This window comes from Daphnia pulex, chromosome 7, assembly GCF_021134715.1.
Source record: "Daphnia pulex isolate KAP4 chromosome 7, ASM2113471v1".
NCBI classification, from domain to species: domain Eukaryota; kingdom Metazoa; phylum Arthropoda; class Branchiopoda; order Diplostraca; family Daphniidae; genus Daphnia; species Daphnia pulex.
This window is the reverse complement of record NC_060023.1, coordinates 401,408-1,295,304: the sequence shown is the minus strand read 5'-3', so window position 1 is coordinate 1,295,304 and position 893,897 is coordinate 401,408. Positions and strand designations below refer to the sequence as shown.

General features: G+C 39.8%; 179 protein-coding genes, 77 long non-coding RNA genes, 20 other non-coding genes and 1 pseudogene across 453 annotated transcripts; 142 read left to right on the top strand and 135 right to left on the bottom strand.

Annotated features, from left to right (window-relative positions):
* The first annotated feature begins 993 nt into the window (after positions 1-993).
* Positions 994-10,992, top strand: LOC124197108 (protein unc-13 homolog 4B-like). Of its 6 annotated transcripts, XM_046592396.1 has the most exons (17): positions 994-1,588; positions 1,698-1,820; positions 1,920-2,163; positions 6,032-6,362; positions 6,896-7,060; positions 7,131-7,197; positions 7,278-7,389; positions 7,461-7,505; positions 7,616-8,317; positions 8,378-8,896; positions 8,960-9,176; positions 9,238-9,312; positions 9,374-9,685; positions 9,751-9,957; positions 10,026-10,465; positions 10,528-10,724; positions 10,794-10,992. In XM_046592396.1, exons 3-17 carry the CDS (start codon positions 1,964-1,966, stop codon positions 10,886-10,888), a joined length of 3,684 nt encoding a protein of 1,227 aa, XP_046448352.1. In that variant the 5' UTR covers positions 994-1,588; positions 1,698-1,820; positions 1,920-1,963; the 3' UTR covers positions 10,889-10,992. The 6 variants fall into 6 exon arrangements, with proteins under 6 accessions (XP_046448352.1, XP_046448351.1, XP_046448354.1 ...); XM_046592395.1 differs by lacking the exon at positions 1,698-1,820; XM_046592398.1 differs by lacking the exons at positions 994-1,588; positions 1,698-1,820; positions 1,920-2,163 and adding an exon at positions 3,640-3,721.
* On the bottom strand, positions 10,875-12,508 carry LOC124197110. Its single transcript, XM_046592401.1, has 4 exons — positions 12,379-12,508; positions 12,052-12,307; positions 11,836-11,989; positions 10,875-11,765 (listed from the first exon to the last, which is right to left on the bottom strand). Exons 1-4 carry the CDS (start codon positions 12,393-12,395, stop codon positions 11,053-11,055), a joined length of 1,140 nt encoding a protein of 379 aa, XP_046448357.1. The 5' UTR covers positions 12,396-12,508; the 3' UTR covers positions 10,875-11,052.
* Positions 12,509-12,745: 237 nt separating this feature from the next.
* Positions 12,746-14,313, bottom strand: LOC124197109. The gene is made up of 4 exons (XM_046592400.1): positions 13,383-14,313; positions 13,228-13,303; positions 13,065-13,170; positions 12,746-12,999 (listed from the first exon to the last, which is right to left on the bottom strand). Exons 1-4 carry the CDS (start codon positions 14,134-14,136, stop codon positions 12,793-12,795), a joined length of 1,143 nt encoding a protein of 380 aa, XP_046448356.1. The 5' UTR covers positions 14,137-14,313; the 3' UTR covers positions 12,746-12,792.
* Positions 14,314-14,467: 154 nt separating this feature from the next.
* Positions 14,468-20,162, bottom strand: LOC124197106 (transcription factor Ken-like). Of its 3 annotated transcripts, none has more exons than XM_046592391.1 (5): positions 19,819-20,162; positions 17,034-17,207; positions 16,496-16,967; positions 15,969-16,434; positions 14,468-15,793 (listed from the first exon to the last, which is right to left on the bottom strand). In XM_046592391.1, the coding sequence occupies exons 2-5, from the start codon at positions 17,192-17,194 to the stop codon at positions 15,057-15,059; spliced, it is 1,836 nt and encodes a 611-aa protein (XP_046448347.1). In that variant the 5' UTR covers positions 17,195-17,207; positions 19,819-20,162; the 3' UTR covers positions 14,468-15,056. The 3 variants fall into 3 exon arrangements, with proteins under 3 accessions (XP_046448347.1, XP_046448346.1, XP_046448348.1); XM_046592390.1 differs by having other exon boundaries at positions 17,034-17,209; positions 19,822-20,092; XM_046592392.1 differs by lacking the exon at positions 19,819-20,162 and adding an exon at positions 17,534-17,673.
* Positions 18,074-20,010, top strand: LOC124197107. Its single transcript, XR_006875975.1, has 2 exons — positions 18,074-18,164; positions 18,539-20,010. It is a non-coding gene; the product is annotated as an uncharacterized LOC124197107 (long non-coding RNA).
* A 922-nt stretch (positions 20,163-21,084) lies between the features above and the next one.
* Positions 21,085-23,941, bottom strand: LOC124197102 (serine/threonine-protein kinase ULK3-like). The gene is made up of 10 exons (XM_046592385.1): positions 23,631-23,941; positions 23,391-23,542; positions 22,715-22,929; positions 22,420-22,646; positions 22,076-22,355; positions 21,878-22,018; positions 21,711-21,811; positions 21,568-21,651; positions 21,412-21,505; positions 21,085-21,354 (listed from the first exon to the last, which is right to left on the bottom strand). The coding sequence occupies exons 1-10, from the start codon at positions 23,715-23,717 to the stop codon at positions 21,332-21,334; spliced, it is 1,404 nt and encodes a 467-aa protein (XP_046448341.1). The 5' UTR covers positions 23,718-23,941; the 3' UTR covers positions 21,085-21,331.
* Positions 23,942-24,504: 563 nt separating this feature from the next.
* Positions 24,505-27,600, top strand: LOC124197103 (ionotropic receptor 93a-like). Of its 2 annotated transcripts, none has more exons than XM_046592387.1 (9): positions 24,505-25,616; positions 25,708-25,796; positions 25,861-25,942; positions 26,051-26,206; positions 26,286-26,490; positions 26,567-26,784; positions 26,859-26,987; positions 27,049-27,197; positions 27,287-27,431. In XM_046592387.1, exons 1-9 carry the CDS (start codon positions 25,515-25,517, stop codon positions 27,297-27,299), a joined length of 1,143 nt encoding a protein of 380 aa, XP_046448343.1. In that variant the 5' UTR covers positions 24,505-25,514; the 3' UTR covers positions 27,300-27,431. The 2 variants fall into 2 exon arrangements, with proteins under 2 accessions (XP_046448343.1, XP_046448342.1); XM_046592386.1 differs by having other exon boundaries at positions 24,506-25,616; positions 27,271-27,600.
* A 3,651-nt stretch (positions 27,601-31,251) lies between these two features.
* Positions 31,252-35,798, top strand: LOC124197101 (cryptochrome-1-like). Of its 10 annotated transcripts, none has more exons than XM_046592383.1 (14): positions 31,256-31,538; positions 31,599-31,647; positions 32,433-32,501; positions 32,589-32,782; positions 32,858-32,966; positions 33,434-33,576; positions 33,659-33,704; positions 33,773-33,911; positions 33,975-34,204; positions 34,277-34,444; positions 34,516-34,656; positions 34,719-34,870; positions 34,945-35,147; positions 35,219-35,798. In XM_046592383.1, the coding sequence occupies exons 4-14, from the start codon at positions 32,601-32,603 to the stop codon at positions 35,365-35,367; spliced, it is 1,662 nt and encodes a 553-aa protein (XP_046448339.1). In that variant the 5' UTR covers positions 31,256-31,538; positions 31,599-31,647; positions 32,433-32,501; positions 32,589-32,600; the 3' UTR covers positions 35,368-35,798. The 10 variants fall into 10 exon arrangements, with proteins under 10 accessions (XP_046448332.1, XP_046448330.1, XP_046448333.1 ...); XM_046592378.1 differs by having other exon boundaries at positions 32,433-32,508; XM_046592376.1 differs by lacking the exon at positions 31,599-31,647 and having other exon boundaries at positions 31,252-31,538; positions 32,433-32,508.
* A 35-nt stretch (positions 35,799-35,833) lies between these two features.
* On the bottom strand, positions 35,834-38,673 carry LOC124197104 (ras-related protein Rab6). 2 transcript variants are annotated; one of them, XM_046592388.1, is made up of 7 exons: positions 38,390-38,659; positions 38,185-38,297; positions 38,013-38,118; positions 37,830-37,945; positions 37,671-37,760; positions 37,522-37,585; positions 35,834-36,391 (listed from the first exon to the last, which is right to left on the bottom strand). In XM_046592388.1, exons 1-7 carry the CDS (start codon positions 38,457-38,459, stop codon positions 36,321-36,323), a joined length of 630 nt encoding a protein of 209 aa, XP_046448344.1. In that variant the 5' UTR covers positions 38,460-38,659; the 3' UTR covers positions 35,834-36,320. The 2 variants fall into 2 exon arrangements, with proteins under 2 accessions (XP_046448344.1, XP_046448345.1); XM_046592389.1 differs by lacking the exon at positions 35,834-36,391 and adding an exon at positions 36,534-37,292 and having other exon boundaries at positions 38,390-38,673.
* Positions 38,674-38,873: 200 nt separating this feature from the next.
* LOC124197098 (cullin-4A-like) lies at positions 38,874-43,042 on the top strand. The gene is made up of 11 exons (XM_046592370.1): positions 38,874-39,594; positions 39,657-39,810; positions 39,882-40,251; positions 40,321-40,467; positions 40,528-40,907; positions 40,974-41,110; positions 41,173-41,337; positions 41,399-41,734; positions 41,799-41,969; positions 42,040-42,192; positions 42,256-43,042. Exons 1-11 carry the CDS (start codon positions 39,358-39,360, stop codon positions 42,349-42,351), a joined length of 2,346 nt encoding a protein of 781 aa, XP_046448326.1. The 5' UTR covers positions 38,874-39,357; the 3' UTR covers positions 42,352-43,042.
* A 760-nt stretch (positions 43,043-43,802) lies between these two features.
* On the top strand, positions 43,803-46,912 carry LOC124197099 (major facilitator superfamily domain-containing protein 6-like). Its single transcript, XM_046592372.1, has 6 exons — positions 43,803-44,099; positions 44,234-44,388; positions 44,610-45,634; positions 45,689-46,056; positions 46,136-46,303; positions 46,381-46,912. The coding sequence occupies exons 1-6, from the start codon at positions 43,964-43,966 to the stop codon at positions 46,680-46,682; spliced, it is 2,154 nt and encodes a 717-aa protein (XP_046448328.1). The 5' UTR covers positions 43,803-43,963; the 3' UTR covers positions 46,683-46,912.
* A 144-nt stretch (positions 46,913-47,056) lies between these two features.
* On the top strand, positions 47,057-49,230 carry LOC124197100. Its single transcript, XM_046592373.1, has 2 exons — positions 47,057-48,272; positions 48,332-49,230. The coding sequence occupies exons 1-2, from the start codon at positions 47,422-47,424 to the stop codon at positions 49,185-49,187; spliced, it is 1,707 nt and encodes a 568-aa protein (XP_046448329.1). The 5' UTR covers positions 47,057-47,421; the 3' UTR covers positions 49,188-49,230.
* Positions 49,231-49,581: 351 nt separating this feature from the next.
* On the top strand, positions 49,582-51,435 carry LOC124197097. Its single transcript, XM_046592369.1, has 2 exons — positions 49,582-50,489; positions 50,550-51,435. Exons 1-2 carry the CDS (start codon positions 49,654-49,656, stop codon positions 51,328-51,330), a joined length of 1,617 nt encoding a protein of 538 aa, XP_046448325.1. The 5' UTR covers positions 49,582-49,653; the 3' UTR covers positions 51,331-51,435.
* A 2,807-nt stretch (positions 51,436-54,242) lies between these two features.
* On the top strand, positions 54,243-58,502 carry LOC124197095. 2 transcript variants are annotated; one of them, XM_046592368.1, is made up of 5 exons: positions 54,243-55,075; positions 55,153-55,248; positions 55,557-55,644; positions 56,168-56,676; positions 56,757-58,502. In XM_046592368.1, exons 3-5 carry the CDS (start codon positions 55,614-55,616, stop codon positions 58,011-58,013), a joined length of 1,797 nt encoding a protein of 598 aa, XP_046448324.1. In that variant the 5' UTR covers positions 54,243-55,075; positions 55,153-55,248; positions 55,557-55,613; the 3' UTR covers positions 58,014-58,502. The 2 variants fall into 2 exon arrangements, with proteins under 2 accessions (XP_046448324.1, XP_046448323.1); XM_046592367.1 differs by lacking the exons at positions 54,243-55,075; positions 55,153-55,248 and having other exon boundaries at positions 55,452-55,644.
* Positions 58,503-59,127: 625 nt separating this feature from the next.
* On the top strand, positions 59,128-61,374 carry LOC124197094. Its single transcript, XM_046592366.1, has 4 exons — positions 59,128-59,495; positions 59,581-59,756; positions 59,831-59,988; positions 60,063-61,374. The coding sequence occupies exons 1-4, from the start codon at positions 59,351-59,353 to the stop codon at positions 61,165-61,167; spliced, it is 1,584 nt and encodes a 527-aa protein (XP_046448322.1). The 5' UTR covers positions 59,128-59,350; the 3' UTR covers positions 61,168-61,374.
* Positions 61,375-62,318: 944 nt separating this feature from the next.
* LOC124197093 (RING finger protein nhl-1-like) lies at positions 62,319-64,242 on the top strand. Of its 2 annotated transcripts, none has more exons than XM_046592364.1 (7): positions 62,319-62,465; positions 62,534-62,644; positions 62,708-62,739; positions 62,804-62,976; positions 63,045-63,410; positions 63,477-63,751; positions 63,819-64,242. In XM_046592364.1, the coding sequence occupies exons 2-7, from the start codon at positions 62,536-62,538 to the stop codon at positions 64,106-64,108; spliced, it is 1,245 nt and encodes a 414-aa protein (XP_046448320.1). In that variant the 5' UTR covers positions 62,319-62,465; positions 62,534-62,535; the 3' UTR covers positions 64,109-64,242. The 2 variants fall into 2 exon arrangements, with proteins under 2 accessions (XP_046448320.1, XP_046448321.1); XM_046592365.1 differs by having other exon boundaries at positions 62,340-62,465; positions 63,815-63,856.
* Positions 64,243-64,718: 476 nt separating this feature from the next.
* Positions 64,719-66,189, top strand: LOC124197080 (general transcription factor IIE subunit 2-like). The gene is made up of 6 exons (XM_046592353.1): positions 64,719-64,875; positions 64,936-65,012; positions 65,074-65,178; positions 65,234-65,396; positions 65,463-65,663; positions 65,736-66,189. The coding sequence occupies exons 2-6, from the start codon at positions 64,951-64,953 to the stop codon at positions 66,045-66,047; spliced, it is 843 nt and encodes a 280-aa protein (XP_046448309.1). The 5' UTR covers positions 64,719-64,875; positions 64,936-64,950; the 3' UTR covers positions 66,048-66,189.
* Positions 66,190-68,910: 2,721 nt separating this feature from the next.
* Positions 68,911-131,545, top strand: LOC124197078 (cuticle protein 21-like). 15 transcript variants are annotated; one of them, XM_046592338.1, is made up of 11 exons: positions 119,826-119,981; positions 120,058-120,211; positions 120,520-120,819; positions 121,495-121,601; positions 126,237-126,320; positions 127,529-127,618; positions 128,704-129,824; positions 129,888-130,051; positions 130,125-130,441; positions 130,603-131,025; positions 131,119-131,545. In XM_046592338.1, exons 9-11 carry the CDS (start codon positions 130,436-130,438, stop codon positions 131,482-131,484), a joined length of 795 nt encoding a protein of 264 aa, XP_046448294.1. In that variant the 5' UTR covers positions 119,826-119,981; positions 120,058-120,211; positions 120,520-120,819; positions 121,495-121,601; positions 126,237-126,320; positions 127,529-127,618; positions 128,704-129,824; positions 129,888-130,051; positions 130,125-130,435; the 3' UTR covers positions 131,485-131,545. The 15 variants fall into 15 exon arrangements, with proteins under 15 accessions (XP_046448306.1, XP_046448304.1, XP_046448303.1 ...); XM_046592337.1 differs by lacking the exons at positions 119,826-119,981; positions 120,058-120,211; positions 120,520-120,819 and having other exon boundaries at positions 121,494-121,601; positions 128,704-130,441; XM_046592350.1 differs by lacking the exons at positions 119,826-119,981; positions 120,058-120,211; positions 120,520-120,819; ... (6 more) ...; positions 130,603-131,025; positions 131,119-131,545 and adding exons at positions 68,911-69,026; positions 69,210-69,275; positions 69,351-69,410; positions 69,486-69,707; positions 69,801-70,226.
* On the bottom strand, positions 73,553-74,732 carry LOC124197087. 4 transcript variants are annotated; one of them, XR_006875968.1, is made up of 5 exons: positions 74,611-74,732; positions 74,349-74,552; positions 74,188-74,278; positions 74,022-74,124; positions 73,553-73,693 (listed from the first exon to the last, which is right to left on the bottom strand). It is a non-coding gene; the product is annotated as an uncharacterized LOC124197087 (long non-coding RNA). The 4 variants fall into 4 exon arrangements; XR_006875966.1 differs by having other exon boundaries at positions 74,349-74,549; XR_006875969.1 differs by having other exon boundaries at positions 74,615-74,732.
* Positions 75,746-77,128, bottom strand: LOC124197090. Its single transcript, XR_006875972.1, has 3 exons — positions 76,652-77,128; positions 76,491-76,591; positions 75,746-75,855 (listed from the first exon to the last, which is right to left on the bottom strand). It is a non-coding gene; the product is annotated as an uncharacterized LOC124197090 (long non-coding RNA).
* Trnal-uaa lies at positions 77,252-77,334 on the bottom strand. Its single transcript has one exon. It is a non-coding gene; the product is annotated as a tRNA-Leu (tRNA).
* LOC124197073 (ionotropic receptor 93a-like) lies at positions 77,387-80,476 on the bottom strand. 2 transcript variants are annotated; one of them, XM_046592329.1, is made up of 10 exons: positions 80,373-80,476; positions 79,447-79,512; positions 79,303-79,391; positions 79,159-79,240; positions 78,940-79,098; positions 78,678-78,861; positions 78,399-78,616; positions 78,202-78,330; positions 77,986-78,134; positions 77,387-77,915 (listed from the first exon to the last, which is right to left on the bottom strand). In XM_046592329.1, the coding sequence occupies exons 3-10, from the start codon at positions 79,347-79,349 to the stop codon at positions 77,639-77,641; spliced, it is 1,245 nt and encodes a 414-aa protein (XP_046448285.1). In that variant the 5' UTR covers positions 79,350-79,391; positions 79,447-79,512; positions 80,373-80,476; the 3' UTR covers positions 77,387-77,638. The 2 variants fall into 2 exon arrangements, with proteins under 2 accessions (XP_046448285.1, XP_046448284.1); XM_046592328.1 differs by lacking the exon at positions 80,373-80,476 and having other exon boundaries at positions 79,447-80,283.
* LOC124197082 (duodenase-1-like) lies at positions 81,246-82,674 on the bottom strand. The gene is made up of 7 exons (XM_046592360.1): positions 82,552-82,674; positions 82,376-82,480; positions 82,217-82,311; positions 82,032-82,155; positions 81,836-81,959; positions 81,620-81,762; positions 81,246-81,543 (listed from the first exon to the last, which is right to left on the bottom strand). Exons 1-7 carry the CDS (start codon positions 82,573-82,575, stop codon positions 81,409-81,411), a joined length of 750 nt encoding a protein of 249 aa, XP_046448316.1. The 5' UTR covers positions 82,576-82,674; the 3' UTR covers positions 81,246-81,408.
* On the bottom strand, positions 82,912-86,076 carry LOC124197081 (serine protease SP24D-like). 5 transcript variants are annotated; one of them, XM_046592358.1, is made up of 12 exons: positions 85,762-86,076; positions 85,597-85,680; positions 85,421-85,516; positions 84,880-84,946; positions 84,613-84,751; positions 84,421-84,543; positions 84,215-84,321; positions 83,971-84,115; positions 83,735-83,873; positions 83,524-83,657; positions 83,261-83,456; positions 82,912-82,992 (listed from the first exon to the last, which is right to left on the bottom strand). In XM_046592358.1, the coding sequence occupies exons 5-11, from the start codon at positions 84,634-84,636 to the stop codon at positions 83,310-83,312; spliced, it is 819 nt and encodes a 272-aa protein (XP_046448314.1). In that variant the 5' UTR covers positions 84,637-84,751; positions 84,880-84,946; positions 85,421-85,516; positions 85,597-85,680; positions 85,762-86,076; the 3' UTR covers positions 82,912-82,992; positions 83,261-83,309. The 5 variants fall into 5 exon arrangements, with proteins under 5 accessions (XP_046448314.1, XP_046448312.1, XP_046448311.1 ...); XM_046592356.1 differs by lacking the exon at positions 82,912-82,992 and having other exon boundaries at positions 83,143-83,456; positions 84,613-84,705; positions 84,816-84,946; XM_046592355.1 differs by lacking the exon at positions 82,912-82,992 and having other exon boundaries at positions 83,143-83,456; positions 84,816-84,946; positions 85,762-86,075.
* Positions 86,152-86,235, bottom strand: Trnal-uaa. The gene has a single exon. It is a non-coding gene; the product is annotated as a tRNA-Leu (tRNA).
* Positions 86,262-87,196, bottom strand: LOC124197083. Its single transcript, XM_046592361.1, has 4 exons — positions 86,983-87,196; positions 86,712-86,920; positions 86,510-86,639; positions 86,262-86,447 (listed from the first exon to the last, which is right to left on the bottom strand). Exons 1-4 carry the CDS (start codon positions 87,006-87,008, stop codon positions 86,351-86,353), a joined length of 462 nt encoding a protein of 153 aa, XP_046448317.1. The 5' UTR covers positions 87,009-87,196; the 3' UTR covers positions 86,262-86,350.
* Trnal-uaa lies at positions 87,732-87,814 on the bottom strand. Its single transcript has one exon. It is a non-coding gene; the product is annotated as a tRNA-Leu (tRNA).
* On the top strand, positions 89,081-101,259 carry LOC124197072 (calphotin-like). 2 transcript variants are annotated; one of them, XM_046592326.1, is made up of 3 exons: positions 89,081-89,230; positions 89,301-90,271; positions 100,709-101,259. In XM_046592326.1, exons 1-3 carry the CDS (start codon positions 89,154-89,156, stop codon positions 101,107-101,109), a joined length of 1,449 nt encoding a protein of 482 aa, XP_046448282.1. In that variant the 5' UTR covers positions 89,081-89,153; the 3' UTR covers positions 101,110-101,259. The 2 variants fall into 2 exon arrangements, with proteins under 2 accessions (XP_046448282.1, XP_046448283.1); XM_046592327.1 differs by lacking the exons at positions 89,081-89,230; positions 89,301-90,271 and adding an exon at positions 99,953-100,124 and having other exon boundaries at positions 100,197-101,259.
* LOC124197074 (calphotin-like) lies at positions 91,971-93,471 on the top strand. Its single transcript, XM_046592330.1, has 2 exons — positions 91,971-92,109; positions 92,200-93,471. Exons 1-2 carry the CDS (start codon positions 92,033-92,035, stop codon positions 93,458-93,460), a joined length of 1,338 nt encoding a protein of 445 aa, XP_046448286.1. The 5' UTR covers positions 91,971-92,032; the 3' UTR covers positions 93,461-93,471.
* Positions 93,539-94,673, bottom strand: LOC124197091. Its single transcript, XR_006875973.1, has 2 exons — positions 94,403-94,673; positions 93,539-94,013 (listed from the first exon to the last, which is right to left on the bottom strand). It is a non-coding gene; the product is annotated as an uncharacterized LOC124197091 (long non-coding RNA).
* Trnal-uaa lies at positions 96,274-96,356 on the bottom strand. Its single transcript has one exon. It is a non-coding gene; the product is annotated as a tRNA-Leu (tRNA).
* Positions 102,152-103,428, bottom strand: LOC124197089. Its single transcript, XR_006875971.1, has 2 exons — positions 103,306-103,428; positions 102,152-103,224 (listed from the first exon to the last, which is right to left on the bottom strand). It is a non-coding gene; the product is annotated as an uncharacterized LOC124197089 (long non-coding RNA).
* On the top strand, positions 102,510-104,285 carry LOC124197077. The gene is made up of 4 exons (XM_046592335.1): positions 102,510-102,619; positions 102,675-102,938; positions 103,006-103,234; positions 103,327-104,285. The coding sequence occupies exons 1-4, from the start codon at positions 102,525-102,527 to the stop codon at positions 103,732-103,734; spliced, it is 996 nt and encodes a 331-aa protein (XP_046448291.1). The 5' UTR covers positions 102,510-102,524; the 3' UTR covers positions 103,735-104,285.
* Positions 105,239-107,975, top strand: LOC124197071 (calphotin-like). 2 transcript variants are annotated; one of them, XM_046592325.1, is made up of 4 exons: positions 105,311-105,495; positions 105,651-105,899; positions 105,975-106,837; positions 106,871-107,975. In XM_046592325.1, exons 1-4 carry the CDS (start codon positions 105,422-105,424, stop codon positions 107,623-107,625), a joined length of 1,941 nt encoding a protein of 646 aa, XP_046448281.1. In that variant the 5' UTR covers positions 105,311-105,421; the 3' UTR covers positions 107,626-107,975. The 2 variants fall into 2 exon arrangements, with proteins under 2 accessions (XP_046448279.1, XP_046448281.1); XM_046592323.1 differs by having other exon boundaries at positions 105,239-105,495; positions 105,975-107,975.
* Positions 108,503-109,165, top strand: LOC124197084 (myristoylated alanine-rich C-kinase substrate-like). The gene is made up of 2 exons (XM_046592362.1): positions 108,503-108,758; positions 108,825-109,165. The coding sequence occupies exons 1-2, from the start codon at positions 108,676-108,678 to the stop codon at positions 109,132-109,134; spliced, it is 393 nt and encodes a 130-aa protein (XP_046448318.1). The 5' UTR covers positions 108,503-108,675; the 3' UTR covers positions 109,135-109,165.
* On the top strand, positions 110,818-112,283 carry LOC124197076. The gene is made up of 3 exons (XM_046592334.1): positions 110,818-111,021; positions 111,092-111,499; positions 111,564-112,283. The coding sequence occupies exons 1-3, from the start codon at positions 110,951-110,953 to the stop codon at positions 112,087-112,089; spliced, it is 1,005 nt and encodes a 334-aa protein (XP_046448290.1). The 5' UTR covers positions 110,818-110,950; the 3' UTR covers positions 112,090-112,283.
* Positions 112,506-119,401, top strand: LOC124197075 (ice-structuring glycoprotein-like). 2 transcript variants are annotated; one of them, XM_046592331.1, is made up of 3 exons: positions 112,506-112,661; positions 117,569-117,907; positions 117,982-119,401. In XM_046592331.1, the coding sequence occupies exons 2-3, from the start codon at positions 117,837-117,839 to the stop codon at positions 119,126-119,128; spliced, it is 1,218 nt and encodes a 405-aa protein (XP_046448287.1). In that variant the 5' UTR covers positions 112,506-112,661; positions 117,569-117,836; the 3' UTR covers positions 119,129-119,401. The 2 variants fall into 2 exon arrangements, with proteins under 2 accessions (XP_046448287.1, XP_046448288.1); XM_046592332.1 differs by having other exon boundaries at positions 112,580-112,661; positions 117,784-117,907.
* LOC124197088 lies at positions 112,934-115,968 on the bottom strand. The gene is made up of 5 exons (XR_006875970.1): positions 115,875-115,968; positions 114,076-114,175; positions 113,744-114,009; positions 113,302-113,620; positions 112,934-113,240 (listed from the first exon to the last, which is right to left on the bottom strand). It is a non-coding gene; the product is annotated as an uncharacterized LOC124197088 (long non-coding RNA).
* Positions 124,086-126,026, bottom strand: LOC124197092. The gene is made up of 3 exons (XR_006875974.1): positions 124,565-126,026; positions 124,422-124,497; positions 124,086-124,238 (listed from the first exon to the last, which is right to left on the bottom strand). It is a non-coding gene; the product is annotated as an uncharacterized LOC124197092 (long non-coding RNA).
* Positions 131,546-134,585: 3,040 nt separating the features above from the next.
* On the bottom strand, positions 134,586-138,354 carry LOC124197085. Of its 15 annotated transcripts, XR_006875956.1 has the most exons (11): positions 138,279-138,354; positions 138,122-138,207; positions 137,977-138,059; positions 137,821-137,913; positions 137,587-137,753; positions 137,378-137,516; positions 136,853-137,020; positions 136,501-136,703; positions 135,559-135,649; positions 135,394-135,496; positions 134,586-135,060 (listed from the first exon to the last, which is right to left on the bottom strand). It is a non-coding gene; the product is annotated as an uncharacterized LOC124197085 (long non-coding RNA). The 15 variants fall into 15 exon arrangements; XR_006875951.1 differs by lacking the exon at positions 136,501-136,703 and having other exon boundaries at positions 138,279-138,346; XR_006875958.1 differs by lacking the exon at positions 136,501-136,703 and having other exon boundaries at positions 138,131-138,207; positions 138,279-138,346.
* Positions 138,355-139,030: 676 nt separating this feature from the next.
* LOC124197070 (cuticle protein 18.7-like) lies at positions 139,031-140,189 on the top strand. Its single transcript, XM_046592322.1, has 2 exons — positions 139,031-139,115; positions 139,193-140,189. Exons 1-2 carry the CDS (start codon positions 139,104-139,106, stop codon positions 140,069-140,071), a joined length of 891 nt encoding a protein of 296 aa, XP_046448278.1. The 5' UTR covers positions 139,031-139,103; the 3' UTR covers positions 140,072-140,189.
* A 1,723-nt stretch (positions 140,190-141,912) lies between these two features.
* On the top strand, positions 141,913-143,266 carry LOC124197069 (pupal cuticle protein-like). The gene is made up of 2 exons (XM_046592321.1): positions 141,913-142,007; positions 142,098-143,266. Exons 1-2 carry the CDS (start codon positions 141,996-141,998, stop codon positions 143,100-143,102), a joined length of 1,017 nt encoding a protein of 338 aa, XP_046448277.1. The 5' UTR covers positions 141,913-141,995; the 3' UTR covers positions 143,103-143,266.
* A 136-nt stretch (positions 143,267-143,402) lies between these two features.
* Trnar-ucu lies at positions 143,403-143,486 on the bottom strand. The gene is given in 2 exon segments: positions 143,403-143,438; positions 143,450-143,486. It is a non-coding gene; the product is annotated as a tRNA-Arg (tRNA).
* An 829-nt stretch (positions 143,487-144,315) lies between these two features.
* LOC124197067 (cuticle protein 18.7-like) lies at positions 144,316-145,468 on the top strand. The gene is made up of 2 exons (XM_046592320.1): positions 144,316-144,461; positions 144,529-145,468. Exons 1-2 carry the CDS (start codon positions 144,450-144,452, stop codon positions 145,327-145,329), a joined length of 813 nt encoding a protein of 270 aa, XP_046448276.1. The 5' UTR covers positions 144,316-144,449; the 3' UTR covers positions 145,330-145,468.
* Positions 145,469-147,450: 1,982 nt separating this feature from the next.
* LOC124197066 lies at positions 147,451-148,955 on the bottom strand. Its single transcript, XM_046592319.1, has 3 exons — positions 148,811-148,955; positions 148,550-148,734; positions 147,451-148,470 (listed from the first exon to the last, which is right to left on the bottom strand). Exons 1-3 carry the CDS (start codon positions 148,886-148,888, stop codon positions 148,134-148,136), a joined length of 600 nt encoding a protein of 199 aa, XP_046448275.1. The 5' UTR covers positions 148,889-148,955; the 3' UTR covers positions 147,451-148,133.
* Positions 148,956-149,447: 492 nt separating this feature from the next.
* Positions 149,448-150,487, bottom strand: LOC124197065. The gene is made up of 3 exons (XM_046592318.1): positions 150,362-150,487; positions 150,060-150,247; positions 149,448-149,980 (listed from the first exon to the last, which is right to left on the bottom strand). The coding sequence occupies exons 1-3, from the start codon at positions 150,428-150,430 to the stop codon at positions 149,641-149,643; spliced, it is 597 nt and encodes a 198-aa protein (XP_046448274.1). The 5' UTR covers positions 150,431-150,487; the 3' UTR covers positions 149,448-149,640.
* Positions 150,488-154,601: 4,114 nt separating this feature from the next.
* Positions 154,602-155,568, bottom strand: LOC124197064. Its single transcript, XM_046592317.1, has 3 exons — positions 155,356-155,568; positions 155,062-155,282; positions 154,602-154,992 (listed from the first exon to the last, which is right to left on the bottom strand). Exons 1-3 carry the CDS (start codon positions 155,446-155,448, stop codon positions 154,671-154,673), a joined length of 636 nt encoding a protein of 211 aa, XP_046448273.1. The 5' UTR covers positions 155,449-155,568; the 3' UTR covers positions 154,602-154,670.
* Positions 155,569-156,242: 674 nt separating this feature from the next.
* On the bottom strand, positions 156,243-157,251 carry LOC124197063. Its single transcript, XM_046592316.1, has 3 exons — positions 157,090-157,251; positions 156,834-157,015; positions 156,243-156,765 (listed from the first exon to the last, which is right to left on the bottom strand). The coding sequence occupies exons 1-3, from the start codon at positions 157,159-157,161 to the stop codon at positions 156,462-156,464; spliced, it is 558 nt and encodes a 185-aa protein (XP_046448272.1). The 5' UTR covers positions 157,162-157,251; the 3' UTR covers positions 156,243-156,461.
* A 1,961-nt stretch (positions 157,252-159,212) lies between these two features.
* Positions 159,213-160,279, bottom strand: LOC124197061. Its single transcript, XM_046592315.1, has 3 exons — positions 160,112-160,279; positions 159,833-160,044; positions 159,213-159,751 (listed from the first exon to the last, which is right to left on the bottom strand). Exons 1-3 carry the CDS (start codon positions 160,274-160,276, stop codon positions 159,358-159,360), a joined length of 771 nt encoding a protein of 256 aa, XP_046448271.1. The 5' UTR covers positions 160,277-160,279; the 3' UTR covers positions 159,213-159,357.
* A 568-nt stretch (positions 160,280-160,847) lies between these two features.
* On the bottom strand, positions 160,848-161,526 carry LOC124197062. The gene is made up of 2 exons (XR_006875950.1): positions 161,341-161,526; positions 160,848-161,245 (listed from the first exon to the last, which is right to left on the bottom strand). It is a non-coding gene; the product is annotated as an uncharacterized LOC124197062 (long non-coding RNA).
* Positions 161,527-161,913: 387 nt separating this feature from the next.
* Positions 161,914-163,690, top strand: LOC124197057 (phosphatidylinositol glycan anchor biosynthesis class U protein-like). Its single transcript, XM_046592311.1, has 6 exons — positions 161,914-162,139; positions 162,213-162,412; positions 162,474-162,904; positions 162,977-163,245; positions 163,311-163,453; positions 163,523-163,690. The coding sequence occupies exons 1-6, from the start codon at positions 162,013-162,015 to the stop codon at positions 163,631-163,633; spliced, it is 1,281 nt and encodes a 426-aa protein (XP_046448267.1). The 5' UTR covers positions 161,914-162,012; the 3' UTR covers positions 163,634-163,690.
* On the bottom strand, positions 163,631-165,683 carry LOC124197055. Its single transcript, XM_046592310.1, has 4 exons — positions 165,404-165,683; positions 165,216-165,343; positions 164,336-165,158; positions 163,631-164,269 (listed from the first exon to the last, which is right to left on the bottom strand). Exons 1-4 carry the CDS (start codon positions 165,539-165,541, stop codon positions 163,901-163,903), a joined length of 1,458 nt encoding a protein of 485 aa, XP_046448266.1. The 5' UTR covers positions 165,542-165,683; the 3' UTR covers positions 163,631-163,900.
* A 94-nt stretch (positions 165,684-165,777) lies between these two features.
* LOC124197060 lies at positions 165,778-166,410 on the bottom strand. Its single transcript, XR_006875949.1, has 2 exons — positions 166,080-166,410; positions 165,778-166,004 (listed from the first exon to the last, which is right to left on the bottom strand). It is a non-coding gene; the product is annotated as an uncharacterized LOC124197060 (long non-coding RNA).
* Positions 166,411-167,316: 906 nt separating this feature from the next.
* On the top strand, positions 167,317-170,973 carry LOC124197054. The gene is made up of 9 exons (XM_046592309.1): positions 167,317-167,488; positions 168,037-168,131; positions 168,190-168,305; positions 168,365-168,534; positions 168,598-168,794; positions 168,852-168,994; positions 169,920-170,513; positions 170,576-170,757; positions 170,817-170,973. The coding sequence occupies exons 1-9, from the start codon at positions 167,452-167,454 to the stop codon at positions 170,939-170,941; spliced, it is 1,659 nt and encodes a 552-aa protein (XP_046448265.1). The 5' UTR covers positions 167,317-167,451; the 3' UTR covers positions 170,942-170,973.
* Positions 170,974-171,111: 138 nt separating this feature from the next.
* On the top strand, positions 171,112-172,962 carry LOC124197058. The gene is made up of 3 exons (XM_046592312.1): positions 171,112-172,548; positions 172,605-172,721; positions 172,811-172,962. Exons 1-3 carry the CDS (start codon positions 171,660-171,662, stop codon positions 172,852-172,854), a joined length of 1,050 nt encoding a protein of 349 aa, XP_046448268.1. The 5' UTR covers positions 171,112-171,659; the 3' UTR covers positions 172,855-172,962.
* Positions 172,963-173,121: 159 nt separating this feature from the next.
* On the bottom strand, positions 173,122-175,389 carry LOC124197059. The gene is made up of 2 exons (XM_046592313.1): positions 173,555-175,389; positions 173,122-173,483 (listed from the first exon to the last, which is right to left on the bottom strand). The coding sequence occupies exons 1-2, from the start codon at positions 173,706-173,708 to the stop codon at positions 173,251-173,253; spliced, it is 387 nt and encodes a 128-aa protein (XP_046448269.1). The 5' UTR covers positions 173,709-175,389; the 3' UTR covers positions 173,122-173,250.
* A 1,338-nt stretch (positions 175,390-176,727) lies between these two features.
* On the bottom strand, positions 176,728-178,408 carry LOC124197051 (alpha-(1,3)-fucosyltransferase C-like). Its single transcript, XM_046592306.1, has 2 exons — positions 178,324-178,408; positions 176,728-178,212 (listed from the first exon to the last, which is right to left on the bottom strand). The coding sequence occupies exon 2, from the start codon at positions 178,016-178,018 to the stop codon at positions 177,068-177,070; it is 951 nt and encodes a 316-aa protein (XP_046448262.1). The 5' UTR covers positions 178,019-178,212; positions 178,324-178,408; the 3' UTR covers positions 176,728-177,067.
* Positions 178,409-179,254: 846 nt separating this feature from the next.
* Positions 179,255-180,875, bottom strand: LOC124197050 (tetraspanin-2A-like). The gene is made up of 5 exons (XM_046592305.1): positions 180,735-180,875; positions 180,451-180,651; positions 179,757-179,936; positions 179,496-179,681; positions 179,255-179,411 (listed from the first exon to the last, which is right to left on the bottom strand). Exons 1-5 carry the CDS (start codon positions 180,789-180,791, stop codon positions 179,319-179,321), a joined length of 717 nt encoding a protein of 238 aa, XP_046448261.1. The 5' UTR covers positions 180,792-180,875; the 3' UTR covers positions 179,255-179,318.
* A 202-nt stretch (positions 180,876-181,077) lies between these two features.
* Positions 181,078-183,603, top strand: LOC124197048 (2-oxoglutarate-dependent dioxygenase htyE-like). The gene is made up of 7 exons (XM_046592301.1): positions 181,078-181,816; positions 181,907-182,016; positions 182,097-182,215; positions 182,270-182,442; positions 182,500-182,696; positions 182,761-182,868; positions 182,931-183,603. The coding sequence occupies exons 1-7, from the start codon at positions 181,780-181,782 to the stop codon at positions 183,111-183,113; spliced, it is 927 nt and encodes a 308-aa protein (XP_046448257.1). The 5' UTR covers positions 181,078-181,779; the 3' UTR covers positions 183,114-183,603.
* Positions 183,604-183,737: 134 nt separating this feature from the next.
* LOC124197042 lies at positions 183,738-185,970 on the top strand. Its single transcript, XM_046592290.1, has 3 exons — positions 183,738-184,271; positions 185,110-185,629; positions 185,695-185,970. Exons 1-3 carry the CDS (start codon positions 183,943-183,945, stop codon positions 185,968-185,970), a joined length of 1,125 nt encoding a protein of 374 aa, XP_046448246.1. The 5' UTR covers positions 183,738-183,942.
* Positions 185,971-186,585: 615 nt separating this feature from the next.
* Positions 186,586-190,146, top strand: LOC124197045 (UPF0676 protein C1494.01-like). 4 transcript variants are annotated; one of them, XM_046592293.1, is made up of 12 exons: positions 186,592-186,666; positions 187,014-187,132; positions 187,202-187,416; positions 187,499-187,700; positions 187,773-187,871; positions 187,940-188,727; positions 188,795-188,922; positions 188,991-189,106; positions 189,170-189,339; positions 189,406-189,602; positions 189,669-189,776; positions 189,843-190,146. In XM_046592293.1, exons 6-12 carry the CDS (start codon positions 188,676-188,678, stop codon positions 190,023-190,025), a joined length of 954 nt encoding a protein of 317 aa, XP_046448249.1. In that variant the 5' UTR covers positions 186,592-186,666; positions 187,014-187,132; positions 187,202-187,416; positions 187,499-187,700; positions 187,773-187,871; positions 187,940-188,675; the 3' UTR covers positions 190,026-190,146. The 4 variants fall into 4 exon arrangements, with proteins under 4 accessions (XP_046448253.1, XP_046448249.1, XP_046448250.1 ...); XM_046592294.1 differs by having other exon boundaries at positions 186,599-186,666; positions 187,773-187,877; XM_046592297.1 differs by lacking the exon at positions 187,773-187,871 and having other exon boundaries at positions 186,586-186,666; positions 188,531-188,727.
* A 149-nt stretch (positions 190,147-190,295) lies between these two features.
* Positions 190,296-192,066, top strand: LOC124197047 (UPF0676 protein C1494.01-like). The gene is made up of 7 exons (XM_046592300.1): positions 190,296-190,540; positions 190,603-190,724; positions 190,788-190,909; positions 190,976-191,145; positions 191,209-191,405; positions 191,467-191,574; positions 191,642-192,066. The coding sequence occupies exons 1-7, from the start codon at positions 190,501-190,503 to the stop codon at positions 191,819-191,821; spliced, it is 939 nt and encodes a 312-aa protein (XP_046448256.1). The 5' UTR covers positions 190,296-190,500; the 3' UTR covers positions 191,822-192,066.
* Positions 192,067-192,332: 266 nt separating this feature from the next.
* On the top strand, positions 192,333-193,143 carry LOC124197053 (cytochrome c oxidase subunit 6A1, mitochondrial-like). The gene is made up of 3 exons (XM_046592308.1): positions 192,333-192,494; positions 192,760-192,911; positions 192,972-193,143. The coding sequence occupies exons 1-3, from the start codon at positions 192,407-192,409 to the stop codon at positions 193,065-193,067; spliced, it is 336 nt and encodes a 111-aa protein (XP_046448264.1). The 5' UTR covers positions 192,333-192,406; the 3' UTR covers positions 193,068-193,143.
* A 394-nt stretch (positions 193,144-193,537) lies between these two features.
* Positions 193,538-196,018, top strand: LOC124197046 (UPF0676 protein C1494.01-like). 2 transcript variants are annotated; one of them, XM_046592299.1, is made up of 7 exons: positions 193,538-194,012; positions 194,088-194,209; positions 194,401-194,516; positions 194,988-195,157; positions 195,221-195,417; positions 195,474-195,581; positions 195,637-196,018. In XM_046592299.1, the coding sequence occupies exons 1-7, from the start codon at positions 193,973-193,975 to the stop codon at positions 195,817-195,819; spliced, it is 936 nt and encodes a 311-aa protein (XP_046448255.1). In that variant the 5' UTR covers positions 193,538-193,972; the 3' UTR covers positions 195,820-196,018. The 2 variants fall into 2 exon arrangements, with proteins under 2 accessions (XP_046448255.1, XP_046448254.1); XM_046592298.1 differs by lacking the exon at positions 194,401-194,516 and adding an exon at positions 194,689-194,822 and having other exon boundaries at positions 193,640-194,012.
* LOC124197044 lies at positions 195,851-197,562 on the bottom strand. Of its 2 annotated transcripts, XM_046592292.1 has the most exons (6): positions 197,345-197,562; positions 197,237-197,274; positions 196,829-197,174; positions 196,323-196,760; positions 196,143-196,261; positions 195,851-196,057 (listed from the first exon to the last, which is right to left on the bottom strand). In XM_046592292.1, the coding sequence occupies exons 1-5, from the start codon at positions 197,385-197,387 to the stop codon at positions 196,146-196,148; spliced, it is 981 nt and encodes a 326-aa protein (XP_046448248.1). In that variant the 5' UTR covers positions 197,388-197,562; the 3' UTR covers positions 195,851-196,057; positions 196,143-196,145. The 2 variants fall into 2 exon arrangements, with proteins under 2 accessions (XP_046448248.1, XP_046448247.1); XM_046592291.1 differs by having other exon boundaries at positions 195,851-196,261.
* Positions 197,563-197,751: 189 nt separating this feature from the next.
* On the top strand, positions 197,752-198,462 carry LOC124197052 (ER membrane protein complex subunit 5-like). Its single transcript, XM_046592307.1, has 4 exons — positions 197,752-197,912; positions 197,975-198,027; positions 198,091-198,194; positions 198,254-198,462. Exons 1-4 carry the CDS (start codon positions 197,834-197,836, stop codon positions 198,372-198,374), a joined length of 357 nt encoding a protein of 118 aa, XP_046448263.1. The 5' UTR covers positions 197,752-197,833; the 3' UTR covers positions 198,375-198,462.
* Positions 198,463-198,695: 233 nt separating this feature from the next.
* On the top strand, positions 198,696-205,139 carry LOC124197049 (mitochondrial uncoupling protein Bmcp-like). Of its 4 annotated transcripts, XR_006875947.1 has the most exons (13): positions 198,715-199,110; positions 199,211-199,361; positions 199,425-199,572; positions 199,642-199,918; positions 199,992-200,116; positions 200,191-200,251; positions 200,315-200,434; positions 200,500-200,708; positions 200,810-202,291; positions 202,570-203,145; positions 203,300-203,772; positions 203,890-204,061; positions 204,178-205,139. XR_006875947.1 is itself a non-coding variant. In XM_046592303.1 (8 exons), exons 2-8 carry the CDS (start codon positions 199,295-199,297, stop codon positions 200,617-200,619), a joined length of 918 nt encoding a protein of 305 aa, XP_046448259.1. In that variant the 5' UTR covers positions 198,711-199,110; positions 199,211-199,294; the 3' UTR covers positions 200,620-200,776. The 4 variants fall into 4 exon arrangements, 2 of the variants coding, with proteins under 2 accessions (XP_046448259.1, XP_046448258.1); XR_006875948.1 differs by having other exon boundaries at positions 198,696-199,361; XM_046592303.1 differs by lacking the exons at positions 200,810-202,291; positions 202,570-203,145; positions 203,300-203,772; positions 203,890-204,061; positions 204,178-205,139 and having other exon boundaries at positions 198,711-199,110; positions 200,500-200,776.
* Positions 205,140-206,818: 1,679 nt separating this feature from the next.
* On the bottom strand, positions 206,819-207,306 carry LOC124197041. Its single transcript, XR_006875946.1, has 3 exons — positions 207,258-207,306; positions 207,092-207,189; positions 206,819-207,026 (listed from the first exon to the last, which is right to left on the bottom strand). It is a non-coding gene; the product is annotated as an uncharacterized LOC124197041 (long non-coding RNA).
* An 802-nt stretch (positions 207,307-208,108) lies between these two features.
* LOC124197040 lies at positions 208,109-208,599 on the top strand. Its single transcript, XR_006875945.1, has 3 exons — positions 208,109-208,157; positions 208,226-208,323; positions 208,389-208,599. It is a non-coding gene; the product is annotated as an uncharacterized LOC124197040 (long non-coding RNA).
* Positions 208,600-213,872: 5,273 nt separating this feature from the next.
* On the bottom strand, positions 213,873-216,517 carry LOC124197038 (pollen-specific leucine-rich repeat extensin-like protein 1). 4 transcript variants are annotated; one of them, XM_046592286.1, is made up of 4 exons: positions 215,723-216,517; positions 215,097-215,659; positions 214,423-214,935; positions 213,873-214,329 (listed from the first exon to the last, which is right to left on the bottom strand). In XM_046592286.1, exons 2-4 carry the CDS (start codon positions 215,100-215,102, stop codon positions 213,934-213,936), a joined length of 915 nt encoding a protein of 304 aa, XP_046448242.1. In that variant the 5' UTR covers positions 215,103-215,659; positions 215,723-216,517; the 3' UTR covers positions 213,873-213,933. The 4 variants fall into 4 exon arrangements, with proteins under 4 accessions (XP_046448242.1, XP_046448243.1, XP_046448244.1 ...); XM_046592287.1 differs by lacking the exon at positions 215,723-216,517 and having other exon boundaries at positions 214,423-214,575; positions 214,606-214,935; positions 215,097-215,230; XM_046592288.1 differs by lacking the exon at positions 215,723-216,517 and having other exon boundaries at positions 214,423-214,576; positions 214,697-214,935; positions 215,097-215,230.
* A 1,875-nt stretch (positions 216,518-218,392) lies between these two features.
* On the bottom strand, positions 218,393-218,849 carry LOC124197039. The gene is made up of 3 exons (XR_006875944.1): positions 218,816-218,849; positions 218,612-218,749; positions 218,393-218,536 (listed from the first exon to the last, which is right to left on the bottom strand). It is a non-coding gene; the product is annotated as an uncharacterized LOC124197039 (long non-coding RNA).
* Positions 218,850-219,218: 369 nt separating this feature from the next.
* Positions 219,219-221,361, bottom strand: LOC124197718 (ionotropic receptor 93a-like). Its single transcript, XM_046593252.1, has 9 exons — positions 221,245-221,361; positions 221,091-221,179; positions 220,952-221,033; positions 220,729-220,887; positions 220,463-220,643; positions 220,177-220,394; positions 219,981-220,109; positions 219,757-219,905; positions 219,219-219,667 (listed from the first exon to the last, which is right to left on the bottom strand). Exons 1-9 carry the CDS (start codon positions 221,359-221,361, stop codon positions 219,433-219,435), a joined length of 1,359 nt encoding a protein of 452 aa, XP_046449208.1. The 3' UTR covers positions 219,219-219,432.
* Positions 221,362-221,946: 585 nt separating this feature from the next.
* Positions 221,947-222,029, bottom strand: Trnal-uaa. The gene has a single exon. It is a non-coding gene; the product is annotated as a tRNA-Leu (tRNA).
* Positions 222,030-222,137: 108 nt separating this feature from the next.
* LOC124197037 lies at positions 222,138-222,734 on the bottom strand. Its single transcript, XR_006875942.1, has 3 exons — positions 222,480-222,734; positions 222,280-222,324; positions 222,138-222,218 (listed from the first exon to the last, which is right to left on the bottom strand). It is a non-coding gene; the product is annotated as an uncharacterized LOC124197037 (long non-coding RNA).
* A 4-nt stretch (positions 222,735-222,738) lies between these two features.
* Positions 222,739-223,681, bottom strand: LOC124197036. Of its 2 annotated transcripts, none has more exons than XR_006875939.1 (3): positions 223,160-223,681; positions 222,978-223,051; positions 222,739-222,779 (listed from the first exon to the last, which is right to left on the bottom strand). It is a non-coding gene; the product is annotated as an uncharacterized LOC124197036 (long non-coding RNA). The 2 variants fall into 2 exon arrangements; XR_006875940.1 differs by having other exon boundaries at positions 222,750-222,779; positions 222,983-223,051.
* Positions 223,682-230,397: 6,716 nt separating this feature from the next.
* Trnal-uaa lies at positions 230,398-230,480 on the top strand. Its single transcript has one exon. It is a non-coding gene; the product is annotated as a tRNA-Leu (tRNA).
* Positions 230,481-232,200: 1,720 nt separating this feature from the next.
* Positions 232,201-233,850, top strand: LOC124197717 (ionotropic receptor 93a-like). The gene is made up of 7 exons (XM_046593251.1): positions 232,201-232,218; positions 232,271-232,429; positions 232,494-232,701; positions 232,767-232,984; positions 233,062-233,190; positions 233,308-233,456; positions 233,529-233,850. The coding sequence occupies exons 1-7, from the start codon at positions 232,201-232,203 to the stop codon at positions 233,848-233,850; spliced, it is 1,203 nt and encodes a 400-aa protein (XP_046449207.1).
* A 112-nt stretch (positions 233,851-233,962) lies between these two features.
* On the top strand, positions 233,963-235,044 carry LOC124197035. Its single transcript, XR_006875938.1, has 3 exons — positions 233,963-234,238; positions 234,298-234,698; positions 234,754-235,044. It is a non-coding gene; the product is annotated as an uncharacterized LOC124197035 (long non-coding RNA).
* A 1,252-nt stretch (positions 235,045-236,296) lies between these two features.
* Positions 236,297-237,378, bottom strand: LOC124197034. The gene is made up of 3 exons (XR_006875937.1): positions 237,103-237,378; positions 236,643-237,043; positions 236,297-236,587 (listed from the first exon to the last, which is right to left on the bottom strand). It is a non-coding gene; the product is annotated as an uncharacterized LOC124197034 (long non-coding RNA).
* Positions 237,379-239,767: 2,389 nt separating this feature from the next.
* Positions 239,768-241,423, top strand: LOC124197032. 2 transcript variants are annotated; one of them, XR_006875936.1, is made up of 4 exons: positions 239,768-239,990; positions 240,050-240,497; positions 240,570-240,717; positions 240,800-241,423. XR_006875936.1 is itself a non-coding variant. In XM_046592285.1 (4 exons), exons 1-4 carry the CDS (start codon positions 240,430-240,432, stop codon positions 241,208-241,210), a joined length of 351 nt encoding a protein of 116 aa, XP_046448241.1. In that variant the 5' UTR covers positions 240,301-240,429; the 3' UTR covers positions 241,211-241,423. The 2 variants fall into 2 exon arrangements, 1 of the variants encoding a protein (XP_046448241.1); XM_046592285.1 differs by lacking the exon at positions 239,768-239,990 and having other exon boundaries at positions 240,301-240,497; positions 240,570-240,642; positions 240,800-241,001; positions 241,203-241,423.
* A 545-nt stretch (positions 241,424-241,968) lies between these two features.
* Positions 241,969-243,943, top strand: LOC124197716 (ionotropic receptor 93a-like). The gene is made up of 10 exons (XM_046593250.1): positions 241,969-242,040; positions 242,115-242,203; positions 242,277-242,358; positions 242,423-242,581; positions 242,637-242,698; positions 242,807-242,856; positions 242,931-243,148; positions 243,235-243,351; positions 243,429-243,577; positions 243,652-243,943. The coding sequence occupies exons 1-10, from the start codon at positions 241,969-241,971 to the stop codon at positions 243,941-243,943; spliced, it is 1,290 nt and encodes a 429-aa protein (XP_046449206.1).
* LOC124197031 (ionotropic receptor 93a-like) lies at positions 243,230-247,478 on the top strand. The gene is made up of 12 exons (XM_046592284.1): positions 243,230-243,363; positions 243,429-243,577; positions 243,652-245,062; positions 245,145-245,312; positions 245,387-245,475; positions 245,534-245,615; positions 245,692-245,850; positions 245,908-246,118; positions 246,174-246,391; positions 246,481-246,609; positions 246,685-246,833; positions 246,907-247,478. The coding sequence occupies exons 4-12, from the start codon at positions 245,268-245,270 to the stop codon at positions 247,157-247,159; spliced, it is 1,335 nt and encodes a 444-aa protein (XP_046448240.1). The 5' UTR covers positions 243,230-243,363; positions 243,429-243,577; positions 243,652-245,062; positions 245,145-245,267; the 3' UTR covers positions 247,160-247,478.
* A 1,966-nt stretch (positions 247,479-249,444) lies between these two features.
* On the bottom strand, positions 249,445-250,633 carry LOC124197029 (cuticle protein 18.7-like). Its single transcript, XM_046592282.1, has 2 exons — positions 250,516-250,633; positions 249,445-250,448 (listed from the first exon to the last, which is right to left on the bottom strand). Exons 1-2 carry the CDS (start codon positions 250,525-250,527, stop codon positions 249,648-249,650), a joined length of 813 nt encoding a protein of 270 aa, XP_046448238.1. The 5' UTR covers positions 250,528-250,633; the 3' UTR covers positions 249,445-249,647.
* Positions 250,634-251,310: 677 nt separating this feature from the next.
* Trnal-uaa lies at positions 251,311-251,393 on the bottom strand. Its single transcript has one exon. It is a non-coding gene; the product is annotated as a tRNA-Leu (tRNA).
* LOC124197028 (ionotropic receptor 93a-like) lies at positions 251,312-255,615 on the top strand. 2 transcript variants are annotated; one of them, XM_046592280.1, is made up of 10 exons: positions 251,313-252,778; positions 252,874-253,516; positions 253,593-253,681; positions 253,761-253,842; positions 253,912-254,070; positions 254,124-254,403; positions 254,469-254,686; positions 254,748-254,876; positions 254,934-255,082; positions 255,138-255,615. In XM_046592280.1, exons 2-10 carry the CDS (start codon positions 253,382-253,384, stop codon positions 255,382-255,384), a joined length of 1,488 nt encoding a protein of 495 aa, XP_046448236.1. In that variant the 5' UTR covers positions 251,313-252,778; positions 252,874-253,381; the 3' UTR covers positions 255,385-255,615. The 2 variants fall into 2 exon arrangements, with proteins under 2 accessions (XP_046448237.1, XP_046448236.1); XM_046592281.1 differs by lacking the exon at positions 254,748-254,876 and having other exon boundaries at positions 251,312-252,778.
* A 743-nt stretch (positions 255,616-256,358) lies between these two features.
* LOC124197027 (probable G-protein coupled receptor Mth-like 1) lies at positions 256,359-259,368 on the top strand. Of its 2 annotated transcripts, XM_046592279.1 has the most exons (8): positions 256,359-256,415; positions 256,511-256,658; positions 256,722-257,618; positions 257,686-257,950; positions 258,013-258,091; positions 258,158-258,360; positions 258,465-258,579; positions 258,647-259,368. In XM_046592279.1, the coding sequence occupies exons 3-8, from the start codon at positions 256,800-256,802 to the stop codon at positions 259,200-259,202; spliced, it is 2,037 nt and encodes a 678-aa protein (XP_046448235.1). In that variant the 5' UTR covers positions 256,359-256,415; positions 256,511-256,658; positions 256,722-256,799; the 3' UTR covers positions 259,203-259,368. The 2 variants fall into 2 exon arrangements, with proteins under 2 accessions (XP_046448235.1, XP_046448234.1); XM_046592278.1 differs by lacking the exon at positions 256,359-256,415 and having other exon boundaries at positions 256,504-256,658; positions 258,423-258,579.
* Positions 259,264-260,121, bottom strand: LOC124197030. The gene is made up of 2 exons (XM_046592283.1): positions 259,935-260,121; positions 259,264-259,865 (listed from the first exon to the last, which is right to left on the bottom strand). The coding sequence occupies exons 1-2, from the start codon at positions 260,015-260,017 to the stop codon at positions 259,373-259,375; spliced, it is 576 nt and encodes a 191-aa protein (XP_046448239.1). The 5' UTR covers positions 260,018-260,121; the 3' UTR covers positions 259,264-259,372.
* A 485-nt stretch (positions 260,122-260,606) lies between these two features.
* Positions 260,607-265,396, top strand: LOC124197025 (DNA-directed RNA polymerase III subunit RPC2-like). The gene is made up of 19 exons (XM_046592277.1): positions 260,607-260,869; positions 260,927-261,133; positions 261,198-261,446; positions 261,508-261,675; positions 261,742-261,899; positions 261,968-262,076; positions 262,140-262,439; positions 262,504-262,669; positions 262,738-262,772; positions 262,836-262,998; positions 263,054-263,207; positions 263,269-263,780; positions 263,842-264,023; positions 264,085-264,188; positions 264,248-264,399; positions 264,460-264,641; positions 264,705-264,818; positions 264,888-265,051; positions 265,121-265,396. Exons 1-19 carry the CDS (start codon positions 260,801-260,803, stop codon positions 265,338-265,340), a joined length of 3,408 nt encoding a protein of 1,135 aa, XP_046448233.1. The 5' UTR covers positions 260,607-260,800; the 3' UTR covers positions 265,341-265,396.
* Positions 265,397-270,216: 4,820 nt separating this feature from the next.
* Positions 270,217-271,009, bottom strand: LOC124197022. 2 transcript variants are annotated; one of them, XR_006875932.1, is made up of 4 exons: positions 270,881-271,009; positions 270,674-270,812; positions 270,444-270,606; positions 270,217-270,381 (listed from the first exon to the last, which is right to left on the bottom strand). It is a non-coding gene; the product is annotated as an uncharacterized LOC124197022 (long non-coding RNA). The 2 variants fall into 2 exon arrangements; XR_006875931.1 differs by having other exon boundaries at positions 270,674-270,802; positions 270,881-270,993.
* On the top strand, positions 270,974-271,427 carry LOC124197024. The gene is made up of 2 exons (XR_006875934.1): positions 270,974-271,159; positions 271,225-271,427. It is a non-coding gene; the product is annotated as an uncharacterized LOC124197024 (long non-coding RNA).
* A 30-nt stretch (positions 271,428-271,457) lies between these two features.
* On the top strand, positions 271,458-273,130 carry LOC124197023. Its single transcript, XR_006875933.1, has 4 exons — positions 271,458-271,498; positions 271,565-271,654; positions 271,719-271,946; positions 272,762-273,130. It is a non-coding gene; the product is annotated as an uncharacterized LOC124197023 (long non-coding RNA).
* Positions 273,131-273,168: 38 nt separating this feature from the next.
* LOC124197021 lies at positions 273,169-280,912 on the bottom strand. Of its 3 annotated transcripts, XR_006875929.1 has the most exons (7): positions 280,613-280,912; positions 280,315-280,550; positions 278,997-279,364; positions 278,826-278,878; positions 273,913-277,603; positions 273,597-273,834; positions 273,169-273,524 (listed from the first exon to the last, which is right to left on the bottom strand). It is a non-coding gene; the product is annotated as an uncharacterized LOC124197021 (long non-coding RNA). The 3 variants fall into 3 exon arrangements; XR_006875928.1 differs by lacking the exons at positions 280,315-280,550; positions 280,613-280,912 and having other exon boundaries at positions 278,997-279,805; XR_006875930.1 differs by lacking the exons at positions 278,826-278,878; positions 278,997-279,364; positions 280,315-280,550; positions 280,613-280,912 and having other exon boundaries at positions 273,597-273,850; positions 273,913-276,260.
* LOC124197020 lies at positions 277,034-278,636 on the top strand. Its single transcript, XM_046592276.1, has 3 exons — positions 277,034-277,171; positions 277,246-277,575; positions 277,643-278,636. The coding sequence occupies exons 1-3, from the start codon at positions 277,095-277,097 to the stop codon at positions 278,259-278,261; spliced, it is 1,026 nt and encodes a 341-aa protein (XP_046448232.1). The 5' UTR covers positions 277,034-277,094; the 3' UTR covers positions 278,262-278,636.
* Positions 280,913-281,013: 101 nt separating the features above from the next.
* On the top strand, positions 281,014-282,481 carry LOC124197019. Its single transcript, XM_046592275.1, has 3 exons — positions 281,014-281,504; positions 281,572-281,782; positions 281,848-282,481. Exons 1-3 carry the CDS (start codon positions 281,062-281,064, stop codon positions 282,325-282,327), a joined length of 1,134 nt encoding a protein of 377 aa, XP_046448231.1. The 5' UTR covers positions 281,014-281,061; the 3' UTR covers positions 282,328-282,481.
* Positions 282,482-283,400: 919 nt separating this feature from the next.
* LOC124197018 lies at positions 283,401-283,996 on the bottom strand. The gene is made up of 3 exons (XR_006875927.1): positions 283,730-283,996; positions 283,581-283,657; positions 283,401-283,504 (listed from the first exon to the last, which is right to left on the bottom strand). It is a non-coding gene; the product is annotated as an uncharacterized LOC124197018 (long non-coding RNA).
* Positions 283,997-284,608: 612 nt separating this feature from the next.
* LOC124197016 lies at positions 284,609-286,761 on the bottom strand. Of its 4 annotated transcripts, none has more exons than XM_046592270.1 (5): positions 286,661-286,761; positions 286,344-286,401; positions 286,151-286,275; positions 285,846-286,035; positions 284,609-285,781 (listed from the first exon to the last, which is right to left on the bottom strand). In XM_046592270.1, the coding sequence occupies exons 4-5, from the start codon at positions 285,917-285,919 to the stop codon at positions 284,713-284,715; spliced, it is 1,143 nt and encodes a 380-aa protein (XP_046448226.1). In that variant the 5' UTR covers positions 285,920-286,035; positions 286,151-286,275; positions 286,344-286,401; positions 286,661-286,761; the 3' UTR covers positions 284,609-284,712. The 4 variants fall into 4 exon arrangements, with proteins under 4 accessions (XP_046448226.1, XP_046448228.1, XP_046448227.1 ...); XM_046592272.1 differs by having other exon boundaries at positions 284,609-285,497; positions 285,651-285,781; positions 286,344-286,756; XM_046592271.1 differs by having other exon boundaries at positions 284,609-285,516; positions 285,670-285,781; positions 286,344-286,756.
* Positions 286,762-289,355: 2,594 nt separating this feature from the next.
* LOC124197013 (carbohydrate sulfotransferase 11-like) lies at positions 289,356-290,778 on the bottom strand. Its single transcript, XM_046592266.1, has 2 exons — positions 290,224-290,778; positions 289,356-290,164 (listed from the first exon to the last, which is right to left on the bottom strand). Exons 1-2 carry the CDS (start codon positions 290,593-290,595, stop codon positions 289,475-289,477), a joined length of 1,062 nt encoding a protein of 353 aa, XP_046448222.1. The 5' UTR covers positions 290,596-290,778; the 3' UTR covers positions 289,356-289,474.
* A 15,379-nt stretch (positions 290,779-306,157) lies between these two features.
* On the top strand, positions 306,158-307,637 carry LOC124197015. 3 transcript variants are annotated; one of them, XM_046592268.1, is made up of 3 exons: positions 306,158-306,273; positions 307,164-307,184; positions 307,258-307,637. In XM_046592268.1, exons 1-3 carry the CDS (start codon positions 306,187-306,189, stop codon positions 307,534-307,536), a joined length of 387 nt encoding a protein of 128 aa, XP_046448224.1. In that variant the 5' UTR covers positions 306,158-306,186; the 3' UTR covers positions 307,537-307,637. The 3 variants fall into 3 exon arrangements, 1 of the variants encoding a protein (XP_046448224.1); XR_006875926.1 differs by lacking the exon at positions 306,158-306,273 and adding an exon at positions 306,283-307,055; XR_006875925.1 differs by lacking the exon at positions 306,158-306,273 and adding an exon at positions 306,283-307,059.
* A 214-nt stretch (positions 307,638-307,851) lies between these two features.
* Positions 307,852-309,463, bottom strand: LOC124197014. Its single transcript, XM_046592267.1, has 4 exons — positions 309,251-309,463; positions 309,110-309,151; positions 308,764-309,037; positions 307,852-308,674 (listed from the first exon to the last, which is right to left on the bottom strand). Exons 1-4 carry the CDS (start codon positions 309,347-309,349, stop codon positions 308,196-308,198), a joined length of 894 nt encoding a protein of 297 aa, XP_046448223.1. The 5' UTR covers positions 309,350-309,463; the 3' UTR covers positions 307,852-308,195.
* A 1,255-nt stretch (positions 309,464-310,718) lies between these two features.
* Positions 310,719-311,427, top strand: LOC124197012. The gene is made up of 3 exons (XR_006875924.1): positions 310,719-310,872; positions 310,970-310,997; positions 311,075-311,427. It is a non-coding gene; the product is annotated as an uncharacterized LOC124197012 (long non-coding RNA).
* Positions 311,428-311,581: 154 nt separating this feature from the next.
* LOC124197011 lies at positions 311,582-312,643 on the bottom strand. The gene is made up of 4 exons (XM_046592265.1): positions 312,469-312,643; positions 312,185-312,393; positions 312,008-312,125; positions 311,582-311,930 (listed from the first exon to the last, which is right to left on the bottom strand). The coding sequence occupies exons 1-4, from the start codon at positions 312,492-312,494 to the stop codon at positions 311,834-311,836; spliced, it is 450 nt and encodes a 149-aa protein (XP_046448221.1). The 5' UTR covers positions 312,495-312,643; the 3' UTR covers positions 311,582-311,833.
* A 1,545-nt stretch (positions 312,644-314,188) lies between these two features.
* LOC124197010 lies at positions 314,189-319,278 on the bottom strand. The gene is made up of 19 exons (XM_046592264.1): positions 318,952-319,278; positions 318,418-318,891; positions 318,204-318,360; positions 317,991-318,148; positions 317,722-317,926; positions 317,491-317,657; positions 317,237-317,408; positions 316,996-317,171; positions 316,761-316,926; positions 316,521-316,687; positions 316,288-316,456; positions 316,062-316,231; positions 315,838-315,991; positions 315,607-315,773; positions 315,379-315,538; positions 315,130-315,296; positions 314,885-315,053; positions 314,668-314,823; positions 314,189-314,596 (listed from the first exon to the last, which is right to left on the bottom strand). The coding sequence occupies exons 1-19, from the start codon at positions 319,003-319,005 to the stop codon at positions 314,532-314,534; spliced, it is 3,273 nt and encodes a 1,090-aa protein (XP_046448220.1). The 5' UTR covers positions 319,006-319,278; the 3' UTR covers positions 314,189-314,531.
* A 174-nt stretch (positions 319,279-319,452) lies between these two features.
* Positions 319,453-322,677, top strand: LOC124197009. Its single transcript, XM_046592262.1, has 5 exons — positions 319,453-319,713; positions 320,036-320,141; positions 320,270-320,440; positions 320,545-320,829; positions 320,902-322,677. Exon 5 carries the CDS (start codon positions 320,902-320,904, stop codon positions 322,057-322,059), a length of 1,158 nt encoding a protein of 385 aa, XP_046448218.1. The 5' UTR covers positions 319,453-319,713; positions 320,036-320,141; positions 320,270-320,440; positions 320,545-320,829; the 3' UTR covers positions 322,060-322,677.
* A 277-nt stretch (positions 322,678-322,954) lies between these two features.
* Positions 322,955-325,877, top strand: LOC124197008. 2 transcript variants are annotated; one of them, XR_006875922.1, is made up of 4 exons: positions 322,955-323,180; positions 323,913-324,130; positions 324,231-324,831; positions 324,944-325,877. It is a non-coding gene; the product is annotated as an uncharacterized LOC124197008 (long non-coding RNA). The 2 variants fall into 2 exon arrangements; XR_006875923.1 differs by having other exon boundaries at positions 322,956-323,180; positions 323,952-324,130.
* Positions 325,878-328,309: 2,432 nt separating this feature from the next.
* On the top strand, positions 328,310-329,110 carry LOC124197007. Of its 3 annotated transcripts, XR_006875919.1 has the most exons (4): positions 328,310-328,520; positions 328,592-328,717; positions 328,784-328,946; positions 329,009-329,110. It is a non-coding gene; the product is annotated as an uncharacterized LOC124197007 (long non-coding RNA). The 3 variants fall into 3 exon arrangements; XR_006875921.1 differs by having other exon boundaries at positions 328,310-328,717; XR_006875920.1 differs by lacking the exon at positions 329,009-329,110 and having other exon boundaries at positions 328,582-328,717.
* Positions 329,111-329,816: 706 nt separating this feature from the next.
* Positions 329,817-330,740, bottom strand: LOC124197005. Its single transcript, XR_006875918.1, has 3 exons — positions 330,727-330,740; positions 330,352-330,463; positions 329,817-329,945 (listed from the first exon to the last, which is right to left on the bottom strand). It is a non-coding gene; the product is annotated as an uncharacterized LOC124197005 (long non-coding RNA).
* A 1,633-nt stretch (positions 330,741-332,373) lies between these two features.
* LOC124197002 (sulfotransferase 1E1-like) lies at positions 332,374-334,507 on the bottom strand. Its single transcript, XM_046592260.1, has 8 exons — positions 334,401-334,507; positions 333,689-334,311; positions 333,487-333,586; positions 333,276-333,426; positions 333,088-333,214; positions 332,929-333,023; positions 332,674-332,857; positions 332,374-332,591 (listed from the first exon to the last, which is right to left on the bottom strand). The coding sequence occupies exons 2-8, from the start codon at positions 334,032-334,034 to the stop codon at positions 332,467-332,469; spliced, it is 1,128 nt and encodes a 375-aa protein (XP_046448216.1). The 5' UTR covers positions 334,035-334,311; positions 334,401-334,507; the 3' UTR covers positions 332,374-332,466.
* A 1,082-nt stretch (positions 334,508-335,589) lies between these two features.
* Positions 335,590-336,156, bottom strand: LOC124197004. Its single transcript, XR_006875917.1, has 2 exons — positions 335,914-336,156; positions 335,590-335,841 (listed from the first exon to the last, which is right to left on the bottom strand). It is a non-coding gene; the product is annotated as an uncharacterized LOC124197004 (long non-coding RNA).
* Positions 336,157-336,367: 211 nt separating this feature from the next.
* Positions 336,368-343,256, bottom strand: LOC124197001. Of its 2 annotated transcripts, XM_046592258.1 has the most exons (7): positions 341,876-341,971; positions 341,093-341,209; positions 338,499-338,588; positions 337,576-337,745; positions 337,291-337,503; positions 337,032-337,224; positions 336,368-336,967 (listed from the first exon to the last, which is right to left on the bottom strand). In XM_046592258.1, the coding sequence occupies exons 3-7, from the start codon at positions 338,529-338,531 to the stop codon at positions 336,494-336,496; spliced, it is 1,083 nt and encodes a 360-aa protein (XP_046448214.1). In that variant the 5' UTR covers positions 338,532-338,588; positions 341,093-341,209; positions 341,876-341,971; the 3' UTR covers positions 336,368-336,493. The 2 variants fall into 2 exon arrangements, with proteins under 2 accessions (XP_046448214.1, XP_046448215.1); XM_046592259.1 differs by lacking the exons at positions 337,576-337,745; positions 341,876-341,971 and adding an exon at positions 343,042-343,256.
* On the top strand, positions 337,744-340,238 carry LOC124197003. The gene is made up of 3 exons (XM_046592261.1): positions 337,744-339,191; positions 339,262-339,565; positions 339,639-340,238. Exons 1-3 carry the CDS (start codon positions 339,075-339,077, stop codon positions 340,130-340,132), a joined length of 915 nt encoding a protein of 304 aa, XP_046448217.1. The 5' UTR covers positions 337,744-339,074; the 3' UTR covers positions 340,133-340,238.
* Positions 343,257-344,494: 1,238 nt separating the features above from the next.
* On the bottom strand, positions 344,495-351,550 carry LOC124196999 (peroxidase-like). Of its 2 annotated transcripts, none has more exons than XM_046592255.1 (18): positions 351,187-351,550; positions 349,161-349,301; positions 348,963-349,054; positions 348,697-348,891; positions 348,275-348,587; positions 347,779-348,201; positions 347,437-347,719; positions 347,165-347,358; positions 347,053-347,098; positions 346,856-346,983; positions 346,595-346,788; positions 345,933-346,522; positions 345,681-345,837; positions 345,522-345,606; positions 345,374-345,462; positions 345,103-345,301; positions 344,943-345,045; positions 344,495-344,874 (listed from the first exon to the last, which is right to left on the bottom strand). In XM_046592255.1, the coding sequence occupies exons 4-18, from the start codon at positions 348,745-348,747 to the stop codon at positions 344,559-344,561; spliced, it is 3,171 nt and encodes a 1,056-aa protein (XP_046448211.1). In that variant the 5' UTR covers positions 348,748-348,891; positions 348,963-349,054; positions 349,161-349,301; positions 351,187-351,550; the 3' UTR covers positions 344,495-344,558. The 2 variants fall into 2 exon arrangements, with proteins under 2 accessions (XP_046448211.1, XP_046448210.1); XM_046592254.1 differs by having other exon boundaries at positions 349,165-349,301.
* On the top strand, positions 349,581-350,700 carry LOC124197000 (pupal cuticle protein-like). The gene is made up of 2 exons (XM_046592257.1): positions 349,581-349,692; positions 349,760-350,700. The coding sequence occupies exons 1-2, from the start codon at positions 349,681-349,683 to the stop codon at positions 350,558-350,560; spliced, it is 813 nt and encodes a 270-aa protein (XP_046448213.1). The 5' UTR covers positions 349,581-349,680; the 3' UTR covers positions 350,561-350,700.
* Positions 351,551-352,594: 1,044 nt separating the features above from the next.
* On the top strand, positions 352,595-354,426 carry LOC124196994. The gene is made up of 4 exons (XM_046592250.1): positions 352,595-352,965; positions 353,029-353,194; positions 353,268-353,479; positions 353,549-354,426. The coding sequence occupies exon 4, from the start codon at positions 353,630-353,632 to the stop codon at positions 354,380-354,382; it is 753 nt and encodes a 250-aa protein (XP_046448206.1). The 5' UTR covers positions 352,595-352,965; positions 353,029-353,194; positions 353,268-353,479; positions 353,549-353,629; the 3' UTR covers positions 354,383-354,426.
* LOC124197712 lies at positions 354,399-355,606 on the bottom strand (annotated as a pseudogene).
* A 114-nt stretch (positions 355,607-355,720) lies between these two features.
* LOC124196996 lies at positions 355,721-356,650 on the bottom strand. Its single transcript, XM_046592253.1, has 3 exons — positions 356,585-356,650; positions 356,201-356,507; positions 355,721-356,127 (listed from the first exon to the last, which is right to left on the bottom strand). Exons 1-3 carry the CDS (start codon positions 356,594-356,596, stop codon positions 355,772-355,774), a joined length of 675 nt encoding a protein of 224 aa, XP_046448209.1. The 5' UTR covers positions 356,597-356,650; the 3' UTR covers positions 355,721-355,771.
* A 348-nt stretch (positions 356,651-356,998) lies between these two features.
* Positions 356,999-357,081, bottom strand: Trnal-uaa. The gene has a single exon. It is a non-coding gene; the product is annotated as a tRNA-Leu (tRNA).
* Positions 357,082-357,360: 279 nt separating this feature from the next.
* Positions 357,361-357,443, top strand: Trnal-uaa. The gene has a single exon. It is a non-coding gene; the product is annotated as a tRNA-Leu (tRNA).
* Positions 357,444-357,609: 166 nt separating this feature from the next.
* Positions 357,610-359,564, bottom strand: LOC124196995. 2 transcript variants are annotated; one of them, XM_046592251.1, is made up of 4 exons: positions 359,430-359,564; positions 358,500-358,745; positions 358,196-358,428; positions 357,610-358,133 (listed from the first exon to the last, which is right to left on the bottom strand). In XM_046592251.1, the coding sequence occupies exons 2-4, from the start codon at positions 358,659-358,661 to the stop codon at positions 357,806-357,808; spliced, it is 723 nt and encodes a 240-aa protein (XP_046448207.1). In that variant the 5' UTR covers positions 358,662-358,745; positions 359,430-359,564; the 3' UTR covers positions 357,610-357,805. The 2 variants fall into 2 exon arrangements, with proteins under 2 accessions (XP_046448207.1, XP_046448208.1); XM_046592252.1 differs by having other exon boundaries at positions 358,500-358,671; positions 359,430-359,562.
* LOC124196991 lies at positions 359,179-361,082 on the top strand. 2 transcript variants are annotated; one of them, XM_046592246.1, is made up of 9 exons: positions 359,179-359,927; positions 359,998-360,039; positions 360,107-360,157; positions 360,218-360,304; positions 360,365-360,418; positions 360,483-360,524; positions 360,587-360,670; positions 360,739-360,869; positions 360,931-361,082. In XM_046592246.1, exons 1-9 carry the CDS (start codon positions 359,234-359,236, stop codon positions 361,012-361,014), a joined length of 1,269 nt encoding a protein of 422 aa, XP_046448202.1. In that variant the 5' UTR covers positions 359,179-359,233; the 3' UTR covers positions 361,015-361,082. The 2 variants fall into 2 exon arrangements, with proteins under 2 accessions (XP_046448202.1, XP_046448203.1); XM_046592247.1 differs by having other exon boundaries at positions 359,192-359,927; positions 360,757-360,869.
* A 327-nt stretch (positions 361,083-361,409) lies between these two features.
* LOC124196992 lies at positions 361,410-362,641 on the top strand. The gene is made up of 4 exons (XM_046592248.1): positions 361,410-361,580; positions 361,651-361,784; positions 361,844-362,069; positions 362,126-362,641. Exons 1-4 carry the CDS (start codon positions 361,410-361,412, stop codon positions 362,516-362,518), a joined length of 924 nt encoding a protein of 307 aa, XP_046448204.1. The 3' UTR covers positions 362,519-362,641.
* Positions 361,436-363,751, bottom strand: LOC124196998. Its single transcript, XR_006875916.1, has 6 exons — positions 363,612-363,751; positions 363,386-363,543; positions 363,113-363,312; positions 361,908-362,514; positions 361,646-361,780; positions 361,436-361,574 (listed from the first exon to the last, which is right to left on the bottom strand). It is a non-coding gene; the product is annotated as an uncharacterized LOC124196998 (long non-coding RNA).
* On the top strand, positions 362,740-363,871 carry LOC124196993 (CUB domain-containing protein 2-like). Its single transcript, XM_046592249.1, has 5 exons — positions 362,740-362,828; positions 362,892-363,070; positions 363,139-363,297; positions 363,354-363,545; positions 363,618-363,871. Exons 1-5 carry the CDS (start codon positions 362,771-362,773, stop codon positions 363,783-363,785), a joined length of 756 nt encoding a protein of 251 aa, XP_046448205.1. The 5' UTR covers positions 362,740-362,770; the 3' UTR covers positions 363,786-363,871.
* Positions 363,872-364,306: 435 nt separating this feature from the next.
* Positions 364,307-367,975, top strand: LOC124196988 (ribonucleoside-diphosphate reductase large subunit-like). The gene is made up of 14 exons (XM_046592242.1): positions 364,307-364,579; positions 364,671-364,759; positions 364,822-364,999; positions 365,066-365,226; positions 365,289-365,491; positions 365,562-365,787; positions 365,863-366,104; positions 366,197-366,398; positions 366,466-366,615; positions 366,679-366,900; positions 366,972-367,184; positions 367,267-367,362; positions 367,440-367,628; positions 367,691-367,975. Exons 1-14 carry the CDS (start codon positions 364,537-364,539, stop codon positions 367,895-367,897), a joined length of 2,421 nt encoding a protein of 806 aa, XP_046448198.1. The 5' UTR covers positions 364,307-364,536; the 3' UTR covers positions 367,898-367,975.
* A 332-nt stretch (positions 367,976-368,307) lies between these two features.
* On the bottom strand, positions 368,308-370,906 carry LOC124196990 (F-box/WD repeat-containing protein 11-like). The gene is made up of 9 exons (XM_046592244.1): positions 370,532-370,906; positions 370,315-370,457; positions 370,018-370,185; positions 369,778-369,954; positions 369,571-369,711; positions 369,387-369,509; positions 369,008-369,318; positions 368,874-368,945; positions 368,308-368,808 (listed from the first exon to the last, which is right to left on the bottom strand). The coding sequence occupies exons 1-9, from the start codon at positions 370,554-370,556 to the stop codon at positions 368,505-368,507; spliced, it is 1,464 nt and encodes a 487-aa protein (XP_046448200.1). The 5' UTR covers positions 370,557-370,906; the 3' UTR covers positions 368,308-368,504.
* A 513-nt stretch (positions 370,907-371,419) lies between these two features.
* On the bottom strand, positions 371,420-374,663 carry LOC124196989 (nuclear valosin-containing protein-like). Its single transcript, XM_046592243.1, has 11 exons — positions 374,280-374,663; positions 373,977-374,212; positions 373,775-373,912; positions 373,576-373,710; positions 373,295-373,514; positions 372,950-373,232; positions 372,613-372,895; positions 372,374-372,541; positions 371,977-372,306; positions 371,659-371,904; positions 371,420-371,599 (listed from the first exon to the last, which is right to left on the bottom strand). Exons 1-11 carry the CDS (start codon positions 374,479-374,481, stop codon positions 371,561-371,563), a joined length of 2,280 nt encoding a protein of 759 aa, XP_046448199.1. The 5' UTR covers positions 374,482-374,663; the 3' UTR covers positions 371,420-371,560.
* Positions 374,664-375,212: 549 nt separating this feature from the next.
* Positions 375,213-377,122, top strand: LOC124196987. Its single transcript, XR_006875915.1, has 7 exons — positions 375,213-375,491; positions 375,580-375,641; positions 375,820-375,904; positions 375,983-376,202; positions 376,273-376,554; positions 376,626-376,717; positions 376,782-377,122. It is a non-coding gene; the product is annotated as an uncharacterized LOC124196987 (long non-coding RNA).
* Positions 377,123-377,299: 177 nt separating this feature from the next.
* Positions 377,300-378,451, bottom strand: LOC124196986 (pupal cuticle protein-like). Its single transcript, XM_046592241.1, has 2 exons — positions 378,310-378,451; positions 377,300-378,242 (listed from the first exon to the last, which is right to left on the bottom strand). The coding sequence occupies exons 1-2, from the start codon at positions 378,319-378,321 to the stop codon at positions 377,442-377,444; spliced, it is 813 nt and encodes a 270-aa protein (XP_046448197.1). The 5' UTR covers positions 378,322-378,451; the 3' UTR covers positions 377,300-377,441.
* Positions 378,452-378,568: 117 nt separating this feature from the next.
* On the top strand, positions 378,569-380,055 carry LOC124196985. The gene is made up of 3 exons (XR_006875914.1): positions 378,569-379,241; positions 379,317-379,395; positions 379,461-380,055. It is a non-coding gene; the product is annotated as an uncharacterized LOC124196985 (long non-coding RNA).
* Positions 380,056-382,279: 2,224 nt separating this feature from the next.
* Positions 382,280-383,378, top strand: LOC124196984 (repetitive proline-rich cell wall protein 1-like). Its single transcript, XM_046592240.1, has 3 exons — positions 382,280-382,463; positions 382,619-382,741; positions 382,815-383,378. Exons 1-3 carry the CDS (start codon positions 382,458-382,460, stop codon positions 383,313-383,315), a joined length of 630 nt encoding a protein of 209 aa, XP_046448196.1. The 5' UTR covers positions 382,280-382,457; the 3' UTR covers positions 383,316-383,378.
* A 749-nt stretch (positions 383,379-384,127) lies between these two features.
* LOC124196983 lies at positions 384,128-386,830 on the top strand. The gene is made up of 7 exons (XR_006875913.1): positions 384,128-384,252; positions 384,317-384,428; positions 384,485-384,620; positions 385,148-385,246; positions 385,364-385,506; positions 385,571-385,851; positions 386,638-386,830. It is a non-coding gene; the product is annotated as an uncharacterized LOC124196983 (long non-coding RNA).
* Positions 386,831-387,060: 230 nt separating this feature from the next.
* On the bottom strand, positions 387,061-387,752 carry LOC124196981. The gene is made up of 2 exons (XR_006875911.1): positions 387,480-387,752; positions 387,061-387,389 (listed from the first exon to the last, which is right to left on the bottom strand). It is a non-coding gene; the product is annotated as an uncharacterized LOC124196981 (long non-coding RNA).
* A 978-nt stretch (positions 387,753-388,730) lies between these two features.
* On the bottom strand, positions 388,731-389,611 carry LOC124196982. The gene is made up of 3 exons (XR_006875912.1): positions 389,242-389,611; positions 388,961-389,172; positions 388,731-388,864 (listed from the first exon to the last, which is right to left on the bottom strand). It is a non-coding gene; the product is annotated as an uncharacterized LOC124196982 (long non-coding RNA).
* Positions 389,612-391,037: 1,426 nt separating this feature from the next.
* LOC124196979 lies at positions 391,038-396,022 on the bottom strand. Of its 4 annotated transcripts, XR_006875909.1 has the most exons (8): positions 395,924-396,022; positions 394,435-394,594; positions 394,271-394,355; positions 392,600-392,691; positions 392,005-392,108; positions 391,771-391,934; positions 391,419-391,699; positions 391,038-391,337 (listed from the first exon to the last, which is right to left on the bottom strand). XR_006875909.1 is itself a non-coding variant. In XM_046592238.1 (4 exons), the coding sequence occupies exons 1-4, from the start codon at positions 392,155-392,157 to the stop codon at positions 391,240-391,242; spliced, it is 696 nt and encodes a 231-aa protein (XP_046448194.1). In that variant the 5' UTR covers positions 392,158-392,343; the 3' UTR covers positions 391,038-391,239. The 4 variants fall into 4 exon arrangements, 1 of the variants encoding a protein (XP_046448194.1); XR_006875908.1 differs by lacking the exon at positions 395,924-396,022 and having other exon boundaries at positions 392,536-392,691; positions 394,435-394,653; XR_006875907.1 differs by lacking the exon at positions 395,924-396,022 and having other exon boundaries at positions 394,435-394,652.
* Positions 396,023-396,091: 69 nt separating this feature from the next.
* Positions 396,092-397,032, bottom strand: LOC124196980. Its single transcript, XR_006875910.1, has 4 exons — positions 396,876-397,032; positions 396,658-396,822; positions 396,277-396,597; positions 396,092-396,215 (listed from the first exon to the last, which is right to left on the bottom strand). It is a non-coding gene; the product is annotated as an uncharacterized LOC124196980 (long non-coding RNA).
* Positions 397,033-398,070: 1,038 nt separating this feature from the next.
* LOC124196978 (chondroitin proteoglycan 1-like) lies at positions 398,071-398,774 on the top strand. The gene is made up of 3 exons (XM_046592237.1): positions 398,071-398,201; positions 398,273-398,599; positions 398,696-398,774. Exons 1-3 carry the CDS (start codon positions 398,136-398,138, stop codon positions 398,771-398,773), a joined length of 471 nt encoding a protein of 156 aa, XP_046448193.1. The 5' UTR covers positions 398,071-398,135; the 3' UTR covers position 398,774.
* Positions 398,775-399,629: 855 nt separating this feature from the next.
* On the bottom strand, positions 399,630-406,460 carry LOC124196976 (gastric triacylglycerol lipase-like). Of its 4 annotated transcripts, XR_006875906.1 has the most exons (14): positions 405,578-406,460; positions 405,444-405,505; positions 405,244-405,371; positions 405,052-405,166; positions 404,821-404,983; positions 404,673-404,756; positions 404,428-404,589; positions 404,264-404,348; positions 404,091-404,191; positions 403,986-404,030; positions 403,825-403,908; positions 403,628-403,748; positions 402,458-402,576; positions 402,121-402,342 (listed from the first exon to the last, which is right to left on the bottom strand). XR_006875906.1 is itself a non-coding variant. In XM_046592229.1 (12 exons), exons 1-12 carry the CDS (start codon positions 405,791-405,793, stop codon positions 399,744-399,746), a joined length of 1,305 nt encoding a protein of 434 aa, XP_046448185.1. In that variant the 5' UTR covers positions 405,794-406,451; the 3' UTR covers positions 399,630-399,743. The 4 variants fall into 4 exon arrangements, 3 of the variants coding, with proteins under 3 accessions (XP_046448185.1, XP_046448184.1, XP_046448186.1); XM_046592229.1 differs by lacking the exons at positions 402,121-402,342; positions 402,458-402,576; positions 403,628-403,748; ... (8 more) ...; positions 405,244-405,371; positions 405,444-405,505 and adding exons at positions 399,630-399,803; positions 399,911-399,994; positions 400,063-400,107; ... (6 more) ...; positions 401,328-401,455; positions 401,528-401,589 and having other exon boundaries at positions 405,578-406,451; XM_046592228.1 differs by lacking the exons at positions 402,121-402,342; positions 402,458-402,576; positions 403,628-403,748; ... (9 more) ...; positions 405,444-405,505; positions 405,578-406,460 and adding exons at positions 399,630-399,803; positions 399,911-399,994; positions 400,063-400,107; ... (7 more) ...; positions 401,528-401,589; positions 401,661-402,072.
* A 770-nt stretch (positions 406,461-407,230) lies between these two features.
* LOC124196977 (gastric triacylglycerol lipase-like) lies at positions 407,231-416,030 on the bottom strand. Of its 5 annotated transcripts, XM_046592233.1 has the most exons (22): positions 415,837-416,030; positions 415,298-415,441; positions 413,781-413,925; positions 413,290-413,421; positions 413,123-413,191; positions 411,755-412,006; positions 411,605-411,695; positions 410,428-410,606; positions 410,169-410,359; positions 409,984-410,084; positions 409,225-409,921; positions 409,085-409,146; positions 408,893-409,020; positions 408,700-408,814; positions 408,471-408,633; positions 408,321-408,404; positions 408,095-408,253; positions 407,922-408,006; positions 407,761-407,861; positions 407,648-407,692; positions 407,501-407,584; positions 407,231-407,432 (listed from the first exon to the last, which is right to left on the bottom strand). In XM_046592233.1, exons 11-22 carry the CDS (start codon positions 409,429-409,431, stop codon positions 407,373-407,375), a joined length of 1,293 nt encoding a protein of 430 aa, XP_046448189.1. In that variant the 5' UTR covers positions 409,432-409,921; positions 409,984-410,084; positions 410,169-410,359; positions 410,428-410,606; positions 411,605-411,695; positions 411,755-412,006; positions 413,123-413,191; positions 413,290-413,421; positions 413,781-413,925; positions 415,298-415,441; positions 415,837-416,030; the 3' UTR covers positions 407,231-407,372. The 5 variants fall into 5 exon arrangements, with proteins under 5 accessions (XP_046448189.1, XP_046448187.1, XP_046448188.1 ...); XM_046592231.1 differs by lacking the exon at positions 413,290-413,421 and having other exon boundaries at positions 411,755-412,084; XM_046592232.1 differs by lacking the exon at positions 413,290-413,421.
* LOC124197710 (glutamate receptor ionotropic, delta-1-like) lies at positions 411,954-413,857 on the top strand. Its single transcript, XM_046593241.1, has 7 exons — positions 411,954-412,040; positions 412,258-412,416; positions 412,485-412,668; positions 412,750-412,964; positions 413,069-413,197; positions 413,278-413,426; positions 413,494-413,857. The coding sequence occupies exons 1-7, from the start codon at positions 411,954-411,956 to the stop codon at positions 413,855-413,857; spliced, it is 1,287 nt and encodes a 428-aa protein (XP_046449197.1).
* Trnac-gca lies at positions 414,615-414,686 on the bottom strand. Its single transcript has one exon. It is a non-coding gene; the product is annotated as a tRNA-Cys (tRNA).
* Positions 416,031-423,967: 7,937 nt separating the features above from the next.
* Positions 423,968-428,291, top strand: LOC124196973 (sulfotransferase 1B1-like). 3 transcript variants are annotated; one of them, XM_046592223.1, is made up of 10 exons: positions 423,968-424,513; positions 424,577-424,636; positions 424,753-424,849; positions 424,914-425,170; positions 427,006-427,105; positions 427,178-427,322; positions 427,394-427,520; positions 427,592-427,686; positions 427,758-427,938; positions 428,008-428,291. In XM_046592223.1, exons 2-10 carry the CDS (start codon positions 424,603-424,605, stop codon positions 428,130-428,132), a joined length of 1,161 nt encoding a protein of 386 aa, XP_046448179.1. In that variant the 5' UTR covers positions 423,968-424,513; positions 424,577-424,602; the 3' UTR covers positions 428,133-428,291. The 3 variants fall into 3 exon arrangements, with proteins under 3 accessions (XP_046448179.1, XP_046448178.1, XP_046448180.1); XM_046592222.1 differs by lacking the exons at positions 427,006-427,105; positions 427,178-427,322; positions 427,394-427,520; ... (1 more) ...; positions 427,758-427,938; positions 428,008-428,291 and adding exons at positions 425,234-425,333; positions 425,395-425,539; positions 425,604-425,730; ... (1 more) ...; positions 425,965-426,145; positions 426,212-426,667 and having other exon boundaries at positions 424,101-424,513; XM_046592224.1 differs by lacking the exons at positions 423,968-424,513; positions 424,577-424,636; positions 424,753-424,849; positions 424,914-425,170 and adding an exon at positions 426,368-426,936.
* Positions 428,292-428,380: 89 nt separating this feature from the next.
* LOC124196975 (sulfotransferase 1E1-like) lies at positions 428,381-430,154 on the top strand. Its single transcript, XM_046592227.1, has 7 exons — positions 428,381-428,762; positions 428,853-428,952; positions 429,030-429,174; positions 429,252-429,378; positions 429,450-429,544; positions 429,617-429,797; positions 429,866-430,154. The coding sequence occupies exons 1-7, from the start codon at positions 428,525-428,527 to the stop codon at positions 429,988-429,990; spliced, it is 1,011 nt and encodes a 336-aa protein (XP_046448183.1). The 5' UTR covers positions 428,381-428,524; the 3' UTR covers positions 429,991-430,154.
* Positions 430,155-430,269: 115 nt separating this feature from the next.
* On the top strand, positions 430,270-431,967 carry LOC124196974 (sulfotransferase 1E1-like). Its single transcript, XM_046592226.1, has 7 exons — positions 430,270-430,643; positions 430,721-430,820; positions 430,872-431,016; positions 431,073-431,199; positions 431,277-431,371; positions 431,442-431,622; positions 431,701-431,967. Exons 1-7 carry the CDS (start codon positions 430,406-430,408, stop codon positions 431,823-431,825), a joined length of 1,011 nt encoding a protein of 336 aa, XP_046448182.1. The 5' UTR covers positions 430,270-430,405; the 3' UTR covers positions 431,826-431,967.
* A 358-nt stretch (positions 431,968-432,325) lies between these two features.
* Positions 432,326-440,983, top strand: LOC124196971. Of its 2 annotated transcripts, XR_006875904.1 has the most exons (12): positions 432,326-432,764; positions 432,828-432,966; positions 433,077-433,327; positions 433,396-433,588; positions 433,693-433,802; positions 433,873-434,018; positions 436,890-436,977; positions 437,294-437,456; positions 437,875-437,990; positions 438,465-438,631; positions 440,528-440,647; positions 440,806-440,983. It is a non-coding gene; the product is annotated as an uncharacterized LOC124196971 (long non-coding RNA). The 2 variants fall into 2 exon arrangements; XR_006875905.1 differs by lacking the exons at positions 432,326-432,764; positions 432,828-432,966; positions 433,077-433,327; ... (1 more) ...; positions 433,693-433,802; positions 433,873-434,018 and adding an exon at positions 436,474-436,614 and having other exon boundaries at positions 437,294-437,443.
* Positions 440,984-441,456: 473 nt separating this feature from the next.
* Positions 441,457-442,471, top strand: LOC124196970 (repetitive proline-rich cell wall protein 1-like; the record flags this gene model as incomplete). Its single annotated transcript, XM_046592221.1, has 2 exons — positions 441,457-441,918; positions 441,986-442,471. Coding segments are annotated over 2 exons (888 nt in total), but the record flags the coding sequence as incomplete, so codon positions are not given.
* A 420-nt stretch (positions 442,472-442,891) lies between these two features.
* LOC124196969 lies at positions 442,892-445,025 on the top strand. Its single transcript, XR_006875903.1, has 5 exons — positions 442,892-442,999; positions 443,076-443,229; positions 443,342-443,439; positions 443,497-443,650; positions 444,464-445,025. It is a non-coding gene; the product is annotated as an uncharacterized LOC124196969 (long non-coding RNA).
* Positions 445,026-445,556: 531 nt separating this feature from the next.
* LOC124196968 lies at positions 445,557-448,779 on the top strand. The gene is made up of 8 exons (XR_006875902.1): positions 445,557-445,652; positions 445,772-446,165; positions 446,230-446,362; positions 446,447-446,753; positions 446,831-446,984; positions 447,038-447,303; positions 447,372-447,898; positions 447,972-448,779. It is a non-coding gene; the product is annotated as an uncharacterized LOC124196968 (long non-coding RNA).
* Positions 448,780-451,143: 2,364 nt separating this feature from the next.
* On the top strand, positions 451,144-452,189 carry LOC124196966. Of its 3 annotated transcripts, XR_006875897.1 has the most exons (5): positions 451,144-451,296; positions 451,356-451,461; positions 451,539-451,686; positions 451,777-451,997; positions 452,064-452,189. It is a non-coding gene; the product is annotated as an uncharacterized LOC124196966 (long non-coding RNA). The 3 variants fall into 3 exon arrangements; XR_006875895.1 differs by lacking the exon at positions 452,064-452,189 and having other exon boundaries at positions 451,539-451,678; positions 451,777-452,045; XR_006875896.1 differs by lacking the exon at positions 452,064-452,189 and having other exon boundaries at positions 451,777-452,045.
* LOC124196967 lies at positions 452,180-459,887 on the bottom strand. 4 transcript variants are annotated; one of them, XR_006875900.1, is made up of 8 exons: positions 458,846-459,116; positions 458,732-458,770; positions 458,086-458,663; positions 457,532-457,622; positions 454,943-457,001; positions 453,249-453,333; positions 453,089-453,179; positions 452,187-452,851 (listed from the first exon to the last, which is right to left on the bottom strand). It is a non-coding gene; the product is annotated as an uncharacterized LOC124196967 (long non-coding RNA). The 4 variants fall into 4 exon arrangements; XR_006875898.1 differs by lacking the exons at positions 458,086-458,663; positions 458,732-458,770; positions 458,846-459,116 and adding an exon at positions 459,804-459,885 and having other exon boundaries at positions 452,201-452,851; XR_006875901.1 differs by lacking the exons at positions 458,086-458,663; positions 458,732-458,770; positions 458,846-459,116 and adding an exon at positions 459,804-459,887 and having other exon boundaries at positions 452,246-452,851; positions 454,943-455,052.
* On the top strand, positions 457,243-459,678 carry LOC124196965 (glutamate receptor 2.8-like). Its single transcript, XM_046592220.1, has 9 exons — positions 457,243-457,626; positions 457,708-457,796; positions 457,869-457,950; positions 458,016-458,174; positions 458,241-458,448; positions 458,519-458,736; positions 458,812-458,940; positions 459,005-459,153; positions 459,228-459,678. The coding sequence occupies exons 1-9, from the start codon at positions 457,513-457,515 to the stop codon at positions 459,445-459,447; spliced, it is 1,368 nt and encodes a 455-aa protein (XP_046448176.1). The 5' UTR covers positions 457,243-457,512; the 3' UTR covers positions 459,448-459,678.
* A 691-nt stretch (positions 459,888-460,578) lies between the features above and the next one.
* LOC124196964 lies at positions 460,579-466,680 on the bottom strand. Its single transcript, XR_006875894.1, has 8 exons — positions 466,410-466,680; positions 465,864-465,998; positions 464,245-464,354; positions 464,060-464,171; positions 463,612-463,782; positions 461,527-461,690; positions 461,212-461,453; positions 460,579-460,816 (listed from the first exon to the last, which is right to left on the bottom strand). It is a non-coding gene; the product is annotated as an uncharacterized LOC124196964 (long non-coding RNA).
* Positions 465,176-465,247, bottom strand: Trnac-gca. Its single transcript has one exon. It is a non-coding gene; the product is annotated as a tRNA-Cys (tRNA).
* Positions 466,681-467,198: 518 nt separating the features above from the next.
* On the bottom strand, positions 467,199-470,608 carry LOC124196963 (cell wall protein DAN4-like). Its single transcript, XM_046592218.1, has 9 exons — positions 469,926-470,608; positions 469,306-469,809; positions 469,076-469,238; positions 468,818-469,002; positions 468,560-468,728; positions 468,325-468,491; positions 468,110-468,266; positions 467,865-468,025; positions 467,199-467,776 (listed from the first exon to the last, which is right to left on the bottom strand). The coding sequence occupies exons 1-9, from the start codon at positions 469,977-469,979 to the stop codon at positions 467,621-467,623; spliced, it is 1,716 nt and encodes a 571-aa protein (XP_046448174.1). The 5' UTR covers positions 469,980-470,608; the 3' UTR covers positions 467,199-467,620.
* A 718-nt stretch (positions 470,609-471,326) lies between these two features.
* Trnaf-gaa lies at positions 471,327-471,399 on the top strand. Its single transcript has one exon. It is a non-coding gene; the product is annotated as a tRNA-Phe (tRNA).
* An 8-nt stretch (positions 471,400-471,407) lies between these two features.
* On the top strand, positions 471,408-471,479 carry Trnae-uuc. Its single transcript has one exon. It is a non-coding gene; the product is annotated as a tRNA-Glu (tRNA).
* Positions 471,480-471,837: 358 nt separating this feature from the next.
* Positions 471,838-471,909, bottom strand: Trnac-gca. Its single transcript has one exon. It is a non-coding gene; the product is annotated as a tRNA-Cys (tRNA).
* Positions 471,910-472,147: 238 nt separating this feature from the next.
* On the bottom strand, positions 472,148-472,219 carry Trnac-gca. The gene has a single exon. It is a non-coding gene; the product is annotated as a tRNA-Cys (tRNA).
* A 72-nt stretch (positions 472,220-472,291) lies between these two features.
* Positions 472,292-472,915, bottom strand: LOC124196962 (transcription factor MafB-like). Its single transcript, XM_046592217.1, has 3 exons — positions 472,859-472,915; positions 472,678-472,786; positions 472,292-472,606 (listed from the first exon to the last, which is right to left on the bottom strand). Exons 1-3 carry the CDS (start codon positions 472,877-472,879, stop codon positions 472,464-472,466), a joined length of 273 nt encoding a protein of 90 aa, XP_046448173.1. The 5' UTR covers positions 472,880-472,915; the 3' UTR covers positions 472,292-472,463.
* Positions 472,916-473,515: 600 nt separating this feature from the next.
* On the bottom strand, positions 473,516-473,587 carry Trnac-gca. Its single transcript has one exon. It is a non-coding gene; the product is annotated as a tRNA-Cys (tRNA).
* Positions 473,588-474,365: 778 nt separating this feature from the next.
* On the top strand, positions 474,366-475,656 carry LOC124196960. 2 transcript variants are annotated; one of them, XM_046592215.1, is made up of 3 exons: positions 474,366-474,450; positions 474,525-474,644; positions 474,748-475,656. In XM_046592215.1, the coding sequence occupies exons 1-3, from the start codon at positions 474,442-474,444 to the stop codon at positions 475,468-475,470; spliced, it is 852 nt and encodes a 283-aa protein (XP_046448171.1). In that variant the 5' UTR covers positions 474,366-474,441; the 3' UTR covers positions 475,471-475,656. The 2 variants fall into 2 exon arrangements, with proteins under 2 accessions (XP_046448171.1, XP_046448172.1); XM_046592216.1 differs by having other exon boundaries at positions 474,387-474,450; positions 474,528-474,644; positions 474,748-475,488.
* A 3,018-nt stretch (positions 475,657-478,674) lies between these two features.
* LOC124196958 lies at positions 478,675-479,921 on the top strand. Its single transcript, XM_046592213.1, has 2 exons — positions 478,675-479,121; positions 479,309-479,921. The coding sequence occupies exons 1-2, from the start codon at positions 478,712-478,714 to the stop codon at positions 479,784-479,786; spliced, it is 888 nt and encodes a 295-aa protein (XP_046448169.1). The 5' UTR covers positions 478,675-478,711; the 3' UTR covers positions 479,787-479,921.
* A 55-nt stretch (positions 479,922-479,976) lies between these two features.
* Positions 479,977-480,817, bottom strand: LOC124196959 (endochitinase-like). Its single transcript, XM_046592214.1, has 3 exons — positions 480,672-480,817; positions 480,277-480,603; positions 479,977-480,189 (listed from the first exon to the last, which is right to left on the bottom strand). The coding sequence occupies exons 1-3, from the start codon at positions 480,735-480,737 to the stop codon at positions 480,112-480,114; spliced, it is 471 nt and encodes a 156-aa protein (XP_046448170.1). The 5' UTR covers positions 480,738-480,817; the 3' UTR covers positions 479,977-480,111.
* Positions 480,818-481,501: 684 nt separating this feature from the next.
* Positions 481,502-492,645, top strand: LOC124196956. Its single transcript, XR_006875891.1, has 14 exons — positions 481,502-481,777; positions 481,836-481,904; positions 481,967-482,090; positions 482,155-482,580; positions 482,644-484,604; positions 485,292-485,420; positions 485,498-485,621; positions 485,686-485,850; positions 486,446-486,659; positions 487,758-487,917; positions 487,978-488,160; positions 491,301-491,414; positions 491,686-491,804; positions 492,453-492,645. It is a non-coding gene; the product is annotated as an uncharacterized LOC124196956 (long non-coding RNA).
* A 2-nt stretch (positions 492,646-492,647) lies between these two features.
* On the bottom strand, positions 492,648-494,444 carry LOC124196955 (lactosylceramide 1,3-N-acetyl-beta-D-glucosaminyltransferase A-like). Of its 2 annotated transcripts, XM_046592210.1 has the most exons (4): positions 494,359-494,444; positions 493,499-494,297; positions 493,193-493,406; positions 492,648-493,097 (listed from the first exon to the last, which is right to left on the bottom strand). In XM_046592210.1, the coding sequence occupies exons 2-4, from the start codon at positions 494,271-494,273 to the stop codon at positions 492,923-492,925; spliced, it is 1,164 nt and encodes a 387-aa protein (XP_046448166.1). In that variant the 5' UTR covers positions 494,274-494,297; positions 494,359-494,444; the 3' UTR covers positions 492,648-492,922. The 2 variants fall into 2 exon arrangements, with proteins under 2 accessions (XP_046448166.1, XP_046448167.1); XM_046592211.1 differs by having other exon boundaries at positions 493,499-494,433.
* Positions 494,445-495,052: 608 nt separating this feature from the next.
* On the bottom strand, positions 495,053-496,784 carry LOC124196954 (beta-1,3-galactosyltransferase 5-like). The gene is made up of 4 exons (XM_046592208.1): positions 496,721-496,784; positions 495,807-496,661; positions 495,529-495,745; positions 495,053-495,458 (listed from the first exon to the last, which is right to left on the bottom strand). Exons 2-4 carry the CDS (start codon positions 496,633-496,635, stop codon positions 495,254-495,256), a joined length of 1,251 nt encoding a protein of 416 aa, XP_046448164.1. The 5' UTR covers positions 496,636-496,661; positions 496,721-496,784; the 3' UTR covers positions 495,053-495,253.
* On the top strand, positions 496,655-501,194 carry LOC124196957. Of its 2 annotated transcripts, XR_006875892.1 has the most exons (9): positions 496,655-497,927; positions 497,990-498,247; positions 498,310-498,527; positions 498,620-498,771; positions 498,833-499,102; positions 499,547-499,645; positions 499,763-499,905; positions 499,968-500,245; positions 501,055-501,194. It is a non-coding gene; the product is annotated as an uncharacterized LOC124196957 (long non-coding RNA). The 2 variants fall into 2 exon arrangements; XR_006875893.1 differs by lacking the exons at positions 496,655-497,927; positions 497,990-498,247; positions 498,310-498,527; positions 498,620-498,771; positions 498,833-499,102 and adding an exon at positions 499,254-499,338.
* Positions 501,195-501,476: 282 nt separating this feature from the next.
* On the bottom strand, positions 501,477-509,810 carry LOC124196953. Of its 2 annotated transcripts, XR_006875889.1 has the most exons (10): positions 509,625-509,803; positions 509,427-509,548; positions 509,269-509,358; positions 509,117-509,207; positions 508,465-508,588; positions 507,172-507,348; positions 506,770-507,116; positions 506,461-506,577; positions 506,231-506,389; positions 501,477-501,783 (listed from the first exon to the last, which is right to left on the bottom strand). It is a non-coding gene; the product is annotated as an uncharacterized LOC124196953 (long non-coding RNA). The 2 variants fall into 2 exon arrangements; XR_006875890.1 differs by having other exon boundaries at positions 506,461-507,116; positions 509,625-509,810.
* A 496-nt stretch (positions 509,811-510,306) lies between these two features.
* On the top strand, positions 510,307-514,278 carry LOC124197709 (glutamate [NMDA] receptor subunit 1-like). Its single transcript, XM_046593240.1, has 10 exons — positions 510,307-510,324; positions 510,391-510,519; positions 510,602-510,750; positions 512,516-512,597; positions 512,714-512,872; positions 512,919-513,135; positions 513,228-513,445; positions 513,509-513,637; positions 513,729-513,877; positions 513,960-514,278. The coding sequence occupies exons 1-10, from the start codon at positions 510,307-510,309 to the stop codon at positions 514,276-514,278; spliced, it is 1,569 nt and encodes a 522-aa protein (XP_046449196.1).
* An 810-nt stretch (positions 514,279-515,088) lies between these two features.
* LOC124196952 lies at positions 515,089-517,360 on the bottom strand. The gene is made up of 2 exons (XR_006875888.1): positions 517,223-517,360; positions 515,089-515,358 (listed from the first exon to the last, which is right to left on the bottom strand). It is a non-coding gene; the product is annotated as an uncharacterized LOC124196952 (long non-coding RNA).
* On the top strand, positions 516,294-517,598 carry LOC124196951. The gene is made up of 4 exons (XM_046592207.1): positions 516,294-516,450; positions 516,524-516,595; positions 516,658-516,942; positions 517,005-517,598. The coding sequence occupies exons 3-4, from the start codon at positions 516,849-516,851 to the stop codon at positions 517,445-517,447; spliced, it is 537 nt and encodes a 178-aa protein (XP_046448163.1). The 5' UTR covers positions 516,294-516,450; positions 516,524-516,595; positions 516,658-516,848; the 3' UTR covers positions 517,448-517,598.
* A 4,294-nt stretch (positions 517,599-521,892) lies between these two features.
* Positions 521,893-524,323, top strand: LOC124197708. Its single transcript, XM_046593238.1, has 8 exons — positions 521,893-522,000; positions 522,075-522,163; positions 522,247-522,328; positions 522,388-522,546; positions 522,619-522,811; positions 522,907-523,106; positions 523,187-523,338; positions 524,089-524,323. Exons 1-8 carry the CDS (start codon positions 521,893-521,895, stop codon positions 524,321-524,323), a joined length of 1,218 nt encoding a protein of 405 aa, XP_046449194.1.
* A 5,738-nt stretch (positions 524,324-530,061) lies between these two features.
* On the top strand, positions 530,062-531,019 carry LOC124196950 (complement C1q-like protein 3). The gene is made up of 3 exons (XM_046592206.1): positions 530,062-530,156; positions 530,251-530,400; positions 530,522-531,019. Exons 2-3 carry the CDS (start codon positions 530,343-530,345, stop codon positions 530,971-530,973), a joined length of 510 nt encoding a protein of 169 aa, XP_046448162.1. The 5' UTR covers positions 530,062-530,156; positions 530,251-530,342; the 3' UTR covers positions 530,974-531,019.
* Positions 531,020-532,113: 1,094 nt separating this feature from the next.
* LOC124197706 (protein Hook homolog 1-like) lies at positions 532,114-533,385 on the top strand. The gene has a single exon (XM_046593236.1). It carries the CDS (start codon positions 532,114-532,116, stop codon positions 533,383-533,385), a length of 1,272 nt encoding a protein of 423 aa, XP_046449192.1.
* A 1,147-nt stretch (positions 533,386-534,532) lies between these two features.
* Positions 534,533-537,333, top strand: LOC124196941 (glutamate receptor ionotropic, delta-1-like). Of its 2 annotated transcripts, XM_046592190.1 has the most exons (10): positions 534,533-534,779; positions 535,199-535,265; positions 535,324-535,412; positions 535,479-535,554; positions 535,618-535,776; positions 535,838-535,997; positions 536,061-536,275; positions 536,330-536,458; positions 536,531-536,679; positions 536,748-537,333. In XM_046592190.1, exons 1-10 carry the CDS (start codon positions 534,775-534,777, stop codon positions 537,199-537,201), a joined length of 1,503 nt encoding a protein of 500 aa, XP_046448146.1. In that variant the 5' UTR covers positions 534,533-534,774; the 3' UTR covers positions 537,202-537,333. The 2 variants fall into 2 exon arrangements, with proteins under 2 accessions (XP_046448146.1, XP_046448145.1); XM_046592189.1 differs by lacking the exon at positions 534,533-534,779 and having other exon boundaries at positions 534,796-535,265.
* A 226-nt stretch (positions 537,334-537,559) lies between these two features.
* Positions 537,560-540,425, bottom strand: LOC124196944 (fatty acid hydroxylase domain-containing protein 2-like). 2 transcript variants are annotated; one of them, XM_046592201.1, is made up of 7 exons: positions 540,261-540,425; positions 538,879-539,080; positions 538,707-538,810; positions 538,492-538,637; positions 538,245-538,429; positions 538,046-538,175; positions 537,560-537,963 (listed from the first exon to the last, which is right to left on the bottom strand). In XM_046592201.1, exons 2-7 carry the CDS (start codon positions 538,980-538,982, stop codon positions 537,709-537,711), a joined length of 924 nt encoding a protein of 307 aa, XP_046448157.1. In that variant the 5' UTR covers positions 538,983-539,080; positions 540,261-540,425; the 3' UTR covers positions 537,560-537,708. The 2 variants fall into 2 exon arrangements, with proteins under 2 accessions (XP_046448157.1, XP_046448155.1); XM_046592199.1 differs by having other exon boundaries at positions 538,879-540,425.
* Positions 540,426-540,629: 204 nt separating this feature from the next.
* LOC124196942 (sulfotransferase 1E1-like) lies at positions 540,630-553,782 on the bottom strand. 8 transcript variants are annotated; one of them, XM_046592195.1, is made up of 10 exons: positions 553,670-553,782; positions 552,686-552,833; positions 552,557-552,625; positions 551,055-551,609; positions 550,890-550,989; positions 550,668-550,824; positions 550,469-550,595; positions 550,315-550,409; positions 550,080-550,260; positions 549,620-549,999 (listed from the first exon to the last, which is right to left on the bottom strand). In XM_046592195.1, exons 4-10 carry the CDS (start codon positions 551,290-551,292, stop codon positions 549,884-549,886), a joined length of 1,014 nt encoding a protein of 337 aa, XP_046448151.1. In that variant the 5' UTR covers positions 551,293-551,609; positions 552,557-552,625; positions 552,686-552,833; positions 553,670-553,782; the 3' UTR covers positions 549,620-549,883. The 8 variants fall into 8 exon arrangements, with proteins under 8 accessions (XP_046448149.1, XP_046448147.1, XP_046448148.1 ...); XM_046592194.1 differs by having other exon boundaries at positions 552,709-552,833; XM_046592197.1 differs by lacking the exons at positions 549,620-549,999; positions 550,080-550,260; positions 550,315-550,409; positions 550,469-550,595; positions 550,668-550,824 and adding exons at positions 547,526-547,938; positions 548,001-548,095; positions 548,197-548,323; positions 548,428-548,590 and having other exon boundaries at positions 552,709-552,833.
* Positions 543,072-545,525, bottom strand: LOC124196945 (fatty acid hydroxylase domain-containing protein 2-like). Its single transcript, XM_046592202.1, has 8 exons — positions 544,968-545,525; positions 544,812-544,900; positions 544,517-544,726; positions 544,352-544,455; positions 544,142-544,287; positions 543,892-544,076; positions 543,700-543,829; positions 543,072-543,634 (listed from the first exon to the last, which is right to left on the bottom strand). The coding sequence occupies exons 3-8, from the start codon at positions 544,600-544,602 to the stop codon at positions 543,365-543,367; spliced, it is 921 nt and encodes a 306-aa protein (XP_046448158.1). The 5' UTR covers positions 544,603-544,726; positions 544,812-544,900; positions 544,968-545,525; the 3' UTR covers positions 543,072-543,364.
* LOC124196946 (fatty acid hydroxylase domain-containing protein 2-like) lies at positions 545,571-547,388 on the bottom strand. The gene is made up of 6 exons (XM_046592203.1): positions 546,906-547,388; positions 546,729-546,823; positions 546,510-546,655; positions 546,256-546,440; positions 546,057-546,186; positions 545,571-545,995 (listed from the first exon to the last, which is right to left on the bottom strand). Exons 1-6 carry the CDS (start codon positions 546,989-546,991, stop codon positions 545,729-545,731), a joined length of 909 nt encoding a protein of 302 aa, XP_046448159.1. The 5' UTR covers positions 546,992-547,388; the 3' UTR covers positions 545,571-545,728.
* A 69-nt stretch (positions 553,783-553,851) lies between the features above and the next one.
* LOC124196948 (larval cuticle protein 65Ag1-like) lies at positions 553,852-554,640 on the top strand. The gene is made up of 3 exons (XM_046592205.1): positions 553,852-553,967; positions 554,047-554,177; positions 554,258-554,640. The coding sequence occupies exons 1-3, from the start codon at positions 553,956-553,958 to the stop codon at positions 554,550-554,552; spliced, it is 438 nt and encodes a 145-aa protein (XP_046448161.1). The 5' UTR covers positions 553,852-553,955; the 3' UTR covers positions 554,553-554,640.
* A 348-nt stretch (positions 554,641-554,988) lies between these two features.
* LOC124196947 lies at positions 554,989-556,077 on the top strand. The gene is made up of 3 exons (XM_046592204.1): positions 554,989-555,125; positions 555,218-555,300; positions 555,374-556,077. Exons 1-3 carry the CDS (start codon positions 555,000-555,002, stop codon positions 555,759-555,761), a joined length of 597 nt encoding a protein of 198 aa, XP_046448160.1. The 5' UTR covers positions 554,989-554,999; the 3' UTR covers positions 555,762-556,077.
* Positions 554,995-556,565, bottom strand: LOC124196949. 2 transcript variants are annotated; one of them, XR_006875885.1, is made up of 4 exons: positions 556,424-556,565; positions 556,255-556,350; positions 555,202-555,803; positions 554,995-555,134 (listed from the first exon to the last, which is right to left on the bottom strand). It is a non-coding gene; the product is annotated as an uncharacterized LOC124196949 (long non-coding RNA). The 2 variants fall into 2 exon arrangements; XR_006875886.1 differs by lacking the exon at positions 556,255-556,350 and having other exon boundaries at positions 556,424-556,529.
* Positions 556,558-559,862, top strand: LOC124196940 (probable ubiquitin carboxyl-terminal hydrolase FAF-Y). The gene is made up of 7 exons (XM_046592188.1): positions 556,558-557,026; positions 557,087-557,244; positions 557,317-557,566; positions 557,640-557,738; positions 557,797-558,611; positions 558,674-559,130; positions 559,197-559,862. Exons 1-7 carry the CDS (start codon positions 556,904-556,906, stop codon positions 559,551-559,553), a joined length of 2,259 nt encoding a protein of 752 aa, XP_046448144.1. The 5' UTR covers positions 556,558-556,903; the 3' UTR covers positions 559,554-559,862.
* Positions 559,863-561,035: 1,173 nt separating this feature from the next.
* On the bottom strand, positions 561,036-579,596 carry LOC124196939. 3 transcript variants are annotated; one of them, XM_046592185.1, is made up of 7 exons: positions 579,559-579,596; positions 579,137-579,410; positions 578,959-578,975; positions 578,448-578,499; positions 577,071-577,097; positions 561,667-561,816; positions 561,036-561,573 (listed from the first exon to the last, which is right to left on the bottom strand). In XM_046592185.1, exons 1-7 carry the CDS (start codon positions 579,571-579,573, stop codon positions 561,122-561,124), a joined length of 987 nt encoding a protein of 328 aa, XP_046448141.1. In that variant the 5' UTR covers positions 579,574-579,596; the 3' UTR covers positions 561,036-561,121. The 3 variants fall into 3 exon arrangements, with proteins under 3 accessions (XP_046448141.1, XP_046448140.1, XP_046448143.1); XM_046592184.1 differs by lacking the exons at positions 561,036-561,573; positions 561,667-561,816 and adding exons at positions 576,157-576,703; positions 576,825-576,974; XM_046592187.1 differs by lacking the exons at positions 561,036-561,573; positions 561,667-561,816; positions 577,071-577,097; positions 578,448-578,499; positions 578,959-578,975 and adding exons at positions 576,157-576,703; positions 576,825-576,974.
* On the top strand, positions 568,072-569,585 carry LOC124196938 (1,4-beta-D-glucan cellobiohydrolase B-like). The gene is made up of 4 exons (XM_046592183.1): positions 568,072-568,423; positions 568,486-568,619; positions 568,685-569,162; positions 569,223-569,585. The coding sequence occupies exons 1-4, from the start codon at positions 568,169-568,171 to the stop codon at positions 569,484-569,486; spliced, it is 1,131 nt and encodes a 376-aa protein (XP_046448139.1). The 5' UTR covers positions 568,072-568,168; the 3' UTR covers positions 569,487-569,585.
* A 2,225-nt stretch (positions 579,597-581,821) lies between the features above and the next one.
* Positions 581,822-583,774, bottom strand: LOC124197704 (ionotropic receptor 93a-like). Its single transcript, XM_046593235.1, has 9 exons — positions 583,664-583,774; positions 583,497-583,585; positions 583,331-583,412; positions 583,114-583,272; positions 582,859-583,051; positions 582,567-582,766; positions 582,362-582,487; positions 582,139-582,287; positions 581,822-582,056 (listed from the first exon to the last, which is right to left on the bottom strand). Exons 1-9 carry the CDS (start codon positions 583,772-583,774, stop codon positions 581,822-581,824), a joined length of 1,344 nt encoding a protein of 447 aa, XP_046449191.1.
* Positions 583,775-584,351: 577 nt separating this feature from the next.
* On the top strand, positions 584,352-590,340 carry LOC124196935. The gene is made up of 5 exons (XR_006875882.1): positions 584,352-584,541; positions 588,136-588,278; positions 589,304-589,398; positions 589,472-589,579; positions 590,139-590,340. It is a non-coding gene; the product is annotated as an uncharacterized LOC124196935 (long non-coding RNA).
* A 7-nt stretch (positions 590,341-590,347) lies between these two features.
* On the top strand, positions 590,348-592,761 carry LOC124196936. Of its 2 annotated transcripts, XR_006875884.1 has the most exons (5): positions 590,350-591,301; positions 591,366-591,544; positions 591,598-591,777; positions 591,850-592,291; positions 592,367-592,761. It is a non-coding gene; the product is annotated as an uncharacterized LOC124196936 (long non-coding RNA). The 2 variants fall into 2 exon arrangements; XR_006875883.1 differs by having other exon boundaries at positions 590,348-591,301; positions 591,598-592,291.
* A 469-nt stretch (positions 592,762-593,230) lies between these two features.
* Positions 593,231-597,158, top strand: LOC124196933. Its single transcript, XR_006875880.1, has 3 exons — positions 593,231-593,472; positions 594,012-594,165; positions 596,148-597,158. It is a non-coding gene; the product is annotated as an uncharacterized LOC124196933 (long non-coding RNA).
* Positions 594,570-595,669, bottom strand: LOC124196926. The gene is made up of 3 exons (XM_046592181.1): positions 595,518-595,669; positions 595,144-595,456; positions 594,570-595,068 (listed from the first exon to the last, which is right to left on the bottom strand). Exons 1-3 carry the CDS (start codon positions 595,632-595,634, stop codon positions 594,587-594,589), a joined length of 912 nt encoding a protein of 303 aa, XP_046448137.1. The 5' UTR covers positions 595,635-595,669; the 3' UTR covers positions 594,570-594,586.
* Positions 597,159-597,175: 17 nt separating the features above from the next.
* Positions 597,176-601,879, top strand: LOC124196931. Its single transcript, XR_006875878.1, has 5 exons — positions 597,176-598,925; positions 598,994-599,125; positions 599,200-599,291; positions 599,355-601,055; positions 601,123-601,879. It is a non-coding gene; the product is annotated as an uncharacterized LOC124196931 (long non-coding RNA).
* A 3,392-nt stretch (positions 601,880-605,271) lies between these two features.
* LOC124196934 lies at positions 605,272-606,127 on the bottom strand. Its single transcript, XR_006875881.1, has 3 exons — positions 605,889-606,127; positions 605,655-605,803; positions 605,272-605,568 (listed from the first exon to the last, which is right to left on the bottom strand). It is a non-coding gene; the product is annotated as an uncharacterized LOC124196934 (long non-coding RNA).
* An 835-nt stretch (positions 606,128-606,962) lies between these two features.
* LOC124196928 lies at positions 606,963-607,540 on the bottom strand. The gene is made up of 3 exons (XM_046592182.1): positions 607,370-607,540; positions 607,212-607,300; positions 606,963-607,134 (listed from the first exon to the last, which is right to left on the bottom strand). Exons 1-3 carry the CDS (start codon positions 607,478-607,480, stop codon positions 606,969-606,971), a joined length of 366 nt encoding a protein of 121 aa, XP_046448138.1. The 5' UTR covers positions 607,481-607,540; the 3' UTR covers positions 606,963-606,968.
* Positions 607,541-608,478: 938 nt separating this feature from the next.
* On the top strand, positions 608,479-610,442 carry LOC124196930. Its single transcript, XR_006875877.1, has 2 exons — positions 608,479-609,767; positions 609,840-610,442. It is a non-coding gene; the product is annotated as an uncharacterized LOC124196930 (long non-coding RNA).
* Positions 610,443-611,556: 1,114 nt separating this feature from the next.
* On the bottom strand, positions 611,557-611,892 carry LOC124196932. The gene is made up of 2 exons (XR_006875879.1): positions 611,754-611,892; positions 611,557-611,655 (listed from the first exon to the last, which is right to left on the bottom strand). It is a non-coding gene; the product is annotated as an uncharacterized LOC124196932 (long non-coding RNA).
* Positions 611,893-611,916: 24 nt separating this feature from the next.
* On the top strand, positions 611,917-613,947 carry LOC124196929. The gene is made up of 8 exons (XR_006875876.1): positions 611,917-612,142; positions 612,228-612,460; positions 612,516-612,656; positions 612,727-612,829; positions 612,943-613,109; positions 613,192-613,453; positions 613,519-613,570; positions 613,660-613,947. It is a non-coding gene; the product is annotated as an uncharacterized LOC124196929 (long non-coding RNA).
* Positions 613,948-614,680: 733 nt separating this feature from the next.
* On the bottom strand, positions 614,681-617,486 carry LOC124196925. Its single transcript, XR_006875875.1, has 8 exons — positions 617,378-617,486; positions 617,180-617,293; positions 617,026-617,113; positions 616,835-616,969; positions 616,207-616,305; positions 615,946-616,089; positions 615,605-615,882; positions 614,681-614,795 (listed from the first exon to the last, which is right to left on the bottom strand). It is a non-coding gene; the product is annotated as an uncharacterized LOC124196925 (long non-coding RNA).
* Positions 617,487-618,014: 528 nt separating this feature from the next.
* LOC124196921 (repetitive proline-rich cell wall protein 1-like) lies at positions 618,015-626,370 on the bottom strand. Of its 3 annotated transcripts, none has more exons than XR_006875870.1 (12): positions 626,109-626,370; positions 625,807-625,914; positions 625,371-625,532; positions 625,093-625,186; positions 624,033-624,181; positions 622,558-622,670; positions 622,081-622,197; positions 621,824-621,983; positions 621,681-621,759; positions 621,011-621,613; positions 620,823-620,910; positions 618,820-618,940 (listed from the first exon to the last, which is right to left on the bottom strand). XR_006875870.1 is itself a non-coding variant. In XM_046592179.1 (6 exons), exons 4-6 carry the CDS (start codon positions 618,820-618,822, stop codon positions 618,084-618,086), a joined length of 579 nt encoding a protein of 192 aa, XP_046448135.1. In that variant the 5' UTR covers positions 618,823-618,940; positions 620,823-620,910; positions 621,011-621,613; positions 621,681-621,811; the 3' UTR covers positions 618,015-618,083. The 3 variants fall into 3 exon arrangements, 1 of the variants encoding a protein (XP_046448135.1); XR_006875871.1 differs by having other exon boundaries at positions 626,139-626,370; XM_046592179.1 differs by lacking the exons at positions 621,824-621,983; positions 622,081-622,197; positions 622,558-622,670; ... (3 more) ...; positions 625,807-625,914; positions 626,109-626,370 and adding exons at positions 618,015-618,548; positions 618,619-618,726 and having other exon boundaries at positions 618,817-618,940; positions 621,681-621,811.
* A 4,574-nt stretch (positions 626,371-630,944) lies between these two features.
* LOC124196917 (sulfotransferase 1C3-like) lies at positions 630,945-633,377 on the top strand. The gene is made up of 7 exons (XM_046592169.1): positions 630,945-631,233; positions 631,343-631,442; positions 631,507-631,663; positions 631,726-631,852; positions 631,921-632,015; positions 632,081-632,133; positions 633,015-633,377. The coding sequence occupies exons 1-7, from the start codon at positions 630,999-631,001 to the stop codon at positions 633,265-633,267; spliced, it is 1,020 nt and encodes a 339-aa protein (XP_046448125.1). The 5' UTR covers positions 630,945-630,998; the 3' UTR covers positions 633,268-633,377.
* Positions 633,378-633,469: 92 nt separating this feature from the next.
* LOC124196918 (sulfotransferase 1C4-like) lies at positions 633,470-635,204 on the top strand. The gene is made up of 7 exons (XM_046592170.1): positions 633,470-633,852; positions 633,914-634,013; positions 634,075-634,231; positions 634,284-634,410; positions 634,479-634,573; positions 634,646-634,826; positions 634,912-635,204. The coding sequence occupies exons 1-7, from the start codon at positions 633,618-633,620 to the stop codon at positions 635,034-635,036; spliced, it is 1,020 nt and encodes a 339-aa protein (XP_046448126.1). The 5' UTR covers positions 633,470-633,617; the 3' UTR covers positions 635,037-635,204.
* An 868-nt stretch (positions 635,205-636,072) lies between these two features.
* On the top strand, positions 636,073-637,667 carry LOC124196919 (sulfotransferase 1C4-like). The gene is made up of 7 exons (XM_046592172.1): positions 636,073-636,387; positions 636,454-636,553; positions 636,625-636,781; positions 636,851-636,977; positions 637,044-637,138; positions 637,204-637,384; positions 637,440-637,667. The coding sequence occupies exons 1-7, from the start codon at positions 636,174-636,176 to the stop codon at positions 637,562-637,564; spliced, it is 999 nt and encodes a 332-aa protein (XP_046448128.1). The 5' UTR covers positions 636,073-636,173; the 3' UTR covers positions 637,565-637,667.
* Positions 637,668-638,432: 765 nt separating this feature from the next.
* Positions 638,433-645,755, bottom strand: LOC124196920 (dehydrogenase/reductase SDR family member 4-like). Of its 6 annotated transcripts, none has more exons than XM_046592175.1 (6): positions 645,350-645,546; positions 645,024-645,282; positions 644,801-644,950; positions 644,596-644,736; positions 644,480-644,535; positions 638,433-638,657 (listed from the first exon to the last, which is right to left on the bottom strand). In XM_046592175.1, the coding sequence occupies exons 1-6, from the start codon at positions 645,493-645,495 to the stop codon at positions 638,543-638,545; spliced, it is 867 nt and encodes a 288-aa protein (XP_046448131.1). In that variant the 5' UTR covers positions 645,496-645,546; the 3' UTR covers positions 638,433-638,542. The 6 variants fall into 6 exon arrangements, with proteins under 6 accessions (XP_046448131.1, XP_046448133.1, XP_046448129.1 ...); XM_046592177.1 differs by lacking the exons at positions 644,480-644,535; positions 644,596-644,736; positions 644,801-644,950; positions 645,024-645,282; positions 645,350-645,546 and adding exons at positions 638,732-638,787; positions 638,870-639,010; positions 639,079-639,228; positions 639,290-639,545; positions 642,849-643,088; XM_046592173.1 differs by lacking the exons at positions 644,480-644,535; positions 644,596-644,736; positions 644,801-644,950; positions 645,024-645,282; positions 645,350-645,546 and adding exons at positions 638,732-638,787; positions 638,870-639,010; positions 639,079-639,228; positions 639,290-639,545; positions 639,617-639,870.
* Positions 645,756-646,564: 809 nt separating this feature from the next.
* On the top strand, positions 646,565-648,923 carry LOC124196914 (putative inorganic phosphate cotransporter). Its single transcript, XM_046592167.1, has 8 exons — positions 646,565-646,896; positions 646,960-647,162; positions 647,224-647,457; positions 647,522-647,827; positions 647,886-648,035; positions 648,098-648,230; positions 648,400-648,641; positions 648,726-648,923. The coding sequence occupies exons 1-8, from the start codon at positions 646,869-646,871 to the stop codon at positions 648,921-648,923; spliced, it is 1,494 nt and encodes a 497-aa protein (XP_046448123.1). The 5' UTR covers positions 646,565-646,868.
* Positions 648,924-649,174: 251 nt separating this feature from the next.
* LOC124196916 (putative inorganic phosphate cotransporter) lies at positions 649,175-651,389 on the top strand. 2 transcript variants are annotated; one of them, XR_006875869.1, is made up of 7 exons: positions 649,175-649,647; positions 649,738-650,040; positions 650,130-650,279; positions 650,351-650,483; positions 650,641-650,752; positions 650,875-650,960; positions 651,045-651,183. XR_006875869.1 is itself a non-coding variant. In XM_046592168.1 (7 exons), exons 1-7 carry the CDS (start codon positions 649,204-649,206, stop codon positions 651,192-651,194), a joined length of 1,422 nt encoding a protein of 473 aa, XP_046448124.1. In that variant the 5' UTR covers positions 649,175-649,203; the 3' UTR covers positions 651,195-651,389. The 2 variants fall into 2 exon arrangements, 1 of the variants encoding a protein (XP_046448124.1); XM_046592168.1 differs by having other exon boundaries at positions 650,831-650,960; positions 651,045-651,389.
* LOC124196924 lies at positions 650,803-651,626 on the bottom strand. The gene is made up of 2 exons (XR_006875874.1): positions 651,539-651,626; positions 650,803-651,145 (listed from the first exon to the last, which is right to left on the bottom strand). It is a non-coding gene; the product is annotated as an uncharacterized LOC124196924 (long non-coding RNA).
* LOC124196913 lies at positions 651,564-661,971 on the top strand. The gene is made up of 9 exons (XM_046592166.1): positions 651,564-652,008; positions 654,486-654,598; positions 655,039-655,439; positions 655,534-655,854; positions 655,921-656,279; positions 656,339-656,514; positions 657,047-657,454; positions 657,533-659,663; positions 660,588-661,971. The coding sequence occupies exons 1-9, from the start codon at positions 651,714-651,716 to the stop codon at positions 661,697-661,699; spliced, it is 5,316 nt and encodes a 1,771-aa protein (XP_046448122.1). The 5' UTR covers positions 651,564-651,713; the 3' UTR covers positions 661,700-661,971.
* On the bottom strand, positions 659,936-662,399 carry LOC124196923. Of its 2 annotated transcripts, none has more exons than XR_006875872.1 (4): positions 662,083-662,399; positions 661,810-661,913; positions 660,582-661,703; positions 659,936-660,220 (listed from the first exon to the last, which is right to left on the bottom strand). It is a non-coding gene; the product is annotated as an uncharacterized LOC124196923 (long non-coding RNA). The 2 variants fall into 2 exon arrangements; XR_006875873.1 differs by having other exon boundaries at positions 662,091-662,399.
* Positions 662,400-666,693: 4,294 nt separating this feature from the next.
* Positions 666,694-671,688, top strand: LOC124196912. 3 transcript variants are annotated; one of them, XM_046592163.1, is made up of 9 exons: positions 666,694-666,734; positions 666,813-666,901; positions 667,071-667,218; positions 667,483-667,638; positions 667,698-667,797; positions 667,862-668,109; positions 670,269-670,429; positions 670,518-670,958; positions 671,036-671,688. In XM_046592163.1, exons 6-9 carry the CDS (start codon positions 668,010-668,012, stop codon positions 671,429-671,431), a joined length of 1,098 nt encoding a protein of 365 aa, XP_046448119.1. In that variant the 5' UTR covers positions 666,694-666,734; positions 666,813-666,901; positions 667,071-667,218; positions 667,483-667,638; positions 667,698-667,797; positions 667,862-668,009; the 3' UTR covers positions 671,432-671,688. The 3 variants fall into 3 exon arrangements, with proteins under 3 accessions (XP_046448119.1, XP_046448120.1, XP_046448121.1); XM_046592164.1 differs by lacking the exon at positions 666,694-666,734 and having other exon boundaries at positions 666,774-666,932; positions 671,036-671,681; XM_046592165.1 differs by lacking the exons at positions 666,694-666,734; positions 666,813-666,901; positions 667,071-667,218; ... (1 more) ...; positions 667,698-667,797; positions 667,862-668,109 and adding an exon at positions 669,702-669,787 and having other exon boundaries at positions 671,036-671,681.
* A 419-nt stretch (positions 671,689-672,107) lies between these two features.
* On the top strand, positions 672,108-673,193 carry LOC124196911. The gene is made up of 5 exons (XR_006875868.1): positions 672,108-672,358; positions 672,444-672,544; positions 672,617-672,747; positions 672,808-672,918; positions 673,025-673,193. It is a non-coding gene; the product is annotated as an uncharacterized LOC124196911 (long non-coding RNA).
* Positions 673,194-674,800: 1,607 nt separating this feature from the next.
* On the bottom strand, positions 674,801-675,590 carry LOC124196909. Its single transcript, XR_006875865.1, has 3 exons — positions 675,421-675,590; positions 675,218-675,321; positions 674,801-675,120 (listed from the first exon to the last, which is right to left on the bottom strand). It is a non-coding gene; the product is annotated as an uncharacterized LOC124196909 (long non-coding RNA).
* A 12-nt stretch (positions 675,591-675,602) lies between these two features.
* LOC124196910 lies at positions 675,603-677,522 on the bottom strand. 2 transcript variants are annotated; one of them, XR_006875867.1, is made up of 7 exons: positions 677,383-677,522; positions 676,975-677,088; positions 676,785-676,913; positions 676,523-676,710; positions 676,329-676,460; positions 676,089-676,257; positions 675,603-676,014 (listed from the first exon to the last, which is right to left on the bottom strand). It is a non-coding gene; the product is annotated as an uncharacterized LOC124196910 (long non-coding RNA). The 2 variants fall into 2 exon arrangements; XR_006875866.1 differs by lacking the exon at positions 677,383-677,522 and having other exon boundaries at positions 675,604-676,014; positions 676,975-677,162.
* Positions 677,523-678,113: 591 nt separating this feature from the next.
* Positions 678,114-679,216, top strand: LOC124196906. The gene is made up of 3 exons (XM_046592161.1): positions 678,114-678,269; positions 678,329-678,874; positions 678,950-679,216. The coding sequence occupies exons 1-3, from the start codon at positions 678,204-678,206 to the stop codon at positions 679,034-679,036; spliced, it is 699 nt and encodes a 232-aa protein (XP_046448117.1). The 5' UTR covers positions 678,114-678,203; the 3' UTR covers positions 679,037-679,216.
* On the bottom strand, positions 678,302-682,527 carry LOC124196907. The gene is made up of 7 exons (XR_006875863.1): positions 682,351-682,527; positions 681,800-682,008; positions 680,848-680,944; positions 679,477-679,679; positions 679,324-679,389; positions 678,942-679,043; positions 678,302-678,786 (listed from the first exon to the last, which is right to left on the bottom strand). It is a non-coding gene; the product is annotated as an uncharacterized LOC124196907 (long non-coding RNA).
* Positions 682,528-682,599: 72 nt separating this feature from the next.
* Positions 682,600-683,304, bottom strand: LOC124196908. Its single transcript, XR_006875864.1, has 3 exons — positions 682,954-683,304; positions 682,752-682,891; positions 682,600-682,691 (listed from the first exon to the last, which is right to left on the bottom strand). It is a non-coding gene; the product is annotated as an uncharacterized LOC124196908 (long non-coding RNA).
* A 277-nt stretch (positions 683,305-683,581) lies between these two features.
* Positions 683,582-685,710, bottom strand: LOC124196897. Its single transcript, XM_046592153.1, has 4 exons — positions 685,363-685,710; positions 685,126-685,298; positions 684,113-685,061; positions 683,582-684,038 (listed from the first exon to the last, which is right to left on the bottom strand). The coding sequence occupies exons 1-4, from the start codon at positions 685,492-685,494 to the stop codon at positions 683,700-683,702; spliced, it is 1,593 nt and encodes a 530-aa protein (XP_046448109.1). The 5' UTR covers positions 685,495-685,710; the 3' UTR covers positions 683,582-683,699.
* A 70-nt stretch (positions 685,711-685,780) lies between these two features.
* On the bottom strand, positions 685,781-686,665 carry LOC124196902 (E3 ubiquitin-protein ligase RNF168-like). The gene is made up of 2 exons (XM_046592159.1): positions 686,510-686,665; positions 685,781-686,449 (listed from the first exon to the last, which is right to left on the bottom strand). The coding sequence occupies exons 1-2, from the start codon at positions 686,639-686,641 to the stop codon at positions 685,913-685,915; spliced, it is 669 nt and encodes a 222-aa protein (XP_046448115.1). The 5' UTR covers positions 686,642-686,665; the 3' UTR covers positions 685,781-685,912.
* Positions 686,666-686,795: 130 nt separating this feature from the next.
* On the bottom strand, positions 686,796-688,768 carry LOC124196898. The gene is made up of 4 exons (XM_046592154.1): positions 688,503-688,768; positions 688,273-688,442; positions 687,328-688,213; positions 686,796-687,269 (listed from the first exon to the last, which is right to left on the bottom strand). Exons 1-4 carry the CDS (start codon positions 688,626-688,628, stop codon positions 686,892-686,894), a joined length of 1,560 nt encoding a protein of 519 aa, XP_046448110.1. The 5' UTR covers positions 688,629-688,768; the 3' UTR covers positions 686,796-686,891.
* On the bottom strand, positions 688,742-695,254 carry LOC124196896. Of its 3 annotated transcripts, none has more exons than XM_046592150.1 (6): positions 694,981-695,254; positions 694,549-694,656; positions 690,485-690,680; positions 690,255-690,412; positions 689,291-690,188; positions 688,742-689,219 (listed from the first exon to the last, which is right to left on the bottom strand). In XM_046592150.1, exons 2-6 carry the CDS (start codon positions 694,569-694,571, stop codon positions 688,845-688,847), a joined length of 1,650 nt encoding a protein of 549 aa, XP_046448106.1. In that variant the 5' UTR covers positions 694,572-694,656; positions 694,981-695,254; the 3' UTR covers positions 688,742-688,844. The 3 variants fall into 3 exon arrangements, with proteins under 3 accessions (XP_046448106.1, XP_046448105.1, XP_046448107.1); XM_046592149.1 differs by lacking the exon at positions 694,981-695,254 and adding an exon at positions 694,755-694,907; XM_046592151.1 differs by lacking the exons at positions 694,549-694,656; positions 694,981-695,254 and adding an exon at positions 692,061-692,618 and having other exon boundaries at positions 690,485-692,002.
* A 6,814-nt stretch (positions 695,255-702,068) lies between these two features.
* Positions 702,069-703,951, top strand: LOC124196899 (lactosylceramide 1,3-N-acetyl-beta-D-glucosaminyltransferase-like). Its single transcript, XM_046592155.1, has 4 exons — positions 702,069-702,276; positions 702,381-703,275; positions 703,362-703,575; positions 703,663-703,951. The coding sequence occupies exons 1-4, from the start codon at positions 702,133-702,135 to the stop codon at positions 703,898-703,900; spliced, it is 1,491 nt and encodes a 496-aa protein (XP_046448111.1). The 5' UTR covers positions 702,069-702,132; the 3' UTR covers positions 703,901-703,951.
* A 100-nt stretch (positions 703,952-704,051) lies between these two features.
* Positions 704,052-709,779, bottom strand: LOC124196894. 2 transcript variants are annotated; one of them, XM_046592148.1, is made up of 8 exons: positions 707,258-707,693; positions 706,929-707,195; positions 706,076-706,867; positions 705,857-706,003; positions 705,496-705,795; positions 705,286-705,420; positions 704,880-705,218; positions 704,052-704,144 (listed from the first exon to the last, which is right to left on the bottom strand). In XM_046592148.1, the coding sequence occupies exons 3-7, from the start codon at positions 706,193-706,195 to the stop codon at positions 704,991-704,993; spliced, it is 930 nt and encodes a 309-aa protein (XP_046448104.1). In that variant the 5' UTR covers positions 706,196-706,867; positions 706,929-707,195; positions 707,258-707,693; the 3' UTR covers positions 704,052-704,144; positions 704,880-704,990. The 2 variants fall into 2 exon arrangements, with proteins under 2 accessions (XP_046448104.1, XP_046448103.1); XM_046592147.1 differs by lacking the exons at positions 704,052-704,144; positions 704,880-705,218; positions 705,286-705,420; positions 705,496-705,795; positions 705,857-706,003 and adding exons at positions 708,183-709,260; positions 709,318-709,472; positions 709,534-709,779 and having other exon boundaries at positions 706,448-706,867; positions 707,258-708,104.
* A 134-nt stretch (positions 709,780-709,913) lies between these two features.
* LOC124196903 (neural Wiskott-Aldrich syndrome protein-like) lies at positions 709,914-712,857 on the bottom strand. The gene is made up of 5 exons (XM_046592160.1): positions 712,722-712,857; positions 711,821-712,095; positions 710,550-711,740; positions 710,346-710,480; positions 709,914-710,277 (listed from the first exon to the last, which is right to left on the bottom strand). Exons 3-5 carry the CDS (start codon positions 710,781-710,783, stop codon positions 710,005-710,007), a joined length of 642 nt encoding a protein of 213 aa, XP_046448116.1. The 5' UTR covers positions 710,784-711,740; positions 711,821-712,095; positions 712,722-712,857; the 3' UTR covers positions 709,914-710,004.
* Positions 712,431-714,306, top strand: LOC124196900 (annexin B9-like). Its single transcript, XM_046592156.1, has 9 exons — positions 712,431-712,695; positions 712,757-712,933; positions 713,002-713,206; positions 713,281-713,360; positions 713,414-713,489; positions 713,560-713,733; positions 713,799-713,874; positions 713,949-714,054; positions 714,146-714,306. Exons 1-9 carry the CDS (start codon positions 712,594-712,596, stop codon positions 714,203-714,205), a joined length of 1,056 nt encoding a protein of 351 aa, XP_046448112.1. The 5' UTR covers positions 712,431-712,593; the 3' UTR covers positions 714,206-714,306.
* Positions 714,307-715,594: 1,288 nt separating this feature from the next.
* LOC124196905 lies at positions 715,595-716,066 on the bottom strand. The gene is made up of 2 exons (XR_006875862.1): positions 715,821-716,066; positions 715,595-715,759 (listed from the first exon to the last, which is right to left on the bottom strand). It is a non-coding gene; the product is annotated as an uncharacterized LOC124196905 (long non-coding RNA).
* A 187-nt stretch (positions 716,067-716,253) lies between these two features.
* Positions 716,254-717,984, bottom strand: LOC124196901 (E3 ubiquitin-protein ligase RNF152-like). Of its 2 annotated transcripts, none has more exons than XM_046592157.1 (4): positions 717,733-717,984; positions 717,508-717,674; positions 717,333-717,446; positions 716,254-717,267 (listed from the first exon to the last, which is right to left on the bottom strand). In XM_046592157.1, exons 1-4 carry the CDS (start codon positions 717,865-717,867, stop codon positions 716,664-716,666), a joined length of 1,020 nt encoding a protein of 339 aa, XP_046448113.1. In that variant the 5' UTR covers positions 717,868-717,984; the 3' UTR covers positions 716,254-716,663. The 2 variants fall into 2 exon arrangements, with proteins under 2 accessions (XP_046448113.1, XP_046448114.1); XM_046592158.1 differs by having other exon boundaries at positions 716,254-717,263; positions 717,733-717,981.
* A 397-nt stretch (positions 717,985-718,381) lies between these two features.
* Positions 718,382-718,487, bottom strand: LOC124198889. Its single transcript, XR_006876751.1, has one exon. It is a non-coding gene; the product is annotated as a U6 spliceosomal RNA (small nuclear RNA).
* A 1,597-nt stretch (positions 718,488-720,084) lies between these two features.
* On the top strand, positions 720,085-720,669 carry LOC124197700 (endochitinase-like). Its single transcript, XM_046593230.1, has 3 exons — positions 720,085-720,180; positions 720,241-720,486; positions 720,564-720,669. Exons 1-3 carry the CDS (start codon positions 720,085-720,087, stop codon positions 720,645-720,647), a joined length of 426 nt encoding a protein of 141 aa, XP_046449186.1. The 3' UTR covers positions 720,648-720,669.
* Positions 720,670-721,039: 370 nt separating this feature from the next.
* On the top strand, positions 721,040-721,990 carry LOC124196893. The gene is made up of 3 exons (XM_046592146.1): positions 721,040-721,132; positions 721,201-721,419; positions 721,476-721,990. Exons 1-3 carry the CDS (start codon positions 721,127-721,129, stop codon positions 721,866-721,868), a joined length of 618 nt encoding a protein of 205 aa, XP_046448102.1. The 5' UTR covers positions 721,040-721,126; the 3' UTR covers positions 721,869-721,990.
* On the bottom strand, positions 721,904-725,025 carry LOC124196892. Its single transcript, XM_046592145.1, has 5 exons — positions 724,293-725,025; positions 724,056-724,237; positions 722,715-723,971; positions 722,460-722,647; positions 721,904-722,384 (listed from the first exon to the last, which is right to left on the bottom strand). The coding sequence occupies exons 1-3, from the start codon at positions 724,943-724,945 to the stop codon at positions 723,847-723,849; spliced, it is 960 nt and encodes a 319-aa protein (XP_046448101.1). The 5' UTR covers positions 724,946-725,025; the 3' UTR covers positions 721,904-722,384; positions 722,460-722,647; positions 722,715-723,846.
* Positions 725,026-725,220: 195 nt separating this feature from the next.
* Positions 725,221-727,750, bottom strand: LOC124196889 (lactosylceramide 4-alpha-galactosyltransferase-like). 2 transcript variants are annotated; one of them, XM_046592141.1, is made up of 5 exons: positions 727,597-727,750; positions 727,409-727,529; positions 726,653-726,866; positions 725,732-726,584; positions 725,221-725,653 (listed from the first exon to the last, which is right to left on the bottom strand). In XM_046592141.1, exons 4-5 carry the CDS (start codon positions 726,565-726,567, stop codon positions 725,302-725,304), a joined length of 1,188 nt encoding a protein of 395 aa, XP_046448097.1. In that variant the 5' UTR covers positions 726,568-726,584; positions 726,653-726,866; positions 727,409-727,529; positions 727,597-727,750; the 3' UTR covers positions 725,221-725,301. The 2 variants fall into 2 exon arrangements, with proteins under 2 accessions (XP_046448097.1, XP_046448096.1); XM_046592140.1 differs by having other exon boundaries at positions 726,665-726,866.
* Positions 727,471-728,247, top strand: LOC124196891 (extensin-like). The gene is made up of 3 exons (XM_046592144.1): positions 727,471-727,545; positions 727,613-727,681; positions 727,750-728,247. The coding sequence occupies exons 1-3, from the start codon at positions 727,540-727,542 to the stop codon at positions 728,239-728,241; spliced, it is 567 nt and encodes a 188-aa protein (XP_046448100.1). The 5' UTR covers positions 727,471-727,539; the 3' UTR covers positions 728,242-728,247.
* A 939-nt stretch (positions 728,248-729,186) lies between these two features.
* On the top strand, positions 729,187-730,206 carry LOC124196890. The gene is made up of 3 exons (XM_046592142.1): positions 729,187-729,290; positions 729,345-729,572; positions 729,637-730,206. The coding sequence occupies exons 1-3, from the start codon at positions 729,228-729,230 to the stop codon at positions 730,066-730,068; spliced, it is 723 nt and encodes a 240-aa protein (XP_046448098.1). The 5' UTR covers positions 729,187-729,227; the 3' UTR covers positions 730,069-730,206.
* Positions 730,207-730,777: 571 nt separating this feature from the next.
* LOC124196886 lies at positions 730,778-731,657 on the top strand. The gene is made up of 2 exons (XM_046592137.1): positions 730,778-730,888; positions 730,960-731,657. The coding sequence occupies exons 1-2, from the start codon at positions 730,883-730,885 to the stop codon at positions 731,524-731,526; spliced, it is 573 nt and encodes a 190-aa protein (XP_046448093.1). The 5' UTR covers positions 730,778-730,882; the 3' UTR covers positions 731,527-731,657.
* A 646-nt stretch (positions 731,658-732,303) lies between these two features.
* On the top strand, positions 732,304-733,313 carry LOC124196887 (salivary glue protein Sgs-3-like). 2 transcript variants are annotated; one of them, XM_046592139.1, is made up of 4 exons: positions 732,306-732,391; positions 732,453-732,560; positions 732,641-732,824; positions 732,903-733,313. In XM_046592139.1, exons 1-4 carry the CDS (start codon positions 732,383-732,385, stop codon positions 733,085-733,087), a joined length of 486 nt encoding a protein of 161 aa, XP_046448095.1. In that variant the 5' UTR covers positions 732,306-732,382; the 3' UTR covers positions 733,088-733,313. The 2 variants fall into 2 exon arrangements, with proteins under 2 accessions (XP_046448094.1, XP_046448095.1); XM_046592138.1 differs by having other exon boundaries at positions 732,304-732,391; positions 732,641-733,313.
* LOC124196888 lies at positions 733,307-734,128 on the bottom strand. The gene is made up of 3 exons (XR_006875861.1): positions 734,032-734,128; positions 733,795-733,881; positions 733,307-733,681 (listed from the first exon to the last, which is right to left on the bottom strand). It is a non-coding gene; the product is annotated as an uncharacterized LOC124196888 (long non-coding RNA).
* A 734-nt stretch (positions 734,129-734,862) lies between these two features.
* On the top strand, positions 734,863-737,695 carry LOC124196885 (brachyurin-like). Of its 3 annotated transcripts, none has more exons than XM_046592134.1 (7): positions 734,863-734,973; positions 735,042-736,365; positions 736,516-736,717; positions 736,784-736,953; positions 737,010-737,108; positions 737,172-737,311; positions 737,378-737,695. In XM_046592134.1, exons 2-7 carry the CDS (start codon positions 736,134-736,136, stop codon positions 737,636-737,638), a joined length of 1,104 nt encoding a protein of 367 aa, XP_046448090.1. In that variant the 5' UTR covers positions 734,863-734,973; positions 735,042-736,133; the 3' UTR covers positions 737,639-737,695. The 3 variants fall into 3 exon arrangements, with proteins under 3 accessions (XP_046448090.1, XP_046448089.1, XP_046448092.1); XM_046592133.1 differs by having other exon boundaries at positions 734,868-734,978; XM_046592136.1 differs by lacking the exon at positions 734,863-734,973 and having other exon boundaries at positions 735,946-736,365; positions 737,175-737,311.
* A 326-nt stretch (positions 737,696-738,021) lies between these two features.
* LOC124196884 lies at positions 738,022-739,062 on the top strand. Of its 2 annotated transcripts, none has more exons than XM_046592132.1 (3): positions 738,022-738,148; positions 738,219-738,302; positions 738,373-739,062. In XM_046592132.1, the coding sequence occupies exons 1-3, from the start codon at positions 738,137-738,139 to the stop codon at positions 738,898-738,900; spliced, it is 624 nt and encodes a 207-aa protein (XP_046448088.1). In that variant the 5' UTR covers positions 738,022-738,136; the 3' UTR covers positions 738,901-739,062. The 2 variants fall into 2 exon arrangements, with proteins under 2 accessions (XP_046448088.1, XP_046448087.1); XM_046592131.1 differs by having other exon boundaries at positions 738,050-738,151.
* A 4,600-nt stretch (positions 739,063-743,662) lies between these two features.
* On the top strand, positions 743,663-745,444 carry LOC124196877 (elastase-1-like). Its single transcript, XM_046592120.1, has 5 exons — positions 743,663-744,096; positions 744,175-744,353; positions 744,453-744,545; positions 744,633-744,769; positions 744,832-745,444. The coding sequence occupies exons 1-5, from the start codon at positions 743,672-743,674 to the stop codon at positions 745,315-745,317; spliced, it is 1,320 nt and encodes a 439-aa protein (XP_046448076.1). The 5' UTR covers positions 743,663-743,671; the 3' UTR covers positions 745,318-745,444.
* A 130-nt stretch (positions 745,445-745,574) lies between these two features.
* LOC124196875 (mucin-2-like) lies at positions 745,575-750,725 on the top strand. 8 transcript variants are annotated; one of them, XM_046592118.1, is made up of 6 exons: positions 745,829-746,289; positions 746,982-747,089; positions 747,179-747,233; positions 747,308-747,471; positions 747,703-748,226; positions 748,292-750,725. In XM_046592118.1, the coding sequence occupies exon 6, from the start codon at positions 748,813-748,815 to the stop codon at positions 750,553-750,555; it is 1,743 nt and encodes a 580-aa protein (XP_046448074.1). In that variant the 5' UTR covers positions 745,829-746,289; positions 746,982-747,089; positions 747,179-747,233; positions 747,308-747,471; positions 747,703-748,226; positions 748,292-748,812; the 3' UTR covers positions 750,556-750,725. The 8 variants fall into 8 exon arrangements, with proteins under 8 accessions (XP_046448073.1, XP_046448074.1, XP_046448070.1 ...); XM_046592114.1 differs by having other exon boundaries at positions 747,172-747,221; positions 747,274-747,471; XM_046592112.1 differs by having other exon boundaries at positions 747,172-747,233.
* Positions 750,726-750,963: 238 nt separating this feature from the next.
* On the top strand, positions 750,964-753,061 carry LOC124196882. Its single transcript, XR_006875860.1, has 5 exons — positions 750,964-751,367; positions 751,447-751,728; positions 751,793-751,862; positions 751,938-752,316; positions 752,373-753,061. It is a non-coding gene; the product is annotated as an uncharacterized LOC124196882 (long non-coding RNA).
* An 11,607-nt stretch (positions 753,062-764,668) lies between these two features.
* On the top strand, positions 764,669-764,961 carry LOC124196881. The gene is made up of 2 exons (XR_006875859.1): positions 764,669-764,803; positions 764,873-764,961. It is a non-coding gene; the product is annotated as an uncharacterized LOC124196881 (long non-coding RNA).
* Positions 764,962-766,844: 1,883 nt separating this feature from the next.
* Positions 766,845-777,702, bottom strand: LOC124196879 (extensin-2-like). Of its 7 annotated transcripts, XM_046592128.1 has the most exons (19): positions 777,592-777,696; positions 777,383-777,499; positions 776,765-777,325; positions 776,571-776,694; positions 774,245-774,341; positions 774,046-774,166; positions 773,890-773,977; positions 773,145-773,222; positions 772,855-772,987; positions 772,465-772,612; positions 772,109-772,207; positions 771,358-772,035; positions 771,074-771,251; positions 769,784-769,862; positions 769,393-769,488; positions 768,792-769,028; positions 768,591-768,727; positions 768,236-768,415; positions 766,845-768,138 (listed from the first exon to the last, which is right to left on the bottom strand). In XM_046592128.1, exons 18-19 carry the CDS (start codon positions 768,300-768,302, stop codon positions 767,303-767,305), a joined length of 903 nt encoding a protein of 300 aa, XP_046448084.1. In that variant the 5' UTR covers positions 768,303-768,415; positions 768,591-768,727; positions 768,792-769,028; positions 769,393-769,488; positions 769,784-769,862; positions 771,074-771,251; positions 771,358-772,035; positions 772,109-772,207; positions 772,465-772,612; positions 772,855-772,987; positions 773,145-773,222; positions 773,890-773,977; positions 774,046-774,166; positions 774,245-774,341; positions 776,571-776,694; positions 776,765-777,325; positions 777,383-777,499; positions 777,592-777,696; the 3' UTR covers positions 766,845-767,302. The 7 variants fall into 7 exon arrangements, with proteins under 7 accessions (XP_046448084.1, XP_046448081.1, XP_046448079.1 ...); XM_046592125.1 differs by having other exon boundaries at positions 773,089-773,222; positions 776,765-777,499; XM_046592123.1 differs by having other exon boundaries at positions 776,765-777,499.
* LOC124197695 (ionotropic receptor 93a-like) lies at positions 769,468-776,554 on the top strand. The gene is made up of 12 exons (XM_046593226.1): positions 769,468-769,505; positions 773,171-773,236; positions 773,760-773,846; positions 773,918-773,981; positions 774,074-774,162; positions 774,272-774,353; positions 774,550-774,708; positions 774,777-774,987; positions 775,059-775,276; positions 775,347-775,475; positions 775,560-775,708; positions 775,800-776,554. The coding sequence occupies exons 1-12, from the start codon at positions 769,468-769,470 to the stop codon at positions 776,113-776,115; spliced, it is 1,608 nt and encodes a 535-aa protein (XP_046449182.1). The 3' UTR covers positions 776,116-776,554.
* Positions 777,703-778,173: 471 nt separating the features above from the next.
* LOC124196878 (chymotrypsin-like elastase family member 2A) lies at positions 778,174-779,795 on the top strand. The gene is made up of 5 exons (XM_046592121.1): positions 778,174-778,314; positions 778,390-778,755; positions 778,818-779,056; positions 779,117-779,530; positions 779,610-779,795. Exons 1-5 carry the CDS (start codon positions 778,224-778,226, stop codon positions 779,691-779,693), a joined length of 1,194 nt encoding a protein of 397 aa, XP_046448077.1. The 5' UTR covers positions 778,174-778,223; the 3' UTR covers positions 779,694-779,795.
* Positions 779,796-782,564: 2,769 nt separating this feature from the next.
* LOC124196880 (hepatitis A virus cellular receptor 1-like) lies at positions 782,565-783,302 on the top strand (the record flags this gene model as incomplete). Its single annotated transcript, XM_046592130.1, has 1 exon — positions 782,565-783,302. A coding segment is annotated over one exon (588 nt), but the record flags the coding sequence as incomplete, so codon positions are not given.
* Positions 783,303-784,723: 1,421 nt separating this feature from the next.
* LOC124196873 (serine-aspartate repeat-containing protein I-like) lies at positions 784,724-785,930 on the top strand. The gene is made up of 2 exons (XM_046592111.1): positions 784,724-784,885; positions 785,002-785,930. The coding sequence occupies exons 1-2, from the start codon at positions 784,724-784,726 to the stop codon at positions 785,911-785,913; spliced, it is 1,074 nt and encodes a 357-aa protein (XP_046448067.1). The 3' UTR covers positions 785,914-785,930.
* Positions 785,931-786,722: 792 nt separating this feature from the next.
* LOC124196871 (chymotrypsin-like elastase family member 2A) lies at positions 786,723-788,484 on the top strand. The gene is made up of 5 exons (XM_046592109.1): positions 786,723-786,860; positions 786,935-787,297; positions 787,378-787,625; positions 787,695-788,114; positions 788,174-788,484. Exons 1-5 carry the CDS (start codon positions 786,785-786,787, stop codon positions 788,249-788,251), a joined length of 1,185 nt encoding a protein of 394 aa, XP_046448065.1. The 5' UTR covers positions 786,723-786,784; the 3' UTR covers positions 788,252-788,484.
* An 80-nt stretch (positions 788,485-788,564) lies between these two features.
* LOC124196874 lies at positions 788,565-789,338 on the bottom strand. The gene is made up of 3 exons (XR_006875857.1): positions 789,133-789,338; positions 788,869-788,987; positions 788,565-788,804 (listed from the first exon to the last, which is right to left on the bottom strand). It is a non-coding gene; the product is annotated as an uncharacterized LOC124196874 (long non-coding RNA).
* Positions 789,339-790,161: 823 nt separating this feature from the next.
* On the top strand, positions 790,162-792,455 carry LOC124196869 (chymotrypsin-like elastase family member 2A). The gene is made up of 7 exons (XM_046592107.1): positions 790,162-790,382; positions 790,450-790,666; positions 790,772-790,950; positions 791,041-791,133; positions 791,216-791,349; positions 791,434-792,009; positions 792,069-792,455. The coding sequence occupies exons 1-7, from the start codon at positions 790,199-790,201 to the stop codon at positions 792,144-792,146; spliced, it is 1,461 nt and encodes a 486-aa protein (XP_046448063.1). The 5' UTR covers positions 790,162-790,198; the 3' UTR covers positions 792,147-792,455.
* Positions 792,456-794,209: 1,754 nt separating this feature from the next.
* Positions 794,210-796,315, top strand: LOC124196870 (chymotrypsin-like elastase family member 2A). Its single transcript, XM_046592108.1, has 7 exons — positions 794,210-794,435; positions 794,500-794,716; positions 794,815-795,017; positions 795,147-795,239; positions 795,321-795,472; positions 795,557-796,063; positions 796,127-796,315. Exons 1-7 carry the CDS (start codon positions 794,252-794,254, stop codon positions 796,202-796,204), a joined length of 1,434 nt encoding a protein of 477 aa, XP_046448064.1. The 5' UTR covers positions 794,210-794,251; the 3' UTR covers positions 796,205-796,315.
* Positions 796,316-796,577: 262 nt separating this feature from the next.
* On the top strand, positions 796,578-798,515 carry LOC124196868 (chymotrypsin-like elastase family member 1). Its single transcript, XM_046592106.1, has 6 exons — positions 796,578-796,784; positions 796,945-797,289; positions 797,352-797,444; positions 797,503-797,672; positions 797,744-798,214; positions 798,337-798,515. Exons 1-6 carry the CDS (start codon positions 796,679-796,681, stop codon positions 798,418-798,420), a joined length of 1,269 nt encoding a protein of 422 aa, XP_046448062.1. The 5' UTR covers positions 796,578-796,678; the 3' UTR covers positions 798,421-798,515.
* Positions 798,516-798,939: 424 nt separating this feature from the next.
* Positions 798,940-803,563, top strand: LOC124196867 (chymotrypsin BI-like). The gene is made up of 7 exons (XM_046592105.1): positions 798,940-799,051; positions 799,133-799,982; positions 800,071-800,427; positions 800,497-800,592; positions 802,759-802,916; positions 802,988-803,347; positions 803,418-803,563. Exons 2-7 carry the CDS (start codon positions 799,898-799,900, stop codon positions 803,496-803,498), a joined length of 1,137 nt encoding a protein of 378 aa, XP_046448061.1. The 5' UTR covers positions 798,940-799,051; positions 799,133-799,897; the 3' UTR covers positions 803,499-803,563.
* Positions 803,564-803,897: 334 nt separating this feature from the next.
* Positions 803,898-805,221, bottom strand: LOC124196865. The gene is made up of 4 exons (XM_046592103.1): positions 805,009-805,221; positions 804,816-804,919; positions 804,556-804,725; positions 803,898-804,477 (listed from the first exon to the last, which is right to left on the bottom strand). The coding sequence occupies exons 1-4, from the start codon at positions 805,096-805,098 to the stop codon at positions 804,101-804,103; spliced, it is 741 nt and encodes a 246-aa protein (XP_046448059.1). The 5' UTR covers positions 805,099-805,221; the 3' UTR covers positions 803,898-804,100.
* Positions 805,222-805,498: 277 nt separating this feature from the next.
* On the bottom strand, positions 805,499-807,321 carry LOC124196866. Its single transcript, XM_046592104.1, has 4 exons — positions 807,099-807,321; positions 806,374-806,480; positions 806,148-806,299; positions 805,499-806,051 (listed from the first exon to the last, which is right to left on the bottom strand). The coding sequence occupies exons 1-4, from the start codon at positions 807,186-807,188 to the stop codon at positions 805,678-805,680; spliced, it is 723 nt and encodes a 240-aa protein (XP_046448060.1). The 5' UTR covers positions 807,189-807,321; the 3' UTR covers positions 805,499-805,677.
* Positions 807,322-807,616: 295 nt separating this feature from the next.
* LOC124196864 lies at positions 807,617-808,773 on the bottom strand. Its single transcript, XM_046592101.1, has 4 exons — positions 808,594-808,773; positions 808,424-808,527; positions 808,196-808,356; positions 807,617-808,126 (listed from the first exon to the last, which is right to left on the bottom strand). The coding sequence occupies exons 1-4, from the start codon at positions 808,666-808,668 to the stop codon at positions 807,723-807,725; spliced, it is 744 nt and encodes a 247-aa protein (XP_046448057.1). The 5' UTR covers positions 808,669-808,773; the 3' UTR covers positions 807,617-807,722.
* Positions 808,774-809,049: 276 nt separating this feature from the next.
* LOC124196863 lies at positions 809,050-809,852 on the bottom strand. The gene is made up of 3 exons (XM_046592100.1): positions 809,721-809,852; positions 809,384-809,654; positions 809,050-809,313 (listed from the first exon to the last, which is right to left on the bottom strand). The coding sequence occupies exons 1-3, from the start codon at positions 809,790-809,792 to the stop codon at positions 809,192-809,194; spliced, it is 465 nt and encodes a 154-aa protein (XP_046448056.1). The 5' UTR covers positions 809,793-809,852; the 3' UTR covers positions 809,050-809,191.
* Positions 809,853-811,067: 1,215 nt separating this feature from the next.
* LOC124196862 lies at positions 811,068-814,421 on the top strand. 2 transcript variants are annotated; one of them, XR_006875856.1, is made up of 5 exons: positions 811,068-811,119; positions 813,077-813,258; positions 813,332-813,414; positions 813,485-813,572; positions 814,247-814,421. It is a non-coding gene; the product is annotated as an uncharacterized LOC124196862 (long non-coding RNA). The 2 variants fall into 2 exon arrangements; XR_006875855.1 differs by lacking the exon at positions 811,068-811,119 and adding an exon at positions 812,250-812,493.
* A 125-nt stretch (positions 814,422-814,546) lies between these two features.
* Positions 814,547-818,338, top strand: LOC124196860. Of its 2 annotated transcripts, XR_006875854.1 has the most exons (7): positions 814,547-814,594; positions 814,665-814,772; positions 814,842-814,926; positions 815,686-815,761; positions 817,894-817,983; positions 818,164-818,232; positions 818,301-818,338. It is a non-coding gene; the product is annotated as an uncharacterized LOC124196860 (long non-coding RNA). The 2 variants fall into 2 exon arrangements; XR_006875853.1 differs by lacking the exon at positions 817,894-817,983.
* Positions 818,339-818,446: 108 nt separating this feature from the next.
* LOC124196859 lies at positions 818,447-820,861 on the top strand. The gene is made up of 4 exons (XR_006875852.1): positions 818,447-818,593; positions 820,335-820,517; positions 820,594-820,690; positions 820,772-820,861. It is a non-coding gene; the product is annotated as an uncharacterized LOC124196859 (long non-coding RNA).
* Positions 820,862-821,750: 889 nt separating this feature from the next.
* Positions 821,751-822,418, bottom strand: LOC124196858. The gene is made up of 3 exons (XR_006875851.1): positions 822,307-822,418; positions 822,089-822,237; positions 821,751-822,005 (listed from the first exon to the last, which is right to left on the bottom strand). It is a non-coding gene; the product is annotated as an uncharacterized LOC124196858 (long non-coding RNA).
* Positions 822,419-823,492: 1,074 nt separating this feature from the next.
* LOC124196857 lies at positions 823,493-824,959 on the top strand. Its single transcript, XR_006875850.1, has 4 exons — positions 823,493-823,603; positions 823,671-823,761; positions 824,768-824,851; positions 824,921-824,959. It is a non-coding gene; the product is annotated as an uncharacterized LOC124196857 (long non-coding RNA).
* Positions 824,960-825,927: 968 nt separating this feature from the next.
* On the top strand, positions 825,928-826,009 carry Trnal-aag. Its single transcript has one exon. It is a non-coding gene; the product is annotated as a tRNA-Leu (tRNA).
* Positions 826,010-827,433: 1,424 nt separating this feature from the next.
* LOC124196856 (repetitive proline-rich cell wall protein 1-like) lies at positions 827,434-828,330 on the top strand. Its single transcript, XM_046592099.1, has 3 exons — positions 827,434-827,549; positions 827,637-827,759; positions 827,827-828,330. The coding sequence occupies exons 1-3, from the start codon at positions 827,544-827,546 to the stop codon at positions 828,265-828,267; spliced, it is 570 nt and encodes a 189-aa protein (XP_046448055.1). The 5' UTR covers positions 827,434-827,543; the 3' UTR covers positions 828,268-828,330.
* Positions 828,331-828,840: 510 nt separating this feature from the next.
* LOC124196855 lies at positions 828,841-831,713 on the top strand. Its single transcript, XR_006875849.1, has 8 exons — positions 828,841-828,946; positions 829,024-829,140; positions 829,205-829,292; positions 829,349-829,483; positions 830,012-830,110; positions 830,199-830,339; positions 830,400-830,677; positions 831,483-831,713. It is a non-coding gene; the product is annotated as an uncharacterized LOC124196855 (long non-coding RNA).
* A 188-nt stretch (positions 831,714-831,901) lies between these two features.
* On the bottom strand, positions 831,902-837,368 carry LOC124196854. Its single transcript, XR_006875848.1, has 4 exons — positions 837,190-837,368; positions 836,360-836,532; positions 832,316-832,620; positions 831,902-832,223 (listed from the first exon to the last, which is right to left on the bottom strand). It is a non-coding gene; the product is annotated as an uncharacterized LOC124196854 (long non-coding RNA).
* On the top strand, positions 833,129-835,211 carry LOC124196850. Its single transcript, XM_046592088.1, has 7 exons — positions 833,129-833,322; positions 833,391-833,468; positions 833,535-833,811; positions 833,878-834,032; positions 834,100-834,301; positions 834,367-834,618; positions 834,686-835,211. The coding sequence occupies exons 1-7, from the start codon at positions 833,197-833,199 to the stop codon at positions 835,159-835,161; spliced, it is 1,566 nt and encodes a 521-aa protein (XP_046448044.1). The 5' UTR covers positions 833,129-833,196; the 3' UTR covers positions 835,162-835,211.
* Positions 837,369-838,374: 1,006 nt separating the features above from the next.
* Positions 838,375-843,057, bottom strand: LOC124196853. 3 transcript variants are annotated; one of them, XM_046592098.1, is made up of 13 exons: positions 842,917-843,057; positions 842,091-842,258; positions 841,920-841,991; positions 840,711-840,787; positions 840,553-840,641; positions 840,390-840,471; positions 840,173-840,331; positions 839,889-840,102; positions 839,594-839,811; positions 839,391-839,522; positions 839,161-839,309; positions 838,861-839,093; positions 838,375-838,800 (listed from the first exon to the last, which is right to left on the bottom strand). In XM_046592098.1, exons 5-13 carry the CDS (start codon positions 840,585-840,587, stop codon positions 838,766-838,768), a joined length of 1,257 nt encoding a protein of 418 aa, XP_046448054.1. In that variant the 5' UTR covers positions 840,588-840,641; positions 840,711-840,787; positions 841,920-841,991; positions 842,091-842,258; positions 842,917-843,057; the 3' UTR covers positions 838,375-838,765. The 3 variants fall into 3 exon arrangements, with proteins under 3 accessions (XP_046448054.1, XP_046448053.1, XP_046448051.1); XM_046592097.1 differs by lacking the exon at positions 841,920-841,991 and having other exon boundaries at positions 838,375-839,093; positions 842,076-842,258; XM_046592095.1 differs by lacking the exon at positions 841,920-841,991 and having other exon boundaries at positions 838,375-839,093.
* Positions 843,058-843,315: 258 nt separating this feature from the next.
* LOC124196851 (ionotropic receptor 93a-like) lies at positions 843,316-852,259 on the bottom strand. 6 transcript variants are annotated; one of them, XM_046592092.1, is made up of 13 exons: positions 848,042-848,133; positions 847,730-847,798; positions 847,040-847,245; positions 846,415-846,528; positions 845,501-845,552; positions 845,340-845,428; positions 845,194-845,275; positions 844,977-845,135; positions 844,673-844,913; positions 844,394-844,611; positions 844,173-844,301; positions 843,955-844,103; positions 843,316-843,870 (listed from the first exon to the last, which is right to left on the bottom strand). In XM_046592092.1, the coding sequence occupies exons 7-13, from the start codon at positions 845,266-845,268 to the stop codon at positions 843,645-843,647; spliced, it is 1,197 nt and encodes a 398-aa protein (XP_046448048.1). In that variant the 5' UTR covers positions 845,269-845,275; positions 845,340-845,428; positions 845,501-845,552; positions 846,415-846,528; positions 847,040-847,245; positions 847,730-847,798; positions 848,042-848,133; the 3' UTR covers positions 843,316-843,644. The 6 variants fall into 6 exon arrangements, with proteins under 6 accessions (XP_046448048.1, XP_046448047.1, XP_046448046.1 ...); XM_046592091.1 differs by lacking the exons at positions 847,040-847,245; positions 847,730-847,798; positions 848,042-848,133 and adding exons at positions 851,859-851,920; positions 852,236-852,259; XM_046592090.1 differs by lacking the exons at positions 847,040-847,245; positions 847,730-847,798; positions 848,042-848,133 and adding exons at positions 851,859-851,920; positions 851,991-852,144.
* LOC124197692 (ionotropic receptor 93a-like) lies at positions 848,735-850,373 on the bottom strand. Its single transcript, XM_046593225.1, has 7 exons — positions 850,320-850,373; positions 850,032-850,190; positions 849,779-849,959; positions 849,487-849,704; positions 849,287-849,415; positions 849,066-849,214; positions 848,735-848,996 (listed from the first exon to the last, which is right to left on the bottom strand). The coding sequence occupies exons 1-7, from the start codon at positions 850,371-850,373 to the stop codon at positions 848,735-848,737; spliced, it is 1,152 nt and encodes a 383-aa protein (XP_046449181.1).
* Positions 852,260-852,426: 167 nt separating the features above from the next.
* On the bottom strand, positions 852,427-871,493 carry LOC124196845 (glutamate receptor ionotropic, delta-2-like). 2 transcript variants are annotated; one of them, XM_046592083.1, is made up of 9 exons: positions 871,386-871,493; positions 854,327-854,415; positions 854,170-854,254; positions 853,948-854,106; positions 853,668-853,881; positions 853,387-853,604; positions 853,184-853,312; positions 852,956-853,104; positions 852,427-852,884 (listed from the first exon to the last, which is right to left on the bottom strand). In XM_046592083.1, exons 1-9 carry the CDS (start codon positions 871,491-871,493, stop codon positions 852,635-852,637), a joined length of 1,401 nt encoding a protein of 466 aa, XP_046448039.1. In that variant the 3' UTR covers positions 852,427-852,634. The 2 variants fall into 2 exon arrangements, with proteins under 2 accessions (XP_046448039.1, XP_046448038.1); XM_046592082.1 differs by lacking the exon at positions 871,386-871,493 and adding an exon at positions 854,483-857,195.
* On the bottom strand, positions 857,705-858,454 carry LOC124196848. The gene is made up of 4 exons (XR_006875846.1): positions 858,261-858,454; positions 858,037-858,153; positions 857,808-857,909; positions 857,705-857,730 (listed from the first exon to the last, which is right to left on the bottom strand). It is a non-coding gene; the product is annotated as an uncharacterized LOC124196848 (long non-coding RNA).
* LOC124196842 lies at positions 858,955-867,078 on the bottom strand. Of its 8 annotated transcripts, none has more exons than XM_046592074.1 (14): positions 866,781-867,069; positions 866,447-866,693; positions 866,295-866,378; positions 866,140-866,223; positions 866,013-866,072; positions 865,896-865,955; positions 865,770-865,829; positions 865,651-865,710; positions 865,527-865,586; positions 865,397-865,456; positions 865,255-865,326; positions 865,135-865,191; positions 859,600-859,749; positions 859,042-859,515 (listed from the first exon to the last, which is right to left on the bottom strand). In XM_046592074.1, the coding sequence occupies exons 1-14, from the start codon at positions 866,793-866,795 to the stop codon at positions 859,067-859,069; spliced, it is 1,518 nt and encodes a 505-aa protein (XP_046448030.1). In that variant the 5' UTR covers positions 866,796-867,069; the 3' UTR covers positions 859,042-859,066. The 8 variants fall into 8 exon arrangements, with proteins under 8 accessions (XP_046448036.1, XP_046448035.1, XP_046448034.1 ...); XM_046592075.1 differs by lacking the exons at positions 859,042-859,515; positions 859,600-859,749 and adding exons at positions 864,157-864,757; positions 864,847-864,996 and having other exon boundaries at positions 866,781-867,050; XM_046592079.1 differs by lacking the exon at positions 865,770-865,829 and having other exon boundaries at positions 859,029-859,515; positions 865,651-865,680; positions 865,926-865,955; positions 866,781-867,076.
* Positions 863,354-872,177, top strand: LOC124196849. The gene is made up of 4 exons (XR_006875847.1): positions 863,354-863,460; positions 863,661-863,845; positions 871,390-872,018; positions 872,088-872,177. It is a non-coding gene; the product is annotated as an uncharacterized LOC124196849 (long non-coding RNA).
* Positions 867,238-868,691, top strand: LOC124196846 (alpha-(1,3)-fucosyltransferase C-like). 2 transcript variants are annotated; one of them, XM_046592085.1, is made up of 3 exons: positions 867,238-867,337; positions 867,403-867,532; positions 867,603-868,691. In XM_046592085.1, coding segments are annotated over exons 1-3 (1,215 nt in total). In that variant the 5' UTR covers positions 867,238-867,335; the 3' UTR covers positions 868,686-868,691. The 2 variants fall into 2 exon arrangements, with proteins under 2 accessions (XP_046448041.1, XP_046448042.1); XM_046592086.1 differs by having other exon boundaries at positions 867,242-867,345.
* LOC124196847 (ionotropic receptor 93a-like) lies at positions 869,175-869,992 on the bottom strand. Its single transcript, XM_046592087.1, has 2 exons — positions 869,850-869,992; positions 869,175-869,780 (listed from the first exon to the last, which is right to left on the bottom strand). Exons 1-2 carry the CDS (start codon positions 869,957-869,959, stop codon positions 869,537-869,539), a joined length of 354 nt encoding a protein of 117 aa, XP_046448043.1. The 5' UTR covers positions 869,960-869,992; the 3' UTR covers positions 869,175-869,536.
* A 1,010-nt stretch (positions 872,178-873,187) lies between the features above and the next one.
* On the bottom strand, positions 873,188-875,089 carry LOC124197689 (glutamate receptor ionotropic, kainate 2-like). The gene is made up of 9 exons (XM_046593221.1): positions 874,976-875,089; positions 874,810-874,898; positions 874,657-874,738; positions 874,436-874,594; positions 874,171-874,372; positions 873,894-874,111; positions 873,695-873,823; positions 873,485-873,633; positions 873,188-873,419 (listed from the first exon to the last, which is right to left on the bottom strand). The coding sequence occupies exons 1-9, from the start codon at positions 875,087-875,089 to the stop codon at positions 873,188-873,190; spliced, it is 1,374 nt and encodes a 457-aa protein (XP_046449177.1).
* A 4,758-nt stretch (positions 875,090-879,847) lies between these two features.
* Trnal-aag lies at positions 879,848-879,929 on the top strand. The gene has a single exon. It is a non-coding gene; the product is annotated as a tRNA-Leu (tRNA).
* A 579-nt stretch (positions 879,930-880,508) lies between these two features.
* Positions 880,509-881,756, top strand: LOC124196841. The gene is made up of 3 exons (XR_006875845.1): positions 880,509-880,653; positions 881,099-881,300; positions 881,373-881,756. It is a non-coding gene; the product is annotated as an uncharacterized LOC124196841 (long non-coding RNA).
* A 1,612-nt stretch (positions 881,757-883,368) lies between these two features.
* Positions 883,369-884,632, bottom strand: LOC124196840. Of its 2 annotated transcripts, none has more exons than XR_006875843.1 (6): positions 884,546-884,632; positions 884,203-884,469; positions 884,017-884,117; positions 883,814-883,944; positions 883,643-883,753; positions 883,369-883,536 (listed from the first exon to the last, which is right to left on the bottom strand). It is a non-coding gene; the product is annotated as an uncharacterized LOC124196840 (long non-coding RNA). The 2 variants fall into 2 exon arrangements; XR_006875844.1 differs by having other exon boundaries at positions 883,717-883,753.
* Positions 884,633-884,860: 228 nt separating this feature from the next.
* LOC124196839 (cuticle protein 21-like) lies at positions 884,861-887,764 on the bottom strand. Its single transcript, XM_046592073.1, has 8 exons — positions 887,701-887,764; positions 887,466-887,590; positions 887,157-887,356; positions 887,017-887,085; positions 886,758-886,908; positions 885,811-885,908; positions 885,580-885,720; positions 884,861-885,502 (listed from the first exon to the last, which is right to left on the bottom strand). Exons 6-8 carry the CDS (start codon positions 885,814-885,816, stop codon positions 885,107-885,109), a joined length of 543 nt encoding a protein of 180 aa, XP_046448029.1. The 5' UTR covers positions 885,817-885,908; positions 886,758-886,908; positions 887,017-887,085; positions 887,157-887,356; positions 887,466-887,590; positions 887,701-887,764; the 3' UTR covers positions 884,861-885,106.
* Between the last annotated feature and the right edge of the window lie 6,133 nt (positions 887,765-893,897).

Sequence of the window (893,897 nt, the reverse complement as noted above, 5' to 3'; positions counted from 1 at the left end):
TAAATTGATTTGCAGAACAAAAGGTATTAACTGACGAGGGTAGCTCAAGGCGCTCAAGGTAATTCATAAACGTAGTAAACACCTTCGATTACCGCACTACTTTATTCCATATGAAATTATGAACTCATACACAGTAACACGCTCTCCCTCTCCCTCCCCTGTCCCTCCCTTCCTCGATGTTATTCAAAGATAAATATTTAAAAATCCATTCACTATTTTTTTTAACTTTTTTATTTCTAAATGTCAATTTTGAGGTTTGGCAACCATGTTAAGTGAAAAGATAACATTTTGTTTTTGGCGCTCAAATCTCGAACATCGTGTAAAAATTAAAATGAAGCGATTATGTTTTATAAAAATTCGAAGAAACGAAGAATCCTGGATGAAGAAAACACTTAACGTGAGTGATAGAGTATAATTTGTGTTTTAATCAATTGCAATAAAACCAGAAAATCGATAAAATCACGTGGTCTTGTTTGTGGCTCGTGATGGCTGGACTGCCTGACTCCTACACTGAGTACACACCCAAGATTACTCAAATATATTCTCGTAAAATCTAGTGAATTAAATGGAAATACTCAGTACCTAACAGGTACTAACATATTTCAAAGTGTCAGAATGTGTTTCTATGTTTAACTTCTCACAAGTTTTTAGATATGAAACGGTCAGCTTACCTACCTAACTCATATGCTGTGCTCTTGATATCTCAAACACCTTATGACCTTAATCACAAAACTAATTGTTTATTTTTTGTCTTTGTTGGTGTGATTTCCTTGAAGTTCATTAGCAACAAAATTTCATGACATGTAGACATTGTGATTCTACCAAACTAAACGTCAGATGTTTATAGGCCTACATAAAACCTGCAAACCAATGTTTTTACATTAGTGGTTACATTATGCTAAATTGCATACCATATTCAAATATTCTTATCTGTGTGGCTAAATTTGAACGGGACCATTAAAACTAATTTATACTCTTTTTCTTATCTAAGGTTTCTGAATGGAGGTCCATTGAACAAAATGACTGGAATGCATGACTTTTTATGGACGACGTCAAACGTCATCTCTACCTCCTTTTAGGCATGACATCATTTTCCAAAGGAACGCAGTGACTATGATGCTGCAATCCTCAGTCTGGGGGGGAAAAGTATGAATGTCAAGAGCAAAAGTCTACGAGGAAAAACGTGCAGCATCACTGACGTCACATGGTCTTTTTTTGTATGCCCTCCACGTCTTTTGTGGGTTTTATCCTTTTCGTGAGTGAGTCGGGAGAAAATTTCGCCTGCGGCTGAAATTTTGGCGTTGAGGGGGCCGGGACTGATCCGCATAGACGCCTCGACTTTCCCGTTTCCGATGTGGCATTTGAACACACTGAAGGGCATACCAACATCCTGTGGTAGGCTGTATAGAAGGAGGGGATGTCCCAAATCACCTTCATCCTTGCTGCTATAGGCAAGTTTTCATATACCTGCAACAGCTGATGGCCTGCAGTTTTCACTCGTGAGCCTCACGAACGGACGTTCTGAACGAACACTCTCTCCCCCCCTCAGAAAAGATAACAACAACAATTTGATTCCAATTACCAACAGGTATGTTATATTTCGTAATAATCAGCTGTTTATCCATTTATCTAGAATAGATATCCTATCAAATGTATTCCGTCACATTCAAATTACATGTTCGCCTTTATTTTATCAGTTTTAGCAGGGGATTAAGACGCCAGTGGAATGTGTTTTAAAGATTAGTTTTTTGGGTTGATTTTTCCAACAGTCGTGAAAGAGATCATACGTGTTGTCGGGCTGTGCGAGAGGCGTATTCAAGGTTAAAGTTTTCCGCAGCGTCGCGACGCCTTTTCCTCTAGGCTATAACATTTTTTTGTTTTCTTTCCATCGAATTAAATTTTACGATTTTGCCCTGCAGGTTTTTATTTTCGTCCTAGACTAGTCTAACCCAATCCATTTGCAATGGCGTCCAACTACAATGAAGAGGATGAAGAAGGACAAGAAATTATTCCGGATAATTCGGCTTATAACCAGTTGTGGCAAGAGGCGCTGGATGTTGATGAGGAAGTCCAGCGAATTCTCCAAGAATACGCCTTGCCAATAAACGATGACGAGCTGGAACATGCGGAAGAAGCCCTAGAAGAAGAAGAAGGCGGAATGAAGTGAGTCATTTTCTTTTCTTTTAAAACTTTGATGCGCGTTTCAATCGTTCATCCGCGGAAAGGAATTTTTGTTTTGCTTGACTTCCCAGTCGAGTGTGTTATTCCACCGCTAGATGGCCAAGTGTCTTTACTTGGGCGGGTGATTTAGATTGCGCTATCCAATCATTTCCATTTCACATTAATCACACTTGGGTGGCATATTCAATAAGTTGATTTATCAAACACATCGAGGTCACCCAAACAGATATCATGTCGTATGTGGGAAATTGAAATTAGATCGGTCTTGGGATCGGTCTCGTCGTCTGTGACGTGAAACGAAAAGCAGACATCCAACATTTATCTGGAGGAATTTATTATTTATTTTCATTTTTCGACATATTCCCATTGAAGAAGAAAAAAAATGATTTAGTTGAACTGCGTAACGGATTTTCTAGAAAGTTCGTGACTTGTCATTCACGAAAGGAAGAAATCGGCATCCGGTGTCGACTGATTTCTTTTTCTTTTTGGGGTGGCGATCCGGTTGAGTGGATTGAGCATCTCCGGAATTCTTGGAATCGACAAGAATTCGATCAGCATCGAAACTGAGATGCCCCCAATAAAAATGTGAATAGCGATGGCCCGATGGGAGTGGCGCTTAGTCTCGAACATGTTAATGACACGCGCCAGATGCGTGCGGTTGTATTTGCTTTGATTGAACACGCACACACATTTCGTTGATGGGCCGGCAGATGAGTCATATCGCACGAAATTGATTTGAACGATTCAAGAGTTTGTTTCGACCTTCAGAATTTTCTTTCGGGCCGTTGCCAAGGTTACACACGGCAGTGTGCTGCGGTCACGGTAGTCATTACACCAATCAAATCACCGCAAATATAAAATCGCAGCGGATTGTTTGCTCCAGGGCACGCCTACCACCTGCCCATTTTTCTAAGAAAAGGAGCTCCTTCCGGCGGGCTTGATTTCCTGTAGTTCAATCGACCATTTTTCCTGTTTTACACATCAGAAATAATTTAGTCAAATGAATTCAGTTCGATGACAAAGTCCAGACACATTAGAGCGGGGGTTTCAAATTTTATTTTATTACGACGATGGTGAGACTTTTGTGCGGAGCGTCGAATGACTGGCGTCGATCACGATGGGAAAAAAAAGGTTTTAAATTGGAACTCCGGCCGGATGATGGATCTCGAGTTTGAGAGGGGTGGGGGGGGATCATGCGTCTTAATCAGGTTCAATTCCAAACCGGCAGCGGAAACATCTGGAAGACATTTTGACCCCCATCCCGTAACCTTTTCTCTTTTTTTCTCAACTAAATAAAATTAGGAGAAGATTTTTTTGTTTACTCAGCCCACCCTTCGGTTTGAAGATATTTTTAGGGAATGGAACGAATTTTTGTGGGGTGTTTCCCCGGTATATACTGGAAGGGGGGGGAGAGAAATACGTTAACAATTATTCCGGAGGTGTTGACAGTTTTGCATTTCTAGTTGTTCGTCCGTCAAGTGAAGATGACGCAATCGCCACAGCATTACCACGGAATTAAACACCTCTTTCACGAATTGAGGTATTATAGAAAACCAAAAAATCGAATTTTTTCCAGGAAACAGTTAAAAGAAAAGACCATTTTTAAAATTCCAGTGAACTGTTAGTTTTCTCTGTGCTGTCATCCCCCCCCCCCACCTTTTTGTTTCTATTCTCCCACCCTACCAGTTGTAAAACCCGCACGCAGACGGCTGTTCCAAAGCGCATAGAGTTGTATCACGTGGGCGTGATTACTGTCTGCATGAGTCACGCTGTTTGTAGTAGCTTCCGGCTAGTTTACCTTGGAGGCATAGCGAAAAACAAAAAACAAAAAAATGATCCATTTCATCCACAGTTCCGGGTCGCTGGTCTTTTGTACTCAAATTGGGCAATTTTATTATTTCGAAGAAAAAGAAAATTCAAATTGATGACTTTGATAAAATCCACTTGATCACAGCAGACGACTGTTTACTCCCATCTGCCAGAAAAGAAACTTTAAACTTTTGATTTCCTTTTTAAAAAAGAAATAAGAAACTCTCGTTAAACAGTTTGTTGCATTTTAAAAATAACTTTGTAGTTATTTCAAACCGTTTCAAATCATTCTCTCCCCCTCCCTCCACCCCCTAACGAATGTTTATGCACACACAGTCACGTGTTTCTAGACGTAAAAAGGGGGGAGAGAGAAGAGTATAGCCTTGTACTTCCGGTCTGTGCCGCAATGACGTCGTTACTTTCCAACTAAACAAAAGATACAGGGGGGAAACCGGGAAACGTGTTGCTTGTCTTTCTTTCAAAAGCCCCGGTAGTTTTTCGCTTACATCAATTATAATTATTCCTCACGAACGTTTTATTAGCAAAAAAAAAAATTTCCCGAAGCATCTAGGATACGTGTGACGTCTGACATGACCCTACAGGAACCTGTTTTTGAATACAGGGGAAAATACCGCGGGCTTTTTGAGAAAACCAAGGGGAAAACTATTCTCATTTGCATATGCAAACCGGTTTTTCTGGTCTCCGTAGAAACGTCATTACTTTATTTCACGCAGCCTCCGGGAATTTGTATAAAGACAACATAGTATCCCCTACGTGTCCGGTTTACACAACAGTCTTCGACCTGATTTCAACCAGACTAGTTTCTTTTTTTCTCTTTGTGATCTCAGCTCGAGTTAATTTTGTTTTAAAATAATTTAAAAAACCTCAACATAATGAAGTTTCCCAACACCCATTGGTTGTCGCATTCGCTTCAAGATGTCAGTTTGCCCGAGATTTTCAGTTTCCTATTGCCCCCGCGACAAGAATCGTAAGTACACTAGTCACTAAAAATAAACTCGAAAAAGAATAAAATGTTGTTGGTTACTATGGCGACGTGACGTCGCGACGCCATGGGAATGGAACGGGGGGGGGGGAGTAGCATGTGTATTGGTTGTTTCTTGTGGTTCATCATCATGGGGGAGGGACAGCAAATAGACCGAGGGGGGAACTACCACCACCAGTCGACTGGATTACCTGAACCGGAGCGGTCATGTTTTTCGGGACTAGTAGTAGTGAACTTTGCGGTCCACTACCCGTTCAAACTATTTGATATAACTTTCTTTAATTTTTTGATTGCCAAATAAGTTTTTGGTTGGTTTGTTTTGTTTTTTGTTGCCCAGTTTAAACTTCCTGTGTTGTCCATTTCATAGCTGGAATCTTTTGTGTGTGTAAATCATTTGATTGTCATGAAATTCGAGACATGACGATCATCATCATCCGGCCAGGAAGCCGGTGCCATTAGAGTCCATAATCTTGTGCTGGTGGCGTGCGTGCGCCAAAGTCTTCCAGTTCCAGTTGCTACGAGAAAAACGGATTGATTGCTTGAGGAAGTATCAATTAAACAGACTAAAAGTCTGGTGCTGGTGGTGGTGGTGGGAGGGGAGAGAGGCAATTGAATCCGTAGTGCTCGAGTGAGGATCGACCCGAGATGAGCTGTTCTAGTCGAGTGAAAAAGTCGGGCGGTCGGCGACTGGACAACAACAGCAGCAACAGTTCCAACAATCGTCGGTCGTTGCTGTTTCTACTGGGCAGCAATAGCACCAGCGATGGAATTGGCAATAATCCGGCTTCCGCTTGGTTCCACAATTCACTCCAGCACTTGAGCCACAGTTGGCATCGATTCAACAAATTCGGCATCAGTCGCGATAAGAAAGCCGATCGCTGTTCCACTTGGTTTGTCGACCAAGCCGATAACAATAACAAACCGCTTCCTTTCTTTTCATTCGCTAGGTTTGTCTGTTTGACCAGCGTCTTTCCGTGTTTAGATTTTATCCATCCATCCATCCGCACATTTGTAAATCTCATTTGTTTATTTTTACAGGAGGACCATCAGCGAAGAATCGATCGACTTTTTCGATCGATTCTCCAAGATCAGCGAACGTGCCAATACTCAAAGGATTCCGGCCGGAAGACGTGGTCAGCAGCCGAATGACAACGTTGTAGAAGAAGCCTTCGCTCGAGCCGACCGGATCAACCAGTTGGACCGCCAACGGACCACCTCCAGTCCTCAATTGAGCGATGGATCGGACGAAGGCGTCCAGGAATCGGCACCGCAACCGGCGCCCAGATCTCGACCCAAGTCCCGCGTCTCAACTCCCGTCGGCGGCCAAACTGGATGGATCTGGGGACCCGAACTTATCGCCGGTCCCGAGGTATGACATCACCAAAAATTTCCAACTTCACACAAGTCCCGTGATGGATGGAATCAAAAATGAGAATGGAATCTGCACGTTCCTGATCATTCCGAATGTCTCCCCAGACTGGAACGCTTTGGTCCACAAGATAAGGAAGTTGTTTTGGGAACTTTTTTTTTTGAAAGAGATAATCTAAACATTACCCAAGGACTATACTAAACAACATATTGGCACAGGCCACTCACGGACTTGTTGTGCGCAGACACGGACGGGAAAAAAGTTTGTATATATACAGCTCTATTTCGGGCGCTTAGCTGTACGAGGGCCAGACTCTAAACCGATAGATTCGTGTCAGCCCTATTGCACACTGCACTCTGTTTCGTTCAGTCTGATTCGTGCGAAAGACTAGAATAGGTTAAGTTGGTGAAATTGCAGCAGATTTTTGAGAGATGACGGATGATACGCTGCAAGTCAGCGCCTGTTTTATTTCAATCCTTGTTTGATTTTTGATCTTTTATTTAAGTACTTTTTTTTTTTTTTATTATTATTAGGCGGAGAAAGTTTACTGTGAAGTGCTCTACAGTCTTTTGCACGCCATCAGCCGCACTGGCTGTGATAACAGCAGCATCGATCAAGTCTTTGACTATTTAAAAAGATCCTTCCAGTTTACCGACGCCAAACACGATGAATTGTTGTCAACTGTTCGTCAAAGAACGGTAAGTAATTATTTTACTTTGATTAGTTGTAACCATTATTATTTGAATTGAGGATGATTTATTTTTATAGCCACCAGATGTCTCGCTGCAGTTGGGCGTCCTCCAAGCGCGCAATCTAAAGGGCAAGGACGTCAACGGTACAGATTTAATTTGTTATTTTTTCAAATTGATTTATTCCTGGTTTGGATTTATAATCAAGCGGAATGAAATATCGTAGGCATGAGCGATCCTTACTGTTCCATATGGATTTCGAGCAACCGGCAGAAATTTCAGGATACGTCCATGAAACCAAGGACTTTGGATCCCGTCTGGAACGAGACGTTGAATTTGTGAGTCTTCATTTGTCCGTGTCCTATTATTTCGAAACATTTCATGAATTATTTTATTTTTGATAAATTAGTGCGGTAAAGGACGTAAATGAAGATATTTTGCAACTTGAAATCTGGTAAGTTTTATTTTTAAATTCCGGAATCCGGAAGAAAATTTCCGGAATTCCGGAGTATGACATTTTCATCCATCAAACCGAATTCTAATGACATTTTTTTTGTTAAACAGGGATTATGATCCGGATGAGACAGTCAAGGAAAAAATGTCGCGTATTAGTGAAGTCAAAGATTTTCGCGGAATGGGCATCCTACTCAAACAAATTGCAGTGGCGTCGAAAGCGCCCGGAAAACCGGCCCATAAATTCCTTGGATTGTTAAACGTTGGACTGAAATCGATTCCCATCTCTGGACTGGAACGTTGGTATCAGCTGGAAGGGCGTGACAAGACCAAAATTAAGGAACGCGGAGAAATCCGTATCAATTTGACCCTCTCAGCCACCCGGTCCGATACGTCGGAGCATTTCACATTGCACGAAAGTTTCGTCCAGTACGAGCGATTGTTGAGGATCATCGTGGAACACGAGCTCCGTGCGGATGTTGAATGGCGTGGTGTCTTGCCGGACTGCGCGGCTGTTATGCTCCGCCAATTCGCCGCTCATCGAGGACTCCGATCCTGCGTGACGGATGCGTGTTCCTGGTCCGTTTACGCCACCGTTTTGCACAAAAGGACCCTGGACCTTGGAATGATGCTGAACTTGGTCCAGCGACTCCGCAAGGCCATCAACGATGGTAAACTTCCCGAAGAGGAATTAGTCAACGTCTTCTGGACGGCCGCCGACTCTTTTGTCGTCGCTGCCTTATCGGCTGTCCGCTATTTGCGCAATAATTCGGAATTGAGTACCAAACCGGAACAACTTTCATTTCTACTCGAGTAAGTGAATAGTTGTCTTCTGAATGATTTGAACAAAATATTAATTTGAATTTCTGGCAGGTGCCTTAAGGAACTGAACAATTTGGGGTCTAACCGGCCAGGATTCTCTGAACTGCAAGTGCGGATCGGCGAGGCTGTGACGATGGGAGCGGCCGATTGTTTCAGCCGGATTATCGGAGGAAGAAGACAAGGCGGTCCAATCTGTGACGACGACCGTTTAGAAAATGCCATCCGCATTTGCCAGTCACTTATGACCGACTTGAAGAAGGTCCTGACTGTCTACCACCAAATCTTTGAACGGATTTGGCAAATTCCAGCCTTCAACATCGTCTACTCGTATTACGACGGCCAGTTGGCCGACACTTCCAAGCCTATGGTGATCAACGTCACCAAGTCACTCAAGTCCATTAATACTTCCAACAATCAGATCGTCTCTCTAGCGCTGGAAGCTTCCGGTGAGGTTCCTCAGACTCTTCAAAACGGCCATGCTAAACAAAACGAAGTTGATAATATCGCGCCAAGATTATCGATGGGCACGGCTCTCTTTGAACTTTACCTGTGCCTTCAACAGTTTAACAAGTGAGTCTACCTGTCAAATAATTTCCAAGTTTATTCTAATGTAATTCCTATTGTTTTCTTTAGATTATCAGTTTCGTTGCCCATGTTGGATAGGGAAACCGTCAAATTAGCTCCGTTTTACACTTGGTTCGAAACGGCGGTCGATCGCTGGCTGGATATCGCCCTGTATAAAGCCATGATCCGCATTGGAAAAGCTGTTCATTTAGATAATCTGCAAACTGTCGATAGTATGGTGAAGTATTCCTCGTCAGCTGTTGATGCTGTCAGCGTCTTTTATTCGGTAAGTCAACATTTTTAACATTTGTTTTTAAAGATTTGAATTTAATGAAATTCATTTTTAGATCAAAATGTTTTGGGAACAACTGGCCTGGCCGGATGAGAAAGGAGCCTTGTCGTTTGTGATCAAGATCATGGATGTAAGTAGCAATTAATGAAATAATTTCAACGATTTTGAAGTTAATTTTCAAAAATAAACAGGAGGTGAAACAATCGGCCACAATTTACGCCGAGGCCATTCGACTTAAATTGGAGAGACTTCATTCCGGTTCACCGACAACTGGTACTGCCCAGCCGTTCTTCATCTCCCTCAAGATATGTTCCGCCATCAACAGTATCTTACACGTCCAGCAATCGATCCAGCCCTTGGCGGAAGAAATTGGATTGTACAGGCTGAGCGACGCTGTCCAACGTAGCGATAACAACGGTCCAACTCAAGAGACACTGACGGAAAATGCCATCAAAGACGTCAACGAAAAGTTGGACGAGATCTTTTACGCCATTGCTCGCAGGGTATGAATTGAAACCTTTATTAATATTTGCAATTCAAAAAACTAAATTGTGTTTTGACTGGACAGTTTGAAGTTGAAGTGGCCAGGCTGATCAATACTGTGATGGAATCGGATTTCGGTATGCGTCAAACTGACGATCTCAACAGTTACATTTGCGATCAACTCTTAGCGCTGGATACCCACCTGGAAAAAGATGTTTTCGTCCGTGTTTTGAACATCATCTACCACCACATTCTGCAAAGCTTCCTCAACGTTGTCGAGGGAGAAGTTCAAGTAAACTATTCAGACTAAAATCTTCTGTCATTTCCTGTTAATTGTAACAACTTAACTTTTAATAACAGAAAAAGCGTCAACCTGCCTGCTTCCGCCAGTGGAAAGAACTGCTGGATATCATAGAAAACTGCTTCCATAACCCTGACGCTGACGCGGAAGAAGAAGAGGATGAAACTCTGACCAAAATCCGCTGGTTACTCAAACTGCACGGGATGGATACTGGCGATTTGATCCATCAGTACCGTCTCGATCGACTCAAACAGACGACTGAATCCGGCCAGGATGTCGGACTTGGTTCGCTGTCTGTCCGGGTCATCTTTATCGACGATGCGCTTAATATCGATATACTTAATGCCCGTAATTTGAAACCGATGGATGTTAACGGCTCGGCTGATCCCTACGTCAAAGTCCAGCTCTTGCCAATTCAACAATTTCCCGATGCTGCTATACTAAAGAGTAAAGTGCACAAACGTACTCTGTTCCCGCTATTTGAAGAGAGCTTTACCTAGTAAGTTTCTATATAATTATGAAATTGAATTGAATATACCTAAACGGCTTTTATTTCTGTAGTCCTGTACCAAAGTCGCTGCAGACCAACCCGGAATGCTGCATCCTATTTACTATCAAGGATAAGGATCTGATTGGTGCCAACGAGATGATGGGCGAACACTTCCTAGGTTTCCAGCAAATCACTCGTGGCGACTCCTCAGTCAACATGAACGATCTGGAGCAAGTGATTTTGCCACTTACTAAACCGCTAGAGAAAGGTAATGCAAATGAATTGTAATAATCACTTATTAAACACAAACTATAATCGGATTTTTTGCATTCTATAGAATCTGAATTTCTAAACGCACTGGAGGGCCGTACATGGGATAAGGCGGCCAAAGATTTCGCCAAAAAGGAGAAGAAGCGAATGAGCGGAAAGTGATTATTAATAAAACTGTTTACCAACGATTTACATATTTATACATATACTCAATGGCGCTCCGCTGAAATGAATTTTTCTGTAAATATACATACAATTCGAGTCAGCTTCCGGCGCTTTGTTACCATAAAAACAATATAAGAAAAGACAAATGCTTAAGATACAATCTAATGGATATTAGTTCTAATCTTAGCTTGTGCAAGGATCGACGCCAATTTGTCAACTTGATTGACTCCTTTACGGAAACTGAAGATTGGACTTCGGAGAAGGTAGTGGGTTCGTCTGACGAGTAGATTCGATTCCAATGGACGGACACGGTAGTTTAAGCAATGGTTTCGCTGGTATTCTTCCAACATCATGACGTAAATCAGACGAGCGTATCGAGCATCTAGGCAGGTGGGCTCAGATTGGCCAGCAACGTCTTGTGTATCGGCACTTCCTGGAGAGATTTGCCACAGGTATTCTTCTGTGATGATGGGAATGATGTAGTCGACTTCTTGGTACCAGCGGTAGATACTTTCGCCACAGAATTCCAGCTCGTCTCTGTTTTCTTCTAGAATCAAAACGCCAATTCCCAGGTTTGAGGATCGGATTTGACGAGCAACTTGATTGGCTATTTCGTAGCCGTCTTGGGTAAACGTCAAAAGCACCGTTTTCTTATACTTCTTCTTGTCAGAGCCTTTCGAGTCATTCTGAAGCTTGTTTTCGATCGGCGGTGATAAGCTTGAACCTAGTGGAACAGATTTCAAGTTTTCTGGGTCACCTTCTCCCGTAATACTAAATTCCATGCCAGAATCCATTTCACTATCTGTCTCGCTGACTAGTTGACTAGGAGTTGAATCTTCCACTTGATTGGATGTTGAAGTGGGGTTGAACAAAGCTGTAAATAAAGAAGGACTGTATGACATGAAATCATTTATCAAATATTAAATGTAATGTTTAGAACAAACCTTTTAATTTTTCTGAAATGGCATAAAGAACATCATGGCGTTCCATGATGTTGAGAGCTTCCAGCAAATTTGAAAGACTGGCATGATTTTTAAGTGCAAATTGGCTCAGAATTTCTAAAGTAGCTCCCTTGATGGTAGAAAAGTTTTCAATCCTCTGAACATAAGAAGTAGCGATTAGATTATGTGAAAAAGAAGTACACATTATTGATTTATTACAATAATGTCGTGAATGTGGAGGCCAAGAAGACCAGCAAGATGTTTCCAATCTCCATGGGATCCCACAGGTGTCCCATCGACAAACCTTGCAATTATATGCAAAATGTCCCAACCAATTTGGTTGTCACTTGTCAACTTTTTAATAGAGTAATTTGCACCTTTGGTCAACCAATCTTCTAGACATTTTGTAACGTCTGGAGGACCAGGAACATCCCTTGTGCGAATATCTTCTAGTTCTTGATCTAGAGCTGGATTTCTGTTAGACGCGAGAAAAAAATTGCATGATGAAATCTATTCATAAAGTGAGGAATTTACTTCTTTACTTACATAGAAAAATCAGCCATTGGATGTCCAAAAGAGAAATCAAAACTGAACTCTAAGGAAAATTGTATTTTTGACTATTTATTGTTCTATGTTGTTCTATGAGTTGTCACTTGTCAGTTGTCAGGTATCTATTGTGAAATAGTAATAAGCTGGCATGCCCTCTATTGGTAGAAATTGTAACCAGTCGATTAAGGAAACAATAAAATGTTTAAACCGTGTTGAATCTTGAATCATCTTGCGTTAATGGGAATAAAGATGGAATTCAGGAACAAAAAGGCTCAACGTGAACTTCCTATGTGCATTTAAAAATGGGGAATCAATCATTTCCGACAAGGCGAATAGTTTCGGCGCCGGGGATTAAGACAAGCTGTTGGATAAAATATTGTATTTATAAAGACAACATTAAACATTAAAACATTAAATGATTTTGCGCAAGGGAAAGTTCGTCCAAATTTCGTTTTGGTTGCATTCATCGGTCAATAAAACTTCAATCATTTGAGACGAATAGTACCCTATCATTACATCGTGATTCTCGCCAGCAGTGGGAACGGTTAAAAACAGTTTTATTAGAAAGAAGATAGCATGTCTGTTGTTGGAATTTGCAGGTAGTATTTCTACAATTATCTGCAGGATAAACAAGTTATAATGTAATCATTTAAATTTAGGAAAAGTATAACAATTTGACTCACTTGTTTTTCGACTTCGTTGACTTTGAAATCAATCACTTGGTTTATAGCTACGAAATCTCTTCCTCGAACTGCACCATTGACTCCGCGTCCATCAGCTGATTCAATTCTGTCCCAAATTGGAATTAATTAAATTGAAAATTCTCTGATTCGCTTAAGTTCTCACCTCACAGATACGCAGTTATCTCTTCTTCTATGACGCACGAGCGTTATAGGAATAAATCGACGACGAAGAAGTTTTGCTGTAATGAAACATAAATGAAATCTCCTATGCGAATACATTTGAATGTGGTTCTTGATTTATTGAGGTGATTTACGTACCTATCCAGCGATCTCGATGAAATTCAACAATTGCTTTGTTATCAATATAGAAACCGAAAAATGCGTCGGTGAATATTGAGGGATATTTTTTCTTTCGAGTGAGTGTCTTCATTAAGGCGCCGTCAACCGTCGCATTCCATTTTTTCTTCTTTCCGCTGATGGTGTTGAATACAAACGATGCAAACTCTTGGCAGTTGCTGGCAAAGAAATGATATCTTTCATTCAAATCGTGTCTATCGACGAGAGCCCTTAAGAAATCGAAAAGAGTTCCACGTCCTGGAGATTCGGACAACATTTTCACGGGAGTATTGCGTGTTGTCATAGACTCTTGAAATTCGACCTCAGTATACAAATAATCTCGAACAAAACTTTGGTCTTGGTTTACAGTCCTCTGCAAAACAATGTGTTCTCCATTCTTTTCTACGGACCACCATGCTGTCTGTCCACTTACAACATTTACAGTTTTGAAAACAGCAAATGCGTGATACAAGAGGTTTTCATTTCTGTTGAGTTTAGTCAAGGGACTGGAATAAACCACAATTTCCGAGATATCATCTTTGAAGCATGTTTCGCACAATTGCCCTAAGGTTTTCCAATCTTTGCGCCATTTGTTTTTATTGAACTGAGAAACAGAAAGTTCTGTATAGAAATCAAAAAGATTTATTGCAAACCCTTTCACTGTTTCACTATCAGCTTCATCAATGAACAAAAGTTTTTGGGTGAAGCATTTCCCTTTAATACGTCCTAGTGACATGATGGAAATTTCCTGCACTGACTAAAGTCACAATTTCTTAATGGTCGACGAGCACTTCCCTATACTTAAGAAATAACACTGATGTTTTTTAAGGGAATTTCCCTGACGTAATGTACAGTTCCTACATCCTTTGATCTTGAATAGCAGACACTTGCGAAACTGTCAAAAACAAATAAATAACATGGGAACTGCAACGTTGCCAGATTGTAGCTTTACCCAAATTTGAAACTTTTCTTGCTTTTTCAAATTTGTTTGTTTCGTCAGGTCTCGTGCGGGATGCGAGCAAAGAATTTTAAAATAAATAAAATAAAATTTCGAGCAACTCACAAAATTACAAAATACTTTTGTATTATTTTCAGTTTTTCACACGTTAACACACAAGAGTGCAAGTTTCGAGGAACATAATGAAATGTTAAAGAGGAAAAATGTATCAACTTTTTTGGGAAACAATTGACCTACCTAGCATCACTTTCATAGATACCTTTAGAGGACGGCAAAGATCAAAACCGAGTAAAACTAAGTAAGATTTAAAAAAACACACTGGAGGAAATCAGCCAACCCTGAATAACACAGGGTTATTACATCCAAGAATTGATTTCTAATATATCCTTATATCTCCCGAAACCAAAAAAGGACACGCGCCATATTAGGGAACACATATTTGTTTGTGTGTGTGGGGGGACCGCCGTAAGCTAATTTCAACGAAAGCCAACGAAAGCAATTAAAGAATAGCCAATATACAATTTACGTCAATCCAGTATATGTACAGCAGATTTTTCTTTTCAAGTACGATAGTAAAAGAGCATATGCCAAATGCTTAGTGCTGTCACATTCTGAGAGTGATGAGACCAACAGCCAAATTAGCACACTGCGCAGTGTCGAACGATGTTTTTTCGTCAGTTTTATAAAACAACTGACAATCACTTGGCGACTATGATCTTGTGAATGTGACGCATGTGTTTCTGCAAATGAGCTTTCTGGCGAAACGACCAGGAGCAGAGGTCGCATTTGAAAGGTTTCGTGCCCGAATGGATCATTGAATGGACAGCCAAATTGCTGGACGACGTGAACATTTTACGACACACTTGGCAACTGTAACCTTCTTTGCCATTGCGCTTAGAATTCATGCTGTTTGGACTGCCGTAGTTACCGTTTTTACTCGTGCTCAAATTGGTCGGCATCATATCTTCGTCCTCATCTTCGTCATCTTCGTCGTCTTCATCGCAACGAAGGCCGGCCGAATTCCGGCTGAAATTCGGCTCGTTGTTGCTGCTGATGCTCAGTCCGCCATGCGAATTAAAGAAACCTTGAAGGCATTGAAGTTCAGCCACAGCCGCAGCTGCTGCGCTGTGCTTCCCACTTAAATTCCACGTTTTGTTCTCCAGACTTGAATTGCTGTGAACCGTTGGAGCTCCTGCCCGTTCGGACGACGCCAAGGCGTTCGTCACGCCCAAATGAGAGGGTAAAACGATGGTGTAACTTTGCTGAACGAGACTCTCTTGTAGAACGGCCTCCAGATACGTGCGCCTCGGATCCGCACTCATTCCCGTTCCCGATCCGATGGCCGGTAGTAGAAGCATTTTATCCGCCAGATTCATCCGCATATCCGTCACTCCCGACGATCCGCCGTTGGCTTGGTGTGAGTACTCGTCTCTACCTACAATTTAAAAGAAATTGAAAACATCAATTAAATGAGAAATCGATTGATAGATGGCGCTGAAATGTCAATTGAGAAAACGGCCGATAGGTGGCGCTGGAGTCACAATCATTTGAAAAATTCATCTTACGACGTTTTCTTAGGTAATAATAAAAGAAAATACATGTGATTATACCTGGGTGTGGTTCGACTGATTCGCTACTTTCAAAACTGTTGTCGTGCTCTGGCGAAGGTGAGATCTTGTCTTCGTCCAGATTACTGGATGATCGGGTGTGGTTGGAATCGGGTTTGAGACTCAAATCGATTTCTCGATCACGGTCGTCGGCCGTCGATGTCATTTCCACATCCGAGTTGGTTTCCGACGGCGACTTGCGCGAATGATTCGGCCGCGTGTAGGGACTGGCATCGGCCGTGCGGCACCTGCTGAGATTGCGGTTGTGACTGATGGCCAGTTCCAGTGAGAACGGATGGCAACCGCGCAGGGCCGGGTGCTGGTAATAACTCGCCGTCGAGGTGCGCGGTTCAGACAGTCGCGTAACAAGTGGAGTGCTGATTGAGTGATTGGAAAAGGCGTTGAAATCAGGTGGGCTGGAATTGCAAGGCTTCGGTCGGGAACAGTTGACGTTTTCATTGGCTTTGGCCTATTGAAAAATCAGTTGTAATTCATTGTGTAAATCAAATTGATTAGATCATTAATATTACCTCTGGTTTAGCAGCAAGGTTCATTGGCCTGTCGTTGGATTCATCGGTGGAATCATCTTTACTATTTTCCGTTTGCGAAATGTTGTCGTTGGCAGGAGCTGGGCAAATGTTGGTCACTTCAACTCGATCGGAAATTTGATTGGACTTTTGGCGAGATTCGTCGGGATGTTGTTCGTCTTCGGACACTTGATCCGATTCATTCCGGTCGCTGGAATCGAGTTCCGGCGAGTCGGATCGAGGCGGCGACGGAGGCGTCGCACCACCGCGTACTCCGGCCACGCAAAGCTGGGCGGCCAAGTCCAGCAGAGCTGCGGTCCGTCTAGGCGGTAGGACAACTTCACCTTGGTAGATAAATTGCAGCAACAGTCGCATATCTTCGGCTTTCACCTCCGGTAGGAGCAAGGCAGTGTCAGGGCCTTCGGCTTCGGCCAGCAAGTTGGCCAGCAGAGGACTCATACTGGCCAAGACCAGTCTAAAAAAAAGACGGACAATGATCAATAGACGCTGCATTCGTAAATGAACTGATAAATGAATGTACCGATGAGCGTGCAAAACCCGATCCTCGCAAAAGATGACGACATCGGTGAAACGGTCGCGAGCCCAGCAAGCGGCCGCCATTTTTGTTAAGGCCTCATCGTGACGGACCCATCCGAGAGACACGTGATGGCGGTTGGTTCCACAGATCGTAGCTGGCCCCATGATGTGTCAAACGCTGGGAATTAAATTAGCCAAGATTTTACAATTAAATTGTTAATCATCGAAATTGTAAAATACAAAAGAAAAGACTTAAAAAGAAAGTATTAAAAAAGATAGCGACACTTTCTATCGAGTGTGATGGCGGGTGAAAGTGGTTTTCAAGGATATGTACATTGCCGAATGGCATTAATCCCAACGTATAGAATTATTACGAAAAGTTAACACTACTTAAAACTAAATTAAATCTACAGTTAAATTAAATTCTAGGGTTTAAACAGTTACAATGTGTGTCTAAATTTCGTCTGCTTTAACAAATGCTAATTACAAATAATATTAGATAACCTGTTGTAACTGGAGAAACGTGATGCGGAGTAGTAATGAATATCCAATGTTTAACAAAATGTTTTAATCCACAAATTCTTGAGTTAACTGGCTAGCGCACACGCAGAGAATTGAATAGTTGGGGTCCGACAACCAAAAGCTTGCCTCTCGTCCACGCCAGCGTTCACAAGTAAAAAGTAAAAAAAAAAACCTTAGAAAGTGAAAGTCGGTCGAGGAGGTCGTGTGAGGGAGGGACGGTTCTCTTTTCCCTTTCTTTTATTTCTTGACTGGGAAAAAAGAAGGGACAGAGAAAAGGCTGAAGACGCGGCGAAAGTGACTTGAACGTCATTTTCACGATGATCGGATCAAAAATCTCGTCAAACGACAAATGAACGTTATCAATCAAGTAATTGTGCGACTTTTAAATGTATCCAAGTGATTCCCTCGGTGGCGATTGATTGTGCTCCAGGCTGAAAAGCTCAAAGGAAAGCGCCAGAAAGAAACGTGGGGAAAGATGGCGTATTATAGTTCGCTTGAGCGCCGCCATTCGATAGGGAAAAAGGAAAAGTGAAAGTAACAGACGGCACGCCTGACCTTCCAACGAAAAAATTCTAGTAGCTTAAAGAAACTCCTTTTTATTTTCAAACAGATGGTAACTTTATTTTTAGATGTATTCCAATACTTGGTTTAGTTAAAATTGATTTCCGCAACACGGCATTTTCGGCAAAGTGTTTTTTAAAAATGTTGGGTGTAAGTGTCATAAATCTAAACTGGAACAAGCTACATTATTGTCGAGTAGAAGAGAAAGCGGATCGGGCGTTTGAATTTTTAATTGGGTCGAGGTTCGTTCGTTTGTTCACGTCGCTTTCACTGGCTTGTCTAACTGCTGTTTTACTAATTTCATAGTGAAAGTAGAGCCGAAAGTGAAAAGATTCAGACTTGTATCAAAAAAGGGAGAAGGGATAAAAAAACTTGGGGAAAATGGAAGAAAAAAAGTTAATTCTTTTTTTATTTTCTGTTGGTAAGCGATGCAAATCAAACAGCGTTCGTGATGTGGCTGGCCTTGAACACTACCTGCAACAACGTGACAATGGCAGGAGCCCAACCCAGTCAAGAAGAAACGAGTTGCTTTTTTTTGTGTGTTAAAACTTGCAAGCGAAAGTCATTTCCTCACGTTCCCACCGTCGATGCTCAACACAACCACCAACCTCGCTCCAAGAAAAACATCATCTGACGACGGCGAGGTCAAAGTAAAATGGAGAAAAGTAAAAAAAGAAAAAGACACAATCTAAATACAAAAGTAAAAAGCGAAAGGCTTGGCTCTCGGCTGACCTTGAATCGCCTGAAAAAATTCTGTTCGCCTTTCTCTTCCATCTTGAAAGTGCCGCAGGGACATAAGCCAAGAGAATTTTTCGCTCTTCATCAAATCTTATATATATTTCGTAGAAGAAAATGATGGAATCAACTGTTACTTTGGTTACTTTCTAACGTCAGTCTCTACAATCTTTTTTCGAAAGTTGTTACCTCTCTGACAAGAGGCCGAGAGAATGAAAGAAAGTTTGGACCACTTTCTCCCGCCATTCAGCAGAGCTTTTCAATGATTGCACATCTTTTTTTTATATTGTTTAAAATTAAATCTAATCAAATATGGACGTGAAATTTTATTTGACTTGGGTAGGTACCAGTGGTGGTTCTTCAATAACTGGCGTCAAGGACATTTGAAAGGGTCTTTTTTGTCCCTATTCAAGGCCACGCGAAAATGTTGGGAGATGTAAATGGCCCTGGACTGTCTCCCCCCCCCCCTTCTCTTTCCCCCCCCCCTCTCCCTTTCTCTTGTGTTTCTCTCAACATTTACATATTTTTCCTTTCACACAGATTTTTATTCTTTTTTAAACATTTGCAAGAACATCTTTGACGACCTTGATTTTGATTGAAATAAGAATTAAATTAAATCAATTCCGTAAAAGGGGTTTGTTGGAAAGAGAAAGCTTTTGAAAATGTAGAGAGAAAGGGAATTATAAATTTCTATGGTGGCGTATGCCAAAGAGTTTTGGGGGGGAAAGGATGACGACAAAAATCGGGTCAAATTCGTGCAGCGTAACGATTTCGCTTACGAGAGAAAACATCAACGTCGCGCCACTTTCACTTTGTCTTGATCATTGAGAGCACACTGTCCCTCAACACCAGTGAAAGCTTTTCATATTCACCTTTAAATTTCAATTCAATAATCTCTTTTCAAAAAGAACTTTCACTATGGTAGATTTTAATCCGAATAATTAGGGATTAAATACTTGATTAAATCTTACCTTTTTTTAAAATTGTTAATCAAATTGTAATCGATGGCAATGACGGAATCCGAATGGTTATCCTCGTGCAATCAATGCAGCACATGTAGATGACACACAGCTCTAATAACACTGCGCAACCGGAGCAGCACACATTCAGGTGAAAAAACAAACGCCACCGAGTGAGATAAAAAAACAGCCGCTATATTTAAATATTCTATTCACGAAATGTTTCGGGCAGGGTGAAAATAGATAGAAAAAGAAGCGAATAATTCTCCGCGTCTTGCCTTGGACGAGACTTGAAGACTACTCACTCTCTTCTTGTTCTCCTTTTTCCACCTTCACGCCATCACTCCTCCTACCTCCTCCTCCTGCCTTGTCGCAATTTGAGAAAGCCACAAAGAACTAGTGAAAAGGTGCTGCCTGCCCGCACGCCGGGCGGAGCTTAAGACAACCCAATCAAGATCAACAGGAAACTCCTCTTCTCTGTCTAGTGATGAATTCGTTTAGAATAATCATTAATTTATAAATAATCATCTGATTATTTTATTTCTATTCTAGGCATTTGTATTCCTTTTCGGTACTACTTGTCGATTAATTTCAAATTAATTGTTTTAATTTAATTAAATTATAGGAGATTTAATCGAAATTTTATTTTATTTGTGTTTTTGGCTTTTGCAAGTGAGGCCTAATTATTGAAAAATGTTTTTGACACTTGTCAACAGGTTAATTGTTTTAAATTGGGCGAAATTGTGAGTAATAATACCAAACTAAGAGTGAAATTGTAGAGAAAAGAGAAACGACCAACATAATTTTGAAAGAAAGGCAGCCCTTGATTTCCTAGCAAAACTTTCCCTTTTTTCCCAGCAGTTGTCCCTTTCTATTGGTACAGAGCCATCGAAATGTAGTTGCTCGTGAAATCTCGCCAACCACACGGAATTGATATACGGTGAAACGCTTCACACCAACATGGACAAGAAAATGAAAGAGAGAACGGAATTACAAAATCAATTAGAACAGGGACATGAAGGGGAATTATTTCAAGTTTAGGGGAAAAAGAATTAGAAGGCCGAATGGTTTAAATGCATTTTTTTTTTAAATATTAACGTGAAAATAATTTTGGTACTTTCTAGTCCAACACCTGACCGTGGCCCGAATGTCAGACACTCGTTTTATCGAAAATTACTATCAATCTTATCTGATCCATCGCATATGTAATAGATATGCCACGACACCATTACAAAAATGTTAACTTAAATTAAGGATTCACATAGAGAGGATTTTAGAAGTCAGTCTAGTTCTTCACATTATATTTTTTTCGATCAGGATAACAAAAGAAGAAAGGAAAAGTGAAAGCCAGCAAGCATACAAAAGGTATACGCTTCGTGTATAGAAGGGGAAACGAGTCATAAATTGGGGCTACTTTCTATTTTCGTGTATTTCGAATGGCAGAGAAACTGTTTTATTTTTGCAACCATAGCTTCTTTTTTTTTGTGTATCACCATTCACCGGTTGATTGGTCGCCGAAGACTTGTTACTGAATACAGCAATATTGCCCTTCAAATAAGATTTAATGTTAATTATTTTATCAAGCCTAAACTAAATTTGATTTACCGCTAGCATCTTCAGCCTGTAGTTCTTCCAGCTGTGACTGTTGGAGATTGTGGAATTCTTGCAACTGTTCAGCTCTTTCCATCCATAATGTGACCTAATACAATTTTACGTCAAAATTTAGCAAGTTAATTGAACATTTTATTCGGAAAATTGAACCTGTTGATGAAGCAAATCTCTCCTGCGTCCCTTGGATTCATGGCGAAGCATTGGTATCATTACATCCAGTGCTGCTTTGTAACGCTGATTGATATAATTTAATTTTATCGGTTGATTTGAATGAAAATTAATCAACATGTAACCTCTAATGCAAAAACATGCTGTCCCTCTGAATCGTATTGCACTCCTTCTTTGCCTATTTCCAGCGCCGAGGCTAAATTCGGTGTAGCGGACGCCAGGGAACCTACCAGCCAATTATAATACGTTAACAGAAAATTGAAGATAATTTATGTTTACGGAATTATCTTACGGAGTTCTTGAAACGTCGTTGAAACGTTGGACTTGGTTAATTGAGTAGAAGGTACTTCAGGGACAATCGACATTTCTTTGATTCGGCAGGAACATGTATGAAGTTGTCCACTCAATTTAGATTTCGTGACCGCATCAGCACCTGGGATTACAAAGTATTTTATTGGTTAAATCAGAAATATTAGCCGGAAAATGATACCTGATATTAACGGCTTTAGAAGAGCATGGGCTTGACGGTAGAGAATAAGAGTTTCATTTCCTCGATTTGACTTATACGAATTTTCAGCACGCTCAAAAACTGAATTAGCCTCTAACAGACCACTGTTGGAGGACAGGAGACGTTGGAGGACACAAGCAGGCAAATTGACAAAAGGATGATTGAAGAATTGTTCAAATGTCAACCGCTTATTGGGGTCCTTTTGCAATAATCGAATTAAAAGGTCTCTACAATTGGATGATAGCTCTATAGTGGTTGGAATCTACAGGTATTTTAAAAGGAAATATTATCATGAGCGAGAATTAAACTATTTATCCAACACTTACTGTTATAGGAGCATCACTTTGAATTTTTTCCACCAATTCTTTCAAGCTTTTAGACGAGCATGGAGGTCTACCAAATAAACATTCGTATAAAATCACACCAGTTGACCACAGATCGACAGAGGCGTCATAACTTTGTCGCCGGAGAATCTCTGGAGCCATGTATAATGGGGATCCTCTGTAAGAAGTTTCTTTTTCCCGGTTTTTAAGAGATTGAGCCAAACCAAAATCTGCATTCAAAAAATAATAAATAAAGATTTCTTTAATATGTGAGTGGGGAGAAGTTGGTTCGCATTACCTGCTAGCTTCAAAACTGGATGTTTTCGGGATGTTAACAACAAGTTACTTGGTTTAAGATCCATGTGAACAATATTATGTTGCCGCAGGTATTGCAAGGCAAACGCTAGTTGACTTAAAAATGATCGGCAAATGTCTTCTTTTAGTTGTTTGTAGTTTCTAATAAAGATGGATAGGTCTCCACCTTCGCAATATTCCATTATTATATAGATAAAACTGCGAAAAAAGAGACAAAAAAATAAGCGGTTAAAAATTTTTAACTAGGGAAGATTTTTAAAATTGTTAAAAAAAAGCATGGTTATTTAAATACAGTGCACTATTTGATAAAACCTAATTCACAACTTGTAATCAAACAGAATTTCTTATCTGCTCAATAAACGTCCTACAAAGTATCTTCCAATGTGTAGGAATTGATAGCTGTTGGGGGTATATAAGCCGTCACTGATAACTTTAGGACAAAATACACTTTGATCTCGTGATATGATTGAACTTTGCTAAATATCACAGTCACCACAATATTTTATGCAGTTAAAATCTTAAACATTTTTTCACTAGGCTGATGCAGTTCTGAATTAAGATTTTGGTTAATAATAATAAAGAAACACAAGGCCAATGGACCATGCAATAAGTTAAATTGTAACACAAGTAGCTTTCCATGTGTTCAATCAGATACTCACTTTTCATCCCATTGAAAATCTAGCATTTGAATGATGTGTGGATGTCTGAGACGTTTCAAGGCCTCGATTTCATGTACTATACTGTTTACCGTGTTTGCAGATAATTCATTCTTTAATATACATTTAACAGCAACAATTTGTTTAGGGCTACTCTGAATGAATGAAAGAAACATCATTAAAACAAAGAATAAAAAATAATAATATAATTTAAAAATGACTAATTGGATAAGCAATATTTACAATCTGATATGCTTTGTAGACATCAGAAAAGGTTCCGCTTCCAATTTTCGATTGAAGAACGAATCCTGGTAGTCGAGGCAAGGGCATTTTAAAGTTTACTGGAATGGTATTTTGGCTCTATGATGATAAACTTTTTCGAAAAATAAAAGTTGTTTAATCTAAGCAAAATCAATAATTGATTTTGTGAGAAATGATTTCACAAATACAACAAATTCTAATGGCGCCTATCTCAAAGAACCTCTGATCATAACAAATAAAAAATAAGAAATAACAACTTGAAATTTCGTCTGTTCCTTTAAAGATCGATACATTGAAATACTATATCGATATAAGCTATCACGATCGATATCTAGAACCCGTTCAAATACGGTGGCGCTGCTTTCACAAAACAAAACATCTAAAAGCAGAAATAAAATAACTTAAAATTTTAAGTGAATAGGGAAAGAATAGAATTATAAATTATCCTTAAAAGTTATAAAGAAGAGTCAGAGTTGTTGCTGCATGTTTTTTTTTCTGTGATTGGACATCACATGATCACAGAAATATACTGTTGAAATATACCATTGACCTGTCATCAGCAAAAATCTTCAAATTTCTTCAGGTATCATACCATGGTATCGTCGCGTGGGTAATAATTTTCGATACTCTTTTTCATGTGACTTGCCCAATTGCTTGTTAACTTTTAATTCTCCTGTTTATTAAAAATTGGGTCTACCCACATTTTCAACTTTTCCTTACTGCTTACTTGTTGTTTCTGCAAACATTTGTCGTGACTTCTTTTTATTTGTATTTAGATAAACAGCATCCCGTTTTATTGGAGAAACCATCGATGTCGGTCGGGTTACGTAACTCTTCTTCCCCTTTCTTGAAATGTCCTCATGTACATGTGTCTGTGGGGATATTCACGAGGACCCCCTTTTTCCTGTCAGCTGTAATTCAACTCTTCAACTGATGGAGCACTTTTGGATGCCTGGCCGTATTTCCCAGGCTTAAAGGTAGAACAAATATTATCTAACTATTCTTCCTGTTGACTATTTGGTGGCTTATTGGATGATTTCAAATCGTTACATAGTACAGAGTAGGCCTACTATCATTCCTGAGTTAGGCCGTTGACTGTAACTGTTTTCTCTTGCCGTGTTTGTTTACTCAGTTTTGGGTTAAGTAACGCATTTGTAGAACGACTGCAGATCAGGCTTGTTTTTGTTTTGTACCTCACAACTTTTGCCTTTGGGTAAACAATCAAATTCGAAAAATATTTGAACTTTAAACACTTCAAGCAAAGTGCAACTAGAACATTTTTTTAACAAAGAGAAACCTGTTGTGTACCATCACACCTCCTCGTTGCAAGCACGCATAAGCATAGTCCATTTCGAAAAATAAATTGTTAGAGTAACTCAGAGTCAAATAAGGAAACGAATCCCAAGTATTCGAATGAGCGCTTATTAGTGCAATACAGTATAGACGCACATTAGATATGAGTAGACAAACCGAGTCCAGTCTGAGCACCTGACGTTATTCAAAGTAGTTGAATATAGATGAGACAGAGAATTGACAGCTGACGTGGATCACAAACGTGAATAGAACAGTAGGCTTATGTATGGTTGTTGCAGTTTGGATAATATTGGATAATATCGGAAATAAAAGATGAGACATCAATGTCAGATACACACACAGACATATCATCTTCTATCGAGAAATTGCCGACTATCAAAAGTCATTTATTTGCATATGATGTGCGTGTCGCTATGGAAACGGAAAATTACCTGAAACTTCTCCGGTGTTACATGAGCTTAACTTTATTACAATGAACAGAAAGATGTCCAGTCGTTCTCAAGACTCCAACCCAATTTGTTCTGTCCTAGAGATCTATTCTAATATCTTGCGATGTATTCTTTACTTTTAATTCTATGGCTCACCATTTCCAACTGCGGATTCTCGTCAACGGAGTTCAATTCCCTCAATGGTCGGCACTTACATGTCATCTGGGTAAAACAATGTTAAATTTCATTCATCTGATTTTCGGTTTCTTATCAGTAATAATTACCCTGATTATAATTTAAATCTTTTGACACGCCAGACAAAATGGAGTGGCAACCCTAAAGGACTGTGGGGGCCACTCAAGGGTGGTGTCGCCCTCGATTTCCTATCTGCTCGCTTAAATTTCACGTGACCAAAACCCCGAAATTATTTTTAAATTATTGTTCTAAATGTAATTGTTCAATTTTCACAGGTATGAGATGATTCAAGTGACGGAAAACAATTTCGTGCCGCAGGGAAATGAGAAAGGACTTTTCAGATATTTGTGGGATCAGGTTGAGTCATAAATTGTGCAGAAAAAGTTCACATTAATTCATTCATTATTCGATTTGGTTCGGCAAATTAAATCGACAATTTTTCTATTTCGCTTTAAAAAAATTTAGGAATGTGATTTGCTTGTTCATGATGTGCCGTCGCTATTTTACCGCAGTCGAATTGACATGACCATTCCCTGGATTTTCACGAATTACGCTTTGCTTATTCCCGTGGCTGGCGATACGGCGAATATAAACGCCGCCATCAAACCTTTCCAATGGCCGGTATGCGCTATATAATAGATTTTAAATTCTTTTGTCTAATATTTCAAAAATAACAATTTTGGAACAATATTATTCAAAGGTTTGGTGGGGACTTGGAATATCCATTGTTTGCGTGATGGCTGTTTTAACTTCATTGCTGCTCTTCTTTCCCCATCATCTACCTGCATCGTTGGACTCTAACAGACAAGTGGAAACAACTCGTAACAATTTGGGAAGCCTTCCCGTCATTAAAGAATTATTGGGAAAGCAATATCTTTACGTCATTGGCGTAATACTATCACAAGGTCTTATAACTTTAAAATATTAATAGGCCACAGCTATTTTGCCAAATTATAACATGCGTCATTATAACTCTTTTAGGTGGACTTTGTATGTCAAAACGTTTATCAATTCGTTTGGTCGCTGGTGTTTGGTGCCTGGCCGCTTTTATCTTCGTCCAGGCATATTCCTCGATCTTATTCACGTACGTAGTGACGCCAGTTAATCTGCCGCTCGTCAATTCCGTCCACGACATTGTTGAACGAAACGATATTCGGTTGTTTCTGAACAAAGGAATGGCCTTAGATGTTTTTACTTCGGTAACTTTACTACGATTCGTTTGACATGAATAAGGATTACAGTTTTTAGGCCTACTATTGCGTGGCTATTAAAGGAACCAAACGGGACTGGAATTTTTTTCAAATTGGGCAACAAATTGAAATCCTTCCCCAATTCCGGGAGATGCGTTTTGTCCGAGTGCGCCAGCCAAATTACACCCGGATCAAGAAATGTTTTCGCTCATGTAAAACCATTTTTCAATTACGAAGTTATTGATGTTAAACTGATTTTTTTACAATTGTTAGGCAGTAAATTATCTCAAGGACGTCATCAAGGAAGATTTTGAAAAGAGCGGGAAATGCAATTTGCAAATAGCAAAAGAAGGTTTCATGCCTATACGTGTCTCATTCGCCCTCCAACACAATAGTCCTTACACCAAAAGTATTAACAAAGGGTATTAAAAGACAAATTTAAAAGTTTAAATTATATTCTCATACGGACCTTTTCATTTTGTTGCGTTTAAAAAGATTATTGGAATTACAGGAAACTGGGTTAATCGACTTTTGGGATTCGTGGTTCCGTCCTATGCCTCCCCAGTGTAACGGACGCGCCCCATCCAAACCACCGAGAAACCAATTGTCGTCTCTGTCATTGAAAAATTTAACTGGCGCATTTTTGCTTCTCATATTTGGCCTGAGTCTTTCTCTTTTGGCTTTTCTGGTTGAGAACATTTATTTTAGGTTATCGGCGTGCCGGCTGTAATAATTATTTTAACCTCCTCTTTTATCTGTAGTTTAGATGATTTAAAGTTAGCACATATGTCAATATTGTTGAAGTATAAGACCAATGAGTTTTAATTCTTTGAGTAGTAACCAAAGTGGCTAAACCGTGCTGGTGGTTGATTGCAATAAGTCCTGTGCAAGGACTCCCTTTCAATTCAATATGCTAGCCTATATATCCACACGGGTGTGTTTTAAGATGCTAAGAGAAATAAAGCAGTTCGTTCAGCATGTCGTGCAACGTGACGAAAACCGGTCCTACATAGCGTAGTGCCTCTTGTTTTTCAGCATTTCTATACCAAAATGTTTTGGGTGAAGCATTTTCCTTCTACGTCCTAGTGACATGATGGAAATTCCCTGCACTGATTCAAGTCACAATTTCTTAATGTTCATCTAGCACTTCACTATACTGAAGAAATAACATAGATATTTTTAAGGGAATAATTTCCCTGGTGTAATGTTTAGTTAGTTAACGTCCTTGGATCTAGGCACTTGCAAAATCTCTAATCTTCTCACGATTTCTAGCAATTTTTGTAAGTTATTATAAAATAATATTAAAAATCGGACTGTGTAATGTTACTTTTCAATCAAACATATTTAACATTCAAATGTAAATATTTTATTGTGATTTCAGTCTAGACACAATGATTGATTCGCATTTCGAAAAGGAGACTGCCGAAGACGTAAAAGATGTGTATCAAATGCTAACCAAATGCTGTGACGATTTCAATCATGTATCGATCATATGGAAACCGCAACAAAACTGAATCAAATATTAAATGGTTGCAGTCCGTCAATCACAGATTCACAGTGCCCGGAAATATTACAAGAGATGAGACATCAATGTCAGATAGACTACACTCAGATATATCGATTTCTATATTCGTTATTATAGACTAATTAATATCGTCTACTGTGTAATGTTATACTTGGTCGTCATACACATTTGACAATCAAATGCAAATTTCTTATTGTGATTTCAGTCTAGAGTCTCTAGACGCAATAATTGATTCGCATTTCGAAAAGTGGAGACTGGAGACGTAAAAAATGTGGAATAGTAGTATCAAATGCGAACCAAATGCTGTATGACGATAATTTCAAGCAAATGTCCAGAATCGCAGCAGGCAACGAATGCGCCAGTAAAACTGATTCAATTATAAATTTATGCAATTTAAAAGTCCGAGTACGTCAAATTACATATGTGGATCAATAAATGTTTCTGCGGATGTAAATCATTAGCGTTTGACTAAACAGTTTTTCAAAGCCTGGACGACTTTAATTATCTTAAAGGTTAAACTGATTTCCCCATTGATGACAGGCGGTATATTTTCTGAAAGACGTCATCAAGGAAATTTTTTTAAAATACCGGGAAATTCAATTTGCCAATAGCAAAAGAAGTTTTCCTGCCTGCGCGTGCATCATTATCGCCCTGCAACAAAATTTTTAACGAAGAGTAAAAGTCAAATTAAAAACTAATAAAATAAAATTTGGGAAAACTTCTTTTCCCATTCTCCTCGGTTTAAAACAGATTATTGGAACTGCAGCATATACTCTGGGTACTAAATATGGTTCCGCGTTCTATGCCACCCCAGGGTAACAGACACGCCCCAGCATCCAAACCACCGTGAATCAAAAACTCTCCGTGAAAAATTTAACTGCTTCTAGTCTTAACTCTTTCTCTGTTAACTTTTCTTGTTGAGAAAATTTATTTTAGGTTATCGACATTTCGGTCGTAATAATTAATTAACTACACCTGTAGCTAATAACTTTAAACATCTGTGCCATATAATGAAATCATCTTATGTAATAGAGTGAAAATAGCCTTGGAATAGCAGCTTATACGATAGTTGCTTGATTGCAATCCAAGTCCTGTGAGTTCCTATCAATAAAAAGCAGCTTAGGTTATATCCACAGGGGTATTGTTATATGTTGAAATAAGTAAGACAGTTGGTCCAGCATGTCGTGCAACGTGACCGAAACCGGTCCCATATAGAGTGTCGCTTGTTTTTCACGGTTTTCCAGCATGTTCTATAACCAAAATGTCTAAGAACTTGTTGCTTTTATGATTGCAATACGAATAAACAGTAGAAATAACTGAAACGCAAATAAGTCTTAATACCAATAACGAAGAAATAATTATGTAATGCAGTTTAAACGAACGTGACTTTTAGCGGGTTGTTGTTCGACAAATAATTTATAGAAATAGGATGGAATCTCATAGACGTAATTTAAAAAACAAAACAATTGCCAACGTTTTATTCATGTTGAAAACAACACAGGCTACGTGCAGCCAATCACGCTTTCCCCCTCGAGGGTCCGGTGGGTCCGGCATTTGACGCAACGTGACTAAACATTCAACCGAGTTGGCATCAACAACAACATTTCATCCCTTGCGTAAGATTTGAGACATCTACAAATAATTATTGGCATGATGACGCTATAATATATCAGACGTACTATCTATTCCAAGTATTTGTTTACAACCTACGTGTTGCTTTGACTTCATCTGTTTGCGCGGTCGATTTAAGTTGAATAGTTAACAATCGTGAGATTTTTAAATATCTGTTGGTTCTTTGAAAACATTCTGCATACATCTATTCTCAAGAAAACGATTGAATGAATTCTTTCTTTATCGATAAACCCAGATAAAAGATGATAGCATCAAAGTGTATGTATCTAGCAAAGATTTACACAACGTAATCTATTAACGAATTACAGTTATTCAATCCCCCAAATAATATGTTTGTGCTAGACCCAAATATTTAGACATGTCACTCAAATTATTATGAAAAAGTGACACAGGTAACCGTGGTACTGGTAGTACATATTTTTAGCTCTTTCTTCCCAAGTTTAGACGACGTCATCATCTCCATGTGAGCGTGGGTTGACAGCGTGAAAGATTTATGCCTATGAATTTTTCAACTCACGCTCTGCTGTGCCTGCGTCATCAATCAACGTAGTAGCCTACAGTATACCGTAGTTTACTTTGATTAAATCGATTCCAGTGGAGGAAATAATTTATGTTACATGATCAAAAAGGTGTTGCCAATTATAGCGAAACTCTGACGCACGTAAACTTTTAAATTTGGAAGATTGTGCAAAACATGTAGTGCAACATATCTAGTCAAACTTGTGGTCCATGTGGATGGCCTCGTGAAAGCGAGTGGCTACTGCTGCTGTAGAAATATTATAATCAAGTCCGCAAGTTTTTCCTATAAGGATTTTGTGGTCACGTTGCTTCAAGCAAGGCGAACGCTGGCGGTTGTAACGTCACATCAGCATGTCTTGCAACGTGACCGAACCCAACTCTGATGAAGCTCTCGGCTTCCTTTTGGCCCCGTGGCTGCTGCGTGTTATCATCGATCGGTGAAAAACAACAGAAAAATAATACAAAATAAAAGAACCCGACTGATAAATACCAACTAGGGGGCGGGACTCGGTTGGCATTCATTTAAGTAGACAACCATTTTTTGAAAAGACTGGCATGGTTTCCACCTATATTTTGAATTTCATTTTCATTTTATATAGGTTACACGTTGATATTTAACTGTAATTAATTTGATTCAAGCATTTATTCACGCAAATACAGCTCAATTGTTGTTTGATTTCGTTTAACATTCCAAAACTAGAGTCTAGAACGTGGTTCTAAATTCATCCGCAGTGGCGCTAGTTACCATTTATTGAATTGGTGCCGAGTCGGCCGTCGTCGGCTAGAGGCGGGGACAGTCAATGGCCTGCGTGTGTGCACGTGCAGTAGAGAAGGCAGCGTGACTAGCTACGTGTTAGCAAAAATACCCCCTTCTCTCTGTGTCTGCGCAGAGTCTCCCCTCCATATCATCAGATAGAATAGACATTCTACACCCACTAACTCACCAGACTCAGACATACTCGGCCACAACAGATCGTTCATTCAAAAAACAGTTTCGTTCAAAAAGTTCCAACTGAACCGAGTGGATCATTCTCGAATAAAAAGTGTGCCAAGTGCAAATGCTGAGCAGCTAATTCACAAACAAAAAGTAAGGGCATTCAACTATTGACTAATAAGAGGCTGACTATATTAGATCAATGAATTCTAGACTTTTAAGGTATTTTATTGGAAAGGTCACCTGTCCAGCTCGTTTCAAGGTTAGCTTTAATTTTTATTACACGGTTTTTGATTAGGATATATAACGGTAGAGAAAAACTTGTTCTTACCAGGTGGGCAAATTCAGTAATAGATGGAATGAGTGTGGGTGAAATTTTATTTCAGTAAATCAGTTTACGAGAGCTGATTATATTTCATTCGTCACCCAATTTCGGCTAATATCCGGTCAAATCAAGTCGCTATTAATTTTCGGCTGCCCCCGCGTACCGAGTCGGCGTGGTGAATCCATTCAAATGTAACGACCAGTTGTTCACACATGCATTGTGCACAGTAATAAATTCAGGGTATTAGAAAGGTAAAAAAAATATATCGATCGATTGGCAACACAAAGCACCGGGCAAAGAGTTTGATCAGGTTTATGTTGCCTCTAGCCATAAACGTCAAACGAAAAAAGAACACGTCAGTTGGTTTTTGTTTAGATGTCCAAGTGACCATGAAATTTGAATTTCATCACATATCTTTGGTTCCAATTTTAGCATTGAATAGATTTATGTTATCTTAAAATTGAATGTTTGTAATTAAGCTGAATTTAAAAATTTTAGACCTGGGTTTTGACGTGAGTCGTTGTTTTGTTGCCAACTGCAACTCATTGTTGTTGTCCTTGATGGTTTGTTGTGAAAGGTTTAGTGTAAATATGTAGTGAAAGATTGAGTGTAAATATAGATTTCCAGCTGCAAGAAATATATTTAGGCCTACCAGCTTATCTTTCTTGGATTAACTGGATCGATTTCTAGAAAGTTGCTAATCAAGTTTATTTTTCTAACAGAGTTCCAGGAAAATGAGCTAAGGTGGATGCCAGGATCAAGCCATATTTTTTCATAACAGCAGCCAAATCGTGAGAGGTTTTTAGAGAAAAGAATCAATTTTCAATCACTATCCCCCACTCTACTCATCAAACCAACTTTATGCTATGTATCGACAGCAAAAAAACATAATGAGTGGCTATGACTCTGAGCCCAGAGAAAAACAAGTTGTCCACTGGTTCAGGAAAGGACTTCGCTTACATGACAACCCCAGCCTGAAGGATGGCTTGAAAGGCTGCTCTACTTATCGTTGCATCTTCATCTTGGATCCCTGGTTTGCTGGCTCATCCAATGTCGACATCAATAAATGGAGGTAACAAAAATAGTGCTACAAAGTAAATTAAAATCTTGTATTATTAAAAAGCTAATTATCTTTGTTTTATGTTAGGTTTCTCTTGGAATCATTAGAAGACTTGGATCAGAACCTAAGAAAGCTGAACTCTCGTCTCTTTGTTATCCGAGGACAACCTGCAGGCGTCCTCCCAAAGCTTTTTAAGGTTTGCAACTTAATTTATTTTTTATTTAATTATATTTTTTTCCTCCTTCCGGAGATAAAATTCCATTTCAAAACATCAACGCCTTTTTTTTAAGCGGATAGACACTAATTCGCACCATCCGCATCAAGCTCGGTGTCTTGTATTTTCTTTATCAATCAATAACTCTGTCCGGAGGCACTGGGCTTCTGCGTGTCGGGCCACGTGAGGTTTACTACATTACATCCATACAGCTCCCGGCTCCCCCATGCAGTATAGTTTGTGTGGGCGTGGTTATTTTTTGCGCTTCTCCCGCCGCTGGCGTAACGGAAAAACTCTCCAGAACAATCTCGCGTGATGTGTTAGATAACACTTTCTATTTCAGTCTGGCACAAATAGTATTTACAATAATCTTATTTTCTCAATATAACGGATCCGAATGTATCAGTTCGATGATTAAATGAATAACGGTGTAAATGGCTTTATTCTAGGAATGGGAAACGACATGCCTGACATTCGAAGAAGATCCCGAGCCCTTTGGTCGTGTCCGTGATCAAAATATCATCACCATGTGTAAAGATTTCAATATCGAAGTCATTACGAGAGCGTCCCACACGTTGTATCATCCACAAAAGTATGTAGGAGTACAAAAGGTTAAACATGTTTGATCTTTGTATCTCTTATCTAATGACATTTTGTTTACTTATTCGTAATAGAATCATCGAGAAGAATGGCGGGAAAGCTCCCTTGACTTATCGCCAGGTATTTTGGACCTTATTTTATTGTAAATTGTAATTTGAGGTTTAATTTTCTGTTTGTGTAACTGACAGTTTCAAAACATTATTGCCTCGGTGGATGCACCGCCGCCGCCCGAGTCGGACATAACTTTCGAATCGATTGGACGTGGTTACACACCCATGGATGAATCCATGGACGACCGTTTCAGCGTGCCCACATTGGAAGAATTAGGTATACTAACGATCGATATTTTCTTTCTGGCCATTCGATTTACGTTTGACCGCTCTTTCGCAGGCTTTGATACGGATGGTTTGATGCCGGCCGTTTGGCATGGCGGCGAGACGGAAGCACTGACTCGTTTAGAAAGACATTTGGAACGTAAAGCGTGGGTAGCTTCATTTGGCCGGCCCAAAATGACGCCACAGTCCCTTCTCGCCAGCCAGACTGGACTTTCTCCTTATCTCCGTTTTGGTTGCCTATCTGTCCGTCTTTTTCACCAACAGCTCACCAATTTGTACAAAAAAGTGAGCAAGATATTATCCATTTTTTAAACTTTGAACCACATTTTTAATCTTTTCGTTTTATTGCTTCCCCAGATTAAAAAGGCACAACCACCCTTGTCATTACACGGTCAAGTGCTTTGGCGCGAATTCTTTTACTGTGCAGCTACAAATAACCCCAATTTTGATAAAATGATTGGCAACCCCATTTGTGTCCAAATTCCCTGGGACTCTAACGCAGAAGCCTTGGCTAAATGGGCCAATGTAAGTTTTTTGTTATTCCACATCTTTAAACTACTTTTTTAAATTTCATTTCAAATGTTTTATTAATAAAGGGCCAAACTGGATTCCCATGGATTGATGCCATCATGACTCAACTAAGGGAAGAAGGCTGGATTCATCACCTTGCCCGTCACGCCGTGGCTTGTTTCTTAACTCGAGGTGATTTGTGGATCTCTTGGGAAGAAGGCATGAAGGTATTTGTGTTGCAGTCAATTGGTTTCTATTCGGTATTTTCTGACGTCATCGATATTTGTAGGTATTTGAAGAGTTGCTGCTGGATGCAGATTGGTCTGTCAATGCGGGCACCTGGATGTGGCTGTCATGTTCGTCTTTCTTTCACCAATTCTTTCACTGCTATTGCCCTGTCAGATTTGGCAGGAAAGTGGATCCCAACGGGGATTTCATCAAGTAACCACAGAGATTATTTTCACTTCTATTTTGAGAAATGGTTTGACTGATTTGGTCTCATCTTTCAATTTTAGAAAATATCAACCGGTTCTAAAAAATTTCCCTCTGCAATACATTCACGAGCCCTGGAATGCTCCCGAGTCGGTGCAACGAGCTGCAAAATGTGTCATCGGCAAGGATTACCCGTTGCCCATGGTGAATCACTTAGAAGTGTCGCAGTTAAATATCGAGCGCATGAAGCAAGTCTACCAGCGACTAACTCAGTACAGAGGAACTGGTGAGTCATTGGGATCGATAACTCTCCTTTTTCTATTTCTGATGACTAATGTTGCATTCCATCTCCAATAGGCTTAATGTCACATTCGCCCCAAAGTGATAACGGAATCATCATCAATGTCGGAAACAAGAACAAAAATGAAAACAGCCATGCAAAGCAATTCAGGACTGACGAGCTTCGACAAAACGCTGTTCAGAGAAACCAGTCCAACTTGAACTAATCAATGTTGAATCACTAACGGTAACTAACGTAAATTTTGCCTGGGATCTCTTCATCTCTCTCTCTTTCTCTCTTCTCTTAAATGGTTTCGCGCCATTTAAAGGAAATCACAATGTACATAATTCTAATTAATATTTCTAAAGATTTTTCCCCCTTTTGTGATTCCATAACTTTTCTCCTCCTTTAACCGGTCCCTCTTTTATACGGGATGATTTTACTGTTGACAATGGACGAATCCATTAATATTTCTATAAGGAAAAAAGAAAAAGCCAAACTTGGTACACATTCTTATGTGCTAATTGATTGTACAAAAAAAAAAGATTCCCTCGTTGTTCGTTGTCCATAATTATATACCCAAATTGATATTCAAAACAGATTTTTATACGGAAATCCTGCGTATTAAACAATACATTTGTAAAATTGTTTTTTTTTTTAGAAATTATCCGGGTAATTTTTGTTTTTTGAAATACTGGACAGTCTTGTGTATTTTATCGCGCAATTGGCTGGAAGGGGGGGGAGGACGTCATGAACTTAGAGAAAATGTGACAAAACGTGAATTTTTTTTCTTTTACTTAATGATTACGAACTAGAAAGTAACAAATTGTAAAATGATAGCGTTTTCTAATTTGTGTTGAAAATAATATTGGACGATAATACGTGCAGTTTTTGCATAACCGTCGAGTCTGAACGGTACACCGGAAACCTTAATAGGTAAAGCTAATTTAAAAATTAAAAAAAAAAATCCCAAGTCACGACATTCCATTAGGAGAAGGAACATGGAAAAAGTTAAACTGCGAGCCAATCATTTGTGTGAAGAAAAAAGTTAAAAACTGATGACATTTTCGAGAGATTTTGGACTGTACAATGACGGTCGATTGAGCCCTTTCTTGGATGGTATTCATTTGTTTTCCTTTTAAGTTTGGTTGCTCTTTTTCTTTCCTTTGATTTTAATCATTAGCAGGAACATCCACCTTCTTGGTCTGTAGCCAGGTGATTCGCGTTGGTTGATGGGCGGAGGTCGACAGCTAATTGGAGGGGGTAATTGAATGATTTTGTAAGTTTGATTTCATTGGACCACAGAACAATTAAAGATATAAATTAAAGAACGCACACCACAAAAGATACCACTAAACGAAAAATACTGAGAAAAGCAAAATTGTTGTCTAATTGGGAGGAAAGAAAAGCAAGCGGTGTATTAAGATGATTTGATGATCCACACACAACATTATCAGGACAAAAGTTCAGGTGAGTGCCACGTTGAAACGTGACGTAAACAGAATCAAACATGCCATTCATTTGTTTGAAAGAAAGAAATATAAGTATAGAGGGTGTAAGAGAAAAAACGCATTCCAGCGGGTTTGGAAAAACAAAGAATCTCTTTTTAATTAGCATTATTTGATATTAATGAATTAAATAACTTGAAAAACATTTCGGAAGACCCAATTATTGGATAAAAACTAGTGAAGACCAAAGTAATGAAATAAACGAAGGATTCAAAATTTAAGAGTGCTTCTGATGATGATAGGGGCTGTATAACGATATAAGCACTCGAGATGTAAAGCTACCATTTGTTTTACTTTTCTTTTGTTTTTCGTTCGTTACCAACCAGAAAAATTATTCTGAAATTTCATTCCGCCAATTTAATGTTCTCAAACCGTCCCTTATATTTTTAGCAAAAACACTAAACGGTATGGATGAAAATTGACGATAAATATGTTTTGTTGTATCGCTATCTCTTGCTCATATAAGACGAGAAAGCAGGCAAAACTATTGCTCTTAATGTTTGAATAAAGTCGTGTAACGACGAAGAAAAGTAATGATTTTAGGAGGGAGGAAAGGAGGATTTCTTATTGTTTGTTTAACATGCACAGCCGCCCTCTGCAGGTTTCAGCTCCACCGGTGCGTTATTCAAATCGATCTCCGTGACTAAGAGGACACAAAAAACGAATTAAGGAAAACAACAACAAAAAAAAACATATTCAACTTAAAAAAAGTCGTAGAAAGAAAAAGCATCCTGAAACACCAAATGAATCAAAGCGACATGCAAAACAAGTTTAGGAGATAAAATAAACAGGAACTATGGACACCGAAAGGAGAGGGGTCTTATAGAAGAGAAATACTAGTAATGCTCGGCTATAGAAAAAAAAGTTCTTACTGTCTTCTGGAGGTTTCTTATCAGCTTCCATACCGGGAAGTGCGGCGGCTACGCGTCGGAAAAGCTGCGGGAAGAAGGAAGAATGAAACAAAATTGTGCGAAACAAGTTTCGTGGATCGTGACAAAAAAATGGAATTTGTCCTACAAACCTGTTTAACGTTGTAGCCAGCTTTAGCGCTTGTTTCAATAAACATAACGTTAAGCTCCCTCGCCTTTCGTTCTCCTTCCTCGGTAGAAACCTGGAAAAGTAATCATTTCCACTATGACGTAGGAAGTTTAAAATGCTACTTGCACTAGTGATGACTGACCTGCCGCTTGTCTGAGAGATCTGTTTTGTTTCCAACCAACATAATTATCACATCACTCCCTCTTTCTGTTCTCACATCATCAATCCACTTGGATGTCTGATGGAAGGAATTTGCATCTAAACAGGATAACAAAAAATTATTGTAATTTGATGGTAATTCAAAAACTGTGGTTTGATTTCTTACTTGTTATGTCGTAAACCACCACAGCTACTGTAGAGTCACGGATGTATGAAGGTATAAGGCTGCGAAATCTCTCCTGTCCTGCGGTATCCCACAGCTGCAACCTAACCTGAATTTGGACAGCATTAGTCATTGGGATTGCAAAATAGTTATGCATGATGAAATTTTTACTTACAGTTCTGTCTTCTAAGTACATTGTTTTAGACAAGAAATCTATTCCAATAGTGGCTTGATAAGTATTGTCAAAACTGTCGTACATGAACCTCGTAATCAGTGATGTCTTTCCAACTGTAAAAATAAAATAAAATTTAACAGAAGATTCTAAATAACAGAAATCCGGCATTAAGAATATTCTATAAAAGCAGTAAAAGGTTAATGACCAGACTGTTCGCCGAGAAACACCAGCTTGAATTTCCGAAGCGGATTGGAGAACTCATTGGAAGTCGTCATCTTGAAAAGATAAACGCAAATTTCCCTTATTTAGATGGCCAACCAATTCGGCCTCTAATTTCAGAGATCGAGTAAACAAATAAATTCTTGAGATGGCCAAATATTATTTGCCGAATCAGTAATAAGCCAACACACCCCAATATGACAGTTCGCTCACTGTCCACGTATCAATTGGTCTCTTTAGTTTGCCGTGCTACTGCTCTGCAGGGACCAAAACGTGCGTTGCCATTCTGTAATTCACAACTTTTTACACCTTTGTTTGCTCATTGTGAATATATTTTACGGCGTAAAATTTAAACATAATAGCTAGTAAATTAAGTAATTTATTTTTTGAAAATTATTCATTTAATTCAATAAGAAATGAATGCAAATGCTGAAATCGATTAAATTCGAAAAACAACCCCAAAACGGTTTTGTGACGTAAAATTTCATGGCCACGAAAATTACATAAACTTGATTAATATGAAAATTAAACGTTACATGGGTTAGTGTTGTATGCACCGTATGCAAAAATAATTATTAAACTTCTTTTTTTGTCGAACTCGAAGAGGGCGCTGTAAAGCATTGAGTGCCGTGCTAAAAACTGTTTTCCGTTCAGTCGTTCCTTCTGCTCATCTGCTGCTATTGCAGTAAGGATTCTTTCACTAACAGAATTTCCTGAAAGTACTGACTAAATTAACATCAATAGTTTAATTGTGTCATTTCTCAACTTTTTGACGTGGAGTTAACCTTGTGAGAATAAAGCTGTTGTTGCACGTAACGGTCACTTTGTATAAGTAACAAAAACGTGTCGGTTTCGTTGTGTCGGATGATGTCGAGCATGTGATTTTTCTCGTAACATTCAAGACTTCTAGATTTTGGCTTACAGCTCGAGAGAGTTGCCGGAAATCGGTTCTATATGAGTCAGCCGACCGGGAAATTGATTGGAGTCAAGCGAAAGCATAGTGACGAAAATCAGGTGGAGGCAAAAAAGCCTACCATGGAGGAGGCAAAGAGGGCCAACTTCTCTGCCTTGGTCAGCACGAATGGGTTGACGAAATCATCTCCAACAGTAGTCAAACCAGCTGCTGGAAATGTCAAGAAAATTGTCATCAAGTCTATGAAAGAACTCCCCAAATTGCCTGAGAATTACCAGGTTATTTATTCAATTTGAAATTAAATTCTCGATACATCTGACTGTTGAACTTTTTTTTGCAGGATGTTGCTTGGCAGAAGCTGGAAGAAGCTGTTGTTGCTATACAGAATTCAACCTCAATTAAATCAGCCCTAGAGGACTTGTATCAGGCTGTGCAAAACCTTTGCAGCCATAGTTTTGCCCCCCTTGTGTACAGCAAGTTAAAAAACTTGACAGGTTTGTTGCGAAATGGCATTTTCGAAAGTAATAGTATCTTAATAATTTGTTTTTTCTAAAATCTATTACAGAATCGCACGTTCAATCAAACCTAGCACAGTTTTTGGCTGAATCCATCGATCCTTGTGTATTTCTTAAAATGATGAACGATTGTTGGCAATCTCATTGTCAACAAATGATTCTTATTCGTGGCATATTTCTCTACCTGGATCGCAAATACGTACTTCAAAATCCGGGCATTATGTCTCTTTGGGACATGGGATTGGACACTTTCAAGGTCCACATCATCAGCGATTCACTAGTCCAAACCAGAACGGTCGACGGCCTCCTATTGCTCATTGATAAAGAGCGCCAGGGTGACACAGTGGAGCGTTCGCTTTTGAAATCGCTTTTACGCATGCTCTCCGACCTTGGTATCTACCACGAAGCCTTTGAGACCAAGTAATCTACACTCTGCATAAACATCGACCTCAGGGCAACAGTTTGATTAATCATTTTTGTTGTTGTCAGGTTTCTGTCATCTACAGAACGAGTCTACAGCACCGAGGGCCAGCGCCTGATGCAGGAACGTGAAGTGCCTGAATATTTAGCCCATGTTGATAAACGATTACACGAAGAGAATGAGAGGCTACTACACTATCTAGATCACTCGACCAAGTATGCATATCTAATTCAAATAATTCAGAGAGAGAGAATAATATTTCTTGGCATTGACAGACGGGCGTTGATATCTACGGTGGAGAAACAGCTGATTGGTGAGCACTTGGTGCAGATTTTGCAGAAGGGACTGGACGCCTTGGTTGAAGAAAACCGCATTTCTGATCTGAAACTCATGTTCAGTTTGCTGTCGAGAGTTAAAAATGGGCCGCAAGAGCTCAACACGAATTTCTGTACCTATGTGAAGAAGCGCGGAAGGACCATCGTCATCGATCCCGAGAAGGACAAAACGATGGTTCAGGAGCTGCTCGATTTCAAAGAGAAATTAGACAATATTGTAGTGACGTGTTTCGGTCGTAACGAAAAGTTTGTCAATAGCCTCAAGGAATCCTTTGAGAACTTTGTCAATCAAAGGCTGAACAAACCAGCCGAGCTCATCGGTAAGAATTCAATACTCTTACATATCTTTTGACCTCTTCAGTAACCTCTTTTTCAATTATTTCTAGCCAAATTCGTCGATTCAAAACTACGTGCTGGCAATAAAGAGTCGACCGAAGAAGAGATGGAGCGGTTACTCGATAAAATAATGGTTTTATTTCGATTTATTCACGGCAAAGATGTATTCGAAGCATTCTACAAGAAGGTAAAAATCTTTGGATATCAAGTTCATTTGTTCATTATATTGAAATTCCATTTGTGCAATAGGATCTGGCCAAACGACTTTTGGTAGGCAAGTCAGCAAGCGTTGATGCCGAGAAGAGTATGTTGTCGAAATTGAAACAGGAATGCGGCGGTGGATTCACTTCCAAGCTAGAGGGCATGTTTAAAGACATGGAACTCTCTAAGGACATCAACGTCGCGTTTAAACAGGTACAATAATATTGTTCAAGTCGCCTTGGTAGATTTCTTCAACATTCAAATTTTATTTTAGTATATCGCTCATCTGAATCAACCTGATTTGACTAATATGGATCTGACGGTGAACATCTTGACGATGGGCTACTGGCCGACCTATGTGCCCAACGAAGTGACACTACCACCCGAAATGGTCAATTTTCAAGAGACGTTCAAAAAGTTTTATTTGGGCAAACATTCTGGCCGCAAATTACAGTGGCAACCCTCGCTCGGATTGTGTGTTGTGAAAGCTCACTTCCCTCAGGCGTCTAAAGAGCTTCAAGTCTCCTTGTTCCAGACCCTGGTGCTCTTGCTGTTCAACAATGCTGATGAATTGCCTTTCGAGGAAATCAAAGCCGCCACCAACATCGAGGTAAACTTTTTCGTCCATTTTTAATGTAAACTGGATTTCTCAATGATTTTTTATTAATTAACAGGACGCTGAATTACGGCGAACTTTGCAATCGTTGGCCTGTGGTAAGGCTCGTGTTCTTCGGAAATTGCCAGCCGGCAAAGACGTTTTGGATGGAGACAAATTTACCTATTGCAAGGACTTTACCAACAAATTATACCGCATCAGGATCAACCAGATCCAACTGAAAGAAACGGTAGCAACTTGAATACAGCATTTGCCATTTTTGAAAATTTACTAATGATTTTTGTGTGTGTCAAAATTAGACGGAAGAGCAACAAGCGACAGAAGAGCGAGTGTTCCAGGATCGACAGTACCAGATCGACGCAGCTATCGTCCGTATCATGAAAATGCGCAAGACGCTAACCCACAATTTACTCATTACTGAACTGTACAATCAGCTCAACTTCCCGGTCAAGGTATTTAAATGAGTTTTAGAACTTAACGATAGATCTTTGTCAAACGATGTAATTACTATCTAGCCCGCCGATTTGAAGAAACGAATCGAGTCGCTGATCGATCGAGACTACATGGAACGCGACAAAGATAACCCCAACCAGTACAACTACGTGGCGTGATCCCTCCCAACAATACCACCAACTTTTCCAAGCCTATTTAAAAGATAACCAGGTGTGCTGGGGAGGTTGAAGCAAATAGGGAAAATGGAGGTCGGAAGGAAAAAAAAAGAAAAAAGTTGAAGGATAAAAATGATGCAACAATATTTAGCGCGTGTATTCATCAGCAGGAAGCGGAAGACAGATCGAGTCATGATTAGTTGATGGCGCAAATTTGGGGTTGTATGTTTTTTTTTTATTATTATTAATTTTTTTTTTTGGTAATAGTGTTACAATAAAAAATGGAGAAAAAAAAGATTAAACAAAGAGTTGTCTGTCTTCCGCTAACTGTCGATGGCTGTTTTCCTTACCCCTCTATTTTAGTGGCCGTCGCGGAGGGAAGAAGGTGATCAACAGATTGAAATGTATTGATTCGTTCCTTCCGCGGTAACCATTGCAAAATGTTTATCTCCTCCTCTCCTGATTTTCTCTTCAATAATCGCCTCTTCTCATTTTTCATTTGAAACATTGATTTATTTCCCCCTTTTTTTTCCAACAAGTACCCATCCACACTCACACACTCCATCTTATGTCAAAACTCCCGCCCTTTTAAAGAGAAGAAGAAGAAAACAAAAAATTGATAAAAAGGAGGAAGAAGAAAAAAATACTTTAGATAGCGAATACATTGAAAATGGTGTTTCATTGTTTACCCGCATTCTTTGTTAATTTGCATTGACTTTACAGCGTCGCCGGAAGAAGCGCAATGGTAAGAATTTTTATTTTCTGTTCTTTTTTTTCCCCCTAATTTTTTAGTGTAACGAACAGTTGTTTTAGGCAATTGTTTCTTTGGAAACCTTCACGGTAGGATGAGGGCGACCAGGATATTAATACCTTGTCTCAAATGGCAAATGAATAATAAGGCAGACAGGTGTTCTTGTTACAGCCTCGTTAAAAGACGTGCCATTTCACCGATAATACGAAGATCTTTTCTTCAAGTTACATTCCCAATATTTGCTGGAAATTGAGAACCAGTTATTTTTTTTTTCATAATCATTTATAGCCTCAAGTAACCCTTCTCTTCCATCTTGTTTTTAAGCTTTTGCCAGGTACGTCTACAAGGTTGAGTATACTAGCATTTCCATGAAGGTAAAATGACTATATTTTTTGGCTAGCATTTGCTATGTACTAATCAGCTGCCTTTTTTAGATTTGGTGGTAGTACCCGGTCCCCTCTGCTTTTCTTTCTCTTTTTAGCTTTATTGTTATATGATGATGTCCTCACTTCACCTTGGAGAAAACCAAGAGGGATTCCCCTTTTCCCTCGTTAGTTGTGTACAACTTTTTTTTTACTTCGTCATTCATGGCAAATTTCCAGTATTTATCTTTATTTTTCTGCACCACTCTTATGTCGGACGTGCCCCGAAGCGTTGTATTCTTTTTTCTTTTCAACAGGGACCCTACGTGCGTGCTTATACCCACCACATGCAGGTGAGTGTAAGGATGCGGCTCTAAGCTCGGTTGAACCTCAGTCGTACGTTGGTGTCGCTGCCAGACAGGTTGTTTGTAGTGCACCTTCCCACTCTTGTTTACAATGATTTTTTAAATCTTCTTGTTGGAAGTGAAATCAGGCAATCAACATGGAAGGGAATTGTGAAAAATCGGTTAACAATGACGGACCTGAAGTCAAGTTGAAGGGGAGGGCTTTGCTGATTTACGATTTGAAACAACGTCGATTGATTCCGACTAAAATCCTCTTCTTCGTCGTCCTATCCAGTAAGTCTCTGACTATTTGTTTTAATCGTTTTCGTGTTATTTCATCGTGACTTGGCGATGTATGAAATTGGGGTCAACAGCGAGTTGAAAGCGCAGAAAAATAGGTTAACTTACCATTTCTTTTTTCCCGAAAGGTATTGGAGTTTTGTTGCCGTACATGACCATCCACATGAAATCTCTTGGCATCAGCGTCGAAGAAACGGCCATCATTTACGGAGTGTTTCCCCTGTTTTCCATTCTCGCCCCCTACACGATGGGCATCATAGCCGATAAGTTGGGAAACTTTAAGGTATCTAAACAAATCCTAAGAATCCTTAAAAGTTATATAACCGTCAGGATCACCACCTTTCGATTTACCTTCAATTCCTTAAAAGGCGTTCACCAAACTTTCTAATTCATGTTTTATTACTTTCAAGTTATTTACGAGCGTTGGCTTCCTCTTCCATGTTACCGACAACGCCCCAAAGTTATTATGTAACTTATATTTATTTTCTCTCCTTTACCCGACAGGTGTTACTTTGCGTCACCATGTTGATGGCCATGGCCAACGCACTCTTGTTCCTTGTCATTCCAACTGGCAGGTTCATTGAAAAATACCCGGCCAATTTGTCGTTGGCCGTTGGATGCGGTGGTGAAGGTGGACGATTGATGCTGACAGATCTCGACTCGAAAACGTGCGGATTCCGGAATTCCGTAGAGGGGAATCTTTCCTTGACGGTAACGGAATGCGGTTACGTTTGCTACGATGATATTCATCAAAAGAGTCAATTGAAACAAGATGAAGATCAGTCCTCTTCGCTTCCGGCTGATTGGCCGTCGCCTGATCAACCCCACAAGAAATTCCGGCACGGAATATTTTTCCGGGATAACTGGGGACTTGAAATCACCTGTTCTCCAGGGCCCTCACCCTTGACTCCGACCAACTGCAGTCTCAACCGGAACGAATCTCCAGCTCGGATTAACTCTACAACCAAATTCCATCACGTAACAATCCGGTTAAATAAAGACACGGCAGATAGCGGCCAATTTCCCATAGAGCGGACGCTTTTCAACGGAGCTTTCCCGTTAAGCGATGGACTCCAGTGCAGCAACAGTTACGATCAACCAATCAAATTAATCCAACCGCTGGTGTTCACCTTGAACGGGACACTGAAATTAGGTGATGATGGAACGCTATCCGCTTGGACATCGCCGGAAGGAAGTTCTAATTCGGATCGGGTCGTTTATCGGACCTGCCGTTCCCAGTGCCTCGTGCAAACCAAGCGAAAGAATCTTTGTGGTGACGACGCCAATGTCATCGTCTACGATCCGCAATTGACCTTTTGGCTTTACTTGTTGCTCCGTCTATTTTTCGCCATCCTGTTGGGCGGGTCCATGGTCCTTTTTGAAGGGGCGTGTTTGGCTGTTGTCATCCAGTACAAAGGAGATTTAGGACTCCAGCGGATGTTTGGCATTTTAGGTACGATGATCTTTTGTCCAGTCTCAGGAGCTTTGATTGATTATTACAGTATCAATCAGGATATACCCGATTACAGGTAGTAAGAACTAAATTAGTACTGGATTAAATTAATATTCAAATTGTTATTTAGACCTGCCTTTTACCTGTACGCCGTGTTGGTCGGATCGGCCGCTTTCGGGGTGTTAACGGTCGATTTGGATTTCCGACCTCCGGCCAAAGAATTATTAAAAGATATCAAATCGATTTTAGCCAATGTTGAACTTTTGGTTTTCTTCGTCGTCATTTTCACTTCTGGTCTATTTTGGGGCTACATTGAGAGTTACCTGTTTTGGTTCCTAGAAGAAATGGGCGGCACAAAGTCCTTGATGGGATTAACGGTCACCGTTTCTTCCTTATTCGGTATTCCGGCTCTCATCTTATCGGACGTCATCTTTCGCCGGATCGGCCATCCCAACGTCCAAATAATCGGATTCGCCTTCTACGTCATCCGGTTAATAGGTAATGAAACAATAAGGAAACTCTAATTAACTAAACCGATCATCATTAACCAATTTTTAAAATTTCCGAAACTATGAAGGTTATTCGTACATTTACAATCCTTACATGTGCCTCATTTACGAGGCCCTGGAGGCCATTACGACGTCGCTGATGATGACGTCAGCCGTGGCCTATTCCGCCCAACTGAGCACTCCGTCCACCCTGGCAACTATTCAGGGAATGGTGGGAGGAACTTACTACGGAATCGGTTTGACTTTTTTAATGGATTTGTATTCTCATCAACCAAAAAATTTGAAACATTTTTATTTTATTTTGTCATAAAAGGTCGAGGACTTGGCAGTTTTGTGGGCGGATTTCTAATGAAATTCTACGGGACCCGATCAACATTTCGAATCCTGGGCGCGGCCGCTTTCTTTGTTGGCTTGAATTATTTTTTCTTCAACTTATTCTACATTCGTCGTAAACGTCTGAATAAGGAGAAGGTGGACAAGAAGACGCCGGACGAGCTGAAGCCCGACATCATTGGTAAACCAGACGCTGATTCTTCCCAGGGACTGAACAATCCAGTTTTCGTACCGGATGATGATGACGTGACAAAAGCTGCGAATAAAAAGGGCAAGTTCTAACAACTAAAAACTGACATTGTAACGTGCGCAAAAACTCTCCTTTATGTTTATTATCCTTTTTTAAAAAGAAATACTGTTCCGGCCAAATGACATATCCGCTATTCGTTATATTATGCAACCAAATTTGTTTTTTTTTGCCATTCAGTAAATTCAACAGAATTCATTTCCCCTTTTGAAAATTGTACAATGTACATTAAACGACAATATTTTTGGTTTTTGATTGAGAAAAATGTTTGACAAAATTTTTTAGTTTAGAATTCAGTTTTCAAATCTGGACGACGTTCGTGATAAAAGATCTTTTCAGACGTTCAGAAAATCGCTGATGACGTAAGTGGTCGTTTTTCAAATGAGGTACCCTGGCATGAATCCTTTATGATGACAACATTCTCGTCACGATTTACTGTCATTCTGCTCATCATCTTTTATTATTGCGTGACGATCGCAGCTTAGCAACATTTGGAAAGCCGCGAATGTGTGACAGCAAATAATTCATACGAAACATTTCCACCGGATGTAACAAATATCCGCAACTATTATTACTAATATCAAGGACATTTCCCAATTTCTCTTTTTCCCCGTAGGAATAATTCATTTGGGTATTTCCTTAAAAAATAGATTTTTATCAAGAAACGTTGGATCCATCAAAAAAGTTCATCGTCCCAACGTTGACGTCTATTTCTAACCTATTTATTATTTTTAGCACATCGACTGCAGTCGTACTCGCGTTAACAAGCCGATCATGTTGCTAAAGGAAAACGAATTAGTATTCCGGGATTACGAGTGGACCAGCTGCACGAACGGCGACAGCACCAAGGTCTTGCCCAACAGTAACGTCCAAGTAGTTTCGCCATTTTTCAGTTTGGACAACTCGGCAGCAGAGAATCGTGACGACTACAACAGCTTCCGGTTCGGCATTCGACTATTAGGTAACAGCATCATCTTTGATAAATTCCAAACGGTCGTCTATTTCTACGCCCACAAACTGGAGAACGTCGACATAAGAGCTGTCGAGTGTCTTGTGGCCAATGGAAGTAAAACGGAGCAGACGATCCGCTTGCAAACCAAATTCCCGAACACAAAAGTCATCCGAGTGTTTAGGAGCGAAGAATTTCAAACGTACGACCACCTTTCCGACAAGGGAATTTCCCTCAAATTCCGCGTTTACATGGCCAACAACAACAACAACATCCGGACGCATTTGCGGTTCGAGTTGAGGGACGCCCATTTCGGTCAAGAAATGTGGACAGCTGCTCAAAAAGGACAAATGACGGACTGCGAGTTTGTTGTCAGGAGCCAAATTTTCTTGGCCCATCGGGCGATTGTAGCGGCCCGTTGTCCCGTTTTGGCCAATTCACAGCGGGTCGACGATTGCAATCCGGAATCGTTCAAAGCTCTGCTTTATTTCATCTACACCGGCTGTTTATTACCCGGAATGACGACCGTCGATCGACGACAGTTTGACGATCTTGCCAATCATTTTCAATTGGCCATCCGATCAACGATTGCCGATCAAACGGATGGAATGACTCGACTATTTATGGCCATTCAACCGAAATTAAAGTCACGTGATCAATTAGCCGTGGAAATCAGGTAAAACTTTCATTCACCCAAAGTGAGAAAAAGTTGTAACGTTTTTCATTGTAACACAGGGAAGATCACGGAAGAGTTTCTCAGGCCGGAAGAGGTCTCTGCCTCCGATTTGATTACGTCAGGACATTCCGATCGGGCGAATCTGTGACGCCGGAAGTGTTCCGGTTCGATCGCAAAGGTTTTTTCGGCGTGACACTGACTGAGAATCCGCACAAAAACGGACACAATTACCAACTGACTTTTTCCAGTTACCACCTGGTCAGTGGCTTCAAATTAGTCAGCGTCACTTACGACATCAAAGATGGCCGCTCTTCTTCTTCGACACCTTGCAACATGACGAAAATGTTTGAGGTGGGCGGAGGAGATGACGAGACGTTGAAGGTTTTCCGCGAAGGAATTTCGTTGCCCAAACATTCCGACTCTAATCATTGCCCCGCCAACGTTCACGTGAATTTCACAGTTCACCTGGCGGAAGTGGACGATGGCTGGGGCTACCGTCTACACGATCCCCGTCTGCCGGCTCAATTCTGGTCATCTGCTAAACGAGAAATTTCAACTGATGTTCAATTACGTGTGGGCCGTCGCTCATTTGCAGCTCATCGGGCGATCCTATCGGCCAGGAGTTCGGTTTTCGCCGCCATCTTGAAACGCGATGAATGTAACGACAGCTGGAATAATGATATTGATGATGGACGGTTATCAATCATCGACATTGGTGAAGATCTGGACCCGGATGTCTTCCAAGACTTTCTCGTCTTCGTCTATACGGGCAGGTTGAGGACGACGGAAAACATGGCCGAGCTGTGGGCCGCCGCCAACAAGTATGACGTCAAGACACTGGAACGAATCGGCGAATCGGCCAAAGGCAGGACGGCGATGGAGGAATTGTGCGTCACGTTAATGTCAAGTCTGTGATATTTATTCGTGTTGTATGAAAATATAATTAAATTTGATTTAATCTCAAGTTCCGTCTGGTGTTAAAACCTTTTTTAGCGTGAAGAATAATAAAAACGGTAATTAGTTATCCTGTGACGTATTGTGTGTAAACATTTTCAAAATTCCCGGGCGGAGGAGGATCACGTGATGCCCAAAAAGAATTTCCGACATTCCGAGTCAAATGAAACTTTTTTTCTTATTTTTATTTTAACGAAAATGATTTAAAAAAAATACCAGGATCTAGAAACAAATTTTAAAAAACTCTTTTAAACATTAAAAAAGAAATAACAATTAAATTGCGAGAAATAAAATATAATGGCAACCACGCTTCACGTGTGTCGAGTTCAGAGGAAGGGGTTGAAAAATTTATCCTGAAACAAAACACTGTCGTCGATGAATCAGTTGTTGTGTGTTACTTGTGTTTGACTTTGATTAAATATAAACGATGCGTTTAGAAGATGACGAACTCGTGTTTTACGACTACCAGTGGGTCGTGAAAAACAACGTGATTTCAGAAGATAAGCAATACGTTTCGCCATTTTTCGGCCTAGACATTTCACCCCACGTGAACGAAGCTGCTTCGTTTCGATTCGGTCTGCGTTTGAGAACGAGTGTCGAGTCACGTGTCGTCAAAGTTGTCGTTTTATTATACGTCCATTATCTAGATACTTTGGGCATCGGTGTGACCGATGTCGAGTGTTTCATCAACGATAATGACTCGTTGAAATTGAGCCAATCATTTCGAGATGCCAAAACTTTGATTTTCGAAAGTAAAGAACTATTTCTGGCCACAGATAATGGCGTCCTGGTTCAAGAGTCGTTCATCATGGTGTACCGAATATACCCGAGCAATTCCATGTACGGCTACACGATGGATGGCCAGCCAATTTTAGATTACGGATTCGAGCAGTGTGATACCAATTTCGGCGAAGAAATGTGGTCAGCAGCTCAGAAACGAGAGTTGACGGATTGTGAATTTGTCGTCAATCAAACGGTTTTCCCTTTCCATCGTGCCGTTTTGGCAGCCCGATGCCCAGCTTTGGCAGATTGGCGTCATCTCCATCATCCCAGCATTCCGGTCGTTGACGCTCACGAGGCCGTTTTCGAAGCTTTCCTCTATTTCCTATACACTGGCCAGATCTCGTTGCCGGTGGACACGGATATGTACCGGGAATTTGTTGACCTTTTCATCAAATACGTCAGGAGAATTCCAGATGAGATTGGCAATGCCATTCCTTGGCTAAACGAGTCGTCATCCGACGTATCTACAGTCAACATCAGGTATTTTTGATCCAAGAATTTCACGATCGAATGGCTCATTTGAATGTTATTTTTCCACAGTCAAAACCAGGGGACGGTGTCGTTCATCCGCCGTGGCATCAGCTTAGAGTACAGCTACGAATGCAAGTTCAAATTGTTTGAGAAACCTGCCATCCAGATGGCCCGTTTCAACGGCAAAGGCAATTTCAACGTGGACTTGAAGAAACTGAAAGCCAACAGCGATGACGCCCAGTGTGAAATTTCCATCTGCAACACGAGTCCAGTCAACGGACTCAATCTGATTGACGTGTCCTACTATCGACAGGGAGTCAAGTGTCACCTGTCTGAATTCAAAGAGGAAAGATTCCGTGGCGTCGTGAGCGTTCCCAAGGTTCCCAGGGACGTCAAGAACGTCCTGGACTCTTCGGCCGGTGACGGCAACTTCCTCAAGATCTCCAACAGCGACCAGTACTCGCTGCTGACGGAATTGGAAATTTGCCTGGCCGAGGAGGAAGGCGAGTGTTGGGGCTACCGTTTGCGGGATCACCTGCTCACTGCCCACCTGTGGTCGGCTTACACGACCCAAGAATGGACCGACGTCCATCTCTGCATGTCCAGGAACGTTTTTCTGGCTCACCGGGCCGTCCTGTGCGCCCGCAGTCCCGTTTTTGCCTCCATCATCAAGGCCAGCAGCGAGAATAAGAAGGTCGACGTTGAAGATGTGGAGCCCGTCCTGTTTGAAGACTTTCTCTTCTTCCTCTACACGGGCAGCGTGCGGAATTCGGAGAATCTGGCCGATCTCTGGCCGCTGGCTAGCAAGTACAACGTCAAAACGCTGGAAAAGATTTCACAGTTTGCTTAATTCTAAACTCTCCTTTGGCCTCAAATCATTACCAGCAGAAAATGTGTACACATGTAATCTCTCAATTTCATATGCAACACGACTATAAAAATGGCCGGAAATTAACATAAGTTTATTTTTTGTCGTTCGGGAATGTCCTGGTGTATTATTCAAACGGAATGAAATCGATTGGATGACAAAACTTGTCGCCATCTTATTTTGGTAGAGAAACTTGAAACGATGACGTCATTTCGAGTCGATCAATCACGGCGATCGTGCGACGAGTATATCCTGGTTCTGAACATCTTTTTGACGCGACACATTCTCTTCTTTTACACGTGAAGGAAAAAAAAAATCTCCAAAATGTTGTTGTGGTTTCGTTGTACATTCGAGGTGTAATTTAACAAAACTATTTCTATTTTTTTTGCTGTAGGTTAAAATGGGCGCCGACGATCCGGCGGGGGACATCGATTATCTCCGTGTGTCCTCAAAGTGACAGTTGAACAACATGACAGTCGGAGGGTCAAGGAAACGGATGTTCAACACCGGCAGCAGCAGCCAGCCCCCCCTGATTTGTGTCTTTTTTAGAAAAAAAATACCCGAGTCAAGTACTTTTTGGTGGAAAAATAAAGAGAGAGGTGCTACAAGTTTGATGGCTGATGGATTGCGGTGAGGTGCGTATAAATTTGAATATTTTTAAATAAATTAATGAAACATTTTGGGCGACTCTTTAACAGCCCAACAACAAGTTAAACGTCGTCTTAAAAATGTTTGTGTCTGTATTTCTTGTAGACACCCGGATCGAAGAAGAAAAAAACATCCGGAATTCCAGTTGGAAGAAGAAAAAATAATAATAATCGTGACTCGGGGGAAAAACACATGAGAAGTGGCTACTGTACATGAGGGCCTGGGTCTTGCCTTGGGTTCAGCCAATGATTTATAACGCCGCGGCGGATGAGGGTATACGAGTGAAAACATTCATCACTTTGATGGACAACGTAGGGCCACCACTCGAGTTTTCCATCAGCCCATCGACCGATCTAGTCCATCCGCGTTTAAATTGATTGAATTAATTTCCAGAGAGAAATGCGATCGGATCGAGCAATTTGATCTTTCCAGCAGCTTATTCTTTCCGCCGAAATAACAGCAGGCCGTTACACCCGGATCTTGTTTTCTTTTCATCATCCGCTTCGTGTCGAGAGTAGAGAGATGAAGAAAAGAAGAATCAGAGAGAGAGAGAAAGAAAGAAACATTTTCTTCTGTGCTGCTGCTGTTCAGCCTAAGGAAATGTATGCGCATCCCAATTTTCATCTTTTTTTTTCATTTGAGCCGGATGCGTCCATCTTCTTTCTCCTGTACAAATTTTGTGTGTTCCATTTATTTTATTATTTCGTTCGGGATTTTCTATTTAGATTTATTGTTTTATTTTTTTTTCATTCGGTTTCGACAGGTTGGATAGAAATCGGGACCCGGAGAGACACACAGCTGATAGTTTGGTCAGAAGGACGTGATATCCCTCTCACCGCCGCCAAAGCCGTCGATTATTTATGCATCACGAATGAGACAAGTCACGTCGTTCGTCAGGACTCGGGAGAAATCTGCCATCCTCGAAAATGGCAAGCGAAAATTCATTTGAATCAATTTCTCATTTCAAATCTTTTTTGGAGGGAAATTCAAAAATAGAAGAAAACCAGTTTTTCTCTCATTTCGAATCGGAATGAGTTTTCAAACAAGTTGACTGACAGCTGTGTATACGGCTCGTCTAGACATTGTTGGCTTGATGGACAATGCGGGAAACAGTAATGATTCAATTAACCGAATGATTAATCAGAAAAATGGAGGGGGAATAACTTTTTTTCCTTTTTGGCAAAATGGCAGACAAAAGTAGCTAGGGGCTTTGCACACAACTATTTTCTTCTATTCTTTCTAGAATTGAAGAAAGGCTAATTTGCATTTACTTATAATAATCAGAGCTGTGTGCGTGTAAGCCCACCAACCGAGTTCAGCGTGTCGGGAAGAAAATCGTGCGCGACCTTGCGGGATTTTTCGGGAAAAAATTGTGTTGAAGCTATTTGATAATCGAGAGGTTCAAAAAAATCACCCACAGAGTTTTGTATGTGTACCCGCAGACCTTGTACCAGATTAGAAAAAAAAAAAAAAATTTTTCCACACGAAAAACAAACAAAACGAAAAAAAAAAAAGTTCTGTCATGCTCGTCCCGCTTTTTTTTTCCCGCTTTCCTCCGTGTCGTTTATAAACCCGGATGCGCGACAATCTCCCACAAAAGAAGAAGAAGAAGACACCTGATGTCCCTTTTTTATTTATTTTTGTGTGTTACACAGCGAAAAAAGAAGAAGGAAAAGAAAAAATAGAATTTGACCATTTGGCACATTAATAATTGGTTGCCATTTATCTTATCTCTTTTTCTTCACCTCATTTTTGTGTTGTTTTCTTTCTCTTTGGCCAAAGTGTTGCGGCGCGCGCGCATCCGGTTGGCTTATTTTCTCGGAGATCCTTTATTTTTTGTTGTTGTTAAATTTTTATTTAAACGTGTCCATGATTTATTGTCCGAGAGCAATCAACAAAGAAAAAAAGCCGCCGCCGCCGCCGTCGTCATTTGAATAAATAATTTTAGATCGAAACAAACGGTCATCCGATCGATGTTTTATTATGGTTCGATACATCTTCGATTGGTGATTTCCTTTTTGATATTTTTCCCGAGTCGTCCCCGATTCTTTTATTTATGGCGACGTGAAATAATTTGCCGTCACCGTTTTTAGGTTTTCCCCGGAAATTTCAAATTTCCCTCCAAATTTTTTTTTGTCAATTTTTGAATGACGTGACGAAAAAAAAAAATTCAAAACAAAAAACTTGATTGAAATATTTTTTTTTTCTTCTTCACGCTTCGTAAATTAACAAACAAAAAGCAAAAAAACATACCGTGAAAAAAAAATGTTTTTGTTTCTGTCTGGGGGTTTGCCCCAACCTACAATTAGGAGCGGAAAGATTATTGACCATTTTATGTTGTACATTTCTCGAAACTGTACACACACAGTAAGTAACGAACAAAACGTCTTTTTTTTTTTTTAAAACAAAAAAAAAACCAAGTCCGGAAATTTTGTTCTACCCGGATCTCGTTTGTTTAACTATTTTTTAACTACTGGTTTACATAATTGTTTAGAAGAAAAAAAAATATTCACGCACCACCCCATCTCCCTTGGTGAGTGTATAGTTGCATGAGAAAAACCCTCAGAAAACAAACGAGATAGAGAATTGACGATGCACTGGCCAAAGTGTAGTAGTAGTACAGCACAAACCCAAACAACACGTAACCCTCCTCCACCAAACTTGATATTATGTGGCCGAAATAACGATAATAATATCCGGGTCTGCTTTTTTTCTTCTACACGGTAACAGATTATTATTATAATTATTCGACTCCTATATCTATCCGTACACACAATTTTTTATTTTATAGGATCCACAACGTATAGGCTAACCGGCAAATAGTAATGCCGACCATTTTTTTTTCTTTTTGTTTCTTATTTATTTTATTTTGTTTAAGGACTCTGCTGGATATGAAAAGATGGATCGTAAGACCGCCGGGTTATTACACACAAATCACGCGTGTGCCGTTGTGTGAATGTGATGACGCACGCGAGGGGGGGAGGCTATATACTGTACGCTAGCCGCTTTTTTCTAGTCTTGATTGGAGAAACATCCGTCATCGGAGCACGGCACCACAGCTGGGGCCCTAGCTCCAAAGGTAATATCGACAGTTATTAAAAAAAAACTAATTAGTTTATTTTATCTTTTTTTTTGTTTTTTTTTCTACAACCGCAGACGATGCAATTATTTTGATTAGAACAAAACCCGGATCAGCAGTTAACCCAAACTAAAAAGTTATTTTCAAATTTCCCGCGCGTGAATTCCGGCTCAGTAAGTTCCTGTCATATCAGCAGACTATTAAGTTTTATAAACACCTTGACACGACCGGCATCAAACACACACACAACTTTCTTGTCTGCCCGTTTCTCTCTCTCTGTGTGTGGGTTAATGTAGAGAGAGAGACCGCAAGCCGGGCCGGGGTTCTAGTCCGTACATATAAAAGCGGGACGCCAGTGGCCACTAGACTTCAGTAGTGTCTTATATCTCTCTCACTCCGCACTCTCTCTCTCTCTGACTTTCATTCTCTCCGTTTATTTAAACCCCACATTCAAAGTTTGGTTTGTTTATTTCTAAAAAAGTGTGACCAGTGATTTTGTCCCGCTCCTTCCAGCAACTTTGGATTACATCTCGAAAAAATGAATCGTCTGCTGATTGCCTTAATTAATGGTAAGCCGATTTTAATTTATGTTCAAAAAATGATTTCATTTGTTTCGATACAGTCCAAGGCTGACAGACGGCCGAGATTTTTGAATTTCCAAAGCCCCGCCAGGTGTTGGCTGATACACATTGATCCTTTTTGCCCTTCCTCCCAATGGTATAAACTTATAACGAAAGAAGAAGAAGAAGCGGGTCAGTGTGCCACTGAATGAACAATCGGCCGCCAACTAATTCCGTAGACTATAGGCGATAATAATATAATATTATCCCGAGGTATTTTATTTTTTTACCTTCAACCGGATCCTAGGACACCCAAAAGCAGAAATATGTAGATTAGTTTAAGCGCCTACCAACAATCAGATCCGGTAGTTTTCTTTTGTTGTGATGATGGGCAGAAAGGGAGTTTCCCTCGGCGTGACTGTCAATCAAAAATGTCCGACACTTTTTCCTTTTTTTTTCCCTTGGCGCAAATTGGTTGTTGTTGTTGTTGTTGTTGTATTGACGTCATTTTCTTTTGGTTTCTCGTGTGTAGTTTTCTTGACGTCGTCCTTGCTGAGGGTCTCGTGCACCTTGGCACCGTTCCATCGACATGCCAGCGTCCACCATCCGGGTTTAGACGGCACCAATAACCCCACGACGACGACGGAGACGAGCAGTTCGGCTGCTACTGTCACATCCGCCCATCGGGTCGGCGGCCCATCCATCACGACGACCGCAGCGACAGCGACAACAACGCGAGATGCTGTCGCACGATTCACGACGGTCAGCCCGCCAGATTACTGCCGGGGACAGAGCGACAATTACGCGGCCGTCGAGCCGGGCTCCAAGTGCCGCCGTTACTTTCGATGCGGACCCAATGGCGGAAAGTCCATTTACCTGTGTCCGGGTAAACTGGTTTTCAATGGCCAGCGGTGCGTCCATCCCGGCGAGTATCAGTGTCATCCCAACAACAACAACTCGACAACCATCATTGAATCGGCTGTGCCATCTTCTTTGCCCGCACCGTCACCACTGGCCAGTCCAGTCGAAACTAAAAATGAGGTATAAAATTTCAAATTTTTGAAATTGTTTGAGCGCCAAAATTTAAAAATTTGAATTTTCGCGCCATTGATTTTCGATAGGCGGCGAATAATGGACCGAAAAATTGCGATGGAAGGGCGGACGGTTATTATCAGGATGGTGAATCCGGATGCCGGAGTTACTTTTACTGCGCCGGCGGAATGAAGGCCGTTTACGTCTGCCCAGGCAAGTCGCTGTTTGACGGGCAGCGATGCGTCGAACCGGACGTCTACACTTGCCCGTACAGTTCTCCCGACTGCCAACTGGGAGGAGGAGCTACCGTCAGCAATGGCTACCAGGCCGACTTGAATTCCGGCTGCCGGAATTATTACTTTTGCAGCGGGGACGGCCACAAACTCATCACGTTGACTTGCTCAGACGGACGGTTGTTTGACGGCAAGAAATGCGTCGATCCGGATCAGTACCGATGCCCATCGTCCGACTTGATGACGACGACCGAACGGCCCAAAGTCACCGCTGGATCCGTCTATTTGGATTCGTATTACTCTTACCCTTCAGCTGGATCCGCCCGGAAGCCTTCCGGCTCAGCTTCCCATCCGCAAACTTATTTCGTCAGCAGCCGGAACAGCGTAACAACAACAACAACCGGCCGTCCGGCGAATTCTTCCGCCAAAGATTACTGCGAAAAGAATTACGGATTCTTCGTTGTCCAGGGAACCGGATGCCGGAATTATTACATCTGCATAGGCGGATCGAGGTCTGATCTTCAGTGTTCGGGCGACACGGTATTCAACGGCCAGGTCTGCGTCGATCCAGCCCAGTACACTTGTCCGGAATCCAGCCACAAATCGGATTGCCAAGGCAAATCGGACGGAGTCTACCCGGATAGGCAATCGGGATGCCGGAATTACTACCTCTGTTTGGGCCAAGTCCAAACCGATTTGAGTTGCCCGGCTGGCCAGCTGTTTGACGGTCGCAGATGCGCCGATAGCCGCCGAGTGACTTGCAGCGATCCGGTTGCAACCGAAGGTCGAACCCATTCGGTCCAGAGTCCATGCGCTGGAAGAACAAACGGCCTGTACCTCGACCACAATTACCCTGGATGCCGGGGCTATCTTTACTGCCGATCGGGCCGTCCCTACGGTCCAGCTGGACGCTGCACACGCAGCGAACGATTCAGCGGCCAGCACAGCCGCTGTCTGCCCAAACACGAAGTCGAGTGCCGATTACCAACGGACGACAACGAAGATGACGAGGAGGACTACATGATGGCGGAAGCATCCGCAATGTTGGTCACGGTCATAGCTGACGATTTCGTCACGACCACCACCACCACAGCAGCACCGACCAGCAACTAAAGAAAAATCTAATTTTTGACATATTATACTATACATACATGTACACATCAAAGAATTGTTTTTGTTTTGCTTCCTGTTGTTTTGTTTTTCATCCGCTTTATTTATTCACTCCGTTGACAGCTCGCCAAACGACCACATTTCCCTCATGTAGAATCATCCGCGTGATTATTCGCCCAGATATTTAACGTGTCCGTTCACGTGGATCATCCATTCAAGATTAAGGATTATTCTTTATTTGATTGTACCTTTGATTGCTGTGTTTGTCAAATTGTGCTGATTGTTTTGAACCAGTTTTGTCGTGACACATTTTCCTCGTCAAGAGGGAGGAGCCATTCATAACGTGCCAGATGAGAACCTTTTTTAACGTTTGTTTTTGCATTTATTTGACGTCATTGCAATTTTAAAAATGTTGTTGTTTTATTTTGGTTTTCATCATATTCCTCCTGGCCCTGAAGTTTGTATGAGAATATATTTACTGTGTAGACGTTATTAGAAATGTTTTGAAATTTTTTTTGTAAAATTTAGTTCCGGTTTAATCCCGGTAGCATTGACTGAAAGACACTGTGTAAGTGTTAAACTGCAGAGTTACGTGTCGTTAAATGTCAGTTTTATAGTTTCGCGGGGAACAAAGTTTTATAATATTTGCTAATGAATAAAAGTGTTGGAACGTGGTCCTAGCAGCAGGTGTCCAGTCTGTTGGGTGTCGTTTAAACGACCGTTAAAATGGCGGTAAACATCGTGACGTCATCTTTCTTTGTGTGTGTAAAGCCAGTTCTTCAATGGATAGAAATTGGCTACAAAACCAGGTTGGAGGCTACTACACATATTCTTTATGCGTATAATTTAATGAGTATAACATTTTCCGATTATATAAGAATTTCATGAAAAATAAAATAGTTCCGGTCACACTCTGTCCTGCTGTTCCTACATTGAATTTTGATACATCGGAATTGTGAAAATTTTTTTTTTACAATTTGTTGCAAATATCTAATAAGAAATAAAATGCAAAGAACATTTCTTAATTCAATTTCATCAGTTTTATCGATTTGAATTTCTTTTTCCAGTATTTTGGTTACTGTTTATCACAACCTTCAATTTTCTCCTCCTCCGGCTACCGGCCTCCCTCTCCCTGGCTCAGTCGAGGTCGAGGATAGGATAGGGTAGTAGCAGCAGGTGTAGTCTAGTCACTCAGACTAATTTTGAATTCTTCCTGCTGTAGTCAGCTCAAACTGCTTGCACTTAGTGGAAAACAACTCAGATTATTATTATTGCTCTGTTGTTGATGAGAAATCACATTTTTGATATAAATTTGTATAAATTCAATCTAAAACTGAAGAATGCCTCAAGGAAAGAGGGTAGCTTCTCTGTTCCACTTGTGCATCAACTATATCTCTGTTAACATGGATAAATGGAGCCTGGTCAACACTCCTAATGATACAAACATCAATTCTGATCTGTCTGGTGGGCTCTTCAATCAACTGTGTAAGCAAAGAATCGATGAAATTATACTAAATGTGTCTGTGCTATATGGAAATTAACTACATCTTTTCTTTTGGCTGGTGTATAGCTGCGGGGATTTTGCATGCACTCATGTGTACTGTAATCAACAGAAAGGAAAGGAGTGTGCATCATCATTTTGAAATGTTAGTAACTCAACAATTAAAAGAGTTGCATCCTAGTTGTTGGGGCTTGAACAAAACTGAAATGGCTCATCTTATACATCTTGCTTCGATCAGATGCTCTGTATGAAATATTTAATTTTGTTTTCTCAAATTAAAATTGAGATGTTCTTAATTTTGTGTTTTACCATTATTTAGGAACTACAATGCATTTGCTTTCATTCAAATTCTGACAACTTTGAAGACTATCTTCATTTACTTCCCAAATTTGAGAAACTAACTACTTTGAACTTTTGCCAATCTCAAGTTGGAGACCCATTCTTAAAAGCTGTAGGAACTTGCTGTCCCAATTTGAGGTAAATTAATTGTTTTACTTGTTCGATAAACTTAGAAGGTTCATCATTAAAATGTATCTGAAAATGATCTTTAGGGCATTGGATGTTTCGGGGTGCATTTCAGTAACCGATGTCGGAATTGAAAGCTTGTGTGTCAGCTATGACGACGAGGGAAGAGAAAGAGCTCGCCCACCTTGTGAGTTCCTTCAAAAATTATTCTTTCACAAAAGCGGTGTTACCAAGCAAGGAATTCAAATGGCTCTGAAGAAGTTACCGGCTCTCAAGATTTGCAGTGGCGCCACAGCCCAACTTATATCTGAAATTCGTCAAACGGATGCGCCGGACAAAACGTACGCCCTGATCGCATTATCTGTCACCCCCGACTCTACGCTCTACAAAAGTGGAAACCTCGCAGAAGCCTTGTCCATCTGTCCATTCATTACCAAGGTGGAAATCTTCGTGAAGGTGGCAATTGATCCAAACTTGCGACAACTGTACGATTCAACTGCTGGATTTACTGACGTGGAATTGCTGAGCTTAACCGCTCTCAAAAATCTGTCCATCCTCATCATCGCCGCTCAAACCCACCGTCTCGGAACGGCACCAATCTCATTTGGCGGTGGCGTGGAACCCGTTCTGAAAGTAATTGGCAAGTCGATCCACACTCTCGTTCTTTGTGGAATCAGTGGCGTAAATGTTGAACTCATTGCCAAGCACTGCGACAGTTTACGCTCCTTGAACCTTCGATGGGAGCGCAAACGAAGGGCCCATTCCAACGCGCCAGAAGAAACACACGGAGCACGCAAACGACTGCAAATGCAAAATCGAATCATATTTCGGGAATTGGAAAAATTGCATTTGTCAGGACCCGTTCCTTCTGAATATCTGCGTTTTCTACTGTCTTCACCTTCACTCGAGGTTGTTCACATTTCTGATTGTTCCACGGTTACAGATGATCTCCTGGAAAACGTTACCGAATGTCATGATTTTGTGCATTTAAAGTATTTGGTACTAACGAAGTGCATTAAGGTGTCTGGACTTGGAGTTGAATATTTTATGCAAGACAGCAATCCCATTCTTCACCTGAACTTGAAGGGTTGCTCAGTGTCTTCGAATGATATCGATATTTTGAAACAGAAAGCCATTGATAAAAATTGGCAGCTCAGAGTCGTTTCTGATTCTGACGTAATTCACGAGTGATTTGTTGATGTAATTTCTCAGTTACATCTTACTCCCTGTTATTTGATTTCCATATGTTCTCTATGCTCGTTGTTTCCCCTCGAAATTTAAAAAGAAAAGGAGTACTTCACTCTTAACCCTTTATTTCTAATTACAGAAAACGAATTTTTAAATTGTTGTATGTAATTAATTTTTTCGACTTGCAATATATTGGAACGGCGTGTATTATTCTACGTTTTGATTGCTTTTAAAACAGTAGGTGATATCTTAATGTTTAGATCGGGGGGTTTTGGTGGCCTTGGCATTATTTTGGCGGCCGATTGTTGCTTTGCGCGAAGTTGCTGTCGTCCCAAGAGCGAGGGTCATTCTTAATCTCTTCTGGAATATCGGAAGATGAGCAAAAGGGGAGTGTGACCCGCACCATGCTTTGATTGGCCATCATCCGGAAAGGATTGTACTTTCCGGCAATAGGGAGCTCATTTTCAGGATCCGGGGTGGATGGATTATTTGCTGATGGAATACTGCGAATCGGTTGGCTCTGACGATAATTTGACGGCACGAGTTGAATCGGTTCAGTTTGGTTGTGTTCGTAATGCTGCTGATGTACCTCATTGATCCACCAAATGTGATCCTTGGAAGAGTTCTGACGTGCTGGCGTATCGGTACGACGTCGATTGGTGCGGTTCTGCTTTTGCAATGGTGGCTGGCCTGGCTGCATTCCCATCTCTTCGTCAATTATTGTGGGAATTGTTTTGGATGACAAGTACGAAATAACTGATTTTAAAATAAAAGCCATTTTTCAGATTTATTTGTAAGGTTTCTTTGAATAGGGACACTCAGAGGAAAAACTGTTACATATGCAACTATTGGTAAGTACTCTTTATGTAGACTAGGCTTCGGACTGGGCAGTTGGCAACGGCCGTTTTGGGAATTATTTTTAATTTTATTTCATTCAAATTATCGTATCATGATTTAATTCTATTTAATCGTAAGCTAAAATTTAGGTCGAATATTGTTCAACTGTTTTCATCCAAATATTCGTTATAAATATCGGGATTATTCATAATATTATCGTAAGAGATCGAGCGTTGTGCCACGACAGAAAGATAGGCCACACTTTTTTTGAAATCGGTAAATTTTATTAAATCGATTAAATTGATTTTAAAAACTCCGATTTTGGCAATGTCTTTGATTTGTATCGTCTGCTTGTTGTTGCCTTGGGTAGAAAATTGTAGTTCGTTGGTTGATTAATTTCGACATCGCCTTTCGCTTCGTCAACACGATTTATCTATCAAAAGATAGTAACAACTGGGATTGGGGTACAATTTGCATCAATATTTTAAATAATTGTTGTGTTTTTAATGGTGTCTGTACTTCTAAATTTCAGTCATGGCGTCAAGTGATGAAAACGTGTCGGATTCAGATGAAGACATGATCTCGTGTCACATTTGTTTGCTGAGATTCAATACAGAGAATAGGAAGCCAAAATTTCTTGACTGTAGGTGTCTGGTTGGAAAAATTTTCTCGTTTTACATGCTGATTTATGAATTTTAATTTACAGGTCATCATTACTTCTGTCTCAGTTGCATCAAGGTACAATGACTTCATTTTGAAAATGTAATTTTACAATGATGATAATGTTTCTTTTAATGTAAAGAGCTTCTCAAAACCAAAATGTGCAACTTGCCCTACTTGCCGAACATCTACAGACTTGACAGCACGCAAGATTGAACGATTAACTACGAATAACATCGCATTACGTTTAGTCGCGATATCAGAAGATCGAGCCCGTGAACGCCAAGAACATGAAACGGTCGAAAAAGAAATAATGTAAAACTTTATTTGTGTTTGTATGAATAGTTAAACAAAGTTAAATGCAATTTCTCTTTCATTTTTAGGGATCAGCAACTGTGGTGCTCTGAATGCAACATGTCTGCAACCAACGAATGCCACAAAAAGGAACATGCAATTCTGAGTTACTTTGATATCTACAATTCCCATTCTTCGCTTCTGAAATCTGTCATCAGTGAAACAAATGCAGTCTGTGATCGAGCCCTTGAGCATCACCAGAAGATCTATTCCACTCACCTAGAGATGTTTGCTAAAGTCAGATGGCTTGAATCTCAAATTATTGTGAGGGTTGAATCTAGCAAAGCTTCAATTTCTCATTTGGAATCTCTTAAAGCAAAAGATAATTTTAAGGAAGTCCCTGAAGAAGAAGACATGGTCAACACTGTTAATCAAATGAATCAGCTTATAGTTCAGTGAGTATCTGCCTGTAATCTAGATATTCAATCATATTGCTAATTAAGTTATTTTTGCTATTGCAGAATCACTGAAAGATCTGATTTGGCCAAAGCCGCTGAATTAGAAGCATGTGAACTTCTCAAAACGTACGGCTCTAACAGCTCCACTTTCCTTATTTCATTGCTGGAAACTGAACAATGTCTCCCCGAAGGATTGGGTTTGGGATCAAATACCAACAACAATGGTGTGGACAAATGTGAGGAGTTGGACTATCCCAAGACGAAATTCGGCCTGAGCAAGGATGAGAATAATATGGTAGAGGATGAAGTTGTGAAATCACAAGACTACATAAAACAAGGTACATGTATTTAATTTTACAGTGACGTGTTCTTTAAATTAAATATTCAATTGCTTCGTCGAGGTAGCATCTTGTTCGAGAATGGAGCCCGGACCTAACATTGAACTTCCGTCTAAAAACCATGTTGGAATGACATCCTTGAATCCGACAACCATGATGCCGCCTTATCTGATGCCACCTCCGCACATGTTGCCACCGCCAACAATAATGCGTCCTCTATGCACGATCCCTCCTCCGCATATGATGAAACATCCACCCCCACTATATGTTGGCCGCTATGGACTACCCCCTACGTTCCAAGGTAACGGATTTGTTGGTATGCCCATGTTGCATTCCAGGAATAATTACCATCAATAAAAGATCTGTCTGCTAACTCTGTCAAAACTAAACAAGTTGGTTTGTTGTAAGAAGTCTTTGATGTTAAGAATTAAAATTTTCGTGTAGTGGCAGTTTTTCGAAAATACATGTATTAGTTGTCTTTTCTCCTTTAAGCGCCTTTAAATTGAAAGTTGAATTTGCCTTAAATTAGATTGCAAAGTATGGATGTAGTACTTATCGTTAATCAAATAGCCCCTCCGGCCTCTCTCCCTATAGATTTTTTATTTTACCCTTAATCCCTTACTAAGGATTACTCTATAAAGATTTTAGCCAACTGTCCTCGTTTAGTCGTTTTCCTTTAAGCTACCTATGCATTCGGTCAAACACCAGGGCTGTGCAAGCTGCGTGCAAGTGTGCAACAAGAAGAGATAATCCGATTTCTGTAACACCGATTTCAGAGACTGTCCTTGCAACGTTTTGCCTTATTTTAATTTCTCGGTTGTTCGTAATTATTCACTTATTTTACTTAACAAAAAACAACGCATAGTAAAAAGAATTATGACCATTTGAAAAGTATTTCAGAGTATTTGTATAATTGGATTAATTTGGCAACGCCCGTAATTACAAGTTAGCAAGTAGCAACGTTCCTTTAAACGCCATATTTGATTGTCTTTGTCTTGTGTTCAGTCGATTACCAACTGAGTTCGTACTGATTTCACGTTTTATTTATTCTCTAAAACGATTACAAACATTTGTACCAGTGATTTTTTTTGTCGATTTGAGTCATCTTTTGTATCGGTGACTCGGTGAGTTATTATCTCAGTGATACGAATTTTTTCCCAGTACTTATTTGATATGTTCATTAGCACCACACGTCGAAAATGGATCCCGCATTGCTGCGTGAACGCGAGGCGTTCAAGAAGAGAGCTATTGCCACGCCGGTGTAGGTTTATTAATATCTAATAAATCAAATACCGTATTTGTAACTATCTATTGGTTTTTAGAGTTGAGAATAGGAAAAAGAAAGAAGTTGTTGTGGATGAAGTCAAGAAGAAACCGAGACCACCTCCAAAAGCATCTGCTGCCACCTCTAAAATCGATGCTTCAAAGTATGAAATGTCTTGTCATGTCAAAGTATTATTGATGCTTACTTTGTTAAATTAGCTATAAACACATGACAGGAAGCTCACAGTATAAGTTTAGTGTTTTGGCCAAAATCGTCAAACATTTGAAGACTTTGCATCAAGATGGGGCTGATTATTCCTTATCTTTAGAAGACATTCTTGATCAAACAAACCAGCTAGATATGGGGATGAAAATACGACATGTATTTCAAATTATTCGTGATAGAAAAGTTTTCATATTTCTTCATCATAATTTTTTATTACAACAGTGGCTTAAGACTGAAGCTTTGGGAAGCAATCCCAAAATAGAAACAACCCAGGATGGAAGGTATCAGTTTAAACCTCCTTACAAAGTGAGGGATCGCAAAGGTCTTCTGAAGTTGCTGAGGCAAACTGATCTGAAAGGCTATGGTGGTATTTTGCTAGAGGACATTCAGGAATCGCTGCCTAACCACGAAAAGGTTTTGAAAGTAAATTACATTTGAATATTAAAATTTTGTTTTATATTGATAGCTTATTTTTATTGTACCTCTCGTACACAGTTACTGGATAAAGAAATCGTTTACATCACCCGCCCCGTGGATAAGAAGAAAATTTTGTTCTATAACGACAAAACTGCATTGATGCCCATCGACGATGAATTTCAAAAACTTTGGCGTTCAGTCCCAGTGGACGGAATAGACGACATCAAAATTGAGGAGTATTTGACGCATCAAGGAATTCGTTCGATGCAGGACACTAGCCAGAAAGTTCTCCCGTCCAAACTGAAACGGAAGGCAGCTCCCAAGAAACGGACTTTCAAGAAACCCAGGGATAACGAGCATCTCAAAGAAATTTTGGAAGAATATGAGTGAAGTGTTGAGTTTCTAATGTAAACCTCCGTGTTCTGTAAGTTGACTAACTCTTTCTATTTCATATTTAAACAAGCAATCCCTGAACGGAAATTTGTGTGTTGGTGTGGCTTTTGTGAAATTAAAATCGTCTTGTGCAAGGAAAGTTCTTTAACTATTTAATCCTCTAATAGGGCCGGCGATTTTAAATCAACAAACAACTTTGCTTGAAGTACTTGATTCTCATCGTTAAAACGAACACATATTCTGTATGCAGGTTTCCTTGTTCAAGCAGGTACCTATCGATACCCAAGTATCTAGACGACTCCCTTTCACCCGAACCGATCGTGTGCCTTCAAAAAGTGACAATAATGTTGTTGTCTTGAAAATGAGTATTTTAACCATAGTAACAATTTAGTAGATTATTTCTTTACAAACTTGTTTACATCAGATCTTTTTTCAAGAATGTGTGCTACATCCACGCTACACAAATCAACATTTTAAAATGATTTTGGCGTTTGGGTAAACCCATGGGTTTCCAGACCCAGTTTCTAAGGTAAATAACAACAAGGGAGTTTGTAAATATTGTACGAATTACAAGTAGGTATCTCAGCTCACTTTTTTCTGTGGCCCTTTTTCCTCTTGACTTTCAGTAATTCTGTGGTCGGTCATTCCACCACTCCGATAGCTAGAGATTTAAAAATGAAATTGAGTAAAGAACTTTCTTAAACTTACATTGAACCTTAACTTATTGTATAGCATATTGACCCCTTTTCCTCTTCATAGGGCTTAAGATTTTTTTTTTTTTTTTCAAGTTGAATTATTCCCCTTTAATATTGTCCCCTGTTCTGTTTAAAAACCAACATTGAATGAAGCAATGTCATTATTCAATCCCAACCAAACCAACAATGAATGAAGCAATGTCATTATTCAATCCCAACCCAGTTCAAATGTTTCAAACTGTTATCCATTTTGAAACTTGCATCTCATGGATGCCTTGACACTTTAGGCAAGGTGGTTTGCCCTCTTAAACTATATTTTATTAATTTATTCAAATTCTTTTGAATGGCTTACTTTATCAAATAATGCCCAAAAAAGGTGACAAAAAACATCCATTGAAATATGTATTCTGAGAAATTTGTATTACCCAACTTATGATCAACGTATATAAAATAATATCTTCTCTCTTGAAGGAGCCGAAATTTGTATTCAGGTTTCTTAGCACGAGAATGCTTTGTTAAAATGCTATTCGTTGCTGTCCGGATATGTGAAACTTCGCCTGCAACAAACGTTCGCCCTGGACCACACCCTACTTGCAATGGTAACGATGTCGTTTATTCTTAAGTAATCAGATAAATAAGAAAGGTGGTTGGGAAAATTCTTCAACATTTTTTTTTAAGGATTCGTATTAGTTTCTTTCGTTAGCATTTTTTCGTAAAAAGGGAATAATTTGAATTGACGTTATGAACTGGATGAAGGGTAGCCGATTAGCAAGAAGCTTTTTAAGGAAGTAGTGAAAGATGAAGAGAGTCGGAATGTTGGCAAGAAAATTGAGACGTTCAGATACTAATGGGCTGTCACTTTCTATTCTTAAAAATAGCGATAGCCATCAGAGTTCCTTTTTCGAGAAATTATCGGAAACAGAAAAAGAGAAACAAATGAGAGAGAAAGTTTTTCTCTTTATTCCAAGAATATTTTTACACGTATACGTACGTATTTACTCTTAAATTGATTTTTTCTAACATTCTCAGTTGTGATTACACTCTTGGAAACAGAATCACAAACCCGGCTGTATAATAATGCACATTCATTCCAAAGTCATTCGTATAGATTCTACCTACGACCCATGGCCGGGAGTTATGACACTGTTTCAGACACGCACGCTATTGCATAGATAGGTAATTTAATTTATTAAATAAGCTGACATTTGAATTGGTCAAAATAACATAATAAGATTTTATTTTGAAATTTACCATAGTGGTTAAAAATCTTTTGAAAAATTATACGATTTGTAAGTTGACCTACTTGATACACTTTCTAGTAAAAGTGAAGTAGCAAGGTGATCCAATAAAAGTTGCTGGATTGGTGCTGATTCATTCAAATAGATGGGATAGTACTGCTTTAGGCGTCGTTTCAACAGGTTTGATGAGAAAGAATTGGACGATTTGCGACACTGACCGGGATTTGAATATCATGGCGAGCTATGGGCTTTTGCTGTTAGCAACATAATGAAGCTAGTACAAGGATGTATGTCATTTGCACATGCACCTTGAATCTTGGGTGTGCCAAAATAACAATAGCACTCGAAAACGAGTATTACTGTTACGGGGGATAAAGGAGTTGAATTAAAACCATTTTCATAATAATTTTTTTACCATTTTCTTAGGATTAAATTTTGTGGCATTCTTACTGGCCGGACTATTCAGTACTCCCTACAGAATTCACAGCCGATTACAAAAAAGGTATGCGGGTAGCCGGATACACCTCAACTATTTACATTTATTTCATTTTTATTTTATCATAGAGATCCTTGAGATCATTTAGAAGACAAACAACGCGAGAATAAATAAAGAGAAGGATATCACGAAATAAGACAATACGACCGCCTTTTTTAAATTAAATAAGGTAAGAAATCGTTCTATGCCTTGATGAATGCCCCTATGAATTATAATATTTCTAAAGAATTTTGGTCAATTCCACGGAAACAGATAATCAAATTAGAATCAAATCATAATATCAAAATAGATAGGCGAGTTCTCTATCCATTGATTTATTTTTCTATTTCATCTAATATTAACCGGTGTTTTAGATTACGGTTTTCTTTTGGCGATATCCATCCGTTACACAATTACTTTCGCTCGATACCGATTTAGCCCCAAAACGTCCCCTCCCTTATTGCCATAAGCTATCACTCTTGTTTCCTATAAAATCACGGAGCGATCAGTTTGAAAGTATCAGTTATCTAGCTGTTTCAAGCAAGTCAACTACTGCTCCAACATGAAGGTAACCACAACTGTAGAATTTTCGAGTTGAACGATTAGGAGAAAGTGCCTGTAAAGACAACCAAATTTGAGAAAACCACACTGTTTTTTTTTTCTATTCGCTTGTTTCGAGATTCAAAACATTTCTATGATATCAATAATATTTTATAACTTGGGTAATTATAAATTTTGTATTAAATTACAGTTCTTCATACTCGTTGCTCTTTTCGCCGTCGCTGCTGCGAATTCCTACGAGGCCCCAAAGTACGAGGCACCAAAGTACGAGGCTCCTAAATATGAAGCACCAAAGTACGAGGCTCCTAAATATGAAGCACCAAAGTACGAGACCCCGAAGTACGAGGCTCCTAAATATGAAGCACCAAAGTACGAGACCCCCAAGTACGAGGCTCCTAAATATGAAGCACCAAAGTACGTAGCTCCTAAGTACGAGGCACCAAAGTACGAAGCTCCTAAATACGAGACTCCCAAGTACGAGGCTCCTAAATACGTAGCCCCTAAGTACGAGACCCCTAAGTACGAGGCTCCTAAATACGAGGCTCCTAAATACGAGACCCCCAAGTACGAGACCCCCAAGTACGAGACCCCTAAGTACGAAGCCCCTAAGTACGAGTCTCCTAAATACGTAGCCCCTAAGTACGAGACCCCCAAGTACGAGGCTCCTAAATACGAAGAAGTCACATACGTAAGTTTAAGTTCAATTAAACAACTTCCATGATTAAAATTACGTAAGTAATGAAAATAATTCATCTTCGTCGTTGAATTGCCACTTTTTTAGGCCGCTCAACCCTACAGCTTCGGATACGATGTCCAGGATAAAGAATCTTACACTGACTTCGAGCACAACGAAAAATCTGACTACAATGTTGTCACCGGATCTTACCGTGTGGTTCTCCCCGACAGCCGCGTCCAGATCGTCACCTACAAGGCTGACGCCAACGGATACACCGCTGACGTGAAATACGAAGGCGAAGCCAAGTACCCCGAGTACGTTGAGTCCCAATACAAAGCTGCTGCTTCCTACGCTGCCCCTGCCTACAAGGCTCCTGAATACAAAAAACCGGCCTACACTGCTCCAGCCTACACTGCTCCAGCCTACCAAGCTCCAGCCTACCAAGCTCCTGCTGCCTACCCTAAATATTAATTCCCATAAATCGCAATCTTCATTGTGAGATTATTATTTAATAAATCAAATCTTCTAACGGTTTTATAGCATTCAAATGTCTTCGTGTAATCTTCATCGAAAAACCGTGAACCAGACTTTCACTGATAACTAGTTAACAAATATGATTAAGCTTGACAACATTCCCCATTTTTTGTAAAAATGATGTGATCTTAGAGATCTACAATTTAGAAACAAGTGGCTAGCTAGCGACGTACTGCCATCTGGCCCTTAAACGGGCAATTTTTGCCCGTTGGACGTCGTTCTACCACTAGGAGGCCAATAGATTTCAGCCAAAATTGATACGTCATTTGTTCACGGATTACCGATGTAGTGAGTCTTCAGAAATTGACCATTGAATGGACTTTATTTAACACGAAGCTACTACGAGAAAGAAGCATTACCTTGGGGATTTCGTCTGTTGTGATGTGTGATGCTGCGGTGGTGGCTTTTTGATGAAAAAAAAAGATATACATCTGAAGACTGAAGGGGGAAAATTTCACGTGAGTAAAGTTATTTGCCTTTATTTTGCTAGTTCTTTCAATGAGTGTCAAATGTCAACGAGCTAGAGAGGACATTGTTTTCATGTTAGTGATTAACGTTTCTTTTTTCGGACGCTAGACGGTCCCATAGCCTTTGATCATTTTCCACTCAGTTAATTACGTTTACTTTGCACATCTCTGAAGGACTTTCTCGCTGCTTCTACAAGAAAATTTTTGGTGTTTGCTGTCAGTTTCTGTTTCAGCAACAAAGCTCACTTGTTAGATTTTTAAATAATGAGTTTTTTTTCTACTTCCGGTTTTCACATTTCAGTCAGTAGTTCAGTTAATATTCATTCGAGGAACAAAAGAACAACATATTCGTGATCCTCGTCAAATTTGTGGTAAAGTTCATGTTTTGTTTTTGACGTACGCGTACTTCCGGTTTCAAGAATTTTCCTGAACTATAGTTCAGGAAAATTTTCGATTTTGGCCAAATTTTGGATTTCGTTTAAATCACACCTAATCGACCCCAAATTTGATGGAGATCACGAATATTTGGTTTATTTTGTCGGCAGCTCAATGGTTAAGGCTCTATCGCTTACTTCCGGTATACTTCCGGAAAATTTGCATAAGACTAACAAGTGAGCTTTGTTCTCTGCACAGTTCTCATGATTAATTACTAGGTTTTAGTTAACAAAAATGCGCTTTTCAAGTTTTGTGAGCATCTTAAGACCAGTCCTTAAAATAATGAGTTTTGAGATGTGTCTAATAGATGGCGTGTTTATGGTGTCAGTTATAGGCTTATGCGGTTTACTGTCAAAAGTTAAGCTATCTTTTCTTAAAAAATCACCAATTATTCAATGAATTCATAGGTAAATTCGAGTGATATTTCGTCTGTAACGTGTCGATGATGTGTTCTATTCCGTGTATATGTTGGATAACCTAAATCTAAATGTTTCTCATCAACTTACAGGATGAAACAAAAAGGGTCTTTTGCAGCCTAAACCAGCAACTATTTTGTTCAAAATCATTGTGTTCTACTGAATGTGCCATCGAAATGATATAAGTAACAACCAACAATAGCTTTATTACAGTATTGCTGAAAACTATATTCTTCTCGTCTTTTATTAGATTCGTCATAATTATCTGCTGTTTGTATTGGACTTGCTAGATCACCAACCCCAGCATGGACCAATCTCTCATTCCATCTTCTAGAGAACCTTGGATAACTGATTGGTGGTTTCATGTGTAAGTTCACTTGTCATGTCACTGAACTTTCTTTGTTGCAGTCTCATATGTATTTAAAGTACTGATCTGCACTTACATCTATCTAATGATTAAGAGACAATTTTGAGTGTATATACTGATAACTGTTAAATTATTCTTTTAGATAATATATGTCAAGCACATTGATAACACGAACAACAACCGAAACATCTTTTCAAGAAAAAGAAAAGGACTATACAGTCGACAAGATTCCTTGTTTCTTGTTTGCTAACCCGTTGGCTGCTACCCTTGAATCTCCCCTTTTACTTCCTTAAACGGGCTCTCTTCATTTGAGGTATTGTTTACTGTAGCTACAATCTTATTGAAAATTATTATCATCCAAAATAAATGTTCGTTCTGCTTATAGGGTAATCCTTCGCTACTTATCGTGGACTTCATCCATTGCTGAAAACCGACGAGAGCATGCTGTCATTCAAGACTGATAAATTTATATTTTGTAGTTAGCTAAATGACAAGTGAATAATCTGGGCTCCCTTCTTTTCTGTGGCCCCGTTTCCCTAACTAACCACTAACCAACGCCCGCCGGTGGTCACTCACCCGCTGTGAAACCAGGAGGAGGGGAGGGCTCTGGTCGAACGGGGACTTGCAAGGCGCATGATCTGATGAAAACTTTTGGAGGGTCATGAGTCTAAGCCGGAAGCCTACTATGACTATATCTCCCCGGAAAGCTTGACCTCGTACTTCTCTCTTCTTCCTTGTCCAGGTAATCTCCCTGGACACAGTCAATCAAGGCGGAGTCTCCCCCTGTCTTGATTGACTGCATGTGCGAGTTATAACAAACAGTCCGCCAGCCAATGAGACAAAAAAAGTGACGGTTTATTTTCAAGCAAAATCTGCATAAGGCAGTTAAAAATTTAACCAACTTAACAATCTCGTGTAGAGTTTTGCAACTTGTATACAGGTGCTAATCGCGTCTATATATGTTTGGTTTTCGATGCTTTGCTTGGCCGACTCACCATTGCTTTTATTTCAACAACCATCTTTCTCCACTACCAAACATGTATAATCGCGATTTGCACCAGTAGACAAGGTCCAAAACTCTACACAAGATTGTTAAATTGTTTAAATGTTTAACTGCCTTATGCAGATTTTCCTTGAAAATAAACCGTCGCTTTTTTTGTCTCATTGGCTGGCGGACTGTTTGTTATAAGATCGCACAAAATAAAAATCATTTTGAACCGGACGCTCTGTTTATTGATTTATTTATTTTATTTATGTTCGCCACTGATTAGAAAGTGTACATGGTTAGTATAATATGTTAGTTTAATACAATGTTATAATACATACTAGGTATAATTAGAGATATATTTTAGAGGTATGGGTATTAGGGGTGTGAGAATTATAGGGGTGGAATGGATATAAGTGTGGGTATTAGAGATGTGGGTATTAGGATATAATGTTAATATGTTGGGTTATACGTTAATAAAGGTTTCATCATTAATTTTCACGTCACTATTCATTAACATTACTTTAAATCTCCCCACCCCCCGTCATCTTCTTCCTCGTTGCTTTCCCAATATTTATTTTTTAACGTTAAAACTCCCCATATTTCTGTTTTTCTTCCTTCTCAACAAATAAAAGATATAGACACACATAAAATTGAACAAAATGCAGGATGCAAATTCCGTAACACGACGCCAGCACCAAAGAACAGCCAAAGTTTAACTTGAAGAAAAATATCTTTCACCGGCATAGGCTGGGACAACACGCATCATTGGCAGCAACAATGGAAACATGAACCTACAACACAAACGAAATAAAATTAATTTTAGCATCAATGAAAATACTGCATGAAAACAATGCTATGCAGTTTCACATGGTTAACCCAAATTTTCTATTGCAACATTATTTATCTTTTGTTTAATCAAAAATTTACATGTTCTCATTAAAGATTTAAATACAATTTCACAATTGAACTTTGTTCAAGGTTAATGACTCAACAAAATTCAAAAATGTTAAAACCAATCAATGGAAGCCAAGATTTTTTCCTAAAAACTCCTTTAGTTTTACTACCAACTCAACACATTTCATTTTTGATTAAACTAAATTAGAAAGTCACTTTACTAACCTTCAATTAGTGAATGTTATTGATGTTCACAGCAAAGGCCTGCAAAATTGGACGTAAGTGCTAGACTGATGGCTGAAGGGAAGTTCCATATTTTGAAAAGTGTCTGCAATAAAACATCACAAATGTCATGTTCAAAATCTTAAATCAGTTTAAACAAGGATTTTACCATTTAGAACATTTTACATGTGAACTGTTTCTCAGCTTGTGGACATGGTGGACAGTATGGTTTCCAAATCTTTGAAGCTTTCAAGTTTCTTCTACAAATAAAAAAATGGCATTGAACACCTTCATGGTTACTAGACGTGCAAACAAATTAATTGCACTCACCATCGCCAACCCATCACTATTAATAGAAATACATCCCCAAAGCAATCAAGCAAACATAAAAAACACAACAAGGGAAAATGGCTTCTCTCTTTCCCAAAACCCACGCTTCAACTAACATTGAAAATAGAACCAAGAAGAAAGTAGGGGCTGAAGGACTAGCTTACACCCAACAACTGAATGCAAATCAGGCAAGCCAGATGTCTTCTTCCCCCAGCGGCCCAGCCATAATCATAAAAATGAAATTTTTACTCCTGATGTTTACCCACAAAAATCTCTAGTGTGCCCACCCTGGAGCCGAGAAAGATGAGGTGGCCAAACTAGCAGCAGTTTTTTTCTTTCTTCTCTTGTGGTTTAAAGGGTTTAAACTAACTAACAAAAACACAAGATCACCTGATCCAGACACCAATAAGTTATATAAGTATAAAGTTATATAAGTATAAATATAAGTTAAGTCTGAAACCGAATTAATCCAAGCACTCAATCAGTAAACTCAATCAGTAAACGGCCCCAAATCACTGACGCCATTGAACACGCGACTGAATCACAGGCAGATAATGAGAAAATATGCAAATACCGAATCCCAAAGGAGTGTAGCTAAACAGCGCCCCCGAAACGCGACAGTGTAACTATCCAAGAACCCAACAGAGGGCCAAGAAAGGGTGGGGAAATCTGTAATTTAATCTGTTTAAGCCCGGTCCCTTCAACTAATGAATCTCTTCAAAATAATTTAACCAACTCGTTGTAGACCACATTCAATTAAATAAACTCACAGCAATCGAGTAAAAAACAAAGATACCGGCAAATAGGTGTGGTTCGTGTTTTCAATTATCATTGCCTTTGCGGGTCTTCTTTTGCAGCATTAGCAGCTTAAGAAATCCTCGTACTATCCTACCACTTCCAAGACTTCTTGCATCCACAAAGGGTTTTGGGTGACGTCATCTTGACACTTAAAACCATTTTACCCTTTTTTGCTTGCTATAATTTTGCTCAATTCCCTCCCTGAATGTTAACAAAAACAAGATAAGAACACTATGTTAGTAACCTATCCCGGCGATTGTTTATCGAAATTTGGAGTCGACTAAGCTCCACCTAACCGCTGCCTTACGAACAAATGTGACAGTTTAGGGGATTGTTGTGTTGGGATTCGTGCAAACGCTTGGGGTACGGGGTACTCTTAGGTACGGTACACGGATCCGGCGCTTAATACCTTTCCTAGCTACTTGCTGATTCGTACAACGGCTGTTCGCTTCCGCTTTTCAGTGACAGTTCAGTCGGACAAGTTCACACTACAGATGAAGCCAAAAAATAAACGGTCCCCAGGTTTCCATCAAAGAGAATTCTACTTCTACTTGCAAAGGACGTAGGAGAAACTAAAATGGAGGTTGCCTTACCTTTGGTCTTTGGATGAGGCTCTCACCGTCCATCCAAGTTCAATAGCGGTGGTGGTTTAGCGGTTGACCCTCGTAGCTGCTTCGATCTCACGAGAAAGAAAGAAGAGCGGTAAAATCTATTAGAAAAATAAATAAATAAATTCAGCACTCAATTCAATAAAACATTACAATTTGATTTGACGTGCATCAGTGAAAATTATAGCCGAAATTTATTTTAGGCGTTAAACTTCAGATATTCGTGTGGTTTTCTGGCTGAACAATTTTTTTGTCTCAGAACAACAATCTGAACATGATGTGCATTGTTATGAACTAAAAGATTAGACATAAATCTCGGAAAGGGGTTTGACGTGAAGAGAACTCAGTATTAACAAGTGCGGAGTCGGTGAAAGTTTGGAATAGAAAAGCTATTACTTCGTTAACCTCAATAAACAGAAATTGATTTTGATAAAATCCAATCTACCTGATGCCCAATGTCTTATTATTATCCAAGGGTTTGCTATGATTGCCCATTAGCAAGGTTAAGGTACATGAAAGTTACTTGGAATGTCGATTTTTAAACAACTTTTAGATCCCACTTAATAAATCTGAAACGAGAAAATCACTGTTACTCTCAACCAATCTGTTAGCAGGATTAGTTAAGTTTCTTGACTATTTTGAGCACAATAAGTACTTTTCACAGAATTCAAGGAGCACTTTATCATTTGTGACAAAAATCGCTTTTCATGGGCCATAAAGAATTGGCTGTCCTTACCAAATTTTAATGGTGGATCCATTATTTTGAGGAGGCAGGTAACGATGGGGATGTGACAGTGTGACACAGAACAAGGGGATTAGAAATTGCTCCTTTGCAACCTAAAATTCAATAAATTAAACTTCTGAACATCATTTGAAAACTAAAAGAAATGAACATACCATCAAATCACAAAATGTTGCCTGTTTAGTACATTATCATCCAATGACACACACCAAAATGCCATTTACTTAGAGAGAGACGGCAAGACATGGGATGAGAATATGAGGATCCAGAATATGAGACGTCAAGAGGACTTATAAAATGATTAACAAACAAATTCACATCACCTTATTTTCTTAATTACAAAAGTTCTTAGAGGCTTGATTTCTCGTTATTATCTAGAGGATTAAGTTTCTTTTTCTACTTCCTTTCATGATGATCGAATGCCACGTCTTGCAGAACAATCCGCAGTTACATAAATCTGTTACATCCCATTTGAGAAAAACCTGCTCGTGATAAAATCCATTGCTGCACTGGAAGCTCCGCAATTACACTGCTCCGAAATGGGAAATCAATAACAAATAAACAAGATCGAATGATAAATCTTTGAACATGATTTAGACTTCTTGTTTGCCAAGCAAGACATGTGTCTGACAGACGAAAGACGAACCTTCATAGAGAAGACTGGCGGCTCCGGCTAGCAGACCGAGCGTCATGCCATTTAGTCGTATCGGAGGGAAAACGTACCATTTAAAGAAAACGAATTTAAATTAAGCCATTACCAGGTGTGGGGTTCGAACCCACGTCTCTATACAGAGACCAGATCTTAAGTCTGGCGCCTTAACCACTCGGCCAACCTGGTTATATTTCATCAATAAGGTTCATTGAAATAATCGTGCGGATTTCAAGAGAAGAAAAAAAATCTGTTTATTACATATATGAATGAAGCGTGAAGTTGTTTGCTCTCGCTGAAAATTCTACCAAAACTCATTGATATGAGAAATGATAGTGATGAACCAACACAGAAACAAAATTTAAAAAAAACTCAGCGATGGCCAAAACATTCCCGCTAAAAAATAAAACGTGTTAATTTATACTGTTAGAGCTCTGAGCGGTCGACTACTTGTCAAAATGTAACATTCAATGTATGAAGTCTTCTGGGTAATTTATGTTCCGTGTTTCTTGTTAGATGCCATATCGGATTGTTTTGACGTTGAGGTATGGAGATTATTATTAAGTTCAATAAGAAAAATTAAGAAGGAGGCGCTGAATCCAATCAAAAGGACGACGAAAGCACCTGTCAAATTGCTCAGTTTAATAACCGAAGGTTTGGTTTCTTGCTTCTGGTTTCCGCTTTTTGTGTTGGCCAAACACTGTGGTGGCATCGGGTTGAACCCCGATTCCCAATGGTCGATTAGTCCACCTTGTTGGAACTCCATCACCCTTGGCGTTAAATAAATAACAGAAAAATGTCAGAAGGGTGTGACGGTGCAAAAGAGATGAATAGTTTTACCCTCTATTGATGGTGTCAGTGTAGCGACTGTGTTTCTGTAGAGCAAGTGACGCAAAGACGGTCAAGAAGGATTCCTTTGCCAACTGAATGTCGCATTTTTTAGTTTGATCAAAGTGCCCTTTGATGGCTTCCAGCTGTGCAGAAATCACCTATTTGTTGATACAGTAACGCAAAGTTAACGCGACAACGGTATTTTTCTAACGTTTTTATAATTACATCTGCAAAAGTTTTTCTTGAGCCGGGCTTAATCATATTAATGCACTCTGATATCATATGGCATTCGGAATTGGGGAAGGAATCCAGTTTCTTCCTCAATTTCGGAAGTATTCCAGTCGCGTTAGGATCCTTATTTGTCACCAAACGAGTTTAATGAATGTCACAAATTTAAGAAAGAAAAATCTTGTGTAACTTACCGAAATGTAGCGATTCAAAGTCGATGCTTTTCGAACAAGCAACTGAATATCGCTATGTTCAACAATATCGTAGACGGAATTGATTAGCGGATGATTAACTGGGGTCACGATGTAAGTGAATAATATCGACGTGTAGGCCTGGACGAAGATGAAAGCGGCCAGACACCAAACGCCAGCGACCAGCCGAAATGATAAACGTTTTGATGGGCAAGGTCCGCCTATTTATTATGGATAATTATGAAAATTTCATAAGAAAACTTTAAATTTTACAAGATTAACCTTGTGACAATAAATTGCCAAAAACGTAGACGTAATGTTTTCCAATTTGTCTCACACAATAAAGCCAATTCCATTGATTTGTTGTGTTGCCATGGTTGGGTACGTTGGAAGGTCCAAACGCATTTTCAAATAATTGCAAAACAATAATGACGAAGACGATCGAAATGACAAGTCCCAGCCAAACCTGAACGTCCGTATAAAACATTATAATTGCGATAGATTAAATAGTGGCTAAGATGACGTAATAATCAATTCTATTTACCGGCCATTGGAATGGTTTGATGACGGCGTTGATATTGGCCGTGTCACCTTGGACAGGTATGAGGAACCGATAGGGTTCAAAAACCAAAGGAATCGTCACGTCCACAACTAAAAAACGTCCGTACGTCAGTCCCACGCCTATGATTAGCAAGTCACATTTCTGCGAAAAACATATCAATCAATTTTCAATTTAATCACATGAACATTGACTAGACTCAACTTTTTCCCACATATAGTTGAAAAGTCCGCGTTCCTTTCCTTGTGGCTCCAATCTGTTCTCTGTGACTCGGACCATCTCGTACCTAATAGAAAATTGATTGGGAAAATTACAACACAACAAATCGATGACGTGCTTATCGCTTACGTGAAATTGAAACGTTCTGCCAAGGTATCGACGATGGTGCCACCCATGAGCGGACCCGTCAGTCCTGGGGGATTTCCCTTCCAGCGAGGCTAAAAAGTCAATAAATAAATTTTGATTGCGTTGAACTTTTAAACATATAATTACCCAAATAACTTTGAGGTGTTGGCCATTAAGTGTGTTTGAACTCGACGACGACACCAGCGGAAGGTTCTGAATTTGGTAGCAAATTATCAATATGAAGAGCGTGAAAAGACGTGACATTCTGCTAAACGGCGAAGTCTCTCGAGTGAATTGCTTTCTCCGCAAAGGTTCCTTTATTTATACTGACGTTGCAATCATATTACTCGTCTCATATTGTCTCGATACCAATCGAAGAGTGCGTTTGTATTGATTATGTATCGGTGCTGTCCAGTGTCCAATCAAAACTGTTTGTTACTGACGACTCCGGACTCGGTATTTTCCGTTTCAACATCAACAAACTAAAATTTTCATAGTTTTCCCGCTTGGAAAACAAAGTCTATATCCACATACTACGATATCACTAAATGTTTTCCAAAAATGCTTACTTCCACCGAAGAGCATGTTTTTGTTATTTAGGTAGGTCAAAGTTAAACTAATGCCAAGTTCGTTCTGTACAAGACCGCATAAACCTCAACAACGTGGCACTCTTTGAACTTGAAACCAAGCAACAATATGGATTGGATTGCTTGAAAATCCTGCCGACTCACCAATCATAATTGAACAATTAAATTAATAATTTCTTGGTTGAGGGAATTTCATCATTTTCTGCGGACAACTAGCCTGTGTAGTGTGTAACCCCAGTTGGTCCAATATTTGCTAAAATATCATTGGTGCTATCGGTAGCAAATATACTAACTATCCTGCACACGTTTCATAAAAGTTTAACTATGTTTGCACTTATGGATTTTGGTGAGCTATGGGAAACGATTCCAACATTCGGAAACGTGTTCCATCATTCGGATTCGCTATAAAACCGATGACCATAGTAACAAACTACATATTCAAATATTCATGGATTCAAAATCTCATATAGTAATTAAATGAGTTACCTTTCAGTCGAATTCAGCATGTTTGTTAAGGATAACACCATTCCCTTTCCAGTCCTTGTGACATTCCGGCCGAGACGCCAATTTGCCTGTTGATAGCCCAAAGCTATTGCAATAGTCCGAAATAGAATTGTAACCGCTGAATTATGCCCATAAAGTTATATAGATGATGAAATAATTAGTAAATTGAAAAATGTCTAAATAAATGACAGGTGACAAACCGACGGCTGCTGGATCGTAAGGACATAAAAGCGCTGGATCTCCTTGATGTCTCCCACATCCGTCCTGTCGGGGTGACGACCGTCATCTTCTGCGTGGTGTCCAGCTGATAATTGTCACCACGATCGTAAAAGGTCTTGTCTCCTCGTTTGTAGGTGTTGAATCTGCATCCGTGCGGATCGCACTGCCCGTTCTGACACGGCTGAGTTGCGTATACAGTGGCCAGGCTGTTGGCTTCGCATGTGTCTCTTCGCAAGAAGGGCGATCCTGCTTTGTTGGCTGTATATCCCAATATCCAGTCCCGTTAGTGGCTCCAATGATTAAAAATTAATTAGTTTTCATTTTCTAAATTTTCTGTACGCTACTATTACATAACACAGTTTTTTGCTTATATAATAGTTTAAGGGTGATTCACTTGCCTACGACATGTCGATTTAATATGTTCTCCTGGCAGACAAATTTGGTGCGGATCTTTCACTTGTTAATTTTAAATGGGCACATCACGTGACCGTAATCTATTTGTTTGTCCAGAAGAATGTGAGTAAAAAATCGTTAAGGTTTAAATCAATGTTTGTTTCATTCTTCCACGATAGTTTGACGTGTACACTGTACACGAAGTACCAAAAACAAGACTTAGTTCAAATGTCAGCATTCAGATGGCTGTCACGAATAATGTATTCCACCGTGGGATAATAATAATAATAAGTATAGGAAGAACCATATATAATAGTATAGGACTCGAGCAGAATCAACTGAAAATGAACTCATTCTGTCCCTCAATCGAGCTTATAATATAGATAATCAAGATTTTTCAAATAGATTATAGGTTGCTTTTGATCCAAGCTTCATAGGATCGGACATCGACACCCACTACAGGCTCTCCTCCGCCGCAACGGGCTTGGCTGCTGATACCAATTTGATATCCGTTCAGCAGGATCGGACTGCCAGCATCAAGCTGTGATAATTTTACAACATACATAGTCTGGTAAACACAGCTCGCATAAAACATTAATAGAATACTTTTAACCTACCGAACAACTACCAACACCAGGAGATGCGGCGCAGATGAAAAATTGGCTTCCGAAATTAGTGTTGCCAAAGGCCGCCATGCAGAGTGATTTGGGCTGAATAGTGATGTAACTGCTGCGCAGGTATGTAGTGAGTTGAGTCGCACCTGTGAACAGAAAACAACATATGAAAGCTATACAAAAGAGTCGTTTAGGTTTGTATGGCTTAATGGAACAGACCCGAGTATCCCCAACCGACGACACCAGCTGAGAGTCCGCTATTGACGTATAACCCGAAACCGAGCCGCACTGGTGGCACAAAAGTGACAGGTGCGTCCAACGTAACGACGGCAATGTCGTGCATCTGAATGTTAAGTATAGATATTTAGCTGGTGACAAACAATCGAAGAAAATTTTTGTTGCTGTCTGTGCTTACGCCAGTTGCTGGGTTGTAATCTGGAGCTCGGACGACTCTGACGACAGCTCGCACCACTCTGTCAACATCCGGAATCAGTGACACTGTGTTCATCCATGCTGTTATCGGTACACTTGGTAGGAAACTAATTAAGAGCAAAAAAATGCTTAAGATTCTATTACAAAATCGAATTGAAGTTTGAATACCTTGGGAAACACCAAGCGGTCGTTAGGACTTTGTAGGGCGTGATTAGAGTTCCGGAGCAAAACAGTTTTCCTGTTACCTGGTTTCTAAAGTAGACCTAAATGTGACAGTTTCGTTAACATCCTTGCAAAGACAAAAATTTATTAGTTCTTAATTCTTACCATGTAAGGAAATTGGCCCTTGGCGGCAACTGCTCCGCCGATAATGGAGTCGACCTCACCGGAATCTTCGCACAATCCATCAGCAAACAGGCCACAAAGAACCAACTGGAATTTACAAATTTCGACAAGAAATGTTATCAACTAAATATAATCATAAATGAACTTTTACACTTTACCGAAAGGAGAAGGATGTACCGCATGTTGAGAATAGTTGAGCTCGTCCGCGCTGATTGTTTCCTGTATCCAGACTCGGACTCGTTAATATACACTCAAAAGCTGGACGATGTGTCACGCAGGTGGTCGGCATGTTAATATTGATTCAGTTGACTGCTGGGACGTAGATCGTGTTTCAGTACGCAAGTTGCCCGCAACAACCCAAATAGAGGGACATGGCTGGGCAAAATAATAATTGAATTCAGGTTCCAGCTGCAATGTCTGGTTGTAATTGGACTAATCGATTTCTGGGGTAAGTCAATACACACTTTTGGCACACCTGAATCAGCACATTTTTCAAATATTAGTTAATGTCGGTCTATTTCAATGTATGTTCGGATTTCCATATATAGCGCCATCTCCCCGAAGCAGAAACAACTCTTTACAGTTATGAATCACCTGGACTGATAAGTTAATGAATTAATTCGAATTAATTAATCGTGTGTTTTAGCATGTTACAACATTGTCAAAGTGACAATGTAAAATTTAGCACCGAAACGCTGGAAACTTAACGCTCACAAGCTCCCGTAATACGTCATTGCGAACCATATTGGTGTTTTGATTAGGTTGCTGTATTTTATCTATTGAAAGGTCTACTTCATGCATAGAATAATTGAAATTAACGTCGGACGAATTCAATCAGCATGCATGGAATGAAAACAAGTCTTTTACTTTTTCGATTATACGCACCGCATCGGTTAGTAAGTAAAGACATTTCATTCTACTGATAAGGCATCGGGGACCAATTACGGTAGCGACGGATGTCAACGGCGACAATCGGTTCACCTCCCCCGCAGCGCATGTTTTTGCCGATGACACCAATTACTTGCTTTTGGTCATTAGATAGGATCGGACTCCCCAAGTCATACTGAATGGTCAAGCACAAAAGATTCCCAATGAGTAGATGAAAATGATCAGACAATAGTAGATCTTACGGTACAGGCACCAGCGTCTGGGTACGCTAGACAGATAGTATTGATATTGTCGACGGTACCGAAAACCTTTTGGCAATCATAATCTGGAATCAAGTTCATGTAACTATGAAGAAGTTTTGTCGAAACCATTCCTCCTAAAGTATTCGAAAAAAAAAAATGTTTGACTATTATATTACAACACGACAAGGCATAATTTCAGTTGATTAATTACCTGCATAACCCCAGCCGACTGCTAGTAGTTGGTTGGGCACACCCACCTTCGGTTGCAAAGTGTATCCCAACTTAGCCGGTGTGGCAGATGTGGGGAGGACTTCCGTTTGCAGTAAAACTACGGCAATATTGTCGTGATTCTGTTGAAAAGAAAACGCCAAACTTGGAAAAATTAACTAATGCAAAAATGATACGACAAACCATAATAATAATTTTTTTAATGATAGAAATTCGTACACCGTTGGATGCTGGATCGTATTGGGGGTGTTTGTAGACAGTGATGACAGAGCGAGAAATTGCAGAGGGCCCTCCCACCTCTGCCGAGGCAAGCCATGCAATTGGTGTATACTGTGTCGGTGCAAATCCAACACCAGATTGAATCCTGTATAGGGAAATTAGAGAAATACCATGAGATGTGGCATTTAAATCATTAATAAGTGGCTTGGTGACATAAAGGAGTTAAAAGAGAGAAAATTGATACCCTTCAAAGCAAGAAGCTGATGTCAAGACTTTTTGCGACGTTATCAAAGTTCCAGCGCAGGAGAACACGTGTTTGCGAAGCATGCGATTGAACTTTGTAAAATATACCTGTAACGAGATTTGCATGGATCAATTAGGATGTGTTCAAAACATTACTTCAGTTTCAGATGAAAATAGTGAACTTGTCTTATTGAAGAATAATATTACCATGAACGGGTAAACGCGATTGTTGGGGACGACCCATTGGCTGACAATTTGGTCGACTTGTTCATCGCCAGCTTCCTCGTCTTTGCCACATATTCCACCCAGGAACAGACCACACAAAACCAACTAGGAAATTTTGCAAACACAAGAATACAACAACAACAAAATAAACTTGAAATGAGAAATTTCATTTACCGTGAGGAGAAGAATTTGGCGCATGATGATATGGAGGTCTCGTCGATAATTCAGGTAACATTAGACAACGCTATTTATACCCATTTCAATCATCTGCAATGACGTAGTGTGTGGGCGAACATGTATAGATCGATAGAATCTGTTCAATCGTACTTGTTAAAAAAATTTCACAGCTATCTAAACAACAATGAGCGCTATTTCACCTGTTGGGTGGTTGGGATGCGACATTTTTCACAGCTGTCTAAACAACAATGAGCGCTATTTCACCTGTTGGATGGTTGGGATGCGACATCCTAAAAAGGCATCGAATACGTCTCCGCCCACACAGCTATCACTGAAAAGGTTAGGATTTTAAATTTATAAGCATTACTCATTATAGATGATGGGGCAATTCTGACGAGAGTAAAGATAAAATTTTCCTCCCTAAAAGTTTGTACATTCGTGGTTGATGTCAGTGGCAAGAATAATCCAAGATTGAAAATCTACACCAGGGATTACTTAGAATTATTAATGCCCTCTCTCAGTACATTTTGTGATAAAATTGTCGGGAAACTGAACTTTTGCCGACAGCATGTTTCGATTTGGGTCATTTTCCTAGAATGTGACAGCGGCCATAGGTTAACTTTTCACCCTTAACGAAAAATGTTGCAAATGCCACGAATTTCGGCAAACTAAGCATCAACAGGATTAATTAAGCTGTCTTCTAATTACTTTTGACAGGATTCAAGGAACACTTTATCATCTAGACTGGAAGGTTGCCAAACAAAATTACTTTCCTTAAAGACCTTAAAGACTGGGTTTTTCTTACCAGATTTCAACAGTGAATCCTTTGTTTTGAGGAGGCTGGTAACGATTGATGTGTGAGATGTACTGCAAGTGTGATTAGGTATTGCTCCTATGCAGGCTGTGATTCAGAAATCAAAATGGTGTACATAATATGAAATCTAGAAGAAACGAGTATAATATTCAAAATTAGTTCATTACCTTCCAATGCAACCACCAGTGTGCCACACACTTCAGAGAACGAGAAGCTTGAGATGTGTTACATGCAGGTTACATGCAGGACCCCTGGACCCCACCATCACACAATTTGACCTTATTTTATCTTCTTCATTTAATTAGGGCTTAAAGGCATGATTTGGTTATTACCTCAGAGATCAATTTTTCCCCTTTACCGATGTTTAAACGCCACGTGTTATTACACACCAATCCACAGTTCCATTTCCATAAATCTGCTACATCCCCATTTGAGAGAAAACTTGCTCTACAATAAAATCCATTGCTGCACAAGAAACTCTGCAATAACTACTTCACAGTTGAGAATAACTAAACAATATATTTCATATTTATCTATTTTTTGTCAAACGAGGGCAAGTAAAACCTATCGACCATCCTCTTGGCGCCCTTCCAAGTTCCAATGTCTAGCACTCTAGCAGACGATATTGTTCGGCGATGTAACAGAGTGGAGTCTGGCGGGAGATTCGTTCAGTAAATCAAAAATTGAATTCATTTTGCTTGGAATTAATATTTTTCACTTCATACCATGTGTGGGGTTCGAACCCACGCCTCCATTCGGAGACCAGATCTTAAGTCTGGCGCCTTAAACCACTCGGCCAACCTGGTTGAATAAATTAAAATAATCACTAAAAAAACTTAGACATCGATTTTTATTACAAGAAGTACGTCTACAATTATCATAGAGGCGAAATATTTAACGAAATAATATGGGGGAAAAAAATTAGGCGTTAGTCGGAACGTCTCCATGTCGCGGTAGAAATTCGTAGAGCCAATCCATATCCCATTCTTGACTCCTCAGATGCATCGCCGCTCCCATTCTATCAAGTAAATTCATTGTAAACTATTTGCAACAGTTACTTTTATCCCAAAAAACACTTACATTTGATTCCTGTCGATCTGGCAGAAAGTAGTCAAGTCGTTGTCCGTGCAGCCAATCACGCAACACTGACGCAGAAGCGAATCGCTTTTCTCGTCTTCCAATTCCGTCCACTTTCTCAACCGAGTGTCGGCTGTAAACAAAAATTAAAAGTTATCAATAGTATTTGAATGCCGCTTTTCGCTTCAGGAGAAAATCAACAAACCTGATTCAGAGTCAGCCAAGGACGACGACTGATTGAGGGCCACCGGATCGATAAAAGCTGCTGGGCTTTTGATTGCGACGCAGACCTCGTCTATGGCTCTGATCAAATCACGTCCGCAGAAGCGGATTGTCATTGGCTGATTTTCCTGAGGTGGACGGGCAAGCGTGAAAGTGGCCAATGCCAGTAAAATAATACAAGCCATCCAACATCTGAAAATCGTAGTTGTGATTAAAATCGGATAAATTAAAAATTGAGTTAAACAATGAATTACCTTCTAACTGTCAAATGCGCCATCATTTCCGATGTTTTCCTTAAAGTTGAGACTCAAAAAATGTCCAAGATGATTCGATGAGAGATGCCAGTCGACTATGCAAATGAAGCTGGAGAGCGGGAGTGCCTAGCTTCTTTAATATCGATTACTATCGCGGTTTGCAGCAGCGGGCGGGATGTGCTGTTGACTTATGGATAATTTGAAATAGAGGAGCTTTTGATTTCCTTTCGTGCCGGATTGGGCAATATCCATGACAGTGTGTGTCGTGTGTGACACTGCGATTACGTTACTCGGAATAGATAAGCCCCCAAAACGCCACGGGTCGGGTACTAATTTTATGCATCTGTCGGTCAGTCGGTGGATGATGAATGCCGCGCCTTTGAAACTAAACTCGACATTTTTAATGTTCCTGTTATTTTCGATGCTTTTAAATTAAATGAGATAGATTTCCAGAATTATTTGGTCATCTCTGGAAATTTTTAATGACGCATTTCCCATCTACGATTCCAGGAATGAATGAAACCGGGTCGAATGATTAAGGCTCATCGTATTTCATCTCTTGGAATTCTACTTTAATCAAATATTCAAATTACGCCTTGCGATTCCCCGAAGTCGGCAGTACCATACATTACGCAAGTCCGATGAACGGAAGTTTACTTCTCTTCAAATCAAATAAACAACTGTACATATTTTGCTTCCAAAGCAAGACATGTTACCTAAAGATATAACTTTAGCTTTAATGCTTAAAATACCAGGTGTGGGGTTCGAACCCACGTCTCTATACAGAGACCAGATCTTAAGTCTGGCGCCTTAACCACTCGGCCAACCTGGTTTTACCACACCAATTTTTAATAATTAAACAGATAACAAACTGACAGTTGTTAATTTGCGCAACTTGAGCGTATTCGTAATGTCACAATTCCAATCCGCCTAAAAGATGAACCTTGAACAGAGTTAACTAAACAACTCCAGTGTATAGACGTAGCGTCGAATATAGCAATTATCAGGATTATCTTAGTGACGAATGCGACAGTAGTAAGTTGAAAATAAATTGATTAACAAAATAAACACATAAATGTGGATGGATAAAACGAAAAGTGCGCACATACAGTCCACAGCCTAATCAACTGCGTCGTAGCCTTCGATTGCCAGATACCAAGGTTTAATGGCGCGTGTTAAAACTAAATTAAAATGTCTAAACAAATGTGCCGAATGAGCTTTGCTTTATTACGGTGACTTGCTTCTTTTTACGGAGAATTGGGTATATAGACTACAATAAATTCAAGAAAATGTTCCTGTTACGGTGAAACCGGGACAACTTTCCATTCTATAGATTTTTGTTGAACGCGGTCCAGAAAACCCGTCTGTTGGATTGCTAAAAACGTCGATTGCATTTTTCCCCGTTGCGATTCAACATTGCCGATATTTCGGGAAAGAATAATTTACTCTAGAATTAAATTTGCTAATTAAAAACCCTCGGTCGAACGTGAAATACTCGGGCCATATCGTGAAAGTATGGCCCTGATAATATTTCCCTTTCAAATTATAAAAGCCTTGGAATCAAAAGAGTTATTTGATATTTGGAAGAATGAGTTCAACTCAACATGAGATTTATGTCCACCTGCAAACGCGGAAATTACCTGAAGAAAAAAAAAATAATGAGATGATGACGTAGGAGAAACACAAAAGGGAAACACCAAGGTTAGTTTAGACTTGTCCAGGTCAACCATCAGTTTTCCACGATAAAGAAAATTCTGTACGAACGAAACTTTTGGACACTTATCACCTTTCTATAACGGAAAAAAACCCAAAGTCCATTCAAGGACCACCTGTACATAATTTAAGGGAAAAGGCGATGCACAGTCTGAGCTTGTTGGAACGCCTTTCTACGAATCTACGTCAATTTGACTGGAAATAGAGAAGCGGATGGCCTTAACCAACTCCAGTTTGGATTTCCGGTTTCATACTTAACCCAGCACCAAGTTTTAGACCTTTAGGGCCTCTTAATCATTCCAGGAGTTTCATCATTCATGTTCGACGCTGGACTGGCAAGGTCGGCCGATGGCGAGACACTGGACGCCTAGTCATCCAGCGCAGTCGGAGTTTTACCTTTAAAAAGGCGGTGGATTGGGTTTGAACGGCATCAGTTCCATTTCCAACCAACTCCTGACATGAAGTCTAATCTTTCTCTGCTCCTAGCTGCCTTGGTTTGCTTCACGGCAATCCAGGCGGCGCCTCATTCTCTAAGGTAAATTTCATTCAAAACATTAAAAGAAGTAAATTAAGAATTTAATTAATGCCAATTGATTTCTGAATAGAATTCTGAATAAGCGTCAAGCAACGACTCCTGTAAAATCTGAACCAACTGCACCTGCCAAAGTCGAAGTCCCCGCTCCGAAAACTGCGGAAAAGGCCGTTGTTCCCGCTGTTGTTCTTCCTGCCGTCATCCAGGTGAATCCCGTTCCAGCAGCCCCAGTTGTTGCTCCCGCCGCTGTCGTTCCAGTGGCAGCCCCAGCCGTCGCAGTTGTGACTCCTGCTGTTGCTGCCCCGGTTGTTGCTCCAGCAGCGACTCCAGTCGCTGTTGTTGCTGCAGCTGCCCCATCCGCTGCTCCTGCCGTAGTCTCTACTCCCGTTGATCCTGAGGCCGAACCAGTGGAAGTAGCTGAAGTCGAACCAGTTGAAGAAGCCGAGCCGGTAGAAGCCGAGCCGGTAGAAGCCGAGCCGGTTGAGGCTGAACCAGTGGAAGCAGAGCCGGTTGAAGCGGAAGCAGCTGAAGCCGAACCCGCAGGAGAAGCTGAAGCCAAGGCAAATGCCGCAAGGAGAAAGCGTCAAGCCGCCACCCCTGCCGTCGCTGCTACCCCAGCTGCCGCTACTCCAGTTGCTGCTGCCGCTCCGGTTGTTGCCGCTGTGAATCCATTCGAGTCACCCAAGGACACCCTGGAAGTGACTCAGGCTAAAGCCGCTCATTTTGCCGCTCACGCTCAAGCCAAAGCCGCTCAATTGGCCGCAGTTGCACCAGCCGCTGCTCCAGTTGCCGCTCCTGTCGCCGTTCCAGCCGTTGTGGCCGGGGAGGAAGTCGAGCCCGTAGAACAGGAACCCATTGAAGAAGTCGAACCAGTCGAGGCAGCAGAACAGGCCGAAGCCGCTGAACTGGCTGAAGCCGCTGAAGCCGAACCCGCAGCAGAAGCTGAAGCTAAGACACAAGCTGCAAGGAGAAAGCGTCAAGCCACCACCACCGCTGCTGTCGCCACCCCTGCCGTCGCTGCTACCCCAGTAGTTGCTGATGCCCCAGCAGTTGCTGCTACTCCAGTTGCTGCTGTCGCTCCGCTTGTAGCCGCTGTGAATCCATTCGAGCCACCCAAGGACACCCTGGAAGTGACTCAGGCTAAAGCCGCTCATTTCGCCGCTCACGCTCAAGCCAAAGCCGCTCAATTGGCCGCAGTTTTACCGGCCGTCACTCCCGTTGCCGCACCTGTCGCACCTGCGGCTGCTCCAGCCGTTGTGGCCGGGGAGGAAGTCGAACCCGTGGAACAGGAACCTATTGAAGAAGTCGAACCAGCAGAGGCAGCGGAGGCAGCCGAAGTGGAAGCCGCCGAACCGGCAGAGGCAGCAGAGGCAGCTGAAGCTGAAGCCGCAGGTGCTGCAAGAAGAAGACGCGGGGCTTAATTCCTTTGAGATAAAAAAAAAAAAAAGAATTATTTCTTCAGGCTATGGCATGCAGTTAGTCGTCCAGCAATATTATAGCCACTTTCAGATGTAAAAAAGTCATTGACGCATATTTCAGTTTTCTTCATGCAGAATTTCTAATTCTTTTTTAATTGTACATTTAGTTTTGACACTATTCAAACCCAGTTTAGCGTTGCGAAATACAACATTCAAAAACTTATTCGTTTGTACCCTTGTTTTCAATTTTGGTGTTTCCTAAATTGTCTGTCAAATTGATTCTCGGTTACAACTTATTTAGTCCATTTATACTTTTCTAGTCCGGTAAAACTAACTTTCTATTCAATATCAAAAGTTGGACTATTATGAGGGTCTTCATTAGATCATTAATAATTATTACCAATATCCAATTACATAACAAGATACTAAATGTTCGTCTAATATTACTGGTATTCGTCGACATCTGAATCGTTTGCCACTCGATTCCATTCCCATCCGCAAATCGATCGAAATTAGACAGAACAATTCATGATATACATCTGCGCTTATTTTTTTAAACAAGTTGGAATGAAGGGAATAAATTCGACAGAACTTATTGGCACTTAAACCCAAAACTTTTATTTCTACAATAATACTTTCCCATTCGGCTAACGTAACTTCATGGCCAAATGTACAAGCATCAACGCAGTTATTAATTTTATTAGGGCAAAAATGTATGGTCGGGTATTTTGATTGCGCTAAACAAAAAAATTCAACCCTGATAAAATGTCCCCCAAAATAATAAAGAAAGTTCTCAAAAGCCTTGGCATGAGTCTTGAAAATACAATTTTAAAAAAGCCATTCTATCATTTCTATCAATATTATCCTGTACGCGGAAACCATTACACGCAATCTAATGATGTAGAAGAAAAAGTAAAGGGGGAAAAACCCATTAAGGTTAGCGAGAAAAATTATTGATCAGGTCATGATCATCGACTCGAAACGCAAGCGAAAAGTTTATTAGCATTAATGTTCGGGTAGTCTGTCATAACGTTTAATCTCCCAATTAACTTAACCCTAACTACCAGCAAATATTTATTTTTGTTGAGATTGCGTCAGACTAAATATTGAGCCTGATGCCCTTAACCGTCTACTGGATTTCCTGGTCGAGTTTTGTGCATTCATTGTTGGACAAAAATAATAGACCTTTAGGGGCTTACAAACTACATTCATATTATTGCACCAGCCATGTTCATGGTTACCTTGTCGGTAGAAAATTATACCAAGGTTGAAGGCGAGACGGTGGCAAAGGGAATGTCATAGTCATCCAGCAGTCGTAAGTTTACCTTTAAAAAGGCGGTGATTTGAGTTTGAACGGCATCAGTTCCATTTCCAACCAACTCCAGACATGAAGTCTAATCTTTCTCTGCTCATTGCTGCCTTGGTTTGCTTCACAGCAATCCAGGCGGCGCCACACTCCATCAGGTGAGTTAGTTTGATTGAATAATCACTGCTGAAACATAAGACAAATTGTTTGAACTGGAATTAATTTGAATTAAATGTTTTGATTGATAGAAACCTGAATAAGCGTCAGACAACAACTCCTGTCAAATCTGAAGTGATTGTTGCTTCTGCGCCGGCCAAAATTGCAACTCCGGCTGTGGTGGCTCCTTCTACGAAAATTGAAGACAAGGCTGTTGTCGCTACACCTTCGCTAGCCATCACCGCTGCGCCAACCGTTGTTCCCGCTGTTGTCCTTCCTGCCGTCATCCAGGTGACTCCCGTTCCAGCTGTCCCAGTTGTTGCTCCAGCAGCGACTCCAGTCGCTGTCGTCGCTGCAGCTGTCCCATCCGCTGCTCCTGCCGTAGTCTCTACTCCCGTTGATCCTGAGGCTGAACCAGTGGAGGTGGCTGAAGTCGAACCAGTTGAAGAAGCCGAGCCAGTGGAAGCCGAGCCAGTCGAAGCTGAACCAGTCGAAGCCGAGCCAGTCGAAGCTGAGCCAGTTGAAGCCGAGCCAGTGGAGGTTGCTGAAAACGAAGTCGCCGAGGTGGAACCTGCAACAGGAGCCGCAAGGAGAAAGCGTCAAGCCGCTGCCCCCGCCGTTACTGCCCCAGTTGCTGCTGCCCCAGTTGCTGCTACCCCAGTTGCTGCTGCTGTTGCTCCCGCTGCTGCAGTTCCTGTTGCAGTCCCAGCCGCTGTCTCTACTCCCGTTGATCCTGAGGCCGAACCAGTGGAAGTAACTGAAGTCGAACCAGTTGAAGAAGTCGAGCCGGTCGAGGCCGAGCCAGTGGAAGCTGAGCCAGTGGAAGCTGAACCAGTGGAAGCTGAGCCAGTGGAAGCAGAGCCGGTGGAAGCGGAAGCAGCTGAAGCCGAACCCGCAGGAGAAGCTGAAGCCAAGGCAAAGGCCGCAAGGAGAAAGCGTCAAGCCGCCACCGCAGCTGTCGCCGCTCCCGTCGTTGCTACCCCAGCAGTTGCTGCTACTCCAGTTGCTGCTGTCGCTCCGGTTGTAGCCGCTGTGAATCCATTTGAGCCACCCAAGGACACCTTGGAAGTGACTCAGGCTAAAGCCGCTCATTTCGCCGCTCACGCTCAAGCCAAAGCCGCTCAATTGGCCGCAGTTGCTCCGGCTGCTGCTCCAGTTGCCGCTCCTGCCGCCGTTCCAGCCGTTGTGGCCGGGGAGGAAGTCGAACCCGTAGAACAGGAACCCATCGAAGAAGTCGAACCAGCGGAGGCAGCGGAACAGGCCGAAGTGGAAGCCGCCGAACCAGCAGAGGCAGCAGAGGCAGCCGAAGCTGCTGAAGCTGGAGGTGCTGCAAGAAGAAGACGCGGGGCTTAATTCTTTTGAGATCCAAAACGACTCCTATCTGGCTAAAGCAAGAAGTTGCAGCCACATTCAGATGCAAACAAAAAGTCATTGATGCACCTTTCAGTTTTCACGGTGCTGAAACGTGTAAATTTTTATTGTACATTTAGTCTCTTTTCTTAGTTGTAAATTGTAATAGAACAAAAAAAGCAAGAGTGCAAAATACAATTTTTGAAATCTAAAAAATTATCACTAGTTCCTTTATCTTATCACTATACACTTAATTTGCATTCAAATAATTATTACGAGTAGATGCCTTGCACTTTGCCTGAAGTGTTTAATGAAGTTAAAATGTTTCCAAATTTGATTGTTTACCCACAGACAAAGTTGTGAGGTAAAAAAGAAGATATCGAAGTTGAGGTTAACGAATAGTTGAATTATACCAGGTAGGATAGGAAAAAGGGCGTCGTGAATACACCCATCACACACACATGGGTGTACACGAGGACAGGAGGGGATTTAAGGAAAGAGATCCGTCCCACTCGAGTGACATCGGTGACATAGGCGAAAACGGGATGTTGGTTATCTAGATAAAAAATAAAAATGGGTTATGAAAAATATTTGCAGAAACAACAAGTATAAGGAAAAGTTGAAAACGAAACAGTGGGTTAAACCCCAATTTTTAAATAAACAGGGGAATTTTTTGCGTAATACACTGCATTTGTGCAAGTCATGCATCATTAACATTTCTAGCAGGTTGCAGGAATAAAAGTAACACAAATCACTAGCGATAATGCTGAGATATGTTAACGACAGTTTAATACCAGCAGTCCAGCAAGTGCCAACAAACTACCATGCATTAACAGGTGGCTAACACAATAAATGCTAGTCAGAAACTAACATTTCACAAGTTTGGAACAGGTTTATCTCTTCTATTTAATAAGCTTTCATAATCATTCCATTTGTATTCTTTACCTTCACCTGCCAAACAGCATGAAGTGGAAAGCATGGAGAGCCGCGACACCAGAGTTAACACGACGATCACATTTTTCTAGTTTGATTTGTTGTGCAATTTTTCGTGCAGCCACGTTCGATCGTTCCGTTTTCTTTGTAAATTTCGTAATTTGTTTTCAATTTTTTCGTCTCTTTTTCGAAAGTTGAAAACAAAAAGAAAGCAGACGACACTAATATTCAAATTAGCCAATCTTAAATATCGATAGAAATTAAATCGACCTCCCGCGTTCGACATCAGCTGAACGGATCGGGATTTATTTCATCTTCATGAAGTTACACTCAGTCCCCTACCACAGAGGCACAGACCAAAGAAAAGTAACAATTTGCCAGACTCTCTAGGAAGGAAACAAGCATCTTATCTCTGACGCCTTATTAAATCCTTTAAAAATTGTAATAACTAAATCTGACATTAGGCAACAACGACTGAATTTTGCTTCATAATTTTTAAAACCATGACTGGGCTAATGGCATCAAATGTCAAAAATTAATCTAAACAATTTAAGGTTTCAAATTACGTGCTGTCGGAATGCTTGACGTCATCATGATGTTTATCGCCAGATGGCGAACAATAAAAATTCCAAATATCCAATTTCAGATGCCCAGATGCCGGTAAAAAAATAGAACGTCGGACTTATTTGGCATTGATTTGATTGTAAAAAATAAATTTAATAGACTGGAAATCAATTTAAATGCTTTGAAAGTCGGAAAAATCCGGAAAAGACAAATCGTGTTACATAGCTATCGCAATAACAATAACAAGTCTGCTTAATTATGTATGGATTGCGTAATATCACGCAATGTGAACCCGGATGAAATTAGACTCCGAGGAAATGATTACGATAATCAGGCTCATGCAGTCGATAACAACGACTGCGGACGTTACATCCCGCGATCTGTACAGCAGCAAGTCAAGTCAAGGTGAGGGACAAGTGGTATTGATGACGTCATCACTAACCTACGACAGTTGCCGCCAGCGCTAAATTCACGCACATACCAAAATCCAGCTTATTGAATATATTCAGTTGTTATCGGAAATGTTCTGCCATGCAAAAAACTATGGGAGATTGTTGTTTGACATTGACTATGATCATATGTCGTCACGGAGGACAATGCGGCCAATCGGCCATCCATAAATCGATATGACTAGACACGGTCGGTGAAGGTTGAGGACATATTGGACGTGAACGAAAGCTTCATTTGCATCTTGTCAGTTAACGTGACATAACAGTCAAAGGGACCGCTCAAATATGAAATATGTTGTGATTGCGGGAAAAGGGTTTGTCAGTTTTCTAAACGTCCGCAAAATAAAACCACAAAGACGTCTAACAACATTTTCTTGTATTTAATGGAGGAAATTCAATTAAGGAAATAACATATTTACTACTACCGGTATTATTGATTGATCGCACAGATTTGAAAGTTTAAATCACCATGTGCGGATTTACGTTATGGTAATGCTGGTTGCTGCCTTGCTGCTGGACTTGTTAGAGAGCGACGTGACGACTAATAAGGTTTATTGCGATTAAAACAATTAATCGTTGATAAATCAACTCATTTCTTTAATTAAAACTTTCACGGTTATGCAAGTGGCCAATTGAAATTAATAAAAATAAACAGAAAAAGTTTCTAGAATATGTAGAATATTTCATACTTACGAGAATATTTATAGCAAATAATCAAATACCCTTGAATTTCTCCATTTTAATACCCCAAAATTCAAATACGGACGAATTTAAGTCGCAGAACTATAGGAAAGTAACTATTTCTTAACACTTTCTCTTAAAGAATCACAAAAACGTCGAAATAAAACAAAATCTTGAAAAAAGAAGTTCTACCAGGTGTGGGGTTCGAACCCACGTCTCTATACAGAGACCAGATCTTAAGTCTGGCGCCTTAACCACTCGGCCAACCTGGTGTAGCATTCAGTGGCGGTCTACAAAAGTACTTGAATATTTGCCTAGTTACGTAATACTAGATTGTGAGTAACGTCATTATTTTTAAAAATTACTGAATTCTTTCGCAAACTAGAAATCACGAAGATTGACGAGAACTGGGGCTAGACTAGTACGCATAATTACTCATACGCAACCAAAGCCCAACCCTATGCCGAATAGCCTTGAGTTGGACGACGGAAAAAAAAAACTGCACTGGCGATAAAAACCTATCGAGAGAAAAAAAAAAAAAAGTACATAAAAGCAAATGTAAAAGATAAGAAAAATAAAAACCTGTGCAGCTCGTGTGCTCCATGCTGTCAGTCACGTAAAAACAAGTTGGAGGTCCAGTCCGTGAAATGAAAGGTGAACAATCAAAACGTGTGTGTGTGACTCGGAGCTTTTCGGAGCTTTAGAAAATGACAAATTATTCAGCATTTTATCACTTCAATATTTAACTGGGTGAGGCAAGCTAGCTCGATCAATAATCCACTACTCATGACGAAAAAATCGATGGCCGAAAATAGAGGAGAGTGAGCAAATACAAAATGAAACAGCAGAATAAACTCGGCACGTTTGCAGACGCAGAAAGAAAGTTACGAGTCTAGTCGTGATCAATATTTTCGGATTTCGAATTATTACAAAAGAAAAGTAACTGTAAAATAACTCGATTTGCATGCGCAAAAATGTGGGCTAATGCAATCGTATTCATGTGAGATTATTTCAAAATTATTCATGCATAAATAAGTATACAGTGAATCTTTAACAAATAAGACAAATCCCCACCCATTTTGAAAACATAAATAACTCACATGTTTTACCGTATTACACTAGTTATGCAAATGAGCCAATTAAGTTAAAGGAATCTCAACCAAAAAATGGCTGATGTTCGCTTTCACATATCACATAAACTGACGTGGGTAAAACCAAAGAGAACGCCCAGCAGCGGAGAATTTTTTTTTCCAAACAACAACAACTAACAAACAAAACACGAATTAAAAACAACAACAAAAAATAGAGATACCATTTCCTGAAGTGAGCTGTTTTTTGAAAGTTTATGTATTGTCTATAATCGTGAACGACGAAAGTGAAACTACGGCACAATCGCATATAAACTGCGATGCAAACTTTTTAAAACACACACGACGATTGAAAAACCTGAAATTTCAGTTTGCCGACCTTGCCGCCGCCGTGATTGGCCAGCCTTTTTTTTAATGCTAGTCATTGTTACTTCATTTAACTTTAATTGTAATTCAACACTACCTTTCTTACGTAATATTTATCATTAAAAGTTATTTAATTTCATGTAAATTTAGCAATTGAAAATCGTAATTATTTCCTAGGAAGAGAAAAGGATATTTGAACCCTACCTCTCCCACCTTTTTTCGTGATGGCCGTCACGAAAGGTATCCCCCCCCCCTATTTTTCAAACCCTTCCCTCTACAAATTTAAATTTTTTTCTAAAGGTAAGGAAGTTTACCCCACCTCTTTCGTGACGGCCATCATGAAAAATATCCTCACCCCTCCTTAAAACCATACCATTATTCAGACCCCTCCTCTTTTAGGTTAAAATTTAAAAGTTTTGTTTTTTTATTTTCTAACCCCCCTCTCCGTCCGCTAAACGTGTCACGGCGATTATGGACAGCCCCCCAAAACGGCAGAAATATCACGACACGTAAAAATGTGACGTCAATTTCCTGGAAGGGAATGCAACCTTGCAAGTGTCCATTTTTATACGCGGCTGTACAACAATTAAACCGGTCGAGTTCAAGTAAAATGTGAAACAATTGTTTTCATAGAAATCACGAAAGCTCTGCAACATTTTTGTGATGGCCTTGTTTGATTTTTCATTTCCAGCATCTCCAGCACATGCGACGGTTTATAATCTCACGGCCGGAACTCGAGCAGAAACAAAAGAATGGACGATAACAAAAAACAAGTAGAACTTAATAAATAGAAACTGAGCAAAAAGACCTTGATATTTTTCGTCCATTGTTATGACAGGCTCTTTAGTTTATTTATAGATCGGCGTTCTAATCCGACCGCACCATTTGCGTTCTGATTTAGACCGCGGACGCACTTGCTGCTCTAATATTAACTTAACTAAAACATTTCAATTGATTTCACGGAATCGGGACGTGAGTTGTAATCGACCGGACCCACTTTCGTGATTGTGACATTAGCTATTTTGGCTTTATTATAACACATTTATTTTTGATTCGGGAATTTTTAGCGGGCTATATTACTAAACATGGACATTAATCACTAAACTGTTCACTGAATGAAAACAAAACAAAAAATGAAATGGAAACCTTGGAAATTAGAAAAACATTTCTGTATTTGGTATATATACTTGCTGGAAAATGAGTAACGATATTAATAAAAACTGGTTTATTCTCTGACTTTCCACAATAAGACAAACCTGTTTGGGCGGTTCACGACAGACTTATTTGCTACGTCTAATAATTTGGTTTGAGCTCCTTTTTTTTTTTTATTATAATCTCAATCGATTTTTTAAAAACGTATAGAGAATTTGGTCGAAATTTCCCGGAATCAAATGAAATTGAAACATTGGAAAAAATATGGTGTTGTTGTATTCTGTTTATTAGTCGACGTGTTGTTGGCGTGTGCTGTGCGACTGAAATGCAAATTTCATGGCCGATACCGGTTCGCCTCGTTTGCTCTTGGTTTGGTCAGCGAGATATAATAGAAAACAATCTCAAATCAATATACGATATATAATCCTGGTGGTGGCCTATCGTGCTCTTTCCCGATTGGGAGGTGTGTTAATTTATTATTATTAAAAGCGGACACATATATAACAGTTATTGGATACCTTTTTTAAAATTTCCTAATTGGGTAAATGGGTTATACTTCGATCCTTAATTTCGGAGCATTATGTGGAAATGAAAGTATATGTTGGCCGGTCGCTACCTTCGCAGTATTGCACACGTGTTGCCCTACAACTTCCGTTTTCACTGATTTCAAAATAAACTTGAATCCTATATAACGTCGTCACATCGAAGGGCAAAATAAAATGAAATCAGTTCAGCCTTGGCAGCAGAAGTGAAACTAAAAATTATATTGCGTCGTTGTATAGGCTTATATCCTAATTATGATTATATTGCTCAATACTTTAGTCAAGATGAGGAAATGATCCACACCATCAAGGTCGAATTGATTTTGTTATTGTTCAACAGGTCATCTCTGGAGAACAACAAAACTTTTCTCAGACTGTGGGAAAATCCAAAGGCCATTATTATGATTTCAAAGGGATTATTCAGCGTGAAATCAAAGCTGTTTGGATTGTATTACACACGCGGGAACGCCTAGTTTTACAACACCGTAGTTGTTTGTTTTATCGTGATGAATTTGTACCAGCAAAAAATAATAAAATTGACTGGCCTTTAAGAGCTACTGCTCCATTTCCTGATTCTTTTTTTCGGTGTCTGCATTCTTCGACATAGAGTCGAGTCCTTTAGGGGCTTTATATATTCAGATTTTGAATAAGGAGTTTCATCATCACGTTTTCAAGGGTGGCTGGTTCGGCATTTACCAAGGTTAAATTGGCGACTATGGCCATAATGTGAACCCAGCGCAGTCGTAGGTTTACCTTTAAAAAGGCGGTGGATTGAGTTTGAACGGCATCAGTTCCATTTCCAACCAACTCCTGACATGAAGTCTAATCTTTCTCTGCTCATTGCTGCCTTGGTTTGCTTCACAGCAATCCAGGCGGCGCCTCATTCTCTCAGGTAAATTTCATTCCAGAAATCAAGATGAAATGAATTTAAGAATTTAATTTAATACCAATTGATTTTTAATAGTAAGCGACAGGCTGTCGCTGCTGCCGCTCCTGCCGCCGCTCCTGCCGCCGCCGCTCCTGCCGCCGCCGCTCCTGCCGCCGCCGCTCCTGCCAAAGTTGTTGGTGAAGCCGAACCGGTTGAAGAAGCCGAGCCCGTTGAGGTCGAAGAAGTTGAACCGGTGGAAGGTGCGCCAGCTGCCGCTGCTCCTGCTCCAGTGAAAGCCGCTCCTGCTGTTGCTCCTGCCAAAACCGAGGCCAAACCAGTGGTGGAAGAGGAGCCCGTCGAGGCCGAGCCAGTTGAAGCCGAACCAGTTGAAGCCGAACCAGCTGAAGCCGAGCCAGCAGCTGAGGCTGAGGCTGAACCCGCAGCTGAAGCTGAAGCGGCTGAGGCTGAAGCGGCTGAGCCTGCTGAAGCAGAGGCCGGAGCTGCAAGGAGAAAGCGTCAAACCGTCACCGCTGAAGCATCCGCCGGAACATCCGCCACCGCAGGAACCAGTGCCGCTGCTGATGCCACCGCTGCTGTCGCCACCCCTGCCGTCGCTGCTACCCCAGTTGCTGCTACTCCAGTTGCCGCAGTGAATACCTTTGAGCCACCCAAGGACACCCTGGAAGTGACTCAGGCTAAAGCCGCTCATTTCGCCGCTCACGCTCAAGCCAAAGCAGCTCAATTGGCCGCAGTTGCTCCGGCCGCTGCTCCAGTTGCCGCTCCTGCCGCTGCTCCAGCCGTTGTGGCCGGGGAGGAAGTCGAACCCGTGGAACAGGAACCCATTGAAGAAGTCGAACCAGCCGAGGCAGCAGAACAGGCCGAAGTGGAAGCCGCCGAACCGGCAGAGGCAGCCGAAGCTGCTGAAGCTGAAGCCGCTGAAGCCGCCGAAGTTGAGGCCGCAGAAGCCGGTGGTGCCGCTAGACGGAAGCGTAGCCCCATGATGTTCTAATAAGTGTTGACCCGAGTTTGATATTTCCCCAATCTGTTTAGACTTATGGCACATAATTAGTCGCCAGGCAAAATGTTAATTGAAGGAACTTTTATTTTTCAATTTTTTTGTTTTTCGAACGAAGGTGAATCAGTTTCCACTGGGGAATGTGCACATTTTGATTGTATATTTTAGTTTCTCTTTCTCATCTGTTATTGCCCATTTTCTTCAATCACGAAAAAACAGAACAAAAAAATACAGTTTTGTTTAATCACAAAATTCGCTAATAACAATCGATATCAATTCAATCAATCATTATTTTTTATAAGAAAATCGCCAAATCATAATAACATAACATTGGTTATTTCGCCTGTAACAGTCGACTAGACTTTATATATTATTTGTGGAAGGATAGTGAAAGTGACACAAACAGCTCTAATGTATAGAAGCCGTCCAGCACAACAGGTCTATCGTATATATTCCTGATTTTCAATTGGAAAACTCGCGATGACTTTTGGGTTATTGAGCTCGAAAGAAAAGTTGTTTATGTCACTCTACGCAGCATGGTTATATACCCAAACCCAACACAATTTTATTTAGGTCACCAAAATCTACCCTGCTGACCGTCACCTATCGTCTGGAAACGCCAAATCACTCGGCCATTTCGACACAGCACCATTGTCACGATGGTATCATTATCTATTTATTTCTACGTCGATCTTAACCTAGTTAACTCACCAAATTTCCCAATGTATCTATATGGGCACAGCTGTGTGAGAGGGTATTAGCTAATATCCAAAAAATATTTCACCATCATCAACGAATCGTGATTTTGAACGGCCATTTTGAAAGCTTATTATCCCGAAGGAGGTGAAAGGGGAAAATGTCGTTCAGATTAATCTTGTATGTAGGGGAATACAATATTATCCTTTCACCCCGGCTTTTGACATTAAAAATTTTGGTTATTTCCGGATGAGATTGTATGTCCATTTTGGGTACATTTTTGGACGCCATCCAACGTGAGTGTTTGACCGACTAACAGATCTATAAATAAATGTAACACTTAAAATAACCCACTGGCTATTTCGGGTGATTGCCATTTTGGCGGTTCCACGCCTATTGCCCAGCAGTGTGTAACGTTTGGTTGGTTGTCGTCATTAGGAGCGTCGCAGCAGACGACAGGACCCCGAATTTGCATATACGCAGTTTGGTGAGGTGTTGGCTAATATAATCAAATTCGAATCGATATTTCGAAAGTGTTTTTTCCAATTATTTCCGAAAGACTTTCGAGTTCAGTTGGCTGGATATAGTGAGTATCGAGTCATCCATCGATTTTGGAGAGTTTTGTTGTCTTGAACCGGAAAGTTTTCTCTGCGCTGAACTCTTGTCGAAACCAGAACTGCTGTGTTGGGTGTGGCCTAGCAGCAGCAGCAATTATGAAGTTGACATTGGTTACCTACTTTGTTGGGGCTCTGCTGGCCATCGTCCTGAGTTGGGCTGGCCATTGCTCGGCAGCCTCGTCAATGGGCAGGTTAATAAGGAATTAAAAAATTATCAAGAAATTGAATTATTTCATGTTTCAACAGTTTGCAGAAAATGGTGGCCCAGCGGGGACGTTTGGTGAGTGACATGAACTTCATCAGCGACGGGCTGGAACGTTCGCGACTGGCCAAAAATCAAAGAGAAACTGAACTCTTTCTCGACCAGCTCGACAGGGTCGTCTGGCCAAAAATAATTCATTTAAGTTCGACCATTTACGACAATCTCATCGGCGACGATGAGCTCGATAAGGAATTCAAATACCAGGAGGAATTGCGCAAAGATGTGGCCGCCATTCGCTTCCGAGCCAAGCAAGTTGTCACTTGATTGAATTTTCTAATTTGATTTAATTCAAATCAAAATAATATCGCACAGCAGAGCTAGACGTTGTAAAGCACCCGACGATACGTTCTATCCACCCTGGAAACGTTGCGTCACTTATCAAGGACGTCATCGGTCAAGCGCCAGCAATCCCTGTCCGATCCATCAGCAACTGTACGACGGGCCGGACAATCTCGGAATTTGCGATTGCCAAATGAATAATAACAACGGCAGCGCATTTCTCTATTCGGACAGGACCAAACAATGCCACCAACTCTACACGCAGGTTTGTTTTTTTTTCAAAAATTCAGTTATTCCCGCCTTTTCTAATATTCAAATTTTTCGGATGAAAATTACCTGCTGCGCTTGACTATATAGGGTCCGTGCAAAATAGGTCACTGGTGGATCGTCAACGACCGCATTCCGGCGTGTCAAATCGTGCCGAAAGGTTGCCCGGCAGACGGCCGGCACGTCTACGGGAGTGCGAACAACAAGAGAGAAGCTGCTGCTCGCAAACGATTATTCAAATCAGCCGCCACTAATTCCAGCAACAAATGTTGGAGATTGAAGAGTCGAGGGCCGTGCCGGGACGGCCAACTTTTGGAACTGGACAGCTCCGACAATTCCATCCACTGCCGATCGTCGGCTGTTGCTCCTTCGACTTTGGCCAGCGTCGCTGTGGCGCCTAGGCGTGTCCGCCCAGCTCCTCCACTGAGCCGGCCCATGACCTGGTGTCCACTGGGCAGCTACCGAGATCGCCGTTCCAAATGCGCTGGATACTTTTAAAAGAATGATTTCAATTTTCCCGCGTGTCCTTGACGGTCTGTTGAACATACCTCCCCCAACTAAAAAAATATTCAAATTGGGAGCGATTTCATGCAATGATAATAATATAATTACTTCACCTATCAAACAATGGCAACAACAACAAAAAAACAAATAGACATTCGACCGTTTCTATAGTATAACCCAAATTTTGCTGAATGATTAACGACTTAAAACAACCACAAAAAAATTGCCTTTTAAAAATTGGAACTTGTGCTGGCGTGATGACTGTGTGAAGTATACAGATAGGAGCAGAGTGTTGCGTAAGTAGTATAATACCGTACCAGCAGCAGCACCTTTTATTATTTGAACGCGGATTAAGGAGAAAACGGGAGCCGCTGGTGGTGGCCATTTCTGCAACACAAGTCTGGTCGGGCGAGGTCGGTCGCAACTTGATTTCACTCCGTGCCAGCATGCACCCGCTGCCGTCTACCTATATATATAATGTGTCGTGTCCGTTTTCACTTTATTATAAGATGTTGGGGAATAAAACAAAAAAATACCCTGGATTATATATTATCTTATCACGCCATCAGTAAAAAAAAAAAAACTTTTGGGGGAAAAGAAAAGAAAAAAAAAGTCCCAGATTTCCAGCTCGGAATTTGATTGAAGCTGAGATTGAGAAAGTAACACATGCAGCAGCAGCAGCAGCTTTATAAAAATCTTTTCAAAAATAAAAACGAGTTAACACGCGAGAGGGGGGTTCCGAATTGACATCAATGTTATAACCCATAATACATAAACTGGACATTCAAGTTGAATTTCGCGGGTTTCAAATAGATTGGAATAACTTAAAAATCGTGTCAAAAAATAAGATGAAATTGGCGATAAATATTGGCGAGGCTCTGCTACAATTAATTGCAATTAAATTTAACTTGATATAATTCCCAAATATTAATCAATCTGAAACCGGTTTTTAAGATAAATCTCGACCGAAAAAAAATGTACCGTGCAATTCTAGTTAGTCAATCAATTCATTGAAAGTGCTTTCTAACTTGACCAAGACGTCCAGTTCAACCGTCTTTTAGTTATAACACAGCGACGACATTCCCATTCAAGGTTATAATATACCAGCAACAGGCAGTTAACAGGTTATTACTGAAATTCCCAATTGATTATTCTGGGTATAGACATAGGTCGACATTATACATAGCCCAACTCGTTTTTTTAGACTTGTTGTCGTCGACTTTGGCTTGACAAGTTGCGCAACCCACACACCTGTGAAACACGCAATAGAATATACAGAACCGATTACTATAGGTTGAGGCAAATTTTGATCTACGAAAATAAAACAAAACAAAAACTCGACGTCTAGAAACTTTCTGACGCCCCACAGCAGCTCAATTCTCTCTATGCTGCCAACTCTCGGGAGTAACACAAAAAAGAGGGGGGGCCGGAATGCGTGCACACACGGGGCGTTGGCCCGGCAGCAGCAGGAAAAACTGCTGCGGAACTCGTTGACAGCATGTACTACTATACCAGCACATAGTAATACCGGTGTAACTTTTACCCCCTTTAAAAAGGGCGGCGTGTTGGGTCGAGAGTCACATTCAGTCGGCCAACTCAGAGCAAGACAGACGTACATCAACTACAACAACAAGAACAACAATATTATTTAAAATACAGTTTTAATTTATTCAATCGCAAGATGAAATTCTCTTTGCTCGCATTGTTCCTCATCGTCGCCGTCGTCTGCGTCCACTCGGCGCCAACGTTCCCCAGGTTTGAACCTCATTTTTCCCATTCATTTAATTGGATTATACATTTGGTCAAAGTTAATTCAATTAAAACATTTTCCCCGATTCATTTCAATTTAATTGGATTAAAAATTTGGTCAAAGTTAATTCAATTAATAATTAAAACCATTCAAACTAAAGGAGGAACCGCGGTGGTAGGGCTCAGGTGGCTGAAGCCGCTCCCAAGACGGAAGAAGTCAAGAAGGAGGAGCCCAAAAAGGAGGCCGAAGCGGCCCCCAAGAAGGAGGAGAAGAAGGCCGAGGGTGGGGGTGGCAAAAAGGCCGAAGAGGGTGGCAAGGGTAAGGGTAAACAAGAAGAAGCCGAAGCCGAAGAAGCCGAAGCTGAAGAAGGTGAAGGTGCCGAGCGCAGAAAGCGCAACGATTTCCCCAAGTATTTAAAAATTTCAAATCAATCAATTCATTCATTTTAAATTTTTAAATAATTAATTAATTAATGAATTCCCAGGCACCAATCATGGAAGTCTTTGACCTTCTTCAAGCAACAGGCCGTCAGCATCGACGGTGTCCACCCTGTGGCCACGGCTGAAGCTCACGCCGACATCAGCGACGCCCGAAAACGTTCGCCGACCCTGACGTCGTCTGCTGCCACTCCGGCCGTAGTCGCTCCGGTTGTCGGTCAAGTCTTTGAGGTTCACGATTTGACCGGAGTGGCTCACGACAGCGTCCCCCAGGACATTGTTCCCTTCGAGGTGGTCGACATTTCCGGACACACTCACGAGACCCTTCCGGCTGACGTTATTCCGGTGGAAATCACTCCGGCCGTAGTCAGTCAGGTCTTCGAGGTTCACGACTTGACCGGAGTGGCTCACGACAGCGTCCCCAAGGACGTTGCTCCCTTCGAGGTGGTCGACATCTCCGGACACACCCACGAAACCCTTCCGGCTGACGTCATTCCGGTGGAAATTACTCCGATCGTCGGAGCTACTGCTTCCGTCGCCAGCGGCACCGGAGCTCCCGTTTCCGCCTCGGCTGGAGTAGCCACCACCAGCAATTCCGGTCACCAAGACGACCATCACGGAGTCGAAGTCTTTGAAGTTCACGACTTGGACGGAGTTTCCCCTGATGATATTCCGGAAGATTTGGCCGTTTTCGAGGTGGTCGACATCTCCGGACACACCCACGAGACCCTGCCCAAGGATGTCATTCCGGTGGAAATTTTCCCCATCGCTGGCGGAGCTGCTGCCGGCGCTAGCGCTTCCAGCACCGATGGATCTGGCGTTTCCGCATCCGCCGGAGCTTCTTCCGCCTCAACCAGTCCGGCTGTGATTGCCCCCGTCTTTCCAACTGCCATCGTTCCATTCGTCCCAGTTGACCCAATCGTTCCAGTTCCAGTCGTCCCAGTGGCTCCAGTTGCTCCTACCATTTTCTACCCGACCACTGAGGCTCCTTACGTCGCTCCAGTTCTTCTGGAAGTCATCATCCCCATCCCCAGACCCACTGGCGCCCCAGTATTGCCCCAACCCGAAATCCAGCCGCTCCCCGTCACTTACGCTCCTGAAATTATCCCCATCGCCAAACCAACCGGGGCTCCTGTCGTCGTCATCGAATCCTCAACTTCCGCTTACGTCGTAGCTCCTGAACCCACCACATCCGCCTACGCGGAAGTCTCAGAGTCTTACGGAGCATCCGAATCGGAAGCCGAGGCTTACGCCACCGAGTCCTACGGCACCGAAACGGAAGTGGAAGCCGAAGAAACCGGAACTGAAGGATACGAAGCCGAAGAAGCCGAACTTGAAGGGCAGGAAGTCGAAGCCGAGGGCGGATACGAAGCGGAAGAGAACGAAGGAGGCAATGCTGGAGGAGTCAGCGCCGAAGGAGCCGGCAAAGGAGCCAAAGGAGACAAAGGATACGGCAAAGGAGCCGGTAAAGGAGACAAAGAAGAAAAAGGCGCCAAAGGCAAATACGGAAAAGGCAAAGGAGAAAAGGAAGGAAAAGGTGAAAAAGAAGGAAAAGGAGCTAAAGGAGAGAAAGAAGGAAAAGGAGGCAAAGGAGAAAAGGAAGGTAAAGAAGGTAAAGGTGAAAAGGAAGGTAAAGAAGGCGGCAAGAGCGGAGGAGGAGACGGTGCTGGATCCGGAAGCGCCGAAGAAGAAGAGTAAAACAACGGCTGTCAATCTCAACATCCGCTTTTGATATCCATTCTTTCTAATTCCTCTTTTATATAGCTCAAACTATATGACATAACAATAGCGTTTAAATACGAAATCTCTATCAAGAAATTGTAGCATCCGGAACGGACCCCCCCCCCCCCCCAATCATCTTCATCCGCTTTTTCCTCTCCCTTTCCGGATGCTAATATATAGACATATTATATCAATCACGCAACAAATCTTCTATATCAAATTAGACAATTACATGAATGTGTCGACCTGCTCAAGTCCTACATGCACTTTGTTGATTGTCTCTCAAAAATCCAAGTGTCAAATACACGGCAGCGTCTGCATCTAAACTTTGACTCTTTTTCATTTCGTCAGATTATTGACCACGCCTATTTAGTTGGATTGCACAAGAGAAATCGTGGAATCAAAATGACAAGCGACGGATAGGCACGTCAAACATTTCCGAGATTTTTCACTTTCACCAATTCCAATCGAAAATTTCCAAAAGTAAAATAACCCGTTCCAACAACAGCAGCAGCTAAACGTGAAAGCAACTATCTCAAATACCCTTTCTAAATAGAATACAGCATAACCTTTATATAATGTACTTTTGGAAATGATTTAGACTCTCCCCTTGCGTCATGGTATTGCACTATCACTGACGTTGAAAGTTTGAATTCCATCACGAACGAATCCGGTAAATAAGCAATTCTTTTTTTTTAAGTTTAAATATAATTTCCCTAATTTGCCCAAATGGTTCGAAATGGAAACTCGGCTAACGAAAGCTGCTCCGAGGACCGGAATGGCTTCAACATTTTCTAAAGTGCAACAAGAATATAAGGTTTGCTGCTGGTTGTATTCCGTTGGCGGATAATGATTGTCCAACTTGTTGACAGGAGCTGAAATAATCGACGTCACGTACTAGTAGTACCTGTCGATTCCCAAAAGAAACTTTGGCATCATTGGCATTATATAAAAAGGCCGTCATCTTTGTGTCGATCGTCACATTCAAGTCCAACCGATTGCGGACAGCAGACAGCACACAGCAAGATGAAATTGTCGCTCCTGACTTTGCTCCTGGTGGCTGCCGTCGTCTGCATTTCGGTCACCGATTCCGCACCCAGTTGGCCCAGGTTTTTCTATCATCTATCATTTTAAAAATTTTTATAATTGTATATTATAATTGTATTTAAAATTAGGTTTAGAGCTCGTCGATTACGCAATCGAACGGAAGCACCGGCGGAAGAAATAGTTGAAGCCGCTCCTGAGGGCAAAAAGGAAGAAAAAGCGGAAGCGGCTCCGGAAGAGGCCAAGAAAGAGGAGAAAACCGAAGCGGCTATCGATTTTGGAACGCTTCCGGTTGAAACGGCTGCAGAAGAAGCTCCCAAAGAGAAGAAAGTCGAAGAAGCAGCTCCCGTGAAACAGGAGGAAGCCAAGCCAAAAAAAGCGGCTAAAGTGGAGGAAGCGGAGGAAGCGGAAGAGGCGGAAGGACTTTCAGCCGAAGTCTGAAAAACAATTCCAATTCAAAATGAGAAAAAGGCTAAACAGTATGTGACACAATTATTCAAATTGATTTTGGTACACCTAATCATAATATACGTATTAATCTCAGTGGTTATATTAGGAACTGAAATGATTCTATCGCAAAAATTATTGTTACAATTTTAAAATTTCAGTTGGACTTGATGTCAATAAAAATTAATTTCCAGTGTAACACGGACGATTTCAATTTCCTAATTAAGCTGAACTGCATCCCGCGGTAATCATTTGAAAATCTAAATTTAACTCACCCAATGATGAAAACAAATGGGGTGCTAAGATAATATGCAAATTACGATAACACGAATAATATAAGAGAAAGCACCTGGCTGAGAGGTTTCAACTTTTACCCAAAACTTTTACTCGTCCAACTCTCTTATAAACTAGTATTGGTGGTAAAAGCGCAGCACATTTAATTTAATTCCTTTTAGAGTTCATATAATAATTTCATCAACTGTGGAGAAATCGAATTTCCCTATTGCACCGATGAATAACGTGATGGCGGACAATCAAACGGGAAACATGGTTCGTCGTTCGCCATCAAGTCATCAACACGCCTTTATTGTTCTGTTATTCGCCAGTTGGTTTCCGTTTTTATTTTTCCTTTTCAAGTTCGTTCGTCATCCCTGAATGGAAATGACGCAAAAAAACAATTTCAACACGGGCATACAGAATTGTATTGGAATTGGACGCGGATGTATCGGTATGGCATTGCTGCGGTCATTTGCAGACTCACCGCAAAACAGCTGATGCGAAAAGTTCGAAAAACTACCTTTTGTTTTTTGGCGGGTATATTTTCAATTGATTCATTTTTTTTTTACAACATTTATAAGCCAGACGAGGCCATTTCCACGATTTCGATTGTATTTATCGACATTGTTCTAAATTTCTTGTAATATTTAGTCGCGTCAAATTTAGCGGGGGAACTATTATGGAGACCGCAAAATTGCCCGGAAGCTATCTTAGCGTTGATTCCTATATGGATATATGGGCCACATCCTTGATCGCATTTTATATCATAGCCCGGAATGAATTTTAATTGCTTAACTCTGCTGCTGTGTATACTTATACAACCGCCAAACTTTTCTTTTCGTTACGTCTTTTGATTTTTTTAATAGATTTGCGGTCGAGAAACAATTAAGAGCGATTCAATTAGACACAATCGTTCCGGAGTCCGTAGCTATACGCGCGGTAAATGCGTTTTGTCTGAAGGTCCTACAAAGCAATTTTTAAAAACAAATTTTATTTAAATCAAAGTTGCTTAAAATAACAAAATGGCGATGAGTCAGTTGTGTACAATTGGGGTCCGTCCGTGTGTGTCACTTGATTGAATATACGCAGAAAAAGAGAATAAGATGAACCGGTTGGAACAGAACTGGATCGGCGTGCAACAACCTGCAGTAACCCGGATGAATGACCAATTGTTATTCATTCCAGCCCAATAACATCACGATGATAGTATAGATGGATATAGTATAGTATTATTTAGATATATACATAGTCATCGACTCCTTCCAGCCAAATGCCCATATATACTCATCAAACAGCTGGAGGCTTTGGGATTTTCCTTCATCCGTGTCAACTCTTCTCTGTTCAAGCTTTTATCAGCTGTTTTTGTATTGTTTTTCCCGATGAATTGCGCAAGTTCATTGCACCGCTCGGCGCCCAGCGCACTTCCTGTATATTCTACGCGCTCCGCATTTGCGGTCGCCTTAGCTGGAGCTTTAAAAGACCCGCGCAAAGTCCAAACTCAACTCAAACTGCAATCGACAGTCTCCAAGTCAAGATGACATTCTTTCTACTCTTGTCGGCCATCGCCATTTCATTTTCGCTCTGCTCCGGAGCACCTCAATTACCGTAAGAATATTGACATAACATTTAATTTTAATTGTCATTGAGTTATTTAATTAATGATTTAAATATACAGGTTCCAGCCTCAGGCACCGGTCGACGGCCCAGTGTTGATTAACAGACCGTTGATGGCCGATCTTTTTTCGGTCGAAGATTTCGATCCGATTAGCCTCGAAGTTTTTGACGTCGATTCGTCCGAAGAGGTCCAGGTGCCGCTGACCCTGGAGCAGATTCGAACCAAATTGATGAGAGACCTGGGCGAGCTGGAGCGTGACATTGAAGAGGATATTTTCGAAAACGATTTCCTCGACGTCCAGTCGTCCCTTTTCAAGTTGAACAACAAAGTCTGGCCGAAATTGGTGGCCGTCAGCGATAAAATCTATTACCAAATTCTCCTGGCCAACGACACGGAAGCCCTGGAACGAGAGCACTGGATCCGCACTGGACTTAAACGCGACGTCTCCCGGATGCGATTCAAGACCGGGTAATTATTTCATCAATTTTAATTCATTCAAGTCGTTCCCAAATGAAAATTCAATTTGATTCAGAACTCGCAAATGTCCATCATCGGATGAATCGTATTTCGCGCCAACCAAACGTTGCGTCATCGTCGAATCGACCGAGGTTGAACTCAATCCCTGCGCCTCCAAGAAAGACATGCTCCTCTACGACGGGATGGACAACCGGGCCGTCTGCGACTGCATGGACGACGAACGCCAGTTGGTCTTCACCGAAGTGGACGGCCTGTGCCACCCGCTGAACCAGCAGGGACCCTGCCAAAACGGCTCCTGGTTGTTCATGTCCGCCGAAGGCAAAATCGTTTGCGAGCAGGTGCCCGTCGACTGCCCGGCCGACGGCCAGCACGTCTACTGGAGTCAAGATCCTCTGGTTGCCAAACCCCAGTGCTTCCAACTGGGAGTCCGAGGACCCTGCGCCGAAGGGCAAGTGTTGGGACGCAACTTTCCGGGAGCCCTGGACTGCGTCCTCCCGCCCAGACCGAAACCGCTAGTCCAGCTGCGCACCAAGTGTCCACTGGGAAGCTTCCGAGGACAAAATCAACAATGTCCCGTTTAAAAAATCATCAATTTCTGTGTTTTCGTCCCGTTTGAATTCATTAATTATTAAGCCCATGATTAACTTGTTTTCTTGTTCTTTTTGATGTTTGGTTGGTTTGTTCATTTTTATCCGCCAGCACTTTATGTAGGTGTAATTTGTATAATTGGCTATATCTCATTAATAAGGTTTAAATACAAAAACAGGCCAGGCAATCAATTTGAATAAATGAATCGGTTAATCGGGTGCCATCTAGCGGAAGAATGACCAACTATCAGCAGCAGTCGCTAAAGGTGTGTTCGTAAAATTTCCCAAGGCGACAACGTGGTTTGCCAAACAAGTTTTACGATTTTATTATCCCGAATGATCTTGAGTTGTTTTGTTTGTTTGTTTTATTATAGACTTTCGGCCTTGATCGGCATTGGCACTTTCATCTACGGAACAGGCTCTGCTGTTTTTTGTCCCTGATTCGGTGCAGTGACGTCAAACAATCAAAATGTCGGCCGACTATCAAATGTTCGGTTGGCCCGACTAGCCCAATCGTGTGTGGAACAATCCAGAAACGGAATTTGACGTAAAGAGAGAGCTGTTTTGTAAGTTCAAATCTATTCGCTACCTACTAACTCCTGATAAGTTTATACATGTCCACGCCAATCAACTATATACGATGAAAAACGTGTCGTCACATTATTAGATCCAATGCCACACCCCACCCATAGCGCCCGAGTCACTTTCTCTCTCTTGTAGAAAGTGGAAACGATTTGTTTAGACTTGTAAACTTTGGATGATGGACATTGTTTAATTGATTTTGACTGTCGAAACAATTTTTGTGATTGAAAAGAACTTGTTGGGGTGGGGGGAATATGTTTGGTCTGTCACACTCAGAGGAGAAAGTGTGGGGGGTTAACGATAACCATTTTTATTTCATTCCCATTTTATTTCACTTCTTCTCTTCTCAATTTTTACTAAATTACCTATTAGTGATTTGTCCACGGGATTTTTAATTATTTGTCATTCAAGTTCCAAAATGGGAGAGTATTTTTAAACAATTCAACGACTGAGTTCAGGTACACGAAACTGAATTGAATTGACCATGTTAATTCATTTTGTGGTGGTGAATGAGCTTTACTTGACAAGGTAATTTGACTGCGTAATCAAAGGAATTTTATGACCTGGAAATTAAAATTTCAATGTCAAAGATTCATTCTTTCTTTTAAACTTGAAGATTTTTACCTGCCAGTCTTGTACACTTCTTAGGTAACATGTTGAGGGAATGACATTGTCTTTATCAGGGTCGTAAACTTGTAATTTTGGTTTTAGTAATAAAACACTTCAGTAAATTATAAAATCAGTCGACCAAAAGACCAACAATAGTTTCACATCACAATTGAAGAACTGAATTACTTTTTTATTGGGGTGTTATGTTATTACTTCCGTGAAAGTTAACGTGAATGGGACAGATTAGAAGCGATTATCCATCACTTGCGAGAATTGCAGGAAGGAAATTCTGTCGACTCCGCTGGATACCTCCGCACTAAATCATTTCCAGCATCTGAATTTTTAAAAATTTAATTACAGTCGATTTAACTTTTGAACTTAAATATTAATTTTTCTTTTAAATCAATGAATTGACGATTTGAATTTAAATCTTTATTCTCAATGCTAACAAATTTACCCAATGAGACGTACTGTTGGCACAATCTACTCGAACGATCCTGTTGTGGGGTTAATCCGGAAGCTCTGGTATATCGCCTCCACTCCTTGTCAAAGGAAAGTAAGTGGAGCAATATCACGACAGTTATGTCAATGACATCGTGACGTTTCAACGATCGGAAATGCCCAATTGGGAAATCCTATTATCTCATAACTATTACGTGTACACGTTTGGCAGTTGATCACGAACGCTTTCCTCCCTTATGCGCTGTTGGCATTCAAATGGCGCTGTCGGAAAAGAAATAACTGTTTAGCATACTTTATGACAAGAATGGACTGTCGTACTTTACTTACTCTCATCCATTACTTTTATCCTGAACACATTTTATTTTTGTTCAAAATTCCATCCGTGAAAAGCTTTGCTCATTTTTCCACTTTTCGTACTTGAACATTTCTAAAACAGTAGAACAGTTAGAATTTAGTCAGAGAAAACTGTATGGTGCACAAGCCTTTTTATCACTAACTCAAACACAGCCCGCAAAAGTTGGCAGTTACCAATAGCCACCGAAAGAATTTTTCAACAAAATTTTTTTCTGAAAGGTAAAAAAAAAAAACTGCTGTAATAGTTTTATTTTTTTATTTTATTAAAAAAAAGAAAGAAAATTAAAGGGGGGATACGACAACTTGTCGCCGCAACTTGAGTCGACTGCCACTTTCTTTCTTTATGGAAAGTAGACATTCTATTTGCTTGTCTCTCTCTCTTTGATCCCGTCAATCCCGTTGTTCGTGAGTAGGCAATTTAAAAGACACACATATCCGTAGAGTTTCGCCCCAGTTTAATTTGGTTTTGACTAGTTAACTTTTGACTTTTTTTCCAATTCTGTTTTGTTGTGTGTCTCAGACTGGTACGGTAATCTGCCCAAAAAGATACATAAACCCAGTTTCCTGTGTATATGTCGGTCTGGTTTACCCCCGTCATTTTGGGATTGGAAATACCCACCGTCAACACCCATAAATCCCGTGTCAGGCCACGACTGTGTACCGGTTGAGAAATCGCCGACTTGGGAAATTGTGAGCGGCCGAGATTCTACGGACGGAGACGATTGCCTTGAAAAACAACTTGGTCGAATTCAGAAATTCTCATTCAAGTCTCATTCAAGTCCGAGGGATTGCTGAACCCGTTTTCAGTGTCTTGCCTTAGCAACACACACACACGAGATTACATATGCCAGTCTCGAATTGTGTACGTTTGAAATAACCTTGACTGGCGCGCTAACAAGAAAGAGCGGGCTTTTCAAAATCGCAGTTGACCTGCGATTGATTTAGACGTGTTAGGGAAAACCCAATTGGCTGGCAATCGGATCGACGTCAAAAACAAGCTTTCCCATTCACAGAGAACGCACATTTGGTCACTGCAACGCTGATTGAATCAAATTACGAGAATAAAAAGATAACCAGGCATAGTCATTCTGCGTCTTGTGTCACTGACACGGTTCTTATTAGCTTTCTCCAAAAAATACCGTCCAATTCTTTTACTAATTTCACTCTGACCAAATCTCATTTCGACCGCCCTAATAGTTATGTAATTTTCTATTAAAGGTTTTCCCCCGAAGTCACTCAAGGACGGTAATGTCGATGAACTTGTCCCACGATTTTTTAAAATTTCAACTTAACGGAATTGAGGCTAATTTTGGGGGAATTGGAAGACGGAGAAAAAGGACTTGAGGGTTGATTCCCGAAACTGGAACTTTTGGTGACATGTTTTGAATAGACGATTTAACATATATACGCGCTTGTAAAGAAACAAAACCGAAAATAACCCGTCTAAAAAGTCTAAACGAAAGCGGCATTTTTTTTCGGCGTGATAAATAGACTCGTGTCAAACAAGTCGACTCTTGCCAGTGCGCTGGAGCTTGCTCAAGTGTCAGGTGACTTACAAAAAGAGAAAACTCGTTTTGAGACTTTTTTTTTAGAGAGAGGGAGCAATGGCCCCCCTCCGCCAAATTGTTTTGAGACACCAAATCAAGTGAACTTATTTGCAAACTGCTTTGGCTGCAGGTATGCGGATATACAGCGGACAATTGGGGGTACGATGTCAACTGGATCCGTTTCCGTGTCATTAAATTGTCAAAAAGTTGTCAATTATTTCTTACTTGATTTGAAATTTCACGAAGCGGAGTTGGTTGGCTCCGAACTCGTTCAAAGTTGCCGACTGAAAGAAAGTCACAATCAAAGAGTCGTAGCATGTTAGAACGATCTAGCAGCTAGATATGATTATTTGATTTAGGCTGTTGCCAAAATCAAATGTTTTTAATAGTCTACACGAAATAAACAAATGACTCCCGGGCGGGCGGGAGATTGAAAACGAGAGAATAGCGCTGCTGAATATCACCTTGGCCCGGATAAAAGAAAATCACATTATTATCAGCACAGCCTTTTTTTTTTCTGCAATCTCACCTGGGTCAGGACACCGCCACCACCTACCTGGCCGTGCGTTCATCCAACCGAAAATCAACCATTCCAAATTATGAAAGCAGCATAATACAAGACGTATTGCAAAGAAAATCACGGGACCTTGACGGGGACTGGTGTTGGGGGATAGCAAAAAAAAAACTGCGTAGATCTAAGATTAGATTTGATCTCTTATCACAGGTTCACACACGAGAAAAGAATCGGTGTGTAATTTATTCACCAGCCCCAGCAGACTCTTGCGTTCAAATGGCAAGAGGGGGGGTTTTAGAAAGTATGTTATAATATAGTAACCCTCCTCCTCCTCCTTTTAATCAAATTTTTCCAACCCCGAAATTAAGACAAAGCGTCGTGTTCTTTGAAATGAACACGGTTTTTTGTTGTTGTTGTAATTATTAACGTGGGTCCTTAAAAGGTCGAGAATATAAGGCTAAGCCATTAATTCGCATACTGTGAATTATATTCAAAACTGGGAACTTGAATGAATGAAACAACAAAAAACAAATGTACAATAATGCCAGCAGTATGACTGCTCTCTCCCTCTCTCTCTCTCCCCACATCCCACATAATACCTTGTAAAGTCATCTATCACTCGTCGGGAAAAACTATGGGCAAGTCGGCAAAATTCACTGGAACTGGAATCGGACTCGAATTCTGCTAAATGACGCTTTCTTTTCTTTGAGATTTCAACTCGCTTTTTCATATCGCCATCAAAGTTGATGTGATTATCTTGAGTATTTGGCCAGTTGTAATGGTCAGACGGAAACTTTGGATTCCCTCATTTTGGCAAAATTTCAACTCGGTAGAAATGATGGGCAAAATCGTGATGACGTTATTATCAATGCAATTACGAAACGATCGGAACTGTCAAATTATTTAGTTGACACAGGGAAACCAAGTTGAGACGAGTGCCGAGAGATATTATTGAACTGGACGTGAATGCTCGACTCCGAAAGAGAATGAACGACTGCTGTATATTTCAAGTTCTATGTCAATTAAACCAGATATCGACGAAATAATACGAAGAAGATTCATTTCTTTTTGTTTTGTTTTGTTTATTTTTTAAATTCGCTTTGGGTTTTTCCCAAATAAAAACCCTCTCACCTTTTTGGAGGCCATGTGTCACAAACATTATCGATCGATTTAATTTTCCCAAAAGCGTAATACTCCTACTGAGATAACCTTTTGAATACAATCACCCGTGCGCCAATTTCAAGCCTGTATTTTTTCGTTGTTGTTTGTTCGACTGTCTGTTTCGCCCAAGGGGACGATAGACTTTCTTTTCACGTTGGTTTGCTACTACTAGGGCTTACAGTGTATACGTCTTGTGTGTGTGCGTCCAACTTTTCCCTCTTTGAGATTCTGGTTTTGAGGACAGAGATACCCAATCGCCATTTTGGCCAACGGAAAAAAAAACAAACTAATTCAGACGGAGGGAGGAATCTAATCAGCCTGGCTCAGCTTTTGTGACGTGTTGGTCGACTCCCTCTACTGTGTATACGTTTTTGACGGGGGATTGCGCAACGCCGTGCAGCGGACCAAATCTCACTAGCCCCCTCCCTCCTAACGTCTCTCCTGTCCACCTTTAAAAAGGCCGGCTGCTCGTCGACAAACATCACATTCAATCTTGCATTCAATCTGAGAAAATGAAGTTCACTTTGGTCCTCCTCATCGTCGCCAGTGTTTTGGTCTCGCAGATCGCCAGCGCTCCTTACGGGTCAGTTTCTAATTTTGCATTTCAGCTCAGCTCTAACCGTTTAATTCAATTCCATTTGTTATTTTGAACAACAGCAAAAAAGCCACGGCTGCCGAGAGCAACGAGAATGAAGAAGCCGCATCGGCCGAGGTAGCCAAGGAGGAGAAAGGAGGTGAGAAATACGACAAATCGGACAAGAAGACGGACAAAACCGAATCCACTTACACCGACGCTAAAAGCGAGCCCGTCGCCGAGCCAGCTGCCGAACCCGCTTACGCCGACAAGGCCGTCGAAGCCGCCGCTCCCGCCGTTGAAGCCGCCGCTGCCGTCGAAGTAGCCGCACCGGCCGCTGTTGAGGCCGTCGCCGTCGTCGAAACTGTCGCCGTTCCGGCCGTCGAAGCTGCCCCGGCTGTTGCTGCTGTTGCCGAAGTTGTTGCGCCAGTCGCCGAAGCCGCCACCACCTACACCGCCACTGTTTACAGAGTGGCCCGTTCGCCCACCGTCGGTGCCGTGGTCGCCGCAGCTCCCGCCGTCGTTGATGTCGCCGCTGTCGCCGCCGCTACCGGTTACACCGGCCGTGCCACTTGCGTTTTGAATGTCTGCATCCCTGAACCCATTTCGGCCGAAGTGGTTTCCGCCGAAGTCGGTGTCGCCGGAGCTTCCGCTTCTGCTTCCGCCGTCTCCACTGCTCCCGTCACCGCTTCCGCTGGTGCCGCTACCGTCGCTAAACGATCGCCCACCGTTGGCGCTGTTGCCGCCGCCCCAGCTGCTGCCGCCGCTCCGGCCTTGTCCCTGAACACTGCTGCCGCCACTGGTTACAGCGGTGGTGCCACTTGCGTCAACAATGTCTGCGTCCCTGAGCCCATCTCCGCTGAAGTCCTGTCCGCCGAAGTCACCGGAGCTGTTACCGCCACTGCTGCCGCTTCTTCCGTCTCTTCTCCGGCCGTGAAACGATCCCCCACCGTTGGTGCCGCTGCTGCCGGTGCATCCTCCGTCGTTGCCGCCGCCCCCGCTTTGGAACTTAGCGCTGCCACCGCGACTGGATACAGCGGTGGCGCTACTTGCGTCAACAACGTCTGCATTCCGGAGCCCATCTCCGTCGAAGTCTTGTCAGCGGAAGTTGGCGTCGGCGCATCCGCCACCGCCGCTGCCGCCGCACCCGCTGCCGCCGCCGCTGCCCCCGCTGCGGCCGTCAAGCGATCTGACAATCCCCTGTCAGTCTCTGCTGCTCTTTATTATTAGAACAGTTTAAGGTGACATTTTTGTTTTTTTTTTTAAATTCTCTTGCAATAATTCAAAAGTATTAGGCTTCCAATAGCATGTTTGGTGTACGCGAGCGCACGAGCAATTTTATTATAATTCCTTCCCCCATGCACAATGTCCCCCCCGCGCATGGGAAAAATTCATAGCCCACTTTTATGGAGATCAAATATTATTAATATAAATAATAATCAAATATGACTGTATTGTCGAAAATTTTGCTGGGATTGAAATCAATAAACGATTTTTCAGCGCCATTGAAATTGAAATTGGAATTGGACGCCAGTGATATTAATCGTGAACCGACGAAAGTTCACGTCAAAAACAACTTTCTTTTCTACATTTTGAACCAGAATATGGAAATGGTGGAAAACGTGTCGCAGAGTGAAATCGTCAAAATACTTTCCCCCCCTTTCTTTTGAAATGTGAGTGCGTCATTCCTGTTACTTTTTCCATTTATTTTTAAATGTCACATCGGGGTCATTTTCTCTACTAGAATGGCGTTGGTTTTCAGCTCGTTGGGTAAATGGCTGCAAATTAGACCTGATCCAGTGAATCGTCGTTTATTAATTAGTCTGAATTAGTGATCGAGATATTTTAAAATGTCCTTCTAATTTCTACCGCTAGATGACTCTTCCACTATTGAGGTGCCAATAAATTCGTCTGCTTGAATCAGATCAGAATCAGATCTTAGAAATTAGCATATGGTAATTGGCTTGCTAAAGTAGTTTTGACTGAGTGTCCCGTTTTAGAAGCTCCATGTCAAGTGCTGAAGAGAAATTTGAGTTGCCCACATGGCGTAGCTTCTGTGGTTATAGTAGGATTGTTCCCGATGGTAATTTTGATTGCAACAATATGGTGCACCAATATCGAATATAACATTTCTTTGTTCAATCAATTGTGGGTTACAGTTCCTCCATGCACGTGGTTGGCGCCGAGCTTGGTGCCGAGTCACTGATCCATGCTCATGAGCATCATGCATCATTAGCAGCATGCTGCAGCATCAGTGCACCACTGCATCTGAATGATCTGATCACAATATTTAGTTCTTATGAAATCAAAATGGTAATTATTCATGTTTCCTTAGAGAAATGTAAAGAACATTTGTTTTATTACTGGTTATACATGTTGATTATTAAAATGAGGTTGAAGCAACCCTTGAATGGTGTGCTCAATATTAGCATTCCTCCTTCGTGTGATTAGTTCGTTACATTCAATATGGGATCTTATTTAACTGCCCTTATCATACAAGTTAAGGATAGAGTTTTTGGTTATTTTACACCATTGAATCAGAGTTGCTGTTCTGTTTAGTCTGTGTTTTGTTTTATGCAAACTCCTACTTATAACTATCACATCGTCTTTTGTTTTCACAGGTCCCCCTTCCTATAAGAGCTGGTAGCCGATGTCATTTTCTCAATCCCATTTCCTTGAGTCCTTGTGTACATTCATGTGAGGGTGAATGTATTCACGAAGACATCCTTTCCTTTCTCTCCCACCTAGAGTTGGCTTCATCTTTACACCTGCTTGATCTAGTGCTCACTGCTCAGTCATCAGTCTATTTCGTGGCTTCATGCATTTGCTGGACGTATCCGCCAGAGCAACTCGGGCGACCATTTTAAAGAATTGATCTTCGTTTTGGCATATGGCTTATGGCATCTTCGGTGATAGACATGGTAGGCAAAATCTCAGCTTTTGGTAGCAGCAGTGGCTCTAATAAGACAAAGTTTTCAGTTCAACTTAATGTTTGTAATTTTATGAAACTGTAGAATCTCTCGTGATTCTATTCACGAATTCCCTTTTGAGTCTGAAGCTTTTCAAAATGACTTAACAAACATTAAAGACCCTAAAGTGAATGGTTGGTGGATTAGAAACTTTGGCTTTCGGCTTATTTTTGGCTCCACTTATGTAGCGTTAACTTCGACTCAACTGTCACTGAAAAGCGTACGCGAATAACAGCCGTTTCGTGTCATCACGAATTAGCAAGTGGCTAGGAAAGGCATTGAGCACCGGGATCGTGTACCTAAGAGTCCCCACAACCATTTGCACGAATTGGACGACACGGGAAACATTCCCAACACAACAATCTCATTCGCCTACATTTACTAAGGTTCTTGGTTTGGAACAGAAGCAACCAACGCGATGCAGTCTCGAGAACAGAGCACCGAAACCTTATTCACTAAACCAACTACAGCAGGCTTCCCAAATAGGCTACTAGGGTCCAGGGTGTCGGGGCTTATTCGAAGGTTGAAATGTTGTTGTTCGCGTAGTGGAGCTTTAACCTAAACTTACATGTTTGTCTTGTGTTCTTTCTTTCTGTTCTTTGTTGTAATTTTTATTACTTATCTTAGATACTGGGCATTGGTATCACCATCAAGATCACCATCAACTTTTGGACCATTGGTGTGGACGGGTCATCTTTATTTGCAGCTGAAGGACTGCGATGGCGAATGCAAAGGTAGGAAGACTATTTCTAACTGTTCTAAGGTGTTTTAAGTCCAGTAAAGCTTAAACAAGTGGCAAGATAACAATCGAAACGTTTATAAACGAAAGTAGTGGCACAGTTGTTGATATCTCGTCTTGACTTACGCTACTCTTTGTCTCACTTCTTTGTTCGTTCTGTAAATTGACAGAAGACTTGTCACTGCGTACAGTATTTGTGAAGTTAGGACGCTTAAAGACTTAAGCTTCAATTTGATTTTAAATTGTCGAACAGATTGGTTTTGTCTTTGAAGCGGCAGACTAGATTCTTTTGAAAAGCTAGGTTTATTTCTTGTGTAGATTTAGGTTTGAATTCAATGACTCTCCCGGGACTAAACCGTTTCCAATGCAGTATGCCATCTATGAGCTTGTTCTTTCAACACATACTTTGTGTGTCTCAAGCTGAAGAAAGAATGGCATTTTAACAAACATCGTTATTTTGTTAGTGGAGATGTAATCAACATTTCGTCGTTGGTTATGTCATCCAGGCACTAGAAGAATAGCTTTCTGATGCTAGAATTTTTAAAACGAGTACGAAAGGTTTTACCAACTGTATTGCGAAAACAGTGCGCTATCCTATCGATCCAGTGAAGTGGGAAACTACAGAAAGCTAGCCGTCTCTTGTTGAGTAACAACGTTTAGTCCTTATTCAGTTTCTATTTTTTTGCAACAGATTTTGACTGCAATGTTTTGTTGAAATTTAGATTTTATTTTGAAGTAGAAACTAGCTATTCGTGGCTATTCCTAATTAAACTGAACGTGTACAAGCAACAGAATTGTAGTCATTCTTGACAGTCATAATTTACGTTTTAGTTGACTTGACGTTGACGTGTGAATCCGCCCAGTGGATGTTAATTTCATTTATTCACGAAAATTTTTGGTTTTGCAGTCATTTAAAGTAAAAAAAAAAAAAACTTTGAATGAATTGACGACATTTAATGGGGAATAGTTTCCAAGATCTCGTGTTTTTCGTGCAAAAGTGAAGTGAAATCTTGTCATCTCGACTGTACCGGTAACACTTTCCGCACAATAAAAACTGAGCATAACCATCGAACTCTATTGACTTTTTTTACTGTTTTAAGACTGTTAATTTCACATAAATTTAGGGCCCCAATCGTCATTTGGTGCCAGCAATTCTGACTTTGTTGCGTGAACGTCCAAGACGACCCTCCCGTATGGAAATTATTTTTTCACAGAGCAATGCCAAAGAAGAAAGGCTCAGTCCAACCAATAAAACTATAAATGCACCGGTTAAATTTTTGAAAGAAAGTGCGGATTTTTTTTTCGGCGCCGTGTTTCCATTTGGGGGTTTCCCGTTACATTGAGGAGGCATTGGGCGGAACCATAATTCCCAGTAGTCGATTATTCCGGATTGTTGCAGCTCCAGCAAACTAATTTGAATTTAGTTTTCACGTTTAGTGACAAAGAAATACAATTTCTATCAATGATCAACATCATAATCATCAATAGCTTTACCCTTGATTGATAGTTTTAGTGTAGGGACTTTGTTTCGGTAGGGCAAACGTTGAAACGATGGTGGCGAATCCTTCTGTTGCGAACTGCAAGTTGCATTTCCCAGTCCTGTTGAACTCTACCTTGATTGCGTCCTTTGCAAACGAACTTGCCTAGTTTAATTATCAAATTAGTAAAAAATAATCAATTTATGACATTCATTGCATTTTACTTCCATGAAAATGTTTCTTGATCCTGGCGTGACCTGTTGAATGCACTCGGAAATGTACGCGCACCGAGAATTCGATTTTGAGTCGAGTCTTTTTGCTATTTCTCTATAGAGAGCCGTAGTGTCATTTTTCTGTCCATGTTGAGAATGAACAAAAGTTTTTGTTACAATTTTGTTGAATTTCGAAATAGTTATTTTGTTGTGCCACCGTGCTTCGAACTTGCCTGAATTAAGAGATCGATAGTTCGTACTCTAACGAATAAATTGATATCGCTATCGTCAAAGATGTCGTAGATGGAGTTGATTAGCGGACGATTGACTGGAGCCACTACGTAAGTGAAGAGAATCGAGGAGTAGGCCTGGACGAAGATGAAAGTTGCCAGGGTCCAAACGCCGGCGACCAAACGAATTGACAACCGTTTCGATTCGCATGGTCCCCCTTCAAACGAAATCAATTTTTGAATTCTCTGATCCTTAAATATGTAAGCTTACATTTTCTATATATCAAATCAAACCTTGAGACAGCAACAATCCGTAAACGTAGATGTAATAGTTTGTGGTCTTTGCTTGCACCATTTTGTCATCTCCGAGTTCTATTGCGTTCGTCTCCTTTTTGGAATGTTGATCGAGAAATTGTTGAATCATATTCAAAGCGATAATGACACATACAATCGACACGCCAAGTCCGAACCAAATCTGTTTGTAGTACAACAAGTGTTTCGATTTCACCATCAAGATACCAAGACGTCAATCGTTAATGTGTTCATATTATACCGGCCATTGGAAAGGTTTGATGACGGCGTTGATGTTGGCCGTTTCATCGGGAACGGGAATCAGGATAGCGAAATTGTCATAAGTCCAAGGAATTGTCAAATCAACGTTTTTATTTCGCGAAACTGTCGGAATAATATTGTTGATCAGCAGGTCGCATTGCTGTGAGATTAAAGGATCAGGATCAATGTTTGAATATCTACTATCTTATTGTCATAGGTTGTATCCTATTGAATTAGTGATTAACGCTATCGATAATTGTAACGTTCTAGATATTTGTATTTGATTGTATTTTTATGTTAAGGTTAAATCTGACGTTCAATAGAAATCGTAGAAGGACTTTACGTTATCGATCAAGTAGTTCAACTGCCCTCGTCCTACGGTGGGTTCGAGTCCGCCTTCCACTGGAACCATCTGGTGCCTAAAGGATAAAAAATATGAGTCACACACATTGAAGTCTCGATGTATAGAAAACAGGTGTTGGTTACGTGAAATTGAAACGAGCCGATAGGTAATCAAGGAGGACACCGCCTTTAAGTGGTCCCAGCAATACTTTGGGATTACCACTCCAACTTGGCTGGAAAAAAGAACAGTACGTGCCTGGTAATTGAATTGTCTAGCCGACCATTCATGAAAGCAATAGATGAAAAAAAAAATGTAATTGAACCCAGATGACGCGAAGGTGTTTGCCGTTGAGCGGATTCGACACAGACGAGGAGCAGGAGAAAATGCTGAACCAAACAAAGAAAATGAGATAGGGTAATGTTAGACGCATTGCGAATTAGACGTGAAAGCAGAAAGCTAACTTCTCTATATCTGCAAGAGTTAACTAAGGTCGCAGATGCTTTTATAAAGGGTATTTAGAGACGTAAAATCTTCACTAGTTGCGCATCGTGTGATACAGCGCATCATTTTCAGTTTGTTGCTGTGGAAACCACGATTTGTTCAACCAGACAATAACACAAATATTCAATTATCCGAATTTTTAACCTAAAATCAATTTCAGCTATGGCGCTCTTTATCACTTATAGATGCATGTCAAACCGGATTGTTATTTTTTATTCTTATGGACAATTTATGTCGACTGGCTTCCAACCATCCGGAACGTTCGTTATCGCGTGACCGAGAGGGTAACAATTGTACAATTTCGGGATCAATATGATTGCAATTGAAACAAGCAATGCAACTGTGGTGCGCTGTGCTTTGGAGATGGACTCAGATGGTTCATGGGATTCCCAAAAAAAAAATTTTATCGCGTTTTCAATCTCGTTCAAACTTGTATGCGTTTTCCGTAGCTTTGCTAGCTTGAAACTCTTTCCATTCGTGTCATTTCGTCGGTAGATGCAGCCAAAAATGCTACATAATGTAAAATCCCTGTAAAATAGTTGTCCGATGTTTCGCGGTCCAAGTACATTAGAGATTAGACGTCGATCAATGTGATGGTAATCATTTCTTTATTGTGTCCAGCGAAATGAACCGAGGCGGCCGTTATTGAATCAGACTGATAACTTATGTAGGTGTTTATTTTTGGCTTATGTTAGTTGTTGAGAAATCTGTCAGGTAAAAGTAGACAATTTTCGACTTTTATCTCGACATTTTTGTCATGCAACTCCGCGACATTTTGTCAAGAAAAAAATCGACAAAATGTCTAGTTATTACAACGCAGACCATGTTCCCTGTGCATTCTAGCAATTAATACCCTTTCAACTTATACTATACCGGTACCATTGTTATTCAACTTATACTTTAAAGAGAATGTTGTAACAAAATGTGGTCAAAGTGTCTCCCTTTTTCATAGACAAAGTATCAAACAAACGCACGCGACAATTTTTGTAAACCTTTTTTTTGTCGACCTTTCTTACCTATCGATTATTTCGAAAGGAATAACTTGAACATTGCCGAATAGAAACTTGTGCTGACAGTGTGGATTTTTCCAGACGACACATATGAATGCTCTTGATTTTCCATTTTTTTTAATGCTTTCAGATTAATCAGTTTACCAACTTTTTAAACTGTTTGACCCGGTTTGAATCAATTTGTGGTGTGCGATTTTTAAAACGGATGTTCGACTGCTGCTAATGTTCTTTATTTCTGTAATTTGTTACCTTATTCATAGTCACGGCATTTAACTAATAAATATTTTTTCTCTGCTTCTTCCAGATTTCGGTATCATCAGCTTTTGGATCTTTGGTGTGAACGGCCCATCCTTATTACCACACGAAGGACTCTAGTGGCAAACGCAAGGTAGGAAAACGTTTTCTAACTCTTTGAAGGTATTTGCCCAGTAAGCTCAATAAGTGACGAGACAATGACACGTATTAAACTATTAAACTGTTAACGTTATTATTATCTCTTTAACGTTTCCCTGCAAATTGTCGTTGCGGCTCTTCGAGAGCTTTTATTTCTGCCATCTCTTCTAAGTTCTTTCTTTCTCTTTTAAGAAAATCTTTCTTCTATTCATCTCTAAATCTCCCGCAAAGAAAACACCGAACTATCTGCGGCAGTATACATTGTTTTGAAGGAATTGAATTTGAGCATAGATTTTGTATTTTATAGACTGTTGTTGGTCGTGGGTTTCTTTTTAAAATTTTGTAACGCAAAATTGTCGCCACGTTTACATCTTGCGCGCGCTACTGTGTTACTCTGAATGGCATTCGTATTCAATTTGATTTTCCCGCGTGATCAAAGACGTCGTTTTATCATGCCATCTTGTGGCCAGTTCACTCACTTCGTCACTTAAACCTGTTTTCATTTTTTATTGGGCGGGCATATTTGAATGGCTATGGCAACTTAATCACAAAATTGATTAAGATAGTACGTTCGTAGTTAACGCCCGTTAAAGAGATACAATGGAAGTCGTAAGATTGAAAATTAGCCGAACGAGGATTTTCAAGTTGATGGTTTTGCCTAAGACCCAAAACGAACAATGATAATGAAACAAGAACTAGACCTATTTATCGGTATCCTTTTTCCGTTTTTCGTGTTATTCGATTGCTCTGATTGTAATTGAATATGGTATGCAAAGAGTTGGTTAGATTATCTTGAAGAAATCCATCTACACGAAGGGATATGAACCTCGGTAATATTTGAAAAAAAAAATGTGTTGAATAACTTTTTGCCCAGACCAATAGGTAAAGTAGCATCAATTCATGCGTAATAAAAAATAAAATTGGATCGAATTTTGACTAGTTTGGGGGAGAAGGGACCGAAGATGATCATTCGCTATCACAATTCCTTTTCTAAATATTGCCAGGCGAAAATCGACATATCCTTCTTCTTTCTTTCTGTTGGTGGTGTCAACATAAATGTTGTAGCGCCCTGATGTCGACGTTGTACAGTTTCTGATTTTCTGCAACACGGAAATTCTTTTCTTATGTTCTTTACTTTTGTTATTTGTTTCTTTATTCAATCGTGGCAGTATGTTATTGATATTTTTGTATCACTTTCCGTAGATGCTGTGCATTGGTGTCACTATCAACTTTTGGACCATTGGTGTGGACGGGTCAGCTTAGCATCTGGAGGACTGCAGTGGCCAACGCAAGGTAGGAAGACTATTTCTAAGTATTCGAAGGTGATTGGCCAGTAAGCTTAACAAGTGGCAACATAACAATCGAAGTGTACGAGAAACAAAAAGACTAACAGTTAACGGCAAGACTTGAGGGTTAAAGCTAAGTTTTTCGTGTTACTAAAGCTGTTATGTCCGTCGGGCTTTAGCCAAAGTCGTTAGACTGTTTTCTCGCTGAACGTTTTCGTTGACAGGTTCATAGTAGTTTCTTTCTAGATGGAAAATTCAGGATAACCTGGAAAAGATTTTCACCTGGAAGGAGATTGCTCTTATCGTCGATTTTTTTTAAAATTCTTATCGTGCATTTAGTTTCACGCTTATAGTTGTAATACGATCTCACTTATTTTAGGGTCAACCTAGTCTGCGATCAAATAGAAAACTTAGAAGGACACGCCCCAGCAATACTTTGCGGTTACCACTTCAACTTAGCTGGGGGGGGGGGGGACCGAACAAAATTAAGTTAACATTGAAGTAATCGCAAATCTCTTGAAGTAAACCCTAATGACGCGAAGGTGTTGGCCATTGAGTGGATTCAGCGGAACGAGGAGCAGTGAAAAATGTTGAACCAAACAAAGAAAATTAGATGGGGTAATGTTAGATGCATTGTGAATCAGACGTGAGAGTAGAAAGCTAACTTCTCTATAACTGCACGACAAAAATTTTGTATTGGTCAAGTCTGTACACATCCTTTTTCAACTCCTACATCCGATTATTGGCGACTGAACTGCAGTTTCAAGTTCACTTTGATTTTGTACCCCGTCAACCCTCAGCTTGAAAAATGATTGAGTTCAAGCACATGGGATGGGCTATTGTCGGCCGAATGCAGTCGAATTGAATGCCTTTCTCTTTTGGGATGTACTACAAAAGTAAACTAATAGAATTTTCAATTTAATATGGAACAAATCCATTTCCTACTCAGCAGACCTGCGCCTCAAAATTACTTTGTAATTAACGGTGCCACTGCAGATAGGTCGACTTCCATAATGAAAACAGTGAAGCACTAATTTTAGATTTCCCCCGAAAGTTGATCATTCTTAACAAAAAATATGCACTATTATTTAGGTTGGCAGCCGGGATGTTCTAAGGCCTTTTTACGAAGCGGGAAAAATGAGACAGGCATAAAAAATGAGATGACCCTGACTGCACCGATGTCCACGAGAGAGGGAACTCGGTAAGTTATTTGGTTGGTCATTAACTCATTGCCGTTTAGAAATATTTTTTGCATTATTTCTATAAGAAAAATAATTAAGAAAATATCCAGTGCCTACGTTTGTGCGATGTAATAGGTTGAAGACGGTTGAAGAAGGTGAAACGGGGGCTTTTTGCGGGAGGGGAGTGGCGGATTAGCTATTGTTAGCAGCGTTCGGTAATGAGCGCCTGAGAGTTGATAGAGAATTGAGTCGTTGAATTTGCTTTGTGGGTTTCCTTTTTATTTAAAAACATGTTAGCAATAGTGAAATTACGCAAAATTGAAGTGAGCGAGGGAAAGTGTTTTCTATATTCAATGAAAGTTCTTAAATGTGCGGTACATTCAATCCGTGCAACTTTTTTGGCAATATTCCCAGTCGTGGTATCGTTAAGGAAACTCGATTAGAATTTCAATTTAATCCATATTCAATCGAAATTTATGTTCCATCTCCACATAGGCCTTCAAATACTTCTCATTCAGTAAAAACAGTGAAGAAAGAAATCCAATTTCAACAAAATAGTCTATATTGTACTGAAGGCGCATTAAACTGAAATAAGGCAAGTAAGTAAAAATGTTTATTCGTGAAAATAGTGCGCTATTCAATACTGATACTTGAATTAACAAGATTTTACACTTAAACGAAAGTAACCACTAACGATGAAAATCAATTGAAAAGCTATTCTCAAGTAAGATGACCTACTTGATATACTTTCTAATAAAAGTGAAGTTGCTGGAGTGGTTTCGATTTATTCGAATGGGTGGGATAGTATGGCTTCGGGCATCATTTCAACAGGTTGATGAGATATGGAGTTGAACGACTTGCGACACTGACCGGGATTTGAAGAACAAGCCGAGCTATTGGCTTATGCAGTTGGCAACAAGCTGAAAATTTTTGCAAGGAAATATTCCCCTTGCACATGCACCTTGAATCTTGGACGCGCCAAATTTGTAACTTTTATGCTGCTTGTTTGAATAATGAGACTACTCGGTTAAGGTCAGATGTAATCAAATTGTTGCATCGCTAAAAAGATTAATTTGTAATGTTATTTCATTGCAGATCCATCATCTAGCATTTCGCAAAAACGTGTACGCATGTGCACCAATCGTGCAATTTAAAAATTTAGTCGATACTAATCTTTGCGAAAGACTAGAATTTAAGAATGAAAGAGAAGGTTTTGAAGAAATAAGAGAGCATGACCGCTTTATTTTTTAAAATGAAAAGTTAAGTAACTTTCCATGTAATTGTACAACATACACTGTCTATTCCTTATTCAGATACTTACACAATTTATAGGGAATGCAAATCAATCTAAGGCCAACGCAATCAAATCAGATATTGATGGCCAATATTGGCAAGCGATTAATTGGGAACCAATGCATACATTTTTTGTTTTTCATACAATCTAATATTACAATTTTAGTCAGTGTATACACATCTGGTTTAGTGGTTTTACCTTCACCTTCTTTTTATTTATAGCCGGCAAACGTCCACACCCACAAATTCCATTAGGCATCACTCTCTTGTGATCGTATAAAATCGCGGACGAATCGAATTGAAAGTATCAGTTATCTAGCTGTTTCAAGCAAGTCAACTACTGCTCCAACATGAAGGTAAAATTCGTAAACGCAAGTGTAAATCCCCTAGAAGAACAACTAGAAGAAATTGTCTTTCTATACAACGAAGCATTTCGGTTCGCTTGTGGAGACTTAAAACATGAATACGGTATTCCATTTCTGTTACTTAAAATAATTTCTTTATTTTTAAATTGCAGTACCTCGTCCTCGTTGCCCTTTTCGCCTTTGCTGCTGCCGATTCTTACAAGGCTGCTGAATACCAAGCCCCCAAGTACGAGACTCCCAAATATGAAGCACCAAAGTACGAGACTCCCAAGTACGAGACTCCCAAGTACGAGACTCCCAAGTACGAGACTCCCAAGTACGAGGCTCCTAAATACGTAGCCCCTAAGTACGAAGCCCCTAAGTACGAGACTCCCAAGTACGAGGCTCCCAAGTACGAGGCTCCTAAATACGTAGCCCCTAAGTACGAAGCCCCTAAGTACGAGACTCCCAAGTACGAGACTCCCAAGTACGAGGCTCCCAAGTACGAGGCACCTAAATACGTAGCCCCAAAGTACGAAGCTCCTAAATACGAGACCCCCAAGTACGAGGCTCCTAAATACGAAGAAGTCACATACGTAAGTTGAAGTTCAATTAATTAACTAAACATAATTAAAATTATGTAAGTAATGAAAATAATTCACTTTGTCGTTGAATTGCTACATTTTTAGGCCGCTCAACCCTACAGCTTCGGATACGATGTCCAGGATAAAGAATCTTACACTGAATTCGAGCACAACGAAAAATCTGACTACAACGTTGTCACCGGATCTTACCGCGTTGTTCTCCCCGACAGCCGCGTCCAGATCGTCACCTACAAGGCTGACGCCAACGGATACACCGCTGACGTGAAATACGAAGGCGAAGCCAAGTACCCCGAGTACGTCGAGTCCCAATACAAAGCTGCTGCTTCCTACGCTGCCCCTGGCTACAAGGCTCCTGAATACAAAAAACCGTCCTACACTGCTCCAACCTACGCTGCTCCAGCCTACACTGCTCCAGCCTACCAAGCTCCTGCTGCCTACCCTAAATATTAATTCCCATAAATTGCAATCTTCATTGTGAGATTATTATTTAATAAATCAAATCTTCTAACGATTTTATAGCATATGTCTTCGTGTAATCTTCATAGAAAAACCCTGAACCAGACTTTCACTGATAACTAGTTAACAAATATGATTAAGCTTGACGACAACATTCCCCATCCCCATTTTTTGTAAAAATGATGTGATCTTAGAGATCTACAATTTAGAAACAAGTGGCTAGCTAGCGACGTACTGCCATCTGGCCCTTAGAGCTTAGACTGAACGTTTACTGTGGCAATTTTTGCCCGTTTGACGTCGTTCTACCACTAGGAGGCCAATAGATTTCAGCCAAAATTGATACGTCATTTGTTCACGGATTACCGATGTAGTGAGTCTTCAGAAATTGACCATGGACTTTATTTAACACGAAGCTACTACGAGAAAGAAGCATTACCTTGGGGATTTCGTCTGTTGTGATGTGTGATGCTGCGGTGGTGGCTTTTTGGTGAAAAAAAGATATACATCTGAAGACTGAAGGGGGAAAATTTCACGTGAGTAAAGTTATTTGCCTTTATTTTGCTAGTTCTTTCAATTGAGTGTCAAGTGTCAACGAGCTAGAGAGGACATTGTTTTCATGTTAGTGATAAACGTTTCTTTTTTCGGACGCTAGACGGTCCCATAGCCTTTGATCATTTTCCACTCAGTTAATTACGTTTACTTTGCACATCTCTGAAGAACTTTCTCGCTGCTTCTACAAGAAAATTTTGGGTGATTGCTGTCAGTTTCTGTTTCAGCAACAAAGCTCACTTGTTAGATTTTTAAATAATGAGTTTTTTTGTCTACTTCCGGTTTTCACATTTCAGTCAGTAGTTCAGTAAATATTCATTCGAGGCACAAAAGAACAACATATTCGTGATCCTCGTCAAATTTGTGGTAAAGTTCATGTTTTGTTTTTTACGTATTCGTACTTCCGGTTTCGAAAATTTTCCTGAACTATAGTTCAGGAAAATTCTCGATTTTGGCCAAATTTTGGATTTCGTTTAAATCACACCTAATCGACCCCAAATTTGATGGAGATCACGAATATTTGGTTTATTTTGTCGGTAGCTCAATGGTTAAGGCGCTAATGCTTACTTCCGGTATACTTCCGGAAAATTTGCATAAGACTAACAAGTGAGCTTTGTTCTCTGCACAGTTCCCAAGATTAATTACTAGGTTTTAGTTAACAAAAATGCGCTTTTCAAGTTTTGTGAGCATCTTAAAACCAGTCCTTAAAATAATGAGTTGAGATGTGTCTAATAGATGGCGTGTTGATGGTGTCAGTTATAGGCTTATGCGGTTTACTGTCAAAAGTTAAGCTATCTTTTCTTCAAAAATCACCAATTATTCAATGAATTCCTAGGTAAATTCGAGTGATATTTCGTCTGTAACGTGTCGATGATGTGTTCTATTCCGTGTATATGTTGGATAACCTAAATCTAAATGTTTCTCATCAACTTACAGGATGAAACAAAAAAGGGTCTTTTGCAGCCTAAACCAGCAACTATTTTGTTCAAAATCATTGTGTTCTACTGAATGTGCCATCGAAATGATACAAGTAACAACCAACAATAGCTTTATTACAGTATTGCTGAAGACTATATTCTCCTCGTCTTTTATTAGATTCGTCATAATTATCTGCTGTTTGTATTGGACTTGCTAGATCACCAACCCCAGCATGGACCAATCTCTCATTCCATCTTCTAGAGAACCTTGGATAACTGATCGGTGGTTTCATGTGTAAGTTCACTTGTCATGTCACTGAACTTTCTTGGTTGCAGTCTCATATGTATTTAAAGTACTGATCTGCACTTACATCTATCTAATGATTAAGAGACAATTTTGAGTGTGTATACTGATAACTGTTAAATTATTCTTTTAGATCATATATGTCAAGCACATTGATAACACAAACAACAACCGAAACATCTTTTCAAGAAAAAGACAAGGACTATACAGTCAACAAGATTCCTTGTTTCTTGTTTGCTAACCGGTTGGCTGCTACCCTTGAATCTCCCTTTTTACTTCCTTAAACGGGCCCTCTTCATTTGAGGTATTGTTTACTGTAGCTACAATCTTATTGAAAATTATTATCATCCAAAATAAATGTTCGTTCTGCTTATAGGGTAATCCTTCGCTACTTATCGTGGACTTTATCCATTGCTGAAAACCGACGAGAGCATGCTGTCATTCAAGACTGATAAATTTATATTTTGTAGTTAGCTAAATGACAAGTGAATAATCTGGGCTCCCTTCTTTTCTGTGGCCCCGTTTCCCTAACTAACCACTAACCAACGCCCGCCGGTGGTCACTCACCCGCTGTGAAACCAGGAGGAGGGGAGGGCTCTGGTCGAACGGGGACTTGCAAGGCGCATGATCTGATGAAAACTTTTGGAGGGTCATGAGTCTAAGCCGGAAGCCTACTATGACTAAATCTCCCCGGAAAGCTTGACCTCGTACTTCTCTCTTCTTCCTTGTCCAGGTAATCTCCCTGGACACAGTCAATCAAGGCGGAGTCTCCCCCTGTCTTGATTGACTGCATGTGCGAGTTATAACAAACAGTCCGCCAGCCAATGAGACAAAAAAAGCGAGGGTTTATTTACAAGGAAATCTGCATAAGGCAGTTAAACATCTAACCAATTTAAGAATCTCGTGTAGAGTTTTGCAACTTGTATACAGGTGCAAATCGCGTCTATATATGTTTGGTTTTCGATGCTTTGCTTGGCCGACTCACCATTGCTTTTATTTCAACAACCATCTTTCTCCACTACCAAACATGTATAATCGCGATTTGCACCAGTAGAAAAGGTCCAAAACTCTACACAAGATTGTTAAATTGTTTAAATGTTTAACTGCCTTATGCAGATTTTCCTTGAAAATAAACCGTCGCTTTTTTTGTCTCATTGGCTGGCGGACTGTTTGTTATAAGTTCGCACAAAATAAAAATCATTTTGAACCGGACGCTCTGTTTATTGAATTATTTATTTTATTTATGTTCCCCATTGATTAGAAAGTGTACATGGTTAGTATAATATGTTAGTTTATTACAATTTTATAATACATATTAGGTATAATTAGATATATATATTAGTGGTATGGGTATTGGGGGTGTGAGTAATACAGGATTGGGTATTTGGAATGTGAGAATTATAGGGGTGGAATGGATATAAGTGTGAGTATTAGAGGTGTGGGTATTAGGATATTATGTTAATATGTTGGGTTATAGGTTAATAAAGGTTTCATCATTAATTTTCACGTCACTATTCATTAACATTACTTTAAATCTCCCCACCCCCCGCCATCTTCTTCCTCGTTGCTTTCCCAATATTTATTGTTTAACGTTAAAACTCCCCATATTTCTGTTTTTCTTCCTTCTCAACAAATAAAAGATATAGACACAAATAAAATTGAACAAAATACAGGATGCAAATTCCGTAACACGACGCCAGCACCAAAGAACAGCCAAAGTTTAACTTGAAGAAAAATAACTTTCACCGGCATAGGCTGGGACAACACGCATCATTGGGCAGCAACAATGGAAACATGAACCTACAACACAAACGAAATAAAATTAATTTTAGCATCAATGAAAATACTGCATGAAAAAAATGCTATGCTGTTTCAATCACATGGTTCAACCCAAATTTTCTATTGCAACATTATTTATCTTTAGTTTAATCAAAAATTTACATGTTCTCATTAAAGATTTAAATACAATTTCACAATTGAACTTTGTTCAAGGTTAATGACTCAACAAAATTCAAAAATGTTAAAACCAATCAATGGAAGCCAAGATTTTTTCCTAAAAACTCCTTTAGTTTTACTACCAACTCAACACATTTCATTTTGGATTAAACTAAATTAGAAAGTCACTTTACTAACCTTCAATTAGTGAATGTTATTGATGTTCACAGCAAAGGCCTGCAAAATTGGACGTAAGTGCTAGACTGATGGCTGAAGGGAAGTTCCATATTTTGAAAAGTGTCTGCAATAAAACATCACAAATGTCATGATCAAAATCTTAATCAGTTTAAACAAGGATTTTACCATTAAGAACATATTACTTGTGAAATGTTTCTCAGCTTGTGGACGTGGTGGACAGTATGGTTTCCAAATCTTTGAAGCTTTCAAGTTTCTTCTAAAAATAAAAAAATGGCATTGAACACCTTCATGGTTACTAGACGTGCAAACAAATTAATTGCACTCACCACGCCAACCCATCACTATTAATAGAAATACATCCCCAAAGCAATCAAGCAAACATAAAAAAACGCAACAAGGGATAATGGCTTCTTTCTCTCTCAAAACCCATGCTTCAACTAACATTGAAAATAGAACCAAGAAGAAAGTAGGGGCTGAAGGACTAGCTTACACCCAACAACTGAATGCAAATCAGGCAAGCCAGATGTCTTCTTCCCCCAGCGGCCCAGCCATAACATAAAAAAAAAATGAAATTAACTTCTATTATTTAATTTTTACTCCTGATGTTTACCCACAAAAATCTCTAGTGTGCCCACACTGGAGCCGAGGAAGATGACGTGGCCAAACTAGCAGCAGCTTTTTTCTTTCTTCTCTTGTGGTTTAAAGGGTTTAAACTAACTAACAAAAACACAAGATCACCTGATCTAGACACCAATGCGTTAAGTCTGAAACGTCAGAAAGCACTCAATCAGTAAACTCAATCAGTAAACGGCCCCAAATCACTGACGCCATTGAACACGCGACTGAATCACAGGCAGATAATGAGAAAATATGGAGATATGCAAATACCGAATCCCAAAGGAGTGTAGCTAAACAGCGCCCCCGAAACGCGACAGTGTAACTATCCAAGAACCCAACAGAGGGCCAAGAAAGGGTGGGGAAATCTGTAATTTTAATCTGTTTAAGCCCGGTCCCTTCAACTGATGAATCTCTTCAAAATAATTTAACCAACTCGTTGTAGACCACATTCAATTAAACTCACAGCAATCGAGTAAAAAACAAAGATACCGGCAAATAGGTGTGGTTCGTGTTTTCAATTATCATTGCCTTTGCGGGTCTTCTTTTGCAGCATTAGCAGCTTAAGAAATCCTCGTACTATCCTACCACTTCCAAGACTTCTTGCATCCACAAAGGGTTTTGGGTGACGTCATCTTGACACTTAAAACCATTTTACCCTTTTTTGCTTGCTATAATTTTGCTCAATTCCCTCCCTGAATGTTAACAAAAACAAGATAAGAACACTATGTTAGTAACCTATCCCGGCGATTGTTTGTCGGAGTCGACTAAGCTCCGTCTAACCTAATGTGACAGTTTAGGGTGAAAACACGGAACGATAAACTAAGAATGGAAGTGGTCGTACCTTTTAATGAATCTCTCATCGTCCTTTCAAGTTCAATGGTGGTGGTTTAGTCGCTTGTGCTCGTAGCTGTAACAATCTTACGAGAAAGAAGACTGGGGTACGATTATGCCTTCCGAACATTATTCAAACCGGATGTGCGACCCAACCATGGTATAATGGTTATGGCATCTAGTGTAGATACAAAAAAAAAAGGTTTAATTTCTACTCCCTTCATCAAATCCCTCCTCTATTTACCGTAACCCACTGTTTTCCATGTCTGTCCGTAAAAAACCCTGCATGGTCCAACTTAAGACAACTAACGACCAATAACGCACTCTAAGTCACACAACTACTAACTTAGTTGCGCTGATGCTACGTTACTTGAAAAGGGGATTTTTGAAATTGGGACATCGTCGAGCAGAAATTTTAAGCTACTAGACTTAATTCCTGTCCAATCAAAGTGCTTAACAAATTAACTTAAATCGAGATCTTGACCCAGGAAAAAAGAATATGGCAGGTGATAAAAGAATTCATTACTAGACTCACCTGGTTAAAATTCCAAGTTCCTTAAACCACGAGAACACAAAGTTTTAAGGAGCACACAGTGAGGGTTGACACTGAGACATCCACATGACCCCAAGCTGCAATCAATCTGCATGGACAACTGCATAACAAGGCCCAATTCCTAGGAATTGAACAAAATTGTAGGGTTTTGGCCTTTTGGGTTGGGAAAAAGATTAGGATTCAGTTTTTACACTTTCCTGTGTCAGTCAACAGATACTTGTAGCTGACGGGTTTAAATAAATGTGCTACTCATAGTCCATGAGTCAATTCACCCCACGAGCTGCACTTGAAGCTTGACAGAATTGATTTGACTTTCAATAGAGATGACTTACTCAAAAGCTGTCAAGTTGAAATTTCACTGCAAATAGAAACATTTCATGAAATCAGAAAAAAAAAAAACATTTAACTTTTGATATTTTTGTTACTGGGTTTGGATGATGTTTCTACTTTGAGATCAATCAGTGTAAGGGAATCAGCTAGAGGGAAGTATCCACAGCAACCAAATAATTTCTGTAGCGCTAATAGAAAATTAAACAGTATTTTCAGTAAGATCTAGAAACTTTGGCAAGGTGAAATGTTACCTGTTTCTTTCATTGCATTTTTACAACTGAAATCCCAATGTGGGACCTTCAGCTTCTTAGTTTACTCCACAAATGTAAATAACCTGAAATAGTTGAAGCAGGTGGTCAAAGCTTGGTTAACCAAAAATGTTTTTCAAGCACTAACGTCTCGTACAATGCAGCACCAGTGGTCAGTGGATGGCCAACGGGTAATAACCATTTACCACATGCAATATTCTTAGCTGTAGCTGGCTAAAGTTAAAAGAACATTAAACCTTGGTTAAACCATGTTGTCGGAATATAATAATTCGTAAAGAAAGCACCTCAATCTCAGTTAACATCTCAAAATTCTCATTGTCTCAACACGTTGCACGACAAATGTGCAGCGACTGCAGCTATGTTGGGATCAGCTGTTTGGACTAGGTAGTGTCCATTTCGTACACGAGGTGGCGCGCACATACTGCTGGTAAACAAAAAAGGGCGGGACCATATATGAATATCGTTTTCACGTTTCAATAAATCCCTTTTTAAAATCTTTTAAAACTCCGTCTACTCTATAAAATTCGCAACATTCAAATATTAGTTTCATTAAGTACGTTAAAGGCCAGTCACAAAACTTAAAAAAAAAAAAAAAAAAAAAAAAAACATACAAAAAATGTTTTAATGAGATTGTGAATTAATTGTGTTTATTAAATTGACTTCCTAAATTGAGACATGTTCAACATCGTGACCAATCGCCCATATCATTAGCTTTACTTACAGGAAGTAAAGGTCTGTAGGACTATATAGTAAACTAGGCTTGTTTCAAAATTCGTTTACGGTACTTTCACGCACATGCGCACGATTTGTAGTCACAGAGGAAGAGATATCAAAGCTAACCCCTATTCAGGCAATTGCGTGCATGAGAAAGTAAAAGTGAAGGAAACTGGGACATATCTCAATCATCTAATCTCCTCTGGTTTTTTTCTGCTGCTAAGGCGGAAGATTTTGGCGATTTTTGTGGAATACACGACGTTTCCTCAAGGACTAGACGTCAATTCACAAGGATGCGTGTGCAGTGGATTTGTATAAAAGCTCTGGTAAAGTGGAGGAAAATACAATTCACTCTCCTCTATTGCCTTGTCACAACATTCACTCGGCGAATCGACATGAAGACCTCAGTAAGTGAATTTACTTTAATTTAAAAATGAATTCTTTTAAAATTAACTGTGACGTCACCACTATTTTATATTCACAGGTGGCTGTCGTTGTCGTTTTGATGGCATGCGCCGTCTCTGCCCAGTTCCCGGCTGGTTTCAATTACAATCCCTTCCTCTACTACCCCTACACCGCCCAACCGGCACCCGTACAGGAAACGGCCGAAGTCGTCGCCGCCCGCGCCACTCACGCTGCTGCTCACGCTTCCGCCAGAGGATCACGAGTCATCGCCGCTCAGCCCGTTCCTGTTTGGGGACAACCTGGTGCCGTTTTGGACACTCCCGAAGTTTGGGCCGCTAAAGTCGAACATTACCGCGCCCATTCGGCCGCTGCTGCCGCCAACGGAGTCGTTTCGACCCTTCCACCTCTGCAAGTCGTCGGCTGGGGAGTCCCGCAACCCGTTCAAGACACACCGGAAGTAGCTGCAGCTCGTGCCGCTCATTTGGCCATCCATGCTGCTGCCCGCGGTAAAAGATCCATCCAAGATACTCCGGCAGTAAGAGCCGCCACCATCGAACATTACCGCGCCTACAATGCCGCAGCCGCCTCTAATGGAATCCCGATGGCCTATCTGCCCGCCCGGTATGGCGCTATGCCTTGGGCTATGCCTCAGCCCGTCCAAGAGACTCCCGAAGTAGCCGCAGCCCGTCGTGCTCACATGGCCGCTCACGCTGTTGCCGCCGCCCGAGTTCCGAATGTAATCGCCGTCCAACCGCTTCCTGCTGCGACTCTAGCCAGCAGCCTCCAGCTGGGCAACTCGGTGGCTTCCATCACGAACGGATTCGTTTCCACCTTGCCTTCTCGCCTTCCGGCAGTCAGCTGGGCTTTACCTCAACCTGTCCAAGACACTCCCGAAGTTCAAGCGGCCAAATGGGCCTTCTTCCGCAGTTTCAACGAGGCCTTATCCCGCTCCGGTTGAATCATTCAAATTCTAAAATCAACTGACTAACTGACTAACAAATTTTAATCAATTCCTATTCGCAAAACTAACCCAATGTTTAATATGTCAACTTACGTAATAGAATAATCATTTCGAATATTGAGGCCTCTCGTGAAAAATAAACCGGTGAACTTTTCTACGAACAAACTTTCGTCTCTCTGCTTTACTTAAACATAACCTTGTTCACTTGGTCAAGGAATAATAAGTGAAACAGGAAATTTTCTTTAAATTCTAATTAAAAATTAAATTCACATACCCGTTTTGATGGTTGCAAGTATTTTTATTTTAAATTTCATGATCGTATAGGGTCTGATTGGATTGTTGATTGCTACACGACCTTGCCTCCAGTGCGATTCCAGCAATTCCACGCGCGCATTCACTTTTGAAATGACGTCATATAATCATGACAATTCAAAGGCATTCGGGCAAATGAATGCAAGGTCGTTCTTTTTGTTCTTGCATAATATAGAGCCGATTGTATGTGGACTATCCTAGAGAAAAAAAAAACCAATTTGATGCTGAACAACTTTTGCATATTATTATATACCCACCTACTTTCGCCAACTTATATATGGTGAGGCACATCCTTTTCCGTCTGGTCACTGCTGCTGGGATTTCTGAGAAAAACTATAGCGATAAAATAGATGGTCCCACTTAATCGACTGGAAACAAAAGGTTCCGCCCGATTAATTGATTATACTGTCAATCTCAAATAAGTTATAGCCGATTGGACAACAAGATTTTATCGAATTTCTGTGTCAAACAATTTACGGAAATACGATGGGGATCTGTTATCTAATTCACTGGAAATCATTGAATCAAATGTGTCTCCTTGTGTACCTTGATCAACATTTCATTCAAGATTAATTGTCTTTAGTCTTCGCTGAAAATCTAGTCGTGATTTGTATTAATCAGAGTCTGATCGCTAAGGCAAACGATCTGATTTAGTCAAATTTCCAGTGATTTCAAAAATAAAACGACGACCTTGAGATTGCATCAATCTGGGCGTGGTTGGACGATGACAATTATTATTTTCCTTCAATCATCGACGAACTCTGTGATTAACAAAACAATAGAAAAATCCTGAATTGCGTTTAATGATATAGGAGATTGTACTATAGACTGAGCGCGTGTTATAGCCGAAAATAATAGACCAAAAAATGGCCTTATATTCTTTGCCGGCAGCACAAGTCAAATGCGACCTTGCACATCATAAAAGTCATCTGGGCGGTTGGCTTTTTGGGCTGGCCATCAACATGCGCCATCGTCTAGCCTATCCCATCAATTATTTAGAGTCCTTGAAGAAGAATAAAATTCATTTTGATTAATTCGGAGTGATCTCAAAACACTGGGCAGTGATACATTTGAATTTGCAATTCAAATACGTAATAACGTATAGATTCAAACAGTTTAAAAAACTAAAAACAATCAAATAATAGTTGAGATTTTTCTGGCGACACATTCAATCCCTACATGATGCGAGGCCAGATTTGAATAAGTGAAAGGTCGCCATCAGTGTCTCTCGTCCTAGTCAAGGCGGTCCGTCAACTTTTTCACGGACATCCCATCACTAGGAGAGAGAGTTCAGCCTCGAGATCCTGTGTGTCCAGCAACACAGGAAGAAGTCTAGAAAATCAAAAAATGGATCAAGTCTAATCATCGTGCTAGTGGCAATAGAAGGTGTGGCCGTCAAACTTTTCTAACCTAACACAATCGAGAAATTCGGATGTTTGCCCTAAAAAAATCGTGTCCTTGGATGATTGCACTAGTTGCTTCCTACTGGGAAGGCTAAAGAGATTCCCAGTCATGGAGGCAACGACGTATAAAAGGACGGACTATTTGCTCCAGTCTTCAATCCACTCTCGTCTCCTTCTGCGCTTCTACAACTAATAAGCGAGTCGACATGAAAACCTCAGTAAGTGAAATCGAATTCTATTTTATCAAATGATGTAACGATTTGGAAGAAATTAATTCCATTTTGAACTGCTCAATTCTATAATCATAGGTGGCTGTCGTTGTCGTTTTGATGGCATGTGCCGTCTCTGCCCAGTTCCCGGCTGGTTTCAATTACAATCCCTTCCTTTACTACCCTTACACCGCCCAACCGGCGCCCGTACAGGAAACGGCCGAAGTCGTCGCCGCCCGTGCCACTCACGCTGCTGCTCACGCTTCCGCCAGAGGATCACGAGTCATCGCCGCTCAGTCCGTTCCTGTTTGGGGACAACCCGGTGCTGTTTTGGACACTCCCGAAGTTTGGGCCGCTAAAGTCGAACATTACCGCGCCCATTCGGCCGCTGCTGCCGCCAATGGAGTCGTTTCGACCCTTCCACCTCTGCAAGTCGTCGGATGGGGAGTCCCGCAACCCGTTCAAGATACACCGGAAGTAGCTGCAGCTCGTGCCGCTCATTTGGCCATCCATGCTGCCGCCCGCGGTAAAAGATCCATCCAAGATGCCCCCGATGTGGCCGCTGCCAAACTCGAACATGTCCGCGCTCACGCCGTCGCTGCCGCCGCTAATGGAGTCGTTTCCAGCCTTCGCCATTTGGAACCCGTTGCCGTTTGGGGACCACCACAGCCCGTCCAGGACACTCCCGAAGTCGCCGCTGCTCGTGCTGCCCACATGGCCGCTTTGGCTGCCGCTCGCGGTAAACGCTCCATCGCTGACACTCCCGAAGTGATGGCGGCCACCATCGAGCATTACCGCGCCTACAACGCCGCAGCCGCCGCTAACGGAATCATGGCTTACCTGCCGGCCCGTTATGCCAACATGCCGTTCGGTATGCCCCAACAGGTTCAAGAGACTCCCGAAGTTGCCGCTGCCCGTCGTGCTCACCTTGCCGCCCACGCTGTTGCCGCCGCCCGAGTTGCCAAAGTTGTCGCCGTTCAGCCGCTCCCAACTCCCGTCCCCGTGTGGAGCCAACCGGCCGTCATCCAGGACACACCCGAAGTTTACGCAGCCAAATTGGCCTTCTTCCGCGCATTCAACGAAGCCGCCGTCCGCTCCGGTTGAATCTTGTTGCCAAACAGCTCCACACAGTCATCTTCCAATCCTCCCTCATTGTTTTCTGTTTTCTAAAAACATTAAAAGAAATTGCTGTAAATTGAACATTGTAAACCTTTTGCATAATAGTGAAACTTTCACTCAAACCAGCCGTCTAATAAAATGCATTATGAGTATTTGCTAATTACTAGTACACCGTCTATTACCTAATTATTTTTATGCAAAGGAATTCTTCCCAATGAAACTTGTGTCATAAAGACTAAAGAATTGATGGCAGCAAATTTTAAGAGACTAGATTAAAATTCAAGTTAATCGTGGCGGGATTCGAACCCGCAATTTTCGGATTGCTGACAAGTTAGAAGTCCGACGCCTTATCCGTTAGGCCACACGACCATATTTTCTAGACAACAAATAAGGTTGTAAAATTTTGAATTTAATTAATAACAGTTCAAATATGGATTCATGACAATAAAATTTCAAATTTTGAATTCATTAAGAATTGTTCAAATATGGGTTGATGATTTTCCAAGGCTTGATTCGCTGCGACATTCAATCATTCTTTGTCAAAATAAAGAGATTCAATCATTTTCTTTTATGGCTCTACAATTTTATGGTCATGATGAATAGACTCTGGTTCAATACTAACCATAAAAAGAGTAAAGCAATTTTCAAATGGGTGAATGGCAAGGCTACCATTCGTGATTGATGCTACTACTAATGTACGATTCGGAGAAATATTTGAATTGTGCCAAGTTCAACTGTTACCCGGTGCGATTCAAGGAACAATTTTTCAAACGGTTGTCAAGTGCCAAATTCAGCATACCAAAGAGCGCTAAATCTATATCACGCATACTGCCAATAAAACATTGATGCAGTTCTAAATAAGACAACTGGAGTTGGGATGGTATACTTTTACTTTCACGTTTTTATTGTTAACTCTACTTTTGGGGTTGACGAGGCCACCGGGGCTGCGTGGACGATTGCTTACGTTTGGTTTTACATTTTGACGACTCGAGTTGTTTCTAGAAGTGTCAATTCAAGTTCATGATATACGAGATGGATTTTTGAATAACCACACCCCAACACATAAGCGGTAGCAGCCGGATTGGATCGATGTAATAGATTGGTAAAATGGGAAATAAAGAAACAGGTTTCGAGCTGTTCAAATTGATAATCACATGGTTGAGATGCGGAAGAAGTCAATCTTTTTTTTTTTTCAACAGTAAAGACCTTGCTGGCGGCGCAACCATCAGCAATTCAAAATCAGCTGTGGTATATAAAGGCCCTGGTATCTCTTAGATTTTCGTTAATTCCACTCCGAATTCCACCAGCTCACAATCTCTTAAGCGAAACGACATGAAGATCTACGTAAGTTTTCAACCTCTTCTCTTAAAGATAATTTCAATCGACTCACCATTTGAATTTTTCGAATCAGATTCTCGCAGTGCTTTTGGGTGTGGTTTGCTTTGCATCCGCTCAGCAGAACCCAAGTGGATGGAACTACAATCCTTACCTCTACTTCCCTTATTCCGCTCTCCAGCCACCAGCACAGGAGACGGCGGAAGTAGCCGCCGCAAGGGCTTCTCACATGGCCGCTCACGCTGCTGCTGCTCGTGGACGACGATCGATTCCCGACAGTCCCGAAGTCTGGGCCGCTAAAGTTGAGCACTACCGCGCTTACGCCGCCGCTGCCGCTGCCAACGGAGTTGTTACTTCTCTTCCAACTCTTTACACCAACGAAGTTGCTGCTGCTCGTGCCGCTCATTTTGCCGCTCACGCCGCTGCCGCCGCTCGCGGCAAACGATCCATCGCAGATGCCCCCGATGTGGCCGCTGCCAAACTCGAACATGTCCGCGCTCACGCCGCCGCTGCCGCCGCTAATGGAGTCGTTTCCAGCCTTCGCCATTTGGAACCCGTTGCCGTTTGGGGTCCCCCACAGCCCGTCCAGGACACTCCCGAAGTCGCTGCTGCCCGTGCTGCCCATATGGCCGCTCTAGCTGCCGCTCGTGGTAAACGATCCGTTCAAGACACTCCCGAAGTAATGGCCGCCACCATCGAGCATTACCGCGCCTACAACGCCGCCGCAACCGCCAACGGATTTCCCATGACTTTACTCCCGGCCCGTTATGCCAACATGCCGTTCGGTATGCCCCAACCCGTTCAGGAAACGGCCGAGGTCGCCGCTGCCCGTGCTGCTCACATGGCCGCTCTCGCTCACGCCACTGCCCGAGGTTAAATCAACATCACAGATCTGAAACATGTCTATAGAGATGGCTATGTCAGCTATTAGTCGCAATGTACACACCTGAATTATCTTTCCAATACCGATTCATTTCGAAATTGAACAAAAATAAACCGAACGCTTCTTTTCATAATATGGACGTTAATGTTTTCAATGGGAAATTGGGAAAACTAAGTGCAACTTTGAAATAAAACTCATAAAGGGAATTTAGTTTAGCAGAACCTCAAAAAGGAGAAAATAAGCACAGTACTGCCATCTACCATCAACACTTTTCCATATCTCTGTACTGCAGCAACCTGAATCGGCACGAACTCGTGAGCATTTCGTTCGTCATACCACACGCTTGTGAAAAAACAAAAACAATGGAAATAAAAAAGGTATGCTTATAAACTTTAAAATTATCATACCCAATCATCATTCAAAATTGCCCCAAAGACAGTTAACGATTGCAGACCAACAGTTATGAAAATACTGCTTAATGAACTTAACCTAAACATATCTAATTAAACATAATATGTTGTGTGGCCATGAATCACTTAGAATGTTTTACTTACGAATCGAATTGAATTCAACATCACTTGCCATTTTTGGTGCTCTGGAATGGCTCTGCTCTGGGTCTCATTCCGGTTGACTTTCTGCTCCACAACGAATTTGGTGAAATTAAAGTTGAGTCGCCGAATCCAAAAACTTGCATCAAAGCAAAAGTATACAAACACAGCAGTAAATTTCACGTCACGTGGGTTTTAAATTATAAACACGACGAGAGAACATAAACATTTCACCAATGCGTCCGATTCACACCAAACGTCGACAAAGACTAAACTGTTGTCTTCTTTTCTTTGAAAAGATTTGGCGCCTATTGGCGGCCATCATGGATCGTTTTCGCACCCTTCCTCCTGTCGTCTTGGCGGCCATCATGGAATCTTTTCTTACCCTTCCCTCCATAACTTTGGCGGCCATCATGGATCGTTTCTCGCACCCTCACCCCTACTTTTGAGTTTGTGAGTTAACAGAAAATGGCCGACCGATATTGTTAAAATAAATTAAAATAATATAATCAAAATAAAATAATTAAAATAATTAATTAAATTAATTAAATTAAAAATAATTCTAATCAATAATTTAAAAAAATAGGAAATCCGAAATCGAAGTAATAGTTGATTGTCAGTCGGCGTTGTGACTACAAGTCAAATCGGATCACTTCTCTTTCTTTTAAAAATGTTTTTGAGATTTTTTCCAAGTGTCGAAATTCTGAAAAGTAACTGTCAACGCTCTACAAGGTGGCCTATTCAACATCAATAATAATAATCAGTTCCATTAATTACATTTTAGACTTTTAGAGTCTCCTGGCCTATCCAGGTGAGCAATCAGAGACCCCCCGGAGAAAAATAGAAACCACCGATAGCCCCAGACTCCCAGACTTGTTTTCTATTTCATTCAGTTTTCTATTCGTTTGGTGCTGCCCTGGTGCTGCCCCTCATTTTCATGCCGACCGTTCAGAACAAGTTTAAGTCAACATTTCTGTTCTCATTCGGGTCACGATTCTTTTTTTCTCTGAGTCACTCCTTTGTGTGCAGTGCGGTGCAGTGCCATCCGATGGAATGAATTGATATAAGTTTTTACGTTTTTACTGGCAACCTGCGTGAACAAGGAGAATTCTTGACACGAATGTGTCGTCAGTTACTTTTCCAAACAAGCAGAGGTGAACGATCTGTTTGAATCACGTTCACAAGTTCACAACAAATTAGAATTTCTGTGTATTTGTCCATCAGAATAGTTTGATTCCATTCCACTGATTTCGAATAAATGCTAGCGGTTCCGACGGTAAAATATACGACGAATAACAATCGAATTGAAATGAAAGAAATGTCGCTGCTCATCAGCCTGGGTATGATTGCAACACATCCATAATAAGGAGTATACCAAGTGGCTGTACACGAATTCATATGAGCTGGACTGGTTATATTATATCTTTGAAACCATCGCCTTTCATGTCTTTCTTTGTAAGGTTATAGAAATACTGTAATGCAATATAGTAAAACAGTTATACAGTCACCATTTAAATGGATCGGCCCATCTGCTCTTAAAAACTAAACTTGTTACGTGCAAAGGTAGTCGCCTGTTAAATATTTACAATGGCTATAGAGGAAACATCAACTGAATCAAATAAAAAATGAACTTGTTGGACGAGTGCTGCTCTAACCAATAGCACAGGGAAGACAGCAATTCTGACTGTGATGGTCGAATAAAATTTGTGTTTGTGTCTCGGGAGTTTTTTGACCGGTTTTATTACTTACGTGACCATTTTTTTAATGCATTCGCTTTGTATAATTTTTTTTTACTGGTATAGTTGTTCCTAATTTTCAATTTGGACATCCAAACTGGTTCTCAGTGAAATTAAAAAAAGCAGCTGCCATTGCTCGGGTCATCTCGACGTGGCACATCTTTTAAATTTTATATACTGATCAAATGAATTGATAACACACATGGAATACAGAGGTGAACGATCTAATAAAAACGCCAAGAGGACAGTATAGCCAAATCAGTACAGAGAAAACGTTCTGGTTTGATTATTCCTCTAAATTATTCATATAGAGTCCAATCCAATTTTTATAGAATTTGATCCAACTCTAATTAAATATTATGTAACGAAATGAACGTTAAGCACTTTACACTATTTTGAAAATTCAACAATATGAATTGTTTAACTTGTCGAGATATTACATCAATTAGAATTTGTTATAGCAAGTTAATAAAAAGGAAATTATAGCCGGACCAGATTTCATTTTCTATTATAATTAGGGGAGGCAGACATCATAAGGAAACGGAACTGGCGTGCAGCCGGATATTTTAATCGTTTGCGTTTTAGTGGTTGTCTCCAGCTCCGTAGTCGGTTTTGTGTAAGTTAAAACAATTGTAGTTTTCATTTGTCGGTTTTGCGCTAAATTTTCCTCGGCTCCGTTGGCCATCAGCACCGATTCAAATGGAATTTGCCTATACAAATCGCTTACAGGCATCAGCAACGAAGGTTGAACGGCGTTGGCTAAATTCCAGTAGTACAAATAATTCTCATCAGCAAATCCGGAATTTTGGGCGTCCCTGAACCATGGAACAGCAGCAGCAGTCGGCTCCACCCTACATAAACAATAAATTAACGGTAGAAAAATGAAGAAATGAATTCCAAATTTAACGGTAAGAAATATAATAGCTTTACTGGAAAACGTTGGTTGGTTGGATGAATTGTTGTCCATCCGGCGACCAACGCATTATTGGCTCTTCGATCCATGCATGCATACGCCTACGACAGACGGGCATGGGATTAACTTCTAAACTGGCACAAACCGTGCTCGTCAGTATTGTCTTTGTAAAAGTTGACATTTCGGTTTTCACGCTGTACTTCTGCAATTTTACCAAATGAACAGCAATTATAAAATAGCAAAACGGTCAACCGGAAACAGATTTGCACAAATTTTACCGTGTAAAGTTGTCCGTTTGTACAGAGCGCCAAAGCCAGCAAAATGAAGGCCAGCATCGTGATATTGTAATCCAGCATTTGTGAATAAAAGCTCAACTTGCAATCTTCCAACCACAAAGGTTCTAGTCGATCTGCCAAAATTCTGCTCTTCCCGATCGAGTTTTATAACATCTCACGGTGCTTATATATGTACTACTTCATGTATCAAAGCTCCTTCTGGCTATATATCGCAGTTGCAACAACTTGCAAGTCTTTTTTGGGAGGTAGCCTACTAGAAGTGAGTTCGCAAGCAGGTTATAATAATGGGACCGGTATTTAGCATATAAGCGCGAGTATATATGTGTCATAGAATATGGATATATAGGCAGCCTGATCAAGTATTCACATTGCGCATCTATACTTGCTGGGCGATACAATCACGCAAAGTCGCGCATCCATCACTCCCCGCTGGACATGAAAACCAGAGCAATTGCCATGTCTGGTCTGGTGAATGTGTTCTGGTTCTGCTCCAAACTTTTTGATTATAGAAATTTCATTTGACTTTTTATTTTGTTATTTTGCGTTATTTGGTCAGCAGTGTTGCCATGCACGATTTTCGGGAGTGAATAAGATCAAATTTTATTCCTCATTTAAAAAAAAATATATTATTATTCCGAATAACAGAAATTACATAACGATAATAATAAATTTAGGACAAATAATAAAAACTTTAACGGTGAAATTTGCAAAATAAATGTAGTTAGGCCTACTAGTTATCTATGGAAGAATTCTGGACATCCAATTAACAGGACTTGCTGGCCAATTAAAGAGAGAGATAAAATCGCATTTGCTCAGACACAAACGTCGTAAGGAAACGGTGATATCGTGCAACCGGAAACGCCTAGGCTGTGGGTTTTGGTCGTCATTTCAATCTCGGTCGTCGGTTTGGTAAAGGTGACTGTAACTCTACTTTTCTTGTATCCGTGTTTGCCGTTTGGGTTGAAAGGATTTTTGATTCGGTTGTTGGACGATTTGAACGGAATTTTCCTTTGGTGTTCGCTCATAGAAGTCAGCAGCGAAGGCTGAATGTCGTGATGAGCCATATTGAAGCGGACATTGGCATCAAACGGGAAATGTTGCTGATCGTCGTCGTCTCTGAACCATGGCGACGGAAGTTCCGTCGGCTCCACCCTTAAAACATGAACGGTGTTAAAAAATGATACGGAAACGAATTTCTACACAATTCAGCAGGAATGATTAGATCTTATACTGGAAAATATGGGTTGGCTGGATGAAGAATTGCTCTTCCGGTATCCAAAAAAATTCAGGCTCTTGTTCCATCCATAACTGGCGACGCCTACGACAGACGGACATGGGATCTTCGGCCAAAATAACGCACACCGTGGTCGTCAGCACCGTCCTGGTGATCGTCGTCATTTCGGTCCGAATACTAAATTTCTATAATTCCACCAACAAGACAACATCACAAAAATAATTAGACTTAATCACGAAATGCAATATTAAATCGACATAGAGCACTGGCAAAATAGAAACACAGGATTTCCATCATACCGTATGTCTGTGTCCATTTGCGGACATGGCCATCAAGAGACAACAAACAATGGTAATTCCGTATTTCATTTTTCTATAACGTTTGTCACAAGTTATTCTTTACGTCGCAAAGGCTGGAAACAATCTGGTAAGGGGTAATGTTTCACCTAGGTTTTATAGGTGTTATGCATGCGTACATATCGCGCAATGAATCTATAATAACCTAGAAAACCTGCTTTTCTTTCAATCATATTTCGCAAGCAGATACTGGTTATAAATATTTAATGATGTTCTTCTTCCATTGGTCTACCGTCTATACAATGATATTATTATTCATTTTTTTCGTGTCGCATTGTGCGCTTCGGAGAGCTTTAATCGCCCTACATTTTTGGATGCCACGTACCCCACGCCCGCCACACAGAAGTCATCAGAAGCTCTCCTGTTATACATTATAATTAACCTGGCTAACAAAAACAGTGGTGTGCGACACTTATCGGCGGGGGAAAGCAACAAGAAAGCGTGGTCTAAATAACACCAAATCTGTTCACTCCTTTCAAGTTTACATCATCGTGTGTTGTTGTACGCAGTTTTTAATTTGGCATACACCCCATTAGCTATTCAGTATAATGAAGACCGGTTAGAGTCTTTTTCAAATTATTGGAGCACACCTGTGTATTATCCGAGGGTGGAATCAAGTATAGTATGAATATCCTTGTATACGTGTTGACCGTCACGTATAGCCCATCACCGGTGGTTGTTATTCAAGGTTCTGAATTTCGAAGAGAATGTAAATATAAGATTCATTTTGAAATGAGTTTGACTATATAACAGTGAATATATTAGCACCATAGCTGGTCGTTTCTTGGCAAAAGAGCTTGTGTCCCTACTCCGGGGTAAATTGCCTTTTTCGCCATTCGTATATTTGCTCGACTATCGCGATGAGATTCTTAATTGTGAAATAGCTCGTTTGTTTCATATAAGAACACAACCGGTTTCGGTTCGCTATTTCATTTCAGGTTAATGGTTTTTTGTTTGAATCAAATATTGGTGTTTTCTTATATCTCAATAAAAATGATATTGGATCGAAGATATTATGTATTTGGTCGTCACAGTTAACGAGACTAAATGTTCAAGCCACTTATTCAACGGATCAATTACGTTTAATAAATTATTTGGTAAAACAAAATATCTACACATTTTATTTCAAGATAATTTTAAAAATTTCTGTCAATATTTAGTATTAAAAAAGAACTATATAAATAGAGTTGCATTAGAATTTTTCACTGACTGGCCAACTGGGAATTTCACTTGCAAATAAGAAAAGGAAAAGGACTCGGAGTGCAACCGGACAGGAAAAACGAATTGGTGGTCGTTTCGGTCGACGTTCTAGTCACCGTTCTCGTCTTAATTGTTCTGGTGACAAATTCAATCAAAGTAGTTCGGAACAAATTGGCAAAGAAGTTGGCCAGCTCGGCGAAATAAATTCGCGGTTGGAAATAATAATCGCCCGTCGTTTTGAACGCGGACGGCTCATCATTCACGTACTGAGACGAAACAACATCGAATGGCGACGAATAATCTTCATCGTCCTTGAACGCTGGACCAGGGACTACCGTCGGTTCGACCCTATACCGAAGGGAAAGATTAAATAATAGTCAATTGGATTAAACGGAAAGTAATAGTCAAATTAGCGCGTCTTACGGTAAAATGCTGTGGGTCGGTCGTATAAAGAACTGGGAGATGTACTGGTCGTCGTTGATCTGTTCGGTGTGCTGGACTCTCCCGGTCTTTTATAGCTTCCATCGGGAACCGAACCCTATAGGCTACAACATATAGGTTCGATTTGAATCTTTAAACCAGCTTTTCTGGCAGCATTTTCTATAAAGTTATCGGTAGGAAATTCTTGTTGGCCCGCACAGTTAAACGAGTTTATTGCCCCTGTCCATCTCGATGCTGAACCGTCACTTCGTAAAGATGATTCGATAATAAAATAGTTAAATTATATGCAGATCGACAGTATAATAACAACAGCCGTCCATCGGAGATGAGCTGGTTAAACGCCATGTCAAAAATCAAGAGCTGCGAGATCGCCTTTCTCGAGATGTGTTGAGGTCGAGAAATTGACAAAATGATATTCGTCATTCCAGTTTCCAGTTTATTTGCCGAGTTTTAAAAATCTTTGACAGACATCGCTGGTTAGTTTAGCTAGTGATATAACTTGTAAAATAGACAAATTAGCTTTCGTTTGTGTCGTCTTTTCTTCGCTTTTCTTCCAGTTCTGTAGAGTCCAACCGCAATACATTTGTGTGAGGAAACCTGTTCATTAGCTCAGCTTCTCAACGTGTTTTTACACCAGTAGCCACACGTAACACGAATCTGGAAAATGAAACAAATTTATTCATTTTGTAATATTCGCACAATTCTTGTCTCCCAACACTTCATTCACAGGTCGATTTTTAATCATTTCTATCGATATTTTTTAAAAGAAGAAGCTAATTAGAATATTAGTGTCGTCTGCTTGCACAACAATCACAAAATTTGTGTCGTCGTGTAACTCGTGTTCGCATGGTATTTGTATGCTGTTTTGTAGGTAAATAAAACTAAGATTATCAAGAGAATGATTATGGGAGTTTAAGTAGAAGAAGAAACCTGTTAAAAATTTGTGAAATGTATTGTTCCTGACTAGCATTTATAATGTTACATGCTTCCTGTTGATGCATGGCAGTTTGTTTGCACTATGTACTAACCTTGTTTTTCTTTGTGCAGATTTGAAGACTGAGCCAGCCATCATGTGCCGGTATGACATCAGTCTGTCTGTCTCACGAGTCACCAGCAATAATCTCAGTGTCAACGTCTGGGTAAGAATTTTCGTTACTTTTATTCCTGTGAACTGCTAGACATTTTAAAGATGCATGACTTGTACACGTGAAGTCATTACGTGAAAACCTTAAATATCTGTTTTTTAAAAGTTAGGGTTTACCCACCGTCTCATATTCAATCTTTCCTTCCTTGTTGTTTCTGCGAAAGTTTTGTAATAACCATTTTTAACTTTGATTTAGATAAACAGCATCCCGTTTGGATTGGAGAAACTACCGATGCCGGTCGTCGAGTTACGAGCTCTTCTTTCCCTTTCTGTAAATGTCCTCGTGTACACCCATGTGAGTGTGGGTGTATTCACGAGGACACCCTTTTTACCCTATCCTGTCTGCTGTAATTCAACTCCTTCAGCGGATGGAGCAACTGTGGATGCCTGGCTGCATTTCCCAGGCTTAAAGGTAGGAAAAATGTTTTTCTTTTCTTCTCTTTTTGGCTGTTTGGTGATGGCTTTGGTTTTAAATCGTTACAGATAGTAAGGAATACGATTATTCCTGAGCTATTCCATTGACTGGAACTGTTTTCTCTTGCCGTTTTTGTTTGTCTCAGTAAGGGCTCATTAAATATAACTCGTTTGTAGAACGACTTCAGATCACAGGTCCGGGATTGTATCTCACAACTTTGTCTGTGGGTGTAAATAATCCAATTCCAAAATATTTGAACTTTAAGTGCAACTCTCTAAATTTTTTCGACCAAGAGGGACACACACCGTCACCAACACCGGAAACTACGTTAACTGTATAATCGTGAAAGTTATCATTACCGTCAATCGTTGGCCATTGGTGGTGGTGATGGAGAGCGCTGTTAGTTTTAAATAGAAACGCAACAAATTGTGTGTCGACCTGATCGCTTGCACCTTGTGAATCAATTTGTCTCGTTTGTGGTCCTCTCCTTTGAGTTTATATAGCTGCCATAGAATAACTGAGATTTGTTCGCTTGAAACCTGATTCGTCGTCGACAATTGATGCGAACAAATTTGCATCAATGAGCTCCAGTCATTATAATTCAAATAGGGTTTTTCCATCCTAGAAACTGGTTTCCTTTTTTGGTTTTGGCTTTTCTTTTCGCCGCTTTGACTTGCGATGCAAAGTTATTTAATGATTTCTAAAAGCTACTGTGACAGTCAACCTGCAAGACTAAACATAACGTTACAGTATATACGGATATGTCAGTGTCAAAGTACACAAACAAATACATATCAAACTGGCGGCAACAAAAGATGTGTACCGTATTAGATTAGAGCCGATTCAGTTCAAGTTATTTCCTTCTGTCGCTTATTCAAATTGTCTTATCTTATAATCGTCAACGGGAAACATTTAGATAACACTAGGAAAGAAACACGCCTGCAATTGAATAGTATCATCTCCGATTACAGTATAGATAGGCCTTTTTTCCTCTTTGGTTATTCAATTTATTAAGACGAATAATAAATATTTCAAAGTTGATTTTGAACTTTTCACGAGCAGTAGTTGTAGGGTAATGAACTGGGCGTGCAACCCGAGATGGCGAACGTTTTGGTGGACGTGTAAGTCGTCTCCGTCTTGGTGGATGTCGTCATTTTGGTCGAGGTGACGATGACGGTCTTCCGGCGCCGTCTCCGGTACCCCAAACGGCCGGCCAATCTTCCGATAATCTGCGGCTCGAATTCGTCCTCATCCGAATAGAACCAAGAAGGCTCGATGGAATGGGAAGGATTAACTGGCGGATTATCAATTTGGATGGAATCTAATTCGTCATCGGTCTTGAACCACCCCCACGGCTCTGCGGTGGGTTCCACCCTGTCGATTAAATTAATTCAAATTCAAAGTAATGCGGAAGGAAAATGTAAAATTGTGATGCAAATTTACTGTAAAGGGGCGGTCGGATGGATGAAAAATTGAGACAGTTGGTCGTCGACATCCTCATCCAGCGCTATGTAAAGCGGAATGTCGATCCAGTGCTGCCGACGCCGGCGACAGGCCGTCACCGGCACGGACGAATCGGTGCTGGACACGGAGGCGCAGACGGAGTTGGTCGCTTTGGTCGTAGTCGTCGTCAATGTGGACACTAAAGTCATTGTAATGGTCGTCTGTATTATAAGCCAAACGTTTTAATTTCAAGTTTAGGGGGTTTCGTTCAAATGCAATTGGAGAGAGACTTACGTATTTGCGGCGGTGGCCATGGCTGACGGTTGAAATGGCCAGCCACAACAGCAGAGTTGAAACCAAGCGGACCATCTTCTCCGCCGTTCTCATGATGTCGTTTCCGGTGTGGAATTATTCTGGGGGAGATGCGGAGCGTGAAAGAGCCGCACGAAATGTGTCAGCCGAGTTGATTGTTTGCCGTGCTTTATATCAGTTTTCATTAACACTCGTTTCAAGATGTCGCAACAGTTGAAGTAGATAACAAATAAGTAGCTTTTTTTGATTGTCAATTGTTCAGTTCCAGTTCCACCTCCGCCTGTGTCCTATTCTGGTCGCTTGACATTATTTTTAATTAATAAGTTAGCGCATCAATCAAATACCTGGCGTGAAAATTTTAATTCAATTTTTAATTGGCGCAGAAGCCAAAAATCAAACTTAATAAATCTAGCTAGGCTGTAGTTCGCTAGAGAGCTATTAGGAAAAGTGGAATGGATTTTTATCATGTAGGTGAAGGGCGTTCGGCTGGTGATTTTCAGCTTTTTCATTCACGCAAACTGCACGACCGAAAATAATACACGAGTGTCTAGAAATACAGATGGCAGATGACCGGAAAAAAAACCTGTCCTTTATCTATCGGAGCTTTCAATACATTTGGATGTATTGGAATAATTCTAAAGGTATGCGCATTTGACTGCTGTCCCTATAAGGTCGTCCGAAGATTGTTGAACTCGGGCTGAATTAAAAAACAAAAATAAAATAAGTGACTGTAATTCGATGGGAAGGCTGTCGACAGTTGACCAACCAGAAAGACCAGTAGTATCAAATTTAACATGATTTTTGTTTGTTAAAAGAATCAACACCGATTCATCAAGAGCCCAAAAAAGATTGTGTAGAATGCGCATGTCTTTTGTTGAATATTTTTTTATTATCGCACTGCGAAAGCTAGGAGAAAGAGAAGTCAAATTCGATGTAATAATAATTTTTTTTTTCCGTCGTAAAATAATTCTTTAATAGCTCAAAAAATAATAATAATTTTTTAGGATAAAAAAATGAAATTTTGTAAAACTTTGGTGATATCATTCCAATTGGCTGCGAAAATAATAATAATTAAAACATCAAACAATTTAGACACAGACATCGAAGGGCAGCGGACTGGGAGTGCAGCCGGAAATGGCGATCGTGTTGGTCTTGGTGGTCGTTTCGTTTTCCGTGACGGTTCTCGTCCTCGTGTACATGATGGTTCGTTTAGTCGTCCTTGTGCTCTGCCTTTGAATGAGATCGTTCCGGTACATATTGTCCAAATTGAGAAAGTTGATGTAATTATTCGCAGGTGTCAGGATGGATGGGTGGAGGTAAACGTCTCTACTCAATCCGGAATGGAACTGATCATTTTCCAGGAAATCCATCGTCACCGCAGTCGGCTCCACCCTGTTGGAAAATTCGAAAATTTGAAATAAAAAAGCGGGAAAATATTTCGATTTGAAAATTTCGTTTACCGGAAAGGGTTGGTGGGTTGGATGAATAAGGGCTCAGGTGGTGCCATCAAGATGATTGGTTCCTCCACCCAGAACTGTCGACGTTTCCGGCATGGCGTGAGTACGCCATTCAGCTTAAGGCAGTTGGTCTTTGCCGTTGTCGTAACTGTTAATGTGGTCGTCGTAGTTGTCGGCCGCATAATCTAAATGTATTAAATATTCGCATCATTCACAAAAAGTTGCGCAACATTTCAGGTGAATAAGTCGAAGAATCTACCGTTATCCGTTGCCCGTTCAAAGTAACACAAATCGCCAGCAACACCAAAGATTTCAAGATGATGGCAGTCATTTTGTAGTTAAATAAAAATATCCGTGCACACAATGTTTGTAATTGGGTCCCTCTTCACTCGACGTTAGCCAACAGTCTGATGGGGCCTGTTTTTATACCTGTCCACTTTGTATGACTGGGTACCGAAGTCTATACGTGAGCAAGTCGTGTATTTCATATTCAAATTGCGATGCGCACTGTAAAAACTTGTTTTCTATTCAAATTGATTGAATGGCGTGTGGACGAGTTTTTTGTCTGATGATATTAGTTTTCAATTTGAATAGTAATATATAACTAAGGGACAGGTTTTGAATTTTGTTTGTTTTTGGTTTACTCCCATCTCTCATTATCCCTTGAAGAAAATTCATTGTTGCACCAGCAGCAGGTAGAGATTTAAACATTTCGAAATTGGATATAGATTCCATCGGTTTCTTGTTATTTACGTATGCACATGTATGGCCTGGGTCAACTGGAATATTATATTCGGTCTGGATGAGTTGACTCCCACTAAGCATGTTTGGATTCCAATGTTCACATTAGGAAATGCCGCTATATCAACTTAATATAACTGTAAAATTCTAAAAAGCAAGTGGACTGGGCATTCATCCATCCAGCCTTATATATTTAACTAGAAAGGATATCAAGGTGGTCACTTAATTGAAGTCTCTATAATGGAAACGGAACTTTATTCAAGTTTGGCATCAAAATCTGTTTTCCGTATTCCCATCACGAGCTGTCGCTTCGTTCTAATTAGAGTAGAATTATTCAATTATTTGTTTTTTTTTTGCACCTGGTTGATGCTAGTTTGATTACAGGATCTGCCAGTGTTGTGTGTATTTAACTTTACGAGATCTACTGTCGCAGAAAATAGCTTCGCTAAACAGTTGCCAATAGGCAGAATAAGTGAAGATGGTTGTACGCACCATCGCAGGTGAATGTTTAAAAAGAAAGAAATGTTAGTTGGGAATGTCGACTGATTAGACTAAAGTGGACGAGTTTTTTTTTATTGATTCCAAACCAGTTTATTCTGAGGCCTTTTTTAAATCGAGTTGTTTTATTGTCGCTAGATTTTATGACGTTGTCTAGGGTTTAATTTAAACATATATAAAAGTAGGAAGAAATAGTTACAGTTAACTGATTTGTCTTACCAATATTTAAGTGAAACATCTTTTTGCATTTCAATTATAAAGTCCGCCCTGCAAAGAAATGAATCACGAATTGGCATTCCGTTAAACTCATCATCCAGTTGGAAATTTTTGAAAAAGGGAGGGGAAAATCCCGGAGTGTCCCGGAGTCAAAGTTACCGGTGAATCAATCTCGTCGTTGGCTAGAGGTTTATTCAGATTTGTGCCAATACTGTTAACTCGTTAGACAAAACAAATGAGATTGGAAATTAAACTAACCCAAGTCATCGGCAGCAGTCTAAATCTAGAAGACAATGAATAATGTTGTTGGTTTACTTCGGCTTTAGGAATATTTAATGTCAACCTTTTCAAAAAAAAAACAAAACAAACAACAAACCTGTTTCTCTCGGCATGATGACTTTGCATTCTATAAGAGCTGGCTAACTGGTTTCCAACCAAATGTCGGTTGCTTTTCTTTCGGTTTACCATACTCAGTTACGCAGCACTCGGTGAACTGACTTACGCAATTCGTTTTGAAGATGAAAATTCTGGGCCAGTATCCGACCCGAACTCTTTTAAGTGTGTCGGTAAAGTTTCCAAACATTTTTCATTCCCGTCGATATAGCCCCCGGCTTGCCCACCTCAACGTTTCAAACGGGTATACGACACATATGGGATTGGAGTCGTGTTATAAGGAGGGCGGACCCGGATGTTGTTGGGCGGTAACAGACACAGCAAATTGAGATTTGAATATTTAAAAAAACAAAAAGGACTGGAAAACTTATTCTCCCTGAATTGTCCAATGTAGAGCAAGAACTACTTTTCACTTGTCATCTCATAATAATAATAACGCTAAAGTCAAGTTTGGAAGAAGATCTGGTTTGCCAGATAACTGGTTCAAATAGAAATCAAATGAATTGCGCATGGATTGTTTGTTATCTCCTTCCGTTGCAAATAATGTTCGTATAGCAATAGCTGTATTATTTGACAGGAAACAATTTGATAGTGAATATATTATTTTAGTTTAATTTAATTCAGGCCAATTAATTTATAGATCGTTAATAATGAGGTGACTGTTAAAGAGAAATTCAATTTAGACACAGACATCGAAGGGCAGCGGACTGGGAGTGCATCCGGAAATGGCGATCGTGTTGGTCTTGGTGGTCACCTCGTTTTCCGTCAGCGTCTTGGTCCTGGTGAAGGTGACGGTGCTCCTGGTCCTTCTCGTAGTGCTGCTGGTGCCGAGATTGCCAAACCATCGGTACATGTCGTCAGAGACATAGTTCCAAACTCGGCGGAGAAATAGCGGCGGTGGAGGATAGTAGACCCTGATGTGGTCGTAATCCAAATCACTTTCTGGTAGGTAAAAGGAAGACTCTAGGGATTGGGACGGTGCCAAATTGGTTAGTGATCCGGAATCGTAATTATCGTCCAATTCCGGATGTTGGAAGCTGCTCTTGAAACGTGGCACCGCAGTCGGTTTAACCCTGTCAATTAAAAGTGATGCAACTTAGGTACAAGTGAATCAAATTCAGAATTGAGATGATAAGAGTTGGAACTATTATTACTGGAGAATTTTGGTCGGCTGGATGTGAAACTGAGCCAGCAGTTGCTGCTCTTCCGGCGCTGAGAAGAAAATCGGATCTTCGATCCAGAACTGTCGACGTTTGCGGCACTGCGTGACTGGAGGGTCACCTGGTTTGGAGGTAATCTTAAAGCAGACGGTACCTGCCGTCGTCGTACTCGTGTACACCGACGTAGTGGTCACCATCCTGATTATCTGTCCAACTCAAATGACATTACAAAATGGTAGATAAATATTTAACCATTCAATGGTGAACTTATACTGTGACTCGATTGTTGCGTCCATTTGTGGTACCAGAGAATGTCATCAGCAGGAAACAAATGAAAGAAATATTAATTTCCCAGTTCATTTTTTCCTGGACACTGCACTTCACTGTATTTAGACTGGGTCCGGATGGCACAAAATTCACTGTCAATCTGATTGCCATCGAGTCTTGTCCTCCCAGTTTTTATAAATGACATCCTCCTTGATGTACAGTGTAGGCTTCGTATTATTCTACATGAAATACTCAACCAACTATTTCCCGTCTATAAACCTGATTTTCGCTATTGTATGTCGGATACATTTTTTGTTCTCTCGGAAAGTTCAACGACTCATTCCACAATCGAAAGAAATCATTCAAGATGTGTCCCAGTTACTCATCGCATTATACATTATGTATGTATCCACATTCTTGTTCTTGTCGCAACGTCTGGCTTTCTAGTCGTTACTATTATACACGATGACAGCCAACTGATGTTGTACTTCTGGTATTTGCCGGCCGACAGCGATCTGAACTAGGCCAAATGTTGTTTTGTTTCAAGTAATATGTACATACATAAGAACGCGAGCTGGCCTTGTGAAAACGGGATGCCAAGTCTTGTGTTTACTCTGGGAAGCTGAACTGGTATTTAATGGCTTATTTGATCAGTTGAATTAAAACCAAGTGACATTTCAGACTATACAATTTCTGTTATTATGTCCATACAGTTATTTTTATACTAAATAAAGAATCAAAGTTGATTTTAAAGCGTGTGTATTTTTCCCATAACATAAAATTGATTGGAAACTATTGCAATGCGTTCCAAATTGGCATTTCTCATAAATAATTGGCACACAAAATGACAATTGACTCGGTTGATGAGAGCGCCAATTATTAGTAACCGCCGCAATCGCCGCCACCCAGGAAACAGGATTGAATAGAGGTATCGGGATTTTTGCAGTAAGGCGATGTGGGATCCCGGCAACCTGTTTGGCTTCCACTGCAAGTGTAAAATCCTTTGTAGGAGCATTTGCAGGCATTTCCCGAAGAAGCAGGCTTGCTAATCGAGCAACCGCCGCTGTGATAATTGCAATCACACGCCATCGCCGAGTAAGAGGATAGGACGCACAATAAGACCAACACAAAGGCGAATCGCTGGGATAACAAAATTCAAACATTAAAAAAATGTTATAAAACAAAATACAAAAATTCAATTTGAATTCTTAAGGGTCATTGTGTTAAGTACTTACAAGCATGGAGTTTTGCAACATTTTCCTTGTTTTTTTAACACTTTGGCTAGTTGACTGAAGAGGAAGAATGTAGTTGGATGAATGTTGAAATGTGAACAAGTGTTTCGCGTTTTATACCATGGCCTCTGTGTGTTGTAAAAACGCCTATTTACTTTACCTGTTTGAGTGGTGGACCTTTCAACTTTTCATCCTTTGTGCAAGTTCACTTTTGAAAGTTAAAGGATCAACGACACGAGCTGAGATAAATTTTAAACCATCCCTGCAATAGGCATGATAGTAATTTTAGCTCGAGCAAGTTCAAGGGCATTGAGTCCATTGACCGATCAGATTTATTAATGTTTATCTGGAACTTTGATTTCGGATAGCGCTGAATGTGAATGACCTAAAATAAAAATGTTAAAAAATCTTTCGAGAATTGTTTATTATATTACTATTAGGTATTAACAATTTAGATAATAAGATCACTCATTGCACATTGGCATAAAGAAAGATATATAATCAGATTCACGTTCAAATTCAATGAAACACTAAAATCGACCAAATACCGCATAGAGCAACTGCAAATCAATTGGCATAACACAAATTTTCAAGATGTAACGTCGTCTGCTTGTGATTCTGTCAACATCCAGCAACACCAGCGTTCTAAAGTGACGCACCCGGCGGTCTTTGGAAATGCCCAGTTCATGGAAAAGTAATGCTTTAGGTGTAATAATACGTGCATGGTTGTTCAATTCGGGATTTCACGACTCGCTGTCGGATAGAGTGGAAATTTCGACTCCACTGAATTCGTGGAAGCGAGGTAAGAAGAAAAGCTACAGAAACGTCGATTGCACCTCTCCTTTTCCTTTCAACTCATTTTGTTTATTTTCTAGTGATTGAAGGTGCTTATCTCCATCAGAGGGCTCAATCTCCTTACGAAGGAGATGTGTTCCATGAAACTCCAACGGGGCTCGTTTTCTATACTTATTTATTGAAACTGAATTTCAATGTCCTGCAAGCAGTATTCATTTTGTGTGATGTCCTTACTGCATTTGTGTTGACTGAAGCAACCAGGATATTTTTCCAAGATATTGTAAGTACCGATTTGTTTTCCTTTCTACTCATATGATTAATTAATTCATAATTCAATTCAGGTTAAAGATCAGCAGAACAAAAAGAAAACTTACCATAAAGATGCCAAAAAGATTACGCTGAAGAAAGAAGAAGTTGCTAAAGTTCCCCAGTATGTCACAGCTGCTTACCTGTTGAACCCGTACATAGTGTGTAGCTGTGTAGCGATGACCACCACAGTCTTTGCAAATTTGATCCTATCCTTGACACTACTGGCAATGGCCAAGAAGTCCAGATTGCTCTCAACTTGCTGTCTTGCCTTTGCCTCCCACCAGAGTTTTTATCCAGTTATGCTCGTGGTACCCATTGCCATCGCAACAGCCAAGGAGAAGCAATTGTTCAAGTCAGTCTTTCTGACCATCTTCAGCTTTGCATTCTTTACAGCATTATTGCTGTGGTTCTCTTACCATTCAACGGGAAGCTGGCGGTTCATCGAATCTACTTATGGTTGCATGTAAGTTGTTTTATATTTTATGTTATTTAAGATTTTATAAATATTCTCTTGTCATTCTTTTCTTTTTTACAGCTTGAAGGTGCCTGATTTGACACCCAATATCGGTCTCTTCTGGTACTTTTTCACCGAGATGTTTGACCATTTTTATCTATTCTTTACTTACGTATTCCAACTCAACCCTTTCATCTACGTCATTCCACTTGCTATACGATTCGATGATAACGTTCCTTTGCTGAGTTTCACTCTGTGCGCCATCATGGCCATTTTCAAATCCTACCCTTCGATAGGTGACGTCGGATTCTACTTAGCCCTCTTACCCCTTTGGAATCACCTAGTCCCTTGTAAGTTAATACCGCTTTACCATTACTAATTGAAATCCTGTTTTAACAGCAAAACATTCCTGCAGATTTTAGGCACTCTTTCATCGTTGGCTGCATTTTCTTGGTGACTTCGGTCCTAAGTCCCATCCTTTGGTACCTGTGGATCTACACTGGTTCTGCAAATGCGAATTTCTTCTTTGCCACTACGCTGGCATTTGCTACAGCTCAGGTATAAATTTAAAGTAAAACTTGTCACGCCATTCGAATTCATTCATTTTACATTCAACTGTTATTGCAGATTTTTCTTCTGACGGATGTACTGTTCGCCCAAGCAAAATATGACTACCATCTCAAACACGGTATCGACTTAAAAATCAACGGTAAAGAAGGAATGCTAGTCTTGGAATGATGGCCATGATTGTGTATTATTATTGTCATCATATACAGCCACTTTTCTCTATGCTAATTTAACTAATGTAATTCTACTACCGAAGTAATTATTTCTCACTCCTCTCCATCGACGACACATCCACCGAATCATAATTGTCCTCTCCGTATTTATTATGGAGAGTATTTCCAAAACATCATCGGTGTATGTTTTCGTCGTCTAGTAGTAAAAAAATTGGAATTTAAGAAGTTGAGAATTTGTCGGTAGGACTACGATTTTATGTCTGGTCTACGGAAACCATTCTCCGCACGCGTGTATGGTGACGGGGTTTTCTTCGAGGTTCAGCCGACTGATTTGCTGACATATTTCAATGCCGCTATGCACGTAACCGAAGACGGTGGTCATCTGGCTGTTGTTGGGATGATCACGGCATATGACGGAGAACTCTGAGCAAACGTAGACGCCTCCAATCGTCCTTCCGCGATGACGCATACGTAGGGCACCTACAGACTCGTCCAGAGTTGATTGGTCGGCAATGAAACGCTGTGTTCTTCCATCCTGCCACCCCATAGGCAATAAACCAGCAAATCCGTCCTGATCTTGTAGCGTTTCCAAGTCTTCATATTTTCCAGCAGTAAAGGATTCTCCACTTTTATTCTAAAGGGAAAAGTAAATAAATAATGACAGAAACAAAAGCAGCTTATTTAAATTTAATCAATTTACCATAAATATGGAGCATTCCTTGTAAGATAGACCACCGGAACCGGTACAGTAATTCATGAAACGCCTGCTCATCATGGGGGCCTCGTCGAAATTGAGGCGAAAGACGACTTTCGGCTGGATAGTGTTATTGATTCTAAATTGCATGTAGCACATTTGATGTCCATCTCCCGAAGAGTTTTCTGACCCGGAAATTTCTTCAGATGACGTATCATTGTCGTAGTAATTAATAAATGCGGGAAGTAACTTTTCCTGATTAGAAATACTGTTTCCGTTCATTAGATTCGTTGCACAAGCTTGTGCTTGGTCAGTTCCATCTTGGGTGCCATCTTCTTTCCAGAGGTTTTCTTCTCTCAACTGAACCAACAGGAAGCTCAGAATTGATTGGAACAAACCCATAACAGGCCCTTGAAGAGATTTGTTACTGAAAGATAGTGTCTTGTTCTCCAAAGCTTTAATGCTGAACTTGGTTCCATTAGTGTTATTTTTCAATGATAAGCAGCAAACAAAATCCTCTATTTCCAGTAAAGGGTTCAAAGTTAAGTTGGCTGATGAAAGTTCTTGTTTGGAAAGCATGTGATCAGATTCACACTTTGCTTGTGAAGCCAAGAGTTCTTCTATGTCTTGCTTACAAAATGGGTCTTCCAAAAGTGATTGCAGTATAACAATCTTTTCATTGTTGTCTTCTGACTTCTGGATAATCATGTTTTCAATCATTTTCAAAGAATCCTGGACCATTTTCAGTTTTGATTGGGCATCACGCCGTGTAGCAATCGCTTCAGCCCAGTTGTCCTTCGTCTTTGCTATCATTTGTTCAATGCTCTTCCTGAACATGAAAATAATTACAGTTTCACATAAATTATAAAGGGATACAATAAAATACCTCTTGATCATGAGTTTTTGGACACTTGGCATGATGTAAAAGTTGGTTACCATGTTTTCCACTCTATTTTTAATTTTAGTCTCTTGACGACAGTATGGACATGTTATGATTGATGTTACCGCTTGCAACTAATGACATTTAGAAATTAAATACAGCAGAATTTTCACATTTTTGGCTTGAAAGATTACCTTTAAACATGTTATGCAGCAGGAATGAAAGCATTCTAGTATCTTCGGTGTACGAACGCCGTCATCATAATAATCCATGCAGATTCCACATACTAAAAAATCTTTTTCGTCCTCGTCGTTACCAGACTTGGACGCCATCACCTGATAAAATCTGATTCCACAGCTGGATAGCTCGTTAGTTCAGTTCAGATTACAAAACTGACGAGCATTTGTGCGCCTCGCTTCGGTTATCTAGATTTCAATTCTTTTTGCACAACTTGTTGACTCATATTCTGCTAGAGCCCTAAGGCGACATTTAAAAAAGTGTAAAATCTGAACGATAGATGGCTCAACACACATCAAAACAAACAAAATAAAAACCAAGGCAGCGCCCATTTAGAAAAAGCCTTGAGCTAGGCCAAACGCGAAATGTATTCCTGAAAAAAAATCCCCGAATTACGGGACACAGATTCATAGACAATAAAATTCCGAAGGTTACAAAATGAGTCAGCAACTATTTGAAAAAGTTCAGCAGTGTTAGGAGGTGAGGGCTGATGATTTTGTTCACAGACCGTGAGATTGTAGTAAGAAATTATGATACCTTGACTTCAAAAACTCCAATCTATTACAAATGAAATGGATAAAATTTTTAAAAAAGGGTAAGCAACAAAATTATCAATTTTCTTTGGAATGTTACCTTAATTAAAACAGTCAATCTTTTCGTTTTTCCCATAGGTGATGAATTTCCGCTGGACCGTCATCGAATAGATTGACGAGTTTTTCCGTCTTCAATCGGCCTTCGAACAATGTAAACGAACGACCAACCATCCTCGTCATTGACATCCATCTCGAACCGCTGAATCAATATCGCTGACCAAATTCGCTACCTGGCAGTCGCCTTTTATACGCAAGATGGAGGAGGGAGGCCTGATGTTGAATCACTTTGGGGTAAACCCGCCTAACTAAAAAGTCCAAAAGGGACTTCCCGGGATCAGGTAGAAAAATCTTTCCTCACAAATTGTGTCTTATTTATTATTATCTAATGAATGCATGACGATTTGTTGTCCCGCTTTTATGAGCACGCTGAAGCATTTCCGGAACTAAACAATGAAACAGCGCCATGCCTTTTCCACAAATTTCTATCTTTAGCCTTTCAAAGACAATCGGTTAACTGAGACGTGTATAAATTTAGACGTCACGACGACGCAAGAGTCCATTGTTGGGCTACTTCCTGTTAGTGAAAGGTAATTACAGCGTAACCGACCCTACGCTAATGTATATTTGACGATTGTATGTAATTTGGTCACGTTTTTTTACGATGTGCAATTTTTCTTTTGCTTTTTTTCAAAAATTCAAATTTTGGAGAAATAGTTGACTAGTCCTTTGGTAGATGGCGAAATCGCTTGTTGACTTAAGGGCTTAAAGGGCCTATGGCATTTTAAATCTTATCCTCTCATCAGTGATCGATGGACTATGTGTCTGAGTGCATCCATAGCCTACTTTATTATAGGAAGCCCAACGGTTTGGGCTTTTTTTGGAAGCCAATTTGGGTTCCCTTCCTCCAATGTTACCCAGCCTTCAAGTGGACCCACGGGAGCCGTTGTATCGCCTAGTGGCGATACATGAAAACTTTTTGTCTATCGATATGATTACGTTCACTTGGTGGCCTTTGTTTTTTTGTGAGTTATGTTGTTTGTGTGTTGTGTTTGTTTGTTTCTGGATAAATTTCACTTACTGCAATTAGTGCTATTGGTAAGGGGTAGCCGTCCCGTGTGCCTTCGTCATTAAAAACCCTTACGGCAATATATTAATGGGGCGTTCATAAATTACCGCTCATAAGCACGGGTGATTCCTCCCCCCTCCCCTTCATAATTTCGACCACCAGATGGCCCCCCTGGGTCCACTTGGCGGATGGGAAATCGGAGGAAAGGTGAGCAAAGTAGGCTTCACTTTTCCAACACGCGAGAGATATCCTTCCTTTGGGCTTCCTATAATAAAGTAGGCTATGGTGCATCTCATTAAATTGTTTGTAGCCAAGGAATAGATTATATTCATTTATTCAATTCGTCATGCCAGAGATTCCTGTCGTCGACCTGTCCAATATGGGTAAGAACTTACTATTTTCCGGTTCGTAATAAAGTCTGCATTAGTTAAGTCTAACTCGAATGTTAGATTAATATGCTGTTGCATAACTAATTATACACTCAACTAAGATTTCAAGCCATATGGCTGCCCATAAACGAAGTTAAAGTTCGGTTTTTGATTATGTTTTGGTTTTGGAAAAATGGCACCCATTTTGGGTCGAAGAGGGAAGGGGTCTACATCTCAAAATGAAAAACAAAATTATTTAAATTTCCGAAGAGAATTTTCAAAAAAGAACTTTGTTTTAATTTATTTAAATATGTGTAGTGGGTGGGGTCTGAAAAATGACGTAGTTTAAGGATAATACTTTTCGTCACGGCCTGTACAAATACGGATGACATCACAAAACGTGTCGTTCATTTTGATGATGCCTAATAAAAATAATGATGTTACGCCACGTGGGGCTTTCCTATTTCTGGTTTAATATTTTGTAAGTAGTCATAATTGGTTTCACCACAAATTGCTGCCTAGTTAGTCGGGAAATGCTGAAATATTGAATATTTTATGGACAGATTTAAATAAAGACCGTATCACGAACGAACTAGACAAAGCTTTTTCGACTGTCGGTTTCGTCTATTTGAAAAATCACGGGATAGACCAAGAAAAGGTATATTCATTTTAATGTTACTACCCTTCAAAAATGTGCAATTTTGATTCAATTAAAGGTGGACAACCTGTTCAAAGCTTCCAGAAATTTCTTTCAACTACCAGAGAACGTGAAAAAAGGTTACCCACGCGATAGAGAAAATTTTGATGGATACACTGGAAGAGACCAAGAAATGTAATTCACATAAAATGAATATACAATAACAATTAATGTTAATTACAATTAAATTTCAGATTAGAAGACAGCAGCTTGCACGAAGTTCGTGAAGCTTATGATGTCACCTCTCCAACCAGTCGATATCCGGATGATAACACCCCGGAATTCCGTCTGGCTACCTGCGAATTGGCCAAATCATTACGTCAACTGACTACCAACCTGTTGAAATTCATGGCTGTCGGCTTAGGCAAGACTTAGTTTACTCAACATAGTTACTATTACCGATTAATAAGAAAAATTGAATTTCCAGGTTTAGACGAAGATTACCTGAACAGCCGGCACCGATACGTTTTCGATGGCGTGGATAAGAACGGGACCATGTTACGTTCTCTTTATTATCCTTCGCTAACTGGTGATGATATACAGCCGGGGGTAGTCAGATGTGGAGAGCACTCTGATTACGGTACCATCACTTTACTACTCCAAGATGATATGGGGGGATTAGAGGTACCATATACCCTTTGAGCATTCATTTACCTTTCTTTGATTTTTATGATTTCACAGGTGTTATCTGGTAAGGAATGGGTAGCAGCCGTTCCCATTGCCGAAACTGTCCTCGTCAATCTGGGTGACTTGATGCAATTTTGGACTTCGGATCGTTACGTTGCCACTGTAAAAAAACAATTAGATACGAGTTTATTATTGAGGTAACAAGGGCAGCCTAGTTTCAACCTTTTTAAAACAAAAATTTTCCAGGTTCATCGAGTACGGGTTCCCGAATTAGAAATTCAACGACGTTCAGCACGTCAGTCGATTGCCTTTTTCGTTCAACCGGATAACGGCGTTGTGATCTCATCGCTAGACGGCTCGGGAAAACATCAACCAGTTGAATCGCTTTACTATTTGAAACTCCGCTTATCAGAGGCCTACAAATATTGAAGACAAAGAGAGAGATAAATAATTTGAATATTCCGGTTATAGAAATATTTTTAGATTTTCCTACTCGTTTTAACCTGTTTAGTAGTCGAATAAAATTCAACTCGAACGTTGAATAAAAGTAAAAAACTTGCCACAGATGTGTAAATATAGCTTGGACAATTTTGGGTATGTGCGTGTCAGCTTACATGGGGGACTGTCTATTATCGGGATAGACCATTTTCTCTTTAGAAATGCGTGTGGCTTATTTTTCCGTCTGGTTTGCACGTCTGTTTCTCCCCAACCCATACGTACCGACTGATCGTTTTTAAAAGAGCGTTAAAGAATGAATCATTTGAATCGTCCCATTCAAGGCGGAGTCAATTAGGAATCCGACCCTTTTATGTGCCGTATGGGTCTCGTTTCGGTACTAAAATCCATCGGTACTAAAATGCGGGAATGTTTACTTTTGAATGCCACGTATGTAGTCGTCGCTACTAGTTCTGTATATAGAAGCGCAGTGCATTGCAGTATAACGCCATGTTTAAATCCATTTTTCGCGTGATTCCCGTTCGCCGATATTCTAATTCCTCGTTTATAGCCGGCGTGATATTTGGCTGCTGTTTAATCTCGTTCGTGAATCACGAATTCCACAGACCGTAAATTCAATTTCTTAATCGAATTTCTTCAAGCCAACATTAACCATTATTTGAATAGATTATTTCTTTCCCTGTTGATTGGTAACGATGGAAACCCCAACGGCCACTACGAAACGTTTTTCAAGAATTTCGATAACGAGACGGGCGCCGATCGTTTCATCGTCCCCAACATCATCCACTTTATCCGCTTCGACAATTTCCCGCTGGGCTTCGTCGATTACGTCGTGTTGAAAGCGGCGATGCGCAACCACAAACCTGACAAGTTCTTCTTCCACACCGACGTCAAGAACGCCACATGCGATGGAAAGTACTGGGACCTGGTGAAGAAAGACCGGAACTTGTGGTCCCGCATTGAAGTCAAGTACCTGGAAGCTCCAACGGAAATTTTCGGTCAACAACTCAGCGAAGATTTTCGTTTGTATCACGGCAGCGACATCGCACGCATCCGCGTTTTGATGCAGTACGGAGGCATCTACCTGGACAACGATTGCTTCGTCATCCATTCACTGGACAAGTATCGCAAATTTGAATGCGTCGTCAACTGGGATGAGGATCAATTCCTGGGCAATCAGGTCTTCATCGCCCACAAGAATTCACGCTTCCTGGCACTCTACCTGGAATCTTACAAGGACAATTACTATCCGGATAGATGGTCTATTCATTTTTATTGAATCTTTTTTATTCTTTTAATCAAATTTGGTTATGCTATCGCAGGTACTACAATGGCGGAGAACGGCCGACGACAGAAATCCTTTTTCACCATCCGCATTTGATCCATCGAGTGAAAGGCAATTTTGGAGCCGACACGGGAGTTGGATCCAATCTCTTCACGGATCCCAATTACGATTGGCGTCGTTTTGACATCATTCACATGCTGATGGGCCATCGTTACTACTGTAATTGTTTCTTTTAATTATAAATATTCATTTGGAATTTGATTGAAATTTTTTAAAAGTGGATCCCCATTTCAACGAGACGGAGGAATTTGACGAGGACAACATTCGAACCTACAGGTACACATTTGGCACCATGGCCCGTGAAGTCCTAGATTTAGAACCGGATTTTTCCCTTAGTCCATAAGTTACCAAACGGACTTGACCTAATTGCCAATTTTTAAAAACAAAAACAAAAACAGTAAATAGCTTAAGACTGAAATGGTGCTGGACATGAATGGGCGCACAAACTGATTAAGTTATATAACACAATCACGTCGTCAATTACAATAGGGTATTGGTGTTAAAATTTGCATTTCCTCTGATTTCATACAGCCAATCATTTCAAGCATAACAAGTTTTTTGAGATGGCCAAGTATGGCAGCGTGAGCTACTAAGGAGTGAAACAAAACCCTCCATTTGTCCTTTTGTTCTTGTTGCGATAAATGTTAACCGATGACTGGGTTGATTACAAGTTTGGCCAGCTTGAACTGAATATCGGTGTATAATTACTATTCCGTAATGTATAAAATTTCACTCTGGGTGTGTTACCATGGAACTTATTCACTTTACCCAACTTCTGTTTTCACACGTGTCCTATTTATTTTCCAACAACAGACGCGCTCCTATTTCCATCTCACAACTGTCGCAATGAATTCGTGCGTGAATTTATTCCTGTTAAATTGATGACGTCTGGGTAACGCATCTGCATAGGAATAAAATAACAAAAACAACTTATGGCCGTTTTTATTACGTGCAACATCTTTTTGTTAGTAATCCTGTTCCCATTTCTAGAATAGTCTTTCTAGTGCATCGGACCCTATAGCATTCAATTAAATCGTAGTTAATCCACCCACTAGGTGTAAATGTACAAGTTAGTCACTTACAAAATTTTCGTCAAAAAGTTGGCCGTTGAATCGAACATGCCTCGCCGTCGGTTGTCGTTTTCCTACCTGCAATTGACCATTTTATCCGGTTGTTTTCTCATTTTCACATCTTTCCAGTTGTACACCAAGTCCATCATCTTTGCCGATCGACCTCCTTTCGCAGAATTCAACAACGAGACGGGCGCCGATGACTTGATCGTCCCCAACATCATCCATTTCATCCACTACAACAAATCGGAGCTCAACTTTGTCGATTACGTCGTTCTGAAGGCCGCCATGCGCAACCACAAACCGGACATGTTCTACTACCACACGGACATTGTCAACTTTCAATTCGAAGGCAAATACTGGGACTGGGTCAAGAAGGAAGAACAACTCTGGTCCAGGATCGAAGTCAAGTACCTGGAAGCTCCGACGGACATTTTCGGTCAGAAACTGAGCGAAGGTTGGCGATTTTATCACGGCGGGGATATCGGACGCATCCGCGTTTTGATGCAATACGGAGGCATCTACCTGGACAACGACGCTTTTGTTATCAATTCACTGGACAAGTATCGCAAATTCGAATGCGTCCTCAACTGGGATGACAATCAATTCATGGGCACCCAAATTATTATCGCTCACAAGGACGCCCGTTTCCTGCCACTTTGGCTGGATTCTTACAGGGACTACCGGCCGGATTTGTGGTACTACAACGCCGGAGAGCGGCCAACTGTTGAAATCCTGCACAAAAATCCGGAATTGATCCACCGAGTGAAGGGCGATTTCGGAGCTGACACGAGTATTTCTATGAATCTTTACGATAATCCAGCGTTCAACTGGCGACATTTGGATGCCATTCACTTGCTAGTGAACCACCGCTATTACAGTAAGTCGAGTTAAATGAATAATCTAAATGTTTATTAACCGGAATTTTTAATACAGTGGATGACAATTACAACAAGACGCCCGTTTTTGACGAGAATACAATCCGCACTTACAAGTATTCATTCGGAGAAATGGTTCGCCAACTACTCGATATCCGTCCGGCTATTTCTCACAGTCCGTGACCAAATGTTGACGCTATTTTTTTATAGAGAATAAAAAATAAATAAAATTCCAGAAATGCTAATTGATTATCCCTTAAACAGTTGAAACGGACACAAACAATTCCCGAAAGTCAGTTGCTATTTAGTATTCTCCGTTTCACTCTCAAGTCAGCTGCGAAATGGAAATTGACTCGAGGTCGTTCACTATATTTTCAGTCAGGTGAGCTCAGGTAATAATAATAATCCTTGTGCTGGGATTCGACATAATTCGACAGGTGAATTTCCGGCGAAGGTATGCAGAGAATTCTGTTTGTTGTTTTTGACCAAAGCTTCCCGTGAAATAGCCTTCGTTTAAATATGCTCAAAAGGAATATTTCGCAATCGAATGATTTGCACACAACAAAGGACGGCAGCGCGATCGAAAATAGGTATATTTAAACTAGCACTAATTGAGTATCAACGATTATAAAAATGAGCTATTTTGTTTTTTAAAAAAAAGAATCAAAGGTAATACGGTCGACAACAGAATGCTCACGGGGCCTTTAATGGCTGCCGATGCTTTGACAGACGCAGCGTGAATGATTCGTCAATTCAACTTCCTTTTTCATCTTAGTGCCGTGCAGGATTTCTTGGAAGGCGAAGGTCATCTTTTCCTCCTTGGTCGCCACGTAGAGATAACCTTTCCGGCAACAGCCGAGCGAATTGTCGCAATACTGAACGACGGCCGCGTGAGGCAGGTAAACGGCCTCCGTATTGTAGTCGGGATATTCATCCTCTGTTTTTAAATTCAATCAGAATGATGAAATTAAAAGCAGAAAGGGAAAAAAAAAGGTTTAGGCAACTTACCAAGGTAGGCGAGTCGTGATTGAGGTTTGTTGCAATTCAGCTCATTCCACACCTCCTTTTTCAACGGCTGAACGGATTTGCATGTCACGCTGGTGGTCCAGCTGGTGATGGCAACCAACAAGACGGCCAGGATCAATTGCTGGGCAGACGACATTGCGGAATAATGGGGATTTCGTGATATCCTTTCGGTGAGATTGCCGGCGAGGGACTGAGCCGAGTTGGAGCTGAACGCCAGGAGTGGTAGTATAGAAAGAACGAAAGAAATCACGCCGCACCTTGAATCCACCACCAGCAGCAGCTAGCTATAGTGTGCTGGTAAGCGCAGGTAAAACTTGTAGAGACCTAAATAGAAAACACTCTTCCTTGCGTACAAAGCAGTTGGGCTTTTGCCCCAATCACACGGAATTGGGAGTCACGAAACTTGTTTCGGGAGTATATAGACGTAAGAGGTTTGACAACTCTCAAACTCTGTTCGTTCAGATTCCCAAATTTTGCCCAGGGGTGAGAACTTGGCTATTGATCCAATGATGTTTTTTACCACTTGGAGTATCAAATTAAATTTTGTTGGCACTGCTTTGATTATTCAATTCCCAGAAAGGTTATTTTGGGTTGCGCTAAATCATTATATTTCCAGACCTTGGCAAACTAATTTTTGTTGAGCAATTTAATTGTATAGAGATCTGTAATTTTGATGAAACCGGATTGCAACAAGTTTTTGATGATTACGTATACATTTCTCGAGGCCTAATTGAGTTCCAGGATTATTCTTATTTGGAGGTTATTGTCAATTGCTGTTACATGACTTTGAGTAGAGCTGCTGGACACATTTCTAATCTGCCTTTGGCCATTTGAATATTCTCCGATCGAGTTATATGACGCGCTCTCTCCGATGATCCTCGAGCTATGAAACTGGAATCAAAACATCATTTTTTGGCGATATGGACGTTGCAAGATGGCCAGGATTTTCTCTTCCAAAGCGAATAGGACGACGCATAATTCGATTGGGGGGGCCCACCCATCGACACACAACTTTCCAGTTTTGGCAGCAAATCCGATAACGCTGTTATACTACAGCTTGTATACTAACTTACATCTGCGCTTTCCATATTCATATATTCCAGATTGCCAACTGGATAACTTGTTTAGTTTCACTGCGCGGCTGAATTCTTTTTGGTTTTTTCGCATCGACATTAAGTGTGTCGTCTTATTACATAAATGCAACACAAACAAAAAAACAATACATTTGCAATCAGGTTTCACGACCTTATATGGGGCGAATCACTGCCTACGTGATGTAAAAGAGAACACTGAAATTCCCCTATAAGAATACGAAATGTTTGACAGGCTGGAAACGAATTTGGTTTATTTTTCTTCTTTCAGATGGCCAAGAGAAAATTTGATAGTCTCAGCAGTATATACGTTGTTTTTGTGATTGTATTCTAAACAGGGAGCGTAGGGTATACGTGATGTGCTCCTAATAAGGGCTTGGTGAGTCGAGAGAGGTTTGACAACTTCATTTCCCTTGCTACCTGATGATGCCCTCGAATGGCAGCAGCAGTTAACTTTTAAAAAACCGAATTAAAATCCAGCACGCTATTCAATTGGTTTTTAATACTTATGTACGGTCACTTCAACATATTTTCGACAGCCAAAAATGAAACAATAAGTTTTGCGGATATGTTTTCATCCGGAATAATTGGCGCAATTTTACGGTTGCATGAATTCCTTTTTGGCGTGGATTATGACCGTGACATATTTGTAATATCCAAATTCATTTGATGAGATGAACGCAGGTATCAAAATACATTTTCAGCTGCTATGGTCTAAAATTAAAAAAAAAACTGATCAACCTTCTTAATTTCGTGGAATCGCGACGCTAAAGTTATAATTCAGAAAGGGAAAGTGCTGAATTGTGTACTTGAAATGGTCGAGGGCCTGCTGCCGGCCATCGGACAAAGAATAAGTGGAGAGGCGCTGAGTTCGGTTTCTCTCCTGTCCACAAATAAGAAAATGCGTTCAAGGTTTTCACGTTCATTTAATGGAGAGTTTCCGGTTTCGCCGTCCGTATAATTGTTTTTTTAAATCTCGATATGTCGTTAACACATGACAGTCCTTTTAGGCAAACTCTCATTTCACTTTCCAATTTTTCGTAACGATACAAAAGTTTTTATTGATTCAGTAAAACTATTCTATTGAATTATAATACTATTAGGGGTGGGGCTAGTTGACGTTTTTTTCTAGTTAGGAATATAATAAACAACTCGATAGTCTTTTTGATACCAAATTTGAAAGTCAACTCCCAGATGGCTCACCAAAACTTTGAAAATGATACGGCGCACCAAACAAAAGTTGCAGCATAAAACCCCGCTGAAGGGATAGGCAAACACCCGCAAGACTTTTTGGATAAAGGATAGTATACTGGCGTTTTCACGTGTCTTTTGAAGAAAAAGAAAATTTTGAACAAAAGATTAGGCTAGTTCACATGTCATTAATTGTAAAAGTTATTAATTCGTGTTAGAAAATGGGCTAAATGAGATGTTTGAAGTAAGTTGGCTTGAAGACAAGTTGTCTGACAAAGGTGTAGGCTATAATTATGTTCTTTCGGGTTGGAATTTAAACTACGAACAATATCACGCCATGATTTATCTGAAAATCATTGCGACAGGTGTCTAATTAGTGATAGAATTTAGGTTTGGGATAGATTAAGTAGTTCAAATGGCCTACATCAGTGAAAGGAGTCTGTGCCACATGTTGCAGTCATGTCAGCGGGGCTGAAATCTTTGATTCAACCTGTTTTTTTCTGACTAAAGCATTAAAATAATATTACCCTCATGCAATTCATTGCTTTTCCATATGAATATTTAATGTGAAATTTTGTTTTACCAGAGTCCATGTCAATCAAACGATTTCAGCCAATGCATTGACGTTTCAGCCATCATCTTCAATTGCCAGTCTACCCCCCACAAAAACTACCTAAGCTGAAATCATCATTCTGTAAGTCTGAAATTTTTATGCTATTTTTACTAATATAGGGTAAGAATAGAATATAGTTCAAGCTCGAAAACCAAAACCTGACGACAGGTTGTTCATTTAGTTTCATTGAGTTCTTTTTTAACATGTCCTTTATTGAACCCTTTTTTCTTCTATTTGAAAATTTCTCCTGATCAAGTCACCTTGAGATGTAATCAAAATTAAAAACATAAAATCACAACAAATCAAAACCCAGGTTACACCAACACGTTCGGCAACTTTCTCCGTAGATATGGGGCAAGATAGCTGAGATTTTGGTTTGTTTATTTCCGTTATTTGTAAAAAAAAAAAATATTTAAACGGGAAAACATTGCAATCGTTATCGTTTAATTATAAGCGATGACTCCAAAGTGTACTTTTTAAATTTCCCCCAAAATTCCAATGAATCGAGTGAGTGAGTGACAAGAGAGAGTGGACAAAGTATCAAAAGCTACACACATCAGGCGAAACAGTTTTGTGCAAATGTATTGATTCAATTTAATATTATGATATCCAACTAGGATCAAAGGGTTGACACTTGTTGCCATCGCCCCATTCCGACTCCAGTCCCTTATAAGTCCGAAAATCGCCATCTTGTTGCTCGTGCAGTTTTTGACACAAGTCACAAAAGCCGTGACGAGTCATGTCTTCTACGCTGTATTCCACGCTATAATAATCCTTCCACCAGAAATACTCGTTGTAGAGAGTTTCGTTTGCATCGAGTAATTTGAGATAAGCGGCCAATTCTTTGGGTTTGAACTTGCGGGCGTCGATGTACGAATGGGGCGGTGCGTGTTGGGTGTAGTCAGCTCCTCCATAGACAACCGGAACGATGTGGTGGCCCATAATTTTGAAAAACTTTTCAGTGACGTAGTCTGTACAAATGGCATTTTCGAATGAGATGTAGAATTTGTAGGTTGACTCGAGCATGTCGTAACACTGAGGGTCCGAGTGATGCAATACGTCAAGCGCACACGACAGATTACCACATCCGCCGTAAATATCGACGTCGATGTATTTGCTCAGCTCTTTAACGTACGTTTCTCTTTGGCCGTGGGTATTGCAATGGGAAACCATCCAGGCAACTGATTTGGTCTTGTTACGTTTTGAATCTGGCGGCAGACTAACACGAGCTTTTTTTCTTAAATCATTTATTTCTTCCGGTGTGCGAGGAGCGTGTTCTTTCGGGATAATCCGACCGTAGAGTAATCGGATATCAGAGTCCATTCTGTAAGTCATACTCCAATTGAAAAAATGAGCTAATCGAGTCATGTTGTAATATGATTTCAGCGCTGGGGGAGACTCTTGAGTGAACATGACGAGGTGCTGACTCGCGTTGCGTTTGTTTTGAAAATCCGGCATCATCAGTTGATCCGGTGAAGTGAATTCGTCATTAAGTACAAAGACAATGGCGTCAAACTGCTCGAGAGGCCGTTCCGACCGATTATCGGTCATTTCGCATCGAGTGTAAGTGCAATTCTTATTGATAAAGGCGTCCTTACCCCAGCCGAAATTCCGCACTTCCTTTCGGCTAGATCCATTCCACACTAAAATTGTTATCGTTTCATTTCGGATAACTTTGACAGCTTTTTGAGCCGACTTTATCAATAATGAAACATTGTACTCGGTATGAATGAACACCAGGGAACCTACAACCAGAAAGACAGCCAGAACTCTAACTTTAGTGATTTTGTTAGGGAAGAGTGAAAACATGGTTGACTGAAAAAGAATGCATACAGTGTACACTGCTCAAACTCTACCTTCATACTGGTGACATCGTAGACAATAACTGATCGACTGCGAAAAGTGACGTGAACAGGGTGCGTTTGCCAATGGACCATCTGCTTATTTTACGTACCGTTAAGCCTCGGGTTTCCTGGTACTGGGAAATAAAACAAGTCCCGTTTCTCCCCAAAGTGCGTTCAATAATATATATTAACGCGAAAGGCTTCAGTTGAATCTGCTCGTCCGTCTGTTTAGCACCTGCTGCTGTTCAATTACATTTTTTTTATAGCCTATCGCTTTGTTTGAATTGTTACTCAAGTGTGACAAACTCAAGCGTAGAAACAGATGTTGTCCCGTAGGGATATTTCTCTCTAGTAAAGAATGTAAGAGATTCGCTTAGATTCACTTTTCCTTTCAATTTAATTATTGTGTTGGTATCGATGGACAATTTTCAGCCGAATAGAAATTAAAATTACGAAACAAATCAAATTGATTGTAGTTGTAAGTTAGATGATGGTGAAAATTGGGTCTTTGGTCAGTTATTTCGTGAGTCATCGGGCAATCATTCACTACGCAAGCACGCGTGACTAGGATCCAGTGCGTCAGATAAGATTGCGCATTATTAAAAATGTGTGAGGCGCTTACTGGATATTCTTGTATGAAAGATTTATTTAGGCAGCTTGATCCGTCTAAGAATTAGTTTTCCTTTTGTCGCTGTGGTTAATCGTTGATCAACGACCGTTATTCATATGCAGAATGGAAAGGTTATTCGTTATTAGTACGGATTATTTTCGTGAGTATAAAATATAAACCCAGCAATCTGTATGAAAGGTCGCAGTAATAAATTGGGTAACTACAAGTGTCTGCGATGTATTAGGAAATATCGCAAGTCACTTAATACGACCATGGATTTTGAAAAAAAAGTTAAAGACTTTAATACTATAACCGGCTTTATCTGGGTTTCTGTACTTTTGATTACGTGTATTAGAAATGTCAGAAATTTAAACTGGAAAATTTTAAAAGCTTCTCTTTATGTCCGGACTGGACGATACGGTTTATTGTCCTTGAATTTCTCTCGCAAAATTACTTTCCTTAGCCACAAGCTGGTCGATATGCCTCCTAGCTATTAATTCAGAGTTATTAACACGATTATTTACATTAATTCGTGGTAAATAGAGACAAAAATAAAGTTGAAGTAGATACAAACCTGGATGACGACAAGCAGCAATGCGATGCCAGATAGCCAACCAGTTTTGGGTTCCATCCAGCGAGCGAATTCTTCCGAGCAGCCGCCGCCCGCAATATTTCCAGTCGAAGGATTGCGGCATTCGTCTGGCAAGACTTTGTTAAACGCCGCATAGTCTTTCCAGTCGGAAGGACCGCAACATTCAATCTGTCACCATTTTGCATTTTCATAACGTAAATTTCAAGTCTTTCATCGAATTTTTAGGCAAATTAGCTGATTTACATCTTCTTGAATGATTCGCAGGATGCGTGCCGATTTTTCGTTGTGATCCATCTCATGAAAGAGGACAAAGAAGCGTTCTTCCAACCACGGAGTCAAGTCAGACTTGTAGATTCCATGATCGAGAGTGTAGGCAAGTCCGGCTATTCCCAGAATGACCGACAAAACGCTGCCCATCACGAACTGTTGCGAAAGAAAAAAACAACGCGGTGAAGAACGTCATCAGCATTTTTCTATCTGCTCCGGATGTTTTGTAATTTATAGCGGGTTGAGCCGGTGTTATTTGCGGTCTTTATTTGTTAATTTGAGTGTTATCGAGTGTCTCTCATTCTCAAACTATTGTGCTTACCTAACTATTGCTTTTGGCAGCTTAATTCATCTGTATTAGACGTTGGGGCATTGGGTCCCCTGGTGACAGCGTTAAACTATTTTATCTTCTCCGATAAACCAATGACAGACTTGGGAGATAAAGTATTCTTTTTACCGCGTTTCAACTTTTTTTTTTTTTTCCGGCGGATTAACTCACACATACCGCAGCAATTACAAAACATATCCGTATACAAAGTAGTACTATTTACTTGATTTAATTATGGTTAAATTTAAATCTTTTAACATAGTATAGAACATCCCAGAAATAGGAAATTGACTTCCATTTTTATCTAGACGTGTAGTGTACTAGTGTTTGATATAAACTTACCAGTAAAAAGAGTTGGCAGTCCTCGACGACAGTTGCCCAGATGCCGATGACGAGCGTTGCCATTGCCAAAGTAGACGAAGCAATAAGAATGTATGGGCCGGTCCACAAAACCTTTTGGGCTTCCAGTTCGTACACGTAGTGCTTGAAGTCCCATTCATAGCGGAGCCACAAGCATAGGCCCATGACGACTACGGATAAAATCTAAATGAATATCAATTTTTTTCAAGTGAAATGTTAATTCAAAACACTGTAGATCTATTGAGATGAGCGTGATTTTGACTTACCATCGAGATACCGTTGAAGGTATGCAAAGTGTTTGCCAGGTAACTTCTTTTGACCATTTTCCTGTCAACTTATTTCGTCGATGATTGGATATGGAAAATTTGAATGAAACTCTAGCGACGTTTCTGAATCAATTTTCGAAATTTGTTCCCGTTGGGTACACTGCAGATCACTGGATCTAGTTGGCTCGTACCGAACATTTTTGAAGAAAGATCTGAAACTGATACACTAATTGTAATCACGCGCTTTGGAAAAGTAGGTGGAGTTACGAATCACTGATCAGTCAGATCAACTATTTACCTAGTTTTCAAAGTAGTACTCGTACTTCTATTGCGAGTTGAGATACGTCACACCAGTTATCTATCAATCTATGAGAGTATGACTATGTCCATATTATAGATCTTCATTATTTTTCTTTGTGAGAATCGCCCAATACCTACTTCCTGTTTTTCAGATAACGAGAGAACAATTTGTAAGTCCTGGGTAGTGAAATTGTTACTTGAATGTCAGACAGTGTAATCTCTGCCCCCTCGCAACAATCGACATAGTAATAAAACGAACAAAGTTCAATCATTTTCTCCTTCCGAATGCTTAGGATTTTTTGTTAAAAGAACGTAATAGTTATCCTGGAAAATAGGATTACTGATTCCTGAATTTTGAGTGACAAGTGAAAAGCTGGGCGCTGAATTTAATGTTTGATATTTAAAAAAAAAAAAAAAAAACCTGTTATGAAACGTATTTTTACAGTCTCCGTCCTTACTTACTCACACTAAACTCATCCGTCCTTGCCATCCAAAAAGCAAACTGCTAAACAAACATGTCCTATGTTGAAAAACTAGAAGTGCCATCCTTTACTATTGTCTTACTTTATACTTTTTTTTACTTTGTTTTACTTTTTTTGATATTTTTGAAAATTTGTTTAAAAAATGGTCAGTAGATGGCGTGTAGTTGTCAAAAACACAAACTCGTGTTTACCATTCGATGTCTGTTCCTCCCACAAAATGTTCAAGATGCTATCAGATTGTGGAACACCACTGAATAATCGAGATGGCAAGCATTCCGATCGTAGATTTAACTGCATTAGGTATAGTGTGTAATTAAAGTGTTTGTGCAAAATGTTAAAACTATTTTGAGACTAATGATTGAGTTTCTGTTGCCGGGCTTTTATTTCTAGTGCGAGAAAACGACATCAGCAACGCCCACCTGATCGTGAAACAACTGGATGAAGCCTTTTCCACTGTCGGTTTCGTTTATTTAACAAATCATGGAATCGACCAAACTATAGTAAACATAGTTCTTTAAACTCGTTACTGTACAAATTTGACATTAAGTTCTTTTTTCCTGCAATGCTGATTTATTTTTAGATTGACAAAGTTTTGAAAGCCTCCAAACACTTTTTCCTACTACCAGACGACATCAAGAAGCAAACATGTCGGGATTATTCGAAAAACAATGACGGTTACGTCGGAATTAATCAAGAAATGTAAAAACGTTATAACCTCGTTTTTGCAAGAGTTTAATTATAATGTTTTGATAGATTGGGGACTGATATTCATCATGAAATCAAAGAGGCTTACAACCTTACCAGTTCGAAGAGTGTGTTTCCATCAGAAGACACAAATCCTGAATTCCGGTCATCCGTCACTGATCTCGCCTTGAAACTGAGTGAACTAACCAGACGTTTACTTGCATGTATGGCTCTGGCACTAGGTAAAATATTTGGTCAAAACAATTGATGCAGTTAATAATTGATTTCTGGTTAATAAGGATTGACAGAGAATTATTTCGTCGATCGCCATCGCTTCATGTTTCAAGATCAAGATAAGAATGCCACAACTTTTCGGACTTTGTATTATCCATCGCTTTCCGAATCGGATATCCAGCCAGGCATTGTAAGATGCGGAGCTCATTCTGATTACGGGACCATCACACTCCTCCTACAAGACAGTGTTGGCGGATTAGAGGTTATTTCGGCACATCTGTATTCGTTATTTAACGTATTCATTATTTGGCGTTTATCAATTAAAGGTACTTTCCGGAAGCAAATGGATACCTGCTACTCCGATCCCGGGGTCAATCCTTGTAAATCTTGGAGATCTGATGCAATTCTGGACATCGGATCGTTACACTGCAACGGTGATTAAACATAATTTTGGAAAATTGATAAAAATAATAAATAGGTATTGTTTTTACAAAAGGTTCACCGAGTGTTAGTGCCAGAAGAAGAATTACGCCGAAAATCGACTCGCCAATCGATCGCCTTCTTTGTTCATCCGGATAATGACGTCATGGTTTCTCAATTAAATGGTTCCAGCGACCAACCTGCAATTGGAGCCCTGGATTATCTCAAGTCACGTCTCTCCGCCACCTACAAATATTAACAGATTTTTACTTTATCTTTCTCTTAAAATTTTAGTTTTCTACAGCAAAAAAAAAAAAAAAATCATTTCTAACAAGATTTATGGACGTCTGGGTATATCTTTTTACCGAGGATGGTGAGAACTCTTTTCCGCTTTTCCCACTGTAGGATCAGATTTTGTTACTCTAAAAATCACAGGGATGTTCAGTGATTAGTATGCGCTCATTTTTATGAAACTTTATTTAGAATTTGATGTTTGTTATTTAAAGATTGGTCGAGATTGGTAGATGGTTCCTTTCAGCTTTCTAAATCGTTTTCTATCTACCGGAGATTCGATTCTCCACTCGCACCTGTAGACATCGTTATGTCTACAATGCTATTCACGTAAATTTTTCTTGATTTGCCCGGAAAACTTCTTGAAATAGATGTGGAAAGCTCCTCTGTACGAATCAATGGGTGAAAGTGTGTCAAAACCCATAATTTGACAAGCGCCAAAAAATATTGACTCCAGACTAATTTGTTTGAGAAAAAGAGGGAGAATTATTTAAAGTAAGTTTTAGTATTTTACCAATAATATTAAACCAAAATTTTGCACTGTCGTGAAATGTTGCTTAAATGGAAATTGGCTTGCTTACTTTGATTAAAAAGATTTAAAACAAGTTCGTAAATTATGTAAGAGAAAGTGCTACGTCTCAAAATGATATAGCATAATTGTTGTTCGCCTGGGGTCTAAGTTCGTCAACGTTTACGGACGTTTTCTTTTGCTATATTCCAAAATACGTATTCGTTGGAACTTGGAGTGAAAAAGGTTAGTTTCGCTTGATATTTCATTAGTAATACTCAGCTCGGTCATGAATCAAGTCATGAAAGAAGAGAAGGGGTCAGTGGTAGTAGCAGCAGGCCAGTCAAATAATAAATTCACAACAGCGTCTTTTTCGCATAAATTTACCAATCTTAACTTGCAAATGCCTTTTCTGAAGCCCGAATTATCTCTCAGTTCACCCGATTTCTATTTAGACGGGATATTCTGGTCTTTTAGATTGTATTTGAAAGATGATCCAAAGAGCGACGTCGGTTTGCTCCTGCAGTCGTATTGTGATTATTCCAGAACTTTTCAGAAAAGAAATCTGAAAATAGCTGTCAACTTTACAATGTACGTAGTGACGACAGCTACCGACAAGTAAGTTGGTGATCTTGTAACTTGTTTTTCGTGAATTGTGTTTAGGCTACGAATTTTTCTGCTTTTTGCGTGTTTGGTTTGGAAGTTTCTGTGCCTATTGCTAAGAAAATTTAAAAAGTTGTCGTCCACGTCCACCAACATTAAAATAGTTGGGAGAAAATAATTTTCTTCTTAATCATTTATATAATGCTGTTTGCGAAAATTTTTTTGATAAAAGCCAGTAAAATCTAAGGTGTGAGTATTTTCGAGGTTTTCTTCTGATATAGATGTTATTCTAACCAAAAAGTAATAGACATGCTAGTCTCGCGTAATATCTCATAGCTAGACGGCCGCATCATTATCAGTTAGCCATGAGCTAAATGGCGGAAAGTGCAGTAGCGGAATTAGCATCAGGAGCGGCAGTAGTTTCAGGAAATGGATTCATGTCGCCATTTTCCCACAGATTTCCTGTCCACGTGAGAATAATCGTTTCTCCCCAAGGCCAGTTTGTTTAGTGGGTTTTTCTGAGCAATAAAATTGCGTATAAAAGAAGATCCAAATAGCAACATTGAAGTGTTTCTGTTGTCGTATATTGGCCGTGACCCCGTAACTTTAGAAGAGAAAAACATCAAAACAACTGCAAGGTTTTTCCTTTACGTTTCCGACGACAAGTAAGTTGGTGGTTCAGTATCAGTCGAAATTTTTAGACAACGTACGATTCTCTTTTATTAATATTCGGTAAAAAAGAGTGTATATGCTTCTACAGCCAATTGTAGTGATAATATTTAATGGATGTATTCGGTATGTTGTCTCGTGGTCAGCCAGATTAACGGTTATGTTTTTTCTTTACTACATGCAGTATCTCGTACAGTTCCGGACCGGAGCTAAAGACTCTTGATTCAACATCGAAACACGGAAATGGGATGGGCGTTCTTTTCATTATGAAGGAAAAACTTTTGAGCCATCCATTTTTATACATCCCGGATAATGTTTTAACTATTGGATGTGAGCTGAATTGGGCTTACCATTTTCAGAATATGGAAACTCTACCTTCTCCAAAAAACCCCTTCCCTTTGAAACCGAACTCTTTTGAAAAGTTATTTAATAATCCTAAATTCAACGATTTAAAAATCTCAACTGGTGGCCAAATTTTCAATGCAAGCAAGTTGATACTTTGCGAAGCAAGCGATGTCTTCGAACAATTGATTTTTTCGGAGTCACCTGGAACGAATACCATCCACATAGAGGATATCAATGCAGATGCATTTGCAGGTGTACTGCGCTACATCTCATGTAAAGTCCTTCCCGATCTGCAGTTAGACAAGCATGCAGAAGATTGGCTTAAAATAACTCACAAATTTAAACTTCACGCGTTACAGGTAGGCATGAGATATAACACGATTTTAAAAGTTTTCAATTTTACTCAATTTTATTAATTTTTTAGAACGTACTCCAAAAAGGATTTCTTCTGCAGCTGAAGCCTACCAATGCATTTATGTGCCTGAAAACTGCAGACAAATACTCGGTTGCAGATCTGAGAAAGAAATGTATACAATACATCCAAGAAAACTGGAACGAAGTGGTGGCGAATCACGGATTAGCAAAATTTACTAGCTGCCCTGATAATACTCATAATATTGAAGAGTTGCAGAAATCCGTGGAGCTGCTAGCCGAAGTAACGGAAAATCTTCCATTATGTAAAAGGCCGCGATTGAATTAATTGTAGTTTTTGATTATCTAAAACCTGATAGTAGACAGGCCATAAAGATAAAGCTCAAAAATAATGAAAATGAGTGAAAGAAATACAAGATGTATAATCACAGAAGTTTCAATCATTGTCGGTAGAGGGCTAGAGGCTACTTTCGTCGGCTGAGCTTTTTGTTTGTTTACGTTTTTGGTGTTTTTTTCACGTGTCTGGTGTGACTGACTGTCTGTGCCTCTGTGGTGAATAATAGTCGAACAATGATGTCTTCCACAACCTACTCGGCTTTAACTCATCCCTGAGCAAACACACACAGATGGAAATAAGAAACATGCTGGTCCATTTCATCTTCTCAACAAAAATCCATCACATTACATGATCTTCACCTGTAAACAATCGCAAATCAATCCCACTGCCCGAATCTCAGTCAATCATACTTAATCTCATCTTACCTCACGAAAACAGTCCAAAAATCACAATCAGCTCGCCAAAATCGTTACACTCATCAAAAGCCAAACACAACAAAAGCCCTGTATCAACCCTGGTGGTGATAATGGACGCCAGTCCAATGCTAGCGACCCCCGCGCCACCGCGCGGCTGCGTCCATAGCAACACCTACTATTAAAAAAAAAAAAAAAAATGATGTCTTCCAGAAAGTGAATAAGTTTCACTTCACTTAAGCTCAAAGTTAAGTTTTTTTAATTGTCTTAAAAGGTAAGTTTCTCTTGAATAGACGGTATAATTGATGTTTTAATTTTGAGTTAAACAATGCTGAAAACCATATCTTGAGGCTGAGAAGATGTTTCAGTCAGACATATCCTAATGTGTTTACTATCCATTGTCTGTTTGCCACAAAATATGTGCTTGCATGTGTTGAAATACGTTATTTTAAACTTTTTGTTAAGTTATTATTACATTGAGAAATATGGTAGTTATATTAGTTATCACCAATTTTTCAGTTACAATTTCAACTTCAGGTTCAATTAGTTACAGTGCAATCATTGTATATTTTTTAATAAAATCTTACAGTTTTGAGGTTAATAAGTGAGTTTCTATTGCAGGACATGTATTTCTATGAGAAAACATTATTATAGTGTTGTCTCCCATGTGATTGTTAAAAAGGACCGTTCAACTATCAATCACCATCTCGTTAATCAAATAATGAGAAAACCAAACTAAAGTAAAAAAAAAGATATATTTAAACCTATCACTAATTCAATTTGATAATAACTTTATTCTTCTCTGAAAGGTTTATTAGGATAGATTACTGGTAATGTTTGGAAAGCATCCCAACACATATTTTCCTACCACCAAACGAATCAGGAATAAACCACAACAAGACTTGTGGTTACGTCTGGATAATTACGACTTCTCGAAATCAATCTACGTTAAGACTGGAATCATTCAAAAGGAATTTAAAACCGGTTAAAACGTTATTACCATACTTCGAATTTGTGAGTCCAGGTATAGTGTAATATCTAATATGTTACATATATGGTATATGAGGCGTCAGAGTCTAATGATTAATTGCTGATTATTTATGCAGTAAGGTTTGAAAAAGAATAATTTCTCCAATCGTCATTTTATGGTCACTGCCTCATCGTGTTTCACGTTAAACTAACTCGGATCTAAATCTATTCCAACCCGGATATCCAGCCAGGCTTTGCAAGATGCTCATCATTCGCATTAATACGGGACAAAAGCACTCAGCTCCCTGCATATTGACAAGACATTGTTGGCAGATTAAAGTAAGTAGAAGTATTTTGGGGGATCAGTTATTCTTTAAGATTATCACAATCATTTAGTGTTTTCAATGTTAGATGCTTTCGTAAAGCAAATAGATACAGATTCCGACGATCAGTTAGGCAATCCAAGTACATCTTTGTATCTGATGCTATTATGGACCGGATCGTTAAAGTGTAACAGTAATTAAATATCCAAACTTTTGAGAGAAATATTTAAAATTTAAAAAGGGTCGTGTTTTTAGAAGAGACACATCAAAAACCAACTCGCCAATCAATCGCCTTCTAGGTTTGTCCGGATAACTAGGTTTGGTTTTCTATTCTAGCTGGGCTAACATACTAAAACAATATATCTTATTTTCACTTCTTATAAAACTTTATTTTTCTAGAGCCAAAAAGTCTTAAACATATTTTTTTTTTAAAGAATGTCCGAGTGTCTTATTTTAAGAAACTAAACAAATTTTGTCATGTAAAATGTACTTAATGAGATCGTTCAACTTAAAATAGCCTTTTTCTTTTGGTGACGAAATGGTCTACGTGATATATGTTTCTCAGGGGTCTTGCCGAGGAGGTATAGTGTTTTAGTTACACGTTCCAAAGTAACTTGTGATGTCACTTAGAGAAATCGTATTCAGTAAATGGTTTTATCTCCTTGTTTTTCCTGAAAAAAGAACATGGCTTGAAAATTATTATTCTGGGTGTGCGCTATCTGTATATCTACTACCCCACCACTAAGGGGTTTTGAAGAAAACGTCCTTGTGACACACCATCCATCTCACTGTAAGGTCAACTGTGCTAAAAGAGCAAAAAGGAAATTATTTATCCTTGGGCAACAGATGAAACTCGTTGATAAGAGAGTCACGTGACTGGACTGACCATCAGCTGTGCGCAAGATTCCACAGGCTTGGGAGGAGAGTCTGGCTGATTTAACTTTATAGCTAGAAAAGACGAACAAGAAAACCGCAGTTGATTTTCAGCACCATGGAGCAAAACACGGACGTCGTGATTCCTATCATCGATTTGGATAAGTTGGGTGTGTAACTGTTTGACTGAACGACACTTATTTTTACTTGAAGCTGATTGTTTTTTTCACTCCACAGGATTACAAACTGCCGATGTCGAGGATGTAGATCAAATCACAATGGATCGTGTTTCCAGGGAACTCGACTCCGCTTTCTCTACTGTTGGATTTGTTTACCTGAAAAATCACGGCGTCAATCAGCAATTGGTAGGCTCACAATTATTGATTAACCCTCTTTTTAAAAATGTGATAACTGTTTGTTTCTTTATTTACAGGTAGATAACTTATTCGAACGTTCTAAATCGTTCTTCCACCTGCCGGAATCCATTAAAGAAAATTATCGATGTGGCGTTGAGAACTGTGACGGTTACACCGGAAAGGATGGAGAAATGTCGGTTATTCATTGAATTTTCAAGTCAGTAATAGTATATCGTATCATTTACATTTTAAATAGTTTGGATACGAGTGCTCGACATGAAATTCGAGAATCGTACGATGTTGCCTCACCCGACGGACTCTATCCCGACGAACACGCACCGGAATTCCGGCAGGCAATTAACGATTTAGCCCCTTCTATGTGCGAACTAACATTCCGCTTGCTTAAATGCATGGCGCTGGCACTAGGTAAGTGCATAATTCAAACAATATTTAATCTGATTATGTTATCATTTTCATCATTGGTGTTAACAGGACTCGATAAGGAATTTTTTGGGGAACGACACAACTTCATGTTTAAAGCCGCCGAGAAAAACCGAACCATCTTCCGTACTCTTTTTTATCCATCATTGGCCGACACCGAAACCCTGGCCGGAGTAGTCAGATGTGGTTTACATTCTGATTATGGAACGATTACTCTACTTCTACAAGATGACATGGGTGGATTGGAAGTAACACATTTTTAAACTTCTTTTAATTGCTGAATTGAATAATTTTTTTAAATTTCAACTTGGCAGATTCTTTCCCAGGGGAAATGGTTCCCTGCTAAACCTATTCCAGGGACGATCATGATCAACTTGGGGGATATGATGCAATTTTGGACATCTGATCGTTACGTTGCTACGGTAAATATCGGTTATGCCATATAATTATGACGTCATCATTCACGTTCATTTTCAAATGTTAACAAGGTTCATCGAGTGGTTGTTCCAGAGGAAGAGATCCGTCGTCGAACTCCCCGTCAATCCATTGCTTTCTTTGTCCATCCGGATAACGATGTGATGATTGCTCCGCTGGATGGATCCGGTAAGCATGAACCAGTGGATGCCCTCACGTATGTCAAGTCCCGACTCATTGCCTCCAGTTATAAATGATACCTGCAATCAAATTCAAATGGCATTTCTACCGCCTTTTAATATTTCTTTTCTAACGCATTTGATGAATAAAATTTGATCGATTCTCGGGGATCGAAATAAAATTTGAATTTGAATGAAACATTTAAGCGTTTAACTTGATATGGCCATTATTCTGTCAACTTCTTAAAACGAACATGGAAAGCTCCTCTATACGACTGAATGGGGGAGAGGGTCAAACCCATAAGGACTGATGACTTGATAAGCCCAGAAGAACATTGCTCTAGGCTAATATTTGAGAAGAAAAAGGCGATACTGATCATATCTTAGAGAAGAACGCTGTCCCAAACATTTTCAAGTTCAAATGGGACTTAAGTATGCGAAGGACGATCGCAGAAGTTGTCTGACAACGTTCAACCAAATAAGTGCGCAGTTTGTCTCTTCGAAAGATTTGATATAGTGTAAACTGTGACATATTTCAACGTACACAATCAGAATGTTTAACGAAATACCCATCGTTGATCTGGATGAATTAGGTATTCAATGGTAAATAAAGTTAATGTTTGGAAATTTAACTTTAACTAGTGGACTGACGTAGGGCTCCATTATTTGGGAAAACCGTGGGAAAGCACAGTCGACCGTGTAGCCAAAGAACTCCACTCAGCTTTCTCTACAGTTGGGTTTGTTTACTTGAAGAATCACGGCATCGAACAGCAAAAGGTAAAACATTTCACTGCGAACTTTACACCAATTGAATTGAAGTCTAAAAATTTGGAAAAATAGGTTGACAATGTATTTCGTGCATCCCGATCGTTTTTCCAACTACCGGATGCTATTAAAGATGGATATAGATGCGGACAACCCGATAACGAATCGGACGGATATACGGGCAAAGATCAAGAAATGTAAATCAAGTTGATTTTTGTTTTTAACTTAACTATTTCATTTAGATTTATCGCGTTTGTTTTTAGTTTGGATGTCAGCAGCCTTCATGAAATACGAGAAGCGTACGATATCGCTTCGCCTGATGGAGTTTATCCGGATGAACACGCCCCTGAATTCCGCAAAACTATCAAAGAATTGGCTCCAGAGTTAAGAGAATTGACCATACGATTGTTGAAATGCATGGCTCTTGCCCTGGGTAAAACGAACAATTCAAATTTTCCCATTTAAAACTAAAAAAAAGAATAAGAACTGAATTTAGGATTAGAAGAAGATTTCTTTAGTAGTCGCCATCAGTACATGTTTCACGGAGCAGACAAGAATAGGACGATTTTCCGCTCACTTTATTATCCGATATTGGCAGACACAGACATTCAACCAGGTGTTGTGAGATGCGGAGCGCATTCTGATTATGGGTCCATCACTCTTCTTCTCCAGGATGATATGGGCGGATTAGAAGTATTGAATAATTTGTCCATTCTGAAAATGCGAGTTTTACTAATCAATATTTGTTGAAAAGGTTCTTTCCAGAGGTGAATGGATACCTGCCACCCCTATTCGAGGAACAATTCTGATTAATTTGGGAGATCTCATGCAGTTCTGGACGTCTGATCGTTACGTCGCTACTGTACAACCTTTAAATAGTTTCAAGAACATGTGTAGTTGAAGAATACATCGATTGTTATTTTTCATAGGTTCACCGTGTTCTAGTTCCGGAAGAAGAGATTCGCCGTCGTTCTCCTCGTCAATCGATCGCATTTTTCGTGCACGCTGACAACGGCGTGATGATATCTCCTCTTGATGGATCGAACAAACATCACCCTGTCGAAGCATTAGCCTACTTGAAATCTCGTATTTCGGCAACTTACAAATAATTTGAAATTTTGAACTGTTCCCCAGAGGTGCAGCTTCCAGCATCATAAACATTTAATTCGAGAACCCCTCAAGTATTCATCTCAGTTTGAAAAGTTTATTGGTAGACATTTCGGTTTGGTAAATCAGCGGCTCAATTGAATTAGCATGCCATTTTCGTTGTCGAAATGTTATGCAAGGTCAGCAAGGAATTGATGATCCCAAAAATGTTCTCTTTTTAGGTTAACAATACACATTATTACACATATTGCGCAGCCTTTTGGCAATAAATGGTATCATTTGACGTTAATATGTAGAGATCACATTTTTCATATTGTTTAAAAAAACCGCGCCACTGTGTATGTACCACACAGATCAGAAAAATAGAAAACTAAATTTTAATATTTGGATTGCAGTCATGTATGAATAAATATTCGTGAATTTATACCTAATTTTGGATTATAAAAGTAACATTTAAAAAACCATTAACAAATTGCGCAAATAGTTTTCATGAGATTGTGAATTGACTTGCATTGTTTAGAAGCCACTATTGAGGGTAGGGAATAGGGTTTCATTCTGTAACAGACGTACTGAATTCACAGAGCAAAATGGCTACCGTTTTGGGAAAAGTTATTTCTCGTGGAATTGCTACTACCCGAGTAGCTAATGGCCAAGCTGCTGTTTCTGGACATCATGGTAAATTAGTTCAGATGATAATTTTATATCCAAACACACCAAGTTAAACATCAGAAATTTGTTTCGTGTTGTGGTCACGTACACCAGTTTTCTGTGGTTAAAATGGTTTTGCTATCGCAAATACTTTCGTTCTAAGCGTTAAAGATAAACTGTGTTTTTGTTTTGATTAAAGTAAAAATGTGGATTTTGTTGGTTATAATTTTCCGTTACACTGTTAGGAAACTAAGATTTTGTGGAAAACTAATTTGTTTTTTTCATGTATTAGATGGCTGGAAGATGTGGAGAAACCTCACTTTCTTGGTAGCTCTCCCCGGTGTTGCTCTGTGCATGTTGAATGTGTACTTGGGTTTGGACGATGTTGAAGCCCATAGTGCTCCTCCTTTTGTTGCCTATGAGTACATGAGGATCCGCAACAAGGCAAGTTTAGCTTAACTTTGTTTGTTATTACTTTTCTAATTGAGTTATATTTCTTTACAGAGATTTCCCTGGGGAGAAGGACAGAAATCGTTGTTCCACAACCCCCATGTCAATGCTCTACCAGGCGGTTATGAACACACTGATGACCACCACTAATCAGGTGATTTTAGCTTGAAAATCACCAAGGTGTTAGTTTATTGTAAAAATTGTCTTAATACACCAGAAAACAAGATCATGTCATTGTAATTAATGTAGCAAATTAGCTTTTAAGGAAATCATTTAAAGCTAATGATTGGTTAATGCTTAATGAACAGTGTTGAGGTAGATTTGAGGTTTTGCAGAGTACTACCATTATTCTCTTTGAATCCTCCAGGAAACCCATCTCACACTTTCATCGACATGTTATCTGTTTGTTTCCATTGATGAATCAGCTAATATGTAAAAGTGTTTTGTTATTCAGCAATGATTTTATCCCTTTTCTGTAATTTAATACGTTTAATTTCCCACCTTCCAGATGGCGTCATCCGGAAAATTTTGGGGCGGAAATTTCTATCGCTTGGTCGCATCTCTTGGGATTGCCTTTTCCCACTCTTATTTACGAGAAGAACGCCCATTTTCTCAATGCAGTCCATTGCAAGATAGCATAAAAAGAGGATATCGTATCAGTCCAACGTTTTTTTTAAACTAAGATAAAGTGATAGGAGAGAAAGGGCGACGTGACCAGCATTAACCAATGGTTTTTTACTCTGTTGCTTACCTGTGGTTCACCTGGGTTAAGTATCTAAACAGTGATAGAAGAGCTAGCCAAACAGCCTTGAGCTTTTCACCCTCTTGTGACCATTTTTGTACGAGATTTTAATCTAACGAAAAAGGGAAAACTTTTTGGGAAAGATCGCCCTAGGCCGACGATTTCTTGGTTTTTTCTGTCCTTTAAGTTTGTAGTTATTTTCAGAGGAATATAATCTTCCAGACGCCAGTAGTTTCCTGCCTTGAAAGAGAGCTGGGTTTTAAAATAGTTCAGAAGACTTCGACGACGAGTGATTGCTACACTGCTGTACAGAATGAAGCGAAGTATTCCAATAATCGACTTGGCCGACATAGGTAATGCTTGTGTTTCGCAATTTAACTAATTCTGTTGTGTAAAATGTAATTTTAACTTCTTGTTGCATGTATCAGGACTTGGTAATACCGAGGAACCTAAGCAATCAACGATTGATCGTGTATCGAAAGAGCTGGATGAAGCATTTGTTAATATTGGATTTGTTTACTTGAAAAATCACGGAATCGACAATCCCACTGTAAGTTTAGATGTTTTATTCCCATCACTAACTGGAATTACCACCAACTAATAACATTCAATAAAAAAGCTAACCCAAACTGAGCCGGTAGACGTAGTCGCAGATGTAGTGATGTAAAGATTAATATCTGTGCCAAAAGGGATTTTGATTATGTCCTAGGTGTGGAACTGTTATTCCTTAATCTTCTTTAGGTAGATGCTGTATTGAGAGCATCGCAAACATTTTTCGAACTGCCGGATAGCTGCAAGGACATTTACCGTCGTAATTCAACGCAATATGATGGTTACTCTGGAGTTGACCAGGAAATGTAAACATTTCAAAATTAATATTCTCCTTTTACTTTTTACAATTAGTTTGATTGTTTTTCAATTATATGGCCGGCTCCGTTTGGGTGGAGTACTTTTCTAAAATTAAAAGAAATGTTAGATTACTGATAAGACAATTGAGCAATTATGGTACTCTATTTCATGCATGATTAGATAGAACAATATTTTCAAGTTGCGGGCCGTTTTTTCCAAGCACCAAAGTCCGTAAAATGTGAACACATGCTCTGCAATAAATACTTGGATATGAATCAGAGAGCCAACGGTTACCTTGGGTCCGGCCCTGAGATGTGAGACAAGTGAAACAATTTGTTTTCATCGCTGATGTTTTGTTTGTCGCGCAAACGCAATTGGTGGTCCGTAGAGCTTTTTTGTGTGGGTGTTCCATCTTTAAATGTTGCTTTCGTTCGTTTATATCTAGACTGAAACTAATAATCTCATTTCAAAATTTGCAGATTAGAAAGCAAAAACTTGCATGAAGTCCGGGAAGCCTACGATATCACTTCACTCGACAGTTTCTTTCCGGACAAACATCAACCGGAATTCCGAAAGACTGTCAGTGAACTGGTGCCGAAATTGTGCAAATTATCTCATCGCTTGCTCCGATGCCTCGCTGAAGCTTTAGGTATCTCCACAAATGTTGTTATAATTTGGAGTGATAATAACTTGTTTTAATCGAATGTTTAAGGTTTGGACGAAGAATATTTTACTCGATGTCATACTATGATGTGTCAAGGTAGTGACAAGAATGCCACCACATTCCGCACACTTTTCTATCCATCCCTAGCTGACGGTGCAATAAAAGCTGGTGTGGAAAGGTGCGGCCAACACTCAGATTATGGGACCTTTACTTTACTCTTTCAAGACGATATTGGTGGATTGGAAGTAATTCGATCTCCTCAAATTCCCTTCTAAATGCAAAATCTAATTTTCTATCTCAGGTATTGTCTGGAGGTGAATGGATAGCCGCTACGCCAATCCCCGGGACCGTTTTGGTAAACGTAGGAGACCTGATGCAATTTTGGACGGCTAATCGTTATCCTGCAACGGTAATTAAACTAATACAACTTTAGTCAAAAAATAATTTAATTAAATCATTCTTAGATCCATCGCGTACGAGTTCCCGAAGAAGAGATTCGTCGTCGACAACCGCGACAGTCGTTAGCCTTTTTCGTACATCCGGATAATGATGTAATGGTCTCTCCTTTAAATGGATCCAAAAATCATTCTCCAATTTCAGCTTTGGCCCATTTAAATCTTCGATACTCCCAGACGTATAAATACTAGAATCGTAATTCTTAAATATATAGAAATTACATTTAAAAAACAATCCAGTTTATTCGTGATACAAGGTAATTTCTTACATTTCAACAGCCCCAACATATAAGTTTTCTTGATTCAATTCTTTCACATAGTGGGGGGCAATATTGCAAGGAAAAGTAAGAAATGTGATAATGGTCCAACAAAAATGTCTACGCAAATCGAATACTTGAGGAAAAAAACGTAGAAATGAATGCGAGAAATTCTGGGTAGTATTCAATATGAAACGAAATAGGACACCCTCGTCAAAGATTGAAATGAGAAAATTTAGCAAATCATCACTCGTATACCTTTCACTGCGTGAAACGTTCGTTGAGAGTTTTCTTCGTGCGTGGAATGTCTTCACCACTGTCTACCACACTGATTTGGATATCCTCTTCTTCCGATTGCGGAGTAGCTTTGATTACGCCTGCAATCACGCACAATTTATAATTATTACAAATTCTAATAATCATACTAAATAGTATTACCAAGGCGAGCAACCATTCCTGGAGCGGGTAATCTGGTCCTTGGTGAGGGCTCGTAAGCCAGCGGAGGCATTCCGTTAGCAGGGGGAGGAATCTCGCAGGCAAGCGGGGGCATTCCGCGTGGAATATCACATTGATAGTGATTTGGCACATTGTGTGATGCTTGACAGCATGAAGGCGCGTGAGGAGCTGCAAAACAGTTTGGTTGCATAGATAGTTCATGGCTAAACTTTGGTGGAGAGAAAACCCTGGGAACTGGGGACATTGGGAAAACACCAGATGGTGAAGCTTTATGGTAGCTGTGAGGTAATGTAGGTCCTCTTTGAATCACTGCAGCAGTATTAGGCTTCATCCAAGAGGGAAGTTTGCCAACAAGCTTTTCAATTTGAGACAGTGTAGATCTGCTCACTTTAGGTTGAGAAACCATCCCATTACACTGTCCTGAAATAAGAAGCAATGTCATTAGAAAAGTAAACAACTGAAGAATTGCAAATTTGTTATTCATTTACCAAATGGACTAGCTCTGGGGCCACATGAGTTTTCCAATTGAGGAAATTGATGAAATCTTGGCCCAGACTGAGATAACTTAGCTTGCTGTCTTAATTTGAAAATCATGTTTGCAACAATTTTCCATCTTAAATCCAGCCCTGCTTTATTGGCTCTGATAGTAATGAGTCTTTGTCTGAGATCCAGAGTTTTGCGTGCCTGAACAAGCCGCTTTTTGGCCATATGATTTAAATAATTACTCCTGTTGTAATTCTTTGGTTGGATTGCTGTTCTTAATGGTCTTCTGTTAAATTGAAAATTGGTCTGCCGTCTCAGGAAGGGTGAGTTATCTTCAACATGTCCTTCTTCCTAGAATGGTCATTGAAAGTTAACACTCCACTGCTTCAATGGTTTCATGAATTTATGCTTACCAGGGTTTTCTTAGCTCTCATATCCCTGATGACATCATCTATAAGAAATGGATACCCAAGGTTAGTAACAAAAACAAGTACACGTGGATTAAACGATGGACATTTTACCAAGAGACATCGACTCGTAATTTGCGTCTTGTAGCACCTCCATTTCTAAAAGATGAAGAAAAGACTACTTATAAAAAATGTGCTTGCTTTGGAGACACTTGTGTGGCAACGATTTGTCGACCCTATAACGTGTGTATCGCTCACAAAGTCATCTTCATAACTCGTTTTTTCTTTTTTAGTTTGCTCCTGAAACGGTATTAGCCTGTAGGCTATTTTTTGCAACAGAGTTGTAGGTATCACTTATTTACATATTTTTAATAAAATGTTTGAAAATATTTTTAAATGTGAAATTATATTTAATTGAAATAAAAAACTGTTACTTTAATCTATTTTACTTTGCAAATTTGTTATTTTCAAATTTTCGAAGTTCTCTAGAGCTGCAAGAGAGTCGTGCAGCTCTGCGCTGTTCAAGGGTTTGAGAGTGTAGCAGACGATTCGTATAATGGTGATAATTGGTAATTTGATTGAATCCCCTAAATCGACCGAGAAATGTCAAGCTCAATGAATAAATATATCTTTATTTTGGGAATGGTATTGCTTTTTCACGCTGCTTATTCGGCAGCTCAACGTAAGTTTGTATATAGATAACATTGGAGGGAACCGCAGAAAAATATATTATTCCTTTGACAGATCGATCATACCTCCGGCTAACTGAGCAAGAGTTTACGTCGCTCCCCGCAGATGTGAGTTACATATAAAAGCTTGCATTGCTGAAGATTTTTACAGTTAATTGTATTGTTTCACAGATTGTTCTTCAAACAATATTTAGCTTATTACTCACTGTTTTTGGAGTAACTACGATAGCTGGTGAATTTAAGGAGATCCGATCCAATATAGACCTACAGAAAAAGTATGCCAATTATAGCCAATCTTTGAAAATTGTTATGATTATATGTTTTTCTATTACAGGACTTGGAAAAATCTGAATAATCGGCCATCCTTCTACACTTTTAATCACAGGGGACATATTTTCAATCCTATTGTGCTTTCACGTTCTAGCACTGGAAAAGGGGCATTAGAAGCCAATTAAACTATTCAATCAACTCATTTAGTCTTGTGTGTGTGTGTGTGTGTGTTAATAAATTTTAACATTCCTTCTGAAATGTTTTGACATCTAATATTTAAGATTTTATTTTATTTCATTTTTATTTATTTATCTTTAGCACAGTTGTTTGAAAATTGATATGATGCCAAACGGAACCGGTCGTTTCATGTTTATAAATATGCAAGAAAAAAAACCAAGAAAGAAACGGGAAACGGTAAGAAAAATCAAAAAGGTAAAAGAAAAAGAGGAAAAGCGACCATTTGGAATTTAGCCAAAATATGACAGCGTTGGCATTTTGATTCAGACGACATGATTTGATCACGTGATCCAATGTCATGACCGAGTCCGAAAGGGCAGTTTCAGAATTGTCGGTACTCGGTACTATAAATGAAATTACAAGAGGCCCTTGTCTTTCAGCCTGTGTTTAAACGATAGGGATGCCGTCGAATCACTGAACCTATTTATAAATTCCCTAGGCATTGGCTCTCTCAAGAGTAATTGGATTCACACGCGCATGTAGTGTGAAGTAGATTTCCTCGTGCAGTAGATACAAAATAGCAGAATTGTTGCAGTGTTCCGATCCCCATTCGAACCACAACACGTTAGTTTGAATACATCATAGTATTTCATTTGCCAGTCATTAAAAGTATACGTTTTTTATGAGCGAATGTGTGTTTTCTTTCTTTCCACAAAGTTCTTTCTTTGTTCCCCTGGCTAAAGTGTAAGTGGGTTGTTTCCAGTTTTCAATCACATGTGAACAAAAATATGCATGGATAAATTATGAAACCAGTCAAGTCTTGATTAGTGTTTATGATATTCAGCTCAACCGTTTTCCTGTATCACAAGTTTTGAATTGCACCAGTGTTCGTATAGTTTGTTGTAGCTACAGCCTTAAAAAAATTCACATGGGTGATAGTCATGACTGGAGACCATTTATCTATGGAGGTTTCTCATCTTGTACAGCTGAATTTGGTATAATTGATTCATATTTTTTCTTGTGTTTACATAAATATAATTGTATTCTACTGTTTTCAGGTACATTCCCAATTGATACTACCAAAACAAGGCTTCAGATTCAAGGCCAGAAGTTGGATGGAAGATTTACAGTTGTTCGCTACAATGGCATGTTTCACGCATTGTCAAGAATCACCAGGGAAGAAGGTGTCAGGGCTTTGTATTCAGGGTATGTCACAAATTCATTTGTTCTGTTTCATTTCAGCTGTATTTATAATTTTTACTTTTTCTTTTTCAGCATTTGGCCAGCACTTTTAAGACAATCCACATATGGAACTATCAAGTTTGGGATTTACTATACCCTCAAAAAGTGGATTGATCATCCTGAAGTTGAAGACATGATGACAAACATATTTTGTGGTGTTATTGCTGGTGTGGTTTCAAGTGCCATAGCCAATCCAACGGATGTATTGAAAGTAAGGATGCAAGCATGCTCAACCTCCCTGCAGCAAAAGTCAATGTTTGAGTGCTTTGGAGATGTATACAGACAAGAAGGAATATCTGGTTTGTGGCGGGTATGCAATACGTCATTTTGTAATTATTTGTTCTGAAATTCACGATTCCTAAAATATTTTAATTTATTTAAAGGGAGTTGGTCCAACCGCACAGAGAGCAGCCGTGATAACGGCTGTGGAATTGCCCATTTACGATATCTGTAAGCATCGGTTAATACAGGGTAATGTAATGGGCGATACAGTCTCAAATCACTTTGTGTAAGTTTCTGCAAATTTGCGCGTCAAAATACTTTGTAGTTATCTCATATTCTTATAACATCTGAATTTATTAGGTCAAGCTTTATATCAAGTTTGGGTGGTGCAGTCGCCTCAACTCCAATTGACGTCGTTCGTGTAAGCATACTGACAACTGATGAGACGATTTTTTAATTAAAATACACATCTTTTGATAAACAGGTTCGGCTGATGAATCAACGACGCCTTAAATCTGGAGTACGATTCGGGTTCGGCATGAGCAGTGATTTTTCTCTTCACAAATCTCGACTCTATCGTGGAACTTTAGATTGTTTTGTACAGGTAACCTGAGTGACTTGTTTTTTTAAATGACGGTATATGAAATCGTTTGTTATTGTTATATTTAGACCGTCCGACACGAAGGTATCATGGCTCTCTATCGTGGTTTTATTCCAACTTGGTTGCGTATGGGCCCGTGGAACGTGATTTTCTTTATTACGTACGAACAGCTGAAAAAGTTGTACTAATCGAAAGCTGATCTGGTCGTCGAGTCAACAAGAACAATTCTAAATTGTTTCCCGAATTTCCCTTCTGACTGACGCATCCGTATCAATCAGTACGTTTCTTTTTAGTTAGACCAATAAAATTTAATATAACTTAAAATACAATTATTTCGCGAATGAATGCGGAATTAATGATTTTTGAAAATTGCAACAGAATGGCGAGTATTAAGTCGACCTAGTGTCGCCTCAACGAGCTCATAGATCGTCGTCTGTCAGTATCCGGGCACCGGGCTTTGGCAGAACTTTACTTGTAGTCTACTTCAGTTAATATCGAGAGGGATTTCCACTTTAGTTTAAAATATTTTTGACAGTCAATTAAAGTAGGCTACATTTTTTTAATGAGCGAATGTGTCCTTTCTTTCTTCTTACCAAGTCCCTCTTTGTTCTCCGTGCTAAAAGCTTGAGTGGGTTGTTTTCTTTTAAATTATATGAACAAAAATATGTACAGATAAATTAAGGAAGTGCTCATTAGATGTATTTATTAGATAGTCAGCTCAACTGATTTTCTGCCCCATCTCTTTAGATTTGTAAATATAAGACTCCTTTGTAATAGTTAAATGTAGTCACAGTCATGGTGGAAAAGTTGTATGTTTACACCTGGATCGCTTCAGTGTTTCCATAAAAAAGTGAATATAGTACAAACAAGCAGACGAAAAAACTCCGTTTACATCAATTTGTTTGGTATTTTGCCAAAGAATCGACTGCTTCCAGCGTCCGCATTAGTGCCCAAAGCAACTTCAAACTATGGATTTTAATAAGGTAGTTTGATGCTATAGTTAAAGCCTATTAGCCTATTGTTAATAAAGTTAAATGAGTGTTAACTACATACACATGGTATTAACCACTAAATTACTTGGCTTGACTTAAACCATACCTGTTGTGGTTTGTGGTCTCCTGAAATGATAAATTGTTGATGTTCTTTTTTACATTGTTTTCTGGATTTTTGTCAGGATTAGCAGCCATTGCAGGTGAACTAAGTGGATCACTGGAATTTAAGATAATCATAAAGTGTGTTGAAGTATCATTTTGCAGCTTCTTGTCAAAAAATTATTCATAAACTATTTCGACCTTCAATACAAATCTTGCTTAACTGAAAGAACCCCAAAAAATATTGTCAACGAAACGAATAGAAAGCATATTGTCTTTCGATGACGATTGGGTTAAATTTACTGAAATTGGTTGAAGACTTGGATGTTCTTTAATTGTTAATGGACAATCCTACTCATTTTTTTCTAAACTCTAAACTGTCACTGTCAGAGTGTCAGGTAACATTACGAATAATCAGTTAACCGAAAGAAGGTCTCAAATCTGCTACCAGGTGCCTCTGAGCCATGATAAATTGATAACAATAATGGCTGCCGTTGTCAATGATTGGCTGATTGCTGATTCGCTGATTGTGATCTAACATTAAAGACTTTTTTGTTAGACATTTTCTGGAATTTGTGAAATTAAGAAAGTGTGACTGATCCTGAAAACATGTTTTTCTGTCACATAATTACTGTGTTTGATTTTCTTTGTTTCCTTTCAAGAAGCAGCTGATTACCAGTGAGACATGTCTCAACTTGGCTTGGACGTCTACTTCCTCAAGAGATTACTATTGGCTTGGTGGTGATGACCATACACAGAGAAGAACTTTGTGAGTATTTAAATTTTTCAGTTCTCTGTTCATTCAATATTGTTTGTTATTTCACTTGAGTGTCGATCAAGCTATATAGATGAGCTCCACCTAGAGTGGAGTTTTGTTTGCAACTTAGTTGTAAACATTTCTTTTTTCTTACAGTAAATGGCTTACAATAGGCTCAGGTAAATTTATCAGCTGCCAGAAACATCAATTTCTGGTCCTTTGCTCATCTTTGAACAAATCTATTAAGTCGTTCAGTTACTGATTTATTTTTTTTTTGTATTATCTGACAGAAACTGTTCCAGCGATAAAGCTTACTTGTTAGATTTTTCTCTACTTCTTATTTCTAAATTTGCTAATAGTTCTGTAAATATTCATTGGACGTTAAAAAGAACCACACAATCGGGATCCTCGTGAAATTTGGGGTCGATTTCGTGCCTCTCAGTAAGTCGGTAGAAAATATCGAAAAATTTTGGTTTTCGTTTAAAACACATGAAATCGACCCAAAATTTCATAGAAATTTGGTTCTTTCGAATTCGAATATTTCGTGTAGAGGTTGGGTTAGAACCGTGCATTGGTATAGAGGTTGGGTGAGAAGTGAGAACTAAACTGTGAAGGGGTGTAGAGGTTGGGTGAGAACCGTGCAATGTAGTGTAGAGGATGGGTGAGAACGACACGTGTCGAATCATTATCAAGCAGGTAGAATAGCCACAAGGCTTAAGAGGTGAGGGTGAGAAAAAAATCGTATAAAAAGAGAGAGAAAATTCTATCGAGATCAGTCGAGTGAGCATCTCCGACACGGCAACAACTGCAGCGCATTATTGGTCCCCAACTGCTTTCTTCATGGTATTACCAGTTCGCAATCATGGGTAAATATACTTTTTTTTTCATGGAGTTTGGTGTGAATGCCATCTTTCGTGTTAATGTTAACATGCTAGTTATTACTGAATTTTAATGTTTCAATTTATTTACTGTCTTGTTATCTTTGGCGTCGTGCTGTTGTTGGGTTTTGTACGGTTGAAGGCTGGGTCGACTGCTGTTGTACTGATGTCTCCTGGGTATGGTGGATACCAAACCGCATCGCTGCCTCTTTACTACGCAACAACCGGTTACTTCACAACCAAGGCTCCAGGATTTCACGCCGCAGCTTATGATGCTTACGAGCTACATCACCAAAAAGAGCCTGCCGACTACACCGAAGTTTCCAAGTACTACACCACCAAGTCACCGGAGTGCTACACGGCTGCGTATGCTGCCCTTGCCTACTGCACCGAGGTTCCAATTTATTACAACAACGAAGCGCGCAGGTTCTACACTGCAACATACGCTGCCCCGAACCACTACACCGACGCCAAGAAGTATTACTCTGCGTAAAAGGAGTCGTCTAGAAACATGAAGTCGTATGAAACGAGTGAGGATCTTCGACACGGCATCAACTGCAGTGCACATCTGTCACCAAATGCATTCCTCATCGTAAAACCAATTCGAAATTATCGGTAAATATTGTGTTTTTACATTTGGGCATTGAATCGATTCCACTTTTTTTTTAATTTGTTAATTTAGTCATAATTGAAAAGTACACCAATGACACGTGTTGCATTTTTACCAAGCAGGTACAATTGCCGCAAGGCTTAAGCTGAAAGGTGGAATAGAAGTCCAACGAAAAATTGTATAAACCGAGGAAAGGCGATAGGAGTCAGTCGAGTGAACATCTCCAACACGGTAACAACTGCATCGTACTATTTGTCGCTAGCTGCCTTGTTCATCTCATCGTATAACCAGCTCGTAATCCTGATAAATATTCTGTTTTTTTACACGAGTTTTGTATAAATCCTTTTTTTTTCTAATTGTATGCCATTTCTTATTTATTGTATTAATGTTTACATTCATTGATTGTCTAGTTAATTATGGCGTGCTGCTGTTGGGTGTTGTATCGTTGATGGCTGTGTCGACGACTCGTGTACCGATGTCTCCTTAGTATGGCGGGTGCCAAACCGCAACGCCGCCGTCTTACTACACAACATACGCCACGACCAGTTACTTCACCACCAAGGCACCAGAATATTACACCACAACTTATGATGCCCCGATCTGCACCACCAAAGTACCAGAGTACTACACTACTTCGTTAGCTGTCCCGTCCTACTACACCGAGCTTCCCAAGTACTACTCTGTTCCCAGTTACTACACCGAGGCTCCAGCCTATTACTCCACTAAAGCTGGCGAATACTACACCGAAGTATCCAAGTTCTACTCTGCCCCGAGCTCCACCATCACATCTTAGGAGACAAAGTGTTACTACCCAGCGGCTGCTCCTTCGTACCACATTGACCTGAAAGACTAAACTGATGCGATAGCTAACTACACCAAAACCTACGCTACACCTAGATACTGCACCACAGAAGTCGAATATTACACAACAACCAATGCTGCCCCAGTCTACTACACCGACGAACTTCAGTATTACTCTTCTCTAAGCTACTACCGAACAGAAACTTCCGCTTACTACACCACCTAGGTCCCGGAGTTTTACACTTCAGCTTACGCATCTCCCAGTTACTATGCCGAGGCTCCCAAGTACGTATCCAAGGCACCCGAGTATTACCACTGCTAACGCTGTTCCGACCTACTACACCGAAGTTCTGAAGTTTTACTCTACCCTGAGTTATTACACCACTGAGGCACCTGAATCTGAACACCACAACCTACGTTCCTCCAACTCACTACAGGGACGCTCCTAAAAACTAGAGTCGAATTTTCAATTGTAATAATTATGTTCAGATTTGTCGGTTACATCTTAAAAGTATTAGTCACTGGGAATTGTTGATCTTTAATGAGAAAATAAATTTTTAATTCTGGGTAATCATTTAGTACGACATCTCTTGCCACCTGACAGCCTTTGACATTGCGACGTTTTCTGAATTTTGTTGGATCTTTACTATTTCGCATGTTGGAGTGGAGAAGACTATTGCCCTAGTCAATCTGCCTTCGGACGTATTCTGGTGTTGGAACGAACTTTATTTACAGGGCAAATTACGAAAGAGACGTGCTGTGGTGTTTACTAAAATTGTTTGATGTAACAGCTCTATTTTTAACTTAAGTTGGCGTAACAGAAGGGTTGCAAATTTGGTTTCTCAGAAGTTTATTGAAAATCTGGGGATGATCAGTTACCACTTGCCTATATCTTATGTAAAACTTCAAAGTTGTAAAAAATATACAAGTCAAATGCTAAACATTATTTTATTATAAATGATCTCACAGCAAAAAGATCTTTCAAAGGAATTGCTTTTTTGTCCCACCTCCACCCACAATTCCACCACATTTTACAATCACATACATAAATACATACACTTAAGTTAACCCGTTGGCTGCCACGCCATACAACCCGTAGGTTGATCTCTACTACTCTACGCGCCACGTCTGAAGGATCCGTGACCAAAGTGGGACTTGCCATTGCTGACAAGTCCGGGCTGACACGGTGACAGGAGAATCCATCACCGCATCGACAAGGGGGAACTTGGTGCATTGCCAAACAGGCGCCTTTCGGCGCGGCCCATGCTAAGGAGCGGGGAGAACAAAGGCGTGGCAGACAACGGGTTAACTAACACAAACACAAACATATTACCAACAACAAATGATGATCCGCGCTGACACTTTGGAGATACCGGCGACGATATGGTGTCCATCTTCTCGAAATTTCCTCTGCATTACCTTAATAAAGAGACAACAGTTCTTATTTACTGACATGCCAATGAAAGTTACATAATACAGACAGAAACAATAATCAGGTTTTTTAGCTCAAAGATTTTAAATATGCAATTTTTTAAAGTTTAAATCAAGCTTGCAATGTTGAGAACTGTTAACAGAACAAAGCTCACTTGCTAGTCTTTTTTAAAAAATTCCGGAAGTATACCGGAAGTAACCTAAGCGCCTCAACCATTGAGCTGTCGTCAAAATAAACCACATATTCGTGATCCCCATGAAATTTGGGGTCGATTAGGTGGGATTTAAACGAAATCCAAAATTTGGCCAAAATCGAGAATTTTCCTGAACTATACTTCAGGAAAATTTTCGAAACCGGAAGTACGAATACGTAAAAAACAAAACATGAACTTTACTACAAATTTTACGAGGATCACGAATATGTGGTTCTTTCGTACGTCAGATCAATATTTACTAAACTACAGACAGAAATGAGTAAACCGGAAGTAGAAAAAAAAAAAAAAATATCGAAAACCTAACAAGTGAGCTTTGTTGGGGGAATAGTTATCGTTAGTTATCACTAAATACTTCAACAAAATAACTGCCAATAAATGTTTAAAAAGATGTGCAAAGTAATGAAACTGACTGTTTTGACAGCTGCACATTTTCAAAAAGCCATCTAGCGTTAGAAATAACAAACGTCCAAGTAAAACTTTGTTTGCGCGCAAAAAGGGCCTGATTTGGGAATTATTACACAGACACAGAGTTTAACGCAACTAGACTATTGGTAGATAACCTAAGAAAATAAGTCAATTGTCCGGTACCTGGCCATAATCCCGAGGTAAGTAACTGCAGGTGTGTAACAGCAAAGGGTAGCGACCACGGAAGTGTTCCAACTCGTCGGTGAAGTAAGACAAGTTGTAGCAGCAAAAGCAGTGAAGCTAGATGAGTGTACGTCGGGAAGATGAGGATGGAGAAGATTGTTGTTGGAAGTCTCTCTTCCGTCATGGACAAAGGTCAGCATTGGCTTAAGGATCTATTACGTGCTCTGTAAAAAAAAAATGTATTGCATTAATGAAAATATAACAGTTAATAAAGCATTTCAATCTTTACCTTAAGTAACAAGCTCACTGAAAGTTTCATGATAAAAAACCGTAAAAATGGAAATCACAGCAACCAACAGCCTTACTCCTGAGGTTTAGGTAACTTTCCTGATGTTAAAGAAAGTGTAATTATGAAGTATTGCAGTAGCGTGGTGATAGGTTATATTGATGCTTACCTTTATCATATGGGTGAATGGTGATGAATTTAGTAAGGCATTTGACGTGGTGTGGTTGGTAGCAGTAATGGGGAAATACCTCGTCTCCGCACATTTGTATTCCACGATATTTGAGCTTCACATATGAGTTTTAGGCTTTTGACAACATGATGGGTCTATTGGATGGAAAGTGACTGAGCGCTAAGTCAACTTTTGGGAATGACTGACAGTGACAGTATGCATCTAAATTTGAAGAAATAAGTTGGTACAGTATAAAAATAAGGAAATCAGGTCAAGATAAACCTACACAAGTTACGAAGTTCAATTTGATATAAGAAATCACAGGAATATAATCACAGGAAGTATTAATCAGCTACAATTTGTTTCACACTTTTCGCCTCGTTTTACGTTGTAAAAACAACAAGGGCAACACTAGCGACATCTGGTAATATCTGATAATTTGAGCTGCGACTGTGCAACCAACTTAGGATTCAAAACTCATTACCAGATGTCGCTAGTTGTTGTTTTTACAATGTTAAATGAGGCGAAAAGGGCGAAACAAATTGTAGCTGATTAATACTTCCTGTGATTATATTCCTGTGATTTCTTATATCAAATTGAACTTCGTAACTTGTGTAGGTTTATCTTGACCTGATTTCCTTATTTTTATACTGTACCAACTTATTTCTTCAAATTTAGATGCATACTGTCACTGTCAGTCATTCCCAAAAGTTGACTTAGCGCTCAGTCACTTTCCATCCAATAGACCCATCATGTTGTCAAAAGCCTAAAACTCATATGTGAAGCTCAAATATCGTGGAATACAAATGTGCGGAGACGAGGTATTTCCCCATTACTGCTACCAACCACACCACGTCAAATGCCTTACTAAATTCATCACCATTCACCCATATGATAAAGGTAAGCATCAATATAACCTATCACCACGCTACTGCAATACTTCATAATTACACTTTCTTTAACATCAGGAAAGTTACCTAAACCTCAGGAGTAAGGCTGTTGGTTGCTGTGATTTCCATTTTTACGGTTTTTTATCATGAAACTTTCAGTGAGCTTGTTACTTAAGGTAAAGATTGAAATGCTTTATTAACTGTTATATTTTCATTAATGCAATACATTTTTTTTTTACAGAGCACGTAATAGATCCTTAAGCCAATGCTGACCTTTGTCCATGACGGAAGAGAGACTTCCAACAACAATCTTCTCCATCCTCATCTTCCCGACGTACACTCATCTAGCTTCACTGCTTTTGCTGCTACAACTTGTCTTACTTCACCGACGAGTTGGAACACTTCCGTGGTCGCTACCCTTTGCTGTTACACACCTGCAGTTACTTACCTCGGGATTATGGCCAGGTACCGGACAATTGACTTATTTTCTTAGGTTATCTACCAATAGTCTAGTTGCGTTAAACTCTGTGTCTGTGTAATAATTCCCAAATCAGGCCCTTTTTGCGCGCAAACAAAGTTTTACTTGGACGTTTGTTATTTCTAACGCTAGATGGCTTTTTGAAAATGTGCAGCTGTCAAAACAGTCAGTTTCATTACTTTGCACATCTTTTTAAACATTTATTGGCAGTTATTTTGTTGAAGTATTTAGTGATAACTAACGATAACTATTCCCCCAACAAAGCTCACTTGTTAGGTTTTCGATATTTTTTTTTTTTTTCTACTTCCGGTTTACTCATTTCTGTCTGTAGTTTAGTAAATATTGATCTGACGTACGAAAGAACCACATATTCGTGATCCTCGTAAAATTTGTAGTAAAGTTCATGTTTTGTTTTTTACGTATTCGTACTTCCGGTTTCGAAAATTTTCCTGAACTATAGTTCAGGAAAATTCTCGATTTTGGCCAAATTTTGGATTTCGTTTAAATCCCACCTAATCGACCCCAAATTTCATGGGGATCACGAATATGTGGTTTATTTTGACGACAGCTCAATGGTTGAGGCGCTGTGGTTACTTCCGGTATACTTCCGGAATTTTTTAAAAAAGACTAGCAAGTGAGCTTTGTTCTGTTAACAGTTCTCAACATTGCAAGCTTGATTTAAACTTTAAAAAATTGCATATTTAAAATCTTTGAGCTAAAAAACCTGATTATTGTTTCTGTCTGTATTATGTAACTTTCATTGGCATGTCAGTAAATAAGAACTGTTGTCTCTTTATTAAGGTAATGCAGAGGAAATTTCGAGAAGATGGACACCATATCGTCGCCGGTATCTCCAAAGTGTCAGCGCGGATCATCATTTGTTGTTGGTAATATGTTTGTGTTTGTGTTAGTTAACCCGTTGTCTGCCACGCCTTTGTTCTCCCCGCTCCTTAGCATGGGCCGCGCCGAAAGGCGCCTGTTTGGCAATGCACCAAGTTCCCCCTTGTCGATGCGGTGATGGATTCTCCTGTCACCGTGTCAGCCCGGACTTGTCAGCAATGGCAAGTCCCACTTTGGTCACGGATCCTTCAGACGTGGCGCGTAGAGTAGTAGAGATCAACCTACGGGTTGTATGGCGTGGCAGCCAACGGGTTAACTTAAGTGTATGTATTTATGTATGTGATTGTAAAATGTGGTGGAATTGTGGGTGGAGGTGGGACAAAAAAGCAATTCCTTTGAAAGATCTTTTTGCTGTGAGATCATTTATAATAAAATAATGTTTAGCATTTGACTTGTATATTTTTTACAACTTTGAAGTTTTACATAAGATATAGGCAAGTGGTAACTGATCATCCCCAGATTTTCAATAAACTTCTGAGAAACCAAATTTGCAACCCTTCTGTTACGCCAACTTAAGTTAAAAATAGAGCTGTTACATCAAACAATTTTAGTAAACACCACAGCACGTCTCTTTCGTAATTTGCCCTGTAAATAAAGTTCGTTCCAACACCAGAATACGTCCGAAGGCAGATTGACTAGGGCAATAGTCTTCTCCACTCCAACATGCGAAATAGTAAAGATCCAACAAAATTCAGAAAACGTCGCAATGTCAAAGGCTGTCAGGTGGCAAGAGATGTCGTACTAAATGATTACCCAGAATTAAAAATTTATTTTCTCATTAAAGATCAACAATTCCCAGTGACTAATACTTTTAAGATGTAACCGACAAATCTGAACATAATTATTACAATTGAAAATTCGACTCTAGTTTTTAGGAGCGTCCCTGTAGTGAGTTGGAGGAACGTAGGTTGTGGTGTTCAGATTCAGGTGCCTCAGTGGTGTAATAACTCAGGGTAGAGTAAAACTTCAGAACTTCGGTGTAGTAGGTCGGAACAGCGTTAGCAGTGGTAATACTCGGGTGCCTTGGATACGTACTTGGGAGCCTCGGCATAGTAACTGGGAGATGCGTAAGCTGAAGTGTAAAACTCCGGGACCTAGGTGGTGTAGTAAGCGGAAGTTTCTGTTCGGTAGTAGCTTAGAGAAGAGTAATACTGAAGTTCGTCGGTGTAGTAGACTGGGGCAGCATTGGTTGTTGTGTAATATTCGACTTCTGTGGTGCAGTATCTAGGTGTAGCGTAGGTTTTGGTGTAGTTAGCTATCGCATCAGTTTAGTCTTTCAGGTCAATGTGGTACGAAGGAGCAGCCGCTGGGTAGTAACACTTTGTCTCCTAAGATGTGATGGTGGAGCTCGGGGCAGAGTAGAACTTGGATACTTCGGTGTAGTATTCGCCAGCTTTAGTGGAGTAATAGGCTGGAGCCTCGGTGTAGTAACTGGGAACAGAGTAGTACTTGGGAAGCTCGGTGTAGTAGGACGGGACAGCTAACGAAGTAGTGTAGTACTCTGGTACTTTGGTGGTGCAGATCGGGGCATCATAAGTTGTGGTGTAATATTCTGGTGCCTTGGTGGTGAAGTAACTGGTCGTGGCGTATGTTGTGTAGTAAGACGGCGGCGTTGCGGTTTGGCACCCGCCATACTAAGGAGACATCGGTACACGAGTCGTCGACACAGCCATCAACGATACAACACCCAACAGCAGCACGCCATAATTAACTAGACAATCAATGAATGTAAACATTAATACAATAAATAAGAAATGGCATACAATTAGAAAAAAAAAGGATTTATACAAAACTCGTGTAAAAAAACAGAATATTTATCAGGATTACGAGCTGGTTATACGATGAGATGAACAAGGCAGCTAGCGACAAATAGTACGATGCAGTTGTTACCGTGTTGGAGATGTTCACTCGACTGACTCCTATCGCCTTTCCTCGGTTTATACAATTTTTCGTTGGACTTCTATTCCACCTTTCAGCTTAAGCCTTGCGGCAATTGTACCTGCTTGGTAAAAATGCAACACGTGTCATTGGTGTACTTTTCAATTATGACTAAATTAACAAATTAAAAAAAAAGTGGAATCGATTCAATGCCCAAATGTAAAAACACAATATTTACCGATAATTTCGAATTGGTTTTACGATGAGGAATGCATTTGGTGACAGATGTGCACTGCAGTTGATGCCGTGTCGAAGATCCTCACTCGTTTCATACGACTTCATGTTTCTAGACGACTCCTTTTACGCAGAGTAATACTTCTTGGCGTCGGTGTAGTGGTTCGGGGCAGCGTATGTTGCAGTGTAGAACCTGCGCGCTTCGTTGTTGTAATAAATTGGAACCTCGGTGCAGTAGGCAAGGGCAGCATACGCAGCCGTGTAGCACTCCGGTGACTTGGTGGTGTAGTACTTGGAAACTTCGGTGTAGTCGGCAGGCTCTTTTTGGTGATGTAGCTCGTAAGCATCATAAGCTGCGGCGTGAAATCCTGGAGCCTTGGTTGTGAAGTAACCGGTTGTTGCGTAGTAAAGAGGCAGCGATGCGGTTTGGTATCCACCATACCCAGGAGACATCAGTACAACAGCAGTCGACCCAGCCTTCAACCGTACAAAACCCAACAACAGCACGACGCCAAAGATAACAAGACAGTAAATAAATTGAAACATTAAAATTCAGTAATAACTAGCATGTTAACATTAACACGAAAGATGGCATTCACACCAAACTCCATGAAAAAAAAAGTATATTTACCCATGATTGCGAACTGGTAATACCATGAAGAAAGCAGTTGGGGACCAATAATGCGCTGCAGTTGTTGCCGTGTCGGAGATGCTCACTCGACTGATCTCGATAGAATTTTCTCTCTCTTTTTATACGATTTTTTTCTCACCCTCACCTCTTAAGCCTTGTGGCTATTCTACCTGCTTGATAATGATTCGACACGTGTCGTTCTCACCCATCCTCTACACTACATTGCACGGTTCTCACCCAACCTCTACACCCCTTCACAGTTTAGTTCTCACTTCTCACCCAACCTCTATACCAATGCACGGTTCTAACCCAACCTCTACACGAAATATTCGAATTCGAAAGAACCAAATTTCTATGAAATTTTGGGTCGATTTCATGTGTTTTAAACGAAAACCAAAATTTTTCGATATTTTCTACTGACTTACTGAGAGGCACGAAATCGACCCCAAATTTCACGAGGATCCCGATTGTGTGGTTCTTTTTAACGTCCAATGAATATTTACAGAACTATTAGCAAATTTAGAAATAAGAAGTAGAGAAAAATCTAACAAGTAAGCTTTATCGCTGGAACAGTTTCTGTCAGATAATACAAAAAAAAAATAAATCAGTAACTGAACGACTTAATAGATTTGTTCAAAGATGAGCAAAGGACCAGAAATTGATGTTTCTGGCAGCTGATAAATTTACCTGAGCCTATTGTAAGCCATTTACTGTAAGAAAAAAGAAATGTTTACAACTAAGTTGCAAACAAAACTCCACTCTAGGTGGAGCTCATCTATATAGCTTGATCGACACTCAAGTGAAATAACAAACAATATTGAATGAACAGAGAACTGAAAAATTTAAATACTCACAAAGTTCTTCTCTGTGTATGGTCATCACCACCAAGCCAATAGTAATCTCTTGAGGAAGTAGACGTCCAAGCCAAGTTGAGACATGTCTCACTGGTAATCAGCTGCTTCTTGAAAGGAAACAAAGAAAATCAAACACTGTAATTATGTGACAGAAAAACATGTTTTCAGGATCAGTCACACTTTCTTAATTTCACAAATTCCAGAAAATGTCTAACAAAAAAGTCTTTAATGTTAGATCACAATCAGCGAATCAGCAATCAGCCAATCATTGACAACGGCAGCCATTATTGTTATCAATTTATCATGGCTCAGAGGCACCTGGTAGCAGATTTGAGACCTTCTTTCGGTTAACTGATTATTCGTAATGTTACCTGACACTCTGACAGTGACAGTTTAGAGTTTAGAAAAAAATGAGTAGGATCGTCCATTAACAATTAAAGAACATCCAAGTCTTCAACCAATTTCAGTAAATTTAACCCAATCGTCATCGAAAGACAATATGCTTTCTATTCGTTTCGTTGACAATATTTTTTGGGGTTCTTTCAGTTAAGCAAGATTTGTATTGAAGGTCGGAACGGTTCGGTCAAAAAACGGAGAATGTTGTCAGAAGAGATGACCCAATTTAAACAGTGGAACAGTTAACTTAGTTAACTATATAACATAACTGAGAAACTTCAATCATGTTTGTTAACTGGTCTGGTTCAGGGTTTTTCTATGAAGATTACACGAAGACATTTGAATGCTATAAAATCGTTAGAAGATTTGATTTATTAAATAATAATCTCACAATGAAGATTGCAATTTATGGGAATTAATATTTAGGGTAGGCAGCAGGAGCTTGGTAGGCTGGAGCAGTGTAGGCTGGAGCAGCGTAGGTTGGAGCAGTGTAGGCTGGAGCTTGGTAGGCTGGAGCAGTGTAGGCCGGTTTTTTGTATTCAGGAGCCTTGTAGCCAGGGGCAGCGTAGGAAGCAGCAGCTTTGTATTGCGACTCGACGTACTCGGGATATTTGGCTTCGCCTTCGTATTTCACGTCAGCGGTGTATCCGTTGGCGTCAGCCTTGTAGGTGACGATCTGGACGCGGCTGTCGGGGAGAACCACACGGTAAGATCCGGTGACAACGTTGTAGTCAGATTTTTCGTTGTGCTCGAATTCAGTGTAAGATTCTTTATCCTGGACCTCGTATCCGAAGCTGTAGGGTTGAGCGGCCTAAAAATGTAGCAATTCAACGACAAAGTGAATTATTTTCATTACTTACATAATTTTAATTATGTTTAGTTAATTAATTGAACTTCAACTTACGTATGTGACTTCTTCGTATTTAGGAGCCTCGTACTTGGGGGTCTCGTATTTAGGAGCTTCGTACTTTGGGGCTACGTATTTAGGTGCCTCGTACTTGGGAGCCTCGTATTTGGGAGTCTCGTACTTGGGAGTCTCGTACTTAGGGGCTTCGTACTTAGGGGCTTCGTACTTAGGGGCTACGTATTTAGGAGTCTCGTACTTGGGAGTCTCGTATTTAGGAGCCTCGTACTTGGGAGCCTCGTACTTGGGAGTCTCGTACTTAGGGGCTTCGTACTTAGGGGCTACGTATTTAGGAGCCTCGTACTTGGGAGCCTCGTACTTGGGAGTCTCGTACTTAGGGGCTTCGTATTTAGGAGCTTCATATTTAGGAGTCTCGTACTTGGGAGTCTCGTATTTAGGAGATTCGTACTTAGGTGCCTCGTACTTGGGAGTCTCATACATTGGGGCTTTGTATTCAGCAGCCTTGTAAGAATCGGCAGCAGCAAAGGCGAAAAGGGCAACGAGGACGAGGAACTGCAATTTAAAAATAAAGAAATTATTTTAAGTAACAGAAATGGAATACCGTATTCATGTTTTAAGTCTCCACAAGCGAACCGAAATGCTTCGTTGTATAGAAAGACAATTTCTTCAAGTTGTTATTCGTGAGGATTTACACTTGCGTTTTCGAATTTTACCTTCATGTTGGAGCAGTAGTTGACTTGCTTGAAACAGCTAGATAACTGATACTTTCAATTCGATTCGTCCGCGATTTTATACGATCACAAGAGAGTGATGCCTAATGGAATTTGTGGGTGTGGACGTTTGCCGGCTATAAATAAAAAGAAGGTGAAGGTAAAATCACTAAACCAGATGTGTATACACTGACTAAAATTGTAATATTAGATTGTATGAAAAACAAAAAATGTATGCATTATTGCATTGGTTCCCAATCAATCGCTTGCCAATATTGGCCATCAATATCTGATTTGATTGCGTTGGCCTTAGATTGATTTGCATTCCCTATAAATTGTGTAAATATCTGAATAAGGAATAGACAGTGTATGTTGTACAATTACATGGAAAGTTACTTAACTTTTCATTTGAAAAAATAAAGCGGTCATGCTCTCTTATTTCTTCAAAACCTTCTCTTTCATTCTTAAATTCTAGTCTTTCGCAAAGATTAGTCTCGACTAAATTTTTTAAATTGCACGATTGGTGCACATGTGTACACGTTTTTGCGAAATGCTAGATGATGGATCTGCAATGAAATAACATTACAAATTAATCTTTTTAGCGATGCAACAATTTGATTACATCTGACCTTAACCGAGTAGTCTCATTATTCGAACAAGCAGCATAAAAGTTACAAATTTGGCGCGTCCAAGATTCAAGGTGCATATGCAAAGGGAATATTTCCTTGCATAAATTTTCAGCTTGTTGCCAACAGCAGAAGCCAATAGCTCGACTTGTTCTTCAAATCCCGGTCAGTGTCGCAAGTCGTTCAACTCCATATCTCATCAACCTGTTGAAACGATGCCCGAAGCGATACTATCCCTCCCATTCGAATAAATCGAAACCACTCCAGCAACTTCACTTTTATTAGAAAGTATATGACCAAGTAGGTCATCTTACTTGAGAATAGCTTTTCAATTGATTTTCATCGCTAGTGGTTACTATCGTTTAAAAGTTAAATCTTAATTCAAGCATCAGTATTGAATAGCGTACTATTTTCACGAATAAATATGTTCACTTTATTGCCATATTTCAGTTTAATGCACCTTCAGTTCAATATAGACTAATTTGTTGGGATTTGATTTCGTTCTACACTGTTTACTGCATGATAAATTATGTAACGTTTAATTTAAAAATTTTAAGGATTATGATATAGATTTCGATTGAATATGGATTAAATTTAAATTCTAATCGAGTTTGTATAAGTTTCCTCATTGATATCTCGACTGCGTATATTGCCGAAAAGCTACCTGGAATGAATGCATCGCACACTTAAGAAATTTCATTGAATAACGAAAACACTTTCCCTCGCTCACTTCACTTTTGCGTAATTTCACTATTGCCAACATGTTTTTAAAATAAAAAGGGAACCTACAAAGCAAATTCAACGACTCAATTCTCTATCAACTCTCAGGCGCTCTTTACCGAAAGCTACTCTTGCTAACAATAGCTAATCCGCCACTCCCCTCCCGCAAAAAGACCCCGTTTCACCATACTCTGCCCTCGCCTAACCCACCACCCAATCATGCAAATTCTACTCTCCCCTATGGCTAACGCCGTTCTCTGCTCCCGACTAAAGAACGACCCTATCGTACGTAAGTCTTCTACCTAGTACATCGCACCAACGTAGGCACTAGATTTTTTTCTTTATTAATTTTCTAAGACAAAGTTAAAAATAATGCAACAAAAAAATTTCTAAACGGTAATGACCAACTAAACAACTTACGATTTCTGCCTCTCGTGGAAATCTCGGTTCAGTGATGGTTCGCTTGTCTCATTTTTCCGCTTCGTCATAAGGCAAGACCATCCGGGCAGCCGACCTTGTCCGTAAAACCTAAATAATGTAAAATATTTAATGTTAGGACTCCAAAGTTTCAACATATTCAAGTGACGAGGAAAACACATGCGCGTAAATTTGATGCCGTTTAAATCATAAGCGAAAGAGCCTCATCAATCAATTATCGGAAACCTCCATTTAGAAAAAATCTAATTACAGATGATGTAGTATTAATTAACGGAAAAGAAACTTCGAGTATTAGTGGAATGGTTGACTAGGACTATGTCTATCTATGCCGCCCTATGGCCCCTAGGCCCTCAACAGCCACGCAAGTTCACGCTACATGAAGGTAGAGCCAAAAATAAGTCAAAGACCATTTTGCCCATTTACTCAATTTCTTCCTCCATAAATGACACAATTAGGATAAGGCACACTAAGTTAGCGACCTATCCCGACGATTGTTTGTGTCAAAATATCGAATCGACTAAGTTTCGCAGTATGTTTTTGTGTAGTGTAAGTGCCTATGTTTTACGAACAAATGGGACTTTCCATCAAAGAGTATTCTACTTCTACTTGCAAGTTGCAACGGACGCAGGTGAGGAGAAACCTTGGGAGAAACTAAAAATAGAATTTGCCTTACCTTTGAAAGAAGCTCTCACCGTCCATCCCAGTTCAATGGCGGTGTGGTTTAGCGGCTGACCCTCGTAGCTGCTTCAATCTTACGAGAAAGAAAGAATAAGAGTGGTAAAATCTATTTTAAATTAGTGTGACGTGCATGTATGGTTTAAGCGTTAAATTTCAGATAACTACATATTGATGTTGTTGTTTGGCTGAAAATTTTTTTCGTTCCCAATCTGAATATGATGCGCATTGTTATGTACTGAAACTTAAACTTAAACAAAAACCTCGAAAAGGGGTTTGACGTGAAGAGTACTCAGTAGTTAACAAGTTTGGGCAGGTTTGGGATAGAAAAGCTATTCTTACGTTAACCTCGATAACCAAAAATTTATATTGATAACATTTGTTCTACTTTATCCTCAATGTTTTATTATTATCCAGGAGTTTCTATATTTATGATTTAGCAGTTCCAGGGGATATGCACACTGCACAGTTACTTGGAGTATCGATTTTTGAAACAAGTTGTAGGTCCTGCTTAGATAAACCAGAAACTGGAATAGCCACTGACTACTCTAAACCCTTCTGTTAGCATGATTAGTTAAGCTTCCTGACTATTCCGTGCACAACAAATAGTTTTCAAGAAGTACTTTATCATCTAGGATATTGATACTTAAAGTCACCTTTCATGAGCCATAAATAATTGGTTATTCTTACCAGATTTTAATGGTAAATCCTTTATTTGGAGGAGGCTGGTAACCTGGTATAACTCTGCGGTATAATGGGATGTGTGACACAGAGCAAGTGTGCTCCTCTGCAGGCTAAGATTCAAGAAATTAAAACTGCTGAACATCATGTTAAAATGAAAAGAAACAAGTATACAAAAATCAGAAACATGTTGCTTCTTTAGTTTACTACCACAATGCAACCACCAAAATGCCAATTATTTTGGAGTTCTAGTGAGAAGAGTAGATGTGGGATGAGACGATGAGAGGTGAGACCTATTGGGGACTTATAAGACCTCAAATTAATCTCCCTTGATTTTCTTCATTTTTAGTGCTTAATGACTTAATTTCTCATAATTACCTAGGGGAAAAGTTTCTTTCTCTATTTCTTCCTTTCCTGATGACAGAATGCCACGTCTTAGGTACACACCAATCCGCAGTTCCATAAAACTGCTTCACTTGGCGTGATAGAAGCTCCACAGACTACGAAGTGACAACACTGCTCCAAAATTGAAAATAAACAATGAATATTTTATAATATTATCTCTTGGACATTTGATTCAACATCAACTGAAATCTTTGAACATGCTTTTGCATTTTGCATTTCATGTCCTGCAGACGAACTGACAAACATTGACATTTGACATTCCGATAAAAACCTCTTCTTGCTAGGCAATGGAATCAGCAATTCAGCATGGAATCAGTTCGGACATGGGCATGGACGGTATCCCGTCGTTTCGGACCCTACCCTACCATTTCGGCCGGTTATGGTTCGGAGTCGGTTCCATTGACGATTGATTCCATTCCAACATCCATGTCTTCGTCTTCCATCTCTGAGTTGAACGATGCAGTCAACCTATGAACAGTTTAGTAACTCTGCTGCAGATTATTAAATTTTGTAGACGACAAAATTTTTTTTATTTTTAATTTAACAATAAAACATTAGAATTGAGTAGACTGGCATTTTTTATTTGCGCAAATACTCAACAGCCAATAGCTATACTAAAAACTAAACCATGTAGCAAACTAGTTTAATATTTATAGTCTATAAATGCGCATCAATCAGTCAATCAATAAGAAATAAGTTAATTATCGCTGACAGAGAGGTCGACTTCATCGACAGGCTCAATCGATAATACCATGAGATCGTGTAAGGTTCTTTAGCTGTTATTGCTAAAACTTTTAGCGTTGAGCTGTAGAAATGATAAGCTCAAAAAGAAAAGTGAGACAAGATAAACTAAATCCTACAAAATAAACGACAAAGGCTCCAGTCAAATTTTTTAGTGAAATGGACAAATTTTTGGTTTCTTGTCTCTTTTTTCCGCTGTTGATGCCGTTGGCCATACATTGACGAGGCATTGGGTGGAATGACCTGTCCCATTTATCGATTATTCCCGTTTGTAGAAGCTCCAACACTCTTGCACATGACAAAACGATTGAGAAACAATTTAGCATTATTAGTCCGCAGTCAGTAGTAGTCAGTAGTGATTGAAAGCTTAAAGTTACCCCTTGTTAATAGTGTCGGTGTAGCGGCTGTTTTTCTGCAGTGCAAATGACGCATATCCACCCAAGAAAGGTTCCTTTGCCAATTGGAGGTCGCATCTTTTGGTTTCTTCAAATTTTTTTTTAATAGTTTCCAGATGTGCAGATCTCCCCTAGATATTTTGTATTGCATGATAGAATATATTTGTGTTTTTAAAAATGTATCATAACTATACAAGTATACATACATCGACAAAGGTGTTTCTTGATCCGGGTGTGATCAAATTGATGCACTCTGATACCAAATTGCATCTGGAATTGGGGAATGTGTCCAGTTTTTTCTTCAGTTTAATATAGATTGGCGTCGCGTTAGGATTCTATTGCCACAATGAGGACTTTTACGCCGACGCAAACGTTGTTCACTAAAATTGTTCATAAACTTACCGAAACAAGAATATTCATAGAGGAGCCTTTTCGAGTAAGCAGCTGGACATCGTTACGCTCAATAATGTCATAGACCGAATTGATCAGGGGCTGATTAACTGGTGACACTACGTAGGTGAATAATATCGAATTGTATGCCTGGACGAAAATGAAAGCGGCCAGGGTCCAAACGCCAGCGACCAGTCGAAATGACAGACGTTTCGACGTACAGGGACCACCTATTGCAAAGTCAATGTCAATTTATCTCTCTTAAATTCATTTAAAAAAAAAAGTTAATCTGTCTAACTTTGTGACATCAAATTTCCAAATACATAAAGATATTGTTTTCCAGCTCGACCGCTTTTCCTCTTAGCAGTGTGTTCACGGTCCCTGATCAAGTTTGCGCTCCTGGTTTTTTTAAAAGGTCTATCCACTAAAATCAAAGCGGCAGTGACGCAAACAACCGAAACGATTAAGCCCAACCAAACCTATTCAACAATCATTATTATTACTAGTGCAGTCGTCCACTACCACACTAAGTAAATATTTAAATAACACTGAATAAAATAATACCGGCCATTGAAATGGTTTGACGACTCCGTTGATGTTTGCCGTGTCATCTTGAACTGGGATGAGAAAAGCATAAGTTTCGAAAATCCAAGGCACCGACAAATCTACAACTTCAGAACGCGCAAGTGACAGAGTCACTCCTACGACTAGCAAGTCACTTTGCTACAAAAAACAGAGAATTAATTCAGCAACATTAACATATAGTGAAATGAAGATCACACTCAACTTGATTCCACAAATAGTTAAAAAGTCCTCGTTCTTTTCCCTGTGGTTCTAACCTGTTCTCTGTGACTCTCACCATCTCGTACCTACAAGAAAATTTAAATGGAAATCATTTTGGGACAACAAAGCTGTCAAACATTTACGTGAAATTCAAACGATCTGCCAAGGTATCGAGAAATATGCCACCGGTGATCGGACCCGTAAGTCCTTTGGGGTTTCCCTTCCAGCGAGGCTAAATTGTGTAAAGTAAATTTTGATTACAATAGTGAATGTGTAAAACTATCAACCATAGCCTACCCAAATGACCTGGAGATGTTGGCCATTGAGTGTATTCAAATGCGACGACGACACCAGCGGATCATTCTGAATTTGGAAGCAAATAATAAAAATGAGGAGCGTGAAAAAGAAAGACATTCTGAGACTGGACGGTGGTCATTAGCTGCCTAAAACGAAGTGATGCAGTTTCTTTCTATTTTCACAGCAATTATATCCCTGGCTACCAATCGCGAGTGTATTTTGAAACAATTCAAAATCTCTGCAAACGTCGCGCAGAATCTATTCCCTGTATCCCAATTCAAATACCCAGCAGAACCTATCGGTTAATTGGCTCCACATTGACAAAGTTCACATAGAACTAGTGTGCTCTAAACTTGCGAATTGATTATGTATAAGGAAGGTCCTGCTCAATCAAAGTCCGCAGTCGTTGATTTCCCGGTAAAAGTCTCGTAGGGACCGAGGCAACATCAACAAACTTATATTATCAGAGCTCTGCCAATATACTATGCTGTTTTCTCAGACATGAAGACTTCGTAATGGTGGGCATTGCCAAGTTCAGACTTCAAAACAGTTAATGAAGTATTTCGGGCATAACAACAATTGGGATTCTATTGTTGCTAAGAAGAAATCATGGCCGCTATCTAGGGGGATCGATAGAGAAAAGCTTGTACGACTGGCGGGACGTATAGACGTGATCTCAGCAAACAAATAACCTATCACCAATACCAGGTGTGGGGTTCGAACCCACGTCTCTATACAGAGACCAGATCTTAAGTCTGGCGCCTTAACCACTCGGCCAACCTGGTGTTAATGTAGCGCTGATTTGATTGTTTACGTCCATTCATTTGCGTAAAATAAAAAAAAATAAAATTATGCTTTCTATCGCTAACCAAATCCGATAGAAGTTAACCTTATCGATAAGTTGTGGTAACGAACCAACGCAACTGCGAAACAGGCACAAAGGTAACAATCCCTGTGATGTCTGAAAATCCCGACTTAAAAAAAAAGGAATATAGCATATTAGCAATAAATGTTGTTAGCTAAAAGAGCAATTACCCGATGTGAAGAAGCGAAAGGAGATGTTTTTAAATATAGTAGTATCTGGTGAAGCGACAAAAAAAGAAAATGGTTCCAACGTCTACCATTTGGAGGCAGTGACTTGGCATTGGCTTCCATTAACATTTCAAAGATGAACGCCTCCGATTCCCTTCTGGGAGGGATAATGAGCCCCCATCAAAAAATAAATATGAATTTACCAGTTGAGGTTGGCGCGAAATTGTTTCGGTATAAAGAGATACTGGGCTCCGGGTGTTGGCTGCGATTAAACAAACAGTAAATGTAACCCAGTAGAGATTACCGTTCCTAATCAAGGTGCTAAGGTAGGTAGATAAGTAATAGTGGCTTTAACTTGGACTTCTCAAGTGGAATGAACCATTTTCTTGAATCAATGCATGCACTATAAACGAGAGAATTCTTAAGTTCTATCAGAAATAAATGTGAATTTGCATACCTTAAAATATTTCCTCAAAGTAAAGTCAAAGATCTGCATTTCCATCCTGCAAACAACAAGTTGATAAGTTTATTTTCTTTGAGGTAGAATAATTTTGCCAACAAGAAATGTAGAAAAACAAGCAGCGGAAGAAGCAGATTTCCCGAAAATCCATAACATTGCGCTGCTATTTACAACACTACTGGATAAAATTACTTGACAATTATAATTCTAATATGTTCAATGCTACATCGTAATACTTCACCTTACTAGAATAGTGTAAGAACAGTATTAGATTATGATGGCGGAGGAACCCATGAGAATTGACGGCGATTGAGGCTGGGAACAAACGAGTTCAGTGGCGTGATTCAAATTTTGTTTTTAGGAAATGACAACAGCATTACAATACAATAGGATAACTTCATCAAAATCTAAATTATATATCACCTTTAAATTGGACAGCCAGAGAAGAACTTGACACGTAACTGACCAAAAATGATGTTCGGATGGCCATCATTATCAGCATTGTATTTTGTGCAACTGTATAAAAGTGTGATTTATTAAAATCCCAGGCAACATTGACCTGTAATTTGTTTCAGATGAGACGAGACCCCATGAGAACTTATAAGACTACACCATCAACATTGCTTTCCTTTGTTTAAATGGTGCAATAGATTTTGAAGCCGAGATTATCAACTAGGAGCTTAAGATTTGTCCCCATAATCTTCTGTTCCTGATGCCCACGTCTTATTAGTTATTATACACTCATTCGCAATCTGCTTCCTTCCCACATCACTCGCTCACTGCTCAGTGATAAAAACAATTACTAGAAACTCCACAACAAAACTGCTTCAATTTAGAGAATAAACAATAAATATTTTAAGTTATCTGCTTGACAAACAAGATCAAATGGAAAAATTGACACGAAGTCACGAACTTTTGGTTTTGCAGCATGTTTTGAAGACAAACATCCGGTCAACCGCTAAATCTGTAACGAAGCATCTTCTTGCTCGGCAGCGGAATCTGGAGTTCGACATCTAGTGGCAGAAATATGAATCGTGGATCCAACTCTGCCGGAGTGCTGTTGTTGCCAAGCGGATCTGCGGATGCAATCGATCGTGTTATACACGAATAGCAATTGTAATTCGAAATGATAAAATGAATCACCATCATACCAGATGTGGGGTTCGAACCCACAAACAAACTAAAACTACAGCGACTACTAAAATACTAATCTACTTAACCTACGAGGGTTTATGGAACTATCGGTACCTTCGTTCTTTGATGAGCAGTACAGACTCCAATACATAATAAATTCCAAAGTTTAGAACCCATTTAATATTCAAGATGTGATTGGGGGGCCCGTTGACGAGATGAACTAGCTTTTTGTTTAGAGATAGATTCTGCGCGACGGTTTCAGAGATTTCCCATGGTTTCAACATATGCACTCTCAACTGCTCAACTACATGAGACTACCTGCAGTATACACAAAACAATTAGTTTGAAAGTCATCGTCTTGCATAACCACCGTTCAGCAGAATGTTCCGTCTTTTCACGCTCTTCATTTTGATATTTTGCTACCAAATTCAGAATCTCCCGCTGGTGTCGTCATGGCATTCCAACACACTTGATGGCCAACATCTCCGGGTCATTTGGGTATTTAAAAATTATTTATCACCGCAAAATAATTGTTTGAATTCGAATTTCTATCAAATAATATTTTTCTTTATTTTAGCCTCGCTGGAAGGGGAATCCTCCGGGACTTACAGGCCCAGTCAAAGGTGGCGTTATCATCGAGACCTTTGCAGAACGATTTAATTTCACGTAAGTGATAAACACACCTAATTTGTGGTCCCAAAGTATTTCTAAATGAATTTTCTACTAGGTACGAAATGGTGAGAGTCACAGAGAACAGACTGGAGCCACAGGGAAAGGAACGAGGACTTTTCAACTATTTGTGGGATAATGTTGGGATTAGTAATAATGTTTGTGATTAAACTGGAAATTAATTAATTATTATGTTTTCGCAGCAATGTGACTTGTTGGTTATCGGCGTGGGGCTGACACACGGACGTTTTAAAGTTGTAGATGTGACGACACCAATGGCTTTTGAACCTTATCGGTTCCTCATACCTGTCCAAGGTGACACGGCCAATATCAACGCCGTCATCAAACCATTCCAATGGCCGGTAAATAGAATTGATTATTACGTCATCTTAGCTCCCATTTGATCTTTCGCAATTTGCGGATGTACAGGTTTGGTTGGGACTTGCCATTTCGATTATCTTCGTCATAATTATTTTACAATTATTGGAATTTTATCTGGATTATCGTTCCCTATGTGAGATTAGCCCTTCTAAAGTACCCAACAATGGGAAAATAACTCAAAGGGGTTGGCTTTATTACGTAAGACGAGCTGGAAAACATTACATCTACGTTTTCGGCAATTTGATGTCACAAGGTTTGGTCACAATTTTTATTCCGTTAACTGTAAGAAGAGAAATACGTTGAAAGTATTTCATTGCAGGTGGGCACTGCAGATCGAATCGTTTATCTTATCGTTTTGTGGCTGGCGTTTGGTGTTTGGCCGCTTTTATCTTTGTCCAGGCGTACACGTCGATATTATTCACTTACATCGTGACCCCGATCAATCAGCCGCTGATCAAATCCGTTTACGACATTGTTGAACACAACGATATTCAGTTCTTTGTAAGAAAAGGATCGACTTTGAATCAGTTTATATCGGTAAGTTCCCTATATGATTATTTCTTAACATTAATTCCATTAATTTAAAAAATTGTCTGGTGGCAATAGGATCCCAACGCGACTGGAATCTTATTGAAATTGAGGAAAAAACTGAACTCGTTCCCAAATTCCCAGTGCAATTTCATATCAGAGTGCATCAATATGATCAAGCCCGGATCGAAAAACACCTTTGCCGATGTAATTATGAAATCACGACGATTTATTCGCTAGGTTAACAAACATTAAAAAATAATGCGTTTAATTAATCAAAGATTGTTATGAATTCAAAAGGCGCATAGTCCCCAGCTGGAAGTCATCAAAAGGCACTTTGATCAAACTAAAAAATGCGATATGCAATTAGCCAGCGAATCCTTTCTGACTGTCTTTGTGTCGATAGCCCTACAGAAAAACAGTCGCTACACTGACATCATCAACAGAGGGTATATTCACTATATCCGTCAAATTCTTCCATCGAACATCTTTCTGAAAAATATTATGCGGTTATTTCGTTACAGGATAATGGAGCTACAACAAAGTGGATTGATGGACTACTGGGACTTGAAATTCCATCCATCCAGCCCATGTACCCCGTACGCGACAGATAGCTTAAAAGTGCTTTTTTATTTTTTTCCCCGATTCCCAAGCTTACGTTAGCTTACATTAGCTTATATTTCATATAGTAGCCCAAGAGTTAGGTTTGTTTTGCTCAACGTAGCTAGATTTTTTTTATTCCGTCGATGATGTTTGTTTTCAAGCTTTATTAAGCTGAAAATTACTTATATTTTACCAAGCAGACTTAAACTCAGGTCATACTTTTTTTTAGTAAGCTTGAACTTACTTTTACTTTTTCTTCCTTGGTTTTGATTCACCCGGATTCACCTTAAAGTTACTTAAAATAATAAAAGTAATGAAAATAAAAGCTTGGACAAGCTTTCGTTTTATCATCTAGGGAAAAATTCAGCTGAAAACAGCTAAGATTTTCTTTTTGATTTTATGCTATATAATTCTTAAGTTAATGTAAGCTTATTCTATGCTATGATTAGAAAAGTAACGATTATATAACCTGAAAACAGCCGAAAACAGCTAACTTTTCTCCTAATTAATAATCAGCATATGCTGCAATCAATATGTACATCATATGCACTCTTAATCTAGATTCTACAATGTAAATTATTATTTTTACCGATAAATTGACTATTTGATAGTCTTATTTCTTACGGATATACCCTGCGCTTTTCAACTACCTGCGCCATATCAACTAAAGGCTAAATTTACATCGAGATATATATTCAATAAGAACAATGTTAAAAGTAATAAGTGATAACGATGCATTAAAAGGATTAAGGGAAAGAGAAAAAGAAGAGAAGAGAAAAATATATCTGGTGTAATTTTGGCAGTATTCATTATTGAGAATTTTAACATATCAAATAATGCCACATCAGGACCAACGGTGACCGTCAACAAAGAACGCAGCAACCCCTCATCACATCAGCAATTGGATAGGTGACCCAGAATTTACGAAAAAGCTTAGCAATATAAAAGTTAGCTTAGTTAAGCTTAGAGAAAGGTGCGCGCGCGCCATTTCTTTATTTCCCCTTTTTTTCTAGGATAGATGAGAGTAAGCTGAATCAAGCTTCAGAAAAAACAGCAATTCTTAGCTCACCACGGGAACAGCTATGTTTAGCTTATATATTTCATGGTTCTGTGTGTTGCAAAGTTAAGCTTACTAAATCTTTAGTACAAAACGAAATTTTTGCGTTTTTTCTAAGCTTAAAAAAGTACTTTTAAGCTATCTGTCGCGTACGGGACGGCCAACACAAAGAGCGGATACAAGAAAGCGCAAACATCTATTTCATTTAAAAATTTGACTGGTGCTTTTGTCGTTCTATTGATTGGATTTAGTCTTTCGTTTTTGGCCTTTCTTTGCGAACTCATCTTCTCCGTACCACAACGTCAAATGTTTAAAACGAAAAAGGTCGTCAATCTCGTCATGGAATCCCCCACAAATGCGGAAGAACCCACTATCAATTAAGTGTGATCGACTTCCCAACTATGCAGCAATCTTAGTAATTATAATACAAGTTCCAGTATAATCCAGCGGACTATACGATTCTGGAAGATGTCACTACATTTATCTTCTTTAATCAGTTAGTCGGATTTTTATACGGTTGATTTTAGAATCGGTTTAGTATTAATCACTGACCTAAAACGAAATTCTGTTGAACGTAATACATACGATATAGTCCTAATATGCGCGATGATGAATCGTTTCTGATCGGATAATATGCGCATTGATCGGTAATTCACTTGAATCGTGCCGTTGCGTGGACGCAAAAGTTATTTTTCAAATGAATAACATCAGAATCTAATTTCTTGTTTGACGTTGGACGGTCGAAAGTCTGTTCGTCTTAAATATTCCGTTGTTTGTATTTGACAGTCTACCGGTTGCTATGCTGGAAGTTGAACAACTTGGAGTCTAGCCGAAAATAATTCTCGATCCTGATGGGATCAAGCTGCCGATGGACGTGCAGGATGTCGCCATGACTAGACTCTTCTAACATTGATTGACGGCTATTTTAATATTGAACGGATGATTTCCCATCGACTGTTGGTTTTATATCTCTATTAATATTACTGTTCTTCCCGAAATGAGGAATAGCCTAATTTAGTTGACAATCAAAGTCAACTGGTAATCTGTTACGGCGATTCTGCGCGACTGTAAACTTTCGACGATCGAAACCACTTAGACACATACATAGAAATGATTTGCCAGGTAACAGCTCACTCGAAACTCTCGTCTTAGTTGAGTTTGAGTGCCAGCGCGTTTCGAAAATGCCAATTCCTTTCAGAGTTTTCATTCTAGTGTTAATTCTAATTGTGTCGTCCTCAAAGTGCAATACGCTCAATGGCCAACACCTCCGCGTTGTTTGGGTAAAAACAAAATGATTAACTTTCTGATAATTTTGCTTAATTTTTCTAATGAGAATATGTGAAGCCTCGATGGGAAGGAAATCCAAAAGGACTGTCAGGTCCGTTGAAAGGAGGCGTCATCATCGATTATTTGGCAGCCCGCTTCAATTTCACGTGATGACAGTTAATGAATCAAATTATAAAAAGATGACGTTTATCTTTTTCTTTCTTTTAGATACGAGATGGTCAGAGTCACCGAAAATCGAATGGAGCCACTAAAGAAGGAACGAGGACTTTTCAGCTATTTGTTCGAAAACGTTAAGTTGATCTGATTTGGAATTTGACCTTTGATTTGAGGAAAATGACCAATTACTAACGTAATTTTTTTTTCTCAGCAATCTGATTTGCTGGTCGTAGGCGTACCGCCAACGCACGAACGAATCAAAGTCGTCGATTTGGTGCCATGGGCTTACGAATGCTACAATTTCCTCGTTGCCGTTCACGACGATTCCGCTAATTTCAAAGCCGTCATCAAACCTTACCAATGGCCGGTATACATGGAGATTGCATTAATATTCCTTTAATTTTAAAAGCTAGATTGCAATCGAAATGGAAATGATTATTATATTCTAGGTTTGGTTGGGCATTGCCATTTCTATGATTTGCGTCATCGCCGTCTTGAATTCAATCCAGTGGTACCTGGACCGCCACTCACATCAATCTCTTACGTCACAGCAAATGAGCCATCGTCGCACATTAGTTGGAAAACATTACCTTTACGTTTTCGGCAACTTGCTTACGCAAGGTTCAGTTTTCACCTTAATACAAATTTAAATTCAGTTGAGAAATGTAATTTCCAATAATTATAGGCGGTCCTTGCACGTCAAAACGTCTACCATTTCGACTGGTGGCTGGCGTTTGGACCCTGGCCGCTTTCATCTTCGTCCAGGCTTACACGTCGATATTGTTCACCTACGTCGTGGCGCCGGTCAATCGCCCGCTTATCAATTCCATCAACGACATATTGGATAGTAATGATATCCAGTTGCTCGTTAGAAAAGGATCGACAATGAATATTCTAGTTTCGGTATATAGTCAATTCATGAATTTCTAAAACATCATGAATGGCATATTACATCAAGTGAAATTATATTTGGCCCAATAAAGGATCCCAATGCGACGGGAGTGTTTTTAAAAATCAAGAAAAACCTGAACTCGAATCCCAATTCCCGTTGCAATTTGGTGTCCGAGTGCATCAGTTTGGTGACCCCGGGATCGAGAAAAGTCTTTACGGATGTATATAATTTTCCCAATTAGAATTTCAACCATTAAAAACTTGCTAATTGATTTGAGATGCAGGCGAGAAGTGGGCAATTGGATGCCATCAAAGATAATTACGAAAAAACCGGGAAATGTGGTCTACAATTGGCCAAGGAATGTTTCATGAGTACGACTGTTGGCATGGCCCTACAAAAACACAGTCGCTACACCGACACCATTAATATGGGGTGAAATGAATAATTGCAGTTACTTTTGAATTTTGCATTTTTCTTTAAATTTCTGTCTGAAAGGATGTTGCAACTGCAACAAACTGGAATAATTGATCACTGGGAATTGTGGTTCCGCAAAATGCCACTCCAGTGCAGTGCCAACATCAATAGCGGGTACAGTAAGAAACCAGCCACAGTTCACTCATCTCTGTCCCTCAAGAACTTGACTGGCGCCTTTGTGGTCCTTCTGATTGGATTCAGCTGTTCCTTTTTCGTTTTCCTGTGCGAGCAAATCACAAAGTTTGCCCGCCGTCACTGCCGAGTGTCGACGCATCAATTGTAATACAACATCGACAATTCCTAATGCGCACATCATGTCCAAAATTAAATTAATCAACAGTTTAGTTTCAACCCTGCTGTGTCCAACGTGTTTATGTTTTCTACCTTTGTACCGCTTTGTACCCCCTATTCTTTTGAATAAAGAAGCGCAAACGAATTCGATCTAACGATTGTCAAGTGCAACTTAATTCGGATAGCACCACCAGGTTGGCCGAGTGGTTAAGGCGCCAGACTTAAGATCTGGTCTCTGTATAGAGACGTGGGTTCGAACCCCACACCTGGTATCAAGTAATCTCACCTTCAGTTCAAACAAGAATAATAACATTTGTTGACTTGTAACACATCCACATCGAAATGCCAGTTGATGCGTTAGAATGACTTGGATGTAGGAAATCTGCATGTACATCACCACCAGCCCATCGACCGAAACAAAAAGCGACACACGATCTAGACAATTTAGACATTCATGATGAGAACTAGAGCAGCTGATGAGTTGCATTACATAACCCGAGAAACGTACACATATGCTAACGTAGACAAGTCAATGAGAAGAGTAGACTGAGCGTTTTACCCCATCGGAAATGACTGACGAATCTCCCCGGACATGTTATAGAACAGCATGAGTGGATCGAGAGCGTGAAGAATCGAACCAGAAGTTAACACGATGATCACATTTTGCTTTAATTTGATTTGTTCTGATAATTTTTGTGCAGCCACGTACGTTTCCAAATTAAAATTATCGTTCGTTTTCTTGGTAATCTTAAACTTTGTCTCTTTATCAAAACTTGTAAACAAAATTGGCTAAAAGCAGACGACACTAAAATAGATCCCCCCCCCCTAAATCCAAACCGCCCAAAAACGAATAAAAGTGGTTTTCTCATCACCCGCGCTCGACATCAGCTGATACTCATTAAGTTACACCATAAACAAGATAAAAATAAAAATTTGTAGCACCAAACCCGTAGATAATTACTTCTAGACCAGAACTGCCACAATCATTTCAATTTTGATTTCAATGAAAGCAATACACAGCAGTCCAATCTATTGTTCCTTTTGTGACGCAAAATTTGGAAACACTCAAATGCGGATGATGCTTTTTTGCCGATAACGTGGCAGTTGACGCAGCTATCCATGTAATTCCTATACATCTAATCTGTACCACAAGGATCAACACAAAGGAATGAAAGCAATTTCAGTTTGTGACGTTATACAAGTCGCAGATACATGCTATCGAAATGTGAATTCATCTCTAACAAAACGGCTAGTCTGACCAGATATAGCTCAAAGAAAATTAAGACCTGGGACACGCGGAGACACATTGATGCGCATCAACTTGATTGGAAATTCAATTGTCACTCGTGTTCGTGAATTGCACTCATTGTGCTCATGTCGTGAAAGCACGAAATTTGATTTCTTTGGTTGTCATGGAGCTATGTTCTCTTACCACTACGTACACGTATACAACACGTCTATTAAGAGCTAGCATTTAAATAGTTCCCCTGCCAACTAGCAACTAATCAGTTGGAAGTCTAGACGAACACCAATAATAGTCTAAAAATGTACTTGTCAAATCATTTCTCGCCCATCATTTTTATTGTTTGCTGTTTCTATTCGCTTTGGGGCCGTTTTTTCGTGATGTCTTCGAAGAATAATCCGCTAAATGGCCAACACCTTCGTGTTATCTGGGTAATAAGACGGTATTTTTAAAAAACTTAACTCTGATTGTTGATTTATTATTTCTCTATTTCTTATGATGAAGCCTCGCTGGGAGGGAAACCCCAAAGGATTGTCGGGGCCAGTCAAGAGTGGCGTCATCATCGATTATTTGAAAGATCGATTGAATTTCACGTAACTGAATTAATTGATTAATTCGGTAATGTTTCGACATTTGTAAAAAAAGAAAATTGTTCATCTGCAATTTCAGTTACGAGTTTGTCAGAGTCACCGAGAACATATTAGAGCCGCAGGGAAAGCAACGGGGACTTATCAGTTATTTGCTGGAAGATGTTGAGTGCTGAAGTCGTTGGAATTTAAATTGTGCACATTACTAAACTAATCAATTCTACGCTTGCAGAAATGCGACTTTTTAACGGCAGCTGTGACGCCGACATTCGGGCGTATGAAACTTGTAGATTTGACTGTACCTTGGGTGTACGACTGCTACGACCTTCTATTTGCCGTCCAGGACGACACGGTTAACATCGACGCCGTCGTCAAACCATTCCAATGGCCGGTAGGCGAACCAAATCTATTCCATTCTCACCTTACTATAATTAATTTAGAAATTATTCGTCTAGGTCTGGTTGGGAATGTTGATTTCCATGATGGGCGTCATCACCATCTTGAATATGTTGCAATATCGATTGCTGCCTAAAATCGATTCTGCTCAAAAATCCGATCGTAATAGCATCAAGAAAAAACCAAAAAGTCATCCATCTAGTGTAAAGAAAAAGAAGGGAGATGGAAAACAGTTCCTCTACGTCTTTGGCATGTTACTCTCACAAGGTTTGATTTGTGATGCAAGAAGTTATCAAAGTATATGATGCCATCACTTGTCTAATCAAATTCAGGGGGTTCCTGCACGTCGAAACGTTTGCCGTTTCGACTGGTGGCTGGCGTTTGGACCCTGGCCGCTTTCATCTTCGTCCAGGCTTACACTTCTACCCTGTTCACCTATGTCGTGGCACCAGTCAATTATCCTCTAGTCGATTCTATGTACGGCGTCGCTGAAAGTACCGATGTCAATCTACTATTTCGGTACGGTGCGACGCTAAATATTTTTGTTATGGTAAGTTGCTGGAGAATTTGCGATTAAGTTAATGTAACTGATTTCAATGTTTTTTTTTACTGATTCTACTAAAAAAGGATCCCAATGCGACGGGCGTGTTTTTGAAATTACGAAACAACATCGACTCGTTTCCCAATTCCCGATGTAATTTGATATCGCAGTGCCTCAGTCTAATAACGCCGGGATCGAGAAACACCTTTGCCGATGTAAGTTAAAAGACAAATATTTAAACTTTAAAGCTATTTTGAAAAATGTAATAGTTGCTCAACTGTTTTATTTATTTATAATTATTATTATTATTTTTTTGTGGGCAAAAACTATAGTCGAGAAACTTCCAAATGGATGCCATTAAGAGAAATTTTGAAAAGACGGGCAAGTGTGGATTACAGATGGCAGGTGACTGTTTCCTGAGTTTACCCGTTAATTTTGCGCTTCAGAAACACAGCCCCTACACCGAAACGATTAATAAAGGGTATACAATTAAAGTAGTTATTCATTTGGCTAATTATGTGCTACCATTTAATTGTTAACGTAAAAAAAAAAGGCTTTTGGACCTGCTTCAAACTGGAATGATCGACCATTGGGACTCTTGGTTCCGCCCAATGCCACGCCAGTGTAAGGCCAACGTGAAAAAAGGAGACAAGAAACGGGAAACGAAACACATGCCTATTTCGCTGAAAAATTTGACGGGTGCTTTTCTCGTTCTTTCGGTCGGATTAAGCATCTCTTTCTTGGCCTTCCTCGTCGAGCAGATCATTTCGATGATAGTTAAACGAAACGTCGGCAACGTCGCCGAGCTCGCCGAGATATCCCAACTTGATCTCGGTCGTCGGGGCGAACCCTACCGGCTTCTCGGGGGACAATAGAAAGTGGTAGGGTTCGCCCCGACGACCGTAGGCACGGTAGCGCTCGTGGTGGCGAAGGGCTACAACACACTGTCCTACAACATACTGTCAATATAAACAAGGTAAACAGAGCAGTTCAGTGTCAATTCAGGTTTTATTGCAGGTTTAGTGCCGTTTCTCACAGTGTGTCAGGTAGAGATTTGATGAAAGATTCTCTGACCAGGCATCGAGCCAGAACCAAAGCCGATAAAAGAAAAAATGATGCTTTACAACAGGAACCTAAACATTCATGGAACTTCTTGGCAGTAATTTTGGCAGTAATTTTGGCAGAGGCAGAGTTACCCACTCTGATGAAGTTGTAGCAGTTTCTAATCAAGAAACTGCTAGTGAAATAACTCCCAGTCTAATGGTAAGTTTATCAATATTTGTGTTCAAGTTTACGATTAAAAAATGTTCCATTGTTTACAGAAAGAAGTGGTGTAGGACAGGATATCATTCATTCAGTCGCACTGGAAAAGACATCATTGAAGCAAGCATTTCACAAGAAGAAAAAGGAACTAATCAAGAAAGCGAGTGGAAAACTTGCATGAAAGACAAGGAAGATGCTTGGGATTCCAAGAGAGATGCTGTCTTTCAAAACTACATTAGCTCCCGTTCCCACAGTGCAAGTAAATGTGGTGTATGTGAAAAAGTCACTAATCCTGTTTGTTGCTTTACTTGCAAGCAAGATTTCTGCAGCAAATGTGATATGATCACTCACCGCAAACTGTTGGTACTACACAATAGGGAGGTGTGTGAGAATGGCGAAAATTTAAAAATCTTGCGCCAAAACGAGTTCATATCTGAAGATGGGTACATCACTGTTGAAGGTAATAGCGGTTTCTTGAATTATATATGTAGATTAATAATTATCTTGTATTATAGTGTCCCTTCCTGAATGCAAAAGCCCTCATTCGTGTACTGCGAAACCTGGTTCAAGAGACGTAACCGTAGTTACAGCCAATGGTAAATGAGGGCAACTTCACGGAGGACAACCGATTACCAGGATTACATCGACGAAGACACAAACAATTATCAAGACTAGACGCTGATGAAGAAAATGATGACATCAATTAATATCCATAGTTTAAAACGCGCACAGATATTGTTATGCAAATCTTGGTATCACATTTGAAATACAGCTATTGTTTGAAGGGAATAAAATTATTATTACGAGCTTTTTTATTTGTTTCATCAACATTATTCGTCATCCTTATAGGCCTTTCCGAGTCTGCGTGAAAATAAAATTCTTTCGCAGTTAATTATACATTCGCGTGTTGATGTTATACTTAGTCTGACTTCATATTTCGATTCTGCGTAAAAATTTGAATTAGAGTTGTAATTTTCATTCATTTTAGTGGGCAGCCGCATAGTTGCGTGCGTGAAAGAAAAAATTCGTTCGCAGTTAATTACCGAGTTGATTACACCTGCGTGTGTTTATTTTAGGCTTCTTTTCACCTGATATTCCGATTCGGCATAAAAAGTTGAGTTAGAGTTGTAATTTTCATTAATTTTCGTGGTTAAGCCTCCTAGCGAGTAGCGTGAAAGTAAAAATTCGTTCGCAGTTAAATACACATTCGTGTGTTTATTTAAGGCTTATTCTGACCTGATATTCCGATTCAGCGTCAAAAGTTGAGTAAGAGATGTTAATTTCATTCATTTTGGTAGTAGACTGAGGGATTTAGTTTTTTGCGATCTAATTTTTTTCTGAAAAAAGTCCGCCCTGTTACAGTAAGCGACTTACTGCGCCTTTTTCCTTAAAAAAAAAGTGTCGTAAACCAATAACTCCCGCAGGCTACCACCAATATAAATGAAAATTACAACTCACAATCAACTTTTTACGCTGAATCGGAATATCAGGTCAGAATAAGCCTAAAATAAACACACGCATGTGTAATTAACTGTGAACGATTTTTTTAGTTTCACGCACGCTACTATGCGGCTGACCACCAATATGAATGAAAATTACACCTCCGACTCAACTTTTTACGCTGAATCAGAATATCAGGTCAAAATAAGCCTAAAATAAACACACGCATGGGTAATTAACTGCGAACGACTTTTTTTAGTTTCACGCACGCTACTATGCGGCTGACCACCAATATGAATGAAAATTACACCTCTGACTCAACTTTTTACGCTGAGTCAGAATATCAGGTCAAAATAAGCCTAAAATAAACACACGCATGGGTAATTAACTGCGAACGATTTTTTTTAGTTTCACGCACGCTACTATGCGGCTGACCACCAATATAAATGAAAATTACACCTCTGACTCAACTTTTTACGCTGAATAAAAATTTAAAGTCAGATTAAGTCTATTATGAACATACGCATGGATAACTAACTGCAAACAATTTTATTTTCACGCAGACTCGGAAAGGCCTATAAGGATGACGAATAATGTTGATGAAACAAATAAAAAAGCTCGTAATAATAATTTTATTCCCTTCAAACAATAGCTGTATTTCAAATGTGATACCAAGATTTGCATAACAATATCTGTGCGCGTTTTAAACTATGGATATTAATTGATGTCATCATTTTCTTCATCAGCGTCTAGTCTTGATAATTGTTTGTGTCTTCGTCGATGTAATCCTGGTAATCGGTTGTCCTCCGTGAAGTTGCCCTCATTTACCATTGGCTGTAACTACGGTTACGTCTCTTGAACCAGGTTTCGCAGTACACGAATGAGGGCTTTTGCATTCAGGAAGGGACACTATAATACAAGATAATTATTAATCTACATATATAATTCAAGAAACCGCTATTACCTTCAACAGTGATGTACCCATCTTCAGATATGAACTCGTTTTGGCGCAAGATTTTTAAATTTTCGCCATTCTCACACACCTCCCTATTGTGTAGTACCAACAGTTTGCGGTGAGTGATCATATCACATTTGCTGCAGAAATCTTGCTTGCAAGTAAAGCAACAAACAGGATTAGTGACTTTTTCACATACACCACATTTACTTGCACTGTGGGAACGGGAGCTAATGTAGTTTTGAAAGACAGCATCTCTCTTGGAATCCCAAGCATCTTCCTTGTCTTTCATGCAAGTTTTCCACTCGCTTTCTTGATTAGTTCCTTTTTCTTCTTGTGAAATGCTTGCTTCAATGATGTCTTTTCCAGTGCGACTGAATGAATGATATCCTGTCCTACACCACTTCTTTCTGTAAACAATGGAACATTTTTTAATCGTAAACTTGAACACAAATATTGATAAACTTACCATTAGACTGGGAGTTATTTCACTAGCAGTTTCTTGATTAGAAACTGCTACAACTTCATCAGAGTGGGTAACTCTGCCTCTGCCAAAATTACTGCCAAAATTACTGCCAAGAAGTTCCATGAATGTTTAGGTTCCTGTTGTAAAGCATCATTTTTTCTTTTATCGGCTTTGGTTCTGGCTCGATGCCTGGTCAGAGAATCTTTCATCAAATCTCTACCTGACACACTGTGAGAAACGGCACTAAACCTGCAATAAAACCTGAATTGACACTGAACTGCTCTGTTTACCTTGTTTATATTGACAGTATGTTGTAGGACAGTGTGTTGTAGCCCTTCGCCACCACGAGCGCTACCGTGCCTACGGTCGTCGGGGCGAACCCTACCACTTTCTATTGTCCCCCGAGAAGCCGGTAGGGTTCGCCCCGACGACCGAGATCAAGTTGAGATATCCCTTGACAGCAATTCAAATTCACAAGATCTCAACATCATCGACTTGGCGACTGAAATTTGTTTGAGTAGTAATCCAATAAACCCCGAATAAACCATTGGCTAGTGTTAGCTTAACATCATATTGTTTGGATAGAAGTAATGCAGCCCCATATACTCGTCTTTTTCTAGCGCCCATTTAGAAAGGAGTGTTTTGAATTCAAATGTCAAGGTTGGTCGAGTATGGTAAAGGCGCCAGACTCGTCGAGCAAATCACTTCGATAGTTAAACACAACGTCACCTGCTAGATATTCCCTGACATTTTAAATGAACTAGCTTTCTCAGCATCACCGATATAATGTTTGTGATTAAATTCAATCATATTAACTTAGCAGGACTTTTGGTTTGTAACAAAATTTGTTTCAGTGGTTTGAGTAGTAATGTAATAAACGATTCGCTATAGTGCTAGTTGCTCTATTGTTTCATTCAAAGAAGTTCAGTTTCTTACCATTTCTTACTCGTACTCGTTTACTTGAATAGCTGTTTAAAGTTCAAATAATTTGGAATTGAATTGTTTATAACCCCAGACAAATTTGTGAGATTCAAAAACAGGCCTGATCTGCAATCGTTCTACAAATGAGTTTTTCAATAATGAACCCTTACTGAGAAACAAAAACAGCAAGAGAAAACATTTCCAGTCAACAAGCCTAGCTCAGGAATAATCGTATTCCGTAGTACGTCACGAAATCACGCCACCAAATAGTCAAAAAGGAAGAAGAGAGATCAATTGTGTCCTACCTTATAAACCTGGGAAATACGGCCAGGCATTCACAGTTGCTCCACCCATCAGCAGGGAAGTTGAATCCACTAGGAAGGATAGGCAAAAGGGGGTCCTCGTGAATACACCCACACTCACATGGGTGTACACGAAGACATTTACAGAAAGGGGAAGAAGAGATCCGTAACACGGCTGGCATGGTAGTTTCTCCAATTGAACGGAATGATGTTTAGGCCTATCTAAATCAAAATTTTAAAATGGTTATTACAAAAATTTCGCAGAAACAACAAGGAAGGAAACTTTGAAAACCCTAACTTTAAATGAACAAGAGAATTTAAGGTTTTCACGTAATGACTTCATGTGTGCAAGTCATGCATCATTCAAATCTCTAGCCGGTTGCAGGAATACAAGAAAATACTGAGATTGTTGCTGATGCAACAGACATGCAAAAGCAAATCTTCTTACGATGGCTGACTGAGGCCTCAAATCTGCACAAAAGGAGAAGGTGCAAACAAACTGCCATGCATCGACAAAAAAGGGGTAACATGATAAATGCTGTAGCCAGAAACTAAAATTTTACAAATTTGGAAGAGGTTTTACTCTTCTATTTGAGCTCATCTCATAATCATTCCATTTGAATTCTTAGTTTGATCGTTTGAGATATACCTGCCAAACAGCATGGAGTGGATCGATAGCTCGTGGAAAGCCTCGACACCAGATAGTCTATACAAGACGATCACATTTTGCTAAAATTTTCTATGTTCTGCTTGTTTTTCGTTCAGCCACGTACGTTTTCGAAAAAAAGCTATCATTCGTTTTCTCCGTAATCTTTAAAAAACTTGGTCTGTTTTAGGCCCTATCTAAACTTGTTAACAAAAATAACCAAATAAAAGCAGACGACACTGAAATCGACCTCCCCTCCCCCCTAAATAAAAGGCCCCGTCCCACAGACAAGATAAAAGTAAAAATTGCATCTGTTCACGTTACTTCATGCAGGGACCTGCATGTCAATCATTCACTAATCGATTCCATGCATATCGTGTCTGAATGTGCCGAGCTCGAATAAATCCTAGTGATTCTATCGAAAATTCGTCGCTGAAATTTATGCAGATGACATTGAGCTAAACCTAATACAAAATTCATTCGTATTTCTTTTTCATATCGTGGAACTGAATACTGATATTGAGCCTAAAAACATGACTAAGTAATGCTAATGCAGGAAAACTGGAAAAGTTCCACTGCAAAAGTTCCGCTCCGAGTCCGAAACTCCGAGTGAAACTGGCTTATTTGGCTGTGCCTTGGATGTACGACTGCAACGACCTTCTTTTTGCCGTTCACGATGACACGGCCAACATAAACGCCATCGTCAAACCTTTCCAATGGCCAGTGGGTAATAAAAAAGTTATACGACTCACAGCTCATTGTGTAATTAATTAAAAAAATATCCTGTTGTCTAGGTCTGGTTGGGAATGTTGATTTCCATGAATGTCGTAATCACCATCTTGAATGTATTCAAAGACAAAGATCGTCTGCTACCTAAAGAAGATTCTGCTAGTGAATGCGACCGTAAAAAGTAAAAACCACACTATTGACACGAACAAACCAAAAAGTCATCCATGCAACATGCATCTAGAGTAAAGAAGCGAGATGGAAAGCAGTACGTCTTTGGCATGTACTCTCACAAGGTTTGATTTAAATAAGTTATCGGGGACGTTGATGCCATCAATTTCCTACTCAAATTCAGGTGGTTACTGTACGTCGAAACATTTACCCTTTCGACTGGTGGCTGGCGTTTGGACCCTGGCCGCTTTCATTTTCGTCCAGGCTTACACTTCTACCCTATTCACCTACGTCGTGGCACCTGTCAATCCCCTGTTTATTAATTCCATGCACGGCGTCGCTGAAAGTACCAATGTCCACCTACTTATTCGATTTCGTTCAACTATGGATGTTATTGTTATGGAAAGTTGATGGTGATTCAAATTAATGAATTTCCAATTTGTCGTATAGATTGATGCACATTATTCTATTTTATATGGATAGCTGTACCCAAAAGCATTCCAACATGACGTCAGGGGTGTTTGTGAAACTGCAAAACAAAATTCTCTCTTCACCTCATCCCCGATGCAACTTGATATCACAGGGACTCAGTTTAATTACGCCAGGTTCCAGAAACGCTTTTGCCAGCCAGTGTAGGAAAATGAAAAATGAACTAAATTTTTTTTTTTTCAACAATAACCCCCATTATTTTTGTAAAATTACAGGGGATATCCTACCATTTGGAGGCCATCAAGAATAATTTCAAAAAAACGAGAAAATGTGGTTTGCAATTGGCAGGTGATTGTTTCCTGAGTTCCTCCGTTAATTTTTCACTTAAAAAACACAGCCCCTACGCCAAACGATGAACAAAGGGTAAAACTGTAGAATAAAAATTATTCGGCTATAGTTACTTGTGCTACTTTGAACTATTATATTGTTGATTTGTTGTGCCAAGGCTTTTGGACCTGCTTCAAACTGGATTGATGACCACCGGAAATCTTGGGTCCGCCCAATGCCACGTCAGTGTATGGCCAACGTGAAAACAGGATACAAGAAACCGGAAACTAAGCAAACGCCTATTTCCCTGAAAAATTTGAAGGTGCTTATCTCCTTCTTGGCCTTCCTCGTCGAGCAAATCATTTCGATCATGAATGATGGTAACTTATTATTTACGATCGCAACGTCATCTCCTGAAATTTAAAATCAACCAACTGGCAGCATCTATGTCGATGGCGTCTTGTGACTGAAACTGAGCGGAACTTGATAACGAAATGTACTAATCTATTAGACATTTAGATAACTATCAAACTAGTTTGGCCAAATAGTTAAGGAGCCAAACTTGCCTTTTTTCTTTGTAGAGTCGTAGGTTCAGACCCCAGCAGACGTGGTTTACTTGGCAAGGAACATTAAAAGGTTATGAGTATATGCAATTCCGTTATTACAGTTTTTGAAAATGTTTCTTACATCATGAATTCGCTGCTGTAAACTGAGAAGGCATAAAAACACAGCTGAATGATGGAAACCAAACTCACATCTGTAATATTTAAATCGGCTGCGAAATTAAATTTGTATAACCGCATCGTGTGTGTTGAATCGTAGACGATACAGCGGTTAATACTTGATAGTCGATGCTGCGCATACATTTGAAGTCGTCGGTTTTGTCTGAAATGTGTGCATCTGCTGAATAAATTACCTTCTAAATGGCACGCGATGTGCACAGATAAATGGTATACATCAGTTATAATCGATTCGGCGTTTGTTTAGATTTTGCATAAATGTCATCACTTGTCGACTACTGCGTGAGACGAGCAAGCGTCGAGTTTTGTTTTGTCAAACTTTGATCTTAGTCTGCGTTCACGGAGGTGACAAGTTACCGCAAGTTACACGTCAACAAATTTCAACCAACAGAAACGGTGTCGCATTGTTTCTTGAAAACAACCGTTTGTTGACGTTGCCATGGCTCTTGTGTAATACTAGAAACACTTATTATATAAAAAGAGGTATTTAATCACCTCAACTACTTGCCAAACGTGATACTCTGACATTGCGATTTGTACAACAACGTCTAGTTTTTCCTGTTGTTGGTGGTTTCGAACTTTAGATTTGATTGCATCACTGGCCAATATGTCACTAAATGCGCTCAATGGCCAACACCTCCGCATTATCTGGGTACAGTATGCTAGTAGTACATTATGTGTAATTTTAAGAAGAATTAATTGTTAATTGCTAAAAATTCTGTCGTTAATATTTATTTACTTTATGCAATTTAGCCTCGCTGGGAGGGCAACCCAAAAGGACTTTCTGGCCCACTCAAAGGAGGCGTCATCATTGATTACTTGGCAGCCCGTTTAAATTTCACGTAAATATTTCCTGTGTTATTTTGTGACTGATTACGTAAATGATTGGTATAACTTTTCTGGTATTAATTTCAGTTACGAGATGGTCAGAGTCACGGAGAATAGGCTAGAGCCAGAGGGAAAAGAACGGGGACTTTTCAACTACTTGTTCGACACAGTTGAGTTCAATTTAATGGAAATCATTTTGATTCAATTAACTCAATTTCCAACGTTCTTTGCAGCAAAGTGATTTGATAGTTTCAGCTATTCGTTCGACAGTTCAGCGCAATAAGATTGTTGATCAGACAACACCCTGGGAATTTCCTAAACTCGGTCTACTTATTCCCATCCAAGACGAAACGGCTAACATCAACGCAGTCGTCAAACCTTTTCAGTGGCCGGTTATTAGACACAAATTAATTATTGCCGATGTCATTCTAACACACTTATCTACAGGTTTGGATAGGACTGATCACTTCGATCCTGTGCGTTATCGTCGTTTTAAATTTAATGCAATGGTACCTTGAATATCGTTCACAATTTGAAACAAACAATCCCGAAGAAGTGGAAGAACAACTTAAGAATGAAAATAAAACAAACCGAAACAATCGTATGATTCTGAATAGTCGAGCCGGGAAAGAATACCTTTACGTGTTTGGCCTTTTGTTGTCGCAAGGTAAATTTAAAAATTTAGACGATTCAGTTAAAGCATATTAAATAAGCAATTAATTTGTGGCGCTTTGTACGCAGGTGGCCGTTGCTCATCGAAACGGCTACCATTTCGTCTTGTCGCTGGCGTTTGGACTCTGGCCGCTTTCATTTTCGTCCAGGCTTACACTTCGTTATTATTCACCTACGTCGTGGCTCCCGTCAATCAGCCGCTCATTAATTCCATCTACGATATCGCCGATAGTAGCGACATCAATTTACTGGTCAAAATAGCGGGGACTCCGGATACCCTGTTCATGGCAAGTCGTGGAGAAATTATCCTTAAATCATGACGTTAGCTATAAACCCGTAATTTAATACGTCTTTCTTTATTTGACGGACGCAGTACAACAATTGGACGGGATTTTACGAGAAAATTCGTGACAGGATCAAATCGTTTCCCCAATCCCGCTGTACCCTAGTGTCCGATTGCATCGATTTAGTCAAACCAGGATCGAGAAATGTATTCATCGATGTATACACCAGATGCTCCTATTATCCTCTTTACATAACAACTAATAAATGATTGGTTTTATCTAGGCGGAGGCGTATCAAATGGACGCCACAAGAGAAAATTTTGAAAAGACCGGTAAATGCAGTCTGCAGATTGCCAGGGATAGCTATCTCACTATTTTTGCAGTAATGGCTCTAAAGAAAAACAGTCCCTACACCAATGCTATTAACTTGGGGTGAGTCACTCATAATGGAATAGAATTATTATTATTATTCTTTTATCACACATATTGTAACAAATAATACTTAGGCTGATGGAACTACTGCAAAGTGGACTGATTGACTACTGGGAATTACGGTTCCGCCCGATGCCCCGTCAGTGTAAAGGCAAAATCAAAAATGGATACACTCCACCGAACAACAATAAGCATCCACCACTTTCCCTGAAGAATTTGACTGCCGCTTTTATTGTCCTTTCGGTTGGATTAAGTCTTTCCGTTTTGGCCTTCCTCTGCGAGAAAATCCTTTTCGTGACACACAGTCACAGTCATCAAACATCCAAGAAAAAATTGTCCCACAAAATCGTTGGGGAAAAGGCTTAAATAATCGAACAAACATTTAACATTAGTTAGTGCATGCCCGATCACACCTTTATCACAATTTAGCATTTAAGCTAGTAATACTTGTCTAACGTGTGTCGTATATTATTCGTATTTTTCATTAGAATTTCACACACATGCAAGTCCCTTTTACCAGTTCCACCGATGTAACCATAACAAATATTCACTGCACAACAATTAGTTAATCAATTTAGGCAATGTTTTAATGTTCAAAATTTCTTTGCGAAGCAAATCAGTCGGCCATTTTCTGTTTAAAGGAGGAGTGAGGGTGAGAAAACAAACGAGAAACGATCCAAGATGGCCGCCAACCCTTTTCGCAAATCAAAACAAGAGAGTTAGAGACAATTCAGTTTAGTCTTTGTTGACACTTGTTGGAAATCGGTCGCACGTTTGTGTCACTCGGCTTTATAATTCAAGAACCTCGTGACGTAAAATGTATTGACCATCATTGCTGTGATTTCCTACCTTTGCTTGATGTAGTTTTTGGATAGGCGATATGAAAGTAATTTCATAATAAAGTTCAACGGAATGAGCCAGCACCCACCCCCAGAAACCAAATGGCAAGTGATGCACTGATGCTAAATTCAGTTCGATCCATATAATTAAAATTCTCGCATTACATAATGTTTAATTTTATATACGTGTATTAGTGCAATCAGCTTGTAATTTATAACTGTAGTTCTACAGTCTACCCATTATTAACTGTTTGGTTTCGGTAATGTTGAATGACTATTCAGGACCTCTGATCATGTTCACTATTTAATAACCTACTTTTTCAAAATTTCAATTTGTTTATTGAGAGCATGACGGTCCATGGTTTCTATTGATGGCATAGTTCTGCTCATATTTGTGAATCTGAATAAATTCGAATAAAATCAATGTCTAAAGGACATGCAATATGCACAGATAAATGTTATACAGTTACAATCCATTCTACAGCTGGTGATTGTTTAGACAATCTAAGTTTAGACCTACTGACTGGTGCATGAGTCGAGAAAACGACGAGCTCATTCTGAATTCACAGAGGTGACATGGTGTCAACTTCAACGTAAAAGCGAAAATGTTTGGTGAATATTCAGCAAATTTCAAACAACAGAAACGGTGTGTCGCATTAATTCTTGAAAACAACCGTTTGTTGACGTTGCCATGACTCTTTTGTGATACTTGAACGCACTTCTTAAAGGTATTTAAATCACCTGGACTACCTCAAAACCTCAAGAAGATATCCTGAGACTTGTTCTGTTGGTCTTTAGCTGGTATATAGCGATCTTATTTTTGTCGTTTTAGACAGCAGTATCTGGCTAATATGTCACTGAATGCGCTCAATGGCCAACACCTCCGCATTATCTGGGTACGTTATGCTAGTATGTGTCATTTTAAGAACAATTGGTTGTTAATTTTCTTCAAATTTGTCGGTCAAATCAGCCTCGTTGGGAAGGAAACCCAAAAGGACTTTCGGGCGCGCTTAAAGGTGGTGTCATCATTGATTGCTTGGCAGCCCGCTTCAAATTCAGGTAAATATTTCCTGCTGTTTTCAGGACGCAAAAAACTCATACATTTTCTCATTTTCAGTTACGAAATGGTCAGAGTCACTGAGAATAGATTAGAGCCGCAAGGAAAGGAACGAGGACTATTCAGCTATCTGTTCGATAAAGTTGAGTTCAATTTCGTGAAAATATTTTATGTTTGCTGAAAACACTTTCATCTAATTCGATTAATGTTATCCACAGCAAAGCGACTGGATAGTTTCTGGTGTTCATTCGACATTTCAGCGCAATGAAATTGTTGATCAGACAACACCCTGGGATTTTGCTAAACTCGGACTACTTATTCCTGTCCAAGACGAAACGGCCAACATCAACGCAGTCGTCAAACCTTTTCAATGGCCGGTTAGACACAAATTTAAGTTATTATAAGGAATTATTGCCTTCTTACATACTTTTCAGGTTTGGATAGGACTAATCATTTCAATCCTGTGTGTTATCGTCGTTTTAAATCTAATGCATCGGTATCTTGAATATCGCTCTCAATTTGAAACAAGCGATCACGAAGAACGACTAAAGAATGGCAATCAAACAAACCGAGAAAATCGTATGGTTCTGAAAAGTCAAGCCGGGAAAGAATACCTTTACGTTTTTGGCAATTTATTGTCACAAGGTAATTAGAGACTAAATTAAAGAATTAATCATTTAATTTGGCACTTTGTACTCAGGTGGCCCTTACTCATCAAAACGTTTACCATTTCGTCTTGTCGCTGGCGTTTGGGTTCTGGCCGCTTTCATCTTTGTCCAGGCTTACACTTCGTTATTATTCACCTACGTCGTGGCCCCAGTTAATCAGCCGCTCATTAATTCCATCTACGATATCGCCGATAGTAGTGACATCAATGTACTTGTCAAAATAGCAGGAACTCCGGAGACCCTTTTCATGGCAAGTCGTGGAGAAATTATCCTTACATCATGACGTTAGCTATAAACCCGTAATTTTAATACGTTTTGTGTTTTAAATATCTGACACAGAACAACAACTGGACGGGATTTTACGAGAAAATTCGCGACAGGATCAAATCATTTCCTCAGTCCAGGTGCACCCTGGTGTCCGATTGCATCAATTTAGTCAAACCAGGATCGAGAAATGTCTTCATCGATGTAACAAACCAGACATTCATTACTCCTATTATTCTCTTTACACAACGACTAATAAATGATTGTTTGTATATCTAGGCGGAGCCGTACCAATTGGATGCCATAAGAGAAAATTTTGAAAAAACTGGTAAATGCAGCTTGCAGATTGCCAGGGATCGCTACCTCACTCTTTTTGTTGTTATGGCCCTGCAGAAAAAGAGTCCCTACACCAATACTATTAACATAGGGTGAGTCACTAATGATGGAATAGAATTTTAGTTTTATTCTTTTATCACACATATTGTAACAAATAATTCTTAGGCTGATGGAACTACTGCAAAGTGGACTGATCGACTACTGGGACACCTGGTTCCGCCCTATGCCCCTTCAATGTAAAGGCAAAATCCAGTACGGATACACTCCACCGAATAACAATGAACATCCACCGCTTTCCCTGAAGAATTTGACCGGCGCTTTTATTATCCTTTCAGTTGGCTTAAGTCTTTCTCTTTTGGCCTTCCTCTGCGAGAAAATCCTTTTCCTGTTTAAACGTAACTGCCATCAGCTGCATTAAAATCTGCCGGAGAAGAGACTGATTAATTGAGTCCCACAATCCCCACTTAAAGTCAATTCGTCACCATATCGTCACTGAAGCAAACTAATATTTGTTATTGCATACCCAATCAGATCTTACACTACAATGTATCTTAGAAATTAGAATGCTATTTACTTCTCTTTTAGTTCCTTACTTAATCGTATGCTGCTGCTGCTGTTGAAATAATTGTTAAAACTATCCACATAATTGTGCTAGTTTGTGCACTTGTCAAAATTGTACTCCATGTTGTAGGAATTTTGTCAGTATATATTTATTACATGGCCATTTATTTACTGGATGAATGTATTTAGTAATTAATTCTAACCAGCAGTTATGACATTTGTGTGGCATTAAAGGCGCCAAATGTTAGCATTTTGCTTTTTTTAAGTCAACCTCAGCAACGCTTATTCTTTCTGATTATGTAAACCTACCTATTAATTATTAAACACCAGGTTGGCCCAGTCTGTTATTCTTTTAATGTTCTAAAAAAAAATAATAATAATAATATTTATTGTCATCGATTTCCTACTCCCAAAATTTTAAATTTCATTACGAAGAAAATTGGTCGGCCATTTTCTTTTCAAATGATGCAAGGGTAAGGGTAAGAAAACGAACCAAGATGGCCGCCAAAAAGGCGCCAACAAAGAAACGAAATTAGTGTTGCCAACTAGCCGGGATTTATCCCGGTTTCCGGGTTTTTTGAGTGGCACCCGGAGAAATGCCGGGATTCGACCAAAACCGGGTTTTCTCCGGGAATTTTGCCGAATAAAATTTTTTTGTAAATTACACAATAAATTCTGGGATAAATCGTAAAATCGATATGTTTTTACACTTCAAATCCTTTTTTCCTATAGTTTTATGAAGACCTTATCAATACCCGATAGGTGTCGTTGCATACCTTTGTTATTAACGTGCCTAATAACTGACTATCAGAATCAGATTCAATAGTCGACAGACGATCATAGTCACCAGAATTAATTGGACTGGGCCTGCAATCTTCAAGGTATGATAGATGATAGTGATCCCCTTCAATTCCTAGATGAGGAAATGTCGAAATGAACAGTCTATTTAAAGTAATGATAGTTTTTAAATTGTGCAGCAAGAACTTTTGGAATTTTTTTTTCGACCATTATGCATCATTTTCTTTCTAATGATTCTTTTATTTCTAAATTAGACTTGCTGACTGAAGAACTGAATTTTCATTTTGTTAAGTTGTGCGGACGTTTAAAAACAAAACAAGCAAGTGTTAAAATCGTTCAAAAAAACAGCAAAAACAGCATTTATATTGATTTAAACAAAAAAGCGGGATTTTTCTCAACAATTTCCGGGATTTTTGAGAAAAATCTGAAACCGGGATGGTTCCGGGATTTTTTTTAAGACTAAACCGGGAAAACGCCAAAAAGTAGTTGGCAACACTGATTAGTTTAGTCGTTGTTGACGTTCAATGTGAATCGGTCGCGTTGTTCAAATGGTCGTTTCTCTCGTTTTCATAATTCTAATAAGCCCTCGTGGGGTGAACTTTATTGATCAACACTGCTGTGATTCTTACTTTTGCAAGATGTGAGTGTCTGGAACTGGTTATGCAAAAAGTGCAAAAATAAGTTGATCGAATTTGTTGTGGCTCCAGCAGAATGTCTACCAAAATGAGTCCCACATCACCAGAATGGCAAGTGATTCAAAATTCAATTCAATGTAACAATAAAAGTATTGTGATTAAGGCCCTACATCATAGGTTTAATTTTTTCAAGATGTGTAGTGCAATCATCGTGTAGCCTATTAATAACTGTCAACAGTTCTCTGAACGATAATTCTTGATGGTAATTTTTATTAACCTTTTTTTTAATTCAACTTATTTTTCAAGGGTATGTGGTTATTGCAAACGAAACGCTCACAAGTTAACGCGTTCGTCAGGTCGCTGCTGTAAGGAGGCATCATGGAGAAATGTAAGTAATAAACACCTTGTGTATGAGTTACCTCAGAGTTGTGGTTAATTGTCAGAATTTCCCATTTAAAACATCAACGTCCATTTTATGGATTACAGTTATTTATGTGTTACATACAACTGTTTTTTGGGGGTAATTTTGAATAACTTTGAACCTTTGTGATCATTTAAATTTTGTAAGCGAGCATTTTAATTTAAATCTGTTTATGGGAAGCATGTCAGATTGCTGCAGTAAAGAGTCATGTATAGAATTGATAGAAAGTGTTGTTTGATGGCAATGCTCTGGTCATATTCTCCTTTAAATGAAATTCTACTTCACTTAACAGTTAACACTCTGTGTATGAGTTTTAATACCTCAAAATTGTGGGTTAGTTGTCAGAATTTCCCATTGAAAACATCAACGTCCATTTCATAAAAAAACGTTCGGTTTATTTTTGTTGACATTCGAAATTCAGGTGTGTACATTGCGACTAATAGCTGACACACAGCCATATCTATTGACATGTTTCAGATCTGTGATGTTGATTAACCTCGGGCAGTGGCGTGAGCAAGAGCAGCCATGTGAGCAGCACGGGCAGCGGCGACCTCGGCCGTTTCCTGAATGGGTTGGGGCATACCGAACGGCATGTTGGCATAACGGGCCGGGAGTAAAGTCATGGGAAATCCGTTGGCGGTTGCGGCGGCGTTGTAGGCGCGGTAATGCTCGATGGTGGCGGCCATCACTTCGGGAGTATCTTGAACGGATCGTTTACCGCGAGCAGCAGCAAGAGCGGCCATGTGAGCAGCACGAGCAGCAGCGACTTCGGGAGTGTCCTGGACGGGCTGTGGGGGACCCCAAACGGCAACGGGTTCCAAATGGCGAAGGCTGGAAACGACTCCATTAGCGGCGGCAGCGACGGCGTGAGCGCGGATGTGTTCGAGTTTGGCAGCGGCCACATCGGGGGCATCTGCGATGGATCGTTTACCGCGAGCGGCAGCTGCGGCGTGAGCGGCAAAGTGAGCGGCACGAGCAGCGGCGACCTCGTTGGTGTAAAGAGTTGGGAGAGAAGAAACGACTCCGTTGGCAGCAGCAGCGGCGGCGTAGGCGCGGTAATGTTCGACTTTAGCGGCCCAGACTTCGGGACTGTCGGGAATCGATCGTCGTCCACGAGCAGCAGCAGCGTGAGCGGCCAAGTGAGAAGCCCTTGCGGCGGCTACTTCCGCCGTCTCCTGTGCTGGTGGCTGGAGAGCGGAATAAGGGAAGTAGAGGTAAGGATTGTAGTTCCATCCAGTTGGGTTCTGCTGAGCGGATGCAAAGCAAACCACACCCAAAAGCACTGCGAGAATCTGATACGGAAAATTCAAATGGTGAGTTGATTGAAATTATCTTAAAGAGAAGAGGTTGAAAACTTACGTAGATCTTCATGTCGATTCGCTTAAGAGATTGGGAGCTGGTGGAATTCGAAGTGGAATTAACGAAAATCTCAGAGATACCAGGGCCTTTATATACCACAGCTGATTTTCAGTTGCTGACGATTGCGCCGCTAGCAAGGTCTTTACTGTTGAAAAAAAAATGAAAGAAAACATTGTTTGCTTCTTCCGCATCTACTAGATATTTGATTATCTTTTTGGGCTATGAAACCTGTTTTTCCTTCTATCCCTCTCTCCATGGCTGTCTGTTGGCTCTATCCATTTCCGGCTGATACTGCTTTTGTGTCAGGGTGTGGTTTTATTCTATGCGAACTTGAATTGTCATTGCCAAAAGTATGGCTAGAATTCAGACGATCCAAACCCATAACTGTCCACGCGCTCTGTGAGTGATGGCCTCGAACATCCAAACTTAGAAATGACCAAATTTCCTTTCAATCAATTATCCATTTAAAGTGAAAGTAAAAAAATAGGACGACGTTTTCTTGAGAATCAAAGCATTTACTAATCAATTATTCTGCCTTTTAGTAAAGATAGACAGAGACGTCAAACTTCATTTGATTTATTCTCAAATTTATTGTACTTTGAATGTCGTATCGTACGGCCATACACCAATGTGCAGTAATCGGGCCGATTCGAGCAATATGATTTTAGAGTCTGCTCGACTTGTTGAGATACTATAATGGATTGTTAAACCTTTAACGCTCATGGGGGGATAAAAGGTTCATTTTTGACACTGTTGTTTTACATCCATGTTGTTATTTTTATTCGTCTGACGTGTTACCAGGTGTGGGGTTTGAACCCACGTCTCTATTCAGAGACCAGATCTTAAGTCTGGCGCCTTAACCACTCGGCCAACCTGGTGGTAAGTAAATTTGATTAAGTTTCTAAAATCTCTAATTATTTCGATTCATTTGGAAATAACTTCAAATCTTTAGTGATGGCCTGATGGGACGACACGATTCAATTTACATTTGTGAAAGTAAACGCAGTGTTTTAGGGCATATGTACTGGCCCTCAACTCGTTTATTTGACCGAGTAACGAATCATTTCCTTTGTTTGGTGAAGATGATTTAGTTACCAAATTTGGGCAAGCCAAGGGTTTGTCACTTTTATATCCCGTTGATGCCCTCAATAGGATAGTCTTCCAGAGTCTGCAGTAAATTCAAACGGAAAAACTTACCTTTCTGCTATCCTACCGTGTCTCCAAGTCAGCCGCATTTCTCATTAAGATAATGACGACGATTTTAGATACTGTCCAGTCACGAAATATTCCGACATCTCCTTGTCAACCCATGCCACCGCTGTCTGTCTCGTTTTATCTCAAACTAATGTTGAAGAAGCGTTTAATTTTTAAAAGTGTTTTCCAAACAGGCGAAACTCAGGCATCGATTCGGATCGAAAACAATTCGTGTCGAACAGAAAAGTGATTAATGTTTTACAGAGTTGAACGATAGGCGACGGGGAATCGTGTCAATTATTCATTGTGCTACAACAAGTGATGGACAGCTGGACGTTTAAACCTTCACCCAATGAATAATTGCTATAAAGTCAACCTCCCTTAAAGTAGCCTATGGGGTGTTATCGTGACGTTAAACTATTTCTGTGTTGCTAACAACAAACTAAAGTTGTAACTGCACGTGGCGTTATCGACTTCATGTTGCTCGTGTATTGTCTTTGATGCAGTGATAGTTCTACTTGTTTCTTTGTCATTCTTTTATTTTTTAAATAGATGAAACACCTTCCGTGGTTCTCAACGTGAAAATTCGCAGAACAGAAATTCTTTCATCTCATCCTGATTCGCTTTCTTGGATCTATTTTGGCAACAAGAACTAACGAGATCAGCCAAAACCGTTGTCCATAAACGTGGTTGTTCCAGCAGTTGTAAATGGCCATCACAAAATAAAAATAAAAACCTGAGCACATCTGCTGCTTGACAAGCAACGTATAATCAATCAGGATGGGAGCCTAATGTCTTGTGTTATGTCCTGCCAGTTTATTAACTCGAATGTTAACTAATTAATTTTTAACCAGTTTTATTTTCCCTTGTTAGGATTTATTTTTCTACTGGCAAAATGCCCATTATCTTTACGATTGTTAGTTAATTCACATTGTGTCGTTTGTTTTGTTTTTTTGTTTTAGGTTTTAACAACCGAATTATAACGGAAAATTCCGGGCATCCGCGCACAACAACTTTATCATTTTCTGGCGATTCCATCTTCCGGATAGCAGTGGAACTGTTCCGCTAGGTTCTTCCATCGTTCTCTTCTCATAATTTCTCATCACTGCCATTTGGTAATCAATTAATGAACTGATTTAACAGTTTACCATGTTTTTATTTCAGGTACGGTCAACAGGTTGACACAAATGAGCATGAAGCAGCTAAATAATCGTCGTGAATCACTTTTTTTTAAAAAGCCATTTAAGACCAAAACAAGTGTCGCCCTACTTTTCAGTTGGAGAATTCTCTTCCTCGTTTTACCGTTCCCCATAAAATGCCCTCTGGCTCAGAGTGACTAGCCGTGATACTTAAAAAAATGATTAACCGAACTTATTCGGTTGAGTGATTTTGATGGACATGATTCCTTCCGTCACATTTGTCTTTAAATATTAATATTCATAATTTAGTAGATACTCTACGTGTCAGAGGGAAATGTGTGGACTGTTGTCATTCAGTTGGGCATCTGGGACAGCCTCCAATTTAATTTTAAATCTCAAAACTATCAACAACGAACATTCAAAGTTGATAGCAATGCATTATTCAATTGTTCTTAATTCCATATAAGAAATGTCCGTTGTCCACCCGAGCTCAGTTGGCTATTACCGTGGTAATCGACTAAAAGCAGTCCGAAATGTTTGTAACTTTCAATTTTTGGATTATGATTGTCTGCTGGTCTCATCTATTGAGCAATGGGTTTTCCTTGTCTCCTTCCACGGCTTACCAGTCTCCTAATTTGCTTAAAGGACAACATCTCCGCATCATCTGGGTAATACTTATTATACAATTTAAATCAAAACTAATCTTGACCGTATCTTAATTCTGATCCATGTTAATGACATCAGCCTCGCTGGGAGGGTAACCCCAAAGGACTATCAGGGCCGGTCAAAGGCGGTGTTCTTATCGATTATTTGGCAGCCCGGTTCAATTTCACGTAATTATCAAATAAGTTCTAATTGGGATAAAGTAAAATTTGTAATTTGTAATTCTGTATGACTGTTTGGAATTACCAGGTACGAACATGTTAGAGTGACTGAAAACCGGCTGGAACCCACCCAAAATGGAAGAGGACTTTTTAGCTACCTTTTTGATAATGTGAGTAATAATTACGGTGTTACTTTTTTCTCCCTACTTAAATAGTAATGAAATGTTATTTTCTTGCAGCAAAGTGACTTGATAGTTTCTGCCATCGTGCCGACATCTTCTCGCTTGAAAATTGTTGATATTACTCTGCCGTGGAGTTATGGCTCTTACGTTTTCCTCCTTCCGATTCCCGACGAGTCGGCCAACATTTACGCTGTCGCCAAACCCTTTCAATGGCCGGTAAATTCGTATTGATAACATTTGATCCTAATTGACATATGATTTTACTACAGGTGTGGTTGGGACTGATCATAGCAATTATTTGCGTCATAACCATTTTGAATTTACTCCAACGATATCTGGAATATCGTTCTCAATTCGAAACTGGACCAAATCCTAAGAACCTCAGAAAATTGCCAATCGTCGGTGACATCCGCCGACCTCTTAATCGTCGCCGTCGAATTGTTGCGATGGTCGGTTCCCTTTTCGTCCCTTCTGGCATTAGCCTCCGAGAAACGAGAGGACAAACAGGAAATCAATACCTCTACGTCTTTGGGAATTTACTGTCACAAGGTTCGACTTTTAATGGTGCCAGAAGTTATCAAGGGCGTTGGTGCCATCCCTTCCATAATCAATAGGTGGTCCGTGCACGTCGAATCGTTTGCCGTTTCGACTGGTCGCTGGCGTTTGGACCCTGGCCGCTTTCATCTTCGTCCAGGCTTACACTTCGACATTATTCACCTACGTCGTGGCACCTGTCAATCATCCGCTAATCGATTCCCTGTATGACATTGCCGACAACCCTGAAATTCATTTGCTGGTCAAAAACGAGGGGACTCCGGATCGATACTTTACGGTAAGGTTGGAATAATATTTCTCTCTTATTATTGAAAAAGCCGTCTTTTTATTACAAACAGAGCAATAATTGGACTGGATTTTATGAGAAACTGCGAGACAGGATCAACAACTTTCCCCAATCCCGCTGCACCTTGGTGTCCGAGTGTATCGATTTAGTCAAACCGGGATCGAAAAATGTTTTCGCTGATGTATTAAATCTAAATTAATTCCGACAAATTTACTAACGTGCCATTATATTCATGTAGGCGGGGGTTTACCAAATGGACGCCATCAAAGAAGATTACGAAAAGACTGGCCAGTGCAACTTCCAGTTGGCCAAAGAGGATTTCAACCACTTTTTCGCTTCAATGTCTCTGCCGAAAAACAGCCGTTACACCGACACCATTAACAAAGGGTTATAATATTCCTGACCAATTGCCATCACAGATAAAAATTCGTTTTCGCAATAGGCTGCTGGATCTCCAGCAAACGGGAATAATCGACCACTGGGATTCCTGGTTTCGCACGATGCCCCGCAAATGTATGGCCAACATCAAATACGGATACAACACGGAAACCAAACCGTCGCCTCTGACACTCAAGAATTTGACAGGCGCCTTTATCGTCCTCTTGATCGGTTCCAGCCTCTCCTTTCTCGCTTTCCTGTGCGAAAAAATCCTTTCGATGCCCAAACGCCGTCGAATCAACAAACTCTAAAACGGTCAGGTAATCCACCCCGTAATGGTCGTCTTGTTTTCACTAGGAATTTAATTATAAACGTTAGTTAAAATCGTACACATTAGAAATGAATGTGAAATGAATCTAAAGGGCAAAATTCAGCTCTCATTGTTTCCAAAACGTGTGAATGAGGTCAGTGATTTCCCTCGACTTCTATGTACTTGTGTGTGTAGAGCCCATAATGGAATAAAACAAAAATTTAGATGCAACTATGAGCGTGTCAGCATGCTGCTGTTTCGTGACTGTAATAATAGCACGTCTCGTACTCTGGCATGTTTTACCAAAAACAAGTTACTGTGAACCGGAATGTGGTCTCGTATTGTTGTAACAAGTGGAACGCGCGTGATGCATCTTTTACACGGAGATATATAGATTAGAAGCAAACCAAAATGAAAACCAGTTACAAATTATTCATCGTTGACGCGTTTCTGTATTTTTGGAAAAAGAATTTTTGGGGGACGTTTTAATTTTCGGATGATACGAAGATATCAGTGTTGGTAGTAATCAAGAATCTGCTAAAAATTGTTAATGTTTTATTACCCACCCGCTAAAATATGGGAAAGTATAAAATGGTTATCACTTTAAATTAAATGAGTAATTGAACTTTCTAAATCCTCTGCGAGAATTGGACTCGTGATTCAATGGATATGCCGTGTCGACGAACAAAAAAAAAATAATCAAAAGTCATGCAATTATTATTCTAATGATGGAAACAAAGGTGCCCCAGTTTTCTAGCCGAATCACGAAAGCGAATGCATTTCTGTCGAACGAAAATAACTTTTTTGTTGCAATGATGGCAATAGATGAGAAATTAAAACCCCATCAATTCAATATCCCAGCGCAATAATGGTAACGCAATCAAAAAATGTTTAGATTTATTTTTAACGTAACCCGTTTTTGTTTAATTTTCTTCTTTCAAAACTAGAAATACATTCGCCCCTTTGAGGAGACGATTGTGATAATTCCAGGTGTGGGTGAGAGGCGGAGTGGGAGAGACAGGTATAATGGAGGTAACTGGTTTGTGTTTGAGGTTTGACATAGTTGCTAACCCCATTGTGTAGGTAGGAACATAAGTTATATGCATTTTCTTACTTTGAAAAAACAGCTTCTAACCTACTAGAGTGCCAGTCGACACCAGAACGTCAGCCAACTTCCATCTCCCAATTGTTGTGAATCTGTGCTACAATTAATTTGAATATTTGCGCATTGGAAAATATCGCCACCGATTGAATTTATGAAGCCAACAACAGCAGGTAAATAAAAAACTCGACCAACTCATTTGACTTGATGATATTTTGATTGATGATTAATTACAGGCCAGCCGTTATTGACTTGAGGCGTCCGTGTCTAGACCGTATGAAAGTGCAGTCATCACATTTTGCCAACGGCCCAAGATGAGTGAAAGGATGGCGAGCCACTTGATGGTTTTATTCGTGTGTTTATTCTGCTCCTGGATTAATATCAACGCAGTAGCCGGACACAATGAAAGCGACGCCTTTCAAGTGTACCAGAAAACTCCGCTGACCAAATGCTGCAGAGATGGCGAGTTCTACAGACCGGGACTGGATAGGTGCTTGTATCGAACTCACGATCCCGATGACGTCGTGTCCGGCATCCCTGTGCTCTACGCCGTCGAAGAGGAGGAAACGTTCCTGGTGGGTGTGGAGGAATTCCATTTGAGCCACAAATTGGCCGCCTGCCGTATAGGCAAAATGGCCACCAGCACCATGGAATTCCAAGTGTTTGTCGATGGCTCGTTGAAAGTGCGAGACGCTCTCGTTCTGACTCCCGGTCAATTTTGTGTCAACGAAATCCCGTCGACGGATCCCAACAATCCGGAATTTGTCGCCCGTTATTGCGTCGCCGATCCTTGTATGGAGAACAAGACCAAATGCCTGCGCAAGTGTTGCCCGCAGGGCTTGGCCGTCGACAGTGCGACCCACTCTTGCCGGGCTCATCAGACCCCGTTCAACGTGTCCCAACTGACCAGGAAACACGGAGGACCCGTCAGCGACGACGGCAAGGATTCGCTGACGGTTCACGCCGGATTCGGATTCAAATGCCACAACGAAGATATTGTCCTCGTCGATAATTTTCTCATCAACTCGGATGGATTGATGCAACCCAATCGCCATTTTTACCATTTCGATCAGTCCACCGATCGCCCAACTGACAAATACTGCATCGATAATTTTGTCGAAGGAAATGACACTGTAAGTTTGACATTTTTAAAAATTCCCGCCGTTTTTTTTAAATTAACATTTATTTTGGTTCCTCAAGAAAATTTTGGGATTAAGGTGTTTCTCAGCCATGACAGAGATTCCGGAGAGTCTCATGAAGGCGGCCACTGTTTATCCTTACTTGTTGTTCTTGTCTGTGTTATTCCTTTCGGCCACCGTGATGGTTTACGTGCTGCTCCCGCCATTGCGCGATGCCAACGGGATCATGATCATGTCTTACGTCAGTTCAATGGCCATCTACTACACTGGACTGGGAATTATTCAGATTGTGCCGGATATGCCGAAAACTGTTTGCGCTTCGTTACGTAAGAGAAATTATTTAATTTGCATATTTAAAGGGCGTGCATGAATGTCTGTTACCTTGTAGCCGTGCTGGTCCATTTCGCTTGTCTGGCCACTTTCGCCTGGCTCAACGTTTTATGTTTTGATCTTTGGTGGGATATCAGGTAATAATTTAAATTCAAATTAGTTTTCCAGTACGTCAAATTTTAACCTATTAATTTTAAATTCAGAACTTCAATGAACGCAGACGAAGATCAGAGCCAGCGGAGTGAATCGAGTCGTTCCAAAAGTCGCCGTCTAGTGTTTTACTCCATTTATGGCTGGGGTGTGCCGTTCACCATCAACATTGTCGGTCAAGTGCTGGAGACGATCCAAGTTTTACCGGAAAACATCGTCACCCCCAATTTCGAGCAGTCGCAATGCTGGTTTCTAAGTATAACTATCTTTCATTTGGTTGTATGTTTGTTCAAGTTGATTCTCTGCATGATTCACTAGTTGAAAACCGTCCGCCCCTCTTCGCCTACCTTTACGGACCAGTAACCATAATGCTGTTGGGTAACGCCATCATCGTCATCATGATTGTCTTCGCCCTGTGCAAAATCAGCAGATACAGCGAGGAACCCACCAACACCATCCTCCCAAATCTAACGGGGTATTTGATAGCAATCGAAATAATCAAACAGAAATTTAGAAAATGAATTGACTTTATTTAAATGCAGAGTTCGAGTTTCCATGGGCTTGTTCTTGCTGATGGTCGCCCTGTGGATGACAGACTCGATTTCTCTGCTGACCGAGCAATCTTTAATGACTTGGGTGATTGCCGACGTCGTCAACCTGGTAACGGGACTCACCATCTTCGTCATCTTCGCCTGCAGGAAACGAGTCTGGTATTTGCTGAGGAAAAAGTGGCCCACTTGCTGTTTTCTGGGTCGACGTAGACGCGCTAGTCGGCGTCCAATGTTTCCTAATAAATCTCACACGCCCGAACTGCCTTCGATGCCTTCCTTGTGCGACAACAACGGATCGCGTTTCATCATCTACAATTCGAAAATCTTCCGCCAATCCGAGCTGGCTGGCGAGTTCTCGTCCAATTCGCAGGGCGATCTGCCGTCCGGTTACCATTCCAACTCGGATAACAATCAGGACCTGGAGGAGGATATTGAAATCGATGTCGACTTGTGGAATGTCGACCTCGACGCTATTCAGGTGGATAGGACGGCGACGACGACAGCTGGAAATCGACCGGTGGACGAGCGAGAACACGTCATCGTATAAACTTTTACTAATTCTAAACTAATTTATCAGAAAATAATTTGCTAACAAAATAATAATTGAATCGTTTAACAAAGTGATTTTATTCACATTTTCAGTGTAATGCAACATATTATTTGCTGAGATTTATTTTGTTCCAAGCAAATATAAATTCGATGGACCTTGTAAATAACTTAATTGTAGATTGCAAACATTCGGCTAAGGTCTGAGCGGACAACTTTCAGTAGAAATTGGGTGGCCATTTCACGTTGTCGATCGACGGTGTCGCGGTTGTCTTCGAATAATTTCGACTCTTCCACCAACATGTCGAGGTCGTCATCCGGAATCAGTTGCATGATGGTCTTCTGGAGGCTCTCTATCCTGTTCCACTTGTCGCCCATCTTTCTCAGATAGTATTCCGCTTCCTTGACGTCGTTTTTCTTGATGGATTCCGTCAGGTCCCGAATGCTCTCGTTCAAGTTCAACAACAGACCGGCTCGGATGGCTTTGAAACGCTTGACGTTGGCGTTGGTCGAGAGCCCGGTCGCCCAGTATTCTTCCGCAACATAAGAGTCGACTGATGAACTTCGAGTGACATTCACTGGATTCATCGAATTTGACCGACTTTCTACAACGGCGACGGCCTCAGAGTCGTTGACAACATCGTCCGAATGGTCTGTTACATCTCTTTTTAAAATAGAAATCACATTACAAAATAGGATAAGAACTAAAAATGTTATCGTATACAAGACTTACAGCGTTTGCGGTAGGCCGTTGATTGGAGAAAGGAGGAAGGAAGCGATGACCAACAAGTGAAACGAGAAAATGGACAACTTCATATTTACTAACCGGCGTCTGTCAACTAGTCTTGGATACTGTAAAGGGCAAGAGACTCGGATTTTCTAATGCGTGTGTACAGCTATACGCATCCTGTAATATGTAAATAACACACACACGATACCGTCGGGTCGGATTCTCCCGGCAAAGTAGGTGAGTCAAACCAGTTTTTGACTCGCACAGTGTGTCGACCTGGTGCCCCATATTTTAACATTCAAAGACCTCGAAATGGAACGCGGATGGGAGTTGACAGTTGGGCGACAGCCGGCAAGTGTTTTCCTTGAAATCTGCTAATAATTTTAATCTCTTGATATACATCTAGTTAAAGCGAGAGAGTTGCTCAACATCCGAGTCAAATGGCTCAGTTATATCGCAAACGCTTTTGCAGATAAAAAAGTTGTTTGTTTGGAGAATTATTGTTTAAAAAAAGTAGGATTTGGCTAAGACATACTAAGCTATAATTTTTGAAAGAAAAACTATGCAACTGTTTCCAAGATTAAATATGTCAATGGGTATATTTTCATTAAATTCTATTCTAGTTAGAGGCGTTAGAGGTTGTAAAATTTTCTTTTCAAAAATTCAAATTGTTGCTCACTCCTAGATGGCAGAGCGCGAGGCAAGGGCGTTAACCATCGTTACTCATGGTTAACGTAACGCCCACTAGGATCGATACTTTGTTTCACCACGTGTTTATTAAACGAGTAGACGTTTTCACGTTTGTGTTTGGATAAAGCACACAGCGAGATACAGTAAATTTGTTGAATAGTAATTGGAAATATTAAGAAATGGGTGAATCTAAAAAAGATATTTATAATGACTTGGAAAAATTATTGGAGCCGATCAAGGCTGTCGAGGTAGGTGGTCTGAGTGAGAAAAAAAGGGAACAAAAGAATAATTTGTTTTCTTTGTAGGAGAAATGGAAGTTGGTGCCAGCATTTCTGAAGACGAAAGGATTAGTAAAACAGCACATTGATTCCTATAATTACTTTATCAATGTTGAAATCAAGAAAATAGTAAAAGCCAATGAAAAAGTTTTAAGCTTTGCTGACCCTACTTTCTACCTCAAATATTTGGATATCCATGTGGGGAAACCAGACTCGATTGAAGACATGCACCATGTATGTAGTCTTACCATCATTAAGTGTGAAACGATTCTGTTATAATTTGAGTTTCCCTTTGCAGTCTCGTCTGACCACACCACATGAGTGTAGACTGCGAGACATGACCTATTCTGCACCAGTTACTGTGGATATTGAGTACACCAGAGGGCAACAAAGGGTTGTGCGTAATGGAATTGCAATTGGCAGGATGCCAATCATGCTTAGAAGTTCAAACTGCACACTAGCAGGTATTTTACCTGCAGAGATGGCCAAGAAAAATGAATGTCCGTACGACTGTGGTGGATATTTCATCGTCCGCGGGAACGAAAAAGTATTTCAAAACATTTTCGAGATAGATTGTTTGGTTTCTCTAAATTTTTTGAATCTTTTAGGTGATTTTGATTCAAGAGCAAATGTCCAAGAATCGTATGATTGTCGAGCAGGATAGGAAAGGAAACATGTCCTGCCAAGTCACCAGCAGTACCCATGGAACGAAGACGCGTACCAACGTAATTATGAACAAAGGAAAATACTATTTAAAGCAAAATAGTTTTCAAGATGTAAGTTGACGTAGAAGAAACTCTTATTGGTAACCAAGACTTTCATACAGACTATTTATTTTCAAGGATATTCCTGTAGTCATTGCGTTCAAAGCAATGGGTATTGTGTCAGATCAAGAAATAGTCCAAATGATCGGTACAGATGACCATGTGATGACTTCGTTTGCACCTTCGTTAGAAGAGTGCGTTCGAGCGTCTATATTTACGCAACAGCAAGCATTAAAGTACTCAATGTTGTACTAATTTTAACTTGTATAAACATTTGTTAATCTTTGTATTAATTTTTAAACAGTCATTTGGCAAAGAAATTGCGTCAAAAACGATTTTTTGGGGGTCCGAAGAAATCGCCCTTGGATGAGGCGAGAGAAGCCCTTGCCGATACAGTTTTAGCTCATGTTCCCGTAAGAGCCTTTCCTTATAACCCTTTCTGTAATCTCCTTTTAATACCTTGTTCTTTCAAACAGGTCGTTAATTTCAACTTTAAAGCTAAAGCTATGTATTTAGCCCTGATGATTCGTCGAGTGATCCAAGCAGAAAGAGACCCAACATCGGTCGACGATCGCGATTATTATGGAAATAAGCGTTGCGAGCTGGCAGGATCGCTCATTTCTCTTTTGTTCGAAGATTTGTTCAAACGCATGAACTTTGAGCTGAAGTCAATCGCCGATAAGAATATTCCAAAAGTTAAAGCAGCTCAGTTTGACGTGATTAAACATATACGAACAGATACCTTAACTCTAGGACTGGAAAACGCCATTGCTACGGTAATACTATCACAATTATTTGTATTTATCTTCCCTAATTCACTGGATTCTATTTTTCTTTTAGGGAAATTGGACCATCAAACGTTTTCGGATGGAAAGACAAGGTGTCACTCAAATGCTTTGTCGCCTATCGTACATTTCTGGCCTTGGAATGATGACTCGAGTCAATTCACAGTTTGAAAAAACACGTAAAGTGTCCGGACCGCGTTCTCTTCAACCATCACAGTGGGGTAAAATCTTTATTGATACTTGTATTAAATTTAGTCATTTATTTTTATTCAAAATATTTGTTGTTTAGGGATGCTGTGTCCTTCCGACACCCCTGAAGGAGAGGTAACAACATCATTAAATTTTTTGAATGCCCTAAATGTCGTTTTAACGTCTGGCGTATTGTAGGGTTGCGGATTGGTAAAAAATTTGGCTCTGATGACTCACATAACAACTGAAGCCGAAGAAGAACCAATCATCAAAATTGCGCAGAATATGGGCGTCGAAGATATTAACCTTTTCAGTGGCGAGGAAATCAGTGATCCAAGCATCTACACAGTTTTCCTTAATGGTATGCAATCACATCCTTTTTAAAAGAATTATTTGTTACATTTCTGTCATTTTAGGTAATATTCTCGGCTTGGTCAAGGACTACCTGCGGTTAATCCGTTACTTTAAACTGGCTCGTCGCCACGGCTTCGTTAATGCGTTTGTGTCCATCTACCCGCACTTCCTTACTCGATCGGTTTACATCAGTTGTGATGGTGGTCGTTTGTGTCGGTAAGATTGCCAACATGTTAAGTTTCTCAACAGCTTATTCTAATGTTAATCTTTTTTTTAGTCCTTACATCATCGTCAGACAAGGAAGACCAGCCGTAACGGAACATCATATGCAAGAACTTGCCGATAGCTTTCGGACGTTTGAGGATTTCATTCACGACGGATTAGTAGAATATTTGGATGTAAATGAAGAAAACGACAGCAACATTGCTGTTTACGAATCAGATATCATCGAAGAAACGACCCATCTTGAAATAGAGCCGTTTACCTTGCTAGGCGTCTGTGCTGGCCTGATTCCGTATCCTCATCACAATCAAAGTCCCCGTAACACTTACCAGTGCGCCATGGGAAAACAAGCGATGGGAACTATCGCTTGCAATCAACGAAATCGAATCGATGGGCTTCTCTACAATTTGGTTTACCCGCACAAGCCGATGGTCAAAACCCGTACGATTGAAATGGTCAATTTCGAGAATATTCCTGCTGGGCAAAACGCCATGGTCGCTGTTATGAGCTATTCTGGTTTCGATATTGAAGATGCTACTGTTTTGAACAAAGCCTCTTTGGATCGAGGTAATTCTATGCCAAGTTGTTTGCCCTCCATTTGCTAATGTCTATATTTGTTCGAGTTCAGGTTACGGTCGCTGTATCGTTTACAAAAATGCAAAATGTGTTTTGAAACGATACAATAATGGAACCTCGGATCGTGTCAACGGTCCTATGATTGATCCAGTAACCAAGAAACCTGCCTGGAAACATGAAATCATTGACATCGATGGTTTCGCTTGCGTTGGTCAACCTGTTCAACCTAAGCAGGTATTTCTTTACGCCCTTTATAGTAAACTGTGTATATTATTGAATACATTTTATACGGCAGGTTTTGATTAACAAAATTATGCCGACTGTTTCTGCGGTTGCCGTTACTCCTGGAGTGCCAGCAGCAGCTGCTCCATTGCCGGAGTATCGAGATGTGCCAATTACGTAGGGTTCTACTTTGAACTTGGTTCTTTTCTTCTTTAGTTAAATATTTTAAAATTTAGTTATAAAGGTCCGATTCCGTCATACGTTGAGAAAGTTATGTTCTCGTCCAATGCCGAAGAGGCGAACATTATAAAAATTCAGTTGAGACAAACTCGTCGACCTGAAATCGGCGACAAGTTTAGTAGTCGGCACGGCCAAAAAGGAGTTACTGGTAATTATCTTGTAAGGATTTGAAGAAGCTGTATTTAAAACCCTTGTTTTTTTTTTCTAGCACTTGTTGCGGAGCAAGAAGACTTGCCATTCACTGAGCTTGGAATTTGCCCGGATGTTATCATGAACCCTCACGGTTTTCCTTCTCGAATGACAGTGGGTAAGCTAATTGAACTTTTAGCTGGTAAAGCAGGTCTTATGGAAGGCAAGTTTCACTACGGCACAGCGTTTGGTGGATCCAAGGTACAACCACGTTAATTATTTATCGGAATTTGTTCTTTTCATGTCACGTCTTTAACTTTTCAGGTCCAAGATGTGAGTGAAGAATTGATGAAGCACGGATTCAATTACCAAGGGAAAGAGTGTATGACGTCTGGTACCACAGGGGAGCAATTAACGGCCTATATCTATTTCGGACCGGTAATCTTCAGCAAATGATTTTATCTCCATTTATTTTATCAACTGTTTTGCCTCTTTTTCTTTGTCAAGGTCTACTATCAAAAGTTGAAGCACATGGTGATGGACAAGATGCACGCACGTTCTGAGGGACCCAGAGCCATTCTTACTCGGCAGCCGACAGAGGGTCGAGCCCGTGACGGTGGACTTCGTCTTGGTGAGATGGAACGCGATTGCCTGATCGCATACGGCTCAAGGTTTGACATTCCTCTCATTCATCAAGTTGTGTGAACTTCAAGTAAGATTTTTTTTTATTTTATTTGTAGCATGCTGATTTTGGAGCGTTTGATGATTTCGAGTGATGCTTTTAATGTCGATGTCTGCAATAAGTGCGGACTGATGGGTTATTTCGGATGGTGCCATTTTTGCCGGTCAAGCGCTTCTGTCTCCTCGCTCCGCATTCCTTACGCCTGCAAACTTCTCTTTCAGGAGCTTCAATCCATGAACATAGCCCCCCGTCTTAAACTAGACAAGTACTTTGACTGAACCTGGGTTTATGTTGCTTTGGAATTTTCATGAAAATTACAACAGTTAAATCTAAATTTTTTTCACGGGGATTAATGAAGCCTAGCCGAACTAATGTAACATAGAAGAAAAGCAGGGCCATACGTCGTTGCAACAAGATCTGGTTTCTTTTTTTGTCGCAACTTACCGTCAGCTTGCTTCCACTGTGATAACAAATGTAAATTCTAAAGGGGACTCGGGTCCCCAAAGTTTTAAAATAAGTCATGAGAACGGAACGGTGTGTTGATTCCCTTAATGGTTTGATCCTTAAATTTTTTTTTTTTTTTTTTTTTTTTTGTTAAGACTTATGAAGTAAAGAAAGTTCGTAATTTAAAACATTTAAGAACAGAAACTGGTTGCGTTTAGCGGGTGAGAACCCTTGTATTAAGAAACATGACATGACGATGTATTTTAATGAGATTTCTGACCGGCCTCTCCTCTTGCCCTCCCCGCCGGCCCGGAGCCGCATGTTTTGGTGCGACCGTCCGGAGCGGTGGAAAAAGACCTTTCAAAACATACCACCGTTTATAGGCGCAGAATCGAAAGTAGAAAACAAGCGGGAAATAATAACAGAACACACACCTCCCCTCTTGCCGTCCCTGCCAGCCCAGAGCCGCATATTTTGGTGCGGCCGCCCGGAGCGGCGGAAAACGACCCCTCAAGACATACCACCGTTTATGGGTGCAGAATCGAGGGTAGAGAAGAGGCATGAATGATAAAAAAAGAAGTTGGCAATGAAGACATAAGAAAAGAAAATAATTCTATTGAAGTTCCAGGGTACCTCGAGCTCTCTGACACCTACAGCATGTAATAACTCGTGTTGAAACCTGAGGCTAGGTCGCTAGGTAAAATAAAATCACCCGGATGCAGCTCCAATCCATCACCAAAGAGTTTCATTCGTATCCTACGTCCCTGTATTTTTAAGCCAAGGCGACAGAGGGACATCGCTTTGAAAGCATCGCCAGAATTGGAGAAAATTAATGATGCCTTGCCCGTGTACATACCGTTTTCATCCAGAAACATGCTGAAGTACCGCACAGGCCCAACTAGATTTTCAAAGAAGGCTACGATTTTCTCGCCTGGTGCTGTATAAGGCAAGTTTGATATTCGAATGTATTCCACGTAGTGCTCGTTCATTTGCTGGGAGTATAACGAACTTTCTTTCTCAATTTCAGAAGGTGAGGTGTGGCTTTGGGGATGAACCTCTGTCGATTCGGGTGTTGCATTAGTCGAGTTCACTTGCCCACCAGAGACGTCCAAATCAGCAGGCTCGATGCAAGTGTCCGGAAATGTCGTTCCATTATAATCAGGTATATTATTAACCGTGTCCAAGTCCGCTACAATCTCTGGCAATGCGGGAAGAGAAGTCGGAACGGATGGAACGAAATCCTCGATCGTCGAAATGACGTCGATCTCGCCCGGGTTGCCGGTTGGCTGGTCAGAAAGTAAAGACTTTTGTAATTTCTCTACTCGCCTCTTTTCCCGTCTCCTGGCAGCCAAATCAAAGTTCTTCTTCGCCTTTTTGGCTTTCTTCCTTGCAGCCCTCATTTCATCTTCTGTTGGCAATATTACAGTAGTTTCGATACTTACTGCTTTCTCCGACGATCCAGTTTTGTCCCTATCATCCGTCGATGAAACAAGAGGATCATCCAACAATCCAGTTTTGTCCCTATCATCCGTCGATGAAACAAGGGGATCATCCAACAATCCAGTTTTGTCCCTATCATCCGTCGATGAAACCAGAGACTCATCCAACAATCCAGTTTTGTCCCTATCATCCGTCGATGAAACCAGAGACTCATCCAACAATCCAGTTTTGTCCCTATCATCCGTCGATGAAACCAGAGACTCATCCAACAATCCAGTTTTGTCCCTATCATCCGTCGATGAAACCAGAGACTCATCCAACATTCCAGTTTTGTCCCTATCATCCGTCGATGAAACAAGGGGATCATCCAACATTCCAGTTTTCTCCCTATCATTCGTCGATGAAACAAGGGGATCATCCAACATTCCAGTTTTCTCCCTATCATCCGTCGATGAAACAAGAGGATCATCCAACAATCCAGTTTTGTCCCTATCATCCGTCGATGAAACAAGGGGATCATCCAACATTCCAGTTTTCTCCCAATCATCCGTCGATGAAACAAGAGGATCATCCAACAATCCAGTTTTGTCCCTATCATCCGTCGATGAAACCAGAGACTCATCCAACAATCCAGTTTTGTCCCTATCATCCGTCGATGAAACCAGAGACTCATCCAACAATCCAGTTTTGTCCCTATCATCCGTCGATGAAACCAGAGACTCATCCAACAATCCAGTTTTGTCCCTATCATCCGTCGATGAAACCAGAGACTCATCCAACAATCCAGTTTTGTCCCTATCATCCGTCGATGAAACCAGAGACTCATCCAACAATCCAGTTTTGTCCCTATCATCCGTCGATGAAACAAGGGGATCATCCAACAATCCAGTTTTGTCCCTATCATCCGTCGATGAAACAAGGGGATCATCCAACAATCCAGTTTTCTCCCTATCATCCGTCGATGAAACAAGGGGATCATCCAACAATCCAGTTTTGTCCCTATCATCCGTCGATGAAACCAGAGACTCATCCAACAATCCAGTTTTGTCCCTATCATCCTTCGATGAAACAAGGGGATCATCCAACAATCCAGTTTTCTTCCTATCATCCGTCGATGAAACAAGGGGATCATCCAACAATCCAGTTTTGTCCCTATCATCCGTCGATGAAACCAGAGACTCATCCAACAATCCAGTTTTGTCCCTATCATCCGTCGATGAAACCAGAGACTCATCCAACAATCCAGTTTTGTCCCTATCATCCGTCGATGAAACCAGAGACTCATCCAACAATCCAGTTTTGTCCCTATCATCCGTCGATGAAACAAGGGGATCATCCAACAATCCAGTTTTGTCCCTATCATCCGTCGATGAAACAAGGGGATCATCCAACAATCCAGTTTTCTCCCTATCATCCGTCGATGAAACAAGGGGATCATCCAACAATCCAGTTTTGTCCCTATCATCCGTCGATGAAACCAGAGACTCATCCAACAATCCAGTTTTGTCCCTATCATCCGTCGATGAAACAAGGGGATCATCCAACAATCCAGTTTTCTTCCTATCATCCGTCGATGAAACAAGGGGATCATCCAACAATCCAGTTTTGTCCCTATCATCCGTCGATGAAACCAGAGACTCATCCAACAATCCAGTTTTGTCCCTATCATCCGTCGATGAAACAAGGGGATCATCCAACAATCCAGTTTTGTCCCTATCATCCGTCGATGAAACAAGGGGATCATCCAACAATCCAGTTTTGTCCCTATCATCCGTCGATGAAACAAGGGGATCATCCAACAATCCAGTTTTGTCCCTATCATCCGTCGATGAAACAAGGGGATCATCCAACAATCCAGTTTTCTCCCTATCATCCGTCGATGAAACAAGAGGAATTGCAACAACGGGCTTAGTCTCACGATTGATAGGTATACCCGCCGGTAGAATTACGCAGTTGCATTTCATACCACAAGACAGTCCATCAGACTTTTTCAGATGATGATTTTCAGTCGATTTTCCTCCTGCTGGTGAATTCTGCATCAACCGTACTGGGATATTAGATTTCCGATTGACCAGGACGCGCTTCTGGAATGTACTGGCCATAGCATCGCCGGAACTGATTGGTTTATTCCGTGGGACACTACGCACAGGAAATTTGGGACCCAGCACACCCTTTGCCGACGAAACAAATGTCTGGGCTGGAAGATTACCAGAAGGCGTCACCTCTTTGATGGTATTTCGAGGACGCGAATCAGTACGATTCAACGATTTAACCCGAACAGGGATTTTTGAGGAAGTTTCACACCAGTGAAAAAAGATGACGTTATCGTCGGTATTGGCCTGTTCTTTCGGCGCTGGTTTGACTTTGGCGGGAAAAGTGCCCTCCTGTTTCCTTACGGGTATCTTCGATGGTAATGGGCATCTCGGTGTTAACAATGTCGAGAATCGTGAGACGGACAGACTTTGGTCATTGTCACGAGGCTCAACTTTAGACAACCTTTGGACAGCAATAGGCACTACACGACTCTCGATGTTGGGGTACGCCTTTTTCCTACCAGGTAAAGGCTTCGGTGTTGAGGGAAAAGAACTTTTGAAAAACATTCTCTACTTTGATTGCGATAGCATAAGCTCGATAAAATACTTGTTTGCTCACTTTCTTGGAACTGCTAAGATTCAAGGAAAAGGTTCTGCTCCACTGAATAGCTGAATGATTTTGGATTTTGATCGAGGTCTTATATCTATTGCCCAACCTGGATATCCATTTGCAGTGGTAACTTTTCGCTCTCTTTCGAACTTTTTATAAATGATTTCAATCAGCAGCATTTTTATTTGTCGATAAACGTATTCAAAATAATATTTCAAACATAATTCCATATTCAAAAATTATATCAAGTTATTTTGAAATTACAATTTTTGAATTATTAAGAGAGAATCGCAAAGAGTTGGCTCTAGATTTCTCTTTGCCGGGCTTTTTTGGTTCGTACGCAATATGTCCAGTGTTGCTGTGCTTAATTTTTTCTTGCATTATGCTTAATTTTTTCTTGCATTATGAAATAAACAAATTAAAATTTATACATCTAGTTCATTTTAATTACGCAAAAAGAATAAAATAAATAACGTAAAAATAGAAATGAGTCATAGAGTCAATTACACATTACAGAAATAAGTTAAATGTTGTAGCGTTGTAGAATATTTGTCGTCTGCTGATGTATGTAAATGCAAAGCAATGGGAAGCTGAAAAATCAACTATGTTTTGAAATAGAGATTCGAGTGAGTTTTACTTTTTCTTTATAAAATTAGTTTGGGAAACGGGGCCACAGAAAAGAAGGGAGCCCAGATTATGCAATTGTAATTTATCTACTGTCTACACAAATTATCAGTCTTCAAATCCAGCAATCTCTCTTCCAAACAACCATAACAGAGGAGAGGGATTATCCTGAAAGGAGAGTATGTTTAGATAAAGTTTTAAAACCATATTTTTGTGGTAGAACGCAATACCTAAAATCTATCATTCTTATACATGTCCTAAATTAGAACTAATGGTGAGATCACTCAAGATCACCACAAAATCTTGAGTAGCTTATTACTGTTGTCTGCAAAATAGATAGCAGCAAAGAGTTGGATCTGGCAAAGGCATCAATATCTTGAAGATTTACAAAAACTCGAAAGGGAAAAGTTAATGGGAACATTAGAAACCTTATTAAAATAATTTTTTGTAAAATAACTACCTTGCAGCAGAGATCATTGAGCTTCAGAAGACACAGCTTTCAAACTTGCATTACTGGATTAGCCATTTTATTTCAATTTATTACACGAGCAGTCGAACACCTAGTTGGCCAGGCACACGAAAACGTCAGCTGAAATTATCTGAAAACATTTAGTCAAGAATACAGTACGAATCAATAATCATTTGCTAAAGATTGTGTTATCGTTACTTAAAAACAGTTAACTCATTATCCGATCTCCGTTGTTTAACAGTTTCAATTTGTTTTGAAATTTGAAGTAACTTATGAAAGTAACGAACGACTGTCATGTTTGCGACCAGCTGTGACAGTGCAACTAACTTAAGACTCAAAACTCATTACTAGATGTCGCCAGTGTCGCTATTGTTGTTTCTACGTCGTGAAAAGAGGCGAAATGGGCGAAACTAATTGTTGCTAATTTATGCTTATATTCCTGTGATTTCATATACCAAATTGAGCTTTGTATATTATGTAAGTTTATCTTGACCTAGTTTACTTATTTTGATATTATACCAACTTATTTCTTCAAATTCTAGATGCATACTGTCAGTCCATGAGCATGAGCACTGTCAGTCATTCCAACAAGTTTACTTAGCGCTCAGTCACTTTCCCTTCATTACATCCTCATGCTGTCTAAAGCTTAAAACTCATGTGTGAAGCCCATATATCGTGGAATACAAATGTGTGGAGACAAGGTATTTCCCCATTACTGCTACCACACCAACCACACCACGTCATGAACTTTTCAACTTTTTTGAAGAAAAGGTCTATGCCTTACTAAATTCATCACCATTCATCCTTACGATAAAGGTAAGCATCAATATCACCTATCACCACGCTACTGAAATACTTCATGACACTTTCTTTAACATTCAGGAAATTTACCTCAACCTGAGGAGTAATAATGCTGAGAATACCATTTTTCCAGTTTTGATCATTAACATTTCAGTGTGCTTCTTAGAAAAGGTAAAGATTGATATGCTTTATTCATTTTTATATTTTCATTAATGTAAAACTTTTTTTTTCACAGAGTACGCAGTTTCTTTATGGAATCGTGTGGTCCTGGCACGGAGATTATTGAGCCAACGCTGGCTTTTTTCCATGACCAACGTTCTGCTCCATCCTTATCTTCCCGACGTACGCTCATCCAGCTTCTTACATAAAAAAAACAACTTCACTGACGAGTTGGAACACTTCAGTGGTCGCTTCCGTGCCGCTGTTGCACACCTGCAGTCATTCACCACGGGATTATGCCCAGGTATCCAACAATTGACTTATTTTCGTAGGTTATCTACTAATAGTCTAGTTGCGTTAAACTCTTGTGTGTGTAAAAGTTTCCAAAATCAGGCCCTTCTTACGCACAAACAAAGTTTTACTTTGACGTTTCTTTTTTCTAACGCTAGATGGCTTTTTTAAAATTTGCATTTGTCAAAACAGTCAGTTTCAGTTACTTTGCACATCTCTTTAAACATTTATTGGCAGTTATTTTGTTGAAATATTTAGTGATAACTAACCGTAACTATTCCCCCAACAAAGCTCACTTGTTAGATTTTCGATATTTGATTTTTTATTTCTACTTCCGGTTTACTCATTTCAGTCTGTAGTTTAGTAAATATTCATCTGACGTACGAAAGAACCACATATTCGTGATCCTCGTCAAATTTGTGGTATAGTTCATGTTTTGTTTTTTACGTATTCGTACTTCCGGTTTCGAAAATTTTCCTGAACTATAGTTCAGGAAAATTCTCGATTTTGGCCAAATTTTGGATTTCGTTTAAATTACACCTAATCGACCCCAAATTTCATGGGGATCACGAATATGTGGTTGAATTTGACGACAGCTCAATGGTTGAGGCGCTGTGGTTACTTCCGGTATACTTCCGGAATTTTTTTTTAAAGACTAGCAAGTGAACTTTGTTCTGTTTACAGTTTTCAATATTGCAAGCTCGATTTTAAGTTAAAAAAATTGCATCTTTAAATCTTTGAGCTGAAAAACTTGATTATTGTTTCTATCTGTATTATGTAACTTTTATTGGCATGTCACTATATAAGAATTGTTTTCTCTTTATTCAGGTAATGCACGTCGAGAAGATGGACACCAAAACGTCGACGGTATCTCCAAAATGTCAGCGCGGATCATCATTTGTTGTTGGTAATATTTGTGTTTGTGTTAGTTAACCCGTTGTCTGCCACGCCTTTGTTCTCCCCTAGCTCCTTAAGCATTGGCCGCGCCGAAAGGCCCTGTTAGGCAATGCACCATAGGGACTTCCCCCTTGTCAGCCCGGACTTGTCAGCAATGGCAAGTCCCACCTTGGCCATGGATCCTTCAGACGTGGCGCGTAGAATAGTAGATAGTACAACCTACTGGTTGTATGGCGTGGCAGCCAACGGGTTAACTTAAGTGTATGTGTGTATGTATATGTGTATGTCATTGTAAAATGTGGTGGAATTGTGGGTGGAGGTGGGCAAATATAACACAATTTTACATCATTTCTTTTTTATTTGATATTCCGCATATGAGTTGAGAGATATGAGTTTGAAAGTATATGATACAAACACCTTTGACTATCCCAAAATATTCCAACTCTACTTTTACCAAATGTATTATTATGTAGAGCTGCAGTTCTTTCAACATAACGTCAGCTCACTTTTCCCTTTATCTGAGGAAATTTTTCCTTTCTCCTCTCAACTGCACACACTTATACAGATGTTAAAAATATTTCACAACATAAGTTTATGGAGAGAATAGAAAATCAAAGCAAACTATGTTTCCATCCTGGCTTGATGGCTTCACAACTGTCAGTAACCGTCAAAGAATAAGTCCTTCAGCAACCTTCTGTGAATAAAAGATACAATTATCTACGACACTGAAGGAGATGATCACTACAAATGGGAATTTTAAAAATACCTAATGAACACTGCACCAGTTGGAACATGTTGAAGCTTCAATTGTCGTAAGAAATTGAGCTCAAATTGAAGCCATTGTGAGATACAAGAGAGGAAAGCGTTAAAGCGTTCGTCCACCACTAAAGAACAGCAGACGACGGAAAACAGTCGTTACCCCATGAAGCTGTACAAAATTCATCTACTAGGTGTCACTGATCAGCACGGCAATTGGTGTCGACAATCGTTCGTAGCTTGCGTGTCTATTACAAATAAAGACTGTATAATAATTTTTATAAATTACAGTTACAATACTACATTTACAATAATTTTCCACTTACCAACTACTATTAAGTGGAACGTGGAATCTAAGTGATGTCGCCAATAAACTCCACAAGTCGTTGACAGCGTCTCTGTAATATTAACTATTTTTAAGTCACGGACAGGAGCTCTTGTGGGTCAGTAATCGTCGTGCAAGCTTGCGTAGTTCCTCGTGTTGGCGTAGTTGAGCTGCAGCTGACTGATATCTGCGTACTGGACTTGAAATTTCCTTTCTGGTCTATATTCCGAATTGCATAAAGGGAGTTAATATTTTTCCAATAACGTAGAATTCAAAGTAGTAGTAAAGACAAAAAAATATACCAAACAGACGACTAAGAAGGAAGGAGGGAATGCAAGTTGCTCTGATTTGAAACGGTGAATACAAAACTAAATTTCGCCAAATGATGCAATTGAAGAGAAGGTAATAAAGAGAAGAAAACTAAAAAAAACGATTGAGATTGTTTTTTCCATCCATAAAATAAACCGTTCTCAAGTTCCGAAGGGCAAATAGAGTTCCGTCATATTCCCCCCCAAAAGAAACAATCCATATTCATTTGTGGCTAGTTCGTCGTAAACGACAAATTAATTGAATTGACATCCATTATTAAACAGAGGAGAGAGGGACCGTGTTGTAATGACGCTCGGCACGGGTCGAAGGTTTAAATGGCGCATAAATTAAGAAGAAAGAATAGAAACAACAAAAAATAGAGTAATCTTGGAAATGAGAACAGTAGCAAAAACGAAACAACAAAGCACCTTTTTTTCTCGTCAAGTCAATCACGAAAAAGAAAGCGATCTCCAGTCAAGACTCTTTTTTTTTTCAACGTCATTTGCATATAAATCCAATCGAAAACGCAGTACGCAATGCTCAGCAGGAAACCTCTCCCAACAGACGACGACGATATGTTTACGCAATGAGTCGCTCCAGAGATTACGATACGATTAACTTAGCTCTCGAATGAGGTGGAAAAAGGTAAAAGTAGTTCCCCTACTAGGGTTTAATTTCAAAGAACCCAAACCAGAACCAAAAATAAAAAGTAAAAGAAACACCTCCAAAACTTAGTTTGGGCACAGATTTCCAATTTGAGTTCGCTGGCTGCCAAAATAAATTTTTATCGTACGGTTACAGGGTACGCATACGCACGCAACATTAGCGTCAATAATTTTCGGAATAAATCAAATCTATTTTCACTCGACATTTCTAATTCGGCGATAACCAAATTTCTCAAATCAATCAATCAAAATGTTCGAAATTCTTGTTACGACGACTAGGATATCCGGAGTCGATACAAATAATTTCTGAGAAATAAAATAGCAAACTCGTTTGAATTTGTTTTCTAGAAATACGTGTCCGCTACACAACCGCTAAATTCGATGGCAAAGATTAAATTTCTCGACCCGAAACTATGCATAGGTAACTAATTAACACCTACCAAAAAAGGGGGGCCCAATTCATAATGTCGTGGCCAACTGGCGGTGCAATTCGTATACGTGAGCCAGCAGGCGCATATCAAAGTGCATTCACGCTACTGGCGATGCCCGCCCAGCCTCGAGGCCCACGCGCTTACACAACCTACCGAATCAGTATTATTAGGACAGTTACGCCTTTTTTGGGATTCGCACCTGATTGTGTAAAACGATCACTTGCGTTTGTGTTATGCCCCGATCTTTGGACGGAGATCAACTTGGAAAGAAACAACAAAAAAAAAACCTGACGTCAAGGATTGAAAACTTTCCCAAATCCCCGCCCTTCTCGAATTTCAATTGCCACCTCATGCAAATTAAACCTGAGACGAAAACTGGACTAAATAAAAAGCCAGTAATGTAGATTCCAGTTTTCTAAACTGCGAATCTAATGATGATGGGACATAGACGCCAAGAAATAATGGCGACCATCTACCAAGAATTGTCTAAATCGGATGAAAAATGTCGAATTCAATCGGAGAAAATTTGACGGTATGCCAACGATTTATGTAAAATACCTGCATGTGTATGTGTGTGTATAGAGTACACATGACCAAAAAGCGTTGAACGAGGAAGAAGTAGGGGATTAAAAAAAATGACACAGTCGACTGGTTTTGGACAAACTTTCCCAAAAACGACACAAACTTGCAATGATCCGGTGGACACGGCGTGTAGTGCAGTCAGGAAACTCTTTTCTCGGTCGCCCAAATGCGTTTAATTGTTACACGCAGATGAAACCAAACAGGTACAAATTAATTCCGGGTTTAGCGCGCAACGACAATAATTGTCAAGTGCACCAACAACTTTTTCCTGCGACAATTAAAAGCGAAATCAAACGTTGCTAATTAAACGGAGTCACGAACTAGCCTCTCTGTAATTACGGAGAAAAGAAATATCTAGTTTTAAAATAAAAATTCAATTTCGCCATTTCATCGTTCACACCCACTCACGGATAAAACTGTCGACAAATTAAATCAATCGGCATGGAAAACCGAAACAAAAGATTGAGCTAGTCATTATCAGAGCCTCGTAATCATTTTCACAAGTTCACGAAATTTCTTTCCCAAGTTCAAGAATGATATTAAAGCCTACCCCACTTTCACTTTAGCATTGAAATTTATTTTTGAAAAATTCCAGACGCCGTTAACATTCACACTCCATACAGTCGGGAGTCGAAATGTTTTTTTGTGGCTCAAACGAATCACGTCGACAAAAAAAACTGGGAGAAAAAAACAAAAGACACCTCCTTAGATTATAGCCTACATCCAACTTTCACTGGTATCTACTTTCAGTTTCTTCCGATGAGTTATAGGCTAAAAAGTGGCAAATGACTGACAGAAAAACCGGTTGCTCTTGTCTGTACGACGCTAACGGGGCTACAAATAATTAGAAAGGGCGGGCGACGACATCCACCAACAATTCTCTCTCTCTCTCGTCCTTTCTTTCTTTTTTTTCTTACACGACACAAATTTCTCTAACGTGTGTGTGTGTGCACGCTAGCAGCCGGAATTCCTTCTTTTTCTCGGGCCACTTGCTATCGGGTATGAACGCACGGATAGATTTTTTTCGACTGCAAGTGGGTGGCTAGCTTTGATCGGTCGAGGGGGGGGGGCAGGATCGCCAGGTTAGAAAAGTATAAAAGATTCGGACTGTAACACCGTTGGCTGTCATTAATCGTCCATCCAGCAAAGAGAATAGAGTTCGAGACAAGACAATCATCACACACTCATCTGAAATCATGAGATCGTTCCAGCAATTCACGCTCTGCGCCATCGTTTTCACTTTCCTCTTCACTTTCGTGACATCCAGACCAGAGTCAGTGCCAATTCGAAAATTATTTCTTATAGCTTTTAAATTAATTGGAATTGAAATTTTCAAAACATTTGCAGACCTTATGGAGGAAGTTCGCCATTATTCGGTGGATTCGCAGCTGATTCGTCCGAGGAGGAAGCGGGATCGGGCAATCCCGAACAGGATCGCAAAATGTTGACTGGAGAACTCATCCGGATGGAGAGGCAACTGGATCAGGATATCGAGAAAAACGATCATTACGAGATCAGGTACGCCTTGCTCAACCTGGAAATGAGACTCATGCCCAGGATGGCCAGGCTCTCCAGGGAGATTGACGCCTCTCTACTCAACGCCGACCAACGCGCCGGTGAGCGCAAATTCCAGAAGACACTCCAGGAAGACATCGCCCGGATGATGTACAAGGCTGGGTATAAAAAATCCTTCCTCAATTCGATCCTAAAATGGATTAAATAATTGAAAATTATTCATTTGCAGAGCTCGAGCTTGTTTGAATCCCGATGAGACTTTCTACGCCCCCCAAAACAAATGCATGCCATTCGGACCCAAAGCCGCAGTCAATCCCTGCAAGAAGAAGGATCAGATCCTCTACGACGGCAAGAACAACGAAGGCGCTTGCGATTGCATCGAAGATGACAGGCAACTCGTTTACTACAACGGCGAATGCCACAGCCAAAACGTCCGCGGTCCCTGCACGCCCGGCAACTGGCTGGTCATGACCAATTCCACGCCCACCTGCGAAGTCACTCCGGCCAACTGCACCGCCGACGGCAAGCACATCCACTGGAGCCCCGATTCTGTCAAAGTCCCCGCAGATTGTCACGTCCTTGGCCAGCGCGGCCCTTGCAGTCTAGGTCAGATCGTCACCAGAGAAAACGGTGGAACCATCAAATGCAGTTTCCCTCCAGAGCCGACAACTACAGTTACAACAACCCCAGCTCCGGCTACTGCGGCAGCCGCTGCTGCTGTCAAAACGAGTGCAACCGGTCCGACGACACCTGCACCAACAACCGAGGCGCCGATTTCTTCAGTCTGGGATCGACCCAGTTGCTCGCAGGGCAGTTATCGAAGCCAAAATAAAAGGTGTGCAATTTAGAGAGAAAGACCCCAAAAAAGAACCTAGAAAAGATTTGCACATTTGAAAAGGAATTTTGTGCTTTACACAATCAATACTGTCTCACTATTTAGGGGCTTGGTTCCCTTAAATAATGTGCCTTCCTGTCCACTATTCTTCCAAAAAAAAAACGCTAAATGGAAATGTATCTTTTCCATTTTTGGCTTGAAAGTTTTTCATTGAGTGTTGCAATTCGAATTTTGTTGCTTTTTTAGATACCAAGAAAGAAAGAAAGAAAGATTTTATTTTACTACTATCTGTTACATGCTCCCCAATCCTCTTTTATGATTAGCAATAAGCTCAATCAAATGTTATATGCAAATATTGTGCGAGAAATACATTACAAACTAACCCGAAGATAAGTCCTTCAACTTTCTATTCAATCTGTTCGAGAGACTAGGAAGAAATTAAATAAAAAATAGAATAATTAAAAACGACTCGACTCGCAAACAATTTCACGAATGATCAAACCAGTTGACTTTTGTTGTCACTGATCCAATAATAATTAAAAAGAAAAAAAAAGAAAAGAAAATTGAAATTGCTTACCCCATTAAAAAGTGATGCGAACGATGAAAGTGAAATAACCAGTGTTTCATTTCCTGGAGAAAGACAGAAAGTAAAAATCACGACAACGTCGAAAGTAAATTAACAAAACAAAAAAACCAGACCGGAATCCAGTTTTAGTGTTTAGAAATGTCAACTTCCTCTTTCTCTTACCGACGAGTTAATGCAGTTCAGGACACGGTGAAATGGAAATCCAAACTTGAAATCCAAACTTGAAATCCAATTGGAACATTTTCAGTCTGGAGTGTCGTCGAATGATATAATCCAATGGGGGACAACTCGGTAAGGGCAAACCAAAAAATCCAATGAGGAAGGAGGAACTGTTTCAAACGCAACGGCATCCGCTGCTCATCTGAAGTGGATTCGTTCTACGGTGATTGTTGATAAAGGCAACATGCTCTCAGCATCCACAGGCAGCCTCTCATCTCTCTCCAAGATGGTAATTTTGCCAATGGGGTTCGTCTTCCAGGATATGCATGTACAAGTAGAAAGTTACGTCTCCTCCTCTCCCGTCATCACGCCTGGCGTAAAAATGAACAATGAGCAGCGTGAGGCTGGAATTCATGGATAAGGAAGAGAATTAATTGAAAAAAGTGAAAATCTGGCCAACAGGAAAATAACCTCATCATCGCAGAAAGGGTAAAATCTATGGACTGTCTAAACCACGAGAAAACTTTCTCCTATTAATTTCTATTAAAGTTGAAACTGTCGAGTAAAATTGTCACACTACAATATCCGCATTTCAGATTTTAAAATGTCCCGAGAGCTATAATGGCGAAAAAAAAAATGAAAGGACAAGGTAATCCACAAAGAAAACGGCTTTTTAACACGCTCGATTCAATCCAGGGAAGAGGAAACGTTAACGTAGTTTAACCAGTTTCTAGAGTTTGTTGACTGACCAAGTTTGAAAAAAATCAGGAAAAAAATGAAAGAACTGACATTTTCTGAATTTAGACATTTGAATCTGATAAAAAAAGAAAGGGAAATTTATCAAAAATAACCGAGGGACTAAAAATAGTCAAGAAAAGCACTCGACTAAAAAAACAAATTCGAATCCTGGATTGTATAGCATTAACTGCTTAAATCCAGAAGAGAAATTCTTGTAGCTACAAAATTCAATCAACCCACTACACCTAACATTTTTCAAGTCTCTTTTTTAGGTACTTTTAATCAAATTGATCGATGACGATCAACTTTCAACTCTACAAAAATTAGGCCCACCCCACCCTTCCTCGGAGGTTACTCACGAATTGCGAATGCCTTATTTCTTAAAAATAGGCCAGTCACACTTGCAATTTTTGGTTGTAAGTGAAAAGTGATTGAACTCAATTAATCACAAAAAAAAAAAAATCTGGGTTTGGTCGGCCAATCCCACAAGTATCCGTGACTTGCACCTACTGAACACGCAAAATTTAGGAAAAGATGGAAAAAAACCCTCACATAAATCTTGATGAAAAGTTTCTCTTCTTACCATCTCGAAAACGACAGAATGAATGACGTCAACACGTTATACCGCAATATGATTACACAGTTCGTGCATGATACGACAGATATGAATCGAGATCCTATTTTGATACCCTGCACTTCATACCAAAAACACAACGGGGAATTGTTATTATGATTATGATTCATATCACCTTAGTTTCACCCAGACAGGAGGTTTTGTTTTGATCTGATATTAATTCCAGTTTTTTTTTCTGCTAAAACCTAAAAGAAAAAAAAAAAAAAGAGTGATCAGAGGAAATTGGAATGCAAATAAAATTGCGTACCAACTTTCAGCGTGAATAAGCAGCAGCCGAGAGATTGATTCATTCGTCTAGAAGAGATATTAAAAAAATTGAAGGAAAACTTTCACTGCTTTCGATTTCTTTGAAGAGTTCACCTGCACGCAAACGCTTGTCCCGTCTGGACTAGCCCAATAAACCGGTTCAGTTACTTTTTGATTATTAGAAAGGATGGAAGGAATGAAACAAACATGAACAGAACCACACACACAAAAAACAACAAATTTCTCTACCATCACAATAAGGAAATTCCCACCTCCCTCCATTTCTCTCTGGTACAGAAACGCAAGAGACAGGCGGCGAATGGATGCAGTTTGCGCTAGTTCAAAGTTGCTCGGTAGAGCGTGTAGGCTTCTAGATCCTTATATAAAGACTTGTTGACGTTCTTCTCGTCATTATTGCAAATACCATCGGAATAAGCGAAACGAAACAAAATGCGGTTGGCTCAATATCTGGCGCTCCTCTTTGTCCTGTCGTTGGCTGTTGACCAAGTTTACTGCGCTCCTGGTAAGAAAGCAGGATCGGAGGAAGAAGAAGGTGGCGAAGGAGGTGAAGGCGGCGAAGGAGGTGAAGGTGGCGAGGAAGGAGAAGGAGGTGAAGAAGGTGAGGGCGGAGAAGGCGATCCTGAACACGAAAGGAAACAAATAGCCGGCGAACTCATCCGCATCGAAAGGAAAATGGACACGGACATTGAGAACAACGACCACTACGACATCAGGTACGCTTTGGTGGATCTGGAAACCAGGATCAGACCAAGAGTGGCCAGATTGTCAAAGGACATTGATGCCACTCTGATCAACCCAGACCAGAAGGCTGGCGAGCACAAATTCCAAAAGGGACTCCTGGAAGACATCACCCGCATCCTCTACAAAGCTGGGTAAATTTAAAAAAATAAATTCATTCTCTGAAATTATAAATTGTAATGCAATTAAACTGTTTAACAGCGCCCGAGCTTGTCTATCTCCTCACGAAACTTTCCATCTTCCTTCCAAAAAATGCCTGAAATTCGGAGCCAACGCAAAGGTCAACCCCTGCGCCGACAAGAAGGATCAGGTTCTCTACGACGGCAAAAACAACGAAGGAACTTGTGACTGTGTCGAAGATGAGAGGCACCTCGTTTACTACGACGGCGAGTGCTACCAACAGAATTTCCAGGTACAATAGGCACTCCCTTCAAAGTAAATATAGATTTTCTAATTAAAATTATTCTTACCACAAAGGGTCCCTGTTCGCCGAATTTCTGGCTGGTCATGATCAACGGAACCATTTCCTGCGAGGCCATTCCGGCCAATTGCGTTGCCGATGGTCAGCACATCTACTGGAGCCCGAATCCCGAGACGGTGCCAGCTGAATGCCACCACATAGGCAAACGAGGGCCGTGCAGCATCGATCAGGTTGTATCGCGCGATGCGACCGGTGCCGTCAGCTGCGTTGTTTCAAAGGAACCCGTCAAGGCGGTCGCCGCTAAGATCGCCAAGACGGCCGCACGTAATAACACGGCCACCCGGAACGCCAGACTCAATGCCGGTGCTACCACCACCATTGCACCTGAGCCGGAAGCTGAAGCGGCACCACAGAAGAAAAAGGACACCAAGAAACCGGTGACTCCTGTCGAGCTTAATCCTTCGTCCATGTGGGATCAGCAAAGTTGTTCTCTGGGAAGTTACAGGAAGCAGACTGGAAAGTGCCCACCGTACTGAATCCATTCCTGAGTGGCTAAAGTAAGAGAGAGAGAGAAAGAAAAACATGTATTATTAATCAACTGCTATTCAAGTTTTAAATGCTTTAAATTGTATATCGATATGTGCTCATCTTGGACTGAAATACATCTAGATGAATGTGTTTTAAAATGAACTGATTCTTATCTTCTATTAATTTGGGAAAGTATTGAAAGTAACAATTTGAAGGAAGAAAAAAGACATTCGTTTAAGGAAATGAAATTATAGTTGGGGCGTGTACAGACGAACGACCGTGAACTCTGTGGAGAACACCTTAATCGTTAACTCTGCTCTACAGTGAAAGTAAACTGCTTCACGGCCCACCCGTTCGTTTGTTTTCTAAGGAGCTGTGATACAGAAAGTGAAATCGAATAGACACTTGACGGGTTTCACCTGTTTTCACCGTTCCATCTGGACTGACAGAGAGTTCACGCCACTCTTGGAAAGGAAAGAAATGTTTAAAACAAGCAAAAAATACACATTGTTTTTGGTGGTACGACCAATTACTTATGCAAATGGCCTCTGGTTTGCAAGAAAAACGATGATGATTGAGTACTACGACTCAGTCACGAGTTGTATCCTGTTAACTTTCTCCTTTTGTCGGTTCGTAGAGTAAAAAACCGATCTGCTCTAAAAGACTTGTTTACATGGCACTTTCGTCAGAACTGCACAATCATGATATCGAAGAGAGAGAAACCCAGCCCGAGAGGTCAATATATCAAAGTTCAATTTCTCATTGAAAGGACTTTCATGTCAGAATCAGTAAATTTATAGCGAGATTAAAGGAAATAAAAGCAAATGTTACTAAATATTTAATGCTGGTTGACAAGAAAAAAACTAATATGATAACAGAAAAGGAGTATTTTTGAAGACTTTATCGCTGGAATTTACTTTAGTTTGAAATAACAAATAAGAAAAAAAGCTGAATATGAGATTATAATAGGACCACTTTTTAGTCAAAGCTTTGTTTCGAAAAGGAAGCAAACATTAATGTGTGCACTCCTTAAGTGAAACCTTTGAAACACATTGCAAAAACTGAACAAAGGAAGCAACAAATGGCATTGAGCCCATACCTCATAAAGTCATACATCATTTTCGGCTTTAGAACTTATGGCAGCCTCACGTCAATATTTTGAGGGGAAGGGCAGGAAAAGTCTACCTATAAAATTAATAAATGGTTTTAGTTTGAGAAGCCAACACACACATTATAAGGTGTGATTTTTCGTTTAATTTACTGGAAAAATGCAGCAGCAGACACAAAAGCGTTCAATTCAGTTTGGTAGCACAGTTTGAAAAGAAATTGACTTCATTCCTAAGTCCATAGGTAACAACGAAAAGACGATGATGATCAAGATTAAAAACACCATCTTCTAGAATATTATACTTGTTGCATGAGGAATTCCATGTGCTTCCCAAATCCCAATCCAGAACTTGTGTCCTTGTGTGTCTAGGCAAAGTCTAGGTTTTTAGGATATTCGTTTTTCAGGTCGTTGTTGTATTACAGATTACACAAGTTGAGATATAAATCACTTTTAATAGTTTACACTCATAGATTTTTTATATTTTATAGCCACAAAACTAAAGCGTGGCGTGTCACGTTTTAGCGGTTTTTTAGGTAACAAAAATTTGCAGAGAGCAGACGACATTCTGATTGTCAGGGTGATGAGGGGACCAATCGTCGCAATGCAGCGGCCATGATGGATTAACCTTGACCAATCAACAGTCCACAGCTAAGACGGGTAGTGGATATGGTGGATATGTAATGCAAAAATACCTTCAAGTGTTTTACAAACTTTGCAAAATTGTTTGAAATTGAACAGGAACGCCAACATAAATAATAGAAGTAATAAGCAATGATATAACCACGTCGACCACAAAAATGATTTGGAAATTGTGTAATATACTAATATTCTCACTTTTTTTAGCACTGAGGGCTATGGCTTCAAAACTGGAATTCACCTTTCTAAATTCCTTGTACCACATATTGATCACTTGTGTTAACACTACTCTTAAAAGCCTCCAAGCATAAAGGCTCTGTTATATTCAGTGGTTAAATATAAACAATGGCTATTTAAGTATTTATCTCTTTGAGAGAAAACCTTCTTAAACGTTTTATTATGATTTTATGAGAATGAATCGTGGGCATTTCGTTCCTGGAAAATTTGGGCTCAACTTCATTGGGTGTGGGCATTAAAATTTAAATAACCACCGCAATAATACCATACCATGGGACACCAGTAAAAAAAATTCCAAGCCAAAGTGATTGATTGTGACAAATTTACTGGCTTATTTCATTTAAATAAATAGTATTGCGTACAGCAGCAAGTAGTGGTTTTCTATTAAATAAATAATTGGCAATATCTTTTTTTAATGCATTTGTCCTCCAGCGGTGCAATCGGACAGTTCCTCTCGTACGATATCCGAGAAGAATTTGAACATGCCTGTGGCAGGTCCTCTGAACGGGAAAAGATCCGGTTGGCGACATTTCACTTTAGTAGCAGCATAAGGCCTGGCACTGGCAACTGCAGGAGCGACATGAGGTACAGCAGACTTGGTAGGGAACTTCATCCGGTTGACGTAAGATGGAACAACTTTAATGCGGGACATGCCAGATGAGGTGCGAGTCACTCCGGCCGGCCGGCCGGCCGGAATTCCAGACGATGAAGCGGAGGCGGAAGCAAAAACGGCAGATCCGTCTGTGCTGACAGCACTGGCTCCAGCAGAAACTGGGCCAATGGGAGTGATGTGGACAGGGAAGACATCCTTAGGCAGGGTCTCATGGGTGTGTCCGGAGATATCGACAACCTCAAACACGGAGAGATCATCGGGGATATCGTCATGGTCAACTCCGTCCAAGTTGTGAACTTCGAAGACTTCGGCCGAATTCGGTTGAATAACTTCAACAGGGATGATGTCAGCCGGAAGAGTTTCATGGGTGTGGCCGTCGATGTTAACGACTTCGAAAGGGACGACGTCATCAGGGATGTCATCGTGCTCAACTCCGGTCAGATCGTGAACTTCAAAGACTTCGGGTGAATTTTGCTGAATAATTTCAACGGGGATGATACCAGCCGGAAGAGTGTTGTGGGTGTGACCGTCGATGTTAACGACTTCAAACGGCATGACATCATGAGGGATGTGTTCGTGTTTAACTCCGGTCAGATCGTGGACTTCAAAGACTTCGGGTGAATTTTGCTGAATAATTTCAACGGGGATGATACCAGCCGGAAGAGTGTTGTGGGTGTGACCGTCGATGTTAACGACTTCAAACGGCATGACATCATGAGGGATGTGTTCGTGTTTAACTCCGGTCAGATCATGGACTTCGAAGAAAGGAACACCAGTCATTGATCTGCGGTTATTGGCAGCACGTTTCACGGACTCGCCATTTTTAATTCCATCAGCTCCTTGTTGTTTCAAGAGACTGGAGTCTTCCCTGTGCACAAACAGAGTCTTAATTAATAGGAATTTCTAAAGTTATTCGAATAAATATTTAAAACCTGGGCCACGGTGCAGAATGGGTGACTGAGATGCACAAAATGGCAACTACCAAAGGCAAGCAATGGAACTTCATCTTACTTTTCGATTAAAACTTCGGTTTGACTGTGAATGTCCATTTGGAAAAAGCCAGCCTTTATAAAGGATTTGTTGATTCACCTTGTTCTAGTTTCTGATGGATGTTTTTAGATACTGGATGATAATTAGAGACTGTTAATCGCTGTAAGAGAACGGCTATAACTGGATGGATTGAAGTTCCACGATCACGCTAGTGATAGAAAAAAAAATCAGATTAAATAGTTCACACCTTGCGGGCGTCCGAAAGTTCCCAGTGAACGTCGAGTTGAATGTCTGGTTTGTGTTTTTCATCTGTTGGATTTTCCGTTTTCGTGGCCTGCAATCAGCAAATTGTCATTCTGTTGCGCAATTGTCCTAATTGTAGATACAAAAAACGGCAGTTTATAGTTTTGAGTTGATAATTTTCCAGGACATAACCATACCTTTCGATTCTAGTCAATTATAACGTGAAGTTGCTTGACTCCTGTTACATTTCATAACCTTGAAATTGTTAGAAAGCATTGCTTTTAATTTTATGACTGCGAGCGTCAGTGGTAGCTATTTAATTCTGAAACAAATTGCCTCAACACATAATCTTAAACTTGATTCACGATACGTTTGACAAAAATGGATGGATGACGAAAGTTAATCTCATCTCAAGCAGATGATGTGACGATTAGAAAAATCAAAACCCAAATGTAGTCTGCTGGTGGAACTTTTTTCTCAAGGTCATTGATAGGAATTAATTACGATAAATTACTTTTGCTTCAAACGTGCTCATGATAATAATAGTTAATAGGCTGAACGATTCGGACTAAATGAAAACCCGTCAGCTCAGTCAGAGCTACAGTGCCCAACTGCGACGTGTAGCAAAGAAATTCAATGTTTATGGCAACCTTGGCCGAATATTTTGATTATACTAATTTGGGTCAATACGAAAAAAACTATTCATAAAACTAAACTTGTTTTTGTTTTCTTTTTTTTTAAATAATTACTTGCTTGATTGGTACTGAAATGTTAGAGTTGGTTCATCATCTGGCAGACTTGGCATCATTCAGCCATGTGGTGAAATGGGGGTGGGAGTGGGAGGGACTGAGGGAGGGAGGCATTTGCATTTCCAGTTTTTGAGAGGGGGATGAGTGATGAATAGCCTTGAAGTTAATGAGTGTGAATTGGCAGCATTGCTAAATGCAGTTCAGTGTTCAGTTGTTTCTCAGCGTCGTCACAGTGCACATGTGTCCCATAATCCTGGTGAGTCACAAGTTTTATCATAATTTACGTTAAAGTTTATCTGAATGTTATGTAAACTTGAATCAGTTAAACTTCAAATGAGCTAAAATTTTTATTGTTATCGTCTAGATAGTTCAACCTTGATGGATGACGAAAATTTCATCAGCAGAATCATCACGACCGTCCACTCAACAACCGTCGATGATGTCGTCGACATTTCTAGAACATCATAGATCATCCCAATCAACGCAACACCTGGTTTAACTTCAATTCTAAAAGATTCTAAAAGGTACAATTTTTGATCGTTACATGCCCGATGCAATTTTTGACCGTTACACCCGTTGTTCCCGATCTGTCTTACGTACCTAGGCTCTTTGAGTGTCCATTTGATTTGCCATCTGTTACTTATTGGCAGACACCCAGTTATAATTGATCCAATTCTAATACTGCGAGCTAGGGAATTTTATTCAATCCGCCATTAATGCACGTCACCCACGTTTTTCTGTTGCTGTGTTGTTTTCGCGCATTTTTTGGACCGCAAACAAACTTATTTTTTAATTATCCGTAGCTTATCGTCCTTTGCCAAAATGCCCTCGTACTTTTTCCTGTTACTACGTTCTTTTGTTAAAATCCCCCCAAAAGTGTTTAACTTTCGTTTCAGTGAGGGGGCTATTCACCTTCGAATAATTTAGTTGAATAGAATCAAGTCCATTGTCCCGGCGAGTCGCAAAAATGAGAACGACCATAGTATTTTTACAAAGACTAAGTAATACTCGCACGTTTTAGAGGTATTAACTTGTCAAGTGAAAGAAGGAAAACAAAATTTAAAAGCGAAACATGTGAATGACAATGAATGTTAAGATGTCGTACGTTTTATTGCTGTTCTTTGTTCTGCACATTAGACGAACAGAGAAATTGTTCTTTATTGCGTTTCTTTTCCAGCAGCATGAAGACGTCCAATAGCTGAACATTTTAGCAAGCTTTTAGAATCGGTGTGTAGCTAATAAAGTCACAACAACAAAAGTACAAAACTATTAGTGGATAATGCATTGTGGTTGTTTTTGGTTGAAAATTCGCACCAGTAGTTTAGCTGTCAGATCTCTTTCAGCTGGCTGATGCTATCAATGTCGCTCTGCTGTCCGATGTTTTCATGGGGATAGTGTCCGTATAGCTAGTGGGTGAACGAACCCAGCGTTATTCGCTGGCCAAGAGTGAGTCGAGTGTGATGGGGCGGCGGATGGCCAACGCCTGAGAACACAGCTGTGGAGGAATTACAGAAATAAAAAAAGATTAGGCAATAATCTATAGCTAGAAATTATGTATTGTTAGCGGGAAATTTGCTTTATTAATCTCTGCTCTAGCGAATCAAACCTGTTGTTGCCAGTGTTCTGTAGCGTTTGTTTTCAAGGTAGAAGCAATTCCTAGAAAAGAACCCCAATTGTTTAAACTAAAACTTGGAAATGTGGTTGTTGTGCAGCCGAAGATTTTATTTGTTATGAATCGCCATATCTCATTTGTTCCTCCCACAACACGTTTCAACTTTTCTTACAAGACGTTTCGACTAGTTTGCCTTCTGCTTCCTTTTTCCACTCATATAGTTCTATCCCTTTTGTTGTAGAGGCTTTCACAATGTACTGTTGTATATGGCTCGTTCTCGACACGATTGACCATTACTATAGCCGATTTACTATTACCATATGCCACAAATGCCTCCGTTCCATAAGCAATAGCGACAGAGCGTGGGATTTATTCTCACCGTATGTAGGCGACTGGCGGACATCTGGTTCGTCAACCATCAAACGTAGTTTATGTTTACAGACTAATTAAAATCATCCAGACAGGTTTTAATAAGGCTCTATTTTGGTCGTTTTATTTTTAAAATTCGTAAAATGCCACCAATAGAAATTTTTTAAACTTTAGTTGTGCATTGTGGTTAATCAATTCGGAATGCAACCGACGGTGAAAATTCGGTTTAATTCCAGGTTGATTGAGTAGAAAACAGGTACAGCTGTCAGTAACAGTCAGGCTTGTCGAGACTTGCGTTATGTCTAATTTCAGCTGTCATTTCTGTTAATGTCCTTACAATTTAAAATTCATATGATTGTGTGTCGTATAGTTAGGCGTAAAAGTTTTTCTGTTATGGGGACGAAAGGTAATTAACATTAATGGCGTGAGATTTCGACAGCCAACGACATTTTTTAATCTCTAAAAAATAAAAGACTAAAGTGTGTGAGTCATAGGATGAATATTATTTCAAAATGTATTTTAATTCAGGATATGATTTTTATTAGTATCGTAGCAAGAACATTAGCACGTATAATAAATTAATAATAAAAGGGTTGGTTTATTGTTCTGTGGTTTCTTGCGGGTATCCAAACAGGCGAAAATCTTCCGTAAAAATGTTGTCGAGTTCATTCAACTGCTTCCGGCTGAGCGTTTTCATGGATTGGCTCCACAAAGTCGCAGTCGTTTTCGGTTTCGTGTTACCTGGCGATTTAAGTAATTGACTCGTCAGGCCACTTTCGTTCAATGTCTGCAGCAAATGATCGACGTCTTGGTCGAGCGTTTCGAATTTTCCGATGAAATCGTATCCCATGGAACACGGATGGCATAGGTCGACGACCGGTCGCCAGTGGACGTCCAGCGGTACCCGCCCGTCGTTCCACTCGTCGACGATGAAATCGACAAACTCTGGAAAAGTGACGTCGTGACCCTTTTGCAAAGATAGCGCACTGGGTTCTTTACGATATTTTCTGATGATGGCTATTCCAACCGCCTTTTGGTAAAACACATTATCACCGGCGAGTTTGTCTTGGTAGGCAGAGACGAGCCTCTCGAACGGATGGCGAACGAAAATGAATTTGGTGAAATTGCCCACTCCATTTTGGATAGTATCCGCCAAATTGTTGGCGTCAAACATTCGCAGTGGATTTTTTTCGTGGATAGTCGATTTCGGAAAAAGAGATTCCAGGTTGTTGAACTCGACTACGCCTGAAAGTACCAACATGAGTCCTTTCAAGTACGTACTGGCCACCTAGAGAACACTAAAATTTAATTGCTATCAAATTGATGATTAATGGTTCAAACTGATACTTTGGGAACGTCGCAGTACATGACTCGATGTCGATCTTCAATTTTGAACCTCACCGGGGTGACCTTTGTGCGTCTTGGTTGTTTCTCTTTTGTTGTTTCTCCGCATCGCTCTTGGATTAAATTCTTCCTCTCCAGTTGCGTGATTTCCTCGGCCGTGAAATCTGTTTCAGGGGACAAAGCGATGTCATTTGAGCACAGCTGATTGAGAAATAATATTAGCGACAAAGAGCACACGAAAAAACAGATGACGATTTGGTGTAGTCCACATCTCGGTATTGCTCTCATCGTATTCAAATTTTGATTGAAATTTTTGTAAACCCCGCCAATTTGACTAAACTTTAGCCATCCGTTTTGATATTTTTGTCGTGTCATTCCATGCTCAGCAGTTAAAGAAAAGGAAATTCCGTTTGTCTTTTCCTCTTGATCGATGAACTCGTTGCTCTGCTGGTTTTGGACTTTTGGCGAAACTCGGAATTTTGAATTTGAATTTTTCAAACTTTGAAGCCCAGACGTCTGCACTGTCTGACCGGTGGTGCCTTAGAGAATAACTAGGTTGATTCCGTCTGAGCTGGCCATTTATATACTGTGCACAAACAGCAGGTGGTAAACACATTGGGCGAGGACTCGGGAAATAAGGCGGGAAATTCAAACGGGGACATTTCATTTCCTTCGTTCCATCGCTTTGCGCAGCTGCTGACGTAACATCAAGGGTTCTGTTACCTTCTTTAGCTATAGACAAGATTTTTTAAAATTTTATGTTAAGGCGCTATTTTATGCTGTGTCCGCTTTGATTGCAACATTTGACTATTTCGAACCGCGCATAATCAGAAGAGATAAACTGTAGTGCGTATTAAACGCAAAATTCCCGCGTTACATGTCAAACCTTCTGAAATGTAATTACCTAAATCCCACTAGTTATTTTGTTAATGACTACAATAGTCTTATAGAAGTCACCAAAGTTGTAAAAATGAATTTCATGTTTGAGATGTCATTGGTTTGACATTAAACGAAATGTGGACAAGCATGTGGAATCCTTTCGGGACTGAAAATCTGGGCCAACGATATTCCCGATTACATTTTGGTTTTTCTCAAGTTATTGCCAAATCGGGAACATTTATCGCCAAAAGACAAAAAGCGAAACATCTGGGTGACGTTGAAATCTATTTCGCTCCTGACGTATTTTTGTTTTAAAAGAAATTGTTTATTTTTATTGTTGATGCGCACTAATAGCATGAAGTTACAGACTTCATGCTAATAGAGTAACAATTTCCTTTGCAAGGCCATCTGCTGCATAACGTTGCACACATTTTTCAAGTGTGAACGTCTCAATCTATTGGATACGCACTATATGAGTCGTTATTCCTAGTTTCTATGAAGATTAGAATATTTTGGTGCTTAACTCAGTCTAGTTTTCTCATGAATTTCTTTTAATTAACTTTTTTAATCTCCAAATTATTTAGGAAATTTGGTGAATGTCGAAAGTTAAACTGAATGAAATACAGTAGGGGCAGACTCAGCTCAGTCAACAAAACCAAACGCCTAGTTTAGCTCTAGTAACGAAAAAGGTAAATTTCAAATAATTACTTCCGGTATATTCCTGTGGTCTGATTACAGTACTAGTATTGGGTACAACTTTTTTTAACCGTTACATCCGTTGTGCTAGTAGCATTGCCATTACCCCACTATAGTTCTTAACCATGCCAGAACACGTGAAAAGTTTTAGAAAGTCTTTTTCGACATCTGTTACCTTTTTTAAAAAATAGAAAATTGAAAACACATGTCCAGAAACTAGTATTCTCAGAACTGCAAATAACTGTAGCCCTCTCTTGGACAGTCTTTTTCCAACATAGTTGCTGAATTTTGTCTATTGTTCAATTTTGATTTTGAAATACTATATAAGCAGCTGAAAGGAAGGAATTACCTACTTTCATAAATTTCTTTCAGTTTTTGTGATTGTTCTTTTAGATATGTAGTTTTTAATCGTGTGCAATAACGTCTGCCGTGCTCAGTCATGGATGAATGTGGGTTTCTCTTTCTCGGTTATTTAGGGTGAATCCTCGACGACGACAGTTGGTTATTCCAGTTGTAACTTATTACGTCGACGAAGCTTGCGTTCAGGAATCGATAGAGTTTGTTCTAAAATAAAAGCTACAAAGGACAGGCTCAAGCCAACTGCAAAGACTAAAAATGGGCCGGTCCAATTCTTGAGGGATAGCGACGAATTTCTGTTTTTCGATTTCCTGTTTCCACTTTTGATGTCCCGTACATTGCGGAAGCATTGGGCGGAACCATGTGTCCCAAAAGTCAATGCTCGTATAGAACAACGAAATCAAATATTTATTAGATCACTTAAACATTCATTGCGCTAGAGAATTGGTTTAGAATTACTTCTCGGACGGTTTATAATTAAGGCATTCCCATTTCTTGACTTTAGGCTGTGAAAAATTGTGACCTTACCTGTTCTTCTTTGTTATTCCTATTATAATGTCTAAATTCGTTATTAGAACACTGAAACGTTCATTGCGCCGGAGGATTGGTTTAAATGATTTCCCGCTCGATCAATAATTTTGGCATTTAATTTTTCGATTTTAGGCTGTGGAATTTCTCAAGTTGTTGTCTTGACTTGACCTTTTATCGCCAAATAATATTCGGTACGAATAACCTTCCCTTTGCCAGCAGTTGCTGGACCGGTAGTATATATTTGAGCAACGCAGCAACACACGGACAAAGTAAGTTCCAACTTTACTTGATTAGTCTGTTTTGGGAGAACGCTTTCCTTAATTAAACTACAAGTTGTTGGACCTTAAAAATTTGTTGAAAGCGGTGAGTTTTATGATCAAAATGCCAAACTTTATTTAGTCTTCACAGTGCATCATTTATAGTTTCATTTTTGGGAACAATAGTGTTTTTACGTACGTAGACGTGGGGATTTTATTCGTTAAGGAACTTGCTAGTTCTAAGCTGCTATTTTTGCGCCATTTTTCTATTAGTCGTTTGGCCCGCAGGTATCTTATATAACTGTTCGGTTCAACGGGTGAATATGACACTTCAAATATGGGATGTTTGGTTCGGAATTGGGCTGTAACTTGCTACGTGGGGCTTTGATTTCGCTCTTGCGCACAAAGAATGTGCTCCAAAAGAAAAGCCAACAACGAAAAACTCAGTCCAACTGCAATGACGATAAATGGCCCAGTCAAATTCTTGAGGGAAAGTGATGAGGTTTTGTTTCTTGCTTTCCTGTGTCCACTTTGGATGTCGCCCGTACATTGCGGAGGCATTGGGCGAAACCACGTATCCCAGAAGTCGATCAGTCCAGTTTTATGCAGATCCAACAGTCTTATTTTGTTTTGTACAAAAACAATTGATTAAGGGATAAATCATTTTGGTTAATCCTACCGAATTGCAGTCAAGTTCTCTTACCCTTGGCTGATACTTTTAGTATAGGGACTGTTTTTCTGTAGGGCCAAGGTGGCAAACGATGTCATAAATCCTTCTTTTGCCATCTGCAAATTACATTTCCCAGTTTTTTCGAAATCTGATTTGATTGCGTCCTTGACGTAATTTTTTATCTGTGGGACATTGCGATACAATAAGGATTTTTCAAGTTAAATTTGGTCTTAAATTTTTCAAATGTTTTTAATGGAACATACGTCGAGAAAAACGTTTCTTGATCCGGGTGTAATTAAACTAATGCACTCTGACGCAAAATTACATCTAGACTTGGATGACGAGTCGATTCTTTTTCGGAGTTTCGAGTACAAGTCCGGATTATTAATGGACTGCAAATGAATTGAAATCGATTTTAAATCATTAAATAATTAGTAAACCTCTATCGGGCGAAATCTTTTCACTATTGTATTGAATGAGCCATGAAACTTACTGTAAGTAAAGTATCCACAATCCCTGCCATTTTAGTGTATACATTAATATCAGATTTATCCGAAATGTCGTAGACTGAGTTAATCAACGGATGATTGACTGGCGTTACTATGTAGGTGAAAAGAGTCGAGGTGTAGGTCTGAACAAAGATGAAAGCGGCCAAAGTCCAACCGCAAGCGACTAAACGAAAAGCTAACCGTTTCGATTTGAAAGGGATTCCTAGTGTTAAAGATATCAAGACTTGATTGCTTCATTTACCTACAAAATTAAGTGCCTCATTTTAAAAATAAAACTGAAAGTCTAAATTAGACCTTGTGACAGTAGATTGCCAAATACGTAAAGGTACTCGTTAATTCTGTGTTCCTTGATGGACATCAGATAATTGTTTCCGGATTGTTCGCTTTTCTTCTCCGATTGGATCCGATTGTGCCAATTTGCTGGATGATGTAATTTGTAGCTTTGCATCAAATTTAAAAATACCGTTACACATGCCATCGATACACAAAGTCCCAACCAAACCTTTTTGAATAGGATTTTTGAAAGTGAATTAAAAGCCCCGCTTATTATTTAGAGTAATTCTACACATGTATACCGGCCATTGGAATGGCTTGATAACGGCGTTAATATTAGCCGTTTCATCAGAGACGGGAATAAGAAAAGCTGAATCGCCGTAAATCCAGTACGTTGTCAGGTCAACAATCTGATTGCGCTGAACCGTCGGAATCACATCTTGAACGATCAAATCGCATTGCTGTGATAATGCATTCGTTAAAAATGTAGTTACTGTTTATGTATGTTGACCTTATATCGTTATAAACGTAGACTAAATAGTTTCCTCAGTGCTGAACAGTAGAAATATTTAATAAAATTTTAAATTGATATGTATCAGGTATTTTTAACAATTAATTTTATTATTTTTTAAATAAAAAAACAGGAACTCAACGTTATCGAACAAGTAGCTGAAGAATCCTCGTCCATTCGCTGTTGGCTCCAACCTGTTCTCCGTGACTCGCACCATTTCATATCTGTGGAGGGAGCAAGGATGACGAGGTAAATATTTTAAACGAAACTTCAATTAGACAGAATTATTCATTTTTCGTTTTTTTTTGTTACGTGAAATTTAATCGTGTCGATAGATAATCGAGGATGACACCTCCCTTGAGTGGTCCTGACAATCCTTTGGGATTCCCACTCCAAAGTGTCTGGAATGAATAGCCATAGGTAACGTAGTTTTTTTATTGAAAATCTTTAGTACTAAAAAGAGTGAAGCATAACTTTTTATTACCCAGATGACACGAAGGTGACGACCACTGAGCGAATCTGGCATTGACGTCGACGAGAAATTGTAGGTTGAAATTATGACCAACCAAACAAGAAAATGTAAAGAAATCATTTCAAATTCTAAAATTCCTTGACAGGATTTCAGCAGGGATATCAGTTGGATGCGCTACCCTTAAGACTGTCCAGCAGTACGTATACATTTTCATTTATATAGACCTAGTAGCAGTAGGTAACGGTAGCGGAATAAGCGAAATCTGACAGCAGATTGATCTACTAGTATATGTTATTCATGGTCTTCGCAATGTCACGCCTGCCCTGTTCTCTCTTGACCTTTAACGATCAGCGAGTCTAGTATATAAATCAATTTCAAATAGAAATAAAGCGCGTTCTGTTGAAGGCCTCAATGAAATAGCTTTACCATTGTTTGGCTGGCATTCAACATTTATAAGTGCACCCTAACATTAATAGCGTAAGAGGATGTTTCCCCGGCGTTCAAAATAATTGAATCATACTTTTCTAACTGTGGGTTATGATCTTGATGGAATAACCTAGGCTGAGAGCTGTCTCGCATTGGTGCGAGACATTTATATAGTAACCGTCTCTGGCAGTAACTATAGCGAAGTAAACAAAATCATTGACAGGATATTTGTTGGCTGTTACGCTATTCATGGCTTTTCAAAATGTCACTCCTGTCCTTTACGACATGCGATCAATGAACCTTGTTCAAATTATTTGCTATGGAACTAAAGCGTGCTGTTGTAGACCTAGTAAATGGAATAGCAAAATCTTTGTTGGCATTGAATATTCATAAGAACGCTTTAAAATTTATAGCGCCAGAGAATATTTCCTCGATCATCAATAATTTAATTGTATTTCTCATTTCTCTGATTTTTAGGTTGTGAAATTGCATCTGGTGATGTGATAAACTGGGCTCATCCCACTTCCGTGTATTTTTTCCGGTGCCAGTTGCTGTCACTTGCCAAATCGATGATCAACACAGCAACGCAGACAAGGTAGGCGCAAATTTACTTATTTCAGAGTGAATTTCACAAAATCATTGGGTGCGTAGAGACGCCGTAGTTTTCTGCTAATAAACCCGCTCTATTAAGGTCCGTATGCATATTGTTCAGGGTCGCATAGAACTCCAAATAATTGTAGCCCTCATTTGAACGGTCTCTTTCCAACAAAGTTGCTGAAATTTGTCTATTTTTATCGTGATTTATTTCCAATGGGAGATATTGAATTTCGTCGCCTTCCTATTGATAGCAGTTGCGAGAATTTAACCATAAAACTTCAATTTCGACGAATTTTGATTTTGAAATACTACCAGCAGCAGAACGAAGACATGACGTTACATAATTTTCTTTCGGCTTTTGCAATTGTTCTCCCAACTTAAGTACCATACGCCCATGTCAGTTTTGTTGTGACGACCCGCGGTAGATCATTAGAACCCCAGCGATACATGGGAATATCTTCTTATTACTTTTAAATACCACACAGTACCGTAACTAGGCTAATATTAGCTATGCAACCTCGTGACTCGTGTAGAGCGATTGTCAGGTTTATGGATGATAGACGTCAAATGTTTTATTCACTGGTGCAAATGGGACTCTAATATGGCTTCTTTGTATTGATTGGCCAGTGGTCATTGAAAAAGACCCTTTCCCTATTTGATATGATTTCTACGTTGCGTCATGCTGTTCAACTCGAATGAGATTTGAAAAATATTTCGATAGTGATAGAAGTTTAGTTTTTTATTAAAATTTAGTTGCAAAGCTTTTGTATTTCAATAAGCCTATACTATACTTACTAAACAAAATGCTATTTCGTGTTAATTGTATATTGATCAGAGTTAAATGTCTTGAGTGCTTATAGAAGTATTAATTGTAGTCGTGCGCAATATTGTCTGCCACGCTCAGTCAAGGATGAATGGGGGTGTTTCTTCTTGGGCAATGTAGGGTGAAACCTCGATGGCGTTATTAGTTGGTGGTTCTTGCTGCAACTTTCTACGTCGTCGACGATGGCGTTCAGGAATCGAAAAGATGTTTTCGAAAATAAAAGCCACAAGAGACAGGCTCACTCCAACTGCCAACACCAAAAATGGTCCCGTCAAATTCTTGAGGGATAGCGACGAATTTTGATTTTTCGATTTCCTGTTTCCACTTTTGATGTCGCCCGTACATTGCGGGGGCATTGGGCGGAACCATGTGTCCCAAAAGTCGATCAGCCCAGTTTGATGCAGATCCATTAGTCTTTTTTAAATTTGAAAACGTGCAACATCAACATTTAGAATTTCAACATGTTTGCGTACAAGAGCAATTTAGGATAAATTTAGTCTTTACCCGATGCTAATGCTTTTAGTGTAGGGACTGTTATTCGGTAGCGCAAATGTTACAAATAATGGAATGAATCTTTCTTTTGCCATCTGCAAGTTGCATTTCCCAGTCGTGTGAAAATCAGATTTGATAACGTCCTTGAGGTAATTTCTCCCCTATTAATAAGTTGGGGTTCATGCTCTTTTCTATTACAGTCATCTGAAATAATATTGTGTTACGACTTTCGCAATATCTTACGTCGATGTAAACATTTTTTGATCCGGGTGTGATTAGACGGATGCACTCTGACGTCAAATTGCACCGGGCATTTGGAGAAGAGTCCAGTCTTTTTCGTAGTTTTGTGTACATGCCCGAATCGTTTAACGTCTGTGAATTAAAATGGAAATTTTATATGTGCGACAGTTAGTTTGAATTCGAATTTAATTTTACCGAAAGCAAAGTGTCACTAACTCCCGCCTTTTTAATAAACACATAAATATTGGGATTTTCAACGATGTCTTGGACTGTGCTCATAATAGGAACGTTAACTGGCGTAATTATGTACGTTATGAGAGTCGAGTTGTAGGTCTGGACGAAGAAGAAAGCGGCCAGCGTCCAAACACCGGCCACCATTCGGAAAGATAAACGTTTCGATTTGAAGGGGATCCCTATAAGATTGTATTACTTCTTTAGGATTTATCTGCTAACATCATTTGTTTTAAGTTCAACCTTGCGACAGTAAATTTCCCAAGACGTAAAGGTACTCGTTTTCCATCTGTTCTGTGGCGAATTTCGGATTGCCTCCGCTGCGGGTCGTCAAGTTGTCATTAATTGCGAGGAGATGTTTTACTGTTATGCAGTGTTGCATTAAATACAACACCAACATAACGAAAGCAACAGATACGCATATTCCCAGCCAAACCTTTGGATGTATTTTTTTTTATAAGAGTTTAAATCTTAGTTTAAGAATAATGGTATGGTCCTAATAATGATATCCAACACAATTTTTCATTCGTTTTACCGGCCATTGAAACGGTTTGATGACGCCGTTGAGGTTGGCCGTTTCTCCCGACACTGGAATCAGGAAACCGTTGTCTCCGTAAATCCAATACGTTGTCAAATCAACAATCTGATTGCGCTGAACTGTCGGCAGCACGTCGTAGATAATTAAATCGCATTGCTTTGATAAAAAGTGTACAAATTAATTGAATAGTATTTTGTGTGAAGTCTATACTAGACGTAAGCTCAGCTCACTGTTTAAAAATTATTAGTTTAATTTCATCACTTGTGTTTCAGTAAGTTTACGTGTTTCCTTCTCTCAATTATTCAGGAAATTTGAGCCAGTCAAACGGAGAATCAAAAGGCATACTCAACTTTATCAAACAAGTAACTGAAGAGTCCTCGTCCATTGGCTGGTGGCTCCAACCTGTTCTCCGTAACTCGGACCATTTCGTACCTGTGTAAGGATGATGAGGTAAGAGGGCAGGCAGTTGGCTTGAAAAGTATTGACAACTCATTTTCTCTCTTTGTTTTACGTGAAATTTAATCGATTCGACAGATAATCGAGGACGACACCTCCCTTGAGTGGCCCAGACAATCCTCTGGGGTTGCCACTCCAAAGCGGCTGAAATAGATCGCAAGGTGACGTAATTTTTCTATTAAATGTTAATTCCAAAAAGTTAATCATGTCGGTTTATTACCCAGATGACACGAAGGTGGTGACCACTGATAGAATTCAGCGAGGATGACGACGAGAAACTACAGGGCGAAATGGTGACAAACGACAGAAAGTAATAAGGTAAAGAAAACATTTTAGATGACTATCAGATTTCTTTTTTGTGTTGTCAGCGAAGCACAGATGTAATGGGCGCGGTTCTCTAGTTAATTCCAATTATTACTGCCCTATTATCACGCGATGTAAATGACTTTGTTACGCGGGATTTTTTCCCGATTCACTAATATGTCTGTTTGTGCGTTGAAACGTTCGAAGACTATCCTGCAGTATATGAAGAGCTTCTTCGTTTATAGTGACGGTCGACAGCGGTATTAGAGTACACCAAATGATTGGCGGAAGATTGACACTTACGCTGTTGTGTTATTCATTTCCACAAAATGCACGTCTGTGCTTCTCGACATTGGACGAACACATTTAATTCAACGCCAGTCCATTGATTTTGATCTATTTCAGTTTCAGAACGACATGAACCAATGCTCTCGTTGGACTGCGGAATTAGATATTTAGTAGAACACTGGAACATTCGTTGTGTGGGAGGATTGGTTTAGATTATATCCTGTGCTCGATCAATTCGATAATTAGTTTTAGGCTGTGGAACCACGCAAGTTGTTGTGTTGACCTCGGTGCGCGAGATAATATTCGGTCCGAAAAGGTAGTTTTCTAGAAAATTTTTAGTTCAACAGAGTGAATCATTTTGCATTCCTTTTTGTGCTGGTAGAAGAATTTAGAAGAACCGATTTTCCTTTTTTCTTTGAATAAACTCAGCTTGATATTCCTTGACGGAATTTCAGCGGGGATATCAGTTGAATGCGCTACCTTAAAGACTGCCCATTAGAACGTATATGGGAGGACATCTTCATTTATATAGTAACAGTGGTTACAGCAGTAGCGACGGTAGCAGTAGCGGAATAAGCGATTTCTGACAGCGGATTTATTCACTAATATGTTATTCATTGTCTTAGCAATGTCACGCCTGCCCTGTTCTCTCTTGACCATTTGCGATCAGTGAGTCTAGTATAATACGAATCAATTTCGAATAGAAATAAAGCGTTCTGTTGTAGGTCTAAAATGGAATATCCGTATTATTGTTTTGCTGCCGTTCAACATTATTTATAAGTGCACTTTAACATTGATAGTCTAAGAGGATGTTTCCCCGGCTGACCTGGCTGCCTTGTGAAAAATAATGTTCGTCTTTTCTGGTGTCAGTTGCTGTCATTGGCCGAATCGATGATCACCATAGCACCGCAGACAAAGGTAGGCACACCTTTTCACTTGTATCTTGGATTGGATATCACAAAATCAATTGTATCGTCCAGAGAATCTGTAGTTTTCTGTCATCAAATCAGTTCGTCTCAAGTCCATATGCAGACTGTTCAGGATCGCGTACAACTTTGTAATTCTCGGTGATTCTGTGTCTGTATATTGTATCCGCCGCAACCCGGATGTCGTTACCCAGCGGACATTGGATAGTTACAAAATTATGTGAAAGTTAATCGAATAAAAAATATCAACAAATGCTCTGGTTAGCCCCGAATGAGTGTGCTGGACGTTTCTTTCTGTTCAGTAGAATTTTCTCGCACAGGATTGCCAAAAAGGGGAAAGAGCCAACCCCATTGATATAGGATTATAAATGCTCCGTGCAAATGTTTCGATTTGCAAGTGCCACCTATCTCGGTTTAGTCTTTTCAGGTTAAGGCCTCAAGAAAAAGAATGTTACGTCGAATCGTTCCCTCTACGTTGTGCGATCGATAAAACTAGGCAATACATTAATAAATTTATTTCAATCGCAGATAGAAAAATGGCGGTGCTGTTATTGGACAGCGGCACAACTCGGTACACCTGTTCTTCGAGCACTACGCTACGTTCGCTCCGGAAAACTTTGCCGATGCCAGCAGTCGCCAAACTGGTGATTTAATGTAGCAACATCGAGATCAATGCAACAAAGGTAAGGTCAAACTTAACTATTATGTTCCGAATGGATCGATATAAAATGTTTACATTTTAAGTCGCATTAGTTTTTATTACAGATTAGCTGTCAAGTTTTGAAGTTAATAACCGAGCAAAAGTAACAACAAATTATTTGAACTTTTATTGAATGTCCATAGCGCGACATTTTCAGCTCAAATTTTTGAAAAACTGGTAAATTAAATGGGCACTACTTAAAGCCAGTGACGCCTAGCTTGATTGCTACAACAGGTTTAGTAATAGTAAAACATTTGCTCGAAAAGAAAAACCAAAAATGCAAGACTCAATCCAACTGCGAAGACTATAAATGGCCCAGTCAAATTTTTGAGGGAAAGTGCTGAGGTTTGGTTTCCCGACTTCCTGGATCCACTTTTAATGTCCCCCGTGCATTGCGGAGACGTTGGGCGGAACCATGTGTCCCAGAAGTCGATCAACCCAGTTTGATGCAGATCCAACAGTCTTTTTTTTTACGCGCATAAAATATTACAATTCAAAAGAAAATAGATTCAAAGAAGATTAAGGCAATAACCGTATGGATTTGTGAATTTGTATCTTACCCTTTGCTAATACTTTTCGTGTAGGGACTATTTTTCGGGAGCGCAAAGGTGACAAACGATGGGAATAAGCCGTCTTTCGTCATCTGCAAATTGCATTTTCCAGTTCTTTTGAAATCTGCGTTGATTGCGTCTTTGAGATAATTTTTCACCTATCAAATTATTACGTTTTAATTTGTTGTTGAATTTGGGTTTTTGCATGATTATTTTCTAATTTAGCTTAATTCCAAACACTAGTTGTTAATCCAATCGAGTAAAAATAGTTGAAACATTTTACAGCGAAAAAGACGTTTTTCGTTCCGGGTCTTATTGAACTGATGCAATGCGATGCTAAATTGCATCGTGAATTAGGGAAAGAATCGATCCTTTTTCGCAGCGTCCTGAACAGGACCGTATCGTTAACCAACTGTCAAATCAATTTCAAATAAAAATTCAACAAGTTAAAGCTGTTTGATCTAAAAAAAAAATAACATTGTATTTGAATTAACTTGCCGAAAGCAAAATATCGGGAATTCCCGCCATCTCGATGAAGACGTTAATGTCAGGATTGTCCGGAATGTCGTAAACTGAAGTTATTAACGGGCGATTAACCGGCATAACGATGTAGGTGAAGAGAGTCGAGGTGTATGCCTGGACGAAAAAGAAAGCTACCACTGTCCAAACCCCGGCTACCAAACGAAATGGCAGCCGACTTGATTGACAAGGGATACCTAATTCATTTTTATTTAAAGTTAATTTTCTCCTCAATCCTTGCTATCATAACAAATAGCTTCAATTGAACCTTGTGACAGCAGATTTCCAAATACGTAGAGGTACTCGTTTTCGCTCTTTTTCTTGGCTACAAGCAAAATGTTTCTGTTTCTTAATTGCCTTGATCCTTTTTTCGATCGGGATTTATATTCCCAGTTTGCGGGAAGATAGTTTAAGGCGTGTTGCGTCAACTTTAAAATTGAGATAACAAACAGAATTGAAAGGCCAAGTCCCAACCAAACCTTTAATAGAATAGAATTTTTTGATTATGACTTTCAAATTTATAACGACATTGGGTAGAATTTGCATACCGGCCACTGAAATGGTTTTGCGACGCCGTTGATGTTTACCGTTTCGTGAGAGACGGGGAAAAGAAAAGTTAAAATCCCGTAAATCCAATAGGTTGTCAAGTCAACCATCTTATTGCGTTGAATTGTCGGCACCACATCTTGGATGATAAAATCACATTGCTACGATGGAGAAATTTCTAAAATTACGATTAATTTCAACAGGTGAATATGGTGGTGTACTCAACTTGATCCCACAAGTAGCTGAAGAGGCCTCGTCCATTCGCCGGCGGCTCCAATCTGTTCTCCGTGACTCTTACCATTTCGTACCTGTGGAAGATGCAAGGATAATACGGTGAGAAAAAGAAATTAAGTGATTTGCAAAGTATTGAAAACTCAATTTTGATTACGTGAAATTTAAACGAGCCGATAGGAAATCGAGGACGACACTTCCCTTGAGTGGCCCCGACAATCCTTTGGGGTTGCCACTCCAAAGCGGCTGATTAAAGGTAACGTAATTTTACGAAAAATCATTTTTACAATTAATGTGAATCATTATTTTGTATTACCCAGATGACACGAAGGTGGCGACCACTGAGAGAATTCAGCGAGGATGTCGACGTAAACCCACAAGTCAAAATAACGGCCACCAGGAAGAAAGGTAACGAAAACATTCCTGATATTTAATTAGTAGATCCCTTTTGTGCTATCAGAAAAGCGAAAATGATGTTGCGATTTGTTATGTTAAGCTCCTTTTGATGCAAATTCCCTCGTTGGAATTTAGCGACAATTTTCCCGCGTCACCAACAAGCTAGTCGATGAGCTGTGGGGACCGAATAAGACTCCAGCCGGACGTATGAGAACGTCGTCGTTTATAGTAACGGCAGGTAGCGTTGTGAGTATGCCAAATGATTGGAATCGGATTCATATTGACGCTGTTGTGTTATTCATGGTTTCAAAATTGGGATCGGGCGATCAGCTGACCATAGTTTGACATGAATATATTTATATGATGCTCTATTTGAATTTCAGATGGAAATAAATGGTCCAAACGGAATTGCCGAGTCATAGTTTGGCAATATCAATTTATAAGAAAACCTTCTTATCGACGCGGGAGAATTATTCTTGACCATCAGTTATTCGACTTTCTATATTCTAACTATGGGTTGACTCGACCCGCCAGCGGTTGTGGAAAAACGGGCAGACGAGGTGAGTTCAAATAGTTCATACGCCGTCTAAAATGTAGAGATGCCTTAGTTTCCAGAGCAATCCGCTGAACAGTATTGATTTTCAAGATCAAATTTAATATTGCACAAGATCTTAAATGAATGAATATTCAATGATTAAATATTGCCGATACCGGAACAGTATGGTATGTGGTCAGAAAGCATCATAGACTTTTCGTTCTCATCCTCATCGGGCGTTGCTTAAATTTTGGGATATGGACTTTCACAGAGTTTGACCTAGATCAGTTAATCGATCGACAAAGAAATGATATAATTATCGATTTCCTGTTCCTGAAAGAAATTAAATTCTTGAAATTCAAAAGTTTATTTATTGTTCGTAGTGCAACATTTACAATAATTTGCTTTTTCTTACTTAAACATAAAATTTAAAAATAATCAAAACTTAATGCTTTATCCAGATGCTACGATGTGGCGATAACGGATTTGGCAACAACGGCGGTGAGAAACCACTTCGTCCGCTTGTCATAATAATAATGGGCGTCATAATATCAACGGAAAAACACAAAAAGGTAAGAAAAACGAGAAAATTATTTTTGTTAGTTTCCCGTATGTGATAATGTTTTTAAATGTTCGGATGTCTTCAGTATCAGTTCCCAAAGATTTCTTTTGGCTATCGCGATTCGTCTACTCTTTGGGGTCCATTACAAGTTCAGCAATAGATGAGAGTAGCTAGGCTATTTCTAAGTACGATAACTTCTTTTTGATTTAGTAGAGTGATCGACAGGTTAATGTTACGACTGTGATGGTTACTGTTTAATTCACTGGTGCAAATGGTACGAAAAATTGCTTCGCCAGTCTACTACGATACTGGGCTGTCAATCATTTGAAGTTCACATTGTTGATTTATTAAGATTTGCGATCAGCTTAATCTTTGATTAAGCCAAGATTAATGTAGACTGCTTGCTTCACAATGGGTAACATCTCCAAAGTTAATATTTGATTATGGGTGTGGCTGTAATTGAATACGTCGCATCTGATTTCGATTTTTGATAGAAATAATTTGCTCCCGTCCCGTTCCATTCGCCGGTGGCTCCAGTCTGTTCTCCGTGTCTCGGACCATTTCCATTTCGTACCTGTGGAGGAGAAGAATGATAAGGTAACAAGAAGTAAATTAAATAAAGAAGTAGATTAAATTGCAAATTGTTGATAATTAATTTTCTGTCTTTGTTTTACGTGAAATTTAGTCGATTCGACAGGTAATCGAGGACGACGCCCCCGACAATCCTTTGGGGTTGCCACTCCAAAGCGGCTGGAGGGGATCGCAAGGTGACGTCATTTATCTGCGAAATCGTTGATACCCAAAAAGTAAATTTTAATGTTATATTACCCAGATGACTCGAAGGTGGTTACCACTGCGAGAATCCAGCGTTGATGTCGACGAGAAACCACAGGAAACAAGGTGAGGAAAACAATAGAGTAAATTAGCGACCGAGTTTTTTTCTGCTGGCGGTGTGTCGATGTTGCTAGTTCAGACGACTGTGTCCTTCCAGTAAAACCTGCTTCGTATAATTATCAATGAGGATGTCTATTTCTTGGCGGAAAAAAGAAGTTTCAGTGGAAATGGGAGTCGGTCGGATGCGCAGTTTAGCGTAGCGATAGAACTCGATAGCATTTGAAATGAGTACTTCTCCATTTGTAGTAACAGTCGGTAACAGGCGATATCTTAGCACACTAAATTACTGGCAGCAAACTGACGGTCTTGTTCTATTCCGTTCACAAACTGTCATGTCTGTGCTTCTGAATATTACGTTAGTCATCAGTGAGTCGAGTTCGACGCGAATCAATTTAGTTCAATTGAATCAGTCTGCCATTAGACACGCCTTACAAAACGTCGACATTATTCATAGCGCCAGAGAATATTTCCCCGGCGGTCGATAATTTAGTCTGTTTCTGATTGCAGGTTGTGACATTGCATCTCTTGATGTGATGTAACTGTGCAGTGTTTTCCTGATGCCAATCATGTTCAAATCGAGAGCTTTTCCGGTGCCAGTCGCTGCCATTTACTGGATCGATGATCAACGTAGCAACGCAGATAAGGTAGGAACAAATTTTGCTTGTTTCTCGGAGTGGATTTTGCCAGCTGTTTATGCACGTAGGCGCGTTTTAAAATTTGATTATCCGTTTGGTGGATAAAATATCACTTGTGATGTGGTCCGATCGGGATTTTATTTTGGGCGTTACATGACGCACAAAATTTCCTATTTTATCCTGACATTTTCTTTTTCTTTTAACAAATCGCCAATTTCTTTCCTCACAAAAGAAATTCTTATTGATCGTCAATTTCATTCGCGATATTTTCTTGATATCATTTGAATAATACTGTCGTCACTCCCGATTTTAAAAAAGGCTATTAGCGATTTCTTCCTGTGGAGATGTGTGATGAGCGGAGTCACCATGGTGGAGTGGATAGGCTTTTCAGCCTATTTCAAATCGTTTGTCTACAAGTTTTATTTTTTTTTTACCATTTTGAATCAAATTAACGCGCTCGAGTCAGTTATAGCATCTTTTCTTTCCACATATCTAACGTATTTCGGTTCACCTGCGTTTGGTAAAATTGTAAAACGTGAAAATATTTGGTTCTTTTTTTTTACCGCGGTTAAAGTTAATTCATTAATCAGCGGTTTAAAATTTGTCTGCTACTGATTTGAATTACCGCGTTTCCTATAACAACGGAAACGTTTCACCAGAAAGTACTCCACATCCTTTGATGGATAATTTGGAAATCAATTCGAGGGGTGTACACGTATAAAAGAATCAAGTTGGCGTTACAGTTAGACGATGGAAACTACCATGACGCCTTTCTATAATATTTGAGAGCTGTAGGTGAACATTTCTTTTCGTAATTAAATTTCTAAAAATATTTTACCAGTTAATTTGATTCTGAATTCTTATTTTGCCGTTTTGAAATTTCTTTACGACGTACGTAGTTGACAAAAATGGAGAAAATGGTATGTCAATCTTTGAAAAAAATTTTCCAGCTACAATTTTTGTAAAATGGAATATTTGATTGATCTGATGCAGATGAAAGTATTGCTTTTGGTAGTCGTCGTGGCTGTCGTACTCGAAACAGCATCGACCTGCGACTGCGATTACAGAAAGGGTGGCTGCCATATGGTGAGTCCAGCCAGTACAGGCATGGCTTGCAAATGCGTTTACAGAGGCGCATGGATATGCCGAGGTCGTCAAGTGAGTTGCAGAGACCACAACCACCTTCTGTGCCAAAACCCCGACAATTCAAAAGAGGCGTGCGAATTTGCCAATGGAGACTGCGGTGGTTATAGTCCTCACATATCCGACTAATTATGGAACATTCCGACAAAACTAAATTCTTCATCACAACACACAATCTGCTTGTCACATCACACATATTATTCCAGAAAATAAAATGTTATCAGCAGTCACATTAGTCGTTTATTGATGAATTTTATCCCGCCCCGTTACAAGAAAGTATCACTGGTCGTTAGTCATTTTCTCGTAGTTGCTCATTGCCGTCAATCTCGTGTTCCGTGACAAAATCTGGACGAAATTCTCTTTCGTTCGTGCGTTTCGAATTTCAAACGAGTCAGCACTTGTTGTGTATTAACGGGATAAGAGACTTGACACCAAACACAGGGCCGGGTTGAAAAATTTGAATACGGCGTTGCGGCTTATTTATTGATAATGATCGCCCAAAGGTTAATTATTTATAGCATACTGCGGATTTTACCAGCTGTATGCACGTAGGCGCGTTTTAAAATTTAATTATGTGTTTGGGGATAAAATATCTCGTATGATATGGTCCGATCGGGATTTTATTTTGGAGTGTTACATGACGCACAAAATTTGGTTTTTATCTGACATTTTTTTCTTTTAACAAATCGCCAATTTCTTTCCTCACAAAAGACATTCTTATTGGTTGTAAAATTCATTCTCGATATTTTCGTGATTTCATTTGAATAATTCTGTCGTCACTCCCGATTTTACAAAAGGCTATTAGCGATTTCCTCCTGTAGAATCCATCCGGTAAAGTGAGTGTGGTTATATCGAGAATCCCACAGTGAAACTTCTGCTGCGATAGCCCAGATCTGCAACCAAACTTGAACTCCCTTTTGCAAATTCAGCGTCAATTGAAGTGTCAACGTACTCGAGTGGCCAGCGGTGTTGGTCTCTGCGCACTCGCTCGTCCCGACATAAGCCCCATTAGAGTAAAGAGCTATTTTCAAGTAAACTTTACTCGTTGAATTTTGAAATAGAGCAAGGCCGGCAAAGGAAAAGAAGTAGGTTCCGTCTCGAGGCGCCGTGAATTTCCCCGATGGCAAATCCATGGCGCCCCCAATGTTAACGCGCTCAATTTGAAACGGGATCGGAATGTTGGCGGCGGTGAAGGGGGTGTTCCTTTGAACGTAGAAGTAGATGGGGGCTGATTTGATATCGGCATATCCGATCCATCGCTGGGAGCCTATAAGTGATTCAATTAATCATTAAATTTAATTAAATTTGATTTGAGTTTTATTGCGCATAGTATTTTTCAGAAGACATTCAACTCACTGGGATCGGTGGTCAATTTAGTAAAGTCGCAGAAAACGGTTTCGACGAATTTGGGACCCATAATCAAATAGATTCCGCTTAAAGGTGTGGCCATGTTGGTCGTCTGTCCGTTGATGTAGACATCCAGGCATGAAGTTGGCACCTTTACAGTCGCCTGGCGAAGGACTTTGGTTGAGTTATGGCCGGCACTCGGTTCGCTTTGCGAGGCCATTGTTAACGATTCTTGCTGTTGTAATTTGGTTTCCAGTTGATTGACTTTGGCCGTTAATGCTTTCTTGATTTCGTAAAATTAAAAGAAATGCATTACTGGTAATACGGTAAAGCAATGGAAAGGGAATTGACTTACATATTGTTGATCCTTTTCCTTCAATTCAGCTAGAACTTTATCCTTGAATTGTATTTTTTGAAAAACATTTGAAAGAAAATTAACATTTCAAACGACAAAATGAAAAGAAAATATTAGAAAGGTCGAGCTGGGATTTCTTACATAATTTTCATTGAGTTGATGGAATTTTTCTTCCAAGTCAAGACTGACAGCTGCGTGAGCAAAAGTCCAAAGTAACACGAAAAAGACTCCGTAAATCATTTTGAATAAGAGAGTCGTGCTCTTCTCCCTTTTTTGAGTTGATGTTTTTCGTGATGCGCTTAATTTGTTTCTGGGTTTTTTTATTGGAAATTCACCTCCATTTATGTGCGGGACAAGTTGGTTATGGATGACACATTCAGTCAAAAAAGCTACTTGCTGTATTGGCGCAGATGTTGCGGTGTATTGCACACTTGAGTGGGCAAGCAATGCAAACACTTTTTTGGGAAACCCTGTTTGTTTGTCTCAATTCTTTTAGAGTTTCTTCTGACCATATTTTCCTGTTCAAACCGTATGCAGTGCAGTTTCCCAGCCCAAGGTTTCACAGTTTTCAAAAGACTTGTTTTCGTTTTCGGTTTCTTTTGAATAATCGAAATACCTACAAACCAACACTCTGTGGGGGAAATTAATGTAAACTGAAAACACTTGGGCAGAAATGGATCGTGTACACTGCGGTTGTGGCTTTTCTTTTATATGCTGGACATTTTAATGTTCGTCTTATTCTTTTGAAATTCTCTCATCGCTAACTTGGTACAGTGTTATACAGAGAATTCGATGCCTTATTTAAAATTCGATCTGTCGGTGTTTTATTGTTTGTCCAAACGTTAGCGAACTTTTCCATTCAGTTTATTTCTCGTCGGTATATTGGAGTTTCCATCCGCCGATTATTTCCAGCAGTTCGCCTCTTTGTCGCTAGGAATTGAAATGAAAAAATTTGAATCGTTCTAGTTGCGGTGGGACCCGCCACGAGATTTATAGCTACAGGTTCTTTTAGCTATCAGATGCTATCAAAAACTACTGTGGGCTAACCGCCTGGGCAAACCGACACAGTAGCGCAGATTAAATCGATCTAGATTTAATCATCGTCTCTTAAGAATTTTGTAGGTGCAGAGTTCAACTCGGTTGGTTACAGGAGCTCAGCAGGTTTCCAGGCTCAAGCGAACTAAAACTTGATATCTATAAAATGAATATCTAGACTTCCATCACGATGTGAAACTCTCACCAAGCGACGCCGTAGTTCTGTCACGTGCGGGGTATTCGCCGGCTGCATGTTCATAATTTTTAACCGCAAACGACCGGTAAAAAAAAATTGCTTGATTGTATCAGCGCAAATCACTTGAAAATGCGTCTCAGACGAAATCATTTTTCTGTGGTATCCTTCATAATAAAAAATGTGGATGTGGTTACGTGAAATGTAAATATTCATCGTATCCTACTATTTATTTGGTTCTTTGTTTTTTCTATTAAAACCTCGATTGAAATTGATTAATTATTCAGCGGTTGAATATTGCTTGTAACTGATTTGAAGTCAACCTCACGTGTGGTCGACGTGTTATTCTTACCGCGATTTTCTTATCAAAACGGAAACGTTTTGCCATAAAGTATTCCACATCCTTTGATGGATAGTTTGATTATCGATTGGCAGTGGGTTCTTCCAGGGGGTATACACGTATAAAAGAATCAAGTTGGCGTTACAGTTAGACGATAGAAATCACCAGGACACCTTCCTATAATATTTGAGAGCCGTAAGTGAAACTTCTCTTGGTAATTCAATTTTTCAAGACGAATGAATTTAATTCTAAATTCTAATTTTGCCATTATTTTATCTCTTTTTCGGCGTAGTTAAAAAGACAAAAAAATGGAGAAAATGGTATGTCAATTTTTGAAATTTGTTTTTTCCAACTACAATTTTTGTAAAATGGAATGTATTTGATTGCTCTGATGCAGATGAAAGTATTGCTATTGGTAGTCGTCGTGGCTGTCGTACTCGAAACAACGTCGGCCTGCGGCTGCAATTACCACAATGGTGGCTGCAATTTGGATAGACCAGCCGAACGAGGATTTGCTTGCAAATGCTTTTACAGAGTAGGCTTTTGGACGTGCGTGGGTCGTCAAGTGGCTTGCAGTGACCCCAATCACGAACTGTGCAATTTCCCAACCCTGTCTAGAGAGGCGTGCGAATTTGGCGGTGGAAACTGCAAAGGTTATTAATCCGCCTAATTTTCGACCGTTCCGACCCGTCAAGTATCTTTATCACATCACACATATTATTTCAGAAAATAAAATGTTATCAGCAGTCACATTAGTCGTTTATTTATGAATTTTATCCCGCCCCGTTACAAGAAAGTATCACTGGACGTTAGTCATTTTCAGCTGTTGCTCATTGACGTCAATCTCGTGTTTCGTGACAAAATCTGGACGAAATTCTCTTTCGTTGGAGCGTTTCGAATTTCAAACGAGTCAGCACTTGTTGTGTATTAACGTGATAAGAGACTTGACACCAAACACAGGGCCCGGTTGAAAAATTGGAATACGGCGTTGCGGCTTTATTTATTGATAATGATCGCCCAAAAGGTTAATTATTTATAGATATATATATATACTGCATAATAATTAAAAGTTATTAAAGCTTATGAACCCGGTAGCAAAATACATCAACATTTAAATGTCATCATTAAAAACTACACATAGTATTTTTTTTTAAATCTATTCTGGCGCGTGAATGGCTCCGTACCGCGGTAGAAATTCGTACAGCCAATCGGCGTCTACATCTTCGCTCCTCAGTCGAATCGCCACTTCCCTTCTGTATTTAAAAATAATTAAAATCAACAAATTTTAGTCGATAGGAATGACCAGGAAAAAAAAAGGAAAAATGTTTACATTTGATTTCTGTCGATGCGGCAGAAAGTAGCAAAATCGTCCTCCGTGCAGCCGATCACGCAACATTGTCGCAACAGCGAATCGCTCTTCTTGTCGTCCAATTCCGTCCGCCCGTTACCTGCCGAATGATCAACTAATTATCAAATTGGCTTATAATATAATCTGTTTGATATTTACCTGTTGATTCGTTATTCGATGATGGCCGATTGAGAATTAAATGATCGATAAAGTCCGGGCTTTTGTGAGCGGTGCATACCTCGTCTATGACCAGCGTCAACTCGATCCCGCAGAACCTCATCATCATGGGCTGATTTTGTTGGCGAGGGGGCCGGCCCTGAGTCAAACCGAGTCCGGCCAGCACCAGCAAAATGACAGGTGTCCTCAATCTGTTTGAAATCATTTTCTCATTTGAAAATTTCAGCCGATAACAAATTATAAAATTAATTAGTTTAACGTCATACCTTTTTCCAACTATTGAAGTTCTCATTTTGTTATGTAAGTTGGACGAGCTCTCGATGTATCGACGTATTTAACTGCAACTGCTGGACAAATTGAGGTTGGATTGCCGGTTGGCCCCTTTTTATGATGTCACGTAGCTACACTGCGTGCGCGTGTATCTCTTTTAACTGCTGGCCCAAACCGAGTGCATATGGCACTCGGATTTCATCTACGTTGATGGGCGGAGTTGAGTGGCTGGTGACCCCTCCGATGGCGCTTTATCGTTTTTATTTTGATTATTTATCGCCCGTGTTGAAGGTTCAAACATTCGGAGTTCGTCAAGTTCAAGCACGGAAAAGTTTGTTCTTGTTTGTTTGTTTTCGCGTTCGAATTTTGTTGCTGGAAAACGAACGCGCCATCATGTTCTTGTTCACATTAATCTTTGACACGTTTTATAAGATTTTCTTGTATGACGAAACCGGATGGGACGCACACAGTTTTGGGATGACGCACTTTGAATTCATTAAACGGACTCAAGGTCGCGGCAAATGTTGCACCAATTTGTCAACGTTTTCAGGATGTTGATCGTTCCAACTGATCCAATTGCTTGTACCAGCTATATACACCCCGTTGGCGATATAGCTCGTTATGAACTGATTAGCGTTCATCAAATGTACACGTTCCCACACGCAATCTATCAGGAGGGGATGGTGTGTAACGCGATCGCAAATGGAGTAGAGCTAGGAGATAAATAAGAACTTAATGGGCTATCGCCTTTCACGGACAAGAGAGAGAGAGAGTTCCCTACACATCACGAAAATCGATTCGTCAGTCAGGAACATTTTCCTCTTTGCAGTTAAAAAAAAATAAAGTCGATCAGTTGAAAGGGCAGCCGTTCTAACGTTCTGTGTTTACTAGGCGTCGAGTTTTCTGGGTATTTGATGCGCGTTTGTAAAAATCTAACCGCTTCGATTCCTGTGAAGAAAAAGAAGACTGCGTGAACCTGAATTATAACCCTCACATATCTAGAACAGCAGAGTTTGGAGTATCACGACCTTAGTAACCTGTAACAAATCATTCTAGGAATGTCGATTCGATTTGTTTAAATTGTCATGGGGAGATAAGTAACCAAAAAAACGAATTGGCAGTTGGTAAATTATGTCTTCCTCGACCAGCTGTCCAGCCCGAAACGTTTTTCCCGGCCACCGACGTGTGATTACTATACGATCTGCAAAGCCAGACAAAGTCCCCTTTATTATTCAAATAGATCCGTCTATCCGGCTATATTTCACCTTCCATTTCGGCTATTACGCCCTCAAGATGATTGATTTTATCTTGGATAACTTTTGGGATTTTCGACCTTGAAATTTGTGGGTAACGATCAGAGTAGAAAAATAATAATTCTGGGCTGGCTTTTGGGGCGGTTAATGATAGACTGTTTGCTTACATAATTGTTGCTTTTAGCTGTTCCAGTTGCTCATGTAGGGCGAGACTGGTGATGTAGCAAGTCGATAACGTCAAAATCTGCAGGGCTGAAAGGATGGAGGAGTGAGCTGTTTTTATTGGGTCCCATGTCATTGGGTTTTCTGCCTTACCAATGCAGCAACAGAGTATGTCGCACGTTGTTTTGAACAACAAATTTGTTTATGTTTTTTGGAACGGCTGCGGCGTCGAAAGGAAATTTGCATAGCAACTTGCTTTATTAATGATCTCTACGGGGTTTTAATGATTACAGCACGAAGAGACGACCCATGTTCTTTTATTGATTAAAATTTAAAGTAATAACATATGTAGATTATAAGCCAAACCCAAATTGAAAGTTAAAAAGTTGCAAGTGCTAAATAGGAAATGTTGACATCATTAATATTCACGTGCAATGAAGCCATTCGAAATTAATTAAAGACTGAAAGTCAAACCAAATTGAAATTGAAGAAAGGCCTCAATTTCAAGTGCTAAATAGGAAATAATTAAATCAAAAATATGATTATGCAATGAAAATATCCTAGTCTAATATCTGGGTGTAATCGTCCAGCTGCAATTGAACGTGTCTGATTTGCCGAATGAAGATGACAAGGTTATGTCATTACTAATAGTTGAAGTGTAAACTTGGTTTAAGATGGGCGGATTTGCACCTTTGACTAGTCCTTTGATCTGAGTAATGAATTAGAAGTTTGAATTTCGACTTAGTTTGTCAATGACAAGGAAATTTTCAATCAACTTACACTCAAATAACTTCCAGTACTGGTCAATTTGAGGACAGAGCAAGATATCTGAATCTTTTGATTTGGATGCTTTGATAAGGAAGAAGCAACTTCTCTTGTCTCCTGTTATGGGGGTGATAGTTCCGTTGGCCGCTGTTGCCTCTGCGTGACGACAAACTGTAACCAAAAAATTAATTAATTTTGAATTCGTAAATGCACACAACAATGAACCCAATACGTTTGAATTGAGATGTTATCTCCAAGGGTATCGTCTTCCATGTGCAGTTGAACGTGTCTGAGCTGCCGATTTTAGAACTCAGACGCAAATCGTTGCTGCGTGTTGAATAGTAGACCCGATTTAATATAACTGCAGAATCAGTTTCTGATTGTCCAATCACTCCGTCTAACTGGTATATAGCCCAGCGGTTATTGCAAAAGGTTATCAAGAAAATGATTTGCATATAATTAATAAGATTTGCTCACATTCAAATAACTTCCGGAACTGAGGCGGACGGCAGAGCAATAAAACTGGATTTGTTGATTGAAATTTGCTTTGATGTTGAAGTCACATTCTCTTTTTGGCTCTCCCAATGTCATCCCTAATGGTGTAATAGTCCCGTTGGGCGTTGTTGCCCGTTGGTGGCGACAAACTGCGGAAGAAAGCATTCATATACGCGATCATTTAAAAATCAAATTATATCCTAATAACTATTTTAAACGATCCCTCATCACGTTTTGAATTTGGCGTTATCTCCACAGGTGTTGTCGTCCACTTGCAGTCAATCCAATTTCCTTTATTAATTCCAGATTGAAGTTCAATTTGGTTTAAATATGAGGAATAATAAACTCTGTTCAGTAGAAGTGGGTTCGCAGTTCCGATTATTCCGGAGATCTGTAATCAATTGATATGGCATTGAATTGGGATGTATTCTTGTCGACAGTAACACAAAGATTCTCAACCGTAAAATAACTCCCAGGGCTAGTAAGATTGAGAGTAGAGCATGAAATCTGAATTTGCTGATTAGGAGGTGCGTAGATCGAGAAATAACATTCTCTTAATGGCCCTGGATCACCAGTTAGGGGTTGAATGGTTCCATTGGCCGTTCTAGCCGCACTGTCGCGGCAAACTGGCAAATTTTAAAAATGTTACGTAAATACTTTTACCATTTTTTGCTTGCACTATAATGTCACATTTATAATCCGTTGTGTTCTTCACGGTCGTTATGTTCCACTTGCAATCAATCCAGTCTCCTCTGGCCATTCCAGAATCAAATGAAATTTCATAGGATGAACTATAAATTCTGTTCAGTACAAGTTTCAAAGGGTAGTCGACAGCTCCGTCGATCTGTCGTTAAAATCCACTTGTCTTTGATACGAGAGCTTGATTTTTTTAAATGTTTATAAATAAGATTTACGTATAGATAACTGTTGCTGCTATTTAATTTGATGGCTGAGCAAGACATTTGAATCTGTTGGTCAGAAGAAGTCGTTTGGATGGAGAAGTAGCAATCCCTTTTCGGTCCTGTATCCCCCACTAAGGGCTGAATGGTCCCACTAGATGATGTGGCCACTTCATCACGACAAACTGGAGAAAAGAAAGTTGTTAAAGTTTATGGGTTTTCTTGAACGAAGGGAACTCACGTTTGAAATCTGTCGTATTCTTCATTGGTGTAGTTGTCCACTTGCACTCAATCCAATCTTCGTTCCCCACTATGCTATAGATATTTATTTCGTTATTTGTTATTGCGGTGTACATCCGGTTTTCAATCGCGTAATCTTCGGAAAATGGGTAGTCGATTATTCCCGAGATCTAGAGCATCAGAAATATTTCGTCGATGTTTTATTTTATGTAATAATTATCTTAATGGACTCACTTTCAAGTATCCATCAGGCGTGGAGAAATTGAGAGTAGAGCAAGATATTTGCAGCATCTGGTCGGGGAGACCTTTGATAACGAACGGACATTCTCTCATCAGTCCCGTATTTCCTTCTAGGGGGGTAATGGTCCCGTTGGCCACTGTCGATTCCGCGTGAAGACAGACTGCCGATTGAAACGCAAATCAATAATTTCTTAGCCGAAAAATGAATTTTTAAAATCCAAATAGTATAGTTACGTTTAGAGTTCTGTGTAATCTCTCTAGGGACGATATTCCACTTGCAATAGAACCAATCTGATTGGCTGAATACAGAGTAGATCATTATTTTATTGCTTAAACTTGAGGTGTACACTCTGTTCAGTTCCTGTGATGGGTGTGTTTCTTCGTCTATCGTTCCTAGAATCTGAATTTAGACCAATTTGGAAAGTTTTACATGTTGAAAGGAGGATAATTGAATCTCAAATCCACTCACTCTGAAATAACTGTCGGATGACACGTTGACGGCCGAACAAGACAACTGGATTTGGTAACCATCAGGTGCGCTTATAGTGGCGAGACAACTTCTTTGTTCTCCCTTATTCATTTTGGCCAAGGGCTCGATGGATCCATTGGTCATTCCGGGGCTTCCGATTAAACTGTCACGGCAAACTGGTAACGAGGAAATAAAACGTCGAATAATTTCGTATTATTGAAAATCTTGGGTCACATTTTACTTTGTAAACTCGTCGTATTCTCCCTGGTTGTGGTCGTCCACTGGCAACTAATCCAGTCGTTTTTCCCGAAATAAGACTTTAAGGTTACGTCATTGTAAGGAGTTGAATAATACGTTCGATTTACAACGGGCAAACGTCCGTTGCCTACAGTGTCTTCGTTTATCCCATAAATCTAATCAATTACGCGGCTCATTTAGTTCTTACATCACACTGTGTCAATTGGATAATTAATTATCGTGTAACAATGGACTCACGCTCAGATAACTGTCAGAGACAGTGAGGAGGATGGCAGAGCAAATGATTCGAATCTGTTGATAAGGAGCAGCTTTGATGTGGAAGGCACAATTTCTAACATATCTCGTATCTCCCGCTATGGGTGAAATGGTCCCATTAGCTGCTGTAGCCTCTGCGTGACGACAAACTGTGAAAAATTTAAACACGAAATCAGCATTTACGTTAACGTATCAGTCTGAATTATAAATCACATTTAGATTCAGTTGTTATCTCCTTGGGTATTGCCCTGTAGGAGCAATTAAACCTGGCTTGGTATCCGAACGAAGATTTCACGGTCATCCTGTTGTTGATTGAATAATATTTCCTGCCTAATACTTCTACGTAGGTGCTTCTGCTATTGTATTTTTGATTTCCTTCCTTGACAGAATTAGCTGAACCGTCGAGGACATTCTCAATCTATGAAATTAATTATTGTAAAAGTGCGATCTCATGATATTGTCGGTGTTTGTGTGAAGTTTACCAATAAATAGCCAGAAAAGTTGAGAGAAGAGCATGAGAATTCAATCTGATAATCAGAAGGAGCGACGATGGTGATGGAACAAATTCTATCCGGCGTCGTATCTCCTCCCAAAGGCTGGATTGTCCCGTTCGTCGTTTTTGCCTCGGCATGACGGCAAACTAAAGATTCAATAGAATAAATTTGTGTGAACAAAATTGAAAATAGAATAATTACGTTCAAAGTTGGTCGTATTATCCTGGGGTAGTGTGGTCCACTTGCATTCAAACCAGTCCGAGTAGTCAAATGATGTTGTCACAGACAAACTGTTGTTGATTGAATAATAATCGCGGTTCACTATAACTTCGGACCCGTAATCGGCGTACTCAGCGATCTACGTTGTAAACAAATAGCCAATTTTAATCACACAAATTTAATTAACACTACTCACGCGGAAATAACTGCTATAGTCTATGATGTTTATAGTCGAGCAAGTAATTTGAATCTGTTGGTCAGGTGGTGCGACGATGAAGAATGCACAATCGATCGCTTCATCACTGGTTATGTTCTGATACGGCAGGAGGATCCCTGTAGCTGCGGAAGAGTTCGTGTCACGACACACGAAAAATTTCGGAATGTTCGCCGGGCTAGGGGTGGTTGTCGTAACATGTCTCTTGACGGTCGTTGTAACACTTGGTTTAAGAGTTGTAGTAGCAGAAGTCTTCTTAGTCGTGGTTGTCTTCTTCGACGTCGTCGTAACATTCATCTTTGGCGTGATCTTTGACGTTGTGGTGGCATTTGTTTTGGGCGTGGATGGTATTATTTTCTTTGTCGTCTGCACCTTCGACGATGTCGTTTTCGGTTTTATAGTCGATGTAGCATTTGTCTTTGACGTTGTTATCTTGGACGTTGACTGCTGAGCTTTCTGTGAGAAAATGAAACCATTAACGAAATAATTCTGATGAGCTCAGATTCAGCTTGTTACCACAGTGAAGGTCAAGTAGACGATTAGGAAAGCAAGGATTCCCAGCAATTTCATTTTTCTGTAGTTAATCGTGTAGATTTGGTGGAGCTAAAAACTGAACTGAACGTGAAACGTTGGCAGAAACGTCGTCATTCGTTCAAGTCACACTGTATATTAACATTTTTGAGCGAGTAAAACCAATTCAGACCGTTCTGTTGCATTGAAGTCCAGCTGGACAGGTGGTCCTTATCGGGTAAACTCGGCAAACTGAGAAGGTCTGTCAAAGAATCGGAGCGTTAATAATGACATTTCCGTTCCGTTTTCCTATTTTTGCTTCACGTGTGCATGTATTCCAAGTAAACTTTAGACTGCTTTAGATGATTACGTGAATGCTGATAGGTGGTAAACAATTTTTTAACGTTGTTGACATGTTGTTGCTGCAAATATGCAATGCTTACAGTGCGCGCTCCCTCTCGTGTAAGAATTTTACACTAGTTACTAGTAGCAACTCAAGCCCTAGCCAGCAGACAGACGTTTGGATTTGACATTTCACTTTTTCTCAAAAATCGTCCAAAGGTCACTGTTATTTCCTGTTCGTTCATAATTTTATTAGTCAGATGCAATTCAAATGTTTCGTCGTGTTTAATGAATTTTCTGTGACCATGCTTTGATTAATGATTATTTCAAATTGTTTCATAAAAGTAAATGAACAAGTTGCAAGGTCAACCCTGGTCAACCGTTGGGATTTTTGCTGCTGTCACAAAATACTTCTATAAGAAAAGGGTAATATTTTGTATCTGACCAATGTCCAACCAATATCTTATAAAGATATTATCAATTTCTTGCAGTCTGCTATTGCTCCTTTTTGCCTAATGGATGTTTGTTTTTTCTGCCAAATTTTAGATGTTTGCCAGTTTTGAAAAGTTTTAACACTCAATCAATTATTTGTATTATAATCTTAGTCACATGTGTTGTGTTTAGATAACAACAACGAGACTGAGAAATGCAAAATTTTATTGAAACTTTACCTTTATTTATTTTAAAGATTTATTGAAAATCAAGATTGCTTTGGTAAATTCAAATCAAATAATTATTTTATATACAGGAGAACATACTCAAGCCATTTGTCATCGAGTCTCCAATAGTCTAACACAGGACCTACCACTTACACCACAGGAATAACTAATAGAACAGCAACTGTCTAAATCAAGGTGATCCAACAGAAACTTTCATTCTTCTTCCCACAAGTGCGAACAACCTGAGGTCCAATTTTCCCTCAATAACAAATTTCTGAATATTTCTTTTTATGTTTTTATTTATATACCTTTTTATACAATAGTGTACTCTTCCTTGACAAATGTTTTCAACCACATGACGAATTTCCAGAAGGGGAAACCGTGTCAAGTAGCTCAGTGCTAGCCTTCGTGTCAGAAAATTTCTGTTTGGGAAGACTGTAGCAGTTTTGGCGGCTTGTTCTGCACTGATCTTGAAAATCAACATTTTAATGAAGGTAACTGTCGTGTTGGCCTTCAGTATATTACGGTAGTTGATTTTGTAGGTCACCCAATTTATTTTCGATTTATTATTTTTCGATTGTCATGCAAATCAATTAAGGCAATTCATCAATATTGAACCAATGTGGTGCTGTGCGGGGTGGCTTGCTAATGCCTTTATTACCTCAGCAGCAAAGGTCGATGATTTTTTTGAAAAACGCTTTGATAGCTGGAATCAATCTTTCATCAAAATTTAATGCACCTGGGCAACCTTCAGGAATAGAAGTTGGGCAACTATTTTTGATTCCAGTGTCACTAATCGTGGTCCCCCCGGAAACAAGACATTCAGTTGGCCCCGGCTTGCAGCTTGTTCGTACTCGAACTGCACCTCCGTTAATGAGCCAATGTATGTTTTCTAGTCAGCGTTTTCAACCATTGGATTATTGTGTAACCAAAACTCGTTTTTTTACTCATGTAGATGGATACGGTTGGTTCAACAACTGCCTTGCCTCCTCAACCAATTCAGATCACAGCCGACAGCTCTGTTCAACCGTCCAAAGAGTGGCAACAATCGCTGGACACTGAACTGCGTTCCCATACAAGGCATAAAATCGCTCTGGCAATCGCACCTACTCCAGATGTCTACGCCAAATTGTTGGAGCATCACGATATAGTGGGTTTTGTTGTGAAACTGGAGAGTGACATGTACGACATTTCCGATTCGCTCTCCGAATACTGTAAACTCGCAGATACTATCATGTTTTACTTTAAAGAAATCCCGTATGAAACATATTTACAACACAAACAGGCAAAGGTAACACTAAGTCATGCTCTGACAATGCCATTGCAACAATTTACTTCCACGCCTTTGAGTCATGATCCGATGTCTGGTGATCCGATTCCACTTCAACAACAGCAGATGATTCTTTTGAGCAAGGTGATGGAACAATTGGATGAAAACAACCCTTCTTATGCCTGTCAGTGTGTTCCTCTTAGTTCCACAAATCACGTTCCTGCTCAAAACGCGACACTACAGTCTCAGGAGAAAGGAATCGATTCGACCACGGCTTGCCCATGGAGTCCCCAGAACATGTGCCAGTGTTGGCTCCAGCGACAGCAATTCACATCAGTGCCTGCTATCGGCACTCAGTTGTCTGCTCGGACTCCATATTGCGATTTCACCACGGATCCCTTCTGTAAAAATCTACTGCCATGTCATGACATAGACGATCCTATTCAACCGCATTTCGCGCAAACAAATTTTCAATCCTTCCAGGAACAACAATCAGAACCTCCAAGCAACAAACCAGTTTTGAAGTCTAATGTGCCATGGATTGAAGAATCTGAACAGGAACAGTTCGGAACCGTGCCAAGAAGCGGAATGAAGATGCTCCCTTCGATTTTGTGCAGTTCCGAGACAACAGAGGGAATTAACCGAATCCAAATGCCCAACGAACTCATGCAACAACTGCAACAAATAACTGACATGGTGCCATTAAGTCTGGATCGTTGCATTGAACTACTATATCAAAGTCTTCCTGGGTGGTCTCAAATCAATGTTATGAACAATCCCGTCAACAGTCGTTTGCCTTTTTCCCGTGCCAATATCAATCTAAACGTGTCTCAGCAACAGTAGCAGCAACTTACTAGAAGATACAAGTCAGCTTTATAAAGTGCAGATAGAAGTTACGAAAAAACAGATATGTTAGTGGTATTGTATACCAGTTTAACCATTCCATTTTAGCGGTGCGGGATGAATATCGTTACCGATTGTGTCCTAAGAACGGAATCAACAAATTGGTCAGCAACAACTACGATTTGGCGTTGTCCAGGTCTCCATTAAAATAAATGTTCTTCTGGTTGATCCATTCTAGAGTGTTTGAATCCAGCAGAAACTGCTCGTTTGCAACGTTATCCACAAAAACGGGTAGGGTAAATTTAGCGTCTTCTTTACTGCATTTTTTGTTTATTGATTAATCCGTAACACAGAGAAGTTTTAAACATTGTCATTTTCGTGTGTTTCATTTGGATTTGAGTTAAATAAGGGATCGTTTTTTAAATATCTAGACTGTTGTGTAAAATCCCTATCATATTTCATCTGTCCTCATCATTCCGTTAAATTTTGTTTGCGTTTCTTTGTTTATGTGTTAAGTCAGATTCATAACCTGACTGACTGTTAGAGTTAGAAACAAATGAATTAAAAAACGTTGTATGGCACGGAATTAAATAATAGCAACCGAATTCTTTGATTTAATTACATTTAATTCATTTTTGTTGCGTGCATAGCAATAACTTATCAGGGAAACACGCCCTTTATTGAAACTGGTAGCTGAATTAGAAAAACAAAAAATAAAGACCAGCCAAATTTGCAATAGATGTGGAAAATAAATTTTAGTTGACAAATGGACAATCCTACTCATTTTTTCTAAACTGTCAGGTAACATTATTACGAATAATCAGTTAACCGAAAGAAGGTCTCAAATCTGCCACCAGGTGCCTCTGAGACATGATAACAGTAATGGCTGCCGCCTACCGTTGCTATGATCTTACATTAAAGACTTTTTTGATAGACATTTTCTGGAATTTGTGAAATAAGGAAAGTGTGACTTAATTACAGTGTTTGATTTGTTTTGTTCCCTTTCAAGAAGCAGCTGATTACCAGTAACTCAGTGAGACATGTCTCAACTTGGCTTGGACGTCTACTTCCTCAAAAGATTACTATTGATGGTGATGACCATACACTGAGAAAAATTGTGTGTGAGTATCTCAATTTTTCAGTTCTCTGTTTAATATTGTTTGTTATTTTATTTCAATTGAGTGTCAATCGAGGTTTGTTTGCAACATAGTAGTAAACATTTCTTTCTTCTAACAGTAAATGGGTTACAATAGCCTCGGGTAAATTTATCAGCTGCCAGAAACATCAATTTCTGGTCCTTTGCTTATCTTAAAAAAAAAATCTATTGTCAGTTACTGATTTTTTTTTTTTTTTGTATTATCTGACAGAAACTGTTCCACCAACAAAGGCACAAAGCTCACTTGTTAGATTTTTATAGTGTGCTTTTTTTTACTTCTGGTTTCTAAATTAGCTAATAGTTCTATAAATATTCATTTGGCGTTAAAAAGAACCTCATAACCGGAATCCTCGTGAAATTTGGAGTCGATTTCCTGCCTAGTAGAAAATATCGGGAAATTTGGGTTTTCGTTTAAAACACATGAAATCGACCAAAAATTTCACGGAGATAATGAATATTTGGTTTTTCGAATTCGAATATTTGGTGTAGAGGTTGGGTGAGAACCGTGAATTGGTATAGAGGTTGGGTGAGAAGTGAGAACTGAACTGTGGAGTGGTGTAGAGGTTGGGTGAGAACCATGCAATGCAATTAAAGTGGTGTAGAGGATGGGTTAGAACGACACGTGTTATATTTTTCGACACTTTTGTTTTTTAAATTTGGTTACTTTTATGTTTTATCTATATTTTATGTGGTGTAGAGGTTGGGTGAGAACGACACGTGTTGAATCATTATCAAGCAGGTAGAATAGCCGCAAGGCTTAAGAGGTGAGGGTGATAAAAAAATCGTATATAAAGGAGACGAAAAAGGCCAGAGACATTAGTCGAGTGAACAACTCCGACACGGCAACAACTGCAGTGCACTATTGCCTTGGTCACCAACTGCTTTCTTCATCGTATTGCCAGCTCGCAATCATGGGTAAATATTCTTTTTTTTACACGGAGTTTTGTCTTAATGCCACTTTTCTACTAAATTTTAACATGCCAGTTATTGAATGTTAATGTTTCAATTTATTTAGTTTCTTGTTATTTATTGTGTCGTGCTACTGTTGGTTGTCGTATCGTTCACTGGTCGACTGCTGCTGTGCTGATGTCTCCTGGGTATGGTGGATACCAAATCGCAACGCTGCCTCCTTACTATTCAACAAAACCATACGCAACAACCGGTTACTCCACAACCAAGGCTCCAGAACATCACGCCGCAGCTTATGATGCTTACGGGCTACATCACCAAAGAGCCTGCCGACTACACCGAGGCTTCCAAGTACTACACCACTAAGTCACCGGAGTACTACACGGCTACGTATGCTGCCCTTGCCTACTGTACCGAGGCTTCTAGCTACCACTCCATCCTAGCTACTACACTGAGGCTCCAGCTTTTTACAACAGCGGAGCGCGTAAGCCCTATACTACAACCTACGCTGCCCCGATCCACTACACCGACGCCCCGAAGTATTACTCTGCGTAAAAGGAGTCGTCTAGAAAAATGAAGTCGTTTAAAAGGAGAGAAAAGGTGATAGAAATTAGTTGAGTGAGGATCTCCAACATGGCAACAACTGCAGCGTATAGTTCTCAACAACTGGATTGTTCATCTCATCGTATAACCTGTTCGCAATCATGGTAAATATGCTGTTTTTGTTTTCATCCAGTTTTGTACGGTATCAATCTTGTTTTTCTATTTGTTCATATGCCAGTAACTTAATATTAATATTTACATTCGTTAATTGTATAGTTTACTATGGCGTGTTGCTGTTGGGTGTGTAATCGTTGATGGCTGGGTCGACGACTCGTGTACTGATGTCTCCTTAGTATGGCGGGTGCCAAACCGCAACGCCGCCGTCTTATTACACAACCTACGCAACGACCAGTTACTTCACCACCAAGGCACCAGAATATTACACCACAACTTATGATGCCCCGATCTGCACCACCAAGGTACCGGAGTACTACACGACTACGTAAGCTGCCCCGTCCTACTACACCGAGGCCCCGAGTACTACTGTTCCCAGCTACTACACCGAGGTTCCGGCTTATTACTCCACTAAAGCTAGCGAATACTACACCGAAGTGTCCAAGTACTACTCTGCACCGAGCTCCACCATCACAACTGAGGAGGCGAAGTATTACTACCCAACGGCTGCTCCTTCGTACTAAGTTGACCTGAAAAACTACACTGATGCGATAGCTTACTACACCAAAACCTACGCTACACCTAGATACTGCACCACAGAAGTCGAATATTACACAACAACCAATGCTGCCCAGTCTACTACACCGACGAACATCAGTATTACTCTTCTCTAAGCTACTACCGAACAGAAACTTCCGCTTACTACACCACCTAGGTCCCGGAGGTTTACACTTCAGCTTACGCATCCCCAAGCTACTATGCCGAGACTTCTAAGTACGTATCCAAGGCAACCGAGTATTACCACTGCTAACGCTGTTCCGACCTACTACACCGAAGTTCTGAAGTTTTACTCCACCATGAGTTACTACACCACTGAGGCACCTGAAAATTACACCACAACCTACGCTTCTCCAACTCACAACAGGGACGCTTCTAAAAATTAGAGTCGAATTTTCAGATTTGTTGGTCATATCTTAAAAATTACTAGTCACTAGGAATTGTTGATCTTTGAGAAAATAAATTTTTATCAGGGTAATCATTTTGTACGACTTCTCTTGCCATCTAAAAGCCTTTGACATTGCGACGTTTTCATTTTTTTTTTATCTTGCCTATTTCACATGTTGGAGTTGACTCTGTGCTCTAGTCACTCTGCACAGGGACAATCTGGTACTTAGACGAATTTCTACGGGAGAAACGTATCGTTAATGTTTACTCTTAACTTTTGAAATTACGTGTAACAAAAGAGTTGTCGAGTTGTCTTCTACTCTTAATAGAAGTTTATTAAAAATAAATCCTGAGACATCACTTGTATTTTGTATAAAACTGGAGTATATGACTATGTGTACGACTGAAATTCTGAACATTACTTGGTTCATTGTGTCTTAGTTAATATATAACAAACACATGAAAGGAATTGCTTTAATATCCCACCTCCACCCACAATTCCACCACATTTTACAGTCACATACACATATACATACACACATACACTTAAGTTAACCCGTTGGCTGCCACGCCATACAACCCGTAGGTTGTACTCTACTACTCTACGCGCCACGTCTGAAGGATCCATGGCCAAGGTGGGACTTGCCATTGCTGACAAGTCCGGGCTGACAAGGGGGAAGTCCCTATGGTGCATTGCCTAACAGGGCCTTTCGGCGCGGCCAATGCTAAGGAGCTAGGGGAGAACAAAGGCGTGGCAGACAACGGGTTAACTAACACAAACACAAATATTACCAACAACAAATGATGATCCGCGCTGACATTTTGGAGATACCGTCGACGTTTTGGTGTCCATCTTCTCGACGTGCATTACCTGAATAAAGAGAAAACAATTCTTATTTAGTGACATGCCAATAAAAGTTACATAATACAGATAGAAACAATAATCAAGTTTTTCAGCTCAAAGATTTAAAGATGCAATTTTTTAACTTAAAATCGAGCTTGCAATATTGAAAACTGTAAACAGAACAAAGTTCACTTGCTAGTCTTTTAAAAAAAAATTCCGGAAGTATACCGGAAGTAACCACAGCGCCTCAACCATTGAGCTGTCGTCAAAATAAATCACATATTCGTGATCCCCATGAAATTTGGGGTCGATTAGGTGTGATTTAAACGGAATCCAAAATTTGGCCAAAATCGAGAATTTTCCTGAACTATAGTTCAGGAAAATTTTCGAAACCGGAAGTACGAATACGTAAAAAACAAAACATGAACTATACCACAAATTTGACGAGGATCACGAATATGTGGTTCTTTCGTACGTCAGATGAATATTTACTAAACTACAGACTGAAATGAGTAAACCGGAAGTAGAAATAAAAAATCAAATATCGAAAATCTAACAAGTGAGCTTTGTTGGGGGAATAGTTACGGTTAGTTATCACTAAATATTTCAACAAAATAACTGCCAATAAATGTTTAAAGAGATGTGCAAAGTAACTGAAACTGACTGTTTTGACAAATGCAAATTTTCAAAAAGCCATCTAGCGTTAGAAAAAAGAAACGTCAAAGTAAAACTTTGTTTGTGCGTAAGAAGGGCCTGATTTTGGAAACTTTTACACACACAGAGTTTAACGCAACTAGACTATTAGTAGATAACCTACGAAAATAAGTCAATTGTTGGATACCTGGGCATAATCAAGTGGTGAATGACTGCAGGTGTGTAACAGCGGCACGGAAGCGACCACTGAAGTGTTCCAACTCGTCAGTGAAGTTGTTTTTTTTGTGTAAGAAGCTGGATGAGCGTACGTCGGGAAGATAAGGATGGAGCAGAACGTTGGTCTTGGAAAAAAGCCAGCGTTGGCTCAATAATCTCCGTGCCAGGACCACACGATTCCATAAAGAAACTGCGTACTCTGTGAAAAAAAAGTTTTACATTAGTGAAAATATAAAAATGAATAAAGCATATCAATCTTTACCTTTTCTAAGAAGCACACTGAAATGTTAATGATCAAAACTGGAAAAATGGTATTCTCAGCATTATTACTCCTCAGGTTGAGGTAAATTTCCTGAATGTTAAAGAAAGTGTCATGAAGTATTTCAGTAGCGTGGTGATAGGTGATATTGATGCTTACCTTTATCGTAAGGATGAATGGTGATGAATTTAGTAAGGCATTTGACGTGGTGTGGTTGGTGTGATAGCAGTAATGGGGAAATACCTTGTCTCCGCACATTTGTATTCCACAATATGTGGGCTTCACACATGAGTTTTAAGCTTTAGACAGCAATCACAGCATGAGGATGTAATGAAGGGAAAGTGACTGAGCGCTAAGTAAACTTGTTGGAATGACTGACAGTGCTCATGCTCATGGACTGACAGTATGCATATAGAATTTGAAGAAATAAGTTGGTATAATATCAAAATAAGTAAACTAGGTCAAGATAAACTTACATAATATACAAAGCTCAATTTGGTAAATGAAATCACAGGAATATAAGCATAAATTAGCAACAATTAGTTTCGCCCATTTCGCCTCTTTTCACGACGTAGAAACAACAATGGCGACACTGGCGACATCTAGTAATGAGTTTTGAGTCTTAAGTTAGTTGCACTGTCACAGTTGGTCGCAGACATGACAGTCGTTCGTTATCGTTACTTTCATAAGTTACTTCAAATTTCGAAACAAATTGAAACTGTTAAACAACGGAGATCGGATAATGAGTTAACTGTTTTTAAGTAACGATAACACAATCTTTAGCAAATGATTCGTACTGCATTCTTGACTAAATGTTTTCAGATAATTTCAGCTGACGTTTTCGTGTGCCTGGACAACTAGGTGTTCGACTGCTCGTGTAAATAGAAATAAAATGGCTAATCCAGTAATGCAAGTTTGAAAGCTGTGTCTTCTGAAGCTCAATGATCTCTACTGAAAGGTAGTTATTTTACAAAAATTTATTTTAGTAAGGTTTCTAATGTTCCCATTAACTTTCCCTTTTGAGTTTTTGTAAATCTTCAAGATATTGATGCCTTTGCCAGATCCAACTCTTTGCTGCTATCTATTTTGCGGACAACAGTAATCAGCTACTTAAGATTTTGTGGTGATCTTGAGTGATCTCTCCATTAGTTCTAATTTAGGACATGTATAAGATTGATAGATTTTAGGTACTGCGTTCTATCACAAAAATATGGTTTTAAAACTATATCTAAACATACTCTCCTTTCAGGATAATCCCTCTCCTCTGTTATGGTTGTTTGGAAGAGAGATTGCTGGATTTGAAGACTGATAATTTGTGTAGATGTAGATAAATTACAATTGCATATCTGGGCTCCCTTCTTTTCTGTGGCCCCGTTTCCCTAACTAACCACTAACCATTAACCAACGCCCGCCGGTGGTCACTCACCCGTTGTGATAACTAGGAGGAGGGGAGGGCTCTGGTCGAACGGGGACTTGGAAGGCTCATGATCTGAGGAAAACTTTTGGAGGGTCACGAGTCTAACCAGAATTTTACTATGACTAATCGTTCCCTAGCAAACTGGTCTCGCATCCTTCTCTTTTCTTCACTAGTCTTTTTCCCTGGTTGCAGTCAATCAAGGCAACATTTTCCTGTCTTGACATTTTAAATAAAGGTAAAGACCAAGGAGTTCGAAGATTTTTCATTGAATTAATTGAAAAATAATTAATAATGATAATATAAAATAACAATTTTTTTTTTCATAATAATATGTATTTTAATTTAGTAAGTTATTACCCAAAAACCCAACCGATCTATAGTTTAGACACAATTAGTACTCCACCTTATCGCTACAATAACATATGCAGCAATACCCATTTCATCGTCGCGCATCGCGCAAGTAATAAATAAAAAGGTCTAGTAAAATTCAATGACAAGAGGGGATAAGAACTGGAAGGATTTTTCGTTATGGAGTAGGAACCAGGTAACTCTGGGTATGCATAGCTGGTAACATTAAGTGAAGTTAGGTACATCCTACATCGTGGTTGGTCGATAAGTCCACACAATTTCTACGTGGAAATTATGAACATTTCAAATAATCAAACATAAATTTAAAAATTTGTAAATTTAAGTTAAGTTGATTAATCTTCATGGCAGGAACACATATGGGCAACACCCTTCCACCTCTCAGATTCATTAAGTTTGGAACCTGCAATAAAAAATAGAGGATAAGAAAAATATCACACAATACAAATGAATTGAAACTTAGTTGTTATCCTGTAATTTAATTATGTTATCTATAATTAATGAATAAATACAAATAATAAACCATAATGCCCGAGCCCTATATACAGAAATAAACTCCAGTCTCTAACTTGGATTGATTTCATATTGACAACTAATTAACCATTTAAAAATAGATAACTCAATGAAATAAGCTTCTTTTGACAATACAAAAAAAAAATTGGACATAGATAGGGATAGCAAGGGAAACTAATTAGTTGCTCATCAGGTAGAAGAGGTCCCAGGTAAGATTGATTAAACTTTCCAGAAGCAAGCAGTAACATCTAACACTTAAGTAATTAATAGCTTTCTATTCTATTAAACATGTTTACCATTGGTTTTTCTTTCATGCAAGGACGAAGTCATGGAGTTTTTGCAGCTTTAATGATGATCATCAAGTCCATGTCGACCACACGGTGTGACTGACTCAACATGGAAGGAAAACTAAAGAGCAGTGAAGAAAACTTTAAAATATGTACTGTGTTAACATGTAAATAAAGAACTGAAATAACTTTTACAGTAAGTCTGGTAGACACCGACAGTTAATTTAATCCGCCATGATGTCGATCGTCGAATACTCCCACGTCGACCACATGGTGTGACTGACTCAACGTGGAAGGAAAATCTCAGCAAACTAAAAAGCAGTTAAGAAAACATTAAAATACACGGTGTTAATATGTAAAAAGTAAACTGAAATTACTTTTAACAGTAAGTCTGGTAAACACCAAAAGTGAATTAAATCCGCCATGATGGCGATCGTGGAATACTACTCATCAAGTATCTGGCTGATACAAGAAGTCAAGAACGGATGACAGCATGACAGTTGACACATTTGACAGAACGAGACTTAATGCTGCGAATTCCAATCGACTTATCGACATGTCTGAAAATGAATTTTCGCCATCTGGTGGTGGTTGACTGAAGTATTGACATTTCGCCATCTGGTGGTGGTAACTGAAGTATTGACACTAATCGGTCACCCGCATTCCCGCAATAGCCGCAAAATTACAATTAAAGTGACTTTAACTACGTAGTAGGTTTTTTAGACAAGCAAGATAAATTCTGCACTGTTACTGCACCTCCATTTACCTAAAATTCAATTTATTTTAAAATCCTTTCTGCTACCCAAAAATAAATAGAAACGTCAGATTAAGTAACCTCGTTTAAATGTATATTAATAATATTCACGAGATTATTGCCATCATGCTGTGATGAGGCATCAACCGCATCAGTTGACTATCAGTTTCAACATTTTTAAAAAGGATGTGCCTGAATTCAGATCTCATGATCCTTGGAAAAAGAAACACACCCAGCACAAGAACTAAACAGTGTACATTAATTCAAGTTTAGTTTAGACATCAAATAAAAACCTACTCTGCTTTTGACAGCAAAATTCAACACAAAATAAAATTAGGTCCTAAGGTACAGGTTACGAACTTTAAGTTGTACTCAAAACTCTACTATTCTCTGTCGAGTGTTGACAAGCTATCGCACCTCCATTCTGCAATAACACGTCGACCACACATGAGGAAGATTTCATATTTCAAATCATTTCAAATCAGAAATGTTTTATAGTTCTGTTGGAGAAAAACAAATGCCCTATTTGCTATTTCACTTCGTGATTTCGATTCCAATGAGAAAGAGCTTATAATAGCGTTTATGGCTACCGCCTATTGTCAAACCGGTACCATACAATACTTTGTTAGTTTTTAATTATTAAAAAAAATCTGGAAAGATTGTTTACTTTCGGTTTCAAATGGAAAAAAAAAAAAAAATCCAAGAAAACTACCTTGAAGAATTGAGAAAATATTTTCCATTTTCACAATTTGACGTTTTTTGAGAGCGCAAGATACAAGTATAATTTGGTCCTACCTTGTTGGCGTCGCAGATGTTGATGCATCGATTCAGCAAATGCCAGCAATCGCAACAGAGAAGCTCGATGGACGAGCATTACTTGCTAGACGACACTCACGACAGTCAAGGTCGGCAGAGCAACTTGAAGGATGCAATTTTACAGCCTGTATACAGAAAACAGAAAATCTAAATAAGTTATTGGAAAATTCAGAAAACATCATTAAAAGAATGTTTTCTGATGTTGATGTTCGTCTTCACGTGTGTAAACACCACCACCCTAGAGGATGTCCTTTCCTTTAAAAATACGCATCGTATATGGCGGTTGTTGAGTTTTTCAAGTTCTGAGTTCACCAGTCACTAGAAGGGGAAAAAAACGTAGGAAAAAATTTACATAAAAATTACAAATTTGTAATGTGAGTTAGTGTTTGAGAGTCTTTGACGGTAACGCGAATTCTTCTTCAATCGAAAAGCCGACCAAGCAAAAATAGGGAGACAGAAAGTTTCAACCAAATGTTCTATCTATTTCCTTTGGGTGCCATTATTTTTTAAAATCCTGAAATATAATACAATTTAAAAAGGGGTTAAGGAAGTCATCAATCTTGTTTATCCAATTCCATGACGAATTTGAGATCAGAGCCGGCCAGATTATCTTGTATCCACTTGTCGATGCGCTCGTTGAGTTCTGGGCTGAAATGATTTTTCCAATCACCAGTCTTTCCTGAGCATCGCAAAGTATTAGTGCATGGAGTTATATAATCAATTATTACCCACCACAAAATGATATATAGATAGAAATTTACCTTTACGAAAAAAGGTACCGGCATCTTCATTCATGATGCCCATCTCCTTGACTTTTTCTTTCCCAGCGGCTTCGGTGCTTGCCAAGTTTTTGAAGCTCAGGTATTCCAGTACTCGAACCATTTGCTCTTCGGTTACAGTTTGGTTTAAATGGGCCGCCACCCGTTCCACCACTGCACGCAAATCCTAAAGGGAAAAAAAATTACCATTTTAACTATCTTGCCAATGCAGCTGAACAATAATTAAGAATTATATACCTGCTTCATTTCTTCGTAAAAGAGAAACAGCACGTTGGGATGGTGTCTCTTACTCCAGGCATCCAACACATGAGGAAAGTACGGTGAATAATAAACTGTAAGGGTAAAATGAAATCATTAAATTAATGATGTGAAATTATAGTTGAAAACGAGAGGTACTTTGGCCATCCATGGAATAATTGGCAAAATCTTCCAAGGTTCCTTTGAAGTCGTGAAACTTGAACAGCTTGAAATGGTGGTAATTTGAAACGATGACATCTTTTGGATTCCGCGCCACGTATACGACCTTGAACAGTTAGGAATGATTAGATATTACAACTATTTCAATTTGTATACAATTGACCAACTTTAGAAGTGTCGAGTAATTGAGGTGGGAGAAGGTTAAAAGGCAGGTGACTCTTGATAACTCGAGGTGACGGCCTCTTGTCCAACGATTCCAGCGCCCAGCATTCGCGAATTTCCTGTGGCATTTTTTCCGGCGATATCAGATAGTCCCCCCTGTAAATTCAAAATAACATTTCTACAGGCTCTGTAAATTTGGAATTGTAATTAACTTACTCGAGATAAGGTGACCTCATTTGTAATGGGATCTGTTTTGCCTTCTCTGTGTCACACCCGTTGACAATCAGCCAAACCAGTTCCTGGGTCCACGTAGTTCCTAGAAAGATGAATGACGTCACATACAATTCTAGATAGGAAAAAGTTGCTTGGACACTTGTTGCTATGCAAGTTTCCAAACGAAATGAAAACAATTTTATACCTGATTTTGAGAAAGTGCAGACCCAGGCGTCATCTTTTCTCGGTTTGAATTGGTAAATTTCATTGGCACGACGACCGTACTCTCGACTGAAGACGAATCCCCCAGGTTCGCCTCTTACCATTCCTTCGTTCTGGCCGGGAAAGATGTCGATGAACGGACTTGTTATCGATTCAGGTATGAAGTTGAATTTGACGGGAAGTTCCTGAGCTTGTGATTCATCATCTTCTTTTCTTTCTTGAGACATTTCAAGATGTTTTACTTTGATCACAACACAACTTAACTGCACAGAGTAGAATGACGGGTTCTGACAACAGCTGATAAAAAGAAGCCTCAGGCCAAACAACATCACGTCCTCTAATGGTCTAGAAGACAACCACACAAGTTAAATTTCAAATTTGAAATATCAATTATCGCTTTTATCGGTTTAAAATTTTATTCACAATTGAATAAACAGATTATTTTAGTTTGAGACCATTGGTTTACGGCATCGACCAAACACGTCGCGACTACGACCTGATGGACAAATTCTGAAATCCGTGATGGCGATTACTGTATTGAAATCAAGGCTTCGAGTGTCTTTGTTTTTTGGTGAGTTATTGACCGATGGCTCGTTAGTATCCTTCCTGCAATTAAATTTTAGCATATTCATTCCTCTTATAGCCATTCTTTTTTGGTAAATTGTTTCCTGTTAAAAACGACAGTTTATACTCACTCAAATCTGATCGGCACTGAACGAACCGATGGCGTCACGACCAGCAAAATGCCAATCATCAAACAGCTTTGTAAAATGATAAGCCTCATCTCGAATACAGTTAAATGAACTGTAGATACAGGCACATAGGAATAAAATGGCATTGATTATTATTACCAGGAATTTAACTATTTTAAGTTATTTACTGTCAAGAAAATAAAAACGTCTGCTCCACTGCCGGAATACTAAACTGTGAACAGTACAATCTTTTGTATCATTGTGGTTTCTTTTCAACAAGGATTGTAAGTTTTGTAACAAATGCTTGATGTACATTTCATAGTAAAACCACAGCCGTGTGTTGAAACCTAGCACAGATAAAAACTTCCTAATTCGAGGGGAAATCCGATCATTTATTTACTTGCTGTCGTTTACAAGAGTTTAAACAAGTGAACTGTCCTAATGGAAACTACAGTAGGCCTATGTACACGGACAATATTGGACATGTGTGATAAATATATTTGCGTGACTGTGTTTAGACTTTGCGTCATAAGTTATAGCTTTCTTTGTTGTGATTTTTCAGTTTTTCTAATGCTGAACTAATCAAGGTTTCTGCTCATCAGGGACACTTAAAACTAATTTTGCATTTAAGTTTTATTATAGACTCTTGTGGTTTGTGCGATTTTCTAAACATTTTTTTTCTACGCAATTAAGTTCTCGGCCGCAATCTAAAACATGTCAGGAAGTGGTTCATTCTGTTTTCGATTTGTCGTTCTAGATGGTGCACAGTTTCTCAATAGGTTTACGAAAGTTTAGCAGTTAAAATTTATCTTTTGATGCTAAATTCGTGAAAAACAATTTAGAAATTTGCTCTGAATTTGCACTTTGATTTGATATGCTTCAAGTAAAGTTTACTAACGAGTAATAAGATAATGAAAATTGGCAACATCCGCTGGCGGAATGTTTACGTAATTTTGACTAGTGATGAAAAATGAGTTCTTACATTTTTGACAGATGAGACATGTCGAGATGTATTTACTTTGATGGCAGAAGAAATTTGAGTTAAACACAAGTTTTCACGTTTCCACTTTAGTATCAAAAAGCAGCTGTCCAGCTGATGAAAATTTAAAACATTGACGTAACTAAACAGCAAACCCATCGACCATACGTCCTCTACTGGTGTGCGAAAAAAGTTACTTAATCAGGTAATAAATCGTTCCGAAATTATGTATTCAAAATTAATGTTACATAGTTGATTGGACAGTTGATTGCTTGATAGTTGTATTGTAAAATAATATTGCTGAATTAATTAATTTTTGAAAATGGCTCGCGACAACGACCGGTCAGGTCTCGATAAAGACCCGACGGACACAATCGAACATCTGTGATGGCGACTCTAAAGATTTGAAATCGAGATTCGTTGATCTTTTGTGAATTGTTAACTAGCGGTCCGTTGGTAACCCGCCTGTAATTCCATTTCACAATTTAAATTTCGTCATTCGCTTTCAACTTTTCTTCAATGACGTTTTATACTCACTCGAATGGCACTGCTGAACGAACCGGTGACGTCACGGCCAGCAAAACAACAATAAACCAACAGCCTTGAATAGTTATCAGTTTCATCTCGAATATTTACGAATTAATTGTAGACTGGCGCCGTGGGGGGTAATTAACAATTAACAGATTGTACGTCTCAAGGATCCTGAATGAATTGCAGATTTGATACTTGCGACAAATGTCTGAGACTGAACTGCCGGAATGCGACTGGGTGAAAACCTACTGCGCTGTCACCACTTTTCAGTCAGAAAATCAACAAACGTTTGTTTGCCATTCGTTCGGGAAACCACATCCGCAGTTGAAATTTCCAAATGGAGGAACTGAATGCGGATGTACCGATGCATACGATATACTGTTTTCTTACTGGACCAGCACTGTAGATATTATTAGTAATGACTAAACCGAATGAATAACAAGATGTTTATAGGACCGAGTTCGGTTAGCAAGAGTTTATTTTACTGATATTATCCATAACGGCCAGAATTTATGATTGACATTTGTCAGTGACCTTTGTTACAAATTTGCTACCAATCTGACTAAATGTTGAAAGATTTTGCCAATCAATATCGAGGTGCAACCATTCTCCTACACCTTCCAGTCCAGTCTCGATTATAACCCCTATGGCACGGTCGGTATCCAGAAATTGCAACTGCTTGCTGCGGCAGACTTGCATAAACTGGCAGAGGTTGTGAAGCTTGTGGAACTTGTAACACCGTGTTGCTGCACGTTGAACTGGGCGGTGGTAAAATCACGTTGGGCTCCTCCCAGTCGTCGACCGTCACTCTCGGTCTTCCGCAGTAATAGTTGGTTCCAGTACGATAGAGTTTGGCTCCGACGCCGCAAGAAGGTTGTTGGCTGCCCAGTCGGCTGCACATGCCCATCGAATTCCTCCGTGTTTGACGCTGGCATTCAGTATTACCTCCGCAACTCCAGTAGACGTGTTGGCCATCAGCTGGACATCCTCTAGGTACCTGTTGGCAGGCGGGAGTTCGATCTTCCCTCACCACTAGCCACTGGTCGTCGTCACAAGGTCCCTAAATGCATAAAACACTTTAAAGTTAAATTGAAAATCCAATTTTAAAATGTCTAAATGAATACCTGCTCGTTTTGCTGGTAACATTGGCCGTCCATGTAAACGAAATCGCTCAGACCCCGTTGGCAGTAGCAGTAGCCATTGTTGTCCGGTCTGTCATAGAGTTGCTGATTTCTAGGACAGGGATTACCAGGGACTCCGATTTCATGGCACTCTCCTTGGTAGAAAGTTTCTTGAGTCGACGGACATTTCCTCATTCTGATTTGTTAGAAAATTATGAAACAAGCTGGCTGAATATATTCAAATTGTAAATGAATGAATTACCCGAGCATGTACTGGAGACGAGCGTATTGCTGCTGGACTGGCACTTGCTCTTGGGTCGGAATTCTCGCCATCTGGTACTGGATGTTGGGCCACCAGAGCGTCTGCATGTAAGTGGACAAATCATTCGTCTGGGCGGGACAGTCGGACGCCAAAACTTTCTGGATTTCGCCCTCCATCCGATTCATTTTGGCCATCATCCCGGCCGTGCCGGAACTATTTGAATTATGAAATTAAAGGTTTTGAATTAAATTGTCACTATATTTGACTAGACATTTCAATGTTTACCCAGGATCGTAATATTCGTAATTAGCATCTGTAATCGTCGCGAAGTAGACGAGAGTGAACGCGACGAGAACAATCCGGACAAAATTCGCACTCATTATTATTAATTTTGTTTTAATAATCAACGCAAGTTTACTAGTGAATAGACGAACAGTCCGACTTCGGAATCCCGACTGTGAACGGTGCAAAGAAGCCTTTGAGGTTAGTTCAATTTTAACAGGGACGTGATCTTATAGCGGTTGAAGAGATTAGTTCAAGAATGAGTTACTTTGTCTATCGTAAAATGATAATCATCGGTTGAAATGTTTCGTAGGCGGCTAGGCCAACAACAACACCTGTGTGGCTATTAAATTTGGGGCCTTGGACGTGCTAATCTGCCATCCGATAGGATATAGTGTATGCACGTGTAGGGTGGTTGCAGTGTAAGTAGAACAGCTGATATGACATACTCTACTTGGACTGGTTAATCCTATTAAGCTTAGAGCATTTACGACTTTTATGACAGGATGTTGTTTACGACAATTATCTGGTAAGATATTTATGGGACATAACGCCCTCTATAGGGGGGATCAAAATATCAAATAGCTATGACCATAGTCCCTTATCACACATGATAATGACGTGAAATAGTTTTAGCCACTATTTTCGTGTGTTCTATTTGTTTTGTTGTTAGCGGTGCGTGTTAACTATGGACTAACACGGCAAATTGAAAAGAGCAAACATTTTGAGGTGTGGCTCTGCACTTTGCCTGGGATCTTTTATCCTCGGGAGCTCACATCATAATCATTCACCGACGAGAAATCAGTTGAAGAGTGAATGGGAACAAGGAAATTACAAATAGAAGATTGTTTCATCATGTCTCATCATGTTCACAACTACTTGACTGTTTCGACAGGAGCTAATGAAATAGAGAAATGGCTCCTAACCTTGAATGAACTGTGTCTCCATCCGTTTTCCATCTCATGGCCGTAATGTCCGGAGGGCTCTTCCGTTCTCACAGGTTATGACGGCTAATTCTAACCAAAAGAATTAAAATTAAAACCCCAATCAATAAATGAGCACACGATACAGAATATTTGGTGAAACTAACTCGTACAATAAGCAACTAGCATATATGTAAAATGTTAGTGATTTCACGGAGACATTTTTGGCTCATTGTGTAACCATAGTCACCGGTACAAGAACAAAAATCGAACCCAACATTTATACATACATAGAACATTATCGCCTTTACATTAAATCCCCATTCAAACTTTATTTCAAAGTTGATCTATGGCAACAAACAAACATGATAAATCTTAACAAACAACGTTCATTTTTTTATCTCCCGATACTGCCTTCAAAATCCATAGAGGGACTAAGGTTAGAGAACGATTAAGAGCCTTCATCGATAGGAAAAAATAAACCTAAGAAGAGCTTAAATTTCGTATAAAATGGGGAAGCAAAGTCTCTTCTTCAGTCCATTAAAAACACACACGATACTCTAATAAGAAGGAAAGAAAATGGTTCGCTGCTTTTCAACAGTTCACGTAGCTGTTTTGTTGTTGGCTTGGTCGACATGTTCGACCACTACTGCCGTCAATTTAGAGGGAAAACTGCAACAACTAACAGACACGTTTGTAAGTCATCCCTTTATAAAAATTACAAGTTACATTCCTCACAAATTCATTCGCCAAACTATTTTCACAGAACCAATTCAAAGTAGAAGTTCAGGCAAAAGAAACGAGACTGCAGGATGAAGTGGCTGAACTAAAGGCAAAAGTTACAGGACTAGAAGCCCAACTACAACGTCACGAGTCGTTTATCGCAAACCTGCAGAACCCGACGCCGAAAATCGCAAACGACATCCAACCGAAATTAATCAACGGAATGCCAACTTCGTGTGCCGAACTCAAGTCGATTGGGCACATCTGGAGCGGACTCTATTCCGTCATGGGTGTCAACATGGTCGAAACAATCTATTGCGACTTCACCAAAGCACTTGGAGATCCAGGTAAACCCAAAATTGATTTAAATTCGACTCCCACTAGGACGATCCTAACTCAACTAATATTCCAATTTGGTAGGACTACAGAAATGGATCGGCTATAACGATGTCAAATCGGTGCCAGTCTACTTTTACGTTCAAAAGGACAATAGTTTCAACCTCACAAACACTCCGATCCCATTCGAACGCGTTTTGAACAACATCGGAAACGCCATGAATATAGACACTGGCATCTTCACGGCACCCGTCACAGGAACTTATTTCTTTGCCGTGTCCGGAATGGTCCATTTCCCTTCTTCCCCTACGTCAAGACAAGAGATCGGTTTAGCCTTGTATTCGAACGGCAACGAAATCGGTTTGGCTCTGGCTGACGAAGTCGGCACTATTGAACAATTCGGAACTTACGATATGGAATCGACCCTCAATCTTAAATCAGGAGATCAAGTGTGGTTGGCCATCAAGTACAAGTCGACAGACACTTACGTATTTGACAATTTCCAGCACCAGAATCACTTTACTGGTTGGCTTCTGCAACAAGATTTCAATAACTCGGCGTACCACATGAGTGTGTAAATTAATGTCAGATGAACAATTTGCTGCCAACAACAAATGTATGCCTTAATATAAGTTGCTCTCATTTTTGTTATTTGTTAATTGCAATAAATAACATTAAAAAGGACAGTCGAGAAATTTCATTTCAACCATTATATCAGCTCAATCGTTTAATTTAATCAAATCTCGATAAGGAATTGGAATCTTCAGCTGGCAAAAATGTTAACATCGACTAGCAGTTTGGTTTTAAATCAAGCAGTTAATATTTTCTTGAGAACAATTTAAATGTCTAAATTTACGATTTAATCTAAAAAACTCGCATCAGCGACGTGATACGTATCTCCTGGACCAATCCGTCAAGGTTACACAAAGTTCAACTGGCTGTGATAAGTTACAATGGACCTTATTCGATAACGATAAAAGTGGGACTATTCTTAGCCAGCAATGGAAACAGGATGGATAAAGAATGAAACCTTGGAACTCATTTACTCTCACATGAATGTACCCGAGGACAGAGGGAAAACGAAACTACGGAAGGGTAAAGAATTTCCTTTAATAAAATATTCAGTTAATAATTAATTAACAACCCATCGCAATCACGTTCGATCTGCAATCAAATAACACAACTTGTGTCCCTAAAAAATGCGAATACAACATGGCATCCGTCCATTATCCAATGATGTCTATACAGTAGGTCGGTCTGTTTCAAACTAAGAACCTTACGGTAATGTAGGCGGAGGGACTGAAATTGCAAATGTATCGTATTCTATTGGGGTTAACGAGGGGTTCCCAATGTCCTTTCCATTGCCGCTTGTTCACGCCAGACAAGAGGAGCTAACAACAAGCCGAACGACCACAGCTCCAACCCTCCCATTCATTCTCGTTTCTTCCCCCCCCCCCCCCCCCCCCCAAACTTGATTGATGCCACGGCCCCCTAATTATTTAATGGCAGGAGCAAAAGCAAAAGAAATGGGTCCTAACCTTTATTTTGGAAGGAACTCCATCAGCTGATTCGTCTTCAAAAGTTCATTCTCATGATGTCCGGTGGTGTCCCGATTCTCCTGGATGCTCCAATCTCACAGGAAGTGACGACTATATCTAATCAAACATTCAAAGTAAACCAAATTAAAATCTTCAAATGAATTCATCCGCATTTTACAGCCGTTAGTTAAAATTCATGCTCATATTTGTGAAAACATCGGGATCAAGCAGTAAATTCTTTATATCTTTTCTTTCCGTGCCAATCCGATAGCGACAATATCTAGTAGTAAATAATAGAAATTGAAGACAATTTTACAACAACATTGTCGATTGTTGGGAAATTCTAGAAGAGCAATGAGCAACAAGGCGACAAAGAATTTGACGGAACACGACCAGTTTCGACTAATCAAGGATGCGTTCACAAGTGAATGGACCCAAAGTTGCAAATTGCTGACAAGGAAACGTTTTAGAAACACTTTCTGTCTAAAATTGAAACGAAAGTTTAAAGCAAAGGCTGGCTGGAAATTATTTTCTTTGAAGGGGCATTGTCTGAAATTGAAGTGTCATTAAAATGAAGAAAGAAACTAAAATAGTCAGCTGGAAAAGAAAGTTGCATATAGCTGAAGAACAAACGTGGGAATAATTTCATTCGTTTCTATGAAATTCAAAGGAATTTGCACTGTACTTAACCGATTTTATTGTAGATATTAATGCAAGTGGAGACCATTGTTGGAGTAACGGATGTATGTTAAATGAACTAGTGAGTAGTAAGTTCTCCCTTACCTTGAAATGAAACAAACTATTTTTCATCGGAAATTCGGAACACGACTTATTGTTCTCAACTTGGCAGGAAGTTAACTTTCGATTACGCGTAGCAGACGATTTTTCGACTTACTTACTCAATGATGAAAGAGTCATCTAGCGGACCCCAATGGACAATGCATTGCGTGCCCAATGAAATGCGTTAGCAAGGTATACCCAAAGGGCTATAAGTGGTTTCTTTCCCATTTTCCATTAAAAAAAAAAAAAAAAAAAAAAAAATATATATATATATTAATGCTTCAAACAGAATATCTCTGATTTAGTTGAGGATGAATTCAAACTTGCAGGCAACCTCAGATTCTTAGCACAGTAGCGAAAAGTTAGTGGAAAAGCGAATTATTTCCGACCGAACGTCTTGGTTGGGAATTGAACCCGGGACTCCGGTGTAGCTATTTAAGACTATACCACTGAGCTACTAGGTAATAGATGCCAGCTATGAAATATTGTTAGATGTTCTCAGCCAATAATTTTTTAAAATACAATTTACTTCCGGAAATAGTTTGATCAGGACATGCGCCCATGGTATAATGGTTATAGCATCTAGCGTTGTATCAAAAAGTCCCGTGTTCGATTCCCACTTCCGCCACATTGTCTCCCATTGTTGTTCCCCATATCGCCCTGTATAATATAACCATGCATGTATACTAACCAAAACCAACTACAAACACTAACTACTAACTACTAATTACTAACTAAAACTAACAACTAACGCTACTACTAACTACTAACTAAAACCAACAACTAACACTACTTACTAACAACTGATATGCGCGGCATATATACAAAAAAACTTAGATAAATTCGTTGGGGCAAGTCAGATCGCTTATCATCGTAAGACGTGGGACACTCTTGTACGCCGTAGTACTCGAGGGTTGGCTACTGCTGTAATAGACCGGTATGAGAGATGGCAAACCCTGAACGAAAAAACCTTTTTAATTTCAATTTTTTTGAACGACATTACCCTCAAACTAACTCGGCATAGGAGATGTGCTGCGATGATTAAGGAAGGAATTGCATTACAATTTGAAACCGCTGAAAACATCAAGAAGCGCACGTGTGTTTCACAATTCAAGACTATCTCACGACCGAAAATCACAATGCAACATTTTGTGTCCCAGTAAGTATACCTGATTTGGTTGTCTTATACATTTACTCCCGTTGATGCAAAGTCTGCCGCAATTCTCCCCAGTTGTAACCTGATTGGATGCATCGTAACCAGTGAAATAACAACCCAAATGCCACTGGACACCACCTTCGCCAACATGCCAAACATCCGATGGCGATCTCAATGCCCCTGGAACGAAATTTCAATCGAAGAATGGAGGACGAGGCGTAATTCACGATCGAGTTTCTGTAACACGTAAAAGTGAATCGAGTTGATGAGTAAATGCCAGCGAATTCAACAATGTTAGTACTTACTCTCCAGTTACATATTTGAAGGGTATTAAAGACGGAACAGTCTGGAAGGTTGCTGTTGTCGCAGACGAGACGGGCTAAACTGGTTTGGCGAATTTCCTGCAACTGGCGCAATCCATTGGTTTGTCACTAGATATAAATCAATAAAACTTAATAACGCAAATCTGGACAATTCCTACGAGAAAAGATCGCATCAGTCTCCTTCAAAAGATAAATTTTGCGTAAAGTTAAACTGACTAGAAATTTCACAACAATTTTATTTCATCAATGAACTTGACCCAAATGAAATGAAATTTGACTTCAAAATAAATGAAAAATTCTACCCAATTGCAGTTAACACAAGGTGGTTTTTTTTTAATTTTCCAGGTCAATTGTTTTTGGGTTGTCGAAATGCAAACATCTTTGTGGTTATAATCAAGGTTTTGCTATCACAGAATTTAACACTAGTCAGGGAAAACAAGAACGACTCAGGTGCAAATAAGAAATCTAATGTTCTTTCTTACTACTTTTTCAACATCAGCACTGGTCACTTAGATAGTCGATCCTATAGTCTTGAATTCATTTCATTTCTTAGCAAACATAGACTGACTTAGAAGATTTCTTTGATCATTAACTGTCCCCACTTTCATCAACTTGAAACATACATATATGTAGGGAACACAAACGTGGCCACACTTCATAAAAAGCAAATAGCTGGCACAATTTCACTCAAATGTTTCAAAAAACTTGCGAAATGAAAAATGAAATAATGGAATGGATGACGATGGATAAATTAATAACTAGTGTGTCCATTGGAATGAAATTTTCTTTCATCCGAGCACCATAGCACGACTTCCAATAAAATTTTGACAATCATTTGAGCAGACGATTTATTGTAACCGTGCTGACGGTAGAGACACCTAACGGAGGAACAACCCCATGACGTTTTGTCTTTTCTTTTGATTTTTTAATTTGTTGCTGCAGCAACAATTATATTGTTCGGAACACGACCTTTTTAAACAGGAGCCTGCAGCTTTCTGGTGAAGGTTTGACTGTAAAAAGATTGGGTGACATTGAGAGTTCAGCGGAATATCGACTAAACCACAGGTCCGCACGCTGTTAATGTACCGGGAAAATAAATGAAATAGCATTTCACTAATTGATGCAAGTAGAGCAAGAAAGATGTTTCTTTGGTAACACTATTTATTGTATCGCCATAGTAATAATATACGGTAGAAAGACCAAAGGTTTAAAATTTCCACGGAAGGAAACCGCAGGTCCCTCCGACCGCCGGACTCCGTCTCAATGATGTCGGTATGTTTTTCAAAAAACATTTGCCCTGATGAAAACTAAACGCATTACATCTACTTTCGCTGATGCAAAGTCTGCCACAATTCTCCCCAGCTGTAACCTGATTGGATACATCGTGACCAGTGAAATCACAGCCCAAGTGCCACTGGACACCACCTTCGCCGACATGCCAAACTTCGTCGGGCGTTCTCGACGCCCATGGACCAAGATCCATCCGAGGAATGGAGGTCGAATCACAATTCACGATAGGGTTCCTGTAACACGTAAAAGTGAATCGAGTCAAGTCTTTGTCGGGGGAATTAAACAATATATCAGTACTTACAATCCAGATACAGATTTGAATAGTAACGGCTGAACAGTTTGAATGTTGCTGTTGTCACAGATGATACGGGCCCAACTGATTTTACGAATTTCCTGCAACTGACCTAAACCATTTGTTAGTCACTATTTTTAAACCGGTAATAATACAAAATGAAACTTGCTTTCGGTGAACGAGCCAGACTGCCCGCCAAGATCGTAAAAGAAACGATCGCCCTGTTTCAGTTTTAAAAACTGGTCGGCGATGATACACTGGAAAGTGGGGCCTACCAACGCCCCAGCTGCCGGGCGTTCCGAAATACCTGCGATGTAAAAGTCGATATCGTCCACAGAGGCGTACACGGACTTGAATTGGTCAACAATCTGTCGTTCAAAAGTGAGGAAAATGATTCAGTAAAATTATACAATTCAAAGTTTTCTTTCTGTTTAGTTTACCCCTTGAGGAATGTGATCTTTAAGGTCGTCAAAGTTTTTCGCTCGCGGAAGGCCACAGAGAACGCGATATTCATTGTAGCCAGGTATACCTACATAACAGGTAAATAATAATTAATATTAAACCTCGTTTTAAATGGAAGAGGTTTACCGTGATCACGGCCTCGTTGAATGTTGAGAGAAACTAAATCAAGTCCGAAACCTTTGCCTTCCTCTTCGAACAAGTGATTGGTCAGCTAATGAAACCCAAAAATTATTATTTTTTTTAAATGGTTGAAATTCGTTAATACATAAAAAATTAACAATTTACCTCCTCGGTGACGATATTGTCAACACTTTGATTGGGTTGAGTCGCTAATCCGATGAGGAACTTGTCGACATTGCCGGGCGTGTACACCATTTGCGTTTTGAAAAAGTGATTGCGTAAATTTATCGAGTCGGTGAGTTTCCTATTGTGATTGTACAATCTAAAAAATAATAATAATATTAAATAATAAATTAACACGAAATTACAATTTTCTTTTTTTTTAAACTTATTACATCAAATAGATTATTAACTTACTCGTGTTTGCCTTGGACCAGAGAATGGCCGAAACGAAAAGCAACAGTTGCAAATTCATTCACAATGGAAGGATTCACATTAGGATCGTAATCGTTGCTGAATCCTTCCTTGAGCGTCAACAGACCGAGTTCCACCATTTTAGCTCGGCCAAGGATGATGGGCAGCCACTCGTTGTAGGTAATGTGCTGCATTTGAGCAATTAGAATGCGTCTAGCCTCTTGATAGAGATGCTCACCATCCCTGTGCGGATTCTGAGCAGCCAGCTCGCCCACAAGTTTGTTGTGCTGACGCATTAGGATCGTTTGAGTGACGGCCAATTCGGGAATTTCGCTCGCTCGTGGATCGCCAGCGTCAAAACACTTGACGTGTGATGGCGGATCGATTCCGGACAGGGTTTTGGACAACGTACAAGGAGCAGTAAATTCATCGTCAGCCGGAAGCAAGTCAAACTGGTGATGGCCGGTAGGGAATTTCCAAAAGTGGGTCACCCTCAAGTGGCCCTGATTGACAGTCGACCGCAAATCTTTGGCTTTTTTCTCGTCCGAACCGTAAACTTGCGAGGCGTCTAAAAAATGGGTGTTGTCGTTCATCTATTGCGGAATTCAATCAAGTTCAAGCCACAGTTCAATCCGTTGAGTATGTTTTGAGTATATTTCACTGACCTGTTCGACGTAACCCAATTTGCAATCGGCTCTTCGTGCCGGAGCTGAGCGGACAAACGTCATGCAACGGCGACCGAATCTGGAGAAAAACGGATCGTTTGACGGGATGTCGATGGGTAGGCATTCCGGATGGACGTTCCTACTGTCAAGGAATTGACCGTCGGGCGCACAGCATTCGATGTCCTTTAAATCATCTTGAAAAAGCGAACAAATCATTGCAAATTCGTTGCTCTTTTGAACGCCGGAAATTAAATCACAAACCCATTTTAGATGCAACAGTTTGAGTTATGTCGTGATCCGTAAATTGGCCGAATTGCGTGACCCAGTAGCTGTTGGATTGCGGGTGATTGAGGTTGTCCCTTACCACGGTTGCGGATACCAAACGAGGACTGGAATTATTCGATTCATCAACTGTTTATCATTGTTTCAATAAAAATAAAACATTCTGCTGGTTATACCTGGGCAGTTCTCCTCCGTTCTTGGCCCGTCGCGGAAGTCGGATGCCTATCAAGGTACACCAAGGATTAATAAAAGAATTGAGAGTAGATTTTGTTGAAATATAATTCTTACCATTGGCATAATCTGGGGAGAGAATGCGTTGGAGTTGGGTGCGTGATTGGCCCCAGGTCGATTGCTTAATATTGTTACACGATCCATCCGGTGTTCGATAAGGTGAAGTCACTGCCTTACAGACGGGTGGAGGTGGACACTGAACGCTGATCTGGCTTAAAACAGAGGCCACATCTTTCGGCTTAACTCCAAATCTAAAATATTTTAAAAGAAGTAGATGAAGAACGATGGCTGAAATGAGTTGTTTATCGAAATGATTTAATTTTTCCAACCTTTTGACGATATCGTCGGCTATAAAAGTTTCCTGCAGAGCCCCGAAATTGATTTTCTGTGTCTCGGGAGTCGTGTGGGAGACGAGTGAGAACAGGGCAGAAGAAGAGCCGGGACGGACGACGATGTTGTTGTCTACTAGACGGACTTCCGTGTCGCGCATTGTCTGGAATTGCAATTTACTCGTCTCGAGGGCCGACTTGAGTTGAGATTTAATTTTGGATATCAATTCTTTGTTCAAAGAAGGTACGGCCATGGACTGCATAAAAACTCCTCTAGTGCGCCCTAATTTAGAATTCGAGTAACAACAAAATTATACTGAAATTGAATTAAAATGAACAAACTGTTATTGGGTAGATCGGGACAACAGGTTCCTTGGCCATTATTAGCCAATTTGCAGGAAGTTCCTGGAGTTTTCAGTACGACGTCGTACCACAGGGAGCAATCTACATTGGGTCGGCAACTAGCCGACAAACCGCCGACATTCGGGCAAGAGTTGACTGCTGCGGGTTGGTTGCTGTTGAAATCTCGCCACGAGATAAATCCACACGCTCCGCCGTTGACGGCCATACGGGATGTCGATAGCGGGGCATTTTTTATGTAACAAAATTGGCCGTCAAAACGAAAGTGGTTGCATTTGGGATTAGCCAGGCAGACGCCGCCACACTTTTCTCCGGTACTTTTACTTCGTTCAATGTCGTGACCCCAGAAATCGCAATTGGCAAGCCATCTGATGCCACTTTTATCGCTGTTCCAATGGTCTCTCCCTGACAGATTCAAATTCAACCATAAGTAATTAAGTACGACGAAATTATATCATGGAAAAATAACATTTATTACCCGATTCGAATTTCCAGGGTATAAATCCGCACGATCCCTCTCTGGTATTCGTTACTGGAAAGTCTATCGTGGTAATATCTTTCAGGAAACAAAATCCATCGGGAGAGAAACGAAAGTGAGTACATTTAGGGCTGGCGATACAGAGACTGCCACAGTTTTCTCCTGGACTGGCTATGCGGCCAATGTCGTGACCAGGAAAGTCGCAGTTCATTCGCCATTTGATTTCCCTGTCTCCAGTGTTCCAATTTTGCCCGTTTGCAAATTGAGACACAACGCTCAAAAGAACCAGAACAATCTGGAATACTGGAGTATTCTGCATAATGGAAAACATGGATTTATTTTAATTGCCTGTATTGGATATTTGCAAATGTTTGCACTAAATTGTAAGTCTTAAAGTTTAGGTTTTTATTTCTATTTCTTACCGCAGTTTCCATGACTGAAATCGACGCTGTTGTGAAGACAAATGTGAGCATTACCGAAATGTTGTGGGTTGTCCCCTTCACATTCGATAGTGATTTGATCGAAGAAATGGTTCAAATTCATTTTATCAGTCAGCGCCATACAGAGGAAATCAGTTTCCTACAGAATTGTGGGATTCAACCTGGTTTCCAGGAAACCTGAAAATGAAAATTTACCGAAATCAAGATTCTGTGGCTATAAACGAATGCTGTAGCAATATAGAAATAACCGCTCGTTTCCTTTCGCTAAATGCATTTTCATTTTCCAATCTATTGCCCAAGTATTTGTTTGCCTTGCCACATGCAGCCCTAGATAAGAAAGCTGAAATTTGAAAATAAAAATAATGAAACAATAATTGAGGTTCCGACTTATCGTAAATTAAAACAATTTTAGTTATGGATCCAATTGAATTTTGCACGGAACTAACTTGCCATTTTCCTGCTGTGGTATTGACGAAATTTGCTGTCGAACTTGATGAAGTTGAATCGCAAGATCCAAAAACTTATATCAAGCAAAAGCAAGCAAACGCAGAAGTGATGATTAATAAATGTCACGTCACGACACGAATCTGGAATTAGAAAGGTAGACGCTGAATTCTAACCATATTTTTGGCAATGTCAATTCAAGTTCACATAGAATAAAACCACACCCTGACACAAAAGCAGTATCAGCCGGAAATGGATAGAGCCAACAGACAGCCATGGAGAGAGAGATAGAAGGAAGAACAGGTTTCATAGCCCAAAAGAATAATCAAATCTAGTAGATGCGGAAGAGGCAAACATTGTTTTCTTTCATTTTTTTCGACAGTAAAGAGTAAAGACCTTGCTAGCGGCGCAAACGTCAGCAACTGAAAATCGCCTGTGGTATATAAAGGCCCTGGTGTCTCTTAGATTTTCGTTAATTCCACTTCGAATTCCACCAGCTCCCAATCTCTTAAGCGAATCGACATGAAGATCTACGTAAGTTTTTAACCTCTTCTCTTAAAGATAATTTCAATCGACTCATCATTTGAATTTTTCGTATCAGATTCTCGCAGTGCTTTTGGGTGTGGTTTGCTTTGCATCCGCTCAGCAGAACCCAACTGGATGGAACTACAATCCTTACCTCTACTTCCCTTACTCCGCTCTCAGCCCACCAGCACAGGAGACGGCGGAAGTAGCCGCCGCAAGGGCTTCTCACTTGGCCGCTCACGCTGCTGCCGCTCGTGGCAGACGATCGATTCCCGACAGTCCCGAAGTCTGGGCCGCTAAAGTCGAACATTACCGCGCCTACGCCGCCGCCGCCGCTGCCAACGGTGTTGTTTCTACCCTCCCAACTCTTTACACAAATGAAGTTGCTGCTGCTCGTGCCGCACACTTTGCCGCTCACGCCGCTGCCGCCGCCCGTGGCAAACGATCCGTCGCAGATGCCCCCGATGTGGCCGCTGCCAAACTCGAACACATCCGCGCTCACGCCGCCGCTGCCGCCGCTAATGGAGTCGTTTCCAGCCTTCGCTATTTGGAACCCGTTGCCGTTTGGGGACCCCCACAGCCCGTCCAGGACACCCCGGAAGTCGCCGCTGCCCGTGCTGCCCATATGGCCGCTCTGGCTGCCGCCCGTGGTAAACGATCCGTTCAAGACACTCCCGAAGTGATGGCCGCCACCATCGAGCATTACCGCGCCTACAACGCCGCCGCAACCGCCAACGGATTTCCCATGACTTTACTCCCGGCCCGTTATGCCAACATGCCGTTCGGTATGCCCCAACCCGTTCAGGAAACTGCCGAGGTCGCCGCTGCCCGTCGCGCTCACATGGCCGCTCTCGCTCACGCCACTGCCCGAGGTTAATCAACATCACAGATCTGAAACATGTCTATAGATATGGCTGTGCCAGCTATCAGTCGCAATGTACACACCTGAATTATCTTCTCAATACCGATTCATTTCGAAATTGAACAAAAATAAACCGAACGCTTCTTTTCATAAAATGGACGTTGATGTTTTCAATGGGAAATTCTGATAACTAACCGCAATTCTGAGGTAAGACTCATACAAAGGGTGTTTACTGTTTAGTGAAGTAGAATTTTATACAAAAGGAGAATATGACCAGATCATTACCAATTTGCCATCAATCTTTTTACCATTTCTACATATCTCTTTACTTTTACTGCAGCGACCTGACGAACGCGTTAATTAATTCGTGAGCATTTCGTTTGCAATAACCGGCAATTACCACATAATCTTGAAAAATAAATTGGAATTAAAAAAAGAGGTTAATAAAATGATCATCAAGGCCCTAATTATCGTTCAAAGTCATCAAAACAAAACTGAATCATTACACAATACACACCCACAATTATAAATCACTCGTTGATTCATTTGATTGCATTACACATCAAAATTAAACTTTATGATGTAGGGCCTTAATCACAATACTTTTACTGTTTCATCGTATTGAATTTTGAATCACTTACCTGGTTTTGGTGCTTATCTGGTCTGGTGCTGGTGGTCTGGTGCTGTGACATTCTGCTCCAAGACGAAACTCTTCTTGGCCAGATCGGCCGGTTCTAAAAACTCAAATCTTTTGGATTGCAAAAGAAAGTAATGATCAATAAAGTTCACTTCGTGTGGCTTAGAATTATGAGAAACGACCATTTCAACAACACAACCGATTCACATCAAAAGTCGACAACGACACTCACATGGCCGCTCTCGCTGCTGCCCGAGGTTATTAAATAGCATCACAGATCTGATTGTAAAATGTCTGTGTCAGCTAGTCACAAGTACACACCTGAATTATCTTTCCAAGACCAATTCATTTCGAAATTGAACAATGATAAACCGAACTTCTTTTCTAGAATGGAGGTTAATGTTTCCTTTGAGTAATTGGGAGAACTAACTGCAACTTTGAAGTGAATTCATAAAGGGTATTTTAGTTACGTAGAATCTCATAAATTACATAAGCAGAGTACTGCCATTAACACAGCATTTTTCAATTTCTCTTTACTGCAGCGACCTGAAGAACGTGTTACTTTGTGGGCATTTCATTTGTCATGACAAAGTGCTCTCCATAAACAAATTAAAGTTAAAATGCATGATTATAGAATGTTAATTATCACCGAGGTCCAGAGTTATTCAAAATTGATTACACCATAAACTGATAGAGGTAACAGAATAATAGCTGTAATCCGCAAATACACGTCGATTGCACATGCACTACTTAAATGAATTTCTTTGTAGTTGGGCCATTAATCACTAAGAATCAAAAATCGTACTAAATTCGTCACCAATAACTTGCCATTGTTTGTGGTGTGGGTCTCATCCCGTTTGACTTTCTACTCCACAACAAATTCAATGGAATTAAACATCGCCGAACTCAAAAAGTTACATCACGCAAAAGTAGACACCCGTGATTATCAGTACATTTTCATCTCACGAGGGTCTTGAATTATAAAAATGAGAGACGCAAACATTTCAATTTCACCAGTACGTCCGATTCCCACCAAACGTCGACAAAGACTAAACTGTTACTCTTTTCGTCTTTTCTTTGAAAAAATTTGGCGCCAATCGGCGGCCATCATGGATTGATTTCGCACCCTTCCTCCTGTCGTCTTGGCGGCCATCATGGAATCTTTTCTTACCCTTCCCTTCGTCCCTGTGGCGGCCATCATGGATCGTTTTCGCATCCTTCCTCTTACCAGAAATGGTTCCCTAAAATTCCGCAGCGATCGCTAGTAGCAGAGCTATAGATACCTGGTCAGTTCATGGCTGTGTTGGCTTCCCTATCCCGGTTTCAGGGTAAACGTAAGCCGATTTTCAGGGGGTTCTAGGGCGGAGCTTGTCAGAAGTTGTGAAGTGGTAAAAATGAGACAGCGCCATCTAGTGATAAGACGTTGACTTTCAAATAATACTTTCGGCGGCCATTTTCGTGTATTACGTGAAAGAAGCCTAACCATAATTTCTGTAAAAATGGTTGGCAGGTGTGCTGTTCCTGGTTGTAAATCAACATATTTCAAAGGAAATAAAAAAGAAAACGAGGTTACCCTGTTTGCAATTCCTAAAACTTCATTATCAAAATGGCGAGAACTAATTCCATGTAGTAATTTGACGAGCACCTCACATAATTGCTCCCGTCATTTTAACGAAAGTGACTTTCAAACAGGGATTGAAATTTTGAACGTGTTCCATCCTTTCAAACGTAGGATTCTTAACGCTGGAGCAATGCCCTGGAAACCAACATTTTCTGTTAAATGGTAGTGATATTGTATGTTCTGTACAATCTGTAATGCACAGAAACCGAACCATTTTCATTTTAGATACATCTAGTCAACAATTGCTGATTACTTCAAAGAGCGATTCAGTGGTGCTCGACAGCTACCACCAAAGCTGTCCAATATCATTGCATTATTTCTTGCCAAAGCTGCAGCCATCGTTCGAGATCCTTCTCACCCAATGTACCGTGCAATCAATAACTTTCTACTGGTATGTTCCTGTTAATTGATTGCAATTTCCTTCTCGTTTAAAACTTAAACGCCATTCCTTTCATTGTTTCTAGGTAAAATCGGCTATGGATGTGACCCAAGTTCCCGAATTTTTCGTCATGCTTCATAACACTGAACTACCTGAACAGAGGTCGCTTCAAAGGAGTTTTTTACTCAGCCTTCTTCGAAAAGTCGTCAGGACTATTTAGTGTGTGCTCGAAGAAGAGTCTTTCGAATCCTTCTCTCCTTGCAGCCATCCAATCTATTGTCCGACAAAACTGATAAGGTTATTTTTTTAGCAATTGAATTTTAGTTTGAGATTTCATCGAGACATTTTTCTTTATTTGATTTACAGCGGCTCATACTTGAAGTCGTACAATCTTCACTTCAGAATTCAACCATTACCTATGACTTGATTCAACATCGTGGCCTTATCATGTGGCTTGACAGCCTCTTGCTGACCGACACCGTTGCAGATGAAGCTAGTCAGATGGTGTCGGTGGTGACGACAATGTGTGACACGCTCTACACTCACATGCTGAAGAAGAGAGAGTCGAAAGAAAAGGACGACGAAGAAGCTATTGCAAAACTTGAACAGGAGGTCGAAATGATGGAAGCCGAAGACGAAGATACCGCCGACAAAACCACTAACAAACCCAAGATGCAGAATGCTAAAATCAGTAGCAGAAAACCTATTTGGAATTTACTTCCTATGCAGCAACAAGTTATTGCTCCCTGGATCATGTGTGAGCTAATGCAGTTGATGGTAAAAGTGTGGCATGTACTCTATGAAGCTGAGCCAAACTATGCTACGTTTAACAAATACGCCCGAGTATTATGCTCCGTCGCTTCACACATTCACGAATCCAAAAGCATCATTCAAGCAGCTCAGGAGAAGGATTTGAAGACCGTCCGGTTTGTTACCCCTCCCTGCATGCTGAATGTTAAATTGATGCGACAGCTCGTTGAAGTCTCATCCCGCTTTGTGAGTAATCTTCCCGATCTAAAGGATCATTTGGCAGTAGTTGAAAGTTCCAAAAAGAAATCCTCGGCTTGCCCAACAGAACTTAGTCGAAACTGGGAACGAAGACACAGGTATATGCGAGAACTTATGGACCAAGAAGAGACAAATGTTTCAACCAGATATAATGTGCACAAATTATTGTCTTTAGCTGAATGTGGTGTTTGAAATAACAATGACAATGTTGTTTGCATACAAGGAGAACCTCGTGATACGATTTCTTTTATTTTTCATATCCACTACATCATATCTTTGCCATTTGATGTACATATTTGTTTCCCACTATAACGCAGCCAACTTAAATTTCTAGACGGGTTGTTTAAGGAGAGTGGTGTAACGTTTAATCTTTGATGCCAAACTCATGTCGATGTAGCGATCTCCAAGGACAACTACAAGTCCACCAACAATGGAGGGATCCACCTTGGTTGAAATCTTGAGACTGTCCTTTCTGCAAGAATCCAGAAAGAGCGGCAGTAACCTCTTTCAATGTAGCAGCATCCAAGGCCTTGATATAAGAATAGATTTTTTTAAACATGTAATTGTTTAATTTTTTTTAGATTTATATTTTACCTTGGCTGAGGTGACCTCACATACAACTTAACCTCTGAATGCAGCCATCATGTTAAAGAAATGGCCAGTGACAACATCCAATTTGTTAAGTCTTCCATTCTCAGCAAGGAGTTCTGTAATCATAGCCATATGAATAACAATTAGAATAAAGTGAAAACCAATAGAAAATAAAAACTTACCAAGGAAGTTGCCTGTAACAGCACTCATTTTCAATTTCTTGGCAACTGAAATAAGAGCATCTTTCTTAAGTGATCTCTTCAAAGTGGGGTTGGCAATGAATTCTGCCAAACGAGAATCTTTGGCGATAGTTGCATGAAAGTCCTTCAACTCGCTTTCAACTTTGTCCAAAGATTTCTGTTTGGAAGCAGCAGAGTAGAGTGCTGAGGCATAGCGACCATACAACCCAAAAACTTGGACTGGAGCCTATAACAATTACACAATTAGGTTAAAATGTACCTGTACCACACTCACATGATTTACCTTCACCAACTGCTGGGATGATGAACTGGTGCTGAAGTTACGAGCCTAATAGTTGGAAAGTAAAAACATTCATTGAAAATAGTACAACATTTTATAAATTACGGCAAATTAATTTAGGATTGTGCGAAAACAACCGGCTATTCAAAATCGAATATAAATTCGGCTTGAAACTTAGAGGTTTGACAGTTGGATATTTCTACCTTTTTATTATGGAAAACCTTTTATTATTGTTTTTCACTTCTTGTAGAAAAGTAAGCTGTGATTGGCCAATGAGTTTTTCATAGACCCTTCCTGATTGGCTGGCTTCACGTAGTAGCTGACACACTCACTAGAGGCGCTCATCCATTTTTCCCAATCGGCTTACGTTTACCCTGAAACCGGGATAGGGAAGCCAACACAGCCATGAACTGACCAGGTATCTATAGCTCTGCTAGTAGTAACTCAATCCATAGCGAATAGCCAATAGCCAATAAAACATAATTGGCAACACATTATATTATGCAACAATCAAAATAATACAATCACATTAAACACGAAAAAGATAAATAAATAAAATCTGCATTGAGACCCAAAACCGCCGACATTTGAACCAGAGTTTCCTGCCGATTTCTCGATGACGAAATTTCTCGACGGGATAAATCCACACGCTCCGCCGTTGATGGCCTTACGGGAAATCGATTGCGGGGCTTTTTTAATTCGACAAAATTGTCCGTCATAACGAAAGTGGCTGCACTCGAGATTGGCCAGGCAGATGTCGCCACACTTGTCTCCTGTAGTTTCAATTTGGCCAACGTCTTGGCCTTCAAAATCGCAATTGGCCAGCCATTTGACGCCACTGTCATCGCCTTTCCAGTGATCTCTCCCTGACAGATTCAAATTCAACCATAAGTAATTAAGTACGACGAAATTATTTCATGGAAAAATCACATTTATTACCCGATTCGAATTTCCAGGGTATAAATCCGCACGATCCTGCTCCGGAATTCGTTACTGGAGAGTCTATCGTGGCTTCTTTCAGGGAACAAAATCCATCGGGAGAGAAACGAAAGTGAGTACATTTAGGGCTGGCGATACAGAGACTGCCACAGTTTTCTCCTGGACTGGCTATCCGTTCAATTTCACGACCAGCAAGAAAGTCGCAGTTATTTTGCCATTTGAGATCAATCTCTATGTTCCAAATTTGTCCGTTTGCAAATTGAGACACAACGCCCAAAAGAACAATATGGAATAATAAGGGAGTAGTCTGTATAATGGAAAATATGGATCTATTTTATTTGCTTTTTAAATGTTTGTAATAAAAGAAATTCACGAAAGTCTTACCGCAGTTTTCATGACTGATATCGGCGCTGTTAAGAAGAATAATGTCAACCCAAATGTTGCTGGGAGTTCACCTATATTCACATTCGATAGTGATTTAATGGAAGAAATTGTTGCAATTACAGAGGAAATCCGTTACACAATTGTGGGATATCCAACCCCATTTCCAGGAAACCCCAAAACGATCGCGCAATCGACATAATAATTTTGTGGCTGTTTTAACCAATGCTGTAGCTAGTCGCCAACTGCGAGTCTATTTGTTTGCTTGGTCAACTGAAATTTAACAAAATACCCATAGTCTCATAATCACTTTGATGACGAGTTATCGCTCATAAAATACCAAAAACAACAACAGCTCAATCGACATTCCTACCTCAACGAAGAATTTATTATTTTATTCATTAAGTTTATTTATGCTACCAGGTGTGGGGTTCGAACCCACGTCTCTATACAGAGACCAGATCTTAAGTCTGGCGCCTTAACCACTCGGCCAACCTGGTGCACATCATTTGTTTAGACCAGGAAAATATTCCGTCTCTGATTAAGGATTCTGATGTCATCGCCACACCATCGACCAATCATTCGGGTGTCAACCGTCATGTTCCCGATATGGTTTTATGTCTCTCCAAAGTCAGTATCTTGATGTTGAATCAAATTTATTCGCGAGTCGATTGCCCATTGATATTTGGTGATGTTGTCGTAAAACTATTGAATTAATTTAGCTGGAGACTTCCATCTTGGGAGATGGAATTTCTTCACGGTCTAAACATCAAAATTCCACCAGGTTGGCCGAGTGGTTAAGGCGCCAGACTTAAGATCTGGTCTCTGTATAGAGACGTGGGTTCGAACCCCACACCTGGTATTCAATTAATTGGGAAAGAGTATTAAATCAAGTTATGAACAAAAGAGATATGATGACTATGCTATAAGTGACGTTGAGTGTCATAAAAAGATTAATTTTTTCAAGTTCTTCAAGTTGTTCTAAGAATTTGAAAGGTGCACACAAACATTTACAACTGGAAAAATAGTGCTGGAATTCTTGTATTACGTTTGAAATACATACAATTAAATAAAACTACTAACAGTAATATAAATAAAGCATTATTCTAAAACAAGCTAGATCCTGATAAATAATTATCTTGCAACAGGCAAAAAGACATTTTAATCATGTAAATATTTAAATTAACCGTTAAGAATGGTGATTCGTGTTCGCTGTTTTCATTTCTAACAAGTGGTCAATCCGGCCGGATAACAAGCTCCGACGACGTAGAAGCTGGCTGTGTCGGTGTAGGTCGTGGTGGCCGAAGTGGACGTGTAAACGGTCACGAACGTCGTCGTGGTAGTGGTAGACACCAAAATGTTGGACACGATGGATGAGATGAGGCTGTTGATTCCGCCGCCAAACAGCTTAGCGCTGACGCGGAGGCCAGACCCCGCTCTGTCGAACGATGGCTCGATAGCCTCCGGCAAATCCTTGATCAAATATTTCATGTTGCCCGGAATCTTGTTATTAGCGGAATTGCGGAATTGAGGCAATGCGGTCGGCTCGAAACTTTTGATCAAAATCAAAATTAAAACATTTGACATTTGAATTTCGCGGGTAAAATTAAATACCTCAAAACTTGGCTAGGAGTGAGTCGGTAATATTGCAAGTTGGGATCGTCATTTTTCAGGGCGACAAAAACAGGTTGATCCCAAATTTGACGTTTTCTCCTGCAAACCGCAGCTGGTGCTGTGGTAAATGTTGTAATTCCGCCCGGATTGACCGATCCTTCAGAAACCGATGCCAAAATGCCGCAAGTTTTCTTGGTCGTGATGGTGGTCGTCAGAACGGATGAAATGGTCGTCTAGTTCATCCGTACAAATGAAACTAAATTATTTCAATTCAATTAAAATTAAGTACAATAAAGTTTGTTACCGTTTTGAGGATGGTGAGGGTGAGGGTGGATTGCTGGCGAGCCTGGCGTAGAACCGGAGTGGGACTGATGATTTCATCTTCCGGCTGGACAACCTGGGCCGGAATCTCGACGGCCAGCAGAGCCAACAGCAGTACGATCAAAGTAAGACGGACAGCGGACATGATGGTCTATCTGCTGAGACGATAAAGATGTAACTGGTCATCACTGAAACTGGACTCTCTTATTTATACGGCGCTGGATTAAACCTTCCGGCGAAACAAAAATGCAATAAAATGTTAATCTGTAGGAGTGGTGTCGAAATCATTTTATGACAAGTTGTCAACTTGACTTAAAGTAACATAAAATGCAAACAGTTCCAACTTATTAGGATTTCAGGGCCAATCGATGCCACCGGGTTTTTCACAAAAGGTTAACGGACCGAGTTAACGCGCAATTCCATGCAATGACACATATTTTTCCATTATCCAAAACGATAACATTTTCAAATAAACCCCAACGTTTCCCGCTGATTAGATATCTAATAATCATTTTTTAAATTAGTTTAATCTCTTCCTGACCAACGCATTTCCCGGATGTCCCGAAGGCCATGCTTGTAGTCTGGGTGTGGTTTGATTTAAATATTTAAATATAATAAAAATGAAATTGATGATGAATTAATTCTTTTTTTAAATATTTGTCACTAACAATTAGACCACCCTAGAAAACGGTAGCTCCTTTCTCTACATTGATAAGAATGGCACATTGCCCAATTTTATTCGTAACAATTTTAATCGTAAGTGTTTCCAGCCAATCAGATTGTTTTACGTCATGGCTAAAGATTTCCAATCGCATCCTCGTTTCCGTGCCCTACGGCAATTTTCGACTCGACATTTACGAGCAGGTGGACAACAACAAATTAAAGACGGACGACAAATGTTATTTCTACTCACCCATCGCCCAGGTGGACGGCAAAAGTGCGACCACCTCCTTCAACGAAGCGGCCAATCAGAACGAGATGCGCTTCCGGATAGAAATGTGGAACGACAAAGTCCAGAGTCGAGTGGTGCAATACTTGGCGGAATTCTTCCGGCGGCAGGTAGCGGCCGATCGAGTGCGAGTCGTTCCGTTCGAGAAAGTCGCACTGGCCAGCACGACGGTGCAGACGCTCTACAAATTGTCCACGGATTGGCTGCCCTTCCAGCAATCCATGTGGTTCAGCATTTCGTGTTTGATGCTAAAGGATTGCCATCAGCTGGCCAACGACATGCGGACCCATCCGGATCAATTCGACAATTTGAAATTGGTTTACAGTCCGTCGTCGCAGACTTCTCAGACGTTCGGCACGGCACCACTGCACGACATCCATTTCGTTCATGATTCGGCCCCCACGGCCGATGACTGGATTGAACTTACCGCCAAAAATTCTGATTTGAAAAAAGAATTAAACGGTAGGAGAAAATTAACTATCAGCTGTCGCTACAGGTTACGTAAATTTTTGATTGTTTACTTGAATGGCAGAAATGAAATCGGCGGTTGGAATTTTGCGAACGGAATTGAACGGTAACTCGTTTTTATATGGAAAATTCAATTGTTGACGGGTGTTACATAATTTGAATTTGTTTTCCAGAATTCAAGGGCACCTTTAACGGAAGTAGAAATCAAAATCGAGATGATTATGGTAAAAATTAAAACTTTATCCGAGGTTTTATACCTGATTTTTATAGTTGTTACTGTGCAGAAATATCCAGACGTTCGACGGAATCTTTGATGCGTCTGGCCGAAACGAAAATCACTGTTGCTGGGGATTTAAGAAAAGAAGTAGCCGGTAATAATAGATGGTGACAAATTGACATATTAACATAATCAACACTTGTATAATTTACAGCTGCTTTGCAAAAATTTGTAGAAACAACAGCCACTTTGACAAGGGAACTGAACGGTATTTAAAACCCCATAACTATAAGCTATAACTGCGTGAATTAAATTTTCCCTTTTATTCACAGAAACCAAGGCTACCATTGTAAATTTAAGGAAAGAGTTGACAGGTAACTTGTCAGTAGTCAAATAGATTAAAGGAAATGAGTGAAAATGAATTGTTGAATTACAGAAACCAAGAATAGTTCGATGGAAATTACAAGGCGATTGGCGAAAATGATGAGCTCCGAGATAATCGCTGGCAACGAATCGAGCGGTAAATAACAGTCAAATAGGCTGGCTTCTAACCTTTGTAATGAATGAATACCTAAATGTGCCTATCAGAGAGGTATCGAATTACAGAAAGGCCATCGACATTTAATTGCAATGGCAAAGCGGATGGCAACTACGGAGATCCATCTTCCAAGTGCTCTTCTAAATTCTATATTTGCGCCCATGGAAATGTCTTCCAGAGGGTAAATAATTTGTCCATTTAAATATCAACTGGAGAAATTAACTTTCTTACGTAATACACAGAGCTGCTCAACTGGAACAGTTTACTGGGTGAAAACATTGCGGTGCGAATGGCCTTATAACGTCCCTGAATGCGAACGAATTTAATCGTGTAATTGTACAGTTCCAATTCTTCTATCTGACTCTTAAAAAATAATAAAACTAAATAAAATGTGCTGATGGTTAGTAATTTTTTACCATGGATAATTACTTGGTTGACCTTGACTATTTCCTTCTCTTCGCAAGCGCAAGCCATTGTCCTGCGTCCTACAAAATAAAATACAATTAAATTCATAATCGCACATCAACGATAACATTTCAAAAAAGAATGTTACCTGTTGTGGGGTGCTAGATAATGGCAGCAAAACTATAATTTTACCACGAATTGTCCTTTGGGAAATCAATTGCCGAATTGTATTTCTGCGTAGATCCATCGACGTCGGATACAACAACCTAACGAAGCTTCGACGTCAGTGCATATTTTGTTAGTACAGCAACTTGGCATGACCATCAGTTTGGATCCAACCTCTGAGAGAATGAGAATGTCGGAATCTTCTGTCGACCTGAGTCTTTGCCGTGAATGTTGGGTGCCATTCGACGCTGTAGAACACGAACCAAAATTACTTAAATGTCCATCGCATCCCCTGGCGACCGTTTGCCTCCAATGTCTGAAAGTAAATAAAAAGTTAACTATATTATTCAAGTTATTTTATGATAAATAATCTCATTAATATGTTACTCAAGACCGGGAAAGCCTGTAAGAATGACGAATGCAAAACCTGCCGGGATGCTTGCGCTGGCTGGGCGATTGACGAGTTGCCTCTCAACACTTACGCCCTGCAACTGGCCCAATGGAAGAAGATGAACGTCGCACCTCCGTAATTATATAAAATTTAACATTAAAATTTTCTGTGATCATTTAATGTTATTTCTGCAGAACGGAAGCGGAAGCGCCAGTCGAGGAGCAACCGAACAATAATGTGAATGTTGCATTTGATTACCATCGCTGTCCGTTCGTGTTTTCATTCAAAATTGGCGAAAATGATGTGGGTGAAGTTCACGTCATGTCCACACCGTTTGTTATCCAGCACAAATTCGTCCAGGCTCTAGGGGAGTACTGCTTCCGCATGCCCAGGGAATTCAAAATTTTCGGCGAACCGGAGGTAAGTCCAGATTTCCATTATTGCACGAATGAATTTGAATTTTTCTGTGTCAAAAGTTCAAACCAGAGTCCTTCTGCGTGCTGGAATGTCACCACAGCGACTTCCAGCCGTTTGAATCGGAAGTGATGATCTACGCCGATCCGTTGAAATTGGAGCTGATTGGAGATGAGCAATTGGTGAAACTGGACGCTGCGATGGAGCCCACATTCGACCAAGACGGAAGACTCTCCAAAGTGAAATGCATCTTCTTCCTCAAGGATAATTCCGGTGTCATGGAGGGCGGAAAAGAAATCAAGAAATCCAGCGAGACCATCTGGGGCACCATCACTCGTGGCCACTCTCTCCTGGATTGGCTGATTGCCAATATTCCGGAAAGGGGACATCACCGCACTGGGCTGAAGCCAACCATCTCCTTCACTCTTGAAACTCGTAATCCTGTGGATCTCTGAAAAAGTGAATTAAACAATAGAACAATGTTTTAAAATGAATTAATCTAGACTTGCCTAAACACTTGAGTAAATTCAAATGTGTAATCAGCGTGATTTGAAATACATTCAAGACCTTTATTCTCTTTAATCAGTTCAAAGTTAACCTCAGTTTCAGGTGCGTTGCCAAGGAAACAGCTTATCAGTCATTACCATACATCCTCGATGGAATTTGTACAGTTTCAATCACAGTGTGTCTGGAAAACTTATCGCACAATGCGGTGCTCAATTGCAGCTTACGTCATTGTTGTCGCATTGTCTCACTTGGTCACTGGTATTTCTACAATTAATTGTTTAAAATTTCTAACATTTAATAGAAAGGTGTTGGACATTTAAGGTTTGAATTACGTGATATTAACTGATGCCAATGGCTACATTAGCTCACCCAACTATCCGCTCGAGTACGACGATTACGTCGATTGCCGTTGGCTCATCCAAGCACCTGAATTTAATTACCGGATTATAGTCTATTTTATGGGCAATTTCACCACGAAAACTGGATTCGATCGTCTTACGGTATCTCTAATTTATATAAGGATTTAAATTGTTTCCATGTACCTTGAGATGTTGGAAAACCAATAAAGTTTTACGATGGGGCCACCACCAGCTCACCGGTGATGCTCGATTGGAGCGGCCATGAATATTTCTACCCGTGGATCACGTCTAAAACCGATAAAATGTTGATCCAATTCACATCTCTTAGGGGCCAGAGTGAAAAGGGATTCAAGTTGCGTTATTACACGGTAGTCAAGTTAAATCTGTCAAAATAACGTTTAAAAACAAATCAAAGTTATTGCAGGAAAAGAAACAAGAGTGTGGTGGTTTACTAACGTTTCCTAGTGGCACGATTGCTAGTCCCGGATTTCCGGCGGATCCGCACTACTACGATAACAACGTCGATTGTCTGTGGGAAATTGTGGCTCCGTTGGATCAAAAGGTCATACTTCAGTTCACCAATTTCACGACCGAACCGGGCAGAGACACCGTCACTGTATAATGGCATTTCTGGTTAAAATAATTCCATTTTACAAAATTTAATTACAGTTGATTGATTTACAATAAGGTCGTTGATCCGGCGCTCTCCAATCCGATCGTTATGATTCACAGCGGTCGAATAGTACCACCTGTAACTGTTTCACAGGGAAATAAGTTATCGGTACGTTTTCAATCAGATGCTTACATGCACGACATTCCTGGATTTATCGCGGAGTATTCTATGACAGACCAATAAATTTAATTGTCTTTTAAAATCAACAACGTGATGAAAATTAACCTTAAAATGTTTCAAGAATAAAATAGAAACAGATGTAGAAGCTAGCCTCAGCCTCAGATTCATTTACAACAATTAATAAGCTATTACAATGATTTTTTAAGGCACTGGTACTTTTGGAATATTATTTTTAGAATACATGAATTAAGAGTAAAGAAGACTTGAAACTTGATAGTCATTAAATGGAAAAAGATATGGATATCAACTAAATTAGCCCAACTTGAAAAATTTCAATTTCCCAGTGATCGAAAATCACACTCAAATAACGTCGTCTGCCGTAAAAATGCAAGGCTGCATTGTTTTTGTTGCCACAGCCCACTAAAACTTGAAGACATTTTTTACGAAATAAGAAATTGAAAGTCCTGTAAATATATACCGATGGATTTTTTATTATTTTTCTTTAAATCACAATCACAAGTAAACATAATTAAATTAATTTTTAAATCTAATAATCAATCATACTACTATGTTTTTTGTTTTGGCGCGAAAGGCCACAAAGCATGGCGGAATCATGACGTAATTTCAACGTAATTCTGGGGGAACTGTGAAGAAGTTTCAACAGTTGTCCTTTCCCTTTCGTGCATCACAGTCATTGCTGTCTCAACGCAATTTGACTTTTTGAGGCAATTCTTTTATGTCATCGGTGTTTTATTCTGTAAATCGAGCAGTACTTTTCTGTCCATTGTAACATAAAATTTAATCCAGCTTCAAAATGGTTGGGGTAGGATCCAAGAAGATGTTTGTATTGAAACGCGGTATGTCATAATAGTTTCAATTGATTTTAAATGAATATATTATCGTTACTCATAAGTTCTGTGGTATTAACTCAGTTTCAATTGAACTTAGGTGGAAGGCAAGAAGATGTTCATTTCGACAAGATCACATCAAGAATTCAAAAGCTATGTTATGGGCTCAATTCGGATTTTGTTGACCCAGTATGTATTGTTAGCTGTAAGATTTTGACGTGATTATCTGATCAATGACTTATTTTATGCAGACTGCTATTACCATGAAGGTAATTAATGGTCTCTATCCTGGTGTTACAACTGTCGAATTGGACAATCTTGCTGCTGAAACAGCTGCAACAATGACCACTAAACATCCAGATTATGCCATCCTAGCTGCACGCATAGCTGTTTCTAACCTTCATAAAGAAACCAAAAAGGTTTTTTCTGGTATGAATTCTTAATATCATGTACTAGTCTCTAAATATGATTCTAAATTATCGTTCATAAATTCAGAGGTGGTTGATGATCTGTACAACATGAAGAACAAGATAACCAAGAAACCCACTCCAATGATATCTGATTTCCACTATGGGATTATTACAAAACATTCAGATAAACTCAACTCTGCTATAATCTATGACAGAGACTTCAACTTCAACTACTTTGGATTCAAGGTTTGTGGTGTTGTTTAATTGTGAAATCATATTTTTAAGTTGTTTCTCTATTCAATTAATAGACGTTAGAGAAATCATACTTGTTGAAAATCGATGGAAAACCAGTGGAACGTCCGCAGCACTTGATGATGAGAGTGGCAGTCGGTATTCATGGTGAGGATATTGACGCTGCCATTGAAACGTACAATTTGCTGTCGGAAAAGTGGTTCACTCATGCTTCTCCCACCCTGTTTTATGCTGCTACACCAAGACCTCAGCTATCAAGGTAACATAATTACATTGACTACTGCTAATTAAATTATTTTACAGTGTATTAATGGATTTTTTTTTATCAGTTGCTTTCTTCTTACGATGAAAGATGACAGTATTGATGGAATTTATGAAACTTTGAAGCAATGTGCCATTATCTCCAAATCTGCTGGTGGTATTGGTCTCAACGTCCACTGCATTCGCGCTACAGGAAGTTATATCGCAGGAACAAATGGAATTTCCAACGGTCTAGTCCCAATGCTTCGCGTGTACAATAACACAGCTCGTTATGTAGACCAAGGTGGAAATAAGGTAAAAGAATCAAGGATGGCAAGAAAAAGTTGCATGGACTAATGCTGTTTGGTTTTCTGAACTCGGCTCACGCAGCGTCCCGGTGCATTTGCAATCTACTTGGAGCCTTGGCATTCTGATGTGTTCGATTTTCTCGATTTGAAGAAAAATACCGGCAAAGAAGAAAATCGTGCACGTGATTTATTTTACGCTCTCTGGATTCCCGATCTGTTTATGCGACGTGTTGAAACTGATGGCGATTGGTCTCTAATGTGTCCTCATGAATGCCCAGGATTGGCTGACACTTGGGGAGAAGAATTCGAAGCCCTATATACCAAGTGTGTACAGAATCTAACATTATTTAATTCTCAACATGTTTTTGTATTTCATGTGTGTCAATTTGTCTTCCCTTTTTAATTTTTCAATTTAGATATGAGGAAAGTGGTATGTACAGGCGTAAAGTGAAAGCTCAGCAGTTGTGGTTTGCTGTTATTGAATCGCAAATTGAAACTGGAACACCTTACATCTTGTACAAGGATGCCTGCAACCGCAAGTCGAATCAACAGAATTTGGGTACCATCAAATGCAGCAATTTGTGCACAGAGATTGTGGAATACAGCTCTCCAGAAGAGGTAACGTAGTTTAATGAGGCACATACCAGCAAGAATAAAATTTAAATGTGATTTTGTAATTCTTCAGGTCGCAGTTTGCAATTTGGGTTCGATTGCATTGAACATGTTTGTAAAGCCAGACAAGACTTTTGATATCCCGAAATTGAAGGAAGTAACCAAAGTGTTAACACGCAATCTCAACAAAATCATCGAAATCAACTATTATCCAGTCCCTGAAGTAAGATTCCTAATTTTATATTACGACGAGTTTTTCATCATTTGAAAGTCTATTTTTTTTTAGGCCAAACGTTCGAATTTTCGTCACCGTCCAATTGGAATTGGAGTTCAAGGCTTGGCGGATGCTTTTATTCTGATGCGCTACCCATTTGACAGTGAAGAGGCGCAATTGCTAAACAAGCACATTTTCGAAACCATTTATTACGGTGCTTTGGAAGCTTCGTGTGAGCTCGCTGAACAGTTGGGTACATATGAAAGTTACCCCGGGTGCCCTGTTAGCAAAGGGGTAAGTGATTTTTAATTGTGGGCGTTTCAGTTTGTTTTAAGTAATGTATGGTTTTGTCGTTCCTTTAATAGATTCTGCAGTACGACATGTGGGGAGTTACACCTACCGATTTGTGGGATTGGGCTGCGTTGAAGAAAAAGATTGCCGAGCATGGACTGCGGAATTCCCTTTTATTGGCACCTATGCCCACAGCTTCGACTGCGCAAATTCTGGGAAATAATGAATCGATTGAAGCGTACACCTCCAATATTTATGTCCGTAGGGTCTTGTCGGGAGAATTCCAGGTAAATTCCTTTTAAAATTTGTCATTTAAAATATGTTTGACGAGCATTTAATTTTAATGAATCGGTCGAATTTAATTTAAAGGTCGTGAATCATCATTTACTTCGAGATTTAACTGAGGGAGGGTTGTGGAATGAAGACGTGAAGAACGGTATTATCGCCAACAATGGTTCCATTCAAGTATGTTTAAACATTTCCGTATTTTATTAATTAATTTATTAATCATTTGTTCTTGTTTCTTTGTGATCGTTTAAAAGAATATTGATGGCATACCAGATGATTTGAAAGCTTTGTACAAGACAGTTTGGGAAATTCCACAGCGAATTGTCATCAAAATGGCTGCAGATCGAGGTGCTTTTATTGATCAAAGTCAGTCATTAAATATTCACATTGCAGAGCCCAACTACGGAAAGTTGACTTCAATGCACTTTTACTCATGGAAATTGGTAATGCGCTAAATAATTTAACTAGATGCTTTTACTTAATCGTGGTTGCTTTATTTTCACAGGGACTTAAAACGGGCATGTATTATCTGAGAACAAAGCCCGCTGCTAGTGCCATCCAGTTCACTGTTGATAAATCAAAGTTGAAAAAAGTGAATGGGGTCGATAATTCAGCTGATGCTACGAATGGAAACGATGAAGAGAAAAGGAATCGGGAAGCAATGGTATGCTCGCTACAGAACAGAGATGACTGCTTGATGTGTGGATCGTAAAGTTGTAGGCTACATGAGAAAAAGGTTGAAATATGTGTTTTTTTTTGCATCGGATGTAATACATCACTTCTTAAAAAGGCTAGTCTAGTAAAAAGTCTTTGTAATCGGGAAGCTTTGGTATGTTCACTGCAAAACAGATGGCTGCTTGATGTGTGCATTTTGAAGTTGTAAAGTAGAAATGAGTTGAAACGTATTGTCTATGTTGAATTGGATTTAGCCTGTTTTAAGTAACCAAATGAAAGGGATTTTTTTATTATTGGAAGTAAGTCTGTACCGTAGGTGGTATGAACAATTTTTAGCAACACGTTTTTCTGTAACTTGCTGTTTTCATTAGCAACTCAAACGAAATTTAACCTATTTCAGGATTTGTCCTCATAACTCACAATTATTCATATCCCCTTACACAAATCTAATCCAATGAAAGCTTGTTTATTTAAACTTCACCACTTACATATAGTTATTTACGAACCATCATTTGGGAGGTAGTAGGCTACTTGAAATCGGAAAAATGGAAGTTGAATAAAAACAATATGAATATTGAAAGACGGAAGTCGGAAATGGTCGATAAGTGAGAGTGGTTATAAAAAATTCAGTTAGGTGGTAAAGCTCAATAAAGCTGTGGCAAAGGTCTTTTAACACGATTCTGACCCTTCATGAAATCCAACGACACAATGATTGGACTCTCCTTTTGGCCTTTGATGGGTGCCGTGCGGAAAAAACCAAACAACACGACTTGATATTCGTCGGCCACCATACCACCACCGACGCATGAGCTCAGGTTTTTGGAGCTACCTATCCTGTGTAGAAGGGCTTGGTCGGCTGGCACAGCATGGTCGAGCACAGTGTGTAGATCCCATTGCTTCAACTCACCATGATCGTTAACGCTAACAATATACTTGTCAGAAATAATCCTAATAATAAAGATTTTGAGTTATTCATGGGCATTCCCCTCAACCAAGCAAGTCGTAAAACATACCGAAGGTCGACTATTTTCTCTTTGTCAAGGTTGACATTCCAAATTGACACACCAGTTTTGGTATCCCAAACCCTTGAATAAATGGCGAACGTTATTTAGGCTTTCAATGGTTAAAATGGCGAATTTGGTGTTACCTTAAGAATTGACTGTTTCCTATGCGCTTTCCTATGACGAGTAATCCATTAAGATAATGGTAAGCAGATACAATACCTTGAACTGGGAAGGAGTGGAGCGGAGTGAAGGACTCGGTTGAGCGAATTTCAAACATTTCTTCGGACGGACCTCGGTTAGTTCTTGAGCGGATAAAAAGGACGGTGTAAAAGTCGTCCATGTACAAATTGACTAATTCTTCCACATTTTCGTCTAATTGCAGCTGATGAGCAATAGTCATTTCTTTGACACTTTTAATTTTCCTCAATGTGAGAAAATATGATGTTGCAGTATACTATTTGACAAGAAATAAAATAAATGTGACATAAACCATCTATGTGGAACACTTAACAACCCTTTTACCAAATAGGAAAGAAGAAACTGTTGCTTGGGACTAAGAATTACTTTCTCTGTGGCAAAATTATATGCATCGTCTTCATCAAAGCTGTGATCGTAAGGCCAATCGAAATCCCGAAACGTGTGGAGCTGTGTAATAATTGCAACAATTAAACGTTATGCCAACTTTTCAATAAGCATTACAATTTACCGTTTCAATCGATTTCCTTCCTATTACGTCCACCACTCCATTTCCATATCCAACTGCTAGAAGCTCATCGCTGAAGTCAAAACACGTTACAAAACAATGCAGATGGTTATTTCCGAGTAAATCGGTACGAGACGGAATGGTCTGAAAGAAACAAATTGTGACATTTGATTTGTTTAACGAGTAGATTATAGCAATTATATTTCATACCTCTTCCAATTCAAGAGACCACCTGTTGAAGAACTGAAATGTTTTCTCAGAATCCACATGACGAACAATATGTTTCTCATCCATGAGGAATGTAATTGAATTGACAGGGCCAATTACAGGTCCACGGAGGACTATTTCTTCTTGATAGTTTCCTGTTACCCAGTTTTTCTCAAGAATCTACAATAATTTCAAACATAAAGTTTGATGCAATCCTAATTAGAACATGAACAGTCAACTTACATCTAGCGAGTCAGCAATTATAAGGCACATTTTCTTGTAAAACATTTGTTCATTGCAAAAGTACTGCTCATCAGGATCATCTTCTTCTGAGATAAACGGGGAGTTTGAATTAATCTTCTGCTTTCCTATAATACTGTTCATTTTCTTCCATGGTGGATGCAACACAATCTGGAAAACACATTGAAAAATTTCAAAAGTTTAGTATTGACCAATATTACACGAGAGATTCACAATGTAACACAGATGGATATGGCTAAGATACAAGCATTGGGAATAGTGTGCCAGATTTGAGCTTACATTTTTCTTAAAAAGCTTTTCCCATAACTTTCCACTAATCACTGCTTCTCTCCAAACAGTTGAAACTCTTTCCGCTGCATTCAAATCATTAACATCTAAATATTGCAGAATTTCAACAGCAATTTCCCCCAGCAACTTCCGTCCTTTAAAAAGCCAATAATAAAATCAGCAAAAATAGCACAGCGTAAAGCAATGAGAGTTGAAAGACGATTTGTACTTTGAAGGTTAAAAATGATATCCATTTTAACCACTAGATTAGGTTTGAATCTAATTTTTGCACTGCTAAATAGTTTTCAATTCAACGTGACGAACTGTTGAAGAAGGAAGAAAATGACAGCGTCTAGCAGACGACTACAGAAGACTGAATCACTGAAAGGGGACAAAAAGATCTTCCGTGCTGGAGGGTCTTTGAACACCGTTACGGCACGCTGGACGCTCTAGTCCCTTATGAAGCGAGATTCTAGAAACGCTTCTATTTCAAAGAGAAAGTTTTGAAACCTTGATTTTTCCTATCCTCTCCCAACCCTACCGGACAAAGAGTGCTTTAAGCGAGTTTGACAGATTTTTAATTTGTTCCAAATCTCTGAGCTCGATTTCACGAAAACGTCAACTTAATTCAGACACACCCAAATTATTTTTCGCTCAATAAAAAATGGTATTTCACTTTCACAATCAAGTTTTAACCCTTTTTCGCAATACTTGATTCAACAACACCTTTTTATGAATCGATTGCGATGTGGCCTTTTCAAGAGGGGCGGGATATGGAGATCAAAAACCACCCTGAATCCAACAAACTATGAAGGTCAGACTATAGTAATCATACAGATGCACCAGACGATAGCGATAGACCTATAAACTTCACTTCCTGATTGGCTCCCGGCTGTTTCACGGCTAGCGTTTAGCGGACAAATTTTACGTCCAAGGATAAACAAAGCCACAGACTAATCCCTTTAGGGTATTGATGTTTCGAAACGTATTGCGTCAATCATTATCTACGTTTCACGGAGGAATATGGAAAATGGAATTACTTGAGCCAAATATTCCGAATATTCATGCCTTGTCGTTTTGGAAAGGTCACTCATTTTGCATGAAGGAAAAACAAATGTAAAATTAGAAACCATTTTAATGACACGCAGTCAAAACACGGCAATGTGCAAGGTCAAATAACACAGGGAAGATACAAGTTATCAGTTAACATATGAAATTCCATCCCAAATTGTTCGTCGTCATAGTGAGCTTGACAGAATCACAACCGATTGGACATCCCTGCATAATGTTTGCGATCCTGCAGAAAAGAAATAGTTCAAATAAATTCTTATTACAACTGTAGCATAAACAACTTACCTTTTCGTTAACTGAAGGACGAATCTTAGTGATGGCAGCCTGAAAGTGACGCAGATGAACGCAGACATTACCCAACTCCACATCGATCCCAGCCTCACCACGACCAAAAACAAATTCTTGCAAGGCCTGGGTGGCAGATTCCTTGACCAACGAGGAGAGATCAGCTCCTGTATAACCGTCCAATCTCGGATCTAGACCAATATCGATCAAGTTTGCATCGGCGGCTAGACTTGGCTTCGTACCATTCTGTTTAGAAAACAATTGGCAGTTAATTATTGAGAATCCATTGAATGAAGATAAATAATTTCCCAGCCAGACCTTGGTGAGAGCTCTGAGAATGTCGACCCGATCTTCGGCTGTTGGGAATCCAACGTGGAGAATTTTGTCAAGTCTTCCAGGTCGAAGGACGGCTGGATCGATGATATCAGGCCGATTGGTGGCAGCCATGAGAAAAACCCCTCGACGGGATTCGATTCCGTCCATCTCAGTCAACAGCTGATTAACAACGCGACTGGCACCACCCTCATGGCCGTGCTCAGAACGTCTTGGGCAAAGAGCGTCGAGCTCGTCAAAGAAGATGACACACGGAACAGAACTCCGGGCGCGTTGAAAACATTGTCGGACGGCTCGTTCAGATTCTCCTACGTACTTTGGATATCAAATGAAAAAGTGTAATTAAAATTTACTATGGAACAAAAATAGATTGTTAATTTACCATGTTGAGTAATTCTGGGCCTTTGACCGAAATGAAGTTGATTCCAGCCTCGTTAGCGATGGCTTTTGCCAACAAAGTTTTGCCGCAACCAGGTGGGCCACAAAGCAAAACACCTGAAGGACTAGAGAGTCCTAAAGCTTCGTAATGTTGCTCGTAGCGAATTGGAGCCTACGTACCATTAAAAAACTGTATACACAGAAATTCATCTAAATAAAAACCAAAAATATTTAAAAACTGACCAAAATAGCCAAGTGGAGTTCTTGACGGACGTGTGAAAGAGCCCCCACATTTTCCCAAGTAACATCTGGGACGGTAGCGAATCCTTCACGCTGAGCAGAAGGCTGAACACACTTAAGAGCAGCGATAAAATCATCAAGTGTGATTGAAATGCCTTGAAGCTGCTCAGCTCCAAATTCCGGCTGTTGGCAAAGCCACAGCCATGATTTCTCTTCTGTCGTTGTCTCTGGTGTCGGGCTGGCTTCTGCAGTAGCCAAATATATGGACTCCATCCGCCCGAAAGCTCTAGATAATTAACCGGTGAGAAGTGAAAAACAGAATACCAAATCTTCCTTGTACCTATTCACAGCTATCATGCCAGCCTCGGAAGCCAAGGCAAGCATATCCGCTCCTACGTATCCCGGTGTGTTCAAAGCCAAGAACTTAAAGTCCATATCCAAAGCTAGACTAAGGTTCTTGCAGACCACTTTGAGAATCTTCTCTCTTGCGGCGAGGTCTGGTATTCCAAGAGATATTTCTCGGTCGAAGCGACCAGCTCTTCTTAAGGCAGGATCTAATGCGTCAGGTCTGTTGGTAGCACCAATCACCAAAACTGGAATATTTCTGTCTCGACTGCTAAGATCTATACTCATAAAATTGATATGGTATTACAGAAATTTAAGTGAAAAATACAAAGGTTATTACCATCCATGCAGGTGAGAAGCTGGGCAACAATCCTTCGTTCCATCTCTCGTTGAGCTGTTTCTCTTTTTGGCGTGATGGCGTCAATTTCGTCAATAAATATTATACACGGAGCAGAAGACGTCGCTTGTTCAAACAGGAAACGGATTTGCTCTTCGGATTCACCAGATACACCAGAAACTAGCTCAGGAGCGGCAACTTTGAAAAAAGGGATTTCTAGTTCCTACAATGTAAAAGGTTATAAACGTGAAGGATGGTGTAAAGTCAATAAAATATAGACTTACACCGGCGATAGCATGAGCCAACAACGTTTTACCGCAGCCCGGCGGACCGTGAAGAAGAAATCCTCTTGGTGGTGACATTCCTAAATGTTGGTAAACTTCTGGATGCTTCATGTGAAGAATAAGCTTGCGCACTTCCTAGAGACGAATTTCAAATTGTTAATGACACCCCCTTAATTTAATTCATTAAGAAAACTGTTACTTTTAGGGACTTTTCGTTGCCGCCAACTTCGGAGAATTTTGTGGTAGAGATAACAGATTGGAACACAACAGTTTTGGACTTTTTCTTGGTTTCACCAGGGGCTTCTGGATCAACCTTCTTTCTCTTTACAACAACTTTCTGCAATACAAAAGTAAAATTACAAGGAGTACTTGACTAATTTTAAGGATAAAGCTGTTTTTACTTTTTTGATTGGTGTGCTTTGTGGTGGTGCCATTTCTTGTTCACCGAGCACATCAATCACCATTATGTCATCAATTTTAGAATCGTCTGCTGTACGGTTACTGGAGTACATACTTCGCAGGGATTCATTGGCAGTATCATTTCTCTCAGGGGTTTCAGCTATTCTAGCGGTTTCATAAGGATCTGAATCACTGCCATCATCCTTGGCTTCCAGGGTTATTTTAATGTCTTCATATGCTGAAAAAGATTATCAATAGATTGCATTGAATAACTGCTTTACTTCTCATTGAGATAAGTTACAAACCTTGCTTGACAGAGTTTCGAAAAGGAATTTTCTTCTTCCGTCCGTAGTCAGTGTATTGCCTTTGTAGTACATCAGCCATTTCTTCTATATCTATATAAGTTCTATGACTGTTTTCTTTTAAGTAACGTTGGACTCTGGGAATAAGGGCCCGATCAACGTAATAAGAGGCTGGTCTATTGTTCCTCCCAGCACCACCTGACATCTTCAGTCAATTTATGAGATAATGGACTAACAAACCTTTTCTTGATTAAGAATTTTTTCAAGAGCAAGCCAATTAAATAACTGAAAAGTAAGCACTGAAGCACTGAACAAACGCCGATCTAATCGATCTTAAACACTGGACGATCTAGATACAGATACACGTGTGTGTAGTTGCAGACGACGCTGAAAAGTCATTTTTAGTTTGCAATCGCAGTTACTAGATGCCGTGTAGCAAACTTTTTTACAATTTGAATTTACGATATTAAATCCCCTTAATAAACAAAATCTCTTAGGCTCCTATAATAAATAATTATAACAAGATATAAAAATATCAAGCCAACATCTTTTTCCTCATTATTTCCTTTTTCTTCTTTTTTTGGTTCTTCTCTGTCCATCTAGCGGTCGCAATTAGATGCTATAATTTTTTCCGTAAATTTTTGAATTTTAATTTTTGAATGAAACATATTGATGAAAACTAATCAATAAAAAAATTTAATTAATAATATTTACATAATATTTCTTTAGTTTTTGTCCCCCCCCTCCCCGTGTCGGATGAGTACAGCCTACACTCCTACAGCGGTGTATGCTGTGGGCGGGGTTGCTTTGCTTCCGGTTTCCCGCTTGAATTTTTGCTGCATCTCTATGTAACAGAATACAGAAACATTGTCTTTTGTCTTTGTCAAATCGTCAGTCATCACCTCATGGGGGTGTCGTACTGTCATTCTAGCCGTATATGTAAGTTATTTCCCGATCCAATATGTTTAGACTTGAAGGGTAGTTAACACTTAATAACAGATGAGAGACTCAATAAGGTGTAGAACAGTGAAATGTAAACTTTCCTGTTTAATTGCTTAGTAGTCGTATTTTATCAGTGTTCTGCAGACTTTCCAAATTGCTGTCTTTTTATGATTTCCTTGAAAATTAACGAAATTGATTGAACTTTTACTTACTGTTATAGAATGTAGTTAACCATAAGACTGGATTGATTCATTTCACCATGCCCATGTGCAGGTAAATGATAGCTGAACAAACTCGATATGTTTTTGCAGTGGTGATAGTGCTCCCTGAGTCCCTGATTAACATCATGTTCTTTTGTAAGGTTCAGCATTGCTTAATATGACATGAATCACAGAACATAAATTTTTGAATCCCGTGAAGAAGGTAATCATTCAAAGAGAAAGGTAAACAGTTGTTGCTGTCGAGAATATGAATAGTAGCTGATTTGATGTTGTACTTGTTTAATAACTGAACTAAGTAATGTAATTGATCAGTTCATGAAAAATTTGCGTACTTAGTTGTATAAAAGAATTTAAAAAATGTGGGTTTGCTTAATTGGTAGAATTAACCAACAGATTTTTGCAGCCAGGGCTCTTTGACTTGCACGAAATCAACTTTACTTTTTTATGTCATCATTTGTGGAACTGGTAGTGGTATCTCTTTTCTCTATTGTTTCAGTCATTTCTATCTAAAAATAATTTACTTTGGTTTTCATTTTTCTGTAGCAGAAATTTTTATGATGGTAGTATTTCATATTCCAGTTAAAGTTGGCCATGAAGGAGAGAAAATTCAACCGAACCCCATGATCTCATCTAGGCGCTCGAAACAACCTCTTTTCTTGCTACTTGCCACCACTTGCAAAATCTCTACACCTTTCTAGACGTAACCATCGTTCGACTCCGGCTAAATGGACCACGGAATGTCAGAGAATGATTATCCCAACTAGTTAGTAGATCCGTTTTACTACTTGAGCATCGCGTTTTCCCGTTTTAATTAAATTTTTTGTTGCATGCAGGACAGAATGGTTACGATAGCCCAACAAAACTCTTTGAAAAAGAAGATTATCACCGTCGATCTAGCGTGCGATTTCTCCAATGAACTTTATGGATATTCTTATGGTAGTGTACAATTTTACCGTTGTTCTGGATCGCCTGGAAGCCCTACTTCACGTGAGACGTCAGAGAATTGAGTAAAGTGATAACTTTCTTTCACATTATCCCGACAAAGTGGGGTTAGAACCGACAGTGTCGGGAATGAAAGGGAACGGCATCTGGTGGCAATGTACTGCTTTTGAACTGTAAGCCAAATTCAAGGGTTTGAAGATTTTTCTTTTCTCCAATCTACACAGTCATTCTTTCTAATACGAAGGGTCGAGGAACAAAGCGACTGCCATCGAACTGAACATCGGAGTGACCCCTACATCTGTGAATTTTGTCAACAGTCTCTTCGCTCAAAAACAGGTGAAGTAACAAATGTAAAAATTCCGCCATTAGGTGATGCTGACTTTTTATGTATACTTGATAGAAGTTGCCCAAACTATCAGTAAGAAATTATTCAAGCTGCTACACTCCCAACCTAGTAATTTGATGATATTAAATTTCGTCTCCTGTTCAGCCACGTCTTTCTTATAGACAAGGAGAATCGAGACACCCATATAGTAAAAACCATCGGAGCCGATATCAGTCATGGAAACTGCGGTAAGACTTACTGATTACTATTATTTATCTCATTACCATTAACTGTTTTGGGGGTTATTTTGAAAAACACTGGACTTTGGTGATCATTGAAATTTTATAAGCATGCATTTTAATTTCAATTTGTTTATGGAGAGCAGTTGGTATGACAAATGAAATGCCCACAAACTAGCGCGTTCGTCATGTCGCTGCAGTAAAGAGAAATTTAAAAGTGTTGTGTTAATGGCAGTGCTCTGCTTTTGTAATTTATGAGATTCTGCTTAACTTAGTACTCAGCGCCTCGTATGAGTTTTTTTTAAGTTAAAACAGTTCGTTTACCGAATTCCCCTAAGAAGACATCAACGTCCATTTTATGAAAAGAAGCGTTCGGTTTATTTTTGTTCAATTTCGAAATGAATCGGTAGTATTGAGAAGATAATTCAGGTGTGTACATTGCGACTGATAGCTGGCACAGCCATCTATAGACATGTTTCAGATCTGTGATGTTGATTTAACCTCGGGCAGTGGCGTGAGCGAGAGCGGCCATGTGAGCGCGACGGGCAGCGGCGACCTCGGCCGTTTCCTGAACGGGTTGGGGCATACCGAACGGCATGTTGGCATAACGGGCCGGGAGTAAAGTCATGGGAAATCCGTTGGCGGTTGCGGCGGCGTTGTAGGCGCGGTAATGCTCGATGGTGGCGGCCATCACTTCGGGAGTGTCTTGAACGGATCGTTTACCACGAGCGGCAGCTAGAGCGGCCATATGGGCAGCACGGGCAGCAGTGACTTCGGGAGTGTCCTGGACGGGCTGTGGGGGTCCCCAAACGGCAACGGGTTCCAAATGGCGAAGGCTGGAAACGACTCCATTAGCGGCGGCAGCGGCGGCGTGAGCGCGGACATGTTCGAGTTTGGCAGCGGCCACATCGGGGGCATCTGCGATGGATCGTTTACCGCGGGCAGCGGCAGCGGCGTGAGCAGCAAAGTGAGCGGCACGAGCAGCAGCAACTTCGTTGGTGTAAAGAGTTGGAAGAGAAGTAACAACTCCGTTGGCAGCGGCGGCGGCAGCGTAGGCGCGGTAATGTTCGACTTTAGCGGCCCAGACTTCGGGACTGTCGGGAATCGATCGTCGTCCACGAGCGGCAGCAGCGTGAGCGGCCATGTGAGAAGCCCTTGCGGCGGCTACTTCCGCCGTCTCCTGTGCTGGTGGGCTGAGAGCGGAGTAAGGGAAGTAGAGGTAAGGATTGTAGTTCCATCCACTTGGGTTCTGCTGAGCGGATGCAAAGCAAACCACACCCAAAAGCACTGCGAGAATCTGATACGAAAAATTCAAATGGTGAGTCGATTGAAATTATTTTTAAGAGAAGAAGTTGAAAACTTACGTAGATCTTCATGTCGATTCGCTTAAGAGATTGGGAGCTGGTGGAATTCGAAGTGGAATTAACGAAATCTAAGAGATACCAGGGCCTTTATATACCACAGCTGATTTTCAGTTGCTGACGATTGCGCCGCCAGCAAGGTCTTTACTGTTGAAAAAAATGAAAGGAAACATTGTTTGCTTCTTCCGCATCTACTAGATTTGATTATCCTTTTGGGCTATGAAACCTGTTCTTCCTTCTATCTCTCTCTCTCCATTATCCATGGATCCGGCTGATACTGCTATTGTGTCAGGGTGTGGTTTTATTCTATGCGAACTTGAATTGACATTGCCAAAAATATGGTTAGAATTCAGACAATCCAAACCTAAAACTAACAAACTGTGAGTGATGGCCTCGGTTATCCAAACTTAGGAATGACCAAATTTCCTTTCAATCAATTATCCATTTAAAGTGAAAGTAAAAAATTGGATGACATTTTCGTGAGAATCAAAGCATTTACTAATCAATTATTCTGCCTTTCAGAAAAGATTGACAGAGACCTCCGTCAGTTTGCGTACTCATTTAATTTATTCTTTAATTTATTGTATTTTGCATGCCATGCCATTGCATTGTCATGTCGTACGGCTATACGAGTGTGCAGTAATCGGGCAGATTCTAAGAAAACAAAATGATCGAGTCTACTCTCCTTTCCGAGATTTGTTTATGGCTTGATAAACTTTTTAAGCCATTTGAGGGTTCTAAACTACGATTGCTGACCAAAATTAGTTGGCTTCTTATCGTGGTAATCGACCAAAGGCCTCCAGGAATGTCTTTCGATTTGTGGATTCTGATAGCTGGTTTCAGTTTTTGAGCATTGATTTTTTTCAACGGCTTCCTTCCACGGTTTATACCAGTCTCCTAATTTTCTCAAAGGCCAACATCTCCGCATCATCTGGGTAATACTTATTTTACAGTTTGAATCAAAATGATCTTGAACGAATCTTAATTCTGATCCATGGTAATGATGCCAGCCTCGCTGGTAGGGGAACTATCAGGACCGGTCAAAGGCGTTGTTCTTATCGATTATTTGACAGCCCGGTTTAATTTCACGTAATAATCAAATAAGTTTTAATTGGAAAAAAAGTAAAATTTGTTTGACTGTTTGGAATTACCAGGTACGAACATGTTAGAGTGACTGAAACCTGCTGGAACCCACCCAAAATGGAAGAGGACTTTTTCAGCTACCTTTTTGATAATGTGGGTAATAATTACGGTGTTACTATTGGTTACTATTCTCACTACTTGATGACTAATGACGTGTTTGTTTGCTTGCAGCAAAACGACTTGATAGTTTCAGCTATCGTGCCGACATTTTCTCGCTTGAAAATTGTTAATTACTCTGCCGTGGAGTTATGGCTCTTACGTTTTCCTCCTTCCGATTCCCGACCAGTCGGCCACCTGATGGTGAAAATATTCGGACGCATAAACTTCAAGGAGACTATCTACAAGGAACCCCCAAACTTCCCTGTGCTCTAACGGGATCGGATGCCTGCAGTAAGTCGGTTTAGTGAATAAGGTTGTTTAGTATTAGTCCTCGCGATTGCATACTCTGAAATTAGATTCTGTTCCAAACTAAAACCTTGGTAATCTAGGCGAAGGGACTGAAATTGCAAGTGTATCGTATTCATCTGGGATTCTCGAGGGATTCCCAATGTCCTCTCCATTGAGGCTAGTTCACTTAAGTTCACGCTAGATAGGTAGAGCTAGCAATAAGCCAAACGACCATAGCTTTCTTTCTTTTTCCCTTAAATGTCATTAACGCCACGACGGAGATTCTTAACCATTCCGTAGTTTCCTTTTCACTGTGTCCTCGTGTACACTCATGTGAGGGTGAATGTATTCACGGGGACATTGTCCTTACACCTTTTATCCCTAATGTCGCAACTTATACGCAATAGAGATAGACTCGTGCCAAATTACACTTAATTCTTTTGAAAAAGAATGTAAAATGGGATTGGCTAAACAATAGGAATCAGTACTAATGAAAATTGTCACCTTTCTTAATGCAGATTTTAGAATGTGAAGCCTAGTTCCCCACTAAAGGCATTTTCTGCATCACATTTTTATAAGTACTTCTTCCGTATTCTGAAAAATATTTTCTTTACTTAAAGAAGTAACTGACCATTTTTTTTAAGTTTTAGTTTGAAGCAATAAAGTTCTCGTTGTATTTTTTAACAGGTCCATCTAAAAAAACTGGCTTAACAAGAAATGGAGGTTCCTAGAAGGGAGGATTAAAACTTGCGTTTGCTACTAATTACAAATGCAGTAGTTTGTGTGTGATCTATTCAGTTTTCATTAATTAGGCAAAGAATTAATTTCATCGTGGAAATGCAGACCGAGGGAGCAGTGTACCTTATTAGTAAAACTGACCGACGAAACGGAGGTTAAATCCGCCATTCCGTTAAAGTTGAATTTGAGATGAGTATAATATTTTATTATTTCTTTTATTTCAAACTGCATTGCACTTTCTGCGGAAGTGCACTCCGTAGTAATTTTTACTAGAATTAACAGCTATTTATTTGTAAGTCGATACTTAGCAAATGCGAACTTGGACGTTGTACCTTGTACGTTTAGATTAAAAACTATAGTTGTAATTTTTTGGGTTATTCTGAGAGTTTAATTATTCAATATTTTCCCAGCGACCTACTATCTTCCCAGTGATCTAATGACTGAGTCAAGAGTGGGAGAATTGTCCTGCTATTTATCAAAAAGGCAGACTCAGCAAAACAATCTGTATTCTAGGTATCTCTTCTGCTCTCTCTCTTGTTTGTGATAATGTTATTCGCGTTTTTGGGGGCTGAAAGAATGTTTTTTAAGTAAAAGGCAACGCCAGTAACTCAATAGAAGGTCGAGTCCAACTAAATGGGAGACAAGAGAACATTTCAGCTGCTAGTTGTCGACTCAATGCGAAAGAGAAACCTGTCAGAGATAGATCAATCATCGCTTTTACACCCGTCTCTTATCCGGATTTTTTTATTTTTTCACCATCGGTATAAGTGCATCAATTGGAACACACCCTACATGCAACGGTAACGGTGTTGCACTTTGAAGTAATATGTAAGAAAAAATTGGGTGCGAGGAAGCGTCTTCAGTGTCTAAATGGTTCAGCACATTTTTGTGGTATTGGAACTTGGTGTGTTCAATATCAATTTGTTTCCTTCTTTCAGTTGAAATTTTAACTGGATTTATTGATGTTTCCCCTTACGATTATGCCATAGAGTTCAAGTCTTTGCCATTTAGAAATATCTTCGATGTAGTCTTTTTTTTTAAATTTAGATCCCATCGTGTTGGAATCGTGCAATTTCGGTAGACAAGTTGTAGACAGGAGCAATTTGGCAAATATGTGTGGTCTTGTACACGGCAGTCACCTTCAATTTCCTTTCTATTTTAAGATTTGAGGACGCTCGCCATCGTTCGTATTGTTGTCCAAGCAAAAAAGAATTGAAAAAGGGAAAGTTGATATTTTCGTTATTTCATTCTGAAAGTTCTTGTATGTGCAGTACATCATTCCGGAATAGTTTCTTTTCGCTAAGATAATCAGGTCTGTTTTTCTTTGGGCCTTGGGGCTTGGGGGAACTAATTTCTCCGGTTAGTTGATGCTGATCCGTACTCATTTTCACAGGTCATAACTATATGACCTATTTACAGGATTTTCTTTTTACTCGGCTCAGACGTGTATTCAGATACACAGAATGCTGCTGATTGCCAGAACTCCACGAAATCGAATCCCAAAATATTGTTATTTGTTAAATGGAAATGATCTATTAGAAGCTAACATTAATTCTTGCAAATAGAGCGCTATTCAGTATTTATGCTTACGCTTTTCCTGTTAGAAACATTAAAACCTATTTAAGGAAATATTTCACCTGTGTTCTATAAAATCTTTGACATGCAAAAATTAAATTGGATTGATGTATCGTTCAGCACCGACGATCTAATACTAACCAATGTTGATATCTAAATTTGCGGTTTTACCTTCACCTTCTTTTTACCTGCAGCTCCACCCTCATATTGCCATCGGTCGTCACTCTTTTTCGTATAAAATCGTGGAGGAATGAGTTGGAAAGTATCAGTTATCCAGCTGTTTTAAACAAGTCAACTACTGCTCCAACATGAAGGTAAAAATCGTAACCACAATTGCATATTTCACAAGCTGAACAACCAGAAGAAAGTCTTTCTTGACAATGAAAGACTTTAGTTCACCATTATTGTTGAGACTCAAACTTTAAGATTTCTATTACTTAAAATAATTTTCATTTGTTGTAAACTACAGTCCTTCATCCTCGTTACCCTATTTGCCTTCGCTGCTGCCACTACCTACAAGGCTGCTGAATACAAAGCACCAAAGTACGAGACTCCCAAGTACGAGACTCCCAAGTACGAAGAAGTGACATACGTAAGTTTTAATTCAATTAAATGACTCAAATGACAAAAATTAATTTGCAACCATTGAATTGTCACATTTTCAGGCCCCTCAACCCTACAGCTTCGGATACGACGTCCAGGATAAAGAATCTTACAATGACTTCGAGCACAACGAGAAATCTGACTACAACGTAGTCAGCGGATCTTACCGCGTTGTTCTCCCCGACAGCCGCATCCAGATCGTCACCTACAAGGCTGACGCCAACGGATACACCGCTGATGTGAAATACGAAGGCGAAGCCAAGTACCCCGAGTACGCTGAGCCCCAATCTAAAGCTGATGCTTCCTACTCCGCTCCATCCTACAAGGCTCCCGAATATAAACAACCGGCCTACACCGCCCCCGCTTACACCGCGCCATCCTACACTACCTCAGCCTACAAGGAGCCAGTCTACACCACTCCATCCTACACCACTCCAGCCTACACCACTCCAGCCTACAAAGCCCCATCCTACACCACTCCAGCCTACACCACTCCAGCCTACAAAGCCCCTGCCTACAAAGCCCCAGCCTACAAAGCCCCTGCTGTTTACCCTAAATATTAATTCCCATTGTCAGTTGCTTTATCTTAATTCTGAGAATATTATTTAATAAAGTTTTCAAACGTGTACGCGTCATTTAAATAAGCTTATGCAATGTTCGATAAAAAAGATTAAGATTGTCTTTCAACGGAAAATTAGTTTTATACTACTATCAAGATTCACTTTTTATTTCTCAACATTCTGCTCTGTTTGTAATTAACGAATGATCTTAGAAATCTGCAATGTAGACGCAGAGGTTAGCTAGCCAAACTCGACCTCCTAGTGCTGAACATACAATAGCTGTTTTAATAACCGGGATTAGGTAATGTGACTGTCGAAAGCCGAAGTGGTCAATTTATTAATTAACCCAAGTAATCTACTACAACTAAACTAACCACATTGTTGCAAGCGGGCGAATGAAAACATTTCTTCTAACTTGTGCTTTAACAATTTTGATTGGTAAGTGTCGGAAAATATTTTGTAATAGGGTGAATAAAATATTTTGTAGCATATGAGTTGCCTGAATTTGCAGCAAGCAGTACCTTTTCAAGTTGCTCGTGTTTTTTAAAAAAGTAATCAAGTTTCAATTTTTGAACTCTTTCCCCCTAAAAAAAAGTGATAGGGTAAAATGGTCCGTTTGATAGAAGTAAGATGTCGCTAACATCGCATTGTTTTGTAGTCCTGTGGAAAGTTCTGGATGCTTTCTTCGTAGTTTTCCTTATGTTTTGGAATAAATTCAACACCATATCAAATGTAAGTTATCTTTACTGCTTCTAGTGCCTGACAAGTTTATTTTTATTCCCATATCTGATTTCTACTTGAAATTCTAGAATGTGTACTACCTGACAGGGTAACAACGTCTGGTTTTCGTCACCTGACTGAACTGAACTGTTTGCCACCTGCCTGATCCTTCCTGCTATGAAAATAATCTTTACAAATCAGACATTAGAAGAAGATACTGGTAAATAAAACAGACTTTTCTGTGTTGTTGCACCCACTACTTAATTTCCCCTTGAAACATGTAGGACTCTGAATTATGTAACTGCTTGGTCTGCTTCAGCATCAGTGTGAAGTGGAATTGCTGTCGCACTGTGGTGTTTTTCCTGATCACTTGAAAGCAACATTGTATTAAAAGAGGTAAAAATTTGCCACTGTTTCCAGAACATTTAATACAACTAAATTATTTCAATCAGTATTTCAGAAAATATGCTGATTGCTTCACCAAAAACTTATTCTTCCATTTTTATCAGCAGCTTAATGGGAGCAGGAGCCCCTCTTGAATAACATTTCCCAGAAGAAATCACCCTTCACCTTACCAGCCCAGTTAAGGTAAGGTCTCTGGATTACACAATAGTAGTTGTAGCTTTGTGGAAAGTTTTGTGTGACCAACAACTTCATTTGGTTTGCCAATCGTTGTTGGCTTCTGGAATTTTCCCCATCTCTTACTTGTGCTTTAGTTACCCTCATGTCCTTTTTTTGCCTCTGGTTTTCCAAACGCGAGTTACAGATAAACGCAATTCCCCTTACAAACTAAGCAAGAGCAAAAGAAACATCGACAACGAATCGATCCGGTTTTTATTCAGTTCAAATCTTCGATCTTATGCACAATTGCGCACAATTGTACCGTTGTTTTTCCCTTCAAGTAAGTTATGAACTAGAATGGCTTAGAAGTGTTATGTGAAAGTGCCCAAATTAAAATTTTTCATTTGGCTCTACCCATGATGAGATAAATACCGTGCCATTTACCTGTGACTGAGAAAGCGATGCTTTAGGCGAAATTAATAACCGAAATTAAAGTTTCGACACAATTATTTGTTACTTATCATTGTTTTTTTGTTGTTGTTTTAAATTCAAAGGACTGACGTCGATTGTTACCACCAATTTTGAAGTTTGGGGCTTTAGCTGTTTGTGGTGTATTGGTTGCTTTTCGGTGAGGACGGGATGATCATGACTTGGTGAGTAGATGTAGATGAGGTGCAAGTCTCGAGCTCTTTTGGACCTTTGTTTTGTTTCTTATATCAATCGCCATTCAATTCTTATATCAAATGTCATTGAATTTTACATGTGTTTAGGATTTGGAATCCTGGATGTGTTCCTCACTATAATCTCCGGTCAACATTTGGTCTTGCGGATGCATGTGTGCCATTTTTTCCCGCCAGAAGCCGTTCTTGTGGAGTGGACAGCCGGAAGTGGTTGATTCCTGCAAAATCTTTAAGTAAGACGCAAAAATTTTAATTCGTTTAAGTTTGCTTTTGATTTCGAAAATTCGTTTTTTTCAGCATTATTTGTTACGTCCCTCGGATCTCGAGTCGGCCGCCGATTTCAATCTACAACGCAGTTTCTTTGATGGAATTGTGTGGTCCCTGCACGGGGACAGAAAAGTCATGGAAGTTTTGCATCATCATCGATATCTTCGTGACGCACGCTCATCTAGCTTCACTGCTTCTCATGCTGCTACTCAACTCGTCTTAGCACTGGCCAGTTTGACCACTCCAGTGATCGCTTCCGTCCGCTGTTACACACCTGCAGTCACACACCACGGGATTACCAACACCACGAGGTACCCAACAATTGACTTATTTTCGTTGCGTTAAACTCTGTCTTTTTAAATAGTTTCCAAAATCAGGCCCTTCTTACGCGCAAACAAAGTTTTACTGGACGTTTCTTTTTTCTAACGCTAGATGGCTTTTTGAAAATGTGCAGCTGTCAAAACAGTCAATTTCAGTTACTTTGCACATCTCTTTAAACATTTATTGGCAGTTATTTTGTTGAAATATTTAGTGATAACTAACAGTAACCATTCCCCCAACAAAGCTCACTTGTTAGATTTTCGATATTTGATTTTTTATTTCTACTTCCGGTTTACTCATTTCAGTCTGTAGTTTAGTAAATATTCATCTGACGTACGAAAGAACCGCATATTCGCGATCCTCGTCAAATTTGTTGTAAAGTTCATGTTTTGTTTTTTACGTATTCGTACTTCCGGTTTCGAAAATTTTCCTGAACTATAGTTCAGGAAAATTCTCGATTTTGGCCAAATTTTGGATTCCGTTTAAATCACACCTAATCGACCCCAAATTTCATGGAGATCACGAATATGTGGTTTATTTCGACGACAGCTCAATGGTTAAGGCGCTGTGGTTACTTCCGGTTTACTTCCGGATTTTTTAAAAAAGACTAGCAAGTGAGCTTTGTTCTGTTTACATTTCTCAATATTGCCAGCTATGTTTAAGCCTTAAATAATGCGAGCTGTTAAAGTTTTGAGCCAAATACCTGATCACTGTTACCTATTTGTACGTTCAATTGTCATGTCGCGTAATAGTAACGGTTTTCTCCTTTTATTTAGGTAATGCAGAGATGTTGCCTAGATGAACATTGAACACCAAAAGATTGACGGCAGCCCTAAAATGTCAGCGTGGATCATCGTATTGTTGGTATTGTTGCGTTTGTTTTGTGTTAGTTAACCCGTTGTCTGCCACGCCTTTGTTCTCCCCTAGCTCCTTAGCATTGGCCGCGCCGAAAGGCCCTGTTAGGCAATGCACCATAGGGACTTCCCCCTTGTCAGCCCGGACTTGTCAGCAATGGCAAGTCCCACCTTGGCCATGGATCCTTCAGACGTGGCGCGTAGAGTAGTAGAGTACAACCTACGGGTTGTATGGCGTGGCAGCCAACGGGTTAACTTAAGTGTATACGTGTATGTATATGTGTATGTGACTGTAAAATGTGGTGGAATTGTGGGTGGAGGTGGGAACAATAAACACAATTCTAGTATCACTTTTATTTTGTATATTTCATTACTCACTTATTTAAAATTAAATACAATTGGTCAATTGCCACAAATTTTAGGTAACATAGATAGTGCAACTCAAGTTAGAACTGCTATATAATTTAAATCTGTTCATCGATAATATTGAATCCCCATCTTTGGTCAATAGCTGACTACCAGATATTTTCAAACACTCTTCAGACTTCAAAATAAACCTTCACCTTCAAACATAGACAAACAATTCACACCTGATTGTAAAAATTAAGTGCAGGCTACGTATCTTCAGACAGGAATGAACAAAACAGCACCATTTAGATCGGCAGTTGCCAAACCTGCAATAAAGAAAGCAAAGAAAAATGTCAATAACAAAGATAGACAAATACTTCACACATAGATCAATATTGAAATACATGAATACTTACACAGATGAGGAGCCTTTCCTTTAACCTTTAAAGCTTTCTTGGCGTCAAATACAATCAGCATGAGTATGCAATCAAATCCTGGCGAACGTCAGTGTAGGTCCAAGGGCAGGTGTTGAAACGTAAGATCAATAAAGAAAACTTGGAGATTTTGTGAAGCAGCCGGTGGAAATTACCGTGAAGCCATCAGCCTACAAAGATTTCGAACAGTACTGGAGAACAATGTCTCTTGCTCTTAGGTCGGCAATGTCAAAACTGGAACTGGGCAAGGTGTTGCCAATTACGTTAAGTCAAAAAAAAAAAAAAAAAAGAGCACTGTTGCCTAAAAAACTCATTTCTATTAAAAAATTGCTAAATTCAAATTACCGAAATTATTCCTTAAGTACCAAAATAAATGGACTCCATCCGTTCAAAAGCCCTAAAATAATGATATGGTCAACTTATGGTTAGAAGTGAAAAACAGAATGCCAAATCTTTATTTTACCTATTCACAGATATCATGTCAGCTCGGACGCCTATCCTCTGCTGCGTATTCCGATCTATTCAAAGACAAGAACTTCCATATTCAAAGCACACGATCGATTGAGGAATCTTCTCTCCTGCAGCGAGGTCTGGTATTCCAAGTGATATTTCTCGGTCGAAGCGGCCAACTCTTCTTAAGACAGATTTAAGGCGTCTGGTCTGTTGGTAGCAACAACCACCAGCACCTGAATATTTATGTCTCGACTGCTAATATATGTATTCATAAAATTTGTGTGGGATTAAAGAAATTTAGGCGAAAAATACAAAGGTTAATACCATCAATGCAGGTTAGGGCAACTATCATTCGATCCATCTCTCGTTAAGCCGTTTCTCTTTTGGGCGTGAAGGCGTCAATTTCGTCAATAATTAACACACGGAGCAGAAAACGTCGCTTGTTCAAACACGAAACAGATTTTCTCCATACTCACCAGATTCCAGCTATGGAGCGGCAACTAAAAAAAAAAAAATAAGGATTTTTAGTTCCTACCATGTAAAATATTATAGTACAATAAATGAAATAAAGATTTACACCAGTGATAACATGAAACCAATAACGTTTAACCGCAGCCTGGAGCCCTGGACCGTGAAGAAAAATCCTCTGGCTCAAACGTTGGTAAAATTCTGTATGCTTCATGTGAATCATCTGCTTACGCACTTCCTAGAGATGAATTAAAAAAATTGTTAAATGAGACCCAGCAGTCCTGAAATTTATTAAGAAAACTGTTATTTTGAGGGATGTTCAGTGGCCACCAACTTCTGATAACTTCCTAGTAGAAATGACAGATTGGAACACATCAGATTTTTTCTTGGTTTCACCTGGGGCTTCTGGATCAAATTTCTTTTCTTTTTACAATAACTTTCTGTAACTGCAATACAAAAGTAAAATTTGAAGTACTTGACTGATTTAGGGCAAAACAGTTTAAACATTTCTGTTATTGGTGTACGTTGTAATGGTGCCATACCTTGTTCACCATGCACATCAATCGCCATTATGTCAATTATCATTATGTGAATATTCTGCTGTATTGTTAGGAGTACATACTTCATAAGGATACATTAGCAGTTTCCCTACTTTCAAGAGTGTCAGCTATTCTAGCAGTTTCATAAGGATATGAATCACTGACATCATCCTTGGCGTCCTTGGCTCCCAGGATTATTATTATGTCTCCATATACTGAAAAAGATTAATAATGGCTTTAGTTTACTTTCTGCTTTAATATTCTCATTCAAATAAGTTACTTACGTTACTTAACACAATTTCGAAAAAGAAATATTCTTCTTCCTTCCATAGTCAGCATATTGCCTTTCAAGTAAATCAGTCATTTCCTCCATAGGTCTATCTATGTTCTGTGACTGTTCTCTATTAAATAACGTTCGACTCTAGGAATCAGGACCAGTGTAACAAGAAGCTGGCCTTTTATTCCTCTCAACACCACCTGACATTTTCTTTCAATTTATGAGATACCACCAAACAGTTTCCTGATCACGTAAATATTTAAAAAACAAGCCAATAAAATAACAGACATCCACGAACTAAGTCACCATTGAAGCACTGACCGAAGGACGATTTCGATTTGATTCTTTTCTTTTTGTGGGATTAGGTGACGATCTGATTCTGTTCGGTCCGAACCATTTGCTTTGGCACGTGTTAGTTGCAGACGACGCTGAAAAATCATTTCTAGCTTGTAAATTGTAATCGCAGTCACTAGATGCCGTTTAACTTTTTAAAAATTTGAATTTGCGTGCGATAATCCGAACAAAATCTCTTCATCCTCTTGTAATAATGCTAAAAAAATACTATAGCCGTCGGTTTTCGTGTAGGTACAGGGACAAGTATTTAAACGAAAGAAGCAATGAAATAAACGGGGAGTCTTTATAAAGCAGCCGGTGGAAACTTCGAACGATGCAAGACTGCAAGAGTTATATAAGTGCTAGCAGCTAGCTGGGCTGGGCTCGACAGTCAAATCTGATCAAGGTAGTCAATTCTGCAGTGTCAACAAAGATCAGCGTGGACCGGCGTGGACTACTGGACTCAAAACCAGCGTTTCTTAAATTTAAAAAAAATTAGAACAAAATCCTGCTCTATTTTCCTAAATAACACGCGAAATCTAAAGGAAAAGGAATGATAAAAAAAAAATTCAATAGTTGCTTGAAGTTTTTTTTTCGTTACTCCTATTTTCTGTCTTCCTAAATCGTTTCAGTCAGCCAATGTCGTTAAAAAAACCTACTGCAACTGATGAACCAATTGAGATTCGAACATTCATCCGCATCAATTAAGAAATTCGACTAGTTTTTCCCCAACAATTAGACAGCAACTTGTGGCTTGACGCAAGTCTCCCTTTTCATGAGACGAAAGATAACTAACCGTGAATATGGTCAGCAGTTAAGTTCCAGTTAACTACCCAATTACGCGAAAAGAATTCGTGTGGAAGTGGTTAATTTTCAACTTGGATACTGTCCTACTGCCAGTCATATTTTCACTTTTTTCAGTAGCCCAGATTTTGAAACAACGCATAGACAATGACAAATGCATCCTAACCTTATTTGAATGAACTCAGGTGAACAATCTTGCATCCAAGTGATCCAAGGGCCGTGCTGATGTCCGGTGGTGTCCCGATACTTCTGGCTGCTCCAATCTCATAAGAAATAACGGTCGTTACTATTCAAGTAATTCAAATCCGAATCAATTAATCATTACACCAAATGCAGAATATTTACAAGGCTCAAACCTCTCTCGGTTAACATGGGCACATTCCGTCTAACTAAATCAGCATTGACGTGGGCAGGGACATGAAGACTTCGATCGACCGGATGGTTGGCATGGCTCCTACATCGGCAAAACATTTCTTGACCTTTTCGTGTTTGACTTGGGACAGTGACGGAAAATTTCAACTAGACCCCCAAGACAACTTTTCTGGAGTTATTCGAGAGTCGAGACATCTGATCCTTAAAAAGGAGTTGACATCCCCCGTCATGCCACTCAAGGCACTCGAGAAAAATCGACATCTCAGAAAATAAAATTGTAGTACCATTTAAACATTTTGTTTCTAGATTTAATATAATTGGCAGATTTGGAATAATAGCACAATAATTTAAAGGCAGTCCATAATGAAAACTGGATAATAATTAAAGAAGAATAATAATGATTAAAAAAAAACTTTGATAAATAAAGATAAATAAAGTCTGTTAATCATGCAAGTGTTCCAAAACAAATAATTTGCCAATCAAGATTCGAAAACATTTAACGTTTAGCTGAGCAAACGCTGAAGGGGAAGGGATTCGGTGTGCAGCCGACGACGAAAAAAGTGGCTTTGGAAGTCGACACTTCCGTCTTTGTTTCTGTCATTCAGAAATTAAATTTGTGCACAGTCAATGAAACGTTTTTATTTAATGAATGATTGTTGGTATTATTTAGCTTACCCGTTTTGAATGTAGTGAATGTAACGGTGGTCCTGCTGAACACGTTGGCCAGGGAGAGAGCGGAGAAAAATATGCGCTGCTGATTGAGAAGTTGTTGCTGCTGAAGTTTCGCCTCATCTTGGTGGGGGTAGATACTTGGGTGGATATTGGGGCTCTTGTTCCGACTACCCATCGGGTACATGGGATAAGACGTCCGCAGTCCGAAATGATGGCTGGCGATCGTTGGATTACGTCCGGATGAAATGCGAGGAGGCAACACGACCAACGGCGTCACTTCCATACTTCATTTGTTTGTTTCAATCAATCTTTTTCAATTCCATTTCCGAATTAAATTTAACTTGTGAGCATTTACCTCAAAGTCTTGGTGGGAACAAATTGTTTGTAAAAGTTACTGAAGGCCAGATCGATGTCCTCGTCGATACCTTCATCGAATGTTAAAATTTCGGGCCTTTCGAATTCAAAATTTCGGCGTCGACGACAGGCGGCCGTGACGTTGATCAATTTCCCACAAATGCTCTGCATAAATAAATTGGTGTTATTCAATTTTAATCAAGAACTTAACTTCGATAACTTTGAGGCTCATTACCTTTTCAGTAGATGTCACGGTTATCGTTGAAGTACTGGTGATAAAAGAACTCGACGTTATGGCTTCTACTTCAACAGGTCCATACGCCACAAAGAGAATCACGGCTGTAAATGCAATCAAAGCCAAATGAGTTGAAATACTTTGACGATTCATGTTGGAAATGTCCGTACAGTTCAGAGACTTTGCTTCTTCTGCAACTTGAACATTGTCTCACCACCCTGTTATATACGCACGAATCTCAGCTGAAAAAAAAACCCCAAGATAATATTCTACTTGCTGGCCAATTAGGCCAGCACGAGCGCATTTTTAATGTCCCATCAGTTATTAGGCGTTAAATATTGAACCGCTGCGCGGACACAGCCACGGGCGAATGGATCCACTTGGACTAATTTGACGAATATTCCCCGACCGGAAGTGTAATTCTGCATGACTGACAGGGAAACGGTGACCGACCATTAGTGCCGGAAAAACGGTTAAAACAATTCAGTACTGTACACATTCTTAAGAGAAGTTTACAAAATAAGTTCTTACCTCAACCTAGAAAATGTTACGACCATTGCCAGGATATTTTCATGGGCGCAAATTATATGCATACCAATGAGGTTGATGACGTTGGTTACATTCTATGATAATCTCTCTGTCTGCAAATCACTTCTGGGACGGACTGCATCCACTTGGTAGAATCCACTGTAACGACAAAATAGTGCAAATGAAATGTTTCAAGCCAAATCCATTCGACAAATTTTCTAAATGGAAGAAATTTGCTGAAAAGGAAATTATCATTGATCAACAACTGTGCATCCATTTACGTTGTAAAGGTGTCTAAATTGAATTTGAAAAAAATTACATTGAAACGAAAACTGCTGGGGGTACGAAGACATTTTCTGGTTGGAAATCACCATTTGCTGGTGGGGCCGGAAGAGGTTACGACAACATTATTTACGGCCCATTCAAAATGATTTCAAAAGTTCTTTGATCTTACTTGGCATAAATCACGCTACTGTTGTACAAAAAATTGCCGTCCATTTCAGATAAAAGTTGATGGAAAACGTTTGCGATAAAATTATACGTCAACAAAAAAAAGTTCCAGAAAAATGAAAGTACATATGTTTCGTGCAGTTCAAGTTCCTTTCAGTCCTACAAAAAAAAAAACTTAGAAGTTGCATGGATAGAAATTTTACCCGTGATAAAAGAATAAAAACCAAGTATTGTTATTACACTGTTATTCAATAGTTTGCCACTTCCAAGCAAGAAAGGTGAGTAATTTCTTATTCTTTTCAATGTCGAAGTGAAAATGTTTTTAGATATTTCGAATGTCCAATTTTCATTACGAATGTTATACAACGCCATCTCTTTAACTGACAAAGACTACATTATGACTAATTTTTTCAAAAAGTATACCAAACTACCAAGAGTTGCGACAAAGAAATTTAGGGAATAAGCCGACAATCGATTTTAAGTCACTAAAAAGTAAAAAAACCAGAAAAAGTGTTTCAGCTACTTGTTGATTCGACTCTACAATAAGTAGAGAAATGCAACAAAATGAAATCAAGAAATATCAAAGTAAAATGAAATTATCAGACAGTCGGGAAAGTCGCTGTCTGTCGCCTGGAGAACATGCCGCTCCACAAAAACGAATAAGTAAATTTAGACAATTTCGCAAAGCAGAATAGCAGAGTTTGAATTGACGAATGTATATACGAGAAGTGAATAGACCCCTATCGATCCACAGCGAATGCCAAGGGGCACTTGTATCGAGGAACTTCTCACAATCTCACACAATGTACAACCCAGGATTTGAACTATGAAAAACCTTTGTGCAGTCGTTCACAGATGAGTGAAATTAAAACTATGAATACATGACAAATGACAAAAGCTTGGCTTTAGTTATTTAAACCAAGCACCGGAAAACTAATACATGTTTCAACACGACTGAAAACACATTAGGAACCTATTCCAGCATGCCATGAAGCACCACGCATATGAAACATGTCATATTTTGGCCTTTTATTCGCCTATTCAAGCTTCCAAGGGCTACCGTGATTAATGAATAATTCTGCGCTTCCTGTAGTCAACCAACCCTGGGGAGCCGTCTCCATAACACAACGAACGTTCGTTGCATTTCAGTTTTTGTCACACAAGTCCAATAGTAAGAACAACATAACCCTGTATAAAAGCACAGTCTGCAACTTCGGCAAACTCTAGCAGATAGCAAAATTGACTGTTTACTCTCACATAATATCGCTTACAATGTCTCTATCATTACCTTATTTCAATTTCTTCGTTGGGTTCATTCTTAACTGCTCCTCGTCGAAATCGGATCCGCTCAACGGTCAAAATCTTCTCGTCATCTGGGTAAGAAAATAAAAATAGTCGTTTATTATATTTTGACGGATGGTATCTCTTATAGATGATTCAATTATCCGTTACTTTAATTTCTCTGTCCCAGCCAAATTGGAGCGGTAACCGCAAGGGGCTGGTTGGGCCACTTAAAGGAGGTGTTGTCCTCGATATCCTTTCAGCCCGTTTGAATTTCACGTAACCAAGGCATCCGAATTTAGCTGCTCCTTCTGATTTCATTTCGCCGTTTCTGTGTAATTTTATCTTTTTAGGTACGATATGGTCCGTGTTAAAGTGGAGCTGGAGCGGTGAGACGCCAGTGAGACGAGGAAAAATAAACTACATCATTGATAACGTACATCGAAACAACTATCAATTCGTCTAGTCGCTGGCGTTTGGACCCTGGCGACGTTCATCTTCGTCCAGGCCTACTCCTCGGTTCTCTTCACTTACGTGGTGACGCCAATCAATCATCCGCTAATCATTTCCATCTACGACACTTTTGAAAGGAAGAAGCTGAATAACATAAAATCTGAAAGACCAGAAGAAGACAAACAAAGACGAACGCTTGTCAACGCTAACTGCGATATGTATACAATGGCAATTAGTACAGTCGCTATAAAAGTTCTTAAAGAATATACATTAAGTATATCGTTGCTCAAAAGGTCAACTCGTTAATCGGCGTAGGGAATAACACAATCAAATAGTCTGGATATATCGGGATGTATCTAATAAATCACATACCAGATTAGCCAAGCTTCAAAAACAGCTACCGCATAAAAAGTCTTGTTTTCAAACAGGTCGATCCAATTCTCTTCGGCAGTGCCATCGAAAACGTTCGCGTATTTTGTGAAACAGAAACGCTGAATTTTGGTTTCACCGCACGAACGGATCAGGCTGAGAATACCATCACTGATCGACAGCTAATGCCAAGTGGCAGCCTTACAGAGAAACTTCACATGTCTACTCGGCAGAATCTAAATTTTCAAACATCTTTGTGGAATTAGGAATGATGAGATACGATTAACAGGCTAACGGCATGTGCGTAAGATTTGATGTCTGGCAAGTTGCAAAACACGCACACATGTTTTCACAGAACCAAAATCACGATAAGAACATAATATTTTAGCTTCACCACGAAGCACCACAGATGGGAAAACTTTCATAATTTAGTCTATTCCTCAAGCTCGGTATAACGCGATTCATAAATAATTCTCCACTTTCCGTAGTCAACCCAGAAGATTCGTTACCACAACCAACGATGGTCACCTTTGATGTTCAGGTCTGTTTATCGGATTTTTTAAAATGTTGACGACTAAAGGAACAACTAGCTCACGTACCAGAAAGTCAAACATGTCATGTAATTGAAGCGTTGTCATTTAGAAATCCTGATCCAGCTAGACGATTTTCTTTCCCACGATATGACAACAAAACTCTAGCGCCGTAAAACCTGACATTGCCTCAAATTTACTATTATTTCGCCATTGCTAATGAAAACAAACGCAGTAATTTAACCTCTCCAGTGGTCGGTAGCTAATAGAAAAAAAAGGAGGAAGTAATGAAAAAATGTAATTCTAACCTTTGAAAGAGCTCCGTCAAATGACCCTTCTTTCCATCCGAGGGTCGTGGTGTTTGTGGTCTCCCGTAACTCCTGGCTGCTGCACAGGAAAGGACGGCAAGCTCTAATAAAATTAATTCGAATAAATATCACAGCAAACAAATCAGCACGCATAGTATAAAAACTTGCCTTCAATTGCTCGACAAATTTTTTATGTTGGCGGAAATTTTTGCAGACGATTATTATCAGATTGGCGAATGGCGAGTCATAAAAAATCGGATCAAATAGTTCTTAATACTGAGAATGTTATCCCCTATACCGTAAAAGGAATTAACAATACAAATCTAACTAAGGAATATGACAATTAAACTTACGGATGGTAGAGCAATGAGGCAATCTAGACTATCTAGAAGTTGGGAGTCCATTAATAGTGAATGTCTGCATGTTACAACAGTAGCAAAAGTCAAGACCTTAAACTGATCACATGTCAAGCTCTGCTGCTCTGCTGTGTCGATTTAATTTTCTGCAGCTACTTGGCTTGAGCTATCACCACTTCAGAGAATGAGATCTTTTTCGTGTGGTACAGAACTGTGGAGTTGATAAACTCTTTGTGAGTACCAGTTGAAACTCGGCAGCAATGACTTGACATTCAGTAGCTAGTTGAACCCATTATAGTTGTCAAGTAAAAACCTGGGCTGGAAACAGAAAGATTTTGTGAAATCGGAAAACAAACTTTAATCGAGGGAAATACTTACTTGAATCACTGCATAAACTAGTCATGTACTTGTAAAGGAAAATCAGGAGGTTCTGTTTCACGATTTCAAAACCTGCACTCCTGATTGCAAACTGTTACATCATCAACCTTAAATTTTTTTGTGGTCAGCAAGCTTAGTTCCTCCTTCCGATTCTGATTTAAGAAACTAAATATACAGTCAGCATATCTTTGAGGAGTGGATTTCTTGGTCTATTTTACCTACTGAGTACTGACATCAAATGGCCATTAAACATAACAATTTCTGAAACTTTATGAACGAGTCCTTCTTTGTATAAATTCTAGTAATTGTAATCTGAATTCTAGTTTAATATACAAATGTTGTCTAATACGATTCTACCGCTTTATTAACGCAGTGTTTAATCTAAGACTAAGAGCCAAAAGCGTGGATAACCGGATGGCGCCAACCAAGAAACTAGCAGTTGAAAAAAATATCCCGTGAGACTGTGACATCATTGCCACATTGCCATTCAATTCCAATTATGATTTCAAGGTGGGCGTGGCGCGTGGGCCTTTTTTCAAATTTTCCAATAAAATGAATTGTCAAAACGTTTTTCTGCCATTTTAAACAAATAAACTAATCCTACAAGTAAAAAAACAACAAGTTCGTACAGAATCCTATTTAACCTTTCGTCATACTTTTTAATTCAACCTTACAATACTACCAGGGCACCTTGGTTTGAACTGGGGAAATTTCGATCTGCAGTCGAATCTCCACTGAGCTATACCCCCACATATCTTTGAATTGATATGTACCCAAACCTAACAAATAAGCTATGGTATCCTGATACATGTTCTGATCGCGTGACAAATTGGCCCCGAAACGGTGCCCAGAGATTTCGACACGTCCATCAGGAGGAAACCGGAGGAAACGAGGCGATAAATATGGCAAAGAAAGAGCCGGCGGATATCAGTCCTGTGAAACATAAAAATGTTGATAAAGATAACGATGGGTTATTCGTTAGTTTCTTATCGTTGTCAAACCGACAAAGGCGTTCTACTGACAGCAATGAAACCGCTAGAAATTTTTATAGTTACGTGACATTGTGACAGATTCGCAGGTCTTTGTCATCAATTCCAAATCTGTGCGTCTATGTGCCTTTTACAAGTATTCGGCAAAGAACAATCTAAAAAATGCAGTCTGAACTATATTATAGCGTAACATAAATCGTCTCATATCGTCATCGAGGCATATTTATAACCCCGGATGTCCGATTATGATATTGAGTCCTTAGTTTATTACGTTGAGTTTAATTGCGGGAAAAAACTTGCGCCGATGTAGAACAACCTTGACAAAATTCACGTTGTCTCATCAGTTAGATAATCAACACGTTTTCACGCTGGCTAATAAACCATAAGCCAGCATTCGTTTCGAGTATAAATTGGGCTGGCAGGACAAGCTAAAGGCATCAGATCCTTTATCAACTTTCTACACCGAACGTTCAACTTCAAACATTCAACATGGCCATCCGCGTCGCCACTCTCTGCTGCTTCCTCTTGCTCGTTGCGCTGGCAACGAGTGCCAAGGTATTTTCTATTAAACGTCATCAAAGATATCTCAGGTGAAAAATTATTATTGCATAATCATTTTTTATTAGATTCCGCCTAAGAAGGGACATCATTTCAATCAGTCCTCTAGCAAAGAGCAGGACAAGAGTTCGTCCAGCAGCGAACGTGATTCAAGCGAAGAAGTTAAACTACCGGTGAAACGTACCACCAAGGCGAAGCCAACAACCACCACCACCACCACAACTGCTCCGACAACTATTCAAGAGATTACCACCAGGCCTACTACCCCAGATACTACCCCAACAACCGAAAAGTCGCTGTTGGATTTCTGCTATTGGGTGGCAGATGGGAATTACGTCAATCCGTATGATTGCAAGACTTTCATCAGCTGCTCCAATCAAATCACTTTCATTATGGTAATAATTGCACTTCTATTATTATTCCTAATTTCAAAATTATGTTATGTGATTATATAACATCTCTTTATTTTGTTGTCTATGCAACTAATGCAGAACTGCCCGGCTAATTTGGTTTACAACCAACAGCTCAACTGGTGCGACTACAGCCACAATGTACCCGGCTGTATGTGAAGGAATCCTGATGGTGTTCCTGCAATTAATCTAAACGTTATTACCAATATTCTATTCCCATGACATAATAATTACGACCAAAGTCGTTGCCGTTATTTAGAAACAAGAAATTTTGAATATTGCCAACATTAGCGCAGTAAATACACACACAGTTCACCAAGTACCAAATTTCACAAGTGTAATTAATTAATGTTTTAGGTAGCCAAGATTAAAAATTGCCTGAAAAATTAATAAGCTACAATTGCATAAGAATATTTTCCTAGTTTCAATTATAACCGTTAAAGAAAATCCTTTCAATCTAGTCAAAAGTTCATGGACATTTTACCGGTTCTTGCTCTGAATTGGTGACTAAAATCGCCGATGTTTTTAAAATAAGGCGCGGCTGCATCAAAATGCCATCAGAATGCCATTAACAGTCCCACCGGCTATATGTTCGTCTGACATCTGCAATTACCATGAAAAAAAAACAAGTTGCCCGTCTGCCAGCAGTTCCGCTCCGTATAAAAGCTGGGCACTTGTTGGTTTGCTCCTGGGCTCTCAATTCCATCAAACTGGGTCACACTATAAAAGCGCTAAAACAGAAATTGAATTTTCGGCGGAGTTTGCTTACAACTGACCGGGAATTGTGTTTTTCTTTCTCGAATATTATAAAACCAGTATTCCAAGGTTATTTAAAAATAACTGAAACGACAGCGCCAGGAACCGTTGTCCACTTGGACATTTGGAGCAACTGGAACGAGCTGCGATACGCCCTACGGCTTCTTCATCGTTCAAACCTGTTTTATTCCCGGGATTGATCGTCTCTCTACTGGGCGCAGGCCAATGTTATAATCGAGTCCGAGATCACATGAGCAGCGTCGGTCAAAAATTGAATTTATTAACGTTTAACAATTTGCGGATTAAATTATTGTTCCTAGGCAGTTTTGATTTGCACTTTTCATTAATAAATAATAACACTTGAGCAATGAACTTACGGCGGTGGTAAAAGGGCCATGACTTGATCGTACAGCTTTTCCTTGACATCCGTCCCCTGTTGGCATGAATAGTATTGGTTGAATACATTTTTAAAATTTAAGCTATATTATATGGGAAAACTCCAAAGTCAAGTGTAACATTTTTGGTGGCTATTATTCTTACCCATATGAAATCGAGGTGATTGTATTCTGAAATTCGGGTGGATCCCTTCATGTTTTTAAGTTGAGTCAGTAGCCAGTCCACATCCTAATTATAGCGCACAACCAAACGGATGGTAATGAGATTTTTTGGTGGAAAAGAAATAACAAATTTACCATTGGTGTGACAATGGTGTCATTTCCTCCCGAAAACACGTAAATCTGTTTGGACGATTTTCATACGGCTGGTTAATTTTAAAACAAAAAGTAAAATTAACAAAACAATAATATACCGGAGCTGTAATTTGGTCTAGATGGTATTCCATCGGTCTGGTTGATCCGTAGCGCATAATGTTCTCTCGAGGCCCATAATCGTAGGCTTGAAATGTCACCCCTGGGCAAAGAAAATTCATCAAGTCAAAGTTCTTCGTTAGTTTTCCCGTCTGAGTAATTTTACCTGCGTGGAAATTTTGAGCAAATTGAGCGATGACGGGCACCGACGTCCCTTGGAAAACATTGACAATCATCAATGGCACTACAGTCTTCATTCCATGAATCAGAAGGAAATTTCAATTTTCACTATCTATTCATTCGAAATTTGTTAGTGAGTCTCTGACTTACAGGGTCGAAATTGTTGCTGGGATTCGGCCCAGAAAATGCGCGTAATATGTCCGCGCAACGGTTGGCCAGGGTGTAAGTCTTACCGCACAGGGAATTGAAGAAACGATCGCCAAAGCCTTGGCTGTCCAGCCACCCCCAAGTCCCTACCATCTGGAGGTAAGTCTAAATAATAAGAGTTACAAAAGATGAATCAATTGTCACTCGCGACAGCTGCCCAAATTAGTAGAACGATTCTATTTTCTTACCTGGATGATTCGATCCAGCGGAGCTAACATGCGATAGATGGCGTTGGTGAAATGAGCAAAGGAAGAAAGCGGTGCCAGGGCAACCTGCGTCATCAATCTTGAGAAATCAGATTATTAGAATTAAGTATGCTTGTATAAACTACTATACCATGATGTCAATTTTAGAGTTGAGCTCCGGATGTTTGACCATGGCGATGAAGAACGTTCCGCATCCCAGCGAATGTCCTATGTATGATAATTTCGATTGGCCAGTTGTTTTCAAGATGTAATTGATGACGGCCGGCAGGTCGTAATTGCCGATTTCATCCCAGCTGTGATTCAACATCAATAAATTGTCAACAATTGGTTTTAGCAGCAATAGATTTTGTTTAAAGTTTCTCACCTGAATCTCCAAAATTCGGTTTCATCGGGATTGAGGGTGACGTGTCTCCTGGAATACCTGTTGCCCCGGAAATTACCGATCCATACGTCGTACGATTTATCGGCCAGTAAAAATGCTAAGAAATGTAATTCAGGATGAAATGCGTTTTTAAAAAATTTGCACGGGAAATTCAAATTGATTTTAAAAATATTTACGAAGGGAGCGCTTGGAAGGATTGACGAGCCAAGTGCCGGAAGACTCAAGGACCCCGTGCTGAAGGAAAACCGCCTTCTTGGGTCCGCCAGACAATTGAGCTGGAATGCGGTGAATTTCCAAAATGTACCTGATTAAATGTTGACATGCATTTCTTTAGTAACAATCGCTAAAAGAGATAAGTCAGAAAAAATTTAAGAACCCGTCATCTGTAGTGATGTGATGAACTTCGACTGGGTAGCCCCGGCTCCTGATCACTTCCGGCTGAAATTTGAGAATCAGATATTAAGAATTAAAACCGGTGTAGTAAATACGGGTGTAGTAATTTTATTTACGGGTGTGTAGAACACTTCCGGGTTCTTTGGTAGTCGATCAAAGAGTCTGACAGATTGCTTCTGAGCTTTCCTCCGCCAACTTTTGAGTACCGATCGAGCGGAATAAAATCGATTGAGACTGCGGTGATTTTTCTCAATGGAACTGCAGCCACTCAGGAAGATTGCAATTAAAGATAACCAACAGTAGAAGAACTCGATTGGCCGCCTTAAAATCATGGCGACACTTTCAAACTTGTCCAACAACTGACGTAATAATGACCTAATCCTCACCATACACGACCCAAACTGCAATTGAAATCAACCCAACATGAGGAAAAAGGTCAAACACTATCACAGCCAGAGTCAGAAACCTACTGGCAATTTTGCGACTAGTTGGATCGATGTTATAGCCCCTCGCACGTATGTATAAGCGTTTGATACGAGAAACCTGTTTTGACATGACGTGAGAATTCTAAAAAAAAAAAAAAAAAAAAGGTTGCGTACATACGCCATCAGCGGCTGGGCGACTAGGAAATCTCCATGTGCGGCGGGGGGAACCGTTACATCCTCATGTTATAAAAACAGAAGAAACCCTTTTTTCGCTTCTGTACATGGCGCCGCTGTATCTTGAACCCAGTGATTTTATTTGGCAGCAGAGTGGATCGGGTCAAGTTTATGCCAAACTATTCACGACCTTGAACTCCTGAAATTCAAATAATTCATTCAAAGAAAATTACCATATTTAAGGCAATTGAAATTAACTGGTTAATTAAAAATGCCTGTGATTGTATGTAATGATCGAGTAGGGAGGTACTTACAAAAAAAGACTGAGTCATCCACCGAGTATAACCTGTTGAACGAGGTTTTTTCGTCAGAAGATTTTCACCTTGAGATTGATGGCTGTTTGCGCGCTGTAAGTTCTCTTTGATATTTAAACCTGTGAATGAAACACCCAAAATAACAGACAGAATTAATAAAAATCGTGACTGTTGTGAGGCCACACACACACACAATAAAGTACTATAGACATATTATTCTTAGCCGGAGGAAGACCGGTTTTACTTATCGGATGTGCACAGCACAGACTGGCACGGATTTCATTCCAACAAAAAACAAAACGTACATCAGTTCTTACGTGAATTCGGAAACCGCAAAGATTCAAACATTTCTTTATCTAGCGCTGCGCTACCATTAAGAAATAATTTTGATTTTGAAATCTAGTCAACTAGTTTTCTTTCTGCTCTGTTCCTCATATTTTATTATTTTTTCATAACCGGAATGCTGGCTCGAAAACATCTGCGTTAAACTTTGTCTGGCGTTCACTGTGACATTGGTTTGACTGACCATTTTGAGTATATGTGATTCCCTCTATGATCAAGTTTTATTTTGTGTGTGGGTTACCTATACAACCAGCCTTTCTCACCTTCCTGTTCGATGGTCATCTTTCTTGTTGGTTGAACTCATATGCATAATCGGCCGTTCTTAGTCTTGCGGGTAAGGAACGGGTTCCTTTGGGTACTCGTTTGTGTCAAGCGATGAATTGCCGATTGACCCATCATCGAGCTTGGCTCTTACCTATTTAGTTTTCTATTTTTACAAAGACCTATTCTTTTTTCACCATCAGACAGCAGCCCATGTTTTACCGTTAACTAAAATGACTTTTTTGTTTCTTTTAAAAATCAAGGAGAGGTTAAGATCCGTACACCCGCAGCTTGAAACGCCAAAACCTCGGGACATTTTGATCGATTGTTCCGATGAGTACAACCTCAGCTGGCCGAGCAAAATATTCTCCTAACAGCAACCAACATCTTTTTGAAAAACATCCAAGAGTCAGTTCCAAGCCCTTGTTAGCCATTCCTTCCATCCTTAAATATTTCTGAAGAATTTTGATCAATTCATTTGATAACAGAAATTATGAAAAACTTTTAATTAAAAATGCAATGTATACAGGTGTTGTTAGTGCTATGCAAGCTTGATGAATAAATTACCTGACATGTTATTTTATGGATAGCATTTTGCACAGAAGACGAATCAAAGTTTCGCTTGAGCTTATGGTGGCGGTAAAAGGGCCATGACTTGATCGTACAATTTTTCTTTGACATCCGTCCCCTGTTGGCATAAACATTCGTTGAATAGATTTGTTATTTTAGCTCGAAATAAAGTTTAACTTTGTTTTTGTTCTTACCCATATGAAATCGCCGTGATTGTATTCTGGAATGCGGGTGGATCCCTTCATGTTTTTGAGTTGAGTCAGTAGCCAGTCAACATCCTAATTATAGCGCACAATCCAACGGTTAAAGTATCATTTAAGATTTGATTTAAAAAAGAAATGAATAATTAACTTACCAATGGCGTAACAATATGGTCATTTCCTCCCGAAAACACGTAAATCTGTTTTGACATCAAGCATATACCATAAAAAAAAGTAAAATTAACAAAACAATAATATACCGGAGCTGTAATTCGATCCAGGTGGTATTCCATCGGTCTGGTCGATCCGTAGCGCATAATGTTCCCTCGAGGCCCGTAATCGTAAGCTTGAAATGTCTCCCCTATTACGCAAAGAAAAATTCATCGAGTAAAAGTTCTTGGTTATTAGTTTTCCACCTGAAGGATTATTTTACCTGCTTGGAAATTTTGCGCAAATTGGGCGATGACAGGAACCGACGTCCCGTGGAAAGCATTTGCAATCATCCCTGGCACTGCAGTCTTCATTCCATGAATCAGAAGGAAATTTAAATTTTCACTATCTATTCATTCGAAATTTGTTGGTGAGTCTCTGACTTACAGGGTCGAAATTGTTGCTGGGATTCGGCCCAGAAAATGCGCGTATCAAGTCCGCGCAACGGTTGGCCAGGGTGTAAGTCTTCCCGCACAGGGAATTGAATAAGCGATCGCCTGAGCCTTGGCTGTCCAGCCAACCCCAAGTCCCTACCATCTGGAGGTAAGTCTGAATAATAAGAGTTACAAAAGATGAATCAATTGTCACTCGCGACAGCTGCCCAATTTAGTAGAACGATTCTATTTTCTTACCTGGATGATTCGATCCAGCGGAGCTAAAAAGCGAAAAAGGGGGGTAGTGAAATGAGCAAAGGAAGAAAGCGGTGCCAGGGCAACCTGCGTCATCAAGTTTGAGAAGTTAGATTATTAGAATTAAGTATACTAAGATAACCTACTATACCATGATGTCAATTTTAGAGTTGAGCTCCGGATGTTTGACCATGGCGATGAAGAACGTTCCGCATCCCAGAGAATGTCCTATGTAAGATAATTTCGATTGGCCAGTTGTTTTCAAAATGTAATTGATGACGGCCGGCAGGTCGTAATTGCCGATTTCATCCCAACTGTGATTCAACATCAAATTATCAACAATTGGTTTTAGCAGCAATAGATTTTGTTTAAAGTTTCTCACCTGAATCTCCAAAATTCGGTTTCATCGGGATTGAGGGTGACGTGTCTCCTGGAATACCTATTACCACGGAAATTACCGATCCACACGTCATACGATTTATCGGCCAGTAAAAATGCTAAGAAATGTATACAGGATGGAATGCGTTTTAAAAATTTTGCCCGGGAAATTAAAATTGATTTTGAAAATATTTACGAAGGGAGCGCTTGGAAGGATTGACGAGCCAAGTGCCGGAAGACTCAAGGACTCCGTGCTGAAGGAAAACCGCTTTCTTGGGTCCGCCAGACGATTGGGCCGGAATGCGGTGAATTTCCAAAATGTACCTGATTAAATGTTGACATGCATTTTGTTAATAACAATCGCTAAAAGAGATAAGTCAGAAAAAATTTAAGGACCCATCATCTGTTGTGATATGGTGAACCTCGACTGGGTAGCCCCGGTTCCTGATCACTTCTGGCTGAAATTTGAGAATAAGATATTAAGAATTAAAAACGGTACGTATGAAATTAGGAAATAGTATTTTATTAACGGGTGTGTAGAAGACTTCCTGATTCTTTGGTAGTCGATCGAATAGTCTGGCTGATTGCTCCTGAGCTTTCCTCCGCCAACTTTTGAGGATCGATCGTGCGGAATAAAATTGATTGAGACCGCGGTGATTTTTCTCAATGGAACTGCAGGTACTCGGGTAGATTGCAATAAAAGATAGCCAACAGTAGAAGAACTCGATTGGCCGCCTTAAAATCATGACGACACTTTCCGAAACTTGTCCAACAACTGACGTAAAACAGCTGACCCAATCCTCACCATATACGACCCAAACTGCGATTGAAATCAACCGAAATCAACCCAACATGAGAAAAAGGTCAAATACTATCACAGCCAGAGCCAGAAACCTACTGGCAATTTTGCGACTAGTTGGATCAATGTTATAGCCCCTCGCATGTTTGTATAAGCGTTTTATAGACGAGAAACCTGTTTTGACACGACGTGAGAGTTCTACAAAATAATGTTGCGTACATACGCCATCAGCGGCTGGGCGACTAGGAAAATCTCCATGTGCGGCGGTGCTGGCAACCGTTATATATCCTTCATCATTCCGCTTTCTGTTGGAAGTTTTTCTCGCTTCTGAACATGGCGCCGCTGTATCTTGAACCAAATAATTTTATTCGGCAGCAGAGTTAGTATATTAGATCGGGTCACGCTTATGCCAAACTATTTACGACCTTGAAAACCTAAAATTCTTATCATTCATTCAAAGAAAATGACCATATTTAAGGCAGTTGAATCGGTTAATTAAAAATGTTTGTGATTCTATGTAAGGATTGAGTAGGGAGGTACTTACAAAGACGATGAGTTATCCACGAGAGATTTTCACGCTGAGATTGATGACTTTTAGCGCTGTAAGTTCTCACCTGTGAATGTTGCACCCAAAATAACAGAAAAAATTAATAAAAACGTGACTGCTGTGAGGCCACACCCACACAATAAAGTACTATAGACATATTATTCTTAGCCGGAGGAAGACCGGTTTTACTTATCGGATGTGCACACAGACTGGCACGGAATTCATTCTGACAACAAAAAACAAAACGTTTATGTTAGTACGCGTACGTGAATTTGAAGACCGCAAACATTGCTTTATCTAGCACTGCGCTACCATCTAGAAATATCTTTTATTTCGTGATCCAGTTAACTATTTTTCTTTCTGTTCAATTCCCTTTTATTTTCATAACCGGAATGCTGGGTCAAAAATTTCTGCGTTAAACTTGGCTGTCGTTCGACGGACCATTTTGAGAATTAGACCCGTCATTTTCTCTCTATGATCAAGTTTTTTTTTTGTGTGTGTGGGTAACCTATACAACCAGCCTTTCACGCCTTCCTGTTCGACGGTCATCTTTCTTTTGGGCTGAACTAATTTGCATAATAGGCCGTTCTTTTATACTTACGAACGAGTTCCTTTGGATACTTGTTTATGTGTCCGGTGACGAGTTGCCGATTGACCGATCATCGAGCTTGGCTCTTACCTATTTAGTTTTCTATTTTTAAAATGTTTCAGCACCTATTTGTTTTTCACCATCAGCAACAAACATCTTTTTTTGAAAAACGTCCAAGAGTCGGGTCCTAGCCCTTCATGGCCTTTTCTTCCATCCTTAAATATTTCTGAAGAATTTTGATCAATTCATTTCATAACAAGAATTGAATTTAATAACTTTCAATTAATAAATACAATATGTATACAGGGGGTGCAAGCTTGATGAATAAATTACCTGACATGTTTTTATATGAATTGCATTTGCATAGAAGACGAAGAGGTACGCTTGAGCTTATGGTGGCGGTAAAAGGGCCATGACTTGATCATACACGATTTCTTTGACATCTGTCCCCTGAAACAATAATAATTACATTTAAATTATTGACTAGATTTCCATACTAAAAGAATCGAGTGGATTACCCAGATGAAATCAATGTGATCGTAATATGGAATACGAATAGATCCTTTGAGATTTCCAAGTTGAGTCTCAAGCCAGTCGACATCCTGATTGATACAATAAAAATTAGTCAATTGCCAGTTATTATTTAAAAGATGATCAATTATTACCAGTGGGGAGACGATTCGGTCTTTGCCCGCCGAAAACACGTACACCTGTTGGATAAAACATCCAAATTACAAGGGAATATTTAATGAGGTTCATATTAAATAATTTAGCGTACCGGAGCTGTGACTTTTTTCAGATTATATTCCATCGGCTTTTTCGATCCGTATCGTTTCTCGTTACCTATTTTTCCGTAGTCGTAAGCTTGGAACACATCCCCTGCAAAGATGAATTTCACAATCGTGAAAGGTAAGTTTGCGTTCTAAATTGCGACAATACCTGCTTGGAAATTTTGGGCAAATTGCGCAATTACTGGCACTGATGTCCCTCGAAAAACGTTCGAAATGGCTAGCAAAGCAATAGCCTGTTCAAAATATCCAAACAACATTTTTCTAGTACAATTGACTAATTCATGTTTTTCTTTTCTTTTGCAATTGTTAGAGAAGATTTACCGGGTCAAGATTATTTGGGTTCGGCCCAGTGACGAAAATGATCAAGTCCCTGCAAAATTTGGCTTGCTTGTAAGTGTATCCGCAAACGGCGCGGAAGAAAATCTCTCCGAAACCTTCGCCGTCCAGCCATCCCCAAGTTCCAATCAGCCTGAAGAATTTCTAGTCAACGAGAGAATCGAAACATTTGCATAATAAGAACAAACAAAAAACTGGAATGAAATTTTACCTCCAAGGTTTTACCGAACGGAGCCAGAAGGCGAAATATTGGAGAGGTGAAATGGGCAAAGGACGACACCGGTGCCAGCGCAACCTGCAATGGTAAATTAACGAATCAAATTTAAAAAAAATATTGAATCATAATCGCAATTATGCCTACCATGGTGTCAATTTTATCGTTGAGCTCCGGATGTTTGAGCATAGCGATAAAGAACGTAGCACATCCCAGCGAGTGTCCGATGTAAGACATTTTCGGCTGGCCAGTTTCTTTCAGGATGTAATTGATGATGGCCGGCAGGTCATAATTCCCAATTTCATCCCAGCTAACGGGAAAGAAAAATTCTGCTGGTTAACTCCAATAAAGAAAATCACGTGCTATTACATAATACCTGAATTTCCAAAAATCCGCTTTTTTAGGATTGAGGGTGACATGTCTCCTGGAATACCTGTTGCCCCGGACATTGCCGAGCCAAACGTCGTACGATTGATCAGCCAGCAATAATGCTGTAAAGATTATACGTCAACAGAAATAAGGCGATAATTTATAAAAAAACGATGTTATTGTCGGATTTGCCATAATACGTAGGGATCGACTGGAAGGATTGACGAGCCAAGTGGCGGAGCTTTCCGCAACTCCGTGCTGGAGGAAAACCACTTGCTTGGGTCCGCTCGACGATTTGGCCGGAATGCGGTGAAGATCCAAAATGTACCTAAATGTTAACATTCGATTAATTCCATTTACCAGAAAAAAAATATGAATTAATTAGAATTTACCCATCATCTGTAGTGACTTGATGAATCTCGACTGGATAGCCTCGTTTCTCAATGATTTGCGGCTGTCAAAATCAAAATAAATTTTGGGTTATTAGACAGAAATTGTTCAATAGAAAATAAAAAAATCACAGATGATGTACTGGCGTTAAAAGATTTTCTGGATACGGTTGCAAACGATTTAGCAATTGCTCTTGGGCTTTCCTCCGCCAACTTTTGATGGTGGCACGGGCCGACAATCTGTTACTGGCACCTCCATAATGTTTGTCAGTCAAACTGCAGCCACTTAACGAGGCTGTCACCAGCAGAGCGAACCCGTAAAAGCACTCGATTCGCCACCTCAAAATCATGACGACAACAAAACAAATCGATCCCACAAACTGGTGCGTATTTAACTGGACGTCACAAAAGCTGGAGGATCACTGGATGGTTTGGCAAGTCTTTGTAAATGCTGATATTATATTCAATATGTATGCGCACACGTTCGTCGCATATATCAGTCAGAAAACCGGTTCGCCCTGGAGATCCAATGATCCAGAAACAAACACAAATAAAAGAAAAATGTCAGCGAGAGTTGGTTAACCTCCAAATGCGGCACTGGGACCGTTATTCACAACAGAGATAAGACAACGACGAAGAGGAGCTCCTAGTGCGCACTTTCGGCTGCTGCCTGCTGGGTCACTTTAGGAAAAAAAAAAATCGGAACGAAAGTTTACATCATACAGGAAATAGTTCACGTTGTCTGGGGGCCACATTGTGTTACACCACGTGTCCAAATCAAGCGCACAGCACCACCGGTGAAAACTCAGATTTTTGGCACGATTTATCGTTGGTTTGTTTCTGGGGTAAACACATTTTGGTAATTATTAAAATTTTCCAAAAATGGAAATGGTAGAACTGACCGTTTCATACACTAGATGACCTTGACCAGACGACGCGGTGATTACGACTTGACTGGAGATCCATTAGAGTTGAATAACTAGTAATTTGGAATCGGCATTCTCTGGGGATGATATCAAAGATGAAAGTCACTGGACAAGGAATTCTCGATGCAGGAATGCATTACTTTGAATGTTTACTCTTTTACCTGTCTGCAATCTCAATGATAATGAAATTGGTGTGAAAACGGCGCCATTTCAAAACAACTGCTGACTAAAGTCTCGATTAATCCATGGCGCACGTCACTCCGATCTGCGATGGATGGTAACTGATAACTGGACACGTTCTGCTCCCGTTGCGATGGCACCTATCCAAAAGGGGTGGGTTGGCTATCATTTCCTACACAATTTGGAATAAATTGATTGGAATAACTGGTTATCGCACAACTGTAGAGCAGAGATAAAAACCTGTTGGGAGTCCCCACTTTCGCCCCCCAGCAAATAAATCTTCTTGACTGTCAGCCATGCCCATGCTGTCAGGTATAAATTTTCTCGAAGCGATGAATATCGTCCCACATTCGTAGCATCGACTAGCAGCAGATGATTTATTTTCTTGTCACTCCAAATCGGCAAAGTGGAATAGCCATCTACCGATAGAAAACCACATTTTCGTAATTAAAAAAAAACAAATTCAAAATTTTTTGTCAACAGCTTAAAAATGTAAAGTTAATTATTGTTATCATAAAAATAATGAACTAAAGCGACTGAAAACAGATGGGAAATCTCAAATAAAAAGCCTAAAATTACCTCTTATTACAGGAAAACGAAACCATTAGCTTCTGCGACCTCAAATAAAAAAGGCTTCAATCAACACCAATTGTGGTACGTAAAAACGTTATGATAATAATTGAATGATTTTGGATTTAACAGTTAATAATTGATAATTAATTGACTAGGTTAATGAGATTTTTTAAAAAAGCTGTAAAAACCGACCGATGGCGGGGAATTCATCGACATTGGACTTCACGTTTCAGATATTGCTAGGCAGTATGGCCGGGTACGCATAAATGATTTGGAAATTGAAATAGCTTGGTTGGTCGGATTCGCTCAAAATATGAATGAATGGATGAATATTAATAACACAATCCGATTCGTTGATGACTACCAATGCCAAGCAGTGCTCGTTTCGGAAATTACACATGTCAGTTCTTCATTGAAGTTGTAGGACATAAATAAACCCGAAAATGCTACTAAAGACTTAAAGAGTGGTATTTGTAAAGGATCTCAAGTCGGTCTCCCTTGGCGGCCATCATAAATTGTTCATCATCTTTGTGTTACACTCTTGTCAATTCCATCAAATTTTCGGTCACCCCATAACGAATCTTACTTGCATTTGAGTACTTTCTGCCTAGCTAATTCATTCCACAACTATAAAGCTTTTTTAAAAGTCTTAAGCCCGACCCACCAACCCCCGTTATGGTGCGCAATAGTCGAGCAGTAGCACGACTTTTTGCTCTGCGCACATCTTTAGACTTAAAAAAGCTCTATACGACAGCATTACTCTCCATAAAAGACTCGGCAGCTTCAGTGATTTCGTGCAAACGTGTGCAGGAAAGTCACCTTCTCACAATGCACTTAAAATTACCTGCGGTTTTCATTTCCTTCGTTTCGTTCGGCTGTTTCATTCGCTCCACGTCGACATCGAATCTGCTAAGGGGTCGACATCTCCGCGTGATCTGGGTATAGACAATCAATCAAATTTGTCGATAAATCATACATGTCTCATTTTCATTACCTGGTAATTAATTCCCCCTCTCAAGCCACGTTGGAGTGGTAACCCCAAACGATTGACAGGGCCAGCTAAAGGAGGCGTTGTCCTCGACTTCCTTTCGGCCAGTTTAAATTTCACGTAACCACAGCACATATGATACCTTAAGCGAATCCTTTCATCTCGACTCTTCTGTGTAAATCGTATTTCGTCCTGTAGGTACGAGATGGTCCCAGTGGAAGTGGAAATGGAGCCGGCAGTGGGACGAGGACAAATGAACTACATCATTGATAAAGTTGAGTCATCTTTCCAAGTTTTCTTTTGATCACAATGACTTAGTTGACATTAAATCAATCTCTAATGATAGAAAAGTACACAAGTTTTCTATAGCTCAAAATAAGAACACAAATAAGATAAAATAAAAGCGATAAAAGATTATGTCATGTACAATAACCTGGCAGAATAAGATAAATAATGTTGTCATCATTTGTTAAAATTGCAACATATATTTTTCTTGTTGTTCGACGCAGCAATCCGATTTACTGGTCCACTATATTTTGCCAACAATTCATCGCAATACCATTGTCGACTTGACATTGCCTTGGACGTACGACCATTTCGCTTTACTCATTCCCGCCCCAGATGAAACGGCCAACATCAACGCCGTCGTCAAACCATTCCAATGGCCGGTTAGTGCAGTTGGATCGATTTTGTTTTAAAAACTTGGTGACCATAACATCAGTTATTCTATTCAAAGATTTGGTTGGGAGTCGGCGTATCTATTGCATGCGTCATTGAAATTCTGAATTCTATTCAACAATATCTGGATAGATCCTCATTCAGAAAGGAAACAGACACAATGGAACTCGGAAATAAAGGAGCCGAAGCAAAGACCAGCAGAGACTATAAGATGTACGTTTTCGCGGTATTGCTGTCTCAAGGTTCGATCTGATAAAACATGGCGCATATTTTTGAAGGTTAAATAAGAATTAAAAAAAAAAAAAAAATATGTCTTTCAAAAGGGGAGCCATGCAGATCAAAACGGTTACCCATTCGTTTGATGGCTGGCGCTTGGTGCTTGGCGGCTTTCATCTTTACCCAAGCCTATTCCTCGACTCTTTTCACTTACATAGTGGCACCGGTCAATTGTCCGCTAATCAATTCCATTTACGACGTTTTCGAAAAAAGCGATGTTAAATTACTCGTCAGAGAAGGAACTGTCGATCGCTTAATTCAGGCAAGTTTGAAAATCAATTATTCTGGACCCTAATTATTATAGCAGTCCCAGAAAGATTGAAACAAATTTTTATGAACACTTTCTTGAATTCTAACCGGAACTAGAAAAAAGACAACCCGGATGTATTTACTAAAATAGTAAAAAAACTTGAATCTTACCCGAATTCTCGGTGCGCCTATTTATCCGAGTGTCTTCAGCAGGTCAAACCAGGATCACGAACCACTTTCCTGGAAGTAAAATTCAAAAAATTTCAGTATACAGTTAAACAGGGAAAAATGGCATTTTAAATGAAATTAATTAATCGTGAAAATAGTCCAACGATTACCTCAAAGACGCAATGAGAGCAGAATTTAAAAAGACTGGCAATTGCAACTTGCAGTTGGCAAATGAAGGATTCACCAGCATTATTGTTTCATTGGCTCTACCGAAAAACAGTCCCTACACCACAACTATTAATCTAGGGTAAGAAAATGATTAAGTTGCCCCTCATAATGTTTCCGTCATTCTTCTGATTCACAATTAAATTTAGATTACTGCAGCTTCAGCAAACCGGGCTGATGGACTACTGGGATTTGTGGTTTCGCCCATTACCTTCGCCGTGTAACGAAAAACCCACCAATGGAAAAAGTTCCCGGAAAAAAAATCCCTCGCTATCTTTCAAAAATTTGACCGGTGCATTCCTCGTCATTGCAGTTGGACTGTGTCTTTCCATTTTAGTTTTTCTTTTGGAACTAATCGTTTCAATGGCTAAGTCTAAGCTCCATCTTAGACCGAAAGTAACAAGCAACCGCATTGAAAAATCTAAGAAAAAGTTACCGTCAACTATTAAAGATGAATCGGCAAATGACATCAGCATCGAAGAATCATCCAGCAATATTATAGAAGTAGAATAAATCGTAATCGTTGTTGATTACAATAGTAGTCCTGAAGGACGGTTGAGGACTTGGTAGAAACTCGGCACCTTGTGAAAACGATGAAGACAAATTTATGTTATAAAAATTAACTGTACACGAAAACAATCTGATACTATAGATACATGAAGTTGTACACGCACTATATGTTCAGCTGGAAATAAACGAAGGAAGTCAATGAATAAGGCAATTGGCCATCGCGCATGTTTGACAAAAATTGCTCTTCCTGGCATGTCAGTGTGTCACGGCTATAGGAATACAAATGAAACATGGTGGACGTTGCCATCTGTCGCGTTCCAGCTTTGAGAAAACAATGTGAGACCTTGGAGAACTGGAGCACTATGCCAACACGCCCACCTGAGTATTCGAAGAATGCTTGTTTTGAGATTTTTGAAAAAAAGAGAGGGAAGGATGCGCAAAACTGCCAGCCATAAATGGAATTCTAATAAAATACCGTCAAATTTTTGTGGATTTGGGAGACCAACTTTGACACCTGTTTCGAATTAAGCGGAGTTCAATCGTCACACTTTAAAATAAAACCGGATTTGCGTGATCAAAGAAACTTAAAGAATTCAACTAAATTATTAAAAAAAGGTGAGTGATCCAGTCATTAAAATCTATTGATACCCTGCAACTGCGTTGGATTCCCTGTTGGTTGCCCGTAACTTTAAAAAACAAATCATCTTTGAAGTGAACGGGATTGCTCATTTGAAAACAATTCCAGACACGAAAAATAGAGAGGGGGCACCCGGGTTTGAACCGGGGACCTCTCGATCTGCAGTCGAATGCTCTACCACTGAGCTATACCCCCATGTCTCTGGCAACAACCGGTCCGAATAATAACCCAGAAAACGTTGTTTGAAACGCTAAACTTAAATCCATATCTAGTGCATTTCCTGTTTTGACTTAACCGTCGATAAATTCAAATAATCCCATCTTCATAAGGGCACTGTAGCAACGCGTCAAATCAAAAACTTGTCCCTAACATTAAACTAAATACACAGATTGGGAGAGAGGAGGATAAGTGCTTCTGATTGTTTCCCTTGAAAGCGGTTAAATAAAAGACTTTAAAAAATATTTGCAAAACAATAGTTACGTTAAAGTTTACACGTAATAGCCATCAGTTTTTACAAATGCCATTGCTTAATCCTTTGTAACCAAAATTAGACGTGAGCAGCGGGGCGGTGTAAACAAGAACAAACAGATGGTTTTGCTGGGTTTTGCATACAAGTAAATAAGAGAAAAAAATTCCTATACAAGTTATCATGTCCCTTTAAACAAACAACCACATCACACCAGAATTTATTGGTCCATTGCCTGTCTCTGCTAGTGCCTATGCATTTTCTGTGCTAGTCTCTCATTCAAAATTTGCTATCACAGCTCTAATGCTATAGGAAATCGTTTCAAATGTTGTAAACTTACAAAGTATTCATGACTGACAACATCCGGTGATGATTCCGAAACGGCAACTGGCGGTTTACCAAACCCTCACGATATTGGCACTCCGATTGCTTCGCCTTTCCAGTTTCTCTCAGTGAACTGCAAGTCATTAATACCACGAATTACCTAGTAAAAATAAAATAAAAGTTAAGCAAGTATTGATTAAAGATACAGCTCACACCTTGTCAAGTCATCTTCGTGTACATTAAAATATAACTATGGATTAAACCACTTAATGCTAAAGAGGGAGAGGATTACGTGGACAAAAGGATGATAATTGGTTTAAATTTGACTATTTAATGGCATTTACTTTTAAGAGATGAACACACAGAAATTGAAATCTAAAAATTTAAAACGTGTGAATTCCAGTTATAACTTGTTCGACAAAAAGAGATGGAAGATTTACAAGTTAGTCTACCCCCGTTTCACATCACTGGCACAATCAACATCTTAATTTAAACAAATAATCTTAAATGTTATTCAGTTGTGAAATCAAAGTAGAACTCGCTAGAAATATTAACTGAAATTCTCCTCTCTGATCAGGTGGCTTTTCTTGTTTTCCAAAATTGATGAATCTGCTATTCCACGTACAGCAACAGGTTTCAAATTTCATGAAAGAAAAATATACATTGTAGGTTAACACGGTTCAACACGAAATCATTCCACATTTAACAAGGTTCGTGGCCCAATAACACGAGCTCATCAGAGCAGAGCCACTTGACAACTGAAGAGAGGGAGAGTCTAACGAACTACGAACATGTCGAACAATGAGAAACAAATAAATAATGAAACTAGTAACTTGAGCCCGGTCGAGACCGGGGAACTTAGGTCTAGCTTAAAGTCGGAATCATTTGCTACATTTTTTTAAAGCAAGGAGTGTTGAACGTAAACATCCAAATGTAATCTTGTTTGGCAACGTCTGTTTTTTCATAGGTAGCTGCCTGGTGATAGTAATTCGTGTTATTTAACAAATGTTATATTATTGCGAGTAATTAATTTCCTATCATTATTTCCCAGGTTGTTAAGCAAAATGGGTAAAAAATAAGTTTGATCATTTACTGCTAAATTCTCATGGGCCGTTGCCCATCTGCCCGTAACAATGTTATCGTAGAAAATCTGCCCAGGCTTCCCAGACAAAAGATTTTTTTTTTCTTGCGTAGTGACAGGCTCTTCTATTGTTGTAATTTCGATAATTATTCGTTTTCTGCCTGCCGATTGGGCGATTGGAATTCAATTGATTTGTTAATTAAATTCGATTAAATGTTTATTTGAATGTAATCTTTTTATAAGAAAGATATGTCCGTTTACCATCTGCCCGCCAATTTTTCTCGTTGAAAAATCTGCCCGTGCCAAGTCAACAGATTGTCATTTTCTACCTATATTGTTAAATTTCAAATCTTTCCTGGGATATCTCGTCCAAAGTTATTCTGCCCGTGGGTTCCTATTCGTTATTCTACCCGCCAATAAGTACATTTTCGCGTGATAAAAAATTGCATCAATTGCTTAACTTTAAATAAGACGTGACTTGATCTGAGGGGAAATCTATGGGGGGAGGGGGGCGGAAAACAGTATTTTTCGAACAGAAATGCCGATTTGAATTTGGTGCTATTTGACATATCGATATTTGCCGCGTAGAAATCGATGCACGTACTGCGTTGTGAGTGTGAGCCAGTACCCACCCTTCTTTTTGCAACGGCGCGGAAATTTACCCCATTGTCTTTCCCCCCTTTCCCCTTTGCAGCAACCCCCCCTATTTGACCATCAGCAAGGAGGGTGAAAACCTGCGGCGGTTTTCACCCCTCTTGATGGGCGACTGGACTGACCAATCACAGCGTGCTCTCATAGGCACATGAATAAGCTCCTCCCAAAAAAGCTTGTTCTTTTATTATATATGGATAAAGAACAGAAAAGAAGAAATGGCGGGCGAGCGGCCATTATGGATTTTTTTTCTCTCCCTGCCTCCTAACTCTAACCTGTCCGATCTGGCGATCTCTTCCCCTTTTTTATAGCAACTTGACGTTATTTAATCAAGTCATTAGAAATTATTATTTTTAAATGAATATTTAGAAATAAGCGGTTAGAAAAAAATTTACTGGAAATTAATGGAATAAACAATAAAACGACGACGACAACCAGAAAAATCCTTCGTGCTCGATTTGCTCACATATGGCGCTTCACGGGGAAAACTGACGTCATGCTGGAATAGCCACACACAGCGACGAATTATGACACTTCTGTGATTAAGCCATATCAAGTCTATTTTGAGTACGCCCATGCTTTTTAAAATAATTTTAGCAATATTGAAATTGTCAAAAATCACAGGTTGTAGGTAGCAAGATTAAAGTTTGCTTGAATTGTATTATTGATTGTTACATATTTCCTTACTTGTGTTATTGTGTTGGTGCATAATTTTAGTTGCATGTAGCTAGCTAAGCTTGAGAGAAATAACATCTAAAATAAAAACAGAAGTTATTGCTGAACTTGGGGGGTGGAGGTTGGATGGAGGTTGAGGAGGAGGAGGTTGGAATGGATTATGGAATCATTCAGCCATTGCCATTGCCATTGCCATCAGGATCAAATGGCAGTGAAAATGAAATCCTCTTTAGCTGCTGGGGCTTCTTCTTCTGATTTGATCATGAGCCCCGGTTAATTATTAATATCTATTATTCCTTGGGAAAAAGCTGGCTTTTCTTCTTTAATAGATATATATTCCGTTCCAGTCTAGATAGTATTTAGCATTTAGTAGTAGGTCTACAAAACATTAATGGCGGCCGAATGACGTCACGTGGCTTGTTTTCCTTCCAATCCGCCGGGAACCACTACCGCCTGCAGGCACTACTAGGCCACACCCCCTTAAAAAAAGGATGGGAGAGAGAAATGTGCTGTCCCAATGTTCCATCAACCATTCCATTCCAGATTCCAGTCCAGTGACTCCAGTGAGTCCAGTCCAGATTCCATTCCATTCCAGATTCCATTCCATTCCAGATTCCATTCCATTCCAGATTCCATTCCATTCCAGATTCCATTCCATTCCATTCCAGATTCCATTCCATTCCAGATTCCATTCCATTCCAGATTCCATTCCATTCCAGATTCCATTCCATTCCAGATTCCATTCCATTCCAGATTCCATTCCATTCCAGATTCCATTCCAGATTCCATTCCATTCCAGATTCCATTCCATTCCAGATTCCATTCCATTCCAGATTCCATTCCAGATTCCATTCCAGATTCCATTCCATTCCAGATTCCATTCCATTCCAGATTCCATTCCAGATTCCGTTCCAGATTCCGTTCCAGATTCCGTTCCAGATTCCATTCCAATCCAGATTCCATTCCAGATTCCATTCCATTCCAGATTCCATTCCATTCCAGATTCCATTCCATTCCATTCCATTCCATTCCATTCCATTCCAGATTCCATTCCAGATTCCATTCCATTCCAGATTCCATTCCAGATTCCATTCCAGATTCCATTCCATTCCAGATTCCATTCCAGATTCCATTCCAGATTCCATTCCAATCCAGATTCCATTCCAGATTCCATTCCATTCCAGATTCCATTCCATTCCAGATTCCATTCCAATCCAGATTCCATTCCAGATTCCATTCCATTCCATTCCATTCCAGATTCCATTCCAGATTCCATTCCATTCCAGATTCCATTCCATTCCAGATTCCATTCCAATCCAGATTCCATTCCAGATTCCATTCCATTCCAGATTCCATTCCAATCCAGATTCCATTCCAATCCAGATTCCATTCCAGATTCCATTCCATTCCAGATTCCATTCCATTCCATTCCATTCCAGATTCCATTCCAGATTCCATTCCATTCCATTCCAGATTCCATTCCATTCCAGATTCCATTCCATTCCAGATTCCATTCCATTCCAAATTCCATTCCATTCCAGATCCCATTCCATTCCAGATTCCATTCCAGATTCCATTCCATTCCATTCCAGTTTCCATTCCAGATTCCATTCCATTCCAGATTCCATTCCATTCCAGATTCCATTCCATTCCAGATTCCATTCCATTCCAGATTCCATTCCATTCCAGATTCCATTCCATTCCAGATTCCATTCCAGATTCCATTCCATTCCATTCCAGATTCCATTCCATTCCAGATTCCATTCCAGATTCCATTCCATTCCAGATTCCATTCCATCCCAGATTCCATTCCATTCCAGATTCCATTCCATTCCAGATTCCATTCCATTCCATTCCATTCCAGATTCCATTCCATTCCATTCCAGATTCCATTCCATTCCAGATTCCATTCCATTCCAGATTCCATTCCATTCCAGATTCCATTCCATTCCAGATTCCATTCCATTCCAGATTCCATATTCCATTCCAGATTCCATTCCATTCCAGATTCCATATTCCATTCCAGATTCCATTCCATTCCAGATTCCATTCCATTCCAGATTCCATTCCAGATTCCATTCCATTCCAGATTCCATTCCATTCCAGATTCCATTCCAGATTCCATTCCAATCCAGATTCCATTCCATTCCAGATTCCATTCCAGATTCCATTCCAGATTCCATTCCATTCCAGATTCCATTCCATTCCAGATTCCATTCCATTCCAGATTCCATATTCCATTCCAGATTCCATTCCATTCCAGATTCCATTCCAGATTCCATTCCAATCCAGATTCCATTCCAGATTCCATTCCATTCCAGATTCCATTCCATTCCATTCCATTCCATTCCATTCCATTCCATTCCATTCCATTCCATTCCATTCCATTCCATTCCATTCCAGATTCCATTCCATTCCAGATTCCATTCCATTCCAGATTCCATTCCAGATTCCATTCCATTCCAGATTCCATTCCATTCCATTCCATTCCATTCAAGATTCCATTCCATTCCAGATTCCATTCCATTCCAGATTCCATTCCATTCCAGATTCCATTCCATTCCAGATTCCATTCCATTCCAGATTCCATTCCATTCCAGATTCCATTCCAGATTCCATTCCAATCCAGATTCCATTCCAGATTCCATTCCATTCCAGATTCCATTCCATTCCAGATTCCATTCCATTCCAGATTCCATTCCATTCCAGATTCCATTCCATTCCAGATTCCATTCCAGATTCCATTCCATTCCAGATTCCATTCCATTCCATTCCAGATTCCATTCCATTCCAGATTCCATTCCAGATTCCATTCCATTCCAGATTCCATTCCAGATTCCATTCCATTCCAGATTCCATTCCATTCCATTCCATTCAAGATTCCATTCCATTCCAGATTCCATTCCATTCCAGATTCCATTCCATTCCAGATTCCATTCCATTCCAGATTCCATTCCATTCCAGATTCCATTCCAGATTCCATTCCAATCCAGATTCCATTCCAGATTCCATTCCATTCCAGATTCCATTCCATTCCAGATTCCATTCCATTCCAGATTCCATTCCAGATTCCATTCCATTCCATTCCAGATTCCATTCCATTCCAGATTCCATTCCATTCCAAATTCCATTCCATTCCAGATTCCATTCCATTCCAGATTCCATTCCAGATTCCATTCCATTCCAGTTTCCATTCCAGATTCCATTCCATTCCAGATTCCATTCCATTCCAGATTCCATTCCAGATTCCATTCCATTCCAGATTCCATTCCAGATTCCATTCCATTCCATTCCAGATTCCATTCCATTCCAGATTCCATTCCAGATTCCGTTCCAGATTCCGTTCCAGATTCCGTTCCAGATTCCGTTCCAGATTCCATTCCAATCCAGATTCCATTCCAGATTCCATTCCATTCCAGATTCCATTCCATTCCAGATTCCATTCCATTCCATTCCATTCCATTCCATTCCATTCCAGATTCCATTCCAGATTCCATTCCATTCCAGATTCCATTCCAGATTCCATTCCATTCCAGATTCCATTCCATTCCAGATTCCATTCCATTCCAGATTCCATTCCATTCCAGATTCCATTCCATTCCAGATTCCATTCCATTCCAGATTCCATTCCAGATTCCATTCCAGATTCCATTCCAATCCAGATTCCATTCCAGATTCCATTCCATTCCAGATTCCATTCCATTCCAGATTCCATTCCAATCCAGATTCCATTCCAGATTCCATTCCATTCCATTCCAGATTCCATTCCAGATTCCATTCCATTCCAGATTCCATTCCATTCCAGATTCCATTCCAATCCAGATTCCATTCCAGATTCCATTCCATTCCAGATTCCATTCCATTCCAGATTCCATTCCAATCCAGATTCCATTCCAAATTCCATTCCATTCCAGATTCCATTCCATTCCATTCCAGATTCCATTCCAGATTCCATTCCATTCCAGATTCCATTCCATTCCAGATTCCATTCCAGATTCCATTCCATTCCAGATTCCATTCCATTCCAGATTCCATTCCATTCCAGATTCCATTCCATTCCAGATTCCATTCCAGATTCCATTCCATTCCAGATTCCATTCCATTCCAGATTCCATTCCATTCCAGATTCCATTCCATTGCAGATTCCATTCCATTCCTGATTCCATTCCAGATTCCATTCCAGTCCAGGTTCCAGTCCAGATTCCAGTCCAGTCTAGATTCCAGTCCAGTCCAGTCCAGATTCCAGTCCAGTCCAGATTCCAGTCCAGTCCAGATTCCAGTCCAGTCCAGATTCCAGTCCAGTCCAGTCCAGATTCCAGTCCAGTCCAGTCCAGTCCAGTCCAGTCCAGTCCATTCCAGATTCCATTCCATTCCAAATTCCATTCCATTCCAGATTCCATTCCATTCCAGATTCCATTCCAGATTCCATTCCATTCCAGTTTCCATTCCAGATTCCATTCCATTCCAGATTCCATTTCATTCCAGATTCCATTCCATTCCAGATTCCATTCCAGATTCCATTCCATTCCAGATTCCATTCCATTCCAGATTCCATTCCAGATTCCATTCCATTCCATTCCAGATTCCATTCCATTCCAGATTCCATTCCATTCCAGATTCCATTCCAGATTCCATTCCATTCCAGATTCCATTCCATTCCAGATTCCATTCCATTCCAGATTCCATTCCATTCCAGATTCCATTCCATTCCAGATTCCATTCCATTCCATTCCAGATTCCATTCCATTCCAGATTCCATTCCAGATTCCATTCCATTCCAGATTCCATTCCATTCCAGATTCCATTCCATTCCAGATTCCATTCCATTGCAGATTCCATTCCATTCCTGATTCCATTCCAGATTCCATTCCAGTCCAGGTTCCAGTCCAGATTCCAGTCCAGTCTAGATTCCAGTCCAGTCCAGTCCAGATTCCAGTCCAGTCCAGATTCCAGTCCAGTCCAGATTCCAGTCCAGTCCAGTCCAGATTCCAGTCCAGTCCAGTCCAGTCCAGTCCAGTCCAGTCCAGTCCAGTCCAGTCCAGTCCAGTCCAGTCCAGTCCAGTCCAGTCCAGTCCAGTCCAGATTCCAGTCCAGTCCAGTCCAGTCCAGTCCAGTCCATTCCAGTCCAGTCCAGATTGGTAAGATTGAATTAAAAAATATGACGAAATATTACATAGGATTCTGCACCTGTTGTTAAGCATTGGGTTGGAAACAGATATTAGGGGTTTTTTATTTTTAATTCATAATATTGCACTTATCCTGTGATTATGTATATGGGCCAAAATCGCTCCCGGCCTCCCTTCCTTAAAAAAAAAGATTAATTCAAAATCAAAATAGATATTAAATATAGTCGAGTCTTAGTTAGTCCAAACGATGGCCTAGCATGCGTTATCATTTCTTATTTTTGTGCATTATTTTACTTACGATAGTTACGAACGCTCTGTGACGACCCAGCATTGAGTGTTGTATTTCAAATTGAATGTCCAAAATCCAAATTATTCATTTTCCGTGACAAAACAGAGCTATACTGTATACTGGTATCGCCACTTATGTGGCGAGCGCGAGCCCTTCCATTTCTTTTTTTTCTCTGGGAGTGAAGCCTGCTTGCCTGCCCTGCTCCTTAGCTATAAGCGCCGCGGCGGGTGTGTGGAGAAGTGGGGAAGGTGGGGAATAGGAATGGAGGGAAAAGTGGAGGAGTGGCAAGGAGCGAGATCGATATCTTAGCTTTGATTTTGACTATCGATTCGTAAACTTGGCTTCAGCCCCAGAGAAAATTTCCGAGAGGAGGAGTTAACATGGCAGTGGCGCTACTGTCAGTATTCTATAGCTATGACAAAAGCTCAAAATGTACTTAATTAATCCTAATGCCTGCTGTTTCTGGTAGTGCCCGGAATTTTTTTTTACTTGTAGCCTTGTAGGATTAGTTAATTTTGTTTCAAATGGCAGAGATAGACTGCTTTTCGCTTCACGGCTGTGAAATCGGCTTACGTTTACCCTGAAACCGGGATAGGGAAGCCAACACAGCCGTGAAGCGACCAGGAGTCTATAGCTCTGAAATGGTAGAAAAAAAACTTTTGAAATTTGAAAAAGCCCACCTTGAAATCATAATTGGAGTTGAATGGCAATGTGGCGATGATGTCACTATCTCAGTAATCTCACGGATATTCTTTTTCGTCTGCTAGTTTTTGTTGGCGCCGCCATCACCCATCGGCCATCCGGTTGTCCACCCTTTTGGCTTAGTCTCGATCTCTACATGAGTTGTCACGTGTCTGCTCGCTTGTACGATTTTCTTTAAAAAAAAAAAAATACTCGACCACATCAATGTCGAGTATGTAATTATTTCGTGTTATTCTTTTTTTTCGTGTATGTGAATCCTGTGCATACAGTAGCAGTTTCATCAGTTCTGAATATCAAGACGAGCCAGTAGATCAGAGGAGAGAATTGCCAATAAGATAAGATTGATTTCCTCTTTGATTTAATTTTCCCCACTATTTCATGTGTAAAGGAAGTTGTCATTGTACCAGGGAAACTTGTAACTAGAAGTTGTTCAAATTCTGGATTCAATTGTGTGACTTGTGTGTTGTGTCACACCTTCCAGTGTGACTCTAATTAGACACTTATACTGAAGTAATACTATCTAGGCATGTTTAATAACTTGAGACTATGTAAGACTTGTTACTGCACGTAATTTGTTTGGATCTTTACAAGTTACATCCAGATACTGGAAGACGGGGGATTGCCACTGGGACCACCAACTTGCTCTGTAATCTGGGCCCACCTTTTCCACTAAAACAACTCATCATTACCCAGCAAACAAGAACGAAAGTAAAGCTCATTGTGACAGATATTGAAATTTAATGAATCCTATCGTTAGCATTTCTTTCGCAGTATAGAGAAATTACGCGTAAAACGCAATGGGTCTCGGGTTCCTAGAGTCGCCAGAAATTGGTAGGTATTACGTAAGAAAGCAATTTTATTAAAAGTTATTTGAAATTAACTAGAGGAAACAAGTGCATTATCGAAATGGTGATATAATTTGTTTGCAATTGATTGGGTGTTATCAGTCCCCAACAGGCCACGACCAATGGGATTTGTTTCACGTGTCACTGTTTCTGTTTGTCATAGTGAGAGAGCACTTCTTTTAAAGCTTATCTTCCCTATGTATGCGCATAACAACAAATCAAGATTATGATGCACTGATATTTTTTTGTTCTCATTGTGTCAGGTACCCAACAATCGCCAAGATGTCTCACTTCGACGATGAGAAATTTAAGCAGCTACAGCTGAAAGTCAAGTTTAACGTCATTCCGAAAACTAGGCTGAAAAAATTCGGCAAACTTTTTGATGGTTACCCTACTGGGCTGGTTAAGAGCGAACCGGGTGGATTCGTCATGCCACCCACGTACGGAGAAAATGCTGAAAAGATTTACCGGATGAAGCCGAGAACTGACGACGTTTGGTTGCTCACGTTCCCTAAATGCGGTAAGTTCAAACACAATTTATTTGACGGTATTCGATTACTGCAAACCGCCATTGTTTTAACAGGGACCACTTGGACGTCTGAGTTGCTATGGTTACTTAAAAATGATTGCAATTTTGAAACAGCCGCCAAAATTCAACTTCATAGCCGGGCTCCTTTCTTAGAGTATACGTTTATTGTTTATTTACTTTTAAGTTTTAATTTTAATTTGATTTGATTGTCACAGAATGCCTTACTTGAGTGCGGTGTCTGGGCCAATGAAAAATTTCCTCATGACGGTGGACAAGGTGGAAAAGCTTCCGTCTCCGAGAGTCATACGACCTCATTTGCCGTTTTATTTGCTGCCTCCTGAGCTTCTCGACACAACCAAGGTATGACGTAATCTCGCTTATAACCTGTAGACTCCATACGTCATTAATCAGTAATTGACTGCAGGTAGTTTACGTGGCTCGCAATCCCAAAGACGTAATCGTTTCATACTACTTCCATCACAAATTGATTAAAGTGCACGGTTATACCGGAACTTTGGACGAATTTGCGGAATTCTTCATCAACGATGAAGGTAAACCAAACAATATCCTCCCTTCCACATTTCAAATAACTGACGAATATTTGTAAAATTTGAATAACAGTTGTGTACGCTCCTTTTTTCCCACACATTTTGGACGCCTGGTCTAAACGTCACCATCCAAACATGCATTTCATGTTCTACGAGGACATGAAAAAGGTAATACTAGTTAATTCCCTCACCCCAAATTACGCTAAAAATATGGATCCTAATGCTTCCTAACAACAGGATTTGCGTGGAGAAATCGAGAAAGTTGCCACCTTCCTCGGAAAATCGTACAGTGACGAGCAGTTGGGAAAACTGACCGAACATTTGAAGTTTGAAAATTTCCAGAAAAATGAATCCGTCAACAGCGAATCGGGCAAAAAATTTGGCGCCATGAATGAAGACGGGAGATTTATTCGCAATGGTAGATTTTCAGATTTATTTTTCCTTTTAAAGTTGTAAAGCCATTATTTATATTTGCAACTGACAGGTAAAACGGGAGACTGGAAAAATCATTTCAGCCCAGAATTAAACAGCCGAATCGACGAGTGGATCGAAAAGAACTTGGCCGGTACTGATTTGAAGTTTGTGACGGAACTGGAGCATCAAGATTAAAATAAGTAAAACACTAACCACTCAACTTCTCACCTATCTAAGTAGGTTTTTTTTTATGTGGTTTCATTAGAAATATGACATTTTATTTTCACAATTCATATTATTGGAATAAATTGTCTTTTACCTAGAATCTTTGAGATTGGTTAATGGTTATGACATCTGATCTGTCACACTCCTATCTCTCAAAATATGGATGATCATGATGAGTGTGTAGAAAATCTTATCAAAAAAAGCCAATCCCCATAGTCATTCAAATGAGATGTTTGCTTTTCTTATCCATACAAAAATGAAATCAGGACAGAAAGGAAATTAAAACGTCAGTGCTACTTTACTTGCCAAAGACTTAAGACGTGTTCACAAATATGTCTCGCTTTGACCAAGAGAATTTCAAGAAGCTTGAGCTTAACGTCAAGTTTAACGTTATTCCCAAGACAAGATTGAAGAAATTTAATCAGCATTTTAAAGGATACACTACGGGACTGGTTCAAAGTGAGCCGGGAAAGTTTGTCTTTACGCCATTGTACGCAAAACACGCAGACAGACTTTACAGGATGCAGCCGAGAACTGATGACGTCTGGCTGCTCACGTTCCCTAAATGCGGTAAACCTAGACATTCTTTACATAGATTAAGCAATAATTGACTAATTGGCGATTCAAATTTATTATCAGGTACAACTTGGACTTCTGAACTGTTATGGCTTGTCATGAACAATTGCGACACAGAGAAAGCCACTTCGACTCCTTTGATTGCTCGTGCTCCTTTTATAGAGTATGCCAAGCCCATGAATTATGTAATTTTTGTAATTATAACGACATGAATTATTTTTTTTTTAAATTTCAGTGTGCCATTTATCACTTCAGAGACTGAATTATCAGAGCGAAATAATCAAATGTTGAATTCTTTCGATAAGATGCCGTCACCGCGGATATTCAAAAGTCATATGCCATTCTATTTGCTTCATCCCAAATTACTCGATACCTCGAAAGTAATTTGAAATTTTCACTACTTAACCTGAGTACTTTATTTCATGTTTTGTTCTGAGTTGTGCGTACATAGGTGGTTTACGTCGCCCGAAACCCCAAAGATGCCATGGTCTCGTTTTATCACCACCACAAGTTGCTAAAATTTCACGACTACCAAGGAACCTTGGAAGAATTCGCCCAGTATTTCATGGATGACGAAAGTATTGTAGTTGGAGCGAGATAAACTTTTCATTCGATTTTATTAATTTCTCTTCGTTGGGGAATAATTTAGTTGTGTATGCACCGTTTTTCCCGCATATGCTCGACGCCTGGTCCAAGCGCAATCACCCGAATTTGCATTTCATGTTCTTCGAAGACATGAAAAAGGTAATCAAAGAACTTTATAAACTGTTGAAAGAACTATCGATTTATCTTTTTGCTTTTATTGATTCCACAAGGATTTACGAGGCGAGATCGTCAAAGTGGCCGCGTTCCTCAATCAATCGCCAACTGATGAGCAACTGGACAAGATAACGGAGCATTTGCGGTTCGACAATTTCGAGAAGAACGAATCAGTCAATAACGAGGCCGGCAAGAAACAGGGCTGGATGAATCCTGACGGCAAGTTCATCCGCAAAGGTAAAATAATTTGGAGCAATTCTCGCTCACACGAAATTCTATTTAAGAAACTAATTTCAACTCGCTCAGGTAAAACGGGTGACTGGAAAAATCACTTCAGTCCAGAATTGAACAGCCGAATCGACGAGTGGATCGAAAAGAACTTGGCCGGTACTGATTTGAAGTTTGTGACGGAATTGGATCATCAAGATTAAAATAAGTAAAATACTAACCAATCAACTTGCTAACCCATCTTAGTAGATATACCGAGCCCTGTGTGACTGAGGGAAATGTTTTATTTGGTTTCATTAGAAATGGGACATATTTTATTTTCACAATTCCGATTATTGGAATACATTATCGTTAACTTGTGATCTTTGAGATTGGCTAACTGTTTATGACATCTGATCTGTCTCACTCCTATCTGTTTAAATATGGAGGACAATGATGTGTGTCTAGAAAATCTTATCAGAAATAGCCAATCCCCATAGTCATCCAAATGAGATGTTTGCTTATCTTATCCATACAAAAATGAAATCAGGACAGAAAGGAAATTAAAACGTCAGTGCTACTTTACTTGCCAAAGACTTCAGACGTGATCGTAAAAATGTCTCGTTTTGACGAAGAGAATTTCAAGAAGCTTGAGCTTAACGTCAAGTTTAACGTTATTCCCAAGACAAGATTGAAGAAATTCAATCAGCATTTTAAAGGATACACTACAGGACTGGTTCGAAGTGAGCCGGGAAAGTTTGTCTTTACGCCATTGTACGCAAAACACGCAGACAGACTTTACCGGATGCAGCCGAGAACTGATGACGTTTGGCTACTTACGTTCCCCAAATGTGGTAAGCATAGACACCCTTTACGTAATCGACTGCATAATATGGTTAGATTAAGTAATAACTGTCTTATCTTCTATTCAAAATTGTTATCAGGTACAACTTGGACTTCTGAACTGTTATGGCTTGTCATGAACAATTGCGACACGGAGAAAGCCACTTCAACCCCTTTGTTTCTTCGTGCTCCTTTTATAGAGTATGCCAAGCCCATGAACTAATTTGAACTATGTAATTTTTATAATTATAACGACATAATTTTTTTTTTCATTTCAGAGTGCCATTTCTTACCTCAGAGACTGAACTATCACCTGAAAGAAATAAAATGCTGAATTCTGCCGACAAGATGTCGTCACCGCGGATTTTCAAAAGTCATATGCCATTCTATTTACTTCATCCCAAATTACTCGATACCTCGAAAGTAAGTTGAACTTTTCGCTACTTCACTTGTGATTACTTAATCCAATGTTTAATACTGTTTTGTGCGTACATATATAGGTGGTTTACGTCGCCCGAAACCCCAAAGATGCCATCGTCTCATTTTATCACCATCACAAGTTGATTAAATTTCACGATTATCAAGGAACCTTGGAAGAATTCGCCCAGTATTTCATGGATGACGAAAGTATGTATAGTTCGAACGAGATGAACGTTTTATTCGATTAAATTAATTATTCTTCGTTGGGGGGGATTTAGTTTTGTATTCGCCGTTTTTCCCGCATATGCTCGACGCCTGGTCCAAGCGCAATCACCCGAATATGCATTTCATGTTCTTCGAAGACATGAAAAAGGTAATCAAAGAACTTTATAAACTGTTGAAAGAACAATCGGTTTATCTTTTTGTCTTTTATTGATTCCATTAGGATTTACGAGGCGAGATCGTCAAAGTGGCCACGTTCCTCAATCAATCGCCGACTGATGAGCAACTGGACAAGATAACGGAGCATTTGAGGTTTGACAATTTCGAAAAGAACGAATCAGTCAACAACGAGGCCGGCAAGAAACAGGGCTGGATGAATCCTGACGGCAAGTTTATCCGCAAAGGTAAAATTATTTGAAGCAATCCTTGCTCACGTGAAACTCATTTTAGAAAACCAAATTGAACTCCTCAGGTAAAACAGGAGATTGGAAAAATCACTTCAGTCCGGAGTTAAACAGCCGAATTGACGAGTGGATCGAGAAAAACTTGGCCGGTTCCGATTTGAAGTTTGTTACAGAACTGGAGCATCAAGATTAAGATAAGCACAAATTGACTCAGGTTGGTAAGCCATTCCAGGTTTGACACTTGCTGTGCTGTGCATCACGCAATTAGGATGTGGCATTTGATTGTTATAGGTGTAGTATAGCATACTTACTTTTACAATTTCGATTATTAGAATAAATCTGCCCATACTCTTGTGATCGATTGAGCTGGCTAACTGTTTTTTCAATGATTTTAAACAATGGATGCACTGATTTCGTTTTATGTGTCACACACTGACACTCCTTATCAGTTCAAGAATGACTATGTAGAAAATCTAATCAAGTAGAACAAAATCGCATAGTCATTTCAACCCCATAATGAGTTATCTTATCCACCTAAAAAATAAACCATCGTGAAAGGGAGACGAGTGATACATATTCTGCCAGACACGCAAGACGCAATCAAAAATATGTCTCAGTTGGACGAAGAGAAATCCAATGGGCTCCAGCTAAACGTCAAGTTCAATGTGATTCCCAAGACAAGGTCAAAGGAATTCACTGATCTTTTTAATGGGTACACTACGGGACTGGTTCGAAGTGAACCGGGAAATTTCGTCATGACCCCGTTGTACGGAAAACACGCAGAAAGACTTTACCGGATGGAGCCGAGAGCTGACGACATCTGGCTACTTACGTTCCCCAAATGCGGTATAAATCTAGTTTTGATCATAATTAGTTCAAACGTTTTTAAAACTGATGGATCTGCGATTTAAATTTGGAATCAGGTACAACTTGGACTTCTGAACTGTTGTGGCTACTGATGAACAACTGCGACACGGAGAAAGCCAAAGAAACTCCTCTATTTGTTCGTGCTCCTTTTACAGAGTATACAAGGCAAATCATTTTTTACAGCATTATCTAATGTTATTATCTCAGGAAACCATTTCTCTCTTCGGATGCCGAGTTGTCACCACAAAATAGTGAATTGCTTGACTCTTTTAATACGAGGCCTTCCCCGCGGATCTTCAAAAGTCATTTGCCTTTTTATTTGCTTCATCCCAAGTTACTTGATACTTCTAAAGTAAGTTTGACTTTTCGTCTATTTGACTAAACCGGAAATAAATGTGCTATGCATAGGTGGTTTACGTCGCCCGAAACCCCAAAGATGCCATCGTCTCGTTTTATCACCATCATAAATTGATGAAACTTTACGACTACCAAGGAAACTTGGAAGAATTCGCCCAGTATTTCATGGATGACGAAAGTATGCAGCGGTAAATGAAATACTTGGTCGTTACTCTATTAAATGTATTTTTCTTTGCGGGTAAAATTCGGGTGCAGTTTTGTTTTCGCCATTCTTCCCTAATGTTCTTGACGCCTGGTCCAAGCGCCATCACCCGAATTTACACTTCGTGTTCTTCGAAGATATGAAAAAGGTAGTAATTCAAAACATTATTGCTGTATCTATCGGAATATTTGTCTTTAATTTTGTTGTTGTCCCACTAGGACTTACGAGGCGAGATTGTCAAAGTAGCCGCTTTTCTCAATCAGTCGCCGACTGATGAGCAACTGGACAACATAACGGAACATTTGAGATTTGACAATTTTCAAAAGAACGAATCAGTCAACAACGAATTAGGCAAAAAACTTGGCTGGATGAAACCAGATGGCAAGTTTATTCGTAAAGGTAAAAACATCATTTTTACAAATCATTAATTCAAAATGAAATTGAATTTTAAAAAATTAAATAACTGATATTATTTAGGTAAAACGGGTGACTGGAAAAATCACTTCAGTCCGGAATTGAACAGCCGAATCGACGAGTGGATTGAAAAGAATTTGGCCGGCTCCGACTTGAAATTCGTGACTGAACTGGAGCACCAAGATTAAACAATTTCATGGAGCAGCTAAAGTTTTCGTTTAATTACAATTGTTAAACAATTAGAGAGAAACAATTGAGCAAAATACTACCCATGTCTTTTCGATAATATTTGAAAGTTACGGCAATAAATTGTTATGAGCATTTGTAAAATTCAGTTCAAAAGATTCAAATTGAATGGTGTTTTTAACTGGCCCATTGTTTTCCTTATTATTTCGTTGTCCAAAAATTTTGTCATTGCTAAATAAAATTGTCTACGAAATCTACAAAGAATTTAAAATCACAAGTTAGTTGCTTTTAACCTGTAAGTTGAGTTTCCAGTAATAAGGGAACTTGCGATTAGTTGTAAAGGTTTAAACAAAATTGAAATCAGCGCTTTATTTAAATCGTGTATAGGGTTCATAGCTTGTCCGTCAGGTGGCTTCGTCAAGAATGATAACAGCTGATTCAGCCGTGACATTAGCCTTGATTTGCCGCCATGACACAGCTTAATTCTTGAATGGCGGCAGTTTATAATGAACCTTTGTCTTTTCTTGTCTCTCTCTCCTTTATTGGATGAATGAACTCACAGTTGGTATTTCATTAAAAATAATGTGTTGTACTTGCCTACGTATCATGGGTTGTGCTGATGACTGTAGCTTACCTTAATGTGTAATATCACTTACAACATTAAATGGGCTAGTTAAAGCTGGTAAAAGTAGTGAAAAAACAAAGAATTAGAAGATCGACAGATCCTGTGAGGCAGAAGAAGACTATGGAAGGTTAAATTTGACTTTATTTTGAAAACAGGAGGGCTGGAAGAAAAATCTACATGTGTGTTAATCCAATAACACCTAACCTGGTAGCAAAGTTGGTAAGTTATTTACAAGTCAAGAAATAGCTACTTCTCGTTACAAATAAGCTCTTCATCATCTGGAAGTTGGATTCACCTTTGTCATGCCTGGAAATACGTAAGAACTTTGCGTACTTTTACCTGTTACTATATTTGTATTCACACATTTTATTTTTTTCAGCTGGTGGATACCCTGAAATTCTACTGTGACTCCTGCCAAAGAAGTTTGGTATTGCCCCTTACTTGGGCTAATCAACATTGTGTAATGAAAGTTTGATGAGTGACCCAAAAACAGTCATTCTCAGAAGACTTGTATACTGGTAAAATTTGCTATCTTATGTGGAAAAAGCTCCTTTTGTCAATTTGAACATTAGCCCTATCTATTTATGGATTTTGACTGGTTGATACATTTGGTTGGAACATTTACTAGGTATTGAATTCGACATGACTAACCGCATCGGAGGAGATCGCTGATTGAATGTGATGAACGAGAGGATATGACAGACTGATGGTTGTAACTTTATTTTACCTAAAGAAAGCATACCTGGAAGAAAGCTCCGGAAAGCTCAACCGTTTCTGAATCTAACAGCACAAAACTCAAGCCTCCCCACATTTTACGCGTTCCAACTTTGTATGGCAATCTTCAGTTACACCGAATTCGTAAATAACCTACAGATAAAGGTAGGCCTATTCCGTTTTATTGATTAATTAACTGTTGATTAACGTACCGCTTGCCCTTATGCCATTAGGTATGAATACCTCAGCGAATAACAAAAGAACCGTGAATCTGCTCAGTATGACATCACTATGGCACTCAATAACGAGAAAAGACATGAAACCATTATTATAGTTATCATTTACCTTACCCGATCCTTGTGCAGTTCAAGCTTCGGTCGATCCATACGCATTTCGCACCATTCTTTAGGAACATTCTTTATGAAAGTGAGCATATGAAAATAAATTTATTGAAGCAAAGTAGACTGAAGAGAAACCAAGTCCTAAGTAAAAAATTTTTTTTTTTTTTTTCAAATTTTTATTATCGCTAGCCTGAAGATTAAAAGGGAAGCCATGGAATTGTTAAAACTTTGGCGAATCAAATAAACCCAAATCGGAACCAGCACCCAGCAGAAAAACCATCTTCGTCTAGTAGAGAATAGTACGTATAATTTAAGCTATTGCTGCACAATTTATGTATTTATTTTAAAATTTTTTATTAAATAACACAGAAGTACACGAATGCGGGGTTAGATATCCATACGTACACTTACAGAGAAGAGGCGAGAAGATGAGAAACATGCGAAGAGGATGTTCCAGCTGCGTTCTGATGGTTGAAGAGGAGTCTACGTTGATGTGACCTGGCAAACGAAATAAAGTAAGACATTACTTAAATATTGTGTAGTATTTTTCAGCTTTGAATATATTCCGGTTCATGAGTTAATGTGCAATGCAGTTGGCAAGCAGTGGGACTCTCCAAATTCCCATTGCAGTTTATTATTTGTAGCTTTCTGTTGGGAAGAAGCACGGTAGTCAAATATTTCTTTTTTTAATGTCTAGACGTGGGGTAATCAACGATAGATTTTATTTAATTCCCAAGTTACATTGGGTCATAACCTCCTTTTTTTCTCTCTTCTCTCGAAGAAGATTTATAATTTTCTTCAGCTACAACACAGAGACTTCGAAGTACTATTTTGTTCTGTTTGTAGCATGTACCAACCGTAAGTTCCAAAATTATGGTATCCCCCGTAATAGCTAGCATCGTATGTAGATTTCGTACTCGGCCCTGATACCTGTCGGCTGAGAGTATTGATCACACGTCAATCCTTTCGGGCAACAGACCGGGAGACGGGAGGAGTCTTACAATATTTTCGTTTTTAACCAAAATCTTTTCGAGGATCCTGAGACTAACCAGGAAACCTAGTATGACTAATTTGCACCTTCAAACAGGATACATGAATGTTACACACATATCTGTATTTTACTATTCCTAGATAATGGCCAATCTTCGTTTTTAACCAATATCTTTTAGAGGGTCCTGAGTCTAACCAGGAAACCTACTATGACTAATAGCTTCTGCCTAACTCTATATAGAGAGTCTACCGTTAACCACATACTTTTTCTCTTTAAAAGGCCTTAGTGCTACTCTACACTAAAGCTCCGAAGCGTCATCAATAGCGTGGTCTATGGTGCAATGCTATCGCTGGAGTAAGGCGTTTACCTTCAATTCGGGTATGTTAGAGAATTCTATCATGTTATTTTCAATCTTTAGTTACTACTATTGTAATTATCAACTTGTGTGAATAGGTAGCGTCAAGATTGGCCTACCCTGATGGCGTTTTAACCAAAATCTTTTAAATGGTCCAGAGTCTAACCAGGAAACCTACTATGATTAATAGCTTCTGCCAAACTCTATATAGAGAGTCTACCGTTAACCACATACTTTTTCTCTTTAAAAGGCCTTAGTGCTACTACACTAAAGCTCCGAAGTACTACACCACTTAGGGTCCTTTAAAGAACGAAGTGCCGTTCTTTATTTACAGAGCGCTTCATGTCCCAAAGGTAGCGCTGAAACTCCCAATGGCCTGCATCACTACCAAAAGGACTCATCAGCATATTCCCAGTTTCCCTTCCCACCCTTAAACTAGATTTATATTTACAACCACAAGACTAATTTCAATAGGATCCTTCTATATCGATATATCCTTCTGGATATTCTTCAAGACCTACATTTTTTAAAAACAAAGTCGATATGGCGATGTTTACAATTTTTGCGCTCTTTTTAAGTGAGTAACTCACTTTTTTACTTGATCAGTGTTACCATATGTAAATTTTCGTTTTCTTCTGTATCGAGGTACTGCATTCCTCGTAATACTCATTAATTTTTAGGATACCTTCCTACCATGGATTACTCATTTGTTCTGTCTTAATATGGACCAAAACCTAGGCATGTACTATTTTTTTAGCTTTAGTAAAATCTTAGTCGTTTTCAGAATTTTTTTAATGTGCCGGTGCGACATTCCCTAGTAAAATTCTATTACATCACGGCAGTAATTGATCAAATGGCACAGAAAGTTTTGGTTCCATTTGATCAACTACAGGACGAAATGTAAAGGAACGGGGTCCAGCCTACAGTCCATAGCTGGCCAAGAGAAAAGTTCTGTGTTACTCTCTCGACCAACTATGAAGAGTAGACTGACGATGGAACGTTGGATGGCCAGCCTTTTAAATGAGACACGAAGGCCATTAACTTGTGAAAAAAGACTATCTCAAGGTTTTTTAAACTGTGATTCAAGGTTAATGTAGGGATAATGGTGATATCAAGGTAAACCAAACTTAAGGAGATAACAAAATCCAGGGGGACAGCAGTGCTGTTAAGGTTTTATCAATCTACTGTTTTTTCAAACTATGGATTTCCTATTTGCAACATTGAAGATTAAATAAGACAGGTTTGAGGTTAATTTATGGTGATGGTTGATTAGCCCATACTTTTTCTTGGTATTCCAAATTATTTTCTTTTTTCATAAAATATCTCATCGGTTCTTTAAGTTGCTCACTTGAATCTACCACGTAACCACGACCACGAGTTTAAGATTTGTAAAGGTTTTCTAAAATCAATTGAAATCAGCGCCAATTGAATTCGTGTAAACCGTTGATAGCTTCTCCGCTAGGTGTCTCCGTTGATGAGTGCTAACAGCTGATTGATTCAGTTCAGGCCTGAGCTGAATAACTTTTTTGTCTTGAAATCAGCTTGAATGTTTTTTCTCTGGTTTTGATTTTTTGAATTTCGTTAGTTTATTTCATGTGATCTTGTCATGACATGAGAAGACATGAGAATCGCTTATGTATTTGGGATTATATGTATAATATGTAAAAGCATCTTATCCTGTTTCCATCACATCACACTGAGAAATGAGATACATCTCAGTACATTCCACATGTGGATTGACTTGATGAAAAAGTAATGTGTATAGGTGAGTGGGAAGAAAAACTTATTGAATGCATTCTGTTGTTTTGAGAATGCGTTTTACAAGTCAAGTAAAATGTATCAGGGCACATCATTGGTAAATCTGCATTTTTTGGGGGGTTCTCGAATTGCACATTCAGAATGCATCACAATGTGTTTTAGTACTGATATCGTTGTTGTGATATGTTCTGAAAATATTCCCTTTATTTAGAAATAGTATCTAGCCCTAACTGTTAAATTCTAGTGTTCAGCAATAAAGTTTTCATTTTATTTTTCTAATAGGTTCATCCAAAGGGACTGTTCTAACGAGAGAAGGAAGTTTCTAAAGGGGACTACTTAGTGTGGTTTACACTAATATTGGTGTAAAAATGTAAGCCACATGCTTTTGCTACTAATTTGCAATGCAGTTAGTTAGTTTGTGATGTTTTTGTTTCTTGTTAATTAGGTTAAGCCTTAAGGATTAATTTCAAGGCTTTCTTACTTCTATGCTAGTAGTTTCCTGTCAATGTTAGTTTGAAATGTATTTGAAAATATTTTGAAAAAGATGTGTTGAACAAAAGTAAGGAAATTAGTAGTATCAATACAGTTTCTGTAGGAGCTTTGACATAACGAGGAACTTGGCGTTAAGTTAGAAAAGCTTGATGTTCAACGAGTAATCAAATGATTTCATTCTGTATCCATTGCAGGCAGTCTCATCGTGTGTCCTCAAGAGACACATCCGTATTTTTCCCGGAGAAATATCAGGTGTTTAAATCCAGTAATCCACCATGCTGTCTTGAGAATTCTGACCGAGAAAGGAGTGCAACCAGACAGTAAATCCGACATATCAAAATAAGGTGTGAAATTCTGGTAAAGTTGAACTTGAAAATAAGTGTGTATAATATTATTATTTGCCTTTATCTTGGGCATTTTATTTGTTAAGAGAGTGCAACCTGTAAGATTTATTTACTGGTATAAAACTGTAGAAGGCATCTATTTTCTTTTGGGGTACTTCTGATTCAGTACCAGGCTAGAATTATGAGCGCGTCAATTGACTTATTTACTAATTGCATTGGCTCGATGGCAAATTCACTTTAATCCAGGTAATGGGCAGACCCATCAAAGTAATCTGGAAACGTTTACAGCGGCCACTCATCTAACAATACCTTTTTCATTTTCCTTTAAGTTTTGATTAGTGAAAAGCTTTATGGATAGCGATCGTTGATAACGAAATTTTCTACCGTGTTTTTTGTGTTATAGCAGTTTCATTGTCTGATTTATTTTTTAGATTGGACCTACGCCAATGGAACAAGGTTATCTGCTGAGGATCCATCGACAAGAAAAGGGAGGAAATTCCGTCGCCAGTGCCGTGCCAATCAGCCAGAGCACAGTCTGTGGCAAGAGGTACTCAGTCGTTTGTGATTTTTAACATTGAATGTTTATTAGAACAATTCGTATTAGTGGGCTCAGCAGAATTGAGGCTTGTGCTGACGAGCGTGATTCTATTTGTTTTAACCATTAAATAGAAAAACGAATTTGATCTATGCAATCATTTACCTAAAATTAATTGCTATGATTGGGCAACGTTTTTGAATATTTTTTTCCGTTTTGTAAAAGTATAGCATCGTCAAACTTTAAATAATATAAGAGAACACGGAATTCTATGGTTATTTGGGGTTTATGGAACTAATCAGTAATCAATCACGGAATATCAAATTGGACAGAATCTTTCGGTTTACATTGCAGGAAACCGCTATAGAAATTATCTATAGAAAGATCCATGTTAAATTATATTCTTATGCAGCCAGTTCATTGGATAAAACTCATCTGTTGTATCAAAAAGAATGTTGGTTTGTAACCCCGGCTTTTTCTGAACAGATTCCAGTTAGGTAGATATCTTCGAATGGAATCATTGGAGTCGTTTGAATGGCGGCCAATAGCGGAAGGATCTAAGTCCCGTGCATCAAATAAGCAGGTCCATCCACGTAATTGGGATACGTTTTCCATGGCCGCTCATCCAATGATATTTTATGCGACCCACCTAAGTAAGTTTTTTTAATCAATAATTTTGTAAATTCCATTTCGTTTCAAAATCTAAAAGTTGTAGCGTAACCCACTACGTAGTAGTTGTTGAGGTCCTACTTCGTTGTGGACACTATAGTTGTTTATATACTGGTTTTCCGATTCGGTTACTCTGACCTAAAATAGTCATTTTGTCGAATGTGCACGTTAACGTACATGTCGTCATCCACTTTTAGCACAAAATCAATTTTAGGGCAGTTAGAGTTTATCTAGTTGAATAGTCCTGCCATTTTCAATGGTAAATTTCTGTAAAAATCCAACATTTCCATCGGAATGATATCTCGGTGGGTTTTGCTTTCTTCTTGAATTTTTCTTTGGGTTAAAAAACTTCTAGACTGTCTCAAAATGAAACTAAATTGGATATTGCATCGTTGGAATTTCCGAACTACGTCGGTATGATTTTTCTAAGTTTTTTCGAATTTCCATTCGTTTTACGAAATTGTCAGTTGCCAAAATCACAGCAATGAAAACGCTTCTTACTCTCTGATCGATGTCCCTGCCATCGTTTGATGGCTATGGGGTATTTAAAAGACGTGACGTCGTTGATAACCAGTCCGAGTTTTTGCATTCAGTGTTTTACGTTTGATAACAACCGTCCTAGACGAGCCGTTTCGTAAAGGGCACATATTTCCACTCCGGGGTAAGAAGTGTTGATTAGATGAGGAGCTACGTAGCTGGAAATAATTCGTCTCTCTTCATTGACACAGCAATTAACTTTTTTTTAAAGTGACTCAGCAACAGCTGCGATTTGTCGATTGCCAAAAGCGTCTGGAATATAGGTATTCTTATCAAAGGGATTTTCATTAAGTTGCCTTAAATGAAATAAGTAGTAAGTAAGGTATGAGTAGATTCAGCAAGTAATCAGGATACGTATTCCGCTGCCATACCTTTGTTCTCTCTCATCTGCTCGCAATGTTCGCGTCTTTTGGAGGTTGCATGAATGTTTTTATGGTAGTGCAAATGTCAGATAGTTAGTGCAGGGCAGATACGTATTCCAACTCCAAATTATTCAATTCCAACGTATGAAAGCGGCCGGTATTAATTGATGGGGCTGGGGAAAAGCGATCAGAAGATTCGTGCCATTTTCTGTAGTGGCCCTTTTTTGTCAAGCAGATGGGTTTATTCATACTTCGCAAATTGCATAATTCTGCAATAGAGATCGTGCTAAAAACGAGTCGTTATCTAACATCGTTTAAAGTGTCTTGGGTTCCATTTTTTCCACGCCATCTTTATGACGATCCAGTATAATAGGATCTAGATAGACCCTACTGGTAGGATGTTGGTAGAAAACCTGTAGATGGGAGCTATTGGGCAGTCATGTGTCTTAATCACGACAATCCCCTTCTGTTTCCTTGTTGTTCAGGCAAGGGAGATTTGAGAAAGGGAAAGTCTTACGTTGAAGTTGGAACCACTGACCGACATTTGAACGACATGCCGGGCGGCTATTCGCTTCTGTGGTTAGCAATTTGCTGAAACCTGTGCAGGGAAATATTTTCACTTGTAAGTTGTAACTTAGACACCTTGAATCTTGGGCACGGAAAAATTGTGAATTGAGTTAAGGTCATCAATAATCTTAATTACGTTATAAAAAAGAATATCTTTAACAGTTATTTTATTGTAGACTCGTCGTCATAGCCAGTACCAAAAGGTGCATGAATTTGCTTCAGGTTTATGCACAAATTTTCGAAAATCCTCGTAGTTCTTCGTAAGACAACAATTCTAGAAAGTTATTTGGCCAAAATCGGTTAACAATAAATATTCCCGATGCATTGATTTTTCGTTCAGCATCGACAATCTAATACTAACCAATGTTGATATCTAAATTTGCGGTTTTACCTTCACCTTCTTTTTACCTGCAGCTCCACCCTCATATTGCCATCGGTCGTCACTCTTTTTCGTATAAAATCGTGGAGGAATGAGTTGGAAAGTATCAGTTATCCAGCTGTTTCAAACAAGTCAACTACTGCTCCAACATGAAGGTAAATATCGTAACCACACAAAAAGTGCACATTTCACCAATTGAACATCCAGAAGAAAGTCTTTCTTGACAACGACTTCAGTTCAACTTTTTTGTTGAGACTCGAGAAGTGAATATTTCTATTGCTTAAAATAATTTTCTTTTTTTTTTCAATTCCAGTTCTTTATCGTCGTTGCCCTTATTGCGTTCGCTGCTGCCGATTCCTACAAGGCTGCTGAATACGAAGCCCCAAAATACAACACTCCCAAGTACGAGACTCCTAAATATGAGGCCCCCAAGTACGAGACTCCTAAATACGAGGCTCCTAAAAACGAGGCCCCCAAGTACGAAGCCCCCAAGTACGAAGCCCCCAAGTACGAGACTCCTAAATACGAGGCTCCTAAATACGAGTCCCCCAAGTACGAGGCTCCCAAGTACGAGACTCCTAAATACGAGGCTCCTAAATACGAGGCCCCCAAGTACAAGACTCCTAAATACGAAGCCCCCAAGTACGAGACTCCTAAATACGAGGCTCCTAAATACGAGTCCCCCAAGTACGAGGCTCCCAAGTACGAGACTCCTAAATACGAGGCTCCTAAATACGAGGCCCCCAAGTACAAGACTCCTAAATACGAAGCCCCCAAGTACGAGACTCCTAAATACGAGGCTCCTAAATACGAGTCCCCCAAGTACGAGGCTCCCAAGTACGAGACTCCTAAATACGAGGCTCCTAAATACGAGGCCCCCAAGTACGAGGCTCCCAAGTACGAGACTCCTAAATACGAGGCTCCTAAATACGAGGCCCCCAAGTACAAGACTCCTAAATACGAAGCCCCCAAGTACGAGACTCCTAAATACGAGGCTCCTAAATACGAGGCTCCTAAATACGAGTCCCCCAAGTACGAGGCTCCCAAGTACGAGACTCCTAAATACGAGGCCCCCAAGTACGAGGCTCCCAAGTACGAGACTCCTAAATACGAGGCTCCTAAATACGAGGCCCCCAAGTACGAGACTCCCAAGTACGAGACTCCTAAATACGAGGCCCCCAAGTACGAGGCTCCCAAGTACGAGACTCCTAAATACGAGGCTCCTAAATACGAGGCCCCCAAGTACGAGGCTCCCAAGTACGAGACTCCTAAATACGAGGCCCCCAAGTACGAGGCTCCCAAGTACGAGACTCCTAAATACGAGGCTCCTAAATACGAGGCCCCCAAGTACGAGACTCCTAAATACGAAGCTCCCAAGTACGAGGCACCTAAATACGAAACTCCCAAATACGAAGAAGTGACATACGTAAGTTTTAATTTAATTAAATGACTCAGATGCCATAAATTTATCGATTGAATTGTCACATTTTCAGGCCCCGCAACCCTACAGCTTCGGATACGATGTCCAGGATAAAGAATCTTACAACGACTTCGAGCACAACGAGAAGGCTGACTACAACGTAGTCAGCGGATCTTACCGCGTTGTTCTCCCCGACAGCCGCATCCAGATCGTCACCTACAAGGCTGACGCCAACGGATACACCGCTGATGTGAAATACGAAGGGGAAGCCAAGTACCCCGAGTACGCTGAGCCCCAATCCAAAGCTGATGCTTCCTACTCCGCTCCATCCTACAAGGCTCCCGAATATAAACAACCGGCCTACGTCGCCCCCGCTTACACCGCGCCATCCTACACTACCCCAGCCTACAAGGAGCCAGTCTACACTACTCCAGCCTACACTACTCCAGCCTACACTACTCCAGCCTACAAAGCCCCTGCGGCCTACCCTAAATATTAGTTCTCATCAATTGCGTTTTCTTAATTCTCAGATTATTATTTAATAAATTCTTCAAACGATTACACGTTATTAAAATATATTATGCAATCTTCGATAAAAAGAACCCAAAAGTTGGTCTTCCACTGGAAATGCAGTTTAATGCTACGACCAAGATTCACTTCTCATTTCTCAACATTCTTCCTTGTTTACAATGAAGTGATCGTAGAAATATACAATGTTAATTGATTGACCAATTGGCAAGTGGTTAGCTAGCCTTTTATCTAGCAAACTCGACCTGCTAGTGCCGAACATACACAGAACCAGTTTTAAAAATCGGGAGTAGGTGACGTGACGATGTCGAAAATCAAAGTCGAATTATTAATTTGTACTTAGCAATCAGTAATTTACGCGTGATGACGTAATCAAATTTTAACTCCTCCCCACGAAAACTAATTGGGTAAAATGGTTCGTTTAATGGAAGCTAGATGTCGCATTGTCGCTAATACCCATTGTTTTCGTCTTCTCATGTCGAAAGCATGTCGAAAGTTCTTGCTGCTTTGTTAGAGTTTTACTTGTGATTTTGGAAAAAATTTAACGCCCATATCAAATGTAAGTTATCATTACTGATTCTAGTTCCTACAAAGCTTATTTTTATACCCATATTGTGTTTCTACTTGAATTCTAGATTGTGTATGCAGGTACTGGACTACCCAACAGCTTTCAACAATGTCAGGTTTTCATCACCATTCCTACAACTAATTGAATGAAATGTTTCCTGTCTGTCTGATCTTCTACTGTGGATTCTACCTTGAAGAATCAGACACTAGAACGAGATGCAGGTTGACATAAAGATTTTTTTTGTTTTGTATCACCTGCTACAGCCAGAAGTGATCACAACTAAGTATAAATGTATGAACAAAGTATGAACAAATTTTACCTTGTACCATTTAGGACTCTGAATTACGTGCCTTCAGCAGTGTGAAAAACAGTGAAATTGCTTTCACACTGCGCTGTTTTTCCTGATTGAAAGCAACATTGCATTAAAAGAGGTAAAGGTTTGCCATTGTTTTCTTTCAAAAACATTTAATACAACTAAATTCTTTCAGTGAGTATTTCAGAAATATGTTGATGGCCACACTGTTAACTTCCACATATTCTTCCATATTCAATTATTTATCGAGCAGCCTTAATATGGGATAAGGGAGCAGGGTCACCTCTCAAAATTACATCTCCCAGAAGTTACCCTAGCCTGTGGTTAAGGTAAGATTTCTGGATCATACAATAGTAGTTGTGGCTGTGTGTAAAGTTTTGTGTGATCAATAACTCAATTTGTTTTGCCAATCGTTGTCGGCTTCTCAAATTTCCCTATCGTCTTTTCCTTTGTGCTTTAGTAATTTAGTTACGTTTATTTCATTTTTTTGCCCCTGGTTTTTCAAAGGCGATTTACAGATAAACTGCTAATCCACCAACAAACTAAGCCAGAGCTAAAGAAACATCGACAACGAAAAGATCAATTTTATTCAGTTCAAATCTTTGATCTCAATTCTCATTGCCAATTGTACCGTTTTTTTTTCCTTCGAGTAAGTTATAAACTAGAATATGGCTTAAAAGCGTTGTGTGTGTGTAAGTCACATCCTCCACTGCCTTTCCATCTCAAAGACATTTAATATATTTATTGATTAAGCTTTGTTTTCTCTGCACGTAGAAGTAAGTTGACAATGACTTCACCGTCCACAAGTCCACTCGATTTCTGAAAATCTTGGAATTTGATTTCCAATGAATAGATCAGATTGCGTAGAATTTAGTTTTATTCCCGCAGCTCCCACAATTGAATAGAATCCCCCCCCCCCGTTGATCGCCAGAAGACCTTTGTATATTTTACCACGATTCGCTTTCCCTGTGCATTTATATTTGTGAATTATTAGGAATTGCCGAATGAGTTAAAAACTGTGCCATTCACCGGTGACTGTAAATTAAATTCTTAAGAAGAAATTAATAACCGATATTTTAAGAAGTTGCGACACAATTTATTGTTATTTATTGTTGATTGTTTTTTGTTATTTTTAATTCAAGGACTGACGTCATATCACCACCAGTTTTGAAGTTTTGGGCTTTAGCTGTTTGTGCTGTGTTGGCGGTTTCTTCGTGACGATGAGATATGCCCAGGTACCCAAAAATTGACTTATTTTTCGTAGATTATTGCTTTGAACTCTGTGTCCGTGTATTAATTCCTAAATCAAGCCCTGTTTGTGAGTCGCATGCGAAGTGTAATTACTTCAACGTTTCTTTTTTCTAAAGCTAAGAGGGCTTCATCATAGCCTTTGGCAATTTTCAGCTGTCAAAATAGTCATTTTCACAGTTACTTTGCGACTTTGCGCATCCATGAAAACATTGAAAGTTACTTTGTGGTAATCTTTGAGTGATTACTGACTATAATTATTCTACCAACAAAGTTCACTTGTTAAATTTTCAATCATTGCCTTTTTGTCTACTTCCGGTTTCTTAATTAGTTAGTAGTTCTGTAAATATTCATGTGACGGCAAAAAGAACCCCTTATTCGTGATCCTCGTCAAATTTGGGGTCAGAATCTTGCCTTAGTATTAAATATCGGAAAATCGTCCAAGTCAAATGACTCAAATATAAATTGATTTTAAGTGAGTTTAAAGCCATAACAGTTCGTTATATTCATTTTTATTTGATGTTTTCATATTGATGTTGTAGACCCATCCCCAGCAACGTCAATCTACAGAAAGAAAAAAGGCCAGTTTCTATGGCCTTCAGACTCGAAGGTCACGGAGATCATTACGTAAAACTGTCAATGCGGTGGTGTAGAGGTTGGGTGAGAACGGGACGTGTTGCTTGCTTATCAAAAAGGTCCAATAGCCGCAAGTCTTTAGAGGTGAGGGTGAGAAAAAGTTGTATAAAAAGAGAGAAAAAAGGTTGAAAGAAATCAGTCTAGTGAGCATCTCCGACAGGGCAACATCAACTGCAGGCACACTGTTTTTCACCAACTGCATTCTTCGTGATACAACCAGTTTTCAATCTTTGGTAAATATTCAGTTTTTCACATGTAGTTGACTAGTTGTAAATCGTTCCACTTTTTTCTGTAAGTTAATACGCCAATACCATAACAGCATATTAATGTTTCAATTGTTTAATTGCCTAATTAATCATGGCGTCGTGCTGCTGTTACTACGTTTACTAGTCGTCACTCGTCACCAACTGCATTCTTCTTTGTATTACCATCAGTTTACAATCATGGGTAAAAATGTGTTGTTACGTGGGGTTTTGAGTCAGACTTGTGAATCAGCTCTACTTTTTTTTTATTTGTTAAATGCCAGATATTATTTCATATTAATGATCAAAATATTTATTGTCAAGGAAACTATGGCGACGTCGCTGTCGTGCTCCTGTAGGTTGTTGTATCGTTCATGGCTGGGTTCAACCCAGTCGTTGATCACTGGTGTACCGCTGTCTCCTCTGTGGCAGATACCAAAGCACAACGCTTCCGTCTTACTACACGACAACATACGCAACGACCAGTTACTACACCGAAGGCCTCTGAGTACTACAACACCAAGGCTCCAGTTTATTACACCAAAACTTTGGCTGTCCCGACCTACTACATCGAAGCCCCGAAGTATTATTCTTCCCCGAGCTACAAAACCAAAGCGTCAAGTACTACACCGAGGCTCGCAAGTACAACTCTGCTCCAGCTTATTACACCACATGAACGGTCGAATACTACACAGAAGCCACCAGTTTGAAATTATGGGTAAATATTCTGTTACATTTTACCGCTATAAATATGCCAGTTATTGAATATCTAAATTATTTAGTGTGTAGTTGTATAAATGGAGAGAAAAGGCGAAAGAAATCAGTTGAGTGAGCATCTCCGGCATGGCATTAGATATTGCAGTGCACTATTTGTCACCAACTGCAAAATGGCGTATTACCAGTTGGCAACCATGGGTAAATATTCTGTTGTTACATGAATTGTGAATTAATGTTTTTTTGTTAATGTCGGTTATTATTGTAATTTTATTTGTTGTCTAGTAAACTGTGGCGTCATGCTGCTGTTGGGTGTTGTATCGTTGATGGCTGGATCGACCACTGCTGTACCGAGTTCTTCTCGGTATGGAAGTTACCAAAGCACAACGCTGCCGTCTAATTGCACGACAACATACGCAACGGCCAGTTACTACACCGAGGTCCCTGAGTACTACACCACCAAGGCTCCAGAGTATTACACCACATATTAGATTGCTCTGATCTACTACACCAAAACGCCGGAGTACTATACCGAGGCTCCCCATTACTACACCAAACAGACACCAAAGTACTTCACATCCAGATAGCATGGGTAAATATTCTGTTACATGGAGTTTTAAATAAGCCAGTTATTGAATATTCAATTTATTTATTGCCTAATCGTATAAGAGGAGAGTAAAGGCGAAAGAAATCAGCAGTCGAGTGATCATCGGGTGGCCCCTGATTACTGCACCACTAAGGCACCGAAGTACTACACAACCACGTATGCTGCAGTAGCTTACTACACAGAGGCTCCCTAGTACTACACCACTAGAACTCGTGGGTAAATGTTTTGTTACATGGAATTTTAATATAACTAAATTTTGTTTTGTCTAGTCTTATAATAGGAGAGGAAAGACTATATCTCCGACATCTCATTATGGAAGTTACAGAGCACAACGCCGCCGTCTAAGTGCACGACAACATACGCAAAGGCCAGTTACTACACCGAGCCCCATAGAGTACTACATCACCAAGGCACCACAATATTACACCACATTTTAGGTTGCTCTGATCTACTACACTAAAACGCCTGAGTACTGTACCGAGGCTCCCTATTACTACAACAAGACACCAGAGTACTTCACATCTAGATACCATGGGTAAATTTTCTGTAACATGGAGTTTTAAATACGCCAGTAATTGAATATCCAAATTATTTATTTCCTAGTCGCATAAAAGGAGAGTAAAGGCATAAGAAATCAGCATTTGAGTGATCATCGAGTGGCCCCTGATTACTACACCACTCAGGCACCGGAGTACTACACAACTACGTATGCTGCTGCTAACCGATGCGGTGTTGTATCGTTGATGGCGGTTGCCAAAGCACAACGCTATCGTCTTACTACAAAACAACATACGCAATGGCCAGTTACTACACCGAGGCACCTGAGTACTACACCATCAAGTCTCCAGATAATTACACCAAAACTTCGGCTGACCTGAGCTACTACACCGAAGCCCCAAAGTATTATTCACCCCCGAGCTAGAATACCAAAGCATTGAGTACTTCACCGAGACACCCGAGTACTTCACCACCAAGGAACCGGAGTGTTTTGTAACTACATATGCTGCGCCAGCTTCTTACAACGAAGCTCGCAAGTACAACTCTGCTCCAGCTACTACACCGAGGCTCCAGCTTATTACACCACATAAACGGTCGAATACTACACAGAAGCTACCAATTTGCAATCATGGGTAAATATTCTGTTACATTGAGTTATAAATATGACAGTTATTATTGGAAATTAACGTTAAATTTTATATTTAGCAAACTATGGTGTCGTGCTGCTGTTGGGTGTTGTATCGTTGATGGCTGAATCGATCACTGTTGTCTGATGTCTCCTGGGTATGGCGGGTATCAAACCGGAACGCTGTCGCCTAACTACACGACAACATTCGCAACGACCAGTTACTACACCGATGCCCGTGAGTACTACACCACCAAGGCTCCAGATTATTACACCAAAACTTCGGCTGTCCCGACCTACTCCACTGAAGCCCGAAGTATTATTCTTCCACGAGCTACACCACCAAGGCACCGGAGTAATACTGCGTATGCTGCTCCAACCTACTGCACCGAGGCTCCTGGCTCCCAAGTACTACACAACCAATGCATTGGAGTATTATCAACTACGTATAATGCGCCAGCTTACTACACCGAGGTTTCAGCTTATTGTACTACAAAAACGGTCGATTACTACAGAGAAGGGCGAAAATACTACTCTGCCCCTTGCCACACAACCACAACTGAGGTGGCCAAGTATTACGTAGCCCTAACTTTCTTCACAACCACTGCCTTCGTATTACGTTGGACCGAATACTACACTGAAGCTCCAGCTTACTACACCACAACCTACGCTACACTCAGCTACCACTCCGAAGCTCCAAAGTATTACTCTGCCCCGAGTTACTACACCACTAAGGCATCTGACTATTAAACCACGACCTACTCTTCTCCAGATTACTACATGGAGGCCTCTAAATGCTAGAGCCGAAATTGTTTCATACATATGTGTTACTTGTCACTGGAAATTGTCGTTGATCTTGAATGAGAAAATAAATTTGAATGCGGGTAATCATTTTGTAACTTCAAGCCTTTTGACATTGGGAAATGTTCCTTTTTTTTTAATCTTGCCTATTTCACATGTCAGAGTTGACTCTGTACTTTAGTCACTTTGCACAAGGACACCCTGGTTTTTCTTACTCTTCTATTGAAAAGGAAATCCTGAGACATCACTTGTATAATACTGGAGTATATGTGTATGACTGAAACTCTGAACATTACTTGGTTCATTGTGTCTTAGTTAATATATAACAAACACATGAAAGGAATTGCTTTAATGTCCCACCTCCACCCACAATTCCACCACATTTTACAGTCACATACACATATACATACACACATACACTTAAGTTAACCCGTTGGCTACCACGCCATACAACCAGTAGGTTGTACTATCTACTATTCTACGCGCCACGTCTGAAGGATCCATGGCCAAGGTGGGACTTGCCATTGCTGACAAGTCCGGGCTGACAAGAGGGAAGTCCCTATGGTGCATTGCCTAACAGGGCCTTTCGGCGCGGCCAATGCTAAGGAGCTAGGGGAGAACAAAGGCGTGGCAGACAACGGGTTAACTAACACAAACGAAAACATATTAGTTATTACCAACAACAAATGATGATCCGCGCTGACATTTTGGAGATACCGGCGAAGTTTTGGTGTCAATCTTCTCGACGTGCATTACCTGAATAAAGAGAAAACAATTCTTATTTAGTGACATGCCAATAAAAGTTACATAATACAGATAGAAACAATAATCAAGTTTTTCAGCTCAAAGATTTAAAGATGCAATTTTTTTAACTTAAAATCGAGCTTGCAATATTGAAAAGTGTAAACAGAACAAAGTTCACTTGCTAGTCTTTAAATAAAATTCCGGAAGTATACCGGAAGTAACCACAGCGCCTCAACCATTAAGCTGTGGTCAAAATAAACCACATATTCGTGATCCCCATGAAATTTGGGGTCGATTAGGTGTGATTTAAACGAAATCCAAAATTTGGCCAAAATCGAGAATTTTCCTGAACTATAGTTCAGGAAAATTTTTGAAACCGGAAGTACGAATACGTAAAAAACAAAACATGAACTTTACCACAAATTTGACGAGGATCACGAATATGTGGTTCTTTCGTACGTCAGATGAATATTTACTAAACTACAGACTGAAATGAGTAAACCGGAAGTAGAAATAAAAAATCAAATATCGAAAATCTAACAAGTGAGCTTTGTTGGGGGAATAGTTACGGTTAGTTATCACTAAATATTTCAACAAAATAACTGCCAATAAATGTTTAAAGAGATGTGCAAAGTAACTGAAACTGACTGTTTTGACAAATGCAAATTTTCAAAAAGCCATCTAGCGTTAGAAAAAAGAAACGTCAAAGTAAAACTTTGTTTGTACGTAAGAAGGGCCTGATTTTTGAATTATTACACAGACACAGACTTTAACCGTTTAACGCAACTAGACTATTGGTAGAAAACCTTAGAATATAAGTCAATTGTTGGGTACCTATGCATAATCCCGTGGTGAGTAACTGCAGGTGTGGAACAGCAAAGGGCAGCGACCACTGAAGTGTTCCAACTTCCAACTCGACGGTGAAGACAAGTTGTAGCAGCAAATTGGCAAAAGCAGTGAAGCTAGATGAGCGTACGTCGGGAAGATAAGGATGGAGCAGAACGTTGCTGGATGTCCCTCTTCCTTCATGGACAAAGGTCAGCATTGGCTTAAGGATCTATTATGTGCTATGTAAAAAAAAAATGTATTGCATTAATGGATTGAAAATATAACAGTTAATACTTAATAAAGCATTTCAATCTTTACCTGTACTAAGAAGCACACTGAAGTTTCCATGATAAAAAACCGCAAAAAAGGAAATCACAGCAACCAACAGCCTTACTCCTTAGGTTGAGGTAAATTTCCTGATGCTAAAGAAAGTGTCATGAAGTATTGCAGTAGCGTGGTGATAGGTTATATTGATGCTTACCTTGATCATATGGGTGAATGGTGCTGAATTTGGCATTTGACGTGGTGTGGTTGGTGTGGTAGCAGTAATGGGGAAATACCTTGTCTCCACACATTTGTATTCCACGATATGTGAGCTTCACACATGAGTTTTAGGCTTTTGACAGCATGATGGGCCTATTGGATGGAAATGCCGCTAAGTCATCTTGTTGGAATGACTGACAGTATCCACATCTAGAATTTCAAAGAAATAAGTTGTTACAGTATAAAAATAAGGAAACTAAGTCAAGATAAACCTACATAATTTGCGAAGTTCAATTTGGTATTTGAAATCACATGAATATAAGTATAAATTAGCAACAAATTGTTTCGCCTCGTTTCACGAATCACGATAAGAGAACAACAATGGCGACACTGGCGACATCTAGTAATGAGTTTGAAATCTTAAGTCAGTTGCACAGTCACAGCTGGTCGCAGACATGACAGTCGTTCGTTACTGTCCTAAGTTACTTCAAATTTCAGAACAAATTAAAAATTTAAACGGAGATGGGATAATAAGTTAACTGTTTTTAGGTAATAGATCACACAATCTTTAGCTAATGATTCTTACTGCATTCTTGACTTGTTTTCAGATAATTACAGGTCTGGCCAACTAGTTGCTCGTGACAATAGAAATAAAATGTTCTAATCCAACAACGCTACCTATGTCTTTTGAAGCTAAATAAGTTCTGTTGCAAGGTAGTTATTTTACAAGTTTTTTAAATTACTGTGTTCTTTAAGGTTTACATTGTTCACATTCACTTTTCCTTGTCAAGATTTTGTAAATCTTCAAGATGTTGTTGCCTTCGCCAGATCCAATTCTTTGCTGCTATCTATTTTGCAGACAACAGCAAGAAATTTCTGCCACTCATGATTTGATCACCAATTAGTTCAAATTTAGGACAATGTGAGATTTGTAAGTTTGTAAGTATTGTAAGATGATTTGAGTCCGGTATTGTTTTCTGTCACTACAATATGGTTTGAAAATTATATCTAATTATATTCTCCTTTCAGGTTAATCCCCCTCCACTGTGATAGTTGCTTTGAAACTGACGAGAGATTGCTGGAATTGAAGACTGATTGCAATTTGTGTAAATTTTGATAAATTACAAGTGCATGTCTGGGCTCCCTTCATTTCTGTGGCCCCGTTTCCCTAACTAACTTCAACTAACACCTGCCGGTGGTCACTCACCTGCTGTGATAACCAGGAAGAGGAAATTCGTAGGAAATTAATGGTAATTTTCTAAAAAAATTTTAAGTGTGATACAATTATGTTTGCTAAATGATGGATTTTGTAATAGTTTAGGATTGTGTAAGTATTTTATTTATTTAATTACGTTTTGAAAAGGCATTTTGTGGGCTTCATTTATTTGTTAACTTATTTAATTGCGCGGATATTTCGTTATCGAATAAATGACTTATTATTGCGGCAAATTTTATTACATACATCAAAATGCTCAAATGGTTTCTTACCATTAACATGTAATTTTATCTCACATTCCCAGTTTCCCACCTACCACATATTCTAGGTTATTACGCGCAAGATCAAGTAATTTTTTAAGCGTAACTTAGTTTATTACACCCATTATCATATAGATAAGTGCTTCATACGAACTTGTCTCATATTAACATGTCGCAATAATTTTCCATTCTCATTTGAACTAACCCATAATAAATTCTACCGAGAAGACGCGAATGTAACAAACAAAACAAACATCTTGCTCAAATCACTTGCATAGCGACACATAGAGAACACACTTAATGAGAACACGAAACAAAAACGGAAAGATAACCACCATCGTAAAATCGATTTTGTCTAAGTACTTCTTAAACCAGGGAATAGGCAGGCATCAACATCAGCACATCGGACTGCGACACCACAGGCGATTTTAGTCATACCTCAAACAAACAAACAGTGGGAAAAACTATGAACAAATCAGACATAAAGCAAAAACAACTAACAAGCTGCTGTAAATGTGCAAATAAGGCAGCTTTCCCAATTTATGCAGTTAGCAAGGTGGCAAGTAAAAATGATCTGCATAAAACAGCAAACAGCCAAACAGCTTCCATTTAACCGGGCTGACAATTCCTATCAAAGAAAATACATAAGGCATACATATTTGTAAAAGAAAAACCAGCACAGGGAAAATTTAGATACTTTTGGCACTTCTGCACATGGTATTATAATTTGATTGAATCAAGAGTAGTTAGGTGATCCCGAACAATGAATGGAATCTGTTTTAGAGACTGACTTATTTAACAAACATTAATTACCTTAGTAAAACTAATAATCTTATACTGAAGATCAATGTTATTAAAGAATTACCGTTTGTGGAGAATTCCGGTAGCAAGTGCCTTTGATTGATAGCTAAATGTGACCATGTGCTGTGTTCTCAAAAGACAAGACAAGATTCACGCTATGATTAAGAAATCAAGGATTAACAATGATTATAAAAAAGTTATCATAACAAACAAGAGTTGAGTACCTTTGCACAAAGCAACTGCTGTACTTTGAAGAATGTTGCACTTAGTCGTAACTTTCTGGCTATTAGAACGGTGCTGGACTTGACACTATTTTGAAAATAATGAGTGAAACAAACATACATTGAAAAAGAATATGGTCAGAGATTTCGTAAATATTGGCATGTTTAATCGACAAAAAAAAAGAAAAAAGATAATACCCTCTTGGCAAAAGTGTGTTAGTTCAATGAAGCAATCACGAAGAACCTTCCACTGACTGACGAAATCGTTCGCCTTTGGCTTAAGGTTAATGGACAGGACATAAACTTCAATTAAGCAATCAAAGCGTTGTCGATCAATTTATGCCATAAAAAAAAAATGAAGCACCCGTTGCTCTTTGCTCCGACTCTAAACCACTTCATTCGCTGTGCTGTCACTTGTTGAGCTGACTGACACACTTGATAAGCGTGATAAAACAGTAAAATAGTTAACTATACCTGGTATCTGAGACAAGATTCCTTCCTATGAAACAGGACCCGTCCACACTAACGGTCCCACAGTCGATATACCCAATATCTAAAGTATACTGGTGGGCCCATCAGGAACGGACTGAAATAAAAATCGATAATACAATTAGACATTTGCAGGATATTATTTACATCATGTCAACCATTCTAAACTCCTGGCGGTTAACCTCCTGAATGGCAATTCATTCTCAAACTTATTTTCCTATTTAGGTACTAGTCAAAAGCGGGAAATAACCCAGGAGTCGTTAGCGAAAAAAATGAAATAAAATTTTAAAAAAAGTGTTGGCATTAATCAGCTGGTGCTCGGGGAGGTCTTCATCTCGAGGTAATTTTGCTACGTGACTTTTCACATGTAACCACCTTTTGTACGCACCGAAATAGAGACAGAACGGGGATTTCATGCGTTGAGTGCACATGATTCAAATGAGCTTTGATAAGGAAATTTTATTTTTCGAGATCGAGATCGAGCCATGACTCATTAAAGTATAGTTCACGGTCGTGCAGTCATCCGCCGAGCCGGGAACGTGTTTGTTTCCACCCAGAGGCTAAATGTTGCACAGGTATTCTTTCAAATTGGGCAAACGCTCTTCAAGGAAGCGGTATTCAAATACTGTAGCTAACATTGCAATTATTTCACGCAGGGCGAAATTGAGACGCAAACATTCCCCCCCCCCCTTACTTGCACCAATTTAAATAGAAAAAAAATAACAACACACACTCGCGGTAACTAATTAAACTTTTGGGGCGGCAAGAAACTAACAAAGATGTCGGAGATCTGAACAAACGAAAGGAAAAATTGATTGAACCCCCACACCCCTTGGAGCCAAGTTGGCATTCGATCCACCTGTTGCATGCCATTGAGAGCCAGAAGCAAAGGATTCATCAATTGTGAAATAAAAGAGCAATTGAATGTTTGGTGTAATTTAGAAGAAAATACAAGTCCCTACTGCAGGGAAGAAAAGGGAAACCGATAACCTGTTCTGTGGGCGGTAATGGGAAAGAACGTAAACAAATGTACCGTATATAAAGGTAAATAATATCTCTATCTAATCAAATCCTAGCAAATAAGAGAGGCGGCAAGGTTTGCTTTCCCTGCCTGAATGAAACAAATTTGATAACAAACGCTATCAACTAGATCATTTTGACCCAGTAGTAGTAAGAGAAAGATAAGTTAAGAATGAAAATGGCCTTACCTTCGAATGAAGCTCTCCCTCCCTTTGTCCAAGATTTCAGGCGATGGTAATTTGGCCGCTGACGCTTGTAGTTGCAGTAACCTTACGGGAAAGAACGAAGAGCGGCAAAGCTATAAAGGAAATAACAAAAAGTTAGATTGGATCACTTGAAAAATAAAACCACTCGCGTCATTGCGTGATCACTAGCGCGGCTGCAGCCGCTGACGGTGGTCCCACTTTGGCACTGATTTCAAAACAAACTCAAATTCACTTTGAAACTGAGGGAAGTCTGGCAGTCTGACATCCTGTCACAACTACAGCGCGAATTTCAAACTCGTAAAGAAAACAAAATTCAACGATTTAATTGCGTTCAATTTCATATTCCTGCAACTTGATTTTCTATCCAGAATACACCACAGAAGAAAAAAATGTGCCTGACGGAGCACGAGACCCGGTAGCTTAGTCCATTTCAATTGCAACGATTGGATTTCAAGAGACGATTGGATAATTGAATTTGAATTTACGAAACCCAGCGCCTGCAGCACTTGCGTCGATTTAAAAAGATGACGCAAAAACGGTGACCAAATCGCACATCGAAAACATTGCCACGGCTTAACTTCAATCGTACCTAAAAGGAAAATCAATTAAAAGACATCAATTAAATTAAAACTTAAATTTAATTCTGAATTGATAAAAATTTCCTTCCATTTAAAGCAAATTGCGTGTGGATCAATTTGCGAGTTTTTAAATGGACAATTTCATCAGTTCGTTCAGATAGCACGTAAATGGAATATTGCATGTGTCGTGACACATTTGCGTAACCTGTCTTCCAGCTGATTTTAATTATCGAATAAACCATGGCATAACCCGCACTATATAAAGAAGACCATCTCCTCAGTTGTTCATCAATCCTCGTCAATCAACAAACCATGGAGCACTCGGTAAGTCAATTTAGATTGTTACAAGTTAACTGTTCGTACGCGTCAGTGCTGTTCCACCTGTATTTCTTACTGAACCAAACATTTAGATTATTGTAGTCTTTGTGCCTTTGATGGCCTACGTTTTGTTGGCCTCTGCTCAGCTACCGACCGGTTTGAACAAAGGTAATCCTTCCTCCGTAAAGGAGGAGGCCCAACCCCAGACGATCTCGGAAATCATTCAAATCATGAGCAATCAGAGGCAGTTTTCTGTCCAAGACGTTCAGATTACATTAAACACGTTAGGATCTCTCTGGACAGCATTCGTGGGGGCGATGTTGGGTAAGAAGCAAATAAACAACAAATTTAACCCGAAATGCAGCAGATAAATCGCGATCTCAACTCTTTACAGACGCGAAAGTCGATTTGGCTCGGGCGCACACCGAGATTGGAATCATCAAAAAGCAGTTGGCCAATGTTACAACTACAGTTGAAAATTTGCGAAAACAGATCAATGGCACGACAAACAATTCTCCATAAAAATTAACTCGCGTTATTCTGAATTTTTGATTTATTTGGCTAGTGGCTGTCGCTCCTAGCATCGGTCGAACGTTGACTACCTAGTTGGAACTTTTCATTACATCGCACATGAAGGTGTAATTGTGTAATTTCTGTTAAATCTTCTGATTGGGAATAAAAAAAACAAGTTGGGCAATACTGAAGAGCTCTAGGTAAAGTAATTCGATTGACTCAATTACACGATTCGTGAGAGTAGACCTGAAAAATTGCACCTGTCTATTCTCTTACCAACTTTCCTACGCTTGCTGATCTATTACACAGAACTACTAGTACAATGTTAGCTATTGGCTTTGAAGCGAAATCTACCAATAGTCCTGTTCACTTGGCATCCATCATCTGGAAATAATTCATGGAAATGCAAAGCTCTTGCAGGATACCTAAACACGAGGCCATATTCACGCGATTTAAGAATTACCTGTCAACGACCCAAACAGCAACTGACATTTTCGTGGAGCCCACGACAGCGTTCCTAAATAAACAATCTGATACCTATGCCTAAACTGAAGTACTACCATTTGTGGTCAACCGCTTTGCTCCGTGATGATGATGGCCTATAAACTCCTGACGAATCCAACCGTCCCATCCTGGGTCAAACAAATGAGAATTTGAATTAAAGACTCTCAAAACGACATGGGAAATGGTGAACATCAGTCTGTTTGGTTGGCAACCATTTAAACCGACGTTTACGTCTAGCAAAGGAATTGAAAGCCAGCAACAAAATAATGTTATTAGACATTTGCTCTGATGTCGTTCACATTGGTCACCACAACAAACGATTTGCTTTGTCACGGGCGTGGGCATAGCAACGGCAAGATCAACTACAAGATAGCGGAAATCTTAGAGACATTTTAATATAGGCATACTCCGAACATTTCCACCATTGTCTTCTGGGACACGTTCACTACAGGTTCTGCTCAAATAGATCACTCGGTAACGACTTTTCGTTTGGGCAATCACTTTGGAAAGTGGCGTCTAGTCATGTCAGCTTGAATGATTGGAGACCAACCCAACAGAGATTTGAGCAAAACGAATATTTCTTTTTTTCTTTTCAAAAACTGAAAACGTTTCCTATCAAATTCAACCTACTGGCTCACTATGTCTTATTTAGTTTTACCTTTCTTTTTATTGTTCATTTGGTTCACCATTTCTATTCGCGACTCCTACTCGACGCCAAATCCGCTGAATGGCCAACACCTCCGCGTCATCTGGGTAATAAAACATAAATATCAATTAGCATGTTATAATTACGGCATTAAAATTCAATTAATCGGCAATTACACCTAATTACAGACACGTTGGAGTGGAAATCCAAAAGGTCTACTCGGACCGCTCAAAGGAGGGGTAATCCTCGAATTCTTAGCGACCCGTTTAAATTTCACGTAACATATTGGAACAAAATTTTCATTTCGATCTGGCTTCTTAACTCAACATTTATTTCATCCTCCTACCAGGTACGAAATGGTTAGAGTGACGGGATACAGAGCGGAGCCATCAGAAAATGGACCAGGACTGTTTAACTACTTATGGGATCAAGTTGAGTCGGTTTCAAATTTCTTTCGACACAACTTAAAAATTGTTTGAATTATCAATTATCATAGCAATGCGAATTGCTGGTCAACGATCTGATTCCGACATTCCAGCGCAATAAAGTGGTCGATTTCACACTACCTTGGGCTTACGATCACATCAAATTCCTCATTCCCGTCACTGATGATTCGGCCAACATCAACGCCGTCGTCAAACCATTTCAATGGCCGGTTCGTAATCCCGAGTTAGTTAATATTCTTTTTCGTGTTCAACAGCGTCCACTCTTTAATCAACAGATTTGGCTGGGAGTAGGAATATCAATCGTTTGCGTCATCGCAGTTTTAGATTTAATCCAGCGCTACTTGGAATCTGCTTCCGGGACAGGATTTGAACCTAACAATAAACCACAGACTGGAGGGTTGACGAACGATGGGCAACTTCGTGGAACGAAAACAAAAACCGAAAAACCATATCTCTACGTTGTTGGCAATTTAGTATCACAAGGTTTTTCGATCTTACAAGTTTTTTTGAGTGAATAACAGGGAGACAAAAGTCAAATTGTTATTATAATTAGGCGGTGCCTGTCCATCGAAACGACTACCTTATCGACTAGTCGCTGGCGTTTGGTGCCTGGCCGCTTTCATCTTCGTCCAGGCCTACACGTCCACTCTCTTCACTTACGTCGTGACGCCAATCAATCACCCACTAATCAATTCCGTCTACGACATAATTAACAATAACGACATCAATTTACTTGTCAAAGAAGAGGGAATTGAAAATATTTTACGATCGGTAAGTTAAAAGCCACATGGAATTCCAACAGCACCTGAATATAAACTAAAATTTCTTATTTGTAACATGCCACAGGCCATTAATGAGACGGGACTATACAGGGCATTACGAGCTAAACTTGATTCCTTTCCAAATTCTCGATGCAAGGTGGTATCGGACTGCATCAGTTTGATGACACCGAAATCAAGAAATGTTTATGTCGATGTAAAATGTGCTCATCAATTTGATCATTGATGCAAGAATTTCTAATTTAAATTGATTAAACCAGGCAATTATTTACCTAAAGGATGCAATCAGAAGTGATTATCGAAAAACTGGGAAATGCAACTTTGAATTAGCAAAAGAAGAATTCATCGGAATCATGACATCCTTTACTCTCCCGAAAAACAGTCCCTACACTCAAACTATAAGCCGAGGGTAAGCAAGTGCTGCAGTTCAACGTCTTTTCCCTTTTCTTAACTGCTTGTATTTTACTCGACCAAATCAAACAGAATATTGGATCTGCACCAGATTGGATTGGTCGACTATTGGGACACATGGTTCCGCCCAATGCCTCCGCAATGTGACGGAAAACCCAAAAATAGTGAAAAAGGAAATAAACTTGCGCCGCTTTCCCTGAACAATTTGACCGGCGCATTTATAGTTTTATTGGTTGGATTGAGCCTTTCCCTTCTAACCTTTCTCTGCGAAAACATTCATTTCCGTAAATGAGCGTCGCACCGCACCCGCACAAGTAACGCAAGAACCCGCGCCCATAATCAAACGTTTTCAGATGCATTAAACAATAGCCACTAACTAATTATCTGAACAACTTAGATATTTCCTTTATTACTGCGGCCGTTACTTTTAACTAGAACTCGCACATCCGCATTCCGCCTCTTATATGTAGAAGCAATGTGATGACGGACCTTAAACAAATACAAAATATTACTCAAGTGTAAACATGTGCTCAAAATATTATCTAATCAAATCTTAGCAAATCAAAGAGGCGGCAAGGTTTGTTTCCCCTGTCTGAGTGAAACAAATGATCTGAGAGAAAGATAACTTAAGAATGACAATGGCCTTACCTTCGAATGAAGCTCTCCCTCCCTTTGTCTAAGATTTCTAGTGATGGCAATTTAGCCGCTGACGCTTCTAGTTGCAGTAAACTTATGGGAAAGAACGAAGAGCGGATCTATTGGAAATAAAAAAAAATTACATTAGATTCGTAAAATGAAATACAACCACAAAAAAGGAATAGATAACGTTAATTTCAAAAATATCAATGGGAAATTTTAAACCCTTTTTTTTTCATCAGAATGAAGGATTCCAGCTGAACCCAAATATGAATGAGTAGTGAAGATTGATGTGATCGAAAACCAAAGCCATGTGGTACTCTCAAGTTGAGAACCGCACACTTAAGGAAGTCAGAAAACACGCGATATTATTATTTATCGTGTTGCGCACCCCATTGTGGTACTGTCAACTCTACTGAATCTTCCGTCTCCACAACACAGGAAATATTTCACGCATTCGAGTTTCTGCCACATTAATTCCACATAGTTGCAACATAACCCACTTTAAAAGAACCTGCAGCTTTGTCACGAAATAGATAGGCTACATGACGCAGTCGACTCACCCACCTATTTAAATTCATGACGTTAATTTAAGTAGCGACGAGTCTCTAAATCGCACTACAGTCACGCATTGAACCACATTACAAATAAAATATTTTAAACCGTCCAGCATAGTGGGAATAATTGCCATTTTGAATCCCAGTATCCTCAAAATCTAGAATTTAATAACATAAAAGAAAAAATACTAAAACGGTGAAATACTAAAATTAAATCAAAAATGTTGTTAAATAATTTTTGTAGACCACCTAACCAATAGAATCAATATTCATGCGATTAAAGATACCAGTCAACGAGCCAAACAGCAACTGACATTTTCGTGGAATCGATAACGGCTTTGGCAGTCAGGACAGCGACATAAATAAACAAGTGAATAGCTATGTCGAAACTTAAATACCATTTACTGTCAGCCGCCTTGCTCCGTGATAATGATGGCATAACCTCCCGACGAATCCAATCGCGCCATCCTGGAATGAAAACAAATTCAAATTTTGAAATTCAACTCAACGATTCCATCTCAAAATCGACATGGAAAATGGTGAACATGACTACATTTCAGCAGTGGCCATTTAAACCGACAGTTGGGCACAGGTAAGGCATTGAAAGCATGCCTATCATTATAATGTTATTAGACATTTGCTCTGAAGTCATTTACATTGGTCACCACAACAAACGATTTGCTTCGTCACGGGCGTGGGCATAGCAACGACAAGATCAACTACAAGATAACGAAAATTTTATAGTGGCGGTGGCATTGCAAGATGAATGGCAATGCTGATAAATATGAGCATTAGCATACACCAACATTGTCAGCATTATCTACCGGGACACGTTTGGTCTACAATGAATCGTCTGGTTGTACCTATTTTCGTTTGGTCCATCATTTTGGCAAGTAGAGTCCTGTCGTTGACGCCGAATACTCTCAATGGCCAACACCTCCGCGTCATCTGGGTAAAAAAACGATGTGACGATTAACTTCGAAGTCGATGTAACAATTGAATTACGCGTTTTGTTTTTGTCGTTTTGCAATTGTTCAAGACGCGTTGGAGTGGTAACCCAAAAGGATTATCGGGGCCGTTGAAGGGAGGAGTCATGCTCGAATACCTGTCGGCTCGATTAAATTTCACGTAAAGTTAACAAGTTATTTTAACTGACATATACTTTATATTGGCATTACCCCAGTACTTTTTTTCAATCTCCAGGTACGAGATGGTCCGAGTGACGGAGAACTGGTTGGAGCCATCCGCAGCTGGGCGTGGACTCTTCAACTATTTGTGGGATCAAGTTGAGTTGGTTCTGACATTAACTTAATATCACCAATTACTGATGCCATTGCGACACCTAAAAACAAAAGAATACAAAATCTTTCATTACTTACATTTTAATTAAATTCTACTCACAGAACTGTGGACAAGTCCAATACGCTTTTATTTAAACAAATGAAATTAGTCAGAGCATATATGATTAGTGCCTGTTCTATTGCAGCAAGCTGATTTGTTGCTCCCAGACATTTACCCGACATACCAGCGCAATATGGTGATCGACATGACGGTGGTTTGGACATTTGATAACTTGGCTTGCCTCATTCCCATCACAGATGAAACGGCAAACATCAACGCCGTCAGTAAACCTTTCCAATGGCCCGTATGTATAAAAGCACGCGTAATACTAATCATCAAATATGCTATAAAATATTACCCAACTTGCAACGCACATTCAGGTTTGGTTAGGACTAGGTATATCAATTATTTTCGTCATCGCCATCTTGAATTTAATCCAACGCTATTTGGAATATCGACCGACATTTGAAAAGAGCTCAAACTTGATGAGCGATGGTAGTCGAAATTTCAAGAAAAGAATTGCTGGCAAACAATATCTTTATGTCATTGGCAATTTGCTGTCTCAAGGTTTGATGTGACGACATTAAAACACCTTAAATCTATTACAAAATAGGGTGAAACAAATTGTGACATTACGGATGATTTAAAAGGAGGGCCTTGCACATCGAAAAGATTACCCTATCGACTAGTCGCTGGCGTATGGACGCTGGCCGCTTTCATCTTCGTCCAGGCCTACACGTCCACTCTCTTCACTTACGTCGTGACGCCGATCAATAAGCCACTAATCAACGCCATTGCTGAACATCCTGACATTAATTTGATGGTTAAAACAGCGGGAACTATGGATAGGGTTACATCAGCAAGTTTCAAATTGAATTAAAAGCGTTTGCAAAAAAAAACATCTAGTTAATTCTTATCATTTCTTTTAACAGAATATTAACAGCACGGGCATGTATAAGAAACTACGAGAAAGGCTCAATTCTAATCCTAATTCCAGGTGCACTCTGGTGTCTGACTGCATCAAATTAATTACACCAGGATCGAGAAATGTTTTTGTGGATGTAAAATGTCCTAGACGGGCTAGACCTGATTTTACCATATAGTTTCACAGACATAAACTTTTGTTACTATCGTATAGGCGAAAGTTTATCTCATGGACGCCATCAGGGCCGAATTCAAAAAGACTGGGAAATGCAACTTGCAGATAGCCAAAGAAGGAATCTTGACAACGTATGCAACATTAGTCCTACCAAAACACAGTCCATTCACCAAAAGCATCAATCAAGGGTACAACGAAAATGTCAAAAATCTAACGCCGCGTTTTTTATTGCATAACAAACAAAATTGTAACAAACCCCAAATAAGGTTATTGGATCTAATCCAAACTGGAATTATCAATTACTGGGACTTGTGGTTCCGCCCGATGCCCGGCAAATGTATGAGAAATTTTAATAGTGGATTCAAGATGCCGGACGAGAAACACAAGCCGCTTTCCTTTAAAAATTTGTCCGGAGCATTTGTTGTTATTGCGGTTGGACTGAGCCTTTCCCTATTGGCTTTTCTTACCGAGATGATCGTTTCAATGAAACCAGCCCGCCGCTGATTTTACATCTAATCTCATTTCCTTGACATTAACCATTACGGCTAATATTTTTAAAAATTACGGTAGAAAATGATTGATGTCGATTAGCAAATCTGTTTGTCTGTTTAACCTTTAGAAAAATGTCGAGTACATAATCTTGTAACCTAAATACACATAATTACTGCACTGACTGCAAAAATCTCGACGATAAGACGATAAGAATTCTATAGTTATAGGGTATACTATAGTATCCTGTAAGTGTTAGGTAGCGGCTAAATTAGAGAATACATAACGTCCAAATGCAAATGCATTATCTAACTGAAGGGTAATCAGGTCTAACCTTAGTTTCCGGTTCCAGGTCTATCTGTAACCCCCAGCTGAAGTATCCACGTTAGAATTCTTCCAGTTGGCAACCAGCATCGACTCGACAGTTGGCGAAACCGCCAAGACAGCCCGACGTTTGTTAACGTCAATATCTTGCAGCACGATTCCCACTTTTGAACTGTTCTGCCTGTAAAAGAAACTCAGATTAAAATACATTCACGACACGATCACGTTGAAATAGAGAAATAATGCAGTCTGAGTTTACGTCTTCTCTCGACGACACTGACAGTGGAACGAAATTTTTAGCCTCAAGACCTTCAGAAATTATTTTTGACCTTGACGAAATCGTTCACTTTGTCGTCCCCTTTTAAAAACAGCCAATTGAAAGGGATCGGCACAAATCTCATTCGGTGATTGCCCACACCCTTACGAACAAACAAAAAAAAAAGTAAATTTTGACATACCAATCCCGATTGAACGCCCCAAGACGGCTATTTTTGTTTCTTTTTTCTTCCTTACCCCCTGTCAAACGGTAACGATCAAGGTGACGAAGTGAATTGTGGGCGGATATGATATCTGAAAATCAAAGAAAATAAGCATTCACTTGATGCAATCAAAAACTAAATAATCTGAAAGATCAATAAATTACCTGTATCCAGCAGGCTCCTACTTATTTTAGTTCGTGACCTCTTGAGAGTTGAGACCATGTAGGTGGGAATTCAGCAGTAGAAGTAGACTCACAATTTGTTTTGCATGAACCTAAATACCAAAAAATCGAGAGCAAAATATGAAAAAAATGGGAACGTTTGGGAGGTTATGCTGAGCTGGTTTTGTAAGGAAAAATTGGCATCTAGAAAAAAGACGTATTCAATTGGAGGAGAAAATGACTAGGTTGAAAAATATCCGTCGTTCCTACGTTCCTATAACATAAGACGTCGTGAAATTAGACACGAGTCTGACACAAAAAAATCCTGTAACAACTTACAACGCATCTTGGTTATCAAAAACATGAAACTGCAGTATCGAAAAATCTGGTGTAGAGATTACTAGGCCCAGTCTCTTCCAAACTATCAATCTTGTGTAAAAAATGTACTTGATTGTTATTGACGTCAGTGGCAGGCTTTCAAAAATGAGAGAGGATTATTGATCTTCAAGATATTAACAAAAGGACGAGAATCAATTTTACAATTTAGTTGTAAAATTGAACAACTCGAACGTTTTTCTTGGCGCCTTACTTTCCACACAATTCCTATCCAAAGAAGGATCTTCCCTATTGGATAACCAACGATCTAAATCTTTCTAACAACGTCAGTAAAACGGCGAAATTGCATTTAGGATTCCAAAGTAATGAACTAAGCAAATCTTTGGCATCTCTTTAGTTAAAATGTAATAGCCGCAACCTGTCAACGCCTATAAATGAAGAAACTGAACTGAAACATGATATGTTTAAATGTGTTAAAGATGAAAAAAGTACACATGAAATAGAAAAGTTAACAGTGAATATGGTTCTAAATTTTCGATAATGAGTTTAATCAGTTATTTTGGTCATAACAATTAAAAGAAGAAAATGCAAAATAGAGAGGGGGCACCCGGGTTTGAACCGGGGACCTCTCGATCTGCAGTCGAATGCTCTACCACTGAGCTATACCCCCACATTTCTCACAACAACCGGTACGAATAATAAGCCAGAAAACATTGTTTGGAGCGCAACACTCATTTCAATATCTAAAGCATTTCCTGTTTTGACTTTAAACCATCGATTGAATCAAATAATGCTATCTCCATAACGGAGACACTGTAGCAACGCGTCAAATGATACTTGTCCCTCACATTAAACTAGATACATAGCCTGGGAGAGGGGAGGATAAGTGCTTCTGATTGTTTCCCTTGATAGCGGTTAAATAAAGACTTCAAAAAAGTATCGCAAAACAATAATTACATTCAAGTTTACACGTAATAGCCTTCAGTTTGTACTAATGCCATTACTTTAAATCCTTTGAAACCAAAATTAGACGGGAGCAGCGAGGCGGCGTCAACAAGAACAAACAGGTGGTTTTGTATACACACAAATAAAAGAAAAGAAATTCCTACAAGTTTGCATGTCCTTTTGTATGAACAACCAGACAACCAGATCACACCAGAACTTATTCGTTCATTGCCTGTCTCTGCTGGTGCTATTCAGTGCATTTTCTGTTCTAGTCTCTCATTCAAAATATCCTATCACACCTCTTATGCTACAGGAAACAGTTTCAAAAGTTGTCAACTTACAAAGTATTGATGACTGACAACATCCTTTGTTGATTCCAGAACGGCAACTGGCGGTTTACCACACCCACACGATATTGGCACTCCGATCGCTTCGTCTTTTCGGCGAACTGCCGGTCATTAAATACCACGAATTACCTGGAAAAAAATAAAATAAAAGTTAAGCAAGTGTTGATTAAAGATACAGCTCACACCTTGTCAAGTCATCTTCGTGAACATTAAAATATAACTATGGATTAAACCACTTAATTCTAAAGAGGGAGAGGATTACGTGGACAAAAGGATGATAATTTATTTTAATTTGAATATTTAATGGCATTTACTTTTAAGAGATGAACACACAGAAATTGAACTCTAAAAATTAACAACGTGTGAATTCCAAATTACTTGTTTTACAAAAAGAAATAGGAGATTTACAAGTGAGTCTACCCACGTTTCAAGCACTGGCACAATAAACATCTTAATTTAAACAAATAATCCTCTAGTCATAAATCTTATTCAATAATGGAATCAATAATGGAGTAGACATCCCTAGAAATATTAACTTACAATTCTCCTGTCTGATCACGTGGCTTTTCTGTTTCTCCAAAATTGACGAATCTGCTATTGCACGCACAGGAACAGTTTCAAATTTCATGAAAGAAAATACACAGTGTAGGTTAAACACCGTTCAACACGAAATCATTCCACATTTATGTCATTTAACAGGTTGGTAACCAAATAACACAAGCTCATCAGAGCAGAGACATTTAACAACTGCAGCGCGGGAGAGTCTAACGAACAATGAGAACCATCGAGAAAAAAGAGAAAAGAAATGGCGGACGAGTGGCCATCATGGATTTTTATTCTCTCCCTGCCTCCTAACCTGTCCGAGCTCTTCCCCTTTTTTAAAAAAGCAACTTGATGTAAAAGAAACAAATCTCAATGTAAATTTAATCAAGTCATTAGAGATTAATATATTTTTTAATACATATTTAGAAATGAGCGGATTGAAATTTTTTTTTCTTGAAATTAATGGAATAAAACGATGACGACAACCAGGGAAATACTCCGTACTCGATCTGCTCACCTCAATGGCTTAACATTTTATCATCTAAACAACATAACATCTTAACATGGTTTTTTCCCCGCCTGATGGGGAAAACTGCTGACGTCATGCTGGAAGAACCCACACTAGCAGCTTAATTAACTGGGGAAGAGCGAATTGGAATTATGACAGTTCTGTGATTATTAAGCTGTATCAAGTCTATGTTGAGTATGCCCATGGCCCATGCTTTACATACAATAATTTGAGCAATATCGAAATTGTAAAAAATCCCAGGTTGTTCAGAAGAATAATTAGATTTTGCTTGACTTGTATTATTTGCAATTGATTGTTACATATTTCCATACTTGTGTTACAGCATAATTTTAGGTGCATGTAGCTAGCTACTGGAGAGAAAGAACATCTAAAATAAAAACAAAAGTTGTTGCTCATAAAAATAAGCGTACTGGACCCCACACAGGATTATAGAGGGTAGCTTACACTTCTGAAATAGGCAAATAATACCTTATACCAAGAATACGAAATTAAAATTGAAGATTATAAAATGGAAAAAATGTTGGGTGCAAATCAATCAGTACGGCCTGCAAGGTATTACATTTCACGGAATAGTCGTAATTTTTTACTTTGATAATAAATCTTATCTAAGGTTTTTCCCGTCATTCATTTCCAACGATTATTGAAGGAGACACATTTCAGGGCCGTTATACAAACGTACTTACACGAACGCCCAAGTGCAATTCAACGCAAATGAGCCATTATCTTTTTGCCATAACAGGTTCATTTCATTTCCGGTTGATGTGTAAACCTTGTTGACGACAGCTGGGGTAGCGATAAGCGAGGCGAAGGTCGTCGTATCGTCGTATTCAAACAACTATAATGAAGAACAAAATTTACACATTGATATTTCAAAATAAGGACAGGAGAAAAGTAATCTGATTAGACATTTAAGATTCACTCACTAAAATCTGAAGAACGGTGATGACCGGGCAAGAAAATTTAACTCGTTTGTTGAAGGGCGCGATGATGGTAAAGCGACAGATACTAGGGTATCCTCCAACTGTTGTATTACTAAAAAGTGTAATTGTTCCAGGGGCTACTGTTGCCTTTCCATCTCGGCATACTATTTACATAGAAGAAAAAAAAACACGTTTTAATAATTATAAACAGACAAAACGTTTCTTTTATGTTGCAACTGTAAAATTACGTTTGAAATCCGTCGTTGGTGGGATTGTTACCGTCGTCCAGTTACATTGAAACGAATCACCTTTGCTTAAAGTAGATATAACATCCATTCGATTGCTTATCGACGTGTAAACATTGTTCAAGGATGGCTGTCCAACTATTTCGCCGTTTTCGGATAGCTACAAATGTGGGAGTATATTGCTAATCTGTAATTGGCAAATTTAACTTTACACCTACTATCAGTAAACTGTTATCACTTAATAAGTTGAGATTTCTGCAAGATATCTGGATGCGCTGACCAAGGGAAGCGAAAACGGAGAACAAACAAGTGATGTTTGTATCAGTCGTATTAGCTATTGATGTAATGGTTCCGTTTGTGGTCGTTGATTGTACGTTAACGCAATCTGAATGTTTTTTAAAAAAAAGGTACCGTGAATTACTTTGGATTCTAAATAGGTATAATACGAATTACAGTTGAAATCTTTAGTCGCCGTCGTGGATGCTGCCGTGGTCCAGTTACAAGTCATTGGAGTATCTGTATTGGTAACTTGATGCCTCGATACTAGATCTACTCGATTTAGATCTGTTGTTGGCTTGTTGAATTTAGTGCGAAAGGAAAACAAATCACTGACGGTTCTGAACTATAAAAACGAGTCAAACATTTAAGAAAAAGTAAAAGGTGCTTGTAGTGATCATTACAGAAACGTAATTAAATAGGATTATTTCTTACTGTGAGTAGAAAAAAGTTCATAGAGGAATCATTGAACGGGCAAGACATCTGGACTTGGCCATTGGGTGGTAAATTTATGAAGAAAGGACATAGTCTAACATCCATATCTCTTATTGTTTCATTTAATGATTCACGCAGAGTTTGAATGGATCCATTGGCTGCAGACGTCTCACTCTCTCGACACCCTGATGAAAAATTTAAAAAACAATTATTTCGGCCATTATTGTGAACTGTAAATGGATAAAAATAGTAAATCACATTTGAAATCGGTCGTGGACGCCTGAATTGTTGTCCATTTGCAATCGAATGTGTCTGCTGCGTTGAGCACTCGATAAGTTACAGTCATGGTATTGTTGTACGAAGTATAAACCCTGTTTGGTACGATTACGTTATCATGATAAATGTCGAGAATTCCTTCCAACTAAAAAATAAACCAAGCGGACGTTAATCGACATGTCGCACACGTTTCTAAATGTTAGATTTCTTACGATCAATGAACTTGAAAGTATGTAAAAGTACGTGTCATTGGAAACATTAGTTATAACAGTGAGATTGGCGAGCGAGCAAGACATCTGAACATGCTGGTCTGTAGGTGCGGTGATGGTGAAAGTGCAGATCTTCGGCGGTCCGGTTGCCACCGGTGTTAGCCCGTCTAAGGGTTGAATGGATCCACTAGTAGCTGTTGAAGTCGTGTCACGACAAACTTTATAGGATTTAACAGCCGAGGCAGTTGTTGTGGTAATAACAGGCTTTCTGGTTGTCGCGGTCGTACCGTTTGTCTTGCGGGTTGTTTGCTTTAAGGTCGTTGTTGAACTACTTGCCTTACGAGTTGTCGTTTTTAATGTTGTTGCCTTTAGTGTTGTTACCTTACGAGTTGTGGTCTTTGGTGTTGTGGCCTTTACTGTTGTTTTCAAAGTTGTCACTTTGGGCTTTGTAGACGTAACAGTTCCCTTAGCCGTTGTTGACTTGAGAGTCGTTTTTGTCTGGGCTTCCTACACAGGTAAACACAAGATTTAGGTTAAACTTTACATTATTTAAACATTAGCATTTACAAGTAAGAATTATATAACATAGTCGTATACATTCACTCTGTGAAACAAATTCTTACCACGGAAATGACTGCCAAGCAATAGATGAAGGAGAAAATCAGGGACAACTTCATTTTGCAACCTTGTCAAACGGTGGCAAGTAATGCTCTGAATTGGTGTCAGCGAAACACCAAGGTATTCAGCTACATTCACATATTGCACTATAAATGAAAGCTTGAATTGGGTAGAGAAAAATAACTGCATTTTCACGCCAGTTTTGTTGCTATGTTGTAGTTTTCAAAGGAGCTGGGTGGAGCTGTAGTTTCGAAACAGATGCAGAGCTCGGATTGACGTAGGTTGACAGGTCTGGGCGTCTGGGGTCTGGCTGTAGTGCTGTGCAGGTGTGCACTAATTTACAGTAGAATGCTTTTGTGGGGCTTCTAAGTTCTAATGCGTGCACGAGCACTATAAAAGAAAATTTTAATATGAAACACACACATCCAATCCACGAGAAGAAATCCACGATGGCAAATGTTTGTATTCTACATGTGCGTTGCCATTTTTCGTTTATCGAGGTCAAAATGGCCGCCACGAAAATTGACAGATTGACTGTTCCTTTTATCTGCGCTAGAAATATTTAGAGCTTATAAGCTCTAAATAAAGAAAAAAAAAATTTAAATAAAGTAGAGCCCGTAATTCCATGAAATAGAGGAATGGAAAAGATACTAAATTACTATCGACTATAGAGTATAGACCTTATTAGTATCTAAAGGTGTGGGTCAAGCCGACACCCTAGCGGAGCGTTGCTGTGTGAAGGGGTGCCGTGAACAGCAGATTTTTATTTGGCTCGTTTGCGCATAGGAAAAAGAAAAAAATGATTTCGATTGGTCGAAGTGAATGCACTCCGCAACGTCCAATGCAAACAATGCGGACGTTGCGGAGAGACAACAGCGGCAAATGGAACTATCCAGCCTTTTGTTGGATTGGTGAAAGGCGAACCGTCTAGATCTTACAGCTTCTCCATCATAGCGTCTCCCAATCAACAGATTCAAATATCTTGCTCGGTCGTCAACCGTTGTTTAGCTGTCATTTCACTGCAGTTTTCCCTAACAACATAGAAAAGTTTTGAAATGTAATGGCAAGTGTTGCATTTGTTTTTATACAAGAATTCGTAAATTCGTGGCAAACTGTACAGTAAATGACAGCTAAACAAGCAAACAACTTCGAGGGGAATGCACGCAATCTAGCCAAGTCTGCAGCATGTTTCGGCTATCCCCCGCCACGGTGCGCACTAGTCGACTAGCCGCACGACTTTTGGCTCTGGCGCACACCAAGCAAGTCGAAATAGGTCTATAAGATAGTTAAAACAATTTTGCTTTTGTTTTGCTGACATTTTGACGATCCCCCGATGCGATATTTTCGTTTTGTTCTTTTTTCTTTTTAAAGGCGATTTGTATTCCAAAATAATGATGATATTATAAGCCGAAATAGCTCAGTTGGGAGAGCGTTAGACTGAAGATCTAAAGGTCCCTGGTTCGATCCCGGGTTTCGGCAAGAGTTTATCCCATATGGTCTAGTGGCTAGGATACTTGGCTTTCACCCAAGAGGCTCGGGTTCGATTCCCGGTATGGGAAAACATTTTGATTTGATTGATTTTCGCATTTAATTGTAATTAAAGAAAAACGTGATTTTTTATGCTAGCGCCACCCGCGGCGGGATGCTCTGGTGAAACAACATCCCTTGACACATCTTTTAGTCCTATAACCACGTATCCGAACCAAGCCAGTCTTATTTATGTATGGATTTTTTAATTCGCTGTTTTGATAATCAGATTCAAATAACATGTCCGTTCAGCAACATAACTAACGCTATACCATCGCGCAAATATGTTAAGATGAGCCGACGTCATATGATTTCATCAAACAAGACAAAGCACATAGATAACTTCATAAAATAAACTATTAGGATTATCGAGTAAAATATGAAATCATTAGGGAGCACCCAGGTTTGAACTAGGGACCTCTCGATCTGCAGTCGAATGCTCTACCACTGAGCTATACTCCCGTGTGAATCAACGCGGGAGTTTCTTATCAAATACTGAGATAATGAGATTATAAGAACGATCGTGAACGATTTCTCGATGGTGACATTTCGCCCATCGCTCATAGCTACAATGAATTAAAATTGAATTAAAATTGAAATATTAGTTTAAAAACTTGCTACCATATTGCACTTTTTTCTTGCGCTTAAATCTTACGTCATTATTAAGCAGTCTTGTATCCACTTGAATGAGTTAATTCATAGGGGGCACCCAGGTTTGAACTGGGGACATTTCGATCTGCAGTCGAATGCTCTACCACTGAGCTATACCCCCGTATTTTTTTAACTAAAAAGTTGATTTAGAATTTCAGTTTTATCAATAGTTTAAGCAGCCAACCAATAAGAAAACATTAACATTTTTTGTTTATTTTTTGAGCGCACATATTCGCATAGTTTCAATGTGAGAATCGAGTTGGTCGCAACTGAAATCAACAGGTGATCAATCAACTGCTCTACACTTGCTGCAGGTTTAACGACTATATGTGATCAAAGCAGGAATTGTGAACTTTATAATTATTCTAATACACTTCATGAGAGTGATGATGGTGGTGGTGTCGGCCGCCGTAATTCCTTCCGTGTCCTCCGTAACCATCGTCATAATAGTCGTCGTGGTGATGGTGCTCGTGGTGATGGCGCCTGCGGTGATGGTACCCATCGTTATCTGTCACAGTGGAAAATTGAAAAAAGGTTAGAATGAGACAACAAAGCAAAATCAGCTCGATCCTAACATACCCAGAAGGCCGTCCAGGATAGCACCGAGAATCTGTCGTTTTTCACGGGGTGCGGCCTCAACGCTGGCCAGCATGATGGCCAAAATGCCCAACAGGAGACACAAACTCACCTGTGAATAATTATGATCGGTTTCATCACAGAATTAAGATAGATAATACAACTAAGGATTCAGCAGACTTACCATAATAACAGAACGGCTCATTTCGTTGTTTAATTGTTAGCGTTTATTCGGTTGATAAGATTGTCGAAAGAATTAAGTCCTTTCAACACTTTTATACTTTTGAAACTCAAGGCAATCTGGGCGGGTTTGAATAAGCTTGACAGAAATAGGAATATCCTTGCGTATTCTACTACATAACTGCTTTGCGGGGGGGGGGGGGGGGGCTTATGAATGTTATTGATCGAGGAAAACCCTCGGCATCTTGTTTGTTGTTTTTGTATATTTGAACATGTGGAAACAAAACAAAAAAAGGGAGGGGGCAGTTTTATGGCTATAACTTTAAGGTGCTTAACTCCGCTTGTCGACCGCTTTTCTATATGGTTTTGCGGTGGGAAAACCCCCACAAGACATGCCGGAGTTACTGGGTACTCCATCAAGGACAAACTTATGAAAACAATAATAGTTTTTACCGCTATTAATGAGAATTCCTTTTATAGATGTTGTTTTCAATGTACATTCAAAGTACCTATAATACGGAGGATAACAGTTCTTGAGACAAAACTCGTTCAATTGCGACACCATAACTTAAATTGTAGGCCTATATCCTGCTGATTAGACGAACATAATTTAGTTCATTAATTGATGTAATAAAAAGTTAAACGTTAATCGGTTTCTCGTAGGGGGCACCCAGGTTTGAACTAGGGACCTCTCGATCTGCAGTCGAATGCTCTACCACTGAGCTATACCCCCACGATTTTTTCTATCCATTCCTAAACATGTTCCAACACAAGAAGCTAACAACTCTAAAAAATAATCCAATTTATTAGGCCTACTTCGAGCGCTTCCTGTCGTGAAAATCGAATAAGTCAATGGTTGCTATTAATCAATGGGGCACTATTGCACTATTGATTGAAAACAAACAAGCAGTCAAGCACCCACTTAGATGTGAACCGTAATGAATGACCAAAAATAATAGTCGATTATTATTTTATTGCCAGTCGTTTGACATCATAGTCGGATGTATTTAATTAGGATTATTTTTATTTATTGAATTTTAAAAATCTATCGTGCACCGATTACGCGCGATTGCGCAAAAACAGCGGCGACAAAACCGCGGATCGATAAAACTGCCTTGGCATATTGACCTCCAGCATCCAGGCATTCATCCAAATTATTCGAGTGACTAAATAGACGCAAAACTATATTAAGCTTAGTAAAATTACCCAATCTATATTTGATACAGACATCAACAGACTGAAGGTTAAAAGTTTGAAATTTCTATAGCGATTGCAAGCGTATTTTAATTTGGCAAGGACATACCAAAATATATAAGCAACCGCAAATAAGAGCAAATTGCATATCTCGATGTGCCGTAATCCAGCCAGAAATTCCTCTGTTGATGGTATATTGCCGAAACACCTTTGAATCTAAATTCAGAACAGGTATAGGACGGTATAGGAGGAGATTTTATTTCATGGGATTATTGTGTAATTGAGTCAATTCAATCTCTCCATAAATAAGAAGTGGGGCAAAGGCTAACTGGGCATTCATTTGCTGCCATTCTGCCACCATCCACCTCCTTTCCCTTCAGTCCATCAAATTAAATGGAAAAGGTAGGGGGCTATGACATTTTATTTATTCATTTGATTGTAAAATCTTATCTTATTCCTGTTATATAAATGCCCAGAAGTGTTGCTCTTCCGTCGCGAGGCTTTTGACAGTGACGGCCGTTATCTTGATTTGCATCGACGCCAAACCGGATCCCCGGCCTGCCGACCACCAAGTTGGGAGCGTCTGGCCACCTAACGTAACGCGTCTTAATTGTTCATTTATTATTTCTCGTGTGTTCATCCAAGCGCGGGAAAATGAGACTGTGAAAACCCAAACGCCATCAGTTTTTCACATTTTAGGTGATGATTATGACGTCAAACGTCAAGCGGAGTGAAGACGCCCCGGCACCAAAAGTTTTTGAACCCGCAGGCGAAGTAAGCGTCTCAACACCTGATGACGTCATTTTCACACCGACATCGGACGACGACGCCGTAACGGAGAGCATCCAAACAGACGCTGTCGACGCCCAATTGGCCTCACCAGTGGACCCCATCAAAGCCAATGACGTCATCACCGAAAGCGTCCCGACGACTGATGAACCGATTCTCCCATTAATTGCGGATGTCAAATCAACAGCAACTCTGGACGAAATAATTATTACGCCATCTGTTATTCAAAGCGACGATGGCGTCAGTGTTAACAGCACCGCGGAAATCCGAGCTGATCAAATCGGCAATTGCGTTTTCAATTTGGCCGTCCCCAATAGGAATATCCCGTCCGTCACCTACAGCACCAATTGCGACTTTTGCAATCACGACATGTACACGCTGACGTGCATCCCCAACGCCTTCGCTTGCGCTTCTCTTTGCGCCGGAGACCGACGCTGCAGCCATTTCACCTACGTCGCCAATCTGCTCGGCGGGACTTGCCGTTTAAAGAGCGCCCCAGGCTCGGGAGGCTCGTGGGCCTCCCGCATCCAGGCCCCCTCGCCTTACGTCTGCGGGTACATCGGGAGAAGAGCCTTCCAGAATGTCCTACTTGGCCTCTGTCTTGCATTGGAAATTAACGTCAACATTGAATAAATCATCGACATCTTATCAATTGGCTAATTTTGTAATTTGTCATTTTTATTGAAATTAACACTTTTAATTAAAATTAAATGATTGATTGATAAAGATTATTGATATATAACTTCTGTGTTAATATTGAATTTGAATTTAACAGAACGATTACATAGTACAACTTACCAGCCACATATGAGGTTAGTTTAAAATAGTTCTCCATCGGCTGTTTTATTTTGAAGCGGGAAATTTGATTGCATAGATTAAATCGCTAGCCATGCGTATATGTAATCAGAGTAACTTAGACATTCAATTAGACTATGACTTGGGCTTACCATGAGAATTGCACGTGCTGGCATTTCGACCGATATGACGTCACGAAAAAAACTGGTTTTTCCCGAGGAAGATTAGAGCCGTTAATTTAATGAGATAATTTGAGCGCTGTTGCTACGGAGAATATAAATTTGTATTCAGTGAATAGCTGGGCGAAATAAGTTGCTCTACTTTTGCATATTAGTATTACATACGCACGGGCGCATCGCGCACACATTTTTCCAATGCGGAAGAAGGAAAAGAATGGAAACTTAAAGCGCGCGTAATTAAGACAGCACAAATAATAATCTGAAAGAGTTAAATAAACGTCAAAATGTTTTTTCCCACATCTGCCGCGGTATTATTCTCCCGCGCTTTATTATTCGTCGGTGGTATACTCTCGATCTGACATGTTGCTGCTATAAAAATTTAAAAAAAAAACCTAGCTAGAATTTGGGATACTAGTTTCTCTTTCCGCGTGTTGCCAAACAAACTAGTGAGCTAGAAACATTCGGACGGCCTGTTGTGTACAGCAATATCCGCGATTTCCAACCACCTGTTGAGCAATAGGTCGTTGAATACGTCTGATGCGCTACATTAGTAGATAACAAGACTGAAAAGATAACCTGGTTTCAAATTTTTGTGTTGAGTTCTAGTGTATGAAAACGAATTGATGAATTAGAAAATCCAAATTTCAATTTCTGTATAGATATGGTTTGGCATTCAAAATTCCCGCGCTTTCTGGAAGCGTTCAAAATTCGTAGTGAATCTTACCTATAATACATGGTCCAGCGCAATATTCTCTGTGGCTCGTTGGCCAGATGTTTTATAACTCTGAGTAGGAATCGGATGGAAGAAACGGTGTTGAAATAATATCTGTTTGGCGCTATCCCGTTGCTTTTGAATCAATTCCGCAACGAATTGGCAACTGAGCTAAATCAATTTGTTTCACACTACAAAATCGGAGTGAAGATAAACATTTTATTGATAACGGAGACTGTTGGGGGCTACAGACAATACTGTAACGAGCAATTAAAAATTTAAAACCAGGTTCGTGCTGTGGTAGTATAGACTACATGATTTTCCCGCTTTCCCTTGTATTGTTATCACCGCAAAGGACGCCATTAAAACATTTTCTATGTCCGTTTCTTTTTTTGTTTCTTTCTTGTTGAATAATTAGCCGGGATTTACCTGAATTCGTGGCTTATCCACAACAGCAACTGTAGGCTAAGCACAAGCTCAGCCTAGAAAAGGTTCCGCCGTATATTGCGCTGCTGCTATGTTGCGCAGGATTTGAGCGACAGCTGCTGCTGACACTGGGAGAGATTGTTATACATATTCATTTTTCAACAGAAGGTATAATATAGTATACTAAACGAGTCCAATGAGTATTCTCTTCCATCTTCTCCGACATCGTTCGGGTGAAATGTTGAGAATTGGTTCAACGCAATAAATTAGCGGTTATTGGCGTCGCTCGTTTCCTATATACCAGCCCGTACAATGCACGATAGACACTTCCATGGGGTACACACCAGTAGAGAGGACAGTTTCCGTCGATATGATAGGCCTATTAAGCGGACAAGTAAGTTAACATTTTCCCCCTTGGGCAATGTGTTGTTATTGTTCAACAGCACTGCTGTCGTCAAAACAAAAAATCATTCATTACGTGTTACCGAGCAACAGTCGAGTATATAAACGCTCCAATGGAGTCCTGACTAGTCACTCAGCCAACCATCTCCAGTGAGACAAGAACTTATTAACAGCAGTGGCGGTATAAAACAAATTAGATTTGAATCGAAACAAAAGTTTCTCCAGTGCGGATTATAGCCTACATCAGCACAGCCTACGCAATTTGGAAAGAAAAAAATGAAATCGATTCTCTTTTCAATAGTGATCCTGATGATGTGGATCGATCCTTCCGTCTGTATCTGGGGTAGGCCTAAAGCTAAATCCACACAGTGGCGGTATCCTACTTTCATGTAACTGCTACTCGGTGACAGCCTACTAACCAATTGATTGAAACTACTTCTCAATTCTTCTACCTTTTCTTACTCGCCCTACTAATTTTATTAGAAACCCCTATCCGGTGTTCAGCTTACTAAGAATAAACTAAACCACTTTAAATTCTTTCCTGCTTTTACTACCCACCCCTTACTTAAAAAGTTTTGGCCATTTCATTTACGGCATTGGTTGTAGGAGATTTCTACTGATATTATTCGGCACCAAGCTACTAAATTATGAATCCTACTTCCCAACCATTTCGATTTTATTTAACTTGGAAAGAAGACTTGATTTATTCGGGAATTGAACCCGGACCTTCTGTGTGGCAGTCTAGTGCCTTACAGGCACGCCACAGTGATATATACAAAAGTTACTATCCTAACGAATACTACTTATTTCTTGTAAGTTGTAACCTACTAAACCGCAATGACGATGTGAAACATACTTACAGTTTTGTATGTGACTAACGTACAACTGATTACTTTTTTCCGTCAAACTGCTAACCCTTCCTACTGAACTTTTTGAACTAGTGATCAAAGGTACTGAATTGTTCATACTACTTATAACAAAAGTACTAAATTTTTGTAAACTACTAGCTATAACCTACATTGCTTTTATTATTGATTACTTTTCAAAATCAAACTACTAACCCTACCCGAACATACTGAATTTTTCAGACTACTAACTAAATCTTTATAAACTGCTGGACCAACCTACTGAACACAACTATGCCTACTAACAGTTTCACTAGGAATAACATAAAAAGTAGGCAAATGAATTGTTAGTAGAGAATTTGTAGTTAAGCAAGTACAGTAAAATACTGAATTGCGTTTCAGTAGCATATTCGACCAAATTGAAGGGTACTGAAACTGTTAGGGGTGTGTAGGTACTGGAAATCGTTAAAATAAGCAGTTTAACGCGGCTGTGCAGCAGCAACAGCAAGGCCGTGATGAGTAGTGGTGAGATTCCGGCTGAGCACCGGTTGGGTAAGTCGTCGGACGACATGTTCGTGATGCTGGATGACCAGGCGGCGGAGTACGAAGGATCGATTGATGGCGGTGAAACGCTCATTTTCAACGGGACGACGGAAGAGGAGGAGCGATTGTTTAACAAATTTCCGCTCCACGTTTTCCTGAAGAAGAAGCACCCGTTCGTGACTCTGTCCACCATGACCAAGACGTCGACCGTCACGGCCGTCATCACCTCGTCGACGGTGGGACTTTGCGCCCAGCTGGTCAACGTCACCGGCCCTTGCCGGTTGCGCAAAGGGCTCTGGGTCGACGAGCCCATCGTCCTGTCGTTCGACGACGAAATGGACTCGATCGACGACACTCTATTATCGCCCAGCCAAACGTCAAAGTATATGACTTTAATTGTCCTGAAAGTTGTTCTAATTCTTTTGAATTTAATTTGAATGATTTAATTAATTTAATTACTTTAATTATTTATTTTAATGATTTAATTTAACTAATTTTAATGAATTAATTTAATTATTTCAATAATTTATTTTAATTATTTTATTTTATTTTAATTTCGATCATAAAAGGATGGAAACAACCGCAGTGCCGGAGCCCATCGCTCAGATTTCAGACGAAATTGCTGGCCGGAATGATGAGCCGCAAATGGACAACAATCGGCGGATATCCGTCCGGTCGGGATCGGTGATCCATTCGTCCAAGGACGACGAAGGATCGAGGGACGATTCCGAGGAAAATAATGAAGGTCGATTCGGATTTTTCGGATTGAAGAACAAATTGAAGAAGAAAGTCAAATTGGTGACGGTGGTGACGACGACGGCCGTGACCGTGACCAGCACTTCGACCTACTACAAAACGGTGAGCACCAAGTCGTTCTTCATTCAAGTCTGCACGCCGTCGCCGTTCCCGTTCAATGTCTGCGACGGCCGTAAGAAGCGACAAGTCGAAATCGAACTCGCCAATAACACCCAGCAGCAGCAGTCGCCAGCATCGCCATCGCCAATCAAAAGTCAAAACGAAATCATCATTGCCACAATCACGCCCTGATCTGGAAATTTATAGTTTGTCATTTATTGAATTAATTTATATCTATTTATTCACAATTCCTATATTTTTGTCCAGTTTGCTGCTCCAGATATTAATGTGTGAAATTTTAATAAACTCGGTTATCTGTCATATAAATTACATTGGCAAATTTCTTTAGTTAGGAAAATGTGTATTAATTATTAATAAACGATAACAATATTGAAAATTTTACTTTTGACTGTGAAGTGTGAACAACAAAGTTTAGATATTAATAAGAATTATTTTGTTGTGGGAATTTAAAAACAAAAATTAATCTAGTCGTTTTTAAATTAACATTCGGATTTCTTTAGTTGCAGCCCGGCAAATTGCGGGTGAAATCGCACCAGTTCAATTTAATGTCGAAAATCGTGGTGGTCGGACAGTTCTAAAAAAAAGTTAATTAATTATACGGTTAACTCTTATTTAAAAAAAAAATAAAAAAATAGGATTTGAATTATTAGCGAATAATTACCATAATGTAAGCGATTTCGTTGAAACAGTTGATGAAAGTCTTGCAATCATACGGATTGAGGTAATTGCCGTTCGCCAAAGATTTGCAGTAACTCGTCAGAGGATCCACTGGAGCGGGAGCTGGGGTAGTAATCTCTTCAGTGGTCGGGGCAGCAGTGGTGGTAGTGGTGGTAATCTCTTCGGTGGTCGTCGGGGCTTCTGTTGTTGTGGTTGTCTCCGGGATGATTGGTGGTACAACTTCTTCGCTCGAATCTTTTTCGCTGCTGGACGATTCGTTGCTCTCCTCAACGCTAGAGGGCCGCTGGTGATGCTCCTTCTTAGGCGGAATCTAATAAGAAATGATTACAAAAAAATGTTCACCTGTGATTCAAGATGGCATTTAATAGGAAGAAATACCTTGGCACTCGTTGCCAGCGCAACGAGCAAGAGGAAGCAGCAGAGAGTGGCGACGCGGAAGGCCATGATGCTGTACTAAAAGTTAACTTGAATTTATAACGTTCGGTGTATAGAAAGTGGAAAAAGGATCTGATGACTTTGACTAGTCCTGCTGACCCAATTTATACTCGCAACGAATGCCTGTAGTTTACTATTAGATAACGTGAAAACGTGTCAATTATACTGATGATATAGTGAGATGCATAGCGTTATTTCGTCAAGGTTGTTTTTCTACATCTGCGTAAATGATTATATGGGGCAATTTGATGATTTAATTCGGACGTCCGGTATCACATATGCGCAGCACGAAAGTCGGGCGATTTATTATCTTCGCTGGCGCATTTCGAGTATGTTGTCGATTGCGTCATATGTCACTATAGCTATTTAGCTAATAGGCGATGTTTATTAATCTGGCAGTTGAGTTCGAGTTTCATTGGTGGCAATGGGTACAAGTACTTTTCTTTGTCGGGTGACAAAGATAAGCAATCTGACGAAATGTTTTACCCGGTTTTTATGCTTAATATCCGTCAGAGAATTTTTAACGTGTCTAATCATTTTTTTTCCAGAGTTTTGCAAGCTTCGGGCTGGTCAGCCTTCGTATTCGGTCACGTTACAATTACACAATACACATACCAATAAAGAATTCAGCCTTTAATACTTCTAACGCAAAAGCGTTGGATTGACAATTAATTTAATTTAATGATTTTTAATTCTAAGAAAATTTGAAAAAAAACCCGGTCATAAATCTGAATTTGTTTATTTGGCAACCTTATGAATTATATATTTCTTTCGTCTGCTAGTTTGACTTTTTTAACTTACCAAGTTTTGTTTTGTCTTTGACTCTTTCTCTTTGTGTTGAAGCGATGGAAGCATGTGAGGAGACATTATCCAAAATGAAACTAGAATTCCGATTAAACTATAAGTGAAATAAAATAAAGTATAAAGTAGGCTAATAATATAAATTACCGTTTGAATCTTCTGTCTGGTGCAAACATGGACTCGAAGGTGGAATCAATTCTCCCCTCCAAAATATGATGAAATAAGATGATGCAGAATTGTGTTAATAGGTTAGTTAGTTAACAGGTTGAAGACTTGCGGTAATGGATTTTTAATTTTTTCAATTAGCACCCCAGGATTTCCATCATTCAACTCTATTGAAAGTCAAAATCCTTGATCGTCAAGGGTGTCTTTAAGGTAACAAATTCTAAATTCAATAAAGAAATTGCTACTTTAATTGATCAAGCTTGTTTTGCTAGCTAGTGTTCATCTTGTTCTGTGGTGGAGAAAATGTCATCAGGATTGTAACAGACCCATTCGCTGTCTCACTTAGTTTGTCATCTAGATGGGTGTGCAATTAAAGCTGAACATTATTGACTTAAGGTAAGTTATGTTACATATATAATCTTCATGAAAAACTCATTAAAAAAATTTGTGATTCTTATAGAATGCAGCTTAACTAAAGCTACAGATACCATCATCGGACAAGGATTTAAATTTCTTTTCAAAAATCTTTCTGTTTGCAGCCCAAGTTTATACCAAACATCTCGGTAAATGAATTCAACTCCATTGAAAGTCAAATCATGCTGCCAAGCTTCACCTGCAGCTCGTGAAGGAGTGTCAACTCCTCACAATTCTGTAGAACATGAAAAGGAAGATCTCATTTTCTGAAGTGGCAATAGCAAACCTTAGAAAAACAGTTGGAACACAGAAACCCAATGGATACATCAAGAACAACCCACCCACAAAGAAATTGAACTGAACCCCGAAGACCCTTTTTATTTTTACCTTAAATGCCCATTTCAAAAGTTTGCCTGAAATAGCAAGAATTCCAATTTGCAGTCTAACTCGCGACCAGCTAGTCTTACCATGTGTAAGTTTAATTGTCATGTCACTGATTTAGAATCGCTTGTTAATTCTTTATTTCGCCATTTAGGCAGGGGCCGAGAGGATGCGGCCCGTAGTCTCGAACATCGAAAGGACGTCGACGACGGATCATCCTTTATCGTTGTTGTTATGAAGTTTTTGTTAGTTAACCCGTTGGCTACCATTTTTTCTTCCTCGTGTGAGCTCTTGCTCTTCACTGTGGTCGAGACGCCCACCCCCCTAAATCCATAAGTTCAATATTTTGCCCGAAATAGCAGGAATTCCAATAGTTTGTCTAAAATAGCAAGAACGAATTCCAATTTTGCCTGAAATAGCAAGAATTCCAATCTCCAGTCTACGCGGAATCGTTTACCAAACTGTAAAACCGCAAAAAAGCAAAGTTAACTCCGTTTTGTTAGTTAACCTGTTGGCTGCCAATTTTTCCTCCTCATGTGAGCTTTTTCATTTGATGGAGAGCCGACCGATAAATAGTCGACCCCCACCAAAATTCACTCTCGGTGGTCATGCCTATGCTCCTTAGTCCGTAGACCAAGACGGAAGTTAGTTCCTATTTTTTTAAAACTATAATCCTAAATACTGAGGAAACACTCTTTCATGTCTCGATTTTTACAGACACTCTCGCTTACATTATATCCTTTAAAAACCCACCGATCCCAGTTATCCCCTTTGCGTTGAAACATCACTTAAAAATTAAAATTTTTAAAAAAAGGTGCATTATGATGGAATCAATTGTCGTTTGATGTCCTTTGTTTTTAAACATGAACTCGTTCAGTTTCAAAAATTTCTGATGTCAGAAGTTGAGGTAAACCACGGTATTTAACCAGCCATCACATTCAAAATATGCTGATTGCTTATTCAGTTTTGTTTCTTATTTCCCCTGGTCCGTAGTGAGTTGCTGCTACTCACTACGGTGTACTTCGTCAATTTTCCCATCATAAAAATGACAAAGGTAATTGCTTGAATTCCTTAAGGTTACTGAATGTAATTTTTGATGCGTGAATTTACAAGTAATCTAGCCTATAATTTCCTTTCGGACCGTAACTGCTGCAACATTTTACCAAAATGTCGTCTCTTGCTATGCTGCAACATTTTGTCGAAATGTCGTCTATTTGCCATGCTAGCTGTATCAGCTGTACGTCTCAATTTTTCCCGATTGGTGCTCTTCAAACACCATCAACATGTTGGTTTGTTCTCATTTGAACTACCCCATTAAAAGTCCTCATTGTTGAATCCATTTTCTTGAAAGGGATAAATCCTACAACAAATTGGTTCTCCCCACCACGTCTTTTTCGGAGGCCTTTTTTTATTTTAAAAATTGCTTGCCCCTGTGGTATATTTTTTCACGAGAACTTTGGTTTTAAGTCTTTACCCAGTTTTTCAGTAAAAATCTAATTTTTAGATTTGTCAGCCAAACTGATTTGGTTTTCGAACGTTAGACTGGAGCAGTCCAGTTTTTGCCGCCATGTTCCATTTGTGCTGATTGAACGAAGTACCGTTCTTTATTGTGAACCCGTTAAAATTAGTTAGCGTCAATGACGCTCGGTTTACATCACGACAGTAATTGATCAAATGGCACCGTAAGTTGTAGGTTCCATTTGATCAACTACAGGACAAAATGTAAAAGAACGAGGGCTCAGCCTACAGTCCATAGTTGGCCAAGAGAATTTCCGTGTGACTCTCTCGACCAACTGCGGAGAGTTGACTGACGATGGAACGTTGGATGGCCAGCCTTTTAAATGAAATATGAAGGCCATCAACTTAAAAAAGGGCAATCTCAAGGTCTTTTAACCTGTGGTAGAAAACTATTCAAGGTAGAAGTGGCGTTGATAGATATTTCAAGGTAAGCTGGGGGATGTAAAGAAATCCAGGGGGACAGTATTGTAAAGTGATTTTTAATCTCTCGTATTTTCATATTCATCTATATGGACCTGTGACCTAGAAGTTAAAACAAGACAGGGTTTTTATTATTGGTGATGCCTGCTTAGCCCATTCTTTTTCTTTTACTTAGAGGTATTTCCTTTTAGTACCTTATCATTAAAATATATCTACAGAATCTAAAAGTGAACTTCAGCTTAGTATTTGCCAAAAAAAAAAACAGAACTTGCAAATGTTTACTAAAACACAATTGAAATCAGCGCCAATTGTTGGAACTAAATCCGTAATTAGAACGTTGATTGATTTTTCCGTTAGGTGGCTTCATTCCCACAGCTGATTTAGCCTTGATCAAATCGAACACGTCACTATGATTGATGTTATCAAAGTATGGGTTTTTACTTTTTATTTAAGCATCACTTCTTAAACTCATAATCATTAAGTGGGATTATTTGTTGAATTTGAGCTTGTGGTAATAGTTGAAGCACCTCTTTGCATTAGAGCACGCTTTTTGTTGTACAAGATGTGAAAACTACATGAAGCAATGTGTGACAGGAGATTAGGAAGAGGGGGTTATTCTATGGAATAAGAGTTATTAGCAACATCAATTACAATTCAAGTAAAATGGAGCAGAAAATATTGTTGATGTACTTATAAATCTTCTGGCTTTTTTCTTTTGCAAAGACAAGTTTTAAGAGCTCTTGAAAAAGTTCTGATTTCGTTGAAATTTTCTGAAATCTTTCCTTTATATTTCAAAGTAGTAACTAACCCTTATAATAAGTATTGGTTTGACTTCATTGTAGTAAAGTTTACATCTCCCCATAGGAATACCAAAGGCTTAACGAGGAATCAGGATGATAACAAAATTGGTTTCTGAATGGAGGTTATTTCGAAAGGGGAGAGCCCAATAATGGACTACCACTAAACATGCATTCACTGCTAATTTACAATCCAGTAAGTTTGTATATCATGAATTCTTGTCTTATAAATTTAGCACATATGAATTTAAAGGATTCTAACTTTTATGCTAGATTCCATCAACACACTTGGAGATCGAGCTATGTTTGCAAATGTTTTATATTGACATTTATTTATCAAAGATGAGTAACTGGAATGTTTGCAGTAGCTTTTAGATGGCAAGGGACCTGGTTTAAAGTAAGAAATCTTTGAGTTAAAAACAATCAACCATTTGTATCATTTTCCACATCTTCCATCTTAGGCAGTCGGCAGCCTCTTCATCTTGTCTCCTCCAGAGACTCCTTCGCGATTTCCTTGGAGAAAAATCAGGGTGATCAAGTCCACTATGTCTGTCGTGGAAATGCAGACCAAAAGAGGAGTGCAATCAACTTGTAAAAGCCGGAATATCCAATAATGTTAAACTCTGGTAAAGTTGAACTTGAAACGAGTGTAATATTTTCATATCTGTTATTCTTTGAGCACACTATACTTTCCGCGATAGTGCAACCCGTTATAAGATTAATTACTTAAAGTAAAAACAATAGTATTTATTCTGTCAGTCTGCACAAATGTAAATTTGTTGGGTTTGGGGCGAAACAACATGTAGAGATATTTTAATTTATTTGAGATACAATTAAACAAGGTGGATAGTTTCTGCAGGGGTATTTCTGATGGAGTATTCTTTCAGGCTATGTGTGGGCGTGTCACATGGCATAGTTACCGATTGCATTGTCTCTAGGCAACTTTGATCTAAATCTAATCTTATTACAGCTCTTGAAACATTTGGAAAGAAGTTAGAACACGGAAATAAGGTTGATTTTAAAGAATTCAATTGTTAATGAAAAATAACATGCGCAGATGACCAGCCATGTCGCAAACCGGCCCCCTCCCCCCTCAGTGAGAAATTTTTACTCGTTTCTTCCTTATTTTTTAGAAGTTGTCCCTAACGTAAAAATTGCCAATGAATGAGTTCTTTTTCTGAGTTCCTTGCATCTTTTAGAGTTTCTGTTTTTCTGTTTTAGGTGAACAGCATTCGCTTGATTGAACGGATAGCAGGCGACTCTTCTACTTTACCTTTCCTCGTAATCCCCGCTCCTCTGTCCTCGTGTACATTCATGTGAGTGTGAATGTATTCACGATGGCGTCCTTCCACTCCTGTTTGTTTGTTTTCTTTGGACCCACCTTCATCTCTGCGGATGGAGCACCTATGTCGGGCGGGAATTCCCTGGCTTCAAGGTATAGGGCCTAACTAAAATTCCTACAATTTTTGCTGGTTTCTTAATTGTTGGGGACAGTAGCAGATATCCGTTAAACTGGAAGAATTTGACCATTTTGATTTTGAAGTAGCATAAGGGAAACTGTTATTTTTTGTGCTGTGGGCCGCAGCGCAGATGACGTAGTGTTGAGCCAGCCACTGTTTTATCTTTAATATCTTTAGGGTTTGTTTTTTAAGTTGCGTGTTACCTTGCAAGTATCAACTGAGTCTTGCGGTAGCAGATAATAAGCGGGCAAGTGGTTTTTCAATACTGGCGCATACCGAACTTCCAAATTATGAATGTGAAAAACAAAAATACTTATGATGAATTGGGCACCCGTTCTAGTCCTTCTCTTTAGTTTATAAACGACTGATCATACGTTGCGGACTTTTTCATATGGCACAAGATATCGATGTAATTTTAATCAACTTCAAATATGAGGAAACTGAATTATTTAAAAAAACACTGAATATTTTATTTTGGTAAATTTTTATTTAAAAGAAAATATACAGCGAGATACAAAAAAAACATACTTTAGAACAATTGGAGAAAACAGTTGATGCATAGTCTGTCTTGTATTAGGTTTCTAGCAGCAACACTTATGTTAATGGCAATAACTCGGTTGACAGACATAGGTGGTGACGCTGAATGGATGTTCATTTGAGACTTACCTTCTATACCTCGACTTGACTGGAAGATGAGGGAAATGTTTCTGCAACCGGAATGTGTCGTCGACATATTGATATTAACCAATTGCTGGTTGCAGTTGAATTAAATTGTCAATTTCTCCGTTAGTTGTGGATCATTCTGTACGTTGTTTGCAACGTATTATTACGAAACAGCACCGTATGGCATGAAAACGACACCGCTATAGCTCAATATTGCACTGCCGAAATCCTTAAATAGTGTTAGCAATGATTTATTTTTAAATTTAATTTTTGTATAAATAATATGTTGGAAACAGTTTTCAGAAAGATTTTTTTTATTTGCGGGAATAATTCAAGTAATTAAATAGCTCTTCCGTGTATAAGGTTTAAATGTTTTTTTTTGTGTGTGTTGGTTTGTTTTTTAAATTTAGTCCACCTGGACGAGGTGTCCATCCGTCCATTAAATTGGTTAAGAAGAATGCAGTCCAGCCAGTTGATTAGGTCGGGAAATTAAGTCAGCGGTGGCCCACATCTTTCTAGGGCATACGAATCGGAAGTGTAATCCCATCCCGGCCATCCTTCAAGAAGCTGGTATGTATCAAACATTTTTCTTATCTGTTTTATCTAATAACCTTTTGATTTATTCGACAGGTTTAACCGATTAGAAAGTGAATCCAGATTTTCAGCCAGTGCAGAAAAGGCTATACGTCAAATTTTGCACCAACTCGCAACCAAACTCCAACACGATCTGGTGCAGCCTGTCTTGCTCTCCTAGGAGTTACACACCTTATGTAACAGATACTGATTGGAATGGATAGCTGTCTTGTCAACCAGGTAGGTCACAGAACTGTAAACCCCCAAGTCATCGCGGCCGAGACCCCCTCCCCCTTTAATCCCCAACCCAATGTTTTGCCTGAAATAGCAAGAATTCCAATTTTGCCTGAAATAGCAAGAATTCCAATCTCAAGTCTACGCGGGACCGTTTACCAAACTGCAAATCCGCAAAAAAACCAAGTTAACTCAGTTTTGTTAGTTAACCTGTTGGCTGCCAATTTTTCCTCCTCATGTGAGCTTTTTCATTTGATGGAGAGCAGACCGATAATTAGTCGACCCCCACCAAAATTCACTCCCGGCGGTCATGCCTATTTTCCTTTGTCCGTAGACCAAGACGGAAGTTAGTTCCTATTTTTTTTTTAAACTATAATCCTAATACTGAGGAAATACCCTTTCGTGTATCGATTTTTACAGACGCTCTCGCTTATATTATACCCTTTTAAAATCCCGCCGATCCCAGTTATCCCATTAGCGTTAAAGCATCATTTTCGAATTAAACTTAAAAAAAGGTGCATTATGATAGAATCAATAATTGTCGTTTGATGTCCTCTGTTTTCAAACATGGACTCGTTGAGTTTCAAAAATTTTTGTTGCCAGAAGTTGAGGTAAACCACGGTATTTAACCAGCCATCACATTCAAAATATGCTGATTGCTTATTCAGTTTTGTTTCTTATTTCCCCTGCTCCGTAGTGAGTTGCTGCTACTCACTACGGTGTACTTCGACAATTTTTCTATCATAAAATTGGTAAAAGTAATTGCTTAATTCCTTAAGGTTTCTGAATGTAATTTTTGATGCGTGAATTTACAAGTAATCTAGCCTATAATTTCCTTTCGGACCGTAACTGCTGTACATTTTACCAAAATGTCGTATCTTGCTATGCTGCAACATTTTGTCGAAATGTCGTCTATTTGCCATGCTAGCTGTATCAGCTGTACGTCTCAATTTTTCCCGATTGGTGTTCTTCAAACACCATCAACATGTTGGTTTGGTCTCATTTTAACTTCCCCATTAAAAGTCCCCATTGTTGAATCCATTTTCTTGAAAGGGATAAATCCTACAACAAATTGGTTCTTCCCGCCCCTACAGAAGTATAGGAGTAATTCAGAAGAGTTTTTCCTCTTCAATCTAGATTCAGATTTTGTGCATCAGACTGATTTAGTTTTGGTGATGAAATATTGTTGCTACTCGTGGTTGAGTCGATTAAAAAAAGTTGTGGCTTTCCTTTCTCAACCATGACGAGATCTCCTTCTGGATATTTTTCAAGACATCATTAGCTGATCGTCAAACGTAATTTTTTTTGTGTGTGTTCTGTGGAAAAATGCAGAACCGTTTTCGAGGGTTAATCGTCGAATTTTCGACTGGAGTAGTCCAGTTTTTGCCGCCATGTTCCATTTTTTTCTACTCAAACACAATCAACATGTTGGTTTGTTCTCATTTTAAATTAAATTCCCACCATCCCTTTTATCCCCTTACTTTTTGCTTAGCCAACCAGCATAATTTATTGTTACACACATCTCTGTATTCTATTTTTGCTGGGTGCTCCCTGACCCGCCTCATTTAAACACGTCTTGGAAGGTCATGAGACTAACCAGGAATCCTACTATTTCTACAATCTCAATATAGGGTGTACCGTTAACCACATATTTTTAGGTTTAGTGCTACTACACTAAAGCTCCGAAATACTACACCACTCAGGGTCCTCAAAAGCACAAAGTGCAGTTCTTGATTTTTAGAACTCCTACTGGTAACACTTAAATATAAATTTTTCCACAGCTTATGATTAGAAAGATATGTTTGAAAAATTTTGAAAACAATTCCCCTTTTGTATCCCCCCCTACCCCGTCTTGTATTGAAAATCTTCGTGGTATCTTTACCACTGTCCTGCTTTTGTGCTCGAGTTATTCGCTCTCAGCGACTGCTGTACAGGATTTCATTCCTGATTTAGATATTGTCAACTGACGCTCGGTTTACATCACGACAGTAATTGATCAAATGGCACCGTAAGTTGTAGATTCCATTTGATCAACTACAGGACAAAATGTAAAAGAACAAGGCCCAGCCTACAGTCCATAGTTGGACAAGAGAATTTCTGTGTTACTCTCTCGACCAACTACGGAGAGTAGACTGACGATGGAACGTTGGATGGCCAGCCTTTTAAATGAAATATGAAGGCCATCAACTTGTAAAAAAGGGTAATCTCAAGGTCTTTTGAGAGTTGACAGTAGATGATTCAAGGTAAAAGATGTGGATAGTGGAAATTTCAAGGTAAGCTAGGGGAGATAATGTATTCCAGGGGGACAACAGGGTTATTAAATGCTTTTTCAATTTAGTTTAGTTAAAAGTTCAATTTCTAGTAAAATTAGACAGGATTTAACTGTTTTCTTTATCATGTTATTTATTTTTTTTTAATTCCATGAAATGTCTACAAAATCCACAACTCGCTTATTAGTTAATTTTTGGCCATTAAAGAATAAGAAGAAATTGTAAATGTTTATTTACTAAACCAAAATTGAAATCAGCGCTTAACTGAAATTGTGATTAGACTAGATCGTTGATAGCATGTCCGTCAGGTGGCTTCATTGAGAGGAGTAACAGCTGATTCTTCCAGTGTCATGAGACGGTGAGACTTTAGAGCCATGACAACCATCTTTTTTTCCAGACTCATCTGTGAAGTTCGAAATTAGGAGTTTCTTTTTAATTTTTATTGAAAATCATGTCTTGAACTCGTTATTATCAAATGGAAGTGCTAATGAATTTCAGCTTTAACAGTATGTGTATTCTCTTCGCATTACAACGCATTTTGGTTTACAACATTATTGGACAGTTGAAACTGAATGTGGCCATGTGGAACAGAAGAAGAATAGAGCTAGTTATTGCGAGCCATCTCCATCAGGGCTTTGAGCATTAAATTTTATGAAGATGGCATAGGGCTTATAATTGACTTTTGAAATGCTAAGATAAGTTCTTAGTGCATTACACAAAAGTACTAAAATTGTTCACCATCAAATTGTTCACACCATATTCTGCGATATTCTGAAGACTTTGATAAATTTGTTTTGCTATGCTTGTAATGGTTCTATAAAGTTACAGTTATAATGTTGATTGCGTTGTGGTAAATGTTACATTTTTCCCTAATAGGTACATCAAAGGTGTTAGCTATACCAGGAATGAAGATGACTACAACCACTTGTGGACAGCCACTTAACATGGTTTCATCACTTATTTGCAGTTGGTTGGTGGTTGCACTAATCAGTAAGTATGCTTATTCCATTTCTTTTAAACCAGTCAACATAGTAATCTAAATGCTTTCTAAGTTCTATGCTAGTTCCAATCAACATTAGTTTGACACATTTGAAAACATTATGAAATAAAATTGTACTTCCAAAAAAAGAGAAGTTAATGTTTCTAGTACAACAAACATCATCATGCAGAAATGTTAGGGCATCATGTTAGAAAACCCCAAGTAAAAATGAGTAATTTTAATGATTTTATTCTTAACATTTTCCACTTCAATACTCAATAGGACGTCCTTGTCATCGCGTCTACTCCAGAGACTCCTTCGCGATTTCCCGGAGAAAGATCAGAAGGCCACCGGGCTGTTGTGGAAATGCAGACCGAGAGAGGAGTGCAACCAACTAGAATGTAAGGTCCGGTATAGTTGAATTTGAAACAAGATTTTAAAATTTTCTTTATTCACTTGAGCTTGCATCTATAGTGAAACCCTATATACTAATTTAAGTCGGCACAAGGAAAAGCGCTAGTGTTAGTTGTGGTAAGAGCGAAACATCATTAAGAGAAAGGTATACAATTAAAGAAGGCATGTCATTCCTTATGTTTTCTATTTCTGATGCCGTCTTCCAGACCAGCTATCACACACTCTAGCATTGCATTTGTTTGATGGAAAATTCACTTTAAAATCCAGCAAAGAGTTATCCGGATACGTATTCCGCGCCACTTATCTTAGAACATAATCTTTTTCATGTTCCTTTTCCGACTGCCTCTATCAAAAAATCTTTTACGTTTAGACATTTAAAATGAAAACAATTTGCCCTCCTGCGTCACGCTCATTGTACAACTGTGGAGCTTTTACAGTCACACGATTTATTAGGAAGACTCATGTAGTACAATGGAGGAAATTATCAAAATCCTCACTAGATAGCACAGACCGTTGTTTAACCGCTGAAGTGGTGTCGATTGATTGTCAAACACAGACAATTTCCCTTGTTAAAAATTATTGCATTTGCCAGTCTTTTATTTCTTATTAATAATAATTATACGTTCGTTTTTCAGATCGGACCTACGCGAATGGAGCAAGGTTATCTGCCAGTATTCGACCCAAGAGAAGAGGAAAATTGCATCGCCAATGCCGTTCAAGTCATCAAGAGGTTAGTCATTACGATTTTTAGCATGTGAGTTTATGCTGAGGCACACTAGCGCGATTATGCTTTTACCATTAGACTAAAAAAGGTTTTTTGAACGATAACATCACCGCCAATTAATTTGTATTGATTAAGCAAGGTTGTTTGAATTTTTTCTCGTTTTGCAAAGACGAGAGGCTGGAAAATTCAAACTTAAAATTCAAAGCTTAAAGAGGGAAGTTTGCTGTTTTATTGGGGTTATTTGAGAATATTCTATGAACTAAATTTGCCAATTATCAAGAAAAGTAACTTGTTCCAATTGTCGATTTGGGATAGCTGTCACGTTGTTTGTAAGGTAGTCGGCTAGTCGTTTCTGAAAGGTGAACCTTTTCCTGGATTGATTTAGAAAACAGACATGTCGTTCCTAAAGCTGAATTGGGATCCTCTCGGTTTACACGGAAGGGTAACGCGATAGAAATTGTCAACATCATTGTGCGACAGCCCACCAGTGGAGCTCTTCCATGTTAGAAATTTGTCCAAATCACATTCGTTACGTGGGGTCGGGCCTGTTATCAAGCTGGTTCCAATGCGATACAGAGTGTTATTTGGTTTCAAAATTAATTAAAAATGTGACATCGTTAAAGTAGCCAGTGACTAGGGTTCATTATTTACCTATTGTATCCAGAGGAATATTGCGTCGCGACTCCAGCTTTTTCCGCACAGATTCCGGTTATGTAGATATCTTCAAAAGGCATAATGGGCGTCGTTTGAATGGCGGCTAAAAGCGGAAGGATCGCAGTTTGGTGAATCAAGTAGGCCGGTCCGTTCACGTAATTGGGATAGGTATTCCACGGCCATTCTTCCAAAGCGATTTCATGCATCCCGCCTAAATAAAGTTTGATTAAACATTTATTTTTGCGATCCACTTTCATTTCGAAAAAGAAACTTTGACGAAAATGTAACCGAACTGTAACTTACTTCGTTGTGGGCCCCAGTTGTTTATGAAGGGATACCCTGTTCTTGGACTCTGACCAAAAATTGTCATTTTGCCTAACTGACGGTACGTATTGACGAAATTGGCTAGAACGTGTACGTTGAGGTACATGTCGTCATCCAATTTGAGCAGGAAATCATGTTTAGGGCAGTTAGTGTTAACCCAATTGAATAATCCGGCCATCTTCAATGGTAAATTTCTGTGGGTATCCAACCTATCGATCTGAATGATATCTTCGTGGGTTTTGCTTTCTTCTTGAATTTTCCTTTGGGTGAACGCGTCTTCAGACTGTCCCAAAATGAAACTAAATTGAATATTGAACAGTTTGAATTTCCGAACGAAGTCGATGTGATTTTTCCAAGTTTGGCGAATTTTCTCTCGTTTTTCAAAATTGTCAGCTGCCGAAATCACAGCAATGAAAGCACTTTGCCTTCTCTGTTCGATATCCCCGCACCGTTTAATAGTGATGGGGTAATTGAATGATGTGACAGCGTTTAGCACTGGGCCGAATTCTGGCATAATTGAATTTGCATTGGATATCAACAGCCCTAAACGAGCCGTTTCGTAAAGGGTATAATTTGCCACTCCTGGATAAGGAGTGTTGATCAGAGAAGGAACAACCAGGCTGGAAATAATTCGTCTCTCTTCATTGATAACATTTAACTTTTTGTAAAAGTGATTCTGCGACAGCTGTGATTTTGCAATTGCCAATAGCGCCAGGAATATGGGCAATCTCATTCCAGCGATTTTCATTTTCATCAAGTCACGTCTGAATAGCAAAATCTTCCGCCACAGAATTTATTTAACTTAAAGAAGCAAAATCTTTTGACTTGAAAACATTTACCTTTTTGGGGGAAGTAGGTCTCGATCAGAATACTCTTATTAGTCAGGAAGTCGATTTCCAACTGACTTTTAGTACGCTGAAATGGCCTTATAAAATCACTTGCCACTTTGCAATTTTTTACTCGTGGAAGCTTTTGATTGGCGCTGAATTTTGGTTTTGCTTCGTGACTCCGTGATCATATGGCGGAAAGTTATTTGTTAAAACTGGGTGTTATATGGCCGCGTCCGTGATTTTAATCGAGTTTTGCTTTCACTTTATGGTCTCATACTATGGAAATCTCAATTTAACCAATTTTCGATCATTTCTTTGAAATGGAGACACTCTTATTTCTTTTCTTTTTAAAGTTAGCCTTAATCGTTCATTTGGCGGCTTGCAAAACCGGTTTTTTCTTGTTGAACTAACTCGATCTCTTCCCGTTTTCACCCGATGGAAAGGCTACTCTCAATTTGGTTTAAAATCTTGGGTAGTAAAATTGCTATGACCAACAAAACTGAACTACTTGAGCCCTATCGTCTTCCAATAACATATAATCCGAATAGTAACAGAAAAAACCGAGACCTTTCACATCATGTGACCAAATTGGGAAGTAGATTGGCAGGTTATCTCCACCTATTTCATGAAACAACAACGTTCAGGATTGAATGTTTGACATTTCCTGCCAGACCGTTTTAAATGAATTAACTTGAACAAAAGATTTGTGGTTGATCAATTTTATTTTCTTCTCGTTTCCTCTAGAAATTGTGAAAATAACTTTTTCAAATCGTCTTCTTGAAATAGCAAGGGAAAATAAAGGTATCCAATCGTTTATTGCAGCCAATCTTATTCTTATAGCTAGGACTTGTCGAATTAAAAAGGGAAAATGTTGTTATTGGACCAGCGTATTTCACGCCTCCATCTAAATCGCCGACATGTCGTTTCTAAAGTTGAACTGGACAGATTCTTTCGGTGTGCAACGCCACCATGAATAGACTGAATACCAGCTGAAACTACTGCGATAAAAGCTGTCGATATCGCTGTGCGGCATCCCACCAGTGAAGCTGTTCCATGTCAGATATTTGTCCGCGTCGCAATTGCTAGAAAAAGCCGATCCTTTCACAATGCTAATAATCAGATTCATTCAAAGTATTATTAGATTTAGATTGAGAAAGGAATTTCATGAATGGGTTAAACCTGTTGGGTCCAGAGGAATATTGCGTTCTGACTCCGGCTTTCTCTGAACAGATTCCAGTCAGATAGATGTTCTCGAAAGGCATAATGGGCGTCGTTTGAATGGCGGCCAAAAGCGGAACGATCGCTGTTTTGTGCATCAAATAGACGGGGCCGTTTACGTAATTGGGATAGGTATTCCAGGGCCACTCGTCCAGCGAGATTTTCCATTGCGAGGCACCTTAATCGAAGTAATAATTGTTATTCAGATACTGAAATGATAGCTTTTTGACATTGTATACTTCGCTGTGGACCCCAGTTGTTGGATTTGCTATCGACACGATCACTCTGGCCGAAAATCGTCATTTTCCCCGACTCGTAGTAGGTTTTGACGAAATGGGCTAGAACGTGTACGTTGAGGTACATGTCGTCGTCGATTTTGAGCACGAAATCAACTTGACGGCAGTTGGTAATAACCCAATTGAGTAGTCCTGCCATCTTCAACGGTAAATTTCGATAAAAATCCAACATTTCTATCTGAATGATATCTCCAAAATTATCGTTTTCATCTTGTATTTTTTCTTGGATATCCTTGGATTTTCCTTGGAGTTCATTGGCGTTTTCTGGCTGTCCTAAAATGAAACCGAAATGAATCTTGCCGAGCAGACCTTTTTGTAGGACCAAATCGATGTGATTTTTCCAAGTTTCCCGAATTTTGCTTCGTTTTTCGAAATTGCCGGTGGCAGAAATCACAGCAATGAAAACGCTTCTCACGCTCGAATTGATGTTCCCGCATTGCTTAGTGGCGATGGGGTATTTGAAAGATGTGACGTCGTTTATTACCGGGCCGAGTTCAGACATCAACGGCCTAGCATTTACAAGCAAGAGCCCTAAACGAGCCGCCGCGTAGTGCGTATAGTTTTCTACTCCTGGATAAGGAATGTCGATCAAATCGGGAGCCATCTGGCTGTACAAAAGTTTTCTATCTTCATTGGCTGCCTCGATTGCTCTATTCATTTTTTCAGCACTAGATTCTACAACAATTGCTCTATTCATTTTATCCATCAGCTGCGAATTTGCGAATACCAAGAGCGTCAGGAATATGGCCAATATCTTTACAGTGATTTTCATCTTAACTTTTGAACTCTAAAATGAATCTCAAAGTAAATTTGGATTACAGCGCGGAAAAAATATTTGATTCGACAAGTAAATTTACCTCTTTTTGGATTGTTAACTGGTTTTTTGGTCAATCAGTCGTAGTCAGGAAGTGGGTTCCAACTGATTTGTCTTGTGGTACGCTGAAAGAATTTATTCAATTTTTTACACCCCCTTTTTACTCGTGGATGCCCGTGATTGGCGCAAATGGTTTTGCTTTGGCTTCGTGACTCCGTGACCATATGATGACAAGTATTTTTGTTGCTGTAATCGGATTTCTTACGACCGCGTCCGTTTTCTGGCTCTTTATTGTTGATTCCTTTATTCAATTTGGCCTCATATAGTATGTCACAGTTCTCGTTTCACATGAAAGAAAATCGTCCAACAATTTGGTTAAAATCTTGTCTGCCAAGACGTTGCATAGCGTAAAAGTAATTATATTTGAGTTTTCACGCCTGACTAGGATGATTTTCCTGAAATGAATTGGCTTTGACTCGGTATTTGTAATTCGAATTTTTATTTATTTTTATTTCAATTCATTGTATTGGCCAATCTTCTCGAAAAGATAAGAGAAACGTTTCAAATTATTAATCGGGGTAATTTTCAATCACAAAATAAAGCTAAGATAGGAAAAGAAATGTTGTTTCTGAAGATAAAGTTATTCCAAAGAATCTTTGGAATAACTGCCTAAGATCAAATTTTCACTCGATTTATCAGTAATCTAGGAACCAGACTTATCGTTTCTGAAGTAAAGAAAAAAGAAAACCAGATTGCAGCATGCAGTAACTGTTACATCACATGAAAAATTTAATTACTTCTCAACTTGATGCAATTTTCGTAAAAATGATGTCATCGTACAGAATTATACAGATCTAAAATGTAGAGGCAGAAACTGTCGAACTCGAACCGTTTGTTACCTTGGCGAATGAATACATTTCTTGTAGTGCTATATGAATATGGCCCAGTTTGAAGTAGTTTTATTTTTTTGCGCGTGATTAAGTGAATTAGTTCATCAAATTTTCTTTATCCCCAAAGCCAAATGTAAACGAAAATGGGAAAAACGGAGTAACGGACACTTCGACAGTAGCTAGATGTCGCTAGCATCGCATTGTTTTTCCTCACATGTCGAAAGTTCTTGCGGTTTTCTTCTCAATTTTCTTTGTGTTTTTGGAATAATTTGGAACAATTTTTACGCCATCACTAGAAGGAACACAGTGTGGAACAATATGGATAAATATTTGCCCGTTTTTTTCCCTAAACACTTGATGGTGATATTATTTCAGTGAACATTTCAATGACAACTAATGTAACTCTTTCAGTTCTGATTTAGATTTCTCATTTCTATGGACAGATCATAAAGACTGTCTGAAGGAATGCATTTTTGCGAAAGTTACTACTGGAATGTAATGTGAATTATACTGCAACTCCTTTCTATAAAAGTGCATCAAGAGACAGCAGTCAACTCACCAACAATGAATATCGCTGGAATCGGTCTACCATCACTATCTAGCTAAAGTGGTTTTTCCAATATCTAATTGATGATGAATAAATGTGTGCTAGAAAAACTGAATCAGTCGAGTATTCCCTGGTAAGTCTCATATTGGGTAATGAAAGAAAGTATTTAATTTTCATGACAATATTTTCATACAGGTGGATGGGATGGAGAGTTGAAATACAGTCCTTACTATTTCGGTTTCTTTTAACGATAAGAAAGTAAGGCAAGACGCGTATCCGGGTGACATCCACAACTTCCATTGCGCAAAGGACTCGATATAGAGGCCGCTGTCGAAACCGGCGGATTACGAAGCTCACATTTAGTCATTTACGATGTTTTTCACCTCGGATATTTGTTGAGCTTCACTACAACGGTAAAACCATTTTGCTTTTCTGTTCTTTGTTTAGGAATTACTTGATGGTTTGTGTTTAGCCATTGGCCCATTGAATTAACCTTGTGTTTTAGGGTGTGGAATCCTGGAAGTTTTGTTGCTGCCTGGCTACTAGCTCCGGTAAACATTTGGTCTTGCGGATGCATTTGTGCCATATTATTGCCACCAGAGAAGCCGTTCTTTTTAGTGGACAGTCGGAGGGGGTTGATTCTTCCAAAATCTTTAAGTAAGACAAACAATGTTATTTTTGTTTGATTTTGCTTTTAATTTTGAACTCCTTTTTGCAGTTCCCTTCAATCGAGAGTCGGCCACCGATGTCAATCTATAATGCTGTTTCTTTATTGGAATTGTCGGAGATCCATCAGCAAATGCTTGCCTTGTCCATGACGTAAGAATGACTGATACCAAGGTTCTGCACTATCAATATCTTCGCGACGCACGCTCATCTAGCTTCACTGCTTGTTATGCTGCTACTCAATGACGAGTTAGACGACTCCAGTGATCGCTTCCATCCGTTTTGACACACCTGTAGTGACTCACCAAGGGACTATGCCCAGGTACCCGACAATTTACTTATTTTCGTAGATTATAGCTATCTTTTAACTCTGTCTCTGTGGAATAATTAATTCCTAAATCAGTCAGGCCTTTCTCGAGCGTAAAAGAAGTGTTAGTGTATTACTTAGACGTTTCTTTTTTCTAACGCTAGATGGCTTTCGAACATTTTCAGCTGTCAAAACTGTCAGTTTCAGTAACTTTACACATCTCTTTAAACGTTTATCGACCGTTTTTTTTGGTAATTTTGTAGTGATAACTAACGATAACTATTCCCCCAACAAAGCTCACTTGTTAGGTTTTCAAAAATTTGTTTTTTTTTCTACTTCCGGTTTTCTGATTTCTGTCAAAAAAGCGATGCTTTAGGCGAAATTAATAACCGAAATTAAAGTTTCGACACAATTATTTGTTACTTATTATTTTTTTTTGTTGTTGTTTTAAATTCAAAGGACTGACGTCGATTGTTACCACCAATTTTGAAGTTTTGGGCTGTAGCTGTTTGTGGTGTATTGGCTGCTTTTCGGTGAGGACGAAATGATCATGACTTGGTGAGTAGATGTATTTGAGGTGCAAGTCTCGAGCTCTTTTGGACCTTTGTTTTGTTTCTTATATCAATCGCCATTCAATTCTTATATCAAATGTCATTGAATTTTACATGTGTTTAGGATTTGGAATCCTGGATGTGTTCCTCACTATAATCTCCGGTCAACATTTGGTCTTGCGGATGCATGTGTGCCATTCTTTCCCGCCAGAAGCCGTTCTTGTTGGGTGGACAGCCGGAAGTGGTTGATTCCTGCAAAATCTTTAAGTAAGACGCAAAAATTTTAATTCGTTTAAGCTTACTTTTGCTTTCAAATTCGTTTTTTTCAGCATTATTTTTTACGTCCTTCGGATCTCGAGTCGGCCGCCGATGTCAATCTACAACGCAGTTTCTTTGATGGAATTGTGTGGTCCCTGCACGGGGACAGAAAAGTCATGGACGTTTTGCATCATCGATATCTTCGTGACGCACGCTCATCTTGCTTTACTGTTTCTCATGCTGCTACCCAACTCGTCTTAGCACTGGCCAGTTTGACCACTCAAGTGATCGCTTCCGGCCGCTGTTACACACCTGCAGTCACTCACCACGGGATTACCAACACCACGAGGTACCCAACAATTGACTTATTTTCGTAGGTTATCTACTAATAGCCTAGTTGCGTTAAACTCTGTCTGTGTAAATAGTTTCCAAAATCAGGCCCTTCTTACGCGCAAACAAAGTTTTACTGGACGTTTCTTTTTTCTAACGCTAGATGGCTTTTTGAAAATGTGCAGCTGTCAAAACTGTCAGTTTCAGTGACTTTGCACATCTCTTTAAACATTAATTGGCAGTTATTTTGTTGAAATATTTAGTGATAACTAACAGTAACTATTCCCCCAACAAAGCTCACTTGTTAGATTTTCGATATTTGATTTTTTATTTCTACTTCCGGTTTACTCATTTCAGTCTGTAGTTTAGTAAATATTCATCTGACGTACGAAAGAACCGCATATTCGCGATCCTCGTCAAATTTTTTGTAAAGTTCATGTTTTGTTTTTTACGTATTCGTACTTCCGGTTTCGAAAATTTTCCTGAACTATAGTTCAGGAAAATTCTCGATTTTGGCCAAATTTTGGATTTCGTTTAAATCCCACCTAATCGACCCCAAATTTCATGGAGATCACGAATATGTGGTTTATTTCGACGACAGCTCAATGGTTAAGGCGCTGTGGTTACTTCCGGTTTACTTCCGGATTTTTTTAAAAAGACTAGCAAGTGAGCTTTGTTCTGTTAACATTTCTCAATATTGCCAGCTATGTTTAAGCCTTAAATAATGCGAGCTGTTAAAGTTTTGAGCCAAAAACCTGATCACTGTTACCTATTTGTACGTTCAATTGTCATGTCGCGTAATAGTAACGGTTTTCTCCTTTTATTTAGGTAATGCAGAGATGTTGCCTAGATGAACATTGAACACCAAAAGATTGACGGCAGCCCTAAAATGTCAGCGTGGATCATCGTATTGTTGCTATTGTTGCGTTTGTTTTGTGTTAGTTAACCCGTTGTCTGCCACGCCTTTGTTCTCCCCTAGCTCCTTAGCATTGGCCGCGCCGAAAGGCCCTGTTAGGCAATGCACCATAGGGACTTCCCCCTTGTCAGCCCGGACTTGTCAGCAATGGCAAGTCCCACCTTGGCCATGGATCCTTCAGACGTGGCACGTAGAGTAGTAGAGAACAACCTACGGGTTGTATGGCGTGGCAGCCAACGGGTTAACTATTTGTGTTGTATGTATGTATTGCTGTATGTATGTTGACTGTTGTGTTTGCAAATTAGTGGAGGTGGGACAATAAACACAATTCATGTATCATTTCATGTTGTATATTGCATTACTTATTGTCACTGGTATTAAGTAAAATACTATTGCCACAAATTATGATTTTCCATAGTATACATTATTTGTCTGTAAATCAATAATGCAAAATCCCTTTGTTCTATTAAGATTTTACAACACAATCTCTTCAGACATTTAAAAAAAGAAAACTTTACTTAAAAAGCCATAATCTCAAACACAATTGGCAAAGTATAAAACGCAAGCCACTATAAAACTTCTGACAGGAACCATGACCATAAATTTTACAGCACCCCCTTCATATTTAGAAGTAGTCAAACCTGCAATAAAAAAGAGAAGAGAAAAATTCAATAACTAGACAAATATTTTGCAATTAGACACAACTATCAACACTGACAAACAAATACATTGTAAAAGAGGTGGCTTTTCTATAGCCGTTATGGCCTGCATGACATCAAGATTCAAGAACAATCAGCGCAAAGTAAGGCATACTTCCTTCATCAACTCAGGCAAAGAAGAACACAAATCAAAACTACCCAAATCCTGGTGAACATCAGTGTTGGGAATTTATTGCATCCCAACAGTGATCGACATTATTGCTATTGTTAATTCTGTGTAATTTGTAGGGACCTCAACAGAGGGCCCCAATTTTACCCTCTCTTCCCATTCAATCTATTGTTCCCTACCCTACTCAACCCTAAACCAACTATTGAAATACCAAAATGCTGTATTATACGGCAGTGTGAAATATAAGGACGAACTAGCAACAACAAAGGTGTCATCTCTTATCTCAATCTTGGAAGTTGAACGGTCGACACCGCCAACAAGAGTTCCATTTCCAACATGGTCCTTCGAACCGGAGTTTTCTCCAACCAGTGTTAAGTTAGTTTCGCTCTATCACACTCAAATCTTTCTCTCGTTATCTCCTTTTGCTTAATCATTGCCGCCATTTATCAAAGAAAATTGTGTTTAATTATGGCAGGTCAGTCATTTATTAGAATCTTTTTCTCTCTCTCTGAGTTTAACTTGTTCTCAGGGGTCTAGTAAGCAAATAGATCCCTCTAAACAGTAAATTATTTTTCTTCTCTCTCTTGAATTAAAGCTAAAATATTTCCTCAAAGTTTCTTAAAATTAAAATAGGATTCCTAAATCATTTTTGAAGGGGGATTTCTTTTTTTGTCACGTAAATTATCATCGCCTAAGTTGATTATTCTCTCTTCCCTTTCAACAAATTTTTTTTTTTTTGGGGGGATATTGCTTTCCAATATCTAAGATTGGGCAAACTTGGGAACTTCCCTACCTCTTTAACGTGTTCACCTCGTGTGAGCCTTAGGTTAAATTCCCTCTCTATCTCTTGATACGCCTCCCGGCATTGTAAAAACGAATCTCAGCTGATTGGGTTCACTGCCCGTTCTTTAAAAATGGGATAACGCGGGAATCTCTTTCCTTTCAAGAATTTTTTTTTGGGGGGGCTTGCTTCCCTACCTCTTAGATTGGGAAAACGCGGGAACTTCTCTAACCCTTCAATGAGTTCGCCTCGTGTGAGCCCCAGGGTGAAAAGACTTAAATAAATTATCGCTCTCTTTGCTATGGCCTTAGACCATTTCCCGAAAACAAATCTCTCTCATTTTTTGAATTAATTTGCATTGTTTGTTATTCAATCATTTGGGTAAATCTCTCTCTGTCTCAGAAGGCACAACGATCTCTCTAAATACGACAGAAAAATATTCTCTTTTTTGGGGGGCTAGGCCGGTTTCCCCTTTAAACTGGAAAAAACGCGGGAAAATTCTCTACCCTTTCAACGCGTTCGCCTCGTGTGCGCCTTAGGGTGATTAAAACTTGAATTTTTTTTCTCTCTCTCTATTTACAAAGGCCTTCCGCCATTTCGAAACAAATCTCGCGCTCTTACGCTCTTGCATTTTTTGTTTGCTTAAAGGGAAATCTTTCTCTTTTTCTGAGAAGGCACAAAGCGCCCTCTGAGCACAAAATTGGGAATTAGAAACCGCCGTCTTGCGGCAAAAACTCTTTAAATTCTCTTTCCTAAAAATTGTTATTATGCCGTTTGTGGGATTGTAAGGAGCTAGAAAATTACCCTAGCTCCAAAATCATTCAGTTTTTGCAGATATCTTCACATAAAGGAATTCAAAGAAAGTGGAAAAGACAGCAGAATTTAATTCGGCACCACGAATCTCCGAAGACCGAGCAGAACAACAAACAAAAAGGCTAATCAACTTAATCAAAACATTAATTTAAACTAATTATCTTCTTTTCGTACTCTCAGCAGCTCCTTAGGAGCCACCTCCAACTCACAATGGCTCCAAATTACGCAAGAACTTTAATTAAAAAGCATATCACCCGTATCATTAACCTCGTCGAAACGTACAAATCAACAGAAATGACGTTGGAAGCGTTTATCGAAGTCGAAAAATTAGAAAAAAAGCTAGATGGATTCTACAAAACTTATGAGATATTCTCAAAAAGGGTCCAGGCTGAAATGTACAAAGAAGGCGAAGACCAAGAAGAGATCAATGCAGACATCGACACCATGTACCAAACAATGGACGATGTTATTGTCGCCAAAATTCACATCTTAAAGAAAAAACGAAGAGAATGGTTAGACAAACTCGAAAAGGAAGCAGATGACGAAGAATGGGAGAAGGACAGAGAAAGAATGCTCCAAATTCTCCAACATCAGGCAGCAACCCAGGCAGCAAACCAGGCAGCAACCCAAGCACAACTCAATCGGGACATAATCAGTCAGGTGATCGCAGCCATCTCAACAGCCTTTTCAGTGCCCGTCGCTCCAGGAGATGTCAACTTATCACCAACAGCTTCTCAGGAGCCAGCTTCTCAAACAAATCCAGTAATAGAGTCAATTCTCAAAACCCTCTCAACATCTCAATTTGCAGCAGTATTAGTGCCAAACCCAACTCCACTAGAAGTGTCGTCGCTTACGACAACAAGCTGTAGTTTTCAAAACACCCCTTCATACCAGTCAAAAGAAAATATCCAGACGGAAGAAAAAGAGACTGGAACGGCCAGTCTCCCTCACCCACCGAAAAAAGGAGACTCACTCTCGGATTCTCCGGATGGGCCAGACGGATATCCCGACAAAAAAAGGTTTGAAAGGAACGAAATAAAAGAAAATAATTCCTTTGTTTCAAAGTTAGAAAACTCAGCAAATCTGGAAGGAGCAGAAAAAATCCCATCATCGAACGCGAAAAGTTGCTACAGCGACCAAAACGTCAAATCAGCCCAGTCAAAAGAAGTCCCGATGGAAAAGGAGCCTGGAACAGCCAGTCTCCAACAACGACCAAAAAAAGGGCTATCAATCTCAGATATTCCGGTCAAATCCAGTGGAAACAAAGACGAAAAAAGGTTTGAAGACGAGCTGAAAGCAACTAACCTCAAATTTGCAAACTTAGATGGTGTAGATGCAGTGGAGTCCAAAAATCTCTTGAGCTCCTCTAGCAACGAAAAAACTGCTTGCACACTCATTATTCAAGAAGCTCCAGCTACTCCGGCAGAAGCTCCTCGTCCTCTCATTATTCTAGAAGCTCCAGCTACTCCGGCAGAAGCTCCTGGTACTCTCAATCTTCAAAAAGCTCCAGCCAATCCGGCAGAAGCTCCTCACTCTCTTAGTCATCAAGAAACTCCTACTTATCAAGCAGAAGTTCCTGACACATTCAATTGTCTAAAAACTAAAGATTCAATTATTAGGATTCCGCCAGCCGGCTCCAAAGAAAAGGATATTCCTACCTTTCTTTTTTTCCCCTCGGGAAGGCCAGCTGCATCGCTGGAAACACTTAACTCTTTTCCGAGTCAACTTAAACAAACCAACTTCTCTTCTTCTGGAAATTTATCATCGTCGCCAGAAATCCAGGAAGCTTCGAAAGAAAATCCTCAAGAAGCCGCTGCATTTGTCAATTCAACAAACGTAGAAAGCAACCAAGAAATCATTCCGAAGTTCAGATCGCCGTGCAGTCAAGCAGCAATTCTTCCGGAATTGGCCAATCAACAAAACTCAATGAAACGGAAGCGCTTGGAGCCAGTAAAACCAGCTCCTAAACGCATCTCAAGGTTACCAAGTATAGAAGAACATCTCATCAACCAGTTGCTGTTCTCTTATTCGTTAACCCAGGTACCAAACAAAATCGTTTCACATCTACTAAAAAATATTCTTGTGTTAAAGGACATTGAAGAAGATTCCAACACACACCAATCGGTATGGGATCCTGGTGGCAAACTTCCAAAGAGTCAGCCAACTCTCAATCGGAATCAAATGGAATGGACAATTAACTGAATCCGTAGCCAGTCAACGAAACAGCTCCTCTTAATCCAGGCCATCCATCTTCAACCGCATTTTCAGATCTCCAATCCAACGGATATCAAGTCGATCAGGATGTCGAGCCAATTGAACGGGCTCTACTGGGGAGTGTGTTGGGAATTTATTGCATCCCAACAGTGATCGACATTATTGCTATTGTTAATTCTGTGTAATTTGTAGGGACCTCAACAGAGGGCCCCAATTTTACCCTCTCTTCCCATTCAATCTATTGTTCCCTACCCTACTCAACCCTAAACCAACTATTGAAATACCAAAATGCTGTATTATACGGCAGTGTGAAATATAAGGACGAACTAGCAACAACAAAGGTGTCATCTCTTATCTCAATCTTGGAAGTTGAACGGTCGACACCGCCAACAAGAGTTCCATTTCCAACAATCAGTGTAGGTACAGGGGCAGGTATTAAAACATATACATACATAAATGAGGTGGCTTTCCCCTAACTGTTAGGGCTTGCATGGTGTCAAATACAATCAGCATGGTGTACTTCCTTCGTGCTCAGAAGAAGGACATCTTTCACAACTATCCAAATCATGGCGAACGTCAGCCGTCAGCGACTCAGCGGTCAGTGTAGGTACCTGGGCAGGATATTAAAACATAAGAATTAATAAAGTAAAGATGGATTTGTAAAGCAGTTGGTGTAAATTACCGTGAAGCAATCATCCTACAAAGATTTCGAACAATCTCAGAATGATAGTCAACTGGGCTAAGCGTCTAGCAGTCTAGCTCGACGACGTCACAGCTGGTCATCAAGGTGTTGTCAAATCTGCAATGTAAAATAAGAGCAACGTTGCCTTAAAACCCACGATTTTTTCTTACAAAAGAATTTTACAAAATCCTGCTCAATTTTCTGAAATTACCATCTGAAAAATTAATTATCAGCTCAAAAGTTCTAAAATAAGGATAGAGTCAAATTATGGGGAGAAGTGAAAAACAGAATGTCAAATCATTATATTACCCATGGGCCGCCATGGGCATGGAGAGAGCATGGAGCATGGAGCCTTTCCATACCCCTGTTTTACCTATTCACGGCTATCATGCCTCATGCCAGAATCGGAAGCCAAGACAAGTACATATCAGCTCCGACGTATTCCAATATGTTAAAAACCGAGAACTTCTCAACTCCATCATATCTGAAGCTTAGCTGAGGTTCTTGAAGACCACATTGAGAATCTTCTTGTCTTGTGACGAGGTCTGGTATTCCCGGTGATATTTCTCTGTAGAAGCGGCCAGCTCTTCTTAAGCAGAATCTAAGGCGCCAGGTCTGTTGGTATAGCACCAATCACCAAAACCGGGATCTGCAATCTTAAAATTTAAATGGGATTAAAGAAATATAGGCGAAAAAATACAAGACTTTTACCATCCATGCAGGTGAGAAGCTGGGCAACAATCCTTCGGCCCATCTCCCGTTGGCATTAGCCAACAACGTTTTACCGCAACCCGGCGGACCGTGTAGAAGAAACCCTCTCGGTGGTGACATGCCCAAATGTTGGTATACATGTGGATGGTCCATGTGAAGAATCAGCTTACGCACTTCCTAGAGATGAATTTAAAAATGGTTAATGAAACCTCCTCATTTAAGTATTAAGAGAACTGTTGCTTACATTGTTATTATAATGTTCACCCACCACAAAATTTTGAAATTACTTAACCGAGGGAAAAGAAATAAAAATTTTTTTGATCAAAGCTTGCCCCAAGTATACTTCAATACTGTTTTTGTATCCAATGATTATGAATAAATAATTTCAGTATGAACAACAAACCAATAAAATAGTTGTGGGTGTTTTATGGCTTTTTGAAATTCTTTGCTTCTTCCTTTTTGGTTGGCTGGAAAAAAAAAATCCCAAGAAAACCCCCAGAAACTTTGCTGCAGGTAAAATTGACTTCGATCCTCCCATCATATTAAAATAATTAACTCGCATATAAATTACGTGCAATGAATTTAAAATATCGCGCGGTTGGAAATTCAGGAAAGAATTGAAAGATCCTGAATTGCGATCCTCAATTTTTCTCCCGTGATAAGTCACTTGACCACTCTCACAGGTGTTATCCTTTAGACGACCTAACCAAAGGTGAAACGTAGATCGAATTTGTGAAACGGGCGGAGGGGAGATCGATCAAAGAGGGCGGCGATTAGTAACGGAAAGTCAAAATTGTGATCTAATAAGTCAGCACGGCACGACAAAGATAATTGGACAGAAATGTTACGTGGGATTGATCGTTGTTCCAAGAAGAACGAAAAACGATGTCAGCTTCAAAGATGTGATTGACGGAGAGAAAAAAAAGTTTTAGGTAAAATAGATAACAAGCCGTCATCAAAAACTACCGTCTGTTTCATTTGACAGTCGCCATAGTAAACATGCATCCAGAAAAAACCTGGATAAATAATTGTGTGCGCTGCAATGGAAATGTTTCATCGAGTTGAGCATCATCTGCAAATGTTTTCGATTGATTTTCAATGACTACGAGAGTGGAACAGCGTCCGCAACAACAAAATCCTTTTTTTTTTTTTTTTTTTACTATCCGTAGTTACTACCTGCCCTACTTAATTCCTTGTAATCCTAGGCCAATTTGATTTGATCGCAGCTCAAGAATATTTTCAACTGCAAAGAGAAATGCATGATTGATGATAAATTGAATAAATATAGCTAACCCCGAATCCGCCCCAAAAGTGGTGGATTGGAAACCAGAAATCTTTTCAGTTCACATCCAGCGACGTGTCAACAATAGCCGAAATTAGAACAGATAGCACATAAGGAAACTGGACTTCATTCCTGCTGGAAACGAGAATATAATAAATCACTAAAAGAAAAGTAAAATTCATTTTGTGCAAAATATTGACTCGACCAATATTGACTTGTGGCTCAGTGGCCGAGTTTAAATATTACAACAGACTCGTGAGAATGGAAATGATGGATCCCTTTCCATTGAATCGGGGGAAGAAAAATGGATGTTCCCTGCTGTGGATTGAATCAGAAATGCGCACGATGCACACACGATTTATTTAACTTGGATTTACATGCGATGTGAAGGCCCGATCGAAAAGGAAGTTAAAAATATTTGCCTTCGACTCCAGATTTTACGCTAGGACAAAACAATATCTGATGAATTCGAGGTTATGCACGAATTCTGGAATTATTTTCATTAGTCCTACCATCTCCAAAGAAACATTGTTTCAAGTCAGTGAATTACTGCGCACGTTGAGAATTATGGTCGGATATTTAAAGGATCGTTGCTGGCAACAAAGACACTAGATACTAATCTGGCAGCTTATTTGATCAACTGAATCGCAATGTCACTCTTACCTTTCGTAATATTTCCCCTTTGGTTCTTCATTTCTTTTTCCGGTTCCTTATCGATGCCAAACACGCTCAACGGCCAACACATCCGCGTCATCTGGGTAAGAAAACACCAATGATTTAGTGCGATTTAATGCTGAATATAAACTTCAATTGACCTGGCATTATATGGATGCGGTATAGACACGTTGGAGTGGAAACCCTAAGGGGCTAGTTGGACCACTCAAAGGAGGAGCGCTTCTCGAATTCTTATCGAAACGTTTAAATTTCACGTAACTAACATAACAATTGACTCAACCAACGTCTGACACATTACCTTATTTCATTTTCCATACAGGTACGAAATGGTTCGAGTGACGGAAAACAAACCTGAGCCATCAGAAAAAGGACCAGGACTTTTTAGTTATTTGTGGAATCAAGTTAAGTTCGCTCCATTCTCTATCGAAAGAAATAATTGAAACAAATTAATGGCTATACAAAAAAAAATCTGATGTACAATTAAGAATTATACTACCTTTCACAGCAATCCGATTTGTTGGTCCACGATACGAGCGCAAGCTTCCAGTACAATTCGGTCGTAGATTTCACATTGCCATGGATTTACGATCATTTCGCTTTCCTCATTCCCGTCCCTGATGAATCGGCCAACATCAACGCCGTCGTCAAACCATTTCAATGGCCGGTTGGGAAATTGAAATAACTTGCCATAATATTTCTTATTCATCAGCATCTAATTCTATTCGATCACCAGGTTTGGTTGGGACTAGGAATATCGATCGTCTGCGTCATCGCAGTTTTGAATTTAATCCAGCGCTACTTGCAATATCGATCGGCAATTGAAACTTTAGTTAGACCAAGCTCCAATCTAACGACGGCCAGAGGAGAAACCAGAGAACAGTACCTTTACGTCTTCGGCAATTTGCTTTCACAAGGTTTACATGAGGATACTAAATGACTCAATAAGCAATAAACCAAAACGTCTTCATTATTGATTAGGTGGCTCTTGTAGATCGAAACGACTACCTTACCGACTAGTTGCTGGAGTGTGGACCCTGGCCGCTTTCGTCTTCGTCCAGGCCTACACGTCGACTCTCTTCACTTATGTCGTGACGCCGATCAATAATCCTCTAATCTATTCTGTCTACGACATAATAGACAGTGGCGATATAAATTTACTTGTCAGGGAATCCGGATCTATGAATACTTTACTATCGGCAAGTAAAAAAAAACTCAGTGAACTTAACGACATAAGGAACTTGCTTAATTGTAACGTGCAACAGACCAACAATTACACGGGCCTGTTCCGGAATTTAAGGAAAAAAATCGACTCTTTCCCGAACTCTCGATGCGCAACAGCGTCTGACTGCATCCGACCCATCAAACCAGAATCTAAAATCGTACTCCTCGAGGTAAAATACTATAGTCAGTTGGCTGTTTTTCTAACAAGATTTAAAGAATTTTTAATCTTTTTAAATTGATTAATTAAACTAGGCCAATGTTTACCTCAAAGATGCGATCAGGAATGATTTTAAAAAGACTGGAAAGTGCAACTTGCAAATAGCAAAAGAAGAATTCATAGCCATCATGTCGACGCTTGTTCTACAGAAAAACAGTCCCTACACGCAAAGCATGCAGCAAGGGTAAGCTGGTACAGCTAGCTTCAATAGATGACATTAGATTTTGTTAATTGCTGGAATTTTGGTTTCATTCGATGATCAAATGAAATAGAATATTAAATCTGCAAGAAAATGGCCTGGTCAACTTCTGGGACACTTGGTTCCGTCCAATGCCGCCTCAATGCAACGGAAAACTCCCAAGTGGAAAGAAAAAGGAACTTTCGCCCCTTTCTCTGAAAAATGTGACCGGTGCATTTGTCGTTCTATTGGTTGGAATGAGCCTTTCCCTTTTGGCTTTTCTCGGCGAAAAAATTATTTCTAGACAACAACTTCGCAATAGAAAAGGTGATGAGTTGGATCAAAATAAGTGAACTGTAGTGTCATCCGAAACGACAGAGGAAAGAATAACCCACTATCATCCTCGAATACGTTGAATTAAGATTTAGCAAAAACAAAACTTGAACTAAACAACCATGATTTTAGGTATCACAAGTCATAACCCAATTCCTATTTAATATCGATCTTTTTACACCATTTGATTTCAGTCTGCACATTTTAATTACGAACATTTCACAATTTTCGATGTCAAGATAATACGCCGGTTGTCGGGAAGACGAACGGAAAAAAGCCCAGTAAAAAAAAAAGAAGTCGGAAAAATTCCTAAAGGGTTCGGTTAATGTAGTACAACTGCTGAAAGAACTGGTCAAATATAATGGGCGAACGGTAGTCAATCAGTAGCCGATAATAGATGCTGATTCAATTTCTAATGCAACTCGCTCCACATTAGCGACATCGCCCTGTGTTACATTTCATGCAGCAAAAATTTCACTATGATTGACACGTCACGCTGCATCAGAAAACTTACGGTGAGCTCAGCAAAGGCCAACAACAAATGGGTCAGACTATCAACAACAAACACTAAACCAGATAGGTTAGGTTACAACATTCAACCGTTATGCTAGTGCATCTAATGCTAATGCCATATACGTTTGGTAACGGGAATATCAAGTTCACAGAATTATATACAATAAGCAATGAAATTCACCTGAAAACCCAGTACAAGCGAGATATTCCGGGACAAGTAAATGAAGATCACGGACTTCAATGGGTTTACCTTTGTAAATGGAATTTATGATTCACATGGAGCTTGGCGGTAGGCGTAACGTCCGATTCATATTCTACTCTTGGACAAAACAATACCGGACACACTCAAAGGGCATTTGTGTCCATAACATCACAAAAGACAATGTAGAAATCTGAAATGAATTTCTGAAATTGACAACAGCAGCCCTACCGTCTCCACAACAAACATTTTTTTCAAGCCAGTGAATTACTGCGCACATTAAATATTATGGTAGGATATTTAAAGGATCGTTGCTGGCAAGATACTCTATGTACCAATCTAGCAGCTGGTCCGTTCAACTGAATCGCAATGTCGCTCTTGCCTTTCTTAATATTTCCCGTTTGGTTCTTCATTTCTATCCCCAGTTCCTTATCAATGCCAAACACGCTTAACGGCAAACACATCCGCGTCATTTGGGTAAGAAAACACCAACAATTTGGCATGACTTAATGAAGAAATTAAAATTCAATTGATCTGGCATTAAATGGATGCGGTACAGACACGTTGGAGTGGAAACCCTAAGGGGCTAGTTGGACCACTCAAAGGAGGAGTAATCATCGACTTCTTATCAAGACGTTTAAATTTCACGTAACCAACTAAAAGAAATTGACTTAGCTTCTGTTCGACACATAAAACATAACCGAACTTATTTCATTTTCCATACAGGTACGAAATGGTTCGAGTGACTGAAGGCAAAGGGGAGCCATCAGAAAAAGGACCAGGACTTTTTAACTATTTGTGGAATCAAGTTAAGTTCATTCCATTCTCTATTGAAATAAATGATTGAAACGAATTAACTATAATGATAAGGAATAAGCTATAAAAAAAATTCTGACGCACACTAAGAATTATCTGATTTTCAAGAAATCCGATTTCCTGGTTCACGATACGATCCCGACATTTCAGTACAATTCAGTCGTTGATTTTACAATGCCATGGATTTACGACTATTTCTCTTTCCTCATTCCCGTCCCTGATGAATCGGCCAACATCAACGCCGTCGTCAAACCTTTTCAATGGCCGGTTTGAACATTGAAATAACTTGACTATTACATTTTGTATTCAACAGTATCTACTATTTGATCACCAGGTTTGGTTAGGACTGGGGATATCGATCGTTTGCGTCATCGCAGTTTTGAATTTAATCCAGCGCTACTTGGAATATCGATCGGTAATTGTAACACCTTCACGATCAAAAGACAATCCAGCACTGACTGAAAAAGTTATCGCCAAAGGAGAGACCGGAAAACAATACCTTTACGTCTTCGGCAATTTGCTATCACAAGGTTTAACACGAGGAAATCAAATGACATATTTCGCCAGCTGTACGAAAATACATAGTATTGGCAAGTCAAAACTTCTTTTTTTTATTTGTTAGGTGGACCTTGTAGGTCGGGAAAATTACCCTATCGACTAGTCGCTGGCGTTTGGATCCTGGCCGCTTTCATCTTCGTCCAGGCCTACACGTCCACTCTCTTCACTTACGTCGTGACGCCAATCGAACAACCGCTAATCAAATCTGTCTTCGACATTATCAACAATGGCGATATCAATTTACTGGTCAGGGAATCGGGAACAATGTATCCTTTAATAGCGGCAAGTGAAAAAATGTCAATTCCCTAAAGAACAAAAGCTTTACTCGAATTTAACCTGCGACAGACCAACAATTACACGGGCATATTCGGGCATTTGAGGAAAAAAATCGACTCCTACCCGAACTCTAAATGCCCATCTTTTCGAAGCTGCGCTGAAGCTGTCAAATTAAAATATGGAAACGTCTACCTTGAGGTAAATATGTCAAAATATGTCAGCATTTTGATGCTTTTTGCGATTGTTCAGATTGCGATTTTAATCTTTCAAAATCGATTAATATAACTAGACAAGAAATTACCTAAAAGATGAGATCAGGAGTGATTATAAAACGACTGGAAAATGCCACCTTCAATTTGCAAAAGAAGAATTCATCACCTTTGTTTCATCGTTTGTTCTACAGAAAAACAGTCCCTACACGCACAGCATGACCCTAGGGTAAGCTGGTACAGCAGAATAAAGAGAGAATTGCTTTTCAATAATTGCTGGAATTCTGTTTCATTCCTTCACAATGAAATAGAATATTGAATCTGCAAGAAATTGGCCTAGTCGACTTCTGGGACTCGTGGTTCCGCCCAATGCCTCCTCAATGTCCCGGAAGACCCAAAAAAGAAAAAAAATCAAACAAACTTTCGCCACTTTCCCTGAAAAATTTGACTGGCGCATTTGTCGTTTTATCGGTTGGATTGAGCCTTTCCCTTTTGGCTTTTCTCGGCGAAAAAATTGTTTCTAGACGTGAGCAGTTTCGCATTCGCAAAGATAAAAAGTTGCAACAAGACGCAAATAAATTTATTGAGGTGTCATCCCAAAAGACAGAAGAACCCATCATCCTCGAATAAGTTAAATTGAGATTTAGCAAGAACTAAACTTAAACTGATTAATATCCCTTTAACACATTATTCAACCCAAAACTAATGCATCTTTTCAATATCGTACATGACACTTTTGATTGCACATTTCACTATTTTCGATGCCAAGGTACGCGGGTATCGGGAACACGAAAAGGAAAAGAGCCCAAACAAATGAAAATGTCTTAAATCGAAAGAATTCAGAAGAACTGATTAAATAAAACGGGCATCGGTCAATTAGTGGCCAACAACTATTTAAAACAAAGATCTAGCACATAATCGCGCCTCTTTTGAAAAAAGTAAAAACCCCCAAAATGTTGTGACCTGTCAGCCTATTTGTATGTCCCTGATGTTTGCCATAAAAGAGACCGTCCCCGAAAAAATGTACAACACAGCTGACAACAGCTGATTTGATTTCCGAATCAATGACGACATATCCCTCCTAATTTTGACGCTTCGCATTGTTGACATCGCCTTGTGCTGTACATTCCATGCAGCAGAGAAGTGAGATTCATTACAATTCGCATGTCCCGCTGTGTCGGAAAAGTTACAAGGAGCCGAAACCCAAGGAAAAAATAAGACGATGCGGGTCGATGTCGAAAAGTTGATACGATCAAAAATAAACACTTGCAATGACAAAAAGACCAACGATTAGTTTTCCTAATTGAATGCGAATAAGTTGGTACACTTGAGACATTCATAGGAAAAAAATTGAAAATTGATTTGCGAAGCGATTGCATCGTCACTACATGAATTACTAACTGAAAATTAAATCGATGCAAGTCTAATCGAATCGGCACGATTTGTCAACCGTTTTTCTCCATTTAATATTTCCCAACAAATCTTGTCCGTCACATAATTCCAGATCGTCACAACCAGATAACGAACTATTGCCATTCACTAGGAGAAGAAACGGCAAGAACTGATGCGGAAAATAAAGATCCTACTAACCTTTGAATGAACTTCATCAGCTGATCGGATTCCAATCGAGAGCCTTGGTGTCTGGCGGTGAACGATGGCCTTGTTCCGAAACTCATGGCTGCTCAATCCCACAGGAAATGATGGCAAATTCTAAAAAAACAAAATAAAAAATTAATTCAAATAAACTTCCCAGGAAATAAATCAGTACAAAAAATCAAAATCTCTCTTGAATAACTGGAAAATGGGAGACGTTAACGGTTTTGCATATTAAGTAACAAACGTTAATACATATTATATAAGAAACGCAGACGTGGCGGTACGAAAATAGCCACAAAAAGCGAAAAAAACATGTGTCCGTTTGAACAGAAATTATCTCCCTTACTGATAATCCGCGTTCGACCTTTAAAAAAGTTGGGCCTTTTGCGGTAAACAAATAAGACCAAATCTTGTCAAACAAAGTACGTATTCATCTCCCTTCATAAATCCCCCGTCGTGTACGTCAAGATTCAACAAGGAAAGGTTAAAAGGATTTTAAAAAAACTATACCGATAGCAATAATAAATAGAGCATATAGAGACCCTTCAATTTCATACATGATGGAGAAGCTTCGCCTCTTTAGACATACAAACACAAAAAATACAAAAACAAATACAATGGAATATCGAAGGTAACAGGATAGAAACTGAAAAAGAAAAAAAAGAAAAAGTTCAACTTTGCTATCTGGTGCTTGAAGTTCTAGACCAAAAATCTTGAATTTAAATATCCAATCCAAATTTACTAAATAGAAAGTTAATAATCTCATTATTTTCTCAATATTCCAAATACATTCAATGACTTTGCATACAAGTTTCGACACAGCAGTTCTGAGTTGGACTTTTTCAACACTATTTACTCAGTATCTGCTCAAAAACATGAGCACTTGTCTAATTATGTACTTAGGCCGCTGGGGCCGCACAACATGTAGAATTAGTTCTCTATTTGCTTCAGGTGGCAGCCACCTGTGAAAAAAAAAATACGCAGGGTGTATGCGATATGCCTGAGCTCGAGCACTATAAAATGTGCTATTAATGCCAATAGAGAAAAGCAGACTCGATTATTCCAGACAACAAGGTCCATTCAAAAATGATTCGACGCTTCCCTGTAGCTATTCAATTAAGTCTACTGGTCGTAGCCTGGTTGAATTCGCATGTCATCGCTGGCCCAACAGTGGACGAGCAACTGGAACAACTTAGGATCAACTATGTAAGCGATAATGATTTGAATTACACTTAATATAATAACACTTCATTAAATTGTTTCAACGGGCGCTGATAAGATGAAAATGGAGCAAATTTTAGCTGCCAAGGACAGCCGTTTGGAATCCCTAGAACTTAAAGTTCAACATCAAGTAAACTTCATTTTCAGTTTTACAGAGTTATTGGATTTAAACATTATTTCAAAAACAATTAGGAAATACTGGAAGCTAAAATGATTCGACTTGAGACTGAAGTGAATCAAATGAAAGCTCAAGCAATTCGGGCACAAGCGGGGCACAAGAGCCGCTGTTAACTGCCCAGCAGCAAAGTCGAAATTACAGCAACGCTACTAGTCTGAGGCAAGGGACAACTCAATTACCCAAATCCTGCGTGGACCTTAAAATTATGGGCCACACTTTGAGTGGAATGTTTCTGATTAAGGGAGTCAAAACCGTCGAAACTGTTTTCTGCGATTTTACTCTCGCCGCAACCGATCCGAGTAAGTTGCAATACGGCACCTTCTATTCAAATCAAATTTAGTAACAAGTTAATTCACTCCAGACTTTCAGACGTGGATTGGTTACGCTGATATCAAGTCTTGGCCCGTTTCCTACCACGCGCAGAGAGTTGGACTCTACGACGCAGTCAACACTGTTGTTCCCTACAACCTAATAAGGCTGAATATTGGCAATGCCTTGAACCCATCAACCGGAGTGTTTGTCGCTCCGAAAGCGGGCAGATATTATTTCGCTTTCACGGGTTTGGGTTGGGACACTTACGTCAAAGTTCAGCTGCAGATGAAGGTGGGATCGGCCGATTGGATCAAAATCGGAGAAGCCCACGGCGCAGCTTGGAACACGATGGCACTCCAGTCGACTCTGCAACTCGCCAAAGACGATCAAATTCGTTTGGTACACCTTCTGGGAGTCATTCACGATGCCGACGGCAATAATTTCAGCGACTTTGTTGGCTACCTGCTCGAAGAAGATGTTTTTGATTGTTAATACTTAACCCAATAATTTAAGACTGAATTTTTAGTTAAATCTGCATTGATAAAGCAATTCCTTGCTATAATTAAATATGCATGCATGTTAAATTACAACTGAATTGGTGTGGTGTCACTGGTCCTATTATTAAATATAAAAGTTGGGAAAACACAAATTTTATTAGCATTTTTTTATAATATTTTCAAGTCGACAAAGCGGAAAGTAATTCAAATTTGCAGATGGCTGCAATCAGAACTTTTTGAAGGGACATTAAGTGTTAGTAAGTTTATCCTTATCCCTCACGTAACTTGACTTAAAAGATTGAAATGAGTACAGACTAAATTCAAAATGCAAGTGTATGTTTCTTATCTTAAAAAAACCAAAATAGACTCATATCAGTAATAAACGACTGCAAATACGTCAAAAGGGTAATATAAAATGGTGTTTCAAACTCTCAATGCGCACAACAATAAAAAGCACAGCTTATTGGTTTTCTCAAATCACTGATCGTGACTGATCGTTATTCGCTATTTCCCAACAAATCTTGATTTCCGTCACACTTTAAGTGTAAGACCAGATTACGAAATATTGCAAGGAGAAACGAAACGACAAGGAGAAGAAACAGCAAAAACTAATGCGGAAAACCGAGATCCTAACCTTTAATCAAAACCATTAGCTGATGAATTGGATTCCATTTGAGGGCCATTATGTCCTGTGGTGTCCCATGGACGTGTCACGAGACTCCTGGCTGATCCATCCTCACAGGAAATGGCGTTAATTCTAAAAATAAAAATGTATTTAAATAAATATCCAAGCAAATAAATCTGCACAAAAAATAAAAATCTCTCTTGAATATAATTGGAAAATGCGAGAAGTAAACGGTTGAGTATGTTAAGTTACAAAAGCTTATTACATTTTTCCATATGTTACCGTTTTCAGAATGTTATCACCCTTACTTAATCCGCGTTCGACCTTTATTTAAAAGTTGATCCCTTTGCAGTAAACAAATAAATCTTGTCAAACAAAGTACGTTTTTATATCCCTTCATAAATCCCCCGTCATGTTTGTCAAGATCCAACAAGGAAAGGTTAAAAGAATTTAAAAAAAAAACTAGACCGATAGCAAGAATAAATAGAGAATGTAGAGACCCTTCAATTTCATATAAAATGGAGAAGCTTCGCCCCTTTGGACACACAGAAGAACAATCGGTACTCCTGTTAACAAGGCGAAGAAAATGGTTCGTCGCTTAATAATATTTCAAGTAGCTGTTTTATTTTTGGCTTGGTCGACATGTTCGACCGCCGCTGCCATCGATTTGGAGGATAAATTGCAACAGCTAACCGACACGTTTGTAAGAAATCTTTTAAAAGATCCCAAAATCAATTCAATTGTTTAACTACTAAATTATTCTTGCAGACCCTATTCAAAGAAGATATGGAGGTAAAACAAACGAGACTGCAAGCGGAAGTGTCTGAACTAAAGGCACAAATTACAGGACTAGAAGCCCAACTTCATCGGCAAGAATCGATTATCACCACACTGCAGAATCCAACGCCGTTTACCCCGAAAAGCGTAAACGACATCCAACCAAAGTTAATCAACGGAATGCCAAATTCCTGTGGCGACCTGTGGTCTTTTGGGCACATTTGGAGCGGACTCTATTCCATCATGGGTATAAACATGGTCGAAACAGTCTATTGCGATTTCTCCAAAATCTCTGAAAATCCAGGTAAATCCAAAATTGATTTAAATTCGACTCCGACCACCTCTCAATCTAGGACGATTCTAACTCAACTGATATTCCAATTTCGTAGTAGTGATAGGACAGAGATGGATCGGCTATAACGATGTCAAATCCGTGCCAGTCTACTTTTACGTTCAAAAGGGAACCAATTTCAATCTAACAAACACTCCGATCCCATTCGAACGCGTTATGAACAACGTCGGAAACGCTATGAATATAGACACTGGCATCTTCACGGCACCCGTCACAGGGACTTACTTCTTCTCCGTATCCGGAATGGTCGATTTCCCCTTTACCGATGATACCGCTACAACAAGACGAGAGATCGGTCTAGCCTTGTATTCGAACGGCAACGAAATCGGTTTGGCTCTGGCTGACGAAGTTGGCAACATGGGACAATTCGAAACGTACGATATGGAATCGACACTCAATCTTAAATCAGGAGATCAAGTGTGGCTGGCCATCAAGTACAAGTCGACAGACACTTACGTATTTGACAATTTCCAGCACCACAATCACTTCACTGGTTGGCTTCTACAACAAGATTTCGAAAACTCTGTTTAGCCTTTTGCAAGAGTGTCAATGAATGAATGCCTGCAGCCAATACCACACTTGTAGTATTCCCTAATAAAAGTTGCACCTACTACATATTAAACCAATTAAACATCGATAACACTAAAATTAATGCAAAGCTTAAATTATTTCAAGAATGATTTCTTATCAATTTTGTAATTTGACTGTTGCTGAAATAACGCTTCTTTTAACTTGGAAAACGAAAATCGGTTGTAAAGCACAAGTTACAAAAACAGTTCAGTAAGCGAACTTTCATTTAAGTTCGTATTGTTTCTACACAACAACTTGGCAACTGTAAAAGATGAGCTGGATCGAAATAACTGAACTTAGGCGTCATCCCAAACGACAGAGAAAGAAGAACCCACCATTATGCTCGAATAAGTTGAATTTAGATTAGCAAAAACATCTTGAACTTAATAATCCTTTTGCAAGATTCCATCCAAAGGTTTTCACTTATCATGAAATTATTCCTATTTAATACCGTACTTTTAACAACATTTGATTTCAGTCTGTACATTCTGATTACGTCCATTCCACTATTTTCGATGTCGAGATAATACGCCGGATGTCGGGAACACGTACGGGAAAAAAAAAACAGTAAAAAAAAGAAGTCGGAAATTTCCTAAAGGGTTTGGTTAATGTACAACAGTTGAAAGAACTGAAAAAATATCATGGGCGAACGGTAGTCAATCAGTAGCCGATAATAAATGCTGGTTCAATTTCTAATTCGACTCGATTACGACATGCCCAGGCTAGAGGCTACTCATTTGGCACTCGCTATTATCGACATCGCCCTGTGTTACATTTCACGCAGCAAAGAAGTGAGATTCACTATATGATTGACACGTCACGCTGCGTCAGAAAAATTGCGATAAGCCAAACAAACAATGAAACGATCGCGGATCGCTGTCAACACAGGCCAGTAGCAGCAACAAATAGTTAATATGCGATCAACAATAAATAAGACTGACCCAGATATGTTGGGTTACATCATCCAATCGATAGGCTAGTTCATCTCTGATGTCCGATTCTATTTCGATGAGGCGGATCTTGAGAGGAAATGACGATGGATATATGCAACTATTGCATCACGGCCTGAATAACTAACCGAAAATGAAATCGATCCCTCATGTACACTCCTGCCCATCATCGAAATCGATCGAAATACACCTTCTCCCCACTTGGCACAACGTTGTCGTTCGATTTGCCATTTGTTAACTCATAGTTCATTTCAGCACGCCTTTTTCGTTTCTGATTTCTTTTATCGAAAGTTTCCGTTCAATTTAGGCACAGCAAAATATTCGAGAGCGTGAAATCGCGATTCAGAAATGTGAAGAAAGAGATTCCTACCTGATTTGTCGACAGGCAATGAGGCAAGTCGATGATGTCGTTGGCCAGCGACCAACAACGTTAAAGGGAATGTGGAGACAAGGATGGGCTGAGCTTCGTCTCGACTGTTGGCATACAAAAGGCTTTCTTTTGGATCGGTGGACACTCGGCTGGTTTCTAAACGCCACAGCATAAATCGGGATGAATTTTTTGTTTCTTCTTTGCTTCCATTCAAGCACATTCGTTATGTAATGTGCTGTGTGTCAATGTTCCATCTGTGCAACAAAGTGAATCAAAATTGATTTTTAATTCACAATACAGCAAGGATTTAGTCGCATCAATTGTTAACTCAAATTAGTCGTCCGTCGCTTTGGAGAAGGAAAAGTTCCAGTCCCATTTCAATTAATACGATGGTAAGATATTCATTCATCACGCGATGGGTAGAGCATCATGAATCGCCGATTCGGTAGAAGAATAACTAATTGATTTGCTCATTCAATTGCTATGGCAACTAACATTGAGTTTGAGCTGATTTTCGATTACATCCCAAGTTTCGCTTAATACTGGCTTCGCATTAATCTAACATCAAGAGCCCCTCGGCAGTGCATTTGAACAACTTTAGAGAATACGAATATTGCACGGATCCGTAACGTTTCAAAAACTATTCACGAATTGATTGACGGTGCTGGTCTCCAAAACAAAGTTTCACGTCAGTGAATTGTTAAGTTAGTTAGGCTCGGATATTTAAGGCATCGTTGCTGGAACCACCACGACATAAGCTACTTATCTGGCAGCCCATTCAAACAACAGAATCAAAATGTCGCTCTTACCTTCCATCATCTTTTCAGCTGCGATCACCATATTTATTCGCTGCACATCATCGACGTCCAATCGGCTCAGCGGCCAACACCTTCGCGTCATCTGGGTAAGGAACATAAATTCAAACATTAATCATTGCGATTCAGATCAATTAACTTGACATAAAACAATCGATTGAAGACACGTTGGAGTGGAAACCCCAAAGGATTGCTGGGACCTCTCAAAGGTGGGGTACTCCTCGACTACCTGACGGCCCGTTTAAATTTCACGTAACTAACAAAACCAATTCCAATTGACTGGCTTCTTAAACACATTAACTAACCACGTATACCTTATTTTATTTTACCTCCAGCTACGAAATGGTTCGAGTGACCGAAAACAGACAGGAAGCCACGGAAAAAGAACGCGGACTTTTCAGCTATTTGTTGGATCAAGTTGAGTTCGTTACGTTTCTTACTGATATCCAATTAAAAAATAATCTGATCTTTCACAGCAATGCGATTTGCTGGTCCACGATACGGTTCCCACACTGCAGACCAGCAAGATCGTTGATCTGACCTTGCCATGGGCTTACGACTTTTTCGCTTTCCTCATTCCCGTCCCCGATGAAACGGCCAACATCAACGCCGTCGTCAAACCTTTCCAGTGGCCGGTTTAAACATTTCAATTTCTTCAGACTATCAATTTTCGCATTAAACAGCATCGATTATAATTCGATCGATAGGTCTGGCTGGGACTAGGAGTATCGATCGTTTGCGTCATCACAGCTTTGAATGTGATCCAGCGCTACTTGGAATATCATTCCGCACTCGAAACTACATTTAGTTCAAACGAAAATCCACCGGCTGAAAAAAAAATCACCAAAGTCGGAACCGGAAAAGAATATCTCTACGTTTTCGGCAATTTGCTATCGCAAGGTTATAACAAATACAACGAAATAAAATGGCATAATTGTTTAGCTGATGTACGACACACAGCATTAATAAGTCACAACTTTTCCATGATTGATTAGGTGGATCTTGTAAATCGAAACGACTACCTTACCGACTGGTCGCTGGCGTTTGGACCCTGGCCGCTTTCATCTCCGTCCAGGCCTACACGTCGACTCTCTTCACTTATGTCGTAAAGCCAATCAATCACCCGCTCATCAATTCTGTCTACGACATTATCAATAGTGGCGATATCAATTTACTCGCCAGAGAAGATGGATTCGTAACTATTTTGTTTTCGGCAAGTAAAAAAAAAAATGTCGATGAACTTTGACAACAACTTATTTACATTGTGTGCGACAGACCAACAACAACACCCTTTTCGCAACATTACGAAGAAAACTGGATTCCACCCCGAATTCTCGATGCGTCATGCCGTTTGAATGCCTTCGAAATATCAAACCAGAACATAGAAATGTCTACATTGAGCTAGGATGTTTGCTGAAGAATTCCAGGCAAGTTGCTAATTGTAAAATTGACTGTCCACTCCTTCGCTTTTCCCCTGTTTCCTATGTATCAAGGCCTTGTATATCGATACAGATGGGACTTGATACATAGGAAACAATGGAAAAAGCGAAGGAGTGGGGGCGAAGTCACATATACGGCAATCGGCAACGCCGAATAAAATGCTTGGAAAATGTGTCGAAATGGGGGTATCACGAAAATCGTGATATCTCAAACATCTCAAAGAATTATAAAAAATCCTTTTGGATTCTGAAAGAGGGATGAAAGGGCTACATTTTGTATCAATTAGTTTTTTTTTACAAGCCGAATATACGGCTAAAAGCGATGTAGTCGGACGTGGAGACTTTGGGTTTTCGTGATATTTCACGATTTTCAACCGTGATTATCTCGTGAACGGGAAAAGATAAAAATCCGGACTTAATTCCGTTGGAATCGCCTTGCGATTCTGAACAGATTAGACCTAGTCCGGATTTGTAAAGTTCTTTTCCGGATTACGATCCGAAAAGTACCCCCACCATTTCGGTCCGGTTGAGTGGGAGATCGCTTGTTAAAAAGACTGGAAAGTGCAACTTGCAAATGGCAAAAGAAAGATTCATCGGAATCATGTCATCGTTCGCCCTTCCGAAAACCAGTCCCCACACCAAAATCATAACCCAAGGGTAAGCAAGTAGAGTTCAGGGTCATTCCCGGTCATTCCCCTTTTGTCTAAATTTTGTTTCACGTGTGTTAATAAAAAAAAGGATATTGGAGCTTCAACAAACTGGAATAATCGACTACTGGGATACCTGGTTCCGCCCCATGCCTCCTCAATGCAACGGAAAACCGCCGATGGAAAGCAAGAAAAAGAAACAATTGCCACTTTCCCTGAAAAATTTGACCGGAGCATTTGTCGTTTTACTGGTCGGACTGAGTCTTTCTTTTCTGGCTTTTCTTTGCGAGAAAATCATTTCTCTGCATCGTGGTCGTCGCGGTTAATTATGTCCATTTCCCCGCTTTGTACAGTTGAATTTCCAATCACATATCAGACAACACGATAGTCAAATATTCATCAATCACGCGACGGTGAGGGGCTGTCGGCAAGAGCGGACCACAATGCAAGCCTAATCGAATCGCCGATAGAAAATTAACAAATTGATTTCCCCCTATTATTTTGTGGTTTAGTAACTAACATTTGATTTCAAGCTTATCGTCAATTGAAACCAAATTCCTAATAAAAACAATAGGTTCGCATTCACATCGAGCGCTATAATAACTTAATTATGATGATGTTATCTAATAAAATTACCTTGCATCTGCGCCAGCAGTCCTGGCATGCCAGCAGCCAGGCTCGTCTACACCAACGGTCCAACAGTCGATATGTCCCTGCCAATGCCAGATGTCTAAGAGAAATAAACAAAGAATTAATGTACAGCCGAAATTGAATACAGAACGGAATATCTTAGGCATCTCGGGATGAACACTTCCGTCTTATAATGTATGCGTATATTATGTAACGAATGAAATTACGGTCATTCGCTCCGTCATGGGCATATTTTTTGGCACGGCTTAGAGCGGCCTTGAAGCACCGACAGACGTGGGTCACAGAGTCGATCGATCTTGGACGCCTTCCAGATTGATTGTAATTGATTGCCATCAATTACTTCAAATAAACAGCTATGTGGAATGATGAGGCGAATGGACACCGACCTAAGAATTCGGGTCGGGAAACGAAGATAGCGCCGAAGGAACTTGTCAGTCTAGTACAGCGATCACGTTCAGTCGGTTATCCATTGCACCTGCGATAAAAAGGAATGAATTAACTGGATATACTTCAACTACAAACCATATTAGGCTCAGTCTAAGATCTATAGATAATTTAATCAAGAAGTTTTCTTCTTATTGGCTACTTGGCATTGAAAAGCGGGGAATACCACAATACTAAACAAAAAACAGTATACAAAATAAAATAAAAAACAAAAAAAAGAAAAACAAAAAAGTCAGCAAAATAACCTGGCAGTAATTCGCTGTGCCTGGGGGTCATGTTTCATCAGGGGCGGGATTTTTCCTCGCAGTCACTTCACGTTTCTGATTATGTAAAATCGTAAAGTAACCTTGTGCAGACCAAATCCGACGAAGTTTCTCTGCGCCAAAGTTTCGACCAGCACACAAGAGAAAGATTGCAAAGGCAATTTAAGAGGCGCACAACAATCAAAGTTGATGTCCAAAGGTGTCTCAAAGGTGTCGCGATAAAACTATAGAGGCCGAGGCCCGTACAAAGAGGAACTCGGGGATCGGTTGGATGGCGTGAAAAGTATTTCCTTTAACTAAAAATCGAGAAAAAAATAATAAAATAAAGTAGAAGAAAATTGACTAGCAAAAGTTGAAATCCAGAATTTTTTGAATGTGTTATCATGGCTTGTGTCTAGACCCTGACCTTCGACAAGAAGCTGTATGACTACTATATTTCTATTTCTATCATTCTACACATATTTAGATTCATGGTTACGAGCCTTCGAGCGAAGGAGAAGTTTTCTTATTTTTCCTAACATCACGTTTCACGGTCAAATGGTCATCCAACTCTTCACCGAGTCGAAAACTTGTTTTGTTGTTTTTTTTTTTTTTATTATTTTGTTTTGAACGCGGATATTCTTTATGATTCGGCAATCGTTAGGTCAGAGAAACGATACTATTTAATATCGTAAAAATTTCGGTTAAAGTTCATTCACGACGAAACCGACACTAAACAAATTGCGATAACATGATTGATCAGGAATAGTTTCCACCTCAAATGGATTTGAAGCCAGGAAAGAAAAACAATTCTCTTTCATTTATAAATCAATTAACGGCGACCCTGCAATATTTATAGGCATTCCATTTTATTCGAGTCTCTCGAATCAATTTCGTTTCCCGCATCTGGAATAAAAACAAATACTAAGCGAATCGAGATAATCGACACATCATAACTAACTTGTGCCTCGCATATTTCATCCGCCCAAAGAAATTCCAAACAACAGAAAAAAAAGTGACCGGACTTGAACTTTCTGCGGGCATATCATGTAACCAGCTCTTATTAGAACCAAAATAAAAGGGAGCAAGGTATGTAATTTACATATTGAGAGGCAAATAACAATTTTCTACTTCAGGAAGGTTAAAACGGCAAGGGAACCTGTTCTACAAACGAGAAATGGACGAGAACGTAAGAAACGCCCAATAATGGAAAGTATATAAAGGTCGAGCCTCTTCTCGCTAGTAGTTTTTGTAGTTTCATATTTAAAAGCAAACGATGACAAAGATACCGGTAAGATTTCTTTACAAATACTATTAAGAAAAGATTGAACTTAACAATTGAATTTAAGTCTGCCTACCATCGTTTATGATTTAATCATGATTTGACAATAAAGATGATTGTTGTTTTTCTTTTCTTTTTTTCGTCAATTGATACATTATAGTTGATTGCTGTTTTTTCGGTTTGGCTCTTTGCTGTTTATGGCCAAATACCCGTCAATAACTTTGACCCTTATCACCCCTATTACATTCCCTACACTTCAACGTTTAACAATCAACCCATTAAACACGTTAATGATGAAACGGCAGCTCAGCAGTCTGGCGAAACTGTTGAATTCAAAAATAATCCGAGCATTAGGGATCTTTTCTATCAGGGTGCCATTTTTTTAAGAATCAAACAACTTGAAGCAACGACTGCTAGTTTAGCAAGGCAACTGAAAGGTAAGATTTTAAGATTAATTTTAGCAAACCCGTCACACTAAAATATTATTAAATAAAAAAAAAGAATAATCCTAATCGTTAAATATTTAATAAAATACAAATGTTTCTAACTTTCTATCGACTTTTACAGACACAAATGACAATTTATCAAAAACGCAAAAAACAGTTTCGGATTTGAAAGAGACACTGAAAAGTAAAGTTATCTAACAATAACTTAAATAAATTATATTGGGACTAAATGTAAAAAATTAAAAATTACTATTGTTATTTACAGCAACAAATGACAAGTTGGCGACTAAAGCCTCTCAAACTGATCTAGAGAAAACCAACGACGATGTTTCAAAATTGGGTACAGCATTGGAAAGTGAGTAAATTTATCGAAATTTTAATTGAATGAAAGAATTAATTTTAACAGCGATGCAAACTGCTTAAGACACTAAGGCCGACAAAACTGCGCTGGAAACTAAGGCCGACAAAACAGCTCTGGACGATAAGGCCGACAAAACTGCGTTGGACGCTAAGGCCGACAAAACAGCCCTGGACGATAAGGCCGACAAAACAGCCCTGGACGATAAGGCCGACAAAACTGCGCTGGACGATAAGGCCGACAAAACAGCCCTGGACGATAAGGCCGACAAAACTGCGCTGGACGCTAAGGCCGACAAAACTGCGCTGGACGATAAGGCCGACAAAACAGCCCTGGACGATAAGGCCGACAAAACTGCGCTGGACGCTAAGGCCGACAAAACAGCCCTGGACGATAAGGCCGACAAAACAGCCCTGGACGATAAGGCCGACAAAACAGCCCTGGACGATAAGGCCGACAAAACAGCCCTGGACGATAAGGCCGACAAAACTGCGCTGGACGATAAGGCCGACAAAACAGCCCTGGACGCTAAGGCCGACAAAACAGCCCTGGACGATAAGGCCGACAAAACAGCCCTGGACGATAAGGCCGACAAAACAGCCCTGGACGATAAGGCCGACAAAACTGCGTTGGACGCTAAGGCCGACAAAACAGCCCTGGACGATAAGGCCGACAAAACAGCCCTGGACGATAAGGCCGACAAAACAGCCCTGGACGATAAGGCCGACAAAACTGCGCTGGACGATAAGGCCGACAAAACTGCGCTGGACGCTAAGGCCGACAAAACTGCGCTGGACGCTAAGGCCGACAAAACAGCCCTGGACGATAAGGCCGACAAAACAGCCCTGGACGATAAGGCCGACAAAACTGCGTTGGACGCTAAGGCCGACAAAACAGCCCTGGACGATAAGGCCGACAAAACTGCGTTGGACGCTAAGGCCGACAAAACAGCCCTGGACGATAAGGCCGACAAAACTGCGTTGGACGCTAAGGCCGACAAAACAGCCCTGGACGATAAGGCCGACAAAACAGCCCTGGACGATAAGGCCGACAAAACAGCCCTGGACGATAAGGCCGACAAAACTGCGTTGGACGCTAAGGCCGACAAAACAGCCCTGGACGATAAGGCCGACAAAACAGCCCTGGACGATAAGGCCGACAAAACAGCCCTGGACGATAAGGCCGACAAAACTGCGCTGGACGATAAGGCCGACAAAACTGCGCTGGACGCTAAGGCCGACAAAACTGCGCTGGACGCTAAGGCCGACAAAACAGCCCTGGACGATAAGGCCGACAAAACAGCCCTGGACGATAAGGCCGACAAAACTGCGTTGGACGCTAAGGCCGACAAAACAGCCCTGGACGATAAGGCCGACAAAACAGCCCTGGACGATAAGGCCGACAAAACAGCCCTGGACGATAAGGCCGACAAAACGGCCCTGGACGATAAGGCCGACAAAACAGCCCTGGACGATAAGGCCGACAAAACAGCCCTGGACGATAAGGCCGACAAAACTGCGTTGGACGCTAAGGCCGACAAAACAGCCCTGGACGATAAGGCCGACAAAACGGCCCTGGACGATAAGGCCGACAAAACAGCCCTGGACGATAAGGCCGACAAAACTGCGTTGGACGCTAAGGCCGACAAAACAGCCCTGGACGATAAGGCCGACAAAACTGCGCTGGACGATAAGGCCGACAAAACTGCGCTGGACGCTAAGGCCGACAAAACTGCGCTGGACGCTAAGGCCGACAAAACAGCCCTGGACGCTAAGGCCGACAAAACAGCCCTGGACGATAAGGCCGACAAAACTGCGTTGGACGCTAAGGCCGACAAAACAGCCCTGGACGATAAGGCCGACAAAACAGCCCTGGACGATAAGGCCGACAAAACAGCCCTGGACGATAAGGCCGACAAAACGGCCCTGGACGATAAGGCCGACAAAACAGCCCTGGACGATAAGGCCGACAAAACAGCCCTGGACGATAAGGCCGACAAAACTGCGTTGGACGCTAAGGCCGACAAAACAGCCCTGGACGATAAGGCCGACAAAACGGCCCTGGACGATAAGGCCGACAAAACAGCCCTGGACGATAAGGCCGACAAAACTGCGTTGGACGCTAAGGCCGACAAAACAGCCCTGGACGATAAGGCCGACAAAACTGCGTTGGACGCTAAGGCCGACAAAACAGCCCTGGACGATAAGGCCGACAAAACAGCCCTGGACGCTAAGGCCGACAAAACAGCCCTGGACGATAAGGCCGACAAAACAGCCCTGGACGATAAGGCCGACAAAACTGCGTTGGACGCTAAGGCCGACAAAACAGCCCTGGACGATAAGGCCGACAAAACAGCCCTGGACGATAAGGCCGACAAAACAGCCCTGGACGATAAGGCCGACAAAACTGCGCTGGACGATAAGGCCGACAAAACTGCGTTGGACGCTAAGGCCGACAAAACAGCCCTGGACGATAAGGCCGACAAAACAGCCCTGGACGATAAGGCCGACAAAACAGCCCTGGACGATAAGGCCGACAAAACAGCCCTGGACGATAAGGCCGACAAAACTGCGCTGGACGATAAGGCCGACAAAACAGCCCTGGACGATAAGGCCGACAAAACTGCGTTGGACGCTAAGGCCGACAAAACTGCGCTGGACGATAAGGCCGACAAAACTGCGCTGGACGATAAGGCCGACAAAACTGCGCTGGACCCAATTAATACTGCTTTAAATAGTAAGGCCGAAAAAACAGCTTCAAACTAAAAATATTTTGACAAATTTTCGAAAAATTTAAAGGAAAAATAATTCATTTTTACAATTTTGTATAGCAATTACTACTCCCAGTTCTCTTGGTACAATCCCCACCTCATGTGGAGACCTCAAGACTATCGGATTCGTCAAAAGCGGAATCTTCTCCATCATGGACAACAAACAAGTCAAAAACGTCTATTGCGATTTTACTAAAACAACCGATTCAGGTACCGTAAAATAATTCGTTCAATATTTTTTACACATAGGCCTACTCGCCTACAGTATTCCACGCAGTATATAAAACATAACTTTTCTTTTTCTCTCGTTCGACCTCTTCATATGAAATAGAGTTGCAGAAAATGATCGGCACTGTCGACGTAAAATCTACAGCTATTTATTTCCACGCTAAAATGACGAATGTTTATTCGGCTGCCCTAACCACCATTCAATTTAATCCAATCAAACTCAATGTGGGAACTGCCCTTAACCCTGCCACTGGAATATTCGTCGCCCCTACACCAGGGAAATATTATTTCGCATTTTCGGGTATTAGTGATAGCGGCGTCAAAGCAAGAGTTCTGTTGCAGATGATGAAGACTGGAACAGCGGATTGGATCCTAGTAGGAGAAGGGTACGGTGACACCACCTTCAAGACTTTTTCCATGCATGCTACATTGGAACTTGTCAAAGGCGACCAAGTTAGGCTATACTTATCAGAAGGAAGAATTCACGATAATGTTTTACATAATTATTTTAATTATGTCGGTTGGCTAGTGGAAGAGAACGAATTAACAGTTTGATTTTTTATTGTACGGTCGTCCCATGTAGCTGTTTTTATCTACAGACGATGAATACGAAAATATAACTTGTGTGAGGTGAACGAATAAATAAAAAGTAGGCATTTTACTTTTAAATGGATTTCTTCCGCGTTCTTTCTCGATAATGTTCTACAACAATATAGAAATCAAAATGCTCAAATGACGGTTAGCTATTCGACTACAGCCAACACCTGTTCCATTTGGTTCTGTCAAACTCAATGTGGGAAACGCCTTTACCCCTAGTACTTTTTCGTCGTCCCCACTCCAGCAGGAAGAAGATACTATTTCGCTTATTGGGGTATTGCTGGTAGCACTGGTGTCCTACGAGTTGATTTGCAGCTGAAGACTGGAACAGCTAATTGGGCCATTGTAGGAGAAGCAAACTCTAACGGTGCCTATCAGACTTGTGCTCTATCCATTCTACACTGGAGCTTCTCAAAATTTCCAGAAAAGTAATGACTTGGCATCATTCAAAAGAGGGGAAAAAAACCCATGGGGCAAACAAAGGGGGTCAGCACCAAATTCACTAACAAACTCTGATCTATTAGGTGTTCCGCAAATGGAGCACGGCACAATAAGTGACAGTTATACTTCCGCGTGGCCAGAAGGGGGCCCTAATTAAGCTCTTGATTGAATTCGTATGTGCTATCTACGCTTGCTGGGCAGGCTTGAGCAACACAAAAGGTTTGCAATGCGCGTAAACTGAAACAAGATTTGTTCACTGTAGTACTTTACTCGTAATTAAATTCGTTAAAAGTTTTAAGTTCAACCGATCAATATTAAACGATTTGTCGATTTGTCACTACAACGGCCGAGGTTACGTAGTTGCCTAACCACTCTACCTGCTACGCACAGATCCCATTTAAAAATGTGTGAAATGAACATCAAAATTTATTTTTCAAATAAAATTTTAATGAGAACAATGTGGGTTAAAACCCAAAATATTTCATTTTCCTAATGACTAAAAAGCACGACTTCAAAAAATGTAACTTTTTGCAAAAAGAGCTACGTAGGATGACAAGCGGATTCACTAATCTCGGTACGAGTCTATATAAGCATAAGAGGGGCAAGCCCATCGATAACAATCAACAACTAGAATTTCGATAAATGACAATGATCGCGATGCCATTTATCGTGATGCTGATACTCGGATTTTTATTTCCCGCATTCGCTTGGATCGGATTCAAACTGACCGATTTCTTCCAACGGAAAACCAAACAGGAACCAGTCCCAAACCAACCAGACGTTCACCATTTAGTGGCGACAGTACCCGAAGGCAAAGTTGACAAGCTCGAAAATGATGATCGATTTAACAAACGAGAAATCGATCGATGTGAAAAGCAATTTCAAAACCTGAGCACAGTCATAACGAATGATGTGGAAGAAACCCCAAAAGACAATGAAAAGTTGGATCAGGGCTTTCAAGAAATGGCCTCCGAGAGTGAATGGGATCGCCACATAACCGAATCGCAATTACGGCAGGAGAATAACGATCTGAAAAAGGCATTGGTGAGCTTGCAGGAAAAGAATCAACGAATGGCAGAGGCTCACAAGACTTTTCCCCCGTCAGTTCCGATCGCCAACAACTTGGCTACTGAAAACCAGTTGTCTATACTTCAATCCCGAATCGAAAAGTTGGAGAAGGAAAAGGTCCTACATAGTGAAACTGTTTTGGAATGGGAGGTCGCCGAGTCCCAGCTCAGGAAAGAAATTGCGGAGTTGGAAAACGTTGTGAGAAACCACAAAAAGGCCCTGTCAATCAAAGTATTTGAAGTGGACTCACTGGAACAAGAAAACGAACTCCTGACGCAGAACCTGGATTCAGTCACCACAAACCTTGAAATTCAATTGAACAAATTAAGCCATTTGGATCCTGAGCTGTCTGATGAGCAATTCGCCACTTCCTTCTCATTAGAAACCCAAAACGAGGAAGCCAAACAGGAAGCCACGATGTGGCGAACGAAATTCGAAGCTTTGCAAAGCGAAAACCGGATAATGTGGCAGATTCGTGAGGATACGCTGCGTTCCGGGCAAAAAGCGAAAAGGTTGGCTGACGAACAGCTGGCAGCGCTAGCGGAAGCTCTTACGGCTCTGCAACAAGCCATTCCGGATGCCAAAAAAGGAGCTGCGGAAGCGGAGGCAAAGGTGGGCGGGACGTGGGACAAATTCAAACCAAGCCCAAGTTACGGACGAGACTATTGGTATGATCGGTGGGTTAAGAAGAAAACTGGAATTCAACCACTATCGCGAGAAGAACTCGAGTTCATCAAATTACTTCAAAGCACAGGATCCCAATTGTACAAGAGAGCCACCATTCTCAAAGAACATGCAGAAAACCTCAAAGAGAAAGGCAAAGATTTGAAAAGGAAAGCAAAACAACTTTCAGGATTGTAAAGCAAAATAATTAGACTGATGTGTTAAGAGGAGGCTGCAAATTGCCTAACTTTACGAAGATCAGTTCTTGAGATTTGTGATATGAAACGGTTAAACAATTTTTGATTTGTCTAAGAGTGAATACAATGGATAACGCTGAAAAAAAGCAAACGCAGTGTTGTACACAACGCAGAAATTGCCCCAAGATCTCGAGCCTTCATGACAACATTTTGAACGACATGTAGCCGAGGTGGGTTGGGGGCGATATTCAATTGAAACAAATCTATCGAGAACTGAATGCAAGGAAGCAGTAAAAATTCGCAGTAAATGGCTTCACAAAAGAAAGAAAAAAGCCCTGAACAACAGTATCGAATTAAAATCAAGTCCTAGCTAGCATATACAGGCAGACAGCACACTTAAGACTATGAGAAATTGAATGTTGAATCGGTATTTCACTTACTCAGGGAGCTTGATGTCCTAGATGGAGATGATGATGCAACCAGAGGTGATGAAAAACAAAAACTTCCAAGGTTTTCAGCTTTCTCGTGGACGCCCAATCACTGTAAAATAAAAAGAAACACTCTTTAATTGCCAACATTTTTTCTCGTAATTTTTTTCTTGTGCATGGCAAATTAAGGAAACAATGTAGGCCAGTATCCTTCATTAACACAAGAAGTTGGGTTACAATCGTAATAAAACTAGATTGATATCTGATGTACCGTCTAGTTTCTGATTCAGTGATGCCATCTTTCGCATGTACAGTTTCTGGAATACATTGGCAAACAATGAATATTTTAATTATTTAGTTTTTCTTCATCTGAAAAACAGAAATACTTGATTGTTTGATAGTTTTCCTTTTCCAATTATACATGATCACATGGTCATGTGGCTTTTCATCACACCACCTGGCATTTTCCCCTCCACTTTTCAAGAACAAATCTCACTGAATTAAGTCTGCTGAAAGACTTGACCACTTGACCAAAAGACATGTATTTACTTGCTTTCAAGAAATAGTTTTAGGTGCTTCGGCCATGATGCTTTGTCCATGCTTCTATCTTCCATCAAATCTTTCTTCAACTGTGCTCCGAGCCTCCGATTCCATTCCTCCGAAATTTCTATGCAAATGCTGATGAGCAGACGAAATATGCAGTTGTTAATCTCTATCGCTAGATGCCATTTATCCATCATAGAGTCTGGTGGTCATGCCCGTGTGTGGATATAAATAAAAATAAATATAAACAATTTTAGTAAATAATTCTCAGTGTTGTATTTTTCAATATTCCAGTCATAACATGCATTCTTGAATTGATTTATAAAGCTTGAAGTTGTTACTGCAACTATGAGAATGTCAATCCTGTCATTCTCAGAATCTCTGTGAACCAACTGTCAATCTGTCATCGATTGTGCGTGATGATGTAAGTTCACGTTAGGGAAATGTTTATTCAAATTTTGTGCTGAGTCTGAGTCTGTACTGAGGACTGAGTGTACGTCATTCGGTCTTTGTCATGTTGATCGGCGGCTGACGGAAAGTTTTATCCGGTTCGATACTAATTCCTACCAAATTCAATCAGTAGGCTAGTTATCAGTTGTATTTGTAACATGATGTCAAATATAATATGCTAACTTGAATCTCTGACCCAATCAATTTTTGACAGCCTTCTCCATGGCTCGTCAGTTTTTGACAGTTTGCATCGACAAGTAGAACAACTTTGTCCCCCAAAAGAAATTTATTTTTCAGTTGTGCGTAGAGTAGTAAACAGATAAGTTCAGACTACAGACCATTGCTCTCAATGTATTTAGTTCTACTCTTTTTAATTTTCTTCATTTGGTGCAGTGTTTTCAACCCAGCATGTTCGTCTGCAGCTAACCAACTCAATGGCCGACATCTCCGCGTCATTTGGGTATAAATTTCTCGTCAATTTTCCCGTTAATATGTATACTTAATTTGACTTATTTCAGCCACGTTGGAGTGGTAATCGCAAAGGATTGTCGGGACCACTTAAGGGAGGCGTTGTCCTCGACTTTCTTTCGGCTCGTTTAAATTTCACGTAACCAATCCAAATATGCAAATGACATGCTTACTTATTATTTGATTTCCCAATTCTTTCATGCAGGTACGAGATGGTTCGAGTGGCAGAAGAGCTGGAACCGGAAATAGGGCGAGGCCAAATAGACTACTTGATCGATAACGTTGGTTTTCCCATCATTCTAAGATCTTTAATCTACTTTCTAATAACTTTCTTGGTCTATTAGCAATGCGATTTGCTGATCCAAAGTGTCTTTGCGACAAGTCGGCGCAACAAAATCGTCGATTTGACACTTCCTTGGGTTTACGACTCTTCCGCTTTCCTCATTCCCGTCCCGGATGAAACGGCCAACGTCAACGCCGTCGTCAAACCGTTTCAATGGCAGGTATATACCCGACAGAAATTAACTTTTAAAGCTTGATATTACCCTTTATTTCTTTTCAAAGATTTGGTTGGTACTTGGCTTGTCGATTATCTGCGTCATCGCCGTTTTGAATTTCATTCACAAATATCGGCCCTCCCAAAAAGAGGCGGACACAATCGAATTGGCGGAAACTAAAACTGGACAATACTACCTGTACACGTTCGGAACTTTGCTGTCCCAAGGTTTGATTCAATTCACTCACATTCACAAAAGGAACATGTAACATAATTAACATGTTGCACAAGGTGGGCCATGTACATCGAAACGGTTATCCATTCGTTTGGTCGCTGCGGCTTGGTGCTTAGCGGCTTTCATCTTTGTCCAGGCGTATAACTCGACTCTTTTCACTTACGTCGTGACACCGGTCCATCAGCCACTGATCAATTCCATCTACGACATTTTTGAAAACTCCGATATCAATTTACTAGTCAGAACAGACACTATCGATCTCTTGCTTAAGGTAATCAATAGACAAGTCTGAGATTGGTAGAAACTAAAATTTTCGTCTCAACAGAGAAATAACAATACGGGTGTGTTCTTGAAAATACAAAAGAAACTCGACTCTTATGCAAATTCTCGGTGCGCTTTGGCTTCCAATTGCATTCAAAGTGTTGCGTCAGGATCGAGAAATGTTTACTTTGAAGTAAAATGTTATTTTTCCTTATCAATCTCATTTTCCCCAAGATTGCTAAATACTTCTAATTACTTAACACAGTCCAGAAATTACCTAAAAGACGCAATAAGGACAGAATTTAAAAGAACTGGCAAATGCAAGTTGCAGTTGGCGAAAGAAGGATTCACCGGAGTTACCTCGTCGTTGGCCCTACAGAAAAACAGTCCTTACACCCAAAGTACCACTCAGGGGTAAGGTAAATTCACTTATTTTCAAATTGTTCATCTACTATAATACCTTTCAATTCTCCCAAACATAGGATATTGGAGCTTCAACAAACTGGAATAATCGACTACTGGGACACCTGGTTCCGACCCATGCCTCCGCAATGCAACGGGAAACCTCCGACTGGAGTCAATTCACCTGGAAACAATCCTTCACGCCTGTCCCTGAAAAATTTGACGGGAGCATTTCTAGTTTTACTAGTTGGACTGGGCCTATCTTTTATGGCTTTCCTTTTCGAGCAGATAGTTGCCATCTTGTCTGAGCGCCACCGGGTTAAAACGCTCACCGAGTTAGTACAGGTAGCACCAGGAGAATCCACAGGAGAATTCACAGGAGAAACCCAGGAAGAACTGTCAATTACCGAAGAAGAGTTATCTGGTAATAGTAACATTGAGGAACCACCCAGTAATGTTACAGAAGTGACAGGTGTAGAGGTTATTGTAGAGTCAATGGACATTATTACAATAGCGACACAAGAAAACGAATGAAAGAATCGAAAGAATAGTCATATATAGTTAACGTAGTCGAATATCTGCATTGATTCTTAGACGCACAAAATAGATGGCGCACTGAAATATCAAATGACGGCAAGGAACTCAATACAAATTAGTCGTAAAAGACTGACCTTCTTGGCTTATTCTTTTTTGTTGCGCATGTCTAGAACAAGTTTTAAAATATCGGCCTACGTATGTGAGAAAAAATTTCAAAAAGAACAACGACTCCCATCAATGAAACAATTTCCGTTGGTAAGTTTTCAGACCCGATTAGAGTCATGTGAACACGGAAGTTGATTTGAAATAACATAGCAAAGAATTTAGTCACTCACCTTGTGTTGGCTGAAATAAATTTCAAACTGATTTGGGTTTTTATTGACTGGTAAAAATGGCCGCATAAAATGTACAATCGGATTAAAATACTACTGAACCGTCCATCAATCAGTGTAACATTTGAGACAAAACTTAACAAGCTATTTAAAGCTTACAAACGTTGTGATTTCATTCATTCTTTTGCTGCTTCTCCAGTTCCTTCCGTGCCAGGTAAGCCCGGAAGCCCTTATCCGTTCCGTGGATCCCGTCCAGGAAAGGAGACCGACTGAAACAGGCATTGTTCATCATGTGGTGATAGTTGTGCTCCTCCGAACTGGTCAGCCCTGGAATGTGATATCCGCTGTGGTTCTTCAAGCCCCTCAGGTGTACAAATGCATACCACGCCCACAGAGTGAATAAATGAGGATTCGTCATGAGTGGACCCTGTTATTTGAAAATAAAACAAAAACTTGAATTGACGGATAAAATCTTAAATTATGCAATTGGAATAGAAATGAAAGTTTACCAGGACAACCGGAATCATATTGAGGGCAAATTCGATCCGAGTGCTGTACACAAAGGTGATGGCAATCGGCGCTGGCCATTCGTGATGTTTCTTGTGCACCCACGAGTATAATTTAGGATGATGCATTAATCTAATTAAAGACAATTAATCTATAATTAATTGCGATCATTTTTATAATAGCTTGAATTTAATTGAGTACCTGTGCACATAATAAAGTCCGATTTCGTCTACGATAATAAAGATGATGAAATCGATGATAAAACGCTGGAGACTGGGCAAATCGTCGATGACTGGCATCGTGTTGGTAAACTTTTTCATGAAATAACTGGAGATGAGGAGTGGGAAGGAAACGGACCACTGGTTGATCAACACCACCTGAATAGTCTAATGCAGAAAATAATTTTTAGCTTTTTCATTGGATTCATTTAGAAATTTAATTTAGATACCTCTTTAAGTCGATTCAAATCAACCGGTTCGTGAGTTCCAGGTTGGAGCTTGTACTTGCGAGTCCATCTGGGCCAGTTGTAATAATCCACAAACATGAACATGATTCCGAAACTCCAAAATGGAATTTGAATGGATAACAAAATACCTGCCATTAATTTTTTTTAAAATTAATTAAAATCCAATCATTTGAAATAAAAATCGGGAAACTACTCACCAACAACATACAAGTAAAAATCGTCATTTCCAAAAAAGGCCAACACTTTCTTCCATTGCGAATCGAGAGCGACGCTGGATGCGGTCCGGAATTGTTTCAATTGCCTGTGCGGATCGAATAAACCACAAACTGTTAGGAAAATGTCTAAATTGCACTCGATTAATTGCCTTACGTCGTCAGCGATTGTCCGTAGAGAAGAGACACAACCAGTAAAGTAGCGGCCAACAAGAGTAGTGACGGCCTCTGCCATCCGCCCAGCCGTTTCAGCAGCTCCATGACACCGCACAATGGACAGTCCGAACAAAACTAAGGCGATCCAACCGCTTCCTTGCATTTATCATTGGCTGAGGCCATGGCCAGCGCCAAGTGGGACACTCGATTGAAAAAGGGAATGAAATAAACAGACTGTACACACGAGTCGTTCATTCTCTTCCGTGTCCGTGTGTAAGCAGAGTAATCAGCAAACCGGTTTCAACAGCTAGTCACGATTCGACTGACACCATGAGGGATCGATAGATTCAGCATTGTCTCTAGTTGCACAAGGGGAGTAACTGTAGAAAGCTATTTCACTGACCTACTGTAGGGGATATGCTAAACCTGTTGTGCAATCATTTAACCACCCACTTTTACTTGGCTAAACCTGACGAGCAAAAAAGTCGGTTGGACACGTCAGTCAGGATGATCTATAACGACAAGAGTTATTTCAGTGCCTTTTTTTTTTAAATTTCTCTACATGACCCCAATCGAAATACCTGCACAAGATTGACCTACATTTTAATTATGAGAGAGACTGGAATTATTCATCATTTGAAAGGAAAAAAAGGTAAAACAAAAAACAAACGGTGGATAATAACTGTAAAAGAATTTAAAATGAGAGCGCACTATTGTTATCACCAGACATTCTGGTTTGGTTAGAATTGGCGCGGTCATCGTCCAACAGTCGACCGTCGTGAGAATGCGTTGCTTATTCGTGTTTACCGTTTTCCGTACGCACCGTTGACGTGCCAAATGATAGCGGAGAATTCTTATGAGATAACCACACAAGGGATTTCCCAAATCCAGAGAATAAATACCCCCCATAAACTGAAATTCGACCTACTACCCCGGAGTGTAGTTGACACTATGCCACATCTAGTGGCAATAATACGGAATGGAGAAATTATCAGCCGGAACAGCTGACACACCAGCACTTAGCACTTGAGCAGTTTGTCTCATTGACAGTGTCGAGGAAATCTATTACACAACTACCATAGTGTCTAAACGGACGGCCATTATTTCTTATTTAGTTGGTCAAATACACTTGACACTTCTGCGGTTAAAATCGACCGCAGAGTATCTAAAGGATTTTACCATCGGCTTTATTGCGGTTTCTGCTATTAGAAAGACTCGACCGCTGTTATATTATCATCAGTTAAATTTTTAAAAGTGGTGGAAGAGTGTGTCAAACATTTGTCAGTGAAATAACCACGTAATCCATTAAGAATAGTTACTTTAAATCTTATTAGCGATAAATCACAACAAGAGTGAACGAGATAACAAGATTTTACAACTTACCCCATTCAAAATCAACTGCTGGTTTAAATGTAATCTCTTCTTCTGATGCGATCCGGCCGGAATCATCCGAAAGGTAAAATACATTTTGATTTTTGAGGAGCAAGACGACAACCTCCGAATGAGTTGACATTCCGCACTCGACTAACATTTTTCGACCATTTTGGGGGCGTTTTGACCTTGGGAAAAACAAGAAGGAAGAGAAACATAATTTACTTTTTTCTCTGGAAACAAATAAAAAATTTACATTTTAACTTAAAGAGCTCTATTTGGTGGATTTTTACCTGTGTAATTTTGGAGTTACTATCAGTTACTTGCGTGATAAAGGCTTATCATTTATTCAAATATCTGAGTGACTAACTTCAGAGTCGATCCTGTCATAAAACCGTGTATTTTAAAACCCGTTATTATGTCAGAATTTATTCTGTGTAACTGCGCAATAGTTTGTCAATCTAAAAAATAAACAGTTGATATTATTATCTTATGATATTAGCCGACGACAAGCATTGGGTTGACGCCCAATGCTGTCAAAGACACTAAATCGTTTTTCACCCAATGAAACCCCGATGAATTTACTGATATAAAGTTTAAGGATCGATCTTTATTGATCGTTCAGTTCGGTGACGAATTTCAAACCGGTTCCCTCCAAATTCTTGGCGATCCATTCGTCAATTTTACGGTTCACTTCCGGGCTGAAATGGTTCTTCCAGCCTCCCGTTTGACCTTTTTAAAAAAAAAACACCAAAAATGAATCATTTTTAATATCGAAACAGCATTCACCTGCTCGTTTCGACAATTTATATACCTTTGCGGACGAATGTATTATTCGGGTCGTCTTTACCAACACCAGCTTTAATTTCCTTTGTGTAATTAACCGACTCGTTCTTGGAGAATTTATCGAAACGGACGTGATCGACCAGCTTCTCGATTTGCTCTGGCGTCACTGGCTTGTTCAGGAAAGTGGAAATTCTCTTGATTTGAGCTCGGATGTCCTTTTTTTACAATTTAAATTACATTAAGATAATATGATAATCAAATTAAAAACAAGGTGACGATTTACCTTCTTCATGTCTTCGTAGAAGAGGATAAGCAAGTTGGGATGACTGCGCTTGCCCCAAGCGTCCAAAACAGTGCCGAAATAAGGAGTCCACAGAACTAGGAATAGAAAATAAGTCGGCTAAATTTTTAAAAATGACAATTCAAAATGAATTAGGACCTTTGTTATCGAGAAAGTAGTCGACGAACGTCTCCAGATCTCCCGTAAAAGTGCACAGGTTGACCAACTTGTGGAAGTAAAAGAGCGAAACGATGGCATCCTTGGGATTCCTGGCCACATAAATCACCTGCAATTAAAGAGGAAATTGAAAAATAATTTAAAACTATTTGAATAATTCTGTACCTTGGCGGTGTCGAGCAAATTGGGAGGCAACAGGTCAAAAGGCAAGTGACACTTGAGGACCCTGGGTGATGGCATTTTCTCAATCTCATCGATGGTAATAATATCCATCGTATCAAAAGATCCTTCAGCGGCAAACTTGTCCCAGTGATTGATGTAATTGGCACTAAAGAATTAAATAAAAATAAATCCAAGCCTTCAAATTAATTTAAAGAAAAAATATTTTTTAAATACTCCAAGTTGGGAGAACGGATGGGCTGTCCAACTCTAGCAGCTTCTTCGAAGTTGCAATCGTTCATGATGAGCCAAGTTAATTCAGAAGTCCAAGTTGTCCCTTAAAACCACAAAAATAATTGTCTAATTCATTTCATTCATGAACATTTCAATTCACTTACCGGATCGTGGAAAGGTGCGGATCCAGACGTCGTCGCTCCTCACTTTCATGTTGTAAATCTTGTGGCAATTATCTGCAAAGTTTTGATGGTAGACGAAACCTCCAGGCTCGGCTCGGACCAGACCTTTACCGTCGAACGCCGGGAAAAGTTCCTTGTAGGGACTCTGCTGGGTCTCGGGTATGACACTGAACTTGACTTTCGAACGGAGGACTCCATCGCCAACAGATTTACCTGACATGATGAAAGAATAGTTTGCAAATTTGTGATCTTTGTCTATCGAATTAAACTGAGCTTATGAACAGGTGTGTCCGCCGTTTTCTTATTTATACCTACCGGTTGACATATTAACTCTCAAATTTATTTTCGTATAATTTACAGTTCACGCGCAATAAACGGCTGATAAATTGATAGCGATATTTGGCGTGTTTCCCAATTTTTTATTATCAGCTTTGATTAATGCACCTGTCATAAAACAGGGGTTTTACCACCCTTGGTTTATCACCGACCGGCTGCAAAATATCGTACAAATCCCAATGGCAAACAATCAGCTTCATTTGACGCTTGTGGTGGGATTTTAATTTAAGAAAAACCCTTAGTTCATTTCGTAATAGGCGGCCAGTCGAATCAAGTTTATCGCAAATCAAACAATTAACAAGGGAAAACCTGTTTTTCCCAGCGATAAGAGCGCAAATGAATACGTCGCAACAGAGCCCAAAAGCCCAACGGGAAAACACGTTACACGCTTTCCAAGTGCTGGGCTGCTAAACTAGCTGCATAAAAATTTTAATTTTTGATTAATTTAATATTCTACACAAAAAGTCACGATACTCTGACAGAATAAGTGGTACCTTTGTCTTATCCGTATAGCCAAATAGAACCCTAGAACCAGGAAGTATAATTTAAGGAAATTATCTAGTCGTTTTCTTGCAAGATTTCTCCGAATCAGGACAGCAAACCGGTTCTGAAAGCTGCCCAGTCACTTCGCTAACTGCTATTACATTGGTTGAAAGTTAACTTTTGCAGTTTTGCATAACCAAATTATATATTTCTTTCCTTCCTAGGAAAAATATTTTAACAGAGTAAAGTAAATCGAGTTTGTTGGAATTTTCTGAAGGTGTCAACCAATTTGAATTGTTAAGATAAAATTGTAACACATAGAAGCATTGGGAATGGCACATTATAATTAAACAAGTTATGGGGGTTACCAGGTTACCTCTAGGGCGTCGATCGTTGTTAGTGTTGCACACGAGGACAATTAAGTTGCTTGACTGCAAAGCTAAAAGGATCGCATTTTCTGACTTAATAATAATAAACTTTTATTCGGATTTTTTCAGGTCAAGTTGATGCCCGGCGGAATTCTTTTTCCGGGCCTGGTAATCCCGGAAACCCTTGTCCGTCCCGTGGAGCCAGTCCAGGGCCAGTGTTCGACCGAAACAGGCATTGCTCATCATGTGGTGATAGTCGTGATCCTCCGGAGTCGGTAGCCAAGGGAAATTGTATCCGCAATGATTTTTCAGGCCTCTCAAGTTAACCAGAGCGTACCAGATCCACAAAGTGACTAGGTGAGGATTCATTAAAAATGGACCCTAATAAAGATCAACATTAAAAATTAAGCAATAACTTCAAGATAACTTGATTGAGGTGGAATTACCAAGCCAGTTCCGCCCGTAATTAAAAGATTTTCGGTTTTAGTTGTGTAAATGACGGAGATGGCGACAGGTGCGTGCCATTCGTGATGTTTCTTGTGGACCCACGCGTATAATTTTGGGTGATGCATTAACCTTATAAACCGACACTGTTACATTCATACCATGAAATAAATAAAACATGATTCAAAAATTACCTGTGCACGTAATACAAGGCGATTTCGTCCACTATAAACAAAACGGCCATTTCAATCAGGAAGCGCTGGAGCGTCGGTAACTCGTAAATGGCCGGCATGGTGTTGGTGAATTTCTTGACGGCGAAACTAATGAAGATGAGCGGATTGCCAATCGTCCATTGGTTAATCAGCGCCACTTTAATTGTCTGCGGCAAACAGAATAACTCATTAAGATTTTGGCGCAATTAAATGGAGTTTGTTGGTCGTGTACCTCTTTGAGTTTGTTCAAATCAACGGGCTCGTTAGTTCCAGGCTGAACTTTGTACTTGCGGACCCATTTTGGCCAGTTGAAGTAATCCATAAACATGAACATTCCGCCGACAGTCCAAAACGGAATTATAATGCAGAGTATGCAACCTGCAAGTAAGTAACAAAGATTAATGGTTTGACAGTGTTCAACAGAAAATATTATTATTATTACCCCAGACGTATAAATAATAGTCGTCATTGCCAAAGTATCCGAGAATAGATTTCCATTGCGAGTCCGAAACATCACCGGAATAATCCCGAAACTGCCTCACTTTCCTGTCAAACCAAATATGAAATGATTCCCATTCAATTGTTCTCATTATTTCCATTCTCTTACGTCACTAGCTGTTGTCTGTAGACGATGGATCCGACAAATAAAGCGCAGGCCAATGTCGTTTGTCCCAGCCACTGTTTCAGCTTCATCTTCTCTAATTAACGAACTTCTCAGCCGGACAGCTATGAGCGCACCGTTGCACACGCGACGACCACAAAACACACAAGTCTTTCACCACTCGGCTCAACTTCCATCTTTTATAGAGTGCGGTCCCTGTAGGCAAAGTAGGTTACAACAAACGGGATTTCATTTTCATATTTTTGTTAGCTTTAAAAATGGGTGGAGCCAAAGCCCATACTTTCTTCTGGTGAAGAAGAAGACCTGAATTACGGCCTCACACGATTGGTCCCAATATCCAGTCATCCGACGGTTGTCCTATTTAAGAGACTTAAAAATAATAATTAAAAATAAATAAATTCATTCGCTTTTTCGTCAATCCGGTTCTGAAAGTTACTTGGCCTTTATATCTTCCCGTTGATTCATATGGGGCATTTGAAATTGAAACAACTTTCTCGAAATCTGGGATACCCATTGTTGAATTAGACTTCTTTTTTAAGGGACCGTTCCTTGTGCGTTGACATTCCTTTTGTACAACAGGAAATTATTTGTCGACATGCTAGACACAATAGTGAAATGGCATCCGCAGATAACACTGGGGATTCAAGATCCCTTTTGTAGACTATATAATAACCGCCGACGGCGACTTGGCATTTCACTCACCTTTGTTGGATCACCACAGTCAGATGACGGGCCTCATATAACGTAACAACCAGCAGAATATTCAAGTCAACAGTTCAAATGCTTCCGGCAATAAATTCCTGCTCCAAGAAAATATTCTGCGTGCATTTAATCACTTACCGTACAGTGAACCGGTTTTCCTGTGGTTTTGTTCAATTCGTGTCAGATGTTCTCACGAATTCCCATCGGATGGAAATTCATCCATCAATTTCCTCCATCGTAAATTAAACACTCTCGGTCTCTGCGGTGAAAACGCCTCGGGGATAGTTTGGGGGGGGGGGGGGGGGGGGGGTAAAGACTACACCTGTCGGTTCCGTGCAATTTCTCAATTATTTCTAGATTCAAAAATTCCAATTATTTTATCGCGATTCGATCTATATTGGAACGAAATTAAACAGATTAACAACATTCGTTTCGGGTTAGGTTACCTAATACACATTTAAGAAATATTTTAAATTAAAAAAAAAAACTCATTTCTTATTCAGATTTGTTATCCGGTTGTTGAGCAGTTGTGCCCTTCTTCCGGGCCCGGTAAGCCCAGAAACCCTTGTCCGTTCCGTGTAGCCAATCCATGGCGAGCGTTCGACCGTAACAGGAATGGCTCGACATGTGGTGGTAGTCGTGGTGCTCCGCAGTCGGAAGCCACGGGAATTGATAGCCAGTGTGGTTGTTGATTCCCCTGAGGTGGACGAATATGTACCAAATCCACAAGGTGACTAGGTGAGGATTCATCAACATTGGGCCCTGCAAAAACCAAATAAATTGATTATTTAAATTCAAAATGTGTTTTAATGATGGTGAATACCAGCGCTACCGGAATCATGTTTATGACATATTCCGTCTTGGTGCTGTACGCAAAGGAGAGAGCCACGGGTGCTGTCCACTCGTGATGTTTCTTGTGCACCTTGGCGTACAATTTCGGGTGATGCATTAACCTGAAAAAAATACATTTAAAGACGATTAAACAACAAGGCGAAAAATAAGGCAACTGTAATATTTTCTACTTGTGCAGGTGATATTGAGCAATTTCGTCGATAACAACCAAGACGAAAAATTGCCATAAAAAGCGCTGGGGAGTTGGTAATTCGTAGATTATCGGCATGGTGTTGGTCAATTTTTTGAGAAAATAATTGGCGACCATGGCTGGATTAGAAATGAGCCATTGGTTGATCAACACCACTTTCACCGTCTGGCGACAAGCCAAGAATTTGAATTTTTAAAGCGGGTTAAATTTTAAAACAAATAATTGTCATATTACCTCGACAAGTTTATTTAAATTGATTGGTTCGTTGGTGCCCTGTTGGATCTTGTATTTGCGTACCCATTTCGGCAGGTTAAAGTAGTCCAAGAACACGAACAAAGTGCTGACACTCCAAAACGGAATTTGAATGGAGAGTATGCAACCTTGACACAGTTAAGCGTTTGTTATTACAACATTAGACCCAGCAGGGCAGAAGGTAGGATAGCAACGACTTACCCCAAACGAACAAGGAAAACTCGTCATGTCCAAACAGCCGGAGAACTTTCTGCCACTGAGAGTCAAGAGCGACGCTGGATGCGTTCCGGAATTGTCTAGAAAACAAAAAAAAAGTTAAAATCAAAATTGAAAATTTCAAAAATTATTTGGCGCCGAATTTGTCATTTTTTGACTTACGTCGTCCCGCAGAGAATGGAGATGAGGAACAAAGTGCCGGCCAAAAGAATTCGCCTCGGCCACACACCGAGTTGTTTTAGCTCCATGACGTTTTGATCCGCACGAGAGCGGAAGAGCCCCAAACAGGTGCAATTGTCGCAACAACAACCACCACCGAAATACGACGCGTCTCAACTCTCCCGCCTTCTCTTATATTCTCAAAGGAAAAATGAAATACGCCAAGGCCTTGCACTAGCAACGCTGCCATTTCTCCCCAAATCCGGTTCTCAAATAACTAAAAATAAATACTCAAAACTAAAAATAAAAACCGAAAACTAAAAATAAAAAACCGAAAGGTCAAAATTCCGGTTGCAAATGGCGGTCAGTGTCCTTATTGTACTCCGCATTCCCAATTTACATTTCTATTTCTGTTCTTGATCGATTTCACACGAAGAATACTTTTAAGTTCCGACTAAAAGTTTCAATAGTAGCAACTTGTACGTTTTGAAAATCCCGCCAAAAGAATATTTGTACCGGGACGTGAATTGACCCTGACTCGTACACTTTCTTTTTGGTGGCCGGCGGATGTCCTGTAGGGAAAGAAGATCTGACAATTGCCAGCCGATTAAATGAGCTCGTCAAAAAATGTAAACATGTAATTTAAAATTATGTTGATAACACAGTTGACACCCTAATACAGAGGATAATATTTTACGCTGGATAAAATGTCCATCAATTCCCCCCTCTAGAATTTTATGGTAAACGATGTTACGGGGGTGAAAAATACGTTAAGATCTGAATAGTACACATGTAATAGGTTTTGGTTTTACTCCTCGAGATCGGTGAGAAACTTCAAATCGGATCCCTCCAAATTCTTTTCTATCCACTTGTCGATTTTGCGGCTCACTTCCGGCGTGAAATGGCTCGTCTGGCAGTCGGCCATTTCCCCCGCGCAATTCAAATAGCTGACGTGATCCAAGAGTTTCTCGACTTGTTTCTCAGTCAGCGATTTGTCGAGGAACGAGGCCATCTTCTCGATTTGACTCCGCAAATCCTAACAAAAGAACCAGATATAATGAGATAAAAATAAATTGAATTTAAATAAATATAAATAACCTTTTTCATGTCCTCGTAGAACAGAATCAACAAATTTGGGTGGTTGCGTTTGCCCCAGGCGTCCAAAAGGGAGAAGAAATAAGGAGTCCAGCACACTAAAAATACATCCGCACACATCAACTTATAAATTTAGCTCTGCTCGGCTCGAATTTCTCTCGCCATTATTTCGCAATCGGCCAACAAGGCAACAACCAACCTTGGTTATTGATAAAGTAATCAACAAATTGTTCCATTTCGCCGGAGAAGTAACACAATTTCACCAGCTTGTGAAAGTAGAAGAAGGAAACGATGGCGTCCTTGGGATTACGGGCAACGTAAATTACCTGGAAAACAAAAATTATCAATCACCATGGGGGGTATATTGTCCATCCATCAATTCAATCCATGACAAGCTTCATAATTTTGACAGCTGGCATATTTACTGTACCTTGGCCGTGTTGAGCAATCTGGTAGGCAACAGTTGGAATGGCAAATGAGATTGGAGGACTCTGGGCGACGGCATCTGTTCCAGCTTCTCGACCGATCGACACTTTCTGGCGTTCATGATTTCCGACGGGGCAAGATCGTCCCAGTTGGTAAAATAATGGGTGCTGGAAACATACAGAATTATATTAGTTTTCAATTCCAAGAAATTATTATAAATCAATTTTTACTCGATGTTGGGCGATCGGACAGTCAGTGGCACACGAGCAGCTTCTTGGAAATTGCAATCGTTCATGATGAGCCAGGCCAATTCGGACGTCCAAGTTGTCCCTTAAAAACAATCCCACAAAATTTAATAAAATTTAATTGAATGAATTTTAATTTTATTACCGGATCGGGGGAAGGTGCGGATCCAGACGTCGTCACTCCTCACTTTCATGTTGTAAATCTTTTCGGCGTTGTTGACGAATTTGGGATGGATGACAAATCCGCCGGGCTCTGCGCGAACTAATCCTTTGTAGTAGGCAGGAAAGTGATCCTTGAATGGACTCTGCAGCGTTTCTGGAATGACGGTAAACTTGACTCCCGACTGGAGGAGTCTGCCGTCTGGTTGGTGATGGCTGTCGAAAGACGGCATTCTTCGTATACACCTGCGAGCTCGACTCGCACTCGTTCTAAACTGCGTCTCGTCCAGCAACAAACCAATCACTTCTACCACCCTTTTTTTCTTTCTCTCTCTATCGCCAATTTGGTTTAAATAGCATATTCCTTGGCTTTGTAAATATTTGTCTCGAGGCTACAATCTGCATCGAAGCACTGGAATCTGGTAGTAACACACCCGAAGGTCGTTTTTGTGTGCGGACTGGAACTGCTGAGAGGCACTTTGAATAATTTAAAAGACTCGAGTGTATTAATTTTTAAAAGAATAGTACACGCGCAGCTCCACCTACATCGACGTTGGCACTGGAGATGTTCTTGAGTGCTGCTGCCACCGACAGGTCTGAAAGGAAGGAATTTTATCTTACCTTGGAAATAGTAAAAAGAAAAAGGATAACGACCCTTCATGGGCGTTATCTCACCTAAGGGAACAAGAATTAAAAGCTTCAACTATTGCATGCGTGTGCCATTTGGGAATAAGAGCACGTCATTATATGGATGGGCGGCGAGGAGTTCGTAAGGTGAGAATGACGAGTCGATAAAGTCACGATTTTTTATTTTTAGTTGCAAATAACCGAAATTCGATCTCTTTTAACTCGATTATAAAATAAAAATGGTTATACCTTTGCCTTGAGGTGTAATATATTTTGAATATACGGTTATCGGAGAGTATGCAGAGGAGATTTGACGTTTACAACAATCCGATTCCAGTTGCAATCGGTGAGTTCAGGTTGGCACATTCAGATTCACAGCTAGCGAATATTAAATGATTTAAAAAATAAAAATCGCCATTTCTTTATTTTTTAGTCGAGTTCGGTGACGAATTTCAAATCGGATCCCTCCAAATTCTTTTCGATCCACTCGTCGATTTTGCGGTTCACTTCCGGACTGAAATGGTTCTTCCAGCCTCCCGTTTCACCTGTGAACCAAATAACCCCACAGTATTTTTTTTTAAAACACGGGGATTTATACAAGGTCAATCAAGATAAATTATCACACCTTTGCGGATGAAAGTGTGGCCTTCGTTGGAGAGGCCGGCTTTGATCTCGCGGGTCATGTTGACCGACTCGTTCTTGGCGAATTTGTCGATATCCACGTGATCGACCAGCTTCTCAATCTGCTCTGGCGTCACCGTTTTGTTGAGGAAAGCGGCGATTTTCTGGATTTCACTGGGCAAATCCTGCGGGCAATTCAATCAAATTACACGTACCATTCCTTTGTTAAAACTGCATACCTTCTTCATGTCTTCGTAGAAAAGAAATAACAAGTTGGGATGGTCACGTTTGGCCCAAGCCTCGAGGACGGTGGGGAAATAGGGAGTCCACAGCACTGCAATTAATTTTAAATTATTCAAAATGTGTTTGTTATTTCCATTGTACGTGTTTTACGTTTGTTGTTGAGAAAGTAGTCGACAAAGTCGTCCATTTCTCCAGCGTAGTAGCACAATTTCACTAATTTGTGGAAATAGAAGAAGGAAACGATGGCGTCCTTGGGATTGCGGGCAACGTAAATCACCTGACGTCATCAGTCAAACACAAAATGAATCAAATGCTTTTTTAAAAATGTAATTGGAAAAAATGTGCGGACCTTGGCAGTGTCGAGTAAATTGGGTGGCAGCAATTGAAAGGGCAAGTGCGACTTGATGACTCTGGGTGACGTCATCTCTTCAATCTTTTCGATAGTGATGAGGTTATCCATTATTTCCGGCGGGGCGAAATCTCCCCAATTGGCAAAGTAATTGGTACTGGATAACAAATTTATTATGATTAAGTATCACTTCAGGAATTTGAGATAAACAAAATTGGTTACTCGATATTGGGCGATCGGACAGTTAGCGGCACTCGAGCAGCTTCTTGGAAATTGCAATCGTTCATGATGAGCCAGGCCAATTCGGACGTCCAAGTTGTACCTTAAAAACAACCCACAAAATTTAATAAAATTTAATTTAATGAATTTAAATTTTAGTTTAATTACCGGATCGGGGGAAAGTGCGGATCCAGACGTCGTCGCTCCTCACTTTCATGTTGTAAATCTTGTTGGCATTTTGGGCGTAGTGCGGATGGAAGACGAATCCGCCCGGCTCTCCTTGAACTAATCCATTGACAAACACTGGGAAATGCTCCTTGTAGGAAGGTTCAAGCGTTTCGGGAACCACGTCAAACTTGACATTTAATGGCGATGAAGTCGGCTGCTCTTCTTCGTTGGACGACATGGTGAAGTGGACTGAGTATCCCTCCAGGATTGGCCAACACCCTCAATTGCGTCTCTTGGCAACACAACGTCCCGTTCCAACTTTCTCTTTCAAAGTCTGGACCAAGACTAACCTCTTGACATGAGGACAACAAGCGCCGGAGGGCAGGCGAATCGAACTTATGGTCATCAATAAACATTCTAAATTTCTCCCCCCAGTCGAAGGTCAACCCAACTCTCCGTGTTGATTATTCATTCCATAAGTGTGGCTGCCCATTTAAAACATCCTGCAGTCACGTACGCCGGCCTCCATGGCATCCAGCGGAAAATCCATAGCAACTAGAAAGCAACAGCATTCAAAATTTAGATTCATCTTTGATTAAACAAGCAATAAACGTTACTTCAAACAAATTGCAGCAATCTCTGTGTGTGCGGGCTGAGATGCGGATGTGAGCATCGTTAAAACATTGACGGAAGCTTAATTAGTCGAGGCGGGAAATAAATAAATTTTTAAATTTAGATAAATGGACTCGGACTGATATCGAATGAAACAGGAAATGGGGATGATGCTGGTCGGACTAAACAGATACAAACAGCCTGGGGTGACTGCATGTTACTGTATACATTACAAAGGGTACAGAGAGCAAAACAAACGGGACAAACGTACAGCCGGCCGAGACCTTGACACGGTCTAGACTTTCTAAAGGAGCTCACAGAGGCGAGTGTGGAGTAGTTTATCAACATAACGCGTGCCGACATTGCGATGACGTAGACAAATAGATAAGACAAGTTCTAAAGACATCAATTTCAAAAGGAAACTTGTTGTACATGACTGAAAGTGCCGTGTATCAACTAGACGGCAATTTATCCCCGTTATATTTCATACGTGCCTACGAATTTGGTGGAAACTTAATAGATTTTGATTACCATTTTCAGATAGCCATGAAAAACGTCGACAATAAAACTACAGTTAAGCGATTTTTCTTTCACTGCCTAGTGGGGAAAAAAAGGGTTGGGCCTTTTCATAAATATTTAGAAATTTTAACGGTCTATTTATTGTCTTAATGGATATTGATAGTTGACGCAAGGGAGAAACTGCACCGACATGGTGCAATACGTTATGACTACACGTTTCTACTGAGTAAACAAACACGGACTGTCCTTTAACCAAGCGAGCCTGTTGTTAATACTTAATACACCCTAGCTGTTCTCCTGGCAAATATTTTATCCGAATTTCCTTCGTCACGTGAATTTAAACGGGAAAAAGAAAAAAAATGGGGAATTACCTTTGGAAATTCCATTAGATGCAGTCAAACAGGTGCGTCCAATTGGCATGCTTGTAATCCACTCATGACCTGAGGAAAAGATAACGTCAATATTTTAAAAGCTTTTATTAGAATTTTACACTCACTCACCTTACACCTCACCTTACACTCACCTGCTATTCCACAATAAAATTCAGCAGTCATCTCATGAAAGCTCTTTGGCTTGTCTCCCATCCGCCCAACTGTTTCAGCTCCAACTGCGACTGTCACGACAAGCCTATGTACGCTGTCTTATTCTCTGTAACACATAACCAAATGTGAGAGTATAGTGTAATAGTCTAGACGATCGTAAAGTAAACGCGCTAAAGTACTCAGTTCATTACTTCCACTTGGCATTTTAAAGTTTGCTTGACACGAAACCAACCGGTACAAATTTTAAGCCCTCTGGCTACATCTTGAAACAGAAAAGACATATCGATGGCCTTGTATAGTCCGCCAGAATTAAACTGTTCAAATAAACTGGCAATCGCTGCTACCAATGATTCAACTATCGATAAAAGTTTGTCGCTTGATTAAAAGAAACGCGTGAAAATTCTCGTGAAATGTTTCTACCAAAAATTTAAATCGTGACAAGAAAAAATAAATGATTCGTCATTCCTGTCAGATAACCCGCAGAGTTACTGCTATTCATACCTGTATCTGATATCAACAGGGAAATAAATATGATCAGTCTGACAGTCAAATCAAAAGTTCTCATAACTTAAAAACGGATAAGTTGGGTTAATACTAGGCAGACGCAAAATAGCACGTAGCATGTAATCATAAAGCTTGGCAGAACTGGGGTGTGGACACGCAGCAACTAAAATTATCGACTACCGAACCATCCAGGAAGCAATAAAAAGGCGATGGCGTCACACAAAAAGAAAAACCTTTGTGCAAAAGTGATCCGTCAAGGTCGAAAACAAAAGAAGATTTACTAGGAACTATCCTGACGCGCTCGATTTGGCATTGCGCATCTAGAACAAGAGAAAACCGCCAAGGTCTCACACACTTTTCCTGTGTGTGTGTGTGCTTCTGCCATCCGTGTTCCATATTTAAACTGGAGAATGTGTCATTATATGTTGTGTTGTATACCTTGTGCGTAAAATCCGCTTCCTGATGGGCAGGCAGTACAAGCCTGGAGGAAAAAACGATATCTTCCATATCTAAACTGTCCAACGATAGAACTGACGGGCGACCTTGTGTCGAACGCATCTTGGGAGGAGTTCTTTTGGGTGTGGTTCATGCGTGAATCCAGGAGTGATTTCTGAAATCTTCCGGGATGGGCTACTCGAGTATTTAAGAGCGCAAACGCGACGGCATTGAAACACACAGCAGTTTCAGCTCTCCAGTCTCCCAAAACCCCTTACGAGAAAAGAAAATGATCAAGACGGTAAGTTGAATAATATTTCTAGATTAAAATTGTAATTCAAACCAACTGCTGATTTACCAACTGCCTTTTTTTTAAACAGGTGCTGATTGTTTGCTTCTTGGCTGTCGCTCTGGCTGCCCCGGCTCCCGAGGAAATCCTGAGTTACGACGTGGAAGATCATAAACACTCCCAGACTGGAGATGCTGGCAACGCTGTCAAAGGATCCTACAGGTAATAAGGGACTTCATCATTTTTCACTAAAAAGTTGTTTGACGATCCTGAAATTTAAAAAAAAATTGCAATCGGATTAGTTACGTCGCCGAAGGCAAGACTTACACCATCAACTACGAAGCTGATGAGAAAGGTTACCGTGCCACAGGTGACCATTTGCCCGTCTCTCCTGAAGTTCCAGCTGTGCCAGAGGTACCTGCTGTTCCAGCTGTTGCCGAAGTGCCAGTAGTCGAAGCTAAAGCCGCGCCCGTCATCTCAACTGTGGCCCTACCAGCAGCTTACCCGTACGGTTACTACGGCTTTCCCGCTGCCCGTTTCGGTTACGGATTCAATTACGGATTCCCGCAATATCCAGCCTACTCTTACTACTTCTAAGTCTTTTCTATCACCACCTATCTGACCAGCATGTTTCGAAATCAAAATATCCGACCCCGTTGATTGTCAATACACTTGTTGACTCGTTTTTGCAATTATTTGTCGATTGTCTAAAAATGGATTGGGGTGTACATGTTGCGGTATTTCAAACGAACCGACGATCAAGGAACTGCTCACACATAGGGGATGATCATGAATAATGGATGAGCCTGCGCCTGCTATATAACAACAACAAAAATAAGATGGGACACAGTCAAAGAGTCTCCCGTCGAGGTATAAGATGGAAAGAGAAAAAAACGGACTTTGGACAGACAAAAAAGAACTCTGTTTGCCAATGCCTTGGCTTCGTTCCCATGAAGGAAAGGATTGACGGGTCCCTTTTCTCTTTTTTTTCTTGTTTGAATTAAAGCCAAATAAATAACTCGCCTTTTTTTTTTGGCCTGCTCGATGCTGACGTTGTCTACGTGCCACACAGCTGGAAGGTTTTTAGAAACGTTGGTTCTTTTGGGTCGAGTGGCTGTGCTTTCTTCTTCCTCCTTTCCTGGTCTCATCATTGACTCACCAATGATGAAGGTAGTGTACCTGTGCAATTGAAATTTGGTGTTATTAAATTAGCATATTGGTATGTAATAATTTATCACTGATTTACCATTGGATTAAAACAGGGTCTGATTATTATAGCAACGGGTTTCTTGTTGGTCCTAGTTGCGGATTCGGCCGTCATTTTCCACCATCGAATCCCTACCGAGTAAATCTACTTTAGTGATGGCCTGTACAAACATTTACAAGTCACTAAATGTCTTGTTTTGTTATTTGTACAGGTTTTATTTACACAACAGCCAGTACGATGATTATTACCATCACCAGTGTCCCTTCCAGCATTACCTTGGAGCTACAGACAATGTTGACTCGAGAGATTACTACCCCGACGTTGTTCCTCGCCATCTCTTGGAAAGTAGTGCTGGTGAATTCAAAAGACTGACGGATTACGGCTATAATAATGACATAGAGGGCAGACAGCACCAAAAACATGGCGATAGCAGTAATGAAGTAGCAATACCCAATTACCGTTTGTTCCATTTCGTGTTGAGGCTCGTCAGGGGAATGAGGAGACACTTTCTTCCGGTTTACGCCACTCATCCCGATGACATTAGCAACATATACGCCCAGTACAACGAGCACGAACTGCGTCGGATGATAGATGCGTGAACCTAATGAAGAAAGGGCCACTGCCTGGAGGGAAATCTAAAACTGAAAAAAGAGATAAAATGCAACTCATGTTGCTGCTGGTGGCACACATGATGATAAGCTACATACATATTTATATCGACAATTTATTGCTAGCAAGTTGAAATCTTGATATTTAATCTCATGCAGTTATCCACTTGAATACTAATCAGACTGCCATAAGAAGAAAAGTGATGCAGCCGTAAAATGATTCACGATTCTGTCCAAAAATGCATGACACACATTTGAAAGTTGCAATCTTGAGAATTTACTTTTAATACAATGTATTACAACTGTACTTCTAGAATTATATCCTGGTTTTACTATGGAACTTGTTGAGAAGTGTGGAAACTCCCACGATAAATTGTATTATTACACACCTCAAGACAAAATAATCGCTTGATGCCAGGAACCTGATTTCATTTTGTATAGTACTTGGGGTATCAAGAAAAATGATAAGATTTAAGCTACTTACAAATGGTACGAAGTTCAAGAACTCTCCTAATGTGACAAGGGAAGGCTCTAGTTTTTCTATTGGAGGCTAGAAGTAGGACCAAGGTGTGCTAAGAGGCTAAGAGTAGAACCAATTAATTTAAGCATGAAGTAATATAGTTTGAAATGAAATAAACTTGATAGAGACTTACACAAATATTTAACATTTGATCACTAATCTCAATCCATCCGATATCATGATAGATAAGCTAATAGCCTACTGCATGATCATGGGCTCAAAGAAAGCATGGTTTCCCGAAATGATAAAGACTAGCACTAGCAGCAGACTGCACTTCAAGTCGGAAGTCGGCCATTACACAAAATTTACCACGAGGATATTTTAAATAGAAAAGCATGTCTTTGAAAAAAAAAAATTAATTCTCACTCCATTACTTAACAAAAAAATCTTTTTAAATAATGACGTCAGTTTTCTATAATTTAAATGAGAAATCTATTCACTAAGTTTTCGGGAGTGATTCGAATTTAAAAATTAAACCCCAATCGCCCCTCAAGTTTTGGATAAAAAAAAAGCTGATAAGATCTTTTTCTTATCTCATTGTAGACCTTTATTTTTTTTTTCCTTCACTTGTCTAACGGTTAGTACATTTTCGCCCACGGTTTGGTGTGCAAATATGGAAGAGGACGCAACGGAGCATTACATCACGTGTCGTGTCTGCTATTTGCAGTTTGATGACCATCAGGTCAAACCCAAGTTATTGTCTTGCTCTCACACCGTTTGTCTCACGTGCCTCAAGGTGAAATTACTTTTCATTTTATATTTTAAAACATGGTCATTAATGTGATTCAAATGACAGCAAATCTATAATCATGGAGCAGTAATTAAATGTCCGGTTTGTCGTCGGTCTGACCGTTTGCAAAGCGTTGAGCAACTGCCAACCAATCAAGCTCTTTTGCACATGATCAAGTTGAACGAAAAATTGAAATGTCAAAAACTGACGTGTCTCTCCGAGAGGTTTTCATTAAACTTTTTTTTAAATGGTAGAATAAAATTGTTGATAATTTTTTTTCTTACGGTTATATGCAGTTTGGAAGTGGATGATTTTATAAAAGAACTACTAGAAATTCACTCGCCGGAAGACAAAGTGTTTTTCGATCAACTGCGCAAAATTATTCAGTTTGTCGTGAAAGATTCGACAAGATCGTTGGAACCTGTTTGGAAAATTCAAGACCGTTGGACAAACGGGGCTTATGTTGTTCAATTGCATCAGACTGTCATTTCTTGCGTCAAAGAATTCACGCTCCAACACGTGAACTACCTTATCAGCGACATTCAGGTGCATATTTCACATATCACAGGTTGTTGCGCCCTCATTTCCTAGATTTCCTTATCTCTATTTTCTTGTCTAGGCACGTTGGAACTCGGTCGATGTGACCCAACGCTACGCATTGTTGAATTTTATTCGTACTTTGGCCAACGAGACTGATTACGATGACGTCCCATTTCAAGTATTTGCATGACTACTACATTTTGTCATTCCATAGCTGATATCACTTTAACGTAAAGGTTTTAGACGTCATTTTGGAGTTCGTGCAATGCCCAGACACGCCCGATGAACTGATGGATTCCTGCATCGACATCCAGTGCAAGATTTTGAATGATTGCTTCAACAGCGATCTGGTGAGCCACTGGATCCTGAACTGCATCCAGATAATCCAGCACAGGGAACAGCAGCGATCCGTGATGGTAGCCATGAAATTGATCCGTCACTTGTGTTACTTGTACGCCGTCAAATCGGCCTCGTCTAACGACCACTACCAACAATCCGCCGAATTCACCGAGTTGGTCTGGCTAAAGTACAAGGAGATTTACATGTTTCTCAATCAAGAATGGCACCTACTAGATCTAGCCGTAGCTGAAATCGTGGCCTACATGGCAGACGTTCGTTTAAACTGGACGGGAGCTAACCAAGCTCATCCGGCAGCCATTCAAGAACGACTTACATTCATTCTAATGATCCTTAAATATGGTCAATTGGTGTTGAGCGACTCGGATGCCGTTTCCATCTGGACCTGCCTTGTAGGCGGAACTGTTTCCGCCTCAGATTCCGACGTGTGCTTCGAATGGTTCAGCAGAGCTATCGAAATGAACGTCCTGGACCCTAAAAGCCACCAGCGAATTTTCCACCATCACATTTTGAAGCTAGATCCTCGCCAGATGACGTACCAAACTCATTTCTTCATCGACTGTTTCCAACATTTCTTCTTGGCTGTCCAGTGCTCGGCTGGAGACACCTTCACCGATGATGTGATCGATCCTACACCCGGACTGGAATTCCTCTGGAAAATGTCCTTATATTCCGAACCCTCCGTTGCTAAAAAGTAAAAATGTACCTCTAATTAAAATTGAAATTCAGAATTAACATATTATTATCTGTGCCCAGGGCGTACGACTTATTGAAGGAGACAATTATCTACCTGGGTTCGCGATTGGTGGCTTGTTCGATTGAAATTCCCGACAACGTCGTTGGTAATTGCCTGGACAGATTCAGGGACGAATGTTTGGCCAGTAGAAGAGTACCGAGATGTCTGGCCACCATGACCCAAACGAAGTTGATGGATCACCTAGCTGAACTGTTGGAAGAAGAAGACATTCCGGGAAGTTTTGAAGCTTTGGAACACCGGCGGGAATTGACAATTGGAATCCACACGGTTTTGTCGCTGCCGCTCAAGTTCGATATCAACCGATCCATTTTTCTCCTTTCGGTCACGAAGAGAGGCCGCTTGCTGGGCAAGATTCACATCAAACCTTGGGCGCTCTTTGGTAGCAGCAAATTCATTCAGGAATTGTGGGAATTCTGCATTGGTAATCCAAGAAAAATTGGTCGGCGGATTGTTAAGGTAAATTTTTAAAAAATGAGTTCATGTTTTGTAAATTTGTTTGACTTATCATAAATTTTTTGATAGTCGACCGGTGATACGTCCGTAAGTTTGAAAGTGAAGAACGCCCTGTTCCAGCCGGTAGTTCCGGAATTGTTGAATTATGCCATATGGGTGGACTCTGAATGCGCCGAAAAATCATGCCAGGTGGGCATCACTGGCATCCAGAGCTCCCACAGGAGAGATGGCAACAGTCGACGTGTCACCGGATGGCAATTCGTGTTTCTCCTTCGTGACAAGAGTCCCGGCAATCACCAACCCAAGACATCGCTACGCTTTGGCGACGTCGTCCAAGGCATCGACGTCGTCAAATCACTTTGCTGCTCCCGAATATTGTCGTCCCATTTCAGCGACGGACTCCGACTTACCCTGGAAGCCATTTAAAAGTCATAAGCTTTTTTTATTCTTTTTCCTTTTCTCAATTTTGTGATTTGTTATGGAATGGTGGTCGCTTTCACAAATGATAAGATCGAACAAATAACTTTTTCAGGCAAAACTGTTTAATTTTTTAGAAGGTATAATGTTTTTTTTAAAAATGGTTAAAAAAAAAGATAATTTCGTCATGGTGATTCTTATATCTTCGTGAGCCTAATTAGCATTCTCCTTCTGATTTGAATTAAATGTGATAAATTCATCTTGTGAGTGCGATGGTATGCATAAATTAATTAATACAATTCTATACGTGATTCTTAATCGATACATATCTTTATACTGATACTCCATTTTGGAGTATCCTCCTCTTTCTCCTTTTAATTGCTGATTCTTGTTCTTATAACTGTTTTAAAAATTAATTTTAAAATACTAAATGTATTTAAAATTTTTAACCGTGTTGTTAACACTTAAGGCACCAGTAAATTTATAAAAATAAGTTAACATTAAAATAACGCTCCTATTTCTTGATCTCTTGTCCACAAATTTTTTATTGTTAATTGCTACAATATCCGACCGTTCAATTATGTACAGGTTTTCGGTTCTTACTTAAAAAGAAAGTAAAAACAGAAATCTAATTGAAAATACAAAAATCTAATTACAATTTCTTTGGAGGTTAAATGCTAAAGTAACCATATGTATATGCAACATCCAAGATATAAAATAAAGTACAAATCCCTCTCTTATCGTAAATAAATAGAAGTTCGAGTGGGTGAATTGGACAAGGCGTCGCTTAGTAGTCGAGGCTCTTTGAGACGTGGGTTCAATTCCCCTGGTGAGCAAAGCTGCTTTCACCCCCGAGCTCACACCATTCTCTCACGAGAGATGTGTGCAGTAGGTCGGTCTAGTGTATAAGGTTATTCTGCAGTCAATAACTGCATGACCCTGGTTGAACGTTCCTGCACAGAAATTGGGACAGCGATTTTTCTGTCCAAAACCACCTAGTGGCGTGTCAGAAAAATGCAAGTCTTTGTTTTAAGAAAAAGGCTCTAGGCTAAAGAAATTGATTTACTTTCCAGACCAAGAAAAAGTAAAACTTGGTGAAAATTGGAAAAAACGCCCTTTTTAACATTCCAGACTGCCTCGTTTCAAGGTGAGACATAGCCTAGAGTGCTTAAAGAGCGTTTTTTTCCGATTTTCAGCAAATTCCTTTTTTTCTTGCTCTGGAAAGTGCATCATTTTCCTCAACCTTCAGCCTTTTTCCAAAAACAAAGAATTCATTACTCGAATTAACTCGACATTACTCTGAATAACTTAATCATCATGCATAAATTAATTATTAATAACACAAACAGTTCTCTCCACGATGGAAATGATGTATTTTTCTCAATGATTCAACTTTAATGCGGAAATTGTTGGACAAGAAATGAGTCAATGACCACTATAATGGAAGGAATTCCATTTAAAGGTAAAACGCCCACTTCTTATTTATTTACCTCACACCGTTACCCACATTTTTTAAATTTTCGGATTCATCGTCTGTAGATTATAACGGCTATACTTGGGACGATCGTTCAATCAAATCAAACCGTTAACTCGTTCTCTTCCAATAGCCAACCAACATAATTAAAATAATAAGCTAAATTAGCCTCGTGAATTATTCCTTCTGATAAGTACAGCCTAACTTGGTCGCCTTTGACAAGTTCCAATGTAGCATGCATGGAAAAAGTCTTGTAGGAGGGGTCACCGTACCCTTCTCCGACTAGTTTCCAATTCGTTGTTCCAGCATTCGCCGTTTGCATCCTAACTCGTGCTCTGACGCCTGCATCACTTAAGCCCGAGTAAGCGAAATAATACTTCCCTGATGTAGGAGCGACGAATATTCCAGTGGCAGGGTTAAGGGCAGTTCCCACATTGAGTTTGATTGAATCAAATTGAACGGTGGTTAGGGCAGCCGAATAAGTCTTTGACATTTGAGCGTGGAAATAAGTAGGTGTTGATTTCACGTCGACTGTACCGATCATTTTCTGCAACTCTATTTTGTTAGAAAAGTTGTCAAACGAGAACAAAAGGAAAGTTATTATTTACAATTATTAAAGTGAAATATTTTATTGTAGCCTAATACTACCTGCATCGGTTGTTTTAGTAAAATCGCAATAGACGTTTTTTACTCGTTTGCTGTCCATGATGGAGTAGATTCCGCTTTTGACGAAGCCGATAGTCTTCAGGTCTCCACATGAGGTTGGGATTGTACCAATAGAACTGGGAGTGGTAATTTCTATACAAAATTATAAAAATGAACGATTCTTCCTTTACATTTATCGAAAATTTGTAAAAACATTTTTAGTTTGAAGCTGTTTTTTTGCCTTACTATTTAAAGCTGTTTTGTCGGCCTTAGCGTCCAGGGCTGATTTGTCGGCCTTTTCGTCCAGGGCTGTTTTGTCGGCTTTAGCGTCCAGGGCTGTTTTGTCGGCCTTGTCGTCCAGCGCTGTTTTGTCGGCCTTATCGTCCAGGGCTGTTTTGTCGGCCTTGTCGTCCAGGGCTGTTTTGTCGGCCTTATCGTCCAGGGCTGTTTTGTCGGCCTTTTCGTCCAGGGCTGTTTTGTCGGCTTTAGCGTCCAGGGCTGTTTTGTCGGCCTTGTCGTCCAGCGCTGTTTTGTCGGCCTTATCGTCCAGGGCTGTTTTGTCGGCTTTAGCGTCCAGGGCTGTTTTGTCGGCCTTGTCGTCCAGCGCTGTTTTGTCGGCCTTATCGTCCAGGGCTGTTTTGTCGGCCTTTTCGTCCAGGGCTGTTTTGTCGGCTTTAGCGTCCAGGGCTGTTTTGTCGGCCTTGTCGTCCAGCGCTGTTTTGTCGGCCTTATCGTCCAGGGCTGTTTTGTCGGCTTTAGCGTCCAGGGCTGTTTTGTCGGCCTTTTCGTCCAGGGCTGTTTTGTCGGCCTTGTCGTCCAGCGCTGTTTTGTCGGCCTTATCGTCCAGGGCTGTTTTGTCGGCTTTAGCGTCCAGGGCTGTTTTGTCGGCCTTAGCGTCCAGCGCTGTTTTGTCGGCCTTTTCGTCTAAAGCTGATTGGGAGGCCAGATCGGCCAACGCAATTCTGTCGGCCTTTTCGTCCAGGGCTGTTTTGTCGGCCTTATCGTCCAGCGCTGTTTTGTCAGCCTTTTCGTCAAGGGCTGTTTTGTCGGCTTTCGAGTCCAACGCAGTTTTGTCGGCCTTAGCGTCCAGGGCTGTTTTGTCGGCCTTAGCGTCCAGGGCTGTTTTGTCGGCCTTAGCGTCCAGCGCTGTTTTGTCGGCCTTTTCGTCTAAAGCTGATTGAGAGGCCAGATCGGCCAACGCAATTCTGTCGGCCTTTTCGTCCAGGGCTGTTTTGTCGGCCTTATCGTCCAGCGCTGTTTTGTCGGCCTTATCGTCCAGGGCTGTTTTGTCGGCCTTTACGTCCAGGGCTGTTTTGTCGGCTTTAGAGTCCAACGCAGTTTTGTCGGCCTTAGCGTCCAGGGCTGTTTTGTCGGCCTTAGCGTCCAGGGCTGTTTTGTCGGCCTTAGCGTCCAGCGCAGTTTTGTCGGCCTTATCGTCCAACGCAGTTTTGTCGGCCTTAGCGTCCAGCGCTGATTTGTCGGCCTTATCGTCCAGGGCTGTTTTGTCGGCCTTAGCGTCCAGGGCTGTTTTGTCGGCCTTAGCGTCCAGCGCAGTTTTGTCGGCCTTATCGTCCAACGCAGTTTTGTCGGCCTTAGCGTCCAGCGCTGATTTGTCGGCCTTTTCGTCTAAAGCTGATTGGGAGGCCAGATCGGCCAACGCAATTCTGTCGGCCTTTTCGTCCAGGGCTGTTTTGTCGGCCTTATCGTCCAGGGCTGTTTTGTCGGCCTTTTCGTCCAGGGCTGTTTTGTCGGCTTTAGCGTCCAGGGCTGTTTTGTCGGCCTTATCGTCCAACGCAGTTTTGTCGGCCTTAGCGTCCAGGGCTGTTTTGTCGGCCTTAGCGTCCAGCGCAGTTTTGTCGGCCTTATTGTCCAACGCAGTGTTGTCGGCCTTAGCGTCCAGGGCTGTTTTGTCGGCCTTATCGTCCAACGCAGTTTTGTCGGCCTTAGCGTCCAGGGCCGTTTTGTCGGCCTTAGCATCCAGGGCTGTTTTGTCGGCTTTAGCGTCCAGGGCTGTTTTGTCGGCCTTAGCATCCAGGGCTGTTTTGTCGGCTTTAGCATCCAGGGCTGTTTTGTCGGCTTTAGCGTCCAGGGCTGTTTTGTCGGCCTTATCGTCCAACGCAGTTTTGTCGGCCTTAGCGTCCAGGGCCGTTTTGTCGGCCTTATCGTCCAGGGCCGCTTTGTCGGCCTTAGCATCCAGGGCTGTTTTGTCGGCTTTAGCGTCCAGGGCTGTTTTGTCGGCCTTTTCGTCCAGCGCTGTTTTGTCGGCCTTAGCGTCCAGCGCTGATTTGTCGGCCTTTTCGTCTAAAGCTGATTGGGAGGCCAGATCGGCCAACGCAATTCTGTCGGCCTTTTCGTCCAGGGCTGTTTTGTCGGCCTTATCGTCCAGCGCTGTTTTGTCGGCCTTTTCGTCCAGGGCTGTTTTGTCGGCTTTAGCGTCCAGGGCTGTTTTGTCGGCCTTATCGTCCAACGCAGTTTTGTCGGCCTTAGCGTCCAACGCAATTCTGTCGGCCTTTTCGTCCAGGGCTGTTTTGTCGGCCTTATCGTCCAGCGCTGTTTTGTCGGCCTTTTCGTCCAGTGCTGTTTTGTCGGCCTTATCGTCCAGCGCTGTTTTGTCGGCCTTTTCGTCCAGGGCTGTTTTGTCGGCCTTATCGTCCAGCGCTGTTTTGTCGGCCTTTTCGTCCAGGGCTGTTTTGTCGGCCTTTTCGTTCAACTCCGTTTTGTCGGCCTTAGCGTCCAGCGCAGTTTTGTCGGCCTTTTCGTCCAACGCTGTTTTGTCGGCCTTTTCGTCCAGGGCTGTTTTGTCGGCCTTAGCGTCCAGCGCAGTTTTGTCGGCCTTATCGTCCAGCGCTGTTTTGTCGGCCTTTTCGTCCAGGGCTGTTTTGTCGGCCTTAGCGTCCAGGGCTGCTTTGTCGGCCTTAGCGTCCAGCGCAGTTTTGTCGGCCTTTTCGTCCAGGGCTGTTTTGTCGGCCTTTTCGTCCAGGGCTGTTTTGTCGGCCTTAGCGTCCAGCGCAGTTTTGTCGGCCTTTTCGTTCAACTCCGTTTTGTCGGCCTTAGCGTCCAGCGCAGTTTTGTCGGCCTTTTCGTCCAGGGCTGTTTTGTCGGCCTTTTCGTCCAGGGCTGTTTTGTCGGCCTTAGCGTCCAGCGCAGTTTTGTCGGCCTTTTCGTTCAACTCCGTTTTGTCGGCCTTAGCGTCCAGCGCAGTTTTGTCGGCCTTTTCGTCCAACGCTGTTTTTTCGGCTTTGGCCGCCAACTTAACATTTGTTGCTGTAAAGAGGTTTTTGACAATTATTTTGTTGTTACAGTAGTTCACTTTACTTAATTAAAAAAGTAAGTATATTATATTTTGTGGTGTGATAAGAATGAATAATTGTACCTTTTAATTGCTGTGTCAAATCCGCAATTTTTGCTTCAAGTTGATTGATTTTAAAAGTCACGGTCTCTTGAAAAGAAAAAGTTTTCATGTTGAAGGGGTTGCCCAATTCACCAGTTCCGCCTGATTGAGATCCTGTCGGTGTTTCAACATTTAATTGCGTGTTGGGTTGTTGAACGACGAACATTGAAGGATAAGGAGCGTAGTAGGACTGATAAGGCCCAAAGTTATTAACGGGTAACTGGCCGCAGAAGGCACAGTTCATAACCCAAATAACAGCTATCACCTATATACATACATATATTAATTATAAATTAAAAGACATAATCATCAATCACGGTAAAAGTCAAAAGGTAAATTTTACGTCATTTTTAATGTTGAGAAAAAGGACGAATCAATTTTGAATTCACTGAAAATCTTACCGATATTTTTGTCATATTTTTCTTTTTCTCGACGATGAATATCAAACTGCTGTGTTGACCGACTGGAGATCTCAGTGGTCTAAATGTCTTTGCTATAACTACAAAATCAAAAGAAATTCTACCTTTTATACCCTTAAATGTTCAGCGTTTGCAAAATTCTTGTCTGACTAACGCCCAGCACAGAACAGGTTATTTAAATAAATTATTTCCATTTTCAGTTTCTCACTGTTGTTGTCCATCGATTTTCAGGTTTCAGGCTCCTACGTGACATCGCCTCTATTAGAATTTCAATTCCATATTATTTACATATTGTTTATCGCGCAAGTTTCTTGCAAAGAAATTTGAATGATGATTTAGAGTAATCCGTAACTATCAAACGCTTTCTTCCTTGACTTGACTTGAGTTCCTTGACTGGTAATTTCATATAAGGCGATATAAGGTTCGGCTTGATAGATATATAGTTGAAAGGCCACACGTAGTAGCTACACAGGACTGGTCACGTCTGGTAAAATTAAAACCAAAATCAAACATGATACAATAAAAACCAAAACACTTTTTGAACAATACTTTTTTTGGTGGTATCCTACAAAAAAATCCGAACACCTTGGTCGCTTTCTTTATTTAAAAAAAATATTTCGGCATTTTTTTTCTTAATTCTAATAAATGAACTTTGTAAAACAATTAATTCTACATATAATATGAAGTCTTCAAAGTTAAAAACAAAAAAATACATTGAACTGGGCTTTAGAAAAAAGAGCTGTGTTCGGATTTTTTTGTAGGATACTTACATGGGATATGCATTTGACATTAAAAGTTAATTTTTTTTAAATGGCCCAAAATTTAGCATCAAGTGATGCTGGAATTCACTTAACTGTAAACTGAAATGTGTGTGAGTGTTGATGTGTCAACATTTTCACTTGCCGTCAAGTTTTCGATTACGTGTGTAACAGAAAGTGGAATGTCAAAAAATCCCGCGTTTTCTCTATTTAGGTGCGGGCAATGACACGCGCGTCGTCTCGGGAGAATATCCTCGAGCAAAAGAACCGCACCCGACGACGACCTTCAGATTTTGTTTCTCTGTTTTCCTCCTGAGAAATTTCTCTGAGAAATAATTGTTATATAAGAACACATCAAGTTGATCTTTCTAGGAACTGTTTTAAGCATATCGATCAAAATTAATTGATTTCTGAATCTCCTATTGAAATAAAAACTAGCCCATTCATTTTGATCCTTTTATTTCATATTTGTAAATTTATGTGACGCTTGTAATCAAAATGAAACATCACTACTAATGTTTGTTTTTTAATGGTTGCAAGGTCGCTTCTCATCGTCTTTTGCTCAGAAATTAATGAGGAAAAGAACCGGACCTAAAGTCCTTCAGATTTTATTTTTCTCTCATCTCCTCGGTTATTCCCCGCAAATACTCTGAAAAATAAGTGGAAATCAATTTTACTTTTTACTTCACAGGTAAAAAACCGAAAAAATAATAATAATTGTGATAACATTTGACATTTCTAGCTATTTTTTTAAAAATTGAAGTTTTCTCATTTTATATTTGACAATTATTTTTTACTTCTAAGTTCTCTAATTAAAATTATGCGGCAATGGCGCCTCAGTCCAAAGTAAACAAACAATTCCTCTGCAGGAACGAATACTTACGTGAGAAATGTCGAGTTGCTAAAAAAGGTAACTCCCTACGTGACTGCCAATTTGGGATTATGTCCTTGAATGGAACTTGAATGGCACTATCGTGCTTCCATGTTCTAAGGGCGTTGGTCTTGGAAGAAAAAAAGAGAGAAGAATTCACTAATGAGCGTTTTTTTCCTTGCCTGTCGAAAGACAATTTTTGGCTATTTTATTTATGTCTGGACTTTGACAGTGAGTGATCATGTCACTTTTGTTTAGTGGTTCGCAGACAGAGAAGCAAAAGGTGCCACTTCCACATCACCACCTCTCTCTTGATTATAACATTTCGATGTCCAGCTCAGTCACCACTTCAAGACATCATCAGCCGATCCATTGGTCACTTGCGATAGAAAGCTGTGATACAGTTAAAACACAAGAGGACTTTGCGCAAAGCCGATCTTCATTCCTGTCAACATGTGATGAAAATGGACTGACAGTCATTCACAGTTCCCACTCTTCAGGTATTAAATTCATTATTTTCATCACTTCCACTAGACTGGAGCAACTGGGAGCAGCAGGAGCTAAAATATATGTATTTTCACCTAATTAGATGGAAAACTATTTAATAAAGACAAGGTTGCTTCTCGTCCAGCAATATGAGAAAATCCTTGAGAAAAACACCCCATCCGGACGACCTCCACATTTTTTAGTCTTGTTTGGACTATAACCCCTTCGACGCACATTGGTCGAGAGGGTAATTAAACCGAGGTAATTAAACAGGTAAATAAACAGAATTTGGTCGAGGTAATTAAACAGATCGACGTGTTCATCATTGCATTTAGTCATCCCAGCTTTATTCAACATTTGCGCACTAATTTGATGAAACACCTGTTCAAATGTTCGCTTATTCACACGTAGAAATGCGCATCCTAAATGTTTTTACAGCATATTGCGCGCTAAGCAAAACTAAAAGGGACAACGACTGGGAAACCAGGTGGCCAACAGATAAATAACGGAATTGAACGAACACTTGTTCAGTATTTTTTCTAACTTTACTACAAAACTTTACTAGCTACTGCTCGACAAAATGGAGAAACACGTCAACAGACACCTAGTTCAATTGCTAATTACATTTCTTGTATTAGTCAACAGCGCCCTATTAGCCGAAGGTGCGGATGAGAATCCCGTTGTAGAAGATCGCACTTTAGGAGCCCTCGATTTCATCGTCCAGACCTGCAGCAGTTTGGGTAATTGTCAACCTTTAACCACCGGTTTGGTGGTCGATAACAACTGGAGGGGCGTCTACTACAATCTCTGCTACGATCCCAAAAAATGCGATAAGGTAATAGTAATTTCCAAAGAACTTGATTTTAGTTTCTATACAAAATGTGATTTGCATTTCAGATTCCGACTGTCAATGAGTATCAAACTCTATTTGGATTGACTGTTTCCCCTTCGAAAACTAGTCTAACCCTTAAATACGTGGCCACTGCTCCAGGTCCCAGGATCTACTTGACCACTGCGTCCGGTCCTGACAGGTATAACACTGACTCCTCAGCACATTATTCCAGTAACTCAAATTCTCATGGATGTCCTCATTTAGCTACCAGATGGTTTACCTGCTGAACCGAGAAATCAGTTTCGACGTCGACTTGTCCACCGTCGGTTGCGGATTGAACGCCGCCTTCTTCTTCGTCGGAATGGATGCCGATGGAGGAAAAGCCAAGTATGGTTACAAAGGACCCGTTTACGGAACAGGCTACTGCGATGCCCAACTAGCCCAGACCAACAAACCCAACTGCTACGAGTTGGACATCATAGAATCCAACAGTTTGACCACTCTGCTAGCCACTCACACCTGCAAAGGAGCCAACAATTGCGAACCTACCGGATGCGGATTCATGCCTTATCCGCTGGGAAAAACGGATTTTTACGGCCGAGGTTCCTCCTATTGCGTCGATACCACCAAACCTTTCACCGTAACCACCCGCTTCGTCACCGTCGATGGAAAAGACACGGGAAATTTGAAAGAAATTCAGCGCATCTACAAGCAAAATGGGAGGACGATACCCAATCCCACGGTAAAAATAATCCTTTTGAAATTTGAATCAAACAAAACTTGTATTTGACTTTTCTGGCAGGTTGGCGGCAATTTCAATTCTTTATCGGACGCTTACTGCAGTTATTACGGGCTGAATAACATTGGGGGAATATCGGCCAGCATGACCCAGGGACTGAAGAATGGAATGGTCCTCACCATGGGTCTGTGGGGCGATCTGAAAAATCCTGACTTTATGGGCTGGTTGGACAAACCACCGTATGGTCCTTGTCCCGTTTACAGCTACTCGAACCCTAATGTCACCTACAGCAACATCAAATACGGTCCCATTGGATCAACGGCTTAAAATACCCTTTATAAACCGGCTTAAAATATGCCTTTATTTCCTAACAAGGTGTATTGTTTTAGAAATGGCATGGGACTAATAAAACTTTAAAGCATTTAATTTAACTTGCGCTATTATCACCGGCAGTTTAAGGGTGTCGCGCTATTCAAAACCCTTACTAGTTAACAGATGCTGTAGCATGTGCATCGCAAGCCGGCAGTCTGTTGCACAAGTGTTCCAATGACGAGAATATTTTGTTTGATATCAAACTGATTGCGGAACACCTGTTTAAAGCTAATAAAAGAGAAAATATATACAAAATTGGATGGAGCCGTTGTAATGATTCTAGGATGTCACCTGTTGTATTCGATGTGTATGCATTGCGATAGTTCGTAGACAAATAAAACTGTTAATTGCTGAACAAATGAACATCGCAAAGCTGTTCATTATTTAACAATTAGCTTATCTAGATACATTTATTACTATTTAGCGAGTTTCATGTCGTTTTTCCCCCCTTCTCTGCTGTACACTATAATAATATGTGTCCGATAAAATATCAGCTATGCAATATGAGTTAAGTTCTACTTTTTTACTTTAACCGCAAATACTCTTTTTAAAAAATGGGCATTGAACTGTTTTTTTCTACCGCTAGGTGACTCGATCATCAGCGTGAGTGATGGAATATCGTCTGCTGCATCCTGCCATTTTATTTCTTTGTCATCGCCTCATGGGAACTGAAGTCGTGATTTCCCGCCTACTTGGAAAGGTTGGATCGAAAATATAACACCAACTTAGTTCTTCGGTAATGAACTACTCATCATACCTTTCTTAATGATATATTGTTAATCCCAATTAAAACTTGTGTGCAGCATGAGAGTAGAATGTATTCCTTTTTTTTGTTGCAACAGTATTCCATTCCTGATTGAATAACTTAGAAGGGTAACTTTTCATAATGATTCAAGTTTAATGTTGTGTGACATCAGATTTATTCTGTATCTCAAACAAATATTTCACTCTCCAATTCCTTTTACGAGCTGGATATGTTTGTATGTTATGGGAATTTACTCCATTGGATTTCTGTTATCGCTTTGGTAAAAGTCTATTTTACCCGACCAACTTCTTACTTTACTTTACTTATCTAATTCACTTTACTTTACTTAATCTAGAAAAGTAACTAAGCGGGAATGAGCCCGAGCGTAGCGAGGAAATACAGGGGTTTTGGGTGGGTATAATAAAGTATAATAAAGCATCAAATCATACTTCATTATACTTTACTATACTATAACCAAAAACAACTATATTTTTACGGTATGCTCGGGCTTATTCCCGCTTAGTTACTTATCTAGATTAAGTAAAGCAAAGTGAATTAGATAGGTAAAGTAAAAATACCACTTACTTTATTTCCTTAAAGGTAATCCAATTGCCGCAATACAAAACGAACTTAACAGCACAACTCTAATGTCCCTTATTAAGGAATCAACATGATTTCTTCGTAAAAGCAAATCCCAAATTCTGCAGTTAAGATGGCGAGTTTTTGGTTTCACGAACAATCTGTGATACACTTCTGAGTCGTTATTAGCTACAAAAAGTCTAGTCAAAATACGCCCGTCTAATTCCTGAGATGTTGCACTACCACCGTCAAGAATCAAACTAATTCAGGTGTCGTCTGCTACGGAAATTCTCAGACGTTGCATGCATCACAATTTGAGCCATACTTATACTTTGAATATTAAAATTTTGGATTGGACAAATTTTATTTGATAAGTTTTCCACGCAACACATGATAAACTTAAATATGAAAGTAAATTTTTTATCAATGTGCAGTGTTTGGCAATGAATCGCAGTAAAAATGTTTTTTTTTGTGGGGGGGAGACCCCCCCAACCCCCCCTTTTTTTTTATTTTTATCCAGATTGTCCCCCAAAAGCCCACCATTTCAACTTACGCTTTTTACGCTAAATGATTTGTTAACGAAAACAGCCAACAAACATCGAAATTTGTCAGCCATATTATACTTATTATAACCTAACCTAACCTAACCTAACCTAACCTAACCTAACCTAACCTAACCTACTATACTTTACTTTATCTTATAAGTATACATGAAACGTCAAAATCATAATAAAGTAAAGTAAAGTAAAGTATCTTCATCATGATATAATATAGTAAAGTTCCATGACCTTTATATGAATAATAAAGTATAGTAATAGAAAGTAACAACTTGATTGCCACTTACAAGTTGTTATTAATACAGTAAAGTTTATAATGATTTGATGCTACTTTCATCGATCGTGGATTTGAACCACCAACCATTATGTTAGAATTCTAGTGCTATGCCACAGCGCTAATCGACACTTCCTCGATACGCAAAATGTTTTAATAACATTTACAGTTATATCATAATAAAGTGAACTGTAATAATTTGAATAAAGCTGTATTTATATGGCACAATGAACTTCATAATAAAGTAGGATAAAATAATACAACGTTAAAATAAAAAGTAAAGTAAATCTTGATTGACCCTTACTTTAAAATAAAAAAAAATTAATTTATATATTTCACCTGATCTCGGATTTGAACCACTGAGCCATGAGTTTGTAATCCAGTGCTATACCACAGTGCTAATCGACATTGCTACGATGTGAAAATAAATAAAATAAATAATATTTCACTATTATGTATTAATTATGAATTTTTGGCAACAGTGTTTTAATAATATTGACAGGATGCCAGTCTGCTACACGGTAGGGAACAGAGAGGTTGTACGTGAAATTTCTCGTATTTAAGTAAAGTGAAGTAAAGTAAAGTGAAGTGAAGTAAAGTGTAAATTAAGTGAGTGTGTAGTAATAATTGAGAATTAAGGAAAAAATTAAGTATAATAAAGTTAAAATAAAGTAGAATTAAGTAAGGTTTTGGTCGGCTAAAATAGACTTTAACCATCGCTTTTCCACTATAAAATAGTTAGTTGATTTAGAAGAAAACTGTATGCTACTTAGTAGTGCACCCTTAAAATCTAGTGTTGTAAAAAGTTGATAGTGTACCCGACTCTAAAGCTTTCATGACCTGATCTAAACTCCGTAGATCCTTCTGTTTGGCTGGATGTTTAGTTTTAATTAGCATTGGCATTAAAGGGTATAGTTCCATTAAGTCCCAAGTTTCTTAATAAGATTCACTCTACTTAAAATTATCCCATTTTTTCTTAGGTTTTTTGCCAACTGGAGCTGAATGCCTGATGTAACGATAAATCAATGGAGACGATTTACAATTTCTGAAATGCCATCTTCAGTGTGTCCTGCTGTACATCTATGTGAAGAAGGAACAACTTCGTTTCAAGGTAAGGCCACTTTGATTCTTAACTTATATTGTAATCTTTGCTAGTTAAGAATTTAGTCCCATCTTTGTCATTCTTTTTACTCGAGAATTAAAGAATTACTCATGGAACTTTCGCGCCCATCGATTCAGTGCTCATCAGTGTGTCCAATTTTGATAGGTTGGTCGACGACGCTGGTGAATTTATTGAAAAAATCGTTCTTATTGAACTAAGTTTTACAAGTTGCCTATGTATTCATTCGTTTACACTCGCATGTAAGTCTACACCGAGTTTTCGAAATCTTGTTGTAGAAGCCAGCCGGTGAAGTGATTGTGGTGCTGGAAATTGTCAAATACGTAAGTGTCTGTCGATTTGTACTTGATGGCCAGCCACACTTGATCTCCCGATTTGAGATTGAGTGTCGATTCCATGTCGGACGTTCCAAATTGTTCAGTGTTGCCAACAATGTATTTTTATATGAGAAATGTATTTGAGAAACTGTTGAATGCAAAAGATGGCATCACTGAGTCAAAAACAGAAACTAGATGGAACATCAGATACTAATCTAGTTTTCTAAGGATTGTAACCCAACTTCTTGTTTTAATGAAGTATACTGGCCTACATTGTTTCCCTAATTTGCTATGCACAAGGAAAAAATCACGAAAATTTTTTTTTCAATAAAGAGTGTTTCTTTCCATTTTACAGTGATTGGATGTCCACAACAAAACTGAAAACCTTGGGAGTTTTGCCTTGGTTGCATCATCATCTCCATCTAGGGCATGCTACCTCTGAGTAAGTGAAATACCGATTCAATATTCAATTTCTCATAGTCTTAAGTGTGCTGTCTCGTGTCTGCCTGTGTATGCTAGGATTTTGATTCGGTACTGTTGTTTAAGGCTTTTTTCTTTCTTCTATGAAACCATTTACTGCGAATTTTTACTGCTTCCTTGCATTCGGTTCTCGATAGATTTGTTTCAATTGAATATCGCCCACAACCCGCAGTTACAGCGTAGCTTCGTTAAGTTAGGCAATTTGCAGCCTCCACTTAACACATCAGTCTAATTATTTTGCTTTACAATCCTGAAAGTTGTTTTGCTCTCCTTTTCAAATCTTTGCTTTTCTCTTTGAGGTTTTCTGCATGTTCTTGGAGAATGGTGGCTCTCTCGTACAATTGGGACCCTTTGCTTTGAAGTAATTTGATGAACTCGAGTTCTTCTCGTGATAGTGGTTGAATTCCAGTTTTCTTCTTAACCCACCGATCATACCAGTAGTCTCGTCCGTAACTTAGGCTTGGTTTGAATTTGTCCCACGTCCCGCCCACCTTTGCCTCCGCTTCCGCAGCTCCTTTTTTGGGATCCGGAATGGCTTGTTGCAGAGCCGTAAGAGCTTCCGCGAGTGCTGCCAGTTGTTCGTCAGCCAACCTTTTCGCTTTTTGCCCGGAACGCAGCGTATCCTCACGAATCTGCCACATTTTCCGGTTTTCGCTTTGCAAAGCTTCGAATTTCGTTCGCCACATTATTGCTTCCTGTTTGGCTTCTTGGTTTTGGGTTTCTAATGGGAAGGAAGTGGCGAATTGCTCATCAGACAGCTCAGGATCCAAATGGCTTAATTTGTTCAATTGAATTTCAAGGTTTGTGGTGACTGAATCCAGATTCTGCGTCAGGAGTTCGTTTTCTTGTTCCAGTGAGTCCACTTCAAACACTTTGATTGACAGGGCCTTTTTGTGGTTTCTCACAACGTTTTCCAAGTCTGTAATTTCTTTCCTGAGCTGGGACTCGGCGACCTCCCATTCCAAAACAGTTTCACTATGTAGGACCTTTTCCTTCTCCAACTTTTCGATTCGGGATTGAAGTATAGACAACTGGTTTTCAGTAGCCAAGTTGTTGGCGATCGGAACTGACGGGGGAAAAGTCTGGTGAGCCTCTGCCATTCGCTGATTCTTTTCCTGCAAGCTCACCAATGCCTTTTTCAGATCGTTATTCTCCTGCCGTAATTGCGATTCGGTTATGTGGCGATCCCTTTCGCTCTCGGAGGCCATTTCTTGAAAGCCCTGATCCAAATTTTCATTGTCTGTTGGGGTTTCTTCCACATCATTCGTTATGACTGTGCTCAGGTTTTGAAATTGCTTTTCACATCGATCGATTTCTCGTTTGTTAAATCGTTCATCATTTTCGAGCTTGTCAACTTTGCCTTCGGGTACTGTCGCCACTAAATGGTGAACGTCTGGTTGGTCCGGGACTGGTTCCTGTTTGGTTTTCCGTTGGAAGAAATCGGTCAGTTTGAATCCGATCCAAGCGAATGCGGGAAATAAAATTCCGAGTATCAGCATCACGATAAATGGCATCGCGATCATTGTCATTTATCGAAATTCCAGTTGTTGATTGTTATCGATGGGCTTGCCCCTCTTATGCTTATATAGACTCGAACCGAGATGAGTGAATCCGCTTGTCATCATACGTAGCTGTTTTTGTAAAAATGTTGTATTTTTTAAAGTCGAGCTTTTTAGTTATTATGAAAATGGAATGTTTTGGGTTTTAACCCACATTGTTCTCATTAAAATTTTATTTGAAAAATAAATTTTGATGTTCATTTCACACATTTTTAAATGGGATCTGTGCGTAGCAGGTAGAGTGGTAAGGCAACTACGTAACCTCGGCCGTTGTAGTGACAAATCGACAAATCGTTTAATATTGATCGGTTGAACTTAAAACTTTTAACGAATTTAATTACGAGTAAAGTACTACAGTGAACAAATCTTGTTTCAGTTTACGCGCATTGCAAACCTTTTGTGTAGCTCAAGCCTGCCCAGCAAGCGTAGATAGCACATACGAATTCAATCAAGAGCTTGATTAGGGCCCCCTTCTGGCCACGCGGAAGTATAACTGTCACTTATTGTGCCGTGCTCCATTTGCGGAACACCTAATAGATCAGAGTTTGTTAGTGAATTTGGTGCTGACCCCCTTTGTTTGCCCCATGGGTTTTTTTCCCCTCTTTTGAATGATGCCAAGTCATTACTTTTTCTGGCAATTTTGAGAAGCTCCAGTGTAGAATGGAGAGAGCACAAGTCTGATAGGCACTGTTAGAGTTTGCTTCTCCTACAAGGGCCCAATCAGCTGTTCCAGTCTTCAGCTGCAAATCAACTCGTAGGGCACCAGTGCTACCAGCAATACCGGAATAAGCAATCTTCCTGGTGTGGGGGCGACGAAAATGCCAGTACTAGGGATAAAGGCGTTTCCCAAATTGAGTTTGACACAACTAAATGGAACAGGTGTTGGCTGTAGTCGAATAGCTAACCGTCATTTGAGCATTTTGATTTCTATATTGTTGTAGAACATTATCGAGAAAGAACGCGGAAGAAATCCATTTAAAAGTAAAATGCCTACTTTTTATTTATTCGTTCACCTCACACAAGTTATATTTTCGTATTCATCGTCTGTAGATAAAAAACAGCTACATGGTACGACCGTACAAAACAAAATCAAACTGTTAATTCGTTCTCTTCCACTAGCCAACCGACATAATTAAAATAATTATGTAAAACATTATCGTGAATTCTTCCTTCTGATAAGTATAGCCTAACTTGGTCGCCTTTGACAAGTTCCAATGTAGCATGCATGGAAAAAGTCTTGAAGGTGGTGTCACCGTACCCTTCTCCTACTAGGATCCAATCCGCTGTTCCAGTCTTCATCATCTGCAACAGAACTCTTGCTTTGACGCCGCTATCACTAATACCCGAAAATGCGAAATAATATTTCCCTGGTGTAGGGGCGACGAATATTCCAGTGGCAGGGTTAAGGGCAGTTCCCACATTGAGTTTGATTGGATCAAATTGAATGGTGGTTAGGGCAGCCGAATAAACATTCGTCATTTTAGCGTGGAAATAAATAGCTGTAGATTTTACGTCGACAGTGCCGATCATTTTCTGCAACTCTATTTCATATGAAGAGGTCGAACGAGAGAAAAAGAAAAGTTATGTTTTATATACTGCGTGGAATACTGTAGGCGAGTAGGCCTATGTGTAAAAAATATTGAACGAAATATTTTACGGTACCTGAATCGGCTGTTTTAGTAAAATCGCAATAGACGTTTTTGACTTGTTTGCCGTCCATGATGGAGAAGATTCCGCTTTTGACGAATCCGATAGTCTTGAGGTCTCCACATGAGGTGGGGATTTTACCAATAGAACTGGGAGTGGTAATTTCTATAACAAAATTGTAAAAATGAATTATTTTTCCTTTAAATTTTTCGAAAATTTGTTAAAATATTTTTAGTTTGAAGCTGTTTTTTTTTGCCTTACTATTTAAAGCAGTATTAATTGGGTCCAGCGCAGTTTTGTCGGCCTTATCGTCCAGGGCTGTTTTGTCGGCCTTATCGTCCAGGGCTGTTTTGTCGGCCTTATCGTCCAGGGCTGTTTTGTCGGCCTTAGCGTCCAACGCAGTTTTGTCGGCCTTATCGTCCAGGGCTGTTTTGTCGGCCTTATCGTCCAGGGCTGTTTTGTCGGCCTTATCGTCCAACGCAGTTTTGTCGGCCTTATCGTCCAGGGCTGTTTTGTCGGCCTTAGCGTCCAACGCAGTTTTGTCGGCCTTATCGTCCAGGGCTGTTTTGTCGGCCTTAGCGTCCAGGGCTGTTTTGTCGGCCTTAGCGTCCAACGCAGTTTTGTCGGCCTTATCGTCCAGGGCTGTTTTGTCGGCCTTAGCGTCCAGGGCTGTTTTGTCGGCCTTATCGTCCAGGGCTGTTTTGTCGGCCTTATCGTCCAGGGCTGTTTTGTCGGCCTTATCGTCCAGCGCAGTTTTGTCGGCCTTATCGTCCAGGGCTGTTTTGTCGGCCTTAGCGTCCAACGCAGTTTTGTCGGCCTTATCGTCCAGGGCTGTTTTGTCGGCCTTATCGTCCAGGGCTGTTTTGTCGGCCTTAGCGTCCAACGCAGTTTTGTCGGCCTTATCGTCCAGGGCTGTTTTGTCGGCCTTATCGTCCAACGCAGTTTTGTCGGCCTTATCGTCCAGGGCTGTTTTGTCGGCCTTAGCGTCCAACGCAGTTTTGTCGGCCTTATCGTCCAGGGCTGTTTTGTCGGCCTTATCGTCCAGGGCCGTTTTGTCGGCCTTATCGTCCAGGGCTGTTTTGTCGGCCTTAGCGTCCAGCGCAGTTTTGTCGGCCTTATCGTCCAGGGCTGTTTTGTCGGCCTTAGCGTCCAACGCAGTTTTGTCGGCCTTATCGTCCAGGGCTGTTTTGTCGGCCTTATCGTCCAGGGCCGTTTTGTCGGCCTTATCGTCCAGGGCTGTTTTGTCGGCCTTAGCGTCCAGCGCAGTTTTGTCGGCCTTATCGTCCAGGGCTGTTTTGTCGGCCTTATCGTCCAGGGCTGTTTTGTCGGCCTTATCGTCCAGGGCTGTTTTGTCGGCCTTAGCGTCCAACGCAGTTTTGTCGGCCTTATCGTCCAGGGCTGTTTTGTCGGCCTTATCGTCCAGGGCTGTTTTGTCGGCCTTATCGTCCAGGGCTGTTTTGTCGGCCTTATCGTCCAGGGCTGTTTTGTCGGCCTTATCGTCCAGGGCTGTTTTGTCGGCCTTATCGTCCAGGGCTGTTTTGTCGGCCTTATCGTCCAGGGCTGTTTTGTCGGCCTTATCGTCCAGGGCTGTTTTGTCGGCCTTAGCGTCCAGGGCTGTTTTGTCGGCCTTATCGTCCAACGCTGTTATGTCGGCCTTAGCGGCTAATGCTGTTTTGTCGGCCTTATCGTCCAGGGCTGTTTTGTCGGCCTTAGCGTCCAACGCAGTTTTGTCGGCCTTATCGTCCAGGGCTGTTTTGTCGGCCTTATCGTCCAGGGCTGTTTTGTCGGCCTTATCGTCCAGGGCTGTTTTGTCGGCCTTAGCGTCCAACGCAGTTTTGTCGGCCTTATCGTCCAGGGCTGTTTTGTCGGCCTTATCGTCCAGGGCTGTTTTGTCGGCCTTATCGTCCAGGGCTGTTTTGTCGGCCTTAGCGTCCAGGGCTGTTTTGTCGGCCTTATCGTCCAGGGCTGTTTTGTCGGCCTTATCGTCCAGGGCTGTTTTGTCGGCCTTATCGTCCAGGGCTGTTTTGTCGGCCTTATCGTCCAGGGCTGTTTTGTCGGCCTTTTCGTCCAGCGCAGTTTTGTCGGCCTTTAAGGCCAACGCTGTTTTGTCGGCCTTTAAGGCCAACGCTGTTATGTCGGCCTTAGTGTCTAAAGCAGTTTGCATCGCTGTTAAAATTAAATCAATTAATAAATTGTCATTTGTGTCTGTAAAAGTCGATTGAAAGTTAGAAACATCTCTATTCTATTAAATATTTAACGATTAGGATTATTTTCATTATTTAATAATATTTCAGTGTGACGGGTTTGCTAAAATGATTTCCTCTTACCTTTCAGTTGCCTTGTTAAACTAGCAGTCGTTTCTTCAAGTTGTTTTATTCTTAAAAAAATGCCACCCCGATAGTAAAGGTCCCTAATGCTCGGATTATTTTTGAATTCAATAGTTCCGCTAGACTGAGCTGCCGTTTCATCATTAACGTGTTTAATGGGTTGATTGGTAAACGTTGAAGTGTAGGGAATGTAATAGGGGTGATAAGGGTCAAAGTTATTGAAGGGTATTTGGCCATAAACAACAAAGAGCCAAACCGAAAAAACAGCAATCAACTAAAATATGTATTGACGAAAAAAGAAAAGAAAAACAACAATCATCTTTATTGTCAAATCATGATTAAATCATAAACGATGGTAGGCAGACTTAAATTCAATTGTTAAGTTCAATCTTTTCTTAATAGTATGTGTAATGAAATCTTACCGGTATTTTTGTCATCGTTTGCTAAATATGAAACTGCAATAACTACTAGCGAGGAGAGGCTCTACCTTTATATACCCTCCACTATTGGGCGTGTCTTACGTTCTCGTCCATATTTCCAGTTGGTAAAACAGGTTCCCCTTACCGTTTTAACCTTCTAGCCCCTGAAGTAAAAAATTGTTATTTGCCTCTCGAAAAGTAATAACATACCTTGCTCCCCTTGATTTTGGTTCTAATAAGAGCTGGTTATATGATATGCCCACAGAAAGTTCAAGTCCGGTCACTTTTTTTTCTGTTGTTTGGAATTTCTTTGGGCGGATGAAATATGCGAGGAATAAGTTAGTTATGATGTGTCGATTATCTTGATTCGCTTAGTAATTGTTTTTATTCCAGATGCGAGAAACGAAATTGATTCGAGAGACTCGAATAAAATTGAATGCCTATAAATATTGCAGGGTCGCCTTTAATTGATTTAGAAATGAAAGAGAATTGTTTTTCTTTTCTGGCTTCAAATCCATTTGAGGTGGAAACTATTCCTGATCAATCGTGTTATCGCAATTTGTTTAGTGTCGGTTTCGTCGTGAATGAACTTTAACTGAAATTTTTACGATATTAAATAGTATCGTTTCTCTGACCCAACGATTGCCAAATCATAAAGAATACCCGCGTTCAAAAGAAAATAAAAAAAAAACAAAAAAAAAAACAACCAAACAAGTGTCCGACTCGGTGAAGAGTTGGATGACCATTTGACCGTGAAACATGATGTTAGGAAAAATAAGAAAACTTCTCCTTCGCTCGAAGGCTCGTAACAATGAATCTAAATATGTGTAGATTCTAGAATGATAGAAGTAGAAATATAGTAGTCATACAGCTTCTTGTCGAAGGTCAGTGTCTAGACACAAGCCATGATAACACATTCTAAAAATTCTGGATTTCAACTTTTTCTAGTAAATTTTCTTCTACTTTATTTATTATTTTTTTCTCGATTTTTAGTTAAAGGAAATTCTTTTCACGCCATCCAACCGATCCCCGAGTTCCTCTTTGTATGGGCCTCGGCCTCAACGTGTTTCAACGTGACACCTTTGGACATCAACTTTTATTGTTGTGCGCCTCTTAAATTGCATTTGCAATCTTTCTCTTGTGTGCTGGTCGAAACTTCGGCGCAGCACAAGGTTACAGTCACGTTTCTGGTTATGTAAAATCGTAAAGTGACTGCGAGGAAAAATCCCGCCTCTAACAAAACATGACCCCCCAGGCCCAGCGAATTACTGCCAGGTTATTTTGCTGACTTTTTTTTGTTTTTTGTTTTGTTTTCTGTTTTTTTGTTTAGTGTTGTGGTATTCCCCGCTTTTCAATGCCAAGTAACCAACAAGAAGGAAAGTTAGGAAACTTCTTGATTAAATTATCTTTAGATCTTAGACTGAGCCTAATATGGTTTGTAGTTGAAGTATATCCAGTTAATTCATTCCTTTTTATCGCAGGTGCAATGGATAACCGACTGAACGTGATCGCTAATACTAGACTGACAAGTTCCTTCGGTGCTATCTTTGTTTCCCGACCCGAATTTCTAGGTGTATGTCCATTCGCCTCATCATTCCACATAACAGTTTATTTGAAGTAAATGAAATCTGGAGGGCATTCAAGATCGATCTACTCTGTGACCCACGTCTGTCGGTGCTTCAAGGCCGTTCAAAGCCGTTCCCAAAATATGCATATGACCGAGCGGATAAACGTAATTACATTCCTTACCTAATAAACGCACACATTATAAGAAGGAAGAGTCTATCCTGTTGCCTTAGATATTCCGTTCTGTATTCAATTTCGGCTGTACATTAATTCTTTGTTTATTTCTCTTAGACATCTGGCATTGGCAGGGGCATATCGACTGTTGGACCGTAGGTGTAGACGAGCCAGGCTGTTGGCATGCCAGGACTGCTGGCGCAGATGCAAGGTAATTTGGGAAGATACCAACACAATTAAGTTATTATAGCGCTCGATGTGAATGCGAACCTATTGTATTTATTAGGAATTCGGTTTCAATTGACGATAAGCTTGAAATCAAATGTTAATTACTAAAGCACAAAATTATAGGGGGAAAGCAATTTGTTAATTTTCTATCGGCGATTCGATTAGACTTGCATCGTGGATTCGTGGTCCGCTCTTGTCGACTGCCCCACACCGTCGCGTGATTGATGAATATTTGACTATCGTGTTGTCTGATATGTGATTGGAAATTCAACTGTACAAAGCGGGGAAATGGACATAATTAACCGCGACGACCACGATGCAGAGAAATGATTTTCTCGCAAAGAAAAGCCAGGAAAGAAAGGCTCAGTCCGACCAGTAAAACGACAAATGCTCCGGTCAAATTCTTCAGGGAAAGTGGTAATTGTTTCTTTTTCTTGCTTTCCATCGGCGGCTTTCCGTTGCATTGAGGAGGCATGGGTCGGAACCAGGTATCCCAGTAGTCGATCAGCCCAGTTTGTTGCAGTTCCAATATCCTTTTTATTTATTAACACACGTGAAACAAAATTTAGACAAAAGGGGAATGACCGGGAATGACCCTGACCTCTACTTGCTTACCCTTGGGTTATAATTTTGGTGTGGGGACTGGTTTTCGGAAGGGCGAACGATGACATGATTCCAATGAATCTTTCTTTTGCCATTTGCAAGTTGCACTTTCCAGTCTTTTTAAAATCATTTCTAATCGCGTCTTTCAGGTAAACATTTGGCTAGTTCACATTAGTCAATTTTACAATTAGTAACTTGTCTGGAATTCTTGTAGAAAAAACAGCAAACATCCTACCTCAATGTAGACATTTCTATGTTCTGGTTTGATATTTCGAAGGCATTCAAACGGCATGACGCATCGAGAATTCGGGGTGGAATCCAGTTTTCGTCGTAATGTTGCGAAAAGGGTGTTGTTGTTGGTCTGTCGCACACAATGTAAATAAGTTGTTGTCAAAGTTCATCGACATTTTTTTTTTACTTGCCGAAAACAAAATAGTTACGAATCCATCTTCTCTGGCGAGTAAATTGATATCGCCACTATTGATAATGTCGTAGACTGAATTGATTAGCGGGTGATTGATTGGCTTTACGACGTAAGTGAAGAGGGTCGACGTGTAGGCCTGGACGAAGATGAAAGCGGCCAGGGTCCAAACGCCAGCCACCAGTCGGTAAGGTAGTCGTTTCGATTTACAAGATCCACCTAATCAATCATGGAAAAGTTGTGACTTATTAATGCTCTGTGGCGTACAGCTGGCCAATTATGCAATTTTATTTCCTTATAATTGTTATAACCTTGCGATAGCAAATTGCCGAAAACGTAGAGATATTCTTTTCCGGTTCCGACTTTGGTGATTATTTTTTCAGCCGGTGGATTGTCGTTTGAACTGAATGTAGTTTCGAGTGCGGAATGATATTCCAAGTAGCGCTGGATCACATTCAAAACTGTGATGACGCAAACGATCGATACTCCTAGTCCCAGCCAGACCTGTCGAATAATCGATGCTGTTGAATGTGAATTATTATTGGGAGTTATTTCAATTTTCCAACCGGCCATTGGAAAGGTTTGACGACGGCGTTGATGTTGGCCGATTCATCAGGGACGGGAATGAGGAAAGCGAAAAAGTCGTAAGCCCATGGCAATGTGAGATCAACGATCTTGCTGGTCTGCAATGTGGGCACCGTATCGTGGACCAGCAAATCGCATTGCTGTTAAAGATCGGATCATTTTTAATTGGATATCAGTAGGAAATGGAACAAATTCAACTTGATCCAACAAATAGCTGAAAAGTCCGCGTTCTTTTTCCGTTGCTTCCTGTCGGTTTTCTGTCACTCGAACCATTTCGTAACTGGAGGTAGAATGAAATTAGGTATACGTGGTTAGTTAATGTGTTTAAGAAGCCAGTCAATTGGATTTGGTTTTGTTTAGTTACGTGAAATTTAAACGGGCCGTCAGGTAGTCGAGGAGTACCCCACCTTTGAGAGGTCCCAGCAATCCTTTGGGGTTTCCACTCCAACGTGTCTTCAATCGATTGTTTTATGTCAAGTTAATTGATCTAAATCGCAATGATTAATGTTTGAATTGACGTTGATTTATTACCCAGATGGCGCGGAGGTGTTGGCCGCCGAGCCGAAGATTGGACGTCGATGAGATGCCGCCAATAAATATGGTGATCGCAGCTGAAAATATGATGGAAGGTAAGAGCGACATTTTGATTCAGTTGTTTGAATGGGCTGCCAGATAAGTATCTAATGTCTTGGTGGCCAGCAACGATGCCTTAAATATCCGAGCCTAACTAACTTAACAATTCAGTAATTCACTGACGTGAAACTTTGTTTTGGAGACCAGCACCGTCAATCAATTCGTGGATAGTTTTTGAAACGTTACGGATCCGTGCAATATTCGTATTCTCTAAAGTTGTTCGAATCCGCAGCCGGGAGACTCTTGATGTTAGATTAATGCGAAGCCAGTATTAAGCGAAACTTGGGATGTAATCGAAAATCAGCTCAAACTCAATGTTAGTTGCCATAGCAATTGTATGAGCAAATCAATTAGTTATTCTTCTACCCAATCGGCGATTCATGATGCTCTACCCATCGCGTGATGAATGAATATCTTACCATCGTATTAATTGAAATGAGACTGGAACTTTTCCCTCTCCAAAGCGATGGACGACTAATTTGAGTTCAAAATTGATGCGGCTAAATCCTCTTGCTATATTAATTAAAAATATTCAATTCTGATTCACTTTGTTGCACAGATGGAGCATTGACACACAGCACGTTACATAACGAATGTGCTTGAATGTGCTTGAATGGAAACAAAAAATTCATCCCGATTTATTCTGTGGCGTTTATAACCCAGCCGAGTGACCACCGATCCAAAAGAAAGCCTTTTGGATTTGGTCTGTCGATAGTCGAGAAGGTCATCTCGTCCTGTCGGACACGTCCAGCTCCTGATTTCCGTCTACAAATGAGGTAGGAAGTCTCTTTCTCCATGTTCCCTCGCATGTTCCAAAGTGTTAGACCATTATTCGTGAATCACGATTTTATACGCTACCGAATATTCGTTGTGCCCAAGTTAAACTGAAACTCGATCGATTTCTCGATTGTGAAGTGCCCGTGAATTGGTTTCAATCGACTGAATTAGCGACCGTTTCGTCAGTGTTGCACGCGATGGGCAGACTGCAGAGTGTGCGTGTAGGTGTCGCGTGTCGATTTAATTTTCGGTTAGTAATTCATGTAGTGATGACGCAATAGCTTCGCAAATCAAATTTTCATTTTCCCTCCACATCGTCGAAACGAGACGATGTTTCTACTCGTTTCTTCCGCCCAGTTACATGTTGATTCGGTTCATCCTGAATTCCATTCCCGAAGATGAACGCACTTTTGTAGGTGCGTGATGTTGAGTTCTTCACAAAAAAAAACGAATGGTGTGAGAGTTGTATACATTTTTGCGGGGACGATCTCATTTATGGGTCACAAATGGTCAGGGACATACAAATAGGCTGACAGGCAACAACATTTTTTGGGGGTTTTACTTTTTTAAACGAGGCGCAATTATGTGCTAGATCTTAGTTTTGAATAGTTGCTAGCTACTAATTGACCGATGCTCCGTTTTATTGAATCCGTTCTTCTGAATTCTTTCGATTTAAGAAATTTTCATTTTGCTGGACTCTTTTCCTTTTCGTGCTCCCTTTACCCGCGCACCTTGGCATCGAAAAAAGTGAAATGTGCAATCAAAAGTGTCAAGTACGATACTGAATAGAAAGCTTTGGGTGGAATAATGTGTTAATAATAGGGTGATTCAGTTTAAGTTTAGTTCTTGCCAAACCTAAATTCAACTTATTCGATGATGATGGTGGGTTCTTCTATCTTTTGGGATGACACCTCAATAAATTTATTTGCGTCTTGTCGCAACTTTTTATCTTTGCGAATGCGGAACTGCTCACGTATGGAAACAATTTTTTCGCCGAGAAAAGCCAAAAGGGAAAGGCTGAATCCAACCAATAAAACGATAAATGCGCCAGTCAAATTTTTCAGGGAAAGTGGCGAAAGTTTGTTTGATTTTTTTTCTTTTTTGGGTCTTCCGGGACATTGAGGAGGCATTGGGCGGAACCACGAGTCCCAGAAGTCGACCAGGCCAATTTCTTGCAGATTCAATATTCTATTTCATTGTGAAGGAATGAAACAAAATTCCAGCAATTATTGAAAAGCAATTCTATCTTTATTCTGCTGTACCAGCTTACCCTAGGGTCATGCTGTGCGTGTAGGGACTGTTTTTCTGTAGAACAAACGATGAAACAAAGGTGATGAATTCTTCCTTTGCAAATTGAAGGTGGCATTTTCCAGTCGTTTTATAATCACTCCTGATCTCATCTTTTAGGTAATTTCTTGTCTAGTTATATCAATCGATTTTGAAAGATTAAAATCGCAATCTGAACAATCGCAAAAAGCATCTGACGCAAAAATATGCTGACATATTTACCTCAAGGTAGACGTTTCCATATTTTAATTTGACAGCTTCAGCGCAGCTACGAAAAGATGGGCATTTAGAGTTCGGGTAGGAGTCGATTTTTTTCCTTAAATGCCCGAATATGCCCGTGTAATTGTTGGTCTGTCGCAGGTTAAATTCGAGTAAAGCTTTTGTTCTTTAGGGAATTGACATTTTTTCACTTGCCGCTATTAAAGGATACATTGTTCCCGATTCCCTGACCAGTAAATTGATATCGCCATTGTTGATAATGTCGAAAACAGATTTGATTAGCGGTTGTTCGATTGGCGTCACCACGTAAGTGAAGAGAGTCGACGTGTAGGCCTGGACGAAGATGAAAGCGGCCAGGATCCAAACGCCAGCGACTAGTTGATAGGGTAATCTTTTCGACCTACAAGGCCCACCTTACAAATAAAAAAATTGAGACTTGCCAATCCTATGTATTTTGGTACAGCAGGCGAAATGTGTCATATGATTATCTTCTGCAAACCTTGTGACAGCAAATTGCCGAAGACGTAAAGGTATTGTTTTCCGGTTTCTCCTTTGGTGATTATTTTTTCAGTCGGTGGATTGCCGTTTGGTCTTGAAGGTGATTCAATTAGCGATCGGTATTCCAAGTAGCGCTGCATTAAATTCAAAACTGCGATGACGCAAACGATCGATATCCCCAGCCCTAACCAAACCTGGTGATCGAATAGAAGTAGATGCTGGTGAATACGAAAGGTTTAAGTCAAGTTATTTCAATGTTCAAACCGGCCATTGAAATGGTTTGACGACGGCGTTGATGTTGGCCGATTCATCAGGGACGGGAATGAGGAAAGAGAAATAGTCGTAAATCCATGGCATTGTAAAATCAACGACTGAATTGTACTGAAATGTCGGGATCGTATCGTGAACCAGGAAATCGGATTTCTTGAAAATCAAATAATTCTTAGTGTGCGTCAGAATTTTGTTTATAGCTTATTCCTTATCATTATAGTTAATTCGGTTGAATTATTTCTTTCAATAGAGAATGGAATGAACTTAACTTGATTCCACAAATAGTTAAAAAGTCCTGGTCCTTTTTCTGATGGCTCCCCTTTGCCTTCAGTCACTCGAACCATTTCGTACCTGTATGGAAAATGAAATAAGTTCGGTTATGTTTTATGTGTCGAACAGAAGCTAAGTCAATTTCTTTTAGTTGGTTACGTGAAATTTAAACGTCTTGATAAGAAGTCGATGATTACTCCTCCTTTGAGTGGTCCAACTAGCCCCTTAGGGTTTCCACTCCAACGTGTCTGTACCGCATCCATTTAATGCCAGGTCAATTGAATTTTAATTTCTTCATTAAGTCATGCCAAATTGTTAGTGTTTTCTTACCCAAATGACGCGGATGTGTTGGCCGTTAAGCGTGTTTGGCAGCATTGATGAGGAACCGGGAATAGAAATGAAGACCCAAATGGGAAATATTAAGAAAGGTAAGAGTGACATTACGATTCCGTAAAACGGACCAGCTGCCAGATTGGTACCTAGTGTCTATCTTGCCAGCAACGGTCCTTTAAATATCCGACCATAATTCTCAAAGTGCGCAGTAATTCACCGACTAGAAACAAAATGTTTGTTGTGGAGACGCTAGGACTTTTGTCAATTTCAGAATTCATAGATTGTTTTCTGTTAATGTTATGGATAGGCCTAGAAATGCGCTTGAATTCATCCGGTATTGTTTTGTCCAAGAGTGGAATATGAAATTGTAGGCAAATATTTTGAATTCTCTTTTCAATCTGGCCGTTGTGTCACATGTAAATCCAAGTTTAATGTAAATCGTGTGCATTATTCGTATTCAATGCAATTGTTCGATCGTCCCCGGCATGTGAGATTAAGGCGAACGCCTTAGAAACTGCGGATTGAATCCACCAACGTAGGAAATGTCAAGGTTGTGAGTCAATCAAAATGGATTCAGCATATTCCTGATTTCCTTCTCATGAGTCTGCTGTAATATTCAAACTCGGCCACTGAAGTCAATTATTAATCGAGTCAATATTTTGCATAAAATTGATTTGACTATACCTAAAGTAGTTTGTTGTTATTTTCGTTTCCAGCAGGGATGTAATCCAGTTTCCATTTGGTGGTTTCTGGTCCAGTTTCGGCTATCGCGCTGCTGGATGTCATCTAAAAAGATTGTAATGACGCGGACGAATTTCAATGTACGTTTCCAATCCACCGCCATTTAGCCGAAAGTGGGGTAAGCAAGTTGCATTAATTTAGCATTTCTTGTTCTCTTCGTGTTCGTTTTATTCATCAACTCGATTCCAGCACTCTGCCTTCAGATTTGATTGGTTGCATTTGATTTTTGAAATGTTTTATGATTTCCTATCAAGTCAGGAATTTGTGTAGAGCACGTAGTCCGGATAGTACATTTAGTTGATTTTGTTGTTATTCACATGCTCACCATGACGACGACCTTCAAGTCAAAGAGATGGCATACACTTTGATGACAGCTTTGTTTATGTATACTTAATATCAAACTTTTGTTCTCTTCGTCAATCACATCTTTGAAGCTGGTCCTTTTATCTTTCTTCTTGGAACCACGATCGATCCCACGTAACATTTTTCTGTCGATCGGGTCTTTGTTGTGCCTTGTTGACTTATTAGATTACAATTTTGGCCGTTTCTAATTGCCTCCTTCTGTGGTCCGTCTATAAATTCGATGTAGAAGCGTTTCAACTTTGCTTAGGTCGTCTAGACGAAAACCTGCTGATGCAAGTAGCCTTTAGTCAAGTGAGTTTACACATGAAAAATAGAGGACTGGAATTCGTGATAGATTTCAGTAAATTCCATCATATTCGATCAATAATTTTCAACGTTAAAAAAATTGTAATTGATTTCATTTCGATCACACGCTGATAACCTCATACAAGATGATTTGTTAAATAGATAAGATTAGCCTTATTTCTTTTATCAAACTATTTCTGGAATCAATTGAATTCTAATTTCGTTTCTCGGTATAATTTAATTGATTCAGGTACCCACGCTGCTGATCTCTTCTGCTCAGTCACTTATTACTTTTCATCAGCCTTTCAAATCAGTCAATCTATATATAGGGCTATTAGATCCCACCCAAACTCTTTTGACGTTTGTTTTAGAAACTGGTGTGCATTTATTTCTATCTTCGTAGTGTCTGTAACAGTATTTTGTGCCGTGATAATCCAATTTTATTTTTATTTTTAATCATGCTAAATCGTTCAGAATGTTTTATTTATTGCTCAGGTGACGCGGAGGTGTCGGCCGTTGAGCGGATTGGGTGTTGGTGGGGAGCAGCGAATAGAAATGGAGAACCAAGTGGACCGTCATTAATAACAAAGGTATAAGAGCAACATCTTCAATTTAGTTGGACGAATGAGCTTCCAGATTACTATCTAGTGTTTTTGTTGCTAGCTGCAATCCTTGCGTATCAATTCACTGGCGCGTGGCGTGAATTGCGGTTGCAACATGTAGGAACTGTCTGCTGTCGACTGCATTGCATCCGACCATCGACTACAGAAGGTGAATAATCTGCTCTGCACACTATTTAACACTTTTAAAAAGATGAAACGGGTCCATTTTCATGCCAAGATGCAACGCTTGCATTACCTTTCTGACATGACAATTGAAAGTGTTCATCTCAACAAGAAGCAAATTTGACTCTTGCTTTATTTTGATTTCTCAAAGAAACGGGAGCGCGAAAGTCGATGCAAATCCGATTCAAGTTCATTGGGTCGATGCGGTTCCACCAGATTTTGAACAATTTGGAGCTCGCCCATTGTATTAAGTATCAACAGCATTTGAGTTGAATGCGGTTGAAACCCATCGTTACCCTGTCCACACCTTCTCCTTTTGGCTTTGTTCGTGTTATCATGATGGCAGAAGTTACACAAATATTAAGTCCCCGTTTTGATGGACACACTGTGTATGCCGTGCTCATAACATTTATTCAGTTCCTTAAACAGTTCAATGATAGTGACGGTTACATTAAGAAATGTTTCTGGTTTTCTGAAGGGGGGAAAATGGTGACTGAATTCTGAAGAGAAAATTTGCTTGTCATAATTATTTCTGATTCTCTTAGTCTACACTTCAATTCCTGCGACCCATTTCAAGTCCGGTTGGAATTCCTCTGGATTCTGTGGGTTTATCAGTCGATAGTCGAGAAGGTCAACTTGTCCCGACAGTTCGTCCAGCAGCCGATAGCGGTCGTTTCTTCATTTCCCGTCAACGGTGTTGTCGCCAGCCAACGACATGATCGATATGCTTGTCAAAATATCAGATAGAAGGTAGGAATCTTTTTTTTTTTTTCAATTTACTAAGTGTCGAGCGATTATTCTGGATCACGATTCCACGCTCTCTAATATTTGCTGTGCCGAATTTAAACTTTAACTCGATCTATTTTTCGATTGTGAAGTGCCTGTGAACTCGTTTCAATCGACTGAAGTAGCGACTGTCGGTGCTGGACGTGATGGACAGAATGTGCGTGTATAGGCGTTGTGTATTTTTAAATATTCGTTTAGTAGTGATTCATTAGGTGATGCAATAGCTTCGCAAATCAATTTTTCATTTCCGCTGAAAGGTGTTCAGTATGACTGCTAAATAGAAAGAGGGTTATGATAGTTTTGGATGGAATAATATGTTAACAATAGGGTGGTTCAGTTTAAGTTTAGTTATTGACAAATCTAAATTTTACTTATTCGAGGATGATGGTGGGTTGTTCTTCTGTCTTTTGAGATGACACCTCAATCAAGTTATTTGGGTTTTGTCGCAACTTATCATCTTTGCGAAGGCGGAACTGCTCACGTATGGAAACAATTTTTTCTCCGAGAAAAGCTAAAAGGGAAAGGCTCAATCCAACCGATAAAACGACAAATGCGCCAGTCAAATTTTTCAGGGACAGGGGTGACAGTTTCTTTGTTTTGTTTCCAGTTTGGGGTTTTCCGGTACATTGAGGAGGCATTGGACGGAACCAAGTGTCCCAGAAGTTGACCAGGGCAATTTCTTGCAGATTCAATATTCTATTTTCATTGTGCCAAAGAATGAAACCAAAATTCCAGTAATTAACAAAATCTTATCTCATCTATTGAAGCTAGCTGTACCAGCTTACCCTTGCTGCATGCTTTGCGTGTAGGGACTGTTTTTCTGTAGAACAAGCGTCGACATAATGGCAATGAACTCTTCTTTTGCTATTTGCAAGTTGCACTTTCCAGTCTTTTTAAAATCATTCCTGATCGCGTCTTTGAGGTAAACATTGGCCTAGTTTAATTAATCAATTTGGAAGAATTAACAATTCTTTAAATCTTGTTAGAAAAAGAACAGCAAACTAACTATATTTTACCTCGAGGAATACGATTTTAGATTCTGGTTTATTATGGCGGATACAGTCTGACACTGTTGCGCATCGAGAGTTTGGAAAGGAGTCGATTTTTTCCCTTAAATTCCCGAACAGGCCCGTGTAATTGTTGGACTGTTGCACGTTACAATTAAGTAAGTTCCTTATGTTGTAAAGTTTCATTGAAATTTTTTTAACTTGCCGATAGTATAGTATTCATAGATCCGGATTCCCTGACCAGTAAATTGATGTCGCCATTGTTGATAACGTCGTAGACAGAATCGACTAGGGGATGACTGATTGGCGTCACGACATAAGTGAAGAGAGTCGACGTGTAGGCCTGGACGAAGACGAAAGCGGCCAAGATCCAAACGCCTGCGACCACTCGGTAGGGTAATCTTTTCGATTTACAAGATCCACCTAATCAATAATTAAGAGGTTTTGACTTATACTTATTAAGTCATTTGGTATCCGTGTGTGGAACCTTGCGACAGCAAATTGCCGAAGACGTAAAGATACTGTTGTCTGGTTTCCCATTTGGCAGCCGTTAGATTGTAGTTTTGTCTAAATGTCGCTTCAATCATGGATCGATATTGCAAGTAGCGCTGGATTAAATTTAAAACTACGATGACGCAAACGATCGAAATCCCCAGTCCTAACCAAACCTGGTGATCGAATAAAATTAGATGCTGTTTAATAAGAAATATCGTGGCAAGTTATTTCAATTTTCCAACCGGCCATTGAAATGGTTTGACGACGGCGTTGATGTTGGCCGATTCATCAGGGACGGGAATGAGGAAAGCGAAATGATCGTAAATCCACGGCAATGTGAAATCTACGACCGAATTGTACTGGAAGCTCGCGCTCGTATCGTGGACCAGCAAATCGGATTGCTGTGAAAGGTAGTATAATTCTTAATTGTACATCAAAATGTTTTTAAACAGGCCGTTGATTTGTTTGAATTATTTTTTCAATAGAGAATGGAATGAACTTAACTTGATTCGACAAATAGCTAAAAAGTCCTGGTCCTTTTTCTGATGGCTCAGGTTTGTTTTCCGTCACTCGAACCATTTCGTACCTGTATGGATAATGAAATAAGGTAATGTGTTAGACGTCAGTCGAGTCACTTTCTTTTTTTGTTGGTTACGTGAAATTTAAACGTTGCGATAAGAATTCGAGGAGTACTCCTCCCTTGAGTGGTCCAATTATTCCTTTAGGGTTTCCACTCCAACGTGTCTGTACCGCATCATTATAGGTTAATTCAACTTTATTTTCAACATTGAATCGCACTAAATCGTTGGTGTTTTCCTACCCAAATGACGCGGAGGTGTTGGCCGTTGAGTGTGTTTGCCATTGATGAGGAACTGGGAATAGAAATTCGGTTTCAATTGACGATAAGCTTAAAATCAATGCTAGTTACTAAACTACAAAAGATTAAGGGGAAATTTTTTTTTTATTTCTCTATTGACGATTCGAATAGACTTGCATCATGGTCCGCTCTTGCCGACAGCTCCTCACCCTCGCGTGATTCATTCTGAATATTTTACTTTTTCGTGTTATCGGATATCTAGAATTTTACAAAGCAATGGATATGACATTGCGACCGCGATTTATAGAAATCGCAGAATGAAATAAGTTACGTGGCAGTTTATGTGTTTAGGAAGCCAGGCAAGTGGATTTGGTTTGGTTAGTTACGTGAAATTTAAACGGGCCGTCAGGTAGTCGAGGAGTACCCCACCTTTAAGCGGTCCCAGTCAATCCTTTGGGGTTTCCACTCCAACGTGTCTGCAATAAATTGTTTCATGTCAAGTTGATTGATCTTAATTGCAATGATTCATCTTTGAATTTGTGTTTATTACCCAGATGACGCGGAGGTGTTAGCCGATGAGCCGATTGGACGTCGATGGAAGCTATCTTTTCCTACCGCTAGGTGACTCGATCATCAGCGTGAGTGATTGAATATCGTCTGATGCTTCCTGCCATTCTATTCCTTTGTCATCGCCCCATGGGAACTGAAGTCGTGATTTCCCGCCTACTTGGAAAGGTTGGAACGAAAAAAATATATCACTAACTTAGTTTTTCGGTAATGAACTACTCATCATGCCTTTCTTAATGATATATTGTAAATCCCAATTAAAACTTGTGTGCATGAGAGTAGAATGTAATCCTTATTTTATTGCAACAGTATTCCATTCCTGATTGAATAACTTAGAAGGGTACTTTTCATAATGATTCAAGTTTAATCTTGTGTGACATCAGATTTATTCTGTATCTCAAACAAATATTTCACTCTCCAATTCCTTTTACGAGCTGGATATGTTTGTATGTTATGGGAATTACTCCATTGGATTTCTGTTATCGCTTTTCCACTATAAAATAGTTAGTTGATTTAAAAGAAAACTGTATGCTACTTAGTAGTGCACCCTTAAAATCTAGTGTTGTAAAAAGTTGATAGTGTACCCTACCCTAAAGCTTTCATGACCTGATCTAAACTCTGTAGATCCTTCTGTTTGGCTGAATGTTTAGTTTAAATTAGCATTGACATTAAAGGGTATAGTTCCATTAAGTCCCAAGTTTCTTAATAAGATTCACTCTTCTTATAATTATCCCATTTTTTCTTAGGTTTTTTGCCAACTGGAGCTGATTTGATGATGAAATGATGATGAAAAACCTGATGTAATGATAAATCAATGGAAACGATTTACTGTTTCTGAAATGCCATCTTCAGTGTGTCCTGCTGTGCATCTATGTGAAGAAGGAACAACTTCGTTTCAAGGTAAGGCCACTTTGATTTTTAACTTGTATTTGTAATCTTTGCTGGTTAAGAATTTAGTCCCATTTTTGTCATTCTTTTCACTCGAGAATTAAAGAATTAACCAATAAGGAACTTTCGCGCCCATCGATTCAGTGCTCAGTGTGTCAAATTTTGATGGGTTGGTCGACGACGCTGGTGAAAAAATCGTTCTTATTGAACTAAGTTTTACAACCGATTTTCGTTTTCCAAGTTAAAAGAAGCGTTAAAATTGATAAGATATAATTGCTTGAAATAATTTAAGCTTTGCATTTAAATTGTAATGTTATCAATATTTATTTGGTTTAATATTCAATTGCAACTTTTATCAGGTGATACTGTTAGTTTGTTATTGGCTGCATTTGCCTACGTATTCATTCGTCTACACTCGCATGTAGGGCTAGGGCTACACCGAATTGTCGAAATCTTGTTGTAGAAGCCAACCAGTGAAGTGATTGTGGTGCTGGAAATTGTCAAATACGTGAGTGTCTGTCGATTTGTACTTGATGGCCAGCCACACTTGATCTCCCGACTTGAGATTGAGAGTCGATTCCATATCGTACGTTTCGAATTGTCCCATGTTGCCGACTACGTCAGCCAGAGCCAAACCGATTTCGTTCCCGTTCGAATACAAGGCTAGACCGATCTCTCGTCTTGTTGTAGCGGTATCATCGGTAAAGGAGACCATTCCGGATACAGCGAAGAAGTAAGTCCCTGTTACGGGTGCCGTGAAGATCCCAGTGTCTATATTCATAGCGTTTCCGACGTTGTTCATAACGCGTTCGAATGGGATCGGAGTGTTTGTGAGGTTGAAATTGCTGCCCTTTTGAACGTAAAAGTAGACTGGCACCGATTTGACATCGGTATAGCCAATCCATTTCTGTAGTCCTACGAAATTGGAATATCAATTTTAAGTTAGAATCGTGCTATTAGGAGTCGAATTTACAACAATTTCTAGCTTACCTGGATCTTCAATTCCTTTGGAGAAATCGCAATAGACCGTTTCGACCATGTTGACACCCATGACGGAATAGAGACCGCTCCAGATATGCCCATTCAACCGTAGGTCGACGCACGAAGATGGCATTCCGTTGATTAACTTTGATTGAATTTCATTCACGCTTTTCGGGATAAACGACGTTGGATTCTGCAGAATGGTGACAATCGATTCTTGCCGATGAAGTTGGGCTTCTAGTCCAGTAATTTGTGCCTTTAATTCAGACACTTCCGCTTGCAGTCTCGTTTGTTTTTCCTCCATTTCTCCTTTGAATCGCGTCTGCAAGAAGAATAATGTAGTGTTTAGAATTAATTATGGAATCATTTGATGGAATTCTTACAAACGTGTCGGTTAGCTGTTGCAGTTTATCCTCCAAATCGATGGCAGCGGCGGTTGAACATGTCGACCAAGCCAACAACAAAACAGCGACTTGAAATATTATTAAACGACGAACCATTTTCTTTGCGGTGTTAACAGGAGTACCGATTGTTCTTCTGTGTGTCCAAAGGGGCGAAGCTTCTCCATTTTATATGAAATTGAAGGGTCTCTACATGCTCTATTTATTTTTGCTATCAGTCTAATTTTTTTTAAATCCTTTTAACCTTTCCTTGTTGGATCTTGACGAAAGTGAGGAGGGGATTTATGAAGGGAGATGAAAACGTACTTTGTTTGACAAGATTTGGTCTTATTTGTTTACCGCAAAGGGTCCAACTTTTTTAAAGGTCGAACGTGGATTATCAGTAAGGGAGATAACATTCTGTTCAAACGGACTAATGTTTTGTTCGCTTTTTGTGGCTATTTTCGTACTGCCACGTCTGCGTTTCTTATATAATATGTATTAACGTTTGTTACTTAATATGCAAAACTGTTAACCTCGCATTTTCTAGTTATTCAAGAGAGATTTTGATTTTTTGTACTGATTTATTTCCTGGGAAGTTTATTTGAATTAATTTTTTATTTTGTTTTTTAGAATTTGCCATCATTTCCTGTGGGATTGAGCAGCCATGAGTTTCGGAACAAGGCCATCGTTCACCACAAGACACCAAGGCTCTCGATTGGAATCCCATCAGTTGAGGAAGTTCATTCAAAGGTTAGTAGGATCTTTATTTTCTCGCATCAGTTCTTGCAGTTTCTTCTCCTAGTGAATGGCAATAGTTCGTTATCTGGTTGTGACGATCTGGAATTATGTGACGGACAAGATTTGTTGGGAAATATCAAATGGAGAAAAACGATTGAGAAATCGTGCCGATTCGATTAGACTTGCATCGATTTAATTTTCAGTTAGTAATTCATAAAGTGACGATGCAATAGCTTCGCAAATCAATTTTCCATTTTCTTCCTATGAATGTCTCAAGTGTACCAACTTATTCGCATTCAATTAGGAAAACTAATCGTTGGTCTTTTTGTCATTGCAAGTGTTTATTTTTGATCGTATGTCGACATCGACCCGCATCGTCTTATTTCTTCCTTGGCTCTCGGCTCCTTGTAACTTTTCCGACACAGCGGGACATGCGAATTGTAATGAATCTCACTTCTCTGCTGAATGGAATGTATAGCACAAGGCAATGTCAACAATGCGAAGCTTCATAATTAGGAGGGACATGTCGTCATCGATTCGGAAATCGAATCAGCTGTTGTCAGCTGTGTTGTACATTTTTTCGGGGACGGTCTCTTTTATGACAAACATCAGGGACATACAAATAGGCTGACAGGCCACAACATTTTTGGGGTTTTACTTTTTTAAAAGAGGCGCGATAATGTGCTCGATCTTAGTTTTAAATAGTTGTTGGCCACTACTTGACCGATGCCCGTTTTATTGAATCCGTTCTTCTGAATTCTTTCGATTTAAGAAATTTTCATTTTGCTGGGCTCTTTTCCTTTTCGTGTTCCCGATACCCGCGCACCTTGGCATCGAAAAAAGTGAAATGTGCAATCAAAAGTGTCAAGTACGATACTGAATAGAAAGCTTTGGGTGGAATAATGTGTTAATAATAGGGTGGTTCAGTTTAAGTTTAGTTATGTTTAAAAATCTAAATTCAACTCATTAGAAGATGATGGTGGGTTCCTCTTCTTCTTCTGTCATTGTGGATGACACTTTAAGACAGTTATTTTGGTCTTGTTGCACTTGCAACTCGCTACCTTTGCGACTGCGATGTTGTTCGCGTAAAGAAATAATTTTTTCACCGAGAAAAGCCAAAAGGGAAAGGCTCAATCCAACCGATAAAACGACAAATGCGCCAGTTAAATTTTTCAGGGTGAGGGGCGAAAGTTTCTTTGTTTTGTTTCCAGTTTGGGGTTTTCCGGTACATTGAGGAGGCATGGGTCGCAACAACCTGTCCCAGTAGTCGGTCAACCCCATTTCTTGCTGTTCCAAAACGCTGAATGAAACCACAATTCCAAAAATTAAGAAAAATTTATCCCTTCTATTAAGTAGTTAGCTGTACTGGCTTATACCCTTGCTGGTTATTATTATTGGTAACATTCGCCATCGGCGAATATACACCTCATTTAAAAACGAAAAAAAAAATACCCTTGCTGCATGCTTTGCGTGTAGGGACTGTTTTTCTGTAAAACAAGCGTCGGCGGGCCGGTGATGAATGCTTCCTTTGCGAATTGTAAGTTGCACTTTCCAGTCTTTTTAAAATCAGTTCTGATTACATCTTCGAGGTAACCATTGGCCTAGTTTAATTAATCAATTTAAAAAGATTAAAAATTCTTCAAATCTTGTAAAGAAAAAGAACAGCAAACTGACTATATTTTACCTCGAGTAATACGTTTTTAGATTCTGGTTTGATGGGTCCAACGCAATCAGACATAGATCCGCATCGAGAGTTCGGGAAAGAGTCTATCTTTGTCCTTAATTTCCCGAATAGTCCCGTAAAATTGTTTGTCTGTCGCAAGTTAAAATCTAGTTAGTCTGATGCTGTTAAAGTACATTGACATCTCTTTTTCCTTACCGATAGCACAGTATTTAAAAATCCGGATTCCCTGACCAGTAAATTGACATCGCCATTGTTAATAACGTCGTAGACAGAATCGATTAGCGGGCGATTGTTCGGCGTCACGACGTATGTGAAGAGAGTGGACGTGTAGGCCTGGACGAAGATGAAAGCGGCCAGTGTCCAAACGCCAGCGACTAGTCGGTAAGGTATTCGTTTCGATGGACAAGCGCCACCTAATTGATAATGAAGCAGTTGTGACTTATTGTTGCCATGAATTTTCGTACAGCTGTCAAAATAAACGAATCATTTGATTCGTTGGGTATAGTTAAACCTTGTGACAGCAAATTGCCAAAGACGTAGAGGTACTGTTTTCCGGTTTCTCCTTTGGTGATTATTTTTTCAGTCGGTGCTGGATGGTTGTTTGGTGTAAATGTCGTTTCAATCACCGATCGATATTGCAAGTAGCGCTGGATTAAATTCAAAACTGCGATGATGCAAACGATCGATATCCCCAGTCCTAACCAAACCTGGTGATCGAATAAAAGTAAATGCTGTTGAATCTGAAATATTATTGGAAGTTCTTTAAATATTCAAACCGGCCATTGAAATGGTTTGACGACGGCATTGATGTTTGCCGATTCATCAGGAACGGGAATGAGAAAAGCGTAATGATAATAACCCCATGGCAATGTAAAATCAACCACTTTATTTCGCTGGAAGTTCGCGAGCGTATCGTGGACCAGCAAATCGGATTCCTGTGAAATAACGAAATGAATGATGTGAATGAAGTCAGATAATTCTTAGATGTATGTCAGAGTTTATTTTCAAGTAGCCCATTAGAATGTGTTTCAATTAATATTTCTTTTATCAATAGAAAATGGAATGAACTCAACTTGATTCCACAAATAGCTAAAAAGTCCTCGTCCTGTTGCGGATGGCTCAACTTTGCTTTCCGTAACTCGAACCATTTCGTACCTGATGGCCATGGAATCGAGAATGAAACAAGGTAATACGCAGTGTAGGCAATGTGTTAGGCAATTTCTATTTGTCGGTTACGTGAAATTTAAACGTTGCGATAAGAATTCGAGGAGTACTCCTCCTGGGATCGGCCCGACTATTCCTTTGGGGTTTCCACTCCAAAGTGTCTGTACCACATCATCAAATAATGTCAGGTTGATAGAATTTTATTTTCAACATAAAATCGTGCTAACTCGTTGCGTTTTTTGCTTACCCAGATGACGCGGAGGTGTTGGCCGTTGAGCGTGTTTTTCATTGATGAGGAACCGGGAATGGAAATGAAGAACCAAAGGGGAAATAATAATAAAGGCCAGAGTGATATTGCGATTCAGTTGAACGGACCAGCTATCCGATTGGGATCTGGTGTTTTTGATGCCAACAACGGTCCCTTAAATATATCAACGATAATCTTTAACGTGCGCAGCACTGACTTGAAAAAAAATTTCTGTTTTGAAGACTACGAAGTCTATGTTTAGACGGCTATTGTTAATAATTTTAGAATTCATAGGTTTTCTTATGTTATGGCAACAGTTGGCCTTGTATTCATCCGGTACGTGGTATCCAAGCGTGGAATATGGAGTTTTAGGTAAAGTTTTTGAAATTTCTTTTCGGTCGGTCCTTTACGTTGCATGTAAATCCAAGTTTAATAAAGCGTGTGCATTATTCGTATTCGATGGAGTTGTTCGATCCTCTGCGGCATGTGAGATTAAGGCGAACGCCTTAGAAACTTCGGATTCAATCCACCACAGGAAACATTAAATTTTTTCCCCCCTGATTCAATCAAAATGGATTCAGCATTTCCCTTCTCACGATTGTCTGCTGTAATATTTAAACTCGATCCTTTAAGTCAATATCAGGCGAGTCAATATTTTACTCAAAATTGATTTTATCATACTTCAAGTAATGTCGTGTATTCTTTATTCCAGCTGGATGCAGTCCAGTTTCCTGTTTCGGCAGTCGCGCTGCTGGATGTCAACTGAAAAGATTGCAATGACGTAGAAAAAATTCGATGCTGCATCAGGGTAATCTGCATTTATTTAACATCTCTCTTCTCCTCGCGTGCGTTATATTCCTAAACTCGCTTTCAGCGCTCTGACTTCAGATTTGATTTATGCATTTCCATTTGCAATTTAAAATGTTTTTGATTTCCTGTCATGTCGGATGGAGGTAGAACGGATAGCACAGGATTTTTCTTTTATCACACATCTGTGAAGCTGATATTGTCTTTCGTTCTTTCCTCTTGGAACAACGGCCAATCCCACATTACATTTTCTGTCGATCGGGATTAGATTGGAATTCATTTGATATCCCTTCGTGTGCTACAGATTTTTACAATCGATTCCAGTGTGTTTAGTGTAGTAGAGCCTTGAGTAGAGCGTTTCTGCCCTGCCCAGTATTGAAAATTGCGGTTGCAACATGAAGGAACTGTCTGCTGTCGACTGCAATGCACCCGACCATCGACTACAATAGGTGAATAATCTGCACTGCAAACTATATTTAACACTAATGGGTCCATTTTCATGCAAATATGCAACGCTTGCATTACCTATCTGACATGACAATTGGAAGTGTGCATCTCAACAAGAAGCAAATTTGCCTATTGCTTCATTTCTATTTTTTTCAAAGAAACCGGAGCGCGAAAGTCGATGCGGTTCCACCAGATTTTGATCAATTTGGAGCTCGCCCATAATTAAGTATCCACAGCATTTGAGTTGAATCCGGTTGAAACCCATCGTTACCCTGTACAAACCTTCTTCTTTTGGCCCAGTTCGTGTTCTCATGATGGCATTAAGTTACACAAATATTAATTCTCCGTTTTGATGGACACACTGTGTGTGCCGTGCTCATAACATTTATTTACTTCCTTGAACAGTTTTACAGTGACGGTTACATTTCGAAATGTTTCTGACTTTCTGAAGGTGATGAAATTCTGACAGAATTCTGAAGAGAAAATTTGCTTGTCATAATTGTTTCTGATTCTCTTAGTCTAAACTTCAATTCCTGCGACCCATTTCAAGTCCGGTTGGAATTCCTCTGGATTCTGTGGGTTTATCAGTCGATAGACGAGAAGGTCAACTTGTCCCGACAGTTCGTCCAGCAGCCGACAACGGTCGTTTCTTCCTCTCCCGACAACGGTATTTTGGTAACCAGCCAACGACATGATCGACTTGCCTGTCAACAAATCAGGTAGGAATCTTTTTCTCCGTGTTACTAAGTGTCGAGCGACTATTCTGAATCACGATTTGACGGTACCGAATATTTTCTGTGCCCAATTAAAACTGAATCTTGATTGTGAAGTGTCCGCGTGAACTCTTTTCAATCGACTTGAGTAGCAATTGTTAGTGCTGGACGTGATGGACAGAATGTGCGTGTAGGCGTCGTGTATTGTTTAATTTTCGGTTAGTAGTGATTCATTTGGTGATGCAATAGCTTCGCAAATCAATTTTTCATTTCCCCTGAAATGTGTTCAGTGTGACTGCTAAATAGAAAGAGGGTTATGATAGTTTTTGGATGGAATAATATGTTAACAATAGGGTGGTTCAGTTTAAGTTTAGTTATTGACAAATCTAAATTTTACTTATTCAAGGATGATGGTGGGTTCTTCTGTCTTTTGAGATGACACCTCAATCAAGTTATTTGGGCATTGTTTCAACTTTCTTCTCGTGCGACTGCCATGTTGCTCACGGAGAGAAATGATTTTTTCGCAAAGATAAGCCAAAAGAGAGAGACTCAATCCAATCAATAAAACTACAAATGCGCCAGTCAAATTTTTCAGGGACAGGGGCGAAAGTTTGTTTGTTCTGTTTCCAGTTTGGGGTTTTCCTGTACATTGAGGGGGCATTGGGCGGAACCAAGTGTCCCAGAAGTTGACCAGGCCAATTTCTTGCAGATTCAATACTCTATTTCATTGTGCCAATGAACGAAACCAAAATTCCAGCAATTATTGAAAAGCAATTCTATCTTTCTGCTGAATCAATCAGCTTACCCTTGCTGTATGCTTTGCGTGTAGGGACTGTTTTTCTCTAGAGCAAGCGAAGACTTGATGGAGATGAATTCTTCTTTTGTTAGGTGATAGTTACACTTGCCAGTCTTTTTATAATCAGTTCTGATTACATCCTTTAGGTATACGTTTGCCTAGTTTAGTTAGTCAATTCAAAAGCTTTAAAATCACCAAAAATCTCATCTTTATAATGGTTACGTCAAGGAAGACGTTTCTGTATTCTGATTTGACGGCTTCAGCGCAGGCAGACATAGATCCGCAATTAGAGTTCGGGAAGGAGTCCATTTTTATCCTTAATTTCCCGAATAGGCCTGTATGATTGTTGGTCTGTCGCACGTTAAAATCTAGTAAGTCTGATGTTTAAGTACATAAACATTTTTTTTTTCTTGCCGATAGTAAAGTATTCATAAATCCGGATTCCCGTACAAGTAAATTGACATTGCCATTGTCGTCAATAACGTCGTAGACAGATTTGATTAGCGGTTCGCTGATTGGCGTCACGACGTAAGTGAAGAGAGTGGAGGTGTAGGCCTGGACGAAGACGAAAGCGGCCAAGATCCAAACGCCAGCGACTAGTCGATAGGATAATTTTCTCGACCTACAAGGACCACCTAACAAATAAAAAAGTTGTGATTTGCCAATCACATTTATTTTCTTACAGCATGCAAAATATGTCATTTGATTTCCTTGTTTTAAACCTTGTGACAGCAAAGTGCCGTAGACGTAAACATATTGTTTTCCGGTTTCTCCTTTGGTGATTATTTTTTCAGTCGCTGGATTGTCGATTGGTCTTGAAGGTGTTTCAATTAGCGATCGATATTCCAAGTAGCGCTGGATTAAATTCAAAACTGCGATGACGCAAACGATCGATATCCCCAGTCCTAACCAAACCTGGTGATCGAATAAAAGTAGATGCTGTTGAATACGAAAGGTTAAATTCAAGTCATTTAAATATTCAAACCGGCCATTGAAATGGTTTGACGACGGCGTTGATGTTGGCCGTTTCATTAGGGACGGGAATGAGGAAAGCGAAATCATCGTAAATCCATGGCATTGTGAAATCTACGACTGAATTGTACTGGAAGGTCGCGATCGTATCGTGGACCAGCAAATCGGATTTCTTAAAAATTCAGATATTAGTTGTGCATCAGAATTATTTAATCAGCCCGTTAATTTGTTTCAATGATTTCTTTCGATTTGAAATGGGTCGAACTTAACTTGATTCCACAAATAGCTAAAAAGTCCTGGTCCTTTTTCTGACGGCTCAGGTTTGCTTTCCGTCACTCGAACCATTTCGTACCTGGCCGGAAGATGAAATATTTTAATGTTTCAAACGTTGGTTGAGTCAATTTCTTTTAGTTGGTTACGTGAAATTTAAACGTTGCGATAAGAATTCGAGGAGTACTCCTCCTTTGAGCGGTCCAACTAGCCCCTTAGGGTTTCCACTCCAACGTGTCTGTACCGCATCATTATGGGTTAATTCAACTTTATTTTCAACATTGAATCGCAACAAATCGTTGGTGTTTTCCTACCCAAATGACGCGGAGGTGTTGGCCGTTGAGCGTGTTTGCCATTGATGAGGAACCGCGAATAGAAATGAAGAAACAAACGGGAAATATTAAGAAAGGCAAGAGCGACATTGCGATTCAGTTGAACGGATCAGCTGCTTGATTAGTATCTAGTGTCTTTGTTGCCAGCAACGGTCCTATAAATATCCGACAAGAATATTCAACGTGCGCAGTTATTCACTGGATTGAAAAAAAAAAAAAAAAAAAAAATTGTTGTCGAGTTGGTAGGACTAATGTAAATAATTTTAAAATTCATAGATTGTGTTATGTTATGGATGCGCTGCTGCTCGTATTCATCCGGTGAGGTATTGTTTTGTCCAAGCGTGGAATATGGAGTTGCAGGCAAAGTTTTTGAAATTTCTTTTCCATCGGGACTTTATGTTGCATGTAAATCCAAGTTTCATAAATCGTATTCCGCATTCGTATTCAATGTTGTTCGATCTTCTGCGGCATGTGAGATTAAGGCGAACGCCTTAGAAACTTCCAACGAAACATCCAATTTTTTTCCCCCCGATTCAATCAAAATGGATTGAACATTTCCCTTCTCACGAATGCCTGCTGTAATATTTAAACTCGATCCCTCAAGTCAATATCAGGCGAGTCAATATTTTACTCAAAATTGATTTGATCAGACTTCAAGTAATGTCGTGTATTCTTTTTTCCAGCAGGAATGAAGTCCAGTTTCCTGTTTCGGCTGTCGCGATGCTGGATGCAACTTAAAAGATTGCAATATGGCGTGGAATAAATTCGATGCAGCATCAAGGTAATTTGCATTTATTTCACATTTCTCTTTGCGTGCGTTTTATTCCTAAACTCACTTCCAGCGCTCTAACTTCGGATTTGATTTATGCATTTCCATTTGCAATTTGAAATGTTTTTGATTTCCTATAAAGTCGGATGGAGGCAGTAAGTATAGTATAGAATTTTCCTTTCACAACGATTATTCCCACATTACATTTTCTGTCGATAGGGATTAGATTAGAATTGGTCGATCTTCCCTCAGCCTGTTTCAGAAATTCGATGTAGATAGCGTTTCACCTTTGTTTAGGTCGTCTATAGAGGAGAACCCCTGCCGATATAGTAATAAGCCTTGGGAGTTGTCGAGTGAGTTGACACAGGAGAAAAATTGGATCTGATGGATGCGATTGCATGATGGATTTCTGTATTTTTCCGAATTTTTAATCACCCGAAATAATAGGTACATTCGTTTCACGTAATTGATGATGTGGGAGTTTGTTTTGATGTGGTGGAGGATTGAAATGAATTTTAACTGCGGTTGTTGTTGCAAAGTTTTCTGGGACTTCGATTTTCTGGTTTTTATCGACAAATTTTTTATCGCACAAGTTAACACACAAAAAAACAACTGTAAACTCTAACACAACTATTTTAACATTGATTAACTGTCCATTTTGAAATTATTCAATCATCGGTTATATGGATGCTTTAAAACAGTATTTTGAAGTGCAAAATTGAGGTAAGCTTCTGTTGCGTAACTTGTTTAAAAAATGCCTGCTTCTTTTATCTTCATCTCTTTAAATGCACTGACGTAAATGAGTATAATTGCATTACTCGGAACATGCTTAGAAAACGGTAAATTACTGTCTGTTATTGGGCGTTCGGGTGCGGATGCTGTGGCGGTCACGCATAGAAATAATTTTTTCGCAGAGAAATGCCAAAAGGGAAAGGCCGAATCCAACGGCAATGACCAGAAATGCGCCCGTCAAATTTTTTAAGGAAAGTGGGGCCAGTTTGTTTTTCGGCATTGCTTTCCCACTTTGGACATTTCCCGTACATTGAGGGGGCATGGGGCGGAACCACAGGTCCCAGTAGTCGAGCAGTCCAGTTTGTTGCAACTCCAACAATCTTTTTCATTGATCGACAGCGGAAAATAAAATGCTTAGGTTATTAAAACGGCGACATATAATGAGTGAATCGGTCGGATTGCTTACCCGCGGTTAATACTTTTGGTGTAGGGACTGTTTTTCGGTAGGGCTAACGTTGTAACACCCGTCATAAATAAACCGTTTGCTATTTGCAAGTTGCATTTTCCAGTCTTTCGAAAATCCTGTCTTACTTCATCTTTGAGGTAAACCATTGCCTATTGGTTAAGAAATTAAATTTGAAAGCGACAAAGTTTTTGACTTGTTGGAATGAAAATACGCGGAAAATAAGAAATATTTTACGTCGAGAAAGACGTTTTTTGATCCTGGTCTAATGAAATTTACGCAGTCAGACGCCAAAGTGCATCGAGAATTTGGGTTAGAGTTGAGCCTCTCTTGTAGTTTTAGGTTGAGGCCCGTATTGTTTTTGTCCTGCGAATTTCAAGTGGAAAGATAAATCTAAATCAACGGAACGATCCGTTCAAAGAAAATGTGAACTTGCCGAAATGATGGTGTCTGGAGTTCCCGCTTTTCTGACGAATAACTGGATGTCGCCACTTTCCGCTATGGCCTATGTCGTAGGCGGAAGTAATTAGCGGTTGATTAACTGGTGTCACTATGTAGGTGATCAGAGTCGACGTGTAGGCCTGGACGAAGATGAAAGCGGCCAGGGCCCATACGCCAGCGACTAGTCGAAAGGCGAATTGTTTTGATGGACAAAAACCCCCTAATTATTAAAGAACTGTTAGTTTCGTATATCTCTGGCTTTCGCTCTACAAAACTTATTAGTGTCGAAATGATAGAAACCTTGCGAAAGCAAACTGCCGAAGACGTAGAGGTACTGTTTTTCAATCTGCCATTTCTTGAGACGAAGCCGACCACCTTTCTGACTCTTTGTGGGGTTTTCAGGTTGGTTAATAGTCGCCTCGATTGTTGATCGATATTGCAAGTAGCGCTGGATTAAATGCAAAACTGCGATGACGCATCCAATGGATACCCCGAGTCCCAGCCAAACCTGTCGATTCGATAACCAACTTGCAAGAAAATGTCGAATTTTTAATTTGTAAGTATATACGAACCGGCCATTGAAAGGGTTTGACGACGGCGTTGATGTTGGCCGTTTCATCTGGGACGGGAATGAGGAATGCTAATTGACCGTAAAACCAGTAGGCTGTCATATCGATGATTTTATTGCGCTGGAATGTCGGCGGTACATCTTGAATTAAAAAGTCGCATTGCTGTGACAGATTAGGCGAAAAGTAAAACGACCGGTTACTGGATTTTATCTCATGATGTTTTCGTTAAAAAGAAATGAAACAAGCAATGTTTAATCTAGTGTCAATAGAAAAATAACTTTTTTTTTTTGTATCGATTTTATTATGTTCAGGTCGTCTTATTACTACCAGCAAGAATTGACTCATTGGCTATCAAGTCTAGAGAGAAGGAAAATGGAAAAGAAAACTCAACTCCATCAAACAAATAGCTGAAGAGTCCCCGCCCATTTGCCGGTGGCTCCAGTCCGTTTTCCGTCACTCGGACCATTTCGTACCTGCGAAATAAAAGTAAGACTTATTAAGGTATGGTTCTTTTTATATAGCAATTAAATGGTTCGTAAAATGGTCTTACGTGAAATTCAATCTGGTCGACAGGTATTCAAGAGCGACGCCCCCTTTGAGTGGCCCTGACAACCCCTTTGGGTTGCCTTGCCAACGAGGCTAGAATGATTGTAATTATACATTTTTATTGATTGAAGTTAAACTGAGTTTTCAGATTTTTTACCATACCCAGATGACACGAATGTGCCGACCGTTGAGTGAATTCCACGTCGACGACGTTGAAGAGCCACAACTTGAAACGGCCAACCAAATGAGCAAAGGTAACGTGAATAAATTCATTGTAGATTAAACAGGCCTATTTGTTTTCTTTGGGTTCGTCAGACCAACGACAAATCGTTTTAAAGTTTTTTTTTTTTTCACAGAACGGGATCTTTAAATTTAATGTTAACGGGAATTTCAATGTAATTATTAAGAACCGCGCCGCGAAGGAGATCATTAGGCTGATCGTTGCCAACGGGGACTGATCAGTAGGAGATGAGAGGATTTCTTTTATCTGTTATGTTGCTCTTTGGCTATACAGTGCTACACTCTCTAAAGAAAGGAGGAAATGATAGATGTACGCCATTGTTTTATTCACGACCCGGTTAATCTAGGATTCCATTTCGATTTCGATTGACCGTTGGATATCTAATGCAATGCTTTGACGTCAAGTCCTAGTGCAACATTTATGGCTGGGAAGTTTCTCAATTTTTTACTATTCACTGTTTGATCCTGTTTCATCAATCTGTTGATAATCAATCGGCTTCCTAGAAGTACATTGTCCACAGAATACTGAGCTCCGAAATAATAGATCAGTTGAATAATAATCCCTCACGAGCGAATCAACATCGTTAGCGCTAACTAAATATTTACCTGTTTCCCGAGAATTTAATAGTTATTTAATATTTGGCGCAAATGTAGTTGGCCGGTATGGTGCGATAGTGTCGTGAATGAGTGTTTCATCCCGGAAATCCATTATTCACAAGTTACTGAGCTCAGGAATAATGTATCAGTTAAAAAAATCCTTTAAAAGCGAATCAATAACGTGAACGACATTGGCGTTCTGGTAAGGACCAATGATTATTTGATATCTCGCTCTGAAATATTTAATAACATTTAACAGTCTTAACTTTGAAAAATTTACAAGGTTTTATTTTCTTCAGTTGAATCTACTACTTACTGTGTAACTTTTGGGTGTTTGTTTTAGTTCGCATTGCGTGGAAAAATTGGATTGGTTTCATCAAGGCAATCGAGGATCCCAATCGAGGAAAACCAGAGGCGCCGACGACAAGGTTAGCAAGTTCTACATTTGTGTTTATTTATTTACTCTAGTTCGAGCTAGCTAGGATGTAGGAAGAAAGTTACACATTTCTGAATCTCAACTCAAGGCCTCTCTTTACCGATAAATGAGAAAATCGAGTCTATTAACTACGCAACTATGTCGATCGTGTTTCATTGGTTACGCTTAAAAATGTACACGTAAACCAGAAAATTTGAAAAAAAGATTACTCAAGTCGAGTTACAATGTCGCCGATTATTCAAACTGTATCAAATTCTCTGGGACAGATGCGTAGGAAAGACTGGGTTTTTTCATCCTCCGCCACCAATGTATGGCATAGTAAACAAATGTCTTTCCATCTGTCGTAAACTCATGCCTCGTTTTTCTTTAATATTATCGTCACTCAAAAAGACAGGAGCGAGAGAAAAGATTTAGAATTAACTTAATGTGGATCACCAATTTTTGATTTGTTTGCTTGCTGATGTGATTTTTTTTTTCGGTATGATTTATACACAAGCCACCAAATATAGGCAAAGAAAAAGCTAAGACTGCCAAGATTCCAGTGTCATTTCTTAGCTTTTTTTCTTGCTAGGTGGGTTGAGTGTTGTTGAGGCAGTAAGGCCAAGAAAATCAAGATTAATTCAAATAACTAGCGGTCAAATATCGATGTTTCCATTTGCCGCCATTATGGTTGTCGTATGTTTTGGCTAAATTGCGCACGGGTTTCAAGGACTGTTATTGAACAACTCTGTGGTTCGTTGTCAGTTGGCGTGCAGGTATTCTGGGTTAAGGGACTAACAAAGAAGGAAACTGCATTTCTATCTTTACCGTCTTTGAGTAGACGTAATCAGAAGATTGCTCTTGGAGAAATCTCGTCCATTTTATTAGTGGTAGGCTGGTAGCGCGCAGTAATTCACTTAAAAAAAAATTTGTTTTGGATACGGTAGGACATTTGTAAATAATTTTAGAGTTCATAGATTGTCTTTTGTTATGTTTTGGGTACTAATCCATAACCTCGAATTTTTGAGTTGTAGGCAAATATTTTAAATTTTCTTTTCGATCGGGCCTTCCATCGCATGCAAATTCATGATTAATAAATCGTGTGCATCATTCGTATTCAACGGAGTTGTTCGATCCCCTGTGACACGCGAGATTAAGGCAAAACGCAATATAGAAACTTCGGATTCAATCCACAACAGAAAATAATCAAATTTTTTTCCCAGATTCAATCAAAATGGATTCAGCAATTCTCTTATGAATAACTAGTCTACTGTAATATTTAAACTCGGTTCTTAAAGTCAATGTCAGGTAAGACAATATTTTACACAAAATTGATCTGATTATACTTCGAGTAATTTCATGTATTCTCGATTCCCGTAGGAATGTTACCCAGTTTCCAGTTTGTGCTTCCCTGTTCCAGTTTCAATGCCCGATTAATCACGAGAGTGACGGTTCTGTTCATCGGGATTCGCGATTCAGAATCAGGATCGTGGGATTCATCCTATACTCAAATAAAGTTTTATTAAACGGCATCTAGTGATTGCGATTACAAACAAAACATTTCTTTTCAGCTTCGTCTGCTGCACTGTACTGCACGTGCATGAAATCAAAAGATCAGATTGAGATGGGTGTCCCTAAACTATGGACTTGGACAGTCCATTTTGGACTACTAAACTATGGACTTCGATCGAAAACTATGGACTTCACCAGATGGCGCTGCCTGTCCGAAACTATGGACTTGGGGACCTAAAATATGGACTTTAACCTGCAGAAACTATGGACTCCATCAGATGGCGTTATATCCGAAACACTGGACTTGGCGTCTAAAGTATGGACTTTAAATGTATAAACTTGGCTTAGATCCGAATATTTTCGCTTAAGTTTTAAAAGGTTAAATGAATATATCTTTTAATTAAATTTAAGCAAACCACAAATTCATTCCGAATGGTGTATTGCGAATATTAATACACGATTTACAAGGTACATTTTGAACATTTCAAAAAAGGTTTTATTATTCTTGATTTGACATTTGAGAAAAGAAATAAAACAAAGTCATTTAACGTTTAAATGCAAGATGAGCAATACCAGAGCACTTTTTTGCACTTGATGGCAGATTCAGGTATGTTCTCGCATTCCGGATGGAAATATTCTTTGCAAATGTTGCACTGTACCATAACGTGAAATTTTTTAGGAAGGAGTTTATGAAATCAAAAGTCGGGCATCCGACACACACAGAAGAGGGGAATGGAAATTTGTTTCTTTGGTCTCCAATTTGAACGCGTTCGGAGTCCTTCGGTTGGAAAAGGAATGATTGCGCCGTCGGAAATGCATTTCATTAGATGGGAGCGCATTTTTGACCCATCAAACCTCAATTCAGATGGATTAAATGAAAATGCCCAGGCTGTCGCAAATGCGATGGCATATAATCCGCAACTTCCGCTTTCTTTTTGGCTTTCGCATTACCCATTATACCCATTATGTTTATCCCTTTATTTTTTTAAGATATGGTAGTGGTTTTGTTAATAATGGAGCTATTGATCTTTTAGGTACACAGTATGAACACATTTCTCAAAAGAGGGAATTAATTTTAAATGTGCTGCAGAACCGCTTATGTCTCTAAAGACTGTTCTTGCCCTATACGTTGTTTTATATAAAAGCAAAAGTCAATTTAAAAAAAAATGAGATCTTAAGTATGAATCGAAGATATAAAAAGCATAGCTCATCATCTGATAGAAAGCTTAAACCTATTAATTAAGCAAAAAAGATATGTAGCTCATGCTTCTCTTGCAATTGGTGCTTTACTTGGACAACCCGAATTTTCAATTTTATCTTTAGAACCGGGTAAACTTAGTGAGAGTAATGTGGATATAGGAGGAAGGAATATTAGTTAAATTCGCAAATAGAAGCTTAAAAATATATAAGAGATTTTGCCTTTAATTAACACGGAAAAACATCTTGTATTTAAATCGTTTTATAGATCGGATAAAGCAAGACAGCGAATTAATAAAAAATAATACTTTAGAAGAAATTAACAAAAAAATAGAATATTTTACAAAAATATATCCTACCGCCGACGGAATTCTACCAAGCAGTGTTCTGGCATTTGATACTATTATTATAATAAAAAACTATGAACCAAACAAATTTTGGCTTTAAAAAAGTAAGTGTCCCGCCAGCTCTAGAAAGCTCGTGGCTTCTTGTAGTTTATTGAACGGACGTTAAATATTTAAAACAAAAAAATGATAGAACGATTCGTAGTTTATGTTTTATGTTGAATTTGGATAAAGTCCATACTTTTCAGGAAAAGTCCATAGTTTAGTATGGCCATTGGTGGAGCGTTCAGGTTCTAAAATATGGACTTTGACAGGCAGCGCCATCTGGTGAAGTCCATAGTTTTCGATCGAAGTCCATAGTTTAGTAGTCCAAAATGGACTGTCCAAGTCCATAGTTTAGGGACACCCGATTGAGATGGTGAATTATTTGAAATTTATTTTGTTTATTTTTAGACTTTAGATATTTTGTTGATTAAGAAATTGCTTGCTGGCTCATCATCTCATAAATGGACTAAAGATGTTATGTGTTTTCAGGAAAAACAATAGGCAAGCATTAACTTCAAAGACAACATTGGACTATGGAAGGATAAAGAAAAGAAAAAATAATCTTTTTTGGAACTGCAAATAAAGGTGTGTATTTTATTTGCATAAGAATTGGTAGAAGAGAATCAAAGTCATGAAGTTAATTAAATCTATTACTAATAATCTTTTCCAGTGTGTGAAGACATAAGAATAACCCTGGATGCCAACGATGATGGGAGTGATTAATTATGAAACTGCTAAAATAGTTGACACCCCTGAGAGTAGGAAACTGCTATTGAATCCCTACAAAGTACTGCACTCGTAGTAATCATACAGCAGAAGACTCACAATTTGAAGACATTATGGTGATTGATGTGCTTGGTAGGCCTAAATAGGATCTGGGCATCTGGCAACACCAATCAAAAAGTAAAACAGATTTATCATGTCAAGTACTCATTGCAATTTTATTTTTCTGTTACAGAAAGTTGTTGTAAAAAGAAAGAAGGGTTGATCCAGAAGCCCAAACCAAAAAAGAAGTCCAAAACTTTTGTGTTGCAATCTGTTATCTTTACCACAGAGTTCTCAGAAGTTGGTGGCAAGTGGCAACAAAAAGTTCCTCATGGTAGCAGTTTTTAATTCTCAATAAATTTGAATGAGTGGATTTCATTAACCATTTTGAAATTGATTTCTAGGAACTGTTTAAGCTTATTCTTGACATGAACCATACAGAAGTTTACCAACAGTTGGGCATGTCACCACCGAGAGGATTTCTTCTTCACGGTTCACCATGCTGCGGTAAAAAGTCGTTGGCTTATGCTTAGCCTTAATTTTATTTATTGGGCCATACTTCGCGTTTGTTATCTTTTACATGTAGGAACTTAAAATCCTCTTTATTTTTTCTTTCAAAGATGCCGCTCCAGAGCTAGTATGTGATGAGTTTGGAGAGCCAATCTGTTTCCTGTGTTAAAAAGCGACGTCTTACGATTGCATGTGTAATATTTTAGACGAAATTTACGCCTTCATGCCAAAGAGAGAAACTGCTCAACGAGAGACGGAACGAAGGATTATTGCCCTGGTATGGTGCTAAACTTTGATTTTTCACCTAAATTTCTTTAATTCACTAAAAATTTTATGAAACATTTTGGCAACCGAGACAGAAATATTCCGGTATTGGTTATGGGTGCTACGAACAGACCAGACGCCTTAGATCTGCCTCAAGAAGAGCTGGCTGCTGGCCGGTTCGACCGAGAAATAAAACTTGGAATACCAGACCTCGCCGCAAGTGAGAAGATTCTCAATGTCCAAGAACCTCAGTTTAGCTTTGGATTGTTCTTTGCTTTGAACACATCGGGATACGTAGAGGCGATCGGGATACGCAGCTTGCCTTGGCATCCAAGGCTGGCTGATAGCTGTGAATAGGTACATAAAGATTTGGTATTCTGTTTTTCACTTCTAACCGTTAGTTGACAATATCATTATTTTAGGGCTTTTGAACGGATGAAGTCCATATATTTGGGTACTTAAGGAATAATTTCGGTAATTTGAATTTAGCAATTTTTTTTATAGAAATGAGTTTTTTTAGGCAACAGTGCTCTTTTTTTATTTTTTTTATTTTGACTTAACAGAATTGGCAACACCTTGCCCAGTTCCAGTTTTGACATTGCCGAGCCAGAGAGCAGAGACATTGTTCTCCAGTACTGTTCGAAATGTTTGTAGGCTGATTGCTTCACGGTGTAATTTCCACCGGCTGCTTCACAGAATCTCCAAGTTTTCTTTATTGATCTTACGTTTCAACACCTGCCCTTGGACCTACACTGACGTTCGCCAGGATTTGATTGCATACTCATGCTGATTGTATTTGATGCCAAGAAAGCTTTAAAGGTTAAAGGAAAGGCCCCCCTTCTGTGTAAGTATTCATGTATTTCAATATTGATCTATGTGTGAAGTATTTGTCTATCTTTGTTATTGACATTTTTCTTTGCTTTCTTTATTGCAGGTTTGGCAACTGCCGATCTAAATGGTGCTGTTTTGTTCATTCCTGTCTGAAGATACGTAGCCTGCACTTAATTTTTACAATCAGGTGTGAATTGTTTGTCTATGTTTGAAGGTGAAGGTTTTTCTTTAAGTCTGAAGAGTGTTTGAAAATATCTGGTAGATAGCTATTGACCAAAGAAGGGGATTCAATATCATCGATGAACAGATTTAAATTATATAGCAGTTCTAAGTTTCTAACTTGAGTTGCACTATCTGTGTTACCTGAAATTTGTGGCAATTGACCAATTGTATTTAATTTTAAATAAGCGAGTAATGAAATATACAAAATAAGTGATACTAGAATTGTGTTTATTGTTCCCACCTCCACCCACAATTCCACCACATTTTACAATCACATACATACATACACGTATACACTTAAGTTAACCCGTTGGCTGCCACGCCATACAACCCGTAGATTGCTCTCTACTACTACTCTACGCGCCACGTCTGAAGGATCCATGGCCAAGGTGGGACTTGCCATTGCTGACAAGTCCGGGCTGATAAGGGGAAGTCCCTATGGTGCATTGCCTAACAGGGCCTTTCGGCGCGGCCAATGCTAAGGAGCTAGGGGAGAACAAAGGCGTGGCAGACAACGGGTTAACTAACACAAAACAAACGCAACAATACCAACAATACCAACAATACGATGATCCACGCTGACATTTTAGGGCTGCCGTCAATCTTTTGGTGTTCAATGTTCATCTAGGCAACATCTCTGCATTACCTGAATACAAAGAGAAAACCGTTACTATTACGCGACATGACAATTGAACGTACAAATAGGTAACAGTGATCAGGTTTTTGGCTCAAAACTTTAACAGCTCGCATTATTTAAGGCTTAAACATAGCTGGCAATATTGAGAAATGTAAACAGAACAAAGCTCACTTGCTAGTCTTTTTAAAAAAATCCGGAAGTAAACCGGAAGTAACCACAGCGCCTTAACCATTGAGCTGTCGTCGAAATAAACCACATATTCGTGATCTCCATGAAATTTGGGGTCGATTAGGTGTGATTTAAACGAAATCCAAAATTTGGCCAAAATCGAGAATTTTCCTGAACTATAGTTCAGGAAAATTTTCGAAACCGGAAGTACGAATACGTAAAAAACAAAACATGAACTTTACCACAAATTTTACGAGGATCACGAATATGTGGTTCTTTCGTACGTCAGATGAATATTTACTAAACTACAGACTGAAATGAGTAAACCGGAAGTAGAAATAAAAAATCAAATATCGAAAATCTAACAAGTGAGCTTTGTTGGGGGAATAGTTACTGTTACTTATCACTAAATATTTCAACAAAATAACAGCCAATAAATGTTTAAAGAGATGTGCAAAGTAACTGAAACTGACTGTTTTGACAGCTGCACATTTTCAAAAAGTCATCTAGCGTTAGAAAAAAGAAACGTCCAGTAAAACTTTGTTTGCGCGTAAGAAGGGCCTGATTTTGGAAACTATTTACACAGACAGAGTTTAACGCAACTAGGCTATTAGCAGATAACCTATGAAAATAAGTCAATTGTTGGGTACCTCGTGGTGTTGGTAATCCCGTGGTGAGTGACTGCAGGTGTGTAACAGCGGACGGAAGCGATCACAGGAGTGGTCTAACTCGTCAGTGCTAAGACGAGTTGAGTAGCAGCATGAGAAGCAGTGAAGCTAGATGAGCGTGCGTCACGAAGATATCGATGATGCAAAACGTCCATGACTTTTCTGTCCCCGTGCAGGGACCACACAATTCCATCAAAGAAACTGCGTTGTAGATTGAAATCGGCGGCCGACTCGAGATCCGAGGGACGTAAAAAATAATGCTGAAAAAAAACGAATTCGAAATCAAAAGCAAGCTTAAACGAATTAAAATTTTTGCGTCTTACTTAAAGATTTTGCAGGAAATCAACCACTTCCGGCTGTCCACTCCACAAGAACGGCTTCTGGCGGGAAAAAATGGCACACATGCATCCGCAAGACCAAATGTTGACCGGAGATTATAGTGAGGAACACATCCAGGATTCCAAATCCTAAACACATGTAAAATTCAATGACATTTGATATAAGAATTGAATGGCGATTGATATAAGAAACCAAACAAAGGTCCAAAAGAGCTCGAGACTTGCACCTCATCTACATCTACTCACCAAGTCATGATCATCCCGTCCTCACCGAAAAGCAACCAATACACCACAAACAGCTAAAGCCCCAAACTTCAAAATTGGTGGTAACAATCGACGTCAGTCCTTTGAATTTAAAACAACAAAAAAAAACAATAATAAGTAACAAATAATTGTGTCGAAACTTTAATTTCGGTTATTACTTTCGCCTAAAGCATCGCTTTCTCAGTCACAGGTAAATGGCACAGTATTTATCTCATCATGGGTAGAGCCAAATGAAAAATTTTAATTTGGGCACTTTCACATAACACTTCTAAGCCATTCTAGTTCATAACTTACTTGAAGGGAAAAACAACGGTACAATTGTGCGCAATTGTGCATAAGATCGAAGATTTGAACTGAATAAAAAGGATCGATTCGTTGACGATGTTTCTTTTGCCCTTGTTTAGTTTGTAAGGGGATTTGCGTTTATCTGTAACTCGCGTTTGGAAAACCAGAGGCAAAAAAAAAGGACATAAGGGTAACTAAAGCACAAGTAAAAGATGTGGAAAATTCCAGAAGCCAACAACGATTGGCAAACCAAATGAATAAGTTGTTGGTCACACAAAGCTTTCCACAACGCTAAAACTACTATTGTATAATCCAGAGACCTTACCTTAACAGGCTGGTAAGGTGAGGGGTGATTTATTCTGGGAGATGTTATTCAAGAGGGGCTCCTGCTCCCATTAAGCTGCTGATAAATATGGAAGAGTGAGTTTTGGGTGAAGCAATTCAGCATATTTCTGAAATACTGATTGAAATAATTTAGTTGTATTAAATGTTCTGGACACAGTGGCACATTTTTACCTCTTTGAATGCAATGTTGCTTTCAAGTAATCAGGAAAAACAACACAGTGTGACAGCACTTCGCTGAAGCAGGTGCGTAATATGAGTCCTACATGTTTCAAGGGGAAATTAAGTAGTGGTTGCATCAAAACAGAAAAGTCTATGTTTTATTTACCTCCTTCTAATATCTGATTAGTAATTCCATAGCAGGAAGGATCAGACAGATAGGAAACAGTTTGAGTCAGGTGACGAAAACCAGACGTTGTTAGCCTGTCAGGTAGTACTCAATCTGAATTTCAAGTAGAAACCAGATATGGTCATATGGGAATAAATATAAACTAGTCAGGCACTAGAAGCAGTAAAGATAACTTACATTTGATATGGTGTTGAATTTATTCCAAAAACATAAGGAAAACTACGAAGAAAGCATCCAGAACTTTCTACAGGACTACAAAACAATGCGATGTTAGCGACATCTTACTTCTATCAAACGGACCATTTTACCCAATCACTTTTTTTTAGGGGGAAAGAGTTCAAAAATTGAAACTTGATTACTTTTAAAAACACGAGCAACTTGAAAAGGTACTGCTTGCTAAGTGCAAATTCAGGCAACTCATATGCTACAACATATTTTCCGACAGTTACCAAATCAAAATTGTTAAAGCACATGTTAAAAGAATTGTTTTCATCCGCCCGCTCGCAACAATGTGGTTAGTTCATTACTTGGGTCATTAACTAATAAATTGACCACTTCGGCTTTCGACATTCACATTACCTACTCCCGGTTATTAAAACAGCTACTGTATGTTCAGCACTAGGAGGTCGAGTTTGGCTAGCTAACCTCTCCGTCTACATTGTAGATTTATAAGATCATTTTTTTATTACAAACAAAGCAGAATGTTGAGAAATAAAAAGTGAATCTTGATCGTAGTATAAAACTGATTTTCCGTTGAAAGACAATCTTAATCTTTTCTATCGAAAATTGCATAAACTTTTTTAAATGACGCGTACACGTTTGAAAAATTTATTAAATAATAATCTCAGAATTAAGACAAAGCAACTGACAATGCGAATTAATATTAAGGGTAGACAGCAGGGGCGTTGTAGGCTTGGGCTTTGTAGGCTGGAGTGGGATAGGCTGGAGTGGGATAGGATGGAGTGGTGTAGGCTGGAGTTTTGTAGGATGGAGTGGGGTAGGCTGGAGTTTTGTACTCTGGCTCCTTGTAGAATGGCGCGGTGTAAGCAGGGGCGACGTAGGCCGGTTGTTTGTATTCGGGAGCCTTGTAGGATGGAGCGGAGTAGGAAGCATCAGCTTTGGATTGAGGCTCAACGTACTCGGGGTACTTGGCTTCCCCTTCGTATTTCACATCAGCGGTGTATCCGTTGGCGTCAGCCTTGTAGGTGACGATCTGGACGCGGCTGTCGGGGAGAACCACACGATAAGATCCAGTGACTACGTTGTAGTCAGATTTCTCGTTGTGCTCAAAGTCAGTGTAAGATTCTTTATCCTGGACATCGTATCCGAAGCTGTAGGGTTGAGGGGCCTGAAAATGGAATTCAATGTTTGCAAATTAATTTTTGTCATTTGAGTTATTTAATTGAATTCAAACTTACGTATGTCACTTCTTCGTATTTAGGGGCCTCGTATTTAGGGGCTTCGTACTTGGGAGCCTCGTAGGAATCGGCAGCAGCGAACGCAATAAAGGCAATCAGGATAAAGAACTGGAATTTAATTTTAAAAAAATAAAATAAATTTAAGCAATTTAGAAATATTCAGTTTGTGAAATGTGAAATTGTGGTTACGATTTTTACCTTCATGTCGGAGCAGTAGTTGACTTGTTTGAAACAGCTGGATAACTGATACTTTCCAACCGAATCATCCACGGTTTTATACGAAAAAAGAGAGTTGACAACCAACGGCAATATGAGGGTGGAGCTGTAGGTAAAAAAGAATGTGAAGGTAAAACCGCAAATTTAGATAGGAACATGGGACAGTATTAGATCGTACGAAAAACGAAATATCAATGCATTGGAGACTATTAATCGTTTTCCGAATTTGGCCGTCAATAACTTTCTCACGCAAAAACGTTACATAAATCTCTGTGGCAATTCACATATTTTAACGTTATCGGCTATGATGATGAGTCTACAATAAAATAACGTTTATAAAAAATTCGTTTCTGTTTTTTAAATTACTATTGTAATAAAGTACAATTTTGCGTGCCTAACATTCAAGGTTAGGCGAAATATTTTCTTGCGCAGGTTTCATTGTCGCAAACGCAAACTGGACGTGTTCAAATGTCGGTCAGTACTGTCGTAAGTCGTTCAACTGTTTTGTATCGATGCCCATAGCAATATAGCAATACTATCTCACCATTCAAATGAATCGGTACCAGCGCAGTAATTTAAATTATATTGGATCACCTTGCAACTTCACTTTTATTAGAAAGTACACCAAGTAGGTCACTCATCCTTCAAAGAGAATTATTCGAGTAAGATCCTCCTATTTCAATCGATTTTTTCAATGCTAGTGGCATCTTTTTAAATGAAATTTTATTATCGTTAGGATTAATATTTCACCGCGTATTATTTTCCCGAATAAATATTTCTTTACTATTTCACCGCGTTATTTCAATTAAATTCCCCTGTCTTTAAATTCAATTAAAAAATCAACGATTTTAAATTTCAAAGATTCGATTTCGTTTCCTCGCTAAAATGAATATTAATCGGCAAGTTAAAAAAAAGGGAACTTTAGGTGTATCGGGCGTATCTGTGAACCAACATTCAGGTTTGAACCGAAGGAGAAAGAAATACCTCGATTGGGACATTTTTACAACCTGTGAAAATAAGTATCAAACAACCGGGTTTCAGAGATTCCTCAACGAAATAAAAACTGAGAATTTAAATTTAATGAAACAACTTTTCTGGGGTGATGCACCGCACATAAAAGAACTTCAATATCTCAAATCTCTTTGGCCGATCCAATCCATCTTACATCAGTGGCTGGTACAGAAATAACGGAAAGGCAAGACCGTCTCACTATCCTACCTTAGAAAGAAACAACTGTTACCATTGTAATTTCAATATAGAGATATCGTTGATTGCATTATATCGGATGCTACAAATGCGACGTGACTAGGGCAACGTGATCTAACTATTGCCCCAAACAAAGACTTAAAATAACTTGGGAATATTTGCGGCATTAAAAAAATAAATAAATCGATTCCTTCCCGAATTTCCCAAATTCTGTTGATCTAGAGACAACATGGCAACAATATAGTCAGACGCAAAGCCAACTGCAGAAAACATCAGCAAAGCTACTGACAAGGTAACGACGATTCATGTTTCTTTGATTCCTTCGAATTCTTTAGATTTTACAATTGTTAAGGTTAGAACAGAAACCTCAGACGAAATAGACTGCGAATGCAATAAAGCTGTGACAGGTAATCGTTACAGTTGAAATGTTATCGGTATGTAAATGTCAACACTAACAACTTCATTCGGTAGCCCACATAGAAAATTTGGAATCTGTCAGCTATTCAAATCATCTTCCAAACTGCCTTTGAATTTTGAATAATTAATGTGCACTGCATTCAATACGATGGCCGCAAGTCACCAAGAAAAATCCATTAAATAAAATATGCGCTGCAGTGAATAGAAAGCATCAGCTGCAATGTTCTGTACCCTTGGTTTTCAACTATCATAGCGAGAAAAAAAAACAACAACTAAGAACAACGACCGTAATAGTTAACTCCTGTACAACCTGAACCACCCAATAAAAATTGAAAAACAAAAAAAAACAACAAAAACGAACATACCATTTCTGTTTAAAAGTTCCAAGACGGGCTTTTTTCCTTTTCTTTTACTCTTTCGCTATGTGGAATCTGCTGTGAGCAAATGTTCAATCTGGAATACAATGAAGAGAAAAAGAATTAAAATCTTCAGCAATAATAACAGGATTATTGTCATACAATTCTCAAATTCAAATAAGTTAACCAAAACATACCGTTGGTAGGAGGTTGTCAATGTCAAATGAATAATTTCAAACACCAACAATTCCTACTGCGAATCGTATCCGTATCAGTTTCGGATACATACACTCACCTTAATGTCACATAAAAGAAATCCAAAGTATCGTACAACTAAACCGAAACTATGCCTGAAAATACGAATATCGCAGATGAATTTTAAAATCTGAACTAACATGTGATGTGGTCCTACAACCTTCGAACAGTTGACAACCGTTGCATTATGTACGCGTGAATAAAGCAATACCGAATGTTCTTTGAAGACAAAATGCATAAATCGACAAAATATCACATACTAGCCTAAATCACGAAGAATTATAGACTTGATGACGACGGTAGTATGCTTGTCTCCAAAACAAATAGTTTGTTTCCACTCGGTGCAGTGACGTACTTTAAAACATACTCACGGGTATTTAAGGGATAGTTGCTGGCCACCAAGACATTAGACGGTCAGCAAATGCGATCAACTGAATCGCAATGTCGCTCTTACCTTTCTTAACATTCTTCACTTGGTTCTGCATTTCTTTTCACGGTTCCTCACCGACGCCCAATCCGCTCAGCGGCCAACACCTCCGCGTCATCTGGGTAACAAACAATTATTTGTGCATTCTTATTCATTTAAATCAAGTTTGATTAATCCGGAATTACGTAATTCGTGGCAGACACGATGGAGTGGAAACCCCAAAGGACTATTTGGACCGCTCAAAGGAGGAGTGCTACTGGAAATCTTGGCGAAACGTTTAAACTTCACGTAACCAACAAAATTAAAATTTCTTTTTCGTTTTACTGACCATTTAATTAATCCTCCGGCCAGTTACGAAATGGTCAGAGTGACGGAAAACAGACAGACGCCAACGGAAAAAGAACGTGGACTTTTCAGTTATTTGTGGGATCAAGTTGAGTTCCAAATTTTTTCATACTAACTAGGCTAAGATGACAGGAGGTGACAGTCTAACAAAAAATAATGATTAATCATAGCAATCTGAACTACTGGTTCACGATACGATCCCGATATTCCAGTACAATAAGATCATTGACATGACCTTACCTTGGATTTACGACCACTTCGCTTTTCTCATTCCCGTCCCTGATGAAACGGCCAACATCAACGCCGTCGTCAAACCGTTTCAATGGCCGGTTGGCACATTTTAATGGGATAATTATCCTGTTGTAAAAAAAGAAAATAAAAATCGTAAACATCATTATTCAATCGACAGGTTTGGCTGGGACTGGGGGTATCAATCGCTTGCGTCATCGCAGTTTTAAATTTAATCCAGCGCTATTTGGAATATCGATCCGAATTCGAAATGGATTTTAAAACCAGCAATAAACCACAGCCAGAAAAGTTAGCAAACGATGATCAACTTCGTTTCAAGAAATGGCAAATCGGAAAGCAATATCTCTACGTTTTTGGCAATTTGCTTTCACAAGGTTCAGAACCCCCGACAATTCCTTTGCGTCACACCTTTTACAGGTATTTTGTTTTTAATTAGGTGGACTCTGCCCATCGAAACGACTACCTTACCGACTAGTTGCTGGAGTGTGGACCCTGGCCGCTTTCTTCTTCGTCCAGTCCTACACCTCAACTCTGTTCACTTACGTTGTGACGCCAATCAATCATCCGCTAATCAATTCCATCTACGACGTTTTAGAAAATAAAGATATCAATTTAATCATCAGAGAAACGGGATTTATAAACACGCTACTAATGGCAAGTGGAAAACGTTAACGAATTCAAACTGCATAAAACATTAACACAATGAATTTCAAATTGTACACCAAGATAGAATAACAATTTAACGGGACTATTTGCGACATTACGTAAAAAACTCGACTCCATCCCGAATTCTCGATGCGTATCGTTGCCCGAATGTATCAGTCCTATACAAGCTGGATCAAGAAACGTTTACATTGACGTAAGACAATTAAGACATCTGCTGCTCTTATTTTTGGCTTCAAAATATTTCATCCTTTTCAATTGATGAATGACTAGGCAAATGTTTACCTAAAGGATGTAATCAGAAATGATTTTAAAAAGACTGGCACCTGCAATTTGCAATTGGCAAAAGAAGGATTCATCGGCACTATGTCTTCGCTTGTCCTACCGAAGAACAGTCCCTACACCCAAACAATAAGCCAAGGGTAAGCCAGTAAGTTCCAAAATGTTGTTTGAATTTTCTAATTTATTTCACATGTTGGAAAAAAAAAAAAAGGGTATTGGAAATTCAACAAATTGGCCTGGTCGACTTCTGGGACACCTGGTTCCGCCCAATGCCTCCTCAGTGCAACGGAAAACCCCAAAGTGGAAAGAAGAAAAAGAAAACATCTGCTCTTTCCCTGAAAAATTTGACTGGCGCATTTTTAGTTTTACTTGTTGGACTGAGTCTCTCCCTTTGGGCTTTTCTTTGCGAGAAAATCATTTCTATCCGTGAGCAACATGGCAGTCGCACAAGAAGTAAGTTGAATCAATGCCCAAATAACTTGATTGAGGTGTCATCCAAAACGACGGAAGAAGAACTACTATAAGCCATGTGATAAGTAAAATGTTGCTTGGTGTAACAATTAATTAAAGCCTAGAACTAACCAACCTCTAACTATGTCTTAACAATGCCTTATGCTTAGAATGCCTCTTATTCAAAGGATATAATACTCCTAATTATACACGAAAGTAGTGGTTGAATTTAAATTATGATTCAAGCCGGAGAAGACAATTTCCGACTAATTGTTTTACTATCATAATTTCATTTAGCAGTGTTATTACTTATTACTTCTTGAATGTCAATAACCTTAACGTTAACATAAACCTGGCACACAAGTCAATTATAGTCCAGTAAAAATGTCAGAATTAAAACCGATTTTGACAAATCACGACTGCGGTTGAGAAATCTCGGCTATCAGAAATTAATGTTCACCACTCATTTGTAAGACGAAACATGAACCCAAAATACACAAATCAAACAGAAAGAGGAAAAGGATTCGTTTGTCAAATGGTGAGCTTACCCCGGTTTCCGGTCCATTCACCGTGGATCGGGAGCTGTGCTGTCCACGACGTAACTTGTTTTCAGTTGGCATCCAGCAGTGCGAAAACAAGGCCGGAACATTAATCACACGATGAACAGGATTCCGGCTCATCAGCTCAACCTTAAAACCTATATCAAATATCAATTTAAAGAAAGAAAATAAAAAATCCTTTTTTTTTTTTTACAAAAATCCACTACAAAAAATATCAAAAACAAATAAAATTAATAAAGAAGATCTAGAGTCTAGATAGGAAGATGACGTAAGGGGGAAAAAATGGAACGCAAGAAATTTTGAAATTGCATTTGCGTGATCTCTGTGGCATAATCCAAAGGGAGATAAAATGAATAAACCTAGCTCAAATTTCAACCCAGAGAAGGAAAAGAAAATTCAATATTGAACGACACAATGACAAGAATTCGCTTTTCCCTACACATACATCAATTAATAATTAACGCTTCAATACGCTGGAATACATATTTGCCCTGCTCTGACTATATGACACTTTTCTCTTCCGGAATTAGCACTACCATAAAAACATTCAATAGCCCGCAAAAGAATTTCGAACGAAATGAAGATTAGCGAACGAGAATAACAGAAATAAAGTACATTCGTTTACAATAAATGCTTGATTCGGCTTGATTAAAACTCGGAAGCGGCCATGCAACACCTATAGTCTAAAAAGAATTACGTTGTCATGTTCACGCAGTCATGAACAGAAAGCAAATGATTCGACGCCAATCACGAGCAGATATAGATTTTAAAATTTGCTCCACAATCCCCATTTTCTCCTATATTAGAGGTTAACGTTTAACGATGTAACCGCGATGATGTACTTCTACGAAACGAGAAAAAAATTCAAAAACTTTGCCTAATCAATAAAAATTAATTTAAGGTAATGAATGTCATACTTTCTAAAACGTTTTTCTGTCTAATGGTAAAAAAATACATTCACGCTCGTTAGCAAGCCTCAACCCTCTAATCCAGATTGTTCCAATAGATATTAAATTTATAAAAAAAAAAACACTAAAGTCTGACTAACCTCATGCTGATTGGCACGGCACTGGCGGTGGAATTTCCTCCCCTTTCTTGCTGATCCTCGGTAGACTACCTTGTTCCATTCCCGTGGGTCCAACCTGAGAATAAGTCACACAAGGGAACTTATTCGAACGAATTACTACAACATGAAGGAATTTTAATGAGGTTGAAAATTCCGTTATCGATGTTCATTATCCATAAAATATATCTCGTAAAACATTAAGTATTTAAGGGAAAGAGAAACAAATGAATATTATACATTTGTTTCAAATTCAACTTTACCTGAAGTTTACTTTCTTTGGTTGAGTCGGTATCGGTTTAAATAGTTAGTTGTACTCCTCTCTCGGACGGAATTTTCAAGACACCTATGATGGATACAAACACACAAGTCTTTCTTCGGGGAAATGGCGAAGGTGCATCTAGAGGACAACATGATTAGACTGCCTGCAATGGATAGTGGAAGCAGAATAAAATAATTTTATTACTAATTTATCACCAAGCTGTTCTAACTTTAAGCCTAGTTTCTTGTCATGTGAAAGCTAATAAAATTTATCCTTTACTACTACTGTTCTTACTCATAACAGTAAATAATTAAAATGTTTTCAAATGTATCTCAATTCTTAAACTAATGTTGACAGGAAGTTGCATCGAGATAAGAAAGCCTTGAAATGAATTCTTTACCTATAATTTACAAGTAACGAAAACATCACACACATACCTTTACTGCATTGCAAATTGGTAGCAAAAATGTGTGGTTTACACCCATTATTGAACATTCCCTTTCGCAACTTCCATTTCTTGTTAAGCCAGTACCTATAAATGAAACCTACAATAAGAAAAATAAAATTAGAACTTTATTTCTTAACATCAAAACTTTACAAGTGCTGCTAGTTACTATTTTAAATTTAGGGACTATTTTTCAGAATATGTTCAAAAAATTAAATTAGGAACTTGTGCACTCTGAACATGTTCATAATGATAATTCTAACAAAATCTTGTGCCCGATAAATTTTACTTAACTGATAAATAGTCTTCAAAACAATAGCATACAATACACAGTTCCCGCTTAGTCGCTCACCAACCACACATAACTTTTTCATCAAGTCATTTCACTTCCATTACAACAACCAGTATGATGTATGGAAGGATTAATATGCTCTACAAATACAAGCCATTTTCATGTTATGAGTTCACGACATGATGCTCCAAAAAAGAAACTAGCAAACTCTCTAGAATCAGAGACAATCATTCAGACAGACAAGAGACGGAGAGAGAAGCTGAATGTCATGGCTGAATCAGCTGTTAATACTTAACCGAGCCATCTGACGGACAAGTTGTCTACAGTTTATTAGCTGGTTTCAATTAGCGGCGACTTCAATTGATTTAAAGAAACCTTTACAAGTTCTCTGATTTTAGTTCAACTTACAATACAATACACAACTAATTTTTAAGTTTAAACTCATGGAAGATTTAGGTGGCCAATTTAAAGAACCGATAAGATATTTTTCGGAAAAAGGAAATACATTTGAATGCAAAGAAAAAGAATTAAAAAAATTCACTTCAGACCTGTCTTGTTTAAACTTCAATGCTACACATACAAATCCATAGTTATAAATAGCATCGACAGTACTGCTGGGCTGGTGTCCCACTGGATTTCATTATCTCCAGACGTTTTCCTTGAAATCACCTGTCCCACTGGATTTCAATACCTCCCTTCGTTTACCTTGAATTCACCATTAACCTTGGAATACTTTTCTCCCACAGATTAACAAACCTTGAGATTGTCCCCCTTTTTTCAAGTTAATGGCCTTCATATTTCATTTAAAAGGCTGGCCATCCAACGTTCCATCGTCAGTCAACTCTCCGTAGTTGGTCGAGAGAGTAACACAAAACTTTTCTCTTGGCCAACTATGGACTGTAGGCTGGACCTCGTTCTTTTACATTTTGTCCTGTAGTTGATCAAATGCAATGTGCAATATACGGTGTCATTTGATCAATTACTGTCGTGATGTAAAAAATATTACTGAGTATGCAATAAGTTGCTAATCAGGACCAAGTTTTCACTGAAGTTTAAACAAATGGTACAAACTCAGTCTTTCTTTGATTGATATGAGGACAGAACAAATGAGTATTTCATGGCAGGATGGTACCATTAAAAAATCAAGTTTAGTTACGTTAACTGAAACTACCCGTAAACGTCAATTGACGATATCTAAATCAGGAATGAAACAATTCTTTATAGCATTCGCTGTGAGCGAATAGCTCGAGCCTCAAAGCAGAAAATTGGTAGATCACACTTAAACTTTCAACAAAAGTCGCGGGGTACAAAAACGAGGATTTAAAAATTTTTCAAACATCTTTTTCTAATCATATAGCTTCGGAAATTAGGCGTTCTGTAAATGAAGAACGGCAGTTGACGCTAAGTGAGCGATTAGTCATAGTAGGCTTCCTGGTTGGACTCAGGACCCTCCTAAAATAACGCGGTTTACAACGCACACCTTATCTAGGAATAGTAGAATACAGAGATGCGTGTAAGAAATAAAGTATTGTTGGTTGGTTAAGCCAAATTGAGTGGTTTAAAAGGGACAGGGACAAGGGGGGATTTAAATTCAAATCAACATGTTGATGTGGTGTTTGAAGAGCACCAATCGAGAAAAATTGAGACGTACAGCTGATACAGCTAGCATGGCAAATAGACGACATTTCGACAAAATGTTGCAGCATAGCAAGCAATAGCAAGAGACGACATTTTGGAAAAGTGTTGCAGCATAGCAAATAGACGACATTTTGGGAAAATGTACAGCAGTTTCGGTCCGCAAGGAAATTATAGGCTAGATTACTTGTAAATTCACGCATCAAAAATTACATTCAGTAACCTTAAGGAATTCAAGCAATTACCTTTGTCATTTTTATGATGGGAAAATTGTCGAAGTACACCGTAGTGAGTAGCAGCAACTCACTACGGACCAGGGGAAAAAAGAAACAAAACTGAATAAGCAATCAGAATATTTTGAATGTGATGGCTGGTTTAATACCGTGGTTTACCTCAACTTCTGACATCAGAAATTTTTGAAACTGAACGAGTTCATGTTTAAAAACAAAGGACATCAAACAACAATTGATTCCATCACAATGCACCTTTTTTTAAAGTTTAATTGAAAACTGGAAAACTTCTTTTGAGGACCCTGAGTGGTGTAGTATTTCGGAGCTTTAGTGTAGTAGCACTAAACCTAAAAATATGTGGTTAACGGTACACTCTATATTGAGATTGTAGAAATAGTAGGATTCCTGGTTAGTCTCATGACCTTCCAAGACGTGTTTAAATGAGGCGGGTCAGAGAGCACCCAGCAAAAATAGAATACAGAGATGTGTGTAACAATAAATTATGCTGATTGAACAAGCAAAATAAAGTGGGTTAAAAGGGACAACGGGGATTTAATTTCAAATGAGAACAAACCAACATGTTGATGGTGTTTGATTAGAAAAAAAATGGAACATGGCGGCAAAAACTGGACTACTCCGGTCAAGAAATTCGAGGATTAACCCTCGAAAAAGGTTCTGGATTTTTCCACAGAACACACACAAGAAAAAAATACGTTTGACGATCAGCTAATGATGTCTTGTAATTATTCAACAATATTTCATCACCAAAATCAAATCAGTCTGATGCACAAAATCTGAATCTAGATTAAAGAGGAATAAATCTTTTGAATTACTCCTTTACTTCTGTAGGGGTTGGAAGAACCAATTTGTTGTAAGATTTATCCCTTTCATGAACTATATTATGAATGTGATGGCTGGTTAAACACCGTGGTTTACCTCAACTTCTGACAACAGAAATTTTTGAAACTGAACGAGTCCATGTTGAAAAACAAGTTCGTCAGTTGAGAATCCAAAATTGTTTATGCTATAAGCATAAACGCCAGAGTTTCGACTCGTATCTCAATATTCTGATTTGGACGGAGTCGGAGACAGCCCAGAAGGGACCGTTCTCTACTGGATCCGGATATTAAACGACAATTGATTCTATCACAATGCACCTTTTTAAAAAAGTTTAATTTGAAAGTGATGCTTTAACGCAAAGAGGATAACTGGGATCAGCGGGTTTTTTTAAGGGTATTATGTAAGCGAGATCAAAAGGCGTCTAAAAAAACAATCGAAAGAGTATTTTCTCAGGATTGAGAATTCTAGTTTTAAACAAAATAGGAACTAACTTCCGTCTTGGTCTACGGACTAAAGAGAATAGGCACGACCACCGGTAGTGAATATTGGTGGGGGTCGACTATCTATCGGTCGGCTCGCCATCAAGTGCAAGATCTCACATGAGGAGGAAAAATTGGCAGCCAACAGGTTAACTAAAATAAATCTAGTGGTATAAGTAACTTTATGATGGCTGCAAATTGTCGGAATTTGTTTCATATTAGTTCTAAAATGAATAGTATGACGGATTACATGAGGAGCTCACATGAGGAGGAAAAATTGGCAGCCAACAGGTTAACTAACAAAACTTAGCTAACTTTGCTTTTTTGCGGCTTTACAGTTTGGTAAACGATTCCGCGTAGACTGGAGATTGGAATTCTTGCTATTTCAGGCAAAACATTGGAATTCTTGCTATTTCAGGCAAAACATTGAGTTGGGGACGGGTTGTGGATTTAAGAAGGGGGGGGGAAGATGTGAACGACCTGGTTGACAAGACAGCCATCCATTCCACTCAGTATCTGTTACATAAGGTGTGTAACTCCTAGGAGAACTTCCAGATCGTGTTAGAGTTTGGTTGCGAGTTGGTGCAAAATTTGACGTTCAATGGATTCATTTTCTAATCGATTTAACCTGTCGAATAAATCTGCTGGTGACGTACTGCGGTTTATCGCAACTTCTGACGTAACTGAATTACACAAATGTACTTTTTTCAACTACTCTCAACTTCTTTTTTATGTTTAATGTGAAAATGATAACTTGTCCCATATGCTTCAATACAAATTTAAATTACTATCACCGTTTTTTCTATTTTTATTTCAACATTTGTTTAGTAGATGGATTGCAAAAGATGAGGAAAGAGTTAAGAATTCTAACTATAATTAAGAGTTCGTTCGAGTATAAAAAGAAGACGACTATAATTGATGATGGCGATAATGATAAGAAAAGAGCAAGATATAATTTTAGACGAACACTTGCGAAACGGCTTTAAGCGAGATCAAAAAGGCGTTCAAATAAGAAGAGCTCAAGAACTAAAACACGCAAGAATATGTTACATCGCAAAATAAATCTAATTTTACTTTTAATGAAAAAAATACAACCCTAAAAGAAAATCTAAATTTAGTTTAAAAACATTTCCTAATAAAAGCGTACATAAAAAATGAGACGCACTAAAATTTTGATTTAGAAATATTTCTTATACAACTGTTGGGAAAACCAGTAAAAAGCAGTTAAAACTAGGTTTCCGAAAGATAAGCCTCTAGTAATCGTCAAGTTATGCACTCTCGACTCAGCTCAATGTTTCAAAATTGTTTAATTTGCTTATCAAAATTTTATTAGACCTGGTTATGTCAACAGTATCACGCAATTGCAGTGATGGAAAGTAGGCGACAGACGAGAGAGTTATCAAGTTGATTTTAATCTAAAACAATTGCAGAATGGGTAAAGAAATAATAAAGGATATCACGTTTTAATTCACGCAGGATAACAAAAGCTCACAATGAGATTTCCCCATGTACGCATTACTGTTAAGTCAACACACACACGAAATTTTCTTATCGTTTTTTTTAAAAACCCCACGAGTCACAAATTTGAGCATACAACAACGGTTGCCGATAAAATTTCTCTATCCAACGATGGTATACAGTCAAGAATTATAAAAAGCCCAGCATAACTTTGTGAACCAACCAGCCACAACTACACAGCCGAAACAAGATGTCGAACAAGATTCAAAATCAGGAGATGCGCGAACTTCCAGTCAAGTTCAGCGTCATTCCGGAGACCCTCCAGAGTCCGTTCAAGGAACTCTTTCCGGCCTACACCGAAGGTTTGGTCAAGGGCGAGCCGGGCAACTTTGTCTATCATCCGCTTTACGGTGCCAATGCCGACAAGTTTTACAATTTTCCCATCCGCAAAGACGACGTCTGGATCCGCACCTTTCCTCGATCAGGTAACCAATTCAATTTTTTTTACTGCAGTAATTCGCAATTGTTTTAATCAATTAGAATTAATTTAATTTAATCGTTTAATTTAATAATAATTGAATAAATTAAACACAGGAACTACGTGGACTTCCGAATTGGCTTGGCTGATTATGAACGACTGCAACTTTGATGTGGCCAATAAAATTCCTTTGACTGTCCGATCGCCCAACATCGAGTAAGTTTGAATATTTTAATTGATATTCAATTACTATCGCTGATTTATTAATTTAAATTTACAGCACATGCTATGCCACCAATTGGGAAGCGAAAGCGACAGCTGAACTCAAAGATTCTCTACCAACTTTGGAAAAAATGGGCGATTTACCTTCGCCACGAGTTCTGAAAAGTCACTTGCCCGCTTATCTACTGCCACCAGACTTGCTAGAAACTTGCAAGGTAATAACAGAAGACAATTCAACACCATGTAAGAAAAGAGAGTAAAAAACAATTGAAATTAGGTCATTTACGTCGCCCGAAACCCAAAAGACGCCATCGTTTCCTTCTACTACTTCCACCAAATGGTCAAATTCTTCCAGTTTAACGGAAATCTCGAGCAATTCGCCGAATACTTTATTCAGAACAAACGTTAGAGCATTGTCAATCAATAGAAAAAGATTTCAAAACAAGTCTTAAATGTTAAAATATTTCCACAGTTGTCTGGACTCCTTATTTCCCCACCGTCCTAGACGCCTGGGCTATCAAGGATCACCCCAACATGCTCTTCCTCTTTTACGAAGACATGAAAAAGGTAATTCAATAATAGCTAATTAACTCTGTGAAAAAAGATAAGGAATTGAATTTTCCATCAAACAGGACATCAGGAAGGAAATCAAGAAAATCGCCGCATTCCTGGGCAAAACTTTGACGCCAGAGCCGGGGGTTGGCAACTCAAAATTTGGGTGTACGAGGATTCAGAATCTCAGAGATTCCGAGAGATTCTAGAGATTCTGAGAGATTCTGAGAGATTCTACGAGATTTCTGCGAGATTCTGAATCAAGTTTTCCCCAAAATTCCGCTAGGGGCGCCACTAGTCCTTGGCCCAGTTTCTGTACAGAAGTCTGCACTATGTTACGTAGTGGGCGTAGCTCCGTTTTGGCATGCTCTATACAGCTTATAGGCATGCAGTTCGTATTATCTTTAAGATAATTTACTGATAGGAAAAGGTGCTAAATAGGTTTTGTAGTTTCAAGTAAGATGAAGTAATCTGAAAGTTAGAAATTTGATAGGTTTGAATTAAAAGTCCAGATTATTAATTTTTAAAAATATACAGGTAAAATTAACTTAAATTAATGGGAATTAAATGGCATATTATCAATAAAGTTTTTTTAACCATAAATTTTTCCCACCCCATCCTCCATTCATGAGCAGATGAAAAAATGTGTACGCCACCCAGCGGTGGGGAAAAGGAGGGAAAATTTAAAAAGATTTAGCGCAACCCATATTTTTACATTTTTCAGCATTTCTAGTGCATTATTTACGATTGGAGCCTTTCAAAGACCAAATTCACAAAATATCTGATATTTTAGACGGTTTGGGGGTAGTTTAAAGTTAAAAAAGGGGGTAAATTTAGTGAGATTCTGGAGATTCTACGAGATTCTATGGGATTCTACGGGATTCTGTGAGATTCTGAAGATTCTACGAGATTCTGAAGATTCTATGAGATTCTGAAGATTCTGGAAAGATTCTTAAGATTCTGACAAGATTCTGGCTAGGGTGTACGAGGATTCTGGGGAGTTGCCAACCCCCGGCCAGAGCAGATTGAAAAGTTGGTCGATCACGTCAAAGTGGACAACTTTTCCAAAAACGCATCAGTCAACATGACGATGGAGATCAAGTCCGGATTCACCAACGAAGGACACTCGTTTGTTCGCAAAGGCCAAACTGGCGACTGGAAGAACCACTTTAGTCCTGAACTAAACAAACGCATCGACGAATGGATCGAGACAAATTTGGCGGGAAGCGATTTGAAATTTGTCACCGAACTCGACCACCAAGAATAAAATTTTATTTAAAATTATCGAACCATCGCATCCAGAATTATAAAATTCAAATAAATAAGGACAACTTTCATTTGCTGTATACTGATTTATCATAGAAAATTTGAACGAAATATTCTCAAACATTTTACGACTCTATACCTTGTGTGGGACAAGAGAAGATTTAAGTTTTATAACTGCAGTCTATAATAAATCAAATTTCCAAGTTGTAAAACTCTTGTTAATCCGCACCGTCTTTTATCAGTTAAAAGTCTCACGCTTATCTACACTAAGGACATAACGACGGTGGAAATTAAGGCCCACGGCAACAGGATCCGAATTGTACATCGAAAAACAACCATTCCCTGGTCGCCATGTCGTCCAAAAACAATCAAAAAGAAAAGCAGGAATACCCATTCACTTTCAAAGTTATACCGGAAACCCTCCAGAGTCCATTCAAGGAACTTTTCCCGTCTTACCCGGAAGGTCTCGTGCAGAGTCAACCGGGCAATTTCGTCTACCATCCGCTCTACAGTCCAAACGCAGACGAATTTTACAACTTTCCAATCAGGAAAGATGACGTCTGGATCCGCACTTTCCCCCGATCAGGTAAAGTAATTCAATTCGATTTGTAAAATGGCGGCAAATTTGAATAATTTTGGCGACACAGGAACCACCTGGACTTCCGAATTGACTTGGCTCATTATGAACGACTGCAACTTTGAAGAGGCCAATAAAGTCCCGTTAACCATTCGATCGCCCAATCTCGAGTAAGTTGTTATTAACAGATACCTGTGGAACTCTGAATGATTTTTCCCCTTCGTCGTATAGTACATGTTATGCAACTAACTTGCAATCAATGGCTTCTCAGGGTTTCTCATCCACCGTACCCACTTTAGAGAAAATAGCCGATCTACCCTCGCCCAGAGTCTTGAAAAGTCATTTGGCGGCTTATCTGTTACCTCCCGATTTACTCGACACTTGCAAAGTAAATGGAATTACAAATTAGCACAATTGATTATTATTAAAGTTGATTTTAGGTCATCTATGTCGCTAGAAATCCCAAAGACGCTCTGGTATCTTTCTATTACTTTCACCACATGGTCAAATTCTTCCAGTTTACAGGGACACTGGAACAATTCGCCGAATATTTCATTCAAAACAAACGTAAAACATTAATTAAGACATTTTAAACAATTGTTAGAAATTTGATCGAAATACTTTGAAATTTTCAGTTATGTGGACTCCTTATTTCGACACCGTTCTAGACGCCTGGGCCAGTAGAAATCACCCCAACATGCTCTTCCTCTTCTTCGAAGACATGAAAAAGGTAATTTCATCAACTTAGTAGCTTTTTAATCATGCCACAAGTGTGAGATGGGAGTTGCTTTGATTATCCAAGGATATCAGGAAAGAAATCAGAAAAATGTGCAGCTTTCTCAACAAAACGTTAACCGATGAGCAAATCGATAAATTAGTCGAACATGTCAAAGTTGACAATTTCTCCAAAAATAAATCGGTTAATTTGACCATGGAAATCGAGTCCGGTTTAATTAATGAAGGGCACTCGTTCGTTCGCAAAGGTAGTACCTCAACTAATTAAAAAACCTTTTTTTTAATTTTACAATCAAAGTAATTGAGATCGATTGATTGTAATTTAATAAAAAGGTAAAACGGGCGACTGGAAGAATCACTTCAGTCCGGAATTGAACCGGCGCATCGACGAGTGGATCGAGACAAATTTGGCGGGAAGCGATTTGAAATTCGTCACCGAACTGGCCGATCAAGATTAAAGATGTGTTAAAAATGGTACACACCCAGAACCAGCCCTGCACTACAAATTAATAAGAAAAATACAATTCACGCCAAGAAACTTAACGCTCTGACTTAAACATTAAAACTAACCGACACAAATGTTGATTTTATAAAAATTTCTTTCACCCAATAAATTTAAACGAAAAATGACTTCCATTTTTAATCAAACAAATAATCTTTTTAAAATCGTGGACCCAAAATTTATAATTCATTTATCAAACAGACTTGTGACAGCTCGAGTTGTCGCTTCTTTTTAAATACCTGTCACTTTCAATGTATCAATAAAGGTTAAAATATAAAGTTCAGGGCCAAGCCCACTTTAATTTAACGCCTTTTCGAATGAGCGAATAAGGCCAGATCCCCATCCAACAGAAGCACAAACGAGCTTAATGGATAAAAACTAAAACCTTTTGACTGGGCACGCCCATCTTTTATCGGATACTCATGGGTAATTCCACACAGACGGGACAACAAACATGTCGAGCCCCAGAAAGCCAACGAAATAAACCCCTTAATCAAGCCACATTACAAAAAAACAAAATCGAACTCTCAAACAAAAACTGCAGATAAAACCAGAATAAACCGACGAGCCCCTGTCTTGTTTTGTCTGCCACGTCAAGCTCGTTAGCCTCAGTCACGTAGACCCGTTGTTGCTATAGGCGACCAAAAACACCTGGGTTGGACAAAACCCAACAAATCTTCCCCTGTTATCATCCGTGAATAATGTTCACGATCGAAACAGTTACGAAATCAAATCAGACTTGATCAAATGTGTGTTTATCTCGAATAAAAGCTGGGGGTAAAACCTTGTAATAGTCATCCCATCTAGGACAGAGTATTAACTGGTATTTACTTAAATTCAGCGAGGAGAAACTGTTATCTCTGGACAAAGAGGAAAAACCCAGACAGGAGCCACGCAAGATGTCCAACATATGAAATAGAATAATCTACTATACAGTCAAGAAGACGACCAAAAATGGTTATCACTTGATTTTGTTTGAGGGGGCTTATCGCCGGCTGAGAGATGGGGCAAACGGCCGGGTAGAAATAGGCCACCGCGCCCACCACAGCTTCACACTCAACTAGGATCGATCCCACTCTCGCTGTCGTCCGCCATGGCATCCAGCAACTTTCCCTACACTTTCACCACCGTTCCAGACACCCTTAAGAGCCCATTCAAGGAGCACTTTCCGGCCTACACTGAGGGTTTGGTCCAAAGCAACCCTGGCAATTTCGTCTACCATCCACTTTACGGTGCCAACGCCAAAAAGTTTTACGATTTTCCCATCCGCAAAGATGACGTCTGGATCCGCACTTTCCCCCGATCAGGTATAGAATTTGACAATTCAATTTGTAAAAATTTTGGCGGGCATTTGAATAATTTTGGCGACACAGGAACCACCTGGACTTCCGAATTGGCTTGGCTCATTATGAACGACTGCAACTTTGATGTGGCCAACAACATTCCCTTGACTGTCAGAGCCCCCAACATCGAGTATAATTAATTGACTAATTGATCGTATCATTTAAGTTTAAATGTTGTTATTTAACTTGTGTGAAATTCAGTACGTGTTACTGCACCAACTGGGAAGCCAAGGCGACAGAGGAGCTCAAAGATGCCCTGCCAACTTTGGATAAAATGGACTTTTTGACGTCACCCAGAGTGCTCAAGAGCCATTTGCCCCACTACCTGCTACCCCCTGGCTTGATGGACACTTGCAAGGTAATTTCGACTTGATTCAAATGAATTGAGATAAATAGCTATTTTTTACTGAAATAATTGAACTTGCAGGTCATCTACGTGGCACGTAATCCAAAAGATGCCATCGTCTCATTTTACTACTTCCACAAAATGGTCAAATTCTTCCAGTTCGAGGGAACCCTGGAAGAGTTTGCCGAATATTTCATTGCAAACAAACGTAAGAGAATCTATCAAATTTCAGAAATTTAAAAATGACTAAATTTTGAAACAAAATTTACTGCAGTTGTCTGGACACCTTATTTCCCGACCGTCCTGGACGCCTGGAAAAACAAGGATCACCCCAACATGCTCTTCCTCTTTTACGAAGACATGAAAAAGGTAATTAAATAATAGCTAATTAACTCTGGGAAAAAAGAATAGGAATTGAATTTTCCATCAAACAGGACATCAGGAAGGAAATCAAGAAAATCGCCGCATTCCTGGGCAAAACTGTGACGCCAGAGCAGATCGAAAAGTTGGTGGATCACGTCAAAGTGGACAACTTTTCTAAAAACGCATCAGTCAACATGTCGATGGAGATCAAGTCCGGATTCACCAACGAAGGACACTCGTTTGTTCGCAAAGGTAACATTTTATAACTCCAATTCAAGTTGAGATAATCATTAAAAATGTTATGAAGGCCAAACTGGCGACTGGAAGAACCACTTCAGTCCTGAACTAAACAAACGCATCGACGAATGGATCGAGAAGAATTTGGCGGGAAGCGATTTGAAATTCGTCACCGAACTCGACCAGCAAGATTAAAATCAAAAACACATTTTCAATGTTATTACTAATAGATTGATTGTCAATCTGATCGATTCCTAACAAAAACTGTTACAATTTCAAATAAATTCAATTATTGTTATCCATTTGTTTTTTCTCAAACTTGATTCATTAAACAAGTATTAAATTTGAAATAAAAAACGACGACAAGAAATTCAATTGTTGATTCATCGTCAGGGATTGTTGGATTTAATCAAATCAATGACACTCAACGGTTTGTACTTTACATCCCATCGTTCGAGAGATAAGGTGACAGTAATATCTCTAAAAAGTTTGTGCGTGTGTGTTACAATCGGCTACTAAATTTGTGTTTGGGTTTTTACGCAGTTACCACGGGCAAATAATGAAATAAGGTAACCGAGAATGTTCCCGAATCACTCAAACGATAATTCATTCCATTGCAACTCGTACCAAATTCAATTTCGTGTCAACAAAAGTGCTGGGAAAATATTGAAGGTGGGACCCACTCCTAACTGTTTTAGACTCGATAACCCCAGAGATATTTCAAAACAAAATTCTCAAAGGCCATAAAAACATAATCTGGAATGTTAAGCAATTAAATTTTTTTCATTTTTAGTTTTGGGGGCAGACAGAATGATAAGAGAGACTCCAAACCCCTTGAATTGGAGCAAGAGGCACGAGCTTATTCACTTTCAGTGAAACTTTGGCCTGATTCTCACCGAGGTAAAAAAGTTAAGTAGACCATTTCTAATCGTGTTAAAGTACACAACCAAGGCTCAAAGGTTGTAAATCTCTTGGCCTGAATTTGAACAGTTCATAGATTTTCGATCGATGAAACAAACTAATATCTCAATCGACCAAGATCAATTGAAATACCAAATAGAACTTTTTCATAACAAGATCTTGTATCGGGCAGATGAAAACAGGCGAATTACAACGTGAAAATAAGAGAGGAAGATGAATAGAGAATGAAATCAAGCAAGTGATTGGTCTTATTTAGAAACCGGACTGGAGTCCGCCGGCAGCGACAATGTTGCTTCCGGTAATGTAAGACGAGTCATCGGAAGCCAAAAACGCAGCCAACCCGGCCATTTCTTCGGGCCTTCCGTTTCTATTTAGTCAAAACAATGGCGAGTGAATAATGAGCTCACGCAGTCTCAACGGAAATTTGACTAAAAATAGTACCTTTGCAGGGGGCAATTGTCATGCATGAGTTTTGGGGTCCTCTTATCATTGGTAATCTAATCAGACAAGATGAAACGACGTTCATTTCATATTCAAACTGTAAGACTATTTTTAAGCAACCTAATTGCCAGCCCTTACCACATCGCCGAAACGAGTTTCAATGAGTCCCGGGCAAATGCAATTGACACGAATTCCCCTGGGACCCAATTCCATGGCCATTAATTTGGTCAAGCCGAGAACGGCCGTTTTGCTCAAACCATAGGCTCCCATGAATTCAATCTAACGCAATCAAAATTAATCGCTATTTAAAAAAGTCGGAAATTTAAAATTAGGAATTTTGAATTTACCGCGCAATTCGGGGCATAGCCGCCAATAGAAGAAATGAAAATAATTGAAGCTTTGCCTCTCTTTTCCATGTGCGGAAGAGCTTCTTTAGCCAAAAAGAAAGAAGATTTGACGTTGGTGTCGAAAATCTTATCCCAAACTTCCTCAGTGCACTGAGAGATAAGAAAAGAAAATTAGAATAACGGACAGAGTGACTCGCTGTAAACGACTTACTTTCATCAGACGGCCTGAATCGGGATTCACGGCGGCATTGGAAATCAAAATATCGAATCCGCCAAATTCGGCCGCAGTTTTTTCGAGGAGCCTAGTCCGATCTTCCTTGACACCGGCGTGACAAACCATTCCCGAAACGGACAGTCCTTCGCTTTTCAATTTGGCAAGCGCTTCGTCGACATTTTTCTGGTTGCGGCTACTAATGACAACGTGAGCTCCATCGACGGCCAAACGCTGGGCCATGGCGAACCCAATTCTGTTTTCAAAACAACAATGAAATCGATCAGTAAAAAATTCGCCAATCAATCAAGAAAATTCTACACAGACCCATCGGTGGATGCAGTGACGACGGCCACACGGCCCTGCAAGGATCTCCTCTGGCGGGCCAGTTCGGAAGCTGTGGCCATTTGCCTGACATCTTGTCCAGCACTGGCAGCCGAAGAAAGAAGGAAACGACGCGACAAAAGTGAAGTAGTTTTCAGCATCTTGAAAATGTTTTCTTGAGCTTTAATAAAAGAACAGATGATCTGGTCAGTGTGATGGTGATGTTTGCGTCTTCTTCCCTCTACCTGTGGCTTATTTATACGCATGGCCAGTCAAAAAAACAGCCGGAAGATAACGGACACTGTATCAGGAAAACCCGGAGCTGATAACCCGACCCCTAGTGGCTCTTTAAGTCTGAGACAACTCACTCAATCGGTTATCGCTATGAACTTCACACCCAGTCATTTGCGCCAACTATTTCGGTCGTGTAAACTGTACAGTCCCCACCCATTCAAAGTGTATGTGGATTTTTCAAATTGGATTACAACAACAGACCAATAATCATCCGTCACTGGGCAAGCCAACTTTTTGATTTAGGTTTTCCCAACTGGGGGGTTGACGTCTGCACACGCCTCAGCTTCGTGACCATGAATCAACATTGACAATTAGATGAATCAACGTTCAACAAAATCATAAAATCGAAGTCGAACAGTCGCCGACTAGAAGGAAAACTGGAAAAGGTACATAATCTAGGTGCAAAGTCCAGACAGCACGAGTCAAACAAGCCTCCCATGTTTTAGGTTGATGATTAAAAACACAAAACGAACTTGGTGTGTATGTCTCATCTGCTTGAGCAATCGATTGTTTCTATGTCACGCTGTCTGGCCTCGATTTTTTTAAACACAAAAATCATAATGTTACATCACCGACAATCAACTAAGGCTGTCGAGACTTGGTCAATTATTAGCCTTCAAATAAAAATTAGAGTCAAATGAAAACTGAAAATTATGAAATAGCTTAGCTTATCTGTTGGGAAAACCTAAACCATTTTCTTTAATCAAATAAATATCGATTGAAAGAAACAAAAAAAAATATTGGAAAAGGAAAAACCAGTGTCGAATTCAAAATATTGACGATTCCGTTACGTCAATAGTAAAAGTGAACCTTATTATCTGGTCTTGAATAAGGTAACAGAGTATGAAACAGATTTGATGCCCATACGTTCAATCAAGGCCTTGACGCAGTAAACTTTGAAATATGGTTTCCTACCTTGTGGCGGGATGATTTCACGTGGAGTGGGCGTGCAGCTTTGTCAAAGATTCACGCTGGTCGGAAATGGGAATATCATTTCCCTGTCAATTCCAAAATATAAGAGATTAGTCATTGTACATGTTCGTTCTATTACCACACCATGAACTAACCCAGTTCAACAGTTAAGTCAGTCCCAATAAACTCTTGGACAAATTATGGACCATGTTGATTCGTAAAACTTCCAACATGCTTTCAACATCCAAGAACATATTTGCCATTTTAAAACACTGTAATCACATCTTATCGAATAACTAGTTGAATGCTTACCACATTGGAACAATATTTCCGAATAGGAAACTGCAACTGTTTCACATTAAAAATTAAAATATGGACACTCGAATCGATCCACAGCATGGCCCACAGCAATGGCGGCAACTCGTGAATAAACGTGCAGATTCGGCAGATTGCAGACTTCTGTCGTCTGTCCTATTTATTTTGGCGCCATTTTCACCCTAGCGGTAAGTGTGCTAACAATTTGTTAAAAACACATCGTTGTTGCCATTTAAACGAAATTAAATAAAAAAAATATCAGACTAATTAGTATAAATAAGTATATTGTTATCTAACCGAAAAAAAAACATCTTAACATATCAATTTTAACAAAACAAACAAAAGCTGATAAGCTTTCTTTTGTCAAAAACGTTATCAGTTGGGTTTGGGAAAGTTGGAGTCTTGGAGAAAAAGAAAAATTGTGGAGGGAAAAGAAAAAGCCGAATCAACATCTATTGAAACTGCCAAGAAGTAAAATTTAAATGGATTGCCAAAAAGGTTGAAACGGAGATCATTTTGGCGCGATCGACAAAATTGCTTGAACATTAATCAGCAAGTGTTTCGATGAAGATTGGCTGTAATAAGATATTGCCTTATATTAAGGAAACAAAAATTAAGGAGTGACGAAACGTTTCGTGAAGGTAATGGGAAGTTTAGAACGAAGACTGGATTCCTCCTGCAGCTACAATATTTTCTCCAGTGATGTACGACGAGTCGTCGGAAGCTAAAAATGAAGCCAGACCCGCCATCTCTTCTGGTCTACCGTTTCTGCATCAATCAAATCAAAATAAATAAGAATTATGAACGATCTAGGCACTTATGAGCAATGAAATACCTTTGCATGGGGCAATTATCACGCATGATTTTAGGTGTTCTCTTATCGCCAGTGATCTAGACCACAAAATAACAAATGTCAAATTAAATAATTGAGGGTACTTGGAGAGCACCAATAAAATGTCTTTACCACATCGCCGAAACGGGTTTCAATGAGTCCTGGGCAAATGCAATTGACTCGAATTCCCCTGGGGCCCAATTCCATTGCCATTAACTTGGTTAATCCTAGAAGAGCTGTTTTGCTCAGAGCGTAAGCTCCCATAAACTCAACCTAAACGCAAATAGATATTCGAAAGTCAGCAAAGCTGTGGTGTTGACAAGTGCAATCAAATTTGTAATTGATTACCCCGCAATTCGGGAGGTAGCCGCCAATAGAAGAAATGAAAATAATTGAAGCTTTGCCTCTCTTTTCCATGTGCGGAAGAGCTTCTTTAGCCAAGAAGAAAGAAGATTTGACGTTGGTGTCGAAAATCTTATCCCAAACTTCCTCAGTGCACTGAGAGATAAGAAAAGAAAATTAGAATAACGGACAGAGTAACTCGCTGTAAACGACTTACTTTCATCAGACGGCCTGAATCAGGATTAACAGCGGCATTAGAAATCAAAATATCAAATCCGCCAAATTCGGCCGCTGTCTTTTCGAGGAGTCGAGTTCGGTCTTCCTTGACACCGGCGTGACAAACCATTCCGGAAACGGATAGTCCTTCGCTTTTCAACTTGGCAAGAGCTTCGTCAACATTTTTCTGGTGGCGGCTACTAATGACAACGTGAGCTCCATCGACGGCCAAACGCTGGGCCATGGCGAATCCAATTCTGTTTCAAAAGAACAATGAAATCGATTAGTAAATGGTCGCCAATGAATCAAGAAAATTGAACTTACCCATCGGTGGATGCGGTGATGACCGCTACACGGCCCTGCAAGGATCTCCTTTGGCGGGCTGCTTCAGCGGCTGTACCAATTTTCCTGACATCTTGGCTGGACAAAAGGAAGCGACGAGACAAAAGCGAAGTAGTTTTCAACATTTTGAAATTGTTTGAGAGAACTTAAAGAGAAAGATTTGAATTAAAGAACTCTGAAAGTCAGATGCTGTAATGTGTTATAAGCGAGAAGGAATTGTGTTGCTCTTGTTCTTTTCACTACCAGCACTTATATACAACCAGGAAAATGTTCAAGATAAGCCAGGGAACCCCTCTATTTTCCATACTGTTTGTTTAATCGGACTGGAAATCAAACAGGCTATACGAATACAATCGTGGGTCAAATCGTTCTCAGGCGTAGGGTTATTGGGTTTTCCCAATTGATTTTTACGATTTGTCCTTTATGGATTCAAATGACCCTTGATATGTAAATTTGATTGTCAATCGCATAGTCGCAGGCTGGACCCAAAGGAAAATATAGCTAACCAATATGCGTGTTAATAAAAATAAGGAGCCATTAATCTGAGACCTGACTGGGAAAACCCACCCATTTGTTGCTTCTAGTTGCACGAAACGAACTAAGATAGAAAGGGGAAAACCAATAAGTTGTTTAGGTATTATGAAATGGAAGATATGTACGTTGTTACGTCAACGGAACGACACAGCAGTTATCTCTTTTATGATGTCTAATCCATGTGTAAAACCCGAAACGAATGGCCTTGACGCATGGGATTTGCCCATAATATTATGAAATATGGATGGCTAGCCTACCTTCAGTGAACTGCGAACCAATGGGCGATATCAAAGTGTTAGGCCGACATCGTCATCAGGTCAAATTAGGAAAAAGTCTCGATCCTATAGTTCAAATTAGATTCACAATTAAAAAGGTTATCCACTGTCAAACCCGATTTGCCGTAGTTTAAATGAATGTTAAGTAAATGCAGTTAAAATGGGACGCACGTAGACTGCTAAAATTACCTTCAAATTACTGCCAAATTATCTTCCAAGTCGTTAAAGTCCAGTTTCGTAGGCGACTTAAGGTTTTTCCAAATTCAACTTTAACCAAGATGACAAAACCTTATTTTGTTAGTTACTATGAAACCTGATTTTAAGAATATGTGGATTTTAATAGTGTAAAGTAAAAATTAACCACCAAATAATTTTAAAAAACTTGCATCCAATCAGTATATTGTTATCTGCCCGATACAAGATCTTAAAATCAAGCTTACCATAGAAACAAAAGCAACACATAAGGTCACAAATTTCTTGATTACAATTTTTTTTAAATTTGTATTCCCTATTAACTGATTTTGTATGATAAAACTGAATTGTAAGATATTGTATCTGAAAGATAACAATATACAGTTTAAGGTCACGCTAAATAGATGCAATGTAACGATGGGAATTAAAACGAGGACTGGATTCCACCAGCAGCGACAATGTTGCTTCCGGTAATGTACGACGAGTCATCGGATGCTAAAAATGAAGCCAACCCCGCCATCTCTTCCGGCATTCCGTTCCTGCATGTCATAATAAAATAAGAAAGTCTAACTTTCATATAATCTCACAGAATATGCTGTAATATGCAACAACCTTTGCAGAGGGCAATTTATTTGCATTAATTGCTTTGATCTCTCATCCTGGGTGATCTAAATTCACATGTACAATTTAAACTACATTTCCATTTGCGTGAAACTAATTGTTCTTACCGCTGAGCCGAACCGTGTGTCAATCAGACCTGGGCAGATGCAATTCACTCTGACTCCTCTGGGACCCAATTCCATTGCCATTAACTTGGTTAAGCCGAGGACAGCCGTTTTGCTCAACGCATAAGCCCCCATAAAATCAATCTAAGCAATTTGCAAATTAGGAAAGTATGCAACACAAATATGAAATAATTCCCAATAGGCTTACCCCGCAGTTTGGTGTGTAACCCAGGATCGATGAATTGAAAATAATGGAGGCTTTGCCTCTCTTTTCCATGTGCGGAAGAGCTTCTTTGGCCAAAAAGAACGATGACTTGACGTTGACGTCAAATATCTTATCCCAAACGTCCTCAGTACACTAGGAAATTAGAAATAGATGGGATTAGAATTAGTGTTAAAGACTTCAAAGAATTAATCGACTGCGCAATTACATTCAATAGGCGCTTAACGCCACCTGGATTCACTGCGGCATTAGAAATCAAAATATCGAATCCTCCAAATTCAGCCACAGTCTTTTCGATGAGCCTAGTTCGGTCTTCCTTGACACCGGCGTGACAAACCATTCCCGAAACGGACAGTCCTTCGCTTTTCAACTTGGCAAGAGCTTCGTCAACATTTTTCTGGTGGCGGCTACTAATGACGACGTGAGCTCCGTCGACGGCCAAACGCTGGGCCATGGCGAATCCAATTCTGTTTCAAAAGAACAATGAAATCGATTAGTAAATGGCCGCCAATCAATCAAGAAAATTGAACTGACCCATCGGTGGATGCGGTAATGACAGCCACACGGTCCTTTAATGATCTCCTTTGGCGGGCAACTTCAGCGGCTGTTCCAATTTGCCTGACGTCCTGGTTAGACAAAAGGAAGCGACGAGTCAAGACATGAGTCGTAGACTTCAGCATCGTGAAATCGTTTGAGAGAAATTACAAGAAGTCTTGACTTTCGTTCTCAATGCACGGCTATTTATAAATCGCAAATTATGGGTGGCAAATGAAGATAAGCGATAATAATAAATCGGGAAATTCCAAATTGCGGTATTAACATCAGACCGCTTTATTTACAGAAAATGGCAGACGAGCTTATTTCTTAATACTTCTGATAAAGATAATCAATCAACATGTGTAGCAATCTATTATGTAATAGGTTTGATCCATGAATTAAACCGTTTGCTAAATTAATAAAATAATTATAATAAGTCAAAGCCCAGCGCTCATCACTATTTCAAAATTGGCGCAACAGTTATAGGTATACCCTTATAACTATTTGAATTATTGCGTATTAGAACGCGTTTGACTTAACTTCTATCACATAGCGCAACATTTATCAAGAAAGCAAATAAAGTGACAACTGACACGAAATGAAAGGACGTACTTTCCCATTTTGGTTTTCCCACCACTATTCGTGCGTGTTTCTTTAATTTAGCTAACATCGTAAATCACTAGGGCGATTTGCCCGAGCACCGACTGGGTATTAATGGCCAGGAGAGTTAGTACGAAAATCCCCTCTATCCCAATCGATGTAAACACTTTTGTCAACACGTTTTGGCATCAAAGTGACTCATCAAAATAAACCGCTTCAATCCCCCCTGCACGGGAAAACCGAGCAAATATTAAAAACCCATCCCGTTCAAGCTCAAATATTGGCTCATTTTTATTTTTATTTCGAAATTTGAGTAATCACAAAAGATTCGATAATGAAACACAAATCCGATGCGCAGTTGTTGCCTTATAACCCCAGAAATTGAGCAGATAACTACTAAGCCGTTTTGAAATCGTTATCGTAAGAAAAAGGAATTAAATGAAATTTCGTCGATTAAAAGTAAACTCGACTTGACTTTTCAAATTTCTTGTTAGGAAAAATTTCACAAACGGTTAACAAATGTAGCGAAATATTTCTTATCTAATCAACAATGAAATCATAACGATAATACGAAACCGGAAATTGAAACCCAAAACGAAATTGAAACGTAACTGTCGAAAGTTTCCGCTTCGTCCTAGTGTTTGATTGCATTTTTAATTGAATTAATATGTCCCTAACGATAAAATTGCCAAGTGAACCTTTAACTTTATAAAAATCCACATGTCAACGGCCATTGAGCAAGGTCAATTTATGTAGGAAGGAAACAAGGACTTGACTAGACAGAGCGATCGAGACAGATAACGACCAGTTAGGAGTCCAATAACCAAAATTCGAACACAATCTAAATGGAACCATAAGAAACCGGTTTGTCTAGCCGTGTTTAGGTTTCGCAGACAAGAAACCCAAGCAAGACAAAATGCTGGACTGGCAAAAACTTCAAAAAGGTAAGAATTAAATAAATAGAAACTAGATATTTCTTATTAATTGCTAAGTTAAATTAATTACAGTCGGGATTCCCACCCGGTACGCCGTTGCCACTGTGGCCTTTCTCAACTTTATATACGTCTATATGCTCAGGCTGAATGTCAACATTGTTATCGTGGCTATGGTCAACTACACGGCTATTCCGCACACAAACATAACAACCGCAGACGAGTGCGGCTATGACGTAGTAGTCGAAAACAACACAGAAACCAGTCCGGATGTTTCGGTACTATTCCACTACTAATTTGAATAGAAGAATTCTTTGTATACCATTTTGTTTTTCACAGGAAGGTGAATTTGAATGGGATGAGCGACTCCAGTCGCTTGTTTCCGGCTCTTTCTTTTGGGGCTACATCATCACGCAGTTGACGGGCGGGAGGCTGGCAGAAAGAATCGGGACGAAATACTTGTTTGCCTCGTTGCAAATCACGGTTGGCATTGTGACAGTTTGCTTGCCATTTCTAGCAAGTTTTGGAGTCGAATTCTTCATAATGGGAAGAGTCATGCTTGGTCTAGCACAGGTGAATACATGATTAGTACAGATTTTAAATATGCATGAAATTGATCTATTTTACCATCTGTCAGGGAGCTTTGGTTCCATCTATGCAACCCTTGGTGGCTAGGTGGGCACCAGAATCAGAACGAAACAGTTTTGCAACTTTCATCTTCTCAGGCAGCCAGATGGGAACCATCCTTGGAACAGTTTTCAGTGGAATGATGGCAGATTCTTTGGGCTGGGAGGCTGTGTTCTACATTGAAGGATCACTATCTGTAATTGTTGTCAGTGCTTGGCTTTTCTTCATTTACGATTCACCAGCACTACATCCCAGGATATCTAGACAAGAACGGGAATACATTGAATCAACAACAATTTCAGCGAAAAATGCTAGAGTATTTAGTCACTTACAAAGGTTTCATAATTGTAAAACATTTTGTTAACTATATTCAGAAGTTACGCGTGCCATGGATGGCCATTATTAAGTCTCCACCTTGCTGGGCTTTACTCTCTGCCACACTGGGATACAACTGGGCATTCTACATGTTGCTGACTGAGCTACCAATTTACATGAGGAACATTATGCACTTTGACTTGAAAAGCGTAAGTCTTCCTTAAATACTATGCTGAAACTATTTACATTCATAATTGGTCATGCAATCTAGAATTCAATGCTGTCTGCTTTACCTTGGCTACTCATGTGGATCTTCAGTATAGTCGTGGCAAAAATCGCTGACATGGTGGTAAAACGACAGTGGGTTTCCATCAACACAACTCGGAAAACATTTAACACGATAGGTAAATAAGAAACAAGTTAACAAAAGTCCGCCAAAAGCCTTTGAATAAATTAAATAACAATCCGTCCCACGTTTCATGCATCCACCTAGCGGTCAAAATTTAAAACCTTTTATAAAATCCTGTAGCCACCTAGCGGTCAAAATTAAAACCTTGTTTTAAAAAATTCCAGCATTTTGCGGGCCAGCACTTTGTTTGACGATCGTTTCGTTCATCGGATGCGATCGTTACTGGACGCTGGTCATGTTGACTTTGGCAGTGGGTCTGTTGGGCGCCTCTTATAGCGGTATCCTGATTAACCACCTGGATCTAGCGCCCAATTTCGCCGGAACGCTGTACGGTCTAGTGGCGGGAGTGGCCTGCATCAGCAGTTGGGTAGCACCACTTGTCGTCGCCACACTAACCGAAGCAGAAGTAGATTTCTAAATTCCATTTTTTTTTTTCTTTCGACGAGTTCCGCCACATCAATTTTCTCTTTTTTTTCTTTTTTTTTTCCAGCAAACTTTGGCTCGTTGGCGAATCGCTTTTCTGCTATGCGCCGGCATCTTGACCGCCAACGCCATCATTTTCATCGTGCTGGGCTCCACCGAGCGGCAAGACTGGGACAGGGCAGTGGGAGAAGAGGAAACGGTCGTCGGCGAGGCTCCATCCAGTAAACACCAGCTGCTGAAATCTGTAACATTATCGACAGCTTAAAAAACCATTGCCACTTTTTCGGCACCAGAATTTTATTGAGGAAATATAAATACTCTTTTTTCTAATAAAACGTCAAGCCCCAAAAAACTGTAAATAACCTTTGGAACGATCAATGGGCTGGTCTCCAATTTCAACCGGAAAACGACCCTCTTTCCCTAGATGGAACAATCTCGGGTAACAATCTTATTTTTGAGGGGGTGTGTGTACTTGGCTGACCAAAAACCAGTGGCCACAACAGTTGAGATGACCCTGTGAATTCAAAAGATTCTTTAGAGAGAAAATGTTGGAAGGTATTCCAGCCCGTTACGCGGTGGCCTTTGTGGCTTTTCTCAATTTCTTTTACGTGTACATGATCCGCTTGAATGTCAACATTGTCATCGTGGCCATGGTCAATTATACGGCCATTCCGCACACCAACGTCACGACGGCTCAGGAATGCGGCCAACCAGAAGAGGAACAAGCCGCTTATCCTGACGCTGACCAGCAGGATGATGGAGAGTTTGTGTGGGACGAGAAGATCCAATCGCTCGTGTCTGTTTCCTTCTTTTGGGGCTACATCGTCACCCAGCTGATCGGAGGGAGGATAGCCGAGAAATTCGGTACCAAATACATGTTCGCCGGTGCGCAAATGACAGCTGGCCTCGTCACGGTTTGCCTCCCCATTTTGGCCAGGTCTGGAACTGAATTTTTCATAGCTGGGAGAATTCTGCTCGGATTGGCACAGGTGACACTTAAAATCTGGGAAAAGCAAACAAAGTCAGTTAATATGTAATAAAAAGGATATCGTGTGTTTATATGTCTTGCTACCAAATAGGGGGTGATTGTCCCATCCATTCAGCCATTGGTAGCAAAATGGGCCCCAACGGGGGAGAGGAGCAGCATCACCACTTTTATATTTTCAGGGGCTCAGGTGGGGACAGTTCTCGGCATCACTTGCAGCGGGCTCATTGCAGATTCCCTGGGCTGGGAGGCTGTGTTTTACATCCAAGGGTCCCTGGCTGTGGTTGTGGTTGCTGCCTGGCTCCATGTGGTTTACGATTCACCTGAACTGCACCCAAGAATTTCTGCAAAGGAAAGGGAATACATAAAAAGTTCAACTTTCACACCAGCCAACAAGGTGTGCCTGAGTGTGTGTGTGTGTGCAGAAAACAATCGTAAAGTTATGTTTATGTACTTTTACATGCTGTGAGCTGTTTTTATTGCCAGGCATTGGCAGTGCCCTGGAAGTCCATTGCAACTTCGGTCCCCTGCTGGGCCCTGTTGGTGTCCACTCTTGGAAACAACTGGGCATTTTATATGTTGATTACCCAACTGCCCATTTACATGAAGACCATTCTCCACTTTGACATGAAAAGCGTGTGAGTTTCATCGCCCCCAAACTTTCTTTTGTTGTCTGTTTGTCTAAAATTTGCCGAGGAAATATGCAGAACGCGTTGCTGTCGGCTCTCCCCTATTTGGTCATGTGGATCTTGAGTCTCTTGGTGGCCCAATTCGCCGATTTAACGGCCCGAAAAGGTTGGGCCTCGACCAATGTCATTCGAAAAACGGCCAACTCTGTCGGTATGTTGTTGGTGACGAGTGACACCTAGCGGTGCGTGTTACACATTCCATTCAAGTGTCAAATTGCCACAAACAAAACCAAAAAACATAGTTACACATTCCTTATTATTTTTATCTCTACAACGCCACTAAATGTCAAAACCGATTCATTTGACAGCTAAACTGGGCCCGGCTCTCTGTTTATTGATGGTCTCATTTACTGGCTGCGATCGCCTGTCAACTCTGATTCTCCTGGTCCTGGCCGTCGGTCTCCAAGGTGCCGTTTTCAGGTAAAGAAATTAGTTAAAATTCATCTCCATCTATTTTTAAAAAAAACTAAAAAGAAAAACGGAATGATCATTTAATAGCGGTTTTCTCATCAACCATTTGGACATGGCGCCGAATTTCTCAGGGACAATCTACGGAATAATTAGCGGTTTGGCTTCCGTTAACAGTTGGCTAGCGCCTCTGGTGGTTGCTTCATTGACGGAAGCCCAGGTAAAAAAAATAACAAGTCGATGAGTTTTTATGGTTTTGAAAGAATAATATAATAATAACACAATCATTTCCATCACACTCCAGCAAACTCTGAGTCAATGGCGGATCGCTTTCCTTCTGTGCTCTTCCATATTGGTCATCGACGCCTTCGTCTTCCTCCTGTTCGGCTCCACCGAGCGCCAGCCCTGGGACAAAGAAGAAATTCAACAAACTGAACCAACAGAATTAAACTAAGAAACTTTCCCTTGTGTATAGTTTTCAGACTGTATACACATTCAAATATACACACAGGTGTCAAACCGTTGGGAGTTTTGTTGGAAAAAAATGGTCCGAATGGAAAGGTGAAAAGAGAAAATGCGGATGAAAGTAGAGAAGAGGGGAGAAGGGCTCTAATAACTTACCACCAGAGGCTCTTTTTTCCTTTGCTCTCGATGGTTTAGTCAGAGAAAAAGAGAACTGTGTACTACACCAAAGTGTTGTCGTACTATATCCCCTCACTCCTTGGGTGTAGTAGATACGAAAGTGGGTGTAAAGAGTGGGGGGAATGAAAAAGAGTGGATAGAGAAATACTAACTCACGACTTTGGTGTGAGTGCGTCCAGTTGTTCCAGTGGAGTCGACCGGGCCGGTCGCAACTTCTTGTTTCTCCCCCAAAAAAAGTGTTTGTTAGTGTCCAGTGTGTTGGTGTTGTAGCGCGGGAATGTTATCCGTTTAAATTTTTAAAGAAGAAAATTGAATTTGATAACAAAGAAAAATGCCGTTCGTGTTGCGGCAAGTGACGCCGGTGCGTCTGAGTCGACTGGGCGTCAGTCAAACGGCGTCGTCGGTTGGTGATGATGACGACGACGTTCGCCAGTTGATCAGCAATCAGACGCTGTCGGCCTGTCTCAGACAGCTGGCCTCGCTCGTCTCGCTGGCCTCCGACATCTTCGCTCACTGTCACGACGAGGCCAGTCTCCTCCAGCAGCGGACGACCCAATTGAGTCAGAGACTCGATCGGCTCCAATCCAACGCCGATCAGCGACTCGACTCACGATCCGTCGCCATCCGTAAGTTCTCCCCGGACACGACACCAAATTTCTATGTTTAGTTTATTATAAAGAGTAGTAGGGGGTGAAAAACCATATGTGTGGTGGGGGTACCATCGTTTCCTGTTTCCGGTGAAGTATAGAGTCCTAGTGTAGGAATAGCCGTCAACAACTCCTGGGCGAGCTCCTGGGTATTTTTTTTTCCTGTTTAGATGTAGAGGGGGGTGACTCTCTTTTGTTGAAAGAGAGAAAACGGCCACAGTTTTTCTCTTCCTGGAAATTCTTTTCTCTTGTGTCGAACAGAAAATGAACAGAAGAAAAGGTAGTAGATGTAGACGGCCTTGATTGACCAAGCGTAATGAACTGCTTCCTTTCAGAGAAACCACGAAAGAAGAAGAAGAAGATGGGATAGACACCCATTTTCATTATTATTTTCCAGGGGGATATGTACGGCCTTGGGGGTAGGTAAAGAAGAATTTCCCACAGTCGAAATATCCAACTTGTTAAGGAAGTAAAGACAGTCGATAAGCAACTGTGTCTACTATAATATCGGTGTCAAATGTTGTACAGTGAAGGGGAGTTAGTTATAATCCGACTTGCAAGAAATAAACAAGAGAATTGAGGGTCATCACAAGCTTCCGGCCGTAATCAAATATCCACACCGGATATAATAACCTATAGCTGAGAAAGAGAGAACTATTTAGACAGGTGAAACATTTTCTGGCATCAATTTTAATGATGTTTAACATTCCCTCCAAAACAGAAATTTGTATGATATGGCGTGTAAGAAGATTACGGATATTGAAAAGAGAAAAAAAGTAAAAAACTCGTTTTTTCTACAAAAAGATTCCGGCCAGTTAAAAAAGATTCCCCTAACCAACAAATCACTCTGCACACCGCACGTATATTCTTCTTCTTCTTCTTTCCCCCTTGTGACCTGTTAAGAAAAAGCCCATCGGGGGTTTAACTTTTCTTTCTTTCCAACCCCCGAAGAAGTAGAAGAAAACTATTTACGACATTTCGGGCTGTAGGGAAAAGGAAGAAAATTTAAATATACCGCCAGGATGGTTTTTTAAAAAAAGCGCACGTGAGTGTAGGGGTGGGTAGGGGTATTCTTTGATTACATATTTTTGAAAGGGGTTTCTTGGCTATAATATACCGACGCTATCGGATAACCGAAAACCCCCCTCGTTGGTCTGGAAGAGTCTTTTTTATTATTTCCTTAACGGAATAATCGTGAGGGAATCAAATTTTTCTTCTTTTATTTATAAGGGGGTTGGAGGGGGGTAAATCGAGACACTCCTCTTTCTCTCCCGTCCCAGCACTTAACGGGATGCTCCATCAGCATGACGGAACAACGGCAGATGGTCCCTAAGAAAAAGAAAAGAAAAGTTTATTGATCTTTTATGGTTGGAATGAAAACGAGCCGACGTCCATCACACAGGAGGGAGAGAAATACCTGGACGGATGTTTCAATCTTCTCTTCTCATCACAAACAAATACAAAACAATCGGACAAATTCCAATTTTCTTCTTTGAATTAAATCCCCCCACCCTAAATCGGACGCAATCTTTTGTCACCATCGCAACCGTTACAACAAACACAAAAGAATCGGGGCTCCGCAACTGGCCCTTTTTTTGTGTGTGTAGAAATGTGCGGATAGGGGGGTCGGGATTCCGTGGGAAATCGGTGGCAGGCCTTTTGTGTGTTGTCACAACGGAAGAAAATAGTCCGCCATGACCAATCGGAATTTTGGCAACACTGGAAAATAAAAAAGAAATAAAATACAAGGTGGTCTCTTTAATTTAAATATATAAGAAGAATCTTTTTAAAAGATATTGAAAAAGTGCTGCGTGTTGTTCGATTTTCGTGTCGAATCATGTCGGACGTTGTTGGGAAGGGAAGAAAATTCCTTATCTTTTTTCGAACTTGATGGTTTGAGAGGGGGGAGAGAAGATACAACACCGGAGGGAGAAAAAGACGTTCCAGATCGGATGATAAGAAGAAAAGAAAAAAGGAAATTTTTGTAGTTTCTACTTACAATTTTCTGTTCCTTTTGTTGTCCTGACGATGCAACATTTTCTCTGTGTGTGACTCTGGTGGGTTGGGAAAATTATAAAAGGCGGTGCCCTCCACTAACATTTGGTGGGTAGAATAATTTCACCTTTTTTTTTCTGTAAAATGCGTCGTGAGGGACTCGTTTTAAAAATATTTTGTGATGAGATAAGCAAACAAAAGAATGTTTAGTACTTTGACGGTAGAGACCCCGGGCCGGCGGGACGATTAAAGTCACGAAAAAGGGACGCACTCGGGATTCCAGACATCATCGAGATCATCCCTACAGACAAACAAAATAAAAATCTAAAATCTAATAAATCTTGCACGTCAATCTCATAAATTTAATTCTTCAGTGAAAAATTCGTAATTCCTTTTTCTTCCCGCCCAAATTTAATTATCAAATAATTCAAAATGTTGAATTTTGCTTTTCTTCATATAAGCTGAAGGAGATTTGGCAGCGTTCAGTCACGATCACAAGACCAATCACTTCAAAAGTGGCCAGCCGACCGCCGCCGCCGCTGCTGCTCCTCCTGCTGCGACATCAACTCAAGTGGTAAGTGTCGGGAATCTTTCATCTTTTTGGGACTTTTTGCTCGTCATTGAACCTCCTCCCTCCCTCCTCCTCCTTCCAAGAGATAAAAATGCTCCAGGCCCATTTTCCAATTAGAATCAAGAGAGTCGAGCAGCATCATCTTTTTTCTCAAGAGTGAGCTGAGGCGATAAAGAAAAAGAGACTGGCCAGACGGCGCCATCTGGCGGCCCTACCCCCCCTCTTATAACACAAATTCCAAAACGGCCGTGATCCTTTTTTTCTATTCCGTAATGGATGCGATAATAAAAAACAGTTAATGGCACTCGGCTGTCGTAAAAATTGAACCTCCACTTCATTTGATGTGTACATAATTACTTCATCTATCAAAGATTGAATTTGCATAAACGATTATGATTATTATTAAACAGAAAATTTTTGAAACTTTTTTTTTACTTTGACAGCCGGAATTAAAGTTGGTGACGTCGGAGAATCGCCCCAAGGCTTTGACGTTGCTGTACGAGAAAGCGGCGGTGCTGGACAGTCCGCCGCCCGTCAACCGGCCAGACAGTTTGGTCATGCTGATGGCCAACGGCGGCGTTAGCGGTCAAGGCGCCAATTACTTGGACGCGGCCGATTACGGGCGTCTGATGGAGTTGGGGGCCACGCTCCGGCGCTCTCGTCGCAAGCACAGGACCAACGTGCTGGAAATCGAAACCAGACGGCCGGCAAGTTTGGCACACATGAGGGAGTGGCTGACGGACGACGAGGGCGTCCTCGACGATCTGTCGGCGCCCGTCGGACCGGACAACCGACGGCCAATCGACAACGACCACCACAAAGATTCCGCCGATCTTCCGCACAGGTATTCATTCCGGCTCCTGCAATTATTTTAATTTGATAATTATTCGTAATTATTCACGACATTCGTTTTGCATCATTAACTCGGGGATTAACAGATTACCGTCGCCGGAAGAGAAAGCTAAAGCGGCTGCGTCGCAAGTTTTTCCGGCTGAGGTGGTCCGGCTGGACGTGACGGGCTCGGGTTTCCAGCGCATGACCCAATTCCGTCGCTCGCTGCAACATTTCGAGTACGTCGATCCGTCGGCGGTCGGTGGAGCTGCGGCCGGAAGCGGCGGCGGAGCGGAGCGGGCCGTCAGGAGCCGCAAGAGGAGCAAGAAAAAGTCGACAAAGAAGCGGCGCAACACCATCGCCTGCGATGGCGACCGGAACGACATCCAGGACGCCCTCAGGGCCGCCAACAATTCCAACCTCAGCCGGTACAAATTAAATAAATCAGAATTAAGTGAATTGAATTCAAAATTTAAATGGGAAAACTGACACAGGAACGACGGAGAGAAAAGCGGATCGAGGAGTTCGTTGCGCCAGCGGCTGAATTTGGTCCACCTGCTGCGGACGTCGCTGATGACGACGCCGTCGACGACGACGGGTGGCAGCAAAGGAGCGGCGTCGGCCGTGACGTCATCCGACATGTCGTACGACGAGAGCGACACCAACACGCCGTCGTCCATCGGCAACACGACGACCGACGCCACGTCGCACGCCTCCAGCGAACTGGTCGTCCAGGTGACGGCCGGCAACCTGGTCACGGCCACGCGGACCCGATCCGGCGCCATGATGAACACCATCTCGCGCCTCAGGCGACTGGGAACCGACCACACCTTCGTCTCCGGTCTCACCACAGGTCCGTCCAATGATTCAAATTCAAATTCAAATGATTTAAATTTGGGAATCGTGAAACAGCCATCCAGGTGGACATTCACCCGCCGCCCAGTTGTTCTTCGACTGTAAATGGGCCGTCTGGCAGCAGCAATTCAAACCGGATCGAATCCAACGGAGGCGATTCCGATCTCTACGAGCTCATCCCAAGCGAAAAAGAATTCGGCACCCTGGGCAATGCCCGTCCAGTTTTACGAGGGGTGAGTCATCCAATTCTTAAAATTTTCCCTCCGTGTCGTCCGGAATTGAATTACATTCGACTTGGTCACCTAAAGAAAACGTTTGAAACGTGAAACTTTTGACGTTTCGGTCAGGCGAATTTGTTGTTGTAGAAAAAAGGAGCGAAATTCAAATATGCCGAACCGTTTTCGATTACTTTCACGGTACAAGTGGCCCGGGGGGGTCCTGCTGTTTAAGGTTGTTGCATATCGCGTGTCGGGTTATCGAGCGTGAATGAGACATAACAAATCGGGTTTCCAGGGTGCCCATTGTTTGGCTCAGGCGGATGGCATGATGGATAGGGGCCATATCAAATGTTACATGTCGACAAACGCCCGTAGTAGTTAGTAGTAGTCCAGTTTTTGAGTTTGTTATTCCATGTCAAACTCAGTTTCCAACAACCTGTTTCAACCAATCCGGGCCCCCCGATCGGATTTCCCAACGTGAAATTCAATCGCCGTTAACGGGTTAAGAGAAATTGAATTTAACTTATGACAATTTCGTTTAAAAAAGGTCAAATTACGTGGAAATAAGGAGAATAAAGAGGATGGCAGATCTTCTTCCGGCAATTGGTCGGCATCCGGCAGCTCTTGCAGCACCAGAGCTTCGCTGGATTCCGATCATCCGCGTCATCACCACCACCATCATCATCCGGTGGCCGTTTCGCCTCTGGCCCAACGACACCCGAGGGTCATCCAGCAGCATCCGCAGACGGCCAGATCTTTTTCGCCGGAAATGGATGTCGATTCGGCCCTTTCGGGCGACGATTGCAGCGCCACCACAACGTCCAGCATCCACCGGGCGGATGAAAACGGTCACCATCACAACGAGCTGGACCTGGAAACCAGTTCCGTCTACAGTTGCGACGCCGAGGGCTATTACACCTCCTTCCACATCGACAGCGGCCTCAAAACTCTCAAGGTCGAAATCAATTAACTTTCTTTAATTTCATTTAAAAATAAAATCAATAAACTTATCTCAAAATGGTCAAACCAACAGGAGGGCCAGAGTGATGGAAGTTTACACAAGAACCGGACGTCGGTCAATTCCAAGGAGGCGAGCGGCGGCAGTGATCGCTCATCCGGAATGAGCTCGGCTTCCGGCAGCATTTCGGGCGGATTGGCTTCCGGCCAACCATTCCCGGCAGCTACACCTGAAAATGAATACGAATTGTTCGGCAAGGGCAGCACTTTGTCCAGCGCCACCACCAGTTCGGCAGGGACGGTCATCTTCCGGCCGGAAGGAGTCGGTAACAGCAACAACAACACAGTGGGGAGTCGGAAGAAGAGGAACAGCCAACCGCCCGAGCCACCGCCACGAAATGGAAGCTCCAGCAACCGGAATTCGGTGGATTCCGGAAAATTGCGGAAGCAAATTCCGGAAGAGAAGAAATCGCTGAGCCAATTGGTGACGGAAACGGAATCCAAGGAGATCGCCGACGCTCTCAAACAGCTGAGGAGCAACGAATCTCCCGGAAGCGAAACCGCTGGATCGCCGGAATCGGAATGCATGAGGGCCAATTTAACTCAAATCGGAAGGATTCCGGCCATGTGCGTCATCACTCCTTCCATCACTCCACTGCCAAGCGACGACGATGCCATGCTCAACGATCCTTCCGGCCGGAATTCCGGAATAAGTCTCGAATCGCACATCCAATCCGCGTTCCTCCAGCAAGTCGCCGCAACGGAAGTTCGTCCCAGTCCGGTGAGCCGGACTCGAGTAAACGTGGCCGATCTTCCGGCGGCCATTCCGGCATCCACCGAGTCGACGGCCATCGTTATCAAGGCGTCCGTCGTCAAGTGTCCGGTCGATCAGGAACTTGTGGCTCTCAACCAACTGCCGGCCGCCGATTCGGACAATCTGAACGCCCAGCCGTTCTCCTCCGCCGGAAGCAGTGAAAGTTCACGATCCAGCTCGTTGGAAAGGAAGAAACGTGGCGCCAGAGTGACGCTGGATTCCGACGGAAAAGTTGTCTACAGTTCGGATTCTCTAAAGAGACGGAAAGCTCAAGCCGGACACACTTCCACGTTCGTCGAGCCGGGCACCGGCCAGCAAAATGTGGAAAGGAAATTGGATCCAGGGACGTCGGCCTTCCGTCCCAATCCGATCGGCTCGACTGGATCAGCTGCTGGCAACGCGAACAAACCGCTCAGTCCACCGCCTTACAGGCCGGCCCCAAGTTTCAACGGCCCTCGAACTTCTTCTTCTTCTTCATCCTCTTCGACGATTCCGGCCGTCAGGACTCAGCCGGACGGTCAAAGTTCAACCAATGGAAATGGATCGGGAATTCCGGCGATTCTAGTGTCCCGGTCCGACAGCTACCGACTGGCCAACGTCGACGACCAAGTGGACAGCGGAGGCGATCCGGCCGGTGCCTTCCAGCGGAATCGATCCGACAGTTACCGCAAAGCCAATCAGACGCTCTCGGTGGCGCCGCCGCAAGCGGCTGGCAGTCACAACGGAAGACTCGCTCCACTTAGTCACACGTTAAGCGGATTCGCAGTCAACGGAGGAGGGACAACTCACCGATCCGTGACGGCCACCGCCGGAACGGGCCAGTTCATTTCGGGCCACTTGACGGACAGACCCAACAGCAACGGATGGTCGTCCAGACCTTCCCAGCCAGCGATGAATTACTCCATCAAAAGTCCGATGCTGGTCAAACAAATTTCCAATCCGGGTTTCAACGCTGCTGGGCAAGCTTCCGGCCCGGCTGCAGCAGCAGCCAATGGACGTCCTAGTAAGCAATTCAACCACCGGCAAATCTCTAGTCCGGCCATGATGATGATGACGTCCAGTCCGCTCCTGGTGAAACCCAACAACGGCGGAGGAGGAATTCACAATCCAAATGCGGCCGGAAGGCGGATTTACGGCGGTCCTCGGCTGTTGGTCAATCCGAAAATCCTGACGTCTCCGACTCACCAAAACAACAACAACAACAAAAGCGGAAGCGTCAGCAGTCTCAACTCGAGCGGCGGAAGCGGATTGGACATTTCCATGACCAGCCAACAACCAACTCATCACAAGAAATCCGCATTTGCCAGCGGATTCGGAAGTGTTCCACCCAGTCCCGTCGTCCGTCCACCCACCAACGCCCAGGATCGGCCCAGCTTCTTCAACAACACTCCAGGTAACCGCAGAAACAACAACACTGACATTTGGTGATCTGAAATTTTTTTAAAAATACTCATTTGGCGCTAAAAAGAAAATGATTTGAAATTAAATATCACCTTTTTTTTAGCTTGCTTGATTTAATTTCCCACAGTATTACCTCACCTTTTTCTTTAATCCCTTTTGATTGCGTGAATGTTTTTTTAATTTTCTTCTTCCTACGAATGCCATAAAAAAGAAAAAGTTAAAAATTTGTTTTTCTCGTATGTTTTTGTTTTTTAATTACCTTTTTTTTATCACCACCCCCGCATGACTGGAAAAATCTCACGTCGCATGAAACAAACGAAATTGTTTTTGTCGCTTTTTTTACTATTATTATTTAAGTATTTGCTTGAAATTTCTCTCACACTATTTTTCACGGCCTGGCTTTCTCCTTTTTATTTTATTTGCACTTTTTGTATTTTGTTTTGTGTGTGTGTGTGCGTGCTTCGTTTGTTTTCTTTAGAGTTGGATTTCTCTGGGCTTTTAATTCCATTAGAAAATGATTAATTCTTTTGGTCTGCTTTTTCTAATTTTCTGAATGAATGAAAACAATCGATAATTCATTAATTTTATGATTAATCAATTCATCGATGAGATCTATTATATTCTAAATTAATTTTTTTTTAATGGATGAAAAACAAAAAAAGTCCATGAAAAAACCAACTCGAACCAGGCCGGAATCTTCTTCCCATGTTTAATTTTTTTTTGAACGAAATTTTATTATTATTTTTTTTAAATCGAATTTTTTCAATTGGCTAATAAACGGCCTTACATTTTTAAAACAAAGAAATCGATTCTCATTGGTCAGGATATCCGGCCTGGTTTCCTCGTATCTTTTTTCGTTTGATTTTTAAAAGAAAGAAAAATGTGTTCAATGATTTTAAACCAAACTTACCACTAGATGGAACAGGAACTACTAGTTCGAGATTGAACGGAGTTTCATCCAGCAGCTCATCACCACTTCCGGGCTATCAATCTTTATCGCCTCCGCCGAGAATGTCGGCCTTGCCACTAGCCCAGTTGTCGTCCACATCGACCGAATTTCAACGCAAAGATTTCCGATACAATTCGCTTCCGGCTCGATTCAAAACGGTGGCCGATTATTACGCATCCATGACCGGCGGCGGCGGTTCTCCGTCTTCCGTAGAACCAAACTACAACCAGTGGCTGCCCAGTGCGGGAGATGACAAAAGAAACAGCAGCACGCTTCCGTTACCGTCGAAATTAGCGGCGGCCAACGCAGCCAGAACCGGAAGAGATAGTCCGGAAGAAGGTGGATTCCTGGAATTTTCACCCAAAAGATCAAACTCTTTCAACTCTGCTACTCCCAGTGGCGCCGGACGTGTCCAGCAACAAGGCAAATCGTCGCCAACACCTTCGTATTCCTCCTGTTCCCTGGATGGCTCCTTTTCCACGTCAAGTTTGAACGAATCCGTCGACACTCGCCCCGGCACTTGGCCGCTTCATCCAGGTGATGCGGGGGCGTCACCTTCACCACAGCAGCCCAAAATCCATTCAATCGGACTGGTCAAACGGACGACCATTTCCGATTTCAAACGCAAATTGCTCCAGCAACTCCATCATCCGGCGTCCAATAAAAAGATCTCGGCCGTTGAGCAGCTCAAAGCGACTCAACCTCCGCCGGCCGGAATCGGCAAGGGGCCCGCGTCGCCAGACGTCAGTCCAGTGACCAAACATCCAGCACTGGAGAATTTGATTCGTCGCAGTGCTCGAGTCAGTTACATCGCCAGTCGGCTCAGTCAGCAGCAGCAGCAACGCAACAATCGATTCCATCCGCACTACAGTCCACGAACGGACGTCCTGTCTTCCACCATCGCAGAGGGGAGGAGCGAGGAAGAACTGGCAGCTGCTGACGACGATGCAGTCACCATTTCTTCAGTGTCCAGCAATGGAGCTAGTGTCCGTAGACATTTGTCTTTTCAAAACGGTTCACGACGTGGGTCGTCCACTCCATCTAGTGGCAGTTCGACACCCATTGAAACATCTCTCTAGTTTTCTTAGTGAGAGAAGAGAAAAAGTTGAGAAAATGCATTACATCTATATCTGTAACGAATCCTGCAAGTATACCAGTCATCACCTTTTCTTTAAAAAGCTATAATTACCTTCAATTGTCACGAGTTGTTTGTGCCTTTAGAACTGCATTTGACTTCTATTATTATATTTTCTGTCGATTGTGTGTTGGGATTTATCGAAAACCCTACAGTGCCTGTAAAAAGAAATTATTGATACATTTAGCAACATAATAAACTGTGAGAAACATTTTTTAAAAATTAAGACTTTGACGTTTTAGCCAAGTACCGATGAAGTTAGACATAAATGCATAACACTTTCTAAAATTAACATCACAAGAGTTTGGGAGGGATCTAATAGTCTACCGATTTACTGATTCGAATGGCTGATAAAACTAAAGTGGCTAAGCCAAGAGATCAGCAGCGTGGGCTAGAGGCTCAAGCTCAACCGCTCAAGGTCTTCTTCACTGAATTGAATTATATCGAAAAACGAAATTAAGATCAACTGATATAATTTTATAAAAAGGGGTTCAGGTAATTCTTATCTATAACAAATCATCTTGCATGAGGTTTTCAGCGTCTACTAATCATGAAACATTTTGTTTTCCGAACGAATATTGTGATTTGCGTGACAAACAGAAGCAGCAATTCTCTCTAGCGATTGGCGCCAAACGCTGACTTCCTATTTATGGTGGTCGGTGTGTTGGGAATATAATGACTCCCAACAGTGATCGACACTTTACTATTGTTAATTATGTGTAATTTGTAGGGACCTCAACAGAGGGCCCCAATTTTACCCACTCTTCCCACTCAATCTATTGTTCCCTAACCTACTCAACCCTAAACTAGCTATCGAAATCCCAAAATGATGTATATAGATCAGTGTGAAATATAAGGATCTACTAGCAACAACACAAAAAAGGTGTCATCTCTCTTATCTCATTCTTGGAAGTTGAACGGTCGACACCGCCAACAAGAGTTTCATTTCCAACATGGTCCTTCGAACATTTGTTTTCTCCAACCAGTGTTAAGTTTATCCTATCACACTCAAAATTTTCTCTCATTCTCTTCACTTTGATTGTCATCGCCGTCATCTCTCGTAAAATTTTTTATGATGGCTGGTCAATCATTTATTAGAATTCTTATCTCTTTCCCTGAGTTTAACTTAATTATTCTTGGGGTCTAGTAAGTAAATAGACCCCCTTCAGACAGTAAATTAAATTTGCTCTCTCTTGAATTGAAGCTGAAATCTTTCAGAAATTTCGTAAAAATTAAAAACACATTTCTCAGTTAAATTTTTGAGGGGTGAATTTTTTTTCACGCAAACTATCATCGCCTAAGTTGATTATTCTCTCTATTTCTCTCGTTCATTAATTGAGCTCTCTACCTCTTCGACGTGTTCACCTCGTGTGAGCCTTAGGTGATATTCTCCCTCTCTCTCTCTCTCTATCTCTAGATAGAGATTTGCAAAAACTAATCTCAGCTGATTGGGTTTCCTTCCCGTTCCTTTAAACTGGGATAACGCGGGAATCTATTCCCTTTCAAGAATTTTTTTGGGGGGGCTTGCTTCCCTACCTCTTAGATTGGGAAAAACGCGGGAACTTCTTTACCCCTTTCAACGAGTTCGCCTCGTGTGAGCCTCAGGGTGAAAAGACTTTAATAGTTTCTCGATATCTTTGCTATGGCCTTCTGCCATTTCCCGAAACAAATCTCTCTCTCATAATTGTTTGCACTTGTATTATTTAATTTCAATACTGGTGCGTGAATATCTCTCTGTCTCAGAAGACACAACGCTTCCTCTGAGTAAAAAAAAGAAGAAAATTTTTCTCTCAATTGGGCTTGCTTCTCTTCCCCTTTAAAACTAGAAAAAGCGGGAACCCTCCCTACCCCTTCAACGTGTTCGCCTCGTGTGAGCCTTAGGGTGAAAAAACTAAAAATCTCTCTCTCTCTATTTTTTCAAAGGCCTTCCGCCATTTTCAAAACAAATCTCGCACTCATTCTTACGCTCTTGCCTTTTTTTTTTTTTTTTCTTCATTGCGCAAAGAAAAATCCTTCCCTCTTTCAAAGGAGGCATAACGCGCCCTCTGAGTACAAACAAAAAATTGGGAATTAAAAGACGCCATCTTGCGTCAAAAAACTCTTTCATTTCTTTTTTTTAAAATTGTTATTATGCCGTTTGTACAATTGTGCGGAGCTTGGAAATTACCCTAGCTCCATAAATCAATTAGTTCTTGCAGATATCTTCACATAAAGAAATTCAAATAAAGTGGAAAAGAAAGCAGGATATAATTCGGCACCACGAATCTCCGAAGACCGAGCAGAACAACAAAAAAGGCTAATCAACTCAATCAAAAATTTTTTTTAATTATCTCCTTCTTCTCGTACTCAACAGCTCTTGTGGAGCCAGTTGTATCAAGAATGGCTCCGAAATTCGCAAGAACTATCATTAAAAGGCATCTCACCCGCATTATCAACCTCGCCGAAGCGTACGAAACAACCGTTATGACGTCGGAAGCATTTATCGAAGCCGTAAAACTAGAAAAACAGCTAAATGGATTCCACAAGACTTATGAGATATTCTCAATCAGGATCCTAGAAGAAGATTATATAGACGAAGCAACGTTCGAAGCAGACGTCAACACCATGGAACAAACAGCAGACGAGGTTAGAGCCGCCAGAATAATCGTCAAGACGAGACGGCGGGAATGGTCAAATGCTGAAGAAGTGAAAAAACGTGAGGAAGAACAAAGAATCAAAAACGAAGCTGAAGAAGTAAAATGGCGCAACGAACTCGAAGCCCGCAGAGTGAAATGCGAGAAAATAGTTCTCGAAACCAAACAACTGATGGCAAACCAGGCAGCAAACCCAACAGTCAATCAAGATCAACTAATTCGTGACATAGCCATTCAGGGAATAACAGCCATCTATTCAGTGCCCGTATTCATTCCAGGAGCTGTCAACCGATTGCCAGCCGCCTTTCAAAATCTGAACTCACTACAACCAGTGATTGATCTGAAGGATGTCGCAGCTCTGCGAAACCTTCAATTTAAAATAGAACCATCCGATTTAAACCTCACCACATCTCAGTTTGCAGCAGCGTATATTCCAGACCCAATTCAACCAGTTAAGTCGTCGCTTGCGACAGAAAGCTGTTGTGTTTCAAACTTCCCTTCTTACCAGTCAAAAGAAAATATCCAGAAGGAAGGAATGGAGACTGGAACGACCAGTCTCCCCCACCCACCGAAAAAAGGCGACTCACTCTCGGAGTTTCCGGATGGGCCAGAAGGATATCCAGACAACAAAAGGTTTGAAGGGGATGAAATCGAAGAAAATAATTCTTTTGTTTTGAAATCAGAATACACAGCAGAACTGGAGGGAGCAGAAAAAATCCCAATGGAAGAGGAGGCTGGAAGTACCAGTGTCCAACAACGACCAAAGAAAGGACTATCAATCTCAGATGTTCCGGTCGTATCCATTGAAGATGGTATGGAAGCAGTGGAGCCCAAAATTCTCTCGAGCTCCTCTCGCAACCAAAAAACTGCCTGTACACTCAATCAGCAAGAAGCTCCAGCATATCAAGCAGAAGCTCCTTGTTCTCTCATTATTCAAGAAGCTCCAGGTACACCAGCAGAAGCTCCTTGTTTTCTCATCTCTGAAAAAGCTCCAGCCAATCCGGCAGAAGCTCCTCAATCTCTTATTCAGCAAGAAGCTCCAACTTACCAAGCAGAAGCTCCTTGCACAATCCATTGTCTAATAACTAAAGATTCATGCATTAGGATTACGCCAGCCGACTCAAAAGAAGAGGCTGATTCCGTTCTTTTTTTTCCCCCGGGAAGGCCAGCTGCATCGCTGGAAGCATTGAAAGAAGATCCTCAACAAGACGCTGCTTTTGTCAACTCAAAAAGCGCAGCAAGTAACCAAGAAATAATTCCGAAGTTTAGATCACCGTGCAGTCAAGCATCCATCTTTCCGGAATTCGCTACCCATCAACATTTACTGAAACGGAAACGCTTGGAGCCAGTAAAACCAGCTCCTCAACGCATCACAAGGTCACCAATCAAAGAAGAAGATTTCATCGACCAGTCGTTGTTCTCAAAATGGTTAACCCAGGTACCTAACAAACACGTTTCACTCCAACTAAAAACTATTCTTGTGTTAAAAGCCATCAAAGAAAATCCTAGCGCACACCAATCGGTATGGGATCCTGGTGGCAAACTTCCAAAGAGAGTCAACAAAATCTCACTCGGAAACAAATGGAATGGACGATTGACGAGCCAGTTGACGAAACAGCTCCTCGTAATCCAGGCCATCCATGTTCACTCAAATTCTCAATTCATCACAGCTCTCCCATCCAACGGATAATCAAGTCGATCAGGATGTCGAGCCAATTGAACGGGCTCTGCCGGGGAGCATGTTGGGAATATAATGACTCCCAACAGTGATCGACACTTTACTATTGTTAATTATGTGTAATTTGTAGGGACCTCAACAGAGGGCCCCAATTTTACCCACTCTTCCCACTCAATCTATTGTTCCCTAACCTACTCAACCCTAAACTAGCTATCGAAATCCCAAAATGATGTATATAGATCAGTGTGAAATATAAGGATCTACTAGCAACAACACAAAAAAGGTGTCATCTCTCTTATCTCATTCTTGGAAGTTGAACGGTCGACACCGCCAACAAGAGTTTCATTTCCAACACGGTGGAGTCCAGTCAAGATCATTTTTAACCGGGGAAAAATTGCAAAATGAGATTTTTTTTTCATGAGCTTTACTCTTTGTATTAATCTATATTTGTAGTAAAAATTCTTCTCTTAAATGTTTACTATTTAAAAATTCAAAACAAATTAAAAATTTGGCAAATGTAGTAAAAAAAGAGATGGGAAAAGGTTCGTTTGATAGAAGCTAGATGTCGCTAAAATCATTGTTTTGTTGTCTTGAAAGTTTTTCTGCTTTCTTCGTAGTTTCCCTTGTGTCGTTGCAATAAATTTCATTCATATCAAATAAAAATAAATGTATGTTATCTTTACTGATTCTGTGTACATGCCTAATTTATATTTGTACCCAATTCTAGTTACTACTTGAAATTCTAGATTGTGTGCTACCTGACAGTTTTCAACAATGTCACCTGGTTTCCATGACCATCCTACAACTAATTAACTGAACTCCCAATCTATGCTGGGTAAACCTTTATGTTTGTCTTTTCTAATCAGGTTATAGAACATGGTACAGGTGAACATAAAAACTTTTGTGTGTTATTACACCCACTACAAACAGAAGTGGTGAAGTTAAATCATACCATATAGTAGATTGTGATTCATAAATACCTTTCCCCTTAATAAACCATGTAGGACTCTGAATTGAATGCCTTCAGCAGTATTAAGTGAAATTGCTATCACGCTGCTATGGGAGCGCAGGAGCAGTGAGATGACTAAACCATGGTCTTTGATGAACTGCCGGATTCAGTTACTAAAACATCTCTAAAACCATTCATCGCAGGTAACTAGAGGAAATTTTTTGATGATAACTGATTTTTACAGTTCTAGCAACAAAGCTCAATTTTTTCGCTCACTTTTTTCAAATTTTCAATAATATGCTTTTATTCTAATTCTGGTTTCTAAATTAGCTAAAAGTTCTGTAAATATTCATGTGGTGCCAAAAACAACCAGATATTCGTGATTCTTGTTAAATTTGGGGCTTTAGTAGAAAATATCGGAAATCGTCCAAAATCGCAACTAACCTGAATCATTTTCCATCCATTAGATCCTCATGCTGTCAAAAGCCTAAAACTCACGTTTGAAGTCCACATATGGTGGAATACAAATTGTGCGGAGATAAGGTATTTCCCCATTACTGCTACCAACCAAACCAACCGCACAACGTCAGATGCCTTACTAAATCATCACCCATATGAAAAAGGTAAGCGTCAATATCACCTATCACCACGCTACTGCAATACTTCATGACACTTACTTTAGTATCAGGAAATTTATCCCACCGGAGGAGTAATGTCGTTGGTTGCTGTAATTCCATTATTACGGTTTTTCATCAGGAACATTTCTGTGCTTCTTAGAAAAGGTAAAGATTGATATGCTTTATTCATTTTTATATTTTCATTAATGTAACACATTTTTTTTTACAGAGCACTAAAGATCCCCACGGACATCCTTGAGCCAATGCTGGATTTGTCCATGACAAAAGAGGGACTTCCACCAACGTTCTTCTCCATCCTTATCTTCAAGACATACGCTCATCCAGCCTCACTACTTCAGTGAGTGAGTCTTTGAGTTATGCTGCTAGCCTGCTACACTTTTCTTGCTTCACTGGCGAGTTGGATCACTTCAGTTGCTGTGACACACCTACAGTCACTCACCACGGGATTATGGCCAGGTACCGGACAATTGACTTATTTTCGTTGATTATCTACTAGTAGTAATCTATTTGCGTTAAACTCTGTTTGTGTAATAATTCCAAAATCAGGCCCTTCTTGCTCGGAAAAGTGTTACTTAGACTTATAAGTGTTTATTTTTTCTAACGCTAGACGGCTTTTCGATAATTTTCAGCTGTCAAAACAGTCAGTTTCAATTTCAGTTACTTTGCAAATCTCTTTAAACATTTATCGGCAGCTATTAAATGGAAATTTTTTAGTGAAAACTGACGATAACTTTTCCACCAACAAAGCTCACTTGTTATATTTTGAATAATGTTTTTTTTTTTTTTACGTACGCGTACTTCCGGTTTTCGAGAATTATCCTGAACAATAGTTCAGAAAAATTCTCGATTCACTTCTCATTTCTCAACATTCTTCCTCGTTTGTGATAATGAAGTGATCATAGAAATCTAACATACAGTAGCAGTTTTAAAGACCGGGAGTAAGTAATGTGACAGTGTCGAAAACCGAAGTAAATTTATTAATTAACCAAATAAATAAATTAATGCGAGCGCAATTAATGAAAATATATCTTATAATTTCTGCGTTAGCAATTTGGACTGGTGAATGTCGGAAAACAGTTGTAGTATGTAAGTTGCCTGTTTTTGTACCTAGCACTTAGCAGTCATTTTCAAGTTACGCGACTACGCGTGATAAAGCAATCAATTTTTCTCTTCCACATAAACACTAATGGTCGCTAAAATCACGTTGTTTTCGTCTTCTCATGTCGGTCGAAAGTTCTTGCTGCTTTGTTCACTTAGTCTGATTTCTAACAACCTTAACAATTGTAAAATCTAAAGAATTCGAAGGAATCAAAGAAACACGAATCTTAACCTTATCAGTAGCTTTGCTGATGTTTTCTGCCGTTTGCTTACGTCTGACTATATTATTGCCATGTTTTCTCTAGATCAACAGAATTTGGGAAATTCGGGAAGGAATCGATTTATTTATTTTTTTAATGCCGCAAATATTCCCAAGTTATTTTAAGTCTTTGTTTGGGGCAATAGTTAGATCACGTTTCTTTTCAAGAATAGTGAAAGGGTCATGCCTTGCCGTTATTTCTGTACGAGCTACTGATGTAAGATGGATCGGATCGGCCAAAGAGATTTGAGATATTGAAGTTCTTTTAAGTGCGGTTGCATCACCCCAGAATAGTTGTTTCCTAAAATTTAAATTCTCAGTTTTTATTTCGTTGAGGAAATTCTGAAACACGGTTGTTTGCTGATCCGTACTCATTTTCACTGGTTCTAAAAATATCTTATTCAAGGCATTTATTTTTCCTTGCGTACAAACCTGAATGCTGGTTCGCCTGATACACCTAAAGTTACTTTTTTTAAACTTGCCGATTCATTTTCATTTCAGCGAGGAAACATTCATAAATCATTGAAATTTAAAATCGTTTATTTTTCAATTGAATTTAAAGACAGGAGAATTTAATTGAATTAACGTAGTAAAATAGTAAGGAAACATTTAACCATGAAAATACGCTGTTCAATATTAATCTTAACGTTAATAAAATGTTATTTAAAAAAATGTCACTAGCAGTGAAAAAATCGATTGAAATCGGAAGATGTTACTCGAATTCTCTTTGAAGGATGACCTACTTGATGTACTTTCTAATAAAAGTGAAGTTGCAAGGTGATCCAATATTTAAATTACTGCGTTGGTACCGATTCATTTGAAAGGTGAGATGGTATTGCTATGGGCATCGATATACAGTTGAACGACTTGCGACACTGACCGACATTTGAGCCCGTCAAGTTTGCGTTTGCTGTTAACAACAATGAAACCTGTGCAAGAAAATATTTTGCCTGTACAGACACCTTGAACGTAAGGCACGCAAAAATTGTACTTTATTACAATAGTAATAAAAAAAACTGAAACGAATTTTTTATAAACGTTGTTTTATTGTAGACTCATCATCATAGCCAATTAAGTTAAAATATGTGAATTGCCACAGATTTATGTAACATTTTTGCGTGCAAGTCCTTGTGGTCATTCCTGAGACAACAATTCGAGAAAGTTGTTGACGGCCAAATTCGGAAAACGATTAATAGTCTCCAATGCATTGATATTTCGTTTTTCATACGATCTAATACTGGCCCATGTTCCTATCTAGATTTGCGGTTTTACCTTCACCTTCTTCATACTTGCAGCCCCACCCTCATATTGCCGTTGGTTGTCAACTCCCTTTTTTCGTATAAAATCGTGGACGATTCGGTTGGAAAGTATCAGTTATTCAGCTGTTTCAAACAAGTCAACTACTGCTCCGACATGAAGGTAAAAATCGTAACCACAATTTCATATTTTAACTGAATATTTCTAAATTGCTTAAATTAATTTTATTTTTTTAAAAATTAAATTCCAGTTCTCTATTATCCTCGTTGCCTTTGTTACGTTCGCTGTTGCCGATTCATACAAGGCTGCTGAATACGAGGCTCCCAAGAACGAAGCCCCTAAATACGAGGCTCCTAAGTACGAAGCCCCCAAATACGAGGCTCCTAAATACGAGGCTCCTAAATACGAGGCCCCTAAATACGAGGCTCCTAAATACGAGGCTCCTAAATACGAGGCTCCTAAGTACGAGACCCCTAAATACGAGGCTCCTAAAAACGAGGCTCCTAAGTACGAAGCCCCTAAATACGAGGCTCCTAAGTACGAGGCCCCTAAATACGAGGCTCCTAAATACGAGGCTCCTAAGTACGAAGCTCCTAAATACGAGGCTCCTAAGTACGAGGCCCCTAAATACGAGGCTCCTAAATACGAGGCTCCTAAATATGAGACCCCTAAATACGAAGAAGTGACATACGTAAGTTTTGATTCAATTAATAATTAAATGACTCAAATGACAAAAATTAATTTGCAACCATTGAATTAAATTTTCAGGCCCCGCAACCCTACAGCTTCGGATACAACGTCCAGGATAAAGAATTTTACAACGACTTCGAGCACAACGAGAAGTCTGACTACAACGTAGTCAGCGGATCTTACCGCGTTGTTCTCCCCGACAGCCGCATCCAGATCGTCACCTACAAGGCTGACGCCAACGGATACACCGCTGATGTGAAATACGAAGGGGAAGCCAAGTATCCCGAGAACGCTGAGTCCAAAGCTGATGCTTCCTACTCCGCTCCATCCTACAAGGCTCCCGAATATAAACAACCGGCCTACGTCGCCCCCGCTTACGCCGCGCCATCCTACACTACCCCAGCCTACAAGGAGCCGGAGTACGAAACTCCAGCCTACACCACTAAAGCTACTGCTCCCTACCCAAAATATTAGTTCCCGTCAATTGTTCTTTCTTGATTCTGAGATTATAATTTAAAAGTCTTCAAACGATTTAAAGTCTCCCACTGGAAAATCAGTTTAATGCTAAGTCCAAGATTCACTTCTCATTTCTCAACATTCTTCCTTGTTTGTGATAATGAAGTGATCATAGAAATCTACAAGCTAGGTGGCTAGTCAAGTAGTTAGTTGGACAGTGTCGAAAACCGATGTAAATTTATCAAATAACGAAATAAATAAATTGTTGCGAGGGAGCAAAACATATCTTATAATTTCTGCTTAAGCAATTTTGATTGGTGACTGTCGGAAAACAATTGTAGTATTTTCTATTTTGAACGTAAGTTGCCTGGCTACATAGCACTTAGCAGTAAATTTCAAGTTACACGTGATAAAGCAATCAATTTTTCTCTTTCCCATAAAAAGTAATGGGGTAAAATGGTTCGTTTGATAGAAGATAGATGTCGCTAAAATCCCATTGTTTTCGTCTTCTCATGTCGAAAGCATGTCGAAAGTTCTTGCTGCTTTGTTCGAGTTTTACTTGTGTTTTTGGAATAAATTCGACGCTAAATCAAATGTAAGTTATTTTCAAGGATTATAGTTCCAACATAGTTTGGTAAAAGTCTATTTTAACAACCCACGTTGTTAAAATAGACTTTAACCGCGTTTGCAAATGTCCTGCACTAGCTGACAGCTTATTTCAACAACGTCGGGTTTTCATCACCAACAACTGATTGACTGAAATGTTTCCCGTCTGTCTGATCTTCCACTATGAAAATCACTTTGTTAATGAGACATTAGAATAAGATACAGGTTAACAAATAGCCTTTTCTGTGTCGTACCGCTCACTACAGTCAGAAGTGATCACAACCAAGTACGAAAACCAAACAGTTGTAGTACTACAATACAACCTATGCTATAAGTCTAGTAAGTACTACAACTAATTTAAATCATATAATGCCAATAATGGTGGATTGTGACTGATTAAAAAATTCTCCCTTGAACCATGTAGAACTCTAAATTTCGTGCCTTCAGCAGTGTGAAAACAGTGAAATTGTATTCATACTGTGCTGTTTTCCAGGATCACTTGAAAGCAATATTGCATTAAAAGAGGTAAAGGTTTGCTACTGTTTTCTCCCAGAAACATTAATTACAACAAAATTATTTCAATAATGAGTATTTCAGAAGTATGTTGATGAGGCCATACCGTTAACTTCCACATATTCTTCTTAATCATCAAGCAGCCTTAATGGGATATGAGAGCAGGAGCACCTCTTGAAATCATACTTCCCAGAAGTTACCCTAGCCTGGTTAAGGTAAGATTTCTGGATCATACAATTGATTGTTACTTATTGTTGTTTGTTTTTGTTTTCTAGGATCAAGAAAGGGACTGACGCCGATTATCACCTCCAGGTTTGGAGTTTTGAGCTTATGCTGTTTGTAGTGAGTTGGTGGGTTCTTGGTGACGAAGGAATGATCATGATTTGGTGAGTAGATGATGCGTAAATCAATCGAGTGTCAACGAGTCATACCGCAGAAATCTTCACATTAGTTTTAAACGTTCTTCTTTCCTTGTCTTATTTTTAACGCTAGAAGGATAGATGTGGAATCCTGGAAGTGTTGCTGACCGACAACCAGCTCCGGTCAACATTTGGTCTTGTGATTGCATTTGTGCCATTACCAGCATCAATGCCACCTATCACCACGCTACTGCAATACTTCATGACACTTTCTTTGGCATCAGGAAATTTATCTCAACATGTGGAGTTGGTTGCTGTGAATTCCATCTTTACGGTTTTTTCATCATAAGCATTTCAGTGTGCTTCTTAGAAAAGGTAAAGATTGATATGCTTTATTCATTTTTATATTTTCATTAATGTAAAACATCTTTTTACAGAGCACGCAGTTTCTTTATGAAATCGTATGGTCCTGGCACGGAGATTCTTGTGCCAATGCTGACCTTTGTCCATGACGGAAGAGGCTATTCCACCAACGTTCTTCTCCAACCTTATCTTCGCGACGCAAGCTCATCTAGCTTCACTGCTTCCAAACAAAATTTGTTTTACTTCACTGGTGACTTGGCGAGTTTCTGGACCACTTTCAGTGATCGCTTCCGTGCCGCTGTTACAAACCTGTAGTCACTCGCCACGGGATTATGCCAAGGTACACAACAATTGCTTATTTTCGTAGGTTATCTACTAATAGTCTAGTTGCGTCAAACTCTGTCTGTGTAATAGTTTCCAAAATCAGGCCCTTCTTACGCGCAAACAAAGTTTTACTGGACGTTTCTTTTTTCTAACGCTAGATGGCTTTTTGAAAATGTGCAGCTGTCAAAACAGTCAGTTTCAGTTACTTTGCACATCTCTTTAAACATTTATTGGCAGTTATTTTGTTGAAATATTTAGTGATAAGTAACAGTAACTATTCCCCCAACAAAGCTCACTTGTTAGATTTTCGATATTTGATTTTTTATTTCTACTTCCGGTTTACTCATTTCAGTCTGTAGTTTAGTAAATATTCATCTGACGTACGAAAGAACCACATATTCGTGATCCTCGTAAAATTTGTGGTAAAGTTCATGTTTTGTTTTTTACGTATTCGTACTTCCGGTTTCGAAAATTTTCCTGAACTATAGTTCAGGAAAATTCTCGATTTTGGCCAAATTTTGGATTCCGTTTAAATCACACCTAATCGACCCCAAATTTCATGGAGATCACGAATATGTGGTTTATTTCGACGACAGCTCAATGGTTAAGGCGCTGTGGTTACTTCCGGTTTACTTCCGGATTTTTTTAAAAAGACTAGCAAGTGAGCTTTGTTCTGTTTACATTTCTCAATATTGCCAGCTATGTTTAAGCCTTAAATAATGCGAGCTGTTAAAGTTTTGAGCCAAAAACCTGATAACTGTTACCTATATGATCAATTGTCATGTCGCTTAATAAGAATTGTTTTCTCTTTATATTTAGGTAATGCAGAGATGTTGCCTAGATGAACACTAAAAGATTGACGGCAGCCCTAAAATGTCAGCGTGGATCATCGTATTGTTGGTATTATTGCGTTTGTTTTGTGTTAGTTAACCCGTTGTCTGCCACGCCTTTGTTCTCCCCTAGCTCCTTAAGCATTGGCCGCGCCGAAAGGCCCTGTTAGGCAATGCACCATAGGGACTTCCCCCTTGTCAGCCCGGACTTGTCAGCAATGGCAAGTCCCACCTTGGCCATGGATCCTTCAGACGTGGCGCGTAGAGTAGTAGAGTACAACCTACGGGTTGTATGGCGTGGCAGCCAACGGGTTAACTTAAGTGCATGTGTATGTATGTATGTATGATTGTAAAAAGTGGAGGAAATGTGGGTGGAGGTGGGACAATATACATAATTCTAGTATCACTTTTATTTTGTATATTTCGTTACTCATTCATTCATGATAAAAATACTGTCGCCACAATCTTTTGGTTATGTTGCTGAGAATGCTGACTCAAATTACAGCCGCTAACTGCTATACAATTTTCATCTTTCATTTCATAATATTGAATCTCTTGTTGTGTTAAGGGCTGTCACAATGTCTTCGGACATCAAAACAAACTTTCAACTTAATAAAGTAAACCAATTTCAAACACAATTTAAGTGAAAAAATTGAATGCAAGTTACTATCAATCTTCTTAAAGGAACAAATCAACAGCACCTTTCAGCAACCTGCAATAAAATATAAAGAAAAATTTCAATAACACAAGATAGAAACATACTTTACAAATTGATATGCAAAAATAAACACTGACATACTAACACATACATAAAGAAGTGGCTTTCCTCTAACTGGTAGTGCTTGCATGACTTGAAATCTGCTTCAAATACAGCTGATCATGCATAAAGTATGGCAAACTTCATCCATGAACTCTGGCAAAGAAGAACTCAAATTACAACTACCCAAATTCTGGTGAATCCGTAACATAAGATTAAGTACAGGGACAGGTATTAAAAAATAAAAATCGATACCGTAAACGGGGAGTTTTTTTTCAAGCAGCCAGTGGAAATAACCGAGAAGCAATTATCCTACAAAGATTTCGAACAATGTCAGAGTTTTAGCATTCCCAACTGTCAGAGTCTGGCTCAACTTCAACCACGCTTTAACGACGTCAAGGTTGGGCAAGGTGTTGTCAAATGTCAATTCTATAATTAAAAAAAAAAGAGCAGCGTTGAATGATTGCATCGAAACAAACGATTCTTTAAAGATGAAGAAAAAAACTTGCACAATATTCAGTTCAATTACCTTAAATAATATCAAATATTATATAAATACCAAATTACCCAATTCTTGAGCCAAATATATTAACTCCATCCGTGATCCGTCTTGTGGTGACTGACTGGTGAGAAGTGAAAAACAGAATTTCAAATCTTTTTTTTTCCCACCTATTCCTAGCTATGATGATGTGCTCAAAGCCAAATACTTAAAAGCCCATATCCATTCTAAACTGAGGTTCTTGCAGTTCACTTTGAGAATCTTCTCTCTTGCGGTGAGGTCATCCCAGAAGTGATATGTTTCGGTCAAATCGGCCAGCTCTTCTTAAGGCAGGATCTAAGGCGTCAGGTCTGTTGACAGCAAAGCATTCATAAAATTTATAAGGGATTATAGAAATCTAGACGAAAAATACAAATGTTATTACCATCCATGCAGGTGAGAAGCTATGCAAAAATACTTCGTTCCATCTATCGTTGAACCATTTCTCTCTTGAGCGTAATGGCGTCAATTAATGTTATACACGGAGCAGAAGACGTCGATTGTTCAAAAAGGTAACGGATTTGCTTCATGTGAAGAAAAAGCTAACGCACTACCTAGAGATAAATTTAAAAATGGTTAATGAGTATGAGACCCAATCATTCTATTTTATAATGAAACCTGTTACTTGGGAATTTTTGTTGCCACCAACTTATGAGAACTTTGCAGTAGAGATAACAGATTGCAACACAACAGTTTCAGACTTTTTCTTGGTTTCACCTGGGGCTTCTGGATCAACCTTCTTTCTTTTTACAACTTTCTGTAACTAAAATAAAATTAAAAGAAGTACTTGGCTCATTTAAAGGATAAATCTGTTTTTACTTTTTTGATTGGTGTATGCTGTGGTGGTGCCATGTCTTGTTTACCAAACACATCAATCGCCATTATGGCATCAATTTTTAGTTTTCTGGTGCTGGTTACTGGAGTACATACTTCACAGAGATTCATTGGCAGTAAGGATCAGAATCACTGTGGTCATCCTTGGCATCCAGAATATTCTTTTCAATTTGCTGAAAAGATTAGCAAAAGATTTAATTTACTTTCTGCTTTAATTTAGCCATTCTTATTCATTTAAGTAACAAACCTTGCAGAAAAGGCCTGACGTTGCAATAGCACAAAACCCATCAAGCACCGTCAGCCTGGTGATGCAATAGAATTTTCATATGAAAAAAGGTTGAATTAAGCAGTTTCTCAAAATTATTTTGATCACTTTCTGTTGGGAAAGAAAGAGATACAACAATAACTGATTCAGAAGTGCATCATGTTATGCTTACCATAACATCGTGTCCACCCACGATTTAGGGGCATAATGCTGAAGATTGGTAGCCGGTTAGTGTGAATTTTCAGGATCTTTTTGAAGCGGGGGGAATGCCAGTATGAACAAATATCTGAAAAGACAACACGCAAAATATCAATACTAAGAAATGCGGAGATAAGTCAACTACTTCAGTCTTGCTATAACACAACAGGCTTGAATGGAGCAGTTGGACATCCTGCGTTGCCAGGTCTGGAAATCTCATTTGTGTCCAAAAGGGCCAATCAGCGTACAGCCTCTTTAAAACGCTGTACGCTGATTGGCCCTTATTGGACACAAATGAGATTTCCAGACGATGTCCAACTGCTCCATGTGGTTCGTAAAAAACCAGTAAAAAAAAAGACATTAGAACACAGAAACCTTTAACCTTTGTTCGTCACTCCAACAGCTTGCAGCAGACACCAACTGACAAAACAAGCTTAAGTCTGTTTGGTACTTTGGTGGGTAGATGGCGTATGAGTCAAGTCGGCTTTCTTCCCCTTCTCCTTCTCCAGAGTCCAGCCTTCTCCTGCAAGTAAACTGCAAGTAAAATCTAAATATCTTCTTTATTTTAAGTATAGGGACATTTGATAAGTCAATACGTATTTTTTAATGCTCATTCTGATATAAAAAATACATAAATACATGATTGCAGGCGAATAAGCGAGTCGCGTGAGTGCGTTGCATAGGAAATTAAGCGGAAAAGTGCACCACCCGTCGTGATTAAGAGTTACAATCATTGCGATTTTTAATGTTGATCATTGTGAAATATGTCGACATCTGATTCAATGTTATGTTTCGAAACGTCTTTCAGTAAAAGGCATTTACATACGCAACGCAAATAAACTGATACGGAAGCCAGCAACAGTTGACCCAACATTTTCTTAGACTTGTTCCGAAAGCAGATAATAAAAAGATAATTATGTATGCATAAAAATGTGAGTAACAGGCTTCTGAGCTAAGGTGTTCGTCACTTCTTTTTTGATCCAAGTCGACCAATAAACTCCGATAAAATTCAAGACCGACCGAAGGCGATAAATATTATCGCAAACATTTTCACGTTGTCTCTAATCAGATCACGTGTTATGATTGCTATTAATGTACGCACTAGTGACGTATAAAAGACCCCCGGTCAAGCCGGCAAACTACACCTGATCCTTTTCAATCTCCACACTGAAGAGCTCAACTCAACATTCATCACCGTACACCATGGTCTTTCGCCCCGCCACTCTCTGCTGCTTCCTTTTGATCGTTGCGCTGGCAACGAGTGCCAAGGTATTCCTACCTGTAATCAAATCTCACATGAATAATGTTTGAATAATTTCTTATATTAGATTCCGCCAAAGAATAAGCATCAGTCTAGCATTGAGAAGAACCGAGAGAAAAGTTATGGTTATTCTTTAGATTCTGTTCCGCATAGCAGTGAATTATTTCTAGATGAATCTGTACGTGACTATCTTGATGACATTCCAGATGACTCTCTAGATATGAAAGAACAAGATCCAGAAGAAATTTCAAAAAATCTTTTCAAATATCTTCTAAATATACTTTCATTTGAAGCAAAACTTGAAGAACTAATGACGAACGACAAAAATATCCCAAGTCAAGAAGTTTCAATCGTTAACATGTCTGGCAGTGGAGAAGATCCGGACGATGACTATTGGGAAGATCCAATCGAAGAACTTGACGAAATGCATCCGGTCGTGACCACCACGACGGAGCCACCGCAACCGACCACCACTGAAGCAGTTACCACTACGATCCCGGCAAAAGAAAATCAGCTGTCGGGTTCCTGCAAATCATTGGCAAACGGCAATTACCTCAATCCGTTTGATTGCAAGACTTTCATCTACTGTTTCAATGGAATCGCGTACATTTTGGTATGTGCCAATCCACAGTTTAGATTCTCAACAGTTAACAATAACATTAATTTATTTGTATACTCACTTTTGCAGAACTGCCCAACTACTTTGGTTTCTGGCGTCCAATGGAACTGGTGCGACATCACCCGCGAAGCCCAAAATTTGCCATCCTGCAACTAAAGAAATCCTGTTTTCGCGACACAAAGTAAACGATAAGTTTATACTAGTTAATTTCTACTTACTAATAGTCCTTATGAATAAAAATTCATTACCTACGTATCTTGCATTGAAAACACCCGAACAAGTATCTACACACATTACCCAGATTTACGAAAATACAATATCTATTGCAAATCACAATGAATGTTAGATAAGCGAGTTAATTATTTCATATAAATTATCTGGAGTCTCAAAATCATAACTGCCTCACAAATGGAAAACATGAATTTATTTCATCTTTGTCGTACTTGGACGAATGGATCACCGATCCCGACCAGCTGTTGTCCATTTACAGGTCACTGTTCCGGCTTAGACTACGACAAAGTGTTTAAGATCAGTTCACAAATAAATGAGATAAAAATAATAATTAAAATCAACTGCAAGCCTCTAAAGGGTTTTACCTTTAATTTTGATGGACGTGAGTAAATTCGAGTCTACTCATCATCCCATAAACCATTGCGCAATCGGCAAGCGCCGTCTGACAATCAACGAGATATTCGACGCCGTCTGACAATCAACGAGATATTCGACGCCGTATAATGGTCAACTGAGATCATAATGGGCGCATTCGTCATGACAGTGGACTTTACTCGATCCTTGTTATCTGCAAAGCAAAGCTAAAACGGCGTAAAAGAGAGGCGAATAACAAGATAAGCCAAATTTTTGACATATGATATATGGACAGACACACCTCTAATTTTTTTTGGCTTGGTTTGCCCGTTATCCAAGTTGTAAAATTTAAATGTCATTAGCATATTACAAAAATTAAAATTTTTCCCCTAATAGGGAAAATATTATTTCGCTTTCCAATATTTGATTCGAGACAATTACGTGCAAATTCAACTGCAAATGAAGATTATGGCAGTGAATTGGAACCCTGCAATTGGTTAGATGTGATCAAATTCGTCTGGTGTTAACCGGACGAACAGACATCACGATTCATAACGATTGTAATAACTTTGTCGGGTGCCTATTCGAAAAAGTCTTCGTTATGATGCCGATTTAGCTTCTTACCTCCCCCCTCCCCAAAATAAAAAAAAACTATTTGCCAAATTCCGAATACTTAAATTTAAAGAATAAAATAAAAAACTTAGTCCACGTAGCGCCATGAGACGGCTTGTTAAAAGCGGTACTATTGTACATTCAGATTCATCATCAGATATTAACTTATTCTATTTTCTAGATCAAAAGATTTTTGACGCCCATGTTAACAAGCAGTTTACAAGGGCTTTGTAAGGACTGTCGAAGTGTCGGTCATCTGATAAACTCCCGTAGCGATAGTAACGTCAAACATTTAAACAAACATTGCAGCAGAGTTTGCTTGTTTTAGATTATTATAATGGATGACAGTCGTCAGGTGCCTATCCCATTTTCTTACCAATGAGAGCTAAAAAAATGAAATGCGGTAAATAAATTTGTAACATCATTTCTAAATTGAAAAAATCCTTAAAAAATTGAAGCGTCTAAACGTTCAAAAAAAAGATTCTTCAACGTGGAGGGGGAAAAATGCATTTGAACTACACGAGAAAAAAGATGATCCCTTTAAGCAATCAAGACTTTTCCTAGCTCCTGCAACCTAGCTTTTGTTTGGTCGACCGTTACAACTTGGCTGTGGTCCAGGAGATGGTAGATAAAAGTAATCTTATCGGATCAGAGTCTGTTGCTAGCGAGAGTTTTGGTGAAATCCCATTCATGTCGGCTATTAAAAAGCTATTTGCACGACTTCAAAATACATATGATATGCTGTAACAAATCTCGCACATTTGACTAACCTAGCACTTTGTTCCGACTCCTGTCATTTCCGGTAAACCCGTCGGTCGCCGACTGCTGTTTGGGAGATACACTTGTTCTATTATCGTGGGACAGCACCTGAAAGCGAAAAAAACAAGACAAAGAAAGCAATCAACGATTTTTGCTGGTGCACAGCAACTGAAACAATGGAATGGAGTTCGCTAGATAAAGGTGTACAATAGGCGCCGCTATTCTAAGTGGTTTTCCACGTTCGAAGACGACAGAAGGAGACCTAACAACTATGCTAACTATTTTATTAGACCTTGTATAATGTTGTAAATCCTTCCTTAATAATACGTTGCTGTAATTGACTGAATCAAATCAGGACGGGGTCGCCAACAGAAAATGAATTGCCGTTTTGCATGGGAAACTTTCTCGACAAGAGGCGAAATGATCACAATACGACAGGAGCCGTTTAATAATTAAATCGGGGTCGTGCCAGCTGTTTAATTACACGACGGAGCGTATAGTTACCTGTCTCGACACCCTTCGTAATCAGCAATCGTTCAATGAGCAACTTCATTTGCTTTTCAAGGGCGACTTAAGAATTCGACAACATTTCCATAATTTGGTCAGGGTAAGATGGGGGCGACATTCATAATTGAATTAAGTGATCCCAGATTACAGCCAAATAACACACCCACCTGACGATCCTTTACTGTTCCAAGGCGACATGGAAGTTGCAACTCGCTGTTTGACAACGTTTTACAGCTAGCACTCCAATTGTTCAGCTCTACCCAATAGTTTTGCTAAAAAGGATCACGTCATTTGGCAAGGGTAGCTGTTTCAAAATTGTTTTGTACAAGGTATGTATGGCCCGATTTTCGTTACAAGAACCTCTCCCCTCCCCGAACGCTCTAATATCATAATGTTACCTTCAACTGCTCTTCTCAATAATTACGAGAAATTGTAGGAATGTCAGTTGGGCCCTACCTTGAAAATTGAAATTGTCGCTCGACATCGTCAGGTGTTCGTGTTCCATCCGCAGAGTAAAGGTAGGTCCAGAAGAAGAAGAACGTCCTTGTGAATACATTCACCCTCACATGAATGTACATGAGGACAGATCTGGGGAGAAGATTTCAAGAAAGACGAAGTAGAAATGAGTCATCCGCCATCCGATCAATCAAACGAATGCTGTTCACCTAAAAATAAAAGCAGTAATAAAAATGTTGAATGAATCTCGGCACGAAGAAATGAAAATGAGACTTTTAAAGGATATTTAAGGCATTTAAAATTAACTGGCTACTACAAAGCACCTCTCACGAGATCAGACTGAGCCACTATAGAAGGATCCCAAAACTCAGACTATAGAGAAAAGCTACACACTTTATGCAAAGGTTGGCTGCCTTGGTAATTATAATGTTGACTCTCATTTTTACTTAATTCACTGAACAAATGAGAAAAGAAGAAGCCTTACCTAGTTAAAACGACAAGTGCTTTTGTTAACTGACAAACTTTCGTTCAGAGTTATTAAGAATATTTACATTAGTAGCAACGATGCGACGATAAGATAATGAAGGAAGAGGGAGGATATCCCCTTATTCTTATTAAGACAGTTTGAGGTTGATGAGATACCCTGTGGTCCCTGTCCAAAGGCTGTGGCAGCATTGATTTGACTTTCAGAAGAAATAAATTCATTCATAGAGTTGTCAAGTTGAAAACTTGGGCTACAAATAGAAATATGTCCTGAAAATTTAAACAAAAATGTTGATTTGAGAGAAGGACTTAATTCTTCATACAGACAGTGAAGAAGAAATCCTCTTGATGGTGACATGCCCAAATGGTGGTAAACTTCGGGATGCTTTATATGAAGAATACACACATCCTAGAGATGAATTTTTAAATGGTTAACAAGACCCAACTCAAATACTAAGAAAACTATTACTTTGAGGGACTTTTGCTGACACCAACTTCCGAGTCCTTTATAGTAGTAGAAATGACGTATTGGAACCCAAAAGTTTTTGACATTTTCTTGGTTTCACCTGGGGCTTCTGGATCAACCTTCTTTATTTAAGCAACAACTTTCTGCAACACAAAAATAAAATTACTCGTACTTCACCAATTCCAAAAAACCAAACTGTTTTTACTTGTTTACTGTAGAATTTTGAGGTGATGCCATGTCTTGTACACCAAGTACACCAATAACCATTCTCATTCAAATAATTACAAACCTTGCTAGACAAGAGTTATGAAAAGGAAATGTCGAATTTCCATTCCATTGTCAGCGTATTGCCATTGCAGTAAATCAAAATCTGCCATTTCCAAAGAACACATGATATGTGTTGCAAAAATTCACTACTACACAAAAGCTAGCAAAACAGACCAAGTAATTATTTCCCAATCCAGAGCGTTGAGAAGTTCGATTACATCCCACACTTGTGTAAGCATGTCCGACAAGAGCACAGGACGAAAACCACGTTGTTCTAGGAGGCAGCCATTTGTTTTAATTCCAAATTTATGCTGTGTTGTCATGTCATGAAAATGCAGCGGCGAAATTCTGAACCAAAGTGGCGCGAATTCTGAATCGCACTGAATTATTATCCAACTGTAAATACAAAATAGGAAAATCCAGAGAAAAAATAAAGAAACAAAAGTTATAAAACTTAAGAGAACGAATCTGATACGGTATGTTGAACTGAATCACGACGGGAAATTTGCAACTGAGCGAGAAGTAAATAATCTAGAATGGTAAAAGTTTTTTTTCGATACGCTATATAATAAATCCAATCAGGTGTATTGTTTCTTTATAAAACTTGATTATTGCCAACACTGTAACAAGACGGCTCGTTAGTAATTTCTGGAGATTTTTTTTGGAGTGTGAGATAACAGAGTACTATTGAGATTCCAGAGTTAGGGTATAACACGCTCTATCGGCTTTTTTGGACTTGCTAAGTTGGATCACACTTTCCATCACCTGGAGGTTGACAACGCGACCAAAGAGCTGGTTGTTTGATTCTGATTTTACGTGTACCGCTTGATTAGGTTTTAAGAATTCTTTCAGTGGTAAAATGAAGCTCCATTCGGAAACCGTGTTTTTATTGAAGATGATGCCAACGTCACCTAATTTTGACGCTTTCTGAATGCTGTTGGATTGCGGTATATTGGGAACAGCAGACTGGAATTGTGGTTGTGGGTGGACCATAGGTAATGAAACACACACTTCCGCCAAAGCCTGTTCAAAACAAATTATTCAAATTCAACACGAAAGAATAATTACGTATTAACTAAACGAATGCGAGTAATTACCTTGTCGATGTTACCTCCAAATTTCTTTTGAGATTTAAAACAGAATTCGCCCAGTTTTTGGAGGAAAGCAGGGTGAAATGTGAGCGTTGGACGGATGTGGATTTCACCTTTAGGACACCCTGACTGAAAAAGTCTTAAGATGAATACGGAAGATATCCCCAAGACGAACTTAGAGGTACTAGCAGATACGTAAGGCGGTAATGGTATCGTAGTAGAAGATGTGCTTGCGTTCGTTGGCTGCTGCACACACTTCAATGGGATTTTTTGTCGTTTCAATGCCGAGAAAATGACATGCGACAGCAATACTGAATCTTGATGATTTTGTGGTACTTTTAAGGCTGGAGTGATGGGTTGATATCGAAATCCTTTTTCTAACCAACTGCATGTCGGGATAGGGCGATCGTTTTCGTCGAACAGGTGAACGCTGATTTTCATTTTATTACGAAGTTCGTATTCTGATACAAGAGCTGTGGCTTCATTAAATTTCTGTTCGTACTGTTCGACCAATTGCGTCATTTTCTGTTTGAGAGTGTCTGCCGTATCGTCTGCGGTAGAACCTTCGACCAGAGACATCAACTCTGAAAAGTACAGTTCTTTCTTTTGACCATCCTGGGAGTCAACATCAGTTTTCAATTTGTTTCTTTCCAACACAGAAACCATTTGGGCTATGTGAGAACTATTCTCATCTTGAAGTTTCTTGATTTCATTCTCAGAAGACTGGATGGCTTTCATTACCAGAGCAAGCTGTTCGTGAATTTTCTGGCGTTCCTCTATTGCCATAGTCAGATGGTTGGTCCCAACGTCTTTCATTTTCATTAGTTCTTCTTTTAATTTTAGAAGGGCTTCTAAATTTCTAATTATGTCAGCTGTCATGTTAACCGATGAGTGACCAGATGGAGCACATCCAGGTTTCTCTGCCGATCCACAAGTCACACACCAGCTGACTGCCCTAAATACGAGTGTGTTTTTTGTGTCAGTGAAGAGAAAATTGTTTTACGATTTGAGATACTTACAAAGGAGTAGTAACAATCTCAACTGGTTTTGGTAGCAATGGTGGCTCTTCCTTTTTTTCCTTGAATTTAAGCATGTGGAGTGCATAAGGGTTGTTTGGCAGACTTTCAACATCAAACTTGACGAAAGTATCGCGACAAAAAGGGCAAGTAATCAAGTCTCCCTGGCGTATTTCCTATTTTGTCGTAAAGCTTTAAGCTGTAAGTTTGAATGAGTAATCTTTCGCGAAAAATTGCTACCTTGAGACACAACAGGCAGGCCGTGTGTCGTGCGGTACATTGGAGAAATTTTGGTTTCCGAATTTCTTCATCGTATTCTTGTAAACAGACTCCACAAGTGACAAAATCTTCTACTTCGTTAGCCATAGCCATTTTTCTAATGTTTTTTTAATGGTTTTTATACTGTAAAACACGAGAGAAGCAAAGTGAACGACTAACTATTTCGTTTCAACATCGTTTCTAAAAATAAACAGATCGAAGAGCCATCTATGAATCGATATAACAACAATAACAGCGGGAAAATTGAAACTTGGGAAAAAATTAGAAAAAATTATTCGAAATCTAATTTTGCCAAGTAAACTATATTTACGTACTACGATGTGGTACTACGATGTGGTAATACGAATTAAAAAATCTCAAGAAATTACAGTATGTGAGATTCAGAAACAAAATGACAACCAATTTTGTTGCTTTCTAGCACAAAGCAAACAAGAGTTCCAAAGGTTACTTCACCAAAAGTATCACTTACTGGTGTTAACTGATATTATTATTCTTATACTACTAAAATTCTTCATAACATTGGGGTAAGTAGATCGCTCCATTCTAAAAAGTGTTGGATAAACCACACGACGAGATCACTACAAATTCCACTGTGATCACAAAGAAATACGCTTGCAAATATAAAAAGAAGACTGTAGAAAAATAAAATCAACAATATGCAAAATAGTAAAATAAGGGCATAGTATAATCGGGAAAAAACCAAGGTGAAAATAGAATCCGAAATAGGTTTTTCAGTTACATATTTTAGTTCCTGATCGAACGTCTCGGAATTGTTCGTATCACACGAATCGGTTTCGGCCTCTTGTTCTTGCTCCTGGTCCAATATGCTCTCTTCATTCAAGGCTTCCTCCATCTCTCTACAATACCTCATGGCTAGTGCAGCTATAAATTGATTATCCTCTTCCACCTTTAATGCAGTTCTCATCAATCTGAGAATATCCAGAGCGTATTGGTTGGTGGGTAGAATCCATTCGATTTCATAGATATGGCCATTCGATGTGGATGTCCGACAGAAAGGGCATGCGATAGTGTACCTATTACGTATCGCCTTTTGATCAATGGTTAAGAATGTAGAGAAATTATAAATCATTTGAAACATTTCGTATACCTGGAAGCATTCGAGACAAATGGTGTGGCTGCACTGCAGAAATTTGGGTTTCCTAATTCTCTCATCGTATTGGTTTAAGCAAATGTTACAAGTGACGAGTTCTTCCAATAACTTAACGCTCAAAGTGGCCATTTTCGACTATTGCTTATTCAAAAAATATCTAAAAACTGTTGCTTATCAGTATTGTCGACATCGAAATCTTATCTTGAGATTAAACCTTCGTCGTAATCGACCCAAACGCAGTTAGTAATACTGACTATATAATATAAGAAACTCTTTAAAACAATTAAAATTTCCCGTTTTTATTTGGATTTCAGCGTAATCCAATTGGCAGCGTCATCAATGGAAAAGATATAAACACTAACTGGGAACAACTTACAACTCAGGACTGGGATTCCAGGGTCATGATGTATTTTTCTCTTTCGTATTTGCTGGCTTTGCTCAAGTTGACCATGTGCTCCAACATCTTGTGGTCCATCACGCGGCCAAAGAATTCGTTGCTCGTCACCATTTTGTGCAGTTCGTAGCGATGGAAATCCTCGTTGGGCACCAACACAAAGACGAAATTCCAACCGATAATTTTACCAGTGGCAGAGGACTTGACTAAAGTGATGCCGACGTCATCGACTTCGTTAGCTGTCAGATTGAAAAAGGAGTCGTAGCTGCGATCCCATTTAGAATCGTGACCGATCATACTGGGAACTTCAGGTTGGAATAGCGGATGGATCATCGAGAACTGAACATACACTCCAGACATGGCCTGCATTTGAAATGAGCTTAGAATTAGGAATAATATGTCATGTTTGAAATGAAATTACCTTGTCAATGACGCTGGAAAAGTTTTTCGGAGATTTGTAGCAAAAATCGCCCAATTTCTGTACAAAATCCGGATGGAATGTGGGCGCTGGACGGATGTGAATTTCGCCTTTTAATCTACCCGATTGAAACAGACGTAGAATAAATTTCGCCGATAGATTTCCCGGAACGAATTTGCACTTGCCGGATACGGTGGCAGGCACTGGTGTAGTTGAAGTGGGTAGCAAGGCACTTGCTGTTGGTTTCTGCACACTTTTCAACGGAATCTTTTGTCGTTCAAGAGCTGAGAAAACGGCGTGATAGATCAGCAATGAATCTTGTTTGACTTGAGCATCACTTAAAGATGAATCGAGAGGCTGGAAACGGAATCCTTCTTCTAACCAGGCGCAGGTCGGGATGGGGCGATAACGTTCGTCTGATAGATGAACTTGAACTTTGGTTTTCTGGCGGAGTTCAAACTTTGAAGCTACGGCCGTGGCTTCAGTCAATTTTCGCTCGTACAATTCAATGGATTCAGTCATCTTTTTGGTCAGCACCTCGGCAGTATCTTCGGATGTGGATCCTTCCACCAAAGACAGCAGCTCTAATAAAACAAAGTCTTTTTCGGAAGAAATGTTTGTTTTCTCATCTAACGTAAAAGTATTGGATCCCAGTCTGGCGTTTGTCTCCAAGATGGAAATCAATTCAGCTAGGCCAAAGTTATTTTCATCGTGGCATTTGATGGCTCCTTCTTCTGCAGCACGGATGGATTTGATGACAAGTTCCAAATGCTCTTCTACTTCTTTGCGTTTCTGAATGGCCAACGCTAATTTATTCGTTCCAGCGTCTCTCATTTTCAGAAGCTCTTCTTTTAATTTGACGAGATCTTCGATATTCTTATTCTTCAACCTGTCAATAAACATCAGTCAGTTAAATAAAACGTGTAAATAATTCGAAATCAATCTTACGGTGAATTTGCTTCATTTGAGCGTGAAACAGCCTTTTGCTTATTCAGTTTCAGGAGCTGAAGGGCGTAAAAGTTGTTGGGCAGGATCCACTCGGCCCCTGGACTGTTGGCGTCTTTTGTAACAACTTTTCTGCAGAAAGGGCACGTAATAGTGTCTGCTCGTCGTATTTCCTTGCAAATAAATAGAATTTAATTTTCTCCATGGCAGACAAAGTGTGAAAATCGTATTACCTTGAGGCACTCGAGGCAAACGGTGTGCGAACATGGTAGGAATTTGGGTTTTCTGATTTCTTCGTCGTATTCCCATAAACAAACGCCACACGTCACGAAATCCTCGGCGTCGTTAGCCTTCGCCATTTCACGACCGACTGCCCAAGTCTTATCAATTGCTCAACATGTTTGTTACTTATCAGTTGGCCGTCTGTTTTCACAGTCAGCACAATCACTTACAACAGTCTAAAAATCTCGAGTTAAAAAGGAAACGTTTAATAAAACCCCATTTGTCTGGCCCATAAAAGGTGCGTATGAAAACATTACAAAAGCTCACGTATAAACATTAATAGGCATTGTGGACTATTGAGATTCTAAAGTGAGAAAATAGTGATCTCGTTCTGCCCTGCTGACTCTACTCAACTGGTTCATACAATCCAGTGAATGGTGGTTAATAACCCGGCCAAACAACTCGCTGTCTGAAACCGATCCATGCAAATTCTTGCGGTTTTGAAAATGTTCGCTATCTTCCAGGATAAAGACAAAACTCCAACCAATCACTTTACCAGCCGAAGTTTTGACTAAATCGATTCCGACGTCATTGATATCGATTGCTGCAAAGTCGTAGAGTTGGTCGTAGCTGCGATTCTCACCGGAATCGTGACCGATCATGCTGGGAACGGCAGGCTTGAACTTGGAGTGGTTCATGGAAAACAGGACAAACACTCCAGACATGGCCTGTTATTCATTCAAATTTGACATCAATAAAAATGGCGAGTTTCTAGAATTTATGGAGAAATTAAAGATACCTTGTCAATGGTACTGAAAAATTTCTTTGGAGATTTGTAACAAAAATTGCCCAGTTGTTTGACGAATTCCGGATGAAATGTTGGCACAGGACGGATGTGAACTTCGCCTTTAGGAACCCCAAGACTGTTTCTATCGCGGTTCTCCCGCGTACCAGTCACAGAGTCAAAATTTTCAAACAGTCTGAGGATGAATTTGGAAGGAAGATTTCCAATGAAAAATCTGTCGTTATTTGAAGGTGCAGGTGGTGGGACAGATAGGGCTGTAGCGGCGGAAGCGCTGGCTGCAGGCTTCTGTGTTTTTCCTAAATTTGATTGCCTTTTCAATGACGCAACAACGGTGTGCGAGAGCAGAATCGAATCTTGTAAAATTTGAGGTCCATCCAAAGCCTGAGCGATGGGTTGTAATCCAATTTCTTGCTCGCCGCCTGTCGGAATTGGAATCCCGTTTTCGTCTGTCAAATGAACTCGAATTTTGGTTTTAGAGTTGGTCCTCGCAGCAATTGCAGTCGCTTCTTCAAGTTTTTGTTCGTACATCTCGACTGATTTTGACATCTTTTGCTTCAGGGTCTCGGGTGTATCGTTGGATGTAGAGCCTTCCACTAGAGACATCAACTCTGATAAGATCAAGTCTTTTTCTGGAGGGTTAGTTTTTGTCGAAGATGATCCTGCATTTGCTTCCAAGATTGAAATCATTTCCACCAGGCAAAGATTATTTTCATCTTGAAATTTTGTCACTTCTTCTTCTGCAGCACAGAGTGATTTTAAAACAAGGCCCACTTGCTCTTGAACTTCTTTACGTTTCTGAATGGCCAACGCTAACTTGTTGAATCCAGAGTCTCTCATTTTAATAAGTTCGTCTTTCAACTTCCAAAGAGCATCTGGGTTCTTGTTTTCCATCCTAGTAAAACAGAAAAAGTTATTCAGCGGTATGCTTTGAATGCATTTACAAGCCATAAATACTTACACAGCAACAGTTGACGACACAGATCTCTGTTTGTTTAATTTGAGCATTTGAAGCGCATAGGTGTTGTTGGGTAGAATCCACTCAACCTCTTTCCTATTGTCCTTGGTAATCACTTTACGGCAGAAGGGACATGTAATAGTGTCACCACGACGAATTTCCTTTAAAAATGTTTACAAATTAGTGTACTTTCCTTAGAAGGTATACGATAATTTATGAAATGTATCATTCACCTGCACGCATAAAAAACAAACGGTGTGGGAACACGATAGAAATTTTGGCTTCCTAATTTCTTCGTCATATTCACACAAACAAACACCACAGGTGACAAAATCTTCATCAACGTCATTAGCCATTGCCATTTTTAAGCAGACTTGTCTGGAATTTGACACATCGCCACTAAACAGAACGTCAACAATTGGCCCGAGGCTAAACCACCAAAACATAAATAAAGCCAATGCCCAAAATGAAACGGTGGATTGTTTTTTTTTTTAATCTGCAGTTCATTTCATTAACCAAATAAAAAAATGAAAAAAAACATGTAAACGTGGAACAAATAGCAATTAACAAATAACAATTTTAAAAGTTATGTAATAATTTCAAACTTTTAAAGGGAATGGTGTAATGATTCAAAAGTCTAGTTCTTAATCAAGTTTTTAATAAGTGACACATTTTTAATCGCTATTTGATGAATCATTCCATCGTCTATCTTCGCTAGTATAAAGTCCGAACACTCTCCCTAATGTACTTTCATCTGAACTGCTAGACGATTCTCTCCTGTAAAAAAGTCCTGAAGAAATTGAAGAGTCGTCATCTTCAGAACTGGATTCCGTTGATTCAACACCCGAGAACAATTCGGCAAGTCTTGAAATAAGGTAAGAATCATCAGCGTCACTAGAACGTCTGTTTGATTCGGCAGAAATAGAAAAAAGTGATGCTGGATTAAACCTGCTGGAAGCGTTTGGACTATCAGTCGCTGCGACCGGTTTAATTACATAACAAATCAAATGCGACAAAAGTAAATGATTCAAATCTTTCGATGAAAATGGAGTAGTTGCCCAATCAATTTTGATAGTTGAATTGAATAACGAAACAGAGCCGGGACCTTGCGCTTTTAAAACGAACGACGCATTCTTCCACTTCCGCAATTGAGTCACTTCACAAGTAGCTAGTTTCAATTTGTCGTGACTTTTCTCAACCGATTGGCTCATTTTCTCTTTGATCGTTTCTTCCGTGTCGTCAGGGCAACGCATTAACTGACAGCTACTCATCAACGATTCCAATTCTGACATGTCATCGGTGACATTCGAAGCTTCTCCAGTCGATTCGTCGCTCACATTCGCCAGTGTGTTTCCTCCTTCGTAAAGTGAAATTAAATCTGTCAGAAATCTTTCGTTCTCATCCACTTGTCCGGCGATTTCCTTCTCCGCGTTCTTGACCGAATCCAGCACTAGCAACAGGTAGGCTGAAATTTCTTTCCTCATTTCAATGGCCCGACTTAAATTTGTTTGTCGACGCTCCCGCATTTGGCCCAGTTGAGTTTTCAATGCCGAAAAGTCGTCAGCAGTGCTGGACAGCAAAGAATTTTGACTCGTTTCGTTCTGTCGTAACAGCGACTCGAGTTGTTTTTTCTCTCTGGCAAGTTTCGCCACCTGCAGGGCGTAATTGTTATTAGGTAAAGTCGCCAAAAGAATATCCGTGTGGACTTTGCGACATAATGGACATCGAATCGCTCGATTTTCACGAATCGCCTGCGCAAAAATATTTGTGAGAATTTCGGGCATCATTTAAACGTTAACTTTAATTTACCTTGAGACACGAAGAGCAAAGGGTATGGCCACAAGGCAAAAATTTGGGACTGTGCTCGTCTTGATCGAATTCGGTTAAACAAATGCTGCAAGTAATTAAATCTCGAATTTCACCATCAGTGTCGATTGACGCCATTTTCTCAATTCACTTGTAAAAATGGACTGCAGATTTCTTAGCGCATGAGTAACTTCATAAATAACAAAAGTCGTAAAAAAGGTACGCTTTAATACTGCATGTTTTTCGATAAAGAAATAGATAAAGCCCTAGAAAACCAGATAAAACCTTGCCTGTTCAAATGATGCAAGCAACCAATTTCAAATGAAATTTCGATTGAGATACAGTGGTGCCATATGCAGTTTTGAAAACAAATAAAGCAGCTTTACTAATCATTGGCGATTCAGAACTGTACCTGTATCCCCTTATATGGTTACATTTCATAGCCGATGACCTATTGTGTTACGCACATCTCTGAGACTGGGTAAACACACAGCAAAAAGGCCAGCCCTTGCTTATCATCAGGCGAGCTCTTGATTCCACACAGCTGAGGATCATAATAAGATATACGACTCGGGCTTTCTTTATTCTTTGGCTATGCAGTATTAAAAATCTTTCTCGCAATAAGAAAGCTTCGCGGGTTTTACTGTTTACCATCTTTAAATTATTGCATCACAAAGGTTGCAATCAATTGTAAATTAGAATTGCATCGGTACAAAGGGCCATGGGGAACGTGATCAAAGCTAAAAATGGGATAAGGGCCTAGCTTATCATTTAAAGTTTAGTATAAAGATAAAAAGATTCATTTTGAATAGCCGGTATTGAGTGTAAGACGGACATTCAACACAAGCACATCACATTTTAAAAGCTTCCGAAACGAAATTAACAGGTATATTGCATGATGAGCCATAAATTTAGATTCGATTATTTATTATTACCCTTTCTGTTTACTGCTGTCATTTAGACAATTAAGACAAATGACAGAGAACGTGAGTCTTGATCGCAGTACACCGCAAGGTAAGCAAAACTACGACATTCTTAAGAAAACTTTAATCGGAGAAGCTGCCAGCGAAAGCGAAGAAGGTCAAAGAGCTATTTGCTGGGTTATTTACAACCGTGTCAGAGGCAACAAAACCTACTGGTACGATGCGTTCGAAGGCAACAACATCGCTGGAGTCTGCTTGGCAGAGTACCAGTTTGAGTGTTGGAATCCAGGTAAATAATGAATCGTTATACTACGTGGTGTTCATTTAGATTCTAATTGGAGGTTAAACTTTCGTCTGTTCATTTTTGGTTAGGAGAAGTGAGTGACGATCTGATCAAAAATTTAAAAACGTCTTGGGCAAAGAAGAAAATGGCTGAAATTGACGAGTGGCTTCCAAGAGTTTTCGAAGAACAAAATCCGATCGGTGAATGTGACCATTACAACAATCCGGATAAAGAAGAAGACTGGAAAGAACTAAGCTGTATAAACAATGTTGATTTTGTCAAAACAATCGGAAATCATCATTTTTACAGGACAAAACCAAAATAGGCCTACCGCTAATAATTAGCATGTACCAAATACTCAAATTTGGTCATTTTTTTGTTTTCTTCGTCGCCATACTTTCTCAAACAGAAAAATAATACACGGCTGATCTATTTATCTAAAGATGTCAGTCGTTCAATGAATTGCAAATTTACCAAATGACAATTTCACAATAATTTTAAACTAACAACTGGCAATCGGTTTACACAGCACCTATGGCTGAATTTAAAACTAGCGACTTTTTACAAAGTTTGTTGTGTTGGTCTGTGGTCAGTTTCGTTAACTTCTAATTTTACTCCGTTACTCTAGCAACTAGTTCTACTACAGCAGGTCGGTGCAAGTTAAAAATCAATATCAATATCATAAATATCATATAAAAATCAACAAGTTCAACACTTGATCCAAAGAATCAAATTTACTGTTTTCCCGAGAACAAGTTCGTTTGAACTGTGAATCTTTGGTTGCTATGGAACAGTGCTTATGGAATCACGGCTCAAGTCACGCCAACCGACATCGGACCACTAGCCATCGCCTAAAAGCTTTTCCTACCACAACTTGTCACGCCTCACAAGTTGTCCATTCCAAAATGATGTTTCCACTATGTCGTAGTTACATTTTTTGAATGGTGTCAAACACTCAAATAACTTTTCAGAGTAAGAGACCGGAATGAAAAAAAAAAAAACGACTTATGAGAATGACATTTAAACTTCTCTGATGAAATCGGAATCTCATTGAAAATATGGAAAAGACGTGAAATCAAATTGAAATATAGAAAAGTTGAGATTGCTCAAAGAACCTACTGGAAGACAGCACGTTGGCTTAGGCTATTAGTTTCAACATTGTAGGTCGATAACTGTCGCGAATAGAACGCAGGTAAAGGGTCTAACCACCTATTCATTGAAAGCAAAATCTATCCAAACAGAAATGGGTCCACGAAGAATGAATCAAAAATAAAATTGGGCCTACCTTTGAATGGAATTCTTCCCCATCGTCCAAAATCTTTGATGACAGGGTTATCAAGTGATGTTCTTAGCTGCTCCAATGACACGCAGCAAGTCCCAAAACTAGCAAAATCTGTAGGAAAGAATAACAAAATAATTCTATTAGTCAGCGAAAGTAGAAAACAACTGGAAAAAGCAATGGGAAATAATTATTTGAAACATACTACAAACCTGTATACCCATGAATTAATGCAACCAAACGAGTTAACCATGAAGGCAAGATTAAGATTTCTTTACTTCTTCCTCAGTTTAGGTCAATAGCAGCCACTTTTCTTGAGCTTCTCGATTGTTTTTCGATCCACAGCTTATAAGTTATAACATCAGTGATGCCTGATTCACAAGTTGGGAGGACATGTATGCTTTATCACAACAATTTTGGCAATATAATGTTACTTACAATTGATTGACAACTGCTCCAACGACTGCTTCTCTGTGTTCGTATTGTAAGCGGAGAATGCAGTTGGTATAACGACTGGAAACATCAGGCTGATAGATTAAGTTTCACGACAAAATTTGGACTTAATGGACAGGTAACTAGCAGCAATTACCGCCATTTATAAAATCTTTTGAGTAAACTGCAGCTATTTCGGAAAAATTCGGAAATTAATAAGGCATAATGCGAGCCAACTCTCTTTAACTTGTTCTTCACTTTCAAATCTTTCACTCACGTGTGATTTAGCAGACGAACTCGCAAGATCAAATAGGAAGCCATCTATCGATCTTTTACGCAACGACCAGCAAAAAAGCGGGAGATTTTCAAAACAAAAACAAGACTGAAAAACAATTCTGCAAAATTCTTTATTATGTTCAATGAGTAAGGCACAAAAAGAAGGCGATGAGGACTCCTAGTAATGAGTATCAATCGTGTTTCCCAATTAATTTCAAAATCAATTCTAATAGTGATAAAATTTAAATGCCTGTTGGTAATTTCTAGAATCATTCCAAAATAGTTCAAACAACATACAGAACAGAAATAGATCACCAGTACAAATTTTAAGCGATACAAAATCACACAATTGGGAAAATGGTAAAAAGGTACTATAGCGTTAAGTAAAACAATCCAATAACGGCACCCATAATATACTTCTTGCTAGATAGATTCAGCTCCTCATAGGAGGTCTTGGCACTGGTTGAATAATAAGGCACGGTGGTGCATAGGATGGCAGCGGCTGCTGTTCTCTTGTCTCTGCTGCTGGCCCAATAAGACGTGGCGCATGGCTTCATTCCAGGTTTCCTCTTACATCTCTATACCACTAATGGCCAGTGCCATCATCAATAGTTCCTCCTCCTCTTCCTCTTTTGATGGCTCCCTATCAAAGGATGTGCAAAAATTCAGTATATCTTGTCAGCTTTATAATTTCTAATAATAAAATCTTACATGAAGGCTGCTGTCACCATAATCTTTTGCTCTTGCTGATGGGACAATAAGCTCTGTTGCATGGCTTCATTCAAGGCTTCCATCTCTTCCACCTCTGTAGAATTCCATCTCATGCCCTCGCTCATGCCCAGTGTTGTCATAAATTGACTACCCTCTTCTTCTTCTTCTTCCTCTTCTTCCTCTTCTTCCTCTTCTTCTTCTTCTTCTTCTTCTTCTTCTTCTTCTTCTTCTTCTTCCTCATCTTCTTCTTCCTCATCTTCTTCTTCTTCTTCTTCTTCCTCATCTTCCTCGCTCTCCTGATACAGTACGCTCTGGTAAAAGGATTCATTCATGGCTTGCAGTTCCATCTCTCTACTGCTCACTGCTAGTGCAAGTGCAGAAATGAATGATTCAGCCTCCTCTACATCTTCACTGTGATCATTCTCCTCATCAACAGCTTCTTCTGGCTCTCTCCTAGAGAAGTTTCAAAAATCAGGATCTTATCCGCTTCACAACTGAAAAATATTATTTTACTGTGATACAGTTTCTTACAATTTGAGCAATTCCAGAACATATTGATTTGTTGGCAGAATCCACTCTGCTTCATCACCATTGTCTTTTGATGTGCGTTTGCGACAGAAAGGGCATGTGATAGTGTTCCCTTGACGTACAGACTATCTTTTAGAAATGGGTAAAAATAACTAGATATCTTATGAATTTAAACATTATTTCGTACCTGGAAACACTCAAGGCAAATGGTGTGGCTACACGGTAGAAATTTCGGTTTCCTGATTCCCTCATCATATTCGTACAAGCAAATGTTACAAGTGACAAGATCTTCCAGTGTGTTGACACTTGACGTAGCCATTTTCGACTATATCATATTTCGTGTGGTTCTTCTGCTCCAACAGTGTCGAACTTGTTATTGTTATTAGGCTAGGCTACACCACACGCAGTGTTGCTAGTTTTATTATGCATAGAGCAAAATCTATTCAGCTACTACATTGAAACGTGCAAACCAAATAAGTAATACGAAAAGAGTATTAATAGAAAAAAATTATTCTATTAAGTCTCTGATGCGAGGGTCGAGGGTAAAGGAAATCGCAAACGGAAATTACAAATTAGTGAAATCTGACGACTGACAAAATGGCGATCATCGGCAAATTGAACAAGTGCCAATTTCGCAAACGCAGCGCTCGTTACTGAAAAAAAGCTGACTCCACTAATAGACGAGTGACACTATGACCACCACTCAAACAGTGAATACCTAAATAACATTTTCAAATCACAAGCAAAAAAGCCATCTATTGCTCGTTTGCACTAACACTAGCTTAAAAAAGCGAGGGATATTTAAAAACTGGATACTGGAATAAAAAGAAAAATTCATTTTCATTGTTTTGAAATGTCACGTTCAATTAGCAGTTACTCAGATGTTCAAGAGGGTAAATTAAAAATTCTTACGACTAACTTGGCGATATGAACTCCTCCGAAGTAATGGGTCTCAAATCGTATATGTGCCCTTTTGTAAAAAAAACCCCTAAATTTGTAATTTTAACAATTACAAAATTAAAATATCACATGTTCAGCTTAGACTTGTCATAAACAAGAAGATAACAAGGGACGAATTAACCCAAGTTTTATTTGATATCAAAAAGCTTTAAAATTTTATATAGATTTTTAGAGTTGTTTCAAATTCGATTAGGATGTCCCAATTAAAAAACCCACTCAGAGTAGTAAAACAATTGGTATAATAGCGTCTCTCTCGGCACTAGTTGAATAAGGCACGGTGGTGCATATTTTGGCAGCGGCTGCTGTAACTGTTATCACCTGTTCCAGCTGCTGGTCCAATAAGACAGTCTGGTTCGTGACTTCATTTAAGAATTGCTCTTACATCTCTGTACAACTAAGGGCCAGCGCCATCATCAGTTGTTCCTCCTCTTCTTCCTCTCCTGCTGGCTCTCTACCAACGAGGTGTAAAAACTCAGGATCTTAACTTGGTTAGCTTTATAACTTGGAAAAATTCATTCTTACATGTATGGGATGGCAGGGGGCTCTGCTACCATAACCTCTGGTTCTTGATGATCGTCCAATAAGCTCTGGTAATAGGCTTCATTCAAGGTTTCCTCTTCCATCTCCCTACTACTCACAGCCTGTGCAAATGCAACCATGAAGCATTCAGCCACCACCTCCATCATCGCATCCTCATCAACATCTTCTTCTGCTGGCTCCCTCCTGAAGTATTTATAAAACTGAGAATTCTGTTAAAGCTTTATAACTGAAAATTGAATTTTACAATTGTACAGTAGATGACATGGAGTCTGTTCCATTTCTTTTCAATTTGAGTATTTCTAATGCATACTGGTTGTTGGGAAGAACCCACTCTTCATCATCACCACTGTCTTTTAACGTGCGTTTTCGACAATAAGGGCATGTAACAGTGTCTTCTTGACGTGCAGCCTATCTTTCATCAATATGGTTAAAAGTAACGATATATCATGAATTTGAAAATATCATACTTGAAAGCACTCAAGACAAATGGTGTGGCTACACTGGAGAAACTTTGGTTTCCTAATTTCCTCGTCATATTGGTTTGAGCAAATGTTACAAGTGACAAGTTCTTCCAATGTTTCGACACTCGACGTAGCCATTTTCGACTTTATATTTCGTGAAGTTCTTCTGCTCCAAATAGTGTCAGAACTTGTCATCGTACCAGAGTTGCCATTTTATATACTGTGCAAAGTTACAATAGGACACGAAGGAAACTACAGGAAATCGACGCAAGTTCTTCTTGAAAATCGGACGACCGTTCTAATCCAGTAATCTGTTCAAATCGGAATCGAAAACCGGAAAAATTATCTTTAGTGGACATAAACAAAAGTTTATTCTGTTTTTATCAAGCATTAGAAAGTGCGCTCAAATTACTTAACGAGATATTTCATAAAGAACGAATTAGACTATTAATAAGGCGGTTATTTAATACCTGGACAACGTTAAAAAGAACAAAAAACTATTGCCTAATTAATAATTATCTCGATTCAAGAGTTAATGTATAGTCACTGGCTTGGGCTCTGCTCAGCTCGACCATTGATTTTGACATTTGGCGATGGATGACGCGACCAAAAAGCTCGGCGACTGGTGCTATTGGTTGCAGTGTAGCCTGCTGAATAGAGCACATGTTATTACTCAAAGGAAAGACGAAATTCCAACCGATTATTCTGTTGTGACAGGCTGAAACGATAAACTTGTTCACTCCAACATCGTCAATCCCAGAGATGGTATGCCTCGACACCTGGCGATTAAAGTTGGATATCATGGCTGGCAAGAAAGGCTGGAACATGGGATGAACCATTGGGAATAAGATCAACTCTTCGGGGAGGACCTACACGAAGTTTTAAATCGTAAATTGTAATTAAGTAATTAGTGGGACTAGAAATTAACAGCAAACGATAACACCTTCATGGCGGATGAGAAAAAGATTTTCGGAAATTGGAAACAAAATTCGCCCAAACTTTGTGTAAATACCGGATGAAATGTAGGCTCGGGGCGAATATAGATTGCGCCATTCAGAATACCAGATTGCCACAGTCTCAGAATGAAAATGGACTGACCAGGTATGAATTTGTTGTTGACGGGCAGATTAAAAGGTAAACTGATTTCAGGCGAACCTGTACGATCGTTCGAATTAAGAACGGAAGGCACTTTTTCTTGGCTTCTATCGTCTTCTGGGTACACGATAGGATCGGGATCCTGGGAAATAGAAGGAACAGGATCTGGGACAGACGAAGCGGTGGCCGTCAACGGAATCTTTTGCCTTCGCAATGAGGAAAAGATGAGACAAGAGAGTAAGTTCAAATCTTGCTGGATGGAATCGTCTAATGCACTTGTTTTATCCAACGAGAACCCTTCTTCGAGTAAAGGACACGTCAAAGGAATCGGACGATCTTCTTTGTCAAACAAACTGATTTGAATTCTTAATTTCTTCCGCAGTTCGTGGTAGGAAGCTGTGGTAACCGTTTCGTGGAAACTTTTTTCAAAGATTTCGAATGACTTGTCTAACTTGAATTTGAGTGCGTCCATCACTGGCATATCTTTGGAATTTAAATCGTCCAACAGGGATGATAAATTTGACAAGAAATTGTCGTCCGATATGTGTGGCGAAGCTGTGGCTTGACGAGCCTCATTCAATTCTACAGTCGTTTGCCACATAAGAGAATCATTTTCATCTTGAAGTTCATCAATTTCTTCTATTGCAGTTGTGAATTCTTTGATTAGCAGATTTAAATATTTCTTGAATTTCTTTCGTTTTTTAATGGACAAGGCCAAGTCGCTAGCAACTTCAGGTTTGGCTTCCTGCAAATCTTCTTTGAGGCGAACTAAGGCTTCTATATTCTTTAAAGTGGAATGTGTAAGGTTGACTGAGGAATGTTCAGGTGCTGTACAGGTGTCTTTTCTCAGAGTTCCACATGTTAAGCACCAAGTAGGTCCCCTAAAAAATTGTAAACCTATACTTTATTCACATTTGTTCTAAAAGTCCAGTTAAGAATTGAAAATTACTGAAGGGCGGCAACAGGTGTAGCTGGTGCGAGTTTTTCTCCCTCCAATTTTAGCATGTTGAGCATGTGGAGAACGTAACCATTGTTGGGTAGATTATGGACATTCAATTGTGTTGAAGTTTTACAGCAGAAAGGACAGATAATGGTCTCATCGTGACATGTTTTCTGTTGAAGTTTAGATATGTCTAATTCATTGTCGGTTAACAGATATTCAACAGGTATCTCACCTCCAAACAGAGAAGGCAAACTGTGTGTGCACATTGCAGAAATTTCGGTTTCCTTTTATCGGCATCAAATTCAGACGTGCAAACGCCACACGTTACAAATTCACCCAGTTCGTTGGTCAATGCATTTTCCATTGAATGGCCGTCAATTTAAAATCTTCTTAACTTTTAAAAATGGAAAATTACCATAACATTTTTGTTTGTTTACTTTTTTATTGTGAAATCAATGTTCCAATTGGACGTTTCAAATTTTACCGCTAGATGGCGTTGTTATCGACCCGGGAAAATTTAAAGCGGGACCATAACAAGACATTTTTAGCATTTTAGTTCAACAAATTTAGGACAAGTTTAAATAAAATCGAAATGAACCATGCACAATCAGGCAATTTGGAAAAAATCAGCCACCTTATCGACCGTACTGTTGATATTTATTGTGTGGAGAAATGTGGAGGAGAATGTAACCATTGTTGGGTAGAGATTAATCAGATTATTCACATTATGACAATAACGAAAATCTTTTTTTTTTCATTAAATTGAGAAAAATGAATAATTAGTTAAAAAGCTATTAAATGCCTGCTGTCAACTATGACTTGGTTGATTATTCGACTTATAAATTATTTTTCAAAAATATCACGCACATAAAGATTTCTGCGCCAGAAATTCGAGACGTAAACTCGGACGTAAATAGAACGCGTACAGAAAAATTTATTGACGTGACTTTATTTTTTTTATTTTTTGTTTATGCGCAATTCAGAAGAGGTAAAATGTCCAATTCTGTTGCTAATAGGCATACGACGTGATTTGAAAAAGAAACCAAGATTATATTTAGGAAGGTGATCTGCCGTTATTTGAGGAGTTACCATTTCTGGAAATAATAAAGAACCTGATCTTTTGACTCCACCCCACACCTGTGCATTGACGAAATCTGTACATGAATCGAATTGAATTGGCTACAACTCACATTATTATTAGTTATTATAGTGAACATTATTCTGATGGCTTTGGTCTTGAAAGGTAAGAATCTCATTGCTAATAAAATAGAGTTTCCGCTTTTTTGGTTTTACATGTTAAAAAGGGTTTAAATTTTATAGTTTTCCATTTAGAGAAATTTACATTCTGGTTTTTCAAATTTATTTATTTTTATCTATTCTTAATTTCTTATCAAAGAAATGAATGAAATATGGTTGCCTTTTATATGAGTCCATAGTTATTTATATTTGACATTTTCGTCGTTTATATGATAGGCTATCGGTTGCAGTAGTGGTGTCTTTGTGTGGTTAAAGTCCGATTATGACTGCTGGTTCCCACACTAAAACTAAAGATTTAAAAACTATACCCAAATTTGTTTTTGAAAATCTATCCCCATTAGCACAAAAGGTCGCGCACACCAACGACTAATATAACATACACCCATCATGAATTTGAATAGTCTGACCAGCAAAATCCGACGGTTGAGCCAGCAATTATCCACCGCTAGCGGTGTCGTCGTATTGGTGTTATTAATCGCCACCAGCGTTTTCTACTTCATTTGTTATTCCAACATGCTGTTTTATGAGCAGGTATATCCTATATGAAGCTGTTATCTACAGCACGTCTTTATCGTGACGACATTATATCTTGTAATCACTTTGACATAATATTTCTACTTGGATATACCATTTAGAGGTTCCAATCTATTAGGAATGTGATGGCAGATGGCAGCAACAATGATATTGTCAAACTTTCATGTGACAACAAGAATCTGAACGAAACGATCGATTTTCTATTCCAAGAGAAACAAATTCTAGAAGGGAAAATAAATGTTTGCCAAAACAGCCTGAAAAAAACATTGCAAACTGAGAAAGAAAAGGAAATTCTTTTAAAAGCCAACAACAACGCTTCAACAGCAGTTTCACTCGATCGAAAGTTATTTAATTACATGGCGACACATTTGCGGAACACGCCCTACCCCGGAGCGAAAAACTACACCCTGTACACGGTGGCACGCCTAGGCATGTTGCCATTGGCCGGAATCGAACCACTCAAACCGGAATACGGTCCCGTGATTAATAATTTTACGTCGTTTCGGTATCCCATCACCATTTCGCCGTGTCAAAAAGTGAAAACGGATTATCCAAGTGTTTTCATCGCTGTCGTATCGGCCCCGGATAATTTCGAGAAGCGAAACATAATCCGACAGACGTGGCGAACTCATTTCAATCTCGACGATCACAAAAAAATGATGAACATTATCGGATTCGCTTTCATTTTAGGATTGGCCGACAAAAATGTAACGCAAATCAAAATCGAAGAAGAAAGCAAAACTCACAAAGACATCATTCAAGTTGAAATCCCTGACATCTACTATAGATTGGCTATTAAAGTGGCTGGCCTTTTCAATTGGCTGAACAGATACTGCGCAGCACAAATTGATTTTCTACTCAAGGTGGACGACGATGTCTACGTCAATGTGCGCAATCTGGCTCATTTCGTTAACGAGCAGAAGGCGCAACCGCCCATCAATCAAAGGTTGTTCGGTTCCTACATTGGTTACGGTAGAGACTACATTCCTGACCGAGGTAAATATTATATAAAACGCAGTAGCTATTATAGTTATTCAATATATATTTCAAGAAAATAGGCCTAACGACGGATTTTTGATCAGAAGGAAAACATTTTATCTCATACGAGGAGTGGCCATGGACTAGATATCCTCGTTTTTTTAATGGGCCGTGTGTGGTCATTTCCGGGAATTCAATTCTTTCGTTATTGGCTGCTATGCAAACGACGCCTATAATGACGTCTGAAGACGTTTATTACACCGGTATTTGTACAGAAAAAACGAACATCACTCTTCATTTTTCTTCCAAATCGACCAGGTTATTATTACATTTTTAATAATTATTTATAATTTTCAACTGATGTATAATATAATAGGATATATATGCCATTTATTCTTCCAACAGCGTCTTCTCGATGGAATGCCCCGACTTATCCCGACCCTGCAATCTCCGTCTTTTTGTTTCATGGCTGACTTCTTCGGGCAGTTTAATGAATCAGTCTCACGTGGCTATTGAAGACTTTTATCAAAATAAAACCCAATGCGTCGTCAGCAGCACCCGATCAAACGGTACCAATACGACAATCAACCCAAATGAACCCGTTCATTTTGACTTTGATCCGTATTTTCACCCATCCGTTTAGCCACAGCGCTATCAAGTGATATGGGAAAATACATTGTCGGTTAACAGATATTCAACAAGGTATCTCACCTCCAAACAGAGCTAAGGCAAACTGTGTGTGACCGTCAATTTAAAGTCTTCTTAACTTTTAAAAATGGAAAATCGCCATAACATTTTTGTTTGTTTACTTTATTAAATTGTGAAATTTTCCAATTAGACGTTCACAATTTTACCGCTAGATGGCGTTGTTATCGACCCGGGAAAATTTAAAGGGTTAAATCTATTGCCACGACATGATGTCGTGGCGCGACGGTCAAAACTGTCTATTGTCACGACATCTGTCGTGGCAATAAAGAGAAAATTGTCTATTGCCACGACACGCCACGATACGCCTATACTTCCTCTCTGATCTCTCATATCGTGGCAATAACACGAAATTTGTCTATTGCCACGACATATATTTTTTTAAAATTCGACATTCACGCATGTTAGGTTAGGTTAGGTTAGGTTAGGTTAGGTTAGGTTAGGTTAGGTTAGGTTAGGTTAGGTTAGGTTAGGTTAGGTTAGGTTAGGTTATGTATGTCAAGTTTTTTACAATAACATTTCAGCAGTGGTAGCCGAATGGTCAGCGATGAATGCCACCATGCGATAGCATGGCGTTCGATTCTCCGTCGAGAGGGTAATTTTTTATTTGGAGATTACAACAAAGGTTGAGTTTCACGGGATAATTGACAAGAAAATTGATGCGGGAATTATGCACATGTAGTTTTACCCTATTTAGTAGTTTTCCTAAACATCTTCTGTGGAACTTAGTACGAAAACGCATGTCGTGGCAATAGACAAAATTCGTGTTATTGTCACGATATGAGAGATCAGAGAGGAAGTATAGGCGTATCGTGGCAATAGACAATTTTCTCTTTATTGCCACGACAGATGTCGTGACAATAGACAGTTTTGACCGTCGCGCCACGACATATGTCGTGACAATAGATCTAACCAATTTAAAGCGGGACCATAACAAAACATTTTTAGCATTTTAGTTCAACAAATTGAGGACAAATTTAAAAATAAAATCGAAATGAACCATGCACAAAACATTTGGACAAACCACCTTATCGACCGTACTGTTGATATTTATTAATATAGTGTGCCGGTGACCGAGTCACATGTGGGGTGCATATGGCATTGCATTGACGAGGAGCGGGTGCGGTCGTTACTGGCACTCTAATCGGCGCATAAACGCATCCTCTTCCATAACCACCGTTGCATCCTTTCATTTGATTCGGCCATTCACAACGATCCGCCGGAGGAGGATCATAAACAGTTCCCCCCTGACAAGGCTACGAAACAATCGATGTTAAATAAATTCATGTTTTAATTAATTCTAAATACGGAAGAAATCTTTACCAGTTCGTAGAGCTTGCCATTTTGATGACACTGATAAAGCGAGAAAGGATTGCTAGGATTGATGTAATTGCCGTCCTTTTTACCAGCACAGAAACTATTCGAAGAATATCGCAAGTCGAACTCGGATTCATCCAGCTGTCCAAACAATGAAAATTTTGTTAAGTAAATAACGCAAACCTATAGCTCGGCTTACTACAAAACAGAACTCACATTTTCTTGGGATTGAATCGTCTCTCTTGCACTGCGATGGAGCGAGACTCGCGGTTGGTAGGACGGTACAGTTGGCGGTTTGCACGATTGGCATTGAGGGCGATTACTGCATTGGCCATCTCTTTGGTAATCCGGCGGAGGAGGATTTGGTAAAATAATGGGAGGAATCGGTAGCGGTAACACCATGATGGGTTCCTTGTTACGACAATTTCCGTAGCGACCGTTGCATCCTTGAACTAGATGTGGCCATTCGCAGCGATCCCTTGGAGGAGGATCGTAAACGGTCCTCGGGTCGCAATGCTAAAAGGTGTTTAATTAACATTCATTTTTACATTATTTTAGTACATTATCTATGATTTACCCGCAATAAAGTGACGCCGTTTTGATGGCATTGGTAAAACGAATGAGGATCTGCAGGATTGACGTAGTTGCCGTCCCTTTTACCGGCACAGAAACCATTCCGCCACTGTTGGTTTCCATAATTCCTTGACTCAAAGTCCTCAAATGGCTAGTTACATTATTATAAAATAAAATAATTGTATAATATTAAATTGAAATGGTGATCAATCTACAAACTTACATTGTCTTCAAACTGGCTCAATAAATCTTCTTCGTCGAATTCGCTAGAGGCATCTGCAGTCAAAAGTCCAAACAAAACGACCAAAACGGCCGCTAGTTTGAAAATTGAAGTGCGAGCCATGGTGATTCCACAGCTTGACTGATGTGAGCCTTAACCTGTATCAATGAAATCTAAACTTTTTAATTAAAAAAGCAACGGATAATATTTTTTGGGGTTAACCGTGTGGTTAAAAACAGGGAATTAATCTTGTTCTCATTTCCTATTCAACTTAATGGGAAGTGGTGAAAACAGGAAACGACATTACCAATAAATGTCTCATTAGAAATCGAGATAAGTTCTTTGTGGCTATATGCAATAGTGTACCGTACATTGTTCTACTTCTACTTGCGGTTTTTTATTGGATTCCGTCTGGAACAATCGCTATCAAATCATCATACACACACACACCAATTATCATTTACACAAAGAAATGCATTAATAATAATTTGGTGGTGTGATTAGAATGATTTCGAAATGATGGAACGATTAGCGACCGTATGGCCGGTATTGATATTGCGGCTGTTGGTATTGCGGCTGCTGGTATTGTGGATATTGCGGCTGCTGGTAATGTTGATAGGCCTGTGTTTGTTGGACGTAGGGCTTTTGAGTCGTGACCGGAACTGGTGGTTTGCAAACTGCGTTACACTGACGGCGAGGTGGCTGGGTGGTTTGGTAGTAATACTGCTGGGTGGTTTGGTAGTGATACTGCTTCACCGGCTGGTAATAACGCGTTTCATAATCTTCCTCGGAACGCTATTAAAATACAAATTGCGATTACTTTTAATAACAATTAGAAATGGTAGAAGGGACTTACGAATTCTTCAATCTGGCTCTCCTCTTCTACGAAACTTGTTTGACGAGCAGAGCGGGCAGATGGAGACTTGGGTTGGTAATTCGGAACAGTCGGAGCTTTACACGATTTGCATTGAGGGTGATTACCGCATACGGGCAATTGCGGAGCCACCGGCCTTACGGGTTGTGGATAGTGGTACTGTCCGTAGTGATTATGGTGGACCTGTTGTACCGGTCTCCGCCCGTACGCGTAGTACTGTCGGGAATCTTCCTCCAACTCGGCGGATCGCTATTTTTTCAAATGACATAAATTTAACTCGTTAAAAATTATTAAGAAATGTTTAAACTTACATCGTCTCGTTCTTCATCGTAGAATTCGCTTGAAGAACTTAGAGCCAAAAGTCCACAGAGGATGGCCAAGGTGAAAAGAGAAAATTTGAATTTAATTGGAACGCCCGCCATGTTGATCGACCTCCGTCTCACTAGAATTTACAATTCAATATACTTGGAGGAGCTAAGGAAGGTGTTGGTTAACATTGAAGGCAGTCAAGGCACGTGACAGGAAATTCCAAGTAATCACCTTCCTAAAAAAAACACATAAAAGGGAAGTGGCGAACAAACAGGGGAAATTTGAGGCTTGAAGATTAATTGAAATCACGACCAATACATCCGATTTGTGGCTATTCACATATCCTTGTTTTAACCCCAAAGATAATGGGGAAACCATTTGAAATGATCAAATCAACGTTTATTGCAATTTCCATTTTAACTTCTGTTAATTCGTAGTGAAATTTTTAAAAAAAGGTATTAAGAAAAATTAGTATGAAATGAAAAAAAGGATTTATCTCGATTCCAAAGTTACGGAGTAGCCGGTCCTACCGGACCTGCTGGTACAGCACAGCTGACCTATTGCGTCGAGCATGTTCAGGTGAAGGACTTTGCCGAATAGACGGGCTGAAGGCAACGTCTTCAAATGCATGGCGAATTTGGGATCTCTGTAATTTTCCAGAGGGAACAGGAAGCTCCAGCCAGTGACGGCATTATCACAGGTGGAAATCGTGTTGACGCCGACATCACCCAAGCTGCACGCCATCTCGTTGCTAGGCAAATGCCCAGGGAATTTGGCCACCATGTCCGGTAAAACGGGTTGAAACTGTGGGCGGGCCATCGGGAACAAGACAAACACTCCCGAGACGGCCTTTACAAATCAAGAATTTAATTATGAACAATAATTTAAGTTAATTAGATAATTAATTAATTAGAAAATGCTACTGACCTTTTCGATGGAATTGCAAAAGTGTTTGGGAGTTTTGAAACAGTTGATGCCCAATATGTTCATGAAATCCGGATGAAAGGTGATAACAGGTTGTATGTGGATTTCGCCCTTCAAGGCGCCCGACTGGAACAGCCGGAAGATGAAAATGGATTGGCCGAGGATAAATTTATTGGAAAGTGGCAGCGGGATCGCGGAATTGAGTTCACCGGAAGGGCCGGATGTAAAAGGAGAGTCGAATGGAAAGGCAAATGATTCCGAATCGAGGAAAAAAGACAAGGCTTTATTCACTCCGCTTTTAGTGTTGTCCAGTGCGGATTTGGCAAATACAACAGGATCAGTGCCCTGATAAGCGGAGGGAACAGCGGAAGCCTCCGCTTTCGTGCTAATCTTTTGTTTTCTCAACAGCGAAAAGACGAGATGTGATAGTAAATTCAAATCTTGCCGGACGCTAGCGTTCAACTTTTTCTTTTTGGCCAAACAGAATCCACCCTCGAGCAACGGAAACGTCGGAATAGGTTGATCCATTTCATCAAGTAAAATGATTTTGATTTTTGTATTGTTCTGGAACTCGTACTCGGAAGCCTTGGCTGTGGCTTCCTGGAACTGCTCTTCAAACATTTCGATGGATTTGTTTAACTTGACTTTAAGTGCTTCCGCCGTGTCATCCGGGCTCAAAGAATCGTTCATCAAAGATTCTAGGCCTGACAAGAAAAAATCTTCAATCTCTTGTTTAGTGTCTCCAGTTGCCGGAAGTGATTTCGGTCCGTTTCCTTCCAAAGTAGAGACCAATTGAGTCAAGATGAGATTATTTTCATCTTGAAGCTCATCAATTTCTTCCATTGTGGCTTTGAAGGATTTCGTTAAGAAATCCAAATGTTCTTTGATTTCTTGTCGCTTGTGAATGGCCATGGCTAATTTGTTTGTTCCTTCGTTCTTCATTGTCTGCAAATCTTCTTTGAGACTTATAAAGTCTTCCATGTTCTTGATTGTGTCAGCTGTCAAATTGACCAGGGAGTGATCAGGTGTTGTGCAGGTATCTTTCGTCACTGTTCCACATGTGAAGCACCAACTAGGTCCCCTAAAAGATTAAAAATTGACATTTGTTTTAAGAGTGCATGTAACTGATGGATGTTACTTCAATGGGGCAGGTTTAATTGTGTTTTCTTGCTTCTTCTCTTTGAGTTTAAGCATTTGGAGAGCATAAGAATTGTTGGCAAGATTGGCAACATGTATTTGGGTAGATATGTTTCGACAGAAGGGACATGCAACCATGTAATTCCGGTTGATTTCCTGTTGATAAAAAGTGTCAGCATTTTTATGCAATTCTACTACAATCTTAGCTTCATCTCACCTTCAAACACGACAAGCAGATTGTGTGTGAGCATGGAAGAAATTTTGGTTTTCTATTGTCTGTGTCGAATTCGCACAAGCAGACGCCACACGTGACCAATTCATTTAACTCTGCGTCGCACGACATTGATAAAGCTGACGCCATTTCTTTTCTATGATTTTATACAAAGTAGTTAGCCCATTAATCTCGTCGTCAAAATTTCAGCCTTTGCACATTTGTGCATGTTTGTTTACTTTCCGTCTCGCATGCAGTGCGAATTTTGTCCAACAGGTGGCGCTGTTGTTCCATTTTTCAAATCAAAGAAATTTGAAATTGATCTTCCATATCTATAATTTGACTTAATACGGTTCTTATTTCGTTTGTGAAATAATATGCACATGTTCAGTTTCATAAATGGTTATATATTGCATTAATGCACAAATATAATTAAATCGTTTGCAAACAATTTTTCAAATATTTTTCCATTCGAGACTATTTGCGGCCGTAACCACTGCCGATCGATGGGTACGATGGGTATTGTTGCGGTGGTGGCGGCGGTGGTGGCGGTGGTGGTGGCGGTGGTGGCGGTGGTGGCGGTGGTGGGGGTGGCGGTGGTGGTGGTGGTGGCGGTGGTGGCTGGTATGGTTGGTATTGTTTTTGCGGCGGTGGTGGAGGAGGTGGTTGCGGATATTGCCCGCCCCCTCCATTTTTGTTCCATTCGCATCGGTTCAATTGTTGATCGTAAACCAAACCGGCCTGGCAATTCTGTTAAATGTCGAAATATTGGATAACGATAATTGTATCAATAGGGAATTCAGTTAATTATTTCTTACCATGGTAAATGTTTGTCCGGCCTTGTCGCACATGTAGAAAGCGCGAGGGTTGGACGCATCGGCGTAGTTGCCAGACCTTTTACCGTAACAGAAGTTGGATGACTTGAGGAGGCGAGGGGGTCCTTCTTGAGATCGCTGTTGATTTGAAAAAAATATTTGAATCAATCAAAGGAAGCTAATTAGCAAATCAAAATTCAAACTTACGCGGGTTTCCTGCAATTGGCTCATCAATTCATCTTCGGATTCATCGTAAGCTCGGACAGCTTCTTCTTCGAATGCTCTGGCCACTTCTTCTTCAAATGCTCTGGCCACTTCTTCTTCGAATGCAGCTTCTTCTTCGTTGGCGAATGACTCGTCTTCTTCAAATAATGGACTGGAAGATGCCAGAGCCAACAGTCCAAAAAGGACGACGAAAGCGATTGTCGACTGGCGAACCATGATGATGGAATACCTATCCACCAGCTCACGTTGAATAGCTTTTATATGTTTCAGTTAGGAATTCTTAATTTGCAGTCATCAATTAATTTCCTGTAATGCGGTAGATTAGGTCTCAATCTCAAATATTCGATCGAGTTCTGAAAGCCAATGAAAAGGATGTTTGGTGGGGTTCAAAATGTGAAACGTTCACTAATCAAACCGGTACTTCCTCCTGTGGCAATAAAAGTGGTTAACCAATTGAAAACATTTTAGTTCAAATAATAATCAGTGTACATGTTAATTTAATTTCAAATAGAACTCGGTGAATGCGGGAATTAAGATTATAAGAGTGTCGAAAAAGGGAAGTTATGGGTTAACCACGATTATTCTCAGCAGCCAATCGAATCGTCAGTTGCAAACTAGCGCTTCCCTTCCCCTGTTTACTGCACACGTGTCGATTTCGAAATATTGGTCTATACTGTATATAAACTGCATAAGCAATAATTTTCATTTGAATATGACATGAGTTGTATCCTATATTCATTAATGATTCAGTTTGAAAAACGAGGGTCCAAATGATTTGCTATTGGGTTTTGTATTTGCCAAATTATGTTTATGCCACATTTACCAGTGCAATATTAATGCATGAATATAGTCATTGCAATCAATTTCACTATACAGAGCACAATAGTTCATTTAGACTCACTCGGTATCAAATGACTAGCAAATTTTTTAAAAAATGTTTCAGAATGTTCAAAAGTATTCGAAATGAACGTTTCAATTTGTTCCAAAATTCGTGCGGTACGACGGATAATCATCTAGAGATTATTGGTGGCCTTATTTGGTTTCGCGCGAGCGATCTTTAATCTTTCGGTACCATTTTGCACCTTTGCCAAACAAATTTTTAAACCTCTTCCTCCACTTCCTGCGCTTAGATTTTTTATTTTTCTTACGTGGCGGTTCTTCTTCGGTTTGTTCCTGAATAAATAAAAAAGAAATGATTGAATCAAACCATCATTTTTAAACTATAGAAAATGAAAGTTTAATTTGAAACTTACGGAAGTTTCTTGCTCCTCGTTCCTCGATTGCCTGTACCCAGCAACGTCGGTTACAACGTTGGATCTGGCCACCTGGAATGCTCTGGCCAGTTCTTCTTCAATGGCGACCGAGTTGGTGTTATCTTCGGATGATGGCCCAGACGATGCCAGGGCCAACAGTCCAAAGAGGACGACCAAAACGATGGTCAGCCTGCGAGTCATGTTCATGGAATACCGATTCGCCAGCTAGCGTCGAATAGATTTATATGCTGCAGCAGTGCATCAGTTGGGAATTCCTAGTTTTGAATGATAAACGAAATTTTTACAATGTGGTAGATTATAACATTAAGACAGGCTGAAAAAACTATAAAATTTACTTGTGGTGACTAGTATACTATGTACTGTGTCTATCCAATTATAATAAATAAATTTTAAAAAAAATTTAGAATTCAAATTAAACCAACACATCCTCTTGCGGCTCACCAACTCAGTTAAATCTAAGTCATTTTTATAAGCTTATTTCTACATGCGTAAAAACCCAACATGAATCCCGGAATGGATTGTAGATTTGGAGTGACGAAAAAGGGAAGTTTGCGGTTCAGGTCTTAGGTCTTTTCTTGACAGCCAGTAGGCGAACAAGTAAGATCAGTTGGCACAGCTAGCACGCCCTTTCTCTCCAAAATTACTGGGCCTATTTTTAGTACATCCCTAAACATACGAATCGACTGCTGTGCAACAACCAGTGTCTCTGCGTTATCGAATCAAATTTCATCCAGGTAGGCCTATACTGTGCAATGGCTGCCAATCATTTCTATCAAATAGCTGCCAATACGACGCCCATTTGGCAGCATCAGAATCATCCTCAACAACCAATGGCACCGCAAAAAGCCGAACGGGTAAATCAAATTCAATCGAAACTTACATCCATAGTCTCCATAATAGTGTCAATTCATTTAGTATGTTCCCACGGTGCTTCCGGCTGCGCTGTTCGATGCCAGAGCCGACGCCGATGCTCTCCATAAGGCCATGAAAGGTATGGGCACCGATGAAAAGGCCCTGATCAACATTCTGTGCCATCGCAGCAACGACCAGCGCGTTTCAATTAAGCAGGCCTACAAGTCCGGCAATGGAAAGGTTGAATGAATAATCATTAAGATTTTATTTCAACAAATCAATTATTTCATTTATACCATCACTCGTAGGATTTGGAGTCGAAATTGAGAAGTGAATTGAGTCGCAATTTCGAACGGGTTATGGTTGCCCTCTGCCTGTCGACGGCCGATTTCTTGGCACGTGAAATGCGTGAAGCCATGGCCGGATTGGGGACCACCGAAAACACGTTGATTGAAATCCTTTGCAGTCGCACTAATCAGGAGATGCGAGAAATCAACAAGTCATACCTGCTCAGTATAAAACACAATCGCGTTCATTCATTTATTTGTTTCAATTGAATTTGAATTGTTGTTTTTACCGGATTTCAGCTTACGGCCGTCCGATGGAAAAGGACATTGTGGGAGACACTTCCGGCACCTTCAAAATGATTTGCGTTTCACTGGCCCAGGCATGAAACAATCACCTATTAAATGTTCACTTTTAAAATGTTAATTTCCACAGGGTAACCGGGATGAGAACGAAACGGTTTTTGATGAAGATAAAGCCAAATCAGATATCCTACGTTTATACGACGCAGGTAAACAACAAATTACCTTAGATTATTGTTCCGTAGATGCGCATAAAGTTGTTGATCATTTTTTAAATAGGAGAAGGTCGACTGGGTACGGATGAAAGTACTTTCAATTCCATCATTTGCACTCGCAGTTGGGCTCATTTGCGCCATGTCATGACCCTGTATTTAGCGAATTATGGCCACAGTTTGGAAAAGGCTATCGCGAGCGAATTCTCAGGCAATGCCGAAAAGGTTTTACTAGGAATACGTAAGAGTCAATATTTTTTCTCAGTTAATTGGCTTTCACATAATAATATTCTACACGTGATGCAGTACAATGCGCTCAAAACCGACAAGGATACATCGCTCAGCGACTCCACGATTCCATGAAAGGACTGGGCACCGACGAGTAAACTCAATTTGAATAGTTAGATTAAATGGGAATTACTTGAGTTTGAGACGAAATTTTGTTGCACGTTGTAGTCGCAGCCTTATCCGCAATATCGTGAGCCATTGCGACGTCGACATGGGAAATATTAAACAGGAATACGAGAACAAATTCTGTCGGACTCTTCAAGCGGATGTGGCGGTAAGTAGGCCTACCTATAATTCCAAATAATATCGATAAACATTCATTGAAGCAGAACATATTATTTGACCTACTTCTATGTTAATTACAGGATGACACGTCAGGTGACTACAAAAGCGCTCTTCTGTCTCTCATCGGCTGCAAACATTAATAGCAATGAAAACTTCTTTTTTAAAAGATTGTTATTATTCTTGTTCCTTAATTGTTTCAGTTCACATTATTCAATCCGAAATATATAAATCTGTCGGTTAATCCTGTAAAATGACTTAAGTATTATATCACCTGAATAGTGAATAGTCTAAATGTTAACAAACTACTTAGAATACAAATCTACAAAATCCTATCTCAAACCAAAACAAACTAGCCATTAGCCAATGCATCACTTTAAACAGTGGGTTTTCACTAAAACACTGATCGAAAGGGCCATCTATGAATAAGCATTAACATAAAAAATAGTAGCCTAAAGCAAAGAAAAAGCGGGAAAATCCAAATTTGATCTAGAAGAAAGTTGTAAAGCCAGTTTTCGTTGATTGATTATACTTCCAATAATTACAAAATTAAACATCATATTTGAGAAATACGCTCACCCTTCTAAGGAAAATGGAGAATTGGAAGATAACATGATGGGACGACCAAAGCCAATTTTCTAAATTTAAAAATATGTTTAACAAGCAGGAAGAAACAGGTCACAGATTTAAACAGAATAAATATCCCCAGTATAGTGATGTTTCACAAAGCTACAGAGTTCCAATCGCTATTTCAACAAAAAAAATGTCACCTCGTTGACATTTTCATGTTTCTTTTAAAATAACGATGTCAGGGGAAATTACATAGCTTTTACAATGTGCTAGACTGCTAGCTAGTGGCATGGTGAGGTCGTTACGAGTTTGATTGAAAATTCCTTCCGAAATTAATACAATCAAGAATGAGATTCAATTACTGATGGCAATGCTAAACGCTACAAAAAGAACGTAAACAATTGGCAAAATAGTAAAAAGGCACAATATAGTAGCCCTTAAAAAAGATATAAATGTACCAAAGAGACATACTACATACGGTACGTCATTGGCTGAATCAAGACCGGTGGTTTGTGGGTCCCGATTTCTTGGACAATCTGAATTTCTTTTTGAGTTCCGATGCCTCAGCTTAGGACCGTCACGACTCCGCTTGACTCTCTGCTGCTGGTTCAATAATCTTAGGAAGATGGCTTCCTTCAAGGCTTCCTGTTCCATCTGTAAATTACTTATTTCCAGTGCAAGCCTCAATTGTTCGTTGTCATCTGCTGCTATCTCCCTGCTGAAGAATGTACAAAACTCATAAAGGTTATTCTTATGTCAGCTTTGTAATTGAAAAGTAAAATTTTACTTGTTTGGGATAACAGTGGCTACTGATGTTGTTTCTTCTATCTCTCTACTATTTATTATGTTTGGTGCTAGCATCGATTGTTGGTCCATCCGGTCTACTGGTTTTCTCCTGATGAAAGAGTCTGAGTGAAATTCTGAATTCTATCGGCTCTAAATAAAAAAGGAATTGGAATTTACATTGGTACAGAAGCCATCACAGTTTTTGATTCAGTTCTGTTCAGTCTGAGCAATTCTAGAACGTATTGATTTGTTGGCAGAACCCACACCACTCCATTGCTGTTGTTTTTGGGTGTGCACGTCCGACAGAAAGGGCACGTGATAGTGTCCCAGCGACGTAAAATCTAGGCAACTAAAATTGTATTGGATGCCAGAAATTTAAATCTTAAAAAAAACCTCATATACCTGGAAGCACTCGTGGCAAATGGTGTGGAAACATTGGAGAAATTTGGGTTTCTTAGTCACCTCGTCAAATTCGTAAAAACAAATTTGACAAGCAATGAGATCTTCATCCAACGTGTTGACTCTCATAGCCATTTTCAGCTATTATTTAAAGTTGGCAAATTGCACGAGGTCATCAGGTCACACACACACACAGGTCCGGACCACCGACCTTAACTTTTTGACTGAGTGTGATGACTCATGCGGCCATGCAGGTTGCCAAATCGTATTTTAAGGTTCAAAATAATTTTTAAGTCTGCCGGACGGCCGGAATCCTGGAAGCGTGTGATGCGCTCCTGCAGTCAACTTTAAGGCAACATAAAAATGGAGTGTTATTCGAAATAGAGAAAACATTGTAAAGAAACAAGGACGAAAAAGAGAGCTCGCAAAGTCGCAATCGAAGTGGGTTTGTAAACTCTATTATCGAAGGAACAAGTAACGTACCCTACACAAAAGGAAAAGGTTAGAACGTGAAATTCACCATTTTTCATTGAATTTCACATTTTAATTTTGACTTTTATTAATGGCAAAATTTGAATCACATTTGAAAAAACCACAATTCTTAGGAAGAACACGATGAGGAGGAAAACAGTTTACAAAGTTTACAAAATTCATATTTTGCTTTAAAATCATTATCAAAGATGTGGGTATCCGTTTGACTGTGTTATAAGATTAATTGCCGGCTGTGCTGTCCACTACTCCCAGCATTGCAGCCGGCCACGTTGACCTAGAAATCAGGTTGGCTTTTACTTTATTGATAACATTAATTTTCAAAATAACTTCAGAGACGGGTAAATTATATCAATTTTAGAATGTGCTAGATAGAGGCACGGTGCGGTGGTGACAAAAACCCCTAAAAATAAGAATCTCACAAACAAAGAAGAGAAATACAATTACTAATAACAATTCCAAGTGATGGAAAAAGAACATAAACAATTCCAAAAATAGAAAGAAGATATCATATGATAGCACTAAACAAAACAATATCATATATAGGTTAACACGGGACGAATCGACTGCGCTGTTAACCAAGAGAAATACAATTCCCAATGCAAAATGTAAGCGATACCATAAGAACGGAATCAATTGGCAAACTAGTAAAAAGGCATAGTATAATACCGATGAACACAGTAATAGAAACAAGAACATTTCATCAGAGGGCACGTCATTGGCTGAATCAGGCTCGGTGCTTTGTGGGATAGCACCGGCTGCTGCTACCGTATTCCCTTGTAATTCCCGATGCCTATCAGGACGACTCGGGCTGACTAGGCTCGGCTGACTCGACTCGGGTTGACTCTGCTGCTGGTTCAATAAGCTCTGGCGCATCGCTTCATTCAAGGCTTCTTGTTCCATATCTCTACAACTCATTTCCAGTGCAAGCCTCAATTGTTCATCCTCATCAGCTGGCTGTCTACCAAAGGAGATGCAAAATTCAGTGTCAGGTCAGTTTCATAACTTTGAAAAATCAAATCTTACAAGACGGCAGTATCTGCTGGTGTAGTAATCACTTGTTCCTGTTGCTGGTTCAGTAATCTCTGTTGCATGGCTTCAATCGCTTCCATCAAGGCATACTCCTCTTCTTCTGACTCCCTACCGAAGAAGTTAAAATCACAGAATCTTGTTAGGTTTCAAATTGAAAAATTGGATTTACACTGGCACTGCAGTAGTTGGCACAGAATTTGATTGAGCTCTGTTCACTCTGATCATTTCTAGAACATATCGATTGGTTGGCAGAATCCACTCTGCTCCATTATTGTTGTCTTTTGATGTGCAGGTCCGACAGAAAGGGCAAGTGATTGTGTCTTGTTGGCGTGCGGCCTAGCTAATAAAATTGTATTGCATACAACGAAATTCAATCATTTAAAAAACGTCAGACCTGGAAGCACTCGAGACAAATGGTGTGGGAGCATTGCAGAAATTTGGGTTTCTTATTCTGCTCGTCAAATTCATACAAACAAATTTGACAAGTAATGAATTCTTCATCCAAAGTGTTGACGTTCAAGTTAGCCATTTGCAGCTATTACTTGAAGTTGGTATAGTAAGATCTATTGCACAAAAGACAGGCTCGACTCAGACATTGATGTTTCCATGCACATGTGTTTGTGTAAGTGTTGCCAAAATTTTTAGTCTGCCAGGAATGTTACAAAAACCTTACAAATTCGACACTAGAATGCGACACTAGAACGCAACATTGAATTATGCTAATTTAACAAGTTAAATAATTCGCCTAAATAAATACAGACTGTTGTAGAGCGTCAACTATTTTTCTTTTTACTTTCTCGTGTCACACCGAAATTTCTTTTTTAAGCGGTATTACAAATAGTGAATTTAAAAGGTCTCCAGGGACCTATTTGACGGAATACGACAAAGGGAATTCTCGGAATCATTCATCGCAATTTTCTCATAGTATTCCCAAGACAATAAGACTGAAAAAAATAAATCTTTTAATTTTCAGTAAACTTTGACATTTTATCAATTTTCAAGAAATTAATTAATCAAAGTCAAAATGGGTTGGAAATTTCGCAAAAAATGTGGAACGCTTCACGATTTTGCGTGTCATCCTTGCGCAGGGGCCATGCTAATCTTCTCTGTATCGTTCCAATTTTAGTATATGTATTCCGTATGGAATACATCAATGTGACTCCCAACGACCGAATTTATACTCTAATCAGCCAACCCAAACCAAGGATGGCGTTTTATTAAAGAAACAAACGCCTGACGTCTGAGCAGATAAAGCCCTAAGCCGTTGTCTACAAGATGTAATCGGGAATCATAACCGTACAATTACAGCTCATTAATTCATTTTGTAGCATTTGATGTCGTTCACTTGAGAAAAGCGTTTCAATTTTGTAGAGAAACGCATACGGCCGCCGCGAGACTCCTCCCCCCGCTCTAGATCTCCTCTCAGCTGCCAGCGAGGAGGAGGAGCCTAACGAACCCTAACAGTTCAGTGTAGCGCTGTTGCGCTGGCAAGATTACATGATTATTTATTCGTATTTGATCTTCCCCGGCGCTTAATTACCTTCTCAAACGCTAAAAGTGCAGCTGTCAGCCATTTGGGCGAATTTTCAATTAATTTTGTATTTTGTCGAATAAAAATTGACAAATTAGTAAAAATATTACAAAAAAGCGTTAACATTGGGCTCGTTATTGAAATTAGAAACGAATAGACGAATAAAGAGCGAAAATTAATTATCTAAATAATTAAAAATCAATTAACACACGCTGTTTTGAATAGTCAATGTCGGAAAGAATTCTTTTATGTCATCCCATTGCCAGCAAATGCAATCGACTGATTACCTGACGTTTACCAAATGCTCTCATTAACGTTTCTAGGAAATAATTCTGAGAAAGGGGCTGATTCATTTCTATCTTTTAAATGGCCACTCCCAGCTGTTTGAAAAAGCTTTCATTTTGATCATCTAATTTGTCATTCAATGTTGGCTCAGCTGTACCAACATTGCTCAAATCCAAATTTCAAGAACGTCACTTGTTCCCGAGTCCCGACAGGTCTCTGGAGACTTAAAGCGAACAAATGTCAATTATTTTTAAAATGAGCTTATAATTAAAAGAAATGAGAAAGTCAAAAGTAGTTTTTGTTTTTAAAAATTTTTATTTCACACTGACTTTTTTTTATTCAAATTCGATTGTGTTCTATGGCATCATTATGACTCACCGTTGAGGTCGATTGTTTAAAGCCATATACGTCGACGGCGTCGTAATTCTTCCTATTGTTATCAGACCGGGTGTCCGAGTCTATGTACCTAAATCCGCATCCGCATTATAAGCTCAACAGTACACTGACTCAAGTACCCCCCCCCCCCCATAGATATCAAGGAGAAATCCCGTTATAATCCTTCCTTGGCCTATAGTTATTCCTTTCATCTGGCTGTTATTTCTTGTCATATTCCGACGCAAATTAACTTGTCACATTACAGACTATGGCAACTATAATACCCTGTTATGGTTTATCTAGAGTCGAAAGGAAATGAATGGTTGGTATGTGTGTGGTCATTTGACTTATTCGGGTTGCACTTGGTACTTTCCAGATGATGACATAAATAAAAGTCTAATCATCTTTAATACAGCGATAGGAGATGAGCGATGACAGAAACGACACGGAACTTGACGATTTAAAAGACGACAGACGTCCAGCTGAAAGACGCAGAACACACCGGTCTGCCGGTCTAGTAGTTTATACAAATTGAAATAAAAATCTAATTAGAAAATGCAGGTCAAAGTGGCGATCAAGACGTTGGCATTTATGGGCCTTTTCATCTTCGCAGCGGCCGATAATTCCTTATTGCAACATCCTTCATTCAAGGTATAATCAATTAAAAAATAATAATGTACCAAAGTATCGATAAAAATCTAATTCTTTTAGGCTGTTTCACTTGAACTGTCAACTGAAGTTACCAGCGAATGGACTCCGACAGCCAATTGGGAAACATCTTGGGCGTCAACCGACATCGATCCATCAACTATTAGCACTGACAGCACTCGGCCCGTCAGCACTGTAACGATCGGGCCGGACATTTGCGCCAACGAGTCGAGCGACGATTACATTTTCCCCAATCCGGAAGATTGCACTACGTTTTACCTGTGCTCAAATGGAACCCCTTATTTCTACGTAAGTGATGTCATTTTCCATTGGCGCCAACTTTTGAATTATGAAATGAAATTATTTCTAAAACAAAATTATTATAGAACTGCCCTAGCGGACTGGTTTACAACGACGCCATCAATCAGTGCGACTATCCCTACAACGTGTCACCACCCTGCAATATTTAAATAACAGAAATACAAATGTCAATTAATAAAAATATTTAAAAAATATAAAAAAATGAATTTGAATATTCTTAATTTCGTCATTTTAGAATTATAGAACAAGTCGTAATCCTTTTGATACCTGAATTAGATTGATTTCTCCACTGTGAAGTAATTCGATCTTTATTAAAGACGAATATAGCCACATCTTATCCGATAGAGTTACTTCATCCTGTCTTTCTTCATTGGAAATGGTATGCAGATTTGAGTCGAAAACCCTTGACCGTCTGGTACACCAATTGCCTGTGCTAAAATCAGCGGAATGTAATACAAAATGCATAAATTAAATTCGACGCCATCGGCGCTTTGGCTGACGTTCAATATGGTATATAAATAAGAGCATTCGCCAGTACAGTGATATAGACATCGTTCGACTCTGCCTGCAGCTGACAAGGACTTTCTGATAACTCATTAACTTTAATTACAAGTTCCTTTTGGCCAACATGCAGGTAATACTTAAAATAATCACTTACCTCAAATTTTTTATTTCCACTTATATTCAATTGAATTTGGATAGAAATATTTCATCGCTGTGATGGTGCTGGTGGCCGCTGTGGCTTCATCCGACTCAATCGGCAAGGTTGTCGATTCGACAGCAGGATCGAAATCTCCTGTGAATTACCGGATCAATTCGTCCCGATTCCGCCGTCAAGATTCGCCTTCCACCACGTCGACCGTTGATGTTCCCGTCATCGACGCCGCCGCTATTCAATCGACGTCTGTCAAAAGCGTTCAGGTTTAAAATTTGAACGAACAAATTTTCGCGCCAAATTTAAAATTTTTAAATTTCAGACGTCTGAAAATGGAATCGAAACATCGGCGGCGACAACGCCACTGACCAGACAGGGAGGACTTCCGATTCCGCTTCCGTTTTCTCCGCACTGCATCCACAACAACAACTGCGCCTTCATCGGCCTGGAGCTCTACATCATCATCAACATCCTGGACCCGTTCACGTGCGGAAACATCCTCTGCGCCGGCGACACCCAGTGCACCCATTTCACTCACGACCCGCACCGCAACGGAGGCACCTGCACCCTGCACAAAGCCCCCGGATCGACTGGCGGCTGGTCGACTCCGACTCCGCACAACAGTGGCATCACCTGCGGGCACATCCCCAAACGATCCTGCGGTGCCGGATCGCTCCTGTCGCTCTGCCTCGGCTTGGATCTGGGCATCCTCTAAAAGCTGCTGCCGCTCGACCAGAAAATGTTTCCAAATTATTTTGGGTCCCCGTGTATTCTCGGTTAATTGGGCTGGATATTCAATCAATAATTAAATGGCAATAGATCATGATATATAAATAACAGCGGGAAATTTAAACTACTTGAGAAAAAGTTAAAATGGCGGGAAATTCAAATTTGTTACTGACAAGTCGAGAAAGGGAACGGCATGGGCTTGCAGCCGGAAACGAAAATGGTTTTCGTGCTGCTGATGACCGTGACCGTTTTCGTCGACGTCGTTGTCACATCGGAGGAATTGGCAGGCGTAGTAGGTATGATCGAACCCAGGACGCTCTTAATCAAGGCAATCAGAGCTGCCATTCCCGTTTTCAGAGCCTTCTGCTCGACGTCCGTTGCCGACACGACGGAAGGCTGGATCACATCGGAATGTGTGGGGAAGAATGATCCCAGCCAATAAGCCGGCTGATAATCGATTGGCTGATGATTGGATTTGAACGGCCTTACAGTCGGCTCCACCCTTCAGCAATAATTGGATTTTTTTAAAGAGTTAACTATATAAGACATTAGAGTTAATTATTGGGTGTCTACTTACTGATAAGTCCTGGTAGGATTGAAATATTGGACGAGTTGGTTGTCGACGTCGTCGTTCAAGGCGATGTAGGCGGGGACGTCGATCCAGTACTGGCGTCGGCGTCGGCAGTTGGTCAGGGTGCTGGAAGAGACGCCCGTCGCCATGCTACCGCAAACTGCGTTGGTCGTCGTCGTAATCGTCGTAGTCACCTGTAAACATTAGAAATTGTACAACAAAAGTGATCAAGGAAAATTTGAGCCAACTGTTGACGTATACTGTTGTTGTTGCAGCAGAGACGTTGGCGACGGCCGTGAGGCTGGCCAGCAGGAAGAAAAGGATCGACGGACAGCAGGTCTTCATTTTGAATCGATGTGGAAGAATTTGCGGAAGAAAATCGAAAATTCGAGTTGTTGTTTTAGTCGTTGACTCTCGAACGACTGCCGTGTCAAAAGCTGGGCGATCTTCGTTTTTATATCAAGGACGGCCCATCCCGAAATGATTCGGAGATGAGACCGGTTTCGTTTTAATTTCCTCGACGTTAAATTCAACGAGTAAATGTTTCTATTAATAGAAAAATGGGGGTCTAGCGAAATTGATCTTATCACATTGGCGACCCCATCACCCGGTCCTAATAGTCACCTTAAATGGCCATGTGCTTGAAGAGCAAGTGCAATCGCCCAGCTAAAAATAAACTATATTCAACCCGTTCAAAAGTTCACATTTATTTATAGCTGAATTTACAATGGCAATAGTCGTTTGATTATGTGCATAGATTTAGTTGAAATTGGTCTCCTTTGGTAACGAGGGACGATTATACGATATTTATAGTATGTGACGGCCCGCTGTTAAAAACTCTAGTCAGCGTTAGATTCGTTACATTTTGACCGACTCAAATTTGACACTTTAAGTTTGAATTGACGCCAGAACGATAAGAAACGAAATAAAATTCTTTAAAAGCTGCACTTCCTGATGGGATATTAGATAAAAGATGTGACACTTTTGTCGTACAAAACTTTTTGAACCCGGTTTGTGTTGAAAGAATTGACACGTTCGCTAGACCCCCTTCATTCCTATCCTTTGGCGGCCCCGCCCATATTCGTCAGAGATTTAATAATCCGGTTATAGATGTCTAAATGGCCAAGGTTGTTATATATATACAAGAACGGCTTCTAATATGTTAATTGTATACCTGCAATCTTTAGTTTTGTACGACTACGTGGCTAAATCCCACCCTCATAAAACAATTGCTCAATTACTCGGATAAAATTCGGTGTAATCCCAAAGAATAATGAATAATAACGAATCAAATCTGCTATTTGTAAAGCTAACTATCGTCGCATTAACTTTACGATTTATCAAATAATCCACTCGCATTTGATAGACATTAATACCTGGCGCGGTGGGTTATTTATGGACTAGGAGAAGAAGGTGATTGCATGTCGAGGACTTGGCGGACCATGTCTCCAAATGGATACTCGTAAGTGCGGATGTTGTTCTCGTCGAAGACGGGAGTCTTGTTGTAATTGGGATCCACTGTAATAACAATTCATCAAAACACAAATTTTCATTACAAGATAAAAATGGATTTGAATTTATACATCATCACAAATCACTCACGGTAACTGCGGTGACTCATGAGCAAATGGATGATATCCAAATGGCGCCAATCAAATTTCAGATTCTTGTAGAGACTCATTGAAACACTTGTGTCAGCCCCGAAATTATTTTTCACGCGATGGATCAAATGCGGTTTCGGCAACAGGATTTCAGTCGTTGGCCGTTCTCCCGCATTGTAGTACCTGCAACAACAAAATTGAATAAAGAAAGAAGTTGCTATAGAAAATTAATTGATACCATCGATCCGAATGATAATTGGCCTTGTAAGATTCCAGCCAGAGTTTGATGAAACGGGAATTCTTGTGTGCAATGAGAGTTTGGGTGCCCATGAATTGCTTCTCGTCCCAGTTGAGGGCGCACTCGAATTTGCGGTACTTGTCCAGCGAGCGGATGACGAAGCAGTCGTTGTCCAGGTAGATGCCGCCGTATTGCATCAGAACACGGATGCGTCCGATGTCGCTCCCGTGGTGGAACCGCCATCTGTCGCTCAGCTTCTGGCCGAAGATTTCCGTCGGAGCTTCGAGGTACTTGACTCGAATGCGGGACCAAAGTTGCTCGTCTTTCCTCACCCAGTCCCAGTACTTGCCGTCGTAGGTCACGTTCTTGATGTTGGTGTGGAAATAAAAATGGTCCGGCCTGTGGTTGCGCATCGCCGCTTTTAAAACGACGTAATCGACGAAATTGAGTTCGAATTTGTTGAAGCGAATAAAGTGGATGATGTTGGGGACGATGTAGCGGTCGGCTCCCGTCTCGTTACTAAAATCATCGGTAAACTCAATTAAGGTTAGATCTTTGTTGTTTGGTTGTTTGATGACGAAATTGAAGAAGAAACAGCAGACGATGATGAAACCAGCCATCACCGACAATCGACGACGAACACAAAAGAGCATAACAAATTAATATTCGATTAATGAAATATCTGAAAGGTATAAAATGAGACTAGGTGAAAGAAGACGTGAAACACACGTGTGTCAACTGGGTGCATCCCCACACAAGAGTGAAGCTTGTCGCCGTCTAGCCGCTCTAAAAGCCCAAAAAGATTTCGCTGCAAATAAAAAAGGGCAGCACTATCTAGTACTTGATTAACGACGACATATAACGACGTTAAAACCATAAAACTAGTCGAGATGCGCAGTTCAAAACGAACACAACAACAAAAATCTGAAAGAATGAAATCTCTCTATGCAAATAATCAATTTGTGTAAAGACCTTTAGACTTAAAGCCCTTACAGCTCACTTGAACGAATTAAAATGTTTCGGGGGCAATGGAGTAGATGACGGGACAATTGTGGCTGACTAGCAGGACGTATTCCTGCGTCGAATTCTTGTAGGCCGTTTCGTTGAAACTCAATTTGTTCCAAACGTGGACGCCGACGACTTGATTGGTAATCCAACTGGGCGCACCAGTTTCATTGGCCGGCCTTTGACTGAAAAACGATTGCCAATTGCTCCAGTGGATGGGAGAAAATGTCGAAGTCGGAAGGACACCAAACCCTCGGCAACTGACGTAGTTGATGGCATTAAAATTCTCTTCTTGGCAAAAGATTTTCATGACCCGCAGCACCAAATCGGGTCCGTTGTGCGTCCACATGTTTTTCCTAAAGAAATTTAATTTTAAAATCAAATGAATTTCAAGATGATTTAAACAAAACAAACAAATGAAAAGGGTTTTTTACTTGTAATTGGTAGGGAAATCGTTGACGGCCAGTTGCGTAATGGGATGACCGTAATCTGCGTGAATGATGCCGTTGGCGAAATTGGTGGCCGATGCGGCGGTGATAAAATTACGGTAATAAGTGACGGGCCGGACAGAGATGATGTCCAGGTCGAAATAATATCCGCCATACTTGTGCAGAGTCAAGAAGCGGAGGCCGTCGCTGAGATGGGCGACGTGGTACGGCCCTGTCCGCCAGTCTGTGCAGTGGAACCATTTGTCCATCGACGTGCCGGCCATGAACTCGTCCAAATCGACAACGATGAATTGAATATTTTCGTATTTTGATTTTAACTTTTCGACCGTTTCGGTCAGCACTTTGCTTTTTTTAATTTGTTTCTTATGTCCGTCGTCCATGAAAAGGACGTTGATGGTCAAATTTGGATTGTGAAAGGCCAGCGACTCGACGGCGAAGGCCTGGCGGATGTTCAGGGCTCCACTGCCGGACGTTTCGATGAAAAAGGCGTTTTGCCCGTCGCTCTTCAATTGGTTTAAATCACGTGGAGACGGACAAGACGTGCAATTGGGTCGGCCGCAAATGTCTTTCGAATAATCGGGAGACTGGCAACAGGTCCGTCGATCAATTTTCCGATTGGACGCCATCAATGGGTCGAATTTCCTCGTTTGAACGAAATTTAGCCAAACTGACACGACTTGCTGGTTGGAAACAATGGCCGAATAGATCCAGTAGATGAGGAAACAGGTAATGACGAAGTAACCCAGGCGGAAACGTTTCGAATTCAACGACGACAAAATTGTCCAAAAATGGACACCGACCGAATTGCAAAGTGACGCCATTTTTTAATTAATCCAACCTAGAGAAAAAATATAGAATGGCACCATTACACAAAACCTGCACAAATAAGTGAATATGTGGGCAGACTGTCTGGTATACCAAGAACATGTCAAATGACTGAGAACGTAGCTAAACGTGTAGCGTATCGTCATTCCGTGTCCCAGCATGTTATTCGGCGCAAATGGCCTGGGCATCACAGCAAATTTGTCTCCATTTGACAGGAACAGTAACACCTAGTAACACATGGACAGGCCATGATAACGAAGCGATAAGAGCCAGTAGATGGTCCGCCATCTGCGTTCTATTTTGAAAAAATGGGGAAAAAAAACAAACAAAAAAAAACACATTTAGTTTCATTTAGTCTGGGTAGGGATAGCAGGTGCGTTTGCATCCGACAATTGACAACATATTTTTTTCAAAATGAAACCATAAAACCCCATAGAAAATACAATTTTGAATCGCCCATCCCCTGTCTCAATTTGTCCTTGGCCATCAAATGATTTTACTTAAGTCGGAGAACGGGAGAGAATAAGAATCGGGAAAATTCTTCAAGGTTAGAGAAAAATGTGGTCGTGACTAACCATTTTTCATACCCCCCCCCCCTCATATTCTGTCACAAAAATCACGGCCCTCTCCCCCCAAAATTCGACATTTTAGCGAGTGGTAACAGCGTGCTTATTGCCACATATAAGCAATAGCAACATTGGCTAATATTTGGCATATCGACATAACCACGCAATCAAATAAATTAACGTTGCAAAAGTCCCTTTTTAGTCAGCGTGTTAGATTGCTGCCTTCAATTTAAAATGCTGTATGTGCTATACTTAGCTAATATGCAAATACTTTGCAATGGTCAAATCCACTGTAGCTGCGACGTATAAATAAGACACCGGAGTCTAATCGAATCCATCCGTCCACTAGCCTCCTCCTCCTCCAGTCGTCTTGATTATTTCTCCCAAGAAAACTTAAAAAAAATGAAGGTAATATAAAATCTAATTCAATTCATTTAAATAAAATTTTGAAATTCATACCGCTGTGTGTGTTTAGGGACTGTCGATCTTGGCTCTGATGATGGCCGCCACCGCCTGTGTGCTGGCCCAAGAAGAATCAAATGAAGTAAAATTAATTATCTTTTATTCATTCAAGTCTTGATCTATTATGAATAACAATTATTTGTGAGACAGGCTGCAATGTTGGGCATAGCGGACGAAACGGCCGTAGTCGACGATAAAGCCGCCAGCGACGCTGCTGAATTTAAATGCGTCAATTGCCACCCTCATTGCCCTCCCAGTTGTGTTAAGCCTACTCCTCCCCATTACAATCACCACCATCATCCTTATCACTGCCCTACCTGCCCACCCAGACCCACTTGCCCCACGTGCCCACCCAAACCCACTTGCCCCACCTGCCCACCTCCAATTACCTGTCCACCCCCACACACTTGCCCTCCTCACCATTGCCCAACTTGTCCTACTTGCCCCACACATCCCCCTTGCCCCACTTGCCCTACCAAGCCACCTTGTCACACTTGTCCTACCCATCCTACCCATCCTACCCATCCTACCCATCCTACCAAGCCTCCTTGTACCACCTGCCCGACAAAGCCTCCCTGCCTCAAGCCTCATCCCACTCTGATCGGAGTCTGCCTGGATGTGGATATCGACCTCGGCAAGTAAAAAGGAGGATCGAAGACGACCAAAAACGAATCCGGCGGTTCCAGCAGCAACGACGTCCTCGGCAGATATTACAGCGTCCATTGTAGTGTGATTAGATTCGTCTTTTTCATTTCTTTCTGGTTTGTGTTCTGGTCCCTGTGGGTTTCTTTCGTGTCGGTCAATAGTGGATTATAGTTAACTCCGATTGAAGCTCGGCAATTTTGTATGTGTGGAATACCCTAAAGAAAAGGCAATAAAAGTACGATGGATATTAAAAATCATTTTTGTTTATCGTTTGATGTTAGAGAGCATAAAACAGTAGAAGATTCTAAAATTATCAAGTGATAGAAATCTTGATTTACTTTTTTTAGAAAGTTGAATGTTTTGTGTTCTTTTTGGTTTAAAAAGTGAAACAACAATTTCAATTGATAAAATAATATTTCAGAATGGAAATCGAGTAATCTATCTAATTAGACAGCATTACGTATTAGATTCAAACAGGAATGATAATAATAGGAAGTAAGGAAATTGCCAAATTGGGAAAACCGGAAATGAATTTTGGGCCACAATATGCTTTCGTATAAAAGAATCGATAATCGCAACTTGAACGTGACATCTGCGATGGGCTGCCAACTAAAAGATACACCAATCAATCGGCACAATTGAATTAACCATAAAACATTTAAGGAATTTTCTCTTAATGGGCAAGACCATAGATGCAAGAATGAAGCTTCACTATTCAAATAGCATTTTCTTTTGCTCGTTAGGTAACAATAATTCCAATGCAGATTGATCCATCAACTGACCCTCTAAAATCCCGAGATAATAATAGAAAATTACTTCGAAATCATTCTTTCTCAAACAAACGTTAGAAATCGACAAGGCCCTCGTCTGGAAATATTTCTGTCAAGCCCTTGACTTTGAATATTCCCACAGTCAATATCAAAGTTGAAATGGCCGCTGGCGTCGATATTCCAACGATATAAAAGACACCACCAATCGGACAAATGAAACACACACCGCTGACTCTTGCAGTTGACAATCTCAGTGCATCAATAGCCAACATGCAGGTAAAACTATTTCCCTAATGAATCTAATTAAAATTAATTCGTTGTTACCGGCAGAAATATTTCATTGCTCTGATGCTGATGGCCGTCGCATCGGCAACTCTGGATGCCACCGGCAACAAAGACGCCGATGCTGTCAAGAGCGATTCATCCGCACCGGTGAAATCCGTCGCTAATTACAGGACCGACCAACGCATCCGCCGTCAGGCAGCCACACCCCTCACTCCCAACGTTCCGGTCATCAACGGCGCCAACATTCAATCCACGTCTCTAACTCGAGTTCAGGTAACAAATCTAATTTCTAATAATAAAAGAATTAATTGAATTATTCCGGAAAACTTATAAAAAGGCACCTGAAGTCAAGACATTGGCGTCGCAATTGGCGGACAACAGCGTCGATTCCAAACCGGAAAGCGGAAGCACCAAACAGGTGGGCGGACTTTTGGGCGGAGTCCTGGGCGGTCTGCTGCCCAATTCTCCACAGTGCGTCTACAACAACAACTGCGCCTTCATCGGATTGCAATTGTACGTCGTCCTAAACATCCTGGATCCGGTCGTGTGCGGAAACGACGTCTGCGCCGGCGACGCCCAGTGCACCCACTTCACCCACAATCCAGTCACCGGCCAGTGCATCCTGCACAAAGCGCCCGGAACTGGCGGCGGATGGGCCACCACGACTCCGACTTCCGTCGGATCCGTTTGCGGGCACATTCCCAAACGATCCTGCGGTGCCGGATCGCTCCTGTCACTCTGCCTCGGCTTGAATCTGGGCATCTTGTAAATTTGTTGTCGTCACCTGCATGGAAACGATAATAATTAGACACGAGCTGCCGTCAAAAGTTGAATTCTAAAATGGTTTAAGGACATTTGTTGATGCCGAAATTGGCGGGGAATACAAATTCTTATGTTGGAAACAAAACTGAAATTGCTTTCATTATTATTCGTGGCTCTCATCATACAATTATACAATTATTCAAATCTAAACTTTAGAACGAAACGGTCTTTTTCCTTTGTTATATGTTGGACAGAGTTTGAGATATCAAATCGTGTTAAATTGAAAGAGTAAAAAACTAAAAAAATATTAACTATATCAACTCTCCTCAATTGACATTGCATTGGACCTTGATCAAGTTGGAAAGAGAAATAAATGAAACTATTAGACACGGTGAAAATGATTGATGAGACATGGGCTGAACTCGAAATTGACTACGAATTAAAAAAAAAAAAAAACGACGATGAAAACCAATTCACTTATTCCCCAGCACTATAGCCGTTGACTATCATTGATTAATTACAGTAGGCTATAATGAACTGGCTGACGTCCTTGAATGCCTTTTTAAAACAAAAGGCTACTAAGGCAAACAGAGTTCATTTACAGAGTTTGCTGCAAGACTGAAAGAAACTGTGCAAGCCATACGCCAAGGTTGGACGCATAGCATTTCGCCAGCAAATGCACGAATGCAAGTTCATTTCAAAATACGGAGTTAATGCATTTAAACAAATCGATACATACCGTCTCCTCCTCTCAAAAGTATAAAGGCAAAGTCTTTGGCCATTAGAAAGACACAGTCTCACACAGCCGAACAATCTCCAACATGCAGGTAAAAATCCTATATACTAAAACACACTCAATTCTAAATTTAGTTAAATCTAATTGATAATTTGTATACAGAATTACTTCCTTGTCCTGATACTGGCGATCGCTTCCGCCAACACTCTGCTGATGGATGAGGAGCCCATGGATTTCTCCCGTGAACGCCGTCAAGTCCCTTCGTTCGAACAGGAGCCGGAAGTGATTGATCCATCGGCGGCCAGCACATCGGTGGTCGATCCATCGGCGGACAGTACATCGGTGGTCGATCTGGCAGCCAAGCAGGCCCTTCCATCGACGTCCCAGCACAACTCTGAGGACTGCGTCTACACCAACAACCGGATGTTCCTCGGCTTGGTCCTCTACGTCCGGATCAACGTGGCCAGCGCCTTGGTGTGCGGCAACACCATCTGCAGCAGCGATCCCAGGTGCACCCACTTCACGTACAATCCCAACGTCGGCGGAGGTACTTGCACGCTGTGCAGTCAGCCGGGATCGGGCGGCACCTGGTCCGTTCCCACTCCGCCGTCGTCTCACATCGTTTGCGGTCACATCCCCAAACGATCCTGCAATCCCAATGCTCTCATTTCCATCTGCCTCGGTCTCGATCTTGGCCTCGGTCTCGGTGGTCTCTTGGGTAAAAAGTAAAACCTGCTGGAAAATGATTAGAATTTGAACTGGACAGGATTTTAACTGGTGGAGGGTTTAGTCTTTGTTACTATAATTCTGATGTGAAGGATTTGTTGTGTCAAAGAGAATAAACGGAATATAATATCAAATTCTTATTTTTGATTTTCCTTTGCTCAAAAAGTAATAAAAGTGCATAGACTAAATAATTATAATGCATGACAGTTGATGGGGAAATCACGTAAAGTAAATTCATATGACAATGTTGATTTCGGGCTGTATCTCGTTTAGCAATATTTGGCCATGAAACTTTCAACGGTGTCTTTCCGTACGTATTAATGGAAATGTCCACCAGGAACAATCGACAAGATGAACGACCCAATTGCACATCATCTACAATATCGAGCCTATATAGTCAGTTTGATAAGATATTCACGAAATTTTCCCTTGCGTGAAAGAAAAAAGGATAACTACCAATGTAACCCTAGCAGAGTGTTCAGCATATCAAATTAATATAAGTTGCTACACCTGAATCGAACGTTAATTGTAATGCTGGAATGCGAGTGTTGCCATCAAGTGTTTGGCAACGAATCTATAATTGTCTTGTTCGTACCCCAGAATGTCTCAATTATCCCGAGCTGATTTGGGAATGGAATGCACAGCAGGATCGATTGACTTGCGACAGCAGCCAACGATGACGCTTCGTCGTTTCGCAAAGGAAAATCACGTGACATTGGCTACGCAACAATTCAAATTGTGCACCTATATAAACCAGAAGTACTCGAGTTGATCTCTATCAATTCGCCGTCTTCTCCTCCAGTTGGTAGTCAAAGTTTCCAGTCGCTCCTCAAAAGAATTCCCCAAGAAAAACCTAAAAATGAACAAGGTAAAAAGGCTCATAACTTTTAATTGAAATTGAAAATAGAATTTCATCTTGTATGGCGCAGGGTCTGTCAATTTTCGCCCTGATGATCGGAGCGGCTCTTTTCATCGCTCAAATGCCATTCCATTCGGAAGCAGCACCCGTCGACGAGCCCCAGTTCCTGTCCATCGACGTACATATAAATTCCATCACACATTCCATAGAATTTGATTTGAAATATTTACCATTTTCCTTTTTTTTTTAATGATTCAGTTGGCGGATATGATGGAAGATGGTCTTACCACACCTTCACCTTTAGAAGATGAGTCAGTAACACTGGCGACAGACGTTGAGGATGACCGATGTCTTACCTGCCCTACTAAGACCACACCCCATCACACTAAACCTACCACTAAACCCACTCACCCCACCAAGAAAACCAAGCCAACCACTAAACCCACTCACCCCACCAAGAAAACCAAGCCAACAACTAAACCCACTAAACCCACTCACCCTACCAAGAAAACCAAGCCAACCACTAAACCCACTCACCCTACCAAGAAAACTAAGCCCACAACTCGTAAGCCGTGCCCCACCGTCTGTTACCCTCATCCAGTATGCCCTCCCTGCCAGCATCCCGTTGAAGATGAAGTCGAAGTGGCTGCCGATGATGATGACGCAGTTGTCGAAAAAATCGCCCCAGTCGTGGATTTTGAATGAGGCAACCGAACTTGTTGGAAGCTTTCCCCGGTTGAAATGTTTGAATGCGTAATATTATATTCTATAATAGATTTTTAGATCGTTATCTGGACGCTATGAATTGGAAGCTAAATTTCAGTTTCATTTCGCTTTTTGCTGGCCCAAAAAACAAACCAATGGCTCTATTGATTTATGATTTTTGACTTGGCGAAAAGTGAATAACAATAAACCTATTCAAATTCTTTAACTCGATATTTAAATGATTTAATTAGAGTCTGGTCGATTCGATTATAGTGAATGTCAGTTGCTTAGTAAAAAGTGGCAAGAGAAGTTCAAGTCAAGTGCCTAGCTCAGGATTAATCGCACTACAACACCAAACAGTTCAGATAGGAAGATTACAGATAGATTTGTCCTACCTTTAATTAAGCCTGGGAAATACAGCTAGGCATCTGCAGTCAACACTCCATTCCCAGTATAAAGTTGAATCCACCAGGCAGGATCTGCAAAAGGGGGGTCCTCGTGAATACACCCACAGGACATTCTTGATAACAAAGGGGAAGAACTCGACCGACATCGAACAGTTTATTCTCCAGTGGAACAGGATGCTGTTATAGTCTATATGAAAAATTGGTTTACGAAAAACATTTGCAGAAAAAAAAGTCACGAATCATCATAAAATATTTAGCAGGTCACAGCAATCAAAGTAGTAACACAAATCAATCATTTACCCAAACGCTGACACTGAAATTGTGATACCAGCATGAGCCAGAACTGGCATGCTGTGTTGTTACGATAGCTGGCTCAGGCCTCATTATCTGCACAAAGGAAAAGGTTACCATAATGCAAACAAAGCATCCAAGCATCGAAAGGTGGCTTTCACATGATAAATGCTAGTCAGAAAGTAACTTGACAAGATTAACTCTGCTAATTAAGACCCCATAATCATTCTTGGTTTTATTAACTACCTGCAAACAGCATGGTGTGGAGAGCATGGCGAGTGGTAAGTCGTAACACCCAGCCGGCAGCCGGAAACCGCCATGGAGTCTCTTTTCCAACATGGACACATGGCACACGGAAAGAGAAAGAAATCTAAGCAGACGACACTTGTCTTCTAATTTGCATGATTAAGAATAAGATATCGATAGAAATGAAACAAATGATTAAAAATCGATTCGATAAAAAATTAAAATCTCCAGATAATTACTTCTACAGGAATAATGAAAAATTCTAAAAATGCAAGTATATAGTTAATTAAAAGTAACAAGTTTGGTTTTTTAGCTTATAAATAGATTTATATAGAGCCCAGCAATCGAGCGATGATTCATTGCCATGAAAGGTATTATTATAATGTGCGGTAGATGGAGCTGTCAATCATGAAAGTCAAATATTCGGACATCATGTCTATGTCAGTGATGAACGACTAATTGAATTCCGAAATCTCGTCGGGTCCATTGGTGCACTTCGATGTTGATTCAGACTTTTAATCTGTTCCAGAACCGGAGTCGACCTCGGTGTATACTGGAATGCTTTCACGGAAACTATAAGAGAATTGGTTCACACACGTATACACTGCCAAATGAAACGCCATTGGTCTGATTGAATTGATCGTCATCCCTTTCGCAATGACCAAATGAAAACGTCAAATGTGTATAACATCCACCAAGGCCAAAATCAGAATTTACTACAACTACCTAATTCGACAGAATATTGCACAGCATGCAATTGGACCATATGGTATATATAAAAAGACGGTTTCAGCAATCCGGATTCCGCACGGACCCTATAGTGTGTATAAATAAGACAAGTTGGCAAAGGACATCCAGGTATCATTCGTGGCTACTTCTTTGATCCGAGTCGACTGTCTGATTTAACTTCCTGAATTAACTATAGAAGAAAAGAAAAGATGAGTAAGGTATAACATATTTCAAATAAGAATTAAATCTATTAGTTAAATGGACAGTACATTTGGTTTCAGTTGTGCTGGTGGTTGCTCTTCTTGTTGGTAGCTACCGGCGATGACGTCAGAGCGGAAGTCAATCCGGAAGAACTACCGGAAGTGAAAACCACTTCCGACGATTTGGCCAAATCGGAAGCAAAGTGCGTCATTCCGCCGACCACCAATCGGAATATTCCGTCCGTCACCTACAGCACCAATTGCGATTTCTGCGACCACGCCCTCTACACTGTGACGTGCATCCCCAACGCCTTCGCTTGCGCCGCCCTGTGCGCCGGCGACCGGCTCTGCAGCCATTTCACGTACATTGGCATTTTAAACCGCGGGACTTGCCGGCTGAAAAGCGCCTTCGGCTCCGGAGGCTCCTGGGCCTCATCCGTCAAGGCCCCGTCGCCTTACATATGCGGATACATTCCTAGTCGAGCCTTGGTCGATGTATTCCTCAACATTTGCGTGGGGATGGACATAACCGGAGTCGTCCGTCGCTGAAACACTTTTTCATTCATCAATTATTATTTTTTTTTAATTATTTCAAATTTCTAAATGGGCAGGAAATAAACTTTAGTTTTAAGTCAAGGCCTTTTTGTAACATTGTGGGTGGGTTACGTAATTTTTTAGTTTTTAGTTTTTAGTCCTGGAGGCATTTTGCTTCGCAACAAAGAGATGGGGGTTACATCATTTAGTTTTATAGTAGAGTTACGTAACTTAAATAATTAACCTGAATAAAGCAAACGTCCGGCATGTAATAGAACGGCCTAAGTCTGAATGATAAAATCAGATAAGTGAATGATCCCATTATTTGTCTAGCATCAACATCCGTGTATATTGGATTGCTAGATAACACCTGAATTCTCTTTGACGTCATAAATGGGTAAGGTGTGGGGGTGCGTGATTTGGCCTTTTCCATTTTTACAAATATATAGAACGGGCCTGATTAGCGAGCGCGGATAAGACGGGCGAGAAAATGGAACACTTTTTTAAATTTATGATCCTGATGTTGAAATGTTTGACACCTGGGCATTTACATAATCAGTGTGTGAACGATAAAACGACTTTTAACATGTATAGAAGTTGCACACGGGAGTGTAGAGTTTATTTTTCTTTTCCAACGTTATGGAACGTGTTGGAAAATTCGTCTGCTGGATTCTGTTCGGAATTGTGCTGACTCTGTTCTTATTCCATCCGGCCGATTGCATCCAGCCCGTAGTAGTCAAACACAATTCCAAATTGATTTCGGCGTTGATCAGAAACCCGAACAATTGGCCAAGGCGGAATCTTAATCCGCACAACGGAATTCGACCACCTTCCAGATTGAGAAGAGACATCCGCATCGGATTCATTGACGGTAATTTCGATTAATAAAATAATAATTAATCAAATAACAATTAATCAAATAATAATTAATCAAATAACAATTAATCAAATAAAAATTAATTAAATAATAATTAATCTAATTTTATGTTTGTGTGTTTATCGTTCTAAAATTGTTTGACAGATGTCGACAGAGTTTGTGGTGTGGGCAATCCGCCGGATGACAATTCCTGGATGAGGATCGTCGGCGGAGTGGAGACGGCCCCCAACGAGTTCCCGTGGCAGGTGTTTCTCGTCCTGGAAAAAGCCAATCATCAACTCTTCTCTTGTGGCGGCAGTTTGATCAGCGACAGGTGGATCCTAACCGCCGCCCACTGTCTAGAAAAGTAACTTCAAATTCTTTTTGATTTAATTCGAATAATTAATGACGTAACATATGTTCAATGTCCAAGTGTCGCTATCGTTCACGTCACTTTGGGGGCCCACAATGTCGACGACGACCAAGAAATCCACCAGGAAAATTACAGGAGCCGCGATTACTACATCCATCCTGATTGGGACTCCAACACTCTTCAAGGTGACATTGGTCTCATCCGGCTTCCGCAATCCATCGACTTTTCAGGTATATTAATTATAATCTTGATTGTGCAATAATTATAATTGTAATAAACATTTTAGATTACGTCCGGCCGATTTGTTTGGACAGCCCGTCCGAGTCCCTCAACGATTACGTGGGTGAAACTGTCGTTCTCACCGGATGGGGTCTATACAGTGACGGTAAAACAAATGATTCAAATTAATTCATAATTAAACTTAGAATTACAATTCATTTAAATGCAGAAGGTGGCGGCACGAGTTCAGTCCTTCGCAAAACGTCCGCCGAGGTGATCACGAACCAGGAGTGTTACGAGCAGTACGATAGCCTCATCACCGACGACATGATGTGCACCAGCACGACCAATCACCACGGCACCTGCAACGTATCATTTTAAATAATCTAATCAATTGAATCTTTGACTGAAACAAAATTAATTTGTCATAATCAGGGCGACAGCGGCGGTCCGATGCATTTGGAAATGGCCGACGGCAGTTGGAAACAGATCGGGATCGTTTCGTTCGGCTCCAATTTGGGCTGCGAAAAGGGTTACCCCAACGGATTCACGCGGGTCAGTTCGTTCGCCACTTGGATCCAGAACACGACGGCCCAGATGAGTAACACGGCCGTCCAGATGAAGCAGCCGGCCGTCACTACCATGCTGTGGCTGGCTCTCTTATCAGCATTAGATTTAACTTCTATTCTAACTTAAAATTCACAATTGTATTATACAAACGTCTATCACGAATAAAAATCGATTAAAATAAGACCATCTTTGAATTTAGAATTTATTTTTATGCTATGATTATAACTACAGGATATCCTTGAGTCTACAAGGTTAAACTTGTGCTGATGGGATTGCTCAATGAAAAGGGAAAGTCTTTATATGTCTTCAATAATGATTGATATGATTTTAAATTGCCAGTCTGGTGAATAATGCAGGTAATGAAATTTGATTGTCCACTCAATTGGCGGTGGACATTTCTGAAAAATGGGGAAACAATATCGCGGCACGTTTTATGCTGGTGGCGGTGAATAGATTTTAAAAATTGGCAATGACATTATTAATGGACATTCTATTAATGTTATAGGGTCTATAGGTATATAAATAAGGGATGCTGAGCTAAGCAAATCATTCGTCTCCTGCTGCTTCTTCCAGTCACTTGTTCACTTGTCTTAACTATCCCAAACCTCAGAAAATTAATTGAAAATGTTGAATATGATGGTAAATTTTATTAATTAATATTATGCACATGTTTGCAATTAACATTTGATCTTTTATTTTTCAACAGGAATTGATGCCATTGTGTCTGTTGGCCATTGCTGTTTTGGTATCAGCCGAAGCCTCGCCAAAGGCCATTTTCAATGGCAGACACGTATATAAGATAATCAATTTCATTTCAGAAAATAAAATTGATGATGACGCAATATCGTTTAAAAATTCAGGTGGTGGCCAAACAAGAAAAAATCCCGGGAAACATCGACAAGCGTCTAACTGATCCTCGTTGCGCCACTTGCTCCGATGACTGTCCACCCACTTGTGGGTCGTATTACACAACTCCTTATCCCGTTACCGAACCCCCGTGTCACGATTGCCATGACACCTGCCCACCTGACCACCAACCGACGACGACTAAATTCTCCAACCTCCCGTCCATCACCTACAGCACCAATTGTGATTTCTGCGATCACGATCTTTACACGCTCACCTGCGTCGCGACGCCGTTGGAATGCGCTGCCCGTTGCGCCGTCGATTTGAGGTGCAGCCACTTCACTTACATCGCCAATCATCAAGGCGGAACTTGCATTTTGAAAAAAGCTTTCGGTTCCGGCGGCGCCTGGGCGTCGTCCGTTCCGTCGCCGTCGCATTACGTCTGCGGTTACATCCCCAGCCGAGCCCTGATTGGCATTTTCCTCAACATTTGCGTCGGATTGGACATTACCGGAAGCATCCGCACCGGAACCGCTAAATAGAGCAACTTTTGACGTATATCCAACTTGGACTTCCGCGTAAATGTTTTTGGGTTTTAATTATACTTATTAAACATTGAATTTGGTGGAGGAGTTGATGATATCTATTCTAGAATTGTGTATTCGGTAATTGGGAAATGAATAAACAATTGTTGGGAAAAAAAATCTGGTATTTGAAAAAGCTTTTAACTTTTCATCACGAAAAGTAGAAAGGCCAATTTTCTAAATTATATCTTTTGGTTCCATTAAGAAAAGAATTGCGTCATCCAAATGAATGTCATTTATGAATATTTACACTCATATGGATAACCATTCAAATATCTGCTGCCCAATTAATAATTGTATAGAAATTTATAGATGAAAGGAAAAAAGCTTGACGTGCTGAATTTGATGTGAAAATCAGAAATGATTATTGCGTCATTATATAGAAATAACCGGATGCAGATCAGTTTGGTGCACTCTGAATAGCGCTCGGGTCACGACTCTTCATTTGATATTCATCCAACAAAAACAAACACAAACGTAGTACACGTCGTAATAATATTCAAACACGGAATACATTAACCTTGATTGCATTATAAGCCGGGCGTGAGTGATTCTCCTTGACCATTTTGAACGAAACTGTTGCTACATGCAATAAAAGAAAGATGCAAATGCCAATCAGCTGAACGCTTATTACCCTGAAGAGGTACGCTCGTGAGTAAATATGAATTGATAGGAGGCCATTCAATACGATTCTATATATATTAGAGCTCTTCAATTAATCTACAAGGCCCTGGGTGCTGCTGGTATAGACTATCAATTAACGATGTGCTGCTGTTGCGTCATCAACTGCATTTGCCAAGGTGACAGTGACGAATGGACAGACGGAAATTCGGGTCCCATCTCAGTTGTGTGTGACTATATTCTTCTCCGCTTTGATTGCCACATGCTGGTCTGTTATTTATCGATATATCCTCAACAGCTCCTGGGCTTTCAACAGCTCATCCTGCCAGCAGGTGTATATAAATAAGAGATGCTGGACCGAGTGAATCTATCGCACTCACCTGTTGCATCTCCTCCTAGTTGTTTCAATTGTTTGAATTCAAGAAGAAGAACATCAGTTCAATTAATTGAATCATCCAAATGAATCAGGTATTATTTAATTTGATTATTAAATCACAGCATTTTCTTAGCTTATTGATTGGGTTGAAATGGAATTGATGTTGTTAATAAGCAGATTTCGTTCCATTGCGTGATGTTGATGGCGGTGCTGGTGATGGCCGCCATCGCCGTGGTTCCGGCAACGGCTGGCCGGAGTAAAAACCCGCGGATAAGATGGTCGAATATTAACGGAAATAATAATAACCAAAGGAGGAGCGGAGCCATGATGGCAGCTGAAGCGAGATCTAGAAACATTTACAATTACCATTTGATAGCGCAGCACGTAATGAAATATTGGACGATTGGAATGTGATGGCGTCGATTTTTAATTGAATTATTTTTTAATTGTATTAGACGTCGCTATTGAAAGAAGATGGGAACTTGACATCAAAGTTGGAAGGCAGCGGCGATGCACTTATCGATCCCCGTTGTTCCAGTTGCATTTTCGATTGCCCTACCAATTGTTATCCACCTGTGACGTCACCACACACTAAACCTCCATGTCCTACCTGTCCACCTCCACCAACATATACTACTCCCCCAACCCACCACACCTACCCAACTACCCCAACCCACCACACTACTCCAACTACCCCAACCCACCAAACTACCCCAACCCACCACACTACTCCAACTACCCCAACCCACAAAACTACCCCAACCCACCACACTACTCCAACTACCCCAACCCACAAAACTACCCCAACCCACCACACTTCTCCAACTACCCCAACCCACAAAACTACCCCAACCCACCACAGCACCTATCCAACTACCCCAACCCACCACACTACTCCATCTACCCCAACCCACCACACTACCCCAACCCACCACACTACCCCAACCCACCACACTACCCCAACTTACCACACTACCCCAACTACCCCAACCCACCACACTACCCCAACTACCCCAACCCACCACACTACTCCAACTACCCCAACCCACAAAACTACCCAAACCTACCACACTACTCCAACTACCCCAACCCACCACACTACCCCAACCCACCACACTACTCCAACCTACCACACTACTCCAACTACCCCAACCCACCACACTACCCCAACCCACCACACTACTCCAACCTACCACACTACTCCAACTACCCCAACCCACCACACTACCCCAACCCACCAAACTACCCCAACCCACCACACTACTCCAACTACCCCAACCCACAAAACTACCCCAACCCACCACAGCACCTATCCAACTACCCCAACCCACCACACTACTCCAACTACCCCAACCCACCACACTACCCCAACCTACCACACTACTCCAACTACCCCAACCCACAAAACTACCCAAACCTACCACACTACTCCAACTACCCCAACCCACCACACTACCCCAACCCACCACACTACGCCAACCTACCACACTACTCCAACTACCCCAACCCACCACACTACCCCAACCCACCACACTACCCCAACCCACCACACTACCCCAACCCACCACACTACCCCAACCCACCACACTACCCCAACCTACCACACTACTCCGACTACCCCAACCCACCACACTACCCCAACCCACCACACTACCCCAACTACCCCAACCCACCACACTACTCCAACTACCCCAACCCACAAAACTACCCAAACCTACCACACTACTCCAACTACCCCAACCCACCACACTACCCCAACCCACCACACTACTCCAACCTACCACACTACTCCAACTACCCCAACCCACCACACTACCCCAACCCACCACACTACTCCAACCTACCACACTACTCCAACTACCCCAACCCACCACACTACCCCAACCCACCACACTACCCCAACCCACCAAACTACCCCAACCCACCACACTACTCCAACTACCCCAACCCACAAAACTACCCCAACCCACCACAGCACCTATCCAACTACCCCAACCCACCACACTACTCCAACTACCCCAACCCACCACACTACCCCAACCTACCACACTACTCCAACTACCCCAACCCACAAAACTACCGAAACCTACCACACTACTCCAACTACCCCAACCCACCACACTACCCCAACCCACCACACTACGCCAACCTACCACACTACTCCAACTACCCCAACCCACCACACTACCCCAACCCACCACACTACCCCAACCCACCACACTACCCCAACCCACCACACTACCCCAACCCACCACACTACCCCAACCTACCACACTACTCCGACTACCCCAACCCACCACACTACCCCAACCCACCACACTACGCCAACCTACCACACTACTCCAACTACCCCAACCCACCACACTACCCCAACCCACCACACTACCCCAACCCACCACACTACTCCAAATACCCCAACCCACCACACTACCCCAACCCACCACACTACTCCAACCTACCACACTACTCCAACTACCCCAACCCACCACACTACCCCAACCCACCACACTACCCCAACCCACCACACTACCCCAACCTACCACACTACTCCAACTACCCCAACCCACCACACTACCCCAACCCACCGAACTACCCCAACTCACTATACCCGCCCAACTCATCCATTTACTGATCCCACTAAAACTCCTCACACAAAACCACCTTACACTAAACCACCTCACACGGAACCCCCGTGTCACGATTGCGATGACACCTGCCCACCTCATCACAAACCGACGACGACAAAATTCCCCAATCTGCCGTCCATCACCTACAGCACAAATTGCGATTTCTGCGATCACGATCTTTACACGCTCACCTGCGTCGCGACGCCGTTCGATTGCGCTGGTTGTTGCGCTGCTGATTCTAGATGCAGCCACTTCACTTACGTCGCCAATCTCAAAGGAGGAACTTGCATTTTGAAAAAAGCTTTCGGTTCCGGCGGCGCCTGGGCGTCGCCCGTTCCGTCGCCGTCACATTACGTCTGCGGTTACATCCCCAGACGGGCCCTGCTTGACATTTTTCTCAACATTTGCGTCGGATTGGGCATTAATACCGGCATCTTTCGCACCGGAACTGCTTAGCCTATTGAATAAAAGATGAGGCTAAATAGTAACTACTTGTGTAAAACTGAAATGATTTAGCCTACTTTAATTGCTATAGAACTTTATTTCTTTTTATATAAAATCTGTGTGATTCATATAGAGGTGAGAGACTTTGTTCAATGTTTGCTTTCGATTTTTGAAATGAAATGTTTCTGTAGGTTGGAAAATGGTAGGGAAATAAAACCAGAGAGATATAAACTCAATTGTGCAATCGTATACAAGACTTAGTATAATACCAACGTCAATCACCAGCACGGGACCTGTCAGGTATTTGTTTTAAATCTAATCTAATCAATTCCATTTACTTTGGCTCAAAGAAATGAATCTGTCACATCACCAGGGCCAAAGTGCTCACCGGTGAACTTCGAAATGGCCGGCGACAGTTGGAAACAAAAATGATCGGGATCGTTAGGTTCGGCTCTCGAATATCCCTCACACCTCTATGCCAAACACAACTTGCAGCAAAGTTTACCGCCATAATAACTCCCACTATATACAGCGCGCATTTTATCGACAAGTCGCACGACTCTTTGCTCTGCGGAACCGATGCAACTTTCAAAAGCTCTATAAAAGAAACGGTGAATTTCAGACTCATCGCAGCATCAAATTGCTCCTGTTGTTTTCACAGATGAAAATGGACGTCAAAAAAGTCGGATCTTCTCATTTTGTCCTAGCGATCGGCATCTTTCTAGGTGTGGCCACTTTGGGTCTCTGTACGGTCATTCCGCTGGAGAACTCTGCCGCCGACGACGCCGTTCTTCCACTGTCCGTCAAAGGTTTGTCCGCAGCAGCAGCGTCCTGGACGAACAACATTTCTTCTCGGTCGTTTGAAGAATGCGGAGTGGCCAACAGCAATTCGCTTCTGTCAGCAGCATCGGATGATGGCGGAAGCAGTAGGATCGTCGGAGGAGAAACGGCGTCGCCAAACGAATTCCCGTGGCAGGCTTACCTCAATGTGGAAATGACCAGTGGCGACGTTTATAGTTGCGGAGGGACTTTGATCGCCGATCGGTGGATTCTTACAGCCGCCTTCTGTCTCCTTCGTTCAGCGGAGTGAGTCCGCGCGAAATTTGAACTTGATCTAATTATAACAATAATCTAAAATTAATCATCTATTAGGCTACATTCAAGGCTAACATTCAAATCGGTTGAAGTTTATCTGGGAGCCCACGATGTCACAGCAACGTCTGAACCCAATCGCAGAGTTTATTCCGGAACTGAAATTTTTGTTCATCCAGACTACAATAACAACATCGCTGGAGCCGGAGAAATTGCCTTGATTAAACTGACCACCGCAGTCACATACACACGTAAATAGTTATAGTACTATATCCGCAAATGATACATCATAGAATTATTAGCGTAATTCGCTGTTTGTTAATGATCAAAATGGTGATTCTATTATACAGAATACATCCGTCCAGTTTGCTTGGCAACTCCCAACGAACCGGATTACGTTGACAGTCCAGTTACCGTAACCGGATGGGGCATAACTGTTGACGGTAATATTGGAAGGCCAACTAACTGAATAATTTAATTTAAGTCTATTAATTGAATTATACATCATTAACATTCTTCATCATTAACAGGCAGTCTTAGTCAATACCTAAATAAAGTGACGGTTCCGGTCATCTCCAATTCCGAATGCAGTTCGGTTTACGGCAGTGATTCCATTACAGACAAACAAATGTGCACCAGCGGAGCCGGTGGTCGTGGAATATGCGGCGTAACTATTAAAATCTATTATAGGAATTAGAGTAGTTTACTCATCATTCATTTGAAATATAGGGTGATAACGGTGGCCCGATGAATTTCAAACAGTCGGACGGGACGTGGAAGCAGATCGGGATCGTTGTCTTCTGGTCTTCCGCAGGTTGCGCGAGTGGCAGTCCGTCTGGTTACACCAGACTCAGTTCTTATTCGACGTGGGTTCAAGACACTGTGTTGTCTAACACGCCCACCACCACTACAACCACTACAACTTCAACAACCACAACTAAACCAACAACCACAACTACACCAACAACTACCACTACACCAACAACCGAAACTACTCCAACAACCACTACTACACCAACAACCACAACTACACCAACAACTACCACTACACCAACAACCGAAACTACACAAACAACCACAACAACTCCAACGTCAACCACGGCGACCAGCACAACATCAGAACCATCGTCCGCCAATCAGTCGTTTGCATTTCTATCGTCCGCACTCATTTCAATCAGTTTGATCATCAACCTGAAAATGTCATCGCTACAATAATTAAGTTCCTGATAATACGATATAAAAGAGAAAACATAGTGTGGTGACTATACAATCATTTTGTATTGAATTGCCTAGTTCATTTTAATTCCATATAATCTAATCAAATAAAAACGATAAAAGAAAATGTCCGTCTAAAGTTTTTTTTCTTTTAGGTATGAGCGTGTTTGTTTCAAAAACTCGACCCATTTCTTTGCTCTTTGTACTCCTTTCATTTTATTTTCTTTCCAGCAAAGATAAATTTGTTATCTTCCGTTGCTGCCCAGTTTTGTATCGAGTGACTTTCCCTAATCCCTTACGTGATTTCCCAGTGACAGGCGTCGTGATATTAAAGCGCCAGCAAGTAAAAGCTGTCGCGTGACAGAAGATATATTAAGGTTATACCGTCACTTCAAGAGCATTTTGTAGGTATTGTGACTAACACAAGTTACATATAACCTTTATATTGTTACAATCAGACATGGAAAAACGAAGAGTTTTCTCTGTGTAGACTGTACACTGTAGCTTATAGCTTAGGGAAGCCTCAACTCAATTGTTTTCGCCTTCTTCTCACGAGAGGTCACCGTTGCTTAGCTTTATGCCTTTGTCCCTAGGTGGCAATGTGCTAACCGATTAACGGAAGTTCGTCTGCAGATAAAATAAAAAACTCAAGTGGTCAGTGGTCACGCTCACGCCACGTCTGGCTGTGAGACAATGATTCAGATTCAGTCATTAAATTCATAAATTGTTAAATCATGAAAAGCATTTGATCAAATGAGTCTGTTAAAATCAAGTTTTCTTTTTGTTTCTCCATTGCCAGAATGAGTTTGTGCCAAGCAGTTAAAGCCAAACCACGGACCAAGGAAATGTTTGAAACATCCACATGATTCCCTTATTCGCCTTATTGCAGGATTCCTTTATTGCAGGAACTAAGTTTTTTTTTAAAACCTGTATGGTATGGCCAGTCCAATCTCCAGCATATCATAGAAAGGGGTGAGTGCTACAGAAGAAAATTTTTTTGTTCTGTCTCTTTGTGTCTTTATCGGGGAAAAGTCACCTGAGGGGGTGACTTTTCCCCATTCTTGTTTCTTATTCCCCACAGTGGGACTGCTGAAGTTGTTTGAAGAATCCTGCAAAGAAGAAAGTGTCTGTGCAAAACTGAATATGAATAAAGGCCCTTTTGTCAAGAGCTTTATTACAATAACAGTAGTCATTCGGCCCCCACAATCAAATTGACAAACAAACCAAAGACGCATACAAATTGTGAAATTAACTATCAAGTTTTTTCTTAAAAATATAATAGTCCTTTTTTTCAACAATTAATCAGACTGTCGTCATAATTGAAAAAGATGATTTGTTGATGGAATCAAAACCAAGGTGGGCAAAATAGAAACTGTAGAAGTTCTGAATAGTTGTAGCCGGTTGAAGTGAATGACAATGTCATGTGACAGTTACACATGGAATCTGAACCCAAAGTAGAGCTAGAGAAACCATCTACAGTGGTAGACCAGCTGCCAAAGGAACATATTGCACATCATGGTCCTGGCATAATTGTGGCGCTCTCTTATGTAATGTTGACTTCTGTAAAATTTACTATCAAGGAAGAAAGCAGTGATACCCTTGCCAAATCAAAATCCTCTTTACCAGTCGGCATTAATTAATTCAATTGTTTGTGGTTTTTACAGGAAATTTAGTCTTTGTTAAAGTCGTCTTAGTTGGCTCCCAGTCAATCCGGTTGAACAAATCGAACCGCAGCCAGCCTGGAGCTTCTTGTGGTTTTTCCATGGAAATTGGTGGGTGCCATTGCTTCTTCCTATCGAAACTGGAAATTAAAATTTATAATTTTTTTATTTAATTTTGTTGCTACTTTGAAAGTGAACAGATTTGGAATTCCATGAAGTGTTGCCGAGTTTGCATCTTGAACCGTATGATTAATAGTAAGAAGATCTTGAATTCTTGATTCTCTTGTTCTCTCAGATGACTCCAGGAGCTTAGCTCTCTTCTCGTCCAGGAGCAACTCGCTTATCCACTCCCGCCATATGGGGATCCAGCGAAGGAAACCGTCACTCCTCAGCCAAATTGTACAGTGGCGTATCAAATTAGATCCACTCACTATTTGACATCGGAACCCACTGCTGGCTTCAGTCTATCTGCTGGACAACGTTCCAGCGATCGGTAAAACATTCATTTCTCATATGTAGTGATTTTTGAAATTGTCTTAAGTAGAAGAGTACGCTGCTATATGTATCTTATTCTTATCGCATGCATTTTAGGGCAAAATTTAAGTTGGCAAATTTTTTCTGTATTGCATTGTAAATGCTGTGATTTAATCCCTCCCTCTTTCTTGAATTTTTGTTGAAACCATTTAAAACATTCCCTTTTTAATGAAAAATGCTGTTCATTCAGGGTTCGCCATCTGTCATGCCAGTCTATTAAAGCAATAGTCAACGTTTGAGTACAATGGCGTACTACAAGATTTTCTCAAGTTGTTTATCTCAAATCTTATTTCGACATCTACTAACACTACATTCAAAAGTGAAACAATTTGAGAATTAGAGTTAGATTTTAAAGCTTTTTTTTAGTTAGATTTTTAAAGGTTCGGTCACTCAAGTAAGAAGTCGGCGGGACTCTTATCAGCGACACTCACGTCCTGACTACAACCCATTGTGTACATCTTTAGTGACAAATTTTACAGCAATCAAACACTTTTTTCTTTTCTTAGACAGTTTCCTGGTAGGTCTATCAAATGGACCCGCATTATTAAATGGTCGAAATTGTTGGGGCTTCAATTGAAACTGTATGCTGCAAAGATTAATGTGTACCAAAACCAAATAACTTATCCTGCTGTCGACAATAGGATTTCCAGCTAACATGGATGCTATCAACGTATTGAAACAGCACGCCCACGCAGCAGTTGTTCAAGTTTGCTTGTAGGTTAACAATTTTAACTTGACATTAGATCTTTAATTAATGTTTTAATATTCCTAAATTTTAGGAAAACTATCTTATGCAAGGGAGTTGATGCCAGAAACAATTATTTTTAAACACATAATTAGGCTTACTAATTTCAACTTTGCGTAATCTTGACAAATAAAGTTAAAATTTTTCACAGATATTGCATGAGATAACTGTTGACCTTAAATAGTGATAAACTTTTACAGCTTTCACTTTCCTTTACGTCCTGTCTATATCTAGCATCCTACTTAACGAGATATAATGATTTAATATGGTGTAGGTAAAATCTGCAGCATATCTTTGGCGTGAATAGATATATTTAACCAAATGAACGACATTTTCAGTCGTCATGCCGGATGTGTCAAACTGTAAATCCTACAAAAACTATTTTGATAAGGTTTGGCTTTTAGGCGGCAACCTCAAGTAATGTAGCTAAGATTATGCAAATCATATTATCTCAACACTCTTTATAAATGCCGTGAAGCTTTCAGGCCGAGTCCAGACACCGTCTGTAGTTGCTGCTGGACGCTTTCCTCTCGACTTCATCATTCTTTCAGCACCATGTCCGTCAAATTTTCACTCGCAACTGCAATCCTGACGGCCAGCATCGTCCTGGTGGCGGCCACTTTGGGACTCTGTTCGACGATTCCCTTGGCAAAGGTTCCTCCCACAAAGACTCCAACAACGACTCCTTCAACTACTCCTACAACTTCGACGACGAATCCAACAACTACTTCAACAACTACTACAACAACGACCCATACAACGACGCCATCAACTTCTACGACATCGACTCCTACAACTTCTAAGACAACGACGCCAACAACGACGCCAACAACGACGCCAACAACGACGCCAACAACGACCCCTACAACGACTCCTACAACGACCCCTACAACGACTCCTACGACTCCTTCAACGACTCCTACGACTCCTTCAACTACTCCAACAACTACCCCTACAACGACTCCTACAACGACGTCAACAACTTCCACGACGATACCAACAACTACTCCTACGACGACTCCTACAATGACTACTACGACTCCTTCAACTACTCCTACAACTACAACGACCCCTACAACGACTCCTACAACTACTCCTACAACTACCCCTACAACTACTCCTACAACGACCCCTACAACTACCCCTACAACTACCCCTATAACGACTCCTACAACGACGTCAACAACTTCCACTACAACTCCAACAACTACTCCAACAACGACCACTACAACGACTCCTCCAACGACCCCTACGACTCCTACAACGACTCCAACAACTACCCCTACAACGACGTCAACAACTTCCACTACGACTCCTACAACTACTCCAACAACGACTGCTACAACTACCCCTATAACGACTCCTACAACGACGTCAACAACTTCCACTACAACTCCAACAACGACCACTACAACGACTCCAACAACGACCCCTACAACGACTCCTACAACTACTCCTACAACTACTCCTTCAACTACCCCTACAACTACTCCTACAACTACCCCTAAAACGACTCCTACAACGACGTCAACAACTTCCACTACAACTCCAACAACTACTCCAACAACGACACCTACAACGACTCCAACAACAACTCCTACAACTACTCCAACAACGACTCCTACAACTACCCCTATAACGACGTCAACAACTTCCACTACGACTCCAACAACTACTCCAACAACGACCCCTACAACGACTCCAACAACTACTCCTACAACGACCCCTACAACTACCCCTACAACTACCCCTACATCGACGTCAACAACTACTCCTACAAAGACGTCAACAACTTCCACTACGACTCTAACAATTACTCCAACAACTACTCCTACAACGACCCCTACAACGACCTCTACAACGACCCCTACAACGACCCCTACAACGAATCCTACGACTTATACAACTACTCCAACAACTACCCCTACAACGACTCCTACAACGACGTCAACAACTTCCATGACAACTCCAACAACGACCCCAACAATGACCTCACCAACGACCCCTACAACACCAACAACGACCCCTATAACGACGCCAAAAACGACCCCTACAACGACTCCTACAACGACTCCTACAACGACTCCTACAACTTCCAAAACAACTTCTACAAGGGTCCCCACAACGACACCAACAACAGCTCCAACGACAACTTCTGCAACTTCCACCACTACCAGAACAACATCTTCTGCTACTATATCTACGACACCGTCGTCAAGCAGTCAAACCTTTTCCTTTCTTTCCTTGTCACTTGTTTCAGTCAGTTTCCTAGTCAGCCTATCGATTGGACAACATTAATAAGTGACTTAATGCAGCGGCATCACTGATTTTATGAATAACATATGTGCTTTTTCTTTTAAATTTCAATGTCTAATTCCCTACTTTTAATTATGTGTATAACACAATAAAAACATATCGTACATAAAATCGAATAACAGATCGAATAATAAAATTGAGATAAAGAACAATTTTTAACAAATTAAACCTCTTATTCTAAACACAACACGACGTTTTTTATTGGTTAAGATCTGTGTTATAAAGATTGTGGATTCGGAGTGTTTAATTATCCTCAACAATAGCGCAGCGAATATTAATTCAAAGATGTTCACTAGATGGTTGAAGCTGTTGAAGTAGGCGCCATTTGATATCCCTCAGGGCTCAGGCAATAATGGCGGCCATTCGTTTCATAAGGAAGAGTAAGGAATAACGTAACAGCATCTTAGTCTGTGGTAACAGCCACTTGCCACCCCTTTGTGCCCTCAGAAAAATATCCACAGTTTGACAGCAGTTACAGTAGTGCTTCATCAAATGATAATTTGAAATGTTTTGTGCAAACTAATTTCAGTTGATGCTGGAATGTTGACTATGCAGCTAGGTTATCTGTTTCATTTTTTAGACTGATAAAAGTAGCACCATTGTTTCAGCCAAGGTTACAGCACATCACAAGATGCCGAAAGGATATGACACACTTGTCAATTGAAAAAGTGTTCACGTCAACGAGTGCATCGTTTTTATCACTCATGTGTTCCGACAAAGGAGTCCACGACAGAATTGTTTATTGCTGTAATGGGGCTCAAGGGCTTCACCCATGGAAAAGGGCTACATGTAATGTAATAATAATATTATTTTATATATGTACTGTCAACTAGGTCTACCTATTTTGATTAGATTCTTATTATTCTGAAACAGGTTGGTGATGGAAGGCCGGTAGCACAGTTGATATAGTTGCTGAGTCGTCTGGGTTATAGCCCCCAAATTAGTCTTTTCTATTGAATTAAGATGCTCCAATGTTAGCCTTTATTCTTTTAAAAGGAATAACCTACTGCCTCTAATTGTATGGGTCTGCCAATTGCGAAGTTTGGGAGAAGAGTATAAAGAAGGTATGCTGTAGTTTTTAGAGTTAAACAGCACTCATCCATCTGGACGTTAATTTTAATTATTGTGTCCTCTTGGCCCATCCAACCCAGCATGGTAATGATTAATTAATTCTGAATGAAATTAAGACTGATGAATTATCACACGCGGAATTGGACAGGTGGTTCGTACTTGGAGTAGCTGAACGAGGAGACTATTACGGCATCAACAAACCCAACGTATTCACTCGAGTAAGAAGTCGTCTCGATTTCATTCTTTGTTTTGAACTTAAACAATATGAACGTTAAATTTCTTTTGAATCCCAGGCTGTTTTTGTCGGCGGGAAATAACGAGAAGATCTGGCAGATAACGCGTTTCCCATCGCCGTCGTCACGATGAGTTTCATCGGCTCATTTTTCTTCCGATGAGTTAAAAGTATTTTCATTTATTTCCTTTTTTTCGTTTATGTAGTGTTAATTTTGCAATTTTTAATTGAACCACTGAGCTATTCTAATACGTGGATAGTGAAGATTTATTCACTGTGGAACACCTGCATCGACTTCTTCGACTGGCCATCGCTGGGGAAATGGAATTGAGTTTCGCCTTGTTGCTTCTCATTTCCAGAATACTTCCTTCTTTTCTTTCTTACTACTTTCTCTTGGACCAGAATACTTCTTCGGCCATGGTCAACAAACCACTCATTAAGTAATTGCCTCCTTAAAAAGTTAAAGTTTATTTTAACTGATTTCCTTTTTTCGTAGTTTGAAAAAAGGAACAGCTTATCATTGGTATCTGTTTGCCATTCTAACGGCCGCCTTATCAGCTGTTGGCCTGCCCTGGCTGGATGCCCGTCTTTGTTCGGAATTCGCCACTTAACGCCCACGCACTGACTGATGTCGAGTAACGAGTACATCAGGGTCGCATCTATCAAATGTAAAATTTTCCTTCATTCAATTCAACTTCAATTCCAGATTTTGGTTTTAATTCGATACAATTGGCAGAATTTTACAAGTGCGTGAGACTCAACTGACTAGGGGTTTGATCAAATCTATAATCGAGAAAATTGTTAGAAGCTTCACAAAATAACCGGGAATTGACTGATCGACTGAACCGGCATTAAATTTTAAGCATCGATTACAATGTGGCATAAGTCCACTTGTGATGAAATTTTCTTAATGATATATATATTTTTTAATTCTTTCGTAATTTTCCCTTTCGAATATCGAGTGTTGTATATCAAAATGATTGTTTAATTTCATTTTTACAAAGATATTTAGTATTTGAAAAAAATTTGACAAAGATGAATAGGCCAATTTTCTGTAATCTAGTACAGTCTCGTAGCACAATCACTAAAGCTTCAAATGTTTGCTATGGCTTGCCCATACGTCATTTATAAATAGTGGAGAGAGCGAGAAGTCGGGAGACGGATCGCGACTATCCCGAGACTGAAGTGTTTATTGAGCTCATTATTTATTTTTATTTATTTATTTATTGGATTACTAAACATTTTCGTCGAAATTGTTATCTGTGATTTTTCATACGAATTTCATTTCGTGTTGGCCGTTGGGTGTTCTTGTTTGGACTCTGAAGTCTCGACTCTCGAGGCGCTTCCTATAAATGCGTTCTGCGGTTTCTGCCTTGCAATTTCAATTTGTCTTACCATTACCCATTCATTAATTTGTGTTAACATGAGATAGCTTATTTATAGCTAGAGAAGTAGAGAATAAGATTCGTACTCTCCGTCCGGCCGTCCCATGGTTGTGAACTATATGTAAAGGTTGCCGAAACCATTTTCCTATCCCCCTCCCTGCAAATTCAATCATGGCCGACTTCTACGTTCTTTCTACAGCACAGCTTGACAATCCGGCAGTCGGAATCAAGCTGTGAATTTAGTAAACGAGGAATATTAGCCACAAGCCCCACAAGATTTGTTAATGTAATCAAAGAGAACAATTTTTATTTTTAAACTTTATGTTGTTACAATCTGTGTTCATGAGAGAATCCTAGAGTTTAATCTGTATCACTTTGTATTTCAGTTTTGTTTTCCAATCAACTAGTGGAATCTAGCTGCTTGTTAGCTGATGGTGTCTTCAAAAATCCAAGGTAGTTCAGTTATTTCTAAACAATTTTTCTTACAAACTTCTGTTCATATTAAGTTAGAGTCAGATATAGATACTTTTCAGAGTCTAGACGTTCAAGTATATCTTTAACCAAACAGCATTTTGTTTATTTTTCGATAAAGTGGGAGGTTTTGCTTAGACATTTGGTAGTATTTTTTCAAGTGGCCATACCATATAGGAAAAATGTTAATAGGAAACTTAAAGGGTAAAAGTATCCAAGTCAGTTTTCTCTCATCCGTAAAATGTAAAATGCTTTAGTGTTCTTTTCGTTCTTCTCTCACCATATTTTCATTTCCAAGAGTAGATAAGAAGCTATGTATTTCAATATTTGTTTTCTCTGGTATCGATATTCAATTATTCACATATTTTAAATTTTAAAATATGTTTCTGTGGACTGAGGTGGGTTAGGGATATATACTGGCTACAGACCCCTGTGCATATGCCATTTCAGCAGTTCAAATCTCCGTGAAAATATTTGAACTTGAGCCACACCGGCACCTCCTCGTTTTCTCTAGAAGAGGTAGTGGGTAGTAAAATCAGACCATAATGGCCGCTTCCTATCAAACCTATCCTCCTTTTCTAATAGCAGTTGAGACCAAATGAAATCTTTTTCTTGTCGCCCACCTTGTCAGTTTCTCAGCAGAGTAAAGCGTAGAGGGTATCAAAGTGTAGTAGTTCGTGGAGTGAATTGAATGAATCCCCATTAATATGATCAAGTGAAACTGATTTAATTCTCTTAGTTGGATCCGCCCAAGATCGCTGTCGTGACGTCGACTGCTGTGGACGAACTGCGTCGCGGAAATGAACGGCCGTTTCATCACCTCCAACGACATCCGAATGGAATGCAGAAAACCAAGGCCAGCCCGGAATGGACGCAACTGGGAAACTAGGAGGCGAGTTGGATCTGCGCCCAATCCAGCGTCCGGCTGTTTCGATGACGATCGCTGACATTCAATTAATTCAAGGTATGCAATCATTTCCATTCTTTTGCCACTATAGAATATGACGCAACTCAGTTTGGAATTCGTTGGCAATGGTAAAATCGATCGATGACTCAAGTCTTCTTTCTAGTTTGTGATTGGTCACCGTGTTTATTTTCAGGCTTTTTGACTTGATGAATCATTCACATTTGATTTAGACTTGTGCTTTTCTTTTAGCCATACTGCCGAGAAAACTTGTTACTTTTTCTGGGGTCCAAGATTTTGTGAATTTCAATCATTCATTCAGCGGCACTGTCGAAAAAACGAAAGAATTTGTGTGTGGGTTAGTCATGCTTCGTTTATTCCACCAGAGTTCACCATAGTTATTCATCAGAATAATTCATCTTTTTAAAAAAGCTAATGGGACATGAGGTCTAATCGACTGAATTCTCGCAACTGCTACCATTTTAATTTGGGAAAATTATTCGAGTGACTGATGAGTCAACTTTGTTATCTAATCTTATCGCTCGCACGACTCAACAATTTGACAGCTCAAAACCGTGTGACTTACAATAACGCTCACCGTGCTGGGCTAAACAGTCGGCTTGACAGCTACCTTTTTTTCTTACGCTGATGAACATGAGATGTTATGTCCCAAAGAAGGAAAACCAAAAGTAATTTGTTTGCTTTGTTATATGTTTATTTTGAATTCTGAATTGTTATTCAAAGTATCGGTGAAGTTTTTTTTTTTTTGTTTTCATATTTTTATTTGAAATTTCAAGCACATTGTCAGCTAGGTCTCGGTGAACAATAGGAGCGAGTCAAAGGAATTTGGATGGACTTTGTGGAGTTTTCTAAATTCGGGGTGGAGGTTTAAAGGATTGAAGGAAAGGTAATGGAGAGTGGGAGGTTAAAATTGGTTAAATTTTGCAAGTTTCAAAGCTAGAAAAGAGAAAGAAGGTGAAAAATAGAAAAGAAATTGGGTTGGAATACTGACACGTTCACCCAACCAAACTTAATAATTCGACAACTATTCGACGCACCTTCAACAAGCAAAGCAACTGCATTTCCACAATGGTGTGAAAATATTTCGACAACAGATGTAGCGTATAAATACTTCGACCTAACCTAACTTAAACTTACCTTAACTAACTTAACCTAATCTTAAAAACTAATTGTCCAAGTACTTTGGCTACACTGTGTCTACGTATTTTCGCGCCATTCGAAATGCAGTTGCCTTATGCCGAAGGTACATCAAATCGGTGTCGAATTATAGTTTGGTCGGATGAGACTTGCAATATTCGACCCAATTGTGAAGGAAGATGACGAAAAAGATAAAAAGAAGAAAAAAAAGATGAAGATAAAGAATTAAGGGCGGGAAGAAAAAGAATAAGAAAGAAAGAATACTCGGTTTAATTTTCTCTTCCGGTCCTGTCCTGACTACTTCCGGTTTCCACCTTCCTAGCCATCGCGTCATCTCTCGGATCCTGAACACTCTTTTCTCTCAGTTCATTTTCACTCTTGATCTCAACTTCCTTTACAGTTTAGCCAGGCCTCCTCTTCTCCTAACATCCAACCTCCTTCCTTGTGAGCGTATTGCTTTTAGACCTTGGCCGAACTGGTAATTTCCACCTCAAGACAAGCTGTGCCCACTGGATTGTTAGACTTGTCGTACAGCTGCAGCTTTTTGAGGCCATCGTTCAAGCTGGACACGTCAAGTTTAACGAAGCCAACCGTGGACTTCTTCAAACCGAATTTCTCCGACTTTTTTACTTTTATGGTCATTTGACACTCTTCCGGATTTTTAGTTTTGATGGTAAAATCTTTGTTCCACTCCGGCTGGCTGCCGCGGATCGTTTTGGATTTGCCGACTTTCTTGTCCTGTTTGCGGATCGTGTCGCGCCCTTCCTGGACCCGCATGGAAACGTAATATTGGTCAGAATCCTTGGCTTCCGGCAGATTTACTCCCCTCTGAACTCTGATTTTGAAATCCTTGGGTGTCTGATTTCCTTCTTTGCAATCAGGTAGCGACTCTGCTGGTGCTTTCGGTTTCTCATCCATCGCCCGATTCTGTGGAAGTTGCGATTTTTCGGGATTTGGTGGCAATGCGTGTGGGTCTTTTGGTTTATGGAGGGGCTGATTGTCATTCTTCTTGTTGTTAGACGGGGGTACTTTAGCCGGAGTGTCCTTGGGCTCAGAAATGATGTCTGGACGTGGAATGACTTCCGGCAGGTATTTTATCTCTAGCTCAAGACAACTGCCCTCTGGATTGCGACTGGCTTTGTATAGTTGCAGCCTATTGACTTGATTGACTTTCAATGCGGACGCGTAAACTACGACGGATCCAACCGTAGACTTCTTCAAACCCGATTTCGATGACTTTTTCAGTTTGATTGTCATTAGACACCATTCCGGATCTGGAGTCTCGATGGTAAAATCTTCGTTCCACTCCGGCTGGATGCCGATGACCGTTTTGGATTTGCTGATTTTCTTGTCCTTAACGTGAGGCTTGCCTTGCTCATCCTCGGCCCACATGATGGAAACCGAAACGTAATATTTGTCAGAAGCCTTGGCTTCCGGGAAGTTTACTCCCCTCAGAACTCTGATTTTGAATTTCCCGGTTGTTTGGTTTCCTTCCTCGCAATCAGGTAGCGGCTCTGGTTCTGTTTTCGGTTTCCCATCTATTGCCCGATTCTGTAGAAGTTTAGATTTTTCGGGATTTGGTACTTGGTGGGGCTGATTGTCAATCTTCTTATTCAAATCAGATTTTTCGGGATTTGGGGGCTGTACCTGTGGATCTCCAGCCTTATGACGGAATTGATTATCAGTGCTCTTGGATTGAGCCTTTGATGGCTGTTCCTCAACTTGTTCACTATCCTCAACTGGTTCACTTTCTTCAGGTATAATCGTCTCTTCGGCGATTTCAAGTTGTTCATTTTCACCCAGCACCGGATCTTCGTTAGTCACATTTCCGGTATCGTCAATCGTCTGCTGCCAATTGTCGTTCATACTCTTCGGTTCCGGCCTTTTCTCGTCCTTTTCAAGTTCATGTTCGCCAGACGGAGGTACTTCAGCCGGAGTGTCCTTGGGTTTATGAACGATCTCTGTGCTGGGTTCTTCCGGTTTCTCATCCATTGCCCGATCATTTAAAAGTTCAGATTGTTCGGGAATTTGGGGTGGTACCTGTGGATCTTCAAGATTATCGGTGCTCTTGGACTGAGCCTCTGACGGCTGTTCCTCAAGTTGTCCACTTTCCTTAGGTATAATCGTCTCTTCTGCAATTTCAAGTAGTTCAATATCACCCACCGGATCTTCGTTAGTCACATTTCCGGTGTCGACAATGGTCTCGGACAAACTCTCCGATAGACACACTGGTTTTGTCTCGTCCATTCCAAGTTGTTGGTTGGATGGACCTACTTCAACCGGAATGTCTTTGGGCTCAGAAACTGGCTCTCCTGGTGCTTCATCCAGTTTCTGATTCTCGACCGCAATTTCGTCAGATAAATTCTCGATGGTGAGAACAGCTTCCAGCGTTTGAAACTTGAGACTCTCCGGGTTGTTTTGGAGCGTTTCAACTTGTTGTATCGCCGCCGGGATCTCATTGGGTTTTTCGACTTTAATGCCGACTTCCTCGTCATTCTTCGGGGTCTGACTATTCAGAAAATGATCCAGTAGTTGTTCGATTGTGTCGATATGGTTGTTAAGGGATACTCGTAGTTTTTCCAATTCCGCCTGACTGAATGCGATCAGTCTATTCCTGTCTTCTATTTCTCGCCTCAGACGCGAATCCTGATTTGTCAAGCGGAGATTTTTCTTTGTAATGTCAGTAATGACACGTTTCTTTTCTTCCAGTTCGCATATGATAGTTTCCAACTCGATGTGGAATTGTCGCACCTGAGAATGGAAGTCTGTCAGTTGGGATTGAACTAGACTCAACTCATTCTTCAAGCGTTCTTTTTCCAATTCGTCATATGTCAAGCGGAGATTTAACTCGCTGATTTCAGTTATTACACGTTTGTTATATTCCAGTTCGCTTTTGGTAGTTGCCAATTCGTCGTGTACGTTCTGAAACATTTGCAGCTTTGATGAGGAGTCTGTCAGTTGTGATTGAAGCAGACTCAACTCATTCTTCAAACGTTCGTTTTCCAATACAGTCAGGTTTTTCTCAATCGCACTGGATTCGATAATTCTATCCCGGTCTTCAATTTTTCGCCTTAACCGTGAGTCATCATTTGTCAAGCGAAGAATTTTCTCTGTAATGTCAGTAATAAGACTTTTCTTTTCTTCCAGTTCGATTTTGGTAGTTGCCAACTCATCTTGTACGTTCTGAAACATTTCCAACTTTGATGAGGAGTCTGTCAGTTCGGATTGAAGTAGACTCAACTCATTCTTCAAATGTTCTTTTTCCAATACAGTCAGGTTTTGATCATCGTCTTTCGCCATCAAAGGAAGACAACTTTGTTAGTTCAAGTCATCTCCGCCGGGAGTCGAAACACCTTTGTCCATTTCAGGTTTGGTTGCGCAAGAAACGTCAGGTTCAATCTTAATCTGGTTAACAGCCGAAAGCCGAGTTTGTATATCGGTCTTTCGACTGAATAAATCCATGAAGATGCCATCCCTGCCTATGTCCCAGCAGACATAAGCAAAAAGAAAAGCCAATATAGTGACTGCCAAAATGTCGATCATTTTCACCACGGGTAAATTGGGTGTTTGCAATTGAAAACTGCTATGTAGTCTAATGCCGTTAGGGGTTGCCTATATAGACTTGCCAGGGTGATCCGAATTTGCATCCGTCCATTTCCTCTGTTTTTATCAGATTTCTAATTACGTAAATGCTTTTTAACTTTCGTACTGAATTGTGATCATACTTCAAGGAATAACGCACATTTTTCAATTAGTTTAAAATGTATTGCAATTTATTTTAATATTTTAATTGCATTTTGAATTGAAGGTTTTCGGAATCCCGGTCTGGGACAGGGCGCCCACAGCGGTAAGTTCACCAACTAAGAAGAATGGAATTTTTAGTCTGCATTAGTTTTCGTTTACAAATTTCAAGTAAGCAAGCATGATACAAGTTTCGAAAAGGAGAATAATCGAAATTATAAGAATTCAAAGAAAACGGAACGAGCACTTTTTTGGACGTGGATGCACGGAAATAAAATAACCTGAATGTGGTCATCGTTATTTCAACTTTGGCCAGTGCTCTCCACTCGGGTCTCTAGCCCATGGCAGGTAAATACTCAATAAAAATGGGATGACTATGGAAGCTTAAATAGAAGAGCTTAACTTGTTACAATTTTGTGGATTGTTACTTCCTGCTAGTATTATTTATACCCTAACATGACAGTTTGTTTGCACTTTAATGTAACCTTTTCCTCTGTGCAGATTTCAGGCTGAACCAGCCAACGTTACATCAGTTAAAATTGCTTGTGCTGGACCTCCAGTAAGTCACATATGTGTCATATGTTTAACTTGTTAAATTTTAATGTTAAGAAATAAAGTTCTCCGTTTATTTTTCTTACAGGTTCATTTAAAGAGATTGGCTTAACAAGAAATGGAAGTTTCAAAAGGGGAGGTTCAATAATGGTGTAAGTCCTCTAGATACCTCTGTTATTTCCCCGAAGAAAGATCAGGGTGTTCAAATCCACCATGACAGTAAAACCGACTCATCAAAAAAGGTAAGATTCTGGTAAAGTTGAAGTTGATAACATGTGTCATATTCATTTGTTTATTCTCTATCCCCTTGAGTACATTTATTTGTTACGAGATATGCTTTAAGGATAGCATGGATAGCAAACATCGATCGACGATTAAAAGAAATTTTTCACCCCATTTAAATTCCATCCTGTTATGGTAATAATTAAGTTTCTGTGTCTGATTTATTTTTCAGGTCGGACACACACGATAGAACAAAGGTTATCTGCCAAGGATCGACAAGAAAGGGGAGGAAATTCCATCGCCACTTCCGTGCCAGTCACCAAGAGGTTAGTGATTTTTAAAGATTTCATATTTATTGGAACAAGCTGGATTAGTGGGCAGAATTCAGGTTTGCTAAAACGAGCTTCAATGTTTTTGTTTTACCATTGGGAAAAACGTTTTATGATGACGTGCAAATTCAAATACCTCAGGTTAATTGTTATTGATTACGTGATGTTTTTGAATTTGAGGATTATGGAGCGAATTTGTTTGCTAGCGTATCAAAAGCAAAACAACAATTACGTTTTTTTTTAATGTTTCAGCAAAGGTTGTGACTTTGCGATTGCCAAGAGTGTCAATCTTGTTACAGGGATTTTCATTTTACCTTTATTTTGTAGCCTAATGGTTAACTGTAGTTCGACCAGAGCGCCCGCAGTAGGTTTCTAGCTCATTGATGAAAGCTTCCAGCTCTTTAGGAAAAGACTCATGTTTGTTTGCAATGTTTTACTAGTAGACTTTTTTTATTGGCGTTGAATCATTTGCTTTCTGTTGCGTAATTGCGTGAACATATGAAGGTAATTCTTTTCAAACTAGGTTTCGCATGGCTTCTTCCATGTTCCTTTTTTAATCAGTCCATTTTACATTCACTTTAATCTTATGTTATAAAAAACTAAATAGACCCATGATTTTATGTCTTTTAAACGACGGCACTTTATTTTTGTTATTCTCGTTTCGCTAGCTTTGATTAAACAAATTTGTAATCGCTAAACTTGCTTATTGGTAAATCTGTTAAATGTTTTTTCTCCACTTTGGTTAATCCGCACACATTCCGATTAGACAGACATCTTCCCAAGTCCAATCGAGACGCTGTTGAATAACAAATGTGTGAGAATCCTGCAGATGCGGATATCCGCGGCCACACCTTTGTTCTCTCTCTCATCTGTGATGTTCGCGTCTTATGGTGGTTGAATTAATGTTTTTATGGTAGTGCCGGTTTCGGAAAAGAAAAAAATTTCACATAGTCAGAGCAGAGCTGGTATATATTCCAATGTATCAAATCGTTCAGTATTTTTGATGGGTCTGGGCGATCAAAAAATTTAGGTTTTTTTTTGTAGAGGCGCTTTTTTGTCAAATATTTTTTTTTCTTCCTTTAATTTAAATTGAAAAAATAAAAACCATCGGCGTTAGTGAAAGCCACTTAATTGTCAATTTATATTAATTTTTTCGTTCCAGAAAGTTCCAGAAAGATTTTTGCGGCTATTGCGGGTGACGTTTATAGCTTAATATATCAGTTAACCACCACCAGCTGGCGAAAAGTCAACTGATTTGAAGTGTCCAGACATGTTGGCTCTTGCCATTCGTTGTCGACTTGTCGTATCGCAGTCGGGCAGTCTCGATCTGTCATTCAGTCATTGTTCTTGGCGACGTTGTACGACTTGTCGTGCCTTTAGTGAAGGAGTAGTCGACAACCCACATCACGTCGGATTAAATTAACTTTCGGTATCTACCATCCTTACTGTAAAAGTAATTTCAGTTCTTTATTTACATATCAACACTGTGTATTTTAATGTTTTCTTTACTGCTCTTTAGATTTGCCTTCCACGTTGAGTCAGTCTCACCATATCTTACCACAAAGTAATTGACATGAACTTGATGATCATAAAAAAGCTGAGAAAACTACATGATTTCATGCTTGCAAAAGGAAAACCTATGGTAAACAACTAAATATGATCAATAGAATAGAAAACTAGAAATATCTGAAGTGTTGGCCGTTGGGTATTATTGCTTGCTTCAATCTTACCCGATACCCTTTTACCCATTGAGCAACTACTTAGTTTCCCATGCTCTCCATTGTCCAATTTTGTTTATTTTTTTTATTGTCAAAAGAAGTTTATTTCATTTCATTGAGTTTTCTATTTTTATTTGTTTATTTGTTTAATCCGTTTTTTATATGAAATCAATCCAAGTTAGAGACTAGAGTTTAGGGGCAGTATGGTTATAGGAAATATGTTATATATGTATAGGTTTATAGGGCAGTATGGTTTATTATTAAAATATGTTGTTATTATAATTATTGGTCTCTTACAGGATAACAAAAATATGTTGTTATTATAATTATTGGTCTCTTACAGGATAACAACTAAGTTTCAAACTTTCAATTCTTTTGTATTGTGTAATTTTTTTTATCCTCTGTATTTTATTGCAGGTTTTTAACTTAATTTATCTGAGAGGCGGATAGGTGCAGTGCCAGATGTGTTCCCGGCTTCCTGCCATGAAGATTAATCAGAACTTATATTTATAAATTTTCAAATTTATGTTTGATGATGTGAAATGTTTATAATTTCCACAAAGAAATTGTGTGAATTTATCGACCAATTCCAATGTATTTAACTTCATTTGATGTTACCACCTATGCATACCCAGAGTTACCTGGTTCCTACTTCATAACCAAATATCCTTCATATTCCTTATCTTCCCTTCTAATTGAATTTACTGCAGAAGTTTTTATTTATTTATTATTTCGACGATGAAATGGGTATTGCTGCATACGTTATTGTAGCGTTAAGGTGGAGTATTAATTTCGTCTAAACTGTAGATTTGTTGGGTTTTTGCCTTTTTGGGTAATAATTTTGATCATATACATCGTTCAGAAATGGGGTATTGGGTAATAAATTCATCTTATTCATCCACTTGATATGGGGTTTTTGAGAAACAATTTTGATCATATACTTTGATCAGGACATGGGGTTTGTGATTGATATTTAAATAACATCCAACACATTTGGAAAAGTAGCGAAGTTCACTAGCAAGCAGATTTTTAATATTAATGTCGCACATCGTGATAAACCATTTAATTTATGTCAAGTGAACTTACGGTTTAAAACTCATAATGAATAATCATCTAACTAGGCTGTATTTCCGCCATCTATCATACAAATACTAAAACGATTTTAACGAACTTCAACCGTATAATAATAAAATATTAAAAAAAAAAAAAATTATTAACTAATTAATTTTCAATTAATCTAATAAAAATCTATTTTACGTATGCTAGAAATGCCAATATCAACCTTGATTCACTTTGACTAGGTAAATAACCCAACAAATGGTTAAGGATGGAATATAGTGTGTGGCAAATTTTGCTAGAGGACAGTTATCATAGTACAATTCCTAGTTCATGACCCTACAAAAATTTCCTCATATCATAGCCCTTCCCAATCCCCGTAGGCCCGTTCAACCAGAGCCCTCCCCTCCTCCTGGTTATCACAGCGGGTGAGTGATCACAGGCGTTGGTTAATGGTTAGTTAGGAAAACGGGGCCACAGAAAAGAAGGGAATGCAGTTGTCATTTTGCTACATCCACACAAATTATCAATCTTCAAATCCAACGATCTCTTGTCGATTTCCAAACAACTATAACAGAGGAGAGGGATTCTCCTGAAAGGAAAGTATGTTTAGATATAGTTTTTAAACCATATTGTAGTGAGAGAAAGCAATACCTCAAATCTATCAATCCTACATTGTCCTAAATTAGAACTATAAGTGGTGATCAGATCAATCAACATCACCACAAAATCTTGAGTAGCTGAATACTGTTGTCTGCAAAACAGATAGCAGCAAATAGTTGGCTCTGGAACAGGCATCAATATCTAGAAGATTTCCAAAAACTCAAAGGGAAAAGTTAACGGGAACATTAGAAAAATTCAAGAACAAAGTTAATTAAAATAAATTTTCTTAAAATAACCTTGCAGCAGAGATCATTGAGCTTCGGAAGACACAGCTTTCAGACTTGCATTATTGGATTAGCTTTATTTCTATTTTCACGAGCAGTCGAGTCGAGCACCTATTTCGCCAGGTAGGTACACGAAAACTACAGCTGAAATTATCTGAAAACAAGTCAAGAATGCAGTAAGAATCATTAGCTAAAGAATGTGTGATCTATTACTTAAAAACAGTTAACTTAATATCCGATCTCCGTTGTTTAACTTTCAATTTGTTTTGAAATTTGAAGTAATAACTAATGAAAGTAACGAACGACGTGTAATGTCATGTCTGCGACCAGCTGTGACTGTGCTACCAACTTAAGATTCAAAACTCATTACTAGATGTCGCTACTGTCGCCCTTGTTGTTCTTGTTCATGCGTCGTGAAAAGAGGCGAAATGAGCGAAACTAATTGTTGCTAATTTATGCTTATATTCATGTGATTCATATACTAAATTGAGCTTCGTATCTTATGTAGGTTTATCTTGACATAGTTTATACTTATCTATTGATATTATACCGACTTATTTCTTCAAATTCTAGATGCATTATTGTCAGTCCATGCTGGCAGTCAAGTTTACTTAAGCGCTCAGTCACTTTCCATTCATTACATCCTTATGCTGTCAAAAGCCTAAAACTCATGTGTGAAGCCTACGTATTGTGGAGAACAAATGTGTGGAGACAAGGTATTTCCCCATTACTGCTACCACACCAACCACACCACGTCAAATGCCTTACTAAATTCATCACCATTCACCCATATGATAAAGGTAAGCATCAATATCACCTATCACCACGCTACTGCAATACTTCATGACACTCTCTTTAGCCTCAGGAAATTTACCTCCACCTGAGGAGTAATGCTGTTGGTTGCTGTGATTTCCATTTTTACGGTTTTTTATCATGAAACTTTCAGTGTGCTTGTTAGTTAAGGTAAAGATTGAAATGCTTTATTAACTGTTATATTTTCATTAATGCAATACATTTCTTTTTTTACAGAGCATGTAATAGATCCTTAAGCCAATGCTGACCTTTGTCCATGACGGAAGAAGGACTTCCAGCAACGTGTTGCTCCATCCTCATCTTCCCGACGTACACTCATCTAGCTTCACTGCTTTTGCTGCTACAACTTGTCTTACTTCACCGACGAGTTGGAACACTTCCGTGGTCGCAACCCTTTGCTGTTACACACCTGCAGTTACTTACCTCGGGATTATGGCCAGGTACCGGACAATTGGCTTATTTTCTTAGGTTATCTACCAATAGTCTAGTTGCGTTAAACTCTGTGTCTGTGTAATAATTCCAAAATCAGGCCCTTTTTGCGCACAAACAAAGTTTTACTTGGACGTTTGTTATTTCTAACGCTAGATGGCTTTTTGAAAATGTGCAGCTGTCAAAACAGTCAGTTTCATTACTTTGCACATATTTTTAAACATTTATTGGCAGTTATTTTGTTGAAGTATTTAGTGATAACTAACGATAACTATTCCCCCAACAAAGCTCACTTGTTAGGTTTTCGATATTTGATTTTTTATTTCTACTTCCGGTTTACTCATTTCAGTCTGTAGTTTAGTAAATATTCATCTGACGTACGAAAGAACCACATATTCGTGATCCTCGTCAAATTTGTAGTAAAGTTCATGTTTTATTTTTTACGTATTCGTACTTCCGGTTTCGAAAATTTTCCTGAACTATAGTTCAGGAAAATTCTCGATTTTGGCCAAATTTTGGATTTCGTTTAAATCCCACCTAATCGACCCCAAATTTCATGGGGATCACGAATATGTGGTTTAATTTGACGACAGCTCAATGGTTGAGGCGCTGTGGTTACTTCCGGTATACTTCCGGAATTTTTTTTAAAGACTAGCAAGTGAGCTTTGTTCTATTTACAGTTCTCAACATTTCAAACTTGATTTAAACTTTAAAAAATTGCATATTTAAATCTTCGAGCTAAAAAACCTGATCATTGTTTCTTTCTGTATTATGTAACTTTTATTGGCATGTCAGTAATTAAGAATTGAATTTCTCTTTATTCAGGTAATGCAGAGGAAATTTCGAGAAGATGGACACCATAACGTCGCCGGTATCTCCAAAGTGTCAGCGCGGATCATCATTTGTTGTTGGTAATATGTTTGTGTTTGTGTTAGTTAACCCGTTGTCTGCCACGCCTTTGTTCTCCCCGCTCCTTAGCATGGGCCGCGCCGAAAGGCGCCTGTTAGGCAATGCACCAAGTTCCCCCTTGTCGATGCGGTGATGGATTCTCCTGTCACCGTGTCAGCCCGGACTTGTCAGCAATGGCAAGTCCCACCTTGGTCATGGATCCTTCAGACGTGGCGCGTAGAATAGTAGAGTACAACCTACGGGTTGTATGGCGTGGCAGCCAACGGGTTAACTTAAGTGTATGTATGTATGTGATTGTAAAATGTGGTGGAATTGTGGGTGGAGGTGGGACAATAAAGCAATTCCTTTTAAAGTTTTTTGTTGGCCATGTCTCGTAACTTGTAATAAAAAAATGTTTAGCATTTGACTTGTATATTTTTGTGACTGATCATCTTCAGATTCTTCAAATAAATTGCTGTGACAAACCAAACATTATCTACAACACCTTTTTTACCCCAACTTAAGTTAAAAACAGAACTGTTTACATCACATTTTTTTAGTTAACACCACAGAACTTTTCTTTCGTAACTTGCCCTGTCGTCCAAACACTAGAACATGTCGGAATGCAGAGCGACTATAGAAAAGACTATAGCAATAGTCATCTCCAACATGCGAAATAGTAAAGATCCAACACAAATCTGAAAACGTCGCAATGTCTAAAGGCTTTTAGGTGGAAAGACAAGTCGTACAAAATGATTACCCAGGTTAAAAAAAAATTATTTCTCTTTAAAGATCAACAATTCCCAGTGACTAGTAATTATTAAGATATGACCGACAAATCTGAACATAATTATTAAAATTTTAAATTCGACTCTAGTATTTAGAAACGTCCCTGTAATAAGTGGGAGAAGCGTAGGGTGTGTCAGGTGCCTTAGTGGTGTAGTAACTCGGGATAGAGTTATACTTCGGAGCTTCGGTGTAGTTGGTCGGAGCAGCGTAAGTAGTGTTATAATACTCAGCTGCCTTGGTAGTGTAGTACATAGGGGCCTCGGTGTAGTGTGTAGTAGGTGTAGCGTAGGTTGTGGTGTAGTAAACTGGAGCCTCGGTGTAGTATTCCGGTTCAACGTAGTACGAAGGAACATCCGCTGTGTAGTTAGTCGGGGCTGCGTAATACTTGGCCGCCTCAGTTGCAGTTGTGTAGCTTGGGGCAGAGTAATACTTCGGGGCTTCGGTGTAGTGGCTCGGGGTAGCACAAGTTGTGGTGTAATACTCTGGAGCCTTGGTGGTGTAGTAATTGGGTGACTCGGTGTAGTATTCAACCGCTTTGGTGGTGTAATTAGTTGGAGCCTCGGTGTAGTAGCTAGGAACTAAATAATTCTTGGAAACCTCGGTGTAGTAAGCTGGGGCAACATACGTGTAGTACTCCGGTGACTTGGTGGTGTAGCACTTGGGAGCCTCGGTGTAGTACTCAGGATCTTTGATGATGTAGCTCGGGGAAGCGTTATCTGCGGTGTAATATTCTGGAGCCTTGGTGATGTAGTAATTGTGAGCCTCAGTGTAGTAACCGGTTGATGCGAATGTTGTCGTTGTGTAGTAAGGCAGCGGTGTGGAGCTTTGGTATCCACCACACTCAGGAGACATCGGTACACCAGTGATCGAGCCAGCCTTCAACGATACGACAAACGGCAACAGCACAACACCATCATCAACTACGCGGTAAATAATTTAAACATCAATATTCAATATGGTACATAAACAGATAAAAAACAAATAATTGACACAAAATCCATAAAACAGAATATTTACCCGATTGCGTACTGATAATACGAAGAAGAATGCACTTGGGAAGAGTACACTGCAGTTGTTCATCCATGTTTCGTTGCCAGTATTGTTCTCTCCAACCAATCGCCCTGATACAACAGCATGGTGATATTCCATACGCCGACGACCCAATTTGCTATCACAAAAGAAGGCAGCATCTCCAGCCTAATAAAAATAAAGTCCAAACCCAATGATTAAAATATAATTTAACAAGAACTTCATGTACTATCTAACAACAAACATCAGGGCAGTCATTGTTGGTCAAGTTTTAAGCACTAAAAGTTACAATAAGTTTTAAGCAATAAAATTAATATGAAATAAAATGTTCAAGGATTCATACCAGCCAGACGTTCGATCGTGCTTCAAGCTCGGTTTTGACTCGATAACCACCAAAATTGGAATCTATTTCCAAACCAGAAGCGACAGCCAAATCCGTTGTTGCGTCCCAACCGACAACAGCGACGACATAGTTTGAATCTGCTGAAATGAATTATAGGTTTTAATTGAAATCGCTAAAACATGTACTGAAATAACAGTTTACCTTTTAACCATCGTTTAAGGTCAATGCGACCTTGTAGTCTTCCAAAATTGCACCCTCAACATAAGCTTTGGGCAAAACATTAACACTTTCCGCTTTCACCTTCTCGGTTGTCCATTGGTTAAACATTTAGAGGACTCGGCATGTGTTAGCGCCATCGATGTTGCGGGACAGCGTGACGTGCTCGTGGACATCTTTAAGGGCATCGCTCAGGGATTGAAAAAGATTTTCGTTTACTACCTAACAAGAAAATAAAGGATATTTTTAGAGGAATTCCTAGAACTAATTCTATTCGTAGAACTAATTCACAGAAATAAATTGCTAGCAGATTAAATAGACTCTTAGATACTATCGAGCAGGAAGGTTATCAAAGTTATTCAATATTCCATAAAGGTGTAATCATATTTCTCTAATTAAAACTTCAAGAGGGCTACTAGTCATCAAAATAAAATAAAAATTTGTAAATAAATAAGGAAAAGTTGTAAAGGGGAAAGTTTTAATCTTTAAATAATTGGATAATTGAAAGTACCCATGTAATACCCAATTCATGTGTCATTAACGTATCTAGCAGGTCACACGAAAAAAAGGGAAGAAACATCATTACCCAATTGTTGATTCTGATATTGTTGCTGTGATGACAGATCCAGCACAAGCAAAGCTTGCATATCTTGTAGTTACAATGACTTGGTCAGCATCAAATCTGCACATAGGAAGAAGGTTAATCAGTGTGAACAAACTGCAATCAGAAAGGGGCATACATGATAAATGCTAGTCGGGAACTAACATTTCACAAATTTTAAACAGGTTTAATTCTTATATTTGAGCTTGCATAATCTTTCTATTCTTAATTCTTAGGGGTTGAGCATTTGGAAGGAAATCAAAGAAAAACTCATTACCCTTTTGGAAATTTTGCAGTTTTTTCTGAGAACGAAGGGAATTAAGATTACCTGAAAACCACTCTACTGACTATTATGATGGCGGAATTACTAACTAACCTCCTAGTGGGCTGGGAAAGTATGCTATATCAGATTCTTCGTTCGACATCCATTCCATGTGTCTGCATGGCCAAAATATCTAATATTAATGAGAAAATTAATAATTAGAATATTAAGATACTCTACAAACACAAAAGATTCTCATGTTATGAATTCATGACGTGATGCTCAATATTCAATAAAAAAACTCACGATTTTCAGATTCGGAGACAAACATTTAGACGGAGAGATACCAATCAGCTGTTAACACTCAACGGAGCCATCTGACGGACAAATTATCAAGGCTATACATGATTTCAATTAGCGCCGATTTCAATTCATTTTAGGAAACTTTACAAGTTCTCTTATTGGTTCAAGTCTAACGATACGCAACTAAGTTATAAGTTTAAACTCGTGGCAGATTGAACTGGACAATTTAAAGAATCAATAAGACACTTTTCGCAAAAAGGCACGCATTTGAATACCAATAAAAATAATAAATCAACAATCACCAGTAATTATATACCTCAACACTACAAATCCATAGTTTGAAAAAAGGGGGAAAAAAAACATTAATAGCTGCTGTCCCCCTGGATTTAATTATCTCCCTACGTTTACCTTGAAATCTCCAATATCACTACATTAACCTTGGAATAGTTTTCTATCACAGGTTGAAAACCTTGAGATTGCCCTTTTTTTACAAGTTGATGGCCTTCATATTTCATTTAAAAGGCTGGCCATCCAACGTTCCAATCGTCAGTCTACTTTCCGTAGTTGGTCGAGAGAGTAACACAGAAATTCTCTTGGCCAACTATGGACTGTAGGCTGGACCTCGTTCTTTTACATTTTGTCCTGTAGTTTATCAAATGAAATCTGCAATTTACGGTGGCATTTGATCAACTACTGCTGGAATGTAAAAGAATTCGATTACTGAGTGTGGCACCAAGTTGCTAATAAAGGTTAAGTTTTCACTGAAGCTGAAAAAAGAGAAACGTTTCCTATCCATCTCTAACGACTGGCAAATTAGGTAAAATCTAAGAAATCGATTTAAATTTGGAAAATGAACGTTTGCCGACATAGTAAATAATAAACGAAAATTTACATAAGGTAACACAAATTAAGTTCCATCCGAACTATAAGGGGGAAACGGAATCTATAAAACAGAAAATTGAGTACCTTTGCACAAAGCACATTTGTTCTGTGAAGAAAAGTGAAAATCATTTCAAACTAATTAGTCCTAGTGTATAACTGTACTTAGACTAACTCTCACTAGTGGTAAAATTAAAAAAAAATAAGTCAATTGTCCGGTACCTGGACATAGTCCCGGTGGTGGGTGACCACAGGTGTGTCATAGTGGAGTGGTCAAACTCGTCAGTGAAGTAAGACAAGTTGCGTGGCAGCATAAGAAGCAGTGAAGCCGGCTGTGCGGGGGTCACGAAGCTATCGATGATGGTGCAGAACCTCGATTCCTCCAATGCCTAGATTTTTCCTGGGGGTTTCAAAAATATTTGTGTCACGATAAAACGTATTCAGAGCCTTCGATGCTTGTAACCATTTGTACACCACGTCGACAAAAAGAAAAGAAATAAACTCACCGCCCTGCGAAGAATAGCCGGCAACAGTTCAGCAAAGTACGGTGCAAACTCTTGAGGTGTCATGGATTTACCGAAAGCGAATAGGACATTTCCGGCGTAGTCGATCAATTCTACACTGCTTTTCCAAACGACGTCCAAAATGTTTCTTGTTACGTGGAAACAAAGGTTTAAATGTTTTAGTCAAATGTAACATTTATATTGCATTTTACAAGTGTTGCATGAAACGTTTCAGGGTTTATATCTAGGGAAGGGGTGGTGGAAATGATATGAAGATATATGTTTGGGATTATAAGTTAAAAGGGGTTTGGGAAATGTTAGGTGTGTTTATGGGATTATAGGTTATAAGGTTTCTTCTTTATCTACCAACGGTACTTTGTAACAGCAAACCTCGACATTTTTTTAAAATTCAAATCCCCCCTTGCAACATCCTCTACGTTCCTTTCCCAATCCCAAAAACATGTTCATTATTTTTTGACAAAGAAATTCCACATATTTCTGTTTTTGTTCCTTTTTAACAAATAAACGGTAAACTGCATAGACACAATGACAATTCAACGAAATAATGTTGCACCTGCAAAGGAACAGCCAGTTTAACTTGATGCAAAAAAATCTTTCACCAGCATAGGCTGCAACAACGTCCTACATTGGACAGCAACTACGGGAACGTAAACGATAAACCTATAACCAAAAGGAAATGAATTAATCTTCAGCATCAATGGAAATGTTGTCTGAAAAGACAAATAATTGTTACTTTATGTTGTTGCAACTTCATGCAAAAATATCTTTCACCAGCATAGGATGCAACAATGTCCCACATCGGACGGCAACTACGGGAACGTAAACAATAAACCTATAACCAAAAGGAAATGAATTAATCTTCAGCATCAATGGAAATGTTGTCTGAAAAGACAAATAATTGTTACTTTGTGTGGTTTTCAGTAGTTAACCCAAACATTCTGAAAACATTATCTGATAGCTATTGTTGAAACCATATTTACATGAAACTAGATGACTCACCTAAGATTTAAATACAGTCATTCTGAAAGAAATAATCTTACTTTATCAACCTATCTAGTGTACAATTAGAAAGTTGATTGAAATAATTACTTCAATTGTTCTGAAATGTTTCTTCATGTGACGAAACATACAGCAGTACAGGTGGCAAGAGGAACACCATTTAACCAGGTGGCCACGTCAAATCCATGTCACATTGGGCAGCAGCGAAGGAGCTCAGATCAGACATTACCAATTAATCCTATAAATATAAAAATTTAAAATTTAATTACTATCAAGGAAAAATGTCTCAAATGACATTTAAAAAATGATGTTAGTTATCTTAAGCTATACAATGCCTCAGAATAAATGTAGCAAATGTTTATACAGTTATCAAGCTTTTCCAATACACAACTGAAAATCCTACAACAAATAAGTTAAGAGATAATCACCAAATAACTAAATCTGTAGTCTCACAGTTAGAAAGTTAAACAACATATTTACTTTAATTGTCCTGAGTGTTTTTGACGAAACGTTCAGCAGGTACAGGAAATAGAGACGACATTTTGGCAAAATGTACAGCTGCTCCAACTCCAAGCCACATGATCAGATGAAATTGCCAAGTAGAAATTGTAGTCTACACGATACCAAACAAATAACAAAATTCACACACAAATAATTAACATTTAGTAACATTTAAGAATCCAAACAGGATTTTTATATTTTTATGAAGAAAACCTTCTGAAAAGAAAAATACGCCGTATGCGCCATCTAGCGGACATAGTTTTAGTCACCTAGTGACAGCCAACATATTCCTTAGCATCCACGGACTGGACGGAACGGATAGCTTTCGCCAGCTCAACGTCATCCAACTATCAAGATTCAGGTAAAAGAGAAATTACTAACTATTAGAAAAATAATTAATCTCACATGTTAAAAAGAGTGGAAAGGCTGAAAAACAGTCTAAGCCATGCTATAGCCATCTTGCGTTGTTACAAGAAATGTTTAAAATCCTTAAAAAATCTCGATCCTCACGCAATATTCTACTGACGAAAATCATCATCACCTCGTCCTCCCCCAGAAACCGCCAAGGTTAAAACTTTCGCAGTATCTATGTAGTTATCGATCGACGAATGATGTCAAGTTGCATTGGTACCGAGAAATATCTCATATCTACCAAAAAGATATAAATTATGGAACATCTTTGTGAAATCACATGATTGACAGACGAGTAGATCATCTCGGTCAAGTTCCCAAACTCATATGCATGTTATTTTAAGCAATAGCCCCTGAAGCATCATACTTAGGAAACATATCATGTCACGTAGCCTGTGGTGGTTAAATATTCAGCACGAAATTTGAAGGATCTCTCGAATAGACAGCTAACGATGGTTGCATTTCAATTTCAGAGATATCGATCCCGCAATTGGAACAACATTACCCTCTATAAATGCATCCACAGCTTCGACGGATGCGTTCACTCTGTGCCTAGAGACGTTAGTCTAATCTACCCTCAGAGATCAATGCATTTGGCATTACCTTTTTTGATTTTCTTCCTTTGGTTCAGCATTTTCATCAGCTCCTCGTCGACATCGAATCCCCTCAATGGCAAACACCTTCGCACTATCTGGGTAAAGCATGTTTAAATTAGTGTTACTTAATTGCTGGTAAGATTTTCTCCATTCAATATTATACCTGGCATTCAATTTTACTCCAATTTCAGAGACGTTGGAGTGGAAATCCCAAAGGATTGACGGGGCCGCTTAAAGGAGGTGTCATTCTCGAAACCCTGTCACAACGCTGGAATTTCACGTAACTAAAAAACCAAAGCAAAAGAATTTCCTGTTCATTTATATCATCCACAATTCATGGTTTTCTGATTGCATGCACTGACCAAACTACGTCCGTTTTCATGTTCCAGGTATGAAATGGTCACGGTGAGTGAAAATGTGCTGGAGCCACCACCAAACGGAAGAGGACTTTACAATTACCTGTGGGAAAACGTTAAGTTTATTTCTTATTCAATCACACATCCTAGAATATAAAAGTGATTAGAGACGCACTTAAATGAATAAAATAACATTTTGGCCTGTAGAACGTCTCCTTCACACAATAAGTTCAATCTCTAGAAAACCACAAAAAATTTGAAAGTGATCAAAAATCAAACATAGAATTTTTGTGTGATTTGGTTTATCACAGCAATGCGATTTTTTGGTTCACGAAGTGACGCTGACACCTCGGCGCCTTAAGATGTCCGACTATACATTGCCTTGGGCATACGACCAATTTGCATTCATCATTCCCATCGCTGACGAATCAGCAAACATCAACGCCGTCGTCAAACCATTTCAATGGCCGGTTTGCACACTCGAATTTGTTTTTAAAATAACTCACCGTTCAAATACATCCACTAATCGATTGAAAAGGTTTGGCTGGGACTTGGCATATCGATCGTTTGCGTTATTGCGGTTTTGACTTTAATGCTACGCTACTTGGACTATCAATCCAAATTATTTACGATAGGAAACAAACCACGTGAAGACGGTGACATTTCGGTTAACCCGCAAAATAGTCGCCGTGACGTAAACGTAGCCAGTAAAGAGTATTTGTACGTTTTCGGGAATTTGCTATCACAAGGTTCAATATTACTTTAGAGATTAAAGAAAAATACGCATAAGAGAAAGACGAATATTTCTGCCTTATAATAGGCGGCACCTGTACATCGAAACGGTTACCATTTCGAACAGTCGCTGGCGTGTGGACCCTGGCCGCTTTCATCTTTGTCCAGGCCTACACGTCGACTCTCTTCACTTATGTCGTGACGCCAATCCATCAGCCGCTAATCAATTCTGTTTACGACATTGCCGACAGAACTGATATCAATTTACTTGTCAGAGAAGCGGGATTCATCAATACGTTACTTTTGGTAAGTTCAAATACAAACGATCGAATTAATAATTACGGAACAATAGAACAAAACTTTTGATTTTCAACAGACTGCCAATGAGACGGGTCTGTACACGAAATTACGAGACAGGCTGAATTCCTTCGATAAATCTGTTTGCCCAGTTGTGTCCGAATGCATTCGATTGGTTACACCAGGATCAAGAAACGTTTACGCCGATGTAAAACAACATTTAGTTTTTTAATTAATTTTGGTAAAATAAATTTATTCTTGTTGCATAATAACGTTTTGTAAATTATTCTAGGCCAAAAGTTACCTCAAGGACGTAATCAGGACAGAATTCAAAAAGACTGGAAAATGCAACTTGCAACTGGCGAAAGAAGGATTCTTGAATATCGCAGCATCGTTTGCCTTGCCGAAAAACAGCCCCTACACCCAAACTATAACCCAAGGGTAAGCAACTAAATTTAAAATATGCTGCTACTATTTCTCATTAAAATTCTAACACTTCACACAACTGTGTCAAAACAATAATTCAAAAAAGGATATTGGAAATGCAACAAATTGGTCTAATCGACCATTGGGACTCGTGGTTCCGCCCAATGCCTCCTCAATGTACCGGAAAACCGCAAATTGAAAACAAAGCAACGGGAAACAAACTAACGCGTCTTAACATGAAAAATTTGACTGGCGCATTCATTGTCCTTTTAGTTGGATTAAGTCTTTCCCTGTTGGCTTTTCTTTGTGAGATAATTATTTCAAATTTAGGCAAACGCCGTCGTACGCAGTTGCAAGTAGAATCGAGTACAGTCATCAACGTTACCGAACATCAGGAACCTACAATAATCCTACTAAACTAATGGGTTTTAGAATTACTGCCAGTAAAAAAAAAAAACTGATTTACAGAAGAAAATGCTTGTGCTTATTTTAATTTCTATTTCTCGTTGGAAGCAGCGTTGTTTAAACTTGCACTTCTCCTGTAACGGTGTTGCACATGCTTCTTTCGGCTACTAGTGGGTTTAAGAAATAGTAATACGTTTTAATTTCGATCCAAAACTGGTGTCGGGTACATATTAAATTGTTTCAATCAAAATTGGCCAACGAAGAGGAGGTGCTAAAGTTGTGAGATACACAATCGGGCCTGATCTGCAGTCGTTTCTACAAATGAGTTATTTTAAACCCTGGCTGAGTCAACTTAAACAGCAAGAGAAAACGGTCAACCGCCTAGCTGAGGAATAATCGTACTCCGAACTGCGTCACGATTTATAACAACGTCACCTAATAGTAAAAAAGGAAGAATAGAGATGTGTCCTACCTTTAAGCCTGGGGAAATACAGCCAGGTATCCACCCATTGAATTTGAATTGAATTTAACAAGATGCTTCTTGCAATGAACCAGTATTTGAGGACATGTCTATCATAATCTAAAGATTCTCGAGTCTAAGAAGAGAAATAAGGAATTATGTTAAAATATTACAAATTACTGATACAAATCTTCAAGAATACATACATTCAAGAGTTGCAAAAGTGTTATTCTTACATCTTGTTGCTCAAGTTGTAGGAGATGGGCTCTTTAAGTCTGACTCTGTTGAATTCCATCGGCTATTCGAGTAACTTAGTTCAGTGAAAACAATCGCCACTTGCATTTCCGTCGATCCTGAAGAAACACGTAGTCACTTATCCCGCACTTTTAACACCAATGTCGACGTTCCTATCACTGGATACCATTTTGGCCATTTTCCTTCAGCAATTATATTTTGTTGCACAAAGTAAAACTGTGATCCATGCTAATTCCAAAATCGACTTGTTAATGGAATTCTTGTTATTTCAGCTAAATATAGTACCTGGTAGTTCACATCGGTATGTGTGGCTGGTGCTCACGATTTAATCACTTTGTCAGTATTTTTTCCCTTCATATGCAGGGACAACTCCAGCAGTCACACTGTACTTGAAAGGATTAGACTTTTTGTTGACATTGCTGTATTTGAGCTGAGTAATTGGGTGACGGAACAAAATCATATTGTAGCTATCAATACTTTTCAGCAGTGGGAGGTTGAATTTTCAATGCAGCCTAGGCATGGAACTCGTAAAAAAATCCGAGAAACAGTTCATGCCTTACTTCTTTTACCGATAAGGGAATCCTGTGATATTTGAAACATTTCCTTTGCTTGGCTACTTTGTTTCAAACACGTGCAGAGGGATGGGATGGGGAACGAGTGGATAACACCGACTGGCATTGGAGAATCTGGGAGAAACAAAAGAAAACTTATTTGTGTGAACAGACTCGTTTATCATATACTTATTGTAATCATCCAATTTAATGGCTGAAACATTTACCCAGAACAATTCTGCCTCTAAATGACATTTTCATCCAACAACCGGCGTGTACGTGTACTCTTCTGACGAGTCCTAATTTTGGTGTGCACTGCAGTACTGCAGACGATCTTCCTGTCATAACTGAAAGCGGCGCTGCCAATTTGTCTTTTTCTGCCCCCGAAAAATTCTCAATTAATTTCCGTCTTTTTCTTTAAACGTTCACTTGCTACAGAGTAATACGTAACCAGTATTCCCCTGATTTATTTTACCTGATTGGCGATTCCGTCCATTGGCTGCCACTGGGCCTGCGCCGGCCTGCCACTCAAGGGGAACTACTGTAAAAAAAATTTCCACACGTTATTGGGCTAATACGCTTAGCGGAACATCCACGAAAGAAATTATGACTGAACTTGAAAATTTATTCAAAACTTTTATTGTCTGCGCATTCTATGCTCATTAAATCCCATAAGCTTATGATTATGAGCAGTTGATAAGAGCTCGTAATAAACGGAGGGAATGCTGAATTAGCGTAGCAGCGAGCGAACGTCTAAAGGGCCAACTGAAATGGCCTCGAACTTCAGAAGATATCGGTCAAGCAACAGCCAAGTCCTTCACCCTAAATTAATCGGGATAGAATTAAAGAAATAACCAATATGGTCGCCCACAGAAACTCCGCTGCAAAGTTGTCGAGTGTTGTGTCTTCCGTCTTTGTGGTTTTCCTCTTGGCCCATCCAACACAACAAGGTAATTAATAAAATTAAAATTAAGGTAATTAACTTAATTGATAACTCTTTCATTTTTTCCACGAATGTAATGCAGCGCCAACATTTGAATGCGGTCGATCAACATTCACGTCGAGGATCGTCGGAGGGAGTCAGACGATGGCCAACGAGTTCCCGTGGATGGCCCATTTGCTTATTCGTGACATTGATGGGCAATTGTTTCATTGCGGCGGGACTCTTATCAGCGACACTCACGTCCTGACAACAACTCGTTGCGTCGTTCACAACCAGACTAATAAAATTTATGATCTTTTGAAAATTACCTTGGGTACTAACGTCATCAAATTTGGTGAGAGTTCCGGCCAAGTTTTCGACTGGAAGAAAATTGTGATTCCGGCCGGAATTGAATCAATGGAGCCCGACATTGCCATCGTCACTCTCTCGAAACCAGTCACTTTTACAGGTACCTATCACAAAATCGATTTTAATTATTTCCAGGGGTATTTATTCATGCCTAATTATTAGATTACGTCCAACCGGCTTGTCTTCCGTTTGCGGATGACACCAATCACGTCAATGATTCCGTCGTCCTCACCGGATGGGGTGAGTACTCACGCGAGTACAACTCATCCGGATCCGTTTTGCGTAAAATCCAGACGACAGTTTTATCTGGCGGTCAGTGCCAACAAACGGCAAGAAAAGTCCCGGCGTTATCGGCTAATGACGTCATCTGTACTGAACAAGGATCCGGCCAGAACTGCAACGTAATAATAATTATTAATCTTTTTTTTAATGGGACTTCATAAACATTACAGAATTTTAAGGGCGATGATGGCGGACCGATGAATTATTACAACGCGGAATTGAAGAGGTGGTTCGTCCTCGGAGTAGCCGGAAGAGGTGACTCCGGTGACTGTAACAGTACCAACAAACCCATCAACGTGTTCACTCGAGTGGGAAGTCGACTCGATTTCATTCGTGATTATTCGGGTGTTGTTTCACCAATTACAAATTCCAACACAACGACGACGCCAGAAGAATTCACGACCATTTCCTATGAGATAACAACAGAAGATGGAAATATTAATGAGACGACGATGGAGACAAGTACTGAGACAACAACTAATCAACCGGTAGCCTTCACCTGCACGGGAAAAACGGATGGCAACTACCCGAATCCGGCCTCCAGTTGCTCTGCAAATTTCTATAAATGTGCGCACGGAAACGCTTACCTCTTCGTAAGTTGATTCAATTAATCTCAACTGCCGAGCTATTGGAGAGAATCATAAACAAATATCATTATATTTATACATACAGCCGTGTCATTCCGGTTTGGTTTACCGTGCAGAAATTGGCGTATGCGATTACCCTTTCAATGTCGCCGGATGCAGAAACCGTTGATTTCGTGACGCGGTAATGTGTTGAAAATGTCACGTTGCTTATTATATTACCGTTGCTCTGTAACGTGAAATGTACATATAGTATACCTTGCATACAAGATAATAGAACTACCATTAGCTATACATATTAGTCGAGCGCTTTTTGGGCAGGATTTGAAAAAGATAATTGCTTTAAAAACGAGTGGGTGTTGAGGCCAATGATATCTTCATTAGAATAAACAAGAACTGGGCTCGTGCTGAAAGCACGTCATATTATTATATGAAGTCGCACATAAGATTCGGTCGTGAGTCAACCGCGCGTGAAGCAATAACCATCAAATCTCACAAAGATAACAGCATAATACAATCTAGACTAATTAACACCATTGGCATCAGGCCCTGACCGGTTTCGACACCTAAAAGCACTTGAAAAACATTGAAGCAGAGAGAGCCAAGCCATCACACCATTTGGAGCTTATTAAAAAGCAACAACGCCCAGCACTTGCAATTATGTCTGGAAAGATCTTGAATAGATTCTTTGTTATCTTCGCTGTCGTTTTGATGACCGCTGCTGGGGTCAATTCGATTTCAGACTACCAGCCCATCATCATCAAGCAATTTGAAATAGTGTGACTTTATTATTAATCTGTGATCTTTCCAAATTGCGATGGCCTCGCCGGAATAATGATTCCTAAATTGAGTTGATGTTTAGACTAATTGTATTTTTTTTTCAGCAATCAATTAAGCTAGCTCTTCACTCCAGTAAAAAGTCGAATAATTGCCTAATTGGAATAGCCTTAAACACATAGTAGCTAGCCTACTGGCGTATAATTTATAAAACTAAAAACGAAATGAAACAAAGAAAATGACGGCAATTTTAATACTATCACGTATTCCCTTATAGCTTATAGCTATATCTATCTGTATATAAGTTTTGTTTAAGCGATTCATTGACTAAGTGCCGAATAAACATAGACAATATCTATCATATTAATCTTGTGTTACTTTTTCAAAGGTAGGTTTTCTTTACTGTAATACCGAGCTGTAAGCCGATGTTGAAAAATGTTTTCGGGATGACGTATCTTCGACACAGTAGCCAAACAACTAGATATACAGTGATATACAGTAGTTGTGTATACAGAAACAGAAGTAGACGCTATTTATTTAGGATGTTGAAATCGGAACGAAAGGTCGATGTATAGGTACAGACACATCATATCATTTGATCTTTGTCGGATTAGGCTATTACATACTATCCTGTAGTCTAACAGCTGCACCGGTTTGAATTAGTTGATGAAAGTCACTTTGACAAGTTGATGCGGCTATATGTATCAGCCTATACTAAGCGTAGTTTAACTAAACCTTAGGCTAATAACGTGACTTGATATTCTGAATTCGATTAGGAAACGTGTTTGAGCATATTGTGATTATTTTGCGTATAAGTATGGCGTCGTCGAAAGCCAAATAAGGAAAATATAAAAATTAAAACTTAGTTTTCATTTCTAATATAATTTAGTTTGAGCCAAACAGCACGAATGATCAAACATAAGACAAAATTTCAGCTTTGAGTATCTTAGCAAAACACGTTAACATTTCATTGTTAATTTATAGAATTTGATTATTAGTTTATTGGCTTACTAAGCTTTCACTTGCTTTATCTCTTTCGGCATTTGCCATTTGGCTTTAGCCGACATAACTTACTCATACTGTCATATAAAATAATTTTTTGAGGAGCAGGTAAAATGTACATTATCTGTTGTGTGAATAGATATAGCCAAGCAAATGAACGTCATCATGCTAAATGTCATGCCGGATGTTAAAAACGAAAAAAAAAAAAAAAAAACTTGCAGTAACTATTTCGATAAGGTTTGGCCCTTGAGCCCAACCTCGAGTATATAGGCGACCTCGAGTTAAGATTGCACGAGATCACACTATCTCAGTAACTCTCTTTATAAAATGCTGCGACGCTTTCAAGTAGAGTCAGACGCTGTCTATTAGTTGCTGCTGGACGATTTCCCCCCAGAGTTGATCATTCGCTCGTCGCCATGTCTGTCAAATTTTCACTCGGAACTGCTATCGTAACGGCCAGCATCTTCCTGATGGCGACCACCTTGAGTCACTGTTTAACGATTCCCTTGGCAAAGTCTGACATTAACGTTTATAACTTACAGTCGCAATATTCCAACGTCAAGTTGCTGGATCCCAAGGTATGACTGTTATAACTTATGTCAAACTATTTCTTAGAGAATTAATAATGTAGTTTTCGTATGCTGTCTAATAAGGAGCGTCCTATCAGTTAAAACCGAAAGCGAAATGTGATGCATTAATTATCGCGTTTGTCTTGCAGGATATTCAACAGAGAATAGACGATACTTCAACTAATCCGGAAACAACTCCTACGACGAATCCAACAACAACCACTACTACACCAACAACCACTACTACACCAACAACTACTACTACTCCAACAACCACTACTACTCCAACAACCACCACTACACCAACAACCACTACTACACCAACAACCACAACTACTCCAACAACCACTACTACTCCAACAACCACTACTACTCCAACAACCACTACTACACCAACAACCACTACTACACCAACAACCACTACTACTCCAACAACCACTACTACTCCAACAACCACCACTACACCAACAACCACTACTACTCCAACAACCACTACTACTCCAACAACCACCACTACACCAACAACCACTACTACTCCAACAACCACTACTACACCAACAACCACAACTACTCCAACAACCACTACTACACCAACAACTACTACTACTCCAACAACCACTACTACTCCAACAACCACTACTACACCAACAACCACAACTACTCCAACAACCACTACTACACCAACAACTACTACTACTCCAACAACCACTACTACACCAACAACCACTACTACACCAACAACCACAACGACTCCAACAACCACTACTACACCAACAACCACTACTACACCAACAACCACAACTACTCCAACAACCACTACTACACCAACAACCACTACTACTCCAACAACCACTACTACACCAACAACTACTACTACTCCAACAACCACTACTACACCAACAACCTCAACTACTCCAACAACCACTACTACACCAACAACCACAACTAAATCAACAACCACGACTTCACCAACAACCACAACTACAACCACAACTATTCCAACATCCACAGCTAATCCAACATCCACAACTACACCAACAACCACAACATTTCCAACGACGACCACAACTACAACAACTTCCACAACTAAACCAACCACGACAACAACAACTTCCACAACGAAACCAACAACGAGTCCGACAGCAACTTCAACCACGATCAAAACAACAACCCCTGCTACTACATCTACGACACCGTCGTCAAGCAGCCAAACCTTTTCCTTTCTCTCCTTGTCGCTTGTTTCAGTCAGTTTCCTGGTCAGCTTAACGATTGGACAGCATTAATTCACATACCATTAACCGAATCATTGAGTTTATGAACAACGTGTGTACTACAAATACCTTACAAAATTTTAGTTTCGGTGTCAAATTTCCTATTTTAATTTGGGTGTATAACATATTGTACTCATGATCGAGCAATAAATAAAACATTATGAAAAATAATTTCTCTTATTCCATACACAGACGAGTTTTCAAAGATTATGGTTTCAGTTTGATTTATCCTTCAATCTGTTCAATTAATAACGTCCATTTGGGCATTTGGCTATCTTTTTTCTACAGGCTATCATCTGAGTCCATAAACGTCGATAAAGTTTCAATTTAATTTGTAATTTAATTTTCCACAATGCCAGCGTTAGCGGAGCGGATACGTTCACAGATGGTTCACTTTTTAAAATATAAGCTCAATCTGATATCGCAAACGTAATAATGGCAGTTCCAGTTCCCATTTGCTTCTGAACTGCCCCAGAAAAAATCAAGGAAGATTAAGAAAAGGCGCAACAGAACCCATCCTTTAAATTCATTTTAGAATGATTAAGTTGACATTCTCGTGGGTTCTGTGATGCCAGACAGCAGCTGCATAGTGCTTTATTCGGTGATTTCAATTCAAAGATGAACTGAAATGTTGCCGAAATGTTTTGTGAAAACAAAAAAAATTGAGGCTAAAATGGCGACTAGGCAGCTAGATTATTTGTTGTACTGACCAGTCTGATAAGAAAAATCGGTACAGCCTATCACAAGATACTGAAAGAAATATGGTATCCTTGTATCTTAAAAAAAGCATTGACTCAACAGACACCGAACGGGTCATTCTTACTACTTTCATTCGTTCCGATAAGCAACAGGAATAGGTCCGTTCTCCCGCGAGGCGACAGAATAATGGACCAAAATGTTACTATTTAGAAAACGTTTGTAGCTTTCATTTTTAAAAATTGAAAAATATCAAATGGCCTCAAATAATGAAATGATGTTCTCTATACTGTTGAAGATTGTGGATTCACTACGGTTTATTCTCCAGCATCAGCGCCATTTGATATTTCTCAGGCAATGAGGGTTGCTATTGTAGCCTATATTAGGGACCGAAGGGTAAAATACGCTTAATTATTTCAACCCGAATGCAGCTAATTACAATGCCAGGTTTGTCCATTCTGAATTTGGGGAGAAGAGTCGTCACCTAAAAGAATTGTCGCGCATGTGTCAACACTTGAATTCCCAGCTATCATTTACGATATTAACCTGAGTGAGCTTATGTAGAGTCATTATTAAAAAGCTAGCTTAATAGATGACTAGCTAGATGTGTTGCATTGACGGTGTAGTTACGATGACGTATTTTTCTAGCGATAACACAAAATGTCTAACTGTTTAATAGCTACATGCAGTTCACGATTTCAACAGTTTTTATAACATGGCAATAAACCTAAATACACGTCAGATTAGTTTTGAAACAGTCATACACCATTTAGATAGTACAAGCTGTATCCTGTATCACTTTTCAATGCTATACATATAAAGGAAATCAACTCGAGCGCTCCGTAGTTGTTACGCGATTGTTTTCTAACTAACCCGCATCCCAAAAAATGTCTTATTCTCATGTCAGTTTGGTGGTTCTCATAGCCATGGCTGTCTTGGCTTTAACAGGGACTTTGGGTTCTTGTTCAATTATTCGTTCGGCCTCTGCTGGTGATTATTACGACATCAACCAGCAGCAGCTCGTCCTTTCACCCGAGATTCGTGCCAAGGTATACCTGATACCTGAATATACTATGATTGATATCTGAATGCAGCATCGTCTGATATTATTGGGTGATTCCTTTGTTATCAATTTTGATTTGAAATTGTAAATTTTATGGAGCAGGTCGTTCAGCCCTTTGCTATGCTACAGAATGAGCTCACAGAGGAAAACCTTGCAAAAGAACTAACAAACGAAGCCTCAACATATGCACCGACGGAAGCCCCGACCGACGCCCCGACCGATGCCCCAACCGATGCCCCAACCGACGCCCCAACCGACGCCCCAACGGAGGTCCTGACCGACGCCCCAACCGACGCCCCGACCGACGCCCCGACCGACGCCCCAACAGAAGTCCCAACCGACGCCCCGACCGACGCCCCAACCGACGCCCCGACCGACGCCCCGACCGACGCCCCAACAGAAGTCCCAACCGACGCCCCGACCGACGCCCCTACCGACGCCCCAACCGACGCCCCGACCGACGCCCCGACCGACGCCCCAACAGAAGTCCCAACCGACGCCCCCACCGACGCCCCGACTGATGCACCAACCGATGCACCAACCGACGCCCCGACTGATGCACCAACCGACGCCCCGACTGATGCACCAACCGATGCACCAACCGACGCCCCAACCGACGCCCCAACCGACGCCCCAACAGATGAACCAACTGACACTACAACGGATGCCCTGACGGATACTACGACGGATCCCACGACGGACGCCCATACAACAACAACTGCGGCAACAGTAGCCACAACCACAAAACCAGCCACAACAACAACAACTGCAACAACAGTATCCACAACCGGAACACCAGCTGTAACAGCAGCTTCAACAACAAACGTTCCAACCACAACAACAACTTCAGTAACAACGGCGCCATCCAGCAGCAGCACAGTCACTATTAGCTCTACTTCCGCTAGGACAACAACATCCGCACCATCTTCCGGCAGCAGTCAAACCTTTTCCTTTCTGTCCCTGTCGCTCGTTTCAATCAGTTTCCTGCTGAGTTGTTTAATACAGAGCAATTAAAACAGCACTCAACTCAAGCAACAATTGAAATCAGCCATCGCACATATGCATATCCACTCGTTTTAATTCCGGCCAAACGACCTAAACAATGTATAGATAATGATATAACTGTCGACGACAAATGATACGCTCACGATTGAATAAATACACCGCATAATAATGGCCAAACTGATTCATTCTTTGTCTCAAATTTTCGTCTGAATCAAATATACCGCGTCAAAAATTGGAAGTTATAAAGTGACGAAGCCAAACTGCCGTGATGAAATGAGCGGCTCGTAAGATAAGCGCAATAATCCCCTTGTAATCTTCGGTGCCATAAAAAGAACTAAGACCGGCGCGCTACTAAACAGCAGAATGTTCATTTGAAAAACATATTGCGCACAACATTCCCCTTTAATAAAAGTCTGATATTCATTTATATCTGCGACATTTGAATTCCCCGCCGAAATAATTATATTGCCCCCTTATAAGCCTTGCAGAAGCCGGAATTTCGGATAGACGGATTGTTAATGATACAAAATAGTGTGAGTCATTTCGAGCTGAAATCTGGGTTTCATCAAAAATTATTTAAAAATCAAGTGTCGTTTCAGAGGAGTTGAATCAAATTCATTTGAGTCGCCGCAGGGAAATTATCTAAGGGATGTGGCAATTTGGAATTCAGACGGCACGGCACTTTCAGAAATACGTCAACTGGATGTTGAAATGGGTGTGAAAAATTAAGTAACAAAAAAAAGCCCCAGATAATACCATTCGTATAGTCGATTAATTAGCACACGACTGCCGTGTATAAAAGCGCCTCGGGCAGAGAGATGGACATCAGTTCAACATCAAACGCTTTGTCAAAATATCAAATTCTCCAAGTCAAAGAAAAATGAGCAACTCTGCGATTTTTTTGGTTTTGCTGTTTCTAGGCATTTTGGCTTTCCTGGCCGAGTCAACCCAACAAGGTAAATTACAGTCAATTGTAATTCAAATTAATTTTCCGAAATTTGATTTGTCTTTTCAATTTTTTAAAATAAAGCGCCAACATTTGAATGCGGCCGGCCGAAATTCACGTCGAGGATTGCGGGAGGAAGTGAGTCCCATCCCGGCCAGTTCCCGTGGATGGCCCACATCCAAATGAAAAGTAATATTGACGGGCTATTATTCACTTGTGGGGGGACCCTCATCAGCGATCGACACGTCCTAACAGCTGCCCACTGCGTCCAAAACGAAAACGATTTAAGGAATAGAATTGTGAACATCACCCTGGGAGCCCACGACATTAACAACGACGACGGCCACCATCAGAAATTCGTCTGGAATCGAATTGTCTTTTATTCGAACTGGAATGTGGAGAGCGACGTCGCCATCGTCACACTTTCCAGACCAGTCAATTTCACAGGTGTGTAACTATATCAAAAATCTAATTTCAATTCAATCCGAAACCAATAAATTTGTTTTTTGCTGGTTTCCCCCTAATAGATTACGTTCAACCGGCTTGTCTGCCATTTGAAGATGATCTGGATCACGTCAACGATTCCGTCGTCCTCACCGGATGGGGACAACACGATTCATCCGGTTCTTTCAGTTCCGTTTTGCGCCAAACGGAAACGACCATCATCTCTTCGTTTGGGACCGACGGCCAGTGCCAACAAGCGGCCGGAATTGGCAACTTCTCCGGCGACAACGTCGTCTGCAGCGACGGATCTCAAGGGCATCGTTTCCACTACGTAATTTCTGATTTCAATTGCTTTTAAAAACTAAATCTAAAATGGACTGTATTGTTGGTATGTGAAAAGGGCGATGATGGAGGGCCGATGAATTTCTACAACGCGGAATGCGGCAGATGGTTCGTCCTCGGAGTAGCCGGAAGGGGAAATTCTTTTGACGACGGAATCAATGGGCCAAATATTTTTACACGGGTCCAGGCTCACCTGGAATTCATTCAAAATCACACGAGAGTTTCCAGTCTAGCCGACTGTTCATCGACGACAAACGGCACTGAACCGACGACGACAACAGGGCCAACAACATCAACAACTCAAAAGATAACAACAACGTCGACTGAGAAGACAACAACTTCAACCACCACGGCATCAACCACCGACCAACCGGTAACATTCAGCTGCGCTGGTAAACCGAACGGCAACTACCCCAATCCAGCCTCCAGCTGCTCTAGCACATTTTACACGTGCTCAAACGGGAACGCTTATCTCTTCGTAAGTTATCCTACATTGAAATCAAAGATAAGTGGATCTAATTCTTGGTTTGTTTGTAGAACTGCGCTTCTAATTTGGTTTATCGGGAGGAAATTGGCGTCTGTGACTGGCCTTCAAACGTGGCCGGATGCTATTAAGAACTGGAAGATTGCGATTTTAAATTCTAATGTAGTAGACTAGTAGTGTACTCGATTGTCTTGGCTACAAGTCAAGATTGTGGACGGGGAGGTTCCAGCAGAGGTCCCTCTTGGTCATAAAATGTTTTAGTTGCACTTTGCTTGCCGTGTTTAAAAGTTCAAATGTTTTCGAATAAGATGGTTTACCCACAGAAAAAGTTGTGAGGTACAAAATAAAACATGCCTGATATGTAGTCGTTCTACAAAAGAGTTATTTTAATCAATCCTGGCTGAGTCAACGGCAAGAGAAACGAGTTTGAGTCAACTGCCTAGCTCCAGAATAATCCTATACCCCGTACTATGTCAAGATTTATAAAAAATAGAGATCAATATAAAACTCACCAAACAGTCAAAGAGGAAGAATAGAGATGAATTTGTCCTACCTTTCTGCCTGGGAAAGATAGCCATCAGTCATCCACAGTCCACACTCCGGCCATTCACAGAATATAAAGTTGATTCCACCAGGATGACCTCGACATTGGTAATTTCTCCAATCAAGGGGGATGTTGTTTTTCTTAATAAAAAATAATAATTTTGTTACGAAAAATATTAACAGAAACAATAACAAATATCATTACCCAGGTGATGACTGAAACTGCTGAGATTTCTGCTGACGACAGGTCAATACCAGCATAATGCAGAACTGACTGATCTTGTCGTTATGACTTGGTTATGATGACTAGCTCTCACCTCCAACCTGCGCAAAGGAAAAGGATACCAGTGTAAATAAATGGCAAATCAAATGCCACGCAAACTAACCACTTCACAAATTTTGAACAGAATTCGAACTCTTCAATTAGAGCTTCCACAATCATTGCTTTCACATCATTAGTTTTATCTACCTATTTAACAGTATGGAGTGAAGGTGTCGTTGAAGAGCCACGACATCAGAGTTCACAACCAAATTTTCGAGATTTTATTTGTTGTGCTATTTTTCGTGCAGCCACGTGTAAGTTCCAATAAAAGGGGCTAATCATTCTTTCTCCTTGTCATGGTTTAAGAGTCTAAGATTCCTATACCATTCTCCTTGAATCTTAAAACTTTGTCCTTTGTCTCTCCATGGTCTCTCTTTCTAAACTATCAAACAAAGAAACAAGAGAAAGCAGACGACACATCGTCTTCTAATTTGCATGATTGATATCGATGGAAATGATAAAAATCGATCCTAAAGGACTTGGAAATCAATATTGTATTTTTAAAAATGATTCATTTAGCGCATTCAAAAAAATATATGTTTTCATGATTCTCCACTTAACCATTTCTTCAACTCCGTGGAAGGAACGACAATTAATTTACGACAATTAAAGGCCAAACATCCCCAAATTCCCCCAAGGTTAACCTTATTTGCAAATATTTTTAAATACTTTCAAACACGGGAAATAAAACCAGTAGGGAGAAAAAAAAACAAATAACCTGGCAATGTTATCATCTTCATATCTTATCGTACATAATGCCCTTCGCGCGGTGCTGTAAAACGAATTGAATCGTGTTATTATTACGAGAGTTGAAAGAGGCCATTTTTCTTTTGTGATTAGAGTTTCAAAGGTAATCACCAGCCAAAAATTTAAAAAGAATGTGAGGCCCCAATAAGGAAAATAACGAGCGCAGTAAACAACAAGTTGGGATTTTGGCGCTGCTAGCCAATAAAGATGAAACGAACGTGCTGATCAACAGAATAACGTTTCAATTTCACAATATTGCACGATCAATAGAAGCGGCATTTTCAAAAGGTAATAGTAAACAATTTAGAGGAATATAATTACCTCGTGAACCTTGCGATTAAATATCCCCTAGACTATATTGGCTTATTGCGTATGTGAATAATCCAGTCGAGTCGAAGGGCTATATAAGAAACGTTGAATTTGAGAGTCAGCGCGTCATTCGCTCCTGTTTTCATAGCTGAATAACATGTCTGTCAAAAGCATTAGATCTAACTTTGTCCTAATGGTCATCAGCATCTGTCTGGGTGTGGCCACTTTGGGTTTCTGTTCGGTTATTCCGTTGGCGTCTTCAGTTACTAACGTCGTCGTTCATCCGCTCTCCGTCAAGGGTCTGTCGTCAACAACTTTAAACGATCCAGCTGTTTCAAATGGTAAGTTACAATCATTCGTACTATATGCACATGAATGTTTTGTTTCATTTAATTATATTCCATAAAGTGGAGAAATCTTCGTTTGCCGATTGCGGAGTGTCCGATGATGTCAACCGGATGGCCGACGGAAAGATCGCCGGTGGAGTAGAAACGGCCCCCAACGAATTTCCGTGGCAAGCCTACCTTCACGTAGAAATGGAAAGTGGTGCCACTTACAACGGCGGAGGAAGTTTGGTATCTGAACGATGGATTCTCACTTCAGCGAACCTTGCGACAAACAGAAAGTGAATCTTTCCATTTCTATATTAATCGCGCATGTTGTAATTTAATCGAACTAATTCATTGAATAAATTTCTTTGGTCTGCTTCGATCCGGCCGCATTTAAACAGCGGAAAAACAAAGTCGATCCTCGTCTACCTGGGATTGCACAATCGCTCGAGTTTACTCACCGAGGCGAATGCCAAAATGTACGAGGGAAAAGGCCTATTGGTTCACAGTGGATGGGGTCCATACACGTTCGATAACGACATTGCTCTCGTCTATCTCGCTACACCAGTGACCTTCACCCGTATAATACCAATTTTACTGATTAAATATTTGTTGCGCGATTTGTTCAAATTGAATTTAAAAACACGCAACAATTTCTATTATCGAACAGAATACATCCGCCCAGTTTGTTTGGCCGCTCCCAACGGGCCGAGTTACGCTGGCGAGTATGCCACCGTTGCCGGATGGGGTCCCACTTTTGACGGTATGTAGAACAGGGTTCTACTTTTTATCAAAAACATAAACGTGTGCAATAATTAACAGGAATTGCATCTTTTTACTTCAAGGTGCTAGCGGTAGTGTGGTACTCCGCAAAGTGACGGTTCCGGTCATCTCCAATGACGGATGCGATTGGTACTACAACTTTATCACAGGAAATATGGTGTGCACTAGTAGAGCCAATGGTAGCGGACCGTGCCAAGTAAGCCATTTGATTATTAATAGATTCGCAACACCAAAATCAATGTGAAATCATTTCACTGCCTGGTTACCTACATCCAAACAGGGTGACTACAGTGGCTTCGGTGACTTCGGTGACTTCGGTGGGCCGCTGAATTTCAGACAGCCGAATGGAACTTGGACACAGATCGGGATCGCTTCCTTCCACGGAGGTTGCCAGTCGGGCCGTCCGACCGGCTACACAAGATTGAGCTCCTATTCGGCGTGGGTCCAGCAAATCATCGCACCAGGGTCCGACTTTAGCACCACCCCTTTGATGATTCGGCCGACGACAACAATTAAAATTACACCGACAACAACTCAAACAGCTTCGACGGATGCACCAACCGACGCACCAACCGACGCACCAACCGACGCCCCAACAACAACTCAAACTATTACCCAGTCAACTTCAACAAAAAGCCCAACAACGACGTCCACCGAGACGACTGTAACGACGACTCAGAAGACAACAACACCAACCACCGAGGCAACAACAACCCCAACCACTACGACATCCATTACCAACCCATCACCGACAACTTTCAGCTGTGCTGGTAAAGCCAACGGCAACTACCCCAATCCGGAATCCAGCTGCTCCAATACATTTTACACCTGCTCAAACGGCAACGCTTACCTTTTCGTAAGTTTTCTGACATTGAAATCAAAGATAAATCAATCTAATTCTTGGTTTGTTTGTAGAACTGCGCTTCTGATTTGGTTTATCGGGAGGAAATTGGCGTCTGTGACTGGCCTTCAAACGTGGCCGGATGCTATTAAGAACTGGAAGATTGTGATTTTAAATTCTAATGTAGTAGACTAGTAGTGTACTCGATTGTCTTGGCTACAAGTCAAGATTGTGGACGGGCAGGTGCCAGCAGAGGTCCCTCTTGGTCATAAAATGTTTTAGTTGCACTTTGCTTGACGTGTTTAAAGCTCAAATGTTTTTGAATTTGATTGTTTAAACCCACCACCAGAGTTGTGAGATACAAAACAAGCCTGATATGTAGTCGTAATACAAAAGTGTTATTTTAATAAACCCTGCTGGCTGAGTCAACAAAAGCGGCAAGAATAAACATTTTCAGTTAACTGCCTAGCTCCTAAATAATCCTACTCTGTACTACGTCAAGTTTTAATAATTAAACTCACCATACAGTCAAAAAGGAAGAATAGAGATCAATTTAGTCCTACCTTTCTGCCTGGTTGACTCGTTGACTCCATCAGACGAGATAGGGAAATAAGGGTGTCCTCGTGAATATTCCCACAGTCACACTGACGAGGACATTTGAAGAAATGGGAAGTAGAGATCCGTGCCACTCGATCGACAACGACATCGGTAGTTTCTCCAATCTAGAGCCTGGATGCTGTTTATCTAAATTAAAAATCAAAAATTTGTTACGAAAAATATTAACAGAAACAACAAGGATTATTAAGGAAAAAAGTTGGAAATGAGATAGTGAAGAAACCTTCATTGTTAATAAACAATAGGAATGAAGATTTTTCATGTAGTACAATGCATTTGTGCAAGTCATGCATCAGTAACAATATCTAGCAAGTCACAGGAATAAACGTAACAATCGTCAAATTACCCAGGTGATGACTGCTGCAGAGATTGCTGCCGACAACAAGTCAATAACAGCACAATGCAGAACTGACTTTTCTCGTGGGTATGATGGCTGGCTCTCACTTCGAAAGGAAAAGGTTTGACATTGCCAGCAAATGGCAAATCAAATGCCACACATAAACGTGAGGAACAGGAACAGCAGCTGCAAGGAACATTGAACAGGTTTAACTCTCTGATTTAAGCTACTAGAAATCAGTGCATTTGCATCGTTAGTTTTATCTACCTACCAAACAGTATGTCCAGAGTGAAGATCATGAAGAGCCAATTAGCAGAGTTTACACCACATCCACATTTTAGTGATTATTTGTTGTGCTATTTTTCGTGCACACACGTGTGAGTTCTAAAAAAAAGGGGCTAATCATTTCTTCTCTTTGTAGTCTTAAAATTGGTATCTTACTCTCTTTTTCGAACTTTTACTCTCTTTAGCAGACGGCACGTCGTCTTCTAATTTGCATGATTAATATCGATGGAAATGATAAATATCGATTCTACAGGACTCTTGGAAGTCGATATTGTATTTTTTTAAATTATTTCTTTTGTAGTTACAATGTAACAATAGAACAGATCAATAAAAAAAATTTTGTGATTTTTCACTAAACCATTTTTTCATGGAAGGAAGGAATGACAATTAATTTATGATAATTAATTTACGACAATTAAAGACCAAACATCCCCAATTTCCCCCAAGGTAAACCTTCTTTGTAAATAATGTTGTTCAAATTTCAAACACGGGAAATAAAACCAGTAGGGAGATAAAAAAAACAAATAATCCGATGTTATCATCTTCATATCTTATCGTACACAATGCCCTTCGGTGCTGTAAAACGAATTGAATCGTGTTTATTATTTCGAGATGAAAGAGGCCATTTTTCTTTTGTGATTAGAGTTTCAAAGGTAATCACCAGCCATATATTTCAATAGAATGTGAAGCCCCAATAAGGAAAATAACGAGCGCAGTAAACAACAAGTTGGGATTTTGGCGCTGCTATTAGCCAATAAGGTGAAACGAACGTGCTGATCAACAGAATAACGTTTCAATTTCACAATATCGTACGACCAATAGAAGCGGCATTTTCAAAAGGCAATAATAAACAATTTAGAGGAATATAATTACCTCGTGAACCTTGCGATTAAATATATTCCCTTCATTTTATTGGCTTATTGCGTATGTGAATAATCCAGTCGAGTCGAAGGGCTATATAAGAAACGTTGAATTTGAGAGTCAGCGCGTCATTCGCTCCTGTTTTCATAGCTGAATAACATGTCTGTCAAAAGCATTAGATCTAACTTTGCCCTAATGGTCGTCAGCATCTGTCTGGGTGTGGCCACTTTGGGTTTCTGTTCGGTTATTCCGTTGGCGTCTTCAGTTACTAACGTCGTCGTTCATCCGCTCTCCGTCAAGGGCCTGTCGTCAACAACTTTAAACGATCCTGCTGTTTCAAATGGTAAGTTACGTAATAAATTCACATGCATAGTATTTATCAATTAATTTAACTTTTATAATGGCAGCGGAGAGATCTTCGTTTGCAGATTGCGGAGTGTCCAATGATGTCAACCGGATGGTCGACGGAAAGATCGCCGGTGGAGTAGAAACGGCCCCCAACGAATTTCCGTGGCAAGCCTACCTTCAGGTAGAAACGGAGTTTGGCTACAGTCAGAACTGCGGAGGAAGTTTGATATCTGAACGATGGATTCTCACGTCAGCCTCCTGTGCGACAGTATATAAGTGAGTCTATCCATGTTTATTAACTGCGCATCCAGAAATGAATTGAATCATTGACTTTGTTTCGTCTACTTCGATCTGGCCGCATATTCAACTAACAGGGAGAAAACAAGGTCGATCCTCGTCTACCTGGGATTGCACAATCGCTCGAGCTTATCCACCGAAGCGAATGCCAAAATGTACGAGGGTCTAGGCCTATTGGTTCACAGTGGATGGGATTGGGACACGTACGATATCAACAACGATTTTCGGTTGGATAACAACATTGCTCTCGTCTATCTCGCTACACCAGTGACCTTCACCCGTATAATATTTACACACGTAGTATATTTAATCAGTAAAATTGGTATACCAATTTTACTGATTAAATATTTGTTGCGCGATTTGTTCAAATTGAATTTAAAAACACGCAACAATTTCTATTATCGAACAGAATACATCCGCCCAGTTTGTTTGGCCGCTCCCAACGGGCCGAATTACGCCGGCGAGTATGCCACCGTTGCCGGATGGGGTCTCACTTCCTACGGTATCTATACAGGGTTCTGCTTTTTATCAAAAACATAAACGTGTGCAATAATTAACAGGAATTGCATCTTTTGACTTCAAGGTGCTACTAGCGGCAGTGTGGTACTCCGCAAAGTGACGGTTCCGGTCATCTCCAATGCCCAATGCCAGCAGTCGTACTCCAGTTTCGGTTATATCAATATCACGGGAAATACGGTGTGCACTAGCGGAGCCAATGGTAGCGGAATATGCAGCGTAAGCCATTTGATTATTAATTGAATCGCAACACCAAAATCAATGTGAAATCATTTCACTGCCTGGTTACCTATATCCAAACAGGGTTACAACGGTGACTTGGGTGACTTGGGTGGGCCGCTGAATTTCAGACAACCGGATGGAACTTGGACACAGATCGGGATCGTTTCCTTTTACGGAGGTTGCGAGTTGGACTATCCGTCCGGCTACTCAAGATTGAGCTCCTATTCGACGTGGGTCCAGCAAATCATCGCACCAGGGTCCGACTTTAGCACCACTCCTTTGATGATCCGGACGACGTTGACGACAACAATTAAAACGACACCGACGACCACTCCAACAACAACTCAAACTATTTCCCAGTCGACATCAACGAAAAGCCCAACAACAACGACGACTGAAACGACAACTGAGAAGACAACAACACCCACCACCGAGGCAACAACAACCCCAACCACTACGACATCCATTACCAACCCATCACCGACAACTTTCAGCTGTGCTGGTAAAGCCAACGGCAACTACCCCAATCCGGAATCCAGCTGCTCCAATACATTTTACACCTGCTCAAACGGCAACGCTTACCTTTTCGTAAGTTTTCTGACATTGAAATCAAAGATAAGTGGATCTTATTCTTATATCATTTCGTTGCAGAACTGCGCTTCTAATTTGGTTTATCGGGAGGAAATTGGCGTCTGTGATTATCCTTCCAACGTCGCCGGATGTCATTAAGAAATATCCGATTTTGATTTAATTTTCCACTCGATTGTCGATTTTCTTGGCTGCAAGTTAAGAATGTATTAATCAGTTCCTATCAATTCCAATAAAGTAGTCCATTACGTATTACTGCATCCAGCATGAATTCTTACTCGACAATTGATCGTGTAGCTCCGTAGAAGGTGCATCAGTAGCTTTTTAATTCAATTCAATCATGAACTATATACGCCAATGTATTGTGCAATCGAATTCCAGAAGAAAAGGCAACTTTTTCACCAAGGTTATTATATTAGCGCATAATTAAATTGCCTAACACATCACACATCTCACGACGCTCAGAAAATAGGAAATGAAACACTGTATAGAAAAGTCCATTTGGGTCACCAGTTGGAATCTGAACGACATCAGCATAGCACAGTCAACGACGATCCTGGCCATCAGTCGCAACAAGTGCCTAATAACCGGCCGTTATTGTACGATTGTTTCAAAATGGCCATTGCCAATAGTAATAACTCGGCCAGCGTGTTTGCCATTCTTCCTTTATTTTATGTTATTATACTGTTATTATCCCTGGCAGGTGAAACTCATCAAAAAGGTAATTTAACTAATTGATTTGATCTTCTTCTATTTTAAATGGATTTCTGTTTATTATTACACAATTATTAATTAATCAATTAATTAATTAATTACACAAATTATTCACTTGAAAACTGACATTTCCAATTGATTTCTGTTAATATTTATATTTACAACAGCTCCGGTTCAATGCGGACGGCCGAATTTGCTGTTCAACGAGTTCCCGTGGGTGGCTCACCTCCTCGTTCAAAATCCCAGCGGGAAATATTTCACCTGCGGTGGGACGCTAATCAGCGACCAGCACATCCTCACGGCCGCCCATTGCATCGTCGAGGACGGCACCGACAGACTTTTCAGCCTCATCAACATCACCCTGGGCTCCCGTGACGTCAGTCCCGGCAGCAGCGACCGCGCCCATCACCAAATCCACAACTGGAAAGTTCTGGCCGTCCCGGAAATTACCGCCAACCTACTGGAACACGACATTGCCGTCATTTTACTATCGAAACCCGCCATTCTTAACGGTAAAATTAATTTTAATTGATTTAAATTGAAATGAATTCACTCACGAATTTAATTGGATTAGATTACGTCCAGCCGGCCTGTCTGCCGTTCGCTCACGATCCCGATCAAGTCAACGATTCCGTCGTCTTCACCGGATGGGGCCAATCAACCGGAAGTACTAGAATTATAATTAAATCAATCAAAATAAATTTTCGTATTAATTGCGTCATCAGCTCACCAGTGTTGCCTAAGGGAATCCAGTCCCGTTTTGCGTCGAGTCAACACGACCGTCATCTCCTCGTTCGGGAGCGACGGCCATTGCCAAAAGTTGGCCGGAGTTGGGCCCTTCTCCGGCGACAGTGTCATCTGCACCGATGGATCTCACAATCGTCGCTTCTGTTACGTAATTTTTGTATTTAATCAAAATGAATAGTAATCTTAAAATGTTTGCAAAATTGTATTAATTTAAAACAGGGCGACGATGGTGGGCCGTTGAATTATTACAACCCGAAATTGGACAGGTGGTTCGTCGTCGGAGTGGCCGGAAGAGCCAATTCCGGAAGCTGCAGGATGAAAACCAACAAGCGGATGAACGATAATAAAAGGCCGAACCTTCTGACCCGCGTCCGCAGTCAACTGGATTTTATCCGCGACCATTCGGGCGTGGTTCCGCCCAGCAAATTGGCCGATTTCAAATCTCCCGCCACTACCAATAAAATGAGGAAGAATCGGATGAGGCAATTCCCGACGTTATTACCTGAGACTTACACGACGAAATCAACAGCGTTGAAAACGACCATCAGTTGGCCGACGAAAACCCATGACGTGATGCCGTTGCACGAAATGGGCGAATTCAGTTGCCTGGGCAAATCGTCTGGAAATTACCCGACGGCTAGTTGCTCGCCGAATTTCTTCATGTGCTCCCAATACAATTACCACACCTTCGTGAGTCTATACATTTAACCTCGAAAGACTAAATAGATTGAATTATTCATAGATTTTTTTTTACGAAATAATAAAAGTGGAACATATTTAATTTGCATTAAATCTGATTGATTGATTGATAGACGTGCTCTAACGGATTGGTTTACCGGCCGAGTATCAACGCCTGCGATTGGCCTTCCAACGTCCCCGGATGCAACACCAATTAATTCTAATATTAATATTAATCAACAAATTTTATTATTTTATTCTTTTTTCTGATGTAATTTCTTGATATGAAAAATACAGAAATTTTATTATTTTCTTCATTTCATTCAATAAATTATCTTGGGGATTAAATGTCTATCTTTTTATTTCTTTTCTGCTGACGCAAGCAAATTGAATTAATAGTTTGAAAGGTGCAATCAGTAATTTATAACCTTCATTCTATACAGTTTGCCCAATCCACTGCTATGATTCTTGATTGCGCCACTTTTATTCTCGGTTCTATTATAGTTGAGATAATTAAAATGCAAAAGGACTTTTTAATGTTTCATAAGATAGTCTTGTGGCGTGTATTTCATTGTGTACGCTGTATATATTACCCAATTGGAAATCACTTTTGTGTAATTGAGTTGCTGCTGGAGCCAATAATAGTTTAAGGACGACGTATGCTAATTTCAAGGATTTAATTTGCTGCCCAGTTATTCAAGCGCCGGTATAAAAATGGGAAGCACTATAGCTCAAATCGCCACACACATTCTGCCCAGCTGTTTATATTCCAACACATTCAAGCCCTTCTCGCCTTTCTTTTGTTCGAACGAGGACTGAAATAATCATTTTCTAACAAAAATGGAAAGGGTAGCCTATCATTCATATGTTATGAGCTGATATTTAATTGACTAATTTGATGGCTTATTTCAATTATGGCACATTTTACAGGGCTCAGATCCAGTCAAAACGGTGAAACCTCCTAAATCTTCTCGGTTGTGTAATCAATGAGAAGTTATCCAAAGAACCCCGCATCATTATCTATAAACCCACGCAACGACATTTTCGACTTATCCGATATTATATCTACTGGCGCCAATTTATATTGCCTTGTTTATTTTGAAGTAGCCTAAACCGGTTATGACGAGTCGGGGAGAAATGCCGTGTAGACTAAAGCATATGGCGTCGATTCTGGCTTGATATTAAACATTATTCTTATGCAATTTTGTTTTTCTGTTTTTATTTTTAAATGATGAGCATATAGGGATGGAAGTTGCCAGCTTAAAATGAAATTCATTGCCGGAAGGTATGATATGTCATCAGTCCTGTATTCTTGATTCTAATATCGATTCGTGGAACTTACGTATTCCGGTTGCGGAATAATAATTAAGCTTCCCCCTATTAACCAATTCTTTTCAGATAATAAAAAACACAATGGCGCATGATGAAAAGCGGTAGCCATATTACGCGCGCGAGTATTTAGGGCTTTATAGTCAATATCTCGAATTTATAACGAGAGATTATTAATAACGAAACCAGCACCGCGGGGAATTAAAAAAGTCCACAACTCATTTTCCTTATCAAAAAGGAAATGAGGCCACCACATCAGTCTGTGAGCCAAATTGTTCTGCCTATTTAAAGTGAGCCGCCAGCGAGGTACAGTCACGAGTATTCCAGTAGCTGTCGTCTGCACTTGAACAAACTCTACAACCAACAATGGCCAGCAATCAAATTCGTATGGCCGGCCATTTCCTAGTCCTAGCCGCTCTGCTCTTCCTGGTGCATCCAACTCACCAGCAAGGTAAAATCAACTATTATCTTTTTCATTATCAAATGCAGATCTTAAATACATTCAATTTGATGTATTATTCTACACTTGAATGTTACAGATGTTGAATGCGGACGATCGATGGTCACTTCCAGGATCGCTGGAGGTTGGGAGGCCACGCCCAACGCCTTCCCCTGGATGGCCCACCTGAAAGTCAAATTCTGGAGCGGCGACGCCGCCGAATGCGGCGGAATTCTCATCAACGCCAATCACGTCCTCACAGCGGCCCATTGCCTCTTCGGAGTCATCAGTGTCAAAGTCACGCTGGGCGCTCACGACGTCACTTCTCCTCCGCTTCATCAGCAAATCTTTGACGTCAATTCCGGTTCTGATTTGAAGTCTCATCCCGATTGGAATTACGGGAAAGTCGAGGACGATATCGCCCTCATCCGGCTCCCCTATCCCGCCTATCTCAACGGTATTATTATTTTAAAAACATTAACGTTTGATTTGAAATGATATTAATGATTGCATTAATTATATTCAGAATTTGTTCGGCCGGCTTGTCTGCCTTTCGCCGGTGATTCCGATCAAGTCAACGATCCGGTTGTCCTGGCCGGATGGGGAAACTTCTCCAGTGCCGGTAAATTCAATTCACTTTTGATTCAATTAGGGTAAAACAGCGAACTGGGACACGGCCGGCGAAAACGCGAATTGGGACACAAATCGACTTTTTTTTCTTAAAGTAAAATACAAAAAATTTTGAGGTTTATTGCAAAATCTAATTAATTAAATTTAAAATATTGGGGGGGATACGCAATTAAGCAAAAGGGCGTCATATAATATTCAGAATTAAACGAGATATCGTTAATTGAAATTTCAGAATTTTGCTTACGGCCAAGAAATTTGGGCTCTGTGTTGGCTGTTAGCAAAAATAGTTACGGCATAAGGAATATCTAGAGTATAAGTGAAGTAATCCCTTAAATAATTATATCAAAAGATAGAGAATGAAAAGTTCTACAATATTGTAAAAGGTTTTGTCAGTATTTTGAATATTTATCGAAATATTTCATTACCAGGAAATGGAAGAAAAATGCGAATTTGGGACAGCAGACGCGAATTGGGACAAAAAATTTTAAAAAATTTTTTTTTTTCGTTATTTCGCCATGTCTGTACATCAATCGACGCAGAATTTGAAGGCGAATCGATTGATGTATAAGGTTTAGGGTTTCATTTTGTCATTTAAGCATTTTTTGAAAAATAATATTTCAGGGACTCAGGATCGATTCTATCCAGGTTCAAGAAAATTGTCATTTCAACTTATTTGTTTTTTATTCTTTTCATAAAATGGCATTGAAAGCGAATAGGGTTTCAGGAATTTTCGCGAAAATGTTTGAATTTTATGTCAATATTTGAATTAGATAATGGCTTTTCTTTCTCATAGTGCCCTATCTTATGTCCCAAACTATAGCCCCTTATTATTTTATTGGCAATATTATTTAATTTTTAACTTTTTTAATTAATCCCTTACACTTTCATAAAATGTTTGGGATTCGCTTTAAAAAATGCTAAAAGAACGAAAAACCGATATTTTTTTGAAAAAATAGTTGCAGTTTTGCTGCCATAAGGTGCTATGATGCTAATTGGGACAGCCGAATGGGGGACTTTGTCTATACTATACAATACTCTATCGCAGACATCTTCGAAACAAATCGTAGCTCCGAGGTTTAATGCTAGATTGGAATGCGCGGTATCCTTGGGGTATGAGGTTCGATTCACATATCCGGTAAAAACAAATAATTAATTCGTGGTTTAATTCCAATTGTATTTATATCTTTAAAAAATTCCTGATTAACGTCCATTGTCAAATGAATTTTTTAAAAAAGTTTTTCGGTAAGAATTCCCGCTCTGATCCCGCCATAAATCACTAGAAAGATCTTCAACAGATTCAAGACTTGAACCTACGACCTTTGTAGTAGCAATCTACTACCTTATCCACTAGACCACCAATAACAATTTTTTTAATCATAACATGTTAACATTTGATTAGCGAAACCTAAGCCAACCACCCAATTTCATATCTATTTTCATTTTATATCGCGATTTCATTTCAAATGATCGCAATTATCAAAGAGAATAATAATTGTTGCCGATAACACAATTAATTGTTTGGTCATTTATGAGTATCGAACTCACAACAATCTTCTTCGTTCGCCGTGATTATACCGCTACGCCATTAAATATTGATGAAATTTAAGGTAAAGCTAAACCTCGTTTTGCGTAAGTTTGGGACATTCGCAACACGGACGTCCAACTTCCCAATCGAATTTCTCGATAAATGAACAACAGAATTTAGTTAAGTTTTTTATTTTGTAAATCGTATGTTATACCTTTTAGATTAAGCTAATAAGTTCATAAGATTTTCAAAATCACATTTTTGTGCTGTTGAACAGTTTTGAAACACGATCGAAATTGTTTAGCAGACTGAAAAACTTTTTGACAGCTCAATATTTTGATTTTTTAAATCAGAATATCTTAATATTTTTCTATTGCACCATACTTAGTGTCTTAAGCAATTCGATTCAGAAAAAAATTCTGCGTCGAATGAAATAATTAGTTTTTTAAAATAAGTCTGTCCCAATTAGCATTTTTTGTCCCATGATTACACGTTTTGTCCCATAATTCGCATTTCGTCGATACACGTAAATGCCATAAGAAAGTCTATTAGGAAAAACGCTGTCCCAGTTCGCTGTTTTACCCTATAGATTATAGATTTGCCATTCAAATGTCTATGTATCATTTGATTTAGTTGACAGCGGATTGAGTCCGGTTTTGCGCCAAACCGAGACGACCGTCATTTCTTCGTTCGGGACTAACGGCCAGTGCCAGCAGACGGCCGGATTGGGCTCCTTCTCCGGCGACAAGGCCATCTGCAGCGACGGATCTCAAGGGCGTCGCTTCTGCTACGTAAATTACCGATTCTATAATATGCAAATTTCTGAATTTTTATAGAACAAATTTGTAATTGATGTGAAAAGGGCGACGACGGTGGTCCGATGAATTTCTACAACGCCGAATGGGACCGGTGGTTCGTCGTCGGAGTGGCCGGAGTGGGTGACAGTTCCGTCGGATGTCCGACGGCCAGGAAACCCAACGTCTTTGTACGTGTCAGGGGATACCTGGACTGGATCGGAGGCATCACCGGATTGAAGCCCATCACAACCACAACTACCACCACCACAACAACAACCACAACAACAACAACCACCCCGAAACCGACGACCCGGGATCCGTCCTGGTTCGATTGCACGGGCAAAGCGGACGGCAACTACCCCAATCCGGCCTCCACTTGCTCCAAAACCTTTTACATGTGCTCCAATGGCGACGCTTATCTCTTCGTAAGTGAATTCAATTCATTTTTGGATTAATTTTTTTAATTTTAAAAATTGAATTTCTTGGTTTATATAGACCTGCGCTCAAGCGGGAACCATTTACCGGCCAGACATTTACGCTTGCGATTGGCCTAGCAACGTTGCCGGATGCGCTTAATAGATGATGAGGATGATCCAAAATTCAATTCGCCCTTCCTAAATCTTTCCAAATATTTTATTCATCTGAAATTGCTGACGTCACAATTGAGTTCTAATATTCCTGATTATGCACAGAAAATTGTTAAATACACACACACTAATAATTAAAAGCGTTTAATGTCGCCATTGAAATTTCCGATGATAGTTAATGCGGAAGTCAAATAATGACACGTCAATCTCGTTGCACCATATGTGTGTGTATCAAAGCTCTTTCGTTACGCCGTGCACGCAATCTATAATAGCCAGACTAGTCCAATCACAAAGGTCAATCACGATAACGAGGCCGAGATGATGATAAAGGGGCAAACCAAAACTGAAACTGATTCGATTTCTCTCTCCTATAGTTGAAGGCAAAATCTCAAGATGTGAATTGTATTTTAGTAACACATTTACATTTATAGTCGAATAAGCCAATCATAGTTGCGCTCATTTATTCCCGAAACGAGCAGAATAATAATTTGAATAATTTGTCCAAAATTCAAATGAAGACAAAATGGGTATATAATAAACGCGTTATAATATTATATAACGATAGAAAAGAGAATAGAATTCGCCGCTCTATTAGTAGGCGGTAGTAGCGTAAGTTGGCGGATTGGTTTGAGTGTAATATACCGGCTGCTGCTGTTGGTTGTTCATGGGCGGATAGCCGGGCGATGTCGTCTGGTAGATGACGCCGTTGTTCGTGTTGTTTGATGGATAAGTCACGACCGGCACCTGGTAGACGGTTTGCTGGTTGGGGTAAGCGGCTGGGTGGTTGCTGGTCACCACGTACGTCGTGTTGGTCGTGCTCATCGGGTAGACGTTGTTGACCGGATGACGGATGACAATCGGACGGACTACGGCGATCGCCTTGGCGTTCATCGACAAGACCAGGTTGATCATCATGGCCAGGCAGCCGCAAACGATGAAAATAATGTCGGCCGCCAACCGCCAATCACCTGTGATTAATAAGGAGATATAGATCAATTCATTTATATGCTGCACGGATCATGTGAAAGGTGCAGGGTATAACTTACATAAATCGTCGTTATAATTGTAATAGTAGCAGTAGGCCTCCGGACCATTATAGTTGATCATATACCCATAATAACTGAAATTATTATAGACGCCGAGGTTCCAGGCGTAAAAGATGATCAATGCCAGTCCACTCAGCATGGCGCAAATAGACATGGAAATCAACCTCGGACTGCGAGTGAAATTTGAATTTGAGATAACAATAATGATTCGAATAATAGGAATTATATGCTGTTCAAATGTTTGAATTATTGGCACCAACTTTCTTTTGATGGTGAGAGAGCCGGCCGATATCATGAAACAGCCGCCCCAGATGCCAATGCCGATCCAGTCGACCCACTCGTAGAGCGTAGACAAAGTGATCACCTAATACGATTTGGCATTCATTTTTAGCATAAAATACAAACGATAATAGATACATATGAGGTGCTGGTGAAAGTATATAATTATATTACCTGAGCCGTCAAGACGATTGCGCCGAGAATGACGTTCAAACCGGCCACCGCCCGCCATTTCTTCATTTCCTTTTCGCTGAGGGGGGCCATTTTGATGCTGCCAACTGGAAGAAAAACTTATCACTTTTATTTCCAACTGTAATTAACTCACGATGTTTCTGGTGTGTGGCCGCAGCCGGTCGACGCTTTCAAGTCTGTCGAACAGAAATTTACGGCCTGAAAAGAAACAGCTAGCCATCGTATCTACTTCATTTTATTATCAGCAAATTGACGATAAGAACTACGCAACGTCGCGGACGATAAAGAATATAATGTCAATGTTATTTTCGAAAAGGCCGTTTGCTGCTAGCACTGTTAGTCATGTTTGACCCTTATCTTTCCCTTACATTCATCGCCAACACGTAAGCAGACGAATAACGATTGGCGCTCGTTATATACAATTGCGTCATCATCCAACATCAATAATTGAATAGCCTAATAACCGGACACATTTCTTTTGAAAATCGTACACCGTTTATTTTGATTTGCCTCAAAGAATGGGATTCACACTTTTCGAATTAAATTATTACAACATTTAATTTTATCTAATGGATATTTTAATGTGATACAGGACAAGTGAAGTATTATATTGTATACATAACCACAGACAATTTGATTCGTCGTTTCTATTTAGTTATTGGCGGTGGCGGTGTAAGCTGGCGGATTTGTTTGAATGTAGTACACCGGTTGCTGTTGCTGTTGGTTATTATTCACGGGCGGATAGCCAGCGGGCGTCGTCTGGTAGATGACGCCGTTGTTCGTGTTGTTGGATGGATAAGTCATGACCGGCACCTGGTAGACGGTCTGCTGGTAGGCGGCTGGGTGCTGGTTGCTGGTCGCCATGTACGTCGTGTTGGTCATGCCGTGGACGTTGTTGACCGGGTTTTGGACGATCGGCCAGACTACGACGATCGCCTTTGCGTTCATGGTCAAGAGCAGGTTGAAAATCAAGGCCAAGCTCCCGCAAACGATGAAGATGATGTCGGACGCCAACCGCCAATGACCTGTGATTATAATACACAAGAATACATAAAAAGACATGACAAATCAGTGCTGGATGCTCGCACGGATGACCACGAAAGGTGGGCGAGTGCACTTACAAATCTGTGTGTAAGTGTCGTAATAACCGTAAGAGATGCAGTAGTAGTAATAACCCTCTTGATTAATATACACGCCGAGGTTCCAGGCGTATAAGATGATTAGTGCCAGTCCACTCAGCAAAGCGCAAATAGAATTGGAAAACAACCTGGGACTGTGAGTGAAATTCACTTATAGATTATTTAGAATCATTTTTTGGAAATTGAAATTTTGCCAATTAGCACTTACTTTCTTTTGATGGTGAGAGTGCCGGCCGACATCATGAAACATCCGCCCCAGATGCCAATGCCGAAAAAGTCGACCAACTCGTTGCCCAGCGTAGCCAAAGTGGCCACCTGTTTGAAATTATTCATTTCAGTCAATTAACCCAAACGATATTATTAGAGATAAGGTCACTGCGGGTCACTGTTAAAACGGTTACTAAATTTTCGGGGTTGCCAACTACAAAAAAAACGGAACATCCCCGAAATTTTGGTATGTAGTCTAAATTTTGGGGTTTTTTAACCCTAAACCAGAAAACCCCGAAAAATTCGAAGTAGAAACCCCCAAAATTTTGAGTTAAGGATGCAAGCAATCGCTGCTTAGAAGTTAGGGCCTACTAAGATAGTTCAAACTTACTGCTACTGATTAAAACTGATGTACCAGGCTTGCATTGGAAACTGTAAATATTTTGCTCATGTGCACGTTGGTATAGTACTAAATAAAGTTATCGTTACATATAAGTGATGAGTGGTGTGGTGGTTAGAGTGCTGAGCTAGCACTTTACAGGAAAAAAGATTCAATCCCCACGTCGGGCAAGTATATTTTCAGTATTTTTAACCCCCAAATTTTCGTTGTGGATTATTATACGACTTTTTCGTAGCTAACAACCACGAATCTCCGACTATTAATTTTTGGGAGCTACAACCACGAAAAAGTCGTGAAATATTTTTATAACAGTGGTGGTGTAATACCTGGACAATTGCGGCGATTGCGCCGAAAATGATGTTCAAACCGGCCACCGCCCGCCATTTCTTCATTTCCTGATCGCTGAGGGGGGCCATTTTGATGCCAAAAATGAAATTCAAACTGTTTCACTTTTTGATTTCAAACAACTGGGAATTGATTCACGATGTTTGTGGTGTGCGACTGCAGCCGGTCGCGACGCTTTCAAGTCTGTCAAACAGGATCCATAAAGCAGCCTGGACAGAAACCATGGCCATTGCATCGCGGTAATTTTTTTATTAGCAGCAAATTGGCGATAAGAAACTATACGCAACGTCGGTCAATATAAGAATAATATTCATGTTATAAATTTTCAAAAAGGCCGCGTTTACTGCTGTCCGCCATTTTTTACTCTTATCTCTTTCCCTTATTCATCGCCAAGACGTCAGCAGAGACTCGGTTGACGCTCGTCCAATTGCGTCATTAATCATTTTTCAATCATAAACTTTTTATACATCGTCGATTTGGAATTGCACAAACAACGCAATGATTCATTGAATATTTTAATTATTTAGAGAGATATTTCAAAAAGTATGATACAGGACAAGGAGCATTTGTATAAGAAACAAATCTTTTCACAATAATATCATATGCTAATCCTTGTAATAAGGAGGTGCTCCAGGCGCCGGATATCCTGGATTGTAAGCCGGTTGATGGGGATTCTGGTGTTGGGATGGATAAACCGGATAATGCGCTGGCTGCTGCTGAGGATGAGGGTAGCTGGCGGGCATCACCTGTTGCTGCTGCTGCTGATTGGGGTTATAAGGGATGGGATAAGTGGCTTCGGGAGTCACGTAAGTCGTGTGGTGATGTACAACAGGAACTGGATGAACCACCGGAGCAGGAGGGTGATGGTGGCCGGAATGTGATGAATTAGAACTGCGTCTGGAATGAGCACCGGTCAATGTCGAGCCTCTGACCGCCATGAACATGTTGATTCCGATGGCCACCAATCCGAAAATGATGAACAAGATGTCGGAAGCCAATCGCCAGTCACCTATATCCAATTAAATGTGGTATTATTAGTTCTGTTTTTATTAATTACGATGGTGCGGTTCAAACTCACATAGATCGGAATCGTCTTCCCATTGGCTTTTCCTCGATTGATTTTGGTTTCTGTCATCGATTTCGCTACAATCGACAGTGGAGACGTGCCACGAATAAAATCCCACCAGGCAAAGTCCGCCAATCATGGCTAAAGCTGATGTGGTTATCATTTTCTTTTGACTGTGTATCAAACAATTTGAATTAATTCGTTTTCAAGCTTTTTAAAATGAATTGAATTATTTCTTACCTTCTTTGAAGAGCCCACATGCCGGCCATGATCATCAGACCACCACCCCAGAAGCCGATGCAAATCCAATCGACCCAGTCGTGCAGAGTAATGAGAACAGCCAACTTGTAAATTTCACAAACCAAAATTAACGTCATTAATTTTGTTTTAAATTATTATTATCTTTTTACCTGCATTAACACTAGAATACAACCCTCTAACATGGTGGCAATGGCCAGATGGCGAAGAATTTTGTCGCCCGCCATTCTATTGTCCAACTGTTTCTATGTAAGAATAATTTCAATTTCGTTTTTAAAGTTTTGAACGGCACTTTTAACTCTGGCAGTGTTCGATGCTCGACTGTTTATTCAATAAGCTACAACTGATAATCGAATCCCGCCGATAGTGTCGCCGGGGCAACATATCTCCGTCGTCTGGTGATAAGGAAATCAAATTCTACTGGAATTAATTTTTATTGGTAGGACTACACTGTCAAACGGCCACTAGGTATGAATTAACTCACAAATGTGACTCATTCTATTATTTAATCGTCGTGACTAATACCAAGAGTTCCGGTAAGAGATTCCAAAGGTCAAATGTAATTTAATTGAATTATTTTCTTATTTAAAAGAAACCGGTAAATCAAATAAGATCGAATTATTGTATTTTGTAAAATTTAGCAGTCCAACAATTAAATGGGAAAATAATTACTACACGCCATATTCTATCAAGTTAATAATGAGTCAAACAAATGAATTTATACAACAAAAGGGTAAATAACGGGACAATTTAGTGAGAGCCACGCCTATCTCCGATTAGGGTCGAAGCTCTAGCCGCCAGGAAAATGTTGTTGCCGATGGCCAAACATCCCAGGATGATGAACAGGACGTCGGATGCCAGTCGCCAACTGCCTGTATAATATTATTCAACAAAATGAATTCACAATAATGAATTCTGAAATAATTAATTCACAAAACTTACAGAGATCGGCGTCAGATTCCCAGTTGCTGCTCTTGCGGGCGTTCGGGTCGGGTGTCGGACTGATTATGCTCTCGCAATCAACGGTGGACACTTGCCACGAATAGAAACCCACCATGCACAATCCGGCCAGCATGGATAGAGCTGCTGTGGTGATCATTCGCTTGGGTCTTCTCTGCAGTGTCCACATGCCGGTCATGCCCATCAGGACTCCACCCCAGAAACCGATGCAAATGAAATCGACCCAGTCGTGAAGGGTTATCAGCACTGCCAACTGTCAATCAATTTAAAAATTAAAATGAATAAAAATTTTAGACAAATTTTTTTAAATGAAATTTACCTGCAATAAAACGACAACGCAGCCCTCGAACATGTTGGCGACCGCCAAACGACGAAGCATTTTATCGCCCATTTCGTAATAATTGGAGTTTGAAAAAAATGATTCCGATCTGGTTGGATTGATTTCCTTGACTGATTGTCCAATATAATCTCTGGGGAGGCTATATGCATAGTCTGTCGTCAAGTTTTACCTGTGGCCAGGTTTGGGGCTGGATGGAATTTTGGCTGTTATCGAAAGTGACGACCGATAGTTATCAGTTGGTATTTACATATTGATGACTCATCCATACGTTTAGAGATATAGTCAATGAATGCTGCTTTAGCCATTTGTGGTGTGGGAACCTCATTGCAAGAAGAATGGAATAAGAACAATGAGAAATTATGAAGCAATGAGTCATTATCAGTTCTGCAAGTATTTAGAGATAATTTGGTTGATATATTAGCACACTGTACGTATCCAATTTTACGTATTTTCTTCCCAACATTCTGAAATCAATATATCGATTTCCAAAAAGGATAAATTGTGAAAATACATTTTGGCGCTATTCTGTGCGGAATATGGCGGAATTAGACGGCCAGTGGAGTAGCAGACGACGCCATTTGTCAGTAGAGGAGTAGCAAACGTGGTGGCAAGTTGGTGGCAAGTTTGGCGGGCAAAATTTGGTCGACCATGATTTCGTACCCGTTTGATTGATTAACCAGTGTACAACTTTCAGAAAAGCAGATATGTATGTATATCTTTTCTTTCTTGCCCTGTAGTTAACATTTACCAACTTAAGAGGGTAATCTGTTAAAGTGCAAGTGAGGCTATAGTAAAACCAAAGTTTTCCTTTGTCATGTGAATCACACGGAAGCACATGTGTTTTTAAGTGTGTGAAAAAACGAAAACTCTGTTAAACATTACTGTAAGATGTTATGACGAAAGAATTTCATTTATCAAGCCTCAGTGAGTCATCTCAGTGATGCTGTATTACTCGGGACACATTTTAAAAATTTCGACACGGGTTGTGAGTTGTCTATCTATTCCACCACCATGTTCATTCAACAGTTTTGTGTTAGAGGAATTATTATTCATCCCCGTTCTAACATGTTCAAAGATTCTTATCCCTCAATAAGATTTTCGATTCTCATAAGTGTGATTCTTCTGTCCAACAAGATAAATGTTTCGTTCAGCTTAAGCTCAATCAGTTTGATCCATTTATAAACTATTACAGGGATGTTCGTGGCATATGTAATAAGCACCTTCAGCATTCACACTCAAGTTTTTGACGGGTAACATTTTATGAACTTTAAGTTTAACAGAATAAAAGCTAATGAAATTTCATTACTAGGATACCAGATGGCATTATCTTCGTTTCGTGTTGAATATGGAATTGGATTAGATAACACTTAATAACAAGGTAACAATGCTTTTAATATGTGTTATTCGGGCGCTAAAACAGTGAATTTATTTCGGCAACAAAAAGAAGTTATTTTCGGGTTAGGCTACTTGTTCAAATGCGATTCTTTAGAGGGTTTATTACAGGATTTAGGGTACACCAAGTAGGGACCTGGCTTGTCCCCTGTGCTAAATCCAATTAACATTATTTTTGATGCGTCAGTCGCATTAGATAGATAGAAAAATGGGTCGTGTTTCTCCGGTTTCTTACATCGAATTAAGTAAAGTTTGACTACCCATAAGAAGTTAAAAAGAAAGTTAGAAATATCTTGCTTCTATTACATATTTCATTACTGTTTGCCCGTGTTCGTTTGCATGTGCCTACGGTGGCGCTCACGTAAAGAAATGATTTTTTCACCGAGAAATGCTAAAAGGGAAAGGCTCAATCCAACCGCAATGACCAGAAATGCGCCGGTTAAATTTTTTAACGAAAGAGGCATGAGTTTGTTCTTCGGCATTTTGGTCCCACTGTGGACATTTCCTGTACATTGAGGGGGCATGGGACGAAACCACAGGTCCCAGTAGTCAATCAGCCCAGTTTGTTGTAATTCCAGCAGTCTTAATAATGCAGTAACACAAAAGAAAAAGGCCAAAATTATTAAACCGGTGGCAAAATGAATTTTTCTTATTTTGCTTACCCTTGGTTAATATTTTTGGTGTAGGGACTGTTTTTCGATAGGGCAAATGTTGAAACCACTGGCATGAATGTACCTTTTGCCACTTGCAAGTTACATTTCCCAGTCTTTTTAAAATTCTCTCTTATTGCGTCTTTCAGATAAATATTTGCCTATATTCAGATAATCTTGAAATGAGGATTTTTTTTTTAAATTTAAAAATGGTTAATTAGACTAGAAAATCAGAAATTATTGTTACCTCAAGAAAAACGTTTTTTGATCCTGGAGTAATGAAATTGATGCAGTCTGACGCCAAAATACATCGGGAATTCGGGTTAGAGTTGAGCCTTTCCTGTAGTTTCAGGTTCAAGCCCGTATTGTTTTTGTCCTGCAAATTTCAAGTGGAAAGAAATTATTAATCAGACGATGCGTTAAAATAGTTGATCTTGCCGAGATGACAGCATCTGGAATTCCCGCTTTTTTCAAATATAACTGGATGTCGATATTTTCAGCTATGTCGTAGGCAGAAGTAATCAGTGGTTGATTGACTGGTGTCACTATGTAGGTGATCAGAGTTGAGGTGTAGGCCTGGACGAAGAAGAAAGCGGCCAGGGTCCACACGCCAGCGGCAAATCGATACGGTAGCCATTTCGAAGGGCAAAAACCACCTGATTATGAAGGACCAGTGAATTTGGTTCAAAATTTTCCCTTTGACAAAACGAGTAAGTGGTGAAGAAATAATAATAACCTTGTGAAAGCAAATTGCCGAAGACGTAGAGATATTGTTTTCCAGTTTGCCATTTCGTGACGCGAAGCCGACCACTTTTCTGGCGCGTGATTTCATTTTGTTTAAAACTCTCCATCAATGTCGAACGATAGTCCAAGTAGTGTTGAATTAAATTCAAACATATGATCATGCATGTAATGGATACCGCGAGTCCCAGCCAGACCTGTCGATAATTTAATGAGTGTAAACGTGAGGATACTAAACCTTTGTGTCGACTAACCGGCCATTGAAAGGGTTTGACGACGGCGTTGATGTTGGCCGTTTCATCAGGTGCTGGAATGAGGAAAGCTGCGTCCGAGTAAATCCAGTATGTTGTTAGGTCGACTACTTTGTAACGCTGAACTGTCGGCACCACATCTTGAATTAAAAAGTCGCATTGCTGTGACAGATTGGGTGAAAATAGAAAATATTATTATTATCATTGAAATTCATCTCGTCAACGTTCTCGTTCACATTATCTGAAAGTTGAATCAGAATCACAATTTATTTTTATTTTTGTTATTGTTTTTATTTTGTAGTGGTCCAATCAATTAGCATCTTGAACAGATCCCGGGAAGTCTAGCGAGCAGAACATTGAAAAAATAAAACTCAACTTTATCAAACAGATAGCTGAAAAGTCCCCGCCCATTTTCCGGTGGCTCCAGTCGGTTTTCCGTCACACGGACCATTTCGTACCTGGAAATTAAAGGGAAGCTTTTAGGTATGGTCATCTTATTACAAATGCGGATAACATTTTATTACGTAAAATTTAATCGTGTCGACATGTATTCCAGAAATACGCCCCCTTTAAGCGGCCCTGACAAACCCTTTGGGTTGCCATGCCAACGAGGCTAGAATGGTGATGTGCCAGTTGCAGGTATTGAGTTTTGTGTGAAAATAAATTTTTAGTAAATGTTTTAATTAAATCACAATCTGTTACTACCCAGATGACTCGCAGGTGTCGTCCGTTGAGGGAATTCAAAGTCGGCGATGCTGGAAAGGCACAACTCGAAACGGCCAACCAAACGAACAAAGGTAACGTTAATAAATGCATAGTAGACTAAGACGTCCCTTGTTTTTGCTGGTGTTGTCCAGACTAACAGCGAATCGTTTCAAGATTCCCAGCAGATCTCCGGTTGATCTCAGAGAAGTTAAATAATTCCAAAGCGGTATCTTAACTGGTTTAATGAATTGCTGCACTAAGCAAGACTTTAGGCCAAGCGTGGCGAACGAAGACTTCCCAGGGACTAGACGAAACAACGACCTATATAATGTTGCACAATTTCTGCTATCTGTTCAGCACTTTCTATTATAATATACTGTAAGTGGGTGAGGGATAGGCTGATCGATGCGCGATTATTTTATTTACGTCTGCTAATTGCCTTGTGTAATTTCTATCTCATGAAAGGTCGTCCGTCCGATTCAATCAATGCTTGAACCTTGGGGTATCTAAAGCAATGCTATAACGTCAAGTCGTTGAGCTTACGAATTTATAGCTCGACAGTTTGCTAAATGGTAACAATGGTAACTAGAAGTTTATTCTAAATAAAATATTTAGTTTTGCAACAAGCTATCATTTCAAATATCTCGTACGAACGAATTAACAACGGCAACTTTATTGTCGATTATCTACGGTTACATGTTTCAGTTTCATCTTGATCGTTTTATCCATTCATGATTGTGTTTTGTTTGGTTTCTGTTTAATGAAGGACATGTCGTATGCTGGAGATAACGGACCACTAAACTGGGTTTATCAATAGTCGAATGAGGATCCGAATCGAGGAGATTCAGAAAGCGTCAACGACAATAAGGTTAGCAAACTCTGCATTTCTAACTAGAATGATATTGTACTATTTATTTAATTAAGTTCAAGCGGCTAGATTGACGAAGCAAGGCAAACAAAACATGTTTGAATCGCTCGAAAGTTTAAATTCAGGGGGAAAATCTGTTGATTCAAATTTTAAGGAAACATAAAAAAAAAGAGGAATTTGAAACAAACTTGCTCGGCGGTTTTCCGTCACTCGGACCATTTCGTACCTGCGAAATGAAAGATATAGGTATGTTTTCTATATTGCAATAACTTCCAATGATTTGTAAGTATTACGTGAAATTCAATCTGGTAAACAGGTATTCTAGAGCGACGCCCCCTTTAAGTGGCCCTGACAACCCCTTTGGATTACCGTGTCAACGAGGCTACAATGGAGATAATTAAGTTGTGGCATCCAGGTAGTCCAGGTAGTTATTTTCGAGGAAATTCATTCCAGTAAAAATGTAAAGAAATAATCACAATCTTTTACTACCCAGATGACGCGAAGGTGCCGACCGTTGAGGGAATTCAAATTCGACGTAGTTGAGTCACAACTTAAAACGGCCAACCAAATGAGCAAAGGTAACATTGAAAACCGCATAGTAGTTAAAGTTAAATAAGCCTGTTTTTATGCTTGGTACGTTGTCAAGACCAACTCAATCCGTTAGATATTCCCTATAGACCTCCGTTTGATAAGATTGAGAATAATGTTAATCCCAAAGTAGGATCTTTCTAAAATCCTGATTTGATTCATTTCCACACTTCGAAACTGTCTTTTGGTTGATCGTGGCGAACGAAGACTCCTCAAGAGAGTAGATGAGAGAACATCTTATATAATGTTACTATCTGCAATCTGTCAAACTGCTTTTAGCTTTTCGTTTCGAACTATAGTCAGGTCGATACGCGATTGTTTTATTCACGCGTGTAAATTGCATTTCGGATAACTTTTCTCTCTGTCGTGATAGACCGGTTCGATTCAGTTGTTTGTTCGAACTTTGGGAATTCTAAAGCAAAGCCTTAACGTCGTTCATGTTCTAGTGCTTACAAATTTATACCTCGAAAGTTTGCTCATTAATTATGCTCAATTAATATAAGGATCAATGTTTCAGGTATTGTTGATTTAGTCCCAACCAAATATCGAGCTCTGGAATAATGTTTCAGTTTTTAAAAACATTTCGTACAAGCGAATCAACAACGGTAACTTTAAGCAATAGAAAATGGATTAATGGTTGTTTTATGTCTTTATCTAAACATAAGTTTCATAATCTGTGAAAGCTTTTGTTCTATTTTTATTGATCCTTAATTTCTGTGCACTCTTTTGTTTCTGTTTTTTTAATGAAGGACGTGCCACTTGAAGATAAAGGACCACTATTTGTTTCATCCGAGTCGAAGAGAGCCAGGAAGCACCGACGATAAGGTAAGCAACTTTCCCAGCTTGATTTGATCTATTTATTTACTTAATCTAAAGCTAGCTAAGAGTTACGAAACGACACAAACCAACTCGCTTTTTTAATCGCAACATTGCTGTTTGTTTTGAGTTAATGGTTAAGTTAATGACGTTCAATCACAAATCAGTTAAGGGACAAAACCCGTTTATTCAATTTTCCGAAAGAGTTAGACATAAGAATTATATCAGCGCAACTACTCCAGTCCCGTTGGGTTGTCGCAAGTTTACTGCTCGAAGTTCATTTCAGTCCAGTTTTGACGAGGATCGACATCATTACGATGATTGTTGTTTGGCTGTCCGGTATAGTTGTATTGCCCAGGCATCGGCTGCAGTCTCGGCTGAGCCATCGGTGGAATTGGCCTTCCGTTTGTGTTGTTTATACTAGACGGCCAGTTAGCAGTGAATTGGTGGTGTTCGGTCTCGCCTATTTCTACTAGTAGCCCGTAGCCATTTTGCGATTGAGTTTGGTTATTAGATCTTGCTGGCAAAATAGCCGGACAATCATTTTCCGAAAGCCGCTGTTGTTCTTCCAGTGCCACTGACAGATGTCGCATCTGGTTCGCGATGTAAGTGTCGAGCGAATTGGGTGCCTCGTAAACGGGGTTGTAGTTGCCGACTTCCGGCATGGATGGAATCGGATTTTCAAATCCCACGTGAGACTCGGTTCCGTTTCTTGATGCGTCAGACGACCGTCGGAGCTCATCAATTTCGCTTTTGGTTTTCATTAGCTGATCGTGGAGATTGTGGTTCTCCCTTTCCATTTGGTCCAAACGACGTTCCAACTTTGGTATTTGTAGAAACATTGCAGCGCATGAGCAGCAACTTTTGGGATCACAACCGGGAACCGTCTCGACGTATTCGGGAGATGTTTCGTAAGCAGATTGACTGGGAGGAGGACCTTGTTGCGGTTGCTGGTAATAGTGACCGTAGTGGAATTGCTGTTGCTGTGCCACCGGATGTTCGGGTAATGCTGTTTCTTGCGATCCGTAAGCTGGAGAGGCAACAAACTGGTCAGGTGGGCTGTCAGGTGCTTGGTAGTATTGTGGTTGTTGTGGGAACTGTTGAGCCCACTCGTTTGGCATTTGGTTGATTTGATAGCCCGTCTCGTATTGGTAGTATGGGGAGGGCAGCATGCCGATGGGATAGGGTTGGCCGACGTGTTGGTTTTGTATCGGCGGCTGCTGCCTATTCTGCAGAATGGTTTGTTCGGCAGAAGTAAATGAGTTCTTCGCCGGGAAAAAATATGACGCAACAGATGACCAAGCGGACGCTAACATTTTCTTTTCAGATTTTGGCAAACGTTTTCAAAGTTCAGGTGAAGAATCTCAGATGAAATTAGTTTGAATCTCAAGTCGGCAGTGCTGCCTCTATATGTAGACTCGATCTGCGACGGAGCCATCAGCTGTGTCACTTTGACCCAATCTTTTTTATTTTAAAAAGTCAATTGTTAATCGATTGTTTTGAATTCTTTTTTATTGTGTAGTTTAATTTATTTCGCGTTTTGTTCAAAACATTTAAAAATGAAATGGCAAAATATTGGCCGTCTAATAAGTGAATTGAGAACTCAGCTGGTTTGCCACAAGATGGTAGTCTTCGGCAATCTGGAAGGGATTCCAGATTTTATTCGGTATTAACATGGACATTACGTTATAGTAATTTGTTGTGCAGCTTTAATAGTAAAACAGCTCTCAGTGGTTCGTCAAACATTTGAACGGAGTTATCCGTTTTTCCTGTAACTTGAACTGTAACAGCGAGTTGTGGAAATGATTTTTTCACCGAGAAAAGTGAACAGGGAAGAATGAATCCGACCAATAGGACGGTGAATGAGCCAGTCAGATTTTTTTCAGGGAAAGTGATTTTGGTTTGTTTTTCGACTTCTTGTATCCGTTTTGGGTGTAGTTGAATTACGATTAACACAATCCAATTGAATATCGTCGAAAAACCACTAAAGGAAATTAAATTAGCGAAACAAGCCATGGCGGAATGTTCTGGTAGGTCGAACCTTGTTCTAGTAAATAATTGAATTATTGATATCAGCCGACAATCTCTTGCGTTTGCTATTGCAGATACGCATTAAATATTACTTTTCACATGACTTGCAGATCCCCTAGAGTGACCTTTTTACATGTCAATACAAAAATACGAGGACATGTAACTTTCGTTTTGTTGTGAAGACGAAAAAGACTTGCAAGGTATAGCAGTTTTCAGTTATAAAATCTGTAGTTTTTAGTATATTGCAGCGTCTTTTCTCGTTTTACCTAATTTCTGCAAAAAGACCTCATTTTGCTCAATTAAAAATGAATTACAGACTAGAACTGAACCTTTCAGGCCACACTTGCTTTAATTCTTTCAATTTGTGATTTCTGTTGTAGTCAGTTCCAGCACCGTCTTCCCATCCATTCTCTCTTGTTTTACTGACAGCAATGATTGCCGTCTCTGTGGTAAGTGGTAAGAATAAAAGAGATTTGAAATTTTTCAGTTACCAAATTTAATTTCTTATATCTTCTAGAAAGGAGCTATGGGAGATGAAAGAAGAAGTTAACAATCTTGAATCCGAATTTTCTTCCATCGGTAATCACCAGCAGTTGCCTTGAACGATTTCCTTGAACGGTAAAATTTATTTGGCATTTCTATAGTTTGATTGTATTTCAAGAACTCTAGCTAATATATTTAATTCTACAGGAAACCAGAGAACATTGATGACATGCAGTCTACATTTCGTGCTAAATTTGGGATCGGATAAAATTCGTTGATCGTGCGTGTTATTTAGCCACCCTGGTATAAGTCGACACCAAGTTCAAGGTAAGAACGGAGCTATTGATAATGGAGATTCTGTATACATGCATCGAATGTCTTTTTGGCTTTTGCCAAAACCACCGTGGTACATGTTTTAAAAAAGGAGGGAGATTTCACCGCATTTCGATCGATTTATTGGGAGTTACTGATTTGAACGGTTCGGGTGCGGATGCTGTGGCGGTCACGCATAGAAATGATTTTTTCGCAGAGAAATGCCAAAAGGGAAAGGCCGAATCCAACGGCAATGACGAGAACTGCGCCGGTCAAATTTTTTAAGGAAAGTGGAGCAAGTTTGTTTTTCGGCATTGTTTTCCCACTTTGGACATTTCCCGTACATTGAGGGGACATGGGGCGAAACCACAGGTCCCAGTAGTCCAGCAGTCCAGTTTGTTGCAAATCCAATAGTCTGTCCAGTTTATTGCCAGTAGAAAAAAGTACTTGGGTTATTAAAGCGGCGAAAAATTGAGTGAATTACATTGCCTACCCGCGGTTAATACTTTTGGTGTAGGGACTGTTTTTCTGTAGGGCAAATGTTGAAGACGACGACAGAAATATCCCCTTCGCTATTTGCAAGTTGCATTTCCCAGTCTTTTGAAAGTTTTCTCTTATTGCGTCTTTCAGGTAAAGATGTGCCTAATTCATAATTAAATTTGAAAGCGACAAAGTTTTTAATTTTTGGGAAAGAAAAAAAAAATGTTTTACGTCAAGATAGGCGTTCCTTGATCCTGGTGTAATGAAATTGATGCAGTCAGACGCCAAAGTGCACCGCGAATTGGGGTTAGAGTTGAGCCTTTCTTGTAGTTTCAGGTTGAGGCCCGTGTTGTTTTTGTTCTGCGAATTTTAAGTTGAAAGAAAAGGAATGCTGATAGACGCGTTAAAACTTAATGTGATCTTGCCGAGATGATAGTGTCTGGAGTTCCCGCTTTTTTTACGAATAACTGGATGTCGCTACTTTCCGCTATGTCGTAGACGGAAGAAATTAACGGTTGCTGCGTTGGTGTCACTATGTAAGTGAAGAGAGTTGAGGTGTAGGCCTGGACGAAGAAGAAAGCGGCCAGTGTCCACACCCCAGCGACAAATCGATAGGGTATCCATTTCGGAGGACAAAAGCCACCTAATTATGAAGTACCTTTGAATTTTGTTTCCAAATTTTCCCCTCGACAAAAAGAGTAAGTGGTGAAGAAATAATAATAACCTTGCGAAAGCAAATTGCCCAAGACGTAGAAATATTGTTTTCCAGTTTGCCATTTCGTAACGCGAAGCCGACCACTTTTCTGACGCGTGATTTCATTTTGTTTAAAACTCTCCATCAATGTCGAACGATAGTCCAAGTAGTGTTGAATTAAATTCAACATTGCGATGACGCATACGATTGAAACGCCAAGTCCTAGCCAAACCTGTCGATAGTTTAACAAATGTTGAATAAGAACATGTCAAACATTTGTGAGTGTACGAACCGGCCATTGAAAGGGTTTGACGACGGCGTTGATGTTGGCCGTTTCGTGAGGGGCGGGAATGAGGATCGCTACATTTCCGTAAAACCAGTACGCTGTCAGATCGACTATTTTATTACGTTGGAATGTCGGCACCACATCTTGAATTAAAAAGTCGCATTGCTGTGACAGATCAGGCGAAAATAAATTATAGTTTACTGAAGTTAATTCCCAATTGTCGTTTATAATATTCTAATGTTAAATCACGTTTCAGTCATCAATTTATTTAGTTATTTTGATTTTATTCTTTTTAGGTACGTCTTCTGATTTTTAACAACTGATTATGTGGTGGTTATAGTGAGAAGAAAATTGAATCGGTAAACTCAACTTTATCAAAGAAGTAACTGAAAAGTCCCCTCCCATTTTCTGGTGGCTCCAGTCGGTTTTCAGTCACTCGGACCATTTCGTACCTGCGAAATGAAGTGCATAGCTTTCAGGTTTGGTTCTTTTTATATCTCAATTACTGTTACGGTTTGTAAAATTGCATTACGTGAAATTCAATCGCGTCGACAGGTATTCAAGAGCGACGCCCCCTTTGAGTGGCCCAGACAATCCCTTTGGGTTGCCTTGCCAACGAGGCTACAACGGAGATTATTTTTGCCAGATCCAGGTGATTGATTTTTTTTTTCGTGAAAATTTATTTCATCAGTAAATATGTAAAGAAATAAAATCACAATTTTTTACTACCCAGATAACACGAAGGTGCCGACCGTTGAGGGAATTCCACGTCGATGATGTTGAAGAGCCGCAACTTGAAACGGTCAACCAAATGATCAAAGGTAATGCTGAAAAATCCATAGTCTGTTACAGCCCGTTGTGCCTAGAGTTCTTTAGACCCACTCCAAATCATTTGAAGTTTGGCCAGTAAGGTTTATCAAAGCGGATTGTTTCTATTTCCCTGATGTTATTAGACATCCGCGCCACCAATGAGATCTTTGGGCTGATCGTGGCCAACGAAGACTGATCAGTAGGAGATGATAGGATTTCTTTTATATCATATGTTACGGCGTTACGGCTACACTCTCTCAACTACATGTCATTAAGGAGAAGATAATAGTCGAGTAGATACGCATATGTTTTATTCACACGTAAATAATAGCTTTTTTGGGATTTCATCTTGTGATTGGCAATTTCTAGTCAATTGATGCTTAAACTTTGGGATATCTGAAGCAATGCTTTGACGTCAAGTCCTAGTAAGTGCTTACAAATTTATAGCTAATCGAGTCTATAGAAGTTTGCTCGTTGCTTGCTCATTGGTAATTCAAATATTATTTTGATGACCAATATTGTATCCCAGAAGTACATTGCCCACTGAAAAAACTGAGCTCTGGAATAACACATCAGCAGTTGAAACATCTCGCACGTGCCAATCAACAACGTTAACTTTATTGATTTACTTGGCCCAGTCAATAGTAGCGGACCTGTAACTAGAAAGAGAGCTTAAGTTAGAAACTACTCAAGGTTTTATTTGTGTTCCATTGTATCCATTGTTAATTTTGTGACATTTTGTTTTGTTTAAGGTCGCATGGCATAGAGAAATCGAATAGGTTTCATCAAGTCTACTGAGGATTTGAGAGCCAGAAGCGCCCACGACAAGGTCAGCAAACTCTTAAAGTTATTACTTGCATTTGCATTACTTGGAACATGCTTAGAAATCGGTAAATTACTGTCTATTGTTTTTCGTTTGGGTGCGGTGGCGCTCAGGCATGGAAATGATTTTTTCGCAGAGAAATGCCAAAAAGGAAAGGCCGAATCCAACGGCAATGACGAGAAAAGCGCCGGTCAAATTTTTTAAGGAAAGTGGAGCAAGTTTGTTTTTCGGTATCGATTTCCCACTTTGGACATTTCCCGTACATTGAGGGGGCATGGGGCGGAACCACAGGTCCCAGTAGTCGAGCAGTCCAGTTTGTTGCAACTCCAATAATCTTTTAAATTGATGGGCAGCGGGAAAAAAGTGCTTGGGTTATTAATTAAAGCGGCGAAAAATTAAATGAATTTGATTGCGTACCCGCGGTCGATACTTTTGGTGTAGGGACTGTTTTTGGGTAAGGCCAACATTGAAGGGCCTGATATAAAAATGCTGTTTGCTACTTGCAAGTTGCACTTGCCAGTCTTTCGGAAATCTGCTCTTACTTCATCTTTAAGGTAAACAATTGCCTAATTTGGTAATGAAATTTGAAAAAGACCAATTTGATTGATTGTAATAAATTTTGAAATGTCTTATACTTCAAGAAAGACGTTTCCTGATCCCGGTGTAATCTTATTGATGCAATCAGACACCAAAGTGCATCGAGACTTTGGGTTAGAGTTGAGCCTTTCGTGTAGTTTCAGGTTCAGGCCCGTATTGTTTTCATTCTGAGCAAGTTTAATTGGAAAGAAGAATCAGATCAACGGATCGATATCCGTTTAAACAAAATTTGAACTTGCCGAGATGAGATTATCTGCGGTTCCCATTTTTCTGACGAATAACTGGATATCGCTTCTTTCAGCTATGTCGTAGGCGGAAGTAATCAGTGGTTGATTGACTGGTGTCACGACGCAAGTGAAGAGAGTCGACGTATAGGACTGGACGAAGAAGAAAGCAGCCAGGGTCCACACTCCAGCAACTAGTCGGTAAGGTAGTCGTCTCGACGGGCAGAGTCCGCCTAATTAATAAAATACCTGTGACGGTTGACGGATAGGAATTGTCTGGGGTTCTGAACCTTGTGAAAGCAAATTGCCAAAAACGTAGAGGTATTGCTTTTCGGTCTGCCATTTCTTGAAACGAAGTTGATCGACGTTTGCTAAATTTTCTGGCTGTTGTTTGCTCCTGTTTTTAAAATCCATTTCGAATGCCGATCGATATTCCAAGTAGCACTGGATTAAATTTAAAACTGCGATGACGCAAGCGATTGATACCCCCAGTCCCAGCCAAACCTGTCGATTGAATACTAATGTTAACGATTTTTGTTTTCTTTGTTTTATTACCAGATAATTGTTCTTTTAAAATGTGCCAACCGGCCATTGAAACGGTTTGACGACGGCGTTGATGTTGGCCGTTTCATCAGGGACGGGAATGAGAAAAGCGAAGTGGTCGTAAACCCAAGGCAATGTAAAATCGACAACCGAATTGTACTGAAATGTCGCGATCGTATCGTGAACCAGTAGTTCAGATTGCTGTGATAAATCATTATTTTGGGTTAGATTGTCATCTCAGATCGTCTTAGTCTAGTAAGTCTGAAAAGATTTGGAACTCAACTTTATCCCACAAATAATTGAATAGTCCACGTTCTTTTTCCGTCGGCGTCTGTCTGTTTTCCGTCACTCTGACCATTTCGTAACTAGCAAGAGGATTAAATAATTGTTCAGTTAAACGGAAAAAATTTATTTAAATCTAATACAATAAAAAGTAAGTTTTTTTTTTTTAAATTATAGTTATACGTGAAGTTTAAACGTTTCGCCAAGACTTCCAGTAGCGCTCCTCCTTTGAGCGGTCCAAATAGTCCTTTGGGGTTTCCACTCCAGCGTGTCTGCCACGAATTACGTAATTCCGGATTAATCAAACTGAATTTAAATGAATAAGAATGCACAGATAATTGTTTGTTACCCAGATGACGCGGAGGTGTTTGCCGCTGAGCGGATTGGGCGTCGGTGAGGAACCGTGAAAAGAAATGATGAACCAACTGAAGAATGTTAACAAAGGTAAAAGCGACATTGCGATTCAGTTGATCGCATTTGCTGACCGTCTAATGTCTTGGTGGCCAGCAACAATCCCTTAAATACCCTGTGAGTATGATTTAAAGTACGTTACTGCACCGACCTGAAACAAAGTTATGTGTTTTGGAGACAAGCAGACTACGGCTATCAATTCTGTCATTCGTGATTCAGACTAGTATATGATATATGGTCGATTTATGCATTTTGTCTTCAAAGAACATTCGGTATTGTTTTATTCATGGGTGCACGATGCAACGGTTGTCAAATGTTTGAAGATTGATGGGTCCATCGCATGTTAGTATAGATTTCAAGAATTCATTTGCGATATTCGTATTTTCAGTCAAATTTTTAGGTTAGTTGAAAGAAACTTTGGATTTGTTTTTTTTGTGATATTAAGGCGAGTGTATGTATCCGAAACTGTTACGGATATAATTCGCGCAGTAGGAATTTTGGTTTTTTTAATTATTCAGTTGACATTTTATTAATTTCTTTAACCGGGTCACTTTTTTTCCACGCTGATTTGAAACCCTGCCCCTGACGTCAATACGAGTTAAGAATATTTTTGCAGAAAACGTGTGCGAGTTGACAAGATTGGGGACGGCTACATCGCGTGTTATTATTTCAAATTTAAAAATTGATGTGCAACATTCGCATTCTCAGGTATATTTTCTGTCTAGTTCTGTCTGTAAAAAGAACTCGCGGGTCCGTTTATTAGCGATAGGAATTTTTGGTATTCCTTTTTAATAAGTATAAATTCATTTGACATTTTTAAAATTTTTTTATCCGGGTCACTGCTAGTCCACTCTGATTTGAATCCTTGTCATTGATGTCCATACGATTTAAGATCTTGATTTGTAGAATAATAATTGCTTCCAATCAAAGATACCGACTGAACTATGGCGTGATAGATCTCTGTTTCCTTTAGGTGCTTTCCTTTTACCCATCAGATCAACTGGTGACTTGAGAATAAATTATGTTGAATCAATTCCAGGTCATCGACTATTGGTGGCTGAATGCGATCGAATTTGACTGCCTAACCTCTTACCAACGGTTAACTTGTTTTAAGTTTAAAATTGTATGACAATATTCTTGTTACCATTGCCGATTATGGATTGTAACTCTTTTTCTCCTCATTCGATTTCAGATTTGCTCACAGCAGATTTCACATAGCGACAGAGTAAAAGAAAAGGAAAAAAGCCCTTCTTGGAACTTCTAACAGAAATGGTATGTTCGTTTTGTTTTTGTTTTTGTTTTATTTATTTTAAATTGTTTTTGGGTGGCTCAGGTTGTACAGGAGTTAACTGTTACGGTCGGTGTTCTTAGTTGTGTTTTAGTTTTCTTATATGATGGTTGAAACCAAGGGAACAGGACATGTCAGCTGATTCTCTTTTTTCACTGCTGCGCATAGCCGAATTGAATAGCATAGCATAGTCGAATTGAATGCAGTGCACGTTTATTTTTTAAAAGTACAAGGGCAGTCTAGGAAGTAGGAAGATGATTTGAATAGTTGACAGATTTTAAATTTTCTATAGTATGTGGGCTACCGAATGAAGTTGTTGACATTTACATATATCGATAACATTTCCACTGTATCCAGTTTCTGTCACAGGTTCATCAGATTCGTTTGACGTTTCTGTTCTAACCTTAACAAATGTAGAAACTCGACTCGAAGGAATTAACGATGCATGAGTCGTTACCTTGTCAGGAGTATTGCTGATGCTTTCTGCAGTTTGCTTTGCGTCTGAATATATTATTGACATGTTGTCTCTGGACCAACAGAATTTTAGAGCGCACCAGTGCAGAAACACAGCATGCAATTCTAGGCAAATTTGAATGTAAAATCTGAAACGAGAATATTCAAATGAATTCTGAAAATTGGAGCGAGTGTTTTACCGCAACGCAAGTCTCTTGATTCTGATATTATTTTAGTGATGAATTCAATTCAGACAACAGTGCAAATCGAGAATTCAGGAAGGAATTGATTTATTTATCATGCCGTAAATATTCCAAGTTATTACCAATACAAATACTCCAAGTCATTACAAGTCTGTGGGACAATAATTGTATCACGTTGACCAGTTTCGCATTTGTAGTATGCTAATTAACCATAACTACATGCGACACTAAAATTTCCTAGAACCCTAGCGTATCGGTAGCGTGGCCGAGCGGTCTAAGGCGCTGGTTTAAGGCACCAGTCTCCTCGGAGGCGCGAGTTCGAATCTCGCCGCTGCCATTACATTTTTAAAATGTTTTTTTGTTGCGTATTCCTTTTTCTTATGGAACTGTTACGGGAAAATGATATCTTGGATTGTTGTCTGTAACTAACTTAGAGCTGACTGGTTATTTACACAGGACTTTTAAATCTGGTACATTTTTAATGTCGATTAAAAGTTAAATTGTAGTCGAATTAAATTTTATTCATTTTTCTGTGTAATAAGTAAACACTTTTCAGCATCAATTAACCTTGAACATTTATGATGGGTGACTCATCTTGATTGATGCTCACGCAATAAATCTGTTTACAATTTTGCACTGATTTTAAGTTACAAGGGTAACAGTTGTTTCTTTCGAGGTAAAACATTGAGAGGGTTGCCTTGCCGTTATTTCTTACGTAGCCTACTTAAGTTGGATGGGATCGGCAAAAGAGATTTGAGACATGGAAAGTTTGTTTTTCATTGTTGCGTGAAAGTTCTTTTATGTGCGGTGCATCACCCCATAATGTATAATAGTTGTTTCCTTAAATTAACATTCTCAGTTTTGCTTTCGTTTGTGGAAACTCAGAAACACGGTTGTTTGCTGATCCATATATTCATTTTCACAGGTTATAAAAATGGCTTATTCAAGGTATTTCTTTCCTTGGGTTCAAACTTGAATGCTGGTTCACTTATACGCCCGATAGGGCCTACACCTAAAGTTTTTTTAACTTGCCGTAAAATAGTAAAGAAACATTTAATCGTGAAAATAATACGCTGTTCAATATTAATCCTAACGTTAATAAAATGTTATTAAAAAAGATGACACTAGCAGTGAAAAAATCGATTGAAATAGGAAAGTCTTACTCGAATTCTCTTTGAAGGATGACCTACTTGATGTACTTTCTAATAAAAGTGAAGTTGCAAGGTGATCCAATAATTAAATTACTGCATTGGTACCGATTCATTTGAATGTTGAGAATTGAGATAGCTATGGGCTATCAATATACGGTTGGACCACTTGCGACACTGACCGACATTTGAATATGTCGGGTTTGCATTTGCTGTTAGCGACAGTGAAATCTATGCTATAAAAGTCTGTATAGACACCTTGAATGTTAGGCACGCAAAAATTGTACTTTGTAACAATTTAGTACAAAACAGAAGCGAATATTTTATATTTATTAACGTTGTTTTATTGTAGTCACATCATCATAGCCGATTACGTTAACGTTACGTGTGAATTGCCACAGATATTTATGTAACATATGTGCGTGCAAGTCCTTGTGGTCATTCCTGAGACAACAATTCGAGAAAGTTATTAGCGGCCAAATTCGGAAGACGATTAATAGTTCCCAATGCATTGATATTTCGTTTTTCGTACGATGTAATACTGTCCCATGTTCCTATCTAATTTGCGGTTTTACCTTCACCTTCTTCATACTTGCAGCCCCACCGGCCACCCTCACATTGCCGTTGGTTGTCAACTCTCATTTTTCGTATAAAATCGTGGACGATACGGTTGGACAGTATCAGTTATCCAGCTGTTTTAAACAAGTAAACTACTGCTCCGACATGAAGGTAAAAATCGTAACCACAATTTCATATTTTACAAGCTGAATATTTCTATTGCTTAAATTAATTTTATTTTTTATAATTAAATTCCAGTTCTTTATCCTCATTGCCTTTATTGCGTTCGCTGCTGCTGATTCCTACAAGGCTGCTGAAAACGAGGCTCCCAAGTACGAAGCCCCTAAATACGAGGCCCCTAAATACGAAGAAGTGACATACGTAAGTGTTAATTTAATTTAATGACTCAGATGACATAAATTTATCGATTGAATTATCATATTTTCAGGCCCCCCAACCCTATAGCTTCGGATACGATGTCCAGGATAAAGAATCTTACAATGACTTTGAGCACAACGAGAAATCTGACTACAACGTAGTCACTGGATCCTACCGCGTTGTTCTCCCCGACAGCCGCATCCAGATCGTCACCTACAAGGCTGACGCCAACGGATACACCGCTGATGTGAGATACGAAGGCGAAGCCAAGTACCCCGAGTACGCTGTGCCCCAATCCAAAGCTGATGCTTCCTACTCCGCTCCATCCTACAAGGCTCCCGAATACAAACAACCGGCCTACGTCGCCCCCGCTTACACCGCGCCATCCTACAAGGAGCCAGAGTACAAAACTCCAGCCTACCCCACTCCATCCTACACCACTCCTTCCTACACCACTCCATCCTACACCACTCCATCCTACAACGCCCCTGCTGTCTACCCTAAATATTAATTCGCATTGTCAGTTGCTTTATCTTAATTCTGAGATTATTATTTAATAAAGTTTTAAAACGTGTACGCGTCATTTAAATAAGCTTATGCAATTTTCGATAAAAAAGATTAAGATTGTCTTTCAAACGGAAAATCAGTTTTATACTACGATCAAGATTCACTTTTTATTTCTCAACATTCTGCTTTGTTTGTAATAAAAAAATGATCTTAGAAAACTGCAATGGTAGACGCAGAGGTTAGCTAGCCGAACTCGACCTCCTAGTGCTGAACATACAGTAGCTGTTTTAATAACCGGGATTAGGTAATGTGAATGTCGAAAGCCGAAGTGGTCAATTTATTAGTTAATGACCCAAGTAATGAACTAACCACATTGTTGCGAGCGGGCGGATGAAAACAATTCTTTTAACATGTGCTTTAACAATTTTGATTTGGTAACTGTCGGAAAATATGTTGTAGCATATGAGTTGCCTGAATTTGCACTTAGCAAGCAGTACCTTTTCAAGTTACTCGTGTTTTTAAAAACTCTTTCCCCCTCAAAAAAGTGATTGGGTAAAATGGTCCGTTTGATAGAAGTAAGATGTCGCTAACATCGCATTGTTTTGTAGTCCTGTAGAAAGTTCTGGATGCTTTCTTCGTAGTTTTCCTTATGTTTTTGGAATAAATTCAACACCATATCAAATGTAAGTTATCTTTACTGCTTGTAGTGCCTGACTAGTTTATTTTTATTCCCATATCTGATTTCTACTTGAAATTCTAGATTGTGTACTACCTGACAGGCTAACAACGTCTGGTTTTCGTCACCTGACTGAAACTGTTATTCCTATCTGTCTGATCCTTCCTGAAATTACTAATCATACATTAGAAGGAGATACTGGTAAATAAAACATAGACTTTTCTGTTTTGATGCACACTACTTAATTTCCCCTTGAAACGTGTAGGACTCATATTATGCACCTGCTTCAGCGAATTGCTGTCACACTGTGTTGTTTTTCCTGATTAATTGAAAGCAACATTGCATTAAAAGAGGTAAAAATTTGCCACTGTTTCCAGAACATTTAATACAACTAAATTATTTCAATCAGTATTTCAGAAAAATGCTGAATTGCTTCACCAAAAACTCACACTTCCATATTTATCAGCAGCTTAATGGGAGCAGGAGCCCCTCTTGAATAACATCTCTCAAAATAAATCACCCTTCACCTTACCAGCCCGTTAAGGTAAGGTCTCTGGATTATACAATAGTTGTTGTTGCATTGTGGAAAGTTTTGTGTGACCAACAACTTATTCATTTGGTTTGCCAATCGTTGTTGGCTTCTTGAATTTTCCCCATCTTTTACTTGCGCTTAGTTACCCTCATGTCCTTTTTTTGCCTCTGGTTTTCCAAACGTGAGTTACAGATAAAACGCAAATCCCCTTACAAACTAAGCAATCTGCAAAAGAAACATCGTCAACGAATCGATCCTTTTTATTCAGTTCAAATCTTCGATCTTATGCACAATTGCGCACAATTAAACCGTTTTTTTTTACTTCAAGTAAGTTATGAACTAGAATGGCTTAGAAGTGTCATGTGAAAGTGCCCAAATTTAATTTTTTCATTTGGCTATACCCATGATGAGATAAAAACTGTGCCAATCACCTGTGACTGAGAAGTCGATGCTTTAGGCGAAATTAATAACCAAAATTAAAGTTGCGACACAATTGTTTGTTACTTATTGTTGTTTGTTTTTGTTATTTTAAATTCAAAGGGCTGACGTCGATTGTTACCACCAATTTTGAAGTTTTGGGCTGTAGCTGTTTGTGGTGTATTGGCTGCTTTTCGGTGAGGACGGGATGATCGTGACTTGGTGAGTAGATGAAGTGCAAGTTTCGAGCTCTTTTGAACCTTTGTTTTGTTTCTTATATAAATTGCCATTCAATTTTACATGTGTTTAGGATTTGGAATCCTGGAAGTGTTCCTCACTATAAGCTCCGGTCAACATTATGTTTTGCGGATGCATGTGTGCCATACTTTCCCGCCAGAAGCCGTTCTTGTGGAGTGGACAGCCGGAAGTGGTTGATTCCTGCAATTTTTGAGTAAGACGTAACAATTTAATTCGTTAAAGCTTGCTTTTGATTTCGAATTCGTTTTTTCAGCATTATTTGTTTCGTCTCTCGGATCTCGAGTCGGCCGCCGATGTCAATCTACAACGCAGTTTCTTTGATGGAATTGTGTGGTCCCTGCACGATGACAGAAAAGTCATGGACGTTTTGCACAATCGATATCTTCGTGACGCACGCTCATCTAGCTTCACTGTTCCTCATGCTGCTACTCAACTCGTCTTAGCACTGGCCAGTTTAACCACTCCAGTGATCGCTTCCGTCCGCTGTTACACACCTGCAGTCACTCACCACGGGATTACCAACACCACGAGGTACCCAACAATTGACTTATTTTCGTAGGTTATCTACTAATAGTCTAGTTGCGTTAAACTCTGTCTGTGTAAATAGTTTCCAAAATCAGGCTTTTTACGCGCAAACAAAGTTTTACTGGACGTTTCTTTTTTCTAACGCTAGATGGCTTTTTGAAAATGTGCAGCTGTCAAAACAGTCAGTTTCAGTTACTTACACATCTCTTTAAACATTTATTGGCTGTTATTTTGTTGAAATATTTAGTGATAACTAACAGTAACTATTCCCCCAACAAAGCTCACTTGTTAGATTTTCGATATTTGATTTTTTATTTCTACTTCCGGTTTACTCATTTCAGTCTGTAGTTTAGTAAATATTCATCTGACGTACGAAAGAACCACATATTCGTGATCCTCGTAAAATTTGTGGTAAAGTTCATGTTTTGTTTTTTACGTATTCGTACTTCCGGTTTCGAAAATTTTCCTGAACTTATAGTTCAGGAAAATTCTCGATTTTGGCCAAATTTTGGATTTCGTTTAAATCACATCTAATCGACCCCAAATTTCATGGAGATCACGAAAATGTGGTTTATTTCGACGACAGCTCAATGGTTAAGGCGCTGTGGTTACTTCCGGTTTACTTCCGGATTTTTTAAAAAAGACTAGCAAGTGAGCTTTGTTCTGTTTACATTTCTCAATATTGCCAGCTATGTTTAAGCCTTAAATAATGCGAGCTGTTAAAGTTTTGAGCCAAAAACCTGATCACTAACCTATATGTAAGTTCAATTGTCATGTCGCTTAATAAGAATTGTTCTCTCTTTATATTTAGGTAATGCAGAGATGTTGCCTAGATGAACACCAAAAGATTGACGGCAGCCCTAAAATGTCAGCGTGGATCATCATATGTTGTTGGTATTGTTGCGTTTGTTTTGTGTTAGTTAACCCGTTGTCTGCCACGCCTTTGTTCTCCCCTAGCTTTTTACCATTGGCCACGCCGAAAGGCCATGTTAGGCAATGCACCATAGGGACTTCCCCCTTGTCAGCCCGGACTTGTCAGCAACGGCAAGTCCCACCTTGGTCATGGATCCTTCAGACGTGACGCGTAGATTAGTAGAAAACAACCTACGGGTTGTATGGCGTGACAGCCAACGGGTTAACTTAAGTGTATATGTAATTGTATGTATGTATGTATGATTGTAAAAAGTGGCGGAATTGTGGGTGGAGGTGGGACAATATACACAATTCTAGTATCAATTTTAGTTTGTATATTTCATTACTACTGATACAAAATAAAAATACCATTGCGACAAATTGCAGGTAACATAGATAGCAAACTCAAGTTAGAACTGCTACATAATTTAAATGTGATTATCGATAATGTTGAATTCCCTTCTTTGGTCAATAGCTGACTACAAAATATCTTCAGACACTCTTCAGACTACATAAAAAACCCTCACCTTCAAACATCGATGAACAATTCACACATGATAGTAAAAATTAAGTGCAGGCTACTATGTGTCTTCAGACATGGATGAACAACAGCACCATTTCGACCAAGCAGTTGCCAAACCTGCAATAAAATACAGCAAAGAAAAAATGTCAATAACAAAGATAGACAAATACTTAAACCATAGATCAAGATTGAAATACATGAATACTTACAAGGATTAGGAGCCTTTCCTCTAACCATTAAAGCTTGCTTGGCATCAAATACAATCAGCATGAGTATGGCGTACTTCCTTCGTGCTCGAGGAAAGAAAATAACACTTTTCACAACTACTCAAATCCTGCCGAACGTCAGTGTAGGTCCAAGTGCAGGTGTTGAAACTTAAGAATCAATTAAGCAAACGTGGAAGCGATAACGAACGTCGTGAAGCAGCTGGTAGAAATTGTGGAAATGACTGGGCTATGCGTCTTAAGTCGGTGTCGACGAAGCGATGTCAAAGCTGGGCAAGGTGTTGCCAATTCTACAATGTACAGTACAAGAGAAAAAAATAAAATAAAATAAAAAAGAGCAGCGTTGCCTTCTGCCGATTTTTCCAATTTCAACTAAACTTAATCAGGAACAAACAAGTAAAAAAACAAACCCAGCATTGATTGATGACCCACTTTCTTTCTATCCGACAAGTTTATCACAATTGCACCTTGATCGGTAAGGGGATTTCCCTTTCACCTAAATATTCAGGAACATACACACATACCCTTTGGATCACTGTTGAAGTGAAAGAGAAGCGAGCAGTTGACTCATCTCTCCTCATGTTCACTAACCTCATGTTCTAACCAAGGCATAAAGTTTAGGGTAGCCAGAAATAATAATTAAAAAGAAACGCGAACAAAATCACGTAGCTGCGCATTACACGTTTAACTGTAATCGGCGCTATTCAAAGGTCGATCAAAATCCCCAAAGATAACGCGAATGTTGGGATGAACTCCTTATCAGGGAGAACTAAAAATTATTTATAGACTACCAAACAGTTTCCGAGCGTGATTTTCTCGCAGGAAAAGAAGAAAGACAGAAGGCTCTATATAGACACTCCCAAGAAATGATTGCCATTTCAACGGTAAATGTTCGTTTCGTCTTGTTTTTGCTTTTAAGTTGGTCATCAATCAGTTCGGCCGATGCCACCCTGAATTTGGAGGACAAATTGGGACAGTTGACTCAAAATTACGTAATACAAGTTTCTATTTCATAACAATTTTGAATTAAAATCAATTGCATTTTCTTCCAACGAATCAGATGCAATTTAAAGAAATTGTTGAAACTAAATTCGAAACGCAATTTCAACAACTCGAAACCAAAATGTCTCAGCAGCAGGTATTCAAGTAACTTCCTCATTTTAATTCAACCCCAAAATCAATTATTTCCAACTTCTTTTGTCAGAGGCAAATGGTCCGTCATCTCGAAATTAAAAATAGGCAACTGGAAGAGAAAGTCATTTGGCTAGAATCTAAAGTGCAACAACTAGAATCGTCGGTAGTCGCTCTACAAGAAAACAGAAAAAGTATCGATCCACTAACTGGAAGAAGCGCCATCCCGAGGACTTGCAGAGAAGCCCATCTGGCGGACCCATCTCTCGATTCCGGCATGCGCTGGATCGATCCGGACGGACAAGGCGTCGGCGATGACCCCATTTACGTCCATTGCGACATGACTACAGGTACTACCGACACTGGGAAAATGTGATAAAACTGCTTTCGGTGTCCTATTCTGTTCCTTTGAAAAGATACGACATCCGTTCCACACGACAGCGAAGGACCGATGGACGTGGGTCACTGCGCCGATCCGGGATGTTATTCAAAGGCCGTGACGTACAACGCAAGTCTCAGACAGATGGCAGCGTTAGCAAATTTGTCAAGCGAATGCCATCAGTCGATTAAAGTACGATTAAATTAATTGAAAAAAAAAATTAATTATTCGATCAAATGAACGTATTTTTGATTTCTAGTACGATTGCTTCTACGCCCCTTTCGAGTTGGACGGCATCGCATTTTCCTGGTGGAACGACAAAGACGGAAACGACAAATTCTTCTGGGCCGGTGACAACAAGGACGTCCACACCTGCCAGTGCGGCATCGATGGAAATTGCGTCGAATCTTTTATGAAGTGCAACTGCGATTCTACTGCACCGGAGCAACTAGTCGATAGCGGTAAGATGATTTCAATTCAAACGCTTTAGATAAAACGATTTCAACTCGATATGATTGAAATGCAGGAGTCATTAATGATAAGGAGATCCTGCCCGTCACCCGATTGAATTTCGGCCGAACTGGGCAAGAATATTCTTCCGGTGTTCACACACTGGGCCGATTCGAATGCACCGGACAAGTGGCCGTCACTGGAATGCCGACGTCGTGCGAAGATCTTTGGAGGATCGGCCACACCCTGAGAGGATTCTATTCCGTTAAAGGAGTCAAAATGGTCGAAAGTGTTTACTGCGATTTCGAAAAACTGCCGAACGAAGCCGGTAAGGCAACACCTGTCTTCTTTTAACTACAGCACACTAATTTCTAATTCAATTGAATGGATGACAGGTTTCCAGAAATGGATCGGATACGACGACGTCAAGTCGGCGCCTGTCTACTTCTACGTCCAGCGGAATTCTCTCTTCAACACGGGAAATGTCTCAATTCCTTTCCAGGTTTCCAAATTAAACATCGGCAACGCCATGGATTTGTCGACAGGAAAATTCACGGCACCTGTCCCGGGAACGTATTTCTTTTCGTTTACTGGACACGCCCAATTTCCTACGTCATCATCTTTACTTAGTTTAGGAGTAGGTCTCAATCTGAACGGGAATTTTATCGGGTGGGGCTTTGTGGAAGAGTACCAAACTATAAATTGGCAAGAAACCCCTTTGACTCTGCAATCGACGCTCAATTTACAAAAAGGAGATGAAATTTGGTTGCAGATCACATTAATTTCGGATAGCGTGAGTCTCTTGGATGACGGTAGGAACTGCTGGACCCACTTTACGGGATACATTTTGGAAGAAGAAATGATTTTTTAAACATGTTGTGAGACGGAAAGTAAATAGACTTGACTTAAGATTACAACAAACTAAAGTAAAACGCAGTTCGCAATTCAAATATCTAATTCTGTAATGATTGAGAGTGGTTCACTTCAGATTGATTAGAGTTTTGTTTTCTTTAAAAGAGGAGAAATGTCCATCGACAAAGAGTCAGATGAAAACAAATCGGCAAAATAGAAAAGAAAAAAAAAATTGGATATCAGTCAGCCCGACCAAGGGAGCCAAACAATATGAAAAAATGTCGATAAGACGATACATCCAACAGTCAACTCGCCAGCCTTCAAAGAAGCCCCAACCTCACTTTAACATTGATGGGAGAGGGATGTCTTAGTGAGTAAGGTCCTCGTGATTGCTGGACCCTGGTTGATTCTGTTCTCAGCACCTTAGTAATGTAATATATATAATAATATATAATAGGATAAAACAATCCCATCTTTATCGTATACGGGAGTGGTTCGAAATCTTTTCCCAGGACGCTCGTTCACGCAAGCTCACGCTAAATAGGTGGAACTAACAAAGAGACGAACGACCACAGCTCACTTCCCACCCTTAAAAGAAAAAAAAATCCCAGGCTTCAGTGAATCCACGATCCTCACTTTCAATTTGTTCACTGGTTATTATCATTAAACGAATTATTACATCGGCAAACGAGTTTTTCAACTTTTTTGCCTTACCGCAATTCAACTGTTCGTTGCCTGAATACGAGATTACATTCAAATTCAAGCGTTTAAAAAATTTAAAAAAGGAATACACCGAACGGTCAGTCAGTGGCTAAAACCAGGGGAAACACTCAAAGGCAGCCATACAAAAATGACATTGCTTCTGCAGAGTGCAGACCAACGGCGAAATTAACTTTGGATTGGTTAATTTAAATGGTAATTCATAGATGGGACGAAGGCCATCTACGCCGACACAAAGAGGTTTCACCAACGTCAAAAACTGGGACCTAAAAATGCGAACCCAGAGCCCTGGATCGTAGAAGCCGCCAATGCCGGCACCAAACAACGAAAATCCCAATAACGGACAAAAGGAAAATGAGTAATAACAAAAACTGGCTTCTCAGCATAACTATCCAAGAGTCAAGAGACTAAAACGACGAACAGCCCAAGTCCAGAATAGATTTAAACTGCGAAAAAAGGCTAAAGAGGGCTAAAGACTATAAAAGGTTCAGTTTTACCTTATTAACTTGATGGCCAAATGAATCATTAGGGTAGCAGTGGTGACTTCTGGAGGTGGAAGCGGAATATATACGACGTCCCCATGGATACCTTTGCGCTCACATAGACGTACGCGAGGACAGAAGAGGAACGAGATGAATGATGCAAAGTTTATGCTGGAAGCTCTCCATATCTAGAATAAAAATATCAAAAACAGTTATGGTAAAGTAAGTGGCATTATCATTCATCAATTAATAAAAAATTCTGATCTACAATGTAAACTAAAAACGTTGAAGGATAAAAAAAGAATCTAACTATAAGCCTAATAAGCCTACACAAAACACACCTAACACTTTAGTAATTCTAAGTGTCTTTAAAATGGAACAAACACATGCTTACTCTATTTGCATGACCTATCAAGTAAAGTTGAGATATTCTTTATCAAATAATGAAAGAACTTTCAAAGATCCGGTTTCAACAAGCTAAAGACATTATTTATCCCCGTGATCACTAAAAAGAGCAAGGAAATCCTGTTTTAGGTTTTAGCGTTGTGGATTGAATATGACTACGTCTTCAGGGTTTACTTTTTAAAAGTTATGAAATCACAAGATCCACTTTTTTGTTTAGGTAACACCTAGACGTTTTACCTAGATTTTCTCAATTTCTTTTATATTTCATGTGAAATAATAAGTGATCACGTTTGTTGTAGATGTTATAACTTTTTTTTCGTGAATTCCAGGTAATATTCTACCTCGGACTAAGAAGATTTCGTATGTGAAGGGACTGCTTTTCTGATCAAAACGTTTATGAGATAACACTAAACATAACAATTTATCATTTGAATTAATACCTGTTTTTGTTTATGGAAGATTTTTGTTCCATTCTTCTACGTTAATTTGTTAAGCAGTTGTTATTTGTTAAGTCACATTCTTGTTGGAAAACTTCTTCAGCAGACGACGTAAAAAGGGGCGTGGGCAAAGAAGAGACACGACACACGAGGCTCGTTGTCTTCGACAATTCCATTCGGCTAGGCTATAGACAAGTTCGGGATGCTGAGTTGCACAACCGCAAAATTAGGATCGTGCGCCAACGAGTTTTTGTAACGTTGTGGGGATAGTAGAAAGCGGGTTTTTTATTATTTAAGCATAGAATTACTTATCTAATCTTAGAAATGTTCAGGATTATCGTTGTTTAGAACATTCTGCTTTTTATAGAGTAATTTGAAATGTATAATTCAGCTTAGTTTACCCATTAAAATTAAAGAAAGTCCAAGCCTGGGATGCTGTTTAGTCTTTTCTTGTGTGTTTGAGCTTGTCACTTGTCAGCAGATCTGTCAAAAAACACAAGAAAAGACTAAACAGCATCCCAGGCTTGGACTTTCTTTAATTTTAATGGGTAAACTAAGCTGAATTATACATTTCAAATTACTCTTTAAAAAGCAGAATGTTCTAAACAACGATAATCCTGAACATTTCTAAGATTAGATAAGTAATTCTATGCTTAAATAATAAAAAACCCGCTTTCTACTATCCCCACAACGTTACAAAAACTCGTTGGCGCACGATCCTAATTTTGCGGTTGTGCAACTCAGCATCCCGAACTTGTCTATGCACCATGGGCCATGTGTTAAAGTGGTGTAAATTTTTACGATAATGTAACAGTTGGAATAAGCACAAATAATAATTACTAGCTTGCCAAACTTTCCTAGACTCATAATTAATCGTTAAAGAGGTATAAAAAGAGTGACACTGTGACAGTCAAGACGACTAAGCTGTGCCATCTAGTAACCAAACTTTCTATCTGCTAATTTTCGCATTACAAAAAAAAGCCCGCCAAAAGAAAAATAGTGAGTCTACGAAATAGGGATTTTTCCAAATATAAAATAAAGTGATATGACTGTTAAATTGGGCCGCCTTGAAAGCTGAAATATAAGAATGATCTACAGCTGAATCGTCAGTATGTACATGTTTTAAAGAATGCCGAATAGTTCAAATGTGTCAGGCATATTTAGAGTTTTGGATAGAGAAATCTAACCTTCCGTATTTTTAGTGTATTTTGACCATAAGTTTCGTCGTACAGCAGATAAGTGCAAAGTGAAGTAGGCCAAAGACTTGCATGTCCATCGCGGTCTAAATACTTCATACACAAAGGTGAATCATGAACTACAATCGACTACTATTTGTTAAAGAAAATTTGGCTTTTGGGCATTTCCAAGTTTCCATATTCCAACTCCAAAAACACAACTTGACTATACATTGAAAAATATAAGAGGCGGAATGCGGATGTGCGATTTTAAAATTGTACGGTAAGGTACAGACTAAATAACGACCCTCTTCGGAAAAGAAGTGGGTGAAACTCAAGGCAATGAAGAAAATACTAAAATGACAAATTTTTAAGATTAGTTATGGGCCAATCTAAGCAACGACCTAATCAAGGATGACCACTGGTTCTTCCTCTTCTGCTGTAACCTTAAATGGCACCATTACAATTACGTTATTTGAATCTTGTTGCAACTTATTACTTGCGTGATGTCGCTCACGTATTGAAATGACTTTTTCCACGAGAAAAGCCAAAAAGGAAAGGCTCAATCCAACCGACAAAACTAGAAAGGCACCGGTCAAGTTTTTCAGGGAAAGAGGAGTTGTTTTCTTTTTCTTATTTCCACTTTGGGGTTTCCCATTACATTGAGGAGGCATGGGGCGGATCCACGTGTCCCAGAAGTCAACGACGCCAGTTTGCTGCACTTCCAAAATTCTAACAGAATAAATAAATTGAAAAAAAAAATATAAAGAGGCAACATCATGGGAGTTTACTGGGTTACCCTTGGGAAATTCTTTGAGTGTAGGGGCTGTTTTTCGGTAGCGCAAGCGATATCGTGGTGCCGATGAATCCTTCTTTTGCCATTTGAAAGTTGCATTTGCCCGTCTTTTTAAAATCATTTCTGATGGCATCCTTTAGGTAAACATTTGCCTAGTTAAGTTAACCGATTAAACGGGATTAAATCTGAATTCTTGTAGCAAGAATAAGATAACAAATGAGTAAAATGTTTACATCAATTAACACATTTCTCAATTCCGGTTTGATAGTTCGAATGCAGTCAGACACCGATACGCATCGAGAATTTGGGAAGGAATCCACTTTCTTTTGTAATGTCGCGAATATGCCCGTACTGTGATTGGTGTTCTGTTGCATAATCAAAATTAAAACCTGTTTCTCTCGTTATTCTAATGTCATTGGCACTTTTTTAAACTTGCCGAAAGTAACGTATTTATAAGTCCCGTTTCTCTGACTATTAAATTGATGTCGCTACTACCAATAACGTCGTAAATTGAGTTGACTAGCGGATGGCTGATTGGCGTCACAACATAAGTGAACAGAGTGGACGTGTAGGACTGGACAAAGATGAAGGCGGCCAGGATCCAAACGCTAGCGACTAGTCGGTAGGGTAATTGTTTTGATGGGCAAACGACACCTTATTATTGAAATAACAGTAATAAGAACATTTTTGATTTTAATCGTGATAGCGTAATGTCAAAGATATACAAAAACCTTGTGACAGCAAATTTCCCAAAACGTAGAGATATTCATTTCCGGTCTGCCTTTTCTTGGCACGGTGTTGGCCTCCAGTTTTTAAGTTTCTTGTCTGTGGTTCATTGTTGGGTCTAAAACCCGTACAAAATGTCGATCGACATTCCAAGTAGCGTCGAATTAAATTTAAAATTGCGATAACGCAAACGATGGATATCCCCAGTCCTAGCCATACCTGTTGATTAAATAATAATTTTTTTTTCAGATTTTTAATTAAGATTAAGAGCAAATTGAAAGGCACTAACCGGCCATTGGAAAGGTTTGATGACGGAGTCGATGTTGGCCGTTTCATCTGGTACGGGGATGAGAAAAGCTAAACGATCGTAGATCCAATAAGTCGTCAGATCGACGACTTTATTGCGCTCGGGTGTTGGAATGACATCATGGACCAGCAAATCGCATTGCTGTAAAGTTTAAAATTTTTTTAAAATTTGTACCAAAAATAAATTAAACCAACTTAACTTGATCCCACAAATAGTTAAAAAGTCCTAGTCCTTTTTCTGATGGCTCAATTTTGAACTCTGTTACTCGAACCATCTCGTACCTGAACGGGAAATACGTATTAAATAATTGTTTAGTTTGAAAAGGCAGGAACCAACGAAATGAATTTCTTCTTTTTAGTTACGTGAAATTTAAACGTGACGACAGGCTTTCTAGCATTGCCCCTCCTTTGAGGGGTCCAATTAGCCCTTTAGGGTTTCCCTTCCAAAGTGTCTGCAATAAAGTATGTTCATTGCCAAGTTAATTGTAACACCTAATGTAAATTCATTAACAAAAAATTACCCAGATGACGCGGAGGTGTTGGCCGTTGAGCGGATTGGGCGTTGATGAGGAACCGTGAATAGAAATGGTAAGCCATCCTATTAAGAAAAGGAAAAGTAAATAAGACATCGTGAGCCTGCAAATAGACTTTCAAGGTAAAGCTTCCAGATCCAACTGCACGAAAATCGCTACAAGTACAACACAACAATACAAATCGTTGAAATAGATAACTGTTTGTTTGTTGTGGAAACGGGGAGATATGATGTATGAATGCTTACATAAACCACGTTAGTATAGTCAGGATATGAAATGTTATGGATTTAAATAAATTTGCTATTCGGTAGGCTATTCGTCTGTCAACTTTTCAGAAACGTCCCTAGACTGTCTTTCATCGTATGTTTTAAAATTTAACGAGTCTTATTTGAAAACTCGGACATAGGCCTACTTAGTTACGTGATACGGTACCCATGGGTCCTTTGAAATTAGATTTACCTTTTTACTTGGGATTCATTTCGTTTTAGAAATTTTCTGGGTTTTTGTAACCGTTCTGTCCAATAGATTTAAATTCCAACTTTGCATTTTGCTATTATCCTACTAAAGCCGTTACATATCAGTCAGGTACATAAATGGTTTGGGTGATATTGCGATAAAGCTCAATACGACAAAATCGCCAAGGTTTTGTCTACGTTCCTTGGTGGTCTAGTTTCGTCAGGATTAATCGAAACGAAGGAAATCAATTCGATATTCTTTTCTTTCTTCGTCTCAAAATTGTTGGTTCACTTCCGACTTGTTCCATACTTTGATCCTGTCAACTGTCCATATATCTCACTGTTATTTTGAATTATAAATCCTGATACCGTAGACAAGCCGTCAACGAAAATGATTTCTGTTCGAAAACATATTGGATCTACCACGAGTGTTCTGGAAGATTTCCTGTGATCAAATGTAGTTGAAATTCAATGTAACATCGCATACGACTTGTGGTATGTACAGTATAAGTTAACTTATTTCAGTTTCAAAATTTATAAAACAGAAATCTTGTGTTACCCAACCAGCAGCCCAACATGTCTAATACGGGTTAATTAGGTCTTCAGTTAGCTGGCGGTGTACGATAACCGCAACCTATAGCTCACACAACTCAGTTTTCTTGCAATTGATAATGGAAACCCACATTAGCACGAATAAAAATTAAGATTTCCATGATTCTTTACAATGATTGGCTATACTGACCTTAAAAGGGGAAACTTGGTAGAGACGTCGAATGCCAAAACACAAAAGTCTATTTTTGACTTAATAAAAAACCTATCAACGATTTCAAAAAGCTACCTGATACCTGATAAAGAATCAGATGCCACAATGAAACATAAATATTAGAGGTTGTCTAACCTGAAAATTCTTTACAAGCATTGAACGAAGTGGCATTTTCTTAATAAGCAAAAGTTGTTGTCCACCAGCGTTATGTCCGCCAGTAAACATGTTTCGTCCGTTGAATCATGCTGGCCAGCCATCGGATGTCTGGTCTCACTGGATTCTCTCGTGGGAATTTTTCTTTCCCCTCGGCAAAGTTTCCTATTCAGGTGGAAAAAAAAGAAATAAATAAATTACAATTTGACATTCCCTTAATGCTATTACATTAAAATGTTCATCTCAACCAGAAAAAAAACCCAGCGCGCCCTACTAATCCACTTGTGTTTTCGAAACGAACGGTCGACCTTTATGTCCACAGAATAACAAATCAATTGCTTTGTTTGGATTGAAATTTTAGTAATATTTTCCTATACCCCCAGCACGGGAAATAACCTCTGACGTTAAAAACCTTCAGTTGTTTAGTGAAAGCATTATCTCAATTGTGAATGAACACGGTGGCTGATCATCAGGGATATTTTACTATTTCAAGCAACTTTTTCAATGCCTACAATTTCAACGGCAACCTAATAAAGTGAATAAATAGTTTAACACAGATTATCATACATACTAACAGACATTGGAAACAAGGATTTTCATACCAGTGCTTTCTTATGGCAACTGGCAAGACCCAATTTTAAGTTTTAACGTGAGAGTTATTAGAAAAGTAAATAAGTTGTAAATAACAGCCTTTTGTCATTCCAAGATAAACTTAAATATGGTCTGTCACACCATCAAAAACCAAAATCCGACTTCATTAAATCGTCTTACTTCACAATGCTTTCTTTTAAAATTCAATATCAACTTTTCGAGCTTTTTATACCTGCTCGAAAATATGAAGAAATAAGACCGTAACATTCCACGTGTTATTGACCTAATCTGTTATTTAACAAATTCCTACAAACAGATGAAATGAAACAATGTAACACATAACGACTTTCAAACACCTTGACTACAGTAATGGCTGACATGCAACAAGCCAACAACTATCGTCATCACCGCCGCCATGATGGTAGTGTTTTGTTTTTTGTTTGTCAGCTGATGATGTATTTTTCAAACTTATGTTTCGTCGTCCCATCCATCTGTTGAGTAGTCTTAACTTAACTCTTAAGTAATTAAGCTAAAAGGAGTTCACCTTTTTAAAAGAGTCCACCGCGGTTCTTGTTTAAATTTTATAGTAGACAAGGAAAAGGGTTAAAAAGAAATATGCAAACGAATAAAATTCGATCAAGAAAATTTTCATTCCGCCATTTTTACAAACTATTTAGCTGATGAGAAAAAGTTTTCCGCCAGAAGTTGGCAATTCAGACACTAGATATTATAAAATGTCAGTCGTAGATAAATTTAAAGGGCGGAATGCGGATGAGCGAGAGAATAAATGCGAAAAAAGGAGATGTCAAAAAGGTTCTAGTACCTAAAGATTAGTATAATTATTCAATCTAAGCTAATTTTAAGGATGAATAAGGGTTCAACTTGCTGGGCAATTTCGGATTAATTAAGTCATTTGGCTCATGCTGCACCCTTGATGTTTTTGCGCGTACTTTTGTGATGTCATTTACGGATAGAAATAATTTTTTCTCCGAGAAAAGTCAAAAAAGAAAAGATTAGTCCAACAAATAAAACTATAAATGCGCTAGTTAAATTTTTCAGGGAAAGTGGCGAAAGTTTCTTTTTCTTGCTTCCACCACTTTGTGGTTTTCCATTACACTGCGGAGGCATGGGGCGGAACCACGTGTCCCAGTGGTCGATGAGGCCAATCTGTAGCAGTTCCAATATTCTTTTTCGATTGAAACAACGAGTGAAACAAAAATGTAAACACTTGAATGAAAAAGCGGACATCTTTGGCCTTCTATTAACTTACCCCTGGGAAATTTTTTGGGTGTAGGGACTGTTTTTTGCCAGGGCAAACGACGCCATGGTACTGATGAAACTTTCTTTGGCTAATTGGAAATTGCATTGGCCCTTCTTTTTAAAATCTTTCCTGATTTCATCCATTACAAAAGCCTTTGCCTAGTCAATAGTTAATCAATTAAAAAAATGAAAACAATTTTTGTAATTAGACTTGAATGGATAGCTTACATCAACGAAGACATTTCTTGAACCTGGTGTCATCAATTTGGTGCATTCAGACGGAGATACACATCGAGATTTAGGGAAAGAATCGAGTTTCTTTTGTAATGCCAAGAATAGTCCCGTGTGATTGGTGGCCTGTCTCACGTTAAAAAATTATAAGTTCCTCGGGCTGTTCTTTCATTTTCATTATTCATAATCTGTGAATATTCATTGATTTTATGACTTGCCAAAAGTAACGTATTTAAAAATCCTGTTTCTCGGACGAGTAAATTGATGTCGCCACTGTCAACAATGTCATTGACAGAGTTAATTAGCGGTGGATTGATTGGCGTCACAACGTAAGTGAACAGAGTTGAAGTGTAGGACTGGACGAAGAAGAAAGCGGCCAGGGTCCATACGCCAGCGACTAGTCGAAAGGGTAGCCATTTCGATGGGCAAAAGCCACCTAATTTTAAAAAATATCTATGATGAATTGTGACAGCGATGAATATTCAAAGGCTGTGAACCTTGTGAAAGCAAATTGCCAAAAACGTAGAGGTACTGTTTTCCGGTTTGCCATTTCTTAAACTGTAGCTTTTTTCCATTGACTAACTCAGGCCGAAGTTGATCATCGTTCGTGTAGTTTTTGGGCAGTGGTTTATTGTTTGGTCTAAAATCCGTAATGAATGCGGATCGATATTCCAAGTGCTGAATTAAATTTAAAACTGCGATGACGCAAACGATCGATACCCCGATGGCTAGCCAGACCTTTTGATGGAATAACGGAGGCTGTTGAACGTGAAAAATCATAGGAATTATAAGGTACAGTACCTTCCATTGAAATGGTTTAACGACGGAGTTTATGTTGGCCGTTTCATCAGGCACGGGAATGAGGAAAACTAAATCCCCGTAATACCAATAGGTTGTCAGGTCGACGATTCTATTGCGCTGGAAGGTAGGCAACACATCTTGTGCCAGCAAATCGCATTGCTGTGAAATACAAAAATAATTCTTAATTTGTACCAAAAGTAAATTAAAGTAACTTAACTTGATCCCACAAATAGTTAAAAAGTCCGCGTCCATTTTCTGGTGGTTCCAGTCTGTATTCCGTCACCCGAACCATCTCGTACCTGACCGAGGGATTAAACAAAAAGGTAAAAAAGCCATCGTAATGAAATTCTTTGATTTAGTTACGTAAAATTTAAACGTGAGGATAAAGTATCTAGAATTATGCCTCCTTTCAGCGGCCCAATAAGTCCTTTGGGATTTCCACTCCAAAGTGTCTGCAACAGAGTATTTAATGCCAAGTTAATCTTAATTGCAATTACTAATGTAAATTCATTGATAATAATTACCCAGATTACGCGGAGGTGTTGACCGTTGAGCGGATTGGGCGTCGAAGAGAAACTGCAAATAGAAAAGGAGAGTTAAAAGGACATTTTTAAGAAATTTAGAAGCTTCCAGACGGTCCATATAATGGATAACTTTTTTGTGGGCCAAGAACGCTAAAGCTTATGCAATTCGTATTACCCAGATGAAACCATCGAATTTGGCGTCGCTAAACAGGTGCCACGGTTCAAAGTGGTGAGTGCTATAGTGATCAGCATTAAAAAAGTTGGAGCTAAATGAGCCATTGAGGGTCAGCAGATGGATCAAATTTGATTGAGTGCCAACTAAAAAAATTGTGTTACAACTCCAATGCCAATCTTCACTGGCTCAACATCTGTTAACGACTGATCACATCTCAATGCTAAAGAAAGAAGCTTTCCTTGATTTTTCTTCGGTTCAAAAACACAACAATACGTGTCATAATCAAAGGGTTGCTGTGGAAACGCATCGGCCTTTTTTAAAACTTGGATGATATCGACAACTCCCCGTCCGCTGCGTTGAATTCTAGAGTGAAAATTCGCTGGCTCATCAAACTGATGCGACTTTGTTCAAACCTGCCGCATTAGTCCTGTCCGCACAACCTGTCCAGTTGTGTTTCTGCCACGTCAATCAACCACGTAAATGATTGATGAGTTTGTTAAAAATAGGATCGACTGGTTGTGATCGAGGACAGTCGAAATACAATGCGTATTCTTACGACTAACTTACGGTATGCATTTGTTAACTTTTAAACTTTAAAATTCGTATGAAATAAATCAAGTTGCCATTAATCGCCCATGACGCAGGTTTGTAAAACGGCAAAAGCTAAAAGACTATTTTTTGAATTTTCGTTCTGTTTTACGTTATTCTATGAAAAATTGATTATAAAAATTGTCTTTACCTTTATTAGTTTGCTAGCCTGCCTGGCCATTAAATTAAACGATATTTTCCTTCAAAAGCTGTTCAAAGTTGCAGTCCGCCAGAGTCCAGACTAGAAGCGATAAAGTCGACAACACTGAAACATTAACACAAAAACTAGATAAATAATATAATAGTAATTAATTAATATCCAACGAATATCACGATAATATCGGAGATAGATGACAGAAACATTATCGTGAATTTGTTCTTTGTAAGTTAATCCCCAACCCAACTTATGAATGGACGGATAGAAGATGCCCATCAAAATTTATTGAATTTTTCTTATAAAAATGGCAAATCGACGGTAGAAAAAAAAAGGAAAATTCTAGTCTTCATTTAGTTCCGGAACCATTTCCACCAACTCCTTTCTTGATTTCATATACATCACCACCCTTTGATATGGCCACTAGTGTTTAAATGCAAGGTTATCGACTACATTTAAATTGCGACTGGGAAATTACCTTCAAAATCTCTCCACATACATGCTCTAACTATTCATAAAGGTTTATACTATCCCCAAATGTGCTTAAATAATCAATCGTCTTATACGTTCCAAATAATCGCAACCCTTAACAATTGTCCGGATCTTTTGGGTTACGACTTACTAAGTCAAGGTTCATCGATGCATAGGAAAATCAATTTGTCGTGCTTCTCCTTCGAAATGAATTATTGGCTTCGTCTTGTTTCTTCGATACTGCGTCGACCTTCTGAATATCTGTTATTTTGAATTCTGAAATTCACTTGCTCGGAAAACCGATGGTCAACGACATTGTCGCATTCGTCAAGTTTTCTCATTTTCTGTCACGTCAACCTGCAATGAAAATGATTAATGAGTTTGAAAATTTTAGATTGACTGGCAATGACCGAATTCCTGTAGGCCTATGCTATTGCGTCTTATTATTTCTCATCGAAAGTCAACAAGGGCTATCTGGTGAAACACAAACTAGATTTCAATAATCTGCTTGTAGCGTGAAGAATAAGAAGCGACAATGAAAAAGAAATAATAATAAAGGAATCTAAAATATAATCTAGGCTATGTGACAACTTAGACTTTTGTCAACGTAATTTCTATGGAGAAACTAAACGTAGAAAACATGAATGTTTGTTCCTTACACCCCACATTGTTCGTTTAATCTTATGCTAGCAAATAACTATAACGACACCCGTTACCGTTACAAGTAGGGTGTGACATTAGAGGATGCATCATCAGTATTCGGTTCATTGAGGGTGAAAGTGAGTTGTCTAGAGACAGAGCTCGTAGGTATCCAAAAGAAAGCAAAATAACAGAGATTTACCTAACAGACATTGTAAACGAGGATTTTCATGCCAATGCTTTCTTTACAACCGTGGCAGGAGTGCAGGACCTATATTTAACAAAAGATTTATTTAGAAACAAAAACTATAGTGTTTCCGAGATAATAACCATCACACTCATGCCAAGATAAAAATAAATATGGAGGCTGTACAGGCTATTCCACACAGTCAACACCTCAAATCTTAAAAATATTTGCACAGTCAGCAAAACATCAGATGACATGAGCATGCTCTTTTCTTTTAAGAAGAAAATCCTGTTGACCCGTACGTGATTTCTAACTAAAGTGAAATACCTCTAATACTTTCGTGTGCAATGTGACTTGGTTTATTTGAGTTTTAGACATTACATCGTAGTCTGTGACCACAGTCTTTCGTCCTTCGCCGGTCACCACCATTGCCGCCATGACCGCATGACGGCAGTGTTTTGTTTTCCGTTTTCAAAAATCAGCTGACTGTAAAAATTAATCCCCAATCAGCAACCAAATTGCAAATTTGGGTATTATCATTTTATTCAAGTCAACCACGAAGTTGACTTCTTTCTTAAAGCCAACTTATATTGATAATGTTGACGTAAATATAGACAGAGAAATCAAACTTTAACGGGTAATCCTGTAATTGTTTTGATAGTGTATTTTAAGCTTGTGCATTCATCGTCCAACTAATGATAGGTGCATGATTAAATATTTAAAAGCAAAAAGAGATACAAGTTAATCGGGGTACTTGTCCAACTAACATTTTACGCAAGTGCTTATCGATTATTTACTATCGTTTACCATTTCATCAAGAAAATATCCATTCCGCCTTTACGCGATCGTACACCTTTGAGGTTTCAAAGGAACGACTTTTACATTGGCAGAACGTTGCGGTGGAATGCAGCAGATGTGTGCGAGTTTGAACTTTGAATTCTACCTAAAACCTATACTATTCCAAGGATAAACGGGGGTTCTTCTTCTGTTATCTTTCGACAGCTACACGAATGTGTAATTTTAGTCTCGTTGCAACCCATTAACTTTGCGACTGCGACGACATTTAGAGACAGAATTGATTTTTTCGATGAGGAAAACTAAAATCGAAAGGCTCAGTCCAACAAGTAAAACTAGAAATGCACCGGTCAAATTTTTCAGGGAAAGAGGCGAAAGCTTCTTGGTCTTGTTTCCATTTGGGGGTTTTCCGTTACATTGAGGCGGCATTGGGCGGAACCACGTGTCCCAGTGGTCGATGAGGCCAATCTGCATCAGTTCCAATAGTCTATTTTGATTGAAACAAATGTTATATAACTTGAATGAAGAAGCGACATTTTGGTTTTTACTTTCTTACCCTCGGCTTATAACTGGCGTGTAGGGACTGTTTTTCGGAAGGGCAAACGATGCCGTGGCGCTGATGAAACTTTCTTTCGCTATTTGAAAGTTGCATTTGCCCGTCTTTTTATAATCTTTTCTGATTTCATCCAATACAAAAGCCTTTGCCTAAGATAGTCAATAGTTAATCAATTAAAAATGAAAACAATTTTTGTAATTAGACTTGAATGCATAGCTTACATCAACGAAGACATTTCTTGAACCTGGTGTCATCAAACGTATGCATTCAGACGGAGATACACATCGAGAATTCGGGACTGCATCAAGTTTTTTTCGCAATGTCGCAAATAGTCCCGTGAAATTGTTGGTCTGTCTCGTGTAAAAATAATAATGAACTTTGATTATTATGCTCTTTGAATCTATTTACGTTTTTGACTTGCCGAAAGTAACGTATTTAAAGATCCCGTTTCTCTGACAAGTAAATTGATGTCGCTACTGCCAGCAATGTCATAGACTGAATTGATTAGTGGCTGATTGATTGGCGTCACGACGTAAGTGATGAGAGTCGACGTGTAGGCCTGGACGAAGATGAAAGCGGCCAGGATCCACACGCCAGCGACAAGTCGGTAGGGTAGCCATTTCGATGGGCAGAAACCACCTTTGAATTAAATTATACATGTTAGCTGTGACTGGCTGTGATCGAAGAGTAATTAAAGATGTTATAAAAGCAACCTTGTGACAGCAAATTGCCGAAAACGTAGAGATATTGATTTCCAGTCCGCCATTTTTCGGCTCGTGGTTTATTGCTGGTTTTAAAATCCATTTCGAATGCGGATCGATATTCCAGGTAGCGCTGGAGTAAATTCAAAACTGCAATGACCACAACGATCGATACCCCGATTAATAGCCAGACCTGTTGATCGAGTAACTGGTTTTGCTGAATGCCGAAAATTTAATAACCAATTGAAAGGTATTATATACAAACCGGCCATTGAAACGGTTTGATAACTGAGTTGATGTTGGCCGTTTCATCAGGTACGGGAATGACGCAAACTAAATTCCCGTAATACCAAGGCGTTGTCAGGTCGACGATTTTATTGCGCTGAGGTGTTGGCACCACATCTTGGGTCAGCAAATCGCATTGCTGCAAAATAAAAAAATAATTCTTACATTTTACCAACAGCACGCTAAAGTAAGATAGATGTGAATCAGATAAAATTGTATCATAATAGAAAAATAGAACCAACTCAACTTGATCCCAAAAATAGTTTACAAGTCCTCGTTCTTTTCCAGTTGGCTCTAGTTTAAATTCCGTCACTCTAACCATTTCGTATCTGGCCAGAGTAAGTAAATTAAATGTTAAGTTAAAGAAGGAAAAGAAATAAAATTCTGAATTTTTATTTTCTTAGTTACGTGAAATTGAAACGTGACGATAGGCACTCTAGCATTACCCCTCCTTTAAGTGGTCCATTCAATCCTTTGGGGTTTCCACTCCAAAGTGTCTGCAATAGAGTATTTTATACCAAGTTAATCTCAATTTTCGTTAACAATGTAATATAATTCTAATTCACTGTTATTTATTACCCAGATGACGCGGATGTGTTGGCCGTTGAGGAGATTGGGCGTCGATGAAGACCCGCCAATAGAAAATGTGGACCAAATTATGAACAATATTAAGAAAAGTAAATAAGTTAAATATGACATGGTGAGCCCGTGAGCCTGCAGACTATCTTTCTACGACGCGCTTCTGGATGCAATTGCATGGAAAACGCTGGAAGTACAACTCCTTTAATCGAGTTTGATTTGACTGTAAGTAAAAATAAAAAAATGGCCGACACAGAACAAACAACTGTTTTGTTGTGGAAACGAGAAGTCTAACGTATATACGTCTTTATTAACATTTATGAATGTTTGAAATGTGCCAACGATTGATTTAAATTTCCCATTCAGGATCGAACATCATAGCACAATTAAAAATTGACGGGTGTTATCTCGAATTGACATAATGTACTTGTATACTGTAAGTACGGGCTCCAGCGATCCTTTGAATTGAGATTTATCGGAACCGCGATCGGAAATTTCGATTTTGAATTCAAATGGCAGCTTAGGAAATTTTTCGTTATTTGTAATAGCTACCGGTATAATGTCCAAAAGATTCAAATTCTTTTGGTATTTTGCTAATACAAGAATAATGTATTTGAATTATTTAACCCTCCCGCCGACGTCAACATAGCAAGATAGCAAGTAAATCATCAACACATTTGAATGAGACTATACGGCGTCAAATAATCTCGAACTCTTAGAAATTATCCGGATCTTTCGACGGTATTGCGACTGAAATTCAAGGTTCATCGATGCACAAGAAATCAATTTGTCAGCATACTTCTCCTTATTCTAAATTAATGAATCGCTTCGACTTGTCTCATACTTTGCCTTCAGATGGCCGACTGTCCGCATGTCTTACTGTGATTTTGAATATTTGCTATTTGCTCCTGCATATTGCTGAATATTGCACTTGCAGAAAACCGATCGTCAGCGATATTGGTCGATTTGTCAAGTTTCATTTTCCGTCACGTCAACCGGCAACCAGAATGACTGATGAGTTTGGAAACATTGAATCTACCGGTATTAATGTATGGCCAAATACACTCGAATTTCAATGTTTAAATACGCGAATATGAGTTCGACAACATTGGATCGACCGGTGGTGACGGAATACAGTCATTGAGATCGGGATATTTTACTGCTTCAAGCAATTTTTTTTACACCTTCCCACATTTTCAAAAGGCATAAGTAAAGGAAAGAGATTTACCTAACAGATACTGTGAACAAGGATATCATGTGTCAAAGCTTTCTTTGCACCCGCTGCAGGACCTATTTTTAACAAAAGATTTATTAGAAACAAAAACATAAACTAATGTGTTTGAGACAATAACCATTACACTCATGCCAAGATAAAAATAAATATGGAGGCTGTACAGGCTATTCCACACAGTCAACACCTCAAATCTTAAAAATATTTGCACGGTCAGCAACAGAACAGATGACATGAGCATGCTCTTTTCTTTTTGGAAGAAAATTCTGTTGACTATACGTATACGTGAGTTTTATCTGAAGTAATATACCTCAAAAACTTTCGTGTGCAATGTGACTTATTAGTTTTTAGTTTTAGACATTATACCACCATACACTTTGTAGTCTGTGACCACAGCCACAGCCTTTCGTCCCCACCGCCGCCATTGCCGCCATGACGGCAGTGTTTTGTTTTCCGTTTTCAAAAATCAGCTGACTGTAAAAATGAAACAACAATCAGCGGGTAAATATTGGTCAACCACGTAAATATAATATAGACAGAGAAATCAAACTTTAACGGGTAATAAAGGAATCCAGCTATTGATTGTGTATTTTAAGATTGTGCTCGTGATCATCCAATGATTACAAATATTAACACTACAACTATTCCTATAATACAACTTTGAACTATAATAATTATACTACAACCTATTGCAACGATAAACGTGGGTTCTTCTTCTTCTGTTAAATCTTTCGACAGCTACACGAATGTGTAATTTTAGTCTCGTTGCAACCTTAATTCCCGATGCGACTGCGACGACATTTAGAGACGGAATTGATTTTTTCGATGAGAAAAGACAAAATCGAAAGGCTCAGTCCAACAAGTAAAACTAAAAATGCGCCTGTCAAATTTTTCAGGGAAAGAGGAGTTGTTGTTTTCTTTTTCTTGTTTCCACTTTGCGGTTTTCCGTTGCATTGAGGCGGCATGGGTCGGAACCACGTGTCCCAGTGGTCGACCAGGCCAATTTGCAGCAGTTCCAGTATCCTATTATTTGATTGAAACAAATGTAATGACTTATTAATGAACAAGAAGCGACGTTGGACTGTACTTGTTACCCTCGGCTTATGGCTGACGTGTAGGGACTGTTTTTCCGAAGAGCAAACGATGCCGTGGCGCTGATGAAACTTTCTTTCGCTATTTGAAAGTTGCATTTGCCCGTCTTTTTAAAATCTTTTCTGATTTCATCCAATATAAAAGCTCTTCCCTAGTTAAAAGTTTATCAATTTAAAATTAAATAGATTTGATCTAACTCTTGGTAAAAACAAAAAAACAAAATGGCTTACATCAACGAAAACGTTTCTTGAAGTTGGTGACATAAAACTGGTGCATTCAGAAGGAGATACACACCGAGAATTAGGGAACGAGTCGAGTTTCCTTCGCAATGCCGCAAAGAGTCCCGTGTAATTGTTGGTCTGTCTCGTGTTAAGTGAAAAATGAACTTCTTTCATTCTTTTGCTCAATGAATGAAATTAAGGTTTCAACTTGCCGAAAGTAACATATTTAAAAGACCCGTTTCTCTGACAAGTAAATTCACGTCGCTACTACCAGCGACATCGTAGACGGAATTGATCAGCGGCTGTTGGACCGGCGTCACGACGTAAGTGATGAGAGTGGATGTGTAGGCCTGGACGAAGATGAAAGCGGCCAGGATCCAAACGCCAGCGACTAGTCGATAGGGTAACCGTTTCGATGGGCAGAAGCCACCTAATTAAATGAAACCTATGACTTGTAAAGAAGACTAACTGTCGATGGTATATATATACCAACCTTGCGACAGCAAATTGCCGAAGACGTAGAGGTATTGCTTTCCGCTTTGCCATTTCTTGACAGGAAGTTTGCCATCGTTCGTCAAATTTCCAGACTGTGGTGTTTTGTTTTGTCTCAAATCCGCCTCGATTGTCGATCGATATTCCAAGTAGCGCTGGATTAAATTTAAAATTGCGATGGTGCAAACGATCGATATTCCTAGTCCTAGCCATACCTGTTAATCGATAAAAGGAAGTCTTTGAATACAAAAGATTTTTCAATAAAATAAAAGGGTACAAACCGGCCATTGGAAAGGTTTGACGATTGAGTTGATGTTGGCCGTTTCAACGGGTACAGGAATAAGGAAAACATAATCTCCGTAATGCCAATAGGTTGTCAGGTCGACGATTTTATTGCGCTGGAAGGTAGGCAACACATCTTGTGCCAGCACATCGCATTGCTGTGAAATACAAAATCTAATTCTTAATTTGTAACAATAGTAAATCAAACTGTTAAACTCAACTTGATCCCACAAATAGTTGAAAAGTCCTCGCCCATTTTCTGATGATGGCTCCAGTCTGAAATCTGTCACTCGAACCATCTCATACCTGGCCGGAGGATGAAATAAATGTTGTTGAGTTAAACAGTAAACAAAAATGAGTTTCTTTTGTGTTAGTTACGTGAAATTTAAACGTGACGACAGGCTATCGAGAATTATCCCTCCTTTCAGCGGTCCATTTAGTCCTTTGGGATTTCCACTCCAAAGTGTCTGCGATAGAGGTAGTAATGGCAATTTAATCTTGATTGTAATTTGTTATGTTTCTTATATTTACTACCCAGATGGCTTGGAGATGTTGTCCATTTAGCGGATTGTGCGTGGATGAGGAACTGCGAATAGAAATGAACAGCCAAGTGAAAAATATTATGAAAGCTAAATAAGACATCGTGAGCCTGCAGATTGAACTTTCTCCAACACGAATCCAGATACAACTGCATGGAAAACGCTGCAAGTACAACTCCTTTAATCGAGTTTGAATTGACCAAGTAAAAAAATCGTTGACGTAAAACAAACTATTTGTTGTGGAAACGAGAAGACTACCGTGGGCATATTTAACATGTTGGCATAGTCATGTTTGAAATGGATTAACGATTGATGTAAATTTCCCGTTTGGAGGATAGGCCTGTCAGCTGTTCGAAAATGTTTTCCTACATTATCAATCATTCATAGCAAGATTAAAAATCAATGGGTTTTATTTGAAATCTCGAATTTACTTTGCTGTACATTGACCGTCCAATCGATTCAAATCCATTTTTTATTTTTGCTAATATCTTGAGTAAGACTTAATCTATACGAAGTAGTTAACCCTCCCATCGATGGCCAATAATAGCCATGCAAGTAAAATAATCACCACCCAAATCACCACTTTTGAATGAGACTAATACGGACAAATGATCTCAACTCTTAAAATTGTCCGGCTCTTTCGGCTACGACTTGAAAGTCAAGGTTCATTGATGCATAGAAAATCTTTTCAAATTTGTAATTCAGCACTTTGATTTGTTTCACAAGCTCCTGTCGACTGTCCACATGTCTTACTGCTATGATATTGAATTCTGAAATTCCGTTGCTATAAGAAAACCGATAGTCAGTGGTCGCATTGTCAAGTTTCATTTTCTGTCGCACGTCAACCAACAACGACGAAAATGATTGATGAGTTCGCAAACATTGGATCGACTGGTGGTGACACTAATACAGTCGAAACTCAATGCGCATCTCGTAGGATTTACGGAATGAAAATTCATACAAGACGAAAATTGTGTATGTTAATTTGGGGTACGGACTTTCACAGTTGGCCATTATTCGTGTTGTTAGACAATCTATGATAGTGTGCTGGGTGATGTGTGCACATACTGACGGGAATTATATGCCAGGCGGTTTGTTAGAATAAGGATATAGTTTACAAAGGCATGGCTCCCATAGCTCTGCCATTTTTGTTATTATTCAGCTCGCCTTTTGACAGGAAATGTTTCCGACTGGCTTCACTCTTCAACAATTTGTCGTCCCTCGACTCGATGGGCGGCAACCAAGTTGATGGGCCATTGCATTTGCTATTCATGGGAGATTCAAGAATTCGGCAACAGTTTTTCAACTTTGTCAGGGTAAAAGGCCAATACAATTAGATGGGGGAGACAGTGAACTGATGAATGAAATTGAATTAGGTGATGCCAGATTACGACCTGATAATGCACCCAAGTGACGCTCCTCTACTGTTCCAAGGTGACATGGAAGTTACAAATGAAATCCTTGGACTACGACTCTCGTTTAAATGGCATCCCTTTCTCAATGACAATGGTAAATAGCTGGTACTCCAATGGACCCATTCTACACCAATTGAAAGACCCTCCTTTATTTTACTAAGTCCTACAAGGATTACGTCAATTCAGCAAGGGTATCTGTTTCGAATCTCTCTATTTACTAATCAGATATGGCCCTGTAGCACATGTTGCGCGTTCAACACCGGGACCATCGGTGTTACGAAGGAAATCTGACGGAACCGGACCCAGTCCTGGCACAGCTAACGAATGTCACTCGAGTCATTTGGCTCAATCAATATCCGACAATCGAATTCTACGGCGCAAATAATTCCACCAACACGCAGGTTCATTCGAGAAAGATAAACGGCTACAACAAATCCGTCAGGCACATTCTACTCGGGTGAGTCAGGTATTTTAAAGTTAAAATTCAATTCATAATTACAACTGCTGTCGTCGCAAATGCAGGAATCAGAAGGGCAGGAGCAATGTGCAGATTCGGGATTCAGGGAATCGACTGGTCGAGGAGTACGTCCGCAGTTGCGACCTATTCAAACGCTACGAGAAGAAGAAAACTGGTCCTGGCTTACTGAAAATGAAATTTTACTCTTGCGCTTACCGAAATTGTCAAGACTCTGTGCGCACGGGCTATTCTGCTCTCTCGCAAATCACTCAGCTTTTGTTCAATGACATTTGCAGCGCGACTCAAATGTAGTGTCAACAAATTCCAACCTAAAACAATAAAAGCAAACTTCGATTTTAGTGGATATCATCAATGTTGGTCGCGTATAGAAACCTGGAGGTTGATAGCCTTAACATTGATTTCCCTATGGCGTGTGGCATTGAAACTGCGTTTCCCCTATCGCCGATGGGAATCGTATCCGGTTGTATTTCTCCCCACGCAAAGGCATTGAGCCAAGTTTTGAATGAATGAAATGTATACAATTTATGACATTACGACAATAGTAACATTTTCCTCGATAGAAATACCGTTGGCAAAAGGTTAACGTCATTATTAGAGCTCTTTTTTTCCAACTCAACCAAAATGCAACGAAACAAGCCTATGAGAAGGTCTCCCACGCATAGAAGGTCAGCAAAAAGTAACGTATGATGCGCGTTCAAATATTACAACAACATAATTTTAAATGGCTTTCTTGGTTTCTTTACTTGACGCCAAGCACTTTTGTTACAGAACGAAACTATTAAATTGAAGGTAAAAAGAGCTAGTCGCTTCGAAATATTAAATCCTCATAGTTAAGTGTCAACAAAGTAAAAATCTGACACGCAAAAAGGTTGTCTATGGCAAGTCGCATCCGGCCATTAGGTGGTAATATTTATGTTACTGTCTACATCTTTCTACCGCTTCAATGTAGCAGCACTCGAAACTTGAGAAGTACAGTTTACGAATAAAAAGTACTATTTCATTTTAGTGTTATTCAAGTATCGATAACCACCTATTTCTGTCGCAAAAAACACCTCTACGTATCTTGACGTTATCTTCTCCTGCTCTTGTTAATAATTACGAGACCATGAAAAATTGAAGGAATGTCAGTTAGGCCCTACCTTGGAATTGCTCGACATCTCCAGGTGTTCGTGTTCCATCCGCAGAGGGTGAAGGTGGGGCCAACAAGAAAAAGGAAGGGGAAGGACGTCCTCGTGAATACATTCACCCTCACATGAATGTACACGAGGAAAGAGGAGCGGGGATTTCATGAAAGGTAAAGAAGAAATAAGTCGCTTGCTATTCGTTCAATCAAAAGGGAATGCATTTCACCTACAAATAAAAAGAGAATTGGCTATAAAAATGTTTAAGTTATCCACAAGTAGGTAAATAAATCTCAGTGCAAACACCTGAAAATGGTATGTTCAACTGTCTATACATCCATTTCGAATTGGCTGACTGCAGCTCTACTAAAACCTGTAAAAGTTGTTCATTACTTGTGGGAGGTGAACCTGCATAACACACAGAATAAATTCATTTGAAATACCTAACAAGTAAAATAAGTACTGAGAAAATAAATATGACTACTGTATTTAAGTATGCCACAACTAAGAATACATGGTGAGGACAGGTACTCACCATACTGCAAAAAACGTAGCTGCTGTCTGGTTGATTGTGATAATTGACTTAATGTTACAAAGAACCACAGCTGCTGCACTAACAAAATAAGATGAAAAATGTTACTTCATCATAAACCTAGAAGTGGAAGAAATAAAATGGTCAGACAATGAAAAAGCACTCAGCTATCCACAGTTAACTAGTCTTGACTAAGAATAATTAAAAACTTGTGAAAAAATTTTTACTCTGCATAGGAAAGATGTCGATGTTGGGAATTTGGCACGTCACAATAAGTGTTTACAGTTCAATTCTGTGCTCTTCTTTCAATTTTTCATTATTATCTTCTGTTGAGACATGCAGAAGGTAATGCAATTGCCCATCTGTGTGAAACCAGAACTGCCAGGGCTGTGACTGCGTGAAATAAGTAGTCCTGCAAATCCAGATGAAAGCTTCTCACACAAGATCACCTAGTTAAATAGTAAAAATTACTAATAAGTTACATTTTCTTAAACATGAATTGATTATTTCAACTTATAACACCGAATCTTTAGTCTTTATGTAAAAAAGAGAAATTTGTATGGTAAAATGGTAATTTTTTAAGATCTGTAGTTGGCCAATTTTCTTTATTGATTCACCTACACGTACACCACGTCCATACACACGAGACATGAATTCACAGAAAACAGTATGATATCAAGTCGGCCATCATGAATTTTCCAAAGCGAGGAGGGAGGGGTGATAAATGGTTTCGACAAATGGTTTCGGCAACATTCAGTAACCGCAGTAACTTACCAAGAAGGCAAGAACAACGTTAATTTTCCGAGTTTTCAGGTTTTACGACATTCAAGTAGGAAAAAATGATTTTATTCATCAGTAGGCAATCAAGGTAAGACTTTTAATTCTTAACTCTCGCATATTTCATGAAAATTTTTCGTTAGCCAAGTCACGTGAGTTTTATTGTGTCAGAAGAAAAACATTGATGTCTTAAAAGGACAGAAATTACTATAGTAACTCAGGATTAAAAATTTTCAGGATAAGCAGGATTAGAGAATTAAACCGTTAACTCGTTTTGCGAGATTAAAAACCCGGCAAAGTTAGTGTAAAAATGTCGATCGCTATCGTGAATGGCTCCTTGAGTCAAGAACAATCTAACTTGGTCGTCTTTGAGGAGTTCCAATGTAGCGTGGTAAGCAAAAGTGTTAAACTTATTGTTACCGTACCCTTCTCCAACTCTGGACCAATCCAATGAACTTGCATTTTTCACCTCCAACACAACTCTTGCGATGGTACTGTTACCACTAATACCCGAAAAAGCGAAATAATATTCTCCTGATGCAGGAGCGACAAAGACTCCGGAAGGGTCAAAGGCATTGCCAATATTGAGTTTGATTGAATCAAATGGAACGACGCTGTCGATAGTTGAATAGTTAGATGTCCGTTGAGCGTGGAAATAAACAGGTGCCGATTTTACATCGACGATACCAATCCATTTTTGCAAACCTGCGTTTCACAATATAAAACGAAAGAGTGATTGCAGAACATTGTGGTATAACTAAGCTCTTAATTGAATTGCAAAGTCTATACCTGCATCGTTTGATTTAGAAAAATCGCAATAGACATTTTGGACCGTTTTGTTGACCACGACGGAGTAGATTCCGCTTTTGACAAAGCCGAAAGTTTGGAGGTCTTCACATGAGGTGGGGATTGCTCCATTAGAATTAGGACTCGTAAGTACTGGGGAAATTTTTTTTAAAAAAGGTTACTGGTTTCTCTTAGTTTTTATCAAAAATATATAAGGTTTTTAAAAGTATATTTCTTATTATAATATAAAATAAATATTAAAAAAATTGTCAAGCACCTTTCAAATTTGAAACTTCTAAATTCGTTGCATTCAGGTCGGATTTTGAGGCTTTTCCTGGAAATATTTCCGGAAATAGATTTTCAATATCATTAATTTATTTTAATTCAAACTAAATTACCATCTAATGCTGTATTCAATTGTGTGACGTTGTCATTCAGTGCTGTTATTGTGGCTTTTAATGTAAATAATTTCCGGAAATTAATTTATATTACAATTTATTAAAATTTGATTAAATTTGATTACCATCCAATGATGTATTCAATTGATTGATGGCGTCATTCAATGCTGTTGTTGTTGCTTTTCCTGTAAATAATTTCCGGAAATTTATTTATATTACTACTTATAAAATTTAATTAAATTGAATTACCATCCAATGCTGTATTCAATTGTGTGACGTTGTCATTTAGTGCTGTTGTTGTGGCTTTTAATGTAAATAATTTCCGGAAATTTATTTATATTATAATTTATAATTAGAAATTGATAAAACTCAATTACCATCTAATACTGTAGCCTATTCAATTGTGTGACGGCGTCGTTCAGTGCTGTTGTTGTTGCTTTTCCTGTAAATAATTTCCGAAAATTGATTTATATTATAATTTATTTAAATTTGATTAAATTTAATTAGGCCTACCATTCAATAATGTAATCAATTGATTAACGAAGTCAATTAGTGCTGTTGTTGTAGCTTTTCCTGTAATTAATTTCCGGAAATTATTTTATATTACAATTAATTAAAATGCGATCAAACTTAATTACCATCCAATGCCGTATTCAATTGTGTAACGGCGTCATTCAGTGCTGTTGTTTTTGCTTTCTCTGAAATGAATTTTTCTTAATTAATTGTCTTAACTAAAAAATAAGATAAATTCAATTACCGTCTAAGGCTGTACTCAATTGTAAAACATCTTTTTTCGTTTTAACTAGATCTATTTGCGCAGCTTTCGTTGCCAAATTATCGTTCGTTTCTGTAAAATAAATTGTGAAGATTATTTCCAACGATTTGCTGGATTCTGTTTAATATTGTATACTTTTCAGCTCCTCATTCAAATCGGAAACTGTTTTTTGCGTAGTTGATAAATCTGCGCTAGTTTTTTCTAATTTGTCATTTGTATCTGCAATGTTGAAAGTATTGTTAAATTTTCAAATCATTTTGAAAAAATATGGCATTTATTTCTTCATACCTTTAAGTTGCCTTGCCAAACTTGCAGTTGTTTCTTCAAGTTGTTTTATTTTCAAGGAAATGGCAGAATTCCCAAATAAATTTCTCAAGTTTTGTTGATTTCCCAATTCACCAGTTCCTCTAGCTTCCGTTTTGTCATTTATTTGAGTAGCGGGTTGATTAATGAACGTAGAAGTGTAGGGAATGTAATAGGGATGATGATAAGGATCAAAGTTATTTAAAGGTAACTGGCCATAGACGACACAGTGTAAAATCCAAATGAAGGCAACCAACTATTTGTTTGAATGAAATAAAGCAAAATCGACAATAAAATTAATACGGTAGCTGAACGTTAAACAATTAAACTCATTTATTGAGACCTTACCGATATTTTCGTCATCTTTTGCGTCAATATCAAACTGCAACGACCGGTTGTGGATGGTCCAAATGTCTTGTGGAAACTAACATTCGAAAGAAACTCAACCTTTTTATACATGGCACTCGCGATGTTCTTTTGTCAATTTGACCTTTGCAAAACAGGTTATCTTGGCTGTAAGTATACTTCCCTGTTCACCCTTCTGCCGCCATCCGCCCGGAAGGATTGGCCATCAGCCTTCGAGTTCTCATCAAAGTAGTTCATTCCCCTCGCTTGTCTATTGCAGCCCCGTTGACCTCGACACGAGTCACGAGTCCTCCCTTCTTTTTTATGACCCACGGTCCCACGCTTACCTTGACTTTAAACTTGTTTATTTGATTTTACTTGTGGTAAAACTCAGTCGAACAATATTTAAACTAAAGTATGTCCTTAATTTTATTGCAATGAAGATTTGACGCTATAACTTAACATCCCCACCAAAATTTCTGGACATGTTCATCCGTCTCTAATATTACATGAAGCGAAAAGTTTGATTAATGGCAAAGATTGATGGCATTAGTAATAGACAGTGTCTTCCGGTGTCACTTGCTGACGAGTCTGGAAGGCATCCGAGATCTGTGGGTGCTTTTTTCAAAAGTATAAGTAGCTACGCACCATATTTATGCATAGGGCATCACATCGTGGAGTTTGGAATTTAAAAGTAGTGCGGTGGTTATTCATTAAAGCTTCCTTATAAATATTACAATTGTATGCCAACAATTAATCTGTTGGCATGTTCATCAGATGTAAATTGAATGTCCGATGGTCGTGAGCGATGAGCTGGGAGGGCGACCTCCGACTATGGCGGCTTCTTGGCGACTTATTCAGTAGCTAATTTTACTTATTAATACAGCCCGTGGACGTAATCAAAATTCCACAAATTAACGCATTTCACGCTGATCAACGGACGTCTTTTTTTTAAGTATATAATGATGATTGAATTATAGTGAGTAATGAGAGATGGCGAACCCTGAATGAAAAATATTGTTGTTCTTATTATAAAAAGGCGTAAAAAGGAAATGTTCTAATAATTCTGAAGAAAATTTGATAAAGTGGATAAATCACACTTGTAAATGGCGTACCTTGATGTTCATCAAACAGGATTTGGGTTTAATTTCATTGAGATTTTCTAAGCTAAACCCAAAATTTATCCAAATAAAATTGGAAGTCTGTTAGAGAAAATAGGTGAACAGCACCATGCAAACAAACCTCCTAGATCAGTCGCTTACATTTCTTGTTTGCTGTGAAAGACATTCAAGAGTAAAATGCCAAACGAAGCAAAATGATCTTTTCATTCCTTCTTGGCTTCCAAGAAGGTCCTGGAGGGTCTTATTGTGATGGCGGTTATTTCGGATTAAAACGGGGATTAGTCTTGTTGAGACGAACTTTGAGATACTAAAAATAATCCTGATCCCTGCGATTCGCTCAGCGGATGTCTAGCGCGGCTGAGAAAACCGCTTTGATCGTTTTTGAGCTGTTTGAATTTAGCGGAGGTTTAAGGAAAATCGATTTTAACAATTTCTATCGATATCTTAAAAAATGAGTGTCGTCTGCTGCTCTCGTTTTACTTGAAAGTTTAGAAAAAGAGACGAATGTAAAAGATTACAAAGAAAACGGAATAATCACTTTTTGGAAACTTTTTATACGTAATTTTACATGAAAAATAGCCCAGCAAATAGAATTACGAAAACGTGGAAGTTTGGTGTCGCGGCCCTCATGTCATGTTCTCCACTCCATGCTGTTTAGCAGGAAACTAAGTATTTGAATGCCAATGATTACGGGGGCTTGAATAGTAGAGTTAAACCTTTTTTGTTAGTTTCTGACTAGCATTTATCATGCCAGCCCCTGTCAATGCATGGCAGTTTCTTTGCACTGTAATCTTCTTCTTTCGTAACCTTCTCGTGCAGATTTGAGGCCTGAGCTAGTCGTCACTACCACAAGACATGCAAGTGTTGCTTGTGCTGGAATTGATCTGCCTCCAAAAACAATCTCATGAAATCGCTGTACAAGGTATATTGATTTGTGTTACTTTTATTACTGCGGCCTGCTAGATATTTTAATGATGCAGACTCACACAAATGCAGTGTTTTAGATTGAAACCTTAAATTCTCATATTGATTTCAAGTTAGGGTTAACCCAGTGTCTCATTCAACTTTTACTTGTTGTTTCTGTCAATATTTGTCGTAACACAATTTTTATTTTTCAATCAGATAAACAACATCCCGTTGGATTGGAATGGAGAAACTACTGATGTCAGCCGAGTTACGGATCTATTCTTCCCCTTTCTTTTAATTCCCTCTATCCTCGTGTACACCCATGTGTGTGTGGTGGATTTCACTATTCAGCGGATGGATCACATGCTGGATGCCTGGCCGTAGATTTACCAGGCTTAAAGGTAGGACACAGTTGATCATTATTCTTCCTTTTTGATTATTAAGTGGCGTTGTTTATCAATCGCGACATAGTATGGAGTAGGATTACTATTCCTGGGCTAGGCTGTTGGCCGTTTCCTCTTACCGTTTTTGTTTACTCCCGTCAGTCGTCAGGGGTGGCTCGGTTTTGTTTTTCCTCACAACTTTAATTGTCTGTGGATTAACAAACAAATTCCAAAATATTTTTACTTTAATCACTTATAGCAGAGTGCAACTAGAAGTTTTTGTGATCAAGTAGGACCTATTACCGCCACACACCAAATGGTCCTGCTCATTTTAATTCTTCTCTCACGTATATTTCTGAAAAAGTTTTCATTAACCAATTAATGTGAGCTACTATGTTGTGTCAGCTATGAAAAACATTGATGTCCAGTAATAAAGACAGAAATTACTACTCAGGATTAGGAATTTTCAGAACAGAAAAAAGAATTAAACCGTTAATTCGTTTTGCGCGATTAAAACACCGACAAAGTTAGTGTAAAAATGTAGATCGCTATCGTGAATGGCTCCTTCTGTCAAGACCAGTCTAACTTGGTCGCCTTTGAGGAGTTCCAATGTAGCGTGGAAAGCGAAAGTCTTAAACGTTGTGTCACCGTACCCTTCTCCAACTCTGGACCAATCCACTGTTGCAGTTTTCACCTCCAACACTACTCTTGCGAGGGCACCGTTATCACTAAGACCTGAAAAACCGAAAAAATATTTTCCTGGTGCAGGTGCAACGAATACTCCGGAAGGGTCCAATGCCTTCCCATCATTGAGTCTGATTAAATCAAACGGAACGACGCTGTCGACAGTCGAATAGCTAGATGTCCGTTGAGCTTGGAAATAAACAGGTGCCGATTTTACATCGACGATACCAATCCATTTTTGCAAACCTGCGTGTCATCAAAATATATAAAACGAAAGAGTGATTGCAGAACATTGTGGTATAACTAAGCTCTTAATTGAATTGCAAAGTCTATACCTGCATCGTTTGATTTAGAAAAATCGCAGTAGACGTTTTGGACTTGTTTGCTGATCATAACGGAGTAGATTCCGCTTTTGGCAAAGCCGAAAGTTTTGAGGTCTCCACATGAGGTGGGGATTGCTCCATTTGAATTAGGACTCGTAAGGACTGGGGAAAATTAATTTAAAAAAAAATCTGAATGGTTTATCGATGTGTTAACTTCATTTTTGTAAAATATTTAAAATGATCAAAGTTGATTTTTTTTAAATTCTTATTGAGTAAAAAAATAAAATTTTAGAGCATCACCTTTCAACTTTGAAACTTCTAAATTCGTTGCTTCCAGGTCTGATTTTGAGGCTTTTGCTGTAAATAGTTGTTTATAATTAAGTTACAAAATAGGAATTTAAATACATTTTTAATGAATACTGTTCAATGCTGCAGTCCCGTTAGTAGTAAATTTTGCGACGGCGCTATCCAGTTCTTCTTTTAAGGCTTTCGCTATAACATTATAAACAAATAGTTTTTGAAAACTATTAATTGAAAGGTAAATAAATTTTAATACCATTACCATCCAATGCTGTAGTCAATTGTTCGACGGCTTCCTCCAGATCTTCTTTTGAGGCTTTTGCTGTTAATCGTTTCCAAAAATTAGTTTACCTAACGTTAACTTAAAATGTAAAAATAGCAGATTTAAATACTGTCCAATGCTGCATTCAACTGTTCCTCGGCGTCAACCAGTTCTTCATTTGAAGCTTTGGCTATAAATAGTTTACCATAATCAATTGACGTAATATTTATCTAAATTTCGATAAATTGAAATACCGTCCAATGCTTTTGTCAATTGTGCAACGGTGCCAACCAGTTCCCCTTTTGAAGCTTTTGCTATAAATAGTTTTCGAAAATTGATTTACAAAACTGAAATTTACATAAAATTTAAATACCGTCCAATGCTGCAGTCAATTGTGCAACAGTGCCATGGAATTTTTCTTTTGAGACTTTTTCTATAAATAATTTTCCAAAATCAGTTTACATAACATTTGTTTAAATTTCAAATAGATTAAAAATACCATCCAATGCTGTAGTCAATTGTCCAACGGCGTGATCCATTTCTTCTTTAAAGGCTTTTTCTGTAAAGAAATGTTTGATAATAAATTTACAACAATTTAAAATTTTGATTTAAACACCGTCCAATGCTGCAGTAAAATGTGAAACGGCGCCATATAGTTCTTCTTTTGAGGCTTTTGCTGTAAATAATTTTCAGAAATTAATTTATGCAACAGTATTTTTAATTTCGATAAAATTATTAAACACCTTTCAGTGCTGCACTCCATTGTGAAAGAGCGCTGTTCGTTTTGTCTAGATCTGCTTGTGCAGCTTTCGTTGCATCATTTGCTTCTGTGAACAATTTTTGAAATTTATTTCCGGCACAATACTCATTTAAATTGCGGACAAAATAAAATGTGTACTTGTCAATGCCTCCATCAAATCAGAAACCTGTTTTTGCGTACTGGATAAATCTGCGTTAGTTTTTTCTAATTTGTCATTTGTATCTGCAATGTTTAAAGTTTTATAAAATTTCCAATTTGTTTTGGGAAAATAATATGGCTTTATTTTAGACCTTTTAGTTGACTTGCTAAGCTGGCAGTCGTAGCTTCAATTTGTTTATTTAGTTGTAAGGAAATGGCACTCAGACTTAAAGCATCCCTAATGTTCTGTGGATTTCCCAATCGACCAGTTGCTCTAGCTGCTCTTATTTGTTTAGTCGGTTGACTCAAGAACGTAGAAGTGTAGGGATTGTAATCAACATTATTTAGGGGTAACTGGCCATAGACAGCACAGTGCCAAATCCAAACAAACACAACCAACTACACATGGTTTAATTGAAGAAAGAATAATTGACAATCATGTCAATAGTTAATCGCTAAATGTGTCTACTTAAATGTAAAACTTACCGATAGTTTTGTCATTTTATTTTTTCTTATTTCCTTGAATAACAAACTGCAAATTTCGATCGGGCGATCTCAATGGTCCAAATGTTTTGTGTAAACTAAAAATATCGAAAGAAATGCAACCTTTATATTGATGGGATTTACCATGTCGATTTGCTGTTCGTAAAACAGGTTATCCATGGGTTGCACTTCCCTGTTCACTCTTCTATACCCTGAAGCAGGAAATTGCAATACCCACGTAACATGCTCAAATGGCAAATGCTTTGTTCTTTGGCTAAAAATAGAACTTGAAACTCGTTTTCGAATCGACCACCCTGCCATGTCCCCAGGCGTTTATAGATAACTTACAGCCGTCACGTCATAAAAGATCGTTGCCTACTTTCGTTATCTTGAAACTAAGTTGCGAGATTGACTTACAGCTCAAACGTGATGAACTGATAAAAATGAATATGACTAGGATTTTAGTTTTGCTTTCAGTTGCCATCACGCCTTTAAAGTGGCCACGAAATTTAATTTCAGTTAGGCGCCTGTTAGACGAGGCAACAAAACGTAACTGAAATGTATGAAGGTAATCATTTTCTTGGCGATACATTTGTTTCTCACTTAACTATTTGTTAATCGGTAGGCCACTGGTTAACAGCCCAAAGAAACTTCGAAAAAGAGCCACATTGCTCTTTGGAATCGGATTGATTGGCACTTGTTTTCTTTACTATGCGTCAGAACAGTTTAGTGTGCGTGGAAAGCCACTGGAACAAGTGAGGATCATGTTTTTATTCATTTCAAAAATAGTTTCAAACATTCAAGTCTTTTTAAAAAATGTTTAAGGTCGGTGAAATCCCAGTTGATGTTTGCATCCCATCGAATGAAACAAATTCCCACGATATACCGAAAACGATCCTCTTCTGGACAACATTTTATGGCGAGCACGTGTGGAATAAATTAAAAATGGATTTGAATGAAGAATGTCCCAATCACAACTGTCGGTTAACCACCGATCGGCGTCTGTTGAACGAAAGCGATGCCGTTATCTTTCATTTTTGGCAAGACAAGTTGGACCGGATACCGACTTGTCGCAGACCGGATCAATATTACGTTTATTTAAATTTTGAGTCTGCCATTCGCAGTCGTAGTTATTTCCCTTGGCGAAAAATTCCCCGCGACTTCTTCAATTTGACGGCCACTTATCGACTCGACTCGGATTTTTTCGGCAAAATGTTTTACGGTTTCCAGTTTGATCGTTTAGAATCTATCCAACCGACAAGTGTCGATTTGACTAATTATTACGGTGTAAACATTACGGCCAAGACGAAATTGGCCGCTTGGTTTGTCAGCAACTGCCAAACTTCGGTTAATCGAGAGGGTTACGTCAGGGAACTTCGTCGTCATATTCCAGTTGACGTCTTTGGGAAGTGTTTGGAAAATCACAAATCGTGTCCGAGAAAGAAAGATGCCAACAATCAGTCGCTTTATTACGTTAAAACGGAGTGTGACGAAGCGTTGGAGCGGGATTATTTGTTTTACCTGAGTTTCGAAAATTCGTTTTGTCCGGATTACGTCACGGAAAAGTTTTACAGGGCTGTCGAAATGGGAACTGTTCCGGTTGTGTTTGGAGGTGCGAATTATTCCCTGTTCGCTCCGCCGCATTCTTTCATCAACGCCCGTGATTTCCAGACGCCCAAATTGCTGGCGGAATATTTAGTCAAATTAAGTGAAAATCTCGATCTTTATTCTAAATATTTTGACTGGAGAGGAGAGTTTAATTTGAAACGAGGTTCCGGTTGGTGTAAACTGTGTGAAATGCTCAACGATTCCGTGGCTGAAAGGAAAAGTTACCCAGTCATTGAGGAATGGTTTTTTGATAGAAAACCTTGTGAAAATTTTCACTGGACCAACAATACAATTAATTAAAATGAATTGCTCATGCCTGGTTCTGGTTTTTAGTTGAAATAATCTTGTTGAGCGTCTTTTTATCTATCTTTGATTGACGTAAGATTGACCATCTACCAAACAAATTGTGCAGTTTTGGTGGAGTGGGAACTTCCACTGTATGGTCGTAAAGCTTCTAATTACTGCAGAAGCGTCTGGTCTACTGATATCTATTGCTTAAACGTCCCGAATCTATTAATTTAACCTCTTTATCTTTGGTCGATGCGATTGCTGATTTTACAATACGCTTCTATTGCCTCTGGTATTCGATTGCTACCACCAATGTCAATGTAGTTTCGTTAAATCTGTAAATTTTTTTAAACCTTTCTATCAATTTCATTTTGTCGAGTTATCCCGGTGCGTGCTTATGTCCACTCAGGAAGACGGTAAGAAGTTGTGCCTCGCTGAATTTTGAGATCTCGCTGTCGTTAATTTCTCATTATTTGACCTGAATTAAATCGGTCTATCCTGTAATTGTTTTGATAGTGTATTTTAAGCTTGTGCTTCATAGTCCAACTAATGATAGGTGCATGATTAAATATTTAAAAGCGAAAAGAGATACGAGTTCATCGTGGTACTTGTCCAACTAACATTTTACGCAAGTGCATATAAATAATTTACTATCGTTTACCATTTCATCAAGAAAATATCCATTTAGCCTTTTAGCTGATTCTGAGCATTTCAAAATGTTTCGTCCCCATACATCAGATGTGTGCGAGTTTTAATTCTACCTACAACCTATACTATTCCAAGGATAAATGGGGCGGATCTTTTTCTTCCGTAATTTTACGACACCTATACGAATTTGTAATTTTTTTAGTCTCGTTGCAACCTTAATTCCCAATGCGACTGCGACGACATTTAGAGACAGAATTGATTTTTTCGATGAGGAAAACTAAAATCGAAAGGCTCAGTCCAGCAAGTAAAACTAAAAATGCACCGGTCAAATTTTTCAGAGAAAGAGGAGAAGTCTTTGTCTTGTTTCCACTTTTGGGTTTACCATCACATTGAGGAGGCATGGGGCGGAACCACGTGTCCCAGTGGTCGATGAGGCCAATCTGCATCAGTTCCAATAGTCTAATTTGATTGAAACAAATGTTATACAACTTGAATGAAGAAGCGACATTTTAGTTTTTACTTTCTTACCCTTGGCTTATGCTCTGAGTGTAGGGACTGTTTTTCGGAAGGGCAAACGAGGCCATGGCGCTGAGGAAACTTTCTTTCGCTATTTGAAAGTTGCATTTGCCCGTCTTCATATAATCTTTTCTGATTTCATCCAATACAAAAGACTTTACCTATAGTCAATAGTTATAATCAATTAAAAAAATGAAAACAATGTTTGTATAATTAGACTTGAATGCATAGCTTACATCAAAGAAAACGTTTCTTGAACCTGGTGTCATCAAACGTATGCATTCAGACGGAATAACACATCGAGAATTCGGGACTGCATCAATTTTTTTTCGCAATGTCGCAAATAGTCCCGTGAAATTGTTGGTCTGTCTCGTGTCAAAATGAAAATGAACTTTGATCATTATGCTCTTTGAATTTATTTACGTTTTTGACTTGCCGAAAGTAACTCATTTAAAAGTCCCGTTTCTCTGACAAGTAAATTGATGTCGCTACTGCCAGCAACATCGTAGACGGAATTGATTAGTGGCTGATTGATTGGCGTCACGACGTAGGTGATCAGAGTCGACGTGTAGGCCTGGACGAAGATGAAAGCGGCCAGGATCCAAACGCCAGCGACTAGTCGATAGGGTAACCGTTTCGATGGACAAACGCCACCTAATTGATAATGAAGCAGTTGTGACTTATTGTTGCTATGAATATTCGTACAGCTGTCAAAACAAACGAATCATTTGATTCGTTAAACCTTGTGACAGCAAATTGCCAAAGACGTAGAGGTACTGTTTTCCGGTTTCTCCTTTGGTGATTATTTTTTCAGTCGGTGCTAGATGGTTGTTTGGTGTAAATGTCGTTTCAATCACCGATCGATATTGCAAGTAGCGCTGGATTAAATTTAAAACTACGATGACGCAAACGATCGATATCCCCAGTCCTAACCAAACCTGGTGATCGAATAGAAGTAGATGCTGTTGAATCTGAAATATTGTTGGAAGTTCTTTAAATATTCCAACCTGCCGCTGAAACGGTTTGACGACGGCGTTAATGTTGGCCGTTTCAACGGGGATGGGGATGGCGAAAACGCAATCGACGTAAGCCCACGGTAGTGTCAAATCGACGACTGCATTCGTCTGGAATGTCGGATGTATATGTTGAACCAGGAACTCGCATCGCTGTGATGAGTCAGATCATTCTCAACTTTTATTAAACCGAAATTTTAAAAAATGACTTAACTTGATCCAGTAGATAATTGAAAAGTCCTTTTCCGTTTGCTAATGGCCCTAGGGTGGCGTCTGTCACCCGAACCATCTCGTACCTGGCCGGAAGGATAAAATAAAAGTTAAAAAGAGACAAGTCAATTAATTAATTTTTTGTTTTTTTTGTTACGTGAAATTTAAACGTTGCGATAAGAATTCGAGGATCACTCCTCCTTTGATCGGCCCGACTATTCCTTTGGGGTTTCCACTCCAAAGTGGCTGCATATCAACCAAATATTTGATGTTTTATTTATTGAATTTTGTTTGTAATAAAAACTGATAATTGTTTTTTTTTTACCCAGATGACGCGGAGGTGTTGGCCGTTGAGCGGATTGGGCGTCGATGAGAAACCGGGAATGGAAATGAAGAACCAAGTGAATAATACTAAGAAAGGTAAGAGCGACATTGCGATTCAGTTGAACGTACCAGCTGCCAGATTAGTATCTAGTGCTGTCTTTGTTGCCAGCAACGTTCTCTTAAATATCCGACCACAATATTCAACGTGCGCAGTAATGCACTGGCTTGAAACAAAAATGTTTGTTGTGGAGTTGGTCGGACTATTGTAAATAATTTTAAAATTCATTTACTGTCTCATGTGATGGATGCGTTGCTACTCGTATACATCTTGTTTTGTCCAAAAGTGGAATATGGAGTTGCAGGCAAATATTTTGAATTTTATTTTCGGTCGGTCCTTTTACGTTGCATGTAAATCCAAGTTTAATAAAGCGTGTGCATTATTCGTATTCGATGGAGTTGTTCGATCCTCTGCGGCATGTGAGATTAATGCGAACGCCTTAGATATTTCGGATTCAATCCACTAAAGGAAACATCAAATTTTTTTCCCCTCGATTCAATCAAAATGGATTGAGCATTTCCCTTTTCACGAAAGTCTGCTGTGATATTCAAACTCGATCCTTTATGTCAATATCAGGTGAGTAAATATTTTACTCAAAATTGATTTGATCAGACTTCAAGTAATGTCGTGTTTTCTTTTTTCCAGCTGTATGCAGTCTAGTTTCCTGTTTTGCCAGTCACGCTGCTGGATGTCAACTGAAAAGATTGCAATAACCCGGAAAAAATTCGATGCAGCATCAAGGTAATTTGCATTTATTTAACATCTCTCTTCTCTTTCCGTGCGTTTTATTCCTAAACTCGCTTCCAGTGCTCTGGCTTGATTTATGCATTTCCATTTGCAAGTTGAAATGTTTTTGATTTCCTATAAGTCGGATGGAGGTAGTACAGATAGTATAGGATTTTTCTTTTATCACACATCTGTGAAGCTGATATTATTGTCTTTCGTTATTTCCTCTTTGAACAACGATCAATTCCTCGTTATATTTTCTGTTGATCGGGATTAGATTACAATTTGACTTTAGTTTCTGAATGCCTCTTTCTGTGGTCCTTTGTCCCTCCGCCCGTTTCGTTAATTCGATGTAGAAGCATTTCACCTTTGGTTAGGTCGTCTATAGAGGAGAACCCTGCTGTTATAAGTGTAGCCTTAGGAGTTGTCAAGTGAGATGGCACTACTATTAGGATTAATTAATGAGGATCGGAGGATCGGAATTCATGATTTCAGTATTTTTCCGAATTTCTAATCGGCCGAAATGAGTTTATTATCGATATGATAGAGGATTGAAATGAATGTTTACTGCGGCAAAGTTTTCTGGGACTTTGATTTTTCTGTCAATGGTTTTTATCTGCGTTTATTATTTTTCACATTGTAGAAACTAATAATCCTCTTTATTTGTTCTAAATAGTCGATCCAAAACTGGTATCTGGTTAATCTGAAGAGCCATTTCGTTATTTCCTGTGTTAACAAGCGACGTCTTCCAACATTTGACAGAGGTGAATCTTATGCTAAGGTCGATTACATTTTTTCAAGGAAATTTTTATTCCGCTATATCCTTTCAATATCCGTGACTTTGCTTAATTAGAAAAGCCAATGGCGGGAAAGGCAAACTACATGTTTCACAGTATTCTTAGGCTATTCATTAAATATTTCTTTTAAAATTCTCTAGCTCCTACTCAAAATTGTTCGTCCATTTGTTGTATTTAGCAGCTAAAGGAGTTGAAACCCTTCCTTCAAATTTGAACCTCCTTCTAGCGTAGACGCTCGTGTACCGAAATTATTTTTTCGACGAGGAAAGCCAAAATTGAAAGGCCAAGTCCAATCAATAAAACTAAAAATGCGCCAGTCAAATTTTTGAGAGAAAGAGGCGAAAGTTTCGTTTTTTTGCTTCTGATTTGTGGTTTTCCGTTACACTGCGGTGGCATGGGTCGGAACCAGGTATCCCAGTAGTTGATCAGCCCATTTTCTTGTAGTTCCAGTATCCTATTTACGTCGATACAGAAATTTAAGAACGATTTAATTTACTTTGGGTTGTATTAATTGCTTACACTTGAGTTATGGTTTGCGTGTAGGGACTGTTTTTGGGTAGGCCCATCGCTACCGTGATGCCGAAGAATTTTTCCTTTGCCATTTGCCCAATGCATTTCCCTGTTTTTATATAGTGTTTTCGAATTTCGTCGTTCAGGTAATTAGTTGACTAATAATTAAACAATTAATAGAAAATGCGAACATTGTTTTTTACAAATCAAACATTTTACCTCGGCGAAGACGTTTCTTAGTCCCGGTCTGACAGATTGAATGCATTCCGACGGCAATGTGCATCGAGAATTCGGCAAGGAGTCTAGTCTTTTTCGTAATGTCTTATAAAGTCCTGTCTCGTTAGCTGTCTGTGTCGTGTTGCAATAAGAAATGATTGTAATAAAAATCCGTATGATTTCAATTTTGGTTATAACATACATATATTAGAGTATTTATGAGACTAGATTCCCTGACGTAGAGATTAATATCGTTGCTGTTAATTAGGTCGTAGATCGAGTTGATTAGCGGCTGATTGATTGGCGTCACGACGTATGTGAAGAGAGTCGACGTGTAGGCCTGGACGAAGAAGAAAGCGGCCAGGATCCAGACGCCAGCAACTAGTCGATAGGGTAATCTTTTCGATGGACAAGGTCCACCTATTTAATTAAGTCCTGTGATTCCTCTATTAAAAGAATAATTGAGATATTACAAATACCTTGTGAAAGTAAGTTCCCGAATACGTAGAGAAATTGTTTTGCGGTTCTTCCTTTGGTGATTATTTTTTCAGTCGGTGGGTTATTATTATCGTTGGGTCTAACATTTGAAGTTTCGAGTGAGGATCGATATTCCAGGTAGCGCTGGATTAAATTCAAAATTGCAATAACGCAAACGATCGATTTTCCTAGTCCCAGCCAAATCTATAATAACGAATATAGTTGCTGAATACGAAATTTTAATAAAAACCAATTTGAATGCGACACCTGCCACTGAAACGGTTTGACGACGGCGTTAATGTTGGCCGTTTCAACGGGGATGGGGATGGCGAAAGCGTAATCGTCGTAAGCCCACGGTAGTGTCAAATCGACGACTGCATTCGTCCGGAGTGTTGGATATATATTGTGAACCAGGAACTCGCATCGCTGTGAGGAATCAGATCATTCTCAACTTTTATTAAACCGAAATTTTAAAAAAGCGACTTAACTTGATCCAGTAGATAATTAAAAAGTCCTTTTCCGTTTGCTAATGGCCCTAGTGTGGCGTCTGTCACCCGAACCATCTCATACCTGGCCGGAAGGATAAAATAAAAGTTAAAAAGAGACAATAAGTCAATGAATTTTTTGTTTTTTTGTTATACGTGAAATTAAAACGTTTCGACATGCATTCCAAGAGCACTGCTCCTTTGAGCGGTCCAATTAGTCCTTTGGGGTTTCCACTCCAAAGTGTCTGCATCAACCAAATATTTGATGTTTTATTTATTGAATTTTGTTTGTAATAAAAACTGATAATTGTTTTTCTTTAACCCAGATGACGCGCAGGTGTTGGCCGTTGAGCGGATTGGGCGTCGATGAGAAACTGATGCGAATAGAAATGGCGAACCAGATGTACAGCAGCATTACCAAAGGTAAATAGGACATGGCGAGTAGATATGGAGATTGATGTTTGTCGCAGGATCTCCAAAGTGCAACTGCTGCCTGAAACTGTTAAAAGTCAACTCCTGCTGATGTTACCGGATTTTTACTCTAGAATGATGAAAATTCACTATGGAAGCCTTTGTTGTGGAAACGGGAAGACAATCGTGATGATTGGCTCGTTTGAAAAAGCTGTCAGCTGTTTTGAATCTGTTCCTAGGGTCATCTTGAACCTTGGAAATTATTTGAACGGTACCTGCGAGTCGCCGTGAGCATTTATCGTGAAGCATTAAGAAATCTGTCATTGCAATTCAGTTGATTGATGCATTTGCTTCTATAGTTGTCTTGGTTTTGGCCAGTCCAAAACATTATGGAACGTACACCAATGGACGTACGTAATAATTCACAGACTTCAAACCGACTGGTTTGGAGGTACCTATAAGAGACACGGTCGTCGATGATTTTAGACTTTGTTGTAACAGGTTTGTACATGTCTATTGATCTATGTAAATGTATTCGAGTGCGTTCGACAGGTTCTCATCACGCATTCAAACTTCAAATTGCAGTCAACTATATTCTGAGACATCTGAAACCCAGATACACTTCATCAAAGTTCCATAGCTCGTGTGGACTATCCGTACTGTGCACTAGAGCCTTACCTACCGGACTCAATGACGCTATAGACTGGTTGTATTTATATCTGATATTTTGCTCAAATAAGTCTCTCTAAATTTGGTTTTATTCACGCTCTAGTCGGGATAGGATACCAGCAGCCTGCATCCGCAATTCCGCATCCGTCGATTTCGAAAAGTGGAAAAGTGAGTTTGTGCAACATTGTCAAGCAGATCCAGCTGGAAGGCAGTCCACCATGTGCGTATACGTGCTGTTCCAGTCCGTTGCTAATGCGCTGCTGAAAGCCAATTGAAAGAATTTCGACGCAGACACTTCGCAGCGGTTTTTAATCGACCGGAATTGTGGGGTAAGCAAACAACCTGATATCTCCTCGCGCCCATTAGATCTATATTACAGTCGTATCTCGTATTTTTACTCGACCATGGATTAGTTCACTATAAATCCTCATCCATTAGAACGTGATGGGTTTTTGAGCTGCGAGTTTATTTGATCAAATTTTATTATGCGTGCAGTTCTGATGCGGTAGGGCTGGCAAAAGTGGCAATAAAGACAATTAATAGTCTTTTAGTTTGTATATATTTGGACCTTGTGTCAAGACTCTTTTTATTAAATACTGGGCTACTAAATCGTTTTTTAAATCTCATTTTATATCTGGTTTCCGATTGGTGCGTTCGTGGGTTCTGCTTCCTCTTCCATGTCGTAAGATATGCCATCGCATTTAAATCGATCTAATCTTGTTGCAATCTGCGCCACGAACAAATTTTTTCACCAAGAAAAACCAGAAAAGAAAAACTCAGTCCAATCGATAAGAATATGAATGCGCCGCTCAAATTTTTCAGGGAAAGAGGAGTTGTTTTCTTTTTCTTATTTCCAATTTTGGTTGTAACATCACATTGAGGAGGTATGGCGCGCATCCCCTTGTACCAATATTCGATCAGACCAATTTGCTGCTGTTCCAATATTCTGTATAAGATTGTGTCATCAATTGAAATTGACAATTTTAAAGAAAAGAGAAAAGTCATTGAACTCTACTGGCTTACCCTTGGGTTATGCTCTGAGTGTAGGGACTGTTTTTCGGCAGGGCGAACGATGCCATGATACTGATGAAGTTTTCCTTTGCCGTTTGCAAGTTGCATTTGCCCGTCTTTTGAAAATCAATTCTGATTGCGTCCCTTAGGTAAACGCTTGCCTAGTGAATTTGATACATTTTAAAAAGTTCTTTTTCAAATTCGTGTCGAATTAAAACAGTCAAACATTTTTACCTCAGCGAAAACGTTTCTGGATCCCGGCGTAATCAAATTGATGCATTCAGATGGCGATGCGCAACGAGAATTTGGAAACGACTCGAGTCTTTTTCGTAGTGTCGTGTACAGTCCCGTCTCGTTAGTTGTCTGTGTGTCGTTACAAGAAATTTAGAGCCAGGTTCCTCAAGTGAATTTACTTTTGCCATTTTAACTTGCTTTAAATAGAACGTTTAGAAATCCGTATTCTCTGACGTAGAAATTGATATCGCCGTTGTCAATTATGTCGTAGACGGAATCGATTAGCGGGTGATTGATTGGCGTCACGACGTAAGTGAATAGAATCGACGTGTAGGACTGGACGAAGATGAAAGCGGCCAGGGTCCATACGCCAGCAACCAGTCGATAGGGTAGCCATTTTAATGGGCAAAAACCACCTGACAAATATAAGTTGATGACTGGTGACGGTGACTGTCAAGTTTAGATTTTAAATAACCTTGTGAAAGCAAAATGCCTAATACGTAAAGGTATTGCTTTCCGGTTTGATATCTCTTGACTTTACGATTGTTTTGCAAATTTCCAGTTTTCGGTTTTTTATTTCTAGGTTTAAAATCCATATGGAGTGCGGATCGATATTCCAAGTAGCGCTGGATTGAATTCAAAACTGCGATGACGCAAATGATCGATACCCCCAGCCCTAGCCATACCTGTAAATTGAATAATTTAATGCTGTGAAAGGGCATATGAATGAAGATTTAGGGCTAGTAGAAATGCACAAACCTGCCATTGAAACGGTTTGACGACCGAGTTGATGTTGGCCGTTTCGTCCGGGGCGGGAATGAGGAAAGCGAAATAATCGTACGCCTAGTGTTTCACTCGTTTAAATAACGACAACGAAAATAACGTATTAACGAGCCTCGTTATCGATTTTTTTGGAAAATGCTCGTTTTTTTCGTTAACGATAACGAAATGGCTGTTTTTTTCGTTGTTTTCGTTAATTTCTTGCTAAATTTTTCGTATCAAAACCGTAGAGATTTCAAATTTTTTGACCACCAGGGGAACTTTTTTTCCCCTCAAAATTTGGAATTTTTCAATTTTGGGATGACCACCTACTAGCGGCTTAGCGATCCCCTAGCGAGGAATTAGGTCATTATTTTCGCTACATCATTTAACCTAACAGGCCTTAGAAAACTAGGTTCTAAAAAAAAATTGTAAGGTAAACGATAACGGTCGCAAAAACAGAAAAATGCGACACGTTTAAATTAACGAAACGAAGAACGAAACGAATGAAAAATTGAAAAAATAACGATTAACGATAACGATAACGAATCCAAAAAAGCACAACGGTGAAACACTACGTACGCCCAAGGTAATGTCAAATCGATGATTTGATTGCGCTGGGATGTCGGTACCAGATCGTGGACTAGCAAATCGCATCGCTGCGATAGATCAGGAAATTCTTAATTTCTATTTCAAATGGAAAGGAAACAACTTAACTTGATCCAGCAGGAAATTGAAGAGTCCTCGTCCATTTTGTAATGGTCCCAGTTGGATGTCCAACACTCGTATCATTTCGTACCTTGCCGGTAATGAAGTAAATTAAGATGTTAAATGTGTTAAATGCCATTTAAAATAATTTAGATTTCTGTGTTACGTAAAATTCAAACGTTTTGACAAGAATTCGAGGACTAGCTCTCCTTTGACTGGTCCTACGAGTCCTTTGGGGTTTCCGCTCCAAGGTGTCTACAATAGAATATGTAATGTAATGTTCTTAATTGGTTATACTACTTAAATGTTTTTAATGTTTATTACCCAGATGACGCGGAGGTGTTGGCCGTTGAGCCGATTGGGCGTTGATGACGAGCCACAAATAGAAAAGGTGAACCAATAAATGGAAACTAAGAAGAAAGGAAAAAGGAAATTCGACATGGTGAGTCAGAAAATTAGACTTTCTGGTAGAATCTTCTCGATTCAACTGCTTGAAACTGCACGAGTACAGTAGGCCTACAGCTCCTGTAGTGTTATTTTATAATACCGGAAAAGTCAAACTGTTTGCAAAGTGGTCCGTTTCCACAACAAATAATCTCATGGACGCTGAATAGGATAGTCTTTTTTAATGACATTATCGATTCATGTAACTTTCTTCTAGGTCATTTAAAAGTTTGTGTCTGCAGCAAGCAACGATCCTTTTTAATATCAGACATTTAATCAAAAAGTTTGTTGCCGACTCTTGATTCTATTACCGTTAATAGTTTATAATTCGTGATAGATTATAGTCATTAAAATGTTATCGAATGACGTCGCATGCGTTGCGGTGTAATAAATTAGACAGTTCATTAATTTATTGACATTTAGGGTCGGCTGTTATTTTGAAATGGGTGAATGCGCGAGTTATTCGATCAAATCAGGATCTTAAATTACGACACATTACATTTTCTATTCGACTGAATGGAATATCTGAACGCCACATGTCCTATTGAACGCAAACCTTCCCGTGTGCTCAATTGTAATTGATGACGTTTAGCGTAGCCAACAACTCGCGCAGAGGACTGGTTAACTTTATTTTGCAATGCATAGTTGTTACAGGGCTAGGATCATTTTCAAGATGTGGCTAGAAGGGGACATCCGTTAAAAAGACGATGGGCTTATTTCTCCTCGTGATCTCATCTGACTATTAAATTTAATAATATCGTCTCCTATCAGTTCATAAATTACGATTTTTTTACATGCGTGAAAAACAAATATTCTTTGGGAATTATTATTTTTTTTTTTATTATTATCATTTGTTTTTACTATTTGCTGAGTTGGTGAATTTGTAAAAAAACCATTACAAAACATTTTTATTTTACGAAAAAGTGAAAGTTTTAGATCATTGACTTACTTGTGTATCGGTAGCGTGGCCGAGCGGTCTAAGGCGCTGGTTTAAGGCACCAGTCTCCTCGGAGGCGCGAGTTCGAATCTCGCCGCTGCCATTACATTTTTCTTTCTCTTAGTCATGTCTTAAGCACGTTTTTGTAATTTTGGAGGTACTGTGCCTAAAATTGTTACGATATCATGAATCACAGAAAATATTTCAATTTTGATTGCGTTGGCGATACCCTTAAATTGAGCCGAATCTTTAATATTCCTTTTAAAACAAATTCCATACTGTTTAGCAAACCAACTAATGTTTTATTTCTGTTTCTATACAAAACATTAAGTTACTGTATCTTTTCCCTACAACAATATTCCCATGTTCCCAATTTTAACATGCCCTTTCAATTCGCAAAAACAATGTCGCTATTTCGCAGTCTTAGCGCGATGTGTCTTGAAAGTCTTGAAAATGTAAGATTTTGGTCTGTCGCATCACCGCACCACTCGTGTCAAATTTATTCTTATGGTTTCTGATAGTGATACCATTTAAGTAACGCTAGATGCAGAATAGAATAATGGTAAACCAATTTTCTGACCAATTAGCCACTCCATTTGCTGAGACCTCCCATTACCTTTTTCGCTTTAACACTAGATGTCACTTCACAGTTTCTAAAGGTAAATTTTTCTTATCGGGCAACCTTGCCCATTCCTCCTTACTAATGTTCAAGATGGCAGCTAGTGGCCGGCGTCCTCTATGGCAACTCTTGGGTTTTAACTTTGCCAGAATTATTTTGCCTATAGACTGCCATGAGAAATTTTCCCAAAATTACTGGCATGCATGCAGTAAGTAATTTGCTTTGACATTATTCGTGCTTGATTTTAATGTACTGTAGGAGGGGTTTATGACAACTCAAGGCAGGTTAAAACTTTGTTGCACAGCAATTTCCACATTCATAGAATTTTTTCGTAAAATCCAGAAATTTATCTGTTTCCTGTCCTCCAGTTTAAAGCAGATCAGATAGTTGAACTATCAATTTATTTTAACTGGGAATCTAGCCTTTTATTCTGATAATCTGATCATCCATTTAGTAGAATGTAAAACTCAGTGTGGTTTTTACACGATTTGATTTCCCTTAGTTCAACATTTTTCTTAGTATTTGAACCTTGTCAACTGTAAGGTCTATTGTAAAAATTCTTGTCTGTTCTAAAAATTTTGAAGTTTTGGTTATATTTCTGTTGAGCGTGCACTGCGTGTTACTTATGTCCCATCTGTTTTCTTATCTCATAGGATTCAACCGTCAGGTGAAGTTCGACATTTGTCTTGTTTTGGAGCAGCCAGCTGGTGATGTGATTAATGGAGCCATTCATATACTCCTCGTCAGATCCAACTTTTTGCTCCCATTGCGGAGATAATGGTGCCCACTCAGGAGATTTTGATGACCACAACATAAGCTCCAATTTACGATGATCAAAGGAAAGGTTGATTTCAGGTATTGCTTCCTTTCTGTACCATCTTGATTTAAAATGGTTGACATTTCAATACATTTCCATTCTGTTTTCAGGCCTCCGCCGCTGTTTCATGGTTTGGACCCATTGGTGGAAGCTGACAAGAGATATAGCTGAAATTTCAGCAATGCAGGTGTTGCAGCTGCTTGGTCTGAAAGGAGCTGTTGTGTTTGTTGCTGTCAGAAGATTAATAGTAGCTTGCATTACATTTTTCTCATTGAGTTTGAAATTTTGGTCTGTTATAAGTTGAAAATCTATGTTTATATGGTATGAAGAGATTGTCTATTCTGCTAACAGATCAAGGGGATTCAACATTATCGAGCGACAGATAAAATTGTATAGTAGTTATTGTTCATATTTGAATTCTGCTTTGGAAAGTCATTATTTATGACAATGCTATTTTTAAATAATGTAATAAACAAACTAAATTGATACGTGAATTGTGTTTATTGTTCCCACCTCCACCCACAATTCCGCCACATTTTACAATCACATATACATACACATATACACTTAAGTTAACCCGTTGGCTGCCACGCCATACAACCCGTAGGTTGTTTTCTACTAATCTACGCGCCACGTCTGAAGGATCCATGGCCAAGGTGGGACTTGCCATTGCTGACAAGTCCGGGCTGACAAGGGGGAAGTCCCTATGGTGCATTGCCTAACAGGGCCTTTCGGCGCGGCCAATGCTAAGGAGCTAGGGGAGAACAAAGGCGTGGCAGACAACGGGTTAACTAACACAAAACAAACGCAACAATACCAACAATACGATGATCCACGCTGACATTTTAGGGCTGCCGTCAATCTTTTGGTGTTCATCTAGGCAACATCTCTGCATTACCTAAATATAAATACAAAACAATTCTTATTAAGAGACATGACAATTGAACTTACATATAGGTAACAGTAATCAGGTTTTTGGCTCAAAACTTAAACAGCTCGCATTATTAAAGGCTTAAAAATAGCTGGCAATATTGAGAACTGTACACACAACAAAGTTCACTTGCTAGTCTTTAAAAAAATTCCGGAAGTAAACCGGAAGTAACCACAGCGCCTCAACCATTGAGCTGTCGTCAAAATAAACTACATATTCGTGATCTCCATGAAATTTGGGGTCGATTAGATATGATTTAAACGAAATCCAAAATTTGGCCAAAATCGAGAATTTTCCTGAACTATAGTTCAGGAAAATTTTCGAAACCGGAAGTACGAATACATAAAAAACAAAACATGAACTTTACCACAAATTCGACGAGGATCACGAATATGTGGTTCTTTTGTACCTCGAATGAATATTTACTAAACTACAGACTGAAATGAGTAAACCGGAAGTAGAAATAAAAAATCAAATATCGAAAACCTAACAAGTGAGCTTTGTTGGGGGAATAGTTATCGTTAGTTATCACTACAAAATTACCACCAAAAACGGTCGATAAACGTTTAAAGAGATGTTCAAAGTAACTGTAACTGACTGTTTTGACAGCTGAAAATGTTCGAAAGCCATCTAGCGTTAGAAAAAAGAAACGCTCAAGTAAAACTTTGTTTGCGCAAGAAGGGCCTGATTTTGAAAACTATTACACAGACACAGAGTTTAACGCAAATAGATTACTAGTAGATAATCTACGAAAATAAGTCAATTGTTGGGTACCTGGGCATAATCCTGTGGCAAGTGACTGCAGGTGTGTAACAGCGGCACGGAAGCGATCACTGAAGTGGTCCAGAAACTCGCCAAGTCGCCAGTGTAGTAAAACAAATTGTGGTTAGTAGCAGTGAAGCTAGATGAGCGTGCGTCGCGAAGATAAGGATGGAGAAGAACGTTGGTGGAATAGCCTCTTCCGTCATGGACAAAGGTCAGCATTGGCACAAGAATCTCCGTGCCAGGACCACACGATTCCATAAAGAAACTGCGTGCTCTGTTAAAAACAATGATTTACATTAATGAAAATATAAAAATGAATAAAGCATATCAATCTTTACCTTTTCTAAGAAGCACACTGAAATGCTCATGATGAAAAAACCGTAAAAATGGAATTCACAGCAACCAACTCCACATGTTGAGATAAATTTCATGATGCTAAAGAAAGTGTCATGAAGTATTGCAGTAGCGTGGTGATAGGTGGTATTGATGCTGGGTGGCACAAATGCATCCGCAAGACCAAATTTTGACCGGAGCTGGTTGTCGGTCAGCAACATTTCCAGGATTCCACATCTATCCATCTAGCGTTAAAAATAAGACATGGAAAGAAGAACGTTTAAAACTAATGTGAAGATGTCTGCGGTCTAGCTCGTTGACAATCGATTGATTTACGCATCATCTACTCACCAAATCATGATCATTCCTTCGTCACCAAGAACCCACCAACTCACTACAAACAGCATAAGCTCAAAACTCCAAACCTGGAGGTGATAATCGGCGTCAGTCCCTTTCTTGATCCTAGAAAACAAAAACAAACAACAATAAGTAACAATCAATTGTATGATCCAGAAATCTTACCTTAACCAGGCTAGGGTAACTTCTGGGAAGTATGATTTCAAGAGGTGCTCCTGCTCTCATATCCCATTAAGGCTGCTTGATGATTAAGAAGAATATGTGGAAGTTAACGGTATGGCCTCATCAACATACTTCTGAAATACTTATTATTGAAATAATTTTGTAAGAATTAATGTTTCTGGGAGAAAACAGTAGCAAACCTTTACCTCTTTTAATGCAATATTGCTTTCAAGTGATCCTGGAAAACAGCACAGTATGAATACAATTTCACTGTTTTCACACTGCTGAAGGCACGAAATTTAGAGTTCTACATGGTTCAAGGGAGAATTTTTTAATCAGTCACAATCCACCATTATTGGCATTATATGATTTAAATTAGTTTTAGTACTTACTAGACTTATAGCATAGGTTGTATTGTAGTACTACAACTGTTTGGTTTTCGTACTTGGTTGTGATCACTTCTGACTGTAGTGAGCGGTACAACACAGAAAAGGCTATTTGTTAACCTGTATCTTATTCTAATGTCTCATTAACAAAGTGATTTTCATAGTGGAAGATCAGACAGACGGGAAACATTTCAGTCAATCAGTTGTTGGTGATGAAAACCCGACGTTGTTGAAATAAGCTGTCAGGTAGTGCAGGACATTTGCATACGCAATCTAGAATTCAAGTAGAAACACGATATGGGTATAAAAATAAACTATGTTGGAACTATAATCCTTGAAAATAACTTACATTTGATTTAGCGTCGAATTTATTCCAAAAACACAAGTAAAACTCGAACAAAGCAGCAAGAACTTTCGACATGCTTTCGACATGAGAGATTTAAGCGACATCTATCTTCTATCAAACGAACCATTTTACCCCATTACTTTTTATGGGCAAGAGAAAAATTGATTGCTTTATCACGCGTAACTTGAAATTTACTGCTAAGTGCTATGTAGCCAGGCAACTTACGTTCAAAATAGAAAATACTACAATTGTTTTCCGACAGTCACCAATCAAAATTGCTTAAGCAGAAATTATAAGATATGTTTTGCTCCCTCGCAACAATTTATTTATTTCGTTATTTGATAAATTTACATCGGTTTTCGACACTGTCCAACTAACTACTTGACTAGCCACCTAGCTTGTAGATTTCTATGATCACTTCATTATCACAAACAAGGAAGAATGTTGAGAAATGAGAAGTGAATCTTGGACTAGCATTAAACTGATTTTCCAGTGGGAGACTTTAAATCGTTTGAAGACTTTTAAATTATAATCTCAGAATCAAGAAAGAACAATTGACGGGAACTAATATTTTGGGTAGGGAGCAGTAGCTTTAGTGGTGTAGGCTGGAGTTTCGTACTCCGGCTCCTTGTAGGCTGGGGTAGTGTAGGATGGCGCGGCGTAAGTGGGGGCGACGTAGGCCGGTTTTTGGTATTCGGAAGCCTTGTAGGATGGAGCGGAGTAGGAAGCATCAGCTTTGGACTCAGCGTTCTCGGGATACTTGGCTTCCCCTTCGTATTTAACGTCAGCGGTGTATCCGTTGGCGTCAGCCTTGTAGGTGACGATCTGGACGCGGCTGTCGGGGAGAACCACACGGTAAGATCCAGTGACTACGTTGTAGTCAGATTTCTCGTTGTGCTCGAAGTCAGTGTAAGATTCTTTATCCTGGACGTCGTATCCGAAGCTGTAGGGTTGAGGGGCCTGAAATTGTAATTCAATGGTTGCAAATTAATTTTTGTCATTTGAGTCATTTAATTATTAATTGAATCAAAACTTACGTATGTTACTTCTTCGTACTTAGGAGCCTCGTATTTAGGAGTCTCGTATTTCGGGGCTTCGTACTTGGGAGCCTCGTATTCAGCAGCCTTGTATGAATCGGCAACAGCGAACGCAACAAATGCAACGAGGATAATAAAGAACTGGAATTTAATTTAACAAAATAAAATTAATTTAAGCAATAATAGAAATATTCAGCTTGTGAAATATGAAATTGTGGTTATGATTTTTACCTTCATGTCGGAGCAGTAGTTGACTTGTTTGAAACATCTGGATAACTGATACTTTTAGATTTTCTGGATACTGATAGCTGCATTTTTTTCTACTCCTCCTGGAAATGAGAAATTGATAGCTAACAAAGAAGAATAAAAAAGAACAATAAAGCATTTTACATTAAAAGGAGAGAAAACTGTCTCACTTTCTCAAATACGGTTATATTACCCCTTGAGTTTACTTTTCCCATTTTTCCTAGATGGTATGGCCACATAAACAACTGCTATATCATAACATATGTCTAAGCAAAACCTTCGCACTTGAATCGAAAAATAAACAAATTGCTGTTTCGTTTAAGAAATGCCTAAAAGATAGCAATTTGTATACCTGACTTAATTAGTTAATTTAAACAGAATTTTGGAAAAGAAATTGGTTGGCAGTAAGCCAGTGACTTAACTACCATGGATTTTTGAAGAAAACATCGGCTAACAAGTCAACTAGATTACATCAGGATTCCACTAGTTCGATGGAAAACGAACTGAAAATACACAGCGAAATAGATTAGTCTCTAGAATTGTCTAATGGACAATTCCACTAATTGTAACAACATAAAGTTTAAAAATAGAATTTGTTTTCTTTGATTCCATTACAAAGCTTGTGGCTAATATTCCTTGTTAACTATATTTTCACTGCTTGATTCCCAAGTGTCAGGCTTATGAAGTCGGCCGATGATGGAATTCGTAAAGAGGGGATAGGAAAATGGTTTCGGCAACCTTAACATAAGGTTCCTCACAACCAAGGGAGTGAAGGGACGGAGTGACTTTTGGACGTCGACGACTTTAATAAATAAAAACTAAATATAGAAGCAAAATTCAATGACACGGGGAGTTAAGAAATAGGAACTTGGATATTTGGTTATGGAGTAGGAACCAGGTAGGTAATAGGTGGTAACATCAAGTGAAGTTACTTGTATTTGGGTTGGTCGATCAATCCACACAACTTCTTCGTGGAAATTTAAAAAATTTCAAATCATCAATCATAAATTTGAAAATTGATGAATTTAACTTCTGATAAATCTTCATGGCAGGAACACATCAGGCACTCAGATTCATTGCAACCTGCAATAAAATACAGAGAATAAGAAAATATCACACTTTAGGCTACAAATGAATTGAAACTTAGTTGTTATCCTGTAAGAGATCTAAATTAATTAATACAATGAGTACCGCTTATTGGTGATCATCAAGTCCACGCGTCGACCACACGGTGTGACTGACTCAACGTGGAAGGCAAAACTAAAGAGCAGTAAAGAAGGCATTAAAATAAAATACACGGTGTTTATATGTAAATAAAGAACTAAAATTACTTTTACAGTAAGTCACCGCAAGTTAATTTAATCCGCCATGATGTTGATCGTCGAATACTTCTTCACCAAGTATCTGGCACGATACGTCGTACAGCATCCCCAAGAACAATGACTGAACGATACGACAAAGAGTGACTGCGAGAGCCAGAGCGATCCAAATCCAATCCATCGACATGTCTGGCGTGACACATCAAATCTTTCTGGAACGAGAACATGATATAATTAAAAATTGACAATTAAGAGGTTTTGACTAACGTCAATGATTTTTTTAGACAAGTAAGGATAATTTACTTGTTACAGCAATAATACCTAATCCGCATCAGCAGAATTCTCATAAAATTGACAGTCATTCATTTTCAACAGCGACTCGATTGGAATCGGGAAGATGTATGTCTAATCGGAATGTGTGCGGGTTAACCAAAGTGGAGAAACAACTTTAATAGATTAATGATGAAATAGATTAATGTAAGAAAAATAAACTGAGAACTTTATTTCTTAACACTAAAATTTAAGAAGTTTAACATATGATACATATGTGACTTACTCCAGTGAGGTCCAGCACGACCAAAACTGTGCTGTTATGTTGGCTGGCCCAGGCCTCAAATCTGCTGCACAGAGGAAAAGGTTACATTATAGTGCAAACAAACTGCCATGCATTGACAAGGGGATACATAATGCTAGCAGGAAGTAACAATTCACAATCATTGGAAAATTGGAACAAAGTAAACTTCTATTTAAGCTTCCATAGTCATCCCATTTTTATTGAGTTTTTACCTGCCAAACAGCATGGAGTGGCTACTTGAAATGCTTGCTCATGCTCATGCTTCATGCTTGCTTACTTGAAATTTGTAAACGAAAACTAAAGCAGACGAAGCTTTTCGTCTATTAGCAATACTTAGGATATCGATTAAAATTGATTAAAAATTGATTTCCATACTTCTTAGTTGGTGAACTAACCGCTAGAGGCGCCCTGTCCCAGACCAAGATTCCGAAAACCTTAATTTTAAATTTTAAAATGCAATTAAAAGATTAAAATGAATTGAAATATATTTTAAACTAATTGAAAAATGTGCGTTATTTCTTGAAGTATAATTACAATCAATACGAAAAGTTAAAAAGAATTTACGTAATTAGAAATCTGATAAAAACAGAGGAAATGGACGGATACAAATTCGGATTACCCTGGCAAGTCTATATAGGCAACCCCTAACGGCATTAGACTACATAGCAGTTTTCAATTGCAAACACCCAATTTACCCGTGGTGAAAATGATCGACATTTTGGCAGCCACTATATTGGCTTTTCTTTTTGCTTATGTCTGCTGGGACATAGGCAGGGATGGTATCTTCATGGATTTATTCAGTCGAAAGACCGATACACAAACTCGGCTTTCGGCTGTTAACCAGATTAAGATTGAACCTGACGTTTCTTGCGCAACCAAACTTGCAATGGACAAAGGTGTTTCGACTCCCAGCGGAGATGACTTGAACCAACAAAGTGGTCTTCCTTTGATGGCGAAAGACGATGATCAAAACCTGACTGTATTGGAAAAAGAACGCTTGGAGAATGAGTTGAGTCTAGTTCAATCCAAACTGACAGACTCCTCATCAAAGTTGGAAATATTTCAGAACGTACACGACGAGTTGGCAACTACCAAAATCGAACTGGAAGAAAAGAAAAGTCTTATTACTGACATTACAGAGAAAAATCTTCGCTTGACAAATGATGACTCGCAGTTAAGGCGAAAAATTGAAGACCGGGATAGAATTATCGAATCCAGTGCGATTGAGAAAAACCTGACTGTGTTGGAAAACGAACGTTTGAAGAATGAGTTGAGTCTGCTTCAATCACAACTGACAGACTCCTCATCAAAGCTGCAAATGTTTCAGAACGTACACGACGAATTGGCAACTACCAAAAGCGAACTGGATTATAACAAACGTGTAATAACTGAAATCAGCGAGTTAAATCTCCGCTTGACATATGACGAATTGGAAAAAGAACGCTTGGCGAATGAGTTGAGTCAAGTTCAATCTCAACTGACAGACTCCCATTCCAAGGTGCGACAATTCCACATCGAGTTGAAAACTACCAAAAGCAAACTGGAAGAAAAGAAACGTGTCATTACTGACATTAAAAAGAGAAATCTCCGCTTGAAAAATCAGGGTTCGCGTCTGAGGCGAGAAATAGAAGTCAGGAATAGACTGATCGCATTCAGTCAGGCGGAAGTGGAAAAACTACGAGTATCCCTTAACAACCATACCGACATAATCGAACAACTACTGGTTCCGAGGAATGACGAGGAAGTCGACCTTAAAGTCGAAAAACCCAATGAGATCCCGGTGGCGATAGAACACGTTGAAACGATCCAAAACAACCCGGAGAGTCTCAAGTTTCAAACGCTGGAAGCTATTTTCACCATCGAGAGTTTATCCAACGAAATTGCGGTCGAGAATCAGGAAGACATTCCGGTTGAAGAACATCCATCCAACCAACAACTTGGAATGGACGAGACAAAACCAGTGTGTCTGTCGGAGAGTTTGTCCGAGACCATTGTCGACACCGGAAATGTGACTAATAAAGATCCGGTGGGTGAAACCGAACTACTTGAAATTGCGGAAGAGACGATTATACCTGAGGAGAGTGAAAAAGTTGCAGAGAGTGGACAAGTTGAGGACAGTGAACAAGTTGAGGAACAGCCGTCAAAGGCTCAATCCAAGAGCACTGATAATCAATTCCGTCATAAGGCTGGAGATCCACAGGTACAGCCCCCAAATCCCGAAAAATCTGATTTGATGAAGAAGATTGACAATCAGCCCCACCAAGTACCAAATCCCGAAAAATCTCAACTTCTACAGAATCGGGCAATAGATGGGAAACCGAAAACAGAACCAGAGCCGCTACCTGATTGCAAGGAAGGAAATCAGACAACCGGGAAATTCAAAATCAGAGTTCTGAGGGGAGTAAACTTTCCGGAAGCCAAGGCTTCTGACAAATATTACGTTTCAGTTTCCATCATGTGGGTCGAGGATGGGCGCGGCATGACCCGCGTCCAGGACAAGAAAATCAACAAATCCAAAACGATCCTCGGCATCCAGCCGGAGTGGAACAAAGAATTTACCATCGAGACTCCAGATCCGGAATGGTGTCTAATGACAATTAAACTGAAAAAGTCATCGAAATTGGGTTGGGAGACGTCAACGGTTGGATCCGTCGTAGTTTACGCGTCCGCATTGAAAGTCAATCAAGTCAATAGGCTGCAACTATACAAAGCCAGTCGCAATCCAGAGGGCAGTTGTCTTGAGCTAGAGATAAAATACCTGCCGGAGGTCATTCCACGTTCAGACATCATTTCTGAGCCCAAGGACACTCCGGCTGAAGTACCCCCGTCTAACAACAAGAAGAATGACAATCAACCCCGTCAAGTACCAAAAGACCCACACGCATTGCCACCAAAACCCGAAAAATCCCAACTTCCACTGAATCGGGCGATGGATGAGAAACCGAAAGCACCAGCAGAGTCGCTACCTGATTGCAAAGAAGGAAATCAGACACCCAATGATTTCAAAATCAGAGTTCAGAGGGGAGTAAATCTGCCGGAAGCCAAGGATTCTGACAACTATTACGTTTCCATGCGGGTCCAGGAAGGGCGCGACACGATCCGCAAACAGGACAAGAAAGTCGGCAAATCCAAAACGATCCGCGGCAGCCAGCCGGAGTGGAACAAAGATTTTACCATCAAGACTAAAAATCCGGAAGAGTGTCAAATAACCATCAAAGTAAAAAAGTCGTCGAAATTCTGTTTGAAAAAGTCCACGGTCGGCTTCGTTAAACTTGACGTGTCCAGCTTGAACGACGGCCACAATAAGCTGCAGCTGTACGACAAGTCTAACAATCCAGTGGGCACAGCTTGTCTTGAAGTGGAAATTACCAGTTCGGCCAAAGTCTAAAAGCAGTAGCTCACAAGGAAGGAGGTTGGATATCAGGAGAAGAGGAGGCCTGGCTAAAGTGTAAAGGAAGTTGAGATCAAGAGTGAAAATGAACTGAGAGAAAAGAGTGTTGAGGATCCGAGAGATGACGCGATGGCTAGGAAGGTGGAAACCGGAAGTAGTCAGGACAGGACCGGAAGAGAAAATTAAACCGAGTATTCTTTCTTTCTTTTTCTTCCCCTTAATTCTTTATCTTCATCTTTTTTTTCTTCTTCTTTTTATCTTTTTCGTCATCTTCTTCCTTCACAATTGGGTCGGATATTGGAAGTTTCATCCGACCAAACTTTAATTCGACACCGATTCGATGTACCTTCGGCATAAGGCAACTGCATTTCGACTGGTGCGTGAATACGTCGACACAGTGTAGCCAAAGTACTTGGACAATTAGTTTTTAAGATTAGGTTAAGTTAGTTAAGGTAATTTTAAGTTAGGTTAGGTCGAAGTATTTACTCGCTACATCTGTTGTCGAAATATTTTCAGACCATTGTGGAAATGCAGTTGCTTTGCTTGTTGAAGGTGCGTCGAATTGTTGTCGAATTATTAAGTTTGGTTGGGTGAACGTGTCAGTATTCCAACCCAATTTCTTTTCTATTTTTCACCTTCTTTCTCTTTTCTAGCTTTGAAACTTGCAAAATTTAACCAATTTTAACCTCCCACTCTCCATTACCTCTTCTCCTTTCCTTTAAACCTCCACCCCGAATTTAGAAAACTCCACAAAGTCCATCCAAATTCCTTTGACTCGCTCCTATTGTTTACCGAGACCTAGCTGACAATGTGCTTCAAATTTCAAATAAAAATATGAAAACAAACAAAAAAAAACTTCACCGATACTTTGAATAACAATTCAGAATTCAAAATAAACATATAACAAAGCAAACAAATTACTTTTGGTTTTCCTTGTTAGGGACATAACATCTCATGTTCATCAGCGTAAGAAAAAAAGGTAGCTGTCAAGCCGACTGTTTAGCCCAGCACGGTGAGCGTTATTGTAAGTCACACGGTTTTGAGCTGTCAAATTGTTGAGTCGTGCGAGCGATAAGATTAGATAACAAAGTTGACTCATCAGTCACTCGAATTATTTTCCCAAATTAAAATGGTAGCAGTTGCGAGAATGAAGTCGATTAGGCCTCATGTCCCATTAGCTTTTTTAAAAACATGAATGATTCGGATGAATAAATAAGGTGAACTCTGGTGGAATAAACGAAGCATTACTATAACCCGCACACAAATTCTTTCGTTTTTTCGACAGTGCCGCTGAATGAATGATTGAAACTCACAAAATCTTGGACCCCAGAAATAGTAACAAGTTTTGTCTGCAGTTTGGCAATAAGAAAAGCACAAGTCTAAATCAAATGCGAATGATTCATCAAGTCAACAAGCCTAAAAATAAACACGATGCCCAATCACAAACTTAAAAGAAAAATAGCATCATCTGCATATCAGCTGGGCTTCAGTCATCGATCGATTCGACCACCGCCAACGAATTCCAAACTCAGCTGCGCCATATTCTATAGCGGCAAAAGAATTGAAATGATTTCATACCTTGCATTAATTGGATATCAGCGATCGTCATCGAAACAGCCGGATACGCTGGGTTGGGTGCTGATCAAACTCGCCTGTAGTTGTGTAGTTCCACTTGCGTCCATTCCGGGCTGGCCTTGATTTTCTGCATTCCATTGGGTGTCCTCGTGAATTAGGCCAACATCGACATCCGCAACTCGATTGACATAGGTAGTTTTTCCAATGCCATTGCATTGGAATTGGATGTTTTCACCTAAACAAAAAAATGGAAATGGGTTATACGAAAAATATTCACAGAATAACAACAACAAATCAGGACAAGTTGAAAACGGGACACTAAGGTAAACTGTTATTGTTAATAAATGTGTCAATTCAAGGTTAAAATTATGTAATACACTGCATTGATGCAGGCAATGCAACAATAAAATATCTAGCAGGTCATGCAGGAATAATAGTATCCAAAAACATTACCTAAGCGGTGATGTTGAGATAATGCTGAGATATTTGGTGACGGCAGGTGAGACAGACAGACTGATGACCAAATCAGCACTTCATGTTTTTACGATGGCTGGCTCTTGCCTCAAATCTGCACAAAAGAAAAAGGTTACATTGTGCAAACAAAATACCATACATCGACAGGAGGCTTACATGTGCTAGACAGGATAGCATTTCACAAACTTAGAACAGGTTCAACTTAACTATTTAAGCTCCCATATAATCATCGCATTTCCATGGCATTTCTATTCTTAGTTTTATTTACCCGTTAAAAAGCATCGAGTGGAGAATATGGAGAGGTAGTACCACAGATCAGACGCATCACACGAGAGACGATCACATTTTCTAATTTGATTTGTTCTTGTTTTTTTTTCCATTATTATTTCGTGCAGCCACGCACGTTTACAAAAGAGTTATCGTTCCGTTTTCTGTACACAAACATTTCTCATGTTATGAGTTCCACGAGATGATGATCAATAAAACGAAGACCATCATTCAATGTCATGGCTGAATCAGCTGTTAACACTCAACGGAGCCATCTGACGGACAAATTATCAACGCTTTACATGATTTCAATCAGCGCTGATTTCAATTGATTTTAGAAAACCTTAACAAGTTCTCTTATTGGTTCAACTAACGATACGCAACTGAGTTATAAATTTAAACTCGTGGTAGATTGAACTGGACAATTCAAAGAACCGATAAGAAATTTTTCGCAAAAAAGAATACAAAGGCT

What these genes read in the sequence shown, in the direction of transcription:
- LOC124197108 (XM_046592394.1), top strand. Translation starts at nt 5,639, where the DNA reads ATGAGCTGTTCTAGTCGAGTGAAAAAGTCGGGCGGTCGGCGACTGGAC. An exon ending in AACTTATCGCCGGTCCCGAG is followed by an intron (nt 6,363 to 6,895) that starts GTATGACATCAC and finishes TATTATTATTAG; the next exon opens with GCGGAGAAAGTTTACTGTGA. An exon ending in TGCCTTCAACAGTTTAACAA is followed by an intron (nt 8,897 to 8,959) that starts GTGAGTCTACCT and finishes TGTTTTCTTTAG; the next exon opens with ATTATCAGTTTCGTTGCCCA.
- LOC124197110 (XM_046592401.1), bottom strand. An exon ending in TCCACATTCACGACATTATT is followed by an intron (nt 11,990 to 12,051) that starts GTAATAAATCAA and finishes TCTTATGTTCAG; the next exon opens with AGGATTGAAAACTTTTCTAC. An exon ending in CATTTCAGAAAAATTAAAAG is followed by an intron (nt 11,766 to 11,835) that starts GTTTGTTCTAAA and finishes CTTTATTTACAG; the next exon opens with CTTTGTTCAACCCCACTTCA.
- LOC124197109 (XM_046592400.1), bottom strand. Translation starts at nt 14,136, where the DNA reads ATGTCACTAGGACGTATTAAAGGGAAATGCTTCACCCAAAAACTTTTG. An exon ending in TCATCGAGATCGCTGGATAG is followed by an intron (nt 13,304 to 13,382) that starts GTACGTAAATCA and finishes GTTTCATTACAG; the next exon opens with CAAAACTTCTTCGTCGTCGA. An exon ending in TCAACGAAGTCGAAAAACAA is followed by an intron (nt 13,000 to 13,064) that starts GTGAGTCAAATT and finishes TTTATCCTGCAG; the next exon opens with ATAATTGTAGAAATACTACC.
- LOC124197106 (XM_046592391.1), bottom strand. Translation starts at nt 17,194, where the DNA reads ATGGGGCCAGCTACGATCTGTGGAACCAACCGCCATCACGTGTCTCTC. An exon ending in ACCTTGCTGCTAAACCAGAG is followed by an intron (nt 16,435 to 16,495) that starts GTAATATTAATG and finishes ATTTTTCAATAG; the next exon opens with GCCAAAGCCAATGAAAACGT. An exon ending in ATCAGTCGAACCACACCCAG is followed by an intron (nt 15,794 to 15,968) that starts GTATAATCACAT and finishes TTTAAATTGTAG; the next exon opens with GTAGAGACGAGTACTCACAC.
- LOC124197102 (XM_046592385.1), bottom strand. Translation starts at nt 23,717, where the DNA reads ATGCCCTTGCCTCGACTACCAGGATTCGTTCTTCAATCGAAAATTGGA. An exon ending in TCTACAAAGCATATCAGATT is followed by an intron (nt 23,543 to 23,630) that starts GTAAATATTGCT and finishes TCATTCATTCAG; the next exon opens with AGTAGCCCTAAACAAATTGT. An exon ending in GATTTTCAATGGGATGAAAA is followed by an intron (nt 22,930 to 23,390) that starts GTGAGTATCTGA and finishes CTTTTTTCGCAG; the next exon opens with TTTTATCTATATAATAATGG.
- LOC124197103 (XM_046592386.1), top strand. Translation starts at nt 25,515, where the DNA reads ATGTATTCTTTACTTTTAATTCTATGGCTCACCATTTCCAACTGCGGA. An exon ending in TCAGATATTTGTGGGATCAG is followed by an intron (nt 25,943 to 26,050) that starts GTTGAGTCATAA and finishes AAAAAAATTTAG; the next exon opens with GAATGTGATTTGCTTGTTCA. An exon ending in CAAGAAATGTTTTCGCTCAT is followed by an intron (nt 26,988 to 27,048) that starts GTAAAACCATTT and finishes TACAATTGTTAG; the next exon opens with GCAGTAAATTATCTCAAGGA.
- LOC124197101 (XM_046592374.1), top strand. Translation starts at nt 32,577, where the DNA reads ATGTATCGACAGCAAAAAAACATAATGAGTGGCTATGACTCTGAGCCC. An exon ending in CCCAACGGGGATTTCATCAA is followed by an intron (nt 34,871 to 34,944) that starts GTAACCACAGAG and finishes TTTCAATTTTAG; the next exon opens with AAAATATCAACCGGTTCTAA. An exon ending in AACTCAGTACAGAGGAACTG is followed by an intron (nt 35,148 to 35,218) that starts GTGAGTCATTGG and finishes CATCTCCAATAG; the next exon opens with GCTTAATGTCACATTCGCCC.
- LOC124197104 (XM_046592388.1), bottom strand. Translation starts at nt 38,459, where the DNA reads ATGACGACTTCCAATGAGTTCTCCAATCCGCTTCGGAAATTCAAGCTG. An exon ending in TGTACTTAGAAGACAGAACT is followed by an intron (nt 38,119 to 38,184) that starts GTAAGTAAAAAT and finishes GTCCAAATTCAG; the next exon opens with GTTAGGTTGCAGCTGTGGGA. An exon ending in CTGGCTACAACGTTAAACAG is followed by an intron (nt 37,586 to 37,670) that starts GTTTGTAGGACA and finishes TTCTTCCCGCAG; the next exon opens with CTTTTCCGACGCGTAGCCGC.
- LOC124197098 (XM_046592370.1), top strand. Translation starts at nt 39,358, where the DNA reads ATGAGTCAGCCGACCGGGAAATTGATTGGAGTCAAGCGAAAGCATAGT. An exon ending in CACGAAGCCTTTGAGACCAA is followed by an intron (nt 40,252 to 40,320) that starts GTAATCTACACT and finishes TGTTGTTGTCAG; the next exon opens with GTTTCTGTCATCTACAGAAC. An exon ending in TCGAAGCATTCTACAAGAAG is followed by an intron (nt 41,111 to 41,172) that starts GTAAAAATCTTT and finishes TTTGTGCAATAG; the next exon opens with GATCTGGCCAAACGACTTTT.
- LOC124197099 (XM_046592372.1), top strand. Translation starts at nt 43,964, where the DNA reads ATGGAAGGGAATTGTGAAAAATCGGTTAACAATGACGGACCTGAAGTC. An exon ending in CTACGTCATCCGGTTAATAG is followed by an intron (nt 46,057 to 46,135) that starts GTAATGAAACAA and finishes GAAACTATGAAG; the next exon opens with GTTATTCGTACATTTACAAT. An exon ending in AGGAACTTACTACGGAATCG is followed by an intron (nt 46,304 to 46,380) that starts GTTTGACTTTTT and finishes TTGTCATAAAAG; the next exon opens with GTCGAGGACTTGGCAGTTTT.
- LOC124197100 (XM_046592373.1), top strand. Translation starts at nt 47,422, where the DNA reads ATGTTGCTAAAGGAAAACGAATTAGTATTCCGGGATTACGAGTGGACC. An exon ending in CAATTAGCCGTGGAAATCAG is followed by an intron (nt 48,273 to 48,331) that starts GTAAAACTTTCA and finishes ATTGTAACACAG; the next exon opens with GGAAGATCACGGAAGAGTTT.
- LOC124197097 (XM_046592369.1), top strand. Translation starts at nt 49,654, where the DNA reads ATGCGTTTAGAAGATGACGAACTCGTGTTTTACGACTACCAGTGGGTC. An exon ending in GTATCTACAGTCAACATCAG is followed by an intron (nt 50,490 to 50,549) that starts GTATTTTTGATC and finishes ATTTTTCCACAG; the next exon opens with TCAAAACCAGGGGACGGTGT.
- LOC124197095 (XM_046592368.1), top strand. Translation starts at nt 55,614, where the DNA reads ATGAATCGTCTGCTGATTGCCTTAATTAATG. An exon ending in GCTGATTGCCTTAATTAATG is followed by an intron (nt 55,645 to 56,167) that starts GTAAGCCGATTT and finishes TCTCGTGTGTAG; the next exon opens with TTTTCTTGACGTCGTCCTTG. An exon ending in CAGTCGAAACTAAAAATGAG is followed by an intron (nt 56,677 to 56,756) that starts GTATAAAATTTC and finishes GATTTTCGATAG; the next exon opens with GCGGCGAATAATGGACCGAA.
- LOC124197094 (XM_046592366.1), top strand. Translation starts at nt 59,351, where the DNA reads ATGCCTCAAGGAAAGAGGGTAGCTTCTCTGTTCCACTTGTGCATCAAC. An exon ending in TGGGCTCTTCAATCAACTGT is followed by an intron (nt 59,496 to 59,580) that starts GTAAGCAAAGAA and finishes GCTGGTGTATAG; the next exon opens with CTGCGGGGATTTTGCATGCA. An exon ending in TTGCTTCGATCAGATGCTCT is followed by an intron (nt 59,757 to 59,830) that starts GTATGAAATATT and finishes ACCATTATTTAG; the next exon opens with GAACTACAATGCATTTGCTT.
- LOC124197093 (XM_046592364.1), top strand. Translation starts at nt 62,536, where the DNA reads ATGGCGTCAAGTGATGAAAACGTGTCGGATTCAGATGAAGACATGATC. An exon ending in ACGGTCGAAAAAGAAATAAT is followed by an intron (nt 62,977 to 63,044) that starts GTAAAACTTTAT and finishes TTTCATTTTTAG; the next exon opens with GGATCAGCAACTGTGGTGCT. An exon ending in ACAAGACTACATAAAACAAG is followed by an intron (nt 63,752 to 63,818) that starts GTACATGTATTT and finishes TCGTCGAGGTAG; the next exon opens with CATCTTGTTCGAGAATGGAG.
- LOC124197080 (XM_046592353.1), top strand. Translation starts at nt 64,951, where the DNA reads ATGGATCCCGCATTGCTGCGTGAACGCGAGGCGTTCAAGAAGAGAGCT. An exon ending in TCTAAAATCGATGCTTCAAA is followed by an intron (nt 65,179 to 65,233) that starts GTATGAAATGTC and finishes TTGTTAAATTAG; the next exon opens with CTATAAACACATGACAGGAA. An exon ending in ACCACGAAAAGGTTTTGAAA is followed by an intron (nt 65,664 to 65,735) that starts GTAAATTACATT and finishes TCTCGTACACAG; the next exon opens with TTACTGGATAAAGAAATCGT.
- LOC124197078 (XM_046592336.1), top strand. An exon ending in AATACGAAGAAGTCACATAC is followed by an intron (nt 69,708 to 69,800) that starts GTAAGTTTAAGT and finishes CCACTTTTTTAG; the next exon opens with GCCGCTCAACCCTACAGCTT.
- LOC124197073 (XM_046592328.1), bottom strand. Translation starts at nt 79,563, where the DNA reads ATGTCACGTCTTTTCACGCTCTTCATATTGATAATTTGCTACCAAATT. An exon ending in TCAAACCATTCCAATGGCCG is followed by an intron (nt 78,862 to 78,939) that starts GTAAATAGAATT and finishes ACGGACGTTCAG; the next exon opens with GTTTGGCTGGGACTTGTCAT. An exon ending in CTTTGAATCGCTACATTTCG is followed by an intron (nt 78,331 to 78,398) that starts GTAAGTTACACA and finishes GTGACAAATAAG; the next exon opens with GATCCTAACGCGACTGGAAT.
- LOC124197082 (XM_046592360.1), bottom strand. Translation starts at nt 82,575, where the DNA reads ATGCGGTACATCCTTCTCCTTTCG. An exon ending in ACCGCTTGGTGTTTCCCAAG is followed by an intron (nt 82,156 to 82,216) that starts GTATTCAAACTT and finishes GCTCTTAATTAG; the next exon opens with TTTCCTACCAAGTGTACCGA. An exon ending in ATTACAACCCAGCAACTGGC is followed by an intron (nt 81,960 to 82,031) that starts GTAAGCACAGAC and finishes CTTAACATTCAG; the next exon opens with ATGCACGACATTGCCGTCGT.
- LOC124197081 (XM_046592358.1), bottom strand. Translation starts at nt 84,636, where the DNA reads ATGCGCCAAATTCTTCTCCTCACG. An exon ending in GCCAAATTCTTCTCCTCACG is followed by an intron (nt 84,544 to 84,612) that starts GTAAATGAAATT and finishes AAAATTTCCTAG; the next exon opens with TTGGTTTTGTGTGGTCTGTT. An exon ending in ATCGCGTTTACCCGTTCATG is followed by an intron (nt 84,322 to 84,420) that starts GTAATATTATTC and finishes ATCTCGTTACAG; the next exon opens with GTATATTTTACAAAGTTCAA.
- LOC124197083 (XM_046592361.1), bottom strand. Translation starts at nt 87,008, where the DNA reads ATGATGGCGCATTTGACAGTTAGAAG. An exon ending in CTTGGCTGACTCTGAATCAG is followed by an intron (nt 86,640 to 86,711) that starts GTTTGTTGATTT and finishes TTTTGTTTACAG; the next exon opens with CCGACACTCGGTTGAGAAAG. An exon ending in CAGATCGACAGGAATCAAAT is followed by an intron (nt 86,448 to 86,509) that starts GTAAGTGTTTTT and finishes TTTACTTGATAG; the next exon opens with AATGGGAGCGGCGATGCATC.
- LOC124197072 (XM_046592326.1), top strand. Translation starts at nt 89,154, where the DNA reads ATGAAGTCTAATCTTTCTCTGCTCCTAGCTGCCTTGGTTTGCTTCACG. An exon ending in GCGGCGCCTCATTCTCTAAG is followed by an intron (nt 89,231 to 89,300) that starts GTAAATTTCATT and finishes ATTTCTGAATAG; the next exon opens with AATTCTGAATAAGCGTCAAG. An exon ending in CCCAGTAGTTGCTGATGCCC is followed by an intron (nt 90,272 to 100,708) that starts CAGCAGTTGCTG and finishes TCGCCACCCCTG; the next exon opens with CCGTCGCTGCTACCCCAGTT.
- LOC124197074 (XM_046592330.1), top strand. Translation starts at nt 92,033, where the DNA reads ATGAAGTCTAATCTTTCTCTGCTCATTGCTGCCTTGGTTTGCTTCACA. An exon ending in GCGGCGCCACACTCCATCAG is followed by an intron (nt 92,110 to 92,199) that starts GTGAGTTAGTTT and finishes TTTGATTGATAG; the next exon opens with AAACCTGAATAAGCGTCAGA.
- LOC124197077 (XM_046592335.1), top strand. Translation starts at nt 102,525, where the DNA reads ATGAAGTTGACATTGGTTACCTACTTTGTTGGGGCTCTGCTGGCCATC. An exon ending in GCAGCCTCGTCAATGGGCAG is followed by an intron (nt 102,620 to 102,674) that starts GTTAATAAGGAA and finishes ATGTTTCAACAG; the next exon opens with TTTGCAGAAAATGGTGGCCC. An exon ending in GCCACCAACTCTACACGCAG is followed by an intron (nt 103,235 to 103,326) that starts GTTTGTTTTTTT and finishes TTGACTATATAG; the next exon opens with GGTCCGTGCAAAATAGGTCA.
- LOC124197071 (XM_046592323.1), top strand. Translation starts at nt 105,422, where the DNA reads ATGAAATTCTCTTTGCTCGCATTGTTCCTCATCGTCGCCGTCGTCTGC. An exon ending in TCGGCGCCAACGTTCCCCAG is followed by an intron (nt 105,496 to 105,650) that starts GTTTGAACCTCA and finishes TTCAAACTAAAG; the next exon opens with GAGGAACCGCGGTGGTAGGG. An exon ending in AAGCGCAACGATTTCCCCAA is followed by an intron (nt 105,900 to 105,974) that starts GTATTTAAAAAT and finishes ATGAATTCCCAG; the next exon opens with GCACCAATCATGGAAGTCTT.
- LOC124197084 (XM_046592362.1), top strand. Translation starts at nt 108,676, where the DNA reads ATGAAATTGTCGCTCCTGACTTTGCTCCTGGTGGCTGCCGTCGTCTGC. An exon ending in TCCGCACCCAGTTGGCCCAG is followed by an intron (nt 108,759 to 108,824) that starts GTTTTTCTATCA and finishes ATTTAAAATTAG; the next exon opens with GTTTAGAGCTCGTCGATTAC.
- LOC124197076 (XM_046592334.1), top strand. Translation starts at nt 110,951, where the DNA reads ATGACATTCTTTCTACTCTTGTCGGCCATCGCCATTTCATTTTCGCTC. An exon ending in TCCGGAGCACCTCAATTACC is followed by an intron (nt 111,022 to 111,091) that starts GTAAGAATATTG and finishes TTAAATATACAG; the next exon opens with GTTCCAGCCTCAGGCACCGG. An exon ending in CGGATGCGATTCAAGACCGG is followed by an intron (nt 111,500 to 111,563) that starts GTAATTATTTCA and finishes AATTTGATTCAG; the next exon opens with AACTCGCAAATGTCCATCAT.
- LOC124197075 (XM_046592331.1), top strand. Translation starts at nt 117,837, where the DNA reads ATGAAGTTCACTTTGGTCCTCCTCATCGTCGCCAGTGTTTTGGTCTCG. An exon ending in ATCGCCAGCGCTCCTTACGG is followed by an intron (nt 117,908 to 117,981) that starts GTCAGTTTCTAA and finishes TTTGAACAACAG; the next exon opens with CAAAAAAGCCACGGCTGCCG.
- LOC124197066 (XM_046592319.1), bottom strand. Translation starts at nt 148,888, where the DNA reads ATGCTGGATTACAATATCACGATGCTGGCCTTCATTTTGCTGGCTTTG. An exon ending in CAAACGGACAACTTTACACG is followed by an intron (nt 148,735 to 148,810) that starts GTAAAATTTGTG and finishes GTAAAATTGCAG; the next exon opens with AAGTACAGCGTGAAAACCGA. An exon ending in CAACCAACCAACGTTTTCCA is followed by an intron (nt 148,471 to 148,549) that starts GTAAAGCTATTA and finishes TTGTTTATGTAG; the next exon opens with GGTGGAGCCGACTGCTGCTG.
- LOC124197065 (XM_046592318.1), bottom strand. Translation starts at nt 150,430, where the DNA reads ATGAAATACGGAATTACCATTGTTTGTTGTCTCTTGATGGCCATGTCC. An exon ending in CAAATGGACACAGACATACG is followed by an intron (nt 150,248 to 150,361) that starts GTATGATGGAAA and finishes GTGGAATTATAG; the next exon opens with AAATTTAGTATTCGGACCGA. An exon ending in CAGCCAACCCATATTTTCCA is followed by an intron (nt 149,981 to 150,059) that starts GTATAAGATCTA and finishes TCATGTTTTAAG; the next exon opens with GGTGGAGCCGACGGAACTTC.
- LOC124197064 (XM_046592317.1), bottom strand. Translation starts at nt 155,448, where the DNA reads ATGAGAACGGCGGAGAAGATGGTCCGCTTGGTTTCAACTCTGCTGTTG. An exon ending in ATGGCCACCGCCGCAAATAC is followed by an intron (nt 155,283 to 155,355) that starts GTAAGTCTCTCT and finishes CTTATAATACAG; the next exon opens with ACGACCATTACAATGACTTT. An exon ending in CATCCGACCGCCCCTTTACA is followed by an intron (nt 154,993 to 155,061) that starts GTAAATTTGCAT and finishes TTTAATCGACAG; the next exon opens with GGTGGAACCCACCGCAGAGC.
- LOC124197063 (XM_046592316.1), bottom strand. Translation starts at nt 157,161, where the DNA reads ATGACTGCCATCATCTTGAAATCTTTGGTGTTGCTGGCGATTTGTGTT. An exon ending in TGAACGGGCAACGGATAACG is followed by an intron (nt 157,016 to 157,089) that starts GTAGATTCTTCG and finishes TAATACATTTAG; the next exon opens with ATTATGCGGCCGACAACTAC. An exon ending in CAACCCACCAACCCTTTCCG is followed by an intron (nt 156,766 to 156,833) that starts GTAAACGAAATT and finishes ATTTTCCAACAG; the next exon opens with GGTGGAGCCGACTGCGGTGA.
- LOC124197061 (XM_046592315.1), bottom strand. Translation starts at nt 160,276, where the DNA reads ATGGCAATCAGATTGACAGTGAATTTTGTGCCATCCGGACCCAGTCTA. An exon ending in GACGCAACAATCGAGTCACA is followed by an intron (nt 160,045 to 160,111) that starts GTATAAGTTCAC and finishes TGAGTTGGACAG; the next exon opens with ATAATCAGGATGGTGACCAC. An exon ending in CAGCCGACCAAAATTCTCCA is followed by an intron (nt 159,752 to 159,832) that starts GTAATAATAGTT and finishes TTTAATTGACAG; the next exon opens with GGTTAAACCGACTGCGGTGC.
- LOC124197057 (XM_046592311.1), top strand. Translation starts at nt 162,013, where the DNA reads ATGCCCAGTTCATGGAAAAGTAATGCTTTAGGTGTAATAATACGTGCA. An exon ending in GGATATTTTTCCAAGATATT is followed by an intron (nt 162,413 to 162,473) that starts GTAAGTACCGAT and finishes AATTCAATTCAG; the next exon opens with GTTAAAGATCAGCAGAACAA. An exon ending in TTGGAATCACCTAGTCCCTT is followed by an intron (nt 163,246 to 163,310) that starts GTAAGTTAATAC and finishes ACATTCCTGCAG; the next exon opens with ATTTTAGGCACTCTTTCATC.
- LOC124197055 (XM_046592310.1), bottom strand. Translation starts at nt 165,541, where the DNA reads ATGGCGTCCAAGTCTGGTAACGACGAGGACGAAAAAGATTTTTTAGTA. An exon ending in CAAAAACTCATGATCAAGAG is followed by an intron (nt 165,159 to 165,215) that starts GTATTTTATTGT and finishes TTTCATGTTCAG; the next exon opens with GAAGAGCATTGAACAAATGA. An exon ending in AGGAATGCTCCATATTTATG is followed by an intron (nt 164,270 to 164,335) that starts GTAAATTGATTA and finishes TTTTCCCTTTAG; the next exon opens with AATAAAAGTGGAGAATCCTT.
- LOC124197054 (XM_046592309.1), top strand. Translation starts at nt 167,452, where the DNA reads ATGCCAGAGATTCCTGTCGTCGACCTGTCCAATATGG. An exon ending in ACTGGAAGAGACCAAGAAAT is followed by an intron (nt 168,306 to 168,364) that starts GTAATTCACATA and finishes ATTAAATTTCAG; the next exon opens with ATTAGAAGACAGCAGCTTGC. An exon ending in GATGGGCCATCGTTACTACT is followed by an intron (nt 170,758 to 170,816) that starts GTAATTGTTTCT and finishes ATTTTTTAAAAG; the next exon opens with TGGATCCCCATTTCAACGAG.
- LOC124197058 (XM_046592312.1), top strand. Translation starts at nt 171,660, where the DNA reads ATGTACAAGTTAGTCACTTACAAAATTTTCGTCAAAAAGTTGGCCGTT. An exon ending in AGTGAACCACCGCTATTACA is followed by an intron (nt 172,549 to 172,604) that starts GTAAGTCGAGTT and finishes TTTTTAATACAG; the next exon opens with TGGATGACAATTACAACAAG. An exon ending in CCGTCCGGCTATTTCTCACA is followed by an intron (nt 172,722 to 172,810) that starts GTCCGTGACCAA and finishes TCCCTTAAACAG; the next exon opens with TTGAAACGGACACAAACAAT.
- LOC124197059 (XM_046592313.1), bottom strand. Translation starts at nt 173,708, where the DNA reads ATGTCGTCTGCCCAGCAATTGATCCTGGCCGTCTTGTTGGTTGCCATC. An exon ending in ATCACGACTCGCCTACCTTG is followed by an intron (nt 173,484 to 173,554) that starts GTAAGTTGCCTA and finishes ATTTAAAAACAG; the next exon opens with AGGATGAATATCCCGACTAC.
- LOC124197051 (XM_046592306.1), bottom strand. Translation starts at nt 178,018, where the DNA reads ATGACCGATAATCGGTCGGAACGGCCTCTCGAGCAGTTTGACGCCATT.
- LOC124197050 (XM_046592305.1), bottom strand. Translation starts at nt 180,791, where the DNA reads ATGGTCAAAAGAAGTTACCTGGCAAACACTTTGCATACCTTCAACGGT. An exon ending in TGCGAATCATTCAAGAAGAT is followed by an intron (nt 179,682 to 179,756) that starts GTAAATCAGCTA and finishes AAATGGTGACAG; the next exon opens with ATTGAATGTTGCGGTCCTTC. An exon ending in TGCTGCTTGTCGTCATCCAG is followed by an intron (nt 179,412 to 179,495) that starts GTTTGTATCTAC and finishes CTGAATTAATAG; the next exon opens with CTAGGAGGCATATCGACCAG.
- LOC124197048 (XM_046592301.1), top strand. Translation starts at nt 181,780, where the DNA reads ATGGCAAGCATTCCGATCGTAGATTTAACTGCATTAG. An exon ending in ATGGAATCGACCAAACTATA is followed by an intron (nt 182,017 to 182,096) that starts GTAAACATAGTT and finishes ATTTATTTTTAG; the next exon opens with ATTGACAAAGTTTTGAAAGC. An exon ending in ATGTATGGCTCTGGCACTAG is followed by an intron (nt 182,443 to 182,499) that starts GTAAAATATTTG and finishes CTGGTTAATAAG; the next exon opens with GATTGACAGAGAATTATTTC.
- LOC124197042 (XM_046592290.1), top strand. Translation starts at nt 183,943, where the DNA reads ATGAATCAAGTCATGAAAGAAGAGAAGGGGTCAGTGGTAGTAGCAGCA. An exon ending in GTGACGACAGCTACCGACAA is followed by an intron (nt 184,272 to 185,109) that starts GTAAGTTGGTGA and finishes TACTACATGCAG; the next exon opens with TATCTCGTACAGTTCCGGAC. An exon ending in TTAAACTTCACGCGTTACAG is followed by an intron (nt 185,630 to 185,694) that starts GTAGGCATGAGA and finishes TTAATTTTTTAG; the next exon opens with AACGTACTCCAAAAAGGATT.
- LOC124197045 (XM_046592297.1), top strand. Translation starts at nt 188,676, where the DNA reads ATGGAGCAAAACACGGACGTCGTGATTCCTATCATCGATTTGGATAAG. An exon ending in ACCGGAAAGGATGGAGAAAT is followed by an intron (nt 189,107 to 189,169) that starts GTCGGTTATTCA and finishes CATTTTAAATAG; the next exon opens with TTTGGATACGAGTGCTCGAC. An exon ending in CTGATCGTTACGTTGCTACG is followed by an intron (nt 189,777 to 189,842) that starts GTAAATATCGGT and finishes AATGTTAACAAG; the next exon opens with GTTCATCGAGTGGTTGTTCC.
- LOC124197047 (XM_046592300.1), top strand. Translation starts at nt 190,501, where the DNA reads ATGTTTAACGAAATACCCATCGTTGATCTGGATGAATTAG. An exon ending in CGTTGATCTGGATGAATTAG is followed by an intron (nt 190,541 to 190,602) that starts GTATTCAATGGT and finishes GGACTGACGTAG; the next exon opens with GGCTCCATTATTTGGGAAAA. An exon ending in ACGGCATCGAACAGCAAAAG is followed by an intron (nt 190,725 to 190,787) that starts GTAAAACATTTC and finishes TTGGAAAAATAG; the next exon opens with GTTGACAATGTATTTCGTGC.
- LOC124197053 (XM_046592308.1), top strand. Translation starts at nt 192,407, where the DNA reads ATGGCTACCGTTTTGGGAAAAGTTATTTCTCGTGGAATTGCTACTACC. An exon ending in TGCTGTTTCTGGACATCATG is followed by an intron (nt 192,495 to 192,759) that starts GTAAATTAGTTC and finishes TTCATGTATTAG; the next exon opens with ATGGCTGGAAGATGTGGAGA. An exon ending in ACATGAGGATCCGCAACAAG is followed by an intron (nt 192,912 to 192,971) that starts GCAAGTTTAGCT and finishes ATTTCTTTACAG; the next exon opens with AGATTTCCCTGGGGAGAAGG.
- LOC124197046 (XM_046592298.1), top strand. Translation starts at nt 193,973, where the DNA reads ATGAAGCGAAGTATTCCAATAATCGACTTGGCCGACATAG. An exon ending in AATCGACTTGGCCGACATAG is followed by an intron (nt 194,013 to 194,087) that starts GTAATGCTTGTG and finishes TGCATGTATCAG; the next exon opens with GACTTGGTAATACCGAGGAA. An exon ending in CTTGGGTCCGGCCCTGAGAT is followed by an intron (nt 194,823 to 194,987) that starts GTGAGACAAGTG and finishes CAAAATTTGCAG; the next exon opens with ATTAGAAAGCAAAAACTTGC.
- LOC124197044 (XM_046592291.1), bottom strand. Translation starts at nt 197,387, where the DNA reads ATGGAGGTGCTACAAGACGCAAATTACGAGTCGATGTCTCTTG. An exon ending in TTACGAGTCGATGTCTCTTG is followed by an intron (nt 197,275 to 197,344) that starts GTAAAATGTCCA and finishes CATTTCTTATAG; the next exon opens with ATGATGTCATCAGGGATATG. An exon ending in CCCCAGAGCTAGTCCATTTG is followed by an intron (nt 196,761 to 196,828) that starts GTAAATGAATAA and finishes TTCTTATTTCAG; the next exon opens with GACAGTGTAATGGGATGGTT.
- LOC124197052 (XM_046592307.1), top strand. Translation starts at nt 197,834, where the DNA reads ATGTCAAGCTCAATGAATAAATATATCTTTATTTTGGGAATGGTATTG. An exon ending in TGCTTATTCGGCAGCTCAAC is followed by an intron (nt 197,913 to 197,974) that starts GTAAGTTTGTAT and finishes TTCCTTTGACAG; the next exon opens with ATCGATCATACCTCCGGCTA. An exon ending in TTACGTCGCTCCCCGCAGAT is followed by an intron (nt 198,028 to 198,090) that starts GTGAGTTACATA and finishes ATTGTTTCACAG; the next exon opens with ATTGTTCTTCAAACAATATT.
- LOC124197049 (XM_046592303.1), top strand. Translation starts at nt 199,295, where the DNA reads ATGGGTGATAGTCATGACTGGAGACCATTTATCTATGGAGGTTTCTCA. An exon ending in ATCTTGTACAGCTGAATTTG is followed by an intron (nt 199,362 to 199,424) that starts GTATAATTGATT and finishes TACTGTTTTCAG; the next exon opens with GTACATTCCCAATTGATACT. An exon ending in CTCCAATTGACGTCGTTCGT is followed by an intron (nt 200,252 to 200,314) that starts GTAAGCATACTG and finishes TTTGATAAACAG; the next exon opens with GTTCGGCTGATGAATCAACG.
- LOC124197038 (XM_046592286.1), bottom strand. An exon ending in AATACGAAGAAGTCACATAC is followed by an intron (nt 214,330 to 214,422) that starts GTAAGTTGAAGT and finishes CTACATTTTTAG; the next exon opens with GCCGCTCAACCCTACAGCTT.
- LOC124197718 (XM_046593252.1), bottom strand. Translation starts at nt 221,361, where the DNA reads ATGTCTTTCTTTTTCACGCTCCTCATTTTTATTATTTGCTTCCAAATT. An exon ending in TTAACTATTTGTGGAATCAA is followed by an intron (nt 220,888 to 220,951) that starts GTTGAGTGTGAT and finishes TGTTTTTTGTAG; the next exon opens with CAAAGTGACTTGCTAGTCGT. An exon ending in TCAAACCATTTCAATGGCCG is followed by an intron (nt 220,644 to 220,728) that starts GTATTATTTTAT and finishes ATTGTTGAATAG; the next exon opens with GTTTGGTTGGGCTTAATCGT.
- LOC124197717 (XM_046593251.1), top strand. An exon ending in CGAGAAACACCTTTGCCGAT is followed by an intron (nt 233,191 to 233,307) that starts GTAAGTTAAAAG and finishes CAAAAACTATAG; the next exon opens with TCGAGAAACTTCCAAATGGA. An exon ending in ACCGAAACGATTAATAAAGG is followed by an intron (nt 233,457 to 233,528) that starts GTATACAATTAA and finishes TAAAAAAAAAAG; the next exon opens with GCTTTTGGACCTGCTTCAAA.
- LOC124197032 (XM_046592285.1), top strand. Translation starts at nt 240,430, where the DNA reads ATGCAACTTGATATCACAGGGACTCAGTTTAATTACGCCAGGTTCCAG. An exon ending in AAACGCTTTTGCCAGCCAGT is followed by an intron (nt 240,498 to 240,569) that starts GTAGGAAAATGA and finishes GTAAAATTACAG; the next exon opens with GGGATATCCTACCATTTGGA. An exon ending in ATGTGGTTTGCAATTGGCAG is followed by an intron (nt 240,643 to 240,799) that starts GTGATTGTTTCC and finishes TGTTGTGCCAAG; the next exon opens with GCTTTTGGACCTGCTTCAAA.
- LOC124197716 (XM_046593250.1), top strand. Translation starts at nt 241,969, where the DNA reads ATGTCACTAAATGCGCTCAATGGCCAACACCTCCGCATTATCTGGGTA. An exon ending in ATGCTAGTAGTACATTATGT is followed by an intron (nt 242,041 to 242,114) that starts GTAATTTTAAGA and finishes TATGCAATTTAG; the next exon opens with CCTCGCTGGGAGGGCAACCC. An exon ending in TCAAACCTTTTCAGTGGCCG is followed by an intron (nt 242,582 to 242,636) that starts GTTATTAGACAC and finishes ACTTATCTACAG; the next exon opens with GTTTGGATAGGACTGATCAC.
- LOC124197031 (XM_046592284.1), top strand. Translation starts at nt 245,268, where the DNA reads ATGTCACTGAATGCGCTCAATGGCCAACACCTCCGCATTATCTGG. An exon ending in GCAGCCCGCTTCAAATTCAG is followed by an intron (nt 245,476 to 245,533) that starts GTAAATATTTCC and finishes TCTCATTTTCAG; the next exon opens with TTACGAAATGGTCAGAGTCA. An exon ending in TGGCAATTTATTGTCACAAG is followed by an intron (nt 246,119 to 246,173) that starts GTAATTAGAGAC and finishes CTTTGTACTCAG; the next exon opens with GTGGCCCTTACTCATCAAAA.
- LOC124197028 (XM_046592280.1), top strand. Translation starts at nt 253,382, where the DNA reads ATGTTTGTAACTTTCAATTTTTGGATTATGATTGTCTGCTGGTCTCAT. An exon ending in AACATCTCCGCATCATCTGG is followed by an intron (nt 253,517 to 253,592) that starts GTAATACTTATT and finishes TAATGACATCAG; the next exon opens with CCTCGCTGGGAGGGTAACCC. An exon ending in CTCCGGATCGATACTTTACG is followed by an intron (nt 254,687 to 254,747) that starts GTAAGGTTGGAA and finishes TATTACAAACAG; the next exon opens with AGCAATAATTGGACTGGATT.
- LOC124197027 (XM_046592278.1), top strand. Translation starts at nt 256,800, where the DNA reads ATGAGTGAAAGGATGGCGAGCCACTTGATGGTTTTATTCGTGTGTTTA. An exon ending in TTGTCGAAGGAAATGACACT is followed by an intron (nt 257,619 to 257,685) that starts GTAAGTTTGACA and finishes TGGTTCCTCAAG; the next exon opens with AAAATTTTGGGATTAAGGTG. An exon ending in AACTGTTTGCGCTTCGTTAC is followed by an intron (nt 257,951 to 258,012) that starts GTAAGAGAAATT and finishes GTTACCTTGTAG; the next exon opens with CCGTGCTGGTCCATTTCGCT.
- LOC124197030 (XM_046592283.1), bottom strand. Translation starts at nt 260,017, where the DNA reads ATGAAGTTGTCCATTTTCTCGTTTCACTTGTTGGTCATCGCTTCCTTC. An exon ending in AACGGCCTACCGCAAACGCT is followed by an intron (nt 259,866 to 259,934) that starts GTAAGTCTTGTA and finishes TATTTTAAAAAG; the next exon opens with AGATGTAACAGACCATTCGG.
- LOC124197025 (XM_046592277.1), top strand. Translation starts at nt 260,801, where the DNA reads ATGGGTGAATCTAAAAAAGATATTTATAATGACTTGGAAAAATTATTG. An exon ending in AGCCGATCAAGGCTGTCGAG is followed by an intron (nt 260,870 to 260,926) that starts GTAGGTGGTCTG and finishes TTTTCTTTGTAG; the next exon opens with GAGAAATGGAAGTTGGTGCC. An exon ending in GATGGTGGTCGTTTGTGTCG is followed by an intron (nt 263,208 to 263,268) that starts GTAAGATTGCCA and finishes TCTTTTTTTTAG; the next exon opens with TCCTTACATCATCGTCAGAC.
- LOC124197020 (XM_046592276.1), top strand. Translation starts at nt 277,095, where the DNA reads ATGAGATCGTTCCAGCAATTCACGCTCTGCGCCATCGTTTTCACTTTC. An exon ending in TTCGTGACATCCAGACCAGA is followed by an intron (nt 277,172 to 277,245) that starts GTCAGTGCCAAT and finishes AAACATTTGCAG; the next exon opens with ACCTTATGGAGGAAGTTCGC. An exon ending in CGGATGATGTACAAGGCTGG is followed by an intron (nt 277,576 to 277,642) that starts GTATAAAAAATC and finishes ATTCATTTGCAG; the next exon opens with AGCTCGAGCTTGTTTGAATC.
- LOC124197019 (XM_046592275.1), top strand. Translation starts at nt 281,062, where the DNA reads ATGCGGTTGGCTCAATATCTGGCGCTCCTCTTTGTCCTGTCGTTGGCT. An exon ending in CGCATCCTCTACAAAGCTGG is followed by an intron (nt 281,505 to 281,571) that starts GTAAATTTAAAA and finishes ACTGTTTAACAG; the next exon opens with CGCCCGAGCTTGTCTATCTC. An exon ending in GCTACCAACAGAATTTCCAG is followed by an intron (nt 281,783 to 281,847) that starts GTACAATAGGCA and finishes CTTACCACAAAG; the next exon opens with GGTCCCTGTTCGCCGAATTT.
- LOC124197016 (XM_046592270.1), bottom strand. Translation starts at nt 285,919, where the DNA reads ATGAAGTTCCATTGCTTGCCTTTGGTAGTTGCCATTTTGTGCATCTCA. An exon ending in CATTCTGCACCGTGGCCCAG is followed by an intron (nt 285,782 to 285,845) that starts GTTTTAAATATT and finishes GTTTGTGCACAG; the next exon opens with GGAAGACTCCAGTCTCTTGA.
- LOC124197013 (XM_046592266.1), bottom strand. Translation starts at nt 290,595, where the DNA reads ATGACACGACAAAAATATCAAAACGGATGGCTAAAGTTTAGTCAAATT. An exon ending in TGTACTGCGACGTTCCCAAA is followed by an intron (nt 290,165 to 290,223) that starts GTATCAGTTTGA and finishes AGTGTTCTCTAG; the next exon opens with GTGGCCAGTACGTACTTGAA.
- LOC124197015 (XM_046592268.1), top strand. Translation starts at nt 306,187, where the DNA reads ATGCCAATCATGTTCAAATCGAGAGCTTTTCCGGTGCCAGTCGCTGCC. An exon ending in AACGTAGCAACGCAGATAAG is followed by an intron (nt 306,274 to 307,163) that starts GTAGGAACAAAT and finishes CGACGTACGTAG; the next exon opens with TTGACAAAAATGGAGAAAAT. An exon ending in TGACAAAAATGGAGAAAATG is followed by an intron (nt 307,185 to 307,257) that starts GTATGTCAATCT and finishes GATCTGATGCAG; the next exon opens with ATGAAAGTATTGCTTTTGGT.
- LOC124197014 (XM_046592267.1), bottom strand. Translation starts at nt 309,349, where the DNA reads ATGATTTACGGAGTCTTTTTCGTGTTACTTTGGACTTTTGCTCACGCA. An exon ending in ATCAACTCAATGAAAATTAT is followed by an intron (nt 309,152 to 309,250) that starts GTAAGAAATCCC and finishes ATACAATTCAAG; the next exon opens with GATAAAGTTCTAGCTGAATT. An exon ending in AGGAAAAGGATCAACAATAT is followed by an intron (nt 309,038 to 309,109) that starts GTAAGTCAATTC and finishes TACGAAATCAAG; the next exon opens with AAAGCATTAACGGCCAAAGT.
- LOC124197011 (XM_046592265.1), bottom strand. Translation starts at nt 312,494, where the DNA reads ATGAGAACTTCAATAGTTGGAAAAAG. An exon ending in ATCGAATAACGAATCAACAG is followed by an intron (nt 312,126 to 312,184) that starts GTAAATATCAAA and finishes ATCATTCGGCAG; the next exon opens with GTAACGGGCGGACGGAATTG. An exon ending in CGCATCGACAGAAATCAAAT is followed by an intron (nt 311,931 to 312,007) that starts GTAAACATTTTT and finishes TTTTAAATACAG; the next exon opens with AAGGGAAGTGGCGATTCGAC.
- LOC124197010 (XM_046592264.1), bottom strand. Translation starts at nt 319,005, where the DNA reads ATGAAATTGCTGGGAATCCTTGCTTTCCTAATCGTCTACTTGACCTTC. An exon ending in CATCCGACAGTTATTTCAGA is followed by an intron (nt 316,927 to 316,995) that starts GTGAGTGGATTT and finishes GTCTAAATTCAG; the next exon opens with ATTCTAGGAACGATAGACGA. An exon ending in GAACACAACGGATTATAAAT is followed by an intron (nt 315,774 to 315,837) that starts GTGACATTATAG and finishes AAAATTTGCCAG; the next exon opens with TTTGCCGCGACAGTGCGGCT.
- LOC124197009 (XM_046592262.1), top strand. Translation starts at nt 320,902, where the DNA reads ATGGATACGGTTGGTTCAACAACTGCCTTGCCTCCTCAACCAATTCAG.
- LOC124197002 (XM_046592260.1), bottom strand. Translation starts at nt 334,034, where the DNA reads ATGTTGTTTGGCCTGAGGCTTCTTTTTATCAGCTGTTGTCAGAACCCG. An exon ending in ATGAGGTCACCTTATCTCGA is followed by an intron (nt 333,427 to 333,486) that starts GTAAGTTAATTA and finishes TTGAATTTACAG; the next exon opens with GGGGGACTATCTGATATCGC. An exon ending in TTATTCCATGGATGGCCAAA is followed by an intron (nt 333,024 to 333,087) that starts GTACCTCTCGTT and finishes TTACCCTTACAG; the next exon opens with TTTATTATTCACCGTACTTT.
- LOC124197001 (XM_046592258.1), bottom strand. Translation starts at nt 338,531, where the DNA reads ATGGAAAACGGATGGAGACACAGTTCATTCAAG. An exon ending in TACGAATATTACGATCCTGG is followed by an intron (nt 337,504 to 337,575) that starts GTAAACATTGAA and finishes TAATTCAAATAG; the next exon opens with TTCCGGCACGGCCGGGATGA. An exon ending in GTTACCAGCAAAACGAGCAG is followed by an intron (nt 336,968 to 337,031) that starts GTATTCATTTAG and finishes TTATGCATTTAG; the next exon opens with GGACCTTGTGACGACGACCA.
- LOC124197003 (XM_046592261.1), top strand. Translation starts at nt 339,075, where the DNA reads ATGGTTCGCTGCTTTTCAACAGTTCACGTAGCTGTTTTGTTGTTGGCT. An exon ending in AACAACTAACAGACACGTTT is followed by an intron (nt 339,192 to 339,261) that starts GTAAGTCATCCC and finishes CTATTTTCACAG; the next exon opens with AACCAATTCAAAGTAGAAGT. An exon ending in CAAAGCACTTGGAGATCCAG is followed by an intron (nt 339,566 to 339,638) that starts GTAAACCCAAAA and finishes CCAATTTGGTAG; the next exon opens with GACTACAGAAATGGATCGGC.
- LOC124196999 (XM_046592255.1), bottom strand. Translation starts at nt 348,747, where the DNA reads ATGCTCACATTTGTCTTCACAACAGCGTCGATTTCAGTCATGGAAACT. An exon ending in AATTGGGTTACGTCGAACAG is followed by an intron (nt 346,523 to 346,594) that starts GTCAGTGAAATA and finishes ATTCCGCAATAG; the next exon opens with ATGAACGACAACACCCATTT. An exon ending in TCAACGAGGCCGTGATCACG is followed by an intron (nt 345,463 to 345,521) that starts GTAAACCTCTTC and finishes CCTGTTATGTAG; the next exon opens with GTATACCTGGCTACAATGAA.
- LOC124196994 (XM_046592250.1), top strand. Translation starts at nt 353,630, where the DNA reads ATGTGGCTTGACAGCCTCTTGCTGACCGACACCGTTGCAGATGAAGCT.
- LOC124196996 (XM_046592253.1), bottom strand. An exon ending in ACCCTGGAAATTCGAATCGG is followed by an intron (nt 356,128 to 356,200) that starts GTAATAAATGTG and finishes TGAATCTGTCAG; the next exon opens with GGAGAGATCACTGGAAAGGC.
- LOC124196995 (XM_046592251.1), bottom strand. Translation starts at nt 358,661, where the DNA reads ATGTCCGCTGTCCGTCTTACTTTGATCGTACTGCTGTTGGCTCTGCTG. An exon ending in CCCTCACCATCCTCAAAACG is followed by an intron (nt 358,429 to 358,499) that starts GTAACAAACTTT and finishes CGGATGAACTAG; the next exon opens with ACGACCATTTCATCCGTTCT. An exon ending in ACTCCTAGCCAAGTTTTGAG is followed by an intron (nt 358,134 to 358,195) that starts GTATTTAATTTT and finishes TTTGATCAAAAG; the next exon opens with TTTCGAGCCGACCGCATTGC.
- LOC124196991 (XM_046592246.1), top strand. Translation starts at nt 359,234, where the DNA reads ATGGCACATTGCCCAATTTTATTCGTAACAATTTTAATCGTAAGTGTT. An exon ending in TTTGCGAACGGAATTGAACG is followed by an intron (nt 360,040 to 360,106) that starts GTAACTCGTTTT and finishes TTTGTTTTCCAG; the next exon opens with AATTCAAGGGCACCTTTAAC. An exon ending in CGCTGGCAACGAATCGAGCG is followed by an intron (nt 360,671 to 360,738) that starts GTAAATAACAGT and finishes TGTGCCTATCAG; the next exon opens with AGAGGTATCGAATTACAGAA.
- LOC124196992 (XM_046592248.1), top strand. Translation starts at nt 361,410, where the DNA reads ATGACCATCAGTTTGGATCCAACCTCTGAGAGAATGAGAATGTCGGAA. An exon ending in AAGATGAACGTCGCACCTCC is followed by an intron (nt 361,785 to 361,843) that starts GTAATTATATAA and finishes TTATTTCTGCAG; the next exon opens with AACGGAAGCGGAAGCGCCAG. An exon ending in AAATTTTCGGCGAACCGGAG is followed by an intron (nt 362,070 to 362,125) that starts GTAAGTCCAGAT and finishes CTGTGTCAAAAG; the next exon opens with TTCAAACCAGAGTCCTTCTG.
- LOC124196993 (XM_046592249.1), top strand. Translation starts at nt 362,771, where the DNA reads ATGCGGTGCTCAATTGCAGCTTACGTCATTGTTGTCGCATTGTCTCAC. An exon ending in ATTGTCTCACTTGGTCACTG is followed by an intron (nt 362,829 to 362,891) that starts GTATTTCTACAA and finishes TGGACATTTAAG; the next exon opens with GTTTGAATTACGTGATATTA. An exon ending in TCAAGTTGCGTTATTACACG is followed by an intron (nt 363,298 to 363,353) that starts GTAGTCAAGTTA and finishes AAGTTATTGCAG; the next exon opens with GAAAAGAAACAAGAGTGTGG.
- LOC124196988 (XM_046592242.1), top strand. Translation starts at nt 364,537, where the DNA reads ATGGTTGGGGTAGGATCCAAGAAGATGTTTGTATTGAAACGCG. An exon ending in GATGTTTGTATTGAAACGCG is followed by an intron (nt 364,580 to 364,670) that starts GTATGTCATAAT and finishes AATTGAACTTAG; the next exon opens with GTGGAAGGCAAGAAGATGTT. An exon ending in GGTGCCCTGTTAGCAAAGGG is followed by an intron (nt 366,901 to 366,971) that starts GTAAGTGATTTT and finishes TTCCTTTAATAG; the next exon opens with ATTCTGCAGTACGACATGTG.
- LOC124196990 (XM_046592244.1), bottom strand. Translation starts at nt 370,556, where the DNA reads ATGGATATCATTTTTAACCTTCAAA. An exon ending in TATCATTTTTAACCTTCAAA is followed by an intron (nt 370,458 to 370,531) that starts GTACAAATCGTC and finishes GGCTTTTTAAAG; the next exon opens with GACGGAAGTTGCTGGGGGAA. An exon ending in AGTTTCTTCTTTCCTATTTG is followed by an intron (nt 369,319 to 369,386) that starts GTAAAAGGGTTG and finishes CTTGTCAAATAG; the next exon opens with TATACTGCAACATCATATTT.
- LOC124196989 (XM_046592243.1), bottom strand. Translation starts at nt 374,481, where the DNA reads ATGTCAGGTGGTGCTGGGAGGAACAATAGACCAGCCTCTTATTACGTT. An exon ending in TGGCTCATGCTATCGCCGGT is followed by an intron (nt 373,515 to 373,575) that starts GTAAGTCTATAT and finishes TTTACATTGTAG; the next exon opens with GAACTAGAAATCCCTTTTTT. An exon ending in GCCCAGAATTACTCAACATG is followed by an intron (nt 372,307 to 372,373) that starts GTAAATTAACAA and finishes TGATATCCAAAG; the next exon opens with TACGTAGGAGAATCTGAACG.
- LOC124196984 (XM_046592240.1), top strand. An exon ending in AGTACGAAGAAGTGACATAC is followed by an intron (nt 382,742 to 382,814) that starts GTAAGTTTTAAT and finishes TCACATTTTCAG; the next exon opens with GCCCCTCAACCCTACAGCTT.
- LOC124196979 (XM_046592238.1), bottom strand. Translation starts at nt 392,157, where the DNA reads ATGAATCGTCAAAGTATTTCAACTCATTTGGCTTTGATTGCATTTACA. An exon ending in CCGTGACATCTACTGAAAAG is followed by an intron (nt 391,935 to 392,004) that starts GTAATGAGCCTC and finishes TTATTTATGCAG; the next exon opens with AGCATTTGTGGGAAATTGAT. An exon ending in GTTCCCACCAAGACTTTGAG is followed by an intron (nt 391,700 to 391,770) that starts GTAAATGCTCAC and finishes AAACAAATGAAG; the next exon opens with TATGGAAGTGACGCCGTTGG.
- LOC124196978 (XM_046592237.1), top strand. Translation starts at nt 398,136, where the DNA reads ATGGCCATCCGCGTCGCCACTCTCTGCTGCTTCCTCTTGCTCGTTGCG. An exon ending in CGCTGGCAACGAGTGCCAAG is followed by an intron (nt 398,202 to 398,272) that starts GTATTTTCTATT and finishes ATTTTTTATTAG; the next exon opens with ATTCCGCCTAAGAAGGGACA. An exon ending in ATCAAATCACTTTCATTATG is followed by an intron (nt 398,600 to 398,695) that starts GTAATAATTGCA and finishes CAACTAATGCAG; the next exon opens with AACTGCCCGGCTAATTTGGT.
- LOC124196976 (XM_046592228.1), bottom strand. Translation starts at nt 401,933, where the DNA reads ATGGTGAGGATTAGGTCATTATTACGTCAGTTGTTGGACAAGTTTGAA. An exon ending in ACCGAATTTTGGAGATTCAG is followed by an intron (nt 401,063 to 401,133) that starts GTGAGAAACTTT and finishes GTTGAATCACAG; the next exon opens with CTGGGATGAAATCGGCAATT. An exon ending in CGCTGGATCGAATCATCCAG is followed by an intron (nt 400,669 to 400,751) that starts GTAAGAAAATAG and finishes CTTATTATTTAG; the next exon opens with ACTTACCTCCAGATGGTAGG.
- LOC124196977 (XM_046592233.1), bottom strand. Translation starts at nt 409,431, where the DNA reads ATGATTTTGAGGTGGCGAATCGAGTGCTTTTACGGGTTCGCTCTGCTG. An exon ending in ACGATAAAATTGACACCATG is followed by an intron (nt 408,405 to 408,470) that starts GTAGGCATAATT and finishes TTACCATTGCAG; the next exon opens with GTTGCGCTGGCACCGGTGTC. An exon ending in ACCCAAATAATCTTGACCCG is followed by an intron (nt 408,007 to 408,094) that starts GTAAATCTTCTC and finishes TATTTTGAACAG; the next exon opens with GCTATTGCTTTGCTAGCCAT.
- LOC124197710 (XM_046593241.1), top strand. Translation starts at nt 411,954, where the DNA reads ATGGTCCCAGTGGAAGTGGAAATGGAGCCGGCAGTGGGACGAGGACAA. An exon ending in TCAAACCATTCCAATGGCCG is followed by an intron (nt 412,417 to 412,484) that starts GTTAGTGCAGTT and finishes TTCTATTCAAAG; the next exon opens with ATTTGGTTGGGAGTCGGCGT. An exon ending in CGCGGTATTGCTGTCTCAAG is followed by an intron (nt 412,669 to 412,749) that starts GTTCGATCTGAT and finishes GTCTTTCAAAAG; the next exon opens with GGGAGCCATGCAGATCAAAA.
- LOC124196973 (XM_046592223.1), top strand. Translation starts at nt 424,603, where the DNA reads ATGGGTCTCGGGTTCCTAGAGTCGCCAGAAATTG. An exon ending in GCTCACGTTCCCTAAATGCG is followed by an intron (nt 425,171 to 427,005) that starts GTAAGTTCAAAC and finishes ATTTATTATCAG; the next exon opens with GTACAACTTGGACTTCTGAA. An exon ending in AATTACTCGATACCTCGAAA is followed by an intron (nt 427,323 to 427,393) that starts GTAATTTGAAAT and finishes GTGCGTACATAG; the next exon opens with GTGGTTTACGTCGCCCGAAA.
- LOC124196975 (XM_046592227.1), top strand. Translation starts at nt 428,525, where the DNA reads ATGTCTCGTTTTGACGAAGAGAATTTCAAGAAGCTTGAGCTTAACGTC. An exon ending in ACTTACGTTCCCCAAATGTG is followed by an intron (nt 428,763 to 428,852) that starts GTAAGCATAGAC and finishes AATTGTTATCAG; the next exon opens with GTACAACTTGGACTTCTGAA. An exon ending in CGGCAAGTTTATCCGCAAAG is followed by an intron (nt 429,798 to 429,865) that starts GTAAAATTATTT and finishes TGAACTCCTCAG; the next exon opens with GTAAAACAGGAGATTGGAAA.
- LOC124196974 (XM_046592226.1), top strand. Translation starts at nt 430,406, where the DNA reads ATGTCTCAGTTGGACGAAGAGAAATCCAATGGGCTCCAGCTAAACGTC. An exon ending in ACTTACGTTCCCCAAATGCG is followed by an intron (nt 430,644 to 430,720) that starts GTATAAATCTAG and finishes ATTTGGAATCAG; the next exon opens with GTACAACTTGGACTTCTGAA. An exon ending in GTTCGTGCTCCTTTTACAGA is followed by an intron (nt 430,821 to 430,871) that starts GTATACAAGGCA and finishes TTATTATCTCAG; the next exon opens with GAAACCATTTCTCTCTTCGG.
- LOC124196965 (XM_046592220.1), top strand. Translation starts at nt 457,513, where the DNA reads ATGTCTTATTTAGTTTTACCTTTCTTTTTATTGTTCATTTGGTTCACC. An exon ending in TGGCAATTTAGTATCACAAG is followed by an intron (nt 458,449 to 458,518) that starts GTTTTTCGATCT and finishes TATTATAATTAG; the next exon opens with GCGGTGCCTGTCCATCGAAA. An exon ending in CAAGAAATGTTTATGTCGAT is followed by an intron (nt 458,941 to 459,004) that starts GTAAAATGTGCT and finishes TGATTAAACCAG; the next exon opens with GCAATTATTTACCTAAAGGA.
- LOC124196963 (XM_046592218.1), bottom strand. Translation starts at nt 469,979, where the DNA reads ATGAAGTTGTCCCTGATTTTCTCCTTCATCTATTGCTTGGCAGTCATT. An exon ending in GTGATAACAGTTTACTGATA is followed by an intron (nt 468,267 to 468,324) that starts GTAGGTGTAAAG and finishes CCACATTTGTAG; the next exon opens with CTATCCGAAAACGGCGAAAT. An exon ending in TCACCGTTCTTCAGATTTTA is followed by an intron (nt 467,777 to 467,864) that starts GTGAGTGAATCT and finishes TCTTCATTATAG; the next exon opens with TTGTTTGAATACGACGATAC.
- LOC124196962 (XM_046592217.1), bottom strand. Translation starts at nt 472,879, where the DNA reads ATGAGCCGTTCTGTTATTATG. An exon ending in TGAGCCGTTCTGTTATTATG is followed by an intron (nt 472,787 to 472,858) that starts GTAAGTCTGCTG and finishes AATTATTCACAG; the next exon opens with GTGAGTTTGTGTCTCCTGTT. An exon ending in TATCCTGGACGGCCTTCTGG is followed by an intron (nt 472,607 to 472,677) that starts GTATGTTAGGAT and finishes CCACTGTGACAG; the next exon opens with ATAACGATGGGTACCATCAC.
- LOC124196960 (XM_046592215.1), top strand. An exon ending in GGAGCGTCTGGCCACCTAAC is followed by an intron (nt 474,645 to 474,747) that starts GTAACGCGTCTT and finishes TTCACATTTTAG; the next exon opens with GTGATGATTATGACGTCAAA.
- LOC124196958 (XM_046592213.1), top strand. Translation starts at nt 478,712, where the DNA reads ATGAGTAGTGGTGAGATTCCGGCTGAGCACCGGTTGGGTAAGTCGTCG. An exon ending in TCGCCCAGCCAAACGTCAAA is followed by an intron (nt 479,122 to 479,308) that starts GTATATGACTTT and finishes CGATCATAAAAG; the next exon opens with GATGGAAACAACCGCAGTGC.
- LOC124196959 (XM_046592214.1), bottom strand. Translation starts at nt 480,737, where the DNA reads ATGGCCTTCCGCGTCGCCACTCTCTGCTGCTTCCTCTTGCTCGTTGCG. An exon ending in CGCTGGCAACGAGTGCCAAG is followed by an intron (nt 480,604 to 480,671) that starts GTATTTCTTCCT and finishes ATTTCTTATTAG; the next exon opens with ATTCCGCCTAAGAAGGAGCA. An exon ending in ACGAAATCGCTTACATTATG is followed by an intron (nt 480,190 to 480,276) that starts GTAATTATTCGC and finishes ACTTTTTTTTAG; the next exon opens with AACTGTCCGACCACCACGAT.
- LOC124196955 (XM_046592210.1), bottom strand. Translation starts at nt 494,273, where the DNA reads ATGAAAATGAAAATCGCTGGAATGAGATTGCCCATATTCCTGGCGCTA. An exon ending in CAACTGGGGCCCACAACGAA is followed by an intron (nt 493,407 to 493,498) that starts GTAAGTTACAGT and finishes AACTTTATTTAG; the next exon opens with GCGGGATGCATGAAATCGCT. An exon ending in TATTCCTCTGGATACAATAG is followed by an intron (nt 493,098 to 493,192) that starts GTAAATAATGAA and finishes CATTGGAACCAG; the next exon opens with CTTGATAACAGGCCCGACCC.
- LOC124196954 (XM_046592208.1), bottom strand. Translation starts at nt 496,635, where the DNA reads ATGAAAATCACTGTAAAGATATTGGCCATATTCCTGACGCTCTTGGTA. An exon ending in CAACTGGGGTCCACAGCGAA is followed by an intron (nt 495,746 to 495,806) that starts GTATACAATGTC and finishes ACTTCGATTAAG; the next exon opens with GTGCCTCGCAATGGAAAATC. An exon ending in TATTCCTCTGGACCCAACAG is followed by an intron (nt 495,459 to 495,528) that starts GTTTAACCCATT and finishes TCTGATTATTAG; the next exon opens with CATTGTGAAAGGATCGGCTT.
- LOC124197709 (XM_046593240.1), top strand. An exon ending in TTAACTATTTGTGGAATCAA is followed by an intron (nt 512,598 to 512,713) that starts GTTAAGTTCATT and finishes CTGATTTTCAAG; the next exon opens with AAATCCGATTTCCTGGTTCA. An exon ending in TCAAACCTTTTCAATGGCCG is followed by an intron (nt 512,873 to 512,918) that starts GTTTGAACATTG and finishes TGTATTCAACAG; the next exon opens with TATCTACTATTTGATCACCA.
- LOC124196951 (XM_046592207.1), top strand. Translation starts at nt 516,849, where the DNA reads ATGGGCCACACTTTGAGTGGAATGTTTCTGATTAAGGGAGTCAAAACC. An exon ending in TCTCGCCGCAACCGATCCGA is followed by an intron (nt 516,943 to 517,004) that starts GTAAGTTGCAAT and finishes AATTCACTCCAG; the next exon opens with ACTTTCAGACGTGGATTGGT.
- LOC124197708 (XM_046593238.1), top strand. Translation starts at nt 521,893, where the DNA reads ATGTCGCTCTTACCTTCCATCATCTTTTCAGCTGCGATCACCATATTT. An exon ending in AACACCTTCGCGTCATCTGG is followed by an intron (nt 522,001 to 522,074) that starts GTAAGGAACATA and finishes AATCGATTGAAG; the next exon opens with ACACGTTGGAGTGGAAACCC. An exon ending in TGTTTGCTGAAGAATTCCAG is followed by an intron (nt 523,339 to 524,088) that starts GCAAGTTGCTAA and finishes AATAAAAAAAAG; the next exon opens with GATATTGGAGCTTCAACAAA.
- LOC124196950 (XM_046592206.1), top strand. Translation starts at nt 530,343, where the DNA reads ATGGACAACAAACAAGTCAAAAACGTCTATTGCGATTTTACTAAAACA. An exon ending in TACTAAAACAACCGATTCAG is followed by an intron (nt 530,401 to 530,521) that starts GTACCGTAAAAT and finishes CATATGAAATAG; the next exon opens with AGTTGCAGAAAATGATCGGC.
- LOC124197706 (XM_046593236.1), top strand. Translation starts at nt 532,114, where the DNA reads ATGCCATTTATCGTGATGCTGATACTCGGATTTTTATTTCCCGCATTC.
- LOC124196941 (XM_046592189.1), top strand. Translation starts at nt 535,155, where the DNA reads ATGTATTTAGTTCTACTCTTTTTAATTTTCTTCATTTGGTGCAGTGTT. An exon ending in CGGAACTTTGCTGTCCCAAG is followed by an intron (nt 535,998 to 536,060) that starts GTTTGATTCAAT and finishes ATGTTGCACAAG; the next exon opens with GTGGGCCATGTACATCGAAA. An exon ending in CTATCGATCTCTTGCTTAAG is followed by an intron (nt 536,276 to 536,329) that starts GTAATCAATAGA and finishes TCGTCTCAACAG; the next exon opens with AGAAATAACAATACGGGTGT.
- LOC124196944 (XM_046592199.1), bottom strand. Translation starts at nt 538,982, where the DNA reads ATGGAGCTGCTGAAACGGCTGGGCGGATGGCAGAGGCCGTCACTACTC. An exon ending in GGACTTTATTATGTGCACAG is followed by an intron (nt 538,176 to 538,244) that starts GTACTCAATTAA and finishes GTCTTTAATTAG; the next exon opens with ATTAATGCATCATCCTAAAT. An exon ending in ATATGATTCCGGTTGTCCTG is followed by an intron (nt 537,964 to 538,045) that starts GTAAACTTTCAT and finishes TTCAAATAACAG; the next exon opens with GGTCCACTCATGACGAATCC.
- LOC124196945 (XM_046592202.1), bottom strand. Translation starts at nt 544,602, where the DNA reads ATGAAGCTGAAACAGTGGCTGGGACAAACGACATTGGCCTGCGCTTTA. An exon ending in ATTTGAACAAACTCAAAGAG is followed by an intron (nt 544,077 to 544,141) that starts GTACACGACCAA and finishes TGTTTGCCGCAG; the next exon opens with ACAATTAAAGTGGCGCTGAT. An exon ending in TTACGGGCGGAACTGGCTTG is followed by an intron (nt 543,635 to 543,699) that starts GTAATTCCACCT and finishes GATCTTTATTAG; the next exon opens with GGTCCATTTTTAATGAATCC.
- LOC124196946 (XM_046592203.1), bottom strand. Translation starts at nt 546,991, where the DNA reads ATGGAGCTAAAACAACTCGGTGTGTGGCCGAGGCGAATTCTTTTGGCC. An exon ending in TCCATTCTCTGCGGGACGAC is followed by an intron (nt 546,824 to 546,905) that starts GTAAGTCAAAAA and finishes TTTGTTTTCTAG; the next exon opens with ACAATTCCGGAACGCATCCA. An exon ending in GCTCAATATCACCTGCACAA is followed by an intron (nt 546,187 to 546,255) that starts GTAGAAAATATT and finishes TATTTTTTTCAG; the next exon opens with GTTAATGCATCACCCGAAAT.
- LOC124196942 (XM_046592191.1), bottom strand. Translation starts at nt 549,060, where the DNA reads ATGCCGTCTTTCGACAGCCATCACCAACCAGACGGCAGACTCCTCCAG. An exon ending in CCGCACCTTCCCCCGATCCG is followed by an intron (nt 541,988 to 548,813) that starts GTAATAAAATTA and finishes TGTGGTTTTAAG; the next exon opens with GGACAACTTGGACTTCTGAA. An exon ending in CTACTTTCTCGATAACAAAG is followed by an intron (nt 541,413 to 541,473) that starts GTCCTAATTCAT and finishes TTCTATTCCTAG; the next exon opens with TTCTGTGGACTCCTTATTTC.
- LOC124196948 (XM_046592205.1), top strand. An exon ending in GCTGTCAAAGGATCCTACAG is followed by an intron (nt 554,178 to 554,257) that starts GTAATAAGGGAC and finishes CAATCGGATTAG; the next exon opens with TTACGTCGCCGAAGGCAAGA.
- LOC124196947 (XM_046592204.1), top strand. Translation starts at nt 555,000, where the DNA reads ATGCTGACGTTGTCTACGTGCCACACAGCTGGAAGGTTTTTAGAAACG. An exon ending in TTGACTCACCAATGATGAAG is followed by an intron (nt 555,126 to 555,217) that starts GTAGTGTACCTG and finishes GGATTAAAACAG; the next exon opens with GGTCTGATTATTATAGCAAC. An exon ending in CACCATCGAATCCCTACCGA is followed by an intron (nt 555,301 to 555,373) that starts GTAAATCTACTT and finishes TTATTTGTACAG; the next exon opens with GTTTTATTTACACAACAGCC.
- LOC124196940 (XM_046592188.1), top strand. Translation starts at nt 556,904, where the DNA reads ATGGAAGAGGACGCAACGGAGCATTACATCACGTGTCGTGTCTGCTAT. An exon ending in TTTGTCTCACGTGCCTCAAG is followed by an intron (nt 557,027 to 557,086) that starts GTGAAATTACTT and finishes TTCAAATGACAG; the next exon opens with CAAATCTATAATCATGGAGC. An exon ending in GAACCCTCCGTTGCTAAAAA is followed by an intron (nt 558,612 to 558,673) that starts GTAAAAATGTAC and finishes ATCTGTGCCCAG; the next exon opens with GGCGTACGACTTATTGAAGG.
- LOC124196938 (XM_046592183.1), top strand. Translation starts at nt 568,169, where the DNA reads ATGGAGAAACACGTCAACAGACACCTAGTTCAATTGCTAATTACATTT. An exon ending in ATCCCAAAAAATGCGATAAG is followed by an intron (nt 568,424 to 568,485) that starts GTAATAGTAATT and finishes TTTGCATTTCAG; the next exon opens with ATTCCGACTGTCAATGAGTA. An exon ending in GGACGATACCCAATCCCACG is followed by an intron (nt 569,163 to 569,222) that starts GTAAAAATAATC and finishes CTTTTCTGGCAG; the next exon opens with GTTGGCGGCAATTTCAATTC.
- LOC124196939 (XM_046592185.1), bottom strand. An exon ending in TAAGGCCGACATAACAGCGT is followed by an intron (nt 577,098 to 578,447) that starts TGGACGATAAGG and finishes ACAAAACTGCGC; the next exon opens with TGGACCCAATTAATACTGCT. An exon ending in TACTAAAACAACCGATGCAG is followed by an intron (nt 561,574 to 561,666) that starts GTAGTATTAGGC and finishes CTAACAAAATAG; the next exon opens with AGTTGCAGAAAATGATCGGT.
- LOC124197704 (XM_046593235.1), bottom strand. Translation starts at nt 583,774, where the DNA reads ATGTCGCTCTTACCTTCCATCATATTTTCAGCTGCGATCACCATATTT. An exon ending in ACGGCCCGTTTAAATTTCAC is followed by an intron (nt 583,413 to 583,496) that starts GTAACTAAACAA and finishes TTCTACCTCCAG; the next exon opens with TTACGAAATGGTTCGAGTGA. An exon ending in CGGCAATTTGCTATCGCAAG is followed by an intron (nt 582,767 to 582,858) that starts GTTATAACAATT and finishes ATGATTGATTAG; the next exon opens with GTGGATCTTGTAAATCGAAA.
- LOC124196926 (XM_046592181.1), bottom strand. Translation starts at nt 595,634, where the DNA reads ATGGTTCGTCGTTTAATAATATTTCAAGTCGCTGTTTTGTTGTTGGCT. An exon ending in AACAGCTAACCGACACGTTT is followed by an intron (nt 595,457 to 595,517) that starts GTAAGAATTCCA and finishes TTCTTCTTGCAG; the next exon opens with ACGCGATTCAAAGGAGAAAT. An exon ending in CAAAGGAATTGAAGATCCAG is followed by an intron (nt 595,069 to 595,143) that starts GTAAGCTAGAAA and finishes CCAATTTCGTAG; the next exon opens with GACTACAGAAATGGATTGGC.
- LOC124196928 (XM_046592182.1), bottom strand. Translation starts at nt 607,480, where the DNA reads ATGAATTTATTCACGTTACCTTTGCTCATTTGGTTGGCCGTTTCAAGT. An exon ending in GGCACATTCGTGTCATCTGG is followed by an intron (nt 607,301 to 607,369) that starts GTATGGTAAAAA and finishes CAATCATTCTAG; the next exon opens with CCTCGTTGGCAAGGCAACCC. An exon ending in TCGACCAGATTGAATTTCAC is followed by an intron (nt 607,135 to 607,211) that starts GTAAGACCATTT and finishes TTTATTTCGCAG; the next exon opens with GTACGAAATGGTCCGAGTGA.
- LOC124196921 (XM_046592179.1), bottom strand. An exon ending in AATACGAAGAAGTGACATAC is followed by an intron (nt 618,549 to 618,618) that starts GTAAGTTTGAAT and finishes TTCCATTTTCAG; the next exon opens with GCCCCTCAACCCTACAGCTT.
- LOC124196917 (XM_046592169.1), top strand. Translation starts at nt 630,999, where the DNA reads ATGTCGAACAAGATTCAAAATCAGGAGATGCGCGAACTTCCAGTCAAG. An exon ending in GTCCGATCGCCCAACATCGA is followed by an intron (nt 631,443 to 631,506) that starts GTAAGTTTGAAT and finishes TTAAATTTACAG; the next exon opens with CACATGCTATGCCACCAATT. An exon ending in ACTTGCTAGAAACTTGCAAG is followed by an intron (nt 631,664 to 631,725) that starts GTAATAACAGAA and finishes AATTGAAATTAG; the next exon opens with GTCATTTACGTCGCCCGAAA.
- LOC124196918 (XM_046592170.1), top strand. Translation starts at nt 633,618, where the DNA reads ATGTCGTCCAAAAACAATCAAAAAGAAAAGCAGGAATACCCATTCACT. An exon ending in ATTTACTCGACACTTGCAAA is followed by an intron (nt 634,232 to 634,283) that starts GTAAATGGAATT and finishes AGTTGATTTTAG; the next exon opens with GTCATCTATGTCGCTAGAAA. An exon ending in TCTTCGAAGACATGAAAAAG is followed by an intron (nt 634,574 to 634,645) that starts GTAATTTCATCA and finishes TGATTATCCAAG; the next exon opens with GATATCAGGAAAGAAATCAG.
- LOC124196919 (XM_046592172.1), top strand. Translation starts at nt 636,174, where the DNA reads ATGGCATCCAGCAACTTTCCCTACACTTTCACCACCGTTCCAGACACC. An exon ending in CCGCACTTTCCCCCGATCAG is followed by an intron (nt 636,388 to 636,453) that starts GTATAGAATTTG and finishes TTGGCGACACAG; the next exon opens with GAACCACCTGGACTTCCGAA. An exon ending in TTTACGAAGACATGAAAAAG is followed by an intron (nt 637,139 to 637,203) that starts GTAATTAAATAA and finishes TCCATCAAACAG; the next exon opens with GACATCAGGAAGGAAATCAA.
- LOC124196920 (XM_046592173.1), bottom strand. Translation starts at nt 639,774, where the DNA reads ATGCTGAAAACTACTTCACTTTTGTCGCGTCGTTTCCTTCTTTCTTCG. An exon ending in GTCACTGCATCCACCGATGG is followed by an intron (nt 639,546 to 639,616) that starts GTCTGTGTAGAA and finishes TTTTGAAAACAG; the next exon opens with AATTGGGTTCGCCATGGCCC. An exon ending in GCTATGCCCCGAATTGCGCG is followed by an intron (nt 639,011 to 639,078) that starts GTAAATTCAAAA and finishes TGATTGCGTTAG; the next exon opens with ATTGAATTCATGGGAGCCTA.
- LOC124196914 (XM_046592167.1), top strand. Translation starts at nt 646,869, where the DNA reads ATGCTGGACTGGCAAAAACTTCAAAAAG. An exon ending in TTTCAGCGAAAAATGCTAGA is followed by an intron (nt 647,828 to 647,885) that starts GTATTTAGTCAC and finishes AACTATATTCAG; the next exon opens with AAGTTACGCGTGCCATGGAT. An exon ending in TGCACTTTGACTTGAAAAGC is followed by an intron (nt 648,036 to 648,097) that starts GTAAGTCTTCCT and finishes CATGCAATCTAG; the next exon opens with AATTCAATGCTGTCTGCTTT.
- LOC124196916 (XM_046592168.1), top strand. Translation starts at nt 649,204, where the DNA reads ATGTTGGAAGGTATTCCAGCCCGTTACGCGGTGGCCTTTGTGGCTTTT. An exon ending in TCCACTTTGACATGAAAAGC is followed by an intron (nt 650,280 to 650,350) that starts GTGTGAGTTTCA and finishes GGAAATATGCAG; the next exon opens with AACGCGTTGCTGTCGGCTCT. An exon ending in CTCCAAGGTGCCGTTTTCAG is followed by an intron (nt 650,753 to 650,830) that starts GTAAAGAAATTA and finishes ATCATTTAATAG; the next exon opens with CGGTTTTCTCATCAACCATT.
- LOC124196913 (XM_046592166.1), top strand. Translation starts at nt 651,714, where the DNA reads ATGCCGTTCGTGTTGCGGCAAGTGACGCCGGTGCGTCTGAGTCGACTG. An exon ending in CTGCGACATCAACTCAAGTG is followed by an intron (nt 654,599 to 655,038) that starts GTAAGTGTCGGG and finishes TTACTTTGACAG; the next exon opens with CCGGAATTAAAGTTGGTGAC. An exon ending in GCGGCCTCAAAACTCTCAAG is followed by an intron (nt 657,455 to 657,532) that starts GTCGAAATCAAT and finishes TCAAACCAACAG; the next exon opens with GAGGGCCAGAGTGATGGAAG.
- LOC124196912 (XM_046592163.1), top strand. Translation starts at nt 668,010, where the DNA reads ATGCTGCTAGCCTGCTACACTTTTCTTGCTTCACTGGCGAGTTGGATC. An exon ending in ACTACTGCTCCGACATGAAG is followed by an intron (nt 670,430 to 670,517) that starts GTAAAAATCGTA and finishes ATTAAATTCCAG; the next exon opens with TTCTCTATTATCCTCGTTGC. An exon ending in AATACGAAGAAGTGACATAC is followed by an intron (nt 670,959 to 671,035) that starts GTAAGTTTTGAT and finishes TTAAATTTTCAG; the next exon opens with GCCCCGCAACCCTACAGCTT.
- LOC124196906 (XM_046592161.1), top strand. Translation starts at nt 678,204, where the DNA reads ATGGTCTTTCGCCCCGCCACTCTCTGCTGCTTCCTTTTGATCGTTGCG. An exon ending in CGCTGGCAACGAGTGCCAAG is followed by an intron (nt 678,270 to 678,328) that starts GTATTCCTACCT and finishes TTCTTATATTAG; the next exon opens with ATTCCGCCAAAGAATAAGCA. An exon ending in ATGGAATCGCGTACATTTTG is followed by an intron (nt 678,875 to 678,949) that starts GTATGTGCCAAT and finishes TCACTTTTGCAG; the next exon opens with AACTGCCCAACTACTTTGGT.
- LOC124196897 (XM_046592153.1), bottom strand. Translation starts at nt 685,494, where the DNA reads ATGGCTATGGCTAACGAAGTAGAAGATTTTGTCACTTGTGGAGTCTGT. An exon ending in GAGATTGTTACTACTCCTTT is followed by an intron (nt 685,062 to 685,125) that starts GTAAGTATCTCA and finishes ACTCGTATTTAG; the next exon opens with GGCAGTCAGCTGGTGTGTGA. An exon ending in TTGGAGGTAACATCGACAAG is followed by an intron (nt 684,039 to 684,112) that starts GTAATTACTCGC and finishes TGTTTTGAACAG; the next exon opens with GCTTTGGCGGAAGTGTGTGT.
- LOC124196902 (XM_046592159.1), bottom strand. Translation starts at nt 686,641, where the DNA reads ATGGCCACTTTGAGCGTTAAGTTATTGGAAGAACTCGTCACTTGTAAC. An exon ending in TTTGTCTCGAATGCTTCCAG is followed by an intron (nt 686,450 to 686,509) that starts GTATACGAAATG and finishes ATTGATCAAAAG; the next exon opens with GCGATACGTAATAGGTACAC.
- LOC124196898 (XM_046592154.1), bottom strand. Translation starts at nt 688,628, where the DNA reads ATGGCGAAGGCTAACGACGCCGAGGATTTCGTGACGTGTGGCGTTTGT. An exon ending in TCAAATGAAGCAAATTCACC is followed by an intron (nt 688,214 to 688,272) that starts GTAAGATTGATT and finishes GTTTATTGACAG; the next exon opens with GTTGAAGAATAAGAATATCG. An exon ending in TTTCCAGCGTCATTGACAAG is followed by an intron (nt 687,270 to 687,327) that starts GTAATTTCATTT and finishes TTTCAAATGCAG; the next exon opens with GCCATGTCTGGAGTGTATGT.
- LOC124196896 (XM_046592150.1), bottom strand. Translation starts at nt 694,571, where the DNA reads ATGGGGAAGAATTCCATTCAAAG. An exon ending in GGGAAGAATTCCATTCAAAG is followed by an intron (nt 690,681 to 694,548) that starts GTAGGCCCAATT and finishes TTGGTGGTTTAG; the next exon opens with CCTCGGGCCAATTGTTGACG. An exon ending in TTTGTTTTTTATGCGTGCAG is followed by an intron (nt 690,413 to 690,484) that starts GTGAATGATACA and finishes ACATTTTTAAAG; the next exon opens with GAAATTCGTCGTGGTGACAC.
- LOC124196899 (XM_046592155.1), top strand. Translation starts at nt 702,133, where the DNA reads ATGAATTTGAATAGTCTGACCAGCAAAATCCGACGGTTGAGCCAGCAA. An exon ending in ACATGCTGTTTTATGAGCAG is followed by an intron (nt 702,277 to 702,380) that starts GTATATCCTATA and finishes TATACCATTTAG; the next exon opens with AGGTTCCAATCTATTAGGAA. An exon ending in TTTTCTTCCAAATCGACCAG is followed by an intron (nt 703,576 to 703,662) that starts GTTATTATTACA and finishes TTCTTCCAACAG; the next exon opens with CGTCTTCTCGATGGAATGCC.
- LOC124196894 (XM_046592147.1), bottom strand. Translation starts at nt 709,677, where the DNA reads ATGGCGTCAGCTTTATCAATGTCGTGCGACGCAGAGTTAAATGAATTG. An exon ending in TCTGCTTGTCGTGTTTGAAG is followed by an intron (nt 709,473 to 709,533) that starts GTGAGATGAAGC and finishes TTTTATCAACAG; the next exon opens with GAAATCAACCGGAATTACAT. An exon ending in TTTGCAATTCCATCGAAAAG is followed by an intron (nt 708,105 to 708,182) that starts GTCAGTAGCATT and finishes TGATTTGTAAAG; the next exon opens with GCCGTCTCGGGAGTGTTTGT.
- LOC124196903 (XM_046592160.1), bottom strand. Translation starts at nt 710,783, where the DNA reads ATGGTTCGCCAGTCGACAATCGCTTTCGTCGTCCTTTTTGGACTGTTG. An exon ending in GCCAATTGCAGGAAACCCGC is followed by an intron (nt 710,481 to 710,549) that starts GTAAGTTTGAAT and finishes TCAAATCAACAG; the next exon opens with CGATCTCAAGAAGGACCCCC. An exon ending in CCGGACAAACATTTACCATG is followed by an intron (nt 710,278 to 710,345) that starts GTAAGAAATAAT and finishes GACATTTAACAG; the next exon opens with AATTGCCAGGCCGGTTTGGT.
- LOC124196900 (XM_046592156.1), top strand. Translation starts at nt 712,594, where the DNA reads ATGGCTGCCAATCATTTCTATCAAATAGCTGCCAATACGACGCCCATT. An exon ending in TTTGCGTTTCACTGGCCCAG is followed by an intron (nt 713,361 to 713,413) that starts GCATGAAACAAT and finishes TAATTTCCACAG; the next exon opens with GGTAACCGGGATGAGAACGA. An exon ending in CTCTTCAAGCGGATGTGGCG is followed by an intron (nt 714,055 to 714,145) that starts GTAAGTAGGCCT and finishes TGTTAATTACAG; the next exon opens with GATGACACGTCAGGTGACTA.
- LOC124196901 (XM_046592157.1), bottom strand. Translation starts at nt 717,867, where the DNA reads ATGGCTAACTTGAACGTCAACACTTTGGATGAAGAATTCATTACTTGT. An exon ending in CCAACTACTGCAGTGCCAGT is followed by an intron (nt 717,447 to 717,507) that starts GTAAATCCAATT and finishes CTTCTTCGGTAG; the next exon opens with GGAGTCAGAAGAAGAGGAGT. An exon ending in CCAGCAGATACTGCCGTCTT is followed by an intron (nt 717,268 to 717,332) that starts GTAAGATTTGAT and finishes CTCCTTTGGTAG; the next exon opens with ACAGCCAGCTGATGAGGATG.
- LOC124197700 (XM_046593230.1), top strand. Translation starts at nt 720,085, where the DNA reads ATGCAGGTCAAAGTGGCGATCAAGACGTTGGCATTTATGGGCCTTTTC. An exon ending in TGCAACATCCTTCATTCAAG is followed by an intron (nt 720,181 to 720,240) that starts GTATAATCAATT and finishes TAATTCTTTTAG; the next exon opens with GCTGTTTCACTTGAACTGTC. An exon ending in ATGGAACCCCTTATTTCTAC is followed by an intron (nt 720,487 to 720,563) that starts GTAAGTGATGTC and finishes AAATTATTATAG; the next exon opens with AACTGCCCTAGCGGACTGGT.
- LOC124196893 (XM_046592146.1), top strand. An exon ending in CGTCTGTCAAAAGCGTTCAG is followed by an intron (nt 721,420 to 721,475) that starts GTTTAAAATTTG and finishes TTTAAATTTCAG; the next exon opens with ACGTCTGAAAATGGAATCGA.
- LOC124196892 (XM_046592145.1), bottom strand. Translation starts at nt 724,945, where the DNA reads ATGCTCTTTTGTGTTCGTCGTCGATTGTCGGTGATGGCTGGTTTCATC. An exon ending in AATTATCATTCGGATCGATG is followed by an intron (nt 724,238 to 724,292) that starts GTATCAATTAAT and finishes TTGTTGTTGCAG; the next exon opens with GTACTACAATGCGGGAGAAC. An exon ending in CATGAGTCACCGCAGTTACC is followed by an intron (nt 723,972 to 724,055) that starts GTGAGTGATTTG and finishes TTGTTATTACAG; the next exon opens with TGGATCCCAATTACAACAAG.
- LOC124196889 (XM_046592141.1), bottom strand. Translation starts at nt 726,567, where the DNA reads ATGGCGTCACTTTGCAATTCGGTCGGTGTCCATTTTTGGACAATTTTG. An exon ending in GATTTCCCTACCAATTACAA is followed by an intron (nt 725,654 to 725,731) that starts GTAAAAAACCCT and finishes AAATTTCTTTAG; the next exon opens with GAAAAACATGTGGACGCACA.
- LOC124196891 (XM_046592144.1), top strand. An exon ending in CCCAAGAAGAATCAAATGAA is followed by an intron (nt 727,682 to 727,749) that starts GTAAAATTAATT and finishes TTTGTGAGACAG; the next exon opens with GCTGCAATGTTGGGCATAGC.
- LOC124196890 (XM_046592142.1), top strand. Translation starts at nt 729,228, where the DNA reads ATGAAACACACACCGCTGACTCTTGCAGTTGACAATCTCAGTGCATCA. An exon ending in CATCAATAGCCAACATGCAG is followed by an intron (nt 729,291 to 729,344) that starts GTAAAACTATTT and finishes TGTTACCGGCAG; the next exon opens with AAATATTTCATTGCTCTGAT. An exon ending in CGTCTCTAACTCGAGTTCAG is followed by an intron (nt 729,573 to 729,636) that starts GTAACAAATCTA and finishes ACTTATAAAAAG; the next exon opens with GCACCTGAAGTCAAGACATT.
- LOC124196887 (XM_046592138.1), top strand. An exon ending in CCCAGTTCCTGTCCATCGAC is followed by an intron (nt 732,561 to 732,640) that starts GTACATATAAAT and finishes TTAATGATTCAG; the next exon opens with TTGGCGGATATGATGGAAGA.
- LOC124196885 (XM_046592134.1), top strand. Translation starts at nt 736,134, where the DNA reads ATGGAACGTGTTGGAAAATTCGTCTGCTGGATTCTGTTCGGAATTGTG. An exon ending in CCGCATCGGATTCATTGACG is followed by an intron (nt 736,366 to 736,515) that starts GTAATTTCGATT and finishes ATTGTTTGACAG; the next exon opens with ATGTCGACAGAGTTTGTGGT. An exon ending in GCCGCCCACTGTCTAGAAAA is followed by an intron (nt 736,718 to 736,783) that starts GTAACTTCAAAT and finishes TCAATGTCCAAG; the next exon opens with TGTCGCTATCGTTCACGTCA.
- LOC124196884 (XM_046592131.1), top strand. An exon ending in CCATTTTCAATGGCAGACAC is followed by an intron (nt 738,303 to 738,372) that starts GTATATAAGATA and finishes TTAAAAATTCAG; the next exon opens with GTGGTGGCCAAACAAGAAAA.
- LOC124196877 (XM_046592120.1), top strand. Translation starts at nt 743,672, where the DNA reads ATGAAAATGGACGTCAAAAAAGTCGGATCTTCTCATTTTGTCCTAGCG. An exon ending in CACCGCAGTCACATACACAC is followed by an intron (nt 744,354 to 744,452) that starts GTAAATAGTTAT and finishes TCTATTATACAG; the next exon opens with AATACATCCGTCCAGTTTGC. An exon ending in GTGGTCGTGGAATATGCGGC is followed by an intron (nt 744,770 to 744,831) that starts GTAACTATTAAA and finishes TTTGAAATATAG; the next exon opens with GGTGATAACGGTGGCCCGAT.
- LOC124196875 (XM_046592117.1), top strand. Translation starts at nt 748,813, where the DNA reads ATGTCCGTCAAATTTTCACTCGCAACTGCAATCCTGACGGCCAGCATC.
- LOC124196879 (XM_046592124.1), bottom strand. Translation starts at nt 768,302, where the DNA reads ATGGATGAACAACTGCAGTGTACTCTTCCCAAGTGCATTCTTCTTCGT. An exon ending in TATTATCAGTACGCAATCGG is followed by an intron (nt 768,139 to 768,235) that starts GTAAATATTCTG and finishes TTTACCGCGTAG; the next exon opens with TTGATGATGGTGTTGTGCTG.
- LOC124197695 (XM_046593226.1), top strand. Translation starts at nt 769,468, where the DNA reads ATGACTTGGTCAGCATCAAATCTGCACATAGGAAGAAG. An exon ending in TCACAACGCTGGAATTTCAC is followed by an intron (nt 774,163 to 774,271) that starts GTAACTAAAAAA and finishes TTCATGTTCCAG; the next exon opens with GTATGAAATGGTCACGGTGA. An exon ending in TCAAACCATTTCAATGGCCG is followed by an intron (nt 774,709 to 774,776) that starts GTTTGCACACTC and finishes TCGATTGAAAAG; the next exon opens with GTTTGGCTGGGACTTGGCAT.
- LOC124196878 (XM_046592121.1), top strand. Translation starts at nt 778,224, where the DNA reads ATGGTCGCCCACAGAAACTCCGCTGCAAAGTTGTCGAGTGTTGTGTCT. An exon ending in GGCCCATCCAACACAACAAG is followed by an intron (nt 778,315 to 778,389) that starts GTAATTAATAAA and finishes AATGTAATGCAG; the next exon opens with CGCCAACATTTGAATGCGGT. An exon ending in GATCCGGCCAGAACTGCAAC is followed by an intron (nt 779,057 to 779,116) that starts GTAATAATAATT and finishes CAGAATTTTAAG; the next exon opens with GGCGATGATGGCGGACCGAT.
- LOC124196873 (XM_046592111.1), top strand. Translation starts at nt 784,724, where the DNA reads ATGTCTTATTCTCATGTCAGTTTGGTGGTTCTCATAGCCATGGCTGTC. An exon ending in CACCCGAGATTCGTGCCAAG is followed by an intron (nt 784,886 to 785,001) that starts GTATACCTGATA and finishes TTTATGGAGCAG; the next exon opens with GTCGTTCAGCCCTTTGCTAT.
- LOC124196871 (XM_046592109.1), top strand. Translation starts at nt 786,785, where the DNA reads ATGAGCAACTCTGCGATTTTTTTGGTTTTGCTGTTTCTAGGCATTTTG. An exon ending in CAGACCAGTCAATTTCACAG is followed by an intron (nt 787,298 to 787,377) that starts GTGTGTAACTAT and finishes TCCCCCTAATAG; the next exon opens with ATTACGTTCAACCGGCTTGT. An exon ending in AAGGGCATCGTTTCCACTAC is followed by an intron (nt 787,626 to 787,694) that starts GTAATTTCTGAT and finishes GTATGTGAAAAG; the next exon opens with GGCGATGATGGAGGGCCGAT.
- LOC124196869 (XM_046592107.1), top strand. Translation starts at nt 790,199, where the DNA reads ATGTCTGTCAAAAGCATTAGATCTAACTTTGTCCTAATGGTCATCAGC. An exon ending in CGATCCAGCTGTTTCAAATG is followed by an intron (nt 790,383 to 790,449) that starts GTAAGTTACAAT and finishes TATTCCATAAAG; the next exon opens with TGGAGAAATCTTCGTTTGCC. An exon ending in TACACCAGTGACCTTCACCC is followed by an intron (nt 790,951 to 791,040) that starts GTATAATACCAA and finishes ATTATCGAACAG; the next exon opens with AATACATCCGCCCAGTTTGT.
- LOC124196870 (XM_046592108.1), top strand. Translation starts at nt 794,252, where the DNA reads ATGTCTGTCAAAAGCATTAGATCTAACTTTGCCCTAATGGTCGTCAGC. An exon ending in CGATCCTGCTGTTTCAAATG is followed by an intron (nt 794,436 to 794,499) that starts GTAAGTTACGTA and finishes TTATAATGGCAG; the next exon opens with CGGAGAGATCTTCGTTTGCA. An exon ending in TCCTGTGCGACAGTATATAA is followed by an intron (nt 794,717 to 794,814) that starts GTGAGTCTATCC and finishes TTCAACTAACAG; the next exon opens with GGAGAAAACAAGGTCGATCC.
- LOC124196868 (XM_046592106.1), top strand. Translation starts at nt 796,679, where the DNA reads ATGGCCATTGCCAATAGTAATAACTCGGCCAGCGTGTTTGCCATTCTT. An exon ending in ACAATCGTCGCTTCTGTTAC is followed by an intron (nt 797,673 to 797,743) that starts GTAATTTTTGTA and finishes AATTTAAAACAG; the next exon opens with GGCGACGATGGTGGGCCGTT. An exon ending in AATACAATTACCACACCTTC is followed by an intron (nt 798,215 to 798,336) that starts GTGAGTCTATAC and finishes ATTGATTGATAG; the next exon opens with ACGTGCTCTAACGGATTGGT.
- LOC124196867 (XM_046592105.1), top strand. Translation starts at nt 799,898, where the DNA reads ATGGCCAGCAATCAAATTCGTATGGCCGGCCATTTCCTAGTCCTAGCC. An exon ending in CTATCCCGCCTATCTCAACG is followed by an intron (nt 800,428 to 800,496) that starts GTATTATTATTT and finishes AATTATATTCAG; the next exon opens with AATTTGTTCGGCCGGCTTGT. An exon ending in AAGGGCGTCGCTTCTGCTAC is followed by an intron (nt 802,917 to 802,987) that starts GTAAATTACCGA and finishes TGATGTGAAAAG; the next exon opens with GGCGACGACGGTGGTCCGAT.
- LOC124196865 (XM_046592103.1), bottom strand. Translation starts at nt 805,098, where the DNA reads ATGGCCCCCCTCAGCGAAAAGGAAATGAAGAAATGGCGGGCGGTGGCC. An exon ending in TCTCTCACCATCAAAAGAAA is followed by an intron (nt 804,726 to 804,815) that starts GTTGGTGCCAAT and finishes TTTCACTCGCAG; the next exon opens with TCCGAGGTTGATTTCCATGT. An exon ending in CAATTATAACGACGATTTAT is followed by an intron (nt 804,478 to 804,555) that starts GTAAGTTATACC and finishes TATTAATCACAG; the next exon opens with GTGATTGGCGGTTGGCGGCC.
- LOC124196866 (XM_046592104.1), bottom strand. Translation starts at nt 807,188, where the DNA reads ATGGCCCCCCTCAGCGATCAGGAAATGAAGAAATGGCGGGCGGTGGCC. An exon ending in CAATCGCCGCAATTGTCCAG is followed by an intron (nt 806,481 to 807,098) that starts GTATTACACCAC and finishes AATTTCAAACAG; the next exon opens with GTGGCCACTTTGGCTACGCT. An exon ending in CGACACTTACACACAGATTT is followed by an intron (nt 806,052 to 806,147) that starts GTAAGTGCACTC and finishes TTATAATCACAG; the next exon opens with GTCATTGGCGGTTGGCGTCC.
- LOC124196864 (XM_046592101.1), bottom strand. Translation starts at nt 808,668, where the DNA reads ATGGCGGGCGACAAAATTCTTCGCCATCTGGCCATTGCCACCATGTTA. An exon ending in ATGTGGGCTCTTCAAAGAAG is followed by an intron (nt 808,357 to 808,423) that starts GTAAGAAATAAT and finishes TTTGATACACAG; the next exon opens with TCAAAAGAAAATGATAACCA. An exon ending in GGAAGACGATTCCGATCTAT is followed by an intron (nt 808,127 to 808,195) that starts GTGAGTTTGAAC and finishes AATTGGATATAG; the next exon opens with GTGACTGGCGATTGGCTTCC.
- LOC124196863 (XM_046592100.1), bottom strand. Translation starts at nt 809,792, where the DNA reads ATGGGCGATAAAATGCTTCGTCGTTTGGCGGTCGCCAACATGTTCGAG. An exon ending in GCGTTGTCGTTTTATTGCAG is followed by an intron (nt 809,655 to 809,720) that starts GTAAATTTCATT and finishes ATTGATTGACAG; the next exon opens with TTGGCAGTGCTGATAACCCT. An exon ending in GGAATCTGACGCCGATCTCT is followed by an intron (nt 809,314 to 809,383) that starts GTAAGTTTTGTG and finishes AATATTATACAG; the next exon opens with GCAGTTGGCGACTGGCATCC.
- LOC124196856 (XM_046592099.1), top strand. An exon ending in AATACGAAGAAGTGACATAC is followed by an intron (nt 827,760 to 827,826) that starts GTAAGTGTTAAT and finishes TCATATTTTCAG; the next exon opens with GCCCCCCAACCCTATAGCTT.
- LOC124196850 (XM_046592088.1), top strand. Translation starts at nt 833,197, where the DNA reads ATGATTGCCATTTCAACGGTAAATGTTCGTTTCGTCTTGTTTTTGCTT. An exon ending in CCATTGCGACATGACTACAG is followed by an intron (nt 833,812 to 833,877) that starts GTACTACCGACA and finishes TCCTTTGAAAAG; the next exon opens with ATACGACATCCGTTCCACAC. An exon ending in AATGCCATCAGTCGATTAAA is followed by an intron (nt 834,033 to 834,099) that starts GTACGATTAAAT and finishes TTTGATTTCTAG; the next exon opens with TACGATTGCTTCTACGCCCC.
- LOC124196853 (XM_046592097.1), bottom strand. Translation starts at nt 840,587, where the DNA reads ATGCTAGAAAGCCTGTCGTCACGTTTAAATTTCAC. An exon ending in GGGAAATTTGCTGTCACAAG is followed by an intron (nt 839,812 to 839,888) that starts GTTTTTGTATAT and finishes TTCAATAATAAG; the next exon opens with GTGTCGTTTGCCCATCAAAA. An exon ending in TGAGAAATGTGTTAATTGAT is followed by an intron (nt 839,310 to 839,390) that starts GTAAACATTTTA and finishes TAACTTAACTAG; the next exon opens with GCAAATGTTTACCTAAAGGA.
- LOC124196851 (XM_046592089.1), bottom strand. An exon ending in TTAACTATTTGTGGGATCAA is followed by an intron (nt 845,136 to 845,193) that starts GTTAAGTTACTT and finishes TGTATTTCACAG; the next exon opens with CAATGCGATTTGCTGGCACA. An exon ending in TTTTAAATACGTTACTTTTG is followed by an intron (nt 844,302 to 844,393) that starts GCAAGTCATAAA and finishes AACGTGAGACAG; the next exon opens with GCCACCAATCACACGGGACT.
- LOC124197692 (XM_046593225.1), bottom strand. Translation starts at nt 850,373, where the DNA reads ATGGTTAGAGTGACGGAATTTAAACTAGAGCCAACTGGAAAAGAACGA. An exon ending in CGGCAATTTGCTGTCACAAG is followed by an intron (nt 849,705 to 849,778) that starts GTTGCTTTTATA and finishes TTTAATTCAAAG; the next exon opens with GTGGTTTCTGCCCATCGAAA. An exon ending in CAAGAAATGTCTTCGTTGAT is followed by an intron (nt 849,215 to 849,286) that starts GTAAGCTATGCA and finishes TGACTATCTTAG; the next exon opens with GCAAAGGCTTTTGTATTGGA.
- LOC124196842 (XM_046592074.1), bottom strand. An exon ending in CTTAGCAAGTCAACTAAAAG is followed by an intron (nt 866,379 to 866,446) that starts GTCTAAAATAAA and finishes TAAACATTGCAG; the next exon opens with ATACAAATGACAAATTAGAA. An exon ending in AGAAGTTTCAAAGTTGAAAG is followed by an intron (nt 859,750 to 865,134) that starts GTGATGCTCTAA and finishes AAATTTCCCCAG; the next exon opens with TACTTACGAGTCCTAATTCT.
- LOC124196846 (XM_046592085.1), top strand. An exon ending in GTGGAAAGCCACTGGAACAA is followed by an intron (nt 867,533 to 867,602) that starts GTGAGGATCATG and finishes AAAATGTTTAAG; the next exon opens with GTCGGTGAAATCCCAGTTGA.
- LOC124196847 (XM_046592087.1), bottom strand. Translation starts at nt 869,959, where the DNA reads ATGAAGACGGGCAAATGCAACTTTCAAATAGCGAAAGAAAGTTTCCTC. An exon ending in ACTCAGAGCATAAGCCAAGG is followed by an intron (nt 869,781 to 869,849) that starts GTAAGAAAGTAA and finishes CAATCAAATTAG; the next exon opens with ACTATTGGAACTGATGCAGA.
- LOC124196845 (XM_046592083.1), bottom strand. Translation starts at nt 871,493, where the DNA reads ATGTCGCTCTTACCTTTCTTAGTATTATTCACTTGGTTCTTCATTTCC. An exon ending in TCGTCACGTTTAAATTTCAC is followed by an intron (nt 854,255 to 854,326) that starts GTAACTAACACA and finishes TCCTCCGGCCAG; the next exon opens with GTATGAGATGGTTCGAGTGA. An exon ending in ACGTCAGCCATAAGCCGAGG is followed by an intron (nt 852,885 to 852,955) that starts GTAACAAGTACA and finishes ATCAAATAATAG; the next exon opens with GATACTGGAACTGCTGCAAA.
- LOC124197689 (XM_046593221.1), bottom strand. Translation starts at nt 875,089, where the DNA reads ATGTCCTATTTACCTTTGGTAATGCTGCTGTACATCTGGTTCGCCATT. An exon ending in AACACCTGCGCGTCATCTGG is followed by an intron (nt 874,899 to 874,975) that starts GTTAAAGAAAAA and finishes TGGTTGATGCAG; the next exon opens with ACACTTTGGAGTGGAAACCC. An exon ending in TCGAAACGTTTTAATTTCAC is followed by an intron (nt 874,739 to 874,809) that starts GTATAACAAAAA and finishes CCTTCCGGCCAG; the next exon opens with GTATGAGATGGTTCGGGTGA.
- LOC124196839 (XM_046592073.1), bottom strand. An exon ending in AGTACGAAGAAGTAACATAC is followed by an intron (nt 885,503 to 885,579) that starts GTAAGTTTTGAT and finishes TTACAATTTCAG; the next exon opens with GCCCCTCAACCCTACAGCTT.